At 39.3% G+C, this 1,153,433-nt stretch overlaps 1 pseudogene; it reads left to right on the top strand.

Moving 5' to 3' along the window:
* Window positions 1–594,045: 594,045 nt before the first annotated feature.
* Window positions 594,046–596,172, top strand: LOC100580756 (annotated as a pseudogene).
* The last annotated feature ends 557,261 nt before the right edge of the window (window positions 596,173–1,153,433 follow it).

Genomic DNA, 1,153,433 nt, shown 5'->3' with positions numbered 1-1,153,433 from the left:
ATCCACTATAGGTCAGACTTGGTGCTCAGGGCTTTATGTATATTAACTCCTTCAAAGGCCCCAGGAATGATGTGATGTAGGTTTACCATCTCCACTTTCATATGGAAAAGCTGCATCTCAGAGAGCTTAAGCAGCGTGCTCAAGGTGACAGTGAATGCTGGGGCTGGGAGTCAAACTCCACTCACTGTGGTGGCATCTGAAGAGAACTCATCATCTTGTAAACAAACTCCAGCATGAGGATGCGATTTGTCTTTTGTTGTACTGAACATTAACTTAAACATACTTTACTGAGCTATACTTGATATACAATAAACTACACATGTTTAAATTGCACAACCTGATGAGTTTTGATATCAGTATGCAACTGTGAAAACATCACTACAATCAAAATAGTAACCATATTCACATCATCCCCCAAATTTCCCCATCCTCCTTGATAATCCCTCCCACCCCTTCACCCTCTCCAGGCAACCCCTGACCTGCTTCCTATCACAATAGATTACTCTGCAATTTGTGACATTTAATATAAAATGAATCATACAGTATACATGCTTTTGAGTCTGACTTTTCCCACTCAGTATAATTATTTTGAGATTGATCCATGTTGTTGGGCTTATCAAGCATTTATTCCTTTTTTACTGCTGATTAACATTCCATTTTATGGATATACCACAATGTGTTTATCCATTCACCTGTTGATGGACATTTGGGTGACTTACAATTTTTGGCTATTACAAATAGAGGTGCCTCAAACATTCTTGTACAGGTCTTTGTATCTAAATACGCTTTCACTTCCCTGGGGTAAATACTTAGGAGTGAAATGGCTGGGTCACAAGGTAGGTATGTATTTATGGTTTTAAGAAGCTGCCAAGCTGTTCTCTGAAGTAGTAGTCTCCTTTTACATTTCTGTTGCTCCATATCCTCACCAACACGTGTATGGTCAGTCTTTTTAATTTTAGACATTCGAGTGGGTTTGAAGTGGTATCTCATGGTGGTTTTAATTTTCATTTCTCTAATGACTAATGATACTGAGCATTCTTTCATGTATCGCTTTTTTGACAAAAGAAACTCTTTAGCTATAACATAAAAATTTGGTAAAATTAACATTATTAGTTTCTGTTTATTAAGGTATAACCCTACTATGTGACAGATATGATGCTAAGAGTTTTACATGCATTGTATCATCTCACCCTCATAACAACCTAATGAGATGGTATTAACCGGGTTTCCAGATGCGGAAACTGAGGCTTAACAAGGTCAGGTAATTTGCCTCAAGTCACTAATTGGTGGCAGGCTCAGGGTTTCTCTCCAGGTCTCTGCTCCAAATCCTATAGGGTGTGCCTGCTACTAACACTGCTTTTGTGCAAAGCTTGCGTCTTCTATCTCAGGTACAGTTAGGATTTTGGTACATAAACAGACAATGGCAAAAAAAAAAAAAAAAGACAGACATTACTGGCAACTGTAACATCAACGCTTTCTTGCCACTCACACAGTCATTCCTTGTTTGCTAGAAACCTAGGACAGTTTAGCCAAAGATACACTGTGGCTGAGGTCCTGATCAATATTTCAATACTGTATAACATTAAGAGCAAAACAGATATCTGGAAAGTAGTTAACTGAGAGTCTCAAATCTAAGGGCTGGCATAAGAATGTCAATGTTTAGCACATTTATGTTGTGCTGAAGAAATTGCTTAAAAGAACTTTACTTTTGCTCTTTAAAGGCAGGTGTGTTTCAGCGTTGACTCTTACGTAAGCACTAAAAACATGTCTAGAGTTTCCTTTAGCCCAGAGACTAAGTTCTGGCACCAAGGGCAAGGCAGTGTAGTGCAAAGGAAAGCTCAGCAGCTTTGAGCAGTTCAGCCAGGCTCTTTGGACTTCAGCGTCTTCCTCTGGGCTGTTTGCTGATGGCTCAAAGGGGACTGGTCCCTCTTATCCTTTCTTGTGCCCAGATGCCGTTGCTTGGACTTAAAGATTTACAGGAAATACCAACCACAAGAGTGGTTAGTAAACATGACGACAGTGGTAGTAAACATTACCACATAGCAAAGAGAGCTGTACCTGAGTAGAAGAAGATTCAACTTTGCATTCTGCCTCTAAAAGCTTGGCTTTGAACCATGGTGTTTATGCCCCATGTCCAGAGAATTACATTGTCCTTTGAAGAACACTATGTATGTCTCCTGTAGTCCTGGATAATGCTCATGACATCCCTGCTCATACTTGCAATGTGACATCATCTATGTAAAGTGTCCTTGCTTCATCAGAATAGAGTCCAAGCTCCTTGTGGCCTTCTTTCTTCCTGAGGTCACCTCATCCCACCCCATATCCCCCAGGGATGTGCTTTCCTGGAGCCTCCACACCTTTTCTCATGCTCTCTCCTCTGGAGGAATCACTCCACATTTCCCTACTCAGAGATTGTCTAAACCCTCAGAGCCCAGTAACAAGAAGTTCTCTCCTCTTGAAAGTCTCTCTTACTGACCTCCAGGCAGATCTTGTCACTCTTTAATTGCACTCTTCCTGGCTGGGGTGCAGGCTTCAAGGAAGGCCCTTTTCCTACAGTATACTTTAAACGGTGTATGTGTCAGTAATGGGATTGTCTGTCTCCTTGCACTAGACTAGTACTGCCTAATAGAAAGAAAACATAAATATGACAAACAAGGATGCATAATAAGTAACATAAATTATATATGATACAAATACAATTTAAAATTCTATTCTAGCTGCATTTCAAGGGTCCAACAGTTGCATCTGACCAATGGCTATCCTATCGGAGGACATAGATACAGGACATTTCCATCATTACAGAAACCTCTACTGAAAAGCACCTACCTAGAATCTCTCCTTGAGGATTTCTTATCAACTTGCTTCTTTAGGGTATAATGGATTTCCCTAAACAAGCAAAAGACACTGAAACTACAGTATGCGGGACATGAAAACAACAAGAATACTGATACCGATGGTTGCAAGATGCCACTTATATCTGTTGAGTCATAGCCAATCATGTGGCTTACAAGTTGGCTCTAAAGGCCAATTCTGGCTCTTAGGAATCCCACCAATCTATTCTCCCTCATATGGCTCCACCACCCAACACAATATCCTCTGCTCTAGCCCAACTGAAACAATGTGATTTCTCATTTTCCTGTGGATGTGTATATGCTATTCCCTGCAACTAGAATGTCCTCCCTGGTCACCCTGATGAACTCTGATCACCCTTCAATATAGTTCATGCTTCACCTCTTCTGTGAGACCCTGCCTGACTGCCCCTATGCAGAGGTGGCTCTTGTATGTCCCCTGTACATTTACATCCCACTCCAATTACTCCATTACATGGCTGTGTCTTCCAACAGGTTGTCATCTCTTTGAAGGCAGGGGTTGGCTTTCCTCTGACTTTGCCCAGCACTTTTTCAGTGCCTGGAAACTGGACACTCTTAACAGATATTAGTTGAATGACTGAACTCCCAAATTCCCAAAGAGGCATACAGCCTTGTGTTTAGCAATGGTGGCATCACTCGAATAAATGTATGGCCTCTCCAGGTGCTACCTCTGAAGGAAGTCAAACTCATTGGATTGTTTATATTCCAGGTCACATCTAGAATAGGCTTAGCTCATACTTGTTTGAAGCATAGGATTGACAGAAGCCCACGAGGGCAGCTGAGCCATTTCCCTGCCTCCAGGACAAACTCGCATCTAAAGTGGTGAAGAAGATGAAAAGCCTACTTGGCTTTTCAAAACCACATGGAAGGATCAAAAACCACTCCCAGCAAGTCATGGCAATGTTGAATTAAGAACTGAGGGCACCTCCCTCTACCCGCTGAGTCAGTGGCCTTTGTCCGCTTTGTGACTCACCTCACTGCTTATAAACCACCAGAGCACTTGGGAATGAGGTAGTCGAGCTATTCACACCCACAGGTAAGAGGTCAGCTCCCTTCCTCCGTGTTCCAAATGGCACCCTTAGCACCCACGGCACAGGGATGGATGTGTTCCCTCCCAACTTATCAGAAGGTAACTGGGTGGATACCTCGCTCTGTCTAGTAAGTCAGGGATGGATAGTGGATGAGATGGTAAAATTAGATTGGCAAAAAGGAAACTCACATTCTGGACTTGACAGTGTGATATGTACTTTGTATGGGCTCAAATCCCACTATGAGGCCAGTTACCAGCCATGGGTCATGTCACTTGACATTTCCTAGTTTCATTTCCTCAGCTTTAATGAAGATAACACTCATAACCTGGTTGGTTGTAAGGAGGTAAAGCGATTAGGTAGGGGTGCAAAGCATGTCAGACATCATCCCCATCTCCACTCCTTGGCCTGATGTCCCATGAACTGGCTTTGTGGGTTGGCGCAAACTCCTTCCCTTCTCTGGGCCTTCAGTTTCCCCAGCTACCTAGGTGAGCCAAATTACTCCTTAGTTCCTTCAAGATACAAGGTGGGTGCAGGGAGCGGGTTTGAGTATGAGACTTCCTATGTGATATTTTATGTGTACGTGCATGTGTGTGTGAGTGAGAGAGAGACTGAATGAGAAACCATTTATTTTAAACTTCCCTTAATGGAATAAGACAGATTTAAATATTTTGAATCCAACCCACTGTGTTCTCTTTGTTCCATATATGTATTTTAAAAGCTTATCTTTGTCTTTTAGCTCTTTCAACGATGCAAATCCTTCCCAATCTATGGTAAAGGTTTTCTCCCTCCTGATCATTTGACATACATTTTTTTAAAATGTTAAATCCTTACGCTTTGTATTTAAATACTTTGATGTTTTCCATAAAATAGGTTGGGAAGGGTTAGAACAAAAATGAATTTCATTTACCTGAATGACTAAGATGTCAGAAAGTGAGGAAGCTTGCAGCCTCCCAAGAGGGAAACACGCAGCCCCTGCAGGACTCTCCAAGCTTCCTGCTTGGACCATATCACTAAGACAGGAACCATAATCATAACCCTACAGATTCACAAATCCACAAAGTTAGCACTTCCCAAAGAGTTTCTGAAGAAACCCTACTCTTGTGAGAGTGCTAAAAACGGTTTTTCTTTAGAAAAAAAAAAACTCATATTAGAAGTTTGGGAACTCTTATGTGCTATTTATGCCTCTCATGGAGATTCACATAAGCATAGTGAAGACTCTGAGACTTTCTGCAGCATGAAAATACATTAACCTCTCTAATTTGGCATTTATTAAACTTATTTGGACACAAACCAGTTTTTTTTTGGGGGGGGGGATCGTTATTTGCTTCCATGGTGGAAAGGAAAAAAAAAAAAAAAACTATTACCCCTCCACATGCTCACACATCCACACAATATGGAAAAAATATTTGAAACCTAGTCCCTGGAGCTGGGATGGGACAGAGGTAGCAGCAGGCACTCCAGAGTCAGATTAACCCAGGTTCAATGCTAATTCCACCAGCAGTGTAGCCGCAGGGATGATATTTCACCTTCCAGAAGTTTCCAAAGCTTTCCAAACCTTCCAAAGCTTTCACTTAGCTTTGCTGTAAGTGAAAACCAGGCTTCTAGAGTGCTTTGTGTGTGCACAAAGGTATCTGGTAGGGAGTATTTTTTAAATGTGTAAACTATTTTTTAAACGTGACTCTCCCTACTCTCCCTTTGCTTTCCTCTTTGCAAAATCACAAGTAGAGGCATTTGAAAGCACACTGGTCAATTCTTGTAATGCTTATAAAAGTTTAAATCAAATTATTTCACATAAGAGGCTATTTTGGAATATCATTCCATTACCTTGTCTGTATGTTTTCATAAATAAAGTCATCCAAAAAAAAAAAAAGTAGGGCCACTTTCATCCATATGTATGTGAAGGAGAACCTAGTATTTCATACAGCTATCTGAAATTTAATATCAAGGAATTTACCCGTGTCAAATATTACTTTATTTAACGGAATGTGATATTGCTTGATATAGTCATAAAGTGCATTCCTATCAAAATACAGCTGTTATTAACATTACTAACAACTGCTTTACCCCAGTGAATTTTATTGAAACTATAACGATGGGCACTTTTGAAATAAGTGTCCCTAGCTAATTTGCAGAGGACTATCTCGCAGAGAGAGTTCATATTATAATTCTAACGGGGTTTTCACACAAGGTAGAATGAGGAGTTTAAAATGCTTGAAAGAGAGTCATCTCGAGGTCACCAATAATTAAATAGGAGCTAAAGGAACAGAACAAGGAAAATGTGTAATCTTCCCTGGCTCTGAAATAAAAAAAAAAAAAAAAAAAGTTATCAGCAAGACAGTGCTTCTGCAGGGAGGCTGATCTCGATCTACAGTAGGATTCCTTTCAAACCAGGATGTCTATTTCAAAATGCCCATTAAAAGTCTATGATGGACTTTAATTACGAGAGGCAGCAGATAAGAGTCCAGTTCATTCCCTCCTGTTGTCGGGGTGGTTTAGAGCTGCCAATCATCACCCTCTTCAATGAGGCCCAAGGTGCAGACACCCCTTTCAAGAGGGTGGCCAGACTGTGAGGGAAGGGCTCTTAACCCACACCCCACACGTGGCGCCTGTGAAGTGCAATGAAGGGACCTCCTGCTAGGGCTGCGACAATCTTCCCATTCCCCCAGGATGCAATAACCAAGGGAACCACATCCCTGCTTCTCAGTGCTCAGCCTTCTGAGGCTCATCTTCTCAACTCTGTTCACCTCCACAGTATTTGTGGGCGATTTTATCTGGTACTCCTTAAGCTAACGGTGACAGGGGCCTGTTAGCTTAAGGAGTACCATATTAAATCACCCACATGGTTCTTACACACACACACACACACACACACACACACACACACACACAGGACAGAGGAGCAGCAGTCCAGCTCAGTAGAAGCAGCACCAGCTCTATAGTAAGAAAGACCAGAGTATGAATCCTGACTCCCTCACTTCCTGCTGTGTGGTCTTTGGCAAGTTACTTAGCCTCTCTGTTTGTAACATGGAGACAAGATACCTGCCATCTATTATACCTGTCACCTATGTTTAATATGAGGCCCCTAATTCATAATAGGATACCTAAGAATGTCGTTCCCCAAAAAAAGCAGATGCCCTGCAGTCAATGTTTGTCTGCCTCCATGGTTGCCTAAAAAACAACTCCCTCCACCCTGAGAGAGAAACTCGCTGGAGAGGCCAGCTGAGAAAGAAAAATGCTAAATAATTCAGAAGCACTAACATCAAGTCTGATGTAGGTATAAAAATAGTTACAAAACACCACACTCCTCTTGTTTTCCTTACAGCAACCTTGGCTCCCTGGTAGAACAGAGGGAGGGAGGGTCTGACCCGAGGCTGGGCCTGGGCCTGGGGCAGGGACTGTGGCCCAGGGGCCTCTCTGGGCTTCTGTTTTGGCTCTTCTAATCACTCATCTTTGTACAAAGGTAAGACAGACATTTGCTTGTCACCTCTACATTTTAAAACAGCCTTCTGATAGGCCGACTTATTTTTAAACTGAAAGTATGGTCAGCTGGGCCATTTGAATCAGAGGGAATTCTTTACATCCTGTCTTCTAAAGGAGACCAACTGGTGAGCTTTCCAAGGATGCTGGGCCCAATCCCAAAGCTTAAGTTAAAAGGAGAAGGCCGGGAGGCTGTCCTAAACCCAATCCCCCATGGAGTCCCATGACATTGGCCTATGTCATCCAGAAAGACTATGCTGTCCCTAAAAGCACAGATTCTGGGAAGAGAACAGGAAGATTCCAACTGGAGAGGTAACATTGACTAAGCACCTACCATGTGCCAGGCACCCTGCCAGATTCTTTACCTATATTATCTCCTGAAGCCCTCACAATAAATCCCAAATCAGTTGCAACGCCCACCCCTGCCATTATACAGATGAGGAAACCGAGGCCCAGGGAAGTGAAGACACTTCCTACCACAAAGTTCCACTAAAGAGTCAGGGCTAAAACTAAGTTGGTCTGACTCGCAGCCTGTGCTCCCTCCCCCATACCATCCACAAGAGCAGAGCATGTGGTTTGAAAGGGTCTTCATGAAATATTCAGCTGCATTTGTAGCTCCTGTCTCGTTCAAGCCAGATCTGAATGCTTACAAGTGCATTTTTTTTTTTTTTTTGCAAGGAAACTGCATGGGTACAAATTTCCAATTCATACTTAACAAGATGGGGAAACAGAGGTCATTCTTGGCCTGCTCCAGAACAAGAGGCGAGTCTATGCACTCCTGGAGCAGCAGGCACAGGGAGGGTTAAATGTGAGGCCAGAACCAAATCTCCTCTTTCCAGGAGCTAAGGATTCAGAAGAGTCTCTTTGGTTGATTTTTACAAGAGAGAAGAAGGAGTGACCAGCAAGTGAGAGGAGGCCTGCAAGGGTAGAGGAAGGAGGTGGAATAATAATAATCACAATACTTCTTGTCCTTTTGGAAAATATGTTCTCATCCTTCAAGTCTGACCTCAAATGCTTCCCACTTTTTGAAGCTTCCCTGCCTCCCCCACTCACCTGGGTGTGAAGGTTCTTTCTCAGATGTGTCTGTCTACTTTGTGCCAGGCTCCCTGGTAGAAGCTTGATTAATGCTATCTCATTTCATTCTTACAGCAGGTATTGTTGCCATACATTAAAAAAGATGGAACTAAGACCAAGAGTTTAGCTTGTCTGCCAAAAGTCATGCAAGCTAGTCCAGTGGCTTCCAACCAAGGACGGACAATCTTGGCAATTCTTTGCTCAGTGAACTTTTGGCAATGTCTGTCAACATTTTTGGTTGTCACAACTGGCAGGGAAGGCACTGGAATCTAGTGGATAGAGGCCAGGGATGCTGCTCAACATCCGTGATTCACAGAACACCGCCTACAACAAAGAATTATCTGGTCATTTGTGGCAAAGTTGGCCAGGTGCAATGGCTCACACCCATAATGCCAGCACTTTGGGAAGGCTGAGACAGGATGATCGCTTAAACTCATGAGTTCGAGACCAGCCTGGACAACATGGCAAAACCTCATCTCTACAAAACAAAGCAAAACAAAACAAAACAAAAATTAGCCAGGTATGATGGCTGGATGCCTGTAGTCCCAGCTCTTATACTTGGGGGACTGAGGTGGGAGAATCATTTAAGCTCAGGAGAATCAATTATTCCCAGGAGGTCAAGGCTGCAGTGAGCCCTAATCACATCACTGCACTCCAGCCTGGGCAACAGAACGAGACCCTGTCTCCAAAAAAAAAAAAAAAAAAAAAAAAAGAAAAGAAAAAGAAAAAGGCTGGACACAGTGTCTCACACCTGTAATCCCAACACTTTCGGAGGCCGAGGCGGGCAGATCATGAGGTCAGGATATCGAGACCATCCTGGTTAACACGGTTAAATCCCGTCTCTAGTAAAAATACAAAAAATTAGCCAGGTGTGGTGGCGGGGGCCTGTTGTCCCAGTTACTCGGGAGGCTGAGGCAGTAGAATGGCATGAACCTGGGAGGCGGAGCTTGCAGTGAGCCAAGATCACGCCACTGCACTCCAGCCTGGGAGACAGAATGAGACTCCTTTTCAAAAAAAAAGTCGGGGGTGCCAAAGTTGGGAAAGCCTAGTCTAGTCGTGACTCAGCCCAGATTTAAACTTAGGTCAGTCCGACTCTTCAACTGATAATGTCTTAATAGTACCTTTAACTGGATCCTAAGTGCCTTGAGATCAGAGTGGTGTACTCTCCTGCTTTTCTGTCTTGAATCACATCTACTCCAGAGCCCAGCTCACTCAGCAAGCCCTTACTGATTGGATTAATCAGTATACTTAATAACGGTGCTAAGGATCAAGGTGAGGAGTCCACCAAAGGGACCCAGCCATTCTGTAACTGAACCTTTCAGGAGGACATTGAGTCCAATTTCCCGTCCCCTGCAAGAAGCTTCTCAATAGACTTGACAGCGCTGCTTGCCCTCCTCCAATATCAGGGAGCTCACTCCCTCCACAAGCTGTCTAATCCCTTCTGGGATGTTCTGGCTGATGCTTAACTAAAGCCAGTTCTCCCCACATCCCTAGTGTATCTCAGTGTCTGGAGCCTTTGGGGAAAGACTGCTGGTTAGCTACTAAGAGACTAGCCCTAAACTCCTGGCCATGTTCTCCTGAGTCCTAGAAAGGTGAAGTAGAAGAACACAGACTTGGAGCCAGACTAATCCAAATTCAAATCCTGGCAACACGACTCATATAGTCAGTGATGGAGCATAACAAGACTGTTGGCAGAGTTGCTGTGCTCGGCACACAATAGGCGCCTCTTAGCACACAGTAGGGGCACAAATGGCCTATCTATCTCAGGTGGCAGGATCTGCTCACATGGACCTGGCTCCCATCCCTCTGATATAAGCTCTGTGACATCTCTTTGGTCTCTGCCTGCCTGCCTGCCTCTGGGGTCCACTTCTGAACAAGTGAATTTAATTCCTTGATTATTGAGGGGAAAGAACAGTGAGACATGTGACGACAACAGATCAAGAAATAACAACCATAAGAGTGAACAAGGCAACACTTTAACTTGAAAAGTTCTAGGAATGTGCTGTAAATTATAGGTGTGTGCCCACACACCTGTGCACAAACACATGCCGAAATGTGGGGGTCTTTCAGAAACCTACTTTGATGCCTTGAGACCATCACCCACACTCTGGTCTAGAATGAATTTCCCCACACTATTTCCCACCTTCAGGGGTAGGCTATGAAGGGAGTATCTCCTTCCAAAATTAATTCTTGATACAAGGCTTTGTTCATCAGTGCAGGCAGATGTGAGAAGAGGATACACATCTTCTATTTAAAATGTTACCTAACAAGTTCTGACATCAAAAGATGGTGTGTATCTTGTTCCTGCCACCAGGAATAAGATATTCAAGTTCCCCATCCCCTCCATGGCTCATGAACTTACAACCAGCACCTCCTGGAGAGGAACATTTGCTTTATGGCCAGGTGAATTTCTGTAGGGACCCTGGCTCCCTGACTCATTGGTAGAGTGACCTCAGGCAAGATGTCTAACCTCATTGAGTCCCTGTTGCCCCTCTGGAAAATGGGGACTAACAAGACCTTACTCAGCTCCATGTGAATAAATGAGATAATATAGGCCAAATGCCTCACACAATTCAACAAAGAGGATCCTGTGATCATCCAGATGAGAGAAGATCAGGGGTGAACCCAGGTGGTAGCAGTGGAGAGCATGAAGAGTGGTCCGCTGTGAGGTTATGTCTGGAGAGCGGAGCCAATATGATTTCCTGACGGCTCAGCTATAAGCTATGAAAACAAAAGCAGGAGTCAAAGATGACTCCAAAATTTGGGGCCTATGAACCAGAAGGACAGAGTTACCATTAGCTGAGCTAGGGAGGATTGCCAGTAAGGCAGGTCTTTCAGGGAAGATGAGTTTCGGATGTGTTAGGTGTGAGACACATATGAGATTATTCAAATAAAAATATCAAGGAGGCAGTTGGATATATGAATCTAGAGTTTGATAGACACAGTATTGGTACCTTTCTTCCCTCTTTTCCTCTCTCCTTTAAAACTGCAGATACCTTCACAGATCCAGGAGGAAGAGAGGGTCTAGATCAATCTTAATGACCTAGTGACCATCTACCCCAGTGTGATGCAGTTCAGCACACATGAACCAGGAGCTGAAGTGGCAGAGGGGACTGTCTGCTCAGGGCTTCTCCAGTGCCACCATGGTACCCTGGTGACACAAAATGGGAATGATGAAACTTCCTAAACAACACAAGAACGATGAAAACTTCCCTGGTCAAAGTGCTACCAGACTAGAGGGAACTTGGTCTTAGTTCCAAGCTTCCACAGGCCCATCATGGATCAGCATATTGTCAGAAGCTTTAAAAAGCTGCATTATCTTTGACCTAGAAATTTCAAGTAAAGAAATTGGACTGAAGAAAATAAACAGACAAGTACATGAAAATGTTGATCTCAGCATTATTTATGGTGGTGAGAAATGGAAAACAACAGTGGAAAATTAGTTAAATAAATAATGGTATATCCTTATGATGGAATACTACATAGCTATTGAACGTCGTGTTGGAGGAAAAACTTAATGGAACGGGGAAACGATCGTGATAGATTAAGGCTGCAACACAATGTGCGTAATGCGCTCCAAATTATGGTGGGAGAGGGTAGTGGTGAGAATTAGGATTTTACATAGAAACAATACTGGAAAGGAAAACAAAAGGTTAGGAGAAACTACCTCTCCATGGCAAGATTATGGGTTATTTTTTCTTGTTCTCTATGTTATCTTAGGTTTCCTAAATTTTATGTTGTTTACATGCATTATTGTCATAATCAGAAGAAAACCACATTAAACAAAAACATAATAAATGTTATAAAATTTTCAGAGTAATACTTATCCTAGTAATAAAAATCACTGCCTATTCCACAATGTGCCATGAGGCTTAATGTGCTTGAAGATATAAAAGAAGCCTGGAGAGTACAACATAATACGTGGAACTGGAATCTTTCCACGGCATGATGATAATGGCCACTATTTACTCTGTCTAATTCACACTACAATTGCCTCCACTGAGGCTACAACAATACTGACAAACAGTTGCACAAAACTGACAGATTCCATTCACTCAATGAGAGTCTGCATCTGGTGCTCCTGGACCTGAGGAGACAAAAGGGAGAAAGCAGAAGCAGGAAGGAAGACCAAGGTCTTAGAGCTCTGCTAAGCCAAGTGTGGCCTTAGACTGGCGGCATCAACATCTCCTGGAAGCTTGTCAGAAATGCAGGAGCTCAGGCCCATGCTCCCACCCACTGAATCAGAACTTGCATTTCAGTAAGTTCTCAGGTGGTACCTATGCACATTAAATGTTAAAAGCCCTCTCCAAAACATAACACATTTCCCCAGTTTGAGGTGGGTTTGAGAAGATCTCAAGAAAAAATCAGACGCTGAGTAGAAGTACTTCTCAACCAAAAATTTATTGTCTAAGAGATGTAAAATCACCAAATCATGCATAAGTGAAGAGCCTCCAGGCCTTTGGGTCATGCTAAGTCTCTGGCACTAACCCTGGAAAGCTACTATCATCTGATATGCATTTTATAGGCTGTGGACAGAAATCAAGCATTCCCTCTTCCACCTGAAGAATCCTGAGGCCTTGCCAGCTTGGTGGAGGGTTGTGCGTGAATGGTTAATGGGGCACAGCCCAGAAGTGAACAGAAAAGAAACAAAAGTAGGTCAAAGGACTATCATGACATCTCCAGGCAAGGGCCAGGCCTTTCCCAGCACTCAGAAGGCAGCTGTGTTGGAATGAGAAGAGGACAGGCTGAGTAAGAAGGCCACTTTTCTCACCCAAATGCCCCAGTTTGCCAAAAAGGAGGGCAGGGGTGGGAAGGAAGCCTTGATTACCATATCTGCAGTCCCATGGCTCAAACAAATTAGGGCACTCACCTCATACATACATTACTCAATATAAGATCCCCTTACGCTGCTTTGAAAATGGAGGAGACTAACATTTAGTAAGGCTCTATTCTATGCAGCATTTCTCAACCCTGCTGTACCTTAGAATCACCTGGGCAGCTTTACACAGTTCTGATGACTAGTTCCCATCTGGAACAGTTGTAGAGCAATCCGTGGTGGGGGCATGGTGCTAGTCTTTGGTAAAAAGCTCCTAGGTGATTCTAATGCACAGCCAGGGTCAAGTAACTCTAAATCTAGTGCCTGACAGCAGCTCAGAGAAAGAGGTGGAATATCATTCTCATTTTTAACATGATCAAGCTGGTGCAAGGTGGCAAAGAAACAGAGCTGGAATTTGAGCCAGGATCTGCTGTCTCAATCTAGAGCCCTTTGGTTTTTCTATGTCTACAGGCAACTTTATTTTCAGGGGGCAAGGAAGCTAGGGGTCCTCTCAGAGTCTGACCTGAAATAACCTGCAATAGACTCCTATAGAACCTCCCTCTATTCACATCCTTCCCCCTGCCGCCTCCTCCCCAATAAACACCTGCACCCGCCACTGGACTGTGCTGACAGGGTCCAGAAGCAGGAGCCAGCGGACCAGCAGCTGAGAGGTGGGGAGATAGTGGGGAAAAGAGCAATTCCAGGAGCTACCATTCACATGGACACTGATTATCAGGCACCACCCAAGCTACTTGATGAATCCCACAACAACCCTTGGAGGTAAACACTTCCATTTTCTATTTTCTAACTGAAAAAAATGATGGAAGCATAGAGAATCTAAGGAACTTGCTTGAATGCATACAGCTAGTAGGTGGCAAAGCAGAGAATTCAACCCAAAACGTGTTGGCATTTTTTCACTGTCTTATATGGCCTTAGCAAGCATTTTACTTAACTGCAATATATGGGAGAACCATCAGTAGCAGAGAAAAAGGAAGCGGTGACTTAGTGGTACCTCAATAAATTACTTCTAAAGCTTTGGAAATAATGGTGCTGATTCAAGGATGGCAAGGACTCACAACACTGTCACAAAGATTACTGCATGATAATCCTACAAACAACCCTGCCAAAGACTTGCCCAGTGTTATGCCCAGTGTTATGGACAAGGAAACTATGGCAAACAGACATTAAGTAATTTGCCAAAGGTACCACAGATAGAAAGTGTGAGAACTGGGAGTTGTAGCTGATGACAAATTTAGTGCCTTTTTCAAGCCGCCAAGAGGAGAAATTTGGGAGGAGACCTTGTTTCAAGGTGGCAAAAAGTGAGCTGAACCACTAGTGAGCAGTTTACATTCTTCCTAAGAATGTGGCTTGGCCGCTGTCACTTAGCAGCGTTGAGCTACTTTTTTAGTTAGGCATGTTTGTTTCAATCATTCAACCTGCAAAAAAAAAAAAAAAAAAAAAAAGGAATGTCTGCTTTATTTATTCTTTGAGAGACAAGTAGCAAGGCTGGGAAATGTTGACGGGTTAATGGCACCACAATGAAGTGCAGCCCAGGGAAACCAATAAGCAAAATACAATGACCCAGGTGGGAACAGAACTTCCAAACCTGTACCAGAGAGAGCACAAGACTCGAGTCAGCCAGACATCTGTCCAGGTACCGGCCCGCCCTGCCATTCACAAGCCCTTATGGCAGGGGTCATATTGAGTAACCACGTGATGCCTCCTCTCCCTCTTCTGGAGAGTGATGATCCTACAATGTCAAGAGAGCAGCACAAGCATTGAAGGAGTGTACATTCTAGAGGGTGCTGCACCTCAGGCATGGAAGACATTTGCATTTTTATTTACTCATATGTGCCAGATGTCCCACCGAAGTGAGCACAATCCACACAGCCATGAGATATGAGATAGATTCTATTGCTTTCCTCTTTATAGACGAGGACATTGAGGCACAGAAGGGTTGCCCAAGGTCCCATGGCAAGGAGGTGATGATGGTTCAGGGTCTGAACCTAGTTCTTTCCATCTTTGAAGTTGATGTCTTTTGCAATACCCCATGCTGCTCAGTCAGAATCACCTACTACATGTAGAAATGTACTTAAATGGCCATAAAGAGGAATTAAGGTTTAACATTAGAAAGAACATCTAGGCCTTGAGGGCAGACATACTCTAGAATAGATAAGCCAGAAGTATCAAACATGCTAGAAAAAACAGATTAGGAGCAGCTAGGAGTCTCTGAGGCATTCTATAGCAGAAAGAGCACAGGGACACACCGTTGCCAATTTTCTTAGGTTAGTTCAGTTAATAAATTAAATAAATAAATAAAACACAAAACTTAATAAAGAAAAAAGTCAAAACAATCTTCCCCAAACCATCAAAAATTCTATTAATTCATAAGTTACTACTCAGTACTTTATTTCTCTAGTCCTGCTTCAACAAATATCTGCATTTAAAAATACTTTTGGGGTTTAGCAGTATAGCATTTAGTATTTTTTTAAACATAATTTTTATCATGGCATTTTCCCTTGTCACAAAACACATTTTCAAAACAACACGTAATCTTTGACTAATATTCCACTGTTAGGCTCTGCCACACTTTACTTAATCCATCCAATTGTTTATCTTTTTCCCCTCTTTTATAAATAACACTGCAATGAACATTTTTATTCTTAAATCTTCTCTGCCCATCTCTGATTATTTTCTTTGGCGAGATTCCTAGAATCAGAATACGGGACTAAAGGGAATAAGTGTTCCGAAGTCTACTGACAGTTACTGCCAAATTGCTTTCCTAAAAGGGTATATTAATTTGCATTTCAACCAGCAGCAAAGGAGAGTACCTGTCTCCCAGCAGCAAAGGAGAGTACCTGTCTCCCAGCACCCTCTCCGGGATCCAACACTGCCTTAAAAATAATCTCAGCTAGTAAGACAAGTGAAAAATAGCAGCATGAATCAGCATAGAGCATTCGAATAGTCTGCCTGTAGTCATACATCATTTAAATAGTCATCTACCTGTAGTCATACATTCAGTACGTGGCATACCCAGGATATGAACTCAGTCCTCTAGCTCCAGAAGCTGGGTCCCTAACCATTAGCCCAAAGAACTTTACCACAGCTTGAATTACTCAGTAGTTGCCATGTGTCAGCTATTGTTTTAGGAAATTTTACATTGGAGTTCATAATGGCAAGGATCCTTGCAATTTTTTTTTAATCCCAACCTTAATCGAATGTCTTGCAATGATAGAAATGTTCTATAACTGCACTGTCCAGTATGGCAGCCACAAACCACATGTGGCTGTTGAGCACTTGAAATCTGGCTAGTGCAACCAAGGAAATAAATGATTAGTTTTGTTTCACTTTAATTAAATTTAGTTTAAAATGTGACTAGTGGCTACTATATTGCATAGAATAGCTCTAGATTATCTAGTGCATTGCTCAATAAATATTTATGAAGTAAAAAACTTATGTGGTCTTCTAATTCCACCTACTTCTACCATATTTCTTTCAAGGCAAGAGCTGCCCTCTTCCTCCCTCATCTCTGTGTGTCCATTTGTTTTCTCCAATGCAAGGTGAATGCTATTTATCTGTCATGTGGGATGATGTGAGGATCAGCTAATTAATGTTTGCAAAGAGCTGCATTGCTGACTGGTTCTCAGAATAATTGCATGTTAATAAAACGTTTAAATGATCAGTTCTCATCCTGAGGTCAAAGCAGAGCTGGGTTTATTTAGTAAAAAGCTGGTTTCTCTGACTCACCCTGAACTGGATCCTTTCACTGTGGACCTCATCAATACAAGCCCCTCGCATTTAAAAGGTTCTACCTAACAGAAGATACTGAAATTTATCTTCACAATAGTTTTGATGTCACAGTTTGATGAGTAAATTAATAATACAAACAAGATTGGGGAGGGTGGATATTTAACCAACTTGAACAAATTGCTTTTAAGCTCTTAAGCACTTTAATTGCTTGCATGATAATGATGCAAATTTTTACATGTCTTGATCCACTCTCAAAGTAGGCCCAGAAAAAGGACCTCTAAAGGGAAACACTTTGCTAAGTTATCAGTTTGAATTACGTGGCATATTCTTGAAAGTTACAAAGTTGCCATTCTAGGAGAAACAAGGATTTAGGAGCCAGAGAGGCCTACCATCAAATGCTAGTTCTAGCTGTGTGACCCCGGGCTCAGCCTTACTGAGCTTCAGTTTCTCTGAAACACAGAAAGCACTGAGTATGTTTTTGTTATAGCATTTTCTGTACACAGAAAGCACTGAGTTCGTTTTGTTCTTGCATTTTCCATCTCCTATATGACTACAGGATGAGAGGACTGACTCCGCCCCTCTGCACTTTATTTCCACTGTTTGTGGAAATAAAGATTATTCCTCAAATCTAAAATGAAAGAATGGACACATCCTTTTATAGTGCCATTCTACAAATATAAGCAACTCCTCTTGACATCCAGGGGTCATGATTATTACTTTCTGAAATAATGTCAGAGCAGTAGATAGCTTGAAATCTTGCTACTCCATGTGTGGCGATGGACCAGGAGCATGGCAGCACCTGGGAGCTGGCGAGAAATGCAGATTCTTGGGCCCCTCCCCAGACCAACTAAAGCAGAATCTGCATCTTAACAAGATCCCAGAACTAGGGGTGTGCACGTTAGAGATTGAGATTGCACTAACTTAACAAGACATGGAAACCACTCTCTTCTCCCAAACTAATTTTATAGTGAGGAAAACTGGCATCAGGAATTGGCAAGGTTTACCCAAGGCCATAAGTGTACTAACTGCAACCCTTTTGTTTGACTTTCAAGGGCTGCAAGACCAGCCTTTCAGAAATCAACACTCATCCCACAGCGAGAAAAATTGACTTTCAAAGAAAAACATTCTTAAAACCTAATGTTCTTAAGAATTTTAATGATTAACCAATTGCCTCTGATACCCTTTTGCACTATTGGGTGAGGATACAGTGATGCCATTGTGTAAAGCCAGTGCAGAACACACAGGAAAAGGGAACCGGGGTGCTGACCACTGCTCTGGAGATCCCATATGGCCTGTTTCCTTTCTGTTTTCCAAATGAAAGAAAAGCTCTGATTTGATGTTCAGAACACAACAAAGAACAGAAACATGCCTTCACCTTCCCTAGTGAAACTAGAGTGGCATAAGTATCAAAGCAGCATCTAAACCGTTGTCTGAAGTCAGAGTCAGCAACCAACAGAGCGGGCTCCCTCTATGGTGACCACACCATGAAACAATCCTGAGGTGACCTCTCTACCTGATCTAAAGGAACTCCTCATGTCTCCTGCTGAGCATGGGGGCACCTTGGAAATGGGAGGACTGGACTTCCCCCACTGCTTCCACTGAATTCTTTATCAGATGACTAGCTATCTAACTACAGGGAACACATATTTTCTGGTCACAGAAATCCCACACTTGAGAAGGGGGAACGGCAAAAGCACCCACTGACTGGATTGAACCATGCAAGGAGGGGACAAGATACCTAACAATTTCCACTTTCAAAATAGCATGTAGGCATGTTGATTGATTGATTGATTGGGCCCTGGAACTGTGAAGGGAGACTCCGTTGGGTTGATTTTTCCCAGTAAAATGCCATACAGCAGGTGGAGATAAGCTTGCTGTGGGGTAGGGTCTCAACTGTTTGCTTTGTAAGATCTCCCAGGTCAGTTTAAGGCCTCCGAACCAAAGGGAAGGAGAAAGGTGGGAGGGGGAAATCCACAGCCTCAGCAAATGCTGAAGACACACACCCTTCTTGGAGGAAGTATTTGTCATTCACCATGGAGCCAGCCCCACCTACAATGCTGAGGAACATATTTACATATTTCAACTCCATTGCTGGCTGAAGCACTCCAGAAAGTGATGATTCCAAGAGCCAGGGAAGAAAAATGTTCTTGGAAAAAGAATTTGTGTATCAGTTCAGCAGAACAGCTCAAAATTATGCAAATTCCCTGCTTGAAGTTTGACTGTCACCCCTGCCTTCTTCTACCACCTGGGCTTCCAAGCCTGTAAGGGACTGCAAAGTAAAGAGCCATATTCTGGTTAAAAAGATGAAAGAGACATCATGGTTTACCTAACTGCTTTTCATGTGTGACAGAAGCTTTAGTATGGTATCTGCCTTTAACCCTGAAATGCTACTTTCTAGGAATTTATCTTAAGGAAATACTAAAACTGCACGGTATGTACAAGGATGGTTACTACCGTCTTGTTATGATAATAAAAAAATGAAGAATAAACACAAAGTCAAAAAATTAGGTACTCATTAAATTATATCTGCCATACTATAACATTGGCAGTCTATGTAGTAGCATTACAAATGTCACGGTATGAGGAAAAGAGAGCATGAAAAGATTTGCATGCTTTATCATTAGATGAAAATAAGCATTCAAAACACTATACTAGGATCTCATCATTTTTTCTACATTCATAAAGTCACAAGGTACAACCCAAAATGTGGTGTAACATTTTGGCTTTGCTTTTCTCTGTAATGCCTGAATTTGCTACAGTGAGCACATATTACTTTGGTCATTAGAATAAAGTCTGTAAAAGAAAAAAAAGTAATAAATACATAACCCAGGAAGCAATAGGCACATATATTTACATTGCTTCATTAGACATTTCCCTTATAGAGAACATTCAGGGATCCATGTTTGCTTGGCTCCCTGAGAACTGGGGCATGTTACTTTCAAAGTGGCCCCCACAGTCCATCTGTCAGTGCAAAGCAAAGATGGAGTGATTCAGCTTTCAGTTACAATAAAAGCCAAGCTGATAGACCATGTAAGAAGGCAGGTAAAAATCGGCCCCTTAGATCTAGAATTGACATTGATTTACCCTGCTAGGCTCTTGGAATCAAATCTGCAAGGAGGTGATTTAAATCCTATTGTTCCTTTGTTTAACTTTTTAAGATTAATGGTTGTGGGAGAAGTTACTGGGACAGGAACTACAGAAGGTTTGGCCTGGGGCTGTATAGCTGTTTGTTAGACCAGGACAGGGGCTGAGAATCCCAGGCAGAGACTTGCACCACTGGCACTTATCAAATCTCATTTTCCTTCAACCTCTAGCACAATTAGAGTGTGAGTTGGCATCTTAAATTGAATCTCTTGCTTGTGTTGCCCAACAATCTTTAATTCCTAATCACCTTATTTTCCCTTATTTGTAATTTTTGATTTGGAAATATCGGGTTATGTAACATGCCAATCTGCATGAGGATGCAACTCTGTCAGAAAAAGGGACTCAATGAAGCACAAATTCTAACAAAACTGGAAATGACTTTCCTAAGAAAAGAAAAGATATTTTCATTTCACGCATTTGAAGCTGGTTTTAAATAGGCTGGATGCAAGCTTGGTGGTTGATTTCTCTGCCCAATCTCCACCCAACAAATGCAGGATGCTTCCTGGAAGGGGATAAGGAGGTAGAAAGGAACAAGCATCTGTGAAGGGACCACAGTATGCCAGAGGCCTTATCGATGTTAAAACTGACAGTGTTCAATAATATGAAAGATTTAAAAAGATGAGGAAATGTTCTAGGTTAAAAGAGTTTAAAGAGACATGAAAAGCTGAATGAACTCATAAGCCAGGATTTTGTATTGCTATAACAGACGTTATTGGGACAATTGGAAAAATCTGAATAAAGTTTATAGACTGGATCATAAAAAAAAAAACTGACAGTGTTGCAAACTAAGTAATATTGTGCCATTTTACAGGGGAGGGGACTGAAGCTCCAAAGACAATTTGCCTAAGGTCACAGAGCCATGATTCCAACCCAATAGTTAAGAGACTAAAGTCACATCCTATCACCTTACTCCCACAAAACCACAAAAGATTGAGGAGACGATACCAAATAGAATCAGATTCTATTGGAGGAGAGTCCGTGGGAACCCATTACTTAATACCTAGCCTTCTACCTCATATTCCCAGGCCACTCCACTCACTGTAGAACTACCCTTTGATGGTTCTTGTTCAGACCAAGCACTAGTTCTGCCCCTTGGGGTCCGCACTGGTCAAGGCCGGTCTATTAGGGTGGCTGATCCGCTTACCGCACCACTCTACCTGCACCCCCAAACAGAGGCCTTGATGAGAACAAGATGCGAGCAGAGAAAGAACCCAAGTACTCTTTCTAGAAAACCGAAGCTCTCCGTCCCTGATCCCTTCCCCACCACAGAAGATGGCAATTCCACAAGCCCTCCGCACCCTGCCCTCCCTCCCCTCAGTTCAAGACACATGCTGGGAATAAAAGCTTCCCCGAATTAGCCCCCTAAAAGCACACAAACATCTATGCCCTATGTCCTGACTGAATATCTTGACAACTTTCAGTTCCCCAAACATTTCCAAGGACCTATGGCACACAAGGTGCCGCTAAAGGAGACACCCGTTCACTCCAGTCAATCAGCTCCAACAGGTCCAGTTCCACTAAGTGTAAGGGCTTCCCATCAACACCCGCACCAGAGAAAACGGATTCTTCCTCAGCATTCCCTTATAACACCTGGAACGGGGAAACCTGTTTTTTGCGCTATGTGTGCCTTTGCTGCAAATCTCTGTCCCCAACGCATACACACACATATACACAAATGCACACACACATAGGCAGAAAACTAGTTCCCACTGTCACCACCCGTGAAAACACCCCTCGTAACTTTGACGAGAAGGGCTCCCGCTGAAAGCCAACTGCAGAGCGCCCCGAGCGCGCTGTGCGTCCGGAGGAACGCGGCCGGGCGGGGGAGGGGAGAAAGGCGCGGCCGGGACCCTGCACTGTGCCGCGCGGCGCTTGCGGCTGGAACCTGGCCTGGAACGCTGTCGTCTCGGCCCCAGTTTCCCGCCCAGGCCCCGCCCACCCGGCCGCCCCGCTGGTTCGCACCGCTGCTCCGGCCACCAAGGAGCCCAAAGTTGGTGGCGTCCCGCGGACTCCGGCGGAGAGCGTGAAGGAGTCGCGGCCGACTCCAGTACCCCGAAGACAACTGGAGGCCGGCGGGGGAGGCGGGCCACGAGGGGCTGGGGCGAGGGAGCTGGGATGCGCGGGCCCCGCGCGCCGGTAAACAGGTTGCCGCGGAGTCCCGTCCCCTCCCCCTCTGCCGTCCCCGCCGCGACCCGATTCCCGCCCTGCCGGGGGAGCTAACCCAGCCGCCTCCGGGGCGCCCTCCTTCTTCCTGGATTCCCGCGGCTGGACCAGAGCCCCTCTGGCAGCCGGGTTAAAGGCTCCTTCAGCAAGGTCAAGGCGCGGCCGGCTGGCACCTGGGGATTTTTTTCCAGCCGAGCACTGGCTTTTCAATCGCATTGTTAAGGATCATGGCAGCGGCAGGAAATCCGAAGGGCCCCACAGGTCTGCGAGAGGGAGGATTTATTTTACAGCACGGAACAGATTCAGACAGATCGGGGATTTCAGTGGGAGGGGACGAGAGGTTTCAGGACGCTGGAATGTGGCAAAAACAAAACACTCCCCACCCATGCACATCACCATCTCCTGACTGCGGGCTGGGGGGAAGGGAGTTCAGGGCCAGTGTGTCCCACACTTCAGCGTTCCCCACGGCTCTGTCAGGGCGGGGGTGGCTTATCCCTCTACAGACGAAAATCAAGATTTAAAAGCACACTCTTACTGTGGTTTCTCTATCAAAGCCCATCAACGTGATACACAGGCTGCGGCGCTGGAGAAAAGCGGCGAAACGTGGAGAATAAACGCAACAGAAGCAAACTGCTGTCTGCAGAGGGGAGAGGCGAGGGGACGGAAGCCACACCCGACCCCAGCCCCATCCCGTCCCCATCAGCGCCGGGCTAGCGCAGGAAACCAGGAATAGGTGTAGGTAAGGGTGGCAGCCCGGCAGAGCCAGCGTTCTACTCCCTCTAACCCCTCGCCAGCGTGGGCCTGGATGGCTGGGCTGCCTGGGCATCTCCAAGGGGGACCAGGCACCGCGGGCAGGTTTCTAAACATGTGAAGGGCACAGGGCGTGAAAGACGAGGAGGGGCGCCCAGGAAGGGCGGAAAAGAGGGGCTTTGGGGCTCCCCAGGACACCAAGTCAGTTTCTGAAAACGGCGTTCCCTGGAAGGCCTTCCAACACCTCCGAGAGAAGACTTAGAGCTCTGAAGACCCAATGAAACCTGAGTTCTGACTGACTCCTCCTCTGCGATCAATTCCGGATGCCCCCACCTAGTCCCTGCCTCGGTAACCGGTTCTTTGGGGACAGCAGCATCAGCACCCGACGCCCATCGCACAAGTGGGCGCCGTGGTGCGAGGCGTATCCTAGTTACCCAGGCCGGGGTGGGGGCGCCCCGGTACTTACACTCTCCAAGCAGGCAAACTTTCAGGCTTGTCTTTCGAGAACCGGGAGCTCGCTCGCATCACAGTTCCGGGTAATCACCGAGGCAGCTTATGTAATTGCCCGCGATGCCGCTCGGCATATCTCTCTCCTTACACGGCCTCAGAGCTCAGTACATGGGCACCCTCTTCCCCCCACCCCCACCCCGGCGATCGGAATCCCGAGCGTGCCCCACCGCCGCCTTCTACAAAGCAGCAGGGTGATCTCGTGTGCTAGTCAAACACCAAGCCAATATGCAGGTTCCGGCAAAACCCTGGCTGCCTCCCTGCGCCCCTTTCACTGCGCTGATGGTTTACGGATAACTGCATCTCTATAAACCCTCTCTCCACGGTTAGCGGGTGGGAGGGAGTTAGAGATCGGGTGGGGGGTTGGCGCGGTACTGTTGAGGGCTCCGCACCTAACTGAGAGCAGTAATACACTCATCCACATGGACGCGGGTGCATAAATCGTCTTAACGTTTTGCCCTGAAAGCGGAGCCAATTTCCAAAGTTAAGGACCACGCAGCTGAATTTCCAGTACTTTCCAACCTCGCCTAGGCGGGGGCAGGCAGAGAAGGGGCGGGCAGCGGGCAGCTAACTCGCCCGACCACCCTGCCAAGAAGGACTCACTAGGTGAACCCCCCGCCCTCCACCCAAGTTGTTGGTTGTGTATTCCTCGGTTGCGTGTGTGTGTACACACACACACACACACACACACGCCGCCCCACTACCTTCCTGTCTGCTCCTCCAACGTAACGACCGCATTTAAAAATGGCAATTAAAATGACTAAGGAGCTCGGTGATCACATTTCAACCCAGAGCACATTTCCCCAAGCTGGGGGTGAGAGTAGTCATACAGTCACACTCACACCCGGGAGCCCTCCAAGCGTCCATCCGGCGGCTTCAGCCTCAATTGGCTCCTAGACGAACATCAATACCGCGGCCCGGCGCCCGGTGAGGAGAGACGGGCGCCCCGCGGGTTGCAGAGGGCGAGGAGCTGGGGTCGCATCTCCGGGATCTGAGCTCCAACCACCGCCCGTGCGGGGCTGCAGCAGCCGGCACTTGCCCCGCAGGGCAGGCTGCAGCCGCTGAAGCCCGGCGCCGCCTCGCGGGCTCCTGCAGCTCCCGCCGGGGGCCTGGGGCGAGCTGGTCTGCAGAGGGGCCGCAGGCGGCCGGGCCGGGGCGGGGAAGGGGATCCGGGAGAGGCAGACGAACCTGGGGCGCGCCGCCTCCCTCCCACCCGCCTCCCACCTCCCTGCCCTCCCCCAGCCCTTACTCCCAGGCTCCAGTCCGCGGCGGGCTCCGGGGGCTGCGGCGGCTCCAGGCTCCAGAACAGCTTGCCTCTTCGGCCACCCGCGCCCTAGCCTCCCTCCTCCCGGGCCAGGGGAGCAGGCAAACATCTCCCAGAGCCCTCGGCAGCCGCGTGAGCTACCCGAATCCTGCCCGGGCCAGCAGTGCAGAGGGCGATGGAGCTGGCGAGGCGTCGCCGCGGTCCCCAAGGCGCTTTTCCGTAGAGCGGATCACGCCGCCTTACCGTGGCTGCAGGCTGCTACCGCCGGGGAAGCGGGGAGGAGGGCTGCAGGGAGGCAAGGCGCCGCGCCGGTGGCTCCTCTCTCTCTCGGCGGCGCGGCTTCTCTGCTTCGCGAGCCGGAGCGGGGCGCCCAGGAAGGAGCAGGTCCCGGCTCTGCGCTCAGCTCCAGCGAGACCAACAATAGCTCCCGCGGGGAGCGGAGCCCCAGCGAGCCTCCAGCCGCGCGCGCACGCCCGGCTCCCGCTCCCGGCCGCTCCCGGCCGGCGTCCCTGCCAGCACTGCTGCCCCACATGAAACAGCTGCAATCCCGAGGCTTCTGGGGGGTTGGGGCGGGTGTGTGCGCTCGCGTGTGTGAGTGTGTGTGTGTGTGTTTAATAGCTTCCCTTCTCTTCTTCCCCTCCCTGCCTGCTCGCCTGCCTGCCTCCGTCCCCCACCCTCGCTCTCTTACACACAGAAAGAGAGGGCGAGCGAGAGAGAGAGAGACACACACACGCACACACACACACACACACACACACGCACACGCAGGTTACATGAATGGGAGGCGGGAGCCAATCCTACGAGGCCGGCGAGCCGCGCGGCGCACTGGCGCTGGGAGCAGGGCCGCACTCCGGCGCGGGGGGGCGCCACGCAGGTGATGGGCGCCTCTCCCGGGGCCACGCGTGGCCGCTCCCTCACCCCAGTCTCGGTTCCTCTCTCTCCTTCCCTCTTCCTCTCCGCCGCCCTCTCCATCTTCTCTCCTTTTACATCCTTTGGTTTCTCGAGATCTCCGAGCTCTCTCAGTTCGGTATCTTTCCTGGTCTCTTTCTTCTTTTACCCTCCTTGCTTGCTTTCTCTTCCCCTTTCTGAAACTTTCTCTTTTCCTTTCTGGACTTTCTTGTACTTCCTCTCCTCTTGCCTTTTGTTCTCTTTCCTCCTCCTTTGGCTTTCTCTCCAGGCTCCCTGTAGCACGGTCTCGTCCCCTCTCCCTCCTCTTCGCCTTTCCCTGGGTCTCTCTGGCGCCCAGGGCCTCCCTTCTGCCTGCTCGCTGGATGTTACTCCACACCCCCCACCCCAACACTTTTCTAGGGACGGTCTCTTTCAAGTTGCTACTGCGGCACAATCAGAGTAATTAAGAGCTGAGATCTTGAGTTCCTTCTTCAGGCATGCAAGATGCCCAAAGAAAGGCCCTCCTTCCTCGGACAACTTCCCCAAAACCATGGTAACAGCTACTGAGTCGTGATAACAATCACTTAAAAAATAGCAGTGATTGCGGTCCAAGAGATTTCTGTCCCTCGAATGTCTGGATCGTGATGGCAAGCACATTTCCAAGAGAAGGGCATTTTTATGTGATGAGAGCGGTAGTTTGACTGAGTGGCAACTTGGAAGGGCTTTGGGGAAGAGACTGGAGGAATTCCCACTCCAGCCCTGCTGCCTGCTGGCTATAGGACTTAGTGCGAGCCATTTCCCCTTACCCGACTTCAGTTTTCTCATCTATAAAATGGATGATACCGACTTCACCAGTTACGGTGAGGATTAAAAGAGAGAACAATGGAAAGAAAGCACTGGGTGTATATGAGATGCTTAATTTATGTTAGTTTCTTTCTTTAAGACAACTTCCTTCATGATCTTCTGCTACAGTGTGTCTCTCTGATCTAAAGTAGTCAATGAAGGAGGAAATGTGACAATGCTAATTTCACATAAATGTGAAAGGAAGGGTAGGCTATTTTGAAAACTCTTCTGTGTGGTGAGGAGACTGTCTAGCCAGTTGCCATATGCTGATTATAAAGGCATCACAGATTATAAACGTGGGGTGCTGGAATGCCCCTTCAACATCTCATAACTAGGGCATCTCAGAAAGGCAGGGATGGGTTGGGGTGGGTAGGAAGTTTCCACACAATCTGTCCAATCTATTTTTAAAATCTTTATGATAAGTGTACAGTGACCAGTGACAAAGCCTCTGAGATTAACTAAAATGTCAAGTCTCTGCCTTTGAATAGCATTTATCAACTTTGCGTCCTCACTGCAGACACCAAATGCTGGGCATCAGTGGTGATTGGCAGTTAGATTTAGTCCTTCAACAAATATTTGTTGACCACCTCCTACTTTGTGGCAGGTGCTGTGATAGGTCTCGGCATTCAGTGGTGAGACAAACAGGCCCTGTTTTCCGAGCTTACAGTTCAGTAGGCATGTTTCATGAATGTATACTGAGAAAATGAGACACATGTACCTGAAGGAGTAACATTGGCTTGGTGGACAAATTCTTTCATTACAGAAGATCCAAGACAGTGAGTATAAGAAAGGGATCTTTGAGAGTGATAATTTTGCAAACCACTTTCAGTCTATGCATTTCATTTGACCAGTGAGAAAAATGAGACCCAGATGCTAAAAGTAGTGGGTGAAAGTATGTTGAGAAACAAAAAATATATATAGGTTCAAAGTATCTGCCCACATGATACTGATTAATTTCAAAGGGGAAAATAGTAACTTTTCAATAGAAAACCTGAAAGACTCCACCTTGAGTGATTAAAATCAGTATTAGCAGGAATGTGACAAATAGACATCATGTGGCCCCTGATACAGTGCACTGGGAAGGACATATCACTTCTGTGATATTACTGGTAGACATGAATAACCTGAATCTAATCATGAGGGATGCCCAGTGGAATTGTTGGGAGTAAGGGAAGACTTCCCATAGGAGGTGACAGGTTCTCACTCTGTCACCAAGGCTGCAGTGCAGTGGTGCCATCTTGGTTCACTGAAGCCTCAACCTCTGAGCTCAGGTGATCCTCCCACCTCAGCCTCTTGAGTAGCTGGGACCACAGGCATGTGCCACCACACCACGCCAAACTAATTTTGTTTGTTTGTTTGTTTTACAGATGAGGTCTCACTATGTTGCCCAGGCTGGTCTCAAATACCATCAATCCTCTGGCCTAGGCCTCCCAGAGTGCTGGGATTACGGGTGTGAGCCACCATACCTGGCCGCAAGCTGAGTTTTGAAGGCAAGGAATTAGCTAGACCGTGAAAGGAGGGGAGATGCTTTTTAGGTACAGGTAATAGTATGATGACATGGACAAAAGCATGAGACACTCATAGTAGAGTTGGACATATTGGGGGAGGGTCTTGGAGGAGTCTAGACGAGTCCTAGAGTCTAGGATTGGATTTTGACAGGGCCTGAAGGAGGCTAAGGATCCAAACATCCAGAAAGTTCAGGTACTGGGGCAGAAGGAGGGTAGACAGTTAATAAAGGCTTTTAAGAAGAGGAAGGATGTGATCTTGAGTATATTTTTCAAAGATGATTTGGCAGCAGTGTAGAGAAATGGATTAACTGGGGTGACTTAGGAAGACTAGAGGCAGGAAAAAGTAGGTCATTTAGGTAAACTAAGGCAGTTGCAGTGAAGCCAGATAAGGGAGGAGAGATTTGAGAGAGATTGAGGATGATTTTGGTTTCTGATTGGATGAGGGTAGCAAGGAGAAGCCCAAAGTGACACTCAGTTTTCAAGCTTGGGTATCTCAATGGAAGGTGGTACTACTCATTGCGATGTCAAGAATATTCAGGAGGAAGTAGAATTCAGGGAGAATTTTAGAGGGGAAAAAAAGGTCAGTTACTACCATGTTATAATTCAACTCTATAGCTAACCTGAGATTCTCCTATATGGCTGCTCTGTGCCATAGGAAACACTAGTTGTAAAATTCAGCCTAAGACCTCCAAACAGCCAGCTCTGTGTATTACCCAGAAAAACAGGAGATTGCATATAATGACAGTACATTATTTGTAATAATGGGAAAAAAATTGAAGCAGCCTAAATGGTCAAATAAAATAAGTAATTGGAGGACAGCCTCTGTTGGAATATTATGCAGCTACTCGAAAGTGTTTTTGCAGTTTTTCGTGCCATAAAAAAGTTAGTATTGTCATATATAATATTTTAAAAGAGAATTCAAAATTGTTAGCTACATAAAAACCCTCTTGCAGAAAAGTCTGAAGAAAAAAATGCCAAATATTAACCGTGTTTTCCTCTGTGTGATGGGGTTATGAGTAATATATATTTTCTTCTTTATACTTTTTCTGGTATTTTATAATCTTCCTACTATAAACATTCATTATTCCATTATAAAAACTTTTTAAAGCTGCCATTAAAAAAACACAAAGACATGGCTATGATCATTCCCCCTCTCCTGACTTTATCCCTTTTCAATCCACCCTTCCCACTCCCCCTGAAGAGTAACTGCGTTTTGAGTTTTATCTTTGATAGTGAAATAAGGAGGCATTTAACAAATCAGGGCAAATTAGTAGCTGGGCTAGAGAGGGAGAGAGGGCATTCTTATGGAGGCAGATACATTATAAGAGAGCTGTTGAAACTGTACATATTAAAGATGTTTGCATTGCCCTTATTGATTCTGTGATATGTTACAAGCAAAAGAAAACATATAGTGGGGTCAAGAAAATGTGAGTCTTTAAAGGGCAAGTTTTAATTAGCGAATGTATTTATTTGCAAAAAATCCTTCCCTTCAGAGTCCAGCAGTCACTATAAAATTGTTTCAGGGAGTAAGTACTTAAAAGCAAGAAGACACTGAGGAGCAAGAAGCCATGCCTCATGCCTGTTGTCTGACACCACATCAAACATGCAAGTTGGTTACTTAGGATTTGGACACCTACTGATAAACGCCATCAAACTTCCATAATTAGAGGGTGAGAAAAGTGCCTGCCAGAGGGTAGTCTCAAGGTTGCTGTAAATAGTTCCGTGATAAGGTTCCATCTGCATCTCTGATTTTCATCTCACACAAATATTTACTCCCTAACCTAATAACACCTTACACAGCATAGCCCTTTCACCTTTTCAAAGGGCCTCCGCATCTGTTGATTGACTCAATCCTTGTACCCATGCCTGCTGGAATCCTACTTCCAGTGTGCACCACGAGGAAGAGGGACCCAGAGAGGTTCAAACAAAGAGGCAGAGCAGGGGCTAGAACTAAAAGAAGGAATAAGAGACATTCTTGAAGAGCCTTCTGTGTGGCCCGGGAGCTTCCACGGTGTGTTATCACATAGAATTGTGATAACTAGAGAGGGAGAGTGAACACACTGAGGCTTGTGAGGTTCTGGCTCAGCCGAATCAGAATCAGAATCCAGCTCTCCAGAACTCCCAAGCCACTTGCCTTTCCCAGCATAGCCCCATTTTTAAAAGCCAAGAGGTGAGGCTGGTGGTGATTTTCTGTCTGACTGACTCCATTTAATCTGTGAGCTGTCTTTCTGTGAGGTTTGTCTAACCTATGAGTTGTCTTTCTGTCTTATAGGAATTAGAAGCTAGTGTTTGGGGATTTGGTGATAAACAATGACTTTTGAATTATCTCAAAGAAAATAAGGGGAGAGCCTCTGCTTGGGTTCACCATACATATTCCCTAAAAGGGAAATGATTGGAGCTTGTCCTCCATTTCACCCCTCATCCTGAAATGTTTAGCAAAGTACTGGCACTTACAGGTTCTTAGTAAATATTCCTTCACTGAGTGAAGAAATGAATGCTAATAACAACAATAGCTAGCATGCATTGAGCATTGTGCCAGGGGATGAGCAAACGGCATTATCTTATTTAAATTGTAATGCTATACTTTGTGGTAGATAAAATTATTATCCCTAATCCATGGGTCAGAAAACTGAGAAGTTAAGCAAATTATACAATCACATAACTAATAAATGGCAAAGCCAAAGTCCATCTTGCATTGTTCTCAGCTACCACACTGTACTGGATGGATGGATGGATGGATGGACAGATACAATTAATAATACCAGCAGTGCGCCAGGCATGGTGGCTCAGGCCTGTAATCCCAGCACTTTGGGAGGCTGAGGTGGGTGGATCACCTGAGGTCAGGAGTTCGAGACCAGCCTGACCAACATGGAGAAACACTATCTCTACTAAAAATACAAAATGAGCCAGGCGTGGTGGCCCATGCCTATAATCCCAGCTATTCGGGAGGCTGAGGCAGGAGAATCTCTTGAACCTGGGAGGCGGAGGTTGTGGTGAGCCAAGACTGTGCCATTGCACTCCAGCCTGGGTAACAAGAGCGAAACTCCATCTCAAATAATAATAGCAGTGAAGTGAGCTCTGCATGAATGGCAATACATTTTATGGTATGGCTAATCTTGTCCATTACTCTATATGGTTGCACCCTGTTTATTTCCTTCATGGTATATTTTAGAAGCTGCAGTTACTTGTTTCTGCATTCATTTTACTTTTTAAATCTGCCCAACTGCAATCAATATGAGTTTCATAAGTGGAGTGACCAGGAGTATCTTGTTCACTGTCGTGATCCCCAGCACCTAGCACAGTGCTTGCCACAAAGTAAGTGTTCAATAAATATTTCTAAAATGAATGAATGAATGTGGGCTCCCCTCCTTCCTAAGCAGTGGAACGCCTGTGAACGTATATATTTACCTATGCACTGTTGATAGGGGGTATTTTACACAAATTTACTCTATCTCCATGCCAACAGTATACTTTCTGCCTTTGAGGGCATATGGTTTGGGCAGTGGGGCTCAAATTCAGATGAGCTGTAATGGTTCTGATGTCAGATTGTACTCCTCCACTAACATTTGCTCCCAGATAGCAGGGAAAACACTGATCAGAAAATAGCAGCATCTGTTGTGGTCAAAGGTAACGAGCTGGCAAAACTCCGTGGTGGAAGCATCCCCCTGATTAGGTCAGCCTCCACTCTCACAACAGAGAGGCAGTGTATCAGCTGACATTGCTTGCATAATGTTTCTTTTCGAGGGCTGGTCTTCTCAAAAAGAGCTCTCCTAAAGCATTCTCCTGCATGCTTAATGCCATGTGATGCTCTCCAAAAGGGGTGCACCAATTTTTTTGTCCTATCTCTTCCCATCATTTCCCTAACAGACTTCCTTGCCACTCATGTGGATTTGCCTTTTTCATGCATCAGGTGACAGGTGCTAGTCTTCTGCAAAAGTAAATTACATCCATTTCTTAGTCTTACAATTCTGCAGCCTTCATTAGATCTGCATATTCGTCCAGAGGACCATGGGTGAGGTAATCAAGAATGAAACAGACAGAATAAACCAAAGAGTCTCCACTAAATGACCAAAGCCTCTGTAGGTTGATTCTAATGATGGTCATGTAAATGATGTGTCAGACACTGACCTAAAGCCTTACACATATTCATGCATTTAACCCTTACAACAACCCTAGAAAATCAATTCTTTACTACTCCCAAATCAGACTGCAATTCAGTACTTCAAGGCCTTATCAATCTGTAGGACAATTAGGACTTACACACTGTTCTGTTTTGCACATTATATTTTTCATGTATAATATATCTTGAAAATAGATCTATCTATCTAAATATAAATAGGTGTATTTATGTGTATAATACCTTGGAAATTGGTGTATTACTTTTTATATTTGCATATGTTTTGGGTTCTTTTTTTTTTTTTTTTTTTTTTTTTGAGACGGAGTTGTCTCTCGCTCTGTCGCCCAGATTGGAGTGCAGTGGCGCAATCTTGGCTCACTGCAAGCTCCGCCTCCCGGGTTCACGCCATTCTCCTGCCTCAGCCTCCGGAGTAGCTGGGACCACAGGCGCCCGCCACCGCGCCGGGCTAATTTTTTGTATTTTTAGTAGAGACGGGGTTTCACCATGGTCTCGATCTCCTGACCTCGTGATCCAACCGCCTCGGCCTCCCAAAGTGCTGGGATTACAGGCGTGAGCCACCGCGCCCGGCCTATACTTGCGTATGTTTTAAAAGACATTTGACTTTTTCATCAATTCATAATAATTGTACATATTTATGGAGAACATGTGATATTTTGATACATGCATGCAATATGTGATGATCAAATCAGGGTATTCAGGATAATTCATCACCTCACTTATCATTTATTTGTGTTGAGAACATTTCAGATCTTCTAGCTATTTTGAAATATAAACTCAATGGGCTGAGTGCAGTGGCTCAAACCTATAATCCCAGCAGTTTGGGAGGCTGAGGAGGGTGGATCACTTGAGGCCAAGAGTTCAAGACCAGCCTGGCCAACATGGCAAAATCCCATCTCTATTAAAAATAAAAAAATTGGCTGGGCGTGGTGGTGGATGCCTGTAGTCCCAGCTACTCAGGAGGCTGAGGCAGGAGAATCGCTTGAGGGAGGCAGAGAATGCGGTGAGCTGAGATCATGCCACTGCACTCCAGAACTGAGTGAGACTCTGTCTCAAAAAAACAGAAAAGAAAAGAAATCTACACGAAATTATGGTTTACTATAGCCACACTACTGTGCTATGAAGCACTGGAATTTGTTGCTTCTATCTAACTGTATGTTTGTATCCATTAACCAGCCTCTTTTCACCCCAACCTCCAATGCTTCCCAGACTCTAGTAACTATTGTTCTACTCTCTGCCTCCATGAGATCAATTTTTTAGCTCCTACATATGAATGAGAATATGAGACATTTGTCTTTCTGTGCCTGGTTTATTTTACTTAACATAATGATCTCCAGTTCCATCCACATTGCTGCTAAATGACAGGATTTCATTCTTTTTTATGACTGAATAGTATTCCATTGTGTATATATACCACATTTTCTTTACCTGTTCATCTGTGGATGGAGAGGTAAGTTGATTTCATGTTTTGGCTATTGTGAATAGTGCTGCAATACACATGGGGGTTCAGGCATTCCTTTGATATGCTGATTTCTTTTTCTTTGGATAAATACCCAGTAGTGGGATTGCTGCATCATATGGTAATTCTATTTTTAGTTTTGTTGAGAAACCTCCATACTGTTGTCAAAGCAAACTAAATATGGTCTGAAAAGGACTCCATACTTGTATATTTGAGTCCTCGTGGACGAAGGTAACCTAACTTAACAGGTAGACAAGATTGAAAGCCTAACTTAGGAGTACGCACCTATAACAATAGCTGAGTTTTGGCCAATCCCAGCAGCCACAGTTCAACCACTCATACACTGCCGAATGTTCAAACTGTGTTCAAATAAGACAAACTCCAAACTGTAACCAATCCAGCTGTTTCTGTACCTCACTTCCGATTTCTGTAGGTCACTTCCCTTTTTTTGGTCTATAAATTTGTTCTGACCACGAGGCACCTATGGAGTCTCTCTGAATCTGCTGTGATTCTGGGGCCTGCCCGATTTGCAAATCATTCATTGCTCAATTAAACTCCTTTAAATTTAAAATTTTTCTTTTAACACTGTTTTTCATAATGGCTACACTAAGTTGCATATATTTTATTATATAGACATAGCGTATGAATTTAATCACAGAGATCACAGTGATTATGATATATTTACTTAAATCTCAAGCAAGTAAACAAGGTAAGACATATAGTAGCTGCTCACAAAAGTTAAATTATATTATCACTATCAAGTCTGTTGACTACTAAAGTAACCCGGAGGAAACTGAAGTTTCAAATTAGTTTCACAAGATACGCATTTTAATTGATGTACTGAGGTAACTGACAAACCATTGGGAGAGGGCTATAGTATACCTTTAAAAATGTTCACACTGAATGTAAAAAAGGAAAATATGAAAAGAAAACATAGGTGACAATGTACATGATTTTGGATGTGAAGAAGGAAGACCTTTTAAAATGTAAGATGATAAAGAAGATATTGTAAAGAAAGATGTCAGTATATAAAAAAATAAAATGTTTGTATATTTTAAAATCCAAGATAAAAATCAAAAGAACAAAATTCTGGGGGAAGTATTTGAAACATACATGCAAATGTGCTACTGTTCTTAATATATAATAAGGTCCTATGAATTTATAAGAAAAAGACATCTCAATAAAAAGTGCACAAAGAAAACCCTGTCTCTACTGAAAATAGAAAAATTAGCCAGGCATGGTGGCGGGCGCCTGTAATCCCAGCTACTGAGGAGGCTGAGGCAAGAGAATCGCCTGTGGGAGGTGAGGTGGTGGTTGCAGTGAGCCAAGATCACACCACTGCACTCCAGCCTGGGCGATGGAGTGAGACTGTGTCTTAAAAAAAAAAAAAGAAAAGAAAAGCACAAAGGACATAAAAAGCTAATTTACCATAAACGTATACAGCTAGGCATGTAACATATATTTAAATCATTAATAACTCCAAGAAATGCAAGAAACAAAAATATTGAGTTTTTCTGTTTTGTTTTTGCTTATCAAATGAGAAAACTGTAAGAGAAGAATAACATATACAGAAAACAGTTAACTCTACCTATACCGCCAATGGGTATATATTGATACAACCTTTCCAAAAAATAATATGGCAATATATACTCAAAACCTTTTATTGTGTGGAGCTTTTGACCTAGGTATCTATGTCTATATTTAATGAAGTTAATTCAAGGAAAGTAATTATGGGTGGACCCCCAAAATTATATAAAGGGGTTTCATCAGTGTTAGTAGCAATAGAGGCCAATTGGGAACAATTTAAATGTCAAGAAACTACTAAATGATCAAATGTATTATGGTACACCATTGTATGATGAAGATACAACCATTATAGATTATGTTATAGAAGAATTTTTAATGAATCTGGAAAGGAGTCATAATATTTTTGTGACCTTTCTTTAATGTATTATGAAAAATTTCCCCCAAAATAAAAAAATCCATAAATTGATTATAGCAATCATTTAGCTTCAATTATTGTCAATTCATGTCCAATCTTGTTTTATCTACACCCTTCTCTACCCCCATTATTTTGAATGAATTTCCCTGATTGTTTCATAAATTTCTCTTTTTTTAGTTTGTTTGCATCAGGATCCAAATAAACTCCATGTGCTACAACTGGTTGATTTATCTGTTAAGTCTCTATCTATAGGTTTTCAGCCATCTGTTCTTTTCCCTGCTCCTACATTACTTTTAAAGAGATTGGGTTGTTTGTCCTGTAGAGTTTCCTGCAATCCAGGTTATTGATTGCAGCCTTCCGGTGTGGTTTAACATGTTCTTCTATGTCTTATATTTCCGGTAAACTTGTAATTTATTCTAGAGGCTCAATCTAATTCAGAGTTAATTTTTTTTGCAAGACTGCTTTATAGACTGTACTGTGTATTTTCACAAGTCTTTGTATTGTTAGCAGCCTTTGATGCTCATTTGCTAAATTCATCTTCTCACTAGAGTTTGCAAACTGATGATATTCTATCATTGCTTCCTTACTTTTAACAGGAATACTTCAATAAAAAGAAACTTCCTCTCATCAACTATTTGGTTACCCAAAAGGACAGGATAAATGTTTGATTTTTTCATTTTATTTGCCAGATTTCCAAATAATGAGTTGGTTCCTTAGAATCTTCCAGAGGCGGTCCTGCCCACCCTTTAATGAATCCTGCATACAACAGCCAGATTAATCCTCCTAAACATGACCTTCATCATCCTCGCTACTCAAAAACCTTCACTGGCTTTCTAATGGCCTGTAGAATAATCCAAAATACTTGTGGGATGTTAAAGGTGTACTATAAGGTGTGCTCCTCCTCCTCCAATCCTATTTCTCATTGTCTCTTTACAGCAGCGTTTCTCACCTGAGCTGGACATTTTAGACCTGACAATTATGGACATTTTGGACCTGACAATTTATTGTCAGCGACTCTCAGGCATGTGGTAGAACTTACGCAGCATCCCTGGCCTCTACTCACTACATGCCCGTAGCACCCCTGTACCCGAATTATGACAAACAAAAATGTCTTCCAACATTGCCAAATGTCCCCTCTGGGGGGCAAAATCACCCCAGCTGAGAGCCACCACTCTATAGGAAGGTCAACTCTGTTCTCCCACCCCCAAAATAATAATAAAAACAGACATTCATTCATAAAAAAAAAAGGAATCTTCCAGAGGCAAGCAATGTGTGTGTGTGTGTTCCTATTTTATAAATCAGTAATGAGCTCATGTATTCAAATATGTTTAATATATTTTCATTTATATATTGATGTCCAAATTGTCCCACCTTTGGTCGGTGGCGAACATCTTCATATTGATTCTCAAGTGTTTGATAGCCTTCTTTCTTTCTGGAATAAAAGATGTTCTAGGCTAATCTTATATCTTTCCTAAGCCAGACGTGAAATTGTCCAAGACCTCCTCCTTTCTTTTTAAATGGGAAATGGTTTCTAGAAACCACAGTCTTGTTACTAAGAGTTGCTCATCACCACTGGGTTGGTATTGTTTCTAGCCTTTTTCTTTTGGAATGGCTAGGATATATGTAATTTTTTGAAAAGAAAATTTGCTATGCGTTTATACCAAACTTATAACTCAGTTTTTACTTAACTTATAAGTCTTCTATCTATTGCTCCTTTCTTCCATTACAAATAATAAATGATGCTGTAGAAAAATATGTAATTTGGGGAAATAGTCATAATATATATTTCAGTGGAAAATAATCATATATATATATATACCAAATGTATAATACCAGTAGTTATTTCTTAATAAGATTAAAATGAATTTTTAGTTTCTTTTTTTTTCTGCTTTTTAGTATTTAAACATTTCCATAAGGAATTCATTTTATTTTTGCCATAAGAAAAATTTTGCTAAAAAAACAAAAATAAGCCAGATGGTATAAATTATAATATAGTAAACTGTCTGCCAATCTTATACGTGGGTAGAATAATGATAGTCCATTACATCTGTGGAGTGTTTTACAATTTACAAAGCATTTTACATCTATTATGTTTCATGATCATCACAACAGCATTGTGAGGAATATCGAATAGAAATACTGTTTTATAGATAAGAAGACTGAGGTTTGAAAGGATCACATATGATGGAATCAGGGCTAGAACTCAGGGCTCCTGATTTGGTCAGCGTTCTCTCCCTTGCCTCTCTATCTCTAGATGATTGTTACTGTGTTTTCTCTCATTTTTCAGGAAGACAAGAAGACTCAGTAATGTTCTGCCTGCTACTTCCAATGCTATCCTTAGAGCCCTCTTTCTTCAGCATAAGACTTGGAGGCCCAAAATGCCAGTACTTCTTTTTCAACTTTATTTTTGTCAAAGTTATTCATTAACATAATTTTAAAAGCTAAATATCACACAAGGATTTAATGCAAAACAGAGTCCACTGACCTACAATTCACCATCCAACTACACCCAATATTCCCTCTCCCCTGAGGCAACCATTTTAACTATTTGAGCTGTTTCTTCTAATTTTTATTTCCATATTTCTAAATATTCTGCTTCTACTATGTTCTTGATTCTTTAATTGTTAGAAACTATCAGTATACTTCCTACTATTGAAGATGATCATTTAACTTTTTCCTCTTTATAGACAGTTCCCTTTTCCCTATATCTTCAATGCACTTACATCAGAATTTTTATTAATGTTAGTATTGTCATTATGATGTGTGAAAAATTACTCTCAACTAAGCCATGTAATGTACTATTATGTACTATATTGTTTTAATTTTTGTTTTCTCTTGAGTTAATAATTGCCTCTTTTCCTTTCATATTTGCTTAGTGTTTTAGGTACTTATTGCTATTTCATCCCCAAACTACCAAATTATAGATCTTCTTTCAGTACATTCCAGTATATCAATCTATCCCCTTCCCTCCCCTACTGTCCCCTCCCCTCCCCTTCATTTTCTCATGGAAATTTTATTTTCTTTTGTCTAAACTGTTCCCAGTGTAGTCTCCTTACTTTCTAGGCCTGCTGCATAGTTCTTGTTTCAGGATCCCTTGCCGCTGTATTCCTAGGGATTTTATTGGATCTCTCTCTTGTATTTGTACCTTTTATTTCTAGGATCCTGTATCTTCCTCTTTGTTTTTTTCCTCTTTATGCTGAGAACAAGTGTATGGAAGGTAAACTTTTTGAGACCTGCTTTGGCTGGTTATAGAATTCTGCATTGAAAGTATATTCTTTATTATTTTAATGACCTTGATGGTTTTATTGTCCTCTTGCTTTCAGCGTTGCTTATTAAGACTGATGGAATTTTGTCTCTTTCTCCTCTTTGGGTGGACTTTTTATTTTTCCTGCTCTTTGCAAGTTTTTAGGATGGTCTCCTTTTCCCAGAGTTCAAAATTATATGAGGATTGGTGTGGGTCTTCTTTCATCCAATGTGCTGAACTGTGGCTGAGTTCTTCTACTCTAGAAACTCTGAGAAATTTGTTTATTTCATTGATGATTTCTTTGTTCTCTAGTTCCAAAGTCATCTTATTCAGATATTGAATGAGATATTGAACCTCTCAGACTGTTTCTAATTTTTTAATCTTCTCTTTCCTATTTTGTACATTTTTGTCTCTTTGTTTTACTTTTGGGAGATTTTCTCAGCTTTGCCTACCAATCCTTCTGTAGACATTTTTATTTCTTCTGTCATATTTTTAATTTTCAGAAGCTTGTTTTAGTTTTTTGTTTTGTTTTTGAAATGAGGTCTTGCTCTGTTGCCCAGGCTGGAGTGCAGCGGTGTGGTCATAGTTCACTGTAGCCTCCACCTTCCCAGCTCAAGTGAAGCTCAGCTTCCTGAGTAGCTGAAACTATCACCATTGGGAGATAGTCTCACCATTTCTATACAGATTTCATTTACTTCTCCTGTTCCTTTTTTTAAACACAGTATATCTACCTTTAGCTGAGCTGTTTTCCAGAAGTCCAGACTTTCTCAGGCTCACTTACTACAGTCAGTAAATCTCCAGTCCTCTCCTTGGGGGTTGACAGTGCAGGCACTCAGGAAAACAAAACGGAGAAGGGAACCTTAAGACAAACAACCAATTTTCCTTCTTTCCAACCCCACCCAGGCCCCTACTTTCAGAAATGCCTGAGGCTTCCCATTTCTGAGGTTTCCTAGTGCTCTGCAATGAAAATCAGATCCCTTCTGGATGTTTTCCACTGATAGCTTAGGTTTCACTTTCTCAGGTCTGCCTGTCAATTATTTCTTGTCCATCTGCTTTATAGTTCCAAAATCCTATTGTCTTCTCTTTGGTTCTTTTTTCCTTTGTAGTTTTCTGCTTTCTTATCATTTCTCTGTCATTTTAGTAGGTGTTAGAGAAAGAACAGAGGTAGAAGTGTGTTTCTTCCTCTGTGTGTAACTGAAGTTCAAACTCTTCTTCCAGGCCAGTATTTTAAGAGGTATTCAACCCATACAAGGGTCTTGAGCTCTTTCTCTGAGAAGCACTGTGGCTCCACTGTTTACAGGATTACAGATGAATCCAGGAGCCAGAGTGGCATCACCTTTAAAATATAGATAATAACATCTCCCTAATTGGTTATTGTAAGGATAACCGGGATGATGTTTGATCTGTAGTTTTAGATTCTAATAATTTGAAGAATATCAATAAATAGCAGCTATGTTGTTTTTAATATTATAATTACTGACAGACTGTTGGGGTGGACAGCTCATTGAGTTACTAAGGGAAGTGGTAAAGCAACAGTAGGGAACTAGAAAATCCTCTTCTACAAATGCTTTGGTAAGAAGTCCTGGATTATAGAAAGTAATCATTGATGATAGTAGCTAATATTTACTAAGTGCTTATTATACCTCAATTACTGTGCTTTAAGGATTATCTCAATTAAGCATCACAACAACACTATAAATAAACACCATTATTATCTTCATTTTAGAAATGAGCAAATTGAGGTATGGTGATGTTAAATCACTTGGTCAAATATCACACAACAAAGATGTGGCAGGTCTTAGATTAGAACCCACAGTTTGCTTTAGAGCTGTTACTCCTAATACCAAGGCCAGAGCTTCTCAAACCTTAATGTGATCACAAATCACCAGGGCATCTTGTTATACAGTGCAGCTCTGGCTCAGTAGCTCTGGCGTGGGGCTGCGATTCTGCATTTCTAACAAGCTCCCAGGTGATGCTGATGCTGCTGGTCCCAGGACCACACTTCGAGTAGTGCCCAGACTGTACTCTCTATGCTGGCCACATCGTATGGAACCTAATTTTTCCCAGGTATAAATGGGACCACAAGAACAGTGATGGTACCCATCACACTGTCGTCCTGCCCTATGTGCATAATGTGCATAAACAGAACCTCAGAAATCATTTCTCCTACTGCCCACTCTCCCCAGGAGCCCAGGCGTGTCTCACACACTTTTAGCCTTCTCTGCTGCTTTGGCTGCAAGATACTCACTACTTTCCACCACCTTTGAAGTCAAAGGTAGACCCTCATTGTTACCTGCTTCTACGGCCTTCTCTGAGCACACCATGCCTGGAGTTTTAACTCTGGGTATTCTGAAATATGCAAGAGCCTTAAGGTGTGGAAAGACATTGAGTTCCTTCCCTCCAGCCCTCAGCAGGTTTGTGCTGTGTTCACTGCAAAAAGCAAGAAGCCCCTCTTCCACTCAGGGCTGCCTGGGCCCCAAGCAGCATTACTTGTGCTCTGGATCTCATAGGTACCCTTGTGAACACAGCGCTGTCAGCTGCTGCCTGTAGCCTTACTGCCCTGGGAAAATATGCTGTCATCCTGCCTCCCTTTTTCTCTGACTAGCTGAAAAAATGCTGTCATCCTGCCTCCCTTTTTCTCTCACTAGCGTCTGCTCCAGCTCTCTTAGAATTCACCACCCTGAAAGCAAGTCAACTCAGGCCAACTTCCAACTTGGGTGGGAGGGGTGAATCTCAGCTTAGGCTCAACTAGAACCGTACTCTGGGTATGACACAAGGCATAGTAAAGGAGACATTGGAGAGGCACTTCAAAGATTCAGAGTTCATAATGAGGCAAGGGAAAGTACCGGAATAAAGCTGAGTCTGAGGTAGGAGACCCACTTCTGCCCCAACTTAGCTGTGTGACCTTGGGCATTTTAGCAACCCTCTCTGATTGTTCCAAAACTATAAGGAGAAAGAGGCTCTAGATGACCTTCAATGTGTACCTTCCCATTCTGTATGATGTTCTGTTATCTTCTAATAGCACCTAGTGGTTTAGATAAGTCTATAAGAAATTATTCCTACTTACCAAACATCTGTTCTACTAAACAGAAATTAAAGCAGTGCTCAATAGAGAGTTAAAATATAAAGCCAGGTTGGGCACAGTGACTCATACCTGTAATTCCAGCACTTTGGGAGGCTGAGGCGGCGGATCACCTGAGGTCAGGAGTTCAAGACCAGCCTGGCCAACATGGTGAAATCCCATCTGTACAAAAATACAAAAATTAGCCAGGCATGATGGCAGGTGCCTGTAATCCCAGCTACTCGGGAGGCTGAGGTGGGAGAATTGCTTGAACCCGGGAGGCAGAGGTTGTAGTGAGCCCAGAGCATACCATTGCACTCCAACCTGGGGGACAGAGCGAGACTCTGTCTCACAAAAAAAAAAAAAAAAAAAAAAAAAAAAAATTAGCCAGGCATGGTGGCACACACCTGTAATCCCAGCTACTTGGGAGGCTAAGGCACAAGAATCGCTTGCACTCAGGAAGTGGAGGCTGCAGTGAGCTGAGATCATGCCTCTGTACTCCAGCCTGGGCAACACAGCAAGACTCTGTCTCAAAATAATAATTAATTGATTAAAAATAAATAAATAAATGAAATGAAATGTAAAGCCAAATAGCTTAGGCTCCCCCATCACTAGCTCTGTATTCTTACTTAAAAGTCACCCTTCCTCTCAACTCTTTAGTTTTCTCACCGTAAAGTGGAGGGGTTATACCAGCTGAATCCATAATAATAAAGGCTTCAAACTGGAGGCTCTTGGGCTTCATTCAGTCTGCACACATGTTTTGCTTAATCAATAGAACATTTTAAAATTTTTCAATCGGTTACTAACATTAAAAAATTAGGAGATTTTACATAAAAATCTGGTTTTCTGACTTTTCTTGAAAGATCAGAAAATCTAGGCAACATGGGTCAACCATCACTGCAAAGCCACTATTGGCTGAGCTGTACTGCAGCAATCTTTTTTAAAAGGGGGATGCACCCTCTGCACCGTCACAGCTCCTACTGGTTTCACATTATTTATTTATATTACTCAAGTCCTATAAGTATTTGAGTTTGTGATCCCTGGACAGCTATCATACTGACAAGCTATGTAATATCAGGGGAGTACTTATCCTTTTTAAGACTCAGTATCCAAATTATAGAATGGGAATAATAAAATTTTCACATCATTGCATGGGCTGTATTAATGAGACAGAGCAGGGATCAGCAGGCTTTTCTGTAAAAAAAGAGAAAGTAAATATTTTAGGCTTTGCAGGCCACATAAGATCTGTGTTACGTATTCTTCTTGTATCTATTACTTCTCTTCTCTCCTTTTTTTAAACAATCTTCTAAAAATGCAAACATTCTTAGCTTTCAAGCTGTACAAAAACAGACTGCAGGTGGATTTGGCCTATGGGTCATAGTTTGCTAACCCCCTGAAATAAAGTATTTGGAGCACATACAATAATGCCTGGCATGCGATGAGTATCAATAATGTTAATTCTTATTATTTCAGTATCAGATCTCTCATTCTCTTACTCTGAGACATGAATGGACTCCACAGCGCCCATCAGAACTCCCCATTGCCATTTCAATTCTCTTCTGACAACACAGAGGGGGACAGCATTTTGTCTGTTGAGACATGTTCTTTTAAATAGAAAGCGCTGCAGGGTACATAAAGAGCTCCAAAGCAGCACGACCAATACAGTGCAACTGTGTCATCACCATGAAATCAAAACCATTGTTTAAGCCATTTGCTAAACCACATCCCCATTCCAGTTATTCTGTCTGAAACGTTACTGAACAATCACAACTGGACGGAGAGCTGGAGGTCCTGAAAAATCTGATTATAGGTTCTCTGTTCTCATAGCTTTCCTCCTTTGTTTTGGTCCTTTAACTCTCCTCCTCCCTAAACACCTTGTGCTGTATTATTTATTATTTAACTTGAATGCCAGGGATGCAGCTTGAGATGAAAGGCACTTGACAAAATAAAATTGCATTGTGTTGTAGGACTCTCATACATGCAGCTTGGCATAATTAAAATAAGAGAGGCATGATATTGTTTGTTCATTCAAAGAATGTGTTGACTGAATCTAAAGAAATGTCAGTTATTTTCTATGGTATCCAAGGAACCCAAGGAGAACATGCATTTAAATAAAAGAACCAAGGAGCACATCAAGAGATTGTCCAAAAGATACACGTACCTTTTTTCCTCTTACTGGTAATTCACCAAGAAATGGAACAAAATCATATGTGGGGCATAAGCCAAGTTCCTAGAATGGCGTTGAACCAAGTTTCCTTGATCTGGGCCCTGTGTGTCATGGTTATGAGGATTCACCATAATTGCAGTAATTTAGCAAATATTATATGAGCACCTACTGTGTGCCAAACCCTGTGTTAAGTGCTAGAAATGGAGGGATGAGTAAATTGAGGGTCTCATGTTAAGCACACAATTCCAATCTAAACATAAAGTATTAATTAGCGGTATGATAGCAAGAGCCAACACTTATTAAGCATATACTCATGCCCAGCATTGTTTTAAGTGCTTTTTAATTGATGAATTTATTTAGTCCTCTCCACAATCTTAAGGGTTACATGCTATTATAAATTTCCATTTTGCAGATAGGGAAGTGGAGGCCAGAGGCTAATTTAATTATTTAAGGCCACACAGCTAGTAAGTGGAAGAGCTTTGATTCAAATCCAAGGAGCCTGACTTCGGGGCCAAATCCCTTAAAAGGCACTAAACAGATTCTTAATAAAACGGCTTGAATCATGTTCTGGGAACACAGTGCAGCAAAGACCCTAATTCTGCTTTGGGGGTCAGGCAACACATGGGACAACATGTTTGTCTCCAAGATTCCTTTCACAGGGAAGCCAAGCCAGACATTCTAGGCAGAGAAGGAGCATATGTCCAGAAAATGGTATTTGTAACAGCCTCAGAAAAAGAGAATATTTAATTTTGACTGTTATACTTGCCTTTAAAGAAAATAACATTCAGCATTGCCAGTAGCTGCTTATTCAATATTAGTCTTCCCTGCAGTTCCACAGACTTCAAGAGGGCAGGTGCCTGTCTTATTGACTACTGTGTGTCTAATGCCTAGCACATATTTAATAAATAAATTTTGAGACACATGAACAAATCTAGTCAAGGTAGAACAGTAGGATAACAATGAATCTAATATTATCCACCATGGACAAGGGTTAATGCTCAGCTTTATTTGATACCCATATTAGCATTTTAAAATTCTAATTTCACACTGCTCTTTACTAGACATGACCATGGTATTCCTAAAAGGCTTTAAAAGCATCATACTGTAAAAACTCCCATTACTATATGTATCAATAACATTCTGTATATGTATCTGGAGTAATTATCCTATGCACAGAATTCTAAGCAGAATGCTGTGCTTAACCCATGGTAGCCATTAATTAGATAAAATGAAATGATGTTCAGTTGCTTGCAGCACATTTTAAAGTGAAAACCCACGTGTGACAATAAATGAATTTTCTTTTTATCTCCTGTAGAAGAAAACCAACGGCTAGTGTAGAAACCTCCCAAACATGCTTTCCTAGTGAAGCTGGCAGAGCTATCTAAAGAAAAGAATTATTCTGACTTTGCTACTTAGATCAACAAATATGTCTAAGGCTGAGGGTAAAAGGGGAAAAAATGGGATCTATTTGCCAGAGGGTAGAGCTGGAGGAAGTTTGGTGATTTGATTATTTCCTCTTAAGATGTCTTTGCAAGTATCAAATTGAGAACAGCATCTATTTAGAAGGCTTGTCATAGATTTTGTTAAGTGCAGGGGCAGGGCTTAGTAACTTTTTTCTACCAATAAATATTTTTATTAGAAAATTATTGTAGTAGAATGATTCAGATGTTTAAGACAGGTATTTGAATTTTCCCTAAAATAATTTCCCAAGACTGGGCCACGGAGAATTGTTTACCTACAACCATGCAAAATAACGCATGATTATAATTCCTAACTATCTAGAGTAAGCCAGAATACTGAAATCCAAGAGCAGTGTTCATTTTTGCCTTCAGTGGGCGCTACGCTCATAAATGAAGGCAGCCAGTTCTGGCACCTACTCTGTGTTGGGCTTCCTCTGGCAACAGTTGAACTTTCAGGTTGTTAAATGCATTCATGAACGAAGAAAAGAGGAGAGCTTTGTGTTAACCTGACCTGAGTTCCACTTCTGTCTGTACTACTTAGTAGCTGTATGTCTGGGCAAATCATGAGGCTGGCATGGAACAGTATTCCCTTCCCTCTCTGATTACATTTCCAAATCTGAGCGTGGAAAAGAAATGAAAGAAACAGCCATTGACAGATGAAACAAGTAATAACTTGCCTAATCCTGAATTGGAGAGATTTACAGTTGGAAACAACATATTACCTGGCCCTGCCCTGAGTTCTGAGACAATACGTAACATAAACATCATAGTGTGTGTATGTGTGTGTGTGTGTGTGTGTGTATTTGTGGTGTATTTACAACATACCAATGACTGTGCTAAGGAATGAGGATCCATGTAGAGCAAGCAAATGTAGACATGGTCCCTTTGGAGTGGTTCACAGTTAGCAGATTCTTCCATGTGCATATCTCAGCAATGTGAAATAGGAGTTGTTGATGACCCAGTATTACAGATGACAAAACAGAAGCCAAGAGCCAGAAAATCTGAATGTAACACAAGGAATTGGAATCAAGAGTGACTCTCACAAAGTCTGGCTCTAAAGCTAGTTCTCTGCACTGTACTTGTGGACTCTCCATTTTATATCAACAACAGCATAGATATCTGCTTAGTGTTGGACAGGTGGCAAAGTGCTTTTTGCTGACTCAATTTCATTTAATTCTGTGATGTAGATATTTTTACTATTATCTCCACAATTCATTGATAAAATTGAGACCCAGAGGATGTGGTGGCTGGTCCAAGATCACTCAATTAGCTAGAGTCAGAGAGCAGAGACTAGATTCCAGTGTTTGTGATGCCAAACTCTCTCCGCCATACGTGGACTCCAAGTTTAAATATTTCTAAATTCAGAATCTGTGAGCCTTATTTTCATGGTCTAGGATTATTTCCATGACCTATGTAAATTATAATTAAATCCATGCTAATAGGCCATTTTGTGGCAAAACCTCAATAAGCAGTGAGCCGAGGCCTGCAGGCTTGCAAAATTATTTATGGTGAACTCTGAGGGCTGCTATTACTCAATCTATATGTGGTGCAACAAAGTGTTTACTCCTCTATGCAAGCTGGCTACTCAACTACATTTTTCTTCAATCCCCCTCAGCAAAATTGGGGAACCCAGGCTCTAGCATATGGAAGGATTTCTATGCTGCTAGATTTTCTGATGAGGGTGGGATAGGGATGGTGGAAGTATGAATTGCAACGATGTGTTGGAAGAAACATATATTTCTGAGCGAGGCTGATTGGACTAGGTTCTATGTGGCAAAAGTTGTCTCCAGAAAAGACGTTTTTTCTTCCACTTTACCCCCAGTTCACCATTTGTTAAAATCACTGATTTCTGAATCTGCTTAACACTTGTGAGAACACAAAATCCAGAAGATCCGGGGGTTTTTTTTTTTTTTTTCCTTATAATGCTGGTGCTTTCTTGTGGGCTCAGGTTTCTGCAAACTGCTCCCAAATGGCCACAGACAAGGAGCTGAGGACTTCCTTCAGGTGTTTGTGACCACACTAAAGATTTTTTAAAGTAAATTAAATTACTAAATGTGTAAGCACTGTGTGAATAGATGGCACCTTTAAACTTAGTATGCCTAACATGTTAATTTTATGAGTAAACCTATATATACATAATACATTATTCTATTCTCAGATGAACAAAGGGCTTCTCCAGCTGCCAAGGGCGTGGAAACAATGTGACATATATCTTTAGTGTTCTAAGAAATATCCATTTTTTTCCTCCTTCAAATGATACTTTTCCCTTTATTTAGACTCAAATTTGTTTATGGCGCTGGTCTACTGCATCAGGTAAAGATCTATCAACCACATAGGAGCTTTCTCTACCTCATTTGCTATTTAGAAATGCACAGAAACATAAAAAAACTAGATGCTTTTGCATGACTTGGAAGGACTCATGGATAATTTGAAACCAGAGTATTTGATGTGTGCCAAGGACCCTATCCCCCGCTTTGCCATTATAACAATGCCTTAAGTATACCGTGCGTTTGCAGCTCTCTTCTCAAGGATCTCTCACAGACATCCTCCCATTTGTTGCTCCCAGCATCCCTGGATGTCTGTCTTCAGGGATTGTTATTATCCCTGTTTCCAAATGACAAAACTCAGGATCCCAGAGAACATGTAACTTCTTGTAGGTTACACACAGAGTGAACGGGTGGAGTTCAGGTCTCGGCTCTTCACAGTCTCCCCACCCACTTGCTGCAGGCATACGGGTATCAAGGGTGCTCTTCCCAGGATTGGAGTGAGGAGCACTGGGAGTCAGGGGACAGAGACTTCCTGGGCACGCTGGATCCTGCATTAACAGAGCAAGGGGGCTGACCTGGGTACCATCCCTATGGCTTCCTTCTTTGACACTCTGAAGGTCTTGTACTTTCAAAGATCTAAGCCTTGAGGCAGTGACTCAAAAGGTCTTGGATTTGGATTTTAAAATGTATGTACTGCCTTTCACATGTGTCATATAATTCAAATTCATAAATACTTAAGGGTAATAATACTATTTCTTAAAGTGCTCAAAAGGAGGTGGAGGGATTGAAGTTTTACTTGGATCTGACATCACCATTGAGATATTCACATTTATACGTTTTTCCCCAATAACTGAACTTCCAATGGCAAAGATGATGGATTTGGTGCCATTGTACTCCCTTCTAGCTACCATCTCCACACCCTCCTTTTTCTGTCTCAGGAACTAGCACAGTGCCTGGCGCCTAGCTAGCTACTCAATAAAGAGCTGCAGTTTAGCTTTGCCATTATTTTATTCTTATTAAATTCTACCTAATATATAAAGCCACAGAGATTTTTAAACATAAGTTTAAAGAAGTGATAATAAATGCCTCCCAAAATAAAGTAACTCTTTATAGCAACTTATTGAATCAGTATTATCACATGTGCAAGCTATACTCAGATAATATGCAGGTCAATTAAAAACAGGGCTGCCTTCTAAGAAGGTTTGAAGAGTTTCCAATGTGAAGGGCACTGAATACTGTGTATGAAGGCATGCCTGATTTTCCAGGACACTTCTTTTTTCCTGTAATTTTACTTTTTTCAATTATTTTATTAAATGTACAACAGGATATAATTCTACCTTTAAACCTTTGTTAGATTTTCATGTAAGTTTATGAATTTGAAGCAAACAAATCCTTTTTCAGGCCAAAATCAGGTCTCTTGATTTTTATCTTAGAGAGATTAAATCCCTGTAGCTTGGTGGCACATGAGAACCCTCTTGGGTGGACTGGCAAACACGATCCTCTGCTTTTTTAACCTAGGACCCACAAGACACTCTCAAATCAATTAGTTTTCAAAGCACCCATGCATTGAGAGTACTCTATATGTGAGGCATTGTACTGTTGGCAGTAACCACGAAGGCTGACTCTGATTGTCTCCATTTTATAGGAAAGGAAATGAAATCTCAAAGCCACTTGGCTAGGAGCTGGCAGAGCAAAGCATTAGACTCTGGTCTGTAGAGCTCCAAAGCCCGTATTCTTTCCACCACCTCCCTCTAATCTACTGGTCTGGGACTCTGATCTCTTCCTCTATGCAGAATTCACTGTTGACAGAGCTCCAAGCTGAAAACCATTGCCTCAAAAACGACAGAGGAAAATCGAGTTGTCAGATGTGACCCAGAGCAAAGCTCTAATTCAGAATCATTTAGTTTCATATCTGCCACCTGAGACCACAGCCACATTTCTCCTTTCTCACTGAAGGAGAACACACAGACATACTTTCTCAGACTTACTTTTTAGAACCTGCATCTGTGGAGGCCCTGCTGCCATGGGACTTCACAGTCACTAACATTTAGAATCACACTTGCTACACGATGGTTGAAACCCCATGCCTACTTACTTAAAAAAAATTCCTGTTCTGGATTTTTAGCAGATCCCAGCTTGCTACTCTGTCCTGTGCCTGTGTCTCCAGATCCACTGGGCACCGTGGAAAGCCAGTGCTCAATTTCTTCTAATGATGCAAGAGGTAGAAAGAGCCTCTTGAAGCCCTAGCTACCTGACAAAATTCACAGAATTTTGTCCCTTGCCACAGGTCACACCCTATTTTAATATTACAAACAAACAAACTTAAAAATGCTGAAAGTGAGTTTCTGATCTCTGAATGAGGAGGTACTTCTAAGGATGATAAGTGGAAGAAAACATAATGAAAGCTATCAATAGATTGACTACGTAAGACTTAAATTTCTGTACACCAAAACATTCATTAAAAAATAAAAGGCAAATAACACTGAGAAAATATTTTTTAATAGAGTGGCAAAGACCTAATGTCTTTCATACAGATGGATCTTTTATGAAATGATGAAAAAATTAGTAGGAAAATGGACAAAGGGCACAAACAGAAAATTCATAAAAGAGTAAAGACAATCAGCTAATAAACATGAAAGAGTTTTATCTCACTAATAATCAAAGAAATGAAAATTAAAACAATATTAAAGAACTAGTTTTTGTATATCAGTATGTCAAAGGTGAAAAAGAAAAATAATTCCTAATGTTTGTAATGTGAGAAATGTTTTTTTCAATTTGATATACACAAATTCACCTCTCATTACTGTTCAACTTTGCATTTCTTTGACTATAAAAAGTTTTAAAAATATTGATGTTCCTTGACTTATTGACGCCAATTCTAGTAATCTATGCTAAGGAAATAATCAAAGACAGAAACATTAATTATATATGTTTATCACAGCATTATTTACATTAACAAAAGTTGGAATGGTAGAGAACTGAAATGTCCAGGAAAAGAATTGTTTCACTAAACAATGGTACATGTATTACTATGCATGCACAAAAATTGTTGTAAAAAATAGTTGTAATGACATTAGAAAACATGACATATGTATACATACATAGGCACACACACGTATACACAATATAATCTTAGCCGCTTAAAATGTCTCCTATAAACATACCCACAAAGAGGAAGGAAGTTCATAAGTGTGCAACAGTGATTATTTCTTGGTGGAGGAAATATGGTATTGTGGGTGTTTTATTTTCTTCTTTCCATTTAACTTCAAAGTTTTCTATAATGAACATGCATTGCCTTAATAATCAGAAAAGAATTCCAAAAAATGTTATTAATAAATAAGAAACAAAATATCTGGGCAGCTTGTGTTGAAGGCCCACCAAGAAAGTCTAAACACAGACTCCTTCCCTGAACAACTCTGCACACAGCGTCCATCACATAGTTTAGCTGCTGAGTCAGAGTCTGGGGATATGAGGGTAGGGATATGAACCTCCTAGAATTAAGCCTGAACGCAGAGCTGAAGTTAAGCTAAGCCAATCAGAGCACGCCTGGTTATTGTCAGCATACCATGAAAGTAGTAAACTGTAAAATGCATTTTGAATACTTGCTTAAAAGTCAGGTATGATGCACATGAGATGTTTGCTGACACAAAAGTGAAATGTTGTTAGTTACTATTTGGATGAGTGGAAGCGTGCTGTTCTAAAAAAGCAGCTTTACTTTATATAACAATTCTTTAAAAAATGTGAAAATATTTTTCTTAAATATAATGTATGTATATCACGGAAAATTTAGAAAATATGGAAAAGCAGAGACAAGAAAATGATAGTTCTACCAGGTGAAGATGACCACAATTTAAATTTTATAGTATTTCTACCCTTAGAATGGTATTTTTATGTATTTGTTTTTGGTCCTATTTCCTCCTCATAATTGAGATCATAACATATTTTGTTTCTAAAGAAATAACTTTTTTTTTTTTTTTTTGAGACAGTCTCACTCTGTTGCTCAGACTGAAGTGCAGTGGCACGATTTCGGCTCACAGCAACCTCCGCCTCCCAGGTTCAAGTGATTCTCTTACCCCAGCCTCCTGAGTGGCTGGTATGACAGGCATACACCACCATGCCTAGCTAATTTTTGTATTTTTAGTAGAGACAGGGTCTCATCACGTTGGCCAGGCTGGTCTCAAACTCCTGGCTTCAAGTGATCCACCCACCTCAGCCTCCCAAAGTGCTGGGATTACAGGTGTGAGCCACTGCACCCGGCTAAGAAATAATCTAACCTGTTGTTCCTTAATGTTTTTGCATTGGAGGAAAAATCACCATAATATAAGGGATTTGTAATTCACTGAGTGAGTGAGTGAGTGAGTGGGGTTGGGGGAAGCACACAATACTGTCTCCTTGCACATGAAGGAAGAAGCGACTCCTACTAGAGGTTCACAGAGAAATCCACAGGACAGAACTGTTGAGCAAATACTATTGCAAGTGCATTTGAAAACAATGTACCAGGCAGAGGTATTTTTATCACCTAACTTTGAAAAGTATATTTTAAAATATTTTAGAACATCTTATACTCTCTTTTTGGAAACTTTGGCTTAATCTGTATGCACACGAACTCATAACCTTGGGCTTCAAAATGAGGCATAGAATCTAACCATTAGTTTGAGGCTACGAAGGCATCTTATTGGACCTATTTCAACACTAATAGAAATGAGAACAAGGCCAATCGTGGCCTGTATTTTTAAGGGATTTGTGGTTCTCATTTGTATTATCAAATACTTTGTAAGACTTCTTTGGGCCTAAAATTGCCATACTTCACAGTCACAGCCAGCTGTGTCCTGTCAGCCAGAGACAGTTCACCCCCGAATCTCACTGCCCTCTGACAAGGAGATTCTGTTGCTGAAATGAGCAGTAACATTTGGGGATAGTGTTTACAAAACAATTTAAAGCCTTGAGAAATGTGTAATACTTGAGTAAAATCTAGATAATATTTTCAGTTACCTCCACCCATCACTTTAGGAAACAATGAGTGAATGAATAAATGAAAGAAGACAGGCACTGGGAAACTTTCTTGTGGAGAAAACAGAGCCAAAGTCTCAAGGAAGTTATGTTAAAAACAGCGTTAGGTTTTGTTTATACTTTGATCTGTATTTTCTAAATCAGGAATTTCAAATAATGTCAGCATAATAACTGGCACCATTCATCTAGTGCCTCAAGCACTGTGTGAAAGCTCTTTTGTAGATATTACAACAAGTAACTCTTCAATAGTTCTTGGTCATTATTCCCCCGTTTCACAGATGATGAAACTGATGCGTAGTGGAAAAGATAAAAGTGGAATGCCAGTGTTTTTTTGTTTGTTTGTTTGTTTTTCTAGGTTTTTTGCTGTGACTTTTTTTTTTTTTTGAGACGGAGTCTCGCTCTGTCTCCCAGGCTGGAGTGCAGTGGCGCAATCTCGGCTCACTGCAAGCTCCGCCTCCCGGGTTCACGCCATTCTCCTGCCTCAGCCTCTCCTAGTAGCTGGGACTACAGGCGCCCGCCACCACGCCCGGCTAATTTTTTTGTATTTTTAGTAGAGACGGGGTTTCACCGTGGTCTCGATCTCCTGACCTCGTGATCCGCCTGCCTCGGCCTCCCAAAGTGCTGGGATTATAAGCGTGAGCCACCGCGCCCGGCCACTGTGACTATCTTTTTAATGTAGTCCTTGATTGGATCTATTCTGCAGTTACAGAGGGATCATTCTGATCTTTGATAATAATTAGTTGGAATTTATTATTTATTTTTGTGACCGTTGCTGTAAGTCTCAGCAGTAGGACACTGTTAAAATGTGTTGTGTTCCACAGGACCAGAAACAAAATACCACATGTTCTCACTTACAAGCTGGAGCTAAACACTGAGTCTGCATGGACACAAAGAAGGGAACAACAGACACTGGGGCCTACTTGAGGGTGGAGGGAGGGAGGATGGAGAGGATCGAAAAACTACTTATCAGGTACTATGCTTATTACCTGGGTGGCGAAAGCCCCACGACACACAATTTACCTATAGAACAAACCTGCGCATGTACCGCTAAACCTAAAATAAAAGTTAAAAAAAAATGAGTACTTAACAGAAAGTAGTTTTCTTTACCCCCTTTTGTAACATCAACAGCTAGCATGTATCTGTGGTGGAGGCCCCGTGTCCACTATTTGGCATGTACTACTGTATATTCTATTCTCACCACAACTCTACTGATGGAAGAAAGACCAGTCAACCAACACACATTAACCAAAAACTTATTTTTCAAATGAGGAATCGGAAGCATAGGAAGGCTAAGTGACCTGCCTACAACATACACCTAGTAAGCGACAAACAAAGTTTGCCTCCCTCTCAGTCCAGGCCCCATCTTTATCCACTGAGCTGTGATCTCCACTAGTCAATAAGAATCCCTCATCATAAAATTACAGAATTCAGAGGAATAAGGTCTTAAGAAGCTCCTTATAAGAAAGTACATGGATGCCAGGCACAGTGGCTCACGCCTGTAATCCCAGCACTTAGGGAGGCTGAAGTGGGTGGATCACTTGGGGTCAAGAGTTCGAGACCATCCTGGCCAACATGGTGAAACCCCATCTCTACTAAAAATACAAAAATTAGCCAGGCGTCGGGGGAGGCTTCTGTAATCTCAGCTGCTCTGGAGGCTGAGGCAGGGGAATTGCTTGAACCCAGGAAGGGGAGGTTGCAGTGAGCCGAGATCGTGCCACTGCACTCCAGCCTGGGCGACAGAGCAAGACCCAGTCAAAAGAAAGTACGTGGACAAAGGGATGCAAAGCCCAGAGAAGCCAATGATTTGCCTAGGGTTACACAGTGAAGGAATGGCGGTGAAGACTGTAGGCTCCCAATTCAGTGTCTTAAAAGTAATCACATTATCAACCGGTAAAGATTTATAGTCACAGGTGAATTTTGTTGGTAGCTTCTTGACCATCAGTTGTTCATCTTCTAAGAGCTCTGTGTAGATTGCTTGGCATCTTACTCTTACTAATTCCTTCATGTCAAAGACCCCCAGCAAGGGTGCAGTGTCAAGTGCTTTCCAAAGGGGCAGAGGCCCTGGCTGTTCTACACTCTCCCTTCATATCCTTGTCCAAGGCCCAGGGATGGACAGAACCACAGGTCCATTTAGTAGCACCAAACACCCCACTTCTACTAATGACAGGCATCTCTTGAACCACTGAGCCAAGGTGGGGCTTCCATTTTCTCCCATTTCTCCTCCCCTGCAGCATGCTTTTATGAATTCCCAGCTCCTGCAGGGATCACCCCACCTGTGACAGGGGCTCAGTGCTTAGAATCTCTGGGTTGGAGCACAAGAAAAGGAAAACTAGAAACAGGTCTAGACTTCATAGTGCTCTGTTTAGCACAGTCCTCAGCATTGCTGTTAATAATGAAGGTCTAACATCCACATTTGCAACTTTGCATGGCTCCAGAAGTCCCTTCACACCCACCCCAGGCATTTATTTCCCCAAGTGACAGAGAACAGCAATGAACCACAGCTTGGCCTTTCTGTTCAGCCCCTCGGCTGGGCTTCAGGAAGTCTCTGTCTCCCTTAGTGCTTGCTAGAATTGGCTAGAGAACAGTCCTTGACTCAAATAACTGAAAAATATACTTAACACCACATTGATTTTCCATATAATTTTATAAGCACAAACATTCTCTTTCATTTCCTGACAAACAACTATATTCCCCAAAGTGTCCAATAAAAATCAGTAATTTGCACATCACTGTTTTTGTCAGTGGCTGTTGTTTGGAGTTAGTCACCAAGACCAATGTCTTTCTCCTGATGCCTTTATCCCTCTGTACCCCCTTCCCCAAACAAATCCCAAAGTTGAACTCGGGAATAAGGGTGGATAGCTATGTAGACCTTCCTGGTGCTGTGTTCAAAGCCCTTTTTGGAAAAAAAAAATACATAATTTTTAAGCAATTCTTCATGGAAAAAGGAAATCAGGGGCAGAGATGAAACATGCTACACTAAACACTGCACTGTCTCCACAATTCTGAGATAGCACATAGGCTGCGCAGGTCCCCTCCCCTCCAGCTCATCCCCAGCTGCGAGCAGGGACAAATCCTTCTGGTGCAAGTGGAAAGCTGGGATGATTAATTCAACGGCTGACAAACGTCTCAGGCCAAAAAGGCACCCCAACGTCCAGTGGCAAGCATTACTCTAAGGTTGCATCATAAGACAAGCAATAACAAGGGTGAAAATTGAAAATGGTAAGTTGTCATTCCTAGGAATCTTCATGTTGCTCCCTCTCCCCCAGCAGCAGGAACACAGCATAGTGTGTTCATTTTTATGTGCCATTCCTAACTTCCAGGACAGCCTTTCCTCCCAACCAATCACTCCTCTCTTTGAAACAGCGACCTAGGCTGAATGTGGCAGCAAAGAAACAAAGAGGAAGGTGTGGATGCTCACCCAGAAGTCTTGTCTCCTTGCAGTCCCTTAGAAGCTCAATCCTCAGGAGACAGGGCACTGGGGGTTGCCAACGGGACCTGAAACACCGGTTTGCCACAATCCTGACCAAATCGGCTCCCAGGGCTGAGAAGGGAGAAGGTGTCAATCATTCAAAACCCATCGTGGCTGATTCTGGAGTGGAAAAAGAAAAAAAGAAGCAAAGAAAAGCATTGCTCAGCAATGGGCAGGAAGAAAAGTTAAGAGGCTGAGCTCTTCGGCAAGAAATGCTATAGCTCTTTCAACTTGGACAGAGCCAGGACCACAGGCTGGTTGTGTCAGAAAGTGTGCGTTCTTGCTTAGTGCTTAGGTTTTGTTGTTTTTCCTCCCTCTGTCCCTGAGCCCTGGCACTGGGGAGTGTGGAATGGCTCAACCTGTTGTAATCAAACATGTGGGTTGCTGCTTGTTGCAAAGATATTGCAGCAGCCTCTTCATTAAAGGAGGCTGTTCCTATATGCTAAGAATTAATTTCCTTGTCTGTGGTTGCCTGCTTGTGCTCTGGCCTTGGTGTGGAGTGGGGCTCTGGGTGGGAATATAGAGAGCAGGACAAAGGGAACACTGGGTAGAGTAGGACTCCCTGTGCCTGGAGGCTCCCTGGAGGAATGACCCATAATTCTCACTTGCTGGAGCCAGTGGGCTCCTGACAACCACCTCCATGTCTGGTTCTTAGGAGATGTGGCAGATACTACAGGGGACTCCAGCACATGCGATCTATGCACAGTTGGGCCCTAATCTTTAATCCCACCCCAGACCTCTAGCACCAACTTGAACACTGTCTCCTGGAATCTCAGTTGGCCCTCTGAATCCTGAGCTTTCTGATTACAGGGCGTGCTTAGGGGGTGGTGTCATCTGGGAAAATAGAGAGGGCTTTCATTCACCCATTTATTGACTCATTTCACTCAGCTATTTGTTCATTGCTGCATGTATGCATTCGTCCGTCCATTCATGTATTCATTCATTCATTCCTCCTTGCATGAGTGCATTTATCTATTAATTTATCCATTCACTCTCATGTGTTCATTTGCCCACTTAATATTACTCATTCATATATGTATTTATTGACTCATTAATTTACACGTTCATTTACATTATTATTCATTGACATAGTCATTCATTTGCCTATTACTACACCCATGCAATCCATGCACTTGATTAATGTGCATGCACTCATTTTTGCCTCTGTGAGAAAAACTCATTTACTTTTTCTTACAAGTGCTTGTTCCTCCATCCATTCATCCATCCATTTATCCCCACATCCACTCAACCACTTCTAAGTTCGTTTATTCATAGATATGTTGTCTGTTAGCTTATATGTTCATTTATGTATGCACCCATTTATTTAACTCTTCATTGGTTCATGTTCCACACACATCCTAAGTGCCTACGATGTGCTTGGCACTGTGGGGGAAAGAAAATAAAGAATCAGGCACCCCTCCTGTCCTGAACAAGCCAAAGACAGAAGACCTGTCTGTCCTCAAGGAATCTAATGCAAGAACGTGACGGATGCCCTAAGAGAGGGGCAGAGGAATGTGAGGTGGGAGATTGTAGGGAGAGCTGAGGTCCCAGGCTGCAGCTGGGAACATTGGAAAGAACACTGGGCTTGGCTTCAGTCTCACTGACATGGCCTCAAATCTCACTCTGCCACTTGGCACTGGTTAATTAACCTTTCTGAATCTCAGTCTCCTCCAGTGATGTAGATAGACCACACTAGGGGGTTGGGAAGACTAAGTGAGGTCACCGACATGAGATTAACAAAGGCGGCGTGGGGCTCTGTAATGTTCACTTTTTTCCTCCTCCTCCTCCTCTACATTTATTTTCTACACTTTGTCAGCAAGTCTGCCTTTACCTACTCTGGGGCTGGGGCAGGGGAGAAGGGGTGAAGCCCAGGGATGAATCTCCCTTGGCTCACAGGGAGCTAGTTGGAGGGGCTGAGGAAGCAGAAGTTAATCTCTGAGAGGTTTCCAGACCCTCCCCAGGGCCCCTTGAGAAAGGCTGAGGGAAGCTGTCAGTCTTTCAAATGTAAAACCTGCCAAGTGAATTGGTCAAAGGAATCTATTAACATAGGATTTGCACAAACCCTCTTCATTGGGTGAAAGGGGATGAAGGATTTTATCAAGAACAGAATGAGATCAGGGCCCAGGTGCCACTTCGGGGATGGGATGAAAGGAGTCTGACTGGTGGGATTGTACACCTCTCTGAAGGCCTGTGGTTCCAGGGGGAGAGGGGAGGGAGCCTCCATTTCTTGAGCCACCCACACTATTGTCCAGACCTTGTGTGGATGTTGGGTGAACATTATCTCACTTGTTTCTTACAGTGGCCACATGAGCCAGGTATTATTATAAATGAGGAAACTAAAAGGTTCAGCAGTTTGCTCAAGGTCACATAATTAATAAGAAGCAGAAGCAGAATTTAAATGCAGGCCTGTCTGATTCCAAAATCTCTGCTTTGATCCACAATAACACGCTTCCTCATGAAGGTTTTCCACCCTCTGTAGCCTTTTCTAAAAGCTTATGTAAATAGGCTATGAACGGTCATTGTCCAGAGATTTTTTTACTGTCTTCACTAACTGGATCCTAAAATGTAAACAGAAGTAGGCCAAATCTTCAAGGGAAAAAATGAGAATTTTTATTTTAGAGTCATATAGAATATATGTGTACAGTATATATTGTTTTCATTTTTATTTTAAAATATTTTTAGCAGTTGGGACATAAAAATAGGACATGAAACACAAACAGCTTCATGGTTTCCCATTATGCTTCAAGGCAGGGGGCCTGGGGCTGTGGCTGTCTTGGCAGGACTGGTTTCATAGCCCAGGCTTGCAGTGAGAAATTAAGAATGTGACAGGTTCAGAGCTGCCATTCCAGATATGTCAGTACAAGTATGGTGGGGACACAGGGCAATGACAGTCCTAGGCCCGAATCAGAGAAGGCCAGTGTTATGGGCTGAACTGTGACCCCTCCAAATTCACGTGTTGAAGCCCTAACCTCCAGTATCTCAGAATGTGACTGTATTTGGAGATAGAGCCTTGAAAGGGGCAATTAAGGTAAAATGAGGCCCTTGGAATGGGCTCTAATCCAATCTTACTGGTGGCCTTATAAGAAGAGATTAGGACACACAGTGGGACACCAGGGGTGGGTGTGTGCAGAGGCAGGACCATGCAAAGAGGCAGCACCATGCAAAGAGGCAGCAAGAGGTCAGTCATCTTCTAGCCAAGGAGAGAAGCCTCAGCCAAAACCCACCCAGCTTGCACCTTGATCTTGGACTTCTGGCCTCCAGAAGTGAGAAAATACATTTCTGTTGTTTGAGCCACTCAGTCTATGGTATTTTGTTATGGCAGCCCTAGCAAACTAATCCAGCCAGGGAGCATCTGTGGTGGCCAGAGGAACTTGGGGGGATTAGAAACAGTGGCTTTTCATATTCAACAGGGAGGCACTTCAGTATTTTAACAATGACTACAACCATTTTGGGGCATACTGCTGCATTGGCTCTGAGCAAGTGTGGCCTAAATAAGGGGGAAGGGCTGTAGTTGGGGTGACCCTGTTCAGAAGAGACATTCCCAAGTAAGTGGAGAGGTAGTGTGGCATTGTGAGAGAGACAGGTGGAGGAGGTGTGAGCATAAACTACCCCAGAAGATCCCCTGGGACCCAGAATCAGGTGGAAGGAAGTATGAACACTTCTAAGACACAATCTGATGAAGACAGGGAGAATGGGAGAGAAGATAATAGCAGCATTTGAGGAGGTGACAGTAGACTGTAGAGAGCCCAATTCTGAGTCAGTGGTGGAGAAAGCCAATAATCATTCTGATTTCTACTGCCAAGCCTGCAAATGGCTCAAGAATTAGCAGCTTCAGGTATATCTGGAACTGAGGAGAGAAGAGCGATCAGATCTCTAGAATCCTCCCTTGCTTCACATTTCTGGGAGATTGGTCCTTCCCCACCTGGGGAAAGCTGGAGATTTATTGTCTAGAGAGGGTGAGTATATTAGTCTCTTCTCACACTGATAATAAAGACATACCTGAGACTGAGTTATTTATTTATTTATTTATTTATTTTGAGACGGAGTGTCACTCAGTTGCCCAGGCTGGAATGCAGTGGCACGATCTCGGCTCACTGCAACCTCTGTCTCCCGGGTTCATGACATTCTCCTGCCTCAGCCTCCCGAGCAGCTGGGACTACTCGGCGCTCACCAGTGCGCCTGGCTAATTTTTTTGTATTTTTAGTAGAGACGGGGTTTCACTATGTTAGCCAGGATGGTCTTGATCTCCTGACCTCGTGACCCACCTGTCTCGGCCTCCCAAAGTGCTGGGATTACAGGTGTGAGCCACCGCGCCCAGCGAGACTGGGTAATTTATAAAGGAAAGAGGTTTAATTGACTCACAGTTCAGTATGGCTGGGGAGGCCTCACAATCATGGCAGAAAGCAAATGAGGAGGAAAGTCACATCTTACATGGTGGCATGCAAAAGGAAGTTGTGCAGAAGAACTCCCATTTATAAAACCATCAGATCTTGTGAAACTAATTCACAACTACAAGAACAGTATGGGGGAAACCACCCCCATGAGTCAATTATATCCATCTGACCCCACCCTTAACACGTGGGGATTATTATAATTCAAGGTCAGGTTTGGGTGGGGACACAGTCAAACCATATCAGTGAGCAATAGAATTTCTCTGGGCTGAAGGATGCCAGGTACAGTTGAGGCAAGGCACCTGATATAATTAGGATCTGTGTCCCCACTCAAATCTTATGTTGAATTGTAATCCCCAATATTAGAGGTGGAGCCTGGTGGGAGGTGATTGGATCAAGGGGGTGGAGTTCTTATGAAAAGTTCAGCACTGTCCCCTCTGTGCTGTTCTCATGATAGTGGGTGAGTAAGTTATCATGAGATATGGTTGTTTAAAGGTGTGTAGCTCCTGCTCTGGCCAAATAAGACAAGCCTGCTTTCCCTTCATACTCTGCCTTAATTGTAATTTTCCTGAGGCCTCCCAAGAAGCCTAGCAGATGCCAGCATTATGCTTCCTGTACAGTCTGAAGAACCATGAACCAATTAACCCTGGTTTCTTTATAAATTACCCAGTCTCAGGTATTTATTTATAGTAGTGCAAGAATGGACTAATACACCACCCCACTGAACAAAGGATGGGTGTATATATCTGCATGTAGAAAGCCAAGACCATCCCACTGCCATCCCCCAGCCACAGGCTGTATGAGGTTTCTACTGCTGTTGTAACGTCCACAAGCTTAGTGACTTCTCTTTATTATCTTACAGTTCTGGAGGTTACAAGTCCAAAATCAGTTTTAATGACTAAAGTCAAGGTGTTGGTAGAGCTGTCTCTTCTGGAGGCCCTGAGGGAGAACCTGTTTCCTTGTCTTTTCCTGCTTCTGGAGGATTCCCACATTCCTTGGCTCATGACCCTTCATCATTTCAACCTCTGCTACTGTAATCACATCTTTCACATGGAGCCTCTTTCTTCCTTCTTTTTTTTTTTTTGAGACGGAGTCTTGCTATGTCACCCAGGCTGGAGCGAAGTGGCACAATCTCAGCTCACTGCAAGCGCCACCTCCCAGGTTCACGCCATTCTCCTGCCTTAGCCCCCCGAGTAGCTGGGACTACAGGTGCCCACCACCACACCTGGCTAATTTTTTTTTTTTTTTTGTATTTTTAGTAGAGATGGGGTTTCACCATGCTAGCCAGGATGGTCTCAATCTCCTGACCTCATGAGCCACCTGCCTTGGCCTCCCAAAGTGCTGGGATTACAGGCATGAGCCACCCTTCCCGGCCACTCTTTCTTCTTTCTTGTAAGAGCCTTCGTGATTACAGTGGATGGTCCAGCCCACTGGATAATCCAGAATAATCTCCCCATCTCAAGAACCTTAACTTAATGACATCTGCAAAGCCCCCTTTGACATGTTAAGTAACATATTCACAGGTTCTAAGGATTAGGACATGGACCTTTTTGGGGACCATTATTCTTCCCACCACACAGGGTATTGGAAGGATCTTCTCTGAAAGTCTAGTTTATCTGAGTCATTCCAAGAAGAACCAAAGGGACTGACATTTGGTGTTCCCAACACTGGCTTGGTTGGCTCTTCTGCAGTGACATTCACTGTGATAAGCCCCACCTACAAGCTCAACCGGCTTCTCATCCCCAGTTCTTAAATATGGGCAGATATCTGAAGAGAGCCACTAGCATGGAAGACAGAGGCCAAAACAGAGAAAGGAGACTTGGGGAAGATGGAGTCCATGTAGGGAGTAGAACAGCGAAAAGAAAAACTTTCAGGGAAATTATACCCATTAGAAGGATTGGAAGATGAGGTTGAGATCTCTTATGAAATAGTACAAATCAAAAATTAAACCAAAATACAAAACAAAACCAAGGAAGTGAAAAGTATGAGAGAAAAGATAAGTAAGTGAGAAGACTGACGTAGGAGATTCTATATCCAAATAATAGGAGTTCCAAAAAGGAAAACAGAAAATGAGTAAAGAAATCATTAATAAAATAATTCAAAAATGTTTCTAGAATTGAATGGTATGAGTTCCAAGATGTAAGGGCCCACTGAGTGCCTAGAATAGTGGATAAAAATACACCCACCCAAGACATATCACTGTGAGATTTCACAGCTCTGGGGACAAAGAAAAGAGTTTAGAAGTGTCCAGAGAGGAGTAAGCTCAGACAAGAGCTGAGGAATCTGAAAGACTTCCAGCTACTCAGTGGTAACACTAGAAGCTGAGACAGGGGAGTAATACTTTAAAAATTCTGAAGAAATGACTTCCAACTCAGAATTCTATGTGTGAGGTGGGATAAAAACATTTTGAGATATTCAAGGCATCAAAAATTTTTACTTCTCATGTACCATGTTTCAGAAAGATTTTGGAGAATGTCTTCCCCTGCAAACAAGGAAGTAAACCAGGTAAAAGCAAATGATGTGAAACTGGTAATATGGAATTGACTGATTGATTGATTGATTGATTTTGAGACAGAGTCTCACTCTGTTGCCCAGGCTGGAGTGCAGTAGTACGATCTCGGTTCACTGCAACCTCTGTCTCCTGGGCTCAAGAAATCCTCCCACCTCAGTAGCTGGGACCACAGACATGTGCCACCGCACCTGGCTAATTTTTTTTTTTTTTTTTTTTGTATTTTTAGTAGAGATGGGGATTCACCATATTGCCCAGGGCTGGTCTCAAACTCCTGAGCTCAAGTAATCTGCCCACCTCAGTCTCCCAAAGTGCTGGGATTACAGGCGAGAGCCACTGTGCCCAGCCCAATATGGGATTTAATACAGGAGAGAGGAGAAGCCAAGGTCAGGTAGGCAGGTGTGCTTCAGACATGGAGGTCATCAGTCCAGATGGAGATAGTCAGAAGGTTCCAGAGGAAGTCTGGACCCTGCTGTCAGCTCTCCAGGCCAGCGGGCTAAAAGGAGACTTCTCTCCACCAGTAGATGGGTCTACAGTTGCTTTTGTTGCCAAAGATCTAGATTGCCTAGATTCTAGGCAATCTTCTTTTTATTGATCTGACTTGGTATCCCCTTCAGCATTCTAGATCTCTGATTCCCCATACCCTACACATTGCCTGGGACATCACCTCCCTGACATGTCACCGGCCATTGCCTATTTTTTCCCCAGGGAGTAGCTGGAGGCTGCTTCTTGAGCTGTCAGCCATGTGTGGAGAGCTCACTGGGGACTGCGATATTGCTGCTTGGGGCTGAGGTTTCCACAGGCTCATTCACCTACTTGCCTATCTCCTATCCTGAGGTGGCCCCTGTTTGGCCAACACACACTGGACTGGGTGCTCCCCATTCCTCAGGATTCTCCTCTACAGACAGTTTTCCCCCAGCCCTACTCTGCAGTGCTCAGGCCTCTTCCTTCACTCCACTAACCCAGGGTGAGCGGGTGAGTGGGGACATTGTAGCTCAGTATGTTTCATGCCAGAACCCCCTGGCGTAGAACATCACTGCCTTTTGATGTTGAGATCCTCTTTCTGCCAGCTCCAAAACCAGAAACCAAGACCTGAAGATAAGGCTAAGTGGGGGAAATAAAGAGACTCAGCCTGTTGTTGCCTGGCTATCCCTTTACCCTTTGCCTTCCTCCAAAACAAAACAAAACAAAACAAAACAAAACAAAACAAAACAAAACACCCTTTGAACACTCAAGAGCAAGAGTGACATTTACCATAGTAGTCATGAATCTACTCTAATTTGAAGAGTAAATCATTAGCAACATCAAGCAGATGGTGTTATAAGCTAGTATAAGTAAAAATTACACACACATCACTACTGATGGTGACACACCAGTGTAAATGGCAGACAATTACAGGTTTTGGGAGGAGGCCAAACATCCCTTTCTTTAATCCTTTCTTCCATGGTCTTTCCAGAAAGACACCCATCACTTGGAGAGAGGGTGGGGATCGTAGAGTGATATTCAAAACTGCTAGTGGAAGTCAGTTTCAAGGAACATTCATTGCCCATGTGTTATGCACCAGACGTTGAACTGCTTTAAAATACTCCACATGATTAAGTCAGGGAAATGGGGACACCCGAAATTATTATCATCAATTATAGCAATGGATAAGTGTGCATTATGGGAGAGTCCCTCAGTCATCCTCTTTTTTGCACCTGTAAAGTGGGGGTGACATTTTCCATCCCAGCCAACTGTATGAGGTAAAAGAGCCTATAACTCTGAATGAACTCTAAAGTTTAGTCTCACAAGTATTGCTGCTGAAATTACACTTTCTGGAACAGAACTTTACAGGTTTTAAAACATCTCAAATTCATTATGTGTTTTCATCCTCTCAGCATTCCAAGGAAGTAGGCTGGAATTAGAACTTTTCTAGCAGTTTTTGGCAGTGCCATCAGAAAGGGGAAAGTACAATGTCATCCAAATGTCACTAGCACTTTGAATCTACCAGGCAGGCATGTGTCGAGGCTTTCCAGTGTGAATGTTCTCATTGAAACAGTGTTCTGTATTTTGATACTAAAACATGAGCAGGCCTGGTCTGCTCTGTTTGGCAGAGTATGAACTCCCTACAAATGACTGTGCCTTTCTCAGTTCAGGTTTAGCACCTGGGAAAGAAGAAGAGCTCTGGAAGTGTTCATTGACTGACTGACCGAGTGAATGGATGGGTGGATGGATGGATGGATGGATGAATGAATGAATAAATGGGGGAAGGCACAGGAGATTTGACTATTGGGTAGAAGAAAACTGAGATCACAAAGATCTGGGACTAAGATCCTCAAAATGTGATGAATATAAGATAAGAAGTTCCCAACATAAAAACTAAAATTGTAAACTGAGAAAAGAATAGATTAAAATATATATGAAATTTAAAAATGTGAACATATGTTGTATTTAATTAAGATCAACAATAAGCAAATGAGAGGCTTGTGTCTATGTTGACATTTCAATTCTCACCATAATTTTTGATTAACTTATATTTATTTATGATTTTTGGCACATTAAAGGGCTTTTTAAAAAAAAAAGGGGGGAAGAAATCCTGAGAATCAGCCTTGAAAGTAAAACAATAAACACAAACACAATTTTCCACTTTACTGAATTTAAATGATATCCTTCTTAATCAACTAAAGAGAAATCAACTGTTATTAATTAAATGCTCAATCATGGAATGACCACTAGCATGATCAACAGAGACTCATCTCCTACACCACTGGTAGCTAACAAGCCTTTTTATGTGATTGACAGTAGCAACCATACAGCAAATAAAAGGAATGCCCACTAAGGCCTGGAGGCTAAAAGTGATTGTGCTCTGGATTGTTGGTAGAGGATTAACTAAAGATACACACACACACACACACACACACACATACACACCAGGTAAAGCCTTTTATAAACTACATATTTTTTATCTATTAAATAGCAACACATATAATTCAACTTTATGGGCAGTAAGAAGTCACTCGTTTAACATAGTCATTGGCCTGGCAATAACTATGTGCCAGGCCATAGGTGTGGTGTATGTAATGACTATGTGCCAGGCAATATTTATATGTAATAACTATATGCTAGACAATACGTGTATGTAATAATTATGCGCCAGGGAACAACTATGTGCCAGGCAATACATATATGTAATAACTATGGGCCAGGCAATATGTATATGGAATAACTATGTGCCAGGCAATATACATATGTAATAACTATGAGCCAGCAATACGTATATGTAATAACTATGTGCCAGGCAACAACTGTATGTCAGGTAGTATGCATATGAAATAACTGTGTGCCAGGCAATATGCTTGATGCTGGGGATACAAAAGTAGACAAACTCTAAACTGAAAGTGCTCACAGTCAAGAAGTGAAAACAGACCTGGAAATCAAAGGAAAACAACTTGGTTTGATGTAAAAACAAGAAGAACAAAAAGTGGGGCAGCCCAGAGCAGGAAGGGAGAAATTGACTTTCTTAGATATAAATTCCTGTTTTTTAAAAAAACTCCTTTGAACCTCGTGCTCCATGGGTCATGTCTACTTCACATTGTAGCCAGAGAGCTCTTTCCCGAATGAGAATTGGTGATCATTTTGCTCTTCTCCTTAAAAAGCTCCAGTGCTAATGTCCATCTCTTTGACTAGACTCTCAGTTGCAGGAGGGCAGAGACTGGGTTTGTTTTGCTTGCTGCTCAATACGTCACATTAATCGTGAGTTCCATGCAAAGTAAGTACTTAAGTTTATTTGTTGAATGAGTGAACTGGAGACACCAAAACATGATCATAAAGTTTCAAGAAGTTTTCTTCCTTCTCTTTCTACATCAGTGTGTTCTGGTGGTTAGGGTTTGTAGGAGCTTCCCATGCAGAACAGTGTAGGGTTAAGAGCATGAACTTTGGACCCCATGAGATACAATTCCAAATCTTGACTTCCCCGTTTCCTGTCTGTATGACCTTGAACAAATGATCGAAACTCTCTTAACTGTAGTTTCTCCTACAAAACACGAGTAATGGCAATAATGATATCTGTTTGACAGGACAGCTATGAGGATCATACATTTACAGGAGATGCCTGGCAGACTCCCCTAGGTGTATTAAGTGTTCAGCAAATGTGGACATTATTTTTGAAATTCTCCCCTAAGCAAAAAATCAAATTCCCAAGCTTTTACCATTGCTCAAAACGCTGGGGGGTTTCCTTTGGGACAAGCTTCCAGGGTGCTCATTTCTGAGTCTCAGAAGAGCCTCCAGAGCGGGCAGAATCTGGAGGAACTCAAGGAGAATTCAGTGTCTCCCACTTGGCCACTCAGTATGTTCATCAGATTCGTCCCCAAAAGACTCAGGATTATTTCCAAATTTCAGTTGAAAAAGCTAAAGACTTTTCCCCATTGAGAAGTCCGGAACCAATGTTGTTTTGTGGACAACCTGGGGGTGGAGGACAGAAGGGAGTACTTTCGAGAAGGAAGCTCTCCTGATCACTGGTTAAAAGGGGCTGCCTCTTTAACTTAACCTTGTGCCCACCTTAGAAAAGCTAATTTTGTTTGTTTTGTCTATTTGTTCTTATAATACATTTCTGCAGGGGAAAAAAATAATGGCAACAAAGGGTGTTGGAAGGTTGGATACATGGAAAAGACTCAATCTTTTTGGTATTTGACATCTGATATTTGCATATTTCATTTTAGGAGTCAGATTTAGAAAAGTGGATATATACAAATCACCAAGGGACAGCAGAAGGAATACCCACACCTACCCCAGTTTAAAACAGGGTCTCTGTCGAGGTCTCCAGTGAGATTTCAATAGTCTGATTTTATAATTTTGAAGCAGTCTTGTAATTAGACATTATGTATATGTGGGTGGCATGCTGGAAAGGAAGTGAGAAGGGAGCTGGGAGGCCCAGATTCTAGTCCCTTGTCTGCTTTCCTGTGGTGCTGTCTTTGGGTACATGAGTTCCTCTTTCTATACGTTAGTTGAATCATATTTGTAAATAATGACATCCTTGGTATCTTTTTCACTATGAAGGATCTACTTTTCACTATTTTCCCCACAGGGCCCAATTTTTTGTAAGACTTTGTCTACTAAACAAATAAGAATGGAAAGCCTATTAATAATGGGCTTGTGCAAGGGATACTAGAGGCAGGCAAAGTATCTAGGAGGCAAATTATCAAATTAGCCACTGGAGAGCAATTCTGTCCCAACAGCAGGGATATTCCCAATAATAATTTGAACTGTATTAACTACAATCATTTATTGGAAGCTTACTGTGTGCTAGACACTCTACATGCATTATCTAACTTAACCCTTACCACAAAGAAGGAGGAAGGTGCCATTATTTCTGCATTTTACAGATCAGGAAACTGAGGCCAGGGGAGGTGCAGTAGCTTGTCTAAGGTCACATAGCTAGTAAAGGTCAGACGAGCTACTCATTTCAGGTCTGTGTGATTCCACAGCTCAAACCCTTAATCACTAGAGTCAACTGCCTCTCAATTCCAATAGAATAATGTTATCTGTTTAGGGCTTACATTAAAAAATCAGGAAATATGTATAAAACTGCATAGAGCATTGTTGCCCTCAAACTTCTCTAAAGCCATAGTGTGGCAAGACGCTTACATTAAAAAATTGAAACCTGGCTGGGCGCGGTGGCTCATGCCTGTAATCCCAGCATTTTGGGAGGCTGAGGCGGGCAGATCACGAGGTCAGGAGGTTAACATCGTGAAACCCCGTCTCTACTAAAAATACAAAAAATTAGCCGGGTGTGGTGGCGGGCGCCTGTAGTCCCAGCTACTTGGGAGGCTGAGGCAGGAGAATGGCGTGAACCCGGGAGGCAGAGCTTGCAGTGAGCTGAGATGGCGCCACTGCACTCCAGCCTGGGCGACAGACCGAGACTCCGTCTCAAAAAAAAAAAAAAAAAAAAAAAAAATTGAAACCAAATAGAGAAAAAGAATCGTGTACCCCACTTCGGGCCTGCTCTGGGGCACATCTCATTGGCAGAAAGATAGGCAGAATTGCTGCCCTATTTCAAATCTTTATATTACATATCATTTTTCTTTTTCACTTTCTCCATTTTTTCCTCCTCCTTTCCTTTATTGAATGATTTTAGTTAAAATTACTTATATTAGCTTTCTATTGCTGCCATAATAAATTATCACCAATTTAATGGCTTCAAACAATAGCAATTTATTATCTTACAGTTTTGGAGATCAAAAGTCTAAAAGAGGCCTCATTGGGCTAAAACAAGGTGTTGGCAGGGCTGTGCCAGGCGAGAGTCCATTTCCTTGGGTTTACCAGCTTTCAGGAGTTGCCTATGTTCTGTGGCTCTGGGTCCCCTCCACCTTCAAGGGCAGCAAGTTGCCTGCTCAGACCTCTGTTTCCACTTCACATCTCCTCTGACTCTCCTCTTTCACTTAAGTCAGGCCCACCTGGATAATCCCGGATAAAATGTCCCATCTCCATAGCCTCGATTTAATCACACTTGCAAAGTTGCTTTTGCCATAAAAGGCAACATATTTACAGGTGTGGGTATTAGGACATAGACATCTTTGGGGGCCCTTTTCTGCCTACCACACTGCTTAAGTTAAATGCATGCATACTGAGAGGCCATGGTATTAAAAATATGTTCCATGTAAAAGCTCCCAAGTGCTTCTACCCATGTGTTCCCGGAGGGCAGAATCCCAGGACATTTGGTCATTGGATCCCCAGTACCCAACACAGTGTTTACAGTAGGTGCTCAGTAAATGTTTGTTGCATAAAGAAATAAATGAGGCCGGGTGCTGTGGCTCAAGCCTGTAATCCTAGCATTTTGGGAGGCTGAGGTGGGCAGATTGCCTGAGGTCAAGAGTTCGAGACCAACCTGGCCAATGTGGTGAAACCCTGTCTCTATGAAAAATACAAAAATTAGCCAGGTGTGGTGGTGCATGCCTGTAGTCCCAGCTACTTGGGAGGCTGAGGCAGGAGAATCTCTTGAACCTGGGAGGCAGAGGTTGCAGCGAGCTGAGATCGGCCACTGCACTCCAGCCTGGGCAACACGGCGAGACTCTGTCTCAAAAAATAAAATAATAATAATAAAAAAAGAATGAATGAACTAACACCTTTTTTCTCTTTTTTTATTTGATATGGACTTTCTTTTCTTTCAAGAAACTTCGAAACTACAGTGAATAATACAACAAGTGCCCGTTGATGCACCATCCAACACTGACTATTTTTAACACTGCGGTTTATATACACCTTCTTTCTTTAGAAAATGAAATACTTCTTGTGAGATTATGTTAAAATTTTGCTGAATGAGCCATTTTTGACTCTGCTCTGCTCAGTTTTGGGTTGTTTTGTAACAGAGGTTAACAAAGGACTCTTCATGTCTTTGTTACTGCTAAAACTCTTTGACAAAGGGTGTCCAGTACTCCCAGTTATCAAGTAAGGTATAACACCAACAGGGCTGATTGGTCAGACATATTGTTTACAGACCCCTGCCTTTAAAAGAATTGCAGTGGCCTAGGACAATTTGGAGAGGATTCTTGAGGGAGCCATCAGTGAGCTTTGGGCTCCAGCTTTGCCCCCAGAGATAGGTGATGTCCTTCCCTCATTGCGCCTAGGGACAAGTCTTCCATGAGCTCACTCAGAGAACTCCATATGTCTCCGCGGTGCTTGCGCACACTTTACTCTGATGTTCAACTCACATCTGAGAGATCTAAAGGGCAAGAGATCGTGGCTGGCTACTGAGCAGACAGGAGAAAAGAGAGGGTGCTGGACCAAGGGGCCACCTGCCTTCCCAGAATTTCTCAGCACCAGGTATATGGGCTACCTGAGAAAATATCAGGGTGGTCCCAAGTACTGACAATGAGGGGCACCACGAGGAGCTAGGGACAGGCAGAAGGAAGCAAAAGATGACACCTAGGGACTGAGAAAAGAGTCCTAAGTGATTAGCCAGGGAAGGGGTCTTTGTCCGGGTTAAGAGAATCATGGGTGACCCTTCCTAGCACTGAGGGCTCAGAAGCAGTCAAGAATGTGCCCTCTGAGAGGTTGGCCAGCCGGGATATGCCTTCAGAGCCTGCAAAGGTACCAGTAAGGCAAGAACTGTGCTGCCCTTCTCTCTCCTCCCTTCAGCTGCAACCAGAACACCACCTTTCAAATGCAGGGGGCCACACGGGAGCAGGCTCAAGCCAGGGGATGCAGAAGCTTTCACTTTAAATGGATTTGGACACTGTAACAATTACATGGGGCGCTTTAGCTTTATGCTGATTACTTCCTTTTTTGGCGGGGAAAGGGACTGGAGGACTTTTTGTTACCCGATGGAACTTGCCTTAGATTTTATCCGAGGCGACAGGGTAGATCTAGCCATACAGAGCAGATCGAATAAAGTTGTTTTTGGATCACACCCCAGACATCCTGCTCAGACAATGTAATGATGATGATTGTGCATTTTGAGTCACAGAATGGAGCCTTCCTTCATCCCCAAGTTCTTACAGGTATCCAAACTTCCTCCCCTGTGTGTTCCCTCAGCAGCCCCAGAAGTAATTTGGATCTTCTTGGTTTTCTTCCTTATAGTGTCTGTAGCTTAAGAACAGTTCCTCTCCAGTCTTTGGTCTTTGATCTTACTGCCTTTGCTTTCACTTTGTCTAAAGGGCCATCAAAGGTGTGAGCATCTGCAAGCTAACTGGGAGGGGCTTAGTCATGTAGGGAAATGACATTTCCTGGCTGGATCCTGGTGACTTTGGGAATGCACTCGTCATTCATGAGCTTTCAAAACAGCAGTGTCTGGGAACTTGCCTGAAAGCTGTCCTCGTGGCCTTTTCAAATAAGCTGAGGATGAAAGGGCCTAAATACCTGAAGGAAAATAAAAGTGGGCTCACTCTCTTCTCCAGGGGCAAAGTCTCTCTCTCTGAGGCACAGTGGATGTGCCTTTGGTTGAAGAAGTCGGGCAATCTCAGTGAGTGAGGAACAAGAGGAAACTCTTTAAGATGTTGAGTCGAATTATTGAAATTAACAAGGCCTGAAGAGATTATGACTAGATCAAGGTCACATGGCTGGTAAGAGGCACAGCCAGTACTGAAATCCAGGTCTACCTGGTGGCAAAGTCTGCAGCCTTTCCACTACACCCTGTTCCCTCCTGTCACAGGACTTGGAGGGAACTTCCAAAATAATCACCCCAATCCTTCCTTTAAGTGAGTGAGGAAACAGCACTCAGGAAGGGCAAGTGCTTTTCCTAAGGTTGTACACGAAGTCATTGGCAAGCTCTAGAAACTAGGTCTGCCTGTTCTCAGGGTGGTGCTCCCCTTACTCCTGTGTGCCAGGATGAAGCCACATCTCTCCTCAGAGGAGGTGGGAGGAGCAAGTGAATTTTAATGCTATGTGCTGCCCTACTCTATCCTCTCACATAATGTCTGTTTGGATTGTCTTATAGCTGTAGACGCCTACATGGGCACCCTGAGTATAATCTCATCCTCCACTGTGTAGTCAGATTGCTTTCTTTTTTCCCCTCCCTCCTTCTTTCTTTTCCTTCCTTTCTTTACACTCGCATTGGGTTTTATATTTAATAATCACTCCAATACAGGAGGCAGGGTAGGACAGTGAAAAGAATGCGGATTTCGCAGTCAATGATAATACATAATAATAGTAACAGCCAACACATACCATATGGCAGGCACTGTTCTAAGAGTTTTACATACTGCGATAGACTGAATTGTGTTCCTGCAAAATTTATATGTTGAAGCCCTAATCCCTAATGTGATGACACTTGGAGATGGGTCCCCTGGGAGATAATTAGGGTTAGATGAGGTCATGAAGGTAGGCATTGATGATGAAATTAGTGGCTTTATAAGAAGAAGAAGAAAGAAAGAGGGCTTCCCCTCCACCATGTGAGGCACAGTAAGAAGGTAGCCTTCTGCAAGCCAGGAAGAGGACCCTCACCAGTAATTGAATCTGCAAGCACCTTGATCTTGAACTTCCAGCTTTCAGAACTGTGAGATATAAATGTCTATTTTTTAAGCCATCTAGTCTGTGGTATTTTGTTATAGTAGTCCAGGCTGACTAATACACATATAGAAACTCATTTAGTCTTCTAACAGCAGTATGAGGTAGGCACAGGTATTGTCTCCCTTCAACAGGTGAAGCAACTGAGGCTTAGAGAAGTGCTGTGCTAGGTACTTAGATGGCCACTAGGAATGTGAAGATTAATGCTTTGGGTTCCAGGAAATAATCCAGTCCAGTGAGTTCGATTCAGCTTGGCCTTTAGGGCTATACCCTGGTGCCCCCAAACAGAACTATATCCATTTGGCAGAACGTGTTTTGCTTGCTTAACAATTGGCCTCAATGCTTTAATGTCACTTTGGGAAACTCTACTTCTAGAAGTTTCCTCAATCGTCAAGAAACATCTTTCCTGAGAAGGGACAGAGAGAGGTCTGACTTCCATTCTTTTGTGACCTTTGGCAAGTTACTTGACCTTTCTGAATTTCAGTTTTCTCATTTGTGCAATGGGTATAATAATAACTATTTCATAAAGTTAATGTGAGGATTTGATAAAATTGAGATGTAAAGAATGCCAGCTATGCCACAGATACCTTAAAGAGATTCTGGCAGCCACCAGGGTCCAGCCCTCTCCCCATGGAACCATGACTTAGCCAAGCGGGGGAGAGCAATCTAACCCTTGTTCTAAAATCTCTAGGTAAGCTACATTGCACAACTTCCCGGAGAGGGACTGTCTGCTGGCCCAGACCCAGCTCCCAGGCACTTTCCCAACCCTGCCTGCTGACTTTAACCTCATTTCCCCTCCTGAAATAATTAAAAGAATTGTAGATGTGTTATGTATGGATTGACTAAAATCCTTCCTTATTCCACACAAAGAACTGAGGGGTCTCCATTTGCATGGCGAGGACCCTCTACTGAAGAGAATTCACATCACTGTACCCTTTAATTCTCACAACATCTTTATTTCACTTATACAGAGACTGGGGGTCAGAGAGGTTGTGTGACTTGCCCAGGTCACTCAGTTAGAAAATGCCACAGCTGGAAATTTGAAACTGGCTGATTGGGATACCATCTTGTTGTTTCTTCGAGTACTCCACTCTTAAGGGAGCAACAAATCCTCAGTCTCAAAAATGAGGAGGATAATATAGTGGCCATCTCGCTACCTCTCCCACCAGCACGATCAACAGCATCGGCTGCTGCTCAGGGACAGGCCAACAACAACGCTAACAGAATGACCCTCACATCCCCTGTTCGTGGGCTTCTTATGCAGCTCTGCAAAGGCAGGGATTGCTATCAGAGGCATGCTATGGAGAATACAGTCAGACCCTGGAAAATTTTCAAGCCTCTGTCGCATGTCTCATAAACATTAGGTCCTTGGCATGCCTGGGTCACCAAGCTTAACTGTTGCATCATCTAATTTTATAGTTGCTTAATTTATGTTTTATATAATTTTTCCTCATTATTCCAAGATAAGGTGGATTTTTGATGTGATTTTAAGATATCTATGTAAAAGCTTTTTTTTTTTTTAAAAAAAACTTTTTGGTTCAGGGGTACATGTGCAGGCTTGTTATGTAGGTAAACTGTATGTCACAGTGGTTTGGTGTACAGATTATTCTGTTACCCAGGTAGTAAGCATATTATCCCACAGATAGTTTTTCAGTCCTCAACCTCCTCCCTCCCTCCACCCTCAAGTAGGCCCCAGTGTCTGTAGTTCCCTTCCTTGTGTCCATGTGGACTCAGTATTTAGCTCCTGCTTATAAGTGAGAACATTAGATATTTGGTTTTCTGATTCCTGTGTTAGTTCATAAAAGCTTTCTCTTTTTTTTTGCTACTTATATTTTATTTTTGCCTCAATTTTCCTGGGTATCTGTAGAAAAAGTTTCTTTTGTATTTTCAAATTTTAAAATGTATATAAATCCCTCTGGTATTTACATTTTCATATTTCAAAATTTCTAAAATACAAATAAAATAAAAAATAAACCAACATTACATTAGAACTATCTTCAGAAAAGGTGGAAAAAGCCAGATGTTGGAACATGGTGGCTTATAAACTAATCTTTAATAAGTTTTTTAAAAGTATGCATAAATCATAGTCATTTGGTAGAGTTCTTAATTAATACCCGGTGGCACAGAGCTTGAGATTGGGCAGGTGCCATATAAATGTAGTATTTAATTCTAGATTGTTCCTATTTTATGGCTGTGCAAACTGAGGTCTATGAAAATTAAATGACTTCTTTCACATAAAAGAACAAAGCATTATTTTCTTCGACAACAAGTCAAAGACAACAAGTTGTCTTGGAAAAAATACGGCTAGAACTGCGAAACTGAGCTAGGTGAGATTTGAGGGCCACAATCTGGCATGGAGATAAATAGCCGTCCTTTTAGACCACTGACTGCTCTCCCAAGGGGGGTTATGTATCTCTGGCAATTTCCACTCTTGGAAAGTAAGGGTCTTAGCTTATACAATCTCACTTTTGGGGGGAAGGGTGGGGTGAAGTCCAAATCTTAGCATTTTAGGAACTTGGGTAGAGGTTACATAGGTCTCCTTCAATATTTTCCCCAGGAGTTTCCATGTCCCTCATACAAATATGATTCTTGGCCTGCTCTGACTTCCCCCAGGTGAAAATATCTTACGAAGCAACCAGCCACTCACACATTACTATGATTTAATCATCTCTAAAGAGATAGCTCTCTGAAGCTAAGACTCTGCAAAGGAGTAGAGGTGGGAGGTGAAGAAAATAATGCCTCTTTCTTTTATCTCTGTACCATTAAGTCTTCTTTATCTTTCAAGATCCCATTCAAGTGCCATTTCTCCTAAGAAGGCTTCCTTAATCTCTCTAGTTAGACAGATTGCTTCCTTCTTGTTACGTCAATAATACCTTTTTCTTTATGTTCTACACCAGTACTTCTTACAATCTCTTCCATACATTTACTTATTGGTGTGTTCATCTTATATTCCCTCTGGACTGGTAGTCCCTTGAGGGCAGGGATACTTTGGATTTACTTTCTTACCCCTATGTGTTGTCTAACTCAGAGAAGGCAAGGTTACCTTCTAATATCTTAAAACTCTGAAATTACTTGGAAGTGAGATGCAGGGTGTCTGTCCAGTTTTGCACAGGCTCCTCTAGCTCCTGCACCATTCCCCTACAGCAAAGTTTGGGCCACTTGGAAAGAAACCTTGAATCTACTCTGTCCTTTCATAGTTTTGGTGCAGAACCAGTGGTTCTCACCCACCGTTCACTGCTTGCCAACCTGCTCTGGTTTCAGAAAACACAAGGTAGATTCCTAGCTGAGGAACTTTCTCACTTCGTTGTGACCTTGAGTAATGTATATCATCTTTCTCTTCAGTTTCTTCTTTTATAAAATAGGCATTAGTCTTGCCTCTTATGGCTGTTGTTCTGAGGACTGGATACAACACCTGCTGTATTTGACACAATACTTTGCACATAGCAACCTCAATAAATAGTAGCAATTTTTTTTTTCAGTAAAGAACAAAAATGTTTAAGACATTGCCTGGTATATAGTAGGGGCTGTAAGATCTGTGTGTAAGCCTGCGTAGGAAAGCGGTAAAATGTAGTAAGAAGAGCAGGAGCCTTGGAATCTACTTGGGTTCAAACTCTTGCTCTGCTAATTGCTTGTTGAGTTGTGTCGGGTAAATTGCTTAACTTTTCTAAGATCAGATTCCTCATCCCTAAAATGGGGGATAATTCTACCTTATAGAATTGTTGTGCTGAGTAGAGAGAAAAAAGTATTTTAAGAGTTTTAGTGGATTGTATTTACCAAAGATGGCCACATTAATATCTCTCATCTGACATGCTCTTCTAGAATTTTGCTGTCCTCCCTCCCCATCAAGAGCTGGACTTGAATTTCTCTGTCCTTGAATCTCCGTGGGTTTGTTGGACACTTGTGATTAAAAGAATGCACTGGTTGTGATACTGGGTACCTTCCTAAGCTAGGCCATAAGATGCCATGTGGCTTCCATCTTGTCGCCACTTGCCTGTGGAGTTCTGAGTGGAAGAAATCCATTATGGGGTAGTGCATAGTAAAGACCAGATGAGACGAAATAATAGCATTTATAATTAGAGCAATTATTAGAATTATTACCATCTCGCAGGGTATGTCTACATGGCCCCAGTATGCAGGAGAACTCAGTCCCCCAAGCTTCTGCCCCACCCCCAATCTCTCAGTCCATGAAAATTTAGCTTGTGAGCCCCTCTCCACACCCTGCCACATGGTTGTGGGGGCACAGGAGGCCGAGAGGATGTGGGAAGTGGTTCTGTTGGCCTCTTGAGTCACAAAGTGTGGGGATGTTAGGGGACCCTTCTTACTTGTTTTGGTGCAGCTTTCTTCCCTGCTGAGGACGGGCAGCGACCTTTTGTGTAAGACTGGCCAGCCTTGCCTGTGTGAGGACACCTCCTTAATCTCCTGTCCTCTGGCACTTTTACATATTGACTGGACAGAGGTCAGCTTCATGGGACACATTCTTTGTTGCAGTTAAGCCAAGCCCTTCAGGTCTTAGAATTGGATTAAACCTGATTAACTCACAAGGAAAAGGGAAATTTACATTTTGGAACTGGAGAATAAGATATTTAAGCCACTCTTAATAAATGCTTTCCATCTTGCTACTTTCAAAGCCACATGCTCTCTCTCTCTCTCTGGATCTCTCTCACTTTTACTCCTTTTGCTTTCAAACTGGGCTTTTCTCTCTTCTCTTTTTCTCTCCTTCCTCTTTTCACCTCCTGTCCATTATTTGCACTTTCTTTCCTATTCTTCTCCAAATTCTACCCTCTCTGCCTTCTCTCATCCTTTGTCTGTCTCTCCATGTTTCTCTCTGCTTTGCTCTTCCCAGCTTTGATATCTGTCACTTCCAGCAACTTTGTTCCTGAAGGGGTGAAACATGCAGCCGTCTTTGAAGATGACAGTATCGTCACCAAACGGTTACAGAGGGAGGTTGGAATTCTGGAACTTCTGCAGTTAGCTTTGCTTATATTCTGAGCAGTCTTGGTGGAGACAGTGCCCAGCAATGTGTTTCAGGTCTAATGGGCCAGATCTCTCCTTGGCAACAGAGAGGCTGGTGGGAGCCAAACTGTGAGGTTGATGGTCCATTCACTAGGCTTATTGGGATGTCTCCCATGCTGTCCTCTGGAAGGACAGCTCAGGGCAGGCAGAGATCTGAGGGTGATTAAGCCTCTCTCTGAAGACTTTGGAAAAAGCCTTGGACTTGGGGTAAAGATCTCAGGCCCCCACCAGCTGTGTGATCTCAGGCCAATCACTTTATCTCTCTGAGCCTGTTTCTAACCCATAAAATGGAATAATGATAGTCATCTTGCCTTCCTCAGGGAGCTATTATGAGGCTCACATGAGCTAATGAATGAGAAAGCATTTTGTAAAGTAGAAAGTGCTGTACGAATTTAAACCCTTTTTTATTATTGTTGTTATCATGATCATAATTTTTATGTCCCACTAATGTTCATCTTACAACTCATCAGTATGAAGAAGAATACGCTCTTAGTGGAACAAAATCGTTTCTCTACCGTGCATGAATTTATGGCATACTTGTGGGAAATAAATATTACTGTTTTGTGGGGCCTTTATCAAGTCCCCTGCTTCTGCCCCACCCCCATCCTGTTCATTTAAGCCTAGCCGACCCTCTCTGCAATAGGGTGCTGGGAAAGCCAGGGTCGACCTTACAGGCCTGGACAAGCTTGGCGGGATGTGCTCTCAAACCGGCACCTTATCCTTGCATCCTTGCATCCTATCCCATTCCTGCATCTGCCCACTGTGGTGTAAGCCCGGTCCCGGTCTTTGTACCTGAGACAGAGTAGCTTCTCTGAGGGCAACCCCAGTGTGCGCCAGGACTCAGGCAGCCACCTTCTCAGGTAGTCGTTGGTCCTCCCTCTCCTCACCTGGCTTCGGCCACCTTCTCCTTAGTCTCTTGGGCTCCCCCTTGTGGTAGGCTTTAGCCAAGCCCGCCTCCCTGACCCTCCAGCAGGTCCCACAATCCAAGAAGAAATAAGCCGCCCATCTAGGGAACTGTGGCTCCTGGAACCGCAGATTTCTCCATCCTTTCAGGCTGCTGAGACCACTGACCTCCGGTGCCTCCGGGAGGAGCAAAGGCAGCTCTGGGGAGCTGTAATCCACTTCACCACCTGCGCTTGGCTTGGAAATTTCATTGCTGTTAAAACCAGTCATGGTCATCTTATTTCAACCTGAGTCAGTATTCTCACCAATCTTCAAGCCTGCATCAGATATATGCTCCCAAGAGTTGAGGAGGGGCTTACCAAGGGTAACAGGAAAGAGGTGGCAAGTGCATTCAGTGGAGAGTTTGGTTCCACTCACCTCTTGGGCCTCAGCCCCCGGGTCTGTGCCAACCCATCCAGCCTCACCCTGGATCTGTCCTGGTGCTCCTGGCTCCTGACTCAGTGCACTGCCCATCCTTGCTCCTCCATAGGCCTTCCTCTCCCCTCTCTGAATCTTGGGGTGACCTTCCGCTTGGTCTCTCAATCCCAACCCCACTTTGGCTCCCACAGCTACTCCAAGAGAAGCTCTCATTGCATTTTACAGATGAGGAAACTGAGGTTTAGGATGTTAAATCACTTGTCTGAGGTCTGAGGGTTCTTGGGGTGGGGGAACCAGAAGCCGACCAGAGAGAAAGCTCATTCCATTACGATATACTGCCTCCTCTGCGGTTTTAGAAAAATGATTAGGGCTTAGCCTCTGCCTTCAAGGAGCTCAGGGCCTAAAGGAACAGGCAGAGTCACATAGACAAATGCTTGCTATCAGCTAAGGCAATAGCGCAATAAGGGAGACTACCCGTAGCTCTCAAAATTCAGAAGAGCTCTTTAGTTATTAATTTGGCCCAAAGAACTAGTGGTGGTGGTGGGTTGTGTGTGTATGTGTTAACACTTTCAGAACAGGGGCTGTCATTAAGTGACATCGTCAGTATTTTCCCCAGAAGCCTGGAGAGCAAATATTAGTGTTTCATGCTGCCATTTCCCCAACCTTGTCCATGGCAGGCACTGATGATCAGTCTTCTCTAGTGAATCCAGATATGGCTTCAGAATCTTTGCCACAAAATGCCTAGATGACTATAGCTTTTGATTGAGACTGGCAAGCAAAAGAGCATTTTTTTTTTTTTTTTAGATAAACACTTGTGTTTTCTACAAGAGAAAACAGGCTCAGAGAAGGAAATGACTCTTGTACGTCGCTATGGAACAACAGCATCACTGATTCCACCAGGATTTGCTTCTCTGAATGATTTTCTTATCTCTTGGACATTATTTAGTTCTTGCTAAACATTCGTTGAGTTCTGATTCTGTGGCATGGATAGGAAATATTAACCTGCATTACCTCTCATTCTCACAACTACCTGTGAGGTAGTCATGATTATTGCCACTTTACAAAAGAGTAAACTGAGGCCCAGAAATGTAAATAACGTGTTCAAGGTCACATGGCCAGGAAGCAGTGGAACCAATATTTGGTCTCAGGTCTGCCTCCAGAGTCTATTTATTTTTTAATTCTTCTAAATGTGTTACAAAATGTTCAAAAATCTAAAAAGGTTTAAGATGAATACAGTGTATACCTTTGTCCCCACTCTCCAGTTAGAAACAAAACAAAGCCTGTTTCATTTTTGCAGAATACCATACTGCCTTTCATAACACACAATAAAATGAGATTTAATAATGTAATTGAGCCATGTTGAACATTTCTCAATGAAGCCTGCTTTTAGTGGAGTTTTAAAATGACTTTTCTTTATAAATTGAAATAATGTCTTTGGATATTTGAGAGACTGCAGCAAGGAAAGTCTGCTCTTCACAGACCTGGTCATTGGAGGAGTAATTTAATGCCATAGACATCGATTTCTCATTTTACCTTTAATCAGTTCTAACAAGCCAGATGGTCATTACAAACGGGTCCTCTAGCATCTCCCTTTTCTGCCTCGGCCACTCTCAGGGGACTTACTTGAATTTGGCTGCCCGTATTTCTTTTTTTTTTTTTCCTTTCTTTTTTAGAGACGGGGTCTTGCTGTGTTGCCCAAGTTGGTCTTGAACTTCCAGAGTTAAGTGATCCTTCTACCTCAGCCTCCCAAAGTGGTGGGATTATAGGCATGAGCCACCACGTCCAGCCCCTGCAACAATCTTATACCATTCATTTCCTTCCCTGCCACCATTTGGGTCACTCCCTAATAGTCATAACTCTATCTTCTCTAGTTTCCCCAGTTGGAATGAGCCTTTTCTTCATTACAGTCTCCCTCAGCATCCAATAACCCTAGTAAAGCATACATATGCCTAGTATTAGTTATTTATGTAAGTAATTTCCCCATTAGACCCAGCCTTGCTCATCTATAATCCATGTAACAGTAATTATCATAGCTGTGAAGACTTTACATTTTCTGAGTGCTTTTCCCAGTCATAATCTTATTTAATTTGTACAATATCTGAGGTATGTATTTTTAAATCATATTCAATTATACAGATATGACCACAGCAACTCAGAAAGGTGAGGTGACTTGCCTAAAGTCACAGCTATCTAGTTGCAAAGTTCAGGGAAAATTTAGTATGCCCGTTCTCCTCTTATTAGAATACACAGTATTCTGCCAGGCACAGTGGCTCATGCCTATAATCCTAGCACTTTGGGAGGCCAAGGCGGGTGGATCACGAGGTCAGCAGTTCAAGACCAGCCTGGCCAACATGCTGAAACCCCGTCTCTACTAAAAATACAAAAATTAGCCAGGCGTGGTGGTGTGCACCTGTAATCCCAGCTACTCGGGAAGCTGAGGCAGGAGAATTGCTTGAACCCAGAAGGCAGAGGTTGCAGTGAGTCGAGATTGCACTATTGCACTCCAGCCTGGGTGACAGAACGACACTCCGTCTCAAAAAAAAAAAATATATATATATATATATTTATATATACAGTGTTCTATATGTGATTTAAAATCTGAAATTTGTTGTAGTTTTACTCAAACTACCAACTATCAATTGCTTTATTCTGTAAATACCTACCAGGCACATATTATATGCCAGGAATTATGTGGGGTTCTAGGGAAACAGCAGTGAGTAGGACAAAGAAGGTCCTTATCTCATGAAGCTTATAGTGTAGTAGTTAGATAATTAACAAGTAAGCAAAGAAATAAACAAGGCTAAATGGTGATCCACCTGCTCAAAGATGTCCATATCATTATCCCTGGAACCTGTGAAGTTTACCTTACACAGCAATAGGAACTTTGCAGATATGATTAAATTAAGGGTCTTTTGATGGAGGGATTAACCTGATTTTAGCTAGGCAGGCCCAATGTAATGAACCTTTAGGAAAGGGAGTCAGTAAGATCAGAGTTAAAGAATAAGATATGAAGAGGGAAGCAGAGGTCAGACTGATTTGATTGACAGCTTTGAATATGAGAGGGGGCCGTAAGCCAAGGAAAGGAGGCAGGCTCTGGTGCTGGGAAAGACAAGTAAATGATTCTCCCCTAGGGCCTTCAGAAAAAGTGCAGCTCCACTGACCCGTTTTAGACTTCTGACTTTCAGAACTGCAACAGAATAAATTGACGTTGCTTTCAGCCACTAAGTTTGTGGTAATTTGTTGTAGTTGCAATAAGAAACTAAGACACAAGGCACAGCCTGGGTAACATAGCAAGACCCCTGTCTCTACAAAAAATGAAAGAAAAAAAAATTAGCTTGGTGTGGGGGCACATGCCTGTGATCCCAACTACTTGGGAGGCTGGGACAAGAGGATTGCTTGAGCCCAGGTGTTTGAGGCTTCAATGAGCTATGGCTGCACCACTACACCCTAGCCTGGACGACATAGTGAGACTCTGTTTTTGGAAAAAAACAAAAAGTAAAATATACAAGGCAATTATAGATTATGATCAAACTTCCAAATAAAAGAGACATTTTGATGAGATAACAACTGGGGCAGCCTTCTCTGAAGAGAGGATGAGAGTGAACCAGTCCAAGGAAAAGCACTCCAGGCGGAGGGAACAGCAGCTGCAAAGCCCCAGAGGACGCAATGTGATGAGTGGCAAAGACAGGGCCAGTGCAGCTAGACTTTAGGGAAAGAGCAGAGGATGGGGTGAAGTGAGGTTGGAAAGCTAGGCCAGAGTCAGATCCTACTGGACCATTTAGTCCGTAGTGAAGGGTTTAGATTTTGTACTAAAAGGAAAGGGAAGCTCTTGAAGCATTTTAAACCAGGTGAGAAGTAAATTGCTACCGCATTGCCCAAAGTTCCCAGCATGATGAAGATCCTTTCTTGCGGCATGGGAAAAACTTAAACTCACTCAAGACCAACCCACCCTCCAAATGAGCTCTCCTGTGCTGTACCAGGTTCGCAGAACATGTCCAGTCTTCACTAGGAAGTGTGGGGTTCTCTGCCAACCTGGTGCTCCAGTTCTGTAGGGGGCAGGTACCTCTGATGTAAACCATCAGCAGGAGACAGTGCTGTTACCTATGATTTCCCACAGAGAGACATGGAGGGAAACTGGGTATTACTGAGCTCAGAAATGCCCCTGCCAAGGGGTCGAACTTACCATCTACTAAGCACATATCTTGCTTCATATTTGCTCTGTCTTGAGATAGTAAACTCTGTGAAATTAGGGACCATCTGTACTTTTGTCCTTGTGTTTCTAGTTTTAGCATTTAGTAGATGTTCAATAGGCACTTGTTGAAAGCATGGACAACTGGAGGGAAGGGACATAAGTAATTTAGTGCTCTGTTTTGTAGGGAGCAGAAACAGAAAGATAGCTAACAAGCGGGAAAATACAAATATCGAAACACCCTGTCAGTTTTGCTATAATGCTTGTCTTGAAACTATGAATTTGTTCTAATGCAATTTACACTAGGGAACGATGTGAATATAAGACAATTTCCCCCCTTGAAAAACACTAGGTGAATGCCAAAAGCACTAGGTGAATGCCAAAAACCCAGCTGAACAGACCTGTGTAATACACAAAATGCACACACACATACACATCAAACATTCACAGTAACTTTAGATCACTGTACATGTGAGGCTCCACACCCATCCACATCTGGTGTTCCAACTCTGTCCAATTTCAGATGATTCTCCTCCCACCACCTCACAATTACTCATGGTCTTCCTGATGCCCACTTCCACAAGCAAACTGCAGATGTTTATCAATGTCAAGTGCCATATTTATTACAGTACTTATATTTTTAACTATTAAGTATGTTTAAGACAGGGCTGCTATTTTTATTGGGCTCCTATTTTTTTTTAAATGTGTCACTGGTGAAGTTTCTGAGTGTTATGTCCCAATCCCGTTTGCCCCGTAAACATGTGTTTTTTAGTGGGTAAATTTGCACAGTACAGCGATTTTTTTAGAACACATATGTGACATTATAGCAGAACTGACTGTACTTTCTTCTGTCTGCAACACCAGGCAAACAAGAAAAAACACACGGTGATTGGCGAAAAAGTGAAATCAAACCAATAAAGTACTAAGAATGCTTCATGATGTCCTTCTGGTGTATAGGACAATCTTCCTACTATTTATTCATTTTTTCATCCATCCTTTCTTCCATTTATTTATTTATTCTATCAAATGCCTACTATGTGTCAGGTCCTGAGAAAGGCCCTAGTGAACAAAATTAGAGTCTTAGAAAGTCTTAGGATTCGGAGAAAATAATATATGAACAGAAAATGATAGTTCATCTTTATTATAGGCTTACTACGTACCAGGCACTATGATCTGCACTTTACTCATTTTACTTAATCCTTTCAATAACCTGGTGGTTACTGGTAGATATTACCAATAAGTGAGGTATTAGTATTCTTCCCATTTTCCAGATGAGGATGCCGAGGCTTAGCAATACTTACACCCAGGCAGTCTGACTCTAGAGCCTTTGTTCTTGAATGATATTGTTGAGGTCTGGCCGCCCTGCTTCTGTTTGCTTATCTCTGGTGGGGAAAACACTGCTTCTCCTTTTTTGGAGAATGGAGAGCAGCCCGTTCCATCTTTGGCAGTATATCAAAGGAGTGAAAAAATATATTTTAACAGCTGGCACCAGAGTTCACGGTAGAGGGAGAGTTGTATTTATTTAACAAAATACATTGGGAGGCCACTTCCTTTGGGAGTGCAGAAGAATCTGAGGGAAAATCTGAAAGGACCAAGCTATACCATTTTGCATAAGATTTTAGTAGGAAATTTTGGACTGGGACAGAGTAGAGGAGGATGAAGAGAGAGAAGGGACTGTGCATCCTGGCAGAGCACTGGTGCCTGCGGGGGATGGTGGTGAGGGAGGATGTCCCTGGACAGGACTGGCCACAGGCTTTCAAATGCCAGGGAGCCCTCTGACATTGTTCCCTTGGACGTTATTTGCTTTACTGTGATGTAAACATTCTCATCACTCAGACCTCCATAAAGTATACGGCACACTGTGGGGAAAACCAGAGCTCAAGGGTCATGTCTGAAACTGGGCTAAAACGGAGCACACCTGGGGAGGAAAGGCCCCCCAAGTACATACCCATTAAGTGATGGCCAATCACTGCTGATCTTCCTCTGCCTGCCAAGGGAAGCAGAGCCATTGCTGGGACTGGAGGCTACCAGGGCCTGCTGTGAAGTAGGGGCATCTGGAGAGGGCTCAGGTATAAATGAGGGGCATTCAGGTCCATTTCTGTGTAATTCCTAACTAATGGACTACAGATGGCCTTTGGGTTACAGTTGTTAGGAGTAGGCCTGTCAAGTTAGAGAAACCTGGGTTTGAATCCCAGTTTGGCCATTTACGGGTGACCTTGAACAATGTACTTAACCTGCCTGCACCTCCGCTTTCTTCATCTACAACATGGAGATGACCTTTCCTACTCTGAGTGGTTATTTTGAGAACCAAAGGGATGTAAAATGTTTAACACAATGGCTGGCATAATAATCAAATGATGATTGTTGTTACAACTAACTCCAATGGTGGAGTGCTAATGGCATAGCCTTTTTACTTGGTAGGATCAGGGATCGAAATCCATTTTCACTACTTACTAGGTCTGTCTACTTGAGCATGTGACTGAACTCTGGCTGTTAGCAAAATGGGGAAATAAGACCTACCTGGAAGGGCTGAGGTGACGATTAAATGAGAGAACATGCCTAACACTCTTCCGTGTACACAGTAGATATGCAATGATCAGGGCCAAGTCTAACCCATAGAGTACCTTTTGTGAATCAGGGAAAGTTGCCCCTTCTTTGAGCAACCCAGTTTGCAGGTTTCAGCCCCACTTACCACCCTGGCCTGGGTACCTTGGTGATGTGCACAACGTGCGCATCTATAGGACATGGCCTACCAGTGATGGGCGGCTGTTAGGACTGTGCTAATTAGCATTCTCCTGCCTCTGACTTGTCCACTTTGTTCTGGCTTAAGACTGTTCTTGGTTTGGAAGAAAGCACCTAGGCTTCTTAATCTTCTCTCTTCTGGCCCCAGCTGCCTTTCTTCTTGTGACCTGCTTTCTCCACCCATCTCCCCCAATTCCACCCCCAGTCTTCTTAGACAGGATCCTGGCCAACCTCTGGCTGTGCAGCTGGCCTGGAGACCACTCAGCTGGGAGGCTGGATCAATGGCCTCCCTTGTGACTCGCAGGCTCAGCCTGGGTTCTGGAACAGCCTCTGCCGAGATCATCTATGCTTTAATTGCCAATGGCAGTCAGAAGGAAGCAGATGATCACCGCCCATAAAGGGCGAGAGTCCTTGGTGGGGAGCTCGGCTGGCTGCAGAGCCATTGCAGGCTATTTTTAGTGCTTGGTCACAGAAGTGCAAGGAGAAAATGCCAAGCTGGAAGGCAGCCTTCCCACCGAGGACTGGGCTCCCAGGGGCCTGTCTGTGACTTTCAACTCCAGCCCTTTGTGCTTCCTTTCCCTTCATGGTAAGGATTTCAGGCACTCCTGATAGCAGCAGGCATCCGTCTACTGGAAGCTAAAAAAGCCTGGGAGGGACAGCAGTCACCGGTTCCTGGGCTGGCTGCATGAGCTGGTGTTTAACCCGCTGGCAATTCTTAGCACCAGGGAACTCAGCTCTCGTGGTGTTCCCATTTTATAAATGAGGACAATGGGCCTCAGAGGTATGAAATAACTTCCTTAAGGTCATTATTCCAGTTCTCATCGCAGTTGTCTTTGTCATTGCTTCCTTAGGAGCATCTGTTCAGCAGAGTGGTGGAAAGGTGCAAACCAGAGTCCCTGCGTTTGCCTCCCAGCCTCTCACTAGTTGTGTGATCTTGGACAAATCACTTACCCTTCCTGAGTCCCACCTTCCCATCTGTAAAGTAGGGGTAAGAAAAGTGCCACCACATAACTGTTGACAATTAAGTGAGAAAAAACCTGGAAGACACTTATAAATGTGCTTGGCCTGTAGGAAGTACTCAATCAGCGTCAGCTGTTGATGTTCTGCTGCTGGGCCATCTGCTGACTCTTGGCAGGCATCCTAGCTAATCCCACAACAACTCAGTGAGGCATTATCAGCCCCATTTTTCAGATGGGGAAACTGAGTCCCAGAGCAATGAATTGAATTCCTAAGGGCACATGGCTAGGAAGGGCAGGAGGTGGACCTCAAACCCAGGGCTCTGCCCTTCCAGGTCCAAGATCTTTCTCCTATGTAAGCTGGCATTTCCTTTGTGCTGTGTCCCTTGGAAATTTGAGCAGAGGGAACAGGTGTAGGTGTTGAGAAGGTGATAAAGACAGGGTGAAGGTGTATGTGTAACATATTAGAAAGTTTGGTGGGCGTGAAAAGAAAAACAGCTGTGATCCAGTGCTCAGGTTAGCAAAGATCTAGCTTCTCTCTCCTTCCTCATGGCTTCCAAGGTGTCCTTGAGACAAACTATGTGAGAAGGAGCCTCAGAGTCATCTTGAGTGACTTCCCCCGAGGTCCTACATGAGATTATTCTCCAGTCCTGCCATAATCAGTGGCATGGCTGTGTGAAACCCAGAGGCTGTCCCTTTAGGGTTAGGTTTGCTAGAATCAGTGTGGCCTCTATAGTCTGGTGTTGGGGTAGGTCTCCCTCAGCCTGACCTGCTTTGCTCTGTCCTTGACCATTCTGTCTTCCAAATAACTCTTCTATGTACCCTTTCCTCTCCAGCCCACTGCCATCACCCTGATTTCAACCTTCTTCCCCCAGCAGGACCACTGCCACAGCCCTATAATTGGTCTAGGCCCCATCTCCATTCTATAGGGGCTGCCTGACAGGGCGGCCTTCTCAAATGTGAATTTCATGGGGTCACTTCCCTTCTTACATCCTTATGAGCTTCCCAGGCTCAGAAAACCTTCTGAGCTTCTAGCTCCCCTACCCCAAATAGCCCAGGGGTGAAGCCCATCAGTTCTCAAAGGTGTGTCCCTAGAAAATAGGCCTTTAGATTCTCTTTTTTTTTTTATTATACTTTAAGTTTTAGGGTACATGTGCACAACGTGCAGGTTTGTTACATATGTATACATGTGCCATGTTGGTGTGCTGCACCCATTAACTTGTCATTTAACATTAGATATATCTCCTAATGCTATCCCTCCCCCTTCCCCCCCTCACAACAGACCCCGGTGTGTGATGTTCCCCTTCCTGTGTCCATGTGTTCTCATTGTTCAATTCCCACCTCTGAGTGAGAACATGTGGTGTTTGGTTTTTTGTCCTTGCGATAGTTTACTGAGAATGATGGTTTCCAGCTTCATCCATGTCCCTACAAAGGACATGAACTCATCATTTTTTATGGCTGCATAGTATTCCATGGTGTATATGTGCCACATTTTCTTAATCTAGTCTATCATTGTTGGACATTTGGGTTGGTTCCAAATCTTGGCTATTGTGAATAGTGCCGCAATAAACATACGTGTGCATGTGTCTTTATAGCAGCATGATTTATAGTCCTTTGGGTATATACCCTGTAGTGGGATGGCTGGGTCAAATGGTATTTCTAGTTCTAGATCCCTGAGGAATCGCCACACTGACTTCCACAATGGTTGAACTAGTTTACAGTCCCACCAACAGTGTAAAAGTGTTCCTATTTCTCCACACCCTCTCCAGCACCTGTTGTTCCCTGACTTTTTAGTGATGGCCATTCTAACTGGTGTGAGATGGTATCTCATTGTGGTTTTGATTTGCATTTCTCTGATGGCCAGTGATGATGAAATAATGCCGCATATCTACAACCATCTGATCTTTGACAAACCTGACAAAAACAAGAAACGGGGAAAGGATTCCCTATTTAATAAATGGTGCTGGGAAAACTGGCTAGCCATATGTAGAAAGCTGAAACTGGATCCCTTCCTTACACCTTATACAAAAATTAATTCAAGATGGATTAAAGACTTACATGTTAGACCTAAAACCATTAAATTCCTAGAAGAAAACCTAGGCAATACCATTCAGGACATAGGCGTGGGCAAGGACTTCATGTCTAAAACATCAAAAGCAATGGCAACAAAAGCCAAAATTGACAAATGGGATCTAATTAAACTAAAGAGCTTCTGCACAGCAAAAGAAACTACCATCAGAGTGAACAGGCAACCTACAGAATGGGAGAAAATTTTTGCAATCTACTCATTTGACAAAGGGCTAATATCCAGAATCTACAATGAACTCAAACAAATTTACAAGAAAAAAACAAACAACCCCATCAACAAGTGGGTGAAGGATATGAACAGACACTTCTCAAAAGAAGACATTTATGCAGCCAAAAGACACATGAAAGAAAGCCTTTAGATTCTTAATAGGTGGGGGCAGCATTCCGTGGGGAAATTAGTATGGGAAAAATACTGAATGAGGTTCAGCAGGTTTATTTGTTGTGGGACTTCTTAGAACTTCTATTATGCTAATTTCTGATACAAAAGCCTTCCAGTTAACCACAGGCAAGGCTGCCTGGAAAACAGTAGGTACCAAAGGTGCTGAATGAGAAGGAGATAAAAGGAAACAGTATGGACTCCTAGTCTGAGCAACAGCTAACACTGACATAGCACTTACTTCTGCTGTGTGCTTTGTTTCTATTGACTCATTTAGTCCCCACAGTTCTAGGAGGCAGGCGCTATCATTATCCTCATTTTGTGGATGGGGAAACCGAAGCACAGAGAAGTTAAGCGGGTTACCTAGGTCACCAAGCTAGTTAGCAGTGGAGCTAAGATTCCAACCCAGACATTCTGGCTCTGAAATCTGCACTCATAGCCACTACACTAGAGCCACACTTTGACGACTCCATATGTACCTGGCATTGTGATAAGCACCCTATATGCATTATTTCCTTGATGTTCACAACAACCCCACACTTATTATCTTCATCTTTTTTGTTAGGGAAACAGAAATACAGCGCACATTGAGCTAAGAGGTGCCTAAGCTGAGGTTTGAACCCAGGTCTTTCTGTGATTTGTGAATCTCCAGCTTGTCTTGTTCTGAACAGAATAAGGGAGTCCATTACCAAGGAGCATCTTGCAGCGTGTAAAATATACACTAGAAAAGCTTCCTTAGCTATCTGGAAATAGTCACTGCCAAATTATATCATCCTGTTTCCCGACGCCAGGACTTTGCTTGTACTGTTCCCTTGGCCTGGAGTGCCATCTTCCTGCTCAGTCCTCCTAACACCAAGGAAGAACTAAAATAAGGTCCCATCTCTTTAGTTTTCCCAGACTTTCCCCTTCCAAGCAGCTGTTCCCTATCTGTGCTTGCACGGCACTCTATGAAAAAATTATGCACCAATGGTCTGCTACAGTATAGATTCTTTCATTTATTCATTCTCTCCCTCATTCGTTCGTTCATGCATTTACTTAACAAGTATTTATTGAGCAACTCCTAAGTACCAGCATTGTTTTAGGTCCTAGGGATACAGCAGTGAAGAAAACAGACACAAATGTAGACCCTCATGGAACTTACACTGTAGTGGGAGAAAAGGGATAATTAAATAAGTGAACAATATATAACATTTTTGAAGGTGAAGGCGGATAGGGAGGGATTGATTAAGAAAGCGTTGCACTTTTAAATAGAGAGTTAGATAGCCTGGTGTGGTGGTATGCCCCTGTAATCCCAGCTACTCAGGAAGCTGAGGCAAGAGAGTATCTTGAACCTGGAGGCAGAGGCTGCAGTGAGCCAAGGTTGTGCTACTGCACTCCAGCCTGGGTGACAGAGTGAGACTCTGTCTCAAATTAAAAATAAATAAATAAATAAATAAATAAATAAATAAATAAATAGGGGGTTAGAGAAGGCCAACCTGAGGTTGTGACCTTTGAGCAAGGACCCAAAGGAACTGGCACGTTCCCAGGTCAGGGTGGAGCCACTTTGGCTGCCTTGGGGTGAGTGAGGAGACAGTAGCTGCAGATGCTCAAAAAAGGTTTCTTTCTTTCTTTTTCTTTTCTCTCTTTTTTTTTTTTTCTTGAGACGGAGTTTCACTCTTATTGCCCAGGCTGGAGTGCAATGGTGCGATTTTGGCTCACTACAACCTCCACCTCCCAGGTTCAAGCGATTCTCCTGCCTCTGCCTCCCAAGTAGCTGGGATTACAGACAGGCACAACCACGCCCAGCTAATTTTGTATTTTTAGTAGAGCGGAGTTTCTCCATGTTGGTCCGGCTGGTCTCGAACTCCCGACCGTTAAGGACAAACTGCCCCAAAAAGCTTCTTGGTACCGCCGACACTCCCTGCAAACCTCTCCTTGCTCCCCACCCTTCCCCGCAAGCCTCTTTACATTTCTAAGCCCTTGTCCAGGTTCCACAGTCAACCCAGCAGACTTGACTTATCAGACCTTGCTACAATAAACAAACCCCAATTACAAACTATCCAGATGGCACAGGGGGAGGTCGTGGGAAGCATAAACACACTTTACCTACACCCTCCTGTTATAAACATCACAAGGTGATATGTGGCAAAATTAACCAGCAAACAACCCCAGGATACAGCCCTACCAAATAACTCCCTCAAACTCGCTTCCCCAATATAAACCCCTCATTCTGTAAGCTTGCTGCTGCCTTCTCTGTCTGTGGTGGAGCAGCTGGTAGGTTAATATACTTACTTGCCTGAGTTTGGGTCTATTCTTCCTTTCTCTCGGCTGACCTTACACCGATCTTAGGTGACCCGCCTCCCTCGGCCTCCCGAAGTGCTGGGATTACAAGCTTGAGCCACCGTGCCCTGCCCAACAAAGGTGTCTTAATTTGAGTTGCTTAACAAAAGTTTCAGACTTTCTCGATGGTATTATCCTCAAACTTTTCATTAGCATTTTTAGAAGAAATAATTTAATGATGAGCTAAAATACATGTGACTGCTGAGCATATAACCAGCATCTGAAAATCTGGGGATCACTGCAAGCCTGGGACAGAGTTTAGGGACCTGCTTTAACCTTGACCTCAGCAATCCCCTTCTGTCTCAGCCACTGTTTTGTCCCCTGTATAAGGGACCAAAGGATGTCTCAGGTCCCTTCCAGTTCTGACTTCATGCTATTTCAGAAGACTCAGTCTCCTTTTCTGTGAAATGGGGGTTATAATACCTGCTCCAGTCTCTCTTCTGGTTGTTGTGTCAAATCAGGCAATGAATATGTCTTTTCTTCTACCAGATAAAATGTGGAGGCCAAAGTAGATAAAGGCTAGTGTTCATAGGAACTCTATTATTACATGTCGGTAATCAAATCTGCCATCGACGTGTGCTTGTGAGCGTTTCCTCCGGTTAATCCCAACAGGCACTCTACGACTTGAACATCACCAGTTCTGTTTTATGGCTCAGGAAACTGCCTTAGGGAGGCAAATTCACTCACTTGAGGGCACAGAACTTGTGAGAGGAGGACCCAGGATTCAAATTCCAGAATGTGTCAGGGCTGGTACTGGATTCCCAGTACACAAAGAGGCCAGGTTGAGGTCAAAGCTAAGCCAACAGGTAGGGACAAAACAGAACCAAAGGCAATGGGAAACCAAACAAATTCTCAGCCTTTACAGTTGCTGCTAGCCTGGACCAAGGTGAAAAAAAGTGGGATGCTGGAGTGAACCATCTGAGTGGCCTATGGGGGGTGAACCGTAGGGGCACCAGGAGCAACCAGAGCTATGGATTGAGGCTTCGGGCCAGCTTAGGAAGGGAGGTGACATGGAGAAGCCACCAGCCAGTCCCGGCTGCAGCCACAACCCATGGTGGACTGCGAGGCATGTGCTCATAGGTAGCAAAGGGCCCAAGGGGTCAGCCTTGGCCACTGTTACGTTAATATTAAAGATATTAACACACATATCAAGGACTCTACAAAACAAGAGAAAAGAATGGGGAAGAAAGAACAGAAAATCATTTCATATATATTTAAATAAAGACCTAAACAAAACTATCTTTATTAATATTTCCATACTAGTGATAAGACAGATGGATTGGCATTAGATATGGAAAAATGTAATATTCTACAAAAGAAACTCTAGGGAGACCCAGGGAGTTATGAAGGTCACTTCTCATTAAGGGTGAACTTTTCTGTCCTTTCTGCCACTGCCTTTATCCTAAGCCTCTGCCAGGGTTGGCAATTTCCCACTCCCTTTTTGTGTTGGAGACAGACGGTGCCACCAAATGCCCCCCTTGGCTAGTCACTGCGAGGCTATTTTTAGTTTTCCAAGCAATTAATGCAATTGTCCGTTTGTGGGCAGTTTTCTTTTTTATTGGCTGTTTCAGCTGCTCTGAAGTATAAGCAGTGTATTATTAATAATTCTGCAACTCTTAGACACCTAGAATGGGGGACATGGCTCTCCCTTGACTTGGGTTATAGGAAAAAGCAAAGATTCCTAAATTTTGGAGGTGGCAGCTACCTTGGGAGGACTGTAGGCTTTGAGGTAGACCTGAATTTCCAAGACGTAGACTCCTTGGCTGTAAAATGCACATCATAGTACCACCCTGTAGGTTGTGTTGCTGTCTGTGAAGTGCCTATAATGCAGTCTGGAACAGTCAAGGAAGAAATATTTGCTCAAGGAGAGGATGGATGCATGAGATCACATGGGTGTGGCTTCCACTAGAGCAAATGCTTATTGACTAAGTGAAACAGGGTATGTATGTGCAGCACTTAGCAGAGCAGATTATTGTTGGGGAGTGGTACGGGTTGAGTTGTGTCCCCCTAAAAAGAAATGTGGAGTCCTCATCCCCAGTACTTCAGAATGTGACCTTATTTGGAGATAGAGTCTTTAGAGAGGTAATCGATTTAAAACGAGGCCATCAGGATGGTCCTCATTCAATATGACTAACGTCCTTATAAGAGGTGGAAATTTGGACATACAGACACATGCAGGGAGAATGCCATATGAAAATAAAGGCAGAGATTAGGGTGATACATCTACAACCCAAAGAATGCCAAAGAAGGCAAGCAAGCTGCCAGAAGCTAGGAGAGGGGCATGGAATAGATTCTCCCTCCCAACCCTCACAAGGAAATAACTGTGATGACACCTTGATCTCAGGTTTCTAGCTCATAGAACAGTAAGACAATACATTTCTGCTGTTTAAGCCACTCAAGTTTGTGATATTTTGTTATGGGATCCCTAAAAAATGAATACAGGTAGTGCTATCGTCTGAATGTTTGTGTCCTCTCCAAATTCATATGTTGAAACCCAACCCCAATGTGAGAGCATGAAGAGGTGGACCCTTTTGGGAGGTGATTAAGTCATGAAGGCAGAGCTCTCACAAATGGGATTAGTGACCTTATAAAAGAGTACTGAGGAGAATCGCTTGAACCTGGGAGGCAGAGGTTGCAGTGAGCCGAGATTGCACCATTGCCCTTCAGCCTGGGTGACAGAGTGAAACTCTGTCTCAAAAAAAAAAAAAAAAAAAAAGAGTCCTGAGGGAGCATGCTGGCCCCTTTTCCATGTGAGAACAAGGCTAGAAGGTGCTATTGCTGTCTTTGAAGCACAGAGCAGCCCTCACCAGACACCGAGTCTACTGGCACCTTGATCTTGAACTTCTCAGTCTCCAGAACTGTGAGCAATAAATTCACACTGCTTATAAATTACCGAGTCTAAGGTATTTTGTTATAGCAGCCTGAATGCACTAAGATAGGGAGCATTAGTGGGATTCCATATGCTGTAAATCCCTGGCTCTGGCCTGCTGAAGAGTATAGCCTCAATCAGTGCTTGTAAAAATGAATCAGTGAGATAACACAGAGCAAATACCTCCCTCAGTGTCTAATATGTAGTAGGTGCTCTTCATACTTGTTAAATGAATGATGAGCAAGGCTATCCATGAAGCTTGTATTCCAAAGCTTGGTGTACAGGCAGATAGACGTTCAGTGAATATTTCCTAGCCAGATGGCCAGCAGAGCTAACATTTGTATAACGCTTACTATGAGCCAGGCAGTACTCTGAATGATTGACGTGTATGTAATCCTCTTAATCCTCACAACCACTGTATTATTTATCCCATTTTAAAGATGGGGACACTGAGATGTAGAGGGGTCAAATAACTTTCCCAAATTCACCTGGCTAAGGAGCAGAGTTGGCTGTTGGATCTGGTTTGTCTAGGACGAGGTGCCTACTCTGAACCACTATTTGGAATCATGTATGCGAAGAGCCTCACACGTCATAGGTTACCAATTCCAAACCAGCGAGTGGACGGGAGTGCCTGGGCAAAGTCGTGGGCACAAGGCCCCGCCCCAGTGGCCTTACAGTAGAGGCAGCCCCATTGCTCCATTCCTTTCTCTCTTAAGTTCTCCCTGATTCAGCCTCTGTCTCCACAGACCTCTGGGGCTTTGTGCTTCTCAGGGGCAAAAGGGCAGCTGCTTGGGCCCAGCCAGAACTAGCACGGCCTGTCTCTGAGTGGAGACCCTCATATGTCAGTCCCCTCTTCCTACTTCTGATCCTTCAGCTGGGCGAAGAGGAAGCCGACTTGATGCTGAAGAGGGAAGCGGAGCAGATGCGGTGTCAATACCTCCTGCTGTCCATCAGCAAAGCAGCTCCCGCTGTCAGAGGGCTGGCGGCACCGAGCATCCCGCCTCTTCTCCATAATTCATCCCAAACCAAGTGAGGAGCGCTGACTCGGCGCTTCTGGTTGCAGGGCCTGGCTGTTCACAGGCTTTCCCAGATGCCTCTGGGCTCCCCCACATACCAGCAATGGCAGTGATTTACGGTGTCACAGGCCAGTGTCCTCTACCGTGACCACTGCTCTCAGCCACAGGTTTAATTATTTAAACAGATTTTACATTTTATGAGCGTGTCCTCAGGCCTGGCAGAGGAAAGAAAGCCTTTGGAGAGAAAAAACAAAAACAAACAAAAAAAAAACCTTTGCTTGAAACATTAAATTGAAATATGGAAGGACAGAGTACAGGAAACATCCCTGATTCTTCAGTGTGTGGTATTCAAGGCCTTCTGTACTTGTCCCATTTTACCTGTTCCTTCCCTTGTTTCTATCTCACTGTAGAAGAAAGTAATACTTGACCATCCTGTGCAAATGAGTGAGAGAGCAAACAACAAAGTGAACCAGGAAATGCTGGAGTAGAGAGAACGTACAGGAGATTCCCTTGTTTGCAAGTTTACAATTTTGTTTTTGCTAACTAGCCTGTCTGTGATGCATGTGCACTCTACACACACACATGCACACACACACACACACACACACACACGTACATATTCACTCATAGGGTTTTACTGTGTACCTGGTACTAAGGTAGAACTCGGAATGCCTTAGTGAACAAAACACACAAAAATCCCTGCCCTCACGGAATTTCCATTCCATGGCAGGAGGTATCGTTACCTCATCATTGGAGCCCCTGCTCTTTCATGAGGATCCAGCTAAAATACTACTTTTCCTCCCTCTCCTGACCTCCCAGGAGAAATTAATGGCTCACGTGACACTCTGTAATTGTCTATCAGAGCTAAACTCACTCTGCCATAACTGTCGGTAAACTTGAAGCTCCTTTTCTTAGTCTGAGAACTCCTTGAAGGTGAGGACTGTCGAATTTTGCTTCTCTCTGGGCACCTAGCACAGTGCTTGCAGCATGGTAGATGCTCGTCATGTGGACGGCCATTGGAAGACTCCTCTGCCGCTCTTTTCTGGCAAAGGGAGTCTCCTCGTGTGTTCTCTTCACTCTAACATTTTCTGGTTCATTTTGTTGTTTGTTCTCTCACTTCCTCCCTCAATCACTCGTTCATTTAGTGAACATATATTTAGTGAGCACCACTCCGTAGGAAGCCCTGTTTTAGATGCTGGGGATATATTGACAAAGATAGAGAAGGCTCCTGACCTTGGTGTGCTTGCATCATAGCTGTAGAGGGAGGGAGGAAGCAGCTGTTCCATGGTTCTTTGTATGTCAGTTTCTCATACTGCCATAGGCAGTCATTGGCCCTCAGTGCCATGGCACACCCAGGCTGGGCCTGGGATGACCCATCCTAAACTGCAGGTGGTGAGGTATCTCTGTTTTCCCTGCTTGGTTCAGAGAATAAGGCTGAAGTAAATGAATCTCACCAATCTCCCTCTTCCAAGCTTTTCACCTCTGTGTAAACTGGAGATAACCGAGTCCAAGGCTATTAAAATAATTATGCAAATAATCCATATTTTTCATTTTAAAAGCACTTCTGGAGCATCCGATTAATCTTCTCAGTACCCTTGTGTGTAGATAAGTATAAGGTTTTGCTTTTAGATGAAGGAACTGAAACACGAGGTGATTAAACTATTGGCCTGAGGCTATAGTGAAAGCAAGGTTTTGAGTGGGGATTGGATTCATCAGTCCTCAGTTACTTTGAGCAACTGCAGACTTCAAGGGCCATGTCCCGTGGGCAGCTGCAGGGATTGCAGCCAATCTGTCTTGGTGGGGGCAGTGCAGAGGGGTGGGGAAGAGCTGAAGCTCTGCAGGCCCACAGGCACCACCATGTAGGGCTGTGTGACCTTTGGCAAGTGGTTTAAGCTCCCTGCACTCCAGATTCCTCATCTATTACATGGAGATAATCACCTTGTTGCAGGGTTATGAGGGTGAAAATAACCGAGATTATGTTTGTAGAGTTCTTAGCGTGGTGCAGGATACCTTTATCTTAAAGTTATCTAGAGACAGAAGCATTTGAAATGGGCAAAGGGCTTAGAGCTACGAATCACCGTCATCATCATCATCCAGCATCTTTTGGGCACTTGGTGTATTCCAGACATACAGATGCGTTAGCATAACTCCCTTAAATGCTAAGTGTCTTGTTATGATCATCAGTCAGGTGCGACGTGTATGTCATGTCATTTATCTGATTTCTTTCTCCATGAACAAATGCCAGGCATCTGTCCTGTATGCTGCAGGGGATACAGAATTGCCTTGAATATGGACCCTGCCCCCTGAGAGATCCAGCTGGGGAAGCATCAGTCTAGTTAGTCATGAAGGGCCTGGGTCTACACCCTCAGCATCACCCAGGGTCTGGTTACCTGAAAGCCTTTTTGGCTCCAGCAGGGAAAGTTGCAATTAGCTTTGCTATATAAATAGCTCACATTCTAGATATGCCATGCATGGCACCAGGCACATAACATGCATTCTTTTATCTAATCCTCATAACAATCCTGGGAGGCAAGAACAATTATCACTTGGATTTTGTAGATGAGGAAACTGAGGTGCAGAGAGAGAAATCACTTTTGCAAGGTCCCATAACCAAACACATAGTTGGCCAATCCTCAGTTTGGTATATCTGAGAGGAGATTTGTGTCTGAAGACAGAATAGAGAGGTATAAATTAAAGCCAGATTCATAATCCAGCTCATCATAACCTGCTATTTGGACTTTCAGGCTGTCACCCAGTTTTCTATGCAACTTTAGTAAATCACCAAGGATTTATATGCTCTCTGTTATTGGCCCAAATTGTGGATGTTACAAGAGCAGTAGAGAATACCTTTTATTCTTAAAGATATTTGAGATGAAAGCATTTGAATTGGACAGGGTGTTTGGACATGCTTATCACCATCATCACCATCTTTATTATCACCTTCCAATATCTTTTGGGCATTTGGCACATTCTAGATATAAAGGTGTCTGGCACAGACTACCCTACTGAATCCCCCCAAAATCTTTATGACTAGGTATTATTTAGCCTATTTTAAAGACGAGAAAACAGGCATGCTAGAAAGCTCACAGATGTTAAGTAACTAGCCCAAGGCCACAGAGCTAGCAAATATGAGAGCTAGATTTAAATCATGCAGGGTTGCAGGAGGGAGTGCTGCCAGTCCTGGTATGGTCCTGTTTGAGAAGCCTCCTGTCTTGTCTCCTCTTTCAGTGCTCCAGCCAGCTTTCTCCTCCAGTAAGAATGAGAATTAATAACTTTAAAGTTGGAAGAGTCACTCTTGGTTTGCACACTTTTACGAGGCTGCCTTGGGAGGATGTTTAACTTCTGTCTGCACCTCTGTTTCCTCATTGCTCTCATGTGCGTGCCTCCTGGGGTGTGTCTGCATTATTAACGATGGCAAAGTGATGTGAGCACACTGCACCAAGGTAGATTCATGAGAGTGCAAAGTATGATTAATCTCGAGAACCATCCAATGGGGCCACACGGAGCTGAAGGACATGGGTACCCTCCATTTTCAGGGCCCTGGACATAAGTGTGTTCACATCACTCTCCCATCGGATTTTCCCTAAGACTCTGCAGGAGGCTGCATGACAGATGGATGAAAGAGTATCAGGGCCACAGAGACCCATAGGATTACTGGAGGGAGAAAATAGCACTGGGCCAAGGAGAAATTTGTGGCACAGAACTGCTAGTGCTCACCATTATCATGGCTATGCTAGTTTTTTAGCTTCCTTGCAGTTAGGTGTGCCCATGTGACTGAATCTGGCCAATGGCATGTAAGTGGATGGGGTACATGCCACTTTCAGGCGTGGCTCCTACAATTTCCCCCTTGGGACCTTGCTAGAGGACTTAAATGAGGGTGGAGCCACAAGATGGACAGAGCCTGGGTCCCTGAATGATGGCTGCATTTCCTTGCCAACTCAAACTGAGCTGTGATGTGAATAAAAAGCTTTTGCCATGTTAAGTCACTAAAATATTGGGGTTTATCTGTTGTATTCACTAGCATTATTTACCTGATAAGCAATAATAAAGATGTGACTTTTATAGCATTTGTGGTTTTCCAATCACTTTCATATACTATAATTTGGAGGATCTTCAGGAGACCTTTGTGTTTTTAGTATCACAGATGGTTGTGTTTCTGGAGGGAAATATTTATGTTCAACCTTATGGATATCTTGTGGGTTAAACATCTTTTCTTCTGTCACCCTGCCTTTTAGAAGGCTCATAGATATTGTGGCCTTGTGATCATGGCTGCATGACATGCTGTTTGAGTACCAATTTCATTTCTGTGCCATCTTGCCTCCCAAGTGATTCACTTTCTTCAAACCTCAGTTGACCCCTCTGTAAAATGGGGATAGACAAAGACCCAACTTGGTTGGATGTGGCTAGACTTTCATCCATCTGAATAGCTCACACCCAACTCTGCTGCAGAGTTATTTCCCAAACCCTGATTCCCAGAATATGGAATGCAGGAGGAGGCTCAGCAATGCCCACTCTGACCTTTCATTCAGTGCTTCTCAAACTGCTGGGGATTGTTAGTGGCCTTCCAGGAGATGAATGAAGCCACAGAATAAATATGGCATAATTTTGCTATAAATGTGCAGAAACAATACTTTTCAATTTTGATATGGCATATGCTTAAGCAACATCAGGAGATGTTTTCTTTCCATGTTATCCAAGCTAAAGGTCCTCCCTTCTCCCCATCCCCCCAAACTCTGGACAGTAGAAAATTCTTATTTGCCTGACTGAAAGGACAGTTTCACTGGCTGGCTGCCATGGTAACCCCTGCATGCCCTCCCTGAGTTGCTCTGCAGGTCCAAGGCTTTGGGTTTTAGCAAAACTCCCAGGGAGCAGCCTCTTGCATTATCTTTTCACACTTGCAGATCACTTCCTAAATTTGAGTAATGTGCCCCACATCGGGAATTTCTTTCTGAGTTTCGTATAGGAAGAGCATCACTTTCCCAAGGAATGGTCACTTGTTCTCCTGCTGTGATAAGGAGTCCTACAGAAATCATCACATTCCTCCTTGATCCTTGGCAGTCTGAAAGCCCAGGTGCCAGGTTTTGCACATATTTGTTTTCTCCTATTTCATTTAAACAAATTGTTATTTCTCTCCTCCTCCATCCCTTTCCTTATTATTTTATTAAGTCTATTGTAAATGTCCCTTTTTGTAATTTTCCTCAAGTCCTTCCTAGGGTGAGGCAGAATGGAAATCAATTCAAGAAATTACAAATGCCTAAATACACTAGCATTTCTAACATTCTAAGGGGGCCAGATCTTTTTGTTTGTTTGTTTTCCATTCCCTCTGCCTTTTCCCACCCTTGTGGTCATTGGACAACCCTCATTCCTTGCCTAAACTCCCCTCCCCTCCCACCTTCTTGAGTCCTCATCCTTTATTACCCAGATAAATAATCCTGGCAAAGCTACACAATAAAAAGAACTAGTAGTTTTAATAAAGCAAAAGGACATTCAAAGCTCCCCTTGAATGTCAGCCTCAACTTCTGGCTACAGTGGAGATGATGTAGAGCAATTATGACGAAGAGCTGCAAATAGGACCTAGGGTGGGGGGACTCACAGGAAGCCACCAAGGTAGGAGTGATAATGTGGGGTAGGGGGTGGGGGGAGAGCTGATGGGTGGAAATAGATGGGTTAATGCAGGGAGGAGGAAGAGAATGGCTAGATGTGTTGACAGTGCCCAGGCAAGGAGCTGGTGTGATTATTTTCAAGTTGGCTTAAAAAAAAAAAAAAAAAAAGGCTTTTTCCCTCTGTGTTGGATGTTTTAAAAAGTTATAATACTAGAAAGTTGTGCTTAAAAGAAGACCACTGAAAACAGAACCCAGGAATTCAGTTGCTAACCATCAAACATTAGAAATCACTTTGGACTTAAGTAATTCATTTGCCAGCCTTAAATGCTTTTAATATATATGTTTAAAACCTCCTGCCCTCTTTTGCTTTTTTATTTTTTAATGGCTTTCTGCCTGCCTCCCAACTGTAACATCTCAAGTGTTTTCTTCTCTTTTGGGGGATAACCGAATCATAGTTCCTTTTGACCAGGTTCACTGTCAGGTCTCTTCTTCCTCAGTAGTTAGAGACCAAGAGTGGGTAGTGAGGAGCCTGACATAATTACTACAGGGCATTCCTGCTGAGTCTTGCTAGACTCTAGAAGTCTGCAGAAAACAATTCCTGCCTGTTTTGATTCTGGAAACAATGAAATGGGGCACAGATGCCCCTCCATGCAATTCAGCGCATGTGGACTGGCACCCTCTTAGGAACTGAGGGAACTATCCAAGACACGTAGCTCAACTTCTTAAACTGAGAGAGGAAAGACGGAGTCCAGAGAGGTGAGGTGACTACCCCATATTAGTCTGTTCTCTTGCGGCTAATAAAGACGTACTGGAGGAAAGAGGTTTAATGGACTCACAGTTCCACATGGCTGGGGAGGCCACATAATCATGGCAGAAGACGAAGGAAGAACAAAGGGATGTCTTACATGGCGGCCGGCAACAGCGGCTGTGGAGGGGAACTCCCCTTTATAAAACTATCAGAGCTCATGAGACTTATTCACTGTCACGAGAACGGCATAGGAAAAACCCAGCCCCATGATTCAATTATCTCCCACTGGGTCCCTCCCACAATACATGGGGATTATTACAATTCAAGGTGAGATTTGGGTGGGGACACAAAGCCAAACCATATCAACCCCTAATGTCACAGTGCCAGTATGAGGTACAGTTAGTAGTAGAATCCAGGCCTTCAGACTCTCTACTTGCAGAAATCATGGGGTCTTGATCCCAGGAGAAGACATAGGAGAAATAACGTTTTTGATGTACCTAGTATCTGCCTGGCACTACCTTAGGCATTTTACTCCATTACTATACAACCACTGAAAATGTCAGCTATTGCTTATTGAATATCTTCTACATGCTAACTATGCCATGCTAAACACGCACATATATTTTTTCTCATCTTTACAAAACCCATGAGGCAAATGGGTTTACTCTCATTTTTACACACAGGCAAGCAGCCTAAAATAGCTAAGTTACCCAAGGACACACAGCTAGGGAATATGGGAACTGGGATATGACTCTAAACCTATGTTCCTTCCTGAATCCCTATCCTTTCCCCCCAGTGACAGTTCTCACTCAACTGGCTCAGCCTTTGCAAAGTCCCATGGTAGGTGTTTGTGACTCAAGGAGAAGGTATAATGTGTCCCTTTCTGGAAGGTTTCCTTTCCCTCCCCTTCCCACTGTGTTTCCTGCCCTTCTGGGGCAGATGCACATAACTGGGGAAATACAGCATGGGAAAATGGAAAGAACACTTCAATGTCAGCTCAGTTCCTGCTGCAATTCTACATGCCATGATATTGGGCAAGTTCCCTGACTTCTGTGAGCCTCGTTCTCCTCATCCTTTAAAATGGAAATAATAATATCTATGCCTAAGGGTTGAAATCCAACATATGAAGTGTCTGACTCATAAGTGTTTAGGAAGTGATAGCTGTAAGCTGTGGCCAGTTCTGGAAGTTCCATGCCTGAAAAGTCCTAGGAGACCTGGCCTATCTTTTCCCCCCCGTATCTGATCTTGGGCCTGGAAGTTCTGGGAGAGCAGGGCTGAGTGAACATCTATGTAGGTCCATTCTGGGTCATGAACCATTGCCAGTGGTGGAAACTGTTGGGTTCATCAGACTCATTGTCCAGTGCATAATTCCTACATTCATCACAGGGTAACGCAAAATATACTTGTTCTACATACACTATGGAGAAGAAGAAAAATATCTCCATACTATTGTTTATGAGGAGGAGGAGTCCCCAGAGGTGAATACCAACAGCTTCTTGCAGACATTGAGGCAGGGCAGTAAAGAAGAGATAAGGAGATTGGTGATGGAAGCTTTTCTGGTACATACATGTGTGCATGTGTGCGCATATTTGCATGACCTTGGTTTGAGTGATTCTATATTTATGTGACAGGTCTCTAGTTCTGTCAAGATGCAATAGGGTTGTTTTGTCCAGGTCTGTTGGACATACGCACAGGTGTATGAGGTGGTTCCTCATTACTAGGAGGAGCAATGAGGGCTAGTGTTGTGGTTCCCAAGCCCAGCTGTGCTTTAGGACCTGAAGAGCTTACAAACAACCCTGCAGAGTCCCAAGCCCCAACTCTAGAGAGCTTCATACAGCCTGGGTAGGAATGAGGTACCAATTTGTATTTTTAAAAGGCTTTCCCTGTACTCCTGCTGAATAGCCAGGTTAGGAACCACGGAGACAGGAGACAGGTCATGGTGTATGATCCAGACTGAGTCTGAACTCCTTTCCAATATGGACTAACTAGAGACCCACAGCTCTGATGGATCATCTCATTTGCTTCTCAGAGTCCCTCTGTATGCCTGTGTCATCATCCCCCTCTCAAAGAGAAGGAGAAAGGCTTCAAGAAGTCACCCAGCCAGGAAGGGCCTCACTTTGGATTAGTGCATTTTTCTCATCATAGCCATATCCACGGACATAGGTATCTGTCACTAACCACACTGGGCGGGGGGAGCCCACACTGGGGAGCCAGTGTCATTGGTACACACCTCTCTGGGCAACAGTTGCTATTTACCTAAAAAAGTAAGTTACAATTGGCACATTTTCTGTTTGCAGTAATAAAAAATAATTCCTCTTCCTTGTGCACAAAGGCTCCAATTATGATTTAATTCAATTCCGATTAACTATGCTTTGATGGCATTTCCATTACATAAAAAATAAAATGTATTAGCCAAGCATAATGTGTTTTGACTATAGTTCTGATGCTAATAAGGAGGCTGCTTGGCGGCTATGATCCCACACTTAATTCCACAGTTGTAAAGAGCAAGAGGGAAAAAATGAGGCAGATAACTGAGAAATCCTACATGAGGGGCATCGTGGTTTGGGGATAGAACGGGGGCTACCAGCCTATGCCTGGTGTTCTCAGGTTTGATTCTTGCAGCCTCTGCTTAAGGTGCTTCTAGATGTGCATTGGGCAGGAAGCAATGGCTATCCTGCCTCCTGGGGTAGACTCTTAGGTAGGGGTGGGGTGGGGGAGAGGTATGAAGATAGAGCCGACTGCACACCTGCCCCCATGAGTTGGCAGACCAGTCAGGCTTGTTCCCACCACATCAAGGGGAACAACACCCCTCCTGCCTCCCAGTCTCTCTCCCGGTTTGAGTAATCTGCAGTCTCCTGGCCCCTGCTCACCTCGTCTCCCACTAGACAATGCTCGAGATGGCCAGTGTCCCCACCTCCCCATGTCCTTGATGTATACATGTAGTTAGTAACCCTTCCTTGGGCCCTAACTGGTATCCTTCCATCTCTGAACAAGGGGCTGACCTGGGTGAGCCTCTGTCCTGACCCTTGCTCTACAGCCTTGATTTTGCCAACAAAACCAGTTTCCTGTCTATGAAAGAGGAAACTGGTGGATCTGGGCCTGTGTGCTCTTGGATTCGGCTCTTGACACTTTCTCTCCTCTCTTCTATTTGGCAGGGGCTGACCTCTGACCCTGGCCTCCTGGCTTCCCCTGGATTTGGCCAGTGGAGGGCACTGGCTGGAGGAGGGAGGCAGAGGCTGCCTTACTCTGTGGGACTTCTCCCATATAGGGACCGCTCCTTAGGGACTCCTCTTGACCTTAGAGGGGAGTCTTCAGCTTCTGGCTGTTGTTAATCTTTGAGTTGCCTCATTCTTCCCTGTTGGCTTCTCAGCTTTCCAGCTCACATGTAACCAAATCTTTACCATCCAGGTTTAAAAACTGTGTATACTGATTAAATCTTTCTGTTTGCATTTTATGCATGCACACGTGCGCACACACAGACACACACACACGCTTGCTGTGCGTATATATGAATAATCAAAACATGAATGGGTCATATTGTACACATTGCTTGATCTACTGTTTATTATTGAAATTTTATTTTCTTATTTAATTTCTAAAATATAATACTTTAATGTTCTGTCATAAGCTCTATTATAATTTATTTGGCATCCTGTTATTGAGCACTTTGATACTTTACTTTTTAACTTATATAAATAATTACATGGAACTTCTAACTAAGCGAGCAAAATGAAGCCAGCTGAACAATTGCTCTCACCTAGTTTTTGACTAAATGAACAGTAGATAATTAAAAGTCTGCTCATCTCTTTCCCTGCAATCATCAGTAGCACCAAATAAAAAAAGGTTTACAACTTAATGCCATAAACCTCAAGATTTTGACTCTGCTGGTGTTGTTCTTAACTCTATCAGGTCAGAAGCCAGAGTGGGGAGAAGGAGTGACTCAGAAAAATGCTGAGGTCTCTCACTAATCACCCCACACCTGGAGGGGACCAGAATGAGAATGTGGGATGTGAGCAGGCTGTCCAGAGGAAAGCCTCACGGCCTCTACTTACTATCCCTTAAGCCAAGGAGCTAGTCTTCCCTGATTCACCATTTTTCTAGGACATTATGTTCATGTTGTGAAACGTTGGGAAGCACTGCCCGAGACCACCAAAAAGTGCTTTATATTGTAATACTACAGCTATTGATATAGAGTTCAAGAAGAGCAGATATCAGATATAATGAGAAGAGAGTCAAGAAAAATTTAACCACATTGCATAGAAACAGAAAGAAATAAAAAGTCTAGTAAAAATTGTCCATGTCCAGAAAGATGAAAAGAAATCATGTGGCAACTAAGCAAACATATAATCCCTACCCCATCGCACCCCTAAAGAAAGAAAGAAAGGAAAGAAAGGCTGGAAGAAATAAACAAAAGAGACTATTGTTTGCCAAAGACAAATGAAAAACCTAACCTGAACAAAAATATATCCCAAGGAAAAGAGAACTTACATTGTGTATTTTGCAGGACAGAAGAACTTAATAAAAATCTGAATTCCATGAAACAAGGACTCAGTGATGAGAAATGAGATGACAACTCAATGATAAGAAAATTGAGGACTCAAACTATACTATTACAGAAACAATAAATTATAAACAAAAATAACTAAACCAGACAGCTAAAAATTATATTTCTGACACAGAGAAAAGGTTTGCTAGAATACTGATGAAAGCTGAGAAAAAGGACTGAGATTAAGGCAGTTGGAAAGAAGATAATATACATGAAGGACAAAATTGATTCAAAAGTAAGAATAATTGGTCTCTCTGCTGAAGAGAACTCCAACAAGTGCAATAGAAAATACATTTCATCCTGTTTTTTAAGGATTGAAAGGGCATACCATATTCCAGAAAAAAAATATTCAGAATGATAAGCAAGAGAGAATATCCTGTTACGTCCAAGGTTGAATAATGATGGAAAAATTCTTCTGGTGCCTAAATAGAGAAAAACAAGTTATCTTCAAGAGGAGAGTCAAGCTCACTTCAGACTTCTCCACAAAGCTGTTCAGTGCCAGAAGGTGATAATGCTTAAAAAGTTGTGAGGGAAAGTCAGAGGGACTAAACTTTATCATACCTGACCAAATTACTGTGGAAGTACAAAGGCAAAAGAAGACATTCAAAAAGAAATATAAGGACTCAGCATCCATGAACCCTTCCAGAGAAAATGACTCAACAGAAATCTAGCCACGGATGGCAGGAATGGAGAAGACAGGGAAGAAAGGCTTATGCCACACTCAAAGGCAGAAAGTGGTAGAACAGCGTTTATGTGACCCGGGGGGAAAGTGTGATCCAAGATTGCTATCTTCAGCCAAATTGCCCTGTATACACAGGTGCAACAGAGGAATACTCCGTTTTCAAGCTCTTAGGAACTTGGAGATTATAATTCTGAACTCTCTGTTAAAAAAAAAAAAGCTGTTTGATGATGAAATTCAGCCACCATAAGATGAACGAATACAAAGAATTCTAGAATGGCTATGCTTTTGTAAAGGACCGTAGGTTAACATTCAATTTTTTAAACATTAAAATAAAACAAAAAAAAAGGAAAAACACTTTAAAATTATTTAAATATAATATTTCAAACAAAAGCTAAACAACTATAGAAGTTATTGTTATATTATAAAATTTAAATATTACAAATCCTGCCAAAGTAAAATTTCCCAAAATATTGGAAAATAAGGCTGGGGGTAGGGGTGGGAGAAGGATTATAAAAATGCTATTTTTTTCATCTTTAGCAGCAAAGGGTCAATCAGTAGTGTTTAAAATTGGACTATAGAGTTAAAAACATAACAACTCAAACTTCTCAAGAATTTTTTAGGATTTTTTTTCTTAAAAAATATTTTTTATTTGATATATATATATTTATCATGGGTTGAATTGTGTCCCCCTAAATAGAGACACTGGAGTCCTAACACTCAGCACCTCAGAAGGTGGTTCTGTTGGAGATTGGTTTTTACGGAGGTAATCAAGTTAAAATGAGGTCTTAAGGGTAGATGCTAATCCAGTATAACTGGTGTCTTTACAAAAATGAAAAATATTGGGCACAGAATCGGACGCAGTGGCAAGGTGGCCATCAGAAGAACAAAAACCCCAAAACGAACAAACAAAAAACTGAGGCTACGAGAAACTAGGAGAGAGGCCCGGAACAGACCTTCTTTCCTGGCACCCTCAGAGGGTCAGGCTGACACTTTAATCTCAGATCTCTGACCTCCAAGATCGTGAGACAATAGATTTCCATTGTCCTAAGCCGCCTAGTTTGAGGCACTTTATTACAGCAGCCCTAGGAAATGAACACGGTATTTTAAAGGGATTGTTAGAAATGAAATCTCTTGTAAAGAAACACTTATCTGAAGTTTAATAATCTCCCAGATTTATTTCAATTTCTATTCTTTTCTGTACATCAACTAAAGTAAGTGAAATAGTTTATTTTCCTGATTATAGCATGAGATAAGGCTATTTTATAAGATCATTTCCATCTATCCAAACACCAAACAACTTCAACCACCTATGTTTTTGTATGCAGGTTCAAAAAATAATTTGAAATGTTGTCACTTTTTTTTTTTTTTTTTTTGAGACGGAGTCTCGCTTTGTCGCCCAGGCTGGAGTGCAGTGGTGCGATCTCGGCTCGCTGCAAGCTTCGCCTCCCGGGTTCACGCCACTCTCCTGCCTCAGCCTCCAGAGTAGCTGGGACTACAGGCGCCTGCCACCACGCCCAGCTATTTTTTTTGTATTTTTAGTAGAGACGGGGTTTCAACCGTCTTAGTCAGGATGGTCTTGATCTCCTGACCTCGTGATCCATCCGCCTCGGCCGCCTCCCAAAGTGCTGGGATTACAAGCGTGAGCCACGGCGCCCGGCCTTGTCACCTTATTTTAATGATGGCTATTAATAGGTCATAAGTTTTTGGTTGGGGCTGGGCGCAGTGACTCATGCCTGTAATCTCTGCACTTTGGGAGGCTGAGGCAGTTGGATTACTTGAGCCCAGGAGTCTGAGACCAGCCTGAGCAACAGGGCGAAACCTCATCTCAACTAAAAATATAAAAATTAGCTGGGCATGGTGGTGCACACCTGTGGTCCCAGCTACTCAGGAGGCTGAGGTGGGAGGATCACTTGAGCTTGGTAAGTTGAGGCTTCAGTGAGCCATAATCATGTCCCTGCACTCTAGCCTGGGCGAGAGAGTGAGACCCTGTCTCAAAAATTAAAAAAAAAAAAAAGATTTTGGTTGGTTGGTTGTTTTGTTCACTTTTTTTGTACTTGTTATTGCTTGAAAGTTTTTCAGTAAGTATGAATACTTTATTTAAAAATAATAATATTGCAATGAAAAATCCTTGTGTTTTAGTCCATATTTACATATCTCATTTTAAAAAAGCTATTGCATCTTGGAGTTTGAATATTTTTAGGCTCCTGATAACTATGGTTAATTCCTTTTTGTATTATAACAGTTCATAGTCATACAAACAATGTATTATGATGCCTGCCTTATTACACTATTGCAGCATTATTATTACAATAGCAGTTTGATGAACTACAAATGGCATCTTGTTTTAATTTGCCTTTTTTTAATTACAAGAGAAAGGTTGAACATCTTTCACAAATCTACAGCCTTCTTGTATTTTTTGTTCTGTTCATGCTATTATACCTTTTCTACGGTTGTTTTTTGCTTATTTATGAGTACATCAGACACACACAACCACCTGTCTTGTTTGTGGCTAATATTCTTAGTCTATGCTTAGCTTTCTAATTTTGTTCCTGAATTGCTCATACATTTTTTTATATTTTAGCCCGAGGTTTTATTTTCCTCTGATTTCTCTCATGGATTTTGACTGATGACTTTTTTGGCACGACTAATCCTTTTTTATGGACATATCACATCACAGCCTCCCAACTGTTCCGGCATTTCCTTGTGGGTAGTGTCTTCTACCTCTCCTCACCCCTATCAGTGCATTTCTTTTCTCACTACTTCAACGATTTTAAAGTGGAAAATTCAGCGGCTTTTAGTATGTTTACAGTGTTGTCCAACCATCATCATTATCTAATTTGAGAGCTCTTACATTACACCAAAAACAAACCCATACCCATCAAGCAGTTATCTCCCATTTTCCCCTCCCCTTCAGCCTTTGGCAACCACAAATTTGCTTTCCATCTCTATGAATTTACCTATTCTGGACATCTCACAGAAACGGAATCACACAATATGCTGCCCTTTGTGTGTGGCTTTTCTCATTTAGCATAATGTTTTCAAGGTTTATCCATATTGTAGCATCTATCAGTAGTTTGTATGGTGGAACACTTTTCCACTGTATTGATATACCACATTTTGCTTATCCATTCACTAGTAGGTGGACATTTGGATTCCTTCCACTTTTTGGCTTTTATGAATAATGCTGCTATGAAAATTTGTGTGCATGTTTTTGCTTGAACACCTGTTTTCAATTCTCTTGGGTCTACAGCTAGGAAGGGAATTACTCGCTTACATAATAATTCAATAATATGTTTTTGAGAAAATTCCAAACTATTTTTCACAGCAGCAGAACCATTTTCCATTTCCATCGGCAAAGTATGAGATTTCAATTTCATCACATCCTTTGCAACATTTATTTTTCTTTAAAAAATTTGATAACCATCCTAGTGGGTGTGTAGTGGTATCTCAATGTGGTTTTGATTTGCATTTCCCTAATGACTAGTGATGTCGAACATCTTTTCATGTGATTTGGGGTCATCTGTATGCCTTCTTTGGAGAAATGTCTATTCACATTCTTTGCCCATTATATAAATTGGGTTGGTTGTCATTCTGTTGTTGAGTTGTAAGAGTTCTTCTTGTAATCTGGATACTAAATGCTTATCAAATACATGGTTTGCAAATATGTTCTCCCATTCTGTAGGTTGTCTTTTCACTTTGATGAATAGAAGCTTTTACTTTTGTTGAAGCCAGTTTTATCTATTTTTTTCCTCTATTGCCTGTGCTTTTGTTATCATATTGAAGAATCCCTTGGCAAACGTGAGATCATGAAGATTTACTGCTATGTTTTCTTTTAAGAGTTTTTTAGTATTAGATCTCACATTTAGGTTTTTGATTCATTTTAAGTTAATTTTTATATATGGTGTGAAGTAAGGATCCAACTTCATTTTTTTTTTCAAAATGTGGGCATCCAGTAGCCCCAGCACCAATTTTTGAAAAGATTATTATTTCTCCCATTGAGTAATCTTGCTACCCTTGCTAAAAATCAGTTGACCATGGACTTATGATTTATTCCTGGACTCTTGATTCCATTCCAATGATCTAAATGGCTATCCTTGTGATAGTACCATACTGTCATGATTACCATTGCTCTGTAGTAAGTTTTGAAATGGGAAGTTGTGAATTCTTCCACTTTTCTTTTTTAAACATTGCTTTAGCGATTCTGGGTCTCTTGCAATTCCATATCAATTTTAGGATCAGCTTGTCAATTTCTGCAAAACAGTGAGCTGGAATTCTGATAGAGAATGCGTAAATTCATACATCAATTTAAAGAGCATTGCCATCCTAACAAAATTAAGTCTTCTGTCCATGAACATGATCCCATTTATTTAGATCTTTTAAAATTTCTTTCAGCAATGTTTTGTAGTTCTCGGAATATACTTCTTTTGTTAAATTTCTCCTATGTATTTTATTCCTTTTGATTCTATTTTAATGAAATTATTTTTAACTTAATTTTTGGATTTTTCATGGTAAGTTGTATGGAAATGCAATTGATTTTTGTACATTGATCTTGTCAGGATTGTAGATGCTCTTTATCAGAGTGACAAATTTCCCTTCTGCTCATAGTCTGTTGAATTTTTTTTAATCATGAAAGGTTATTAGATTTTTGTCATATGCTTTTTCATATGTTGAATTGGTCTTGCATTCCTGGGATAAATCACATGTAGTCATGGAGTAGAATCCTCTTAATATGCTTCTGTATGCTGATGGTTGGAATTTTGTGTTTGTTTTCAGAAGGGATGTTGGTCTTTTCTTGTGATATCCTTGCCAGGCTTTGGTATTAGGATGTTTCGAGGAGACTATTGTGATTGATGTGGGGACTGTACTGGCATTCAAAGTTTCAGGCTTTTATCCACCACACTCTTAATTCTATCTTAGATTTGTCTGGTTTTATAGGTCTAATTGTTGGGCGTCAAGCTATTCCTTCTCAAAAGAAGACATTTATGCGGCCAAAAAACACATGAAGAAATGCTCATCATCACTGGCCATCAGAGAAATGCAAATCAAAACCACAGCGAGATACCATCTCACACCAGTTAGAATGGCCATCATTAAAAAATCAGGAAACAACAGGTGCTGGAGAGGATGTGGAGAAATAGGAACACTTTTACACTGTTGGTGGGACTGTAAACTAGTTCAACCATTGTGGAAGTCAGTGTGGCGATTCCTCAGGGATCTAGAACTAGAAATACCATTTGACCCAGCCATCCCATTACTGGGTATATACCCAAAGGACTATAAATCATGCTGCTATAAAGACACATGCACACGTATGTTTATTACGGCACTATTCACAATAGCAAAGAGTTGGAACCAACCCACATGTCCAACAACGATAGACTGGATTAAGAAAATGTGGCACATATACACCATGGAATACTAGGCAGCCATAAAAAATGATGAGTTCATGTCCTTTGTAGGGACATGGATGACACTGGAAAACATCATTCTCAGTAAACTATCGCAAGGACAAAAAACCAAACACCGCAGGTTCTCACTCATAGGTGGGAATTGAACAATGAGAACTCATGGACACAGGAAGGGGAACATCACACTCCGGGGACTGTTGTGGGGTTGGGGGAGGTGGGGAGGGACAGCATTGGGAGATATACCTAATGCTAAATGACGAGTTAATGGGTGCAGAAAATCAACATGGCACATGGATACATATGTAACAAACCTGCACATTGTGCACATGTACCCTAAAACCTAAAGTATAATAATAAAAAAAAAAACCTATATAAAAAAAAAAAGTCTATCAAGACCCATATCAAAGGCCACTAGTTCTGGGAGAACAGTTCTAGCTCTTTAACTGGAAGCAATCACATTAGTCTTGGGCTTCCTTACTTGCATCTATTGCCTTTTTTTTTTCATAAACAATGAACAGCTGGTGAGTCAGCAATTGCATATGACCTATTTCATCTATGTCCTAGTCCACAGAGTGGTACTGATAATCTGTTCACAATTACACATTACTGTAATGTTTGTGAGATATAATTTTCGTAGTTAATTTTTTAAAGAAATGTTCCTCACCATTTTTTGGTAGTTTTATAAACATTTTGTTACTTCAGGGATGGGTAGGGGTGAGGGATTAGGGATTTACCTATGTGAACATGATCTTTTGTGGTGGAGGAAGAATGAAAAGTCCTTCACTGGAACGTGAGCTCTGGGCCCTGGATCCTGACTTTATCATGACTATGTTTTCAGCCCTTTGGCACCCTAGGCATAAAATATAGACACTCTGGGAATGTTGGTGAGTTAAATGTATCCCATTTCCATGAATAGCTCTTTTCTGTCTGATCCTTGTCGGTCTGACTTTCAGCATCATTTCTTTGAGTCAGATCTTCATATCTCAGTACATTAGAAAATGTCTTTCCTATTCCTCTTCTTTTCCTTTGCTCTTTCTTCTATTGGCATTGAAATATCTTGTTTCCATAACAAATATAGAAATATTAATTTGAGGGGATTGCATGTCAGGTAAAAATTAAGCTAGTTCTATTTGGGATCTTAAACCACCTTCCTCCACCAGCTTCCACTCTAGCCCAGTCCTCAAGGTTAACTTATCTTGAGGGAAGCCTGGTGGGGGGAGCCAAGTGGAGCTTGTTCACTGAGATGCAGGGTTCTACATCTAGGAAAAGGCCAGATGATACAGGTGGTACATAGGACCAACTATTGTCAGAGTGCTGCTAAGGTGAAAAAACCACATGCTTTGGAGTTTTAAACAGCCTTACATTCAAATTCTGATTTTTTAAACCTATGATTTAGATTTCTTTGGGCAAGCTTTTTGCTGAGCCTCAGGATTTTCACTGTAAAGCAGGAGTCATAAAAGCTACCCCATAGGATAATGAAAAGGATAAAGTGGGATGCATGTGTTTGCTGAACATTATGTTCAACTTGATGAGTGGATAAATGATGTATGATGTCCACCATCAAACTATAGTTGGCCTAAAATCATTAACTTAGGCAATGGCTTTCTAAGGAGGGATTATGGTAGGAGTAGAGGTATCCTGAGTATTTTTATCACTGACATTGTTTAGGATTTCCAGAATAATACGGAGACTAAAAAAAGCATTCTTACTTTTGATTGTTATCACTGCTTTTAAATTCCCTGCAGACAGTGGGCCCCTTTATTGTTTATACCCCAAATGGACTGCTCTCTTCTTCCCCCCACCCCCACTTCCCTGAATGCCTCTTGAATGGAGATGGGACTGGAGGATTATGGAAGAAGTGCTTGACCCTGTCTGTTCCTCTGGGCCCTTGCTTGTAGACTCTGAGTTATTTCTGAAACTCTTTGCTTGTTCAATCTGAAAAGTAGTTTGCAATGGAAATTTTTCCCCCTTGAAATCCTTGTTAATCTAATTGCAATTGAAATGCATAAATGAAATGACAAAAGCTGCATTTTATCAGCAATTATAGTAATTTTCTTTTATTTACTGGAGTCTGACCTCTGCTGTATTGATGAATTGCACTTTTTCAAGGTCTATTTTCCCATCAGCAAAGTCAGGTTGTTTATAAAATGATTGGCATAAAATGTCGTTCTCCCCTCACCTGTTTTTTTCCTTCATGTTTTAAAAATGTGTCCTGGGTTTGAAGAAATTGACTAGGAATTTATGGAGCCTGTACATTTCTATCTGAGTGGATATTTTTACATGGAGCTTTAAAGCATCCAACAACACTCTTTTCAAGGCTGAAATCTGAAAAACAAGCAGCATTTAGCATCTCACGTCTCTGTCTTCTTTGGAGTCCTTATAGATTTGATTTGTAAAATTTCCACCTATTATATTTTCAATCTTTCATCTAATTGCTCTTTTCCAAGGTGACATTGTCAGGAAGTCACCATGGGAAGCTTGAGATGAATGAGGGGCCTTGTACCCCTCCCCACGTTCAGGCAGTTACGAAGCCCTGCAAACACCACCTCCTTGGATCCTTCTTTCTCTCCATCTTAACTGCTACCACCCTGGTTCAGACTTTCATCTGCTCTCCCCTGGACCACTGCATCAGCCTCCACACTGGCCTCTGTGCCTTCAGCCTTAATTCTTTTCTTTGCTTCTTTTACATCCACCTTACAGCTGCTAGAACGATCTAATGCACCCCATCATCTACAGGAACACATCTTATCTCTTGAGGATAACTCATGGGGCTACAAGTGATGGAAGTATGAATCCCTCCACCTGTCCATGTCATGGTCTACCTGCCCTGCCTCTTGCCCTAAACTTCAAGGACTCAGAGCTGGTTCCAATCTTTATGCCACAGGGTGACTGCAGTTTTTGCTGTTCATATGCTTGGAAAGTCTCTTCCCTTGTTTTTTTTTTTGTTTTTTTTGTTTTTTTTGTTTTTTTTTTTTGAGATAGAGTCTCATTGCATCACCCAGGATGGAGTGCAGTGGTGTGATCTCAGCTCACTGCAACCTCCACCTCCCGGGTTCAAGTGATTCTCATGCTTCAGCCTCCCAAGTAGCTGAAATTACAGGCGCATACCACCATGCTCACTAATTTTTGTATTTTTAGTAGAGATGGGATTTCGCTATGTTGTTGGCCAAGCTGCTGTTGAATGCCTGACCTCAAGTGATCCACCCACTTCGTCCTCCCAAAGTGCTGGGATTACAGGCGTGAGCCACCATGCCCAGAAACCTCTTCCTTCTTCTTGGCTCTTCACCTGGCGAAGCTTTACAAGAATGTATCTGTCACCTTCTCTGTGAAGCCTCCTTGATTACTCTGATGTATGTTATTTATCTCTTTATCAAAGTTCTCACTTCCTTGTATTGAATGACTGATCTTCCTTCTGTTCTTCCCCATCAGACTGGGTAACAGGTTCCCTGAGTGTAGGAAGTGTAGTGTGATTAGTTCCCTGCAGACAGTGGACAGTATCTCTGGTGCCTAGCTCACGTGGCCACTAACATATGATTTGTTGAATAAATTATACTATCTAATACTTGCTCAATAATTCTCAGTTTCCTTCTCTTTTTGCCTTATTCCTCAAAGTACCAATTTCTTTGTATGTAAACTGTGTATAAAGTTACTTTTCTTGCCTAGCTGCATGCATTGGTCTGAGGGTCAAATGAGCTATTGGCTATAAATGTGCAATACAGACTTGAATACTTGAAAGTATTTTCTAATGTTAATTTTTTTTTGCCTTTTTTGGCACTTTCATCTAACACCCAATCACACCCCACCATCCCTATGAACAACCCTGACTGAATACAATATTTCAGATGGAGATCAGAAGCCCCCAGACAAACCAAATATGGTAAATCAAACCAAAGCCAAGCATAAAATGAAGTGGACCCTGACTAAGGTATGCAATGAACTCATATTAGGGGTTTATTCAATTTTTGCCCCTTTTCCCTTCAAACCATATAGATGTCCAGGCTTCAGATAGCTGCCTCACATTTTACACTGTGGGTCTCAATTCCTTTTTCATGGATGGCCTTGTAGTCTAAGCAAACGGTAGTTAACATTGTTAATGAGAGTTGATATTAGCATTCACCATATGTCAAATGGTAAACTGCTAAACTGAATGGATTGTCTCATTTAATTCTCGCCAGATCCTTGGAGGTGCATACTGTTATTTTCTTCATGTACAGATGGGGAGACTTTGGACTCTTCAGAAGCTGCCCAGTTGGTCAGAGGTAGAAGGGAGTTGAGAGGCTACGGACTCAACCTTCATGTTCTAGGGCCTTTCAGGGCTGTGTGTGTGGTTCTCCCTCTGCACTGTGGTCTCCTGACGTTGGTCTTTTAGGCGGCAGGAGCTTGGTCTGTGGTACCCTTGCTCCTCCAGACTTCTAGGAAACATTCTGAAGTGGAAATACTCCCACTGGAAGCATTGCAGTGTCAGGGAAAATGTTCTGTTGAGACACAAGATCTAGATTAAAAATTGTGGCTTCCTGGCTTTAAAAGTGAGCATCTTTTCCACTTCTGGAAGATGCGAAGAAAAAAAAATCAACCTCATAGACCTGACAGGAAATGGAATGAGATATTATAAGTGGCAACACTTAGACAATGCCTTAGTCAGTGGGATACTTGGTGAATACTAGTTTGAGCCTCCTGGAGCTTTAGTTTTGCCATTCATGAAAATGTTTTTTTTTGTATGGTATCATATTAAAGCTTGGCATCAATTCTGTGTGGTGTTTGGATGTGTGTGGATGAGTGTGTATATGTGTGAGTGTGTTCATGTGTGGTTGTGTGGGACTGTGTGCCTATGGGCGTGTCTTAGTGTGTATGTATGAGTGTGTGTGTGAGTGTGATTGCCATTTCTCATCTTACGAAGGAGGAAAGAGGCACAGAGAAAGGTTGTGAGCTGGTCTCCCTTAGATAAATGGCTCCTGATTTGAGAAGCACAGTGACCAAGGCATGCCATGGGTCACCTAAGAACTTACTGCCATTGTCAGGTTTGCTCAAGTCAATTCCGATGACTTTCCCTCTATTTGCACTGTGCCCAGTCTGGTGAAGAATAAATGTTTCTGTTGCACCATGTGTCTCAAAAGTGCCTCAGTCAAGAATGCAAGATATGTGGCTTACCAGGCAGAGTTAGGCCTTTGACCTAAAAACAACCTCTTTGATCTCATTCTGTTGTCCTTTGCTGATTTTTTTTTTCCAAGCTGATCATTATACCTTAAATGTCTTTGGCTGTAAGGGTGCTGCCTGTGCCATCCAGGACTGAGTCCCTTCGGCACAGAGAGGAAGAGTAGGTTCTTACCCTCAGGGTGGTCCTGGACGCTGGGGAAACCAATGCGTAAACCTGGAATCCAGAAGAGTTACACAGAATTCCCTAGAACATACACTAGGTATGCTCTGTGGCTGGAAGTCTCACAAAGTGGATCTGGAGCTTGTCCTTGAAGGTCCTGGTATAGCTTATCAGGACGGGAAAGTGGGAAAAAGTGGTTGGGTGGAAGGACATGTGGGCAAAGGCATACCACCACAAAGGCCCATTGCACAGAATCACCCTCTTTCTAGAACGTGCTAGAGTCAAGCCCACATTAAATCTTGAATCTGCAAAGCAACAGGTAGGTAAGTATTTCAATCATGGCTCCCTAGCCAGGAGAAAACAGTACCCATCAGTCCTGGCCCTTCCCTTTCCCAGCAACTTATTTCTATACTTGTCATTTTAGCTCTACCAAATATATAAAGTGTGAATAATGGTGACCCGTGGTAAGGGAATCCAAGTCTAATATTTCTCTTCATGGAGATTAATAATTGTAATTTTCCCTGTGGTTGGGGGGAGAAGTGGGGAGAGTTGTATAAGAAGAATGGTCTACTCCACGAGGAGTATAGATCTCAAACAAGGCTTAACTGGATAATTACAGCTTTGCATGCTGTTCACAGAGGAGTTTGATGCAGCAGAAATTACCCCAGGGCATGGATGGCCTCATGGGTAGCGCAAGACAGCCAAGTGTCATTCTGGGATCTCAGCTGACCTGTGCCCAGCCCAGTATACCTTTCTAAAGCCCAGTTCTGTAGCTGCTCTTGTGTCCTGAACAGTGCCCTATACATGTGACACATGATTGATAAACTCAGCATAAAAATGAGACAGAGAATCTATAGCATAGCAGTTAAGAGCAAGGATAGTAGAGCTGGGTAGAGGCAGAACAAATCATGGCCAGTCACTCCCTAGCTGTGTGACCTTGGGAGGGGTAATTCACTTCTCTGAGCCTCTATCTTCCTCATCTGTTGGATGAAGATGTTGTGAGGATACATGATGCACTTGAAGCATACTAGAAGCTTAGTAAATGCAGGGCCATTTTCTTCTTCTTTCTTCTTTCTTCTTCTTCTTTCTTCTTCCTTTTTTTTTTTTTTTTTGAGACAGACTCTTGTTTTGTCACCCAGGCTGGAGTGCAATGGCATGATCTTGGCTCACTGCAACCTTCGCCTCCCGGGTTCAAGTGATTCTCATGCTTCAGCCTCCTGAGTAGCTGGGATTACAGGCACCCATCATCATGCCTGGCTAATTTATATATTTTTGTAGAGATGGGGTTTCATCATGTTGGCCAGGCTGGTCTTGAACTCCTGACCTCAGGTGATCCGCCCACCTCAGCCTCCCAAAGGGCTGGGATTACAAGCATGAGCCACTGTGCCCTGCCCATTTTCTTCTTTTCTCTAGATTTCTTTACCCTAGTATTGTAAATGTCCTGTTCAGAAAAAGAAAATTTGAAAATAAGGTGTTAAGGGGCATTTAGCATTTTTCTGAGTGTGTTCTTCACGTGGTGACAGTGGCTACTTCCAGAGGATGGGATGAACTAAGCTCTGACTGACCAAGACAAGGTAGTATCATAGTTAAGAATATCACTGCCAGTGCAGAGAGCTGTGTGTTCAAATCCTACCCTTGACTTTCTAGCCTAGTGTCCTTGAGCAAGGAATTTTGCATCTCTGAGCCTCAGTTTTCTCACCTGTTAGATGGAGATGATAATAAAACCTGCCTTAGTGGACTATGAGCTTGTTAACATACGTAAAGTTCTTGGGTTCTCGGAACAGTGCCTTGTGCATAGTAAATACTACATCATCATTTGCTGTCAGCCTTTCCTTTTATTGATTCTTGTCCTAAGAGTTTTTTGTTTTTTAATTGATTGTTTCAATATTTCATCATTTCCTCTTCTTGGAAGAATTGTGCATCTCTGTCTTTCTGTCCTTCTTGCTCTCATCTTGGACTACGTGTCTTGAAATGCCAGGGCAATGAAGGGAAGGTAATTTTGTATATGTGGATATTGATCATTTCAGGTTATGACTGTTGCTTTAAATGTGTCTGAATGCTTCCTGCAGTGCCTGTCCTTTTCTTTCATGTCATGGGAGCCTTGCCACATTGCTGAAAAGTTGAAATGAAAGAAGAGAGGGGAGTCTACCTTTGACAAAAGAGGAAACCAAGGCAACCTCCACCCGCTCAGAGTCTCTGCTTTCACATCTGGAAACCAAGGAGTTTCAAATAGATGGTCTCTCAGGGCTCTCGCAGCTCAAAATTTCAACACTAAGACAGTATGAATTTAATTCACCTGACAACACAAAAGAGGTTGAGGGCATAGGGCAAGATCTATTTCACATAAGAATAATGCATTCTCAAAAGCAATGGTATATTCATGTGGTTACTTCAAAACTATGAGACAATTCTGTATCACCCTGTTTTAACAAAATAAAAAAAATAAGTTGCTATGTAAGTTGGAGCATGACTTTGATAATCTTCCTGACAATTAAAATCCTAAAATGAATTGTTCAGGATTCTTGCATGAATGATATTGCTAAATAATCTTGGGATATTCCAAAGAGGAGAGATGTCTCCTATAGAAATGACAACAGTCTCATTCATTACAGGGCATGTACTATTTTAATTAATTTCTTGTTATTGTCTTTCTGCCCAGGCCACAGTTGGAAATGCACATCCTTAATTCAGAGGAAAAATCCTCCTTCATTTCTGGTAGGGGGAGTAGAGGGCCCTCTCCATCCCGTGATTGATGGCAATTTTAAATAATCTCTGGTTCCATTTTACTAATAGAAAGTAAATCATCCTTGGCCATGACTCCTGTAATGGTTTAAAAAAATCAGTCCTTGTAAAGTGACACGAGTGTCTCTCTTCTGGTCACATCGTTGTTAGAGATAGCCATTTCCTAACACCCAGCATAACAGGTCAAGTTTTGTCTAAAGCCTCCTTTCTCAATAAACCATCTCACCAAGGCATTTGGAGGCAGTATATAAAATACTGTAGATGACTTTATATTGCCCTCTGATGTGATCACACAGTTATTTCCAGCATAATGGAATTATGATGCTGGGGTAAGGATGCTTGGACTCAGATTCAGGTTTTACTAATGACTTTGCTGTGGGGCTTTTCCCCAAGCACTTTATCTCTCTGAACCTTAGTGACTTCAACTAAAAAATAGGAAAAACCCAGTCTTTCCTCCTTTTTCCTCCCACAGTTATTTTGAATATCACAAGATAATGATGTGAATGTACTTTTTAAAATTCTAAACTTTTATAGGTAAGTAATTAATTAAGGAATAGTGATATTCCTAAATTGTTATTATCGATTACCAGTCAACATAATATTGCTTAAAAAGAAGTACCCAGTAATAACTCTTTGAAATGTTATTTCTATACAGTTTTCTTAACATGAAAGGTCATTGGCAGAGTGAAAACTATGGATTATATATTGACCAATCAATCAAAAGGTAGGGAAAAAGCACCTACTATGTGTGCCTTGCCCAATTCTGCTAGGTTCTGTTGGGGAATGTACAGTAGGAACAAGACTTGCCTTCTTCCCACAGCTGTTGTGAGGGTTAAATGACCTCATATTTGGCATATTATTTACCTCATTTTCTCCCTCTCTTCCTCCTTCTGTGCCTCTCTTCCTCTAACAGGTATTTAGTGAACACTCAGTGCATGACTCACTGCTTACATGATGACGATAGAGCAGTGCATATAACAGAAAGAGTCCCTGCCCTTGGGGAGCTTAAACTTTAGTGGGGATGATGAACAGATAAATACATATGATTTGGTAGAGACAAATGCTCAGGAAAAAAATCAAACGGGGTAAAGGGATGGAGAGTGTTGGGAGGCTATGTTAGAGTATTTGGGGAAGGCCTCTGTGAGGCGGAAACCCAGATGAATGGAGGAAGTGAGCCATCTCAATATCTGAAGCTTGTTCTGTGCAGAGGGAACAGCAGTGCAGAACCTTTGGAGGATGGGAACCGGGAACGTCATTATCTGCTTTGGTTTTGGATGGCTCACTCTGGCTGCTGGATGGAGAGCAGACTGGGTGGCAGGAGGGTGAAGCCAGGCTGACCAGTTACAGGGGAGATTTGTTGGGGACAGGAGAGCGCTGATGGTGGCTCCAACTAGACTGGCAGTGCTGGAGGTGGTGAGAGGTGGTTAGATTCTAGGTATGTGTAGAAGGGAGAACCAACAGGAAGTACTGATGGAGGATGTGGGGAGTGAGAGAAAGACAGGAACAAAAGGTAGCTCCTATGTTTTTGGCCTGAGCCATTAGACCGAGACAGCTTCCCATTCAGCAAGATGGGAGGACCAGGTTTGTGGGCAGGGGGTAAAAGTCACAACCTCACTTTTGGAGATATTAATTTATGGATGCCTTTCAGATATTTGAACAGAGATGTCACATACACCATCATATTTTTAAGTTAGGGGGGAGATTGGAGCTAGAGGTGCTGTATTTATTCAAGCATTCACTAAATACTTGCGATGTGTCACAGAGGTTTAGTCTGATCACATATTTAGCCTTCAATGATTGCTTAGTACAGTACAGTGCAGCTTAGTATAGTACAGTGCTTTGCTCTGAGGCCAGTTAAGTTTCCAATCCATGTTTCCTTTGGTCCATCAACCTCAGGATTGAGAATGCGTAGGCTGAAGTAGGGAGTCCCTGTGAACTCCTTCATGGATGCGGGCCACTTGCTGCTACTCAGTGCCCTCAGGAATCTTAAGAGAGGCAGGGCTCTCTGATAGTCTTGACTTTACATGCAGGAGAAGGAAATACTGATCATCCAGCTTATTCTGGTTTCTAATCATAAACCCCAGGCTCGACTCAAGTACGGAGTCACAGATTGCACACCAGGATCCCCATCAGTCTCCCTCTGGTTTCCGGGCTTCTTGCTGGGAGTGCGATGTGTTTTGCCTGAAGCTGTGGCCACGTGTCGGGAACTCACATTTGCGGGAAATTAAGAAGTCACAGCAGACAACTACTGCTGGTTCATTAGCTGGCTGGAAGCTATCACCAGGTCATCCCTTCAGACTGAGAGAAACGGGGCTGCTTTAGGGTAGGGGAGAAGGTCAGCCCACTTCGCCCCTACCTAGATTGAAGAGAACTCCATGCTGGTCACATCAAGGCCAGGACAGCAGCCAGGGCTGTGGAAGGAGCCCTGCACTGAAGGTCAGGTGGCTTTAGCTCTAGTCCTGCCACCAGCTCTGTTGTGATGTGTTATATCAGGTGAGTCACATTTCCTGTCTGTTTCTTTATCTGTTTTTGAAGAGGCTGACTTTTAGGACATCTTAGGTATAGGTCCTTTCAGCTATAAAATATAATGAGAGGCAGACAGACTCTGTGGTAGAGTCAGAGGTGACTTGACCATTGTCCTTTCCTCTGCAGAGGCTTTTCCTCACTTCCTAAGTGTTGGGCTTCCTCAGCTGAGGTTTCTGTTGCCTTTCTTCCCTCTCTGTATGCTTAGGATGGGTGTGAGCTACCACTCATGTGCTGATGGCTTCAATGCCACTAGCTCTAGAGCCAATGTCCTACTGGGCATCTTCATCCCCAGCTCTTCCACGGACCCTCTGATGTCAAGATACTTAAAACTGACCTTGTCACCTTCCCTTCCAGAGCTGTCTTTCCCTCTTGAGTTTTGTGCCTTCATTAATGACATTTAGTCTTCCAGTTCAGAAATATGGAGGCCATCCTAGCTATGTTCCTTTCATCCACTCAGTCACCAAGTCCTGACAGTTCTACAACGTTGTTATCTAGCTTCCCGTCCTCCTTGCCAGTGTCTTAGCCTGATGACATCTGCATCTTCTCCCAGCCTTTCAGCCTGGCTGCCTTTAGGAGTAGTCTTGCAGCATAAGGCCTGACATTAATTTCTTGCTTGAAACCTCCCGTGATTTTCTATTGCCTGGTGAAAAAAATCAGCACCTTGAGTAACTGACCAGTGTCTGTTCAAGGAATTAATGTTTGTTCGAAAATGAAATTTCAATAAAAAATACCAGTGGTTACTGCTTATTGTATTGGGCTTAAAACTTTATTTTCATTTTCTTATCGAATCTGCATAGCAACCCTATGTGGAGGACATTTTAATTCCCATTTTGTAGCTGATATTGAGTCTTTAAGAAGCTGAGCAACTTTTGTGAAGAACTCCACTGGCAAGTGGCAGAAGTGGAAATGAAATGCAGGTGGGGTCAGACATGCACGGTCTTGTCATCATCTCTGTCCTGCTCCAGCAAGCAGGAGCCTCACAAACGGGCTCAGCTGAGTCTTTCCATTTCCCATTGATCTCTTCATCTCCTCCTATCATATACCACGTGTTTGTTTTTACTACAACTCAAATCCACCCCGACTTTCATATCATGATGCCTTTGCTACTTTCTCTGCCTCAGATGTTATTTGCACCCAACAAATTCCTACTTCTATTGGAGGCCCCATTCCAATAGCACCTCTGTAAAAACTCTTCTCTGTAGTAGGCAGAGTCCATCATATTATCTTTTCTGCCAAAGCATCACGCTTTGCTACCTTCCATACCACCCAGCATGCTATGATTTGAATGGCAGGTGACTGTCAATACACCAGAATATTCCAAGCTCCCTGATGGCAGGGACTGTATCTTATTCCACTTTGTAGCAGTTTGTAGCTGTCTTCAATTCTAGGCTAGTGACTGATGAAAAGGAACTGCTCAATAAGTGGCTGTTGAATTAAATGGAGCCCATCTTCAAATATTGTGATGGCATTGCTGGTAATGTCAGTGTTAGAACAGTAATGTATTTTGAGTTATCACACTCCACAGTTTATTGATCATTACTTGTGCATTCTGCTCTGTGCTATAAATTTTGGAGGAAATTGAAGATGGAAAAGCAGTTATCATATTGGCTAACATTAATTGGGCACTTACTATGTTTCTGGCTGTGTAGTTTCTCATTTAATCCTCATGCCAATCATATGAGTTACAAAGTGTTTTATTCCTATTTGTAAGTGAGAAAGAGTGTTAAATCTGACTGAATTCACACACTGGAACATAAATGATAATGCATACTCTAATACTGGGAGATGCAGCAGAGGTACAGGAAAACACATTGGACTGGAGATAAGGACCTGTGTCCTAGATAAGAACCCTATTTATAGTGTGACTCTGAGATCTCAGTTTTTTTCCCTCTATGAAACCCATACCAGGTCACACAGAGGAAATTTTTGTGGGTCATAAAATCTCAAAGAGACTCGTAGTGGTCCACCACTACCATCTTCAATGTTTGCTGTGCATTTAGAACTTCCTAAACAGGTATTGCCTTGTATTCTGGGTTGAAGAGTGTTTCCCCAAAATCCGTGTCCACCTAAACCTGTGTATGTGACCTTATTTGGAATTAGGGTCCTTGAAAAATGCAATCTCATTAAGATGAGGTCTGACTGGATTAGGGTAGGTCATAATCCAATGACTGGTGTCCTTTTGAGAAGAGGGAAGTTCAGATGCACACAAATGCAGAGGACAGCACTGTGTGAGATGCAGGCAGAGGCTGGTGGGATATGTCTACAAGCTAAGAACACTAAGGATTACTGGCAACCACTAGACGGTAGGAGAGAGGCATGGAAGAGATTCTCCTGCACAGCCTCCAAAACAGAACCAACCCTGCTAACACCTTGATTTCAGACTCTGAGCTTCCAAACCTGCGAGAGAATACATTTCTGTTGCTTCACCCAATTTGCAGTACTTCGTGGTAGCCCTAGGAAGCTCATATACCTTGGATGATAATGATGATTTTTTTATGATGATGGTAGTGATAATTTAATAATAATCGAAAAAAATTGAATTGAATTTATTTCTGTGGGAGTGTTACTGCATAACTTTAAAGTGCCTGCATGAGTTTTGACCAGTTTGTTTGGGATGGTCTGGCTTAAAATATAAGGCTTGACATGGACTTAACTTGGCTGCCTTTGAAGATTCCTCAAAGCAACTGACAGTCACCCTCCAGGAAAACCCCATTCCCATGCTGCCTGTGTGGGAAACGTATGTCAGACATCTGAAGACACCTTGTACAAAGAAAACAAACAGTAGTTTATAATATTAGGGCCAAATAGAAATGCCCAAGGACAGACTCTAATTTGTGATGGAGTAGCTTCTCACAAATGCGACCCTCTATACCCGTCTTCCAGGTGAGCAGCAGCTGGGAGTCGCTTATTTAACTGTGGCTAATGATCTTCAGCCTAACCCTGGGGAGGCCAGCTGGTGCTGCAGAAAAACCAGCCCTTAGCGATTACTTACTTTATGCAGAATACTCTGTGAACCACGTCACATCATCTCATTTAATGCTCAGAATCATAGTCACCCACATCTGACTGAGGTTTAGAAAACTCAAACAACTTGGCTCAGGGCACAGGACTTTGACTTTGACAAACTGGGACTTTGAATTTGGAGCCTGACTTCTGAACCATGAACTTCACTAGTTGAATGTTCCCCATTTCTCTGAAGGGAGAGAACTGCCAAAAACTGGCCAGTAGGCTTCTTGGTTAAAGGCCTAACTGCCCCATCCACACATCTCATGGTCTAGGATGAATGAAGAGCTTCTTCTAGCAAGTTGTATTTAGCATGTTGCATTTAGCTTGGCATGGTGGCACATGCCTGTAGTCCCAATTTTTGGGGTAGGGGGACGAGTAGATGGCTTGAGCCCAGGAGTTTGAAGTTGTAGTGAGCTATGATTGCACCACTGCACTCCAGCCTGGGTGACAAAGAAAGACCCTGTCTCTAAACACAAACAAACAAACAAACAAACAAAAAACCGAAGTATGTTGTGTGCCTTTTTCTTTAGCACACACTTCACTCTGGTCTACATTCTAGTTGATTTTATACATAATCCAAGAGCCAGTTGCCGTTCTCTGTCTTTGACATTCAAAATAAGTTGGCTCGAACCCCATTCATGGCAATGGCAGCCCCATATCCCTTCCAGCTCCCTGATGACTTTAAGTGTGTGCGTGAGAGACAGGAGAGGGAATGTGGATTTCTCAGTCTTTTCTGCTGCCAAGGTTCTGTTTCTGCTTAATAAGTTCAGTGAATAGATCATGTAAACCAAAAATAAAATTCTAAGCCCCCTGACTGAGGGACCCTCCCCTTAGCTGGGGGCATTCCAAATTATCCTGATAAACTAGTTCAAGCTATGATGGGAAGTGGGGGTCAGACATGCCTCATAAACATCAACATAGAGACCTTAAGTCTGATAGAACAGACTTTTTAAGTCTGATAAGAGACATTCACAATCTATTCTCTCTGAAGCCTGCTACCTGGAGGTTTCATCTGAATAACAAAACCTTGGTCTCCACAATTCCTTATCGTAATGCAGACATTCCTTTCTATTTGATCCTAGGTCTTTAGATAATAACTCTTTCAACCAAATGCCAATGAGAAAAATCTTTAAATCTACCTATGACTTGGAAGCCCCTGCTTCAAGTTGTCCCACCTTTCCGGACCAAACCAATGTACATCTTTCATGTATTGATTGATGTCTCATGTCTCCCTAAAGTGTATAAAACCAGCTGTACCCCTACCACTTTGGGCACATGTCATCAGGACCTCCTAAGGTTGTGTCACAGCCATGTCCTTAACCTTGGCAAAATAAACTTTCTACATTAATTGAGACCTGTCTCAGATACTTTAGGTTTACCATCATCTCATCATTAATTGGTTCTTTCTCTATTCTCCAGATGGAGAACAGAACCTCCTTTCACTTGATTTTCCCTTAAATCATTGCTCACAAGGCATTTGTGAGTATAGCAAACTTTGCAGGTTGGAAGTGATGAAACGGTTTATTCCTTCAGGTGGCTTTGCTCCCTTCAGCTCTCCTCTCTTCTCCTCTCCCCCTCTCCCACCTTGAAAGGCTCACCTTGCCCAGTCTTGCCCAAAGATTCAATAATATGCTCTGCTAAACAATGGGCCATTTACTCCAGGCTAATCATGTAGCAGAAACAAAAAGTTGGCAAGGAGTTTGGAATTTGGGTTCATGCCTCCCTTCCTATTTCAGCGATGGCGAAGAAGAAATTTAGAAATGAGATAATGCTGATATAAATAAATTAAATTGGGATCTGCCCAATTAGAAAGCAAAAGTGGCTACTGTTAATGTAAACTGTAATTTGTAGTAATTCCTTTTTTCTCCTCTTGGTCACTTGTCTGACTTCTCTGTTAGATCACATACTTCCTTAGGGGAGACACTCCGTAACACCATTCCTGGGTCCCTCTGAGAACCTGCCATGGTGCCTACCAGAGCATAAGGACCCAGAGAGAGCTGTGGAGCTGAATTGCTTCTCTTGGTGGTCATTTTCTGTGGAGGTCACCTTCAGAGACTGCAGTTTCTTGGCTTGGACTTTTAAAACATGGGAGGAAAAATGTATATACCTGGGAGAGTGTCAAATGCAGAATTATTTTAGGGAACACTCCCAGGATGATTAGGACTGGCTCTTATCTCTGCATTTGCAGGCCCCAGCATCCAACTCCTTTGTAGGAAACACTGCTTGATCAGGGTACCTTATTTGGATTGGTGGGGATTCTTGACTGTGCAGAAGAACTCATTCCCTGCAACCCCAGTCAGGCACAGTGGGGCACAGGGCAGGCAGCTCCCTTGCTGTGAGGTCTCCATGTTAAATGTCCAACTAATTAACAGTGCTCAGTGGAGGGACATCCCTTTGATTAATCACAACTTGCAGAGAATTCAGAGACTGAAAAAGCAGCACCTTTTCTTATTTACTTACTTATGGACTAGGCACCTATATTAAAACTTTCACTTTCTCTCTAAATTAAGACATCTGCATCTGTTTTTTGAGGCAATTATACAAAAGTTCTTTGTCTTTAAAAAGCCTATTTAGAAAGTTGTGAATAATATGGTCAGCGAGACAAAACCAACCAAACTTAGAAGAAGATGGAATTTGGGGCTTCAAATATAAGAGTATCTGGGTTTAGTCTCCAGCTCCCTTATATCTGTAACATACTCTTTAGACTAAACCTGGAACCAGACCAAGCACATAGTAGGTATTAATTGAATGATTAAATAGAAGAATAAATAAGACAAGATGTTGAGAGGCTTATCCCTTCAGCACTGAGCACACAGCATGTGCACACACAAGTAGAGGGAGACCCAGTAATGTTTCAGAAACACAGCACCCTTGTGTCAACAGAGCATAGCCACGCCATCTTGAATTAGGTATAATTTTTAATTGCTGATATTCTTTTACCAATCAAAATATGCCTTATTTCTTCTAAAATGCACAGATCTTAAAGAAGCATTGTGCCACAGTTTAATTGGTGTTTTTTTCTTTAATAATGTACATACATGCAGGAATCTGGTGGTAATAGTGGTGAGGCTTATATTGGTGTCATTTTAGGTTTGATGAAATAGAGTATGTGGGAATTTCTGTTAAATTTTATTCCTATTGATTGTTTGGTTATTGTCTAAGTAATGCTTTGTTCTGTTTTCGTTGTTATTTTTGCTCTCTTAATTCTTTGTTATTTCTGAGTTCTTTTTCAATGTAGGAAAGAGATAGAGATAAGATATTTAGTTGGGATATTGTGAGTTGTGACTGACATTAGTGTCCTCTGGTCAAAAGAAATTTGAGAGTTTCTGCCCCAGACCAGGGTCAGTACACAAAGAGCCTGTGCCATCCCTCCGCATCCCTGCACCCATGTCAGACATCACTAATTGATCGCCACACTCTTTCCTGTTGGGCTCAGATAAGGGCTCCTGATCCTCACTACAGTGCCTTGGGCAGTCACTACTGATGATCTGGGCTTGGTATTAAAGATAAGACCTACCTGACATCACAGGCATTCTTGGTTCTGTTTCTGGATCAAATCAAACCATTAAAAAGCTTTGCATTTGTATCTTATTTCCTTTGCATTTGGCAGCTATGCTGTAGGCTTTTATTGAGAAATGATACAAAAATTGCCTTACAAAACTGTTTTCTGCATTTTTGCAAGGAAGCTGTTAAAGTCATTATTCACTGCATTGCTTGGTGCACCTCATAAGGATTTTTTTTAAAAAAACGTGTAAGCTGCTAGGAAATATATACTTTCTGTCTCTTGAGAAACGATTCTGTTTCTTTCTCAGATGACTAGAACTATATAACTAACTGGGTCTCTCTTTTGGTTTTGGCTGCCAAGAAGCTCACAGCCAGATCTGAGAGATCTTTATAGATTCATTTAGCATTTATATTTGTGTTCTTCCTCCAGCCCCAATTTTTGACTTTTAGCCTTTATATATGTTACAGATTACTTTATATTTTATCATGCACTCATTTCCACTGTATAGTACGTATTCTTATTGTAAGGCTCTTGTAGACCAAGCTGCAGTAAAGTAAGAGTGCAACTGAATGGTTTGGCCTATAAGACCAACAGGAGTTCAGGCCAAAGTTTTTATGGAGGAAAACAGGCATGCTCACAATGTGATGTAAATGATAACCTTCAGATCTGGGTGACTGTGGGAGGCAGCTTCTCAAATAGCTCTCAATGATCCTTGCCCCCTGTTTTTCACCCTATGTGTAAATCCCCTTTGCTTTGTTACGGCCTGTGAGAGACCCTGAGACAGAGGACTTCATTAAGCTGCAGAAACTATGAGATAATAAACTTTGTTGCTTCAAGCCAATAAGTCTGGTGGTGATTTTTTGTGCAGCGATCGATAAACCAAAACAAGAAGACATCCCAGCTTATGCAAGCTTCTCATTTGACTCATATGTCAACATTAACGGCTAAGTGTTATCCTCACTCCTGGTACATAGAGGGGCAACTGAGCTCTGGAGCTCAGGGAGGAGCAGTTCCACAGGGAAGTTCACTCAGATAATGGCAGACAACTTCAAATCGCGTTGTTGGATTCCAAGCTCAGTGTTCTTTCCTTTACAACAGTGACTTCTTAACTCAGGCTGGATATGAGCATTGTTGATGGCAACCCATTAACTAATTAAACTGATGGAACTTGATAACTTTCACCTATATTCTCATGTGGAAGCTATAAGAACATATTTTATTGAATGTCTGGAGTGCTGTACATTTTATTGATTGCCTCATTTGCCGGAGTTTTAGTCTTCATGTACAAAGCAGGTTGCACAGTGAATATTTAGTAATTATAATTTTACAACAAGCATAGAAGCAACATCTGTGTGTCAGTTACTTTTTAATCTAGCTAATTCAATGTATACCATTTGAACCTCACAGCTGATCAATGAGGTAAGTTACAGATAAGGAGGACTGAGGCTCAAAGAGGTTGAAGGATTTGCCCTAGATTACGTAGAAATAAGGCCCAAAGACAGAGTTTAAACCCAGCTCTATCCAAGCTAAAACCCAAGGTTTGTTCACCACAAATTGGATTCTTTTTCTGTAACTAGATCAATTCTAGAAAACTGGCAAGTGTTGAAGTGGGGTGAAGTTTCCTTCTAAAGTTTTGTCTTTGTATTAGTGGAAAGAAGTCTTTTTGAAAACCACTAAAATGCTAAAGAACAAATCCTAACACCTACTCATACTACTTTTAAAATTTGGGATTCAGCATCCCACAAATCCCTACTCTATTAAAGGACATTTTCTTGTCCCCAAAGAAAAAAAGAATACAGACATTTTGAAATTGGTATCAGTTTCACTTTAACAGACCCTTCTCAAGGACTTTTACATGTAAACAAGATCGTTAAACACTTAATGTGACATTTATTACCTTTAAATATTCATAAGCCACTGAGTACCGGGAAACACCTACTGCACTGTTCAAGCTGGCTGAGTCTCTCAAAATATGATGTGCACGTGAAGTACTTTCAGGACCCTCAGGAAACTTCAGGGTGCAGCTTCCTTCTCTGAAACCTTAATGGCACTCACTAAGTTTACGAACCATCTTGTTTGCAAACAAGGCAGTAAACCCAATAAAGCAATCTGTGTCTATTTCCTTACACGTGTGAGTAAAATTATGCTTTCCTTTAAAGAAGCCAGCAGGAAAACACGCGCATTTTGTCTGGACTTGTTCTAGCAGCCTGTTCCCTTGCCCAGGGTTAAACAACCAAACCCTAGAAGGATGAAGGCTACCTTCTTTTTAGCCGTGATCATTGTGACCAGTATTTGGCATCAGTTCTAGGATGTGAGATAGGAAACTTAGACTAATGGCAGTGAGAAGAAAATGCATTTTTATTTTACTGCAAACATCGTCCTATGTAGATGGGAAATAAATCTACCCCCAGACACAGTGATGAAACTCTTGTCTGTGCATGATGTTTCCCTCTCTATCTCAGGAAAGTAAAAAATATTACTTAGGTATCAAGTCAGAGCAGTAAGAATCTGAAGATTGTAGGCGTGGGCAGAAGAGAGAAAGATCTCTTCTCACCTTTTATTTCCTCTATGGCAAAGTCTTTTGATACTGTCAATGCCATCGTTGTCAGTATTGAATCTCTTTCATGTTGATAGTAAACATATTAATGATTATCATACCCACTTTATAGGTAAGAAAACTGAGGTTCACAGAGTTTGAATGATTAGTTCAAAGTTGCACAGCTGGGACTCAAAGTGCTATTTTAACCCTAAATTTAGGACTCTGTACTACAAACACCTAATTTTACAAGTTCTGCCCCTGTCCCTTTTGGATTTCCCAGCAGCCCTTGAAAGAACTGGATATTAAAAGCATGAATCAGAGAAGGCCAAGGAGAGATGTGGTTTCTGTCTTCAAGTAGATGGTCGTATGAGAAAGGAATTAAACCTGTTTGGAGTGGTTTGTAGATAACAGAATGAGATCAATTGGTAGAAATTCAAGGGAATAGATCAAAGAATTTTCTAACCATCAACACTAACCAACTTTAAAACAGACAATAATATTAGGTGGTGAGTGTCTTGTCCTAAAAATGTTCCAATAGCATCTGGCTGACCCTCTGACTGGGACTCTGTGACTGGGATTCCCGTACTGGGGAGTATGGAATACTTCAGATTCCATATTATGCTTGATTGCTGAGTATTGAGGGCTCTGCTATAGCTCAGCCTGATGCTCAATTAAGTGTACTAATATACGACTAGCTTAAAAACCTCAGTATTCCACAGAGATGATGCAGGTTTCCACAAGTGCCTGATTTGAATTTGAAGTTTTGTGTTTTCTTATACAACAAGAAAAAAAAAAAAAGAACCTAAACATATGTTTTTTTTTGTTTTGTTGGCTTGTTTTTTTTTGAGACAGGGTCTAGCTTTGTCACTCAGGCTGGAGTTCAGTGGCACCATCAAGGAAGGCTCACCTCAGCAACCTGAGTAGCTGGTACTACAGGTAGGCACCACCATGCCTGGCTAACTTTCTTATTTTTTGTAGAGATGGAGTCTTGCTATGTTGCTCAGGCTTGTCTTGAAGTCCTGAGCTCAAGTGATCCTTCTGCCTTGGCCTTTTAAAGTGCTAGGATTACAAGTGTGAGCCAATGCATCCAGCCTTCATAAATGATCAAAGATGGCAGTTAAAAAGAAATAAAATTTTCAGTAAATATTGCTGGGACAAATGCCTAGCTATTAGGACAAAAGTAAAGCTGGACCTTTCCCTCATTCCTTTTGTGAAAATAAATTCCAGCTTAATCAAATATTTAAACCCTAAAAATAAATATTAGAAGATATATGTGAGGGTAGCCACATGCATACACACAGGCGCTCAGCATATGTGAAGGATGAAGGGCTGATTTCCTGGTCTGCAGAGTCTTTTAGTGCATATTCCAAAGTTCTTGCACACATGTCATTGATCAGGCAGTTATAGCCCTGAATTTTTTGTTTTTAAAAGTCAGTCTTGTGCATGTTGCCCGTGTGAGTTGGTTCACCCCTATCGCATGGGGTGTGCTGAAGAGGGTTGTGTGATCTATTCCTAGCAAAATCCGGGTGCCTCTATTCTTGACATTCTCCTGTAATAACAAAATGGACAGCAGAGTAAAAATAGCAAGCACATTTCAAATGTTTTGTTGTGTGCTATTATTGAATTAGGAATCTTTTTGTTTTCATTGGAACTTTTGGGTGATCCTTTTCTGCCCTTCATATTCATGTGAAAAATATATACAGGTGTCGTTGGAGGTCATCAGTGATTCAACTTTGAAAAGAAATTTTCCTTCAGCTCCCCTTTGAAGCTTGTGGATCAGTTGATTTGAGGGGCAGCCGGAGATCGTGAGGCAAGCTATGAAAAATGTGCCATTTGCAGCTACTTATCTGTGCAAATAAGGACATTCCCAAGACTGGCAAAGCCACACAGTGCAAGAAAATCAAAGGAATGCTGAGTTTGATTTAAGATTGTAGCTTCACAACCTCATTGTTCTCTTTGACTTTATAAGTCAATGCTACATTTTGAACTTAAAAAATACATTGGAGCTAAATAGACTTTTTTTGTTGTTGGGGCGCTTGGTATGGTGTTGTTATGGATAAAAAGTTTTCACTATTGAAAAGTTTGAAAATCAGTGACTTAAGATGTATTTTTTTCGGGAAAAAGAAGTTTTCTTTGATTATTATTGCTTTTCCTTTATCTTTTGGCCTTGACTGTCAAGATAATACAGAACTATTATATGTTTTCCACTGTAATAGTGTCCACACCTTAAGTTTTCTAGGATAATTATTTCCCTTCTTTTTCTATCATTACTTCTTTTAAAGATATTTGTTTTTCTACTATCTGTCAATTGGCCTTTTTTAAAAAAAAAAATTAAAACTGCTTCTTATTCTGGAGGCAGGTGGGATATATTTGGTCAACAAATATTTAATGTAATGGATATTTATTGCCTGTCTACTATATTTCAGGTACATTTCTAGGTGCAGAGAAATTAGATAACAAAGGAAAGTGTCCAGCCTCATGGAGTTTGCTTTCTAATAGGTTGACATAGACAATAAACAAATGTATACTATGTCAGGAAATGATGAGAGCTAAGCAAGCTAAGGAGGGAGAATGAGGGCTGGAGGATGGATGTCCCATTTTAAGTCACAGTTGGCCTCTCTGAAAAAAATATGACTTGAACAGAGACTTGAATGAAGTGGGGAAGAAAGGCATAATGACATCTGAGGGCAGAGGTGACCTGTCTGAAGAATCCAGAAAGGGCGTGAGGTGGAGCCTTGAACACCATGCATGTAAATTGAGAAAATGAGAATGAGGGAGGCGATTGCATTTCTCCCTTTGTCAGCGGAAATGAGTCGGGACAGGGGACTGCCGATAGCATTCCCTAACACGCCTGCCTCTCTGTCCACTCGCTTCTGTGGACACTTGTTCCCAGGGCTCAGCCAGTCTTTCTGGAGAGCTCAGGAGCCACTGAAATCTTATTACCATATTCCTCAGGTTCTGCCTTCTTTAGTGCCACTTTTCTATGGACACCGACATCTACAGCATTCTGGCTCAGCCCGTTTAGCTCCCAAGCTATTCCTGTTCAATAGCTGACCTACAAGTGGGGGTTGACTTTGCCAGTTAGGCCAGGCATCTTGACTGCCAAATAATGATGATGGTGATGGTGGTGGTGGTGGTGGTGATGATAGCAGCACCTAGCACTTATTGAGCACTCACTCTGAAGGAGTGTCAACCATCTTTCAGGGCAGCTAATATTTTCAATCTGCAAATGAGGAAACGGAGGCTCAGAGAGGACAAATGCATTGCTTTAGGCCTCACAAGTTGGGAGAGATAAGCTGGTGTTTGAACCCAGGTCTATCTGACTCCAGAGAATGAGTTCCTTCTACTACTAGGTGCTCCTGAGGGTCAATGCAGGTTGCTGTGTAGTCATTAAGAAGCAGCCCACACCAAATGCATGCCTTTTGGCCTTGTATCAAGGATTGAGCTTCTTTCATGGCTCTTAATTAATGCTCCAGTCACTTGCTGAGAGGACACATTGACTGGTATTTTCCAGAACCTTGCCCAGAATGGTGGTCCCTGTCCATCATTACCTGAGAATCCACTGAAACAGGTCCTCTATAAACCATACGAACAACCCTGAACATCAGTGCTGATAGGCATTTTGGCTGCCGTGCCTCAGCTGTCATGGAGCAGCCCCAGATTTGCCACCTTTTAAAGAATTCCATATAATTTAAACTTCTTGTTACCTGTTTCAGGGACCAGTCCTTTTAGTGAATGGTTTTCTTTAGCCTGAGTCCCAGACAGATACTGCCTGGCTTACTCTTCTTTCTGAGTTCGCCTGGGTTATAATCCTTTTCCTTGATGTGAGAACATATTCCACAAATGCAGAACTATAATGAGCATTTTTGCCAAGATTTTATCCTCTATGTGCTCACTTTTTTGGGATATGTTCCAAAACAATTTTTTTTAACAGGATAATTTCTGGGGAGAAAGCTTACTGTGTTTAAAACCTGATATTTCAAGGGCAAATGAAAGATTTTTTTTCAAGAATTAAGAAAACACTTCATCATTTATTTCTTTGGCAGGGCATCTGCATGTGTTTCTTTTGAAATCCTCAGAAATTAAGGCCATACTGTATTCATTTTCAAATTATAGAAAGTACGCTAAAGAAGAAATGAACAGAAGAGAAGAAAGACACGCTTTGCTAAAAGCCATGTTTTCGTAAATTGCTTGGTCGCATGAATTCATTTATTTGTCTAATGTAGAAATTGGCAAACTTTATTTGTAAAGGGCCAGATAGGGTAAGTATTTTAGGCTGTTTGGCCATGTAACCACTTTCACAAGAACTCAACTCTACCATACATGAAAACAGCCGTAGGCAATGTGCAACTAAGTGAATGTGACTGTCTTTCTATAAAACTATTTCCAAAAACAGGTGGGAAGCCAGATTTGGTCTGTAGGTCATAGTTTGTTCACTCCTTGTCTAATGGAAGAATACTTACTATATGGCCCCTTATGCCAGCAACAAGGTAGGCACAAAGCTGGTCAGAACTAGAAGGACGCTTATAGGTAATCTATTCCAATTCCTTCATTTTATCTTTGAGGATTTGTTGATACTCAAGGTTACAAACGTTGTTATCAGCAGCATCAAAAAAAGAATACTTATTGAACGTGTTCATATTCATGACAAAAATTGCTAGTTTTCTCTAATATCCATTCTCCCCAACTTTTTTAGTAATGAAACCCCAGATTTTTATTTGGTTATATGGCCACTGGAATTAAGACTATATTTCCCAGACTCTGTTGTCTTTGGGTGTCGCTATGTAACTAAGTTCCTCTCAATATTTGTGTGCTACTTGGCCATCAGAGAAATGCAAATCAAAACCACAGTGAGATACCATCTCACACCAGTTAGAATGGCCATCATTAAAAAATCAGGAAACAACAGGTGCTGGAGAGGATGTGGAGAAATAGGAACACTTTTACACTGTTGGTGGGACTGTAAACTAGTTCAACCATTGTGGAAGTCAGTGTGGCAATTCCTCAGGGATCTAGAACTAGAAATACCATTTGACCCAGCCATCCCATTACTGGGGATATACTCAAAGGACTATAAATCATGCTGCTATAAAGACACATGCACACGTATGTTTATTGCGGCAATATTCACAATAGCAAAGAGTTGGAACCAACCCAAATGTCCAACAACGATAGACTGGATTAAGAAAATGTGGCACATATACACCATGGAATACTATGCAGCCATACAAAATGATGAGTTCATGTCCTTTGTAGGGACATGGATGAAATTGGAAAACATCATTCTCAGTAAACTATCACAAGGACAAAAAACCAAACACCGCATGTTCTCACTCATAGGTGGGAATTGAACAATGAGAACTCATGGACACAGGAAGGGGAACATCACACTCTGGGGACTGTTGTGGGGTTGGGGGAGGGGGGAGGGATAGCATTAGGAGATACACCTAATGCTAAATGACGAGTTAATGGGTGCAGGAAATCAACATGGCACATGGATACATATGTAACAAACCTGCACATTGTGCACATGTACCCTAAAACATAAAGTATAATAAAAATATATATATATTTGTGTGCTACTTAAAGGAAGTACTCTTAAAGAAAGGGAATGTGCCATTTTTCCTCTCTCTTTTCTTCAGACTGGAACGTGGATGTGTTGGCTGAAGCCTGAGTAGCCACCTTGCACTGTGGTGGAAGCATTGTGCTGACAGTGGTGAATCAATAAGAGATAAAGTGCTCAGATGCCTGATGCTATGTAGCACCACACCTGGACTATGCTGCCTTCTGAGTTCTTTTATTTCAGCAGATTCAAGATGTTATTCTTTTGCTTTCTCATCTGGGTTGCCTCTGATGAGAAGTCTGCAGTAATTCTTATCTTTGTTCCTCTCTATAGAGTGTGCCATTTTCTTTCACTGCTCTTAAGATTTTCTCTTTATTGTTGATTTTTAGCAATTTGATTATGATGTGCAATGGTATGGTTTGTATTTCTCCTTCTTCAGTGCATAGACTTCTTGGACCTGGAAAATTTAAAGCCATCATGATCTCAAGTTTTCTTAGTTCCCTCCTCCCCCTTCACACCTTGTTTCTGGGATTTCAATTATATGCATGTTAAATTGGCTTATATCATCCTACAGGTCACTAAAGCTCTGTATTATTTTTCCAGTCTTCATTCTCTCTGTGATTCAGTTTAGAGAGATTCTATTGTCTTACCTTATCATTCACTGATTTTTTTTTTTTTTTCTGTTAAATCCAATCAGCTGGTAAGCCTATCCAGTAAACTCTTTTAAGATGTTATAGCTTTCAGCTCTGGAAGTTCTATTTTTTTTTTTTTTCAATAGTTTCCATTTCTCTTTCCATTATGTTCATATTTTCCCTAAAATCCTTGAAAATATTTATAATAGTGTTATTAAAAGCCCTTCTCTATTAATTCCAAAATGTCTGAAAATTCTCTATCTCTTCCTATTGATTGATTTGATTCCTGGCTATGGGTTACATTTTCCTGTTTGTTTACGTGTCTGATAAGTTTTATTGGGTGCTGGATATTATGCATGTTATGCATTCAGTTCAATATTGACAAGCAATTAATTTATGTATAAATTAGCTTGATCCTTTGAGTCTGAAAAATTTTGTTGTGGCAGATCAAGAGTAGCATTTACTCTCTAAGGATAGTCTGGCTCTCTAAGGTGTGATCTTTTTAGAGTCTCTACTGAATATTTACTAAGTGTTCAATGACCTTCAGACTCTGGGAGTTGTTCAGCTGATAGCTTTTCCCATAGTTATTTTCTTTTTGTTCATTGTTCTTTGCCTTGCCTTGTGGAATCTCATTCTACATTTGTGTCGCTTAGTATTAAGCCAAAAATTCAAGGGGATCCCTATGTTGAGTTTTTAGAGTTTTCTTTGCATAGCTTCTTTTTCTCTGGTACAGTGCTCTGAAAATTTCAGCTGCCTTAGCCTCCCTAAACTTCATTTTTACAAAGCTGTTGTACTCTGCTTGGGTTCCCCATCTCTGTTCCAGGGAGAAAGATTTCAGGCATGAATCTGGGAAAATCATTAGTCTCACTTTCTTTGTTTCCCTTATTTCAAGGATTACAGTCATGCACAGCCTTTGTCCAATGACTGAAAATAGTTGCTTCATATAGTTTGTTTGGTTTTCTAGTTGCTTATTGTAAGAATGCTAGTCTAGTACTAGCAATTACATCACAGTCGAAAGTGAGAAATACTCATGTTTAAAAGAAAGGGAATAAAAAATTTCTATTTGTAACTTGTTTAAGTCCCCGTAATTTTCATTTTTTCAGTTACTTGCAGCCAAACCCAGTCTTAAATACTCCACTTCAAAATGCCAACTACTAAGCTAGGTGTTTCATATACATTATTTCATAGACTTCATTTGAGCTACATAAAAGTACTATAAAGTTGTAGTTACTGTTATTCTCACTTTACAGATGAAGAAAACTGAACTACAGGGGAAAAGAAAATGGAATCAAGGCAGCTCCTAAAAAGTCCATTGGGTAGTTAACAAGGTCCTGCATTTGAGTGATCGCAGAGAGAATGAAAAATAAGGTACCTGAATGACACTGGGTAGATAGAATTAAGTGACATCAATAAGTGATTTATATGGAAAAAGAAAAAATCTGTGAGTGTTGGTATCTAGAATAATAGCAGTACTATGAACATATACAGGAAAGATTCAGTGATACTGCATTTACTAAGGCAGGAAAGATATTGGTGTTGCGGTATAAAGAAGTTCAAAACTTAGAACAAAATATGGTACTCTTGTTATTAAATCATTTTCAGAAACTCACAATTTTTATTTTTTTCCTCATGTATAACTGAGTTTTGCTTTTTGGGATTTCTGGCCATCCAAGAAGGCTGCACAGGAGCCACTTTTCTGGAGTGGCTTCCTCTCCACCTGTAGGTAGAGTGCAATCACCATAGGGTGGAACGGCCTTTTCCTGGACTAACTTTACAAACTGGATGCCTCTGGGGCCTTGCCCCAACATCTTCTTGGCCCAATTTCTTACACCAGTCACTGCCCTGGTGACCAATTTCCTGCAGGCTTTGGCAGCTTTTTGTAGGTATGATTGGACAGCATTTCACCTTAGGGCCCATGTCACCTACCTTTTTTTCCTTCCCTGGGACTTCTTGGATACCGTGGAACAGGATATTTTATAAAACCTGCTCTATTTACATATATGCAGCTAGGAACTTCAGAGAAGTTAACACTTGTGGGGCCATCCTTGATGAATATGGGAGAGAGCACCCAATGGATAAATGCTACTTCCCCTTAAGTCTCAGGGCAGGTAATTCTGATTTGTAATTTATAAGGCTTCTGGGAAGTTCCTGGAAGGATTGAGAACCAGTTGCTTTAGTAGGGATTAAGCAATGATCACATTTTAATTTTGGCTTTTTCTCCTTCTCCCTTCTCTTGCATTTCTGCTCCCTGGGATCACATTCCCAGATAAATTACCTGCGTGAAGATCATGGCCTTAGTCTTTGCTTTGGGAGAAACTTAGCCTATGACAGTTTGTGAAGTAGAACAACTCAGGGAGTAAGTCTGAGAGCATCATAGGTCAATGTTTTAGGGTTGACCTAAACCCTAGAGAGGAAGGCACTGTAGGGACTAGAAGGATAAAGATACAGATATAAAAAATGAGAGAAAATTTGTTGAAGAAACAAGAGGTAATGTTATCTATCACAGAAACACCTGGTCATAGAGTTAAAAGACATGTGAACTCTTCAAAATTTTTCCTGACCAGTTGTCTAACAACCAACTTGGCTTTGTGAACAGAAATTGGACAACATCAATTTAATTTCATCTTAAGATACAAGGTTAGAAATGAGAGAAATTGTTCTATAAAATCTTGTTTGCAGAGACTTGATTTCTTGGATCTGCAGGTTCAGGGACAAGAGGGGGAAGTTGAACCAAACTTTTTTTTTTTTTTTTTTTGAGACAGAGTCTCACTCTGTCGCCCAGGTTGGAGTACAGTGGCGTGATCTCAGCTCACTGCAAGCTCCACCTCCCAGGTTCAAGCCATTCTCCTGCCTCAGCCTCCCAAGTAGCTGGGACTACAGGCGCCCGCCACCACGCCCGCCTAATTTTTTTGTATTTTTAGTAGAGATGGGGTTTCACCATGTTAGTCAGGATGGTCTCGATCTCCTGACCTTGTGATCCACTCACCTCCGCCTCCCAAAGTGCTGGGATTACAGGCATGAGGCACTGCGCCTGGCCTGAACCAAACTTTTGATGTGAACTTGACTAAACAGTGCTACTACAATGGCTTTTTAACTGGATTTACCACCTCCTGCCTCTTTGTACTGCCTGCAATCAATTCTACTCAACAGCAGCCAGATAACTCTTTCTAGAGCTCAGCAGCAGGGAGACAAGACCTTCTCCTCACAGACCTTCAGTGGCTCCCCATTGCCTAGTTTAGCTTTCAAGGCCTTCTACAGTCTGTTTCCAATTTATCTAAAATTCCAGTTAAATTGGACTACTGCCATTCCTTGAATGCATGCAATACTCTCCTGTCCTCAGGCTATCTCTCTCACCTGGAATATCCTTGCTTAACTCTGCCTGTTGAAGTCATACCTATCCTTTGAGAACATCCCCCAAGTGCTACTTTCTTCAGGCAGCCCAAACACCACTTCCTGCTCTGAACCCCATGGCCTCTCGTACTTGGTCTCTAGGGCTTATTATAAGTTTTCCAGTATTAGAGACATTTGTGAAAATGCCAGTATCACCTTTAGGATATAGAATGCTCTTCTCCATTCATATGTGCTGAACTGAACTATTAAATGGATATATACCCAAAAGACGTACTTGGAGAACTGCAAAATAAGGATTTGCATTCTTCTGACTTATATAGGGTTGGTGAATATGGAAGTAGGAGAGTAAGGGAAAGAGAATTGACCTTTATGGAGCAACCACTGTGTGTGCCAAGTGCTTTCCATAGTTTGCTCATTTTTGGAATATCTATAATACCCTTGAAAACATGTAGTACTGAACCCATTTTACAGAAGGAGAATGTGAAGCTCAGAAGGGTTGAGTGAATTACTCTCGATGTACAGCTAGTAAGGGGCAGAGCCAAGATTTAAGCTCAGGTCTCTGTGACTCCAAGATACTTCCTTATTCCATAACAAATAGGGGACCATTTAATTTATTGCCCTGATTGGAACACTTTTGAAAATGAAAGGGCTTGCCAGTATTTTATTGAGGATTTTTGCATCAATGTTCATCAAGGATATTGGTCTAAAATTCTCTTTTTTGGTTGTGTCTCTGCCAGGCTTTGGTATCAGTATGATGCTGGCCTCATAAAATGAGTTAGGGAGGATTCCCTCTTTTTCTGTTGGTTGTAATAGTTTCAGAAGGAATGGTACCAGCTCTTCCTTGTACCTCGGGTAGAATTCGGCTGTGAATCCATCTGGTCCTGGACTTTTTTTGGTTGGTAAGCTGTTGATTACTGCCACAATTTCAGAGCCTGTTATTGGCCTATTCAGAGACTCAGCTTCTTCCTGGTTTTGTCTTGGGAGGGTGTATGTGTCGAGGAATTTATCCATTTCTTCTAGATTTTCTAGTTTATTTGCGTAGAGGTGTTTGTAGTATTCTCTGATGGTAGTTTGTATTTCTGTGGGATCGGTGTTGATATCCCCTTTATCATTTTTTATCGCGTCTATTTGATTCTTCTCTCTTTTCTTTATTAGTCTTGCTAGCGGTCTATCGATTTTGCTGATCTTTTCAAAAAACGAGCTCCTGGATTCATTAATTTTTTGAAGGGTTTTTTGTGTCTCTATTTCCTTCAGTTCTGCTCTGATTTTAGTTATTTCTTGCCTTCCGCTAGCTTTTGAATGTGTTTGCTTTTGCTTTTCTAGTTCTTTTAATTGTGATGTTAGGGTGTCAATTTTGGATCTTTCCTGCTTTCTCTTGTGGGCATTTAGTGCTATGCAGCAGTACATCAAAATGCTTATCTACCATGATCAAGTGGGCTTCATCCCTGGGATGCAAGGCTAGTTCAACATATGCAAATCAACAAATGTAATCCAGCATATAAACAGAACCAAAGACAAAAACCACATGATTATCTCAACAGATGCAGAAAAGGCCTTTGACAAAATTCAACAACAGTTCATGCTAAAAACTCTCAATAAATTAGGTATTTATGGGACGTATCTCAAAATAATAAGAGCTATCTATGACAAACCCACAGCCGATATCATACTGAATGGGCAAAAACTGGAAGCATTCCCTTTGAAAACTGGCACAAGACAGGGATGCCCTCTCTCACCACTCCTATTCAACATAGTGTTGGAAGTTCTGGCCAGGGCAATTAGGCAGGAGAAGGAAATAAAGGGTATTCAATTAGGAAAAGAGGAAGTCAAATTGTCCCTGTTTGCAGATGACATGATTGTATATCTAGAAAACCCCATTGTCTCAGCCCAAAATCTCCTTAAGCTGATAGGCAACGTCAGCAAAGTCTCAGGATACAAAATCAATGTACAAAAATCACAAGCATTCTTATACAGCAATAACAGACACACAGAGCCAAATCATGAGTGAACTCCCATTCACAATTGCTTCAAAGAGAATAAAATACCTAGGAATCCAACTTACAAGGGATGTGAAGGACCTCTTCGAGGAGAACCACAAACCACTGCTCAATGAAACAAAAGAGGATACAAACAAATGGAAGAACATTCCATGCTCATGGGTTGGAATAATCAATAGCGTGAAAATGGTCATACTGCCCAAGGTAATTTATAGATTCAATGCCATCCCCATCAAGCTACCAATGACTTTCTTCACAGAATTGGAAAAAACTACTTTAAAGTTCATATGGAACCAAAAAAGAGCCAGCATCACCAAGTCAATCCTAAGCCAAAAGAACAAAGCTGGAGGCATCACGCTACCTGACTTCAAACTATACTACAAGGTTACAGTAACCAAAACAGCATGGTGCTGGTCCCAAAACAGAGATATAGATCAATGGAACAGAACAGAGCCCTCAGAAATAATGCCGCATATCTACAACCATCTGATCTTTGACAAACCTGACAGAAACAAGCAACGGGGAAAGGATTCCCTATTTAATAAATGGTGCTGGGAAAACTGGCTAGCCATATGTAGAAAGCTGAAACTGGATCCCTTCCTTACACCTTATACAAAAATTAATTCAAGATAGGTTAAAGACTTACATGTTAGACCTAAAACCATAAAAACCCTAGAAGAAAACCTAGGCATTACGATTCAGGACATAGGCATGGGCAAGGACTTCATGTCTAAAACACCAAAAGCAATGGCAACAAAAGCCAAAATCGACAAATGGGATCTCATTAAACTAAAGAGCTTCTGCACAGCAAAAGAAACTACCATCAGAGTGAACAGGCAACCTACAGAATGGGAGAAAATTTTCACAACCTACTCATCTGACAAAGGGCTAATATCCAGAATCTACAATGAACGCAAACAAATTTACAAGAAAAAAACAAACAACCCCATCAAAAAGTGGGCAAAGGACATGAATAGACACTACTCAAAAGAAGACATTTATGCAGCCAAAAAATGCATGAAAAAATGCTCATCATCACTGGCCATCACAGAAATGCAAATCAAAACCACAGTGAGATACCATCTCACACCAGTTAGAATGGTGATCATTAAAAAGTCAGGAAACAACAGGTGCTGGAGAGGATGTGGAGAAATAGAAACACTTTTACACTGTTGGTGGGTCTGTAAACTAGTTCAACCATTGTGGAAATCAGTGTGGCGATTCCTCAGGGATCTAGAACTAGAAATACCATTTGACCCAGCCATCCCATTACTGGGTATATACCCAAAGTACTATAAATCATGCTGCTACAAAGACACATGCACATGTTTGTTTATTGTGGCACTATTCACAATAGCAAAAAAGACTTGGAACCAACCCAAATGTCCACCAATGATAGACTAGATTAAGAAAATGTGGCACATATACACCATGGAATACTATGCAGCCATACAAAATGATGAGTTCATGTCCTTTGTAGGGACATGGATGAAATTGGAAACCATCATTCTCAGCAAACTATCACAAGGACAAAAAACCAAACACCGCATGTTCTCACTCATAGGTGGGAATTGAATAATAAGAACACATGGACACAGGAAGGGGAACATCACACTCTGGGGACTATTGTGGGGTGGGGGGAAGGGGGAGGGATAGCATTAGGAGATATACCTAATGCTAAATGACGAGTTAGTGGGTGCAGCACACCAACATGCCACATATATACATATGTAACAAACCTGCACATTGTGCACATGTACCCTTAAACTTAAAGTATAATAATAATAATAATAAAATAAATAAAATTAAAAAAAGAAAATGAAAGGGCATGCTATTAAAAATTATACTGGGACAACCTGGGTAAACTGGGACTGTCCTGGCTAAACTGTGTTCTATGATCATCCTAATTGTAAATCACCATTGCCTCCTTGCCTCTTGAGTATTGACTAGTCTGAACCAGAAAACTAAACTAAACCTCCTCTTGAGATTGTAATTCTCTCAGACAGGGTAATTTTGGAAGAAATAATTTGGTATTTTAGGAATTTTCCTTTACTGATAATTGGAAAGAAATCCATGTCATCCAGTGGACTGAGTGAGAAATCTTCTCACGTTCTTTTCAGAACAATCCTCCCACGTTGGTGATATGGTTTGACTGTGTCCCCACCCAAACCTCATCTTGAATTGTAACTCCCATAATTGTCACATTTTGTGAGAGGGATCTGGTGGGAGATAATTGAATCATGGGGATGGGTCTTTCCCATGCTATTCTCGTGATAGTGAATAAGTTTCACGAGATTTGATAGTTTTAAAAAGGGGTGTTTCCCTGCACAAGTTCTCTTCTCTTGTCTGCTGCCGTGTGAGTCATGCCTTTCACCTTCTGCCATGATTGTGAGGCCTCCTAGCCACGTGGAACTGTAAGTCCATTACAACTCTTTCTTTTGTAAATTTTCCAGTCTTGGGTATGTCTTTATCAGCTGTGTGAAAACAGACTGATACACTTGGCCTCCAAAATTCTTCTTCCATTTTATTGCCTTTTTCTTTTCATTGGGGTCTTACTCTGTTGGCCAGGCTAGGGTGTAGTGGTACCATTATGACTCACTGCAGCTTCAACCTCCTGGGCTCAGGTGATCCTCCCCTCTCAGCCTTTCAAACTTCTGGGATTACAGGCATGTGCCACCATGCCCAGCTATTCTTTTATATTTTTGGTAGAGACAAGGTCTCACTACGTTTCCGAGTTTCTTGAACTCCTGGCCTCAAACAATCCCCCTGCCTTAGCCTCCCAAAGTGCTGGGTTTACAGGTATGAGCCACCACACTCAGCCTTTTATTACCTTTTCTAAAAGGGTTGGTGGTTGAAAAAACCACCTGCTGAGGCCACACTTAATGAGTCCGCCAGAATCAGGCATACTGGGCCCAAATCTAACTTACCTGCTTATGAAATGGATAATAACAATAGCAATAATAGCAGCTATCATCATCGTGTTCTTACTAGGTACCAGGTCTTTTATATGCATAATCTCACGTGTTTCCTATTACATATTATCTCGTTTATTCCTTATAACAACCCCATAAATTGGATCCTATTTGTATTCCCATTTTACACCTGAAGAAACTAAAGCAGAGAGGGGGACCAATTGAGTTACGTAAAACCACACACTTATTTTTGCAGTGGAACCCAGATTGTCTGATTGCAAAACCCAGCTCTTAAATAGTGAGCTATGTGGCCTTCCATAAGGAGATCATGGTATCAAACCAGTGGGGTTGCTAAGATTAAACAGTAGCACATTTGCAAAAGTGCCTATAGGTAGGCATTCAATAAACGGCATATGCTGTGATTATTTACAAGCTTCATCTTCCAAGAAAAACATGTTAAATGCCTGTTAGCACCTCATGTCACTCTCTAACACATCCTCTCTGATTCTACCATAGAACCATAGGTTACAAATGAAAATAAATGGTGGAGCCAAGATGGCCGAATAGGAACAGCTCCGGTCTCCAGCTCCCAGCCCCAGCGACACAGAAGACGGGTGATTTCTGCATTTCTGCTTGAGGTACCGGTTTCATCTCACTAGGGAGTGCCTAACAGTGGGTGCAGGACAGTCGGTGAAGCGCACTGTGCGCGAGCCGAAGCAGGGCGAGGCATTGCCTCACTCGGGAAGCCCAAGGGGTCAGGGAGTTCCCTTTCCTAGTCAAAGAAAGGGGAAACAGACGGCACCTGGAATATCGGGTCAGTCCCATCCTAATACTGTGCTTTTCCAACGGGCCTGGAAAACGGCACACTAGGAGATTGTGTCCCGCACCTGGCTCGGAGGGTCCTATGCCCACGGAGTCTCGCTGATTGCTAGCACAGCAGTCTGAGATCAAGCTGCAAGGCGGCAGCGAGGCTGGGGGAGGGGCGCCCGCCATTGCCCAGGCTTGCTTAGGTAAACAAAGCAGCCAGGAAGCTTGAACTGGGTGGAGCCCACCACAGCTCAAGGAGGCCTGCCTGCCTCTGTAGGCTCCACCTCTGGGGGCAGGGCACAGACAAACAAAAACTCAGCAAGAACCTCCACAGACTTAATTGTCCCTGTCTGACTGACAACTTTGAAGAGAGTAGTGGTTCTCCCAGCACGCAGCTGGAGATCTGAGAACGGTCAGACTGCCTCCTAAAGTGGGTCCCTCACCCCTGAGCAGCCTAACTGGGAGGCACCCCCCCAGTAGGGACAGACTGACACCTCATTCAACCGGGTACTCCTCTGAGACAAAACTTTCAGAGGAAATATCAGACATCTGAATTTGTGGTCTCATGAAAATCCACTGTTCTGCAGCCACTGCTGCTGACACCCAGCCAAATAGGGTCTGGAGTGGACCTCTAGTAAACTCCAACAGACCTGCAGCTGAGGGGCCTGTCTGGTAGAAGGAAAACTAACAAACAGAAAGGACATCCACACCAAAAACCCATCTGTACATCACCATCATCAAAGACAAAAAGTAGATAAAACCACAAAGATGGGGAAAAAACAGACCAAAAAAACTGGAAACTCTAAAAAACAGAGCACCTCTCCTCCTCCAAAGGAACGCAGTTCCTCACCAGCAACGGAACAAAGCTGGATGGAGGATGACTTTGATGAGTTGAGAGAAGAAGGCTTCAGATGATCAAACTACTCTGAGCTACGAGAGGAAATTCAAAACAACAGCAAAGAAGTTAAAAACTTTGAAAAAAAATTAGAAGAATGGATAACTAGAATAACCAATGGAGAGAAGGGCTTCAAGGAGCCGATGGAGCTGAAAGCCAAGTTTCGAGAACTACGCGAAGATTGCAGAAGCCTCAGTAGCAGATGCGATCAACTGGAAGAAAGGGTATCGCTGATGGAAGATGAAATGAATGAAATGAAGAGAGAAGGGAAGTTTAGAGAAAAAAGAATAAAAAGAAATGAACAAAGCCTCCAAGAAATTTGGGACTATGTGAAAAGACCAAACCTACGTCTGATTGGTGTACCTGAAAATAATGGGGAGAATGGAACCAAGTTGGAAAACACTCTGCAAGATATTATCCAGGAGAACTTCCCCAATCTAGCAAGGCAGGCCAGCATTCAGATTCAGGAAATACAGAGAACGCCACAAAGATACTCCTCGAGAAGGGCAACTCCAAGACATATAATTGTCAGATTCACCAAAGTTGAAATGAAGGAAAAAATGTTAAGGGCAGCCAGAGAGAAAGGTCCGGTTACCCACAAAGGGAAGCCCATCAGACTAACAGCTGATCTCTCAGCAGAAACTCTACAAGCCAGAAGAGAGTGGGGGCCGATATTCACCATTCTTAAAGAAAAGAATTTCCAACCTAGAATTTCCTATCCCGCCAAACTAAGCTTCATAAGTGAAGGAGAAATAAAATACTTTACAGATAAGCAAACGCTGAGTGATTTTGTCACCACCAGGCCTGCCCTAAAAGAGCTCCTGAAGGAAGCACTAAACATGGAAAGGAACAACCGGCACCAGCCACTGCAAAAACATGCCAAACTGTAAAGACCATCGAGGCTAGGAAGAAACTATAGCAACTAACGAGCAAAATAACCAACTAACATCATAATGACAGGATCAGATTCACACATAACAATATTAACGTTAAATGTAAATGGACTAAATGCTCCAACCAAAAGACACAGACTGGCAAACTGGATAAGGAGTCAGGACCCATCAGTGTGCTGTATTCAGGAAACCCATCTCACGTGCAGAGACACACATAGACTCAAAATAAAGGGATGGAGGAAGATCTATCAAGCAAATGGAAATCAAAAAAAGGCAGGGGTTGCAATCCTAGTCTCTGATAAAATAGACTTTAAACCAACAAAGATCAAAAGAGACAAAGAAGGCCATTACATAATGGTAAAGGGATCAATTCAACAAGAAGAGCTAACTATCCTAAATATATATGCACCCAACACAGGAGCACCCAGATTCATAAAGCAAGTCCTGAGTGACATACAAAGGGACTTAAACTCCCACACAATAATAATGGGAGATTTTAACACCCCACTGTCAACATTAGACAGATCAACGAGACAGAAAGTTAACAAGGATATTCAGGAATTGAACTCAGCTCTACATAAAGTGGACCTAATAGACATCTACAGAACTCTCCACCCCAAGTCAACAGAATATACATTTTTTTCAGCACCACACCACACCTATTCCAAAATTGACCACATAGTTGGAAGTAAAGCTCTCCTCAGCAAATGTAAAAGAACAGAAATTATAACAAACTGTCTCTCAGACCACCTCTCAGTGCAATCAAACTAGAACTCAGGATTAAGAAACTCACTCAAAACCGCTCAACTACATGGAAACTGAACAACCTGCTCCTGAATGACTATTGGGTACATAATGAAATGAAGGCAGAAATAAAGATGTTCTTTGAAACCAACGAGAACAAAGACACAACATACCAGAATCTCTGGGACACGTTCAAAGCAGTGTGTAGAGGGAAATTTATAGCACTAAATGCCCACAAGAGAAAGCAGGAAAGATCCAAAATTGACACCCTAACATCACAATTAAAAGAACTAGAAAAGCAAGAGCAAACACATTCAAAAGCTAGCAGAAGGCTAGAAATAACTAAAATCAGAGCAGAACTGAAGGAAATAGAGACACAAAAAACCCTTCAAAAAATTAATGAATCCAGGAGCTGGTTTTTTGAAAGGATCAACAAAATTGATGGACCGCTAGCAAGACTAATAAAGAAGAAAAGAGAGAAGAATCAAATAGATGCAATAAAAAATGAAAAAGGGGATATCACCACCGATCCCACAGAAATACAATCTACCATCAGAGAATACTACAAACACCTCTATGCAAATAAACTAGAAAATCTAGAAGAAATGGATAAATTCCTTGACAAATACACCCTCCCAAGACTAAACCAGGGAGAAGTTGAATCTCTGAATAGACCAATAACAGGTTCTGAAATTGTGGCAATAATCAATAGCTTACCAACCAAAAAGAGTCCAGGACCTGATGGATTCACAGCTGAATTCTACCAGAGGTACAAGGAGGAACTGGTACCATTCCTTCTGAAACTATTCCAATCGATAGAAAAAGAAGGAATCCTCCCTAACACATTTTACGAAGCCAGCATCGTCCTGATACCAAAACCTGGCAGAGACTTACCAAAAAAGAGAATTTCAGACCAATATCCTTGATGAACATTGATGCAAAAATCCTCAATAAAATACTGGCAAACTGAATCCAGCAGCACATCAAAAAGCTTATCCACCACGATCAAGTGGGCTTCATCCCTGGGATGCAAGGCTGGTTCAACATACGCAAATCAATAAATGTAATCCAGCATATAAACAGAACCAAAGACAAAAACCACATGATTATCTCAATAGATGCAGAAAAGGCCTTTGACAAAATTCAACAACCCTTCATGCTAAAAACTCTCAATAAATTAGGTATTGATGGGATGTATCTCAAAATAATAAGAGCTATCTATGACAAACCCACAGCCAATATCATATTGAATGGGCAAAAACTGGAAGCATTCCCTCTGAAAACTGGCACAAGACAGGGATGCCCTCTCTCACCGCTCCTATTCAACATAGTGCTGGAAGTTCTGGCCAGAGCAATCAGGCAGGAGAAGGAAATAAAGGGTATTCAATTAGGAAAAGAGGAAGTCAAATTGTCCCTGTTTGCAGATGACATGATTGTATATCTAGAAAACCCCATTGTCTCAGCCCAAAATCTCCTTAGGCTGATAAGCAACTTCAGCAAAGTCTCAGGATACAAAATCAATGTACAAAAATCACAAGCATTCTTGTACACCAATAACAGACAAACAGAGAGCCAAATCATGAGTCAACTCCCATTCACAATTGCTTCAAAGAGAATAAAATACCTAGGAATCCAACTTACAAGGGATGTGAAGGACCTCTTCAAGGAGAACTACAAACCACTGCTCAATGAAATAAAAGAGGATACAAACAAATGGAAGAACATTCCATGCTCATGGATTGGAAGAATCAATAGCGTGAAAATGGCCATACTGCCCAAGGTAATTTATAGATTCAATGCCATCCCCATCAAGCTACCAATGACTTTCTTCACAGAATTGGAAAAAACTACTTTAAAGTTCATATGGAACCAAAAAAGAGCCCGCATCGCCAAGTCAATCCTAAGCCAAAAGAACAAAGCTGGAGGCATCACGCTACCTGACTTTAAACTATACTACAAGGCTACAGTAACCAAAACAGCATGGTACTGGTACCACAACAGAGACATAGATCAATGGAACAGAACAGAGCCCTCAGAAATGATGCCGCATAGCTACAACTATCTGATCTTTGACAAACCTGACAAAAACAAGAAATGGGGAAAGGATTCCCTATTTAATAAATGGTGCTGGGAAAACTGGCTAGCCATATGTAGAAAGCTGAAACTGGATCCCTTCCTTACACCTTATACAAAAATTAATTCCAGATGTATTAAAGACTTATATGTTAGACCTAAAACCATTAAAATCCTACAAGAAAACCTAGGCAATACCATTCAGGACATAGGCATGGGAAAGGACTTCATGTCTAAAACACCAAAAGCAATGGCAACAAAAGCCAAAATCGACAAATGGGATCTCATTAAACTAAAGAGCTTCTGCACAGCAAAAGAAACTATCATCAGAGTGAACAGGCAACCTACAGAATGGGAGAAAATTTTTGCAACCTACTCATCTGACAAAGGGTTAATATCCAGAATCTACAATGAACTCAAACAAATTTACAAGAAAAAAACAAACAACACCATCAAAAAGTGGGCAGAGGACATGAACAGACACTTCTCAAAAGAAGACATTTATGCAGCCAAAAAACACATGAAGAAATGCTCATCATCACTGGCCATCAGAGAAATGCAAATCAAAACCACAGTGAGATACCATCTCACACCAGTTAGAATGGCCATCATTAAAAAATCAGGAAACAACAGGTGCTGGAGAGGATGTGGAGAAATAGGAACACTTTTGCACTGTTGGTGGGACTGTAAACTAGTTCAACCATTGTGGAAGTCAGTGTGGCGATTCCTCAGGGATCTAGAACTAGAAATACCATTTGACCCAGCCATCCCATTACTGGGTATATACCCAAAGGACTATAAATCATGCTGCTATAAAGACACATGCACACGTATGTTTATTGCGGCACTATTCACAATAGCAAAGAGTTGGAACCAACCCAAATGTCCAACAACGATAGACTGGATTAAGAAAATGTGGCACATATACACCATGGAATACTATGCAGCCATAAAAATGATGAGTTCGTGTCCTTTGTAGGGACATGGATGAAACTGGAAAACATCATTCTCAGTGAACTATCACAAGGACAAAAAACCAAACACTGCATGTTCTCACTCATAGGTGGGAATTGAACAATGAGAACTCATGGACACAGGAAGGGGATCATCACACTCCGGGGACTGTTATGGGATGGGGGGAGGGGGGAGGGACAGCATTAGGAGATACACCTAATGCTAAATGACGAGTTAATGGTTGCAGGAAATCAACATGGCACATGGATACATATGTAACAAACCTGCACATTGTGCACATGTACCCTAAAACCCTAAAGTATAATAAAAAAATAATAATAAATAAATAAAATAAAATTTCCTTTCCTAAGTAAAAAAAAAAAAAAAAGGAAATGAAAATAAATTTCACCATTTATCAAGCCAGTGTCAGGTCTTAGAGGCAGAAAATCCCCAGGGTTTTTCCCTGATAAAATCACACTCTAGCCAAAAGGACTGACATCTAGTACATTCAAAAACTCCAGGTTATAAAACAAAGGTATGCCCAAGATGCCAAAGGATCGTTCACTCCAGAAACACTTGGCTCATATTGTGCTAGGCCTTGGAGAAATACAGACTATGGAAGTATAGGGAATAAAGGGGTTAGTTTTACTCAGGGAAGTGGAAGAGTCAAAAAATTAAAAAAAAAAAAAAAAGAATTATTTCACAGAGAGAATATTCAAGGTGGGATTTTAAAGACAAAAAGCAGTTTGTTATGGTGGGAGGGGCATTCCAAGGTAAACAACAGTCAATGTAAAGGCATGAAGGAAGGAAAGTCTACAGAGTGTCTGGGGAGTAGAGAAGTTAGGTGTGGCTCGGGGTGTGGAGGTGCTTATGGGCTGGCTGAGCAGATGGCAGTAGGGCTGGCTGCAGGAAGGGAATTACTATCCACCAAGAGTCCTCCAGGAGCCAGCACTGTGCTGAATGCTTTATGAACAATGCACTTGATCTTCAGAGGAGCCAAGTGTAGTGGGTACTAGTAGGTTAAACAGTGTGGCCAAGGACCCTTCCTAGTAAGAAATGAAGCGAGGAGGTGAAACATGTCAAGCACCCTCTGGGCCCTGCTGCCTCTCAGGTGGCAAATCAGGGACACCATGGGGCCAAACAGCCTCCTCCGAGATGCCATTTTGGCTGGTCGTGCCACCTCTGCATGGGTGTTGTGGGGGGTTGTGGCATTTTGCCACAACCATTTACCTAGCTGGGGGGGTTGTGGCATTTTGCCCTCACCATTTACCTAGCTCTTGGCCAAGCATTAGAAATGTGTGCTTTGGGACTGCACCTCTGAACACATCACGGGAAGAAGTGACATTTGACTTTCCTTTGGGTTGGGAGTGTTTGGCATTTCACAATTAAGACTTGTAAAAATTGCATCACACTCTTTATGTTGGTGTCTGGGCATGGCTGTCTGTGGTAGCACTTTCATGATGGCTTTCTGCCTTTTCTTTTCAGCTTCCACGTGCCTGTTGTCAATATTCAAATGTAAGAAGAGCTTTTTTGATTGGGGAACATACAACAAATAAATGCCCCAACCTATGAAACAACTCAAATGAGGGTGGGAAAGACTTTTCCAGAAGCCAGTAAATGAATGTTGGAAGATGTTAAAATAAGCAGACTTTTAATTCCTAGTTCTGTGGAAATCAGCCTCAAGAGGCATTGTAAATTTAAGGAAGTTCTTTGGATTACTGTCGAGGCAAAGAAGAGAGAATATCATTGAGCATAAGCTACATGCTCATCATTGTGCTGGGTGAAAAGGCTCAGCTCATGGAACATTTACTGAGGGTCTGTGTGAGATGTCAAGGGCTGAACTGTGGCCTCTGCAAATTCGTATGCTGAAGTCCTAACTTTCTGTATCTCAGAATGTGACTGTGTATGGAGATGGGGTCTTTAATCCCTAGTTCTGTGGAAATCAGCCTCAAGAGGCTTTGTAAATTTAAGGAAGTTTGTAAATTAAGGAAGTGGTAATTAAGTTAATATGAGGTCATTAGGTTGGCCTCTAATCCAATATGATTGGTATCTTTATAAGAAGAGGAGACTAGGATAAAGACATGCACAGAGGGAAGATCACGTGAACATAGGGAGAAGAACCCCATCTACAAGCCAAGGAGGGAGGCCTCAGAAGAAGCCAACCCTGCCAACACCTGGATCTTGGATGTCTGGCCTCCAAAATGTGAGGAAATACGTTTCTGTTGTTTAAACCACCTTGTCTGTAGTACTTTATGGCAGTCCTGCCAAACTAATGCACCAGAGATTAGCAAACTCTTTTAAAATCAATTTTAATTTTTGATTTTTTGAGGCAGGGTCTCACTCTGGCATCCAGGCTGGAGTGTAGTGGTGCGGTCACGGCTCACTGCAGTGTCGACCTCCTGGGCTCAAACGATCCTTCCTCCTCAGCCTCCCTAGTAGCTGGGACCAGTGCCACCACGCCTGGATAATAGCAAACTTTTTCTTAAAGGGTTAGATAATAAGTGTTTTAGTTTTTGTGGGCAAATGGCCGCTGTTGCAAATGATCAGTTCTCCTGTTGTGCAAAACCAGCCATAAACGAAATGTAAAAAAATGATCATAGCTGTATGCCAATACAATTTTATTTACATAACCAGGCACTGGCCAAATATGGCCTGCAGGCCATAGTTTGCTGACCCCTGATCTATACTGACCAGGTTCTGTGCTGGGAGAATGAAGCCTCACTCAGCCTGAAGGAGTGCACAGTGTGGTGAGGAAGACACACAATGAAACAATTCTACACAGGATGGTTAGTGTAGCGTAGGAAACTCAGGATAGTGAGGGGAACAAGGGAGGGGTGTGTGGTCTAACTTGGGGGTCGCTGGGTAAGGATGGGGATAGTCTCCTTGGAGGAAGTGAATGCGTGAACTGTGTATGGATTGAGACACATTTTACTTGATAATTCCTTTTTATCCTCCGCAATGAACTTATGGTCCTACAGGCCTCAGGTTAAGGTCTTGAGCCCGCTGGCTAGAGTCTCTCCAAGGGTAAGGTCACTGTGTCAGTGGTCTCCAGGGTGCTTCTGGCTCAGTCAGACAAGGACCCTGGGGGATGTTGCCCTCTCAGTGTGGGTTCCAGTCCCCTTCCTGAGCTTTCTCATTCTGCGGCCCACTGAGCTCATACAGTGACCTGGATACTCCAGCCCCAGGATACCGCCTCCCTAGCTGCTGCATTCCATGGCTGTGCTTCCCAGCTAGCCTGCCTGCATCCAAGTCATTCAAGGATGACACACCAGAGAAGCCCCTGTGATCATAAAGGCTGAATGGCTGGAGGCTGAGGGTGACTCACACTTTGGGTTTGGGTCTTTCAAGCAGCACTGCTTTTCTACAGGATGCTGGAGTGAGGAAGAACCTTAGAACTCAGAAAATTCAGCTTCCTTATTTTGCAGATCTGGGGAAAGTGGCCCAGACAAGGCAGCAGCTTGCCTAGGCTTCAAATGGGCCAGGACAGAATTCAGACTTCCTGCCTCCGGAGCTGAAGGCAGGGGTTGCCTCTTTCAACCACTCATAGGGTAGCCTGTGGGAAGCTCAGCTCTCAGAAGACATTACCCTTTTCAACAGTCTTCATCTCTATTTTTTCAGCAGGGGACATTATGTTTTTTCTGGCAATAAAATTAATATATATTAATTGGAGAATATTTCGAAACTATACAGAGGTGTTAATAAACAGAAACATTCATTTATGATGTTACTTCTCTGAAATGATCACTAGGGACACATTGGCATATTTCTTTTAAGTTAATTTGCCACTTTTTTAAACCATAATTGAATTCTGATTTTTAATACAATTTTGATATTTACTTTTTGTGCTTTAATCTTGCAAGCATTTTCCTTGCCATCAAAAATCCCCAACCATCATCTTCCTTTCCCTTTGCTGAGCTTGAATCCACTTGATTCGAGCTTTCTCTGGGCAACGAGCTATTTATGAGCCAAGCAGGATGGAAGGAGCCCTTGGGATGGCATCAAGAGCTGGAGTTCTGTCCTGCCTCTGCTGTTGACTTGGTGGTGAAGAGAATCTGGTTTCACTCATTGACTGGTCCTCATTTTTTTCATTTTTATGTAAGAGGGCTGGTCCGAATGCCCAAGGTACCTTTTGGCTCCAGAATGCTGCTCTATGTATTGCTTTTTTCTGTTAATGGGCTCAGATAGATTTGCTGACAGGTAGTTAAGAAAACTTTCAAACTAGCTTTGCTTAAACACAACATGACTCTAAATTCACTGCATCAGGAATGCTTTGAACAATTAAAGAAGACAGATTGCTCCATAGGGACAAACAGCTGAATGTATAAATTGGAGATCATATTTCAATTCATGGCACTATTTAACAACAGTTTGAAGATGGGGAAGGTAGGAGGAGTGAATGGTGGGAAATCAGTCTCACTTCAAAGGGTCTACAGATAACACTCCTCTTTCTAACCTTCTTTCTGGCCCTTTCCCTCCTTTGTGGTTCTTGAGGTTCAACCCTGGTTTTTTCCTCTTTCTCTGGTAGAACTGAGAGTGAGTAAGTTTTCTTTTATACTGTACTCCTGTGTGTGTGATGACTGGGGTGGTATATTTTGGATTTTATCATAAAGCTAGAAGGAAATCAAAGCTGAAGGGTTTTGATTTATGTAAGTGTTTCATGGGCTTTGGAGGTGAACTGACCTGGATATGAAGCTTGGGTCTGGCATTTTTACTTTGGGCAACTGCTCTGAGTCTCAGTCTCCTAATCTGAAAAATGGAGATGGTAATGTCTAGCACAACAGAATTATTGAAGGGAATACACGAAACAACATTTATAACATACCTAGTAATATTTAGGAACACTATAAGGCATATTATAATTATTATAATGTACTAGGCTTGCACGGGTGTATAATTTATATATTAATTGTAAAGAGTGTGCTATCTAACATTTTCAGACATAATTCTCAAGACACACTACCTGTAGCCTCTAGCATGAATGTGTGAATTCTCTGTGTACAGAATGCATAGCAAACGAAATTCCTTTATAATCATCCGATAATTTTTCCTTGAGCAATGACAGAATTTTAAAACCTTTCTCTAGGAGAGATTTTGATAAGAGCTTTAGGTTGATTACTTTTTATATCCCACATCCTGTTTGGCTGATAAGCTCCCAATCTCTGCATTTCACATTGTTTTTATCTTCCTGGGCTGTACCCACCTTGTCACTGTCATCTTTTCAGTTGTCAGAATAAAATTGAAGGAAGGCAGAGTGGGAGTGAGGCATTGGGAAGGGATGGCCACACCCCCAGGCAAGGGTGATAGGTCAGTGCTTCCTTAGAAAAGGCTGTTCTGGTCATAGGCATTAAACATAATCTCTAGGACACAGGTCCTTTTACTAATTTGGTACACAAAATGTGGCTCTCTTATTATGTTGAAGCTGTAGGCTTCCTCTTCCTTGAGCTAATGAAATCCTGGATTTTCACAATAGCTGCTTCAGTTCAATGTACCTTTTAACCCCATTATTTCTTGGGAACCAATGAATTGTGAGAGTCAGATTTTTACAGTGGAAATGGACCTCGGAAAATACTCAGTTCAGACTTTTCCTTGTCAAGAGGGAGCCAAGGCTAAGGGAAGACAAGAGACTTTCCCAAGTCACTCATCAGGTTAGCAATAGCAGCACAGAATGTTAGTGCAGCTTCCTGTCTAAGGGTTTCATAGGGGCCTTACTGTAGATGGGTTAGCCTTTGAGTTATTCATAATTGCACTGACATATTTATGGTTAAGTGATCTATTCTGGATAGCTCCTTTCATAGTATGGTTTCAGTTATCAGTAATTACTTGAGCTTATAAAGCCTTGATTTTACAGAGCTCCTTCAGATGCTGTTGGGAGAGAGATTCAAACAATTTTGGAACCATTATGCTGGATCCCCATTTGGAAAGCCTATAAAACTAGCACTTCTTATGGGATGGAGCCCAAACAGAACCTGTTCCTGATTGAGAACTGTTATGGATGGAATATTTGTGTTCCAATTCATGTGTCAAAATCCTCACCCCTAGTGTGAAAGTATTAAAAAGTATGGCCTTTTGGGGGTGATTAGGTCATAAGGGTGGGGCTCTCATGAATGAGATTAGTGCCCTTACAAGAAGGAAGGTCTAGGAGAGCTGCTTCTTCTTTTTTCTCTCTGCTATGTGAGGATACAACATGAATACAGCTATCAGCAAGCCAGTAAGTGTCCTCATCCAGGACACTGGATCTTTCAGCACCTTGATTTTGGACTTGTCAGCTTCCCTAATTGTGAGAAATAAATGTTTGTTGTTTAAGTCACCCAGTCTATGGTGATTTGTTATAGCAGCCTGAACTGACTAAGACAATGACTGTGATGGACACTGGTTTGCTCAACATCCATTTCAATCTCCTTCTGTCATGGCCTTCTTATAATACAGATCTTGGAAAGCTACAAACTACACTCCTCAGACTGTCTGTGGCTGGATCTCTGCCATTAAGATACATCTATACAAGGATGGAATGTTATACAAATGGGCTTCTATTATTATTATTATTATTATTATTATTATTATTTGCTGGCAAGGATAGTCATAGAGGCATTTGATTTTTTATGTGGCTACAGCAGAGGTCCCTAGTGGGACATCTGTTTGAATCATAGCAAAGGTAGAGTACATTCTGGAGCCAGCACAGGCAGTGGTGGCTTCCTACTCTATTAGGCAACTTCCTGTTTCTACATCTTCCTGATTATAGTAGGGGCAGCCGCTTTCTTAGAAGCTCAATTCTGCTGTAAGATTTTAAGAATTATTCCTGGAAGCTAAGCCTAGGTTCAGTTTCTTCAGCTGTTAGTAATTCTGCAAGCCAGGGGTTGGCAAACGTTTTCTGTAAGGGACCAGACATCCCTTATCTGCTTTCCAGCTAGAGTGAATTCTTCTTCTACCATTGAACACTGACCAATGTGGAGATCTCCAAATCCAAGAATGGATGAAGTATGAGAAAGGATGAAAGGGAGTTTATGCCACAGATTTCTGCTTCAGGGGCTAATAAGGACATAAAATATGCATAAAGCTAGGTGTAAGCTTGACAATGATCTTTTTCTATTGTACTCTGCCTTTCTTTTTCAAAGTGTTTTCGTGTGCAATATTTCATTTGACCTTCACAACACCTTGTGAAGGTCAGGGATATGAGCAGCTATAGTTGGAAAATCTTGGAAACGCTCTGAAAGGTTATAACTTTCTCAAGGTCACCTGGCTTATAAAAAAGCGAGGTAGAACTTGAAACCAGGCTTACTGCCTCCCAGTCCAGGGCTTCTTCCAGGGATCTATTCTGGTCTTAGGAGCTTGCTACTGAAGCTGGAATGACTTCAAATGAAGAGCCTTACAACATTTGGGATGCCATTTGTGGAAGTTTTGACAGTATTAAGAAACTTTGTGTAGAAAGGCCTGGTAGGAACTGTCTACACTTTTGTTAGTCAATTTGTGGGCTATGGCCAGCAGCACTTGGGAGCTTGTTATAAACGCAGACTCTCAGGCTTCATGTCAGATCTACTGAACTAGAATCTGCTTTTAAACAAGATCTCCAAATGATTCACATACATGATAAAGTTTGAGAAGTATGGGTAGATTATTCTTCAAAAAGAAGTGCTTACAATTGAATTCCCAAGGCTCAGATGATATAGTGTACACAGCACAGTCAGAACCCAAAGCCATGGGGAAGTTAAGTAGTATTAAGAGGAGAGATTAAGATGTTACTGTTATGCTATTTCGCTAGGAGACCTGGGGATATCTGAATCTCCCTTGACCAGCCATTGCCCCTTTTCATGGGGAGATGTATGCTCAAGGAGGAAAAACAAAGTAGAACAAATCCTACGATAGAAATGAAGTGAGCCTGTTCCACATAAAATATTTTGTTATGTTTGCATTTTCTTATTTAATATTGCCCCAACAATCCTGTAATATAAGTGTGGTTATTTTATTTTCCATTTGAGGTGTATCATCATCATCATCATCATCACCACTGCCACAAACCCTGCATAGCTTGTAATACTGTTCTAAGTCCTTCATACATATAATAGATTTCATCCTTAGAATAATTTTATGAAGCAGCTTTACTTTCCAGATAGGAAGACTAAGGCACAGAAAATTTAAGTAACTTGCCCAAGGTCACACAACTAGTATGTGATAGGGCTCGGATTCAAGCCCAGGCAATTGGTCTTCAGAGTGCATTCTTATAATTCCTATACCACACCCTTTTGCTGAGCAGAATGGCCAACTCGCTTGAGATCGCACAGCTAACAAATGGCAAAGGCAAGGCTTATACCCAGCATAGTCTCACTCCAGACTTGTGCTCTCTAGCACAACACAGTGTTCTCAAACAGGGAGAGACTCCTGGAATCCATCTTGGACTTCCTGCATCTGATATATAATTAAAAAAAAAACCAAAAAAAAACCCAGGGATGATTCTATTGCCCAGCTCTGGTCAAGCTGCATGGTACCATCCTATCCTGCCTTTTTGCTCAGTTAGACATATTTATAATTTCTACTGGATTGTTAGTTCATTAAAGACATGTTGTGTGTTTTATTTATCTCTATATCTCCAGTGCCTAGTTCAAGACTTGTCTCACAGTAGGTCCCCTATCAATGTTTGTGATTAGAAGTGACCTGATTACTGCCCAAGGGCCCCCTTACTTTGGGGCAGTGGTTCTCAAACACGAGCAAGCGTCACCTGGAATATTTGTTAAAACAGCAATTACTGGTTCCCACCTCCAGAGTTTCTGATTCAGTAGGGCTTAAACATTTGCATTTCTGACAAGTTGCCAGGAGATGCTGATGCTGCTGGCCTGGGGACCACACTTTGAGAACCATGGGCCTAAGAAAACTTTAGAGAGGAAAAAAAATTGGGCAGGGCCTTGAAGCTTTCACATGGAACACAGACAAGTGAGGAATGTTGTTGTTATACTATTTAAAGTTCATGTTTCAAGAGATAACTCACTATAGCTTTTTATGAATACATGACCCCATAAATCAATATGAGAAAATATGACATATGATAATATTCATATTGAGACAATTGTGTATTTAATTTTATCATATTCAGTTATGTGGAAAAGTGCAGACGTAGACTTTAGTAATCATGAACTAATTGGGTTGGGAATGCATGGTCAATCTTTTAATTTTCTAAAAATCTGCCATTATTAGAAATTCATCATTACAAGGTAGAGTGCATTTACTTGGTATTGATTTGAATGTAAAACATTTCATTAAGACATACTTGAGTTAGAAATTAGAAAAGGAAATCTTATTTAAAACATAAATGGACAAAATAGACGGGCAAAAAGGCTACATGCTATTATTTGCTCTTACTGATTCCTAGCAGAGCGGAGACAGTTGGTAACTGAGGCCAATAGTGCATGTGTAGAGCAAACTAGCACATAACCTAGGAGATCTGAGATCCCTTTAGTCTTCTTTGTTTGAGCATTTTGTCCCAGAAAAAGGGACAGGAGGTGGAGCAAGAGATGTTTCTCTTTGCCAGTCTTTCTCCTTTTCTAATCAGATTCTCCCAGGAATCACATCCTGAGAAAAATGTAGATAACCTGGAACTACCCAGAGGATGATGTCCAGTCTGGAAAATTATAGGTAAGAAGGAAGCAGAAGTTCCTCCTAGAGAAGGAAGCAGCCTTTATATCTTTTCTTGAATTTCCAAACATTCTTGGTGTATTCTGTCTGACAGAGCACATTGTAATCTATGAATGTGCTTACTTATCTCTCTCCTGTCTCACCACTGAGTTCCTTGAGAGATGGGATTTGGTCTTATTTACCCCTAAATCTCTAGCATCAAACATAAATCTTTGAATAGTATGAGACCTCAATAAATGTTTGTTGACTTTAAATATTGGAATGTTGTCTTGGGAATAGGCAGTGCACTTGGTCTGTGTGACCCCAGGTGACAGAACTGGTTGAGAGTGGATATGAAGAGGGAAACGTATTTTGGTCCTATTCAATCAGTTTTTACATCTACATTTATCTGAGTAATAATGGTACTTGTGAAGAGTAAATGAGATGATTTTGTAACATGCTTGCACAGTGCCTGGAGCATAGTAAATATTCAAAGTTTTCTGTTATTATTACCATTATCAAACAGCCTCTTAAATTTCCATAGCTTAAATTCTAAGTTTTCATGGACATCATCGTTTTGGGCAAAATTTCCATTCCTCCTTTTCCCTTCTCTTCTTCCTCCCTTTCCTTCTTCTTTCAACTGTGATTCATCCTATCTTTCTACTATCTGTCTATCCAACTGCTTAATTGCCTATCCACTCATTCTCTCATCTAGGCTTTCATCCATTCACACCTGTATTTAATTACTTACTTACTTAACCTAGCCATTCATCTTTAATTGCGTGGCTGTGCTGTAGTGGAAAGTGTCTGAATACAGTCATATCCCACCCTATTAGTTGAATCCTTGAACAGTGTTGGCTGTAATAGACAGTGGGGGACACTGATATGGGTATTTAGTATGGCTGAGAGGTAGACTGTGGACCCTGTCCAAGTGACATTTCATGGCATTTCTGAGAGCCATTGAGGTCTGCGGTCCCCATCAGGGCACTCTGGGAAGCCACTCAAAACAGCAGTATCTGATCTGTGATGTGCACATTTACAATTAGATGGTATTATTCATCATAGTAATATTTTATTTAAAGAAACCAATAAAGCAGATGGAGACTGCTGAAGATGTGACTATTTTAGCTGGCATGTTTGTTCAGCAACTGGCACAATAACAGAGATGCAGAAAGGAAGATGAGATGGGAAACACCGATTATTTTTTCTTGGACAGGGGAAGTGAGATCACAGTTTTGACCTTCACAAAGCTTAAAATTATCTGGATTCTAGTAATTTCAAGATGATCATGAGACACTTGGCAGAGTGGGAAAAAAATAAGGCTATGGCTTTTACATTTGATTCCCTTGTGCAGCTGAATTAATTGAAGTGCAATATCTAGAGCAAGTCCAATGATCCTAAAAATGTAGCAGAAAGAGCATGAGTTTGGTGTTGTTCAGATCCAGGTAGGGATTCCTGCTCTTCTGCTTGCCAGGTGTGTGTCCTTGGGCAAGTCATTTAATCTTTCTGAGCTTCAATTTCTTTATAGGCAAATGAGATATAATAATACCATTATATTATTCAATGAAGATTAATGTGAAATAATGTTGATAAAGCAGATGACAGAATGCTAGATGCAGCTCAATACATACTGGTTCCAACACTACGTGTTAATCAGGTCACACCTGGAATATTGTGTGCTCTTCTGCACAAATGCTATAATAGTTTAGTGTGTGCCCTGAAGAGGGACCAGGATGATGAGGGATTTGAATTCATGTCCTGTGTCCAGTTGAAAGGGGATGAAATATCTAATGTGAAGAGGATAAACTTGAGAGAGACAATACTGAGGTCTTTAACTATTAAAGTGTGTTGGAGAAAGAGGGTATAGACTTACTGTAGATATTTCCCCCAAGAGACAGATGAGTGAAAGCTACAGGCAGATACATTTCAGCTCAAATATGAAATAAATACTCCAACAAGAAAACAACGTGTACTAGTGAGTACAACAGAAGGGAAGGGAAAAGGCTGCCTGGAAGAGGAGATGAGCACTCTAGATCTTGAGAGTGCAGTGGTGTCCCAGACAGCCTAGGGACATTGGCAGTGTTGGATTATCCTGGGCAGGGAGAATTGAGATGTGAAGGCTTGGTGAGCTGGAACAGCACAATGTACCTAGGGAGCCACACTCTGTTGGCAAACTCTTGAACTTGGATAAGGGGGCGTTGAGGCAAGTGGCAGAATGTGATAGGTATTGAGGGATCAGGAATCTCTGAGTTTAGAGATATTTCTGAGATAATGGAAGGTTTTCAGCTGGAGAATAGTATGTTCAGATTTACCTATCATTAACAGAAAGAAAAGTCACAAACAGGACAGACACAACAGCCACCTCCAGCTCTACCATTCAGTGTGTAATCTTGGGCAAGTCATTTTAGGCCTCTAAGAACACACATGTAAAATGGAGTTCATAATTCTGCATTGCTTTTGGGGGGCACAGGGGCGCTGACATAAAAACTGGGTGCATGATGGATGTTGAAACACATGAGAAAACTGCACAGTGCCCTGACCAGTTAAAGGATGATTATCTTTTTGCTATTTTCCCTGACTCCTGGTGAAGATAAGGAATGGGACAAAGGTCTGAGAATAGTCATCTCTAAAGATCTTGGTTCCTTTCTTGCAATTTTTTTTTGTTTTGTTTTTACTTTGACCAGCTCAAACCAACCATAGTAATATCCTGATTCCCTATCTCATTTCATACAGCCAAGGGGAACCAAAAATGTTCTGGCTCTTCCTTGTGGTCTCTGCCAACACTTGCTGTGCAGCCAGATGTTGGGGTCCCTGAGCTGTGTAAATTGCAAAGTGCTGTTGCATAGGAAGATGCTGTATCCACATCTCACATCTGTATTAAACCATCAGTCTCATGGTACTATAAGATGAAGCCTGAGAAAGATTATAGTGTGCTATGGTTCCTAGATCCTCCATCTAAAAACTGGGAATCAAATTCCTTACACCCAAGGCTATTATAAGGATCAAATAAGATTTAATAAAGTACCTGGTATGTAGCATATATAATTAAAAACAACAAGAAGAAAAACAAGAATACAAACTATAAGAAACAGTAATCATTTAATGGGATATACAAATTAACATAAATATATAGTTTAAATATATGTATATGTAGTATGTAGCCAGGTACTTTTGTTGTCTGAATAGAAATAAAATCAAGAAAAAAAGGACTGAATAAGCCTGTGTGAATATATTTCTTCAACACTAAGACAAGACTCGTACTTTGCATTAGAATGTTCTCCAGCCCGGAGTGTGATTGTGTCTCAGCCAAGCTACAGAACAATTCTGGAGGCACAACCTCTACAAAGGCATGGAGGTGTTCCCTGTAGCCCAAGGAACATCAATACAGACTTCAATTATGGCTCCTGGGTACTGGTGATAGCCACAGCTTTGAATGGCTCTTCACAGCTCTTCCACCTTATTGAGCTCTTGATTGCTTTATTTCCTTGGAAAGCTATTGTATCTTCTCTACTTGCTCCCATTGTGGACTGAACCTGCACCCACTCTCCAGGTGCCTGCCTTTTTAGATGGAGTCTGAAATTCTGCTTTTCCATGGAATGGCTCCTTATATCTCCGGAAGAGGCTCCTGGGCGGTCCTACCAGAGGTAGAGACTGGCCCTGGTAGCTATGACAGAGCTCTCTGAGTTCTGCTTATGAGTGGCTGTGGGACAGGAGCAGGGACATTCTTAGGATGAGCACTGACTGCTTGCTTTCTCAAGGTGGCTTCCAGAGTATCCTCAACTTCAGCTCATAGAAATGAATTTTGGGGAATCCCCAAAATCGACCTGGATACATTCTTACCATTTTTGGAAGCATTTTTCCTCATACCTTCTGGAATTTGACAGTATTTATAAGAGGCCATAGCGTTCTCTTCAGTATTATATAGTAGCAGTATTATACAGTAGAAACATTTTGGTACTCAAAGTTAGACCATCACTAGAGTTTGAATCTGGGATCTACTCCTTATTAACTTATTCTAGGAAATTCTTTCAAACTTTTATGCCTCAGTTTCCACATGTTAGAAGTGGGAATGATAACCAACTTTTTAGAGTTATGATTTCTGAAAGATAATGTAATTTGCCTGAAACCCAATCTCATTCAATATTATATTTCAAATGTCAAAGTAATTGACAAGCCATTTAGCTCTTTGTCAAATACTCTCTCAAATACATGAAGTGTAGGGTATATTTATAACAAACGACAAACTTTATTGAAACATTTCTTTCTCCATCACTCTATTTCTCAATATCTTTCACACATCACCATTTCTCCAAGACTTTCTCCTTCTGTACACCATTGTGTCCAGAGTCTCTCATAAAAAACAGCTTGTGAAACCTCCCTGGTCTCACTTTTCTCCTATTTCTGCCTTTCTTGGCTTTGCCCCAAAAAAGGAGGGCCCTGGAACTAATACTACAAACCTGAATCCTTCTACCATAGGAAAGGGAAAGGGAGGGTGAGGTAAAATCACAAACACTTAGAACCTGAATAACTGAATGAGGAGTGAAGAATTGGCTACCAGAACCCAAAGCTAGAAGCAAACGGATGATGAGTGCCAGATTCCAAGGAAAATTTGCAGTGGGCACACATCACACATTCCAACCTGACCTCCTCCCCCACTCACCCTGCCAGCTGTTTAGAAAGACTAGGGAGACAGAGGGAAGTCCTTCAACTGTGTGGTTAGCCTAGCCCATGCACAGGGTGAAAGAATCCTCTGTAAAGACTGGGGGTATGAGCAAGAAGCAGAGACAGATTTCTCCTTCTCTAGCTGTGAGTCTGTTTCACTGCAGAAACAGACTTAGAACTAGGGAAGTCTTTCACTGGTGTACTACATGCCTATCTGAGCAGGAGGTACAGAAAATTGGAGAGGGATGGAGTCAATAGAAGAACAGAGAAGGGGTAGCAGCTGGGCAGCTTACACTCTCCGTGCATGGAATGGTAAGGAGGGGTGAGTTTTCTCAGAGTCAAGGGTCTACCATGGAAAGCAGCCAATCTACAGCCATCTGGTATGTCTTATCTAAAAGACTGGCTGCTGGGAGTGAGGACTGGCTGTAATAGTCCATGGGGTAGATCACATTGGATGGAAGCTGGGGCAGAAGGGCAGGTTTCGAAGAGGTTGGCCAAGGTGTGAGCTTCCTTCCTCACCAGAGAGCTGCCCCTGCTGGCTCCTGAAGAACTCTGATCTGTGTCCACAGAAGCTCCAGTGTTTGGACATCTGCCATCTACAGGACATTGTGCCCAGCCTGAGAAGCTCACAACAGAACCCAGATAAGTAACAGAAACTTGTTTCCTTCCATTTTCCGTTCCCTGCTTTAAGTTATGGGCATGCTTACCTCCCTGTTACCTCCATGACAAGTTGCTTAGGCCAAGGCCTGGCTAGCCCTTGTGGGGAGAGGATGAGATAAGCATTAAATAGGAGATTAGATTGAAGTTTAAAATGAGGCTGGGCACTTTTAGACCTGAAAGCAACTAGGAAAGTATGAAGTCTGCCTCAGGTGTCATTAAGGGGTGAGAAAGGAAGATTTGACAACATGGTTGAAGGTGGTGATTAGAGAAAGTATAAAACGTGTTTATGTTTGTGGCCTGCTGAGTTCAGACTGTTCAATAAGCCAGTTACATTTGATGAATTTTCTTTTATCTCTGATACAACAATACAGATGAAAATGTTCTGTAAACTGGGATATACTATACAAATATTAGTTATGATTAATAATCATTATAAAAGAGTAGAGAAATAACACGAAGCTTTTCTTGACTTTCTCAATATTATTTTAGAAATCCAAAGCATAATTCCTGGTCTGGAGTGAGGTAGAATTAACCTAGCACATGGTCATGGGGGAGCAGGGCAAGTGAAGTTCTTTTGATAGAAGAGCTGTGTGGCTCGGGATTCTGTCTGGGCAGGGGCTATCTAATTCCACATTCTCCTTGAAGACATCACCGTTTCTTGCAGACATTCAAGATTCTTTGAATATCTCTCCTACTATTATCTCTTCAAGCTGTAGCTAAAATTTTAAATTCTACTTCTGAAATGCTTTCATTACCAATCCTCTCTCTCTACCTCTATTTACAAAGTACAAACCACTCAATGAGTGTCAGGTACTGTATACTCGTGCTCCTTCATGCCTCACAGCAGCTCCATGAGGTATGTACTACATCATCTCCAATACACAGATGAGAAGACTGGAACTCTGAGAGGGGAAATAGCAGACCCACACTCAGATGGCTAGTAGGTGGCAGGTGGCAGAAGGGAATCTTGACCAAGAGCCTTACCTTAGCCTAAGTGGTTCCCCATGTGTATTAGTCCATTTTCATACTGCTGTGAAGAAATACCTGAGACTGGGTAATTTATTTAAAAAAAAAAAAAAAAGACGTTTAATGAACTCATAGTTCCACATGGCTGGGGAGGCCTCACAATCATGGGAGAAGGCAAAGGAGGAGCAAAGGCATGTCTTACATGGCAGCAGGCAAGAGAGCTTGTGCAGGGGAACTGTCCTTTATAAAACTATCAGATCTCACGAGACTTATTCATGATCATGAGAACAGCATGGGAAAAACCTGCCCCATGATTCAGTTACCTCCCACTGGGTCCCTCCCATGACATGGGGGGATTGTGGGAGGTACAATTCAAGATGAGATTTGGGTAGGGACACAGCCAAACCATATCACCATGTGAATTCTCTCCATTTCCATCCATCCTCCACACTGCTGCCAGAGTGCTCTTTCCAAGTCTGCTGGTGCCATTGTCCAGATTAAAACCCCTAAAGGATGTTTTAATGTCTTTGGACATATTCCACAACCTCAGCTTTGTGTGTGCCCTCTCCATGAGCTGACTCTAGCCTCTCTCAGGCTCTCTACTCCACAGAGCTCCTGGACCACATCACAGCATCACAGTCTTGGAATACCTCTGTTTTGTTTTTTTTTTTCTTCCAACTGCTTTTTCTGCCTGGATACCTGATGGTCCTTCTCTGTCAAGTACTGGAGAAGGACTGTCCAAACACAGCCTGATGCACATACTTCACTCCACTAGAGGCAGTTATATGTGATGGCCAAAGCAGAGGCTCAGGAGAAAGAGCTGAGTTCAGCCTCTTCCTAGCTACATGAACTAGGATACCTCGTGGAAGAAAATTTTTCCATGGGGTGGGGAGCAGGGGGACAGTTTTGGGATGAAACTTCCACCTCAGATCATCAGGCATTAGTTAGATTCTTATAAGGAGCATGCAGTGGAGATCCCTCACATGCACATTTCACAATAGTGTCCATGCTCCTATGAGAATCTAATGCCACCACTGATCTAACAGGAGACAGAGCTCAGGTGGTAATTCTCACTCACCTCCTGCTGTGCAGCCTGGTTTGTAACAGGCCAGAGACCCATATTTGTCCATGGCCCAGGGGTTGGAGACCACTGCTTTATAAGACAATGAAGGGAGAGCTGCCACACTCAGCCTCCTCATATGTGATGCCCTGTGCCACCTCAGGACCCTGCAGAGAGTCCCCACCAGCAAGAAGGGCTTCACCAGATGTACCTCCCTAACCGTGGAATTCTCAGCTTCCAGAGCTGTAAGAAATATATTCCTTTTCTTTATAAATTACCCTATTTCATATATTTTGTTACAAGCAACAGAAAATGGACTAAGACACCTTTTGCATCTTCTGAGAGCATTTCCTGAGATGTGGCTAGGGGGTATGGGAGCTATACTATCTTTTATAATATGTAATCCTGAGGGGTAGGCATTCTACAATTGAGGAAACCAAGGCCTGGAGAAATTAGGAGATCAGGATTAGCCTCAACCTGTCAGGATTCACCAGGCAATAAGGAGTTGAAGACAAATATGGAACCAGATTCATTTAAATTCAAACACAAAATTTTTTCTTCTATACCAACCTGCCTTGTATGGTGGATGAGATACTTGACTAGTCTTAAAGAGACTTTCTAATCTCTTGCTCTCAAATGATGAGATGATTAAGTGAATGCATAAATGAATGAGTAATAAAGCATTAATTGGTTAAAAGTAAACAAGAAGACCTCACAAGGCAGCAAAGGAGAGTATGACTTTAAGTGCAAGTATTCAAAGCTAGCAGAGACCCTTCCCAGATCCCTTAGTGGTAGGATGCAGACTTAGGCTATTCAGAACTCAAGTATTTGAGTGTGTTAGTGTCTTCAGAATAAATGGACAAATATTTTAACTTTTGCGAGTTAGTTCCTAAGAAGTTAAAAATAAAGATGTGGCTTTGTCCCACCTCCCCACTATCTAGACCCAATCAAAGCAATACTGCTGTTATCAGATTCATACTTGGGGTCTCATTAAATATTCCTTTATAAATAAGGATTCTGTGCTTTAAAAAAAAATAGTTGGAAACCATGGCTTTAAGTGATCAGCTGCCACAAGATGGCTTGGGAAGATCTCCAGAGCAGGGGAGGGAGGGATGGCTGACAGATACTGTTTAGCTGAATGCCACTATTCCTCCCCCACTCCCAATCTCTTTTTACTCAAACACATGCCTGGCTGATGTTTGTAGCTTACAAAGAGCTTTCACACACATTATTTCAGCTGATTCCAACATTGACTCTGAAGATCACACAGGAGTGTGTCCCCTCCAAGTTAAAGATGAGAAAACTAAGGTTGGAAACAGCGAGTAGCTACAAAGTGGGAGAGCCTGGGCTGGGACATCCATGTTCATCTCTCTCTGATTTTGTTGGTCAGTCTTTGTGGTAACTTTTCACTAAGCAGATCCAATTTTGCTATAAAGTTCTTTAGAAGAAATACAAGCCAGAAGTTTTGCCTGGTCTAAATTTGGCATCCTCTACTCTCAAAAGCATGTGTCTAATTTGGGGATGGGGCCCTAGAAGGAGAAGAGTGCCACCAGACTTGGAGCTCAGGGAGAATTGCATTTCAGAAATGTAACCCCATGTGTGTAAAATTTCTTGCATCTCTGCTGGTCACAGTAACTTGGAGGGGGGAAGGGGAGGGTCTAACTCACTGAGGAATGTGGCATCTCTTGGGTACTTTTCTGTCCAGGCAACCTGGCATTTGTTACAGCTTTTTCCACAATAATCCAATGGACCAACTCCCTCCTAACAAAATATAGGCACCATGCAGAAAAAGCACTGGATGTGAGTTGCGGTATCTGGTTCCCACCTGGCCTCTACCATTAAATGCTTGGTAATCTTGGACAGTCACATTCCTTCCAAGAGTCTTCTTTGTCATTTATAACCAAGGTGTCCACTTTAACAGTCTATGACTGCAGCAGCCTCTTACTTCCTTCTAAGCTCTGCTTCTCTTGGCTGTGATTGCCAGACTCCAGTCTCTTTGATCTGAGCTAGATATCAACTGGCCTCCCTTGGTCCTTGAAAACATATGGAATATGTCTGGATCTAAACTTGGTCATGTTTCACAGAGATATTTGATGGAGGCCCTTGGAAGGCCACTTGAATAATTTTCTGTATGTCCAATGAGTTTCTTCATTCCCTGCTCCTGAGCTAATAGGAAGTCATGTGACCTCCCTGTTCAGAAGGTGATCACCACTCATCACTGCCCCAGACCATTTCCTACATGCACGATTAAATGGAGCTACTACAAATCACCTCAACAGTCTCTCTCTTTTTCTCATGAGGGCTTGGCACTGAGCTCAAAGCAATGACGAACTTTAGGGATCAGATTCCTGCTGCTAGGAGGTTAATTAAAATTCCAGGGCCTGAGGTAGCTTTACTTTCCCTGCTGGGTTGGAGGAGAAGGGTCTAATTGCAATCAATGCAGCCTCCCTTCTATTCCTTCCCCAGGGTGCTCTGACCTGGAAGATAACTTTAGATGATGAGAAAGAGGTAACAGGGTAAACAGGTGAAGTTAAGAGGAGGAGAGAGAAAATAAACACAAAGTGACCAACGCAGAGAGACAGTTCCCGCATACTCTGTTGGTGGAGTCTACACTGGGCAGCATCACTTAGAAAAGAACCTGACCTTGAATAGCGAGAGCCTTAAATGTGTTCATGCCATTTGACCCAGTAATACCATTTTTACAAATCGGTCCAAAGGTCCTGATCAGAAATACAAATAAAGCTTTATGCACAGGCATGCTTATCACAGGGCTGTTTGGTATAAATGAGTATTGGAAATAATCCAAGTATCTGATCTGGATTGGTTATGTAAATTGTGACTCATCTATATAGGATGGATATTGCTACAGAATGCTGTAGCAATTTAAAATGATGTTAAGGAAGGCATTTTTATGGCATGGTTAAATGCTTATGATGTAACGTTAAGCAAAATCAGGCAGAACAATTTTTAGAAAGAAATTATCAATAATATTATATGCAGATAAAAAAGTGCTTAAGTATGCTGGAAAGAAATACACCAACATGTTAACAGTGGTTGAATTATCAGATGGGATAAAATTTGCTTGAATTTTCCAAATTTTTATAATGATCATGTAAGTCTTTTATAATTAAAAAGGAAGATAAAATTAAAGAGAACTAAAGAGCTATTTTCTCCCTTGAAATCACGAATGTTTTGGACCAACCTCTATTGCAATGGCCCTTGAGTCTGTAAGCTTAGCCTTAAGCCAGCAGGCTTTTTGTTCTATCAACAACCAAATCAAAAAAGCCCTGTTTAAAGGCTAAAGATTACGTCTGGCAGTGGGCGATATTCTGAAAGCTGAAGAATCATCTTCTCTAAGGAGCCTTTCCTGGCTCACGTCAGGCACCTCTCCATGTTCCCAGGTCCCTCATATAGACCATCTGTGCCTTGCCATTTAAAGGATTTTGTGGTGTTTAGGGATGGGAGGGATCTTAGAGATGTTTTAGTTCATATATTAATTATTTCATTCATATATTCACTCATTCATTATAAATAACATTTCTTCAGTTCTGAGTTAGGCACTAAGGATTCATAATACACGGCCTTTACCTTACAGCCTCTGACAGTGCAGTGGGTGGGGGCCAGGATGGCCAGCACAGAGTGGGAAACAGGTAATGATAATGCAGTGTGGGGGAGTTTATTCATCCTCTCTGGCACATAGTGCCCACTAAATGTTTAATGAATGAATGAATTGTGCACTGAGAGGGGTCACAAAGGGTTCTATGTGACCTTGAAGGAAAGATACTCAACACAGTTCAGGGCTGGTAGTGTTCAAAAAATGACTCCTGCAGGGGTATCCCATCTTACTAATGAGGTCCATGTATTATATAACTTGATAAAGGTTCAAAGTGCTTTGGTGACAGGGCTGAGCTTTGAATTCAAGTTTTAGAACTCTCAGTTCTTCCAACTATACAGAAGTCTGGATTCACCTTCAGGACTCAGCTCAGGGGTTCCCTTATCTGGGGATCCTATCATGGCTTCTTCCCAGATGGTCAGGTGGACCCTATCAGGGATCCCACAGCCCCATGTCCTCACTGCAACATAGCACTGAATGTCCAAGTTGGAATTGTTGTTGACTTACCTGCCCCTCTCCCCAAAACACATTTCTTCAGTGCAGGACTCTGTCTTGTTTGCCATTGTATACTTAATGCCATGCCCAGAGCCAGAGCTCGGTAAGTATTTTATGAAACACTTCTAATTGTTCCTAATTAGCACCAATAAAATAAACATCATAACTATCCTGGGTGTTGTCTTAAAGCTTAGTTTTCAGGCAAATCACCCCGTTGGTGCTGACTCTGGTCTTGCTGGCTTCTGAGGCTCACTCATCCCTCATCGCTTCCAAGTTTTTGCCCTGAGAGCCAAATGTCACCCTGGCTTCCAGTGGTCACACTTTAATGGCAAAACTCAATTTCTTCCTCATGTTCTTGCCACGTTTGTTCCTTTCCCAACTCTGCTCCTTTTATGTGGTAGATACCAGGGTCACATGTGCCTGGGATATGAGAGATGATAGAGCTGTCCATGCTTGGAGCACCTGGAAGGGTGTGTTTCTTTCATTCTATCCTCCTTCTCTAGCTTAGCTTGGGCTGCCCTGTCTCCTCATCGGCACAGTTCTTATGATCACTCTTGCTCCAACACTTACATAAACCTCTGTCTCGCACCTAGACCCAGCTTGGTGGTCAAAAGTTTGCCTGAGACAAGTGGCTGAGGAAAGAGTAGAATATGGGTAGAGTGGGGGCTTAGAGTCAGGCAAGCTAAGTTTGAATCTCCTTTTGGCTGTGAGAAAGTGACTGCTGTGCAGCTGTGGTTTTTGCCAAGTGGCTTCCATTTACCTTCTTTTTTAGTAATGGTCCCTTGGCATTTCCCTGTGGAATTGCTGTCTCCCACACTGGTCTTCCAGGGTGCAGCACGTGACCCAAGCCTAGCAGCACAGAGCCTTCTTCTGGCCACAGTGATGGGCTCAGGGAGGTGCACATGGCATGCTCAGAACCAATAAGAGGAAATGAGAGTTCTGATGATACTTTCAGGAAAGAGAATCTCATTTTTTTTCCCTATGGGTTCTGAAACTAAGAGAATTGCATGGGGCTGCAGCTGTTGTTACCATGCTGAAACTTAAAACTGAGCAATGGGCCGGGTGTGGTGGCTCACACCTGTAATCCCAGTACTTTGGGAGGCCAAGGCGGGCAGATCACCTGAGGTCAGGAATTAGAGACCAGCCTGGCCAACATGGTGAAACCCTGTCTCTACTAAAGATACAAAAAATTAGCTGGGTTTGGTGGTTGGCACCAGTAATCCCAGCTACTTGAGGGGCTGAGACAGGAGAACCACTTGAATCCGGGAGGTGGAGGTTGCAGTGAGCCAAGATTGCACCACTGCACTGCAAAAAACAAAAAACAAAAAAACAAAAAAACAAAAAAACACTGAGCAATTTCCGTTCCAAGATGGCCAAATAGGAACAGCTCTAGTCTGCAGCTCCCAGCGTGATCAACACAGAAGGCAGATGAGGTACCTGGTTCCATTTCCAACTGAGGTACCTGGTTCATCTCACTGGAACTGGTTGGACAGTGGGTGCAGCCCATGGAAGGCAAGCCGAAGCAGGGCGGGGCATCGCTTCACCCAGGAAGTGCAAGGGGTTGGGGGATTTTCATTTCTTAGCCAAGAGAAGCCGTGACAGACTACCTGGAAAAACGGGACACTCTGCCCAAATACTGTGCTTTTCCAACAGTCTTAGCAAATGGCACACCAGGAAATTATATCCCCCACCTGGCTCAGTGGGTCCCATGCCCATGGAGCCTTGCTCACTGCTAGCGCAGCAATCTGAGATCCACCTGCAAGGCAGCAGCCTGGCAGGGGGAGGGACATCCCCTATTGCTGAGGCTTGAGTAGATAAACAAAGTGGCTGGGGAAACTCGAAGTGGGCAGAGCCCACTGCAGCTCAGCAAGGCCTGCTGCCTCTGTAGACTCCACCTCTGGGGGCAGGGCATAACTGAAAAAAAGGCAGCAGAAACTTCTGCAGATTTAAACATCCCTGTCTGACAGCTCTGAAGAGAGTGGTGGTTCTCCCAGCACGGTGTTTGAGCTCTGAGAATGGACAGACCGCCTCCTCAAGTGGGTCCCTGACCCCCGTGTAGCCTAACTGGGAGACACCTCCTAGTAGGGGCTGACTGACACCTCATACAGGCAGGTGTCCCTCTGAGATGAAGCTTCCAGAGGAAGGATCAGGCAGCAATATTTGCTGTTCTGCAATATTCATTGTTCTGTAGCCTTCGCTGGTGATACCCAGGCAAACAGGGTCTGGAGTGGACTTCCAGAAAACTCCAACAGACCTGCAGCTGAGGGACCTGACTGTTAGAAGAAAAACTAACAATCAGAAAGGAATAGCATCAACATCAACAAAAAGGACACCCACACCAAAACCCCATCTGTAGATCACCAACATCAAAGACCAAATGAAGATAAAAACCACAAAGATGGGGAGAAACTAGAGCAGAAAAGCTGAATATTCTAAAAACTAGGGCACCTCTTCTCCTCCAAAGGATCGCAGCTCCTCACCAGCAATGGAAGAAAGCTGGATGGAGAATGACTTTGATGAGCTGACAGAAGTAGGCTTCAGGAGGTCAGTAATAAACTTCTCTGAGCTAAAGGAGTATGTTTGAACCCATTGCAAGGAAGCTAAAAACCTTGAAAAAGGACTGGACGAATGGCTAACTAGAATAAACAGCATAGAGAAGACCTTAAATGACCTGATGGAGCTGAAAACCATGGCATGAGAACTACGTGACACATGCACAAGCTTCAATAGCCAATTCGATCAAGTGGAAGAAAGGGTATCAGTGACCGAAGATCAAATTAATGAAATAAAGTGAGAAGAGAAGTTTGGAGAAAAAAGAGTAAAAAGAAATGAATAAAGCCTCCATGAAATATGGGACTATGTGAAAAGACCAAAACTACATTTGATTGGTGTACCTGAAAGTGACGGGGAGAATGGAACCAAGTTGGAAAACGCCCTTCAGTATATTATCCAGGAGAACTTCCCCAACCTAGTAAGGCAGCACAACATTCAAATTCAGGAAATACAGAGAACACCACAAAGATACTCCTCAAGAAGAGCAAATCCAAGACACATAATTGTCAGATTCATCAAGGTTGAAATGAAGGAAAAAATGTTAAGGGCAGCCAGAGAGAAAGGTTGGGTTACCCACAAAGGGAAGCCCATCAGACTAACAGCAGATCTCTTGGCAGAAACTCTACAAGCCAGAAGAGAGTGGGGGCCAATATTCAGCATTCTAAAAGAAAAGAATTTTCAACCCAGAATTTCATATCCAGCCAAACTAAGCTTCCTAAGTGAAGGATAAATAAAATACTTTACAGACAAGCAAATGCTGAGAGATTTTGTCACCACTGGGCCTGCCTTACAAGAGCTCCTGAAGGAAGCACTAAACATGGAAAGGAAAAACTGGTACTAGTCACTGCAAAAAACATGCCAAATTGTAAAGACCATCAATGCCAGGAAGAAATTGCATTAAATAATGGGCAAAATAACCAGCTAACATCATAATGACAAGATCGAATTCACACATAACAATATTAACCTTAAATGTAAATGGGCTAAATGTTCCAATTAAAAGACACAGACTGGCAAATTGGATAAAGAGTCAGGACCCATCAGTGTGCTGTATTCAGGAGACCCATCTCGTGCGCAGAGACACACATAGGCTCAAAATAAAAGGATGGAGGAAGATCTACCAACAAAATGGAAAGCAAAAAAAAGCAGGGGTTGCAAACCTAGTCTCTGATAAAACAGACTTTAAACCAACAAAGATTAAAAGAGACAAAGAAGGCCATTACATAATGGTAAAGGGATCAATTCAACAAGAAGAGATAAGTATCCTAAATATATATGCACCCAATACAGGAGCACCCAGATGCATAAAGCAAGTCCCTGGAGACCTGCAAAGAGACTTTGACTCCCACACAATAATAGTGGGAGACTTTAACACCCAACTGTCAATATTAGACAGATCAACAAGACAGAAGGTCAACAAGGATATCCAGGACTTGAACTCAGCTCTGCACCAAGCAGACCTAATAGACATCTACAGAACTCTTCAACCCAAATCAACAGAATTTACATTTTTCTCAGCACCACATCACACTTATTCCAAAATTGACCACACAGTTGGAAGTAAAGCACTCCTCAGCAAATGTAAAAGAACAGAAATCACAACAAACTGTCTCTCAGACCGCAGTGCAATCAAATTAGAACTCAGGATTAAGAAACTCACTCAAAACCGCTCAACTACATGGAAACTGAACAACCTGCTCCTGAATAACTACCAGGTAAATAATGAAATGAAGGCAGAAACAAAGATGTTCTTTGAAACCAATGAGAACAAAGACACAATGTACCAGAAGGGACACATTTAAAGAAGTGTATAGAGGGAAATTTACAGCACTAAATGCCCACAAGAGAAAGCAGGAAAGATCTAAAATCGACACCCTAACATCACAATTAAAAGAACTAGAAAAGCAAGAGCAAACACATTCAAAAGCTAGCAGAAGGCAAGAAATAACTAAGATCAGAGCAGAACTAAAGGAGATAGAGACATCAGAAACTCTTCAAAAAATCAATGAATCCAGGAGCTGGTGTTGTGAAAAGATCAACAAAATTGATAGACTGTTAGCAAGATTAATAAAGAAGAAAAGAGAGAAGAATCAAATAGATGCAATAAAAAATGATAAAGGTGATATCACCACCGATCCCATGGAAATACAAACTACCATCTGAGAATACTATAAACACCTCTATGCAAACAAACTAGAAAACCTAGAAGAAATGGATAAATTCCTGGACACACACACCCTGCCAAGACTAAACCAGGAAGAAATTGAATCCCTGAATAGACCAATAACAGGCTCTGAAATTGAGGCAATAATTAATAGCCTACCAACCAGAGAAAGTCCAGGACCAGATGGATTCACAGCCAAATTCTACCAGAGGTACAAAGAGGAGTTGGTACCATTCTTTCTGAAACTATTCCAATCAATAGAAAAAGAGGGAATCCTTCCTAACTCATTTTATGAGGCCAGCATCATCCTGATACCAAAGCCTGGCAGAGACACAACAACAAAAGAGAATTTTAGACCAATATCCCTGATGAACATCAATGCAAAAATCCTCAATAAAATACTGGGAACCTGAATCCAGTGGCACATCCAAAAGCTTATCCACCACGATCAGGTTGGCTTCATCCCTAGGATGCAAGGCTGGTTCAACATATGCAAATCAATAAACATAATCCATCACATAAACAGAACCAACGACAAAAACCACATGATTATCTCAGTAGATGCAGAAAAGGCCTTTGACAAAATTCAACAGCCCTTCATGCTACAAACTCTCAATAAACTAGGTATTGATGGAACATATCTCAAAATATTAAGAGCTATTTATGACAAACCCACAGCCAATATCATACTGAATGGGCAAAACCTGGAAGCATTCTCTTTGAAAACTGGCACAAGACAGGGATGCCCTCTGCCACCACTCCTATTCAACATAGTGTTAGAAGTTCTGGCCAGGGCAATCAGGCAAGAGAGAAATAAAGGGTATCAATTAGGAAAAGAGGAAGTCAAATTGTCCCTGTTTGCAGATGATGTATTTAGAAAACCCCATCATTTCAGCCCCAAATCTCCTTAAGCTGACAAGCAACTTCAGCAAAGTCTCAGGATACAAAATTAATGTGCAAAAATCACAAGCATTCCTATACAAAAAGAACAGACAAACAGAGAGCCAAATCACGAGTGAACTCCCATTCACAATAGCTACAAAGAGAATAAAATTCCTAGGAATCCAACTTACAAGGGATGTGAAGGACCTCTTCAAGGAGAACCACAAACCACTGCTCAACGAAATTAAAGAGGACACAAACAAATGGAAGAATATTCCATGCTCGTGGATAGAAGAATCAATTTAGTGAAAATGGCCATACTGCCCAAGGTATAGAAGGAACAACCTGCTCACGGTAATTTATAGATTCAATGCCATCCCCAGCAAGCTACCAATGACTTTCTTCACAGAATTGGAAAAAACTACTTTAAAGTTCATATGGAACCAAAAAAGAGCCCACATTGCCAAGACAATCCTAAGCAAAAAGAACAAAGTGGGAGGCATCATGCTACCTGACTTCAAACTATACTACAACGCTATAGTAACCAAAGCAGCATGGTACTGGTAGCAAAACAGAGATATAGACCAATGGAACAGAACAGAGCCCTCAGAAAAAATACCACACATCTACAACCATCTGATCTTTGACAAACCTGACAAAAACAAGAAATGGGGAAAGGATCCCCTATTTAATAAATGGTGCTGGGAAAACTGGCTAGCCATATGTAGAAAGCTGAAACTAGATCCCTTCTTTACACTTTATACACAAATTAATTCAAGATGGATTAATCAAGAGGGCCACTTTCAGGGAAACAGTGACCTTGGATTCAGGGACACTGGAGGGAAGGAGCCAGGGAAATAAATATCCTGACTTCGGATTGCTCCTTCCTCCAGGCTTCTGTTGGAGATTCCCATTGGCCAAACCCAACCAGAAGCCAGAGGCTGTGAAAGCCCTGTTGATGGGGCCTGGATAATGTGGGCTCCCCAGACAGTACAGGGAGAAGAAGGGTTGCAAGTGGATCTGGACAGGCAAAAAGAAAAGATCTGGCACAATTCCCGAATCCAGTCTGCCCCTAGAATGTTCGGATTACTTGAGCCTGTAAATTTCCTTTTTTTTTGAGACAAAATCTCACTTTGTCACCCAGGCTGGAGTGCAGTGGTGCGATTTTGGCTCACTGCAGCCTCTGCCTCCCAGGTTTAAGGATTATCCCACCTTGGCTTCGGGAGTAGCTGGGACTATAGGCATGTGCCACCATGCCTGGCTAATTTTCTGTATTTTTAGTAGAGACTGGGTTTCACCATGCTGGGCAGGCTGGTCTCAAACTCCTGACCTTCAAGTGATCCACCCGTCTTGGCCTTCCAAAGTATTGGGATTATAGTGCTGGGACTTGGCCAGCATGCCCAGCTGAATTTTCCCTTTTTGTAAGCCAGTTGGGTTGCATATTCTGTCATTGGCAGTCAATTGAATCTCAATTGACAGTGGCTTAACTGAGCTTGTTTCTTCTGTTGCATTTTTCAAAAATGTTCTTTAATTGTGGTAAAATATATGTAACATAAAACATGCCATTTTAACTCTTTTTAAGTGTAAAATTCTGTGCTATGGATTACATCTACAATATTATGCAACCATTATTGCTATTTATTTCTAAAATTCATTCATTACCCCAAACAAAAACTCTGTACCCATTAAGCAAGAACTTCTCAATTTTCCCTCTTCTCAGCCCCTGGTAATCTCTAATATACCTTCTGTATTTATAAATTTACTTATTCTAGACATTTCATGTTAGTGGAATCATACAATATCTGAACTTTTGTTCCTGGTTTATTTCACTTAGCATACTATTTTCAAGGTTCATTCATGCATCAGAATTTCATTCCTTTGTGTGATTGAAAAATGTTCCATTGTGTGTGTGTCTGTCTGTCTGTCTCACACAATTTGTTTATCCATTTATCTGTTGATGGATATGAGTCGTTTCTACCTTTTGTCTATCATGAATTGTGCTGCTATGAGCTCTTGCTCTGTATTTTAAATAGCTACACTACAAGAAGACCAGAGGAGTAAAGGAGCTGATGGTAATAAGATGCATAGTGTCTTGTGGAGGGGACTCACAGATGGTGGTCAGAGCTATTGCAATTGAGTGTCAGGGCATACTGCTCACTAGGGGGCCAGTCTCTTGTCAGAAGCACAGGGGGTGAAGGGGAGAAGCCATTGATGTCTGGAGTGTGGAGGCCTACTGATTTAGGGTGTTGTTTTTGAAAATACCAGAAGCCCATAGTAACCTAGTAATTAGACTGGCACTGTCGCCGACGTTTGTTTAATGGTTGAGTGATCAGAAGTTTTCTTTCATTTTTTTCTTTCTCCTGTCAACTCTGGCTGATTAGAAAGGCATGTGAATCTTTCCTTACACATAATTTTCCAACTCTGAAGTGAGAAACTGAAGTGAACTCAATTACAGCAGCTGATCTAATGTACTTAATTGCACACAGGAGCTGGGAATTTGGAGGGTTCCTTGGGATATGGGGGTGAACAAAGTGGACTTGGAGTTATTGATGTCACCTCTACCTGCAAGTATGCACGTGGTCTCCAGGCCACCTCTCCCCCTGTCCCTAGCACACATTTGTGTGTACACATAGAGGAAATGCAGATGCTGTAACATCATGTCCTCTGAGGTGGTGGCACTTCCTCTTATAGTTTGGCTTACGAGTTTACAATTGCTTTCAAATACTAATTCAGAAGCATGCATAAGTTTTTTAAAAATATGTTTCCCCACTGAACAACTGCAGCAAAACTAATGAAAAAAAGTTATGCAAAGAAGGAAAGTTGACTGGAGGGCAGAGCTTCTCTCCAAAGGAAAAACAGGAAACAGGACAGGTTGGAATCCTGCTGCTTCTCAGCAGAGCACACAGCAGCATTGTGGGGTCTGTGAAAGCTGGCGTCCTGTAATCAATACAGCCACCTTGGCCCTAGGGAGCTCATCATCCTCATAGTGATGACCGTGCACTGAGCACTGGATCTGTGCTGGGTGCTTTGTCCTTGCTTTTCATACCTTAACTTCAGTCTTTAAGACACTCCTGTGCAGCAGATGATAGTGGTATTCCGCTTCACAGGTGGGGACGGTGAGGTTCGGAGGGCGCAAAGACTCGCTTGAGTGAGTAATAGCATGGGGTTGAATCTCTGGTCTGAGCCAAAGCCAGGGGTTGTTGCATTATGTCCCAGTGCCACACCAAATCTTCAAAATCCAAGGCACAGAGAGGGCCAGGCAAGACAGAAACCGTAATCTGCCCCTCCTTCCTCCTTGACCCTTCCCTGCCTTCTGCTTCCGTTGTCACTTTCTGTACTCCTCATCCTTCACTTTCCCTTCTCCCTCATCTCCGTCCTTACTCCTGAAATCATCCTCCATTCCTTTTCCTTCCTCTCCATTCTCACCAATCTTTCATCAATACTCGCTCATGCGGTTGTCACTCTGAAAACCAAAAAGGGGCCCTAGGCAAGAAAACTTTTCAACATAATTGTGAGGTGCAAGTTTGGCAGGAGCCGCTGAGATTGAGCCATGACACTCTGAAGGGCAGCAATAAGCAGCCTAAACATGAAGGAACCCTTGACCTACATCAGGGGCCTGTGACCAGGCACCAGTCCTCTGGCCTGGGCTGTTGCTCCAAAATAGGCCAGAGAAATGTCTTTAACTTGCATTGGTGAGTGCTGTCCAAATCCAGGAGCTATGCAGAATTGAGCATCAGATTGTGAGAGAAAGGAATTGAATTGGCTTGGTTAAGAAGGAGGGGAGCCGGCCGGGCGCAGTGGCTCACACCTGTAATCCCAGCACTTTCGGAGGCCAAGGTGGGTGGATCATTAAGGAGATTGAGACCATCCTGGCCAACATGGTGAAACCCCGTCTCTACTAAAAATACAAAAATTAGCCAGGCGTGGTGGTGCTACTCGGGAGGCTTGAGGTGGGAGAATTGCTTAAAACAGGGAGTCGGAGGCGTGCTGCCAGTGACCAGTTCTGATGTGTCTGGCTTTCCTTGGCAAGGGGTATGGCAGACCCAAGCCATTTGAAGCCTGGGAAGAGGGTTACCATTATCTGCTCTTTGGCTGGCATCACTATTTTCTACTCTTAGGTTTTGTACATTTCAGACCCACTTTGGTGAGTCTGATCATGAGGTCAACCAAGGCAAGGACCAACTCTATGATTATCCCATGTTTATAAATGACAAAACTGAGAGTTGAGTTGGAGGAACAAGGATCTTGTTCAAGGTTGCAGAACTGGGAAGTGGAAAAGCTGGGATGATAAACACAGAAATTCTTTCCACTTATTCATGCTGCTTGATACCCTGTTTGAAGGCCAGGCAGAATGGTATTTGGAGATGAGAATAGGATTTGAAGTCAGCGGAATCCTGTTCTGAATCTTGACTTCACAACTAATAAGCTATGTATTTCCACTCTACATGTTTTTCCACTACACAAAACTCTCTTGGTTTGTCTTGTGGTCTGCTTTATACAAGTAATTGCAACAGAATTCACAGAGGGAGAACTGCTCCATGGTGCTTAAATGTCTGGTCCCTGTTAGTTGCTCTGAGTACACAGAAGGCAGCCTGACAGCATGACTCTCCTGGGAGGGAAGCCTGGCGGAGCCTAATTATGCCCAGAGAACAACTTTCACCTGGTGGGATCTGGGCCTTAAATGATGCGGATGTGTGCTAAAGAGCATTTTCTAAGTGAGAACTCGGATGCTGTAAAAACAAAATGGAATGATTAGGGAGGCGCTGGACCATGGGAGTGTTTTCCTTGAGCAAGTCTTTTAACCTTGCTGTGAAGCTGACACTCGCTCAGGCACTGACAGCCTTTTTGGAAGAGAGGAAACAAGTTAAGTTCCTTTTAATGTATAGTAAATTGAGCTTGTCAACCTTGACAAGGTCCCTTTAAGGAGATGGTCACTAAGAGAGGACAGCTTGCCCAGAAGACATGTAGCTTGGGAAGTTTTTTTTTTTTTTTTTTTTTTTTTTTTTGAGACGGAGTCTCGCTCTGTCACCCAGGCTGGAGTGCAGTGGCACAATCTCGGCTCACTGCAAGCTCCGCCTCCGGGGTTCACGCCATTCTCCTGCCTCAGCCTCTCCGAGTAGCTGGGACTACAGGCGCCCGCCACCACGCCCGGCTAATTTTTTGTATTTTTAGTAGAGACGGGGTTTCACCGTGGTCTCGATCTCCTGACCTCATGATCCGCCTGCCTCGGCCTCCCAAAGTGCTGGGATTACAAGCGTGAGCCACCTCCCCCGGCCTTGTAGACGGCATTTTCTCTCATGATTTAGGTGGAACAAAATCTCACTCTTTTCTTTCTTTTCTTCCCTGTCTTCTTTTCCACTTTTTTTGGGGGGGGGGTGGGGGGGACAGGTTCTTGCTCTGTCATTCAGTTTGCAGTGCAGTGGCATGATCATTGTTCATTGCAACCTCGACCTCCTGGGCTCCAGTGATCCTCCTGCCTCAGCCTCCTGAGTAGCTAGGACTACAGGCACCCACCACTGTGCCCAGCTTAATTTAAATTTTTTTGTGTGTGGAGATGGGGTCTTGCTATGCTGTCCAGTGTGGGTTCAGGCAATACTCCTGCCAAAATGCTCAGCCTCCCAAAATGCTGAGATTACAGGTTTAAGCTACCATGCCCAGCCTGTTTCATCCTTCTTTAACAAAGTCTGTCATTTATTAGTAATTACAATGGGCCAAAACCCATGCTAAGCACTTTTTACATGTATCCTCTGATGTAATCCTCCTAACACTCCTATGAAAAAGGTTTAATTTTATCCTCATTTTACAGCAAAGTAAAGTAAGGATCAAAGACATGCTGTATCACAGTTGATGGCTTTCAATAGGTGAGTCTGACTTCTACACTTAGAGTCTTAATATCTTTGGATAATATTATTTGAAAAGTCAAACTGTTTTCTTTTGCTATGTGTCCTTCCAGACCTTGCCCACGCATGCACATGATTTTTACATAACTGTAACGTTAGTTTCTTTATAGCAATTATTTGTATTCTTTTAAGATTAAGTCGCTAAGGCTGGGCACAGTGGCTCACACCTGTAATCTCAGCACTTTGGGGGGCTGAGGTGGGTAGTTTGCTTGAGCTCAGGAGTTTGAGACCAGCCTGGGCAACATGGTGAAACCCTGTCTCTACCAAAAATTCAAAAACATAGCTGGGCATGGTGGCATATGCCTGTAGTCCCAGCTACTCCAGAGGCTGAGGTGGATCACCTGAGCCCGGGAGATCAAGGCTGCAGTGAGCTGAGATTGTACCACTGCACTCCAGCCTGGGTGACAGGACAATACCCCATCTCAAAAAAAAAAAAAAAAAAAAAGACTTAAGTCTCATCAAAGTAATACATACATATTTTTACAAGTCAAATAGTATAAAATATATGCCTTAGAAAACACAAATCCCTGTTCTTTGTCTCTTCTAACTGTTGCTCTTGGTATTGATCTCCAAATTGCTAAAGATACTGTTTTGTAATTTAAAAGTTTTATACATTGACTTCCTTGAGTGTTAGATGAGAATGAGCTCTCTTCCCCCACTTCCTTTTCACACCATCAACATGATTATATGATAGTTAATTCCTAAGTCACAAATATTTCTATTAGGACATTATGATCATCCTGCGAGCCAAGTTTGTACTTCTTTTCTTGTATTATGCATTTTTTCTTAAAGGTAATAATTGCCGTTTTATTTGCATACTTTAAACTAGCTCTAATTTCTTTCACATGTTCTGATAACTCTGTCACTTACCTATCAGTAATTTTTCTACAAACTCAAACATATTCAATTTCACTTTTTCCCCTGAAGATTATCCCTTTGAGTACATCTGTCTTGTTTCATCTTGAACTGTTTGTTTTCGAGGGTGGCTACCCAGCAGGTATTTGGGGTCTTTTTCTGACCGTCATCCTGGGGAAGGCCTTTTGTGGCTCTCATGTGTTGGTTTCCCCATCTTAGGTAGCCCAAAGCTTTCTATGATATAATTTAATGTTTGATTTACTTTCCTAAGAAAGGGTGTTTAATTTTTTTGAGTTTTTGATTGTCTGGTTATTCATTTAAACTTACATGATAATTTTAGCATAAATTTCTAGCTTGAAAATGATTTTCTTTCAGAATATTAAAAGCAATTCTCCATTGTCATCCAACTACTGGTTTTCCCATTAAGTCTGAGGTCAATTTGATTCCACATTCTTTGTATGTGGTCTTTTATTCACTCTGGAAACATTAAGATATTCTCTTTGTTCTTTGAGTTCAGGAATTATATGATGATATGATTCAATATAGGTCTTTTTGCATTCTTTGCACTCAGAACCTGATGGGTTCTGAAGAAAATTCTGGGAAATTTTCTAGTCTTACAGTAATTTACAATAGGAAGATTATCTAAAGTTTGTCCTAGTCTGTTTTATTGAACATGGAAGAAAGGAAATTAATGTTTACTGAACAACTAGTATGTGCCAGACATTGAAATAGAGACTTTTTACATGTGCTGTTTATTTCATCCTTATAGAAAACCTCCAAAAGATTTCCACTCTACATGTTTCTCCACTACATGAAACTCTCTTGGTTTGTCTTGTGGTCTGCTTCATACAAGTAAATGCAACAGAATCCACAGAGGGGGAACTGCTCCTTGGTGGTTGAATGTCTGATCCCTGTTAGCTGCTCTAAGTACATAGAAGGCAGCCTGACAGCATGACTCTCCTCCAGAAGGTTTTCTATAAGGATGAAACAGCTGTTGACATCACCACCATATAGGTGAGAACCCTGGGACTCAGAGCAATTAAAAATTTTGTCCGTATATACCCAGCTATTAAACACCACAGTGAGAATTCAATCCAGTCCCCTAAATAAGCAATTCCCTAACTATGTATTTGGGGACACTAGTGTTTTATATGTTTCTGTAGTCTATCATGTTTGGGAAATGCTGAGATAAATAAATGTCTCAGTTACAGGATTTCTCAGAGTTGTTGATATCCTAACGTGCATTGTGAATCTGTTAGTAAGAGATTGTATAATGCATCCTTTCCCAAAGTAGATGAATGGAATATTGAAGCTACTCCTTGAAGGGTGAGAATTTGAGTATGAGCCTTTGGTCTGGTTGCTGACTGGCTGGCCAAAAGGACAGCCAACTGACCATAATACTTTGTTTTCCTCCATTTTGCTCCTCCCTAATCTGCCCTGGCCCACCTTGCTCAATGAGCACCAATCACAGTGCCCTTTTCTTTCCCCTCAAGTTCTTAATTACTCAACAACCATACTGGCTGTCTTTCATATCAATGTAAACCCCTTTCTGCCTTGGGAATTTGCAATATACTGCTCTCTCTGTCTGGACTGCCTTTCACCTCCATCACCTAACTCACACTCGTCTTTCAGAGCTCAGCCTAAAGGCAGCTACCTGGGGGAAAACATTTCTAAGCACTCTAATTAGGTCAGATCTCCCTTTGTTATGTTCTCAAGGTATGTTGTATTTCTGTATCATATCAAGCATAATAGATATCATTTGCATGTGATGTGCAACACATCAATTGCAATCATATATGTATTTTTATTTGTTAATTGTCTGTCTTCTTTCTGTAGACTCCAAGTTCCTTTTGGGGTAAGGACTATGTCTGTTTTGCTTATTACCATATGCTTAGAACTGAGCATGGTGCCTAATACTTGCTAGATGCTCAGTAAACATTTGCTAAGTTATTGCATGAATGATCAAATGGATGAATGAAAAAGATGATTTAATTTGTTATCATCATTAATGATAAAGCTAATTAATAAATTTTGCTTAAAACGGTGGCTCTTGTTAGAATTCCAAAAGCTCAATTCTGCATCATAGGTCTGCAATGAGACAAAAAAATAATGCAAAAACATAGCCTCAAATGTGATAAATATTCCATGAAACAAAATCCTAATTTTTAAAAAAAAATTGTTTCCATTCTGTGCATGAATTATTTTGCCAACAGGTATCTCAGCATGAAACTGCCTTCACCTCAAAAATATCCAGCCTCAAAAGCATATTCAAGCAGTTCTCCATGACTCCCGTAAATCAAGCTCTCATCATTGAGCCATGGGAGCAAATGAATATTCTCTTTTAAAGAGTGAACAAGCAAATGCTTGGAATAAAAAGAAATAATTACGTTGAATCTTTTAAAAGACTCAGTTTTCCAACCTTGGCTGGCTAAGCAGGTAAGCCTGACCCAGAGTCCTGGGCCAATGTTTCCATCTTCTGTGAAATTTTTTGGCCACTGAGATAGGATATTTTGGTAGCTGTGCCTTTTATTTTACCATAGAGGACTTCTGGGAAGAGTAAATAGCATAACATCCCCCAAACATCTAGCACAATGCCTGCCCATACATTATATGCCAGTTCCCTTGCCCTTTCTATTCTTCGTCTAGCTTGTTCTGACCTTAATTTATTGATTTATTAATTAGTTCTTCCTGTGGGTACCTCCACTTCAGACAGCAGACACTTTAAATGTGGTGATAATGTCTTATTCATCCCTGCATCCCTAGTCTTTCTGCAATGTCTGGTACACATGGGACACTAAACAAATGTTAGTTATTGAAGGAATGAATGATCTCATCCACAGTCTGCAAAGTGAGTGTGGGACCTTTTATGATGTCCTGTTACACAGTGGAAGAAATGGAAGCTCAGATAGTTCATGTGACTTACTTGCCGGGGGATCCAACTGATGACCCACAATCTGTACAAACCCTCAGTTAAAGCTGGCATTCAAAGCCTTTGCAATGGTCTGAATGTTAGTGTCCCTCCCAACATTCATATGTTGAAATCTTACCTTCTAGGGTGAGAGTATTAAAAGGTCTGGCCTTTGGTAGGTAATTAGATGTTGAGGATGGAGCCCACACAAATGAGATTAGTGCCCTTATAAAAGAGGCCTCTGAAAGCTGCCTTGCCTTTTCTATCATATGAGGACACAGTAAGAAGGTACAATTTATGACCCGGTAAACCAGCTCTCAATAGACAACAATGTTGCTGGTGCCTTGATCTTGGACTTTTCAGCCTCCAGAGCTGTGAGAAATAAATTTCTGTTGTTTATAAGCCATCCATTATGAGGTGTTTTTTTGGTTTTTTTTTTTTTTTTTTTTTTTTTTTTACAGCAGCCTGGAGGAACTAAGACAGCCCTGCATGACCTGGCCACTGCCTACTATTCCAGGATTTTATCCTGCAGCTTCTCGCCTCATTGTTCATTCTCTAGTAATGCAGAATAGCATGTGGTTCTACCCATGTTCTGACAGACTGAAAAAACACTGAAAGAATGCTTTTTTTGTGTATGTCTGGGCCTTTGTTCATTTTGCTCCCTCAGTCTGGCAGGTCCTTATTCTATTTACCTTTCAATTCTCCGTTGAGGCATCTCCTCCTCCTAGAAGCCTTCCGTGGATAGCACTTCCCTGCTCTGAGATGAATGTCCCCCACTCCACATACTTAGAGGGTCCTGTGCTTAGCATAGCACTTGCAACATTGTGTGCTGGTTACTTTCTGGCTTACCACCCCACCTGGAGTGTGAGCTCCTCCAGGGTAGGGGCCAGGGCCACCTGAGGTTAACGCAAGTTGTGTTATAGACAAGAGCTCAAGTGTTTATAAAAAACAACCAGGAATGCACTCGCAGTCCAGTGCTCTTTCCCAGACACCACGTTGCTTCACAGATCACACAATGTGAGCATCAGGAGAAAAAAAGAAAACAGATCAAATGGCAACACAACCCCAAATTGGCAGCCATCCTCAAGATGCTGAGAGGCCGCCCATCTGCTCTCCTCACATTCTAAATCCACAGTTGTGCCCTCCATGCTGAGAGAGCCGGCAGCAGCTGGTCCCCTGCTGCGAGTGAGGAGAGGAACGATTTATGACAAAGGGCCCTCTCTAAATCAATCTTGGAATCAGCCCCCGCCTCTAGGAGCATAGGCAGCTTGCTGGCCCTGTCTTCTCCCCACTGCTGCTGCCTCTGCATTCCAGCTGCATTTGGCCAAAGCCTCACCAGGGCTTGAAGAAGATGGCTGATATTCATTTCCAGGAGCAATTTTGGAAAATCAGATATTAGAACATTTGATTCTCTTCAAAACAGATGGGTGTACTGCTGGCATGTCCCAAGGCTGCAGACCCCATGGCTGGTTGGCATCTGGGTGATATACATGATGCTGGGCAAAGGTTTCTGGCCAATGAGGTCTTTCATGAAACTAGTTTCCATGGCTGATGCATCTGCTTATCTAATGATGTCTCTGGCAGCCACATCTGGGAACATCTCTTATTTGGGAATCACTTACCATATTCTTTTTGTTTTTTAGACATGGGTTTCACTCTGTTTCCCAGGCTGGAGTATAGTGCTACAATCTCGGCTCACTGCATCTTCCACCTCCTGGGCTCAGGTGATCCTCCCACCTAAGCCTCCTGAGTAGCTAGGACTACAGGCGTGTGTCACCACAGCCAGATAATTTTTGTGGGTTTTTTTGTAGAGATGGGGTTTTGCCATGCTGCCCAGGATGGTCTTGAACTCCTGGACTCAAGTGATCCTCCCAACTTGGCTTCCCAAAGTGCTGGGATTACAGGCATGAGCCACTGCACCTGGCCTCCATATTCTTATTCTTAGAGTTGGAGCTTGCAAGTTGAACCTGGGATATAGTCCTCTGTAGTATGTTAGCCTGAAGTTGGAGGTGGAAGTCAGTCCTGATGACTCAACATGGATCTTTTCTAGAGGTCAGATCTGCTCTGCTTAGAGCCCAGGCTGAAGATGTTGGCCCTCTGCACCCCTGAGTTACACATATGATCCTGTCCTCTGGATGGTGCTGTTTGAAATAATCAAGAGTGGGGAATTCACAGGCTTGTGCATGACCCATGAGCCATTCTGATGCTAAGCTGGGCCAGTACCATTTACTCTGTTGAGAATGGGAACTAAGGAGCCCCCAGGGAATGAGGTTGTTTGTGATGACAAGAGCTGAAGCCGAGCGTTCAGATGGAAAGATGAGAGAGGTGTGGACAGCCACACACAAGCAGAAGTTAGGCAGACACAAAACAATAAGTGAGCTGAAGCCGTGGTGTAAATACACGTGGGCGGGCTCAGTGGGAAGGGATGATGGGAGCAGATGTGTGGAGAAGGGAGGCATCATCATGAGAGAGACTATAGAGCCCTGCAGGCGTTCAGGCTGCACTCCAGTTCTCATGCCCAATGCAGGTAACTTGAAGGGATGTCTGTTCCTTGAACCACAAAAGCTCCATTTAGGCATTTGCTCATTAAACAGGGTTCAACTAAACCCTGGGCTAATTGCTGCTGGGGGAAAGGACTGGGATGATTGGTGGAAGGCCCTTTGTCTTAAGGAGCTCACGGTCCTGTGGGAGAGAGAAAAGAGTAACCCAACAAGGACATAGCTCAGCAATGGGTGATAAAACGCATAAATGTAAAAAGTAAAATGGAAATGAGGAAGGAGCACCTGAGTTTGTCACAAGATGTCAAGGCAAGCTTTCCAGCCAGGTTGAGGTGGGGTGGGTACAAATCCTAGGTAGCTGAAATAGATGGATTAAAAGTCTGAGAGGGAGCACGGCATAATTGGAGCTCTAAAGGCACTGGGAACTGCTGGAACATAAAAGGAATATTCATGCAGAGGAGAAAGTGTAAAAATAGATATCATGACAAGAATATTCAATAATCAAGCATTGGTGAATTAGCTTTCAGAAGCAACAATTATAAAATGATGGAGATGAAAAGAATCTTAGAGATCATCTAGTTTAATTATTTTACCAGAGGGGAAACTGAGGCCCAGAGAGAGGGCATCGCCTTCATGCTTCCATGAGGCTTTCTGGAATTTCCCAAGGATATAGGGGGCAGGACAAGGACTAGATGCGGGACTCGTGAGTACTGGCTCCAGCCTCTGACTAAAGGACAGGTGGTTGGAGTGACTTGATAGATTTTCCATTTCAGCCTGATGCTTGATGGGGAAGGAGAATCTGACCAACTGCTCCCGAACAGAAGCACTGAGAACCCAGAGCAGTGAACAGTGAAAGAGCACATGTTTACTCTATGAATAAAGGAATAAAGGAGAATGCTTGCCTTCAATGCATACTGCTAACCTGGAATGCTTTCTTTGTCTTCTCCAAATCCTGTTTTCCTTTCAATATTTGGTTTAACTCCCTCCTCCTCCAGGAAGCCTTCTGTGAATACTCAGAACCCGCAGTTTGGGGGCTTTCTCTCTCCTATGGCCCCTCAGGGTTTACCTCCACAGGGAACTCCCATGCCTTGTCTGTTGTGAGTTTCCTGCTTGTCTATGGAGTTCTTTCTTCAACTGGAAGTTCCTGCTCTGTGGAGGGGCTACCTTTGATACTTTCTTATATCTACAGCACAGTCCCATGCCTGATACAAGGAAATACGGATGGATTCTGTTAGGTTTTGCAAAATGATTTTTTTCTGCCTTCCCTCTCATCCTTCCAAAGCTAAATGGACTTAGTATTATTGTCTAGTTTCTATTATTGCCTGCCAGAGTTTCCTCATTTTTTTCACAACACTGAATGCTGATTTTCACATCCCTTTATGTTCACAGCGGGCTTCATAGTTGACAAATACACTCATATATGTGGAGACTAAAGGTTAGGAAAGTTAAGTGACGCTCTAGGTTTTGGGGGTGATGCTGGTCAAAGTGATAAATGAGTTCAAAGTCAGAGTTACATGAACTGAGGGCTGGCAGGAGGTTAAGGAGAACTGCTGATTTAAAAATCTTCGGGTAGTGAGAGTGTTGGAAAAGCACAGGCTATTCTTCTGCGTCTCAGAGTCCCCATGTATGATGTGACTGATACAGACAAGATTAGGAATCTTTCACCTCTGGCTGTCTATGATTATGCAATAGTTGCTTTGTGGGTTTCACACTCATTGTCCTATTATTAAACCCATCTATTTGACCTACCTGGTGTTTATTGTGTTTTGACAGATAATGAGATGCTTATTCTCATTCTTTTTTACTTTTCTCTTTTTCTTACATCATTCTTCTCTTAATTTGTTGCATATTCAACCTCTGGCCCAGTCACATTAATAGTATGCCCAGTATATGTCAAGGGACATTACTTAGGCTGAACCTTTTTCATTTGACTCCCAGATCCACTTTCACTTTTCTCCACCCTGCCTGTACTCATGGAGGTTGCCCCACTGTGGGCTGCAGCAGTGGGCTCTCTCGACCTGTGGTGTCTGATTGGCCTTGGCTTGGCCAGTGGGAGGCAACGATAGGAGGGTGAAGGGTAGGGGGAAAGTGGAGGTCAGAGTGTCTTTGCCCTGGCTGTCACTCTGCTGGTCACTGGGCACTGGCTGCAGCCCTTTAGGAAGGGCTCAGCTCTTGTCAGGGGCCCTCTCCACATAGCCATATTTTCTGGGTCCCCTTAACTGTTCCTTTAGGCTTAGGGTTGGAAACAGCTCTCTGCTCTTGCTAGTCATATGATTCATATCCTCCCTCGTAGTTTTCTTAAACCTGTCCAAATCTTTGCACATATTGCCTTTCTTAAATTCACCACAATCACCCAATTTGAGTGTGCCATCTGTTTCTTCCTGGGACCTTGACTGATAGTCACCACAAAAATACAAAAAAGGAATGATTTCACTTATATCATGTACCTAGAAGAGTCAAATTCATAAAGACATAAGGTAGAATGGTGTTTACCAGGGGCTGAAGGGAAAACGGGGGGTTCTTGTTTAATGGGTACAGAGTTTCAGTTTGGGATGATGAAAAAGTTCTGGAGATGGTTGGTGGTGATGATCACAGAAAAATGTAAATGTGCTGTCACTGAACTGCACATTTAAAAATTGTTAAAGTGGGAAATCTTAGTTATATATATTTTATCACAATGAAAACAATAAATAAAGGAGAAATAGATGCCAATTGTTTATTAATGCCTTATAGGCTAGAGCCAAAACAATATCTTTTTTCATTTTCCATGTTCCAGTGGAGGGATCATTTTGGGTCAGCCTGTGCATTTACTGGAACGTTTTATTCCTGCCAAACTATTCATCATGTTCAGAATGCTACTTCATTTATTTGGGCAAATAGATGTGCATCCATCTTGGTCTGGAAAAAAAAATAGCTCTGGTATACAATACTGACAGATAGTATCCTCTAGTCTCATCCTTACTTCAAAGCCTAGCTCATCTCCTCATATTCCATGAGGATTCCCAAAATTGCTACAACGTGTTTTGTCATTCTTCTTCCTGTCTCTGAATTCCAACAGTACTGTGAACTTCCTGTCTCTGAACTCCAGCAGTACTCTGTAGAAGTTAGTCCATTATTTTACTTCCGGTTCTAATCTCAGACAGTTGTCTCCCAAATATTCAGAGTTTCTTGAGAACAAGGATCATAGCCTTCTTGCTATGTACCTTATTACAATATATATTATATGATATTATAATTATATTGTATTATTGCTATAGTTTCCCCATTTACCTAGATTGATGTTGAATGGTCTTCAATACATGCTTGGTGATTGATTACAACCTTACATAAATGATATTGTGCAATTTACATAATAACATATACTGCAAAACAGAATATGTTTCTCTCTGTTTCTGATTTCTATTTCTAGGAAGACTAATTTTCTCAAACTTACACACAGCCCAGACTCTTGACAGCAATCTGGCATCCAGGAACCATGGGGTGGTTTGGTGGTTTGGGTGTGTGTTTTTTTTTTTTTTTTTCTTCAGTTTCTCATGCCCTCTAAGCCAGAATTTAAAAGAAAACACTTAAAATCTTTAAGACAGCATGAGCTGCACTCCAGGAACTGTGGACGTGGGCAGGAGCAGACCTTCCATTTCACCAAAGAATAGACATTTGTTCTGCTGGAATTGTTCTTAGACTGCTTGTTGTTGCATCCTCCTTTGCTTCTCTCTCTTTTTGAGTAGCAAATTATGTGACTTATTTATATAATGATCCTTGTGTCATTTTAAGCATGGCTTTTTCCATGGAAGAAGGAATTTGGTTTTATTCAGAATATAAAAACTGCTAGTAATTTCCAGTTCCATATATGAGCATTGCTCAAATTAGCTGATATGTTAGAGACTCGGGGAGGTGAGCCCTAATAGCCCTAAGGCTTACTTTTGTCCTGTTCTCTGAATTGAATACTGGAATGGAATACTGGAATCCTGAAATTGGAATATGACAATAAATTAGAATATTAGTGTGTTCAAGTCCTTAGCTCTTTTATCCATTATGATCTGTGTTCATATTATTTTATTTTATTTATTTTACTTTAAGTTCTGGGATCCATGTGCTGAACATGCAGGTTTGTTACATAAGTATACGTGTGCCATGGTGGTCTGCTCTACCTATCAATCCATCATCCAGGTTTTAAGCCCTGCATGCATTAGGTATTTGTCCTAATGCTGTCCCTCCCCTTTCTCCCTATCCCCTGACAGGCCCCAGTATGTGATGTTCCCCTCCCTGTGTCCATATGTGCTCATTGTTCACCTCCCACTATGAGTGAGAATATGTGGTGTTTCGTTTCCTGTTCCTATGTTAGTTTGCTGAGGATGATGGTTTCCAGCTTTATACATGTCCCTGCAAAGGACATGAACTCATTCTTTTTTATGGCTGCATAGTATTCCGTGGTATATATGTGCCACATTTTCTTTATCTAGTCTATCATTGATGGGCATTTGGGTTAGTTCTAAGTCTTTGCTATTGTAAATAGTACTGCAATAAACAAACGTGTGCATGCTTCTTTATGGTAGAATGATTTATAATTCTTTGGGTATATACCCAGTAATGGGACTGCTGGGTCAAATGGTATTTCTGGTTCTAGATCCTTGAGGAATTACCGCACTGTCTTCCACAATGGTTGAACTACTTTACACTCCCAAGATGATCTGCGTTTCTTATTGATTTGTATAAATGATTTCTATATTAAAGACAGCCTGCCATACTTTATATTTATCACATTTTAAATTAGTTCATTGTCTGTCTCTTAATTTTATTGTGGCACTTATGTAAACTTTTCGCTTTTATGTAGGTCTTATGAATTAGTACTTGTACTGGTTGGGTGTCTGATTCCATTGAATTGTCTATTTTTATGTTAGCACTGCTTTTGATGCTAATGAGCTAAGTGGCTTTTCATACCTTTTTTTGTGAAAATATAATTGGTGAAACTCTTCAGGAAAAGCAATTTTCCAATAGATTTCAAGAGCCTGAAAAAACATGTTCATATCCTTTGATCCAATAATTCCCCAACTAGGAATCCATACTAAAGATAGAATGTAAAACAGTGTGTGCAGTATGATCTCAACAATGTGAATAATCTATAAAGAAAGGCTAGAAGAAACTTAAGAGTGGTTACCTCTGGGTAGCAAAATTATGAATGCGTCCTTAATCTGCTGCATATTTTTGAAAAAAAATTATTGTGATAAGAACATTTAACATTAAATCTACACTCTTAACATGTTTTCTTCCATGAGTTTTACAGTTTCAGGTCTTAGGTTTAAATCTTCAATTCATTCTGAGTTGATTTTTGTTTAAGGTGTAATAAATTATCCAATAAAGATAATTGTCCAACTTCGTTCTTTCTGCATGTTAATATCCAATTTTCCAAGCACCATGTATTGAAGAGACTATACTTTCCTCATTGCATATTCTTGTCACCCTTGTTGAAGATTAGTTGACCATAAATGTGATATTTCTGGGCCCTCTATTCTGTTCCATTGAGCTCTATGTCTGTTTTCGCATCAGTGCCATACTGTCTTAATTACTGTAGCTTTGTAATATTAAAATCAGGAATTGTGGTACTTGTAGTTTTCAGTGTATAAATCCTTCAGTTTCTTAGTTTGGTTTATTTCATTCCTTCTGATGCTATTGTAAATAGCATTGTTTTCATAATTCCCTTTTTGGTTAGCTTTTTGGTAGTGTATTGAAATACAACTGATTTTTGTACATTGATTTTGTATGCTGCAACTTTACTAGATTTGTTTATTGGTTCTAACAATTTTTGTGGGGTCTTTAGGGTTTTCTATATTTAAAATCCAGTTATCGGCAAACAGGGACCATTTTACTTCTTATTATCCATTTTAGACACTTTTATTTCTTTTTCTTGCCTAATTGTTCTAGCTAGGACTTCCAGCCCCATGTTCAGTAGAAGTGGAAAGAGCAGGCATCTATGTGATCACCCTTCTAGTCCATTCTACACACGGTAGCCAGGGTTATCTTTTCAAATTGCCAATGAGTTCATGTCACCCATCTGATTATAACCTCCAGTGGTTTCCCAGTTCTCTTAGAACAAGATCAAAACCCTCCACATGGGTTGTGTACCCTGAAGCACCTATCCCTAACCCCCACCCTACTCTATCCTCCCCAGAAACCCCTCTCTTTATGCCTTTCTGGGCCCTGGCCCCACTTCCAGTTCCTTGACAGTGTCATGCTCTTTCCTTCAACAGGGCTTTTTGGTACATGCCACAGTGCTTAATGCTGCCATCTGCACACTCTACAAAGCCCCTCCCAATCCCCTCTCCTGCTAGCTCAAGCATCACTTCCTCAGGGAGTCTTTGCCGACACCCGCTCTAAGGTGGCCAGGTCCATTGTCATGTTCTCTCAGTAAACCATGCCCCTTTCTTTTAGATCACTCATCCTAATTTGAAGTATTTGTATAGTTATTTGATGAAATACAACTTTTCTCCCTAAGGGCATCATGATAACAGGAGCCATATCTTTCATTCTTCATGATTATATTCCCAGTATCTGCCACAGAGGTTGGTAGTTGCTTATTAAAAGTCTTTTAAATAAATGACTGAGTGAGTAAGATATAACTTCCTCTGTGCAACCTTCCAGACTGTGCTGTGTGGAGTTAGTGACCAACTCCTGTCTTAATGCTCATCTGGCACTCATATCCAACTATCACTTTCCCCATCTGTAAAATAGGGCTAACCACATGTCACAGTGTTGAATAGAAAGTGAACTATGATGATGGACACGCTCACTGCAATGGCTGTCATTCAATGAGTGCTCAAAAAGGTGCTTGTTTTCTTTACAATCACACTTAGTTCTTTTAAGCATGAGCACTCTAAAGGAAACAGGCCTCACCTCTCTCATTTCATTAGCCCTCAAAGAGCCTTGCACATACTAAGTGAGCCCCCAAGAGTGCTCCATGTCTGAATGATGGAACTGAGACATTAGCTGACACTCTCCCTGGCTGTCTTTTCTGAGACAAAATCCTTAATTGCCTCATCTTGCTGTGAAGCATCTTTTCTGATCACATAACTCTTGGCACTCCCTGGCTAATTCATTTTTGATCAACTGGATTGCTCTACAGTTAAATTCCGGTGCACTGCAGCCTCTGGAGTTCTCCTCAGCACTGGAAGGCAGTCTGGCTCATTTGAACAAATTGCTTAAGATGTTAAATTAGATTTAATCGTATTTAGGAAGAAGAATTAAAAAAAAGGAAGGATATCAATTGTCCTCATATCTACAATGTTCTCAAATGGCCTTATTTTATTACTGACAGCTCCCAAGGTATGGTTTGCATTGTGACTGTGACTTGTCCTGAGTAGGAGGTTTTAAGTAATTTTTACTGTCATCAGCCAAATCACTGAGAATGTACTAGATGTTTGGCACTGTGCTCACAGCACAGCAGAACTATTCCTGACCTCGAGATATGTACACCGTGGTTGGGGGTAGTCCATTAATCGACTGTTAACATCATTACTTTGCCTACTCATGCTTTTCTCTTTCACCTACCCCTATCCACTGTGCACCTAATGAAATCCTATTTATTCTCTAAAACCCAGCTCAGATAGCCTCTCTTCCCAGAAATGTCTCTATTATTTCACAAAAAATTAATGACTCCTTCAATTGGATTAAATCTGTATCTTGAACATACTTCTATTTTTATACTCAACAGTCTGTGTTATTTTGTTAAATATTTCTCTCCCTTTTGGGAGTGTAAGATTCTTTAAGGTAGGGGAATAATTAAATCTTCTGCACTTAATATGGTGATTAGAATATAGTACGTACTCACTAAATGCTTGTTGAACTGAATTGACAAATTTATTTGACTAAAAAAACATTTATTGTACATCTACTGTGTGTTAGGTGCTATGGACACAGATGAATAATATCTATACCCTGCTTTTAGGAGCTTGTGTTGTGTGGGTTTTTTTTTGTGTGTGTATGGAATGACAGATACATATAGAAAACATGAACAAAGTGTCATAAATGGAATCACAGAGGCGTATGTGAAGTGCTATGGAAGCCCAGAGGGGAGTGGCTAACACATAAACAGGAAATAGACACATAACAGTGAGACTGTGAATAAATACTTAGAAATGCACCACCAATAATTTAGAGGGGGCAATTGGTGTGACTGGGATGATCAAGGCAAGGTTTGGCCTGATTCTTTGATATTCTAGGTATAATTTGACTTACATAAGCAGAAGTTCCTCTTATCACAAGCATGCCAACGTTGCAAATTAAAATATACAATATTTGTCCACGCTAAAGAGGATGAATCTAGGTGTAAGGGTGTTTGAAGCCTGGGGGAGCTGACAGCTGGATGGTTCTGGGCCAATTTAGCAACATGAGAGTACTATCAGGGCTTGCCTCTGAAAGTGTTGTTTGAGGTTTACAGCTTGAACATTAAAGAATACATAACTAAATAAAAAGGAAAGAGTTCATTCTGGAGTTAAACTCTGAATGATAGAACCTGGTTTTGCTGGTTCCCCCAACGTGATGAGGCATGCACCCACTAGGAACCAGGCAGGGCAACTTTCCTTCGTCCAGGAGTGTGTGCCATGCCAAAAGAAACAAGAATGAGCATGGCTCAGGCTCCTGGCCTCCTGCTGGAGAGCTGGTGCATTCACATTGGGCAGCAAGTGGGGGCTGGCACCCTGTCTTTGATTCAGGAAAGGATGTTCAATAGGAATTTGCCACTGCAACCACAACGAATGGGCTTTGTGGGCTTGGTCGGTGGGGGTCAGGTGGCCCTGGGAGGTTCTGAGCACTCTGTGCAGGCCAACACGCAGAGAGACACACCCCGGCCAAACATACACATGCGTGGATGCTCCTCTTCTGTAAAATGATGGCGTTGGCAAGTGGCAAGTGCTGAAGCAGCGTCATGTAGTGGAAAAATAAAAAATGGAAAATAAGGAGGTGCAGGCCTAAGTCCCACCACAACCTGATAATGTGGGCTGAACCATGCGTGAGTTTTAAATGCTCCTCAGGCACCTGTTGCTTAAGGTCTGCAATAGAGGAAGGGATAGAAGCCCATTCATTTTGAAACCACTTTCCTCTAAACTGTGCCACCTTTGGGTCACTCCTGACTTTACAAAGGCATATAGACTTTTGGTAGGGGAAAGTGTTTGGGTAAGATGGCCCAATCCTTTTCCTCCAAGACCTACTTCAGAGCCACTTAATCCTCTAAGCCCTCTGCATTTCCCTTCCCCTGTTCTCTCTTTGGCTCTTGAGAGGGGAAACCCTGTGTCCATCTTCCCCTGCCAGCTGCAGTTGGGGGCATTAGGCAATCAGGAAGAGGAGGCATGGCAGGGAAGACAGTGGTAGCTTCGGTCCAGTTCCTTCTATTACCCCTTTCCTCCTTTCCTTGAAAGGCTCACCTTGTTTCCAGACCCCTGATCGTATGTGCCTGCATGGGTCATTTCAGGGCTCTTCTCTGGAGGGTGGAAGAGGCCTTGGGCTTGCCCAGAGGCTGGGCTGTGCTGCCAATGGGATTGATGTCGAGGCTGAGTGTGGGAGGAAAACTGCAGGGCACAAAAGAGCAGCACCTGGCTTGTCTTCCATGAAGCATTTGCTGAGCATTTGGTAGAGATCAAATGACTTTTTAATCCTCATAACCTTCCCAAAAAGATAGTATTAGCATTATCTTACAGATATGAAAATGGAGCGGTCAAGAAGTGAACTTAGTTGCTGGGTTTACACCTTTACTGGGATCAGCTTGCTTGATTGCTTTAAGGAAGATACTAACAATAGGTCTTTGTGCATAAACCCATATGTTATACATGACCTGAAATGGAGCCAGAAGCTGGCAGAAATAAAGGTGGCTGCAGGGAGTAGGCATTCTGGCTTTTTGTTTCTCTTTTGTGGAGACTTCCATGCTCTCGGCTTGCCTGCTTCAGTCTTCCCTTGTGCTGACTGGCCAGCTCTCCCTATTTCCCTAGTCCATACCCAAAGGGGCAAGTGAGAATGGTTTGCTCATCTTCACTTCCCCAGGAAGGCAGAGCTCAGCTGCTAGGATACCTCACTTGCCCTTGAAAATGGTGATGTCTACATTTGAAAAAAAATTATTTTTTCATTGTAAAAAAACATGTATTATAACTAGTTGCACGTATACATACATGTCATAAGGTAAAGCTGTAAATTCACACACATAGCAGAGACAAACACACAGATATCCAATCACACATACCCACATATATATAAACACGTTTTAGAAACATATATAACTGAAAAATGTTTTATGAAACAATGTTACATTCAAAGTACTCTGATATTTTCCATTGTTTTCTATCCAATTAGAGGTACTGCTCATTATCCACCAAAGTGATTTCATAATCCACTAATGAGTTGAAACCCTTGCATGGAAGAACGCTGATCTCCCTGTTGGAAGGGCCTCGGGGCTCAGTCCTTGGCCCTCTCCCATTCTTTCTCTCACTCCCTTTTGATGATCTCATCCAGTTTTATGATTTAAACATCACATATACCGATAACTCCCAAATTTACACCTCCAGCCAGGGCCTCCTCCCGCATCTCCATCCTCACATATCCAACATATCCTGTTCTTAAATATCCTCACATATCCTGTTCTTAAAGTCCAGTGGCAGCTCAAACTAGATCCTGACCCTCACCCCCACACCTATGCTTCCTTCAACCCACCTCAGCAAATGGCACTTCCATTCCTCCAGATGCTCAGGCTAAAGCACTTGGAGAGATTTCCCTGATCCCACACCATATCCAATCCACCTTCAGATACTCTTGGCTTCGAACTACATCTAGAAATCAACAACTGTTCACCAATTCCACCACCTCCATTCTGCTTCAAGCACCATCATCTCTCTCTCAGGTCATTCTAACAGCCTCTTAGCCAACCCCCTTACGTTCACCTCTGCCAGAGACCTTTAAACGTATGCCAGATCATGTTGTTCCTCTGCTCAAAACCCTTCAGGGAATCCTCATCTTATTCAGAGTGGAACTCAGTCTTCCCTACGGCCTTCGTGGACCTCCGCCATTGGGTTCCTGTGACTCTCCAGCCTCGTCCTTTGTTGCTTTCCACATCCCCCATGCACTCACTCCACCCAGCGATTCCCCACCCACACCAGCCCACACCTGCCTCTCGCTATTTGCTCTTACTATCTCCACTGCCTGAATCGCTCCTCTAATTACCCACATGGATCACAACATTAGTCAGGTTCTCCAGAGAAACGAAACAAACAGGATGAATGAATAGAGAGAAGGAGATGTTTGGTAAGGAATTGGCTCATGCAATTATGAAGACTGACAAGTCCCAATATGTGGTCAGCAAGCGGGAGATGCAGAAGAGCTGATGTTTCAGTTCAGCTCTGAAGGCAAGAAAAACTAATGCCCCACCTCAAAGGCAGTCAGGCAGGAGGAAGTTTCTGTCACTGGGGGAGGCTCAGCCCTTGTGTTCCATTCGGGCCTTCAACTGACTGGATGTGGCTCACCTACATTAGAGAGGGCAATCTGCTTTACTCAGTCTACTGACTCAAATGCTAACTCATTCAAAAACACTCTCACAGAAATATCCAGAATAATGTTTGACCAAATATGTGGGTACCCCAAACCCCAATCAAGTTGATGCACAAAATTATCACCCTCACTTCTTCATCTCCTTTAGGTTTCTGCTCAAATGTTGCTTTATGAGAGAGGCTTTCTCTGGCCATTTAGATATAATGGTATCCTTCTTCCCTCCCATGAGCCTTTAAATCCCTTACCCTACTTTCTCTTTCTCCAAAGTACTTAGAATTAATGTATTATAAATGTATTATTATTTTCGTTTATTGCAATCTACTCAAGACTGTAAACTCCAAGAGGGAAGAGACCCCGTTCTGTTTGCAGATATATTTCCAGTGTCTAGAAAAAGACACATTACTACATGCTGGACATATAATAAGCACTCAAATAATATTTATTGAATGAATGAATGACTCTCTAGCTGGACAAGGAGCAAGTGCTTCTTGGGTTAGCTACTTGCCCTGATCCAGCCAGTGGCTACCTCTTGTAAAAAATAGCTGACTTTTTTCCCTGAACTGGGTCAGTCCCTGGCAGGACCGAGTTAGCCAGGAGGGGCCCTTGGGCATAGTAAATCCACATTCATTGAATTGCATGTCAAATAAACTACATCTTTTATTTCCTTGGCATGGACTGTCACTGTTTTTGTGTTCTTTGTAAAGTCCCATGAAAAACAAAGTTACAAGAGCCACAAGAAACTTGAAGATGGTATGCACATCAGAGAAGGGAGAGACTGAATCCAGCTAGTGGAACAGAGCCTCCTTGTGCAGAAGGGGTATCTTAACTGAGCCCTAATAGAAGGATTCGGGACTAGGGTAGGTCTGAGCAGAAAGGGCATGTCAGGCCAAGGAATAAATACAAGCATAGACAAAGGGGTGAGGACGTGCACTTGTATGTGAAGAATAGTGAGTAGTGCTGCTTAATGGAGCATTTTGTAAGTACCAATTAAAGATAAATCATGAGTGTAAGATCAACAGGAAAATTCAGGTGAGATATAATTCAAACCCCCAAGTTTTATTTTCCAATGAGGTAGTTTGATGGCCTGGATTACCCAAATCCTTGCTTCTCCTTCCTATTTTGGTAAGCTCTGCATCAAGGCAGGCAAAAGCTTAGAAATCTTTGCCTCTTCTGTTCAGGACACCTTTGATGTTCAGCAGGTCCAGGTGAGATCATGGTAACTCCGAGAAGTAATGGGAGCCTGCATTTGCAAAATGCTTGTCTTCACAGTTCTGAGTGTTTAATTAGTTGATTCTCACATCCTCAACTGCACAAGGGCACCTGAATAATGCTCACCACAGCATTGGCTTTCTCTATGAGGTATAGAGGGTAAGTGTTTGAACAATTTTCAGTGTGACAGAGCCATAATTTCCCTCTTGGTGTTCAGTGATTTCACTTCTTCAACTTTATCCAGACTTGCTAAAGAACTGCACAAGCAGTTGCTAGAGTATTATTTTTCATTCTCCTCTTCCTAAAAATTATCAAATTTTCATCATTTTAAGGACCTATTGGAAGAAAAGAGATTAAAAGGTGTTCTTAGCTTACAGACCTCTTTCTCTGTATTTTTTTCTTTCTGTCTTTATTCCTCTGCTTGTCTCTATTTCTCTGTTTGTTTCTCTGCCTGTCTCTCTATCTCTGTTCTCTTTTCTCCACTCAGGGTCTCTGAGACATGATGGAGTGGACTGCATAGGAAAGAATACTTGAGAGACAATGAGGAGGGCCAGGACCTAGGTGCCAGCGCCAGCTTTGCCACTTAATAATTGGACATCACCAGAGAAGCTGATTAGCCTTTCTGAACACTGTTTTTCCTGAATGTACAGCAGAGTTGCCCACAGATTAGGGAGGCAAGGTGATGTCACCAAGAGCAAGAAATTCTAGTTGGGATCAAAAGACCTAGGTTCTCCTGTGGTCCCTGTCAAAACAACCTTGTGGCCCTGAGCAAGTTCTTAAACCTCCTGGCATTTCAAATTTCTCACCTGATAGAATGAAGGTAACACAAAGCTCTAGAGAGAGAAAAGAGGGAGTAACCTAGGAGGGAGCATTACGGCTTTGCATTCAGGCAGGCTGGGGTTCAATTCCCACTCATTACTAGCCATGTGTTCTTGGGTAACTTACTTAACAATAATGGTTAATATTCCTCGTGCATGTTTCACATACCAGACACTATCCTAAACATTTCTTTGGATTATCTCAGTGATCCTTCCTAATTTGATGAGGAAGGTGATATAATTTTATTTATTTTATATACGAGGGAATAGGGCTCCAGGAGGCTTGGGTAACTGCATAAGCTCAAAGAACTAGGCCGTGGCAGAGCAGGGATGCAAGTCCAGCTCTTCTCACTCCAGAGCCCACACACTTTGCCACTGGGCTATCATGACTCTAAGTCTCTGTTTGGGCGTGGCAAGTTCACAAGTAAAATTACTTGTATAATAAGTACCAAATAGTTACACGGTTATTGTGAGGATTGAGATGCTACATACAAATGATTTACCACAGTGTCTCATACAATTCTGTAGTAAATGTCAGCATGTATATATATTCCACCTTAAATATTTAACTTTGGAACATAATGGGGTAAAATGTCCACATTGCAGGTATGTGAATAAGTGGTTTGCAATATTTTACGTGCTCTGCAAGGCTTTGTCGTGATGACACTCTCTAATATTCCTTCTAGCTCTTAATTCAGACCTTTGTGACTCATTTTCTCTGGGTTATCAGCTCCAGTGGAAGTTCCCAGGCCACTTTATGCAGTGATGATGAATGTTTCCAGAGCACTTTGACTTCTGTATTAATTAAATGTGAGAAAACATAGATGTCCATGGAAAGACACCTCTGTGGTTTCCTTTTAAACTGTACTTCCACCATACCTTGCAGCTATACCACTCAGAACAACCTGCATACAGTATTCTATTTATCTTCAGAATCATGAGTCACAGATTAGTTATTGAAGTTGGGTCTCATGTTCTGAAAAGGAAAGATGTACCTTGAGAAGAAAGGGAGGAGAAAAGTGAGTCAAGAGGCTTTGAATAATTTGTGTAAAGGTCACAAGTACAAGGCCAACTTTTACCCATGTCTTCCTTCACCAAATACTTATTAAGCCCTTATGCAATACTAAGCACTAGAGAAACAAAGTCAGGTAAGCCTTGCTTCCTGTCCTGGAAGGGGGGAAGAGAAAGGGTTTCCAATTTATTGCTTGCTTGATTTGGGTTGAGCACTGGGCTAGGAGTTAGTTGGGGTGACAGGCCCAAATTGTTACCAAATGGAATGACAGCTTCTGGAATTTCAGTCCTGCAGTACATGTGGGGCCAGAAGGGAAAGTGTCCTAACAGCTATTGTCAGATCTTCCATTGCCAGGCTTAGAGAAGAGGATGATCAAGTTTTCTGCTTCTTGTGTTGTCTTAATCCATGTGTGTGTATCTGTTCAATTCAATGGCTAAAAGCTCAGGAAATCTTAAAGGTCTGGAGTGTAGAGCCACCTCGAAGGCTACCACGGGTGCTAAAACCTGGCAGACCTGGCCTTCCTCATGCAGAGGCAGGAAGGACTCTCTGCAGCAGCACCGGCTTGGCTGACAAATTGTAGGACAGACTTTCAGGACAGGCTGCCCACAGTATTCTTAAACATGGGTCTCACCGCATTGCCCCTCTGCCCCAAACCCTTCCATAACTCCCCTGGCATAGAAAAGAGGCAACGTCCTGAGATGGGTCTTGAGGCTGTCCTCTGTGGGGTGGCCCTAACCTGTCTTTGTAACATCCTTTATCACTCAACCACTGGTCCCTGACAACTCCAGCCATGCCTCATCCCGCTTCCTCCTTTCAGGAATTTTTTTTTTTTTGCTTTCGCTCACACAGTTTCTCCAATCAGCTAAGGCTTAACTCAAATGCCTACTGTTCCAGGAGACCTCAGATCTTCCCAAGTGGAATTAACCAGTCTCTCCTCTCCCTTCTCACAGCACTTTGCTGACACTTCTGAAATAGCACAAAGCACAGCCTGCCTTTGATTATGCCTGGTCATGAAGGCACATTCCTCAAGTATGAGACTTGGTCCTCGTGGACTCCTCCTCAGGAATAGAGCCTTGCTCATGATATGTACTAATAACGGTTTGTGGAATTGACAAGCAAACTGTGAAGTGTGTACAGGTGCTCCAGTGCCTGTGTAGTCATTGGCTTGTGCATCTTCAGAATCATTCTCCTGCTCTGCTCTGGATTGCAGAGGTCTGATCCTTGCAAACCATGTTTTCCAGGCTCCTTTGCAAACCACATTTCCCAGGATCCTGGCTCAAGTTCTGAGATCATATCATATAGGCATCAGGAAACCTAGATGCTAATTCTGGCTCTGACCCTAAGTATCTTTAGGTAACTCACAAAATTTCTTTGGGCTTTAGGTGGCTCTTTAATAAAATGAAAATGCTGGATTGATATTCTATAAGAGCCTGAGCATCTATCTATCTATTCTTTTGTCCATATACTCATGAAACATGTATCAAGCCCTTCCCCTGTGCCAGGTGACAGAGATACAGAGGTAAGCACAGCATGGCTTCTACCCTCAGTAGGCTCACCCTGGAGCAACAGAAGTACTTTTAGAAGGAAAACGATGTAAGTGGGCATATTCTTCAGACTAAATGTGTTCTTTAGTCTGCTGGGGGAGGGGGGATGGCAAGGTGGACAACAGGAGCCAATTTCCCAAGGGCAGAACAAAAGCTACGGATAGAAGTCAGAGAAAGACTGATTTCATCTCAGGATGACAGGGTGGATTTTCTAACAATTAGAGGAACTCCACACTGCATTATAAGGTAGTGATGTTCCCATCAGCAAACACATTCAAGAATGAGCTGGAGGAAGCCCTAGCAGGTAGCAGAGAAGCACTTTCCTGCTTTGGGAAGATAGAATAGATAGTTCTTAAGATGTTTTCTTAATTCTAAGTTATTCTATGATTCTAAAAGTCAATGTTTCCATGCTTCAAATGTGTTTGACATCCTTTTAAAAAAGTAGGAAGATCTTATCTTTTATTTAAAGATAAGATCTTTATAAAACCACTAAAATTGAAGTTACTGTGGTTAACGTGCAGGGACCTATTCTCTTAACCTTCCTCTCAGTTCCTACAAAAAATACAGCTCCAGCCCCCCACGTCCTTCTGTCCCCCTGGTCTTGCAGCCTGCACATGCAGTCCCCTTCTGCCCTCTCTGCCCTTGGCTGAGAGAGGTTAAGGATCCAGCTTGATGCCATGGGACTCTGCAGCATATGGCCCTGACTCCAGGGCTGCCTCTGACTTTGTCGTGCTCTGGTGCTGGGCTGCCAGCAACTGCCTCAGCCTCCTCGTCTCCACCTTCCTGACTCTTAGTGGCCTGCAGTCTCTATCAAGGCACCAGATCACTTCTCTTCCTTCCTCACCCATCCTCTTCTTTTTCCCCAGCCCTGAAGGCCTTCATTATTGTGCAGGAACTCACATTTGCTATGTCCTCTGAACCAGGCTTAATGTTCATGTTTGATCCTCACATCAAAGCTGACAGTCCAGCATTAATATCTGTACCTATGTCACAAATTTAGCCTGAGAGAGGGCAAGTGACTTGCTCACCGTCACTCAGCTGGGAAGCAGCTGAGTTGAGCTCACATGACCTGGCTTCGCCTGACACTGGAGCCTATGTTCATTCCACACTCGGTGTCAAGCTGGTCCCTCTGGAGCCTGGGCCCTGCCTTGCTCTTCCTGGGTGTCCTTTCAGGTGGCAAGGCCTCTCATTGCTCCAAGACGAATTTCCTACCTAGTTTTCTTGAGTCTCAGCTCTGAATTCCATTTTGTCTTAATTTGTTTATATACTCTGACATTTATTAAGCCCTCACTCTATACTAGGAATGGTTTTAAGCACTTCATATGCATTAACTTATGTAATCCTTTTGAAAGACCTGTAAGGTAGGCATAATTGTTCACCTATTTTACAGATAACAAAACTGAGGCCCAGTGAGGTTGAGTAACATGGTTATACAACTGTAAAAGGGCAGAGCCAATCCACACCTGGGCATCTGGCTCTAGAGCCTGATTTCCTAATAACTAAGTCACTGTATACAGAATTTTACCTGGCTGACTTACGTCCTTTCCACCACCAGCAGCTGAGATGGTAAGACTCAATAACACTGGGACTCCATCTGACTTAGTGACTGCCAATCCCTGATGGTGTCAAAGTGGTAACTACTCTACATAGCTGCTTTGACATGGGAACATTTTTTATTCAGGCTAATAAATAAATAAACGGTGAAGCAGGTGTGTGTGTGTGTTTGTGTTTGATGGAATGGAGAACAGGGATATGTCTGCATCCATTACTTGGTAAGACACAATTTTTTCCATTTCCACCTAGCCGTATCAGAATGTCTTGCTTTGCTTCAGGGAATGGCTGAAGGTATAGGCTAACAAATAGATTTAATCTCTTGTTCCAAGTTTGGTTGATTTACGGTGGCTGCTTGGAGCCACGAGTTGGAAAGGATTCTGAGGTCACATTTGGTCCCAGCAGGAAAGAGAGCCATGATCTATTAATAATGTCTGCCATGAGCAAGAGCGGTGAAGGTGATGCACACAAGTTGTTTACTGATATTCATGAACTGATTTCTTATCCTGACTTCCTGACTCTTCCTTGTCTGTTCTATCCTTAATCAGTTAAGTGTGGCCAGCCACATCCTTATTCTAAGATATGACCTGAGTTTTGCCAGGATCTCCATCCAGTTCCTACATGGATGGCCTTGATATGCATATGGTGCAGAATGGGGAGATAAGAAGATGGGGATAAAAGCATTCTTTGGGTAGTATATTTTGTCTTGGCATTCTTTCATAATTCAAACAGAACATGGAAGTTTTCACTAATAGCTTGGAGAATCAGTAAAGATCTTTCTCCTCAGTTATTGGAGACATGGCTATGAGATTCTTCCCTATAGCACTGTTCGGTATCCTATCCTGCCAGGAGTCATAGCAACAACAACAGCAGCTTCACAGTTTGCTCTGGACTCCATTTCTTCCCAATGCTCTTGAACAGGTCCTGGTGGGTTGTGTGATCTGCAATGTTCTTCCCTCAGGTCTTCCCAAAGCTGAGTTTCCCTTATCTTTCAGGTCTGAATCCCCATGACACTACCTTAAACAGGCTTCCCTTCAGCACCCTATCAAATGATGTCTTCCTCAGTCATTCTCTATCATACTACCTTATTGTACTTTATTCTATTCATATCTTGCATCATTGGCTAGACTTATTTTTCTCATTGATTTGTTTACTTACTAGGTGTCTGCCCCTTCATGTTTGTAATGCAAGCCCTGTTTTAAATTTTCTTGTTCACCCTTATTTTCTAGTGGTTTTGACCATCTGGCATAAGCAAGACAATGTTCTCTTGCAGCAAAATGGATCTTTAGAGTTTCTTATAATTCAAATGCTTCTCTGCTTTTGAAGATCTTTTCCTGTGATGTGTACTAACCTGGCCTCCAGCCTGTTTTCCATCAGATCTGTCACATGCTGGAAATATCAGGTCTATGGTAGTATGCTTTCTGAGAGTAAATTGTAGCTCTTCACTCAGGCAAACTTCATGAACAAAGCCTAGGAGTTCCATGAAGACAGGAGCCCTTGTGCCCAATATTGTCTACACCGACTTTCTTGATACACTCCTTTGGTCATATCTCTTCCATATCCTTTCCAAAATATTCAGTGATTGCTCGTTGCCCAGAGACTAAAAGTCTAAGGTCTTCGGACTAGGCACTTAAGGCTTTTCAGATCTTCCTGGCTCTTGTTCTTTTGACTCAACACAGGAATAAACCTTGGCTTGTTCCCTGAACATGCCTGGCATGCATTCTCTCCTCCATGAGGTTCTTGCTCAAGCATCATTCCTTAGGCAGTCTGCCTTAGTTTCCCTTATCTTAGAATGGATGACTGTCCTACGGGACCCCTGCAGCCTGACATTCCTGCACACTCACACATGATTTTGAAATATACTGTTTACGTGCATTGTCCTAAATAATAAGCCTCTTGGGGACAAGTATTATTTCTAATTTATTTTTGTATCCTAGTAACTAGCAGAGTGTTTAGCCCAAATTACAGAAGTATGAATAGAATCACTCCATCATTTTTTACAAATAAAGAAACTAAAGTGCAGAGCATAAGTGTGTCTTGCCCAAATCCACATAGCTAGTTGCCAGGGGAATCAAGACTTGAACATCAGTCTTTTATACTTAGAGAGCACACACTCAAATGTCAAAAGGGGCTGATTACATAAGGGCTAAAGCATATGAATAAAATCGAATTGAAAGTGGGGGTCCTGTCTATCTAGGAGAAGCCGCCCATCAGCTCCAGAGGACAATGTTCAGCTGGGCATATTGGTCCAGCTCTTCCACATAATCAGGTTCCAAGGAAAAAGTAGAAAATATTATTTGTGTGTGACATCTCACAAAATTTTTTCATTTTTCCAACTAGCTATAATGAAAACTACTTCATGGTCTAAGCACATTCCCTCTGTGAGCCAGATGAAGCTTCACCCTGCCAATTAGTGAACTGTGCTCATTTCTATAGGACTCCCTTGAATACAGTATCATGGGTCAAGGAGCTCAGACCTGTAGAATGAGAGAGAAGTTCCAATTTCCTTTGTGGCTGACTTATTTAAAGCCACTGATATTGGGCTGATCTTAGAGCCTTCAAGGTGAGTGGGATGAACACCCTCGAGTTTCACATGAATGCTCTGAAGCTGTGTCAACTCCAAATGACAGTTTTCCTGGTCATTAAAAATGACCAAGAGTGCGAATGATGGTCTGCAAATGGGCTTTGCTGTGGATAAATGCAAATCAATAGAAATTATGAAAGGGGCCCTGTGATGGATTGGCTGGCTGTCAAGAAAGATGAAACGCTAAAGAATTATTGTGTGTGTGTGAAGGGGGGCATATTTCTCTGAAGGCCTGGCTCTTTGGAAATGGGGTGGAGGGTGATGTTCAGCCTTAGAGGAAATGATCAGCTCTGCCTTAATGTAGGTACTGAGAGCCAGGCAATGGGAGTTTTGGCCACATTGACTTCAACATTCATTTATTATGACGAAATGAGCTAGTATTGACCTGGAGAACCTAATGCATAGTATCAGCATATTATTAACAGGTCATTACATGCTATGTCTAAAGGCTAGGGTTGAAATGATTGCTGTCCTTTCAAATATCAAGGAAATGGTGTCATTTAGATTTGCAATTATTGCTCCCAGGCTATCAAGACTACTTTCAAATTGAAGTTCAGGGAGTAAAGGAGAACAGCATGGAGTCAGCATGGGTTTATATCTTAAATTCACTATTATTAGCCTCATATCCTTGGGTATGTTGCTTAAACCATCTTCAGTCTCAAGTTTATAATTTGTAAAATGGGGATAACATTTTATTCTTAGGTGTGTTGGCAGATGGCATTTGTAAATATACCTTGCGCAATGCCTGGTACAAACTCGATGTTGAATGTATGTTCATTTCCCTTCCTCTAACGATTCCCACAGCACTCTGTCTGAGCCATGTTTAGGACTTTGTTGGCTTTGTACCTGAATTTCTCTAGTCACTTCTGTCCATATAATCCTTTGTTAGGCAATGAATTATCTTACAGCTGAGTTTTTAAAAATGTTTTATCTTTTCATCTTCCACATGATCTGACCACAGTAGGTACCCAATTAGTATTTGTGGCATTAATGGATCCACGACTAAAGGCACAAGGGCTGTGGAAGTCTTGGTCAGCATTTTTCCTGCCAGTCATTTGTGCCATGAAGTTGCTCTATTATAGCAGGCCAAATGAATTAGGATAAGCAGGTGCATCTGCTGCTCCTGGTCCATGTAAGCTTTCCTAACTCATCACCTTGTTCTAAGTGTGGACTAATGGCTACTGAGATGCAAGTAGAAGCTATAATTTCTGTGACTAAGAGTGGAAGATAGAACATAGGAAGCTTCCTTGAATAAATGACTTCTGAGCTGGGCCATAGAATATCGGGGAGATTTTTCTTTTTTTTTTTTTTTTTGCATTTTTTATTATACTTTAGGTTTTAGGGTACATGTGCACAATGTGCAGGTTTGTTACAGATGTATCCATGTGCCACGTTGATTTCCTCCACCCATTAACTCGTCATTTAGCATTAGGTATATCTCCTAATGCTGTCCCTCCCCCCTCCCCCAACCCCACAACAGTCCCCGGAGTGCGAAGTTCCCCTTCCTGTGTCCATGAGTTCTCATTGTTCAATTCCCAACTATGAGTGAGAACATGCGGTGTTTGGTTTTTTGTCCTTGCGATAGTTTACTGAGAATGATGTTTTCCAGTTTCATCCATGTCCCTACAAAGGATATGAACTCATCCTTTTTTATGGCTGCATAGTATTCCATGGTGTATATGTGCCACATTTTCTTAATCCAGTCTATTGTTGTTGGACATTTGGGTTGGTTCCAAGTCTTTGCTATTGTGAATAGTGCCACAATAAACATACGTGTGCATGTGTCTTTATAGCAGCATGATTTATAGTCCTTTGGGTATATACCCAGTAATGGGATGGCTGGGTCAAATGGTATTTCTAGTTCTAGATCCCTGAGGAATCGCCACACTGACTTCCACAATGGTTGAACTAGTTTACAGTCTCGGGGAGATTTTTCTAGGTAGAAAATGAGAAATGACATCCTAGGCAAAAGAAACAGTCTGTGCAAGGATAGGCGGTATGAAAATAGAGGATGTGTAGCTAGAGGAGCAAGGAAACTGGAATTTTTTGAGCACCTACTATATGCCAAGAGCTTTTTATCTGTTACCATATTTCATCCTCTAACTCATCCTGCTTGGGAGGCATTGTCCTTCCTATTTTAAGGGGAGAAAAAAAAACTGTGCTAAATGTTTAGGAATTTGTTGAGACCACATAGCACAAAAGTGGCTGAGCTGGATTTTGAACCTAGGCCTATCTGACTATAACCTTTTCCTTCCCATGATATGTGGTGAAGGACAGGAAGCAGAGGGCTAAGGGACTAGAATTAACTGACAATTCCCCAACATACTATTGTCAACTTCAACCCTGAAGATGAGCACGGGTGTCTGCTCCTCCGAAACTGTATTCTTTTTCAGTTTTGAAAATTTCCCATTGGTTTGAAAAGTGATCCTCAAATTTTCAGAAAGGAATGAGATCGGGCATGTGAGGAAAGAGATCTATTTTCATACACAGGGCTTGTTTCACTTTGCAAGTTGTAGCCAAATTGCCTGAACTATTTTCATACTTGGATTTCAGACAACTTGCTGAGATCCATATTATCTGATTCAGGGTGTCTTTGTGCAAAGTCTTTTTATTTTATCAGGTGCATTTCACTCCATCAAAGCCCAGGCTATTTGCCCTAGTGATGCCTTGAAAAATTGGGTTCGCAGTTTGAATCGGAGCTGGAGAAAGGCATTTCCACAGGTCGTGTAAGTCCACGTGCATAAGGGCTCCTGATAGAGAATCTCTGGGGACTGATTTGGGGGCCCATCTTTTATCTGATGTAGTGATCTTTTAGATTACATAGGCCCCCAAGTTCTAACGGCAAACTGAATTGTCACACTATCTTTTTCTTAAGTTAAACGCACTCCTTGGAGTGACTTTATTAAATTAGATGTAGAGATTTCATTTAATAAGGGCAGGTAAATAAATGGATACTCAGCAAAGCATATAAAGTCAACAGAACAGCTACCCTTTTCAGGAGAGCAGACTTTAAGGACAGACAAATTGAACTTAGACTCCTTCTTCTCCCCTTTCTAATGTGTGAGAATGGGTGAACATTTCAACTACTATACAGCTTTGTCTCATCAACAAAAATATAGGATTAATAATACCTTCCTGTGAGATTTACATGTAATAGAGTTTGTGACGCTCTAAGTACATTTCCTGGTATACTGCCCCCACACCCCAATCCCTATTTGGGAAAAAAAGTTAACAGGTAATTAAAGTGTTATTTTTATATCAAAACAAAGACATGCTTTATGCAGTAGATATCAAAATTTACATGACATTTTAGGATACATAAAAGAAAAAAACAAATTTCAAGCTTGCAGCCATTGCTTTGAGCTAAGCCTCAAGACCTCTAGAGAGAGAGAGTTTTGTCTTTTGAAGGGATTTGGTGGGAGAGTTCAAGTGCAGCTACGGTCCAGTCTTCCAACCATTGATGGAAGAGTTTAATTGCTGGCCTCTGATTCTGTTCACACATTTAGGTATCCTTTTCCTAGATGGAATGTTAAAATTGTGTCTATGAATAGTTGTACAACCACTTCATTGAATCAGAGGATTACACAGAACTCAAAGGAAGCTTTTATCACGCCAGATGCATTTTACTCTACCTGCCACATGCCATAATGGGCTCAGATAAGTTCTGGAAATTGGTCTGCTGCTTGACAAGAGACCCAGAGACAAACATTTCCACAGGTAACCATAGTTCAGGCATGAGGTGGAACTTGTTTAGGGTCTAATGGCAGGAATAGATACAGTGAAATTTGTGACGATCTTGGTGAAAATGTGCTTTCCGCAAAATTTAGACGGGCTTTTGAGCCAGTCTCATATTAATGTTAAGGGGCAGGGGACCCATAGGTGATCTCTTGGTCACACAAATGTTTGATATAATAATTAAATGTGGAGACTCAGGAGTCTATGTTGGATTTCATATTTTGGTTCAGAAATATTGGCAAGTTCCTTAACCACTCTGAACCTCTGTTTTCTCCTCTGTAAGGTAGGGCTTATATTAGTAGTTACTTCATCAGGCTGTGGTGAGGATGAGATAGGAGAAGAACAGAGCTCTCAGCACGGAGAATGGTCTGTGATAAGCACTCAACAAATAATAACATACCTCCCCACACCCCCCAGCTACTAATACTTCACCTAACCAAAACAACAACATATGGCTGATTGTATTCCTCCACATCTGCAGCACTCTTTACTCATGTCTCTCTGAAGATTCTTGTTGTATTCTCCTTTGAACTAGCGGTGTCCATGTCCTGTCTTCTCCAGGCCACCTTGAGCACAGTGACCTCAGCCAATTTTTCACTGTGCGCTTCCAGCACTGGGCTATCCTGTCTGGGGACTCTGGACAAACCCCTTTTACTACCTGTGTCCTCACCCCCAGACAAAGAGCACTTAGCCATGGCACTGCCTTTCTCTGGCCACCAGTTGCTTCTTAGTTGAACCTGTAGACCTAACACTTGATGCTGATGTAACATTATATTTCAGCCTTTCCAATTTAGGCAAAACATGTTTTGAAATGTGAGAAATTGACTTTAGTTGTCTATTTTAGTATGGTTAGTGGTTTATACTTGTATCTGGGCCATTCAGTCCTGACACATGGATACTTTTACTAAGATCAAAGCCACACCCAGATCAATCATGAATTTTTCTCTGCAGCCTGAGCCACAAGTCATGCACCAGATCTGAGCTCTGGCAGTAGCATTCAAGATGGGTTTCAGAAATGCCATTTCCTTCCTGCCGATGAGACGGGTTGGTTTCTTGGGGAACTGCAGGCTGCCAGGACATCTCCACAGCCCCTTTTCTATCATAAGAGTGGGCAGTTGGTGTCATGAGGAGTGAGAAGTGGAACTTTTAGCTCTATGTTCTGGCTAAAGATCCCCCTCTTCTTCTTTTAAGGGCCTGAGGAGGGAAGGAGGCACCTGTAAAGCTGTGTTCTCTGTATAAAGCCCTTCACTTGGAGGAAAAAGAACCTGCACCTGGGCCTCTTTCTGGAACTCAAAGGTTAATCTCTAATGGACTCACTAGGTCATCTGCAGGAAAGGTCCTGGCATGCAGCAGGAACTCAGAGAATGGCAGCTTTTAATGATCAGTGCTGATTCTCATTGGTAACCCTTCAAAGTTGAAATAATATTATAATTCAATTTTACACATAAGGAAAGGAAAGTACATTTTAAACATTAATTATTATAAAAATACTTACCACTACAATGATTACTTTTCAATGTTTGGAAACCAGTCAGAACTAGTTTATACACATTTTGTATTCGTTTTCTTCAGTAACAGTCACATGGAACTTAATAAATTAAGCATGGTTATTAGCAACAGACACTTCATTGCAACCAATGAGAAATCAGCAGAGAGTTCACCTATATGGGGTGCTGTCAGAATCCACCATGCAGAATCCCTTTCAGGCATGTGTGCTGCCCTGAGGGACTTCTGGCTGCTCAGGAGCTCAATCCTTATCAGTGTGGCTTTTCCAGCTTCCTCCATAAAAAGTAGTAAGTGACAAGCCTGCTGGGGCAGGAAATAGTTTTGCGCTAATGAGTTTGTGCTTCACTGACGCTTTCCCATTAAAATCATGTTAACTGTGCCCCCCCTGTTAATCATCCCCAAATCAGTTTATTAATTAACTCATTTTGGGAAATCGCAATTTAGTCAGAGCTCTCCAGCTCATTAGCATGTTACGACGACAGAGAAAATAGATGTCATTGAAATCCCTCCTTGCATGTTTAGCTCACTGGGGCACTGAGTCTTCTTCAGTCTTGTTGGTTTGTTCTTCCATTAATTCATTTGACAAAGAATTATTGCATACGTCCTAGGTGCCTGACTCTGCACTTGGTTTGGGGATAAGAGATGGCAGGCCCAGCCTCTGCCTCAAGAATATCAGACAGTTGGGGAAGCAAGATTTGTGAACTGTAAACAAGTGATAGGAGAAGAGAGCATGGGCTGGTTTTGGTTCTACCACTTTTTAGACCCTTTATCTTTATACCAGGTGTTGTCTCAGAAGCTGGAATTGCCTTACAAAGTCACATCTGAGTCAGTGAAAACTGGCTAAATGCATTTGTCTAAGGAACTCTGAGGTTTTCCAGCCAATTCTCCAGTTGTATAATAATATTACAAACAATAAGAACTAATATTAATTGAATAATTACTGTGTTACAGGCACTGTCCTAACTACTTTACATATAACTTATTTAATTAATAATAGTGCTTTAATAACTTATTTAAACAATAATAATGTTGATGAGTTAGTTACTCATTTTGCCTTCATGATAGCCCTATAAGGTAGGAACTATTAGTATCCCCATTTACAGATGAAGAAACTGAGGCATCTTGCATAGATCTGAATACAGGTAGTTTGACTCCAGAATCAGATAAGAGAATGAGACCCAAGAAAGGAAGTGGCTTGCCCAAGTCACATAGAGAGCAGTGAGAACAGAACTCAGCCCTCGCCAATGGCCAAATCAGCACTCTTTCTACCATTCCCTCCTATCTGTTTCTAGAAATTCCCACCTCTGGTTCAGAGCACCATCTCCTGAAGGTTTCTCATAAAATGTAATACAAAGCCTGTACTCTTTGGGGGTAGGGTCCAGAAATAAAGGTTTGTGGTAGATTTTTTTTTGGGCTCTCTATTCTGTCCCAATGATCTATGTGTATGTTTTCATGCCAGTACCATGCTGATTAGATTACTATATCTTTGTAGTATATTTTGAAGCCAGGTGGTGAGATGCTTGAAGCTTTTTTTTCCCTTTGGATATTTGGGGTCCTTTGTGGTTCCATACAAATTTTAGAATTGTTATTTCTATTTTTGTGAGGAAAGTCATTGGTATTTTGGTGGAGATTGCATTGAATCTGCAGATTGTTTTAGGTAATATGAACATTTTAACAATATTATTCTTCCAATCCATGAACATGGAATATTTTTTTTTATTTGTGTCCTTTTCAATTTCTTTAATTAATGTTTTATAGTTTTCATCATAGAGGAAGGCTACCCTACTTACATCAGATACCATAAAAAAGTATGTGTAATGAGCCACTGAGGTTTGGGGGATATTTGTTATTGCAATAAAACTTGACCTATTTTAATTAATTCAGATAAGTTCTATTGTAATCACGTTTTACAGATTATAAAATCAAGGCCTACTGAGGTGAAAAAGCTAGTAAAGGGGCAGAATCAGGATCCAAACCCAGGTTGGCATGATGTCATGGCTTGTGGTTTTTATATCATATCACAATTATGAGATAAAGGGAGAGAGGTAAGACAGAGAAAAAGCAAGGAACTACAAGACATGGATTACACTGTGTAACTTTGGGTAGGGCTCTTTAGCTCCCTGAGTTCTGTGTGCTGGCCTATGAAGGGGAAATCTAAACATTTCTCACCCCCTCTTCCCATCATCTTTGGATGTTGGCCAAGAAATTGAGTGGTGGTGAGGAAAACAGCGGCGGACTAGGGGTCATGAGGTACCAAACAAGGCACCATGATACCTATCAGGCCTTTGAAGGCTGATGAAATGAGGGCTTTCTGTTAGGCTCCCACCTTAACATTTTCTTAAGAAACCTGTGATTCAGTGGCATCTCCTTCCTTGGATATAAGTGACATGTGGGATCTTGACCCCATTCCCCAGCTGCAATTATGAAAACCCACTTGAGGTCGGGCGCGGTGGCTCACGCCTGTAATCCCAGCACTTTGGGAGGCCGAGGCGGGCGGATCATGAGGTCAGGAGATCGAGACCATCCTGGTTAACACGGTGAAACCCCGTCTCTACTAAAAATACAAAAAATTAGCCGGGCGCAGTGGCGGGCGCCTGTGGTCCCAGCTACTCGGGGGGCTGAGGCAGGAGAATGGTGTGAACCCAGAAGGCGGAGCTTGCAGTGAGCCGAGATTGTGCCACTGCACTCCAGGGTGGGCGAAAGAGCGAGACCCAGTCTCAAAAAAAAAAAAAAAAAAAAAAAAAAAAAGAAAACCCATGAGTGGCAAATTAATATGCAATTATGATTTTGGCAAGCATCCCAAGGAAAACCAAAAGGGCTTAATTGACTGGCACTTTCACATGTGCCCATCCCCAAACAAATGGGACAAAACACTTTCAGATGTGCTCTGGCCCCTGAAAGCATAGGGGAGGGTTTTGTGATCACAGGAGGAGAAGGGTGCTGACATCTTAAACGTGGTGACGGGAATTCAATCCAACAAGTATTTGCTATTTGGGTTTGCTATGCTTCAGTGGGAAATCACACCATTAAGAAACTTACAATGTAGAGGAGAGCATAGAAAAAAATCCCACCACAATTAAAATAAAATGTCATAAGTCTTCCCCAATGGGATTCTTTTGGATCCAGTCAAAGGCTAGGGATTCAACCTATGTGGGAGAAGGTTGAGAAATTTGGGTCCAGCTCAGGGTTTTGAACTTGAGCTGGGCAGCATGGAAGGCAGAGGCAAAATTCAGGGATGAGACGGTAGGAAGGCAGTTTGGGGCTCAACCCCAGCAAGCAATATCACTGTGAAATCTCCTACTTCATGCCATGTACGGTGCATTACAAATGCATTAAAGATTTAAGTAGGACTGGGCGCAGTGGCTCACACCTGTAATCCCAGCACTTTGGGAGGCCGAGTCGGGTGGATCACGAGGTCAGGAGATCGAGACCATCCTGGCTAACGCGGCGAAACCCCGTCTCTACTAAAAATACAAAAAATTAGCCAAGGGTGGTGGCGGGTGCCTGTACTTCCAGCTACTTGGGAGGCTGAGGCAGGAGAATGGCGTGAACCCAGGAGGTTGAGTTTGCAGTGAGCCAAGATGGCGCCGCTGCACTCCAGCCTGGGAGACAGACTCTGTCTCAAAAAAAAAAAAAAAAAAAAAAAAAAAGATTTAAATAAAAAAGGAAAGAAAATTAGTAAAATATTTGTACAAGTTTGGGAGTTATGGGAACCTTCCTAAGCATTACAAGAAATTCAGAAGCTTAAAGGAAATTATAAATATATTTAAGTGCATAAACATTTAAAATTTGTAATGTGACCATACTATGAACAAAGGGCAAAAACTCAAAACAAATGATAGTCTGGAAGAATATTTGTAACACCTATGAAATAAGGTTATAGGGACCTAAGTTAATGTGCCTGTGTACAAAATGATCTCATGAATTGACAGGAGAAAATCAAATTAATTTTTAAAAATAGGCAAAAGTTATGCACAAGCAATTCATGGAAGAGATCATCTAAATGGCCAATAAGCATGTGAAGGATCATTTTGACTTGCCAGGAAAATAAAAATTAAAGCAACAATATATACCACTTTTCACTATCTAGATTGGCAAACATTGTAGACAGCAAAAATATCTACTTATAGGGAGAATGAGAGGCAACAGGTAGTCTCACACACTGCTGGTGGGAGGTGGAATTAGTAACAGTTTTGTAAAGTTACCTAACAATATCTTTTAAAATTAATATTACACATATCATTTGACCCCAGATGTGGGTCCATCCTACATTAAAAAATACCAGTATGCAAAGATTTATGTATAATAAAATTTATTGCAGCAAACAGCACAAAACATCAACAAAAGAAACTTGAAAATGATTTGACAATCATTATTCCGGGAATCATGAGTAAATAGTAGTATGTTTATATGTATTATGGAATAATATGTAGCTATAATGTTATATGAGTTAGTTTTATATCTTCTTATAAATTTTGACCTGGAGCATTCTTGCAAGATAGTGCTAAATGAGAAAAGCAAAAGTAATGCATATATTGTGATTTTGAAGGTAAAAACAAATAAGAGCAACAACACTTTGTACACATATGTATATTTTTATGGTGTAAGGTGTTGAAACAGGAGTGAGATGAAGGGTAAATATTAGATTTTTACTTATTCATTTTTAATTAGAATGCATATAAATTGCTTCTGTAATTAAAAACTTAAATAATGGGAATACAAAAAGAGAACCCCTGAGAATGAATAAATTATAATAGTTATTAAACAGACAAAGATAATGAAATCACCATCACAGGGAGAATTCTGGAAGAGGCTAGTGGACTATACGTCCGGATGATGTGAAGGGGATTCCTGCTCTGGGTGGGAGGGAGTTTCATTTCAAGACATTTAAATTCCCCTCTAGTTCTAAGAATCTTTGGTTGGGTTAGAGGACAATGCAGGGTCACAGCAAATCAATGAAGGGGCCACATTCTACGGGGTGGAGTGACTCAGGTAGAGGCGATTCCACAGTGAAGTCAGTGAGGGTGAGGCTACGCACTCTCATATTTCATGAGCAGTAGGTTGCTGGTGGCCTTTAAAGGAGTGGCCTCAGCAGGTCTGTAGCAACAGAAACAGGATTACGGGGAACGTAGTAATGAGGAGGGCAAAGGGGAAAGAGTAAGTTAAGGTCAGCAAGCTTTGGACTGGAAGGAAGGAAGGTGAGAGAAGGCTGCTAACTGGAGAGGGGGCAAGACAGAGGGAAGGTTAGGCTTGGCTAGACCTGAGAGTGTTTGTGGAATGGGCACCCATGTGAGCAGATAATCTATTAAATGAGGTCTATGAGGCCTGGGTTGGGTTACAGTGCAAGGGAGGGGTGCTTGGGTTTGCCATGTGGGGAGAGCACTTGCTTCCTAAAACAGGAGGGTGGGAAAATGTCAAGATCAAGGACTTTACTTTGGATGGTTTAGTCTTTGGAGATAAGCAGATCTTCAGTCTGGAACTCAAGTTATTAGCTCCGTGGTTTTACCTGTCCAAGCCTTAGTTGTACTCTTGTTAAGTGGAAATACGTAATTTCTCAGGCTTGTTGTATTAGGGAAAAATACTTAATTTCTCAGGCTTGGGGTATTACGGAAAAAACACAGACATTGTGTCTGGCCCATAGTTGTCACTGATTAAATGACAACTGTGGCTATTGCTTAAGAGGCAGCAGAGCATAGAGGAGAGGAGGTACGTTTTGGAGTTAGACAGACTGGGGTTGACTGGAATCCAGGTCTGCACATTTAATATTTGATGACCATAGATATCCTAATTAAGGCTGTATTCTTCATCTATCAATTGGAGCTATGGACATAAGGCTGTTGGGAGGTTCAGAGATAATGTTTGGCAAGTACCATGCCTGGAACAAAGAAACTGCTTACTACAAAGAAGCTGTTATTGTTTATTTTTCTCATTGTCCTTTTCATAGGTGAGATCATGGGATGACAGTCTTTGCAACACATTAGGAACAGCCTGAGAGGTAAATAAACAGTTTTCCAAGTAGCAGAGAGGCCCTGCTCAATTCATATGGCGTTCTCCTGCTGTTCCTGGCTTCCTGGAATTGGGATTGGGGAAGGGCGACAGAAAGTGGCAGTCAGAGTAAAGGAATAGGTAACCCCGACTGGACCACCTAACTAAGCTTCTATTTGAGCATTTCTGTTTTGTAATTATTTCTTTGCATATCTGTGATATTTCATGGGGAGAAGCAGGAAACAAATCCAGGTGGACCTACAATTTGATCACTTGCTTGTTGGGTGATACTGGGCAAGATGTTTTATGAGCTTCAGATTCCTATCTGTAAGATAGTAATAACTCCCACATCAGGATTCAATAAGCATTCGTTGATACAGAGCCGGGCGTAGGGTGGATGCTCAGTATGTACGAAGTTTGTTTCCCTTGTATGTTAATGAGGGCCCTTGTCTCATTCATCTCCTATTTCTCACAACCTACCATGAGAACTGACTCTAACAAAGCATATTTCATACATAAATGGATAAATGAATGAACAAATGAACTAATGAACACTGGTGGGGACAATGTCAAAATGGATGATCCTGCAAATATGAGTCCACTGCATATAACAGAGCCATGCGGCTCTAGCCTCAGGAAGTACAGGACCTAACAGACCTTTCTTCCTGCCATCAGAGATAGTGATAAAACAATAAGTTATGTTAGAGCCGGCAGTAATTAGACAAGAGGGTTGTTGCAGTCTCTCTCTCTTTCAGCTCTCCAGGAACATTTATGGGGCTCCGAGGGCAGCCATTTCCTATCGCCCCTGCATCTATGTTAGTTCCTGCATTCATGGGCCTAATGGACCCAGAGTTGGGGGAGAAGGTACATGCGGGGCTGGTGCAGGGTTGGCTGTCGCTGCCTACTCTGGAGATTTCGGGCTGACTGGAGGATGTGGGCAGGGTTCTGAGGCCCCTTTGCAACAAGTCTCATTCTCTTTTTTTTTGAGACAGAGTTTCACTCTGCCACCCAGGCTGGGATGCAGTGGCACAATCTCAGCTCACTGCAACCTCCTTCTCACGGATTCAAGCGATTCTTATGCCTCAGCCCCCTGAATAGCTGGCATTACAGGTGCGTGCCACCATGCTCAGCTAATTTTTGTATTTTTAGTAGAGAGCTGGTTTCACCATGTTGGGCAGGCTGGTCTTGAACTCCTGACCTTGAGTGATCTGCCCACCTTGGCCTCCCAAAATGCTTAGATTACAGGCATGAGCCAACGTGCCCAGCCCTCATTCTCTTTCTTGTTCTTGGTTCTCTGTTCTATAAAATGGGAAGTTTACGTTAAATGACTGACAATGCGCTTTCCAATTTTGAAATCTTATGCCTACATTGATCATTTTGAATCAAGTATTTAGCTTGACTTCAGGTTCAGGGATATCCACAAGAGTGAACGCCTGTGTAGGGTTTCTGAAGGTCCATTCTGTAGTCCCCACATGCTTACAGATGCTGCACTAACTTTAAGATGCTCATTTGGTAATTAAGATTGCTTATGTGACAGCTAATTCTAAAAGGATCCTTCTAGTCTAGAGCTTACGCTGGCTTTATTTGTTATCATTCCTAAATACTTAAAGTCCCCTATTATCTATACATTCTGATTTACCGATTCTCATTGCTGATCGCTTCCTCAAGACATTTGAGTTTGTGACTCTTGAAAGTCAAGCCTTTTCATTTTATATACAAGTCATTGACTCAGAAGGAGGGGATGTGACTTGTCCAAAGCCCCTCAGCTGAGAGTTCAACAAGAACTTCTGCCTCAACCGTGAGCTGCTTTTTCCACAGCAATCTACAGAGAGGTTCAAGTTCAAGGCCACAGGGAGGGGCAGTCCTTTGACATAAGCGACCTTAGGGGTGTCTGATAGTGGAGACTTCCCTGAAGCAGATTTTAAAGAGAAGAACAGATAAATGTTTCAGATGATATTGGCCTTAGTTTTCTCATTTATAAGAAGTATGGTGATCCTATTGTGCTCCCTACCTTGAGGAGTTTTGAGGGTTTTAAGTGAAATCGTGCCTGAGAAGGAGACTATAGGTGTCAGGATACTATATAGCTACCTTTTCTCTGAGAATTTCCTGAATATGGGTGAAGGATTGACTGGGCCTTATACTCCTGATCCCCCAAATTGTAATAATCACATGCATTTTTGCTTTTTGTTCCACAAAAGTGAAGATTTGCATAAAAATGCGTAAGAGGGCCTTGAGAGTCTTGGGAGTGCCAAGGCCCAAGCCCTGAGGGCAACCTCAACACCTACCTTCCCTCCTGTGGTGCAAGTGTCTGAGGTCAGCTCCTGCTAGGACGGACCATGGACCTCACCCAATTTCCCTGAGTTTGCATAATGCAAGAAAGCGTTTACTTTTATAGTCCCACCCTCTCCAGGCTGAGATGTGTTTTCCTTTCCTGAAAATATCCCAGTGCAGATGCATCACATTTCTGACAACATATTCTCTCACCCAACAGATTGGAATGATCATTTAAAAGCTCTGAGTGAAAGCTTGGGCTTCTGATTGATCTGATAATATTGTCTCATTCCCTTTTTAAGCTACCTGTTCCTTAAATTGCATATAAAAATACAGTCCATGCAATATTAATACACTAATGAATAATACACTAACAATTTGAAGCATGTCAACCCACCCAAGGATTTTTCATCTCCTGTATGTTTCATCAGAGACACTTGGTATATACTGAATAATCGTTAGGATGATGAAAATGATAATAACAATGAAATAAATATGGAGCAGTTTTACTGTGGTGGGGAAAAACATGAAAGGTAATTTTCAATTATAAGTGAGAAATGGACACCTGTGATCCAGGGATGGGCCTCTGCTTTTGATGTATCACAGGTAAGGGCAGCTGTAGCTGCGTGTGAGGGCATGTATAACACAGTCTCATCTGTCTAGTGCTGTCAGAGAAGGTGTGATTGTACAAAAGTGGGATTTCTAGACATCAGAAGTAAAGTGGTTTGAGAGAAAAGGCATGGACTTTGGAGACAGCTGGCTCTGGATTCAAACGCTGGTTCCCCCACTTCCCTGCCCTATGAATTCTTTCTGCTTTGTATTTTCTATCTGGAAAACAGGATAATAACGGCCCCACAGGATTATAGTGAAGATTAAATCAGATCATGTATATGAGAATGCCTGGGCCAGGGCCTGAAACCTGAGTGGTATCCACCAAATGATTTCCTTTCCCAAAGCACAGTGGACACTACCTGTAGTGGCTTCATAAATGTTAGTCCCTTCCACCTACACCTTAATAAACTTTGAGGCAGCTCATTCAAAAATTCAGAGGCTTTTTCTTCTTATCTGTGGATTTGGGAATACATCTCAGGCTACTGGAGTTTCGGGATCCCAGATCTGCAAATCAGAGAGGTGTTATGGCACATATACATCCAATTATGGATGTGTAAGCATGGATGGTATGCCAAATGCTCATCAGGAAGAAACAGTCTATAGGTGTATATAAGCTTTCTTTTAAACATGAAGCTTTGTGGGGGAAATAATATCTATTATTTTTGGAAAAGCATTTTATGCATGTATTTTTTTTTAGAGACAGTGTCTCACCCTGTCACCCAGGCTGGAGTACAATGGTACAATCATAGCTCACTGCAGCCTCAAGCTCCTGGGCTCAAGTGATCCTCCCATCTCAGCCTCCCTAGTATCTGGGACTACAGGCATTAGCCACTGTGCCTAGCTAATTTTTGCCTTTTTTTTTTTTTTGTAGAGATGGAGTCTCACTATGTTGCCCAGGCTGGTCTCAAACTCCTGGGCTCAAGCAATCCACCTGCTTTGGCCTTTCAAAGTGCTGGGATTACAGGGGTAAGCCACTGCACCCATGGGGAAAAGCACTTTAAATGGGATTTATTTTGTAAAGTTTTGGGAGTTTTTTCTTAAAATTGAAAATAGGTGCTTTTATTCGTTCATTCATTCATTCACTCAACAGTCCTTTACTGAGTGTTGACAGTGAGCTAGTCACTATGCTGTAAACACTGAAGATGTAAAGACATGATCCAAGGGGATGACAGGCCCGTGAACTGTGACTAGTTAAGTGGAGTGAAAAATGCTAAAATGGGATATAAAACACTATGGACATAGCGTAGAGCCAGAACCAAGAAAAGTGGTAAGTGTTGCAGGGTAGTGGATATACAGGTTGACTATCCCTTATCCCAAATGCTTAGGACCTAACGTGTTTTCGATTTTGGATTTTTCTGGATTTGGAATATTTATGTATACATAATTAGATATCTTGGGGATGGGACTCAAATCTAAACATAAAATTCATTTATGTTTCATATATACCTTAAATACATAGCCTGAAGATAATTGTATATAGTATTTTAAATAATTTTGTGCAGGAAACAATGTTTGACTGCACGTTGACTGTCGCTGTCACGTGAGGTCAGGTGTGGAATTTTCCACTTATGGTGTTGTGTCAGCACTCAAAAAGTCTTAGATTTTGGAGCATTTTGAATTTCAGATTTCGAATTTAAGGATGCTCAACCTGTATAGAGTATGTGACGTGTTGTGTGCATGTATGTGTACCAGGGTGCTCGAGGGGTATGATGCTAACCCTCAAGCTGGCTGCTATTAGTCATTGATTGCTGAATGTGTTCTAACCCACTTTGCAAAGCACTTACTCATGTTTTCTCATTTGGTCTTAATGACTCTGCAGGCTATGCATGGTTGTCCCCATTTCACCCTTGAAGAAACTGAAATTCAGAGAAGAATAACCAGACAGTATATACTCTGAGTTGTATTTTGTCTTTCTAGCTCAAAGGCTATGTTTGAGCTCTGCTAAACTCCAAGCCTTTGCCTTAACGGAGACGCAGAAGAGAGTAAGACAAGACCTTGCACCTAAAAAGCTAGTTGTGAGACTAAGACTTAAATGGGAAATAAAGTTTTAAGATTTTAGGCAAAATATGATCAGTCCTAACCTGGAGGGAAGTGAGCTGCCAAGTTCATGGCTGGGGTGAAGTTTAACAGAGGAGGAGCTTTCTGAGTTAAGTCTTGAAGTAGGAATAGGACTTTGAGAAGCTGAAAAGAGGAAAGGGCACTGCAGTCAAGGGGAACTAGAGAGTCTGGAAAGCAGACACCTAATGCTGGGGTTAGAACAAAATAAAGAGAAGGAGGATGTGCCAGAGGTAGAAGAAGTTAAAAAAGAGTTTTCAACTTGTCTTCAGGATACCAAGATTTTTGTGCCATTTCCTTTTCTGACTAAATGTGCAACTTAGGCAAGGCTTTTAACTTTTTAAATTTTAATATTTTTCCCCCATATGTCAAAAGTCATCCAAGGAACTATCAGAAGAAAAATGTAATACTATGAAAAAGCCATCAGAAGTCATTGATAGAAAAGTGCTCAGTAAATATGGGAAATTAGATTGTAATAGACAACAATGACCTGGCCCAGAAGAGTAGACCACCATGGTAGGAGGAGAGGAGCTGACTCTCACCTGCTATCAGAGTCACTTCCTCCCTCAAGCAGATGATGTCTTCTGCCCCACCCTAAAAGTCAGCTTAAACTCCTTAAACTGCCACTGTTTAAGCTTTTAACCATCTGGGGAGAATTGTAGACATATGATAGTAACAGACTACTTTTTGACCAAAGCAACCAGAGGATATGCCACTACTTGTGCTATACAACACAGGTAATATCATTTCACCACCCTGGACCTCAGTTCCCTATCCACAAAATGAGGAAGCAGGAGTAGATGTTTCCCAAGGTTGTCTTCAGATGTAATGGTCCATGGCAATGGAAAATGACAATTCATCCAGAGTCCTTGGGATGCTAATATGTATCAACTAAAAGTCAAAATAAAACAAAAACCAACCCCCAACAAAAGCAGACAAGAAAAACAATAAGGAGGGAGGGATTCTATGGTCAAATTTGGCTCAAAAAATTAAACACGGCTCATTACTGAAAGCCTTCAGTGAGTTGAAATGCATTGATAATCTAAAGGAGGATGAGATAGAGAACTCTTCCAAAACTTACTTGCCCACATAGTTGTTTTTTCCCAGATACATTGTCCATTGGATTATACTTAAAAACAAATTACACTAGGTTTGGCCTAATGAGTTCAAACCCAAGGCAGTTCTTTCCCAGGCTCAGGAGAGAAAGTTAGTACAGTAGAGAAAGCCCTGGGTTAGGGCTGTCTGAACCAGGTATACTTATGTTTTAAGGCCACTTCTGTCCTCTTTCTTACAGTGTGACCCTGGGCAAGTCATTGCTTTTCTTTTACCTCATAATTAAAACAGTTTGGATAAAGTGGTCTCCAAAGTATCTTCTGGTTCTAATAATATTTTATGAATACATAATTTTCTGTAGCCTGTTCATTTGTTCGGCAAATATGCACAGAGCAGAAGTTGTGTGCCAGCAACTATAAGGAGACTGAAAGAAAAATCGAATACGTGCCATGTGGAAGTCTCAGGCCAGTAAGAAAGATAGACACATGCACAGTGACAAGTAAGTGTGATCAGTGCTTGTGTCCAAGCGTGGCTCAAAGAGGGCATCTCACCAGTCTGGGGAAGGGGATGATGATTAGGAATGGCTTGTTGGAGGCAATGCTGGTGGAAGGATGAATAGGAATTAACATGGTGGTAAAAAGAGCTCTGGGTGAAGAAATGTCATGGATAGAGAGAACACTGAATGCAACGTATCTGGCAACCATAACAACATCAACAGCAAAAACAACAGTAATGATGGCATCAGCGGCTATGATAGCTCCAGCAAATATTAGGTGTTAGATCAGAGCTAAGGGCTTTACATTCATTAATCTCTAATTTCTACAACCCTATAAAGTAGTTATTATCCTGATTTTATAGTTGAGGCAGTAACAGCCAATTCATTATGTTTTGGGGAGATTTTTCCTTGAATACAATTAACTTTCAGCTAACTCTAAATAATCTATCTACTTAATCTATTACTCATATCATTTTCAGTCTGTTTTTTTTCCCCTTTAATTCAAGTTCCTTCCGGCTGCTTCTGATCAACTCCAGCAAGGGCATGAAATGGAAACTCCTTTCAATATTGGCTTAGGCAAAATATTACGATGTGCAATCATCATGATGCATTTTAAACAAAAAATGAGTGATTTGTAGAAATTTCCATGAACATTTCTCCCCTCCATTGGGGTGAATTATTGTGATTAGGACTTAATTAATTCAGTTGTCCTTCCTGACTTTGGAAAGTCTTGAACATTTTTTTCTATTAATGCATTCATTCATCAATCATTTATTGAAAACCAATCCCATGCCAGACACTGAATAAAACACTTTGGGGATTACCTTGAATACTGCATGACTCAGTGGAGGTGGTACCTCTTCCAGGAAGTCTTTCTGGCTTTACACCTTCACCTGTGCAACAAGCTGGGTCAAATGACTTTGTCTGCTCCCAAACTGCTCTGCACCTTGATTAATCATAATACTTTGTTCATTGTAGCACAGTTGTCTATTTGCTTATTTGTAATTTTTGATTTGGTATCTTGATTATGTCTATGAGGGCGGAGATTGTGTGTTCTGTTAACTGCTGTATTTCCAATGCCGAATATACCACTTGGCTGCATAATAGATCCAGCACATGGTTGTTTATTGAATGGATGGATTTTCAGTTTTTTGAATACAGAGATCTATCTAACATTTAAAAAATCCAAAGTGCTTATCAAAGTGCCTCAACATAGTAGGGGTGCCTTAGAAATTTGTTGAATGAAATGAATAAATAAAAGATGACAGGCATAGTCTCTGTCTCAAGAAGCCTACAATCTAGCAAGGGAGATAGGTTACTTGTGGACCAGCATCTACCCTTTCTACTGAGCAAGAGAACTCCATCTTTCTCTACTCACGGGCCATGTGGCTTGCATGGGGCTCTACCCGCAGCTAGAAGAGAGAAGATTGCTCCAGAAATTAATTCAGAGGTGGCCACCTGATCCAACCAATTCTTGCCAGAGAGAAAATATGAATCCCAGGTCTTGGGATTGAAGAGATCTTGGTTTCCACTGGTGTTGGAAGTAAGGATATAAAGCTTGGAGCTTTTGCAAACAATTGGCTACTATGAGGGAAGCAATCTGAGAGTGGAGCCAGCCTAGTGGAAGGAAAGCTGAGAGACTGCCTATTGGTCAATATATTTCCTTTTATCACTGTATGAGTTGGAGTTATCAGATATTTGTAATAGAGCGTTTTAACTGATATAGGCATGGGCCCATAACATTGTAAAGGAAGAGAGTTCTCAATAATTTAGAGAACTCAAGAGTTCTCTGAAGAACTCAGGAGAGAGGTGGAAATGTTTAATCCAGGCCATTAATGCAGGTGATTACTTGAATTCTCAGGTAAAAGTTAAGTGGAAGTGCTTGAATTAGGCCTTGAGAGATGAAAAGGATCTATCCATTAATGTAGGTGAAGCACTTCCAAAAGAGGAAGCAATGGGAGCAATGTGATGAGACCCAAACATAGGGAACACTTAGGAACTCCTGGCTGGAGCCTGAGTTCCATCTTAGGCAATGACAAGAGAGAAGCAAGGACAGGTGGGTAGGATGGAAGGCCTTGAACACCAGGCACTGCAGTACGGGATCTGTAGCACATGTGCATCTCCCTTCCTGGGAGGTATGGCGTGGAGTGGTACTGTCCCTCGAATGCCCACCAGATGGCATCCCCTGGGTCTACTGTAGACTTTTGGGATCAGAAGCTGAGCCCGCCTGTCCGCTTTATGAAAGATGTCTTAGGGTCTCCCCTCATTCATGATTCTTTCCTTACACCATCTGCAGATTTCTAACTGCCTATTTGTAGGGAAAGGGAGAGAAGAAGAGAATAGAGAGGCACCAGCGATAGGCCCTTTGGAAGCCTCAGGTCTCAACATGAAAACTGCATCCCAAAGACACATCTCCTCACAATGGGAGTGAAAGGAGAGGTGGAGGGAAGTATCAGAAAAATAGTAACATGAAGTTCCTCTTCATTTGCCAGCAAGTAAGAATGGGGCCTTGGTAAGAGACATTTCCAAACTGACAATCAGGGTTGTATATGGGATTTTACACTCCTCTAAGGCAGAGGGCAGGTGTTCACCTTCCATCCTCTCTGCTGCCAAGACCAAAGTGGGTGTTTCAGGCTAATTCTGCTCTGCTCAAATCAGCTGAAAACTTAGGCAAAATAAGCTTTCTATGTAGGCCTGGCTTCATGGGCATGCGATCTATTTAGCTGCATGAAGCGTCCATGCTTAGAAGGGCCCAAAGCTAGACTTAATGCTCTTCTGTCATCATTAAAATTTTTAATATTTCTTTAACAAAAGTCTCCATAATTTCATTTTGCACTGGAACTTGCAAATTATGTAGCTGGTCCTGCTTCTATGTCTCAGGGAGTGGAGGGAAAAAGTCAAAGGTCACTTAAATTACTAAGATTTGGCTGCTTTCCTTTGGCCATCTCATGGTGGGAACTTGCCTTATCTGGTAGGTTGTTGCATACGTCCCACAGCTTCTGAGCCTCTCTCCCCTGTCTCCTACTTTACCACTTTAGAAAGTGCAGCCTCTACTTCCATCGGTGTGAGTCCCATCTGCCTCTCAGGAGCAGGCAGAAATGATTCCCCTCCCTTCATTATATTTTCCCCGATTCTTCCTGTTAAAGGTGTTTCCTTTTTTTCTGTCATCTTACATTGAACTTTTGTCACTTTTGTATTGTATTATGGTTACTTGCGCCATGTAAGATGGAGCCAGCATAAGCTTTTAGAGAGAACAACCTAGATTGAATGTACAGCTTTGGAAATACAAACTCTCTGAAACTCAAGGTCATTATTGATTAAAATGGGAGGCAAAACTACTTATCATTTAGGGTCATTGAAAACATTAATCGAGCTACAGCTAGTGAGTCAAATCTTTTGGTTTGCCCAGGACAATCCTGGTCTATGCCTATTAGCCAAATATTATTATTAATATTGCCCCTTTTAACTTCAAAGTGTCCTGGTTTGAACAAAAAGTTGTATGGCTCTCATGTTTCATATTTTAAAATGCCCAGGAAGGCAGCTAACACATAGTAGGTGCTCGAGACACGTTTGCTGAATCATAAGCTCTTTTTTTTTTCTTATAAGAAATTTTCTTAGCTGTGCATGGGTGTTGTACCTATAGTTCTAGCTACTGAGGAAGCTGAGGATGGAGAATCACTTGAGTCCAGGAGGTCAAGGATGCAGTGAGCCGTAATTGTACCACTGCACTCCAGCCTGGGTTACAGAAGGAGGGAGGGAGGGAGGGAAGGTCAAACGGAAGGAAGGAAGGAAGGAAGGAAGGGCAGGAGGGAGGGAGGGAGAGAAGAAAGGAAGGGAGGGAAGAGGGAGGGAGGAAGGCAGAAAGAGAGGAAAGAAAGAAAGGGAGGGAGGGAAGGAAGGAAGGAAAGAAAGAAGGAAGGAAGAAAGGAAGGGCAGGCAAGAGGGAGGGAGGGAATAAAGCACTGAATAAAGCAGATTCATGGCATCCTCATCTCGTTTGAGGAGGAGCTCGAGTCTGGGGAAGGGGGAGCTCTGACCTATTAGTATTGAGGGAGTATCTACTATGTGATGAGTGCCAAGGCCAACCCTTTATATCAACCGCAGTGGGGTCAGTGTCTCCTCACGAGCATCCCTGGAGTAATTGGCTTCATGGAATCTTGCTTTGGCTGGCACAGTTTCCTCTCACAGTCTGGGGAACCTCTGAACTGTGGAGTTGATTGTCATGACTTGCCCAGCTCCCCAGCCAGACACCTCACACAATATCGCGATAGCACAGATGCATTGGAAAACACGGCATCTTGATCTTGTTGTTTGGGTCAGAACACTTTGCCCTCACTGTTTTGATCACACTTGGATCTTTGCTCCATCAGCAGTGGGGGCAATTAATCTGTGGTATGCAGAGTGGTTGGAATTATGGATTAGAAATACAGTGTGGCCAACCTGGACATAAGTATGATCCTGAAATGTCTGCCAGGTAGAGAGTAATGAGTAATATTGTTAATTCATTAGTTATGAATTAACAACAAAAAAGCTTAGCTTTGTTATCTAGTTCGTAATGAATATTACTGGTAAAAAGACAAACTTGAAATAAAACTGATGGCCATCAAAACTGATTTCCCCACAGACTAGGTGCTCCTTCTTCGCACTCCCTTAAAACTTGGTGCTTGTCTCTACCACGCCAGGGTTCATACTGTTCTCTAATGTGTAGGTGCTTTAGTCCATTCTCACACTGCTATAAAGAACTGCCTGAGACTGGGTAATTTATGAAGAAAATAGGTTTAATGAACTCACAGTTCCACAGGCTTACCAGGAAGCATGACTGGGAGGCCTTAGGAAACTTACAATCATGGCGGAAGGCAAATGGGAAGCAAGCATGTCTTATCATGGTGAAACAGGAGACAGAGAGAGCAAAGAAAGCCACACACTTTTAAATCATTAGATCTTGTGAGAACTCATCCACTATCACAGGAACAGCAAGGGGGAAATCCATCCCCAAGATCCAATCACCTCCTACCAGGCCCCTCCCCTGACACGTGGGGATTACAATTTGACATGAGAGTTGGGTGGGGACACAGAGTCAAACCATATTAGTGGGCTTATGTGTTTTTCTTGCTGACAAGACTGGAAACTTGGTGAGAGCAAAAATGATCTTCATGCCTGTGTCAAGCAGCAATCCAGTTCAGATCAGTATTTGTCCAGAAATCTAGCACTTGCCTCACATAAGAAAAATGGAGCAGCTTGGCCATCAGTACCTTCACCCTCATTTTAAAGTGTGCTTTGTGTGTGGAGGAGACACTGAAAGTCATTGTAAGGCCATTGGCTGGATTTTAGTTGGATTTAGTTGGGACCCCTTGGAGAGTCTTGGGCAGAGGAATGACATAATCTGACTTAGGCTTTAAAAAGATCACTCTGGCTGCTGGGTCAAGAACAGATTGTGAGGGATGGAGGTTCAGGAGACTGGCTGGGAGGCTATATCAGCCACCTAGGTGAAATATGAAGTAGGGCTTGAACCAGGGCAGAAGCAGGGGAATGGTGCCATATTTTGAACATGAGGCTGATGGGTTTGGCTCATGAAGCAGATGTGGGGAGTGAGGGAAAGAAAGAGGAGGCAAGGATGACTCCAGTGCTTTTGGTCTGAGTAATACAAGGCTGGAGTTATTACTCATTGAGTTGAGGAAGGGCAGGGCTGGGAGCAGATTTGGAATACTATCCACTGTAGGAAGGGAGACTGTCACTGGGCTTGTCCTCAGCCTCTCCCAACTCCACATTCCTGCCTTTGGGAAACCCCAGTCCTGCCCAGGCCCCGGTCCTGCTCCCATAGCACCAGCTTCTGACCTCTGCCTCCTTCAGCATCCTTTTATGTGCTGCTCTTTCCCTAGGATGTCCTCAAGTCTGTCAGATGGAGAGGGAAGGAAAATCAGGTTCTACCCAATTAGCTCATCTTAAGTGGATTTCACTGTGCATTTAATTAAACCTGTTATAATCTTGAAGGGTATTTTGATACATGGCACTTGATACAGAGTAATTAGACTACTGTGGGCATGCACATAAATAACTCTGGGCTGAGGTTTAAGCTGGACTCTGCTGCTATGGGTTTATACCAGCTACCTTGCCAATAATTTCAAAGCCAATAATGTTTACACACTCTAGTTTGCAGCCTTCTTAGTCCTTCTGGCTGGTGGATCGATTGCAAGGTCATCTGGTTATACTTTGCTCTGGCATAGAAGAAGCGTTCCTGATCTTGTCACTCCCACTCAAATGAATTTATTTTAAAAAATTGACACATAATAATTGTACATATCTATGAGTTACATAGTGATGTTTCCATACATAAAATGTATGTATCAGATCAGGGCAATTAGCATATGCATCATCTCAAATATTTATCATTTCTTTGTGTTGGGAACATTCAATATCATTCTTCTAGTTATTTGAAACTATATATTATTACCTATAGAGCTATAAACACTAGAGCTTACTCCTCCTATCTAGCTGTATTCTTTGACAAATATCTCCCCATCCTCCTTTCCCCTACTGTCAAAACTCCTTGAGTGTGCATTCTTGGCCATGCAAAATTTTGGTGGCCCATTACTTTTCCAGTATATACTCAGTCCTCAAAATTTTATTCTACCGGACAACTATATCTCAATCTGCCTCCAAACCTTTGCTTCAGCCACTTCCTCTGCATTGAGTTTCCTTTGTCTTTCTTTTATTCTGTGTTTGTCAGAAGAGGCTAGATTATGCTGCAGTAACAAATGACCCCGACATCTCAGTGGCTTACTGTACCAAAGGGTTTTATTTTTCTTTCTCTCTCTCAGTCCTTCTGTACAACCATTGCAGGTCAAGTGCAGCTCAGCTCTATGCTGATTATTAGGGTAGAGGGAAAAGAGAACATGGGGAATCAAATACTGGGTCTTCAAGCTTCTACTCAGAAATGGCATATTCATTTCCAACGACATTTCCTTGGTTAAATAAATCACATGACCGAGCCTCTCATCAATGGGGCGGGGAAGTATAATCCTCCCCAGGGCAGACTGTGAATGTTGTGAACAATAATACGGTCTGAAGTTGCACTACGAATCTTTCCAAGATAACTCCGCATTTTTATTTCCAAAGCAGGGGTCATTCCGTACTTCCCATTAGAGTTTCAAAAGTTTGTGCTTTTCTCCTTTAACAGATATGGAGCTGGCGGACAGGGCAGAGCTTTTGGTTATCTTTCTCACTGAAGGTGTCTAGCAGACACACATTAAATGTTATATGAATAAATGTGGCCTTTTCAATTGTGTACTACCCAGGAGGCAACATTAAGAAGCAGAGAAGCCTGAGAAAGCTAGAACTGCTCCCCTTAGAAGGGCATATGGCTTTGTTCAGTAACAGCTTTATCTCGTTCTATCCTTATGACAACCTTAGGGGACATAGGTAGTATTTTTACCCCCATTATACATATGAGAACACGGAGGCCCAGAGAGACACAAAGATGGTCACTTTCAGGATGAATTAAATTATTGTCAGTTTAGCACTAACTTTGAACTTAAAGTGATGTTTAAAAATGAAGATTACTGTTTCATGGCCAAAAGGATAGGCTCGAGCCTTCTGTCTAACAGGAGAACGCCTTTGCTAATACATATGCCCTCCAGAGAGTAGGGATGGGTTGCGTAGGAGAAAATCATTGGGTTACCCAACAAGATTCAGATAGACTCACTTAATTGCTGGAGTTTCTACGTTCGTGAATTATTACATTAGGCTATTGTGTTAGGGAGAGCCAGAGATTTAAAATGGATTCCTTGGAATGAGTAGAGTGGATTAGTATTTACCCAACACTTGTACTCCATCGTATTAGGAATTAATCAGCTTACTTTTGATTTTACAGGATCATAGGCAGAAGGGACTTGCCTTGTCTAGGGTAAGACTTTGGACTGTAGACTTTTGGGTTAATGCTGAAATGAGTTAAGACTATGGGGGACTGTTGGGAAGATATGGTTAGTTTCAAAATGTAAGTACATGTATTTGGAGGGGCCAGGGGCAGAATGATATGGTTTGGCTGTGTCCCCACCCAAATCTCATCTTGAATTGTACTCCCATAATTCTCACATGTTATAGGAGGGACCCAGTGGGAGATCATTTGAATCATGGGTGCGGTTTCCCCCATACTGTTCTCATGGTAGTTAGTAAGTCTCATGAGATCTGATTGTTTTATCACTGGTTGCTGTTTTTGCATCTTCCTTATTTTCCTGTTACCACGGTCATGTAAGAAGTGCCTTTTGCCTCCCGCCATGATTCTGAGTCCTCCCAGCTATGTGGAACTGTAAGTCCAATTAAACCTCTTTTTCTTCCCAGTCTCGGGTATATAATTATCAGCAGTATGAAAATGGACTAATACACCATCTCTACAAAAACATTAAAAAATTGGCTGGGTACCGTGGGACATGCCTATGGTCCCAGCTACTCAGGAGGCTGAGGTGGGTCAAAGATTGCCTGAGCCCAGGAGGTTGAGGCTGCAGTGAGCCAAGATAGTACCACTGGACTCCAGCCTGGGAAACAGAGTGAGTGAGGTCCTGTCTCCAAAACAAACAAAACCCCAAAATATATAAAAATACATACAATGGAAGGAACAGACTCATTTGTGGAGACAATAAAAATGTATGTTTAAAAAGTTGTCATTATGTCAGTTCATTATACAGAGCTATTCATTGCCAATACCTATGCTAAGTATTGGAGAAACAGAGATGGAAAAGAACTAGTTCCTGGACAGGTGTGGTGGCTCTTGTCTGTAATCCCAGGACACTGGGATGCCGAGGAGGGTGGATTGGTTGAGTCTAGGAATTAGAGACCAGACTGGGCAACAGGGCAAAACCCCATCTTTAGTAAAAATGCAAAAAATTAGCCGGGTGTGTGGCACACGCTTGTAGTTCCAGCTATTCGAGAGGCTGAGGTCAGAGAATCACCTGAGGCTGTAGTGAGCCGAGATCATGCCCCTGCACTCCAACCTGGGCAACCAGAATGAGACCCTGTCTCAAAAAACAAACAAAAACAAAAAAGAAAAACAAACAAACAAAAACCAGCTCCTGCCCTTGAAGAAACCTCATACCTAGGAGAGGAGGCATCTTCCATTGCAAGGCAGAGTAATAACCATCAGGTAGGAGGCACAAACCAAATATTTGGAAGCACAGAGAAAGAGAAGGGGAAGGCAATATCAGAGGGAAAGCTGCTGATCCCAGCAGTATTACTCTAGTCCAGGCGGCTTATTAACCAGATTGTCAATAATGTCACGGTAAATGTTTCTAGTGTTTTTTTAAAAGCCTACAAGCATTTTATTGCATTTGACCCTTCATCTAATAAAGCTATCTGCCTACACCAAGCGGTGTCAGCATGTCACTTAACATGAGTGGCCAAGTCCATTCCAAGGTCCACAAGGGAGAGGGGCTCCTTATGAAAGCAGTTCTTCCTCCCCCCATGCCTGATCCAACTCACACCCTTCACTATAAATTCCACCCAGGCCATGTCTGATCTGTGTTCTGGAGTATGTTGTGTATGTATCCTAGTTCTGTTCCAGACTCTGGCAAGTATTTCTACCATGGAGGCTAAACTGCTTCAGCTAGGAGTCAGGGCTCTCAAAGCAGCCAGTATGTCTGGATTCACATCCTGGCTCCATCACTGGGCCGTAAGCCTATAGTGAGGATCAGTTTTCTCATCTTTAAAATAGGAATTATGAATATCTGCTTTGCTGACATCCTGTGGATATTGTGAATGCTTTAACAATTTCCTGTTATTAGCCCTGCCACCACCAGCAATACCTAACATATACTAAAAATGTCATTTGTGCCAAGCCCTAGGCTCAGCATTTTGTGTGCAACATCTTATTTAACCCTTACAGTTCCCTGAGGTTAACCATGTATTTATCTCCATTGTAGAGATGAGGTGACTATGGCTCAGTTACCTCAAGCAACCTGCCCAATATTATGTAGCTATGGAGTGCCTGGGACAACACTTGAACCCGGGTTAATCATGCTACCAAGGTAAACCCTTTCCGACCACATTCTACTCACAAAGGAAGTGGAGACATGGTACCCAAGTCAGGGTATAAGAATTACTTAGAAAAGACACACCTGGCCAGGCGCGGTGGCTCGCGCCTCTAATCCCAGCACTTTGGGAGGCCGAGGCGGGTGGATCACGAGGTCAAGAGATCAAGACCATCCTGGCCAACATGGTGAAATCTCGTCTCTACTAAAAATACAAAAATTAGCTGGGCATGGTGGGGAGCACCTGTAGTCCCAGCTACTCAAAAGGCTGAGGCAGGAGAATCTCTTGAACCCGGGAGGCAGAGGTTGCAGTGAGCTGAAATCACGCCACTGCACTGCAGCCTGGTGACAGGGTGACACACTTGGCCAGGCACAGTGGCTTATACCTATAATCCCAGTGCTCTGAGAGGCTGAGGCAGGAGGATCATTTGAACCTAGGAGTTTGGGACCAGCTTGGGCAACATAGCAAAACTCCATCTCTAAAAAAATTAAAAAATTATTTGGGTGTAGTGGTAGGTGCCTGCAGTCTCAGCTACTCAGGAGGCTAACGCTGGAGGATTGCTTGGCCCCAGGAAGTCCAGGCTGCACTGAGCTATGCTCCCACCACTATACTCTAGCCTGGAAGACAGAAGAAGACCCTGTCTCTATTAAAAAAAAAAAAAAAAAAAAAAGACACACCGCAACATACCACAGCACAAACACACATCACAACACACACACACACACAACATATACACATACACATACACATACACCCAAACACACACACACAATCCATGGTTCCACTTCAGCAGATTCTGGTTCAGTGCATCTGGGGCTAGGGGAATTATGTATTTTTTTAAAAAGCAAATGGCCTAGGGAATTTTGATATAGCTGGCTCTTAGAAAGACTTTTGGGACCTCACTTTGAATTAAAGGATGCCTCATTTTGCTCTTCTCTGGTACTGGAATCTGGTCTACATCCTCAGACTTTTCAAACTAGTTAGAAAGCCATCCATCCGTCCACTGACTCCATGCACCTGTGTGCTGGCCATCAGTGACAGAGACCAATGAAAGGCACAGTTCCCAATTTGGAGGAGCTCATGGCTTCAGTTCTCATCTTCACTGGAACTCTGCCTCTTTTCTGCTTCTGTGAATTAGTTCTAGCCATACATTCTGAAGGCCTTGTGGAGAAAGCTCTCGTTCACCCCTAGCCCTTCTTTGGTCCTTTCTTCTTCTTCCTCCTCCTTCTTCCTTCTTCTCCTTCTCCTCCTCCTCCTTCTTTCTTCTTCTTCCTCCTTCTTCCTTCTTCCTTCTTCTCCTTCTCCTCCTCCTCCTTCTTTCTTCTTCTTCTTCTTCTTCCTCCTCCTCCTTCTTCTTCTTTCTCTTCCTCTTCTTCCTTCTTTTTCTTCTTTTTTTTTTTTGTGATGGAGTCTTGCTCTGTTGCTCAGGCTGAAGTGCAGTGGTGTGTGATCTCGGCTCACAGCAGCCTCTGCTTCCTGGGTTTGAGGGCTTCTCCTGCCTCAGCCTCCTGAGTAGCTGGGACTACAGGTGCATGCCACCATGCCAAGCTGATTTTTGTATTTTTAGTAGAATCAGCATTTCACCATGTTGGCCAGGATGGTCTCGATCTCCTGACCTTGTGATCCACCCACCTTGGCCTCCCAAAGTGCTGGGATTACAGGCGTGAGCCACCCGGCTTCTTTGTCTTATTGTATATATTTAAGGTATACAACATGATGTTTTGATATACATATATGTAGTGAAATGATTATTATAGTCAAGAAAATTAATGTATCCATTATCTCATATGGTTACTTTACTATAGTCCTCTTGCAGTCTGTTAGATCTCTATATCTTACATGACTGCAACTCTGTACTGTCTCACTTACATGCCCCTATTTCCTGTTCTCTCTTCTTTTGTCACAATACCTCTGAAGGAGAGGATGGAGAAAAGAGTGCTTTGTAAAGGTGTGTTAGGTCTCACAGGACTTGCTAACTCACACACACTCTCTCTCTCTCTCCCTCCCTCTCTCTCTCTTTCTCTTTCTTGGTCCCCCTCCCTAATAGCCAGTTTGGTGCATACCTGTGGTTGCTCTGTCTACCTTCCTGTTGTATCCCAGTAGATCCCCAAAATAAGCATTAGCAGCCACATTGGGACTCTACCCTCCACAATGAGGAAGAGGTTGAGAGGTTTGGAGTCAGGACAGGGAGGCAGCAGGGTCAAACCAAAGGTTCCCTTGGAGAGTTGTGAGTGGGTTTTAGAGGGGTCAATGAACCCTTGAAATTGTACATGTATCCCTTATATGTATTGTGTGTGTGTGCAGTGGTGGTGGTAGGAGAGCTCATGACTGTTCCTGAGTTTGCAAAGTGTCTGTGACTCACAAAAGGTTGAGAGTGACAGCTATCCATTACTTCGAAGGGGGTAAATAGTTATCTTCAGAGAAGAACTTCCATGAGGGCCCACACATTCCCTTAATTTCTTACCCAAGAGTCTTATTTGATCTTCAACATAATCATGCAGAGTAGCTATTAGTTTCACTTAATGATTTGAGAAACTGAGATCCTGCTAGGTAAAATAACTTGGCCCAAGTCCCATAGTTACCAAGTGGCAGAGGCACAGCCCACAACCAGATCATTCCACTAGAAGAAACAAAAAGTTCTCATTCGCTCTCAGGAAAAATTAGGGAATTAACCAGTTTTAATTGGTAATGAGAATTCAATACTCACTTTTTGAGTATCTACTATATGCTAGTCAAACACATATACACACGCGTGTGCACGCACATGCACACACACACACATATATATTTCACAAGAGCCCTGAAAATCCAGGCAAACTTTTTGCTCTACAAATGAGGAAGATGAATCCCAGGGAGGCTAGATTAAATTGTTCAAACTTCCACCACTGGCAGGTGAGGATTTAAACCATGGTCTACTGAATTCGTCATAGTTTTGTCTCTTTTGATAGCTTTCTCACCGCCCTGGGTAATTTGCAGAATCTTTGTGGGAATTGCCTGGCTGCTGGCTGAGGCAGAGGGTTGAAGGAAGGGAACAGAAATGATGTGCTGCTAAATATCTCTGAACCTCAGTTTTTTCATCTATGGAATGGGAGTAAGTCATATTTTAAAAGGAAATTGTGAAGATCAAATGAGATAATGCATTTAAGTACCTGATATGTGGCAAGGCCTTGCTACATTTAGCTGTTATTATCTGACTGAAAAGAGAAGGACACGCTGCCACAGTGGGACTGTCTCCCTCCTCAGGGCTCTGCTGTTCAGCAATGCCTTAGTGGCCTTCTGTGAGGTGGAACCAGCTTTATTAAAGAGTTTCTCTTTTTCATCCTGCCAGGAGATTTGAGGAGTTCAAAACCATTTTTCAAAATATGTTTTGACATTTAATTATATACATCCTCCTCTTTGGTTATAACTTCCCTTGTCGCGTCTGCAACAAACAGGGGTTTCTGATGTACTAGTATAGTTCCTATCCCTCCATGATCAGTTTCCTGCCTTTAACAATTAGTAATCTGAACACCGAAGTTCAAACACCCAGGTAACTTAATTATTTCTCTTTCTACTTCCCTTAACCAGGAAGAACCAGCAAATGACACATTGGTTGATCCAGCATTTTTTAAAATGTGACTTTAGACTGCACACTGGAACCAATGACCCTTCTCTCAGACCACATTCAATTAATATGCAAATGAATTAGACCTTCTGGGTCAGCACTGAAGTTTAGAATCAAAGGAAATCCAGAGGCAGAGGAGGGAGGAATTAACTACTTAGAGGAGTAGTTCAGAGAGTACAGGATTTGGAATAAGATCAAACAGGGTTTGAATCCTAGCTCTACCATTTACCTGCTTTTAACTATGGTCATGAGCAACTCATTAGCTCTCAATAGCTGCCTCTAAGCAAGCTCTGGGGACTTGAGTGTCCATCTCAGGTCTATAAGCAAGATTTCCTAAACAAAGAACAAGCACTGTGTTCCCTGAGATGAGATCCCAGATTGGAGCATGGGGGAGAGGATTGCAGACCTCCAGAGAGCAACCTTAGGACCCAGAAGCCACTTCTAGCCCTACCACGGGGTAATTGTATGGAAAGGTCACTGGAGAGGCTTGTGTCTTGGCACTTTCATTTGCACGATAGAAATAATAACAAACACCTCCCCGCTATCCTCCCTCCTTCCCTCTCAGATATAGTAGAAGATCCAACAATAACTCAACATTTTCTGAGTGCCTGCCCTAGGTTAGGCCCTGTGGAAGAAGCTGAAGATACTCAGATGAATGAGATCATCCTTGTTTTCAAGGCATTCAGAGCCTGATGGGGAAACACACACTAATGACCATTTGTCTTAGAATAAGGTGATTGAACCACAGGAGAAATGGACTAGGACAGTGGGAAGGAGGAGGAAGGGGCCTCTAAGCCCTCTTGGGATAAAGAGTTCAAGACATGTGACATAAAGAAAAATAATTTTTATTGGTGGGGTGAGAGAACTAGTAAATGTCTTTTCTCAAACATCTGTGATGTTGTAGAAAGGTACTAGAATTTCATTTGGTTTGTTTACTGCTTATTCATTTATTTATTCATTCAACACATTTCCTGAGTGCCTACTACGTATCTGTTTCTGTGCTAGGAACTTAAGTTTCACTCTCTCACTTTATATGATGATAGATCAATCTGTCTGTCATTTCCAGTCAATGAGTTGGTATTTGTATTTTTCAGCCCCTAGTTGGGGCCCTTTAATATTTGTTGAAAGTGAGCAAACAAAGGAACACATGTTTGATGCAGTCTAAAAACCTTAGAATTGACTTCTAAATGTCTTTGAAAGGATAAATCTTTTGTGATTCTACTAACTTGGGTCAGCTTCTGTCAAATGCACTGTGTTTGGGAAGAACTTGGGTGTTCAGAACTCTTCAGTTCCCGGGGCTTTGAAAAGAATACTTTGACTATGTGGTCAGTTTACCATCTACTTAATCAATTGTTGCCGGGATAAGACTTAGGATACACAGAGCAACTTAGAAAAGTGTTACCCATATCAGCAACCTTTTCTCCCCTGCTCTGTTTTTCTAATCTTGCTTCAGTGGGGGAAGGAATATCATGTTCATTTTGGCCGAGGGAATCAGTATTATGTTTTAATAGGCAATAAGGTATGTCTCCCCGCATTCTGGAGCCAGGTGGAGCTCCCAGCAAAGTGGAAGAGAAAAGGCACAGGGCCAGGGAACTATGGGGTGGGGACTGAGGACTGGCGAGGAGAGCTGGGAAAGGTGTGAACTAGCAGTGATTCAACCTGAGACTGTGGGCACCTAGAACTTTGTGCAGATGTTCAAGACATGTTAGGTATAACAGGATGGCTTTCTTCTTCTTGACCACAAAGCAAAGCCTTCATCCATCCATCTACCGACCCACTCACTCCTCCCTTTCCCCACTGACCCATCCACTTGTCCAGTCAACCAGTTTCTACAGGCAGGCTCCTTTCTAGCCATGAAGTATACAGAGATGAATGAGGAGATACAGACGCATGAACAAGCAAATTAGGATACACTATATCTACAGCAATAGAGACATGAGGGAGCTGCTGAGAAAATCCAGCAGCTAATAACTAACTAGCTCAGCAGGAATCATGGGAGGCTCCCCAGAGAAAGTGCCAACAGAGCTGAGCCTGGACGAATAAATCTGAGATTTGCAGAACAGGTAATGTGGAGAGTTGTACCAGGAGGTGTTCAGAGCAATCTCAAGGTCATGGAGGCAAGAAAGGTCTGGAATATTCTGGGGAGTGGCAGAAGTTGAATGTGTGGCTAGAACGCAAGCTTGTGGCATTTGCACCACATTTGGCAGGATGGTTGATTTCTAGTTTGCTGAGTTTTCAAGAGCTCACCTTAGATGGCATCAGCCTTGAAGACATATGAATGCATTTTAATATCAAGCAAGATTAGGTTAAATATACTGGCTCTATGCTCTCATATGCATATCTACTGTATGTCCCCAGTTGAAATGCCCATTATACATCAATCATTCTTCTGTTCATTCATTTAAAAGAACAAATGTTTATTGAGAAACTACTCTGGGCCAACAAAAGCACAGAGAGGTGAGTTTTTCCACATTTACCCAGCTAAGTTCATCATAGCAACTGATAGAGGAGAACTCAACTCCCAAAGCCCACACTACCACTGCTTACACCAGGCATTATACAACATGAATTTCTCTTTTGAGAATAAAGAAAGGAGCTAGCTGTTCATTGAAACTGAATTATTTCAACTCTGAGTTTTGCTTGGTTTTGGTAATAAACATTACTAAGGAAGTGTCTCTTCCTGGGTCACTTCTGCCTATTTATATCAGAAGGCTTGATCAATGAGCAAAACAGATGAAGACTCCTGTCCTTGGGAAGCTTACTGCACAGTGTGATTACTTGGAATTACCTGTTCAAAATGGCTTTGCCTTCCAGACAGTAAGCACAATGAAGCCTGGAGCTATGTCTGTCTTATTTGATGATGGACTTATTACAGTGCCTGGCACACAGTAGAACCATATATATGTATTTTTTTTTACCTTTCCAGTCTGCATCCATCATCCCAGAAGTAAATGATAACTGGCAAGCTATTCCTTGCAGGCTAATCTCATGTCCTTTGAGAGGGCTCTTAATGGATTCCACACTCATATAGCAGCCACAGTCATAAATGCACGTAAAAATAAACAAACAGAACTTTGTTCTGCCGGGCTTTATGAATGCCATGATTACATGGGCAGAAGTGACCCATGAGGAGAGACTTCCTTGGTAGCATTTACCACCAGGGCAAAGTGAGGCTCAGAGTTGGAGGAACTCACGTTCCATGCATAGCTAGTACTTTACAGTCTTTCCTTCATCTGTCTAAGGAGAAATTCATGCTGCATGATGCTGAGCCGTAAGTGGAAGAAACATGGGTTTGGGGGTTCGTGCTCTCTTCTTTCATTTGCTATGATGAATGTGGCCAGATACACGTGGAAAAATTAATCTCTTTGTGCCTTTGCTGTCTCATCTGTAAAATACCTGACTTGAAACTCAGGTGAGAGCATTGGATGAAATAATATATTGAAAGCATCTGGCCCAGTACACCTAGCCCAGCATCAGCTTGTAAAATGATCATTATCATTACTGTGGTTCAGACTTTTGGGGAGATGTGTTAGGGTGTTTGGGTTTTGTAGAAAGAATCTAGGACCTAGAGACAAGGGACTTAAGTTCTCATGCCGGCTCTGTCACCTGTGAGCTGTGTGATATCAGCTTAGTTACTCAGCCTCTCTGGGCCTTGACTCCTCATCTCTTAAAAAAAGAGGTTGGTCCAATAATTTCTACTTATAATTTTTTCTTAGCAAAGTGCCCTCCTCTCAGTCCCTACTTGCTAATGGTGTCATTCAGCCTCTCTTGGATAACAACTGCCAAGCCTCTATAGCTACCAAATTAGAAAATGGTGATCCATCTGGGCAAATTGGAAGGAGCTGCATTTCCTAGCCCCATGCTGGAGCTGCCTGGGGAGCTGTTTGGGGGGTGGATTTTGGTCCCATTTTCTCCCAGCCAGGGACTATAGTGCAGTGTACAACCTGACCCACCATATGCTGTGGCCCTGGCCTCCTCACTGGCCTCCAGACACACCTGTCCTATTTCAGTCCTTCTTCCACACTACTCCTAGGAATCACTTCCACACTGAACCCTAAGCAGGATTCACTCTCCTTCCTGCACAAACCGTTCACTGGCCCCTCTTGGCTTCAGCATAAAACCAAGCCACTTTGCTAGGCCTCATACAAGCTTTTCCTCTCTCAGTGGGGCACCATAAGTGCACACATGCACCATAAGTCTGCAGTTCCCTGGACATACAATGCTTTTCCTCACTGCAGAACCTATGCACACAAGGCCCTCTCAGCTCAGAGTGCCTTCTTCAAGTTCCTCGTCTGTACTCTTCACCCACGCTAATGCCCAGACACCCTTCAAGACTCAGCTTTGTGTCAACTCTTCCAGCAATCTTTCTGTAACCCCAACCCTTAAGACAAACTGGGAGCCCCTGTACTGAGCCTTCATTGTTAGCACAAAGCTACCTCTTCTAGTGAAGGGCCTCTGTTATAATTGAGGAAACTGAGGCCTAGACAAGAATCACAAGACCAGCAGCTGGCACTTATTGACAGCTGTGTGCCAGGTGCTGACAGCCACCCTAGGATGTGGGTATTGGTATTTCTAGTTTACAGCTGGGAAAGCTGAGGTTTTGAGTAGCATCTAGTCTCTGCTGCAGTGGTTCTCAAAGTACAGTCTCAGTCCTGCAACAGAAGCATCAGCATCAGTGGGGAACGTGGCAGAAATGCAGACTCTCCAGCTGACTCCAGAAGTATTCAATCAGAAATTCTTGGGGTGGGCCCAACCATATGTGTTTAAAAAGCCCTCCAGGTAATTCTGATGAATGCCAAAATTTGATTAAAGTTTGCAAACTACTGGCTTAATATTATCCAGCTGGTCATGGGTGGATCTGGGATTTAGAACCATATGACAGTTAAAAAAATTAATAAGCTTATGCTTTTAACTTTTATGCTGTGACCACCTATGGGCTTTTCTCAGTGAGGCCTCCCCTGGTCACCTGATTTAAAATCACTTCTCCCCTCCTACCATCCACTGCTAAGCATTTCCTATCTCCTGCCCTTTGTTTTATTCAATAATACTTCCCAGTTGGCATACTACACATTTTAAATATTAGTTTACAACTTATTATTTGTCTTAGTAAGATTGACTGCCATAACAAAATAGTACAGACTGGGTGGCTTAAACAACAGAGATTTAGTTTTTCACAGTCCCAGATCCTGGAAGTCTGAGGTCAAGGTTCCAGCATGGCCAGGTTCTGGCGTGAGCCCTTTATCTGGTTCGCAGACAGGTGGCTACCCTCTCCCTGAGTGTTTATATGGCTGAGTGAGAGGGCAAACAAGCTCTCTGATATCTTTACTTAGAAGGGCACAAATCCCATCATGAAGGTCTTGTCCTCATGACCTCATCTCATACTTACTACCTCCTAAAGTCTCCATCTCCATATGCTGTCACATTGGGGTTTCGGGCTTCAATGCATGCAGGGGGTACACAAACATTCAGTCCACAGTGATCTCCTTCTATCTGAATGTAAGCCCCAGCTGGGCAGGGGTTTTTCTGTGTAGTTCACTTGCTAACTGCTAAATCCTTAGCGCCTAGAACACTGCCTTACACACAGTAGGTACTCAATGTATACTTAGAAATAAATGGTTACACAGCTGGTTGGTGACACAGAAGGGAGACTCACTGGGGTCTACTTACTCACACTTCAATACATTCCCGATGCCTCCTCAAATCTTTGCCTCCTTTTTAGTGGTCTCCTGATAGCAGCTCTCTCCTTCCTAGAGAGGTCATTTTCCAGTATCATTCTTTTACCAATCATCACTTGCAGGAAGAGGGTTTTTTTCCAACAAGCCCTGCAGAGCGGTTACCCTAGGCATGATTTAGCTAATTTACTCAGCGCTTTGTCTTAATGGTTCACCAAGTGGAAATTTTTTTCAGTAATGACAGTAAATGCATTTGAAATGTAGATACCAACCCAGGCGATGCTGTATATTCGGCTCATCAAATTTTCATGTTAAAATTAAAATTCTTTTTTTTTTTCTTTGTGGGAAGGGAAAAGCTGAAGTGTTGATTCACTGTGGCATACATTTTTCCAAATGAAAAGAGAAGGCTTTAGTCTTACATCCTTCCATGGCTACTGCCACATAATGGGGAGATGATAGCAAGAAAGAGGGAAAGAAACCAGACTCCTTTTGGAGCTATAATGTTCCATTCATGGCCCTCAGCTATACACAAAAATGTGCATGGGATACTTTGCTCCACCACCCTCAGCCAAAATAAATGTCGTCATCATTCCATTATTTCTCTCAAAATCTTTCCAGAGCTCCCAGCTGCCTCAGTCATCATCAGAGATTCTCAAACTTCTGCTACAACATTAAAACAATCCCCACTGTTTTTCACTTGATTTATCACCTCCTCAGTGGTGCTTCCCTGACCACCCTATCCAAGTAGGCATCCCATGTTCTTCTCTATTATCATCCTGGTTCTTCCTCCTAGTACTTATCATAATCTGTAACTCTTCATTCATTTTTTTCTTACTAGTTATTTTTTACTGGTTTGTTGTCCATCCTTAGATAAGCCAAGACTTGTAGAGCCATAGCTAGTCTTTTCTTCCTGGAGTAGAGATGAGGAAAGAAATACCAATTTATTTCATATTAATTTACCTGCTACACACACTGACCTGATTTACTGTTCACAACAACTCCATGAGGTGGGGAATGGCACCACTACTTTGTCAATAAGGCCACTGAGGTCAGAATGGTTAAAGGATTTGGTTTGCAAAACATCAGATAAGTGAAGGGTCTTTAGTTAACAATCAGTTCTGCCCATCTCCAAAGCAGAGCTAAGCAGCAAAGCCTAAAGTACTTGGAAGCCAGCTGACCTCTGTTCAAATTCTGGCTCTGACCTCTACCAGCTCTGTGACCTTGGATGAGTTATTTAACTTGTTTTAATTTCTCTACTTGTGAAATGGGAATAACAATAGGACCTACTTAATGGGGAGGTAAAATTTGAAGAATTAAAAATATAAAGGATGGCAAGATGCCCAAATAGGAACAGCTCTGGTCTACAGCTCCCAGCATGAGTGACGCAGAAGATAGGTCATTTCTGCATTTCCATCTGAGGTACGGGGTTCATCTCACTAGGGAGTGCCAGACAGTGGGCGCAGGACAGTGGGTGCAGCGCACCATACACGACCTGAAGCAGGGCGAGGCATTGCCTCACTCGGGAAGTGCAAGGGGTCAGGGAGTTCCCTTTCCTAGTCAAAGAAAGGGGTGACAGACGGCACCTGGAAAATCAGGTCACTCCCACCATAATACTGTGCTTTTCCGACAGGCTTAAAAAATGGCACACCAGGAGATAATATCCCGCATCTGGCTCGGAGGGTCCTACACCCATGGAGTCTTGCTGATTGCTAGCACAGCAGTCTGAGATCAAACTGCAAGGCGGCAGCGAGGCTGTGGGAAGGGCACCCGCCATTGCCCAGGCTTGCTTAGGTAAACAAAGCAGCCAGGAAGCTCGAACTGGGTAGACCCCACCACAGCTCAAAGAGGCCTGCCTGCCTCTGTAGGCTCCACCTCTGGAGGCAGGGTACAGACAAACAAAAAGACAGCAGTAACCTCTGCAGACTTAAATGTCCCTGTCTGACAGCTTTGAAGAGAGTAGTGGTTCTCCCAGCATGCAGCTGGAGATCTGAGAACACGCAGACTGCCTCCTCAAGCAGGTCTCTGACCCCTGACCCCTGAGCAGCCTAACTGTGAGGCACCCCCAAGTAGGGGCAGACTGACACCTCACACGGCTGGGTACTCCTCTGAGACAAAACTTCCAGAGGAACAATCAGGCAGCAGCATTCACGGTTCACGAAAATCCACTGTTCTGCAGCCTCTGCTGCTGATACCCAGGCAAACAGGGTCTGGAGTGGACCTCTAGCAAACTCCAACAGACCTGCAGCTGAGGGTCCTGTCTGTTAGAAGGAAAACTATCAAACAGAAAGAACATTCACACCAAAAACCCAACTGAACATCACCATCATCAAAGACCAAAACTAGATAAAACCACAAAGATGGGGAAAAAACAGAGCAGAAAAACTGGAAATTCTAAAAAGCAGAGCACCTCTCCTCCTCCAAAGGAATGCAGTTCCTCACCAGCAATAGAACAAAGCTGGATGGAGAAAGACTTTGACGAATTGAGAGAAGAAGGCTTCAGACAATCAAACTACTCCGAGCTACAGGAGGAAATTCAAACCAAAGGCAAAGAAGTTAAAAACTTTGAAAAAAATTTAGACAAATGTATAACTAGAATAACCAACACAGAGAAGTGCTTAAAGGGGCTGATGGAGCTGAAAGCCAAGGCTCAAGAACTACGTGAAGAATGCAGAAGCCTCAGGAGCCGATGCGATCAACTGGAAGAAAGGGTATCCGTGATGGAAGATGAAATGAATGAAATGAAGTGAGAAGGGAAGTTTAGAGAAAAAAGAATAAAAAGAAATGAACAAAGCCTCTAAGAAATATGGGACTATGTGAAAAGACCAAATCTATGTCTGATTGGTGTACGTGAAAGTGACGGGGAGAATGGAACCAAGTTGGAAAACACTCTTCAGTATATTATCCAGGAGAACTTCCCCAATCTAGCAAGGCAGGCCAACATTCAGATTCAGGAAATACAGAGAACGCCACAAAGATAATCCTCGAGAAGAGCAACTCCAAGACACATAATTGTCAGATTCACAAAAGTTGAAATGAAGGAAAAAATGTTAAGGGTGGCCAGAGAGAAAGGTCGGGTTACCCACAAAGGGAAGCCCATCAGAATAACAGCTGACCTCTCAGCAGAAACTCTACAAGCCAGAAGAGAGTGGGGGCCAATATTCAACATTCTTAAGGAATTTTCAACCCAGAATTTCATATCCAGCCAAACTAAGCTTCATAAGCGAAGCAGAAATAAAATACTTTACAGACAAGCAAATTTTGAGAGATTTTGTCACCATCAGGCCTGCCCTAAAAGAGCTCCTGAAGGAAGCACTAAACATGGAAAGGAACAACCAGTACCAGCCACTGCAAAATCATGCGAAATTGTAAAGATCATCGAGGCTGGGAAGAAACTGCATCAACTAACGAGCAAAATAACCAGCTAACATCATAATGACAGGATCAAATTCTCACATAACAATATTAACTTTAAATGTAAATGGACTAAATGCTCCAATTAAAAGACACAGAATGGCAAACTGGATAAAGAGTCAAGACCCATCAGTGTGCTGTATTCAGGAAACCGATCTCACGTGCAGAGACACACGTAGGCTCAAAATAAAAGGATGGAGGAAGAACTACCAAGCAAATGGAAAACAAAAAAAGGCAGGGGTTGCAATCCTAGTCTCTGATAAAACAGACTTTAAACCAACAAAGATCAAAAGAGACAAAGAAGGCCATTACGCAATGGTAAAGGGATCTATTCAACAAGAAGAGGTAACTATCCTAAATATATACACACCCAATACAGGAGCATCCAGATGCATAAAGCAAGTCCTGAGTGACCCACAAAGGGACTTAAACTCCCACACAATAATAATGGGAGACTTTAACACCCCACTGTCAACACTAGACAGATCAACGAGACAGAAAGTTAACAAGGATACCCAGGAATTGAACTCAGCTCTGCACCAAGTGGACCTAATAGACATCTACAGAACTCTCCACCCCAAATCAACAGAATATACATTTTTTTCAGCACCACACCACACCACACCTATTCCAAAATTGACCACATAGTTGGAAGTAAAGCTCTCCTCAGCAAATGTAAAAGAACACAAATCATAACAAACTGTCTCTCAGACCACAGTGCAATCAAACTAGAACTCAGGATTAAGAAACTCACTCAAAACCACTCAACTACATGGAAACTGAACAACCTGCTCCTGAATGACTACTGGGTACATAATGAAATGAAGGCAGAAAAAAAGATGTTCTTTGAAACCAACGAGAACAAAGACACAACATACCAGAATCTCTGGGACACATTCAAAGCAGTGTGTAGAGGAAAATTTATAGTGCTAAATGCCCACAACAGAAAGCAGGAAAGATCCAAAAGTGACACCTTAACATCACAATTAAAAGAACTAGAGGGCCGGGCGTGGTGGCTCACGCTTGTAATCCCAGCACTTTGGGAGGACAAGGCGGGCAGATCACGAGGTCAGGAGATCGAGACCACAGTGAAACCCTGTCTCCACTAAAAATACAAAAAGTTAGCCAGGCGTGGTGGTGGGCGCCTATAGTCCCAGCTACTCGGAGAGGCTGAGGCAGGAGAATGGCGTGAACCTGGGAGGCAGAGCTTGCAGTGAGCCGAGATTGTGCCACTGCACTCCAGCCTGGGCAACAGAGCAAGACTCCATCTCAAAAAAAGAAAAAAAAAAAGAACTAGAAAAGCAAGAGCAAACACATTCAAAAGCTAGCAGAAGGCAAGAAATAACTAAAATCAGAGCAGAACTGAAGGAAATAGAGACACAAAAAACCCTTCAAAAAATTAATGAATCCAGGAGCTGGTTTTTTGTAAAGATCAACAAAATGGATAGACTGCTAGCAAGACTAATAAAGAAGAAAAGAGAGAAGAATCAAATAGACGCAATAAAAAATGATAAAGAGAATATCACCACCGATCCCACAGAAATACACACTACCATCAGAGAATACTACAAACACCTCTATGCAAATAAACTAGAAAATCTAGAAGAAATGGATAAATTCCTCGACACATACACCCTCCCAAGACTAAACCAGGAAGAAGTTGAATCTCTGAATAGACCAATAACAGGCTCTGAAATTGTGGCAATAATCAATAGCTTACCAACCAAAAAAAGTCCAGGACCAGATGGATTCACAGCCGAATTCTACCAAAGGTACAAGGAGGAACTGGTACCATTCCTTCTGAAACTATTCCAATCAATAGAAAAAAAGGGAATCCTCCCTAACACATTTTATGAGGCCAGCATCATCTTGATACCAAAGCCAGGCAGAGACACAACCAAAAAAGAGAATTTTAGACCAATATCCTTGATGGACATTGATGCAAAAATCCTCAATAAAATACTGGCAAACCAAATCCAGGGGCACATCAAAAAGCTTATCCACCATGATCAAGTGGGCTTCATCCCTGGGATGCAAGGCTGGTTCAACATATGCAAATCAATAAATGTAATCCAGCATATAAATAGAACCAAAGACAAAAACCACAATTATCTCAATAGATGCAGAAAAGGCCTTTGACAAAATTCAACAACGCTTCATGCTAAAAACTCTCAATAAATTAGGTATTGATGGGACATATCTGAAAATAATAAGAGCTATCTACGACAAACCCACAGCCAATATCATACCGAATGGGCAAAAACTGGAAGCATTCCCTCTGATAACTGGCACAAGACAGGGATGCCCTCTCTCACCCCTCCTATTCAACATAGTGCTGGAAGTTCTGGCCAGGGCAATTAGGCAGGAGAAGGAAATAAAGGGTATTCAGTTAGGAAAAGAGGAAGTCAAATTGTCCCTGTTTGCAGATGACATGATTGTATATCTAGAAAACACCATTGTCTCAGCCCAAAATCTCCTTAAGCTGATAAGCAACTTCAGCAAAGTCTCAGGATACAAAATCAATGTACAAAAATCACAAGCATTCTTATACAGCAATAACAGGCACACAGAGAGCCAAATCATGAGTGAACTCCCATTCACAATTGCTTCAAAGAGAGTAAAATACCTAGGAATCCAACTTACAAGGGATGTGAAGGACCTCTTCAAGGAGAACTACAAACCACTGCTCAATGAAACAAAGGAGGATACAAACAAATGGAAGAACATTCCATGCTCATGGGTTGGAAGAATCAATATCGTGAAAATGGCCATACTGCCCAAGGTAATTTACAGATTCAATGCCATCCCCATCAAGCTACCAATGACTTTCTTCACAGAATTGGAAAAAACTACTTTAAAGTTCATATGGAACCAAAAAAGAGCCCGCATCACCAAGTCAATCCTAAGCCAAAGGAACAAAGCTGGAGGCATCATGCTACGTGACTTCAAACTATACTACAAGGCTACAGTAACCAAAACAGCATGGTACTGGTCCCAAAACAGAGATATAGATCAATGGAACAGAACAGAGCCCTCAGAAATAATGCCGCATATCTACAACCATCTGATCTTTGACAAACCCGATAAAAACAAGCAATGGGGAAAGGATTCCCCATTTAATAAATGGTGCTGGGAAAACTGGCTAGCCATATGTAGAAAGCTGAAACTGGATCCCTTCCTTACACCTTATACAAAAATTAATTCAAGATGGATTAAAGACTTACAAGTTAGACCTAAAACCATAAAAACCCTAGAAGAAAACCTAGGCATAGGCATGGGCAAGGACGTCATGTCTAAAACACCAAAAGCAATGGCAACAAAAGCCAAAATTGACAAATGGGATCTAATTAAACTAGAGAGCTTCTGCACAGCAAAAGAAACTACCATCAGAGTGAACAGGCAACCTACAAAATGGGAAAAAATTTTCGCAACCTACTCATCTGACAAAGGGCTAATATCCAGAATCTACAATGAACTCAAACAAATTTACAAGAAAAAAACAACCCCATCAAAAAGTGGGCAAAGGACATGAACAGACACTTCTCAAAAGAAGACATTTATGCAGCCCAAAAACACATGAAAACATGCTCATCATCACTGGCCATCAGAGAAATGCAAATCAAAGCCACAACGAGATACCATCTCACACCAGTTAGAATGGCCATCATTAAAGTCAGGAAACAACAGGTGCTGGAGAGGATGTGGAGAAACAGGAACAATTTTACACTGTTGGTGGGACTGTAAACTAGTTCAACCATTGTGGAAGTCAGTGTGGTGATTCCTCGGGGATCTCGAACTAGAAATACCATTTGACCCAGCAATCCCGTTACTGGGTATATACCCAAAGGACTATAAATGATGCTGCTATAAAGACACATGCACATGTATGTTTATTGTGGCACTATTCACAATAGCAAAGACTTGGAACCAACCAAAATGTCCAACAACGATAGACTGGATTAAGAAAATGTGGCACCTATACACCATGGAATACTATGCAGCCATAAAAAATGATGAGTTCATGTCCTTTGTAGGGACACGGATGAAATTGGAAATCATCATTCTCAGTAAACTATGGCAAGGACAAAAAACCAAACACGGCATGTTCTTACTCATAGGTGGGAATTGAACAAGGAGAACACGTGGACACAGGAAGGGGAACATCACACTCTGGGGACTGTTTTGGGGTGGGGGGCGGGGGGAGGGATAGCATTGGGAAATACACCTAATGCTAAATGACGAGTTAATGGGTGCAGCACACCAACATGGCACATGGCTACATATGTAACAAACCTGCACATTGTGCACATGTACCCTAAAATTTAAAGTATAATAATAATAAAATAAAACAAAATAAGATAAAAATATAAAGGATGTCGAAGAATGTCTGGCACATGACAGTTATACAATACATTTTAGCTAGTGTTTCATCTTCACCATGCTGGCAATTCATAATTTCTCACATTTGAGTAGGTTTTACAACGCACTCTACTTTAAGACAATATTGGCAACAACCCCCACCCCCGCTCTCAGTACACACACCCACTATTTCCCCCATTTTCCAGATGAGGAAACTAAGGACCAGAGATTTTCTGCCACTTGCTCAAGGTCAGAGAGCTAAGAAACTGGCAGAGTGAGGACGATGTCCAGGGTCCCTGGGCTCCTTCTCCAGTCGTCTGCCACCTCAGGGCAGAATTTATACGGGCTCTATGCTTCGAGGTTGCATTTGTGGCCTTATGCTGCCAAGACTTTCCCAGTTCCTTGAAGGAACTGACCTAACAAACAAACAAAAAACTATTAAATGCAGTAAGTAATTTCTCTGCCAAAACAATGTGGCGAAAGAGAGATCCAATAAAAGAGGGGCTGATGAGTAGATCAGAGTATAGAGATCTGAGCACCCTATACACTCTCCCAAGTGGGCAAGTGAGGTTCTTCTGGCATCTCCCCATTGGCTTTCTGTTATCCTTCATTGCAGGACCTTTGTGTATGGGCAGCAAGACTGGTGGCTTCCTGAACAGTATGATTGGAAAAATTCTGCCTTTCTCTTTAACCCAGTATGTCCCAAATAATCTCCTCAATCAGACTGTCAATTCCACCATTCAAGACACAGTCAGGGTAAAGCACTGCCCCTCAATTATCCTCCCCATGGGGCAAGAGAAAGTTTTCAGACCCACTTTTGAAAGATGGCCCTGCCTATTGGTGGCTTTCCTTCACTCTGTGTGCCAAGTAATCCTACAAAGTGAAAGGGAAAGAGACTCATGTTTTACTTTGGGCAATTTCTATGTTCCAGGGACAGGTAGAGTGTTTTGTGTATATTCCTGTATATCATTTAACCCTATGTTGACACTGAGATATTAGTTGTATTGTTTCTTTTTGATTCATAAAGAAACAAATTCAGAAAGCTTAAAGAAATTGCCAGGGGTTACATAGCTCATATTAATGGGTCTAAAATTCAAACCCAGGCATGCCCAGCTCTGAAGTCTGTGCTGCTTCCATGACAACAAAAATGACAGATCATGAGCTTAGCAGTTTGGCTTTCTGTGTGACTATGCAGGTATACATGCAGCCTTTTCTTCCTTATTGGGCTACTCAAGATGGTACAGTTGGAAACCTCTGTTTAGACCTTGAGTCTGTTTACTTGGAGGCTGGGCATTATACTTAGTTTCTGGAAATCTGCTCTCCTGACACCTAGAATGCAGGAGGGCTCAAGCTGGAAGTCCTGACCTGTTTTGATTTCATGTGACAGTTTGTTTCTACTAAAACTCATGTCATGTGTGTATCACTGTCAATGATTTTGAACCATTCAGCCATAAGGTGGGGCCCCAGGAGCAATTTTCTGGATCCTCCCTTTTGAGTGTAAAATGATGAAGAGAAAAATGTGTCTGTGGTCCTCCTAGCATCCCAGAGTCTACTGGGGGCTCTGCTATGGCTGGACCATGTGCCAGTCCTGGGTTCTGTATCAGGGTTTCCTGTCCATGAGCAGGCGGCATGCTCAGCAGCTCATTCCTACATCACTATGACCTCTGAGTCTTTTTGTTATCCACAACCCAAATGCCTTACCTCGTACTTCTACTGACACTGTGCAGACAACCAGCTTTTTAACACCCTGAGTCCTTCCATCTCTTTCCTTAGCATTTTCTTCTTCCTCTTTTTTTAAAACACCATTTCTTTCCACTGTCATATTATAGTCATGCTTCTCAGCCCACCAAAGCCTTGAAATGGTATTTGACTCCCAGGTGTGCACTCTTGACTTTTGTGCCCTATCTCTACTCTCAACAGCAAGCCGTAGACATCTGCAGTCATACGTAAAGTTCTGAGCAGTCTTCTCTTGTCTCCCTCATGCTATCCAACATAAAGCCTCGCAGTGTAAATCCTGTAATTCTGATCTCTCTGGAAGTCAAATGAAGTGTCCTGAACATCAATCACATGTCAGGCACCTGCTTTCCCTTAGGCTATCTTAATTGTGCCTCAGTACAACCCAGAGAGGTAGGAATTTTTGTACCCATTACATAGATTAGAAAATTGAGACTCAGAGAGATTGAATAATATGGCCTCACTCATACTCCTGAGGGTCAGTTAGGGCTGTGACCTTTCTTTGTCTAATTTGAAGGTCAGGTCTTTCTATGACAAAGTACTGGCTAGCATTCAAGACCTTCATACTATCTTGACTTGTTCTGCTTTCTGGAAGAGCCAAGTATTACAATATGCTATTCTTGGTCGGGTTGTGACCAGGTTAAAAATTAAAGCAAGATATGTCAACTTTATGCCTCAGCAGTCACTCTATAAAGCAGCACGAAACCACACATAGCCACAATACACATTTAAAATGAACCATGACTTTATAAGAGACATTTTAGAACTTACAATCAAAAAGCCATTTATTAACAGTTCTATCCATATTCACCAATTAGATGGCCCTGTCATTTATCTGCTTGAACATCAAGCAGTTCTACAACTATTATTTTAATTAATTAATTCAGCCCTTTTATCCCTAGGGTGGGCCCTGGGAGACACCTGGCTTATTTTCACAGCAGTCCCTGATGCTCAGCTGTCAAGCCACATCATGACTGGCACTCCGAGCTTCATGCAAGGCCAAGCACTTAATCTCTTTAACAGAGACCTGTCATCACTTGCTTTCACTCCAGCACAGCCCCAGTCTATGTTGAGACACAATGTCTCATGCACCTGTCCCTGCCTTCCCATTGTAACAGCCACCATATGGGTTCAGACCCTTCTCAATTCCTCTCTGCATCATTGTTCCTGCAATTCATTGAGAGCCTGCTTTGTGCCAGGCACCATGCTATGTGTTTCCTATTCCTCTTCTCTCATCCACAAAACCACTAGGCAAAATAGGACTATCATCCCCATATCCCCCAAAAGGAAATGGAGTCTTAGAAATGTAAAGTGACTTGTGCAAGATGCCTCAACTAGGAAGTTGTTAAGCCAGGATTGGAAGTGAGCTCTATATTGACTTCGATGATTGCGTTTCTTCCACTCTTCTGCATTGTTAGAATCTTGCCTTTAATATCTAAGATCTAGGAATGAAAGACAGAAGCTAGCTAGGCTATATACTATATAAAGGGGTAAAATAGAAAAGAGGGTCTTCAGAAAAAGCATGGCAGATGGCCTGCTAAGGGGAAATAAGACATATCAAAAAAACAAAAAACCTGTGGAGCAGTCTTCTGTGGATGTACTGTGTGCATTCTCTTTGCTGTCTCCTTTGTGGACTTTTCAGTCAATTCCATTTTGTTCCTGATATTTATATACAGTGTATTTATTTGGTGGTGGTTGTAGAGCAGGTGTTCAGGGCTAGCAGGAGAAGGAAGAGACAGTGGACAGTTGGATTATATGTTGATTTAAAACAGCATATGATTATTGGCCGTATGTATGTCTTCTTACATGTGGGCAACATTAATGAAAAAAATATCAATATCACTGATGATTAGAGAAATGCAAATCAAAACCATGATGAGATACTATCTCACACCAGTCAGAATGGCTATTATTTGAAAGTCAAAAGGTAACAGATGTTGGTGAGGTTGTGGAGAAATAGGAACACTTACACACTATTGGTGGGAGTATAAATTAGTTTAGCCATTGTGGAAGATAGTGTGGCAATTACTCAAAGACCTAAAGACGGAAATACCATTCAACCCAGCGATCCCATTACTGCGTATACACCCAAAGAAGTATAAATCATTCTATTATAAAGACAAATGCATGCATGTTCATTGCAGCACCATTCACAATAGCAAAGACATGGAATCAACCTAAATGCTCATCAATGATAGACTGGATAAAGAAAACATGGTACCTATATACCATGGAATACTATGTAGCCATAAAAAGGAACAAGATCATGTCCTTTTCAAGGAAATGGAAGGAGCTGAAGGTCATTATCCTTAGCAAACTAATGCAGGAAGAGTAAACCAAATACTGCATTTTCCCACTTATAGGTGGGAGCTAAATGATGAGAACATATGAACACAGAGAGGGGGAGAAACATACACTGAGACCTATTGGAGGGTGGAGGATGAAGAGTGGGAGAAGGGACAGAATCAGGGAAAATAACTGATGGGTACTAAGCTTAATACCTGGGTGATGAAATATCTGTACAACAATCCCCATGATACAAGTTTACCTATGTAACAAACCTGCACTTGTACCCCTAAACTTAAAATGAAAGTTAAAAAAATAGCAGGTGAAAGAGGGTGATGGTTGCAGGGGGCAGGAGGGGGGAGTTGCCACACCTGGATGAGGAAGGAGGGCATTTCAAGTGAGGATACAGTTTGTGCAAAAGCCCAGAGCTGTGATGAGGCCTGCACTTCCCAGCCACATATGTTCCTGGGAATATGATGGTTTTGGTTTTCAGAAGGAGCCTTTCTGCACAGAAGATACTGAACTTATCTGCTTGCATTCAAAAGGCTATATAGGCCTTTCACAGTAATTTCTGACCAGATCTCAATCTCAAGTGGTAGCTTTACAAGTTCTCCCTTTTACATTTCCCCCATGCTGTTTAAGCATTAAAAAAAAAAAAATGTAGAAAAAAAAAGGAAATCCAGCCATTTCGAGTCCATTGCCTCTTAGCCTCTTAGCTGCCCTAGGGGGTGCCACCTCTAAGCTGAAACCTTCTGTAATTGTTTGGGGCTCACTGGGCCTCCCAGTGACACCTTCATTTAATGCCATTACAGTCTGGCTCCAGGTTCTTAAAACTTGGTACCTGTGCTCTTTGCTTCTGCTGCCAGAAGGAATTGCTCTTAAAAGCTATCCTTTATGCTACTAAATTAGTTCTCGCTATTGCTTTGTGCATCCAGATAAGATGGAACAGTCGAATCCTTCATTCTCTGGGTTGTGGAGGCAGTTAGAAGCATGTCTCAGAGTGTTTCCCAAAGCATGTCCTGTAGAACACTGAGCCCATGATACCAGCTTCCAAATGTAAGTTTAGTAGTCAAATATTCTTGGGAGATGTGGTGCAATGCATCCCGGTCTGAGAGATTCCTAATGCATATTGGCAGATTAAAGGCATGGAGAAAAGGCCTACAAGAAAAAAATCTTTTTAACCCAGTGTTTCCTAAACTTACCACCAAATGGGGAATCCTATTTTTGCATTATTTCTATACCCTTTGGTAAGTGCTGCTCTAGGGAATAACAACCCCTTCCAGGTGCATGGTATCTAATATTTTACATTCTGTTAGAGCAATACTATGAGGAAAGCAGTATGACTCGTATTTTGTGAGTGATGACATTGAAGGGCAAAGATGTTAGGACTTGTGCTAGGGAATACATCTGGTAGGAGGCAGTTGAAAATTAGGGTCTCTGTTTTGTAGGGTAGAGGGTCTTTGTTATCAAGCAACAGGGCCATTTTGTGGAGCCCATTTACACCCTTCCAGGTTGGTCCAGACCATGTACACACATATACACACATGCATGTGTACACACACACACACCCAAAATGTGCTTTATAAATAGTCAAGTTATTATTGCTTTAAAAAATCCCACTATGGGGTAGGTGGGGAGAACCAAATAAAGAAATTCTTATTTAATGCAGAGCAAGCTGGGTGCTTCATATACATTACCTCATAAATTTCTGAACTAATCATGAGAGGCAAATATCTGTATCCCCGTTTTACAGAGAAACACACCGAGGCTCAGAGAAATTAGGTAACTTTCTCAGTGTCACAGAATACCAAAATGCTCAGCCAAGCTTTACATTTATGTTTGATTCCAAAACCCATTCTCTGTCCTCTTATCCTACTACCTTTTGCTAGTGAATGTCACCATTCCTCTTAGCCTAGAACCTAACAGAGGAAGCTAGATTTACCCAGTTGCCTCTGCAGAGTGACACAATGTGTGTTCCAACAGGTGGTTTAGATAAGCCTGGCTCTTCCTGGTGGTTTGAGAAAAATAAGAGTATTGAGAATTAGTAACTCTGCCCTAAAAGGAGATCACAGGGAACTGATGCTTAAATGGTTTGACAGTGTTATGCCCCACCCTGGAAGGTGGATTTGGGACTTTATCCCTTAAACAAAAAGAATAGTTGGAGCCTTATTAGGGAACTGAGCAAAACTAACCAATATAAGCGCTTGGACACTGCTCAGGCCAACAAGTTGCCAAGTTGTATGGAAAAGCAGCTCATAGCTAGGAGAGGCCAAGGCCAAGTTATATGGAAAAGGCCAAGTCAAGAGGTAGAAAGGCCGAGGTTTCTAGTCTGGGCTGTGCATCCATAGAGTGCGGGACCTTGGCAAATCTCTTAACTCCTCTTGGCCTTAGTTTCTCATATTTAAAATGAAGGGGTGTGAAAAGATGCGCAGAGACAGTAATTACCATGGGGAAGGGGAATCAGGTTTCTTCCTGAAGGCCAGAGGAACCCATTGTCTGCTCTGGATTGTCTCCTCTGGCCTCATTCTGGAAAGAGGACTCATTTTAGGTTCCCCAGAGGGGAGAAGGTTTGGTGAGCTCAGCCTCCTGAGATGAACACAGAGGGGAGTCCCATATCTCACGTTTAGCACAGAGGGCACTGGGAACAACAGACCGGGGACCATAAGGAGGCTCAGCTCAAGGGAGGTTGAGGGCTTTCCCCCATTGGTTACTTGGTTACCTAAGTTTATATCCTAGGTGGAAAATCTGCAGAGTTTGCTTGCTGTTTGTCTATTTGTGGTATGGTTTGTGTGGAAGTGCAGGATACGTTGCTTTGGATCCTGCATCCTACTCTCCAGCTAAGTGGGTTGTGGTCGCGCTAAAGAGGGAGGGAAGCAGGATGAGGCCCTGGGACTGTGAGGGAGAAAGAAGGCAGGGTTGCCAGCATGGGCCTGGGAAGGGGCTCTAGGCTTGAAAAATAGAAACTTCCAGAGGCCCCCCGCAATGAGTGATTGGATTAAATGATTTCTCAGCCGCATCCCAGCTCACACATAAAGTGTTGATTTCATTTCCCTACCTTCCTCGAGCAATGCAGCAAACATCAGCACCACAGATGTGCTCAGACTTGAGCCTGACTCACAGAAGAGAGTCTGGGGCTGCCAGGTCTCAGACACCAGATTATAATCAGCTTCTTCCCAGGCACTGCACACACGAGGCCTGTGCCATGGGCAAACAGTGCCCAGGGGTGGTTCAGGCCCTGCAGAGACCATGGACAGTTCACCTGACAGGAAAGAAGATTGGGAGAAACTCACTTCACAGATCCCTCAACAGAGCTAACAGCGTTCTTCGTGCCCCTGTTACTATTTAGGTGAGAGTTGCAAAGGCAGCCTCTCCTAGATTACAAAGTGTGGGTGGAAGTCATCAATACTTCAATAGTACCAGCTGTCAGGACCTACCCTCAGGCCTCTCCTACACCCTCCCTGCCAGGCTCCCAGCCTTCCCACAAGGGAGAGTTGGCAAGGGCTTTTGCCGTGGGGCTGGAGGTTGGAAATACTGTCAGCATTGCTGTCAAGGTGAAGCTAAAATACGGCATCTCCAGGGGACACCTGGGCTGTGGGCCATGGCTGAGGCTGCAGCGTGGAGGTCAGCGTGCAGGCTCTGGGAGGGCAGGGATGGGCCCAGTGGAGTCCCCACCACCAAGTAGTTCCTTAATAGATTGTTGAATGTTTGATTAGTGTGGAGAGGTGGTGAAGGAGGGGTCACTGAGTGGGTCTTAGAGTGCGATCGGAGAGATTGGGGAAGCAGAGGTCTTTGGAATTTGGTTTTAGAGAATTAAGGATGAATTAAGGAAGGAATAATTTCTCAGTGCCTACTCTGGGGGACCCAGGTGATTGACACCTCACATGAGTTATTCTCCTTAAATCCTAAACAAGAATTATTATTATCCCTCTTTATGAGCTGAGGTTTGAGAGGCTAAGTGAATTACCCAGAGACAAATCATTTCTAAGTGAAAAAGGCAGGATTCAAATCTAGATCTTCTGATTTATCTGCCTTCATATAGTTAGGTCATTATTTTCTCCATTTTATAGAGAAGACTGAGGCCCAGAAAAGCAACTCAGAGCTAGGAGAGGGCAAAATGGAGACTAAAATCCAGGAATCTGGCTTGACAGCTTTGCTCCATTCATGGACTGCTTGATGTTCTCCTGGGACATCCAGGTCTCCCTCACCCAGGTCAGCACTGAGTGTACTCAGCAGCTTGTCCTATTCCCGTGGGGGCTGGGACTTACCCCTCCCTGCAGTCCTCATCTTCTCCCTCATCTGTTCAGGCAGCCCCTTTGGGGAGGGCAGACATCTGGCTCACAGCTGGCCTGAGTGAGGCTCATGCAACTCTATACCTAAGAATGTGGGCTTCATGTGTGTTTTTCTTTTCTCTGTTGTAACAAAATTGGATAATAAGCCTGGTGAATGAAGCCCCAGCCAGGGAGTGCACAGAAGCCCCAGCTCTGCCATGCTGTGCCACTGGGTTACCCTCTCTGGGTCCTGGTGTACCCGTTTGTAACAATGTGGGGTTATGCAAAATGACACCCAAGATCTTCTCCTGGTACTGACTTTCTAGAACTCTATGTAAAACGGTTACCGCACATAACACCAGGAGAGTCAAGAATTCTTCCTTCCCCGTGTAGTGAAATCTAAAACTAAATATGCATAAAATATTTTGATGTTTAACTCAAACTTTGGCATTTTCTATTCCCTTTATTTTTTACCCTTGTATAAATTTTTTAAAAATAGTCTTCATTTTATGAGAAAAAGATATTTTCCCTTAAAAGTGCATAGAATTTCAAACTCTTTTTGTCGTTCTTATGCATTCTTTCTTAAAACGTTAACTAAAAACAAAGAAAAAAGGAGATAAAGTGCCTAAATATAAAAAACTTTCTGGGGTTCCTGTTTATTTACATCTTAAAATAGTTAATATTTGTGTCAACTTGGCTAGGCTATGATGTCCAGGTGTTTGGCCAAACACTAGTCTAGATGCTGCTGTGAATGTACTTGTGGATGTGATTAACACTTACCATCAGTTGCCTTTAAACAAAGCAGATTACACACCATGATGGGGGGTGAAACTCATCCAATCAGTTGAAGGCTTTAAGAACAAAAGCAGGTTTCCCAGAAAAGGAGGAATTCTGCCTCAAGATTCAATGTGTAAATCCTGCGTGAGTTTGAGTTTCCAGCATGCCCTGTGAGTTTCCATACGTTCCCTATGAACTTTGGACTTGCTAGCTCCGACAATTCAGTTAGCCAGTTTCTTAAAACAAATCTCTATTTCTGGTCTGGTTGTGGTAGCTCACACCTGTAATGCCAGTGCTTTGGGAGGCTAAGGTGGGTGGACAGCTTCAGGCTAGGAGTTTCAGACCAGCCTGGGCAACATAGTGAGACCCCATCTCTACAAAAAAACTTTAAAGTTAGCTAGGTATGGTGGCACACGCCTGTAGTGCTAGCTGTTGGGGAGGCTGAAGCAGGAGGACCGCTAGTGCCCAGGAGTTTGAGGTTACAGTGAGCTATGACTGCGTCACTGCACTTCAGCCTAGGTGGCAGAGTGAGACCCTGTCTCAAAAAAAAAAAAAAGTCTTTATCTCATCTATCTATCTATCATGTATGTATGAATCTATCTTTCTTTTTTTTTTTTTTCAGACGGAGTCTCACTCTGTCACCCAGGCTGGAGTGCAGTGGTGTGATCTCGGCTCACTGTAAGCTCTACCTCCTGGGTTCACACCATTCTCGTGCTTCAGCCTCTGGAGTAGCTGGGACTACAGGTGCCCACCACCACACCCGGCTAATTCTTGTATTTTTAGTAGAAACGGGTTTTCACCTTATTAGCCAGGATGGTCTCGATCTCCTGACCTCATGATCCGCCCCCCTTGGCCTCCCAAAATGCTGGGATTACAGGTGTGAACCACTGCGCCCAGCCGTATGTATCTATCTATCTATATCCTATTGGTTCTGTTTCTCTGGGAAGCCCTGACATACACATCTGCTAGATGGGAAGACTGTTTCCACTGGAAATGTCATAGGATCCATGGTTCTTAGAAACTTTCCGGGAGTGCTGTCTTCACTTTCTGGCTGCATCATATCATGGCTGGTTAGTTTGGGACTCAAGTGACCTGGGTGTGAAGCCAACCTCACTGCTTACTAGCTATGAGGCCTGGTGTAGGCAGCACTCCCCCCTGGGCCTCAGTTCCCTCATATCTGGAGCAGGGAGTGGGGAATGGGGTGTGTGATGATAACGCCTTGCTCGGGGTTGTTGGGAGGGTCAGGTGAGACAATGCATTAAATCACCTGACACAGAACATGGCCTCCGTGAAGAGTAAACACTACCCATATTATTCCTGTGACTCCTCCTCCTCTGATTCCTTCTCCTTCTCCTTCTATCATAATTATTAACTGGACTCAGACAACACTTACGGAGCACTGCCTGGTTGCCAAGCCCTATACTGGGGAGCCAGTGATGGCAGATGAAAGTCAACATCTTTACCCTTCAGGAGCTGAGTCAATTGAGAGGAGAAAGCTCCACATGCTCTCTGAGCCACAAGACAAGATGATATAAATCAAAGCTCTCCTCAAGGCCGAACCCAAATCCTATCTCCTTCACAAAACCTTTCCAGATCCCCCTACTGAAAATTAATCTCCTGACTCCCATGTCCCCAGGGCCTTTGGCTTGTACCTTTCCTACGGTCCTTACCACTATTTACCTTGTATTAGAGTGATTTATGCACATGTCAGCCTCTCCCACTAGAATGTGAATTCCTGAGGACAGAAATATTTATGAAGGGCTTTTCTATGACTTTGACTACTTTATGAAGGACCAACATAACAACATCAATAACCCACTTCACATTTTAAGATGATTTTATGAGAAAATAATTAAAATTAAACGTAATTAAAACATTTTCACATATTCATTCTCATAGCCAATAGTGTTTTGTGTGTCCATTTTATAGATGCTGCACAGGAGGCAGAGAGCTGGCCGTGATCTGTACAAGGTCACAGAACTAGTTAACAGCAGGGCTAAGCCCAGAACTTGGCCCATGTGTGCTCAGCAGTCTAAGTCTGGCACTTAACTGATGTGGCTGCATTGCATATTCCTAGTCCCATTAAATCACCCTTAGCGAGCAATTCTGTATTCTGCCATGCATAAGCAGTTTGGCTTCCTTGTCATGAGTGTGGTTTAGTAAGTTCTCTCCCTGTTTAGACATAAAACCAAGCCAGTTGAAACAAATTGCACCTTTTAAGTGTCTTTCCAGACTGGTTGTGACTCTTGCCCTGACAATTTTTAGGTCTGCAGAGGCTCCTCTGCAGCAATTTTCCCCACAAAAACCATGTGGCTTCAGAATGATTAGAGTTGGGTGTGCTTGATCTTTCCACTCTTCCTCCCTCAGACTTCTCAAGGCTTTGTGACAACATTGAGAGATAGGCTCTGTTATCTGCCATTGACAAATGAGGCAATTGAGGCTCTGAGAGGTGGAGTGACTTATGTGCCCGAGGCTGCCACTGTCAGGATTCAAACCCACGTCTGTTTGGATGCTAAAGACTTTCCATTATGCCCACATTGAATTATTTTCCCTAATGGGGAGGGACTGGGAAAGAAGGGCCTGACTCTCTTATCTCTAGCAACCAACTTCATTTGTAAGATGTCAATTACAGGACTGATTTTTCTGGGAGACTTAGAATCATTAGATAATGACCATGAGCCAAAGATTCACTTTTGAGATTGGTACGCACTGCTCGAAGGCTGGGTATGATGATATGATTGTTTTGTTTTTTCTCTCCCAGTTTGAACACATTAATTGGCAGAAGTTTCCCCTGTGATCTTCCCATACAACATTCTTCCTGCAGCCACACCTGACCAGTGGGAGGACTGACTAAATTCTTCATCCTCTCCATCCCATGCCTTTACGGCTGCTGTGTATCCCACGTGTTGAGTCTTTTCTTTACACCTCTAACTAGGCTCCCATCTGTCAAGATCCCACTGGACTGGGCATATGGACTGGCTGAATTGGATTTGTACTTTGGCAAGACCAGTCTTCATGCAATACACATTAGGGGACAAGTCAAAAGCAGAAGATAACTAATAATGGAAGGAAAGGAAGGAGAGTTGGTGAGGGCCAGATTTGGCTCAGAAACTTGAACTTCTTTTATTGGGCAGTGGGGAGCCATGGAGGTTTTTGAGCAGAAAAGCGGGCCACATGATGTAACTTATATTTCAGGAGGGTAGATCTGGTAAGAGAAAGTAAAAGTATGAAGGCTGCTTAGTAGATTCTTAGAATAGTCTAATTACGATGTGATGAGGGCCTGAGGCAGGAAGTATCCGTGGACTGGAGAGCAGTGATAGATGGGAGGTATTTTGAATGGGGTAGACTGGAGTCATTTTCTAATGGGGTCTCACAAAAAATGTGGCACAACACAGAAGAAAGCATACAGGCTTTGGAATGAATCATTCTGGGTTATGAATCTCAGCTCAGTCACCTGCAGGTGTATGACCTTGGGCAAGTCATGTAAACTTGCCGAGTTTCAGTTCTTCATCTGTCAAATAGTAATATTTGACAACTTAGACCTGTTGTGAAAATCAATAGAAGTGACAAACATGCAAAGATAGTCACATTGCAGAGGATCAGTCAGTGATCACCATCATAAAGGGAGGTGAGAATGTATCCTAGCTAAGGGCAGGCCTAGAAGTGTTGCACTTCTGCCCCTTTGCAGCTGTTTGAACTTGGGAAAATGACTGAACCTGGGTGAATCTTGGCAACACGGGAACAATAATAGCTCTCCCACAGTTCTTTTGTAATGAATATCATATTAAATTAGATAAATGTATGGGAAATGATTAGCTTATGATGGACACATAGGAAGCCCTCAGGTAAAGAATAGTTGCTAATATTATCACTATTGGAGCCTGATGGACACTGCTGATTGGCTGAACCAGCTTCCATTTCTACCCCATTTTCTCTTTTCTGCTTATACTATAGAATTTGTAAATACTGTCTTTCCTAGCCTCCTTTGAAGCTGGGAGTGGCCACGTGACACAGTTCCGGCCAATAAGACATGAGCACATGTCTGCTGGGGGATGCGGGAAATGCTTTTGAACTCGAGATTAAAGGAAGAGCCCCAGTCAGTGTGGTCCAATTTCATTCTGCCCCTTATTCCTGCCTTAAGTTCATGGATCATGCCTGAGGCTGGGACAGACAACTCACAACCATGAAGAAAAGGCAAAGAGAATCACAAAGATGCCAGCCCAATGCTGGGAAGCTACTAGCCTACACCAATGCTAACAACCATCCATTTATGACTTCTTGTCATGTGAGAATTAACTTTCTGTGTGTAAGTCACTGTGTTTGCGTTTTCTGCATACTTGTAGCTGAATGCAGTCTTAATTGATAAAAGAGGTAAAGGAAGGAGAACAAAGAAAGGTCACTAGGTGCTTCAGAGCATCAACATTCTAGCTAAAGGAAACTGCTCCATGTTTTCCATACAGGATCACTGTTTTCCTTCTTACAGGGATCTCCCTGACTGGAACCCTCGCTCTCCTCTCAGCCCCTCTGGCCCCCATCTCTGTGCGCATAAATCCTTTAAGGCTCCTTCTAGGGTCACCTCACCTATGAACTATCTTAATCTCTCCATGTAGAATCAATGTTTCCTCTTTTAATTTCCGTTATAAATACTTACAATAATCGTATTCGCAAATGGCTATGTAGTGTGTTATTGGTATTCATAGCTTACTTCTACTAGCAGAAACTAAGTTCCTTTAGATGTATTATTTCTGAATAAGATACACACAATCTTACAAAAAATATTAGGTATTATTATTTTGTTAAGCATTTGGTCTATTCATTCAGTCAATGTGCATTATGAATCTACTATGTGTACCATTAGGGTTAATAACTTAAACTCTAATGACAGTTTGGGCTCTCTCTATGGAACAATTTACTGTTTCTTTGTCTTTCAGATAGGGATAATGGTAAAAATAGAGATTTTATGAAGAATAACTGAGTTAATATCTGTAAATATAGAGAACAGTATCTAGAACACAGAAAATACTCAGGAAATATTTATTGTTAATATTATTATTATCGTTGTTATTTACCAAGCTATTACTTTCTAGGCATCTACTTGTTTTCTACCATATAGCAAATGTTGAATGAATAACTTGTGAATAACTTGTATATGTGTACCTCTGAAATGTTTAAAAAACTCCAAATGAAACTAATTTAAATTCATATATACTTAAGTATATTAATGTTCATGAATAATTCACATGAACAAATATGTGTTTTTCAATTGATTTTCTTTGGAGATTGCATTGAGAATTTCACAACAGCTCTTGAAGTAATTGGAGAAGCAGTGGCAACTACCACAAAGCCAGAAACAGGAATGGCTTAAGTCAATTAGAAAATTCATTTGCTTTTAAATTCAACAGTTGTCTACTCTCTGCCTGCTCTGGTTTAGCACCTAGAGAGCCTTCTACCACATGAGCCTCCAGAGTGAAAGGTGACTCTTTCCTCTGACCCACAGGAACCCCTCATAGTCTGAGCCCAACATACAGCAGCAGCTTTATTTCCAATCCTTGCTAAGAGCCTGGGTACTGCAATCAAAAGGTCTTTGTTTAGATTCTTGTTCTGACGCTTGCTAGGTGTGTAATCCCTCTGGGCCTTAGTTTACCATGTACAAAATAGAATAATAAGGATATTCCTCATACTGAGTTATTGTGAAGGTTGGTTGTGTAATAATCCAGGTGAAGTGCTTAGCACAGAGCTGAACACGTGGTACATGATCAGTGAGTGTGATTCATCATGTCATCCCAGTTCACCTAACAGTCTAGACACATTGTCTTCTTAACAGAGCTCCTTCAACACTACATGATTTTGCACCTGCTCTTCATACCACACAGTCCTTTTTCATGTTTTCTATTTTATTTATTTATTTATTTTGAGACCAAGTCTCTGTCACTCAGGCTGGAGTGCAGTGGTGCAATCGTGGCTCACTCTAGTCTCAATCTCCTTGGCTCAAGCAATCCTCCCACCTCAGCCTCCAGAGTAGCTGGGACTACAGTCACATGCCACCACACCCAGCTAATTTTTTTATTTGTTGTAGAGACAGGGTCTTCCTATGTTGCTCAGGCTGATCTCAAACTCCTGGGCTCAAGCAATCCTCCTGCCTCAGCCTCCCAAAATGCTGGGATTACAGATGTAAGCCACCATGCCTGGCCTGGATAAAATTCTATTTATTCATCAAGAGTCATCACAGATAACACCCTAATGAGATATATGACATGACATGATCATGCATTCTGAGTTTATTCTCTTTTTGGGGAGACAAACAAGTAAACAATAGTACTAACACAACAGATAACATTATGAGTGAATTACTTAGAGGAATTACTTACTTACCAAGCACCCATATATTTTACTAGCCTGGAATATTTGACATGTCTTTCCGTCTACCATTCAATCTAAGTGAGCCCATTATTAACAAAGACCCTGAGAAGAGAATCCTATTCTCTTAAATTGAGGTGGAATGTCAGATCATTGCTGAGTCAAGGAGGGACTGATATTTGTTAAGTATCTACCATCTGTTGGTAGTTAAGTATGAGGGCCTTATATGTCCTCGTCTTTAGTCCTTATTACAACCCTAGGAGGTAGATAGTGGTATTGATTTTACACAGGAGGAAACTGAGGGACAGAGATGCTGTGTTACTTGCTTGCTTGCGGTTATACAGTGGACATGTAGTGGCTTTGGGATTTGAACTCAGGTCTCTCTGCTGACAGAGTCTGTGTGTTTCTCTAGGTTTTGCTGGAGAGGAGCTAGAGCAGTATGGAGTTAGGGGGTGGATAGAAGATGCAGTGAGGAGTTGGGGCAGGCAGGAAAGCCAAACTTTTTATCTTTGCCAATCTTATAAAGGGCTGATCCTGACTAAAACTCTGCCAGGTGTACATTAATAATAGAAAAACATTTCTGTGTAGACTCATTTTATTTGCAGAATGGAAATTACTACATCATGGTCACACACACAAACACGTGTTTTATTTGGAAACCAAGAACTTTGATCATCTTGTGAATTCATATTGAATTACACCTGGCATGTTGGAAAGCCTGTTTTAGACCTAGTCATTCCTAAATTAGAATCCAGATTCTGACACATGAGTTGTCAGGCTTGAGGCCAGTGACTCAATGGAGCCTCAGTTGCCTCATCTAGAAATGAGGTTATTGATGGTATTAACTCAGAGGTCTATGAAATGAAGTGCGATTAGGAATGCATACATAATTTATCATTTAAACAGGAACATGCGAGAAGTAGGTTGGGGGTATTGGTCCTATTAAGAATCTTACTGGGACAAGTATAAACTGATACTGAGCAAATTAGATTGTATTGTCACACCAGGTATGATCTGTAAGAAGTGTCTAACCCAGTACTTCCTATCTTGTAAGTGCCAGCAAATGCTCTTCCTTGATAGTATTTTAAGCATAATCCCAAAATCAAGTGACTTTGTCCTGTTTAAAATTTTCTGAATGTGTTAGACTCACAGGCAGGTTTCTGTTAGTTATTCATATTCTCAAGTGTGACAGACCAGTGAACCTGTAGAGACTAATCAGAACAATGAAAGAGGCTTCTCAGTGCAGTTAGAAGAAGACAAGAGGATTCATTCAAAGGGAAGAAAAAAGAAGTATGCACTGTAATCTTTTTAAAAACAAACAGAGAACATACCAGCTTCAGATCAGAAGATGGGAGGGGGGATGTAAAGGAACAAAAGGCGGTAAGTTAGAGCAGTCCATTTATTAACCAACATCCACAAAGGAGTGAAGGTGGAGAGGCCAGACTACCCCAGCAAGCTGAGGCACCTTCAGCAACTGCTGAACAATACTCGGGCAGATTCGGCAGGGGATAAAGGTAGACTAAATTCTAGGATTTTGTTGTTCCTGACAGTAGTTACTTAATAAATGTTAGTTTCCTTTCTTTCACTTCATTTGTGGTAAGGATTGATAAAATAATCTGAGAAGCTGGTTTATAGTTTATACCCATAGCCTAATAGCTGCTGAATAGAGTAGAAGTTGATGATCACTAATGCCTACCTAATCATTAGATCTCCATTCCTTTCTCCCTTCCCTTCCCTTCTTCTTCTCTAACCTCCTCTCCTTCCCCCTCTCCCCTCATCCCTTCCTCTCTTCCTTCCTTCCATCCTTAACCATTTATTGATCCAGGAACAGAGGATATGGTGGTGAATAGACAGGCCTGCAATTTATCAGGAAGACAGACACTGAGCAGATAATTAACTACAATGGTGTCAGGTAACTTGAGATCTGAGTCCACTCCTCACTTTGGGCCCTTCATTTTTGATATGTGTTTGACATGTCCATTTGGCTATTCTCAAAGCATCTCAAACACAACATGTCCAACACTAAACTCGTGACCTTCCCCTCACATCCAGATCTTCCTGATTTACCTGTCAGAGTTGATGGTATCAGTTGGTCAACCCAAGCCAGGGGAAGCCTCGGGGTTACTTTTGACTCTTTCCTCTCATCAATTCCTTTAATTCTATGTATTACTTTTATTTATTTATTTATTTATTATTATTCTTATTTTTGGCACAGGGTCTCACTCTGTCACCCAGGCTACAGTGTAGTACTGCAATCTTGGCTCACCGCAACCACTGCTTCCCAGGTTCAAGCGATTCTCCAGCCTCAGCCTCCTGAGTAGCTGGGACTACAGGCGCCCACCACCACGCCCAGCTAATTTTTGTATTTTTTATAGAGGCAGGGCTTTGCCATAGTGCCCAGCCTGTTCTTGAACTCTTGAGCTCAAAGCAATCTGCCTGCCTCAGCCCCACAAAATGCTAGGATTACAGGCATGAGCCACTGCACCTGGCCAGTCTATGTGTTATTAAGACTTGGGTTCTCCTACTATATTTTGTCCTTTTGTTTTTGTTGATGATGAAGATGACAAGTCAGTGGGGAGGGTGGCTACAGAGGGGGAGGGGAGCTGTCTGTTCACCCTGCTTTATTGGAATAAGAGTGACTTACTTGCTAATTTTTTTCAGTCAATGATGAGAAAATCAACAACATATCCACCAGGATACTCTTCACCCTTCATCCCTTCATCCCACCATATCTATCATCTATTTACCATTTGAGTAATGAGAGGAATAAGCAGCTTCATAATTAATCTCATTTTCCCTGAGTGTTTGGAGTTAAAAATCATTTGCATTTCCACAATGGTCCACTGATCCCTTATCCCATCCATCAGTTGGAATGGTAAATTGGCTGCCCAGTTTCCATCTGATCTTTAATTGAATAACCGCATGTCATCAACACAAATTTGTAGTTTGGCCTAGAGCTTGTTTTGGAGGGGCTTTCCTTCTTTACTAAAGTGTTTCCAATTTTAACTTTATGTTATGTCCACGTACAGGGTGTGACAGTGTGTGTGTGGACAGAGAGAGGGAGAGAAGTAGCTGGGGGTGGCAGTGGGGAAGATGCAGAAATGAAGGTGTTGGAAATGCAGACACACACACACCGCTAATTAAAATGGGGAAATAGCATTCTTTCACTTGCGGCCACAGGCAATGAACATTCCTTGAAAAAAAAAAGTGGAGCCTCTAATACTCTAATACTCAGACATTTGCAACTGGATAATAACTTTGCAAAATGTGACTGACAGTTACCAGATTATCTCCTTAATCACACCTTTGTTTCCATTAAGCAGGGCTTATGCTCCCAGCAGGTTTCAAACATGTGTTAATGTTGAACATCCCATGGAAGAATCAAAGAGCTGTAGGGCCGGGAGCTTTGTGGAGGGACTCTGCAAACAGAAAGATTCTGGGGTGAGGGTCAGAAAAACCAGTATGGAGCAAAAACAGCTTCAGCCTGCTCTGCACTGGTTTCACTAACTTCATCCCCCGCCCCCCACTCCCATGATGTCTCAGAAAGTCAGGAGCATCAGTGAAAGATGGTAGAAATGTAGGGGAAAGCATGAAAATCAGTAAACCCTGCAGAAATTTTGTTGTCTTTTTGTCTTAAAAAAATCTTGGGATTCCAAAAGTCAGTTGTTTTAATGGACTAATTCTCAGAGATTTAATATATCATTTTATTGAGTCTCCTTTGTTTCACTCCAAAAGTCTAACAACTGTGAATAGTTAACCTGGCTATAAACCCTCCAAAAGAGAGGAAAATGATCAGAGTACCAGTCTTTGTGGTTTAAAACAGAGCCCCCAGCAAGATCCAGGGTACCTTAGGAGTTACTAGAACCTCTTCGTAGAAGTTTGCAAAGTGAGGTTACTGGGAAATTAACACTAGCTAAGAGTCTATACTAGGTGCAGTGTGTATACTAACTTGGCCAATCTGTACTCTGGTATCTATTATTATCCTGTGTTGGAGATGAGGAAACCGAGCCTCAGATCCATTAACTTGCTCAAGGAACCACACTGAGGAAATCATGGTGTCAGAATTTGCACCCAGACCCTCCTGGAGTGAAGCGCACAGCAGTTGTTGTTGGAGGGTTTCTCTCTAGATCCCAATTTAAAAGATTCCCCTTTCCCCTTCCCCGCACCTCCCCCTTTCTCTTTCTTCTCCTCCTTTTTCTTCTTGCTTTTAAAATTTTCTTCCAATTTCCAAATGTGTGGGTATTTTCCACTAGCTTCTCTACATCCATTTCCCACCCTGGTCTGTGCCTCATAGAACAGCCGCCCTTGCTTTCTGGCTTTGAATTGTGTTTGGCCAATAGGAGGCGCTGTCAGTGGACTGGAGGGAGGGAATTTATTTCCCCGGCTCCCTCCCTGCCTTCCGTGCTGTGGTGGTTGCCCATGTCCTGTCGGGTGGTGTCTTCTACATCAGCTCCAAATTCCCAACATTTCCCAAATGTTTTGATGTCAGGATCCCTTCATGCTTTTAAAAATGTTGAGGAACTCCAAAGAGCTTTTGTTTAATTTTCTTGATGTTTACTGTATTAGAAATTAAGACTGAGAAATTCTCAAACACAAGAATACACAGATGTGTATTCCATTAGCCATGAGAGCAATGACATCATCACAAGTCAGGCAGCGTCTGAAAAACTTCACTATGTACTCATGAGAGGATGAGAGCGAAGAAGGCAAATGATGTCTTAGTATTATTATGAAATAGTTTTGGCCTTGTGGACACTTAGTAGAGTCTCAGGAACACCCCACAGGTTCACCCTTCCCCAACTGCTCCTTCAGGGTTGCTCTGGGATGCTTTTCCATCTTTTGTTGACTCTCCTTACTCTGCCTAAAACTCCTTATTACTGTCTTGATGCAATTCTCCTCAATTTCTCCATTTGAGCGTGGGATCTGTTTCCCTAGGAGACTTGACTCCTCACTGGCTGACATATGGCTGGGATTTTACCTTGGAGGAAAGGTCAGGTCAGAAGCAGCTCAGAAGTGCTGGGGGCAAAGAAAAACATTTCTTCCACTGGCAATTACCTTTATTCTGCAAACTTCAATTCATATTGTATTATGTATTGTAAGTAATCTAGAGGCGATTTAAAGTATACAGGAGGAAGTACATAGGTTATATGCAAATACTATGCCATTTTATATAAAGTGCTTGGACATCCATGGATTTTGGTATCTGTGGGGGAAAGGGGGTTGGTAGCATTTCCTGGATCCAATCCCCTACAAGTACAAAGGGATGACTGTATTTATAATTTCCTCATAGATCAAAGGTAGTGTCTAGAATCAGAGCGATAACCACTTCTTTGTGCCGGACCCTGGCCGGGACACAAGAGATCTCTTTCTTTTTAGACCGGTAGACAAACCAGAGCATTTTCAGAGGAGGACAGGTAGGAGTCCAGAAACCAAGTTCATCAGGAAGAGTTGAAGGAACAGTTTCCTCTGAAGGAGAGAAGCCTCAGGGGAACTTGGCCATTTTCATATACCTCTTCCTCAGCCTTTCTTTTTCTTTTTTTTTTCTTTTTTGAGACAAAGTCTTGCTCTTGTTTTCCAGGTGCCCAGGCTGGAGTGCAATGGCACGATCTCAGCTCACTGCAACCACCTCCTCCCCAGTTTAAGCAATTCTCCTGCCTCAGCTTCCCGAGTAGCTGGGATTACAGGCGCCTGCCATCATGCCCAGCTATTTTTCTGTATTTGTAGTACAGACAGGGTTTCACCATGTTGACAGGGCTGGTCTCAAACTCCTGAACTCAGGTGATCCACCCGCCTCGGCCTCCCAAAGTGCTGGGATTACAGGCATGAGCCACCGTGCCCAGACTTCAGCTAGCCTTTCTTGTCCCAGGGAATGCTCAGATCGAGTGGTTTGGACTAGAAGAGTGGATTCCAACTTGTGTGTGTGGTTCTCCATCTCAGGGTGTCATTGAAGGGGTGTGGTGATCCACACAGACACCAAGTATTGTTGGCCACCTAAAAAATCAGTATCCCTGGCTTATATCTGAGCTATGTTTTCACATATATGGAGATGCGGTTATAAGTGATAAAAATACAAGATGAATGCAGTTTTGAATTTGTTGTATTTTTCCTTTTTTTCTAACCAAGAGATAATAACATCATCTGATGTGGTATGTTATGACATTAAAAGAAACCTTTATTCTTGGGAAAATTGGGTATCACTGAACCTCAAGTCTTGGTTTTGATTCTGAAGCCTGTGGCTCTGATGAAGAGAGAAAAGACAGGGAAGTTTATCTCACCTGTAGATATGAAGGGCTTTACTAACCGTGGTAGTGAACACTGAGTTAGGTAATGCGCAGCAAAAGCCAATGAATATATTTTCTAATGTTCTATTTTTTTCCTTCTTCACAGATAGTATCCATGACATAAGTACAAGTTCCCATATTATAAGAAGAGTATGAAAGTATTTAAACAGTATAGAGGCAATGCTTTTTCCCCTAAACATTGAGAAATCATGACTTGCTCTCATCTTGGATAAAAGACCTTTATCTGTTATCATCATTCAAAAATATTTTAGAAACCTATTTCCTCTAAAAGATGAGACATATTTGGGGGAAAATTCAAGCTACTGAACAACATACCTTAGAAGCCACTAAACAGATTAAAATAAATTTGTCAATTTTCAGGGATATTTACAAAAGCCCAATTTGAGGAACTCAGTAGCAATTGAATGGGAATTTTCAATTCCTAGAACTAATGAATGAAAGAGCAATGCTTTAAAATTTTTCAGTAATATTTATTTCTATATTTTTCTATTTACTAAAATCATACTTATCCATTGTAGAATTTGGATTCCCCTTCCTTTAATTTTCATTTCCACAGAAAATATGTTACTGTTAATCTACATGCAGTATTGTATGTGCTTGTATATAGCTCTATTTCCATATTTATAAATTTAAAATTGTTTTGTATCATTCACACTATTTGATGACTTGCTGATATGGTTTGGCTCTGTGTCCCCACCCAAATCTCATCTTGAATTGTAATACCCATGTCAAGGGAGGGACCTGGTTGGGGGTGATTTGATCATGGGGGTTGGATTTCTCCAGGCTGTTCTCATGATAGTGAGTGACTTCTCATGTGATCTGATGGTTTAAAGCGGTGTAGCAGTCCTCCCAAGCCCTCCTGCTGCCATGTAAGACATTTCTTGCTTTCTCTTCACCACAATTGTAAGTTTCCTGAGGCCTCCCCAGCCAGGTGGAACTGTGAGTCAATTAAACCTCTTTTCTTTGTAAATTACCCAATCTCAGGTAGTTCTTTATAGCAGTGTGAGAATGGACTAATATATTTGCTTTCTCTCAAATTTTTTTATTAGGCAGTATGGACTCTCATAAAGAACTGTAGGTAAGGTATATGTAAATTATAAAGCATGACAATAAAATTTTGAATCACATAATCTTGTAATAATGTTTTCTTACTGTAGGTTTTTTTGGTGAGATTTTTATTCAATTTTACATTTATAAGATTCATCCAAGTTATTATACATACTGTATTTAAAAATTTTTATTGCTGTATACTATTCAATTGCGTGAGGTTACTGTACTTTATCTAGACTCCTGTTGATGGACATTTGAGTTATTTAAATTTTTTTGTTTTTTTTTTATTTCAAAAAAATTCTACCAGGAAATTTTTATGTTTCCTGATGCAAGTGCGTAGGAATTGTCTGGTAGTCTACTAGTAGTGGACTAGGTCATAGGTATATACATATAATACCAATTTGTTTTCCATATTAGATGTACTCCACAATCAGAATATAAATAAGCCTCCATTTCCTTACATCTTTGGCAATACTAGATTTTTCCAATTTGGTACTGCTTATATAGATCTCATTATGGTTTCAATTTGCATTTTCTTAATTACTTAAAAAATATTTGCCATTTGTTTTTCTTTCTCTATGACATACCTATTCAAGTCTCCTGTTCATTAGCCTATTGTTTTGACTTTCTTTTATTGGCATTTAGCTAACATTATTGATTATTAGTAAAGGGAAATTATTTTACTGTTACAGTATTTATGGCTGACATCTTAATTGACCAAGCAGAAGCTATTTCTAAGCTCTTTTCCTGTTGCTTCCTCATACTTTTGAAGTTTCAAAGCCAAACAATAATTTTCCCAGAGTCTCTTGCAAGTAGGAGTAGCATGTGAGTCATTTCTGGGGCCATGACATGCAAGCATACATCTTCTGTGGATGTATCTGAGAGAGCTTTGGCTTTCCTGATAAAATGATACAGATGCAGCTGTCATAACCTTGTGCCATCTCCTTAGTTGATTCTGACTTGAATGTAGATGCAATGCTGGGAGCTACAACAGCCATATGATGAGCTTGAGGGAAAAGCTAAGAAATTTATAAAAATTCTGCCCTTGACAATTCTTATACTCATTCATCTCCAAATTTCTGGTTATGTGACTTTTTAAAAATATGGTTTGCTTAGATAGTATAAATCCAATTTTCTTTTAATTAGAGTGGAATACATCTTGACTTATATGGCATCTTATCCACTAAGTCCTCAAACTAGATTCTCGTATCCAGCAGTGTCCAAAAAGGTAGTAAAGAAATTCCATAAGCAATTTTGTTAATTCAGAACACAAAAGTTTTAACAGGGCTGATATGATCTGGCTGCTCCCTTTATCTTTAGGGTGCACTACTTGTCCTGTCGCTCATTTGGCTTCACTCACCTTCCCCTTCGTCAGTTCCAAGAAAGTATGGAATTCTTTCCTACTTATGGCCTTCAATCATCCCATTTCATTTGCCTGGATTCCCTTTCCTTTAATTTTCATTTCCTTTCTAAATTATTCTCACCTGGTATTTTCTTTTCATAAAGAAGATCACAATTTGTTTTCTTCACTAGGTTTTGAGTTCCACCAGAGAATACTCTATGTTAGTTTCCTTCTTAATTTTACACCCAGCATAGCCTCGCCCTGCACGAGAGACAGGAAGCACTCAAAAACATTTTGTTAAGTGAACAGATGAATATCTTGTATGTTAACCAAGTGCCAAACAACACCTACTTAGTTTCACTTTAACTTCATAAGCCTCAGGTTTTTCACTTTTGGGATGAGATAATAATTCCTCCACCTCTCAGTGTGGTTTTGAAATTAAATGGGATAACTGTGTGTATGTGCTTGGAATGGGATCGGGATCATTTGTCTCTGAGAAGGGGAATCATTATTTACCAATTAGCAAATTTTTCTTTCAGCTTCTGTTCTTTGGACTTTAAAAGTAATACTTGATATGATTATTAATAATTATTTAATCTAACATTTGTTGAGTATGTGCTTGTGTACTTTATACACACCAAGCACTTTATATACATTATCTTATTCATTTTTATGAAGTAGCCTCTGTTATTATCCCCTTTTTATAGGTGAGGAAACTGAGGCTGAAGAAGGATAACTACAAGCCTTGTGAGGTGCTCTAACATTACTTGTAGACATACATGATGAAACTGTGGTTGATCAGTTACTATCTAATCAGAGTCTGCTATTTATGGGAAATGCTCTCGCACTTGCTTCATTTTGTTCTTTTCCTGAGACAAAGGAAAAGCAGAATAAAACATGCTGATATCAGGTTTTAAGAAAAGCAGCTTCCAAACACTGCCCTGAGGTCAATACGGACTTTCATTCCAATCTTCTCTCCTCCTAGATCCACAGACTCTGAAATGAAAATTGACACTCAATCTGGTGACCCTGGGAAAGATCCTCGGCCAGGAAACAATGGCTGAGTCCTGCTTGGGCAGCATACTTTTGAGGTTCCAAAAAGTAGATTAACGTACATTACAGAAATTTTGCTGCACAGATTGAAACCAGAAGCATTTATTTTAACCAGAGCTCCCAGTTTAGTAGTTCACATTTAGGGGGTTCTTAATAAATGCTGGTTGAAATGCATTCCATGAGCATGATGCTATAGTATGATTTTATTATAATGTTCAGTGCTCAATGTAGTTTATCTTAAGTGCCACTCAGTGCATAAATTGATGTTCTTCAAAATTTGCCCCAATCTACCATTACAGTTTTTTCTCTTAACTTTCTAGCCCTGCCTATAGTTCTAACCACACCAGAGTACTGTTTTCTGTACACACCCTAACGTTTCTGTACCTTTGCCTGTGCTGTGTGCTTCCTAGAATTCCTGCGCCACCGCCCCCTTTAAAAAAACAGGCCAACTCATTCTGTATTTCTTTGCTAGACTGGCTTCTTCATTCAGCCTGTCCAAGCTAAGACATATCTACACACATGCACTTCCAAATCTTTTAGATATAACTATGGCAGCCTTTTTCATTTTGTGGCATAGCAGGGCAGGTGGATAAAGCATAGACTTTATAGTTGGAAATATCTGGGCACAAATCCCAACTCTGCCACATAAAAATCATGCACCCAGTGCAAATTTACCTAAACATGAGCTTCCATTTTTTTTTTTTTTGAAGATGGAGCTATTATTATCTGTTGATTAGGGCTGTTGTGAGGAATAAGTAAGTAAACATGCAAAATATTCAGCGCAGAGTCTGACACGTGGTCAGCCTCTGCCTTGTGCTGATTCAGGTTCTCAGCTCAAATATGATTTCTTGAGAAAGGCCCCTATTTAATATCCCACACGTCTTCTTCAGTCTCTTTTTAAAGCTCTGGACCCAGGCTGTTGTGTTCAGTTCCAACTCTACCACTTATTAGCTTGGGTAAGTTTGGGCAAGTTACTTAACTTTCTTGCCTCGTTTTTCTCACATGTAAAATGGGGCTAATAATAATTGCCTCATAGACATATTATAGGGATCATTTAAACCTTAGAACAGTGCCGGACATAGAGGAAATTCTGGCTGTTGCTGTGTTGTTCATTCCTGTTTCCCCAGGGTCTACATTAGTTTGTGACTCAAGAAGGTACTCATTTCATATTTGTGGAACAACTGAATGTGTACGCTTTGGTTCTCTTCTCCTTCTCTTGCATACGTGGCTCTCCATAGAGTGTGGGGTCCTCTAGGGGCAGGAAAGGACATTGTTATTGTGTGCCCAGGATAGGGTCTGCCACCAGGTGATGCTCAGTTTTATAGGGTGGAAAGGAAATTTTTCAGTTTTGTAATCCTGCCGAGTGACCCCCTGGAAAGGAGTTCATGAATATCAGAACAGTCAGCGCTCTCCCCACCACTCAGCAACTTCTTGCCACCACATACTCAAGTTCACTTAGCAGAAGATGACTCAAGTGTAAAAAGTCACTTCCTCCCTGGCGCAGCAAAGGCCCAGACCACTGTCTTTCTTGACTGGGTACAAGATTTACCTTGTTCTGCTGGCAGATTTATTGGTCAATGTCCTATTTGGCTGGCAGTAAGATGACTCTTTTCTTTTTTGTGGGTCTAATCTCCTGAATCAATATTTGTTTCCACTTCCCTCTGTCTGCAGGCAGAGACTACTGAGCTGATAAGACATTTCTAAAGCAAAAGGATAGCATGGCCATGAGAAGGGGTTTGGGGAAAGACAAGGAAGGGCTCGTCCTGATGGCATCTCAATAGGTCAGGTACTTTGCTTTCCAGTGAAACCAGCCACTTATGGGGTGAATTTGTTTAACCTCTTTGCAAGCCTCTAAAAAGAGGTTGCATGAAAAGCATGGGTGATGCAGCTAATTAAAATTCAGTCCCAACCAACAAAGAGAAGTAGGCCATGGCTGGCTAACAGAGAGGCATTGACAGAAAGAGGCTCAGGCACTGGGAGCCCACATTACTTGAATGTTCTTTTCTTCCAAAACAAGAAACCCTCCCAAAGCATAGAGTTGTATTGTCCATATCCGGGTTTATTATAAAGTGTGTGTTTCTCTCACATAGTGCCCACAGCACAATCCCTTTGGCTTGCTTTATATTCTCCCCCTTCATCTCTATAGGACACAGATGATTCTTGTCCATTTTCATCACAGAGTTTTCTTCCTATTACCAGATGTAGTATCTGCATGTAGCCTGCAGGCAGGTTCTGAGTGTGCTACCAGACAGATGCCATCTCATAATACATTCACTCCGTGTGCCAACATGAGAGTCTTTCCCCAAGTCCTCTGCTGGCTGATCACTTTTTAGGTCAGAGGAGAGGAGAGAGAGAGGAAGAGGGAAAGGGAGAGAGACTGAGGAAGCCAAGGGTGTATGGAATTTGAAATTTGGGGCCTTCAAGCCAGATGTGATCAGAGGTCACCCGAGAAAACAGCATACCCTACATTTGTTGTAGGTCCTTGAAAACAGGTGTGAAATCTGAAGCAAGAGAATGTTAATCAAAAAACTTGTAAAATAAGAACATTCTCTTAACAGCTAAAAGTCATTAAATTCACTAATTTATCTTACTTTTTAGACATAACTTTTGATATATAGTCCTTTTATTTTGTGCATGATCTCGGATTTGCCTCTTCTCTTGCACAATTGAACACACGGTTGGCAGGCTTAAGTCTAAAATTGTCCAACTGAGGTCAGACATGACTTTTACACAGGCTTAAAATTTGTCCTTCACTCAGTTATATTAAGGTGACAAAGCCTGGTTTTACTTTCTATAGCTGTCACATGAACTATGATAACTATCATACTGTTATTCTCATCACAGATGAGGAAGGGGGCACCACTGTTGTTTGGGAGGCAGCATCTTCATATTCACAGTGTGCATTTCATTAATGGAATGAACGTGCAGCATAAAGTGGAAAAGTTCTGGTTGCTAAAAAATTACATGTTATGTAGTCATGAGCTAGCTGTGGTAGGCAAGAACATGGGCTTTTTAAATAAGAGAGGACTTGAATCCTGGTTGCTGAGTCTGAAACTCAATGATTTCTGGGGTCCGATCTTTCAAGGTCAGTGTTAAAAATATCAACATTATAATGAGCTAAAATCTGATAATGGAAGAAATAAAGAGTCAAATAAGTCATATTGTTAACTAATAGAGATATTTACTTGCTCTTGAGGGACTGGACCAGTTTTAGCACTTGGCAACTCTTTCATTGTAGCTAACCCAAAGCTGCCCAAGTTAAGCTTTCCTTCTGTTACAGCAGGGAAAGAATGAAAGTCATGGGCTTTAGAATCTGAGAAACGCATCTTCTGTATGAACTTGGGTACCTTAATTACACCCTCTATAATTTCATTTCACTTATGAAATGGGGATAGTACTACTTAATATTAACTCATAGGATTATTATGAGGCCATTTGTCAATTTTCAAGACATTATCACAGCTGTGGTAGGGGTCAGGGGAGAATAGATGCTACTGGCTTCTAATGAATGTCAGCATGATACTAAATATGCTACATTTCACAGGACAGTCTTCTACAGTAAGGAATTATCTGTCCCAAAATAGTGTCAAGGCTTAGAAACCCTGGCTAAATAAACAGTAGCCACTATGTGTCAGATATATTCCTGTCCTTATCTGATCTCTTTCAATTGTACACATTCCAAAATGTGGATGCTGAACTTTCAGGCTGATAGTAATGACAACACTTCCTCATTTACAAAAAGCTTCCTTATATTATCTCATTTAAATTTCACAGAAACTGTTTGTAAGAATGATTGATGCAATCTTCATTTTACAGTTGGAAAAACAAAGGCTCAGAGACCCTGGATCACCCAGCAAGTAAGCAGCATGCCCAGGTCTAGGATACCATTCTCCTGCTTTCAGCTCTTGTATGCTATCCACATGCTTACAGCGTGCTTGGACAATGCAGAAGCTCAGCTTTGGAACTTTGGGTAATCTGTTCATCTGTGAAATGGGATAACTCATGCTGATCTATGGACAACAATTACTATAAGGATGACATGAAATGATGCAGACAGCAGGCACTCAAAAAACAGAGCTCTATCGACATTCCTGCTTCCTCTCAATGACTGGCACTGAACAGTCCTTAACACCCCATTTCTAAGCCAAGAGATTCTTCAAGACCAAGCCAAGCCTGCTGTGCCACTGTCCCCCACAGGAGCCTCTGGCTTCATCAAGCCCACAGATCCACAGTTGCTTTGTTCGCTGAGTGACATGTTTATCAGGCACCACCTTGGGCTGGTCACCGAAACTTTGTAGGAGCCATCAGTCCTGGAGCTCAGTACCCCGGGGTTGACGCCTTGACAACTGTGTCACCGCTCTCTTATTACCTATCTGGAGGGTCACCTTTCTGACAGACAGCTTTGAAAATTCTTTATTAAACTTTTTTTTTTTTAGTAGAAAAGACAGATTACTTTATAGTTCTGACATGCTCTAGTTATTATGACATGAAACAATGTTCTTGTTTCTTTTGCTTGGGGATGTTGAACTGCTGGCTTTGGCCCATGTGGGGTGTCACCATGATGTATTAGGTCAGATTTTCCATAACCCTTGCATATTCATTTATTCACTCACTCACTCACTTACTCACTCACCCATACAATTGAAAGTCTGCTGTGAACCGGGTCTAACAGGTTAGACATTTAGTGGATTACACAAAAAAACAAAACATCTACACTCAGTCTTTGATCTGAGGATGTCCCAGTTTAATAAGCAATGCAAGGGGGCAAAAAAGATAAAATTTTACCATGGTAAGTGAAATAAAAGACCTATGTGTTGTACTTGGTAACGTAACTTTGGCAGGATGGAAACCAGAATTGGCAGTGTATCTGTAGAGTGGGGTGCCTGGTTCACTCTGGATGATGACAGGTGGATAGCAGCAGAGGCTGAAGACTATATTTTGTTGGAATACTCTATAATCTGTGTATAGGGGAAGGAAGAAGAGCTGATCATTCACAGCTGAAATAAGCTGGTGACAGGTACTCCTCTCCAAAAGAAGGCCTGGGTGCCAGATTTTGGGCTCGGAGTTACTTAATAGTCCTGATATACATTTGATAAATAATATCACAAAGGCACCACTGAACATCTGAATATATGAACAGAGAGCTATGAAAAAGGTAGTGACTAACCTTGCCAGGGGAGGTGTAGGAAGTGCCCGAGAAAATATGATATTCGAAGAGGGCATTAAGCATTCAGAGGGCATTAAGCATCCACGGGAAGGGGAAGTATGGCATCTGAGCAGAGCAAAGGTGAAGGTGACATGCTCTGAGAAGGATGAGGATTTCTTCAGAACGAAATATGATTGGGGGCTGGGGTGGGAGGTGAAGCTCAGGGCACGTTGGGACCATTTTAACACCAGGCCATGGAGTCCAGGCTCTCTCTTCAGTAGGACTTGCTGGGCTGGTGGCTGGTTTATGCAGAGGAGTGGTATGAGAGGCTCTGGAGCGCAGACAAATCTCTCCGCGGGCAGTATGGGTTTATGGGAGGGTAGACTGAAAGCTCAGAGACACAAGGCAAAGAAACAGGTCAGGCGGCTGCTGCAACCACCCAAAAAGAGAAGCTGGGAGACCTTCCCTCAGGTTTCAACCCAGCTAAGGCCAGTGAAACCCATGTGTTCATTTAGGAGACTCTTGTATATTTATTAAATAAATAAACAAATAAAAGAGAAAAGGCCAGGGATCAATGAGTTTCTTAAACTAAAATTTAAAAGCCAAAACTAAGATATGTTAAATAACACCTAGTAGAATTTAAAGTGTACATGCTTTGCGGAATAAATGCATAAAGACATCAGAAATAATCAAGCATGGGATAAGGGTATGGGTCTAGTGAAACAGGGCACTGAAAAAGCTGTAAACTTCCCAGGCAGAAACCTCTGCTCTCATCCTGAGTCTGTTTTCATTCTTGTATCATGTGATCTCATGTATCATGTGCAATACGTGTGATTAGTGATTTGACTCCCCCACTTAGTAAAAGTCACAGTTCCCGTTTACAGAGCACGTGCTATGCTTAATCATGCACAATGCTCAGGATACCACCAATATTATCTCAGCCAATCTGAACAACAATGGCAAAGCAGGCTTTATCAGGCCTGAGGTTCAGAGAGTTTAGGGGTTTACCCAAGGTTGCAGAGCAGTCAGCAGAATTGAGATTTGACCCTGATCTATCCAGCTGTGGATAGATTCTCTGTGATGGTACATCCTCTGCTATGGTACGTCCCAGTGAGTAGAAAATTTCCATCATTGTAGAATGAGAAATGCTTGAAAGCTGTTAATATCACCTTCCTTTCTGGACTCTGATTCTGATTCTGTCTTTAAAACACTGATGTGGACAGAAAAATCAGAAAATTTGGGGTGAGAAAGGAAATAATGAGGAAAAAGAGAAGAAAATCTCTGCCTCCAACTTTTGCTTTGGTCTTGTGTAAACCTATTACCATCTTTGGATCTGAGATTTCTCTTCAATAAAATAAAATAGATGAACTAAATCAAATGTAAGATGCAATTTGCCTTAATACTCCTAGGATCGTATGCCCTGAGCTGAGCTTGTTATATAGTAGAAAGCAAGGTTGTAAAATGTAAAATGTGTTCAGTTTTTTAAACCAGTCTAATGATAAAGCAAGAAATTACTGTGTTCAGTTTCAGAAGATAATGGAAACGTTATAAACCTTATAGCATTCCCAGATTTAGCAAATAAAAATGTAGGGCATTCAGTTAAATTTGGATGTCAGATAAGGAACAAATATTTTCTTAGTATAAATGTGTGCCGTGCAATATTTGGGACATAGTTATTCTAAAGATTATTCATTGTTTATGTGAACTTCAAATTTAACTGGGCATCCTGAATATCACTTGGCAACACTAAAACCTTGACAAAGTAAAAATAATAGCACAGCTGATTAAAGTCAGAAGGAAAGATTGAGGAAACCATAGAAGAACTGGTTTCCTTATTTCACAGGCTGGTGAATCAACTGATTCTAGCTAAAATGAGAGTTAAAGAAAGTTTTAAGTTTAGTATTTGTAGTTAAAAAGTTAACAACTAGCAAAACTGAACTGGAAAATATAGTAACAACAATAAAAACCTCAGAAGGTTTGGAGGATAGGTGGAAGGAAATACAGGTATACCAAATTCCTCTTTTAAAGGAAACAGCCCGAGGGCACAGTCTACAGAGGATGAATCATCAAATAAAACCATAAAGAAAAAATATTATTTAGCATTATGGTTATAATTATCAAAGAACCAAAAACAAAAAAATTAAAAAATGTTTTTTGTTGGTAGTGGGGTTATAAAAGTGGGTAGTTACTTTTAATTTTATTCTACCCTTATTAGACTTTTACATCTATGCCATGTGTAAAATTAGATTAAAAACAAAATAATTATATTAATCATTGTTGCCACCAACCATCATTCAGCAAACTGTTAAGCTTTTGCTGAGGTATATTCTCATGTTCTCAGTCTCAGTCTTATTTTATTTGCCTCTACCAACTTCATTTGGGTGTAAAAATATTAGCAATCAGATTTACAAACCCAAAAGATGCACAAATATTTGCTATTGCTTTGCCATGTATGGCAAAAATATTTCCAGGTGTTCTAGAATGAAAAAAGATAAAAACCTTCAGATAGATAAACATGGTTCATTTAATTTAAAACAATATTTGAGAGTCACTCTCCTAACATGCCTTCGATTGTGAGTAGCAACTCACATAGCAATGCATTACTCTTAGCACATACTTGCAAAAGAATTATGCTTTCACAAACAGAAATTAAAGTACTCTCCAGAGAAATGTTTGGTTGATTTTTTCAGGGTTTGATTGATGTAACTTAGAAATATATGAATTTCACTCAACACTTCTATTGTTGTGGAAGGGAGACACATGAGTTCAGCTTGGCGTATCAAAAAAATCACGAATTAAGAAGTCACTTGGCATGGAAGCCTGATTCTGTGAATGGTGTGTGTATATGTCTGTGTGTGTGTGTGCATGCACGTGAATGAGAGATAGCTTGAGTAATAGACAGATGGTTTGACTATAAAAAAGTTGCTGATTCTAAGGTGAAGTCCCATTAGGAGAATGCTTAAGTACTATAAAAACATAGAGCTGTAGCTTGTGATTAATGGCGCTTCCACCCAAAACATTACTAATGCACCCTGTATCCCACAAACCCCATCATCTTACTTCAGACCCATCTTTATAGTCATTGAACTCTGCCGTCATCACCAACTTGTTGTAGTTCTTTAATACAAGCTTTATAATGTATTGAAGTGCATCATATTTATAATGTCATTAAAGGTCATTGACAAGCTTGCTAGATCTTTCAGGATGGAGACCAAGAGCCAAATCTTATACCTAGGCCTTTGTGTTAGTCCATTTTACACTACTATAAAGGGATAACCGAGGCTGGGTAATTTATAAAGAAAAGAGGTTTAACTGGCTCACAGTTCTGCAGGGTGTACAGGAATGGCACCGGCATCTGCTTGGCTTCTGGTGAGGATCTCAGGAAGTTTCCACTCATGGAGAAGGCAAAGGGGAACAGGTGTGTCATGTGGTGAGAGGGGGAACAACAGAGAGCCTGCAGATGCCAGGCACTTTAAACAACCAGCTCTTTCATAAACTCATTACCACAGGAAGGGCACCAAGCCAATCATGAGGGATCCACCCCCATAATAAAAATACCTCCCACTAGGCCCCACCTGCAACACTAAAGATTACATTTCAACACGAGATTTGGAGGCGACACACATCCAAACCATATCAGCTCTACTGCCTGTGGACTTTGAAGGGAAATCTGCAGCAACCACCCTTTTGTCTAGCTCTTCTCACTTTGTCCTGCCATGAAATCGAATTCCTTCTTCATGAACTGGCACAAAGGCCATCTCTTCCAGGAGGAACTTCTGCCTGTCCCAACATGAAGCACTATTTCCCTTTCACAGTTTTAATGAAGAATAAATAAGATAATAATGAAGTCTTATGACTGAGCTAAGGAACTAATCATTGATCATATGTAGAAGGAGAAAGCCAAGGCTTATCTGGTACCAGTGAAAAGAAATAATTATATAACAACAAAAACAGCCACATCAACTATCACCACCATTTCCACCATCACCACCATTTCCACCATTTATTGAGTGCATTATAGGTATATTAAGAATCTTATTTAATTTTCACCACAGGTTGAGGCATTATGATTCCTCATTTTGAAGTGAGGCAAATAAGGCACAGAAAGATTAAGTAACTAGACCAGAATCACAAAGCAAAGAACCTGCAAAGCCATAGCTCAAATACAAGTTAGTTTCAGTGTGAATCATATGCTATAAATTAGTTTATGAAATTGCCTGTCTGGGCTTTAGTAAGAAGGCTAAAGGAGAAATTGGTACAAATAGCAGAAATATCTTCCAAATAAGCATGAGAAATTTTGTGTGTAATCTATGTCAGCTACTTTTTTTTTTTGAGATGGAGTCTTGCTCTGTCACCCAGGCTGGAGTGGAGTGGCATGATCTCGGCTCACTGCAACCTCCGCGTCCTGGGTTCAAGCGATTCTCCTGCCTCAGCCTCCTGAGCAGCTGGAACTACAGGCATGTGCCACCATGCCTAGCTAACTTTTCTATTTTTAGTAGAGGTGGTGTTTCACCGTATTGGCCAGACCGGTCTCAAACTCCTGACCTTGTGATCTACCCACCTTGGCCTTCCAAAGTGCTGGGATTACAGGCGTGAGCCACTGCGCCTGGCCTATGTCAGCTATTTTAAGTCACATGCCTAGTATCCCACTCAGAAGTTTTAAGGAATGCATAAGCATGCACTGAATACGGTGTGCAAGCTATGCATGATGGCATGTTGCTGGCATTGTGACTATAGGAATAAAACAGGGAAAAGGTATGGCTGTCCACAAATTAGGAGGCCATCGGGTTATATAGCTCTGTGTAGCTCCTGAGCACCAGTTCACCTTGCCAGGTAACACAGTTTGCTGGCTTGACCATACTGAACCAGGTAGCAAATGAAGCTGATCAGATACACCTTGGAAGTCTGCTGCTACAGGGACTCCTGGGAGGTTGTGACCACCTGAGAAGGGGTTCTAATTACAATAAGGGATTTAAAAGCATTAAAGAGCTTCTGAAGAAATTGGCAGACACCATTTGTTCCACAGAGATGCTGTTTGTCTCAGAATGCAGCTCAGACTTTCCAGGCCCCATAGCTGGCCCCAGCAATAGTGGATAGGTGGCATCTGGGCTAGACTAGAGGATGGCTCAAGGTTAAGCTGTGCCCATTGGTGTGGGGTAGCCCTGGGCTTCTGTCTTGCTCAAGTCTCTGTTCTTTTCATTCCTGTGGAATTCCTGGACCCTGTTGCAATGATCTTGGTTTAACTGCATTTTCTGACTCTGTCTTTGTCTTATCCGTACCTCCATTTCTTTTTTTTTCCCTTAGCACAGAATTTTCTTTACTGCACCCAGTGCAGGATACAGAGAAGATGAAGGACTGTTTCTCAAGGGCCTGACATCACCATACAGAAAAAAACCCATATATATATATATATAGCATTTTCAAACTTATCTTTAAGTAGGCACTTGGTAGGTCCTGCTTTCTAAAGTTTGATCTCCATTCTTTGAGTTAATATTTATAATGTGCCTACTATGTGCCAAGCACTAAACTGGACCTTGGGCATATAGATGTTAATCAAACAGGCAAAATTCACGCACTTATAAGGCTTACTTATACATATATATAACTATTATATAACATAGAGTGTCATTCTTAAGGTGTTTTTTCATTCAGGGAATAGTTTTTTTATTTTTATTTTTTACCTAATTACCAAGCATTGTGCTAGACAGAGTTAAATTCTATGAAAATTTAAAGAAGGGAGCAGTTACTTCTGGCTAGCCATTTGCAGCTAAGAGGGCAGTACAAGGGAGACCGGGAGGGCAATGTTGGGAAAAAGAGAATATTTGTCAAACATCAATGGGTATATTTAATAACATGGAATTTCTTTTTACATTAAGTGAAATAGTAGATACAAAACCTTATACTATGATCTCAACTGCATAAAAATATGTTGTCAGAGAAAAAGTATGAAAAGGAAGGATTAATGTTTACTGTGCTTATCTGGGTGGTGGTATTTTCCATTGATTTATCTATATTGATCTGAATTTCCCTAATTTCTTACAATGAGCAAATATTTTTAAAAATGTGGACTGCTTCAAAAAAGGGTTAATGCTACTGGCTCAGTGCAAATATTTTGTGGCTGGGACAGCTTGAGGGGATGTGAGAGTGACAGAGAAATCAGTGCCGTGGTAGGGAAAATAACCCATATTGAGCTGACGCATCACTCTAACCAACAGTTGACAATTCCTTTAATTGATAGTGATATGTTTAAAGTGAATGTTTTGATGACATAAGTGAAAATGAAGAAGTAGAATCAATAGACTCAAGATTGTTTTTTAGGGTGCCAGGGCTGAAACATGAAAGAAAGTGAGGGTTTGGTAAAGTCCATATTTTTGTGGTGCCAAGCCACAAATGATCCAAAACTGCTTCAAGATGGGGATGAGACCTCAAGCAGAGGCTGCACACAGGCCCTCATATAGCATCCATGCTTTCCAGCCCTGGGACAAGCTGAGGTAGAAGATATATCCTCTGGCTGAGCTGAGCTGATGGATGGAAGCTCTGTGGAGGAGTTGGTGTGCCCTTTCCAGCTTTTTCCATTGCTGCTACTGGTCACCTGTCCTACTCAGACTCAGCTCTCTCCTTTTCTGAGGCAGAAAAGCATTTTCAAACTTATCAGCAAGTAGGCAATTGGTGAATCCTGCTTTCTAAACTTTGATCTCCATTCTTTCAGTTAATATTTGTGATGCGCCTACTATGTGCCAACCACTGGACTGGACCTTGGGGATATAGACATTAATCAAACAGGCAAAATTCATGCACTTAGGAAACTTACTTTTAAGTAGGGGGCCTGTAGTCTAGCCTTGAGTGCCTGAAGCCCCAGTCTTCTTTTAAAGCTCTTTGAAAAATTTCTAGACTAGTCCTATCTTTACAATTAGATGGCTACATCAGTTTCCCCAGTAGCATTAGTTGCTGGAAAGAGCTAAACAGCCCTGCAAACAAACTTAGCTATGATCCTGGCTCCCTGCCTTGCTCTTGAGGGATGATCTCCTGAGGAATCTGGACTTGCCTGTCTCTGAACACTTAGAGTCACTTCGAGTTTGGCTATGAGACAAATAGTTAACCACAATAGTCACTTTGCCAACTACTCATATTCCAGTAGCAGTAGTGGTAGTAATAATACCTGCTACTTCTTGATCATTTACTGTGTGTTAGAAATGCGCCAAGCTCTTTTTTTCATGTTTTATTTACTACACATGATATACATAAGGTTTTGGTTTCCAGTATAGCTAACCAAACTCCTACCAGATCTTATCCTTCCATAGATAGCAACTGTAAACTATGGATAAATATGAAAACAAAAATGAAAATACAACAATGAACTAAGGTACTGAAAAATGACAAAGAAATTACAAGTAGATTCTGGAGGGAAATAGTTTGGAAGAAGGTAGTAGCATGTGGTATGTTTTTTTCATTTTTACAGCTTTTAACTGGAGGATAGACCAAATAAGTTATGCAGAATTAGTAAACCTATGATACAAAACCCACAGTCTTTCCAGCGTAAAGAACCAAATGACAGAGTTCAGGCTAACCACAGCCACTGAAAAATGAGGAAGGAATCCTGGAAAAGACATGGAGCTAACTTCTGTTTCTAAACTCTTTCCAAGTCTTTGGCTTACCCCTGCATGTGTGGGGCAGACTGGAAGTAGTTTGTATCTAAGGCTTAAAGAACACACACCAACTGCCAGTGTGAATGTTTGCCGTGGGTGAGTCTGACCAAGTGTAATGGTTAGTGTTATGTATCAACTTGGCTAACCCATAGTACGCAGTTGTTTGAATGAATACTAATGTACAGATAATGTGAAGGTATTTTGTAGATATGGTTAACAAGTAAAATAGGTTCACTTCAAGTAAAGGACATTACCTTTGATGATGTAGGTGGGCTTCATGCAACTCGTTGAAGATCTTAAGAGCAAAAACTGGTGTTTCCTGGAGGAGAATTAATTCTGCCTCAAGAGTGCAATATCAAATCCTGCCTGCACTTCCAGCTTCCAGCCTATCCTACAGATTTCAGATGTGACAGTTCCACAACGTGTGAATCAATTCCTTAAAGTAAACCTTTTATTATAATATGTGAGTGTGTGAATCCTATGTATATATCTCATATATATCCTATTGGTTATCTGAGTTCTCCGGAGAACCCTGACTGAAACACAAAGTTAATTGCCTGCTAAAACAAAAATGCCAATACTCTTGCAGACTATAACAGAATCTAGAGGCTCCACAATATAATATTCACGAAGTCCAGGATAAAATCCAAAATTACTTTATGTACCAAAAATTAGGAGATTGTGACCCAGTTGCAAGAGAAAAGATAATCAACTGAGAATGACTCTGAAATTACTCCAGTGTTGGAATGAGAAAATAAGGATTTTAAAGCAGTTATTTTAACTATGCTCAATGCAGTAAAGGAAAATATGCTGTGCTGAATAAAGAGACACAAAATCTCAGCAAAGAAAGAAAAACTACCAAAAATAACCAAATGGATATAGTCTTGTGCCCACCAGCACTCTGCCCCCATGCTAATACCACCACTGGTGTGAATGTGTGCACAGGTGCTGGCAGGGGCCCACTGAACCCCTAAGCTATGCTGCCACAGCCACTGCTGCAAATGCTAGCATGGAGAATGGCACTCAGGCATCTGCTAGCATCTTGCCACAGCACTCAGGCATCTGGCACTCAGGCATCTGCTAGCATCCTGTCATAGCCAACAAGCATGCATGCCACTCTGCTGCCACTGCTGCTGATGCTGTCATGTGAGGACAAGGATGGATCCCACTGCCACTGCCCTGTGAAGTGCTTTAACTAGCACCACAAATGACAGTGTTGTGACCAGTGGTTCAAGAGCACTTTGGCTGCTTCAGCACAGCAGGTTCCTAACATTGAAGAGCCACAGGACAAAGGTGGGGCCCAATATTAGTCCCTCAGAGTTAGAGCACACAGTCCAGGAGTTGGGATCCGCGGCTTGGCCCCATAAAATCCTCCAGAAATGAAGCCAGTTGACTGAACCCACCTTATACCACAATCAAACCTCCAAGGTCATCAAATAGGATAAAAGAAAAAAAGAACATCCAAAGGACAGCAACTTCAAAGACTGAAGGAATGAAGATGAGAAAGAACCAGTGCAACAACTCTGACAACTCAAAAAACCAGAGTGTCTTATTTCCTCCAAATGACCAAACACTAGTTTTCTAGCAAAGGTTCTTAACCAGCCTGAGATGCCTGAAATGACAGAATTAGAATTCAGAATATGGGTAGAAACAAAGATCATCAAGATTAAGGAGAACACAGAAACCCAATCTAAAGGAGCTAAGAATCACAATAAAAGGATACAGGAGCTTAAAGACCAAATAGCCAGTATAGAAAACAATATAACCGATCTGATATAGCTGAAAGGCACACTACAAGAATTTTGTAATGCAATCACAAATATTAACAGTAGAACAGACCAAGCTGAAAAAAAGTCTCAAGGCTTGAAGACTGGCTATCTGAAATAAGATAGACAAGAATAAAGAAAAGAAATATTAAAAGGAATGAACAAAAGCTCCCTGAAATATGGGATTATATAAAGAGACCAAATCTATGAATCCTTGGCATCTCTGAAAGAGATGGAGAGAATGGAAGCAACTTGGAAAACATATTTCAGGATATCATCAATGAGAAATTCCTCAACCTAGCTAGACGGGCTAGGTTCAAATTCAGGAAATGCAGAGAACTCCCACAAATGCTTCACAAGAAGATCATCCCATGACACATAATCATCAGATTCTCCAAGGTCAAAATGAAAGAAAGAATGCTAAAGGCCACTAGAGAGAAAGGATAGGTCACTTAAAAAAGGAAGCCCATCAGACTAACAGCAGACCTCTTGGCAGAAACCCTAAAAGCCAGAAGAGATTGGGGGCCTATATTCAACATTCTAATTTATTTTTATTTTGTTTATTTATTTATTTTGAGACAGAGTCTCACTCTGTCACCCAGGCTAGAGTGCAGTGGCACAATCTTGGCTTACCACAACCTTCACCCCTCCCAGGCTAAAGTGACTGTCGTGCCTCAGTCTCCTGAGTAGCTAGGATTACAGGCATATGTCACCATGCCTGGCTAATTTTTGTGTTTTTTTGTAGAGATGAGGTTTTGCTATGTTGCCCAGCCTGGTCTTGAACTCCTGGCCACAAGTGATGGCCTGCCTAAGCCTACCAAAATGCTGGAATTGCAGGCATGAGCCACTGCACCCAGCCTTCAACATTCTTAAAGAAAAGAAATTCCAACTCAGAATTTCATATCTGGCCAAACTAAGCTTCATAAGCAAAGGAAAAATAAGAGCCTTTTCAGAAAAGCAAATACTGTGGGAATTGGTTATCACCAGACCTGCCTTACATCAGATCCTAAACAAGCACTAAACATGGAAAGGAAAGACCATTACCAGCCACTACAAAAACACACTTAAGTACCTAGACCGGTGACACTATAAATCAACTGCCTAAGTAAGTCAGCATAATAACCAGCTAACAACACAATGGCAGGATCAAATCCACACATATTAATACTAACCTTTAAATTAAATAGGCAAAATATCCCAATTAAAAGGCACAGGGTAGCAAACTGGATAAAGGAGCACGAGCCAATGGTATGCTGTCTTCAAGAGACCAATCTTACATGCAGTGACACCTACAGGCTCAAAATAAAGGGATAGAGAAAAATCTACCACGCAAATGGAAACCAGAAAAAAACAGGGGTTGCAATCCTAATTTCAGACAAAACAGACTTTAAATCAACAAAGATTTAAAAAAAAACATAAAAAAGGGCATTATATAATGTAAAGGATTCAATTCGACATGAAGACAGAACTATCCTAAATATACATGCACCTAACACAGAAGCACCCAGGTTCATAAAACAGGTTTCTAAAGACCTGCAAAGAGACTTAGACTCCCACACAATAACAGTGGGAGACTTCAACACCCTGCTGACAGTATTAGAGAGATCATTGAGGCAGAAAATTAATGAAGATATTCAGGACCTGAACTCAATACTAGACCAAATGGACGTGATAGATATCTACAGAACTGTTTACCCCCAAACAACTGAATATACATTCTTTGCATTGCCACATGCCAATACTCTCTAAAACTGACCATACAATTAGACATAAAACAATCCTCAGCACATGCAAAAGAACTAAAATCATACCAACCACGCTCTTGCACCACAGTGCAATAAAAACAGAATTCAAGACTAAGAAAATTGCTCAAAACCATATGATTATACAAAAATTAAATCAGTTGCCCCTGAATGACTTTTGGGTAAATAATGAAACAATGGCAGCAATTAAGAAGTTCTTTGAAGTGAATGAGAAAAAAGATGCAACATGTATGAATCTCTGCAATACAGCTAAGCTAGCATAAAGAGGGAAATTTATAGCACTAAATGCCCACATCAAAAAATTAGAAAGATCTCAAATTAACAATCTAACATCACAGCTAAAAGAAGTAGAGAAGCAAGAGCAAACCAACCCCAAAGCTAATAGAAGACAAAAAAATTACCAAAATCAGAGCTGAACTGAAGGAGACTGAGACACACACAAGAAATTCAAAATATCAATGAATCCAGGAGCTGGTCTTTTGAAATATTAATAAGATATATAAAACAGATAGACTAATAAGAGAAGAGAGAAGATTCAAATGCACATGATTAAAAATGACAGAGTGAAAATAACCACTGACCCCACAGAATACAAATAACCATCAGAGACTATTATGAACATCAGTATAGTCTCAAAGTAGAAAATCTAGAAGAAATAGATAAATTCTGGGACATATACACCCTCCCAAGACTGAACCAGGAAGAAACTGAATTCCTAAACTGACCAATGATGAGTTCCAAAATTGAATCAGTAATAAAAAAAAAAAAACAAAGCCAGAAAAAGCTGAGGACCAGAATGATTCACAGCTGAATTCTACCAGATGTATAAAGAAGAGCTGGTAGCATTCCTGCTTAAACTATTCCAGAAAACCAAGGAGGTGGAACTCCTGTTCAACTCATTCTATGAGGCCAGCACCATCCCAATATCAACACCTGGCAGAGATTCAACAGTAACAAAACTTCAGGCCAATATACTTGATGAACAGTGATGCAAAAATCTTTAACAAAATACTACCAGACCGACTGCAGCAGTCCATCAAAAAGCTAATCCATCATGATCAAGTAGGCTGTATCATTGGGATGCAAGGTTGGTTAAACCTACACAAATCAATAAATGTGATTCATCTCATAAAGAGAACTAAAGACAAAAATTACATGATCGTTTCAACAGATACAGGAAAGACTTTCAAGAAAATACAACATCCCTTTATGTTAAAACTCTCGACAAACCAGGTATTGATAGAACAGACCTCACACTAATATAAGCCATCTATGACAAACCCACAACCAACATCACACTAAATGGGCAAAAGCTGGAAACATTCCCCTTGAACACCAGCATATGACAAGGATGCCCTCTTCCACCACTCCTATTCAACATAGGAGTTTTATTGGAAGTCCTGGCCAGAGCAATTAGGCAAGAGAAAAAGATAAGGGCATAAAAATAGGAAGAGAGGAAGTCAAATTATCCCTGTTTGTAGATGACGTGACCCTTTATCTAGAAAATCCCATAGTCTTGGTCCCAAAACTCCATAAGCTGATAAACAATTTCAGCCATGTTTCAGGATACAAAATCAACGTATAAAAATTACTAGCATTTCTATACAGAAACAACAGCCAAGACAAGAGCAAAATCAGGAATGCAATCCCATTCACAATTGCCACAAAAAGTAAAACATCCAGGAATATAGCTAACCAAGGAAGTGAAAGATCTCTACAATGAGAATTACAAAACACTGCTGAAAGAAATCCAAGATGACACAGCAAATGGAAAAACATTCCATGCTCATAAATAGGAAGAAACAATATCACTAAAATGGCCACACTGCCCAAAGCAATCTACAGATTCAATGCGATTCCTAACAAACTACCAATGACATTCTTTACAGAACTAGAAAAAAAAATTCTAGTTTCATATGGAGGCAAAGAAAAGGCCCAAATAGCCAAAGCAATCCTAAATAAAAAGAGTAGGGGGGAAAAAAAGCAAAGCAGAGGCATCATGCTTCCTGACTTCATACTACAGGGCTACAGTAACCAGAAGAGCATGGTACTGATACAAAAACAGACATATAGACCAATGAACAGAAGAGAGAGCCCAGACATTAGGCCACACATCTACAACCATCTGACCTTCTACGAAGCTGACAAAAGCAATGTGGAAAGGACACCCTATTTAATAAATGGTGCTGGGATAACTGGCCAGCCACATGTACAAGATTGAAACTGGACCCCTTCCTTACACCATATAGAAAAGTCAACACAAGATGGATTAAGGATGTAAAACAAAAAACTGCAAAAACTCTGGAGGACACTGTATGCAGTATCATTTTTGACATAGGACCTGGCAAATGTTTCATGATGAAGATGCGAAAAGCAGTCCCAACAAAAGCAAAAATTGACAAATGATATCCCATTAAAGTAAATGAGTTCTACACAGCAAGAGAAACTATCAACAGAGTAAATAGGCAATGTAGAATGGGAGAAAATATTTGCAAACTATGCATCTGATAAAGGTCTAATATGCAGCATCTGTAAGAAACTTAAACAAATTTATAAGAAAAAACCAACCCCTTTACAAAGTGGGCAAAGGACATGAATAGACACTTCAAAAGAAGACATACATACAGCCAACAAGCATATGAAAAAAACTCAACATCACTGATCATTAGAGAAATGCAAATAAAAACCATCATGAGATACCATCTCATATCTTTTAAATAATAGCCATTCTGACCATGAGATGGCAATTATTAAACACTTATTTTTATTAAATTTTTAAATATCAAATTAAAAATTTATTTCTATTAAAATCTTATTTTTTATTTTATTAAATATTCATTATTTTTAATATTAGCCATCTCACAGACATAATGGCTATTATTAAAAAGTCAAAAAATAACAGATGCTGGCAAGGTTGCAGAGAAAAACACGTACATGCTATTGATGGGATTGTGGATTAGTTCAGCCTTTGTGGAAAGCAGTGGTGATTCCTCAAAGAGCTGAAAACAAAACTACCATTTGACACAGCAATCCCATTGCTGGGTATATACCCAAAAGAATACAAAGCATTCTATCATTAAAACAGATGCAAGCATATGCTCATTGCAGCACTATTCACAATAGCAAAGACGTGGAATCAACCTAAATGCCTACCAATGGCAGACTGGATAAAGAAAATATGGTACATATACACCATAGAATACTATGCACCCATAAAAAAGAATGAGATAATGGATTCAGCTTGAGGCCATTATCCTTAACAAACTAACATATGTACAGAAAACCAAATACCACATGTTCTCACTCATAAGTGGGAGCAAAAGGATGAGAACAAATGGATGCAAGGGGAACAGACACTGGGGCTTACCTAAGGGTGAAGGGTGGGAGGAGGGAGAGGAGCAGAAAAAATAACTATTGAGTAGTAAATTAGTACTAAGTGAGGAAATAATCTATACAATAAACCTCTGTGACATGAGGTTACCCATGTAACAAACCTGCACATGTACCCCTGAACCTGAAAGTTTATTTAAAAAGTGATGTGAAATTTGATAGTGGTAGTGGTTGCACAACTCAGTGAATGTGCTAAAAAACTGCTGAATTGTGTGCTTATAAAGGTTGAATATTATGGTCTGTGAATTATATCTCAGTATAACTGTGATTTTTACAAAATCATCAACAGTCTCAAAAAAAAAAAAAATAAAACATAGAAAATATTCAAAAGAAGTAATGTGGACCTCTAGGATGTGTCTGCCAAAATAAAACAAAACAGAAAATTCTGTAAAAATAGAACAAAACGAAAATGATCAAATTGAAGAGTATAATATGTGCAATAACTATTCACTGGATGCACTTAATAGTAGATTGCGGATAATGGAGGAAACTATCTGTAGATATTATGCAGACTAAAGAGGAGAGAGTAAAAATATTATTGAAGAAGTGAGCGGAGACTCGAGGCACTATGGGAAAATAACAAAAGGTCTCCTGCACATTCAGAAGAAGGTGAAAGAAACAAGGAATAAAAATTATTGAAAGGGTTAGTGGCTAAAATTTCCCAAACTTTGGAGAAGACATAAATTTACAAATTCAAGAATTCAGAGAATGCCAAGCAGGATAGATATAAAGAAATTCACGTCTAGGGAAATCATAGTCAAATTACTAAAAGCCGAAAATAAAGAGAAACCTTTAGAGCACTCAGAGAGAAATGACAAATTACATAAAGGGCAATAATAACTCAAAATCTTGCTGATTTCTCATCAGTAAATATGGAGTCCAGAGAGTGGTGCAATTATCTTTAAAGTGTTAAAAAATACCCAGAATAAAAATAACCAATGATATTTTCGTTCAAGAATAAAGGTGAAAATAAAGATATCTTACAACAAAACAGGCCAGGCACAGTGGCTCATGTCTGTAATCCCAGCACTTTGGCAGACCAAGGCAGGAGGATTATTTGAGCCTAGAACTTTGAGGCTGCAGTGAGCTATGATTGCACCACTGCATTCCACCCTGGGTGACAGAGTGAGACCCCATCTCAAATAAAAGAACCCCGCACAACAATTAAACAAAAAAGATAAAACCAACATAATTTATTGTCAGAAGATCTGCATGACACGAAATAATGAAGTGTTTCAGATTCAAGGAAAATGATACCAGATAGAAACATCTGTCCTTAGGAAGGAATAAAAGGCATTGGAAATTTTAAGTATCTGGATAAACATAACGTACTAGATTTTCTTTATTTAAAATAAAGCAAAAATTGTAGCATTGTCTTAGGACTGTAATATTTTCAGTTATTATATTATGGCAGCTATAACATAAGGTAAGGGGTGATAAATGAGTATATGGGGTTACAAGGTTTCTACATTTTATGATGTGTTACGCTATTAACTCTAAGTAGAGAGAAAAGTTAAGGACATACATTGTAATCCCCAGAGCAATCACTAAAAGATTTCTTTTAGAAAAAGAAAATGATGCAAAGAGAACTAAAAAAACCAAAAGATAAAATAAATAGAATTCTAAAAATTATTTTAAAAACCAGGTAGTAAAGAACAAAGAAAGAAGCAAAAACAGAGGAGACAAACAGAAAAACTAAACTAGTAGACCTAAATTCAACCATGACAATAGTTACAATAAATGTGAATGGACTAAACACTTCAATTAAAACCCAGGAATTAACAGAATTTATTTTTTTAAAAAAGCAAGAAGCAAAGCAACTATATCCTATCTAAAAGAAATGTCTGTAATTAAGTGGATGGAAAAAGATAACCACGTAAACAGTAAACATAAGCAGCTGGACTTGCTGATTTTGTAGCAAACAGATTACTGCTTTTGCCAGTTATCAATTTTATTGTTTCCCAGCTCCAAATCCATCCTCCTTTGGCCGGCTTTATGGTACTGTAGGTGGACTTGAAATATTTCACCATTGCCACCTTTGTTACGTTTTGTCAGTAGAGGGCGCTGCAGGGACACGGTAGGAGGAAAGGGCTTTTCTTTCTGGTTTGGTGTACTTTTTCTTCTTTCTCCCAGGCACGAGTGGCCACTAGTGTGTGTGCAAGACATCCCAGTGGTGCTCGCTTCCCATTGACTTTTAGTGGCACCTTTCTGGGCAGCTTTCTAGCCAGTTTGCACCAGCTGACATTCCAGTGACTCATTCGGGTGCCTCAGTAGGTGCCTTTCCAGTGAGTTCCAGCGACAACTCAGCGAGTAGTTTCCTAGTGAATTTTGTCAGGACCCTACTGTGCTGCCAGCTTCAGTTTGTGGCACCTCCATGAACTTCTCTGCAATCCAGTGTGCCCAACTCACATTTCCAACCAGGTCTGAGTCTCATGCTTCCAGCCCTGTTCAAAATGTGTTTCTTCCTTAGATACTGTTCCTTAGCCCCAGAGGTAGTAGCTGCTCTCTGTACCTGCCATTCATCATTCATGGCAGAGCTTGCTCTGCCCCTTAGTCATTAATCCCCTGTTATTACCGAACAATTCCTTAGATTAAATTTGCCCTGTTCTGCTTCTGTGTGATTTCTGGACCTTGAGTGATATAGATCTCAAGACAAAGAGCTTTATTAAGGACAAAAAATAAAATAAAAAATAAAAAATAAAAAGCCCCTTTATGGATTGCTGGAGCTTAGGAGTTCTGGTCTTCAGTGAATCATGATAGCAAAACTGCACACCAGCCAGGGAAACAGAATGAGACCCTCTCTCAGGAAAAAAATCAAACAAAAACAAAAACAAAAAATTAACAAATGTAAAAAGCCCCTATGAAATGGTAAAAGGTCTCATCAAGAAGACATTTAGAATTGACAAAAAGGAACAAATGGATCATTACAGTAGTAACTGGAGACTTTAACATCCTTCTTTCAGAAATTAGAAAAAATAAAAGACATAAATGTTCTGAACAAAACTATCAAACACCTTAACCTAATTAATATGTATAGGACACTATGCTCTAACTAGAAGATACTCATTCTTTACAAGTACATTTGTTCATCAGAGTGATTATGTTTTCAGCTACAAATTAAAGAAATTAAAACAAAAAGGATTAAATTTATATAAAGTATGTTCTCTGATCTCAATGGAATTAATTTGAAGTCAATAATAAGATACCTTGAAATATTTGAAATATTTGAAAATAAATATACTTCTAAATAATACATGGATAAAAGAAATCATGCAGAAAATTAGAAAACATTTTGATCTAAATTCGAATAAAAATACAACATATCAAAATTTGCAAGATAGAACAACAGCAATGTTTAGAGAGAGTTACTGCTCTGAACAATGACCCCTGATACTACCGTAAGAACCACCAAAAGAACAAAATAAATGCAAAATTAGAAAAAAGAAAGTAATAAAAATAAGTTTAGAGATAAAGTGTATAGAAAACGGCAAATAATTTTTAAAATTAATAAAGCCCAAAGGTGAGTTTTTTGAAGACTCAGAAACTTAGTAAAACTCTAGCTAGACTGATTAAGGAAAAGGGTGAGAAAATACAAATTATCAATATCAAACATAAAAAAAGAGATTATTATTTTGGATACTATAGACACTTAAATGATATTAAAAGAATATTATTAATAACTTGTGTCACATATTCAACAACATATTCAACACATTATTTGAAAAATACTGTTTACCAAAACTGACATAAGAAAAAACAGAAAATCGGAATAGCCCTATTTCTAATAAGAAATTAAATCGTTATCAAATCCTCTCACAAAGAAAACTTCAGGTCTAGAAGGCTTTACTGGTTCTATCAGACAACAAAAAAAGAAACAAAATTAGCTGGGTGCAGTGGCTCACGCCTGTAATCCCAGCACTTTGGGAGGCCGAGGCAGGCGGATCATGAGGTCAGGAGGTTGAGAGCATCCTGGCCAACGTGGTGAAACCCTGTCTCTACTAAAATACAAAAAATTAGCTGGGCATGGTGACACGCGCCTGTAGTCCCAGCTACTTGGGAGGCTGAGGCAGGGGAATCGCTTGTACCAGGGAGGCAAATGTTGCAGTGAGCTGGAGGTTGCAGTGGGTCAAGATCCAGCCACTGCACTCCAGCCTGGTGACAGAGCAAGACTCCATCTCAAAAAAATAAGTAAATAAAATTAAATCTTATCAAATCCTATCAGACATTAAAGAAAGAACTGAAACCAATCTTACATAAATAATTTCAGAAAACAGAGAACAAAAACTTCCCAACTTGTTTTATGAAGCCAGCATAACCATAATGCCAAAATCTGACAAAATATTAAAAGTAAATAAGGCTAATATCCCTTATGAACATACATACAAAAATACCTAACAAGATTAGCAAATTGAATCAGTAATAGAAAAAAAGAATAATATATCATAATCATGTAAGTTTTAATGCCACCATGCTAAACTTAATTAACGCTACTGGCTGTATTAATATAGAAGAAAAATCAGATAATCACTTCAATAGATGCAGAAAAAGAAATTTACAAAATTTAAAATCCATTCATGTTAAGAAAAAGTCCCAGAAAACTAAAAATAGATGAACATTTCTATAAGCTAATAAAGGACTCTACCAGAAACCCTGTAGCAATTATTATACCTAATGGTGAAATACTGAATACTTTTCCTAGGGTGAAAATACTGAATACTTTTTCTAGCTTGTGTCTCTTAGATTGGAAATGAGGAAAGGATCCAACAAATAAAAATACTGGAAAGTTAATAAAGTGGATGAAGTAAAACTGTTTCTATCTGTAGCTAATATAATCATTTACATAGAAAATCCATAGGAAACTGCAATACATATATTAGACCTAATAAGTAAATTTAGCAAAATAGTAGGGTACAATGGTAACACGTAAAAATCACTAAAAATTTACAGCAGTAAATATGTAAATAGTTTCAATTATGTGTTATAAAACATAAAATATTTTGGAATAAATTTAACAAAGATGTAGAGAACCTTTACACTGAAAGCTACAAAATGTTATTGAGCGAAACTAAAATAAATCTGAATAAATGGAAGGATATACAGTGTTCAATTTCTTAAGATATCAACTCATCTTAAATTGATCTATAGATTCCATACAATCCAAGTAAATTCAATACAATAAATCCAAGAAAGCTTTTTTCCCCTAGTATCTCTGACCTGGCCAAACTTCCTTTGCCTGATCTACTGTCTACTAATAGCAAGTATGAAGTAGGAACTTTCAGGAACTTTGTAATCTGGGCCCTGATTATCTTTGCAGCATCATCTCCTGTGACCCCACCCCACTGTGTACTTCAGGCATGCCAAACTACAAACAACTCTCCCAAAGTGTCATTACATTTCTTTTTGTTTTTCACTTTTATTTTAGGTCCAGGGGTACATGTGCATGTTTGTTATACAGGTAAAATTTGTGTCATGAGGGTTTTGTGTACAGATTATTTCATCACTGAGGTAATCAGCATGGTAACTGATAGGCAGTTTTTGATCCTCCCCTTCTCTCCTCTGACCCTCCAACTTAAATGGGCCTTGGTGTCTGTTGTTCTTTTCTTTGTATCCATATATACTCAATGTTTAGCTCTCATTTTATATGGGAGAACATGTGGTATTTGGTTTTCTGTATGTGTTAGTTTGCTTAGGATAATGACTTCCAGCTCCATCCATGTTGCTACAAAGGACATTATCTCATTCTTTTTTATGGCTGCATAGTATTCCATGATGTATATGTACCACATTTTCTTTATCTAATCTACTATTGATGGGCATTTAGGTTAATTTCATGCCTTTGCTATTGTGAATAGTGCTGTGATGCACATATGTGTGTATGTCTTTATGGTAGAATGATTTACATTCTCTTGTGTATATACCCAATAATGGGATTGCTGAGTTGAAGGGTAATTCAGTTTTAAGTTCTTTTAGAAACCACTACACTGCTTTCCACAATGACTGAACTAATTTACATTCCCACCAGCAGTGTATAAGTGTTCTCTTTGCTCCACAACCTTGCCAGCATCTGTTATTTTTTGATATTTTAATAATAGCCATTCTAACTGGTGTGAGATGGTATCTCATGACGGTTTTGATTTTTATTTCTCTAATGATCAGTGATGTTGAGCTTTTTTTCATACACTTGTTGGCTGCATGCATGTTTTCTTTTGAAAAGTGCCTGTTCATGTCCTTTGCCCACTTTTTAACAGGGTTGTTTGTTGTTTAATTGTAAGTTTGTTTAAATTTCTTATAGTTGCTGGATATTAGATATTTGGGAGATGTATAGTTTACAAATATTTTCTTCCATTCTGTTGTCTGTTCACTTTGCTCATTGTTCCTCTTCCTGTTCAGAAACTCTTTAGTTTAATTAGGTTCCATTTATCAATTTTTGTTTTTGTTGGAATTGCTTTTGGCATCTTCATCATGAAATGTTTGTCAGGTTCTATGTCCAGAATGGTATTTCCTTGTTTATTTTCCAAGGTTTGTATAGTTTTAGGTTTTACATTTAATTCTTTAATCTATCTTGAGTTGATTTTTGTATGAGGTATAAGGAAGGAGTTCAGTTTCAGTCTTGTGCATATGGCTAGCCAGTTATCCCCTACATTTATCGAACGGGGAGTCCTTTCCCCATTGCTTGTTTTTTGTTGATTTTGTCAAACATCAGATTGTTGTAGGTGTGTTGCATTATTTCTAGCTTTCTATTCTGTTTCAGTGGTCAATGTGTTTTTGTACCAGTACCATGATGTTTTGTCCACTTCAGCCCTGTAGTATAGTTTGAGGCTGAGTGATGTGATGCCTCCAGCTTTGTTCTTTTTGCTTAATGTTACCTTGGTTATTTGGGCTTTTTGGTTCCGCTTAAATTTTAAAATAGTTTTTTCTAATTCTATGAGGAATATCACTGGTAGTTTGATAGGAATAGCCTTAAATTTGTAAATGGTTTTGGGCAGTACGGCCATTTTAATATCGATTCTTCCTATCCATGGACATGGAATATTTTTCCATTTGTTTGTGTCATCTCTGATTTCTTTGAGCAGTGTTTTGTAATTCTGTTTATAGAGGTTTATAATCTCCCTGGTTAGTGGTGTTCTTAGGTATTTTATTCTTTTTGTGGCAGTTGTGAGTGGGACTGCATTCTTAATTTGCCTCTCAGCTTGGATGTTGTTGGTATATGGGAATGCTACTCATTTTTGTAAATTAATTTTGTATCCTAAAATTGCTGAAGTTGTTTATCAGCTTAAAGAGCTTTTGGGTGAGATTATCAGATTTTCAAAATATAGATCATGTTGTATGCAAACAGGGATAGTTGGACTTCCTGTTTTTCTATTTAGATGCCCTTTTTTTTCTCTCTCTTGTCTGATTGCTCTGGCCAGGACATCCAATACTATGTTGAACAGGAATGGTGAAAGAAGGCATCCTTGTCTTGTGCCAGTTTTCAAGGGAAATTCTTGCAGCTTTTCCTCATTTAGTATGATGTTGGCTGTGGGTTTGTCATAGATGGCTCATATTATTTTGAGGCCTGTTCTTTCAATGCCTAGTTTGTTGAGTTTTTAATATCAAGGGATGCTACATTTTATCAAAAGCCATTTCTGCATTTATTGAGAAGATCATGTGGTTTGTGTCTTTAGTTCTGTTTATGGGATGAACCACATTTATTGATTTGTATATGTTGCACCAACCTTGCATACAGTGATAAAGCATACTTGATCATGGTGGATTAGCTTCTTGATGTACTGCTAGCTTTGGTTTGCCAGTATTTTGTTGAAGATTTTTGCATCAATGTTCATCAAGGATACTGGCCTAAAGTTTATTTTTGTTGTTGTTATTGTTGTGTTTCTGCCAGGTTTTGGTATCAGGATGGTGCTGGCCTCATAGAATGAGTTGGGCAGGAATTCTACCTCCTCAATTTTTTTGGAATAGTCTCAGAGGAATAGTACCAGCTCTTCTGTATATATCTGGTAGATTTCAGCTTGAATCCTTCTGGTTTTTGTATGTTTTTTGGCTGGTAGGCTATTTATTACTGATTCAATTTTGGAACTCATTATTGGTCTGTTTAGATATTTAATCTCTTCTTGGTTCAATCTTGAGATGTTTCATTTTTCTAGGAATTTATCAATTTCTTCCAGATTTTCTGTGCATAGAGGTGTTCATAATAGTCTCTGAGGGTTTTTGTATTTCTGTGGGGTCAGCGATAATGTTTCCTTTGTCATTTCTGATTGTGTTTATTTGAGTTCTCCCTCTGTCTTTATTATTAGTCTAGCTAGCAGTTTATCTATCTTATTAATTCTTTCAAGCTAGCAGTTTATCTATCTTATTAATTCTTTCAAAGAACTAACTCTTGAATTCATTGATCTTTTGTATGGTTTTCTTATCTCCATTTTCTTCAGTTCAGCTTCGATTTAGGTTATTTCTTGTGTTCTGCTAGCGTTGGGGTTAGCTCGTTTCTCTAGTTCTTCTCGTTGCGATGTTAAGTTGTTAATTTGAAATTTTTCTGACTTTTTGATTTGAAATTGACAAGCCAGTTCTAAAATTTACATGGAAATGCAAGGGTATCCAAAGAAAGCTTGAAAGAACAAAGTTATATGGTTAACACTACCTGATTTCAAAATTTGCTATACATCCATAGTATTCAAGATAGTGTGATACTACATAATGATCAAGAAATAGATCAATGGTATAGAATAAAAAACAGGGACTAGACCCTCATTTATAGTGTCATTTTATTTCTTAAGACAACAAATCAATCCAGTAGGAAAACAAACATTTTTTCCAAAATGTAGTTATTGTGGTAAAATATGTATAAAAAAATTACCATCTTAACCACCTAAAGTTGACTATTTGATGGCATTACATATATTTATATTGCTGTGCAACCATTACTGACATCTTTCTCCATCACTGTTCATCTTATAAAACTAAAACTCTGTATACATAAAATCATAACTCCCCATCCCCTCCCCTAGGCCTTGGCAACCACTGTTCTACTTTCTGTCTCTACGATTTTGATTATTCCAAGTTCCTCATATAAGTGGTATCATATAGTATTTGTCATTTTGTGACTGGTTTATGTTACTTGGCATAATGTCATCAAGGTTCATCTATGTTGTAGCATACATCAGAACTTCATTTCTTTTTCAATAAAGCTGAATAACATTTCGTTATACGTATATACCACATTTTGCTTATCCATTCTTCTGTCTTTGGACACTGTGTTGCTTCCATATTTTGATTATTGTAATAATGCTGATAATAAACATGGATGTACAAATATCTCTTTGAGACCCAGATTTTAATTATTTTGAGTATATACTCAGAAGTTGAATTTTGGATCATATAGTAATTCTGTTTTGAATTTTAAAAAAAGAACTTCCACAGTGTTTACCACAGGGGTGTTACCATTTTACATTCCCACCAACAGTGAACGGGGTTCCAATTCTTCCACATCCTCCCCAATTTGTTATTTTTAGGGCTTATTGTTAATAGCCAAAAAATTTGTTATTTTTTAACAAATATGCCACAACTCAATATCTGCACCAAAAACAAAAACAAAAAATCATAACAATCAATCTGTACCCATTATACAAAATCAATTTGAATAAACCATTTAACTCTCTCTCTCAGTAGTCTTGTTCATTCCCACTAGGGAAGCTGAGAACCCCTGCAAGATTATACTATGTAAATGGTAAAGTCAGGCTTTGAAGCCAGATTTCTCTGTCTTCTATACCTGTGCTGCTTGATGACTTTTGTTTCATCCTTGAGTTCTATCTCATCATCTTTTTCATCATTGAACCACCAGGAACCCTGTAAATACTGGTTGAACAGAGGATTGAATGGCTTCTAGAACTCCCTGCTGCCTGCACACAATCCTTTCCACAAAATGCAGCACACCCCTAGTAATCAATCTGTGGTCTCCTTCTCTATGGAACTTGGCTTTAAAGTCTCATGTTTAGAAGGCATAACCAAATTATGAGAGAGAGAGAAAAAAAAGAAGATCATTAAAAGCCTGTGCACTGCAATAAGGGCCATTTGTACCTAAAGAGCTAGTGACATATGAATTAAGAATAAAATTTAAAAAATTCGTTTAAAATCAACATAATATTTCCTCTGATTCCGTTTAGAGACCGTTTAAAATATTCAGTTTGCTTATCTTTAAAATTAAGAGGCAAAGAGTGGGGTCATCAACTTCTATCTAAAGTACAGTACAATTATTGATGAAAGAGGGCCTGAAGGAGGCTGGGCAGTACTGGAAGACAAAATGGGGGAAAAAATGTGGAAGGAATATTGGGGAAAGAGGAAGCAAATGCAGAGGGCAAGACAGTAAGGGAACATTCTCCTTGTTACACAATGCACAGAACCTGCCACGGTTTTAAAGTGTCTAGATAGAAAGACTCTGTCCTGGAAAGTCTTGCCTTCCCCTTGGGGTTGGGATTTCTAATGCTCCCAAGGTGAACCAGTTCCCAAGACTATGATGTTCTGCTTTTAAAATCTAGCCTCAGGGTAGAGAAAGGCCTTTGTTGCATAGTGGAGAGCCTCTGAGCTCTCAAAATAACATTGCCAAGCACTGAGAAAAACACCAAAGGAATAGAATGAGAAAAACAGAGGCACACAAGTCACTGTGATATTCGTTAAAAACAGATTTCTGACCCTACAAGAGTTAAACTTGAGCCCCACAGGGCTGGTGCACAACCAAGGACTCCCTGCCTGGCTTCCTGCCTTCTCAGTTTAAGGCCTGCCTCCTTACTGCTTCTATTTACTTTATTTCTTGCCAGTAGGTCTGTCTGCAAGAGTCCTTGTCACCTTCCCAGCTGAGGTCCCCTAACCCCTTCTTCGGTTTCCTTGGGTAACTTATACTCAGTTTGTTTCTTCATTTTCCAACATGAGGAAAATGATACTTCCACAATCTTCAGCTGCTTGTGTTGATGGACATAAGGACTTCATAGTCACTTGCTCAGCTGGAAGTATTTTATGATTTGGTTTGTGACTCTTACCATTCATGGATTTTATCAACCAAGTCAGGACACTTTTAGAGCTGAACAGAGTCCTGTTCATAATTACATGGAAACAAGAGTTGTACATGGACTGTCCTGGGATAAAGGTATGGTCATCCCAGTGATAGACTCACAGTAAAGAGATGCTACCATTCTAAGCAATCGTATTATACCTTGTAATGAAAATTATCTCACAGACAGTAACAATTCTATTTTCTCTCAGAAAGATAAACAGGGAGTGAGGCACACATGTACAACTATTCAGAAGAGTGAGAGGGAGAAAGGAAATCAAAGAGGATAAGGATGAGAACAAAAGAGAGGAAGAGACTTAGGTGATACCTCTGAAGGTACTAGAGTGAGTGCTGATAGCTTAGGTCCATTTTTATGTTTATACAGGAGATACTGTTCCTTTGAAATGTTAACTGCTCTATTTCCTTAATTCTAAGAGAAACACCTTTTCACATTTTAATTATTCTGAAGTCGGAATGTATATTACAAGGGATGTCAGAAAATAACTCTTTAGCTCCTAGGAAGAGGAATAATTTGTGACAGAGTTGTTATTGCCTATACATGTATCAACCTGGCAATGCACAGGAGGTAGATCTGTTCAGACTAACAGCTGAGTTGATATATTTGCATTGGTAGCACCAATGTGGTTAAATTTTATATTAAATCTAGATTTATAATAACTGCTCAAAATGGCTTCAGCAAGACTGCATTGTGATGTCACACTATAGCAAAAATTTAATTCCTGCAGAGGACAACCGGCACATTCCAAGCAATGCAATTAAAGGCATTGGAAAGCACCAAGTACCTTCAAGTGCTTCATAGAATTTTCAAGTCTAGTAAAGGTAAATGTGGATAAGCAATGTTTCAAGAACTACACCTTAGGTGCCTATGATATCTGGTAGAAAGTTAGGCTGAAACAGAAATTTTTTAATCTCTAGAGATAACTAGTTTAATTAAGGGAATAACAAAAAGGAGCCATGAGTTTAACCATATAGCTAATCTAGATCCCATTGTGGTCTTCCTCTATTTGTCTTGAAATTGCACTGTCAATTGCAAAGGTGTTAAAGAGGACAAGAGATGTAAATTAGGCTCAGCCCCTGATGCAATGCCTAACTGCAGATGGCCAAAAGGGATTCCAAAGAATTCTAAGTGTTAAGAAGGATTAGTTTCAAATTTTGATCATGACACTTAAAATAAATGGTGGGTATATGGGTAAATTAATATTGTAGAGCAGGATTTTTTTTAGCTAATTTTCACATTTATTTCACCCCCTTACCTGCCAATGACTGCCCCACCATTATTGAATTAATGGTCTGTTTCATAATTGACTTTGTTTTAAAGTTAAGGAAGTAGAATACTTGTCAGCCCACAACTTCCTTAATATTCATCTTTGGAGGCTCCACCATCAAATGAATAACCCTATTTTCCTACCCTGATGGGCAAAGGTAATAACTAGATCACTATATTTTCCAGAACTGAACCAGAAAACAAGATTTCTGATTTAAATTGGTTAAACTGTCAAAGAATCAGGTTTAGCACTAAGGAGAAAGATTTGTACTTCTGATATTATTATACATTTTAATACAGATACTAGTAGCTCAATTCCTGAATTAAGAAAAATGTAGAATGTGATACTGATACCACTAAAGGATAATATAAAATTATTTAATTGTGATAGCACTCATGTCACATCAATGCAGAAATTTAAAAAATTAACCAGATATGAATTATGAAGTAGCTATTAGAATATTTAACATTAAAGGTGAATACCAGCTGAGAAAATGTATTTTTTTAAAAATCCAGAATTAGAAACTTTAGCCTAAACGTAAAATGAAACATTCATTGACTGTGCTTCTTAGATTACTTCTTTTAGATTTTATGTGCCTCACTTTGGAAAGCTAGAATTTACTAGACAATTCAAAAAGCCAAGGAAAAAAGAGCAAAACACATCAGCTAAAAGGGTAATCACTTGTGTGCTAAGAACACTATTTTCTTTCTATTTTTAATAGTATTGGTAGAAATATTTTTGTTCAGATTACAGACAAATCATTCTATCTCACCAAAAAGTAAAAACTGATTTCAAATGAGGAAATAAAATATTATTTCCCCGTTACATACATAATTGTACTGACCATTTATTTGCTGCTCTGTTCTATATTAATGTTTGCAATTGAACCAGATTAAACAGTATGGTAAGGGTGTAAATAATTTCCTGCAGGTGTGCTGAGGAACACAACTAAAATATTCCTTGCACTTATTTCAGGTGGCATTTTGGGATTTTAAGATGTGCACAATATGTTTTTCAAAGGTAATTGAAATTCTGGTTTTGTTTTTTATGCTGTTAAAAAATGAAAAGGATTTGAGTATACCAATGTTTTCAACAATGTGCCGACAATCCAAAAGTGATTACATTGTACTTGGATGGGAGAAATAGAAATGGAATTGGCTTAGAACCAAAAATAAAAATAATAAAGAATTTGATATGTGCTGATGGGAATGTGGGAAGGGATGGAGTAATACGTGGAGAGGTTGCTGGAGGACATATACAGACATTATGTTCTCAACCAAAATCACAAGGTTTGTTACTCCAAATGTAACAGTGGAAACGATAGGATAGAAAATCATGGCTGCCTCAGAAAAATCCAAAAATTGTCCTTCCAAGAGTGTATAAAGAGGTAGTAAAACATTGACAAAGGTGTTAGTATGGGGAAAACCATAAATAAGAAACCAATTACTGTAAAGTGAATTATATTTTTTGGACTTGTTTCTGTTTTCCCCAAATTATTGCTAGTGGTACAAGGCAAAATGTGTGGGTATGAAAAAAAATGTGTTATGTTAACTGTGCCTTCTGAGTACATTTATTATTTCTAATCTGCATTTATAAATCCAGAAATATGTTGTGCTAAAAACAAGAAACAACTCAGTCTCCAGAATCAACTCCTTTTTTTATAGAAACAAAAAACAAGCTTCTTATCACACAACTCTAGGTATTGTGCCTCCCAATAAACAAAACTCCAAATCGACCTTTCCCTCACACAAAAAAGAACAATATCCCATACAAAAACAACAAAACATGCTCTGAAGAAGAGACTAGAATAGATAACATGTCTGGAAATATATTCCATTCTTCCATTAGAATGTGGCTTATGTGAAGGTCAGAAATCTTTTCAGAAAGTTTTAAAATATCTCGTTTAATGTCTGCCCTTTGATTTATTTTCCAATCTAGGGTAAGCTTTTCATCTTGTCACCAACATTTCAATAACATATCAAACCAAAAGAGTTACAGAAGCAAAATTTCATTATTGAATATCAGGTATATTTGCCATGTGAATAAATGATCAGTTTTTGAACAAGATAAAAAAGTGATTTTTTTTCAGATATATTTGTCGCCTTGTAACAGGATTCCTTCAAACACAAAAGCTTTCCAGGGGATTTAAATTTTATATATGCTTCATGAACATTTGGTTTATACACAACTCTTCCACAATGCAACTGTGGCCCAAGGGAAGCATACCTCTAAAGGTGTATGTTATAACTACATATCCAGAGTAATATACTAGGTACAGGTGGGGGCAGAACTCAGAAGACTTTGGGATAGATTTGAGAATTATGAATAAAAATGACCCAAGAATAGAGAAAATTAATCAAATCAAGCTTTCACCATAACTTGGCTCATGACAAAAGGTGACAAATGAGAAGTGAAGAACCATATAACTCACCAATATAACCAATGTTTGTCACCAGAGACCCATGACAAATCCAAGCTCCATTGAACATTGATCTATAAAGAGAAGGAAGAAAAGAGTTATCACTTTTGTGGAAATGAAAATATTTGTGTGCAAGGAGTACAGTTTGGACACATTCTGATAGAACCATATTTCAAGGCAGGCTTGGGTATAGGGTACAGAGAGAAAGAGTGTGTATTACAATTGCCTTGCTTTTACTTCTTCAGCTACAACTTCATACATATATTATACAGGTATCTTTTCTGGTGAGTTGAGACCAATACTAGCCCTCAGCAAAAGTAACTAATAAAAGTTAAATGAAAACCCTCTATTGGAATATTAAATACCTTTTTTTCTCCCTGTTCTTTCTAAAAAGCACATCTCATCAAATTACTTCTTTGCTTGAAGAGGCTTCTCACTCTGAGGGTCAGGGCAAGACATCTTAACAGGATTTATAATGCTCTTCAGGACCTGATCCCAGCTTCCTTTCCATCCCAACTTGGTGTCTCCACTCAGATATACTAATTCATTTGCATCTCTAGAAATTCACACATTTGCCATCACCCATAGGCCTGTGAGTATGAGGATCCCTCTGCGTAGAAAAACATGCCTCCCCTGTTCTCACAAAAATCTCTTGCCTTCCTGACTTTGTTCATGCTCAAGATTCACGCAATTATCGTCTCCTCTAGAAATCTCCTTTGGCAACCAAACGCTCACTCAGCTGCACACCCACCAGACTCTTGCAGCATCTAATTTCTAATTTTACCTAGCATTTAGAAGTTTGGTTGTGACAGCTTACTAAATGGTGTCAGGTTATTGTTTGATATTTTTATATATCTTATTGATTTAATTTTCAGTAACTAGTAGAGTTTCTGACTTCTAGTAAGTGCTCAATAAATATCTGACGCATAACTTTATGGAGTGAATCAGCATAACACAGGACAAATGAATAATTTAGTCATGATCAAGCATTTTTATGACAGGGACCTAGCTAAATTCATTACAAATAACTGCTCTGCATTTTTTGGCCCAGAGTCTGTATTCTTGTGATGTAAACTGCTTGTCTTAATTCTCTAAACCCATTCCATTCTCAAGATTGTTTATTCTTCAGTCTTCTAGCTTGAGTTTCTGGTGTTTAATTATCAAAAATTATTTTGCTAGATAAGACCTGTTTGAGGTGGCTTTCTTGAACTTGACTCTTAACTCATGTTAGGAGTCTGTCATAAACAACTGTAAAAGAAACCATGAAAGTAATCCCATTTATAATAGCTAGAAATAAAATAAAATACCTAGAAATAAACTTTTAAAAAGTGAAACATTTCAATAATAAATACTAAAATACTATAACTCATTGATAAAAGAAATTGAAGAGGATACAAAACATGAAAAGATATTCCATGTTCATGGATTTGGAGCATCAATATTGTAAAAATGCTCATACTACCCAAAGCAATCTACAGATTCAGTACAACCCCTATAAAAATATTAATTATGTTCTTCACAGAAATAGGAAAAAATATCCTAAGATCTATATAAAACCAAAAAAGGGCGAGAATGGCCAAAGAAATGCCAAGCAAAAAGAATGCTGGAGGCATCACACTACGTGACTTCAAAATAAATTACAAGGTATGTAATCAAAACAGCATGGTATTAGCATAAAAACGAATACATGTATACCAATGAAACAGAAGACAGAACCCAGAAAGAAATCTACTCATTTCAAGTCAACTCTTTTTGACAAAGATGTCAAGAATGTGCACTGAAGAAAGGACAGTCTCTTCAATAAATGGTGCTAGGAAAACTGGATATCCATACAGAGAAGAATAAAACAAGACCTCTATCAGAAAACGGCCTAAAAAGGCAAATCTAAGAGTTATTGGTCTTAAAGAGGAGGTAGAGAAAGAGACAGGGGTAGAAAGTTTACTCAAAGGGATAATAACACCGAACTTCCCAAGGTTATAGAACACCAAGTGGATTTAACCCAGAGAAGACTATCTCAAGGTATTTAACAATCAAACTTCCAAAGGTCAATGATCAAGAAAGAATTCAAAAAGACACAAGAGAAAAGAAACAAGTAACACACAATGGAGCTCCAATATGTTGGCAGTAGGCTTTTCAGTGGACACCTTACAGACCAGGAGAGACTGACATGACATATTTAAAGTGCTGCAGGAAAATAAAATCTTTTATTGTAGAAAAGTAAATGCAGAAAAGATATCCTTTAAACATGAAGGAGAAATAAAGACTTTCCCAGACAAACAAAAGCTGAGGAATTTCATTAATATCAGACCTGTCCTACAAGATAATACTAAAGGGATTTCTTCAATTTGAAAGAAAAGAATGTTGATGAATAACAAGAAATTATCTGAAGGTTCAAAAATCACTGGTAATAGTAAGTACACAGAAAAACAGAATAGGAGCCAAGATGGCCAAATAGGAACAGCTCCAGTCTACAGCTCCCACCCTGAGCGACACAGAAGACGGGCGATTTCTGCATTTCTGTTTGAGGTACCGGGTTCATCTCACTAGGGAGTGCCAAACAGTGGGTGCAGGACAGTCAGTGCAGTGCACTGTGTTCAAGCCAAAGCAGGGCGAGGCATTGCCTCACTCGGGAAGCGCAAGGGGTCAGGGAGTTTCCTTTCCTAGTCAAAGAAAGGGGTAACAGATGGCACCTGGAAAATTGGGTCAGTCTCACCCTAATACTGAGCTTTTACAATGGGCTTGGAAAACGGCACACCAGGAGATTGTGTCCCGCACCAGGCTTGGAGGATCCTATGCCCATGGAGTCTCACTGATTGCTAGCACAGCAGTCGGAGATCAAACTGCAAGGTGGCAGCGAGGCTGGGGGAGGGGCGCCCGCCATTGCCCAGGCTTGCTTAGGTAAACAAAGCAGCCAGAAAGCTCGAACTGGGTGGAGCCCAACACAGCTTAAGGAGGCCTGCCTGCCTCTGTAGGCTCCACCTCTGGGGGCAGGGCACAGACAAACAAAAATTCAGCAGGAACCTCTGCAGACTTAAATGTCCCTGTCTGACTGACAGCTTTGAAGAGAGTAGTGGTTCTCTCAGCACGCAGCTGGAGATCTGAGAATGGACAGACTGCCTCCTAAAGTGGGTCCCTCACCACGGAGCAGCCTAACTGAGAGGCATCCCCCAGTAGGGACAGACTGACACCTCACTCGGCCAGGTACTCCTAAGAGACAAAACTTCCAGAGGAACTATCAGACAGCTGAATTTGTGGTCTCATGAAAATCTGCTGTTCTGCAGCCACCACTGCTGACACCCAGCCAAACAGGGTCCAGAGTGGACCTCTAGCAAACTCCAACAGACCTGCAGCTGAGGGTCCTGTCTGGTAGAAGGAAAACTAACAAACAGAAAGGACATCCACACCAAAAACCCATCTGTACATCACCATCATCAAAGACCAAAAGTAGATAAAGCCACAAAGGTGGGGAAAAAACAGAGTAGAAAAACTGTAAACTCTGAAAAGCAGAACACCTCTCCTCCTCCAAAGGAACGCATTCCTCACCAGCAACGGAACAAAGCTGGATGGAGGATGACTTTGACGAGTTGAGAGAAGAAGGCTTCAGACGATCAAACTACTCTGAGCTATGGGAGGAAATTCAAAACAATAGCAAAGAAGTTAAAAACTTTGAAAAAAAAATAGACGAATGGATAACTAGAATAACCAATGGAGAGAAGGGCTTAAAGGAGCTGATGGAGCTGAAAGCCAAGTTTCGAGAACTACGCGAAGAGTGCAGAAGCCTCGGGAGCCAATGCGATCAACTGGAAGAAAGGGTATCGCTGATGGAAGGTGAAATGAATGAAATGAAGTGAGAAGGGAAGTTTAGAGAAAAAAGAATAAAAAGGAACGAACAAAGCCTCCAAGAAATTTGGGACTAAGTGAAAACACGAAACCTACACCTGATTGGTGTACCTGAAAATGATGGGGAGAATGGAACCAAGTTGGAAAACACTCTGAAAGATATTATTCAGGAGAACTTCTCCAATCTAGCAAGGCAGGCCAACATTCAGATTCAGGAAATACAGAGAATGCCACAAAGATACTCCTCGAGAAGAGCAACTCCAAGACACATAATTGTTAGATTCACCAAAGTTGAAGTGAAGGAAAAAATGTTAAGGGCAGCCAGAGAGAAAGGTTGGGTTACCCACAAAGGGAAGCCCATCAGACTAACAGCTGATCTCTCGGCAGAAACTCTACAAGCCAGAAGAGAGTGGGGGCCGATATTCAACATTCTTAAAGAAAAGAATTTTCAACCCAGATTTTCATATCCAGCCAAACTAAGCTTCATAAGTGAAGGAGAAATAAAATACTTTACAGACAGGCAAATGCTGAGTGATTTTGTCACCACCAGGCCTGCCCTAAAAGAGCTCCTGAAGGAAGCACTAAACATGGAAAGGAACAACTGATACCAGCCCCTGCAAAAACATGCCAAATTGTAAAGACCATCGAGGCTAGGAAGAAACTGCATTAACTAACGAGCAAAATAACCAGCTAACATCATAATGACAGGACAAAATTCACACATAACAATATTAACCTTAAATGTAAATGGGCTAAATGCTCCAATTAAAAGACACAGACTGGCAAATTGGATAAAGAGTCAAGACCCATCAGTGTGCTGTATTCAGGAAACCCATCTCACGTGCAGAGACACATATAGACTCAAAATAAAGGGATGGAGGAAGATCTACCAAGCAAATGGAAGACAAAAAAAGGCAGGGGTTGCAATCCTAGTCTTGCATAAAACAGACTTTAAACCAACAAAGATGAAAAGAGACAAAGAAGGCCATTACATAACGGTAAAGGGATCAATTCAACAACAAGAGCTAACTATCCTAAATATATATTCACCCAACACAGGAGCACCCAGATTCATAAAGCAAGTCCTGAGTGACCTACAAAGGGACTTAAACTCCCACACAATAATAATGGGAGACTTTAACACCCCACTGTCAACATTAGACAGATCAACGAGACAGAAAGTTAACAAGGATATCCAGGAATTGAACTCAGCTCTGCACAAAGTGGACCTAATAGACATCTACAGAACTCTCCACCCCAAATCAACAGAATACACATTTTTTTCAGCACCACACCACACCTATTCCAAAACTGACCACATAGTTGGAAGTAAAGCTCTCCTCAGCAAATGTAAAAGAAGAGAAATTATAACAAACTGTCTCTCAGAACACAGTGCAATCAAACTAGAACTCAGGATTAAGAAACTCACTCCAAACTGCTCAACTACATGGAAACTGAACAACCTGCTCCTGAATGACTATTGGGTACATAATGAAATGAAGGCAGAAATAAAGATGTTCTTTGAAACCAATGAGAACAAAGACACAACATACCAGAATCTCTGGGACACATTCAAAGCAGTGTGTAGAGGGAAATTTATAGCACTAAATGTCCACAAGAGAAAGCAGGAAAGATCCAAGATTGACACCCTAACATCACAATTAAAAGAACTAGAAAAGCAAGAGCAAACACATTCAAAAGCTAGCAGAAGGCTAGAAATAACTAAAATCAGAGCAGAACTGAAGGAAATAGAGACACAAAAAACCCTTCAAAAATTAATGAATCCAGGAGCTGGTTTTTTGAAAAGATCAACAAAATTGAGAGACCGCTAGCAAGACTAATAAAGAAGAAAAGAGAGAAGAATCAAATAGATGCAATAAAAAATGAAAAAGGGGATATCACCACCGATCCCACAGAAATACAATCTACCATCAGAGAATACTACAAACACCTCTATACAAATAAACTAGAAAATCTAGAAGAAATGGATAAATTCCTCGACAAATACACCCTCCCAAGACTAAACCAGGAAGAAGTTGAATCTCTGAATAGACCAATAACAGGTTCTGAAATTGTGGCAATAATCAATAGCTTACCAACCAAAAAGAGTGCAGGACCTGATGGATTCACAGCTAGATTCTACCAGAGGTACAAGGAGGAAGTGGTACCATTCCTTCTGAAACTATTCCAATCAATAGAAAAAGAGGGAATCCTCCCTAACTCATTTTATGAGGCCAGCATCGTCATGATACCAAAGCCTGGCAGAGACATAACCAAAAGTGAGAATTTCAGACCAATATCCCTGATGAACATTGATGCAAAAATCCTCAATAAAATACCGGCAAACCGAATCCAGCAGCACATCAAAAAGCTTATCCACCATGATCAAGTGGGCTTCATCCTTGCGATGCAAGGCTGGTTCAACATATGCAAATCAATAAATGTAATCCAGCATATAAACAGAACCAAAGACAAAAACCACATGATTATCTCAATAGATGCAGAAAAGGCCTTTGACAAAATTCAACAACCCTTCATGCTAAAAACTCTCAATAAATTAGGTATTGATGGGGCATATCTCAAAATAATAAGAGCTGTCTATGACAAACCCACAGCAAATATCATATTGAATGGGCAAAAACTGGAAGCATTCCATTTGAAAACTGGCACAAGACAGGGATGCCCTCTCTCACCACTCCTATTCAACATAGTGCTGGAAGTTCTGGCCAGGGCAATCAGGCAGGAGAAGGAAATAAAGGGTATTCAATTAGGAAAAGAGGAAGTCAAATTGTCCCTGTTTGCAGATGACATGATTGTATATCTAGAAAACCCCATCGTCTCAGCCCAAAATCTCCTTAAGCTGATTAGCAACTTCAGCAAAATCTCAGGATACAAAATCAATGTACGAAAATCACAAGCATACTTGTACACCAATCACAGACACACAGAGAGCCAAATCATGAGTGAACTCCCATTCACAATTGCTTCAAAGAGAATAAAATACCTAGGAATCTGACTTACAAGGGATGTGAAAGACCTCTTCAAGGAGAACCACAAACCACTGGTCAATGAAATAAAAGAGGATACAAACAAATGGAAGAACATTCCATGTTCATGGATTGGAAGAATCAATATCGTGAAAATGGCCATACTGCCCAAGGTAATTTATAGATTCAATGCCATCCCCATCAAGCTACCAATGACTTTCTTCACAGAATTGGAAAAACTACTTTCAATTTCATATGGAACCAAAAAAGAGTCCGCATCACCAAGTCAATCCTAAGCCAAAAGAACAAAGCCAGAGGCATCACGCTACCTGACTTCAAACTATACTACAAGCCTACAGTAACCAAAACAGCACGGTACTGGTACCACAACAGAGACATAGATCAATGGAACAGAACAGAGCCCTCAGAAATAATCCCGCATATCTACAACTATCTGATCTTTGACAAACCTGACAAAAACAAGAAATGAGGAAAGGATTCCCTATTTAATAAATGGTGCTGGGAAAACTGGCTAGCCATATGTAGAAAGCTGAAACTGGATCCCTTCCTTACACCTTATACAAAAATTAATTCAAGATGGATTAAAGACTTAAATGTTAGACCTAAAACCATTAAAACCCTACAAGAAAACCTAGGCATTGCCATTCAGGACATAGGCGTGGGCAAGTACTTCATGTCTAAAACACCAAAAGCAATGGCAACAAATGCCAAAATTGACAAATGGGATCTAATTAAACTAAAGAGCTTCTGCACAGCAAAAGAAACTACCATCAGAGTGAACAGGTAACCTACAGAATGGGAGAAAATTTTTGCAACCTACTCATCTGACAAAGGGCTAATATCCAGAATCTATAATGAACTCAAACAAATTTACAAGAAAAAAACAAACAACCCCATCAAAAACTGGGCAAAGGACATGGACAGACACTTCTCAAAAGAAGACATTTATGCAGCCAGAAAGCACATGGAAAAATGCTCATCATCACTGGCCATCAGAGAAATGCAAATCAAGACCACAATGAGATACCATCTCAGACCAGTTAGAATGGCCATCACTAAAAAGTCAGGAAACAACAGGTGCTGGAGAAGATGTGGAGAAATAGGAACATTTTTACACTGTTGGTGGGACTGTAAACTAGTTCAACCATTGTGGAAGTCAGTGTGGCGATTCCTCAGGGATCTAGAACTAGAAATACCATTTGACCCAGCCATCCCATTACTGGGTATATACCCAAAGGACTATAAATCATGCTGCTATAAAGACACATGCACATGTATGTTTACTGCGGCACTATTCACAATAGCAAAGACTTGGAACCAACCCAAATGTCCAACAACGATAGACTGGATTAAGAAAATGTGGCACATATACAGCATGGAATACTATGCAGCCATAAAAAATGATGAGTTCTTGTCCTTTGTAGGGACATGGATGAATCTGGAAAACATCATTCTCAGTAAACTATCGCAAGGACAAAAAACCAAACACCGCATGTTCTCACTCATAGGTGGAAATTGAACAATGAGAACTCATGGACACAGGAAGGGGAACATCACACTCTGGGGACTGTTGTGGGGTGGGGGGAAGGGGGAGGGACAGCATTAGGAGATATACCTAATGCTAAATACCTAATGCTAAATTAATGGGTGCAGCAAAACAACATGGCACATGGATACATATGTAACAAACCTGCACATTGTGCACATGTACCCTAAAACCTAAAGTATAATAATAAAAAAAGGAAATAACTAAAAAAAAAAAAGAAAAAGACTTCATATCTAGAACACAGCAAACTTAAAAAAAAAAAAAAAGAAAAACAGAGAATATTTGATATGGTTTGGCTCTGTGTCCCCACCCAAATCTCATCTTGAATTGTACTCTCATAATTCCCACATGTTATGAGAGGGACCCGGTGGGAGATCATTTGAATCATGGGGGAGGTTTCCCCCATACTGTTCTTGTCGTAATGAATAAGTCTCATGAGATCTGATGGGTTTATCAAGGGTTTCCACTTTTGCATCTCACTGATTTTCTCTTGCTGCCACCATGCAAGAAGTACATTTCACCTCCTGCCATGATTTTGAGGCCTCACCAGCCATGTGGAACTGTAAGTCCAATTAAACCTCTTTTTCTTCCCAGTCTTGGGTATGTCTTTATCTGCAGCTTGAAAATGGCCTAATACAATATTATGAAACTATAACTGTGGCATGTAAACTACTCACATCTTGAGGAGAAAGGCTAAAAGAGAAACCAATCAAAAACAATAACTACAACTTTTCAAGACATGCACAGTACAATAAAATATAAATAGAAACAACAAAAAGCTAAAAATCAGGGGGACAAAGAGTTTATTAGTTTTCTCTTTGCTTTGTTAGTTTGTTTATTAGTTTGTTTATGCAGTTAGTTTTAAGTTGTCACAGTTTAAAATGATGGGTTATAAGATAGTATTTACAAGCCTCATGGTAACCTCAAATCAAAAAGCATACAATAGATATACAAAGTATAAAAAGCAAGAAACTAAATCATATCACCAGAGAAAATCACCTTCACTAAATGGCAGATGGGAATAAAAGAAAGAAGAAAAACCACAAAACAATCAAAAATAAATAACAAACGGCAGGAGAAAGCCCTAACTTATCAATAGTAACACTGAATATAAATGGACTAAACTCTCCAATCAAAAGGCACAGAGTCCAAAAACAACAAAAGTCACAGAGTGGTGAATGGATAAGAAAACAAACTCAATGATCTGTTGCCTATGGGAAACATACTTCACCCATAAAGACAGAGACTGAAAATAAAGGGATGGAAAAAGAAAAAGATATTCCATGCAAATAGAAAAAAAAGAAAGAAATGCAGAAGCTATACAAAGAAATAGAGAAGGTATTTTTTCTTTTTGAGATGGAGTCTTGCTCTGCTGCCCAAGCTGGAGTGCAGTGGTGTAATCTTGGCTTGCTGCAACCTCCGCCTCCCAGGTTCCAACTATTCTCCTGCCTCAGCCTCCCAAGTAGCTGACATTACAGGCGCACATCTCCATGCCCATGTAATTTTTGTATTTTTAGTAGAGAAGGGGTTTGACCTTGTTGGCCAGGCTTGTCTCGAACTCCTGACCTTGTGATCTGCCCAGCTTGGCCTCCCAAAATGTTGTGATTACAGGCATGAGCCACCACGCCCAGCCAGAAGCTCTACTTATAGCAGACAAAATAGATTTCAAGACGAAAACTATAAAAAGAGACAAAGAAGTTCAAAAGTATCAAATCAGCAAGAAGATAAAACAACTATAAATATATATGTACCCAACACTGGTGAACCAAAATATATAAAGCAAATATTATTAGAGCCAAAGAGAGATAGACCTCAATACAATAATAGCTAGAGACATCAATGCCCCACTTTAAGAACTGAACAGATCATCCAGACAAAATCAACAAACAAACATCAGACTTAATCTGCACTATAGACTAAATGGACCTAATAGATATATTTACAGAACATTTCGTCTGATGACTGCAGAATACACATTCTTCTCCTCAGCACATGGATCATTCTCAAGGATACACCATATGTTAGGCTACAAAACTAGTGTTGAAAATTCAAAATAATTGAAAGTATTTCAAGTATCTTCTCTGACCACCATGAAATATAACTAGAAATCAGTAACAAGAGGAATTTTGGAGTTCTTGAGACCACCACACCTCAGAGCTAAAAGGCACCTTAAAGGTCTTTATCCTCTGCTGTTCAGTCCTTCGTTTCTTTTTTTACAACATTCTCATCTCTGCAGACTCACACTGTGCATCTCTACTGATGGGGTACTTAATTTCCCCAGAGGCAGCACAGCTCTTATGTTGAAACTGATCAGCTAAGAGCTTCAATTCATTGGTCATAATTCTTTCCCATGTGACTCTACAAGCCAGTGTCCTCCCTTTTCTTCATAGCAACTCTAGAGCAATTTAATTCTTAACATGTAAGTTCAGGGGTACGTGTGCAGGTTTATTATATAGGGAAATCCATGTCATTGGGGTTTGTTTATAGATTATTTCATCAGTCAGGTATTATGTCTAGTATCCATTAGTTATTTTTCCTTATCCTCTCCCTCTTCCCACTTTCCACCCTTTGATAGGCCCCAGTTTCTATTTTTCCCCTTTGTGTTGTCATGTGTTCATAATTTAGCTCCTACTTATAAGTGAGCACATGCAGCATTTGGTTTTCTGTTCCTGCGTTAGTTTGCTTAGGATAATAGCCTCCAGCTCCATCCATGTTCCCACAAAAGACATGATATCATTCTTTTTTATGGTTGCATAGTGTTTTGTGGTGTATATGTGCCACATTTTCCTTTCCCAGTCCACCATGGATATGCATTGAGGTTGGTTTCATGTCTTTGCTATTGTGAATAGTGCTGGAATGAACACACATGTGCATGTCTTTATAATAGAATGATTCATAGTCCTTTGGGTATATACCCAGTAATGGGATTGCTGGGTCCCATGGCAATTCTGTTTTTAGGTTTTTGAGGAATAGCCACATTGTTTTTCACAAAGATTGAACTAATTTACACTTCTACTAACACTGTAAAAGTGTTCCTTTTTCTCCACAAGCTTGCCATCACCTGCTTCTTTTTATTTTCTGACTTTTAAATAATAGCCATTCTGACTGATGTGAGATGGTATTTCATTGTGGTTTTGATTTGCATTTCTCTACTGATCAGTGATGTTGAGCTTCTTTTCGTATGCATGTATGTCTTCATTGGGAAAGTGCCTGTTCATGTCCTTTGCCCACTTTTTTATGGCGTTGTTTCTTTCTTGTAAATTTAAGTTTCTTATAGATAGTAGTTTGATCTTTGAAGTTGCTGACCTTTGGATAGCCTTTTTTTTTCTTCTTTTATCCTATTTGGTGACCTTAAGGGTTTGATTGTGGTACAGGGTGGATTCAGATGCCTAGCTTCATTTCTGGAAGATTTTCAGGGGCCAATGCTCAGCTCCTAGTTCCTGGACTGTGTGGTCTGAGAAACTTGTTTCGTGCCCCAACTTTGTCTTCTTGGCCAAGGTACTCCCTGACCACTGGTCACTATTCTGATGTGTGGTGTCAGCCAAAGCATTTCATAGTGTGGTGGCAGTGGGATCCATCTCCATTTGCATGTGTGAGAAGCAGCAGTGGCAGCACGGTGAGGTGCATGCTCCTCAGCCACTGCAGGGTACTAGTGGGTGCTGGCGTGCCTGCATCCGTGTAGGTTCACCACAGTGGCAGAGCCAGCTTGTGCGGTTGGGAAGCCCCTGCTGGCAACTCTGCATGCAGTCACACTGGTGGTGGTGTCAGCAAAGAGGCAGAGCACTGTTAAGCACAGGTCTGGGTGCACTGTCTTTGTGCCACAGGCCGTGGTGGTCTCTCATGGTGGGGAGGACCCGCTGTTCTCTGGGCCTTGTTTTACTCCCATGGCAGTGTTGACACAAGGGCAGAGTGCTAACGTGGCTGTGGCTGGTTGCGGCTCGCTGGCTTCTTGCCCACCAAGGCTCTGACTGCAGTGGTGATCCAGTGGGGAGTGGGGGCAAAGTCTACTCCCACAACAGCAGTGGCAGGGCAGGGCATATGCACACTGGCTGGGTGAGAAAGCTAAAACCTGTCCATGCATGTACATGCTAGAAAAGTGATGTGGATGGTTGCTGTGGGCCCCAGGGATGCTGCAGTGTGGGAGGGAGCAGGTGGGCTGGTATTTGACCATGGGGGCTGCCCTGCTAGATCTTTCTGCCTATCAGGGACAATCCTCCCATGTAGGAGCTATGATATAGCCCCTAGGAGACCCAAAGCTGCCCTGCAAGCAGGTGCAGCAGGGCTGGGCCCCCAGAAGAGGCCAGTGGACCAAAGGGTGCTCAAGTTGGACTGACCCCATCTGGTGGGGAAGATTGCCCTACAGAGTTCAGGTCCATCAGTGTCCCTAGGGCTAATGTCTCCTATGGCTAATGTCTCCAAGTTGAGCCTAGGGAGGTGGACCTTCCTGGTGGTGCTGTGCTACAGGTGCTCTTGCACCAAACCCTCTGGGCTCCACATCAACTATGTGCTTCCACTATGAGTTGTCTAGGCAGCTTTCTGCATCAATGAGTGGCCATGGTGGTCAAGGGGTCTCCTCTTGCTGGGATTCCAGAGGCAGGTGGTGAGAGCAGGTTGCTCTTGGCCAGTTCAACTCACCCATTCCCTGGGAGTTGTTCGGGGCCAGGAATGAGTTCTAGTGCATGGTAGCCTCCTTCAGGTTCCCAGCTTCCTCCCCCTTGAGCCCAGCTCCTGTGTCCTCCCTCCATCCACTCTCAGTGCCTCCCTCTGAAGATCTGTTAGGAGTGAGCCAGTCATCTTGGTCCCTCAGTGGCAGCTGTTCCACTTGGCTGCATCTAGTCAGCCATCTTGCCCTCTCCCTCTAGAGCAATTTAAATACCTGAGTTTTCTCCTTTTTCAGTTGAATATCCCCAGTTCCTCCAGTTTATTATTTCTGAATCCCATACCATCTTTTATGCCTTCTTTGAATAAACTCCAGTTGATTCATGTTTCAAGTGTAGTTTGTTTCAAGGCAGAGTGGCACCTTCATCTTCCTATTTTAGATGCTGTGCTTCTATGGAAGCACATGAGATGAATGTTAAATTAGGGTTAATTGTCCTCCCATTGATCACAGCTCTTTAACATCTCCTCCTCAGTCTGACCACATGTTACAGCTCTAACCTGTGATTGCATGTTGTTCTCTTTGCCACGCACACACTTAAATCCTTTATCTTTAAAAGCAAATAAAGTGCTTGACATTGGGCACTAGCTCTTTATTCTTCCTTCCGGTTGAACTTTTGCTGGCATTATTTATCTAATATTTTGTTTTCAGTTATGCTAAATGACATTACCAGACCAGAAATATAGAAAATAAAGAAAGAAAACAGGTCTGTTAGCCCTGAAGTAATTAGTATTAACATTTTGATACGTTTATTTCAGCCTTAGTTCATGTGTAAGTGTATGGGAGTGTGGAGTGAGTACGGTACTGTGTAAGTTCCATGTTTTTACATAGTTTTCAAAATTATAATTTTATATCATCTTATATTCTCTCTGGAAAACACATTGAATTCACGTGACCTTTGGTTTGATGTTGAATGTTTTGGTTATTTTCTTAATTCTCTTGTTTATAAACAACTGTTTTTAAACAATGACACAATAAGTTTGTTTTGTTTTGTTTTTGTTTTCCCACAAGTCATTCTCATACTTAGGACTACTTCTTAGATTTGCTTCCCAGAAATCTGTTTCTCATAAATAGTTTAGGAGAAAAAGTTCTCAACTTTTTGGTTAAAAAATTGTAATATAATCGCACATAAGCATATTTTAGAGATCACTGACTTCAGTCTCTCATTTGTAGGAATGTCACTTGACTAAGAACAAATAACAACAAAAGAACTCACCTACTTTCCTTCTAACTAAAGGATGTGTTTATTTTTTCCCCTTTCTAACACCACACTCCACAGAACTACTTATCTACATCTATTTAACAAGGCACATAACTTACAGGTGAGTACAGTGTATACCTTAGAAATAGATACAGTGATTAATAAAAATAAAAAGTAAAACAATTCAAGGACCTCTAAGAAAACAACAAATTATCCACTCAAGTATGTGTTTATAATTGAAAATATTTCCATCTCAATAATCTATATTGCTATAGGAAATAATGCGATAGGTGTAAATTTTTAGTACATGAAGGTTTCTATAGTGAAGATAGTCTTTACTTACAGCTTATGGAATTGTTCACTGTTTTCCAGTCTTCCCATATGAGACAGGCTTTTCCATTGCAAACCTACATTCTTTAATACACATAGCTTCCTGTATTATGTACAGGATTTGCCTCAACAGCCATAAAAAGACTCCTCCAATCACTGATGCCACTTTCAAAATACCAGGCACTAAAAATGCTTATCCAGTCCCCTCTTGGAGCAGGGCAGGTGCTACGTGTCACTCTCGCAGACAGTATCAATCCAATGCCATCTCCAAGATGTTAACGTGGGAAATACTTCTTTCTCACATTTTTCTTCATTCTTACTCTTCTTTCCCACCATTTAGGAGGTATGATGAACACTGCTTTTCCCTTGAAGTTTACATATCATTTAACAAACAGTTCTCTCATTTTCACTGGGTGCCAGCTACCAAGTTGGACATAAGAACACAGCTATGGAGAGAAAGATGTGGCCCTGCCCTCATTCCACAACATTCTCACCCTGCCAAGTCCCCATGGTAGCTGCTGCAAATTGTCATTTTGGTCTTCAAGTCTCTGATTCTGGATTCACCCTTCTCATTGTCAGGAGACTTCTCAGAAAACGGATAACTTAATTAGAAGAAAGTAGTGGACCTATTTCAGAGTCTATTCAGTTTACAATGATCTCTCCTGCCCCCTGCTTCCATAGTATAGACCTATGGCCGCCTCTTTCAGCAAGAGTACTTTCTTCCTGGCCACAGCTGCTTAGACTAGATGTTGTCATCATGTCCATTCAGAGTCCTTTCCCCAAAGTTTGGAAGGTAGACCAACAAAATTAGTATTTATTTATTTATTTTTAGATGGTTGGATTGTCATAGACGCATTTGGGAGCTGGAAATAATGCCTTTTTCCATGTGGATCAGAGACCAAAGAAAGCCAGCTCTCACAGGGAGAAGAATAAAGTGGCCACATAGAAAGAGGCAGAGATAAGAGTTGGAGAGTCCAGGTAGTTTTCTCATCCTCATCTGCATTTCTGACCTTATTTGTCCTAAGATATATTTTTTTCTTTCTTATAATAAGTCCCACTTTTTTTGCTTAACCTACTTCAGGCTGGTTCCTGTAACTTAAAATCAAGTGGTCTGACTAATATGCTGGGGGTGCGGAGGCGGGCAAAAAGGGAAGATGTGCCACCTCAAGAAACCCAGGCATAATGGCCCCACAGAGAGAGGGTGGCAGAGTTCTTATGGGAAATGCTGCTACTTAGCAGTCATCAGGTGAGGGGGGTGTTCTTGATACCAGTCAAAAGAAAAAATGAAAGATAATCTAAATTCAGTGCTCTCGAAATTCAGAAGTTAGCAGAAAGGGTCTTTCTAATCAGAGAGCATGAGAAAGGGCCTTGGAGATAATAATTTAAAGAAAAAATACAAGTAAATGTTAGGTATATGATAGAAGATTGAACACCGGCTTTGCATTTGAAGTAATGAGACCAATTATTTTAGCAGAAAGAACAGAATTTGAACATAAAAATCATTTTTGTCTTATTAAAATGATAACCTAAAAAGCCAGGGTTCTTATTCCCACAATGCTCTGTAAGCCAATCCCAAAATGATAGAGCACATGTTGAACAGCTAAAGAAAACATCACACAGACTTGTCTGTGTGACATTAGGAAAGTCACCAAATTTCCACAGGCCTTAATTCATCTGAAAAACGTGGCAGTGTATACACAATTCAGAAGACTGCGGTGAGAATCAGTGGCACAGGAGCTGGTATAAAATCTGACAACACATTAGCTCTCTTTATCTTTGACTTCTGGTGATACATTTACATTTTTAGTCAAGCCAAAAGGCATTTGGAAAAAAAGTTTAGTAAATATGGTCAAGATGAGAAATAGTGTTTAAACAAGGTAGCACTGTCTAACAAGTGTTTATTTAGCATCTACTGTTTTCTGAGTATAATGACAAACTGTAGGGTAATGAGGAAGATCCTCACTGTGATCCTGGAGTTGGTGCTCAAACCCCAGTCCAGAAGACTCTTAAACTTTGGCACACCGAGGATGGCAGAGTTCTACATTGGGATAGGGACTCAAGTCTGTGGGGTTAAAGAGTCACCCATATTGACTTCATACCTGCTACTGAGTATAAGTTCTTATTTCTTAATCTTAATTGACACTGTGTATGAACACATGATATTGAGTAGAGCACAACTATTCTATACCAACTGGAAATGAGAAATTCTTATTCCTATGCATATGTCCTGAAATGGCAAAATGAATGAACAAAGGAACAAGCCCTCTTTTTTTTTTTTTTGGAGACAGAGTCTGGCACTGTCACCCAGGCTGGAATGCAGTGGTGTAATCTCGGCTCACTGCAACCTCCGCCCTTTGGGTTCAAGCGATTCTCCTGCCTCAGCCTCCTGAGTAGCTGAGATTACAGGCACCCACCACCACGCCTGGCTAATTTTTGTATTTTAGTAGAGACAGGGTTTCATCATGTTTGCCAGGTGGGTTTCGAGCTCCTGACCTCAGGTAATTCATCCGCCTTGGCCTCCCAAAGTGCTGGGATTACAGGTGTGAGCCACTGCGCCCAGCCCAAATAAGCCCTCTTTCAGAACACAGTGTTGTAATTGTCTGGCTACTTGTCTGAGGGCCCAGCTAGGCTGACTATAAACTTTGTAAGCTAAAGAACTTTGTGTCTAATCTGTTCCTGCCTGATTAAACTCCCAATTCTGAGCACACTGCCTGATATACAATAGGTGCCGTAGGAAAGAAGGAAAATGAAAGAAGAAAGGAATGAAGACAGGAAAGCAGGAAGGCAGGCAGGAAGAAAAACATCTATAAAATCAAGGTATGGATTGAATAATCTTTGAGGATTTTCTATCATCGACACTCTAAGATTCTGTATATCTATTTCTAGAAGACGTATAGTGGCAAAGGACCTCCTAGACTTTTACCCTGGCACACCTGCTGGGACAGTGACACACAGAGGCCAGTGCTTTTTCTAACCCACCAGCTAAGAAACTAAACATTTTCCCCAGGGAGCTAAATTCAGAGAAGCCCTAGTTGTGAGCTGAAGCAGAAAAGACGAGGACTCAACTGCAGAGGTCCAAGTCCACTATGGCAAGTGGATAGATACAACCCCAGGGTGGGATTCAAGGCCTGTGAGGAAAAAGCTCATGGGCAACAAAATGCCCAGGGCAAAGGCACCATCTTCCACCCACATATCTACCCACAAAGGTAGGTGAGCACACTTAACTTGTTGGACTGATTTAATTTTGTGGTGGATAGAAAAGAGAGATTGGTGATCGAGGTTCTAGGATGCAACTTTGATACTGATTCTCTGCAAAATATGATTCTCTGATTCATTTATTTACATATATTCACCTCCTTATTCAACCAGTGTTTACTGATTGGGAAAGCCAAGTTATATGAGAGGACATAGAGGGAACCACCATTCTGGTCTTAGAGAATTTAGGGAGGCAACATAAAATGTTAGGAGGCAACAGAAAGGATGAAAGAACTGATGAGCGTGAGTTGGCCAGCTGAAGAGTAGGACAAAGGAAATTCCAGTTGCAAACATCTGGCCATTAGAGGGAACATGGTGTATTTGGAGAAACTACAAGGAATTCAGTATGGCTGTGGCATGAGCGAAGAAGGGAAAGACTAGAGGTGAGGCTGGTATCTGGAAATGGCCAGGCTTGAAGTGTTTTGCAAACCATGCTAATCAGTGTGTACTTTTTTTTGTAGGGCAGTAGAAACCACAGAAGAAAGCCAGAAAACCAGTCAGATAGATGGCTGCTGAAACAATTCAAGAGAGACACGATGATCTACTATAATGGCTGTGGGAAACAGATAGAAGTGAGCAAATTAAGAGATAATTAGGAGGCAGGAATTTTCAATATATCTTTGTTTTAAAGATGCAGACCGTAAGGTTCTCTGCAGTTTGGATCCCTCCTTACAGGACTGGGTGTAAACTAAGTACTTAACAAAAGAGTCAGCATACATTGGTGCTAACATACTGTCATCACTTTTGAATGTTGGTCAGGGTCTGGTCTTTATGGTGTGATATGAGCCAAATAACACAAGTAGCTTGGGCAGTATTTTTTATTTTTTAGTTTGTCAGCACCCAAGGTCAGAGATTCCATCTGCTTCACTTCCATGAAGCTATAAAACCACAATGCAGCTAATGTAACACAATAGAGCAAAGAATGACCCCAATTTCCTCATTGGTCTGAAGGCCCTGAGGTCAGCTCTTCTCAGGGCTCCCAGGGATCAAGCTTTAACAGACAGAGGGACCTCTGCACTTTGGTACCACCTCTGCCACATGCATGCCACAGTTAAATGTGCAATTTCAAGAGAAACAAAATTGAGTTCAGAAAGCGGTTGCTGAGGCTGCAGGTATTTGATCATGCTACTTGAGAATCTGTGGGTGGGCTAAAGGGTCATGGTAGACATGTGTAGTCTTAGATTCTAGTTCAGTCTGTGTAATCTTGCAGCCCCAGAGATTCAGATTCCTGTCTTTGCCCCAGCTCCTCGAAGTGTATATATTATTTGTTTTGTTTATTGTCTATCTCCTCACCACTCCCAATAGAATGTAAGCACCATGTAGGGAGAGATTTTTATTTTGTTACTGTAGCCACAATAATTGGAACACAGCAGGTGCTTAATTAATGTTTTTTGAATAATTAAATTAGCTGAATGAACTTGGGGTAAATTACTTCAGGTCAGACTTTGGGTTTATCCATATTTCAAATGGGACTGATTGTATGTTTTACTCTACCTTCAGGACTCTTTCAAAGCTATAACGAAAAGATAAAAGATCCCTAGCTGGATGTTCAGCTGTCATTGTTTATATTTTAGCTGGTTTATAGTGGCTATCTAGCTGGTCATTCATCCAGCCATCAATTCATCCATTCACTCATCATCTCTTTAGTTTAGCATCTGCTGTGTACCTTTGCAGAGCCTTTAACACCATTCCATACCGAGGATTATGCTAGATACCATATTCACCATCTCTAGTGTTTGTGTCAATTTTGCAAATTGATTGCTATATTTTCTTTTTTATAAATGAGAGAACTGAGGCTCAGCAACTTCACACAGATGTCAAGTAGTAAGGCATGAATTCACATTACAGGTGTGTCCAATTTCTTTTTTTCTTTCCTAGATGGACTCTTGCTCTGTCCCCCAAGCTGGAGTGCAGTGGCACGATCTTGGCTCACTGCAACCTCCGTCTTCTGGGTTCAAGAGGTTCTCCTGACTCAGCCTCCCAAGTAGCTGAGACTACAGGCGCCTGCCATCACACCCAGATAATTTTTGTATTTATAGTAGAGATGAGGTGTCACCATGTTGGCTGGCTCGAACTCCTGGCCTCAGGTGATCCGCCTGCCTCAGCCTCCCAAAGTGCTGGGATTATAGGCGTGCACCGCTGCACCAAGCTCAGGTGTATCCAATTTGCTTTTGACTCCCAGCTCTTCCAGTTCCTAATCGTAGTTTTCTCACCTAATCGTAGTTTTCTCACTAGGCACTAAAATGCCTACCTCACTGGCTCCTCTACTTGAGCCTGGCATAGACCCAGTAAATTTGGTGAAGCACTTAGATAACACCTCACACTTGCTGCTGTCACAGGTATTTCCATGGGGGTGCCTCACTGACGATTGTCATGGCAAATCACACTCACTACCCTTTTTTGATTACCCTCATGTCATTCATTATTCATGGTTGTTTTAGCAGGAAAACCACATATGCTATTGCCCACTCCTGCTCATTGCTAGCGTAGAGTGGCATGTAGGTGTCCTGTCTCTGTGCTTCTATTGCCTTCCCAGCTCTTTTCAGTCTCCTCTCCTGGGGAAACTCTCACTCCTGAATGCAGACACAGGCCCTCTCTGGGGAAGCTCCAGATGTCTCTTTATGGTTCCTCTCTAGTCCCCTCCTATTCAATTTCCTCAGAAAGCCTCTCCTAAAGAGTCATTTCAGTGAACAAAATAAAATTTGACAGTAGCAGTAAAAGTATTTCTCCATGTATTATTTTGTACAAATCTTAGAAAACAATATTAAATACTAAAAAGAATACAAATATTTCATTTCCCCCTACTGAATGTGGCATTTTGGGGCAGTTACTTGCAATATTGGACATCGGGGCCTTGTCCAGTTATGTAAAGTGGTGTTTTGACAGAGTGAGAAGATACACACAGGCCCCAATCCAAACCCTAGCTCCTTGTATTTTTATTTATATGTATTTGTTTGTTTGCCTGCTGTATCACTATGTCTTGACCACAGGGTAATGCAACCTTGGCCACTGACATTCTCTTTATTTGCTTCTGTTTAATCATGGCAAAGGGAACGATATTTGAGCATTATAGTGACTACTCCCTTACTCAGCTCACAGAGGAGTAGAGGGCTAAGAAGTGAGTTTCCAAATGCCTGCAGTGAGCCAGGCAATGGACTAGGTGCTGTACATATATTGCATATTATTAAATGTTCACAGTTCTTCAAGGCATGTGTTCCCATGTTGTAGATGTATAGCCTGGAGCTCAGAAATATAAGAAAATTTGTCCAAGTCATAGAGGTTTGAAACTGGAAATTGAACGTAAGTCTCTCTGACTCCAAAGCCACTACTTTTTCCACTCCACTCTCACACTTAGCACAGCCCAGTTTTACTTCGTCTCTACCATGTATTATTTGTACACATGCATGGCTCTTAGTTTTCTTTGAAAGTGGAAGTAATGTCTTCTATCTTTTTCTCCTTATTTTTTCATCCAGACTTCTAGTGCTTAGTGCAATATAAATGCTTAATATGTGCTTCTTTAAAAACAACATAGGTGAATATGTTTTGTTTGAATGATTAGCTATTAACTCCACATACCAGACATGAGCATGAGAACCAGACTTTTTCATCTCACATCTTTTCTGATGGCTTTTCTTGTGGCCATCCATGCTTAGAACTGTCTGCAGATTTTGCCCTTGAAGCTTAGAACTGTCTGCAGATTTTGCCCTTGAAAAATGAAACTTTTTATTCCTTTAGTTGAAAGAGTATAATAAAAATCCCCAAACTAATAATGCTTTGATTTTTTTTTGTTACTTGCCTTTTTAAAAACTCCTGTTGCTTATATAAAAATGGAAAACTGCCTTTTTCATTGCTTCAGATTACTTTTGTTAAAATACTTCTGGGCGGCCAAATTTCAACCTGAAGCCAATGTTCGTATCCAAATCACAAATAGGAATGAGAAATAGGTTTGGGTTCTTTCCCCCCACTCTTGTTTTTACTTCCTCAATCTAAACTTTCCTTTATGTTAACTGTTAACAGAAGTGTTACTTCTGTTAATACTTGAAGACATTGAGATAAAAGTATTTCTTTCTTATTATTGCATCTGGAAAGAGTTTGACTCTGCTTTTATTTATATGAAGTTCAATGGAAGCCAAAGGAAAAAAAAATAAAGACAAGCAACACTGCAGTGTACTCATATGGAACAAGAGGTCTGCACGGTACCAGTAAGATCAATGATACTGGTCACAAAGCAATGCTTTGGTGACTCAAAACTCCCTTCTCAAATCAGAAATTATCCTCTACAAAGAGAAATATAGATTAGAGATAAAATGGCAACCACAAGGAGAAAATCAAACTATCATATTAATGGGCGGAATTTTTTGACAGTGGAAACAAAAAGTTATCTCATCATGGTTTTCTTTTCATTCCAAGCTGGGAGGGAACATGTGTGGGGAGTACCAGTTTCTTCAAGGGTGCTACTCCATTCAGCTTTGAAAGGTAATGGGGGAACTGTGGTGGGGTTCAAAGGAGGAAAATGGAGAAATTGGTTCTGTTTCTACTTTAGGCTGTAAACTGAAGAGACATTAGTTGTCCTTAGTATTTCCTCTCCCTTGAGATCTTACTCAGATTGCCAGGACGGTATATGAGATAGGGCCTGGGTCTGAAACCTTTTTTTTTTTTTTTAAATGAGGGGTCTTTAGGCATATACAGGAACCAAGCATGGCTGCAGGAAGTGGCTGGAAAGGGTCGCATCTTGCGTATCCCTTCTTTGGAGACTATAGCTAACAACTTGATTTATTTGGCTCTTGATTTCTTTCATTATAATAAATACGTAGGTATTATTATCTTGTGATACATTAATTGAGTCAGATGATGGATGTGAGATTGCTTTACTAAGGCTGTATTGCTCTGAAGTTAGATTGTTGGAGTTTAAATCCCAGTTCCACCATTTACTAGCTGTGTGGCCTTGAGCAAAATACTTAACCTCTCTGTGCCTTGGTTTCCTCACCTACCAAATGGTTATAAAGTTGTGAGAATTAAATGAGTTAGTAAACACAAAGCGCTTAGAAGTCTGTTTGACATTCAGTAAACATGTAGTAATGTAGCTTTATCATTGTTTAAGTTTAGGCTACTTAAATAGCATATCCTCATCTAGTATTGCCAATGACCCAGGGATACGCAAGACTTATGTGGGGTAAGAGAGAAATTTCTATACTTATTAGAAGCATGAGTCCTGGATTCATTTATTCTTTCAACAGACATTTTATGAACATCAAATATGCCAAGCACTGAGTTCGATACTGAAGATTCAAAGACATATCAGATGCAGCCACTGTTGGCAAGGAATTCTGAGCCTAGAGGAGAGAGAGATAGACAAACAGGAATTATGACAGCAATTATGACAGAGTGAGCATTCCTGGCTGGCTGGCTATAGGAATGTGGTGGAGAAAGTACCTAACTCAGAGTGTTTGGAATCTGGAAGGGTTTCGGAGAAGGCATAATACTTGAGCAGCAAGTTGAAGGAGTTCCTGGGGAAACTGTGTTTCAGGCAAGGGGAAGAGTAGTTGCAATGGCCAAGAGGTGAGAGAAAGCATGGTGTATGTGGGTGGCGAGAGGGAAGAACAGAGAGAGAGGTGGAGGAAGAGAAGGAAGATGAGGAGGAGAAGAAAAAGGGAAGGAGGGAAGGAGAAGGAAAAGGGATTCCTTGTGGTCACCCCAGCTACTAGGCCTGTGGTCCTTAATCTCCAACTCCATCCCCAGATAGTCTGATCCCTTTGAGGATCCCAGAAAGTGAGGTAGGGTCATGGACACATGTGGTAGGGTGGGGGAAATGGAGGTGATCCTCTCTTCATTCTGCTCCTCCTGCCTTTCCCAAAAGCCTTCTGTATCCTCATTTTTCATCTCTTCCCTTCCCACTCTGCATTATCCACACTGAGCTTCGCCCAGGCTCTGGAGCACTCACTGAACTTCCTGTCCAAAGTCTTTCCTTGTCTACGCCTTGTACTCTCTGTCTGTAACACTCTCCCTCCTCCCTCTCATTTCATCTAGTTCATTTCAACTCGTCCTTTAGGTGTCTCTTAGACACCGCTTCCTCTCTGCTTCCATGACCCTTTCTTTCCCTATCCTAGCATTTGTCTTTGAGCTTTACTGCTCTGTCCTCAGCCCCCAGCACAGGGCCTGGCACATAGTTAGCAGCTAGAGAATACTTGTTGAATGAGACATTGAAGGACAAGGAGTTGTCTTTATATATATCCCTGACTAGTTCCCCTTCCAAGATGGCCAAATGCAGTGGTCACCAAGCTCTATTGTCCTGGATGTTCCTCCCCTTGTCTCTCCACTTGCCATCTCTTGCCTGGATAAAGACAAGAACCTTCTCATGCCTCCAAAGGCATTCTTGCAATTGGATCCTACCAGTCCTCACTTAAAATTATGCTGTGACTCCCTATTGCCCCCAATTAACATCCAGAGTCCTTGGTTAGTAGTCGAGGCCTTTCCCACTGTAATAAATAGGCCTCCATCTCTGTCCTTCTATGAGGCTCTGAGGTCTTTAAGAGCTTGTCTTGCATCTCTCCATGTCTAACATCCAGCCAAGCATGTGGAACACAGTATGTGTCCAGTAAATGTGAAAAAATACATCAGGGTCACATGAATCTCGAGTAGAAAAATATTGTTTTGTGTATTTGAAAAGTATGGACTAAAAAACTGTTTAGCAGGGCACTTAGTTTTAAGGGAAGTGTCCCAACCAGGAAACGGAATTAAATTCAACACAGCTGATTGCTTCATGATGCCATTCAAGGATATAAATGAAGTTAACTTCTCTTGTCACATTTACGAACAGGGCTGGTGAGCAGGTGCTCAGGGAGTCTGTCTTCTATGGTTATAGAGAATGCTCCTGCAATGGTCCTGGAAACCACCCACAGCTAAGCCCAGGTGTGCTGAACTTCTAAAGTTTATTCCTTGCTGACCAGCTGGCATTGTGTGACTTTCTTTGGGAGCATAACTTTCCTTTCCTCTATTTCTTTCTCCTGCACCTATGGCCCACCCCTCATTTCTTTTGTAGAAGACACAAAATCATGGCAAGGACTTAAATTTTTTGAAAATCAATTTCTTTCTTTGAAAATCATCACCTTCTTCAGACTCTTTTTGTGAAGCATAACAGTCCCATTGTCATTATCATCAGCAGTGATAATAATGAATGTCTAACATTTGTCCTACTGCATGCTATATGCCAGGCACTATGCTGAGTATATTTGCTAGGTACTTTTACATGGATAGTCTCATTTAAATTAAAGAGATAACTAACCTCATGTCCCTTAACTCTTAGCACAGTACCTTGCATAGAAGAAATTCTTAATAAATGTTAGTCATTATTACAATTCTGTTAATCCTAATAACCATATTCTGAGGTCAGTATTACTATGAATTTTTTTGTGTGTTTTAACAGATGAGGAGACTGAGGCTTTCAGAGTGTAATAATATTTAAGAGTGGAGCTGGCATTCAAGCCTGAGCTGCCTGTCTACCAAGGCTGCGTAATGTAAGAGATGTGAAAGCCCTTTGTGAGACACAGGGCTCATGTGTTAGTTACTATCCCCACACACAGGCGTTAAGTAGGTGAGGGATCAGCACCGATAAATAGGTAGGTGAGGCAGTTAAACACAACTTATGCAAAATTCTCATCAAATGAGAAATGTCTTATGTCAGAAGGAAGTGTGCATGTGTATGTCTGTGTGTCTAGAAGCAATTTGGGGGGGAAAGATAGTTTTAAGGACCCAAAAGGCTAAGTTTACAGGCTTTCCTTTGAGCTCATGAGGTTTGCTCTAGAGAAAGGTCATGAGTGGAGACAAGCAAGGATGAGTTCCTCTTTATGACTCCCAGCAGTCCTTGCAGTGTTTGGTGAAGTACATACAGCAGAGATTCTCTCCATTTTACAAATGCAGAAACTGACAAGCAGGAGACCTGCCTGATGCCTTCTGATATGGTTTGGCTCTGTTTCCCCACTTAAATCTCATGTTGAATTATTATCTTCATTGTTGGAGGAGGAACCTGGTGGGAGGTGATTGGATCATGGAGGTGGATTTCCCCGTTGCTGTTCTTATGATAGTGAGTGCGATCTCAAAAGATCTGGTTGTTGAAAAGTGTGTAGCCCTTCCCCTTTCACACTCTCTCCTGCCACAATCGGAAGATGTGGTGCCTTCACCCTTCTCCCATGATTGTAAGTTTCCTGAGGCCTCCCAGCCATGCCTCGTGTAAATCCTGTGGAATTGTGAGTCAACCAACCTCTTCTCTTTATTAATTACCCAGCCTCGGATGGTTGTTTATAGCAGTATGAGAATGAACTAATACACCTTCCTATTTACTATTCCAGCGTTTCTGTCTCAGTTTTCTGGTTTCAAGTAGCATGGACTTTCTTCTATAAAGCACTTAAAAATTCTCTCAACAAACCAAAGCTCAAATCAATTGTATCAGGCTCCTCCCCCCAAATTTTCTGAGGACATAGGACCACTGAATAGGTACTCAGGAAGTTCAGGTCTCAGTGTCAGCTCTCCCATAACCTTCTCCATGACTTTAGTCAAGCCCCTCTCTGGCTCTTAGTTTCATCATCGGTGGAACGGGCAGTTTGAGCCCAGTGACTGTGATTTCCAGCTGGAAAATAACAAGATCCTACTGCATTCAAAACATGCTTTCAGGCACATGTTGTTAGACACTAACATTCATATCTTATGCAAAATAAAGTTCAAATGGATCTTTTTTTCTTTAATGTTGCTGCTGCTACTTCTCTTCTCTTTGTCTTCCTCCTTCTTTTTAAATAAGCCACATTCCCTTGTAGTTGTCTTTCTCCCAAAAGGCATTAAGATGCTGACCCAGGCAATTTGACTCTGGAGGGTTCCTGATGGCTCAAGGCCTGGTTAACCGAGGGCCTCCTTAATAAGCAGCAGGCCACAGCTCTTGCTCTGTCCTGGAGCTGCATGTGCCTCAACTGTGGGGTGCAGGTGGGGGCTGCTGCACCACCCAGGCCCCCCAGTAATGAAGGAGTACCAACACACTCAATGACCATCTGTCTTACGCCACTAACTTAGCAGAGTACTCAACTTCATAATCACTCCGTTAGAGCCCTGTGCATGCTTTCCCTACCAAGCTGAAAAGATACAAAAAAATCTTGGCAATAGTCCAAAGCAGCATTTATCACTTGCTCTATCACCCCCAATGGTATCTGCTTCCCCTCTGTGAAGGCAGACTGGTTTCCACACAAGGGAGCTTACTCTAGCTCAGGGCACACATTTCCTGGAGTTGTTTCATGTAGGAATGAAAATGTACACTCAGAGCCCCCATCCTGTGTTCATGTTCATATCTTCCTGAAAAAGAGGCAAAACTAGTCTTAAAGATGGGCAGAAATTTCAGGTCTCTGAGTGCTGGATCTGCGTTGCTATGAATCAGCTGATGAGGTCTTGGATGTATCAATGGAGGCGTAGAGATCTGAATGAGAGGTGCAAAATGCAATATCCCTTCTGTCTGTTGCACTGACCAGACCACACCAGGAATAGTGTGCAAAGCCCTTGGTAGCATGCTTTACATACAGTGAGATCCATAATCTTCATTTTATAGAAATCATGCATTCCAGGGGATAGATTCTATATTTGTATGCATGCATATTTACAAAGACATACATGTCTGGCTGATATAAAGTTGCACACATTGGTATGATACATCAGTTGTTCCATTCAGTGCTTCAGGATGTTCTTATATCCTCTTCTCCTCACCATTGTGTCTGCTCCAATCCTTCCCTTGAGGCTTCAGACCTCCCCATGTGGTAGCAACTAAAGCATTAACACTGGACCATCGGGGTTACCCTGCTCTAGCCCCCAAACACATGCCTGTTCTGATCAGTCAGTGCTTGTGTCATCTGAGTTCCTATGATTTTAATATTGTGATTGGTCTGATGAATTAGGTGCATTATAAACAAACACAAAAAATAGTAATAAAAAAGGTTATACAAAAGGAGAAAAGAGAAGTTCTCATATTTTCTTATGGCATTGCAGTAGATCAGGTCAGTGTGTTGTGAAGACCACTGATTTAAACATTATTATTTTTTTAAGTTCAGCCTCTCTTCTTTATTCCTCTTATAGCCTTAGTTTAATCATCATCACTTTTCACATATAATAACCATCTAGTTGATTCTCCTGCATCCAGTCTTTCTATCCTTAAACCTAATCTTCACTAAAAATCAAGAGAGATATTTTCTGTGACCATAACCCTGACTTGAGACTTCTCTGCTAAAGCCTTTCATGCCACCCCAGCACAGACTGAGGGCTTTCCAAGTACAGTGTCCAGCAAAACACCATTTTTGGGGAAATGAAAAGACACGTAATGAAAGCAGTTTTACTTGCTCAAATAAGTCAGGAAAACATCAGGTCGTAGACATTTAATTTTTCTTTCTTTTTTTGAGACAGGGTCTCCTTCTGTCACCCAGGCTAGAGTGCAGGCATCGTATAATCATGGCTCACTGCAGCCCCCATCTCTTGGGCTCAGATGATTTTCCCACCTCAGCCCCTGAGTAGCTGGGACTAAAAACATGTCCCACCATGCCCAGCTATTTAAAAATGTTTTTTTGTAGAGACAGGATTTCACTATGTTGCCTGGGCTGGTCTCCAACTCCTCGGCTTAAGAGATTCTCCCACCTCGGCTTCCAAAAGTGCTGAGATTATAGGCATAAGCCCTCGTATTCATGCCAATTTTTCGTTTTTTAGTTTTTAATTTTATAATTTCTTTTGCTTATTTTATATTTTTCTTTCCCTTTTTACTCTCTTTTCTTTCTCTGCTTTGTGCATGAAGTTGTTTTTTTTTTAATTTTTAATTGTAGGACTCCTAGGAGCCTTGAATGTGGTCTGTGAACTGAGCATCTTACAAAGGGACCCAGTGTATACCATTTCCCAAACTTTTTGGTTATGAAGCATCTTTTTCAGCACATTGCTACTAATATCATTCAGAACAATGTTTTATTGAACACCAGTGTGGGAAACATTGGCCTTTAGGATCAAGTCTCAACATCTCAGTAGGCCAACAATGTCCTTCCTCATCTACCCCTAAATACCAGTCCAGCTTCATTTCTTTGGCATTCTTTCTTCTTATGGTCCTCTCACTCCTACCCCTTAGTTTAGCACAGTGGTTCTCAAAGTGTGTTCCAGGGATTTCTGCAGGTCACTGAGATTCTTTTAAGAGGTCCACAAGGTCAAACCTGTTATTTTCTTAATAATATTATGATGCTACTTGCCTTTTCACTCCCATAGTCTCATGGATTTACAGAGTTTTCCAGAGGCTATGTGATGTGTACTTTTTGCAGCAGACTCAGTGCAGCAGCTGCTATGATAATCCAGCTGTCTTTTATTAAGTGATATTAAAGGGACTTGAAAAATTACAAAATAACTTTTGTTTGGAAAAATATAATTTCTTTTTATGAAGCATGTTATTTAAGTGAACATGTAAGAGGCTTATTGTTATTTTAAATGACTGACAAATGTTTTAAAGTTTCTTTGTTTTAATTTCTTAAATGGTAAATGTTACTGGATATAGCCCACATAAACAATTCATAATAAATTTTAAGAGTACAAAAGTGTCTTGAGGCCAAAAATTTGAGGACCACTGTCCTGGTCATACTGAACTATCAACAGCTAGGAGCCTATGCAAATCAGTCTTTCTTTCCTTCCTGCCTGCCAGGCCCTGGGACACACTGTGCTCTTTGCCTAGAATTTTTTCCCTGCTAGTTGAGTAAAATGTATTGGGCATCTCTCATATGCTTGGCATTGTGCTAAGTGTATTTAAAATAATCTTGGAAAAATCAATACTATCTCATTTTCTAAGAGGGAACCAAATCTCAGGAAAGTAAGGTATCTTGACATGGCATCTAGGTTAACACTAACCTATATCCAATGCTGTGCTTCCTACAGCTGACTTTCCTCTGACTCACTCAGCCAAGTCTTCTGACTTTCTTGTTACCCATGTAATCTTTGATTCTGTCATTATTATAAAAGCCTATTCTTGTTGCTCATGAATTCTGGGATATTCACCATAACTTCTAAAAAGCATCACATCAGAGTGGCCTTCCTAATTCTCTAAGTGGTGAAGCCATTGTCTTCAGGCTCCTTGGGTTTTGTCCTTGCCATCCTAGTTCAAAGGAGAATAAGATTTCTTTCTTTCTCCCAGAATGCCAGATCAAAAGCTGGCATGCTGCACAAGGGTGTGTTTAATAGGTGAGTTCTGAATATGGATTGCTATGTCTACATGTCAGCTGCTTTGCTTTTAGACCATTTCTGTATTGCCTTATCACTGTCTACACCTGAATCAAGCTCATCACCTAGTTTCTGAATTGGGGGAAAATGCTCTAACCATTTCCCTCACTTCCAGTCATACTCTCATCTCTAGCTCTTTTACTTCTCTGAAGTGGAGGGATGGCTATTGTTTTTATCTACTCAGAATTTTCCTTTCCCTGCTAACAACTCTTCAATTCTCAGATGGGAACTGCTCTTTCCCAGTGTTCGAGCCCTGGTTGGTCTGTTGGTTCAAGAGAGTCAGCTATAGGAAGCACAGCCCTAGACTTAGATCACAGTAAGGCTAGATGCCATGTCAAGATATTTTATTTTTCTGAGGTGCCCAGTTTTCTCCTGGACAGAGTGTGCACAAGATGGGCTTTATGCAAACTAGATACTCTTTCCTGGGAATTTTAATTTAAGCAGAGTGATTCAAAGGCTGAAAAGCAGTGATTGTTCATTCAACCCAGCTGTGGCATCCTGACGAGACCATCCACTGCTTCCTGATAAGTAGCTCTCTGGAGTATCTCAGGTTCTTCTGCTTTCTGAGACCTGGTTCTTCAAAGTAAGAACCATCATTTTCCTTCTCCATGCCTACCTTCCCCACTAAAAAAATATATTGTTTAATAAAGGAAACTTTTATTTCCTATATTTAATAATGCACATCTTTGTATATATCCTTCTGATGCTCTGAAGTCATTTGTTCACCATTGCCCACATGATAAAGTCTAAAAGTTTACTCGACTTCATTGTCCTGAGCGTCTATTAATCAGTCTCCACAGACCTCCACTTTATTCCTGATTTCACCGATTTTCTTAAATACACTTGTATCCATTGTTTTAGAAGAATTAAGAGCAGGAGAACCTGATTTTGAGATCCAGTCTTGGCATTTCCTAGCTGTATCATATTGATAATGAGGATGTTGACAGTAACAGCTTTCTTGTGTTAAGCAATTACTATATGCAAGACACTTCATATATATTATTTGTAATACAGTAACCCAGTAGCTTTCTACTGGGGCCAATTTTGCCACCCTGAGGATTTTTGGCAATGTTTGGGGACATTGTTGATCTTGCCAACTTAGGATGGAGTGGTGTTACTGGCATCTACTGTATAGAGGTCAGAGATGCTGCTGAATATTCTATAATACGTAAGGCAGCTGCCACAGCAAAGAATGATCTAGCCCCAAGTGTTTACAGTGCTGATGTTGAGAAACCTTGAAATAATTACGTAATAACCTCATTTTACAGAGGAGAACCTTAAGGCTCAAAGAGATTTAATGGCCTATCCCAGGTATCCCAGGTGTATATCCTGTAGGTAAGTATCCGAACATGGTAACTAAGATCTAAACATAGGCTAGTCTTGTCTCGAAAGTCCATGCTGTTTCTACTGCTAAATCCTATAACTCCAAGTATCTGAACTCCTTTCATAGATGTGCAGAACTCAGGTTGGGATCCTGAGATTCAGAGCTCAGGGAAGGGGTGTGCCAGAAGGGTGTGTTATACAAGTCAGAAGTACAATCTAAGTGAAGGGTCAGCTCAGTCCAAATAGCTATGCTAAAGGGTCATTTCAGGTCGAAAGTAACTGGGCACAAACTGAAGTCTTAGAATAGAATACAAGAGTTTCAAATGGAGCATAGGAGGCCCTATGCTCCATAGAGTCTCTACGAGATAGAGATTCTCTCACATAGATTCTCTGTGAGAGTCCACTACTAGTAGAGCGACAAGGGTTTTTGATAGTGTGTTAGATCTCGCCACTAAGGGGAAGAGATTGTGTACAAAAGTACTAGACAGATGAGACTTTAAATCACTTATCATCTCTAAAGTTCAGTTTTTTTTTTCTGTGCAATTAGGGAAACCTTCCTACTCACCTTGTAATGCCCCAGAGAGGGAATGGATTTCAAGGAGATCTGTAAATGACAGCTGTCATTCAGATCATATATATTCTAACCGAGATATTCAAAGTCTCTTTATCTTTTCTTCCCCAAAGTACATCACATCCCTGGCTCCCTGTTCTTAAGTTGGTGCTAGCTCTGTGTGTACGTAATGAAAACAACTTGAATTTGCTCCTATTTATGCAATACACTATCCCCATTGGTCTGCAGTTCGGCTATGACTCCTCATCACCATATTTGTTCCACACTATCTTTGTGTTGTTAACATTATATGTCAATAAATCATTGCCTTTTTCTGTGTTGGAGTGCCCAGAGGCCACTGTATTTGGGTTCATCTAGAAAATCCAAATAATGTAAGTAGAAAACATAAATAATAGATGGGCTTCTTATTCCCTGGGGGGTCCGGCCAATGTAGTTCACAAATGTAGTTTCTCTTAGTGTCTGTTTGGTCTAACTTTAAGGTCTATGAGAGCAGAATTTAGACCTGAATAAGAATGTATTGATGGACCTATTTTTTTCTCCTATCAATGATCTTATGTACCATGTGTTGAGAAGGATAAGTGTGGGGATACATGTGATTACAAATGAACAGATATCGGCAGATATCGGAATCCTGCCTTTTTTTCCCCTGTGGCTTTCGAGAGAGGAAAGAGACAATAACACTTGTAAAATTATCACTTATACTTTAACAATAATAAAAAGTCTCCATTAAAAAACGAGTATCCTGCTGCGAATTTAACAAATCTTAGCCTCAGGCCTGTTTTATTAATTTCCTTTTATTTATTTATTTTTACTCCTCTTATGCTTTTTGATGCAAAGGCAAGGCAATCAATGAAGGCACTTAAAGTAATTCTCACCTCCCCACTATAAGTGAAAGCTGGTATGTTTGAGCTCTTATTCCCTGAATTTGTATATAAAGCTAGTATCTGAATATCCCACTCAACTTTTCAGGATGATCTTGTTACTTCATGTGTTCAATTTAATTTTATTTCTCCATCAACTGTCCAACAAATAATTACTTAGAATCTATCATGTGTAACAACTACGACTCTAGCTTCTTGTACTTTCAAACTATCTTCTCCATGATTATTAGGGCTAATTTCTTAAAATACACATCTTACACTTCCCAGCTGAAAAGCCTTCAACAACTTCCTATTGCCTGCCTTAGAAGATAAAGTGTAAATGTCTTATCTAGCATTAAAGACTATCAAATTCAAATCTGTGGATTCTGGCCAAAGTAAAATAATGGGGACCAGATATACCCTCCTGTCTAAAATACATTAAAACAACTATGCAAAATACATAAAACAACAGCTTTCAGACATTGGACATCAGGCAGTACAAAATAGTGATAGAGGGGAAACAAATAAGATGAGCTGAACAATTGTCCTAGCTTACTGTTTGGAGGGAATTTCTAGCCACAACATCAGCATGGGGCCTAAGGCAGAGTACTGAAGACATCAAGAGTTGATAAAATAGAGTTTACAGGGCAGGATACCAGAAAAAAAGGGAGCTGCTTAGCGAAAAAGAGAGCTGCTTAGAGAGAGTGCTCCAGAAATTTACCTGCAGTCTCTAAGTACTGATCAGATGTGCAAGTAAGGAAACTACCAATGACAGGGAAGCATTACCCAAAAGGAATATAAGAAACAGTCAGCAGAGCTCACACAGGACTAGAAATAGTTTGTGTTACCACCAACTGGAGTAAAAACTTCTCATAATTGGTATTCAAAAGAATTTTATCTTAGTGGCAAAATAATATTATTACCAGTAGGCTAAAGGCTCCTCTAATCCTGGTTAAAAGCAAACTTAGTAAGAAAATTGTTTCCATGTAATTTAACTGTACTTCACAATAAAGTTTAACTATATATATACATATGCAAAAAAATCAGCCATCAACCAAATAAAATATATAACTAGTAGCATCCAGTAAAAAATTACCAGACATTTAAAGAAGCAGAAAAATGATACTGATAATGAGATCAAACAACTGAAACCAACCCAGAAATAGTACATGATGGAATTAGTAGAAAAGCTATTAAAGCAGTTAATGTAACAATATTCTGTGTGTTCCAGAAGGTAGAAGAAAGCATGAGAATGTCAAGGAGAGATTGAAGATACAAGAAAACACAAGGCAGACTTTTAGAGACGAATAAAACAATGTCTGACAGTTAGAAAACACACATGCACTAGATGGGAATAACAGATAAATAGGCAGTGCAGAAGAAAAAAGTAAACTCGAGACACTGAAAGAAGTACTGAAAATAACATGAACAGAACATCAGAGAGATATTGAACAACTCTGAGTGGCTGAATATTTGTCTCACTGGAGTACTTACAAAGGATCTTGGCTGAAAAAACATTTGAAGAAATAACAGCTATTTTTCCCCAAATTTTATGAAAACCATATACCATAGACCCAAGAAGCACAATGAGGCTCAAACCAATTAACCAGACAAAAAAATACACTAAGGTATATAATAATCAACTTGGTAGAAACCAGATAAAGAGATCATCTTAAAACGAGCAGGTGTGGGGAAGATTACGTACAAATGAACACCAGCATGAATGATCTCAGAGTATCTTTAAAGCACTGAAAGAAAAAAAAAAACCCTGTCAATCTAGAATTATATATCCAGTGAAAATCTTGCCACAATGAAATAAAAATATTGATTTTTCAGCCTAAGAAGGGTGAAATAATTTGTTAATTGCAAAATTACTTTACAAGAAATACTAAAGAAAATCTTTCAGACAAAAGGAAAACTAAACCAGAAGAAAATCTGCATCTATAGAAAGTGACGAAAAGCACTGGAAAAGCTATTCTGCTCTTTTTTTTTTTTCCTTAGTTTCAAAATCCTCTGAAAAACAATTTAGCAAATATAAAATAAATAATAAGTAAAGAAAATAAACATTTTACTACATAAAATGGTATATTACTTGAAAAAAGGTTGTGATAACTTAAAGATATATACTCTAAACTCCAAAGCAATAAATAACAAAAAAAGAATTATAGCTAAGTCAACACAAGAAATAAAATAATAAAATATTCAATTAACATAAAAGAAGGCAGAAAAAGAAGAAAAAGATTAAGAACAGACTAGACAGAGAAAACAAATAGCAAGTTAGTAGATTTTAAATCTATTAATTTCAATAATCACATTAAATAATGAAATGCCAATTAAATGGCAGAGATTACCAAAGTGGGTAAAAAAGAGAGATCAAACTATATGTTGTCTACAATAAACCCACTTTAAATTTAAACACGCAAATGTTTTAAAAGGATAGAAAAATTGTCATGCTAATCATATTAAAAAGATGTAGTGAAAGTGTAGTATATGTTAACATCATAAAAAGTATATTTCTGAGTAAAGAACATCACCAGAAATACAAAGACTTTTTGTAATAATAAAGGGATCATTTCAGGAAAAAGACCCTAGAATCCTAACTATTTATGCACACAACAGAGATTCAAAATACATGAAAACAAAAACAGGACTGCAAGGAGAAATAAACAAATCTACAATTATAGCCATCTATTTCCATACTCTTCTCTCCATAATTGATAAGGAGGAAGGAAAACAGCAGGATCTAGAAGATCAACCAACTATCAAGCAAACTGACCTGATTAACATTTATAGACACACAATCTAACCATAACAGAATACACATTTTTTAAGGGTGCATGGAACATTTTATAGCCTCATCCATATTCTAAATTATATTACAAATCTCAAAACAATTTAAGAAGGTTCAAGTGATACCACATATATTCTCTGATCACAATGGAATTACACTATCAATCAATAACATGTATTTCTAAAAATTCCTCAAATATTTGGAAACTAAATAATTCATATCTAAATACTCCATAGGTCAAAGAATAAATTGAGAGGGACATTGAAGAGAGAACTGAATGAAAATGAATACAACATAAAAAATTTGTGGGATATTAGTTCATTATTGGTGTATATAGAAATGCTGATTTTTCTATGCTGATTTTGTACGTTGCAATTTTGCCAAACATATTAATCATGTCCAAGAGCTTTTTTGGTGGAATCTTTAGGTTTTTCTAAATAGAGACAGTTTGACTTACTCTTTTCAAATTTGGATACCTTTTACTTCTTTCTCTTGCCTGATTGCTCTAGGTAAGACTTCTAGAAATAAAGATGGCTATTCCATTTACAATAGCTACCAAATAAAATAAAATACAATACCTAAGAATAAATTTAAGTATGGAGGTGAAAGACTACAATTTTCCTTCTACAAGGAAAATTATAAAACACTAATGGAAGAATTGAAGGGGACACACACAACTGAAAAGACATCATATGCTAATGATTTGGAATAATAATTTGGAATAATATTGTTAAAATAACCATACTATCCAAAACAATCTAAAGATTCAATTCAATCTCTATTAACATAACAATTACACTCTACAGAAATACAAAATGCAATCCTAAAATTAATATGGAACAAAACGAGAGCCCAAATAGCCAAAGCAATCCTGAGCAAAAAGAACACAGCTGGGGGGCATCACACCAACTGACTTCAAAATATATTACAAGGGTATCACAACTGAAACAGCATGGTAAATTATATAGTTTGGCTCTGTGTCCCCACCCAAATCTCATCTCAAATTGTATTCCCCACGTGTCCAGGGAGGAACCTGGTGAGAGGTGATTGGATCGTGGGGCAGTTTTCTTCATGCTGTTCTTATGACAGTGAGTGAGTTCTCACAAGATTTGATGGCTTACAAGTGTTTGACAGTTTCCCCCAACCCCACCCCTCTCCTACTGCCTTGTGAAAAAGGTGCTTACTTTTCCTTTGCCTTCTGCCATGATTGTAAGTTTACTGAGCCATGAGGAACTGTGAGTCAATTACATCTCTTTTATTTATAAATTACGCAGTCTCAGGTAGGTCTTTATAGCAGTGTGAAAACAAACTAATACAGTATTGGTATAAAAACAGACAAATAGACCAATGGAACAGAATAGAGAACTGAGAAATCCACTTATTTATAACCAACCAATTTTTGACAAAGGTGTTAAGAACACACATTGAGGAAAGGATGTCCTTTTTAATAAAACGTGCTGGGAAAACTGGATCTCCATGTGCAAAAGAATGAAAGTAGACCCCTCTCCCTCACCACATATAAAAATGAACTCAAAATAGATTAAAGACTTAAACTTAAGACCTTAAACTATAAAACAACTACAAGAAACATAGGAAAACGCTCCGGGACATTGATCTGGGTAAATATTTTATGGCTAAGACCTTAAAAGCACAGGCAACAAAACAAACATAGACAAATGGGACTATATTAAAATCAAAAAGTTTCTGCACATCAAAGGAAACAATTGACAGAGTGACCAGGCAAACTGTTGAATGGGAAAAAAATCTGCAAACTATGCATTCAATAATGAACTAATATGTAGAATACACAAGGAACTCAAAAAACTCAACAGCACAAAAACAAATAATTCCATTCAAAAATGGGAAAAGGACCTGAGTAGATATTTCTCAAAATAAAACAAACACATGGCCAAAAGGTTTATGAAAAAATGTTCAACACTGCTAATCATCAGGGAATGCAAATAAAAACCATGAGCTATCATTTCACCCCAGTTAGAATGGCTATTATCAAAAAGACAAAAAGCAAAAAGCAGATGCTGGTGAGGATGCAGAGGAAAGGGAACCCTTACATACATATTGTTGGTGGGAATGTAAATTGATGTACCCATTATGGAAAAGAGTATGGAGGTTTATCAAAAAACTTAAAAATAGAACTACCGTATGATTCATATGGCTATTTATCCAAAGGAAAGGAAATCAATATATTAAAGAAATAAATGTACTCCCATATTTATTGCAGTATTACTCACAATAGCAAAAATATGGAACCAACTTAAGTATCCATCAGTGGATGAATGGATTTTTAAAAATATGTTATAGTTATATAATTGAATACTATTCAGTCATAAAAAAATGAAATCCTGTCATTTTCAGCAACATGAATGCAACTGAAGGTCATTGTTGTAAGTGAAATAAGCCAGAGATAGAAAGACAATTATCACATGTACTTACTAATATGTGGGTGCTAAAAAATGCTGATCTCGCGGAGGTAGAGAGTAGAATAATGGATACCAGGGAGTTTGAAGGATGTGGGGGGAGGATGAAGAGAGGTTGGTTAATGGCACAAACATACAGTTAGATAGAAGAAATAAGTTCGAATGTTCAATAGTAGAGTAGGATGACAATAGTTAATAACAGTGTATTATATATTTCAAAAGAGTTAGAAGTGAGGCCTTGAAATATTCTCAACACACTGAAATGATAAATGCATGAGGTGCTGGATATCCTAAATACATTAATTTGATCATTACACATTCTATGCATATAACAGAATGTCTCATGTGCCCCATAAATATTTGAAGTATTATATATCAAAGAATCTGTGGAAGCAGCTAAAGCAGCACTTATAGGAAAATTTATAAGTAGAAAAGTAAAGATCTCAAACTAATGACTTCAGCTTCCTCCAGAGCATACAAAGCCATTCATAATTTGACCTTGCCTAGTTTTATGTTGTCCAAGCTGGCCTCAACTTTGCAAAGTTTTATAATAACATCTCTCTTCACTAGCTACTGACCAGTATCAGTACTGCTAGTAGTTGTAACAGCAATAATAGTAACAGCTACTGCTAATTTATTGAGCATTTACTATATGCCAGAAATGTTCTATACATCACCTCATTTAATCTTCTGGTAGATATATATTATATGTATTGTCTAATTTATTCCTTACTACAGTTCTCTGAGGCATTATTACTATTATTATCAATATTTTCATTTTAATAAGGAGGATGCTTATTTAATAAGGTTAAGGAAATTGCTTAAGGTCACATAATTATCCTGCCAAAGATTATTGAACATTTACCATGTGCAAGACTCTGTTCCAATTACACAGCTAGTGAGTAGCAGATTCAAGACTCAACCTCTGTGGTTTCAAAGCCTATTCTCTTAGGCATCTTGCTTTCCTGCATTTGTATACTCCAAATGCAGGAAATCATGCTTTGCGAACTTTCCCTTCCAACTCCAGGGTTCCAGGGCAGTGTCTGGAACATTGATGGATGCAGAAATTGAGAAAAGAACATTCACAATTCATTGAATTACTGTTCTGTATCAGATCTTATGATTGCCTTGAACATTTACCATGTGTTATCACCTTTATTCTTCCTTAAAACTGTGCAACCTTAATATTAGTATTTTTAAAGACACAGGTTCTTGCTGTGTTGCCCAAGCTAGCCTGGAACTCCTGGGCTCAAACACTCCTACTGCCTATACCTCCTGAGTAGCAAGAACCACAGGTACACACCAGCACACCTGGCTGTATTATCTGCATTCCAGCTTCCAAATATAGTTGATTCTTTCCCCTTTTTACATCTCGTTTACCAGCACTGGGGCCTAAGACACCATCATTTCTTGTCTAAACTACTGTCTTAGCTTCTTAGTTATTTTCCCAACTTTCACTATTGCCTCCTCACAATTTGTTTTCCACACAGAAGCAGTAATAATCATTCAAATAATATTTTAAGGAATATACATAAGACTGTGCCTTCTGTGTTTAAAAATCATCTAGTATACTTAGCTTAAAAGGAAAACTAGCTTCTTATTGTGGCCTACAAAGATCAGCATGATCTGGTCCCTGTTCATCTTGTCAACCGCGTCTCTTTCCACTCTGATCCTGGCTAAAAACAACCTAGCCACGTCGGGGTTTTAGTTCTTGGAATACACCAGTCTCTTCCCCACCTATAGCATTCACACATGCTGTTCCTTCTACCTGGGGTACACTCTTTCACTCTCACCTGGATAATGCTATTCATAATTCATTTCCTTCCTTGTATGTTATACCCTGTTAGAGATCTCTTCTGACCCCATTCCAATATCACTTTGTCTAATTAATCCCTCTCACCTCTAACAACTTCCTGTTCTTTTCGTTTGGCACTTTGGCACTGAGGTTCAGTAGAGATCTAGATCTTATACAAATTAATAATTCTCTATCTTTATCTCACTCTATTTTGCAACAGCATTTACACCCATGATTCTCCATTTTTTCCATTTTTGAAAGAATTTCTTCTGTTGGCTTCTATAACATCACATTCTTCTCTTTGTCATCCTCTCTCACAGACTATTGCTTCTCATTTTCCCTTGCTAGAACCTTCTTCTCTGCCAGAATTCTGAATGTTAGCAGGCTTTGGGCTCAATCCTAGATGGTGTTATTTTCTCTATCTTACCTTGCTCTCAGAGCTCGTGTTTATGCATGGCTTTAAATCCCAATAATACACTGATTTACCCCTGCTTACTAAATATCTCTACTTTGATGTTGAACAGATCTCTCAGAGAACATGACTGAAATAGATTCTTCATGCCCTCAAAACACATAAAACAGATTCCCCTAAGCCTTGCCCATCTGAGTAAATTGCTCCACCATTCATTCAGCTGCTCCCACAAAAATATTTAGAAGTAATTCTTGATTGCTCTTTTTTCCTCAGACTTAATTTTTAACCCTAAGTTGTTGGCTCAAATTCCAAAATAAATAAATAAAACAAAAACAAACAAAACCCAAACTGAAACGTGATTTTTTTCCCCACCATCAGGAATACTAGTTTAAGAGACACCAGCATGCCTCACTGGACTCTGTCATTAGCCTGCTGACTGCTCTTCTCTACCCACCTTCCCATCACTGATCCTCCATAACAGCAGCTAGGGGGAAGGAACATTAATCATTATTAAGCAGATCACATTACTTTTGTAAAATCCTGTAATATCTCCCCATTGCAACTGGAATGAAATCTTACCTCTTTATTATGGTGGTCTTCACAGCCCTATGTCTGGACCTGCCTGCATCTCCATTCTCACCTCTACTCACTTTCTCTTTATGGGTACAGTAGGTCCAGACATAGGACCTGCCTACATCTCCAATTATTCACTATGTTCCTGCCACAGTGGCTTTTTCTGCTCCAAGAGCATGCCAATATTATTTCTATTTCAGGGCTTTTGATCCTGTACCTTCCACTTGGAGTGCTTTCCTCTAAGATGTTTATATAATTGACTTCTCTCTATAAAGGTTTCAAATGTCATCTCCTCTGAAAACCCTTTTCTTCCCTCCTTTAGCTAAACAGTTCTTCCACTACGATCCTCTAATATTGTTTCCATCATAGCGTTTCTCAAAATCTGAGATTATAGTATTTTTCATTTATCTATTTGTTTATTGTTTCTTTCCCCAAGTTGGAAGTTTCTTGAAGTTGTGGCTTGTCACAGTTGCTTTGTTGCCTTACAGCTTAGAAAAGTACCTGGTTCATAATAGTTAAATATTTGTTGACTGACTGCCTAGATTCTCTTTGCTGAAATTGTTTGTCTGGGCAGACTTCAATGACTTTTCATTGGACACCAAAGCTTTGAGAAGTATTTTTTCATGCCAATGTACTTGCTTTTTCAAAGCTGACATGAGCAACTGAATCCCAATTAAGGCAAAGAGTCTTGCCGCAGGCAAGAAATGCAATGGCTCACCCAAAATACACATTGGTATTTTCCCAAGATGGAAAGCCCCTTTGAAATCTCAGAGGTTCCCCCAGTGAGAGTGAAGAATCATCATCTGGAGAAGAGAAAAGTGTGAGCACCAATTTTGGATCAGGAAATGAGACCAGCTTAGGTTGCCATTGACTAGTTTCACCAAATCATCAATTGTTTCAGAAACCAAAGCATGATTGCAACATCTTTGTGATAAAGTTGGGGTTTTAGAAATTAACTTGAAATTTAACTAACAGTGGGCTTAGTATTTGGGTACTTTTAATGTGCTGGATCCTGGGTAAGGCTCTGGGAATACAGAGAGACAAAGATAGGGAAAGATATGTACAATTCATCAATCCCAGTGCAGCATAATAAGCACTGCAGCAAAATAGTGTACAGGGAGCTATGCAAATAGAGAAGAGCAAGTGCCTCACTGCTGAGGAGTCAGGAAAGATCTACAGAGGAAGTGATGTTAGAATGTCAAGCAAAGTGTTCACTTGGCAGATCAGATGGGAAGAACATTTCATGTAAGGCCTAGTGACAAGATAGAGCAAGTTTCTTTCAGGAAATAGCAAGCATTTTGGAGGTGCTTGATGGTTGGATCCTTGGGGGAGAGTGTAGATGAGGCACACTAGACCAACTCACAGACTTTGAATAGGCTAAGGGGTTTGATTTTGATCTTGAAGAAATAATAAGCTGTGTTAGAATACTTTTGAAGCTAGGACAGAGAGAAGGTGATGAGCTACAGGGATTTAAAGTTAGGCTTCCTAAATTTAGAGATAGAGTGATGGCTCCTTCATTCTTTTCTTTATTGTAAAAATGCTTGGGTAGAGGTAATGAAATAAAGTTAAGGAATATTACCAAGGTAGGATTGGGGAAATTACACAGTAGAAGAGGCTGTTATCTGTGCTATGTTTGAGGTGTTAGAAGAAGGGCTGTATGAGTCACTACTCTGTACACACACAAAGATACATGCACACATGCACATACACACATGCGTGTGTGCACACATGGTCCCTTTCTTTCTACACATTCATAGCAACTTTATTTGAAGTAGCCCCAAATTGGAAACAATTCAAATGTCCATAAACACATGCATGGACAAACCCTGGTACAAATCTATACAATGCAATACCACTCACCAACAAAAGGGAATGAAAGGCTGATACACAGAAGAACAAGAATAAATATCAAAACAACTTGACTGAGAGAAAGAAGCCAGACACAAATACAAGACATGCTATACAATGACATCTGTATAACTTTTTTTAAAATGCAAACTATTCTGTAGTGAATCAAAGCATATCTGTAGCTATCTAGGAATAAGGCCTTATTTTAACCTTGTAAGACCTGCAAGTAATAGACCCTTTCTTTCTAGTGAATAGATCTATAAGATCTAGATCTCTACTGAACCTCAGTGCCAAAGTGCCCACTTTACAGGTAAAGTGATGGAGTCTGCTATGGTACACTGAAACCTGTAAGTCCTTCTCTGATATCAGACATTAATGCTGTTTTAAGCCTTAATATGATATTGCTATTTTAAAGACATCATTAAAATTTTCATTGTCAACTAAGCAATAATAGCAATATTTCTGTGGGTTTCTGTTGTCTATGTCTGTAATACTTCAATCTGGTAGCATATAAAAATCTCCTAGAAAATGTATACAAATAGAGATTCTTATTTCTCATCCTAGACATGTAGTTCTCAGGTGTTAGAGTATATTAGAGTCATCTGGGAAACTTGGTAAACATACAGAGGTGAGGTCTCTGTATTTTTTATTAATGCTCCAGGTGATTCTGATAAATACTGAACTTTGAGAATCACTGTTCAAATAAATTAGAGTCTCCTGGGCTGATGCCTGATATTTTTATTTTTAAAAGGCATATCAGATGGTTCTGTAACCAATCCATGGAAGAAATTTTGGTTACAGGTTGAAATATGAATTCATCATTACTTTGTACAGAATCCTTCCAAAATCTGCCCCCAACTTTCTTTCCAGTCTGATCTGTCACTCTCTTTCAAACAGCATCCATTCCTGCCAGCCTGAACTTCTCACAGGTCTTTCTTCATGATGGCAGCCAACAGAATGTCCACCATGTACTACGTATTGTCTCACAATGGCAGTCCTTTGCATACCCTTTACCAAAAACTCATCCCCTTTCTTTTTTTAGATACTTGTGTTTACAGGTAGAACGCCGCCGGAACATATTTCCCTCATCAAAGCCTTCTCTGACATCACAGGACCCTTCTTCTACGTTCCTTTGGCATTTTAAGATCCCCATTTATCACTTGAAATTGCACTTTTTCTGTTTACATGCTTCTCTCACGCTTCACTGTCAGCATCTTAAGGCAGGATATCCAATGAAAATAGCACAGACATTTGAGTCAGATGGATGTGGGTAGGTTTCCAGCTCTGATATTTAGTGGCTGTGTAAACCTGGTCAAGATATTTACCTTCTCTAAAACTCAGCTTTCTTATTTTTGAAATTAAGTTAATAATTGGATTTCTTTCATAGAGTTCCTATGAAGATTGACGAGATAGCAAATGGAAAGCATCTTCCACAGCTCCTGATATATAGTAAGCATTTAATATAGAGTAGCCATTATTAATGTTAGCACATAGGTATACGACAATGTCTTGGTCTTATTCAACTTATATTTCTAGCACATGGCAGGTACAAACAGATCTGCTGAATGGACTCATCTTTCATATATTTTGACTATCACAAAGCTTTCTCTTTGAGGGAAGATCATTAGAGACAAAGTTTACTAAACTACACACCACATCCCTGACAAAAAAAAAAAAAAAAAAGTACGGATGCATGCAGCATCTATATCACACAGTCCAAATGTACAAACACTGGGCCTTGTTCAAGGCTTGCAACACACCAAATTGTAATGATTTGGGTTTACAAAGCTTGTAGCTCAAGCATGGCTTGCACACTCATACAGATCATGACCTTCTCCAGAAATGTCCTGGAGCAAGCCATTCTTGGCTTTGGAAGTTTGTGGTCATGGAAACAACCCTCATACTCCAACACTCCCTTCCAGGGAAACCAGGGCAGGAAGGCCTTTCATGAACAAACACACACAGAAATTGGGGTGAGGGAGACTGCATACAATCTGGCTGGCTGTGTTGCAGATGAAGCCAAGGCTAATGACCAGAAATCTCCAGCAGTCTGTACAGAGAAAAGAGCAAGTGTTCTAGGTGAGGGGGAGGAGGAAAGGGGCAAGGGTGCTACTTTTCTGGTCTCTATTTATCTTTGGGGCCTGCCAAAGTAGCAGTGAGCACAAGAAATAAAATGCAATAATTATCTTTCCAGGCATTCTGATTTCTTTTGGAGTTTTATTGCCAAATGGCTGACACCCTGAATTTATGTACAAATGACTCAGATATATTAAGTATTAGGAGCAGAAGGAGGTAAAGTAACACAGTCTTAACTGAGGTCCTCTGATGATCAGTTTTCCTTCTGTATCAATTCATCCTCCACAAAGTCACTGGCAAAGTACTTCTAAAGCACTAATCAGATGAGTTCACTCTTGACCAAAGACCTTTATTAGCAACCCACTGCTTGCAGGATAGCATCCAAATTCCCTAAAAGAGAGCATGAGTCCCTTCTTGTCTGGCCCCACAAGCTTCTACTGCCTGATGTTATCCTACATTTTAGTCTTAGGAAATTATTTGCTCTTCCCAGAACAAAGAATCTTGTTTACTGCAGCTCCATGCTTTTGCAAATGCTTTCTTTTTTAAAGAATCCCCACCTTACTTGATCTGCTTAGCCAACTCCTATTCATTTATTAAAAACCTGTTTTAGGTTTTCTTTGATCACCGACCTCCTTCTTAATGTTTCCTCCATGAGTTGACTATGTTTGTTTTTACACTATCCCCAACACATGCCTCCATGCTAATACTGTAATGTACTTAGCTATTGATATCTTGTTCCCTGTACTGGGTGGGGAACTCCTTGAGGGCAGAATCTGGTATTGAAGGCAATACTTCGACACTTCTTCTCACTTCTACCTCCACAGGGCACCATTGCCCTGGAGTATCACTGCGTCTCCTGGTCATGTATGTAGGCTGACAGAGAAAGATAGAAGGCCACTAACATTTTGAGTTAGGCAATGAGAAGAGTATTATAGAAAGCAATACTTTCTGTGTGCCAGACTTCGTGGTGGGAACATGAAGCTAAATTAAACAGAGTCTTTCTCCATAAATTTTTACTTCTGAAAGAACATCTATCATATTTAATGAATTGTGAGAATTTCTTTCAATGGATATGTTATTTCAACTGATTAAACAAACACCCTTAGAAGTTAGGTCCAATTGTTATCCAGTTTTAGAAGTGAGAATAATGGTTTTCTAGGATTTTACACCTTATGAGAGATCTGGAATTGGAACCAAGTTACAACATGAAGAATAATCTTTAATCTACTATTTATTAAGCATCTGCTATTTTCCAGGAATTGTGCTAAGTTTTATACATATATTATCACTAATTTGTAATAAGCCACCATGATAATTGGGATTACCTCTACTTTACAGATAAGAAGTCTGTGGCTCAGAGAGACAAAGTGTTTTTTCTTTCAAGAATACACAGCAAACAAGAAGCGGAATCAGGATTTGACTCTGTATCCAACTGACACCCAAACACCAAACTTTCTATCATCTATGCTTGTTGAAGTTTTTAATTTAATATTCACTCAATTCCTTTTTAATATGCAAGAACTCACAGAAACCCACACAGCCTCCATAGGAGAACTGGTATTTAAGCTGTCTCTGCAAAATCACAATAAGGAGGAGGTAAAAGACCATTCCACCGAAGAGGAGATGGAAACAAAGGAGTTTTAGAAATCTGTCTGCATGAATAGAGGATCTGTTATTAAAGGCTATTTTAGGAAGCAAGAATGGAAGAATCTGCTCCTCTCCTTTCCCATTTCCTGGTTCTTGCATATCCATCAAGGAATCCATCTAATGGGCCCTTTGACACAGCTGCGATAATGCAGGAAATATGCATTATTCTTAGCTTACTGAATGAATGATATGGTGAAGACTCAAAAGCAGTCTTCAAGGGAAATTTAAAAAAGCATGGTAGTTTTAGGTGGGAGAATGAATGACTCAGCATGCATGTTAGAATACTTTCAAGTATTTGGAGGGTTCTCATTTGGAAGGTGTAAAACCAGGACAACAATTCTGAAGATTAGATTTCCTCTTAGGGTTCATATGTAGAAATCACCAAGAAACAAGATTCTTCAGAACTGACATGAGAGAAGAACTTCCCCAATCACATGGTGGAAGGCAATGAGCTGCCTGTAATGGGAAATACTCCAGTAAAGGTGGTGTGACCACTTGGTGGAGATGTTGTAGAGAAAATTCAAGAACTGTAAAGGCCTTTAAAGTCCCTGACGTCTCAGGCTCCTCTGATTCCGGGAGCTGCATTGAATCCCAATGAATAATACTAAAACCATATTTACCATAGTCATTATCATGTCTCTAGACATCTGAGGAGATGAATGTTGTCTTTACTGTTTAGATGGGAGCATCTAGTCAGGAATAGAATCCGATCACACTAGGAACCAAATGGACTAGCCACTGAGGTATAGCAAATCAGAGTCCCTTAGGGGAGAAGATGAGTCACAGATCATAATCCTCACTGGCATTGTTATAGTCTCCCTGCGCTACATAGCATTGAAATAGGCTGAAAATGTTTTGTCCTTGGGGTGATAAAATATTCCTTGGTAAGCACACAGATTCGTTGTCCTAAAGCAAATGAATCACTTGTGCTTTTCTTCTCGTATTTTTTATCAACAGGGTAAGAACCCTGCCTGTCAAAAATCTGTCTAAAAAATAAGTGTATATTTCAAGAGGGACTATGCAAAGAGTAAACACATGGCAGGTCTCATGCCAGAGGTCAAACCAGGTTCAACATATTTGCATATTTTGATGGGAGCTGTAGAATAAGGACTACCAAAATGTACACTTGTTGTGTCAACCCTAAGGATCTAAATTTGAACACGAATGGCTTTAGGTATTGAAGGGAAAACTGTTGCCCAAAGTATGAATTCCATCTAATAACTCAATCCTCTATTGTTTCTCTCTTGGGGTTTAGTATGCCCACACTGAGATTTGAATGCTAAATCTAGGTCAAACAGAAATTTGCTCAAAGTATTCCCAGTTCTCAGGACTCGGAAGCTGCTGTGAAAACACTTGCGCTGAATGATGGCATTTTGCAGAGGTAATGTGTACTGCATCTATTCTTTGAAAAATATTTTTTGAGTTCTTTCTCTATGTTAAGTATTCTGCTGGGCCTAGGAATGGGGAGGATGAGGTATGGGCCCTTCCTTCAAGTACCTCATAATGGTGGGCGGACAGATTTACAATTATATAATTCAGTATTTTAGTGCTACAAGAGAGGTATTTATAATGAACAATGGTTATGTAAAGAAAGGAAAAATTGACTACTTGTTCTGTGTATTTGGGGGGAAGGTGAGGTTTGTAGGAAAAAGTTTATCAAAAGAGTTAACATGTAACCTGTAAGCTGAATGTTGAAGTTTATCCTTTCTTATATAGGTGAAAGATGGGACAGTATTCCAGAGAGAAGGAGGAGAATATGCAAATGTGCCATTTGCGGAAAAGTGTATATATTTAGGAAAATGTTAATATGGCTAGTCCATGGGGTTGTACAGGAGACGGGACTGGGAAGTAGCAGAGAGTAGAGTGAGTGCTTTTTTGTACAAACACAAACCTTTGGCTATGGGGAGGAAAAATATAAAAAGGTTTTAAAGAGGAAAGAGACATGATCAGGTTTTATGATTTATAAATGTATGTGTCCATACAGGGAGACTGGATTGCAAGGGAAAAAATGGAATCTGGAAGCATGATTAAAAGTTGATTACAAAATTTATAAGTTGGGTAAAATCTAGTGGTGGTAAGCCTATGGAGAAACAGATATTCTCATACACTTTTGGTAGAAATGTAAATTGGTATAATTTTTTGGAAGACAATTTGCTAACATGTAGCAACTTCACTTTTAGAATTTATCTTATAGATATATTCACACACACACAATGTGACATTTAGTTGACAACCTAAATGTCCATCAATAGGGAACTACATTTATACAATGTAATAGGCTGAAATCATAAAAGCAGAATGAGGTGGATATATACATATAGATATGGAAAAATGGTCAAGGTCTATTGTTAAGGAAAAAGTATGATTTGCAGTATAGGTTATAGACAAACAGATCGGTACATAGACATAAAATTGGTAACCAACATGTTAAAAATAACTAGAAAAGCTAAGTCAAAACAAACAAACAAAAATATACTTTGAAGGAAGTGGAGAGCTTCCAAGTCATGGAAAAATTATAGGTCTAAGATTCAGGAAAACAAAGAGATTGGGAGAAACAAGCCTGGTATTTGAAGCAGTTTTTTTTAATTTTTTTATTTTTATTTATTTATTTATTTTTTTGAGACTCGCTCTGTCGCCCAGGCTGGGGTGCAGTGGTGCAGTCTTGGCTCACTGCAAGCTCCGCCTCCCAGGTTCACACCATTCTCCTGCCTCAGCCTCCCAGGAGCTGGGACTACAGGTGCCAGCCACCACGCCCGGCTTTTTTGTATTTTTAGTAGAGACGGGGTTTCACTGTGTTAGCCAGGATGGTCTCCATCTCCTGACCTCATGGTCAGCCCGCCTCGGCCTCCCAAAGTGCTGGGATTACAGGCGTGAGCCACCGCGCCTGGCCTGAAGTAGTTTTTTCACTACAAGTGTCTGCTAGTTCTGGAACAGGGATCTAAGAAACTGAGAAATTGTAAATAGAGCTTTCAGCAGATTCATGGAACTAATAAGGCAAAAAATAAGAGTTCAGGCCTCTCAGGCTACAGGGTGTCATTGTGATACACCCCTTTAATTCCAGTTGAGGAGTTAAAAAAGTCTATACTCTGGGAGTACAGGTAAATCAGAAATACATTTGCCGTCCAAGAGAGTGAAGTCTAGCTTTAAAGACTAGACAATGTGACATACTGATTTCAAATTGGATTGATCTAGGCTAGCTACTAAAATTAATAATATTTAATAATATTTATTAATAAAATTAATGAGCCAGAAGCTAATGTATATATTTTCTGAAAAAAATGCATTATACCAGCATATATATAAAAAATATATAAAACAAGCATTAAGAGGAGATGAGAGATAGGACTGAAAATCAGTAGAAACAATACGCAGAAGAAACAGGCCTATGGGGGAATCTGGATAATGGAACTGTAATATAGAAACGTTTAAAATAGCTATGCTGAATGCATTCAAGGGCTAAAATAGTAATAATTTCAGCATAAATTGAAAATTCTGTAAAATAACCAAATGGAAATTCTAGAGCTTTAAAATGCAGAAACTGAAATTAAGAAAAACATGGAATTATTTAATAGCAGATTAGAACAACTGAAGAGAATCAGTGAACTATAAGATTAGATAGAAAAATAGATACAAAATGAAATGGAGATACGAAAGATGAAAAACACAGAAAAGAGTGGATGTAACCTTAAAGATCATGTAGACCACATTCACTGGAGTAGAGATTGGCTTGGTGTCTACCAGACTCTTTCAATTTTCTCCTGGTCATCAAGAGCTGGAATACATTTCCCAGCCTCCCTTGTAGTTGAGTGTGGCTATGTATTTGAGATTCTGGCCCCTGGAATATAGGAGGAAGTGATATGTATAATTTCCAGGCTTGTCCTGTGAAAACATCTTGTCACCCTCCTCTCTTCTCTTCTCTGGGATGTTGCTGCCCATGTGACTTTGGATGTCACATGTTGAAGATGGTTAAGTCTCCATTACCCTAGATTCTTAAATGATTGCACAGATCACAGCATCTCAGTCCCTGCCTCTGAATGGATTTTATATGAATGAGAAATAAACTGCGTATTATATATAGTTTATGTGTTACAGAATTTAGCATTATTTTAACTAATATATTCTCAGCCATTCTAGGAGTCCTCTTCACAACAACCTTTTCTAAGTCTGCTTTCAGAATGAGGATCTACAGTGAAGAGGATGCCTAACTTTCCACAACTAATTTCACCTTTTTTTTTTTTTTTGAAAGATACAACACTTGAAAATGTTTTTCCTGATTTCATCTCTTTATGAACTTACTAGACTTACTTATTTACCTGGGACATCTTTCAGAGATATACCTATAGATACTGAAACTAGCCCTCATAAAGAATTTTTATTTTGGAATGTACATTTGAAAGAGGAAATGAAAAATTCTCTGACATTGTCTAGCTGAACGACCTTGACTGTGTCTTCCTCAAACTTGGTTTCAATCAGTAAAATGACTGCATTAGATTGAATGGATCTCTACCATCCCTTTACCTTAGAGAACGTAAGATGTGCTTTTCATCAATTAGCTTATTCTCTATTGAATATGAAACAGAATATAAATAAAATAATATAAATATATAATGTAATATAATACAATATAATGTAAATCCACATCTATATCCACATTTAGTTGAAATGAGATTGAAGATTAGGTCCATATCTGTATAATGAGGAGAGATGATGTTTTATTCACTTATACTCACAAATTTCCAAGTTCTCTTTAAGGGTCATGTAATCTAGTCTTCCCCTACCCTGCACCCCCCTCAGCCTCTGAAACTTAAATTTCTTCTACCACAGCTCCACCAAATGGACATTCAGATGCTGCTTGAATTCCTCTAGTGACAGGGAAGTCATTACATCCCAGGGAAGCAACACAGTTTATCTCTGAGCAGCTGAGTTCTAAGACTGAAATATTAGGAACTGGATTCGATAATGCCAGACATAATTTCACTATGAGATTGCATGTTCTAATGCACATACATCAGCACAGTAGACATCACAGATGGGGGAAAATAAACATATACGCTGTATACTCACATGCAGTATAAAACATGTACACACAAAACATCCATAGATTTGTTTATATATCTGTATATATTACATGATATCACTTGTTAACCATTTTGACTGTCAGGATATAAAAGTCTTTGCTCAGTATTTTCAATGTAGATAAGACTAGTTTTTTATGCCTTTAAGAGCTGTAGAATAAACCTTTATCTAATGGGTCTTATAGAAAGAGATAAAGATAGTTTTCCATGGTACCTCCTGCTTCTAGTGTTGGTTGGTCCTCCCTACCCATAGATCACCCATTGAGATTTTCTCCTGGGTAGGCCACAGGATGACGGCTGGTTTCGTGGGGAGTGAAAGTGAAATTGGACATTTTGGAGCAACCTGTTTTTTTCTCCCATGGTGTAATGAATGAGTTAAATTCATTCTCATTCTTATTTCTGGAACACCATCAAATCTGTATCATTGAGCATAATTTGGGGTCAAAGGCTGTACTCTTACTACCAGGTAAAGTAACTAAATAATGTGCTTGCAGATCACTTTGGAGCTGATAAAGTGCCTTATGATGCATTGGTTATTTAATCTTCAAATCACCCTTGAGTTAGGTAAAGCAATGATCCTTATCCGAAATTATAGTTAGGAAAACTGGGCATTAATTCAGTTAGCAATATCCCCAAGATCGCACACCTTTTAGGTGGCAAAGTTGAGTAGTTATGAGATCACTGGAGAATTGCCTACATAATATCAATTCACCCTTTTTACTTACTAATAAGCCCATTGTTCTGTTTAAAATAGCATTGTGTCTAGTCTAAAATATGTGATCTTCCATACTATTTTTCAGGTAGGGGTAGACATGTGGCACAGTTCTAGCCAATTACATGCAAATTGAAGTCCCCAATAAAGGTGTTCATTTCCTGAATAAAAAGACAAAGTCTGGCAATGAAAGGACTCTTCTTCCTTCTTTCTCTTTAGCAAGCAGGTATGATGCCTGATGATACTGCAACTGCTTTGCAACAGAAACCACCACCATAAAAATACAAGTTGTCATAAAATAGCCCTTACTTTAAGACAGACATTTCTAAGCACTTTCTATAGATAAAACTATTAAGATATTATGCTAATTATTATTTAAAGATATGAAAACTGAGGCACAGAAAGGTGATGTAACTTGTCCAAGGTGTCAGAGTTAACAAGTGACAAAGGCAGGATCTGAACCCAGGTGGTTGGGCTCCAGGGACCATGCTGAGGATGGCAGAAAAGGAAATGAGAAGATTCTGGGTCCCTGATGGCATTATGGATCTCCCACACCAGCCCCAGACACCTACCTTTGATTTTAGTAGGTGTTTTACTCAAAAACTATGTAACTGTCTTAAGCCAGTGTATCAGGGGTTTTCTCACAGCTGAATATAGTCCTGGCTTCCATTTGGTTTGTTGTGATACACAGGAGAAGGCCCTGGGCTCTGTGCCAGGTGAGCTTTGTTCAAGTTCAAGCTCTGCCAGGTAACTAGCCATGTAACACTGACAACATTGCTTCAGTTGCCTCGGCTCAGTTTCCTCATCTTTGAAAGGAGAGAACTATATGAGATTACTCGCTTGGCCTTTTAAAATCTGCTCTTCTGAGACTCTTGATGTTTCTCAGGCTGCCATTTCATATTCTCTGATGTGTTAATTGCTGCATAAAAGGGTAGACAGGAAGCAGTGCTTGTTGTGTGCAGGGTCTCTGCACTGAGACAGTCAATGGCAGAGCTGCATCTGAAACTGGCTAGCCCTGCCCTTGTTTGCCACAACCCTGCTGATAATCAGTTTGTTAAAGTCACTTGAGAAACCAGCATGCATTGAACATCATACCATTACAGACTAGCTTACCTTGTATACTTAATTTCTCACCATTTTCCCCTAAAACTGTCCATGAGGCACATGCATGTCTATTTAATTCTGTTAAAAAGTCCTCTACACAATGCGCTGTTATCAGCAATAGGAGGAGTTAGTGAGAGGAGTTTAGCTAAGAGAAGACATTTTTGTCAGGCCAACTACTTAAAACCACTAGTAACTTAATTTTGCTCTCAGTTGGTCATTCCTCAGTGATATGGTTTGGCTCTGTGTCTCCACTCAAATTTCATCTCAAATTGTAATTCCTAGTATTGAAGGAGGGGGCTGGTGGGAGGTGATTGAATCAGGGGGCAGATTTCTCCCTTGCTGTTCTCATGACAGAGCTCTTATGAGATCTGGTTGTTTGAAATTGTGTAGCACCTCCCCCTACTCTCTCTCATGCTCTCTCTCTCCTGCTACCATGTGAAGACGTGCTTGATTCCCTTTCACCTTCCATCATGACTGTAAGTTTCCTGAGGCCTCCCAGGCATGTTTCCTGTTAATCCTGTGGAACTGTGAGTCAATTAAACCTTTTTTTTAAAAAATAAATTACTCAGTCTCAGGTAGTTCTTCATAGTTGTGTGAAAATGGACCAATACAGAAAATTGGTACCAGAAGAATGGGGCACTGCTACGAAGATACCTGAAACTGTGGAAACAACTTTGAAACTGGGTAATGGGCAGGGATTGGAACAGTTTGGAGGGCTCAGAAGAAGAAAGGAAGATGTGAGAGAGTTTAGAACTTCCTCGAGATTTGTTGAATGCTGATAGTGATATGGACAATGAAGTCCAGGATGAGATAGTCTCAGGTAGAGATTAGGAACTTATTGGGAAATGGAGTAAAGGTCACTCTTCCTATGCTTTAGCAAAGAGATTGGCAGCATTTTGTCCCTGCCCTAGAGATCTGTGGAACTTTGAACTTGAGAGAGATGATTTAGGGTATCTGGCAGAAGAAATTTCTAAGCAGCAAGGTATTCAAGAGTTGGCTTGGCTGTTTCTTTTTTTTCTTTTCTTTTTTTTTTTGAGACAAGGTTTGGCTCTGGCTGTGTCACCCAGGCTGGAGTGCAGTGGTGTGATCCTAGCTCACTGTAATCTCTGCCTCCCAGGTTCAAGTGATTCTTGTGTCTCAGCCACCTGAGTAGCTGGGATTACAGGCATATGCCACTATGCCCAGATAACTTTTGTATTTTTAGTAGAGATGGGGTTTCACCATGTTGGCCAAGCTGGTCTTGAACTCGTGGCCTCAAGCGATCCACCCACCTTGGCCTCCCAAAATGCTAGGATTACAGGCATAAGCCACCACTTTAGCTTGGCTGCTTCTAAAAGTGTATGCTCATATATGTGAACAAAGAGATTATCTGAAACTGGAACTTATATTTAAAAGGGAAGCAGAACATAAAAGTTTAGAAAATTTGTAGCCTTGCCATGTGGTAGAAAAGAAAAGTCAATTTTCTTGGGAAAAATTCAAGCCTTCTGCAGAAATTTGCATAAATAAAGAGGAGCCAAATGTTAATAGCCAAGAATATGGAGAAAACGTCTTCAGGGCATTTCAGAGATATTCACAGCAGCCCCTCCCATCACAGGCTGGAGGCAAAGGAGGGAAAAATGGTTTCCTGGGCCAGGCCCAGGGCCCAGCTGCTCTTTGCAGCCTTGGAACATGGCACCCTGCATCCCAGCCACTTCAACTCCAGTTATGGCTAAAAGGGGCCAACATACAGCTTGGCTTCAGAGGGTGCAAGCCCCCAGCCTTCATGACTTCCACATGGTGTTGAGCCTGTGGGTGTGCAGAAGGCAAGAGCTGAGGTTTAAGAACTTTCGCCTAGATTCCCAAGGATGTATGAAAATGCCTGGATGTCCAGGCAGGAGTCTGCTCCTGGGGCAGAGCTCTCATTAAGAATCTCTACTAGGGCAGTGCTGGGAGGAAATTTGGGTTTGAAGCCCACACACAGAGTCCCCACTAGGGTACTAGTTAGTGGAGCTGTGAGAAGAAGGTCACTGTCTTCCAGCCCCTAGAATGGTAGATCCACTGATAGCTGTACCGTGTGCCGGGAAAAACCATGGGCACTCAACACCAGCCCATGAAAGCAGCTGCAAGGGCTGTACCTGGCAGAGCCACAGGAGTGGAGATGCCCAAGGCCTTGGGAGCCCACCCTTTGTATCAGTGTGGCCTTGATAAGAGGCATGGAGTCAAAGGAGATCATTTTGGAGTGTTAATATTTAATGACTGCCCTGCTGGTTTCCAGACTTGCATGAGGGCCTGTAAACCCTTTGTTCTGGCCAATTTCTTCCTTTTGGAATGGGAGCATTTGCCCAATGCCTATACGCCCACTATATCTTGGAAGTAACTAACTTGTTTTTGATTTTACAGACTCATAGGCAGGAGAAACTTCCTTTGTCTCAGGTAAGATTTCAGACTTGGTCATTTAAGTTAATGCTGGAATGAGTTCAGACTTTGAGGGACTGTTGGGAAGGCATAATTGTTTTTTTTAAATGTGTGAAGAACATGAAATTTGGGAGGGGCCAGGGCCTGAATGATGTGGTTTAGCTCTGTGTCCTCACCAAAATTTCATGTTGAATTGTAATTCTCAGTATTGAAGGAGGGGCATGGTGGGAGGTGACTGAATCATGGGGGCAGACATCCCCCTGGCTGTTCTCATGAGATCTGGTTTGTTGAAAGTGTATAGCCCTCTGCTACACACTTTCAACCAACTGCTGCTCTCTTGCTTGCTTGCTCTCGCTCTCTGTCCCTCCCTCCTGCTGCCATGTAAATACGTGCTTGCTTCCCCTTCACCTTCTGCCATGATTTTAAGTTTCCTGAGGCCTCCCAATCATGCTTCCTGTTAATCCTGCAGAACTACGAGTCAATCAAATCTCTTTTCTTCATAAATTACCCAGTCTCAGGTAGTTCTTTATAGCAGTGTGAGAATGGACTAATACACTCAGAGATGTTAGAGTCACTACAAATCAATATGTTAGTTGAGGTCTGAAAAATTGTCTGTATTAGCCAAATGTCAATAAACCAAACTAAAATGACAAAAATTTCCAGACACATACACAAGTAAGTTCTGGTGATAATGCAATGGAAGGTATAAATATCGGATAAATCCTAAAGATCTCTTATTCATGAGTTTTCAGGTATTCTATTGCCACAGGTCATTAAGAGTAAACAACATGAATGCAGTTTTCTGATGGGCTTTAAGGATGTGTAGGATCAGAGCCTAATTGAGGGTATTGAACCAGGTTAAAGCTTAGAGATCATCTAGTGCAGAGGTTCTCAACTTTTGCTATGCATTAGAATCACCCAAGGGGCTTAAAAAATATCCGAGTGTTCAGGCTTGATCCAAGACCACTTAAATCAGACTCTGTGGGTGGCACTTAGGCATTAATATATTTGAAAGTTCCCAGGGGATTCTATATACAGCTAAGGTTCAGTACCACTAATCTCAGCTAGATTTCCTCCTTTTATTTAGGTGAAAGGCTGAGACTCATTGAGGGAAAGTGACTTGCCTAGAGTGTCAAAGTCATGATCAAGCTCAGGTCTGTTGATTCCTGGGGTCTTTGCTTTCTACCATGTCAGAGCTACCTCATGCCCTAGGAATTCTAGTCTCGGACAATCTCGAGCACACCGTGAATTTAAAAGCAGGTATGGAATTGTATTTGCAAAAGAACAAAAAAGAATTTTGACTCAGATGTTTTAGGAATCAACCTGCAACATTTATGCCTACAAAAATCTACTGCAAAAAGAGACTGGCTATTTAGCCCAGTGGCTAAGGAATAAGACCACTGCATAGCATGGAAGTCCATGGTGTACAGAGATATAGACAGGGAGAGGAAGGGAGAAGGAATAAGCAAATTACATTTTCTGGGTGCCTACTCTGCTCTGTGGGGCCAAATGCTAAACACTTTAATAGATGAGCTAATTTAATTCTTAGATCCTCAATACCAAGCTATTTAATGGTATGCACAGAAATAGAGATATTGGTTGTCCAAATATTCAAATACTTTCGTAGACATTGGTAAATAGCTGTTGCCCCAACATGTTTGATTGCTCTCCGCTTTACCATTCCTGTTTCCCGGTCACCCTGCTTCTTCTTTAGGACTCCCTTGACCTGTCTTAGTTCAACACCCAAGGGAATGACACATGGCACAGGGGAGGACTTTAAACCCTGCTCTAACACCAAGGCCCAAATCCCTTCTGATTACTCAGTACCCATGACCCACAAGTTGTTCAGTCTTTTGAGTGTCACCTTTGCACACTCCAACACAGCAAGACAGATACAGGATCTATAATTTTACAGATGAAAAAGCAGATGCTCAGAGAGGGTGCATGACTTGTTCATAGTCACATAGTAAGTAAATGGCAGTCATTCCTGCCACTCACTGTGCTTCAGTCTTCAGGCAGTGGCTATGTTTGAAGAATGATGCCCTGTAGGTGCTCTAGAATCAACTGTATACTTCAAGTCTTCATCTCCTTCTTTTTAAAGGCTTAGCATGAAAGCGGGGAAACTGTAATGGCAATGCTTTAATTCGCTCACACACAAAATGAACTAGGATGTCTGTAGTGAAGATATCAACACTGCCAGTGGATTTCTTTCTTTTTTCTTTTTTAAAACAAAAATTGATTTGAGAGGAAGAGAAAGATCATTTTAGGTTTAGCCTGGGAACTTGTCTTAGAGCTTGAGTTTGGAGTAAATCATGTAACTGTATTACCTATATTCACTAACCACCCTTCTCCCCTTCCGCTTCCAGAATCCCCAGAGACTCCAAAATAGTGATTAACATTCTCAGATGCTGCCAGGCCTGTGTGGTCATTATTCTTTAGTGTGAGAAGCACTTAAACATGAAGAGAGCTAAATAAGTAACATTTACTGCCCCTTTACCACCACTTTCCCACAGCAAAATAAAGCTGGAGATAATTTTTAATATTGCAGATTTGAGCTATTTATTCTGCATTGAACTCCACTTTCTTATCCTCCTCAGACTTACAAAGAATGTTAACAAATTCTATAAATTGTAGAATTTTATTAGTAACAGAGAGAATGTGATCAAGAGTTTCTTCTCATCTCCATAAACACTTGGGTGCAAGACCATTGAGTTCAGGGTTCACCCCATGTTGAGCATAGCGCTAGGCACAGAGAAGATGCTTGGTAAAAGTTTTTAAATTCAATGTTGAATAATAGAATTCTGTTTTGTGAAGGAAGAAGAAAGGGTGAACCAAGATTAAATATGTAATTTCTAGCATAGATACAATGGCAACTTCAGCCTGCATTAAGTCACTTTTTTTTTTTGAGATGGAATTTTGCTCTTGTTGCCCAGGCTGGAGTACAATGGCATGATCTTGGCTCACCGCAACCTCCAACTCCTGGGTTCAAACAATTCTCATGCCTCAACCTCCCAAGTAGTTGGGATTACAGGCATGCGCCACCAGACCTGGCTAATTTTGTATTTTTAGTAGATACAGAGTTTCTCCACGTTGGTCAGCCTGGTCTCAAACTCCCAACCTCAGGTGATCTGCCCTCCTTGGCCTCCCAAAGTGCTGGGATTACAGGCGTGAGCTACCATGCCCGGCTTAGTCACATTTTTGAAGAGCAAGCCACTCATATTCTAGGGGATTCTTTCCTCTTTGTTACCCTAGAACATATTAACTTTATTGCTATTTTATTATTATTACTATTTTTAGACAGGGGGTCTCACCCTGTTGCCCAAGCTGGAGTGCAATGGTGCCATCATGGTACACTGCAGCTTCAAACTCCTGGGCTCAAGCCATTCTTCCACCTCAGCACTGTCAAGTAGCTGAGACTACTGGTACATGTGCCATACCTAGCTAATTTTTTCATTTTTATTTTGTAAAGATGGGTCTCACTATGTTGCCCAGGCTGCTCTCAAACTCCTGGTCTCAAGCAATCCTCTTGCCTTTTGGCCTCTCAAAGTGCTGGGGTTAGAGGTGTGAGCCATCACACCTGGCCTCAAATGAACATTAAAATAGGATATAAGATAAAATCTAGCCTTTATGAAAGAAAAATCTGAATTTTTAATTCATAGACTCTCTATCATTGCTCTCCCTCAGTGATTTACTGATATAAAATAATCTATTTTTAAAAAGAGCTGAGTGTTTTACAAATAATCTTTATGTAGTGACACAGTAAGATATTTAAGTAAGTAAGCTAGGGGTTTCCAAGCAAACGGACTAAGATTCCACTTACGAGGCATATGACATTGGATGGATCTCTAAACTTTAGAAGCATCAGTTTCATCATCTTTCACAGGAATCATAACTCTCTGTGCTTTCTTTCCCCAAGTTGCTATGAAGATGAAAGGAGATGATGTGTGTAATACTCACAGACTGGGACCCAGGATGTATGTATCAGATTTTAGGGAAACATTGATCTTCTTTCCCACCATGGTTCAAGGTCTTGGGATGCCCCCAAGACATGCTGACAAAAAGTCCCACGATTTTATAGCTTACTGTGTTGTGCCACAAAGAAGACTTCAAAATTATTGAAATAAGCTTTCCCAAAACAAAATAAGGGACCTACAACTAAACAGAAGTATTAATGATTATTTAATACTTCAGAAAGAATGAAAGAGAGGAGAGATTTTCTATACTTGTGGTCTATGAAATTCCCTTCTATCCATTAAAAAAATAAAGAACTTTTAAAACAAGGTTGAATGTGTTCCTCTTCTTTATAACCAAGGTTCTCTAAGACAGAAATATTAACAGCAGAAAAAATATTGTGTTGAGATTAAATTAAGAAAAAAAATACATATATGTACTTTTTTCCCCAGTTCAAAGGATGATGAAAAATAAACTACATATATATACCCCACATAGATATATAAATAGTTAGATAGAGATATAGATAATCTACTTTCATGATTTATTATAAGGAAACAGAAAAAGGCTGGGATAGCAGTGGGGAATGAGCAGAGAGTCTGAATTTCTGTACTCCAGCATAGCCCTTAAGCTATGAGAAACAGTATTAGCTAGAGCTATATTAGTGCAATTGTTAAAAGCTCTGTATTTTACGTGAAAACTTGAGCCATTGAAAATAACAGAATTAGCTAGAATTGGCATCAAGCCTTAATGCCAGAATGTAACCAGTCTACAGTGGTAGGAAGATGTTCATAGGCAGGGATCCAAAAAGAGGACTGACACATAATAAAGGATCAGGATAATATGAGGCTAATAAAAAAGAGAAAAGGGACTGATGCTAAGGAATTCTTCTAGATTCTTGGTGAGAAGGAATTAAGGTAAAGCCAAAGCGATACTACGTAGTATTTGTGCTTTGTTGTATATACTATGGTTTATGCAGCTTTTAAATAAACTGTATGTAGTTTATTCTGTCTATGATCGTAGCAATAATAGCTATTATTTATTGATGTCTTATTATATACTTGATGTTCAGCGAGGTATTACATATGTCCACATTTCTTTGCTCACATGACTCCAAGCCAGCATAGGCCTCTTCCCTGCATCCATCCTTCCAAGAGCAGAAAGTGTATACCTGCTGGTGTATGCTACTTCATTTCAAGGAGTCGCTAAGGAGTCTTACATATAAAAGTGTGGATGGAGCCTGGACATGTGGATGGAGGTGTCCATTGGCATATGAACTGAGGCCCTTTGTAGTATGGATGGGAAGAGACAGAAGGTGGGCTGGGGGCTGGTTCTCCAACACTGCCACAGTCCATCATTAAACTTTGAAGAGTCTAGTAATTCTAAAGTAGAACCATACCATCTGGGTTTTAATGAAATTTGTCAAAGGTGGTGAGGGATAAAAAAGATTTTATTTAACAGTTAGCTTGATTTTTATAACCATGAAGTATTTAGCCATAGGACATATGGTCCTCTCTTTGTACCCTTTTTCGGGGACTACAAATTCAGAGGTAGGTTTAGCACCTAGCACAGTGTCTGACACACAAGAAACCCTTAATAACCATATTTCAGATGATTGGTGACTATTTTTAAGGCTTATTCTTGCTTAGGAGTGCTTCAAATTAAATACAATATGGTGTTTTGAAGTGTGCTGAGTGGGGTTTAAAATACTCAACAATTAGATTTTAGAATTAACCATTCAGGACAGACACAGTGCTCACGCCTGTAATCCCAGAACTTTGGGAGGCTGAGGTGGGCAGATCGCCTAAGGTTGGGAGTTCCAGACCAGCCTGACCAATAGGGAGAAACCCTGTCTCTAATAAAAACACAAAATTAGCCAGGCATGGTGGCACATACCTGTAATCCCAGCTACTCAGGAGGCTGAGGCAGGAGAATCGCTTGAACCCGGGAGGTGTAGGTTGCGGTGAGCCGAGATCGTGCCATTGCACTCTAGCATGGGCAACAAGAGTGAAACTCCATCTCAACAACAACAACAACAACAAAAGAATTAACCATTCAAACCATTCAAACAGAATAGATCTTACTACTTGAACAAGAAGGGCCTGAAATAATAACAGCTTGATAGAAGCTGTTGAAGGGGATAAGACCTACAATATTCATAGCCACTCTACTAGTTGGTAGCAATTAGCTGGGGAAAAGGGGGAGAGGGTAGCATCAAGAGGGGAACAGCTGTTTCTGCAGCTGTTGACAGAAACACTGAGGCTGAATGCGAATTAAAGTTCATCTTCATGTGCTGCATTGTTTCATCAGGAGAGAGGGTCAGCCATTTGGAAGCTGCATGGAAAGGATGCTCAGCTCGACGTGCCCTTGATTGCCAAGCCTCTATTGCACACCCTATTCTGACAACTTGGTGGCTGGAAGAACTTTGTCTCTGCAATAATGGAGAGCTGGAATTCAACTTGTTCAAGAAAGGACAGAATGTGGGGAGAGCAATGAGCTAGGAATTGGAAGACATGTCTACAGTTTACTGAATGTCTAGAGAAAGCCACTTTACCTCTGAGCTTTATTATCTCATTAAAAACACGAAAGCACTTAGCACCACCATGAACCTACAAACACAGGTGAACATTCAGTTAATGTCAGCAGCTGCTACGAATACTCTTGTTAACTATTTCTCTCCAGTGTAAAGTGGATATAATAATATCCTTCCTGCCTTCTTCAGGGGTAGTCCTAAGGACAAGTGAATTAAGAGGTGAAAGCAGTTTGAAAGCTGAAGATGCTGGACAAATGTGGGCAGTTGTCAATATCACATATTCCAAAGTTGGAAAGATTTAAATGGTCTCCAAAAGCCTACCTGACCCCTAATATCTGGTGTACAGAATTCCTTGTATCAACACGTTTCTTTGGTGTCTGGAATTCCTATATTAGTGTTGTTCAATGGAACTTTCTGTGATGATGGAAATGTACGATCTTTGTACTGTCTGTGCTATCTAATACATCTACTGTCTTGAATATCACAGCCTTATGTCAAGTCATTCTTACAGAAAACATATACAACTTAAACACATTTCATTCACTATTGCTTGCTATGGGTAGCATGGTTTTGAACTTGACCAATGTCAAAAATTATGTTAGTCATATGAACACCTTCATAATCATATTACACAGACATAGCAGCTGACAATATGTGGAGCATATTCTCAGCTCTCTGAGCTAGATGCTTTATTCCATTTTATGGAAGAGGCATTGGAAGTTCACAAAGACTAAAAGTAAACTGAAGAGATGATGTAACAATGTAAAGAATAACAATGACAACCATATTGAATACTTACTATGCAGGGCAGGAATTATCTAATTCTTTTACAACCTTTATCCTATTTGATTCTTACAGTAAACTTGAATATTATTTATTTCATTTTGAGGAAACTGAGTCTAAGTAACTTGCTTAAAATCACAGAGTCCAGAAGTGGTAGATTTTTACCTAGGAGGTCTAATTCCTAGTAGAAACCACATTAACTGAATAGGATCCCCTCCACATTACTCTCAAGCACTGCTCTCTGTTAATTTCTTTCATTGATTTTACCATAATTTACAATTATGATTGTATTCATTTTTCTTGTTTACTACATTTCACTCCTCTTCTAAATGTCACAAGGGCATATACCATGTTTGTTTTATTCACCAATACTATTCACCCCCATAGTAGGTGCTCAAAAATTATCGGATGTTGTGAATGAATAAGTGTCTAATGTATTTTGGCTAACAGCATAATCATTATGATCATCCTCTTCATTGCTTATGTTCATACCTTCCATACTACGTTGTAAGTTGTCGATTTACATCTCTCTCCTCTGTGAGACTATGAAAACTTTGATGTCAGTACTTCTGTCTCTTTTTTATCTTGGACCCTAACCTGACACTCAGTAGACCCTCACAGATATTAACTGCATGAATGAAATTGAATTAAACCCTTTTAGAGCAGAAATAGGAGTCTGAGAATTGAGACATGGAGCTCGTGTGTCCCCATGGAGGAAAGTGCTTAAAAGAAATAGAGAATCCATTCAAGTAGCAGATGCTGTTGGGAATGTCATGATGGGTTGGGGTGAGGCCCAGAGAAGCTGGGGAGGCAGGCCATCAGGACACCAGTCTCCAAACAGTCATGGGGGTGGCCCAGGTGTTGAGGGCAAATGTCCCAGGCAAATGTTCCAGGGGTTGGGGGCAGACAGCACAGGCAAATGCCCCAGGAGTAGAGGGCAGTTGGATGAGGCTAGCGCTACTCTAAAAACCCGCTCTGATCTAGGAGGTAGGTTGAAAGAACCATCACTTAGCCCTTTACTGGGTGGGAAAATGTTTAAGTAAAATGAAAAGGAACATTATTTTCACCAGAAAACAGCTTTTCCTTTCTTAACTGTAATAAAGCCTGTCATTTGTTTCATGTCCTTTCCTAATAGAAACTTCCCCTGACCTTCTCTGTACCAGGTCAGTACACTTGGTCTTTGTTCTCAAAGGCCTGTGTGATTTCTTTTTGTAATGTTGTTATAATTTTAACTGATTAATTGTACAACTCTTGGTCTATGTCTATCTACCCACTGGACTATTGACTCCGTGGTTATTCTATTCACTGACTTATCCCCAGCAGCTAGCATGGTGCCTATTAGTTACTAATTAGTTACTATTATTATTATTAGTCAATCCTTTATTGAATTAAACATGACCATAGTAGAGGAAGTGCTATGATCAAGTATATGGTTTTTATTCTCCAGGGAAGCCTATCACCAACCCATCACTGAGGCCCTCTGCATGCCAGACACTGTCTTGGACACATCAATGAAGCCCTGACGGTGAAAATATAGGCACACCACCAAGCACAGTCCCTGGCATATAGTAGGCATCACATGCCTATTAGTGGCTATGCCTCCCCAACTCTATCAGCTCTTTTATGCAAGTTGTCAAGTATAAATTATAAATAATGAATAATCACAAACAAGCCACAATACATAAAATCAAATATTAAATACACATTTGCATCTTCATGTGCCAGGAATGTTAGGGAAGTTCTTGGCCCTAAGTCCAAGATGTCGGCACTCTGCACTATGGTTCTTGGTAAGAGTCACCTGGGGAATTTAGGCATGGAAGTTCCTGAGCCCTACTTCTAGACATTCTGAGTCAATGTACCTCTGGTGTGTTTAGAATACTGCTCATCGAAACTTTAGGAGGCTCAGAATATTCCCTTCTCGTAATATTTCCTAAAAGGAAAGATAACCGCAGGAGTCACTGGCAGAAGTGAAAGCAAGGTTGTTGAGACTCCCAGGTGTTAGCGAACAAGCTTTGTTTTCCCCGGAGGCAGGGATCTCAGACCTGGCTGATGAGTAGCACCTCCTGATAGAAATACTTTAAAGATGAAGACTCCTGGACTCCACACGAGGAACTGCGTATGGGGGATTCTGATCAACCAGATCTGAGAATTGCCGAATGATGGGCTGAGTACTTAGTTAAGTGTAATGACCGACTTTTGTCCTAAGGCCCTTTCTTATGCCTCCACTATCCTGATACACTGACATACCAGCTCAGCCCTGGACAGTTCATGCGGAGGAACTTCAGTCCCATCAGATAATAGGCTGGGAGAAAACTGAGACTTTGGGTTATGACCCTGAGCCCATCATGGCAAGGCAGCATGAAACTTTTCTCCTCCTCCCTAGGACTCCTTCTCCCTCATAGAGCTGCTCCTGCAACTGAGACCCAACTCATTTGTTTGCTGGGTCCTTGCAGTTTCCAATCCCAGGGATGGAACCTGCTGGATCATTTATGGATTAGAAACTGGGATCTTAGTTAACATCTGTTGCTACCTACCTGGCCTCAACTACTATCCACTTCTTGAACTGATGCTCATTCTATGGCTCCCCTTAGACGTGTCTATCTCTGTCTCCCTCTTCTGATTAGTCCTTGTATATAGCCAATTTTCTCAATCACATCTTTCTGTGAGCACTGAGCATTCGTCTTCCCAACTGTCCCTATAAGGCCATGTTCTATGCTTACCCAGCATGCCTTGCATGACTGCCAAAAACCATGCTTCACATTTTGCTATGCATAACAGTATTCATTCCATGTTCATGTAAATCATTTTGCATTTTAAAGAAATCATTTCGTTTTATTGTGTGTGTATATATATTTGGCAGGGAGGGGTCAAATTAATTATGAATCTTTCATCCCCCAAATTATTCATAAAGCCAGCACCATTTGCATCTTAAATAGTCTCCAGGAATTCAAAGAAAGAATGTGCCATAGTCACAATTATAAACTCAAAAATAATTAGAATTATTCCCAGGCTGTTAAGTAATGCAGACATATTAAAACATTTTCAGTTGAGCTTATTATATTCTAATAAAATGAAAGCATAGCTAAAGGGCAATATTGGGTAGCAGCTGGTCTATTACCAATTCTACATTCTCTTAGGCTATTTATATACTTCCAAGGTGCTTATATAGGCTCAAAAATGATAAATGATCACTATCACTTCAAACCTATGGACTAAAAAAACAAAAACAGAACAAATGAAACAAAAGCAAAAACCCTTTTATCAATATAGTTGATTCTTCTATTAGAATTTGTCACCACCACTGATCTAATAAGTAACCCACTTAAAAGAGTTTTTCCAGAGAATTTTAATGTAACTTTTCCTTTTCAATATCAGTATGCCCTACTTTACAAATGTTGGCCAGCCTTGAGTTTTATTATGTTCTATTCTACCATTCCCTACCTAATCTGGTCCCATCCTGTTTTATTTATTCTCTATGGTCCTATCCAGCCCAGCCTATTTGATTTTATGCAGTATAATATATAAATTTATTTTATGCAGTATAATACATGACCAAGGTGATTGGTCACCTACAACGTTCCAGGAACTTCAGGCAATGAAGAGACAAAACAAGTTGGAGACTTTGCTCTTAACCTTTTTGGCTTCAGAGTGGAGTGAGACTATGAGAAGTACACAGATTACTATACAATAGGGCAGGCCTGTGATGTGAGGAGACCAGGGTATCATGGGAGAAACAAATGTGACAACAGGAAGAGATTGGTGCAGGGGCGGTGATCGAGGATGGCATTAAGCATGTTCACAGAGACTGCCCTGACATCCTGATGTCTCATCACAGCATTCTAGGAAAAACAGGCTGCAGAGGGAAAGATCACCAGGCTGTTAGAGATACAAGACCAGTAACAAAAACTACAAACCAAAGCCACAGCTCTATTTGTTCTGTACACATTATACAAATGGCTAAAAACAAAACAAAACAAAACTTGCAATTAGAAAATAGCCACGAAAGAAATGAAGACTTACAGCACATCAGATGAAAAGACTATCTGTCTGTATGCCTTAGCTGCCTGGAGCACCTGCTGCTGTCTTGCTGTCTTCTCCATTTTCCCACCTCTCCACCAAATATTTTTCCTCTTCACATTGTTGCTCACCTGGCTGAGCAATTCACTTTCTTTACTCTCTTTCATCCATTCTTAGAATGGATCAGCTCTAAAACCTGTCAAACACATAGGACCTATGTGTTCACCTTTGGGAACACAAAAATGCTAATGATACTGATAACCCTAATAATAGCAACCATTTTGGGAGCACCTCCCAAGTACCAGTCATTATGCTTAGGCTTTCTCATGCATTATTTCTACGTTTTGTAACCACAGGTGATGTTGGGACAATCATTATCACTAGAAAAGAATGAAGTTAAGAGAGTCAGTGACACACAGATTAAGACTGCATAAATAGTTGTTAAATAAATTAATGTGTGACTAAAATACGGATAAATGGAGGGTGGTCCAAAGTAACTCTGTAGTAAGTGGTGGAGTGTGGTCTTGAACCATGAAATATTGAAGACTTTGCTCTTAACCACAGCACCATATTAAGACTAAGCTTTGGGGAGGAGACAGCTGTGGAAGGGGTGATGGCTGGAGGAATCTCTGTTGCAAACAAGGACAGGGAGGGGGGTAATGGAGAGCTGGCCTGGATCTGGGAGAGGGCCCAGGAGCTGCCAGATAGAAAGAGTGGGGGGCTTTGCCAAGATATGCTTCAATGAAGCTATGTCAGTCTGAAGTAATCTTTTTAACCCTTCCCTCTTCTACATTACTCAACTTCAGTTTCTTCTGTCACCTTCCTGCCTCCCTGGCATGGTTTCCAGTTTCCTCACCATCTTTGTCACCTGTCCTTGGCTACACTCCATTATTTTAGATTTCTTTAAAAGTGCATATATATTGTGATTTCCAATTGCCTTTTGATACTTCTTAGCTAGAAAATTTTGAAGAAAAACTGAAGAATTTTAATCTTTTATTATTTTAATTTAAAAGAACTATGAAACTATTTCAGGACATCATACAAATTGGCAAAAATTCAACTTTGTATTTATACCCGGCTAAAGATTACTGAGGAAGAAGCTACCCACCCTGTGAAAAATTTGAAGGCTTGCTCTGGCTAGAGAATTGCAGGAAGGGAACATGGAAGAATCCAAGTAGGGTTAGGGATTGTCATCAAAGAAACCCCAGGGTCCTTCTAAGTAGGAAAATTGATGAGAGAATCTGAATTTTTATTCACCCCCTTGACATCAAGCAGAAACTCCCACACAAGCCTCTTTATTCCCCACAATAGTCTTCAGAGCATCTTGCACCATACATATATTTTTCTTCCGTCACAAACTCATTTGCACGTGTCAGCACTAATTTTCAAATGTGCCTTGAAGCAGTGAAAAATGAAACTTCAGATTGGTAGCAGCTTTCAAATAGCGTTCACCCACAGCTGGCTCTCAACTTTTACTTGTTATTAAAAAGGAGGAAAAGGCGAAATTGGTATTTTTTTATTGCTCTAATTAAGCCTTTAAAGGCTGCAACCACATAGAAAAGAGATGGGGAGGAAGAGGGGCAAACAACAACAAAACAAAGCTCTTGCTTTAGAAATAAAAGTGCCAACTAATAAAATTCACAAAGACAAACTCCTCTGCAATTACTGTCTTCTCAAACTCGAGGTCCCTCATCTGTACTACTGAAAGAGGTGGGCGTAACTGCAGCAAAGAACTGTTTACTTTCTGGGGGAAAAGAGGGTCCTGAGGTGGGGATTGGTATAGACTGAAAGGAAGGAAAGAAACAAAACATCTTTTACAGAAAGCCAACCCCGTTCCAGAACTCTTCTAGGAATTTTGACTATATTGTCTCATTTAATCCTCACACCTACTTCCTGGGACCCATTTGAGGTGAACAACAAAGGAATACACATTTTAACAACTAAAACTGTATTCCTACTATGTGCCAGCTTCCCTTTTAAGGTATTTATGTGACAAATCTCATTTAACCCTCACAACCTTCTAAGTTATGCATTATTTTTATTCTGTTTTAATAAACAGGGTTACTGACACATGGAAAGGTTTAGTAAGGGCTCAACCTCACATGATTTGGTGGAACAGAGTTTTGGATCCAAGCAGTTTGACTTCAGGACCTACAGACCTAGCTACCGTATTAAGATTCTAATGGGATAAGTCTCTCGCTGGAAGAAGTACCTACTATTAGAGGCAGAGAGTATTGGTAAAGCCACTAGCTCTTCACTGAGGCTGAAACCAGACTATGCAATTCTGTGAGAACTACAATGAAGATTCTGAGCTTTCTACTAAGCAGAAGTCATTGAAAGAATTTTAAAGATGAGAGTGACAAGTTTGTATTTTATTTTCTGAAAGATCATTGGCTTTGGGGAATGGCAGATTGGGGTGAGGCAGGTAGAAAGGAGGGAAACTAATGAAGAACCTGTTGCACAATTGAGGTGGCAGCTTGAATAAGGGGCTCGGCAGAAGAATGCAGAGAAGCAAACAAAGCGAGACAAAGTAAGTAAAATACTACATGGCAATTGCTTGGGTATGCATGTTTGTAAGGGGGTGAGGCTGTTGAGGAAAAGGCAGAGGGAAATGTCTAGAATGTGACCAGAATTTGCACAGGGAACAAAAGACTAAAAGTTTAAACTTCTTTGGAATTAAAAGTTGGCAGACTCATCATTGGAACCTGTGACTCTACGGCATAATTTAAATACCCTTCTTCCTCTCATTTCCTTTAGAAAGACAGATCTATAGCCTATTTGTTCCCATTCCATGCAATACCCTGTGTTCTTTAAGAATTTGGTGCCATTAAAAGAAAGAGAATATGCTATAGCAATTCAAATTACTACCACAATGGCAAGGTGGAATAGATAGGAGCTGTGGTGTCACGGAGCTTCCTCAAACTAATACAAGACATCTAAAAAACCTAAGTTCAGCTTATACTTAATGGTGAAGACTAAATTCTTCATCCTATAACTAGGAACAAGGCAAAGATGTCTGCTCTCACCATCTTCACTCGACATTATAATAGACTTTCTAGCCTATTGAATAAAGCAAGAAAAAGAAAAGATAAACAGGTTGGAGAGTACAAAGTAACAATGTCTTTATTTGGAGAAGACATAATCATCTATGTAGAATACCTGTTGGAATCCATAACCAATATTTTAGAACTAATAAATTTGGTAAAATTTAAAGCATACAAAATCAATATAAAATCAATTATATTTCTATATATTAACAATAAAAAAAGAAATAAAAATTAAAAACACACCATTTACAATAGCTTCAATAATATGAAAGTCTTAGGATAAATCTGAGAAAAATACATAAGACCTATATGCCACAAACTATAAAATATTGCAGAAATTGAAGAAGTTCTAAATAAATAGAGAGCTATGCCGTATTTATAGTTTGGGTGACTCAGTTGTTAAGCTGTAAATTATTTCCAAATTGATTTACACATGAAACACCATCTCTATCAAAATCTCAGCAGAATTTTTGGTAGGAAATTACAAGATTACTGTAAAATTCATATGGAATTGCATAATATTAGAGCCAAAAACAACTGTGAAAAAGAACAGGTGGAGAAGTTGCACTACTTGATTTTAAGACTTACTATAAATCTATGGAAATAAATGTGGTGAATACAGTGTAATACTGGCATTAAGATATACAAATAAATAATGGAACAGAATAGACTCACACACATATGGCCGATTTACTGTTTTACAAAGGTGCAAAGCCAGTTTAGTAGAGGAAGAATAGTCTTTTCAACAAACATTGCTGGAACTATCAGATTGCTATATACAAAAAAAAGAAAAGAATTTTGTTTCATTCCTCACAATACAGAAAAATTAACGCAAAATGAATCACAGATATGAATGTCAAATGTAAAACATCAAACTTCTAGAGAGACATATAGAAGAAAATATTTTTGACCATGGGTTAAGTAACAAGTTCTTAAATTATCAAAAGCACAATTCATAAAAGAAAAAAATTGATAAATTAGACTTCATTAATATTAAGAACTTCTGTTTTTCAATAGACCCTCTTTGGATAATAAAAAGAGGCAAAACCAGGAAAAATATATATAAACATATATTTGATACATCATATATTCAGAATTTATTTTTTAAAAACCATCAAGGCCGGGTGCAGTGGCTCACGCCTGTAATCCTGGTACTTTGGGAGGCCGAGGTGGGTGGGTCACCTGAGTTCAGGAGTTCAAGACCAGCCTGGCCAACATGGCAAAACCTGTCTCTACTAAAAATACAAAAATTAGATGCATGTGGTTGTGGGCACCTGTCATCCTAGCTACTTGAGAGGCTGAGGCAGGAGAATCGCTTGAACCTGGGTGGAGGGGCGGCAGAGGGTGGAGGGTTGCAGTGAGCTGAGATCGTGCCACTTCACTCCAGCCTTGGCAAAAGAGTGAGACTCCATCTCCAAAAAATAAATTAATAAAATAAAATAAAAATAGAAACCACCAAAACTCAGTAATAAGTAAAGAAACAAGACAAATTTTAAAAGTAAAAACAAACTGAACACATTTTTCACAAATAGGATACATAAATGGCTAAGAAGCATAGGAAAAAATGCTCAACATTAGTATTCAGTAGGAAAATGCAAATTAAAATCACAAGGAGATATCACCATACATATTGAAATGTCTAAAATCCAAAAACACGACCCTACTAAATGTTGATGACCATGTGAATCAACTCAAATTCTTCTATTCTGTTAGTGCGAATATAAAATGGTACAATATAAAATGGTATTTACTTTGGTAAATAGTTTGGCAGTTCCAAAATCAGTTAAACATACACCTACCCCATGACTCAGCGATTCTACCCTACGGTACTTACACAAGAGAAATGAGGACATATGTCCATACAAAGAGCTATCCATGTACAGTCATAACAGCTTTATTTATAATAGCCCCAAACTAAAAGCAACACAAATATCCATCAATAAGTAAATAGATAAAAAATTGTGGTATATCCCTACAACAGAATACTACCGACAATTAAAAGAAAATTAACTATGCACACACAAACCAATATGAATGAATTTCAAAATAATTACGCTGAGCGAAAGAAAACAGCCAAAACAAACAAACAAAAATAATAAAAACTGAATGATTCCATTTACTAATCTGGAGTGACCGAAGGAATATCAATGGTTGCCTGGAATGGAAAAAGAACAGGGAGTGGCAGGTTGGAGGAATTACAAGGAGGCACAAGGAAACTTTTTGAAGGAGTAGATATGTATATTATCTTGATTATGTTTCATGGGTGCACACATATGTCAAAACTTATCAAATTGAACACTTTATGTGTAGTTTATTATTTGATTGTACTTAAACATGGCTGCTTTTTTAAAAGCTTTATCTGTATACAGACAAGTTTTATTTTGAATTCCTGGAGCCTATGTCCTAAGCATGTTTTTGTGTGTGTCTGTTTTTTTTTTTTTTTTTTTTTTTTTTGAGACAAAGTCTCACTCTGTTGCCCAGGCTGGAGTGCAATGGTGCAATCTTGGCTCTCTGCAATCTCCACCTCCCAGGTTCAAGCAATTCTCCTTCCTCAGTCTTCCAAGAAGTTGAGATCACAGGCGTGCACCACCATGCCCGGCTAATTTTTGTATTTTTAGTAGAAACGGGGTTTCACCATTTTGGCCAGGCTGGTCTTGAACTCTTGACATCGTGGTCCACCCACTTCGGCCTCCCAAAGTGCTGGGATTACAGGCGTCAGCCACCACGCCTGGCCTAAGCATGTATTTACAATCTGCATATATAGACCAGGATATTTCTAAAAGTGATAGAGGCCAACTCCTTAGGTGCCTAGTGGGCTTTCCTTGAGAGGGGCATTTTCTGCTGTGGGAGAAAATGGAAAGTAGGTTTCTCCTAAGATCCTCTTCTGTCTTCAAGGGCCTAGAAAAAGAGGCAGCCATACCTGACAAATGGAGAGCCAATTAGCAGAGGAGCAATGTTTTGCCAGGCATATTCCTGGTCAACTGAGGTGTCCCCCAGTTAGGATGGTAACCGGACTAACATTTGGGGCCTCCTCAAATCGCATTTGCTTGCCATACTTGCAAAGGCCTCTCATTCAAAGGAAGAGCTGCTTTTCCTAGTCCTAATTATCTTTCAAAAGAAGAACCTTAAATCTTTGTTTCTGAACATTTTCTTGGGATACAGCACTTGGTATATGACTCTATTGTAACTTTTAATGTGATCCTTTGTTTAGAGCTTAATTTATACATTTATAATGATGATAAAAACTATATATCTAGCTCCCGTTGAGGTGCCCCAAAACTTTTACACACACTATCTTATTTAATCCTCAGGACAATCCTGTGTGTGATATTATTACATATATTACAGATAAGAAGACTGAGGATTAAAAGGTTGTTTGCTCAAGGAAATATTGTGCTATTTTAGGAATGGATATTTAAACCTAGATCCAGCTGACTACAAAGCCAGTGATACAAACTACTTTTCTATTGCTCATTTATTAATTGCTTCTTTTTCCAAAAAAATTGAGACATCTTGTTATAAACACAATATAAATTAGTAAATCTTTCCATTGAAATGGTGCCCTAGAGGAAATATCTGTTTCTTACAGTAGACTATGAGGGCTGGAAACTCTTCTTGATCAATTTTTCACTAATTCCTGATACATAGTAGCTACATAATAAAGTTTGGCCAAACGTGTATGTTAAGATAATCCAGGCCTAGAGAATTTTGCTTACTGTTAAAAAAAAAAAAAAAAAAAAGAAATAGAAAAGAGGAATAAAGGAGAAACTTTCTCGTTTATATATTTCCTAAGAAGGAGGGCAAGTTTAAATGTTCAAAGTAAGAAAGTTTTCCATTTTGGCTTTAGAATGGTGTTACACTATATATATATCTATATATATATATATATAGATATATATATATACTTTAAGCTCTAGGGTACATGTGCACAACGTGCAGGCTTGTTACATATGTATACATGTGCCATTTTGGCGTGCTGCCCCCATTAACTCGTAATTTACATTAGGTGTATCTCCTAATGCTATCCCTTCCCCTTACCCCCACCCCATGACAGGCCCCAGTGTGTGGTGTTCCCTGCCCTGTGTCCAAGTGTTCTCATTGTTCAATTCCCACCTATGAGTGAGAACTTGCAGTGTTTGGTTTTCTGTCCTTGTGATAGTTTGCTGAGAATGATGGTTTCCAGCTTCCTCCATGTCCCTACAAAGGACATGAACTCATCCTTTTTTATGACTGCATAGTATTCCATGGCATATATGTGCCACATTTTCTTAATCCAGTCTATCATTGATGGGCATTTGGGTTGGTTGCAAGTCTTTGCTATTGTGAATAGTGCCACAATGAACATATGTGTGCGTCTTTATAGCAGCATGATTTATAATCCCTTGGGTATACACCCAGTAAAGGGATGGCTGGGTCAAATAGTACTTCTAGTTCTAGATCCTTGAGGAATCACCACACTGTCTTCCACAATGGTTGAACTAGTTTACAGTCCTACCAACAGTGTAAAAGTGTTCCTATTTCTCCACATCCTCTCTAGCACCTGTTGTTTCCTGATTTCTTAATGATTGCCATTCTAAATGGTGTGAGATGGTATCTCACTGTATTTTTGATTTGTATTTCTCTGATGGCCAGTGATGATGAGCATTTTTTCATATGTCTGTTGGCTGCATAAATGTCTTCTTTTGAGAAGTGTCTGTTCATATCCTTCACCCACTTGTTGATGGGGTTTTTTTTTCTTGTAAATTTGTTTGAGTTCTTTGTAGATTCTGGATGTTAGTCCTTTGTCAGATGAGTAGATTGCAAAAATTTTCTCCCATTTTGTAGGTTGCCTGTTCACTCTGATGGTAGTTTCTTTTGCTGTGCAGAAGCTCTTTAGTTTAATTAGATCCCAGTTGTCAATTTTGGCTTTTGTTGCCATTGCTTTTGGTGTTTTAGACATGAAGTCCTTGCCCATGCCTATGTCCTGAATGGTATTGCCTAGGTTTTCTTGTAGGGTTTTTATGGTTTTAGGTCTAATATTTAAGTCTTTAATCCATCTTGAATTAATTTTTGTATAAGCTGTAAGGAAGGGATCCAGTTTCAGCTTTCTACATATGGCTAGCCAGTTTTCCCAGCACCATTTATTAAATAGGGAATCCTTTCCCCATTTCTTGTTTTTGTCAGGTTTGTCAAAGATCAGATAGTTGTAGATATGTGGCATTATTTCTGAGGGTGCTGTTCTGTTCCATTGGTCTATATCTCTGTTTTGGTACCAGTACCATGCTGTTTTGGTTACTGTAGCCTTGTAGTATAGTTCGAAGTCAGGTAGCATGATGCCTTCAGCTTTGTTCTTTTTGCTTAGGATTGTCTTGGCAATGTGGGCTCTTTTTTGGTTCCATATGAACTTTAAAGTAGTTTTTTCCAATTCCATGAAGAAAGTCATTGGTAGCTTGATGGGGATGGCCTTGAATCTATAAATTACCTTGGGCAGTATGGCCATTTTCAAGATATTGATTCTTCCAACCCATGAGCATGGAATGTTCTTCCATTTGTTTGTGTCTTCATTTATTTCGTTGAGCAGTGGTTTGTAGTTCTCCTTGAAGAGGTCCTTCACATCCCTTGTAAGTTGGATTCCTAGGTATTTTATTCTCTTTGAAGCAATTCTGAAAGGGAGTTCACTCATGATTTGGCTCTCTGTTTGTGTTCATGGTGTATAAGAATGCTTGTGATTTTTGTACATTGATTTTGTATCCTGAGACTTTGGTGAAGTTGCTTATCAGCTTAAGGAGATTTTGGGCTGAGACAATGGGGTTTTCTAGATATACAATCAAGTCATCTGCAAACAGGGACAATTTGACTTCCTCTTTTCCTAATTGAGTACGCTTTATTTCTTTCTCCTGCCTGATTGCCATGGCCAGAAATTCCAACAAGCCAGAAGAGAGTGGGGGCCAATATTCAACATTCTTAAAGAAAAGAATTTTCAACCCAGAATTTCATATCCAGCCAAACTAAACTTCATAAGTGAAGGAGAAATAAAATCCTTTACAGACAGGCAAATGCTGAGAGATTTTGTCACCACCAGGCCTGCCCTACAAGAGTTCCTGAAGGAAGCACTAAACATGGGAAGGAACAACTGGTACCAGCCACTGCAAAAACATGCCAAATTGTAAAGACCATTGAGGCTAGGAAGAAACTGCATCAACTAACGAGCAAAATAACCAGCTAACATCATAATGACAGGACCAAATTCACACATAACAATATTAACCTTAAATGTAAATGGGATAAATGCTCCAATTAAAAGACACAGACTGGCAAATTGGATAAAGAGTCAAGACCCATCAGTGTGCTGTATTCAGGAAACCCATCCTACGTGCAGAAACACACATAGGCTCAAAATAAAGGGATGGAGGAAAATCCACCAAGCAAATGGAAGACAAAAATAGGCAGGCGTTGCAATCCTAGTCTTGCATAAAACAGACTTTAAACCAACAAAGATGAAAAGAGACAAAGAAGGCCATTACATAATGGTAAAGGGATCAATTCAACAAGAAGAGCTAACTATCCTAAATATATATGCACCCAATACAGAAGCACCCAGATTCATAAAGCAAGTCCTTAGAGACCTAGAAAGGGACTTAGACTCCCACACAATAATAATGGGAGACTTTAACACCCCACTGTCAACATTAGACAGATCAATGAGACAGAAAGTTAACAAGGATATCCAGGAATTGAACTCAGCTCTGCACAAAGTGAACCTAATAGACATCTACAGAACTCTCCACCCCAAATCAACAGAATATACATTCTTTTCAGCACCACACCGCACCTATTCCAAAATTGACCACATAGTTGGAAGTAAAGCACTCCTCAGCAAATGTAAAGGAATAGAAATGATAACAAACTGTCTCTCAGACCACAGTGCAATCAAACTAGAACTCAGGATTAAGAAACTCACTCAAAACCACTCAAATACATGGAAACTGAACAACCTGCTCCTGAATGACTACTGGGTACATAAAAAAATGAAGGCAGAAATAAAGATCTTTTTTGAAACCAACGAGAACAAAGACACAACATACCAGAATCTCTGGGACACATTTAAAGCAGTGTGTAGAGGGAAATTTATATCACTAAATGCCCACAAGAGAAAGCAGGAAAGATCTAAAATTGACACCCTAACATCACAATTAAAAGAACTAGAGAATCAAGAGCAAACACATTCAAAAGCTAGCAGAAGGCAAGAAATAACTAAAATCAGAGCAGAACTGAAGGAGACAGAGACACAAAAAACCCTTCAAGAAATCAATGAATCCAGGAGCTGGTTTTTTGGAAAGATCAACAAAATTGATAGACCGCTAGCAAGACTAATAAAGAAGAGAAGAGAGAAGAAGCAAACAGATGCAATAAAAAATGATAAAGGGGATATCACCACCAATCCCACAGAAATACAATCTACCATCAGAGAATACTATAAACACCTCTATGCAAATAAACCAGAAAATCTAGAAGAAATGGATAAATTCCTGGACAGATACACCCTCCCAAGACTAAACCAGGAAGAATTTGAATCCCTGAATAGACCAATAACAGGCTCCGAAATTGAGGCAATAATTAAGAGCCTATCAACCAAAAAAAGCCCAGACGGATTCACAGCCAAATTCTACCAGAGGTACAAGGAGGAGCTGGTACCATTCCTTCTGAAACTTTTCCAATCAATAGAAAAAGAGGGAATCCTCCCTAACTCATTTTATGAGGCCAGCATCATCCTGATATCAAAGCCTGGCAGAGACACAACCAAAAAAGAGAATTTTAGACCAATATCCCTGATGAACATTGATGCAAAAAATCTACAATAAAATACTGGCAAACCGAATCCAGCAGCACATCCAAAAGCTTATCCACCATGATCACCTGGGATGCAAGGCTGGTTCATCATATGCAAATCAATAAACATAATCCAGCATATTAACAGAACCAATGACAAAAACCACAAGATTATCTCAACAGATGAAGGCAAGGCCTTTGACAAAATTCAACAGCCCTTCATGCTAAAAACTCTCAATAAATTAGGTATTGATGGGAAGTATCTCAAAATAAGAAGAGCTATTTATGACAAACCCACAGGCAATATCATACTGAATGGGCAAAAACTGGAAGCATTCCCTTTGAGAACTGGCACAAGACAGGGATGCCCTCTCTCAACACTCCTATTCAAAGTAGTGTTAGGCTATTTCTATTTGATTTGTCAGGAAATCTTGGAAGCACTAATTTGACTATGGCATCAGGAACTCTGGAATATCAGGACGGGCCTACAGGGTGAAACAAATGTAGAGTGCAATCGTTGGGCACCAGAACCACCAGAAGAAAGAAAGAAAGAGAAAAAGAAAAAGAAAGAGAAACAGAAAGAAAAGAAAGAGAAAGAAAGAAAGAAAAAAGAAAAAAGGAAAGAAAGACAAAGAAAGAAAGAAAGAAAAAGAAAGAGAAAGACAGAAAGAAAGATGAAGAAAGAAAGAAGAAAAATAGGGAGGTCATTGATGCCAGGACTATTTCCACGAAAGTTGGGAAGGGCACCCTGAGCTAGGTTAGTTTTACAGCACTGAATCAGCATTGGGGTAATGGCTAAGAAAGTACGATGCCAGATAAAAATAGCTACGATAACTACACTTACTGACATCTTACTGTGTTCTAGGCACTGGTGCTAAGAACTTTGTATGTATTGTCTCATCTCTTCTTTTCAACAGCCTGGTAGTGAATCTATAGGAACTATGACACCCGTATTTTACAGATAATAAAACTGAGATACAAAATGTTTAAGTAACTTGCCCAAGGTTAAATAAACAGAGGAGACAGATCTGGCATTCTTAACTCCTGCACTATGATAAGACACCAAAGGAAGTCCTGCACTGTCACCCTGGTGTTGATCAGCTAAGGCTGGGTGTTGAGAGAGTTGGGCTGTAGTGCTACTCCTAGCCGGTGTGAGCCCTTTTGGACCCAGAGGACAGGGGAGACTAGAGGTAGGTGATTCTTCCTCCTAATGAGTCATATTTCTGTGTGTTGGAGGGGGCAGGGAAGCAAGTCAGAATCATACTTAGGATAAGGGTTGGGAGGCAGTGGGGTGTTCAGACTTTGAATCCCCAAAGAAAAAGGAATGGGCAACTATAGCAAACCACATTTTCATCTGGGCTCCTGTAGGATCCCATGTTTTCACTGATTCTTCACATATTGGCACATTCAGCATACAGTTTTGTTGAGTGCCTACTATTTACCAGGCACCATGATACCAGTGCATAGTAATGATCTGGTTTCTTCTCCTCTAGTTCCCCAACTGCCTGGGAGTTCTTGATGAGCAGGGACTATCATTTTATCTCTGTGTAGTCAGTAAGGAACAAAATGCCTAGCATGTCTAGGTGAATGAAGAATGACTTGGATTTAAATCCTGGATCTGTCACATGATAGCTGTGAAGCCTTGGCCAAGTACTTAACTTCTCTGGATCTTAGTTACCCTGAATGTAAAGTAAAAATTTTCCATTTTGTAAGTACATAAAGACCAAGGGAAATAATGCTTGTGAAAGCACTTTATAAAATGCAAAGTGCCATATAAGTGTTACTTCTTGCTCTCTTTAGTTTCCTCTCTGGCTCTCCCTTCCCAGTTCTAACCTATTTCCTTCTTCCTCAGTGCTTTAACCACCGCCATTCCTGTTATTTAGTTACGTAGCATTTCTTTAAATTGTTCCTTTTTGAAGAGCAGACCAGAAGCAAAACATAATGAGGAGGTAAACATACACTTCAAGGACAAAATTTACTTTGAAAGCACAAGCAAATGGATCCTTCCTCATAATTTTTGCATTGCTCAATCACCATCCAACTGTTTCTCTGTGAGGGGGCTTGAGAACATGCTGTTCTTTGTGTCTGTGCATCGAGGACCAGGTTAAAACAATGAGGCAGATTCTGAAGGCTTCATCCACGGAAGCTCTTAGAGCCTCTTAAATGCCTATTCTGTTCTGTCCTTCAGAACCAAGTCAATCCCACAGGGCTGGGGCACAAACAGAGTGTATTGTCTCTGCAGGACCACACGAGGCTCTTCCACCCCAGCTCATGGGGGAGAGCCTCAAGAAAGCTGTGGCTCTGCAGTTTTGACCTCACTTCACTGTTTCTAAAGGAGTTGGCCTTGCAGAGCCATCCGTGAGGATCTGAGCTCTCTGAATTTGGCCACCTGATGCAACATCCTTTTTAGGACCTGTGGGCATCCAGCACAACAGCCCAGAACCAGAGCTGAAGTGAGGGGGGCTACTTACATAAAGGTAACTTTGGTCTGAAAGACAAAACAAGCACCTACCACCATCAAAAAATTTAAGTAGCTTGCCCAAGGTCGAACAAATAGAGGAGACAGAGTTGGTATACTTAACTCCCGCACTATGATAAAAGTCATGTTTCTGAAAGTCACCTGTGTGCTTCTTCTAAAAACACATACTAGTGTGATTTCTCTAAACTATCAGTAAGGCAGTCATATAGCTTCAACCACTCCCCAGTGCCTGTGGGCTTCTAATCCGCAACAAATCCTTTGTGATCAGGATCCTGTTCTAGCTTCAGTCACCCTGTATCCTCTTCTAGAAATTCCTCATTTTTTATTTCATTCTTTTATTATTATTATTATACTTTAAGTTTTAGGGTACATGTGCACAACATGCAGGTTTGTTACATATGTATACATGTGCCATGTTGGTGTGCTGCACCCATTAACTCGTCATTTAACATTAGGTATATCTCCTAATGCTATCCTTCCCCCCTCCCCCCACCCCACAACAGTACCCAGAGTGTGATGTTCCCCTTCCTGTGTCCATGTGTTCTCATTGTTCAATTCCCACCTATGAGTGAGAACATGTGGTGTTTGGCTTTTTGTCCTTGCGATAGCTTACTGAGAATGATGATTTCCAGTTTCATCCATGTCCCTACAAAGGACATGAACTCATCATTTTTTATGGCTGCATAGTATTCCATGGTGTACATGTGCCACATTTTCTTAATCCAGTCTATTGTTGTTGGACATTTGGGTTGGTTCCAACTCTTTGCTACTGTGAATAGTGCCGCAATAAACATACATGTGCATGTGTCTTTATAGCAGCATGATTTATAGTGCTTTGGGTATATACCCAGTAATGGGATGGCTGGGTCAAATGGTATTTCTAGTTCTAGATCCCTGAGGAATCGCCACACTGACTTCCACAATGGTTGAACTAGTTTACAGTCCCACCAACAGTGTAAAAGTGTTCCTATTTCTCCACATCCTCTCCAGCACCTGTTGTTTCCTGACTTTTTAATGATGGCCATTCTAACTGGTATGAAATGGTATCTCATTGTGATTTTGATTTGCATTTCTCTGACGGCCAGTGATGATGAGCATTTTTTCATGTGTTTTTTGGCTGCATAAATGTCTTCTTTTGAGAAGTGTCTGTTCATGTCCTTTGCCCACTTTTTGAAGAGGTTGTTTTTTTCTTGTAAATTTGTTTGAGTTCATTGTAGATTCTGGATATTAGCCCTTTGTCAGATGAGTAGGTTGTGAAAATTTTCTCCCATTTTGTAGGTTGCCTGTTTACTCTGATGGTAGTTTCTTTTGCTGTGCAGAAGCTCTTTAGTTTAATTAGATCCCATTTGTCAATTTTGGCTTTTGTTGCCATTGCTTTTGGTGTTTTAGACTTGAAGTCCTTGCCCATGCCTATGTCCTGAATGGCAATGCCTAGGTTTTCTTGTAGGGTTCTTATGGTTTTAGGTCTAACATGTAAGTCTTTAATCCATCTTGAATTAATTTTTGTATAAGGTGTAAGGAAGGGATCCACTTTCAGCTTTCTACATATGGCTAGCCAGTTTTCCCAGCACCATTTATTAAATAGGGAATCCTTTCCCCATTGCTTGTTTTTGTCAGGTTTGTCAAAGATCAGATGGTTGTAGATATGCGGCGTTATTTCTGAGGGCTCTGTTCTGTTCCATTGATCTATATCTCTGTTTTGATACCAGTACCATGCTGTTCTGGTTACTGTAGGCTTGTAGTATAGTTTGAAGTCAGGTAGCGTGATGCCTCCAGCTTTGTTCTTTTGGCTTAGAATTGTCTTGGCAATGTGGGCTCTTTTTTGGTTCCATATGAACTTTAAAGTAGTTTTTTCCAATTCTGTGAAGAAAGTCATTGGTAGCTTGATGGGGATAGCATTGAATCTATAAATTACCTTGGGCAGTATGGCCATTTTCACGCTATTGATTCTTCCAACCCATGAGCATGGAATGTTCTTCCATTTGTTTGTATCCTCTTTTATTTCATTGAGCAGTGGTTTGTAATTCTCCTTGAAGAGGTCCTTCACATCCCTTGTAAGTTGGATTCCTAGGTATTTGATTCTCTTTGAAGCAATTGTGAATGGGAGTTCACTCATGATTTGGCTCTCTTTGTCTGTTATTGCTGTGTAAGAATGCTTGTGATTTTTGTACATTGATTTTGTATCCTGAGACTTTGGTGAAGTTGCTTATCAGCTTAAGGAGATTTTGGGCTGAAACAATGAGGTTTTCTAGATATACAATCATGTCATCTGCAAACAGGGACAATTTGGCTTCCTCTTTTCCTAATTGAATACCCTTTATTTCCTTCTCCTGCCTAATTGCCCCGACCAGAACTTTATTTCATTCTTCTTTGCCTACCACATGCTATCTGCTAGGCATCTGTTCCTTGAGAAATTCCAACAGATTCATCAAGATCCAACTCAAATGTAAAAGATACACTGGTTTATCTCAGAACAATGCCTTGTTGAATGTTGAAACAACACTTTATTGGTACCTCTGTTATAAAACTCTTGTGGACCTCCTCCCATGACTTTGACGGTGTTGACAGCAAAGAACCCCATTCCACTTTGTTTTTCAGAGTTTGACAGATAAGAAATAGTGGTTTCTGGGGCACACTTTAAGGCTTCTCTGGTCTCTCTATCCCCACACCTATTTCTCTACTTCTATGGAGGGAGAATCTTCAACTAGGTTTACCAAATTCCACTGGTACCCAGAACACTGGAATTGATCATTGTTCTTGTGGGGAGTTCTTTCAAAATGCAAGTGGTAATCGTTATATTAATAGCATATCTGTAAGCTGTCCTACTTTCTCCTGATCTTTTTCTCACCTGTTCTAATCCTTTCCAGTTATATGACTAAAGGCTGAGTCTGCATCATGACTGGGGTGATAAAAGGACCCCTGGATTGTATCAAGCTTCTCTTATGCTTCCTTGCTTACTCCTTTTTCTTGAACACTAATAGATGTTGTCTTTTGGCCTATCATTCCTATTGGTACAGATAATTGGGTCTGTGTATTGCATGAAGCTGGAATAGTTTTAGGATTTGCTTGGTTTCAAGGCTATTTAACCGTAAGTAGTATAGAAACAATACATCATCCGTGTGTTCTAGCCTGCTTACTAAGTTCTGCCGTGTGGAATTTGAGGCCACAGCTCTAAGTGACATTAAAGGGTTGCTTTGTCTTGCTTTGCATCTTCACACATCTATTGATTCCAGGAACCTCAAGTTACGGAAAGGATGGTTGGGCCAACACAGGATTTATGTTCTTGATCAACACACATTCTTGCTATCATCCAAATGTTATTTCTGCAAAGCATCCCAAACATACTGCCCCAGGAGATAAGGAAATGAATCAAATTATCCCATTTCCTTCGCTCAAAGCCCTGATGTTATCTTCAGCTCCTGTCTTTCTTCTGCCTTCTGTCCAGTCAGCTCCTTAAGTCCTGTCAATTCTACCTTACTAAACTGCTTTCTTGACCTGTACCTCATCTCATCCCCACCTCAATTGTCCCTGGCATACTTTGGATGCTAGGAATCCTGCACTTGGATTACTAAAATGATCTCTTAACTGGACATTCTCAGTCTATCCTTATGGTAGCTTGTAATGAGCTTCCTAAAAGCACAATTCAAATCTTGTTTCCCTCACTACTCAAAAATTTTAGAGGCCCTTCACTATTCATATCAGAATACTTAGGCTTATGATAAAACAAAACACAACAAAACAAAAACAACCATCCTGTACGATGTATTTTTTGGGAGGGGGCAGTTAACAATTAAACAAACCTGTAATTAACATTCAAATATTGGAATATTGCTTGCAAAGATACAAATTTCCAGATTTATTTGAAAAATTAGACGATTTGACCACACTGAATCAGAATCCCCAAATAGCAATCATCATCTAGAGGTGAGTTTGGGCTTTTTAAGTGATCTCTGTGCTCCTGAAGTTGTGGCAGATCCCTCCCCACACAATGGACACACATGCACATTCTCTGGTAAACTTCATACTCACACGGCTGATTCCTATCAATAAAATGGAAACCTTTCTCTCAAAAATAAAATTCAGATGACTTCTCAATCTCATGTTTGAAGACTTGACAACTATGGTAGACGGAGTAATGCCTCCAAACGTGCTCACATCCCTATCCCCAGAACCTGTGAATGTGTTACCTTACACACTAAAAGGGACTTTGCAGATGTGATTAAGTTAAAAATCCTAACATAGGGAGATTATCCTGTTTGTCAGGTGAGTACAGTGTAATCACAAGCATCCTTATAAGAAAAAAAAAACAGGAGGAAGAGATACCAGAGAGGAGATGTGACATGGAAGCAGAGATTGAACTGACTGAGATCAGAACCTAAGAAATTTTGGCAGCCTCTAGAAGCTGAAAGGGGCAAGGAACAAGTTCTCCTCCGGAGCTTCCAAAAGGAGATGGTTCTGTCTACGCTTTAATCTTAGCCTTTTAAGACTTATATCAGACTTTTGACCTCCAGTACTGTAGGACAATTAATTTGTGTTGCATCAAATCACTAATTTTTGGGTAACCTGTTACAGCAGTGATAAAACAACTTCACCCAAACTTGCTTTTTTAAATTCACCTTCTAGGATATCTTTCTATACATTTGATGTATCACTGAGAAGAGATCACTCACTCTTCTCCCAATGCCATATAATCATACAATTTCTCAATTCATGAGTTTGCTTGAACATCTGTTTGGGTTGCCCATTTCCCCATCTCTCGAGTCCAAATTCTTCACAGCTCTCAAATGCCACTTCCTCTTGAAACTTGTTCCTTTCCACTGTTTGGCTTGACTCGATGTAAGTTGATTATTTCACCTTTATACTCTTCTCCCACATTACTGGATGCTTGTAATGTGTGTCTTTATGTTTATTATTTACTTTCATTTTCTTACATAATCCTCCCAAAGAGAGGCCCTTGCATGTGTATCTTCATGTGTGGACCCCTCAGCCTTCATGCCCAAGTACCCTCTATTTTCTCTGCAAATCCCTGCCCCTTGACCACCTTTCATTTATAAGGGGTCCACACACGTGACTTGCAGTCTTAACTCAGGAATATACACCAGAAGAGGTCTATACAGGTTCTGGAAGAAAGATTGCACTATGTGGCTTAGAAAGTTTGGGGTTCTGTATATACAGGGTATAAACCAGAAGTTGGGCTCTAAGTACTCATGTCCCCTTGGTCTCACAGAATCCTCACCCTTTGAGGAAAGGCACAGCCAGAGGAGGGCCAGAATGGGACCCTCCAAAGGACAGAGACTTGGACAGAATCCTCTCTTCTCTGGGAGTGGAAAGTATTGGTTTAAAAGTCTTATGCTGATGACTTATGTTCTCAACAGCATATACCATCCATGAGGGTAAAGATGGTAGTGTGCTTTTTCTTTTGTCTCTGCATGACCCTGCTAGGCTTTGGAATGTATGTTGAATTGGTTTCAACTGAAACAAAATTCACAGTGTGGGTAGAAGGGTCCTGAAATTACTGCCTTCCTATTGTACATCAGTCACTAAGCTAAGTGTTTTACATGTTTCCTTATTCAATTCTCAAAAACTTTTGAGAAAGATATTGAAGATTCAAAAACTACATTCCAGGTAGAGTAAGTAACTTAGTCAAGATCATATGGCCATTAAGTGGTGGAGTTTGGATTTGAACTCACATTTGCCCATTTCCACCTGTCTCTTTTATGCTCCTTCATGAATGCACTAATTCTTCTAGTAGTGTTTTATTGAGTGCTTACTATGTTATAAGTATTTCAACTGATTGCTGTTGATATGCTATTGAGTAAATCAGATATTGTCCAAGACCTTATGGAGCTTACATTCCACTGAGATAGTCTCAGAAATAATCACATTTCTATGTGATGTTTCCTAATAGAATAAGTAGATGGTACACAGTCTTTCACAATATAGCCTCAAATTGCTAAAAGTAAACCTTCAGTTGGTGTGACAAGATGTGGGAAGCAGTATGGTCAATAGCAGGCAGGTCTCAGAACCTCTCAAACCATGATACATCGGCCCATTTATTCTCATTTACAGAGCTTTCCAAGGTATAAAAATATACAATTAGCACACTTTTGTGAATAACCATAACCCTGCATTATAGAGATTATTTTTTATGTTTCTCAGACTGGAATGGTCTCTATTAGGAAACTTGCAAGCATTTGGTAATGTGATGGAATTAAATTTACTAACTTACCATGGCATTTGATTTACTCTATTATTAGTATGAATATGAAAATTACATTTGGCGTGATATATCAGCATGATAATGTTTTGGGATAGTGTTAACTACTCTGATCTCAATCTCAGCTAGGCAAATTGACACCAACTTTTGCACTTAAAAATATTACACACAAAAGTGCAAAAATATTACACACAAAATTGCAACAATATAAGAAAAGTTGTTCAAGGTCACCCAGAAAATCAGAGGCCAAGGTGGATGGGGAGGTAGAAATGAGAAGTTTTATGAGAGTAGTCCTGGTTGCTGAATGTGTGGTGTGTGTGTGTATGTCTCACACATCTTTCTCCACTCTTTCATCTAACATTTTACAAAGAAAGAAGAAAAGGCTTTCAGGATCTGCATATGGTGTGAGGAGAGAATTCAGTGTTGCTTTTAATTGAAAGCTCTGAGGGTAAAGCTTGCAGAGCAGAGTAACAGCTGTAACACATGCAACTGCCCCGTTATGCTTGTATCACCATAATATGCAAGCTTATTATTTTTTAATTAGGAGCGTCAGTGTTTTGTTAAATGGTAAATGTGTCAGAACCTGGGGATTTGGTTATACGCTAAACTGTGTTGCATTTACTCTTCATGGAAGCTTTTGGGAGAAACAAGGTCAGTTTGCAAAAGGCATGTTATTATTGTGCAATACAATAGTTAACATTTTTACTAAGCATTAGCCATTTTCCAGGCATTGGGATGAACGCTATTTGGATTCATTTATTAAGCCAACCAACCAACCAAATCATACATATTCTTTGAACTCTTACTATGGTCCAGGGACTGTGTTAGTGGCATTTTAGTGGATGGATAAGTGATGAATAAAGTCCATCAAGACTTAGTTCTTTAGGATGTATAAAAACAAAATATATGCTCATATAGCTGAAATGGAAAATATGCTCTGATTAGCATCATAATGAAACAACAATTAAGTGTCTTTTCCTACTTAGTCTCATTCCTCCCTAGATTTCCCCCAACTGGGTGAAAGTCACCTCTGTTCATCCATCTTTTAGCCTAAGGCACAACCGCTGTGGTCACTCTTGATTTCTTCCTCTCCTGTTTCCATGTATCAAGTCCATTGCCATGTGCTGCCTATTCAATCTCCAAAAGATGCCTCAGTCATCTACTTTCCCCGTATTCCTCCCACCTCAACCTAAGCTTCTTGCCTGCACTTTGCAATAACCTCTCAACTGTTACCCTCAATACCATTCTTGCTCCCTCTAATCCATTCTCCATACTCAAGCTAGTGTGATTTTTGTCAAAACACAGATCAGATTGTCTCCTCTTTGCTTAAGAATCTTCAGTAGCTCCCCATTGGTTTATTAAATGTACTCTATAAGCCCCTGGCTTAACTGTTACCCTAAATCGTCATCCTCCAATCCCACTAAACTTCTTTTGTTTCCTCCCATGCACTTCAGGGTCTTCAAAGTGCTGTTCCCTCTGCCTTAAATGCTCTTCCCACCACTTGTTACCTGGCTGGCTGCTACATGTTCTTCAGATCTCAGCTGGAAAAAATATTTTTCCAGGGAGAGCTCTCTGACTTTCAAGTCAAAAGTAGATCTCGATTACTTCTCTTTCTAGCATGTTGCTTCTCCTTCATAGCATGTACCACACACTCTATATTGCCATATAGTTTATCATATGTTATATGCTTAATGTCCATGTCATACACCAGAATGGCAACTGCACACAACCTCAGTGCCTAGAAGAGAACCTGGGTCATATTTGGCATTCCGCAAATATTTGCTACAGGAATGAAAGAGTTAATACATTAATCCAGGGAATAGAACCTCTGCACATGGAGAGAAAGGAGAGACTCCTTTTGCTAAAGAGACAAGGTGGGGCACTTGGGAGGAAGCAGAATTTGGGGTTTGATCCTAAAAGATCCAGTCAGATTAGAAATGCGATGGGTGAGGAGATGACTGGGGAAGGTATTCCAAACAGAACAAATAGATGTATGTGGGTTTGAGTCTAGGTCCTATTACCAGCTATGTGGTCTGGTTGAATTATATTAACTCTCTCCTTTTCTGTAAACAATTAATACAGAATATGTTTCCCTCTCTGAACCCTTGTAGGAGTCCAGTGAGATGTGGATTATGAAAATCTTCTTAAGATCACTGACCAGAAAGGGACCTGAGAAGTATTTTTAATATTCACATTTCAATATTTAGTTGCGCATGTTTTACTGACAACTTTGTCCAAACTTCTGATCTTTTTCAGCTAGATCCCCTTCAAATCCAATGAATCCCTTTGTTTCACTGCTTTTCCTGCCCTCCTCTGGGAACCTGTTTATTAGCCAACGCCATGGAAATACTTGGCCTGTTTCAGATGAGTTATATATATTCTTCTCTGGTGTAGTGTTGCTGGCCATGCTCTTTGTACCTAGTTCCAGGTAGATGTTCTTTAATAATTATGTTCTGCAAAACCAAAATAACCATGCACACATGTAGACGACTTGGGTCTTGACCTAGCAATAGAGAGCTGGTAGCCTTGAAGTGCTGAGTAACAAGGAAGTAAAGGACCTTAGAAAAAAACTCAAGCTTTCCATTGCTCCCTGGTCACCTGTGTTGGCAGGAGAGGTGTCTGGTGCTTTTGAGGGCTTAGGGATGTGAGCTAATATTTACTTGCATGCAGGATGTGCTGAGCTTTCCAACAGTTGTATGGCTATGCATTTAATATCTCTATTTGTCACCAGTCTATTCCAACCACTATGGAAAACTGTCATATTTTGAGCATCTCTTATGGGCTAGGCACTTGGCTGTGTGCTTTAGCTGTTTTATTTTATTTAATCCTCAAAGAAACTCTGTGAAGCGAGTATTATTACACACAGTCGATGAATAAAGTCTTTTAGGGTGGTGGTTTCACACTGTGGTATTTACCAGAAACCTTTGGAGGGCTTGTTAAACTATAGATTGCTGAGCTCTGCCTCCAGAAGACTCTCATTCAGAAGGTCTGGGGTGGAGCCTCTGAATTTGCATTTCTCACAAGATCACAGGTGATGCTGATGCTGCTGAGTCAGGCACCACACTTTTGAGAACCACTGTCTTAGAGAATCGGGGACTAGTATCCACAGGTAGTGTTCAGGAGAACTGGAAATCAAACCTGGATCCAGCAGAATCCGAAAATCATGTTCTTTTCTGCAATATTACACTTGCTCATTTAAGTAAAGGCTGGAACATGAATTCCATTAGAGGAGTGAAGGTATCGGGGGAGAAGGAAAGAAAAAAGAAATGGAAGAGGGCATGAGACAAGCAGGTGGGAGAAAAGCCCCATCATGTTCAGTTATGACGGCTTGAGAATTACCTTGGTGTACCTGACTTGGCCCACCTTGTGACTCAGAAGTTACTGAGCTCATCATGGAAAGGTATATATATTTGAGGTGGAGTCTCCACCGTCACCCAGGCTGGAGTGCAGTGGCATCAACTTGGCTCACTGCAACCTCTGCCTCCCAGGTTCAAGTGCTTCTCCTTGCCTCAGCCTCCCAAGAAGCTGGGATAAAAGGCGACCGCCACCATGCCTGGCTAATGTTTTTGTATTTTTAGTAGAGACAGGGGTTTCACCATGTTGGCCCTGCTGGTCTTGAACTCCTGGCCTCGTGATCTGCCCACCTCAGCCTCCCTAAGTGCTGGGATTAAAGACTTGAGCCACCATGCCCGGCCAGGTTTTTATATTTTTGAGGTAATGTACCATCAAAATGATCTAGTAGAAGATGGAGAGAAGATACTTCTCATGAAGATAGTTTCTGAGTGAGATTCAATATTTTTCCTGAACCTAAATATAAGCAGCTTCCCCAACTGTCATGGCCTTGCAGGTCACTTTGCTTCTCTGTCAATTATTTTTCCATAAAATGTTGGTAATAATAATGTCCACCTAATAAAAAGGTGGCAAGGATGACCTTTAAGCTATAGTGAACCATAAAGCACTTGGCTGAAGTTAATTTGATCCTCTGTTAAATTTCAACAAGCTAAGAGTGATATCATCAAAAGCATTCATGGCTTGGATTCCTGTGAAGCTTTCAATGCCCCTACAGTAGGGTTAAGAGGCATGTGTCACCTGCACCCGTATTTTTATTGCACCACTATTCACATTGGTAGAGATATGGAATCAACCTAAGTGTCCATCAAGGGATGACTGGATAAAGAAAGTATGGCCTATATACACAATGGAATACTATTTAGCCATATAAAAATAATAAAATAATATCTTTTGCAGCAACATGGATAGAGCTGAAGGCCATTATCCTAAGTGAAATAACTCAGAAACAGCAAGTCAAATACTGTGTGTTCTCACTTGTAAGTGTGAGCTAAATAATGTGAACACATAGACATATAGTGCAGAGTGATAATGAAGTCTCAGAAGGGTGAGAGAGTGAGTAGGGGTTGGATGATGAGGAATTACTTGATGGGTACAATGTACTTTATTTGGGCAATGAATACCCTAGAAGCTCGGATTTCGCCACTACACGAACTATGCATGTAACAAAATTACACCTGTCCCTCATAAATTTATACAAATTTTAAAACACAAGAGCTTCCATATAGATAAAGATGTAGATATATAGATATAGATATAGATATAGATATAGATATAGATATAGATATAGATATATGAGGCAAGTTGAGGAGAAAGGTAGTGGGGCAAAAAGATGAGTACAAACCCTGAGGGCAATGTCCTAGGTCTCCTTAGAGAAGAAAGGTGAGAAAGCCTCACACTGTACCGTATTATAGTACCTTATTTTTATTTTATTTTATTTTTTGAGATGGAATCTTGCTTTGTTGCCCAGGCTGGAGTGCAGTGGCACGATCTCGGCCCACTGCAAGCTCCGCCTCCTGGGTTCACGCCATTCTCCTGCCTCAGCCTCCTGAGTAGCTGGGACTACCGGTGCCCACCACCACAACCGGCTATTTTTTTTTTTATTTATTTTTAGTAGAGACAGGGTTTCACTGTGTTAGCCAGGATGGTCTCGATCTCGTGACCTCATGATCAGCCTGCCTCAGCCTCCCAAAGTGCTGGGATTACAGGCATGAGCCACCGCGCCCGGCCTACTTTATTATAGTACCTTATTAACAGCACCCACCACCATGGATTGGTGAAATTTATTTTATATAAATGCCTCAAGGCACAAATAGGAGCCAAACAGTAGAGTGGTTAAGACTGGGGGCTTCTATCTCAGCCTAACGTTCACATTCTTTTCTGAGCACTTGAATAGCTGTGTGACTTTGGGCAGGTCACTTCTGTAAATCCCTATTTCTTCTTTGTCAAATTGGAACAGCAAGACTACAACGTAAGATTTCTGTTAAAATTAAATATCTTAATGCACTGACATACATTTAATAAAAAATTTCAGCCTGGTGCAGTGGCTCATGCCTGTAATCCCAGCACTTTGGGAGGCCGAGGCAGGAAGATCACAAGGTCAGGAGTTCAAGAACAGCCTGGCCAACATGGTAAAACTCCATCTCTACTAAAAAATTACAAAAATTAGCCAGGCATGGTGGTGTGCACCTGTAATCCCAGCTACTTGGGAGGCTGAAGCAGGAGAACTGCTTGAACCTGGGAGGTGGAGGTTGCATTGAGCCGTGATCGTGCCACTGCATTCCAGCCTGGGCGACAGAGCAAGACTCTGTCTAAATTTTAAAAAAAAAAAAAAAAAGAGAGAGATATAATTTCAAGGAATAAATGAATGAAGAGAAGAACACACACATACTTAATAAGATTCACAATTTTGCTGGGAGATGACTCAGCCCAAAAGCTCCCTGAAATATGTCTCCTTCTTTCATCTGACTTAAACGTGGATTATTCCTTGTCTCCTTTTTGCCTCTGCATGAAGCTCCCCCCTCTTACTCCAGTGGTACAGAATGCCTGAGAACATGGGTCAATTACCCCAGTAACTTCTCTCATGGTCACAGATGAAAACCATACGGGAATGGCAGGCAAGGTGACATTAAAGTATTCATGGAGAAAGCACCTGTGTCTGTATTTAAGGAAGCCAAATTGTGCGAAAAGGCATGGTGACCTCTGCTGTACATTGGGGAAGAAGAAAATAAGCAATTTACTTGCATATGGTCATGGAAAAATAGCCTTGGGGGAAAAATTACTTATGTAGTGAATTTATGTTGGGTTGTAAGACAGATTATACTATCAGCAGATGAGGTCAGAGGAGCAGGGAGGACGGATGGCTTGCATGGGGGAGGTTGCCTGAACTATACGTGAACCTTGATATAGCTGGTGACATTTTTAAAAATGCTGGGTTAAAAATGTATTATTAAAAAAAAGCTAAACCTGACATTTATTTTGTATGTATTTTGTATTCACGTATAGCAATATTTGAAGTATAACAATAAAAATAGCATAAATAGACATCTTGTTAAGAAGCAGGAATACATGGAGAATTTTTAGTGTTGCTACGTATTGTTGGTCTCTTCTGTGGATCTCAAATTCAAATGCCTGGTGAGGCCAGACAGGGAGTGTTAGTGACTCTCATAGGACAAAGTCAGGGAGACAAGAAGGAATGGTGGGGACTGAAGTGAAATGGAACAAACACACCCTGTTAGAAGGGGGCAGCTGCTTCTCAGCTCCAAGCAATGGAGGGTTTAGTGTTGAAAGATCTTCTTTTGGCTTTTTCAAAAGACACTAGAAATCTAGAATCTCGTGTGACACACCTGATAGTTTAATAATGGTTGAATATATTTTAAAGAACGCTATGAGTCAAACAAAATATTGCTTGAACACATTTTAAAGAACACTATGAGTCAAACAAAATGTACCTTTGAGTCAGGTCTGGCTGTCAGAAAGTGATTTCTGGTTTATGCAGACATAAGCAGGTACCACGTGTGGAAAGGATTCCCAAACCTGTAGGTTTTACCCAGGACTTTGTGTATTTAAGCCCCATCAGTCTTTCCACACACTGTGCAGCCAACACTTTCTGCATTAGAGGAAGTAAAGGCCAGTCTAGCTCTGTTTAGGAGAAGACTTATGTGCACATGGCTTTGAAGTCAGACAGATCTATTTGGAGCTAAGGCCTGGCTCCATTACTTACCAGAACTATATGGGATTGGGCAGCCCTCAGAGTCCTCATCTGAACCCAGGTGATAATAGTAACTAGATCATAGGGTCATTGCAAAGAGTAGATGAAATTATGTCTGTAATGTGTTCAGCAAAATTCTAGACACATAGTAAGCATTCAATAAATATTATTCCTACTAAAAAGAATCCTGGCCCCTCTATATTCCCTCATTAGACCTTTGCCTCATTCTTCTACATTTCTGCATTTACCTGACTCTTCATTACTCAAATTTGTGCCTATGTCCTGGTCCTACACATATCCTTTGCCTCAAAGGCAGGTTGACTTTTCAGGTTCCCACCCTCGGCACCCTGTTAGGCAGTAATTACACCCTCTTTTCTGATTACACTTAATGAATAATCTTAGGTAGTGGTTAAGTGTAGAATAATAGAATTTTGTACCCTTGGTGGTGCTGGTAGGAGCTTGAATATATATCTAGCTCAAACATCTTCTGTCTAGAATCCCTTCTCTAAGGTCCCTTATAGAGTCTTCCTTGCCTTGTTTAAATTCTCCCATAGATGAGCCACTCACTACCTAGCAAATAACTTGTTGGACAGCTTGGACTATTATGACATTCTTTGAGAGGCTCAACTAAAATGGACTCTCCCGCAGAATGTAACTTTGGCCCTAATTATCTTTCTCCTCAGGAGGAAAATGGAATGTGAATAAATGGAAGAGTACAGTGGGCTATAGGCATTGGTGTCTGAAGTTTACCATTTTAATTAGATCATAATGAAAATCAACTTATGTCTGAGTTATTGAGGTGTTCTATTCCTGACTATGCAGGGTAACACGAATTATGTGTATGTGAGAAATGTATATGTGAATTTGAAACTATTATGCATAAGAAAAACTTACTTTATACAATATATAGAATGACATCTACCAAGAGTTTTTAACTAAAATTGATTGATTATGTCTTTATGCAGAAAATCACTATAAATTATTGATGTAAGGTGGTTTGTTGTTTAGAAGTACAAACCACATGTCTGTATCTCCTACTGCTTACCATCAAGTGTAATGGTAGTGGTTGAGTTCCTTTTCCAATAATATAGAAGCCAATGCTTGCTATATCTGTGGAGGATCATTTGGTTGTTGCTCATATTAAGCACCAACATGCTCTCATGCTAAGCTTGTAGGCCACTTACAAATAGAAAATTTTGAATATCTCATTATGGCTTTGCAGGTTTTGGCTTAACATTGGAGGATAGCATTTAAGCTTATAAATTAAGCTTAGTCAACATTTATTGAGTGCCTTCTATATACCAAGCACTATTTTATCCCTGAGAGTAAAATGTAAATAAAATACAGTCCATTTTTCCCAGAGTTTTTTGGTGTAAAGATACCTAAACTGATAATTTTGAGGTAATATGGAAAGTGCTATGACCGACAGGCATGCATCCAGCCCACGAGAACAGAGATAAAAATCGAGTAAAAAGTGGGACGAGATGATGCTTCATATGGATCGTGCAGGTGGAGTAGGAGTTAATAATGACAGGCAAGGTTTGTGAAGCACTAAATGTGTGTCAAGCAGTAATCTAAGTGCATTTACACGTCTTGGCTCACGAAATCTTTATGTAAACATTATGATGTTAGTGTTATTATCTCTTCATTTTTATGAATGACTAAATTGCAGCAAAGAAAGGTTAAGAGGGTAAGCTAGGGTCAAGTGAATAGTAAGCAGTAGAACCAGAGTCTGAACTCCAGAAATCTGACACCAGGACTGATAGTCACCATGGTGCACTGCTTTATTTTAGTGAAATGAAGACATATGTGAAGGTCATGCCTAGCAGAAGAAACAGCATGAAAAGTGGGAGGTATGAGCAGGTATTATGAGAACATAAAGTATGAAGCAGAAAGAGGCAGGAGGTAAGCAAGGGGAGCAATGAGTAAAAGATTTTGAGAAAAGGGTCTTCTGGCTGCAGTTTAGGAGACTCCAGCAATGAGCCTATTAGGAGGCATTTTAATGGTTCAGGGGAGGGACGGTGAAGAGAAGGTGAAAGGAGAAGAAGCTCTCAAAATGACTGGGTTGACTTGCCTGTCAGTTTGGTGGAAGAACATCAAAGTCAAATTCAATCTAGTATTACAAAAATAATGTGACAATTCTGTCAAATGGAATAAACACATCTATTCCACTTTTTGCTATTTTATATTAGTAAAAATAGAAATTATTCATATAAACTTCAATAAATTAGTTTTTCTTCTTATATGCACAGACTCTCTTACTACAAATTCTCTAGATGGAAGTTTCAAGTAGCCTAATCTCATGTATTATGGAGAGAACATGCTAGTAATTGGTTTAGGCACCTGCAGAAAGGAAGGTGGGGCATTAGGAGATGGCTTCTGAAGAACTGGGCATGTCCTTAAGATGATATAATTAAGGCCGGGCGCGGTGGCTCACTCCTGTAATCCCAGTACCTTTGGGACCAAGGCGGGTGGATCACTTCCGGTCAGGCATTCCAGACCAGCCTGGCCAACAGGTGAAACCACGTCTCTACCAAAAATATAAAAAATTAGCCAGGTGTGGTGGCATGCACCTGTAGTCCCAGCTACTGGGGAGGCTGAGGCAGGAGAATCGCTTGAATCCGGGAGGCAGAGGTTGCATTGAGCTGAGATTGTCGCACTGCACTCCAGCCTGGGTGACAGAGCCAGACTAGGTCTCAAAAAAAAAAAAAAAAAAAAAAAAAAGTAAAGAAAAAAATTTAATCGAATCTTGACTAGAGGAAGGAAATCTTAACAGATTTCAGATTTATTTAAGTTCAACATGCCTGAGGAAGGCTACAGTCAGTCATATTCCATCTGAGTACATCATAGTCCATCTGAGTACACAGATGGACTATAATTCCCAGACTTCCTTGCCTTTTGGTGAGGCTGTATGGCTGAGTTCCAGCCAAAGGAATGTGCCTAGAAGGATGACTAGCACATCTAGGCTCAGAACATAAAAATTCTCTTATTCTTGTTCCTTCTTTCTCTTCTGGTTTCAAGCAAATGAGCATGATGATTTTGGAAGCCCCATGTTGAACATGGTAGAGCCATAAAATTAAAGATAAGTGTCAGTCCCTGAGTCAGCACATAGATGAGAGGTGCTTACCACTTAAGAATAGTCTTTGCACCCTACCTGAGTGAGAAATAAATGTGATGTTCTGCACTTTGTAAGGCCGAGGTGGGTGGATCACTTGAGGCCAGGAGTTCGAGACCAGCCTGACCAACATGGCATTTCTACTCAAAATACAAACAATTAGCCAGGTACGATGGTGCATGTCTGTGGTCCTAGCTACTTGGGAGACTGAGGTGGGAGAATTGGTTAAACCCAGGAGGCAGAGGTTGCAGTGAGCTGAGATCACACCACTGCACTCCAGCCTGGGCAACAGAGTGAGACTCTGTCTCAAAAAAATAAATACATAAAATAAAGAAATGATGTTATGTTCCTTGGATTTGGGCGTTTCTGTTACAGCAGCTAAGACTTAGCTAATATAGTCATTGGAGAGATATATATCTCATACGTATATATATATTTTAACATGTTTACAGCATGTATATACACACACATATGAGTGAAAAAATTTTGAAAAGTCAGAAGCCTATTAGCATAAATCACACCCTGACCTAGGAAGATAATCAACTGTCCTGAACTCAGAAAAGGTAGATATTGAAAGCGACTCAGGCTATTGTGTTGCCTTCCACGGCTGTGCATGGGCTATGGGCCCAGAAGCCTTGAAGTCAAGCCCCCCTTTTATTAGCTCATCCTGGGCAACAGTTTAAATCCATTAACCTCAGATTCCTCTTTTATGAAATAGGGAAAGAAGACTGTTCCTGACTTATTCCCAGTTGCTGTGAGAATGAAATGGGATTTGAGTTTGGATAGTCCTTCCTTCAGAGGCTGCAAAGTGCTCAATTAAAAGTTAACTATTAGTACCTTCTTAATTACCAGAGACACATATGTGACTTATAGATCTTTTGTCATTCTTATTTCTTCCTCTTCCTAATTTCCTTCAAATGTTTCTATGTCTCAAGTGCCTAATGCCTTTCTCAGAAACTTGAAACATGTGTCAGTGCTAATTTTGTGAAAAGGAATAGGCTGGGAAAACCCAGGAAGGCATTTCCAGCCCATGGGAGAGGTCACTGGATTGGGATTCTGGTAAGCAGGGATGGTTAGATTAGTCTTCATCATCCTTAGGGTGGTTTACAGCATGGGTTTGGAATCAGAAATATTTTGGAGTAAACCCTGGTGTCCCTCATTTTCCAACTGTGTGACCATGGAAAACCTGGGCCATAGTTCTGTTATATAGAAAATAGAGATAACAATATTATTTCATGGGGTTGTTATAAGGTTGAATTAATTAACGATGGTGCCTGGCATGTACTGACCACTCAATGCACATGGGCTATTGTTAGCAGTTATTCTGTCTCTGGGAGTTCCACCTCTCTCAATCTTCTAGGAAGAACCAGGGAAGCCACCCTATAATTGCAGCTGGCATTGCTTGTCCTTGTAATGTTTAAACATTACTTCTAAAGCTATGTTGAAATGTAAACACTGAAAGTGATTTGGGTTTTGTCGTTGCCTTGCTAAAAGGATATACATCTTTCAGAAGCTTCTAAGCTCTCAAGTCACTCAGTCAAAGCCTGCCTCAACTTGAAATAATGAATTCCTTTATTCATTTACTTTGTCTTAATTGACAATAATAGCTACACTCTATTTTGTATTTGCCTTTTCCTCCCTTTTCTGTATGCCCTACTCAGTGCTGCAGACTTGGAATATTTTTAATATGTACTTTTTCCCTCCCAGCTTTCTATCCCTTGGTTCATTCTCTGCAAAATATGGAAACAAGGGTCTTGGAGCCACTAAATGGACCTGTGGGACCTTTTGATATTATCTTATCCTCTCTAGGTCTTATTTCTTTCATCTGCAAACAAAGAGGAGGAACTGAATATTTTCTAAGGTTCCCGCTCAGACGTTTAGAACTCAATTTATCTTGCACTTGCCATTCATTTATTCAGTGAACAGGTATTGATTTCATACCATGCATAGGTCCCCATTGTAGTAATTAATTTGCTGCAGTATAATTGTTTGCATCTCAGCACTGGGGAAACAGATATAAAATGTCATAATCTATGTCTTCAGGAGCTTACATTCTTTTAGGGGAGGTGCAAACAAACAATTTCACTGTAGCAATCTAACTACTGCAAGAGAGGCTTATACAAGTTTCAGAAGAGAATATCAAAGTGGCCCTTGCCAGTGATGGGTCAGGGAGGGACATAGCCATTAAAATCGTTTAAATAAGCAAGGGAGAGATGCATTTAATGATTAATTCATGGTAGCCTTGCCCTCTAGAAGCTCTCAGTCTAATGCAGGAAATAGTGGGAGGGTCATCATTCAGTATGTCAAGCTCTGTGGTAGAAGAATAAACAATGCCATTCACACACGGAGGAATAAGTGACTAGTTGGTTTAAGTTACTATCCCTTTGAGCTATAAAACTGTTTGCTTCAAAATAAACCTAGAGGAAATTATCCACAGGAATGTAATTTAAAAATAAAATATATTAACTTGTGACGTGACTGTTGTTTCCTACGTGCTAGACAGTATGCCAAGCATGACACAGTGGTACACAAGACATTTCTTCCAACATATGGTGTTAGGAGGGAAAACAAGAAATGAAACCTAAACTTGTCAAGAATTTAAAAGCAGAAATCCAGGCTCGTTGCCCTAGCTCCCCGACTTATTAACTGTGTGACCTAGAGAAAATCACTTGACCTCTCTACCCATCTCCCTGGTATGCAAACAGGGATGATAATAGGTACAAATGAGAGTTGTATAAGGGACAAGGTTCAAATAAAATAAGGGTTGTGAAGCGCTTTGTGGGCTGTTAAGGACTCTATTCATATTAGTGATTATCACAAAGGAAAAAGAGGGAATTGGTTGTCCTTAACCCGAGATGAGAAAATACAGTTATTTCCACACATAATGACCCAGGCATCCTCAGGACTTCAAGGCCATGTATATGCTGTTGGCTCCCCAATCTATTTCCTGATTAATCTCCTTTTTCAAATGCTGACCAATAATAACTGTCTATTGAACTTCTCTACTTGGGCTTCTCCCCATCACCTCATGCTTGGCATGTACAGAATTAAATTCAACTTCTTCCCTGTTCGCCCTCACTTCAGATTTTCTCTGGCTCCCACATTTCTCTTCTCAGTAAACAGTTCCCAAATCAGAACCCTATCCTCTCTCAGCCCCACGTTCCATTGGTTGTGAAGTCTTGGACAGTTCTCAAGTTATCCCCATGCTCACTTCCACTACTTGATTCAGCAATCATCCTCTCTCCTCTGAGCTATTGCAATAGCTCCTTTAGTGTTGCTCCTGCCTTGAGACTTTATGCTCTCTCCTCTCCAATTCATCCGTTCTACTATTCACAGAGTGATTCTTTACAATAATAACTAGACCATAGCACTCTTATCCTTAAAAGGCTTCATGACTCCTCATGGTGTGTTCTGACAGCTTAATAATTTAAGCTATTAGGAGAAACATGAGATTCTTTGTGACCTGGATCATGTCTCCCTTCCCAGCCTCAGTTTACCAATTACTTGTTTAACAAGCTACTAATATTGAGCTTCCTATTTCTCTTCTCTGTATCTTTGCTCATGATATGCTATTGGCCTAGGACTCTCTTTTCCGTCTCTTTTACCAACAACTATTATTTAAATCAAAGTTCACCTCAAGTATCACTTCCATGAAGGAATTCTTGGAAATACCTTCCAGGAAGGAAGGCTTATGTCCTTCTCCTTCACAAACATTGTAGCTGTATATGCTTCTAACACCATGTTTGTCCCACTGCACTTAGTACGGCATGGACTAACTCTTACTTATCTCCATGCGCCAGCATGTAGCCCAGGGCCAGATACACAACAGCTGTTCAGCAATGTTTGAACTGGCTGGTGGCTCTTCTGGATGCAAAGGAGCCCTCTTCTTGGAGTCAATAATTATATTTATGTATCTCTAGAATTACATGCTGATAAATATTTGCTCCCCAAATAGCCAATTTTCCGATACTTGCAAAATAACAGAGCCTTAGAATTTTAAGGGGAATGAAAGTAAAAGGGAAGAAAACAAGGAGGGAGAAACGGAAGGAGAAAAGGAAAGAAGGAAGAGAAGGAGGAGAGAGAGAAAGGGCAAAGGATCATGTGAACTGATGAAAATAGAAGTTATTCCTTTAACATCTAGACATATCAAGAACTCCTTGTAAAGAAGGTCTGGTAGACTCTTCAGTTGATCACAAGGGAGACCCTTTGAAAAGATGGACCCTTATCTAGATCTAGTGCTCTTGATTTTTTTCTAATGCCATAATACCAATTTTCATGTATTCCAACATTATCTTAAGTAATTTCTTAAGTAGCTCTCCTGATGTCATCTTGCCCAAATGTGCAGCTGTGGGTTGTCCTGTACATCTGAGTGGCATTACTAGATGAAGATCTGCAAAAAGAATATTTGAAAGGGAATGCGTTCTCATGTTTTGTAGTATTGAAAAAAGCCAGATGTTTGGATAACTTAGATCTCCTCCATCTAGAACTAAAGTAAGGATATGATTCCTTACGTTGATTTTGTTGTTGTTTCTTTTGTTTGATTCAAATAAATTTTATAAAATCTCATTAGTCTCATGACTTCCTCCTCAATTGTCCACAGTGACCTCTGGGAGTTCCTAAATAGTGCCTCCTGTGTGTCCACAACCAGATGCAATCACAGCACTGAGCCCTCTCCATTTTTATTCCTCCCCTGAATCCCACTCATATATGCACACTGCCAGCGGCTAAATCCTAACTAAAGAAGTAATAGTTCACAGAAATAGTCTCTGATGTCTACAGAGAGAACAATGAACAAAATTAGTCATTATGATCCTGTTTTTATGTTTATTGCAGAAGATTATCCTTTGTTAGCTTTTATCTTGGCTGCTGGTGCCAATGTAGGAATATGGCTGTTATGATAAAAACCAAGCCTTCTTGTAAGACTTCAAGCACATTATCAGCTACGGATGGTACTGATGACTCCAAAGGAGGCAGTAGACATTTGTGGAAATAAAAGATGATTGGGTCTGTCAGAGGAAGTATAAAAGTAACCCAGATTACTCACCCTAAGCTAATTGTCCTGCTCTGGTACATACATTAGTTTTAATTTTGTCACTTGTGTAGACAGATACAATTATGCTGGTCAGCTATTTGCTTGTATTTCAAGGATAATGGATCTATTTCCTCCTTCAGAATGAGTGCGATAAGTTGTTGACTAAAAATTGCTGGCATTACTCTTAATTTGGGTTTTAGGCTTAACAGCAGCATTAGGAGAGATTGAGGTTAGACATTAAGAAACATTCTCACTGGCAGTACTGGAGAAATCTCTATCTCTGCTGATGTTAAAATGATTCAGAAATTCTCACCTATCCAAGATAAAATAAGAGTTTCTTGCCAAAGGCTAGACTACGCTATTTCTGAACGTTTCCTCTGACATTGGGACTTTATGATACTGAGGTGTGGGGTATCTTTTACCCATTCATCCATCCATCCATCCATTCATCATTTATTAAACGCTCTGCAAGTTGAAGATTTCATGTTTTTCAATAGGGAATTAATAAATGAAAAATAAAATTTTTGCCCTTGGGGAACTCATGGTCTAGTTGTAGGAAACAGACATAGAAACAGAACTAGACATATAGGAGGAGTTAGCCAGGTAACTAGGTGGGTAATGAGAAGGGAGGACATTCCAGGCAGAGTAGTGGTATATGCCTAGAGGTATCAAAGCTAGAGGATAGAGCACACACCAGCTGATGCATAGCCAGACCTAGGGTCTATGCCATTGAGTTGTAAATGGTGGGTTATGGGACGTTAGCAAGGACTAGATGACGAATACCCTTTGTTTGACTTTGTAGCAGGCCCGTGAGCATGCTGCTCAGTTCTCCTTCCAAGAAATAACCTGCTGCAAAGAGTATTAACTCATTGAGAGCCTCTGACTGTAACACTTTTTGATTCTCATGGAGTTCGTACTCTCCTGGACATGCTCCCAGCCAATGTCTGGCATGGTGGGGGTATCAAAGCTGGGCCCTTCCTACTTCAAACAGGACTTCTCTAATGGGCAATCTTTGCACTGAGGTTTCCCAGTTAAACTGGCCACAACTTTCTCAGAACTGCCTGTGAGAGTGTCTTTGGCACTTCTTACTCAACACTTTCTCCTTTCCTTTCCCCCTGCATAGTGTCAGGACTGCACTATGATCTGATGCTCTTCCCACTCATGCCTGCTCTCTCTTCCCCTTCTCCCTCGCAGGCATTTCCCTCCACAAATCTTGTATACGTGTCATTCTGTCTTGGTGTCTGCTTCCTGGAGAAGCTAAACTGGCATCGATTCAGTAACGTGTTTGCATTTTGAGCTGAAGGCAATGAGAAGACACTGAAGGGTTTTGCACGGGGAGATTGAGTGTTGAAACCTTTGTTACAGAAAGATTGTCGCTATAGTGTGGAGGACTAATTTAGGAAGAGTGAGACTTGAGGCAGGGATACCCATTGAGAAGTGAGAAAAAAATATTTGAAATAGAGCAAAAGCAGACAGCAGTGTGGGAAGGAGGTTAGAAGAGATGAATAAGGAGGTAGAAACAACAGGGCTTGGTGAGGCACTGGTTGTCAACTGCAATAGAGGGAGAGTAAAGGATGACGGGGGCATATCAATGGTTAAGCATGCCATGTGCCTGGCCTTGAGGAATTCTTGGGATGTGGTTTGCTATTGGAGAATCCTCACGTGAGTGTAGAGAGGGGAAGTTGGCAATTTCCTGTGCTCCTTATGCTATATTTCCCCTCCACCAGGATGGACACTTCAGCTAAGGAGAGCACCAATGAGGTCCCCTCTTCTCAGGAACTAGGCTGAAGGTTTGGGGAAACTGAGGCCTCGGTTGAGTAACACTTAGGGGTTAACAGAAAGAGAGGTGCCTGAGAAAGTGGTGGTGTCAGCCTGTCTAACATAAGGTACTATAAGGCTGTAGGAATCTGTATTAGTTTGCTAGAGCTACTACAACAAAAGAACCCCAAATTGGGTGCCTTAAACAACAGAAATGTATTGTTTCAGAGTTCTGTAGGCTACAAGTCTGAAATCAAGGTGTCAGCAGGGCCATGGGCTCTTCACTGGAGACTCTAGGGAAGAATCTGTTTCTTACCCCTTCTTAGCTTCTGCTGTCATCACATGGCATTCTCCCTGTGTGTCTTCACATCTTCCCTCTGTGTGTGTCTTTCTTTGTGTCCCTTCTCCTCTTCTTATAGGAACACCAGTCATATTCGATTATAGGCTGACCCTCTTCTAGTATGACCTCATCTTAATTATCTGCAATGACCCTTTTTCCATATAAGGTCACATTCTAAGTTCTAGAAGAACATAAATTTGAGGGTCACTATTCAACCAAGTTCAGAAGCCCCAAGTGAAAACTTAGCAAATCCTTGAATGCTTTACTACACTAACATTACCTTATGAAATTGTGAAAATTACTTTTACCAAGCCTAATTAGATCTAAAATCTGGTTCTGGCTGCAATTTCTTCCTACACCATGAGTGTAGCACGTATATCTTTGTAACCAGTCTGAGGCCCACATAAAAATTTCTCTACAAGGTGCAAGAGGCTGGAGTCAGCCATCAGCTCAGGTGTTGGAGGATCTTCTCTCAATTTATCCAGAATTTCTGTCACGTTTTCCATCACTCTGTTTCCCTCAACCTTGGCCAAGGCCTAGGGGCTTAGGGAGTGTTAAGTTAACCTTTGAGTCTCTTACTGGTCTTTGGATATTTATTTCCTTTCCTAGTTGTTAGAAAGCATCCTGCCTTACTTGATCAAGCATTGGTATTGCTATATAAAGGAGAACTTTGATAATTTAGAGAACACCTCCTTTTTGTTTTCTCTCAGCAAACCCAAGTGTCAAGATTATTGTCTCATTGCAAACTTAAACAATCCAGAGGTGAAACTCCGAGTTGAGCTGTGATGCCTTTGTCCCTGGCAATATCAGTCCTTGGGAAAGCTACCGGTACAGCTATGTTAGCATCCAGTCTCCACCACCTTCTTTGTCACCTCTATTTTAGGGGTAAGCTAAGCTAACTGTTTAAATTCCCTATCGTTCAGCCATAGGTAGCCAAGCAAGGGATTCAGTTTAGGTTACAAACATCTAGGTGGAAGTTTGCTGGGGTATTTTAGGAAAGTTCTTGGTTTCCCTAATAAAAAAAAAAAAAAAAAAAAGAAGTGGGGGCATCTCCTTCCCACTTCCTTCCACCCTTTCTGGGTTAAATAGAGATGGGATGCTTAGTGCTAGGGAAGCTCTCCTAGCACACTGAAGGAGAGATTAATGTTGACATCACTGAACCAAGGTGAGAAAAAAATCAACCTCTCAGTCATAAGTCACAGACAATTAAGAGGTGTGGCAAATTAATACCTAATTGTCCTCTTGCTGAGGAAATGAATAAAGCTGATTCAATGGTGGTGACTTCCAAGCGAAACAACCTAGCAAAAACTACCTTGGCATCACATCTTCATATCTTATCACTTGTATCATCTTATCACTTGTAAGTAGGTATCTTAGCCAACACTAGACCCTAAGATTTTTAAAAATTTGATACGAATCTGAGTCCAGATAAATGTAGACAGAATAGAGAATGTTAAGTAAAATTTAAAGTTTTGAGTCTATAGAAGTAAGAATTGCATTTACTTCTAGGACAAAGGTTGTTTTTCTTTCCTTTTTTTCTTTTTCTGCTTTAGGATAAATTGTCACAATGAACCAGGCTTAACACTAGGCTTGCCCAAGGTAGGTATTATATAAAAACCTGTTAAATAAAAAACAGAACCTGTAGCAATGCAAATGTGAAGCAGTTGCCCACCCTTTGTCTTGGGACAGCATGAAGCTATCATTAACCCTAAGGCAGCTGTTACATTTGAGATCATAATTTAATTCTTTAAGCTGAAGCTGTGTTTAGAAGCTGCTCACTTCTTTTCTTCTCTCTTTTTTAAAGAGATCAGTTCTTCCTCTGTTACCCAGGCTAAATAAAATGCAATGGTGTGATCACAGCTTACTACAGCCTCAATCTCCTGACTCAAGTTATTTTCTTGCCTCAGCCTCCCAAGTAGCTGGGACTACAGGTATGCGCCAGTATGCCCATCTAATTTTTAAAGTATATTGTCGAGACAGGATCTCACTATGTTGCCCAGGCTGGTCTCAAACTCCTGGCCTCAAACGATTTTCCTGCCACAGCCTCCCAAAGTGTTGGGATTACAAGCATAAGCTACAGTGCCTGGCCTTACTTTATCCTTTCTCTTTTAAAATTCTTGAAGGAGATGAGGAGTAGAGAGGAGAAGTGCAAGGACTAGGGCAGACTTGGAGAGAGTTAAGGTGGTCTTGGTGTCAAAGCACAGCACAGAACTGAAGATGGGGCCTTCATATTCCCTCTGAGCAGAGTCTGACACCTAAGTGACATAACTGGAATTGGTATTTTTAGAAAGAAAAGAACTCTTTTGGTGGAATCCCAGGTAATATGATTAGGGATAGCCTCAACAGTAGCAATAGAGAGACTCTTTTAGCTGGCTTCCAGGGAAGGAAGAATGTATTGGATGCCACTTGTCTCACTGTGAAAGGAAGATTGGTTTGTGAGCATAAACTCTTGTGAAGCTCAGGAGCTCCCCCAAACAATGAGGGAATGCTTTACAGGGGTCTGGTTGTCCCATTGCTAGAGGCTTTATAATTTAAACTATGGCTGTAGAGGTGGCCTTGTTTTTGCCCCAGGGGCATAACTATTAAAATAACAATGGGGGGGTGGAGCCAAGATGGCCGAATAGGAATAGCTCCAGTCTACAGCTCCTAGCCTGAGCGACACAGAAGACGGGTGATTTCTGCATTTCTGTTTGAGGTACCAGTTTCATCTCACTAGGGAGTGCCAAACAGTGGGTGCAGGACAGTCAGTGAAGCGCACTGTGCGTGAGCCAAAGCAGGGAGAGGCATTGCCTCACTCGGGAAGTGCAAGGGGTCAGGGAGTTCCCTTTCCTAGTCAAAGAAAGGGGTAACAGACGGCACCTGGAAAATCAGGTCAGTCCCACCCTAATACTGCACTTTTCCAACAGGCCTGGAAAACGGCACACTAGGAGATTGTGTCCCGCACCTGGCTCAGAGGGTCCTATGCCCACAGAGTCTCGCTGATTGCTAGCACAGCAGTCTCAGATCAAACTGCAAGGTGGCAGCAAGGCTGGGGGAGGGGCGCCCGCCATTGCCCAGGCTTGCTTAGGTAAACAAAGCAGCCAGGAAGCTCGAACTGAGTGGAGCCCATCACAGCTTAAGGAGGCCTGCCTGCCTCTGTAGGCTCCACCTCTGGGGGCAGGGCACAGACAAACAAAAAATCAGCAGGAACCTCTGCAGACTTAAATGTCCCTGTCTGACTGACAGCTTTGAAGAGAGTAGTGGTTCTCCCAGCACGCAGCTGGAGATCTGAGAACGGACAGACTGCCTCCTAAAGTGGGTCCCTCACCCCTGAGCAGCCTAGGTGGGAGGCACCCCCCAGTAGGGACAGACTGACACCTCACTCGGCCGGGTACTCCTCTGAGACAAAACTTCCAGAGGAACTATCAGACAGCTGAATTTGTGGTCTCACAAAAATCTGCCGTTCTGCAGCCACCGTTGCTGACACCCAGCCAAACAGGGTCCGGAGTGGACCTCTAGCAAACTCCAACAGACCTGCAGCTGAGGGTCCTGTCTGGTAGAAGGAAAACTAACAAACAGAAAGGACATCCACACCAAAAACCCATCTGTACATCACCATCATCAAAGACCAAAAGTAGATAAAACCACAAAGATGGGGAAAAAACAGATCAGAAAAAATGGAAACTCTAAAAAGCAGAGCACCTCTCCTCCTCCAAAGGAACGCATTCCTCACCAGCAACGGAACAAAGCTGGATGGAGGATGACTTTGACGAGTTGAGAGAAGAAGGCTTCAGACGATCAAACTACTCCGAGCTATGGGAGGAAATTCAAAACAATAGCAAAGAAGTTAAAAACTAAAAAAAAATTAGACAAATGGATAACTAGAATAACCAATGGAGAGAAGGGCTTAAAGGAGCTGATGGAGCTGAAAGCCAAGTATCGAGAACTACGGGAAGATTGCAGAAGCCTCGGTAGCAGATGCAATCAACTGGAAGAAAGGGTATCACTGATGGAGGATGAAATGAATGAAATGAAGTGAGAAGGGAAGTTTAGAGAAAAAAGAATAAAAAGAAATGAACAAAGCCTCCACGAAATTTGGAACTATGTGAAAAGACCAAACCTACGTCTGATTGGTGTACCTAAAAATGACGGGGAGAATGGAACCAAGTTGGAAAACACTCTGCAAGAGATTATCCAGGAGAACTTCCCCAATCTAGCAAGGCAGGCCAACATTCACATTCAGGATATACAGAGAACGCCACAAAGATACTCCTCGAGAAGAGCAACTCCAAGACACATAATTGTCAGATTCAACAAAGTTGAAATGAAGGAAAAAATGTTAAGGGCAGCCAGAAGGAAAGGTCAGGTTACCAAAGAGAGAAGCCCATCAGACTAACAGCTGATCTCTGGGCAGAAACTCTACAAGCCAGAAGAGAGTGGGGGCCGATATTCAACATTCTTAAAGAAAAGAATTTTCAACCCAGAATTTCATATCCAGCCAAACTAAGCTTCATAAGTGAAGGAGAAATAAAATACTTCACAGACAAGCAAATGCTGAGTGATTTTGTCACCACCAGGCCTGCCCTAAAAGAGCTCCTGAAGGAAGCACTAAACATGGAAAGGAACAACCGGTACCAGCCCCTGCAAAAACATGCCAAATTGTAAAGACCATTGAGGCTAGGAAGAAACTGCATCAACTAACGAGCAAAATAACCAACTAACATCATAATGACAGGATCAAATTCAAACATAACAATATTAACTTTAAATGTAAATGGGCTAAATGCTCCAATTAAAAGACACAGACTGGCAAACTGGATAAGGAGTCAGGACCCATCAGTGTGCTGTATTCAGGAAACCCATCTCACGTGCAGAGACACACATAGACTCAAAATAAAGGGATGGAGGAAGATCTATCAAGCAAATGGAAAACAAAAAAGGCAGGGGTTGCAATCCTAGTCTCTGATAAAATAGACTTTAAACCAACAAAGATCAAAAGAGACAAAGAAGGCCATTACACAATGGTAAAGGGATCAATTCAACAAGAAGAGCTAACTAACCTAAATATATATGCACCCAACACAGGAGCACCCAGATTCATAAAGCAAGTCCTGAGTGACCTACAAAGGGACTTAAACACCCACACAATAATAATGGGAGATTTTAACACCCCACTGTCAACATTAGACAGATCGAGACAGAAAGTTAACAAGGATATCCAGGAATTGAACTCAGCTCTGCACAAAGTGGACCTAATAGACATCTACAGACTCTCCACCCCAAATCAACAGAATATACATTTTTTTCAGCACCACACCACACCACACCTATTCCAAAATTGACCACATAGTTGGAAGTAAAGCTCTCCTCAGCAAATGTAAAAGAACAGAAATTATAACAAACTGTGTCTCAGACCACGGTGCAATCAAACTAGAACTCAGGATTAAGAAACTCACTCAAAACCGCTCAACTACATGGAAACTGAACAACCTGCTCCTGAATGACTATTGGGTACATAATGAAATGAAGGCAGAAATGAAGATGTTCTTTGAAACCAACGAGAACAAAGACACAACATACTAGAATCTCTGGGACACATTCAAAGCAGTGTGTAGAGGGAAATTTATAGCACTAAATGCCCACAAGAGAAAGCAGGAAAGATCCAAAATTGACACCCTAACATCACAATTAAAAGAACTAGAAAAGCAAGAGCAAACACATTCAAAAGCTAGCAGAAGGCTAGAAATAACTAAAATCAGAGCAGAACTGAAGGAAATAGAGACACAAAAAGCCCTTCAAAAAATTAATGAATCCAGGAGCTGGTTTTTTGAAAAGATCAACAAAATTGATAGACCGCTAGCAAGACTAATAAAGAAGAAAAGAGAGAAGAATCAAATAGATGCAATAAAAAATGAAAAAGGGGATATCACCACCAATCCCACAGAAAATACAATCTACCATCAGAGAATACTACAAACACCTCTATACAAATAAACTAGAAAATCTAGAAGAAATGGATAAATTCCTTGACAAATACACCCTCCCAAGACTAAACCAGAAAGAAGTTGAATCTCTGAATAGACCAATAGCAGGTTCTGAAATTGTGGCAATAATCAATAGCTTACCAACCAAAAAGAGTCCAGGACCTGATGGATTCACAGCCAAATTCTACCAGAGGTACAAGGAGGAACTGGCACCATTCCTTCTGAAACTATTCCAGTCGATAGAAAAAGAGGAAATCCTCCCTAACACATTTTATGAAGCCAGCATCGTCCTGATACCAAAGCCTGGCAGAGACATAACCAAAAAAGAGAATATCAGACCAATATCCTTGATGAACATTGATGCAAAAATCCTCAATAAAATACTGGCAAACCGAATCCAGCAGCACATCAAAAAGCTTATACACCATGATCAAGTGGGCTTCATCCCTGGGATGCAAGGCTGGTTCAACATACGCAAATCAATAAATGTAATCCAGCATATAAACAGAACCAAAGACAAAAACCACATGATTATCTCAATAGATGCAGAAAAGGCCTTTGACAAAATTCAACAACCCTTCATGCTAAAAACTCTCAATAAATTTGGTATTGATGGGACATATCTCAAAATAATAAGAGCTATCTATGACAAACCCACAGCCAATATCATACTGAATGGGCAAAAACTGGAAGCATTCCCTCTGAAAACTGGCACAAGACAGGGATGCCCGCTCTCACCCCTCCTATTCAACATAGTGCTGGAAGTTCTGGCCAGAGCAATCAGGCAGGAGAAGGAAATAAAGGGTATTCAGTTAGGAAAAGAGGAAGTCAAATTGTCCCTGTTTGCAGATGACATGATTGTATATCTAGAAAACCCCATCGTCTCAGCCCAAAATCTCCTTAAGCTGATTAGCAACTTCAGCAAAGTCTCAGGATACAAAATCAATGTACAAAAATCACAAGCATTCTTGTACACCAATCACAGACAGAGAGCCAAATCATGAGTGAACTACCATTCACAAATGCTTCAAAGAGAATAAAATACCTAGAATCCAACTTACAAGGGATGTGAAGGACCTCTTCAAGGAGAACCACAAACCACTGGTCAATGTATCCTCTAAGAGAAGATACAAACAAATGGAAGAACATACAAACAAATGGAAGAACATTCCATGCTCATGGGTTGGAAGAATCAACATCGTGAAAATGGCCATACTGCCCAAGGTAATTTATAGATTCAATGCCATCCCCATCTAGCTACCAATGACTTTCTTCACAGAATTAGAAAAACTACTTTCAATTTCATATGGAACCAAAAAAGAGCCTGCATCACCAAGTCAATCCTAAGCCAAAAGAACAAAGCTGGAGGCATCACGCTACCTGACTTCAAACGATACTACAAGGCTACAGTAACCAAAACAGCATGGTACTGGTACCACAACAGAGACATAGATCAATGGAACAGAACAGAGCCCTCAGAAATAATCCTGCATATCTACAACTATCTGATCTTTGACAAACCTGACAAAAACAAGAAGTGGGGAAAGGATTCCCTATTTAATAAATGGTGCTGAGAAAACTGGCTAGCCATATGTAGATAGCTGAAACTGGATCCCTTCCTTACACCTTATACAAAAATTAATTCAAGATGGATTAAAGACTTAAATGTTAGACCTAAAACCATTAAAATCCTACAAGAAAACCTAGGCAATACCATTCGGGACATAGGCGTGGGCAAGGACTTCATGTCTAAAACACCAAAAGCCGTGGCAACAAAAGCCAAAATTGACAAATGGGTTCTAATTAAACTAAAGAGCTTCTGCACAGCAAAAGAAACTACCATCAGAGTGAAAAGGCAACCTACAGAATGGGAGAAAATTTTTGCAGCCTACTCATCTGACAAAGGGCTAATATCCAGAATCTACAATGAACTCAAACAAATTTACAAGAAAAAAACAAACAACCCCCCCATCAAACAGTGGGCGAAGGACATGAACAGATACTTCTCAAAAGAAGACATTTATGCAGCCAAAAAACACATGAATAAATGCTCATCATCACTGGCCATCAGAGAAACGCAAATCAAAACCACAGTAAGATACCATCTCACACCAGTTAGAATGGCCATCATTAAAAAGTCAGGAAACAACAGGTGCTGGAGAGGATGTGGAGAAATAGGAACACTTTTACACTGTTGGTGGGACTGTAAACTAGTTCAACCATTGTGGAAGTCAGTGTGGCCATTCCTCAGGGATCTAGAACTAGAAATACCATTTGACCCAGCCATCCCATTACCGGGTATATACCCAAAGGACTATAAATCATGCTGCTATAAAGACACATGCACACGTATGTTTATTGCGGCACTATTCACAATAGCAAAGAGTTGGAACCAACCCAAATGTCCAACAACGATAGACTGGATTAAGAAAATGTGGCATGTATACACCACAGAACACTATGCAGCCATAAAAAATGATGAGTTCATGTCCTTTGTAGGGACATGGATGAAACTGGAAAACATCATTCTCAGTAAACTATCGCAAGGACAAAAAACCAAACACCGCATGTCCTCACTCATAGGTGGGAATTGAACAATGAGAACTCATGGACACAGGAAGGGGAACATCACACTCTGGGGACTGTTGTGGGGTGGGGGGAGGGGGGTGGGGGAGGGACAGCATTAGGAGATATACCTAATGCTAAATGACGAGTTAATGGGTGCAGCAAAACAACATGGCACATGGATACATATGTAACAAACCTACACATTGTGCACATGTACCCTAAAACCTAAAGTATAATAATAAAAAAAAAATAAAATAAAAATTGGGAAACATAAGTGATATTTTAAGACTTTCTAGTAGTGGGTTATAATAATGGTCCTGATTTTTTTACACCTCTTTGTAAGCATAACTTTTGCTCATGTAACTTGGCATGGCCCTCCCTCTAGATCAGCCACCAATTGGTCAACCCTCAGACAGTGGATTCATCTAGTCAATCCCGTATAATCTTGACATGTGAAAACAGTGTTGCATGCCACTGGGTTTTAAAGGTTGTTTGTTATGCAGCATTATAAGGCAATTGATAACTAGCAAATTCTTTAAAATGAGTGATATTAGGAATATCACTGAGTCTCAGTTTTGTACTTTTTAAATCTATAAAATAATTATAAGAAGACCTATACCACTAGAATATTTTGAGTATTAAATAAGGTGACTCAGCATGTAAGATACGGTTATCTCGTGGAAACACTAAAGACTAAATATGTGGATTTTAAGATTGCATTATAGGACAGTCATCCATATCTCTGTCCCAGAGATCATGTTCCAAATAATATTTCTGTATCCCACGTGTTGTGGATGTGCTGTACATGGGCTACCTTTCAGTGCATTCCAAGCTTCAGAGGGTGACACTATTAGGGATTCTCTCAAATTAAATTCTAGAGTAAACTAAGTGTTTGCAGAATTCATGTTACCAATGGGTAAGGCAAAGAAACCAGGAGGTGAAACATCACCTTTATGATATCGATTGGAAAAGACCTCATGGAAAAGGTGACAAAGTAGAGAAACAGTGGAAATGGCATAAGCTTTAGAGATGGGAGACGTTCAGTCAAAATCTGGGCTCATTTGCTAGCTATGGAACTTTAACAGGTTATCTAATCTCAGTAAGCTGTGGTTTTTCTACCTTATAAATGGGAGTAAAAATAAGCATCTTGTAAAATGGTTAAGAACATTAAAGGTATTGCATGCATTTAAGCCATCTAAGATAAAGTAGGCACCCTTGCACCTACATGTCAAAAACCTTGCCCCTTTTACTTGGTCTTGGAGCATAAAGACGTGGGGAACAAAAAGCCAACTAACATTAATAATTCTAGGTGCTGAACTATGAGCGGGAATTTGAACAAAGAAAGCAGCAAAGAAGTTAGTCTTTTTTGTGTGTCAGTTTTAATGCACAGAATTTTTTTCTTTTGTTTTGTCTTACACTCTATTTAGGTACAAGGTGTCCCAGAACAAAAGCTAGATGTTATTTTTAAACGTGCAAACAAACGACATGATTGGTATTCTATATTATCAGCATCACATTGCCAAACACGTGAAAATTTTAGTATCAGCTATCTGCTTTTCACATATGTCTACTGCAATGTTGCAGTCTGACCCTGCTTTAAGTGTCTTTGCAGCTTTGACTCTAAATGTTAAATATGATGCTTTACATTTGTATAGCACTTAATAACTTAACGAAACTCTTTTCCAGATATTATTTTATTTTTGACCTCCTCAACAACTTATTTGAATAGCAATTCTTATCCACAATTTGAAGATGGGGAACAGGCTTTGTATAATTAAATGGTGTGTCCAAAGTCACAAAATTTGTAGATACTGACCTAAACCACAAAGTGGTAAAGAAGATGTCAGGCATTCCCTGAGACCTTTTATATGTCTATTGCTATGTTAGGTTCTTTACTTTTAACTTCTTTAATAATCACAAAACACACAATCTTCTGTGGCAGACCAACTGGGTATCTCTTTACGAATCACTGTCCCATCTTCCGGTCTGGCTCGTGGAACCTACATTTTCTTTTCATATGCACGTTGAATTGTGTTTAAGAAGGAGGGGCTCCAAACCTAGCCTTAGAAGACAATTTATGGGCAGTCCAAACTGACCATGATGACCCATTGTTCTTTCTAGTGACTGGTGCGGAGATAGGCATATGGTCCAGCTTAGCCAAAGACTTAAAAGAGGAGTTTTCTGGAAGTTTTGGAAAAGACACACTCCCCTTCTCCCCCAATACCACTCTAATAAAAAGAGAGCAAAAGATACATAAGGAGAGCCCCCAACTCCATCGTTCTTGCTGTGGGTGTTACCATATGAGGGTCTGAATTTGGAGCCATGACAGCCATTTCAATCATGAAGAGAAATTAAAGCAAAGCAAAACAAAACAGAGAAGCTGAGCCGCAGCCTTATACCTTTGAGCTGCACAATGAGCCAATCTGGAAAAGCCGACTTTCGGATTTCTTATTACGTGAGTTAATTAAAAGTTTTTATTGCCAAAGCCACTTTTAGTCACATATTCTGTCACCTGCTCTTGAAATCATCCTAGATGATTCAGCCTTACAAATAGGCATTGTGATCACTGTTGATAAAACTGAGGAACAAAGAGGTTAAGTAGTCCAAGTGCACTAATGCAGAAAGGGGCAGATTTGACATTTGAACTTTCATGTGTCTGACTTGGGCCACAAGGTAAAATTGCCTAATTTATACTTTGGCCTGATAATGACCCTTTTTATTTTGTGCCTCTCAATGCTGGGGAAAGCAGTGAGGAGAGGTGGGAAGAGTAGAGGACTCAGAAGTAAAAATTCAGACTTCAAGTTCTAGTTTTACCATTTTGGAAGAGTGTTACTTTGGGCAAGTCTCTTGATCTCTCTAAGACTCAGTTTTTTTCATCCATCATATGAGGATAATAACCTCTGGCCTATTTCCTTCCAGGGCTATGGTGAAGATGACAAGAGACAAGGTATGTGGAAATCTCTCTCTACTGTAGAGGATAAAAGATTCTTATTATCAGAGAAGATGTCCTCAGGGCAGACATGGTCTCCTTGTGATGTACAGTAGAGACTAAGGATACTAATGGCCCCTGAGTATTATAATAATGTTATTGCTTTTGATAAATTTATAATTTGTAAGTTGTAAATTCAAACATTCTCCCCTCTGAATGCCATTCTGAAGGTTAATGAATGAAATACGTGATTTTTCAAATCCCAAGAGTTGGTGTTAATTGGAAGCAAACACACACCTTCAGGTTTGATCTCTCATAACAAGACAGTCAGATAACTTAACCTCAAAGCATTTCATTACTGCACCACTCAGAGCTCTGGGAAGACGGTAGACATTTCACAGGATTTAGATGTGTGTGTGTGTTTGCCCCACCCATTCTCTTTTCAAGAATAGTAAACTAGAAGCAAGAAGAGGACCAAGGGAAATTTAAGGGAATAAGACAGAGAATTTTTAAATAACTCGAAATATTAAATCCATAGGATCTAATTAGAAACAGCCCTGGAGGTTGCCAGCATTTGCTAGTTATCCATGATAGAATATTTTGCAATATTTAAAAATCATTACCTAAAAGGTGATTTAAAGGTACAGGACACTACACTCAGGGTCATGTGAAGAGATAATGATACAATAGAATGTAGAAGCCATATGATTCCAAAGGAATAAGATGTGTCTCTCATACACATACATACCTGAAAGGAACTATGAGTTTTGGCTTCCTGAGAGAGGGACTTCAAATTCAAAGTCACATACAATTTTTTTTTTAACAAAAACTTTGTGTTTGCATCTCTTCCCTCAAAGCTACAGGAAAAGGACACAGTTTTCACAATATGTTTTCTTAAGGTTCTCCATTTATTCTGTGCTTACTGTGTGCAGGCAGTGTTCTAAGCATTTTACATATATTTGCTTCTGTTTAGTTCTTACAATAATCCTGTGAGGCAACTATTATGATCACTCCTATGTTAAAGATGGGAAAATTGAGGATCACAAAGATTAAAGATGTTGTCTCAGAGGACCCAGCTGGTAAATGAGGGAGTCTGGAGCAGAAACTTAGCGGACTCTGGAACCAGTCCCATACCACATTGAAACATCCTCTATGCTAAGTTGACAATTTATGTATATTTGTATAGAATTAAGTAAATTGCACGGGGGAGTAGGAGAACAAGAGGCTTTTCTATTTCATTTTGTTTTCTTATCCTTGAAATAAAATGGACACAAAAGGTGTTGTGTCAAGACCATTCAGTCTGAATATTTTGTCTCCTGCCTTTCTCATGGTGCCACATCCTTAGGTTTAAATTCTCCATCTCTGGGTCAGATGATCTCAGCTGTCCTTACTGGTGGGCTGTCTGCATCCAGCCTCACCCTCTTTCAATCTGTCCTTTATTGCAAGCTTTCAGTTACAAAAATCTGATCCCTTCTTGCCTCTGGTGAGACGTTGTTATCACTGTCTGCATGTCCTTCAGGCAGGCACCCACAGGTCTGGCCTACCATGTAGAAGCCTCCCTAATCCTGCCCTGGCTAAAAATGTGCGCTAATTTTATGTATTTTTATATACAAATACTGAGTTTTGCGGCAAAATATCTTCCTTAAATAAGTCGTTTTTAAAAAGCTGCCATCACATCACACCTCCTATGGCTTTCCAAACACTCTGAGCTGTGTCTCCTCTTGTGTCTTCGTCCTTTGTTCACCTATCATTTAAGCAAAACAGGTGTAGTGTCTAGGGCCCATGATACTTTTAGGGGCTAAAAAACGTTTTAATTAAAAGAAAAACTAAATATAATCCACCTTGGATTATATTTAACTTTATACCAATGCAGTAATTATATAATATATAATTATATGTTATATATATATAACATATATATAACATATATATAACATATATATAACATATATATATATATTTTACAGAGGACAAGACCCAAGAAATCAAAAGTACCCAAGAGCAATGAAATTTATAATGCCACCCTGACTCTCTCTTCTTTCTGTAAGACCCACAGCCCACATGGAGAAATCCTGCCCATTCTTAAAAATATCTTGGCCAAGTGTCATCTTCCATGAAGCCTTTCCTGACAACTCCTCTCAAGCATTTTAATTAATGCATGTATTTATTCATGTATATATCTACTTTTCTCTTTCATTGGCTCTTTCTCCAAGAAGGCAATTTCAAGCAGAGAGTAAAATAATCCTAGCTAAGAAATAACATTGATTATATGCCAAATCCAACGGTAGTGCTTTACCCAAGTTTATCTGCTTTAGCCTCATACTATGGGGTAGACATTACTATTATCATCCTTATTTTACATTTGAGAATATGGAGGCTAGGAGAGATTGAAATGTTATCAGTTACAAGTGGCAGAGTAAGGGCTTAAACCCAGGCCTGCTGGCTCTGGAGGCTGAAGTTGGCTGTCTTGGTAGCAGGATACTGGGGAAGAGCCCTCTTCACTGGCTTCATGATTCCAAGTAGAGAGATATCAATACTGTAATATCTTTGGATTTTTTTTTTCCATCCTCTACCTCTAGCTCTGGATGGAAGAATGACCATGTGATGCCAAGCCCAGCCACTTTCCTCTCCATCTTCTCCTTTTGGAATTCACCCATTTGGAGAGAGCACATTCTCTGGTTTGCTCCCTACCGTTAGAGAAGTTTGGAAGGCCTGCAGCTCTTCAGCTCCTCCTTTTATGTCTATTTTGATATTCGTGAGGCTAACATACTCAACCATGTCTTCAACTTCTCACGCAGTTGTAAAGCTGACATTTCAGTTAGTCTCTCCTTTGCTTTCATATTTGGGCACAGAAGAACAGTGAGAGTCCTTTGGGCTTTTAAAAACACCAACATGCTCCCAATCATAAGACACAAAGATAACTTACAGGAGGATCTGGTAAACTATTTTGAAATAGAGAGGACTTTTTAGAAAAAGGGGATTCTGAGCTGAATTTTTAATTGCCAATCTCTATGTAGCAGAAACACAACATTGGTTTGAAAGTAAAATATTTTAATTCAACATTATATTGAGCTCCAGGATTACACTAACTAATTAAACAGACATCATTCTTAATGGCAGCAGTAGCAGTGGAAAATCTACTAATTTAAAGTAGTTACTTACTATTACTTAGGGTAATAACACCTTACATGGTGTATTTCATGTAATTCTCACAATATCTCTTTATTAGTAAATACCTTCTGTTTCATAGATGTATAAAGTATTATTCAGAGATGTTAAGTAATCTGCCCAAACAATCAGAAATAATGTAAAACAAAATTATAACTGAGGATTCAACCTACTTCTCTGTCTCCAGTGCCAATATCTTTATATTATTCACGTAGTTATTTTTCACCATCTCGGTGCTTTGAATTCAGCTCCTGTAGAGCTCTTATCTCTAGATATTTTGATGATGTGTTCCCCTGTCTGTCTCCTGTAATAGAATGTGAACTCCATGAGGGTGGAAATAGTATCCTACTCCTTTTTTATCTTCTGCTCTTAGCATATTTCATTTCTTCAGTGGTATCTGTCTTTTGAGTTTTGCTATTTGCTAGGTACAATATGCAGTGTGGGCCACAAGCTGGTGAACAAGACAGACATTATATCATTCCTACCCTATGGTGCTGATAGTTTATCAGGGTAAACATAAAATGCACAAGTTAAAAAAATAAGTAACTTAAGATCAGTGTAAGTACTGTGAGATAAAGAAACATATTGGGTAGGCTGGATAGAGGGAGCATGGACAAGAAAAGCCTTGCTGTAAATTCTAAGTTAAGACTTGAAGGATGGACAAGAGCCAAGTTCAGGGCACAGACATTTCAAGAGGAAGCACAAAAAATGAGTAAAAGACCTGACACGGGAAAGATCCTGACATGTTCAGAGTTAGAAGATGTGAAGAGTAGCAAATGAAATTTACAGAGCCTTGGGGAGAACTTTGGATTTTAATTCAAGCGCAATAGGCAGACACTAAAAAATAATAAACAAGTAATGATCATAGGGATGAAGAAAGAAGAATGTTGCTAACACTCATCTGAAGATAAAATTGACAAAGATTGCAGGCGATTGGTTGCAGGGCGAGGGAGGAGTCAAGGTTGACCTGAGGGAAGGCTTCCAGCATGCGCAACTGGGTAAGTAGTGGTACCATTTACTAAGATGGGGAGGCTGGGGAAGCATAGATTGGAGAACATACTGGGGAAGGTAGTAAGCATTAACATGTTTGAGTTTACTATCAGATATTCAAGCATGGTTGTAAAAAATTGACAAATGACCACAGCTTATCTCCATTTGGTTACATTATTGCCATTTGTTGTTGGGCATGTTTTATACCTGGATGTAGAAATACGTATGTGCATAACTCAAAGTAACAAACATACATACTTAGAATGGTATTAAAATATAGTCAAATACCTAGTGTAAAAATATTTTGCTGTGGGTACAATATATTTTCGCACAGATTGCTCCAGGTTTTTATAACTAGTGTAAAAACAGAATCACACAAATTCTCAAATTCATACTCTGTGCAGTGGTAATTAGCAATTAAACAGCTGAAAAAATATTTCCACCTTCTAAGACATATGAATGTGTATGTATCCTAACGCAACATGTATGTATGTATGTATGAATAAGACAGGATCTCACTCTGTCACTAAGGCTGGAGTGCAGTGGTGTGGTCATAGAGCACCTTATAACCAAAGTCCTGGGATCAAGCAATCCTCTTGTCTTAGCCTCCTGAATAGCTGGAACTACAGGTGAGCGCCATTATGTCAGGCTAAGTTTTTAAGAAAAATTTTGTAGAGATGGGGTTTTTTTATGTTGCCCAGGTTGGCTTTTGTTACCTGAACGAAGTATGGAATAGCTCTGACTTTCAAAGCTAACAGCTTTTCATTGGCACATCTAAAGATATAAAGATGCATAAATAAATTTCCTAGTTTTTTAAAATTATACTTTAAGTTCTAGGGTACATGTGCACAACGTGCATGTTTGATACATAGGTATACATGTGCCATGTTGGTTTGCTGTACTCATCAACTCGTCATTTACCTTAGGTATTTCTCCTAATGCTATCCGATTTAATGAAGCAGATTTTAAGAAGCAGAGATGTTAGGAAGATGTTAAGATGTTCTTTAGGGAGAAAAGGGATGTTCCCTATTCTCCCAAGACCCAGTATACATCCCTATCAAATGTTGGCTTGAAGCCATTTTTAGAAATATTTTTATACGCTGAAAAAGTGCAATTGTGACTGAAAACAAGAGTAAATCTCCCATCTCCCACCCCTGCCTTGCATTTACTTCAACCATAGTTCTAGAAATCTGGCTTGGAATAGACCTGAGAGTGAAATATTAAGACACGAGGTTTGCACCTTCAGGATACAGCTCTTTACCCTCTAACGTATACTCATTTGGACAACAGTAACAAAGCAGATTGCAAAAGGGCAAGGCCACCTTCTAGCTTCTAGCAGGGAACAAGACATATGCAAATGAACATTTACTCTCTTGCTAAGCAAACATGGTCAGTTATTACAATGGGCCAATGAGGGTATAGTAAAAAATCACAATATGAAAAATACACAGAATTTAAATGAAAAATATTAATCATAGAGCTAAATGCTTGGTATGAAAATATCATTTGAGAACATGGAGGGGAGAATTCTCATAATACATTTCCAAATAAATGATGACAGTTTTCATTAGATGTCTGTGAAGGGCATTAAATATATTCTGTTGAGAAATTTTATAAGAAAACTACCTTGCAATTTTGTTAGTGTGGTATTAATATGTTTGACCCAGTAGGTAGATTTATAAAATATATAGTGTAGTTCAGATAAAAATATACATCTTTAGATCTGAATTTTTCCGAGATATCTCTATGTTACTCTGATAAAATATTGATAAGATTGAGATAACAACTATTGTAAGAAATAGCTTAGAAATGCCCCAAAAAAAGACTAAAAATTTGCAATTTCTTTCCCTGCTTTGCCTTAACTTCTTTACTGAAATCTTGTAGACAAGGCTTCTATGTTTCCCCAACACTCTGATAAGGACTGTATTTAAGGCTTCTTTCTGTTTCCCAGTGCTCTGATCCTTGTGAGGACTCAGGACCACTTGTGCCCTTGTATGAAGGCCATCAGTGGTAACTGAATGGTTCTAAGCACAATTATCTAACTCTGACACTCTGCTACTTACCTTGCTTTAATGGCTTCCCAGTGCCACCTGGATGGCATTCCAACTCCTTAGCCGAGTTTGCAGAGCCCTTTCTCACTAGCCCTTATCCATAGCCTCATCTTCTGCCCTCACACATATGAAGTCTTCAAAAACTTCATAAAAAATGCATATTGTGAAAAAACTATGCACAGATTTCAAACTTTTTTTTGCACCAAAATAAACTCATATTAACTTGTTATAACATGTCTGAACAGGATCTAGTTTGAGATACTAAGAAGGATAAGGCATCAGTTTGAAAACAGCCAATATCAGAGCACATGAATTCTGCTAAAAGTGAAGCAAGAACAAACATCGAATACATGGTGAAGCTTGGGTAAAAGAATGCTGAAATCATTGATGTTTTACAGAAAGTTTATAAGGACAATGCCTCAAAGAAATCATCAGACTCCAAATGAATCATTCATTTAAAGAAGGGATAAGATGGTATTGAAGATGAAGCCCACAGGGGCAGACCAACCACATAAATTTGTGAGGAAAAATTAGTCCATGCTCTAATTCAAAAGCACTGATGATTAACAGCAGAAACAATAACCAACACCATAGATGTCTCAATTGATTCAGCTTACATAATTCTGACTGAGAAATTAAAGTTGAGCAAACCGTCCACTCAATGGACAAATGCTAAGGAATGCCAAAACCATTACATTTAGATTAACTGCAGATAAAAGCAGAGATTTGAATGGAAATTTTAAAAAGTGTGATCAAGCTCCTGATGCATGTATTCAAATAGTTATGACAGAATGTGAAATGTGGCTTTACAAGTACAATTCTGAAGACACAGCACAATCAAAGCAATGGCTAGCAATGGGTGAACATTGCCCAGTCAAAAGAGCAAAGGTCATGGCAACAGTTTTTTTGGGATGCTGAAGGCATTTTGCTTATTGACTTTCTGAAGGGCCAAAGAATGAAAACATCTGCTTATTATGAGAGTGTTTTGAGAAAGTTAGCCAAAGCTTTAGCAGAAAAACACCCAAGATAACTTTATCAAAGAGTTTTTGTCCACCATAACAATGCTTCTGCTCATTCTCCTTACCATACAAGGGCAATTTTGCAAGATTTTCCACAGAAAATCATTAGGCATCCACCTTACAGTTTTGATTTGGCTCCTTCTGACTTCTTTCTTTTCTGAAAACATCTGTACGGGGCACTGATTTTTCTTCAGTTGACAGTATCAAAAAGACTGCAATGACATGGTTAAATTCCCAGAAACGTTGGTTCTTCAGTGGTGGACTAAATAGCTAGTAACATTGCTTACAAAAGTGTCGTACTTAAACTTGATGGAACTTCTATTGAGAAATAAAGTTTATATGTTTTTATTTTTACCTTTTAATTCCATTTTTTAAATGAACTTTTTGAAGTCCCCTCATACCTGACAATCCAGCTAGAGCTATTGCCCACATACATTTTTTTTCTGACTGTTATATCTCACTATTTCCTTGACCTATGACCTGATTGCCCTTCAAAACCCACACCTAGAAAAGTGTCCACCTAGTTAACTCCTGCTTGTTCTTGTTTTTAGACTCAATCAACTCATCATCTCTTTCAGAGAGCCTGTACCATTTCCATCACTCTGGCATATTGCCAAAGCACCCTACCCTTACCCTGATTATGGCACTTCCATCGTGTTATTAAAATCATTTATTTCTATACTTATCTTTATTACAAGACCTAGAGTTGCTCGAATAAAGAAGCTTCATCTTCTATTACCATCACCTAGCACACTACCGATGGGTATTCAATGTGTTTTTGCTTGTTTTGTTTTCTGATTGAACAAAATAATTCAATACTCATTTCACTCTACCTTGTCCCAAATCTCCTTGCTCATCACTTGCAGAGATATTCCTTGCCTTGAAAATAAGAGTGTATCATTTCAGGGGCAAAATCAATAGGCTTCTCTTTGAGTAATGGGCAGCTGGAAATAAGAAAAGAGGATTTGCTTTGATCAAGTTAAGGGTACCCTAAAGAGTAAAGAATGACAGTCAAGGTCTGCCACAATGTGACGAAACATGTTAATTTCACAAAGGGAGCCTCTCAAGAGTTTTGCAGAGGGAGTAGACATGGTCATCTGGGAATATACAAAATACCTCGTAATCCTCCTAAAGTTTCTTTTTCGATTTTGGCAGAGTTGTAATTGACCACCCACACAGGCTAGATAATGTAAAATCTTTTGAGTGTAAATTCCTGGGAAGCTTCATTCAAATGTGGATAGCATGGAAGGGACAGCTTTTGTGTATATATGTGTGTGCACTTTATTTTTAAAAATAGCATTCTAAAATCTGGCTGATAATGAAAATAATAAGCAATGCTAGTTTATAGGTAAACTCATTGCAGTTTTTTTAGAGGCAAACTTTACCAAAAAATGCACAGTTCTTGCATTTCAATCAAACACATCCCTGGAGACTGCATCTTTAATGCTGACCTGGGAAAGTTATTCTTCCTGAATATGAGCCATTGTCTTTGTCTTATTTGTTACAGGAGGGTGGAGAAATGAAATTACCTGGTAAAAACAAGCAAAGAGGAGTTTAAGTGTCATGAGGCAGCATCCTTTTTTGTGGTGACTTTCATTTCAGTTGGCTCCATGAAACATTTATCGTGCAGCTACCTTGTGCCAAAGCTAGGTCCTGGCGTTATGGAAGTGAGAATGCCGTTGCCTAAAAGACATTAACTAGTAAGTAAGGGCCTGTGTTCTAAGTAAATTCCTACTCTATTAAAAGTCATTCTTTAAATGCAATTTTCTCAAAAAACAAAACAAAACAAAACAAAAAACCTGTCTCTGTCCTTGGTCCCACAGCACCCTGTTCATTGCTGTATTCTGCCTACTACATCTTAGTGATTATTATTATTATGCTTTTTTCTCACATTATGCTGATATTGTTGGCTTCTGGGTTTTCCTCTAGACCAGAATCTCCTTAGAAAAAAGGGGCTGTGGTGAAGTAGGCAAGAACATGGATGCTGCTTTATAGCACATGGGTTCAGATCTGAAGTCTGCATTTATTAGATGAGTGATTTCAGGCAAGGTATTTAATATCTCTGTGCCTCGTTTCCCCACCACAAAATGGGAATAATATTACCCACTTCAAGTGGCTGTAATTATGACAAATGAGTTGATATATGTATATGTTTAGAACAGTGCTTTACAGGGAGTAAGCACTCAGTAATATTAGCTATTTGAAATTTTTACACATACACACAGAGTACCTGGCTCTGTGTAAAAGCTGCTTGTCTACACGCCAGTTCTTGCTTTTAGCTTAAAGTCTTACCTATAATAGATGTTAGTATGCATTGTTAGAAGGCGTTTCCACTCACTTTGTCTAAGAGAGAAACCTGGGACTTATCCTTAAAAACATCCTTACCCTTTCCCTCCACATCTCATCTGACATCCACCTTCTTCATTCTAACTCCATGCCAGCTCTTTAGTCATGCTCCATCATCCCTCTCGCCCCTGCTGTAGTTTAAGTTCTCACCACTACATGCCTGGACACTGCAGGAATCTTCAAATTGTTCTGTGTCCTTCTAATTTGATACCATGTGGTCAATTTTCAATGTCACAATCTGAGAGGTCTTTAAAAATATAAAACAGGTAAAATCAAACCCTAGCAGAAAACTTTTAGTGGGTTTTCCTGAGACCGAAAACAAAATTCTTAACGTGGTTGAAGAACTAGAATGTGATCTTATCCCTCACCAGCAACTCAGCTTCACCTTGGGTCGCCTGTGAGTCTGTTCCTATTTCCTTGAAGGTAGTGATCTCTGCCTTCTCTCAGGATCTTCCATTTGCCTGGAATGTTCTTTCTCTGACTGTTTCTATCTTTTAGGGCTTAGCCTAAAAGTCACTTGTGCAGGGAAGCCTTCCCTGGCTCCCCATCCTCACCATACCCAGTCACTACCTAGCCCTCCCCTTCATGTAAGCTAGCACAATTTGTGTGCACACAGACTTATCTGAGTGATTGTTTTTCACTGTTTATCTCTCCACCAGTTTGTAAGTTTCACAAGGACAGGTGCTATGTTTGTTTCATCCAGTTTATCCTCAATGCTTAGCAAAATTCTTGGTGTTCAATAAATAATTAGCAAACAAATGAATGTCCAATAACTATTTAATAAATGCATAGGTTGCAGCAATGAATGAACTATAATAAAATCTTTTAGATCTGCGGTGTAACAAACACTAGGGCTCTGATATGCTTTGCTTATTTTTTTTTCTCTGCCTGTCATAATTTTACTGCTGAAGGAGCTATATTACAAAACATCTAAATACAGAGAAAGGGCCATTTCCACTCAGAGGAAATTAAATGTATCTTTGATCTCAGTCACTGGAAGTTCCTGTGAAAAAAACAACCCCAAATTGGTTCCTGCAAAGAAGCTCTCGGCAGTGAGCAGTGTACATCCTGTCTGGTCTTGTTGTGATGTGTGTGTATGAATATATGTAGAACCATTTCCAGCCTTCCAGAAACCATATTGCAAGAAGCCTATATTAAAACACTCATAAAATACTATTTCAGCCAATAACTATACATGGCAGTGACCTGGGGTAAGAAGGACAAGAAGTGAATTAGATTTGCAGAGATGAGAACATTGAGACCCTGAACAAGACTAGGTGAAAAATGAAAGTTATACATATATATGGAATTGAAGACGGATTAGAGATCCGGAGAAGGTTAGAGATGACAGGAATTTTCATGAATATTTGATAGACAATAAGAAGGAGACAGTAACACAGGGCTGAAGATAGAGGTTTAGAATCAGACAGACCTGTATTCAAATCGTGGCTTTGCCACTTACAGCTTTGAGATCTTGGCCAAATTATTTGACCTTCCATATTTGCAATTTATTATCTAAAAACAGAGACAATAATACTTTTCTTAGAAGATTTTTGTGTGACGTATATAGCATAATGCACATAATAATATAATGTATGTAGCACAGTGCTAGGCATACTCTGAGTCCTAAATAAGGGTTGTTGTTGTCATTATATAAATATATTATTTTATGAATGGAAAATATAGGAAGGACTCAAAGGGAAAACACAATTTGCCAAAGGCTATATGGCAAGGTAGAGATCAGACAAGGACTGTCATGTATGACTAATAATTGCCGGGTTTTTATTCCTTTCTCCTCCCTACTCCTCCCTTCCCATCCTATACTTCCTCACACACATTATAGAAGATAACAGCAACAGGTGGAGGACAATGCAAAAGCCACTAAAAGGACTTTCTGGTTTTAGCAATGTCTATTAAACGATATAATTTGAGAAACTTCCTGTTATTAGCAACCCCTGTTATGGCATGTATATAAATTGAAAAAAGATAACAAAATTCTTTATATGCTTAAGCTCAGTTTGAAATAAAGAAATGTAATTCTTCAGTTTCAGGAAATGCAGTGAGAGCTGAACACAATCTGAGAGCTGATAATTTAGCTGCCTGGAGCCAAGACAGGGATGGGAATAGAGTCAGTTTCTATAATATTTCATTACAACTTGAAACATGAGATGATATCTTGGTCCTGCATGAGACAGGTAGTTTTAACCAAGACTTTTGTATAAATCTAGGGCTGTAAAGGATGGGATAGAAAAAAAAAAGTTTTCCATATAGCAGAGGAGATGCAGAGAGATTGTGTGCAAGTTCATGTTGTAGCTTGTGTCTAAACTCTAGTTGAGAAAAAAGACAAATATTTAAATCTTGAATCTATGTTTCATGTAGATTTGAGGTTCAAATGTAAGTAGGGGGTAAACTTTGCATCAGGAAACTTCAAGCTGAAAAATTAGTATGATTGGTTGTAGCTTAGTGATGCTCATTCAATGCATGGTAGATAAAAAATGCAAAAGCACTTTTGCAAAGAGAATCTTTCAATAACAATGATTAGTAGCCTGAGAACATTGTTAATAGAAGAATGTAGAAAGATTGACAAATTAAGTATACTTAAATAATTACAAATATTAAAAAATAAATTTAAACTATAAGTCAATAGTAAAACAAACAGGTGTGACAAAGAACTAAGTAGAACTTCTAGATACAAAAAAATGCAATGCATGACAACTAAAAATTAAACAAAAGTTTAGACACAGAAAAAGAGAAAGTGAATTGAAATGTATCTAAAGAAACTGTTCCAAATGCAGTACTGAGAGAAAAAAAGATTAAAAATACAAAAATGATTGAAGAAAAATAGAAAAAAAGAGTAAGAAAATCCAAAAGTACTTCTCATAGCAGTTTGAAAATAGAAAATAGAAGAAATGTGGGAGTGTGGGTGATGCAATATTTAAAGAAATCATTACCAAGAACTTCGTAAAACTGGCAGAAGCCATGATCCCTTACATTTAAAGTCCAGTGAACTTCACGCAGAATAAACAAAATAAACCTAGACCGAGAACTATCATAGAAAATTACAGAATATCAAAACAGAGAGAAATCATTAAGATAACATTTTAAAAAGACAGATTACTTAGAAAGAAATTACTGCTAATCTGAGATATGACTTCTCATTAGCAGACAAGACGCTAGGGGAAAATGGAATACTATTTTTAAGGCTTGAAAACATAAAATTATTACAACAGAATTCTATACTCAGATAAAGTTCATTCCAAAGTAAAGACAAATAAAGATTGTAGTTACATTCGAACTGAAGTAATTTTTCACTTATAAACTTTAGATGAAAATTATAATAGTATATATGTTAAGAAAAAGAAAATCTAACCTAGAATGAAGCCATGAGATAAAAAAATGGTGAGTATAAATTCTGGTTAACACATGGATAAGCCTAAGACAAAGACTGATTATACAAACGACAATAATACTTAATTTAGGGAGAGTAAAACAGAAAATTAAAATACTAGAGAACAATAGTAGGTGATACAGAAGAAAATGACTTGGCACAATGTGTTCTAAGATCCTTATGCTGCTAGAAAGGATGGTGAAGATACTGATTAACTTCAAAAATGTTAAGATAGTCAACAAAATAGTAGAAAAAAGCATGCATACATTCTTAGAAAATTGAAGAGTGTAAAAAAGGCAAAATAAAGAAAACTTTATCAATTTAACAGAAGATAAAAAGGAGGGAAACCAAGAAGAAGAAACATGTTGAACAAATAGATAATAATCATAATAAATATAAATGTATTTATTATGTAATATATAACATTATGTATTAAATGTATTATGTAATATATAACATTATATATTACATAATAAATATAGTCTAAACTTGACTTTTCACAAGAGACACTACTAAAACATAAAAATACAAAATGGCTAAAAATAAAGATATGAGAAAAAGATATGTTAGAAAAAATATAAGCTGATCAAGTAAAATTGGTATAGCTATAATATCAGATAAAGTAGTCTTTAGGCAAAATGAATTACTAGGAATAAATGGTCATCATATAATATGTAAAATGATCTCTCAAGGAGTGTGATATAATAAAGTTGACTTAAAATATGTAAAGCCAAAATTGAGAGAACTACAAAGAGAAGTTGGTAAGTCCACAGTCATAGTTGATAGATTTTAATGCAATTATCTTGGTAATTAATAGATGAAAGAAATAAAAAATTATTAAAACTATAGTAGTGATAAACATTAGCAAGCACGATCTAATTAACCACACTAGAGAACATACTCTTTTTGAGCATACACATTATATTTCAAAAGGTTGATTGTGTACTATAAAACAAAGCAAATCTCAATATATACTAATGAATCAGTATCACGGAATACAATGTCTTTCCATGATGCAAAAAGAGAAGGAATGTCAATAGCAAAGTACAATTATAAATTCATTGTGAGGCTGACAATTATAAAACACAATTCTAATTAACTAATGAATTAAAGAAAAAATAGAGTGGAAATTAGAATATACTTAAAAATGGATGATAATCAAAATAATACATTTCAAAACTTGTGGTGTATAGCTAATGCAGTTCTTGGGGGGAATTTATGGCCATTACATCCTTATATTAGAAAAGAAGCAGGCTGAAAGTTAGCTGAGCATTCAACTACAGTATTAAGATAATTAAACAACAAGAGAATAAACATATATAACAGAAAGTAACAATAAAATATATTAACAAAAATGTATGTAACAAAAAGTAAATACAAAGTGGAAAAGAATAAAATGCTCAAAGTTTGCAATTTGAAAAGACCAAGAAAATTACAAAATAAACTTATTGCAATATTGATCAAGAAAACAAGACACAAAGAAGTAGATTAGAAACAAAAGGGTAATAAAACTGTGCGTAGATCAGAAAATTTAAATGGGGATACTGTTTTAAAATACATTACCCCCAAAAAATTTAAAAAATTAGATAAAACAGAAAATACCCTAGAAAAATTATAATCTACTATTACTGACTCAAGGTGAAATTTTCTACCTGCACAGGCTATTAATCATGAAATAAATTGAAAAAGTAGTTCAAAACATGCACATATTTTTTCTTCCACCTGAATAGCTCTACTTGGCTCACATGTTCTTCATATACAGAATTTCAAAAAAGCCACCATTCTCATTGCTTTGCCTTGGCACACTATCTGTGTCTTCTTTTTAGTTTTATTTTTTACTTTGCTAAGCTCTGTTTGGTCTTCTTCTTTTCCCAATTATATAAACAGCACTTGCTTTGTTCCAGGCTCTGTTCCAGGTACTTGTGATAAAAAATGAATTAGACATGGTTCCTGCCTCAGAGGGACTCACAGTCTAGTAGAAGTTCAGATAAGTCACCAATAATGTAAGAAAGTTAAAGACACTGTGGCACGGGGCATTCGATTAGGCTGGTGCAAAAGTCATCACGGTTTTTGCCATTACCGCAATTACTTTTGCACCAACCTAATAGGTACAGGTTGAGAATGGATACAGCCATTCAGGATCTGGATCTTCCAAAACGCTATATAGTGTTAGAAGTGAAGAGGTCACACTTTATCAATTTTTTTTTCTTATTTACATGTTTAAGATTTTAAAGTTCTTGTTTGGAAATAATTTTAAACTTATAGAAAAGGTACAAGAACATTACAGAAACAAAGAACTCCTGAAAGGATCACCTTAAATCTTAAACTATCAGCCTGGAGGACTGCACCCCACTCTACATGGCATGGGGAGGGGAACACATCAAAGGGAGAAACTTCCATCAGAGTTCAGCCCTCTGAAAAATGTGTCCCCAGGTGTTCCGGGGGAGGGAGAATCCATTATCACGTAGCATCAAAAAACAACACTTTGTTGCCCATGCTCTCTCAAACTTATATTTATCTGGTTATCCAGCTCCTCCTGATTTCAAAATTTTCTTCACCCAAGATGTCTGAGAGTGTCTAAAAAGTGTCCTTTCAAATGTAAAGGATTCTTAAATTCAGTGCCACGCACAGTCAGATAAATAGGAAAATGACATTTCTCTTTTTTTACACTGGTTTTTAAATACCTTTCGCAAAAGGTCAATTCTGGAATTAGTTTGATACAGAAATAATACTTTAGGAAAAATATATTCAAAGAGAATATTTGCTAAAGAAACTATGCCATCAGTGGTCCAGGGGAAATAAATCTGTCACAGAAACACTATACAATTTTGTTCTTCTAATTATAGGGCCCCATGGGACACCCAATTAGGCAAGTGGCCTCTCTTCCATTTTACTCTCGCTTCTTTGGTGAATTTATTTTGGATAAGTATGCCTTAAACTTTCAGCGGGACTTGAGAAAATACCTGTATTTCTCACGGTTTTTTTCATTGCAGGCATTTTAGGCCCTATTATTTTAAAAGAAAATAAATGTTGTAACAATTGTTGATGATAGAGATTCTCTGTGTGGAATATTTTATGATCCATAGAAGAGAATTTTATATAATGCCAGTGTAGAGAAAATATTTGAATTACAGGAACATCTGGCTGACTGTTGGTCACAGGAACTAGGTAAGATTGAAGAGAAGCTCATTAGTAGGTTTCAACACTCAAGCTTTTTCCTGTTCTTCAATTCCTTAATCACTTTATTCTTGATTTTCTTTGACTGGAGATTTTGGAGCATCAGCATCCTATTATACGACTCATCTTCCCAGGAGATGTTGAGTCTCTCTCCTTTCACATTTCACATGTGGCATGGGCCTCTATTGCCAATGGAAAGGACCAGGCACCAAGTAAACCCCAGATAATAGCTCACAGTTTCCTCCACTAACTTCTTAACAGATCACCTCATCCTCTGTTTTAAAATAATCAATGCTTGGACTTTTCAGGAATTTGGAATGGTTTTTAACTATGGTTACTGATATGGTTTGGCTCTGTGTCCCCATCCCAATCTCATCTTGAATTGTAGTCCCCATGTGGGGCGGACCCAGTGGGAGGTAATTGAAACATGGGGGTAGTTACCTCCATGCTGTTCTAGTGAGAGTGAGTTCTCATGAGATCCGATGATTTTATAAGGAGCTTTTCCCGTTTTGCTTGGCATTTCTCCTTCCTGCCATCCTATGAAGAAGGATGTGTTTGCTTCCCCTTCTGCCATGATTATAAGTTTCCTGAGGACTCTCCCACCATGATGAACTGTGAGTCAATTAAACCTGTTTCCTTTATAAATTTCCCAGTCCCAGTTATATCTTAATTAGCAGCATAAGAACGGATTCATACAGTTACACATTAGGGTCAACCAGGGAGCTTTTAAAAGCCCCAGTGCCGGGCGGGTGCGGTGGCTCACGCCTGTAATCCCAGCACTTTGGGAGGCCGAGGCGGGCGGATCACGAGGTCAGGAGATCGAGACCATCCTGGCTAACATGGTGAAACCCTGTCTCTACTAAAAATACAAAAAATTAGCCGGGCGTGGTGGCGGGTGCCTGTAGTCCCAGCTACTCGGGAGGCTGAGGCAGGAGAATGGCGTGAACCTGGGAGGTGGAGCTTGCAGTGAGCAGAGATCACACCACTGCACTTCAGCCTGGGTGACAGAGCAAGACTCCGTCTCAAAAAAAAAAAAAAAAAACCCAATGCCCAGGTCATACCACAGGTCAATTAAGTCAGAATTTCTGAGGGTGGAAACCAGGAATCGGTAATTCTTTTTTTTTTCCCCTAAATCAACTCTGCATGGATTATGTATCAGTCATTCTTAAAGTTTCTGGGTAGTACCAACAACATGTAGCCACAGTAAACAGCCCATGTCTAGGGCAGTATTTCTTAAACCTGAGTGAGCATAGAGATAAACTGGGCATCTTGTATATAGGCACGTTCTGATTTATTTCACCTGAGGTGGGGCCTGAGAGTCTGCATTTCTATGGTGCTCAAAGGTGATGTTGATGGTGCTAGTCCACAGATATGCTTTATGTAGCAAGCTACTCAGAGAAGCTAAGTCGGCACGTGCCTTCCTCCATTCTCCTTAATGAGACAGTGTTTGTCTCATTAAGACTGGATCTGTTTTATGGTAGACATTGGTGCAGACAGGATGTAGACAATATAGCAGTGACTCAGCTTCACCATCTTGGAGCTTCATGGGACTCTAGGGCCCCAGTAAGTCTCCATAAACTTCTAGGGTGAAACTTCTAGGAAAAGTGATTTTCTTAACTCTCCATATTCAGGAGAGGAGACTGCCCCACCCCTCATTATAATTCCCCTAAGAGGTAGGATCAAGTACCTGCATCTGTAGGAGAAGTTAAGGAAAGAGTGTTTTAGACACTGTAAGACAAGAAGACTGGTTTCTAATGTGTTTACTGAAAAATAAACCCTGTTGACACAGACGGGGCTTGAGGGCTTGATGGTTTTTTAAAACTGATGTTTCATAGAAGCAGAAACAACTTTTTCCTAGGGGAGCAACCATAAAGACTATGGGGGTAGGTTGTGTTTGAGCAGAATGAGAAAAATTTGGCTGAATAGCAGTACCTTGTGTCAGCCTTTCCTCTGGAGAAGTTCAGCATTCTAGCTTCCGTTTCTGTGAACATTCTAATGAATAATAATAAAAATAAAATACTTCTTTATGCTATTTACAGAAGTAAGCCAATTCTTTGTTTAAAACAAAATGCATAACAATTCACAAGAGACAGTTTTTATATCCTCATTTAACCTGCTGCCTCTAGCGGACCTCAGAAGGAACAAATGAAGTTCATCTTTCACTGCTTTCAAAAATGCTTCCTCAAGCAGTTAATCAGATAAAATAGCCATAGAGCTCGGTAGGATATACAAGAATAAGCCTGGATTTTGAAGTCAAACTGTAAACTGTGGCTTTGATCCTTATCCCTGTGTGGCCTGGGCATGTTTCTTAACCCCTCAAAGTCTCTAATTTTCATCTGTAAAATGGATAAAACTCCAAGTTCCTATCAATGGCTTTAATCAGTCATAGCTATTAGTACTTTCAAAAATTGTATTGCTTCTTGATACTTTGTTTTCTTGAAATTAATTAATCCTAGACATAAAAGGATGTTAAAGACTATCAGGCAGCTGGGAACTATTAATATTTGAAAGGTTCTTAGGCTCTCTAAGACTCAGATTCTGGGAAATGAAAGTCTAAGTTGCAAAATATTGAGTATTTAGCACTCAGCGTAGGAAAAGCACATGGTCGTTGTTTAGTAAACATTTTTTCCTTCCCATTTCCGTCTTCCTTCCATGATGGATTTGGCATAAGGGTCTCAAGCCTAGGTGAACCCACAAGCAGTTTGACCTGGGGCAGAGACCATTGTGTAGGCTTTGCCTGAGGGTGGGTGGCAAAGGAGACTTCATCTCAGGAAGAGTCAAGAGTGGGGTCTCCAGGGAAACCAGAGCACGTCAGCCCTTCCTCTGCATTTCCCGAGAGCAGGCAGAACTCAGCTCCCTGTCTTCTGCGTGCCCGGCTTGTGTGGGCCGCTTTTTCAAGGTACTCTGGGTTTTCTATAATGGGAATCTCAACAGATGAGTTGTACAGTGTAATTATGTACATGAATTTGCCATTTCCTATTCTCAGGTTGAATATTTCATACTTGAGAACATGCATAAAATGCAGTGGCCTTAGGTTTATCTTTCTTCCAGAGAGGTTACTTCTTCAGCCTAAAAAAATCTCACAAGATGATGACGGTCTTGTTTATTCAATTTAAACTTTGAACTGTAGCTTATTTTCAGCCTTCTGTAACATTAATTTTCAGATTGGATCTAATATTTTGTATTTTAAAAAACATTGCTCTCTGAAAAGAAATTAAACACATTGTCTTTCATAAAATTTTAGCCTCAGAACAAATGTCTATTTTTACAGGACCTAAATGTAGTTTTAGTTCCTCCCTAAAGAAAGTTAGGTTTTACTCGAAGGAGGAAAGGATCACAGAAGAAGGATGAGAAAGAGAAATTTAGAAGTGAATCTTTGTCTTTTGTGATGGTTAGCCATTCACTGATGGCTGAAATTCTAGATAAAAAGATACTCATTTTGATGAGAGTAACTACTGTGTGCCAGACACAATTAATGAGAGTTAGTTAACTATTTATCATATGCCAGGAATTATTCTAGGCCATTTTTATAGCTTTTCCATTTACTTTCCACAGTAGCTTAGTGAAGGAGGCATTAGTTACTCATCTACAGAAATAGGTGAGGGAATTGATTGTTATAGTTTCAATATATTCCCTGAGATTTACAGCTAATCAGTGGTTGAGCCAGAATCAAATCCAGATCTTTACATTAATAACACTGTGGGAAAAGATGACCCTTCAAATGTTAGCAGCTTTTCTCCCTCACTTACTGCCCACTGCTGCTTGGCTGTGATTTGGCTTCAAATCCATACAATTCTATGCCTCAGGTTACAGGCACAGCCCTGGCTTATCTCATAGAAAAGAGAGAAGACAGAGAATGGAGCCACGCAATGCTCTACTTCCATAGACAGTACACTGGCTGGAGAAGATCACATGGCCAAGTCTGCAACACTGTGATGGGGAGACAATGGGGATGTATAGCCCTCTCACAGGAGCTGAACAACGTGGGCAGTAACACAACCTACTACCCAAGTATTACTCCAAGTATAGTGTTCTTCCCATTCCACCACATTGTGTAGAAGTTTTGTAAACTGTGGAGTGTTATACAAAATGGGTTATTCATAATATTGATTACACATTTCTGAAATCATAGGTTTTTGTTTTACCTTTAAATACTATGCCAAAATGTATATAAAAGCAAAATTTCATTATGGAGATGAATAAGTCTCAAGGCCTATATGAACCCTAATTTCAGAAGGCCTTTTTTATGCCTACTTAACTAAATATGCTCAAATCTATTTGTAAAATTTATATTTATTATGAAAATTGTGATCAATCATGACTACATAAGTCACTTGGGCCAAAGAAACCCACTATGTCTGGCCATATTTACCCAGTGATTTCAGCGAAAGCAAGTAAGTTCACCTCTCTCCCTCCTTACCCCATCATCCTTCAGACCCAGTCTCAGCACAGACCCTACGCTGCCATCATCCCTTCTGCCTTCTGACATACGTCTCAAGGGTTTATGAGAACATGCGTAAAACACATTAGACTTTCTGATTATGTATTTAGTATTCCAACTATCCTAATTTAAGCATGTGGAGAATGACTTGTTATTAGGGAAAAGAAGCCACTGAGGAATTTTCTGTCTCTACAATAATAAATTCAGTAAATACAATAACATATTATACTAATTCAAGAAGCTCAAAGCATTTCCAAAGACAAGAACAACATCCCAGTGAAGGCAAGAATATAGCCTTACATGCTAGCTGTGCTATTACTCTAGCACCATCCTACAAAGCACCCCCTCCATCACACACACACACACACACACGCACACACAGACACGCATGCATGCACACTCATTGCAAACATACCCTAGGCAAGTGTGTTAAACATCATTTCACTCCCTAGTGGAAGGCACAACTACTAGCAGTTGTCTTAAAATGAAAATGGCTTTGAAAAAAGAACAATTTGGTAAGGGAACTAATATTTAATAATGCAATGGGTATTTTGCTCAGGGCTTTGCATATGTATTGAAGGCTATTTTATCTTTTCATGTCTCAGTTTCCCCACATGTATTAGAAATAATAAAAAATAATCAATTGCTTTGAGTTGCAATTCTCTCACCTTTATAATAAGAATAATGATACTTAATTCAAAGACCATTAAAATATATAAAGATATACAAATGCCTGACATAGCTGCCAGTACAGAGAAAGCTCCTGTGATGGCCAGTTTTGTGTGTCAAGTAAACTAGGCCCAAGTCCCCATTTATTCAATCAAAAACTCATTTAGGTCTTGCTGTGAAGGTAGTTTGTAGTTATGATTAACATCTACAACCAGTTGATTTTAAGTAAGGGAGATTATCCTAGCTAATTCAGGAAGGTAGGAATCAATCCATTGAAAGGCCTTAAGAGCTGAGCTGAGGCTTCCCTAAAGAATAAATTCTACCAGTGGACAGCAGCTTCAGCTTGTACCTTGGCATTCTAGACTGCCCTCCCTGATAGCCTGTGCTTCCAATTTTGGACTTATCTAGCCAGCCCCCACAATGGGCGCCTCAGTAGATGGTGAGGTCCCTATCACCGATGAATGTAAGGGGAGGCTAGGCAACCACTTGAACGTGATGTAGAGGTGATTCAAAAAGCAAGTTGTGATTAGCTTTGAGGGATTTTAAGTTTCCTTCCAACTGAAGTCCTGGATTCCATTTGCCAATTGTTCCTATTAACATTCTTGGGGAACCTAGGCTCAAAAGAAGGAAGGGAGTCCAATAGCTAAGAATAAGTACAAAACAATGGTCCAGAAATGTTAGGTGTGTGAACACTACTAAACTCAGACGTCTGCTTTGGCAGTATAGTAGACCAGACACCCTGAAGGGTCCTATTTTAAAACAACTAGATGCTAGATAAAATATTCCATTTAAGGGTATTGCTTGCTTTTAAGGAATTAAAGAGAAAAATCCAAGACCTACTAATTCCCCCAAATTGAAGAAATCAAAATATGAGATGTTCTGCCGAAAAAATGTGTACTTTTACATTTGACCAAAAAGGGGTCAAAGGCCCCTCTGACAAGGGGCCTCACTCTCAAGCCTGGAAACCTGCAGCCCTAAATGAGAATAGGCATTCCTGTTTTCACGCCCCAAAGTTGCCTTTTGGCCCACCATGGACCCCTATCCTGTACCCATATAAGCCCCAAACCCCTGGATCTAGAAAGAGAGGAGCAGACCATTAAAAGAGTGGCAGAGAAGGAGAGAAGAGACGGAACACTGGGAGGAGTTTAGCTGGAAACGGTTGGAAAATTGGCCACTGGATGGCCAAACTCCAGGGGAAGATCATAGTTCCACTCCATCCCCTTTCGAGCTCCTCATCTAGCCCACTGAGAGTCACCTCCACCACCCAAGAAACCCCCCGCATTCACCATCCTTCAAGTCTGTGTGTGACCTGATTCTTCCAGGATGCTTGACAAGAGCTCAAGATACAGAAAGCTGTCACACTGGCCCTCTGCCCTTGCAAAAAGGCAGAGGGTCCACTGAGCTGGTTAACACCTAAGGCATCCTTGGATGGCAAGGCTAAAAAAGCAAAATGTAGCACACGCTGACTTGGGATCCAGGAGTTTCAGGCTACCATCCCTTGATGCTGCCATGGGGAAGGAGCCCAGGGGTGCTTGCCCTGGTTCCTGGACCCATCTGTCTGTGTGCTCCCCTCCCATAAGCGGTTTGAATAGTGCTGACGACCAAACAGACAAGTCACACCCCTGTTGCATGTTCTGCAAAGAGGGTCAGAGAACTCATTTTATTATGATGTACTTGTGGGACAAAATGACATGTTCTTTGGGATTTGCTTTAGACTCCAGGAATAAAAGCAGGGGCATGGGGACTTATGCTCTCTACTTTTATGAATATTTGAAAATCGACAAAATAAAAGTTTAACAGAGAGAGAGAAAATGCAAAGTATTTTAATTTTATCTCTACTGGAATCAAAATGCTGTATAGGGCCAATGGTAGGTAGGATCAGAGTAGTCACAAGCAGAAAGAAGTACACATCCTTGGGAAGAAAGGGTGCCAATAAAGGCCAGGATTTCCACAGATTAAATGCAATGAAATGTAGAATCTCAATCAAGCATCACCAGACACCCAGATAAAGAATCCACTGTAAATTATTTCTCTGCTGGAGAAGTTACCCTGAATGCAGCAGAGAGACAGGAATAAAATAGGGAGAGAGGTAAAGGGATATGGAAGACATAATCAGCATCATCTAATATACACTGGAATGCCAGAAGAATAGATTGGAGAAGAAACATTTGAAGAGAAAATGACTGTAAATTTTTCAGAATGAATGAAAGATATGAATTCACTGATACAGGAAGCATACAATTTATCAAGCAGGATAAATAAAAAGAAATCCACATCTAGCCATGATGACATGAAAATGCACAATACCAAAGATATCAAGATCTTAAAGTAACCAATGGGAAGAAAAAAACCAGGTCACTTAGGAGGGAGCTACAAGTAGGCTGATAGAAGAAATGATGGAAGCCAGAATATGTTGAAATAGTAACTTTAAAATGCTGAGATCAAATGAATCTCAACCTAGAAATATGTGCCCAGAAAAACTATCTTAGGTTGAGGATAAAATAAAATAGTTTTAGAGAAACAAAAGCAGAGTTTACTGAAAGCTGAGCAACAGTCCTTAATTAAAGGACTTAATTAAAGTTGTAATTTAGTAGAAAACAAAATGAACTTATAGGGAAGTTATGAGAAGAACAAAGGGAAGCACATTGATAAATATGTAGATAAATCAACAGAAATAGTCTGTATAGAATAATAATAAAGTATTATGTAAGGAGTTACATTACCAAACCAAAATAGTATAACATGTAAATTAGTTGAGTGGAAGTGACTGAAGTTAAAATACATGCAGTTGTCTTGAAGATTAAAATATTAATGTTACACTGTGTTACACTTGGTGAAAAACAGCAACTACTTAAGAATGGATAAAGAATATATATGTTCCAAAGCAGTGTTTGTTGAGGGGGATGGGGAATAAGTAAATCAACCAATCTATCAGCCAACCAACCAACTTCTTCAATCAAAAAACAAAAAGCAAGAAAGTAGAAGTTTTGAACCATAGGACAAATGGAAAGCAAAAATGAGATGTTAAAACAAGTCTAATCCCCAATGTGTATAACTTAAGGTATTCATCTTACGGAAGAAAATGTTACTGAGAACAGAAAAGGTTACCTGATAACAAAAATTCTTCACTAGAAATATATAACAATCCTAGCCTTGTATGCATTAACAAAATATATTATACACGTATCTCAATAATTTTAAATGTATAAGGCAAAAGTTGATAGAAATATATCAAAAAAACTGACAATTCCATCATAGCGACAAAATTGAATATACTTCTCTCAATTTTTGATAGATGAAATGGAAACCCTACCCAAAACAACAAAATATAGAATATCTAGCCAACAATTAAAAAGTTTTATTTAAAAGACATATACAGACCCTTCTACCTAGAAAATTAGCAAATATGCATTATTCTCAAAAACCCATGAAACATTTACAAACCTGACCATGTATCAATCTATATAAAGCAAATCTCACTGCATCAGAAAAAGTTAATATTATACTGACCATATTGTCTGATCTCAATACAATTAAAAGTCACTAAGGAGATGTATAAACATAAAATCCCCACACATTTGAAATTAAAAATAAAATGCTTCCAAATAACTTATAGGATAAGAACAGACAAAAGAAATTATACACACACACACACACACACATAATTAAAATCCTACATATAAAATTCTACATATAAAAATTTGCACATTACAGCCAAAGTGGTACCACAGGGAACATTTTACTTTTAGATGTTTACCTTAAAAAAAAAAAGGCTTAAGAGTGTAGTGGTGGGTGCCTGGAGTCCCAGCTACTAGGGAGGCTGAGGCAGGAGAATGGCATGAACCCAGGAGGCGGAGCTTTCAGTGAACTGAGCTTTCAGCGCCACTGCACTCCAGCCTGGGCAACAGAGTGAGACTCCAACTCAAAAGAAAAAAAAAATAGAAAAAAGGAAAAAAGAAGGCTTAAAATGAACTAGCTAACCATTTAATTTAAATGTTAGAAAAATTATAGTAGACTCCGTCGGAAAGTAGAAAGACAGAGATAAGAAAAATAATATATACTAATATAGAAAAAGAAAGCAAAGACACGCTAGAGAAAATAAGACTAAGTTTTTGAAAAGACCAATTAAATAGATACAACTGTCAGATTTGATCAAGGAAGCTACATAGTAAGTAGCACTTAAAACACTGTGAATGAAATCCAAGACATAATTACATATAAACAACATATCAATATGAACAACTTTATGACAATATCTTACTAATCTCAGAGACTGGACTTGGTTATTATCTTTATTTTGTAGATAAACCTAAGGCCAATCACACACCACTCCCCTTATGGACTTCGTGACTTTTTCCAGGGTAAGCAGAGAATAAGTTGAAAAGCCAAATTCCAAACCCAGTTTTAAAATCACAATCTTTTGCTTATGAATGACAGACAACTCTCCCAAACTATCTGGCCAAAAATACATATAATGTAACTAAAAGAAGTTGTAATGGGGTTCATAAAATAATTGTTTGAAATATTTAAGCTAACTTGGAGCAAGAGAAAGGGTGAAAAGATTGGAGTGATGCCACAGGACATTCTCCTGACTTCATCTCCTTTCAAATCTTCTGAATTTCATCATTAAAAGCTCTCTACAGTTTTTCATTATCAAGTCCTCAGACGTAGCCTCCTGCCAAACCACACTCTTAACTCCTCTCTTTCCAGTTTCTTTGCAGCCCGCCTGGTTTACGTGTAATGTTTGAAATTCTTCAGTTCATCAGGTATGCAAATAAGGCCTCATTTGAAGGTGTCAAAAGTCACAATGGACATAACAGGTAACTTAATGGAATGCTCCATAAAAAAATACCTTCGACATATTGCTAGTGGCCAGAGCTGCAGAAGGTAAGCTTGTCTTTAGCAGGTGTATAGATGAACTGAAGGGAATGATGGAGCTTAATAACCTAGTCTTTGCTGGACATTAAGTCACCAGGTGGTCCTGTGAGAAAAGCTGGACAGAAACTGTTGAGACAGGTATGAACAACACTATGGTCCATTCTGAAGATCTGGTTGGGAATTACGAGGAGTTCAAGAGGTGTGGCTTATGTACACCCCTACACATTTGGGCTTCTTCTCCAAGCATCCTTACTTAGCACAAGGGGAGGAAGGATATACTGAGCAGCTCCTATGTGGAAGTGCATTACACCCTTGTGTACAGTAACCCTATAGTAACCTTGTGGGGCAAGCTCTCTCAACCCCATTTCATGGGTAAGGAAATGGTAGCTTAGAGGTACAGTACCTTGCTCAAGGACTCACAAAGAGTAGAGTCAGATTCATGATTTCATTCTGGCTTGAAAGGCCATACTCAGAAAATTACATGCCTTTTATATCACAGAGCCCATCTAAAAGTTGATACATCACTTCCTCCTCCTCTTTGTCATCCATTTCTTCTCCCAAGCTCCCAGTCCTCATTCAGATCAAGGAATCTCCCAATTCTGATCAAACTCCCTGTCAACAAGACTTTAAACCTCCCCTTCTTTCCTTCACATGCATGTCCCAAATGCTTTCTATTCTACTTGGGGCATGTTTTTCATATTTGTCCTCCCTTTTCATTCTCACTCTCATAATCCAGAGGCACAGGACCTTTCTTCTGGATTGTAATGAATCTGCCCTTGTAGTCTTCCCATCAATTTCCAATGTCCCCTGTCCAGACAAGTCCTGCCATATCCATTCTTCCCATTGGACTGGTGATTCTCTGTGGTGCCCAAGGCATATACGAATCACTTTAAGTGTGTTGTACAGTGTGTGTTTAGGTTGGGGGTGATGGGTCACTTCCATAAATTAACAGAGACATTCTTCTCTCATCCCACTGTTGAGAGTCCCTGACAGAGGCTTTTCTCTGCCTCTACTCCCACAGGAAGAATTATTATCATCGGAAGCCTGTGATGCTGATAAAGTTCTTCATGTTCTTTGGGTGTGCTTGTGTGAATGAAGTGTTAAACCACTAAACCATAAACAACTTGAAGGAGTATCTTCTATCTTAGATGTCTAGTGCCTAGTACAGCACCTAAAACACAATAGGTGCACAGTAAGTATCTTTTTAATAGAGGAGTGCCAGGTGCGGTGGCTCATGCCTGCAATTCCAGCATTTTGGGAGGCCGAGGCGGATGGATCACGAGGTCAGGAGTTCGAGACCAGCCTGGCCAACGTGGTGAAACCCTGCCTCTACTAAAAGTACAAAAATTAGCTGAGCGTGGTGGTGCACACCTGTAATCCCAGCTACTGGGGAGGCTGAGGCAGGAGAGTCGCTTGAACCCAGGAGGTGGAGGTTGCAGTGAGCCGAGATCATACCACTGCATTCCAGCCTGGGTGACAGGGGGAGACTCTGTCTCAAATAAATAAATAGATAAATAAATAAGCAAACAAGCAAGCAAACCATTAACTCTTTCAAGGCAGAGACTGTATCTTTTATCATGTGTACTTAGCCCATAGTTGGTGCTCAGGATAGGCTAACTGAAAAAATAAATACATAAATAAATGGCATAAATTTTACTAGCGTCTTCAGATATGATTCACAATGCTGGCTTGATTGCCTTTTTCTTTTATTGTGTACAAGTAGAATAACTGAGCCCTTCACCTTTGACATTCAACCTAGAATTCCAGATACATAAGACTTTTAAAGATAGTAATGGGAACTGAAAGTTATTTTCTACATTCCAAAAAGGCTAACAAATAATGCATTTACTCATATGAAGGTCAATTAAAATGACAAATTGCTTTGCTTTTGGCCAGAATATATCAAATTAGTGTGTGGTAGCTTACTGTTGCACATCGTAAACCCTGATTGGCTGATATATATCTTTGATTAATAAAAATAATGAGACAAATTAGTTATTGCTAAATAAATGCAGGCTACTTAATACATAAAATATTTCAAAGTGTGGTTTGTGTGGAAAGAAACACATTACAAGGGCATCTTTTTCTTCACCCCCTTAATAAGGGAGCAGGCATGAAAAAACAAGTGAGAGGTCCAAGCCGTCTCAACCAGACTGATACATATAATCAACCTTGGATTCTGAGAATTGGCTTTTAGTACTTTCCCTTAGATTTTGCAAATGGAATTTTAATTGGTTTCCTTGTTTTAAAACTCTGAGAGGAAAGTTGTCTTTATTTTGTCCATTTTTGAGAGTTAATGAGGCCCAGGGAGGTTAGGTGACCTTCCCGCAGTCGTCAACCACACAGCCATAACAGGAACTCTCTTCTCCGTCCCAAGCCAACCACTTAGTTCACATGGATATACTTTTTTCTTGATGTAATGGGGAGAAAAAAGTTAATGATGATTATTTAACCACCTACTCAACAAATATTTATTATGCACATATTGTGTGCCATTTGGGCTTTGAGATATCCAGCTAGGAGAATGGCAGATTATCAGAGGAGACAGCGGGAGGCTTGACAATGACACCAAAAAATCCCAAAGGGGGACTTCTGCCAAAATCCATCTCCCTGGATTACACCCTTACCTTTCTCCCATTCAATGGCTCTCCATTTTGTATCAGGGTTCAAATAATTTTTTTCTGGCATTTTAGGTATCCTGTAATTGGGCCCACATACATTTCCTTTACGATTTATTTATGGCCCATCATGCTCCAGCCACAGAAGGCCTGTGACCTTTTTTCAACACATCACCCACAGACACATCATTGTCCCTACTCATGCTGTTCTCTCAGGTTAGGAAAACTCAAGCTTCTACCTCCAACTACCGAAATGTACCCATCTTCAGGTGAAATGCTTCCTCCTGCTTGTGTCTGTAAAGCTGTTCATTTTAGGTCTCTTTATACTTCAGTCACTTGCAAGACTTTCTCTCTGATTATACGAAGTTCCCTGAAGCAGGGCCAAGCCTTACTCATCTGTTTACCACTACGAAGTCTATCTTTAATCTTGCTAACCTCCACAAATGCTGTGTGTTGACCCTGACTCTGTGCCAGGCATTGGTACCAAACACAATAGATACTTTATCTTATTTAATTCTCATGGCAAACTATGATGAGAGTGCTATAGTTATTCTGGCTTCACGGATAATAGCAGAAGCTCGGTGCGGTTCTATTTTAGGACACTTCTCCTAAAACTTTAGACTTCAATATACACATTCCTCAGTGAAGGAAAATGAAGGCAAAGCCCTAGAGATGGGGCTCTTTTCTTCTATCTGACCAATTTTCTTCAAGTATTACCTACAAGAAGGTCTAGGAGGGTCTTTGGGTACTTTCTGGAGTCAGAAACTGAGATCAAAAGGATAGAACCTGGGATTTTCAAAGCAAGATAGTGAAGTTAAAAGAATGGTAAGTGAGAACATGCCCTAAACCCACCAAAGGGACTTTGGGAGTCCTCATATAGAAATGAAAGGAAAACATGATTGTTTCCTCTGATCCTCTGTCTACCTGTGATTACGATGGGCTCTGATGGTATCTTTGATCATGATGAGACTGTGACAGTATCTGTGATTGTCAGAGATTGCAAAGTGGATTTAGGATTTTTGATAGACTTGTCAGTGCATCTGCTTTATCAGGTAGTTTCATTCCCTTATCACAGTGACCTAAGTGTTATAGGAAAGCAGACTAGCATCACTGTAGACATGTCATAGTAGAGGACATGTCAGTAGAATCCCACAGTAGGTTTTCTGCAAGGCTGTTCTGTATCAGGTGTGATAATAATAGATTGCGGTCTTTTAGCTGTGAAATTGTGTTACTACCAAGACAAGAGTTATGCATGTTCAATGTCAGAATTCGAAACAGAGGTACAGATTTGTTGAGTGACTTGCCCCAGGTCACACAGCTCATCACAGAGAGACTGGAGAGCTGTATATTGGATTCCTGGTCCCATGTCAATGTTTTCTTCATACAGCATCATTCCTGTTGAATGTCTATGGATTTGGGAGTACATTTTCATTTCAAACTCTAATCATGACAGGGAAAACATGTTCCCTTTTTACCGCATAGTCCAAGCTTATAGCTAATGAACAAATACTGTTATTTTTCCTCAACTGTGTTTCATGCCGGAGATATCACACTATCTACTTTATTGGTTTAAATTATTCAGCTCTTAATTACCATATTATGAATGTTTAATTTTTGCCCTGATATTTTCAGAAAGTAAAAGTGTCCTTGCACCACTGGGCTTTGGTCCTGAAATGTGGTCCCACATTCACTACACCAGCAAGAGCAATCTCTTTTACAGAGGCCCTGGGACTGTGCAGTGCTTGTCTAAGGATTCCCCAAAGCTGCATTTTCCTTCTGAACTAAGAGCCAGCGATTAAAGCAGGGAGTTACTAACTTTTGGCATACCTGGGAAAATAAAAGTCTTAAAATAATTTCCAGGGAAACAGGAAGTAATTTCAAGAAATAGGGACCTCATTTTGTAATTTATTTGTAATATATATGAGTTGTTTCCCTTTAATTATGGAGGAAGAACAGTTGAGAAATTTTGCTGCAAAGCAAATAATCTTCTACTATATCATAATAATGATCATGTGTACTGTATCATTTTTCCACATCCACAGTCTCTGTTATAGGATTCCCCTCACCCAACTCTTTCTCCATATTTGAACAATAATAAGATCTTCTTTATTCTGACTTCTAAATTTTCCAAATCTATCTTCTCCTTATTCTCACGGCTCTTTTCCTAGTTCTTGCTCTCATGATTTACTATGCCGATAATTGCATTATCTTTCTAGTAGGCTTTCCTTTGTGGTTATTTTGAAGCCCCCCTCTGCATAACCACCAGAGTGATCTAACTCTAAATTCTCACCACATTAGTTCTCTGCTTAAAACCCTTCCACAATGCAGGATCCTTGAGCAGTAGCTTTCAAACTGTTCCACAGAAGGGTCCATAATGACCAAAGAGAAGAAAGCATGTCCCAGCGGCTGGGGCCTGAGCTGGCCTGCCATGAGGGCAATGTTTCTTTGCAGTTGATCTCAAAAATTGTCAAGAATCTTACATCCCAACAATTACATGGATTTTTATTGTAAAAATCATACCTTTTACCAGCACTCACAAAATTGGCACTCTAGGAGATGGTCCAAATCTATCCCTGGACTTCGTAGCCCCTCTGAAAGGCCACCTCCTTATCCTCAGGCATATGTATGTGTGTGTGTGTGTGTGTGTGCGTATGTATGTATGTTAGTTTTAAGAGGCCTATGAAATTATTCTTTTTTTTTCTTTTTTCTTTTTGAGATGGAGTCTTGCTCTGTCACCCAGGCTGGAGTGCAGTGATGTGACCTCAGCTTACTGCAACCTCTGCCTCCCAGGTTCAAGCAATTCTCCTGCCTCAGCCTCCCGAGTAGCTGGGACTACAGACATGATGCCACCACACGCTGATTGTTTATATTTTTAGTAGAGATAGGGTTTCACCATGTTAGCCAGGATGGTCTCGATCTCCTGACCTCGTGATCTGCCCACCTCGGCCTGTCAAGAAATTATTCTTATGTGACAGAAACAGAAGGAAACAGCAATTTATTGAGACTAAACGCCAGGCACTGTTAGACCTTTTCCTTAATGGACCTCATCTGTTGTTTCACCTCTCCTAGGTGATGGGGGTGTTATCCTTATTTTACAGATGAGGGAATTGAAGCTTAGCTACATCATGCACTTTGCACAGAAAAACGAGAGAAGGGAAATATAGCAAGTAGCTAACAGCAGTTATGGGTGATTTTAATTTTTGTTTCTTATATTTTTTATCTTTCTGACCTTTCTACAATTACCATGAATTGTTCTTCCTAAAAGAACTAATATAAACTATATGAAAAGATTAAATGAGATAATCCATATGAGAGTCCTTAGCACAGTGCTTGGTAAATCAATTTTATTCTCATTCCTTATTCATCTTTGTACCCATCACAGCATCCGGCACCCACACTCCTCATAAAGAGCCAATAAAGCCAGGTTCCACTCAATTGGATTAACAATTCAACTGAAGATTATTTTAGTGTTATTTCCTCCAATAATAAATCTGCAACCATAAATTACATACACACGGGACAGGCTGGTTAAAATACATCTCATTAAGCTAAGTTTAAGACTTTTGGTTAGCCAGTCAAAATATAGTACCTCGCATTTATTAAGGTTTTACTATGCAGAAGATTCTATGCTTTGTGCTTTAAGGGTTTCATGTTTTTAGTCATGTCAACAATTTTATGAGATGGCCATTATTATGATCCCCAGCAGTGGAAAAGTAAATAACATGCCCCAGTTTACCTGACCAGTAAATCGAAGAACCAAAATTCATACCTGGTGACAGTGGACTCCAAGTTCCTCCTTTAAAATCCTCATACTGGGCTGGAGCCTAAGGTTTGTTGCCATTTCTACACAAGTATTTCTGATTTTAGACATGCTCTATGTCACTGAGTACCTGCTATGGATCAGACACTTTGATTCACCTTGTTTCATCCATATAATAAAATGTGCCTCACTGGGTCTTTTCACATATGAGATAATAAGATTTAACAATTTGCCTAAAGTCCCACAGTAAGGGGCAGAGCTGGGATTTACAAGCAGTTTTGACCCAAGAGCCTTCTGATTTTTGTTGCTGTGTGCTGTCTCTATGTTTGTACAGGGCTATAAAGCTCCAGAATGCTCAATGCACACACCAGATCCTTAAACACACTTGTAATAGAATACCAAGCCCAGTTTAAGCACTAGATTTGCCTTTAGCAAAATTCAGCTTTCACTCTGCATGGAAAGCCTGTCAGTGCCTGTAAAAGAAATGCTGGGCCTGCTCAGAAGCAGCTCATTTGTCTCCAGTCTCTGCAGTTCCTGTCCACTGCAGAGGTTTATGGCTGCCAGTCCACTACGGGGCCTGCTGCCCGCTGAGCTTGTCTGTTTCACTACAGTAGGCAAATGGACTCTGCAGAACAGAACACACTGATTCTCCCCTCCACTATTGATATGCAACACACCCCTGACCTAGAAAATAGACCTGAATTCCAACTACAATTTATAGACCCCAGCCCTGCCGGGATGAAACAGAAAATAAATAGACCCCCAGGAAGTTATTTGTTGGGGACTTGATGGCTTGACATGGATGCTCATGGCCCTGTCCAAGTTCACGAGCCCATGCCGAGGCTATTATGCCTCCAAGGAAACAGATGGGGCTAAGTCAAGGAGGATGAGAAGATGGGGCTGGTGGCAGCTAGAGGGGAAGAACGGAGGACTCGGAAGCCACAGGCTTATAGGAGGATGAATCATGCTTTTCATCTGCTTGTGCATAAAAGCTGATAAATGGATCCTCCTGAGATACGTAGTATATGGTCTGTCCCACCCAGTCAGTTCCTGTGGTCCTCTGGACTAGGGCTGTGCACTTTGGGGGTGGAGAAGGGTGGGATCTGGAATTTCTTAAAGTGCCTTAGAACTGCTTGAGGGAAACCCTAAGCTCACAGAGTTGCGGCCCACTCTCAGTCCTGTGGCTGGCTTCTATCTCAGTTCCTTTCACCGTAGCTCCCTTACTGGGAATAGAGCCCCACTGCAGGTGCAGGAGTGCCATGATTGACTCAGCAAGCATTGTCCTTTGGGCCAGGTCCCCAGGAAAGCATTCTGCTCTAAGACTAACTACTTACTCAAGGAAGTGCCACTCACCTGTCTCCAATACCACCGACTTGCACACAAGCTTCCCACTGTCAAGCCCTACCCCAAAAACCTAACCTTATCCCAGGTCTGGATGTTTCTCAATCATGTCCTGATTTGCCACATCCCTTTGGGCACTCCTTTATATTGCTACCTACCTGTTTAATCTTTTTGTATCTATGTCCTTATCCTGTCTTCTTTCATTTCCCCGCCATACTTTTTAAATTGAAGACTACGTCTGCCTTGAAGTTGAACCTATAAAAATATCTTAGAGTCTTGAAGACATTATGAAGACCCATTGATGACCATTGAGTGTGGGTGACTAGATGTGGGGGTGAAAGAAAGAGGTAAGACAAATACAACTCCTGTAATTTTAGCCTAAGACACTGAAAAGGGAGAAAACTGGGAGTAGAGGAGATTTGGTGGTGATGTGCATGGAATTTAAGAGTGCAATTTGGGATATGTTAAATCTGAGATTATTTTATAATTTCCATAAGTGGGAGTTGCAGAATTAGTTGAATTTATGGGTCCAGAGTTCAGAGAAGAGGTCTAGGCTGCAGATTTAAATGTGGAAGACATCAGGTGTACATGGCATTTAAACCCTTGTGATGTGATGTGATGAGTCCATCTATATAGGGAGTATATAGAGTAAAGAGGTTCTGGGCCTGAGCATTGCAAGTTATAAAGATTTCTGAAGGTAAGGAGGACTCAAAAGAGAACTATAAAAGGCATACAGAAGAAGCAAGGCTGGAGCTGCACTTCCTTGAATTATAAGAGCTTCCATTTCCTGAATGACACCTCTACTGTGTCTTGCAGGTGCTAGTGCTTTGCTTGCATTTCCTTAATCCTCACAAATAACTGGCAAGGGGGATATTGCTCCCCTCATTTTCCAGGGAGGTAACTAAGACTGGGAGAAGTAAAATGACTTGACCAAGGTTACATAATGGGAAATGGAAGAAATGGGGCTTAAAATTAAGTCTGGCTGGCAGGGTAGAATTAGATGAGTGAAAAGAGGAGCAAACATTTCCCAAGTCCAAAGTGCCTGGTAATAATTAGGCAGTAATACTTCAGCCATCATGCCAGTCATGTTTACATACTCGGTCTCACTTAATCCTCACAACGTCCCTGTAAAGTCAAAAGTTAGCTTTGTTTTTCTGGTTGAGAAAATTGTGATGTGGAGAACTTTAGTAATCTGCCCAAGGTTTCACAGCTAGTGGAACCAAGACAAGAATTCATGCCTCTCTGGCTACCAAGCCTGCTCTCTCTTCATTATTCCCTCTTTAGGCTGAGAGCAGTAGAGAAAAAGGCATGAATGTGCACTTCCCTGTGGGTCCTGAGATGTGTGAGAATTGTGACATGTACCAGCCAATGTGACCGGAGTAGTTTACACTCCAGCGGCTCTTCCTATTCTTTTCTCTGCTCACCCAAGGTTCTGACTCTTCCAGAATCTGCTTCACACTGAGCTGGCATCCTGAACAGACATGGGCAAGGCAGAAGTGCCTCATCTGCCAGGACCTTTTCATAGCTGATTTGTTAATTGGGACAAGCACTCACAAAAGCACTATGATTTGATGTCAACTAAATTATCTGGCACTCACAACCCAAATTAAAGATTTGAAGTGCATGGTTGGCATTGGAATGATGCACTCCTTCCTCTTACAATAAATGACCTGGAGTTTCCCATACGATGGAAAGCAAAGGAAAGTGACTCTGTGAGTACTACTCTGTGACTCCAGCTACCATGTTCCAGGTACGATAATAACTGTGTGTGTGTGGCAAAATCACACTGAGGATAAAGGGTTACAATCCCCATTTTACAGATGAATAAACTAAAATAAACAAAACTCAGATCAAGTACAGTTCTCAAGGTTCTATGACTAACAAGCAGCAGGATAAGGAGTGAGATACAGAGCAACAATATAATTATTTTAAACCCATTTCTCTGTTTTTTTTTTTTTTTTTTTTTTTTTTTTTTCCCGAATATTGAACAAAACAAAAGGAAAATAAAGAACCTGGGAGAGAGGATGACATCATACTTTGTTATGGCAACAGAATCACTTTGAGGAGAACCAGGAAGTACTATGTGGACCTTTAGAGCAGTGCTTCTCAAAATGTAATGTACACATGGGTCACCTAGGGGTCTTGTTCAAGTGCAGATTCTGAATAGGTCTGGGAGGGCTTGCTCTTCTGCGTTTCTAAGCTCCCTGCAGCAGGTCAAATTTAAGAGAGCGAGAGAGAGAGAGTTAGTACTCACTAAGCAAAGGATAATATGAGGGCAGGGTGCAGTGGCGCACGCCTGTAATCCTAGGACTTTGGGAGACCAAGGCAAGTGGATCACCTGAGCTCAGGAGTTCAAGACCAGCCTGACCTACATGGCAAAACCCCGTCTCTACAAAAATACAAAAATTAGCCAGGCACAGTGGCAGGCACCTGTAGTCCCAGCTATTTGGGAGGCTGAGGTGGAGGAATCGTGTGAGTCCAGGAGGCGGAGGTTGCAGTGAGCTGAGATCATCGCCATTGCATTCCAACATGGGTGACAGAGCAAGACCTTGTCTCAAAAAAAAAAAAAAAAAGGATAATATGAGAATGTGATGTGTTGAGTGTGATTTAATCCTCACAAACTCCCAGTGCATTATACAAGCCCAGAGAGCACTTAGTTCCGATTTGGAGTGAGGGAAAGGATAAGAGAGGCTGTGACTTCCTTCATGTTAGGCACACACCCGGAAGAGTTGAGTTGCCAGCCAAGGACTCCTGACATTAAACTCTTCATGCATTGTTCTCCACTGCCCATTCTGCCTTCCATTTAGAAGATGTGGTTGTTGAAGCCACAGACAGGAAAATCCCGAAGGTATTTTATAGAAAAAAAATTCTCTTACTGTGTTTATAAACCTAAAAATGCAAACAAGACAGTCCTTTAGGAACAAAGTTTCAGACCAGTAGTTAGCAGAGAAAGGAACTAAGACTCCTGAGATGACAAAATAAATGAAGAAATCAGAAAGGGCTAAGTCTCGTCTTCACCTAGGAAATTAGACATTATTCTTAAATTAGAAAGTCTGTTTTTGGGGCATGGAGAGTATGGGCAGGCATTGCCTCCTCTGCCTCTTGATAAATGAATAAGGAGTGTGAAGAGCTGTGTTTGACTTGCTGAATGCCTATTTAAGCCTCCTAATGGAATGAAAACAGAGAACATGAGACAAGGATGGTAAAAGCGTGTGGCAGGTTGAAATAAGCACACGTGGTTGAAAGAGACGTATTGCTGTTTGGTCCTCCCCCAACTGGCTGTGTGCCTTTGAGCAAGGGACAGCACTTCTTGAAAGTGGTGGATGATCAGGATTTCTTTGGGAAAAAGTGAGCGTCACTGGGGAGAGCGGAGATGATTTAAAACATTAAAAATTTTCAACCCACTTTACATTATTTTTAATACCTTCTTATGATATCAAGGAGAAAGGCTCACTTTGGTGCTGGTACATTTTCAAAATCATTCTATTTTGTGTGTGATCACTCATTACCTAATTTATATATAAATATATATATATATATTAAATAGAAAATAGATAACAGACTCACAACTTCAAGCAATGCTATCTATAGCATAAGATAATGATGTTATTGTATTTATTTTTATCTTTAGAGATACTGCTTTCCCGTTTTTTTGCAGTGATATAATGCTTAAGTAAAACAAAGTCAGTCGAATTTAAATACTAGCTAAATACTACAGATGATATTTGAATGAAGGAAGTTTGGGAAACACGAAACCAAGTGTTCTCTAAGGCCTTGATATTCTAAGAGAAAAATGTACCAAGCAAACAGAAAACAGAAGAAAGCAGAGGTTGCTATGCTAATTTCAGACAAAACTGATTTTAAACCAACAAAGATTTAAAAAGACAAAGACAGACATTACATAATGGGAAAGGATTCAATTCAACATGAAGACCTAAATATCCTAAATATATATGCATCCAACACAGGAGCATCCAGATTCATAAAGCAATTTCTAGAGACCTTTAAAGAGACTTAGATAACTACACAATAATATGGGGAGACATCAACACCCCCACTGACAGTATTTAACAAATCATCAAGGAAGAAAACTAACAAAGATATTCAGGACCTGCACTTGACACCTGGCCAGACAGAACTAATAGACATCTACAGAGCTTTCTCATCCAAAACAGCAGAATATACATTCTTCTCATTAGCATGCAGCACATACTCTAAAATCAACTACACAATCAGACATAAAACAATCCTCAGCAAATTTTTTAAAAAGTGAAATCATACAACTACACTCTAAGACCACAGTGCAATAAAAACAGAAATCAATACTAAGAAAATTGCTCAAAATCATACAATTATATGGAAATTAAATAAACAGCACCTGAATGACTTTCGGGTTGATAATGAAATTAAGCCAGAAACAAAGAAATTCTTTGAAACTAATGAGAACAAAGATACAGCATAAGAGAATCTCTGGGACACAGCTAAAGTCACATTAAGAGACAAATTTATAATGCTAAATCCCCACATCAAAAAGTTAAAAAGATGTCAAATTAACAACCCAACATTACAACAAAAGGAACTATAGACAGAAGAGCAAACCAACTCCAAAGCTAACAGAAGACAAGAAATAACTCAAATCAGGCTGAACTGAAGGAAACTGAGAAATGACAAACCATACAAAAGATCAACAAATCCAGGTGTTGGTTTCTTGAAAGAATTATTACAAAATAAGATAGACTGCTGGCAGGACAAATAAAAAAAGAGAGAGAAAATCCATACAAACTCAATGAAAAAAGACAAAGAAGACATTACCATTGACTCCACAGAAATTCGAAAAACCCTGAGTGACTACTATGAACACCTCTATACACACAAGCTAGAAAACCTGGAATGAATGGATAAATTCCTGGAAATATACAATCGTCTGAGAATAAACCACGTAGGAATTAAATTCCTGAACAGACCAATAATGAGTTCCAAAACTGAATCAGTAATAAAAAGCCTACTAACCAGAAAAATCCCAGGACAAGACAGATTCACAGCCAAATTCTGCCAGATATATAAAAAAGAGCTGGCATCATTCTGATATGGTTTGAATCTGTGTCACCACCCAAACCTTATGTTCAATTGTAATCCCCAGTGTTGGAGGTAGGGCCTGGTGGGAGGTGATTGGATCATGGTGGCAGACTTCTCCTGAATGGTTTAGCATCATCCCTCTTGGTACTGTCCTTGTCATAGTGAGTGAGTTCTTACGAGATTTGGTTGTTTAAATATGTGTAACACCTCCTCTCTCAATCTCTTGCTCCTGCTCTGGTCATGTGACATGCCTGTTCCCCTTTTGCCTTCCAGCATGATTAGACGCTTCCTGAGGCCTACCCAGAAGCAGATGCCTTTATGATTCCTGTGCAGCCTGCAGAAGCATGAGCCAATTAAACCTCTTTTCTTTATGAACTACCGAGTCTCAGGTTATTTCTTTGCAGAAACGTAAAAACAGCCTAATACACATTCCTACCGAAAGCATTCAAAAAAACTCAGCAAGAGGGACTCCTATAACTCATTCCATGAGTCCAGCATCTTCCTGATACCAAAACCTGGCTGAGACATAAAAAAAGAGGAAATTTCAGGCCAGTATCCTTGATAAACTATAGATGAAAAAGTCCTCAACAAAATACTAGAAAACTAAATAGAGAAGCACATCAAAATGTTAATCCACCACAAACAAGTAGGCTTTATTCCTGGGATGGAAGTTTGGTTCCATATATGCAAATCAATAAATGTGATTCATCACATAAATAGAACTAAAAACAAAAACCACATGATCATCTCAATAGACGCAGAAAAGACTTCTGATAAAATTCAACATCAATTTATGTTAAAAACCCTCAACAAACTAACCATTGAAGGAACATACTCCAAAAAAAAAGAGCAATCTATGACAAGCCCACAGCCAACACCATACTGAATGGACAAAAGCTGAAAACATTACCCTTGAAAACTGGAGCAAGGCATTGCTGGCAAGAAGGTCAAATAGTAACAGCTTGTCTGCAGCTCCCAGCGAGACCGACGCAGGTGATTTCTGCATTTCCAACTGAGGTGCCCAGTTCATCTCACTGGGACTGGTTGGACAGTGGGTGCAGCCCACGGAGGGTGAGCCAAAGCAGGGAGGGGCATCGCCTCACTCAGGAAGCACAAGGGGTCAGAGAATTTTCTCCCCTACCCAACGGAAACTGTGAGGGACAGCCTAAGGAACTGTGCACTCTGGCCCAGATACAGCACTTGTCCCACAGTCTTTGCAACCCGCAGACTAGGAGATTTCCTCTGGTGCCTACCCCACCAGGAATCTGGGTTTCAAGCATAAAACTGGGCAGCCATTTGGGCAGACACTGAACTAGCTGCAGGAGTTGTTTGTTTGTTTGTTTGTTTTTCCATACCCCAGTGGTGCCTGGAACACCAGTAAGACAGAACCGTTCACTACCCTGGAAAGGGATGCTGAAGCCAGGGAACCAAGTGATTTGGCTTAGTGGGTCCCACCCCCACAGAGCCCAGCAAACTAAGATCCACTGGCTTGAAATTCTCGCAGCAGCACAGAAGCAGTCTGAGATCGACCTGGGATGCTCAAGTTTGGTTGAGGGAGAGGCGTCCACCATTGCTGAAGCTTGAGTAGGCAGTTTTACACTCACAGTGTAAACAAAGCCACCAGGAAGTTGGAACTGGGCGGAGCCCACTGCAGCTCAGCGAGGCTGCTGTGGCCAGACTGCCAGATTTCACCTCTCTGGGCAGGGCATCTCTGAAAAAAACAGCAGAAGCCCCAGTCAGTGACTTATAGATAAAACCCCCATCTCCCTGGGACAGAGCACCTGGGGGAAGGGGCGGCTGTGGGCACAGTTTCAGCAGACTTAAATGTCCCTGCCTGATGTCTCTGAAAAGAGCAGTGGATCTCCCAGCATAGCATTTGAGCTCTACTAAGGATCAGACTGCCTTCTCAAGTGGGTCTCTGACCCCTGTGCCTCCTGACTGGGAGACACCTCCCAGTAGGGGCCAACAGACACCTAATACAGGAGAGCTCTGGCTGGCATCTGGCAGGTACCCCTCTGGGATGAAGCTTCCAGAGGCAGAACAGGCAGCAATCATTGCTGTTCTGCAGCCCCCATTGGTGATACCCTGGGTTGGGAATGGGCCTCTAGCAAACTCTAGCAGATCTGCAGCAGAACGGCCTGACAATTAGAAGGAAAACTAACAAACAGAAAGGAAAAGCACATCCACTCAAAGACCCCATTTTCAGCAAAAAGGCTAAAAATTCCAAAAATTAGAACACCTCTTCACCTCCAAAGGATCATAACTACTCGCCAGCAAGGGAACAAAACTGCACAGAGAATGAGTTTGATGAATTGATAGAGGTAGGCTTCAGAAGGTGGGTAATAACAAACTCCACCGAGCTAAAGGAGCATGTTCTAGCCCAATGCATGGAAGCTAAGAACCTTGAAAAGGGTTAGATGAATTGCTAACTAGAATAACCAGTTTAGAGAAGAACATAAATGACCTGATGGAGCTGAAAAACACAGCACGAGAACTTCATGAGGCATACACAGGTATCAATAGCCAAATCAATCAAGTGGAAGAAAGGATATCAGTGACTGAAGATAAACTTAATGAAATAGAGCGAGAAGACAAGATTATAAAAAAAGGAATAAAAAGGAATCAACAAAGCCTCCAAGAAATATGAGACTGTGTGAAAATACCAAATCTACATTTGATGGCGTACCTGAAAGTGACAGGGAGAATGGAACCAAGTTGGAAAACACTCCTCGGGCTATTATCCAGGAGAACTTCCCCAACCTAGCAAGAAAGGTCAACATTCAAATTCAGGAAATATAGAGAACACCACAAAGATGCTCCTCGAGAAAAGCAACCCCAAGACACATAATTGTCACATTCACCAAGGTTGAAATGAAGGAAAAAATGTTAAGGACAGCCAGAGAGAAAGGTTGGGTTACCCACAAAGGGAAGCCCATCCGACTAACAGCAGGTCTCTCTGCAGAAATCCTACAAGCCAGAAGAAAGTGGGGGCCAATATTCAACATTCTTAAAGAAAAGAATTTTCAACTCAAAATTTCATATCCAGCCAAAATAAACATCCTAAGTGAAGGAGAAATAAAATACTTATAGACAAGCAAATGCTGAGATATTTTATCACCACCAGGCCTGCCTTAGAAGAGCTCCTGAAGGAAGCACTAAACATGGAAAGGAACAACCGGTACCAGCCACTGCAAAAACACATCAAATTGTAAAGAACATTGACACTATGGAGAAACTGCATCAACTAATGGATGAAACAACCAGCTAGCATAATAATGACAGGATCAAATTCACACATAACAATGTTAACCTTAAATGTAAACAGGCTAAATGTCTCAACTAAAAGACACAGACTGGAAAATTAGTTAAAGACTCAAGACCCATCAGTGTGCTGTATTCGGGAGACCCATCTCACATGCAAAGACACACATAGGCTCAAAATAAAGGGATGGAGGAATATTTACCAAGCAAACGGAAAAAAAAATAAATCAGGAGTTGCAATCCTAATCTCTGATAAAACCAACTTTAAACCAACAAAGATCAAAAGAAGCAAAGAAGGACACTATATAATGGTAAAGGGATCAATGCAGCAAGAAGAGCTAACTTTCCTAAATATATAGGCACCCAATATAGGAGCACCCAGATTCATAAAGCAAGTTCTCAGAGACCTACGAAAAACTTAGACTCCCACACAATAATAGTGGGAGACTTTAACACCCCAATGTTAATATTAGACAGATCAACAAGACAGAAAATTAACACAGATATTCAGGAACTGAACTCAGCTCTGGACCAAGCGGACCTAATAGACATCTACAGAACTCTCCATCTCAAATCAATACATTCTTCTCGGCACCTCATCACACTTATTTTAAAACTGACCACATATTTGGAAGTAAAATACTCCACAGCAAATGCAAAAGAATGGAAATTGCAACAAGAAGTCTCTCAGATCACAGTGCAATCACATTAGAACTCAGGATTAAGAGACTCACCTAAAACCGCACAACTACATGGAAACTGAACAACCTGTTCCTAAATGACTACTGGGTAAATAACGAAATGAAGGCAGAAATAAAGATGCTCTTTGAAACCAATGAGAACAAAGACACAAGGTACCAGAATCTCTAGGACACATTTAAAGCAGTGTGTAGATGGAAATTTATAGCACTTAATGCCCACAAGAGAAAGCAGAAAAAATCTAAAATTGACACCCAAATGTCAATATTAAAAGAACTAGAGAAGCAACCACAAACAAATTCAAAAGCTAGCAGAAGAAAAGAAATAACTAAGATCAGAGCAGAACCGAAGGAGATAGAGACATGAAAAACCCTTCAAAAAAATCAGTGAATCCAGGAACTGGTTTGTTGAAAAGATCAACAAGATAGATAGACTACTAGCCAGACTAATAAAGAAGAAAAGAGAGAAGAATCAAATAGACACAATAAAAAATGATATAGGGGATATCACCACTGATCCCTCAGAAATACAAACTACCATCAGAGAATACTATAAACACCTCTATGCAAATAAACTAGAAAATCTAGAAGAAATGGATAAATTCCTGGACACATACACCCTCCCAAGTCTAAACCAGGAAGAAGTTGAATCCCTGAATAGACCAATAACAAGTTCTGAAATTGAGGCAACAATTAATAGCTTACCAGCCAAAAAAAGTCCAGGACCAGATGGATTCACAACCAAATTCCACCAGAGCTACAAAGAGGAGCTGGTACCATTCCTTCTGAAACTATTCCAAACAATAGAAAAAGAGGGAATCCTCCCTAACTCATTTTATGAGGCCAACATCATCCTGGTACCAAAACCTGGCAGAGACACAAAAACAAAAGAAAATTTCAGGCCAGTATCCCTGATGAACATCGATGTGAAAATCCTCAATAAAATACTGGCAAACCGTATCCAGCAGCTCATCAAAAATCTTATCCACCACAATCAAGTCAGCTTTATACCTAGGATGCAAGCTGGCTCAACATATGCAAATCAATAAATGTAATCCATCACATAAACAGAACCAGTGAAAAAAACCACGTGATTATCTCAATAGATGCAGACAAGGCTTTTGACAAAATTCAACACCGCTTCATTCTAAAAACTCTCAATAAACTAGGTATCGATGAAATGTATCTCAAAATAATAAGAACTATTTATGACAAACCCACAGCAATATCATACTGAATGGGCAAAAACTGGAAGCATTCCCTTTGAAAACCTGAACAAGACAAGAATGCCCTCTGTCACCACTCCTATTCAACATAGTATTGTAAGTTCCAGCCAGAGCAATCAGGCAAGAGAATGAAATAAGGGGTATTCAAATAGGAAGAGAGGAAGTCAAATTGTAATTGTCTCTGCTTGCAGATGACATGATTGTATATTTAGAAAACCCCATTGTCTCAGCCCAAAATCTCCTAAGGCTAATAAGCAACTTCAGCAAAGTCTCAGGATACAAAATCAATGTGCAAAAATCACAAGCATTCCTATACGCCAATAACAGACAAACAGAGAGCCAAATCAGGAGTGAACTTCCATTCACAATTGCCACTAAAAGAATAAAATACCTAGGAATACAACTTACAAGGGATGTGAAGGCCCTCTTCAAGGAGAACTACAAACCACTGTTCAAGGAAATAAGAGAGGACACAAACAAATGGAAAAACATTCCATGCTCATGAATAGGAAGAATCAATATTGAGAAAATGGCCATACTGGCCAAGATACTTTATAGATTCAATGCTATCCCCATCAAGCTACCAACGACTTTCTTCACAGAATTGGAAAAAAAAAATACTTTAAACTTCATATGGAACCAAAAAAGAGCTTGAAGAGCTAAGACAATCCTAAGAAAAAGAACAAAGCTGGAGGTATCATGCTACCTGACTTCAAACTATATTACAAGGCTATAGTAACCAAAACAGCATGGTACTGGTACGAAAACAAAGATATAGACCAATGATACAGAACAGAAGCCTCAGAAATAACACCACACATTTACAACCATCTGATCTTTGACAAACCTGACAAAAACAAGCAATGGGGAAAAGATTTCCATTTAATAAACGGCTGTTGGGAAAACTGGCTAGCCATATGAGAATACTGAAACTGGATCCCTTCCTTACACCTTATATAAAAATCAACTCAAGATGGATTAAAGACTTAAATGTAAGACTTAAAACCACAAAAATCCTGGAAGAAAACCTGGACAATACTATGCAGGACATAGGCATGGGCAAAAACTTCATGTCTAAAACACCAAAAGCAATGGCAACAAAAGCCAAAATTGACAAATGGGATCTAATTAAATCAAAGAGCTTCTGCACAGCAAAAGAAACTGTCATCATAGTGAATAGACAACCTACGAATGGGAGAAAATTTTTTTGCAATCTGTTCATCTGGCAAAGGGCTAATATCCAGAATCTACAAAGAACTTAAACAAATTTCCAAGAGAAAAACAAATAATCCCATCAAAAAGGGGGCAAAGGATATGAACAGACACTTCTCAGAAGAAGATATTTATGCAGGCAACAGACATATGAAAAAATGTTCATCATTACGGGTCATTAGAGAAATGCAAGTCAAAACCACAATGAGATATCATCTCACGCCAGTTAGAATGGTGATAAAGTCCGGAAACAACAGATGTTGGAGAGGATGTGGAGAAATAGGAATGCTTTTACACTGTTGATGGGAGTGTAAATGAGTTCAACCATTGTGGAAGACAGTGTGGTGATTCCTCAGGGATCTATAACTAGAAATACCACTTGACCCCTCAATACTGGGTATATACCCAAATGATTATAAATCATTCTACTATAAAGACACATGCACATATATGTTTATTGCGGCACTATTCACAATAGCAAAGACTTGGAACCAACCCAAATGTCCATCAATGATAGACTGGATGAAGAAAATGTGGCACTTACACACCATGGAATACTATGCAGCCATAAAAAAGGATGAGTTCATATCCTTTGCAGGGACATAGATTGAGCTGGAAACCATCATTCTCAGCAAACTATCACAAGAACAGAAAACCAAACACCACATGTTCTTACTCATAAGTGGGAGTTGAATGATGAGAACACACGGACACAGGGAGGTGAACATCACACACTGGGACCTCTTGGGGGGTGGAGGGCTAGGGGAGGGCTAGCGTTAGGAGAAATACCTAACGTAGGTGACAGGTTGATGGGTGCAGCAAACCACCATGGCACCTGTATACCTATGTAACAAACTGCACATTCTGCACATGTACCCCAGAACTTAAAGTATAATAATAATAATAATAAAAACTGGAACAAGGCAAGGATGCCCACTGTCACCACTTCTCTTCAACACACTACTGGAAGTCCTGACAAGAGAAATCAGGCAGAGAAAGAAAGAAAAGGCATTCAAATAGGAAAAGATGAAATCAAACTATACCTGTTTGCAGATGAAATGATTCAATATGTAGAAAACCCCATAGTCTATGCCCAAAAGCTCCTTTATCTGATAAACAACTTATGTGAAGTTTCATAATACAAAATCAATGTGCAAAAATCACTAACATTCCTATACACCAACAGCCAAGCCAATAGCTAAATGAAGAATGCAATTTCACTCACAATAGCTGCAAAAAGGATAAAATACCTAGAAATACAACTAACCATAGAAGTGCAAGATCTCTACAAGAAGAACTGCAATACGCTGCTCAGACAAATCAAAGATGACACAAACAAATGAAAAAACATTCCATGCTCATGGATAGGAAGAATCAATATTGTCAAAATATTCATACTGCCAAAAGCAAATTTATAGATTATAAGATATCCCTATTAAACTAACAATAATATTCTTGACAGAAATAGAAAAACTGGAGGCATTACCTTACCCAACCTCAACCTATACTATAGGGCTACACAGTAGCCCAGGCAGCATGATACTGGTACAAAAACAAATACATAGACCGATAGAACAGAACAGAGAGCCCAGAAATTATGCAGCATACCTGCAACCATTTGATCTTCGATAAAGCCAACAGAAACAAGCAATGGGGAAAAGACTCCCTATTCAATAGTGTAGAGTTAACTTGCTAGCCATATGGAGAAGACTGAAACTAGACCCCTGACTTACGCCATATACAAAAATCAACTCAAGATGGATTCAAGGCTTAAATGGAAAATCTAAAACTAAAATATCCTGAAAGGTAACCTAGGAAATACCATTCTAGACATAGAAATAGACAAAAATTTCATGACAAAGATGCCAAAATCAATTGCAGCAAAACCAACAACTGACAAATGGGATCTAATTAAACTAGAGCTTCTGCACAGCAAAAGAAATTATTAACAGAGTAAACAGACAACCTGCAAAATGGGTGAAAATATTTGCAAACTATGCATCTGATAAGGGTCTAATATACAGAGTCTATAAGGAACTTACACAAATCAACAAGCAAAAAAACAAATAACCCTATTAAAAAGTGGGCAAAGGACATGAACTTTTCGAAAGAAGATGTACATGTGGCCAAAAAGCATATGAAAAAATGGTCAACATCAATAATCATCAGAGAATTGCAAATCAAGACCACAATGACATGTCATCTTACATCAGTCAGAATGGTTATTAATAAAAGCTGAAAAAATAACAGATGCTGGCGAGGTTGCAGAGAAAAGGAAACGCTAATTACACTGCTGGTGGGAATGTAAATAGTTCAGCCATTGCGGAAAGCTGCTTGGTGATTTTTCAAAGAACTCAAAGCAGAATTACCATTTGACCCAGCCATCCCCTTATTGAGTATATACTCAAAGGAATATAAGTCATTCTACCATAAAGACACATGTACACGTGTGCTTATTGGAGCACTATTCACAATAGCGAAGGCATAGAATCAGCCTAAATGCCCATTAACGGTAGACTGGGTAAAGAAAATGTGGTACAAATATACCATGGAATACTACACAGCCATAACAAAAATGAGATCACGTGCTTTGCAGCAACATGAATGAAACTGGAGGCCATTATCCTAAGCAAACTAACACAGGAACAGAAAACCAAATATCGCATATTCACGCATAAAAGTGGGAGCTAAACACTGAGTACAAATGGTTACAAAGAAGAGAACAACAGAGACTGAGGCCTACATTAGAATGGAGGGAGGGAGGAGGAGGATCGTAAACCTATCTATCAGGTACTATGCTTATTACCTGGGTGGAAAAATAATCTATACACCAAACCCCCGGCATGCAATTTACCTATATAAGAGACCTGCACATGTACCCTGAAACTAAAATAAAAGTTGAAAAAAAAGACCTTATATTCTAGATGCAAAATTAAAAAGGCACACTCCTGCCCTCAAGAAGTGCAGTCTTCTTGGAGAACTAGGGAGTGTCTGGGACTAAAAGAAAAACTTTTTTTCTATATTCACAACACTTCTGACACCAAATGGATGATTTTCCATACCAAGCAATTCTCTAATTCTCTGTGGACACCAACTGGGTGTCCTACAATTTAATTTAATTCAGACACTACCTGGAGTTAGTGCAGACCCCACAGGTTAAGGGCTCAGTACCACAAGACTGCCTCTCACTTCAGATGCCAATTGCAAGTAGAGGGTCCCCAGGTTACCCATACTTTTGTGTGACTTGGTTACAACTTGAGGGTTCCAGAACTCCCTCTCCAGGTACTCCACTCCCAGAACCTTTTTCCAAAAGCTCCTCATACCCCCATTGTTCAGAGTTTTCATGGAGGCTCCATTACATAAACATGATTGATGGAATCACTGGCCATTGGTAATTAGCTCAATCTTCATTCCACCCCAGGCCAGATAGTGGGGCTTAAAGTTCCAACCTTCTAACCACATGGTTGGTTCCTCTGACAACCAGCTCCCATCTTCCAAGAGTCACCAAATTAATAAAAACTCAAGTTATGGTCGAAAGGGCCTTATTATGAATCACAAAAGATGTTCCTCTCACCCCTATCACTCAGGAAATTTCAAGGGTATGTGTCAGGAATGGAGGAAGAAGACCAAATAAGTATTTCTTATATCATGATGTCACAGAAACTTTATATAATTTAATGCACAATATAATCCCATGGCATAGCAAGAGAAGTATAGGCATACATCAGAGATACTGTGGGTTCAGTTCCAGACCACTGCAATAAAGTGATTATTGCAATGAAGTAAGTCACACAATTTTTTTGGTTTCCCAGTGAGTATAAAAGTTATGTTCATTCTATGCTATAGTCTATTAAGTACACAATAACATTATATTTTAAAAAACAATGTGTGCGCCTTAATTTAAAATACTCTATTGCTTAGGTAGGAGAGAAGATTTGGAATGTTCTCAACACAAATAAATGATAAGTGTTTGAAGTGATGGAGATCCCAATTACCCTAATTTGATCATTACACATTGTATCATTAAACATTTGACCATTACACATGTGCGTGTATCAACATATCACATGTACCCCCCAAATATGTACAATTATTATGTATCAAGTTTCAAAGCCCTAGAAAGAATACTTTACAGCTAAAAAATGTCAACCATCATCTGAGCCTTCAGCAAGTTATAATCCTTTTTTTTTTTTTTTTTTTTGAGACAGAGTCTCACCTGTTGCCCAGGCTGGAGTGCAATGATCTTGGCTCACTGCAACCCCCATGTCCTGGATTCAAGTGATTCACCTGCCTCAGCCTCCTGAGTAGCTGGGATTACAGGTATGTGCCACCACGCCTGGCTAATTTTTTGTATCTTTAGTAGAGATGGGGTTTCACCATGTTGGAGAGGCTGGTCTTGAACTCCTGACCTCGTGATCCGCCTGCCTTGGCCTCCCAAAGTGCTTGGACTACAGGTGTGAGCCACTGTGCCCGGCCCAGCGAGTTATAATCTTTTTGCTGGTGAAGGGTTTTGCCTTAGTGATGGCTTCTGACTGATCAAGGTGGTGGTTGCCAGAGGTTGAGGTGTTGTGGCAATTTCTTAAAATAAGACAATAAACAGCTTACCAAATTGACTGACTCTTCAAGAAATATTTCTCTGTAGCATGAGATGTGTTTGGTAGCATTTTGCCTACCAGAGAACTTCTTTCAAAATTGGAATCAATCTTCTCAAACCCTGCCATGGCTTTATCAAACAAGTTTATGTAATATTCTAAATTGTTGTCATTTCAACAATGTTCAATGTTCACAGTACCTTCACCAAGAGTATATTCTTTCTTCAGAAACCACTGTCTTTGCTCATCCATAAGAAGCAACTCCTCATTCATCAAAGTTTTATCATGAGATTGCAGCAATTCAGTCACATCTTTAGGCTCCACTTGTAATTCTAGTTCTCTTGCTATTTTCACCATATCTGCAGTTACTTCCTTCCCCTGAAGTCTTCAACTCCTCAAAGTTACCAATGAGAGTTGGAATCAACTTCTTTCAAACTCCTGTTAATGCTGATATTTTGACCTCCTCCCATGAATCACAAATGTTCTTAATGGAATCCAGTATGGTGAATCTTTTTCCATAATATTTTCAATTTACTTTGTCCAGATCTGTCAGAGGAATCACTATCTATGGCGGTTGTAGCTTTACTAAACATACTTAAATAATAAGACTTGAAAGTCAAAATTACTCCTTGATCCATGGGCTGCAGAATGGATGCTGTGTTAGCAGGCATAAAAACAACATTAGTCTCCTTGTACATCTCCATTAGATTTCTTGAGTTACCAGGAATATTAGTGAGGAGTAATACTGTGAAAGGAATCTCTTTTTCTGAACAGTAGATCTCAATAGTGGGCTCAAACTATTCAGCAAACCATGCTGTAAAACAGATGCGCTGTCATCCAGACTTTGTTGTTGTATTTATAGAGCACAGGCAGAATAGAGTTAGCATAATTCTTACAGGTTCTTCGATTTCTGGAATGGTAAGCAAGCATTAGCTTTAACTTAGTCACTAGCTGTATTCGCCCCTAACAAGGCAATCAGCCCGTCCTTTGAAGTTTTGAAGCCAAGCATTCTTTCTAGCTATGAAAGTCCTAGAGGGTACTTTCTTGCAGTAAAAGGCTGTTTTTTCTATATTGAAAATTTGTTGATTAGTGTAGTCAACCTCAATTATGTTGGCTAGATATTCTGAATAACTTGCTGCAGCTTCTCCAACAGCACATGCTGTTTCACTTTGCACCTTTATGTTCCAGAGGTGGCTTCTTTCCTTAAACCTAATGAAACAACCTCTGCTAGCTTCCAACTTTTCTTCTGCAGCTTCCTCATCTCTCTCAGCCTTCAGAGAATTGAAGAAAGTTAGGCCCTTACTTTGAATTAGGCTATGGCTCAAGGAATGTCATGGCTGGTTCGGTCTTCTATTTAGACCACTAATACTTTCTCCATATCAGCAATAAGGCCGAAAATGTTTAAAATGTTGTGAGAATTACCAAAATGTGACACAGAGACACAGAGACACAAACTGAACACACAACTTTGGAAAAATGAGGCCAATAGACTTGCTGGGTTGCCACAAACCTTCAATTTGTAAAAAACACATTATCTATGAAGTGCAATAAAGTGAAGCACAGTAAAACAAGGCAAGCCTGTATAACCTTGGTTCTAATTTCCAACTGTTTTGATCCTACTAGTTGTGAAACTTTTTGTAGGTTTGGGTAAGATCCTTAACTTTCAGATTTGAGTTTTCCTGTCTGAGTAATGGGGATATTAAAGAATTACCCTTGGAAAGTTATTGTGGAAATTATTGTAGGTGTAGATGTAATGTGTTATAAAGAACTGGAGTTCTGGAGTCAAAAAGAACTACATTTGAATCTTGAACCCACCAGTGAGTTTGACTCTGTGACCCTGGACAATTTTCAACATCTCTTGGAGTCTCACATCATTATGAGGATAGTTATCTTACTTGCAGAGTGGTTGAAAAGAGTAAAGCTAGCACATGTTAATACCCAGCATACTGCCTGGCACATAATATGTACTATTCAAGGTTAGTTTACTTCCAGTCTACCTCTAAACCTATTTTCTCTCCTTTAATTTATGAGAATCTAGGAGAAAATGAGTTATTCCTGGTGATGTGACGGCAGGCTCATGAAAGAAGGTACAGAGGAGGAGCTCAAATCTCCTTGTGTAGGGCTTGGATGAATGGGAATAAAAAAGGAAGCACATAAGGGAATAATATGAACAAAGGCTTGGAGGTGACAAACTATGAGTGGTGTTTGGAAAAAAGGGAGTCATTCAATATTTGGCAGAATGAGGTATAGAGAGATCAAAGAGCAGTGAGACCTGTGGCTTTCTTGAGAAGACCATCATTCACAGTGAAAGTGAAAGAAAATCTTGAACCGTGGATATCTTAGGAACCTCTAAAGGACCTCCATGTCCATCAAGATAAATCCCAATTCTCAACCTGGAGTCCAAGTCTTGCTGGTACTGGTTCCCAACTGTGAGATACTACAAATACTCCTACATCCCAGGATAAAGCCTGCATCAAAAGTGTTCGCACAACAGGAGACTTACTCCAGAGAGATATCTGGGCTTCAAACATTGAGAACGTACTGCAGTGTTGAGAGCAAGGGCCTTGGTGAACGCTGAGTTCAAAGTTCCAGCTCTGCCACTTTCTGTCCTTCTGACCTTGGGTAAGTTACTCCACTTCAAGTTTTTATTTCCCCAAATGAAATATTCTCTGATATGGCAATAAAATAGACTTTAACTCTTGGGGTGGTTATGAAGACTAAACGAAATAATGTATAAAAGGTACTTAGCATAGTGAATGGCAACAAAGGAAGTGTCCAATAAATGGCAAGTATTTCTATTTTAAAAAAATCAAGTTGCTTGTTTTACCAGATCAAAGGAAGAAGAGAGTTTTTCTTCTAAGTCTCCTCACAATGGCTGCAGTAGAAGCAAAGGTGGTATTATTACCGGCCCTTGGGAATGGCTCTTGGGCTGTCACCTCCCAATGATTCTAGCTCCATGAAGGCATTGATGAAAGCAAAGGTACTTATATATTTAGGGCTTGTAGGGGATTTAGAAATTATCCAATCTAGTCCACATTCCTCATTTGACAGACTGAGAAACTGCTGGCCTACAAGAGTTAATTCAAAGTCCCGGCTGGCTAGCCAGCAAGTTAGTGGCAGAGTGAAACAAAGAACCCAGGTCTTCTGACCCTCAAACGTATCCTCTTCTAATATTATGATTACAATTGATGAAGTTCCTGGAAACATAGTATCGTATCTCAGATGTGCCCTGTCTTTTTTTTCCCCCACTTGCTTTATAATTTTTCATTTTAGAAAAAAAATAAAACAACAAAATAGAAAGTCCTGTCTTGAGGCTTCACTTGATTTCATTTATAGTAGGTGCAAGGCATACATAAATACAATAAGTTAAAAATAAACCTCTGGTATGGCTATAACTTTTTTTATTTAGCTTGTTTTTTATTCTTCTTTTTTTTCCTACCCTATGGATATAATAATGGTAACCCTGACTCTGTTGGAGCATAAAGATGTTGCAATTGAAGATATTATATATCGTGACCCCTCTTCTCCAGACTTTCTGTCATCATGTCAGTAAAGACATGATTAGCAGGGCTAGCAAAACAATCAAAAACAAGTTTTAGGATTGGTCTGACTTTACTTCTTCAAGTGCTCATTCTATTCATTCTGCAAAAAGAAAACCCCGACTGAGTACTTATCTTATGCCAACTTCTGTGCTGAGCACTGGAAGCTAGAAGTGAATGTGACCTGGCCTATGTCTTCAGGAACCTTACAGTCTACTAAAGATAGAAACAGTTCCTAAACTGTGTGATGGGTACTATGATAGGGGAAGCCTAGAGGACTGGGGGCACAGATGAGTAGCACCCATCTGGCCTGGAGGAAGAGGGATGGTGTCCAGAGAAGCAGCTTGTGAAGGGTCATGCTTTGATGGCTCACTTGAGCAGCATGCATACTAAAATTGAAATTAGACAGAACTGAGATGATTAAGATGCTAAGATAAATCTTTATAGAGAGACTGAATAGAATAATGTGTAAAGATATTAAGCTTGGATTGTAATCCTGGCTCTACCATCCATTATAGAAGTGTCTTGAGACAGTTAATTTCCTTGTCTATGGCCCAATTTTCTAATTTTGAAACTCAAGTATCTTTTTTCTAGACCGTACCTGAGGCCCTTTTAGTCACTACAATTTTGTGCCTGGGTGGAATATGTCTTTCTTGAGGTCAGGATCATGTCTTATTTATGTCTACATTCCCAGGGCTGAGTGCAGGTCCTGGTACTCAGAGTAAGCTGTATTTGTGGAATACAAGAAAATTTTCAACTGGATCCCTTTAGTTGAGCCAGTAAATTAAAAGGATTAGGTCTTTTCCAATGATTTCCTAAGACTGGAATTTAAAAGCATGTCTTTAGTGATAGAATATGTGACTTTTTGAAGCCTATATTACTTTTGTCCCAAATGAAGAGAAATGCAGCAAATTCACAGTAAATCGTACTGTTGGCAGTAGTGATGGTGCCAGTGGGAACAGCAGTAAAATAAGCCAAACATCTACCATGATTTCCTGATATTATAATTGTTTGTCATCACTTAGAGACAACAGCCCAAAATTCTTTCAAGGCAATAAAGAACTTAATGAGAAGACAGGTACTCAGTGAATATTTTATATTTGAGAACCAAAATAGGGAAGTTCCAGAAGAAGCAAAGGTTTTTATTCTAGCAGAGGGTGAGACTGAAAGGGGCAAAGTCATATGGCAATGAGTTGGGAGGAGTTTCAGAACACAGCTCCTGGCCAAATATTCATGGAACTGAAGGCTAGGGCATGACTTGGGTGCTTTATTAAGGTGCTTCCCGCTCGGAGGCTGATGAGAGTATAGCCATCATCCTCCAACCACCAAGATTAATCTCTCTTTGTGGATGACAGGTCTTTGTTTATGAAAATGTCTTGTGAGCAGTAAGATGGCCAAATTGCTGTAATTAGGGATGTAAGAAAGCATCACTGTCATCATTGTAGTCATTGTCATCATCAACATCATCCTTGTCATCATCACTTTCAACACTGTTTCCAAAAGGGCAGGGGTGCAGAATGGGCATGGAAGGTGAATTTCGAGAAGCTATTGCATGATGTATATGTTCAGTTATCTGCCAGCAGAATGGCTTAGGAAGTTATTTTTAACCTCTTCTATATCTCTGAATACTCTTCTATGAAATGGGTCAACCAATAAAATGTTGTTTTGAGGACGAAATGAAATTACTTATGTAAAGAACCTGATCCATGGGAAGTTTTCAATTCAGGGCACTGCATTACAACAAGTCAGCCTCTCAGTGGAGGGTGATGTCTGTACAAGACCAAGCAGAATGGGAAAACATGGATAATGCCAAAACAACTGGGAGCAGGCCTAAGTTACTGATGGGAGGGGAGGATGGAGAAATTGAGTGGTTGGACCCAGATGAGAACAGGCTGGCTTCTCAGGGCACTAAGCAGTCAGATATGCTAACTTTTATTGTTCTAAAGCTTTTTGGGGCTACTGTCTTCAAGGAAAGAAAAGCAGTTACTTCAGAACCTTCGTGATAGCCATATAGGTCTATGGTTCTAGGCTTATATTGCTGCTGCTCCATCCACACCACAAGAACCACAAATAATACCATTCATGGAGTATTGCTGCATGCAGTTCACTGTGATATGTCCTTTGCAGCATTATGTCACTTTATCCTCACAATAATACCTGTGAGGTAGGTACTATTATAATCGCTGTTTTACAGATGAGAAAACTGAAATTCAGAACAGTTAAGTAACTTACCAAGGTCAATGGTAAATATAGTAAATGGTAGAGTCAGGACTCAAACCAAATCTAAATGATGTTGACTATACTTCTAACCATTATGCCAGTCTTCAAGGCAGCATAACTTTGAACTTCTCAGATGAGTTGATATGAGCTGAGATAGGGAGAGGCTGTCAGTGAACCATCACTCTATATACCATAAGGTATAATTTCTTATAAAATCGATGACACTGAACTTTACAACTCCAGAGGGCATATGTACTTCATGGTTATCAGAGATTTGCATATTTTTTAAACAATTTTCTGTTCATTGGTAGAAGAGGTGCCATCTTCTAATTTGCACCAGTTTACCATATCAGCCAGTGGAGGGCTAAATATTCACTATTTTGTTTTCTTGTGTTAGGCATTTGTACTTAAGATAACCCATAATACATGCTCTATCTTGAAGTCCTATTGCAGGAAGTTGTACTATGCCATGATTCCTTTCTTATCCCAGCCACAGCTAATTGGCCACAGACTGACTGACTCGATGACAGCCATAGGCTGAAAGCCTGCAGTGAAAATCAGTGACATTCTACACTGGACAGTGACTGGTAATTCATTCATTCATTCTGTCTTCAAGGAAAGAAAAGCAGTTACTTCAGAACCTTCATGATAGTCATATAGGTCTATGGTTCTAGGCTTATATTGCTGCTGCTCCATCCACACCACAAGAACCACAAATAATACCATTCATGGAGTATTGCTGCATGCAGTTCACTGTGATATGTCCTTTGCAGCATTATGTCACTTTATCCTTACAATAATACCTATGAGGTAGGTACTATTATAATCGCTTATATCCCTCTTTGTGAGTCTGGATATAAGAGAAAGGAGGGAAATGGCGAGGGAGAAAAGGAGGGGAGAGAGAATAAGAAACATGTGAGTGTGTGTGTGTGTGTGTGTGTGTGTGTGTGCAGAGAAAGAGAGAGAGAGAAAGTGTGTGTATGTGTCTCTTCATTATTATTTACGGTGGCAGAATCAGTTAGTTCCAAGACATAAATAAGCCAAGTCACATTGGTGGTTATGGACGCTTTTGCTGTGCCAAGTGAAGAAACTTGCTGGGATCTCTCCGAGAAAGGTCTCTCCCTCTTTGCATTACATGTCTTGGGATTCATGCTCTGCCTGAAACTCATGCCCTTATACGTCTCCTCTCTGTTCTTCCATATGGCTGCTTCCTCTCATTTGTAGCCTAAGCCCTGGATTTAAAAACTCGAGGTCATCCTTATGTCCCATGTATAATCCAACCAGAATCTCCAGAGCTGGGCCAGGCCACAGTTTGACACAAACGTCTAAACTAATCGTGGTTTCTTTGATTTGTGTCCTCTTTACTTAGATCTGTACTGAAAACTCTGATAAAGGTAGACAATTTTGTTCTCCAGGATTCTCTTTCTCAGATGAATGATAAATAATCTCATCATCATTTTACTAAAGGTGAAACTGAGGCACAGTATGGCGATGCATTTGTCAAAGTCACATTTGAAATCAGATCTGACTGGCTTCTGATCCCTTTACTGTCTGTAGCACCATGTGGCCTCCTGCGCTAAATTAGCTTGTGCTTCCTCATAACATGATAGGAAAGAAACAAATCTATGCCTTTTTTATTCCTTGAGCAAGAAGCTTCATTTCCGCTAATACTCTCACTCTATGGTGACCCAAGTGGGTTATTTCTTCCTTCTTGCCATAGATTCTCCTGCCATAGTCATATCAGAGTACGTGATCAACTGTCTCCTTTAGCAAGGAAAGAAATCTTAAGAGAAACCTGAGATGTCCTGATTGGGCTCTTATCCTCTTCTTATAAAGAGATGCCAAAAGCAGGGCTACTTGTTACTAATTGTTATGAAAAAAATACAATTTATCCATGTTGTAGATTCTTTTCAGTTTATAATAACTTTCACGCATACCATTTTATAAATTGATGTATTCACACATTCAATAACCATGTATCTCATGTCGGGTCCTGTACTGGACACTGAGAACACAGGTATAATGTGTCAAAGAAAAATTTTACTCTCTTAGCAGTAGGCAAATTATTTTGCCAGAGAGAGACTCACTATAGTGGGTTATGCTTTGATTATTCTGCTTATGGCAGGAGGGTCCTAGGGAAATTGGGTATCTTTTGTTCCCAAGGTAGTGGAGAAATTGATAAAGCTGCTTTGCATGCAATCACAACAGAAATCTGCTGAGGAAAGGAAAGAAGGCAAATGGGAGGAAAATGGGATCACCAGGGAGGAGGTTAGAGCTGGACACTGTAGTCCAAGCTGAGGTCTCTCCCCATGCCCCTGCAAAACTGCAATAAAATTGTAAAGTCACACAATTGGTAGAGTGGATACATTTATTTGTAGAAACTGGTGGAGGGGGTTGTTGAATAGCAGAGTAGGGACAGCACTGACGTGCAAGAGTTGGGGTTGAAAGAAGGATGGCTTCCGCAGACTGGATTTTCAAAGAGAAATGAAAGCCGAGACCAGGCCCTCGGCAGCTCATGGCCTAGGAGATCTAGCAGAGGCATAAGCAGATGGTAATACAGCAACAGGCTTGAAAGTAGAGGTGAGCATGGTAAGCCGTGAGAGCCCCTAGGACAGGCTATGCATCTCTGCCCTATGAACAGGCAGGAAGAGGTGACAGGCCAGCTGCATTGAGGACAACTGGACAGTCTCTGGACAGACACAGGGGAGGTTAGGCCATCCCAGAGAAAAGAAATAGCTGTGCAAAATTAGATACTTTTCCTTGTGCCTGGAAAATGGGGTGCAAAGGGGTGCAGGGAGAAGGTGGCTGGAGAATTTGACAAAGTCCAGATGTGAAGGTGGGATAACTTAAGGCTGGATGATGGGCCACCAGTAGGAATTTTAAGGATGTCAATTTTGGAACCTCTAGGAAGATAAAGTATTAGCTGAAAACGTGAACAAGTGGATGGTTTGGGCTAAAGAAATTCAGTATAGGTGAAGCAATGAGGTGTTGAGGTGGGATAGGCAAACTGCCGGGGGGAAGTGGACAGAAATCTCCTGCCATCCCCATTGCTGGGCCTACTAAAGGCACCTACAGCTGGTGCGGGTAGCCTTATGGGCAGATACATAGATTGCTGTCAGAATCTGCTCCTTGGCCGAGCGCATATGTGATACTTTTTTGGTGCAAGGCTGGTTGGATATTACCTATTCCATTTGACCACGGGAATAGAGCAGATGCTTTATCCTGGGTCAGGGAGACAATCTAAACTGTTATCTGTCTATGTGGGACAACACGAATTGTGGGAGTCATCTCCACCCTGCCCCCCAGCATCTGTTCTCAGATTCAGACACTTATTTGAGAATATATCAGGTGCCATACTTAGTGACAAGGACTTTCATATCAATTAATTCCCTTATTTCTCTAAACAAGCCTGGATTGTTATTGGTAATTCCTTATAGCTATTATCTCTGCAGCTTGGGTTAGTAATTGGGTGAGAGAACCAGGGTTTTCAAATCCCAGGGTTTGAACTCAGTAAAATCCAATGTTTCACATTCCTCTATTAGCACTAAAGCTAGCATGAAGGCAAAGTAGTTCTGGGTAAGGAAAAAGAGGTGAAAACACAGGTTCTTTCCCTCAAGAAGTTCACTGACTAGCGTGGAGATGGGCATGCAAATAGCCCATTGCAATGTACTACTGTAACCCTTACAATTTCGGGAGGCAGTTACTGTTATCCACATTTCAAATATATGGAAACCGAGGCACAGAGAGGTTAAGTCACTGTCTCTCAGTCACACAGCTAGAAAGTGGAAAGCCAGGCTTCAGATGCCAACCATTTGGCTCTAAGTCTGTGTTCTTAACCACGGCATTGTATTATGCTTTAATCTAGAGTTGGCGATATCATGTTACTCCCTCCTCCACGACCTGCAGCCCCACTAGGTTGCTCTACTACAGTGATTCTCAAGTGGGGGCAATTTTGCCCCCCGGGGACAATTTCTGGAGACATTTTTGACTGTCACAACTTGGGTGGGGGGTTGCTACTAAAATTTAGTGAGTAGAAGTCGGGGTGGTGGTAACCACGTTACAATACACAGGACAGCTGACACAATAAAAAATTACCTGCCCTAAAATGTCATATAATTCTGGCTATTATGCGTTTATACAGGAACGATTTTTTAAATAATCTGTGAAAATGAACCAGAAATCCCTGTTCCCAAGCTCATAGCCCAGTGTAGCGGGGCAGCAGAGAAGCATGTATAGCTATGAGCCAAGGCATGCAAGAGAGGGGCATCAGAGAAGGTCGCCTGTGGACGGAGGAAGCTGAACTCTCAGACTTCTATGAGAAATGTCCCTTTGAAAACAAGGCAGTTGTTTGGGAGACTTCAGTTTTCACTCTGAATTTTTCAAATGTGTGAACTCAATTACCATTTGAGATCAGGTTAGAGATTTAGTGATAATAGGAAGCATTTTTCCCCCGGCTTCCCTGTTGTTCCAGTCCGAGGTTGGTTTCCCTACATCCTCTTTATAATGACTATTCAAGACTGGAACCAGAGCAAACAGACAAAACAGTACCAACTTGCAGACTAATTAATTAAAGGCCTAGATAAATTACAATGTTATTTATTGCTCAATTATAGTAATTATTTTATCCATGTTTTTGGTATAATTATCTCCTCTTTCTTTGTATGGTTTCTGATTCCTCCTTTAACTACCCACTCTACTCATGTGTTGATGTTTTTCTTTGTCACTGAGTATCCTTTGGGGGAAGTAAGCAAGATAGTAAATTACCAATAAATGCTGACCCACAGAACACCAATGCTGAAAGTGCCTCAGTGGCTCATTTTGTGTTGCTGATGAGTAACTGAGTTCTGAGAGGCAAAAGAACTTGCCGGAGGAGAACGAGACCTGGAATAGGGACTTTCAGGATACAGCTTATAATGAGATGCTACGAAAATTTAATATTGATGAACTATGCATTTTATTTTTACACATAGTAAGTGTCTCATAAACAACATCTGTGAAAGGATACCAAGAAATCAATCCCTTTAATCCATGTAAAATGACTTATCCTTAAGGTCTGAATCTCTGATGGTTATTTTTCTGTTACAGGTTTGGCTGCCTCCCTTCAAGACCTATGAACATTTGTGGAAGTGAATCACAGATAAGTAGAGCTTTCCTTCTCTTCTCCTATTCAGAATCAATTTTCACGTCTAAATTTAGAGAAATGACAGGTAGCACATGGCAGTTCCCTCTGGATTTCTTTCTCTGAAAAGGCAGAACAGAACAGGGGAAGGACACTGGGCTCTGGGGAAGGGGGCCTGAGGGTTCACCCTGGCTCTAACTGCATCTGACCTTGGATAAGTTATCCAACCCAACTTGGTGCCTCAGTTTATTCATCTGAAAACAAGGCCCATGCTAGTGGCCACCTTGTATGGCTGTTGTTAGGGCTGAATGAGAGCACTCATGGAACAGCACAGGCTGTAGCACACACAGAGTGAGAGGCTGATGCACAGCAGTCATAAAAGCCATTCAGGGGACCTTTCAGGAATGTGACATACTGTGGTTCTTTATTTCTAGAAGTCAAGGGTAAATTTGATTTGCAACCACTCCAGCTGAGAAAACAGGTTGAAGACTATGTTCATTCAAAGAATTTGAGGTGAATATTGAAAAGCTCAATGAAATTGGGACTTCCAGTGTTAATTTGAAGGAAATGATGGCCATGTTAAAATTATTTCTGCTGTTGGTGTGCTGCTCATCCTTACAATAACTCATTTAGTCCTCTCAACAATCCTATCAAGTTGCTACTGATATCCCCATTTTATAAATGGAGAAACTAAAGTTCAGAGAGTTGAGGTGCATAGTTTAGAGATAGCCAGCAAGGTCAGGGGAAGCCACAGTTAGAGCTCAGCTCTTCGGATCATTCTCTTTGCAGTGTGGTGCTGAGAAGATGCTCTGGTTCTTCAAATTCAGTGTCATGCCTCCCATCCACCCCACAAACTGGCTCTATAAAAATGGAAACTCCAGAAATAAAGGATACATTTTTTACTCCTCAACAAGAAATAGGATTCCTCTTCTGCTGCCCAGAGAGAGGGAACCCAGGAATTCACATTTGCACTGTGGAGTAATCAATCAGGAGTGGGCTTCGAAGGAGGAGGAGCACAGTCACTCCCTGTACTCTACCCCATAAGGCAGTAACACTCAGTACTGCTTCTTTGCAAATAGGTTACGGTTTGAATGGAAACGAGAAAGAGAGGGATTCAGTATCCCAAAGCTAAATATCACTTACTTTCCCACATTTCCTTTTATTATTAGTTGAGGCCACTTTGGTAGCTACACTTATATTTTGTATGAATGAATGAATAAATGAATGGATATATGTGGATGTATATGCATACATATGTACTTTTTTTAGTATTGTCTCATATAATCAGTATTAAATTTTATAAATTATAAAAATGCAAGAAGCAGCAGAAAAAAATTACCTGTCAGCTCAATACTCTTTCAAACTTAGGTCAGGTTAATATTATAATTTAAAAAGGAAAGGAACTAATATTTATTGTCTTTAGTAGCTATTAAACCATTAAGAGATATTAGGTCTGTGATACCTCAGTCAATCCCTCAAGCAGTTGTGGAAGCTAGATGACATCCCGTTTGTACAGGTAAGGCTGGGAGTTGAACTCTGACTTTAACATCCACGTCTTAACCATGAGACCCCGTTGTCTCTTTTTGGGGTGCTAAGAACATTGGCTTTAAAGTTGGAGAAATCTCTTACCTGCTATGGAAACTTGAGAAAATTATTTAATCTCTCTTAGCCTCAGCTACTATATCAGTTAATTAAGCATAAAATCTGTTGCCTTAAAATAACATCATAATAGATCCAGATTAAAAAAATAAAAACGTTGGCCAGTTATTACAAGTGACGTTCGTTTGGAGAACAGTGAGTGTTTTGTGGTGAGGAATTCTGTGGTTGGATTGAGAGAACCTGTCTGTGTGGGGCCAGTGACCAGGTAGGGAAGATGGAATGGCGTGGAAGCAATCTCCTCAACTTGTCTCCCACTGAATCAGATGCTCCTTGGTGCCAGCAAAGAAAGAAGTCACTGGAAATATAACACATGCACAGCACATTATGACAGCCTCAAACACAAGCACCGCAGCATCATATGCAGATCAAAATGAACACATCGGCAAATAAACATGGGCAAAATTGGGTCCCTAATCCTGACCATTATTATTATAGTGTTGCACATGCAGTGACTGTCTTAATTACCATGTGCTGTTCTTTTCACACTCTGGAAATGGACTGAGTGGACCACAAAATGCATTTCAAAAGACAGGTAATCTGTGGAAAGAATGGAAACTTTCTTTATCTTTGTACAAAGAGGCCTGTGTTTCACAAACATGGTAAGAATAGAAAGATGATTCTTTTAGCATGGAATTCTGATAAGAAAATGAACAGGATATATTTGTTGTATGTGTGAGTGGATGAGAGAGAAAAGAAAGAATAAGTGAAGGGGAATATCCATGAGAGAGAAAAGGAAGAATAAGTGAAGGGGAATATCCAAGTTGTCTAATTTTCTTTCTTCACCAAAGGATACCGAAGCAGGATCCCACACTTGAAGCGCCACACTTGCAGAAAGCAAAAACTCTTTGTCTAGATGTCTTTGGAAAGAAGATGAGAAGGATCAGGTAGTTGATATTCTGTAAAGTGCTGGCAGTATAATAAAGGGTCAGCACCTCCCTAAGAGTGAGTTTTGTCCAACGGGACATTCTAAGAGAAAGAGTTTTGGGTCATATAAGTTTGGCAAAAAAAATGTATTGCTTCACCAAAAGTCTTAATGCATTGGTTTCTTCAGACCTTTGGGAGTTCCTGAAACAAATCATTTGCTTCTTCATTTACGGCAGTTTTCTACTTCTTACATATATTTAGTCCAAAGATGATTTTTTTTTCTTTTTCAACTAACACACTTTAGGCAATATTGGCATATAGAATTCATATTACAGTCTCAGGAATCAGGACCCCTGGAGTTTGGACCTGGCTTTGATACTAACGTGTGCGGTCCTAAGAAAGAGACTCTTTGTCTCAGTTTACTCATCTGGTAAACAGGAATTGTCATTTTGGCTCAACTTACAACAGAGAGCTGCTCTGCACAGAAAAATGCTATTATTGAATATATCATTATTTTCAATAGTTAGGAATAAATACTAATTTCTATGATGAATATTTGTGTCCCCCCAAAAAAAATTAATATATGGAACCCTAATCCCCAAGGTATTAAGAGGTAGGGCTTTTAAGGAGATAATTAGGTCATAAGTGCTCCTCTCTCACAAATGGGATTGGTGTCCTTGTAAAAGAGGCTTGAGGGAGCCTATCTGTCCCTTCTAGCATGTGAGGGCACAGCCAGTGCTATCTATGAAGCAGAAAACCAGCTCTCACTAGACATCAAATCTGTTAGTGCCTTGATCTTGGACTTCCCAGCCTAAGAACTTGTGCAATAAACTTCCATTGTTTGTAAATTACCCAGTCTAAGGTTTTTTGTTATAGCAGTCCAAACAAACTGAGACACTAATGTAACATGTTATTGTACTTCTTGGTAGTTATATGACCATAAGAAAGCCTTTATTTAACTCCTATGTAAAAGTGTGGTTCTTTTATTATCACAACAGAGCCTAGCTGACCCTCACTAGTATAACGATACTAGTATAGTTATCCCTCAGAGCCTTATTTTCTTTACCTATAAAATGAGGATAATATATTAATTCATTGCAGGGTTATTATAAAATAACATGAAAAACGGCCAAGTATAAGCATAGTAAGCTCACAAAAATAGTTGATTGCTTTCATCTTCTAGTGATTTTGTAAGTTTTAATATAAAAACATTGTTAACAATACATTTATCTGAAATTATACCCTGAGATTTTAGTAATTTACACAGTAGTAAAAATAAGAATAGTTAATAGTATTATTATTATGTTGTATTTTCTATGTAGTAAGGACCCTTCTTAGTGCTTTCCATGGATTATTTTTATCTGCTTAGAGAAGTTAAGTAACTTGACCAAGGCATAGAGTTAAGTAAAAGGAAGGACTAGACCTGTATCCCAGCCTATTTGACTCATAAATCCACTATACAACTCCACATTGCTATACTTGAAAAGAAATTGTAATTTATTTTACAACTTGAAAATTCTCTATTCCTCTTTATTTAGTAGTATAGGGCCTTGACCAGAATGTCGGGGTTACCCAAGAGGCAGGAAGCCATACAGAGTACCTGTTCTCCTTCATGAATATTTATGGTTCAGGGAGAAGTGACTCTGCTGGCAGTTCTAAGCCCTCATCATAAATCCTCATGCAGAGGCTGTTCTGGCCATAGACAGTTGCAGATTAGATCAGACGAGGAAAAATTGAGCTTAGGAAAGGTTCTCTGAAGCTGCATAATCAGATTATGATAATTTCATCAAAACCCATTTCCAAAAGCTAACATTTATCATTAGTTTGTGTACCTCCTAATTATTTCATGAGAGTTATTTCATGCAGGAATGATAAAAAATTCTAGCTTGAGAGAGCTTTTTAATGCAGTGTGTACACAGCCAGATATATGGCATTGGCATATGGGTCACATTTGCATTTGGGGCTCATTTGAGGCAGTTTTCTGAAAATGTCAAAGGAGGTGACATATGCTAAAAGATTGATATTAGTAATGAACATTAATTTCTCTCAGATACTTTCTATAGTAAAAGTATTTTTTTGACCCCAAATTGTAAGCAAGTGCTTGCCAAGAGTGAAAAAAATTACTTAAGGCACACAACATTTAATATTTCCCTCAGGAGAATGTCACACACCAGAGTTCCTAAAGACTAAATTATTGAAAAAACAAAAAAGCCCTTGTTAGCCTCTGTGTCCTCGTATGCCTAAATCCCTTTGTTCTTCTGGATCTACTATCAGATTGGAGACATCACCTTCCCCACTAGTGCTGAAGCCACAATACTGAGAGTTATCCTTGAAAATAATCCTCTTTAACCAGATAAAAGTGGTCAGTTCCTGAGTCCTATAGCAGATGCTTTTCAAACCCGTCTACTTAGCTGCCTTCTTACACCAACTGTATGAGGTGTTCACCTGTTCTCTATGAAACAGCAGAATGTTTTCCACATTTTAAGTGGTTTAAAAAAATCAAAAGAAAAGTAATATTTCATGACGTGAAAAAATGATTTGAAATTCATATCTCACTGTGTATAAATAAAATGGTATTGGGACACAGCCACATTTACTGATGTATGTATTGTCTATGACTGATTTTGTGCTACAATGGTAGAGTTGAATAGTTGTGATATAGAACATATGTTCTGCTAAGTCTAAAATATTTACTACCTGGCTTTGACAGATGAAGTTTGATGTTCCCTTCTTAGAACCAAGGCTGCAGCCTCCTCATTGTTCTCTCTACCTCTAGTCCTATACCTTCTAACATATTCTCCACACTATATTCACAGTGATCTACCTAACATTTGCCCTGACACTGTTGTTCCTTTGTCTAAGATCCTTCATTGACTTCCCAGTTCCTACTGCAAAGATACTAAGATTCAAGGCTCTTTATATCTCAGTGACTGCCGGCTCTTTTGTACAGTGCATATCAATGCTCTATATGTTACATGTCCCTTAGTCACTTAGTAGCTGTCTTGGTTATGAGATCTAACACACTTTCTGCCTCCCATGATATTCCAGGGTCCCCAAATATGCTGGGGCTTATGTCCTTCTCTGTTCGGAAAGCTACCCATTTTCAAATTCACCTGACAAATGCCTACTTAAGTCTGAGCTCCAGTAAGACTCCTCCAGGAAACCTTCCTGGGACCCTGACTTTGTCTGGGGAGCTCCAAGCACAGTACTTCTTTTCCTCTTTCTTTTCCTTTCTTTCTTTTCTAGCCTATACCCTAATACACTGTAATTGTGGATATGTGCCTACGTTCCTGAGCACTTGTGTTTTATATTCTCCTGTTCCAAGCCCTAAGCTGAATATCTGGATAATCAGAGGTGTTCAGAGACTAATGATTCATTAAATAAGTGATGTTTTACTGCACTGATGAACTTCTACTCCAATCTCAAGACTCAGTCAACTGTTTTATGCTAATATGAGACTTCTCTGATCATCTCCATTGGTCCATTCCAGGAATACAGTCATATTTGCCTCTGGAAGTGGACTCTAAGGGATAAGGGATAGTGGTATGGTTTGGCTGTGTCTCCACCCAAAATGTCATCTTGAATTGTAATCCAAATTGTAATCCCCTATGTATTGAGGGAGGGACCTCATAGGAGGTGATTCGATTATGCAGGCAGTTCTACCATGCTGTTCTTGTGATAGTGAGGGAGTTATCATAAGATCTGATGGTTTGATAAAATGCTTTGTAAGGAGAGATTCCCTGCTTCGCTCTGCACTTCCCTCTCCTCCCACCATGTGAAGAAGGATGTGTTTGCTTCCCCTTCCACCATGACTGTAAGGTTCCTGAGGCTTTTCAAGCCATGTGCAACTGTGAGTCACTTAAACCCCTTTCTTTATAAATTAGCCAGTCTCAGGTAGTTCTTTACAGCAGCGTGAGAATGGACCAATATGGATAGTCTATCAAATAAGTAATACATTTTACGAATAAAACAGTCTACACATAGAGACAGTTTCTCAAACTTTCAGTAAACATTGTGTTTCCTCTAAATTTTAATTATATCAGCTCTTTCTTCTAAAGAAACCATTTCTATTAAGCTAATTAGATAAAATTTGAATGTCAATAAAATTGATTCCTGATTTTATAATATTAAATTAATCAACTAATAAAGTTTAGTTTTTATGTAGCTTAGAGTCCAAGAAACTATAAAATAAATAGAGCTTCTGAGCTTAAGTAATATACTAAAATTAGCCCTGGGAAAATCAGTTCCAACGTCCATGTTCTGTAACTCCAAAAGACGTATCTTGTATGCCTCCTTTCTTTCCATTCACCTCACTTCAGTTTTACTTCCTCTCTTTCTGTCTCTTAACCTGATTCATTTTTGAAATTTTAAATTGGTTCCTTTCAGGCCTTATACTCTACATAATATATTTTTGCCAAAATCCCAAGTTGCAGCAATAATGACTGTAAACCAGTTGGATGGCTATTTTACAAACTAGGAAGAACAGAGAAATTACCAATTGAGCATATAGTGGCAACTATAGCCCAGTTATACTAGAGTTTAGCCCTGAGCCATGTTTTAAGTTAAATGTCTGAGTCCCTAAGTAATTGATCTGGTCCAGGCAGAAATGGCTTATTTGTTTTCTGATTTTTAAATCAGAAAAGTTCATGAAATCAACATCTCTGCTTCTGGAGATCTATCACTCCTCTACTTTAATTACCCAGCAAAATGCAAAGCTGGAAGTGTTTGTGCTCCCTTGCACACACGAACATGCACTTACACCATCATACTTCTGGAAATCTGTCCTAAGTAAGTAATACAGATGAAGAACACAGGTATATGCAAAAAGATACTCAATTCAGCTTTATTTATGCTGATAAAACATTAGAAGCCACCTAATTGCTGTTCAAACAAAGTATGATGTATCTACTTACTGCAGTATTATGCAGCCACTAATCATTATACTCACTATATTATTACATGAGAAAAGGCTCATGATATGGCATAAACAGGGCTGCTGACTAATGTAAATAATAATATATTACGTGTTTGAAAACACTGTGCAAAATTCACATGGTAATTTGTTAGGATGGTTGGTTTATGGGTGCATTTTTTGGCTTATTGTCCACATTTTCCGTGATATTGCTGTATTACTCATGATTAAATGTCAAAAGTGTATTTTCAGTGCATCATGGGCTTTGAGATTTTTTCACAGTTACTACTAATATCAAGTTCTCTGAATAACATATTTAGAATGGATAATAAAAGGGATAGAGAAAGGGTAGAGATTAAAAGGGAACAAAATTATATTTGGGAAAGAAATGTCACAGGGCTATACCAAAATGATATAAAAGTGACTTACAGAAAAAAAATTATCATAGAATCCCAAGAATAGAGAGGACTTAAATGTCAGCTAATCCTACCACCCCATCTCTGTTTGGAATCCTTGTCAAGTTCTAGTTTTTTTGTTTAAAAACAATGCCCTTACAGTGATAGAAGTTAGAAAAATGGTTAACACTGGCAGCAGGCTAATGATGAGTAAAGGCACCAGGGTAAAGCTTCGGTGCCTACACGTTCTATATGTTGATTTAAGTGGAAGTCCCCTTGTAAATTTGCTGACCTGTATATATAGGATTTGTGTTTATGTGTTTGTGATATTTCAGTAAAATTTATTTAAAATGAAGTTTGTACCAGAATATGAAACTCTTTCAGAGAATATACTGATTCAGAAGTGAGTTTGTAAGCAAATTGGATACTTAAAGTATAGTAAGACAATCAACAGAGAAGATGATTTAAGATTTGTTTATATACATCTTAAATTATATAAATAACTTAATTTTATTATATATCGATATACATTTATATAATTATTGATATAATTTTAAAATTAGTAACATTACTAGTTCTAGCTTAAATATCTCACACAAATGACTACACAGAAAATTATAACCATTGTTGAGTTCCATATCAACTAGCCCTTTCACCATAGTATCTGGTGTTTTAGTCCATTTTGTGCTGCTGTAACAGAAAACCTGATACTGAGTAATTTATAAAAATGAACAAAATTATGTATTACCTTCTGGAGGCTGAGAAGTCAACATTGTCGGGATACATCTGGAGAGGAGCTTGGTGCTGCTTCAACCCATGATGCAAAGCAGCAGGGCAAGAGAGTGTGAGAGCAAGAGCAGACTGAACTGACTTTTATAACAAATCTACCCTCGCAATAACTGACACGTTCCAGTGATAACAATGGTAATCTATTAATGACGGCAGAGCCCTCATGACCTAATCATCCCTTAAAGGTTCCACTCTTAGCACTGATGCTCTGGGGATTAAGTTTCCAACATACGAACTTTGCAGGACACATTAAAACCACAGCATTTTGCCCCTGGCTCCCAAAATGTATGCCCAGGGAAAAATCCATTCATTTCATCCCAATACTCCCAAAAGTCTTAACTTATTCTGGCATCCACTTTAAAGTCCGAATTCTCATCAAAATAAGATATGGGTGAGACTCAAGCTGCAATTTATCCTTTGGCAAATTCCCTTCCCTCTGTGAAGTTAAAACAAGTCACATGCTTCTAAAACATGATGGTGAAACAGGTATAGGATAGACATTTCTAATCCAAATGGGAGAAATAGGCAGAAAGAAAGGAGTAACAGGCACCAAGTAATCCAAAGGAGAAAGCAAAATTAAATCTTAAAGCTTAGGAATAATCTTTCACTTCATACGCTGTCTCCTGAACACACTATGAGTCGCGGGGGTTGGGCCCCCAAAGCCTTGGGTAGCCCATCCATCCCTACAGTTCTGCTGGGCTCAGCCCACGCAGCTCTCACAGGTTGGAGTCTGCTGCCTGCAGCTCCCCCAGGCTGATACTGCATGCTGGTCGCTCTACACTTTTGGGGTCTTAGGAGTGGCTGCACTTCCATGGTTCCCTGCGTATTGCCATAGTGGGGGCTCTCTGCAGTGGCTCTGCCTCATGACAAGTTTCTGCCTGGGCCCCAAGGCTGTCTGACAGATTTTTTGAAACTTAGGTGGAGGCTGCATAGCCCCACAGTTGCATCTGTAGAGTCAGCTCCAAGTGTTTGCTACCAAGGCTGTCTGCTTGTACCTCTAGAGCTGTGGCATACATGGGTTATACCTGGCGTGAGCTGAACCTGGGTTCCCTTGAGCCATAGCTGGGGTAGCCAAGGAGTACTGTACAAATTCAAGGAGCAGAGTCCCCTGGGTAGCAAATACTGGGGTCTCACAGGCACCTCTCTGGAAACCTTGCACTCAAGATCCTAGCTTGCCTCAAAAATATCTGAAATGCTTTGAGGGTCATGCTCTTATTGTCTTGATAAATGAAACCTCTCATCTTTCTATCCATATCAATCTCTTTACCAAATGGTCCAAAATATGCTTTTTTATTCTTTGCATGGCCAGGTTAAGAGTTTTCCAAATAATTCTAATGTTTATTCCTTTTAATTATAAATTCCACCTGGGAATCGTTTCTCTTTTCTCTCGTTTTACTGTAAGCATCCAAAAGAAACCATCCAGCACCTTGAATGATTCACTGCTTAGCTTTCTCCTGCCAGATATCCCAGTTCATAACTCTTAAATTCTACCTTTCATACAGCCCTAGGGCATGGACACAATTCTGCCAAGTTCTTTGCAACTCTGTAACAAGGATTCAGTTTCCAATACCTTGTTCCTCACTTCTGTCTGAGGCCTCATCAGAATGGCCTTTACCATCCATTTACCATTTACTGTCATAATAGCTCCTCAGAAATGTGCTGCTATTGCATGGAAAAAATAAAACAATGTTTTCATGAAGTAACCAATGGTATGTATTTATTTAAGGCAAATTTAGAGATGTTATGTTCTACTCAATGTGGGCAACTGGGGATAGACAGAAGAGAGGCTTGGTCATGGGTTGTAATCACTGGCAAGCTTTTCTGCAGACCTGGGCTGAGTATAGCTTGTCAGCAGATAGCTCTCTCAGTTTTTTTTTTTTTTTTTTTTTTTTTTTTCCTTTCTAGATTACAGCTCCCTTTCTAACCTCGTGAAGACCTAAAAGATTCAGAAAAAGATATCTGGACAACTCTGTATTGGTACTACTAAAACCCTAATGTTTACGCAAGATGACCTATAAAGTATTTTAGGATATATTATCATGTTTGATTTTGAAAACAATCCCAATATTGGTGTGCTACTGATATAACTGCACCTAATACCTATATAGCTAGTAAGTGATAATGTAAAGACTAGACAGATGTTAATTTGGTTTGAGTCCAAAGGCAGAAAGGATTAATGTTGCAGCTCAAAAAACTCAGAGGAAGAGCTCCCTCTTACTCAAACTTTTTGTTCCATTCAGGCCTTCAACTGATTGGACTAGGCCCACTCACATTAGAGAGGACAATCTGCTTTACTCAGTCTACTAACTCAGATGTTAATCCCATCCAGAAACACTCTTATGGATATATTCAGAGTAATGTTTGATCAATTATCTGTGTACTCCGTGGCTTATTCAAGTTGAAACAAAATTCACCACCACAAGTGGCACTGTAATAGTTTCCTATACATTTATCTCCAAGAGAGTCTAAGCCCCTCAAAGGCATGGTCTGTACCAACATCTCTTTTTACCAGAACATAGAACTAAATATGTGCTCAATAAATGCTTACTGACCTGAACTATGTGGAATGCCACCTATATTCAGAGTGTTACTAGGTAATGCATTCCTGAATCCACAGAAAGCCGTATAGTCCTCTGACAGTATAGCAGTAGAAAATAACAACTATGATGCTTTTATTTTTGTATGGATGCATTTTTAAAAGAAGAAAAAACGCCTTGGGGGAGATTACAAAATATAGATCATTTTTCCTCTTCAATTGAAAGACTTGCTCCATATTGAGCAAATGTTTATCTAGGCAGTTGCTGGGCGGGGGGGAAGATAAACAATGTGTACAGTAGAACTCATTTAGACTAATATCTGGGAAAGGGGCTGATCTGCTAAGTGAACAGATGTTTCATGTACTGAACCAAATTGGAATGCTGACTGAATCATAATGAAGCTCTGGATGCAGGAATAAGACTGATAAAAGAACACTGTATCCTGTTACGAGAACTCTATATACTAGCAAGCAAGATAGTGAAGATGCCATCAGGATCTAGAACACGAGGTCCACCTGACTGTGTCGAAATGGATTCACCCACACCAAGGATAAAGTGTTATAAATGAAGAGGCAATATTATGTTATTAAGGGGAAGTTTTAATAGTAAATGAAGTTTATCTGTTACCATTAAGAGCTGAGCATATACCATACTTCATACAAAGTACATTACAGATATTGCCATCTCAAATTTATGTAATGCTTACACATCAGATGGCCTTATTTTACTTATAATAAAGCTGAAGTTCAGAGAGGTTAAATATTTACCCTGCATTATACAGCTAATAAGAAGCAAATCTGCTTTAGGAACCAGTACTATGTGACTACTAAGTCAAGGCTATTTGCACTCTCATTAGCTGCATCACCCTACAGTGAAAGAGATTTGCTGAGCACGTAAGCACAGTGCCAGGTAGGAAGAGGAGTGTTGAGGAAAGGGCACCATATGACTCCCCAGGATCCATCCAACATATATGCTACCCCTGCATCCCAACATCAGGCCTCAGCAACCTGGAGGAAACACCACTGAATGCTTAGAAGTTGTATAGAACTGTCATCAATTATAAAACATTAATCACAGTTCTACTGGGTTCTCAGAAATGCAAACGATGTCATGCTTCTGAAGTTGTAAATAAAATTGGCCAGGCACAGTGGCTCATGCCTGTAATCCCAGCACTTTGGGAGGCCAAGGCGGGCGGATCACGAGGTCAGGAGATCGAGACCACGGTGAAATTCCGTCTCTACTAAAAATACAAAAAAAAAATTAGCTGGGCGCGGTAGCCAGGCTACTCGGGAGGCTGAGGCAGGAGAATGTCGTGAACCCGGGAGGCGGAGCTTGCAGTGAGCCGAGATCGTGCCACTGCACTCCAGCCTGGGCGACAGAGCGAGACTCTGTCTCAAAAAAAAAAAAAAAAAAAAAAAAGGGACAACTGAGTCCAATTTCACGAGGAGATTTACTATAACCATAGCCAAGGAATCCAGGCCCCTGTACCATCTTGACCATGCTTCACCCATGCCCGAGCACTTAGAGTGGGGAATGGATGGCTTCAGGCTATTAACACTGTAAAAGTCTCATGAACATTTCTGGAATTGTTATGGGCTGGGCAGGTACCTTCTAAGCATCTGTATGGATGTCATTTAATTATCACAACAACATTTTGAGATAACTACTTTTTCATTATTTGCATTTTACAGAAAAGAGATTTTCAGAGGGTTAAATATGATTCTGTCCTTTAAGAAACTTACAGTACAGAATGGAGAGAAATTCTGTAATACAGCATAGCTCGTAAGTGAGGAACGACTAGATATCCACCCTAAGGCGGTGTCCATCCTTCTCTTTTTCTCTAAACGTTTTTACTTAAGACAGGGACTAATTCAAGATTCCAGAAAAACTCCAAAATACAGCCTCGGGGGCTTTGAAATGATAAGGTGTCGTGCTTCAGTGACTGTACCCCTCTTTGCATTTCCCATGCCATGTACCAGATTCTTAGAGCTGAGCTGTTGTCTTTCTGATTCTCTCATTTAAAACCACTTTTTAAAGATGAAGAAACTGAAGCTCAAATCAGTGAATTAACTTTCCCCAAGTTGCTCAGATACTTAAGACTCATCCTTTGAATGTAGGCCCAAGTCTGATTTCTAATCTCTTTTCATCACACACCATGGTGTGTTGGGTAAGCTTGTGAAGGTGGGTTGGGTCCAGGCTGTTGGTTGGGTCCAACATTGATGAATGTTGATTGCCAGGGAAGGTGTTTACCCCTTATCCTGGACTCTGTGGAAAACTTCCTTTAGTCCTAAAGCAAGGAACTAGTCAGGTCTTTATCACAGTAAAGCAATTTTGGCTGCAACATGGAAAGTGGGCTAGAGGCAGAGCTATCAGAAGCATGATGCACTAATTTATATTCTCGCCAGCAGTGTAGGAGAGCTCCTTTTCTCATCCTCACAGGCATTTGCTAATTTTTTTGTCTTTTTGATAACAACCATTCTATCTGGAGCACAATGATATTGTGGTTTGATTTGTATTTTCCTGATGATTAATGATGTTGAGCATTAAAAAAATACACATACCTATTGGCCATTTGTATGTCTTCTTTTAAGAAATGTCTATTCAGGTTTATTGCCTATAAATTAGTATAGCTATTATAAAAAACAGCATAGAAGTTACTCAAAAAACTAAAAATAGAACTACCATATGATGCAACAATCCCACTACTGGTTATCTATCAAAAGGAAAATAATTCAGCATGTCAAAGAGATACTTGCACCTCCATGTTTATTGCATCACAATTCCTAATAGCCAAGATATGAAGTCAATTTCAGTGTCCATCGATAACATTGATGAATGGATAAAGAAAACATGGCATATATACACAATGGAATATTACTCAGCCATAAAAAGTGAAATCATGTCATTTGCAGCAATATAGATGGAGCTGGAGGTCACTATATGAAGTAAAATAAGCTAGACACAGTAAGACAAATATGGCTTCTCCACACTCACACGTGGGAGCTATAAAGGTAGATTTCATGGAGGTAGAGAGTAGAATGATAGTTACCAGAGGCTGGGGAGGGTGGGTGGCTGAGATGAAGAGAGCTTGGTTAATGGGTACAAACATACAGTTAGAAAGAAGAAATAAGTCCTAGTGTTTGGCAGCACAATAGAGTGACTATAGTCAATAACAATATATTGTGTATTTCAAAATAGCTAGGAGATGTAAATAAAAAATAAAATTCTAAGCCTCCCCAACTGACTGGTGGACCCCTCTTGGTCAAGGGCATTCCAAAGTAAACCGGAAAAATTAATTCAAGCCATGATGGGGTCGGGGAAGGGGTTAGATATGCCTCATTTAACCCTCCTCCCTTTGGAATTCAGGCACAACTGACCAGTATTAACATTAAAACAGAGATCTGGAGACTGACACAACAGACCCTGTGTAGCAATAAGATCCCAAATTCCAACCTGTCTGTAGTATAGCATCACATGATAGCAGGCTCTGAAAGAAACTGAAGTGTTTTACCCAAAAATATATTATTCTGAAATGGCCCTGCAAAGCTGTCTCTTGTGGGAAAAATCTACATTCTGTAGAGAATTACATTCCCTTTCCAGGTCTTTTTCCTGATCCAGGAGAGAATTAACTAAGAGTCTGGCACCTTTTTAGGTCTAATAAGAACTCTAAAGTCTTTTTTTATTTTTTGAGACAGAGTCTTGCTCTGTCGCCCAGGCTGGAGTGCAGTGGCGCAATCTCTGCTCACTGCAAGCTCCGCCTTCCGGGTTCACGCCATTTCTCCTGCCTCAGCCTCCCCAGTAACTGGGACCACAGGGGCCTGCCACCATGCCTGGCTAATTTTTTTTGTATTTTTAGTAGAGATGAGGTTTCACCATGTTAGCCAGGATGGTCTCGATCTCCTGACCTTCGTGATCCTCCCGCCTCGTCCTCCCAAAGTGCTGGGATTACAGGCATGAGCCACCGTGCCTGGCCAAGAACTCTAAAGTTCTTATCTGCATAATAACTTCTGGAGGTTTCATCTGCATAATGAAAACCTTGGTCTCCACATCCTCTTACCTTAACTTAGACACTCCTTTCTATTGATTCCAGGTCTTTAGATAATAACTAACTCTTTCAACCAATTGCCTATTAGGAAATCTTTGAATGCACCTATGACCTGGAAGTCCTCACTTTTCTGGACCAAACCAACGTACACCTTACGTGTATTGATTAATGTCTGTGCATAAATTCTGTCCCCCCTTAAATGTATAAAATCAAGCTGTAAAACAATCACCTTGGGCACATATTCTTAGGACCTCCTGAGGCTGTATCATGAGTCATGGTCCTCACATTTGGCTAGGAATAAATCTCTCCAAATATTTTAAAGAGTTTGACTCTTTTTATTAACAAAGAATATGGAAATGTTCTCCACACAAAGAAGTGATGAATGTGTAAGGTGATGGGTATCCTAAATATCCTGATTTGATCATTAAAACATTGTAGGCATGTATCAAAATATCATGTTCCCTACAAATATGTACAAGTATTATGTATCAATAAAAAACAGTTACAATGCTGCAACAGCTGCCTTGGTGCATGAGGATGATCAAAGCTCAGGAAGCAGCCAGGAAAAAGCCACGTTGTAAAAGATATTGAGTGTCTATACATTAGTCACCATGAAATTAGCAAATTAAGGCATGATGTCACTGCAGTGAGAATGAGAAACAAGCAGTGAAACTGAATGCAGTGCCTGCCATTACCTTTGGCAAATGCTTTATTGTTACTGTAGCTACTGCTGTTGTTAAAATGTGTCATGCATTTCTCTAGACAAGCTTTTTGTGACTTTTTCCCTTAGGCATTTCTTCCACCTTCTTTCAATCTTATTCAATCACCTCTTGAAATCAAGATTACCTCTTGAAATCACTAAGTCACGGAGTTCTCATAGCTAGCAGGAAACCTGTAGATGACACAGACCATCCTTCCTTGCCCTCCAACTTCTATTTTGCCAAGAAGAAAGTTGAGGTTCAATTGGGTGATGGGGTAAAGATGACTCCCTGTTAAACTCTAAGGCTGCCTCTTGAGGAGCCAGGATGGTATCCTTGATTCCAGCCTACCACTTTGGATCAAATGCTCCTTTCTCTGAATTTCCACACCTTGCTGTTGCTTCCCTAATTGACTACTTTATTTGTTATTCTAATACTATTTGTGAGTCTTTCTCCCCGACCCCAGTTGGCTGTGACCTCTCCAGGGAAACATCTCTATTGCTCAGACTAAGTCCACCAATAAATATGATTCCAAAATCGTCTACAGTCATTTTGCATATCTCACTTCATATTTTCTATTTATATTTTTTAAAAATGTCTATCTTTCCTATGAAACTAACATTTTAGAGGACAGGCAAATTTCATATTTTGTTCCCTTTCCATCACACATCATAGTATGTTTGGTAGCACCATGAAGGTGGGTCTGTATCCCTAATGTACCTTTAATGGCTCCACAGTGCTTGGCCCACACTGGCACTTAATAAATATTTGATTAGTCAGTGTATTAATCTCTGTATTCTCTTTGTGAAATTAGTGCCTGATACAAAGCAGGAGGTCAATATGTATTTCCTGAATGCATATCATTATTGCTTAATTTTTGTATAATTACCTATGTAGTTTTTAAAATTTGTGTTTTAACACTAAAGGGTTGAACACAGCACAAAGTAATTGAATCCTAAATGGATGACACATTTTTTTCTAAGAGAAAAAGAAATTCAACTATTTTGAATTTGCCTCAAGTTTAACACTTAATATTTAAGCCTGATTTATTTACCATCTGAAATGTCTTTTTCTTTTTGAGAAAGATGTGATGTGACGCCAGTCACTTTCGCTCACTTAAATGTATGGCAGAAATGACCTTGTAATTTAAAATAATAAAAATTATTTTCTTAGATTTATGGTTTGCTGAGGCTCAAATATAACTAGTTTCTCATGTGTGGTCACATAATTTATACATGTCCAGATGTATAAATGTGAAAAAATAAATTACAGAGTAAGCCTGCAGAAATATTTTTATTGTTGTTGTTATTATTACATTGATTACCATCTTATTATTTCCCACCTTACCTCTGCTCTCCTGGGTAGAGTGGTTTCATAAGATGAGGGGGTAGAATATGTGTTGAGTAGAGATTCAGTGAGTCTTTTGAAACAATGCCATGAATTTGCAAATTGTTATTTTTCAGAAAAGTAATGAGGAAAGAGCATGTGATTTGGTGTCTAGCAAACATAGATTTGAGATTCAACTGAGCTGCTGCTTTATTATTATGTTTTAATCTGTTAAACACAGGCATGCACACACAAATTATAATATTTATCCAGCCAGTTGAGACCAGCTACCTAGTGTGCGGGGCCCAGTACAAAGTGAAAATGCGAGGGCCCTTGTTGAAAAATTATTAAAAATTTCAAGATACAAAAACAACACATTAAACCAAGTGTGGGGTCCTTCTAAGCCTGGGTACTATGTGACTGCACAGGTCATGAGGCCTATGGAGCTGGCCCTGCAGACAGTTACAAGAATTAACAGAGATTAAGGAATATGCCTCACACTGACTCATAATAAATAGGTATTTAACAAGTTTTAGTTTCTCCATGTCTATTTTCAAGTTGCTGTCACAAGAGCCATATCGAGTCAAATGCATTCAGTCACTTTTGTCAGAAACAGATTCTCTATACAATGGGGACAAGGATGTTTCAAATGTAATCCATTTAACTGCCTCCTTGAGGATAAAACAGGGGGAAAAAGAAGAGTAAATAAAACCCAAAGTGTCCAAGGTTTGAAGAATTGAGGTGTTCCAAATGGTAGGTTGTCCCTTGTTGTCCTGTTCCCATTTGAAAGCTCACACTTTAAAACCATGTGCTACCTGGAATTCCAGATGGCCAAATTAAGGAACCAAACCACCAAACAGAAGGTTCTGGTTCTCAACTATGATAATCTTAGGCATGTTAGGAAGGGGGTGTGGAGTGACATATTTCCTAATGAAGGTGGAAAAAAACCCAGAACTGATTTGTCCCAGATGGCCACAAAAATGGGATTTTCTGGCTTTTGTAGCGCCTCTCCCCATCTCTAAATTCAGCTGTGGCATTAAAGAAGATGCTTGGTTCATGTAAGACTATAATCACGGAGTTTTACAAAACCTTCTCCTTGTGGAATGTATATGACATCTGGAATTAAAGGGGTATTCTCTTTTAATCACTGTTCAATCTTCTGCAGGGATAAATGAGAATACGGGTAGCTTCCAGCTGCCCAAACTGATTTAGTTAAATAATGTAATCTATTTGTACACAAATGTGGAATAAATATCACTGAAGTTCCTTAGCGTGCACTTATAATGAGTTATCCCTTTCTCAAGGTAATTAGGAGTGTTTAGTTTTTTTCAAATGCATATCAAGCCTCATGATTGCCAATGAGCCAGAGACAACCTACATTAGCCTCCCGCAGCTGCTGACCTCTGCAACCACAGAAAAACCATTTCTGTGGGAATAAGTGTCTCCTTTAAACTGTAGGTTTGGAGTGATTTTTTTTTTTTTTTTTTTTACTCCCTTTAAAATGTAATGTTCTAATACAGCCTCCAAAGACCCAAGCCTCCTCAGAGCTAGTCAGGAAAAGGCAATCAGAATTTTAAGCTTAACAAGATCTTAGTAATCATTTAGTTTAAACATTATTTTACAAATGGGCGAATCTGAGGCCCAGAGAAGTTTTATGCTTTGTCCAAGCCCACACAATGATTCAACGTCTGACCTTAGACTGAAACCCTGGATTCTGACATCCAGGTATCCGCCTTTTTTCATACACAGCCTATTTTAGTCTGTTCAGGCTGCTATAACAAAACACTATAAAGTATTAGCATATAAAAGAAATTTATTCTCATACTTCAGGAGGCTACAAGTCCAAGGTCAAGGTGCTGGCAGATATGGTTCTAATGAGGGCCTGTTTCTCATAGATGATACTGTTACAGTAGGTAGCTAGTAAGACATGAGCAGAGCAGAAGAGGCCCCCTTCCCCACCCAACCACGAATGTCAGGCAACCATCAGGTGATGGTCAGGGGGTTGCTAAACTGTGTCTCTAAAATAATAATTGGTCACAGCTGGCGCCAGGGAAAGGCAGTCTCCCAATAGATAGAAACGCCTGAAACTGGTGATCAGCAGCTTCCAGATAAGATATCAGGAGATGGGCACTCAAGTGTGCGCACTAAAAGGCAAAATGGCAGTTTAACTGGTTCTTGACCTTCCTCTAGGAACACTTGACAGGTAAGAGAAGAGTGCCTCTAGAGAGCATGCATACAACTCCAGTAAACATATTGTGCATGAGGCCCCTCCCAAGCACTGGTGGGCCACTGGGCATGCGGACAGCCCAACCCAAGGGAAGAATCAGGGGAGAAGGGGCGCAATGCCCAGAAATATGCCAACGTATAAAACTCCAAGTCAAAAATTTAACCGTGCACTTGGCTCTCTCAAGTCACCTGCATGGCCCTCTTCCAAGTGTACTTTCTTTTACTTTGTTCCTTCTCTAAAATTTTTTTTTTTTTTTTTTTTTTTTTAGACAGAGTGTCACTCTGTCACCCAGGCTGGAGTGCAGTGGCACGATCTCGGCTCACTGCAAGCTCCGCCTCCCAGGTTCACGCCATTCTCCTGCCTCAGCCTCTCCCAGTAGCTGGGACTACAGGCGCCCGCCACCACGCCCGGCTAATTTTTTTTTGTATTTTTAGTAGAGACGGGGTTTCACCGTGGTCTCCATCTCCTGACCTCGTGATCCGCCCGCCTCGGCCTCCCAAAGTGCTGGGATTACAGGCGTGAGCCACTGCACCCGGCCTCCTTCTCTAAAATTTTTAATAAACTTTCACTCCTGCTCTAAAATCTGCTCAGTCTCTCACTCTGCCTTATGCTTCTTGGTTGAACTCTTTCGCCTGAGGCGGCAAGAATTGAGGTTGCTGCAGATCCATACAGACTCGCTGCCACTAGCATACTTTGGTGCTCTGTGACTTGGGTTAAGTTCCCTTGTGGTAACAGTACCTGCTAGCTGCATTCTCACATGATGGAAGAGAATCACTTCCATTCAAGACACTAGCTCCCTGTAATGTCTTGTAAGGTATACTTTAATGAGGGCAGAACCCTCATGACCTAGTTACCTCCCAAAAGGACCCACCTCTTAATATCATCACCTTGGGAGCTAGGATTCAACTTATGAATTTTGGAGGGAACACAAATATTCATACCATAGCACAATCCTTCTTAGCCTTCAACATCTTAAGATGAAAAATTACAGGATGAAAAAGGCAAAGTGCCGTGGAGAGGAGAACCTGACCTCTAAAGGAAAGGCAACCAGATGCCAGGCGATGCCAGGCAGTGCCAGGCCAAATGTGCTCTGTATAACCTTGAGCAAGTTACCTCACAAGTGAGAGCCTCAGTTTCTTTACCAGAAAAATGGGACTTTGACCTGATTTCTAGAGATTTTTCTATTTGATCATGGACATTTTTCCATCATATGCTCCTTTGAATATTTGTGACTCCTTTAGCTTCATTTCTTGTTCTTAAATACATCTTCCCAAGGATCTGGTTTGCTAAATCACCAAATTAAAGAAAAAAAGAAGCTACTAAAAAGATAAAGGCTAGATGAAGGCTAAATGAAGAATGATTTCACATAGTATCTTCTTTTGAGAAACAAAGCATGCAAGAAAGAAGACATAGCAGAAACCACCAAGTCAACAAAATGAGATTGTGCCTTTTGCTGATGAATATCCATCTTACTGTTTTGGTCAGGTAACTGTGGAAGAAGTAGTTCTATCACCTGGTGTAAAATGGATGCCTCTGCAGCTACTCATGGCTTTCATGAGAAAAAGTAACCATTGTGTGCTATTTGAATGTCTTCATAAATATAATTTATAGCTATGATACTGATCAGTCTTGCACAGTCTTAGAAGATCAATAGTGCCATGTTCATTAGTCCTGAATTGAATAGCTCTCAAACTTCGGCTAGAAGATGGTAACTGTTTTTAATGATTTTTTTTGCCAGTTGGCATCAAAAGTGGATTCTGTGTCACTGGTAATTTCCTTAGTTATCTATGGGCTTTTTTAATTTCCTCATTCAACCATGAAGGTCAAAGTGTTGCTATCTACAAAGACAACTGTGGCTGAATTGGACTCTTAGGATAAAGAATATGATTATTTGTATATAGTTGGATATAGCTGCTGAGCAATAGTTGTTTTTACTCAAGCCCTATGGCAATGGGAAGGTTGTACTCCATGCCTGGAGGCATCATGGACATTTTTGAAAGAAAAAGAATAGACCTGGGTTCTAATTCCAGTGGTAATATTTGCTTACAGGTTTTGAGTTTTGGAAGTTATTTAATGTGGTAGATTGTTCCTTGGATGACCCCCAGTAAACTACTCCTCTCAGTATGCATGCTCTAGTATAGCCCCCTTGAACCTGTGATGCTTTAATCATAAGCTGTATTTTTAAACATGGTCTGTTTTAACCAACAGAATGTGGTGGACCTGACATTCTGCCACTTGTTGAACTAAATCTTAAGGCTTGGCAGCTTCCACTTTTGCACTTTGTGGAAAGATGGCCACCAAATAAGAAGTCTGAATACACTGAGACTGCCATGCTGTGAGGAAGCCCAAGCAGCCACGTGATGAGGCACACATGGCAGAGAACTAAGGGTGTGGTGGCTACTGCATTTGAGCTCCCAGTGGGTGATATGCGCCAGTTACAGTCATGTGACCAAGAACACTTTGTACCTTCTACAGTACCTTCAGCCGGTACCCCATCTGATACAACGTGAAGCAGAAGTGCTAGCTTAACCAACAGCATTATAAAACAATAAATTGTGTTGTCACTTTTTTGGAGTGTTTTTTTAAATAAAGCAGTGCAAATCAGAAACAGCCAACCTCTCAAGCTTCCCTCTGAAGCCCTTTTTCCATATGGAAAATGAAGTATAGGGCTAGAGAATCTGCAGACTGTATCAAAATACTTATGGCATCCAACTCCCTGCTCAATCTTGCCTCAATCAATATTTCAAGCTTCCTCTTCTTTGATTGACCCTAGAAATGAGACTCCAGCCACTTTGGCCATTTAGAATTCTCCAACATTTGGACATTTGCAATTTTTTGAACATTTGAACTGCTTGACACTTCATAACAGTATAACTTCATTCTTCCCTTTCTCTTCTGTTTCTCTGACATGAAGACATTTCCCTATCAGGTAAAATGCCATCTCTTCTGTGAGCTCTTCTCACTCACCCTTGCTCACCTGCTACCTACAACTCCTGACAAAATAATTGCCTCTGGGCTTCTAGAAGTGTTATATTAAGGAAGACTTTTTACCACAATTATAGCTAGGAACATATTGCAAATTCCTTCAGGGGCCAAATTAAAAGATGTATTTACATCTCTCTAACCATCAGCAATCTTTCTTTTTTACTTAGAGATTTTTTTAAAAAAATATTATGAGCTTTAAAAAATTAGAATATTGCACACCTACACACATCTAGCAGTTATTAAATGCCCATTATGCACTAGGAATAGTGCTACATATTTTGTTTGAATTATTTCTTTGAATCTTTTCAGTAATCCGTATTAGGCAAGCACTATTACTATCTTTATTTTACAGATAAGACTAAGTCTCAGATGGTTTTTAACGACTTCCCAGAGCTGCCTAACTAGTGAGGGCTTGGTCAGGGTTTGAACCGGGGCAGCCTGATTCTGGAGACAAATCCTTTCCACTGCTACTCAGAGTCCTTGTCCCTTCAATTGTGTGTCTCAGCTGTGTTTGGAGTACTTTGCACAGAGCAAGTATTCAATATTTATTGAATAAACAAATGAGTTAATATGTGAGGAAATGCATAATTCACTTCAAATGCATAGATAGCATTTCGAATCACAATATGGGAAAGGCAAGTATACTTTACTCTTCCCAAAACCACTGCTTAAACCAACGTATAGCAGCACATGGACTCTCCTTATCACTTGCACTCAGAGAGTTATTAGCTATCAGAAGCATTGCTTCACCCTGGGGATGGCACCTTGTTTGTTTCTTAATTTCTGAGAAAGGGTTCCTGAGGCACAACACTCGGATTCCCCTCTGGCTTGACTAGATGACCAATGGTCTTTGACATGAGCAAATGGGTTTACCCAGTTCTCAAGGTGTTGTAACACTTCCTTACAGCATATTTACCAAGGGCCTCATCTGAGAACCTGTGAGTGAGGAAAGCAGCATAAGAAGAAATAAATCTGCACTGGCTGCAGAGCTATATGGTAGGCACAGGCCTACATGGTCTCAGGAATGTTATCTTACTTAACTGTCATTAAAGTTAAAGATAAGGTCCAGAGAATATAAGCTCTTGTCCCCATGCCACACAGATGGTGAACAGAGGTGTCAGAGGATGTTTCAAATGCAAATCTGTCTGATCCCAAACTGGTGCTTCTTCTACTCCATCACACAGCTTCACATGATCTCTATTTTTGTAGAGCCCATATGTCATATATACATGACAATGATCAAATACACAAGATGCCTTATAATTAAATGCCACCTGAGAGAGTTACAGAAATGTGTTATTATATGGATTTGAGGAAGAAGTCACTGTGTGCAAATGTAGTCTGAGAAAGCTTCCTAGTTGAGGTGAGACTTGATACAGAACTCGAGAGATATCCAGGGGGTGGGATATTGATGGACTGTTGGCCAAAGAACATGCACAGCTTTATTATTTTTCAGCCAAGAGCTATTACAGAAAGTCCACTATGTGTAAGTCACTTTCGTAGGTGTCATACCTGACACCTGATGAGTAAGATGAGGCTGCTTTACACTGCCTCTGTGCCTGCATGCACACACGTTCTTCCTTCCACCTACCATGCTCCCCCTGAGATTGTCCACTTGCTGAATCTCTCAATGCTCACGATCCAGCCTCAGCATCTTTTGCATTTACCTAGTAGTTAAGTCTGTGGGTCACTGAGTCAAATTATCCAGATTCGAATCCTGGTTCTACTAGTAAGTATATGTATGAGTCTTGGGTAACTAACTTCTCTAGACTCCTCATTTGTAAAATAAAGACATACACCTCATAATAGTGAGACAAAAATTAATTTAGTTAATATGCATAAAGAAATCAACACAGTACCTGACCATTTTCTGGGTCAACAAACATTACCTGGAAAAATAATGGTGATGATTATGAAGAAGGTAGAGGAGGAGAAAGGGGAGAAGAGGAAAAAGAGATGAGGACAGGGGAAGAGAGGTGGGAGAAGGAGAGAGAAGACAAAAAGCATCTTTTTCTGACAACCCCATAACCCCCAACACTGGACTATGCTCCCCTTGATTTTCTACTGTTCAAGGCACAGGCAACTTATGGTTCTGTCACCCTGGCTCCTCCTCATCATCAGATGGTGAGCTTCTTAAGGACAAGAATAATTATACGTACATCTGGATTTCCGCTGTTTGGCATCAGCTAGACTTTCAGCAAATCCTCAATAAAAGAGTATTGAATGAGTTTATGAATTACTCATGAATATGTTATTGCCTATAGTTGCCCAAAAGGGAAAAAGGGAAACAAATGGCTACCAGAAAGATAGAATGTTTTAATGTGCACTAATAGAAAAATACTTCTCCTAGAGGGAAGTAAAAATTGTTAGAGGAATTGAGGGGTGGGGGGTGAAGAAAAAAGAAGCTAGTTATTTGCTGAATACCTGGCATGTGGCAACCACTATGCTGGGACAGCTGCAAATACTAGCTATATTGATACTATGTAAAGATCCTATTAATTCCTGCTTATTATGTGGCTGATGATCACATACAATAGTGATAGTAACGTTAAAAATAGAAGTGATTTATTCAATTCGTTTAATTGAATTGTTCCTGGTAAATTTCTGGTTCTCTTCTGTACTTTATTGTATTTGATTCTCAGAAGGATTATTTGTGGTAGATATTATGTCCATTTTGTAAAAGAGGAAAGCAGTTCAGTGAAGTTAAATTACTTTATCAAAGTCATGCAGCTGGGCAAGAACAGAGCCAGTTCTGAATGAATACAAATCAATGGTCATTTCTATGAAGTGGTGGCAGTACTACCACCCAGATGTCAGCACCCTCTGGATTCCATCACCAAATATTGGGTCAAATCCATTACCACAAAGTCAGGATTGACCCATCGTGTTGCTGAACAGATGCAAATGCTTTGCCAATCTTTGGCTTATTTAAATCTCATTTGAAAAGAAAAATAAATGAGAGTGTTGAAATAGATCTATAAAAATAAATAGTGCTAAATAGACAGCAAAGCAGTTGCCTGGGTTTTCCCTGTAAACCTTAGGGGGATGCTGTGACAATTTGCCTTGGGACCTTCAACTACAGGGACTTTCAACAGGGGGCCTTGGCTGGGCTGCCCCTGCCCAGCTAAGGCCCCAGCTGCTGCTCTTTGAAAGCCATTGCTGAGTTAGCTCCAAGGCTGTGTTTCCCATGGGCTGTTCCACTTCAAGGACTGAACATGGCAGGGACATGAAGGTTATCATTCTATTCAGTTAGTATTCCACTAAGGCTAGTATTCCAGGTAACTAGTTTCTGTGATACTGAAACTCCTTTGAACTGACTTTGGCTTGAGGGCTCCCCAACAGCTTTGCTAGACCTCATTTAGATTGTGTGGCAGTCAAGGATATTTCCATTCAAACTTCTCTCCCTCTCTCCTTCACTTGAGGTCACAGACTTTCTTGTGATCTGTTGGCTGTCTTAGTCTTCCCTGGTAACCTCCCTATTATTTCTCAAACAGCCTTCTTTCCTAATAAGATCCTTTTATTTTTATTTTTTAAATTTAAGTTCTGGGATAAATGTGCAGAACATGCAGGTTTGTTACATAGGTATACGTGTGCCATGGTGGTTTGCTGCATCTATTGGCCCATCCTCTAAGTTCCCTCCCCCAACAGGCCCTGGTGTGTGCTGTTCCCCTTCCTGTATCCATGTGTTCTCATTGTTCAGCTCCCACTTATGAGTAAGAACATTCAGTGTTTGGTTTTCTGTTCCTGTATTAGTTTGCTGAGGATAATGGCTTCCAGCTTCATCCATGTCCCTGCAAAGGACATGATCTCATTCCTTTTTATGGCTGCATAGTATTCCATGGTGTATATGTACCACATTTTCTTTATCCAGTCTATCATTGATGGGTATTTGGGTTAGTTCCATGACTTTGCAATTGTAGATAGTGCTGCAATAAACATGTGTGTGCATGTGTCTTTGCAGTAGAAAAATTTATATTCCTTTTGGGTATATATACCCAGTAATGGGATTGCTGGGTCAAATGGTACTTCTGGTTCTAGGTCCTTGAGGAATCGTCATAGTGTCTTCCACAATGGTTGAGCTAATTTACATTTCCATCAACAGTGTAAAAGCATTCCTATTTCTCCACAGCCTTGCCAGCATCTATTGTTTCTTGACTTTTAAATAAAGGATCCTTATATATTTAATCTGGTTTAGGGCCCGCTTCTTGGAGGATCCAGACTAATACAATGCAGAGCAGCTGTATCTCAGCAGATTACCTCACAGACTGATTCAGTTCTGCCAATGATTTTTATGCAAAATGAGAAAATAAAACTTAAAAAGGATGACTTGTATGGAATATCAACTCTCTTAAAATATAAAAAGAGGTTTTTAAAATTTATTATATGTTTTGCTTACAGGATCTCATTTATTCCTGACTATAACACTGTGGTGTAATATTTTCATTGTCCAGATGAACAATCTAAATATCAAAAAACTTATAGCACTTTCCCAAGTTTACACAGTGATTTGGTAGTGAGCTAAGCTCCAATCTATGTCTTACAACTCTCAGTATTTTCACAGAATATGCTCACATGTGAGCACATTCAGCTTCAGCTCTTGCTCATGTCAATGTCAGGTTGACATTATAGTAAAATACAATGTGGTCCAGGCCTGGTTAAATGATTTTGGAGAAAAGACATGTGCCTAGTACAGGTTTAGTAGTAAATGTTCAATGGTGTTTAGTTGAATTAAATTAGAAATTGGTATACATGAAAAAGACTTGTGATGTTTACCAAGCATCTAATCACCTAGGAGCTATGCAAAGTTGAATACTTCAACTTTCAAATATCATGTTTGTTTTTTAAAGGAAAAAATAGCTACACAGCAAAAAAAAAAAAAAAAAAAAGAATAAACATGAGATGCTGGTAAATAGTGGAAGCTGAGAACAGAAGGATTTATAAACCCACAGACTATACAACTCACATTTGTACAGCAGGCTGCAGCTTGCTGAGCACTTTCACGCATAGTGCTGCGTAGACTCTTTACAACAGCTCTGGGAGGGATGTACGATCATCCCTCTTGTAGAGATGGGACTAAAGAGGTTCAGAGAAGAAAATAAAAACCATTTTTCCTCCACGCATGGCCCTTTGTTACAGCAGCAAGAGGTCCTGAATGACACTCAAGGGGATTGACATATTGGGGTAGAATGAGTGAAGTTAGGGAGCTAGAGGTCCACATGTGACTGCCCTCACAGATTTCATCATGGGAAGTGGCGATTAAGGAGTGGATTTCTATGCTGGGCAGAAAAACGCAAGATCCAAGGCTGCTCAGGTTTGGGAACACTGGTGTATAACACCTTTGGCATAAATATGGTATAGTGTAATGGCAATTATGAATCACTCTCATGGCCTTGTGGCCAGAGCAGATCAATGACACAGGAGTGTGAGGAAGAATGTGACAAATGTCATGTGGTGACTGCTAACCAAAGAGTTTTGGGGCGCATGTAAGCTCTCCTCCACTGAGGACATTGAGACCTAACTGGGTCAGCTTTCACTGTGGAATGGAGGTCCTGCGCATGAAAGTTTAGATAAGAGTGAAATTCGGAGTTTTACTTTTAATGTGACTCTTCTCCCACAGACCAAGACAATTCAAATTCAGGTCATCCTTCTATATGAAGTATTTGGGGACAGATTTTAGTTAAAGGATGTGAGCCTTGTACTAGAAGTAGGCAGCCTGATTCAAGTACCAACATCACAACTAACTAGTTATGTAACTTTGAACAAATGACCACTGCTCTCTGATCATCAAAAGAAGAGGGTAAGACTAGAGCTAAAATGCCCTCCACAAGCATGTGGATGATGTTTTAGGTGACAATAGGCAGTGATGGAGGCCTTTGTGAACTGAAGAATATGGGTGCTACCTACAGGTAATCAAATACAAAATTTTTAAAATTCAGTGCTGGAAAAAAATCTTCAGTCCAACTCTGGTGTATGGACTACCATTTTGTAATCTCTAGGTAAGATATTGGCTACTCTAAAATTTAATTACTTCCAAGATGAAAATTAATGAAACTGATTCCCTTTCAAGAAACATTAGCCATTGTTGAATATTTACTATTGTAAATACTTCTTCATATCAAATCACATGGGGTTTTTTTCCATAGGTTTTACTCCTACTGACCATAGAAGACACTGGAACAAGCACTCCATATGCAGTGAGCTTGGGTGATATTATTCAGAAATAATACAACAGAGTCTGGGCTTTTAGGTTTGTAAACAGAATTTTGCTAATAGCAAGAGAGCCAACAACAACAACAAAAAGAAAAGAAAATCATGGCTGGTTGGCTTAAAGCTCAGCTTTATTCTGTGAACCATAGAGAAGTGATTGACAGGGGGTAAAGGAAAATTGGAGGGCAGATAATGAGAACTCCACTGCTTGAGAGAAACTGAAAAGAGGCCCATGCCATAAAAATTCCAGATATGTTTCCAGGATGTTTCCAAAGTGGACACTATCAGCAACTGTCTCCCTAGAGTATGCCCAAGAGAGTGGATGGAAAGTCTTACATTCCACATAGTATGTGAGCAGTAGAATAGCAAAGACTGAGGGTGGGTTTATTACATAATACTGTTACACAATCCTGTGACCTTCATAATACTATTACACAATCCTGTGACCCTTTTATGTTGTGGGGAAGGCCACTCTGAGATCCCTAAATCTCAAGGAAAGAGGAGCAGGAACAGCAAAGAATGCTGAAGGGCTAAGAGGCCTGGCTGATTGGAAAAGGATACAAAGTCAGAAAACCCTGCTACGGGAAGCCAAAGCGATGCTCAGGCATGAGCCATGGCATGGCATAGGCATTTGCTCAATGGCGTACATCTTAGTGGGTCTCATTAGGGTCTTCCCTTGACCTAAGATAAGACCGTAAGTTAAGTCAATAAACACTGACTCAGCCCTGATATACCAATTGCTGGGGAAATTGTTAGAGTAAAGGTAAACAGTTACAGTCCCATGTGTAGAGCAAAGTACACCAAGAACATAACAGAGAAAGAAGAAAGGAGCTCATAAGGTGAATAAAAGGGGAAGGCATTTCAGGTAGAGGACACCAAAGAGCACCCAAAGATGAAATCGAGCTACTCGCTAGGAGCAGCAGACTGTGAGGTTGCAGCCCTGCAGGGTGAATGGGAGATGGAGCTCTTGTTTATGAAAAGTAGGCAAGTAAAGGGAAGTAAGTCTGGGAGAGTAATAAAACCACTCCAGGCTTATGACTGAAGGGATTCTTGAGGGTACACAAGTGAAAATGGCAAAGCATACAATAGTTATGCAAGACCTCAAAGGGGGACTGAGTACCGTGTTAGAGAAGAGAACTGAAATAACTCTTTTCTTTCTGAGCTAAATAATCTCACGAGAGCCTCTGTATCCCCTGAAGTCATAATTGTGACTGGAATATAGCATATGCTCAATAAATATTAAAAGTATACACTTCTGTTCTAAATAAGGATATACTTTCTAATATTAAAAAGTTGCTCAAAGATAGGCTGAGATACCAAGATACTCCAAACTCTGTGTAAGGCTGCCATTTGGGGTTGGTTCATACAACCTCTTTATTCCCTTCAGGTGCTGAAGCCTTTGCACTGGGTTTGGAGAGGGCAGGAGGAAGTAGATGAGAGACTTGGGAAGCTGCAGGAACCAAAGAATGCATTGATTTATCTACTGGGTCCGGGGCCAGCCCTGCTAATCTTTGGGAAACTCTACTGCCAATTAAATAAATATTAGTTAAATAAGCACAAACAAGTGAAAAATAAAGAAGCTAGAGAGAAAATACTCTAGATCATCATCATCTGGTCTCACTCACTTCTCTCCTACACACATCCAGATTTTGGAACCTGTATCCTGCCGTGTCCCCTCTTCCTCAGAGGCCTTTACTCAAAGAATCTTGTCATGTAAAGTCCTCATCCTTGGCCCTTCCTCATGGGCTTGTTGGTGTCAATTCACAGGTGATGCATCCTCTGCTTCACTTTACCCTGCTTCAGAGTGAAGCAGAGGCTTTCTTGTGTTTGTTTTCCTGGCATTCTGCTTTGTTTTGGCATTTATCATGTTATCTAATTATTACTAATCATTGTTTACATGCTTGTCTCCCCTTCTGACATATGTATTTTTCATGGGTAATGATAATTTCTCTTTTGTGTTCCTCTAGTGGCTACTACAATGCTTGGCAAATAGTAGGGTTTTTTTCTTTTTTTTTTTTGAGACAGAATCTTGCTCTGTTGCCCAGGCTGGAGTGCTGTGGTGTGGCATGATCTTGGCTCACTGCAACCTCCACCTCCTGGGTTCTGGCGATTCTTCTGCCTCAACCTGCTAAGTAGCTGGGAATACGGGCGCACACCACCACATCCGGCTAATTTTTGTATTTTTAGTAAAGATGAGGTTTCACCATATGGACCAGGTTAGTCTTGAACTCCTCACCTCATGATCTGCCCGCCTCAGCCTCCCAATGTGTTGGGATTATAAGATGTGAGCCACTGAGCCCAGACCATAGTAGGTTCTTAATACATATTTGAAGGAATCCCCCCCGTCTTACAGCCATTCATTCTTACTACTTCGACTATGAAGCACTTAATGCCTAATATCATTTATCAAGTGTGTAAAGATAAAGATTCCTGTTATTTCCTCTTACTCAATATAACCTGACCCTTTTCTGCAGATTTCATCCATCAATCAAGATCCAGCTGAAATGTAACCTCCACAATCTCTTCTCTGATCACACCAGTTCTCATTATTCTCTGTCAATGTACTTCCACAGTTCTTGCTTTATACTTTATGCCATCCAGTTTCTGCTTTCCACCTTTTTACTTTTATATCCTAGAGGTACACCAGAATACACTAGAAACACTAGAAAAAAAAAAGTCTGCATCTGAGGATTTCAAAATTGGATTTGTTTGGATTTTTGAAAACTGCATCTGGGCTTGTCTGCTGAGTTCTCTTTGTACTAGTTTACTAGGGCTGCCATAACAAATACCACAGACTGGGTATACCACAAACAAATATCACAGAAATTTATTTTCTTTGCAATTTGGAGGCTAGAAATCCAAGATCAAGATGTCAGCAGGTTTGGATTCTTCTGAGGACTCTTGCCTTGGCTCGCAGACAGCTGCCTTCTCACTGTGCTCTCAAACAGCCCTTCCTCAGTGTGCCTGCATCCCTGGCATCTCTTCACACTTATTAATCTCCTCTTCCTGTAAGGACTTCAGTCAGAAGAACTAGGGCTCACCCTATGAGCCTCATTTTAACTTAATTACCTCTCTCAAGACACTGTCTCCAAATACAGTTACGTTCTCAGATACAGGGACTTAGGGTTTCAACATAGGAAGTTTGAAGGGGGCACAATTTAATCCATAAAACTATTAATTTAAAGCTCAATGCTTAGGTCTGGAATAGTCAATTAGCGGACAGCCCAAGCTCCTTGACACTCGAGACCATGCAAGCACTGCAGCAGGGGCCACTGGACACAAACACAGACTGTCCATGGAAAGCCTGACACCCACCATGGCCTTGTCATGCCTTGGGGCTCAGAGGAACCTGGGGAGGCACAGGCTTTTGGGAAAAGGAAGAAAGTTCGGCTGGGGGCCAACCTCACTCTATTTCAGAACTTGGATAGGATGCAAATTCACCACCCATTGCTCAAATAATGGGGTCAATTTGGGTGGGACTTGAGTCTTTGCTTATACCCAGAAAGGTTGAAAATGGTTGGTGGGATACTGTGTTTAGTTAGACTTACAGCCAGGTGAAGAATGGCCTTGTGTCTAAAATGATCACTGCACTGGAAGGAGGCAATTATAAAATTCCCTGAACATTTATTTGCTTGCTGTTTCTTAAGCATAAGAAAACTGAAAAGACACCTATTCTAGAGTTAGGAGTCGCTATTATTTGTAATGTCTTTTGTTTAGTTAAGACTTGGGACAGTGAAGGTCAACATAGTGAGGTACAAAGTTGAATCAGACATGGTTCAAAAGAGAGAACTGTCTAGTAGAACAGATAAAGCATGCTCTTAAATTAGATCAAATGGCATAACTCCTGACAGTCTGTTGTAAAGTGTAGAGTGCCACACAAAGGTAGGTTTTTCTCATCAATCACTGTAACACAGTATTCTCGATGCTGGTGAAACAGAGACAAAGTGCAATGAGAGATCAAAAGATGACTTCATCCCTATTAGCATCTTGCAGTGTTGGGCCTGAGTAGACACAATAAATATACGTTGACAGGCACCATTAGGCCCAGGACTGTCTTTATTCTTCTGCCCTCCTGGACTCTAAGGAAAAGATCAAGCTTCTTTCTTCAGATTTTCACCTCTCTTCTTTTAGATGATACCCATAACATGATGCCAATAGTATGATGTAATACAAGAACTTGAGTCAAATCCTGACTCCACCGATTGCCAATTACATGACTGAAGCATTGTTATCAGTGGTCCTCTGTGAACTGGGTTGATATTTTCTACCTTATATTCTTTTTTGTGTAGATTAAATGCAATCGTTATACATATAGCACAGAGCACAGTTCTTGGTACAAAGTAAATTATTACTTCCAGTTTTTCTCTTTGAGCTTGCAGGGCATTTCAGGAGGTGCAATATAGAACCCTTAGTAAATTGCAGGTCTGTTTTCTCCCTCTCTTTCCACACTCACAATGAGTTTAACTCTGACCTCAGGTCAAAGCAGTAAAGGTAATAGCTGCCAGGAGTTTATGGGAGTTTGTGTGCACACAGGGATCAGGTGTTCTTGGGCATTGTCTACTGCTTGACCACCTTTTCTTCCCTCACAGTTTGTCTTTGTTGCAGAGTACAACAAATTCCTGGGACTGTGACCACCTGGTTGATCACCCAGTTTTAAGGTACTGGGGTAAGCTCTGCATCAGAAGGAAGAAGATTTTGACTCAATTTCACCTCAGTAACTTTCTATGACTTTGGACAATGAACTAAACTTCATTGAGCCTCAGTTTCATTATCTATGATGGACATGTACTAACAGAACTGATTACAAGGTCTTGGTATATGAATTGAATTGAAAAACACTTTTGTATGACTATCCTTGTTATTATTAGTCATTCAGTTGTTTAGACAGTAATAGTACGAAAAATGAAAATTGAATTCGAAGGCCACAGACTCAATAAACAAGTTTATCATAAAAACAACACAAACTTTGCCTAGAAGTATTCATTCGTGTCTACTGTATGTTTATGACTTTTGACTACTTAGAGAAAGACACTGGCTTGTAACGCCAGGTTAATATTTTTGTTACTTGAGAAAGGTTTGAAAAACAATTTGAATTGTACAGAGGAGAAACAGTTTAGATGACTGTGGTTTAGGTTATATTATAATATGTTATTTGGAAATGGCAAATAAGGGTAAGGGAAGGACATGTTATTTAATGATTCCTCTACCCAGCCATTCTTTTTCTTTTATTCATTTGTTCAACAAACATGTAGAAAAAGAGTTAGCAAAGAAGACTGAGTAGATAGATAAAAATAAAACAGATAACTTTTCACTTATTTATTCACTCTGTTAATTAACAATTTAGTTTTTGCTACGGGCCATACCTTCTCTGAGATACTAGTGAAACGCTGGTAAATAAAGCAGTTATAATCCCTGCTTTTATGTGGCTTATGGCCTATTTCATTCCAGAGGAGGCAACAAACACTAAGAAAATGAATAATTTAAGCATATTAAAAAAATGAAGGAAATGAGGAGTGCTGGTAGGTAATAATGATGTATGTGTATGTGTGGGGCCCTACTTATATAAAGTGATTGGGAGGTTAACTGCAGAAGAAACATGTATGCCAAATTCTGAGTGAGGGTTACTATTAGAATATTATGTCTTCAGCTTCTAGGTGAAGCTGGAAAGCTGAGTTCTTTTAGGTGACAGAATGTATGCCATGCAGAAATAACCAAATAAATTCTTGTTTAATTTTTAAAAACTCTTTGTGCTATGAGTACCGGTTTATATCAAAAGTGAATCAATCACCTTAGCTAGTAAAACAAACAGGTACATGCAGTAAAATAGGTGAGATTTTCTCAAATCTCTAAAAATACTCGACACTGGATTAATAACAGTAAACAGTTTTTAAATTCATGGCCAAACTAAATGGCACTTACAGTCACTCTCTCTTGCATATGCACACAAGGAAATTTTCAGAGAACACAAATACAGAGGGAGAAAACCAGAGTGATAAATAAATGCTGAGTGGTCAGCTTGCAGGTATTTCCCAAGACCAGATATCCAGAGTCTTAAGTTTTAATGGCTTCAAAGCCACAAAGGATGCATAATTAGACCCAAGGACTCCTACATACATCTGGAACCTCAGAGGCTGCACCACCAGTAAGGGCAGTCGTGAGTGGGGGTGTGGAGGCTGCCACCAAAGAAAGCCACAGGATAACTCTGTGTCGGCATTGGCTCTCAGGGTAGAGAAAAAAAAATGTCCCTGAGAATATGTAACTACAGGCCATACCTCAAGGAGGTTTGGAATTTGAAACTACGCTGTGTAGTTTGTGAAACCTCAAGTATAAAATGTCCTAAAAGTGATCTTGGGTTGGTGGTGCCTTAGGATTCCTGGTAGTAGTGGAAATGTAAATTTGCTTTAGAGAAACTAAGTGATCAAGAATGGGAAGAACACAAATGGAAGAATTAGATACCAGAGACTTCATATTTAAGGTGTTTTCAGTCTAGGAAAGGGCAACAGGCAATTAAACACAATATGATAACATTCTACAGTAAGTTTGTGAAGAGATTCCCAGAGGGAAGGACTAAACCCAAACTTAGAAAATCGAGTAAATCTTCCCAGGTGAAGTCACGTTTAAAAATGAATGGGGGTCAGGCATGGTGGCTCACACCTTCTCAGCAATTTGGGAGGCCAAGGTGGGTGGATCACCTGAGGTCAAGAGTTCAAAACCAGCCTGGCCAACATGGTGAAATCCCATCTCTACTAAAAACACAAAAGTTAACCAGGTGCAGTGTTGCCTGCCTGTAATCCCAGCTACTCAGAAGGTTGAGACAGAAGAATCGCTTGAACACAGGAGGCAGAGGTTGCAGTGAGCCGAGATCATGCCACTGCACTCCAGCCTGGGCGACAGAGCGAGATGCCATCTCAAATGATAATAATAATAATTATTATAATAATAGGCATTGTCCAGGCTAGGACAGTAGAGGAGCCAGAGCGGAGAGGGTCTCAGAAGTCATATAGCACCGCTTCTGCAATAATCTATTGTGAGATTATTACACAGAATATAAGAATATTAGAAATGTTTAAAAAATAAAATGTGAAATAAAAATATGAGACTGGAATATGATTATATAAGTGATTCAAAGTATTTGAAAAGAACCATATGCAGTGTGTTGCATAACTTTTCAGTCAACGATGGACCACACATACAATGGCAGTCCCATAAAAGTATCATGGAGGTGAAAAATTCCTAATGCCTAATATTTACTATACTATACTTTTTATTGTTATTTTAGAGTGTACTCCTTCTACTCATATATGTATTATAAATAGCTTCAGGAAGGTCCTTCAGAAGGTACCCCAGAAGAAGGCATTGTTATCATAGGAGACTACAGGTAAATACGAAGTCACTGGTATCTAATTACAGGTATTGATCCTGAACACCTTCCACTGAAACAACATGTAGTGGTGGGAGATGGTGATATCAATTATCTTGGCTCTGTGTAGGTCTAGGCTGATGTGCCCACTTATGCCTTAGTTTCTCACAAAAAAATTAAAGAAGTAAAAAAAAAATTTTTAAATAGAAAAAAGCTTATAAACATACAAAAAAATTTTTGTTTAACTGTACAAAGTGTGTTTTAAACTGTTTATTACAAAAAGTCAAACAAGTTAAAATGTTTACGAAGTAAAGAAGTTACAGTAAGCTAAGGTTAATTTATTGAAGAAAACATACAAAAGAAATTTAGCCGAGCCTAATTGTACAGTGATCATAAAGTTTACAGTAGTGTACAGTAATGCCCTAGGCCTTCACATTTACTCACGACTCATTCACTAACTCACCCAGAGCCATCCAGTCCTGTAAACTCCATTCATGGTAAGTGCCCTATCTAGATATACTAGATTTTATCTTTTATACCATATTTTTCCTATACCTTTTCTATGTTGAGATATGTTTAAATACATAAATACTTACCATTGTGTTCCAACCACTGATAGTATACAGTACAATAACATACTGTACAGGTTTATAGCCTAGGAGCAGTAGGCTGTACCATATAGCCTAAGTGTGTAGTAGGCTATGCCATCTAGGTTTGTATAAGTACACTCTATGATGTTTGTACGACAAAACTGCCTAAAGATCCATTTCTCAGAATGCATCCCTATCATTAAATGATGTAAAACTGTATGTCGAACTTCCAGAAATAAAATAATTAGTTAAAAAACCACCCCAAACCAAACAAGTATATAAACAAAGAACCAAATAATAAAAACTCTCTATATTTTTGTGAAAGAGCAGAGTAGTTTCAAGTGAAAGGATTATTAGTGAATTGGAAAATATGTCTGAAGAAGTTATACAGAGTGCAGTACAGATAAACAAAAACAAAGATGAAAAAGTTAAGGAACATGAAGAACAGAAAAAGAAAGGCTAACATATGTTTAACAGTAGTCACAGAGAAGAGAATAAAGAGAATTTGGGAGAGGCAATATGGTATTGTTTTACAGTTGAGAATGGTCCAGAACTAATTAAAAATAAATCAGAGTTAGAAAACAAAAGAACTCTAAGTTAATGAATAAAATATGTACCCAGATATATCATGAAGAATATGTATAACATTAAAAACTAACAGGAAATCTTAAAAGTAGCCAGAGGGGCAGAAAATAAAAGAGCAAAAGAATAACTAGACAGATGGTGAACTTAACAAGAATGGATGCCAGAAGAGGATATTTCAGAATTGAGAGAAAATAGTCAATCTAGAATTGTATAATCAACAAAGCTATCTTTAAATGAGAGTTAAATAATGATTTTTAAAAATAGACAAGAAAGAGAGTGACTACCAATAGCCCTTTCCTAGAGAAATGTAAAGGATGTGCTTTAAGTGAAGGAGAGCAATCCCAGAGGGAATATTTGAAATGCAGGACATAATGACAAGCAAGTCAATTACTACACCTGTGTGTGAAAGGCTAATTGGCCATACATATGGAAAACAATGAAATTGGATCCCTAGTTCATGTGCAATAGGAAAGTCAACTGTAGATAGATTAAAAATTCCAATGCAAAAAAGTAAACTTTATGCCTTTGGAGAAAATGAAGATTATTTTTTAACCCTAGTGTTTGAAAGATTAACCTAGACATATGCATAAATCAGAGGGAAAATTTGACTGCATTTAATTAAAAAAACCCTTATCGAAAGAGAACATTGAAAGCCATAAGACAATTACCTACAAAATAAAAAGGCTTAAAAACATCAAATTATTGAATGACTCCGTAATACATAGCAAATAACAGGAACAAGCAATTCTCAGGAGACATATGAAGAAAAATAAAAATATGCTAAACTTCAATAGTAAACAGAATGAAGCAAATTAAAACTACTTTGAGATAGATTTTATCCACTAGATGGCTCAAAGTTAAAAAGTCTTCCAATTCTAAGTGTTGGTGAAAATATGGAGTAACAAGAACTTGTATGCAGAAATTAAATTCTGAGGCATATACCCTAGACTGAGAAATTCTAACTGATGAGCAATGAGTCACATATAAGAGTGTCAGCAACAAACAAAACCCATCACTTAAAACACAAAAAAGCTATAAGAGCAATTGAAATGACCTTTAAAATAACGAACAAATCAATTACAGTATATTTGGTCAATGAAATAATATGTAGTAACAAAATGAAGTAAAAATGTACTATAGTTATACTCACTGGTATAAATGATTGCTACAAATGTTGATTTAAAAAAGCTGCAGTACAATATTATGTATAAAACTATGTATGCATAAACACACAAACATATGTTTTAGGGAAAATATAAGATTTACTATGGTTTCTGGATATAAGATCAACATGTAAAACCCAAATTTATCTTCCTGTATACCACCAAAAGAAAGTATAGCACAATATAGTACCATTTCCCGTTTATTATAACAAAAAATAAAGTACCTACATATACACACATGTAGCAATTACATTAATAGATAAGTGGATATTATCAATCCCAAATATAGGATAGCACTTTCCTCTGAATGAGAGAATAGGAACTGCCATCAGAGATGGAAACAGAAGGCTTCAACTGTATTGGTAATGTTTTATTTCTTAAAGGGAGGGGTATTTATTATTCATTATATATATATTTTTTATATTTTTAATATTGCAAAATAAATATTATTTAAAATCCTCAAAAATATGATCTCAAGTCTAATATTTAAGCTGGCTTCCTATTCTGAGCCCCGGTTCCCCATGAAGCCACAGAAGGAGGTGAAATTAAGAAAGAAAGGTACACTCTGGAGACAGAAGCAGAAGTCAGAGGTTCCAGGTGATATCTTTTTGGATTGTTGAGGTTTTCTCTGTGAAGTCACATTTTTATTCAAAACATCTTCCACTTCTCGAGACTTTTTTTTTTTTCTAAGAAAATCTTCCCATCCACGGAAGCAACATTTTCTTTCCTCAAGTTAGCTTCCGGGTTCCTGTTGTTTTTTATATTCCATAACTTCCTATTTGAATTGCATTATTTGTATATGTGCCTTTTCTCCTCTATTCCTCTCCCCCAGTGTGAAGTCTATACTACCTGAAGCACAGTGTAGTTTGCTCTCAGAACTCACCAGCCGAAAGAAAGGGACAGGGTGGTGTGAGAAGAACACAGGCTACAGGAGTTACGTAGAACTAGATTCAAGTTGCATTTCTAGCCTCTAGTAGCTGGGCTGCTCCAGGGGAGTGACTTTACCTCTGAAAGCTTCATTTCCTCAATTGAGAACTAGAACTATTAATAGCTAACATCTCAGGAAGTTGTGTGGTGAGGAGAAGTGTTAATTACAGTACCTGACCCAGAGCAGGCCTACCCCATAAACATCAGTTCCTTTACCCCTTTATTTTCTTCGTTTGAAAGGTCTGGAAGTGTCTGCAGTAAAGTTATATCAATGCCAATGCTATGGAAAATTCAGGTTTAATGGTAATCTGTCTACCTCGTAAGCCTAACTGCTTTTGAATAAGCAGTCATTTTACTAGGAATGTACTGAGGGTTTATAGATGATAATTTAATGCACTGAGCACTCACACTTAGAAGCCTGGTAGGACCCTGACAAAGGCTGATATTCAGGAACTGGTAAAATTCAGTCTGTGAGTGTTCCCAAGGACATCGGGACACTTCCCTTGTATCTGTTCCCATAGGACAGAAATCAAACACATCCTTGGATCATAAGACCAACTTCTTGCCTCTGCAGTGTCATTCATTCTCAAAATAAGCCTTATTTAATATGAAAGCTAAACACCTCTCTACCATTCTCAACACACACAACGATATTTTTTAAATTTGAAGGTTTTCCTATGTTTCACTAAAGATGTGAAAGTGTTCATCCTTTAGATTATACATTTATAATTCAGGTAAACATGTCTTTCTTCCTAGAGGGTACATGGAACATCATATATTCCAGTAATGTCACACCTGTCATTGGCATTACCTATTAATCAAATAGGACAAGCTTTCTCCTTCCTCATCAGGACGACTGTCCAGGGATTTGAAGATGCTCTCCAGTCCTCCTTGAACTTTTAATTGTCCAGGCAAAATCTGACTTATTTTTTCAACTATTGTTCAAGATAAAGTTTTTTATCTTAAAAAGTGATGAAAAAAGAATATTTTTAAAGATGTCATCAGAAAATAAACATTCTAGATGTATTTAGAACAAAACCTGATAGAACAGGATTATCACCTCCCTTGTTTGTACTAAAGTCCAGTTAATGCAGCTTAAATGTGCCTTAGAGTCTTTGATGACATTGCTCCATTTCTCACTAATTAACAGGCTTGCCAGGAACTAAATTCCAAAAGTCTCCACACCACCTGCTCCTGCACTGTGTCTGCTCATCCTGTACTTGCATGATTCATTATCTAGACAAGCATTTGTTAAGTGCTCACACTGTGCCAGGTACTGTGCTGGCTGCAGGAGATACAATCAAGATACAGCTCCAATGTTTACGGTGTTTTCAGTCTAGTAAAGGGCAATAGGCAATTAAACACAGTACAATAACATTCTACGGTAAGTATGTGAAGAGACTTCCAGAGGAAAGGACTAAACCCAAACTTGGAAAATTGAATAAGTCTTCCCAGGTGAAGTGATGTTTAAAAATAAATGGAGATTATCTAGGCTAGGAGAAGACAGGAGTCAAAGCAAAGAGAGTCTCAGAAGTCATATAGCACCACATCCGCCATAATCTATTAGATGAGAAAGTCACTAGGTCCACACAAGGACAAGGGGAGATGCCACAGACAACATCTCTTCATGGAATATTGGCAAGGGTCTAGAAGAGCAGGCATTTGGAAAATATAGTTTGCCATATAAGCAATGTGGTATGGTTCAAGTACAGAATATAGGAGGTTGGGAAAAGGTCAGAGACAGGACCAAAAGTAAGCTTCAACTTGTTAGATTTGTGTTTTTGCTCTAAATCCCCATTTTCCCTGGCACTGTGTTTTCTGCCAAGGCTTTAGCGGCAACCTAGAGAAATGATTCTTTAATGTATTGGGAAATGTGCCATTATGTATAAGAAATAGAATGCCTTAATCTGTTAAAGATTACCAGCTAAGAGATAGGAATATTTATTGGCAGGGGAGAATCAATAGGCCTGGTGGATCATGTTTGTGTTAGGGAATCCAAAGCACAAAGTTTAAAGACCCTACCCTGGGACCTTGGACAAGCTCTAAAACCTCTTTAAGATTCCCTTCCCTCATCTATAAAATGTGGATAGTAACTGTACTGAATTGCTATAAAGAAAAAATCAAATAACGCTGTAATGCAAGATATTATTAGTGATTTGCATATTACATCAACCACAGGAAAGTAAGCTCAATGAGGGCAGGATTTTTATCTCTTTTATCTTAGGGTCCCCAGTACCGAGAACAACCTTCAGATCATAGAAGAGGCTCAAGTACTTGTCAGAAGAAAACTTGTCAAGTGAAGGATTGAATGGATTGCTCTACAACTGCACATAAGCCAAAGGCTCCGTATGTGGGTGGACTGTGGTGTGGTCAGAAGGGGATGGTGATAGGGTGGATTACTAGAAGTGAATCAGGTGCACAGACTCATCAAATTGAGCTTTCAGAAACTTTGTGATCAAACTCTATATAATCACATTTTTAAAAATGTGAGACCCTGAAATCCAAGGACATGAGCTGATCAGCTTGGGAGTCCCACAGATGGGAAACAGCAGAACTGGGAGTAGAACTAGGTCCTCATGATTCTCATGGGGTGTGTGTAAAGTGTTTTCTCTGATAGGCACTGATGCCATAGTTATGATTCTGAATGTTGTTCTTCCCTACCTCAGTCTGGAGACCCACTGATTTAGCTGGTCCATAATCTAAAGATAGACACATTGTTTACAAGGAAATCTTTGTAAGGTAGAATCACATTTAGTATTATATAAGTCTTCTCATTTACATACACAATGTTTTGAATATTCATTGCCTTCTGCTACCTGGAGGCACTTCTCTAGTCCCCATCTGTGTCCCCTCCATCAATACAGTCGGTGTTATGATGGGGACTGCCTACAGAGAACTCTGAGTGAAACCTTGGGAGAGCCTTCATTGATGAGGTCCAATAGCGGATGTTAAAGGACAGTGTTAGAGTCTATCAATGCTTACTGGGGGCTTTAATCTTTGTTGCAATGAAAATTTACAGAACTGTGAGAAAGACATTAGAAGAGCAGAAGCTATTTGTCTGGAGTTTGTTTAAGGAATAGAAAATGACAAAGGTTGGGCACCTACTTGTGAGGTAAGTGTGCTGAATCCCATTTGATAGATAGGAAACTCACGCTCAGACAGCATTTCTACTGGACCAGATTTCCAGGCCGTAGCAACATAAGGGGCTGTCTAGAGTGGCGATGCTCAGTCTTGGTTGCACATTATAATGACTTGAGGGATTTGAAAAATACTGGGGGGTTCCACCCCCAGAAATATTGACTTAATTTAGGATAAGACCTATGTCCTGGAATTTTATAAACCTTCCACAAGATTCTAATATGCAATGTTGAGAACTATTGGTCTAGATCATGATGTGACAAATGTTTTCTGTAAAGGACCAGAGATTAAAAATTGTATGCTTCATAGGCCATACAGTCTCTGTCCCAACTATTCAGCTTTGCCATTGTAGCACAAAAGCAGTCACAGGTAATATGTAAACAAGTGAACATGGCTATGTTAAAATATAACTTTATTTCCGGGCCGGACTTCATGGCTCACGCCTGTAATCCCAGCACTTTGGGAGGGTGAGGCGGGTGGATCACAAGGTCAGGGGTTTGAGACCAGCCTGGCCAACATGGTGAAACCACGTCTCTACTAAAAATACAAAAATTAGCTGGGCGTGGTGGCGGGTGCCTGTAATCCCAGGTACTCGGGAGGCTGAGGCAGGAGAATTGCTTGAAACTAGAGGGTGGAGGTTGCAGTGAGCCGAAATCGCACCAGTGCACTCCCACCTGAGCAACAAGAGCAAAACTCCATCTCAAAAAAAGAAAAGAAAAACAAAACAAAAAAACCACTTTATTTCCAAAATCAGGTGGGGGGCCAGATATGGTCCATAGCCTGCAATTTGCTGACTTGTGGTCTAGACACTAAAGCCATTAATCATGAATTGAAAGGGAGTATAATATTTAAGGTCAGGGGATGTTATTTGTGGAAGGATAATTGGGTTGGTTGGGGAAAACAACTAAAGGTGAAATAATATTACTCCCAAAAGCCAATTTCGAAAAGCATGCATAATATAAAATTCTATTTTTTCCATTAGATAGTTAATTTTATATTTTTGAAAAAGTCCCTGGTGACTAATAAGGTTTTTAAACACTGGTGCTACCTTCTGTTCAAATGTTTTTGTATAAATATGTAAACACACACCCACTTTTATAGCTGATATCTTCAGAGTATTTTACACAAAAGATTCATGGTTCACATCATATTTCTGCTCATGTATTTGGAGTAAATAGAGGGGCATGCATGCTCATAATCTGTTACCATTATTTTTTCAGACTGTTACCTTTGACAAAAAATAATATTGTAGGAGCAGCCAGGGATTTTGCCTTCCTCAGTGGTAAGGGAAATGCTTTGCAGCTAGCAGTATACTTCTGGGTTTTCCCATTTGACTTAACAGTTGACACATCTATGGTACTGCCCGAATTGGGTCATAGCCCCTGGTTTTTCTTTGGCAAAGTTATGACATTGGTTAAGCTTTCCCAGTGCTGCTCAATTACAGAACCCAAGGTCCAGCCAGGTCTGGTCAGGGCAGGGAGTACATAGTAGGGCCAGAACAAATGGCATGAAGGCTGAGATTGGTTGGGTTGCCAAGTGGTCCTATGAAAGCAAGGTGGGAGGGAAGAGCCAGGCACTTGTGTTCATAGCCTTAGCTTTCCATCACTCCATAACTTGATGGTCTGGTCTGCATGGTGGGGCTTGTGCCTCAGTATCCTGTTAGCTGCTGCTGCTGCCTCTGCTTCCAAGGTCTTCACCAGTCGTGACACTACTCCCCCAGCCTCCCTAGTTCCTAATAGAATTGGCATTGGGATTTGGTTCTAAATTCCAACCCAGCTGCCTGGGCCAGCTAATGATGATAATAATGTTAATGATTAATCAAAATAATTCTATTAACTGATACATTGAGAGCTTTTTATGCAAGCCTTCATCAAAGTATTTACATGTATGATTTGGGGCATTAACAGAATATATTCTCTTGTGAGAGGATACTTCAGGCTATACTTAAAGTGTGTACATCCTGTTAATATATATAAGTATTCCCTGCACTCCTTATCACTGTCTGGAAACTTGCTTTGAAATGATTCCCATAGGATTTTCCTGTTGCTACTCATACAGCTTATCCTGGACAACAATGGTCGAACTAAACACCCTTGACCTTTGGTGAGGACTGGCATTAAATCCAGTTTTAAATTCCCCTTTGGATACTATAGAATACAAAATACCACTTGCTTCAGGGTATCTGTAATGCAGGATCAGACCCAGCCCAGGTCTGGCCCTTTCAACTTCTCATTGACTGGCATGAGGCCGTTAACATGTTTCATGCCTGTGCCTATTAGCATAGATGACACCAACATGAGAAAGAATCACCTACCACCCTGGATGCGTTTAAACTCTTACCTGGTTGATAGATGTATAATTATATCATCCTTACCACCACCACCACCACTATCACCCCCATCTCGGACGTTACCACTATCACCCCTATCTCGGCCACCACACCACTACCACCACCATTCCCAGTGCCAACAAAACTGGCACCATCACTACCGACACCATAGTCACCTTCAGCACTCCCAACCCATCATCACTGTCCCCACCACCCAATGCTGCTACCACCCATCCATACTGCAGCCACAGCCACGAATCACTACCTTTGCAGGTCTACTCTTTGTCACCTGCTAGGTAGTTTATGTGTACCCCACATAAAGCTTACAACAACCCTCAAGATAAGTAACAGAGGCTTTAATTTACAAATGAGGAAATTCATGTTTAAAGCAGGAAGGCGATTTACCTATGACCACACAGCTAATAAAGGGAGAGTTGGCACTTAAATCCAGCTCTGTTGGGCTCCAGTGCGCATACTCTTTCCATAATACCAATTCACATCTAAGTGCTTTCTCTGTATGAGACACTGTTCTAAGTAGGTGGATTAACTCATTTAATCCTAAAAACAACCATGAAAAGTAGGTACTAGTATTATTCTCCCAGATAGCAAGGCCAATAAAGCAAAGTAAGGAACGGTCAAGTCGCTTGGCAAAGGTCATGGGGCTGGTATTTTATGAGGTTTCCAGGTTGGACTGTCAGATCTCAGGCCAGCGTTCCTAACCTAGCTCTGAACTGCCTTTTACAGACATTGCCGGAAAGCTTACCAACACCACCAGGTGGCTTATGCTAGAGAAGAGGGGAATAATAAGGCAGAAATCAGATTAACACGTGGAGCTGGGGAAGCCAGAGTAGACCCCTTTGAGCTAAATATTCCCAGGTACATACCTATCCAGCAGAGAAGCCCCTGCCAGCAGTGTGGCTTTGTAAGCTGAAGAAAGACTAAATATTGAATAAAGGTTCCTGAATAAAGATGTTTACTTCCCTTCATGGCTATCAGTTTGCCGAGCTTTAGATTTTACTTCTTGCATTCTAAGCAAGAAAATACCCTTCAAAAAGCAATTTCTTTGTCATGTTTTTAAAACAGATAAAATCTAGTTTTCATTTTACCATCTTATGAAATTTATGTTTTCTATTACCACTAAAAGTAGCATGGGGCCAGTCAGACACATTGTTTTAGAATCATAATCTCAATTTTGAGGATTCATTCTGAAGTTGAACCTTTATAGTTCAGGGTCAAACAAGTTGCTGGTAAAGTTAAAAAAATTACATTTATTAGAGAAGTTAGTAAAGAGGATACTCTTTTCACAAAAGATATTTTCCAAGACACTCTCCAACTGAAGACATTGTTTTTGCCTTGACTATTGACTCAATGCCTCACAGAACATCAACACGAGGGGGGCAGTGAGCCTTTGAGACTTTCAGTCCATATGATCTTAGCTAAACTAGATGACTTCAACATTTTTCAAATAGGGATAATAGTGGCATTTAACTCATAGAGTTGAAAGTAAGTGAATGAACAGTACTTTGAAATTTTTTAAAGACATGGATACTGAGGCTCAGAGAGGCCAACCTCTGAAAGCCACCCAGTGAGCTGGTGTCAGGAAAGCACCATGACTCAGATGCTTTAACTTCTAGCTCATTGTTCCTGTACTGAGTAATTCCACCTGTTTCTTTAGGAATAATAGGGCACCTGAGACTGACTTCAAAGCATCAGGCCACAGCCTAGATCCCATCGAGTCCAAGGTGACTAAGGTGGAGAGGCAGGGATTAAAATGCTCATCAGTCCACTCAAGCCTTCCCAGTGCCCATTACCCTCCCAAGGGCATTTTACAATCTCTGGTCCCATGACAGTTCCACACTGTTAAAGGTGTTGCTGAAGCTACGGTTATTATAGTTATTAACATTTTATGAGCTTGTTATTCACCCCTTAAGCTTCTTAATATAAAGTGGTACATTTTAAAAGCACAGCACATTCCTAATTCATTCTGATATAAAAAGATTGCTGGATTCCTTGGATTTCTGTCTTTGTTTCTGAGTCTATGATGCATTAAGGAGGACAATATAGATTTACGGAGTTAGAAGTGGTACAAGACAGCTCAAATTTTTTTCTCGCTGGAGATTGTACAATTTTGTTAATTTCAATGGACTTTTATTTCTACTGTCATGAATGATGATTATTGTTTAACCTCTGGATTTTTTTTTCTTGTAGATGCATTATCTAATGTCTACATCTAAGGGGCCCCAAATTTCTACATTATGCAACGGTAACTCATATTTGGACTCGGGCTCTTCAGACTGTAACTTTAACCTACGGACATTTTGTCAATGATTTTTCTCACCCTTTGTAAAATAAGTATCTTTATTTTGAAAAAGGCTGTGGCCCCAAAGTTGGAAAGCCTATGCTCTATAGTCCTGTGTGACATCCTCAACCTCCTGCCTCTGATTTGTAAGACGAAAACCATAGCCTTTATCCTGCATGGCTCAAACGATTAATTTTAGTGGACACATGAAGATCGGAACTTATATTCCTTTACTTTCTCATAGTTAATGAAAATAGTATTCAGAAACAGGTTCATAAAACTGCTTTAAGAATGGCAAAGGAATATACAAGCAAAAGAGATTATTGTTACTATCATTCACTGGGCAATTTACCGAATTTCCTTATATTACAAAATGTTTGAAACTCAACTGAAGCTAAAATTATTTCTTAAAATTAAAAAATGATGATTGTCCTGTGACTATCACTTGGTTGAGTATAAATTTTATATTATTTTAGACTATAGGATGGGGTAGGGTAACCCATGTTCTTCAGAGGATGAAGATATGAATACAATTTGCACCTGGGCTGAGAGTTTGAACCCATCTCTTCTCCAAAGGAGATTCCTATTCTCTTTTTCTCAGTTTGTTACCCTGGATGGGGATAAACCTTGTATCCAAATGGGAAAAATATTAAAGATGGGAGTTCCCACTTCTCCATGACAATGTTATGATGAAAATACCTGACAGATTGTTTCTGAAGTACTTGCATCACTTTAGAAGTAAATACATGTATCCATCATTATGCTAAGAATGGATCTTCTTTCATTTTCTCCTTCCACAAATATTTACCAAATATCCCACATTATGTCAAGTCCTGTGCTGGGCACAGATTTCCCAACTCATGGTTCTCCCAGTTTAGCTGAGGACCTCCCATCACAGTACATGGAGATAAGTTTGTATTATAAGAGGCAAAACTAGAACCAAAAGAGTAAAGACAGCGTCATTGCCGTCTAGGTAGAGGAGGGGACATTTGAATTATCTTGAGGGATGAATACGAACCAACCAGATATAGGACAGATGGGTGATGGGTTTGCTACAGAGAGAAGAGGGTGTCCAGGGGCAGCATGTTGCATAAAAACGTAACACAGACTATAAAGGACAAGCTGCTTGGTGTTCATGGAACCACAGAGTTGGTCTAGCTGGGTATCCTGCAGTGATAACACTGCAGGATTAGCTAAGGACCAGGTCTCTGAAGGTATGGGAGGATAACATTACCACAGGGAGATCCACTGTCACATCTGTTTTGGGGGTGGGGGGTGGGTATCTGGATTCCATACATTTCATACATGGAAGAATCAGTGATAATTATAGGATTTTAATTTTACAAATTCTTTAATTTCCTTACTAATAAAATGGTAATGATTCTATCTCCCATATAGGGTGTTTTTGAGGATTTGGTCTTTGTAAAGGGCTGCATATAGAGCAGGCACTGTTGAAGGTCATTCCCTCCAGTGCTCTAGATATCAACCCTTCTCCTTATCTCAAAGTCTTTACTGCTGAAATTATTCCCCCCTCTCTTGAGTCATTAATCTACTCCTCCCTTCTAGATAATTTATATTAACTCACCAAAATAAATACTCACTTGATAATTTCTTTGGTTTAAAAAAAAATCTCATCTCACTACGTTCTATTCCAGCTACGGCTAACTTTTCCATAAAATTAGAAAATTTCTTGAAAGAGATCTCTATAGCTTCTCCCTACCCTTTATAACTTTTCCTTTTATATTACCATCAAGCTTTCACCTCCACCATCCCTAAAGACTGTTCATGCCAAGGTTATCAATCATCCCCAGTGGTCACTTCTCTGTTCTTTTGTCCCTTTCCCTTTCAGCAGTGATTGACACACTGACTTCTCTCTCGATGGTGAAATGTCTCCTTCTGGCTTCACTGATGTCACAGTCTGCTGATTTTCCTCTTACCTCCCTCTTCCTCCTGCTTTGCTGTCTCTGAATGGTGAACTACCAAGGTCTTTCTCCTTGGCCCTTTTCTCTACATCTGTCCTCTCATTCAGCCCCACAATGTTTTTTTTTCTTTTTAAGTTCTGGGATACTTGTGCAGAGCATACAGGTTTGTTACACAGGTAAACATGTGCCATGGTGATTTGCTGCACCTGTCAACCCATCACCTAGGTATCAGGTGCAGTATGCATTAGCTATTTTTCTTGATGATCTCCCTCCCCCAGCCAACCCCTGCCACCACTACAAGCCCCAGTGTGTGTTGTTTCCCTCTCTGTGTCCTTATGTTCTCAGTGTTGAGCTCCCACTTACAAGTGAGAACATACAGCGTATCTACAAGGAACTTGAATTTACAAAAACAAACAAACAACGCATTAAAAAGTAGGCAAAGGACATGAACAGACGCTTCTGGAAAGAAGACATTTATGCAGCCAAAAAACAAAAGAAAAAAAGTTCAGCATCACTGATCATTAGAAAAATGCAAATCAAAACTAGAATCAGAAATACTATCTGACCCAGCAATCCCATTACTGGATATATACCCAGAAGAATATAAATCATTCTATTATAAAGATACATGCACACATATGTTCATTGCAGCACTATTCACAATAGCAAAGACATGGAATCAACCCAAATGTCCATCAATGATAGACTGGATAAAGAAAATGTGGTACATATATACCACGGAATACTATGCAGCCATAAAAAGGAATGAGATCATGTCCTTTGCAGGGACATGGATGAAGTTGGATGCCATTATCTTCAGCAAACTAAGGCAGGAACAGAAAATCAGCCCCACAAATTTAACACCATGGAATGACACATCCACATCACCAGCCCTGATCCTTTCCCAGGACTCACATGGCACTTAGAGTAAGACAAATTTATTACTATGGCTTGTGAAAACGTAAAGTTCTTATCTCACAGCCCTACCTATGTTTCTGACCTCATCACGTAACACTCCCCTTTGTTCATTGCACCCAGGTCACATTGCCTTTAAAAACAAATTCTTTGAAGACACAAGCTTGCTCCCTACTGCCACAAGGACTTTATGTTAGCTATTTTCTCTGACTGGAAAGCTCTTCTTCTAATATTCACATGTCTGGTTCTTTCCAGCCTTTCATGAGTACTTTATGTAAAGTAATCCCAACATACTCATATTCACATGACTTTATTCTAATTCTTCGCATAGCTGTTATCCCTATCTGATAATTTTTCCTATTTCATCTTGATTGATATTTTCCCTTTACTATGATGTTAGCCCCATTAAAGTGGGGAATTCATTTATCTTGTTAATTGCTTTATCCCAGGTCCCAGGACACTGCCCGGCAAAGGTAAATGTTCAACAAATATTTGTAAAAGGAATGGCGCAAATAAATGTTAGTTTTCTTCCCACAAACCCTGTAAACAAATGCTATTTGAGTGAATGAATAAATAAGAAGCACAATGCTTGTCTGCTCCCTTCTTTCTGTAGCCAGCCTTTGACGAAATCCATTACATGCATTGTATTTAAATTGTTCCATATGGTCCTTCTTGGGTGACTGGGTTTTACTTTGTCCCGAGTTTGTCCCACTGGTAGATCACCTTAATTTCTTTCAAGTCTTTGACATTATTCCTTTTATCCAGAAGGAAATAAAGGCAATAATTAGCAGTGGCTGTCCTTAACTATAAGCTGCTCTTGAAGGGTTGGATACTCCTTTCTAATCTTTGAGGGTATGGAGGTTCCCTCCTAGAGTGGAATTAACATGACTTTCTGAGGTTATCCTGAAATATCCTGGCATGGAAACTTTTACACTGCATTTTTATTTGACACATAAAGGTAAAAGTAGAAAATAAACAATTAAGGGTCCATATTTAAAGCATCTTGCTTAAATTGGCCTGAATAATTTTGACTTCACTTCCCTTATAGTTGCCACTGCTTAAAAATGCCTGAAGCAATAGGCTCCTGCTTCCCCTTCTCTGCCTTTCTGTGGACATTGAAGCAGTGGCCACCCTGTGAGGATGTTTTGTGGATCAGTCTTTGTGTGCTAGAATATTTCCTTTCAGTTTAATCCAGTTAACATATTTTGAGTACATATGTTGTACCAGCATTCTGCTGAGCACTTTTACATGGATTTACAAGGTACTCTGTGAGGTAGGCATGATGGTCACAGTTTGACAGATGAGGAAACTGGTCTTCAGAGTGGTTTGTAACTGGCCAAGGTACACAGCCAGTATTCAAATAAAAATCTGTCTAACATCAAGGATGGTTGTCCATAGGTTTAGCTGTTATCCCAGAAACTAGGTCCTGCCTAGTCATAGAGATTCCAAGACCATTTTTCTAGTATCCTCTGGTAACGTGGAGGTGGGTTGATATGTAGAACTGTATTAGGTAACTGACTACTAAATCATTACCACATGTGTCACCCTCACCCGTGACCTCCTTCCCTGCACAAAGTTATTCTACCCTCCCATCCATCTTTTGCATATATAGTCATCCCTTGGTATTTGTGAAGGGATTGATGCCAGTACTCCTTTCAGATACTAAAATCCACTGATGCTCAAGCCTCTCATATAAAATTACACAGTATTTGCATATAACCTATGCACATCTTCCTGTATACTTTAAGTCACCTCTTGAGTACTTACAATACCTAATACAATGCATAAATATCACTTCATTTGTGTGGATTCAACTTAGAACTTGGAACTTGGCTTGTGGCCAACTCAAGTCTTATTTCTTGGAACTCTGAAATATTTTTTCTCCAAATATTTTTACTCCACAGTTGGCTGAATCTACAGATGCAAAATTCACAGATATGGAGCACTGACTATATATAACTAGGATCCCAAAGAAGCACCCTCCAGCCAAGGACAAAAATGAGTTGGTAAAATCACTAAGAGGTCTCAAAGACTTTTAAGTTTTATTCACTAGTTGACCTCACTTGCTCAGTTTCCTCTATTTAAAGTCCTGCAGTTGCCAGGCTATATGATTCCAAATATTGCCATTACCCACTTTAAAAAACACAAAACTTCCACCAGAGTATGGTCAAGTAAATACAAATTTGGAGGTTTCAGCTGAGGATCCTGTGGTCTGTCTCAGAGAGATGACGGGATTGCTGTGCTCACTGTTGCAGAACGTGCAGGTAGCTGGGAGGTGCTATATGTGCCCTTTTCCAAATGGCTGAAATGAAAAAAAATCTCCAAAGGTAAAGAGGTACAGACTTGCCATTTTTTGTTTTATGTCAGTTTTTCAAGGATGTGGTAAGGAAAGTATCCACATTACTTTAGAAAAATCCCATTTTCAGGTATCTTCCTCTTCTCTTTTGTCCCATTTAGTACTTAACTGACATATGGAAGGACAGGGGTATCAGGAACAAGAAGAGCTAAGACAAAGAAGGGAAGAACACCAGCCACAAGGAAAGAAGAATGAAAGAAGAACGTGGAAGACAGCAACCTGAACCAGAAGAAGGGAAGATAAGTAATATTTATTGAGCAAACTCAATGTACCAAGAACTGCTGTGGAGATTCTGCTCAACTCAGAATGATTCAATGCATAGATATTATCATTTGTCTTAGAAAAGTAAGAAAGTCAAGCATAGGCAGGAGACATCATGTGCCACTGCTAGTTAGGAGCACTGTCTGGCCGCAAATTTCCCTTTTAATTCTAACTCAACTAACCACCCTAAAACTCCAGGAGGTAAGCCATATTCTGCCCTTTAATAGAGAAGGGGAAACAGACTTTCAGTAGTCAAAGATGTTTGTAAAATACTGGCTTTAATTTAAACTGCTCTCTTTATTATAGGACTTCCAGAAATTTTACTTTACTAAGAATGACTCTGCAAGAAAGGATCATATTCAGCAACATCACCTTGTTGCGCAAACTCATTGCTCACGAATCTTTATTTACTACAAATGATTTTTAGGACTTTGAAACTATCCAGAGAAAAAGAATAGTTGTTCAGCTAGCACCAGGTTAGTTCAAATCCAAAGCTGGACCATGTTCACTATTTGACCTTAGGGAATGTATTTAAACTGTGTGAACTTCCATTTTATCATCTATATAATAGAGGAAATAATTTCTGTTGTCTTGACACTGTAGGACAAATAAATGTGCCCTACATACTTTTGTGTGATGGGTGAAATATCAAGAGCCTCCTTACTATGGCAGAGAGGTGACCTCCTTATTTTTCAGGTCCTGGGAAGCCCTTCTGTCCACTGAGTAAAGCTTTCCATGGGGGTGGCAGTTGGTGAGGCAGCAGAATCCCAAAGTTAGCAAACAACCATACCCATGATTGTTCAGCTCTCTTGGTAATTCATTGCTGAGGTCTTTTGTATGTAAACTCTGTGCCCATCTCACTTAGAGCCTAAAGTCCAGATAAGCTGTCCTGCTTGGGCTATGTTTCACATTTATCTCCAAGTAAAGAAGCCAGCCAGCATTGGAAGACTCATTCTGGTTAAGAATTTAGAACATGTAGGTCTGTTTCAGGCACAGCTGTTTACTAACTAAGTGATCTTGGGCAAATTGTTTAGCTTCTTTGTGCCATAGTTTTCTTATTGGGATAAGGTGAAAATGAAATGATTTGCTATGTGTAAAACATTCCTTCCCCCTGACATTTTTTTTTCCAAAGATAAAATGAGCTCATTATTCAAATGGAATATGGTGGCTGTAACTTCTGGCACATAGTAGGAATTCTCTGCTGTAATGTGCTCCTGAAGAAGGTTGTGATCTTGCTAGAGATGTGGCTGTAACATCACTTTCTTTGCAGTAGCTATTGAGGTGAATGAAAAAAGTAATCATTTTTTGTCAGTCTGTGAAAGCCTCTATGTCCTCGGGCTTTTACTGATCACTCTGCCTGCTCCACCTGGCTTAACCTGTCACTCCAGTTCATCTCTCAAGTTTCAGCCTTGTCTTCTTTCAGGCAGTCATCCCTATGCTCCCCGCAGACTGAGTCACATGACCCTGCTATGTGACCCAGAGCCCTTGTTCTTCTACCACTTGCAAACACATCACACTTATACGATCACACGTCTTCCCCAACAGACCTGGTCGGCTTCCCAAAAAAGCCCAGTGAAGGAAGAAACAACACATTCTTGCTCACCATTCTATCCCAGATCACAGCACATGCCCAGCAAAAAGTACAAATTTAAAAATAACCACAGATGAACAAGTGAATGAAGGTACATAACTTTCTCAAATTAATTAGTGACAACCAATATGACTTCCAAGATCATGTGCTTTCCACTAAGCCTCATTAGCTACCAACAAAATTGTTAGATTATACAAGGATGCTTGCATTTTACCAATCAGCTCACGCCTATGAACAAAGTCACACTTATTGAATTCTATAATTGTTCTTGGGAAGTGTTTAAGGTCTATTTTGTTCTTAGGAGAAAAATTAAGAAGACTCTTCAGTTCAGTTTCATTTTAACAAAATCAGTACCCTTAATATGAAGTTAGAATTATATTTATGCTTATTCCTGAGGGGACTGCAATTTAATGAAAGAATGTGACAGCTAATAAGTAGTGTTTGAACAACATTATAATGCTATAATGGAGGAAGACATGAAACCCATATTGTTCATATGAGAACACTAACGAAAAGGATTTAAAGACTACAAAACTTTAAATAGACCATTATTGACATGAAGAAACTGAAGCAAGCATGAAACAGCTAGATAATCCAGGGAAGTTCCCATTGTCTTCCCTCTGAAGGCCATTAGCCTGCATTCAGTATTTAGTCATAATGAAGTCAGGCAATCTTACGTATTTAAATTACTCATGAAATATGTGAAAAAACATTTTGGAAGGGGGAAAGACGTATTTTAAATAAATACGATTTGCAGTCTTTATGTTACTAGTTTTGTGAAACTATCCTAACTTTTAGAACAGAATATATCACACAAATATAAATGTTGGTTTGAGTAGCAGAATATATTTTGAACACAGTTCTTAAAATATGAAAGTATCAAGTATTCAATTGTGGCACCTGGTTTTAAATATAAGATTTGTGCAATTTGAATCCACCTTTTGTGGTTTGTTAAACTCAAAGTGTTTACATTTTAAGGATTCTTCAGCAGCTGAAGTCTGAGCTTAGGTTGGGGTGGGCAGGGATTGGGTTAAGCTCTTTCATCCCTGCTTTCTACAGATCCTAAAAACTCACCCTTACTTAACTTTTCTTGACCACTTTAACCTTCTTTAGGAGATAGTATAGCATATTAGAAAAAGTGTGGACTCTGGAATCAGACAGATCTGGGTTCAAATCTCAATTCTGATAGTTCCTAATTAAACTTGGCATCATATACTTCTTTGATATTTGTCTCTACCCTTTCTCCATGTGAGGCTCTATATAAATGAGATAAAATATGTAAGTTTCCTTATGATAATAACTTTAAAAATCTTAGCTACTTTCTAGCTGGAGGTTCACACAAGTCCACTTATGCTGATAACTTCAATGAATAAAAATGAGGAAAGCATGGATACATACAGAAGTGGGAGCTCTGGAGAAGTGGGAAGTATAAGAGCATTCTAGAAGAAACAGCTATTGCTCATCTCTGGCTGATTGTTATTTTTAAGTGGCAATTAATTAAAAAACAGTTTGAGTCTCTGCTGCCACTCAACATGGAGTAAAAGGGGACAAAACTCACTCACCTACTTGAAACAACTAAAAACAAACAACAAAAAAACAAACTATGAAACAACATTTTTCAGGAAATTGGATCCCAACCAACAAAGAACAAGGACCCTCCCTGAAAGATGGTTGGTAAGCAGATGAGGTGAGCACTGTGATTACCAAAGTCTACTGTTTGGGGAGTTTCCAGCAAAGGATAGCCTGACGGTCTCTCTGACTCAAGTCTGGGGGAGGCCAAGGTGGATAGAGCTCACAGAACAGAATAGCACATGTCTCTGAACACATGGATGTTATTGTCATAATTTTGTTGTCAGAATGAAAGTAATATACGTAAGATCACATAGCACCTACACATAGCATCTACACTTAGTAGATGCTCTCTTCACTTATGTTTCCTTGTTTAATTTTCTTTTAAAATACCTTTTGAGTAGAGCCTCTGCCACTCCTTATAATAAAGATTACTGAGCATACATTTTGCATCAGACATTGTTTTAAGAACCTTATATGTAATAAGTTTTTTAAAAATTTGAATACAGTATCAATTATTAAATATAAAAAATACATTTTCAAGTATAAATGGCATAGACGGTCTACGTACAATGTCTGATTGAATTAAATGAACAAATTCATGAATTATTTGGCCGGTCTTTGTATAGAAAGGTCACATATTTTCACATTGGTTTTCTCTACCACACCCAGAAGTCAGCATTCCACTTTCAGCATAAATATTTCCACATGCATATGAATGATTCCACATTCTCATTTCCTCTCATGCTTTCAGATCTTTAAACACTCTAAAAAGAATAATTTGTAACCATACATTATAATTGGAAGACTTTTCTACTCAGGTTTTCTAACACATCCAGGGTGCATTGAATTTTGACTGATACAATAGAATGGATTTGAGTTCTGGCTCCATCAGCAATTCACCAAGTGATCTCGCCAAGCTAAGAAAGCTGCCCTTGTGAAACAAGGATGGTAGAATTCACGCAACGACACAGCTTTGAATACTGTGAGATAATTCAGGTGAGGTGTTAGTACACAGTAACTATTTTAAAAATGTTAGATATTATATTTATTATTTATTTACTAACTCTCATAATACTGTCCTTCTTGTTGGTTGTTTTGTGAATTACGGTTTATTCAATTCATGCTGGCTGCTACCAAGTAAGCATTAGATGGCTACAATTGTGCCAAACTCTTGTTGGATACTTTTCCTGAGTTCAAGGTGGAAGTTTTCATGCCCTGCTTCCCTGTAGAAAGAATAGCATATTTCCAGAGCCTTTGATTAAAAAATTAATCATGTCAAAATAGCTCAGTCCAAATAAAATGTAAGCAAGCACTATTTTATATTTAATATTTAGAGCAAATGCTGTGGGTTGAGTATAAATTCAAAGGTATAATTAGTTATCCTTAACTAGTTCTTAATTGTACATTAAATTATTTTTTCAGTGAAACTATGTTCTTTTTCTTTTTCCAATTATGAGCTATGATTCAGGGAGACATTTTCACCTCTCAGTTATCTATGCTTTTAGAGTCTAATATACCTGCTGACTTATTACCTTCACCTATTAGTATCTGCACAAGAGATTATGTCAGTCTGTAATTGTTATGAGAACATGGTTAGAGTAGTTCTTATATTTCCTTCCTAAACACAAGGATTTCTAATCCTTGGAAGACTCGAAGACCCAAATAGGTTAAGAGTCCTTTTACATCATAAAGTGTTAAGTGCAGAATATATCTGCTGCAAAACACAGCATTGATTCAAGTTATTCAAATACACTTTTTCTAAAGATGCAAGTTTGACCTGATTTGGGCAAATGACTCAAGAAAACTTAGAACTTTATTGATCTAAAGATTTCTGCTTCCAGTATAGCCAAGTAAGACACAGATAGGGTATAAGTAAATGAATAGACAAATATCACACAACAATGAGCATAAGAAGCCCAGAATTAATAAATTAATATCAGACAAAATAGACTTCAAAACAAAGAGCATTACCAAACATAGACTCAGTCACTTCATAATGATAAAAGTCAATTCACTAGGAAAATACAGCAATTGTAAATGTTTATGCAATTAAAGAGCTTTAAATTAGATGAAGGAAAATTAAAGGGAGAATGAATATCTCCAGAATAATATTTGCAGATTTTAACAGCCAACCCTTAGCAATTGATACAATAATTAAAAAAAGGAAAAACATAAAAAATGAGAATAACACTATTAATTCCCTTGAAATAATAGATATTTATAGAACAGTCTATTTCACACCTAGCAAATACGCATTCTTTCCTAGTGTTCATGTTATATTCACTACGATGGGCTATATTCTGGTCTATGTAATAAATACATTTAAAAGGATTTAAGCCATAAATAATATGTTTTGTGACTACATTAGAATTGAACCAGAAATCAATAACAATGAGATAGCTAGAGTATCATATTTTCCAATTAAATAACATACTCGTAATACTTAGATATACTTAAAAATTTAAAAATAAATCCCTAGGGTCAAATAATAAAAGAAGAAATCATGGGGAAATTAGAAAAATTTGAGCCAAATAACGATAAAAACACAACATTTCAAAACGTGTGTGTTGCAGCTAAAGCAATGCTTTGAGGAAAATGTATATGTTTAAATGCTTAAGTAGAAAAGCAGATCTAAAAATCAATAACCTAAGATTCCAACTTAAGCAGCTTAAAAAAAGAGTATAGTAAACTTAAAGTAAGTGGAAGGAAGAAAATAATAAATTAAGAAGAGACATAAATTAAATAGAAACCAGAAAAATAAAGCAGAAAGCAAGTTTGTTATTTGAAAGTATCAACAAAATTGTTACATCTTTAGTTATACTGATCAAGTAAATAGGAGAGAGAATAAAAATTGCCTATAATAGAAATTAAATGTAAAGTCTAATATGTTAATTTTATGAATAACATTATGCCAGGAAATTAAACAATTTAGATGGAACGAAAATATATTTTGAAAACTAAAACTTATCAAAAGTGACTCAAAATGAAACAAAAATATAAATATTTTGATATCTGTTAAATTAATTGAACTTGTATCCAAACTCTTCCCACAATATAAACTCCAAATTCTGATAATTTAATTGTGAGTTATATCAAACATATAACGATGATATACTGTAAACCCTTTAAAAATTCTTTTAGAAAATAGAGGAGGAAAGACATCTCAACTTAATGAGGCTGACATAGTGCCAATGACATGACTGGACAAGGACATAATAAATATAATTCCCCTTATGAAAATAGGTGCAAAATGCTTGGCAAATTATTATCAAGTCAATTTTAACAATACCTAATAATAATAATACATCATAATTACTGAAGTTTATCTCAGTAATTGAGGGTTTATTTAACACTTACATTTATCATTTACAAACCAATCGATGTAAGTTACCATGTTGAAAGAATAAAAGGTAAAACAGGGAAATGATTATGATAATAGTTCTAGACAAAGCATTTGTTAAAATCCAACACTAGTTACATTAAAAACTCTCCATGAATAAAATATATCATCCTCAATCTGATATATGGCATTTAGAAATATCTTCTAGCTAAATCATACTTAGTTGTTAAATATTGAACACTTTTCTTTAGGATCAGTAACATGGCAAAGGTGTCCCTTCTTGCCACTTCTAGTAATTATTTTACTGGAGGTGCTAGGCATTGTAATCAGGTAAAAATCATAATAATAATCATCAAAAGTCCAAAAAGGAAGGAAGAAGTTATACCACACTGACTTGTAAATTACTTGTTTTTTAGAAAATTCTAATAACTGTATAAATTACTAAAACTAATGACTGAATTCAGCAAGGTTATAGGATACGAGAGTAATATACAAAAAAACTGTTTTTATATTCTAGCACTGCACTATTAGAAAATTAAGACAACACATTTATAATAGCATTAAAAACAAAATAGGAATAAATTTAACAAAAGGATTTGCAAGACGTCTACAATGAAAACTATGAAATATTGTGAAGCGAAATTAGAGAAGATACAAATAAATGGATTTGAAGGCTCAATTTTGTTAAACTCTCAATTCTACCAATATTCCAGAAAGCTTTTTGTGGGGAGAGTTACACATTGACAGATTAATTTTAAAATTTACATTGAAATGAAAAGCACCACGAATATTCAAATCAATCTTGAAAAAGGATGAAAAAACTTGGGAAATTGATCCTATCTGACTTTAAGACTTATTAAAAGACTACAATAATCTACAGAGTGTGGTACTGGCATAGGGATAGACAGATCAAAAAAACCGAAGAGTGCCCAGAAACAGAGCTACCTTTATAAGGTAATTAATTTTGGGGAAAGTTTAGCAAAGTAATCCAATGGGAAATGAAAATCTTTTAACAAATAGTGCTAAAATCACTGGATTTTGATGTAGGAGACAAAATGATATTAACATCCAATACAATATATATGAATTAATCCCAAAGGGATCATAGTCTTAAAGAGGTAAAAACATAAAACTTTTGTTGTAAAATAGAAGATACATTTATAATTTGGGGGTTGGTATGTTTTATACATGTCACTGAAAATGACAGCCATTAAAAAACCCTGATCAATTAGACTTTACTGAAATTAAAAAAAAAACTTTTGCTCATCAAAAAATACCATAAAGAAAATGAATGGCAAGCTACAAACAGGAAAAATAATTTGCAAAACATATTCAACAAAGGATAGTGAGCAAGATATATAAAAACCTCCACTCTTAGGTATTTACTCTGGACAAATATGCATAAAAACAAACATTCATAAAAGACTTGTACAAGAATTTTTATAACACCTTTATTCATTATAGCTCAATATTGGCAACAGCCCTGGTAACCTTCAATAGCAAAACAGATAAAAAACTCTGATTTGTAATTGAGTACTACTCACGAATAAAATTACTAATGCATTCAACAACATGAGTAAGTCTTAAAAATATTTTGCTGGGTGAATGAAGCCTTACACAAAAGGCAAAATACTGTATAATTCCATTTATATGAAATTCTAAAACAGGAGACATTTAGACAGGGTGAAACAATTTAGGATATTGTTCGTCTTTGGGAAAGGGTATGATGGTAATATTTCATGTCTTGATAGGTGTTTGGGTTACCCAGGTGCAAACATTTGTCAATACTAACTGAATGTACACTTAATTATATATTGCATGCAAATCTTACATTAAAAACTGTAAACAAATATTGAACTCGAGTTAATAATATGCATCCTGAATTAGGGAGAAAAGTGTTCATGTCTGCAATTAATTTTGAAATCTACTGAAACTGAGATGGATTAGTGGAAAGAGGGATAGTAGATATACAGATATCTAATAAATCAAGTAAATAAAATATTAATGGCAGAATCTAGGTGGTGGTTATATAGTACTTATACATTTTTTCAATTATGGTATGTGTTTTAATGTTTTCATTAAAAATTTTAGGAAAAAAACTCTTTTTGGTCTTTTGAATCTTATCAACTTTTAGCTCCAAACAAGATTAGTTCAAGTTCAGAAATATTTAGAAAAGAAATAAAATTGAATATTGTAAGCAATTCCAACTGGTTTACTCACCCTTTACAGACAATCTTTGGTGTTATTCTGTTTCCTGTCCATATTCATTTCATTGGCAGTTTGTAGCGTTTGCCAAAACCTCCTCTTGAAATTCTTACTGCATGCTTCTTTTCCTTCCTCCTACTTCATGTCATCCTTATTTCCTTTGCTGTCTCCTCTTCCTTCCCATCTCATTAAAAACAGTTTTTTCCTCAAGGTTCTGCCATTAGCTTTCTGTATTTACTCCATTAATATTTCTCAAAATTGGCCTTAGAATCACCCCGGCTACTTTTTAAAAGTTCAGTCTCATTGGCCCTCCAGGGAGCTTCTGAATTAGATTCTCTGAGAGTCGGATCCTAGAATCTATATGGTTAACAAACTCGACAGGTGATCTTCATACACCTTGTTAACAGTTCCTGCTGCACGAGCGTGCCCTTGGCAAGCCCATCAACGTGCATGGCTGCACCTGCCCCGTCTGGGTCTGCTGTTTCTTTTGGATGATTACTTCGCTCTCTGTTTCCACGCTGATCCTTTTGTTTGGCCCTTTGTTTTTGTTTTTGTTTAACCATGAGATTAACATCCTCAAATAGTGCTTTAATGGTGTTACCCACCTTCACAGCTCCTGCTTGACTTGACTAAGAAATGAATTTAACACTCCCCATTTGAAGCACCACCTGACTGGCCCAAATCTATTTCTATAGTTGTAAATGCTTCAGTTTCCTTTCCTTTTATACTCTATATTTCAGAAACATTCAGCCACTTGCTTTTCCCATATGTGCCTTGCACGTTTGTGATTAGTTCCCAAAGGAGGAAGTTTGGTTTTACCCATTCAGAATAGCTATAGTTTTTCAACTTGCAATAACAAAGTAGTTTATAAAACAATGTCATTATTATGTTCTGCGGGAAAACTTTATTTTTATATATCCAAAACTTTCTCATTTGTAACCCTCTTGTTCACATCAATATAATTGTTTTTAGTTAGCATAATTTTCAAATAATGAGAACGTCCTCAGAAACAAAGCTACGGCAGAACCACTTAATTATAATGGGCATGAGGGCAGGAACAGTATCTACATGGGTCACCACTGCACTCTCAGCACTAGCACAGTGCTTGAGACCACACAGGCTCTCCAATTGTGCTATTTGTAGCATACTTCCCAATATATAAAAATGCCACATCACATAATTTAAAAAAATGTATTAGATGTATAAAGTTTTTGACATAAGATATTGTCCATAGTATGTTCTCAGTAAACATTAGCTCCTGTCTTTTTATAGCCAGAGGCATAGCTAGGCTCTTCCATCAGGGCAAACACATTTGTGAGTGGGGTCAGGTGGGGGTAGCCTAGCCCAAATGTCAGAGAGGATAAGAGCAAATGCAAAAGGTTTCACTCATTGGCTCCAGTGTCTCAGAGTCACTGCTTTCTTTAACTTTACATTAGTCTTAACAACCACCAGGTCAATATCTTGCCTAAAAATTTCTGTTGAATGGTGACTGTGTTTGGAGGAAAACATACTCTCCTGGTTCCCCTCGAGCTAGATTGTGCCTATAACTAAGCAAGGAGTATGTAAGAGCAGACATATACACCTTATTTCTATTATTCTCGAAATCTGTGGAGATCAGTGATCAAGTAGTAACATGGGAAGGAAAATGATGCTGGCATAAAGATTTGCATTGATTCTCCAGACGCTAATGACTGAGAACGTGCAGCCTCTCAATCAGGGTTTTGTTTAAATGCACACAGCTGAAGAGATGCCTATTAAGGCTCTTGGATAACTCATGGCTTTAACAAGCACAGTTTCTGTAAACCAATACTAGTCAATTGTTGGCAGGTTGAAAATGCTAGGATTGGAGTTTTCAAAGGATTGCAAGAAAAACAGGGTTGACTTCACCCACCTAGTCTACCTTGCTTCATCTTCAATTTAATTCAAATCCATAAATATTTACTAAGCAGTTCTATGTGCAAAGCACTAGGCTGAATGTCAAGTATTCAAGGTAAGAGAAGTATCTGCCCTTAAGTGACTGGAGGAGCAGACTATACAGAGTCAATCACGCCACCAAATAGAATGTGATAGGTTCAGTGATGACAGGATGATAACTTTCATTTCTGGCATGCTTCCTACGTGGCAGACATTTGTCTAGGTGTTTCACAGGGATTAAATACACACCATGCAATCATCACAAATCCCTACAGAAAGTGTCATTAATTACCTCATTTTGGTGATGGGGAAACTGAGGTATCGGGTAGCTAAATAACTTGATTGAAGTCACATAGCTAACAAGCTGCAGAGCTTGAATTTCAAGTCAGCCATTTTATCTCTAAAGCCTAAATGCTGAGGGGGCACAACAGAGTGATTAATTCTAACAGAGCGTAGTGAATAAAAGTTTTGCAGTTGAAATGGCAGTTAGGTAAGAATTAGGAGCATGCCATAGTTAGGATTTGGAGCTCTAGAGGACTATAGGGTCTATAGTTTTCTAGGAAAAAGGGGCGTGAAAGGCGGCAGGGATTTCCTGAGTAAAGTCATGGATCCACACAAACGAATGCACGCATGCTGGATATTTTCATTTGCTTCTCCAGATTCCATTTCTATTCTTCCCTGCCCTGCTGTGTGCTCTGGGAAGATGATTTTTACAAACCTAGTTACCTTAGCTCCTATTTGGCCAATAGGAGGCACCAACAGGAAAGCAAAGGGTGAGAAGATGGCGCCTAGGACTTATTTTTCCTGCTACTCCCTGAGGGGCCAGGGTTTGGTGATGTCTGCACTTCTGTGCTGAGGTCCAAAATTCTGATGGGCAGCTTCTTTCCCACAGCCACAACTCCTTCCAAGTTCTCAACCCATACTTCTGTCACTTGCCCATGCACCAAACTCTTCAGTTACCCATTTGAGCATCCTCTTTCCTGCTGTAGGTTGTCTGATAGAGCATGCTCAGGGAACAGAGCATGGTTAGATATGCTCTTTGGAATGATAACTCTGGCCACCATAGTGTGAAGAATGGACAAGAAGCTTCCCAGTTCTGAGGCAGAGTGGAAGTTCATGCACCAAAAGGGTCAGATGAGAAAAATAGAGACCCAAACTAAGACAGAAGTATTGAGTAAGGTGAGAGGGGAGAGAAGGAAGCTTCATCTATGGGATGTTGTGATGGTATGGATTTGTAAGTTGAGGAAGTGAGGGAAATCGGGGATGACTTTGTGCAGCTGGCCAGACAGCCTCAGAACTGCAGAAGTTACACACTGGGCCAGCCAACAGGAAGCCCAAAGAAAGGATCTTGCTGCTGAGAGAGTTTGGGCAAGACTGACACTCTGTTTTTCTTCATTTTCTTTATCTAGGGCATGGGGGTGGTACTGTTTTTACTCTCTCTTAGGATTTCTAGAGATTTTGCAGTTTTCAGCACTCTGACTTCTTAATGCAGCCTGAAAACAACTTTGTGAAGTGAGCAGGCCAAGTGTTACCACATCGATTTCATAATTGAAAAAGTTGAGTTTTGAAGTGATAACATAACTAACTTCCCCATGACCATATAGCCAATCAATCACAGTACTAGGATGAGAACTAGTAGTTCCAATATTTTGCTTCTGCTGCCTCCTAGATTCCTGTTTCTCAGGGTTCTTAATAATCTCCCAGGAGATGTTGGGTTAAGAATGCCTTGCAGTAGTGCAAGGCTTCTGCTACCAAGGTATTAAATGCAACAGAGAGCGCCCTGCCGCCTTTCTACATCAAGATAGTACTTCTGTCTCCATAAGAAACTATCTCAAATGATCGTTAGATCTTGAAAGGGGCTAAATTCCAGACAGTACTTAAGTCTGAATCTCTATTCACAAAAGGGACATCTGAGAATATACAGCTAACAGCAACAACAAAAGCAATAATAATAATAATACAAGTCAATCCATAATAGTAATGGAGATAACTCAGCTTTTAAGAATTCGCCATGAATAGTGAATTAGATGAGTAAAAGAAAAATCATCTGCTCTGAGATTCAAGAACTCATTAAGAGAAGCGGGTATTCCCAAAAGAATATCCAGTTTTCTGAGAGTCAAAAGAGCTCTTTCAGAATCTTGTCTCTAATATTGTAACATATCCAATTTGGGGGTAAGGGGTGGCATTGTTTTTATCAAATAGTTCTATGAAATTCACTCATTCATTGTTCATTCATTAATAAAACAAGCAAATAAATAAAGCAAAAAACAGTAGGGTGATGTAACAAAGAGAACCTAATATTCGGTGATAAAAGGCTTTAGTAATCAAAAAGTACAGAAACTTCGGGGCAAACAAATTTGAAGATGTTTCTGTAATGCAGAACTGTTATATGCTGATATCCACTGTAACTCTTAAAGGAGTGAGAGCAATAGTATACGATGATTTCCAAACATATTTGTCCCCAGAACTCCTGTTTTATAGAATGTAGTTTAGGAAATGCTAAGTAGATACTCTTCCAGGTCTCTGGTGGCCAGTTTTTTAGTGCACAATAGAAATGGAGGTTATATTTAATATTTGGTGAGTTATTCCTTTGTGTCAAGCAATGTGCTGGTATATTTGCACACATGATCATTATTAATTCTCATTAAGCTCTTTAAAGTAGATGTTATTGGCCCCAGTTTGCAGATGAGAACACTTAGGCACTGGATAACTAATTGGTACAAGGTCACATAACTATTAAATTGAAAGAATAGAAACGGAATGATGTTTTCTCTGTAAAGCCCTTACTGTTTCTGGGACATCAGAGTTATCGCACCTTGTTAGTTACAGAGCAGAGCTGGAGCTTTGGTTTCACTCTTGTATAATTTTCTCAAAAATGTAGATGCCAAAACATTTCCTATGCCAGCTCTCCTTGCCCTACCCTCTATCCTCCAGGTTTCACTCAACTCAAATATAATCAGTTAGAGAGACATCCTGAAGCCCAGCACTCTTTTGGACTTCCCTCTTTACCTGTCCACCACTAGGCTGAGGATCCTTGAGAACAGTGACCACTGCATATTCTTGAGATCCTAATGTTAAGTTCAATGGTTGGTCCTGTTGGCAGAATGAATGCCCAGATTTTGTAGGTCGAACCACAGGGTCAGATGTTCTTTGCATCCACACAAACTGCCTCTGCTACCCTTTACAGATTAGTCTCACTTTGTTTTCTTAAGAGTCCAAGAATGGTTTGTTACTCACTTCTTTATGGTGACCACTTCTAGAGCAAGAAAGCTTTATTATTTCTATCCTATCAGTTCTGAATAAGAAATAAACATGACTTCAATTTGATTCAATTCAATTCCAAGTCCATCTAATCAAATCCAATATAATTTAGTATAGTCTAATATCACCTTGCATTGTTTTTGAATCCATGGTCATCTCCCCAAAAGCAAGGATTTTATCATCGTTGTTTCCTCAGCTCTGAGTACAGTGCACGGCACTTAGTAGGCCCCAGTGTTGTTGAATGAATGGGTAAATGCATTAATGAGTGAATATATAATGTGCTTAGGTAAAGAGTAAGCACCGAAGTAAAGCAAAACGAAACCCAAATTAATTCCTGGAACTGCCATTTACTAGCTGTATGACCTTGGGTGAGATACTTACATTCTCTGAGCTTTGGTTTCTTTATCTCTAAAATGCAGAAAATAGTACTCCCAGAGAGTGACTACTTGGATAAAATGAGATAATGCAGGGAAAGTGCTTACCCATGGTGCCTGACACATAGAGGTTAGATTTTGTTGTTTTTATTGATATGGTTGGTAGAGATTATATTTGAATGGAAAAATAAGTGAATGAACAAATGAGTGAATATTTGTTCAGCGCCTGGATGCAGTGCCATTGGCAGCCATGGACTTCAGGACTAATGCTGGCCGGTGCTGGTGCTATCTTCCTGTACTAGCTCCATCCATTAATGTGTCTGAGGGAGCTGTCTGAGACTCAGAAACATAAATAGGCTCACTCATGCGGCTTGAGTTCAGAGTGAAGAACAACCTAGTAAGTTACTGTTTTAAAATATATATGAGTATATCTATTCCTTTCTTTAGTATTCATAATAGTTGTGATGTTTTGCACGGTTTAAGATATTGTGGCTGATATCCATAGGAAATGAATGTTAATAAGGTATGTGGAATAAAACTGGTAAGGTTTTTTTTTATTGTTCTGTGGCTTTTATGTTGTACAGGTCAACCGGCCACCTACAGGCCATTGTTGTCTTGTCCTACAAGTGCTCAGCTTAGAGTTCCAGGAAGAAACTGACACTGGCTCTTAGGATTTATATTCCAAATATTGATTTTTATTGAACAAAATGAAGCCCAATAATGAATGCATTTGCATCATTTTCAACATTACAATTAGAGATGGCAAATATGATTACATTTTACAGTGCTTTGTATTCAACAGGTGTTGAACTAATGTGTAAAGATTTGATATTAATCAAGGCTTGATTTTTCATGTATAAATACATGCATGCTACCTTACGTTGGTTACTTCTCTTTTAATATAAATCTCCTACCTTCTCTATTAACTCTGATTTCTCTGCTGACAAATTAGATATAGTAATATTTAACTCTATGGGTTGTCATGAAAATAAAGAGTTATTTCTATTTATCTAGAGCTTATATAGTATCACAATGCTTTACAAATATGAACCCTATTTGCCCAGCAATTTTATGAGGCAGATACTATTTTTATCCCCACTTTATGGATGAGAAAATTGAGTTTGAGTGATTTACCAGCTGACCCTAGTTCACATACTTAGCTGGGGTAAAGCAACTAGCAAAGTTCTTGGTGGATACTGGAACAATTATAAGTTATTGTCTTCTTGCTATGCCCATGGCTGATGTCCTAAAGCCCATCATTTCATATGGTTGTAGCCTCACCTTAAAAGAAAAAGAATATAAGTGCCATCTGGATGCAGGACAATCAACAAAGCCCACATATTTGTTTTGATTACAACACTATTTCTTGGATTAACTCAGCAGCTCCTCAATTTGAAAGCTCATGATGAGTTTGACTGAAGCAGCTATAAGTAACCAAACTTTTTCCTGCTTGGTGTTGCCCATCTCAAAAACCCAGAAAGCAGCAGGGACTCAGGAGAATAAAGTTCAGGGAGGTTAATAATGGTGACCGAGACTTGAACTCATGCCTGTCTAGCTACAAACCTCATAGCCTTTCCATTAAAGCACAATAAATTATGAAAGGGGCAAATGGGTCATTTAGTGGCTTTCAATTCCACAACACATGGGATTTCTACGATTCTCTCTTGACTAACAGTGTGAACCTACTTGTTCCAGATTTTGCTATAGATGCTAAGGACACAAAGATGAATGAGATATAGTCCTCTAGAAATAATTTTTTTAAGTTACACTCCAGTGGGGGGGCAGAGACTGTCAGTCTTTACCTTTTTCAGCCCTCCCCACTCTTTAGCACTGAAGATATTTACACAGCTGACTCAGCCAAGAATAGCCTGGTCTGGTAGAAACAGAAGACCTTCGTGTCTCCAGCAGGCAGGTTCTGGCATTAGTCTGGCTGCTGTAAACTGATTTCCCTGTGTCTAAAGTAATCCTAAGCATTCCTATATCCAACAAGTGAAGTCATTTCCACTTATCCTTATTTCTTCACCTTTCATTCAGTTTATGCTTCCTGAATGCATCCCAAGTCTCAAAATGGAGCTAGAGCCCTATCCAGAGCTCCTAATTCCCATAACTCAGGCCACTCCCTCTTCTCACTCATAACTGCTTTCCAGACCTTCAACTGTCAGCTCAACATTATACCAATCTAGGTAAATCAATGGGGACTGACAAAACTCCTACCATGCTGGACTACAAACACCATCCTGCATTTGTTTTCTATTACTGCATAACAATTTACCACAAACTTAGGGGATTAAAGCAGCACATTTATTATCTCACGGTTTCCATGAGTTATGATTTTGGGAGATTTTAGCTGGACACTCTACTCAGGGTCTCATAGGCTAAAATCAAGGTGTTGGCCAGCTTCTTACTCGTTTAGAAGCTCTACTAGAAAAAGGTTCATTTCCAGGCTTACTCAAATGGTTAGCAGAATTTGTTAACTTGCAATTGCAGGACTGAAGTCTCCACTCTCTTACTAGCTATCACTCAGCCCCCAGGATCCACTCTCATGGCCTTGTGGGCTCCTTCAACCCAGTAATGTAGGTGCCCAACCCTGCATATCAAATTTCTTTTATTATTCCAATCTCTCTGACATCCCTTCTGTGGCCAGAGAAATCAGCCTGCTTTCAAAGGGCTCATGTGATTAGGTCAGGCCCACCCAGGTAATATCTTTATTTTATGGCTGACTATGATGTAACAAAACCCAATCATGAGAGTAAAATTCATCACACTCATCCAGATAGTTACGCTGGGCATGTACAGTGGAGGTTTGGGGGTGGATGTCATGGGAGCCCACTTAGAGTTCTGCCCCCACACACCTCCACCTACAGATCCTGGCTGCCATGTCCTACTCACCAGTTAAGCCCCTCAGAGAATGATGCCAAACCTCATTAAGGCCAAATTCGTGATCCTTACCACCCACTCTTGGAATCTGAGATTTGGGCAGGTGGCTCCCACTGGGAAGTCAGCTTCCACAATCACTCAGTCCCTTTAATATAATGCAGATTGTCCCCAGTTTCTTCCTCTTTCCTGCAGTTGCCTCACAGCTGAGCCAGCATATGCAATGACAGTCTGGTAAATTTAGAACAGTGTGACAAAGGCTACCTGACTTATATAAAGGTAAGGCCTTGGATAGATACAGTGCAGCAAACTGGATTCTGTCTGATAAAAGAGGAGTTGGGTGGGAGAAGTGTTGGCAGAAGAGTGACAGTTGTCATGAACTTGTTTTAAAGGATTAGGACTTTATTAGGGGACAGGAAGAGCATCAATGGAAGAGTCGGGGAAGCCCAAAAGTATAGAAAACAGTAGTGGAGGGCTAGTCTAGAATGAATGGAAGGGAGTGTTTGGATTGCAGACTCAGTGATCAGATGGAAGTTAAGTAGGGGGCTTATACATTGTGTTTAGACTGGAATTTACCTTTCAAGTGAAATATAGTCATTAAAAGTTCTCAAGTAGGAGAATGACATGATCAGATGTGTTTTGAGAGTAATCATCCTGTGGACAAGGTGGGTTGCTTTAAGATGGGACCAATTAGGCCAATAGAAGAGTAGTGGTTGGAGAAATTGAAAATAATGGTTAAAATACTCATTTTGGAGGTAAAATTGAGACAGATCATGAAGGCTATGAGTATGGAAGCTCAGATAATTCGGCTAACCTACTGCACAATTTCATATGCCATATCACATAAATCATTTAATCTTCTTCTCTAAGCTTTGCATCTGTCTGTCTGCTTTCCTTAATAATCTACATGAACCTCCATGCTTTTCTCCGTTAGGTGTCAGATACAATTTTTCACTCAGGCTAGACTCACTTCCACATGGATTTACAGCAAGGTGAACACTTTTGTTCTTTTCATGAACCCAGCATTATGACCTCTCCTCTCACTTCTAAGATCTCCCAGGATAATTTAAGCAACCTCGAATGTGTCACTGATTCCAGACATCTATTTACAAGCTTTCCAATCGGGTTATTGTTTAAGAAGCATCTGCTCATGGTTTAGGGACACTTACCTAGCCCTGTGTCATAAAAATGATGTTGATATTTATCAAAAACTTATGAGTTGGAAATATAATCTCTGGTAATAGAATCCAAAAGAGTGTTTACCTTTTGGAGGTTACTGACCATAAAGAGACAGAAGAAAGCCTTCTGAAGTGCAGAAATGTTCTATATTTTTAAACTGTGTGATAGTTCTATGGTTTTTATTGTGCAAAAATTTATCAAGCTATGCACTTAAGATCTGGGCACTTTCCTATATGTATGTATGAGTTATGCCTAAACAAAAAAATAAGAAAGAAAATAACCATGTGCCTTTTCCAAAACTTATGTATAATTCTTAGAAGGTGGGTTTTATAATCTCCATTATTAAAAAAATTGAGGTTCAAGTTTATGTGAGTTCTCTAAAGTCACGTGGACAGCCAGCGACGGAGACAGAATACAACTCAAGTTGTTCTTTTTCCAAAGGCTGTATTCTTTCAACTACAAGACCAAGGGTTTTCAAGATTTACATCTGCCTTGATTTTTTTTCCCCCTGGAATACAGTGACCTCTGGTCATGTATATATCCCTCCAAGGTGCATGTTAGATTTATTGTATTCTGATATGGGTGGCTTAATGAAGTCACACCCCCTTGCACAGGGGCAAAGTATCATCTTTAGATTAGCTATCCCAGGGAAAAGAAATCTCTCATATAGGAACCAGGAATCAGGAGTAAGGTCCTAGCCTGGCAAGAATGGACAGCCCTGCTTCTTGCAGTGTTCATCTTTTAAGATAAACACTCCTCAGAAGTAGAAAAGGGAAGCTTCTGACAGAAAAGGTTGGGAAGACCATGTCACAGAGGCCACGGTGTGCAAATCATTATACCGTTTCATAAATGAGATTATCTAGCTTACTTTCCCTTTATATTCCCTAGGTAATGCTTCTCTAAGTGTAGTAAAATCTTCTCTATCAAAATTCCTGGGCCTCACTTCAGACTTAAATAATCAGAATATCTGGAACAAGAATCTTTTTAACAAGTTCCCTCAGGTGTTTCTTTTGAAGCACACAAGGTATAAAAATCACCATCTAGAATTCAGGAAAGTGATTTGAGACATGCCATGTTATACAGTGACTCTATCTTAAACAAATGTTATCTCCCCCTCTGCGTTCAAATGGAGTTGACTATAGTCAGAAACCCCTGAGAGAAACAATAGAGGTTCTTTGGGGCCAGACTCCTAAATTCATCACAAAGATTCTTCAACCTGTACCAACCTTAAAGATCTGGATTTCTCTCTTCTTTGGAGATACATAATGAAAAATTCACCCTTTTGTAAGGCTTAGTTTTGGGCAAACACAATGTCATGTAGCTACATACAGTCAAGATATAGAACGGTTTTATCCCCCCTAAATTCCCTTGTGTCCTTTCGTAACCTACCTCTATCCCAACCTGCCATCCCTGGCAACCATTGATCTGATTTCTGTCTGTTTAGTTTTGCATTCTCCAGAATGATGATTCTCTGTGTAAATGTAATCATGTAGCCCTTTGAGTCTAGCCTTTCTCACTTTCTTAGCATAATACATTTGTTAATCCAGAATCCATGTTGTTGTGTGTTTCAGTTGTTCATTCCCTGTTATTGTTGAATAGTATTCCGTTATATAGATGTAACAGTTTGTGTGATAAAGGAGGAATTGTTCTGCTTCAGGTATTTGAGGCAGGGAGTAGTGGGTCAGGCAGTGACAAGTGTGTGTGATTAAGATCCCATAGTTTGAATGTGACTGTATGATATGGAACTGCCTCTTATTGCTACCCTGTGACACTGTGAATGGAGAATAATTCTTAGATATCTATAAGCTAAAGGCAAGTTTTATGAAAATGGCTATAGATTGTCAAGATAGACTATAAAGCTCCCTCTAATGATTATGACTACTTTTCTTATTTCCAGACACAACTAATTTTGAAGAGAGTGGGAAAGGAACACTACATGTCTGTTTTATTATTACAGGTTGCCTCATAATAGAAAGGAGGAAGTAAAAAGCACTAAAAGTGTAGTGTAAGAACAAGGGCCTGCCACTGTCCGTCTGTGAAGCTTGGGTCAGCTTTGCTACATGTTGGAGTTCCAGTTTGCCTCATCTGGTTTTTTGTTGTTGTTGTTCTGCTTAGCTTTCCTAGGACATAAAGATTCAGGTGAGGTAACAATGGTCAGATCCTGTGAAAACTCTGAATTGATTTGCGTGTGTTAATGGCTTTTTTTAGGCACTTGCACATATGTTGTATCTTCACTACAAATCTGTGCAACTCAAAGGTTGTACCTCTCCCACAGCACTTCCAAAAAAGATAGGAACTCAAACAACCTTCAAAGGAATGGAAGAAAAAAAATCTATGTAACATTAAATTTACATTTAGGCAGTTAAATTTGAAAGTCATATCGAAGTAAATATTTTCCTAAATAATTTCAGGAATAAAAAGTGAGCATTTTGATTCTGTTGAGTTTGGACAAGTTATACATTTTCTTCTTTCGCTTAAAACTTTCTTATTTGGTATTCATTCTAAAAACTACAAAGTTAATTTGTTAATTATAAATAAAAGATAAACTCAAAACCAACTTACAGTATCAGTATAAAATCTCTTTGTTATAATTAAAGTTTACACATTACATTTTTAATTTGGTAGAGTCAAATGCCCTAGTGTGTTAAATATCAAATCTTCTAGAATCCTGATGTGTGTGAAATACATTTAACCCCTTTTAAAGGTTACACAGACCACATTGGAGTCACTATTTTTCTTGGTGAAATAATCAATACAAGGTAGTTGCAAGTTTAGAATACATAGCATATACACAGAGGGCTTTGTACATTTATTGAGGGCATACTATGAAGGGTTTATCTGCAATTCACTCTGGGGGTAATAAGCATTGATAAAACAAGACATCTGCTGCCTGGACATGGTCACTCATTCCTGTAATCCCAATACTTTGGGAGGCTGAGGAGGGAGGATCACTTGAACCCAGGAGGTTGAAGCTGCACTAAACCAGGATTGTGCCACCGCACTCCAGCCCGGGCTGCAGAGTGAGACCCTGTCTCAAACCAACCAACCAACCAACCAACCAACAAACGACCTAAAAAAAAAAAAAGACTTCTGCCTTCAAGGGACTCACAGTCTGATGGTGTGTGTGCATGTGTGGTAGTTTTTGGGGGGAGACAAATAAATGAAAGGATAATTGTGATTATACAACATAATATTATGTATGATAGATATAGACACAATTATATGAGAATACAGAAGATTGAATATTAAACCTTCAATGGTTGTGAGAAAAATGACCTGGTAAAGCCTCCTTTAGAAGCTAATAATATGTGGGTTAACTTTTAAAAATTAAGTAGCAACTAGGTGAACTACAACAACAAGAGGAATGATTTCTTGGCAGACTGCCTGAGTTAAAGACCTTGACTCTGCTACTCACGAGATAAATCACCCTGGGCAAGGTGTTTATTCTCTCTTCTCTTTGTCCCAGTTTCCTGGAAAACTACCCCATAGTATAGTCTTGATGCTTCAATGAGGTAACATTTGTGAAATGTCTGGTGCATAGTACATACCATTTAAAAATTTAAAATAAACAAATAAATAGGATGAGGGATCTGCATGTAGGGACATCTGAGTGAGGGGGAGCAGACTGTATTTGACACCGTGCTTCGGTTCTTTTTTGTAAGAGGATAAGATGTGAAGAGAGAAGTTGCAAGCTATGGGGTGGAGAATTAAATTGTAGGGACACTTGTAAACCCTTTGAAGGGGGTTGGGTTTTACCCTGAGGCTAATAAGAAGTAACCAAAGGCTTTTCAGTCAGGTAATGACCTATAAAGGCAAGAATCAAGGAACCCAGTGAAGATTCCTTGTGATATAACCACTGATAAATGCTGGTGTCCTGAACTGGAGAGGTGAAATGTTAAGGAGAAAAAAATCAACAAATCTTTATGAAAGGAGCTAAACATGATTCCCGAGGGTCTGTTTTTGTGTCTCCGGGGTTTGAGGAGCCATTCACTGGAGAAGAGAAGGGAAGAGAAGGAGGAGGAGAAGGATCAAGATGTAGCTACAGTGGATATTGTGGATTAGACCTAGCCTGTCTGGGAAGTCTGGGACGCCCAGGGGGCAACTGCTAACTCAAGGCCTGAATGGATGGTGTTCCTCCAGTCTTTCCAAGAGCAGAGGAGAGATGATGAGCTGTTGGCTGTCTTTGATTTGGGTATGTGAACCTGAGGACTGACTATGAAAGTTGTGTCCTGTTCAGGGAGTAAGCCCAAAGCTGGATGGAGCTCAACAGAGAGCAGCAGAGTGGGATGGAGCCATGAAAAGTGGGGCTGAGGAATAAGGAAAAATGAGGATCCTGGAGAATCTGTGAAGCTATCAGTGCCTGCCACATTCACAGGTCCCTCCTGAAGATGCCAGCCCCATGAGGTTCTTTTTGAGTAGTCACTGTGGTTTGGGATGTGGATCTCAAGCAAAAATAAGCAGACTACCTGTCCTAGATTGATTAGACCAGGGTCTGATGCATGAGCCAATGATGCACAACCTGGAAATGCGGAGGTCACTGCTGTCCTGCATCCCTACCACCATCCCTACGCAGCTTGGAATAAAAAACGTCACTGAGAATATTTGGTATTAGATAGAGGCATATGTATCCACTCATGCCATCTTTTAGGGATAAATAGACAGTGCCCACAGACAGGGTATTTGGAACCATGGTGAGCTGCTGGGGGTCCAGAGTGTTTTTCCAGCAGTGAACGAGAAGACGTTGACTTGCCTCATGCACCGTTGTAGGCATCCCATCAATCTCATTATTACCCACTTTTGTCAGAGGAGGAAACTCAGGTTAAATATGTAACACGATTACAAAAGCCACAGAACAATTCACTGTGTAACTAGAACTCAAAGTCTGAGGATAAATTGCATATTTTCCTTTTATTCTAAACTACGTTGCCAATACTTTGATAAATATAATTTAATCAGCAGTCTATGATAAGTTTTATTAAAATGTCAAGAGGCTTACCAGTCAGAATGAAAATGCAGGATAAAACATATATTTGTAGGCTTTACTAAACCCCACACTGTTGGAATATAATTCCTACTATTCAACAAATCCAGGCTCACTCATCTCTATTCTATTGTGCTAAGAACACAAAGCTATAGGAGGAATAATGTTTTCCTTTTTCTCTGTTAAAGCTCTGAGCTTAAAACTGGACACAGCATGCCACTTTTGCTACCAAAGCCAGGGAATTTGATAGCTACCACACAGATGCATTTCACTTTATCTAAAAATATCCTCTGAGTTTGGAACAACTGGCTACCCTCTGCATTAAAAGTTTATTTGCCTGTTTTTACTTTTCTGAAAAACCGCAAATCATACAAATCATAATAAATAGTTTTCTTTTGTTTTGTTTCGTTTTTTTAGTGGAACCACAATAACTTCTAATCTCTGGTAAGAACACATGAAAGAGAAGCTGGACAGACTGAAATTGGTTCCTGTGTTATTCTGCTTTATCCTGCACTGCAGCTTTTAGAAGGTGAAAGTTGGCATTATTAGAGGCCTCAAAGGCACACCAGTTGCCGGGGTGTACATCAAGGAACAAAGTGAAATCTTTCCTGAATAAGTGATCATCAAATTACAGACCTGTCACCAGTGCTTCCTGGGAAGGGTCAGCACCTTTCCTTGTTCCCAATAGACAAAGAATGTGTGACAGGCAGATCGATACTCCAGTTAACTAAACACCTGGCTAATCACAGAACTGACAGCGTACAAAGGTAGGTTTGAAGACAATGAAATAAAAGTGCCTTTTTATAGAATTTTTTTTTGGCTTATTCTACAGCTTCGTGAATTCTACTTTTTTTTAAATTTTATTTTCTTTGTTTTTCTTTTTTTCCCCCACCAGATGAGGCTGATAGTGATTCTAAGCTCAAATTTAAAAGAAGTGGGGATGCACCTCCCAGCTAATGATGTTTATACGGGGTGTTGTGATTAGTTATGAATAAGGGGTAGCATAGCTGGGGAGGGAGGCTGACTGATCAGCCTCCTGTGGATAATGGAGGGTGCCCAAATCAATTGTTATTAACTAATTACTCTTCTCCTTTTGTCAGGATAAATTGGTTCATCCAATGTGTTGTCTAAGTGTGTCAGGTGAATTGCATTAAAAAGGATAAACAGCATCTTTTTGGTATACTCTGTCGAAAATCTTAACAGCTTAATTGTTGTTTTGCTGATTGGAGAGGCAGGGCTATGTAGTAATTAAGGGAAAGGTCTGGGTCGCTCTGATTGAAAGTCTTCTCTATCACTTTCTAGTGCTGGGGCCTGGAGCAAGCTACTTAACTCCTCTATGACACAGTTTCCTTATCTGCAAAATGAGCATGACAATAGGGTTGGTGTGACAACTGAAAAATTATAATATAGATTTTTAAAAGTAAAAAAAAAACAGTCATGTAAGGTGCTAGGCATGGTGACTGGCACCTCGTAAGATGGTAAACCTGCAATAATACACTTTTCAATATTTCTTCCTTCCTTTTTTTTTTCCCAGTGACACGGGAGAGCCACATAAACGTATAGGCTGCATCTATTTAATATAAAATATACAGATTCTCCAAAAATTATTTAATCAGTGATATCAATAATATCAACTTCCCTCTATAAAGTGCTTAATGATTTTGAAGCACTTTCCTATCCACCAGCATTTTTAATTGTCACAACATTCTGCAGAGGAAATAGGTTTGAGATTTCTATTACAGAAGAAGAAACTGGAGCTGAGAGAGGTTTTTTAACTTGTCAATGTATTGAGCCATAAGTTGTAAATTCAATCCAGTAAACTGGGTAAAACACTCAGACTCTGTAATCACATCTCAGTTTAAATCTTTGCTTCACCACTTCTTAGCTGTGTGACAATGGGCAACTTGCTTAACTTCTCTAAGCATCACTCTCCTCATCTACAAAACAAGGATACCAATCTATGCCTATCTTACAGGGTTGTGGTGAGAAGTAATGAAATTAAACAAGGCACGTAAAGAAAACAGTGCTTAGCATTCAGCGCATGTTAGTTGCTAAATGCTCAGTATTATTATTATGGTTGTAATCATTATTACTATCATCCTCATTATTATTAATTAGCAAAGTGCCCAGTAGGAGCACTCTTTATCTTTATTATCATAAAACTTGTCATCTTTCTACTTGATCATCCTCTCTTGCTCTTTCTTTTCCTACCCCCTCCTCCTCTTCTTTAGCCACATATCAAATGTAATCAGCATATGGGATATACAGTGTGAGCAAGTGTTCTCTTGTTAAAGAGGAACATTTTGTCATTTTTGGCCAAAGTTATTCAGCCTCTTAGGAATCTGCCCTCTTGAGCATGTCTCCTTGTGCCTTAGGCCAGCAAAGTAGAGTTTCTCCACCTACAAAGGAACTCATAGACCTGACCCGTAACCATTGTGTCCTGAGATGCCATCTCTCCTAATTGTTCTTTATTTTCTTTGGAAACCTACCTATTAGGCAGAAAGAATCTAACTCTTAACATTACTTGTGCAGCAGATATTTATTGAATCCCCATCACGTGGTAGGCACTGCTTCTTTAAATTTCATGCCCCAGAGTAAGTCTGCATGCAAAAATGGGCTCTCCTCACCAGAAGAGACACACGTAAAATCAGGTCCCCTGTATTTTATAGGACACATACCCATATGCATGCATGTACACATGAATAACAAGAATATATAGAGACCTTTAAAAAAAAAAAGAAAAAAATATATATATACAATGAAAGTGACTTAGAAGCAAATCTGTTCCCCTGCGTGGTGAGCAGGATAGGGAAAGGCAACCCTGGCACCCCTGCCAATGAACCCAGCTTGCTTCTTCAGCCTGCCCTTTGTGCTTCTTGCTAGTGTTCCTGCCTCCGTGCCTTTGTATAGGCTGAAACTTCCACATGGAAAGCCCTCCCTACCCCCATGGCACCTGCCATCAACCTACCAAACATCCCCTCTAGCTTTCATCACCATCTCAACATTCCAGTTGTCCTGGAAACATTTCCATTCTTTCTCTCTCAGCTCCTGCCACAAAACTAACCCTGCCCTCCCTTCTACCAGCACAAACTGTCAGTGGACACTTCTGCTTCAACTCTCTCTCACACTGGACTCTGAGCTCCTGGAAAGCAGGGACTTTAATATTTGGATCTTTACCCTAGTAAGTGATTGAGAACAAATGAATGAGAGGATGGAAGGAAGAGATAAAGGAGAGAAGAGAAAGGAAGATGGAGAAAGAAAAGGGACCTACAACCGTAGCGTATGAGATATTGCTTAAATGATGCCATGTCATGCCCAAATAACATTGAGTTAAGCTTAAATCCCCTTGACTACAGCAAAGAGTGAAAGAACTCCAAGTTATTGTAGTGTAAAGACCACGTTGCTATGTCTGGGGAGAAAAGAAGAAATATTCATGTGACAGAGACTGATTTGTTCTGCTCACAGAAGTAAGGAGATAGAAGATATTCTGGGTGGCAGCCTGACAAAGCCTCCTCTTTTCTGCAGAAATGACATTGTTTCCAGTGGAGCATTCATCCATGGTGAAAAGGGTTAGGGGACCTATGCTGGTCATCATGCTGTCCTTGGCTCGGAGTATCAGAGACTGGCTACAGCTAGGGCTACCAAAGGCACAAATTAGGAATTTCGTCAAAGGTCACTTAGTAATAGACACTCATTTTGCAGAAGTAATCACTGTAAACCAGAAAAGGGAAATGACTTGCTCAAGATCACACTGCTGGTTAGTAACAGAAAAGGATTTTTTTTTTTTTTTTTGAGACAGAGTCTCACTCTGTTGCCCAGGCTGGAGTGCAGTGGCACGATCTCGGCTCACTGCAAGCTCCGCCTCCCAGGTTCACGCCATTCTCCTGCCTCAGCCTCCCAAGTAGCTGGGACTACAGGCGCCTGCCACCACGCCCGGCTAATTTTTTGTATTTTTAGTAGAGACGGGGTTTCACCGTGTTAGTCAGGATGGTCTCGGTCTCGATCTCCTGACCTCATGATCCGCCCGCCTCGGCCTCCCAAAGTGCTGGGATTACAGGCGTGAGCCACAGTGCCCGGCCAGAAAAGGATTTTTTATTCTATGTCTCAATGTGCCTTCTTCAGCAATAAGAAAGGAACCTAACACACCTGCTCATCAATTATTTATGAAAGCTTACTGGTATTTTATTTTACTCAGGTATTTTACTCTAAGAAACATAAAACCATTAAAGCAACATTGACTGTATGACTTTGTGTAAGGCACTGGATTATAGAAACATCTTTGTATGTAAGCAAGAATACAAGTTTCAGAGCCAGACAGGCTTTGTTTTATATTCCTGGCTTTTCTGCCGTTCCTCAGTGATTTGAGGCAACTTATTTGAGCCTTGATTTCCTTCCTAAGCACTGTACCCTTTCCCAAATGCGTGTTTGGAGTGAATAAAGATTAAAGGGTTGGGGCTCAGGTTGATCAAACCAATGTGATATTCAAGACATAGAGCAGCTCTCATGGGCTCCAGAGGAATCTAGAATCTAGTCTAGAGTAGGTAATCTTCGTAACAGAAGAGAGGCAGGCTGATGAGATACCTGTAGAGGAGTAAACAGCAAATCTCTGGCCAGGTGCAATGGCTCAAACTGTAATACCAGCACTTAGGGAGGACAAGGTGGGAGAATCACTTGATGCCAGGAGTTTGTAACTAGCCTGGAAAACCTGAGAAACCTGTGATCAAACAAGGGCCTGAACCAGGCAGGCAAGTGCCAGTTCTGTCCAAGGAGGTAGTATCTACCCGCACTGGAAGAATGGTGGGGTGGTTCCTGTATGCTTATTTAGTGCCAAAGCATCTTGAATATCAAAACTTACAGTGCATCTAGAATATCAATAAGAAGGTGTGTGTAAATAATTTAAGAATAGATTTTAGCGTATATTAATAGGATGAAGTACAATGAACATGATTTTCTCAATAGATGCAGGAAAAAAATTGGACAACTTTCATCTTTTTATAATAAAAACTCTCAACAAATTAAGTACAGAGAAAATGTTCCTTGACACAATTAAAGCCATATATCACAAGCCCATCATACTCAACAACGAAAAGTTGAAAGCTTTTCCTTCAGGATCAGGAACAAGACCAGGATTCTTACTCACACCATTTCTATTCAATATAGTATTAGAAATCCTTGCCAGATAAATTACTTAAGAAAAAGAAAGAGAAAATATTCAAATAGTAAAGGAAGAAGTAAATTTGTCTCTCTTTGCTGATGAAATAATCATACATTATAAAAACCCTAAAGACTTTACCAAAACACTGCAAAAACTGATAAGCAAATTCAGTAAAGTTGCAGGATACAAAATCAACCTACAAAATCAGATGTGTTTCTCTATGCTAACAATGAACTCTCCAAAAAAGGAATTAAGAAAACAATCTTGGCCCAGCGTGGTGGCTTATACCTGTAATCCCAACATTTTTGGAGGCTGAGGTGGGTAGATCACCTGAGGTCAGGAGTTCGAGACCAGCCTGGCCAACATGGTGAAACCTCGTCTCTACTAAACCTACAAAAATTAGCTGGGCCTGGTGGCAACTGTCTGTAATCCCAGCTACTGGGGAGGCTAAGACAGGAGAATTGCTTGAACCTGGAGGTTGTAGTGAGCAGAGATCATGCCACTGCACTCCAGCCTGGGTGACAGAGTGACACTCTGCCCTCCAAGAAAAGATTCCCCCCCAGAAAAGAAAACAATCCCATTAATAATAGCATAAAAATACTCAGGAGTAAATTCAACCAAGGAGTTGAATAATCTGTATACTGAAAACTATAAAACATCAATGAAAAAAAATGAAGAAGACATAAATAAATGGAAAGATATCCTGTGTTCAAGAACTGGAAGAATGAATATTGGTAAAATGTCCATACTACCTAAAGTGATCTATACGTTCAAAGTGATTCTTAATCCAAATTGCAATCATAGAAAATTCTAAAATTTGTATGGAACCACAAAAGACCCCACAAAACAATAGCAATCTTGAGCAAAGTGAACAGAGCTGTAGGCATCACACTAGCTGATTTCAAAATATATCACAAAGCTATAATAATCAAAACAGCATAATACTGGCATACAAACTGACACACTGACACTTCTTCCTGCTCTAACTCTTTCCCACACTGGACTCTGAGCTCCTGGGAAGTAGGAACTTTAATATTTGGATCTTTACCCTGGCAACTATTTGAGAGCAAATGAATGAGAGGGTGGAAGGAAGAGATAAAGGAGAGAAGAGAAAAGAAGATGGAGAAAAAGGGACAAGGAAGAAAAGGGACTTACAACTGTAGCTTATGAGATGTTGCTTAAATGATGCATGACACTAGCTGATTTCAAAATACATTACAAAGCTGTAATAATCAAAATTGCATGATACTGGCATAGAGGCACTATAGGTACACACCAAGCTAAAGTTATTTTTGTAGAAACAAGGTCTCACTATATTGCCCAGGCTGGTCTCAAACTCCTGGGCCCAAGCAATCCTCCTGTGTCACCCTCTAGTGCTGGCATTACAGGCATGAGCCACTGTGCCCAGCCTCTTAACCAATTTTAAGTGTATGATTTAGTAATGTTAGGTATATTCATGTTGTTGTGCAACCAGTCTCCAGAACTCTTTAATTTTGCAAAACTGAAACTTTCTATCCATTAAACAACTCCCTATTCTCTCCACCCCTAGCCCCGGACAACCACCACTCTACTCTTGATAGGAGATATTAATTTGACTATTCTAGATACCTCATATAGGTGGAGTCATACAGTATTTGATTGTTTGTGACTAGTTTATTTCACTTAGTATAGTGCCCTCAGGATTTATTCATATCATAGCATGTGTCAGAATTTTCTGCCTTTTTAAGGCTGAAAAGCAGTCTATTATATGTAAATACTGTGTTTTGCTTATCCATTCATCCATGGATAGAGAGTAGGGTTGATTCTACCCTTTGGTTATTTTGAATACTACTGCTATGAACATGGGTGTATGGAATGATTTAACTTTCACACATAAATGAGATTTAGAATTATTTTTCTCATAACTCTCAGAAGCTCACATCAGCTATGTTTTAAGCTCAGAGGCGTAGCTCAGAAAACCTACCTTCCAGGGATACTGGGAAGATTAAGGGAAGTAGCCGAGGGAGCATACCACACACATAGTAGGTGCTCCATATACTTGCCATCCCCTTTCCTTCCCTTCTCTTCCCTTATAACTTGCCCCATTCTTGGTGCAGATTGCTGAGGAGTACGCAAGTCCCATGGCTGCCTACAGTGCATCAAGTATTCTGAAAATGATTAGACTGCAGATTCTGCCTCCTGTATAGTCAAAACATTTAAAATACCATTAAACCTCTGCTTTCCCAGCTCTGTGGGTTTCTGCAACCTACAGCTCACAAAATTTCTGTGTCTGCAGGGGTTCATAATATACTCCAGGCTTGATGCAGTGTTGCACATGTTTCCACGATGTGATTATGGGGAAGAATGCGGTGCAGCTCGCCTTTTATTTGGGGATGGAAATTTTGCATGACATTTATCTCTCCCCTTGATTATGTATTTTAGTTCCCCGTGATCATTTTTCATGGGGATGAAAGGGTCTGCAAGAGTTCTGTCATCTATTTTATTTAGATTTTTGATTTTTAGATTTTCATCCCACAGTCATCCAGTATATCAGGAAAATAAAAGTTCCCTTGTTGCAAGTTGGCAAAGAGAAGAGAAGGGAAAAAAGGGGGCATTTATTAGCAGACACCATTTGTGGAGCCCTCACCACGTCCTGAGAATGGGCTGGGAGCTCTACCTCCGTGATCTCTAACCTGCCAATGCTGCTTGAGAATTAGAGGTCAAATGACCTGATTAGTGATAAGTGGTGCTTAGGAAGCATTACAGTCAAGATTTGAAACCAGGCCTGACTAGATCCTAGGTCTGTGCTTATGTCACTGCACAGTAATTATGCAGCTATTGAAAGCCAGGTGTTACCTACGTCCAGGAAATGTAGAGACGGTGACCCTGGTGTGCGGAGTTTGCATTCCAGGCAAGACTATCTTCTACTATTACATACGAATACATCTTCAGGCAGAAGTGACTTCCATGGGGTAAAGTGTTCTGAGAGTATAAAGAAGGGCACAATCACATCCTTTACTCTTTTTAGAAAGCTTTTAATATGGACCTGATGAATATGCAGGAAGAAGGGAATTCTGGTTGTAGGTGGGGGAGTGTGATCAAAAACACAGAAGTGAGAACATGGGATAGTTGAGACTGAAGACACAAATTTTGTGTTCGTAAGCACTAGGGCAAGGACTCAACTTAGCTTTCATACTCTTCCCCTGTGCTTTGCTGTATCTAAAACATGTAATGGTTTGGGCTTCTGGATTTAATGCAGATGCTGCAGCCACCAGGGATGAAGTTAGGCATTTTGCCCTGGCTGTCTGCTCTCCAAGATAGGTACCATGTGACCGGCAGGGAGCAGCAATTGAGCATAAAAGAAAAATGAAATAGGGAAGAGGAATGCCTGTTTCCAGTAGGTTCTTCCAAAGCAATCCTCAGTAGCACTTTAGACACCTGATCATGCCTAGAATCTGATGGCCTTCTCTGTGTATGGGGTTGAGTTCAAGCTACCTTTACAACTACTTTCTCCAGGCTCATTTCCTGCCTCCATATAAGGTGGAGTAAGGCTCCGGATGGATGACCCCATCGTCTCTCCAACCTTTGTATCTGGCTGCAACACCTTTCTTTCACGTGCATCCATTCTCTCTCTCCTTCTGCACAGGAGCGTCTCTAATTCATTTGTTAAGACCAACTGGAAAATTTCTTCCTCAGTAATACATTCCTCCACTTTGCCAGGGATAACTGCTCCCTCCAAGTGCTCCCATATCCTGTTATCTTTGTGAAAATTCTTAGAATGTGACATCATAATTATCTGTGTCCAAGTTTGCCTGCTCCACTGGTGCTGTGTACCTCCAGGGTGTAGGAAGACTTGATGGAACAAATGAATGAATGGGTAAGGGAGCAATAGAATGAATGGCTGATTTCTCCATCATCATAGACTGCTGCAAGATCTGCACCAGTGGACAAATTAGCAGCAGAGGGAGTGAGGGTGGGGGTCAAGAAATGATTAAGAGCATTGCCAGTGGTCTGACCAATACCCTGTGAACACAGGCAAACATGGAAGGAACAGATATAGATAGGGCACCTTCCTGAGGCAGGTGCTGTGGAATCCAGGGGGTGACAAGTGGAACACAGGCAGCTTCTCCAGGGGATATTCAATTGGCCTAAAAAGAAACCACCTAAAAGAGGATTAAACTGTTAAAAGACAGTGTATGCCTGTACACTTCTGTTGCTGAGGTTTTTAGTAGCTAACTGGTAGAAATCTCTGGTATATATATTATTTCCCATTTTCAATTTCATAGAGTACATCATTTTCCAAAGCAGTGTCCCCTGTCTAGCAATAGCTAGTCATTCAGCCACATCCCTCCCCTGAGCTGCACAGATAAATCACAACTCTGCACATTGCAGTGAAGACAGCCTACTGGGGTAGGAAAAGGACTCTCTGGGTTTTGCAGAGATCTGAGTGCAAATCCAAATTGGGCCATTTACTAGTTAGGGAATCTTGGAAAATTTCTTTTAAAGTCGCTTCTTCTATGCACAGCTCATCATCTGTAGTAAGAAAACACCCCCAGCCATCTCTGTGGTAAGGACTGAAGGGCTTAGTAGGCAATCCCTAGTTGTCAGTCTCCTGCTAGCCCCCTGCCCTCCTTCCTTGAGAGACAGCTGGGTGGGGTGGAGCCAGCAGGGAAGGCAGACTGGGGGAGCAGGACTTGAATTGCAGTTTTATAATTTTGGAAATCTCTCATAATTCTTAAAAAGGGGTTTCGTATTTCTCATTTGTTCTTTCAAACAGACTTGTGATGCAGGCCTCTGGGGTGGGATATTAAAGCATAAGCATCAACAATCTCAGGCTTGGAACATCCATGCTGTGAATTCCTTAGACATCCTGCATGCCCCTGTCTTCCTCTTTCATTTGCTTCCTTGAATTTCATTCATTTATTCGTCTATTCTTTCATTCCTCTACTCATTAGTTAATGAATGTCACTCAGTTGTTTATTTTTTCCTTTATTTATTAAACATATAATGAATACCTCTTTTGAGGCAGGCATTGTGATAACCCATGGGATACAGATATAATCCCAGTTTTCAAGGGGCTCACTTTCCATCAGATGTGCATTGACAAACTGACGCACATATGCACACACACACACAGTGATAAAGTGTCGAGTGCTACAACAGAAGTACGAACAGGGAATTGTGGTAGCATAGAGCGGTATGTGATTAAACCACCTCTGATTAAACACTGCACGGGTCAAGGAGGAGGTACAATTTCATTTTCAGTAACCAGTATTAGCTGGTCCCTTAGAAGAGCTCTTGTCTGGTGGCATCACTTAGTTATGCAATCATAAGACTGGCAGCTCTTCAGGTCTCAGGAACTCTGACTTAGTGTCACGTTTATGTAATCAAGATGAGCATCTACATGTGGAAAATGAAAGCTATAACCTTGGAGTGAATATAGGAGGCCCCCACAGTACTAGCAGGGAATCCAGCAAATTATAACAGTAGGGGTCTAACCAGGCAAACAGAAACCGCTTCCAGTCTTTATGACAGAGAGAATTTAATGTGGAGGAATTGTTATGCGATGGGGGTGTAGCCAAAAAGTCAGGCAGAGGATTGTGGGATGATCCAGAGATCAGAAATAGCAGGGAAAATTATGAAGAAAATAAGTGTTATCTGATCCAGGAGCCTGAGGCAGAGAGGAAGGGAGAGAAACAGCCTGACTGCTCCTTTCACTTTCTTCTAATCTCCTCCCAGTGCCTTCTATTGGCTGAAGCCAGTTAGAAGCCAGATGACAGAGAGACCCAGGAATGCCTCAGTCCCCTAGTTAGCCCCTCCACTTTGCAATTCAGAGGAGGGGAAATGGTGAGAATGTGATGGAGGGCAAAGAAGCCCAAGATGGGTTCAAAAGGACATTCATCCTCATGGCACTGGGCAATCTCAGGCTATGCAAAACCAATCTTCTGTGATGACACAATTTGGCTGCCAGAAGCCATGGCAGGTGAGTTCTTTCCTTTTTTACCCCAGAGATGGGGTCTTGTTCCATTGCCCAGGCTGGAATGTAGTGGCACTGCAGCCTCAAACTCCTGTGCACAAATGAACCTTCCACCTCAGCCTCCTGAATAGATAGAACTACAGGTGGGTGCCACCATGTACAGATAATTTTTTTTTTTTTTAAAGAATTGAGGTCTTGCTATGTTTCCCAGGCTGGTCTCAAACTCCTGGGCTCTAGTGGTTCTCCCACCTTGGCCTCATAAAATGCTGGGATTTACAGACATGAGCCACTATAACCAGCCTGGTTATCTTTCTTGATCTTTTTTTTTTTTTTGAGATGGAGTCTCACTCTTGTTGCCCAGGCTGGAGTACAATGGCACAATCACAGCTCACTGCAACCTCTGCCTCCTGGGTTCAAGCAGTTCTCCTGCTCAGCCTCCCGAGCAGCTGGGATTACAGGTGTCTACCACCACGCCCAGCTAATTTCTGTATTTTTAGTAGAGATAGGGCTTCACCATGTTGGCCAAGCTGGTCTCAAAGTCCTGACCTCAGGTGATCTGCTTGCCTTGGCTTCCCAAAGTGCTGAGATTACAGGCATAAGCCACCAAGCCTGGCCCCTTCTTGATTTTTATACACTCCAAAGTTCTTGAACAATTCATAGCAGAGACATGGAATACCAGAATAGTACTTAAGAGATGATATCGACATCCTGTCAAGAACACATATATGTGATTGTTCATTTAATTGACAAAGTAAACCGGATTTAAATATAATGGAAACCCAAATTGGGAATGAGATCATATAAGTTACATGATAATATAGTAATAATTATACAGAATAAGATTGAGCTCTTTCTATGGGCCAAGCGTTGTATTAAATACTTTATATAAATTAGGTAACTTAATACTCATTACAGTCCTGTGACAGTATGTATTATTAACTCATTGTACATAAAAAGTAACTGAGGTTTAGTGACTTGTAGAAGGTCATCTAATTAATAAATAGCAAAGATAGAGTTCTATCTCAAATCCCTTAGAATCCAAAATATATATTCTTAATCACTATGGTATATGTCTGCAAATGAACAAAAGTATCCTTCACATCACAGTCAGAATGTAGCTCTCTGGTTCTACCTTAAGGGACAGTGAACATCCCGTGCCACGTGGTGGAGAAAAGGCTGCATATTACTAATGCAATGTGACATCCCAGAAATCAGTATTAGGACCCTGATCAAAATATATTTGCATCATGTGTGGCAGCAACAGTCTTAGCTTCTGTAATTAGATAATCTGGCACTAGTCTTGCTCTCCCCACTGCTGGAGACAGAAGTTTGGTCCCAGGGAATGTGGCAGGGGCAAATGGGCTGAAACCAAGCAGAAGAGAGTTTGAGCTGATTATCTTATAAAATATGTCCAAGCTCTGAGCTATTATAGGATGAGAGTACCTCTAGGGATTGTGCAGAAAAGAAGCCCCATTGCCTTCAGCTCCTCTGAGTAAGTGCTGTGTAAACACAAAGTATCCGGATGACAGCTATGACAGTGTCCCATCAGCTAAAGATTAGTGAGGGCTCCCATGATCCGGGGACCCAGGACCACTGCAGAGACAGATGGAGACGGGTCAAGGTAACAACAACTTCCAATGCAGCACCACATACATTATCTCCTTTGAGTTTCAAATGCTTCCACAAAAGAGGCAGAACAGATATTATTATCTTTGTTTTCTAAGTGAGGAAACTAAGGCTCAGAGAACAGGGGTGATTCACTGAAAATTATACATGCTATCAGTAGAAGAGCTGGAATTAGGACCTTAGTCTTGAGCTACAGGTTCAGAACCTTATTGCGTTGTGCTATATTGAGGAGATATAGTTATGCTTTAATGTTCCTTTTATGCCTATCTGGGTTTTGGTCTGTTAAAATAACAAAGCTTTAAACAATTCCTCTAACACAAATATTCTAAACACAAATCAAGGTTTCTGTAGCATCAGTGTCTGACTTAACTTCAAATAATGAGATTATCCCAGAGAAGAGCCACTCATCCATAAGGCAGATCCATGTAACATCAGGCAGAGTGGTGTGAAATGCAGCAAAGGAGCTTGCGCCTCACTCACCATGAGCCATTCATAGGATCCAGGCCATGCATAAATTCCCAGCCTCTAAAGGACATTTGCAACATAAGTGGATTCTTGGGAAACTACAGCCACCTTTGTATCTCCCGTAAACATCATTGGACCACTTTATGGTGTTGAGTCCTTTGAAAAGATCTTTAATAGGAGGCTCTGTGCTCCTGAATAGGGGCTTGCCACTCTGGAGCAGTCAGAAAAGACTTCATGCAGGAGAAGCTGCTGCTTCAAATGAGGTGTGAATGTGTAGGGGTTCCTCAGGGATACTGGGGATGGCTTAGTCCAACATTGGCATTTTTCAGATACAATTCACTTCAACTCAACAAACATTTATCAAATGTGTGTTTGTCAATGTTCTCAGGAAATTCTGACCCAGAGAAGTCAACATATTTTTACAATCACCCAATATGCTCATAGCAAAGCCAGGTTTGTAAGTCATGTCTCCTGACCCTTAGGGAGCACACACTTCCTGGCATATCCCCCCGGGCCACCTCATTTCCTTGGAGCAAAACAGCACTGAAAGACCTTAATCACTGTATTTTCCTTGGTGTTAATGCTAGTTGTGAAAATGCCTGACACTGAGATCTGTCATATTTCATGTGCAGGTGGAGTAGTGATTAATTATCTACATTATCATCATTGAGAATTTGTCCAAAAATTAGCTGATTGAATTTGTTAGATTTGACTATCGTTTTGTGAACCACAGTGAAATCACAATTTTATTTGACATAAATGAATACTGAAATAGCTATTTAACCTCAGGCAAGGCTAGTCTATCTAATCTTGATGGGGCAGTAGGCTGGTTCCTTCAACCAAGAACCCAGCAGGAGGGTTTGCCCAGTCATCCGCAGTACTTCCAAATTTGAGCACCTGTTTGTTGCATGTCTCGTTTTATATGTCACCACGTATAGTGCTCACAACAAAATGAGAATTGTTATATTTGTTTTACATAGGAGAAAGCTGGAGCATAGAAATGTTTTTAAGTAAATTGTTAAAGGTTGCATAGCTAGTTAAGTATAGGAGGTGCAATTCATACCAGCTTGTCCAATTCCAAACCTCCTGTTGTTTGGCCAGAGAAAGAAAGTTTTGAAGGAAAAGAAATTTTAAAAAGAAGAATTTCAGCTTTGGAAGGAACTTTATGTTGTAGCTATATTGGGGGTGGTTATGGGGTCTTGTGGGCCTTAAATCACAGAGGGTGTCGGAGAAACAAGAGAAGCTGGATTTGAGATGCAGGAAGATTGGGAACAGGAAATCAAGCAGGCTCTAGTGTCTTGCGGTTAAGGGTTGGGACCAAGCGCAGTTTATGTGATTGATGTCATCAACGTCACAGTGAGGTATGACTTTATACCCATCTCATTGCAGAACTTAAGAAGCCTTTCAATATTATGCTCAGTTATGGAGAACTGTGGATCAATAGGATCTTTTATACTTTGCTGGTGAGAATGTAAATTGGTATAATCACTTTGGAAAATAATTTGGCATTACTTTACAACATTTGATATTCATGATCTCACCCCCAGATATATCCAAGGAACAACATTTTTACATGTGTAAGAGAAGACATGTTCAAGAATGTTCATAGTGGTACTATAGTAGCAAAAAAATTGTTTATGACCCAAATACCATCCCCAGGTCATAGGATAAATAAAATATGGTATATTAATTCAGTGGAATATAGTGGAATATTATACAATAGTCAAGTGAAAAACTTATGATTATGTACAATATAGTAGGAGCTATTAGCATGGTGGAGGACCACATGTGTAGATATAGGATTTCTATTATGTAGGTTGCTATAGTAATGGCTTTAAGTTGTCCATGCCTCTGTGTATCCACATCCTTGATATTCTTCTCCCACACTGGCTATGGGCTTGGAAAATGACTTGCTTTGACCAAGGGGTAAGAGCAAGCATGATAGACATTAACTTGGAATGTGCTTGCACACTGAGCAAGCTCTCTCTTGCTGTTCCTAGGAACACTACAGTCACTGTCGTGTGAACACACTTGAGCTAGCCTGGTAGAAAAACCTGGACCTACCACCTCTGTAACCCCAGCTGACTATTAACCAATAGTCCACAACAACTTACAGACAACTGTGAATGAGGCTATCTCAGACTATCCAGCCAAACCTGCCCAGACCAGAGGAATGACCCAGGTGAGCCCAGGTGAATTGCCAGCCCACAAAATCATGAACCAGTAAATCGCTGTTTGAAGCCACCGAGTTTTGAATGATTTATTATGTGGCAAAACCCAACCAATTTCATTTTTATTTAGGGCAGCAATTTATTTTATAATAAACAAAAAAACAAGTGAGAAACTTGTATAAACCAATGATCAACATGTATTTTGAAACAAGGAATACAATTAATCCAATTATATGCACCCGAGGCTCATTTAAAAATAAGTAATAACAACAAAAGCACAAACTCATCTTTTAGCTTGATAATTACATCAAGCTGCAAAACAATCTCCCCTATTTAGAGTTTTTTTGCTCCTTGTGGCAGAGTGCTGATTGTCAACCCTTCCTCCAACCCTCAATTAATTCTATAACTAATTCCTCACTAATAAGACATAAGAGGAAGTGATGTGTACAGGGTCCAAGTCATTTCAACAAAAGAATCTTGTCCTGGACTCTTTTCTCCCTTTTCCTTCCCATTTTCTGGAAATGGCAAGAACTGGAAAATCTTGTACACCAATTTTGGGGAAAGGACACCCGTCCCGTTAGCTTGGGTCCCTGGTGGATTTGTGGACACAGAGCTGGATGTTACCTGAGTTGTTACACAGGAGGGAAATCAATGTATCTGTCAGAAACACTGTAATTTGTGTATCTTTGTTACAGTGCCTTCAATTTTTGCTCCAACTAACAAACTCTTCCATATCAATCCCTACAATATGCTACAGTGATGTTTCTGATATAAAATTCTTTTTCAAAATGGGTATGCCTGTATTGCTTTTGCTCACTGTAAAAACTTCAAACCAAACAGAAACATGTGAAAAGGATATAACTTCTGAGGATGTCGAATGATTTGAATGTTATCATTCCATATTTTTAATGCATCTAAAATTACATGTGGTTAGACTGCTAAAATTGTACTCTTCATATTTTTCTGTAATCTGCTTTCTCTATTTAATGACATATTACAGATATCTTTCCATGTCATCACAAGATCTATATAATAGTCCATCCAATGGATATAGCACACTGCATTTTAAAGCCTTCCTATGCAATTGTTTTCAACTTCTCACATTTTTGTAAAAAAAAAAAAATCAGAAGTCCTTGCCCATGCATGTCTAAAACACCAAAAGCAATGGCAACAAAAGCCAGAATTGACAAATGGGATCTAATTAAACTAAAGAGCTTCTGCACAGCAAAAGAAACTACCATCAGAGTGAACAGGCAACCTATAGAATGGGAGAAAATTTTCGCAACCTACTCATCTGACAAAGGGCTAATATCCAGAATCTAAAATGAACTCAAACAAATTTACAAGAAAAAAACAAACAACCCCATCAAAAAGTGGGCGAAGGACATGAACAGACACTTCTCAAAAGAAGACATTTATGCAGCCCAAAAACACATGAAAACATGCTCATCATCACTGGCCATCAGAGAAATGCAAATCAAAACCACAACGAGATACCATCTCACACCAGTTAGAATGGCCATCATTAAAGTCAGGAAACAACAGGTGCTGGAGAGGATGTGGAGAAACAGGAACACTTTTACACTGTTGGTGGGACTGTAAACTAGTTCAACCATTGTGGAAGTCAGTGTGGCGATTCCTCAGGGATCTAGAACTAGAAATACCATTTGACCCAGCAATCCCATTACTGGGTATATACCCAAAGGACTATAAATCATGCTGCTATAAAGACACATGCACATGTATGTTTATTGTGGCACTATTCACAATAGCAAAGACTTGGAACCAACCCAAATGTCCAACAATGATAGACTGGATTAAGAAAATGTGGCACCTATACACCATGGAATACTATGCAGCCATAAAAAATGATGAGCTCATGTCCTTTGTAGGGACATGGATGAAACTGGAAACCATCCTTCTCAGTAAACTATTGCAAGGACAGAAAACCAAACACCACATGTTCTCACTCATAGGTGGGAACTGAACAATGAGAACACATGGACACAGGAAGGGGAACATCACACTCCGGGGACTATTGTCGGGTGGGGGGAGGGGGGAGGGATAGCATTAGGAGATATACCTAATGCTAAATGACGAATTAATGGGTGCAGCACACCAACATGGCACATGTATACATATGTAACAAACCTGCACATTGTGCACATGTAACCTAAAACTTAAAGTATAATAATAATAAAATAAAATAAAATTCTGTAACCAGCACCCTTGAGCCTCTTACTTGATCCTACTCCCACTCTGTGGAGTGTACTTTCATTTTAATAAATCTGTGCTTTCGTTGCTTCTTTAAAAAAAAAAATCAGAAACATTCTTACATCAACCTTCTTGTGCACTTATTCAAGGTATTTCCTTCAGATAAGTTTTAGAAGAAAAATTTCTGGAAGAAGGAGAATTTAATACATACCATATACATCTTATCTGGTGAAATGTTTTAAGGATTTCCCACTCTCTGAAAATAAAGTCAGACTCAATGGCCTGGCATATTCCAGCAGGGCTGTTCTTCACTAAGCTCTCACTGACCTTTCTAACCTTCCCTTCCGCTCCCTAGATCACTCTGTATTTGAGCCATGTTGATCATAGATTTTTATTGAAGGTATCCAATTATTTCATCAGTTTGTTCATCTCATGTTACTCCTTCTGTATTTAGTTATTTTACATTTGTCTGTTCCATACGAGAAATGCACACATGCACACACTCACACACACCTACTTTATATGGTGATCTAAGTTCTTTCTTTTCTTAAAAACATAGCCCAATATTACCTATTCTAGGAGGCCTTTCATTATGGTTGTTGTCAGCCTATCACATCCCCCTCCTCTTTGCTTCTATAGTAATTTTACCTACTTTTATCATAGCATTTATCACCTACTTATCACTTCCTGCTTTGCTATTTATTGTGTTTACTTATTTATTTTCCTGTCTATACAATGTCTTCCTGAGAGAAGAATGTGCTTGTCTTTGAATTCTCCTTCTCGGAATCGTAGCTTGCCAGCGGGCATTCGTGGGAATGCACATACACTTAGCTTTTCCCCAGGCATTCTAGGTCATGTTGTCATCAAGATCTATTCTAGGTTTCTCTAAATAATATTTCATATTTTGGAGTCTCACTGATTCTCTTCCTATCACCCTAAGCTACTTTCTTGGGGTAGACAGACTGAGGTGGTCCCATGCTCCCCTCTTCTAGATATTCAGGTCTTTGTATGATCGTCTCCCCTTGAGTGGACAGAACCTGTGAATTGCTCCTAACTGATAGAACATAAAAAATATTATGAAATATTCCTCCCTTGACTAAGTTATATCATATAAAACTCTCTCATGACAGACTCACTTGCAATTCTGCCAACAACCTGAGTAGGCTTGAAGCAGATTCTTCCCTATTCAAGTCTGTGAATAACAATGAAGCCTGGCTAATAGCTTGATTTTAGTCTTGTAGGTCCCTGAGCAGAGGTCACAGTTAAGCTGTTCCTGTAGTCCTGATCCATAACTATGAGATAATAAATGTGTAATGTTTTAAGCTGCTAATTTTATAGCAAATTGTTGCATGGTATAGAAAACACTGGGCCTCTGATAGAAATATCTGAGATTTTAATAAACCCAGACATCAAAACTATAATCTTTCCCAGTAAGTGACATGATTGGAATCATATATTAAAAGCAGAAAATATAAAATTAGGTGCCATTGATATACTGAGAACCTCAAGGAAAGGTAAAAAAGTGACAACACACAACAGTCTAGAATGTGTGTGCTTTCCAAGGTCTGTCTACTGGTCTACAATCCTAATGATAATGGGCACTTTCTTCTACATGCATTGGTAACTGAAGCTCGACTCCTCCTTGCATATGTGGGAAGCATTTGTACGTAAAGGAAAAAGGCCAAATATTAGAACATTCTGCCTGTAGCTAGGCATAGGCATGAAAATAGGAGTGAAGGCTAGTAAGAACTGAATTTCAATAATTTAACAGAATTAAGGAATTATTACTAATGTACCCGAAAGTTATTAAAAGGACCATAAGGATATATATAGCTTCTTCCTGAATTAGGCCATTATATTAATAATAAAATCCATACTTCATTGGTGTCAGCCAAAATGTTGTCAAAGATTGAATGCTTATGCTCTAAGGAGATATGGGACACCCTTTCATGGCCATGTCAAGGATGCCAGTTAGGGTTCATCATGTATGCCAATGGTAATTGATCAATATTCATAGCTTGTATTGAATTAGGCTTCAAAAGCAAGTATGTTGTAGCTAACCAGCAATGTCTACCATTAGCAAGGGAGAGTGGCAGGGAGGTAATAATCCCCTCCCCTAGGCAGCTGATGAAATTGTGGACTTTGTGTTAAAACACATGGAGTTTGAGTCCTGACAATTATATTCACCAACTTGGAGATTTGGGCCATGTCACTTAACTTCTCCGAGCCTTAGCTTCTCCAAATAGTTAACCATCTTGAGGAGTCTGAGAATCATTAACAGAGTCCATGTAACAGTACCCAGCAGAGTGTCAGGCCCCTATCTGATGTTTTCTTTTTTTTTTTTTAAATTTTACTCATAACTGCCAAACTTGGAAACAACCAAGATATCCTTCAGCAGATGAATGGATACATAGACTGTGGTAGATCCAGACAGTGGAATTCATTCACAATTCACTAATAAAAATCAGCTATTAAGTCATGAAAAGACATAGAAGAGCCTTAAATGCCTGTTATTAAGTGAAAGGAGCAAATCAGAAAAGACTACATACTGTTTATTTCACCCGTATGACACTCGGGAAGAGGCGAATCTCTGGAGACAGTAAAAAGATCAGTGGCTGGCAGGGATTAAGAAGGAGGGAGGGATGCATAGGCAGAGAACAGAGGATTTTTAGGGCAATGAAACTATTCTGTACAATATTACCATGGCACACACATGTCATCATATATTTGTCAAAACCCATAGAATGTACAAGACCAGGAGTGAACCCTAATGTAAAACTATGGACCTCAGGTGGTAACGATGTGTCAGTGTAGCTTCACTGAGTGTAACAAATGTATTCCCGTGGTGCAGGGCATCCATAGAGGAAGAGGCCGTGTACAATGGAGGTTAGGTGATATGTGGGAAACCACTGTACCTTCTGCTCAGTTTTGCTGTGAACCTAAAAATTCTCTAAAAATAAAATTTACTAATTTTTAAAAAGTCAAATCATTTTGAACCTTTGAATATTTGCTAAGCAAGTGAATGAAGAAATCAGCAGAGTTAAGGGATGAAAAGTGACTGTAAATTGCACTAGAGATAAGTTATAGATATCAGTGGACTGTGAGAAAGTAAATTTCATGACTAGATAGAGATATTAGATCAGAAGAAAAAGGGAATGAAATGAAAAACACGGAGATGAATGTGTCAGGAAGAGACAGCCCAAGTGCCCAGTGTTAGGAATGGGCTGCAGTTTGAATGATTAAAGCACACGGTGGAAGTTGCCACCTCCGTTTACCTATTCGTGTAACAGCCACGAGATTCACATTACCTAGAACACTACCTAGTTTGAAAAGGTGCCTGTTATCAGAACACTTCCACCACAGTGCCACCAGCAGGATAACCAACTGTATAATTCCAAAGGCAACATGAATAATGGTAAGATGTTCATTCTTGAAGTGATGAACAGGTGCAGATTGCTATGGAGAAGAGTCAATAAGGAAGCAGACAGAGGTTCCCTTGTGATATGGTTTGGCTGGGTGCCCACCCAAATCTCATCTTGAATTGTAATAATCTTTACGTGTCAAAGATAGGGCCAGGTGGAGATAACTATACAGCTGGAGTGTTTTCCCCCAGACTGTTCTTGTGGTAGTGAATAAATCTCACGAGATCTGATGATTTTATAAATGGGAGTTCCCCTGCACAAGCTCTCTTGCCTGCCACCATGTAAGATGTGACTTTGCTCCTCATTTGCCTTCCGCCTGATTGTGAGGCCTCCCCAGCCATGCGGAACTGTGAATCCATTTAACCTCCTTCCCTTATAAATTATCCAGTCTCAGGTATGTGTTTATTAGCAACGTGAGAACAGACTAATACACCTTGCTCCTGCTGAAAGGTAGGAAAACTCAAGAAGAGGAGTCCTCAGCTTTAAAAATAGGCATCCAACTCAGAATTCTGAGTGTGAGCTGATGCTCAAGTCAGAGCAAGGACTAATGCCTGGAGGGGTTCATGTTGTAAACTGTCTACTGAAGGTAGAGGAACATTCCGCTTCTGGCTGGATGCCATCTTAAGGCTGGAAAGAGAAGCAGAAATTACTATTTAAAATCTTGTAATGGGAACACATGATGAACTGTTGGGCCCTTGCCCTGAATTGTGTGTGTAACTCAAGTTTCAAGGAGAGAGATGGATAGTTAACTAAGTGTACTGTATGCTATTCTATACTGGGGGCTGTGTGGTAAAGAAATGAACAACAAGCAATGGTAACACAGAAAAGCATTTAATTTGAAAAGTGTCAAAATCTGGCTATGCCATTTTGACTCACAAGAGAAATGACTTTTGCTGACTTCTAGGCTTTCCCTGCCAACAAGCGCAGTGGGATTTAACAATCTCACTGTCAAATGAAGTCAATACCATGCTCTGATTCAAGTTGAATGGATTGACGTTTAAGCTGTCCACTTATTAGCATAACTTATTAGCATAACTTTGGCCACATCATCTGACCTCTCAGAAACTCATTTTAAAAAATGTTGTCTGTAAAATGGAACTAATAATAGTATCTACTTCATTAGTCATATCTTAGCAGAGTAGTGTTGACTTAAATCCTGCTTAACAGTGTTGGTGTGAGGATCACTTGAAACAGTGGCTATAAATACTCTTTGGAAATGGTAAAGCATGATACAAATATAAATCATTGATGCTATTATTTTTTATTTATTATTTAAGTTTCAATGCAACTGATTAGAATTTCCGATCTTTAAAAGAAGAGCAGAGTTTTATTTTTGCCATTTCTCTTTTTTTAAAAATAAAATTATGATATATAGTACCATGCCCTGGATGTGGAGTCTTTTCAGTAAAAGTCTTGGAATGAGGGATGACTTCTCTTTTCTCCATCACCTCTCTGACATCAGTAGGGCTTAACAGATTGAGGACGGTTTACAGACAGGAGCTAGTTCCATGTCACGTTTTAATATATAGATGCAATCTAATGTTCCTGGTCAAGAGGGTAAACATTATTGAAAAACATATATTTGAAAATTGCTTCTCTTCAAATATATATGCATATATAGCTGTATATACACAATGTGTGTGTGTATGTATGTGTGTATAAAATCCTGATGTCTTCTCTACAGTGCTTTCTAGTTGCTAAAATTGATCCAAGTTACATTAAACTAGACGTAGTCTCAAACAGAGCCAAGTTGTACAGCTCTGCAACTAGATCTAGGTATATGCTTTTGGTATAAACCTCTTTTTATAATATTTATTTTTGCGAACATATTTTTTCATATTATATGCAGGGAATGTATTTCTTAATTTCCCAGTCAATTAAAATGTGCTTTGATAAAGAGTAAAAAAGACTCAGCATTATCTCTGAGGACAAATGTGCATTACTTACTGTAACAGTATATTTAAAATGTGGTTTGATTAATGCCAAATCCTCAGAAGGTACATTTAAGGGAAAAACAGCCAGGGTTATCAAACTAGGAATCTTGTCAAAAAAGATCAGCTCCCATTTCATTTCAACCATTTATCTTTGTAGTTGGTAATGTTTTCATACCTTTACAAGATTTTATAAATGAAGTTCTTTTGATATCCTTTCAAAAGATGCTTAATAAACTAATGGAACCAATATTTTTTTTTTTCACCGACTGTTCATGGTAACTGGGAATGGTTTGCAGAGAATAGGAAAATTGCTTTTCTTCAAACTTGCTCAGTAGGGATGAATGGTTAAATTCATTTTTTTCATACCTGCATGTCATTTAAACACAAATCCCTCTTTTCCCTCACACTTGCCTTTCACAAATTTAAGCCAAGTCTACAAAGAGCAGTAAACCAAAGAAAGAACAATGTGACATTATTTTAGGTTGTAGGGAATCTATTACAGTGGAAAAATGCTGAATTCTGAATCTGAAAACCTGGGATACAATTTCTACCTTCACGTTGTAATTAGGTCCTTGGGAAAGCTACTTAAGCATTAGAAGTTTAATGACAACAGTCTCAATTTTTCTATCCACTAAGTGGAGGATAATAAAATCTCTTCTTGTTTCACAGACTTGTATGTAAAATTCAAAAAAGATCATTACCCACATTATTGTTAACATTTTTGAGTGTTTCCTGTGAATCAAAAATAAATGCAACATATGTAGTGTGTATTAGAGATCCACTCACAAACACAACAGCCCTATAAGAAATGTTCTATTTGCATTTTGTGATCAAGGAAACAGAGTTTCAGGGAAGTTAATAGACTTGCCCAAGTTTTAAGTCAATACATGATACAGCCAGGATTAGAATTCAAGCAAATATTGAAGTCTGTGCAGTTAACATTATATAAACTTCCATGATCATAGATATACATGCATTTAGGAAATTATAAAACACTAGGCAAATGCATATGAATTACTATTTACAATTTAAGTAGGGGCTTAGAATGAGATAAACTAACTGGCAATGTGACTGCTATTTCACAAGAGGTTGATAGACGATATTTAGTACAAGGTCAGTGTTGATCTTGATTTTTATTACATGTTAAAACTTCAGGGCCAGGTGCGGTGGCTCACATCTGCAATCCCAGCACTTTGGGAGGCCAAAGCTGTCAGATCACCTTAGGTCAGGAGTTTAAGACCAGCCTGACCAATATGGTGAAACCCCGTCTCTACTAAAAATACAAAAATTAGCCAGGCGTGGTGATGGGCACCTGTAATCCCAGATACTCGGGAGGCTGAGGCAGAATTGCATGAACCCAGGAGGCAGAGGTTGCAGTGAGCTGAGATTGCACCACTGACTCAAACCTGGGCAACACAGCGAGACTCCGTCTCAAAAAAACTTGAAAGAAGAAAGTCTCCACCCCATGAAGTTAGAGAGAGGTATGTAGTCAATCTTCTTACCTTAGCTGTATCTTTACTATCCTTTCCCCCTCCCAGCACCCACAAATTATGCTAATTTATGCCCCAGATTGGTACATAACTTAAAAAAAAAATCTAATGTATTTCACAAATATTTGTTGAATATCTATTATGATTCATTTCTTTATCCATTGTGTACATTCAGCCATGTAAAAACTCTACACGGAAGACAGAACAAGCTGAATCTATTATAAAGCTATAAGCTGAGTGTCTTATGGGAGGTCAGAGGAAGAGCCAAGAGTCTCAAAGGAAGTGAGAGATATCCCCAGGAAAAAAAGACGGTGAGAATATTCTAAATTATAAACTAGTACATGCAAAGGTAGGAATACCAAAGAAAAAGGGTGTATATGAGCTGAGGGCATATGTATTAGATGGACTTGGTTTCTAAGCCATCAGGTGTGCACCGGTGTAACTGGGAAGTGGGCTACATGGAAGGATGTGATGGAAGAGGCAAGTATCTTTACTAAAGATTCTGGGCTAAAAGAGGTCAGGAAGACCAGGCCATGCAGCTCAAAATGCTAGTGCCCTCATATATGTACTTAAAGTTTCCTGTCAGGTACCATCAGGAAAATACCTGATATGACCCTGAAATGAGTCTAATTGCAAAAGGACAATAGAATCCACTAGTGTTCTGAAATTGCAGTACTCTCTTTAACCTGTACTCTTCCACTCTCCACTCAGGATCACAGTCAAAAGGTATTCCTTGTTCATCTGGCATCCACAGAGCCAGTAAGACCATGGCCACCTCCTCAGTGTCTAAGGGCTGCTTTGCTTTTAAGCCAGACTCCAAAAAGAGAAAGATCTCTGTGCCAATGGAGGACTATTTTAACAAAGGGAAAAATGAGCCTGAGGACAGTAAGCTTCAATTTGGAACTTAGTTGATACGGCAGCAAATGAAATCTGAAAATGAGCCACTACAAGAGGAATTAAATAAAAACTTGTTTGACAATCTAATTGAATTTCTGCAAAAATCTCATTCTGGATTCCAGAAGAATTCAAGAGACTTGGGCTGTCAAACAAAACTCAGAGAAATTCCAACTGCTGCTCTTGTTCTTGGTGTGAAAGTCACAGATCACGATTTAACATTCAGAAGTCTAACAGAGGCCCTTCAGAATAAAGTCACACCATATGTAGTCTCATCGCAAGCTAAAGACTGTCCAGATATGAAACATTTTTTTGCAAAAGTTGGTCTCACAATTAATGAACTGTTGTGTAGATCCAAAATCCAAAGAGGGGGCAAGCGTTCAGGTCACCCAGAGAAATACACATTATTTAATGGATTCACTTTCCAGTTGGTACATGACTGTTACACAGAAGACAGACCCAAAAATGCCAAGCAAAAAGAGGACTACTTCTAGCCAATGGCCGTCTCCTCCTGTTTTGGCTACCTTAAAGGATATGGAAAGCTTTGCCACAAAAGTACTGCAAGACTTCATAATTATCAGCAGTCAACATCTGCATGAATTTCCACTAATACTCATTTCTGGAATCACCACATCTATTATCAACCACCGATTGTTTCCTCATGCAGTATCATCTCTATTGTGCATAGAACTGTTCCAGTTTTTGTCTTGCAAGGAGCATCTGACTATGGTACTCAATAAGCTACTTCTTACAACTCAGTTTCCCTTTAAAATAAGTGGAAAAGTATTGCAGGTTCTGACCAACATCTTTTTGTATCATGATTTCTCAATTCAAAACTTTATAAAAGGCTTCAACTTTCTCTGTTAGAGCATTTCTGTTCCCAGCCCTTAAGTGTCATGTGCTATAATCTTCCAGAAGCCAAAAGAAGAATAAATTTTTTATCAGATAATCAATGTGAAAACATCTGACATCTTCCATCTTTCAGGCGATACGTGGAAAAGCAAGCTTCAGAAAAGCAAGTTGCGCTCTTGACCAGTGAAAGATGTTCGCAGGAGGAAACACAATTATTACTAGAAAACCTGCATGTTTATCATATGAATTACTTTCTAGTTTTAAGATGTGTTCATAAGTTCACCTCTTCTCTTCCCAAGTATCCACTAGGTCGACAGATCAGAGAGTTGTACCGCACATGTTTAGAAAAGAACATACAGAATTCAGAGGAGTATGCGTCAGTCTTGCAGCTGCTGAAGATGTTGGCAAAGGATGAACTGATGACCATACTTGAGAAATGTTTCAAGGTTTTTAAATCTTCTTGTGAAAAGCACCTTGGCAGCACAGCTAAGAGAATACAGGAGTTCCTGGCCCAGTTTCAGAGCCTCGATGAAACCAAAGAGGAAGAAGATGCTTCTGGTTCACAGCCAAAGGGGCTTCAGAAGACAGACGTCTATCATCTTCAGAGGACTTTACTGGAAATGAAGGAGTTAAGCAGAAGTAAGAAGGAAACCAAATTTGAAGTACTCAGAGAAGAGAGGTTGTGAACTTCATGACTGTCTAGGGAGAGAATACCTTCTGCCTCCTGAGACACAGCCTCCATGAGGTGGTGTGCTTCGGCACCGCCCATGCCCTTTGTGGGCATTTAAGTGCTGCTCTGTGAATTGCCCTCCATACTGCACTCAACAATCCTTACTATTATCTAAAGAATGAAGCGCTGAAAAGCAAGAAGGGTGCATTCCAAATATCGCCCCAGACATCTGCATAGCATACAAATTGCACCTAGAGTGTAGCAGGCTAATCAACCTTGTGGACTGTTCACAGGCTTTTGCAACAATTTTGACAGCTGCTGAAAAAATGGATGCAAATTCTGCAACCTCAGAAGAAATGAATGAAATTATCTATGCTTGGTTTATTAGAACTGTTTTTGAACTAGAACTTTCAGGATTTATAAAACCTACCAAACAGAAGACTGACCACGTGCAAGGCTGACATGGGGAGGCTGCTAGAAAGCAAATGAGAGAAACCAGAACTATTATATTTAGCTTAAGAGAAAAAGGTGATCAGTCATATTTACATACACTAGAGGACTAGAGGAGCCTGTTTTGGTGAGAAGATAAACGTGTAATCATTATGTGATGTTCATCCAGAAAAGTACATTGCTAACCCCAAACAGGCATATATCAAAACACCTGTGGAATACTTTAGAGTCCAACAAATAATATATATATAACTAAAACTGCTCACACATTTTACTGTACTTTCCACAAAGTCATTACTAAATTGTGGTAAATCATTCTTGAACTTATAGTATATAAATGTAATGAATTCCTTTATCCAGGAGTATAAATTTTTTAAAAAAGGTATTCCCTTTGACTTATCAGTACCCGAAGAATATTTTCAGAATGAACACGGTTAAGGTCCCTTTGCTGATTATAAAATAGCCAGTTCTTTATCAGAGATAGATTCTTCTTTTAGTCAGTGGCTTCTGTTGGATAACTGCATATTATTTCAACTTAATCTTTTATTTCAGTGATGGTCCTGCCAAGTCTCATATTGGCATGACCAAAACTTCAGGCTAGGGCTTGAGATTAATACTGTGCTTGTGAGATCGCATAGTCAGAAACTCTATAGTTTGTGAAGGAAACCTAGGATGCACTCAGCTGGCAAAGCTTTTAACAACACATTCAGAGTGAGTCCAGCCTGCTCTAGCATGGTGGCAACAGCTCAGCAGTGCTAATAGGAGTAATAACTCACATTTGTCTGTAAGAAAATAGAACTAGAAGTCACTGACAGAAAATAAATCAAGGTGGAAGGTGCTAAGTTCAGCCTCACTCTTTTTTTCATCATCTCATGAGTATTCCACATTTTAAGGAAAGCTACTCCTTCAGACGAAGGGAAGAAGAGAGTGTCCCAACCGCTTTGTGCCAAGCATTGTGCAGAAACTTTCCCATGAAAGTTCCCAGTTAATCTTCATATCTCAGTGAGTTATTTTAATCCCATTTCACAGACTTACATTATATGAGTCTCCAAAGGCTAAAACACTTGCCCCTGATCACATGGTTAATAGGTGACAGAGTAAGCTTCCAAATCCAACATACGTCATAGTACGTACTGACTCTTCACTGAACTGCAAAGTACTAAGTCACTGCCTTGAACAAAATGATTTTAAAACATCTTTCTTTCTGAGATGTGGCCTCAGATACATTTACCATGCCTTCTCAGTCCCTTACCATTTAAGTGTGGCTAATTCTATTCAGTAAGATACTGAGAAGCTTTTACGTGGCAGGTATGTTAGATAACAGAGGTATAATGTTGCATGATGTTATCGACTGATGCTATATGCCCCCAAAATTTACATGGTAAAATCCTAACCTCCAATGTGACAGTATAGGAAGCTGAGACCTTTGGGTGGTGTTTAGGTCATGAGAGTGGAGACCACATAAATGGGATTGGTGCCCTTACAAAGGAGGCCCCAGAGAGTTTCCTCATTTCTTTTGCCAGATGAGGACACAGAGAGAAGACTGCCATCAATGAACCAGGAAGTTGGCCCTCACCAGAAGCTGAATCTCTAGTGCCTTGATTTTAGACCTCTCAGCCTCTAGAACTGTGATAAATAAATGTTTGCTACATGCTTGTTGTTTAAGCTACCCAGTCTATGGTATTTTTGTTATAGCAACTTGAATGGACTAAGGACAGATGAGGACCAGTTTTTGTCCCCACTTATTTTGTTATTTCTTCAACATATATTGAGCGCGTGTATGTGCCAAGCACTGAACTAGATTCTCAGAGCATAACAGTGAGTGAAACAGCTATAACTGCTGGAATGGCTTATAGTTCAATGAGGCTCATTTTCTTTGGAGGTGGTGATCATAGCCTCTGGCTGGTGATACATACTCTTCACTTCTGGCTGAGGTGACGGATTTTTACTTACTGACATACTTTTTCATTTTTTTAATCACACACTTGTAAGACATCTGTAATGAAATTAAAGGTAAAGAAAGACAAAGAAATTGAATATTTCAGAATTTAGTTGATCCCCTGATCAAATATTTTTCACAATCTATTCTTTCATTTGAACTAATGCTCAAGAGTCATGCTTAAGAAACAATTTAACAATTTTCAGTAAGAATGCATTCACTGATTCTATTTCTTAAGGAGATTTTCCTATGAAGAAAGTCTATCTCAAAGTGGTAGTCATTTATTGACCAAGGAATACATTTATCCACCTTTTCTGCTAGAAGTTTTCTAAAAACACCATTGAGAAAGTAGGATCTGAGCAATAAAGAGTTAACCCCAAATCAAATTAATAATAACTTTAAAAAATTTAACAAAGCCATCAGTGGTATAGAAATACAACATATAATGCATTATGTATTTACAAAGTAAGAGTCAATGTTAAGGGTGGATAAGATAGTTAAATAGCATGTTTATTTAATAAGCATGTACAATGAGTGTCTCTCCTATGAAACCACACTATATATTTTCAATTAAGGCATTATACTTAGCAGAGTAGAAAAATGATTATGGGAAAGAGTTTAATATCTTTAAAATAAGTAGGTTCTGGTAACTTACCTAAGAAAAAAATATTTGGATGTGGTTTACAGATTACTTTTAGAAACTGATGATGAATTTCCCGGAGTTGTTTACCTGCTATGAACAATAATAAAAAATGTTATCTTAGCTGTTTAGAAGTACCCAGTCATTAAAAGGAAAGCCATTGGAGGTGGGAGTGTTGACTGGGAAGGGTCACAAGGAGACTTTCTGGCTTGATAGACATGTCCTGTGTCTTGATAGGGCTGGAGGTTATGTGTATAAATTAATTTGTCAAAAATCGCGGGACTATGTTTTTAAGTTCTGTGCCTTTCACTCTATGAAAATTATAACTCAATAAAATTACTAGTAAAATTTTAAAAATGTAAACTGTGGTAAAGGAAAAGCCTTCTTGCTTATTTCTCAAAATCCTGGCTTGTACCTTGTTTAGACCCTCTGTCTCACATTATGCAAAGGCATCTCAGGAAATGGAACACCAGCCTGTGGCTTGCCCTGGACAGTGACCCAGTGTCTTATGCCATGGCCATATTTTACTGTTGAGATGGCAGAATAATGGACTTACTGTGTGCAAGTGTGCTCATGTGCACACACGTATGTGTGTTCACATTATGTATATGCATCTGAATGTGTTCCATTCCTTTTTTGAGCCCCATTTTCTCCTTCTACCTAAAGGGAATCATAATATTGGCTCTGTCTTACTAAGAACACCTGTGATTTGGTTCAGTGAGATCACAGATTTGAAACATCTTCCAAAACTCTTAACATTGATGATTGTGTTCAAATTATTTTTTTCTGATTCAAAAATGGATGTGTTGCGGGAAGGGTGTAAATAAGTAGATATGTGTCCCTAAATTACCTATTAACTTTCTTCCCCTTAAAATTCCCAGGGTTTATCTTTCTCAGGAAATGCTTCCGCAGGTAACATCACTTATGGCTGCTGCTTCTTTCTCCATAAACAGTCAAAAAAGGTGTCATGGAGTTTGAGACCAGCCTGGTCAACGTGGTGAAATCCCGTTTCTACTAAAAATACAAAAATTAGCTGGGTGTGGTGGCAGGCACCTGTAATCTCAGCTACTCGGGAGGCTGAGGCAGGAGAATTGCTTGAACCTGGGAGGTGGAGTTTGCAGTGAGCCGAGACCGTGCCATCCATTGCACTCCAGCCTGGGCGACAAGAGCGAAAACTCCATCTAAAAACAACAACAACAACAAAAAGTGTCCTATCATCTCCTGAGCAGCACATACTTACTGACTGCCTACAATATGCTATTTTTACAGAGACTCTAGAGACACGTTTTTTGTTTTTCCTGGGTCAGTGGTACAGCTTGGTTCCTAAGCAAACTAGGCTAAAGATCAACCTACTGAGATTAGTTGTGTGGCCACTTTCCCCTGACCTCAAGTGTCTTTTCTGCACCAAGCATGTGTCTTCAACCTGGATGAGTTCCCCGCCTATGGAAATAATTTCCAAGGCTTTTGTCTTCTAAGCTTGATCTCAATCTGCTGAAAGGGGCAGAGTGGATGCTTTTCAATCAAATAATGCATTGGGGCTCTTATTCCAGTGCCTCAGAAATATTTGAGTTGCTAGGATATGGGGAGTTATGATTGGAATATCCATTCCAATGGCAACTTTCCTTCCACGAAGATTTTCTGTAAAGAATTTACTTTTGTACACCTTTACAACAACTATAAAAGTTTGAGTTGAGTACTTGGAAATTTAGTGAATCTACTCTCAAGGGTAGTTAGAGGAGAGTCAAATAAGGATTGGGAATATCAAAAGAGTCAACATAGAGGTAGAACTGAAGTGTTTTTGTTTGTTTGTTTGTTTTTTGTAATAAAGCCTTGGGCAAGATTAAAAAAAAAGAAAAAAAAAGTAGAAGCCTCTGTGTGCTGGGAGAGAGATCCCTAAGGCTGAGTATGAAAACTTTGGCCTGAACTTCTCAGTAGCCAAGCTCGGAATACAATCTTGGTGTCTGAAGTATGCCCAGCTACTTACCAATCACCCAGAACTTTTTCCATCTCAAAGATTCATAGTTCCTGTGTGTTTTTGAAATTTTGAAATATTGTAATCATAAAAACAGAAAGACATTACCATTTATGTGAAGGAAAGTCACAAAACCAAATGCCTCTTGCCCTTCATTATGCCCATAAAACAAATGTACAAAGCTATCCTAGAGGCTGCAAGGGAGTTGAAACCCTGAAACTTCCAAAAGTTAGTAAATGAAAATTAATTGCACAGAGGCCATTCTAATTTAGCATGCATAAAATATCATTAGTGCTATCTATATTGAGTGTTCTGTTTTTACTGTTATATTTTAGTAAACATAAAAATTAAACCTTTCCTTGGTTTGACTCCTGATCTCCTTGCTACTAAGTCTTTATTTTCCATGAAGTCTTAATTCTTGAAATACAAACCATTCTTCCACGACATTTTTCAGAAACCTAATCCTAATGGCTAGAAAGTAAGGATTATATTGTATTATAAAATAGGTTATTATTGTCGTCATGTGGGCAGAAATGAGAATTACATATTGTGATAAATATGAAAGCAATTATAGCTTATAATCTTCCTGAGCCTCAGTTTCCTTATCTGTGAAATCTGTGCATGTGAGCAAAGGTGATGGACTTAGTAGTAGTTAAAGCCTCTTCCACCCCTAACTTCTCAGTCTATTCACATTTCTCACAACTCTAAGTGCAAGAAACCAACTTCAGAGACAAGACTGCTAGTTCTTTCTCATTAAGATTGAATTTGCATTTAGAAAGTGTGAAATTTAGGAAAAAATAATTGCTAGAAAAACAGAAAAAGCAATGATATTTTTATGTCACTCCATTTACTTCCTTTTTCTGAAATCAAATAGTTCTAAACTCGTTTGCAAGACATCCACGATTTCCATGATATTTATCTAAATTCCCTTTCTAATCCCATTTGTCCACTCATCCTGCAACAGGCAACCAGATCACTAGTTCAGGTAATATGATGGGAATTGCCCCCACCAGTTACTTATGTATTTTCTCCTCCCATCCAGGAAAGCCCTTTCTTCTATCTGCTTATCAAAATTGTACCCATTCTTCATGGTCAAAGCTCACTCACTTTTTTTATTGGATCTTTCTAATTAGACCAATCTGCCTTCTCTTGCGATCTCTAAGCATCTTAGAGGCACAGCCTATTAATGTTGAAGGCCTTATTTTATTATTTTTTATATTAAAGTTAAAATATCATATATAGTAGTCCCTGCTTATTCCCCCAGGGGATGTATTCCAAGAACCCCGGGGAATGCCTGAAACCATCAATAGTACTAAATCCTATTTATACATTTTTCCCATATATACACACCTATGATAAAGTAAAATTTATAAATTAGGCACAGTAAGAAATTAACAAAAATAGCTAACAATAAGGTAGAACAAATACAACAATATACTGCAATAAAAGTTATGTGAATATGGTCTCTCCCACTCTGTCTATCAAAGTATCTTATTGTACTGTACTCAGCTATTTTTGGACCATGGTTGACCATGGGTAACTGAAACCACTGTAAGTGAAATTGCAGATAAGGGGGCTACTATACTTTTCTTCTTACATTAAGAGCCTTTTGAGGGCAAAATTTAGGTCTTCTTGTTTGTACTTTTTTATGCTTACACTTCATGCAAGTATTTAGCAAAATGCTTTTATAATGTCTTAAAAATAGTACCAGAGTAAGGTCGGGAATTTTGACTTCCAGTTTTAGGCCCTTTATCAACTAATTATGCAGCCATACACATATTATTTAAACTCTATTAACCTCAATTATCTCATGTAATATAAGGATAAAAACATCCACTCCACATGGAGGATTAAATGCCAAAGAGCTTTTAAAATTCTAAAATATTATATTACTTTAAGAATGAAAGTTATTAATGTTGTTCTTATAATTTTATTATTATGGTAGTCACTCAATGACTACTAAATGTGTCTTTAAAAATGAAAAAGCAAAAATAAGTAGATAATAAATGTCACATTTGAATTTGGTTATAACAGAATGGAATGACTATACTCATTTATTTTTTTCTCTCTCTCCAAACTCTATTAAAATAAAATTAAAGGAAATTTTTAGTAGCTAAAAAAGCAACATTACAAAGAGAAAAATGAGGAGACAAGAGCAGACGAGGGATTTCTATGAACTTTTAGAAATTTGAAAGTGGATGAAGGAGTAATAACTGGCATAGCAGGGCAGGGGTCATTATACCCTCTAAACCTGGAGAAGGGTATTTCAAGGAGAAATCAGCGGATCCTCCCTAGGAGCCCAGAAAGACTTGCAGCTTACGGCACCTGGGAAGGTGTCAGTGAAGGAGCGATGGAAATGAAACTACTGTGTGTAGAGTAGTTTTTCTTCATATCCCCTCTGTCTTCTATATTCCTGTGGTCAGACATTATTTCATCCTATTCTCTTCTCCCTCCGTTCCTCCAATCCCAGGAGACCAGAGGTTTATATGCTAAGGAACTGAACCTTAGAGGTTCTGGACTTGAGTGCACCAGGCACAGGGAAGGATGGAGGTCAGATCTGGGACCAAAAATATAGGGAGATGAAGTGAATGTCTGCATTTTGTATGGTAATGGTAGCGCTGTCAGCTTCCTTTCTCTCCCTGCTCCTAAATGCAAGGAATAAGGCAGTTATCTTCAAAGCTAGAGACTGGAAGATTCCTCTCTGGAAAAAATAAAGGAGAGAATTCAGGGATATGACACACAGATAATGACATATGGAGGTTCTCCAATTGGGTTGGGGGCAGATAATGGGTAAAAAACAGGCAAAAAGCAAAACAAAACAAAAAAACCTGTTTGTCATCTCATTTCTTTAAAGTGAAGCAGAGAAGTTAAGGCCAACTCTTCCCCACTTGCCATCCTCCCACACAGGGAATCTCTAATTTGCTTTTTACTGACTCATATTTAAATATGAAGTAGCATTTAATGAAGGAATATCTTTAATTTGAGGAGAAAGGTGAGGGTGGGAGAGAAAGTGGGAGAGAGAAAAAGAGAGGAAAGGGAAAGGAACTCTGAAAAAATAGAATTGAAAATTTCAAATAAAACTATAATATATTTAGACAGATAAAAGATAAGGCTGAAATCTTGAAATAAGTACAAGATATGATAAAAAAAGGTGTAACTGGAGAAAATTTTTAAAAATCAGTAAATTAAAATTATGATTGCTTATATGAAAAAATATTTAAAAATAAGATTCCAAATGTTTTTTTTTCCAAAATTTGAACTAAAAAGCAAATGTGGAAAGACAGCATAGGAAATAAGAAAGTGAGATCATTTGAGGAGCTCTAACATCCAACAAATAGATGTGTAACAGGGAGGAGAAGTTTGTTTCTCTGCAACTACCTAGACACAGAGATAAATATTTCTAGTTTGACTGACTGACTGAGTCTTCTGCTGATTGCAAAAACAGTGCCAGCTATAAATCAGCTCATCTATAGCTTGTCTATTCCTCACTCTATAAGTAGAAGGCAAGAACACCCTGCCAAGACTCTCTGATCTTGGGATCTAGGGTGCTCTTCCTATTGCTGTAATGTGAATACAATACATGTCTTTACTTGTTTATTTTTTTCTTTGTCAATGGAGACAAATAAATTAGAAAAGAAGTAATAGAATACATTGTCAAAAAAGTGAAAAAAGAAGTCTCCAAACTGTGGGCCCAGAGGGCCCATCTCAGTAGGTGGAGAAATATTCATGTGAAGGTCATTGGGAATAAAAAGAAGAGCCTTAAAAGCTTCCATCTACTGTCTTCATCCATTTTGTGCTGCTTTAACAAAATACTCAAAACTGGGTAATTTATAAAGTACAGACATTTATTTCTCACAGTTCTTGAGGCTGGGAAGTTCAAGACCAAGACACCAGCAGATTTCTCATCCGGTGAAGGCCTAGTCTCTGCTTTCAAAATGGTGCCTTGAACACTGCATCTTCTGGCAGGGAGGGACATTGTGTCTTCACATGGCAGAAGGCAGAAGGGCAAAAATGGCTGAACTATCTCCATCAGACTCTTTTATAAAAGCTTCTAATATCTTTCATGAGAGAGGAGCTCTTGTGGCCTAATTATTTCTTATAGGCCCCAACTCTTAATACTATCACATTGGTAACACCTGAATTTTGAAGATGATATATTCAAACCATAGCACCTACTGAAGACCAGGAATGAGAATGGAATTGGATTTTCAACAGCAATAATAAACTCTAAAAATTACTAGAGAAATGTTTTCAAACTTCTGAAGAAACATTATTTTTAACCTGGATGTCTAGTATCAGACAAACTTTCAGTCAGACATAAGAATAGAATTAAAATAAACTTCTCAGCAAGCTATTTAATAACTACAAGCATCCTCTAGTAATTAGAGGGTGTACTTCAGAAAAACACAGAACTAAATAAAGAAGCATGTGCATGATTCAGGAAATAAGGTATCTCCCCCAGAAGTGGGGTAATAAGAAGACTTAAGATGATGAGAATATGATCAGTTATACTGAATCAGGAAAACAGAGAGCTCTAAAGAAGGGTGACCATATAGGAAAAGAAAATCATAGGTTATTTATATTTAAAAAATGTGGTAATGTAAAAAAATTGTTGAAGTATTTCTGAAGAATTGGTGATAAATATATAGAAAAACCCATAAATAAAAATAATTTATACCCAAAGGATTATAAATTATTCTACTATAAAGACACATGCACATGTATGTTTATTGCAGCACTATTTATGATAGCAAAGACTTGGAACCAACCCAAATGGACATCAGTTATAGACTGGATAAAGAAAATGTGGCACATATACACCATGAAATACTATGCAGCCATAAAAAAAGAATGAGTTCTGTAATCCAAGCATTTTGGGAGGCTGAGGCGGGTGGATGACCTGAGGCCAGAAGTTCAAGACCAGCCTGGCCAACATGGTGAAACCCTGTCTCTACTAAAAATACAAAAATTAGCTGGGCGAGGTGGTGGGCACCTGTAATCCCAGCTATTCAGGAGGCTGAGGCAGGAGAATCACTTGAATCCCGGTAGCGTTTGCAGTGAGCTGAGATCGTGCCACTGCACTCCAGCCTGGGCGACAGAGTGAGACTCCATCGCAAAAAAACAAAACAAACAAAAAAATGAGTTCTTGTCCTTTGCAGGGGCATGGATGAAGCTGGAAAGCATCATCCTCAGCAAACTAACACAGGAAGAGAAAACCAAACACTGCATCTTCTCACTCATAAACAGGAGCTGAAAAATGAGAACACATGGACACAGGGGGAGAACATCACACACTGGGGCCCGTCCAGGGGTTGGGGGAAAGGGTGGGGGAGACCATTAAGACAAATACCTAATGGGTGCAGAGCTTAAAACCTAGATGACGGGTTGATAGGTTCAGCAAACCACCATGGGACATATATACCTATGTAACAAACCTGCACGTTCAGCACATGTACTCCAGAACTTAAAGTAACATAAAAATAAAAAACATACATATAACTTGAAATAGAAGTGAACAGCATCTATTTTTCTACTCATTGTATTTTTATTAAATCTTTGACTTGATTTAACCAAAAACTGTGACAATTTGGAAGATGGAAAAGGGAAAATGTATATGGATGAGAGTCAAAACCTCATATATGAAAAGAGAAGTAAAAAAGTGTCTAAAATGGAAAAAAATCAAGAAATGGTAGTATAAGTAATTTGTTTATATAGTGGTCATTAACAGTGGAAACACACAAAAATGTGCATAGTTCAAATATGTGCAAGTCTAAAAGTTGGGGGAGAGGTGAAGCAAGGTATAACTTTTTTTTTCCCCACCTTTCATCCTCCCAGTAGTATTTAACTTCTTAAATCATGTTCATGTAGCAATTTTATAATAATAAAAGTGAATTCAGAAAAATTAAAATAAAAATGTTCCATATTTGAGAAGCAAAAAATACATCATCATAAAACTTGGTCATTAAACTAGTTTCTTTCAGCCTGTTCACACTACACGAGCCATGGATTATGTGCACAGAAGCAATGATGGCATAGCCCATTGAGCATTTTTGAGTTTAAATAAATCTTCCACAATTGGAACTTCTGTGCAATGGGAAGTAAGTTGGTGAAGGTTATTGAATTGAAAAACCTGAAATTTCTAATTGTTACAGCTCATCCTGGGTATGTGCCAGAATAGTTTCTCCTTTTTGGATTATTTAATTTTTAGAATATCAGAAGACAACCGAATGCTCAAAAATAATAATACTGCTGTAAGTCAAAATAAAGTGAGAGCTTGAAAGTGGTCCAAGAAAATACCTGGCCATGTTTATATCTGGGAGAGAAGAACAGTGAAGAAAACTGCCATTTACTGAGCACTTACTATGCACCAGCTTCAATCACTCAACTCGTTCTGTTCTTGCAACAGCTTTGTGAGACAAATTACCACTTTCTTTGTGGAGACGAAGAAATGGAGCACCAGAGAGGTGCTCTGTTAATAACCTGTTTCAGTTCACACAACAGTAAGAGGTAGAGCTGATACTGTTTTCCAGGCTTGAAACTGCTCTCAATTACCTGGTTATGCCATCCCTTAGGACTGGGTTTCTTCCTCCTATCATCCTTAAACCCAATATTTTCCAACTGGGGTCCAGCAGCCACAAGGGTGTGGCCCAAATGAGCAACTGATGTGCCAAGATATTGATCTCCTGAGTCCTTTAAGTATGCAGGGGAGGTAGAGCCTGGCCCCTTACTCAAATGTCCCATGCTGGTGTCATCATCATCTATGCGCATCATGATGTGAATGAGGTTGGAAACTTTACTTTAGGCAACAATAAGTCAGCCCCCTACACTTTTTTTTTTTTTTTTTTTTTGAGACAGGGTCTCATTCTGTTGCCCAGGCTAGAGTGCAGTGGTTCAATCTTGGCTCACTGCAATCTCCACCTCTAGGGCTCAAGCAATCTTCCCACCTCAGCCTCCCCAATGGCTGGAACTACAGGCATGTGCCACCATGCCTGGGTAATTTTTTGTATTTTTGGTGGAGATGGGGTTTTGCAATATTGCCCAGGCTGGTCTCGAACCCCTGAGATCAAGTGATCCACCTGTCTTGGCCTCCAAAGTGCTGGGATTACAGGCATGAGCCACGGCACCCAGCCTATACTTCAATTTGTAAGATATCTCTGCTCAGACTTTTCAGAACTGCTTGGAAAAAAAAAGCATTGTATTGGGCAGGTAACTCTTTACTGAAATAGAAAATTTTGACTTAAGGAAGGCCACATATATCAACCACTTCAATACCCTTGTTTTTCAGACAATACAATGGGTCTAGACAAGTAGATAATAGAATACAAGTAGACAATACAATGGGTCCAGATAAGTAGATCTAGCCTAGAGAGGAAAGGGCTCCTCCTTCTGTTGTCCTCACCTACCCTGTGAAGTGAGAGAGCAGGGATGTTGTGGCTGTGCTCCTACACTTCTTTTTTTTTTTTTTTTGGAGACTGGGTCTCATTCTGTTGCCCAGGCTGGAGGGCAGTGGTTTGATCTTGGCTCACTGCAACCTCCACCTCCCGGGCTCAAGCAATCTTCCCACTTCAGCCTCCCCAGTGGCTGGGACTACAGGCTGCCAGCCACAGCTCTGACCAGATGACATTGCAGCAGCTGGTTGCTGGCCCATCTTTTCTTTTAGAGAGGGAACTCCACAGGAAGAAGCACCAAGTCCTATATATCTGTATGTGTCCAGCACTGGAACAGTGGCTGGCACATAGCAAGCACTCAATATTGGTTAAATAAAGGGATGACTAAATAAAGAAATATGTTCAAGGGATCGAAATTCAAGCTTTATTTCCCCAACTTGCTAGCTGTCAGATCTCAGACAAGTCATTTATACTGGCAAATGGGAATAAAGGAACTACGTCTTAGGTAATCACGAATTACATGAAATCATCATCATCATGATAAAATAATAGCAACTAATATTTTGTGTGCGTTTACTATGTGACAGGCAAAGTTACAGTGTTTTGCAAATATTAACTCATTTAAGTGCATGTATATGAATACATTCATATAAATAGTCTATGTATGAGACTGGTTAGAGCTCCCTTTGTAATATATTTCTCACTGCATTTGAATTCAGTTTGGGGTATATTTGGTTTCAATTTCTGGTACGCCCTTAGGAGCAGATACGATGGTGCAGATGACTTAGACTGAGACTAAGTGTTAGAGCGCTTATCCTGCTGTTCTGTGAAAATGGCACTGGGGGATAGAGAAAGTGATGGGGGATCACATTTCTTATAATGGGTGGCTCTATCTGTCTTAAGAAAGAGAGAAAATTAGTATTCTCCTAATAGACAGAATGTCACAGAAAAGTTCAACCTTCTTCATAATACTGTAATTAGTATTTCATATACTATAATTTTACTCTTGATGAGATAAGCACTTTCTGAAGAAATTTCAATATCTATATTGCTAGTGCTAGCAAAAAAAAGCAATTTAAAATGACACATTTTAATACATAATAGCTGCCCCAACCTTTTGATGTAGCAGCATGAATATCAAATTCTCTGGGAGAGAATGAGGTTTGAGGTGCCTTCAAGGGGTTGGTGCCTTTATAAAGAACACAACACGTATCTGCTGAATGGAGCCAACCTCAGCCCCCTGGGTCTTTTAGTGATCAGACTGGTGAGAAGATTCCCTTCAGCTAATCTTGTCACGAGTCAAGCTGACTTAACCACAGGACATGCCAGGAACCAAGTGGCATTGCTTGTAGATAAACAGGAAGAAGGGTTATAATAATTTTGAGTCACCTACCATGTACTAGGCATCATGCTTTACAAACAGTATGCCATTAATCCTCATAGTACAGATGAGAAAAATCAATGCTCCAAAGAGTGAACTTACTGCTGAACATGTAAGACCAATAGGTATTAACCCACATCTACCTAATTAGAAAGTCCATTCTCTGAACATTGCAATAGGCTGCCCCCCTGAAACAGGTTGTTTATAACAGAATTGCTTGGTGAGTGAATCTGATCCCTTAGCTACATTCACTGAGGATAAGTCACTGAAAAGAAAAATCATGGACACCAAAATTTTCCAATGTATTTAAATAGCACTGATAGGGATACATATGCTCTGAAAATATCCTAGCTGATAAGACAGCCAGGGGTTGGAATAAAGAAATGTTATCTTTGGTTCGTTGTATTTTCTATGGCTTTCAAGTTAAGACTGCCTGCAGTGACCATAACAGAAATGGCTGGTGATTACAAATGCTCGTAAACATCCTCGACACATACATTTTTCTGAAAAGTAGCATAATAATATTGCTTTGGCATTGTACTATCTTCCTGTGAGTTGTTATTTCAACAGATAACTTTGATCATTTTCCGAAACAGCTATCAGAAATGTACAGATTGAGGCAGCTACTGGGCACTGTAGGTTGGGGGTAATTAAACCAGGTTTCCTCCACTTGGATGGTGCTCCTGACCAGTGCTAATGATTATCATCACTGCACGGACAGCATAAATACTAGTGCCATTATCGCTGACAGTATGAGGAGGAAGAAGAGGAATGAAACCAGAAAGGAGAGCCGGAAAAATGACAAGAAAGGAAGTGGAGATTATTTATATGTTATTTACTATGTCGTGTTCATTTATGTGCTCAGCGTGTAGCACATTTGCTGGTAAATAATTGATTTCAATTAAGAATTATCGAAGGCATGGAAGTGTTTACAAATGGATGAATGGCTTAACATTAAGAACTACCCTCATGTTTTACTTTGTTGGGGTTGCCACAACAAAATACCAGTTACTGGGTATCTTAAACCAAAGAAATTGATTTTCTCAGTTCTGGAGGCTATAAGTCCAAGATCATGGCACCAACCAGGTTGGTTTCTTCTGAGGCCAGTCTCCTCGGCTTCTATACACCTGCCTTCTCGCTGTGTACTCAAATGAACTTTTTCTCGGTGTGCAACACGTCCCCGGTATCTTTTCCTCTTTTTTTTAAGGATATCAGTCCTATTGAATTAGATCCCAACACTTATGATCTCATTTAACCTTTTTTACCTACTTAAAGTCACTATATTCAAGTACAATCACGCTGGGGGTTAAGAATTCAATCTATTAATTTTGGGGAGAGTGTTTAGTCCGTAACACCACAAAATTCAATTGTAACTTGAATGCTATCTTTATCATGAATTACTTCCTGATTCTTTCAGTTAAAATTACTGTCTCTATCTTGAGCTTTCCTGTCACATTATAAATATCTATGCTAGAACTTTATCAGTTTGCCTTTTGTTTGAATATAGCAGAAACCTCCTAGCTGGCCTCTTTGTCTTTGGTCTTACTCTCCTTTTTCCTCTCTAATTCTGCATGGCTGTCAAAGCGAACTCACTAGAATGCTCATGAGACTGTGTTATTTCTCAGCTTTAAACTCATCAATGAGTTTATGAATATAAGTACAACTTAAGATGAGGTTAAAATCTCTGCACAGTCTGAAACACCATCTGTGTAACAAAACTTGTCTTCCAAACCTCTCTACATCACACTCTGGCCACCCTATATCAAAGGAACCTCTGCTGTTCCAGATGTCTTGGCCGTAACCATGTTGTCCTTGCTTCCCACAGATTCCTGGTCCAGAGTTCTACCCACTTCATTGCAGTGGCCTATGGCCATGCACATGCACATACGCCTCGACCTCGCCAAGATTAAAAACATCCCTTTCTCCTCCACTCAGACTCTTCTTGTTCTTTCCTTTGTGCTTTCAAATGTTCATTCCACTGTAAAGTGTGCCCTAGGTGGGAGTCACAATAAGATGTATGTAGGAATAAGTATACACATTAAAATCTTGGCAGGAGTAGCTCCGACTGATGATAACCATCAGACCAATGTTGTTAGATAACAACTCTGGAACTCTGGAAAACAAAATGGAAACTCTGGAAAAGAAACTCTGGAAACTCTGGAAAAGAAAAACCTGAAGGCATATGACAGAAAATAACAGGAGTCAGATATGGCGAGGGAGGTATTTATTCTTGAGCCATCTTTGATGGCTTTTGTCTAAGAACAGGCCCCATGGGTGTCATATGCGGTAGGTAAAACTCAGTTGGGAAACATATCATTTTAGTGACTTGAAGAACCAGAAGAGAAGGGTTATTGTGATAGCAATAGTGTAAAAGTGAAGGAGAAAAATCCAAGAAAGGAGAAAGTCAATGAACAGGAAGGCTAGGTTCTATACATAAAATGTGCCCAAATCTCTGTTTAACCTTTGAACTATGCAGGTACAAGGTAGATCCAAGCATCCCAAATGAGTAAAAGAAGAAAACAGAGATTTCAGTTGATGCATACCAGAGGAGGGCCAAAGTTTGGAGTTTGAGTTCCGTCAAGTTAATTGTTTGTCAAAGAAATAAATGAACTTCAAGTAAATATATTCAAAGAAACATAACAGAATCCAGAGTCTGTACAATATATGAACCACAGTGTTTGAGGCACAATGCCAGAGGTCAAGGGAGACCAAAAAGCAGTATCTAGCAAACAACGACAACTATGGCCTCTTCAAAAGCAGGCTGAGAATAAAGATGTATTATATAAATGGAAATGGACAGGATTTACCTCCAGCAGACCTATACCACAGAAAATGTTGGAGGGAGTTTATTAAGACAGAAGTAAGATTACAACAGATGGAAAACCCAAGAAGGAATAAAAAACACTGGAAATGGTAAAATGTGGGTAAATATAAAAGACTGTATTTCCTCTAAAATATATATGACTGTTTAAAGAAAAAAATGATATAAATTGGGTTGTGAAGTTTACAATATACATAGATCCAATACATATGACAACTCTAGCATAGGGAAAGTGGAGGCGTTAAGTAGAATTACAAGGTTCTTAATGTGGTACAATTTTAACTCTAAGTAGACAGTATGAGGTTAAGGATGTATACTTTAATCCCTAGAACAACCACTAAAAAAAAAAATAGGTAATAAGTCAATAAATTAAAGTTCTAAAATAATATTTAATTAATACAACAGAAGACAGAAGATAGAAAAAAAGAAAAATTAAAAATAGATGGAAAAAATAAAATAAGTAAAATGGTAGACATAAACCCAACCATATTAGTATTATATTAAAAGTTAAAAACATATTATATTAAAACTAGGTAAACAGGTGTGCATTTTGAGTATTTGTTCAACACCAGTGTGGTGTTAACGGGGCACAAGCCCAGGCCTAACCATTTAAGTAACAGTGTTCCTCTGACACATAATAGTTATTCCATAAACAAGAGGATCTATGGCTCAAAAAACTCATGTAACGGTTTCTTTATTTGAAAAGGTTTTCAGTTCATTTTCTAATGTTTCTTACATATATATTTTTCAAGACATGTTGCAAAATAAACTTAAAATACAAATATATTTGAAAAGCTATATATATTTCAAACATATTTGAAATAAATATATTTGTAGTTTTAAATGTACTAATGTACATATTGATAAACTAAGCACTTCACCACCAATCCTTTATATTTTTGTTTAACTTAATATTAATAGAACATTTGACAAGCGTAGTGTCCTCCAGATCACACTTTGGGAAATGGTGCCTGAGACTCCTCACCCTCTGTCTCTGTTCTGTGGAGGCCTGTACCAACCGCAAGTTGGCAAGCATCGTGCTGAAGAAAGAAAAGACCTCATCCAGCTATTTAGAGGAGATGTGACAAATTACAGTGACAGAATACCTTACATTATACAGATTTTACTGTCTCTGGAGCCCTTCTGGTTATTCTTTTCATGTTTCATCTTCATGGTAACCTGATGAAGACAACAAGGAAGGTCACTCTATTGCTTTTGCCACTACTAACGACCATCATCAAGTGGGATTTCAAGAGGTGGGCCTGCAGGAATTATGTGGGCACAGGAATTCGGTGACTCAACATGTTTATCCAGATAGGGGTTCCACAAAAATTATTAGCCCGAAGCTCTTACCCACCCTAGGAATGTCCCTGTCTAAACTATAAAAAGAGTTTTGATTATCCAGGCTTGGGAAAGTTACTCAGATGTCCTGAGGAAACCTGGTTTCTTCTTTCATAAATGGTGTTAAAATTATCCCGGTATTTTATTGAAAAATAAATTACATCCATAAAGAAATGAATAGAATATATATTTATTGGTTTTTTTCTAATGTTTCTTATATATTTTCTTTTCCAAGACATATTGCAAAATAAACTTAAAATATGAATATATTTTAATACAGTAAAACTAACACAAACTTTAAATAGCTGGATCGAGAATATTGGGAACAGCTGTAGCTAGCATTTGAGTTTGGGTATGGCAAATGCCAATGCCCACACAGCTTGATGCATAGCAGGTGAGGAACCATTTCAGTTTTTCCCCTTTCTCCTTTCCTTAGGAAAACTTTTTTTCCAACCACCCTTTATATGGCTCTGACTCTGTATGTGGGAACTTTCACCAGTGTGTCTGCGTACAATCAAAGCATATGTGCATTTGCCTTTCTAGAAAGAGGGGTAGGAGCCCTAAAACCAAAATTATGTCAAGGCATCTTTTCGGGCACACAGTGAAGAGCTTCAACCAGCCTGTTGAGACTTTCACAACTACCCTGTAATTCAACGTTAAATACTTTCAGGAGCCTGGGAATCGCATTGAATATGTAAATTAAAACTCCCATGAAAAATCACACTGCCCACCATTGTAATGGTTTAATTACTGATGATAATAGCAGTTGTATGTCGATGAGCTCCAGTCAAACCTTCCAGCAGCTTGTAGAAATATGTGCCTTCTAGCCTAAGATGGGATGGAGTCTAAGGTAGACGTAACATACGCTATCACTTTCTTTTCCCTTTCTCCTTCTTTATGAACCTGGAAGATACTGTAAATTTATTTCAGAGTCAACATAATTTACTTAACCACCTTTGCCTTTGTTTAACTTCCCCTTTACTTCTCTGTTTCTGCTTGACACATGAAATTAATAATTAGGGTGAAAAATTATAATCACACCCAATAAAAGGCATCAGTTGACTGGGTTATCAGAGGTATTCCCTGGCACCAGGATTCCATGTGGTGGGGGCTTTCAGGTGCTGGTTTTGATTTTTCCCAGTGTGCATTTTGCTCCCACAGAGCTCTCTTAGAAGCCTACAGAAAAATGGGGAATGTAGACAGAACTGCATGCTGAGCTAATTAGGCTTCTATACTCAATTCCTTTGCCGGAGTGGAGTAGTTTTGGAGGGGAAGAGCAAAGCGCATCTTTACTCCAACACCTCATTGCTTCCCTATGCCAAGCAATATTGGAACGACACTCTCTGCAGCATTGGCCCGTTGGTCATCATGGTGGGGTGCTAATTCTTTAAGCCTGAAGCATATGGCAATGAGCTTGCACTCTGGAGTTTAAAAGAAATTAGATTTGGCTAAAGTTAATTGGATTTAAGTTATAGAGTGTTATGGATGAAGTACAGGCCTTGCAGTCCCCTAGACCACTAGCTCTGTTACCTACTAGCTGTGTGGCATTAGGCAACTCCTTCCACTTTTCTTGATAGTAGTTTATGCATTTATTTGTCAAATGAGTATGTGTAATGTACTCTTTGAAGTAATACTCAGTATTAAATAAGGAAATGTAGGTAAAGTACTTGCACCTGGTAACTTGTAGTTTCTCAGGGCACAATAATTCCCTTTCATTGCATACAAATATTGGCAAATGCTCCTTTAGCTCTCTTTTTATTTTTCTTCCAATTTAGGAGCACTCTGATCCTATAAGTGGGATTCAGTTTGTGGGGAATAGAGGCCAGGGCTTCCTGCATGTGGAGACTGCCATGTTTGTGCAAGACTGCAACCAGCCCAGAAGCTGTATTTACAGGAAACACAGAGTTAAGTTTGATGGAAACAAGCAGTAATGTCGTCTTTTGGAGAAAAGCAATATTAACACAGGAAGATCCTGATATAACATGATGTGAAATTGCTAACATAATAAAGCTACATGACATTTCTGCCTCAGTGTGAGTTCTTTCAAGAAGTCAACCTAAGAAAAAGAATCCAGTTAAATGAATAAATGAGGTTTCTCTCTCCATCTTGGAGTGGTCCATGATGTTCAATATAAAGGATGACAATGTTTTCCCCTGCGAAAGCCGCCCTACAAATTCTTGCGTCTCCCCTTATCAGCCCAGTGACTAGCCAAGACAGAGGAAAATAATACCTACACACTCGGGATGTTGCTTAGCACATACCTGAGAAGCAGTGGGGTAAAGTGGCTAATACTGCAGTTTCTGGAGCAAAATTGCCAAGGTTCAAATCCTGGCTCTGCCACTTAGAGGCCATATGACTTTGCACAAGTCACTTAACCTCTCTCAGGTTTGGCATCGTCATTTGTAAATTTGGAAATAACAGTACCTAATCATTAGGCTTGCTGCAGAGTTAACACTATAAAGTGCTTTGAACAGAGCTTGGCACAATGCAAGTGCTCAATAAATGTAAGCAATTGTGTCTCAGACGTGTTAGACTTTGCTATTCTTACATTCAATAATACATTCTGGCTTGCCAAATTGGGAATAACTATTTTTGAGTTAACCCAAATATGAATATCTGATCAGTGTATTGAAAATGTAAAGCAATGCTATTCCAATTATAGTACTTAATTGTAGTTAGTTTTTCTCCACATGCTTCTTTATTACAAGACTGAATTCTTTGAGAACAGGGACTGTCTGGTCTTCTTCTGTATTCAGGGTGCCTAACAGTATGTTTGGCACAGAGTGGGTAGTCAATAAAACTTGGCTGAAAGGTTGAATAATAAATTGACCAGGTAATTTATGAATGAAGCAAAGAATGATTGAAAGATCTACACCATTTGTGTTCACACCCTCCCTCTTTCCTTATGTCTCCATGATTGTGTGTCTCTCGGAGATAATTCATTCTGCATTGGGGCTAATGATAAAAGAGGCCGTTGTGAGAAGGGGCCAACTCTCAAGCCCAGTCACTCCCTTCCTCATTGCATCTGCTTGTGTTTATGTAAGCAGAAAAAAAAAGGCACGCATTATGTTTTTATGAGCCTTGCGATTTATTCTGTTTTGTTGTCAGACCTTTGGGAATGCATTCTATAAACTTTATTGAGACAAGATATCTAGAGACGTTTGCATATGTCTGAGCTCAGCACGATATTACTTTTTAATGCACTTTTGACTTTGCAGGCAGAGGATACAGTAAAAAATGTAAAACAGCAGTCGCCGGGGTTTTTTTTTATTACCTGCATTTTGCCTTCCTGGTTTCAAAACAAGCGTCTCATTCAAATGAAATAAACGAATAAACATTAGTTTGGCCCAGTTATAAGTGGGGTATTTCTGTCATTGGGTTAGAAACAGAACTTTACTCCATGATAACAGGTACAGGGCATAGGGTGGATAGCATTCTTGTCAGTTGGGATCAGTGCCAGCTCTCCATTCTCTATATATTTGAAAAACAACCATATAGAGTGTCTGGCAACAAGGAAGATGATTGCAAATCCAGACTCACAGAGTCTCAGATAAAGAAGGAACTTAACTTCCACCTTGGGGAGCAAACGTCTCAGGGAGGTTTGGGGATATACCATGGTCACATATTCAGTGCCTTGTCCTTATCATACAGTGGGAAAGAGGTGAAGGTACTCAGGGCTGAAATTGAAGTATGAAATCCCAATCATGAGGTCAGGGCTAGAGCATGAAACTGGACAACAAGGAGGCTAGATGTTGCCAAGTACAAAGGAAAAGTACTGAAATGATGACAAATTCCAGCAAGAACCAAAGTTTGCTTGTTAATCCGAGGTCAAGCAAGACAGGCGTTGATAATGAGGCAAGACGTGGAGAAGAAATGCTGGGAAGAAAGTGGGTGAGGAGCAGTTCTGAGGCACAGGGTCTGCTCTGCTCAGCCCTCTCCCCTTGGTTAAAGGTGGCTGTTGCAGAGAAGAGAAGGCAGCTAACAAATTCAGGCGCGGAGCTCCAACATTCATCTGCCATCTGCAGCGCTTGGCCTTTCCTCTTAAACCAGACCACCCAACCACAATGTTAGAAGTTTATATATATATACACTCACATCTTTTTTTTTTTCTGGAATTTACCCAGAGGTGGGCAGCTACTTGCTGGTTAATTGAACAAATCTTTTCAAGAAAACTGACCCTTGGAAACAACACTTCAGGAAAGTTGCAGCAGAATTTTTCACTTTAAAATTTTTAATCACAGACAAATCCTAGGTCTCAAAGAATCACATGATCGATGTTTAGGGCTCAGGTGGTTTTGTGGTTAAATAAAAGGAATTGAGACATTAAAATTTGGACCTTTTAGGAATTTCAAGTAAAAGGGAAAAAATCCTTCAATATTAATTTTTTATCCCTACATATAATAAACTTTGAAGGTTACAGGGTGCTTTCTCATCCTTTACAATAATCTTTGATAAGAACAGGGAAGTTAATTGATTTGCCTGTGATTATAAAGCTAGGAAGTGGCACAGCTAGGATTTGAACCTGTGTCCTTTAGATAATATGGTGGCATTTCCTTCCCACTGCATGCCCCCTAAAAACATTTGTGCTCATATTAGTGGGGATATGGGAAAATTTTAGTGTTCATAAAATAACTGGATGTGGCTGTCCATTACATTAGAAGCCGATTTTATACCTCAGGTAGAAAGTCATTTGTTCCACAAAGGTAGTTGGGTATACATCTGTTTTGTGCACATTATCTATTAGCCCAGATTGCTGAGGGAGAAGGTGGGGTGGGAGGGAGGGGAAGAAATTACAGTGATGAATATAACCCTGGTTTTAGAATTATACCTCCTGGTTTAGTATTTGGGCTCTACTGATTATTGACTGTATGTTTTCATAGAGTTGACATCAGGAAGCCTTCCCTGACCTTTCCTATCCTTCCTCTGCCCTTGCCATGGCTGGGCTAGAGGCCCTCCTTCTGCTTATAAAGCATCCTCTGTTACCTCTGTCATATGATTTATCATTCTGTAAAAAAGTTTGCTGAGTACAGGGGCTGGGAAGGCTTATTGTCTCACCAAGGCCTAGCCCTGTGCTTGATATACGGTGTGTTCTTAATAAATATTGGTCTATATACTAGATACCTTCCATTTGCCTTTTCATGTCTGCCATCCATCCTTTCCCACTCTGCTTTCTGCCCTGGGAGAAGGTCCCTAAGGACTATATTAATAGGGCTCCTATGCCCTCTAGTTCCACTGAGCTCAGCCAAAGGGGAGCCTGAAGAAGGGAACAGTGGAAGAGAAAAGAGTAAGGTCAGAATATTTCCCCAGAAGAAACCACCAGGGCTGGCCATGTCCCTTGATCAAGTGTTACGGTTCCTTCCGAGATGGGCTCTACATGCCTTTCTCTCATTCCAGGCTCTAGTAACCTCCCATCCATTCCCTCAAGCTTTCAGAACTAGGGTGATAACAGCTCTCTTCTGCTACCCCTCAGGTTTGTAAGACTGTCTTTAATAGTTCCCCTATATTCTGTCTATTCTTTCATAATTAGTCCCCTTAAAAAAACTCTTTTAATTAAAATATTCACTAATTTACTGATCGATACATTTGACTGAATAAATTTTTGCTCTTAATCTATCCTTAGCTATGGTTTCCTCATCTGTAAAATGGGGATAAAATGTCTTAAAACATAGCTTTTGGGTGATTAAACCAAATAATATATATACCATGCTTGGCTCAGGGTCCCACATAAGATCAACACCTAATGTGATCAATTATAATAGTGGTAATGATAGTAATAATAAGATAACTGCTGAGGTCAGGAGTTCAAGGCAAGCCTGGCCAACATGGCAAAACCCCGTCTCTACTAAAGTACAAAAATTAGCCAGATGCAGGCGTGGTGGCAGGCGTCTGTAATCCCAGCTACTCAGGAGGCCAAGGCAGGAGAATCGCTTGAACCCAGAAGGCGGAGGTTGCAGTGAGCCGTGATCACACCACTGCACTCCAGCCTGGGCGACAAGAGCGAGACTCTTTCAAAAAAAAAAAAAAATAGCTGATTTACATGGTCAACCAGCCTAATTATAAAGATACATGGTGAGATGAGAGCCGATAGGCTTAATGAGACCTTAAAATGCATCATGAACTTATTTCTTTATGTACCAGACACTTACAGAGCATGTTCCCAATGTTAGCTGCTAAGAATACAGGTTCAAACAAGACAGACCTGCCCACAGTTTTTACCATTGCATTAGCAGAAGCTGCTATCATCTCACCTGAATCATTGCACCCTCCTAACTTGCTTCCCTGCCTCCAATTTGCCAGTCCCCAGACCCCATCTGTCTTCAATACAGTGGTCTTTCAAAAACATAGATCATGTCCATCTTTGTTTAAAATATGATAATGGCCCCTGAAAGGTATTGGGATTAAATCCACTCTCCTAGAGCCTGATGTGGCCTGGTCCTTGCCTAGCTCCTGTCTAATCTTGAGACACTCTTCAATTAACTTGCTGAACTCCAGCCAGTTCATTAAGAATTGGTCTTGCTCAGTTCCTAAAACCACCCAGTTCTCACCTCATCTATTTTCCCTATGTTTGAGCACTTACTTTCATGAATCCATCTATGTCTCTGGCCCTTCCATCTCATCAGGATCCCTGCCTTATAGTACTTATTCTTTTTGCAATTTTTTTTTATTTTAAGTTCTGGGATACATGTGCAGAACATGCAGGTTTGTTACATAGGTATACATATGCCATGGTGGTTTGTTGCACCTATCAACCCGTCACTTAGGTTTTAAGCCCCGCACGCATTACATTTATCAATTAATACATCTCTCCAACTAGAGAGTAAGACTAAGGATGGCAGGGATGTGGACTTTTTGCTTAGTGTCATGTCCTCTATCACCATATAGTAAGTGCTCAGTGACCAAGACATGGTCCTCACCTCAGCAAAGCTCATCGTTTTGTTCTTGTGGCTCCTATTAGCAATGGAAAGATATAAGACCTTTACTCTATTTATAGCCTCTAAGTAGGAAGACCTCATAAAATATAAAGAAGCTAAGAGACAATTGTGGGGATAGTGGAGAAATTTGACACTTAGAATTAGATCACATAGATTAAACTCCACTGCTCTTTTAAGACCAAATCAGCATACACAAGTAACTTAACTTCGCAGAACCTCAAGATTTTGTCATTAAAATGAGAATAATAATGACCACTTCACAAGATTTCTGGAGGATTGAGTGACATAAAATATTAAATGCACCTAGTGCAGTGCCTGGCACAGAGTAAAAGTTCAATAACTTTTATATTTTTACTTGTTTTGATCACTAGTATTATCATCTTTACTGCAATATTCACCTTATTCCATGAAATGAAACACCTGTAGAAATGTATATAACAATAAGTGGATGAGATTGTTACATATGAGGCAACCACCCACTAACTATCTTAATGAAATGTCAAAAACAGAACTTAAGAAGTTTATATATAGTATAGTTAGAAGCCAGCTTTTCAGAAATTTCTCAGCCCTTCAGCATGAATCTAAGGAATAAGTTTAGAATTAGGTGTAGAGTTATTAACTAAAAGATTGGGAATGGATATAATGGGAGTGCTGGAGTCTCAGAGCTGGAAGGAGGCTAGAAAGAGACAGGAGTTTTAGGCCTTTGAGGTGGAGGGGCTCCCCATGATCCCAAAACCCACAGGGTGGTCTAGAACAGACAGTCAAAGAAAGTCCTGAAGCTAAGAGGAAAAATGTGTGCGAGTGTGTTTGTGTGTGTATGAAGTTTTATATATGCATGTGTATACACAAGTACATAGATATGTTTATATACAATATTTTATATATTACACAAATACATTTATATACATGTTAAGTTATAAAAACCAGTATTCCCACAAATGAAGGCTGTCATTGGCAAGACTTTAGTCTGGAGGTGGTTCTTTGGACTTGACAAAGACACTCAGGTGAAAAAGCAGCAGCATTGAGACCACTGGGTAGAAGCCAGGAACCTTTCAGTGGCCTAGGACCCATTCATCCAAATACAACGGTAATTATGTAATGTTTACAGAACAGTGAATTATTTCATTACACTGGAGGATTGAAATGGGGCTCAGCGTATGGCTTCTTCCACTGGACTGATGCTCTAACATTCCTTTTTGTGATAATCTACCCACATATGAATCAAACCAAGTCCTAGATTATTGAAAATCATTTAAATATCCAAGTAGGTATCAACAATACCAGAAACCACCCCCTCCCGGCATCCTCTTTTTATGCTTTCATTCTGTCATCATGCCATCACCATTTTGGGATTGTTGTTTATATTGCTCCCCAGGACAAAGTGTGATGCTGGGTAAAGAGCAGGGCCTTCAGGTCTGCCACAGGTGGACAGGAAGCCCAGATTGGCTTCTAACTAAAAAGACACCACCCTTGTCCCATTTATATATATATATATATATACATATATATATATATATATGTATTATATATATATATTATATATTATACATATATATATAACTTTAAGTTTTGGGGGTACATGTGCAGAATGTGCAGGTTTGTTACATGGGTATACATGTGCAGTGATGGACTGGATAAAGAAAATGTGGCACATATACACCATGGAATACTATGTAGCCATTAATTAATATTTATGGTACTTTTTATTTAGTTTTATACATTGTCTAAAATCTGCAGTGGACTGACACAGAAAAAACAGTGCCTATTTCCTGACCTTAATTTCTCAGAGCCTCAGTTTTCTCATCTGCAAAGTAGAGATAATGGTACATACCCCAGTGGAATATATATTAATATTATGCCTTATCATACAAATAATTCAGGAAATAGAGATACTTTGGGGAGGATTAAATGAGGCAAAAAAAGTAAACTGCTTATCAAAGTGTTTGGAACAAGATACACAATCATTTTCTATTAATCCTTTCTCTGCTTACATATTTTCCTCTTGTAGTAGCAAACAGAAAAATTAGCTTAACTTCCTCCCTCCATCTCTTCTCACTTCCCTGCCTCTTTCTACTTTTTACTGAAACAAATTAATAAGCTTTTACTGAAACTACAATGGACAAAGCATGGTGCTAGACACCAAGGACTTAAACATAAAGAAGGAAAGATCTCTAACTCAAAGAAACTCATCCTAGTGGGGAAGAACACAAATAGGCAGTTATGTTTTGAGATGTATTATATTGGGGATATTACAAAGTGCTACACAACCACAAAGGAAGGCTTGCTCGGGAGTGGACTCGTGAGTTGGCTCTTACACGTCGAGCCTGATGTCAATTCTGTTCCTAGAAAGTGTTTGTTACCCGTGACCACTTCTTTTCAATCTCGGGGGATCTGTATTTGTGTGTTAGAAGAAGGACCTTTCTAAGGTTGGTTGGATTCTAGACACAAACCATCTTCCTAATAAATGACAAAATCCACTTAAAGAATAAATGTTTGGGGATTTGTCCTCAGTTTGGCAAAAGGAAGACTTGAGTGGCCCTCCAAGGAAATTGGACTACTTGGCCCTTTGATTCTGTCTTATGCCCCCACCAGCCTGCCTGATGCTATGAGAATCAGAGATTGCTAGGAAACAATTCTTCCTTCTCCCCATTCTTCTCTTTTGTTAAGCTCAGTGCTTTCTTTGCAAGCAGAGAGGAAGTTAGCTCTGACGGCACTGCAATCTGCGATATTTGGAAAAAAGATCACATCGCTGTTATTTATTGGAACCGCTCTTGCCTCCCACACAAGTCCTTGTGATATAATCTGGATAATGAAAGTTTTACTGCTTGCATTTACACATCTATTCAAAAGAGTTCTTGCCAGCCACTGGCCCTTTTGAAAAGAAGGCTTATAATAGATTCTTTTTTTTTTTTTTTGGTATACAGTAGGTATATATATATTTATGAGATACATGAGATATTATACTGTGATACAGGCCTGCAATAAGTAACAACCACATCATAGAAAATGGGGTATACATTTCCTCAAGCATTTATCTGTTGTGTTATAAACAACCCGTTTATACTCTTTTAGTTATAAAATGTGCAATTAAATTATTGCTGACAGTAGTCACCCTATTGTGTTATCAAAAACTAGGTCTTATTCATTCCTTCTAGCTATATATATATATGTATACATATATACACACATATATATACACATATATACACATATATATACACACATATATATACACATATATGTACACATTATATACACATATATATGTACACATTATATACACATATATGTACAGATTATATACACATATATATGTACACATTATATACACATATATGTACAGATTATATACACATATATATGTACACATTATATACACATATATATGTACACATTATGTATATATATATTTATTTTTTATTATTGTACTTTAAGTTTTAGGGTACATGTGCACAATGTGCAAGTTTGTTACATATGTATCCATGTGCCATGTTGGTGTGCTGCACCCATTAACTCGTCATTTAGCATTAGGTATATCTCCTAATGCCATCCCTCCCCCCCTTTCCCCACCCCACAACAATCCCCGGAGTGTGATGTTCCCCTTCCTGTGTCCATGAGTTCTCATTGTTCAATTCCCACCTATGAGTGAGAACATGCAGTGTTTGGTTTTTCGTCCTTGTGATAGTTTACTGAGAATGATGATTTCCAGTTTCATCCATGTCCCTACAAAGGACATGAACTCATCATTTTTTATGGCTGCATAGTATTCCATGGTGTATATGTGCCACATTTTCTTAATCCAGTCTATCGTTTTTGGACGTTTGGGTTGGTTCCAAGTCTTCGCTATTGTGAATAGTGCCGCAATAAACATACGTGTGCTTGTGTCTTTATAGCAGCATGATTTATAGTCCTTTGGGTATCTACCCAGTAATGGGATGGCTGGGTCAATAGATTCTAACATCTTTATTGACACAGGTATCGAGTGGCTTCTAGATGTATATTTAATAAGTCTATATTTTGGCTTCACTATTTTTCACTTTTTGCAAGCAAAAGTCTTAATAACAGATATAGTTGATATCATCTACATGGACGTTATCTATATAGATACCTATGTCCATATCTGCTTCAATTACATACCTCTCTTTGGATAACAGCATCCTACTTCTTGGGAAAAGGTTCCTTCTGTCTACTAAAACCATGTGGTCCTAGTGGAAATAGTGAATGTCAGAATGCTGCCTCCTTGACACATATGTGAACCATTGATCTAGGATGGGCCAATCACAAACCTTCCCCAAGAATTTTCATGTTGGAAATAAGAAAAAAGCCTGTCTTCATGGTGATTTAAAGTGGCGGGATGTTGCTGTCCCTCAGTTGGTCTGAGAGATAGAGGCAAGCTGCTGAGGAAAATAGAGATGGAGGATAAAAAGAGGACTTGGTGGAGTTCCAGAGCCAGGTCCCTGTCATATCGGAGTTATTCCTACATTCCTACTCTTCTTCCATTTGATGATGAGCCAGTAAATTCTCCCTTCTAAATATTCTAGCTTAAGTCGAATGTTGCAGCTTGTAACAAAAATCATATTGAAATATTTCCCTCTCTCATTGCTACCTTTTTTGTTTTTTTTTATTCAGGAAGCAGTTGGTGGGGTGAGGTGGCATTGTTGCAAGTTCAAAGTGAAAGGTTAAAGATAACCCTAAAGTCCTAGGGCAAATTAGAGTCCTGAAGTGAAAAGAAGTGTAAATAAAAGGAAAGGAAGATGGTTTTAAGGCTATATTAGTTTACTAGGGCTACCCTAACAAAATATCACAAATTGGGTGGCTCTAAGCAACGGAAATTTGTTCTCTCACCATACTGGAAGCCAGAAATACGAAATCGAGGTGCCAGCAGGGTCATAATCCTCCTGAAGTCTCTAGAGGAAAATCATTCCTTGTCGTTTCCAGCTTCTGGTGGCTCCTGGAGTTCCCTGGGTTATGGCAGTACAACTCCAATCTCTGCCTTCAACTTCTCGCGGCCTCTTTCCTCTGTCTCTTTCTGCGTGCTCTTTTCAGACCCTTATAAGGAAATTCTCACTGGATTTTCAACTTATCCTAAACCAGTATGATTTTATCTTAATTTTCTTCCTAGCTATATCTGCAAATAAGGTCATGTTCTAAGTTTGTGAGCAAACATGAATTTTTGGGGGCAAGTATTCAATGGCCAAGGGCCAAACTGAACTGAGTTTGAAATGTGGATCTTATAATCAATTGCTAACTTTGTAATTCTAGGTGAAATCATTTAAACTCTCTGAACCTCATTTTCTTTAACTACAAAATGGGTGTAATACTACCTATCTCTAAGAGAAGTGCATGAACTTCACTTTCCCTGGTGCATCACACATAGCAGATGCTTAAAAATTATAGTTTTACAACCCCTTTACTTTATTAGGGATTGACACTGATTATATAAAAAGGGGTAATTGAATACACGCCAAACAGAAATGTAAACAATCTATTGTAGGAGTTTGAGGAGGATCAAGGAAGGCTTTGGGGAGGAGGTGTCATGTTTAGATGGACCTTAAAGAATTAATAATTTTATTAAGTGAAGAAGCTACAAATGTGCAACTTAAGTGCAGTTCAGGAGAGGTTCTAGTCTGATATGTTCAAAATAAAATATAGGCTTCTAGTGGTTCAGTTCCCTCCACATGACTCCTTTGGGGTGGAGAATTACCATATACTTTAGACAAATCACTGGTTTGCTAATTAGAGTTTTTTATAAATGTCAGTAAAAAAGTAATTTCAAGGCTACAATCTATACAGAGAATCTGGAGAGTAAATATCCAATTTTGTGGAAAAGGGTGGATTTTTATATTTTGGAAAAGAGTGATAATCAGATTGAAATTTTACAAGGAACATTGAGAAACCAAAAATTTGATGAACACTACACCATTTACAAAGCATGCTGTAATTTGCAAGTTATTTGTCTTTTTCCCCCACAGATGGCAAGTTTCTTGAAGATAAGGGCTCTATCTGCCCGTTGGTGTCCGAAGTGCCTAGCACATAACAGGTGTTCATACAATATTTGGTGAACAAGTGAGTGAAATTGTATCATGTATTGTATCCCACATGAAATATCAGTGCTATGTAATCCTGAGCTAAGTGCTATCAGTCATATTACTCTTTTTCTCCATAAGTCTGTTAATGAGAGTCAAGATGTCTAAAACTTGGAAGTAAATTAGGATTAAGTGTGGACAATTAATCTTTCTGTTTTCACCTTTGCACCCTTCTCTCCCCAGTTGACTATATTAATGGTGTCAGAGTGATCCTTTTAAAATGTGAGACCACATCACTCCTCTGCTTATAACCTCTAAAGGTATCTCTGGTAGATTAGAGAAGACTCTAAATTCTTGCTATTCATCCTTTTAAAAGGTGGAGTCCCAATCTATTTATCCTCCCCTTGAATCTTCTCTGGCCTTAATAACTTGCTTGACCAAAAGATTTTGACATAAATCTCTGCGGGACTTCTAAACTTAGATTTTATTTCTTCTAAGAGGTATCACTCCTGAAACTTTATGTATATATTTGTTTAATGTCTGTTCCCTAAACTATATTATAAGCTACGTGAAGATAGAAACTATGCCTGACTGCTCATGGCTGCATTCCCAGGGCCTAGAACAGTTTCCCTGCATAGTTGGCACTTAATAAATACCTGTTGAATGAATGAATTGAATGGGACTTACAAAATTGGATTGTTAACACCATGCTGGTGAAAAGGTAATATCTTCAAAATGTTCCCTTTCCTTGGCAGAAGATAGGCTGATCAGCTTAATTGTTATTTCCTCTGCTTGAATTTCTGTGATTTAACTTAATCTTCCATCCTTGCCCTTCAAACCTATGTGCTCTTGATTTAATCAGCAGGATCAAAACTATTGCACTTCCCTTTGCCCCTGAGCCACTAACAGAAAAATGATTGACAGTTAATCATGTCTGAAGAGGATCTCTTTCTCCCCTTTGCCTTTCTTTAAAGTAGGGTTGAACTAGGTTATCCACTTGAATAAATCCTGTTAATATGTATTTTTAACTTATTTCTCACAGTGCTTGTGTATGGGTGTTTTAATTTTTCTCTTTTAAGTAGAGTGGCAGTCCTCACAATTTTATACGGAAAAAAAAATGCAATAGAAGATAAAAGGAGGCAAACTGACATTGAATGTCTACTATATATGTTGGCCGTGTGCTTAAATTTTCAGTTTACAAAATATCCAGCCCTTATTTCTGGTCTTTCAGGATATGAGTCATTTCTGAAATTTAAATCTCTAGCACTCCTATGTCACGCAGAATTACAGACATTGGTCAATAGATATCATTGTCAATATTAAGCAAAAATTTGTCAAATGTTTAATATTTAGTAGTGCAAATATATAATAATATGCTTTTTTTCTTCATGTGTAAGTCAGGTAGCCTGGGGGCTTCACATTTTCAACAAACCAACCATATCCCTAGAATAGAAACTCCATAAGGACAGGAGACTTTCCTTTTGTGCATAACGTTACCCCTTGTGCCAATGCTGGTGACAACTCCCTAGTGAATACTCAATAAATGTTGCTGCTGAATGAACACTATGAATTTTTTGGAGGAACCACCTATCATCACTGGTCTAATACAATTTTTAAACAACTACATAGCATAATTCTTATTATCACAAAAGAAAAATTATACCCCAATATTTTGAGGTGTCTAACCTGGTGATTAAACTCTATGTAGCCTCACTTATCTAGACTTGATATAAGTATTTCTATGTTCAATTCAAAGTACGTTTTTAATTTTCAACCCAGTGTCAGCTCCTCAAGCAGGATTTCTCTAATCCCTGGGTTTCCTTCTCCCAATCTCTTAAGGTACTGCCTTCTCATTTTTTTTTTTCCTGATGTTTTCTCTCCCAGTCTCAGCTTATTTGTCTATTAAGGCATAATAGACCAATAAAAATTCTATGCAATTTTGGTATACAGTGTGATATTTTGATACATGTATGTATTATGAAATGATTAAATTGAGCTAGTTAACATATCCATCACCTTACATATGTGTTTTTTTTTGTGGTGAGAACATTTAAGATCTACTCTCTTAGCAATTTTTAAATATACGTTAGTATTATTAACTATAGTTACTATGTTGTACAATAGATATCCAGGACTTACTCATTCTAACTGAAACTTTCTACTTTTTGATCATCATTTTCCTAGACCATCATTCCACTTTCTACTTCTGAGTTCAACTTTTTAAAGATTCCAGCTATAAGTGAGATAATGCAGTATTTGTCTTTCTGTGCCTGGCTTATTTCACTTAGCCAGGTTCTAATAATGTTCTCCAGGTTTATCTGTATTGTTGCAAATGACAGAATTCCCTTTTGTTAAGGCAGAATAGTATTTCATTGTATATAAATACACCACATTTCCTTTATCCATTCATCCATTATTGGAAACTTCTATTTGGAAATATACTACAAGGCTATAATAATTAAAACAACATATTATTGGCATAAAATCAGACATATGGACCAAAGAAACAGAATAGAGAGCTCAGAAATTACTGTACACATTCATGGTCAATTGATATTTTTCAAAGGTACCAAGAACACACAACAGGGAAAGGATAGTCTCTTCAATACAAGTGTTGGGAAAAGTGGATATCCACATACAAAAGGATGAAACTGGATCCTTATCTCACACCATATACACAGATCAACTCAAAATTAAGTAAAGATTTAAAGATAAGAGCTGAAACTGTAAAAGTACCAGAAGAAAACATAGGGGAAAAGTTCCATAATTTTGGTCTGGGCAACGATTTATTTATTTATTTATTTATTTTGAGAAGGAGTCTTGCTCTGTCGCTCAGGTGGAGTGCAGTGGTGTGATCTCGGCTTACTGCAACCTCTGCCTCCCCGATTCAAGTGATTCTCCTGTCTCAGCCTCCCAAGTAGCTGGGACTAGAGGTGCACACCACCACACCCAGCTAATTTTTGTATTTTTAGTAGAGTCAAGGTTTTGCCATGTTGGTCAGGCTGGTCTTGAACTCCTGATCTCAGGTGATCCACCCATTTTGGCCTCCCAAAGTGCTGGGATTACAGGTGTGAGCCACCATGCCCAGCCTGGGCAATGATTTCTTGCATATGACCCCCAAAACGTGGGTAACAACAGCAAAATTAGACAAACGGGATTGCATGAAACTAAAAAGCTTCTGCACAGCAAAGGAAATAATCAACCCAGTGAAGAGAACCTACAGATTGAGGGAGAATATTTGTAAACCACACATCTAATAAAGGATTAATATCCAAAATTTATAAGGAACTCAAACAACTCAACAGCAAGAAAACAACCTGAACAAAAAATGGGCAAAGCACATGAATAGAATTTTTCAAGACATACAAGTGATCAACAGGTATATGAAAAATGCTCAGTATTACTAATCATTAGGAAAATAAAATTAAACCACAATGAAATATCATGTCACACAAGTGAGAATAGCTATTATTTAAAAAGACAAAAAAAAAACAAGTATTGATGAGGATGTGGAGAAAAAGGAAACTTTGTGCACGAGCTGTGGTAATGTAAATTAGTAGAGCCACTGTAGAAAACAATATGGAAGCTCCTTAAAAAATGAAAAATAGAACTACCATAAGATCCAGAAATCCCACTTCTCGATATGTAGGTATTCAAAGGAAGTGAAATTAGTATATTGAAGAGATACTAGCACTTCCATGTTCATTGCAGCATTGTTCACAATAGCCAGAATGTGGAACCAATCTGCTTTCTTATTCTTGGCTCTGATAGTACCTTCTGTTCCCTTTGATTTGGTGCCATCCTCCTCCTGATGACACACATGCACACACTCCCACACAGATATACCCGGATTCTCAGCTCTATATTCTCTCTCACTGCTAGCAGGACCTGAAGCTCTTATTAGACTGTCTCTCCATTCATTTACTTAGAAATACTTATTAAGCAACTACTATTAGTTGAGCTCTGTAGTAGGGGCAGAGACAGGGATAGATCTTAGCCTTAATTCCTTAGACATTGAACTACCTGAGTAGCCTACTTTCTATGCCATGTACCAGCATCCTGGATTTCCTGCCAGAAGGAATGATCAATGATTCAACAATTATAACCTTCAAAGGGACTAAGATGTTTATAAAGTGCCTGTTTTAAAAAATATTTATTTAATAATCCTATATAAATAAATGGAGTGAATTATCAGTAGTAGGTCTAGACATAGTCAAAGAATGCACTATTTTGTAAGGTCAAATAGTGTTAACATAGAGATGAGTCATATATTATAATTACATTTTTTAGATAATTCAAAGAAAAAACATAGAAAACAATATGAATGTCTATAGTATTGTTAAGGGGATGAATATTTTTTAATTTATAGCTCACACTTTGTTTAGATTTCCTCAAAAATCACCTTTAGCTCTTTTTAAGTTAATGTGTGAGGTGGAGTTAGATGTGTGAGTCAAAAGCATAAATCCTTTAATGGCTCGACAAGTACTTATTTAGCACCTACCCAGTTGTTTGCTGTGTCAGGTGCTATGTAGACTAAAGAGATTAAATAGGGTTGTCCTGGAGATGCTAATACGCAAAGAGTAGTAAATTACACTACACGGGAGATAACATGGTATTGCATGATGGGGACTATTTTGCAGCTAGAACCTCAACGAAGTTGTTCTTCCCACAAAGAGGACTGTGTCATGCTCACTCCCATAGAAAAGCATGGGAACTCAATCAGGAGAACTTGGTAGAAATGACAACAGGGCACAGAACATTCATATCAGGACAGAGAGTGGGGTCAGGGAAGATTTCAATGCTAGGCAAACAAAGAGATAGAAAGCCCTTTGGTAGTTTTGAGTAATTACTATCAGGCATTTAGAGGATCTTGTAGGCACAGAGATTTATTGATATTGATTAATAAAGACTTGCAATTGAAGTAAACCTGAGTGCTTACATCAACAGAGAGAAAGAACAAACCACCAAAGTGACATCATGGCATAGATGTGCCTGCCATGCTATTCTCTGACTACCACCTGAACTTTTAGGTACCATTCTCAAGTATTATCACTCCAACAATTTGGGGGTCCACTGCGGCCTCTAATCTTTTGGTCCTATAATTTTTCTAAATTGTCCAACACCTTTCTCATGTCCTTTGCCTCCCTATCCAGCTCTTATTCCTTCATGTGTTAATGTAGATCAGTGGTTCTCTACTTTTTGTTGTGAACCTTTGGCGTTTGGATCACCCATTAAGTTGTCTTCCACATCTGTTTAAGTCACCTGCTTAGAGAAGAGGCTGAAATAGTCGCCAGGGTATTTACTCCATTTGACTTTGTGAGAATGAGTCTAGGCCTTCTTTACCTCGTTCTCTAAATAATCTCATTTGGTTCCATGATTTTAAGTACCATCTACAGGTTTAGGAATCACACATGCATATATAACTGAATCCCAGATCTCTTTCTCTTCGAGGCTTTTATGTTCAAGGCCTATAGACCATCTTCATTTAAATATCTGATAGTCCCTAAAATCCCAAACGTTAAAACAGAGCTTTTCACTTCCTCATACAAAATGATTGTTCCTTCAGTCTTGTCTGATAAACAAGATTATAATTTACTAGGTTGTTCAGGCCAAAAACTAAGGGATAATTCTTAGTTTCTCTTTTTCTTTCCTCCCCGTCTCTCAGTCAGTCTATCATGAGGTCCTGTTGTTGTCTCTGAAATTGACCCCAAGCCCCTCCAATCCTCTTTGCCTTCATTTTAGCCACTTTTCTAGTCCATGCTGTCCTCCTATCTTGCTGCATTATTTTAAGAACTTCCTAACTTGTTTTCCTATTTTCACTCTTGCTCATCTTCCATGTGCTATGTACAAAGTACCTGATTTATTTTATTTATCTTCTTACAAAGTAGCTAGTGTTTTGAAATCATAATTTATATCGAATCACTGTGCCACATAAAACCCTTCAAGATGACCTTTAGAATAAAGTCCAACTTAATAGTGTGATTTACACACCAACATAATCTATCCTCTGCCTATTGCCTACTATGATCCGCTCTTCATCTTGCTCACTGAGGACCCCAATTCATGGACCTCTTTTCTGTATATTCCTTCAGCATATGATTGAGTAACACTTCTGTGACAGACACTCTTCTCCAGCAGTGAACAAAAATGTCCCTGCCTAAAGGCACTTACACTTCATTGAGGAAAATGGATAATAAACAAATAAATACATAATGCCAGATGGGATAACTGTTGTAAATAAAGCCAAAGAAGAGAATAAATAGTCCAATCAACCCTGAGCAAAAAGAACATAGCTGGATACATCACACACCTGACTTCAAAATATGCTACAAAGCTATAGTAACCAAAGCAGTATGGTACTGGCATAAAAGCAGACACATAGACCAATGGAACAGAAGAAAACTCAGATCCACACATTTACAGAACCTCATTTTTGACAAAGGCACCAAGAACATACACTGAGAAAAGAGCAGTCTCTTCAATTAATGGTGCTGGGAAAACTGAATAACCATATGAAGAAGAATGAAACAACTTGCCTATCTCTCAGTATACACAAAAATAGAAACAAAATAAACTAAAAATTTAAGTCTAAGACCTGAAACTATGAAACTATGAAAAGAAAACATTGAGGAAATGCTACAAGAAACTGGTCTGGAAAAAGATATTTGTGTAAAACCTCAAAAACACAGACAATCAAAGCAAAAATAGACAAATGATATTTTATCAAGATAAAAAGCTTCTGTACAGCAAAAGAAACAATCAACAAAGTGAGAGAACAATACATAGAAAAGGAGAAAATACTTGCAAACTGTCTGACAAGGGATTCATATCTAGAATATATAAAAAGCCCACACTACTTAATAGCAATAAATAAATAAATAAATAAGACATATAATCAGATTAAAAATAGGCAAAAGATCTCAACAGACATTTCTCAAAAGAAGATATACAAATGGCCAACATATATTATACATTAAAAAATGGTCAGGCTGGGTGAGGTGGCTCATGCCTGTAATCCCAGCACTTTGGGAGGCCAAGGTGGGTGGATCACCCGAGGTCAGGAGTTCAAGACCAGCCTGGCCAACATGGCAAAACCCCATCTCTACTAAAAATAAAAAAGTTAGCCAGGTGTGGTGGCATATGCCTGTAGTCCCAGCTACTCAAGAGGCTGAGGCAGGAGGACAGCATGAGTCTGAGGGGTGGAGGGTGCAAAGAGCTGAGATCACACCACTGCACTCCAACCTGACAAACTTTGGGCGACAGAGCGAGGCTTCATCTCAGAAAAAGAGAAAAAAAAATTGTCAACATCACTGATCACCAGAGTAATGCAAATCAAAACTGCAATGAGGTATCTTCTCACCCCAGTTAGAATGGCTTTTATGAAAAAGACAGGAAATAATGCATGCTGCCAAGAATGTAGAGAAAGGGGAACTCTTCTGCATTGTTGTTGGAAATATAGATTAGCAAAGCCACTATGAAGAACCATATGGAGGTCCCTCAAAAAGCTAACAATGGAATCATCATATGATCCAGCCATTCCACCACTGGATATATATCCAAAAGAAAAGAAATCAATACATGGAAGAGATACTTGCACCCTCATGCAGCACTAATCACAAGAACCAAAATATGAAGTCAACCCTAAATGCTCATCGATGAATAAATGGATTAATAAAATGTAGTATATGTACACAATGGAATGTTTTTCAGCCATCATAAAGAATGAACTCCTGACATTTTCAGTAAAATGATGGAACTGGAGATCATTATATTAAGTGAAATAAGCCAAGAACGGCAAGATAATTATTGAATGTTCTCACTCACATGTGAGAACTAAAAAAGTGGGCTTCCTGAAGACAGTGGATTCATGGTTACCAGAGGCGGGGAAGGAGAAATAAAAATAAGTTGACTAATTGGTACAAACGTACAGTGTGATAAAAGAAATGAGACCTAGTGTTTGATGGATCAGTAGCCTGATTATTTCAAAATAGCTAGGAGAGAATCATTCAAATATTTCTAGCATAAAGAGAAGACAAATATTTATGAGGATAGATATCCTGATTACACTGATTTGATTTTATAAATTATATGAATGTATTAAACTATCACATATAGCCCCAAAATGTGTATATCTACTATGTATCAATAAAAAGATTAAAAAAAATTTAAAGAGCAAGGATACAAAGTGTGTACTCTGGGCACACTCACAGGCCACACTTCTTCCTTTTCTCAAGGTATTTGCACGTTTTTCACATCTGCAACTCTTTCTCCAGGCTCTCCAAAGGGACAGTTCTTATTTCTCAGGACTTTTCTTAAATAGAATCTCCCTAGAGAGGCCACCCCTGAGCATCCTTATAAAGTATTGCTTCTCACCTTCAGTTTCTGTCTGTTATGATACTCTCTCTTTTTTTTTATAGCATGTATCATATTCTTTAACTACCTTTAATAATGTGGTTGCTGATCTATTACCTGTTACATCACTAGACAGTAAGACCCATGACAGCAGAGGGCCTTGTTCATCTTATTGCATATTTAGTCACTACTGCTTAGAATCGTGACTGAAAAATTGTGGATGCTCACAAATTCTCGTTGGATGAATGAACTTATCTCTTTGTCAAAGTTCTGGGTCAAGGAACCTCTGCAAGTATTGAAATATACATTTCCACATGGTAAACACTCTCTGAAGTGCAGGTCAGTCATGTGCACTTATAAGCAGCTTACTTTACACAACTCTGTTATAAAAAGCTTACTTGTTGGGACAAATATTACACATTACCCTAAAGATGTGAAACTCATTAAGTAACTTCAGGTTTCTATTGTTATTCTGTTAGTCAAAAAAGAGAACTCAGTGCACTTAACATCAAACATTATAGTCAAAAGTACAATGGCTTGGTGTTTTGGTGTCAGAAAAACCACAATTTAAGTCCCAAAGATCCCCTTTTATAACGTTGTGACCTTTGACAAAGTCACTTAATATTTCACAGCAGACGTTTCTCCTCTGTGAGATAGAAACAGCAATACCTAACACCATAGGGGGTTACTAGGATTAAGTGAGATAGGGGGTGGAAAGTGACTGTGTATATGAGTTAATCAATATGTGTTTATTTGCATTGTTGAATTGGCTCTTACCCTGTTGCCTGTCGAGTGTTCTGCAGGATGAAGACTCTTAGGTGGATATTAGCCTGCAGGAGGTGTTTTAAGGGATACCCTGGGGACCAATATCCATGACAAGGAAAGGAAGGGAGCCCTATCAAGGAGAGGGAGAAGCCTGTCATGCTTCAAAACAGAGGGCTACCTTCTCCACCAAGAGATCTGAAACTGGGATAGCCCTTCAGAATTGCCGCTATTAAGTCAGGAGGGCCAGATTGTTGTACCCATATGTGGACCCACCACTGGATAAGGCTGCCCAGGGAAGGGGTCAGGGCCTTGGGAGAGGTGACTCTCTTGAACCCAGGCAATCCCTGTGGGAAGTTGGAATGTGGGGGCCATCTGCCAGCCACACTCTCAGTATTCTGATGGAATAAGTCCCTCAGTCCTGAAGAGGAGTCTGGATAAAGAACAACAGTGTCTTCAGTGTCCTGGGTTTTAATATAGGTCCATAAACATACCATTTTTTCAATAAATAGTTATCGAATGCCTGTTGTATGTCAGGCATAGTGTCAAACATAGGATATACAATGATGATTAAAATTCTGTTTCTGCCCCTAAAGAGTTCACAGGAAAGCATGAGAAACAGATATATACAATGAATGTGTCTTCCAGAAATCCATAGCTGAATACAAGTCAAGGAAGGCACAGCAGTAATAACTCCAACCTTAGTGAGAAACCTTGGAGTCATTTCCAAACTTAATCTTGCCAAACACTTTTGTGTTCTGTGGCAGTTTGAATTCTCATCTCTTCTTTTAATTTTCTAAAGTAGATGTAAATCAGGAATATCATTATTTAGTGACCACATCAATGAGATACCATTTTCCATTTTAAAATAAATCACCACTCCAATGTTAGTTCAATAATTTTTATCAGGAATTGGAAACTACAGGCTAAGAATACATTGATCTAAATATCTATTCAGTTGCTAAAAAGGAACACAAACAGATTCATAAGTAATGAGATAACTGACCTCGTGCCACTAATGGTTAATACATTCAAGTAGATATTTCCCTGTAATTGCTGCAATTAAAGACACCTTTCTGGACCTACACTTTCTAGGTTGTAAAAGTCGCATATATACCATAAACCCAGATCAATGGACATTCGCCAAGCTCTATCATCACAGCCTTTCAGGGCTTCTTTTCCCAAGCACAACAGATATGGCCAACTTAAAAAAAAAAAAAAAACACTCTGTGCTTTTGAAATATGAGTGGATATAAAAGACAGCAGGTGGCTGAAACTGGATGGAATGTTCAAATTTTAATTAAACCATCAGTGCAATTGCTAATGGTAACAGTTTGTTGAAGGAATAAATGACGGAGATCAGTGAAAAAGTAGAATAAGTGAAGAGATTTTTTAAGAATGTAGATTCGATGACTCACTTAGAATCATAAAAATTTAAGCTCAAGCATCTTTGCCTTGAGCAAGTCTTTTTCCTACTCTTAGTAAGGTTATGTGCCCCTTTGGGGTGCTAATATAATACTCTGTGCATGCCTCTCTTGCATGTTGCCCCCTTGTAGAGAGCATCCCTGAGTCTTTATGGGGACTTAATACATGCAGTGAGTAGGGCAATTTTATTAAAGGTCTCAGTGACCTTTTCAGTTTATATAATAATTATAAAGACATAGTAATTGTATTTGTTGGAAACCTACTATGTACCAGATACTTTTATGGCTATAAATACATTATTTCATTCAATCTGTGTAACAGAACTCCAAGGTAGGTATTATCATTAAAGAAGAAGTGTTTAAATCATTTTGCAAGTGAGAAAACTGAGGATCAGACAAGTGAAGTACCTATCCAAGGTCACATAGCTAAAATATGGTGGCACAAGCATTCAAACTTAGTCCTCTATGTATTAAAAAAAACATTAAACATCAGTCATCGGCTCCTTGTGGTTACAAAATAAATTGGTGGAGGGTTGACAATAGTTTTCTTCAGGGGTGGCCCATACATAGCCTTAGAAGCAGAGTCATTGATAAAACACTTTCTCTTTAGTCTATACCAGTTTTTCTCAACGTTAGCACTATTGACAAATGGGGCTGAATAGTACTCTGTTGTAAAGGATATTCCTATGCATTGGAGGGTTTTTAGTACCGTCACTGGCCTTTACCCATTGTATTCCAGCAGCACTCTCTGAATTGTAATGGCCAAAAATGTCCAGACATCACGAAATGTCCCTGGGGTTGAGGAAGGGAAAATTTCCCTGTTTTGAGAACCAGTAGTCTACACACAGAATACAAATTCTAACTCACACTTCTTGCAAGGAGAGTGTTAGTGTGTGTGTGTTTAGTATAGGACTCCCTTTAGTTTGATTATAATGAACTCCACCTGCAAGTGAAGTGAGAAAGAGATTTAATGAGTTGCTAAAATGTACTAAAGTTAATATTTAAGTCAAATGGGATCAGCACTTTCTTGGAGCAAAATGTGAAACTGAAAGACAAAAACGAGCCTTTGCAAAGGGGTTTCTGTGTTGAGTGAATCAGTCCCTGGAGTCTCACTACACTAAACTTTACAGTGTATGTTTTCTTAATGGCAACCAGGGAAAATAGACACTAATACTGCCCCCACTGTACACAAAATTCAAGATCTTTTAACAATGCAAAAAGGAGCCATTGTGTGCCTCACACCACTGTGAGTTATACCATAAATATTCATTAAAACAGAAGTCTGGAAGCATATGCTACTTTTACAAATAATGAGGCAGAAAGCAATCAGAGGGCTGCTTAGATGAGGTCACAGGGAGCATACTACACTGGGAAGGCAGAAGAGACAGGCCTTCCAAGGTGTCCTAAGGGAGTATTAACACTTTATTAGATGTGTGGCTTACAAAATTTTTCTCCCATTCCGTAGAGTGCCTCTTCATTTTATGATCATTTTCTTTGCTGTGCAGAAACTGTTTAGTTTGATATAATACCAGTTGTTTATTTTTTGCTTTTGTTGCCTGTGCTATTGGTGCCATACTTTAAAAAAAGCATTTCTGGGACCAATATTAAGGGTATTTTCCCCACATTTACTTCCAGAAGTTTTATGATTTCAGATTTTACATTTAAGTCTGTAATATATTTTGAGTTGATTTTTGTGTATGGTGTAAGTAAAAGGCCTAATTTCGTTCTTTTACAGGTGGATGTGCACTTTTCCTGACCCCATTTATTGAAGAGACTATCTTCTCCTATTTTGTATTCTTGACACTCTTTTTTGAAAATTAGTTGACTGTATCTACTTGGGCTTATTTCAGGGTTCTCTTTTCTATTCCATTAGTCTATGTGTCAGTTTTTATACTAGTAGCTTACAGTTTTGATTACTATACCTTTGTAGTATATTTTGAAATCAGGTAGTGTGATGTTTTCATCTTTGTTCTTCTTGCTGGAGACTGCTTTGGCTGTTCAGAGTCTTTTATGGTCAATATTAATTTTAATTTTTTTTCTACTCCTGTAAAAATGCCATTGAAATTTTGATGACAACTTCATTCAATCTGTGGATTGCTTTGGGTAGTATGGACATTTTAACAATATGGAATCTTCCAATTCATTAACATGGGATATCTTTCCATTTATTTGTGTCCGATTTATTTTTTTATCAATGCTTTAAAATCCAAAATATACAAGAAACTCATATAATTGAACAGCAAAATATGCACACACACACATCAAACACACACACACACACACACACACACAAATGTTAAATCACTCAATTAAAAAATGGACTAGGGACCTGAACAGACATTTCTCAAATGATGATGTACAAATGGCCAACAAATATAGAAAGAAATGCTCAACATTACTAATCATTAGGGAAATACAAATCAAAACCATAACGAGATATCACCTCATACATGCTAGGATGGCTATTACTAAAAAAAAAAAAGATAATAAGTGTTGATGAAGATGTGGAGAAAAGAGAAACTTTGTACACTGTTGGTAGGAATGTAAATTGGTACAGTCATTATGGAAATAGTATGGAGGCTCCTCAAAAAATTAAACATAGAGCCATCGTATGATCCAGCAGTCTCATCTCTGGGTATATGTACAAAGAAATTAAAGTTAGGATATTGAAGACGTACATGCACGTCGTGTTCATTGCAGCATTACTCACAATAGCCAAGATATGAAAATAACCTAAATATCCACTGATGGCTGAATGGATAAAGAAGTTGTGGTATAAACACACAATGAAATATTAACCGACCTTAAAATAGAAGAAAATTCTATCATTTACTACAACATGGGTGAAACTGGAGGGCATTATGTAAAATAATGTCAGACAAAAACAGATATATAAACTCATATATAGAATCTAAAATAGTCAAATTCATAGAGGCAGAGAGTAGAATACCATTGTCAGTGGCTGGGGAGTGGAGAACGTGGGGAAGTAATGGTTAAAGGATATGAAGTTTCAGTTATGCAAGATAAAAATTCTGGAGGTATAGTATACAGCAAACTGTCTATAGCTAACAATATTGTATTGCATACTTAAAATATGCTAAGAGGGTCTTATGTTAAAGTGTTCTTACCACAAGAACAAACAACAAAAACAATAATTATAATAAAGCAGGCAAGAGGAAACTTGTGGACGTAATGGATATACTTATGCCCTAATGATGGTAATGATTTCACAGGAAAATATTTATCTCCAAACTTTTCTAGATGTATACATTATATATGTACAGCTTTTTATATGTCAATCATATATAAATAAAGTGGTTTAAAAAAGGAGTGGGGAGTCGAAATGTAAAGGAGCCATATTTCTTGAGTTTTTCTATATGAGATGTGCACCTAATAGGTACTCAAGAAATGTTAATCACAGTCCTGCTACATTAAAAAAAAAAAAACTAAAGCATTCACTGATTAATTAATCATTGGCACTGACCATCAAACCACTCCACATAAAAAGAGACGGCATTTAGTTCTTGCCTACCTTATACGTGCTTAGCAATGTTTTTTGGCTTATTACACATTTTAAACTCATTTGTGATTATCGTAACCCCAAAAGTCATATCATTTTTCTTATTTTATAGATGAGAAAGGCAACGCAGAATGACTTGCCCAAGGCCATAAGACTAATAAAAAGGGCCAACATTTGAATGTCTGTGAGCTCCCAACTCAATGTTCTTTTAGTTATATTGTAGTATACAGAATGCAAAATGTAATATATTTTATAGTAGTTCACATTAACTTAATTGATGGTCAAAATAATTCTTTTTGATAGGGAGGATAAGTGTTATGATCTCTAGTTGTAGATGAGCAAATTGAACCTTATTCCTATTTCAAAATCGGTACTTTTTTAATAGATTTTTTTATAGATATATTATTTTATAGATTTTTTATAGATATTATTAAGCTTCAAACTAGAAGAAGAGAGGCTGGACAGAATTTCCAAGTCCCATTTCTTCTGGTTCCCAGCAGCTGAGGTCAACTCCTGGCCTCACCAGGTTTTAGCAGTGTAAATATGAAAGTGACTTACCTGTATCTAATTTCTTTTATCTACAAAATGGGAATAATAAAGCTGCCTACCTCACAGTGTGAATGTAAAAACTAAATGAGATTATACACATAAAGAGCTTAGAAGAGGAAACTATACCTAATAAAAGCTTGATAAGTGTTAGTTACAGCTACTATTATTCTTTGATTCTGCAACATTCATTGAAGACCTACTGTATACAAGATGACACATTAGTTAGCATTGGGGAATTCAGAAAATATTGAGCACTGATATATGCTAGGCAGTCTTTCAGGTGCTTGGGTTATATTAGTAAACAGACAAATGTGACATCATTATTATCCTTACTGAACACCTTACAGTACAACTCATATAGTAATACTGGAGTGTTGTCTAACTAATCCTCAATTGGTTGTCACTGCCGAACCCTTTCCTAACCCTTTTATCATTCTTTCACTCCTTCTAGACCTTGTGCCAGGTCTCCAAGCAAGGGCAGATCCACAGATGGTGTTAAATATATGTACATACTCTCTCTCTCTCTCTCTCTCTCTTTCAATATTTAATCTACACAGGTACTGAGTTAATAAGCTCATGCATAACCTCCCAAATAATCCTCATAACAGCCATGTGAAATGCATTCTTTTATAATGCTCACTTAACAGATGAGAAAAACGAGTCTCAGAGAGGCTAAGTAGCTTGTCTGAAGTCTATAGCCAGTGAGTAACCTGTCTGTCACTGGAAATAAGTCATCTGACTCCAGGCCTTTTCAGATGACCCTCTGGTATTTACTTTCTTGTTCTGGTCAGGCACTCCTGTCAGTATTCCATCCATACTTTTTTCTTTGGAAACAGTAATCCTTCAGGGAACGAAAACGTAACTATCTTTTCAAAGGTAAGAGAACGCTCTTTGGAAGTGAAAGCTCAATGCTCAGCTGAAGACACAAAACTAAGAAGTCAAAGAGCCAAGATTTGAATCCAGATTTGACACAAATTGTTTTCACATGTATTTTCCTCCATGATCTGTATTAGCAGCAGTGAGTTAGGGTCATGAGGAAAATTTGGTATGAGTTGTTCTTCTACAAATGATCTCAAAATGAAGGCTTTTTGATGTTCTCTCTAGATAAAGTTAGACATTCAGACACAGGGATGTACAATACACCAGATGTATTTTTTTTAAAAAGTGAAATTCAACGTGTGTGCTACTGTCAGAACACACTGCACAAATGAGGATTTTTACTAATTCTACAATCATCCTTGGAACCCATTTACATTTCCATATTAAATGGGTTCATTCATAAAATGTAAATATTCAAAATATGTCACAAATTTTATAATCCTATTTGGACATTTAAAAAATTTTGAAATTATAAACAAGCCTCAAAAATGAAAAGTCTCAGAGGACTATCTCTTTATGAAAAATCAGGCAAAGGGAGAATCATTAGTTTGTCCAAAGTTACAGACCAAAGTATGGAATAGAGACCACAGAGGTACTGTCTCAATTTTTGGAAAGACAACACTGAGGGCAAGGATGACATCTGGCTTCTTAAATTTGAGAGGAGCAAAGGAACAGAGAGAGAACCAGTGGTAGTAAAAAAAGGAGGAAAGGAAGGAAAAGAGATGGCCCCAGTTGGTTAGGGTGCCAGGGAAAGTGAAGGATGGGGAGGAAAAAAAGGCTTAGATGGTGGCAAGTATGAGACAGTGAGAGGAGAAAAACATCTGCAAGTCATGCCATTGGTTCAATTGAATTTCATTTACTGTCTTTTGTAGATGTTAGTAAAATTAGAATGAGTTTTGCTTTTGGTTGGGGGACTTCTTGCTCTCTTTTTCTTTTAATACTGTATTGCTACAATTAGACTGAACCACATAAATTCATAAATAATTATAAATTCATAAGCATTACATAAACAATCCTTGAATGGAGATTAACTATGAGTAACCAAGTCAAAGAAGAAATAGATAATCTAAATATAGTCAGTACACGCTCAATTCAACTGTATTCAATAAGCATTTATTAAGCATGTACTATAGTCACTAGACATTGTCTCTCGGGATACAAAGATAGGACTCATTTCCTGCCTTCAAGAAACTCATAGACAGGTTGGTAGAAAGAAAAGTAACACTCACATAACAAAATGTAAAGATAGTAGAAATATTAAAAGTATGGAAAGATGCAGAGGATGGAGGAGTAAATTGTCTTTTGGTGTTAGAAAACTACTCAGAAAAGTTTTTAGACTTCAGGAAAATATTAGATATTTGCCAGGCAAACATTCAATAGAAACATATTCACAAAGAGCATGAAAAAATATGCCCAGAAGTATGAAATAGCATGGAATATTAGGCGGTATTTTAGCATGGAATATGTGGGGACATTCTAGTGCATTCTTTCTTATCTGGCAGTGTCCATTAAAATTGCCTGTGTATATGTTTCAAAATAGAGACTCTAAGTGCCCACCTCAATTTACTGCATCAGGATTTAAGTGTGTGTATTTTGAAAAAAAATCTTCCAAATGAATCTGATATATACTTTCTTAAGAGCCAATTATTTGAGTTTTCTAATCGAATTTAAATTGTAGAATAGGCACAAGAATTAGAACTCATTGTGGAATAGCAAAGTAAACACAGACATTAAATACAAAGATCTATAAACTTTTCTGCTTTGAAATGATACTGTTACACTTCCATGTGTAGTACATATCCTATAGTAAATTCATCTAGAGCTGTAAAGCTTCTAATATGGAGAGATTCCACTAGTACATAGAGTTTTACATTTTTTTATTTGATTAAGTTCTGCAATCATTGTGTGTGTGCGTGTGTGTGTGTGTGTATGTGTGTGTGTGGAGTTCACAGGCTCATTTTACCTTAGAAATTGTATAGTAGTTTGGAAATGAGAGTCACATATATGAATATACCCCACATAAACTTACTAACCGAATTATTCTCCCTACCTATGAATCTTCTCCTTTCTTGTCTTCCCCTTTAGTACTATTTGGAAAATTAGCCTTCAGCCTTGTATATTCTTCTTTCAAGTATGGTTCTCTAGGAAAATGGGAGTAAGGAACAAATCAACATGAAAACTGTTTTCAAGTCATTATGTTAGACTGCCTTTAAGAAATGTGGGGAAAGAACGATAGGAATGCATTTTTCATTTCTGGTGTTTTGGATGTTTAGCATTCTCAAGTTGACAGTGTGAAGAAACTGAAAATAAGGGCCCCTGGTTGATGGAGGTGACATCATTTTAATAGATATTAAATGTCATATACAAAAAGTTGACACATCTAATTGAGTTTTCTCTGATTGAGTTTTTCTTTGATTTCTCAGTTAATCAAATTAACTGACATGGAAAGTTTCTAAGCCTAATGAACATAGGCTGCTGTCCAAACCAGTTACCACTGAAACACATGCAAAGATGGACAGATCTAATTGTGCTTTATGAGCTTGGTGTTCAGATACTTGAGAAGAAGTTTCATTTGAAACAAAGATCTGGGGGCTTTGTGTATTGTAGTTCACTACTGACATGTGTTTTGATGGAATCAAATTGAGTTCATAGACAGTAAGGATTGTGTCTTATTACACAGCCCCACTGTCCAGGGTTCTTAGGGTTCAAGTCTGCTTGTCAAAGAGGAGGCCGTCAGGAAAGGGCTGATGAGGGAACAGAAAAATGGAAATAAATTCCTACCAACATTCTCAGGGTTGGGAACCCTTTTATGGCTTACTTTTCTTCAAACTCTTCATTGAAGCTCCCTCTAGAGTGGAAACAATTTCATTTCTTTGTGTTTCCAGCATAAATGTCTGTTCTAGATACCTTTTGCTTGTCCTTGCAGACTCACTCTATCCCTTTCCACTTTGCTCTCCGCCCAGGTGACTGGCCTTTGTTGGCTACCCACCAGTCTCCATTATGCTCTGGTTTCTGGTTAGTTTTGCCCAAGGATGCCCCAGCAGGAAATAAGGGAGAGGAAGAGGAGAGAGAGAAGTTGTGTTACTTATTCTCAGGCTCTCTTCCTACAGACCATCTTGGACAGGCCTTATCTTTCTACCAACATTACTGATCCTTCTAATAGGATCTTTACACCAACGCTGCTTTCTCCTCCCTGGTCCCAGTAATGTTTCTCTTCCTCCTTACTCCAGGATTAAGGATAGTAACATCTTGGCTGTCCTTAGCCTGGGTTGCTGCACAGTCTTCTGCCCCATAATTTTAAATAGTTTCCTTATTAAACTCACCTTGAATTATCTAATTTTGACATGGCACTTGTTTCCTGTTGAAAATACTACTGATACAAAACAATGATCTGACCTTTTGGCCAAGGCAGGATATGCACTGGAAGGTATGCCCAGGGATGGGCTATTATACCAGTTTCAGAAAGAGAAGCAGATTGCTTAGGGTAGTGCAGGACTTATTTTATTTTTGGAGCCACTTATTTTATTTTATTTTCGGCAACTATGTTGTCTTCTCCAATCTGTGAGCAGCTACCTGCAAGTTAAGAACTTTATCTTACGTATCCCAGCCCTACCCTCTTTCTCCCTCCATTTCTCCCTACCTTTCCACTTCTCCAGCCCCACCTATCCAGATTAGGGCTCAGTTGACGCAGGGTGTGACCAGGAGAACAATGAAATGCTTCAATAATGCAAACTTGGAGCTAACATGATTAACCATTCCATTCACTTCTATTCTGTGGAGCCCACCCACTCTAGTCCTATAATTAACCTTGTTAATAATACAGCTCTACATTTTGTGAGGTAGATTTAGGATGGAAAGAACAAAGGAATGAGTGACTATTGGGGATTAGGTAGAGGTAGTCTGACTTTTTAAAATGTACATGAAACTAACAGCTGGAAAAAGAAGGAACTTAATGATTTTTATGAAAAACTGTGTTTCACCAATGGAGAGGTCAATTGATTTATAGAATAAGGTTCATTTTATCATTGGCCATGACTTGGGCCACTGAGAGCTGCAACATAATCGCTCCACAAATTCCCTTCACTTTTTAGTTTACAACGTACTTTTTATATCCTTTATCTTATCCATTCCAAATTTTAGATTTGAATTCTTCAGGAGAGGAACTAGGACTCAGAGCCAGGTTTTCCGACTACCTATCTTTCTAGAACTCCCAGGAGGCCCCTCATTCCAAACCACCGTGGCTCTAAACATTACGTTCAGCCTAACGACTTTGACATATTCTAGAAATAGCTGTGTTTTGGCTGATTGATAAACTTAGTCCTCAACAGGAAGCAACTTGAATTAGTGCCATCATCAAGCCATTATGAGAAATGACATATTAACATAACATCAATACCTCAGTTTATTTTATTTTATTTATTTATTTTTTTTTTGAGACAGAGTCTCGCTGTCGCCCAGGCTGGAGTGCAATGGAGTGATCTCGGCTCACTGCAGGCTCCGCCCCCCGGGGTTCACGCCATTTTCCTGCCTCAGCCTCCCGAGTAGCTGGGGCAACAGGTGCCCGTTTTTTATTTTTAGTAGAGACAGGGTTTCACTGTGTTAGCCAGGATGGTCTCGATCTCCTGACCTCTTGTATTTAATAGTCTTGCATTTAAAAAGCTTCACTTACTCAAAGTCAGTCTTTTTGTTTTCCAGTTATAGAAAGTGAGAAGTTACCTTTGGCAAACGGAAAAATGTGCTCTTTGTGGAGAGGAGTTAGAAGGGTTGGGAGAGACAGAGAGACAGAGACAACAGAGACCAGAGTGAAGTGAATTTTATCCTGACAGCCCAAACTAGGTCCCACTGCAGCTGAAACAGCTCTCTGTGGGAAGCACCTACTCCGCATCTGAAAACCTTTGGTCGTTTTTAGAGGGTTCAGCCCTCTCAAAGATAGGACTCTTAGTTTTATTGGTTTACTTATTTGTTGTTTTAGGACAATGAGGATATAGGTAGGGCACAGATGGGACTATATTCTTGCTTCATTGTGTACAAGCTGGTGACGTCTCTGAGACTCAACTTCCTTATTTGTAAAATGAAAATAATAATGCACCTCTCATAGGAATATTGTGAGGATTAAAGAAAACAGCATTTGAAACATTTTAAGTCAGTGCCCTGTTTGTTCTGTGTGTTCCAGGTTGTACCTTAAAGTACTCCCAAAAGGCCTTGTGTATTAGACTCCCTCAATACACACGCAAGGTTCCATCAAGGTGGGTGAGTTGGGGAAACTCTTCCATCATTACCTGTGAACACTGAGGGCCTTCTTTGCACTGGTACCGCCCCGGTCTTTACTTAGTTCTTGGCACTTAAACTTGTCTTTTATTGATGAACATACATCTGCGTTTAGAATATGTTCCTGGCATTTCATTTCCCTGGATGGGACCCACAGAGATCAGTAAGACCGAGGTTTTTACTCTTCCTGCCTCTAGCTGTTTCAGGTCAGCAAATACGACCCCATTGTCAGCCGTTTGAAACCCAATTCTCTGTGGCAATTTTATTTTTATGCTGGACCATTCCCTGAAGGTAAGAGAACATTCAGATTTATAATGGATACTTTGTAATGAGTGAATTTGAGAAAAGATTTATATTTTAAATTATGGTGAACCCTTTCTGAGTTTACTTGATGCCTTTATCAACAACATTCCCATTCTACTGTCTGTGTGGTCTCTGACCACATACTGCTCCTCAGGGTTTTCTGAGTGTTCAGAGCTCAGAAAACTTATGGTATAATTCAATTATGGAGGAGAGATAGGGCTGCAGCCTTCTAGAGATGTATCTAATCCACCTTAAGATACGTATTTTTTCACCTTAGCCCAAAGATAAATATAATGCTGTTGGGAGATGGTCTTAGTTCCACTGAAACATGACTATTAACTGTGTGAGTTTAGTTGAGTTTTTTAACCCACCTGGGATTCTGTTTCTTTATACATAAGTAGGCAAAATAAAACCTACCTTCTGGTGTCATCATAAAGATTAAATAAGTAATTCATTTGTATAATAAAGTTTATCATAGTCCTCATCTATGCCTGACTCTGAGTTCAGTGCCAGAAAAACAAGGATGAATGAAATCTGATTCTAGCCTGGCAGGATCTCAAAATTTGGAGCAGGAGAAAGGCAAATAAGGGGACAATCAAGAGCCCTGGAATTAGTGTTGTAAAGAAGGAAAGAATTGTGTTCTGGAGGTCCAACTCACCTAGGTCTAAGCAGGTTAGGTAATGCTTCCTGGATGAAAAGCCTCCTGAGTGACCCCTGAGTCAACATATAGACACATAGAAGTTCTTCAGGTATAGGGAGCTGGACTCAGGGTGCAATGAACGTGACTCGGGATGAAGACTGTAGTCTCGGCCAGGCGCAGTAGCTCAGGCCTGTAATCTAGCACTTTGGGAGGCCAAGGCGGGCAGATCATCTGATGTCAGGAGTTCGAGACCAGCCTGGCCAACATGGCGAAACTCCGTCTCTACTAAAAATACAAAAATTAGCCAGGTGTGGTGGCGGGTGTCTGTAATCCCAGCTACTCAGAAGGCTGAGACACGAGATTCGCTTGAACCCAGGAGGTGGAGGTTGCAAGTGAGCTGAGATCGCACCACTGCACTGTAGCCTGGGAGACAGAGGAAGACTCCATCTCAAAAGAAAAGAAACAAACAAACAAAAAACCACTGTAGTCTCTGGAGGGAGGTAGAGGCTATGAATGCAGCAAATGGCTGACATTTTATCCCATCTCCACCTTGCTCCACTGACATGCATAGATTCTGGTGTTAGTCTACTAGCTAGGATTGGGATTCATGTGCTACCAGTATGCCTCTGCAGTTATTTACCTCTCTAAGCCTTGCTTCCTCAGCTGTAAACGTGGTATAACAATAATTCCTGCCTCAAGGGCTACCAAGGGGATTCAACACAAAATGCTAGCATATTAGCTGGTACATGGTAAGTACTCTACTAATGCAACTATTATTTATAATGATCACTAATCTTTCATGAATAATAAGGTTAATAATAAGTAACACTAATACAGTGCTTACTATGTGTCAGGCACTATACTAAGCATTTTACATATATTCATTCATTTAATTTTCACTACAATACTATGAAGTCAGTACTACTATCCTTCTCACGTATAGGTGAAGAAGTAATTTCACAAGTCACATAACTAGTAAGAAGTGGAGCCAGGATATGATTCTCAGAAGTTTGACATCAACATCTGTATTCTTAATTACTACCCTAAACCATAATAAGCAAAATAATAAAAGATATATTTAGCTAAAAACTTTGGAAGTGGTTTGGGAAGAACACAGAAGAAGTCTTGTTTCAGACTCTTGCTTATAGAAGAGAACAGAAAGGGAAGAAAGAAAACGAGTTCCCTTACTCTGCCAGACGCTCCTGCACAGTTTTGCACATCGGTGTCAACCCTCAACCAAAGAGTCGCAGTGGCTACCAGATTCCAGCTACTAAACAGCACAAGGGAGTACAGCCTGGAGTTTTCCAGAAATACTTGCAAAGGCTTTGTAGAAAGTGGGAGGCTCTGTGCCAGCAGATTGAAAAATACCAATGGCACTTAAGCTACCGCAGATACGGTAACTCTGCTTGTATGCATGAGTCAATGGTCTGGGCATGCCCTGGGGTTCCTATTTCTGTGGACACCCTCTTGATTTGCTAGTGTTTCTCTCCTGGGTGAGCGCTCCAAGAGAATACATGCTGAGTGGATCCTTTCATCAGCACCCTCATGTCTTACTGTTTTCTGCCCTAATCAGAAGGGCTGTTTAATAAATACATTTTGAATTAATTAAATTAAAAAGCAAAGTTCAAGTTTATAACTATGAAGTGTTCATAACAAGATAGTATGGGGTCCATGTTTGATCTTTGAAAAAGCTGTCATGGAATAACTGTCATTTATCATTTGTTCCCAAAATAATTTTATGTAGTTTGGAAACGGCACAAGCCAATTTGCAATGGATGAGGAGTTTGAAACTAATGTTCGTCTTTCGGCCTTTTATTAAGTGGCTTAAAAACCATTCTAATTCCCCATCTCCAACCCCCAGAAAAGTCTTTTTTAAAATACTGCTTTCTTCTCTTCAAAACTGAGAGAAATGGTGAAATCACTGGATCTTCTGGAAAGTGGCAAAAGCCAAGTGCTGTGCCTTTCAAGCTTGGAGAAAATGGAAGTAACAATTCATTTTGGACAGGACTTGGTGCCAAAACATTTTTGCTCCTGCTAAGTTCTCTCCGATGTATGACTTGATTTTGGCTAGGAAAGTAGTCAACTGCAGGGAAGAGCTTTACCCTGATGATGAAATTTTGAATGCTACCTTCCTCCCATTCACCCAAAAAAACTTCCCATGTTCCCACTACGTGCAGCCACCATGACCTTTGTACTGCGAATGCAGCAGTGCACGATGCTGACCTGGTCTGGTTCCTGTCCTCGTGGAGTTTGCCATCTTACACATTGTAAGTAAGCCAGTTGATGTCTCTAAAGGTGAACTTTTATTTCCCAGGAAATTAGTATAACCCTACTTTTTGAGACTGCTTAAAGGACCTAGCACAATCCATGTCCCACTATATGTGAACTCTGTTTCAATCTTCCTTTCCCATGCATTCCTCCACGCCTTTGGCCCTATGTCTGGAAACCTGTTCTTTCCTCTCCAGTACACTAGGTCCTGGTTTGCCTCCATGCTTGGTGCATTTCAGGCACCCAGGCCCTGATTTTAAATCCATCCCTGGGCCTACATTTCTCCTGATCTCAGTTTCTCCCTGTCACCTGCCCCCTCTCAGTTGCCCACTGTGTTCACATGTTCCCCTTTTTCTGACTCACTGTGGGCTCCCAGCTTTAGTTTCTGACAAGCCCCAGTGGCTCTTGCCACCTTGGACCCACACTGTCCCTGGATCCCTCCCTCAATCAGCAGTCCGGACATGAGGGCTGCCATGTTTTTCATCCTCCTCCTTTTGTTGGAGGCTGGAATATCTTGAGCCTCAGGTGTCTAACTCTTATGCTTGATTCTCAGAGGGATCTTAATTCTTCAAGGTGCTTAACTCTAAAATTTTCAGCCCACGGAAGCAAGAAGCACCTGTAGCTGTAAGTATTCAGTCCTGAATCATGAGTGATGAGAATCCTAGGAAAAAGTTAAGTGGTTAGTGAGGAAAACCACAGAGTAGCATTGAGGCTCAATGAAACTGTTCGGATCTGTGAAATTGCCCAGAAAATTTTAGAGCATAAAGAATTCCAGACCAAATGTGTGGTGTTTAATGTCCTATAGCCAGGGCAGGCTCTGAAAGTCCAGAACACACTTTATGAGAAAGACAGAGAGATGCGGTCTCTACATTAACTTATAAGGGGGGGTGTGACTTGCTTTAACTCTTCACCGTATGTTTTTTCATTCATTCATCCATTCACTGTCAACAAATCTTTTTTTTTTTTTTTTTAAGATGGAGTCTTGCTTTGTCGCCAGGCTGGAGTACAGTGGCATGATCTCGGCTCACTGCAACCTCTGCCTCTCAGGTTCAAGCGATTCTCCTGCCTCAGCCTCCTGAATAGCTGGGACTACAGGCGCCTGCCACCATGCCTGGCTAATATTTTTATATTTTTAGTAGAGACGGGGTTTCACCATGTTAGCCAGGATGGTCTCGATCTCCTGACCTCGTGATCCCCCTGCCTTGGCCTCACAAAGTGCTGGGATTACAGGCGTGAGCCACCACGCCCAGCCAACAAATCTTTACTCACTTTCCACTCTACTTGCTGTGGCCTAAGCAGGTCTAGTCTTGATCCTCAGAGAGCTTAAATCTCAGTTATAGAAACAGATACTACCCATGTAAGCAAAAACGTACACAAGATCGTATCAGTAAGTATGGTAATGGAATAGGACCAGGAGGTGCTATTTTAACTAAGGTGGACGAGTAAGCATTGCTCACTTATTTCCTACTAGGTGCCTAGCATTCGTCTAGAGGAGGGTTTCTCAACCTCAACACCACTGACATTTTGGGCTGGACAATTCACTGTTGTCAGGGCTGTCCTGTGCATTGTGGAATGCTTAGCAATATCCAAGACGCCAAAAAATTTGGCAAAAGTCCCCTGAGTGCTGTGGATGCTAGAGGATTTAGGGCTTTGGTTTGTTTGTTTTTGAGAAAGAGTCTCACTTTGTTGCACAGGCTGGGGTGCATTGTGCGATCTTAGCTTATGCAGCCTCCACTTCTTGGGTTCAAGTGATTCTCCTGCCTCAGTCTTCCAAGTAGCTGGGATGACAGGGGTGCCCCACCACGCCTGGCTAATTTTTGTGTTTGTAGTAGAGGCGGGATTTCACCATGTTGGCCAGGCTCGTCTCTCCTGATCTCAGGTGATCTGCCCACCTTGGCCTCCCAAAGTGCTGGGATTACAGGCATAAGCCACCATACCCAACATGAGGCTTTTTTTTTCTTTATGTCATTCCAAATGTGAAACATCAAATACAGAAGGATAATGTCCTTTTGTTTCAATCATGATAATAATGAAATTCCACTGAATCTGCTCTCAGGAGAGAAAAAGCTGAGACTAAGCTATAATATAGCAGATAGAAGGGAGATTTGGATCCCCGCTCTTATTTATCAGAAAGAAGGCAGAACAGAATAATTGGATGACAATGGGCTTCAGACAAGGGGAGAGAATGACAACTTCCTTCACGAACTTTGTGACTTTTAGTAAGTTCCTAAGCTTTGCTGCTTCTCAGTTTTCTCATTTGTAAATGAGTCTTATAATGCTCACCTCACAGGTCAGAACTGCAGAAACCTTTGCTGTGAGACTTAAATAATATGACATATGTAAAGTACCTGGATCATAGTAGAAACTCAACACATAATAGTTTTTGTAATGGCTATTGTCACTTTGATCAATAACTTGGGGCTTATATTTAAATCTGTTCTGTAGTTGAGTTCAGTCTGAGAGCTATTGGATTTCTGGAATGATTAAAACGAAGTTCTTTAATTGTTTTCATTTAAAATGTAAAGCTTCTTTTTTTCTCAGCTAGCTTAAAGTCTCCCACAATTGTGAGAACCCAAAACTTGTGTGGTAAGGACTCAATTTTTTTCCCACGTCTGTTTATGGTGGGCACAAATGGATTTTTGGAACCTGTGGCTCAGGGAACAGTACTGGTTCACATCAGAGGCTGAGCTGGGTGGATTCCAGTGAAGTAGACTGACCTCGGGGAGCTGTCTGCAACGTTGGACTTTCTGTCTAAGCAGAGTGAAGTGAAATGCAAGTATAGTGTTAAGGAGTAGTCCCGGGTTTAGCCCCGAAAGCCCTGGGTTCAGATCCTGACACTGCTGCTTACTCCGCAGGTGGCCCTGTGCAAGTCACTTTACCCCCTGGTCTCAGTGTTCTTGTCAGTAGAATGGGGATGATGGTAATGAGTCTCAGGTTTTGAACTTGATAAAATGCAGTAACTAATATAACAGTGCTCCTGGAATATTTCATACCTTCATTAGCTGTAGTGCCTCTGGGACTTTATTGTATAAAAATATCTTATAAACCAAAGCATGAGTGAAAGGAAATCATACAGAACATGGAAAATCATCTGTCAAACTCTGATGACCTTAGTTCCAGTCTAAGAATTCAGTTGACTCTCAAGAAGGGGTCTGGAGGAAGACAGAAAGCCCACTTGGCAGAGGAAATGTTACGTATTTGATGAAAATCACTCCTTACAGAGCCTTCATAAAATGTAAAAAAAAAAAAATTAAGCTAGAATCCTAGCAATGCCTCAAGTGTCCTTATACATTACCCATCTTTTAAATTTTAACTGTGGAGCTTTTTACCTGCAACCCACTTTTACTTGAAACCTCCATATGTAAATGAGAGACCGAGGCAAAGGATGGGAGGCGCCAGTCAAAGAAAAGAGGATCTAGGTAATTGGTGGGTTAAGTCAAAGGCACAGGCTAATAACTGCTCTGTCCTCACAACGAGTTTCTATGCACCAGGCTGCCTCCTATGGTCTTAAAATGTGTGATTTTGCATCTCAGGGGAATTAATTCTCACTAAAATACTTTTGCGAGTAGCAAATACTACCATTATCATCTTTGCAGAAGGATAGTAGATTGGAGAGAGTCTTAAGTGAATTCTTTTTACATGCCTCGCTTCACTTCACCATATCTCACTTTGTGTAAGCAGAAAGCCTTCTCAATTTCTTGAAGTAGCCTCTTCATGTACAAATGCCCCTCCCATTCACCAAGGTGCTTGAGCTTTGAGAAAAGGAAAAAAAAAAATCAATAGAACTGCTTTCTCACACCCATCTCCTCCGTTAACCATCTTTCTCTCCACTTAAATATTTGTCTATGAGACCCAGAGATGTTTTTCTCAGTAAAGTACCCAGCAATGGTCCCTCAAACAAAGCCTAAGCATTTGCTAACTCCCATCACACTGCAAGTATTTCCTCTTCCCTGAATTCTGGATGCCGTTGGAAAATGCTTGCTAAATAAGTGTGAATAAGATAATTACCTACTTCCATTTCGAAAAAGGCTTTATGGCAGGTGGAGTTAGTCAGACAGAGCTCTCACATTTAATAATAACTGTGTAAATATTGTTTCCTTCTGTTTGGATGGAATAACAAATAATTTCCAGTTTTTAGATAAATGCTATCAAGAGGATGTTAATTGGCATGAGAATGTCTTATCGTTTACTATCCTGATAGTAAACTTTAAAAAATAGCCTATTCAAGCATGAATCATTTCAAGAAGAAAAGAGTCCCCCTGAGGGTGCCATTCTGAATTTGGGGTTTTCAGAGACTGAGATGTAGGCCAGATACTCACAGACAAGAAGAGATATCACATTTGTGAAGATAATGATACTGTCTGATCCCCGTCTAACTTTCCTCCTTCTCTGAATCAGGGTGACATCTCTCTGCTGCCTTTCTAATCCTGCCTCAGCAGAGACTGCCAGCTGAGCTGTAATTCAAAGTTGTCCCAGAGCTGAGGGTGGGCTGCAAACCTGGTTATCCAATTGAAGAATTGTGCAATTTCTTTCTTTGAACTCTTGATTCTTTGTTAAAGGAAGGGGTTTAGAATACGTTTCTGCATCATTCCCTTGAGTCTTTTCCCCTTGAACTCCTGGCTGATCTATATTTCAGAGCGTCATAATGTCACAATGAAATCTAATCCACCTCCTCCTGTTAATGACAGGAAAAGTGAGGCCAATTTCAGGTGTATGTCTTGTACCTGGTCAGATAGTCATTTAGTGGTGAGAGCAGGAACGAAAACTGGTCTTGACCTTCTCTGTCCAGTGCTCCTTTAGCTAGAGTGCATGGCTTCCCTGTGGTCTCTTCATTCTCTGGGATGCTCATAAATAACCTCTCATATTCTCTGGCTTACTACAGAGAAGTGAGTCTTGAAGTGAGGCTGAGATCCATGGCCATTACCCCGTACCCCAAAACAAAGACTAATGTGAGTAAGATGAGTATCCAGCAGACAGGTCATAGTGGCTACTCTAGACAATTATCCCACTTTTAAAAAATATGTTATGGGTTCCAGAAATAAAATACATTTATATTCTCTTATCAGTTGAATTATTTAGAAACAATAGTAAGTTTCTCATTTGATACACTAGATGACTCAAATGGCCCCTACACCAAAAAGATTTCAATTATATATAGTCATTTTGCTCCATCTCCGATTTGAAATACATCAGTTTTCCTGTTTATTTGGTTGTTCATTTGTTTGTTTGCTTGTTTTATTTTGTTTTATTCCAGACATGCCTGTCTGGAACATAGCAGGGCCTAATGAATATTTCAAGAGTCAATCAATCAATGGATGACATATATGGCAAAGAAAATAGATAAGGAGAGGACAGTTAATTGAAATTGGACATAGAAGAAGGGGAGTAATAGTTTATGTTGGAAAGATAACATAGCTGGAAGTTAAGCAATGAGGTTCTAGATTCCAATTGCATTGCCTCAAATTCTGGTCTAACTTACTCTTAGCTATGTGAACCTGGGAAAGTCATTTAATACCACTGAGCTTGTTTACTCATCTGGAAAAGGCAGATAATCATATCTTATAGGGTTGTGTGAAGATTTAAACAAAATGACATGTGGAAAACACTTATTACAGTGCCAGACACATAATGTCAATATATATATAATCATTCGTTAATCATTATTAATCAAAATCGCAGAAAATATCTCAATTTTGTTTTCCTTCTTCCCAAACAACCCAAAAACTAATGACCTTGCTTAGAGTAAGACCTAACAAAGATAATTTTGGAGGATGGGGGTAAGTCACACATAGATGAATTGCATGTGGATATGTGTGTGCATATAGAAGGATGGTTGCTGAATGACTATTTATATTAATAACTACAGTCCAGTGGACTCATATATATTATGCCATTTGAGAAAAGAAGGGTTAATCTCCCCATTTTAAAGAAGCAAATACCAAAGCTCAATTTTACATGGTCAGTGTGGGCTGGAATAGAAATTTTATGCAGTGTCTGCATGTCCCCATAATCTTGCACTCTATTCACTGTCTTCTCAGACATAAGGGAAGGAGAAGAGATGAGGCATGGGTGTGGTGTGGCTCAAAGATGGGAATAAAGGAAACTGAGGAAAAAGGACATGCAGAGGCTGTATCTTCTCAGGAAGTGAGAGAAAGCCATGGTTTTTTTCCAGAGTGCAAAGCAAAATAAAGGATCAACTGGTCAGGGATGGCTACAAAGGAAAGTTGTTGGAATTTAGAATAGCTGTGGGAGACAGGGGATGGACAGTGTTGTCTGGAACTTTCTTTGGGATCTCTTCAGAGACATCTTCTTTTCTTTTTTTTCCTGAAATAAACCCACTTCTCATGAGAAGGTCACATTTCCCAATAGTGCTCCCCCATGTCATTCTAAGTGGAGTAAGTGAAAGGCCCTGGCTTAGTAGTGGGTGAGCTAGCTCTCTAGTTCTCCGAGCCAGAGGGGCCGGATGTTTCCACAACATCCTAGGACAAGCTGTTGTTTTGTGATCTTGGCCTCTTGACTGAGGGACTTTTATCCACAAGTCAGTATCTCTTTCCCATTGGACCAAAAATACTACAAATACTACATTCTTGGGTAAAAACAACAGCAACAGACACTGAGGCCTATTGGAGTAGGGAAGGAGGGTGGGGGACAAAGTTGAAAAACTAACTATTGGGTATTACACTTGGTACCTGGGTGATGAGATCAATTGTACCCCAAGCCTCAGCATCATGCAATATACCCATTTAGCAAAACTGCACATGTACCTCCTGCATCTGAAATAAAATTTGAAATTATTTAAAAAAAATGCTACATGCTTGAGAAATCAGAATGCAAGACTGAAAATAATGGCCTACTTTAATTCATCTTTTCTAAGTCTATTAATTTTTCCTCTACTGAATTTAGAGCTACCTCAGAAACTCCTATTATTTAAGTTTTGGCTACTTAATACTTAATAATACTTATTAATACTACTACTTATTATTAATATTAATACTTATTAAGTATTAAGAATGGCATGGAAAAGTACTGCAAGGGCCTTAAAGAACCTCCCTGACCCCAGACTTTCCTACTCTACTGTGTGTGCCAGAGTGATCTTTTCTAAAATACAAAGTGACTTGCCATATTTCTCCCCTGCTTTTGTGGCTCTCCATTGGCCACTGGTAAAAGTCCAGACTCCTCCACAAGAAAGATAAGGCCATTTAAATCCTGAAACTTCTAGCTGTTGACCCGTCCTGCCATAAGTCTGGTCCTTTCTACTCCCCTATGTCCCCCATTCTATCCTCATCCACACCCAAGGGTGTGCACTCTTCTCAGGAAAGGCTTCCATGGCCATGTACTCTGGAGGACACTTCCTCTCCCCTCATCTGCTGGGCAAGCTTTGCTGCAGCCTTCAAGCCTCTTTTCAAACACACCCCCCTCAGAATATTCCCTTGACTTCTCCTCTAAAAAATCATTGCATTATGTATACCTCATCATGCTGGCAAGATCTTCATGAACATCACCTTTATCTGCTCAAATTTCCGTTTCCCCTACTGGGCTGTGAACTACAGAAAGTAGGATGTTTTTATCTACTGATACATTTATTTTGTGCCACCAGCCTTAGGTTAGTGTCTAGAATTAAAAAAAGGCATCCATTAACTCTTCAAAGATGAGTGGAAGGGAGGGAGGGAGGGAGGAAGGGAAGAAGCATAAGAGAAAGGAAGGAGAGAAGTAAGGAATAGACAGATGAGTGAGAGGCAGATTTTCAGAAGCACCCAGGGCTTCTGTGTCAGGCAGCATTCTAGGGGCACTAGAATGATATCTTCTTCAGTCCTGACAATAACCCTGCAAGGTGTTTGTTGTTATTTCTCATCTCAGGTGAAGAAAAGGATGCTCACACTGGTGGAGTACATTATCCATTGCCATGATTGGAAATTTCAGAGTTGGAATTAGCACCCAAATCTATCTGGATCTGAGGTGTTACTTAGTCCTGTTGATCAAACTGGTCTCTCAGATTCATTCTCCTTTCCCAGATTTCACCACCCAGTACCTATTTGATCAGAATTTATTCTCACAGGACTCTGAAACCAACAAAATTATTCTCCTTACCACACTGTTAACATTGCAACTTGAATATTTATAGTTGGAATTAAAAAAAAACCAGGAATAGTTGGAATAAAAAAAAACTCTCCTCTTGTTAACAATGATAACAATAAAAGCTAAGAACAATTGAGCACTGGGATGGCTGATTTATGTGTCAATGTGGCTGGGCCATGGTGCACAGATATTTGGTCAAATATTATTCTAGATGTTTTTTGAAAGTGTTCTTTGCATGAAATTAACATTTAAATCAGCGAACTTTGAGTAAAGTTTCTTTTTAATGTGGGTGGCTACATCTAATCAATTGAAGGCCTGATTAGAATAAAGACTAACCTCCTTCAAATAAAAAATTCTGCTAACAGACTGACTGCCCTTACTCTCTGACTGTACCTCTTCCCTGGGTTTCCAGGAAGCCAGCCTATCTACAGATTTTGGACTTGTGCCTTCACAATTTCCACAATTGTGTGAGAAAATACCTTACAATAAATCTCTCTCTCTCCCTCTTTCTCTTCCTCTGTCTCTGTACACACACACACACACACACACACACACACACACACACACACACACGCCATTGGTTCTGTTTCTTTGAAGCACCTACTCTATTCCAGAAGCTGTACAATGGTTTTTTTGGTTGGTTTGTTTGTTTGTTTTGAGACGGAGTTTCACTCTTTTTGCCCAGGCTGCAGTGAAATGGTACCGTCTTGGCTCACCACAACCTCCGCCTCCCGGGTGCAAGCGATTCTCCTGCCTCAGCCTCTCGAGTAGCTGGGATTACAGGCATGCTCCACCATGCCAGCTAATTTTGTATTTTTAGTAGAGACAGGGTTTCTCCATTTTGGTCAGGCTGGACTCCCGACCTCAGGTGATCTGCTCGCCTCGGCCTCCCAAAGTGATGGGATTACAGGCATGCGCCACTGCACCCAGCTTTAATGTACCCATGAATCGCTTGGACCTTGTTAAAATAAAGGTTCTGATTCAGTGTGTCTGGGGTGGGTCCTAAGGGTCTTCATTTCCTGCAAGCTCCCAGGTGACTCTGGAACTGCTTAGGGGACCCTACTTTGGGTTTAGAGCACTGTGGAGACAGATGACCTGAGTTCACCCCTGACTTCGATAAAGTTAACTTGGTTTTGCTTCAGAACCCACTTCTATAAAACCAAAATGGCAAGAGTACCCATCTTATCTAGCTCTGTCCTAGGGCTGTTGTGAAGATGAAATGATAGGGTATGTGTAAAGCCCTCAGAACAGCCTCCAGCACAATGAGAAAAATCTACTATTATTTTCTATTATTATTGTTGTCTTAAATAAAACAACCAAGTGGTTCTTCTCAATGGGATATTGAGGTAAAGGTGTGGTATAATTTTGTCCCCCAGGGGACATTTGGCAATGTCTAGACATTTTTTGTTATCTCCATTGGTTGGTAGAGGGTGCTACTGGTACCTAGTGAGGCCAAGGACACTGCTATACATCCTACGATGCAAAGAATACCCTCCTACAACAAGTAATTATCTGCCCCAAAATAGCAATTGTACCTGCAATAACCCTACAAGTTAGGGATTATCACTCCCAGTTTCCACATGAAGGTACAGATCCAGATATACGGCCTAGTGCACACATTTAGTAACATGGGACCATTTTATGTGAAAATGCAGACCCAAGGTAGATGCTATTGGAGACTCCTGAGGCAGTGCATACGAGGGCAACACACTTGTACCTTCATGAGGTTGGACTTTCTTTTTAACTTCTAGAGCTGTAATCGAGCTTTGAGCCAGTGTTGTTCTTGAATTTTAATCAGAAGCAAAGTCCCAGAGGAGGCCATTCAGTCATGAACTATCCTTCACAGAACCAGTAGCGTCACACAGCACTTGTGGCCTTCAAATCCCCTCCGACAAAGCTAGGACGATTATTGTTTTTTGAGAAAATGGAAATCCATATGGATTAGAGTATGGTCTTCAATGCGTGTTTCAACCCTTGCACAAATTAACAACGTGAGTTTATTTTTACTGTTTTTTCAATCACAGCATAGTACACATAACACCCTCTGGAATCAACTTTTCCTTTCTCTTTTTATTTTATAAATACTTCTAAAGTGTCACTATCACTCTGAAAAAGTTAGCTGGTTAGAAAATTTATACAGATAAAAACCAGAATTTCTCAGACAGTTCACTCAGTTCAAACTAGCCGGCCAACCAAACAAAAACATAAATAAAAACCAATGTGTAACAAAATAACATCCAGTGAAATTTTTTTTAGCATGATGAAAGAGGTTGGGCTTTTCGTTAAGGCAGGGTTGGCTCTACCACTAGCAGACTGTGTGACTTCCTCTTCAGAGCCAAGCATTGCTTTGTATCAATACAAAATGTCAATCATTGCTAAAACTGTCATGGTAAACTGTGGAGGAAAGGGTCAAAAGAGAAGTGAGCATGCTAGAATAAATTTACTATCTAAGATCGGAAAACTTTCCATCTAGTTATGTTCCTCGTTTACTAAAGTGAAAATGAACACTCTGGTTATAGGGAGACACCAGCATTGTTGAGAAGCTCGGTAACAGCTGTTCTCTGAAGACTTCCCTGATGGTAGTAGATGCTGTTACAGAACTGGACTGCCTACCAAGAATTGATATAATAAAATCACTCAATAGTAGAGGCCACGTGGAGCTTTTAACTTCCAGAAGCAAGTGAGTATATTCTCCCTCATAAGGGGAAGCAAAATTAGAATGGCTGCCAGGGGAGCCTCACCTGTAGAGACCTACAGAGGAGACTTATGGGAAACCACTAGGAACACTGCTTAATACATACAACCAAGATCAGGAATGAATGAGCAGAAGGCTGAGGACAACTGAACCAACCAGCAGTGATGATGTCTTGCCAAGTTTCTAGATGTGCTCCAGCTCTTGTACCCAGATTCCAACAACTGACTAAGACCCTATGTAGAAGGATACTGAAGCATCATGGCAAATATATGGTGACTCCTAGTCCTTCCCCAAAGGGACTTACAGCCATTTATTGGGTGACTTTATTATTACTACTATTATTAATTCATTTTTTTGAGATAGGATCTCACACTGTCTCAAATTCTGTTTGTAATTCTCCCAAAGTGTTAGGATTACAGGTGTGAACCACTGCACCCAGACTATTGTGTAAATTTAAACTTTAAAATACTCAGGTCTTTTTAAAAAAAAAAATTTCTGTGAACTTGTGTAGAGAAGTACCCCAGATCTTTTGAGGATACAGGGTCCAAGTTGATGCTGACATCTGGGGTCTCAAACACTATCATGGCTCCTGCTAGAGGAGGGGCACAGTGGAGTCAAAAAATAAACAGTGCCCTAATGCGGAGTGATTTCACAGTGGGTCCATCCATCTAGTGGAGTTGTTGGGAGATTGTTCAATAAATGCCAATTTGGTTAAAGCGGTTAATCTTCTGTTTTGTCTCATTTTCCTACTAATTACTGAGAGGAGGATATTTTAAAACTCCAAATATGATTGTGGATTTGTTTATATGCCCCTTTACTAAGTTTTAATGTATTATATTTTGAAGTTATGTTATTATATGTATGTGTATATATAAAATATATAAATAATAATATATTTATTATTTTATATTTCCTGTTATAGTCACCTTTTATCATTATGAAGTTTTCATTCTTGCCTCTAATGAAACTCTGACTCTTCAATTTGCGGTCTATTTTGTCTAGTATTAATAAAGAAACTGACTATCTTATGCTCATTGTTTACATGATACATTTTATTTGGTCTTTTATTTTTAGTCTATTTGCCTTTGTATTTAATGTCTGTCTTTTATAGACATGATATAGTTGGTTCTTGCTCTTTTATCCTACCTGACAATCTTTCCTTGGAAGGGAGAGTTTAGTCTATTTTCATACAATGTAATTTTCCTATGGTTTTATTTGGCCTGCCATTTTCTCCTTTTATAAAATTTGTCTAATCTATTTATTTTTTTCTTTATTCCTCATTTCTGCCTTCTTTTTGTATTAATTGAATATTTTTAGTATCCCATTTTAGTTGCTCTGTTGGCTTTCTAGCTACATCTCTTTCATATTTTTACTGCTTGCTCTAGGGATTACATATAAATCTTAAACTTATACCAATCTAATTAGTTAATATTTAACACCTTAAGTTAAAATATAAAAAGTTTGCATAAGTGCATTCCCTTTATTTCCCCCATTCCTAGTACAATTATTAGTTTTCTCCCTTTAAACAGTCATATGTACATTAAGGAATTTAAGAGAGAGAGAGGGAAGGAGAGAGAGAGAAGTGGGTGTGGAGAGAGGGGATTTGTCCACAGCAAGGGAGTTAGGATGAAGCCATGTTGGCACCAGCAGCATTTTATATAGCAAGCCTAGCCCTGGGCACACCTTGGGCCTTCTAACCTCCACAGCCTCAATTCTCCTACCTTGTAATTTATCCTTCAGAATGTTTTTCCAGTGCTTTTTATTGCCTGTGGGTTATCTGCTTACAGGGATCCTTCTCTGTGCCCAAACGCAATACACCAGAAAAGTCTAAACAAAGCTTGTGCCACAATGAACAACGGAAGAAACAAAGGAATAGAAAGGGGAAGTAACTTGCGTAATGTCACAGATAGTATGTAGTGAAACCAGGACTTAAACCTAAGTCTGTCACTAAAACCAATATATATTTAGAATGAGCCAGTAGGTACAATGGTAATAAGCACAAGACTATGAGCTCTCCAAGGGCAGGAATTTTTGTATTTTTGTAATGATATGATTCAAGGGGTCTGGAACAATGCTAGTTATATAGTAGGTACTCAATAAATATTCACTAAATTTGGATTATCTTCCATAATACTGTATTAGAGCCATACCATGATACTCACTGCTGCATTCAATGGGTATGATAGTGTGCCACGACTAAGCAATGTTACCTAATAACCTAGCATAAGATCTGGCTTTACCAGTTGTGTATTCTAGGACCCTTTAGAGTTTCACATTGATAATAATATATAAGATGTAAATAATAAACCCTACTCTCTAAAAGGATGTGAAGTTATGTTGAAGTATATGAATGTGGTAGCATGCCATTGACACTTGATAAAACTTACTTTCACTCTTCTCTAAATCCTTTTCTAGCAACAGAACTGTCATGCACAGGTATGCAGGTTGTATGCACATGACTCCAGGAGATACCATTTACATTGTAATCTCTGTAAACAGTGACTCTTGAAGTTCAAGGAATCTAAATGGCTTCATACAGCAGTTCTGAATCTAGCATAGTAACTACAGCAACTAGATCACAATGAGAACACGGTCATTTTCAAGTGAACCATTCATCATTCGGTGAATTAATGACCTACAGATCAAGGTGGATTTATTTTACCCTAAAATTTGACCCATTCCAGAAAGTTTTTAAATGTAATAAGTGCTGATTAAGAGCAATTCAACAAATCCATCATCAAATATATGCCCAGTTCTGTGCTAGGCATCAAAGGGAGAAGAAAACTGAGTTAAAAACACGTTTCACATTCACTCCCCTATAGAAACTTCCACTTTACTGTCCCCCAGAGACCTCCATGTCAACTCATGCATTAGTCACTTCTTCATTCTTATTTTATTTGGCCTTTCAGCAGCATTGAATAGTCTTTCTTAAAACCCATTTTTCCCCCTCTTGAATTCTGTGTTTTTCATCCCACCTTAGAGACGGCTTTTTTTCAGTCTTCCTTTGTTGGCTCCTCCTTCTCTGATGGATTCTAGATGTTGGGAGTAGTCCAGACTTCAGTCCTTGAATATCTTCTCTCTATGCTTTCTCCCTAAGTCAGTGGTTCACAACCTTGGCTGGATATATGAAACATGCAAGAGGCTTTTAATAACACCAATGTTCAGGCCACACCTGAGACCAATTACATAAGAATCTCTGAGGGTAGGACTGAAACATTATAGTTTCAAAGATTCCCAGGTGTTTCCCATGTGTAGCCAGGCTTGAGAACCATTTCCTGGGTGATCCCATTCATTCCATGGCTTTAAATGCCATCCATCTGTTGTTGATTTACAAATTGATGATTCCAGCCCTAGAATTCCTAATTCTGACCCCAGCCCTAACATCTATCCCTGGCTCGCTTCATACACTCCTGGCTTGTTTCAGGTTTTCCACGTGCACAAGATTTTCAACTCTGGATAAGAACTCCCTGGCCCCCACAGATTACCGCCTAGGGCTGATTCAGTTTCTCATTGCCATCCCCTTCCCAGAAGCACATCCCAACCCCCACCAGGAGAGAAGTTCAGATAGGTTATTAATATTATAATAGAGGCTCCCTTGTATTACACATCCACCATGTGACTAGTATTGTACATGTGGTTTTATATATTTTGTTTCATTTAATCCTCATGACAACATTTTGAAGGAAGTATTATACACAAACTCACAGGTGAGAAAATGAGGTCTTAAAAGGGTGAACAAATTTATCCCAAATCACATGACCAATAAAGTGGAAGGACTAGGACTCAAGCCCAGGTCAGTTTTACTCCAAAGTTCATGCATCATTATTGAGCATGCTGCTGCGTGAGTCCCTTGACTTTCAACCAAATGAACCACGCTCCCCTCTGAGAACATATTCTTGTTTCCAATATAATGGGACATGAAATCTTTGAGATTCTAGAAAGTTAGGTTCAGATGAGGCTGGTGAGTTCTTAGAATTCAATTTTCTAATTTCACAGATTAGGATATCAAGGTCTTGGGAAGAAAAGTTACTTTCCCAAGGTCAAACAATTAATTATTGGCCAGGCAAGGATTTAAATTAGGTCTCTTATGAATCCAATGCTCTTCTCAGAACATAATGTCTCCCCACATTAAAATGAAGTGTTTCTAATAATTTATTTTTCTCTTCAACTTGCACAAGAGTCCTTCATAAAACAGGCTATGTGTTGTTCAGCTGCACAAAATAATTATTTGTTACATTTGTTGCATTCCTTTTACCTTTAATTTCAGTCCATTGAAATGGCCATTGCTCACCAAGCTACTTTAACCACAGAGCCCTTATGAGGTTTATTTGTCGCTGAAGTCTTATTTTCTGCTGTAAATTAATGATGTGTTATTCCCAGAGACTTTATGGTGCTTATCACTATATTAACTCACATCCAAAAAATCACAGGGAGCTATTTTTCAAACCCTGACAAAAACAGCCTAGAGAAATCCTACTGAATTGGGGGCTTTGAAATATAAATGCACATATGGATTGCATATTTCTCATAAAGAAAATGTTTTCATTTCACATTAGGTAAAAGCTTTCTTCAAAAAGTTGTCACTTAGTACAGGGAAAGATTCATTCCCTCTCAAACTGGTTTCCAAGAGCAGAAGGAACGGTTGTTCCTTTGCAAACAAGAATTATTAATTGTAGATCATGATGTGGAGTGCAGTTGGAGAGACCTTGATTTGAATTTCTGATGTGCTGATTACTGGCTCTGATCTGTTAAATGTGTGACTTGAATTCTCAGTGCCTCCGTTCTCTATCTGTAAAATGGGGCTGAAAATATTGCATCCAAGTTGACAGGACTCTGAAATAATGTGAATGAAATACCCTCAGTGCTCCTAGACTATAATAGAGGTGAAATAAATGTCGTTTTTCTTGCCAAAGATTTAATTTGTTCCTATTCTAGCTTAATGGCCCTCAGTCACTTTTGCCAACCATTCTAGGCAAGTTCCAGCCTTCTCCTTTTATGCCACTCATTTATTCATCAAACACTCTTAATTCTGTGCCGGCTATGCCAAACACTGAAAGAAGCTCAGCATCCTATCCTATTCTAGGAGCTTGGGATCCAGTGTGGAGGACAGACTAGGAAATAGGAAATTGTGCTAGAATTCACCAAGAGCTCTAATGGTTAAGTACCAGCTATGTACAAGCCCAATTACAGTTCTAATTAGTTCTTCTTATTCACAAAGACCTCCTGGAGGAAGTCATATCTAGGCTGAGCATCCAGTAGGACTCTTCCATCTCTGAGACACCCTGACCCAAGTGGTTCCTAGAGGGCTTGCACAGGTGGACAGAGCAGTTCTTATTAAAACTAACAGTTATAATGAAGAGATATTCTTCATATAAGACATAACATTGTTTGTGTTCAAGAAAGTTCTTTTAACTACACAGCATCAGCTGAGGAAGCAGAAAAGAAGGTCTACCTTCCTTATGGAGGGATGTGGGAAGGGGTAATGGAGGCCATGAACTTTTCTTTGGCATCCACACAGTGTCAGGAACTGTGCTTGGCATTTTCCTCTCTCTCTCTTTTACATTCTTTCTCACTCTTCCTCTTACTCTCTTTCTATGTCACTCTTTTTTTTAAAAAATTCATTCATCATCATAAATGATGAAGGCTGTCTTATCCTCATTATTACACAGGAAAAACAAGGTGAACTAAGTGCCAGAACGTTCAAGCTATCTTGCCCAAGGCCACACCAGTAAAGGGCTGCAGAAGGGATGTGAACATACTCAAGTGGGCTGTCCAAACTTGATCCATCTGCCTAGGCTAAGTTGGAGTGTCAGGGTCTCAGCAAAGCAGGTTGAGTTCAAGGAAACATGTTACAGAACCCAGAATCCCAAGGGTGAAAGACTCTGTCACACTTGGCAGGGGTGCACAAACCAATAATTTGCCCAGAGCACACCACAAATTATTCAAGCAGCAAGACTAACTCAGGACTCTGCCTTCTGGTTAGTGATGAGACCTTCACAAAGGGCCAGGCAGGTCATAATTGGCTTAGGAAGAGGTGGGACTTTGGGTAGGCAGGGGCACACCATGTCCCATTTTGGGGATGCTAAGAATCACTGCAGTGGGTCTGGTCTGACATCCCAGGTTCATTAGGGCAACCTTACTCAAATTGGCAGCAAATCATTGGTGGTAAAAGAGATTAAAAGGGCTCTTCCTTATTTAAAAAGGGAGGATAAAGTTGCTGACTGAGATATGTTGTGGATAATGAGAACAGTGCCCGAAATAAAGAAAAAAATAAATGAAGCTGGGATGGAGAAGGTGACCAGCTGCTGAATCAGCTCTCTGGCAGAAAATGGAATTCAGAGGTTTTCTTTCTGTTTCTGAAAAAATGGATGTTCAGGCCTTTCCTTTCCTTTTTTTTCTTATTCATCTAAAAGATTCTCTTTAGAAGCAAAGTAAAATGCAAACCAGGAAATCCTGACACTAACTCTTTTGACAAGATGGAAGGTAAGGAGAAAGTAATTGCTGATACTGAACATGGTCCAGAGAGAAGCACTGTCCTTCTCCCACTAGGAAATGGAGACATTTTCCCAACTCTGTGCCAAGTATGATCCTAAGATGTCTTAGATTTTTCTGTAAAATGAAAAGGGAGGGGACGAAGTAAGAAACACATTAATGTGCATTGAGTACTAAGCATGGGCCAGCAAGGTACTCAGTAATATAACATATTATGTCAATTAATCCTTACAAAAGCCCTGCTGGATATATAGTATTGTACCCATTTTAAAGAGAAGAAATGTCATGGGTAAAAAGGTTATCCAAGGTCACCCAGCTAACAAGTAGCAAACTTGGAAACCAGAACCAGGGCAGTCCAGCTCCAAAGTCTAGGCTTCTGTCACTGTGCCTTATCAACAGGGTGCAATCCCTTTCCTCTCTGCCCTCACAAAGCCTTTCAGATAGATGACCATTTAGATAGCAGGTGACCTTCAGTTCTTTATCTGATCCAGAAAGTCAGTAATTTTAGTCTTGCTTGTGATTTATAAAGAAGAAATTTGGAGGAGAGGGAGAATAGTCCTGTAATGGATTTTTGATTGATGTCACCTAAGGTCCGTAAGTTTGAAGCTCTCGCTATTTCTGGAGTCACGAATCTCTATTTCTCCTCCAAACCAAGCCTGAAGATGATGGGTCCTTTTTCGTCCATTCATTTACCCATTCAGCCATCCATCTATCTGACAAATATTAGGCATCTGCTGTGTGACTGACCTCATCTTAAGTGGTGGGTAGATGTTCCTTCTCTTGTGGATCCTCCCTTTAAAGCAGAAGGATCAGAAAAAGGCACACCTCACATTATAATGAAGTATAAAGCGATGAGCTATATATATTATATAATGGAAGATTATAAAAGAGCTGTTGAATCAAAGGAAGAAGTGACTCACACAGTCTGGGGCCATGATAACATGTTGGGAGAAACCTGTATACAGTGATGTTTGATTATAGTTAAAGGGCTATCTGGAGTTGCCCAGGCAGGAAAAGAGGTCAGTGGGAGCAGCGGAGACAGATGTACAAAAGGAAAGATGTGGTGTGTTATGAGAACTACGAGTGGGTAACGTGGGGAGGGGGACACATATGAACAAAAGCAGGAGGGGAAGACAGTGGGCACACCAGGGAGGCCCCATGGGGCTTTCTAAGGAGGCTTAACTTTTCTATTTGAAATGAGGAGCCACTAAGGAATCCAATTTAGGGAATAACCTGTTTACATTTGTATTTTAGGAAGTTCTCACAAATACATGCGAAGATGAAAAGCTCAGAAATTAGTTAAGTAGCCAAGTTTTCAAATAAAAATTCTAAGTGACTTTCACATATTTATTTCTTTATTTTGACATTTATTTATTAAATATTTATGGCCAGGTACTGAACTAGACTCAGGGCATAGAAAGGTGAATAAAAACATGTAATTCCTGCCTACATATAACATTGAGTCTAGTTGAAAAAACAGAAATTATTTAAATAATTATATAAATGACATTGCAGCTGTGACAAGAAATTTAGAGGAGAGTATACAGTCTCAGGAGACCCTGTTAGAGAGTTATTTGTCCTGGTTAACTTCTATAAGCAAGTGACACACGACCTGAGATTTGCAGAAGCAGTGGCAATGAGCCAAGAGCTGTGAGCTGAGAAGAGTGTGCCAGACAGGTTGACAATGTGCAAAAGCCATGTTTGGGAGGCAGGGGAATGTGGAGAGGGAGGGTGGCGGTGACTACAACCAAGGAGATGAAGAATTCAGGATGTAGCATGAGGCAGGAGGTCAGGAGCAGATGCTGAGTTTTTGACTCAGGTCTTGAGCTTTTCACTCTGAGGTTGAGCTTCTGAGAATGGGCAATGCAAAGCAAAGCCAAGTCACCCTGGCCATCCCAACCAAAGCCATTCTATATTAGCTATCACCCTGGCCATCCCAACCAAAGCGATTCTATATTAGCTAACAACCAGATGACCTGAAGACATGTGAGTGAACGCAGACAACATCTGATGAGCCACCCAGCCAAACATAACTTTAAATGACCAGTCTTCAGACTCAGGTGTGAAATAAATGGTTATTGTGTTAAGTCACTGGATTTCAGGGTTGTTTGCTATGTGAGCATATGCAATGGGGAGTGTGAAGAAGTGTGAGTGAACAGGCAACCTACAGAATGGGAGAACATTTTTGTAATCTATCCATCTGACAAAGGGCTAATTTCCAGAATCTACAAAGAAACAAATTTGCAAGAAAAAACAAACAACCCCATCAAAAAGTGGGTTAATGATATGAACAGACACTTTTCAAAAGAAGACATTTATGCAGCCAATAAACATATGAAGAAAAGCTCATCATCACTGGTCATTAGAGAAATGCAAATCAAAACCACAATGAGATACCATCTCATGCCAGTTAGAATGGTGGTCATTAAAAAGTAAGGAAACAACAGATGCTGGAGAGGATGTGGAGAAACAGGAACTCTTTTACACTGTTGGTGGGAGTGTAAATTAGTTCAACCATTGTGGAAGACAGCGTGGGGATTCCTCAAGGATCTAGAACCATAAATACCATTTGACCCAGCAATCCCATTACTGGGTATATACCCAAAGGATTATAAATAATTCTACTATAACGACACATGCACACATATTTTTATTGCAGCAATATTCACAATAGCAAAGACTTGTAACCAACCCAAATGCCCATCAATGATAGAATGGATAAAGAAAATGTGACATATATACACCACGGAATATTATGCAGTGATAAAAAGGGATGAGTTCATGTCCTTGGCAGGGACATGGATGAAGCTGGAAACCATCATTCTCAGCAAACAAATACAAGATCAGAAACCAAACACCGCATGTTCTCACTCATAAGTGGGAGTTGAACAATGAGAACACATGGACACAGGGAAGGGAACATCACACACCAGGGCCTGTCGGGAGTGGGGGACAAGGGGAGGGATAGCATTAGGAGAATTACCTAATGTAGCTGATGGGTTGATGGGTGCAGCAAACAACCATGGCACATGTATACCTATGTAACAAACCTGAACGTTTCTGCACATGTATCCCAGAATTTAAAGTATCATTGACAACAACAACAACAACAAAAAAGAATGATTCTCAGGTTGCTGGTTTGCACATCTGGATGACTACTGAATTCATTCTCTGAAATCAGATCAATATTTAAATTACTGAGTAAGATATCCCTATAATAAAGACAGGGAAGAATCAGTTTAATAATGACTAGGAAAACCAGAAGGGTACTTTGCTATGAGGATAAAGATCCATTCTGAAGCACCAGTCCAACCAGTTTATATTGTACATAATTCTTGGGTCATTCTTTTGATCTTGAGTCTAATTGATGTGGGTTCAAATTCTATCTCTAACATTCAATTTTTGTGTGACTGTGGAAAGTTGGTTTACTTTCCTGAATTTAAACTGGAAAATAAAAATAATAATATCTATTTGCAAAGTTTTCATAAGGATTACATAAATGGCAGCTGAAACATGAACCACATTGCCTGGCCTTTATTTCATACCCAAAGCATAGTTGCTATTATAATTATACAAATCTTTGTTCAGGCTGTTCTCCATCTGCTTGAATACTTTTTTTTCTTCTACAGGTTCCTTTTATGCTTTAAACTTGGCTCTAGATTCACCAAATCATTGAAGCCTCCCCAAATTATCTTAACACAGCATTGACTCTCACTTTTCTAAAATGTTTGTATCTCTGTATTTTTGCAAACTTTCGTTCATCATATATTTATTTAGCATCAACTATGCACTCATCACAAAGGGAAATAATAATCATACACTGCTTTTCCTACTCATAGGTGGCAAACAGCACATGGTCTCATATTTTCATTTAAAATTGAGTATTCATTTTGCTTTTTACAAATTTCTTTGATAAACATAATTTCATTTGATGCTCACAAAAGCCCGGTGGAAAAGCAAAACAAGTGTTAGCATCCTTATCTCCCATCAAAGATCCCTGGGTCATGATCTTCACCCCCTTGTCACTTGGTAGGCAACTTCGGTATAGGTTTATCTGATTTTACTTATTTTGTAATGTATTTTCTTCCCTATTTGTATGGTGGCTCCTGAGCTCAGGGACCAGGGCTTCTATATCTCTACATCCCTAGTGTCTAGCTAAATGCCTGGCAAAAGACAGGTATTGAATATATATTTGCTGCATGAATTAGCCAGGAAGTTTGAGGGACTTGCTCAAATACACATGAGAAATCAATAGCAGACCTGGGGTTAGAATACAGCTTTTCTTTATTTCTCCTGATTCAATGCTCTCTACTTTACAAGTTGTCTTCTACGAATTTGATATTTCTGTGGTTGGTTTTATAAAACGGTTAAACAGAAGACAGTATGTTAAGAGCATGGACATTTGTAACCTAGAATGTGAAGTGAGTACTTACTTTTAAATGCAAATATGTGACCATGTGCCATTTGCCACTTAAGAGTAGGACAAAGCAGTGTATTATTATTATCAGTCAGGGTTCTCCAGAGAAGCAGAACTAATAGAAGATTACATATAAATCTCTGTGGATACATACACACATATTTGGAGATTTCTAACAGATATTTGGTTCATGCAATTGTGGAAGCCAAGGAGCCCCACAGTCTATTGTCTGCAAAGTCAAGAACCAAGAAAGCAGGTGGTATAATTCAATCTAAATCTGAAGTCCTGAGAGCCAGGGCTTGGGGGTAGGGAGGGGACAATGGTATAAGTCTCAGGCCAGAGTCTGGAGAACCTTGAGCACAGATGTTTGAGGGCAGAAGAAGATGGATGCTCCAGCTCAAATACAGAGAGCAAATTTGCCTTTTCTCTGCTTTTCTATTACACTGGGGCCTTCAGGTGATTAGATGATGCCCACACCCATCAGTGAGGGAGATCTCCTTTATTCAGCCTACCCAATCAAATGCTAATATCTTCCAAAAAACACTCTCACAGACACACCCAGAAATAATATTTTACCATCTTCCTGGATATACCTTACCCCAATCAAATTGGCAGATAAAATTAACCATCACAGTGAAGTGTTCATTCAAACAATCTGTTAATGAGTGATAGGAGGCAGAGGCCAAGGAAGTGATACTTATGAGCATCTACTATTCATATAAAACATGCAATATTATTTAATATTCATAGCAACTTTATGAGGTCAGCATTATACCTGTTTACAGATGAGAAAACTGAAGCTCATAGAGGTAAAGTCACTTATGTGTGTAGGTAAGTTGTGGGGTTGGCATTATAACCCAAGTTGGTCTAAATTCAGTGCCTGATCACTTTTCATTATAGCCTGGAGAGAAAAGACTGTGAACTAAAGAACTCCAGGCTGTCTGGACACACTGATGAACACAGCCATGGGTGAATGCTGTATTTTTTTTTTTTTTTTTACTGTCTTTCAGTTGAGAGAATGGGCCTGAACATGACAGCTTTTCAAATTCAGATACTTAGTCTCCTAATCCTCAGACCGTAATTTTCACTCCTGTGGCTTTGTAAATAATGTTTTTTTTGTCATTTCATAAAATGCCTCTGAATAGGAAGGGATTGATCATTTCCTAAGACTGTTTTGTAAGAAATGCCCAAAGCCGCTTGGCGTCCCCTGTTGGTGCTTATTTCTCTGTGTTTTTGATAAAATATAATTGTCTTAAGTCTCTCAGGATTGATTAAATGGAATGTTCAAACGGAAAGCTGTCTTATTACTGACCCTGCATCCTTTAGTTAATACGTTTTTTTCTAATTTTACTTCAAAGATGAAAGTTTCTTAATTAACCATCAGAGGTTCTCTGAAGCAAAGTATATTAAAATCATATTATGCCTTCCTGAGGCTCTCCTTGGATTTTTTATTAAGCAAAGCTATTGGAAGTAAAGATATGAGGGTAATTGTATCTATATATAATAAAGAAAGATATACTTATGAGTTTTCTATTCTAATCAACATCACTGCCACACTGAAAAAGTCAATTATTTTGTAATATTTAAGAATGCTAATAAAAACGAATGTTATTTAGCCAAATCTTGTTAGCTCTGGAAATGAGAAACAAGAATATCAAGGATTAAAAAAAAATCACAGCTTAATTCCAAAAGCAATTTAGCAAATGTGTGTCAGAGCAACTTGATCTATTTCAACAGTTATTTATTGACTACCTGCCATATGCCAAGCAGTCTTCCTACGTTCTGAGAGATAGGAAAATTAAGACATTGACCCTGCCCTCAGTGAGCTCACAAACTTCATAGGAGAGATTGTTTCTTTGCTTGTAAAACAGGTGAAATTGGACATGCACTATAATAAAAGTATGTGCAAGGCAATGATGTGCTGGGAAACTGTTCTGAGGTGGAATAGTCTTGTTTGCCAATTTTCATGGCATAAATATTTCCACTGCAGTTAGCTTCAAGTTGCCAATTTAACAACTCCCAATAATTTGTAAATTGGCTTGCAAAATTCCTGACTATTTAACAACCGGCTCTTAAAAGCAGGTATTATCCAGTTTCAACACGTCACTGGAAACATGGTAAAAGCACAAATGAAAGCAGTAGTGAATTTTGCCTGGAATGGGGCTACAAGAGGACTCAAAGCCAAAGGAATTGGAGCTAGGCCTTGAGGATGAACAAGATAGTAGGGCAGAGAACAGGGAAGAAGAATGTTCCAGGCAGAGGGAATATCACATGTAAAAGTAAGAAGGCTGAGAATTCATTGTGTGCTGGGATATATGTGATCAGACAGAGCTGATTTGGGGACTCTTGAAGCTGAGGGTTACACTGGGGCCAGATTGTTAAAAATCTTGAATGCCACACTAGGAGTTATGACTTCTTTCTATAGTAAATAGGAGTCTCTGGAGGGGGCTCACAAAACCCATTTGAAGAACAACTACAGAAATAACCCAAGCACAGATGGATTCTGCCAAATGGCCAGGCATTCTGCAAACACGGTTATTTTCAAAATGACTGATTTCTTGGCTGAATTTTATTGTTTTTCAAAGAATCTGGCTTATTTAAAAGCATGGTTATATGAGGGGCAAGAAAGTGAAGGAAAGAAATACGAAGATAAATTGTAATGCATCTGTATTGTAATTTAAGAGTATTTAAAAATGTATTATATGCTCATTACAAAAAATATAGGTATGAAAAAGAAGAAAATAAGAATTGCCTATCATTCTATCACCCATATATAGCAGCCTCTATCATTTTGATGTTCATCTTTCTAGTATTTTTATGTCTTTTTTATTATGCATATTTTTAAAATTGAAAATTATACTATACATTTTTTATTAAAATTTCTCAAGAACAACACGAAAGGTCAGTATGTGTTTGTCTCTATCTTCATTCCTAATGATTGTGTAGTATTCTATTGAATGGAGGTTAACTTGTTTCTGAAATCCACCATTTGTGGAAATTAAGATTGTTCACAAGTTTTTACTATCTCAACTGGTGCTCTGAATAAAGACTTATTTTTACTCTTAGCATACATTTTCTCAGGACAATTAAATAAATGTTAACTTTATTTTTTTATTTTTTATTTTTTTTTACATTTTGCTTTTTAAAAGCAAATTTCAGGGAAACAAAATAAGATGTCACTTTGGAGTAATTTCACTAATCATCTTGTTTTCCTTAGCAGTTCCTTAACCTCTAATAGAATTAATTGTTGAGACGTCTATATTGTACATGTGAGACCATGTTCTCACAGGTTTCAGGACACACATAATCTTTCTGTGATGGCAGCTGAACAGTATGTTCTGCTGCTTATATTCTGCTGCTTATCTCTTCTTTTGCACCATACCAGTAGCACAGGGTTTTATGTGACAAATACCTGGATAGCCAAATATCCTCCATTAAGAATTAAATTCATATCTGTACCAGTCATGGTGTCACATGTATGAGAAGATTGTCTTATAGCTATCTATATGATGTACTCTCTAGAGGTTACCAATGTAAGAAGCGGTGGTTTACTTAAACTGATAGCCAGTGATTCCTTTAGAAGCATTCCTTCATGGGAAATAATGGTTACACAACATGTTCTTATTAAAATTTTATTTTGTGCCAAGCACAGGGCTTGAGATGCTGAAAATTCTTTTTGAGACCAGATTATAGGTCACATTGAACTTCAGCTTGGGTATCTGAATTTTATTCTACAGCTTATATTAGTTATGAAAAGGTCTTCAACAGGAAAAACAGTATGTGAATCCAGGCACAAGAGAGAAGTCATCTCTTAGGAATGGCCACTGCTTGAATAATTTGGGAGTGAAAATGCTTTTCTTTCCTTCAACTGATATATTGTATTACTGAACTAATGCAGTAAATTTGGGAAATCTCTGTAAGCCTGCTATATACCAGACACTTCACTAGAAAAGAAGGGATGGAAAATAAAATAACTGCCTTTCATGAAAGAAACACATTTCAGAGTCAAGTACATGAGCATGTAGTCACAAAGCAACACAGTCAGTCCCATGATAAAAAAACACATAAAATAAATAGCTATGATAGAGCAGAGCCTGACTAACTCTTTGGGAGTGGTGGCAGAGAGTAGTCAAGAACTTCATTCAGTGATGATGCCCTGAATAAAAACTTCTTTTTACACTTAGCATATATTTTGTTAGGACAATTAAATAAATGTAAATATATATATATATTTTACATTTTGCTTGGAGTGGATTTTCATGTATAAATAGAAACTGTTTAGGCAAACAGAAGGGAGGGCATTTCAGAGACAGAAAACAGTATGTGCAAAGACAGGTTGACTTGAAACAGTATATACATATTTATCATAATATGCATTATATATCATCCCCAAACCAGATTTTAATGTAGATTTGAACGTGAGGAATGATATACATAAGTAAGATCTGTAACAAAAACCTGGACAGCACCGTGGGAGATAGGTTATAAGGTGACAAGGCCCCAAACAAAAAAAAAACACAAATCCAGGTGGAAAGAAAATGGTGGCCGGGATAAAGATAAGATCAGTGGGGGTAAAGCGGACAAGACAGATATGAGAGGTATTTAGGAGACATAAGTGGAAAGGGCCTGGTGACTAGCTAAATGTGGGGATGGTAGGTGGGCAGTATATGGCTCCCTAATTTCTGGCTGGGCTGGCTTACTGGATGATGGAGATATTAAAAAGGTAGAAAATAGGAGAAGCGAGTCTCATGAGTTCAGCTCTGGGCATAATGCTTTTGAGATGCTGTGAGAAAACCAGGTGAGAATGTCTGGGTAGCAGTGCCTTACATTACTAAGTCTTGCAGAAGATGATTGGGATACTGTGAATTTTGAGATAGTAAAAGGTTAACATTTTGTAACGCTCCAATTTTTTATCAAGGTCACAGCTTGTGTCTTCTATGATGTACAAACCAGAGGCTAAAGGACTTTGCAGTTTCACAGTCGGAATCTGCAGCTTTTCTTATGTGCAGCGGAGACTCACAGCGTATTTGGAGTAACTGCTGAGAACTTAATGTATGACATCTCCTAATTAAAGATCACCACCAAGTTAGGGATCACTGGAAGCAGGTAAGAGGAAAAAATGCATTTATTATCAAACAAAACCCCATACCAATTCTAGTATTGATTTTTATTGAAGTAGTAGCATTTAATATGACTGGCATTCATTTTCATTTTGAGAATTACAGTTTGCAGAAAAATATCAGTAGTTTTTTTTTAGCTCAGTTGTTCAGATGTAATAAATTTACATGATAAATTCATTCATTCATTCAACTACCATTTTGAGTGCCCGTTACCTACTTTTTTTTTTTTAAGAGAATCAAAGATGAATAAGATTTAGTGCCAAGTGAGACTCTCCAGAAACGCACAGCAGATTTCTTTCTTTATAATTACTGGTGTAGCTATCATGATTATAATCAATTAATAAAGATAATAGATATAATTTGTTTATGGTTTTGATGAATAGACTCTTGGTCTCTTTCATCTCCCAGTAGAGACATACACTGCTAGGCTAAATTATCTTCTCTTTGGTGTTCAGCCAGGAGGAAATGCAATATAATAAAAGGGTTCCTTCTGACCATGTGTACAACCATGCATGCTTGTTTTTAAGCAGATTCCCAGACTCAAGCTCTGGAAATGTGGATTCCTTAGGTCTGAGGTATAAAATTGGCAATTTTCCATTGCTATAATAACCTGTAGGAAATTCTGAAGTACATGATTTATCAGGCACACTTTGAGAAATCCTGTTGTGTTAGACACAATAAGGGCTGGGAGGTCTAGCTGATCAGAATGCCAATTCCAACTTTATCAATGGCAAGCAGAGTGACCTTGGGAAAAGTTTTATAAAAAGTGTTTAAATTGTCTCAGAAAAAATGACTCTGGGACATTTTTGTAGAACAAAATGGAATTTTATATGTAAAACAGTTGATATTTAATTAATGCTTAATTTTACTTTTTTCCCCCTCATTTTCCTTTTTAAACCCCAATTAGTACTTGTTATGATTGGCTTTCATTTTCCTTTGGAGAACTACAGTTCACAGGAAAACATCAGTAGTTGTCTTTTTAGCTCGGATGTTCAGATGTAATAAATTTACATGATAAATTCATTCATTTATTCAACTACCTTTTTTGAGTGCTCATTACATTTTGTGCCTCTAATCTATCACTCATCCTTTCTTTCTTTAGAATTCCTGTGTATCCTTTTTATTGCTCACTGGACTCTGCACTTCTTGAAAACAGAAGTTTGTCCTCACTTTATTTCTATATCTTCAAAACCTGCATGCAGCATGTGTTTGCGAATGAATGTGTTTTCCTAGAAAGTTATCCTTATACCTTGATATCTACCTTTATTTTATGCCCTTGTATCAAAATGATTATTAATTTGTTTATAAGATTCACACGTCCAAAAACTCATTAATGCTTCTTTGTCTTTTTATAGCATAACACTTTTGGCAAGGAATAGGATTATGCTTTCTTTAATTCTCTACTCAAGAAAAAGTCCCTGGCCAGGCATGGTGGCCCACATCTGTAATCCCAGCACTTTGGGAGGCCAAAGCAGGAGCATTACTTGAGCCATTGGTTTGAGATCAGCCTGGGAAGTATAGGCAGACTTCATCTCTACAAAAAATAAAAAATTATCCCTGCATGGTGATGCACCAGCTACTAGGGAGGGCTGCTTGAGCCTGGGAGGTTGAGGCTGCAGTAAGTTATGATTGTGCCACTGCACTCAGCCTGGGCAACTGAGGGGACTTGCCTCAAAATGAAAAAAAAAAAATAGAGAAAGTACCTGATTTAATTCAGTAAATGATAGCATCAAATGCTTATTTTGAAAATTCACACAGACTTATGAATGTGTTGGCCAAGGAATGACTTGGTGACTTAGGTGACAGCATGTAAGTTGGCAAAAGCATTTACTATTTTAGTTTTATTAGTTCAGTGAATACTTATTGAGCTCACACTCTGTGCCAGACATTGTGTTGGGTGGTGATGGGATGCAATCAACAAAATGGTTCTTATATTCAAGGAACATATGGGTTGATAATGAGGGTAAACCAATAAATAGATAATTTCAACACATTATGGTACATACTATACTAGAGAAAGGCATGGGATTTTTTGAGACTCCCGACTTACTGTACAGGCGAGGGGGAAAGTTTTCTGAAGGGGATTATACCCACATTGAAAGATGGAGGAGTAAAGAGTGGTTCTATCATCTGCATGTTGGTGTAACTCATCCCCAAGTTCATATGTTAAAATCCTAATCTCTAAGGTGATGATATGAGGAGCTGAGACCTTTGGAAGGTGATGAGGTCATGGAGGCAGACCCACCTGAGTGGGATTAGGGATAGAGGAGGTCCTTGCTCCTTCTGCCATGTGAAAATGCAGCAAAAAGATGCCATCTATGAACCAGAAAGAAGGGCCTCACCAGACACCAAATCTGCTTGTGCCTTGATCTTGGATTTCCCAGCCTCCAGAACTGTCAGAAATAAATGTCTGTTATTGATATTCCACCTAGTCAATGGTATTTTGTAATAGCAGCCCACATGAATTAAGACACGTGACAAGGCAAAGGAATTAAAATGTGCTCCAGAGAAAAGCAACAGCATGTGTCAAGACAGGAGATGGACAAGCACTTCATACTCATGATTCACAAGTAGGTCCATCTGGTTGTGAGAGAAGAGGCTGGAGCAAGAAGTGTGGAACCCTATCATGGAAAGACTTATTTTGCTCAGGCTAAGTAATTAGCTTTGTCATGAGTATAAAGGAAAGCCATTAAAAAATTCTAAGTATAGATGTGACATCATTATTATAACTGTAATTCTAAGTTCATGTTTGTAGTCCATCACAAACGTTGCCTTTACTGGACAGATCATTTTAAAAAATATTCATTAAGTGTATTTACATTTCCTAAGAAATTTGAGTTTAACTTTCACAATCACTTGAGTTAAATGACTAATAAGAGCTCATAATACTGAATAATTAAATAAAATGTCATCTCAGAGTAGAGGGCTCTATTTATTTTAAACATAGCACATTATCTTTAAGATCACATTAGGAACTTCTAGTGTAAGTTGCCTCTGGTGGGAATTACTTCACTCAGTCTCTCTGAATTGTTCAATTTTATCAGTCACGATGAGCTAGGTTATGTTGCAGTAACAACTTCCAACTTACAGTGGTTTTAAAATAAACAAAATATTAATAGTATTCATTCTACAAGTCCATTATGGGGGATATGTGAGAAAATGGGCTATGCTGATTTCAGTGACTCAAGCCCCCAGATTAATGAAAAAACTATCTTCTAAATTGCTAACCAGTGGACCAAAGGGAAGAGTGCAGCTTTCAACACATCATCTGTCCACAGTTGTCATCACTCAAATATAAAAAAGCCAGAAAAATCAAGATTATTATGTACCCTGAAGAGGCAGAGACTGAAAATATTTGACAAACATCATTAATTACTATCACACCAATAAAATAGCTACCAAATCCAGAAAAATAAAGAAACACAAAAGATACAACCACCACCTAAATTCAAGAATGACCAACATTGTCTTTCTAGAATCTTGGAGAAGATTTTACCACCTAGAAGGCCAATGGCAGTTCTATACATCTTGGGGGCGGGGGGGAAATGGGTGGTTTTTATAGTGTGAGGTTCATAAAAAAATCCCACCTGCCTAAAGTCACCTGAGGCCTCTTCCTCATCCCCACATTGTCTTCTCCTTGTCACATAGCCCCAGGGGCTGTAGCAAATTTAAACTCAATAACTGTCTATCTACCTCAAGGTACTTTTGTTTTGTTCATATACTTGCTTTTGTTTTATCAGAGGTGGGGTCTTGCTCTGTCACCCAGGCTAGAGTACAGTAGCACAATCATAGCACACTGTAACCTCAAACTCCTAGGCTCAAGCTATCCTCCCACCTCAGCAGCTCAAGTGGCTAGTTCAACCATAGCAGCCACCATGCCAAGCTAATTAAGATTCTATCTATTATCTATCTATCTATCTATCTATCTATCTATCTATCTATCTATCTATCAACTTTAAGGGAGAAGGGGTCTCACTATGGTTGCCCAGGCTGGTCTCCAACTCCTGGCCTCAAGCAACCCTCGTACCTTGGCCTCCCAAAGCACTGAGATTGCAGGTGTGAGCTACTGTGCCCAACCAACAAAGGGTACTTCTTTTTGCAGTGACTAAAGTGCTCTTTCCTCCCACATCCCCAGTTGTTCAATATATAATTAGAGGCTGCAGTCACCAGAAAAACAACAACAACAACAACAACAACAACAAAACAGGGCAAAGAATGTTATGCTATGTGAGATACAAGATAATCTTTTTTTCTTTTTTCGCTTTGGCCTTCCTCTGATGAAATTACATAACTGGCAGCATTCACTAGTCTCTCAATCCCTTTGTCATGGCCCCAGAATGTGGTCCTGGAATGTAGAGCATAAAGGCAAAGCCGTGGCCTTGTGATTTCTGCCTATTCTCCCAGAAACAATTTCTTCTATGTGGCGAAACTGAAGAGAGGACCTTGAAGTGGGGCACTGGGAAGGCTGTGGAAACAGAAACATAAAGACGTGAATCTAAATCCCAGCTCCACTGCTTACTAGCTGCGTGGACTTGAAAATGCTAACTTCTAGTGCCTCAGTTTCTTCATCTTGTTGAATGAAAATAATAATAGACACACACTGTGAGGTGATTGTGATAACACTCTGTATGTAAAATATATAGAAAGTACCTGTTTAGAATTTTCAGTGGTATTATTCTAATTCACAGGCAGCCAGAGATGCGTTTCCTAAGCTATAGTCTATTAGTATGTGAATTCTGGGTAAAAATTAAAATTCTTCGTGTAAAATCACATTTCTTGGATATCTGTGGAAGCCACATGTTCTGACAACCCTGTGTAAAGGAGGTCTTTGTTGCCCCATGAACTTCATTCCACTTAAGACTATTTCCAGCTACTGCTGCAATAATTAGCAGCTCAAAGACATGAAACTCAAAATAATAAAACAACAACAAAAAGGTATATAGTAATTTTGTTTGTTTTCCTGAGGTCCAAAAGTTCAGGGAGCTAATGGCCAATGAGCATGTACCATGTACCACGTTGTTTCTGGGCTTTTCCCCCACTAGACTGTACATTCCAGAAATTCAGATTTTATGCCTATCTTATGAAGTCAGAAACTACAAGTGGCACTGGCATGTAATAGGTGCAAAAAAACCCACATTTGAATAAATGCTTTATTGAGTCATCCAGACACATTTTAGGTTTATGGTTGACCTGAAATAGGTGGCAGCATTAAATTTTCTGAACTTTGGATTTCTCATCTGCCAAACAAATAAATCAGTTTCAGGATTTGCAAACTGAAATCCTTTGAGTGGCACAGTAATGTTGTAACAAGCATGTAAAGGTACCTGGCATAAAGCAGGAAAAAGTGGTGGGGACTTTGTTAACTGGAGAGTCATGCCAAGGGATTTATATACAACCTCTTGTTTTGACACAGAGCATACCAAAGACAACCTATCCCCTGAAGACTAACTCATCATGCAGGCTGCCTGTCTGTGAACCCTGGTAGTGATAATTTAAATTAAGTCCTTTCCTTCACTAACACTGTGGTTGTCTGAGCCAAGGTACCCTTGGAGTACTGTCCACAGCTTGGCTGCTGCCAGCCTTGTTAATGCCTGTTTTTTTTTTTTTTTTTTTAATGAGATGCTCAAAAAGGTCTGCATGTAATTCCAGATGACATTGCCACCTTATTTATCCAAGGATGCCTGTCTCACTAGTAACTGATTTGAATTCCAGATAATACTATTATGTCCAATCCTGGATATTAGGTCAAATGGCTAAACTATTGCTTATTCACTTATGTCCCAAACGTAAGGTATCACTAGATCCAGAAATGAATTATCCCCGGAGGACTCTCTTTGACACATGGCTCTAGGAACTCATCATTTAGACGTCAATCATTTCCTCCTCCTAGCTCTGATGTCTCACAGGTTTCCTCACAACAATTAGGGGGACTACAATTACTCATAATCACAATCACACCTGCCTTCCTTATTGGCTCACAGGCAATTTACTTCTATCAGCTCTTCTATCACATAGCAGATCTGGGTGTTACTTTTCCAAGCTTCAGTTATAGACAGTCAATCTGACAGCTTCCCTGAAGTTATTATTCTGTCCTCTATTTTCTGATATTGATCCCAGATGGTTGGGTAAAAGTACACAAACTGCAGTCAGCCATTCAGATGTTTAGGAATATCCAGATGTGTAGTGTACATATAGATATGCCTCTGGGTGATGGTTGTGATTCTGTAAGCTTTGAAGTTATATTGAATCAAAACAAAAATTTTCTACTGTCTGACTCTCTTTGTGTATCCAAAACTCATTAACATCTCTGATAACAGAAAGGACCATCTACACCTGGGCACCCTTCAGCCACTCACAAAACATGACGAGTTTGAAATTTCAGGCTTCTTTCTTCCTCCATCGTTTTCTGGAAGAGGACAGGAATAGCTTTGAGATTTATTTTACCACTGATATGACTCACCCTACCACTCCTCTTAGAAAGCAAAAACAGTTGCTGTCAGTATTGTTTGAAACAACAAATTTCTTTCCCAATTACAATAACAACTCTCACCACCAATTCCTAAATATATGCAATGTTTTAGGCACTTGGCCAGTGGCTATAGATACTTATGATACTTATTTTTTTTAATTAAGACGTTTATCTTTTGTCCCCATTTTGTAGATTTCAAAAAACCTAACCTGGATCAAAGCTCACTTTCCTAAGATCATGCATGAATGACACACGGAATTTAAATGCAGTTCTGTCTGATTACAAACAAAAATATTAAGAACAGTAACTGCATGGGTTACTTTGCTATATATAGGTCAGGCCTTTAGCACACCCTATTTCATTTAAACCTTGCAACAACCTGAGTTAGAAATTGTTCTCCCCACTTTGCAGGTGAAGTAACTGTTATTCACCTGTTTTTATTTTAGTTTCTTCCGAATCTTTGACTCTGAGATTTTCTCAATATTGAGAGTTCTTTCTTAATTTCTCCCAATTTAAGCACTGGTTTTGTTGGTATCTCTTTATATTTTTTATTTATTTATTTATTTTTAGACAGAGTCTTGCTTTGTCACCCAGGTTAGGGTGCAGTGGCACTATCTCGGCTCACTACAACCTCTGCCTCCCTGGTTTAAGCAATTCTCGTGCCTCAGCCTCCCAAGTAGCTGGGATTACAGGGTACACCACCACACCCAGCTAATTTTTGTATTTTTTTTTAGTAGAGACAGGGTTTCACCATGTTGGCCATGTTGACCTCTAACTCCTGGTTTCAAGTGATCCACCTGCCTCAGCCTCCCAAAGTGCTGGGATTACAGTGTGAGCCCCTGCCCTGGCTTTGTATTTTTTAATTTAGTGAGGTATTTAGTGCATACAACATATTTCTTGGGGTTATATGATAAGTTAAAGGGACTAAACCTCTTGCTCATCTTAATGTTTCATATCTTTCCCTATTTAGCGTTCTTATAAATGTCCAGTTTTTGTATGAGAATTTCTCCTTTTTAAGCCTTCTACTTCCCATGTTGTAACAGAAAGGTGTGATAGAAAGAACAGAACAGCCGGGCATGGTAGCTCACGCCTGTAATCCTAGCACTTTGGGAGACTGAGGCAGGCAGATCATGAGGTCAGGAGTTCGATACCAGCATGGCCAATATGGTGAAACCCGTCTCTACTAAAAATACAAAAAGTAGCTGGGCATGGTGGCACACGCCTGTAATCCCAGCTACTCAGGAGGCTGCGGCAGGAGAATTTCTTGAACTTGGGAGGTGGAGGTTTCAGTAGGCCAAGATCATGCCACTGTACTCCAGCCTGGGCAACAGAGAGAGACTCCTTCTCAAAAAAAAAAAAAAAAAAAAGAACAGACCATTGGGAATCTCAATCCCAGTTCATCTCCTTATTAGGAGATTCAAAAAATATATTGCAATATTTTAAAATTTTAAAAACATATTGCAATATTTATCTTGATTACTGACTTTTTTTGGCAGCCTCTTAAACTTGTCAACAAAGGTCTCACTTACCTCACCCTGGTCCTGATTCTTTACCACATTTGTCTTATCAATTGACAACTATCATGTTGTCACATATGGTCTCATTCAGTCATTCAGAAAACTGCATGCAAATCCATATTTCTACATAGTCTGGGCTGTTGATCTCCTTGTAACCTTGTTATAAATAAGTTCTCACTGTGATGCAGCCTGGGGAAGGTCCAGGAGCCCACATTCGAATATTAATGAGTGGCAAATGGATGATTTTATGATTCCTGACCTTTCCGCTTTAATCCATTAGGGAGTATAGATTGGTTAGTAGTTACTACAACTGGACAAAAGCTGTCTAAGTGGAAAATTGATCCTGGTAAGTGCATGCATGGTGGTTCCACTCATTAATACTTCCCATTTTAGCATTGTGAACTTTCACTCATAGACATCTCAAGTTCATGCCCCAGTGCGCCAAGCTGAAGATGCAAAAGACTTGGCACAAACTGACAGAGCTGTCTTTTTTTTACACGTTAATTAAAAGAAATGGCATAAAAATCAGCAGATCAGCACCAGGTTCTAGGAAGCAGCCCCAAAGGCCTTCTCACCCCAAACTCAATCGGCCCCCTCAGCCTCAGGAAGGTTTTGCAGATACTTGCAGACATCAGTGCAGACTCATTTTCTTTGACTCTGTCAGAAGCCCACTTCACTGTAGAGGATATTTCAGCAAGAGAGAACTGTGATGTGGTGCAAAGGGCATGGGGAACTGGAGTTCTTGACCTAATTCTCTTTTGCTACTTGTTTCTGGACTTCAGTTTCACCCATTTGAAAAGTGAGAGGGTTGGATTGGACCCCCTTTAAGGACTGACCCTGGAACTCTACGATCCCCTCGAGTACCCACCCACTCATATATGCCTCCATGTCTGCCATTTTACTAGATTATAATAGCAAACATGTTCCATTTCAAATACTGAATCCAATTAATTAGTAGCGTATAACTGGAGCTCGGTGTTGAAAGATTTCTGAAGCTGTATCTGACCTCAGAGAGACAAGTTTGCCATGCCCCCATGGGGTGGACTGGGACTGGAGATGGGGCCATGCAGGTTCCTGTATTCTATTTGTTCCATGCATTGTAATTCCCTTCCTTGTACTAGATTAGGGGCTCATCAAGATATGAATTCTGTTCTTTCATCTTTATATCCCTGGCATCCAGCTCATGGCCTTTAAATAATAGATGTTCAAAAATGTTGAAGGACCCAATGGAGGAATGAAAGAACCATGATGTAGCTCTAAAACTCTACGTATCTTCAGGATATAGGTTTTTTCTTTTAATGCCTGTATTTTCTTTGTATAATGCAACACTTGGCCTCCTACAGTTCTCAATAACAGTAATGCGAATGTTTGGGTGACTGGAATAATTCTACAGCAAAAAGGTATAAAGAAGGGGTAATTACATGGTTTCTGGAGTCAAAGTGCTTGTGTTCAAATCCCAAACCTGCTGTTTGAAGTTATCTTTGGGCAGGTTACTAACCAACAATTTCCTCATCTGTAAGATGGGGATAATAATTGTACATAAATCATTGGTTGTTAAAAGCTCTAAACAACGTGGGAGTCCACAGTGGAGTGCCTGGCACATATGAAGCACTCAGCATATATTAGTTATTATCATAATTATTAGTTAGTGCTTGACTATGAAAATGTTTTCCCATACCATACTGGAGCCAAGGATATTTCGTGGTTTCATAGTATGTCTAAATACATCAAGGCTATTTTGAGGGAGACAAGCAAAATATATATATCTATATCTCTCTATATATCTATCTATATATCTATATATCTATCTATATATCTATATATCTATCTATATATCTATATATCTATATATCTATATATATATCTATATATCTATATATCTATATATATATCTATATATATATCTATATATCTATATATATATCTATATATCTATATATCTATATATATCTATATATATCTATATATCTATATATATCTATATATATCTATATATATATCTATATATATCTATATATCTATATATATATCTATATCTATATATCTATAGATATATACATCCTTTTGAGAGGGTGTGGAGTGTTGGGGGATTGTGTGTGGGAAGAGGAAATTAAGAACCCAGAACCTTTCCATCATCTTCAGATGATTTTCCAAAGCCCCTTATCCCTAAGTCTTGTAAACATTTTCCGTCTTCACAACCAAGTTCAAGGTGAGAGGCACAAAATAATTCCTTTGCTCAGTCTTTGACCCTGGCTGGACTGTCCCCTCAATGTTACAACAGTATTTATTTCAACAATTTCAGTCATGCTCCACATAACAACATTTTGGCCAATGACAAACCAGATACACAAGGGTGGTCTCATAAGCTTATAATATCATATATTAACTACTTTTTCTATGTTTAGCTACGTTTAGATACACAAATATTTAGCATCATGTTATAATTACCTATGGGATTTAGTATGGTAACATGCTTACAGTTTTATAGCCTAGGAGGAATAGGCTATACAATATAGCTTAGGTATGTAGTATGCTATATCAACTAGGTTTGTGTAAGCACACTATATAATGTTCACACAATAATGAAATTTTCTAATGCATTTCTCAGAATGTATCCCTTTGTTAAGCAACACATGACTGTATTTTCTTAAACTCTTTGTATACATCAGATTCTTAAAAGACATTGCAAAAGAAAATGACCAGAGACACTGGATTACAGTCTGGTAGGACTATAGATCCCTTTTCCATTCTATAATTACCTGTATATACTAAATGGCATATAGACATAAATAAGGGACATATAAAGGGAACTGTACAAAAAGGTTGTAGTAGTGAGTTAGTATGGCTTACATTACAGGGAAAGAAAAATGTTATGGCCTAGGTCATAAAGTTGATTAGTTGACTGAGTAATTGTATGTCAAAATGGGTAGCAGAGAACCTAAAATACAGTAGACAATCAGTATGTTACTCATCTCCTTCTACTCTATATCTTATAATTGTTGCCAACACTCATAATATGCTTGGTTCTTACACTCAATTTAAAAAATTGTTTTCACAACCTTCTTCAAAACCTTCTCTCACTCACTTTAGTTTGTAAGTATGAATTATCTTCTTACTTTACTGATAAACAACACATATTCAACACTGTCTTAGTCCATTTTGTGCTTCTATAACAGAATACCACAGACTGAATCATTTATAATGAACAAATTTTTTTCTTGCAGTTCTGGAGGCTGGGAAGTTCAAGATCAAGGTGCAGGCTTCTTTCAAGGACCTTCTTGCTCCATCATAACATGGTAAGAGGCACCACATAATGGAAGGGTAAGGAGAGGATGAGAGAGAGACAAAAGGGGGGCAAACTCATCCTTTTATAAGGAACTCACTCCCTAGATAACAGCATTAATTCATTCATGAGGGCTCTGCTCCCGCCAAAGGTCCTATCTCCCAATGCTGTTACAATGGCAATTAAATTTCAACCTGAGTTTGGGAGGGGAAAACATTCAAACCATAGCAAACATGTACCTATAGCATATCTTCTATCTGCCAGGTACCTGGTGCGTACTGTGAAAGACACAAAATGAACCAGACATTGATCTTATTTCCAAGGATTTTAGAGTCTAATTAGTCTAGTGTGGACAGAGGGGTTAAGTATGATAGCCTGAATCAGTATAATAGAGTAAAAAGTCATCTAGAACTTAGAAATTTAGGCAAAATAAAATGGGTGAGAAGGATAGGAGGAAGAAAGAAGGAAAAAGGAAAACTTAGATATATTTTGTAGCCACTGTACACCAGGCACTGTTCTAGCCACTTAACCATGTTATGTCTATATAGCTATACTTATGTCTCTACATCTACATAAATTGCATCTATATCAGACATCTATATTTATCTCATAAAATATATATGCATCAGCAAGTAATTATTGTCCCCATTTTACACATGAGGAAGTTGAGGGCCAGAGGAGTTAAGCAGCACATCTGAAAAGTATTCTTAGAAAAGGGGGAAAAAATGACAGTTGCTAAAATTGTCCCCTTAACTCATCTTTGATTCTCTTTACAGGCTCCATATCCTTCTTCAGAATAATAAATTTTATTTATTAAATGTCAGGTCTCTGCTAACCTCTTTATACATATTACATAATGATAACAAGAACACATCAAAGTAGTTGTGTTTGTTCTCTCTCATTTTATAATTGAGAAAATGAAGACTCAGGGAGCTCATAGAAGGGAAGCACTCAAAATTGAGGCATTCTCTGTTAAGTTTTGCTTCTATTTCAACAGCTAAAAATATATACATATACAATGCATATATGTGTATATGTTTACATGTGTATATATGCATACATATATGTATATATGCATATATATTATAATATTAGTATCTAATATGTATTAAGCTCTCATAAGGTGTTAGGTATTAATCCAAGGGTTTTTCATGTGTAACAAAATTTTGATTCACTTGAATGGATAAAATTTTATCATGCCCATTACTAAGGTGTGGTCATTATTCTCATTGTACAGATGGGAATACTAGTTTAGAGGAGTTGGAAATATACTGAAGGTTACATAGCAGGTGAATGGCTGAGCAGGGATGAATTCAGAGCCTCCACTCTGAAGCAGTTGAAAGGAAAGGGCTGGAATGGGGAACTAGACACACTGATGAGGTATATATCTCTTCAGAAGTAGAGGTGGAGAATTGAAAACTTCACGAGAAAATGGCTTTGTTCTATCCTTAATTCTCTCCAAGATCCAGATATAATGTCAGTGCGTAGGTTTCAGCTCACAGTTAAATAGCTTTAGTGTCTGCTTTGAAAGAATTCAAATTTCTCTGAGATCCACATTAATAAGAAGCCAGAAGGATGTGCCAGTCTCCCACCAGTCCAGTTAGCCTAGTCTGACACATTAAACCTACATTTCTGAGAGTGACAGACAATGTCATTTTGTTTGTTCTTGGGTAAAGCCCTGTCACTTTCTCTGCTTAGAGAGGTCTGCTCAGTGTATTGATGGCCCCAATCAGGAAAATCCACTCTAGTGTGGACAAGGCCAGAATGTTTAGGGAAAATACTTTCTGCCTGGAGATAAGGCTGGTGCCTCAGTTGGTAAGACTGGGGAGTAAGGAGACAGTGAAGCCTCGATACTTGATTCACCTGCCTAGGAACAAGGAGCATGGGATGTGGAGCAAGGTAAACTGGGCTGGGACTAAATCTTTGTTCTATATTTTACCAACTGAATCAATTTAGGTTACTTAAAATTTTTGAGCCTCAGTTTTCTGAACTGTAAAATTACCATAACATTGAGCATTATTAAATTAAACAATGTATAGAAAGTGCTTAGCATATTTACTGGCACACAATAGGTATTAAAATATGGTAAATATAATGATTATGAGAGTCATTATCAGTTTCATCTTCATCATCAGCCTCCTTATCATTAATAACATAGAGTATAAGCCAAGATTCCTATATGCCCCTTCAGGATATCAGAATCTACCACCATTGGATAATTTGGTCAAAGACTTGTTGTAAGTTGCAGAAAAGATCCTCTTTCTCCAGTTCAAATATTTGCTGATCTAGAGGCAAGGGAGAGCTTGCTTTGGAGATTAACATGAGATGCAACTTTAAATTTCCCATGTTGGAACTGGGTATTCTAAATAATGACCTGGAGATTTGAATATTAACATTCTCTAAAGAGGAAGTAGCCAAATGGCATTCTCTATTGCTTTCCACAAATCCAATTAGTGAAAAGCTCAATTTACAATGAATCATAGGAGGGGTGCATGAAAAGAACACTATCTAGGAATAAAGAGAGATATGATCTGGTTGAAGTAACACTCATAATTAATTTTTCCACTACTCTCTGCAGTTTAAAACACATTTCATAAAAATGACCTTTCCAACAACCCTATGGGTGCATGTTATTATTATGTTTCCATAATCCAATCCCTCACTAAATCCTGCTGACTCTATGCCTATTTGTACCTGGATTCCAATCTTTCCTCTCCATAACAACAAATACAAATCTAGATTAGGGCTCATCACCTCTTCTGAAGTCTGTCAATAGACTCCTCACTGATTTTCCCTTCTCAGTTTCACTCCCTTTACTTCATCTTCTATTCTTATGCCAGAAGGCTTTTTCTAAATTACGTACAAGATAATTCTACTCCCTAGCATCAAACTTTTCAAATTCTATGCCTGTGAATTACCATGAGATCCTTCTTTCTCCCTCCCTCTTTTCCTCCCTCCCCTTCTCCTTCTTTCCTTCCTTCTTTCCTCCCTCCTTCCCTCCTTCTTTCCTCCCTCCTTCCCTCCCTCCCTTCTTTCCCTCCCTCCCTTCCTTCCTCCCTCCCTCCTTCTCTCCCTCCTTCTCTCCCTCCCTCCCTCCTTCTCTCCCTCCCTTCTTCTCTTCCTCCCTCCTTCTCTCCCTCCCTCCCTCCTTCCCTCTTTCCATTCCTTCCTTTCTTCCTTCCTTCCCTCCCTCCCTCCTTTCCTTCCTTTCTTCCTTCCTTCCTTCCCTCCCTCCCTCCTTTCCTTCCTTTCTTCCTTCCTTCCTTCCCTCCCTCCCTCCCTCCCTCCCTCCCTCCTTCCTTTCTTCCTTCCTTCCCTCCCTCCCTCCCTCCTTTCCTTCGTTTCTTCCTTCCTTCCTTCCCTCCCTCCCTCCTTTCCTTCCTTTCTTCCTTCCTTCCCTCCCTCCCTCCTTTCCTTCCTTTCTTCCTTCCTTCCCTCCCTCCCTCCTTTCCTTCCTTTCTTCCTTCCTTCCTTCCCTCCCTCCCTCCCTCCCTCCCTCCTTCCTTTCTTCCTTCCTTCCCTCCCTCCCTCCCTCCTTCCTCCCTTCCTTCCTTCCTTCCTTCCTTCCTTCCTTCCTTCCTTCCTTCTTTCCTTCCTTCCTTCCTTCCTTCCTTCCTTCCTTCCTTCCTTCCTTCCTTCCTTCCTTCCAGTGGTATTTGTTGGGCAAATTCTGCCTCATAAATTTCATGTTAAAGCACCAGTAAGCACAGCTACTTCAGCAGAGGCAGAGTTTAGCACTTGCTTGCACCCTGCTCCCTGATTCATTGCCCCACTCTAATCCAAATAGTTTATGGAACACAGTTTGACATGTAACCAGCCTGTAGAATCAAGTTCAGTTATCTCACCCTCACCTGGCAAAAGAGTCCAGGTTTAACTCACCAGGCTCCTCAGTGAGGAATTAGCCCAAGTTACAAAGGCAGTTCAGAGAAGTGGGCCTCCCAAGGCACAGGGTTGAACTGACCATAGTGGAGGGAGCGTGAGAGGAGTCTAAATGGGGAATGATCAGCACACCCACCTGCCACACCACTTTTTGATCCAATGGGACCTTTTGCAATTACCTGACAGAAATATTCATGCTCACACCTTAGACTTTTTACAAGCTGGATTGTTTTTTCAACCCAATACCACAGATATTATGTCCCTGTGTAAACTCTTTGACTTCCTTTCCTTGCTTTAGGCTGTTTTATCTTGTACATCCTTTTTATATGACTCATGCTTAACTATTTGATACTGCATTTCACCAGGTACTGACATCACAGTTTTTTTTTTAATTTTATTTTTATTTTTTGAGATGGAGTTTTGCTCTTATTGCCCAGGCTGGAGTGCAATGGCACAATCTTGGCTCATTGCAACCTCTGCCTCCCAGGTTCAAGCAATTCTCCTGCCTCAGCCTCTGGAGTAGCTGGGATTACAGGCATGCACCACTACACCCAGCTAATTTTGCATTTTTAGTAGAGATGGGGTTTCTCCATGTTGGTCAGGCTGGTCTCGAACTCCTGACTTCAGGAGATCCACTCACCTCGGCCTCCTGAAATGCTGAGATTACAGGTGTGAGCCACTGCGCCTGGCCACATTTTTATGTGTTTCTCCCACCAGACTTTAAAAACAGAGAACATGTCCTGTTCAAGTCTTGGTCACAACCACAGTGACTGGCACATCGTAGGTGCTCAATATACATGTGTTGAGCTGGACAAAGGCTTCATTTCACTAGCAAACAAATGTACAGATGGCATAGAAGCACTGGCTAAACGGTATGACTGAGACGATGACCTGTAGGACATGATTATTTGCTTTACAAAAAGATTTGATTAACAAGAACTGAATTAACAAATGAGTATTCTCAAGACACAGCCATCACATTGTGAGAGAGACACCATTATCTCACCAACAAAATGGATTAACTAAATTTGGGGCTGCAATCTAATTCTGAAGCCTGCATGGAATGAGATGATGAGTATGAGGAGAGGAAGAGAATAGAAGAGAAGATATATATGGGCAGGATACAGGGCTTTCTGGCAACCATAAATAGTGCCCTGAGTAATCTGAGCTTTTGACCAAGAAAATCAATGAATAACAGCTGACAGCTGATATATGGGCAATCACCATAGAAACAGCATGGCTCCCAGGATAGGTCAAGACTTGACTGTAGCCAAATCAGCATATTATCATATCTCCAGGAAGAATATAGAGCACCAAAGCAGAGGGGTTCCTTTACCATGGGAAGTATAAAGAGAAAGAAAATTGACAGAGTGGTGCAATGATCCCCAAGAAGAGAGACATTGAACCCAGAAAGCATGAACACTCCAGTTGCCAGAATTGCATTTTCTCTTTGGGGAGAGAAAAGCTTCATCAGACCTAATCTTAGTTCTCATGAAAAATTCTTCCTGATAATCTTTATTTCTTCACCTTTTTCCTTTTTCCTTCTTTTTATTCATTTAGTTAACTTACGGGTATGAAAATAGTGATTAAAAACATATACTCTGGAGTCAAATATTCTCAGGTTCCCATCCCAGTGTTTTCCCTGATTAAAAATGGAACTTGAGTGTGTAACCTTGGCAGCTGCTATCTTCCTACATGTCTTAGTTCTTCTTACAGAAGGGCGCTACTCCTGCCTTCCAGCTCCTCCAGTGCTCTCTCTGATGGCTGGAGCCTGTTGTGCCTGCATGCACACAGCAGGCTGGAGGGCTGGGGAATGATGCCCTTGAAACCTATGCTTAGCAGACCTCAACCAAAGACTGATGGAAGGGGGTACATAGATACCCCATCTCCCTTGCTTTTCTGATGGGATAACTCTCATGTAAGTGTTCTGCGCTGGCTGCTGGCGTTTCCGCATGGCATTGAGTTCCAGTTACCCACAGTGGTATCTGAGTAGATGAAGCACCCTTTGTTGGCTCTTTTCCTTTTCCTGTCTCACTCCTCTACTCCCCCATGGACGTTTCCTGAGAAATCTCTCAAACTACTTGCACTTGAATCCTATTTTCAGAATTTGTTTCTGAGGGACCCAAACTAAGAAAGTGACTTCATCTTTGCAGTTTTCATTTTCCTTTTTTGAAAATGCTGACCATGGTACATAAATGCGAGTTGTGAAGATTACATAATACATGCAAAGTTCTTAGGCTAGTGCCTGGCACATCTGAACGCTTTAAATATGTTATCTATAATTCGTATTTTTGCTGTTAAGAGCTCAATATATTCTAGATATGCCAGGTACCTTGTTAGGTGCTATGGAGAGGATGGTGAACCAGATGCTACCCATCTCTGCCCAAATGGAACTTACAATCTCATGGAAAATAAGTTAACTAAAATGCCACATAATAAATGCTACAAAAGAGAGAAATGTGTGGTGCTGTGGGAGTACATAATAGAACTTAACCTGGTATGAGGGCCTTAGATATTATTTAATAGGAAGCTGACATTCAAGGAATGATAGGTGTTGGCCAGACAAAGTGTGTGTGTGTGTGTGTGTGTATGTGCGTACATGTGTTTACAAGTGTGTGTGTGCATGCATGTGCACACACATACACATATGTAAGCAAGGGCAGTATTATAGGTGGAGAAAATTGCATATCAAAAGACCTATAGATATGAGAAACAAAAATAGAGGGAGAGTAAAAAGGAAGTAGGCAAGAGGGAGAATAACTCTCTCTAACTGCCTTCAAGGAACACAAAAAAAGTGGTCTTTGATTCCATCTTCATCAATCACTATGTTAGTTCCCAAGTTTTTTGCTTTTTGTTTTGTTTTGTTTTGTTTGTTTTTTGGTACAAGGGAACCAGAGAGATGTCTCGTGAGCAAACATTGCCCTTTAGTCACTCAAAGAAATATCTGTGCCTTTTAGATGAACACATTGATAGGTAGTCTGATTTCATTTGAATTTGTGTATTATGAGGTAGGTTATGATCAGGCAATTCCCTTTAGTTATGTCAACTCCAGGCCATTAACAAGGTGGAGTTTATGGAGCCATAAGGCTAAGAATGCCAATCCACGGCTGGATTATTACAGGGTGATGCCTCCCATGAGTCTTCTTGGTGAGCTCTCTACTTCTGGGGCACTCCTGTCTTCACAACGTGCCTGATTCTATACCAGCACAAACATCCATCCCTTCCATTATTCCAGATTCTAGATCCCTCTCTTGTAATGCCAGTAAATGTATACCCTTGGCAATTTAAGCAGCCAAGACCATTGCTGACTGCCTGAGTAATCTTCTTTACTCAAGTCCTGGGCCCTGGAGAAGTTATAAATCAGATGTCTGTGGTGGAGGTGAATTAAATATTAGCTAGTGCAGCTCTTTGAACAGTGAGAAGGGAAAGTGCTCACTAAATGCATGTTATTATTATTGCTTCTGGCTATAGACACTGGGTCATTGGAGACCCCTTACTTTATAAATGTTTCTTTTTTTTTCTTTTAGTGGTTGTAATGTAACTTATCTACTTGCAAGTACACCCTGGTAGTCTATCTTGGCTTTAATGCTGAGTAACTTCAAGAGACAGTGACCACTGGAATTGCCACCACCCAGACATCATCAAGAAGACATATGTTTTATTCTTAATTGAGTAGTATGGATTATTGTTCTTTTCAGTATTACTGGAAAGGGGTACGAGTGGATTTTCCAGAATGGTGTAATAAAAATGAAATTTGATTGATTAATTCAATAGCTACGGCTAAGAAACATCTTGTGCAGCAGTGGAGAGGAAATGCACAGTGCCCTACAGACAGAAGCTGCATAACTCACATTTGTTTGAGAGAGAGGCTCCTGAGCTAGATTGTGGCTTCTTGGAGAACAGCTCACTCTTGGAAGTATAAGTCAAGTTAAATGGGTTATTTTCCTCATGAGCTTCATCTAATCAGTTATAACTTTGAGACATTAGAGTATAGAAGGCAAATCATATGATAAAGCTGTTCAACAGTTTAACAAGTCACCATTTATTTTTGTCATGGTTCTTTTTTTTTTTTTTTTCTTTCGAGGTGGAGTCTCACTCTGTCACTCAGGCTGGAGTGCAGTGGCGCAATCTCGGCTCACTGAAAGCTCCGCCTCCCGGGTTCACACCATTCTCCTGCCTCAGCCTCCCGAGTAGCTGGGACTACAGGCGCCCGCCACCATGTCCGGCTAATTTTTTGTATTTTTAGTAGAGATGGGGTTTCACCGTGTTAGCCAGGATGGTCTCGATCTCCTGACCTCGTGATCCACCCGCCTCGGCCTCCCAAAGTGCTGGGATTATAGGCGTGAGCCACCGCGCCCAGCCTGCCATGGTTCTTACGGCATAAAACACTTAGCATCTGCCTGTAGGTGGGATTCAGAGGGGTCCTGACCCCACAAATAAGCCTATCGAAGGGGTCAGTAGCTGATTCTACATGGCAGGGAATTTCAATTAGGGGTCATAGCACTCATGACACTGTATGAGAAATTCTGTAGGTGCACATTTTTCTGGGGAAAGGGCTATACTATTTCTGCAAGATGTCTATGAATTCCCGTAAGTAAAGAAACACTGTAGTGAAAACTAAACTCATGGACAAGTGGCACTGGAAGGTATGTTATGTTTCTAATATATCTGTGAGTCTAACAACCATTTGGCCTGAGATTTTTTTTTTCCCTAGAGATACCCTCCAAAGCTTTGACCAGATTTCCAAAAAATGTGAAAGTGGCTGATTTGAAAGGAAATCTGCATGATCGAATTGAAGATAGTATGGATCCCTACTTATTCTTCAGGTCTCATTGTAAGTATAATGTCCTCTTTTCTCACTTCCCACAACACTTTGCATATATGTAACATGCATATATCTCTTTTAAATGTCTGATATCTGACTAATATTGGACTTGTTTTGAAGCAGAAATGCAGTGTTTTTCAACATTACACTCCTAGACAGTAGAGTCAGGTATACTCTTGATAAAAGGGCTTCTCACATGGTGAGAAATGCATCAGCAAGGCTCCAAGGAGGTCAATGCAGGGTTCTGTGTTAGTTATGAGGCTTTCAGTTGTGAACAGCAGCTACATGGCTAGTTTAAGTCAAAGAGGAAAATTTTCTATTTACCAGTGGTGGAGGGGGTAGAATTAGAGCTGGCTTCAGGAATGATTGGATGCAGAGGAGACTCAACCAGCATCAAGACCTTCTTATCATCTGTCTTCTCTGCTTCTCTTTCCATATTAGCTCAATGTGTTCTCACTGCAGATCGATTTTTCTCCCTGTCATGGTGAGCACAGTGAACCTCCATGTTCAGTGTTTCACATTCATTACTTCCTCTAAATTGGAAGCAACTTTTTGGAATAAGCAGACTAAATCTGCTTCTTTCATATTACAAATGATGAAACAAAATCAAGGGTGCCAACTAATTTGAATAATATCACACATCTAGAAAGCAGTGGAGCTATAAATAAAACCTTTCAAAATGTGTACATAAATGTGGAAAAGCCTTAACTTTGGTATTATTTACACCGTTATTTAAATACACAGGTAACCTCACCTTTCTGAGTTTTGGTCTTTCTAGCTGATAAATAAGGAGGGGATAATGACATCAACCCCTCAGGGTTGACCAGAGTTGATTTATATATATTATATACACACACACACACACACACACATATATATATAGACATACATACATATATATAGCCTATATATATAATTATGTGCAGACTATATTTTCTGTGTGTCTGTGCACATGCACATGTGTAAAATTATGTCTATAAAAATTCCTGGCACATAGTAGGTTGTCAATAAATATTGACAAAGTCAAGTATCTGACTCATCTACCAAGTGTATAAAACATGACTATAAAATGAACTTCATGGAAAACCCTCCCTACAGCTTAATTTTTATTTGCCAACATTTATTTTCTCTTCTCCATCACACTTTCATCTGCTTATTTTATTGTAGTTTATTGTGTTGTATTTGGCATGCTATTCCAAATATAAACATACATTCTTAGAAATATCTTTTTTTTAATTCATTCAAAACTAATTGTTGAGTTCCCTAGTTTATGCCACTATTCTGATCCCTGGAGGATACAACTGTAAATGAGATAGATCAAGTCTCTGCCCTCATGTAGTTTACATTCTCTAAGAGAGAGAGAGGCTACAAACTAGAAACTACATAAATTTATAATAAATTCCCAAGGTGAAAAGACACACACTGTGAAGAAAACAGAAAGCAGCAAAGGCATAGAGAATGCAGAGAAGGTAGAATTTTGGATAAGCTCTCAGAGTAATCTTCTCTAAGAAGCTTCTGTTTGAATAAAATCTTGAAGACTAGAACAGTCCGGACTGTGGGACAATATGATACACAAACATATTTGGAAGAGGACATAGCTAGTGCAAAAGGCCTGGAGTAGGAACTAGTTTGGCTTTCTTTAAGAGCTACAAGAAAAGTAGAGTAAATAAGAGAAGGTGGTAGGAGATGAAGTTAGAAAGGTGGCCAGGAGTGAGATCATGAGACAGCCTTCAGGTCATGGTACAAGTACGTGAAAGCTTCTCCATGTCCTGGGCAGCCGTGGGAGAACATGTGAGCCAGCATCTTGAACTGATTTTCTGGGTGACGGATGCACTGCAGCAGCCAGTGGTGGAAAAAGGGACATCGATTTTGAAAAGATGATGATAGTTTGGAGAAGGAATTCTGGAAGAAGTAAGAATCGATCAGATTTGGAAAATACTTTGAAGGTATTATCTGACAGGATTTGATGATGGAAAAGAAGAGACTGTAGGGGTTTTTAAGCTTTAAAGCAAGCTTGTCCAACCTGTGGCCCAGGACGGCTTTGAATATGCCTCTACATAAATTCATAAACTTTTTTAAAACATTATGAGATTTTTTATTATTTTCTTTTTTTTTTTAGCCTATCAGCTATTGCTAGTGTTAGTGTATTTAATGTGTGGCCCAAGACAATTCTTCTTCTTTTAATGTGGCCCAGGGAAGCCAATACATTGGACACCCAGCTTTAAAGGAAGAGATGGGCATTTAAAAATCTGTTCTAATAAGAGCCAGCATTTCCTGAGCAGTCTATCAGGTCCTGTCCTAAGTGCTTTACACTCATTATGGAATTTTACACAGATCTCTCACCTATTAAGTTTCTATATTGTTTGTTTTGTTTTTTAACTGACTCTGCTTCTGTAGCTATCATTGGCTTTGTTCCCCATTTCCTACGCTGGGCGCAGCACTTAAAACTAATGGCAAACCAAACTTAAAAACTTCAGTCCCTTCCACTTTCCAGGGGAGGACATCCGTAACTCACCTACTGGTTCTTTGCTCTTGTATCCTCCAGATAATCACTCTGCCCTTTCAAGCCTTGGCTTGCCTAATTGTGCCACCCTAGATCCCCAGGACAGGGGATCAGCACCTCTATTCCTGGCATTCCTGTTCTTCAGCATCATGTATTTAATTATTTTGTGTTTATTTGTTATGCATGAAGGACCAAGGCAAAACAATTTGTACTCCCAGAAACACCTAAAGTACAAAAGTTTTCTAATCAGGTCTCAAATGGATGCTATGAAAACAACAGAAGCTTCAGTAAGTCCAACTCTCGGAGAAAGAATCAGATGAACTCACTGAATGATTTTCTAGGCCTGGCATTCACACAGTTAAGTGCCTTCCTTGTTTATTGATAAAAGTGAGGATAAGTCTCAGAACCCGCATTTGCTTTCACCATAACATGATGTCATGGTTAGTTTACAGGATGGCAGGCACTGAACATCCAGTGTAACAAAAATAGCCATCCTCAAAATCAACTAGATCAATCTTTACCTGGGCATAATACAGTTCTTACTCCTTTAAGTCAAAGCTTTATTGTTTGGTATTTTGGTAATTTTAATTATGAATAATAAAATTAATAGGTAAAACCCTCAACTAGGTTTCAGGCAATGCTTCACAATGAGTAAGAGCAGACATAAACTGGAGGAAGAATGAAAGTCACTGATAGTCCCTGGGACTTGCTCTTGTCTTTCCTTCTATAGCCTGCTGGCATTGAAGAAATTTATTGATTTGATGACATACCCTGGAGTGGAAAGACTGGCAGCCACATCCATTAGGCTTCTGGACACCATCATGTACTATGCACCAACTCACATGTGGGATATAATACTTGGGAGTCAAGAGTAGGCAGAGTTCTGAGGCCAGCAAGGAAGAGAAATATATGTAACCTGTTTCATAGCTGTGCTTATTTTAAAATGACATTCCATTAGCCAGGCTGAGCTTGGTTTTTTTGTTCTTGACACTATAACATGAAAATTATTTCACCAGCTGAGACCTCAGTTTCACCATTTCTAGCATCAGTAGACTATACCAAATGATCTCTCAAGTTCTTTTAGACATGATTTTCTCAGAATCTAGTTGTTCTTTAAGACATCATTTCAAAGACACCAAAGTGAAAGATAAACTGAGGAACATTTGTGCCCAAATCAAATCTCTTATAATGAAGTCCCAAGTTAAAAAAAAAAAAAGTCAATTAGAAGAGCAAATAAAAACTGTTATAAATTCAGTGACACAAAGACATATGCATTCACAGCTGGGCAGGCTAAAAACACCTCCTCCTTTAACTTCTAATCTTCCCAATCTGATAACAGAGAATCTAGTTTTGAAAGTTACAGAAGAAATAGAAAATGAGAACAGACCAATAACTGAGGAAGAATTGTAGAAAGCTCTTAAAGAACTGTCTGCCTGAAAGATCATAGATCTTGAGAGATTTAACAGTGATTAAACTCAAGCATTCAAGAAATACGTACATATATTTATTATAATATGTTCTGGAGAGTAGAAGATGGGAAAACTATCCAATTTGTTTCACAAGACAGATTTGATTCAGATCCCCAAAGGTGATAAAATATTATGCAAAAAAGAAAAGAAATAACCTAAACTATAAATATAGATTCAAAACTTTCAACTAACTACTTCAGATTAGAGCTTAACAAGCTAATATTACTGATTCAATAATCCAACAGGAACATACCCAGTTTCAATATAAGGAAATTGAATAATGCAATAGAAGTTTATCAGCAGGCTAGTAATAAAAAAGTAGATGATTATTTCAATATTCCCTAAATGCATTTGATAAAATTTAATAATTTTCATTTTTCAAGTTGGAATAAAATAATTCTTTCTTAATATGATAAATATTCCTATTCTAAACCTCCAACCAAATGACTTTTTATTAGGGGACATGAGATGCAGATCTGTAAATTAGGGATAAAACAAGTTTGCCTACTCTGCCAACCCTTGTTTAACATTATTTAAGTAGGTCTAGCTGGTGCAATAAGGCAGAGGAAGAAATAAAATTGATACATATTAAAAATTTAAAAATCATAGATCCATAAGACTTATCTATAATTCTGAAATCCAAAATATTCTGAAAGCTGAATGTTTTGCATCACTCATTTGGTGCAAAAACAGATCTGAATGTGAATGTTTATCCTGCTGCAGACATTTTAATATGCTTAATTATGGGCTTTTCCCCAGACCCTGCTGAAGTTGTTATGTAACATATGCAACTATGCACTGTATTACTATTCAAATTCCGAATTACAAGAAATATCTAGTCCCAAGGGTTTTAGATATAGAATGTTGTGATTGTCTATCATGTGCATATGCCATGATTAGTCACAGAGAGCATTTTACAAATCAGATAATGTTTGTTACAATTAGTAAAAATAGTTACCATAACTGGCTGTAGTAAACAAAGCAAATCAAAACCACAATGAGATACCATCTCATATCAATTAGAATGGAGATCATTAAAAAGTCAGGAAACAACAGGTGCTGGAGAGGATGTGGAGAAATAGGAACACTTTTACACTGTTGGTGGGACTGTGAACTAGTTCAACCATTGTGGAAGACAGTGTGGCGATTCCTCAAGGATCTAGAACTAGAAATACCATTTGACCCAGCCATCCCATTACTGGGTATATACCCAAAGGATTACAAATCATGCTGCTATAAAGACACATGCACACGTATATTTATTGTGGCACTATTTACAATAGCAAAGACTTGGAACCAACCCAAATGTCCATCGATGATAGACTGGATTAAGAAAATGTGGCACATATACACCATGGAATACTATGCAGCCATAAAAAATGATGAGTTCATGTCGTTTGTAGGGACAGGGACAAAGCTGGAAACCATCATTCTCAGCAAGCTATCGCAAGGACTGAAAACCAAACACCGCATGTTCTCGCTCATAGGTGGAAACTGAACAATGAGAATACTTGGACACAAGGAAGGGGAACATCACACACCGGGGCCTGTTGTGGGGTGGAGGGAGCGGGGAGGGATAGCATTAGGAGATATACCTAATGTAAATGATGAGTTCATGGGTGCAGCACACCAACATGGCACATGTGTACATATGTAACAAACCTGCATGTTGTGCACATGTACCCTAGAACTTAAAGCATAATAAAAAAAAGCCTAATAAAAAAAAACCACAAAGCAAATGTTAAAATTATTTATTCATATATCTCTCTACCCCCTGCATTGGTAATGTGCTTAAGGGCATGGGTTACATTCTGCTCACTTTTCTCACATTCGTGCCCCATATATTGCTTGGGATAGAAAAAGTAAACACAAACATTATTTTATTTATTTTATTGTTATTTATTTATTTATTTGAGACAGGGTCTCTGGCTAGAGTGTGGTGGCGTGATGTTGGCTCACTGCAACCCCTGTCTCTTGGGTTCAAGGGATTCTCTTGCCTCAGCCTCCCAAGTAGCTGGGATTACAGGCACGTGCCACTACACCTGGCTAATTTTTGTATTTTTAGTAGAGACAGGGTTTCTCCATGTTGGCCAGGCTGGTCTTGAACTTCTTAAGTGATCTGCCCTCCTCTGCCTCTCAAAGTGCTGGGATTACAGGTGTGAGCCACCACAGCTGGCCACAAACACTATTTTAAAGAACAAGTAAGAAAATCTTTATTAAATTTTCCAATTTCCTATTTTAATGTCTACATTTTATAATTTCAATTAATATTCTGAGAATTTAAACTTTGTTTTGCTTTGTCTTACTTTGAAAATCCAAGAAGAGTTTAAGGCAAAATACATTTGGAAAAGCAAAATAAGCAGAAATAACAAATAAATTTCTAAAATTTAATTCAAATTAATTTTAAGTTTGGGATACATGTGCAGGCTGTAATCGTCCCCATCCTCTTTCCTCCAACCAATCTTCTGTTCAATTTAACTATAATTTACTGAATGACTGGGGTTGTCCAGTACTGTGCTAGGTCCTAGGAAGACAGAGACAATTAAACAAGGACCCCACTCTCAAGAACCTCACAGATTACGGCGGCAGGGTGGGGAGAAGATAGACAGCGCTGGAGTCCGTCGATCCTCAGAAATACGGCTAGAGACTTTAGTATACATGTAAGCTATGAATGTTTAACTCTCAGAGAAGTTGGTTTTAAAAAATAAATTCGAAAGGTGAATAGGAGCTTGTTAGGTAGGCAAGACAGCCGAGAGCAAAGACCATTCCAGGCAGAAGAATCAGCACATGCAAAGACATGGCCAGATGCAGAAAAAAACAGAATGCACAGGGAGAGAGTATGTGGAGAAACACGATCATGATGGGTATGGCAGTTTTGCTGAGGAATTTGAATTTTAACGCAAGGGCAGTCAGGAGCCACTGAGGTTTTACACATGAGATGATTACCCAGGGCCTCCTGCTTCGAGGTCATTTCAAGACTGGTATCATCCACAATCTTGCCTCAAAAATGGAATGGAATTTCCTTTGCCACAGGAATCTGCCCACCCCACACCTGATTCATCTGGATGTAACCTTGGACACTGTTCCTTTAACTGTCCCGATTCCTTTGCAAGGACATCTCCTCCTGCCGGCTCCATCCCAGGTAGGTTCTTACCGCTAAAGTGCAGTCCATGGATCAGCAACATCCATATCACCTGAGAGCAAGTTACAAATGCAGAATCTCAGGTCCTACTCAAGAAGTACTAAATAAGAATCTAAATTTTAACAAGATTCCCCAGGAAGCCATGTACATCCCACAGTGCAGTTTCATGCACTGAGGTAGGTTTCATTACTGAGCCTGTTAGCATTGTAACAAAACTGCTATCTCTCTCGCACTCAGTCTTTATGGAGGAGAGAACAGGGTTGTGGAAGGAAGCTGACATCCTTGAGGGTCGTGCCCTAGGTTGATACCTGCAACTGGGCTAACGACATGCCATGTTATTTCATTTTATCTTAAAACAAAGATTTTATCTTTGCAAGTTGAGTAGCCAAATGCTTATCTGACAGAGAAACTGAAGCGCAGAGAGCTGTCACACAGCCAGGAGTATTTAACCTCATTATGTGTCCTCTTCTCCAGAGCTCTTCATAAATCCCCCAAAATAATAAACCCACCATCTCTACCTATCCAAAAAACAAGGCCCCAACCCAGAAGGGAAAGATACTTGCCAATTTGCCCGTCACCTACCAGGCTTGAATGACTACCTTCCCACCTCAGCCAGTTCATCATTCAGCTCCTCAGCCAGCTCATCATTCAGCTCAAACGCAAATATTCCCATATAGAGTTAGGGTTCTCCCAGTGTCCTTCTTCACCTCCCAGCTTGCCTTTTCCTCCTGTGCACATAATGCAGTTAGATTCCACATTCCCATCTCACACCTGAGTTCCAGATTCTCTGTCAGCACAGTCCTATCTCAGGGAGAGAAATCAAACAGCTGAAAGGCAGCCTGCTCCCAGAGAGGGGAAGAGAAGGGAGGTCGATTCGACATAACTGCCTAACAAAGCATATTTATGAAGATCATTGGAACAAATGTCTCCAGTAACTGCAGCCATCACCTCCTAATGTCACGTCATGGAGACACTGGAAAACAAATAGGGCTTATAACCTGATTTCCTATCATCTGGTAACAGCATCAGTACCTCCAGCCTTCTCAGCTATGCAGCATGTGACTCACTTCCCTTCTGACTTCCAAGACACTTTGGGACAAAAAGGAAAAGAAAAGAAATAAAACAATATTTTAAAATGTCAATTTCATCAGTAGCTTGTTTCTTAATGCATCCAGGTAATTAATCATTACAAATGGTCTAAAAGGTGCTAAAACGAATTAGTAGGGACTCAAACTCCTTGAAAATTGGTCTAGCAGGGGGAGAAATGCAATCATTTTAATCTGGAAGATTCAAGCTATTTTCTTAGAGCCTTGATTTTTTGAAGATTCTTAGCTGTACCCTTACCTATACTTTCCCTGTGCTCCTAACTCAGATGTGTTCTCTCTCGGTCCCTTTCTCTGCATTTCGGTCACCACTGCCCTTGTTGAGTGTCCTGCTCCCTCCTCCTCCTCTCATTTGGAATGTTGCAGAAGCAATCTGCTAGTCTCCTGACTCTAAGCTCCTTTCTCTCCAACCTGCCTTCTGCTCTGGGTTACCATTTTGTACATTCTCTTCTCTCATCTAGGCTGTGAACTCTTTGGGGTCAGGGAACCAACCATATCTCTTTTATTTTTCTGTCTGCAGAACCTAGCATAGAACCCACAGCATAATACTATGGAAGGGAATTCCATTCCTCCTAGCATACTCCTGCTGCAACAAAGTACAACAAATATGCAAGCTGAAAGTTTCCCCTGGGCAAGGGATAAGTGGAACTGACTTGTTCAACCCTCTTGTTTTAAACTGGAGATGTATACAATGTCATTGGCATTCTCTCGACTTGGTATACCACTTTTATTGAATATGAAAATGCATTGAAAATGCTTTCTGACGGTCACTGCAACCTCAGTCCTCTAAGGACTTAAAACTTATTTTATATCATTTATACTTTTTTTCTTATACTGACTTAAGATCTTTAACCTTCATTAAATAAGAAGACAAGAATGGCCACAGACATTTCCTGGAAACTAACTATAGGTAGGGACGGTCTGCTGCCCTTACACATATTTTGATCAAGAAATATGCCCTAAAATGCTTTGAATGCTGTGCAGATCCCCAGCAGAGGAGTCTTAAACGCAGCTCCAGGGAAGCTGGACCACATCCCTGCTATGCCCTGTCAAGCTGCATCTACCGAATTAGGGTAGGAGTTAAGATGTTATACAATGTGACCAATGGGATCAGAAGCAATAACATGACCTGTCAGGCAGTGTTTTCCTGACAATTCTGGGGTAAAGAGAGTGTCTACTAGAGAGCTGTGGGGACCAGGAGGAGGGGAGGAAGAGATGGTGTGGGAGATGGAGGGAAAGGGCTATTTTATTCCTTATTTACAAAAGCGGTGCTTGGTAGGGAGAGAGTGGTAAATTGGCTTTATTTCCATAGTCTTATTTTAGAGTTTTGCTTGCAGGCTGCAAAACAAAAAGCTTTTTCTTAGAGGGGCAAGAGTTGCAAAACTTTAAATGCAGCATTTCAGGAGCTTGAAGGTCTCTTGGGAGCAGAGCCAGAAAGAAAGTTCTGTAAGGGTCCCTTGTTTTCTCAGAGTGAGGAAGGTTCACCTCAGTCAATGTTGTGGACAGACAAGGCCAAGAAATGCTACTGAAGGTTGGGGACACCTGGCACCAGCTGAGAGGTGATTGAATCCTAGCTTGTGTTTGATGGCATCGGGGCCCAGGGCTGGCCTCAGCTTGTAGCAGATGAATTCCCTAATTTTGTTGATCAGGAAGAGATGCAGCTCAGTTCCTGTCTGAACTGTGCAGAAGCTACCCTTAAGTGTGTCGGCTAGGACTGATTTACAGAACCACAACCAACAGCTATTTCAGTGGTAGAAAATTTAAAAAAGGAAGCGTTCTATGAAGAGCAACCTCACTCGCTCAAAACTCTGATAAGTTCCACATTTGCAACAGGTCATTGGCTGAAATTCCTAAGCACTAACTTCCTAGAGCTCTCTGTCCCATTGCTACAAATTTAAATCTTTGTGACAACACTGACCACATATATAGGACCAAAAGGGAAACTAAAGGTCTTTCTTTAATAGAATTTATATTTAGTCTCTATGTTGCTTGATACCTGGACCACTCTCAAGGACTTTGGCTTGGGGCTCCATGGTTTGGCTACCTGATGAAATTTCTCTCTCTCTATCTAGCCTCTTAAGACCTGATTTCTGCCCTTTCCTTCTAGGCAAACTGGATCCCTGAATTCAGATGTGAATTTTACAATCCACATCTCTGTGATGGAAAACTCTTACCCAAGTCTATTACCTTACCTTGGAGGCTTCTCACTATGATTCACATATTGAATCCCTCCTTCCATAAACTGGCTCTTCTGATTTGAAAGATCAGCTCTGAGGCTCTCTGCCTCCTCTTACCTTATTCCTAAAGCATACAATAATTGCTCAATAAATATATATATATATATATTTTAACCAATTTTCAGTTTCTTTTCTAGACCTAGTCAAGTGGTCATGAAGTGGTTTTAGCCTCCTGGTTTTATAAGAGGAGGACCAGGTCATCCATTTGCCCTTTTACTGAGGACAGTTTCCCCAGAAGGGAAAGCAACTTCTGGAGCATTCTGGCAAACTCACCAAGCTTATAATGACTTGAGTTTACCATGTGCCTAATCAGGCTTGAATTATCTATAGGTTATCATGTTGCAAGCCTCAACTCTCCATCTGGTAAACTTGGGCAAAGTGCCTTCTTACATGTGAGAACTGTTAATAATGAGCTTCTGAGAAATATAATCAACAATAATAAATACTTTATCCACATGTTGGAATCACAAATGGAAATTATGACCCTTAATTGTGGTTCTGCACGTCATCCAGGTGGCAGAACACCTGGAAACCATGGAACACCATGCTCCTTAGAACACCACGATCGTTGCAAAGTTCCACTAAAAAAGATAGTTAATCTCAATCTCTGAACTAGTTATAATTTTTATGAACAGAAAATATGACTAGATTGCTGCATACAAATGCAACAGAAAACGAGAACAAAGTATTCAAATCTATTAAAAAATATATATCATGACCTAAGCATGGTCAGCTATTTCTGAGTCTTTCCAATAACATCATTCGCTAATTTTTTATTAATTTGGTCATTGGCAGGTGCACATGGAAGGCCAAATAACAGCCAGTCTCAAAGGCTCAAGAGAAAACTGGAGAAAGAAAGTTGTAAAATGAGAAAATTTTATCCATTAACTTATTTTTTCTGTCAAAGAAACATTTTTATGTTATTTGATTTTTTACAAAGGAATGCTTCAGAAAAAGTGGAAAAATAGTCTTAGATTGAGAAAGTCCTTCACAAAGAAGAAAACCAATCCACTCAAGCCAAAGCAATCAGTGTGTTTAATGCTGGTCATCTCTACCAACTTTGACAAAGCCTACTGTCAGAGATCTGTTGAGAATGCTGCTTTCAAACCCACAGGATTTTTCTCAAGACAAAAGACAAAGGACACCAGTTTCTCAGTTATTGCTCTTCACCTCCCACCTTACACAGCAACATGTTTCTGCAAACCACAACATTTGAGCATAGAAAAAAAGTATAAGAAAATTGTATTATGTGTGTGCATGTGTGCATGCATATATATATACACATATATGTATATATATTACCTTAATTAGACATGCTCATCAATGTCCAAGAACAACATTACTCAAGCTGTCTTCAGAGCAGCAATACTGTTTATCCTGAAAATAAGAAAACACAGAAAAATACATAAATTCCAAGATTGCCTGCTTTTAAATCTGGTGATTCACAGTCTACAGAAGGGAAGAAGGGTATTGGAAAATGAATGAGGGCTCTTCACAGTAGTTTACCTAAAAACCAAGAAAACCAGTAATAGACATTTTTTTCCTGATCTTTGTTTTAAAGATTTCTAAGAATATAGGCTGGTGCTTTTAGAATTAGGCTTATATCCAAAGCACTCCTGCCGGTCAGGGACTGTATGATGGAAGAAAGAGAAAAGAGGCTCTTGGGTCAAAAATGCTTTGGCCAAATTATTTAGTTGCTCAGAGTTTAATTTTCCTCATCAGTAAAATGAGACCACTAATACTTACTCCATAGCTCTTTGACAAGAATTAAGTAGAAGAAAATATGTAAAGCTTCCCATACAATGTCCCACAAATAGTAGGCACTGCATACATGTTAGTGTTGGTTCCTTTCCAGCACCCCCTCCCCCAAGCCCTTTCCTTCTTTCGTTATTACTTCCAATACCTATCACAGTGTTAGCTCCATGGTGTTTGAGAAAACATAAAATACCACAATGACTTCAAAACAACTATTTTAAAAGCGGAAAAAAGAAATGATAATCAAATTCACATTTGATAAGAACAGCTAAATTTACTGAATATTTCCTGTGTGCTACAGCAAGTACTAATACTTGCCTACCTACTAATAATTTTATACCAGTCGTTTCTTTTCTTTTCTTTTTTTTTTTTTTGAGATGAACTCTTGATCTGTCACCCAGGCTGGAGTGCAATGGCATGATCTTGGCTCACTGCAACCTATGCCTCCTGGGTTCAAGTGATTCTCCTGTCTCAGCCTCTCGAGTAGCTGGGATTACAGGCGTGTGCCACCCCACCCAGCTAATTTTTTTGTATTTTTGTAGAGACAGGGTTTCTCCATGTTGGCCAGGCTGGTCTCGGACTCCTGACCTCAAGTGATCCACCTGCCTCAGCCTCCGAAAGTGCTGGGATTACAGGTGCGAGCCACTGCGCCTGGCCACCAGTCATTTCTTTAGTCCTCGCAACAACCATACAGGGAAGGTGATATTAGGAAACTGAAAGGTAGAAAAGTTAGGTTCCTTTGTTCAGATTGCACAGCTCTTCAGAGGTGGAGCTGGGATTTGTGTCTTTGCAGCCTCACCTCCTGTCCTGTTCTCTTCAGCACCCATCCTGCTGGCCTCACCATACTGAAAGCCACGAGACCAGCATGTGCTCCAGATGATGCCACACACTCCAGTAGATTTTCCTTCCCTTCTTTCTCTTTTCCTTCCTTCCCTCCTTCCTTTGTCCCCCCCTTCCTTTTCTTCAACCTTTATTTTAAATTTGAATTCACCATTTTACTTATTTTTTTTTTGTTTTGCTTTGCTAGACTAGGACAGAATATTGGTCATTTCAGTATAACTGGGTTCTTCTTTTGAGTGAAGATTTTTTCTAGCTGTGTCATCTTAGACGACTCACTGAATGCCTTTGAACCTTGTTTTTTTTTTCTCTCTCTCTCTGTAAAATTAATGCATTAGACAAGATGATGTTGAAAGGCCCTTCCCAGTTTATTGGTCCTATGACTGGCTACTTTGGAAGCAGTTTTAGATCATGCTGGTGTTGAGATCTTCATGGATGTGTGAGAGCTGTGGACTCTAACAGCAATTTTGATTGCTTTAGCTAAGTCTAAAATTTCAAATTTATGTGAAGAGACATTTATATTCACATACATTCTTTAAAGAGCTTACAAATGGGGAAACTGAAGTTCAAAGACATTGAGTAATTCACTCAAGGTCACTCAGAAGTAGCAGAGCCAAAATTCATGTCATACAAGTTTCTGTATCTTCGAAGTCCATATTCTTTGTGGTATCCCAAGCCTACCAGAAAGTACCATACAGAAAGTTAACTGACCAGAATTACTCTTGTTTCTGAAATCTGACTCAAAATTTAGGGTGATAATAATAACTATCATGTGTTACAAGCTCATTATGTGCCAGCCAATATCAGAGCTTTACATATATCTCATTAAGTCCTCCTACCAAACGAAATGTCAGGTACTATAATCACCCTCTTTTGATACATGAAGAAACTGAGGCACTAGGACTAACATTACTTGCCCAAGTCGTAGAACTAATAAGTAAAAGTTCTAGGATTTGAACTAGGAACAACTAAAATTTAGCAAAGTTCATGGTTTATTATCTTCACTGGCATTTGGCAGTCATGTTGCAATTTACAGTTAATAAGCTGCAGTTGTGAGTACTGGAAGAAAACGAGAAGGTTAGTGTATGTGAGAGTGAACCGCAAGACAGCCTTGTCACTTAATAATTCACAGACTCCAATAAAGAAGAAGAGAAGGATATTTTATAAAAGATTGTTCAGGGATTGTTGAGAACCTGCCTCCTGAACTGTTTCCCCATTAAAATTGCCAGCTTTTGTCATTCAGTCTGACAATGAGAAAATAAATGACAAAGTGAATTTCAAGGGACAGTGTTTGTCAGTGAGGTTTGCAACGTCCTTCACACATTAGGGAGTCCGGCTGACGTGCTGTCCCACCTTGGGCGGAGGGAAACTGAGCTCCAAGGAGAAAGCAGGTAAAGCAAACAGCAAACGAAGAAAAGAAGCTCTGTTTATTTAGTTGGGTCCAGATTCACGGAGAAAAATGACTTCCAGATGCATTCCAAACACGGCAACATGATTAGGATGGAGAAGGCAGTCAAGTCTATTTGGCTTCTGCAGGGGATTTGTTTGTATATTCTAATTGCATCATCGTTTAGCTTTATTTCATCTGGAACCTGGCTGCCAAATGAGCATATTGATTACCTGTCATGGATGCATATTTCTCAATTAAAAGCCATCAAGGCTTGTAAAATCTCAACCATGTCAAGACCAACTAGTGGATTTTAGTACTGCTGTTAGTAGTCACATTAGCCCCCTACTACTGAACAGCAGCTGCAAGCTTGGCATCTTACATATGCTGGCTTATTTAAATGTCACAACCCCCTTCAAAGTAGACGTCATTTTCCATCTTTCTAATAAGGAAGCAGAGGCTCAGAAAGATTAAAAACCTTGTCCAAGGCCACAAAACTAGTAAGCAGTGGAGGAAGGATTTGAACCTATGTATGTCATATTCCCATTCCACAGGGCTTTCTGCCACACACAGGCAGTACAGAGTGCATGTTAAGTACTGCCATTGACACACTGCTTGCCTTGAACAGTCAACTCTGTCATTTACCAGCTCTGTGATGTTGAACAAGTTTCTTAACATCTCTGTGTTTCAGTGTCCTCATCTGTAGAATCAAGGAAATAACACTTTGTGGGGTTGTTAAGATTAAATGAGCTACTATATGTATAGCATGTAGACTAGTGCCTGAAATAAGGAGTAACCATTATTTTTACAGCCTCTGGATACCATGAAAGACAAACTGTAAATTTTGACCTTAAAAACTTGCTGTAGGCACTTTGTACTTCCAAAGACCTTGCAACAATTCAATTTTCCTCCCAGCAGCTCAGTGTTTCAGGTCAGACCACTGTCACTCTCAGACTGAGACTTGAGGAGCAAGTGTGCTGAAGTATTTCCAGTATATTCAATTTCTGATTCTCCTGATTACGTCTGAATAAACACATAATGATACTATTTATTTTTGTATTCTACATACCTTGAAATCTTAGGTTTACTCCTCACAATAATCCCACAATTAGGTGTTATTGCCTCAATTTCACAAATAAAGATGATCTGGGCCATAAAATCAAGATGATCTTCCCAAGCACATATAGCTGGTAAATAGCAAGGCTTAGATTTGAACCCAAATACGAATGACTTTCAAATGTGTATGTTTGCATTCAAATTGTGATACTTAAACCATTAATTTCTCCTTGTCTCCCTGGTAAACTCTTCCTCATCTGTTCAGATTAACCCAGACATCTATGACCTTCCTTGACATTTATCTATTGCACACATATTTTATGGAGCCCTCTCTATCTTCCAGATACTTTAGGTGTTGTATGAACAGTGATGAACACAAGACATGGTCTCTGCTTTCATGAAGCTTACAGCTGAAAGACGGTAATGTACAAATGCACACTTGAAGGGCCTTGAGAAGAAAAAAATGAGGGTGACTGGGTGGAGAAAATTGAGGGCAACAGGCCAGTGGATGGCATAGGAGCTCTCTGGGGAAATGACATTTAAGCTAAGATGAAGGATGAGAAGAAGGCAATATGTGAGAATGGGGGAGGGGTTCCTGGAAGCAACAGGAGCACATGCACAGAGCTCAAGACACAACAGGAGCACGGGAACCAGAAGAAAGGGGACCTGACGAAAGCATGTATAGCTGGGGAAGAATAAGAAAGAGGAGGTGGAGTTGGGGTGGGGCTCAGTGGAAGCAATTGGAGAAATGGTCTGGGGCCAGAATATTCATGATCTAGTGGACCACAGTGAAGCATTTGGGTTCTGAGTCCTACAGAGCCTCGTGTAGCCCTTGTTGGTAGTCATTATAACATTGCATTGTCATCCTGTGATTATCTGTCTGTTTCTCCCTCCAGACCATAAGCTTCCTAGGTGCCTAGAGTTCAGGACAAAGTGGGCATTCAGCAAATTAGACAAATTAATGAAAACGTTTTATAGCACTGTGATTCTATAAGACACTTATTGAAAAATAAACATAAAAGGCTAGAGTAAAAAATGAAACTAGTATTTTTGTTCCTGGATGAGAAAAAAAAATCCTGGCTAAGAATAAATTATATACATATATATATACACACATATATTTACATTTATGTAACAGTTGATAGGTACTATACATTAATAATGATAAGCAACATTAGTAGCTTGGCAATAGGCTCACTGCTTTATACGGATTTCATTTAATTTTCATGACAATAAACATGAAGCAGTTACTGCTAATCTCCATTTAGCAGGAAAACATCCAAAAAACAAAATTGGGACGGAGTTCAAATAAATTACATAGGGTGACAAAGATAATACTTACACTGCTGCAATTCAAATCCAGGTATTTTATTCAAAGTCTACATACGTAACAACTTGGTAACTTTAAATTATCTCTCAAGATAGTTTATCCTTGAATTTTTTTTTAATTTAAAAAATGTGAACACAATATATAAAAGTAATAGTTACTGAAGTGAAATGAGCAGTAGTAAGCATTAAAAAAGAAACTAAATTTTTAACAATGGTAACTGATTAATAGAAAGATAAAGTTTGATGGAATTTTGTTAATAATGATTAAAAAATAAATAAAAAGGAAAGCACTCACAACGCATTGGGATGGTGTTTTGCAGAGGTATTTGTTTCAATTGTTTTGTTTTCATCACATTGCTGGTATATTACACAAAAATTAGCAGAAAAAGACAAGTGATAGGAGGTTTAATTTTTCTAAGAGAAACAGATGAACAAGATGGATAAATAAGCCAATATCTGTATTTGTCACACTTTTTCTATTACTATTCCCAGGTGACTGTGTCTAGGCCTTCTTCCTCCCCCTGCTGTCTGAATAACTCCTATTCATTCCTCAGCAGCCAGATAAAATTCCTCTCAATCTGGGAAGCCCTACCTGGACTCCTAGACTTCCACCACAACACATCCATTTCCTTTGTACAGTTTATAAAATGTCATAGTACAAACTAATTATTCTGCTTAATCATTCTCTCTTAATGCAGTGAGAGAAGGGAACAGAAATATGTAATTGTTCAAATATGTAAATACTGATTTAGACGCTTTGATTGAATCACTCCATTAAGTTTTCATAACAGCCTTGTTGCATATACACTTTTATCTCCATTGTACAGATGGGAAAACAGGCTCAAAAAAGGCAATTTGCTCATATTAGTGGGAACTGATTACGTATGCTTCCTTTGTTTGTTTTGAGAGGGAGTCTCACTCGGTAACTAGCGCAGTGGTGCTATCTCAACTCAGTGCAACCTCTGCCTCCTGGGCTCAAGTGATTCTCGCGCCTCAGCCTCCCGAGTAGCTGGGACTACAGGCCCACACCAGCACGCCCAGCTAATTTTTTGTATTTTAGTAGAAATGGGGTTTCACCATGTTGCCCAGGGTGGTCTCCAACTCCTGAGCTTAGGTGATCCACCCGCCTCAGCCTCTCAAAGTGCTGGGATTACAGGTGTGAGCCACCACGCCTGGCCTGATTTAGCTTTCTTGAGGAAGATAGGTCAAATCATGAAAAACACAGAGTATTGGAGATTTGGGGAAGATAAAAAATATAATAGGAGATAATGATGAGCCACATTCAGAATGAGAGTCCAAGGTGAGTCTCCTGCTCTCATAGCCCTAGGTTGCTCTGTAAGGCTTTACAACTTGTGGGTTAAGAGTATCACTGCTAGAGCCATCCTGCCTAGGTGCAAATCCCAGCTCTAATCTTACCTACCTATGTGACCTTGAGCACATTACAAAACCCTTCTGAGACTCAGTTTCCTCATCTGTAAAATGGAGATGATAATGATAGCATTCACCTCATAGAAATATTATGAGGATGAGATGAGATAATATATGTGATGAGTTTAAGCTGTCCTTAGCACTTAGAAGACTTAAAACTGTGAGCTGTTATTATTCGCTCCTTTCAAATAAAAAAGAAAGTTACATGTTAAATAATAAGCATCACCTTATAGAACACAGACCAACTGGGGCCTGATTGGAGTAGGGTGAGCAGAAAAGGGGAAGACTTGCCATGCTGTTGAAAGGGTCCCTACATACATCATTTACCTTGGAGAAGAAAACACTCAGGAGCGACACAACAGCTACTGTTACATGGAAATTATTCTCTAAAAGGCTGAGCTCTCCAGCATGCTGAGTTCTCATCAGCATCACTTGTTTATCCTTATAGCAAATGCCACTAGGAGGGAGAGCCTCCATTCGCATTTTTAATTTAGATTGTTCATTTTACACCCAAGGGGAGGAAAAAGATCAGAAACTGATAGGACTTGACCATGATTACAAAGAGTACAAGAGATAGGATTTAAACCCAGCTTTATCTTGTGCCAAAATGTGTGTCCACAGCCACACGCTGTGCTGCCTCCACAGGTCCACTTCTTCTTTATGAGAGTTTGTCAGCTGCTACATTATCCTGACTATGACTAATGCCCTCCAACAGCTAAAGGCAGGGGAAGAGAAAGTCAATTTATTCTTTGCTGTTCCAGAGGGCAGAATGAACATAGTACATAAGGAAGAAACTTTGGTTCAACATCAGAAAAGATATTTAGCTATAATGAAGCACCTATGGGCCCAGGACCCTGGGTTTCAAGCACAAAACTGGGCAACTGTTTGGGCAGACACTGAGCTGCAGGGATTTTTTTTTTTTCATACTCCAGCGGTGCCTGGAACTCCAATGAGATAGGAGAACCATCCACTCCCCAAGAAAACAGGCTGAAACCAGGGAGCCAAGCAGTCTCACTCAGCAGGTCCCACTCCCAAGGAGCCCCGCAAGCTAAGAACCACTGGCTTGAAATTCTCACTGCCAGCACAGCAGCCTGGAGTAGATGTGGGATGACTGAGCTTGGTAGGGGATGGGGTGATCGCCATTACCGTGGCTTTAGTAGGCAGTTTTCCCCTGACAGTGCTAAGGAGACTGGCAGGTTCGGACTTTTCAGTGCAGCAAAGCGGCTGTGGCTAGATGGCTTCTTTAGATTTCTCCACTGGGCAGAGTATCTCTGCAGGAAATCCAGCAGCTCCAATCAGGGGCTTACAGACAAAACTGTCGTCTCCCTGGGACAGAGCACCCGGCTCGGGGGAGGGGCACCTGGGGTCCCAGCTTCAGCAGACTTAATCTTTCCTGCCTGCTGGCTCTGAAGAGAGCGACTGATTCTGACAAGGGGAATTCTCCCAGCACACCACACCAGCTCTACTAAGGGATAGACTGCCTCCTTAAGTGGGTCTCTGACCCCCATGCCTCCTGACTGGGAGAGAACTCCCAACAGGGGTTGACAGACACCTCATACAGGAGAGCTCTGGCTGGCATCAGGCGAGTGACCCTCTGGGACGAAGCTTCCACAGGAAGGAGCAGGCAGCAGTCTTTGCTATTCTGCAGCCTCCACTGGTGATAGCCAGGCAATCAGGGTCTGGAGTGGATCTCCAGCAAACTGTAGCAGACCATCAGAAGAGGGGCCTGATTATTAGAGGAAAAACTAACAAACAGAGAGCAACAACAACAACAACAACAAAAAGGCACCCCACCCCCCAACAAAAACCCAAATGAAAGGTCATCAGCCTCAAAGATCAAAGGTAGATAAATCCATGAAGATGAACAAAAAACAGCACAAAAATGCTGACAATTCCAAAAGCCAGAATGCCTCTTCTTGTCCAAATGATAGCAACACTTCTCCAGCAAGGGCACAAACCTGGACAGAGGATAAGAGGGATGGATTGACAGAAGTATGCTTCAGAAGGTGGGTAATAACAAAATCCTCTGAGCTAAAGGAGCAGTTTCTAACCCAATGCAAAGAAGCTAAGAGTCTGTACAAAATGTTACAGGAACTGCTAACTAGAATGACCAATTTAGAGAGGAACATAAATTACCTGATGGAGCTGAAAGACACAAGCAGAAGACTTCGTGCAGCATATACAAATCTCAGTAGCCACATCGATCAAGCAGAGGTAAGGCTATCAGAGTTTGAAGACCACCTTGCTGAAATAAGGCATGCAGATAAGATTAGAGAAAAAAGAATGAAAAGGAATGAACAAAGCCTCCAGGAAATATGGGACTATGTGAAAAGACCAAACCTACGATTGATTGGAGTACCTGAAAGAGATAGGGAGAATGGAATCAAGCTGGAAAACACACTTCAGGATATTATCGAGGAGAACATCCCCAACCTAGCAAAACAGGTCAACATTCAAATTCAGGAAATACAGAGAACACCACTAAGATACTTCATGAGAAAATCAACCCCAAGACACGTAATCATCAGATTTCCCAAACTTGAAATGAAGGAAAAAAATCTTAAGGGCAGCCAGAGAGAAAGGTCAGGACACCTACAAACGGAAGCCCATCAGACTAACAGATCTCTCAGCAGGGACCCTACAAGCCAGAAGAGAGTGGGGGCCAATATTCAACATTCTTAAAGAAAATAATTGTCAACCCAGAATTTCATATCCAGCCAAACTAAGCTTCATAAGCAAAGGAGAAATAAAATCCTTTACAGACAAGCAAATGCTAAGGGATTTTGTCACCACCAGGCCTGCCTTGCAAGAGTTCTTAAAGGAAGCACTAAATATGGAAAGGAAAAACTGGTACCTGCCACTGCAAAAAACACATCAAAATATAAAGACCAATGACACTGTGAAGAAATTGCATCAACTAGTGTGCAAAATAACCAGCTAGCATCATAATGACAGAATCAAATTCACACATAACAATGTTAACCTTAAATGTAAATGGGTTAAAGGCCCCAATTAAAAGATACAGAATGGCAAATTGGATAAAGAGTCAAGACCCATCAGTGTGCTGTATTCAGGAGACCCAACTCGCATGCAAAGAAACATATAGGCTCAAAATAAAGAGATGGAGGAATATTCACCAGGCAAATAGAAAGGAAAAAAAAATAAGGGTTGCAATCCTAGTCTCTGATAAAACAGACTTTAAACCAACAAGGATCAAAAAAGACAAAGAAGGGCATTACACAATGGTAAAAGGATTGCAAAAAGAAGAGCTAACTATCCTAAATATATATGCATCCAATACAGGAACACCCAGATTCATAAAGCAAGTTCTTAGAGACCTATAAACAGATTGAGACTCCCACACAATAATAGTGGGAGGCTTTAAAACCCCACTTTCAATATTAGACAGATCAATGAGACAGAAAATTAACAAGGATATTCAAGACTTGAACTCGGCTCTGGATCAAGGGGACCTAATAGACATCTACAGAACTCTGCACCACAAATCAACAGAATATACATTCTTCTCAGCACCACATCACATTTATTCTAAAATTGACCACATAATTGGAAGTAAAACACTCTTCAGCAAATGCAAAAGAACTGAAATAATAACAAACAGTCTCTCAGACCACAGTGCAATCAAATTAGAACTCAGGAATGAGAAACTCACTCAAAATCACACAACTACATGGAAATTGATCAACCTGCTCCTGAATGACTACCAGGAAAATAACGAAATGAAGGCAGAAATAAATAAGTTCTTTGAAACCAATGAGAACAGAGAGACAATGTACCAGAATCTCTGGGACACAGCTAAAGTGGTGTTAAGAGGGAAATTTATTGCACTAAATGCCCACATCAGAAAGCTGGAAAGATCTCAAATCAACACCCTAACATCACAAAATAACTACGGAAGCAAGAGCAAACAAATTCAAAAGCTACCAGAAGACAAAAAGTAACTAAGATCAGAGCAGAACTGAAGGAGATAGAGACACAAAAATCCCTTCAAAAAATCAATGAATCCAGGAGCTGTTGTTTTGAAAAAATTAAAAAAATAGGTAGACCACTAGCTAGACAAATAAAGAATAAAAGACAGAGGAATCAAATAGACACAATAAAAAATGAGAAAGGGGATATCACCAATGACCCCACAGAAATACAAACTACTATCAGAGAATATTATAAACACCTCTATGCAAATAAACTAGAAAATCAAGAAGAAATGGATAAATTCCTGGATACATACATCCTCCCAAGACTAAACCAAGAAGAAGTTGAATCTCTGAATAGACCAATAACAAGTACTGAAATTTAGGCAGTAATCAATAGCTTACCAACCAAAAAATAAATAAATAATAGGACCAGATGGATTCACAGCCAAATTCTACCAGAGGTACAAAGAGGAGCTAGTACCATTCCTTCTGAAGCCATTCCAAATAATCAAAAAAGAGGGACTCCTCCCTAACTGACTTTATGTGGCCAGCATCATTCTGATACCAAAACCTGAGAGACACAACAAAATAGAAAACTTCAGGCCAATATCCCTGATGAACATCGATGCAAAAATCCTCTATAAAATACTGGCAAATTGAATCCAGCAGCACAACAAAAGCTTATCCACCATGATCAAGTTATCTTCATCCCTGGGATGCAAGGTTGGTTCAACACACACAAATCAATAAACTTAATCCATCACACAAACAGAACCAATGACAAAAAACACAGGATTATCTCAATAGATAAAGAAAACGTCTTCAACAAAATTCAACAGCCCTTCATGCTAAAAACTCTCAATACACTAGGCATTGATGGAACATATCTCAAAATAATAAGAGCTATTTATGACAAACTCATAGCCAATATTATACTGAATGGGCAAAAACTGGAAGCATTCCCTTTGAAAACTGGCACAAGACAAGGATGCCCTCTCTCACCACTCGTATTCAACGTAGTATTGGAATTTCTGGCCAGGGCAATCAGGCAAAAGTAAGAAATAAAGGGTATTCAGATAGGAAGAGAGAAAGTCAAATTGTCTCTGTTTGCAGATGACATCATTGTATATTTAGAAAAGCCCATCGTCTCAGCCCAAAACACCTTAAGCTGATAAGCAATGACAGCAAAATCTCAGGATACAAAATCAACATGCAAAAATAACAAGCATTCCTATACACCAATAATAGACAAGCAGACAGCCAAATCATGAATGAAGCTCCACTCACAATTGCTACAAAGAGAATACAATACCTAGGAATACAACTTACAAGGGACATGAAATACCTCTTCAAGGAGAACCACGAACCACTGCTCAAGGAAATAAGAGAGGACACAAACAAATGTAAAAATATTCAATGCTCATGGATAGGAAGAATCAATATCATCAAAGTGGCCATACTGCCCAAAGTAATTTAGAGATTCAATGCTATTTCCTTCAAGCTACCATTGACTTTCCTTGCAGAATTACAAAAATCTACTTTAAATTTCATACGGAACCAAAAAAGAGCCCTTATAGCCAAGACACCTAAGCAAAAAGAACAAAGCCGGAGACATCATGCTACCTGACTTCAAACTATACAAGGCTGCAGTAACCAAAACAGCACTGTACTGGTACCAAAACAGATACATAGACCAATGGAACAGAACAGAGACTTCAGAAATAATGCCACACATCTACAACCATCTGATCTTCCACTAAGCTGACAAAAACAAGCAATGGGGAAAATATTCTTTATTTAATAAATGGTGCTGGGAAAACTGGCTAGCTATATGCAGAATACTGAAACTGGACCCCTTCCTTACACCTTATATAAAAATTAACTCAAGATGGATTAAACACTTAAATGTAAAACCCAAAACCATAAAAAGCCTAGAAGGAAACCTAAGCAATACTATTCAGGACATAGGCATGGGCAAAGACTTCATGACTAAAACACCAAATGCCATAGTAACAAAAGCCAAAATTGACAAATGGGATCTTATTAAACTAAAGAGCTTCTGCACAGCTAAAATAACTAGCATCAGAGTGAACAGGCAACGTATAGAATGGGAGAAAAATTTTGTAATCTACCCATCTGACAAAGGTCTAATATCCAGAATCTACAAGGAACTTAAATAAACTTACAAGAAAAAAACAAACAACACCATCAAAAAGTGGGTGAAGGACATGAACAGACACTTCTCAAAAGAAGACATTTATGCAGCCAAGAAAAATATGAAAAAAGCTCATTATCACTGATCATTAGAGAAATGCAAATCAAAGCCACAATGAGATACCATGTAACGCCAGTCAGAGTGGCTATTATTAAAAACTCAGGAAACAATAGATGCTAATGAAGCTGGGGAGAAATAGAAACACTTTACATTGTTGGTGGGAGTGTAAATTAGTTCAACCATTATGGAAGACAGTGTGGTGATTCCTCAAGGATCTAGAACCAGAAATACCATTTGACCCAGCAATTCCATTTCTAGGCATATACCCAAAGGATTATAATTCATTCTGCTATAAAGACACATTCACATGTATGTTTATTGCAGCACTATTTACAATCGCAAAGACTTGGAACCAACCCAAATGCCCTGCAGTGATAGACTGGATAAAGAAAATGTGGCACATATACACCATGGAATGCTATGCAGCCCTAAAAAAGAATGAGATCATGTCCTTTGCAGGGACATGGATGAAGATGGAAACCATAATTCCCAGCAAACTAACACAGGAGCAGAAAACAAACACTGCATGTTCTCACTCATAAGTGAAAGTTGAACAATGAGAACACATGGACACAGGGAGGGGAAAAACACACACCAGGGCCTGTTGGGAGGTGGAGGGAAAGGTTGGGAGAGCATTAGGACAAATAGCTAATGCATGCGGGGATTAAAACCTAGATGATGGGTTGATAGATGCAGCAAACCATGGCACATGTATACCTATGTAACAAACCTGCACATTCTGCCTATGTATCCCAGAACTTTAAGTAAAGAAAGAAAAAAAAGAGAGAGAGCAACAGTAAATTTTAACTCTACTTCTTACCAGCTGGAGAAACATATATATCAAAATTCTTCAATCATCAGTTTTCTCATCTGTAATGTTAATATTAGAATCTTTACTACCCATAGTTGTTTGGAGAATAAGATTTTATACAGTAATTGCTGATAGTTGGTGACCCATGCATTTGCTCGTTTTATTTACCCATTTTTTAAGCAATTGGGGCTATTCAATAATGCAGTGGGAGGTACTGATAACCATTCCCATTCCACGTCACTGGAGGTACAAGGGCAGAGGGTAGATGGCTCAACAACAGGCACTGTAGTGCCAACTCAAACCTCAGTTGATAGATGAACTTCAGGACCCTCCAACCCTATAATTCTATGAAATTAGAATAATTAGGAATAATAGATTCTAATATGATGAATGATAAAACCAGGATTCAAGGTGGCCTCAACAGTTTTACTGAGGTGTTAAAACATGATAAACAAAAAGAAGTATAAAGTTTTACCTTTGAATTAGAAATAAACAATAGCAATAATAATAACAACACAATCTCCCTTATATGGAATGGAGGGAATATGGTTTGGTCATCACGCATTGTAGAAAACATGTTAGAATGTTTTGTCCATCACCTGCTTAGTATGTGACTTGATTTCCAAAACAAATAGATAAACAACAACAAAATGACCTTGACTAATTTAGGCTGCATTGCACTTTTAGAGATTTAGAATCTGGGCCAGGGAACTTATTGTCCCATTATAATAACACATACATCTTGACTGGGATTTTCTTCTAAAGTCAGCACATAGGTGAAAATTTCACATAGTCAAAAGTAACTTAAAAATCTTTCTATCAAACACAAGGAACAGTATACATGATTGGAGGTATACAACTGTGTTTCCTAACTCTTAGGTACGACAGAATTTGAGCACTACAGGGCTAAATTATACCCCAAATAAAAGTCTCACCATTTTACCTTAAAAAAATAAAAAATCCCTGATGGAAAATGAGAAATGGATACAGCAATTCAAGAGTATTTTTGTTTGCCTTCAGGGTTTACTTAATTTTTAAAAAATCATTAATCCTTTATAATTTAAACATAGGTTGTAGTACAGATTATGTGAGATAATATATATTGATCTTAACTAAGCTGTTAATTCTAAAAGGAAAATTGACAAATTAAATGGTGACCAGGATTATGATGGATTGGAGATCACGCCATAAAGCAGGATTCGGCCAACTGTATCTATGGCCTATAGGCCACATGTGATCCGCAGCCTGTTTTTGTACAACTACCAGTGAAAATGGTTTACATAGTATTACAGGCTGTAGAAACTTTTTGAAAAGAAGAAGAACGTGTGGTCTGCAAAGCCTAAACTAGGACTGTACCTGCAGAGGAGACAGCTTCTCTCTCCCATGTCTGGTTTATGCCCCCACTCTTTGACATGCCTTATAATCACACTTCTCCAGTATGTCCAGTGTCACCTCTTGCTCTTGAAAAACCAAATGGTCTGAAGTTCTTCACCCAGGTTGTGCTGTTTCACTGCTCTCAGTCTTTGCTGGTGCTATTGCCCAGTAAAATTCATCAGCCTTTGACATTTCAGCTTTCCCCAAAACTCCTCACTGAACCCTCCTCCTCCTTTGTGCTCAATAGTGCACATTCTAACATTCTTCATTTTTAACAGACTGGACCTAACTGAATGCATCTGCTTCTTTACGGAATCCAGAGTCGAGATGTAGACTCCTTTAAAACAGCCATAAGTTACTCATTTGTCTCTTTAGCACCTAACTCTGTACCTGGTACTGGTAGGCTCTTAGTAAATGTTTTCTAGAGTAAATATATTCAACTGTTAGCGAGCTGCTGGTGCAGGAGGGAGTAAGCTGCTTTGGGAAGATTCTAGATAGCAAAACAGAAAAAAGAGAGGAAGTTACAGTTAGGAAGAAAGTGACTTGTCCAAACTGTCACAGAGAGCCAGGAATAGATAAAAGAATAGATTTCAGCATTAAGAAAACCAGTGGTGGCAGACGCCTGTAATCCCAGCTATTCTGGAGGCTGAGGCAGGAGAATAGCTTGAACTCAGGAGGCAGAGGTTGCAGTGAGCTGAGATCTTGCCACTGCAATCCAGCCTGGGTGACAGAGTTAGACTCCATCACAACAACAACAACACAAGAAAATCAGAGTTTGAATGCTGTCAACATGTCTTAATTTCACTCTAATAATTTAAATGAAAGAATTCACCTTTAAAGCTAGTGTTTACATCTCTATCCTGGAGATATTAATACCTGCTTCACAGGGTCATCGGGAAGGTTAAGACCATGTGTGCTAGAAAGGTCAACACAATGTCTTGCACACGGTAGGTGATCCATACCCTTTTGCCCCTCCCTAATTTCTCATACCCCTCCAGCTCCTCTCCAATGCCACATCTCTTCTTATTGCACCTGAAAAAAGCAAGTGAATTACAACTAAACTGCTCTAAACATTACATCAAAGTTTCCCCCTCACTTAATATACCACCCCTAGAAGATAAATGCTAGGGTTCTGTCAACAAAGGCAGGCTATGCATCCAGAGAAGACAGTTCATAGTAATTTTGTCAGCAAAATTGTAACAATAAAGGCCCAAACAACACTTCATCTCTCTGTCAGTTGTCTTGAAAGGGCAGATTACTTTTTCCTCAATCTTGGCACATCCAATTAAGGTAGACTTACAAGCCAGGCAGGTGTAAAGTGCAAGCCAGCACTTGTTCACATTAGCAATTATCAATGGAAAACTACATGAATGCAAAGTGTTGGCACTGCTGTTGCCCTGGCAACCATTAGCCTGTGAAAGCAAGTCAGACACTAACATGACAGCTTGACATCATTGCCCAGAAAAAAAGATGGCTTCTCTTTCTCCATTTTCCCCGGTTATTTTTGTGTTTGTCATTGTAAGCCCCAAAAGACAACAATTCTTCTTACCTACTTTACACTTGGGAAGCTACCCAAGTCTAAAATTGATAATTACATGTCTTCGATGAATAGGTATTGAACACCTACTATGTGCCAGACACTGTGCAAGGTATGTAATTTTCAATCTAGAAGAGTAACATCATTTTCATGTCCTCTCTTCCTTCTTTTCTTACTTCTTTTCTCCTTCTTTTCTTTCTGGCTTCCTTCATCCGTTGACTCAACAAGCATTATTAAGGAAATCTTGTATGCAAGGCACTATACGTGACACAGCTGATTCAGAGATAAATAGTTCCTGTCTTTACAAAGTTTTCAGTCACATTGATAAGCCATAAGAACACAAGAACCATAGATAAAAACAAATGTGCTCATAAGAAAGGTTAAAAATAACATAAGGATGTTGTGAAGCCAAAATAAGAAAGTGTTTCAGAGATTCAAAAAGGCAGAAATAGAAAAGCAAAATAAAAATGTGAGGTATTATATTTATAGCTCAGATTGCTAGTTCATTCTTTTATTAATTCATCCATTTATTTCTACATTTGTTTTTGAATAAGGTAGAACAACAATTATTCAACAAAGAATAATTTCCACTTGCTTTTGGGTGGAAATTAATCTTTATTGAATTTATTTTACCCTACCTCTTCCAAAAATAAATGTAGAAGTAAATGGATGAATGGATAAAAGAATGAACTAGCAATGTGAAATCTGTACAACAAACACCTATGACAAAAGTTTATATAAGAAACCCCCGAACTTAAAATAAAAATTATTTTTTTAGAAAAATAATAATTTTGGAAAGAAAGAGGGGATAAAAATTAAATAAAGAGTGGCTAAGGATAGGCTGGGGAAGAAATTAACATTTACTAAACCCAACAACCAACCAGACAGTGTATCTGTTCTCATTTGACTTTCACAAGACTTAGGAAGACAATTTTGTCCTCTTTTTTCTCCTTCTCTACCTCCTCCTAATTTTTCTCCCTTTCCTCTTCCTTCACCTCCTTCTTATTATGAATAATTTTACTTTATGGGTTATCAGATTGAAAAAATTTTGTCTCAGTGAAGCTAAGTCAGTTGAAATCAACAATGCCTATATTCAACTAAATGTCTGACTTCAGAGCCTGTGTTTCTGTGCCACGAGGGAGAGAGAGAATGCAAATTTATGAAACATAGAAAGAAACGTACCAAGAGCAAGGTGCTTGAGAAAAAGACAATAATAATCAGTGGCACTCAGGCATGTTTATTTCCTTTGTAAGGTCTTGATTCTGGAATATTTTACCTTTAATTTAGCAGAGGCTCTGATAACCAAAAAACACCAATTGCCTCTTGACACTGTTGTTAGTTCAGTAACAATCCCCATAGAAAACAAAGAGACTCAGCAATGAAAGGAAAGTAAAATCGGTGAAAAGAAAAGAATTATTTTAAATAGGGTTGCATGGTAGTTAGACACACAGTATGCTGAAACTTCTCATGGTGACACTGTGAAGGAAGCAATGCAGGAACAGGCACAGTGCTTGTTTTATAAGAAACTAGGCTCAAGGAGGCTAACAGACTTGTCTATGCTCACATGTCTCTTACTGGGTTAAAACCACCATGCCCTTCTCTTGTTATGTGTATTGGCAGAGAGGAATTTGCGAATAAACTTTAATTTCAGAAAATGTGGTTATGCATCCTTGAGAATGAATACTATGGGCTCAGAATTAGTATTCTAGGGCCTTGCTGCTCAAAGCGTGATCCAAATACTAGCAGCATCAGCATCGCCTAGGATCTTATTTCAGAATCTGCATTTTAACAAAATCTCAGGTGATCTGTACATTTATTAAAGTTTGAGAAGCCCTGAGAAGAAGTGCCATATATTATTAAAAAAAAAAAAAAAAGGATGAGCTTTGGGGCTAAATCTGCCTGGGGTTTATATTCAATACAAATATCTGAGCCATGGGCATAGCTTGGACAGTTAGGAAAGAAAAGGATAGCATTCAGGAAGAAACAGCAGCATGGGTGAAAGTGCAGAGGTATGACTGGGCTGGGCATGTACCAGGGACAGCAAGTGTCTTTATGTGGCTGAAATGTAACGACAGGCTAGAGATAGGACTCAGGTGCCAGGATGAGTATTCAACTGTTATTCTGTGGTCAATGGGCAACAATTGGTGTCCAATATCACAACCAGAACAAAAACAGTAATTCTTTTGTATATTATTTTAGAGTTTCATTATATCTGGCACATAGATACTCAATAAATACTTGCTGACTTCCTGAATCAAGATAAAACCTTTTCGTGCCATCATATCATGGGGTGTTGCTAACAACTCTGAGAAATAAAACAGTCAAAAACCAACAACAAACATAAATTTTGTTCTATATTTTTATTATTGCCATCTTCCTCCATTTAATAGAAAATGGAAATTCAGATGAGGAAATGATTTACATATAGTGATACTGCTAGTAATTGCTTAATTCAGATCTCAAATTCAAATTTTTTGACTCCAAAACATATGCTCTTTTTCCTCAATAAGGCCTCAATTATTTGGCTTCCTGCTTTTATAAGTTCTAAACTGAGACCTCATACTGGGAACTAAGGAAGCATAGAGAATGAGGTAATTAAAAGATGCCTAGTGTGTCATGGTAACCAGTCTTTTCCTTAGCAGAAGTCTACCACAAAGCTCTCAGTGTCATCAATCCTCGTTGTCTCCCAAAGGCAGGCTAGTGTCCTCTGCTGTTTGGAGCCAACAAGTTTCCTTTCCACACTTTGTTCTGCTGTCATGGTGGGCATCATGCCTTCTGATAATTCAAGAACCAGTTTCCTTTACCCAGTTTTAATACTTATTGTATTGCTTTTGCACTCAGAGAGAATGGCATATATTACATTTGCAGAACTTAAAACAATTCAACCTATAGAGGGGAAAAACTATTAAAGCAAATAACTTGGCAACCAAAGATTTAATATATTAATGTAAGGCCATATGTCATCTTTCCAAGCCTATTTCAGATTACTGATGATTGGAAATTGCCTCCATCAAGTATATAAGTAGTGCATGAAAAAAAAAAAAGAGTTCTCAGGATGAGAAACAATTGTTTTAGGAGACCATCTGGGGTCATGAAAGAGTTAGACTTGGGAATCAAACTGAAATAAATCCTGGTTCTGGCATTAATGCTAACCCACTCCTATGAACTAACTAGTTAATGCTCACCAGACACTCACAATGTGCCAGAGAAAGTAAGTGCTCTCCATAGGTATTATTTTATTTAATCCTCACAATTACCCTGTTATTATTCCCACTTTGTTCCTGAAGATGTAAAGTCAAGAGGTTTCAGAACTTGCTCCAGTCACACAGTTGAAAAGAGGTAAACTACTTTTTCCAACCAGTCCTGTCGAACTCTGGAGTAACAACCAGAACCCACTCACTTGACCATTACATTATGTGGTTCCTATGTGACCTCTGATTTCCAAACAGTTTCTAGACCTCTCAAACACATGGTTACCCCAATTTTAAAAAACCAAAACGATAATAAATATATGCAAATATCAATAGCTAATGCATATAAAATTGCCAGAGGAATGCATGGCACACGGTAAATAATAAATACCAATATTCATGTCTTTCTTCTTCCCTTAGAAATCCTAGGAGGAAAAAGAAATACATGTCATCTAAATATTATCTTTGTAAGACTTGAAATGGTTTTGATCACAAATAACATCATTTTTACTGGAGCTAATCAATCACATCTTGAGTTCCCATACCAGCTTTGTAGGCAGCTCTGATGGGACTGTGGGATCTGTTTCAGAACACAGAAGCTTTCTCTTTTTTTTTTTTTCCAGAGTTGGAGTCAATAGTGGTTAGTACTTGAAAGTCTCTGTGGTGCCACATGCCTGCTAAGTGACACCAAATATACTAGCGACAGGCTTGGCAAAGGAACTTTGATTTGGAGTGCCTCTGATGTTTATTCTTGGCTTAGATTTGGGTACTCTGTGGCAAAGGTTTCTGTTTCTTCATGACTCTTCTCCCTTCAATTTACTTCACTTTGGGAGAGAGATGTAACACAAATGAACCTCTGCCAGAGGTTTTTTGATTTTCAGCAGTAAAATGGAAGGAACATCACCTATTTTTCAGCTTTTCTGTGAGAAGCTAATGAGATAAATGCCATCACAGGCTTAATTCATTGTAGGTGGTAACTAGTTCTTAGTTTCTGTTTTCAAAGGTTTTGAGTCATAAGAGGGCTGCAAGCCAGCTTTTTCTTTGCCTCTGGAAAAGTTTAGCAAATGATCATTTCAAATAAAATATTATGTAAGTTATTTTCTTGAGAATGCATTTTCTTCCATGCAAATGAAGAGGTCCGAAGACAGTTCTTCTATTTGAATATAAGTGCTTATAGATGAATTGATGGCAAACTCATTTTCAGAAAGTTCATGAAAGATTCTTATAAGGGCCAGAGTTCATAAATAGAATTCCATGGGAAGGAGAGAGTCAAGCAGTGAGAAGCATTAAGTCCAGAGAAGACATATCAGGGATTTGTTTGCTATCATTAAATAAATGGGCAGTTATTCTTAGGAGAAGCCAAATTTGGAATGCAGTTCTCTAAAGTAGGTACACGTAGAGAGAAATGGGACAACAAAACTTGACAGTGTCCTAGGGAATGAGACAAGATGAAAAGATGCTCTGAGTAATATGATCAGATCCTAACATAACAGGAAAGATCAAAGAACATGTACTCCTGAAATTCAGCTGTGACCTACTAGGAAATAGAACATTTTAAGATGTTTGGCTAAATCCCAGCTATGGTATTTCAGAACTATATGACCTCTTCATCACCATGGAACTCAGTTTATTTTTCATTTATTAAATGGGGATAATGCCTAATATGACATTTTATTTGGCACTTAATGGTGACTTTTCAAGAATTTTTCAGGTTTGATTTTAATGACTTCTCTATAACAAATTTTTGAGACAGCTGTTTCTATGTCAATATTTGATATGAGGAAACAAGCTTAGACACTTAATCAAGTGTATTAGGCCATTCTTGCATGGCTATAAAGATACCTGAAAATGTGGAAGTGACTTTGGAACTGGGTAACGGGCAGAGGTTAGAAAAGTTTGGAGGGCTCAGAAGAAGACAGGATGATGCAGGAAAGTTTGAAATTTCTTAGAGACTGGTTAAATGGTTTTGATCAAAATTCTGATAGTAATATGGACAGTGAAGTCTAGGCTGTTGATGTTTCAGATGGAAATGAGGAACTTATTAAGAACTGAAGCAAAGGTCATGCACGTTATGCCTTAGCAAAGAACTTGGTTGCTTCCTGTTCATGCCCTAGGGATCTATGGAAGTGTGAAATTAAAAGTAATAATTTAGGGTATGTGGCCAAAGAAATTTCTGAGCAGCAAAGTGTTCAAGATGTGGCCTGGCTGCTTCCTACAGTAGATGTGGGAGCGAAAAAATGACTTAAGGCTGGAACTTATATTTAAACGGGAAGCAGAGTGTAAAAGTTTGAAAAATTTGCAGGCTGACTATGTGGCAAAGAAAGAAAAATCTTTTTCAGGAGAGGAATTCAAGCAGGCTATGCAACAATTTGCTAGAGATATTTGCATAACTACAAAGAAGCTGGGTGTTAATAGTCAACACAATGGAAAAAAAAAAAACCTCAAAGACATTTCAGAGATTGAAAAAGCAGCCTTTTCCATCACAGGCCCTGAGACCTAGGAGGATGGAATGGTTTCCTGGGCTGGGCCCAGGGCCACGACCGAGGACACTGCTTCCTGCATCCCAGCTGCTCTGGCCCCAGTCTCAGCTCAAAGTATCCCAGATACAGCTCCAGCTGCTGCTTCAGAAGGTGCAAGCCATAAGCCTTGGCAATTTTTATGTGGTGTTAAGCCTGCAGGTACACAGAATGCAAGAGTTGTGGGGCTTGGCAACCTCTCCATAGATTTCAGATGATGTATGGGAAAGCCTGGGTATCCAGGCAGAAGACTGCTGGAGGAGCAGAGCCCTCACAAAGAACCTCTACTAGAGCAGTGTTAAGTGGAAATGTGGAGTTGGAAGTCTCACACAGAAGCCCCACTGGGGTACTGCCTAGTGGAGCTGTGGGATGGGGCTCTCCATTCTCTAGACCCCAGAATGGTAGATCCACTGGTAGCTTGAACTCTCAGCATGAAAAAGCCACAGGCACTCAACCCCAGCCATACGAGAGTATCCTTGGGAGCTTAATCCTGCAAAGCCACAGGGATAGAGCTACCTAAAGCCCTGTGAGAACTGGAAGTTCTCCCATACAGCCCATTCAGCATTATGCCCTGGATGTGGGACATGGAGTCAAGTGAGATTATTTTGGATCTTTAAGGTTTAATGACCACCTGCTGAGTTTCAAACCTGCATGGAATCTGTAGCCCCTTTCTTAGGCTGTTTTCTCACTTTAGAATGGAAATATTTATTGAATATCTGCATTCTCTTTGTATATTGGAAGTAAATAACTCATTTTTGATTTTACAGGCTCATAAGTGGAAGAGACTTGCTTTGTCTCAGATGAACTTCAGACTTTGGACTTTTGAATTAACCCTGGAATAAATTAAGACTTTGAGGGAATGATGGGGAAGGCGTGATTGTATTTTGCAATGTGAGAAGAACATGGGATCTGAGAAGCCAGGGGCAGAATAATATAGTTTGAATACATGTCCCCACCAAATCTCATGTTGAATTGTAATCCCCAATGTTTGAGGTGGGGCCTGGTGGGAGGTGTTTGGGTCATGGAGGTGAATCCCTCATGGCTTGGTGCTGTCCTCATGATAGTGAATGACTTCTTGGGAAATCTTATGCTTTAAAAGTGTGTGGCACCTCCTCCCCAACTCTGCCTCTTGCTCCCTCCCTTACTATGTGATGTAACTGTTCCTGCTTCACCTTCTGCCATGAATAAAAGTTCCCTGAGGCCTTCCCAGGAGCTAAGCAGGTGCTGGCACCATGCTTCCTATACATCCTGCAAAAGCATGAGTCAATTAAACCTCTTTTATTTATGGATACATATTTATAGGAATTTCATTATAGTAATGCAAGAATGACCAGATACATCAAGTAACTTGTGAATCTCTACACTTAACAGGTGGCAGAGTCTAGACTAACACCACAGATTTGTGTGATTCTAAAACTTGTCCTCTTCCTACTGTGTGACACTAAGCCACTCAAAGAGGTGCATAAGATAGGGAGCATGGGAGCGAGTGGCAGCATGTCTAGCACATAACTGACACTCAAAAATGCTTGCTAAATCTTAGACTTGAATGACAAAGAACAACCAATCTTGTATTACATATCATATATAATTGATTTTAAAGTGACATAAGAGGTGGTTTGGTAAGCATACTATGTACTACGAATGAAAAGTAGTCACTATGAGGGACTGCCCTTGTTTAAGGTATTTCTAAACTCTCCCTGGTAAATCAAAGTTGTAGTTTGAAATGCAGACCAGTACTTATTTACATTGTACACGTATTATTTATAATATATTTATATTATTTATAACATAACATAAAAATAAAAATTTGTTATTGTTATTTAACTAATTTACTCCAATTGTTACTTTTTAGAAGGGAGCTTGGAAGTTTAAAATGGCCATTTTGAGAATTAAGGTGGATAACTTGGGGGGGGTTGTAGAGTGAATGGAGAGAGTGAGGGAAGGAACAGCTCAAATAAAAACACCCATATGCCACAAAATTCTGCTCTACTGTCACCAAAGATGCTGTTTTATGTATTAGATTTCTTCTTCAAACTTTGACATCAAAAAGATTCTACTTTTAAGAAGACATTTAAAGGCCGTTTGTGTAGCAAAAACAAACAAACAAACAAACTTGGGCTTATGTATTAGGAAGGTCTGGAAATGAAACCCATCTTCATCACCACACTGAGTTGTGTGAGCTTGCTTGCCCTCTGAGTCAATTACTGTCAAGGGGGACAGCAGTTTTTTCCTTTTTGAACTTTTCTTGTGAATGTTAAATGAGGTGATGGACATGAAATCACCCCTAATGCAATGTCCGCATGGTAGTGATGCAAACGATATCTACACCCTGACTTTTTCTTAGGTTTCCTGATTCTTGCTTGTAAATACATTGGCTCAGAGGTTCTAACAGATGTTATGACCTTTGTACCACTCTGCTTCTTTCTGTGATATGAATCACTCATCATTTTGGAACATAATTTAATTTTAAAAGTATGATAGTGTGAGCACTTGAGACCCAGTTGAAGGCATTCAATCAGAAAAAGGTCATGTTAACACATAAACATTGAAAAGAATGATAATTAGGCAGGGAAAATAGCAAAACATATTAAAAAGGCAAGGAACAATTTTTAAATGTTAACATCCCTATTTAGTAATATTTACACTATATTTAATAGTTGTATTTCAAGCCAGAATTCTGGTGCAAAAAGGAAGAAAAAGATCTACTCAGCAGCAACTCCAGAAACACATACATGTGCACACACACAATCATACGTGCATACGTACACAAATGAGTGGCTGCTATTTTAAGATGTGGTTGTTACTAATTATTTTCACACTCCTCAGAACCATTTACACAATAAATGTCTAACAAGTTAAAAAAAATCAGCACAGAGAACAAAACAGGGTCCCATAATAGGCAGGATTTAATTTGGTGTTTGACAAAACTCATAGGTTCAGCAATCTGATCTAGATGTGTATATGAAGGCCTTCATTCTGAAAAAGATATCTTTGGAAAACAAGTTTAAAGCATGGGCTTTGGCGTCAACATACAGGGCTTTGAATCTATTGTTTGTTGGCTGTGCAAGTGATTTAACCCCACTGACCCTACGTTTTCTCATCTGCAAAATGGGAATGAAATTAACATGAGTCATAAAGAGTAGCTCAAGTTAATAAAGCCACAAGCATAACACGTGACACATAGTAATCAATTATAAATGTTATTTCTCTTCTCCTAGCTCCTCTTCTGAGGTTCCAGGAAGTACTCATTTCATCAGGCATATTGACTAATCCTTTTAAGTATCATGCTTAGTGAGTAATATTCATGTTTGATGTTATATAATTTTTATATAATACATGTTTAAGTTGCAAAACACTTCCATAACTATTATCTAAATCGGGCTTCACCAAGATTCTATGATCTTGCCAATACCAATGATGGTGCCAATACCAACTGATGATAATGCCAATACCAATGGGGCAAAAAAACAAAGGCATGGGATACAAATTAGAGTTAATCTATAACTAGACCCGAAGTCTTCCAGTTCTTAGAAACACAGTGTTCTGCTTTTAGACACAACAAAGTAACTAGTACTAAACTTGCCTTCTCACTGAAACTCAAAAACAAAAACTACACAACTTAACAAAATCTATGAAGAAAATGTTTTTAGACACTGAAAAATAGGCAATGAAGGACAGTATTCCTTGAGAGATGGTCATAAAATCATCATGAGCTAAATATTTGCACCAGCTTTCTGCTTACGGCCATTTTCTGGACTGCAGCACAGCAAAGTAGACCCCGAAATAGAGCATTGCTAAACAGGCAAAAACTAGATTTGGGGCTACTGATGTGGATGATATTTGAGAGACAGAGTGCTAGAGAAAATGAAAGTGTTCATAGGGTGACCATAAAAGTATGAGGGAGAGTTTTTTTATGGGGCTATTATCAAGTGTTAGGCTAGTCACAATCAAGAAAAGTGTACAGTAAGCCTGGAAGAGAGTAGCTGCCACAAGGCTGAGCACTAAGCAGAAGTACTGATGATTGCATAGGACAGTGGATGTTCAAGTTTTGTCCTATCCAGAGTGTAAGGATCTTGCTGAGGACCTCTGGCACCCAGTTAAGACCCCAAATATGCAGAAGCAAGGAAAAGTATAGAGTAAAAATGAACAAAAACAATAGTAATAGATCAACTAACGAAGCCAAAATTCAGTTCCTTGCAAGCATTAAAAAAAAAAAAAAAGATAATCCCCAAGCAAGATTGTCAAGAAAAAATACTGTAAAGTAAATCTGTGAGTCAGTTTTATCCTTCCTAATCTTTCAACTACACTATTCTCTCTCATTAACAGGCATGGGGACCTAGAGGCAGTCCCTTCCTTTATAGCTTATGACTTCCCTTTTCCAATAGACTAATAGTTTCTAAATTAGAAAAAGTACCAGTAAAGCCACATATTTCTATGGTATTGTACATCTTAAAACATACCCTTCTACTTCATCTTTTCTCATATAACTCCTATGGAAAAGGCAAAGCAGGTTTCCATGAAACAAAGCTAGTAGAAGCTCAGAGCATGGCCAAGTTCACACAGCTAGTAAGTAACTGAGGCAAAACAAGAGCCAATATTTTAACTCTAGTCCTGTTTTCATATTGAAAACAAAAAAATCAGAAAGGTGTTTAGTTCTGAGGACTTTTTCCCACCATCTATCAAGAATCATACTTGGCCAAGAATGATTCCGTTTCCTTGATGTTAATTTGTTTAATACTAAGGGAAGAAAAATTTCATTATTATTATTATTTTATTTTTTATTCTTTCTCGTTCTGTCAGTCAGGCTGGAGTGCAGTGGCGAGATCTTGGCTTAATGCAAGCTCCACCCCCCCGGGGTTCATGCCATTCTCCTGCCTCAGCCTCCCTAGTAGCTGGGACTATAGGCACTCGCCACCATGCCCAGATAATTTTTTTTTTTGTATTTTTAGTAGAGACGGGGTTTCACAATGTTAGCCAGGATGGTCTCCATCTCCTGACCTTGTGATCTGCCCATCTCGGCCTCCCAAAGTGCTGGGATTAGAGGCATGAGCCACCGCACCCGGCCTTTTTCATTATTATAAACAGTCAACATGCACCAACAAACAAGACCCTATGTCTCAGCCAGATTGCAAGTTCTTTTCTTCTCATTGTCTTTTTAGTGTCAAATTAAATAGAACATAGTGGTAAACTTTACGGGTTGGCTTAACAACTAAAATGAAATGTAAACATATATGAAATCCTAAAGAAAATTAAGATTCCATCTAAATTCATCTCTATTTCAGTGAGCTCATTAGTCAACAAGAAATGAATGAAACTGTAACAAGGTAACATGAGTCACTAACAAAATAACATATCAATCATTTTTAATTAGCATACTTTTATAATCTAAAATAGTTTTCTTTCCATTTTAAAGAAGTCCTTTCAGCTGCTTTTTAATTTTTGTTCTGAATTCAAAAGATAAGAATCATAATTACAGTTTGTTTTTTAGTTTAGCTTTTTTTTTTTTTTCCTGTTTTAAGAGTGAGGAAAATGAGGAAAGGAGAATCATATTGCTGCCTGAAGACAGACTCACAGTAGAAAGGTTAGAGTTCTGTAGTTATCATTCCTGGAAGACTTTAGCTCTTCTAGATGATATAACACTCATCATCTTCACTTCCCCCTTTCTTTAGCTTTATTTTCAAAACACATGCTGGAGCCAGATTGCTTAGGTTCAAATCCTTACCGGGTGCATGACCTTGGGCAAATGATTTAACCTATCAGAGCTTCAGTTTCCTCACTTGTAAAACAGGGTGGTTGTAGAGTGTATGGCTCTACAAGTGTTTGCTATTGGTATTATTATTATCCAGTTTCTTCCCAGTTGTCCCCTCCTCTCCATTCCTTGATACCACCTTAATTCAGAGAAGCCACTGGCAAAATTTTTAAGACCTTGGGTTTTGGCATCAGGAAATTTAGGTTTGAACTGTGGCCACACCACTCATCTGCTGTATGATTTTTGGCAATTTACTCTACTTTTCTGAACTTCAATTTCATTACCTTTAAATTGAGGATAATATTTGCTTCCATCTCTGAGGGATGTTCTTCCACTTTGCCAAGCTATTCTTTCCCTGACTATACCCTAATTCTATGCACTCACTCAGCTGCCCTGATTCAAAAGCTAACTCCAGCCTGCAATTGTCTCAACTTGCCCCTTTTGCGAATAATCATAGCCCAATTACAGTGCATTTCTTCTCTTTTTATCTTGGGTTATGGCTGTTTATAAAGATCACATATCTTTCCTCTTAGTCTACAAGCTGCCGAAAGGAACAACTCAAGTCATATTATCCTCAGTCAAGTCTTGATTGTTAACCAAATGCATTTGGCTCCAAAAGATATGGGCTCCAATGGAGAAGCTTATGAGCGCTGCCATAGAAATGAAGTGACCATAAGGTAATTCCCAAAACGAAGGGATGCAACACTGCACCTCATATCAGGGTTACATACATTACCTCCCTAACTTCTTTTCTGATCTAAACTGTATCCGATGGCAAAAACAGCTTTCTAATGTTATTTCACCTAGTCACTGAATTGCAAAATCCTTTCCCATTGTTAGTATCTCCTTCGATTTTTTTTTTCTTCATATTTCTGCCTCCACCTTCAAATCCCTTGGGAACACTTCGCTAATTCTTTCCTGGACGTTCTCATTCATCCATCCTTTCATCCATCCATCCATCCATCCATCCATTCAACCATCCATCCATCCATCCATTCAACCATCCAATAGAAAATGGACAAGCTGGCCAGGTGCGGTGGCTCACGCCTGTAATTCCAGCACTTTGGGAGGTCAAGATGGGTGGATCACTCGAGGTCAGGAGTTTGAGACCAGCCAGGCCAACATGCCAAAACCCCATCTCTAATAAAAATACAAAAATTAGCTGCATGTCATGGTGGGCGCCTGTAATCCCAGCTGCTTGGGAGGTGAAGCGGGAGAACTGCTTGAACCCTGGAGGCAGAGGTTGCAGTGAGCTGAGATTATGCCACTACACACCAGTCTGGGTAACAGAGCAAGACTCCGTCTCAAAAAAAAAAAAAAAAAAAAAAAAAAGAAAAGAAAAAGGACCAGCTTAAAAGTTTTTAAAAGCAGTAGTAAGATGAATACATATTTCTGTCCCCATTCCTAAATTAGAGAATAGTGATCTAGAACTATTCCTCCAAGCAGGGTTTATGAACCAGCATCAACTGGAGCTGCTTAGCAATATAGAATCTCAGGTCCAGATCAGAGCTACTGAACCAGGATCTGTATATAATCCCCAGTGAGCATACGACACATATGCACATTACAGTCTCAGAAGCACTTATCTAGCAATTTAAGAAACTTACTCATGGTCACAGAGCTGATCAATAATCAAACCAGAATTCCTGGGCTCCTACCCTGATGCTCTTTTCACTTCCATCCTTATTCTTCAGTTATTTCTATGGCACCCTTACCATGGTGGGATGGGGCAGGAGATTGTTGTTTCCAACCACCCATGCTTCAGTAGAGAGAACAGGCCCCTCTGGAAAGTATAGTACTGAAGATAGGATCGCTATTTTGTCCCAAAGAGTGTTGGCAAAAAATATTTAGTATAGTCAGACTCTATCATATGAATGATTATTACATTTTCAAGCCATGCATTATCTCAGAAGATATTTTGTGCTAAAAACAAAACAAAAAACTATCCTTAAACTAAATAATAAAAATAGAATTTTCATTTTGATGGAATTTAAATTATCCTAATGAGCAAACATTTCTTTCCAGAAGAACAACCCTAGGATGCTATGTGTGACAGGAGAGGACAATGCCAGTACCTGGAGGGTGGCATGTTGCAACAAGATGGGCATGACAGAGGGATTGGATGGCGTGGATGAGAGAGAGGATGTTTTTGGCAAAAGAAGGTGAGGCTCTCTCGGGAGTCTCAGGATGGAACAGAAGACTTTTTTTCTAAATTTCTATGAATTATATTTTATGGCCCCTTTAAGTGTTTGAAAGATACTTAAGAATGGAATTCTGTTCTAAATGAGCTTCTTCACTTATGTTGACACTCTAGCACTGGACCAGATCGTTTTCTCCTAAGGCATTTATTTGAATTGGAGCTAGTTCCTAAGGATGCCCATCTCCTCGATAAACCGTGTTTCCTGGTACTCATGTCCCCATATAGTTCCCTACCTTTAAATCTAAGCTGGCTCTATGACTGATCTTTGGTTAATAGACTCTCAGAGGAGTCGTGCTCTGTGAATTCTAAGGCTAGAATGTAAGAAGGCTTAGCTTCATCCATGATTGTTTTGAAATGCTTCTTCTTATAAAACTTTTTACAACCTCTATCTGTCCTTAATAAATCCTTATGAATTAGCTAATCAAATGTGAAACAGACAATGTCCTAGAAATAATGTATACAATGAGAAACAAAAAATTAAGATTGCTGCCCTCAGAGAGCTCATAACTGACTCCATCTACACCACTTTTCCTAGGCATCCTTATTTCCTTCCCTATTTTATTGTGTCTTCTAGGTTTAGGCAGGACCTTACCAACTCGTACCTCAACCTGCACACACCCAGCCAGTGTTCTCCCTAACTCTGGACTGTTTGTAAAGGAGATGGTGGAGACATGATAATTCAGAAAGAGCTCTGCAGAATTAGAAGAATTTGAACCTCTTTACCCCCAGGCCTGTGCTTAGTGGGATGTTCATTCATTAATTCCACATTTGTATGTAAGCTCACTATATGCAAATAACTGAATTGGGATGTTAGAGGAAAAATCAGCCTTCACTTAGTGTTGTCCCTGGAACTCCCTGAGGGCACACAACAGTTCCTCAGAATGAGAACCTGCAGAGCAGTGCTTATAGTACATAGATATATATTTTTTCCACACAAAACAATTTTTCACTGCCTTTTCTTTATCATACTTACAGAAATTCAATTTCACAATCACTGTTTACATGGGAAAAAAATCAAGAACCATTTAAGGAGAACAAAGTAATCATTATCATTGCCAAGCCATTGATTCTAGGTTTTTTAGTAGGTAGTTATTAAGTTGGCCACCTTGTGATTTTGCTCTTTGTCTTACCTCCTGTCAACTTTGCTGACATTTCAGTCTTCAATATTTTCTCTCTCAGAGGGCAAATAGCAGAAAAGAGAGTGAAAAAACAATACTACTATGCTTTGCCTATAGTTTGCCATAATCCCTTCAGATGTGTTGTGTCATTTGTTTCTTATCTGTGGTTTATTTCATTTGCCTGAAACTTCATGAGCATCTGTGTCACTGGGTGAGATGGGTGAAGCACAGACTGCTCTGCTTCAGCCCAAGATTTTGCTCCAGTAGGTCTAGAGTGGAGCCAAACATTTTGCATTTCTAACAAGTTACCTGGTAGCATTGATGCTGGGGGTCCAGGAACCCTACTTTGAAAGTCACTGGTATAAGGAAAATTCAGAGGATAAAGGTTTGATTTCTGCAACAAATCTAATTATGTAGACTTATATACTTATTATTATGTACTTGAACTCTTTGACTCAATTTCTTTGTCAGTAAAAGAGAAATAAAAACAATACATTCCTCTGTAGATGGTTGTAATAATTTAAGAAATTAATACACATGAAGTATCTTTATAAACCCAAAAGGCTATAATATAGTAGTTTAAATTTCCTTCATTTTAAAGTGGGAAATCTAAGACAGAAGAAAATTCAATTAATTTTTAAATGTGAATTATGTATTAATCAAGAGGAGTGGGAAGTGAGCACTGAAATTGGGTCCCATTTTTCTGACTATAAATTTAATTATTTTCCCCCAACAATCCCTCAATAAACATGGCCGAACATAAGTGACTCATGTGAAGATTTGATTCTATTACTACTCTACCATTTATTTATTTACTCCATATACTCCACCCATTGGTGAAAGACATCCATGTTTTTAATCTCTAGGCTATTTTCCTTATGGAGGCTCAAGCTTCTTATAATCAACTACCGTATTGGATTCAACTGCCTAATCTTAAGGATTTCCCACACATCTGAAAATAATTTAAAAATTTTAAATTATTGACTCCCTTCCTCACTTCTACTTCTAGACTTCCCCATCGCAGTTAATACCAACCTCTTCTTAATTGCTCAAGCCAAACAACTTTCCTTCACCTCTCACATTTATCTATTAATCAGCAAGCACATGCCACCAAGCATCATTCCTCCCCTGAAATATTGCAGTAGCCTCCAAATGGGGCCCATGCTTCTGTTTGTTGTCCACAGAGTAACCATACTTATCTTTTCAAAGTGTATGTTGGGTCATGTTCCTCTCTTTAACCTTCTTCAAAAGCTTCCCACTGAAGTTAGAATACAATCCAAACTCTTTCCCATGGTCATAAGTCCCTGCCTGCTTACAAATTCCTTGTTGTACCTCTCTTCTCCTTTATCAAAACAATCCAGTCACATTGCCTTCATCTCTCTCTTATTCTCTCTTCTCTTAAAATATTATTGGCCGGGTGCGGTGGCTCACGCCTGTATCCCAGCACTTTGGGAGGCCGAGATGGGTGGATCACCTGAGGTCAAGAGTTCAAGACCAGCCTAGCCAACATGGTGAAACCCCAACTCTACTAAAAATAAAAATAAAAAGAGAAGAAAAGAAAAGAAAAAAATTAGCCGGGCACGTTGGCACATGCCTGTAATCCCAGCTACTTGGGAGGCTGAGACAGAATCGCTGGAACCCGGGAGGCGGAGATTCCGCCACTGCACCCCAGTCTGGGTGACAGAGAAAGACACAGTCTCAAAAACAAAACAAAACAAAACAAAACAAAACAAACAAAAAACACATTATTTTTACTAACTTTTTGAAAGCTTAATAATTTATAAATACAAAAGTGAAAATATGACAAGTGTGTAAGTCATAAAGTAATAAAATAAAAACCAATGAACCCAACACACTACTTAAACCTATTTAAGAAGTCGAAACTTTGCTCTATCTATATTTTCCTCCCATCTAAATTGCTGACCCCCATATTACTACTTAGAGGTAAACATTTTTCTAATTTCTAAAAGTAATCTCATTGCTTAAAAAAGCTATTATATATACATATAATGAAAAGCTATAATGATACAATGAACATATATATATCTATTGTTTGCTCAATTTTAAGCTTTATGAAAATTATATAGTAAGTAATCTTCAATAATTTGCTTTTTATCTTCAGCATGCTTCTAAGGAATATCCATTTTGTAGCTGTAAATCTCTCTCATTTCTTCTGCTGAATATCATTCCATTGTGTGACTATAGTACAGTTTATTATATAACTCATTCTCTAGTTGATAGACACTTAGGTTGTTTCTATGTTGTTATTATCAACAGTGCTGCTATAATCTTTTTTATTTGTATATGTCTCCTGGTGCATATGGGCAAGAATATATGTCTAGAATTATAATTACTGAATTATAGAGAATGCAGATGTTCTGTACACAATGATGCCAAGTTGCTTTCCAAATGTTTGAACCAATGTACACTTCCACAGCAACATATGAGCCCCCTTTGAATCCCATCTACTCCAAACCTTGGTATATCAGATTTCCCAATTTTTGCCAATTTTGTAAGTATAAATTAATATCCCACTGAGGTATTAATTTGTATTTTCCTAATTACTAATCAGAATGAGCATCTTTTCTTGTGGTAAATAACATGTGACATAGGTTGTGCCCTCTTACAAATTTTTGAATATGTAGTACAATATTGTTAACTACATGTGTGTTGTTGTTCAGCACATTTCTAGAATTTTTTTCATTTAACAGCCTGAAACTCTATAGCCATGAACAGCAACTCCTTATTTCCCCCACCCGCAAGGCCCTGGCAACCCTCATGCTAGTATCTACTTCTATGAGTTGGACTATTGTAGATTCATCATATAAATTGAATCATGCAGTATTTGTCCTTCTGTGACTGGTTAATTTCACTTAATCTCTTCAAGGTTCATCCATGTTATCATACGGTGTGCAGAATTTTTTCTTTTCTTTTTTTTTTTTTTTTTTTTTTTTTTGAGACAGAGTCTCTGTTGCCCAGGCTGCAGTGCAGTGGCACAGTCTTGGCTCACTGCAACCTCTATCTCCCAGGTTCAAGCAATTCTCCTGCCTCAGCCTCCCAAGTAGCTGGGATTACAGGCACGGGCCACCATGCCTGGCTAATTTTTGTATTTTTAGTAGAGATGGAGTTTCGTCATGTTGGCCAGGTTGGTCTCGAACTCCTGACCTCAGGTGATCTGCCCACCTTGGCCTCCCAAAGTGCTGGGATTACAGGCATGAGCAACCACACCTGGCCAGAATTTTTCCTTTTTAAGAATAAATAATATTCCATTATATGTATTTACATATTTTTTAAACAACTCATCTGTTGATGGACTTTTAGGTTGTTTCCACATCTTTGCTATTATAAATACTTTGATTAACATTAAAGCTAATATCTTTTTCAAGACTCTGATTTTGATTCTCTGAGTAAATACCAGAAGCAGAATTGTTGGACCAAACGGTAGTTCTATTTTTAATATTTTGAGGAAACTTATATGGTTTTTCCATAGTAATTACACCATTTTGCATTCCCATCAACAGTGTAGGAGTGTTCTAATTTCACCACATCCTTGCCAATACTTGTCTTCTGTTTTTTAGATAGCAGACATCTTAAGAAGTGTGCTGTGATATCTCATTGTCTCACTGTGGCTTTGATTTGCGTTTCCCTGATAACTGGGGACACTGAGCATATTTTCATATACCTGGGAACCATTTGTATGCCTTCTTTGAAGAAATGTCTCTTCAATTCTTTAGCCTATTTTTAAAGCATGTTACTCATTTTTTAATGGAATAGTATGAGTAACATGCATTTTTAAAATTAACCTTTTATCACATATATAGTTTGCAAACATTTTCTCACATTCTATAAGTTGTCTTTTTACCCTGTTGACTGGATATCCAGTTTTCCCACCATTATTTGTTGAAGAGACTATTCTTTCCACAATATGTCATTTTGGCACCCTTGTTAAAGATCATTTTATTATATATGCAAAGGTTTATATATCTATGTGTCCGTCTTTATGCCAATATCATACTGTTTTGATTTCTGTAGCTTTTTGTAATATGTTTTAAAGTCAGGAAGTATAAGCCGTCCAGCTTTGCTCTTCTTTTTCAAGATTGTTTTAGCTATTCAGGGTGCTTTGTGGTTTCATACAAATTTTAAGAGTTTTTTTTTTCTATATCTGCAATAAATGTCATTGGAATTTTGGTAGGGATTATATTTAATTTGTAGATCATTTTGAAGACATGGACATTTTAGTAATATTAAATCTTCTAATCCATGAACATGAAGTATCTTTCCATTTATATGTATCTTCTTAAATTTCTTTCATTAATGTTTTAGAGTTTCCAGTGTATGTCTTGTACCTTCTAGTTGCTTTACTCCTGAGTATTTTGTTTTGTTTGTATTCTACTGGAAATGGAATCATTTTCCTAATTTCTTTTTTGGATTATTTTAATGTATATAAATGAAACTGATTTTGGGTTTTGATTTTTTATTCTGCAACTTCATCAGTTTTTTTAATTAGTTTTAACTAATTTTTGTGGAACCTTTAGGGTTTTCTACATATAAGGTTATGTCATTTGCAAACAAAGATGATTTTACTTGCTTTCTGATTTAGCCTTTCATTTTTTGTCCTTGCTCTGGGTAGGAATTCCAGCATTATCTTTTATAGAAATGGTGAAGGTAGGTATTTTTGCTGTGTTCCTGATCTTAGAGGAAAACTTTCTAGTTTTTTAATCATTGAGTATAATGCTACCTGTGGACTTTTCATACATGGGCTTTATTATGTTATTTTTCTGCTCTCATTTTTATTATTATAGTGTATTAGTTTATTCTTTTTTGTTACTCGAATAAAACTAGATTGTTTATTTGTAATCATTTTTCCTTTTTAATGTAGGTATTTACTGCTATAAATGTCCCTCTTAGTCTTGCTTTTGCAGCATCCCATAAATTTTGATATGTTGTATTTTCATTTCATTTGTCTAAAGATTTTTTTATTCCTTTTTCTTTCTTCATTGATTCATGGGTTGTTCAACAGTGTGTTGCTTAATTTTCGTATATTTGTGAATATTCCAATTTTCCTTCTGTTATTAGTTTACAGTTTAATTCACTGTGGTCAGAAAAGATACTTGGTAGGAGTTTAATCTTCTGAAAGTCTTTGTTAAAAACTTTTTTTGTGACCTAACATGTGATTTATTCTGGAGAATGTTCTGTCCGTGCTTAAGATGAATATGTATTCTACTGCTGTTGAGTGAAATGTTCTGTATATGTCTGTTAGGTCCATTTGGTCTTTATTATAAAGTCCTGTATTTGTTAACTGATCTTCTGTGTGAATGTTCTATCCATTATTGAAAGTGAAATCTGCTATTATTATTGTGTTGCTATCTATTTTTCTCTTATTGCTGTCAATGTTTGCTTTATGTATTTGGGTGATATTGAGTATATATATATATAGACATATTTATATATGTCTATATATACATATTTATATATATCTATATATACATATTTATATATGTCTATATATACATATTTATATATGTCTATATATACATATTTATATATGTCTATATATACATATTTATATATGTCTATATATATACATATTTATATATGTCTATATATATACATATTTATATATTTCTATTGTCATCTTCCTGGTGAATTGAGAATTTTATCATTAGGTAATGTCTTTTCTTGTCTCATGTGATCATTTTTGACCTAAAGTGTACTTTGTCTTATATCAATGTAGCCACCCCATTATCTTTTGCTTAATATTTTTAAGGATATATTTTTCTGTTTTTTTCACTTTTAGCCTGTGTGTCCTTCAAAGTGACTCTCTTGTAGACAGCATATAGTTGGATATATATTTTTTAAATTCATGCAGCCACTCTATATCTTTTGATTGGGGAGTTTAATCTATTTACATTTAAAGTAATTGCAAATACAGAATACAGAAGGGCTTATTATTGCCATTTTAAAAATTATTTTCTCTGTCTTATAGCTATTCTCTCCTTTTATTCTCTTGCTATATTCCTTTGTGTTTCTTTTTTTGTTTTAATTTTTTTGTAGTGCCACGTTTTGATTCCTTTCTCATTTTCTTTCGTGTATCTTCTTTGTCTTATTTGAGTGGTTTTTGTGGTTGCTATGGGGCTTGCATAAAACATTTTGTAGTTATAACAATCTATTTTAAGCTGATAAGAACTTTACCTCAATCTCATACAAAAACTCTACTTTTTTATCTCTTCACCCCAACACTTTATGCTATTGATACAATAAATTATGTATTTTCATATTGTACAATCATTAACATATTTTATAATTATAATATTTTTATACTTTTGCCTTTTATCTTCTATACCAATATTAAAATTGATTTATACAACACCATTATGATATTACAGTATTTTATAGCCTTCTATAAATTTACCTTTATTAGCAAGCTTTATACTTTCATATGCTTTTGTGTAGCATACTTGCTAGTGTCCTTTTGTTTTAACTTAATGGATATTCTTTAGTAATTCTTATAAGGCAGGCATAGTGGTAATAAACCCCCCAACTTTTGTTTATCTGGAATAATCTTTATTTCATTTTCATTTTTAAAAGACAATTTTGCCAGATACAATATTCTTGATTGGCATTCTTTTTTAGCACTTTGAATATATTTTCCCACTCCATTATGGTCTGAAAGTTTTCTTCTAAGAAATCTGTTATTTGTCTTTCGGTTCACCCTAGTCAGAATCCTTTTGGCCTCTTGTATCTGGATGTTTACTTCCTTTTTCGGATTTGGAAAGTTTTTGGCCATTATTTTTTCAATTAAGGTTTCTGACACTTTTTCTCTGGCTTCTTCTGATGCTCCCAAAACGTGTGTATTGGTTTGCCTGATGGTCTCCCAGGAGTTTCATAGGCTTTCTCCACTCTCTATTATTATTTTTCTCCTCTGGATAGTTTCAAATGATCTGCTTTTTAGTTAGTAGGTTCTTTATTCTGCTTGATGAAGTCTGTGGCCGAACCCCTTTAATTAATATTTCATGTCGGTTGTTGTATTCTCAAGCTCTCAAATTTCTGTTTGGTTTGTGTTTTCTGTTTCTTTGTTGATATTCTCATTTTGTTCATGCATAATTCCCCTGACTTCATTGAGCAGATTTATGATGATTATTTTGAATTCTTTGTCAACCAATTTATATACCTCAATTTCTTTAGGGCAAGTTTCTACAGATTTATTTTGTTTCTTTCATTCAGCCATGTTTTCCTGTTTCTTAATGTGCATTGTAACTTTGTGCTGGAATCCACATATTTGGAAAATGTCAACTCTTCCAGTCTATGGACTGGCTTAGGACAAAGATAGACCTTCACTAGTCAAGCAGGCTAGAAATTCTTGGGGCCTCTCAAACCTTTCCTATAGATGCAAATCCTTTCTGGACATGTGTGTATAAGTTCCCAATTATACAGAATTGCTAATTTCATTTTACAAGCATTTATAATTTTTTTTCCTTCTTCTGATGTCTGCTGTGGTACTACAGTTCTCTTGTTCTCAGAGGCTCTCAGGCTTTTAAAGTACACTGGCCCAGAGAGAAATTTGTTCCTTAGGCAATCCCTTGAAAAGCCAGAGCGTAGAACACACATACCATTCTTATCTCCCTCCCGACCACCCCCACCAAAGGGGAAGCTGTTAAACTGTGTTGGCCTCCATCTACTGTACCATGAATCATCTGTTATGGCAGTGGGCCACCCAGCTTTCTTTCATTCTCAATGACTCCTAGGCATCTAAATTATGCTGGGTCCCCTCAGTGCACTGGAACAGATAAGACATAAACCAGCTTCTCAGGCAAACCCCCCAAATCCCAAATGTTGGATGCACACTACTTCAACAGTTTCCCTCCTTGGAGTCAAGTTAGAGTTGGAGTTTTCTTCCACTTGTTCCACACTTAGATGGGGAGAGGAGCTATAGCAAGTGAGTGTGTGCTTGCCCAAACCTCTGCCTTTGTTCTTAGCAACCCTCAACCTGGTGCCCCTTTTTGTCAGTGTTTAGATTGAGACAGACAAAACCAGTCCCTTGGTCCAGATCCCCCAAAGGTCTGCACATTAAATATATGTTTCAGTATTCTCTTTTCCTCACTGAGAAGAAGCTGGGAGATGAGAGTTTTCTCTCAGTTGTGCCATGATGAACCAAGTGGAGGGACAAAGATGAATGAGTGCCACAAATTTTCCTACAAGCTTTGATGCATCTGGTTTCATGCTCACATGAGGTACAAAAATCTCTTGTTTTCTGGGTTTATCACAAAGGAAACTGGTTCATGTGTCATCATTGATTCAGTGTCTCCATGGGGGAAGGAGGGTCTGGGGCTTCCTATTCCTCATCTTACTGACACCCAGGATTGAGCATCTTTTAATATGTTTATTCAGCCTTAATATTCCTACTTCTGCAAAATGTTTATTTTTTTTCAAACTGATTTAGCATTTTGGAACCTCCATTTTCTCATTTATTATATGCAGGTAAACCTTTTATTTTCCTTATGAGAAGTTTTTATTACCAAAATGTACTTTAAAACAGCAGTTCATGAATACCAGTTCTTGGACAAGTGTTTAGTTAGCAGAGCCAAAATTGAGCGAAAGTAGCAAAAGCGAAGGTGATAAAATTCAAATCAGCCAGCCCTCTCACCCAAATGCCCATCCAACAGGTCTGGGGTAGAAGTGAAGACTAAGATGACAATAATTTATCTACATTTCAAAGCTCCTTATATGATTTTCTTACAGCCAGCAAAGTTTGAGCTTCACAGCTCTATATGGGTGCAAACTGTATTTGAGGTTACTACCAGTACTATCAAGAATAAAGAATTAACTTCAGTGCCTGTGGAAATCAGTGTGGAGGGGCAATTCAAGATTTGTTCTAAGGACCCTATGTATTTCTGCACAGGTGATATTAAAAATTCAAATAAAAAAATATTTAATGAATTTGTAGGATCAATGAATATATATTAAAATGTGAACACAACTGCCTGAGATTAGATCTCTAAGTGATATCACTGGAATTTAGCAACTTGTTCACTCTTCCAATTAAACAATACTTCCTGAATGTCCAGATGTATGAGGCATTCTTTTAGCCTCTTGTTGGGATGCAAGTCTTGAAGGCATGCACCTAGCCTTCCAATTAATGAAGGCATGAATCTAGTTAATTAAGGAAGATAATATGTGTGCCAAACAAAAAGTCATACAAAGTAGAAATAAGCATCATTACAAAGGTTGAGTAAAGAGCTGTGGGAGTCTAGAGAAAGGCAAGATTGCTTCTGGCTGGTAGATTTGGCAAAGTTTCCTATAGGAGATGGCATTGAAGACAAAGTTTCCTGTAGGATATGGAAGGGTTTTGAATAATGAGGAATTTAGACAGAGATAGAGGCTCAGAGTACATTCCAGGAGTGAACATTAGCACAGACTCATAGGCAGCAAGGAAACAAGAGGACAGATCTCTCCACAGACACGCCTGACTTGAGATAAGCAGAATAAATACCATGATTAGGTATTGCAAGATAGCATGGACTTGGCTGAGGGTGTATGTCAGTGTACTCACAGGAAATAGATGGTCTTTCAAATTTGGGACTGAGGAGAGTTTAATAAAGCCACCATTTACAAAGACTCATGAGAGGGGAAGCCAGCTGGGCTTCTGGGTGAGGTGGGGACTTGGAGAACTTTTCTGTCTAGCTAAAGGATTGTAAAAGCACCAATCAGTGCTCTGTGTCTAGCTAAAGGATTGTAAATGCACCAATCAGCACTCTGTAAAATGGACCAATCAGCAGGATGTGGGCGGGGCCAAATAATAAATGCTGGCCACCCGAGCCAGCAGTGGCAACCCGCTGGGGTCCCCTTCCAGGCTGTGGATGCTTTGTTCTTTCCCTCTTCACAATAAATCTTGCTGCTGCTCATTCTTCGGGTCCACACTACCTTTATGAGCTGTAACACTCACTGCGAGGGTCTGCAGCTTCATTCCTGAAGTCAGCAAGACCACGAACCCATTGGGAGGAACAAACAAACCGGACGCACCACCTTTAAGAGCTGTAACACTCACTGTGAAGGTCTGCGGCTTCACTCCTGAAGTCAGTGAGACCACAGACCCACCAGAAGGAGGAAACTCCGGACACATCAGAACATCTGAAGGAACAAACCCCGGACACACCATCTTTAAGAACTGTAACACTCACCGGGAGGGTCCGTGGCTTCATTCTTGAAGTCAGCGAGACCAGGAACCCACCAGAAGGAATAAATTACAGACACACTTGGACAGGAGATAGGACCAGCATTCAGGGGCTCATAACACCTGGGAGTCATCATCACCACCCCTGGGACTAAAGGGGCGTGAAGGGACAATTATTTTCCCAACCCCGAGAGAGAAAATGAAATGAGAGAGCACTTCAAAGAGATGTGCAGAAAATCTGAGGTGCCCTTGTAGGAACCCAGATGGTAAATAAATACTCAAATCTCATTCTCTTTCCTCACCCAATCTCCTGCCAGTGCTTTATTTTGGCTGAAGCCAGAGGACATGTGCAGACTGATGGAGCCCATCCTTAGGGATAGATGGTCACATGCTAAGGGAAATGACCAAACTGAATGAACAGGCCCCTAATTCTTATCTCATTATAAGACTATGCCTATTTTCTCCAAAATACCTCACAACAATCCCCTCACTATATTATGCATTTTTGTGTTTTCCTCTTAAATTACTTTTCAATTGTAAATCTTGTTATTACAAATAACAATCATGCTTTAGATTAACTTGTGCATTATTGGATACTTTGTGTATACTTGTGGCCTACTCTTCAGTTGTTTGAAATCTCATAGCGTTTCCTAATGACAAGAAAGGGGAGGTAATTATAGCTTACCACTCAGCATCATAAACATGAAGCTTTTTAAATTATGGGATCATTATATGCACATGACAATGAACAGCATGCCCTCTGTAAAGAGGAGGAAAACCACAAAACATCTTTTGGGAATCAATCAGAAAAGAGAATCATCAAATTAACTAGGATATGAAAGATTTCTGATGGCGTAGAAGGATGCAGACTCCACTTTTGACATTTACAGAACTGCTTTTTTAGGGCAAGCCAATTTACTTTGCACGAGAGTTTTGGTGGCTGTGGTTTTTGTGATCTCAGCTCCTTTTCTACCTCATTTCGATGACAGATTTTACTAACCAAATCACAGAGCTAGGACCATCATCCAGGCTGAGCCAATCATATCACGTGCCATTCTATAGCCATAATGACCTTTGTACCTGGGTATTTTCCATGCAAAAGCAGGCAGGGAAAAGCATACTAATCACCCTCCTTTGGCTATAATAAATGTTACTACAGAGCTCCTGAGATGGTTACCTTCCTGAATCTCAGCGTCAGATTCTATGAACTACCTAAGTCTTCTTCCTGTAAATTGTTTTTACTTAACCTGTTTTGAGTTGAGTTCCTGTTACTTTCTACTGAAAGACTCGCCTACTACCAAGCGAATACTGTCAGGTCCATGCCAGTCTTTGGCTTTTGTACTTGCTGTTCTTTCTGCTTAAAATGCTCCTCAGAAAATTCATGGCTACCTCTCTCATTTCTTTCAGGTTTGAACTCAGATATCGACTTCTCAGTGAAGCCTCCCCTGAAATTTCCTCTAAACCACACTCAGAGCCCTTTACCACCTTCCCTTATGAATATCTAATATCTCATATATTTCATTCAATGGTCCTATACATCGTCTCTCTCTCAACTAAAATGTAGGTAGGATATTTGTACTTCTTTGTCCATTGCATAATTGGCGTATCTAGAAAATGCATAGACATAGATAAATTGATAAATGTTTGCTAAATAAGTGGGCAAATGAATATTAAACACATTCTGTGTGCCAGACACTGCACTCAGAGCTTAACACGTGGAATTTCACATAGCTCATAGGCTTTTTTTGCATTTCTTGGTAATGATGAAATCATAGAAGCGATACATCTTATTAATGTGTTCTCTTTATGAAGACTGTCACCTCCATGAGGGGAGGGGTTACGCCTGCCTTTTTCTAAATGGATCTCCATTGCATAGTGAAGTAACTGGAACTTGGAACCTGTATCTTGGATATGGAAACATGAAATAGACTCTATATCTTAAACATAGCCATGCTCCCCTTTTAGTCATGGCTTTGTTATAACCTAATAAATACAACAACCAATGTATCTGCCAAAGTTTCCCTACTGGGGTTGGGTATTGGACAGCTTTGAGCAAAACAGGTCACTTATTCTTAGCCATTGCATTGGACTGACTCCCCTTTCTGCCCGTCTTGTTCTTATTTCTTTTCTCCTCTATTCTTAAATTATATTGTTGCGTCCTTGTAAGCCACCTTGAATCCTTTCTGGAACAAGGCGGAGAATAAATTAATTAATTCGCAGATTCATTTAATTCTCACAGCAACTCAGTGAGGTAGGTATTAGTTCCCTCATTACATGGAAGAGGAAACTGAGCCTTAGAGATATTAAGCAATTTGTCCAAGGTCATGTAACTGATAAATGTCAGAGTCGGGATTTAGATCCAAGACAATCTGTCTCCACAGCTGGTGCTCCCCCACTCTCCTCATGATCTGCAATGTCTCAGGGATGCTTTGAGCTGAGGACTAGTGGAAATAATATTGGACAAAATGACAGCAGTCGGGCAACTCCAGGCTTTTCTGTTTTTAGGCTACTAGGACCTTGAAGTAATACCTATCTTCTGAGTCTGTTTCCCCACTACTCAACAGGAGTGGTAATACATCTCCCTTCTGTACTTTTGAGTTCCACTGAGGCTCCTCCATTTAGGAATGGGCCTGGTCTGAGACACAGTGGTCAAAGGTCCAGAATAAGGATCCAATTCAGAACTGGCAAGCCATGGCCAAAGGACAGCACTTTCATATCCACTATCATCTAATATTAACAACAAATGAAGCTGGATGTGCTCAGGATCCTTGTTTGACATGACTCTAGCTTACTTTCTGTACCAACAGCATAAAAAAACCAGTATCTCATAAAGTTAGAGACTTTGGGCATAATAGAGAGAAAAGGGGCTCTGAACTTAGACACTCTTTGGATAAAACCCTAACCTGTCTGCCCTGTAATTTTGAACTACTTAACCTGTCTGAATTTTACCTCTTCTATAAATCAAGAAGTACGGGAAAACCAGTCACAATATTGACTATCATATTTTGAATGCATTTGAAAGCAATGACTGTTAAGAATGGCCCAGCTTTTTTGGCCATGGGCTTTTTCTCCCCGAATTGCTTTTGCAAATGTTGTCTTATTCTTAAGATCCCTTCAAAGTTGGCCATGTTTTTACAGACGCAAATATTCTTCAGGATGCTTAATTTCAAAATGGTGTTCCAAATATTTTCCCCTAAAACATGCATCTTTGTTAGAGAGCTTATATGGAACTAGGGCCAAGGCTCACATCTTCTATTTCATTTATTCATTCGTGCATTCATTCCACATTCTTCTGCCCTGTGCCAGTCACTATGCCTGACATGAATAAAGTTTTGCTCTAGAGCAGTCACATTCCTATGGGGAACAAAGACAGATAAGAAGGGTTAGAGAAGGTCTTGCAGGAGCACAGAGATGACCCAGCTGTAGATACATCACCTGAGGCATCCTCAACATCACAGTGCCTTCATGCATGGGCCTCGTTCTGGCTTTCAGACTCTAGAGATCATTTGGTGTCTGCGTAGGGGGAAGGTCTCTTGATCTCAAGCATGAGCTTGGATGCTGGGCTCCTGTCTTCTGGAAGGTTCGGCTTATGGACTTTCCCATTCCCTTGTAAAAACTCTCTGAACCAGGCCATGTAATACATCAGGGCTTGGTGCCTTGTCATTTTTAACGGCACTAATTGTCTTGTTATCTACTTCTTCTTTTTTTTTTTTTTTTTGAGACGGAGTCTTGCTCTGTCACCCAGGCTGGAGTGCAGTGGCACAGTCTCGGCTCACTGCAAGCTCCGCGTCCCAGGTTCACGCCATTCGCCTGCCTCAGCCTCCCAAGCAGCTGGGACTACAGGTGCCTGCCACCACACTCGGCTAATTTGTTTTTTGTATTTTTAGTAGAGACAGTGTTTCACCATGTTAGCCAGTATAGTCTCGATCTCCTGACCTTGTGATCCACCCGCCTTGGCTTCCCAAAGTACTGCGATTACAGGCTTGAACCACCAAGCCCAGCTCTTGTTATCTACTGCTTTGCAATAGTAAAGCCTCTTAATATTTCATTTTCCCTCCAGAGGGAAAGAAAACCCTTTTTTTTCACAGAATCATTACAGTCTGTCTCATTTGCATTAAAAAAGGAAATATAGAAGTTGTCGCATTCCATGGAGGTCCTCAATATACCTGCTATATATACTGTGCATCAGTTACTGGTACTCCAGTACTGGATTACTAAAGTCCCAGGGATGCACTAGTCCAACACCTCAGCTTTGACATAAGAAAACCTAAGATCTACAGAAGAGAGTCAGTCAGTTGGAATCTCCTGACTTCTGCCTCCCACCCTACTAGAGTACTTTCTTGGAAACCTCCAGGCTCAGCACAACTACTCTCTCCAGTCAATGTGTCTGCTGTGATCAATGGTTCCTATCTTGCCGAATTCACTCTTTTCTTGGTAATTCTTGCTAAGCATTATGATAACTGCTTTAAATCACTTCCCTTTAGATCACAAAGGTACCTCTGGGGCTTATTGGGACAATGCAAATTAATGGACTAATTTAAAGGAACCACATTGAAAAGCCCAGTGATATCTCCTTGGATGAATGAATAAATGTGGTCATTCAAGAGAAGGCAGCACATCATTTGCAAAATAGAGATACCATGGAGCCTACAACTCTTCCTCACTCTCTTCTGAGTCTTAGATTTACCAGACCAAATGCCACTGGGCAACCCCGTGTTTCATTTTTCTACCAAAAGGAGTATGATCTGCACATGTGACCAAATCAGAAGACAAATGTGTAGATACTTGCCTTATCCTAATATCAAACTTGTTTTGAAGTGTGGGTGATATATCTCTTTTACTCCTCTCTATTCTAACTGGTAAGTATACCTACTTAAAAAAGGTATATGGTATACCTGGGCCTACACAGATGCTAAGAAGGACAGTGAGGATTCCACGCCAGGCATTTAGCTTGTTTTCTATCACTATATCATGCAGAAAAAGAAAGAAGAGGACCTAGCAGGATGCCAGTGTCCTTCTTTTGATAATTCATTTAATCTTTCTGATATTATCCCTCTAAACTTCAGATTCCTCATCTATTAAAAAAAAGAAGAAGGATAATATCTTCTCTGCTTACTTTACACTAAAAATAAAATCAGAGACTAAATGGAAAAAATAACTTGTATATTTTTAAAAATAACTTTTCTCTCTTAATTCTAAGTTAACATTCACTTATTTTTTCATTAGAAAAGAAAGGCAGGATCTAATATTTAAAATCAAACATGGAGCCTCAAAATGCTGACAGCTGGCACTTTGGGAACAAATTAGAGCCCAGAAGCAAAGATAAATTGAAAGCATTTACAAGCTATATGATCTGGAAAATGGGAAGAGAGTCGGTTTTTGAAAAGAGAGGAAGAAACAATCGACTGAATAATTAGAAAACAGAAATGATACATTAACAGTCTTAGCACACCACAGAGAATAGGGACATGGACGGATTCATTAGAGAGCTGTTTTTTCTTTTAGCATAGTCTCAGTGGCTTTAACACAGACAGATGTGAAGGGGAAAGGTCAGACTGTTAAGAAAGGCAGCAGAGCTACTGAAGAGGAAGAATACAAACAAAAACAAAATTACATTGTTTTACATTGCAAATTCATAGTCACAGGATTCCAGATGGAGGATCCAACTGATTGTGACAGAATGGACTTGCTGGGAAGGAAATAGACTAAAAAGAGTGAAAATGAAAGCAGGAGGTTTAATGATTAAAAGCATAGATTCTGTTGCGGGACTGCCTCAGTTTGAATATGGGCTTTACTAACTATGTGACCTTCAATAGGTGACATAATTTCTCTGGCCTCGGTTTTTTCATCTCTAAATTAAGAATAATTATAGTACCTTTCTTATTGAGCTTTTACAGAAAATAACTGAGTAAATACAGTTAAATATAGACTCAATGATAATGACAAAACAGAAATAATACATTAACAGTCTCAGCATACCACAGAGACCGGTTGATTCATCAGAGAGTTACTTTTTCAACACAGCCTCAGTGGACAGATGAGAAGGGAAGAGTTAGACTGTTAAGAAAGACAGCAGGGCTACTGAATAGTAAAATCATTAATAGAAACCAAATTACATTATTTTGCATTGCAAATTCAGTCATATGATTACAAGTAAATTGCTTAGAACAATGCCTGACACTTCTTCAAAACATGTGTGTTAATTCTTATTGTCCATATATGAAAGAAATTTAAAAGTGTTAAAAGCCCTGTCAAACATGAGATGGTGAGGAAAAAAAAAAGCCTCAGATTGGCAATTTCTGATATATGGCAGCATCACTGATGAAGCCACAAGAGCTCCTAGCTATCAACAGGTGATCAAGGAAGAAATTTCAGATACAGGAAAGATGAGAAAAACAGAAAGACAGATAATACTAGAGAAAAAAGAAAAACTTACCTGAAAAATATCAAGTAAAACTTTGCACCTGGCAGATTATTTTGTTTCCTAAACCCGGCTGGATATCACTTTCTAAAGGAAATATTATGTTAAAAAAGAAAGGAAAAAAAAGAAAGGACAGAAGGAGGGAAGGAGGGAAGGAAGGAAGCTAGGAAGGGAGGGAAGGAGGGGAAGGGAGAGAGAAAGGAAAGGAAGGAAGGAAGAGAAAAGAGAAAGAAGAAGAGGTGAAAACGATAATGAAACTATAACATGAGGCTGCCTGGGTTTCTATCCTTGGGCTATGTCATTTACAGGCTGTGAGGCCTTAGATGAGTTACTTAATCTTTGTGAGTCTACTCTTCCATAAAATGGAGATGATAACAAATAGCTTATAGGATTTTGTGAAGAGTCAATGAAATTAGTTAAGGCCATTTAGAACACTGCCAAGCACTTATTAACACACAGCAACTGTCCAGTAGATATTATTCCTGACCCCTGAAATATGCCAAGTATTGTTCCTGGTATTGTAAAGGTAAAATGTTAAAAACCTCAGAACAACCAACTGAAGAGAGAAGACCTCAAGGGTATTAGTGATCTCCTCAGCACCTGTCAGCTAATGAGTAGCAAAGCTAGGATTCTAATCCAGCCCTTTCTGGATCCCATGTCTCATGCTCCACTGCCTCCCAAATGAGTCACCAAGTGTAAATCACATCCATTACACCGCATAGCACATCACTTAACACCCCAAAATAGAACTTGTGTATACATTAAAGAAATGTAGTATTTTACACAAACCCAAGTTTTTATTTTAAAGCCAAATATGAACAGCTAATAAAAGTTATAGCAACTATGATTTATTATATATGAAGGGCTTTACATACATCACATCATCATTGTCATTGTCATTATTACTTTAGTGTCTGCCTGTTATGCATCTGATGCTATGTTTCATATTTTATATCTGTACTTCTCTTTTTTTTTTTTATTATACTTTAGGGTTTTAGGGTACATGTGCACAATGTGCAGGTTTGTTACATATGTATCCATGTGCCATGTTGATTTCCTGCACCCATTAACTCGTCATTTAGCATTAGGTGTATCTCCTAATGCTGTCCCTCCCCCCTCCCCCCACCCCACAACAGTCCCCGGAGTGTGGTGTTCCCCTTCCTGTGTCCATGAGTTCTCATTGTTCAATTCCCACCTATGAGAGAGAACATGCAGTGTTTGGTTTTTTGTCCTTGCGATAGTTTACTGAGAATGATGTTTTCCAGTTTCATCCATGTCCCTACAAAGGACACGAACTCATCATTTTTTATGGCTGCATAGTATTCCATGGTGTATATGTGCCACATTTTCTTAATCCAGTCTATCGTTGTTGGACATTTGGGTTGGTTCCAACTCTTTGCTATTGTGAATAGTGCCGCAATAAACATACGTGTGCATGTGTCTTTATAGCAGCATGATTTATAGTCCTTTGGGTATATACCCGGTAATGGGATGGCTGGGTCAAATGGTATTTCTAGTTCGAGATCCCTGAGGAATCGCCACACTGACTTCCACAATGGTTGAACTAGTTTACAGTCCCACCAACAGTGTAAAAGTGTTCCTATTTCTCCACATCCTCTCCAGCACCTGTTGTTTCCTGATTTTTTAATGATGGCCATTCTAACTGGTGTGAGATGGTATCTCACTGTGGTTTTGATTTGCATTTCTCTGATGGCCAGTGATGATGAGCATTTCTTCATGTGTTTTCTGGCTGCATAAATGCAGCTTTAAAGTGAATAAGAATCACCTGGAGATCTTGTTAAAATGCTGATTCTGATTCAGTAGTTCTGGGGATAGCCTGAGAGTCTGCATTTTGAGCCAGGAGATACTAATGCTGTTGTTTTTTTCTTAAGCTTAGAGTAGCAACATTTTACAGGCTATTCTTCCTCCACATTAATGCTGTTATAAGAATTTTACAGGAACTATTATGCCCATTTTAATGAAGAAGGAACTGAGGCTCAGAGAGGTTATGAGCCCTGCCTCTGGGTCTAGTAAGTAGGAGACAGAGCCAGAATTCAAGCTGCCATACTTCTGGGTCCAATGTCCCTCAATATCTCCCTCAAATACATAAAAGACCATATTTAATCTAATTCACATTCCAGCATTTTAAAATATTCACTTTTATTTCAGAAACATTAGCTAAGTATTCATATATATTTAAAAAACCTAATTGAATATCAAAATATAATAAATATACATCCTTGTCCTTTATAAAAGCAGTCTAGTAGGAAGGCAGAGAAATAAACAAGCACTAAAACATAATATGAAGTAATCAGTACTGGCAAGAGTACAAGAAATTAAGGGCTTTGATACAATCTTATAGGAACTTCAGCTGGCACAACTTTTCTGCTGGGTAATGTGGTTTTATGTCAAAATGCAAAATATGTGTACTGATTGACATATAAATTTTGTTTCTATACATTTATCCTAGAAAAAATAAATAGGGAAGATGTGACATAGGCAGGTAGGTAGGTAGGTAGATAGATAGATATTCATTGGATGTTCATTGTAGTATTAGTTAAGAACAGTGAAAGAATTGAAACAATTGAATAATTGAATTTAATATCCACTGGTAGAAAATTGACTAAATTATCTGTGCACTCAGACTGTGAACTACCGTAGATCTGTTTAGAAGGATAAACTATAGCTATATGAATTGACATGGGTAATTATTCACAGGATATTTTATGTGTGAAAAAAACGTTACTAAATAGTATGTTTGGGCCGGGCGTGGTGGCTCACGCTTGTAATCCCAGCACTTTGGGAGGCCGAGGCGGGCGGATCACGAGGTCAGGAGATCGAGACCACAGTGAAACCCCATGTCTACTAAAAATACAAAAAAAAAAAATTAGCTGGGCGTGGTGGCGGGCGCCTGTAGTCCCAGCTACTCGGAGAGGCTGAGGCAGGAGAATGGCGTGAACCCGGGAGGCGGAGCTTGCAGTGAGCCGAGATTGCGCCACTGCACTCCAGCCTGGGCGACAAAGCGAGACTCTGTCTCAAAAAAAAAAAAAAAAAAAAAAAAAAAAAAAAGTATGTTTGGTAAGACTTTTCATGTAATGAATGTTTATTTAACTGATAAAACTAGCACATGTAAAGTATGTTGCTATCCATGGTATTTGTCTTGGGGGAGGGGATAAATAAAAGGGCTTTCACTTTCTCCTTTATCTGGTTGTATCCAATATTTTTACCAGGTGGATATACTGATTTGCAATTGGCAATAACTACAAGGATATTGGCATTGTAGAATTAAACATCCACTGTCAAAAACAAAGGGTGGGCAGAGTGTTACTGCCAGTGAGAGGCAGGAGCTCCTTTCACTGGCTGACCAGTTTTGGGAAACTCCATAGAGAGGTGACATGCCACATGAAGGTGGATGGTTGAGTAGGATTTCCTTAGGATGGGAGGAGAGGAAAAAGCACTGGAGCTTGGAGAGAAGTTAGGCAAGTCACTGTGACTTGATGACAGTGGAATGAATAGATCAGGGTGCTGTCTGCTTTCTCGGAGGTCACAAGCAATGTGAGAAGACAATGCGTGTATGTGTAAGACAATTTGAGATTCAAAGCAAGGCAATGTAGGAATTTAGAGAGAAGATGCAGATTTGGGCAAGAACTTTTCAGGACAGGAGGATTTAGTTCTTTCTACAGGGGCTCTCAATTTTATCCCAGCCTCTGCACACCTGAATGAGAGGACAAATTTCATGGTAATGGTGGCACGGAAGGCTTCCAATTCTCAGGGAAATTGGCGGATAGGGGTGTCAGTTTCCCTTTGATGACTCCTAGCACAGAAAGTCCCTCTGAGAGAGCATTGTTGAGAGACAATGAGTAAAAGGTTGGCTGGAAGGATACTTGGTTTGTAGAAGCTTAGAACATCTTTGCTACCTAAAAAGTAGTATCAGTTCCTTCTGCAAGACTAGATCCCTCTCCAAGGGCAAGGTTGCTACAACTCATCCATGTGACATCCTCTTTTGGATTCCCCATATTGTTTACCAGTTTTGGGGTCATATGCAAATAATATTATAACATGACAGTAATTTAAAAATTAGAACATTAAAAATCATGCATCTTTCACTCATTTATAAGTTAATTTTATATATTTTATATTGATTGCTGAGTCTTCATCCATAAGCATGTATCATTTTAATAGTAATAGTAATACATGCATACTCTCTTCATTGATTTTTATTACTTAACATTATAGGTAAATATTTTCTCATGTAAATACATAGTCCATAATTGAAATTTTAACGACTGCATTATACTCCATTGAGTTGGTGTGCCATATTTACATACCCAGTTGTCAGACATTTAAGCTGTAATGAGTAATATAGTTGATACCTTCTTTTTATATTAAAAACTATTTCTTCACAATAAATTCCTTGGAGATAGATTATTCAGTCAAAAATTATAACTCGTTTCTTGTTTCTAAAAAAGGCCAAATTTCTATGACCACTCACCTCATACGTATATGCAGCTTTATCACAATGCCACTAGTACTTTATATTATTATTTTTAAAGAAGACATTTTCTAATTTTAAAGGTGCAAAATTGAGACTTGCTATTGTGTAGTTTTTTTTAAAGGTTTTCAATGCCCAGTGCTAATAAGTCTTTTATTTGATGTGAATGTCGAGCTTATAAGTACTGAGTTGGTTATGAGGCTCAGTTTGCTTGTGCACTCATGCAAGTTGTTTAATCAATTTGTCCTTCTGTTTCCTAGCTATAGAATGGGAATAATCGAGTGTTTATCTGGCTGGATTGCTGTGAGGATTAAATGTGTTAGTAGACAGCAAGCACCTAAAATGTTGTCTGGTACACAAAAATCACTCAATTTATGTTAGATGTTAAATCATTTGGGACATAAATACTTTCTCTAAGTTATTTACGTATCTACTGCTTTGATTATTAGGACCACATAGCCACAACTGATGGATAATTTTGAGGAGATTCTTCATCTCCCTTGTCTCCATTTCTTCATCCACTAAACATGAGAATGGACATACCCTTCAAGATGTTTGTGAGGATTTGAAATAATATGCATAATTAAATGGAGACAATTTAATCTTCTTTTTTTTTTTTTTTTTTTTTTTTTTAAGACAGAGTCTGGCTCTTTCACCCAGGCTGGAGTGCAGTGGCGCGATCTCGGCTCACTGCAAGCTCCACCTCCTGGGTTCACGCCATTCTCCTGCCTCAGCCTCCAGAGTAGCCGGGACTCCAGGCACCCGCCTCCGCGCCTGGCTAATTTTTTGTATTTTTTTAGTAGAGATGGGGTTTCACCGTGGTCTCGATCTCCTGACCTCGTGATCAACCCACCTTGGCCTCCCAAAGTGCTGGGATTACAGGTGTGAGCCACCGCGCCCGGCCAATTTAATCTTCTTAAAGGCTAACATAAGAATTATCTGAGGAAGAGGGCTTTTTTTTTTTTTTTTTTTTCAGAAATTGCCACCTTAGCAATCTTGAGGTGGGCTTCAAGGCTTTAAAGAAGAAAGGGAAACCACGCTTCATGAGAAAGAGAAGCAATTTGTTACCGAGAAGAAGAGAGGAGAGGAGAGTGATAGAAGTGGGGAGCCAAAAGATAGCCAGGGCTTTGCAGTGACATCCTGTATTACCCTGGGACACTCCAAAATTTTCCGTGTACTTCCTATTTCCACAATATATGTAGAGTGAATTTATTTTAGGGACTGAGTTTGATGTGGGACAAAGAGAGCCCCCAGGGAAATTCAGGGACCCGGAGCTTAGTAAAGGGGTATGTAGAGACAGATGACCAAAGGTTGATAAGATTTTCCCCATTAAGGCTTTGGTTATCTCAAAGGCACAGATTAGGGAGATCTTAATGTACAGGGAGGCCCCAGTTAGCATCAGGAGTATATCAATGTAAAACCCAGAATGATACCTGGTGTATGAGAATTAGCTGCTCAATAAATTGTAGCATAATATTTAACATAAACATTCTTTCTTACATTTGACAGGTAACTATGCATTTTCACATACATTATTTAGCCTCATTTAATCTTCACAATAATTTTGGCATATTTGGGGCAAACATTTTTCTCAATCCGTTGTTTTCCTTTTTATTTTACTTACGATATCTTTTCATTTTGCCCACATTTGAAAATTGTATGTAATTGAATATGTCAGTCTATTTCTTTGTGATTTCTTTTGTTGCTTCAAACCTTAGAAGGCCATCATTCCTCCAAGAAATCAGTAAGCACTCAATTGTGTTTTTCACTAGTCATCTGACGATTTTTAAATTTTTTTTGAAAGGTTTAACTCTACACAGTGTCTTCATAAAAGCAGATATAGTGAAACAGGGATAAATTACATTTAGTGAACTAAGAAATTTTACATTAGCTAGTTGTTAGTGGATTTACATGTCGTAGATATGTGTGTCTGCATGTATGTGTGTAACCACAATGACCTTGTGAGATATGTTTTATTGTACCCATTTAACAGAAAATAACATTTGCTGAGTCCTCACTTCCTGCAAGGCTCTCTTTTAAGCACTTTGCAGTTTGTCTTTACAGCAACTCTATCACAGAGGTAGGGTTATTATTTTCATTTCACGTGTGAAGAAACCAAGGCATTGAGCAGCTAAATCACTTAGTCAAGGTCACAGTCCTGGAAGAGGACAGTGTGAAGATTTATAACCTGTCAGTCTGACTCTGGAGCTACTTGCTTAGCTACTCCCACACACAGAAACACTGTAGATCCAAGGGGCTGAGCCAGTCACATGTTAGGTGGGTCTGATGATGCAGTCCACTATTTTCTTTTCTTTTTTTCTTTTTTTTTTTTTAACAACTATACTCTCTGCATCAGTCCCCCATTCCCTCCAGATTGGATAGTTGAGATGGCAACATCATTAACACAGAGACATCCTGCTAATGGCACTCAACATTTTGAGATACGGATACGAACCAATCTATAAGGCAAGAGAGAGAAAAATACTCAGAAATGCAGAAGCTGCAGCGAGTGCAAATGTGCTTCTCAATGCTGTTTCCACTCAGGGGTTTATGTGCCTGGTAAAAATTAAATGGCTATGTGATAAATTGACCATGAGATAAAGCAATTTTCAAGGGAATAGTGAAGGGAGGAACAAAAATGATTAAGAAAATGGGACTAACTGGGTGAGAAAAGATTAAAGGAGTTAACTGTGTATAGCTGAGCTTGGTAAAGGCAGAAAGGGGGTGAAACACCAACAAATATTCAAGCCCAAGAAGATCGAAGGTTAATTCCGCAGGGTTGGAGGACAAGAATTATTTCTTATGGTCTAGTCATTACTCAAATTAAATAAAAATTAATAGGAAAAGAGAAGCAAAATCAGTAGCCAGATACTTTACAAAGTATTCACACAACAACCTGGTCATATAACCAACAGCAAGAGCGGTTAAAGATCGGGTGGGAGAAATGGGAGCTGCTGGCTCCTCGGTGGTCATTCTGTTTTGCTAGGCAGCTTCCAAAAAGCCGCTGCTCTCTTACGGGGGTGGGGGGGCGAATGATCTTTCCTTCCATTCTCACATAATGCACCCCCTTGCTCTCCATGTTCTGCCCACCTTGTTCTTCACTTACCTTCTTGACCAAGCCTAGCATATGTCTCCTTGAGGACTTTCTTGACTGTTATTCCCTCTTCCTAGAAACACAGTTGGTGTAGTCATTGTCATACCAGGTCTTATTCTAACTTCTTTTCCTCATTTATTTTCCATAACCCTATATGATAGCCTTTATTACTGATCCCTTTTTATAGACGTGGAAACTAAAGCACAGAGAGTTTAATAGTGTGCCCCCTTCTAAACAGCTAGATTTATTTTTATCCATTTTCTCTTCATCTTTTCAACTTTTATTCATTCTTTGAGTCTCGACTTAAGGCGACTAACTAAGGAAGACTTACCTGACCACCACATGTCAACTATTTCATTCTCTCAAAGTAGCCTTCACAAAATTTTTACTGCATAACACTTCCATTTGCTTAGCAACTTGCTTTCCTTCAGCTTCTAAGCTCCATGGGAGAAGAGACCATTGCCCGCTTGAAGTGCCTGCCGCATAGTAGACACTGAACAAACGTGTTGAATAATTGAATGTGTGTGAATACTAATGGTAACCGGAATTAGAAAGGAGATGGCCCTGTTCTCTTCTGTGGCCAATCTGCATCTGAAATTTTTAGACTAGATCTGTATTTTATACAGTAAAAATCAACCAATATGCCAAATATACCAATAGAAATGTGTTCAGAGGAGAGTAATAAGTATCTAAGGATGGCTCCGAGGATTTCAGCTCAAAGCTATGTCTTTTAAGAAATAGTTGATTAATGAAAACTGGGGAAAATGGGCCATGGAAATATGCATAATTATTTTAAATATCTGAAGAACTCTATGTGTTGAGTAAATAAAATGACCAACTACCCTGGTTCATTTAATCTGCTCACCAATACCTAATACCTTCCCACCATCCTCCAAAAATATTGAATAGAAAAAACAATTTCATAAACAAACAATTACTTTTTAGACCAAGTATATGGAATAATCCAAAGGAAAAAGGTTTCTGACAACTGGGAACATAAATTTTACCTTGACTTTGAGGGATACCAACCTGGGCACAACACAAATTGACATCTCATAAAAACAGTCATATTTTTGAACGGTTGAGAGTCAGCTGAATTGTACCTCATCAAAACGTAAATTCAAAACAGTTGCCCAGAGTTTTGCTGTGGATGTCTTCTACACACTGATCATATTTGATCACCTGGGCTTTCAATTATTTGCAGAGCCCAAGGAGCAGCCCAGGGTATTTAGGAATCAGCAATTAGTTCAGTAGGTAAGTGCTGTGCCTAGAGGGCCATCAATTAGGAGGAGCTATTCAATTTAACCTGAATTTTACACAAAAGTTACATTTATATAAGGAGTAGTAATTCCTTAGCCTTGTGCTCAAGCCTTCATATTTTGACTTTTAATGCTCACACTACACAATAAACCCTCTGGTTAGATTAGTAGGCTGTTCCCTAGGTATCAAGTAGGTTCTCACTCCTCTTCTTACCATTCCTTTGCCTGATTGCTTATCTAAATCCTCTTGGGCCTTAGATTCTACTTAATCCATCTTCCCCTGGAAGGCACCCTAGATCTCTCCAGCCCAAATATCTAAGTCTTTTATGATATCCTTACCTTAGCTGTAAATTGTGATAAACTCATCTTAGCACTAAATTAGATAATACCACGCAAAGCGATTGACCAATGTATGATCTATTTTACCCTTCTGAACACGTTAGTTTCTTTTTCTTTTCTTTCTTTTTTTTTTTTTTTTTTTGAGATGGAGTTTCACTCTTGTTGCCCAGGGTGGAATGCAATGGCACGATCTTGGCTCACCAAAACCTCTGCCTCCCGGGTTCAAGTGATTCTCCTACCTCAGCCTCCTGAGTAGCTGGGATTACAGGCACGTACCACCACACCCGGCTAATTTTGTATTTTTAGTAGAGACGGGGTTTCTCCATGTTGGTCAGGCTGGTCTCTAACTCCCAACCTCAGGTGATCCACCTGCCTCGGCCTCCCACAGTGCTGGGATTACAGGCATGAGCCACCGTGCCTGGCTGAAAACGTTAGTTTCTAATTGAAGGCTATGTGTATCTTTTGTTTACGAACCCCAGTAGGGTACTGTGCAAAAAAAAAAAAAAAAAAAAAAAAAAAAATTGTTGAATGAATCTATAGTGACTTTGAATCGACAAAGGTATTTTTATACATTTTAAATATTTTATCAGATTGTATTTATTAACATTCCAATTCACTTCAAAAGGATTTTCAGTAGAGCACCACAAAGGCAAACACACGTTACAGTTTCTGGAAAGAATAGACTCAAGTCGTAAAAAGAAGAAACATCAGGATATGTTAGCCATAAGAGTTAATATTGGGATGAACATTAAACTTGGTTCTGAGTCTCTTGATAGCCAAGGAGATACATGATATGTTTCATTATCTGTTTTGATCTGACAAAATGTAGTAGGCTGATTCTTTATCATTTTTCTTATATAAATTCCAATGGAAACTGATCTCTGGAGATGTTACATAAGGGATCACTAGGTAAAACAATGAATAATGTTTTCAATACTTTTTACAACAAATCCGTAAGTGATCTTCTCATGAGTTTTTCTTCTGATGTTTGGTAAAGACCAGAGGGATAATTGAGACTATGTAGAGATAAAACACATAACACAATATTTAGATAAAATCCTAGATAAAATGCATATATATATATATATATAGAGAGAGAGAGAGAGAGAGAAAGAGAAAGAGAGAGAGAGAATTTTTGTTCTCAACTGGGTTTTTGAGATAAATAATTTAGGGAGTTTTCTAATATCTTCATTCTTTTTCACTGTTTTTTCATTTTATGACTAACTTATAAAGCTTAGCTCCTGGAATCATTATCAGCTACTTCTCTATTCTTATTAACTTTATACTCATAAGATTTACATTTATTGGTAATAATTAGACAAATTAATATTTATTCTTAGAATCTACAGGATACCTCACTATCCATTACTGAACATGATCCTCACAAGAACATTAAATAAGTGCTATCACTATCTCCATTTCTTATATAAGAAAATCTACTGGATGTGAAATGAACAGATACCTGAGTTCAGTCTGCATGCATAATGTATACATTAACACGATGGAGTGTGGGGATGGTGGTGATGGTGCTTCCATTTTTTCCCAAGATAATCCATTTTGAAATAGCAGTGCCATCTAGCGGTTCTTTTAGACACCAAAGGAATGAGGATGTTTCAAGATGGCCCCTGGATAGTGCAACCAACATTTTATGCTATCCTGCCATGCGTTATCTGAGCTAAGAGCATTTACTGTTAGTTGACAGATTTTTGACCTTTCAAATGGAAAGTGCACCACATCTACCCAAAGTCATTCAAAGCTATTGATCCTAATAAATAATCTGACCTCAACCAGTGGTTCCCCTCCAGTTATTTAATGCTTAAGAAAGCCAACAATGTAACTGAAGAGGTCAAATGTGATTAGAAAGGACCCATAGACATGATATTATCAGAAAGTGGCTGACCTGTGTGGGCATGTGTCAAAGAAAAACGAGACATTTTTTTCCGTATGTTTCCTAAGAAAAAGGACACTGAAATATTGTTCCACAAACAAGATGAAGACTGTGGATAACAACAATAATAATAAATAACTAATGTGGTGCTTCACATTTTAAAGGATACAAAACTATTTCACATACATTATTTCATGGCTCTCCTATTCGCATTTACAGGTAAGTGCCTATTTTTCTTGGTTCGTCCATGTCATTAGCTTTATTTAGAATACTCTCTCCTATTCATGTTTACAGTAAAGCCAACTAAAGTGCCACTTTCTCCCTTAAGTGTTTATTTACCGCCCCCTTCAGCTTATCACCATGAAGTGCTAGTTTTATTTTTACCCAGGTCTTACTATACCTTGTTGTTACCTGTCTTAGAACACTTATCTTTTTTGGTCTTGTTGGTATAACTTTTGCATATGTTCTATATCCTCTATTTCATCAAAAAGACTGGGTATCTTAAGTCTTGGTATCTCAAGTTATGGTTACTCTCTAAAAGATATCATCTAACTGGCCTAAGGCCTATTATCGTGTGATGTCCAGAGACTCCTATGTAGCTGATCCTTGTTCTAGTTCAGCAGCTCAAAGATTAAGAATGCATTTAGACCAGTGTTGCCAGGCTGGGAAGTCTGAGGGTAATAAATGAGAATTATTTTCAATGCTGAGGGTTGTAGTTCTGTGCTTTACTCTGTAGTCATGTTGCATATTGCAAAACTCAAAATTTGATAAAATATACTTGCCTGGTAGGAGGCAAACCCAGCACTGACTAGACCCCTGCTCTATTCTTATATACATAAGACTGAACTTGGAATATGAGTGGGGCAGAATTGAATTTTCTATAGCTTTGATCTGATCTTCACTCACACAACTAGCATCATTTGCAACTATGAATCCATCAAGTGAGGATTTATAAGTCCCGAAACTCACACCTCTGCCTGTCTTGAGTGATGCTGCCGATTCTTCTACCACCTTTACTACACTAACTTTTTTCTTTATACTACAGATAACTCAAGCTTAATTGATCAACTCAAGTGATGTCTGGAGTTTTCAACACATTAATCCTTCAGTAGTGGCTGTACCCTTAGATTAATATTTGGTTCAGGGTGTGAATTTAATAGATGATTATTTAATAAATGCAAGTATAAATGAATGAATAAACATATAAATTACCAAATGAATGGGGGAAGAAATGTATGCAAGCAGGGTATGAGATGATACTGCATTTTTATTTTCCTTGACTCATTTATTCAATAGACATTTATGAGGTACTTCTGAAGCACAAAATTCTATAAAGTGTTGGGAGAATATGTTTGGACACATGGTCAAGTGTAACAAAGTGGTGTAAATCAGAAACCTGATTAAGGTGGTATGTTTTTCCTTCAACTTCATAGGACACCGCTCGGCCACCTGGTAAATATAACATCCACTGATAACTGTACCAGGTAGTTGGAAAGCAGCCTCGGACATAGACAATTGTGACATTTAAACCACAGAAAAACAGAGAGAGAAAACAGCAAATAGCCATGGTCCCACCCCCAAGTTAAACACCTGATGTTTTAGTCTTTGACATTTCAAGCATATTAATGAACCAGAAGCACACACATGCTAATGTTAATGGAGCTCTTAATATGTGCTGGGTGCTAGGCACAGTTTCTCTTTGCCAGTGTCATATTATTTAGCTACGGTCTTGGATGTTGCCCCTTCCAGGGCTCCCCTTTAGGACTGAAGTACGTATTTCCCAACTGCTAGGAAGATTAGGAATGTTATCTTGCAGAGAGTACTCAGTTGTCAGCCCTCACCAATAATTGCCTCAGCCATAAAGAACTGCCTCTCAAATTCTTGCCTCCTTCCAGGGCCAGTCTGTGTAAGATAACTCACTCACATGAGAGAATAAAGGGCTGCCCACCCACCCGCTACTTGGGACCCCAATGAAGGGCAATCCCAGTTTCAGAGCTTCTCATGGGAGTGGTTATGTTGTAACTGCTTTGCAGCCCAACTTCTCCTTCTGCTCAAGGCAGCTGCTTTCTTTCCTCCACAGGCATTGGCCCTAAAGGCCCCTTTCAATAAAGCTTCCAAACACTCACCTTTGTCTGACAGCTATTTGGGAAGTATTATTACATATTATTAGGCCATATTTTAAATTCCCATTTTATAGATGATGAAACTGAAGGAGAAAGATGGAAGCATGTGGCTCTAGGTCCTGCTGAAAGGAAAAGCCTGAACAAGATCTAAAGGTCATTTGACTATTGAGATCCAGTGTAGAATAAGCTGATTAAATTGGGTTATTAGCAAAAGAACTGATTTCAGCATCTATTTTCCCAATCCAAAAAAGAACGGCGGCAGTGGGTCCTTGCAGGTATGAACTTCTTTCTCCTATCTTTTCTACTTTATCTCATCCCACAACTCCCAACAAATAGGGATTTTGTTTTGTAGCATTGGTATTTTTGACTCAGTGAAGAAGGCTCTACTAGGCAGGCTTAAACTTGAAGGTTGCGGAGGCTGGTGCTTGGAATTGAGATGTGCAAGAGGTCCCAACCTGAGAGAACCAAGTGAGATGCCCTGAGGACAAGAAGGAGACTTTGGGCCCTTAGTGCCAGACACTTGTGTCCTGTTTCCATGGAGCTACTAGGAGCTGTGGCAAGGCCCCTGAGAGAGTGGTACAGCAGAGCAAGAGGGAGTTCACACTAAGAGTCATGGTTTTTGAAACTGCAGCAAAATATCCTCACGTTTGGTGAATGAAGCTACTGGCATTAGAATGGGAAATATTGGCTTGGATGGTGAGCATCTCTAAAATGGTACAAGAAGCCAATAACTCCCCCAGATTATGGCAACACATAAGCCTGGGGTTTCTGTAGGATCCCGTGGATACCACCCACTAATGTCTGAGAATGAAATTAGCACCAGCCATGTAGGTGGATGTTGGAGCAGAATTAATTTTATTTAGAGACATACAGAAGTATAACATGCCCTTCTGTTAAATGTGGTAGAACACAATATAATTTCTCCCAAGTTGAGTATAGATAGATAGATACAGCTAAAATAAATGATGTACTTTTAAATTGATATTTCAGTGATAACATTTTCAATATTTGTGTAGACATCCATTATGTGGGTTTCAATAATCTAACAATTAATGTAGTTAATGTAACATTTACTCCTAACCATTTAAATTGATTTAAATTTTTCTTTTTATAAACAATATTGTAATAAACATCCTTGCATGATTGTTTACATCTAATGTTATTTCTTTAGGATCAACTCTTAAAAATGGAATGGCTGAGTCTTATAGAATGTACACATTGTTGTGTCTTTGATACACATTCCCTATTTGCTCCCTTGAAAATTCAGTCTAATTTAAGCACCCACCAGCCCGTGTTCCCATACCCTCATCGACATTAGGTGTTCTTTTTCTTTACGAATTGCCAATTTTATGTGCAAGATGTGGCTTTTGATTACTTTTAGGTACCAACATTCACTGCTTTCTTGGAACACTTTGATATTTCTAAGGCGATCAGTATAAACTCTCAGGGTAGAAGTATTTAAAAGGGCCACATTTGCAAAGATCTAGAGTTCTTTATAAATGCTTTATTTCACCTGCCAACTATGAAAGTCTTATCTAGGATTTTTCAGGTGGAACAGACAAGTTGGATGGACGTGATAAATACAACTGCATTAGATAATAGAACTCAGTCTCTCTCTCTTCTCAAACCAAAGCTGCCTTTCCATGCATAATATCCTTAAAATACAAAGGCAACAAAAAATAATATCACAAACATTGATATTGGAGTGTGGACAGTTCAAAATAGCACAGAAAAGCAGATATCAAACTTTCTTAGCCACTAGGGATAGACTCGGGCCTTTGTAATAATTGGTATGTTTCTCCTTCAGGTCAACATCTCCATTTCTCCAATAATTGTGCAAACACAATGGAAACATCAAGTACGTTAAATATATAAAGAAAATTTTATGTATTATTAAATACATAAACAAATGAATGTTTATGTATTTGTATGATATGAACTTCTTTCTCCTACCTTTTCTACTTTATCTCATCCCACAACTCCCAACAAATAGGGATTTAATTCAAACTAACATGGGCTTTAATCTAACATGGGCTTGTGGGTGTTTAAATTAGATTGAAATTAGATTGTTTATGTACTTATTCAAGATGTCTATACTGAACAGTTATTTTGTGCCAGACTTTATACTAAGTGCTTTATTTTCATGGTTATCTCTTTCAACTCTTACAAAACAATAAAAAATCAGGCCAATGAACTTGATACTACTATCTATATTAGTTTCCTAGGACTGCTGTGGAAAAGCACCACAAACTGAGTGGTTTAACCAACAGAAATCTGTTGGCTCACAGTTCTGAAGGTTCAAAGTCCAGGATGAAGGTGTCTGCAGTGTCACTTCCTTCTGAGGGTTGGTAGCATCTGCTCCTTGCCTCTCCCTTAGCTTCTGGTGATTTGCTGGCAATCTTTGGTGTTCCTTGGCTTGTAGAAGCATCAACCCTCCTCTGCCTTCATCATCACAGGATATTCTCCCTTCCATGTCTTTACTTAATTTCCCCCTTTTATAAGACCACCAGACATATTGGAGTAGGGGCCCATCCTACTACATTATGACCGTATCTTAACATGAACAGTTTCATATGCAAAGAACCTATTTCCAATTAAGTTCACATTCTGTGGTAGTGGGGTTAAGATTTCAATATATGAATTTGGGAGAACACGATTCATCCCATATGAGATCCCATTTATAGCCATAAAAACTGAGACTCAGAATATATTATATCTATGAGGGACACACATGGGGTATTAATTGTATGTAGGCCACCACTTTTACTTGAGTGAACCAGGATATGAAGCCATTATATTTTCTATCAAATCAGGAGGTCCTACAACTTATTCAAAATCATGTGATAGAGCAAAGTATGAGGCTAAAAAGGCACATAAAAGCTAAAATGACAGGGGAATTTGAAGGCCAAATTGAGTGGTTTTTATTAATTCTGAAGGGAGTCATAAAACATTTATGAGCAAGTGAGTAAAATGATGAAAGTTATGTAACTCTGGTGGCGAAATGTTGAATAAGGTATTTCCCAGAAAAAAAAATATAGTGTCATAGTAAGCACATTATCTCCCTCATACTCGTCATTATCATGTTTTAGCTTATATTGAAGTATCATTCCTTCAGTGACAAGTGTCACAACTAAGGTTAGTGGCAAAGCTAGAGGAAGTACCTAAGACTTTGACTCCTAAGAAGTTCATCTGTCTCCTATGCTTCATTGCAGCTCTCTGATTCTCCAGCACTAACTGGGTGTACAACAGTTCCCTCTCATTCTCACACTAGCTACCTGGAGTCAGCATCATTTAAGTCAACAGATTTAAGGATTCAGTCTCACAAGACTGCCCTTACTTCAGATCTCAGCAGCAAGTCCCAGGTCCCCAGGCTACCTGTATTTCTCTCCAACTTGGCTGCAAATTACAAGGTTCCCTCGATCCTCTCTCAGTTTCAATAATTTGCCGGAAGGGCTCACAGAACTCTTGAAAACACTATATAAATTTACTTACATTTACTGGTTCATTATGAAAGATAGGATGCAGGAAGAGTCAAATGTGAGTGATATGAAGGGCAGTGTTGGGGGTGCAGGGCAAGCTTCCACACCACCCTCCCAGCACCTCTAGGTATTCACCAGCCCAGAAGCTCTCTGAACCTCCTTATTCAAGACTTTACATGACTCAGTCTGCAGACCCTCCTCCCTCCCTGTGGTGGGGAGGAAGAAGAGGCTGAGAGTTTCCACTTTTTAAATCATGTGTTGGTTTTCTGGTGACCAGCTCCCATCTTGAGGCTATCTAGTGGCCCAGCCTCAGTCACCATATTAGCATAGACATAGGCTTGTTCCAAAGGGGTTCATTATGAATAACCAAAGACTCTCTTAACACTCAGGAAAGTGTAGGTTTTAGGAACTGTCTGCCAGGAACCAGGGACAAAGACCAAAATATGTATTTTTTGTCATACCAAAGTAGTCCTAGCATGATAGAGTGATTGAGAGAGAATATATAAATTTTTTTAATCCTAAGAAATTTCACCTTACAGTTATTCTTTGACTCATCCTGGGCATATTCGTGTCTCCAAATTAAGAAAAAACACTAGGAGTTCTTTAAAAGGTAGAAATTGCTTCTTAAATAGCTTTTATGTACCAGGAAATATGCAGTATTGGAAACAGCAAATAGCATGCTGTGAGAATGGCCATTAGTAATTCCAGGCATTTTGGTTTCTCAGATACTTTTCCTGGGCTTCATTCTCACGATAGTAAAATCAGCTTAGATTTGTCTAGCACTTGACAGTTTACACGTCTTGACCTTTATCCCATTTGAACACCTAGCCTGACTGATATCCTTCCTGAAATTGACACCTTATTTTTTTGTCTCTCTAGGATCTGTTTGCCTCAGTTCGATTGGTGGAACCTAGACTCATGTCGTTAGTGCTCTCACCATTCAAAAACAAAAACAAATAAGAAAAAGGAAGAACAAAGTCTTTCTGTCCTTTAAAATGTGGATGACTCCCATGGCCTCTGTCTAACCCACCTGCCATACTGAATTTTTGACTGTTCATCCTTCTCACCCCACTAATATTCTAGCCACACTTCCAGCCTGGTTTTGTTCTGGCCAGCCATCATGGTATTGTGTAATAGTAACAGTTAAAGGGTGAGCAAAATCCTGCAACAGCTCTTATTATAATTAGAAACAATAAAACCATCTTCATCATATGACCAGCAGCCTGTGGCTAAAGGCAAGCCAAAGAAACAAACTAACAACTCCATGGGAAAAATAAATGCTATACGTGATTGGCACATTTAAGCCACAGCAATTCTGACAGATTATTACCTGGCTTCTAGTGAGACAAGTAATGGCAGTGAGCTGTCAGAACACTTCATGATGGTGGGAAGTCTAACCTTCAGGGCCAGCAGCAATACACTGAGAGGGGGTGAACTGGGCCTGCGAGGGAACCAAAACCATACCACAAAAGAAATGTTTAGCTTACAGAAAATAAATGGAGGAAACTGATCTCTCCCTTTGATTCCTGAGAGCCTGCATTTCTTGCATGCTCTCAACCAATCTCCAGTCCCAGATATGTACACAAAACACTCTAAAAATAAAATAAAAAGTCACCTGGAGAACAGTATGTCTCTGAATTCTATGTGACATAGATAGGCTCACTCTTTTAAACCTGCTGTCTTTCTCTGGTCTCACCAGGCTCCATATCTCCAGGGTAGTGGGCCCCAAAGAATGCTGAGTTTGGTTTACTTGGCACATGCCCTGTACTAGGAATCTCTGAGTCAAGTGATGTACAGGATTCCTGCCTCCTTGCCCCATCCATTACCAGCTTCTTCACTGTGGAAAAGTACACTAGAGAAGTGAAAAGGGAAACACAAAGTGAAAATGCAGAGGAACACAAATTTCCCATCGCTTGGAACATTTCATCCTCTCTGGAAGGCAAGATTAAAGGTGGCTACAGAAGACTCTTTCCGGAGAAGGATAGGAGTTATTTCACTAGGCTAAATTCAGGACAGGAGACGCACCTGTTTTTGAGAGGCTATAATAATCACTCACGCCACTCTTCAGTGAAAAAGGAATCAGCATTTTAAAATTCTCCAAAGTCAATGAGTCCATCTGGAGTAATTCCAGGTTGTCTGTGACATGTTGAAAACAAAGAGATGACCAACAAAAACCAGCTTTCCTGTGTGATTAATGACCTGAAATATGCCTGACTGTTCTGGTGGGTCACTCAGTGTCTCAGTCAGAGATAAAGTGCTAACCTCTGTAGTCTTGGTTGCTTCAATGCCAGTTCTGTCTAGTATTGAAAAGTACAGATAACAGCTTTCTGTTTGTCAAAGATGCCCAGAAATGATTCTGGGTACAATGTTGTACCCAGAGCTACTGAGCTCTCTGTCCTGGAAAAATTTAAGGAGATACTGAGAGAACTTTTGAAATAAACATGGTTGAGGAGATCCAGAAGGAGGGGCTTTGGTTGGACTAGGCTTTCACCTCCTCTTCACTTCTGGCCTGAGTTTTCATAGGATTCCTTGGTGAACTTAAAGTTCAATAGACTTTATAACCAAATGACCAAGTGCTAACTCTAGGTCCTGCGCTGGGGCCATGGAATTATGAAGATTAACTAGACAAAATGCTTCCCCTCAAGAAGATGAATGCAGTCAAAAAGAAAGACATGAAAAGAGACCATTCTAATGTAAAGGAGTGATGTGGGCACTGGGGAAGATTGCCACTCCAGTCATCTTCTTCCCTAACCTTAATTGTGTGTGTGTGTGTGTGTGTGTGTTTGATTAACATATTTGATTGATGAGGAAATTAATCAATGGCCTTCAGTGACTTGCTCCTTACAACACCGGGGCTAGGACTTAAGTCTAAAACATCTGATAGATACTAAAAATGCGAGTCTACATCAAAAGCATCAATGGGCTATGTACTTGTTTGTGTTTCATTGTCTTTTCAGAAATGATTGTTCTACCTTCTGCAATTTAAAGGTATTTCATCTTAACTGCAAAGAAGGAAACAGCTTCTTCTGTAAAACTATCATGGGAAATGTGTCAGAGCACTGATTTCAGGACCCCCCACACAGCTTTTAAACAAAAACCCAATAATCAGCCCATCCTATTATGTTCCCCTATTTCTACATTTGTGAAATGTAAATTACTTAACTGGATTCAGTTCTCATCACTGTCCAACTTCACTGCTCAGAGAAAGAGATCTCCAGTCCTTCACAGCTGCAGTGCCTTCTCCATTCTATGCAGCCGCTTTAGCTGTCTTTCATGTTTCTTCTTTCCTTTCCCTGGGGAAGAGTTAGCCATTGCTCCAGAGTGCAGTATCTTTCCAGTCAACCTTATTACATTTGTCTACATCCTCCACTTAGATGGGACTATATATGCCATATTCACCCTATATTTCTGGTGGATAGCCCTGTGCCTGACATGTAGAGGTTGATAGTTTATTGAGTAGTTCTGTGTTAAGAAAAAAGAGTTATGTATTTTAAGGTAAAGTTGCAGAACTGATGTGAACATTCACATTTGTAATTCATTTAATATCAGCACATTTTAACTTAGTGGGCCCTGCACACTTTCGGATTGAAAACTTGTTCTCTGACTGGGATCCACATAGCTATTTCCTTTGGCCTGTACCCTGGCTTGTCTTTTCTATCACTTCTGCTTTCATTCTCTGAGCACTCTCTTTCCTGTTTCATCTTCTGATCTTGAGATGCGCCATTTCTGTCAAATTTCTCCAACTACAAATAGTTTTTCTACGACTTTCAGAGCATAACAGGTATTTTGGAAGGAGATGTCAAATACAAGCACATAGCGAAAGCCAGTCTTCCTTTCTCTCCCAAACCAGGCCCCTGAATGATGCTCTCACATAAAAGAACCAACTCAGGAAAAACAGGCACTCTCAGGCTTTTCTTATCATTTCAACTGTTCGGTTGGACCAGCCTCACATCAAACAAGTCTTCCCTCATTGATAAAAGCTAGGGCTTCACAACCATGTGGACCTGGGGTTTAATCCTGGCTGTACCACATTCTAGCTCTATGACTTATTGAAAGGTTAAAAACAGGTGTAAATATAGCTAGATCGATATAGATATATATTTGCTTCTAAGCTTGACACATATTATATAACGAGCTCAGTGTTTACTTTTATTTCTCAATCCAACCCCCTCACTTGTTTCATGCCGAAAATTCCTGTGATAAATGGCAGTTACATACACAGAAAACTATTCACTCCCCTGGAGGTAAGAAGGTATATTGATATCCTTTTCAGAGACCCTGACTTATCCCTCTTTATAGATAATTTCACAAGAAGATGTGTAGTTTGGCACTGATATCCTTATCTTTTGGCACTTTCTTCTTTCTTCTCTATCTGCCCCACCCTAGGGTCCAACAAGCAATAAACATTTACTGAGCACTTACTGCATACCAGCGCCCATGCCCTGGGATATGTGATGGCTAGAAAGATATCATCTGGGTCCTCAAATGACTCAGAGTCTACTGGTTGAAACAGCCATGCACAGGTGAACTCCAAAGAACACTGTGATAGAAATGGAATGTTGGAGTGGGGAAAGCCTGGAGTCAGGGAGAGCAGTGAGCAGGCTTTTGTGAAAGTTGGGGTAAGAGATGAGATGGTCTGAGCAAAGACAGTTACACTGGAAAAGGAGATCTGGGTCTGAGAGTGATTCCTGGGATGACAGTCTGAGGAAAAGTAGGATGTATACCTTATTCTCTAGATGCTAGCTTAGATAGCACTATGGATGGTGATATGTCCAACAAAGGCTAGAAACATGAAAACAGAAATGGCTTTGGAACGATTGTGATGAAGCCACATTTGGATACATGGTGTTGATGACTCTTGAAACTCAATCGGAGCTGTTCGGTGGGCAGTTGGAGATTATAGTTTTGAACTCTAGGAAGCTCAGTGCCTGGGGTCAAAGTGAGCATCAGCATTCACAAAGTGTGTGATGAATAAATGATTGAATAATAAAAAACAGTATTCCCATTTTGGAATGCATAACCTTCATCTTCTGTAATGAATATAAGGTATGTTCAGTCCTAAATAATTTATCTAAATTAACTATTTCTGGGTATACTGATGATTAACATTTCATCTAGAGTATGCAGGGCTCACACAATTAATAGGAATAAGTAAGATATTTCTACTATAATCAAGGAAACAAATCAGAGAAGCATTTTAAAGTATAATGGAAATGAATAATATAGAATCATAGAGGTGAGAGGATTCTTACGTTATTATATTCAATTCAGGACTTTCTGGCAAAACGTTCAAACTTGGCTCAGTCATCACCTCCACTGTGAGGTCTTCTCTTATGTGATTTTCCTTTCTTCAGTTCCCATCCAACCCATGCCCACTCCTAAAAGAAACAAACACTCCTTCTTCTACGTGACTCCTGTTCTTGGCATGAGCATAAAACCAGATATATCTTGGACCTGCCACATTTTAGTTGTATAACGAAAGGCACTTAAAATCTCTGGGCAATGATACTTATTAGTAATGCCATGTACATGATACCTACTGGCCATTAAATACATGTAGTCAGAATAAATACATTTAATTTCATGGGGATATTATAAGAAAGAGAGACAGTACTCAGAAAGCTCTTGATGCAAAGCAGGGTCTCAATGACATCTACAGAGTACTGTAGTAGATGTGTCTGTTACTGTATTCATCCCACTCTTTTATAGTTATTTTGCATTACTTTGCTGTCTCACCCTCAATTATGAGCTCCTCATGGACGACAATACTGTTTATTCATCTCTATGTTTATAGTCCTTGGTATTTACTAGGTACTCAGCTATTACTGGCTACAGTGGGCCATTGAGGAATGCCCAGAAGTCCTTACCTTTAAGATCCACAGCACTGGGTGAGAAAGGATGAGTCAACGCTAGACAAGCTGAAGGAGTGAGAGGGAGAAAAAGAGGGAGGGAGAATCCTTAACACCTATAATGGAACTCATTAAAAAAGAGACTATTCCAAGGGCATCCTCACCCAGGAACTCTGTGACTCCTGCATCCTCAGTCTTTCCCCCTGCCCAGCTATCGAGCTAAGATTGCTTATCTATTGCTGTGTGTGTCCTAATTCCACAATTTAATGATCCATCTCAGTGGCCCTGCCTTTCTTCCTCTGGTGCTCTCTTGCCTTGCTGCCTTTGCCTTTGAGCTCATGGTCACACTTTATATAGCATAATTACAGATCAGGTTGACTCCTCAGCTCCCAGAATGCAAAAGGTTACTCTATTAATTGCAGTGAGTTCTTTTAAGTTCCTGCTTATTTTTAATTATGAATGCCTGAAGCTGGCTGGCCATGGTATTACTTTCAGCTCTGAAGAAAGAAAGAAGCCCAAGAAGCAGAGAAGAAGTAATAGAAATCCCATTTTCATGCAAATTGCCCTGGTGACAAAGAAATGTGGAGAACAGAGACTTATTCCTGCATTCCTGAGGGGTGACACTGGTCTTTGAAAATGTCCAGCTCCACATTTAGAAGGGACTTAAAAAAACTGGCTCATTACACAATAGTTACAGGCCCAAAAAACCAGTAACTCAATTCCCTTTCCTATGTTTGTTTCATTTCTGATATTTTGATTGACAGGATGGGCCTTGAGCAACACTTCTATGTTTTAAAAATTCTGCCTTCAGGAAATGAAACTCCTCAGCCTAGCACCTAAGACTTTTTTCAATAAAGAGCTCCAGTAGCTACTATCCATATGTGAGAATCCTCTTTTCTCACATTGCCCCTGTGGTTGCTACAGGCAAACATTATTTATTTTTTTTCCGGTTTGCCTGGTACAGCACTGAACACCATAATTATGACCTTATCATCATAATTATTATCATCTAATAATCTTAAAGTATTATTAATTTAAGTTTATTACATTAAAATGTTTATTATTAGAAACCAACTTTTAATTGCCACAAGCCTGCCCAGTCCCTAAGTGTATTCCTGCCAAAGCCCCCATTACTGCCAAGTTCCTCATTACTAAAATCCAGACCAGCCTGGGGCACCTTCAAGACAGGTGAAGTTATCTTCAGCAGAATCAGTCCTTGCTTATTAGATGGTCTCTCCTGCTCAGTCATTGTCTGTCTCTGCTCTGAGGCATCAGCAGAATTAGAAGGGTGAGGAAAGGGGAAGAATATTTTCCACTGACCTGGTGCCTACCTGTTCCAAGGAATATACTAGGTGCTTTATTCACAGTCTTTAACTTAAATCTGAAATGACCTTGTGGGGGAAAAAAAAGTATAACTAGCCCTAGTTTTCAGATGAGAAAACCGAGGCTCAAATAATTTATGCAAGTTACAAATCTGTTGCCTTGGTTTGGGTTCCCCAGAGGCAGGTACTGAGACAAAGAGTTGATTACAAGTAGATTATTTGGAAGAACACATCTGTAGAAGTCAGGCAGTGAGATAAGTAAGGGAGGGTATGTGATGAGGAGTGCTTTATCAAGCTAGCAGTCACCAAACTGGGACCCACTGGTAAGACCTGAGTTTCACTGGATTGTCCCAAGTGAGAGACAATGAAATTGAAGTGTCATTCACAAACTTTTGTCAGCCATTGCTTAATGACTGTCGCAAGGATGTTAGTTCCCTGCCCCATCCAGTCTTCTAGGCAGAGTGGTCCTTTCCCTGTTTCAGAGAAAGTGCTCATTCAAAGAAATGCAGATACAGGTATGTGGAATTATTGGTTACTCACTGAAGAGGTAGGGCCTAATAGATACAAGGAAAGCAGGGATCAACAATATCTGCTATAGCCACCTAATTAGTAAAGATCAGAAGAGGAATCCAAACCCAGAGTCACCTGACTCTAAAGCCTATGATGATTCTACTATAGTATACTGCATCACATGCCTATAGAAAAATTAAGATTAAATATAACTGGAAGTATGTTTGTCAGTCTGTATTCAGGATCTATACCATGTACACAGAACAGAGAATTAAAGTTACCAAATACTCAGTATGCAACTGAAGTCATAGCCTGACAAAAATGGGTATGCCTTCTCCTCCCATACTGCCACTTCCTTCAGGAAAGAACATGCTATGTCAATACTCTGTTTAGTACACTACCTTCACCCCACCCAAGGTTCTGCTATATCCCCTGTAGAACTAGCACACCCTTTTCACAGCCAGAAGAAACGAAAGCCCCCAGATTGCTAGTTCTCCCAGCTTCCTAAGGAAGTAGTATCACCGAGAGGCCTTCTGTCATGCTTTGGGCCATCACACCTCCAACAGCTGCTGGAGGGAAGATTTGCACAGTACCAACTATATTAAACAATTATCCATCTTCTTCTAGGGGACTACCAAGACCAAGGACAGCAGCTACTCACCCTACATTTGCTAGTGCCAGTTTCCCCCAGTCTTCTACCATCATCCTGGTCTTGCATTGTGCATCCTAGAACTCAGTCACCTGTCAGCACACTCCTCTAACTTTTCAACTGCTGTCTTAAAGTTCTTGTCTTCTACCTCTTGTCTTACCTGGCCAACACTTAAGCCTTATTTCCCTGTAACTATCTTTAGTGTGGCCAGTTTTGCTTTTATTTCCACGTGAGAGACTGGGTGTGAGGTGGCTGTTTCTTTCTCCCTTCTTTCAAACATTTTCATCTTCCTCCTCCTTCAAAAACATAACTTATTTGAAATAGACAACATTAGACTTTATCACACAATCATCTTTCTGATTGCTGACAACTACCTGCCTCCTCTTCAATCTCCTCATTCACTGATGATTTTAGCACCTGGTTGCTATTTCTTCTTCATCTCTATTCATTCCAAAATTCTTAGCAATTTTTAAGATTCATTGGATGATCCATTCAGCACTTTTTATCACTCTGTTCTTTACATTCAGCTCCATTGATTTTTCGTCCATCTCACCTGTTATGAACTGAATATTTGCTCCCCACCTCCAACAACAACAACAAAAAACTTATATTTGAAAGTCTAACTCCCAATGTAGTGGTATTTGGAGATGTGATCCTTGGAAGGTAATTTGGGCTAGTTAGGTCCTGAGGGTGGGGCCCTCATGATGGGATTAGTGACCTTATAAAAAACATTCTCTTTCTCTCTTTCTGTCTCTCTCTGTCTCCAGATCTCTCTCCATGTTCACAGTGAGGAAAGTCCATGTAAGAAGACAGCCACCACCATAGGTCAGGAAGAGAGCTCTCACCAGCATTCAATCATGCTGGTGCTCTGATCTTGAAGTTCCAGTCTCTGGTACTGTGACAAAATATATTTTCGTTTTTAAGCAGCCAGTTTATAGTGCTTTGTTATGGCAGCCTGAGCTATTACATCCCCACCATTCACAATTATTTTACCACTTCCTCCGTGTCCAGGTCACTTACTTTTATACCCCCACACTGGCCTCCTTAATCTCAATTAAAATCATTTATACTTCTCCTTTTGTTTTCTATGTATTCCATTTCTTCTTTTTCTTACTTCCCTCCTTATTCAGCTGAAACCATGTGGCTCAACACTATAACCAGTCCTTTGCAAACATAGTTAATTATATTCCCTTCATCCTTCTTTTCTGGGAGAGCTCTAAACCTATGTAAATCTATTTAAATATAATTATCCCACCAACTCTGTTTCTTCACATGACAACTAAACATTCTAGGAGATACACACAGCTTTGTTGACTGGTCTCACTTTAGAAGTATGACCAAAAATCCTAAGAGGTATTCCAGAATTTCTGGTGATCCTACAATCCTTCCTTAATACATTTGTCTTTCAACTCACCAGATGAATATTTTACATTTTTGCATCTCTTCAAATCCACTTCTTCTCCTTCACTTTCATTACTTAACCCTTGAATTAGAATAAAGAGGCAAAGACTCTCACACTGGAGGCCTACTTGATATCTCCCCCAGAATGTCTAAGATGCATATCAGACATCACATTATCACTAACAACTCTTGCCCATGCCCCCAGTGTTTCCCAAATTCTTAGTAAATGCCACAATCATCCCTCTAGCTGATAAAACCAAAACCCAAGTTGTTCTTGATCATACAGTTTTTCTTTACTCCACTTCCAATTAATCCATTCCATCACCTAGTAAATATTGAGCACCTACTATGTGCTAGTTATTGTCCTAGGCATTAAGGATGCAGATACTAATAAAACAAATAAAAATTCTTACTCCCATGGAAATCACATACTTGTCCTTTGACTCTATCTTGAAAATGCATTTCACATCTGTTCACTATTCTCCATCTCTACTCTAAGCCAGCACCCTCTCTCATTGGAAAAACTACAGTGGCCTCCTTACTCTTCCCCTTACTTCCACACTTGTTCCTTTACAACCTATTCTCTACACAACAGTAGAGTGAGCTTGTGAAAACCCTGCAAATATGGTCCCAGGGACTCTCCATTGTGCTTGCAACAAAATCTAAGACTTTACCCTGACCCACATGTCTGACTTCACTGCTCCAGGTCTCTCCATTGCTCCCTGGGCTGAGGCATACTTACCTTCTTTCCATTCTGCTTTGGAACTATTGCATCAGCTTTCTGCCCTGGCATTCAGGACCCAGTTTAAACGTCACCTCCTCAAGGAGGCCCTCCTTGATCATCAAACATAATATAGTCCCCAGTCACTTCTTTTTTCTTTTCTTTTTTTTTTTTTTTTTTTTGAGACAGAGTCTCGCTCTGTTTCCCAGGCTGGAGCGCAGTGGCGCGATCTCAGCTCACTGCAAGCTCCGCCTCCCGGGTTTACGCCATTCTCCTGCCTCAGCCTCCCAAGTACCTGGGACTACAGGCACCCGCCACCACACCCGGCTGTTTTGGATTTTTAGTAGAGATGGGGTTTCACAGTGTTCGCCAGGATGATCTTGATCTCCTGACCTCTTGATCCAGCCGTCTCAGCCTTTCAAAGTGATGGGATTACAGGCGTGAGCCACTGTGCCCGGCCACTTTCTTAAGAGTCATGCTGTTAAGCTTTCACTGGTTTCCCCCCAACACCACTTTGCACCTTTCTCTGGGCTCTTAGTACTTTGAAATCTTTTCTTTTTCTCATTTATGTGATTGATGTATTTATATTTTCTTCCCCCACTTTACCTTCACTAAAGCTATGGATTCTGTTAGACTTTTCACTATTATATCTTCCCCTGCACCTTAAACAGTACCTTGTACATAGTAGAGACAAAGTCATATGTATAATTTTTGTTTTTTTGAGCTGGAATGTTGCTCTGTCACCCAGGCTGGAGTGCAGTGGCACCATTATGGCTCACTGCAGCCCCCATCTCCCAAGCTCAAGCCATCCTCCTGCTTCAGCTTCCTGAATAGCTGGAATGACAGGCCCATACCACCATGCCCTGCTAATTTTCAAAATACTGTAGAGACAGAGTCTTGCTATGTTGCCCAGGCTGGCCTCAAAGTCCAGAGCTCATGCGATCCTCCCACCTCGGCCTCTCAAAGTGCTAGGATTATAGATGTGAGCCACTGCACATAGCTATACATTTTTTTTAATGAAAAGAAGGTAGCCATATATGAAAATAAATTATTTTGGACTAGGGGTCAAAAATTCAGTGTTTGAATGCTAGTTTTTTTCACTAACTACTGGGTATGGCCTTAGGTATAACATTTCCTTGGACTTAGTTTCTTCATTTACAAAATTATTACAGTGTGAATGCTGGAGCTAGAAATGCCCAATTTTTACATTCTGGCTCAAGCTACCCCTGGATATATGACTTAAGAGAAACTACTTAATCCTATACTCTCCATCCAGAGAACTGTTGTGAGAATTAAATAAACTATGAAAAAACCTTGCACAGAGCCTAGTACATGTGAGAACTCTAAAATCCACATTTTTTTCCTTTTTTATTATGAGATATAATAAGCAATGGTCTTAGCTAAAAATATATAGAATGAGTGAAGCACACATAGAGTGCAGAAATTCATTTTCACCTTGTTCTTATTTCAAGGCACAGCTAGGAACAAAAAGACATTCCCAGCTTTGCTCAGTCCGAGGCTTGAATATATTAAGCTAATTAAAATAAATAAAGAATAAAAAGAATTCCACCAAGTATGCACATAGAGTGGGCACATAATATTTACACTCAGAAGAAAGAGGTTTACACTAAACTTTGCATAACATGAGCCAGTCTTTCTTCCCAGCTTAGGTTGTGCTAGGGGAATTGAATCTAAAAGAGAGTGAGCAGCAGCAGCAAGAGTGCCAGGAACCTCTTCCACGCTTGCAGTCTTCAGGCATGACAGCACCTGGGGGAACACCTGGGTAATTTTGGAGGCACCTGGTGCCTCGGGAGTCTCATACATGGCACAGCTGCTCTGAGAGCCCCTGCCTCCCTCTTTGACATTGTCTTCCCGGGGTAGAAAGGGAACCTACATTTAGTGAGTCCCAACATCTGTCAGCCACAATCCTAGGTGATATATAAGCTTCACAACAAACCTTAGAGTAGGTAGCATTTTTGACATTTTACATTTTTTGAGTTTCTATTACATGCCAAGCCCTCTGACAGGCATATCTCATACTTCATCTCAGCTTTCAAAGTAATCCTGGAAGAAGACATAATTGTGCACTTTGTGTAGATGAGGAAATTAAGGTTTAGAGAGGTTGAATAGCTGCTAGCAGTCCTTCAAGTAGGGAGTGGAAGAGCTGAAATTAAAAAGTAGTGCCAGCTAACTCCTGGACCCAAAATGTGAATCAGGTTTATTAAATTAGAAGAATTTACAGAACCCAGAATAGAGTCTATGCATGTCTGTGTGTATGTGTATATATATATACATATATATGCCTACCTGATTTATTTTCAAGTTATTTTAATTAAAGATTATATGATTTTCTGTTATGCTACAAACCTTTTCTCTTTGGAGCCTCAATTTCCATTATTTGATTTACTGAAATGCCTTTTTCTTTCATTATCAAATATGCATATTGTACCTCATTGTGTCAAAGCCCAGAGGGATACTGGCAGGTAAGAGACTGGGTTTTTGTGTTAAATAATCAAGGAAGGCTGGAGGATTAAATGAGACAATGTATGTAACATGCCTGGTACATTACAGCCTGCAAAAGGTCAGTTGTTATTATTATCAATTACTTAAAATCTACCTTCCCCTGGAAATAGTCTTTCATCTTTTAAAGTGAGCTGTTTCACCTATGGCATTCTAAAGAAATTTAGCTGGACTTTTCCTCTGATACTTAGCATTTTCTCCCTTGTTTATAATATATTTCTTCTTCCTTCTTATTTTCTGTTAAGACTGCATTTTCCTTAAGGATGGGATCTGTCTGGCTTCTCTTTTATATCTCACATATCTAGAATACAGCTGTGTGCATCATTTATGATCATGGCATATTTGTGGAAGTAAGAAAAAGTAAAAGAAAAGAAAAGAAAAGAAAGAAAAAGTGAAGAGAGAGAGAGAGGCAGAAAGAGGAAGGAAGGAGAAAAGGAAGAAATAGAGGAAAAAGAAAAAAACAGCAAGAGAATAAAGGAGATAAAAATTTAAAGCACAAAGACTGTACACATTAGAAAATTGTGCCTAAATCCAGTGAGTGCTGGTAAATAATAATAACAAAAGTAATTATCATTTAAATCAGTATATCAGCATGCATCTGTGATACAACAACATACATTTGTGAATACCTATCATCTGCTGGATACTACTCTAATTGCTTTCCCCACATTATCTCAGGTAGGTATCACTGAGATCTAAACTCTGTATTATATCTGGACTCCCATAATTAGCCTGAGTAGTCCTCCCACCCTCTATCCTCTGAAGACCCCACTGTGTGTCGTTCCTATGTGTTCATGTGTTCTCATCACTTATCTCCTGCTTATGAGTGAGAACATGTAGTATTTGGTTTTCTGTTCCTGCATTAGTTTGCTAAGGATAATGGCCTCCAGATCCATCCATGTTTCTGCAAAGGGCATGCTCTCATTTTTATGGCTGCACAATATTCCATGGTGTATATGTTCCATATTTTCTTTATTCTACAATTGATGGGCATTTAGGTTGATTTCATGTCTTTGCTATCATAAATAGTGCTGCAGTGAACATACACGCACATGTGTTTTTATGATAGAATGATTTATATTCCTTTGGGAATATACCCAGTAATGGGATTGTTGGGTCAAATGGTAGTTATGTTTTTAGGCCTTTGAGGAATCACCATACTGTTTTCCACAATGGTTAAACTAATTTACACTCCCACCAACAGTGTATATGTGTTTCTTTTTCTTTTCAGCTTCGGCAGCATCTGTTATTTTTTGACTTTTTAATAATAGCCACTCTGACTGATGTGAGATGGTACCTCATTGTGTTTTGATTTGCATTTCTCTAATAATCAACGAGTTGAGCTATTTTTTATATGATTGTAGGCCACATGTATGTCTTGTTTTGAAAAGTGTTCATGTCCTTTGCCCGCTTCTTAACGGGGTTTTTTCTTGTAAATTTGTTTAAGTTCCTTACAGATGTTGGATATTAGACCTTTGTCAGATGCATAGTTTGCAGAATTTTTCTCCCATTCTGTAGGCTGTCTGTTCACTGTGTTGATAGTTTCTTTCACTGTGCAGAAGCTGTTTAGTTTAGTTATATTCCATTTGTTAATTTTTACTGTTGTTGTCTTCATCATGCAATCTTTGCCCATTCCTGTGTCCAGAAGGGTATTATCTAGGTTGTCTTCCAAGGTTTTTATAGTTTTGGGTTTTACATTTAAGTCTTTTGTCCATTTTGCATTTATTTTTATATACGGTGTAAGCAAGGGGCTCATTTTCAGTCGTTTGCATATGGCTAGACAGTTGTCCCAGCACCATTTATTAAATAGGGAATCCGTCCCTCATTGCTTGTTTTTGTCAGGTTTGTCGAAGATCAGAGAATTGTAGGTGTATGGTCTTATTTCTGGGCACTTTATTCTGTTCCCTTGGTCTATGTGTCTGTCTTTGTACCAGTACCATACTCTTTTGGTTACTTTAGCCCTGTGATGTGGTTTGAGGTCAGAGAGTATGATGCTTTCAGCTGTGTTCCCTTTACTTAGGACTGCCTTGGCTATTCAGGCTTTTTTGTTCCATATAAACTTTAAAATAGTTTTTTCTTGTTCTGTGAGGAATCTCAATGGTAGTTTGATAGGAATAGCATTTAACCTATAAATTACTTTGGGCAGTATGACCATTTTAGCAATATTGATTCTTCCTATCGACAAGCATAGAATGTTTTTCCATTTGTTTGTGTCATCTCTGATTTCTACGATCAGTGTTTTGTAGCTCTCCTTGTACAGATATTCAGCTTCCTGGTTGGCTGTTTTGCCAGGTATTTAATTTTTTGGTGGCAGTTGTGACTGGAATTGTGTTCCTGATTTAGCTCTCGGCTTGACTGTTATTGGTGTACAGGACTGTTACTGATTTTTGAATGTTGATTTTGTATCCTGAGACTTTGCTGAAGTTGTTTATCAGCTTAAGGAGCTTTTGGGCTGAGACTATGGGGTTTTCTAGATATAGGATCATGTCATCTGCAAACAAGGATAGTTTGACTCCTTCTTTTCCTATATGGATGCCCTATATTTCTTTCTCTTGCCTGATTCCTCTGGCCAGGACTTCCGATACTATGTCGAATAGGAGTGGTGAGAGAGGTCATCTTTGTCTTGTGCTGGTTTTCAAGGGGAATGCTTTCAGCATTTGTCCATTCAGTATGATGTTGGTGGTGGGTTTGTCAGAGATAGCTCGTATTATTTTGAGTTATGTTCCTTCAATACCTAGTTTATTGAGAGTTTTTAACCTGAATGAGTTGCTGGATTTTATCAAAAGTCTTTTCTTCATCTACTGAGATAATCATGTGGTTTTTTTGTGTTTAGTTCTGTTAACGTGATGAATCACATTTATTGATTTGTCTATGTTGAACCAACCTTACATCCCAGGGATAAAGCCTACTTCATTGTGGTGGATAAGCTTTTTGATGTGCTGCTGGATTTAGTTTGCCAGTATTTTGTTGAGAATTTTTGCATCAAAGTTTATCAAGGATATTGGTCTGAAGTTTTCTTTTTTTTGTTGTGTCTGTGCCAGGTTTTGCAGTTAGGATGATGTTGGCCTCCTAGAATGAGTTACAGAGGAGTCCCTCCTGCTCAACTTCTTTGAAATAGTTTCAGCAGAAAAGGTACCAGATCTTCTTTGTACAGCTGGTAGAATTCAGCTGTGAATCTGTCTGGTCCTGGGCTTCTTTTTTGTTGCTGGTAGGCTATTTATTACTAACTCAATTTCAGAGTCATTATTGGTCTGTTTAGGGATTCAATTTCTTCCTGGTTCAGTCTTGGGAAGGTGTATTAGTCTGTTCTCACACTGCTATAAAGAAATACCCGAGACTGGGTAATTTATCAATAAAAGAGGTTTAATTGACTCACAGTTCCGCATGGCTGGAGAGGCCTCTTGAAACTTACAATAATGGCAGAAGGGGAAGCAAACACTTCCTTCTTCACATGGCAGCAGGGAGAGAAGTGCTGTGCAAAGGGGGGGAAAGCCCCTTATAAAACCATCAGATCTTGTGAGAACTCACTATCATGTGAACAGTGTGAGGGTAACCACCCCCATGATTCAGTTACCTTCCACTGGGTCCCTCCCAGGACACGTGGGAATTATAAGAACTACAATTCAAAATGAGATTTGGGTGGGGACACAGCCAAACCATATCAGAAGGTGTATGTGTCCAAGAATTTATCAATTTCTTCTACATTTTTTTTTGTTTATATGTATGGAGGTATTCATAATATTCTCTGATGGTTGTTCGTATTTCCATAGGGTCAGTGGTAATATCATTCTCTTTGTTTCTGATTGTGTTCATTTAAATCTTCTCTCTTTTCTTTCTTATTAGTCTAGCTAGCAGTCTATCAATTTTATTAACTTTTTCAAAATACCAACTCCTGAATTTGTCTATCTTTTGAGTGGTTTTTCATGTCTCTCCTTCAGTTCAGCTCTAATTTTGGTTATTTCTTATCTTCTGCTAGCTTTCAGGTTGTTTTTTTCTGGGTTCTCTAGTTCTTTTAGTTGTGATTTTAGGTTGTTAACTTGAGATGTTTCTAACTCTTTTTTTTTTTTTTTTTTTTTGAGACAGAGTCTCAGTCTGTTGTCCAGGCTAGAGTGCAGTGGTGCAATCTTTGCTCACTGCAACCTCTGCCTCCCGGGTTCAAGCAATTCTTGTGCCTCAGCCTCCCAAGTAGCTGGGACTACAGACGTGCACCACCACACCTAGCTAACTTTTGTATTTTTAGGAGAGATAGAGTTTCACCAGGCTGGCCAGGATGGTCTCAAACTCCTGACCTCAGGTGATCCCCCGCCTTGGCCTCCCAAGTCCTGGGATTACAGACATGAGCCACCATGACCGGCATCTTTCTAACTTTCTGACATAGCCATTTAATGCTACAAATTTCCCTCTTAACACTATCTTAGCTGTGTTCCAGAGATCCTGGTATGTTGTATCTTTGTTCTCATTACTTTCAAATAATTTCTTGATTTCTGCCTTAACTTCATTATTTACCCAAAAGTCATTCACGAGCAGGTTATTCAGCTTTCATTTAATTGTGTGGTGTTGAGTGAATTTCTTAGTCTTCATTTCTAATTTGATTGTGCTGTGGTCCAAAAGATGGTTATGATTTCAATTCTTTTGTATTTGCTGAGAAGTGTTTTACTTCTCATTATGTGATTGATTTTAGGGTATGTGCCGTATGGCAATGAGAAGAACGTTGTCTCTGTTGTTTTGGGGTGGAGAGTTCTACAGATGTCTATCAGGTCCATTTGATCCAGTGCTGAGTTTAGATTCTGAATATCTTTGTTAATTATTTATCTCAATAATATGTCTCATATTGTCAGTGGAGTGTTAAAGCCTCTCACTACTATTTTGTGGGAATGTAAGTCTCTTTGCAGGTCCCAAGCAATGTGCTTTTTGAATCTGAGTGCTCCTGTCTTGGGTGCGTATGTATTTAAGAGAGTTAGATCTTGTTGAGTTGAACCCTTTACCACTATGTAATGCCCTTTTTTGTCTATTTTGATCTTTGTTGTTTAAAGTCTGTTTTGCTTCAGAAACTAGGATTTCAACCCCTCATTTTTTCTGTCTTCAATTTTCTGGGTAGATTTTTCTCCACCTCTTTATTTTGAGCCTACAGGTGTCATTACATGTGAAACAGGTCTCTGGAAGACAGCATACCAATGGGTGCTAGTTTTTTCTCCTGCTTGCCACTCTGTTTCTTTTAATTGGGGCATTTAGCCCATTTACATGCAAGGTTAGTATTGATATGCATGGATTTCATCCTGTCTTCATGATGTTAGCTGGTTGTTTTGCCAACTTGTTTATGTGGTTGCTTTATAGTGTCACTGGTCTGTGTACTTCAGTGTGTTTTTGTGGTGGCTGGTAACAGTCTTTTCCTTCCATATTTAGTGCTTCCTACAGGAGGTCTTGTTAGGCAGGTCTAGTGGTAACAAAATCTCTCAGCATTTGCTTGTCTGAAAAAGATCTAATTTCTTTTTTGCTTGGAATCTTAGTTTGCCAGAATATTAAATTCTACATTGGAACTCCTTTCCTTTAATATAATGTTGAATATTGGCCCCCAATCTCTTCTGGCTTGCAGGGCTTTTGCAGAGAGGTCTGCTCTTAGTCTGATGGGCCTCCCTTTGTAGATGACCTAACCTTTCTCTTTAGCTGCCTTTCACATTTTTTTCTTTCATTTAGATCTTGAAGAATCTATTGATTATATGTATTGGGGATAACCTTCTTGTGAAGTATCTTACTAGGATTCTCTGCATTTCCTGAATTTGAATCTTGGCCTCTCTAGCTATGTTGGGGAAGTTCTCATTGTTGCTATTCTGAAATATGTAGTCCAAGTTGGTTCCATTCTCTCTATCTCTTTCAGGGACACTAATGAGGCATAGATTTGGTTTCTTTACAAAATCCTATATTTCTTTAATTTTTTTTTTTGTTTTTTCATTTTTTCTCTATTCTTGTCTACCTCTCTTATTTCAAATAGCCAGTCTTTAGGCTCTGAGATTCTTTCTTGTGCTCAGTCTATTCTGGTATTAACACTTGTGATTGCATTATAAAATTCTTGTAGTGTGTTTTTCAGCTCTACCAGGTTGGTTATGTTCCTTTTTATGCTGCATGTTATGTCAGCTCCTGCATTGTTTTATCATGATTTTTAACTTTCTTGGATTGGGTTTCAACATACTCTTGTAGCTCAATGATCTTCATTCCTGTCCACATTCTGAATTCTATATCTGTCAGTTAAGTCATCTCAGCCTGGTTCAGAACTCTTGCTGGGGAGGTGATGCAGTCATCTGGGGGGAAAAAAGGCACTCTGGTGTTTTGAGTTGTCAGGGTTCTTGCACTGATTCTTTCTCATTTTTGCGGGCTTATCTACCTTCAATCTGTGCGGCTGCTGACCTTTGGATTTTTTTTTCTTTCATCTTACTTGATGACCTTGAGGGTTTGATTGTGGTATAAGGTGATTTCATTCAACTGGCTTCATTTCTGGAAGATTTTAAGGGGTCAGTGCTCTACTCTCAACTCCTGGACTACATGCTGTAACTCTGGGGACTTGTATTGGGCCCCAACGTTGTTCTCTGGCTCCTTGAGGTTAGGAATCTACTACACTGTAGGGTTCAAGGTGCTCCTGGACTGCTGATCACTACACTTCTATGGGTGGCGACAGACAAAAGTGTTTCACAGTGCAGTGACAGTGGAATTTGTCCTCATAGCGGCAGCTGTGGCAGAATGTTAGTGGGTGCTGTGTAGCCTGCCTCTCTTTGGACGTTCACCACAGTGGCAGAGGCAACACAGCTGGGGGGTGCAGTAGGCACCTGCTGGGAACTGTGTGCCTGGTCATGCTGGAAGTAGTGTTTGTTCTTGGGTGAAGTACTGGTGGGACCAGGTCTAGGTGCCTTCTCTGTGCCCTGCAAGCAGGAGTGATTGTTCAGGATGGAGGATAATCCGCTGTTCTCTGTGCAGTGTTAGTGTAAGGGCAGGGTGCTAGTGGAGGCAGCACTGGCTGGCTCTGTACCCACCAAGGCTCTATCTGCAATGGTTGTCAGCAGGCGAGGAATGCGGACCGCACTCTCACATGCTAGTGGGGCAAGGAAAGCAAAACCTGCCCACATAGACATGCACCAGCAAAGTGATGTAGGGAGTTGCTGTGGGACTGGGGGAAGCTACAATATGGGGAGGGAGTGGGCAGTCTGGTGCGTGGCCATGGGGGCTGCCCTGCTGGAGTTTTCCACTGGTCAGGCATGCTCTGCCAGTACAGAAGCTATGGTGCAGGCCCCCCAGGGCACCCAAGACTGCCCTGCAAGCTGGTATGACCAGACTGGGGCCACAGGAGAGGCCTGCAAACTAAGGGGTACTCAGGTGGGACTGGCCTCATCTGATGGGCAAGACTGCCCTGCAGGGTTCAGGACTGAAAGCTCCCTAGAGCTAAAGTGTCCTATGGGAACAAGTCAAGCCTAGGTGTATGGCCGTCCCTGGCTATGCCTCACTATAGATGCTCCTGAACCAAACACCATGGGCTCCACACCAGCGGGCTTGGTGCCCCCTACCACTTCTCTAAGTAGCTCTCCTTCTCAACTCCATTGTTCATGATGGTTGAGGTATCTCCTTCTGCCAGAGTTCCAGAGGTCTGTAGCTAGAGCTGACTGCTCCTTGCCAGTTCAACTCACCCATTCCCCCAAAGCCATGAGGTGCTGGGTATGAGTTCTGGTGTGCAGTAGCCCCACGCAGGGTTCCCTGATTTCTTCCTCTTCAGCCCAGCTTCTGTGCCTCCCCTTCATCCACTCTCGGTGCCTTTCCTCTCAAGATCTGTTAGGAGCATGCCAGTTATCTCACTCCCACAGTGAGAACTGTTCCACCTGGCTACATCTAGTTGGCCATCTTGCCCTCCCTCCATCCTGAGTCTTGATGAACAAGAGATGGTTACCATGTAAGTACCTACTTTGAATGTCAGTTGGTTCATGTAAGAGTTGCTGTTGGAAAAAAAAAATTTAAAGCAGTCATTTGTAGCTTTGTATGCAAATTCAGTGAAGGTTTGTTCCACCACATTTTCTCCCTCTGTATGCCTGCAACAACAAAAAAAATGTATTCTGCTGCCCTGGGGTAGTGCAAGACTGAATGAGAAGCATACTTCAGAAGTCAGTGCCAGTGAAAAAGCAACTGAATATTGGACTCTGTCAAAGATCCAAGAGGAGGGTGTGTTCAGGGCTGTTGCTGGAAGCTGCCACAAAGTAGGTGGAGAAGAGACACTATCAAGACCAATTTGAAAACAGGGATTTGTGCATTGGTGTTTGAAGAGAAGGGACAAAGTAATAAGAGTAGACATTTTGGAAACCATCCCCCAAATGATCCCACTGTCCAGATGGAGTCAGCTCAGTCTTGATGGATTCTCTCTAGTTCAGTGCCATTTTGAGCATACCAGTTATGCTTTCTGTGCTGCTGCTCCAAGACTCTGCTGCCCAGCTGTCAACATGTACTATTTAGCAGTCACCAAGTTCTTGTTTTACAAAATGAAAAATGGAACCTGTTTTGGGCCACTCTTAGGGTTCCAGAAATTGTATTTATACAGGTGGTGAGCGTGCAGTTAACATGTGAAAAATCAATCAGTCTTTGTACCTTGTCAGAGTTGGGCTATGAGTTATGAAGGGAATACTGGGGCACATTTTCTCCCTAGTTCCTCTGTAAATCAGTTCCACACTTAGACATTGCTGTGGTTTGAATGTGTCATGCAAAGTTGATGTGTTGGATACTTAATCCCCAGTGCAGCAGTGTTGAGGCAGGACTTTTAAGAGGTGATTAGGTCATGAGGGCTCTGGCCTTATAAGTGGATTAATACCCTGTTCACTGCACTGGGTTACTAAGCGCCAGAGTGTGTTCCCGGTAAAAGGATGAGTTCAGCTTCCTTCCCCTCTTGGGCTCACCCTTTCTTGCCCTTCCACCTTCCACCATGCAATGACTCAGCAAGAAGGCCTTCAGCAGATGTGAGACCCTTAACCCTGGATTTCTCAGTCTCCAGAACTGTAAAAAATAAATTCATTTTCTTTATAAGTTACCCAGTCTATGACATTTGGTTATAGCAACACAAAATGGACTAAGATACATACATAAACTTTTTCTCCTTTGAATGTGACTGTAAATACATTTGTCATAACACAGTGGAAGTAGGATGGCCTTGGAGCCAGAGCACTGCATTCAAATTCTAGAATTGCCACTTACTCAATATATATTCTTAACCAAATTATTTAACCCCTTTTACTCTTAGTTTCCTCATCTGAAAAACTGGGATGATTACATAATAAACTGATTCTTAAGAGGACTATTATTAATATTAATTATTAAATACTAATTAAAAATGCCAAATATTATTCTTGGTTCACGGTAAGGACCCAATAACTAGAGATTGATATTATTTTTACTATTAAACCTCAAATATCAGTAAAACCTAGACTGAAATAAGAAGCCTCAATCTCTTGCTTTAAATTGGAGTTGAGCATTTCTTTTTTCTCTTCTCTGTCTCTCCCTCCCTTCCTTTTTTCCTTCCTTCCTTCCTTCCTTCCTTCCTTCCTTCCTTCTCTCCCTCCCTCCCTTTCCTTCCTTCCTTCATTACTTCATTTTATCCTTTCTCCCTCTCTCTATGCCAAGTTTTAAAGAAAAGAGTAGACTTTGATTTTTTCGATGATTGTAGAATTACCAAAAATAATGTGCTAAATTAAATATTATGAAGAATGAACTGAAGCAGAAAATGACTACAGACAATGAGGCTCATTAAGAGTCTATAATTATCACCATTATCAATGGAATTTCCTAACATGGTTGATGATTCTTTTATCTAACTGGTCTTCACAGCTAGATGCCTTAGTGTCACGAGTCATCATAAACTTAATCCCTTTTTCTACTCCAACCATCTAGGTATTTATTGAGTCCTGACCATTTAACTTCTTCTTTTCTTATTTTGAGACAGACTCTCACTCATCCAAGTTGGAATACTGTGGCGTGACCATAGTTCATTGCAGCCTCAACATCCCAGGATCAAGCTATCCTCCCACCTCAACCTCCTGAGTAGTTGGGACCACAGGTGCGTGCACTGCCACACCTGGCTAATTTTATTATCTTTTGTAGAGATGGAGTCTCACCATGTTGCCCAGGCTGATCTCAAATTCCCAGACTCAAGTGATGCTACCACCTCAGCCCTCTCAAAGTGCTGAGATTACAGGAATGAGCCACTGTGCTTAGCCCCTTTAACTTCTTAAATGTCTCCAAAGTCTCTCCCCTTATCTCCATCCCATTGACTTTGTGCACCCCTTGCATGGAGTCCTGTAAGTGCTTCTTAAGTATCTCCTTCTGCTTGTCTCAACTCCTCCCATCCAGTTTGTACACTATAGTCAAAGTGATTTTTAGGAAGGAAAAACATAACCAGGGCCATTCTCTGTTAACTTGGTGACTCCTATTGTCTTCAGAATTAAGGCCAAATTGTAACCTGACATAGAAATCCCTTTGTGACAGACCTTGTATGTCTCCACAGTTTGGTCTAATACCTTGCCATGCACTGCTTATGCTCACAGTTGCTGTCCTCACATTCCTACTCTTCACCTTACATTCTGTGTTCATGCCAATGTTGGCATGTCTCCCTGATTAGAATACACCTTCTTCCCTCAGTGCTTCATTATTACTTTTTGGTGAAGGCCTATCTCCTTTGTGACTCCTCTCTTATGTAGAGATAGGGAGGACTTCCTCTGTGTTCTCTCAGAATCTTATATATCACTTCATCATGACATTAACTGTGCTGCATCTCAGTACATGCACATATTTAGTTCAAAGGGCAGAAATAGAGACTGAATAGCTGTGTAACCTTCATTTATTTGTCTCTTAAATTAGATAATACTTAAGTAAAACAATTCAGAAACAGAAAGTCAAATACTGCATGTTCTCACTTATAAGCAGAAGATAAATAGTGTGTATGCATGGACATAAAGTGTGGAATAATAGACCCTGGAAACTTGGAAGGGTGGGAGGGGAATGAGGTATGAAAAGTTACTCAATAGATACAATGTACACTATTTGGGAGACGGTTACACTAAAAGCCCAGACATCACCAGTACTCCATACATCCATGTAGCGAAATTGCACTTGTACTCCCTTAAATTTATATAAATTTTAAAAATATTGAGATAATACTATTTCCTAGGATTATTGTGAGGACTAGAGTAAATACACAGTAAATGCTTAAAATGACTGATGATGGTTAAAAATAAAAAAGTTTAGTATTATGGCCTCTAGTTCCTTTAATTCCAGTATAGGTATGACCTACAGTTGGTGTTCAAGATTTTCATCCCAACTGATAAATCATTCTTCACCAGCCCTCACTTAAGTCTAAATGAGATCAAGGATCAGCTTCAATGACTCCTCTCTTCCAAGAGGTCCCTAATCACAGCAGGAAGATCTCTGTCCCTCCTCTAGCTTCAGAAGCAGTTTGTCCCTGTTGCTCTCTCTCTCCTATATTTTGACCCCTAAATTAAAAGTTATACCATACAAGTTCCATTTCATCACAAAAACATATGTTCCCAAGGGTCCATCCTGGACTGGTCGTCTGTGCCTAACTCCTTTCCTCAACATCCAGAGCAGGGCCCAAGCATAGATTCGGGGCTCTGGCTTCCCTCTTTTCTGGTTTCCTTTGAATATTGGCAATATAGAAGGCCTGTGGCCATGAACACTGAGAAGTCACAGTGGCTCCAGTAAATAAATCTGCCTTGGCAAGAGGATCCAGGGTTTCATTCTCTGCTTTGGGATAGAGATAATGGGAGTCACTGATTCCAAAACCATTCACTGCTGTGGTCTGGGAACTGAGGATGTCATGAATACCTGAAGAAGAAAGTGTTTCTGAAAGCAGCAGAGGAAAAAAAAGTTTGAAATCAGCATGGCCTGAATTCCCGTTGGCAACAGCAGAAAAGAAACTCAGCCCAGAGGCAGAGGGTCCAGGAAAAGCTGACAACAAGACTGGTAATTGGTAGAGCCGTGCTTCTTCCCTTTATTTGGAGCTTGAAGGATGGGTTGGATTCTGGCAGGCAGAAATGTCCCCTTGCAACCCCATTTTGATGTAGCGCCTATTTACTTTTCCTGCCTCTATTTCTGTCTCATTGACTCCATTCTTATTGCATAGTTCTCCAGAGCAATGAGCTGGGGAGTGAAGGACCCTTAAAGGCATGGTTTGGATGATGTGTTGCACTTAGCAAACTATTATTCAACCTTCATCATCGTGGCATCTTTATGTTTCCTGATCTGCCCCCAAATGCTCAGCAAATGAGTAACCAATGTGTTCATGCTTTAATGATTTTTAAAACTCTTTAAAGATATAGCAAGTGATAACTTTTTAAACTAAACAACTAATATTACAATCGTAAGTATTTTCCCCCTCTGAAAATTGAGCTGAAATAGATAGGAAGGTAAATGGGAAAACTGCTACATCATTCAGGTTTTATTAAGCAGTCAGCATCCTAATCTTGAGGATTATTCATGTATTTAGTAACATCTTCTGTGCGTGGGACTGTTTATGAACATTTGGATAAATGTAGAAGGAAGTGAATACATGTGCATCAACAAGGTAGGCCTTGACTTCGTATAAGTTCTGCAGTGTCTAAATAATGCTTTATGTAAGAAGACAGGAATGTAAGAATGAAAAATTGCTTTAATTTAAACCTCTAAAATAAGCACATATTAGAAAGAATGTGCTTCTTCCTCTCCAAATTTTAAAACTTGGCCATGGCCACATTCTGAAATATTTGCTTTTGAAATGATATAAGGTAGCTGAAAGTAAATTATAATTTGCTATCTTAATAAGGTAAGGTTACACTAGATTTTCTCCCTCTACTTTTTTTTTCCTTTTTTTCTCCTTCCTTTTCATTTTCTTTCCTTCCATCTCTCCCTGGCTCTTTCCCTCTTTATCCAAAAAATTTAATTTTGAGCACTATATTAGTTTAGGGCTGCTATAACAAAATACCACTGACTGAGTGGCTTAAATAGCAGAAACTTATTTTCTTATAGTTTTGAAGGCTAGAAGTTCAAGATGAAGGTGCTGGCAGGTTTAGTTTCTTTTGAGACCTCTCTGTTTCAGAGAAAGAGTGGGCAGATGGCTACTGTCACGCTGCATCCTCACACGGTCTTTCTTTCTTTGAGCATGCATCCCTGGCATCTTCGGATGATCTAATCTCCTCTTTTTATAAGGATACTAGTCATACTAGATGAGGGCTCACCTTGAAGCCTCATTTTACCTTAATCATCTCCCCAAATACAGTCAGGTTCTAACATACTAGGGGTTACAGCTTCAACATATGAATTCTGGAAGGACACAATTGCATGCATAACAAACACCTAGACGATGTCTACAATTTAAAAGGTCATATAATTTTCTTTCTTATTGCTTCTCTGTTTTTCTTCTCTCACCAATTTTCCAGGAGTTTCTTCCTCTCAGAATCTTTTGATCATTTAAGATCTTCCCAAGTAACTTTTTAGTCTTTCTTCTCTGCCTTATACACAAACTACAAATTTATCACACTTGTTTTTGTTACCCAGTGCCTGGGGATATTTACTCTAAATAGGTTTGAATGAATGATTTCTAATAATCACAACCATAATTTGACCTATTACCATCACCAGTACTATTGCTATACTACCACTAGTATAACTATTACTACTACCCCCACTTCTGCTTCTCCTTCTCCCCTCTTTCCTCCTATAATGATAACATTTCCTACAGATGTCAGACTCATACATGCAAAACATCTACTATTGTCTGGATATGGTAGCCAAAATTGCTAGTGCCTTTCCTGTAAAATGAGTGAAATAAACAAAAATCTGGAGACAATTATCTCCCTCTCTTTTCTTATTCCTCCGTTGGTTTGGACTTCTTTGGCTTGAGAAAAAGGTTATTTATTATATAAATAATAAAAAAGGTTATTATATAAATAACCTTTTTCTTAAGCCAAAGAAGTCCAAACCAACGGAGGAATAAGAAAAGAGAGGGAGATAATTGTCTCCAGATTTTTGTTTATTTCACTCATTTTACAGGAAAGGCTTATTGCGGCACCATTCACAATAGCAAAGACTTGCAACCAACCTAAATGTCCAACAATGATAGACTGGATTAAGAAAATGTGGCACATATACACCATGGAATACTATGCAGCCATAAAAAACGATGAGTTCATGTCCTTTGTAGGGACATGAATGAAACTGGAAACCATCATTCTCAGTAAACTATCGCAAGGACAAAAAACCAAACACTGCATGTTCTCACTCATAGTTGGGAATTGAACAATGAGAACCCATGGACACAGGAAGGGGAACATCACACACCAGGGACTGTTGTGTGGTGGGGGGAGGGGGGAGGGATAGCATTAGGAGATATATCTAATGCTAAATGACTAGTTAATGGGTGCAGGACACAACATGGCACATGGATACATATGTAACAAACCTGCACGTTGTGCACATGTACCCTAAAGCTTAAAGAATAACAATAATAAAATTAAAAAAAAAAAAGAAAAAGGTTATTTACTATACTTTGGTTTCTAGGCCCGTGGGAGGCTTTGTCCAGCCCAGAGATGCTAAGCTACTTTCAAGAGCCCTGCCCCTTTTCCTTCTCCAGACCTTTCCAGGACAATTACGAGCTGCATTCAGAAGAACAGGGGCACATTCCACTGGCTGTTGAGCTCAGGCACTTGTGACCCTGCTGGCCTTGACTGACTTGGCAAGGAGTTAGCCACCCCACCAGCAGCCTCCACCACAAACCTCAGTGCTGCTGCTGCCTCCATTCTCCTTTTTCATTAACTGTCTCCTTACTGGTGGAACCTGGGCTGAGTCAGAATTTTTGTGTTTTAATGGGTCTATCTGGATTGGAAGGAGGTGCTGCTTTCCAAGGAATCAAAACTGATTCTGTTCCTTAAGGAGCTTTTTAACTAGGAAGTAGGAAAAAAAAAAAAAAAGACTCAACACTGTTCTCCCTCCCTCCTTCCCTCCCATTCTCTCCCTTTCTTCCTCCCTCCCTCCTTCCTTTCCTTCCTTCCTTCTTCCCTTTCTTCCTCTCTCTTCCTCCTTTTCTTCTCTCCTCCTTTCCTTCCTTCCACCTTCCCTTTCTTCCTCTCTCTTCCTCCTTTTCTTCCTTCCTCCTTTCCTTCCTTCCACCTGTCTTCTTTTTCCTGCCTTCTCTTTCTTTTTCTTTTCCACTTTCTCTCTCTACCTTTGTTTTCTCTCCCTCCTTCCTTTTTTCTTTTTCTTACTTGTTCCTCATCTCCACTTTCCTGCTATTTGTCTTTGTGTTCTTCTTTCATTATAATTGCTTAAAGCTTAAGTTAATGAAAATATTCTAAGATATGGATTAAATATTGCTTCACACTGAAACAAAGAGAGGCTTCTACACTTATGTTTATGTTTATGTATGCTATGCTTATTATTCATGTATATTCATATATATATATATATATATATATATATATATATGCAGCTGAATCAATAGTAAGTGGAGTTCAGAATATCTTTCATGTTTTTCCTAATCAATTAGTATATATATTTTTTCTCTTTAATTATGCTACTTTTTTTATTGATTCCTTATATGTTCACCTAAGCTACCTGAGGACAGAGCTCATATTTCCTCAATTGACCTTTTAATATTATATATTGAATTAATGGAGTTCCTACTACAGAACCACCCTTGCCTTCTAGGAGGCTGTAGCATCAGTGTATACCAAACTGAGGAACTGCCTTTGCTTTTATTTTACTTGTGTTTTTTTTCTTTTGCATAAATACACAAGAGAAAGACTGGTCTAAAGCCTTCTGCATTTGATTTGTTTTGTTAACAGGGCAGTGCTTCTGAAACTAATTTTCTCCCCTATGGAACATTTTTCAAATTACAGAAATGACTTGTCTTTAAAAAGTTGAATTAATTCATCTGTCTCTGGCATTTTTAAGAGCTACAATTAGTGATGTGCTGGTAAATGTTTAATAACTGGCTGTCGGCAGGAGTGGGGAATCCCTGATTTGTTGCATGTACTGACTTCCACAGTGTAAAGATTTCCACCTTGGCTGATACCAAGCTTACTAAGAGGATGCCATTGAACTTAGAGGTGGAAAGAGATGTGCACAATCTGCTTAACAAACCAATGCCAACCAGCTCTAGCACACAGCTGGTTATAGATCTTTGACAACCTCTCGATTTTGTCAATTGCTTAGGTTTTCTATCTACTATGGTGTCTATTTTAGTATCCATTAGAATACTATTTTCTTAGAAAAGTATTCATTCATCTAGATGTTCAAATATATTAGTCCTGTGAAGTTCTTTTAAAAAATACGTTTATTTCCCCAGTATCTTCGATACCCACTCTCCCTGCCCTTTCCATTTCAAATGGCGTATGTTTGCATTTTCTTTCTTTATATGTATCAGGTTAACTAGAGTTTCTGTAATTTTTAATTATTTCCTTGCTTCTCTTGTCAATTTTATATTCGAGATTTACTTGTCGATGCTATTGTCTCTCTGTTTTTTAATATATTTTCTCTGCCTATCTTTTTTTAATTTTCTAATGTATACAAATTTATCTTTAGAAAGTAACAGGGTAAATAATATATAATAAGTAAATGGAATGCATTATTATTATGTAAATACATTTGCCCAATAAAATATTATTTACTATATACTGGTTTTAGATATGCCAGCAATTTTATTAAAAATTTGAAATGAGCTCATTAACTATAGAAAATACTCTATGCTTTTTATAATACAATCAAAACCTGCTATGTATCTGTTTCTGCAATCCTGCAGGGGTTGTTGAAAGACATTATTTAGATATTTCCTTTGTTTCATCCATGCCAGTGGCTATTCCTTCTACTCACAGCTGCTTGTGTCCACACTGAGTCTCCTGTGATTTCAAACTCCCTTGTTCCTAACCAATAACCTCATTAAAAACAGATTCCCTCTAATCATTCTTCTGTCTCATTATGGGGTAACTCCAAGTCACCTCCTGGGTACCTCCAAGTACCGTAATTTCCTTATGGTCATGGCCTGAGCTGCCTGTGAAGGCTTGTATTAAGTCTCAGCCAGTGAGTTACCTTTCCTTTTCTTCTATGATGCAGAAACTCTATCTAAAATTTAGATCTGTGAAAGAGCCATACTTCCTGCAGATAGTTTGAATAATTGGATTGATATGGTTTGGCTGTGTCCCCACGCAAATCTCATCTTGAATTGTAGTTTCCATAATCCCTACATGCCATGGGAGGGACCCGGTGGGAGGTAATTGAATCATGGGGGCAGTTACCTCCACGCTGCTGTTCTCATGATAGTGAGTTCTCATGAGATCTGATGGTTTTATAGGGTGCCTTTCCCCCTTTTTCTTGGCACCCCTCCTTGCTGCCACCATGTGAAGAAGGACGTGCTTGCTTCACCTTCTACCACTATTATAAGTTTCCTGAGGCCTCCCCAGCCATGCTGAACTGTGAGTCAACTAAATTTCTTTCCTTTATATATTACCCAGTCTCAGATGTGTCTTTATTAGCAGTGTAAGAACAGACTAATACGTGGGTCAATGTCTTTTAGAATATGTGGATAATGCAGAGATTTGCATTAAGCATTTGATATTTACTCAACTTGCTTTTTTGAACAATATGTATTAAGGACAACTTTGGGTCAGCCTATAGAGGGCAGGTGGTTGACATGGGCCATTGTTTAGAGTGGTATGAGTATGGAGTCCATGTAAAAAGTGATTATGACAGAGGATAAAGGAGAAATAAAGGCACTTTGGTTGAACGCCTACTGACTTCAAAGTGGGTGTTCAAAAAAGCAAAATATCTTTCCCAAAGCCATATAGCTAGGCAGTAAGAGAAGCAAGATTCAAAGTATGACTCCAGAATTTGTACATTTTTACCAGACTCTACTGCCTTTTTTGAATAGTACAGTCCTAGGTAATTTGCATTCTAATTCTTCTTGTCATGAAGCACCCATGTTGTGAGTTCTATGAACATCTTGGTTTGTTTAATACACGGAATTCTTAGGAATATCTTTGAACTAAATAAGTAGCACTCAATGACTACCATTCATGACAGCGATAGTTGTTTTGTTCTGCTTTGCTTTATTATTATTATCAACATTTTAATAGATATCATTTAGAAACTGTCCTACACAACCCTATGCTTTTAAATGCTTGCAGTCTCAGTCACTATGAATGCATAGGTTAAGAATCTTATTCAAGCCCCCCATCCCAAAGCATCTGATCTTATTCTACCAAGGCTCAGCATGATAATTCTCTAACCTATCTCAAGACATGAATACATGCCCTGATTCTAACTTTTTATGTAATCAGAACTGCCTTTTCTTGGATGACACCCATCCTCAGCTGTATACTCTGCTGACCCCACAGCTCCCAGATGGAGCACCTGAAACCATCATGAAAGTTGCTGGACCGCTTTTGCAGTTTCATGACATTTTATTTTTCCTCAGTGAGGTAACAAATGAACAAATAAAAAAGCAAAAGAACAAAGAAACAAAGAATAAATGAAGAAAGGAAGGAAAATAAAAGAATGAAAGAAATGAAAAGAGAAAGAAGGAGGGAAGGAGGGAGGAACTTAACACAGATATTTTGGGAGTTACCATCCAAAATCTCCTGGGGACTCTCTTTTACTTTTTGATAACTGCTCTTTCATAATTTTACTGTTATTTCTTGTAGAGCTAGATTAAATAGATACTGTCACATTTCTCCTGAATTTCAAAACAAAGTTAAGTATACAAACCCTACCTTCAGGAAACTTTCACAGATTTTTTTTTCTGTGACAGTTACTTTGGAATGTTGCTCAGCTTTCAAAGCCTCAACCCTTAAACAAATTTTTTTTTTTTTGATAATTGGATTAAGCTACCATCCTACTTCACCCAGAAACCATATTTATACTATAATATCCAGGCCTCTGGCATACTTGAGTAGACTAAGTGGTCACTTACAAGACAGGGGAAAGAGGGCAAAATTGCTTTTTATGTGTGGCTAGAAATGAAGCATGTAAAACTGCATTGTGATACTTTCCCACAATGTAGACTGCAAACATAAGAGAAAGGTGAGTACAGAGAGAAAAAGGATAGTTCAAACATTCAGAGAAACCCAGAAGTATATCTCCTAAAGCCTTCCCATAAATGGGCTTAGACCCTTCCTGAGGTTCTCTTGCATCGTTGTCCTTGGGGTTCACTTTATCCTACTTGTATTAGGCTAGATTGAGTAGCGTCTTCTTTCTTGCAATTATTACCGTATATACCCCACTACTGAGAGGCAGCATGGCATACTAGAATTATGACCGGCTATGCACCAAAATGCCTAGAATTGAATCCCAGCTCCAGCACTTAGTAGCTGGGTCACTGAATAGTGTCCTCCAAATATATCTAGATCCTAACTACAGGAACATGTGAATGTTTTCTTACATGACAAAAATGTAAGGAAATGTAATTCAATGTTATTAAATTAAAAATTTCGAGACAGGGAGGTTATTCTGGATTATCAAGGTGGTCCGAAATATGACCATTATAAGAAGGAAATGGGGAGATTTGACACAGAAGAGAAAGTAGGAGATGTGATGATAGAAGCAAGAGGCTGGAGAGATGCAAAGAAGGAGCAAAGGCCTGCAGCAGCCTCCAGAGCTGGAAGAGGCAAGGACACTAGCTCTCTGGTTGAGTCTCCAGAAGGAACCAGCAGTGCCAGCATCTTAACTTAAGCCCATGGAAATTGACTGCAGCCGTTTTGTGTCCAGAACTAAGATAATACATTTTCATTGTTTTAAGCCACCAAGTTTCTGGTAATTCGTTACAGCAGCAATAGAAAACTAATACAGTAGCTTTGTAACCTTGGACAAGTTTTCTAACTATTCTCTGTTTTAATTTTATCATCTGTAAGGTGGAAAAATGCATGCTTCATCAGATGGCTGTGAGAGTCAATGATTTAGGGTCTGTTTTCTGCCATGTAGAAGGCACTAAATAAGCATTGTATTGTTCAATGCTCGTATACAACAAAACTTTAGTCACACCTTTAGTTAGTAGTTGAGTCAGGACTTCTACCGAAGGTTTTTTGACTCCAAATCTACTACAAGAAAGTTATAAAACAAAAATTAAAACACAAAACAAAACAAAAAACCTATCAATTAATATATCAAATATGATTTGAGCCCACATTTCTTAGGCTTTCCTTTAAAAGTGATCATTGAAAGAGGAAAATTTTATTCTTTTGGTTACTCTGTATGAGCAAAAATTCAATTTCTTTTCTGCTAAAACATATATAGATATCTCAGAACTCTCTCATTTATGTTTTAGCTGCTAAATTTGTATATTATTATTTTTAGCTCCCATATTTTACTTTTTCAAATCCACTAACAGGTAATCTTTCTAAAGAGTTTGATTTTCCTCTATTTAACTTATTTTGTAGAGATCAATTCAATTCAACAAACTTTTACAAAGCACCCATATGATTACAGACAGCAACCCAATTATTCATGTATCCATTCATCCACCCATTTATTTGCCCACCAGCTATCAATTTAGCGGGCAAGTATCTGTGAATAGTCACTGAATAGTAATATTTTTATATGCAGCAGACCCCTAGTGCACATGACAAGTTGTACTCTGCCATGGAGGGCTTGCAGTTGACTTTTGGAGCCATTTGCATGTTCAGAAACTTCAAAGATATGTGAGGAAAGTAACTGAGGTTTGACCAGAGAGTGAAATAAAGTGGGGTGGAGGGGTGGCTATATCAGACAGAAAGCAGGGATTGTAAGAAAGAATTCACAGAAGAAATGTGGGGCTGAGGTTTTGAGGTTTAGGGAGAATAAACTGGAAAGAAAAAAGCCTTAAATAAAAGCTTTAGAAACATTAAAAGGAAAATATGATATGGATAGATTAGACATGGTATTTGACAACATACAGTCAAAGAAAATGTCTTTTCTTCTCCCAGGCAAGAATACAGATTGTCATTTGATTGTCTGATGGAAATAATCTAGAAGAACATACTAGGATATGCTATTTATCATAGTGGACAGCTTTTTGAGGTCTGATGCATGCATTCTGACTTTTTTTTCCCTTTCTTTTGTCTGAAACATTACTGACAGTTACTGCTATAGTCCAGCACTCTCGAAGTTGACATATGCTGAGTGACAGATCTAAGATAAGAATAAAATACATTTGAATGTGCCGATAAAAGAAAAATGGGAAAGGGATGAAATTACAGATATATAAAGGTGTATCTTTAAAGCTCTTAGGGGAACAAATTGCTAATCAGGAATTGAACTATATAGAGGCTTGATAAGTTCTAATGCAGAAACCCTTCTAGGATGAAAACTCTTTCAGTGTATAGTGGTTTAATAATAAGTCAAATAAAATCCATTGAAAGTGCTGGTTCCATTTGGTATGAAGGAGAATTTTCAAGAGATTTTCAAATGTCTGAATGAACAGTAATAAACTCAACAGGGCCAAGGTGGGGTGTCCAGTTGGACAAGTGGCATAAAAGCTATCTTTGGAAACTCATCATCCACAATAGCACATTCTGTTCCCATTAATTTCTGACAAATGGAAGCTATCTGCAAGGAAATTACACTGACATGAATCAAGTCAATCATAGTGTGCGTTTACTTAAAACCTAAAAATCTAATAGGTACTATCACTTCACAGTCATTGAAACACACTTACACACACATGTGAGCACACACACTCACACCCCACACATGAATATTTATAAAGTATATGCAACTCCACTTATTTTATCAACTTCCCAAGTAATATTAATTTATTCTAATAAAATTATTTATTCAATTATTTAATTCTTTTAGAAGCCATAGTAACCACCACATATAGTACCTGTTGGGCCTAAATATTGTCCCATTCTCCAGAATTATTAGACTCTTAGTGTATAGGAATGATAAATTGCTAAGAATTTGCCTCTGCATTCCTGGCCATAGCTGGTTGATTTTGGGGTAGATGCCTGACCTTAGCTAGGCCAGCAAGAGGGTCTCTACTTGGAAGTGGGAGAATGGTAGGGGGAGACCCAGAGGAGAAGCTCATTCAAGCATTCACGTTGCTCAGAATGCCTGTTTCAGAATCCTGGAACCCCAACCCTTTGATGGCTCACTCTGCAGAACAGTCTGCAAATTGCAATTTGCTAAAAATGGAAACTACAGTTGCCCTTGCACTTCTGAAGGTAGCAACACATCCCCACTGAACGCATAGGCACTCAGAATACTCCATAAAGATAATTAAAAAAAAAAATTATGATAGAAAGCTGACATAATTTTCCTTGCATCAAGACTGCGTTTCCACATCTTTTACCAGCTTCAGAATTTACCTGCCACATGTTGCATTCTAGAAGCCCTATAAGAGAGTAAACACTGTGGTATCATAAGAACTATGTTTGGTCTTTCTTCTCAGGTCCTGGCTCTGAGGGGTTAAAACCCTTGGAATTTCCTGATAGGAGTGTATTTTTGTTATTCATAAAGAGCCTCTTTTTAATCACTCCTGGGATTATGCTAATGAGGTGACTTAGCGTGGGGCACCTAAATAGTCTCAGGATGGAGGTTGGGCACTTGAAAGACTAAGCATATGATTAGAAGGTGGGAAGTTTCAGCCCTACACCCTTACTTCTGGGAGCAGAATGGGTCTGGAGATAAGGTTGTATAAACCCCTCACCAAAGATGTTTGGAGAGCATTCAGGTTGGTGAACACATGGAGTACTGGGAGGGTGGTGCACCCAGGGAGGGCATGGAAACTGTGCAGCCCCTCACCCCCATAGCTCACCCCATGCATCCCTTTCATTTGGCTACTGCTGAGTTGTATCATTTATCATAAACCAGTACATGTAAGTAAAGTGTTACACTAAGTTATGTGAGCCCTCTAGCAAATATGGAAACTGAAGAGGGGTTTGTGGAAACTTCTGATTTATATCTGGCTGGTCAGCAATACAGGTGGCCTGGGACTTGTGACTAGTGTCCAAAGTGGGGACAGGCTTGTGGAATGGAGCCCTTTAATTTGTGGAATTGGTTACTTCAGGGAGATAGTCTCAGAATTGAATTGAATGTTGAACACCTAGTTGGTGTTTGAGAATTGGAGAGTTGAGTGGTATCAGCAAAAACAGCCCAGAAACACTGATACAAGGTAAAGAGTTGATCGATTTGGATTGTGGTAAAGCTAATATTTTTTCTGGTGATAAAAATGCTTGAAAATTTGCTAAATACTTTTCATTGCTTTTGTAGGTTTGGTCCTCATAACTAGCTATCTCTGAGGTATAATATCCTCATTACACCATTGAGGATACTGAGTCTCAAAAAGTAAGAAACATAGAAGTGAGGCAGCGTAGGTTGTCAAGGAAGTGATGACATCCTTGGGACAAAGCAACAGTGCTGACCATACAATCAACTCGATAAGCCTCAGCATTTGCAGTGTTGTTAAGTTCATTCAAGTAAAGCTATCTTCAGTAGGGAATTTCCCCCATAAACAGCATGCACACTTTCATTTTACCTGTCCTCAAACTGACCCTTTGCTCACTATAATAGTAAAAAACACGCTCTTGGGTGGATGTTACAGGCTGAAAGAGTGAGAGTCATGATCAACTCAGTATACCACTGGAGGCTATATGAGCAAACAGCAAACTGTTCTCATAAAAGCAGAATGTTGGCAAACAGACAAACTGCGTCTGCTGCCCAGAAGGAATGCTGAGGGCATTCATGCCCCAAGTTCAGTGTTGCTTGTGATCAGGTAAATCTGAAGCCTGTTAGTAATAATATGAACTTGTGATTAATTAAGCGGCTGACCAATCATTACCTCCTCCTCCCTGCTCCTCTTACCCAATAAATAGGAAGGGCTGTGGAAGCTCAGTGGCTGCCTTTGCTCACTAGAAGCAGGGAGCTCTCTTCTTCTTCCCCAGTTCCCCTTCCTTTAAAACAGTTTCTTTTGTCTTAAGTTTTCATTTCTGCATTCATCCCTTCTTTCAGTCTCATGATGATGGTCTCAAGTGGTAACAGTAGTAACTGTCATAGTGACGGTCTCAAGTAGTAATTGTACAAGTCTGTCACAGGTGGAGATTTAAGATGCAAATGAGACATATGATGTATGAACAAGCATGTGCAGTTACTGTGCATGTGCACCCAGAAGACCACCCAGAACATGCTTACAAGGAATGCCTCTTCCCACCGGCTTATGAATAATTATTTAAGACTCCCATAAAGGGAGTCTCCCTAGTGCCAGTCTTGGCTGTCTCATCCTTAAGAGCAGCCCACCCTGAATCCTCTTTCTAAGGGTGCACTATCTATTCTGCACTTAACTTTCAAAGTATTCTTTCTCTTTTGCAATAAATTATGTTGCATCTCCTTTCCTGTGTGTCTCTTATTCGAATTCTTTTAAACTAGGAAGACAAGAACCAAGGTGTTACAATGACCATCAATAGAAGGACAACCTACCACCATGCCAGGAACACTGCAAGTGTTCCAGTTGCTGAGGTTACTTAAAAATACGGGCATACCTCATTTTATTATGTCTCATTTTACTGTTCTTCACAGCTAATGCGTTTTTTACAAATTGGCTTGTGGCAACTTTCCTGTGCGTCCATGTGAAGAGACCACCAAACAGGCTTTGTGTGAGCAATAAAAGCTTTTAATCACCTGGGTGCAGGCGGGCTGAGTCCAAAAAGAAAGTCAGCAAAGGGTGGTGGATTATCATTAGTCTTATAGGTTTCGGGATAGGAGGTGAAGTTAAGAGCAATGTTTTGCGGGCAGGGGTGGATCTTACAAAGTACATTCTCAAGCGTGGGGAGAATTACAAAGAACCGTCTTAAGGGTAGGGGAGATTACAATGTACCTTCTTAAGGGTGGGGGAGATTACAAAGTACTTTGATCAGTTAGGGTGGGGCAGGAACAAATCACAATGGTGGAATATCATCAGTTAAGGCTATTTTTACTTTTGTGGATCTTCAGTTACTTCAGGCCATCTGGATGTATATGTGCAAGTCACAGGGGATGCAATGGCTTGGCTTGGGCTCAGAGGCCTGACAGCAGCCCTGCATCCAGCAAGTCTATAAGTGCCATTTTTTCAACAGTATGTGCCCACTTTGTGCCTCTTTGTCACATTTTGGTAACACTAGCAGCATTTCAGACTTTTTCATGATAATTATATCTGTTATAGTGATCTGTGACCAGTGATCATGATCTTGATGTTACTATTGTCATTGTTTTTCGGCACCACAAACCACACCAATATAAGATGGCTAACTTAATAAATGTGTGTGTTTGGACTGTTCCACTGACAAGCCATTCCCTCTTCTCTCCCTCTCCATAGGCCTCCCTATTCTGAGGCACAACAATTGAAATTAGGACAATTAATAACCCTACAACAATTTCTAAGTGCTCATGTGAAAGGAGGAGTCTTTTGTCTTTCATGTTAAATTAAAAGCTAGAAATGATTATGCTTACTGAGGAAGGTAGGTTGAAAGCCAAGCCTCTCATGAAAGTTAGCAAAGTTGTGACTGTAAAGAAAAAGTTCTTAAAGGAAATTAAAAATGCTACTCCATTGAACACACAGATGACAAAAAGTAAAATAATCTTATTGCTGATATGGAGAAAGTTTTAGTGGTCTGAATAAAAGATCCGGCCAGCCATAGTATTCCTTTAAGCTAAAGCCTAATCCAAGGCAAGGCCTTAACTCTCTTCAACTCTGTGAAGACTGAGAGAAGTGAGAACGCTGCAGAAGAAAAGTTTGAAGTTAGTAGAGGTTGTTTCACTAGGTTTAAGAAAAAAAGCCATTTCCATAACCTAAAAGTGCAAGGTGAAACAGCAAGTCCTGATAAAGAAGCTGTAAGTTATCCAGAAGATCTAGCTAAGATCTAGATACGACTGGTAAAGATGATGACATTAAACAACAAATTTTCATCTGGGCCATGTAGAACTTTTATAGCTAGAGAGGAAAAGTCAATGTCTGCCTTCAAAGGATAGCCTGACCCTCTTGTTAGGAGTTAATGAGGCTGGTAGATTAAATTTGAAGCCAATACTCAACCTACCATTCTGAAAATTTTAGTATATGTAAGAATTATGCTAGATATACTCTACCTGTGCTCTATGAATAAACAACAAAGCCTGGAAGACGGAACATCTGTTTACAGCATAATTTACTGAATATTTGATACCCCCTGTTTCACATACAGCTTAGAAAGACACCTTTCAAAATGTTACTTCTCATTGACAATGCACCTCATCACCCAAGAGTTCTGATGGAGATGTACAAGGAGATTAATGCTGTTTTCATGCCTACTAACACAATATTCAATCTTCAGCCCATGGATCAAAGAGTAATTTTAACTTTCAAGTCTTATTATTTAAGAAACACATTTAATAAGGCTATAGCTGCCATAAATTGTGATTCTTCTAATGGATCTGGGCAAAGTCAATTGAAAATCTTCTGGAAAGGATTTACCGTTTTAGATGCCATTAAGAACATTTGTGATTCATAGGAGAAAGTCAAAATATCAACATTGATAGAAGTTTGGAAGAAGTTGATTCCAACCTTCATGGATGTGTTTAAGGGGTTCAAGATGTCAGTGGAGGAAGTAATTGCAGATGTGGTAGAAATAGCAAGATAACTAGAATTAGAAGTGAAGCCTGAGAATGGAACTGAATTGCTGCAATCTCATAATAAAACTTTAAAGAATAAGGAGTTGCTTTATATGGATGAGCAAAGAAACGGGCTTCTTGAGATGGAATCTACTCTTCGTGAGGATGCTGTGAACACTGTTGAAATGACAACAAAGTAGAATATTACATAACTTAGTTAATAAAGCCACAGTACAGCTGGGGAGGATTGACTGATTTTGAAAGTTCTATCATAGGTAAAATGCTATCAAACAGCATTGCATTCTACAGAGAAATTTTTAGTGAAAGGAGTCAATTGATGTGGCAAATTTCATTGTCTTATTGTTAAAAATTGCCATAGCCACCTCAACCTTCAGCAACCACCATCTTGATGGGTCAGCTGCCATCAACAGTGAGGCAAGAACCTCCACCAGCAAAGCGATTATGACTCGCTGAAGGCTCAGGTTGATTGTTAGTATTTTTAGAAATATTTTAAAATTAAAGTATATCTTTTTTTTTTAACATAAAGCTGTTGGACACTTAATAGACTACAGTGTAGTGTAAACATAACTTGTATATGCACTGGGAAACAAAAAAGTTTGTACGATTCTACTTATTGCAATATTCACTTTATTACAACAGTCTGTAACAAAAACCTATTATATCTCCAAGATATATCTACATATGTGTATGTTTGTGTATGGATATGGCACATTTTTATTATACATATATCGTATGACATATTCTCTCAGCTTTTATAAATTTTATTATCTTTGCAAAATATTTTGTTATTATTTTATAGTGTACCAAAGTTGTTTCTACCCATTACTTTGCATGATTTTCTCCATACCCTCCCCCATCCTCACACACATGCATTATGCAGTAATTAAGATTATCTTTGCTATACTTAATAGATAAGAAACTAGAGCCTGGAAAATACAGTTGACTCTCAAAATAACATAATTGAAAGGGCTGGAGTCGAAACTTACATTTGGAACTTTTTTTTCTCAAGCGTGGTCCTTCCTCTGACATAATCTATCTATTTTCTCCTAGATCATCTGTTCTCTATATTCACAATCTATTATGGGAATATGACTTGAACAGAGTGACTGTTAATGACATAATGAACATGTACATTAAGGGAGGTTTGGAAGAGAGTCTTTTCTTGCTAGAAAGAGTATAGATCTGGAGCCAGGATGCTGGACTAGTTAAGGGCCGCTGGTTGTGGAGTCAGATGGACTGGGATTAAATCTTGACTCGTCCACCGACTATCAACTTGAGTAAGTTTATTATCTTCTTTAAATCTTAGTTTCCTTATCAAGAAAATCATAATAGATATAACTTGCAGGACTGCTGCAGTGATTAAATCATGTTATGAATGTGAAGCATTTATGACACTGCTGAATACAAAAGTTTCTACTATTTCTTAGTCATAATTATTATATTTTGATTATACTGGAATTAATATGGAAAGCATGACCAGGTAATAGCCTTTGAATTCATCTTGAAGGCAAATAAAATTTGTACATGTATAATAATGGTAATATCTACCATTTACTAAGTGTTAATTAAGTGTGAGCATGTTAATACACTATCATATTTAATCCCCAAAACAATTATTTGATTAACTCACAACAGTAAGTTATTGTTCGATTTTAAAGGTTAGAAATTTGAAGTTCAGAGATATTAAATAATTTTTCTAAGGAAAAGAAAATGATTCAATTTAACTGGAGGGTGAATGTATTAAAATGTTATTGATTCTTCCAATAATATATACAGCTTAACTAGGGATCTCAGGAAATATAAGATATTAATCCAAAGAAATATGTTTTTAATGATGCAATTTATGACTCCTAAAAGATTGTGAGGAAGAAATATGAAGGTGGGTATGAGGAATATGGCTGAAATGTTTATTCATTCATTCATTCCACATGTTACTAAACGATCCTATTATGTGCCAAATTTCATAGGTTTTCCACACGGGTTTAGAGTATTAAGACTTATTCTCTTTTTTCCCCTATTTATTTAAAATAAATATTTAAAATAAATAAATAAAATAAAATAAATAAATTATTTATTTTAAATAATTTCAAATGTAAGCAAATGTTACAAAAATAGCACATATTCTTTTCATCTAGATTAATCTATTAACATTTCACTGCATTTGTTTTTTCTCTCTCTCCCTCTTTGTACATACATGCATATAGATGTATATACAAACATTTCTTTTTTGGCTGAAACATTTTAGAGTTAGTTACAGGTATCGACACACTCTACCTCTAAATACTTCTGCACATATTTTCTTAGAACAAGAAGGGACTACATAACCACAATAAAATGATCACATTTAGGAAACTAATCATCAATGACATTTTGTTATCTAATATACTTTCAATATTCAAATTTATCCAGTTGTCTGAATAATATTACTTAAAGCTTTTTTCCTAGTCTTAGATCTAATCAAGAAGTACAGTGCAGTTAGTCACCATGTCTCTTTAATTCAGAAAAGTCAACCAAGCCCTTCTTTTTTAACTCTTAAGACACTGATAGTTTTGAAGAATCCACATGATTTATTTTGCAGAATATCCCACAATTTGACTTGCTTGCTTTCTCATTGTTTTTTTTTTTTTTTCATTTCTGAACATTACATAGGTGATATTTTCTCCTCATTGCATCACATTGGAAGTTCATGGCATCAACTTGTTTAATCTCTTTATCAATAAGGAAGATATTGGACTTTTTTTGGGGGGGAGGCGGGGCAGAGTCTTGCTCTGTCACCCAGGCTACAGTGCAGTGGTGTAATCATAGCTCACTGCAAGCTTGAACTCCTGCACTCAAGTGATCCCCCTGCCTCAGCCTTCCAAGTTGCTGGGACTTCTAGTTCGTGCCACCATGCCTAGCTAATGTATTTTAAATTTTTTTTTATTTTTAGTCAAAATGAAGTCTCAGTATGTTACCCAGGCTGGTCTTGAACTTCTGGGCTTAAGTGATCCTCCTGCCTTGGCCTCCCAAAGTGTGGGATTACAGGCATGAGCCACTGTGTCTGGTTGAAATTAGAATTCTGAGGAATCAAATTTTGCCCCAATTTGCTGTGCTGCCTGTGCTTGGAATAAACATTTTGCAGCCATACAGAAATCAGAAGGTAGATATGATGATGATTCTATTCTTTATTTATGTAACTGAAATTATGTTCATTCAATCATTCATTCATGAATGGATGGCTCTTTCATGAAACCATTTCTGTTCATGATGGTGAAAAATTATTTTTTATAAGTTAAGGATTTTTATATACAAGGCTGGTATTTATATGGGAAGTCTGTCTTATTACTCAAGCATAGTATTCCCAAAGTAGGGTTGGGGGACATCTTTGAAAATTAAAAATGGTAAGTTTAGGATGAAAAGAAGGAAATTTTGCTTTCTGTAGCAGCTATAAAGTTATTTATTTTACTTGAGTGACTGTCAGTCAAGTTACTTGACTTTTCCAGTCCGGGCTGACTTATTTCAAAATGAAAGGGATAGATAGGTGATTTCTAAAGTCTCCTTCCTTTTGACATTCTGTTTCTGTCTAAATTTGTTAATATTTTAAAATACAATTTCAATGAATTCATTGAAGACAAATGTATAAGAAGTTATTAGGCAAAACTAGCATGCTTGGAAACTTCCCCCAATGTCTTAAGCAGACATCACAGAAAAATCACAATAGGCTCAACGGTACCACTAATTCTTACCTGCTTCTGTTTATTTCGCAGTCAACTATGGATCTTTATGATTCAAATGCCTGACTCATTTTTCTAGGTATGGTTACAGTTTATATTTCTTTTCATTACTTTATCAACTTATTCTTTGGCTTTTGATCCCTACCATGTTTCAGATTTGCTCTTTAACTTTGCTGTTGTTGGCTGATAAAGTTAAATATTTCACTACATCATTCTGGCCCAGAGTCATACAGAACCTCAGAAGTGGTAGTTTTTCTTGGCAATAGAATGAGTTCTAGGCCACAAAAGCAGTCTGATCTAATAAGCCAATCAGTATAGTCTTAATTGTTAAACTCAGAGAGGTAAAAAGCACATTAACTTTTCAGTCCTAGCACCACATTCCACATAATTCATTTCCACTTCATGGTATATTTGTGGGGAAACTGAAAGTAGAAGCAACTCAAAAGATTGCTCAAAAAGAGAGAAAGATAAATACAGAGAGATATTGATAATTTAAAATATAACTGGATTAGAGAACAGATTATAGATCCATTTTCTGAATGTGTTTAACTAATGAGGTTTATTCATTCACTTAGTCATTCACGATTCTATAATACTACAAGGATAATGGCAAAGGAAACAGATTCTGTAGCTTGTCTGCTTAAGTTTAAATCAGAGCTCTGCTACTTGCCAACAAAGTAAGTCAGTTAAACTCCGTGTGCTTCGGTTTCCTTTTCTTTTCTTTTCTTCTTTTTTTTTTTTTTTTTTTTGAGATGGAGTCTCGCTCTGTCGCCCAGGCTGGAGTACAATGATCTCAGCTCACTGCAAGCTCCATCTGCCAGGTTCAAGTGATTCTTCTGCCTCAGCCTCCCCAGCAACTGGGACTATAGGCATGCACCACCATGTCCAGCTAATTTTTGTACTTTTAGTAGAGGTGGGGTTTCACCATGTTGGCCAGACTAGTCTGGAACTCCTGACCTTGTAATCCACCTGCCTCAGCCTCCCAAAGTGCTGGGATTACAGGTGTGAACCGTGCCCGGCACTTCAGTCTGTTTATTTAGAAAAATGAGAAAAATAATAGTAGCTATTTCAAGGTATTGATAATAATCAGTTAATGTATGTGAAATCATTTAAAACATTGCTTAGCACATAGTAAGTGCTACATAGACATTAGCTATTATTATTAATCAATAGTTTTTGATATCCTATTACATGTCTGACATAAGGAATTCTGTACACATTCTTGAAGTCAAATAATAAGTCAGAGTAATATTTGATGTTCAGTAGTTAGCAGAGAATATTCCTATCCATGGGATTTCTTCCTCAAAGAATAATAATGACTAAATTTATTAAATGTTTGCTCTTTGCCTAACACTCTTTCAGATGTCTTTTATAATGTTTTTTTTTTTTTAGTTTTTATTTAGTTTTCATTATACAGAAAGTTTAACTCTTTGCCAAAAGTCATATGACTTGAAAACAGTAAAACCAGGATCAGCCTTAGGCAGCCTGATGCCATGATTCTTTGTTCTAAGTAACACTGGATATATATAAATCTTTAGAGATGTGTCATGCAGTCCCTTCTTTCAATCCACACACATTTATTGAGAATATGGTACATGCTCCTAGTGGGTAGAGAGGAATCAGACATAGCTCCTGCCATCAAGGAGATCAGAGTTTCGTGATGAAGATACAAAAATGAAAATGACTATGTGTGGAATGTGCTAATAGTGATATGAGCAGGGCAAGCTCAAGGAATGAGGGAGGGTCAAAGGAAGCTTATGAAAGGAAGAGATTCTTTGGCAGTGTTAAGGTCAGTAGATGTGCAGTGGCATTTGAGGCAGAAAAACAACATGTGTGAAAATCCATGATGCATTTGAGAAGTTACAGGATTTGGGGGCTGGTGTTTATATGAGAGCATGTAGGAGACATGAACTAGAAAGACAAAAGGGGGACATGAATTCACATTGTATGCTAAAGTGAGGAGTTTGACATTTATCAAGAAGTCATGGAGCTTCTTTGAAAACACTTAACTATGACAACGACCACAGAAAATTTTCTTGGCAAAGATCATTATATAAAACATATTAAGAAATATTTTTATCATGTCTTTGAATTAATGATATGTTTTAGGGAAACATTTGTATTAAATCCTCATTTTTGGGATTTCCACTAATGCATTTCAGTGGGGAGTATTATTAACACTACTTAACACTACTATTTTTTTTAAGTTTACAGCATGCCATGCTTTCCACTCTTTATCTTCCATCTATTCTGACTTATCTATTATTCCAATTTTTAGATAAAGAAACTGAGGCTTAATAATGTTAACCTTTACAAACTTGCCACAGAATCATCACCCTGTGAAGAAACCTGAACACAGAAGTCTTAAATGGATCCCATATGAACACCCTTTTCTGCCTTTCAGTTGTATCATATGGGACCCTCCTTCAGGTCCCCACTGCATGTAGGCCATTGTGCCAGGGCCAGTTCCAACCCAGTCTACCCAATCAATGGCCATGCTCCTGTCTTCCTTGATAGCAAACCTTGATTTTGTTCTGGCAGTAGTTCTGACCAGGGACATATAGGCACAAGGGTTCTGGATACCTATTGGGAAAGATATTCCTCTGATAAGAGAAGCATGTGAGATGATGGTCCCCTTCAGTCTTGCTTGCTTGCTTCGGTTTTGTGTGCTCTTGGAGAATGTCATATTCAGAGCTGAGTAGCTCTCATGTCATCTGTTAATAGAGATCTTTGAAGACAAAAGCCAACATGCTGAGGATGGTGGGAGAAATGAATGTGAAGATTTCAAGTGTCTGTGTGGGATCCTGTGATATGCTGTCCAGATCTCACTGCAGGAAGGAAAGATAATTACTCCCACTGTTCGAAGTGCTGCTGCCCTCAACTGTCGATCCCTTCAGGGATTGTATCAGCAGCACAGAGCGTCCCTTCCTAAGGTCCTAAATCCCATAACTAATGGGCTCAGGATCTCTAAGATCGCAGCCTTTTCCTCCTAATGGAAGAGAGCTCTGAAAGGTCATCTAGTCTCCAGAACTCCTCATTGAAGGTCAGCTGTTTTCCCTGGGGCTTTATAACTTCTCCCTGTGCCAACGCTGCCTCTTTTCCTTTCCTTCCACAATGTTGATCCCCAAAGTACTCTGTAGTAAACCTTTCCAAGGCTAAAAAAAATTCTAGAGTCTGATTCTTGGGGAACCCTACCTGCACCAGTCCTTGATGGCTGTTTGGGGCTGCTGAACTAACTATGGATCATTTATATCTAGGTATTTTGTTAAGCTACCAATACACATATCTTATGGTTTAAACTATATTTGACACGGATCACAATATTTTGTACATATTTGTTTATCCCTCCTCCTATCTGGCTAAGCTGTGAGGTCATCAAAACTGTTCATTATTGTATTAGTCTGTTTTCACACTGCTGATAAAGACATACCCAAGACTGTGTAATTTATAAAGAAAAAGAGGTTTAATGAACTCACAGTTCCACATGGCTGGGAAGACCTCACAATCATGGTGGAAGGTAAAAGGCATGTCTTACATGGCAGAAGCCAAGAGACAATGAGAGCCAAGCAAAAGGAGTTTACCCTGATAAAACCATCAGATCTCGTGAGACTTATTCACTACCACCAGAACAGTATGAAGGAGACTGCCTCCATGATTCAATTATCTCCCACCAGGTCCCTCCCACAACACTTGGGAATTATGGGAGTTACAATTCAAGATGAGATTTGAGTTAGGACACAGCCAAACTATATCAACTATGCTATCCTCATCACTGTGTCTCCCTCCAAGTTTATAACAGTAAATTAAATCTAATAGGCACCCAATAAATGTGTGTTACATGAATGAATAAAACCTATACTTATCTAAATGACTCATATTCATGGCCACATCCTGGTGCACTGAACTATTTTTGCAGAGCTAAACTTTGTACATGGTGAATTTTCTAAATCACACATTTCAGAAAATGCACAAAGCAACCTGAAAAGGATCACATGCCATATCTAATTTTTTCAAACAAAGTGGCCAGTCTCAGATTGAAAGTTACTGTTTAGATTTTTATAAAACATTCTATTGGTGGTAGAAGACAACATATCTCAAAACATTGGGTCCTGAGAAATGGTAAACCTACACCAAGCTTTACTCTCTAGAACCTAGTTCCCTCAGAACAAAGTTCATAAATTATTATTTTTTTCTTTACACAGCTGCAGAGGTAAAACAAAATGCACTTACAACAAAATAAACACAAAGTCCCAGGTTCAAATCCTGCTGCAGGTACTAACTAGAGCTTCATCTTGAGCATGAAGTTCTTCTGTTTATTAAATGGGAAAAATCAAGTGTTCTAAGAATGCTTCTTAATTCATTTTAAAGCTGTGATTCAGGCATTTATTCCCAAGTTTTGTGTGCTTATTTTCTGTTTATGATACCGTGTGCTAAATTTGTTCTGTAATATTTTACCAAGGAATCATTTTTCTCTCTTTATTCTTACATTCTCCTGTTAGTTCCTAAGAATTGCATATTTGCCTGGCCCACTCAGAAACTAAGAGCTAGGTTAACACTTAGATCTCCTTACTAAAATATTTTCCATCTCTTTCATAGATATTGTCTTCCACTTCTCTTATATTAGCTGCACTTTATAACTGTGTTTTACTGCAAACAAGGTTTTCTAGGAAGTACGAAGGCATTTACATTTTTATGTAAAATTTAATGCATGCAGTATTAAAAAGAACTCTACCATTTATTGATTATCTTCTATGAACTCAGTGCTTCCAAATCTTTAATCTTCAAAGAAACCTGACAAGGTAAAGAATTTGTCATCTTCCAAATGAGGAAAGTTAGGTTTGGGACAATTAAGTAACATGCCCAAGGCAACTCTGTTAAGTCAGTGGTGTATTGAGGATTAGAAGTCAAAACTCCATGACCCCCGAAGTTGTCTTGTTTCCTGTACACCAGAGGGCAAAGAGACAGACAGGCAAACAGCAGCTTCCAAGGACATAGATAACTCTTTGCAATTCCTTGCCAAGAGGTAAGATAGAGATAACTATTTTTAGGAAAATCAAGACTTACATGGAGCTTGATTAACACAATGTTAGATTTTAGAAATTATTTGACAAAAACCTAATGAAAGGATATGGACCAATTTTTTGCATCTATATTTTTCTTTTTTAAGAGATTATTCTTCCCAGTGACCTTCTTAAGTAACAATTAGTAAATAAGCATTACTTGATAAGTTAAGCTTAGAGAAAACTTAGAATGATTAAACATTCAAAAACTTGGCTAGTTTTATTCTTTTTAAGGTGTCAGAACTTGGGAGGAGATGCAGAAATACATAATTTAATTTCCCCAATTTATTAATCAAATAATATATTAGCTACATGGAGGGCATTTTAAAATAAATAAAATGATCTACTTGGTCATTACTATAACACAACAGTTGATTTCATTTCTTTTTCTTGTATTTCCTCTAAGCCTCTCACAATATGAGGTTGTGAAATCTTCATATTTGAAGTATTTGTTAAGAATAGCATACTGATGGGAATGCAAGATCTTAATAAATATGATTTGATGAAAAGACACCAAAGTTCAGCTTTTGCTCCAGAGAATACAATGTAACCAGCTTTATTTGATATAGAATCATTTACACAGACTGTGGCCTCTAGTTAGAGCTCATAACGGCAGAAAGAAATATTGAATATGAAGAAAAAGATACTTTCCATGAGATATTAAAAGATGACATAGGCTGAGAGATCAGGGAGGGGGGCAGTTTGAAAGGGAAGAGGTGAAAGATAGTTTCTAGCATGTGGAGAGATAATATCAGTGTTTTTTTTTTTTCTTAGAATATCTTTTCAACCAAAAAAGGGACATTCTGTTCATTGAATAAAGGCATAAATAAATGAATAAAATCAGCTTTTTTTTTTTTTTTTCCTACACAGCTGCAGTGGTAAAACAAAATGCACTTACAAAAAAAAAAAAAGTAAAAAGATAAACAAGAAGTCCCAGGTCCAAATCCTACTAAGCAGGGTCACCAGTCAGCAGGCTGTGGCAGCCACCTAGGTGATGGCAGACAAGTGGTGTGGACGAGGATGATAGCAGTGGAGATGAAGAGAAGCTTGAGAAATGGAACTTACTTGAGATTAGGAAGTCTGTGATTGGGAAATCCACAAATTATCTCCCTGGATTGAAGCTACACGGAAAACAAAATCAAAACCAGAGACCATGTCCAAGTTTACCACAAATGATTACTTTGATAGGATCTAAAATGTTTGAGACCCGAACACCATTTCTTGAAGGCAAATCTGATGTGCCAAGAGATAATCAAGAGGGTGGCTTTGTGGGCATAGAATTTGAATAAGGGAGCTAGCTGACTTTTTTCTACAGATGATCAAAATATTCTCACAAGCCTTTCTTTCCAGAGGTAGAGGGGGTCAAAAGGGGAGATTAACAATTACACTTTTCTCTTCAAATTATTTGGGGTTATTTCTCTTATCTTTCTCTTTGGAGAGACTGTATGTTACTTTGTTTGAGCTATTATATCAAAATATCTTGGATTAGGTAATCAATAAATAACAGAAATGTATCGCTCTCAGTTCTAGATAGCTGGGAAGCCTAAAATCAAGGCGCGACAGATATGGTGTGTGGTGAAGGCCTAATCCTCATATATGGTGGCTTCTTACTGTATCCTTACATGGTGGAATAAAGAAACAGGCATCCTCGAGCCTCTTCTCTAATGGCACAAATCCATTTTGTGGCCCTCATGACCTAATCACTTCCTGAAGGCCCCACTTCTGAATATTATTGCATTGGAGATTACATTCAACATACATATTTTGGGAGGATGCAAATATTCAGACCATCACAGACTGCATGATCAAATTCAAGACTGAAATAGTCTAATGGTGTTGTTTCTCTCCTTGAAAGTGTCTCCTTTTCTCTTCCTTCTCCCAAATATGGCTTTTTTTTTTTTTTTTTTTTTTGAGTCTTGCACTGTCACTCAGGCTGGAGTGCAGTGGCATGATCTCAGCTTACTGCAACCTCCACCTCCCAGGTTCAAGTGATTCTCCTGCCTCAGTCTCCCAAGTAGCGGGGATTACAGGTGCCTGCCACCACGCCCAGTTAATTTTTTTTGTATTTTTAGTAGAGACAGGGTTTCACTATGTTGGTCAACCTGGTTTCGAACTCCTGACCTCGTGATCCACCTGCCTCAGCCTCCCAAAGTGATTATAGGCATAAGCCACCATGCCTGGCCCTTCTTGATAAAGAAGGAAGCTCATGTAATCTCATGTCAGCAAGAAAAGGAGTTTAGCTGGGGCCCTGTGCCCTTACCAGTTTCTAGCAAGTATGGTTGGCCTGGTTGCTGTGCACATATTTTTCTTTCTAATTTAAAATTTTTAAAAAAAATGTATATGTGGGTGTTTCATTTTGGTGCTCCCTGCCCCAGATCAAGTGTGAACCCCTGGGTTGTCTGCATTTTTTGCAGATTCATCTTTCAATACGTCTCTCCTTGCTGATCTTCACCTCCTAGGTCATTCCAATGAAGCAAGGACTATGAACAGCAGCCTGCATCTTCTTCTATTTTTCCAGCCTCTCTGGGGCTCCTCTGCTATCTTCTCACCGCAGTCTCTTCTCTGGGCAGGGCTCTTTGAGGGACTCAGGCAGTATTCTTAACTTAACTGAATCTCTTTTACATCTTTCTTCTTCTGGCCTCACACCTAGAACTGAAAGGTCTCTCAACTCATCTTTCTGTCTAGCTTCTGTTTCTTCTCCCTTGTGGCCTCAGTCCTTTGCCTTTTTTTTTTTTTATGGCAGAAGGTATTTGTGGAAAGCCTGCTTACTGATAAAATACATAAGGGGGTACTCTTTAGATACTGTCACCTTTAATCAGGCCAGTCAAGGAGCTAAGATAGTACTATTGTTTATCTCTTCTCTGACCTTTTATGAGTGTGTGGTTGATCTTAGGGATTTACTCCCAAGAGGCAATCTCCCTTTTGTCAAAATTCTTAGGGATACAGGTAGTCTCTAAAGATAAATATATATTTAAAAACAACAGAACACACACACACACACATACACATATATATGAAGGAGAAGAAAGATAATTAATATTTTAGAAGAGTTGATGTGTTAGACACCGCTAGAAGATTCACACACATTTTCAAAATCAATAACTCACAAGAACTAAATCTTCTATTACAAATCTAAAAATGGAGACTGCCAAAATCTCAGGTTTATATAGTTATGTATTTACTGATGTCCCACAAGTACTCCAAGCCCAAAATGTCTGCTTATCTCTGTATAGAGGCTCCTCATTCCTCATCTCCCATTACAGTGAATGTCGCTAACGTCCAAACAAACTCTAGGGTCAGAAAGTTTGTCATCTGGCTATACCACTTTCTTTAAGCCATTCTCTTATCTAGGCAAATACAAAGATTTTAAATTTCTACCACCTTAAAATATTATTCTTTTTTGTCCTATTTTCTCCATCTACTCTGTGACTGGCTAGACACAGACATTTATCACTGCTCACTTCCACAATGCAATAGAATCCTGATTGGCTTGTTCTATTTCATATTCCCTGTATTATTTCTAAAACATAGATTTGGTCATGTCATATGATATGGTTTGAATCTATGTCTTTACCCAAATCTCATGTCAAAATGTAATCCCCAGGGTTGGAGTTGGGGCCTGGCGGGAAGTAATTGGATCACAGAGTTCTCATGAATGGTTTAGTACCATCCCTCTTGGTACTGTATAGTGAGTGAGTTCTTATGAGATATGGTTGTTTAAAAGTGTGTAGCACCTCCACCCTTGCTGTCTTGGTTCCACTCCTGCTATGTAATATACTTGCTCAGTTTGCCTTCTACCATGAGTAAAAGTTCCCTGAAGGCTTCCCAGAAGCAGATGTTGCCATGCTTCCTGTACACCCTGCAGAATCATGAGCCAATTTAACCTCTTTTCTTTATAAATTGCCCAGTCTCAAGTATTTCTTTATAGCAATGTGAGAATGAATTAATACATCACGTCTTCACTTAAAATTCTTTAGTGGCTCTCCGTTTCTTCTGTTTCTTCCTTAAGAAAGTCCAGCCTCCTTAGCACGGTTTGAAAAGCTCCTTAATTTGCCTATTTGCAGTCTTATTTCTATGCTTTGTGGTATTCCACACTTCTATGCCTTTGCTCTGCTCTTTTCTTGGCTTTAAACATATTTCACTTATTTACCTGTCTCTGTCAGTTTATTTACTTGCCAAAATTAACCCAAGAGTAAAGATTTTCTGATGCCCCAAATAAGATCAACCCATTTTCCTTTGTGCTTCTACAAAGTCATATACGATAGGATGCTTTCTTCCTTATGTGTCTCTAGTTATCCAGGGATATTAGTGTTAGTATAACTTATGCCCAGGAAACTCTCCACCTCTTAGTAAGCACCTAATAAGTATTCAAAGCCATGTTGAAAGAGAAATAAAGAGGAAAATAAAAGTAAGAAAATATAGATCATAAAGAGGAAATAAAAACAACTGGCCAGGATCAGCTCAGGGCTAACAGGGGCTCCCCATTGCAGGAAAAGGTAAAAGAGAGATCCTCAGTGCTCCACATTCAAACTACAGATGTCTGCAATACTGACTACAAGAGAGCCCCTAGGCCTTTATAGTTCCTGAGCTTAGTACAGCTTAGTACAGGACATTAGCCTGGAGTCCACATGACTACATTGTCCCAGAGAGGAAATTCATGCTGGGTTTCACCCGCTCCCAGGTCAGAAGCTGCTGTAGCAAAGTGCTGTTTTGAGAGCTGAGCCAATATCATACTACCTCTTTTCCTGGGTCTCAATAACCCTTGAATTTCCAAATCCCTGGGGTCCTACCAACATCCCTCATATCTACTCACAGGCCTGCAGCATTGAGACATCAGCTTCACTCAGTGTATCAGCTATGTCCCTAGTACCTGAGCCCAGGAAGCACCTTATAACTTGAGCAACAGGTAGTCAGCACATCAGGGAGGCTACTTCTGGAATACAGGGAGCCAAAATATTTGCTCCATGAAGCCTGAGAGCCACTCACTCAAGGCCTCTGCCATTAACAGTGACTCAGTCCCCTCCAGCATTGGGATTGCGATACACCTGATTGTTCTGCCTAGGGAATCAAAACTTGGCCAATTTAGGCTGCTAATGCCACTGCAGGTGCTACCACACACTGCCCAGGGATGCAAGGAGACCAGCCAGCCCAAGACTGCTGCTGCCATTGCTAATGCCTGTGTATGTCATCTGGAGGCCTGAGGACCAGCCTGCCAAGGCTGTCACCACCGGTAATCTCACATACTTCCATGGGATTCAAAGAACATTCTCACAAGGGTCTGCTGCAGCTGGTGCCCATGCATGGCACTCAGGGCCCTAAGACCTGGCCTTCCTGGCAACCTAGTTCCCCGAAAAGTATCAACACAGCCTTCACAAGTAACTGCAGCCAGAGTCACTGAGGAACTCATACATACCATTGAGATTAATTACAGCTTAAAAAATCATATGAAGACTCTATGATACCCACCCAGAAACAAAGCCAAAGTTCTTTGATCAACTGACACTATAGATTGATCTACAAAAAAAAAAGTCTTACCTTATAAAAGCTACCCCATGAAATAGGAAGAAGCAACTGTTGCACAAGATGTGCATATGTCCATGTAAGAACACAAGAAACATGAGAAAGCAAGAAAACATAGCACCAGCAAAGGAATACAATGATTCTCCAATAAAATACTCCAAATGAAGCTTGCAGTGAGCCGAGATCATGCCACCTGACTCCAGCCTGGGCGACAGAGTGAGAATCTGTCTCAAAAAAAATAACAAGACTCCAAAGGAAAAAAAAATTATAACATGCTTGAAAAGGAATTCAAAATAATGATCTTAGGGAAACTCAGTAAGATACAAGAGAACACAGACAATACAAAAAAATCAAGAAAACAATTCATGATCTAATGAGAATCTAACAAAGAGATAGCTACTATAAATAAAGAGGCCAAGCACGGTGACTCATGCCTGTAATCCCAGCACTTTGGGAAGCTGAGGTGGGCGGATCACGACGTCAGGAGATCGAGACCATCCTGGCTAACTCGGTGAAATCCCGTCTCTGCTAAAAATACAAAAAATTAGCCGGGCGTCGTGGCGGGCGCCTGTAGTCCCAGCTACTCGGGAGGCTGAGGCAGGAGAATAGCATGAACCCGGTAGGCAAAGCTTGCAGTGAGCTGAGATCGCACCACTGCACTCCAGCCTCAGTGACAGAGCTGGGCACAGTGGCTCATGCCTGTACTTCCAGCACTTTGGGAGGCTGAGGCAGGTGGATTACTTGAGGTCAGGAATTCAAGACCAGCCTGGCCAACATGGCAAAGCCCCCTCTTTTCTAAAAATACAAAAATTAGCCCAGTTGGGTGGCACACGCCTGTAATCCCACCTACTTGGGCGGCTGGGGCAAGAGAATCACTTCAATCTGGGAGGTGGAGGTTGCAGTGAGCCAAGACTCCACTGCACTCCAGCCCGCGCAATAGAGTGAGACTCTGTAAGAAAAAACAAAACAAAACAAAAAAAAAACATAAATTTAGGAAGTGGAAAATTTAATAAATGATAAAAATATAAACCAGAGCTTTAACAATAGACTAGATAAAGTAGAAGAAAGAATTTGTGCATTTGAAGATAGATCTTTTGTAATAAGCCAGTCATACAAAAAAAAAAGAAGAAAGAAAAAGAATGAAGAAAGCCTATGTGACATATGTATGCCATCAAATGAACAATTATTTAAATTATGGCATTCCAGAAGGAAAAGAAATGGAAAAGGACCTAGAAAACATATTTAATAAAATAATAGCTGAAAACTCCCCTAGTCTTGAAAGAAATATAGTCCTCCAGATACACAAAACTTAAGATTTCCAGACAGATTCCATCCCCCCAAAAAAACCTCTCTGAGGTATATTATAGTAAACTGTCAAAAGCTAAAGAGAGAATTCTACAAACAGCAAAAAAATGTGTCAAGTCACATATAAGGTAATCACTATTAGACTTACAGCAGATTTCTCAGCAGAAACCTTCCAGGCCAGGAGAGAATGGGATGATACATTTAAAGTACTGAAAGAAAGAGAGGGAGAGAAAAAAAAACTGTCAGTGAAGAATACTAGACCCAGGAAAACTATCCCTCAGAAATGAAGGAGAAAAAGTATTTTCCAGGCAAGCAAAAATGGAGGAAATTCATCACCACTGGACTGGTCCAACATGAAATCTATAAGAGAGTTCTACGTCTGGACGCCAAAGGACAATATCTATCATCATGCAAAAACACAAAAGTATAAAATTCACTGGTAGAGTGGGTATACAAAGGAGAAAGGAAAAAAAAATCTAATGTTATCACTACAGAAAATTAACAAATCTCAAAGATTAAAGAAAAAAAGAGGAGGAAGGGAACCAAGGATGTACAAAACAATCAGAAACCAATTAACAAATGACAGCAGCGAGTCTTCATCTGTCTGTAAGAATCAGAATGTAAATGGTTTAAGTTCCCAAATTAAAAGATACAGACTGGTTGAATGGATTAAACAAACCTAGATCCAAATATATGCTACTCAAAAGAAACTCAGTTCACCTGTAATGACACACATAGACCCAAAGTGAAAGGTTGGAAAAAGACATTTTGTACAAATGAAAACAAAAAGTATATAGGAATGGCAATATTTATGCCAGGAAAAATAGATTTTCAGCCAAAGAATAATTAAAAGAGAAAAAGAACATCATTATATAATGATAGAGGTATCAGTTCACCAAGAGGATATAACAATTATATATGCACTCAACACAAGAATATCCATGTATACAAAGCAAATATTATTAGAAATAAAGAGAGCAAAGGATTCCAATATAATAATAGTCATGACTTCAACACCTATATTTCAGCATTGGATAGATCATGTAGACAAAATCAGCAAAGGAACATTGGAGTTGAACTGCACTCTAGACCAAAAGGACCTAACAGACATTTACAGAGCATTCCGTTCAAAGCTGCAGAATACACATTCTTCTTAATTGCGTATAAAACATTCTCCAGAATAGACCATAGATTAGAGTACAAAACAAGTCTTAACAAATTTTTAAAAATCTAAATCATATCAATTATCCATTCTGACTACAATAAAGTAAACCTATAAATTAACAACAAGAGTAATTTTGGAAACTACAAACACATAGAAACTGAACAATATGCTCCTGAATAACCAGCAAGTCAACATAAAATTTAAAATAAAAATTTAAAAATTTCTTGGGGCAAATAAAAATGGAAACATAACATACCAAACCCTATGGGATACAGAAAAACCAATATAGAAAGGAACATTTACAGCAATAAACGCTTACATCATAAAAGTAGAAAGATTTTAAATAAAGAACCTAACAATGGCTACCACATGGAACTAGAAAAGCAAGAACAAACCAACCTAAATTAATTGTAGAAAATAAATAATAAAATCAGAACATAACTAAACAAAATAGACACAAAAATAAAAATGATCAATGAAATAAAAATTTATTCTCTTAAAAGAATAAGCAAAATTGACAAATGGTTATCTAGGCTAAGAAAAATGACAGAAAACTCAATCAAAAATATTGGAAATTAAAGATGAGACATTACAACTGATAGCACAGAAATACAAGGGATAATTAGAAACTATTATGAACAACTATATGTCAACAAATTAGAAAACTTAGAAGAAATTGATAAATGCCTAGACACGAGTAACCTTCTAATATCGAACTTTGAAGAAATAGAAAACCTGAACAGATTAAAAACAAATAACAAGTTTGAATCAGCAATAAAATGTCTCCCAATAAAGAAAAGCTCAGAATCAGTTGACTTTACTGCTGAATTCTATGGAACTTCCAAAAAAGAACATGAATTCTTCTCAAACTATTTCAAAAAATTGAAGAGATGGAAATTCTTAACCCATTCTACAAGTCCAGCCTTACTCTGATAGAAAAACCAGACAGGGACATGACAAAAAAACAAAAAACAAAAAAAGACAAAAAAACAGGCCAATATCACTGAAGAACAAGGATGCAAAAATTCCCGAAAAATATTAGCAAACTGAATCCAACAGCACATCGAAAAGATAATAAATCATGATCAAGTGGGATTTATCCCAAGAATGTAAGAATAATCAACATATACAAATCAATAAGTGTGATACATCACATCAACACAATGAAGGTGAAAAACTACAAGTTCATTTCAATAAATGCAAAAGAAAGTAGACTGGATAAAATTAATCATCCATTCATTTACAAAAAACCTTTCAACAAATTTTGTATATAAGAAACATACCTCAATACAATAAAAGCCATATAGGAAAACACACAGCTAATATCATGCTGAATGGGAAAATGCTGAAAACCTTTCCTCTAAGAACTAGAACAAGACAAGGATGTCTACTTTTACCACTGTTATTCAACAGAATAGTGGAAGTCCTAGCCAGAGAAATTAGACAAGATAAAGATATATAGGATATTGAAATTCGAAAAGAGGAAGTCAAATTTTCCCTTTCTGCAAATGACATGCTTTTATATAGAGAAAACCCTAATGGCTTCTCTACAAACCCTTAAGCTGATAAACAAATTAAGTGAATTCGCAGGATACAAAATTGACAGTTACAACGTTACAAATGTTACAAAAATCAGTAACATTTCCATACACCAACAATGACTTAGCTGAAAAAGAGATCAAGAAAGCAATCCCATTTTACAATAGATAAAAAATGTTTAAAATATCTAAGAATAAATTTAACCAAGGAGGTAAAAATATCTACAATGAAATTATAAAACACTGGTAAAAGAAATTGAAGGAACACAAAAAGTGAAAAGACATCTCATGCTTATGTATTGGAAGAATCCATATTGTTAAAATGATCATACTATGTAAGATGACCTACAGATTTAACACAAATTCTATAAAAATACCAATGGCATTCTTCACATAAATAGAAAAAGAACAATTCTAAAATTTTCATGGAACCACAAAAGATCTCAAATAGTTAAAACAATCCTGATTACAGAGAAAAAAGCTAGAGACATCACACTACCTGATTTCAAAAATACTACAAACAGCCAGGCACTATGGCTCACACCTGTAATCCCAGCACTTTGGGAGGCCGAGGCAGGTGGATCACCTGAGGTCAAGAGTTTGAGACCAGCCTGGCCATCATGGTGAAACCCCATCTCTACTAAAAATACAAAAAGGAATTAGCCAAGCGTGGTGGCATGTGCCTGTAATCCCAGCTGAGGCAGGAGAATCGCTTGTACCCAGGAGGCAGAGGTTTCAGTGAGCCAAGCTTGCACTCCTGCACTCCAGCTTTGGCAACAGAGTGAGACTCAGAAGATAAAATAAAATAAACACTGCAAACACCTAGTAAGTAAAACAGGGTGGTACTGGAATAAAAGCAGACACATAGACCAGTGGAACAGAGAACACAGAAATACATTTACGTATTTCTGGTCAACTAATTTTTTTGTGTGTGTGTGACGGAGTCTTGCTCTGTCGCCCGGGCTGGAGTGCAGTGGCGCAATCTCGGCTCACCGCAAGCTCGGCCTCCCGGGCTCACGCCATTCTCCTGCCTCAGCCTCTCCGAGTAGCTGGGACTACAGGGGCCCGACACCTCGCCCGGCTAATTTTTTGTATTTTTAGTAGAGACGGGGTTTCACCGTGGTCTCGATCTCCCAACCTCGTGATCCACCTGCCTGGGCCTCCCAAAGTGCTGGGATTACAAGCGTGAGCCACCGCGCCCGGCCACTGATTTTTAACTAAGGCTCCAAGAACAGACACTGGGGAAAAGACATCTTTAATAAATGGTGCTGGGAAAACTGAACATCCATGCAGAAGACTGAAACTAGACTCCTATCTTTCACCATATAAAAAATAAATCAACTCAAAATAGATTAGAGACTGAAACCTACAACCCAAAACTACAAAATTACTAGAAGAAAATATGGGGGAAACACTTCAGGACTTTGATCCAGGCAAATATTTTATAGTAAGACTTCAAAACCACAGGCAATAAAAAGAGAAATAGACAAATGAGATTATAGTAAATGAAACAGATTCTGCATAGCAAAGGAAACTCAGTGAAGAGACAATCTGTAAAATGGGAGAAAAATATTTGCAACCTATCCAACAAGGGACTAATATCCACATTATAAAAGGAACTAAAACAACTCAACTTCAAAAATCAAATAATCTAATTTAAAAATAAGCAAAGGATCTGAATAAACATTTCTCAAAAAAGGAGATACAAAGGACCAATAAGTACATGCAAAACTGCTCAACATCATTAATTATCAAGGAAATTCAAATAACCACAATGAGATATCATCTTATCCCAATTAAAATGGCTATCATCAAAAAGACAAAAAATAACAAATGCTGGCAAGGAGGTGGAAAAAAATTAAACTCTTACAAACTATTGGTTGGAATGTAAGTTAGTACAGCTTTGTGGAAAATAATATGGCATTTTCTCAAAAAACTGAAAATAGGAGTACCATACAATTGAGCAATCTCACTATTGGGTATTTATCCAAAGAAAAGGAAAGAGTACTGAAGAAATACCTGCACTCCCGTGTTTGTTGCAGCACTATTCACAATAGTCAAGATACAGAATCAACCTAAATGTCCATCGACAGATAAACAGATAAAGAAAATGTAGTATATATTCATGATGGAATACTATTCAGCTGTAAAAATGCAATGGAATCCTGTAATTTGAGGCAGCATCAATGAGCTTGGAGGACATTAAGTTAAGTGAAATGAATCATGCACAGAAAGATAAAGATACCACATGTTCTCATTCATTTGTAGGATCAAAAGAAATTGAGCTCACAGAGATAGTAGAATTGTGATTTCTAGAGGCTGGGAAGGGTGAGGAGAAGGCAGGAGAAGTTGTTTAATGGGTGCAAAGTTGTAGCTAGAAGGAAAGACTAAGTTCTAATGTTCTGTAGCACTGTAAGGTGAATATCGTTAACAATATTTTCGTGTATATGTTCACAAGCTAGAGGAGAATATTTTGAATAGTCACAAAGCAAAGAAATGATAAATGTTTGAGGTGATTTATAGACTAATTACCCTTATTTGATTATTTAACATTGTATCTATGTATCAAAATTTTACTCTGTCTTCCATAAATATGTACAATTATTGTCAACTAAAAATAAAAATATAGAAAGTAATGGAAAAGAAGGGAGCGAGAAAGGAAGGGAAGGTTAGTCAGAAATGAAGGAAGAGAGAAAGGAAAGACAGGAGGATGGTAGGATTATTAACGACAAGGTCAGTGTCAAGATTGCTATGTCCACATTTTCAGATACTTAAGCATTTGTCCTCAGAGTAAGATGAAGGCAAATATGGCCTCTAAAAAGTACCTTTGGGAAATAATCCTACCTGGAACACTCCCAGCTTACTTCTCTTGGGTTCCTACTTAGCCAAGCCTTGCTCGGCATTTTCTGCACAAAACATAGTAAGAGTACATAGGAAGTAAATGTGTTTTGTTCTGTTACTGTTATTTTCAAGACAGATTAGTTAAAATACCTGCTATCCACATCCAAGACTAAGTTATCAGCCTTGGCAGCTTCCAGAAAGGTTGTCTGACCTTTTTTGTGATCTGGGTGGTTGGCACATACTCTGACAGGAAGACTCCCTGCCTGACTCTTGGATTCATGGGCCAGTACCTTATAAGGCCAGAGGCCATGGTGTCCCATTATTAGAAGTAAAAAGAAATGTGTGGACAAAGAATGATAAGGTTTATTTGACACCTGGAAATAAAATAAATATTTTGTGGTACTGGATCTGCTTTTGTGCCATATCTGCCTATCCCTTCTGCTGTTCCTTCTTCTTCCCCATAGTCATTCCTGTCTTAACTTAGATGGGATAATAATAATGACAATGACAGTGTCAACAACAACAGCAGCAACAACACAATCAGTAACGGGCAGCATATCTGTCAGGCATCAGGTACTAAATATATTACATAGAGTAGTAAATGTAATTCTCAGAATAACTTTTCAAGGTGGGTATCATGTCCACTTTATAGACGAAGAAGCAAACTTGGAGAGCTGAAGTAACTTAGTCAAATTTACATAGTCAGGTAGAGTTGGGTTCAACACCCCCACCCCAATGGCTTTCCATTGCCCTAGAGAACATTTCTAACTCCCTACCATCATTTTTCATGAATTGTCTGCACACCTTGGTGATATAATCTCCAAATTCTTTCTTCCTTGCACACTGCTCTGATTATGCCAATCGAGTGGATTTAATTTTTCATTTATGCCTTGCTCATAAGTGGCTTGGGGTCTTTGTACTGGCTGTTTCCCTTGCTTAAAATATCTATGCTCAATCCTTTACATGGCTGGCTCCTTCTCCTATTCAGAATTCTGCTCAAACATGACCTGTTGGAAAGGTCTTTCTGGGCACACAATCTAAAGTAGTTCATGATACTATGCCACACTCCTGTCCCAATTCAAGTGGCCAATAATGCCACTGGCTTCTGAGTTTTGAGACCATATTTCCAAACACACTAGATCATGAGTTTTATATAATCTCTTGGTAAGTAGAAGAAACAGATATTATGGCCGGGTGCGGTGGCTGATGTCTGTAATGCCAGCACTTTGGGAGGCCGAGGCAGGCAGATCATGAGGTCAGGAGTTCGAGACCAGCCTGATCAACATGGTGAAACCCCATCTCTACTAAAAATACAAAAATTAGCTGGGCATGGTGGGAGGCGCCTGTAATCCCAGCCACTCAGGAAGCTGAGGCAGGAGAATCGCTTGAACCTAGAAGGCGAAGGTTGCAGTGAGCTGAGATAACACCACTGAACTCCAGCCTGGGTGACAGAATGAGACTCCATCTCGAAAAAAAAAGAAATAGACATTATCTCCATTTCATTGATGATGAAGGTGAGGCTAAGAGAGAAATATTAGCAATGAATATAGAAAATTAGCAGATATAGATCCACTGCCATGGGTCCAAAATCATAATGGGCACTTTCACCTCATTACCACAAACAATGTGTTATCTCTATCACTAAGAATCAGACACAGATTGTGAATTTCAAATCCAGCAGTTAATCCACCTTATCTTCCTCTAATAATCGTAGCATACTTAATAGTTATACAAAATATTAAGCTTTTCAAAAAAAATCTTAGTTTGCCTATACACAATCAATAAAGACAACTTGGTGATTAAATAAATATACATGGTGTAGATCAATCAAAGTTTCGGTTGAGAGTAACAGAACAGCAAAAAGAGAAGAGAAAATGCCCAATTTATTTGTGTTATCCTGATAGTTCCTCAGAAAGTGCTCCACTGACTTGGTTTTAATTAAGCTTTCCTTCAGCCTAAGATTTCTGGTAATCTAAGTGAGTGTGGGTGCCAGGTGGAAATATGCCAAATACTCCTAGATCTAATTTTAAAAATTCTTCTTCTTAGCAAACATCCGTGACACAGATTCTGCTGAAAAGTGACCTGTGTCCAGCTGAGGAGCAGTGGTTGTAAATTTGTGTTTAGTGCTGACAAGAGTCTATGCTACTAAGAATATTAAGTTATCATCTGGCCTCTGGATTGAGGAGGTAGCATTATGTAAGGAAAACAGCTGGATTAAGCATTAGTAAACTAGTTTTGCTACTAACAATCCATGTGGCCTTGGGGATACTAGGGCACATTTCTGAATTTAATTTCTATCAGTTGTCTGAATTAAGTAGATCATGCTATGGACAAAAACACCTCCTGGAATTAAAATGTCATACTTTCTGCTTTTTATTTAAAATAGGTGAAAAGCTTTATGCATTTCTTTAAACAAGGCAAAATTTAAAAGTATTTGTAGTGAATGCACCATTCTTCCTCTAGTCTTGAATTATTCTACCCTTATTTGTCTGCCTAATTTCTGCTTATTTCTTAAGAGTGACCTCAGATACCCACCCCCTTTTTTTTTCTTTTTTTTTTTTTTTTTTTCCGAGACAAGGTCTGGCTCTGTTGCCCAGGCTGGAGTGCAGTGGCACAATCTCGATTCACTGCAACCTCCACCTATTGGGCTCAAGCTACCCTCTCACTCAGCCTCCTAAGAAGTTGGGATTACCGGTGTGCACCACCATGCCCAGCTAATTTTTGTATTTTTGGGAGAGATAGGGTTTCACCATGTTGCCCAGGCTGGTCTCAAATTCCTGAGCTCAAATGATCCATCTGCCTCAGCCTGCCAAAGTGCTGGGATTTTAGGCATGAGCTACTGTGCCCAGCAAGATACCCCTTTTTTTAGTAAGTATTTACTGACTACTTCAGGTTGCCCTATTATTGACTACTTCAGGTTGCCCTATTTGGCCTCTTCTTGGTGCTCATAGTCTTCTCTTTTATGTCATTGAGTTCACGGACTGTGTATTTGGTCATTTCTCTAACTCTGGCACATTATATAGCATAATCCCCATAGCAGATGGGCAATAAGCATGTTTGAATCAATAAATGAAAGATAATAATAAAGAATAGAAATAAATAATATCTTATACTTTCATAAAGCTTTAAATTTTATACATTGTTAAATAGGCTTTTTGTTTATTTATGTGTGTGTTTTTGGTTTATTTTATAGATAAGTAAATGGAAGGTCAGAGACACTGTTGGTTACCCAAGATTGTATTCCAGATCACTGGTGAAGCCTGTTAGCAACTCCAGGCATTTGAGCTAGGATCTGCTATTTCTCAACACTAGGCTACAGGCATTCTCAGCAGTTCTCATCTTACTGGGCTTAACAATAATGTACAAGGAACATAACTGCAAAGTGGGATATTGTGTCTCACAAGATGAGAACAAAGGAAGTGCTGGAAGAGTTTCAAGCCTGGCTGCAGAAAGCTGGAAAGATGACAGTCTACTTGGGAAGATGATACAAAATGTCTGAAAATTTAAGCAACTGCTCAAGACTCCTGTCTTATGAGGGAAAGGAGGTGGGCTCCCTCACAAGACATTAAGGCTGCCTGTGAGGGCTGTCACCAGTAGTGTTACTAAGCTAAGATCCTAATGTACAGTGTGGACACATGAGTGTTTCTTGTTCTTTTACAAATGCTGCTAAAGAACATGCCCATAGAGGACATTTGCAACACCTTATAAACTAAGCCTGACAATAGGAAAGACCATACAAAAAGTATTTTACCTTTTTTCCTTAAGAAAGAAGTTCTAGGCAAGGTAATCAGGTAAGAAACTATTCAAATAAAATTAGAAAAATCAAATATTTCTCTGATTATACATGTAAAATAATTGCATTTATTCATTAAAATAATGCATTGTATATATTGATCCATCTATAATTTATGAGGCACTGGGCAACCTAATCATGAGTTCACTCAGTCATTTATTGTGTCTGTTATTTCAACCCACATTATTGAACTTCTGTTATGTGCAAAGCTGTGGCCAGGGTGTGGATTTCTCCATGGATAACACATATTCTGTCCTACAGAGGAGGCTAGAAAAACTATGATTTAGTGAGCAGATATTAGATGCTCTGTACTGTGCTAAGAATTTTATGCACAGTATTTCACATGAAAATTGTAATAACCCTGTTAGGCAAGGTTTATTGTAATGTTCTTAGAGATGGTATATTAGTCTGTTTTCACAAGGATAATAAAGATAATGAGACTGGGTAATTTATAAAGAAAAAGAGGTTTAATGGACTCACAGTTCCACATGGCTGGGGAGGCCTCACAATCACAGTGGAAGGTGAAGGAGGAGCAAAGTCACGTCTTACACGGTGGCAGGCAAGAGAGTGTGTGCAGAGAAATTGCCCTTTATAAAGCCATCAGATCTCATGAGACTTATCCATTGTCACAAGAACAGAATGGGAAAAACCCACCCCCATGATTCAATTACCTCTCACTGGGTCCCTCCCATGACACATGGGGATTATGGGAGCTACAATTCAAGATGAGATTTGGATGGGGACACAGCCAAGCCATATCAGATGGGAAAATGAAAACTTAGAGAGCTGAAATAAGTTGCATAATTCACTTAGAGTTGGTTAGTGGCACACCCAGACTGGAAATCCAGATCTCTCAAACTGCAAGTCTTTAAGCCAAACCATGGGGTAAACAGCTGAAGATTCTGTTAAGTTGCAAATCATGAGTCAGCTTATCTGATATAGGGCCTAAGATTCTGCTTTTCTAGTGAGTGGCCACATGATAACCATGCTTGTGGTCTATGAACCAAACTTTGAGCAGCAAGGATATAGAAGACCTACATATTCAACTCCTCCTTCCAAAAAAGGACCTAAATTTTACTCAGAGTTATCTTCTCTCCCTCACTACAGCCCATGTGACTCAATGGAGTCAGACCCTATGCCCATCTCCAACCTGAATCTTGGTCACTTTATTACTCTGATATTTTATTTAATTTTAATTAATTTAATTTAAACAGCACAGTGGTAGTTAATATAAATAGCCACAGTGCTATTTAAGTTAAATTCATTACAATTAAGTAAAATAAAACTTTTATTTCCTCAGTTGCTCCTGCAGCCTTAAAGTGTATAATAGCCATATCTGGCCAGTGGCTACTACATTGGCCAGTGCAGAATGCAGCATTTCCTTTTTGCAGAAAGTTCTATTGTGTAGCACTCAAAGTTTAGAGTAAACATAGTAATTCAACTTCCACTATTTCAAAATCCTCTTTTTAAGAGCATGATATTCCCCTAGCAACTACTATCAGCCAACACATGTATAGTTCAGCTAAACTGGCCCAATGTGATTGAAGGACAGGACTAAAATCCTTGCTTAGGAGAGAGTTTTCCTCTCTCTTTCTGTACACACTAAATTAAATAAGGAAATGTGTATCTCCACTTGTTGTTGGCAGCCTCTGCAGCCTTTGGGGGAAAGAAGGACTTCTGGAGGGCAAAACAGAACCCCTGGTGGACTTGCAGTAGAACCTCACCTTCCTTTTTATTTATAGCTTCAGTGGTTATGAGCTCTGACAACAGTTAGTGTACTTACATTACTAGACAGTCCCATTGTAGTAGAACAGAAAAAACAAAGCTAGATTGCAAAGACTGGAATAAATAACTCATTCTTTAATGTGTAGACACTGACATACATTCACGAGCACCAAGAACAATCAGAAAATTATGACCTAATTAAAAGGACACAACAAGGTTCCTGTGACAGCCTCTGAAGAGATGGAGATGTAGGATCGGTTACACAAAGAATTCAAAATAGCTGTGTAAAGGAAGCTCAGTGAACTTCATGAAAACATCAAGAAACAATTTAAAAAATTATTAGAGAAATTTAACAGAGAGACTAAAATAATAATAAAGAAATCAAACAGAAATTCTAGAGCTGAAAAATATACTGAATGAAGTAAAAAATGCAATAGATAAAGACTTTATCAGGCAGAAGAAAGAATCAGTGAACTTGAATACAAGCTATTTGAAAATTCACAGTCAGAAGGAAAAAAAAGAAAAAAGGAATGAAAAGGACTCAGGAAGGCATATGAGACAAATGGAATAGTATCAAAAGAGCAAATTTTGGGGTTATTGGAGTTTAAGAGGGGGCAGAGACAAAAATAATTAGAATATTTATTCAAAGAAACAATGAGAGGAAAATTTTCAATCTTGGAAAAAGATATAAATATTCAATAGAGGAAAGTTAAAGGTCATCAATCAGATTCAACCCAAATAAGCCTACTCCAAAACATATTATAACCAAATTCTCAAAGGCCAGACACAAAGAGTAGCTTCTGAAAGCAGCAAAAGAAGCAAATGACATATTTTAAAAATTCCAAAACAGCTGACAACAGGCTTCTCAGAAGAAATCTTGCAAGCCAACAGGTAGTGAAATGATATATTCAGAGTTCTGAAGAAGAAAAAAAAAAGCTGCCAACCAAGAACACTGCACCCGGCAAAGGTATCCTTCTGAAATGAAGGAAAAATAAGGACTTTCTCAGACAAACAAAAGCTGAGGAAATTCATCACCACTAGACCTTTCTTACAAGAAATGCTAGAGAGAATTCTTCAAAGTGAAAGCAAAGGGTGCTAACATATGATAAGAAAATATCTGATGATATAAAACTCACTAGTAAAAGTAAACATACAGACAAATACAGAATGCTTTAATTCTGTAATACTGGTGTGTAAACCACTTGTATCTTCAGTATGAAGACTAAAAGACAAAAATAACTACAATAATTTGTTGAGATAAGCAATATAAGATATAAAATTTGATATCAATAATTCAAAATAAGGAGGGAAAATGGAGTTAAAGAGAACAGGTTTTTTGTTTATTTTCCTTTTATTGAAATTAAAGTTAAGTTGTTATCATTCTAGTATAACTTGCTAAACTATAAGATTTCTTTATATGCCTCATGGTAACCAAAAATGAAAATGTACAATAGATATACTAAAAATAAAAACCAAAGACTCAAACATACTACAAAATACAATTATTTAACCATTAAAGAATACAGTAAGGAAGTAAGAAAGAAAGGGTCTAGAAAACTAATAATGAAATAGCAGTAGTAAGCCCTTACTTATTAATAATTACTTTGATTGCAAATAGAATAAATTCTCTAACTAGAAAACACAGTGTGGCTAAATGGGTAATGCAAAAACAGCTAACTATATTCTATCTACAAGAGACTCACTTAACCTGTTAGGGTACACATAAAATGAAGGGTGAAAAAGATATTTAATACAAATGGAAACAAAACAAGAGCAGGAGTAGCAATACTTTTAACAGGTAAATTAGACTTTAAGCCAAAAGCTGTAAAAAAGACGTAAAAAAGCCCATTATATAGTGATAAAGTTCTCGATACAGCAGGAGAATTTAACAGGTGTAAATATATGTGCACCTAATGTGGGAACAATTTAACATAGAAAACAAATATTAATATACCTACAGGAAGATACAGACTTCAATATAATAATAGTGATGAACACTCCACTTTCAGCAGTGAGTAGATTACCCAGATGGAAAATCAAAGAAACACTGGACTTGAACTGCAGTATAGACCAAAATATTTACAGAAAATTCTATCCAAAGCTGCAGAATATACATTCTTCTGAATATCATATAAAATATTCTCAAGAATAAACCATCCGTTAGGGCAAAAAACAAGCCTTAACAATGTTTTAAAAATCAAAATCACATCAAGTATCCATTCCGACTGCAATAAAACTAGATATTAATAACAGGAGTAATTTTGGAAACTATATAAACACATGGAAATCAAACAATATGCTTCTGAATGACCAATAGGTCAATAAAGAAATGTAAAATACAGTTTAAAAATTTGTTTGAGATAAATAAAAATGGAAATACAACATTTTGAACCCTATGGAATACACCAAAAGCAGTGCTGAGAGGCAAGTTTACAGTAATAAAAACTGACATCAAGAAAATACAATAATTTCATATAAACGATCTAATAGTGTACCTCAAGGAAGCAGAAAAGCAAGAATGAAATGCCCACAAAATCAATGGAGGAAAAGAATGAATAAAGAAAAATATGAAATAGAATCTAAAGAAGATCAATAAAAAATTTTAAAAAATCAATGTGTTGGTTTTTTGAAAAGATATACAAAATCAACAAACCTTTAACAAGACTAAGAAAAAGAGAAGATCTAAATAAATCAGAAGTAAAAAAGGAGTCAGTATGAACTGATACTACAAAAATACAAAGGTTCATAATTATGAACAACTACATCCCAAATTGAAACATCAAAAAAAAATTGACAAATTTCTAGACATACAACCTAACAAGAGAGGATCATAGAGAAATTGAAAACCCAAAAAGACCAATAATGAGTAATGAGATTGAATCATTAATAAAAAGGCTCTCATAAAAGAAATCCAATGGTTTCATTGCTGAATTCTAACAAACATTTAAAGAAGAACTAATAACAATTACTCTCAAACTATTCCAAAAAATTGAAGGGAAGGCAATTATTCCAAACTCAATCTCTAAGGCCAGCATTACCCTGTAATATGGTTTGGCTGTATCCCTACCCAAATCTCATCTTGAATTGTAGTTCCCATAATCCCTATGTATTGTGGGAGGGACCTGGTGCGAGGTAATTGAATCATAGGGGCAGGTTTTTTCTGGTGCTATTCTAGTGATAGTAACTAAGTCTCACAAGGTCTGATGATTTTATAGAGGGCAGTTTTCCTGCACAAGCTCTCTGGCCTGCCACAATGTAAGAACTGACTTTGTTCTTCCTTCACCCTTCGCCATGATTGTGAGGTCTCCCCAGCCATGTGAAATTGTTTGAGTCCATTAAATCTCTTTTTCTTTATAAATTACCTAGTCTCCAGTATTTCTTCATAGCACTATGAGAACGCAATAATACACCCGGATACCAAAAGCAAAGAAGAACACAATGAAAAGAAAACAAACAACAACAGAAAACCACAGGCTAATATTCCTGATGAAGATAGATGCAAAAATTCTCCACAAAATATTCACAAACCGAATTTAGTAGCACATTAAAAAGATCATCCACCATGATCAAGTGGAGTTTATTCTAGCGATGAAAGAGTGGTTGAACGTATGCAAATCAATGTACATCATACATTATATTAATACAATCAAGAATAAAAAACTTATGATTGGCCGGGCGCGGTGGCTTAGGCCTGTAATCCCAGCACCTTGGGAGGCCGAGGTGGGTGGATCACGAGGTCAGGAGATCGAGACCACCCTGGCTAACACGGTGAAACCCCGTCTCTACTAAAAATACAAAAAATTAGCCGGGCGTGGTGGCAGGCGCCTGTAGTCCCAGCTACTCTGGAGGCTGAGGCAAGAGAATGGCGGGAACCCGGGAAGCGGAGCTTGCAGTGAGCCGAGATCAGGCCACTGCACTCCAGCCTGGGCAACAGAGCGAGACTCCTTCTCAAAAAAAAAAAAAACAAAAAAACAAAAACAAAAAAAACCTTATGATTATTTTATTATACACAGAAATTCAACATCCCTTTATGCTAAAAACTCTCAGCAAATTAGGTATGGCAGGAATGTACCTCAACACAATTAACACCATATACCACATCCAAAGCTAACATCATGTAAGTAAGGGCAAGTAAAAAGCATTTCCTATAAGATTTGGAAGAAGGCAAGGAAGCCCAATTTCATAATTTCTATTCCACAGAGTTCTGGAAGTACAAGTCAGGGCAATTTGTCAAGAGAAAGAAAAGAAGGTCATCCAAATTTGAAAGGAGGAAGTCAGATTATTCCTGTTTTCAGATAACATAATCCTATACCTAGAAAACACTAAAGACTCCACCAAAAACTACTGGAACTAATAAACAAATTTAGTAAAGTTGCAAAATACAAAATCAACATACAAAAGTATTTCTATATACTAACAGTGAACTACCTTAGAATAAAATAAAGAAGGCAATCCCATTTGCAATAGTTACCAAAAATTACTTAGGAATAAATTTAACAAAAAGGTGAAAAATTTGTATGATAAAATTATAAAACATTGATAAAATAAATTAAACAGGACACAAATAAAGAGAAAATATCTCGTATTCATGGATTGGCATAATTAATATTGTTAAATTGTACATATAACAAAAAGCAATCTATAGATTTAATATAATCCCTGTGAAAATACCAATGCTATTATTTATAAAAGTAGAAAAAAATCCTAAAATTTGTATGGAATCACAAAAAACCCTAAATAGTCAAAGTAATAATCTTGAGCAATAAGAACAAAGCTGGAGGCATCATACTGCCTGATTTCAAAATATACTACAAAGCTATAATAACCAAGAGAGCATGCTACTGGCATAAAAACAGAAACATGGACAAATGGAGCAGAATACAGTTCCCAGCAATAAGTTTACACATTTACAGTAAACAAATTTTCTATAAAGGTGCCAACAATACACATTGGGAAAAAAGACAGTCTCTCTAGTAAACGGTGCTGGGATAACTGGATATCAACAAGAAGAAAAATAAAACCGGACCTCTATCTATCACTATATACAAAAATCAAATCAAAATCAATTACAAATTTGAATGTATGAACTGAAGTTATAAAATTACTAGAAGAAAACGGGACAAACACTTTATAACATTTGTTGGGGAAATTTTTTTTTTCAGAATAAGACCTCAAAAGCACAGGTAACAACAACAACAATAACCAAATGGGAATGCATCAAACTAAAAATCTTATGCAAAAGAAAGGAAACAATCAACAGAGTGAAGATACAACCTATAGAGTGGAAGAAAATAGCTACAAACTTATAAGGGGCTTATATGTAGAATACACAAAGAACTCAAACAATTCAACATAGTTAAAAAATCTGATTAAAAATGGGCAAAAGATCTGAACACGCATTTTTCAAATGAAGGTATACAAATGACCAACAGGTATATGGAAAAATGTTCAACATTACTAATCATCAGAGAAGTGTAAATCAAAACCAGGATGATATTAGCTCATGTGAATTAGATTGGATATTATCAAAAGAATAAAAAACAACAAATGCTTGTGTGGATGTGGAGAACAGGGAATTTGTACACTATTGTTGAGAATGTAAATTAGTACAGCCATTATGGACAACAGTATGGAGCTTTCTCAAAAAAACAAAAATAGAACTACCATATGGTCAAACAATCAATTCAAAGGAAATAAAATCAGTATGTCAAAGATATCTACAATCCCATGTTTTTGTAGCACTGTTCACAAGAGCCAAAGTATGGAATGAACCTAAGTGTCTATCAAAGAATAAATATATTTTTAAAATGTTGTATATATACACAATTTAATACTATTCAGTGATAAAAATATGAAATTCTGTCATTCACTACAAACCAGATAAGCCTAGAGGGCATTATGTTAAGTGAATTAAGCCAAGCATGGCAGAACAAATACTTAATGATCTCACTCATTTGTGTTATCTAACAAAGCTGACTTTATAGACTTAGAGAATAGAACAGGGATGTAGCTCAGTAAGATAGCTGACCAGATGCAGCCAAGTAGAACAGCTGCTATGGAGGGACAAGGACAACTGCTGTGTTCCTAACAGATATTCCAAGAGAAGGCACTGGGAGTAAGTAGATGAAGGGAAGACACAGAAGCTGGGCTGAAAGGGAAGGAAGCTAGGAATCCTTCATGGGGCTACCTCACAGTAGGACTCATTCTTAGCCCCCAGTGACTCCAGAAAAATGGGTAAGTTATACTGGCAAGAAGCAACCTGCTCAATTCAACAAGAAGACGGAACTATCCTAAATATATGTGCGCCCAACACAGAAGCACCTAGACTAATAAAGCAAGTTCTTAGAGACCTAATAAGAGATGTTGACTCCCACACAGTATTAGTTGGAGACTTTGACACCCCACTGACAGTATTAGACAGATTATCAAGGCAAAAACTTAACAAAGATATCCAAGACTTGAACTCAGCACTGTATCAGATGGACCTGATAGACATCTACAGAACTCTCCACCTAAAAACAATAGAATATACATTCTTTTTATTGCCATATGGCACATATTTTAAAATCAACCACATAATCGAGATGAAACACTCCTCAGCAAATGCCAAAAAAAGTAAAAATCATAACAACCGCTCTCTCTGACCATAGCACAATCAAGTTAGAAATCAGGACTAAGAAATTCACTAAAAAACACATAATTACATGGGAATTGAATAACCTTCTCCTGAATGACTTCTGGGTAAATAATGGATGAAGGTCGAAATCAATAAGTTTTATGAAACTAATAAGAACAAAGATACAACATACCAAAACCTCTGGGACACAGCTAAGGCAGTGTTAAGAGGGACACTTACAGTACTAGATGCTCACACCAAAAAGTTAGAAAATTTTCAATTTAATAATCTAACATCACAACTAAAAGAACTAGAGAATCAAGAGGAAACTAACTCCAAAGCTAGCAGAGGACAAGAAATAACCAAAATTAGTGATGAACTGAAAAAAAATGAGACATAAGAAACCATTTAAAAGATCAACCAATACAGAAGCTAGTATTTTGAACAATTTCATAAAATACATGGCTAGCTAGACTAATAAAGAAGAAAATAGAGAAAATTCAAATAAACAGAATCAGAAACAACATGAGGATATTACTACTGACCTCACAGAAAAACAACCATCAGAGAATATTATGAATACCTCTATGCACATAAACTAAAAAATCTAGAAGAAATGAATAAATTCCTGGACACATTTACCTTCCCAAAACTGGACCAAGAAGAAACCAAATCTCTAAATAGACCAATAATGACTCTGAAATTGAGTCAGTAATAAATAGCCTACTGACAACAACAAAAAAAGGTCAGGATTAGACAGATTCACAGCTGAATTCTACCAGATATACAAAAAAGAGCTCATACCATTCCTATTGAAATTATTCCAAAAATTGGAAGAGGAAGGACTCCTTTGTATTTCAGTCTATTAGGCCAACATCATCCTGATACCAAAACCTGGAAGAGATACAACAACAACAACAAAAACACTGGGCCAATATCCTTGATGAACTTTGATGCAAAAATCCTAGACAGTATATTGGCAAACCAAATTCTGTGGCACATCATAAAGTTTATTCACCACTATCAAGTAAGATTTTTCCCTGGGAAGCAAGGTTAGTTTGATATATGCAAATCAATAAATGTGATTCATCACATCAACAGAACTAAATACAAAAACCACATGATTGTCTCAATAGATGCAGAAAAGGCTTTCAATAAATTTCAACACTCCTTCATGTTAAAAACTCTCAGTAAATTAGGTATTGAAGAAACATACATCAAAATAATAACAGCCAACTGTGACAAACACACAGCCAACATCATATTGAATGACAAAAATCTGGAAGCATTCTCCTTGGAAACTAGTAAAAAACAAGGATGTCATCTCTCACCACTCCTATTCAACATAGTATTGGAAGTCCTAGCCAGAGCAATCAGGCAAGGGAAAGAAATAAAGAGCATCCAAATAGGAAGAGAGGAAGTCAAACTATCCCTGTTTGCAGATGACATGATTCTGTAGCCAGAAAACCCTATAATTTTGGCCCCAAAGCTACTTAAGCTGATAAACAACTTCATCAAAATTTCAAAGTCTCAAAATTAATGTACAAAAATCATTAGCATTCCTATACACTAACAACAGTCAAGTCAAGAGCCAAATCAGGAACACAGTTCCATTAACAACTGCTACCAAAAGAGTAAAATACCTAGCAATACAGCAGCTGAAATATCTCTACAAGGAGAGTTACAAAATACTGCTCAAAGAAATCAGAAACGACACACACAAAAAATGGAAAAACATTCCCTGTTCATGGATAGGAAGAATCAATATTGCTAAAATGGCCATATTGCCCAAAGCCATTTATAGATTCAATGCTTTTCTTATCAAACTGCCTTTGAGATTCTCCACAGAAGTAGAAAAAACTATTTTAAAATTCATATGGAACCAAAAAACAGCCAAAATAGCAAAGGCAATTCTAAGTGAAAAGAACAAAGCTAGAGGCATCATGCTACCCAATTTCAAACTATACTGCAGGACTACAGTAACCAAGACAGCATGGTACTGGTACAAAAACAGACACAGACTAATGGAACAGAATAAAGGGCACGGAAATAAGGCTGCACGTCTGCAATCATCTGATGTTTGACAAACCTGACAAAAACAAGCAATGTGGAAAAGATTCCCTGTTTAATAAATGGTGCTGGAATAACTGGCTAGCTATATGAAGAAGATTGAAACTGGACTTCTTCATTACACTATATACAGAAGTCAACTTAAGATGAATTAAAGACTTACATGTAAAACCCCAAACCATAAAAACCCTGGAAGACATTCTGGACACAGGAATGAGCAAAGTTTTTATGACAAAGACGCCAAAAGCAATGATAACAAAAGCAAAAATTGACAAATGGAATCCAATTAAACTAAAGAGTGTCTGCACAGCAAAAGAAACTATCAATGCAGTACAGAGAAAACCTACAGAATGGGAGAAAATATTTGCTAACTATGTATCTGTCAAAAGTCTAATATCCAGCATCTATAAGAAACTTAAATTTATGAGAAAAAACAAGCAACCCCATTAAAAAGTGGGTAAAGGGCATAATCAGACACCTTTCAAAAGAAGATATACATGTGACCAACAGGCACATGAAATAATGCTCTACACATTGATTATTACAGAAATGCAAATCAAAACCACAGTGAAATATCTCATGCCAGTCAGAACTGCTATTAAAAAAAAAAAAAAAAACAGGTGCTGGCAAGGCTGTGGATACAAAGGAACGCTTACACACTGTTGTTGGCATTGTAAATTAGTTTAACCATTGTGGAGGCCTAAAAACAGAACTACCATTTGAACCAGCAATCTCATACTGGGTATATACCACAAATAATATAAACAGTTTTACCATAAAGATACATGCATGTGTATATTTATTGCAGCACCATTCACAATAGCAAAGACATAGAATCAACCTAAATGCCCATCAATGGTAGACTGGATAAAGGAAATGTGGTACATATACACTTTGGAATACTATGCAGCTATAAAAAAGAATGAGATCATGTCCCTTGTAAGACTTGGATGGAGCTGCAGGCCATTATCCTTAGCAAACTAATTCATGAATACAAAACCAAATACTGCATGTTCTCACTTGTAATTGGGAGTTAAGTGATGAGAACACATGGACACATAGAGGGAAACAGCAGACAACGGGGCCTATCAGAGAGAGGATCTGGGACGAGAGAGAGGATCAGGAAAAATAACTAGTGAGTACCAGGCTTAATAGCTGAGTGACAAAATTATCTGTACAACAAACCCCCATGACAGATTTACCTGTATAAGAAAACTGCACATATACCCCTGAAATTAAAATAAAAGTTAAAAACAGGAGAATAGAACAATGGGTTATCAGAGGCTAGAGAGGGTAGAAAGGATCAGGGGATTATGAGATGGTGGTCAATTAGTACAAAGTTAGAAGAGTTAGATAGAAAAAACAAGTCCAAGTGTTCCATTGCACTGTAGCATGACTGCAGTTAATAATTATTATATATTTCAAAATAGTAATAGCTAGAAAAGAGGATTCTGAGTTTTCTCTACAAAGAATAAATGTTTGAGGTGATGAATATGCTAATTACTCTGTTTTGATCATTACACAATGTATACATGTATCAAAACATCACACAGTACCACATAAATATGTACAGTTATTATATCTCAATTAAAATAAAATAAAACTTAAAAAACTAAAATTTCCTGCTGTGGGTGGCAAATTATATGGTTGTCCTACTATCATTTCTGCAGACATGACTTGTGTGACTTCCTCTAGGCCTTTAGCAATGTTGTGGGAGTTCAGGCTGACCTAGAGGCACAGACCTCAAGCTCCAGAAAGCAGTTTCCAGCCAGTCGCCATGGGGTGGGCAGTCTATTGGCCAGGAGAAAATTTTCACATTCAGTTGTGAAAATAACTTTGTTTCAGAAGCCAACAGTTTATTTCAGTACAGAATAAAGGCTTCTGAGGAGAAGATTAACCTGCTTCTGAGCCCTGAAACTTATTTCAATTTATTCAATTATTAAAATTTTCTCCTGGCCAATAGACTGCCCACCCCATGGCGAGTGGCTGGAAACTGCTTTCTGGAGCTTGAGGTCTGTGCCTCTAGGTCAGCCTGAACTCCCACAACATTGCTAAAGGCCGAGAAGAAGTCACACAAGTCATGTCTGCAGAAATGATAGTAGGGCAACCATATAATTTGCCACCCACACCAGGAAATTTTAGTTTTTTTAAGTTTTATTAAATTTTAATTGAGATATAATAACTGTACACATTTATGTGGTACAGTGTGATGTTTTGATACACGCATACATTGTGTAATGATCAAATCAGAGTAATTAGCATATCCATCACCTCAAACATTTATTTAATTCACAATTAATTTAGTTCACAAAAACAGTAACAGATGTGTGTATCTCTCTTCTCTCCTCTCTGTGTGTGTGTGTGTGTGTGTGTGTTTGTGTGCGTGTGGTGAGAAGAGAGGGAAAGAGTCAGAGACAGAGAGAGATAAAAGAAAGAAGTTCAAAGCAAATATGTCAAAATGATTAACAATTAATGAAGTATTATTTTTCAACTTTTTTGTAGATTTGAATACTTTCAAAATATAAAACAGAAAGTAAACAACTAAAAATATAATTGGGATAAAATTACTTGTGTTTGGGCAGTGAAGTCAGTGGGTGCTACCATTCGAATGCAGAAGGTTAGAAGTTAATGAAACTGCACTTTGTGATGACAGCCTAGCAAACCTGTGTGCCCATCACATCTGTAAAGCGCTGACCCAAAAAGAGCTGAACAAGGAACACTAACTTTTTAGGAGCTTGCCTGCCCTTTAACACCAACTGGCTGCTAAAGCGTCATGTACGGCCATCTCCACATCTGCAGGCTAGAACCCAATTCTCCATTTTCTCAACCTGTTCTACCTAACACATAAAACATTGGAACTCATTTTTATCTGACTCCTCAAAGCCTATTGTACATCATCAGGTTAGACTTTCTGTTAAGGACATACTAGCTATGCTTATACTTAAGTCTGATACATTTTTTTAAAGTGGAGAATACATATTCAGGCATTTCCACTAGAGTTTGAGGAATCTGGGAGGAGATTTAGCTTTCCTGTGCTTTGAGAGTTAAAAGAGTGCCCAAAACTTGCAAGGCAGCCCTTCACTCTAGGCCTGATCGCTAGGATAAGAGTCAGGGAGCCATGAGGGAAAACCATTTAAGCTTGGAACCCCAGATGAGTCTGTTCTGGCTCACAAGAAGGAGTAAGGCTGACTCCTCTTTTGGCTAGGGATACATGAGGAACAAAAGGGTTCCGGATCACCATGGGCCCCACCAGAGGAATGCAGAGGAGAGGGGTGTGACTAAGGTGGATGCTAGCTTCATGAACTACAGAAAGCATCCTAAATGAGGCATTGAACTTTATTAGCAAAGACCATTTGGTTTGAAATTCCTCACTCCTTCCTATCTTACTCCATTATGAGGCAATGGAACACAGAGTAATATAGAGCAGAAAACAGCCAACTTATCTAAATGTTAATGACAATAATTACTGGCCTGGAGAAAATCTTTTAGTTCAACTTAAATATTTCATAAACATCACTGGGAGGATTTGTTGGGGTTAGCAGTTCTCCTAGCAATAAAGGGCCTTTATCAGGACTAGCATGATTTTGCAGAAGAGAATTAACACTCAGCTGGGCTGGTGGCGGAGTTGGTAGCACCGGACTGCTTAACTGGGTGGTGAGGGAGAGAAGGAGGGATGCACTGTGAAGGTCATGATGAAAATACCTAAGAAAAAAAGCAAGGCTATGTAAACTATGAGTATTGTGATGAGTCCAGACTATGTCTTTGACTGTCACTGGCCCATTTCCCACTTGTTGTGCAAGGCCTACTCAGCTGACAAACTGTGAACTTGTTTGAGATGTTTTTATTGATTGTAAAAAGATGAGAGTAAAAAGAGGAAACAATGGGCCCTGTGATGAAAAAGAAAGATGTACAGCTAGCCATCCTGAGACCAAGAAAGTACCCTGGGATGTAATGTGAGAAGAACTTTTGTAGGAAATCCCTACAAAAAAGATTCTCAGAGTGTGCTCTCTGGACCAGCAGCACCAGTACCACCTGCAAACTTGTCAGAAATGCATAGTCTCAGTCTGGGACTAACACTTGGTGAATCAGGATCTTTGAGAGTAGGGTCCAGCCATTTATGCTTAATAAGGCTTCCAGATGATTTTGATGTACACAAATAAGACCCAACTTCTTCTAAGTTCCTATTAGGAGCCAGAGGTGATATGAGGTCCTGAGGTTCAGAGATATCAAAAGAGAACACTGGGACTAATATAAAAATAGATCTTGCTCCCAAGGATCTTGCAGGAAGGAGCCAGAGGTACAAGAAAGGATAAGGAAAACAAAGTAAATGAGTGCTGAACAGAAGGTAATGCGCCTGCTTCACAAGAAAAAAGCTGCTCTGGCAGGAGGACAATTCAGAGAAGTTCTTCTCAAGGACATGGTGATTGATTTAAAGTTAGATCAAACCTAAGCAGAGTTGCAAAAGGTGAAGGTCAATGTGGCAGAGACTGCTCTTCTGTATATATTTCCTTCTTCTTCCTTGAAAAATTAAAAACCCAAATTAAAAAAAAAAAAAAAAAACACCCTCGTTCACTTTTTTCCTTCCTAAGTAGCAACGTATTACAGGAAAAAACTACATTTTATTTCCCAGTCCCCTTACATCTAGCTATAGCCAATAATATGTAAACATGAGTGGTTAGGTAGAACATTGGAATCGCTTCTTAAGAGGAAACAGAATATGTAGGTTATTTCTGCTCTCTCATACTTCCGTTTGAAACGTGATTGTGATGGTTGGAGTTCCATGAGTCATTTTATATCTCTGAGGACAGAAGCTGCTGCTAAGAACTGTGGATCAAAAGGTAGAAAAGTTGGTGTGATGTCAAAACAAGTTCTGGACTGTGTATTATATAAACTTTTTGTTTTCATATAAGATACACTATAAATTTAAGCCATTATAGTTGGATGTCTGTTGTTGCGAACTAAAGACAATTTCCAACACATATAGTCAGGAAGGTCATTCTGGAATGACAGAACAATGGAGTCAATGCATATAGCTGTGAATATGCATGGCATATTTGGAGAATGGTCATGAACTAAGGAGAGCTGGAGAATGACGTTTGGAGAATAATTCACAGGAAGAAAAAGCAGATTGAGACTTCTGGGACTGGCAGAAGAAGAAAACAGAAGAAATGATTTACCAGAAAGATGGAGGGTTCTCTGTGTCTTAATGTGCCTTTTCTACAGGTACCTAAACTCAAAGTGAATTTTTCATCCACCAACATCTTCCTTCCCATGTGTGGCACTCATTCTGTGAGTGGCCCCACCATTCACCCAGTTCCACAATGCAGAAAATAAATGGTACACAAGATCCCTCACTTGTTCCCCAAAGCCCATAAGTCACCTGACCTCAACAAGTCAACTCCTTAAAAAAGCTTGCTCATACCTCTCCCCTTTACCCATTTCTATCATCAGCACCCAATTCCCATTTCATCTTCTCTCTTGCACATGCATCCACTTTCTCTGCCTCTCTCTCTCCAAAGAAAGTGCAGCAACAGCTTATTTCATCTCCTTGTTTCCAAATTAATGGTTTCCACTCCGTACCACACACTGTATGTAACAAGGGTGACATTTAAAAAGGTAAAATGATCACACTGGTTCTTTCTTTAAACTCTTCAATTCCAAGGTATTCCCTGCAGGGATGTTCCATAGGATTCAAATAGATGTTGAGAGGAAAAAAAATAAATATTTTCCTGTTTTAGAGACTTATGAAAAACGCTGGACTTAAAGTAAGTTAAACAGCTTCTTTACTCTTTAGCAGCTTTAATAAGTCAATGTGCAATGTGTACCTCCAAAAAATATACCAGACATATTTGTCTTTGTAACTGGTTGTAGAAGGGCACCTTGTGAGAATTGGAAATTGACAACCAACAATGTGAAGATAAAGCTCCTTAGCCTGAAAGTTAGATTGCCACCATCTCAACCCAGCTGGCATTGCCAGGCTCCTCCAACCCACTCCTGCCATGTTCCTCATACTGCAGCCACCTGTAGCCATTTTATTGCCTATAAAGCATTCTTGAAAATATCATTGTCCTCTGATTCGGCTGTCCCAGTTCCTGAAATGTCCTTCCCCAATCTGCATATATTGAAATTCTTCAACTGAAAAACAGCCCCAAAGTCAATTTCTCTTTGAAGACTTCCTAGATCCATTCCTCACAGCTCAAAGTAGAACTTTTACCTCCCTCCTTTGCCCTCAGATTTCTCTGCATATGTTTATCAGATAACTACTACATTATAAGAGAGTTAGTCATAGACCAGTATACTTAGTTCGCTTCTATAACTAGACTAGAGCGATCGTGAAGTTGAGGAATTCACATTATCTATCCACCCACGCATCCATTCATCCATAATGATGATTAATGTAGTACTCAAAACAAACATTCTGAATTTTGAAAAGTGGTATACATAATAACCTGGAAAACCCTTATTTGTATTACAAATCCAATTTAGGATAGACTAGTACAAACCTTCAGCAGATCTTTAATACTATATCTATTAAAAAAGTATAAGGCTAAATACTTAAGACAAATAATTTTAAAAAAGTTTTTATGGAATTAAAATACATCACCTCATCTTTTCTCCAATGTCTCAATCATATTACTCAATTGATTCTTTAGCAAGATGCTTCCTCCACATGTAGGACTTCTTGAGGATAGGGACCATAAGCCATTCATGTTTCCATCATTAGTGTCCCTCACTGTCTCTGTAACTAGTAGGCACTCATGTAATGTGTTCTCTGGTCCTCAAATCTTAATTTATCTTTCCTTTCTAAGCTAGGTCTATAATCCAATACCTTCAGAATCAATTTTGAGTAGCTCCTACACCCTGTACCATCTTTTACCTATGATTACATTATACCTTTGCAATCTGATAAAGAAAAAAGGAAGAGATTGGCAAAGGCTTCGCTATGGACTGAATGTTTATACCACTGCCCCCACCCCCACCAAATATATATATGTTGAAGCTAATCCTGACTATGATAGTACTTGGTGGTAGTGCTTTGGGGGATTAATTAGAATGAGATGATGTTGTGAGGGTGGAGATCTCATGATGGGATTAATGCCTTTATAAAAAGAGATATAGGAAGTTGCTTTCTGGGTATACATGCACCAGGGAAAAGGCATGTGAGGGCATAACTGAGAAGACAGCCCTCATCAAGAACCCAATTAGGCAGTCACTTTGACATCAGAATTTCTAATTTTCAGAACCATGAGAAATAAGCCACTCAGTTTGGTTATAATGGCTACACACATCAAAGTCTGTTTTAGTCAGTCTGGACTACTATAACAAATTACCATAGGGTAATGGTAAGGAACCATTGCCTCCATGACTTAAACCAACGCTCCCACCCCCTACATCCGACGTTGGGGATTACATTTCAACATCAGATTTGGAGGGGACAAATATCCGTCATCATGCCACTCACACATGCTGATATGGTTAGGCTTTGTGTCCCCACTCAAATTTCATCTTGAATTATAGTCCCTATTATCCCCACATGTTGTGGGACAAACCAAGTGGGAGGCAATATAATCATGGGGGCAGTCACCCTCATAGTGTTCTCATGACAGTGACTTCTCATGAAATCTGATGGTTTTATAAGGGGGTTTCCCCATTTTGCTCAGCACGTCTCCTTGCTGCCTCCATGTGAAGAAGGATGTGTTTGTTTTCCCTTCTGCCATGACTGTAAGTTTCCTAAGGCCTCCCCAGCCCTGTGGAACTGTGAATCAATTAGATGTCTTTCCTCTATAAATTACCCAGTCTCAGTATGTCTTTATTAGCAGCATGAGAAGAAACTAATACAGTAAATTGGTACCAGGTAGTGGGGTGTTGCTGTAAAAATACCAGAAAATATGGAAGTGACTTTGGAACTGGGTAAGAGGCAGAAGTTGGAACAATTTGGAAGGCTCAGAAGAAGACAGGAAGATGTGGGAAAGTTTGGAATTTCCTAGAGATTTGTTGAATGGCTTTGACCAAAGTGCTGATAGTGATATGGATGGATAATGAAGTCCAGGCTGAGGTGATCTTAGAGATGAGGAGCTTTTTGGGAACTGGAGTAAATGTCACTCTTGCTATGCAAAGAGACTGGTGGCATTTTGCCACTGCCCTAGAGATCTGTGGAACTCCGAGCTTGAGAGAGATGATTTAGGGTATCTGGTGGAAGAAATTTCTAAGCAGCAAAGCATTCAAGAAGAAGCACAGCATAAACGTTTAGAAAACTTACAGCCTGACTATGTGATAGAAAAGAAAACCTCATTTTCTGAGTAGAAATTCAAGCTGGCTACAGAAATTTACATAAGTAATGAGGAGCCAATGTTAATCACCAAGACATTGGGGAAAATGTCTCCAGGCCATTTTTCCCTAAGAGGGAAAAATCCTTTCATGGACCAGGCCCAGGGTCCCCCTGCAGCCTCAGGACTTGGTGCCCTGTGTACCATCTGCTTCAGCTCCAGCCATAGCCAAAAGGGGCCAACATTCAGCTCAGCCCATTGCTTCAGAGAATACAAGCCCCAAGCCTTGGCAGCTTACACATTGTGTTGAGCCTGCAGGTACACATAAGTCAAAAACTGAGGTTTGGGAACCTCCACCTAGATTTCAGAGAATGTATGGAAACATTTGGATGCCCAGACAGAAGTTTGATGCAGGGATGGAGCCCTCATGGAGAACCTCTGCTAGGGCAGTGAAGAAAGGAAATTGTGGGGTCAAAGCCCCCACACAGAGTCCCTCCTGGGGCACTGTCTAGTGAAGCTGTGAGAAGAGGGACACCATCCTCCAGACCCCAGAATAGTAGATCCACCAACAGCTTGCAACATGTGCCGGGAAAGGATGCAGACATTCAACACCAGCCTGTGAAAGCAGCCAGGAGTGGGGTTGTACCCTGCAAAGCCACAGGGGTGGAGCTGCCCAAGGCTGTGGGAGTACTCTTGCATCAGCATGACCTGGATGTGAGACATGGAGTCAAAGGAGATCATTTTGGAACTTTAAGGTTTAATGATTCCCTTATTGGATTTTGGTCTTGCATGGGGCCTGCAGCCCCTTTGCTTTGGCCAAGTTCTCTCATTTGGAATGGACATATTTACCCAATGCCTGTACCCCCATTGTATCCCAGGAGTAACTACCTTGCTTTTGCTTTTACAGGCTCATAGATGGAAGGGACTTGCCTTGTCTCAGGTGAGACTTTGGACTCAGACCTTTGGGTTAATGCTGGAATGAATTAAGACTCAGGGACTGTTGGAAGGGCATGATTGGGTTTAGAAATGTAAGGATATGAGATTTGGGATTGGCTGGGACAGAATGACAGAATGATATGGTTGGACATTCTGTTCCTACTCAAATCTCATCTTGAATGGTAGTTCCCATAATACCCACATGCCATGGGAGGGACCCAATGGGAGGTAATTTAATCATGGGGGAAGTCACCCTCATGGTGGTCTCCTGATAGAGAGTGAGTTGTCATGATATCTGATGGTTTTATTGGGGCTTTCCCCTGTTTTGTGCAGCACTTCCTCTTGCTGCTGCCATGTGAAAAACGATGTGTTTGCTTCTCCTCTGCCATAATTTTAAGTTTCCAAAGACCTCCCTGACCCTGTGGAACTGTGAGTCAGTTGAAACATTTTCCTTTATAAATTATCCAGTCTTGGGTGTGTTTTTATTAGCAGCATGGGAAAGAACTAATACACATGCACACCGTGGAAGCATGAGGGAGTTAACATGCCATGGAATAACCTTCAACCAGTGAGAGAAGGGGAACGGGTGAATGACGAACACTCTTCCTTTGCTTCCCAGTTCATCATTCCGAGATGCTTTTTACATCATTCCTCAGAGGGGCAGAGTGGACTTCAACTCCATTTCCCCACAGGGCAATCAGCTTAACACCACACAGTCCTATTAGCTTTTGTTTCCCCCTCTTTCATTTCCCAGTACTTTACCCCTGTTCACTGTGTAACATCATAAAATAAGCGCTATGTGTAAGCCATTTCTCAGTCCCTACATTTTTGGTGCTGTTAGTGGAAGAATGAGCACCTAGGCCAACACAGTCATCCATCTCATCCAGCAAGCTGTCAGCTCCCAGAGGGAAAAAGGCACATTTCCTTCATTTACACATCCCCAGCTCCAAGAACCAGACCTGGCATGGATTAAGTGCCCAAATAATGATTGAATTTATTGAACAAAACCCATGAGGTCTATAAGAGCAGGAATCGCATTCTTCATTCATTCATTCATTTAACAAATATTTGTTTATGTGCTTTCCATGTATCAGGCATTCACCTACTGACTACAGGCAGAGGTAGTGAACCAAGTCTCAGCCCTCATGAACCTAATACCCTAGAAATGAAAGAAACACATCAATGTCTATGCAATACCTGGAATGCTAAATATATACTGTGGAGAAAATATCTACAGGAGTGGCATCTAGGTTAGGAAGAATGCATTATTTTATTTAGGGTAGTTAGAGCAGGCCATACTTATGGATTTAGGAATCTACAGCCAAGGTGTCAGTAAGTCATATGAAGGGCTTGGGGGAAAATTCAAGCAGAAAGAACTCAGAGCCTTGAGGCATAGGTAGCCCAAGGAGACCAGTATGGCTGGAGCAAGATGAGCAGGGAAGGATAAGGAGGAGATGCAGAAGGGTGAGAAGTAGAAGTGCTGAAGCACAGAGTGCTTTTCTGATAAGACCTCATAAGAAGCAAATGCTGATGCTATACTTCTTTTACAGTCTGGGACAACTGAGAACAACAGAAGTCACCTTAGACATCTACTGTAAGTGAAATGAATGGGTATTAGATAAATCTGAGGAGCGGACTTCACATTTTAAGGGATTATTATGTTGTGTTGAAGATAGAAGGAGGCAAAGTGGAAATAAGGAGACAGGTTAAGAGACTCTTCAACTGATCAAGGGAAAAATTTACATTGGCTTGGTCCAGAATAGCAGAGGTAAAGTTGATGAAAAGCAGATATATTTTATAGCAAGAAATACCAGGATTAACTGATGGATGGAATAAGAGAGAAATAGAAGAATTGAGGATAATTCCAAAGAATTTGCATGAACTACTGGAAGGATAAAGCTGTCATTTTCTTTTTTTTATTTTTATTTATTTTTATTATTATCCTTTAGGTTTTAGGGTACATGTGCACAATGTGCAGGTTTGTTACATATGTATCCATGTGCCATGTTGATTTCCTGCACCCATTAACTCGTCCTTTAGCATTAGGTATATCTCCTAATGCTGTCCCTCCCCCCTCCCCCAACACCACAACAGTCCCCAGAGTGTGATGTTCCCCTTCCTGTGTCCATGAGTTCTCATTGTTCAATTCCCACCTATGAGTGAGAACATGTGGTGTTTGGTTTCTTGTCCTTGCCATAGTTTACTGAGAATGATGTTTTCCAATTTCATCCATGTCCCTACAAAAGACATGAACTCATCATTTTTTATGGCTGCATAGTATTCCATGGTGTATATGTGCCACATTTTCTTAATCCAGTCTATTGTTGTTGGACATTTCGGTTGGTTCCAACTCTTTGCTATTGTGAATAGTGCCGCAATAAACATACGTGTGCATGTGTCTTTATAGCAGCATGATTTATAGCCCTTTGGTTATATACCCAGTAATGGGATGGCTGGGTCAAATGGTATTTCTAGTTCTAGATCCCTGAGGAATTTCCACACTGACTTCCACAATGGTTGAACTAGTTTACAGTCCCACCAACAGTGTAAAAGTGTTCCTATTTCTCCACATCCTCTCCAGCATCTGTTGTTTCCTGACTTTTTAATGATGGCCATTCTAACTGGTATGAGATGGAATCTCACTGTGGTTTTGATTTGCATTTCTCTGATGGCCAGTGATGATGAGCATTTCTTCATGTGTTTTTTGGCTGCATAAATGTCTTCTTTTGAGAAGTGTCTGTTCAGGTCCTTTGCCCACTTTTTGATGGGGTTGTTTTTTTCTTGTAAATTTGTTTGAGTTCATTGTAGATTCTGGATATTAGCCCTTTGTCAGATGAGTAGGTTGCAAAAATTTTCTCCCATTCTGTAGGTTGCCTGTTCACTCTGATGGTAGTTTCTTTTGCTGTGCAGAAGCTCTTTAGTTTAATTAGATCCCATTTGTCAATTTTGGCTTTTGTTGCCATTGCTTTTGGTGTTTTAGACATGAAGTCCTTGCCCATGCCTATGTCCTGAATGGTATTGCCTAGGTTTTCTTGTAGGATTTTAATGGTTTTAGGTCTAACATTTAAGTCTTTAATCCATCTGGAATTAATTTTTGTATAAGGTGTAAGGAAGGGATCCAGTTTCAGCTTTCTACACATGGCTAGCCAGTTTCCCCAGCACCATTTATTAAATAGGGAATCCTTTCCCCATTGCTTGTTTTTGTCAGGTTTGTCAAAGATCAGATAGTTGTAGATATGCAGCATCATTTCTGAGGGCTCTGTTCTGTTCCATTGATCTATGTCTCTGTTGTGGTAACAGTACCATGCTGTTTTGGTTACTGTAGCCTTGTAGTATAGTTTGAAGTCAAGTAGCGTGATGCCTCCAGCTTTGTTCTTTTGGCTTAGGATTGACTTGGCGATGCGGGCTCTTTTTTGGTTCCATATGAACTTTAAAGTAGTTTTTTCCAATTCTGTGAAGAAAGTCATTGGTAGCTTGATGGGAATGGCATTGAATCTATAAATTACCTTGGGCAGTATGGCCATTTTCACGATATTGATTCTTCCTACCCATGAGCATGGAATGTTCTTCCATTTGTTTGTATCCTCTTTTATTTCATTGAGCATTGGTTTGTAGTTCTCCTTGAAGAGGTCCTTCACATCCCTTGTAAGTTGGATTCCTAGCTATTTTATTCTCTTTGAAGCAATTGTGAATGGGAGTTCACTCATGATTTGGCTCTGTTTGTCTGTGATTGGTGTACAAGAATGCTTGTGATTTTTGTACATTGATTTTGTATCCTGAGACTTTGCTGAAGTTGCTAACCAGCTTAAGGAGATTCTGGGCTGAGATAATGGGGTTTTCTAGATATACAATCATGTCATCTGCAAACAGGGACAATTTGACTTCCTCTTTTCTGAATTGAATATCCTTTATTTCCTTCTCCTGCCTGATTGCTCTGGCCAGAAATTCCAGCACTATGTTGAATAGGAGCGGTGAGAGAGGGCATCCCTGTCTTGTACCAGTTTTCAAAGGGAATGCTTCCAGTTTTTGCCCATTCAGTATGATATTGGCTGTGGGTTTGTCATAGATAGCTCTTATTATTTTGAGATATGTCCCATCAATACCTAATTTATTGAGAGTTTTTAGCATGAAGGGTTGTTGAATTTTGTCAAAGGCCTTTTCTGCATCTATTGAGATAATCATGTGGTTTTTGTCTTTGGTTCTGTTTATATGCTGGATTACATTTATTGATTTGCGTATGTTGAACCAGCCTTGCATCCCAGGGATGAAGCCCACTTGATCATGGTGGATAAGCTTTTTGATGTGCTGCTGGATTCGGTTTGCCAGTATTTTATTGAGGATTTTTGCATCAATGTTCATCAAGGATATTGGTCTGATATTCTCTTTTTTGGTTATGTCTCTGCCAGGCTTTGGTATCAGGACGATGCTGGCCTCATAAAATGTGTTAGGGAGGATATCCTCTTTTTCTATCGACTGGAATAGTTTCAGAAGGAATGGTGCCAGTTCCTCCTTGTACCTCTGGTAGAATTTGGCTGTGAATCCATCAGGTCCTGGACTCTTTTTGGTTGGTAAGCTATTGATTATTGCCACAATTTCAGAACCTGTTATTGGTCTATTCAGAGATTCAATTTCTTCCTGGTTTAGTCTTGGGAGGGTGTATTTGTCAAGGAATTTACCCATTTCTTCTAGATTTTCTAGTTTATTTGCATAGAGGTGTTTGTAGTATTCTCTGATGGTAGATTGTATTTCTGTGGGATCAGTGGTGATATCCCCCTTTTCATTTTTTATTGCATCTATTTGATTCTTCTCTCTTTTCTTCTTTATTAGTCTTGCTAGCGGTCTATCAATTTTGTTGATCTTTTCAAAAAAACAGCTCCTGGATTCATTAATTTTTTGAAGGTTTTTTTGTGTCTCTATTTCCTTCAGTTTTGCTCTGATTTTAGTTATTTCTAGCCTTCTGCTAGGTTTTGAATGTGTTTGTTCTTGCTTTTCTAGTTCTTTTAATTGTGATGTTAGGGTGTCAATTTTGGATCTTTCCTGCTTTCTCTTGTGGGCATTTAGTGCTATAAATTTCCCTCTACACACTGCTTTGAACGTGTCCCAGAGATTCTGGTATGTTGTGTCTTTGTTCTCATTGGTGTCAAAGAACATCTTTATTTCTGCCTTCATTTCTTTATGTACCCAATAGTCATTCAGGAGCAGGTTGTTCAGTTTCCATGTAGTTGAGCGGTTTTGAGTGAGTTTCTTAATCCTGAGTTCTAGTTTGATTGCACTGTGGTCTGAAAGACAGTTTGTTATAATTTCTGTTCTTTTACATTTGCTGAGGAGAGCTTTACTTCCAACTGTGTGGTCAATTTTGGAATAAGTGTGTTTTGGTGCTGAAAAAAATGTATATTCTGTTGATTTGGGGTGGAGAGTTCTGTAGATGTCTATTAGGTCCACTTTATGTAGAGCTGAGTTCAATTCCTGGATATCCTTGTTAACTTTCTCTCTCGTTGATCTGTCTAATGTTGACAGTGGGGTGTTAAAATCTCCCATTATTATTGTGTGGGAGTTTAAGTCCCTTTGTAGGTCTCTCAGGGCTTGCTTTATGAATCTGGGTGCTCCTGTGTTGGGTGCATATATATTTAGGATAGCTAGCTCTTCTTATTGAATTGATCCCTTTACCATTATTTAATGGCCTTCTTTGTCTCTTTTGATCTTTGTTGGTTTAAAGTCTATTTTATCAGAGACTAGGATTGCAACCCCTGCCATTTTTTGTTTTCCATTTGCTTGATAGATCTTCCTCCATCCCTTTATTTTGAGTCTACGTGTGTCTCTGCACGTGAGATGGGTTTCTTGAATACAGCACACTGATGGGTCCTGACTCCTTATCCAGTTTGCCAGTCTGTGTCTTTTAATTGGAGCATTTAGCCCATTTACATTTAACGTTAATATTGTTATGTGTGAATCTGATCCTGTCATTATGATGTTAGTTGGTTATTTTGCTCGTTAGTTGATGCAGTTTCTTCCTAGCCTCCATGGTCTTCACAATTTGGCATGTTTTTGCAGTGGCTGGTACCGGTTGTTCCTTTCCACGTTTAGTGCTTCCTTCAGGAGCTCTTTTAGGGCAGGCCTGGTGGTGACAAAATCACTCAGCGTTTGCTTGTCTGTATTTTATTTCTCCTTCACTAATGAAGCTTAGTTTGGCTGGATATGAAATTCTGGGTTGAAAATTCTTTTCTTTAAGAATGTTGAATATCGGCCCCCACTCTCTTCTGGCTTGTAGAGTTTCTGCCGAGAGATCAGCTGTTAGTCTGATGGGCTTCCCTTTGCGGGTAACCCAACCTTTCTCTCTGGCCGCCCTTAACATTTTTTCCTTCATTTCAACTTTGGTGAATCTGACAATTATGTGTCTTGGAGTTGCTCTTGTCGAGGAGTATCTTTGTGGCGTTCTCTGTATTTCCTGAACGTGAATGTTGGCCTGCCTTGCTAGATTGGGGAAGTTCTCCTGGATAATATCTTGCAGAGTGTTTTCCAACTTGGTTCCATTCTCCCCATCATTTTCAGGTACACCAATCAGACGTAGGTTTGGTCTTTTCACATAGTCCCAAATTTCTTGGAGGCTTTGTTCATTTCTTTTTATTCTTTTTTCTCTAAACTTCCCTTCTCACTTCATTTCATTCATTTCATCTTCCATCAGCAATACCCTTTCTTGCAGTTGATCACATCTGCTACTGAGGCTTCTGCAATCTTTGCATAGTTCTTGAAACTTGGCTTTCAGCTCCATCAGCTCCTTTAAGCCCTTCTCTCCATTGGTTATTCTAGTTATCCATTCATCTAATTTTTTTTCAAAGTTTTTAACTTCTTTGCTGTTGTTTTGAATTTCCTCCCGTAGCTCAGAGTAGTTTGATCATCTGAAGCCTTCTTCTCTCAACTCATCAAAGTCATCCTCCATCCAGCTTTGTTCCATTGCTGGTGAGGAACTGCGTTCCATTGGAGGAGGAGAGGTGCTCTGCTTTTTAGAGTTTCCAGTTTTTCTGCTCTGTTTTTCCCCATCTTTGTGGTTTTATCTACTTTTGGTCTTTGATGATGGTGATGTACAGATGGGTTTTTGGTGCGGATGTCCTTTCTATTTGTTAGTTTTCCTTCTACCAGACAGGACCCTCAGCAGCAGGTCTGTTGGAGTTTACTAGAGGTCCACTCCAGACCCTGTTTGGCTGGATGTCAGCAGCGGTGGCTGCAGAACAGCAGATTTTCATGAGACCACAAATTCAGCTGTCTGATAGTTTCTCTGGAAGTTTCGTCTCAGAGGAGTACCCGGCCGAGTGAGGTGTCAGTCTGTCCCTACTGGGGGGTGCCTCCCAGTTAGGCTGCTCAGGGGTGAGGGACCCACTTTAGGAGGCAGTCTGTCTGTTCTCAGATCTCCAGCTGCGTGCTGGGAGAACCACTGCTCTCTCCAAATCTGTCAGTCAGACAGGGACATTTAAGTCTGTGGAGGTTCCTGCTGACTTTTTGTCTGTCTGTGCCCTGCCCCCAGAGGTGGAGCCTACAGAGGCAGGCAGGCCTCCTTGAGCTGTGGTGGGCTCCACCCAGTTCAAGCTTCCTGGCTGCTTTGTTTACCTAAGCAAGCCTGGGCAATGGCGGGTGCCCCTCCCCCAGCCTCACTGCTGCCTTGCAGCTTGATCTGAGACTGCTGTGCTAGCAATCAGTGAGACTCCGTGGGCATAGGACCCTCCGAGCCACGTGGGGGACACAATCTCCTAGTGTGCCATTTTCCAGGCCCGTTGGAAAAGCGCAGTATTAGGGTGGGACTGACCTGATATTCCAGGTGCCATCTGTTACCCCTTTCTTTGACTAGGAAAGGGAACTCCCTGACCCCTTGCACTTCCCGAGTGAGGCAATGCCTCGCCCTGCTTTGGCTCACACACAGTGTGCTTCACCGACTGGCCTGCACCCACTGTTTGGCACTCCCTAGTGAGATGAAACCGGTACCTCAAACAGAAATGCAGAAATCACCCGTCTTCTGTGTCGCTCAGGCTGGGAGCTGTAGACCGGAGCTGTTCCTATTTGGCCATCTTGGCTCCACCCCTAAAGTTGTCATTTTCTAAGAGTGGATAGACAGTAGCATAGGCCAGGTTATGAGGTGGTATGAATAGGAAGTTCAATCCTAGGACTCCTAATTTTGAGAAGTCTATCAGACAGCAAATTGTACAAGCGGTGATGTCAAATAAGCAGCTGAATGCACAAGTCTGGACTGCAGATGAGAGACTTTACCTAGGAATATAAAGCCATTTAGTATTATAAATCCTATTTAAAAGCATGTAATGGGATGACATCAGCTAGGGGAAACCACAGATGGAAAGTGGAATAAAATGAGAAGTATGTCCTAAAACATTCCCATTTTTAGAGGTCTGGGGGATGATGATGAGCAAGTGAAGGAGAAAGCAAATGAAGAAAAGAGCAGAGAGAAGGATGAACTAGAAGACTAATGGAGGAAATGTTTCAAGGAGGACAGAGAAATGGCCGTGTCACCTGCTGCTGATAGATAAAGCAAGATTAGGACCAAGGAGTGACCTTGGGGTTTATCCATATTGCAGTTATTGGTGACACTGGCAGGAACTATTTTGATGGAAAGGTGGAGATGGATACCTGATTGAAATTAGTCAAGAGAGAAAGGGAAGAGGGGGAATTTTTGGCCACTTCTTAATTATCTTTTTCATTAGAGATATGGTATTTTTTATGTAGTGAATTGTATGGATTATGAATTCTGTGTGACTCATGAATTCATCTAAGAGACAGGAGCTCATCTCTAAGATGTCACATTTCCCTCCATCATTTCCTGAGCTGTGAAATACATCAATAGTTTAAAAATAATATTCTCCCCATGTCAACAATTATTCATTTGGTACCCATTATATTTTTAACATAACCCTATAAGGAAAGTATCATTTTTATCCCCATTCTATAGTTGAGGAAACTAAGGCACCTAGAGCTTAAGTAATTTGCTCAAGGTCACATCACCAATATATGTCACTGCCTTCCAAGGGAAGAGTAAGCATTTGGGGTATTCAGGATTTCCATTTCTTGGTCTCTTGGGGCTACAGTTTCATCTTTACCAGCTTTCCTCTAATAGTGGGTTCAGGAGTGGGATAGCTTTCATTAAAGATCAGGGGATTTTCTGAACAGACCCCTGCAGAGATGAAAACCTTGGCTATTGCTACAAAATAAAAGATACAGCACATGCTCCTGCTTCTGCCTGCTCCTGGGTTTTCTGTAGGCTGGTGAATAATTTTTTTCTCAGTGTTTCATCTGCACCTTTTTTTTAAGCTAAAGAGAAAGTTCTCTTTGAGTAGAAAAATCAGTGGTATCTCTTTTATAAAGAATCTGTGTGTATACATAATGTTTCATGGCAAAGTAAAGAAAGCAGCAAAGAAGAGAATATTGAAGCAATGCAAAATACTTTGTATTTTGAATTTGAATTCAACATTTTCTGTCCCAGGAGACAATTTTTCTTTCCTTCCAGATTCACTATTATTAAACATTGTGCTGCTATGTCATTTGCCTTTCCACTAGGTCCACATCATCCTATAAAAATAAATAATAAAATAGATATTATCTCAAACATGTCCTGACCACATAAGATGGAGTAACATTTGGATTTAGGCAAACTAGATTTAAGTTTCAGCTCAATCATTGCTCTTGTATCTGAGTGGCTTTGCCTTGGTCTATCATAATGAACTATTTTCACAAAGACAAACTGGAATAGAGAAGAGGATCTATGGTATTCTGACCCCTTATTACTCATTTCCGTCATTCTAGATCCCATTCTCTTTTTTTCTGGGCCACTGAAACAGTCTCTGAATTATTTTCTCCACATCAATTCTTGTCTTCCTTTAATTCATTTCCTACACTAAAGTCCAAGTGACATTTTTAAAACACAAAATTTGACCATGTTACTCTTCCCATTTAAAGACTTTAAAGATAGGCATTCATTGCACTTGAGACAAAGAACAAATTCTTTAAACTACTGATAATCCCATCAGATCTAGTCCCTGCCTACTTCAACTGTTAATTATATACCATTCTCTCTATCTCCATTTTAGGACTCTGTCCATACTGGCCATGTGGCTTTTCCAGCTTTTCATGCCATTTGTTCTATCTGGAGAGCTTCCTGACACATTACTCAGCCATTAATTAATTGCTACTCAACTTTTATGTAGAACTCAACTCAAATTCACTTCCCTCTAGAATAGGTACATTTCCCTTGTGATATGTTCTCATATACTCTGTCCTTCTTTATAGAACTCATTAAAAGTGAAATTAAATATTTGCTATGTAATAATTTATCTGATGACTATAATCTCTAATAGAAAGCAATCTTTGTAAGGTAAAAACTGTCATTTCTCATCACATAGCCCTCTGTCTTGTACAGCTTTGGCACTCAATAATTATGTAATGAATAAATTCAAGACTTTTCATTTTCTGTATCTGTGAAATGGAAGTGCTTCCTATATTTCTACCTTGCAGGGGTCTTCTAGGGCCTAGATATACTATATACCCTTTGCATGCATATTAGTCTGTTCTCATGCTGCTATAAAGAATGTCCTTAGACTGGGTAATTTATAAAGGAAAGAGGTTTAATTGATTCACAGTTCTGCATTGCTGGGGAGGCCTCAGGAAACTTACAACCACAGCGGAAAGCAAAGGAGAAGCAGGCATCTTCTTCGCAGGGTGACAGGACGGAGTGAGTGCAAGCAGGGAAAATGCCAGACATTTATAAAACCATCAGATCTCATGAGACTCACTCACTGTCACCAGAACAGCATGGGGGAAACTGCCCCCTTGATCCAATTACCTTCACCAGGTCCTGCCCTTGATACATGGGGATTATGGAGATTACAATTCAAGATGAAATTTGGGGTGGGGACACATCCAAACCATAACAGCAGATGTGTGTTTAGTTCATAATTGTGTATCCTTCTTTTAAAAGTGTTTTCTCTTTCTCTTTATGAAATAGCTTTTCATGGAGGTAAATTTTCCATAGCTTATGTGTACTGAGAATATAGCTGAGTGGATCTTAAACTGGGCGACTCAGGAGCCATTCATCAGCAGTTTTGAACTGAGCCTGTTGTATGTCAATTTATTCTGGACTCATCTTTGAATGGAGGGATATACAAAACAAACAAAACTAAAAGCAAAACAAAACAAAACAAAAACCCACACAGACACAACAACAATAGCATCAACAGAAACCTAAACTAAAATTAGAGAGGTAAACAGTGGATATTTTCTACTATTTGGTCAAATGTATAAGAATTTGGACCAAGTAGCAGATAAAGTCAACATGCAATAAGTAAATAAATAAATAAATAAATACAATGGCACAGATGTGCAGAGAGAAAATGAGACAGAATTGGAGGAAAAAAGACTCTGCATTCCGTACACTTTCCCCTCTCCTGATTCTGCTGCTTTTGTGAGGCTTGACTGCCTAGTGCCCTTGAGCTGGTTTCACAAGATAGCTCTGTATCCTTTATAATGAATTCTTCCCTTCCCTGCATAAGTCAACTTCTCAGTGTCTATTGCTGTAATTAAAGAATTCTAACTAAAATAATATTTGAAAATACTGACAGAACCTAGTAGGTACTCTATAAATGATAATTGGTATAAGTATACTTACCTCAAATGCTACTACTTAAATGACACTTATACTGGCTGAAATTTATTGAATATATTCTGCTTGATTGGTACAAGGACTCTTTCATATTACTCAAATCTTTACAAAATTTTTGTTAAATAGACTGCTAGGTGCTTTGCATATTGCTTTCAAATTTGTTCTATATGTACCTGGGTTCTTTACCATATGCAAACATGGCAATGGCAATGGGTGAGCCTCTGCTATTATTTATTAATCACTGGCACCTTGAACAACTCCTAGCATATTAATGTGCACGAACACATGTTTGTTGACTGAATAACTGATTGCCCTTGTGTAAGTTTCTAAATCTCTCAGAGTCATGGTTTTCTTACGTTAAACTAGGATATTTATACCTATCACACAGAATTAGAGCAAAAATTAGATGATAGATGTGTAAGTCATCAGAAAATATCAAAATAAAATATGAATTGCCATTGGTACTTTTGTAGTTGGGCAGGGTACTGCCATCAACACTATCTAACACTTGAGAATCGTGAGGCCAGAGTGGTCATATGGTATGCCCAAAGTTAATAAGTGTTAAATATTAAATAGATCATTGAAAAAAAACCCCTGTATTCTCATATATCAGGTATGGTTTACACGAAATAGACCTGAAGCAAAATCTATTTTAGAGGAGGAAAAAGATTTTATTAGTTAATGAAAGCAGAATGTATTTATCAATGACACTGAAAAAAACCACACAAAATAAAATGGCCAAGGATCTTACAGTATGAGACGAGCAAATAACAGACAAGCCATTCAACTAAAAGGAAAGAAATCTCCAAATAAGGCCGAGTTGTATCAGCAGCACTCCCAGATGCCTCAGTTATGGGACTCCACCTCATCATGACACAATCACAAGATGAGCCTCTGGGTGACATGTAGTCTCAGTATGTACACCTTGATGGACAGTCTGGAAATGAACTGGGATAAATTTTACACAAAAGTAAAATGATGTTACGACAAAGAGGAGGGGAACTGACTTGCTGAGCCTATGATATGAGGAACATTCTAGCTCTTAAGACTCGTTCAGTGGCTCATTAATGTATTCTTAGTCAATGTAAATAAAGTAAATTATTTGAGTACTTGTGGCCTCACTTCATCTACCTTGTGGCCATCCACTGGTTAATGATTATATCTTCTTGACTGTATAAAATAATATCTCAAAATTAGCCTGCCAAAAACTTATTTCTTGATCATTACCACTTTCCACCAAAACAAAACAAAATAAAATAACACATCCTACCTTCCCTGCTGGCTTCCCCATGTTGGCACTGATACCCTTATCTTTCTGGTGAGTAAAGTCAAGGTCTTCCTTGATGTTTCTATTCCTCTAATACACATAGTCAATCTATCATCACATTTTGTTGGCTTAATCTTTAAAATATGACCACTTCTCAATAATTTACCGTTACCACCCTGGCCTAAGTTGCTATCATCTTTTGGCCGGAGGCGGCAGTAGACTTTTACTGGTCTTTTGGCTTCTTCCTAACCTCAGTTCAGTCTGTTTTAAATATAACAGCCAGATTGACCTTAAAATCTTTACTGGACACTCACTTTTTACAGTATTTTTGCCTCTGTATTAGAGTTCTCCTGAGATAATTAACAGGAAAGGAGACTAGATAGATGACAGACAGATGGGAAGGGATTTATTAGGGGAATTGACTTCTGTGATTATAGAGGCTGAAAAATCCCATGATAGGTTGTCTTCAAGTGAGAAATACTGGGATGTCAGTAGTGTGAGTCAGACCAAATCCAAAAGCCTCCGAATCAGGGAAGCCAATGTGTATAATCCTCAGTCCAAGGCCAAGGGCCTAAAAACCCAGGGGAAAGGGGTTGCTGATATAAATCTTGGAGTCTCAAGACTGGAGAGCCTGGGATCCTAATATTCAAGGGTGGAGGAGAAGAGTATGTTTCAGCTTCAGAAGAGAGAAAGCAATTCACCTTTCCTCTGTTTGTTCTATCCAAGCCCCCCAGCCCATCTGATGGTCCCTAACAATATGGAGGGCAGACCTTTCCCACTTAGTCCACTCAGACTCTCATACAGATCTCCTCTGGAAATAGCCTCACTCATACACCAGAAAATAATACTTTACTGATTATCTAGGTATTCCTTAATCCAATAAAGTGGATATCTAAAATGAACCATCATATCAACTCATTTAGGAAAAAATGCCAAAATTATGACAATGACCTAAAAGATGTAACACGATCTACTCAAACACAGCCTATACATAAATATTGAAACAATACGATAGGTCTCCATCTCTATTCATTATCTTAAAAGAATATCTTCAACATACTTATTTTTATTTAAGAAATAACAGATAAAATGAATTATACATAAGTGCTATATTCTAGTTAATAAAGTTATTTCACTTGGGGATCCACAATTCTGAAATCACTCTGCCTGTATACTGGAATTGAACATTTAAGTAAATGGATTGCAAAGAGTGGGAGCTGGGTTTCTCACTGTTAGAGTGGGGAGCCACAAATAAGCAAAAGTAGGAGGCTATAATGATATATGTGGCAATGAATTAGAGTTTGAGGCATCAGTATAAACTTATGTTTGGCTATGGATAATATAAGTAGTTACATATGGAAATATTTACAGATACATAGATTAATAGACACACATATATTTATATATTTGCTCTGTTAGCTGGAAAAGTCTAGAAGCAATGACATCTCAGTAACAAGCATACCAAGTGCTCAGATCCTAGTTTATAAAACTATTTCTCCAATAAAAGGAATCGGGACCCTTTGGAGAAATAACCAACTCTATGTCTGTGGCTGGCATTATACAAAATGAGCTTAGGGTGCCTTGTAGAACCAGAAAGGAAGTGCTCAAACACAGAAACACACACACGCACACACACAACCTGCACTCTGCACTGGCGGGATATGTCAAAGGATGCAAGAGCCAACTCACAGGTCTCTCAATGGCCAAAGTGAGAACAATCTGAGCAACAAAACAAATATAAAGTAGTGTTGGATAATGATCCAGAGTATAAAATAAATATCCATAACCCTATAACACTATAAATAAGTGATTTATAAGGAAGAAGAAATATGCCTCTCATATGTAGAACTTCACATAATTTATGCAAATGTTAGACCCTAAAGGAGGTGGAGATAAACCTCTGATTCCCTAGTGTGGGCTGTGTATATAATTTCCTTCCAATGAGTATAATATGAGAAGGGGTGGGGAAGAACAACTTGATGATAGAGAAACCTAACAAATTCTATTTTACCTGGGTGATTAAGGTTAGCATCAACAGTAATAAGTCATGTCGATATTATATACTCTGGGCATAATATGGTGAAAATAGCACTTTGCCTCTGTGCTTCCTTCTCCAAACCCATAACCTCAATCTAATTATGAGAAAACATCAGACAAAAGCTGACTGAGGGACAGTCTACAAAACATCTGACCAGAATTTCTCAAAACTGTCAAGATTTCCCAAGTTTGAGAAACTGTCTTAGCTAAGAGGAAACTAAGGAAATATGATGAGTAAATGTGCTGTACCCTGGATGAAATTCTAGAACAGAGAAAGGACATTAAGTAAACAAACTCACTCTCACACTAAGTTAATCTGAATAAAGTATGGACTTTATTTAATAATAATATATCAATATTGGTTCATTAATTGTGACAAATGTACCATACTAAAAATCAGATTTTAAAAATAGAGGGAACTAGGTGTGGGGTATATAGGAACTCTCTGTACTTTTCAGTAAATACAAAGCTATTATAAAATAACAAAGTTTTATTTTTTAAAAAATAGCATGTAAAAGTGGTTCTACTTACTAAAATTCTCTATTATTGTTTATACATACATAGATATCTTAAAAGATGTTATTGAAAATATTAACAATGATGTGAATTGGTAAAGTGTTTCCTTAAATGATTTCTCTGTTCTGTTTTTATTTTTACTTTTATTTTTATTTTATACAGATGAGGTTTCACTTTGTTGCCCAGGCTGGTCTTGAACTCCTGGGCTCAAGCAACCCTCCCACCTTAGCCTCCCCCAATGCTGATATTACAGGTGTGAGCCACCACACCAGCCAATTATTATTTTTGAGTGTTATTAATTCATGTATTATTTGATTTAAAAGCTATCTATCTGTCTGTCTATCTATCTATCTATCTATCTATCTATCTGTCTATGCAAAGAAGGGCCATGTCCTTGGGGCATCCTACCACTTTACTCCTAAAATGTATTTTTCTTTCTTATTAATAAGAATAAGCCCCTACTTTCCTTGTAGAAGGCTGTAGAAACATCTCCATCAAGCAGCACTTTTTGGACTTATAACAAACCCCCAGCTTTAATTTTTTTTCTTTCCATTGGGGCAGTTTCTAACAGTTTCAGAGAGCTAATCAAAGTAATTGTTGAATCTTGATGACCAGAGCTTCACATGCCAAGCATTTTCTCCCAAACTGGGTTATTTAGAGTCCAATGAAGCTGGGAATAAATATATAAAGCTAAGTAATTTAGGGAGATTGAATAATTTTCAGAAAATTTCTTTCACTTGGAAGCATGAAATTACATGCACTATAGTGGAATGAAATCAAATCAATCAGCAGCTCAGAATCTCACGGCTCTACAATCAGCAGGAGCTCAGAAGCTGCTCACTGGGAGGGAAGCTGAGGTTTGGTGGAATACAAAGAGACTGATACCTTGTTACCTGGGAGATCTAGCTTTGGTTGCCGATGAGAGGTGTGCGTAGGAGAATGCAGGTTGATCAGAGGAAAGATGGAGGTGCAGGATGATTGCCCTAACACCTAACTAACCAGAATGACTCCCTGCCAGAGTCATTATTCATTTCCTTGGATAAAGTCTAAACTCTTTAGAGAAGAATATAATTTTCTTGGGGACCTAATCTTTACCTCCTTCTTCAGCCTATTTTCATCACATCCTCCCTCACACCCGCATTCAGCCATATCAGCCAGATCCTTCTCATGGATTTGCGAATGAGAGAGAGGCTCTCTTGGGCCTCTCTGCCTTTGCAGCAGCATGCCCAGAAGACCCAGAATACCTGTCCTCTTCCTCATCGCATGGCAAATTCTGAGATTTTACCTTCTCCAAAGCAATCTCTCTAATGCCCTCGTTTTAAGAAGGTATCCAGGTCTACCCTCATGAAACATATTGCATTAAGATCTATTACAGCACATACCATACCAGATTTCCTGGTCTTTCTTTTCACAGGACTGTGGACTTTTTGAAAATATAGACTTCACCCTCTACTAGGGTATCGTGAGTATGTAACATAGTATCCAACACTTAGCAGGTGCTTAAGAACTGCTTGTGAATGAGGAATGAACAAATGAATTTGGCAGCTTATGAAAAAATGTTAGAATTTGGAGTAATTTACTTAAAATGTGCACATGCACACACGCACACATATACACACACAGTGAGGATTTCCAACATTCAGAAAACTTTGCTGAAATGCATCCACAAAAGCAGAACACTGCAGCCTGAAATGAATACAAAACCTAACCTGAAAGGAAAAATAAGAAATATTTCTAAAATGAACCTATTACAAATGCCAGCTTTTCTAATATTTTTTTCTAGATTTGCAAAAAAAAAGTCCCCTATGTATCAGGGTAGAAACAGAGGCAGAGGACATTCACAAACACCATAAATCAGCTGAAGTCTCTCATAATCAGGTGGGTGTCTGTCTAAGAGAATGTCTCCTGGAGTGCATCAGTAATTAGGGAGCTAATGGAAAATTACCAACCAACAAAATCTATGACCGTTCCGAGGACAACGGAATCCCAGGCTTAGAGTACCACAGCTTTATTAAGAACCAATCATGCCCGAATATTTTGATAGCTTTTTTGATAGTGGCTGGCCAATTCCTGCCACACTTGCTCCATTGCCTCTACATTGCCTTCTAAATCAATTTAAAATGCCTTCTTTTGAGTTGACCTCCAAGGCTCTCCAATATTTGGTTTATTACTTTGCTTTTCTCTCCCGTCTCTCTAATTCTCCTGTTGGCATCCCTCCTGGCTTTTGTCTTTGATCGCCTGCTCTGACTTTGTGTTGACTCTCACATAACTGTGGCTTTGTACATGTTACCTGTTCTACTCCAAAAGTCTGTCCCTTCTTTAGCCTACCTAGTAAAGTTCTATACATCCTTCAAAGACACCATCAGGAACCTACGCTGTCCCGGCCAGCTTCCAACATCAGAGGTGCTAAGTCATTCCTTCATATTCCCTTGTACATGCACTGTTGCTAGGCTATAATGTAATTTATGTTTTACTTGTATATTTTCCCTATTAAGCTGTGAACAGAGGCACCAGAATGAAAATTTCTCTAGGGCAGAGATTTCCATCTGTTGTGTTCACTGATGTTGCTTAAGTACTGAGAACACACATACCTTTCTTCCCCAGGCCCCTGACAGTCACATGCACACACACTTTGATAAATAAATAAGTTCCCCCACAGTAAGACTGTATCTTATATAAAATCGTAACAGATGGCCTAACATATAATAGCTGATCAGTGAATTACTCTTTATTCATGGAATGGTGCAGAATGGAAAGAAACAAATATAAATAAACTGATTCAGTTCTATAACAGCATTTACTAACTCTTGTTATGATACAAATCCCCTATCTTACTAAAACTCCATTTGAACAATGATCATTTCTAGAAAATATTTCTGGATACTCTTAGCTTTATTCCACTTTTCCATTTATTGATATAGTAAATGAAATGAAAATTAAAATAGCTTATAGTTATTTAGACCTATGTAATCAGTACTGTGACTTTACAAGAATAATTAATTTAATCTTTATAATCATAACCTTCAGGTGGGTAATTTTGTTAAATTTAACTTTATTTTTAGATAATTACATATTCATATTCAGTTGTAAGACATAATTCTAAGAGATTCCTGTTATTGAATTTTCTTCAATGGAAGCATTTTGCAAAACTGTAATACGATGTCTTAACCAGGATATTGACATTGATACAGCCAAAATATAGGACATCTCCATCATCACAAGGATCTCTCATGTTGTCCTTTTATAACCGCACCAGATTCCTTCCTGCTAACCTCTTCCTAGCCACTGGAAAACACTAATATTAACTTTTCCTTCATTTCTGTTGTTTTTCATCTCAAGAATGTGACGTGAATAGAATCATATGGTGTGTGACCCTTTGTGATTGGCTATTTTCACTCAGTATATTCTCTAGAGGTTCATGCAGATTGTTGTGTGTCTCTCTCACAGTCTGTTCTTTTTAATAGCTGAGTATTATGTCATGGTACAGATGTTCCACGTTCTGTTTAACCATTTACCCATTGAAGGACATCCAGTTTTTGACTATTAGGAACAATGCTGCTATATGTACAGGCTTTTGTGTGAATATAAGTTTTTATTTCTCTCAGATAAGCCTCCAGGGTGTAATTGCTGGGCTAAATTACAGAAGCATGTTGAGTTTCTTTTTTTAAGAAATAGTTTTCCTGAGTGACTGTGCATTTCCCATTTCTACCAATAATGTGTCAGTAATCCAGTTTCTTCACATCTTCTTCAGAATTTGGAGTTGTCACTTTAAAAACAAAATTAGCCATTCTGATAGGTGTGTAGTAATATCTCATTATGGTTTAATTTGCATTTCCCTAATGGCTAATGATGCTGAACATCCTCTTATGTGCTTATTTTTCACCTGTATATCCTCCATGGTGAAATGTTTCTTTATGTATTTTGCCCATTTTACAATTGTATTGCTTAGTTTTTAACTGTTGGGTTTTAAGAGTTCTTCATACTAGCTTTAGGGCCAGGCACAGTGGTTCACGCCTGTAATCCCAGCACTTTGGGAGGCCAAGGTGGGCGGATCATGAGGTCAGGAGATGGATACCATCCTGGCTAACACAGTGAAACCCCGTCTCTACTAAAAATACAAAAAATCAGCCCGGCGTGGTGGCAGACGCCTGTAGTACCAACTACTCAGGTGGCTGAGGCAGGAGAATGGCGTGAACCCAGGAGGCAGTATTTGCAGTGAGCCGAGATCGTGCCACTGCACTCCAGCCTGGGCTACTGAGCAAGACACCATCTCAAAAAAAAAAAAAAAAAAAAAAGTTCTTCATACTAGTTTCAGAAAGTAGTTCTATGTTGGATTGTCCTTTACAAATATTTTCTCCTACTATGTAGCTTGTTATTATCCTCTTAACATGGTATTTTGCAGGGCAAAAATTTTTAATGTTGATAACATCTGTATCAATTTCTCCTTTTATGGATCATGTTTTGGTGGTAAGTCTAAAACCTACTTTGCCCTAGACCTCAGAGATTTTCTTCTGCTTTTTTGTTTTCTAATAGTTTTTATAGTTTTATTTTTTACATTTCGAATAAATTTTTGTATGTGAGATGAGACTTACTTAGGCTGATGTTCTCTAAATAGAAAGAAACTTTGGAACATCAAAAATGAACAAAGGACAGTGTAGAGCAAAAATATAAATAAATGCAATATGCTTTCCTTTTTCTCTTGAGTTTTCTAAATCACAGTTGAGTATTGAAACAGAAGTTGCAACACTGTCTGATGTGGTTCCACATGTATGTAGTAGAAATACTTAAGATAATTGTATTATAAATGATGGCAAAAGGTCTTACAGAGAGAGAAGGTTTCTCTACTCCAGTTGGATTGCTGAAATGATACCAGATGAGTGTGGTGTCTGCCCATTCATCTCTATCTGCTCTTTCTCTCTCTCTCTCTCTCTCCCCGTCTCATATCTATCTATGTATCTATTATGTAATACCTAAAGGAACTATTTTAAAAACTAAAAAATTCTCTTAGTTTTTCTTCATCTGAAGATGTTTTGATTTCCTTTTCATTCCTGGAACATATTTTTGAAGGGCACAGGATTCTGGCTTGATGGTTCTCTCCTTTCAGTACTTGAAAAATATTATGCTTTTTTCTTCTTGCCTCTTTGGTTTCTGATGAGAAATTCCCTATCACTTGAACCTCTGCCCCCCAGTATGTAAGGTATTCTTTTTCTCTGGCTGCTTTAAATTATTTTTTATTTGTTTTTAGTTTCCTGAAATGTGATTATGATGTCATGGCATAGATTTCTTTGGGTTTAGCCTGTGTGGTTTTTACTGTTTTTTTTTTAACTGTAGGTTAATGTCTAGTTCAAATTTGGGAATTTTTCAGCAATTATTTCATTAAGTATTTTTCATACCTGCCTTCTTTTTCCTTTCCTTCCTACACTCTGATAACACAAATGTTAGATCTCTTCTTAGTCTCATGCTCCAGAGTTCTGTTCCTGTCTTTCAGTTTGTTTGTTCTCTGTTTTGATTGTAAAATTTCTTTTGTTCTGTCTTCCTGTTCACTTATTCTTTCTTCTGTCTCCTTTATTCTGTTATTGAGCCAATATTCTGATGTTTTTATTTTAGTTATTATATTTTTAAGTTCTACAGTTCCCAATGGGTTCTTCTTAATGTCTTTGATTTATTTGTTCAGTTTCTATTTCTTTTCTATTTTCTTCATTTGTTTCAAGTGCATTCATAATTACTCTTTGAAGCATTTTAATTATGGCTGCTTTAAAATCTCTGATAATTCTAACATATTTGTTATCTTGGTATTGGCATCTATAGATTGTCATTTTTAATTCAGTTTTGAGATATTGCTGATTCTTGATATGACAAGTGATTTTTGATGAGAACTTGGATATTTTTGTAATATTTTCTGGAACCCTGGATCTTATTTAAACCTTCTGCTATACCTGGCTTTTTCTGACACTGCTTCAGCAGATGAAGGTGGAGGCAATTCTTCAATACTTCTAGGTGGAAAAAAAAAGTCTACATTCCCTACTTGGTCTCTATTGTCACCTGAGGCAGGGGTGGGTTTTTACCTTATCATGTGGTTTTCAGAGACCATGGTGGAATGGGGGTGGCCTTGTAACCACTGGGCAATAGTGAAAGATCTGCTCTTCAATAGGCCCCTCTGCTTCTCCTTCCTCCCAGCAGAGAGGGGAAAGAATGCTTTGTTTATGTCCAGTTGCACTGGAAGTCCAGTCTGCTCTCAGGGCCTCTACTGACACTATGTGGAATAGTGGAGGCTTGTTACTTGCTAGCCGGGATGAAAGGTCCAGCTCTCTATTCAATTTTCTCTGGCATCATCTCAGCAGCAGTTTTGCTGTGCCTCATCACAACCTCATCAGGATGAAAATGCTGACTCCCTGCTTGGCCTTTTCTGGCATTGGCAAGTAAAGAAGGCCACTGTTTATTCTGTGGCATTTGGTTGGAGTAGAGCAGTTATTGCCTAAAAGCATTCTGTCTTTCTAGGCTGCCCCTCTCCTTGTCCTTTGCCTAGAGAGAGCGGCTGCTTTTTTTTTTTTTTGTCTGCTCTTGTTGGCATTTCGAGGTTGCCAACTCTTTCAGTTCTAAGTCTTAGCTATATGAGGCAAAAATAAAATCCTGGGAATTCACCATTGTGTTTTTTTCAGGTACCAAGTTCCCTTGGCAGTCTGCCTTCTTCTGTCCACCTTTCAGAGCCTCCTTATATTTGCTTTACATATAATGGCCAGGACTTTTAGTTGTTCTTAGTGGGAAGAATCAGGTAAAGTACATCTATGCCATCTTCCTAGAAGCAGAAATCCCCCTGCCTTATTTTTATTATTAATGCCATCTTACAGATGAGGAAACCAAGGTATAGAATGGGTGAGTATCTTGTCGATGGTCAGACAGTTATTCAGTGGTAGAATCAAAATTTGAACTCAGGCCATCCAGTGCCAGAGTCTGGATTTAGAATTTCAATTGAAAGCATAGGTGAAGCTAACTGTCCCAATCTAATTAAGACTGTAAAACAGTACTCATCCATGTAGGGGGATAGATAGGTTTTCAGTCCTACCAGCCCATGGGGGCTGACATTGCTTGCTTCTTTGTGTTTATAAGCTATACAGGGCTGTCCATGGCTTCCACTAACTAGTACTATGCTGGCTTTTCTAGAAATTAGCCTTACATCTTTGTTTCTAATTGTTTTTTCTGTTATTCTACTAGTACTGGCACTTCATAGGAACTCCTTATAATTATTAATAGCTCACTTTGGGAAGTTTTTATTCTCCATGGATTAAACCCCATTAACTGAACCACCGCCCTATAACTGCCTGTGATCCAGCCCCCAGCCAGAGAGGTTTCCAGAGGTTACTCAGTATCTCCGATTGATTCTACCATATTGAAGATCAAGATGGGGTTTTCTTGGGGATTAAGATTGACCTAGCTCAAGTCCCTGTTTAATAAGCCCTTTGCACACAGGCATTTGTCCTGCTGCCCCTATCACAGTTCCCCTGGAGTACTTCAGCTTGCACTCCATTTGATCCTGGTTCTTACTCCAAAACTCCTGTAGATAGGGGCCAAAGGGACTACAGACCTCATCCCACTGTAGTAAATATCTTTATACCAAGTATTTCAAACCATGTATTTATATTATTGTTGGATTTTTTGATAAAATCATACACTGTCAGTTCTGGAAGTAAAACCCTTTTATTTTGCAGAAAAGAAACCAGGTTGGTGGGGTTAGGAAGGCGAGTCTTATTTCACAAAATGACATAACCAAATTATTCAGGAAGTTAGTTGTGATTAGAGCTAGAAATTAAGGTTTGTGGTGCCCAGTAGCCTTTGATTTTGCAGTGGGGTCTCATTAGCATACTAATTCTGCTTTTAAATATTTAAAATTTTTATAGATACATAATAGTTGTACATGTGTATGGGGTCCATATGAAATTTTGATATATATGGTAATGATCAAATCATGGTAATTGGGATATTCATCACCTTTAAGCATTTATCGTTTCTTTGTGTTAGGAACATCCCAATTCCATGATTCTAGTTGTTTTGAATTATGAAATTAACTATAGTTAATTATAGTCACCCTATTGTGCCACAGAACACAAGGAGAACACTGGGTAAGATTTCTTCTATCTAACTGTAGTTTTGTTCTCAATCCCCTATACACATTCAGCTTAAAGAACTCTCACCATTAAGACCCAAAAGTACCATGTCACTTTTGTGCAGTTATGTTAATATCCCTTATTCTGAAATGATTCTCTTTAATAAGTCAGCATAATCTAGTGGTCAAGAGCACAATATGGAATCAGATAGCCTTGAGTTCAAAGCCTGGTTCTCTCACTAATCTCAACTACTTACCCTCTAAACTGTAGTTTCCTCATCCAATAAATGGAAGTGGTCACAGCACCTACTGATATGTAGGTTGTAAGATGTAAAAGACACATTCTAAAGTGTTTGGGATAACATCTGCAACTTATTAGATATTAAATATAAAGAATTTAGCAGTAATATTGTCATGTATTTTTCATTCCAACCTAAACTATGAGGTAGCTTGGAAAATAAATTTATCTCCATTTCACAGATAAGAAAACACATATATTACACTTGCACAACACTTTGCAAGTATATAGGCAGCCTTTACATCTGCTTGTTCTTAGTTACTATCCAAAGGACCCATGTGGTCAATTGTGCTATTCCCATTTTAAGGATGTTGACAACAGGTGAAGTGACAAAGCTAGTTAGTAACCATTGAGATGTAAACTCCATAAGGACAAGAGCTTTGAGTGTTTGGGTATCATCATTACGTAGAACACTGCCTGGCATGTAGTAAGCAGTAAGAAATACTTATTGAGTGAAAAAACCAAAGTAATAAAATTATTCTCAAACAATATTAAACACTGCACAAGCACAAAGATCTCTCACTGTCTGTAGTCTGCCATCATTGTTCTTCATCTGACAGTTTTCTCCTTGTGATATTTCATATTATTGAGGGATTACTTTACCAAAGGGAATGTCTATAATTTCTAATTTGCTCTAATAAATTTTTGGCCTTTAACAGATGCATGACAACTGTACTATACAGTGTTTTGAATTCCAATTATTATAAGACAGATGCCTGCCCTTTTCCACAAAGCTCAAAGCTTTGTGAACTTTCACTGTTAGTTGCATTTCATATTCATAAATGGACATTTTTACTAAGTGTGTGAGCATGTGCTAAGTGCGTATTTAAATCACCCAGAGAGTTACATACCACTTAGTTGAAGTCGATAGGAAAATATATACATATTCAAATATATTTAACACAATTTTATAACTCTATAATATGGTCATCATCAATAAAACAGCACAACAGTAATAAAACTTGGATTTTAGTACCATTTATTTACCACTCAAGAACTGAGTTCTTTATGATGAAGCTCTGTTTAAAGATCATTTAACGCTATGACTAGCTAGAGGCAGGTTCACGTCCTGACTCTCTCATCATTGTGGGTTGTGTGATCTTGAGCAAGTTACTTTGCTCATCTTCTTTTGTTCATATGAAAATTTGGAATAATGACGATGATGATAAATATCAACTGGCATGCTCATGGTACTTACTCTATTAGGCAATGCTCACAAAAACTCATATATAATTAACAGTGACCCTCTGAATGGACACTGTTTCCTCTCCAATTTAGAGATGTTTGTCTCACAGGTAGAATCAAATTATTAAGTATATATGGAAAAGACTGTGCTATCAGTGAAGTGCTATATATTGTTAGTTACAGTAGCTTCTTTCCATCATATTTCCATGGACTGTCACAATTTTTATACAAAATCATACAAACAGACTTGGTTTTAAAGTAAGGTGCTTCTTTTTTTTTTTTTTTTTTTGAGATGGAGCCTTGCTCTGTCACCCAGGCTGGAGTGCAGCAGCACAATCTCCACTCACTGCAACCCCCGCCTCTCGGGTTCAAGCGATTCTCCTGCCTCAGCCTCCCGAGTAGCTGGGATTACAGGCACCCACCACCACGCCCAGCTAATTTTTTGTATTTTTAGTAGAGACGGGGTTTCACTATGTTGGCCACGCTGGTCTTGAACTCCTGACCTTGTGATCTTCCTGCCTCGGACTCCCAAAGTGCCGGGATTACAGGCATGAGCCACTGCTCCCAGCTAAGTTGCCACTTCTTATCTTCTGACCTTATACAATATATTTAAATATTCCAATATTCAAATTTCCCACCTGCAAAATGGACATGATACAGAACCTACCTCATAAGACTGTTCTGAGGATTTACTGAGATGATGCTTAGTGCCTGGCATAATTGCTCAGTAATTGCTGGTTATAATGATGATAAAGATAATGGTGAAGATATATGTATTTATTGGGAAAGTGAAGTGGAATATTTGAAATGGTGATAGCTCCTTACATTACTTGAGGATACCAAAGTTATTTCAATGCAAAACAGTTTTTGGGTACATAACCTACTACTTTTAACTATAGTGATAGTACATGACCAAAATGTATCCTACACTCATTCTAGCTCCAAGTCCAGTTAACTATGTTTTATTTTGTTTTTCATTAGATCCCTATAGCCTAACAAACTTAGATGTTCTTTTAGAGTAATATGTGTGAATCTGTTCACATTATAATGCTCTAAATTCCAAGATAGGCTAAATACTTACTAGAGATCCCAGCAAGTAAGAAAATTACCAAAAACTCAATACATTGATGATGCAAGTTTGTGCATAGAGGATGATTTATTCAAGACACAAGGCAACTACATCATCAACATAAAAAATTTGTAAAAATGTATAACTAGTAGAGGGAACTGAAGATACTTAATCTATCCCCTTTTGGAGGTCTTTCATGAGTCATAAAACAGAGCTTATTATTTTCCTACCCAAACTCACCTGTCCTCTTATGTTCTATACTTCAGTAAATGATTCCTGTGGCTCCAACCAAAAATGTTGATGGCATGCTCGATTCCCACCTCTTTCTTGCCATCTTTCTAAACAGTTTTCATGAGCTCCCCTCCCTCAGACTTATTTACTTTTCTGTATTCTTGCCACCATGCTCCTTGTCTTGGCCTTCATTTTTTCCCACCTGTACTACTGCAGCAGAATGTTTATTGAACATTACCACTTCCAGTCCATTTGACATCCTATAACTAATAGGATCTTAATTTTAAAATAAGCACATCTTATCAATTCAATTTCCTTCTTTAAAATCTTCAATGAGTTCCTCTGTCCCTGTAATAATGTCAAATATTCTAATACACTACATGGTCTACCCTTTTCCTACATCTCAAATCATCTGAAACTTCTTTCTTTGCCTTACTTACTTCTCCCTTAAAACATAACATGAGCTTCTCCCTTAAAACACAACATGAGCACACAATGAGCTTCCTTCACTTCTTCAACAGTGCTAATGTTTTCTTTCCTCATCTGAATTTTTAAACTTCCCTCTGTCTACGGAAGTTTTCTCCTCATCTTTCTTTACCTAAGTAATGACTACTCAACCTCAGATAGTCCATTTATTCATCACTCTCCAGGAAGCCTTCTGGAAACCTTCAACCAGATTATGTGGCTCCTTTATTGCCTCCATAGCACTCCTTGTCTACCCTCGTAATAGCACTCAAATCTCTAAATCGTAATTATCTTTCCTTTTGTGTTCCCTACTAGACTCAGTTCTTTGAGGGCACATCCTGTGTCTGATAAATTTGTCATTGCATCCTTAGGACCCATCTTAAAACAAGGCACAAATTAGAAGTTCAACACAGATTTTTTAAGTGTGTGCCTACATGAAAAAATCAAATCAGAACAGAAATGATTCATAAACAAAAACAAGGCAGTTTAAAGGGGTAAAACAGGAAAACAATTTTAGATAAGGTAGTAAGAGAAGAAAACTTTAAGGTATTATTTGAGCAAAAAGACTTTAAAAGGAAAAATGAGCCAAGTGGATACTGAGGAACAGAGCCTTTCAGGCAGAAAGAATTAGGCAGAGTTTCTGAGGTTCAAGGGAATGATAAGGAGGCTAGTGTAGCTGGAGAACATTGAGCAGAGGGAAGAGTGGTAGTAGTTAGGTTTAGATCACATAGTAATTTGTAGGCCAAAATAGACTTGAGTTTTATTCTGAGTGTACACAAAATGATTGAAAGGTTTTAAGAATACCTGTACAGAAACTAACATTTGTTTCTTAACTATTAATCACAACAAAGGACATTGAAAAACTATTCTGAGATTTTTAAGATAATTCACCTGGAGGAATGAAGTTTAGAGACATTAAAGCTGTAAAGTCACAGACTGTTTTACAGATACAGAATTTAATTCCAGGCAGGCTGATTACTTCGCTAAAAGTTATGCTGAAAATATATGGCCAGCAGAGATGAGAAGCCATGACTTTTGACTCCCTGCCTGGTTTACTTTTATAAGGATGAAGAAATACATGTATTACTTGGGACCATACACATACAAGCTCCTAATGGCCATCATAGGTGTGATAAGTAACTTCAGATGTTATTAAACTTTATTACGTTTTAAATATCTATTCATAAGAATTTTCAAGGCAACAATAGAGTTGCACTTATTATTTCTGTTTCTCATAGCATGTGCCATAGACCACCAACACCGAATGTCAAAGTGCAATGAATGTGTGGTTCACTTACTTTGAATTCTTTCTAAAGTGATCCAAAAATCATTAATTTTTCTATCAGGTATTTCTGAGCCTCTATTTTATGTAAGGTATCATGTTGGGTACTGGCATGGCAAAGATGAATATGCCATGGCATCTGTCCTCAAGGAACTTGCATCTTAGGGAGGATGACAGAAATGGAGGATAGTTATCATTAAACACAATGTAAAATGGGGAATAATTAAACAAGACATTTTAGAGTTTATCTAATGCTTTATAGTTTAACAAATATAAGTATTATAATAATTTTTATTTTTACTTTTCACTTTCTCTACAATTGTTGCATCTAATATGCATGCTCTTATTTAATTATCTTATGATCCTCTTATTATCCTATGGGCCATAAAATTTCCCTTTTTCTTTTTTCATGAGAAAACTGACTACAAGAAGGTTCAGTAGCTTGGTCAAGGTCAATCAGTTTGTAGTAAAGCTTAGAGTCAAACACTAGCAGTTTGACTTTAGAAGATACACTTTCAAAAACTCACATATTTTTTGAAAGACATTGGCTTATTTTTAATTTAAAATCTATGAGTGGTTATTTATTTTCTCACCATTTCATAGGCAAAAGTGTTGGCTCAAAGGGGTTCAGAAACTTTTCAAGGTCACCGTCGAGCCCACATTAAACTCCATGTCTTTTGATTCCAAGTATCATCTTATTCCACTAAAAAATGCTTCCTCTAGTGTATGTTAGAGAACTGGATGAACATATTAATTTTGATTTGACTGGAGGTGAGGGACTTAATTAAGGAGGTGATACATCCTAAGTAGGACTACCTACTCTATTTTAAAATGTCACTGAAGAGGGATATTTTTCCACTGTGAAATAGCAAGCTGCTTTTCCAGGTTAATTCTATTTCTAGAGAATGCAAATTCAGCTTTTCGTTGAAGCTATTACATTCCAGATAGTACATGCCAATTTATGTGATCATTATTTTCCCTATCATTGCCAGGCTAAACCTTCTCAAACAAAAATCTACTCCAATTCTCGTGCAAGCATAATTTTCTGACATTTACCTGAAAATCTAACTAAATATTGAATAAATGCAATTCTAGCTGAAATGGGCAAATGAAATTTCAATAAACTTACAGTAGTGTTTATCATTAAAAATAACAATAACAATATTATTAAATACATGTCCATTACTGCTGTATTTATTTTATATACATTAAAAATGCTGATCTTCATAAAACTCAGGAGATAGGTATCCCCATTTTGCATAGGGCCTTAATGATTCCAGAAGTTAGATCACAGAATTAAAAAGTGAATAGGGCAGAATAAATGGCAAGCAACAAGGCAAAATAAAAAATTTTAAACCCTCTTCTCCCCACAGAAACACCAATTTAACAGCCAGCCACAGGCAAAAATAACTTTATGAGAGCTCCAGAATCCAAGTGAAAGTCACAGCATACCAGTAAAGCACAGAAAAAGAAAAGACACATTGAAAAGAGTAAGAACACTTTACCCATGACGCCCCTTCCAAAAGCTGGCATGGCACAGTGCTAAGACAGATCCCCTTGGTTTGTGAATGATCTAATGGTGAATAAAGAGAATGAAGTGAGTATTTGGCTGCCTAACTTTTCAGGGCACTATCTGAGAGGCCTGTGTCTGTTGTACTTCATCTAGAACACTGAAGAAATCTGCATGGCTACATCACCTAGAGGTAGCTAAGGCTCTCAACAACCAGCACACAGATCTCAACGGTAATCACACAGATCTCAACAGCAATCCCACAGACCCCAGCAGCAGACCCACCCAAGTATCTTACCAGATGGCCTGCCCAGAATCCTTAACTGGGCTGACTGATGGAGGGCTTTTCCTGCCAAAAGCAATCTCCAAAGACAAGAAGAAGCCATTTCTTCTTCAAATGTGCAGACAATAATGCAATGCCACAAAGATAAAAAAAAATCAGGAAAATATGTCACCACCAAAGGAAAAAAATGAAGTTCTAATAACTGATCCTAAAGAAATGTAAGTGATCCTATGAACTGCCTTACAAATAATTCAAAATTTTTTAAAAGATCAAGGCACATAAATAGAAAAATGCATGAAATCAGGAAAACAATACAAGAAACAAACGAGAAATCAAAAAAATAAAGAGACCATAAAAAAGCAACAAAGTTCTGAAGCAGAAGAATACAATATTTGAATAGAAAAATTTAATAGTGAGCTTCATCAGTAGATTGGATCAAGTAGAAGAAAGAAGCAGCAATCTCAGTGACAGGTCAATTGAAAATATCCAGTCAAAGGAAAACAAAGGAAAGAAAATGAAAAAGACTAAACAAAGCTTATGGGACCTATGAGATACTATCAAACAAGCCAATTTGTGCATTATGAAAGTTTAAGAGGGAGAAGATAAAGTGGGAGAAAATTTATTTAAATAAATAATTGCTGAAAACTTCCCAAATCTGGAGAGAGAAGTAGATATTCCGGTTCATGAAGCCAAACATCACAAATAGATTGAATCTAAAGAGATATGTACTGAAACATTTTATAATTAAATTGTCAAAAGTCAGCAAAGAAGAGAATGATTAAAGCAGCAAGATAAAAGTGACCTGTAACATAGAAGAGAATCTCAATAAAATCATCAGCAGATTTCTCAGAAGAAACCTTGTAGAGTAGGAAAGATTGAGATGATATATTTAATTGCTGAAAACATGTCAACCAAAATGCTATAGTTGGCAAAACTGTCATTTAAAAACAGAGAAAAGATAAAAACTTTCCTAAGCAAACACAAACTGAGTGAGTTTGTAACCACTAGAACTGCCTTACAAGAAGTGCAAGGGGAAATTGTTCAAGTTGAAATGAAAATACGCTAAACAGCAACACAAAAGCATATGAAAACATAAATATCACTGGTAAAGGTAAATACAAAAAAAACCAGAATAATATAATACTGTAATGGTAGTGCATAAATCATTTTAAACCTAGTATAAAAATTAAAAGTAAAGAGTATTAAGAATATCTATAACTACACAAATTTGTTAATGGATTCACAACATAAAATGAAGTAAATTCTGAAATTAATAACATAAAGTGTGGGAAGGAGAAGTAAAAGTATAGTTTTTACATATGACTGAAGTTAAGTTACTATACTAAGTTATCATTCTATAAAATAGAATACCATAACTCTAAGGAAGTTTTATCAATCATAACCCTAAGAAAGTTTTATCATGATAACCACAAAGACAAAACATGCAATAGATGTTTAAAAAGATAAAGGAATCAAAGTACGTCGTTACAAAAGTAATTTAATCATAAAGGAAGACATGAGAGGAAAAGAGAAACAAAAGAATGACGCAACATTCAGAAAACATGTTTTAAAAATGCTACTAGTGAGACCTTACCTATCAATAGTTATTTTATTTTTTTTTATTATACATTAAGTTCTAGGGTATGTGTCCACAATGTGCAGGTTTGTTAGATATGTATACATGTGCCATGTTGGTTTGCTGCACCCATTAACTCGTCATTGACATTAGGTATTTCTCCTAACTCTATCCCTCCCCTAGCCCCCGACCCCATGACAGGTCCCAGTGGGTGATGTTCCCCTCCCTGAGTCCAAGTGTTCTCATCGTTCAATTCCCACCTATGAGTGAGAACATGCAGTGTTTGGTTTTCTGTCTCTGCGATAGTTTGCTCAGAATGATGGTTTCCAGCTTCATCCACGTCCCTACAAAGGACATGAACTCATCCTTTTTCAGGGCTGCATAGACTGCACAGCAAAAGAAACTACCATCAGAGTAAACAGGCAACCTATAGAACGGGAGAAAATTTTTGCAATCTACCCAGCTGACAAAGGACTAATATCCAGAATCTACAAAGAATTTAAAGAAATTTACAAGAAAAAATCAAACAACCCCATCAAAAAGTGGGCGAAGGAATATGAACAGACACTTCTCAAAAGAAGACATTTATGCAGCCAACAGACATATGAAAAAAATGCTCATTATCACTGGTCATCAGAGAAATGCAAATCAAAACCACAATGAGATACCATCTCATACCAGTTAGAAGGGCAATCATTAAAAAGCCAGGAAACAACAGGTGCTGGAGAGGATATGGAGAAATAGGAATGATTTTACACTGTTGGTGGGAGTGTAAACTGGTTCAACCATTGTGGAAGTCAGTGTGGCGATTTCTCAGGGATCTAGAACTAGAAATACCATTTGACCCAGCGATCCCATTACTGGGTATATATCCAAAGGATTATAAATCATGCTACTATAAAGACACATGCACATGTATGTCTATTGCGGCACTATTCACAATAGCAAAGATTTGGAACCAACTCAAATGTACATCAATGATAGACTGGATAAAGAAAATGTGGCACATATACACCAATAATTATTTTAAATGTAAATTGATTAATGTCCCTAGTCAAAAAATATAGAATAGCTGAATGGATAAAGCATATGAACCACCTATGTGCTATCCATGAAACTCACTCTGAATATAAGGACACACTTAGGCTGAAAGTGAAGTGATGAAAGAAGATATCCCACATAAGGTTAATAAAAAGAAGTTGGGGCTATGCTTATATCAGACAAAATACAATTTAAGTCAAAACTATCACACAAGATCAAATAAAGTCATTATATAATAAGTAAAGGGTCAACTCAATTGGAAGATGAAACAGTTACAAATATACTTTCTTTTTTGTAGTATTGTGTCTCTCAATTATTTCATTTTTTTAATTTCATTTTTAACTTTTAGGTTCAGGGGTACATGTGCAGGTTTGTTATAAAGTTTAACTCATATCACAGGGGTTTGTGTACAGATTACTTCATCACCTAGGGACTAATCATAGTACTCAATAGTTATTTTTTCTGTTCCTCTCCCTCCTCCTGCTCTCCACTCTGGAAATATATTTTTCCAGCAAACATCAGAGCACCTAAATGCACTAAGCAAACATTGGCAGATCAGAAGGGAGCAATAGACAGCAATACAATAATAGGAGACCTCAATATCCCACTATCAATAAACAATAGATCATCCAGAAAGAAAATCAATACAAGAACAGCACATGAACAACACTATGGACCAAATGAACTAACATACATATACAGAACATTCTACCCAATAGTAGCAGAATATATATATATATATATATATATATATATATATATATATATATACTCTCCTGAATTGTATATAGAACATTCTCTAGAATGGATTACATGCTATGTTACAAAAGACAAAGGTCTTAACAAACTGAAGTAGACTGAAATCATTCCAAGTATCTTTTCTGAACAAAATAAAATGAACTAGAATTCAATAACAAAAGAAAAATGGGCAAATTTACAAACAGGTGAAAACTAAACAATATAATCTCGAATAAAGATGACTGTATTTCAAAAGCCATGAAAATGAAAGATACCAAAACTTATTTGATGCAGTAAAAGCAGTTCTAAGTGGGAAGATTATAGCAATAAATACTTACACTTAGCAAAAAGAAAAATAATAAATATACAAATGAACTTTGCACTTCTAGAAAGTAGAGAAGAACAAACTAAGCCTGAAGTTAGCAGAAAAAAAATAATAAAAATTAGGGAAGAAATAAAATAGAAATTAAGAACAATAGAAAAAATGGCAAAGTTAAGAGGTGTTTTTTAAATATAAATAAAATTGATAAACCCTTGGATAGGCTAACTGAATAAAGAGAGTGAAGACTCAAATAAAATTAGAAATATGAGAGAGACATTATAACTGATGCCATAGAAATATAACGATAATAAAGCATTACTATGAATAATTATATGCCAATAAATTGGGTAATCTGGAAGAAATAGATAAATTCCTAGAAACATACAATCTATCAAGACTGAATCTATAAGAAATAGAATCTGCAAGAAATAGGAAAACCAATAACAAATAAGGAGATTGAATCAGTAATCCAAAAACTTCCAACAAAGTAAATATCAGGACAAGATGTCTTCACAGGTAAATTCTAAAAAACTTTAAAAAATTAAAACACATTCTTCTTAAACTCTTCTAAACAATAGAAGAAAGAACACTTCCAAACTTATTTTATGAAGGTAACATCATTCTGATACCAAAGTCAAAGACTACACACACACACACACACACACACACACACACACACTATGAGCCAATCAATGTCCCTGATGAACATAGATGTAAAAATTCTCAACAAAATTTTAACAAAATTTCACAGCACATTAAAAGTATTATACAGGGATTATACACTATGACCAAGTGGAATTTACCACTGGGATGCAAAAATGGTTGACCATATGTAAATCATATCAGTGTCATACAGAATATTAACAGAATGAAGAAAAAAAAATCACAAGATCGTCTCAAAAGATATGGGAAAAACATTCACCAAAATTCAACACTCCTTATTAATAAGAACGCTCAACAAATTATATGCAGAAGAAACTTACCTCAACACAATAAAAAATCATATAGAAAAGGCCTACAGCCTATAATTATAATCAATGATGAAAAACTGAAATATTTTCCTCTAAGTTCTGGAAGAAGGCAAGGATATCCACTTTTACCACTACTATTAAACACAATACTGGAAGTCCTAGCTAGATCATTTACGCAAGAAAAAGGAAGAAAAGGCAACTAAATTGAAAAGGGAAAAAATAACAGAGATAAATTTATGGTTGACATAATCTTTTAGGTAAAAAACCCTGAAGACATCACCAAAAAACTGTTAAGATTTAAGAAACAAGTTCAGTAAATGTGCAGAGTCAATATAGAAAAATCGAATGTGTTTCTTATAAGTTAACAATAAACTGAGAGAAAAAGAAATTTAAAAAACAATCCCATTTACAATAGTATAAAAATACTTAGGAATAAGTTTAAGCAAGGATTTAAAATAGTTATATGCTAAAAAACTGTAAAATATTGATGAAAAAATTGAAGAAGACACAAATAAATGAAAAGATAGTCCAAGTTAATAGATTAGAACTGATATTGTAAAATTTTCACACCACCCAAAGCAATCTACACTCTCAATAAAATGCCTATGAAAATGTCAAAGGCATTTTTCACAGAAATAGAGCTATTGTTAAAATATTCAAACTACACAAAGCAATCTACTTTTTCAGTATAATAGGTATCAAAATTTAAAAAGAATTTCTCACAGAAATAGAAAAAACCATTTTAAAAATCCTAAAATTTACATGGAATCATAAAAAAAATCTCTGAATAGCAAAGCAATCTTTAGCAAAAACAAAGCTGGAGGCATCATACTACCTGACTTCAAAATATACTACACAGCTATACTAACCAAAACAGCATGGTCCTGGCATAAAAACAGAACATATAGACCAATGGCACAGAGGATCCAGAAATATACCCATGCATTTAGAATCAAGCTATCATTGACAAAGGTGTCAAGAGCACACAATGGAAGAAAAATATTCTCCTCAATAAACAGAGTTAGAAAAACTGTATATTCACTTGCACAGTAACAAAATTGGACCCTTATCTCACACTATATACAAAAATTAATTAAAGTAGATGAAAGACTTAAACTTAAAAACTAAAACCATATAACTGGAAAAAAACTTCTTGACATTGGTCTAGGCAATGATTTTTTGTAAATAATCCCAAAACTACTCTTAAGAAAAGCAAAAATTGACAAGTGGGATTGTAACAAGCTCAAAAGCTTCTGCACAACAATGGAAACAATCAAAATGAAATGTTAACCTATAGAATGTGGGAAAATATTCACAAGCCATGTATCTAACAAAAGGCTAATATTTAAAATACATAAGGAACCCATACAACCCCAAAGCAAAAACAAAACAAAACCAACCAACCAAAAATGAAAACAAATAACCTGGTTTTAAAATAAGCAAAGGATTTGAATAGACATTTTTCCAAAGAACACATAGAACTGGTCTACAGGTGTATTAAAACAAAAAAAGTTCAACATCACTATTCGTCAGGGAAATGTAAATGAAATCCACAATAAGATATCACCTCACACCTGTTATAATGGCCACTATAAAAATATATTTTTTAAAAAAGCAGAATATAACGAATGTTGGCCAGGATGTGGAGAAAAGAGAACTCTGTTGCACTGTTTGTGGTAATGTTAATTGGTGCAGCCACTGTGGAAAACAGTTGGAAGTTTCCTCAAAAAATTGAAAATAGAATTGCTGTATTATTTGCCAACCCCACTTCTAGATGTGTTGTTTTTATAAAAAAGAAATCAGAATCTCAAATAAATATCTGCACTCTCATAATCATTACAGCACTTTTGCAATAGCCGAGACATGGAAGCAATCTAAATGGTCATTGACAGAAGGGTGGATAATGAAAATATGGTAATACATACAATAAAATATTATTCAGCCTTAAAAAGAAGGTAATCCTGACATTCAGGACAATGTGGATGAACCCATAAGACATTATGCAAAGTGAAATAAGCCAGACACAGCAGGACAAATGCTACATGTTTCTGTATTTATGAGGAACCTAAGATAGTCAAAGTGGTAGAAGCAGAGAGTAGAGTGGTGGTTGCCAGGGGGTTGGGGAAGAGGGAAAGTGGGTAGGTATTAGTCTAAATGCAAAAAGTTTCATTTATACAAGATGAGTAAATCCTAGAGAGCTACTATACAGCATAATGCCTATAGTTAATAATACCGTATTGTATGCTTAAAATTTTCTAAGAGGATAGGAAGTATATCCTAATATGTTATCACTAAAAATAATTATTGATAAAAACACAATATGTGTGTGTTTTCATACATATGTTGTATGTATAATAATAATTAATAAAGAATCCAGGAGGAAACTTTTTGAGGTGATGGATATGTTTATGGCATAGATTGTGGTGATGATTGCTTGGGTGCATACATACCTCCAAACTCATCAAGTTGTTGGATGTGTATTAGTGGCTGAACATATGATTAAATGAACATAGAGACTGTAAACTAGTTCAATCATTGTGGAAGTCAGTGTGGTGATTCCTCAGGGATCTAGAACTAGAAATACCATTTGACCCAGCCATCCCATTACTGGGGATATACCAAAAGGATTATAAATCGTGCTGCTATAAAGACACATGCACACGTATATTTATTGTGGCACTATTCACAATAGCAAAGACTTGGAACCAACCCAAATGTCCAACAATGATAGACTGGATTAAGAAAATGTGGCACGTATACACCATGGAATACTATGCAGCCATAAAAAATGATGAGTTCATGTCTTTTGTAGGGACATGGATGAAGCTGGAAACCATCATTCTCAGCAAACTATCACAAGGACAAAAAATCAAACACCGCATGTTCTCACTCATAGGTGGGAATTGAACAATGAGAACGCATGGACACAGGAAGGGGAACATCACACACTGGGGCCTGTTGTGGGGTGGGGGGATGGGGGAGGGATAGCATTAGAAGATATACCTAATGTTAAATGACTAGTTAATGGGTGCAGCACACCAACATGGCACATGGATACATATGTAACAAACCTGCACGTTGTGCACATGTACCCTAAAACGTAAAGTATAATAAATAAATAAATAAATATACAAACATAGAGGTTCATTCAACCTCTAAACATAATTCTTTTTTTGAGATAGTTTTGAAAGCTAAACTAAAAACTACTTTTCTAAACTTCTTTGCAACTAGGGTTCTGAATGTAAAGTAGGTTTTATCCATCAGATGCATTTGCCTGAAATCTGAAGTCAGAGTTGAGACAGCATTTTTCTATTCTCTTTTGCCTGTGTCTGTGTAGGCACATGCGAGAAGAAGGTTCTCTGCAAAGGTGCTCCTTGCCTAGCTTCCTGGATTGTTGGGAGATGCCTCTTGACCTAATTTCTCTTTTCCTGGTCTGCAGATAAAGGCTTATGTGTTCCATAGTTTGGGTGTCTGCCATGGGGGAAGCAATGGTGGCAGGTTTTTGGGTATGGAACAGCTCCAGAGATAGCCCAGGACTGGTAGCTCCCTTACGGATCAGCTGGATTGTTTGAAAGTCTTTCCTGGAGGCCCAGGTTAGACTCCATTTCTATGTAATACATTTTTAAACCCCTGATTCCCTATGTTAAATCAATTCTTGCTTAAAATATCTAGAATGTCACCTATTTTCTATATTTAATCTTGAGTGATACATTGAGTAATAATCTCTACTTGTGAAAACACATTTCTAAGAATCCATCTTGCAATTCTCTTTCAATGAGAGAGGGGAGTGTTATCAAAATCGTACCCCATTCATCCACAGCAAAGATGTGGACCTGGGAGGTATGGGGACAGATCTATGGGAAGAATTCCACTACCACTGCACATAGTAGTCAGTGAACAAATTAGCAAATAAAAGATTTATGGCCAACAATGCTTTTGATTATTTTTGGCTTCTTTGGGTTTCCTTCTCACTTTAATTACTCATGTAAAAAGCTCCTACTTTTGGAGTACTTATTATATACCAGAAATGGTGATAGAAATGTTGATGAATTTTTTCCAATCCTCATGAGATCTTCGTAAGTATTTTTATCCCTTTAGTCATTTGTTTATTCAGATGAAGAATCCCAGGTTCAGAGAGGTAAGTCTTACCTCAATTAACTCATTTTCATTCTCCTTTGCCTTTTATCGTAGAAAAACTTCGAAGGTTCCATCACCTTTACTGGCAGAAAAAAATGCACTTGAAATAAAAAGACTTGGTGCACATACCGTTCCAAGATTTCCTAGCAGTGGAATGTGGCACAATCACCCACATTTTCTTAACCTCCGTTCACTCACCAGTAAAATGGGCACACCAGCATCTTACCTGACTATTGAACAGGTTCCTGCACAACTCCATAGCTCTTTAAACATCCACTAGAATGTTGGAAAGATTTAAAAATATATACATTGTCCAAGAGTAAACACGAGGGCAAGTCATTTAACTCCTTACATCTATTTTCTTATCTAAATAATGGGTATGATGAGTGTAGCTCCCTCATTGTTGTGAATGTTAAACAGAATAACATAATTGAAGCACTTAACACAGTTGCTGAATGCTAAGTACCAAATAATTTTAGCTTTTATTTTTATTATGAATAACAAATCATAAGTTTGTCTGAGGCATTTGATCCAAGTAGCTTCCTCTACATCCCTGTTCAACAGTTCGAGAGAATTTTAAAAGAAAAAAAATGTATTAGCTTTAGCAGTGCCCTGAGTGTACTCACCTGCCAGGTATAACTTGTATCCTGAAGTGGAGATGCAAAGCCTCCTGCCAGTTGGCCCTATGCTCTGTTTGGAAAGCTGCTTTCTCCCTGTCCTCTTGGCTCCTGAGGTGGATAAGTAGATTTTCCATCCTTTGGTCAGTGCCAATGACTTGGGCCAAAGGAACAGATGTGAAGTGCAGCCCTCCAAGAGGGAAGTCTGATCAGATGAAAACTTTTCCTGGGACAGCTTTTTTCATGCCTGGCCTCACTGGCAAGCAGGAGAATGGATGAGTGACAGCAGCCATATGCCAGACCCATGGCAGACACTCGGCAATTACAAATGCTCTGCAAGGTAACTTTTTGTTTGCCTTTTCTTTTAAGCCAGTAGGGGATATGAAGGCTATATAGAATCATAGTAAAACCCATGCCTAAGTGGGCATGAAATAGATCCCTGAGTGGGTATTTGAGAAGAATGTCTGATTGACTAATCCAGCAACCTAGTCTGAGAACCAGTCACTTATTTACAATGGAACAGGCTTTGTAGGTAGCTCTTGGCATAGAACTCATATTTTTTTCATGCCAACATCTCTCCCATCAACCAAACTACTGAGAAGAGACAGATCTGTTCTAGGAAGAGGCATTAGGCATGTTTGTGGGATACAAGAAGGATCCTCCTTGAGGCCAAGGGTTGCACAACAAGTAGGAACAAGTAAGCCACAGGAACAGCTAACACTGTAGAAATATGATCACTAAGGACTTTGTATCTCAAGTCTAAAGCTCAAGCAACTGTAGATAGAGAAATTCAGATCTTTTTTTTTTCAATCAGTTTGTCAACTTTAGTAAAGAAAGTCCAATGAGAGGTAAGGTAATAGAGAATATAGTCAATGATCAGAGACTTTTAAGAAACAGTGCAAAAAAAGAAGGGCTTCTGTGCTGGAACAAGACAGTAATGTTTCCCTTAGATTATCTGGGCTATGGAACGCTCCAGTTCCCTTATGAGGGGATAGTGGAGTGAGGATACAAATCATAGTATTTGGTGATAGTAGTTTTTAAAATTGTTCTTTTTATGTATGTATATGTATGCATGCTCAATTTGCTGTAAAATGCATCTAGTTATTCAGTAACATTATTATCAGGCCTTTGGAGGTTTTTTACATAGTCCTAATGATGCCAGACAGATGAGCCCCAAAGTGGGGCTTAGCCCATGTTGGTTCTTCGCTTTGCCCAGAAAGGAATTCAAGGGCAAGACAGAGGAAGGAGAAACAGCTTTATTGAAGAGGCAGTGTTACACCTTTGTGACTGCTCCTGTAGAGCAGGGCTACCCCACAGGCAGAAGGTAGCATCTCAGGGATGTTTTGCAGTCATATTTAGATCTACTTTTAATGACCTGTAGATTAAGGGGGTGGTTTACAAAGAAATTTCTAGGAAAGGGATAGTAAATTTTGGGCCATTTGGTTGTTGTCATGGAAAGGGGCAGGTGTTGCCTGCCAACTCCCAGGTGTTGCTGTGGCAATGGTAAACTGACATGGCAAAATGGTGGGTGTGTCTTATGGAAAGCTGCTTCTGCTCCATCCCTGTTTTAGCTAGTCCTCAATTTGGTCTGGTGTCCAAGCCCCACCACCAGGTTCTAGTCCCACCTCCACCTCCCACCTCACTAACATAAAATAATTCCTCCCATATTTCACAAAAAAAGTACATGAATCAGTTATACCCAAAGGGCAGTTTAGAATCAGGATTCTTATGCCCAGAGAGCAAGACCTTGCAGAACAAGCTTTTAAATTAGGCTCATTTTCTACTTGAGTGGTATACAAGTTACAGAAATTTTCTGGTATCTAATTTTCCCTTGGGTTTCCTGGGTTCTTGAATGTCTGTGTGTACTTTTCTATGGCATTCTCCAAAGCCCCGGCTAAACAAGATTTTTATCAGTTTATTAAGTATATACACAGTTCTGGTTATTTTTAAAGAAACATTGAACTTAGTCATTCCAAAAAGCAAGTCATTCCTCGTTGAGATGAAGTTAGTTCAAACCCAGCCTCAGTTCCCTGCTGCCCTCTGTTGATAAGGCAAAGAGCAAGTGGATCACAGCTGAATGATATAGGGGTCTAGAATTTCCCACTGAAGCAAACGAGGTAGGGAAAGAAAATGATATACTGCTCCAAGGAGCACTCTGTTGGATGTGAAGGAGGAAATTGGGAATTAACATTTTTTGGGAGACTACACTATAATAGGACTATCTTAGTTAAACATGCCATCTCATTGAATTGTGAAAACAACACTGGAGCTACATATTTTTATTCTCATTTGACACAGGGAGGAGCTAGCACTCAAAGTGTGGAGTAACTTTCCCAAAGTCACATGAGCAGCAAATGGAAGAATAAGAACTTGATTCTTCCTGGATTTCAGAGTTCCCTAACTACTATGTCCTCCCAGGTCTGAAGTCAGATTTGTTTCTTCCATTTCTTGACCCTCTACCTAGTCAGCAACTCCAACAACGAAGAGTTGCCTATGTTGGATCTCTCCCGCTGACCTCTCATAATTGCTCTTATCTAGGTTTCCTTCCCCATTTCCTTTACTGTAGATCACCGACCATATCCTGAACTACTTGAGTCACCTCCTGCTCCCTCTTCCCACTGCTGGTTTTCACTAACAGCTACTATATATGGTGCTGCAAGATTAATCTTCCTGAGGTCAATTTGATACTTTCACTCCATAATGTAAAAAAGAAATCAGTGGTTCTTCATCGTATTTTTAATCAGGATTATACTCCATAACCTGGTATTTAAGGTCTTCTATAATATGGCCACAATATGTGCTCCAAGTCTAATCTTCAGCCAAGAGCTTACACCAAAGTATACATTATTCAAATAAGAGATGAATACTCGTTAAATAATCCTTGCATTTGGATTTTGCTCATGCTGTTATCTCCATAAAAGTTACTTTCCCCTATTTTCACCTATGTAAATAATAGTGCTCCTTTGAGGTCCATCTCAAATGCTACTTTCTCTGTAAGCAGTTCTTGATACTCTCAATCAAATAACACTTTGCTTTTATGGACCTATCCTCTTCTGTGCTGGACAGTGAAAGAGAAAACAAATTGAAGTTAACCGTGCACTAAATTTGTATTTGCAGCTTTACACACCTAATCTCATTTAATGATCCACATTAACTTACTAGAATCTGTAATAGTCTACATTGTACAGATGAGGAAACTGGTACCCAGAGACACTAATATTTTTCCCAGTTTCCTAAAGTTAATAAGCAATGGAGTGGAACAAAATCCAGGGCAACTAATTTCAATGTTGTAATCTTTTCTCTATTCTACATGTGTTTACTAGAGGACCAAATGCTTAATTTGTTTTCAGATGTATTTAGCTTGACCTATATGGTCTTTTGATATATCTATATTCGTATCTACATCTATCTATTGACTGAGCTATGTAATTACTTTTCAACTTGAAAAAGGTTACATAAAACCTAGATTTTAGCTTCTCTTGAAAAAAGTCGGAAACTAGAGATACTTTGGGTTTACATTCCCCTATGACTCAGTTGGTTGGTTTGCTCTGTGCATTGATAACTCTCTTTATATGTCTAATGTCCTCCAGTTTGTGATGGTTCCCACTCGCCTCACTCCAAGTTGTAGCATTCTGATGCCTGTACATTTGTTATAATTTCCCTGAGAGTTTATTTTTTTAGGATGAGAATGTCTCTCTTGTTCAATTTTGTATTCTTTATCAGTACCTGGCACAGTGTCTCTATCAGGTAACAGTGAGAATAAAAGTAACATTTTAAAGCACAATTGTTTGGTTTCAGAGAGACTTTAGTTTGAGCCTCAACTTTATTCCACTAAATGTTGGTCCAATTCCTTAAAATCCCTTTATCTTAGTTGCCTCCCAGAGTTAGTGTGTGAATTAGATAATGTGCACAAAATAGTAATGTGGCTGGCACATAAAAGGTATTCAATAAATATTAACTCTTATTATGATGGCTATTATTTGTGAAACATAAGCAAAATGAAATTCTTTTCATTAGCATTAATAGAAGTAGCAAAATGAGAAAAACAACAATTAATGGTTTGCCCTCTTATTGAATGACTCATACAGAGCAATCTTTTTCTCTCCTTTTCCTCATTTTTCACAGGAGAAAAAGTCAATCAGAAGCTGCTAGAGCAGAGAAAAGCAAATCACTTTGGCACCTGAACAACAAAGCAATGTTAGTTTATTTTCTTTGTAAAAAGTCATCTGTTTGCAAACCTCTTTTATGAAATACCTGTCACAGTCCATTTTATTGAACGTTACTCACTCCACATTTTTTTGGCCTCAAGGTCATTCCATTATCAGTTCCTACTTCACCTTCAGTATTGGAAATGGACTGGGGGAGATGGAAAGGAAAACACACACACAAAAACACAACACACTCACCAGATGGACAGCTCAGATAATAAAGGTGATTTCAATCCATGGCAGGCGGAACTCAGATCTGCCCCTACTACAGATGAAACCAGCACCTGTGACACTTACTGACAGATCTGGAAAGACAGCTTGCTAGCTTGCTATCAAAGGTGCCTGAAGCAAGGAGCAGCTTTCAATCTGATCACCAGGTCTTACATGAGATAACCAAAATATGTTTTATGTGCTGTTTCTTTTTGTTAACCCATTTGTTCACTTCCTTTAAACAAAGAGAGAGATAAATCAAACAACAGTAACCACAAAAATACTCAAATACCTCTCCACACCTCGAAGAATGACTCAAGATTCCCAGCACATTGTCCAAGGTTCCTGCCAAATTTTTGCTACTTTCTGCAATGGTCTTAATGGGGCTGGCCTGATTAACTTCTCCTGTGATAAACTGATCTTCACGTGGGACTGTCTAAAGGTAAATTTGGAGATAGATGGGTTTTATAATCTCCCTCTATTTCTGCACACTTCTTTTTCTCTCTTGCTGAACAACTAAGAAGTCTCCTTTCAAAGCATGCCCAAAGAACTAGTAGCTTGTTACAAATCGAATCTCTCATTCTGACCTTCAAAATAAAGAAAAGTGTGCCAGCCAGCCTTCTGCATTTTAGGCATCAAATTTATACCGTACACATGTTCTTTCACTGAATTTGCAAGAAATCTTGTGATGTACAAATGATGATGATGACAACGACAGAGATGATGATGAAGATGATGAGACGATCATGACGGTGATGACGATGGACTTTTTATAAATTAGGAAATTAGAGCTCACGAAGAATAAATAACTTCAGTCAAGATTATGCAGCTAGCAATTAGAGCTTCTGCACAATCACAGAGCTCCATTCACTGGTCTCCAAGCAACGTTTGTACTTTTCTATTTCTGCCTACCAAGCATCTCTGTTAGTTGAGATTTTTATCATAATCGTTTTTGGTCTTGTTTTTGTTTTTTTAGTGGTAAAGGGACTGTAATTGGTGCATACAAGTATAATTCAATTAAATTCAGAGGATAGGGAAGAGACTGACTTTCCAAGCTCTTTGACTATCTTAGATAAATGAAAGGACTATGCTTCAAGCTGCTCAAAAAGAGCCAGGTTATGGATACAGAATCCGCACCTTAAGGTTCCAGTTAGGTCTGGGATCTATAGGCATGATATTCTGAAAAAGTAGATTCACAGACTAAGACAGGTGTTATGTTTAGTTACTCCTTTCTTTTAAAGTTGTCATATTGACCTGATATAATAATTCTAAATGACTGAAATATATGTCCGCAGTCATAGAGAACCCAGAATGAAACTCTTTCATGTTGAAGATATTTATTGTTGCAAAATGAGTATCCTTCATATACAACTGATCCTGCTGTCTAATTAGTGCTGAAAAGAAGGGGTTTAGACCAACCATTCTGCAGTGAAAAGCTTCAGTTTGGGCAGGTATCTTAGTTAATAGGCTTGGCTAATAATCCTAACAACAAATCAACTGCTTTAGTTACCTGTGAGTACATTTTACGTGAAGGTGTCCAAGAATATGAATGTCTCCTATTCAATTACCAATCTTGTTACTGATTAAGAGAAAGCAAATTCCAGTTCTCTTATTATGTAAATATAAAACTACAGTCATTTTAAAAATAAAAGATGCCTGACTATGCCTGCAATGTTTGTTTTCACTTCAATAATAATACAACTTACTCATTTAATTTTTAAAATCTTTTGTCTACTTTGTCCTGATTTGGCTATAAAAACTGCTACAGTAACCCAAAGTAATATTATTTTCATAAAGTTCCCAGCAATTCTCAGTGGGACACTGAGACTTGAGCAAGCACTTAGAAGGCTTTCTCCAATCAACTGCTAATGACAATGAAACTAATGTTACTTTATTTAAGTAACACTTTAAAGTTTACATATTACTTTCACACTCATTATGTAATTGGAATCTTACCAAAACTGTTTTGGCAAGTTAAGTCATGTTATTTTTCTCATTTAAAAGACGAAGTAATTAGTGTTCAGAAGGGTTAAATGCTTTACTGAAATGCATACAACTAAAGTTCATGATATATATATATATATATTCTTTAATTTTTGGCATAATATATTTTTGAAGTAGTTTTAATAATCTAAATAAGGATAACTTCCAACTCTATAATTCTAGCCCACATGTCTCTCTTAAGATTGAGATCTGATCCAATTGCCTGTCAAACATTTCCATCTGGACATGCCATAGCTTCCCACTCAGCCTGTCCATAATGAACTTATCACCCTGCAAATCTGCTGCTCCTCTTGGGTGCCCAGTTTCAGGGATAGGTACCTCCAAACACGAAGGTATTCAAGCCACTGTCTCTTCCCATGCACTCCCTACCACTCTCATTCTAATCAATCATTAAATTAAGCCAATTTTATATTCCAAATGTCTTTTGAATCTTTTCACCTCCCCCTGCTTTTCTAGTTTACATCACGATTTTCTCTTACCTGGACTAATACAATTACCTTCCAACTGGTTCCTGACTTCCAGCCATGCTGCCATTCCCAAGTGCCTTACAAGTAAAGTGTAAATATTTTATTCTTTATTTATTTTATAAAATGAAAATAATAGGGTCTGTATCTCAGGGTTATTGTAAGGAAGTAATTAGATTATAGTTGTAAAAGTAGAAGGCATTTTAATCATTACTTGAGGAAAGGCAAGGATTGTCTGGACCACCTGAATCACTAACATCCTCCAACTTAGATGATATTGTGTCTACTTTAAGTGTTGGGAAACTGAAATTAAGAACAGTGATAAGATCTGCTGAAGGTCAATTGATAAGTGATATTCCAGAATTTTTTCCGTGTAACTATTTGACCCCACACCTGTGAACTTTCCTTTACCATAGCTTGGACTCAATTCTATGTGAACTTGGGAACCAGGGATGATTTTTGAGGATGACCCCAATACTCAGAAGAGGATTTGATACATATTTCCCAGTAATACAATACTTCTTGCCTTGTGGGAATGCTTTCTTGAAGCCTAGGGTAGGTAGAGAGACTGTGAAGCCATAAGCAGAATGAGGTGAATAGGATACTTGACCTATTGTGTGAAAAATAAAGAAAATGGCATCTCAGGGCTGATGCGGGGGAGCATATCAGCTCCATCTTTGGCTCATATGGGTCATTCTGACCTAAGCCATGCATCCATAGATTGACACAGGTGACGTATTTCTTGTGTCTCTCATCCTTCAAGCTACATGGGACATTTTCTCATCATGGCAATGGCAGAGGCATACAAGAATACAAACCTAACCACAGAAGTGTTTGTTTTGTTTTTTTTTTTAAGTCTTTGATGAAATCATGTCTGCTAACACCTCATCGGCCAAAGTATGTCACATGAAAGAGTCCAAACTGAAGGAGCAAGGAAGTGCACCATGACCATGGAGTTGGTCAGAACTGCTGAGTCACATGGTAAAGGCTTGTGTGGACACAAGAAGGGATAAAGAATTGGCACATTTAATGCAAATTACCAAATGATTGTGACAATGTTACACAGTTTGTAAAGAAGTTGTAGAAAATTACACTCCCACCAGCACTGTATAACAGTGGCTCTGTATTTTTGTCAGTGGTTGTATATCTTTGTCAACACTTGATACTATTTGCCTTATTCATTGTAGCCATTTAATCATTACAAATGGTATTGCATTGCTGTTCTTTGCATTTCTCTAATGAACTAATAACGATATATTTTGTAAAGTGACTATTCCTGTCCTTTTCTTTAAGTTTGTTGGTATTTTTCTGAACGATTTATAAGAATAGTTTGTATGTTTTAGATACAAGTTCTTTTTTCAGATCTACATATTGCAAATGTTCCTCATACTCTGTGGCATGCCTTTCTAGTCTATTAAGAGCTAAACTTCTTAATCCAAATAGAATCCAATTTGTCAATGTTTTCCTTATGGTTAGTTTTTTTTTTTAATGTTCTGTTCAAAAATGTTTTGACTATTCCAAAGTTATGAAGATTTTTTTCCCATTTTTTTTTCCTAGCTGCTTTTTTGTGAGTGGTTATTGATTATTCATATTCAGATCTATTATCCATTTAGAGTTGATTTTTATGTGGTTAGAGGTAGAGGGTTGAAATTTGTTTTTCCATAGGTATACAAAATACACAATACCACTTATAGAAAACACTGTGCTTATTCCACTGCACTGAAATGCTACTTATGTCATAAACCTAGTGATTTTAAATGTGTAGATTTGATTCCGGGCTCTCTAATGCTTCTATTGATCTGTTTGTTTATCCTTGCAATAATGTTGTACTCTCTTAATTACTCTAGCTTTATAGTAGGCCCTCATAGCTAGTAGTATGAGTCCTTCAGTCTTGTTTTATTTCAAGATTTTCTTGGCTATGTAAATTTTTGAAACACATAGTTGATTACATTAAATGTAATTAAACATTTAGATGATTTCCTATTACACTTTGGGTAGAGGCTGAAATTCTTACAGGGACCTATGAAATCCTATCTGACCTGACCCTATCAACCTCTTAAAACTTATTTTGAACCCCTGTCCATCCTTGATCTCTATTGCCTGACACTGTGCCTTTGGAGTCTTCTAACATCAGTAATCTCTCCTGCTACAGTGCCTTTGTACATGCTTTTCTGTTTCCCTGGAATGTTTTTATGTCAATCTTTCCCCTTGCCTTTTGATCCTGCAGCTATTAGTCTAGTTTTTATTTCTTCAAGAAAGTCTTCCCTGACCAGTCTGATTAATTGTTCTCTATTACATGTTTCCATAGCTGAATGGACCTCCTCTTGCTACTGGTGAGTGAACTGTGTGGGTGATTAATTGGCTAATCTCTATCTTCTCCCTTGGCTTGAAATCTATTTTGATCATTATTTTATACCTAGCATTTAGCATAGTACCTGTTGCGTAGTAAGTACTCCATAAATATTTTACTGAATTAGGGAAACTGTGTAGTGTATCAAAGGCTGTATGGAAGGGTGTGGGAAAGCAACACAGCCTTTTAGTGTTAAACAGACAGGTGTTTGAAACAAAGTAAGAATATAACCAGCAGCATTACCTTGAACAGGTGCTTTGAGTACTCTTTCTGTACCTCAATTTTCCTCTCTAAATATAGGACAGACACCCTGTAGAACCCAGCACAATATGTATAGTAAGTCAGTGACAGTTTTTAGAGGGCAGAGCGTGGGCCCTATCACTGGCCTCCTGATTCCCGGTTCACTGCTCTGACTATCCACGTTCTGATGATTACTCACTTCAAGTTCTGTTACGTGAAAACAAGGCCTGGAAATTTTCAGATGTAGAAATTCCCATTTGGAGGAAATTGATCACTAGGTTCATGTTCCCATCCATTTCTCTTCGGCTATTTTATTTTAAACCTGAAACAGGGAGAACCACCTTCCTGGAGGACAGAATCATCCTGAACTAGAGAAAGGTCAAAGTCTATCTTACTAGATTTTGGGTATTAGTGAGAACAGGGGCTAAGCCAAACAACCATGGTGGAGGAAAATTTTGTAAGAAATTGTTAGCTTTGGCACTTCCCAAGTTTATATCCTGTAAAAGTGTTTGTTTCGATGAAGTAATAAGAGATGGGTTAAAATAAGAATTTATGGGCTGTCTTTAGAAGCAGCAAGGAGATTCATAGCCCTGAAAAGGTTGGCTTGGGATGACAGACACACGAGGTTAGACTGAATGGTGACAATGTTTACCCAGATTGTCAAACTGAGATGACCCAGAGGATGGGAGCCCAGTGTGGAAGGCAACACAGCCTTGGGTGGAACCTATGTAATTCGCTGAACATGACTTTACATAATAATATCACTTTCAGATACAAAAGTCTACTCTGCCCCATTATTATATCATTTAGTCTTCAAGTGTGTAAAAAATGACATTAAGGTAGGCAATGCTTTTTATCCTCCCTTTTTAAATGTTCTGGACTCTAAAGCCAGGATGAAGTCATGAATACTTTTTAAATCAGATGAATTTTTTTATTTTATTTTTCTGCAGGTCTTGTATAGCAAAACTCCAAGTAAGTGAACCAATTGTGGAATGTTTTAGAGAGATCGTAGTGAGAGAAAATCCTATCCTATATGAAAATTCTCTCACCTCATACTATAGCCCCCCTTCCTCTGTAGAAAGCTCATGAGCTCCTCTATCAGAGAGACCCATAAACAAAATGCTGACTTCTCTAGCAAAAGATATATATGTAAAGCTTATCACTGGTCTGGGGTGCTGCTCAGTGAACATCAGGGCCAAGGCTAAATCCTGCTCTGTAGACTACTACTAAGACTAGTTCAATGTTCTTAGTAGACCATGATGCCTGTAATTAAAATCTGAAAACTCTAAGAATTGGACCAGAAAATTGACGAGAGACAGTATTGGTTAAGCTCTCTTGCTCAAATCAGATTGTCTGTGTTTGAATCCTGGCCTCATCATGTACAATCAAGTGATGCTGGACCTCTCATATAGTATATATGTGCCTCAGTTTGCTGAACTATAACTCTATCTATCTGTCTATCTATCTATCTATCTATCTATCTATCTATCTATCTATCTATCTATCTATCTGCCTATCTATCTCTTGTCAGCTAAAGGGCTTGAGAAAATGATGACCCAAGCGTAAATACTTCATATACATAAAGTTAAATATATTGTACCACATATGGCAATAACATAGATGTCCTCAAATCATATATCTTTCTAGGGTCAGCTTGTTCCATTATATTTGAATTATTTACAAAATAAATAAAATATCTTGAGAACCTTACCTTTACTGATAGAAAATAGTGAAGAGCTGTTATGGGTTACTGAATGGGAAATGGAAAAAGAAAACTTTCTAGTTGTTGAAAATATTTTATATATTCACCTGGGGGATGGTTGTATGAGTGTGTGTGTAAAAATTCATCAAACTGTATATTTTAAAAGTGTTCACTTGACTGTATGTATGTTATACATCTGGTAAAATAAAATTAAACTTCCCTGAGGCTCCATCTCTAGCTGAGTGGGAAATGCAAACTTCCCCAGTCCACTGACTCCATGATTTTCAGGAAACTCATGTTTTTTTAGTCACCTCTTATTTCATATTTATGCTTCTATTGAAATCCCTGACTTTATCAATTCTTCCTTCAAGATGGTATTCGCATCTCTCCACTCGATGTTTTTTCTGTCACTTAAACAAGAAACACAACGACTTTTCCTTAATTATCCCAAAGCAGGGCTCACAAGTGGTGAGGGGCCAAAAACAGGGAAGTATGAGGGTTATAATGCAAGACAGTACACAATTTAAAATTGCACACTAGGTGTTTATGCTTACGAAGTCCCTTGTGCACATCTGCCCCACACCTTCCTTCATTTTTTCTATCTAAATCTCACTTTTCTTTACATTTCCTGGACTTCTCACCTCTGTGTGGCCTGACTTCACAACTGAAAACTTGTCATAATTTATCCTTCAAGATACTTTAACCCTCTTTGTTTTTCTCTAACTGCAGGTCTTGTGCTTAAGGACTGTTTATCCCCAAAACATTATGTCAGGTGTTTTGTCAGGAAAGCAACAGATAAATATTTTTAGAAACCAATTTAATTACCCCCCACTCACTTAGAATGCCCTTATTATGATTGTGCTATTTTTAGGGAATGATTTCATACTCTGGATCTACAATGACATTAATGATACACAACCCCAAACACACTCATCTGATCACTGTTTATGCCCCATCTAATATCAGCTATACAAGACTATGTAGGCTACATATTTGCTGTGTGCATGTGTGGATATACATATATATAGTATACATATATGTTATGTGTGTATGTTTATGTAAATGTGTATATATAGACAGACACACAGAATACATATATGTATTCATATATATATATATATCATATAGTTCCTTGATTTAAAAATACATATTTTTTACATTTTAAGGTATTTGATATTGGAATATGTTTTATAATTTTTGTAAAAAAGAAAAATGCAGCCATTAAGCGGAAGAATGTGTGGCAACATAACTTCTCTTTGCCTGTGGACATACATGTGCTCCTATCTGTGTTCATACTATGTTCATACTACTGTTACCTGATTTGGATTACTTTGTTAACATGATATAAAATTAAAGTTTGACTTAAATTTTGATCCCCAATTGTCATTTAAAATGTCTTCAGAAAGATTATACAGTGCTAAAAAGTCCATTGAAATGAACAGTTATTGTGTATGCCAAAGACTGTCTGTCATGCAGCAGGCATTGCAGTTAGAGTCAGTAGAAACTGTCACATTTCTGGGAATAGATAATGGTATTTTCAGCCCTAGAAGAGGTTAGTATGACCAATTTATTCATCATGAAGGACTACCACTCAGGAACATAACATCTATCTGTCAAAAGCCTTTGGCTGACTTGCAAACAGAGCTATTTCACTTACCATAATATGTAATCCAGTTACAGAAAATTTCAAAATGCTAAGTTCATCCAAATGTGAAAAATTCCAGGTTTTCTTTCTTTGTCTCAAAATTATTATATCAGCCTAAAATATGGCAAAGCGGCCTTGATGACAAGCAGAGATTATCGGAAACAGAAAACTGTCACCGTGATATTTTGCACACTAATTGGTGGCTAAAAGAGATTCATGCATAAGACTTTCTAGGCTTAAAAAGAAGGTTTAGTCTAAAATGTTGATGGTCATACTAAAGAAGAGTATTGCTTCCAGTCATGCAGATAAATGTATACTACTGTTGCTCCATTTTATAAGAATCATGTTTATTATCTATTCAATGATTTTCCCTCTTCCTCTCTTCTAACCTGTGGTTAAATTGATGGTGCATTATATTATCACTGACATCTTAGAATTAAGTAAATGAAGTTTTCCATATTAATGCTGAATACATGTTACATGGATTGGCAGGTTGTTGAACGGGTAGATGGAAAGGAGGGGATGAGGGAAGAGTGCAAAGCTGCTCTTTTATCTCTCAAGTTTTGATCAAAATTGTTTTTAACCAGTCATAGCTCTACTGAAATAATTCATGTTATCAGTGACTTCAGCTAAATTCACAGATTTGATGAAGGGCCTACACTGCCATAAAAAGTACTGGAATACAAACAATGTGTGACACATGACACTTGCCCATAGGGGCTAGCACACTGCTTACTGCTTGATTAATGGGTGGAAATGCAAGATTATTACATGGAAATCATCTATAGGAGAGAAGAGATTCGCTGTTGGCTATTGAGGTAAAATGTCTAGGAGGAAGCTCTATCCAGAGACTGAATTGAATTTGGACATAAAAGGAGCAGTGAAAAGATATGGAAAATGTAGAGTAGGTACTATTAGTATGTCCAGGGCAAGAGGCAACCATCATTATGGTTTAAACGATTTGAACAGACAATAATAGTAATAAACTTCACTGTAATTAATCTGGGTCTATGTTTTGTTATTTCTGGCCTTGGTTCATAATAACAGCTGTTAACACTTATTACATGACAATAAGCCATTTAAGTGGCAAAACAGCCCTATGAATATTTAATATACCCATTTTATTGGTAAAGACACTGAGACATATTAACTCAGCCTTGGAAAGAGTCAACAGAGAGTAGAGTTGTTTTGTATATAGCCTTCAACCCTATTCTGCATTTTTTTCCAGGTTTTCTAGACAAGTGCTCAAAGTCTGTGGTCTCGGGATACTTTTACACTTTTAAAAATTATTGAGGCCTCTGGAAAGCTGTGGTTTTTGTAGGTTATATCTTTCGATATTTGCTATGTTAGAAATTAAAGCTTAGAATTGTAAAATAATGTGTTTATTAATGTATTATTTTAAAAGTCAAAATAAATAACACAATTTTATGAGAAATAACTAAGTTTTTCAAATGAAAACAAAATACTAAAGTTGCCTTTAACATTTTCATTTTTTTATTGTTAGACTTAATCGAAGACAACTGAATTCTCAAATCTGCTTCTGCATTCAATCTGTTTCGATATGCTGTTTTCATTGAAGTATACAAAGACAATACAGCCTCACAAATATATGTAGTTGGAAAACTGAGGAATATTTTAATAGTTTTTACAGATAATTGGTATTGCACCAAATCTTGACAAGTAGAGTTTCTTAAATAATATTTGCATTGTGGAATCTGCAAACATGTCAATGAATTTTTTTGTGTTACATTAAAATCCACTGGTCTCTTTTACACTTTGATAGATCTTTTACCCATGCATGGTTTTATGTTATGCATTAGACATTTAGAAAAAAATTGATTCATTGAGTTATCCAGATCTTGCAAATGTTCACCGTTCTTTTTTTAATAAAACATCACAAAATTACCTTTGCTAGTATCACCAATGATCTCAACAGAAAAGTCTTTTAGTATTGGGAAGCTGTCAAGCTTAGAGTAGTGAATACAAGTTTCCCAAATTTCTAATTTTCACTTGGTAGCTTGAATTTTATCACTGGCAGCAAATATTGTCATTGTTTCCCTTGAAATAACAGGTTCACTTCCTTTATTTTCAAAAAAATCTCTACTATATAACCAAGCCCAAATAACCATAATGTTGTTTGTAAACTATTCTTTCAAGTAAAAATGATTCCCCTTGAAAAAGTGGTTAGTTCAGCTCATAACTCAATCATACCAGTGCTTTTGTTACTGAGTCAACCATCATATTTCAATTTGCAGCAGAATTGCTTCATGTGAATATCCATTTCATCATACAGAATAATAAAAATGAGTCTTCTACTTAAAGATTTAATAAAATTGATAATTTCTACAACTGTATCAATGATACTCTTAAATAAAATTGGGTTTTAAAAAAGTGGTGCTGAAAAATGCAATGACACTCATATAAATTGGTGCCTTTGCCCTAATTCACGCAAAAGGTCAACAATTTTACCGATCATTGATTTTGCACCATCAGTACAAATGTCAACACAGCTTAAAAGGGAAATATTTTCTTAGTACTATTATGGAAATAGTCTTGATATTATGAACCCCCTGAGAAGGTCACAGGGACACCCACATGTCTGCAGACCACACTTTGAGATGTTCTGCCTTACTGTAAATGCATCCTGTATAGCTCTGTTTATAAATGTTTCTGTTTTAAAAACCTTAAAGGGAAAAAAAAAACCAACAAATTATTTTTACAGGATCATTAAATGGCAGAAGTGTGAACCAAAAGACAACTAATGTGTTATATATGTACTTTTTAAAACATTAATCAAAAGTAAATTTTATGAGAAAAAAGACTCCAAAGATTTGAAGTGAGCCATTAGTTAGAATATCCTACAAAATAGCACATTTATAATTTAAGAGGTTTTCCTTTTTACCTATGTCGCAAACTATACTTTGAATCCATCAATATGGATTTCATATCTGGTATATAATTTTACATAGTTCAGAAAACACTGAGAGAAGATGTGAAACATCTGAACTATGTTCAGAAAACATTGGGATAAGTATTTCTGGTAGCAAAAGAAATTAGTTTCTGGAATATATAAATAATAAATGATATTAAGAATGCTAACAGCTATTATTTATTGTTTTTAATATATTATACACTTTAATCCTGCAGCATGCTTGTGACTCAAGAACAGAAGTGAAAGGAAGTATCGGTCTTCTGCACTCTGCCAGAGCAAGAAAAATATGAGCCCAAATCCACCAAGTCCGCCTGACTCAAAGCCTAACCCGAAACACAAAGAAATCACGTACACTCATGCCTTCTTCAAACTTCACTTTTCAGATCTGGAAGATAAAAGTCGCAGCAACAATGACTACATGAAAACTGCTTAAGACCTTTCTTAAAATAGGCAGTGAAGTGGTTCTTCTTTGTAATAAGAGGATGAAGTAAAATATTCCATATTTAATTAGCAATCTTAAGAAAGTGAATTAACACCTTCCTTCTGAGGTGTTGCCAAACACAGTTGGATTCCCATTTTTTGGAGGCTTGGAGGCCTGTTTGGGAGAGGTCAGGGACAGTAAATTGCTAGGACACATGATACAAGGCATCACACAAGGAAATGTGGTGGAAGCTGACATTTTTCCACAAAACGCAAGAGAGAAAACAGAAGCAGATTGAACAGCAATGGTACTTAGTGTTAGCCCCAGCTTATAAATTCCTTTTGGGCAGGAGTGCTATATAATTCATTTTTGAATTTCCCTAATGGCAGAATGCTCAGGCACATTGAAGGCATTCAATATCTGTTTGTTATTTTTTAACAAAATTGAATGGGAATTGAAATTTAGTGTTATAAGAAAAGTTAACCCATGTATTTGAGTGCTTATATTTTGTAAACCTTGCTCTAATCGTGCATCAAGCTGTTAGTAATTAGTAAATGCTCAAAGAACTATTTGTTGTGAAATTAGTAAAATTATTCTCTGAAACAGCATCTGATACCATAAATACCTCTTAAGACTTTTCATCAGTGTGCTAAGCTATGCTTTTATGCTTGTAGATTGTAAAAAAAAAAAAAAATCTGCTTCTGAAGGCTTTTTGAATTCTTTCTTCACATCTGAGGTAATGTAACGTATTTTCAAGGTTACATTAGTTACTATATTTATACGTGAATTTGTGTGTACATGTATGTGTGCATATACACTCATATATTATACATCACATATTTACATATAACTGTCACATATATAAACTTTTTAAATACAAAAGCATAATCTATACTCTATGTAACACTTCCCCACTAACACACATACCAATATAAAGAGTCATTTTACTCATTACTAAACAAACAAAAAATAGTTCTTGAAACCAACATCCATAATGTATACTTTGTGTTTCTTTGGTTATGCTCATCTAGAAAAAGTCTCTCTGAGTGACTCACCCAGCCACAAGGAATCATTGCCATTAAATTGGCAGCAGTTTTCTGAAATGTGGCATCGTGATAACAAGGGAATGAATATTTTATCTAATTCCTGCCTAACAAACATAAACTTTCAAATTAATTGAAGATAGAAAAGAAAACACTCTGGGCACTATTTTATAAACTTAATACCTCCTTTAATTACCTTGGCAATTCCCTGAGTAGTGACGTGGGGACCTTAGCTGCTCCCATCCTATCACTAAGCCATCTTTATTGTGCCTTCCAAGGTTAACACAAAAAGTATAAAGATCTGAAGAATTTCATGGAGTTTTTCTAAGAATTCCTGGATTTTTTTCTGAATCTATCCCACTCATATCCCATCAGCCAGATGTCACATAGCCATATGCAAGGGAAGCTGGGAAATAGAGTCTTCCTATGTGTGTCCCAGGAATGAGGCCACATGGTAAGCCAGATTTTATCAGCATTAAAGGTAGCACTGTCCCTGCCATAGTTACTATTATCATTACCCCTTAGAGTTACACCACATCAACATTATCTTTTATGTTTTAGCCAAATGATTAACTCTACAGTGAAACCTTCCAATAATGTGCCCCTCAGAATAAAAACCCAGGCACAAGTCAGTCATTCATACCAACTGGCTAACTCTGGTCACCTCAAAAACTTCACAATAGTGCAACCCTATATTTTATGTGATTAATTGTTTTGGACACAAGCTATAATGCTATGGCTAGTTTCTACTATATTTATAATACCTTTTTGAATGTGTTAATAGTTCCCAAGAAGTACAGTCAAATCTCTCCTCTAGTGTGAGTCACTAAAAGTGATTATTGATGAACCTTAAGTTGCTGGAGAAGCTGAATTATAGTGTATCAATTTGTGATGATATATAAAGAATGAGAATGAGATGAAGTAAAAATACAGAAATAACATTCTGATTCCACCCCTTATTAACTTTATAAGTCTCAGTGTCTCAGTTTCCTTATCTATAATTTATATCTGTATAAAATTAAAAAATAGGACAAATAATGCTGACATTTTGTCTAGTATTAAGGAATATATATAGTCATGTTTAATTATTAAAATAACTCTAAAATAAACACAATTTCTATTCCTATTTTATGTAAAAGGAAGCTAAAGTTATATAACTTGTCCAAGGTCACACAGCTAGGAAGTGTTAGAAACAGGATTCAAACTCAGATCTATATGATTCCAAAGTCCAGAATCCATCATGCTACTTCTTAAAGAGCTCTGCCATTTTTGAAATCAGCAGCAATGTTGATATGGTTTGGTTCTGTGTCTTCATCCAAATCTCATGTGGAATTGTAATTCCCAGTGTTGAAAGAGGGCCCTGGTTGGGTGTGATTGAATCATAGGGGCAGATTTCTCTCTTGCTGTTCTCATGATAGAGTGCTCACAAGATCTGATTATTGGCAAGCATGTGACACTTCTCCCTTAGCTCTCTCCGCCGTGTGAAGAAGGAGCTTGCCTCCACTTTGCCCTTCAGCCATAATTGTAAGTTTCCTGAGGCTTCCTTAACCATACTTTCTGTACAGCCTCTAAAACTGTGAGTCAAGTAAACCTCTTTTCTTCATAAATTAACCAGTCTCAGGCAGTTCTTTATAGCAATGTGAGAACGGACTAATACAGATATTGTTGTTATGGTTATAATTATACCATTAATCTTAGCTTTTCTATTTTGTCCTAGGAAAACTTTCTTCTTTAATCATTTAAACAAAGTTTTGCTATAAACCACTTAGAAAATAAAAAAGCAGATAGCTGAAAACATTGATAGAGTTTAAAGAATCACCAGAGAGAGAGAGCATTTAATTTGCAATTCAAATGGCACTTCTGGTGTTACATATGTGAGATACTAATAAATACTGAGTGCAGGTAGGCCTCTGCCTTGATTCCACAAGTCTTCAGTTTCAGGTGGTCCAAAATTTAAGGCGAGATCATCTTCCTTAGGATGTTAAGTAGGTTTATACTGTTTCCTTTTCTCTGTAAATTTGTTTTTGAAAGTCTTAGTTTTTAAATCTTACTTTTTAATATTTTTTTACCAACATTTTCTCTCTTATACAATACTCATTTTATTGAGGGGTGTGAGAATGTGTTATATAAAGCCACTGTTTAAAAAATCTGGTTCTGTGACATTGTACATCAACTCATTTTTTATTATATAAACATAGTTTTAAGGGAGAGAGAATAAAGTGAGAGTGAAAGAGATGCAAGGAAGAGAGAGAAAATGAGAAAGAGAGAGAGAGAGATCAAAGTGCCCCGGTCTTTCCCCTGAATCTTACCAGTTCATCACTTTTGTCTGCCTCACTCTAGGTGACATGTGACAGGGCAGCAGATGGTCCTCAAATCCAAAAATTGACTATTTCTAGGGGTGAAAATTGGTATAGTGTATATCACAGTCTGGTAAGATATTAAACAGCTGTACTCTGACATTCCTAATAAAGATTATTATGTAAAATACTCAGGGAATCATGCAGACACAATTTTTTGACAATAATCTTGGGTACTGGTACATGATATCTAATCCTTAATGAAAGGACACATTTAGAAATTTAGAAATTTCACTAGTCTATAGAACAAAAAGGCAGAGAGAAGCAGTTTAAGAAAATCTTTTACATGCTAAAAATGTGGGGCTTTGACAGTTAATGGAAATATACCTTGCTTTACATAATAGCACAGGAAAATGGGAATCTCAATGTATCTGCTTCTCAGGTGATTAACTGAGACTCAGATAAGTTAAGTGCCCTCCGCAGAAGGCAACAGAATTTCCACTCCTGACTCCCCACCCACAGGCCCAGCACTTCTCCCACCCAACTTTCAGAGTAGCCTGATCCAGCCCTGCTGCTGCAGCAAGCTCAAAAAGTCCCCATCTTGAAAAGTTATTTCTCATTTCTCATTTATATTACTAATATTTTTAGCTTCCTTATCCTCACTTCTCATTATTCAAAATATTTTAACAAATACATTTGTAAGTGTGTGTGCACATATCTAAACATATATAAAATTTTGTCCAGCAGAAAATGTGTTTATGTAATAAGCTGCATAGGATGACTACTTGCGTGGTATTTCATTAAGAAAAAAAAAAAGTGGGGAAAGAGGAGTTAATCCTAACTGCACAGGATTTCATTTGGAAAAAAGTGGAAAAATGAGAGAATCTTATGGATTAAAAAAAGTTGAAAAAGAATATGGACAACCCATAATCCCTTATTTTATTACAACATATTAAAAACTAAAGAAAGCAGCGTTTATGGAATATAGCCCATGTGTAAGCACTGTGCACAGCACTTTGCAGACCTCTGTCATTCTGTCTTGGCAACAAGCCTATAAGCAAGTATTTATTATGCCCCTTTTTGTAAACAAGGACACTGTCAATTGTACACTTAAGCAATACTTACATGGTAGAGGTGGGATTGAAACCTAGGTGTGTCTGATGCTTTCCAACATACTGTGCTGTCTCTTCTTTCCTACATTTTTAAACTGGTAACCTTGTGGGGATTAATGAGCTCCTTGACTTTATAACCTGCTAGGTGAAGCAGCACATTCATTTAACTACCCTAACTAACCACATTCATTGGTACCAGTAGAGTGGGGTACTGCTGAAAATACTCAAAAATTTGAAAGTGACTTTGGAACTGGGTAACAGGCAGAGGTTGGAACAATTTGGAGGGCTCAGAAGAAGACAGAAAAATGTGGGAAAGTTTGGAACTCCCTCAAAACTTGTTGAATGGCTTTGGCGAAAATTCAGACGATGATATGGACAATGAAATCCAGTCTGACTTGGTCACAGATGGTGATGAGAGAGATGATTTACGGTATCTGGAGGAAGAAATTTCTAAGCAGCAAAGTATTCGAGAGGTGACTTGGGTGCTGTTAAAGGCATTCAGTTTTAAAAGGGAAACAGAGCATAAAGGTTTTAAAAATTTGCCACCTGACAATGCAATAGAAAAGAAAATCCCATTTTCCAAGGAGAAATTCAAGCTGGCTGCAGATATTTGCATAAGTAAGGAGGAGCCGAATGTTAATCCCCAAGACAATGGGGAAAATGTCTCCTGGCCATGTCAGAGGTCTTCACGGCAGCTCCTCCCACAGACTCTGAGGCCTAGAAGGAAAGAATGGTTTCACTGGCTAGGCCCAGGGTCCCCATGCTGTGTACAACCTAGGAAATTGGTGCCCTGTGTCACAGCCACTCTAGCCATGGCTGAAAGGGGCCAACATAGAGCTTGAGCCATGGCTTCAGGGGGTATAAGCACCAAGCCTTGGCAATTTCCAAGTGGTGGTGAGCCTGCAGGTGCACAGAGGTCAATAATTGAGGTTTGGGAACCTCTGCCTAGATTTCAAAAGATGTATGGGAACACCTGGATGCCCAGGCAGAAGTTTGCTGCAGGGGTGGGGCCCTCATGGAGAACCTCTTCTAGGGCAGTGCAGAAGGGAAATGTGGGGCCAGAGCCACCACACAAAGTCCCTACTGGGGCCCTGTCTAGTGAAGCGGTGATAAGACGGCCGCTGTCCTCCAGCCCCCGAGTGATAGATTCACTGACAGCTTGCACCATGCACCTGGAAAAGCTGCAGACACTGAACACCAGCCTGTGGAAACAGCCAGGAGGAATGCTGTACCTTGCAAACTCACAGGGGGTAAGCTGCCCAGTTCCATGGGAATCCACCTATTGCATCAGCATGACCCAGATGTGAGACATGGAGTCAACGGACGTCATTTTGGAGCTTTAGGATTTGACTGCTCTGCTGAATTTCAAACTTGCGTGGTGCCTGTAGCCCCTTTATTTTCACTAATTTCTCCCATTAGGAATGGGTGTGTTTACCCAATATCTGTACCCTCACTGTATCTAGGAAGTAACTAACTTGCTTTTTATTTTACAGGCTCACAGGGGGAAGGGGTTTGCCTTGTCTCAGATGAAACTTTGGACTGTGGACTTTTGAGTTAAGGCTAAAATGAGTTAAGACTTTGGGGGACTGCTGCGAAGGCATAATTTAGTTTGAAATATGAGAACATGAGGTTTGGGAGGGGCCAAGGGTGGAATGATATGGTTTGGCTGTGTGCCCCTCGACATTTCGTCTTGAATTCCTACATGTTGTGATAGGGACATGATGGGAAGTAATTGAATCATGGAGGCAGGTCTTTCCTGTGCTGTTTTTTGTGATAGTGAATAAATCTCATGAGATGTGATGGTTTTAAAAATGGGAGTTTCCCTGCACAACAAGCTCTCTCTTTGCCTGCTGCCATTCATGTTAGATGCGACTTGCTCCTCCTTGCCTTCCACCATGATTGTGAGGCCTCCCCAGCCACTTGGAACTGTAAGTCCATTAAACCTCTCTTTCTTTTGTAAATTGCCCAGTCTTGGGTATGTCTTTATCAGCAGCATGAGAACAAACTAATACACCAGGTTTATTTTAATGTGTAAAATGTTTTAAATTACTTTTTCTCAGTAGACTCCACAGGAACAGTCATCTTGTTTTTTTATGAATTTTTAAACCTCCCTTCTACAGGCAATCTCCTTATCCTGGCTCTTTTCTCTTCTCTATGAAGGGGTTGTATCTGTAGAAAATTCCCTCCAACAGCAGCTTCCTTCTGGTGGCTTCCAGTTTTGCTCTTCCCACAACTTAGGATGTTACAAAAATTCCTCAATGTCAGTCTCCATCACGTCATTATTCTTTTAGGTTCCAGCTGAAGCTGCTTCATGGCTGTCTCAGTCCTATTAAAATCATCATGTCCCTCTTTCTTTTATTAAAAGTCATTAAGTCAGGGGTAACTCCAGGGGACTTAGCATTAGGTCAAACTTATATCTTGTACAACTCTGGCCTGGAAAACTATATTCTTTTTAGTAAAAACAACTATAACTGTGGCAGCTTTTAGATTGCTAAACACAATGAAGGGATTTTAATGTGTATTCATCACAAGAACTCTAAAATTGTCATCACTATCTCCATTGTCAGATTAGAAATCAAATAAAAACCAAAAGCTGTCACTTAGTAAGATTTATCACTTCCCAAGCTTACAGGCTAGAAATAATAAAAAAAAACAAAAATTAACAAGTGGTTCTTTATAAACACATGCCCACATACCTATCTGGATTTATATCCTGATACCCTGGCCAATAGCCACTGCTCATGCTAATCTCCATAAGTATGGAAGGAATTCTTAACTTGAACCCCAAGCTAATAGCTGAGCTTTCTTCTCTCTCTTTACCCATCCCCTCTTTACTTCTCCCTCCTTAACCACAACTCAGCCATCCAAGAGGCACCCTTAGATTTATTCTGTCCCAGAGGCTGTTAGTGGTCTCGAATTCTGAGTTCTGGTTGCATAAAAAATCATTGGACATGATGATAATAACTAACAGGAACTCCTTTGAGATGTCAGTACAGAGGACTTTCACTCTTTTTTTTTTTTTGAGTAGTTTTCAATGCCTATTATTCATGTAGTCATTCACTAATTCAATACACCTTTATAAAGCACCTGCAATATATTAGACTACACTAGTGACATCATATTCTACTTTCAACCTGTGTTTTCTTCAGTAGATATTCCTAGGTATCCCCTTCTACCTTGCTTTCTTTAGACAGCCTTCAATCCCCTTCTACCTTGCTTTCTTTAGACAGCCTTCAATCCAACAGGGTGTGAAAGGTTTTGACCTCTTTCTCTGAAAACACACCTTGCTTGCCCGCTAACTGGAAGTAGAAATATCACAAACAAGAGGCTGGTGTGGTGGCTCATGCCTGTAATCCCAGCACTTTGGGAGGCTAAGGCAGGAGGATCACTTGAGCCCAGAGGCTTGAAACTAGCATGCACAATATGGCCAGACCCTGTTGCTACAAAACATAAATAAATAAAATAAAAATAAAAAAATTAGTCAGGTGGTGGTATACCTGTAGTCCTAGCTACTCAGGAGGTTAAGGTGAGAGGATCCCTTGAGCCCAGGAGATCAGGGTTGCAATGAGTTATGGTAATGCCACTGTACACCAGCCTGAGTGACAAAGCGAGACATTTTCTCAAAAAATAATAAAAAAGAATATCATCAACAGCATTCCTCTCATTGACATCATTCAAAATGTCATAAAAAATTTTTAAAAATACACTTGTGATTCCATTTTAAATTTAAGTGATTTAACACAAATTGGGTTAATTCACACATTAATCCCATTTCACAAATGAAAAGAAAGCTTAACTTTAACTCTGCAAATCTGTGCTGAAACAGAGTTCCTAGTCCAATTCTAGTATTTTTCCCTTGCACCAAGCTATTATAAATAACATATAAACCAATTTTCCTTAAAAAGCACAAGAAATATATTAAATATATATACACACACACAAACACACAATGCATGCTAAAAGGGTAATAAAAATAAATAGTAGAAGGTAATAAAAATACTCTAAAAACAAATAGAATTACTGTAATTGATAATAAATTTTGCTCTGAGTTTTCAGCAGCCAAGATAAACACAATTAGAATTTAATGAAAAAATATATATAGTTTTAATTAATTATTTTAAATTGACAAATAAAGGTTGTATATATTTATCATGTACAACATGTTGTTTTGAAATATGTATTCATTGTGGAATGGCTACATCAAGCTAATTAATACATGCATCACCTCATATATTTATCGAAAATATATATTTTAAGTCATTTAGGGAGTGCTGGTATTTCTAAAACACATTGGATAAAAATCTGTGAATTGATATTCTAGGAACCTATCAACAGTAAATCACATTTCCCAAGCTGTGGTCCCAGTCTCAGGCACTGAGAACATTTCATGAGATACCTGAGTGGGGCTCCCATTCAGATCCCCAGTGAGAGGCACTCAATTCAGGGGACAGCTCACCCATAGCTTCAGAGACAGAATATATCAGACAAAGAACTAGAATACAGCAGCTAAAATTCTACTCAGAAAGGTTTAAGACAAGAAAATTTATTGAAGACAGTTTATAAAAATACTCGAGGTTCAAAAAGAAGCAATGGGGAAAAGATTCCCTATTCAGTAAATGGTGCTAGGATACTGGCTAGCCATAAGCAGAAGATTGAAACTGGACCCCTTTTTAACATCATATACAAAAATCAAGTCAAGATGGATTAAAGACTTAAATGTAAAACCCAAAAGTATAAAAACCCTCGAAGATAACCTGGGCAATACCATCCTGGACCTAGGAATGGGCAAAGATTTCGTGACAAAGACACCAAAAGCAATCACAACAACAGCAAAAATTGATAAATGGGATCTAATTAAACTTAAGAGCTTCTGCACAGCAAAAGAAACTATCAACAGAGTAAACAGACAACCTACAGAATGGGAGAAAATATTTGCAAACTATCCATCTCAAAATGGTCTAATATCCAGCATCTATAAGGAACTTAAACAAATTTACAAGAGTAAAACAACTGCATTAAAAAGTGGGCAAAGGGCATAAACAGACACTTTCCAAAAAAAGACATACATGTGGCCAGCAAGCATACAAAAAAAAGCTCAATAGCACTGATCATGACAGAAATGCAAATCAAAACCACAATGACACACCATCTCACACCAGTCAGAATGGCTATTATCAAAAAATAGCAAATACTGGCAAAGCTGCAGAGAAAATGCAGTTGTTGGTGGGAGTGTAAATTAGTGCAACCATGTGGAAAGCAGTATGGTTATTCCTCAGAGAGCTAAAAGCAGAACTACCATTTGACCCAGCAATCCCATTATTCAGTATATACCCAGAGGAATATAAAGCATTCTATCATAAAGACACATACATTCAAATGTGCATTGCAGCACTGTTCACAATAGCAAAGAAATGGAATCAACCTAAGTGCCCATCAATGACAGACTGTATAAAGAAAATGTGGTACATATATACCATGGAATATTATGCAGCTATAAAAAAGAATGAGATCCTGTCTTTTGCGGGAACGTGGATGAAGCTGGAGGCTATCATCCTTAGCAAACTAATATGAGAACAGAAAACCAAATACTGCACATTCTCACTTTTAAGTGGAAGCTAAATAATAAGAACTTACGGACACAAAGAAGCACTGGGGTCTACTTGAGATGGGAGGGGGAGAGGAGGGAAAGGAGCAGAAAAGATAACTATTGGGTACTCAGCTTAATACCTGGGTGGTGTAATAATATGTATAATAAACCCCCGTGACACGTTTATTTATGTAACAAATCTTCACATGTACCCCCACACCTAAAATAAAAATAAAAACTGTCAAAGTTAAAGAGAACAATACAAAATATTGAGGTACTCAGAGATGGGCAAGCAACAGCAAGAAAACTTCCCCACAATTATGCCTGAAAAGTCACAGGGAGAAAAGGGGGTCCTTAGGACCTGTGAGAGCCAGGGTCATGAAGGAAGTTGCACCTACCAGCAGCTGTAGTCACAGAGAAAGAAGCTATTACCAAAAACCAGAAGGAAGGGGAGAGACATTCTCCAACTTTTCTCTCCATTTACCAGCATGTTTCTTCTTGTCACCTCCCATCAGCCAAACCCTACCAGAGAGCAGAGGGCAAGGAACCCCTGAAGACATCAGGAGGGCCAGACTTCAGGTCACAGGACCGAACACTGAAGCAGGAGAAAGGTGGTAAAAGACTTCAACCAGCACACCAGTGTTTTCGAGTCTTGGCTTCTGTACTCACTATGTGAAACTGGGCAAGTTACTTGCCCTCTTCGAGTCTTCCTCTCCTTAAGGTGGGCTAAGTGAAATAATAGATAAGGATTTAACATCGTGATTATAAACATAATGGATGTTCTGTAAACATTTGCTGAATATAAACCTAAATTAAAATAGTAGTGCCTTGTGGCACTGGGTTGAAAGAATTTGATTTACAGTTTTGTAGGCAAGGTGAGAGCCAGGAATGAAGCCCAATTTCCTAAAGAGCTAAGCTCAATACAGTTATGTTCCTTAGAAGCTAAATTATGGCTTCAGATCTAAAGATCAAGTCAAATCTCAACGTCTCTACAGCCTTAAGTGGTCATTTAGTTGGAATCTCAAACAACATTAAGGTTTTTAAAATATATTAACAGTTATATATTTAATATTTGGTGCTGAAAAGCCAAAGAAGGTATTTAAGTGACATACTGCTTACTGACTCATGTCAGGAGACTACAGGTTGGTGGTAGGCTGATCTTGGGAATGCTGCCTTTTTTAGAAATGGTCGCTAGCACAATAAGTGAGTCATACTCCACCAAGCATCCAGGCACAGTAGCCTGACCCAACCAGAATTAATCTAACTTCTTTTTTTCCTAGAGAGAGAAATTGAATTCTCTAGGCACTGAGTGAAACATGTTCATAGCAGCTTTCCAGAGAAGGAAGCCCAGGCATTTCTGTTACTGAGACTCCTAAGCAGCCATCGACTCCTGAGTCTTGAGTTGTTTACTTCTCTTTTCATAACACAAGATACTACAATACTTTCTAATAACTTTTGTTTAAAAAAGTTTAAAGTAGTTACTATCAGTTTTTATTGTTAGCAACAACAAGAACTTAAGCTAATATGATATTTTCTATCTTCATTTATTTAAGGTTTCTCCCTTGGACCTATTCACATTTTGGACAATTGTGTGTTTTAGGGGCCTACCTTGTGTGTTGTAGGGGGATTGGCAGCATCCCTGCCCTCTACCCATTAGATGCTAGTAGCAACTCCCAACTGTCACAATCAAAAATGTTCCAAGGCAGTGCCAAATATCTTCTGGAGAGACACGATTGTCCCCAGTTGAGAGCCGCTGATGTGGGCTAACAGGAAGCTACACATGGACAAGAAACATTACTTATCTTTGTATACCGTTTTCAGGTAGGAAGGTCCTAGGTTTAAAATAGTGTTTTAAAGTTGATTCAAACCAACCTTATGTCTTAAATCCTAGTTCTACAACTTGCTATATGACCTTAGATAAATTATTTAACTTAAGTCGCTGATTCCCCACTTTCAAAATAAAGATGATAATTAAACTGTGCTAATAATTGCACAGAGTTAATAGGATAGTGTATGAGCACAAAGGGTCTGACACATAGTAGGACTTCAACTAGAGCTAGTATAGGTCGCCTTTCCTCAGCATTAGTGCATTCCACTTAGAAATAATTCGGTCATTCTTTACTAAATAAAGAAATGGTTTAAAAGCCTGTAGCCGTGTATATGCATACATATACGGTCATTTCCAATACTTCTGCTTGCTTATAACAAAATTTCAATTAAGCAAGAGAGACAAAACTCTTGTTTGCTCACAAATATCAGGGTAATTAATAATGATGGGAAACAAATACCCTGGTGTTTAATAGGAAATTTAGCAAAATATTATATTTTCCCTGTTTGCTATATGTAGACATGGTCTTCTAGGCAAACACAAAGTTGCATGCAAATCACTTATGTGCCGAGTTCTTAAAGTAACAAAGTCATAATCTTCCCAATGCCTGTGCAACTCCCAGCTAGTAGACTGCATACAGTGATGACTTTCAGGCTCCTTAGATACTAGAGATTCTACTGAATTGTTCTCCTAAATCAGACTTTTTTCCCCAATTTTACCAACAAATTTATTAGCACCAAAAGGGTCCCAAATGATAACATTGGTGGGAGGCATTTGGCATGTTGATGGGATGGACTTTAGTCAAATTTTGCAATGGAAAAAGCCCAGAGGGAAGGGTTTTGCTGGATTGTTAACCTGAAAAAGCAGCCGAAAATATTCTATTTCCTTATCTTTCTACTTTGCTCCCTCTGTTTTTCTTGAATCTTTGAGAAGAAAGGGAAACCATGATTGATATTTTGAAAAGAGGAGGAAGAAAGTCATTGTTCCATCACTTCAACATCCATTGTGTACCTGCTTTATGCTGGTCATTCTTTAGGTGTTGGGAATATAACAATCCTATCAGCTCTGATATCCCAAAATCACATTACTATTAAACCAGTGCTACATGAATTTCTCTGGTAGTTGTATATTTCTCTGTCTCTTTCTCTAGGGATAGAGATTTCTCTTTTTTCTATTTTAAAGTTTTTGGGGTAAGGAAGAGGTCTAACTTATAATTGTATGCCTACATCTGAACACAGCCTAGCACAGATCTGTGCTGGGATTTAAGGCATATTAAGGCTCTTCTGTTTAAATAAATGAATACATATATTTGGTACTTTCCTGACACATGTGTATTTTAAACCCTTGTATATTAAGTAATCATTAGATAATTTAAACTTAATTTAATGCAATAAATATATGTTGTCCACTATTCTTCTCTATGTGGTATGAGGTAGGAAACAAAGATAAATTTAACAACTACCTTGACCTCAAGGTACCTTGACAACAACAAAAGACTGAAAAGAAAGAGCAGGCAGCAAAGCAGCTTTCTGAAAGCTTAGGGTTCCTGCAGGGACTCAAAGCTGTGAAATAGGCATTTAATTTACGCTAATTTGGCTAGTTCTGCAGTATAATAGTATCTCTTAATTTTGGACAAAGCTGTCTTTGATATGAATAGCCATACCAGAGGAGACTCTATACAGCCTTCATTATCAGCTCCCAATATTGGGGCTATTGATTATGTCTTTCATTTTAAAAGCCATGAGGGAGAGAGATGTCTCATCTCTGCAAGTATCGGCATAGTCAAAGGAACTTGCATCTTTTGACTTATCCCTTTGGGATAACTACTTGCTTTAAAGATAGTCTGTAACCCACTTTGAGCAGCTTGATGTTAGAGCAGAGCTTGGCAAAGTGCTTCACTCATATAGACGAAGGTGCCATCCTCTTGCTTCTGCTCATTTTCATTTCACAGGCCCGTTTCTAATCTGGTAGGAGAAGCGGACACAATTGCTCAGTCGGGTTTCTTTCTCCCTCTAGAGAAGCATTTTACTTTCTATTTAAGCAAAAATAGACACTATAAATGTCCTCTATAAGCTCTCTTTCTGCAAATATAATTGCTGGCTTTTAAAAAATGTCCATTTGTAGGGTAGATTTATTCATTAAACTCATTTATTAAGTAATTTGCTAAGTAATTTATTTATTCAGTCCAGTTTCTATGCCAGCCGTTGCACTAAGCATTAAACCTCACGGAATAGAGGTGATGGTGGAGAGGGGCTGGTGGGACAGGGTCTGTGAAGAGAGCACCACATAAGAAAGGGAAATGGCTATGCAGAGTGTAGAATGATCCCAGTGCTCTGGAGTTTATAGAAATAATGTGAGCAATAACAATAGAGATATAAACAGGGAACTGTTCATCAAGGAATGGAGGCCATGTGAAAGAGACTGGATTTTGTATGGAAGATGGCGGAAAGCCAGGGAAAGCTAGGTGTTTTTAAATGATTAGTCTGTCAGCACTATAGCGCTACACTATGTAATATGGCAGCCAGTAAGTGGAACCACGGGTGTCTACCAAGCACTTAAAATGTGGGTAGCCTGAATTACTATATGCTGTTAAGTGTAAAATACACACTGGATTTCATACACTTAAATACAAAGGAATATAAAATATATTACTATTAAGTTTTATATATGTAAGGAAGATATTTTGTATATTGTGCATTAAGTATGTTATATACAATTAATAGCACTTATTTTTTCTTGTTTCTTACTTTTTTAATGTGGCTATGAGAAAATTTAAAATTATATATGTGGCTCACATATTTCTCACAATGTATTTTAAAAATTCCTGGTCTAGATGAGAGATGACAGACACCTAGACAGAGCAAATGATATAAAAATGAAGGGAGAGGCAGGGCGCAGTGACTTATGCCTGTAATCCTAGTACCTTGGGAGGCTGAGGAGGGTGGATCACCTGAGGTCAGGAGTTTGAGACCAGCCTGGCCAACATGGCAAAACCCCGTCTCTACTAAAAATACAAAAAAAAAAAAAAAATAGCCGGGCATGGTGGCAAGCGCCTGTAATCCCAGCTACTCCGGAGGCTGAGGCAGGAGAATCGCTTGAACCCTAGGGGCGGAGGTTGCAGTGAGCTGAGATTGTAAGCCCGGGTGACAGAGCGAGACTCTGTCTCAAAAATAATAATAATAACAATAATAATAATAATAAAGGGAGAGTAGATTATTTTACATTTATTTGGAATTGTGGACCTAAAGTTAAAATATATACATATACTTAGGCAGCCAAATACATCTTCAAGAGGCACTAAGGTAATGCAGATATTTTTGCCACAACTTACATGTAGATCTTTCCTAAACCTCAGCTGCTTATAGCAGCTATTACGGTTGAGGGAAACATGAAATAAGTTTTCTTTTTCTAATTTTCCTTGAGAAAACATACTTTTCTACCAAAGAAATAAGGACATCTTACCCACCCTAGCTTCCATAAGGTGCACTGCTCCAGCAGGAAAAAAAACCTCATGGGCTCCAAACAAAGGACAACTCAAAAGATTACTGAAGAGATGTGAAATCGAAGGGCCAGAGTCTGGGTAATAAATCCTTTGGCAATGTGGTTGTCTATTTTTTGTTTTCAAAGTCATTGAAGAAGGACTTAATAAAACTGTCAACTGAAGAATCATTAACAATATTTTTTGATGAAAGATCACACTATGATCTTTGGGATATTATTCAGAAAAAGATAAAAAAATTGAAGAAATTTTCCGTGACAAACTCTATCCATTCTTATCCACTTATATATGTGAAAAAATTGTTTAGTGTTTACATTTAGAAAGCACATAGAAAAATAAGGATAGAATTGATATTGAATCTTATTTTATTCTATCCATAGGTAATAGTCATCCATGAATATATAAACTAATTTTAAAAATCATTTCTCTGATTGAGATACATTTCCAGTAAAATTTTGCTTTTTTTGTATTTACTTTTCTATTTAATTATTTGCTTTTATATTTAAATATTTACTAAAGTTAAAAATATAGGTATGTGGTTTTGATTAATGTATACATAATAAATATAGTAATAATTGCATCTAGAAGAAAAAAATGAACACTTAAGGTTTTAAGTTCCAAGAAAGGGAAAATATCTAATATTCATATATATATATATTTCTTTTAGAGACATTTGATAGGTTAATCAATAAAAGCTTTCAAGCATAACAAATAAATTACATTAGGATAAAATTCTGTAGGGGAAGTGAATTGGAAATTCACGTTCAAGGAGCAAAGGTAGCAAGTAAGACTTCTTGTTGTAAAAGAGCTTGTTCATGTATTTTTAAAACGGATGATGGTGGGTATGAAAATCACCCTAGTATATAGATTCCATTGAATACATTTAGAAGAGTGATGTAACAGTTTTACATTTAAATGCTAGTTTTTACAATGTGCTGTAAAGTGCATCCCCCGCAACCATTTACATTTATCACGAAAAATTGTAGATACTGACTAAAAAATGCGTGAGGGGTTGTGCAGTTATTTTTTATAATTCTACTGTAGGCTGTGTGAACCCAATGGTTTGAAGACCACTGATTTAGACGACAGATTCAAAATGGGTTTGGTGACCTATTTAGCATGTGGTGAAGAAAAAAGCAACTGCCATGAAGGAGATGGGACCTTGAGCATTGCTGGGCACTCCCCAGAAGATCAGTCCTGATTGAAGACACATTGGTGATTTCCTGCGGTGCACTTCCTCACTGCAAGCAACTGTGCTATATACACTCCTGGCTTCCTGGCACTAAGTACCAGTAGCAATTTCTTTTTCTCATCAAGACACCTCAAAGTGCCTCACACATTTCTAAGCAGTGCCTTCGATGGCAATCTTTGCCCCGGCTAATAACCACTACAGGAAGCATTTGCACACCTGTTTCAGCAGAAGCATTGCAGAGGCCTTCAAGGAAGATGTTGGTACTGTTTTTGGCTCCAGCTTGGTTTGTCAGGGGGTCTTTCAAGGACCAGTATGTGTGCATCACTCTGTCACACCAGAACCCTAATATGACATGAGAGAGATGGCTCCAAGTTTCCATCCAGATAATAGTGGAATTATCCTCCTAAAAGGGACTTAGAGCTCAGACCATCATTTTGTCTGCACCCCAGGAAGCACACCTGCTCCACCCATCAATATTTGATGGCTATTAAAGGGAAGACAGAACAGACATGCTGTCAGAACTTATCAAGGAAAGAGCAAGAAGCAAGCTTGAACTTGCACTGGAATTGCCCAGGGGAAGTCTGAGTAATTGGGAGATTGTTCCCTCTTCGTCTAGCAGAATCTGATGTAAGCGGCCAGTGGTGGATGAGGGAGATCTGTGGATGAGCAGGGGAGGTTGGAAGACAGGGAGAGGGTGATTCCACGTGCTATAAAATCAGGCACAGGGAAAACATGTCTAAAATAATATGCCCAGCATCTGTGATTTCTCTGTCTCAAGTTTCAGCAGCTACAGCTCATTTCGTATGTTACAGTTAATAGAGATTGCTGGCCCTTCCTCTGGGTTACTTTTCCTGACACCCCTATTCACCCAAAGCTGGTTTAGGCATCCTTATCCTACTGTACTTCAGATCACTCTCTGATTCCTTTTATAATATCCGTGTTTACACTCTTGGTGTGTGGCCAGTCTGCAGGGATAAAAGAAACAGGTAAAGAAAGAGTTGCTGTAAGATCAGAGGTAAAAGTTGGAATAGAATTCAAAGCCTCTAACTCTCTCATGTGCTTTTTCTCTGTGGCTTTCTCATCAGCTTGCTCTGAACTTATGTTCTGTTGTTTTTGGTTATTTCTTGATACATGTCCCATCTTCACATATAATTTACATGTGTCTGTAGTTGTGGTGGTAGTGAATACAGCTATCCAGCTGAGTATTTTAAAATCAAGGAGTTTGTGGCAGTGAACATCTATGCTGGGCTCAGTGCTCTCTAGAGACCTGTGTGGAAAGGAGGGAGTCACGAAACCACCCATCAACATTCCCATGACACAAACTGTGTGCCAGGCTAAGCCTGTACTAAATACAGGACATTAACAAAGAAAAGAACGTGCTATTCAGACAGAAGCTCGTGACAGGGAAAGACAACGTAATGAAGAGCTCTATAAAATAATACATCTGGAAGTACCTACAAATGAAATAAAAACTTAGCATAAACCTACGGAGAAGCTTAAAGAGGCAAAGAATCAGACACATTTAGAAAATAAAGTAGCATTAAAGGCATTTTATGAGATATTTAAGAAGCATGCATGGTCCATGTCTCCTTCTTGGGAAGGGCCTCCTTTGTTCATTTCTGACATGTTTACATCCAGTGATTTTTTCGCCACCAAGCCACAGATTCGTGGGTACCTGATTCAAGCTAAGCCAATTAGAATTTCTCCCTTCTCAGCACTGGAATTAAAAGACAAACAAGTAAACAAAAGATTCTGGGAACTGGACCCATAAGGCCAGGGCAAATCCAGAGGTGGTAGACATTTTCTGTCACTGATCACTAGGTGGTGAAACCAGTCTGCATAGAGAAGGTATGAATGGAGGAGAGACAAAGAATGGCAGAGGTGAGAGACAATGTGGCCCCAGACATACACACACACACACACACACACACACACCCCTACACACAAAGGTTTAAGATCTGAGGTTCAGCTATGTTGCCTGCTATTGGAGTCTACACATAGGATCCCTGGCTGCAACAGTCATGTCATCCCAATCCCTTGTCTTCAGTGGGGAAACGGTCCTACAGAAAAAAAGATGATACATTTACACTCTAATTAATGATTCAGACCAGGCATACAGATCTGAGTTGTCTATGCTACTAGCTGGGTTTTATAGTAACAGAACAATCAGTTTTAAAAGAGGTTGCTGGTGTTTCTCCTGATTCCTTATTCCAGGTCCAGGAAAGCACATCCCCGTCAAAGAAACTTACAGAAGACCACTGTAGTCCAAGATTCTGAATGGATGCCGAATCGCTAAGTAATTGGGGAAAAATGTGTATGTTTATGTGTGTGTGTCTATATTTTCACCTACTTGACTTTGCAATTTGGCATTTAAACTCTATATCTACAGGTCAAATATTATTGCTTTTGGTCACAAGTCACAAAGTTTAACATAAAAAGACCCACTTATTCATTGCAAATGCTCCGTTTAATTCCTGGCCCAATATCTGATCTATTAGAAACCCAGCTTCATGACAATCTGCCCAAGAGAGTCTTTTTTCCCAAGTCTCACTAGATCTCCTAGATCTCCTACTGCCTATATTTAATCCAATCTGTCTCACTGGGTCCTGAAGTGCTCTCTACAGAAATAATAGGAGCCTTTATCCTAACTTAGACCTCTGACTGCTCTGAACAACCAGCTCCTCCTGGGAGTCTGCAAACCAGGTAACTGTCCTTGCTCAACCAGAGTTTCCAGGATCTCCTGGCAAATCTCTGTTCCTCTCTGCTGGACTTTTAATCACCTCTGGGCCTTCCTTTCTCCCTTGCTAAGTCTGAGTCCTATAGTTGATCATCTAAACTCTCCTCCCTCCAGCATCTTCAACACTCTCTCATTCCTGTTATTCTGCCACTCCTCACTCATAAAACCCCAAGCCTAGCATGTGTTGTTTTTTCCATGCCTTCACCTCGGCAGCTGAGTCCAGGTGTTTGGACTGGCACTAATGCACACTTAAGGTGATAATCTCAGCTGGCTGTTTGGCAATGTCTGTTGGTCCTTTTCCTTGTGCTTATCAGCAGCTGCTATCATTAAATCCAATTGAACCTACTCTCAAAACATGACTGAACCTCATATATTATCAGGGATACCCGATGACCTCACATCCCATTTACCTCAATTCTCTACTAATTCCTTACTCCTACCACACTATCTGTATCCATACTGGGTGACATGCCTTCCAGCCCACAGAGAAAGTGATTCTTTTTTCTGCTCAAGGACAGCCCATTCAACTGGGCCCCCTCTTAAACCTTTAATCATGGGAGAACCACAATATTTCAGTTATCTCAAGATCTGGGGTAGTTTTAGCCTCTTCTTTCCTATTGATTCACTGTCTTGAGCCTAAAAACAAACTCAAGTCTCCTATAGCTGAACTCAGTCAATTTCTGAGAGAATGAAGCTCAATGCCTCAAAGCATCAATTGCATCTAATGAACTAATTTTGCACCTCTGCATCTAAATGGAAACTCTGCTTGCTAGGTTGCCCACAACCAGAAACCTATTAATAGATGACTCTCCAAGAAAAAAAGCATTTACCAATACCCATGGTATAAATACTCCCACCACGATTGATTTCAAGCCACCCAATATGATGTTACGAAACACAGAATTGGGAAGAGATGTGGACACCATTATATAATATTTCCACCATCAGATATAAGAGGCATAAATGACCTTGAGATCATACATAGTAATAAAATGTATGAAAATAATTCAGAAGTGATGAGTTTTGACTATTTATTACCTCTTTTTAAATGATTAATTGTATTGTAAGTTTATATCATTGGATTATTAATCATAGCTTCCCTTAACAATTGACTTGCAAAATTCTAAAAATTTAACAAGCAGCTCTAACAAGCCAGTAGCAATAGCTCTAACATACCATTGGGTCAGGCTGTTAATGAACTCCCTTCTTCTTGAAACCTGATTGCTTCTATGCATCCTGCAATTCTACTTTGTCTGCAGTCTCTTCATGTCTTTTTAGTGGTGTCTTTTTTGTTCTCTGTGAGCTCTTTCTCTGCTCTCTGCCTAAGAAAATCGGCGCTACTAAAAGTTCTGTATTCAATCAACTGATCTCACATTGTATACACTTTTTGATAGTCCTCCTTTATTCCTATTTTAATTTTGGCTAATAGTACCATTATTCACCCAGACGATTAAGACAGACCACTGCAAGTCATCATTGAACATTGCCAGTTCTTTCATATCCCACAATCATATCTTATTTTACATCCTAAATATACCATGTAGCCTTTCCTCTGCTTCATTCCTGTGACAGTTGTTCTAATGCAGGCCCTTATCTTACTAAAACAGTTTTCAAATGAATCTAGATTTCTCCATTCTTGTCTATTCTCAGCAGCTACCATAGTGATTTAGTAAAATTTATATATAATTATGACATTCCTTGATTAAATCCTTTCAGTGGCTCCCCATTACCTACTGGATAATTACAACATAAATCCATTCTTTATTTGGCCTCTGCCTAACCTCACCAGCCTCATCTTTCACTACTTCCTTCTTTATATTTAATGCTTTACCAATATCAAAATGATAATAATTGCCTCCATAACCAGCTCCTGCCCACCTCTATGATTTAACTCAAGCTACAAAATTTTTGTTCCTGGAATACCTTGCCCCATCAGTTTTCATCTGCCCATATCTTTATCCAATTTTAAGTCTTAGATCAGATACCACAATACCGCATCTCTTCCAGGAAAACATTCCTAATCCCCTCTTATGGACTAAGTGTCTGGGGCAGCATGAAAACGAGACAGTCACATCACCTGCTCTGGGGCGTATGATGGACTGATGGCCCCAGATCCTGTCCCTTTGGATTCACCAGTGTATTCCTATTGAGGTCATGTTCTCTGCAGGTTGCTACAGGCCAATTACAGTGTACCCTGGAGAAATTAAGACACTCCCATTCTTACGGGATGCAGTATTCCTCCAGTGAATGATTTTGATTTGCCCTGGCTGAACTTTTCTGGAATTACAGTGCAGTCTAAGATACTTTATCTTCCAAGTCTCCTTCCTTCCCTCTCCTTCCACAGGTGTAAGACCTGTCTTCTCATCTAAACACATATCTGTCTTCTCCTAATCTCCTAAATTTCCTGCATGCCTAATACTGTCTTGATGCCCCACTTATCTAAGGCCTCTAATTGAGGCAGTGTCCTACCTTCCTACGAATTTGTATCAATTTTCCTACAAACCGTATTTTAATTTTCTGTTTAAGTATGTATATATATGTATACACATATATGTATATATGTCTGTGTCAACATGTCTGTGGGTGTCAATGCCTGTCTATGTATGTGTGCGAGTGTGTGTGTTAAGACGAGACTGAAATCTTGAAGGCAGAAGCTCTGTTATTCATCTTTGCATTATAGCATCTAGATACATCCTAGTTGATCAGTAAATGTGCATAGAATGAATAAATAAATTTTATGAAAATTTCCGCTCTGCAAAGATATAGGCGCACTGTGATTCTCAGAGTAATTTATTATGCTAGAGCTTTTCAGAGCATGAAAATATGTGATATGTCAGAAATATGGCAATTTCATAAAAGGTATTAAACCACTATATCACCATTTCCTGTTAATTGCACAATATAAAATAACTTTAGCTCTGAATGTGGAAGCAGCCAATATAAAAACAGTGACTTAAGATATTTTTCACAATGCTGTGTCTTATAGTAATTTATTTCTTCTAAAATTGATCTTGAATAAATGCTAGTTAGAATTATCCCCAGGAACTTTTGGAAAGAATAAATGAAAATAGAAAATACTCTCACTCAGGAACTCCACAAATATACATGAATTTAGAAAGTAGCATACAGCCAAGGGAAATCTCCCTCCATAACTTCAAGTGTACCTGTTTTATTTCACGTATTTTCAGAGGGTATGCACTGAGTGTTTCTGTAACAAGCATTGTTTGAAACATGAAAAGAATTAGCATATATATCCGTATAGTTTGTGAAAATTCTTGAGAGTCTCTGAAATAAAATGTGGTAGAAAATATTGATCATTTTTGGTGACTACATGGTTCCATTCCCTGAATATTATTTTTAAATATCTAAATGTCATTGAGGACTTATAACATATTCTAACAAACTAAAAACCAAGTGGATAAACTGTTTCTTTGTTCATGAAAGAATGGGCCTCTACAAAAAATTAAAAGATAAGAAACCTCTAGCACATTTTTATTATTAAACACATTTTAAGTTTGACATATAAATATATTGCTGCTACTGCTATTATTTTAGCTTTTTCTTTCCTTAATAATTGAGAAGTAGAAGAGAGGAGAGAGGCTCTTGGAAGTTTATATTACTGATGTGTGGGACAGAATATTGAGCCTAAAATGAAATTCTGAACCCATATAACTTGTGAAAATATAAAAAAGGTCCAGGAAAACTAAGTCACCCAAGTACACTTAGGAAGTTAATAATAGAGCTAAGATTCCAAAGTACAAATTAATTGACTCATTCGTTCATCCATTTGTGTCTTCCTGCACTGAAGGAAACATCTGTGGACCACTTGGGATGTCCCAGGGACTCTGCCAATCCCGAGGACATAGAGGCTACAGCAAGGACCCAGATTTCAAGGGGCTTACAGTCCAGTGATAGATAAAACGTAAATGTGTAAAGGAACTGTTATACAATGGCAAGAGTGAATACGCTGGAAGCAAGAACAAAGTGCTTTGGGAACACCCAGAGGACAACAACTTACTTTTAGGAGACTTTAGAAAGTGTGTGCCTTTTCGGCCGGGCACAGTGGCTCAGGCCTGTAATCCCAGCACTTTGGGAGGCCGCGGCGGGTGGATAACCTGAGGTCGGGAGTTTAAGACCACCCTGGCCAACGTGGCGAAACACCGGCTCTACTAAAACTACAAAAATTAGCTGGGCATGGGTGGCACGTGCCTGTAATTCCAGCTACTCAGGAGGCTGAGGCGGGAGGAGGTGGAGGTTGCAGTGAGCCGAGATCGTGCCACTCACTACACTCCAGCCTGGCCAACGAGCGAAACTCCGTCAAAAAAAAAAAAAAAAAAAGGAAGGAAGGAGGAGGCAGGCAGTCAGGCAAAAGAAAGTGTGTGCCTTTTTTTCTACTGGTTTCTCTCCAGAAAGCTTTCTGGTTCTCCAATTAGTCCTGTCTTCCTGGAAGATACCCTGGGACCACAATCTTTCCTGAATCTCTTTTTTGGGTGGGTGCAGTAGGAAGGGCTTGTCTGTCCAATCTCAAGTTTAGAAGAAACTTAGCATGCCTCCCATTGGAGGGTGAAATGGGTGTATGCAGATAATGATTAATTTGAAAGTAGAGCAAATGGAAGACAATGGAGAAGCATCCAGAGTTACAGACAATATCTACTCCAGCATCTATACACATCTGGATTTTAGAAGCTGTTTGTTTTTGCCTAATAAAAAATGTATTTTTCCTTGAGTCACTTAGAGATAGTTTTAGGAAAACTAGGCTCAAGAATTGTCTTTGACAAAAGGCAGAGGATGTGTATACAGGTCAAAAATTTTAATCTTTGTAGCCACTAATAATCTTGTTTAAAGTTCTTTACGGAGTTCAGGGTTGACTGTGACTAAAGGGCCATTATTTAGCAAAAGGATAAAGTTCCTTTATGCAGATATATTTGGAATTTTTCTATTCAAGATCCTCAGTGCTGAACACCTCCCAGTCTTTCATAATGAAAATTATTTTATAATCCTAGAGGCATTTGCCACTTCAGTCTTCCCACTCTTTGCACTTTACTGAATTTCTTGATGTTCCCTGAATGTGCTTAACTAGTTCTTATTTCTGGAGTAAAATATTTTACTTTCTGCTCCTGAAATATTTTTTCTTCTTTTTATCTGTCTAATAACTACTCATCTGTAGCTCTTACTTCTCTCAGGAAACCTTTGTGATTCTTTAGGCCTTCCCTTGTGCTTATGTCTTTTGAAATTCTAATCAAACTACATCAAAATCGCCTATTTACTTGTCTTTTAGACCAGCCCTGTCAGCTCCAAAGAAAACATAAGCCATGTCTATGATTTAAAATTTTCCTGTAGCCACATTTTAAAAAAACTAAAAAGATAGAATTAATCTTAGTAATACATCTTAACAAATATATCCAAAATATCATAATTTCAATATGTAATCAACATAAAAATTATGCATTATATTGCATTTTTTGTACTGAGTCTTTGAAACTGAACATGCATTTTATACCTATTAAATATCTCAATTTGCACTGGAAATATTTTGATTACTCAATATGCTACCATATTGGAAAGCACAGTTGTAGACTATAAGTTCCTCGAGGACAAGAATTCTGTCTCTTTAGGTGGTATAGCCTCAGGACCTAACAAACTTTATCACAGGATTATTGCAATAGAAGGAGACACTATTTTACACGGTGGTTATGAGTTCTAGATCCAAATAGACCAGAGAAAGTGGCTCTGGCCACTTACTGTCTTTCTAATTTTGGGCAAGTTCCTTAATCTTTTTAACCTTTCTTCATCGGTATAACCATAATCTAAAGCATAGATCCTATCGTGGTGATTAATGTCAAAAGGTATAAAAAGTACTTAGCTTATGAAGAGAATCAGTGTATGTCATGTTTTATAGTTATTGACTGCTGAATTAATATCATTCAACTATTGTTTTTCCAAGTTCGAAAACTTTTTTTAGCACTTGAAAGTTAAATCAATTATTAAATTTGTCAAAAATTAAATGAGTCTTGTGCATTTATATAAATTGGAACAATAGCCATCACATCAAGAAAACATCACTAAATATATTTTCAACAAACTAGTGGTATGTCTCTTGTTTGGTATGGTTTACAGGACAGCTTTAAGATAAAGCTAAAGTTTATTTGGTCGCTCAAGAGGACTCCCCTTAAAAGCCCTTCATATTCCAGAATAGCTGAAATTGAGATATTCAGCTGAAAAGTAATGTTATTGATGATTTGGCCAGACATTTAATATTTATTTATGCATTTATTGATTTAAAAAAATATATCATTTCAAATATGAGATACATAGGAGAAGTTACAAAATCAAATATTGTTAATTACTCCATGTGTTGAATCTCAGTTGAATCCTTGTCACTTAGGCAACTCTATAGGGATGTTGTAGGGTCAGTAGGTGTCCCTGCCCACTACCACCACCACCAACACACACACAGTGTCCACAGGAGCAGACGTCATTCAGTGCAGTGGCTAGATGGGTACCTGACCCTTTTTGGGACAACTAGTACAATTTGCTGAGATTCTAAATAGCCGTAAGAAGGTCATTGGTGATTGAGCCTAAAAGGGGCAAAACTTAGGAATACACATATTCTAACATGTAAAGTAAATCTGCAGCATAAGAAAGTAATTGAACCAATTATCAGGGGGAAAAAAAGCTGAAATGAGAAAATCAGGGTGTTGTTTGAGCCCTAAGTTCCAGTTCTCATGATGTGATTGCTCTATAAGCATCGGCACTACTCTTCTAAAAAATCCCTTTTTCTTCAAGCTAGATTTTGTTGGATGTTTTTCACTGAATCACATAGTTTTAGTTACCGTAAACGAACGCTTCAATTATAAAATTAAAGGAACAGGAAGACTATAAAGAAGAAAAAAGAGGAAGAGGAAGGAGAAGAGAGGGGAGAAGGAGGAGGAAATAACTTTTTGTAGGCCACAGTCTCTATATTTGGTACCTGCTGTAAGCTTAAGAATGGAGATACAATAACTTATTTGGTGACCTGGGAAAAATATTTAATAAGGCTAAAGTGTAAGATTAGGGTCCTTGAAAGGTACCTCCACATACCATACACACACACCCAAGGATACAATCACAAATAATTTTGAATTATGTATTGAATTTTGACTCTTTTCAAGCATTGAGTTATTTTTGAGATAGATAATTTTTCTGAAATGGAGACTAATATTCTGATTTTGCAGATGGAGAGATGGATGCTTCAACAGATCAGGCATTCTACTGAAAGCCCAAAACTGATGACAGAGCAAGAGCTTACACTCAGGTGCTTTGAACCTTCACTCCAAGGTCTCTTGCTCATTTTTGGGTCACCAACTCCCAGATATCACTCAAGTAGAAACTGGATGACTTTCTGGCAGAAGTGTTACTGAGCAGATTTATTCTAGGGGTGAAGGTGGGACTGAATGCCAGGTGGCTCCTCTTCTCAGTCTGTATCTGCAGGAGACACTTAGCCCTTGCTTCTGTACTGAAACCTACAATGGAATTCAATCCCCTGCTGCAGACTCTGAATAGTAATTGGTATTATAGGCAGGAAACATAACAATGAAAAACATTTAAACCTCCTGTTGTTAAGAATCTTTAGGTCAATAGTAGCATTTTAAAATCAATTTGAGGGTTTGCTGGAAGATACAGAAGAGAAACTACAATCAACCTAATAAGGTTAGATAACCCTGGTCATGTTAACAGCTACCTAAAACTTGACATCAGTTCCTTACGTTGATTCTCACTTACAGTTTACAAAAAAAAAAGAAAAAATTAGGAAGGACAAGCATAAAAATAATCTCACTGAAGCATCAAATTAGTATAAATAATGATGAAGAGTAATTGCTGCTGTTACTGGAGAAAACGTTGTAAATGAGGTTTTCAAGATATCTGCTGATGATGAGAGGCTTTTGCAGTTTTGAAATTCAGAGAAGGAAAAGGGAAACTGGAATTCACGGCGCTAGATATAGGGTCAGATTTGTCCTCCCCCAGGAGTAGCTGCTTCATCAGATTTGGGGGGACTAGTGCCACCTGGTGACTGGCACTGTGCTAGGCATGGCAAGGGTTACAAAGATGGGCGGTAAGTATTAAGTTGGTGCAAAAGTAATTGTGATTGACTTTTGCAATTACTGCAATTAGTTTTCTGCAATTACTTTTGCACCAACCTAATAGAAAGCTGAGCCCAAAGTCACAATCTTGTGTTTGCAGCCTGCCTCCACCAGTTATAAAATTATCTGACATTGTATCTATCTCTATCTTCTAGCTATCTATCGATAGATATACATATGTAAAATATGAATATATGTTTATTATATATACGAAATATACAACATGTCATCACCTGACATTATGTATACATAAATGCATTACATATAAGGTATATTTTACTTAGTGATTTATATTGTATCTTCTTACACCAGAGTGTAAGTTCCAAGAGGGGCAGGAGTATTGATAAGCTAACATACTCCTAGCTTCTAAAATAATAGAAAAGTATCTAGTACATAGTAGGCACTTGATAAATATTCATGGAATCAATTTCTTACCTGTTAAAAGTTCCTTATGTAATTTTTCCACCTTTAATTACTCCTTGATACTTTACCAACATCTGTTCTTTGCATTGTTACCAGAGTCACTGTTTAAGAAATAAATCAACTGACTTTTCTTTGTAATAAAAAAAGGAAAGAGATGTGGTAGGAAGTGAATGAGAAAGAAATTTTTCTAAAAATGAAAATCTGATGGTGTTGCCCCTCTGCTGAAAACAATGTACTGTTGTCCCATTGCTCTTAGGATTAATTCCAACTTTCCTAACACAGCTTGCATGCTCCCCAGCTAATATTTCTCCTTCCATCTCATTTTTCTTTTTGGATGTTTCCTAAACATGCCATATAGTTTTTTTGCCTTTTTGGCTTCATGTGGATGGTAGTCTTTCTGCAATACCCATTTTCAATCTTCACGTTGTTGATGGAATACTGATGGAGTACTAAAAGTTCCAAGTTAAAAGCTTCCAAGTCTGTGGAAATTTGCCAAATTCCCTTCAGGGCTATTTAGTCTCTTCCTTCTCCTCCGCAATGCTTCATGGCTATATTTTTGTTGGAGAACTTAAATTACAATATAATCTGGCCCCTCAAAAGACTCTGAGGTCATCACATCATCACCTGGTCATTAATACATCATCATCCAAGAAGGAGCACCAGTTCCTAGCAAAACAGAAGGTGCTGTGTAAAGGTTTCTTGAATAAATGGCTAAATTTATAAGAAGTCAGATGTATGAGAACAAAACTATATACTAATATCCCAAATAGACCGATGGTTATAAAAGTGTAAACCTGTATATGACTGATTGCAGTGATTTTTGCAAATAACTGCCCTCAATAATGAAATCTGCTGTTATATTTAATTTTTGTTACAAAGAAAAACAACTCAAAATATCCAGAAGTCCCTGGTAAGGCAGAATGCAGCCAGATGGCGCAGGTAAAATAAAGACAAGCAGAAGAGATGAGTCTGTTCGGGCTTGGGTTTAGTGCCTCTGAAATAAATTTGTCAATGTTCTAACTGACAATAAGGGTCATAAGCTTTCCCCAACTTAATTTTACTTCCTGCTGTTTACACCAGAGTGGAGTTATGGTGTAAATTTCTGTTTTAATTATAATCTTGGTCATAAGAAATCATTCAGCCCAGAACTCCTAAGCATGAGTGGTTTTTTAAAAAGAGTCTGGATCTGGTGTCAAGAGATGTGGGTTTAAATCCCATCTCTGCCACCTAGTGTGAACTTGAATAATTCATTTCTATAAGCCTCGGTTGTCATATCTATAATAATTTCAGAGTTTCAGCTACAATTCAGATGTTTGTATGTAAGTGACAGTCTGGGTCCTGAGGTCTGGGTCTACTTGGGGTTAAGTTCATTAAGCTGATTAGCAGAGAAGCTTCTAAACCCACTCCATATCTACCGCTTTGGGCATAGAGAAAGGGCAGAAGAAGCAATATTACAAAACCTGTATCTCAAGTCAGTGATCCACCATTGGTGTCTTCTGAGGGCTTGTTAGAAATGCAAATCTTCAGGCCCCATCCAAGAGCAACCCCATTATGACTTCTAGGGGATGAAGATCTGCACCTATGTCTTTAGCAAGCCCTCCATGTGATTGTGATGTACACTAAAATAGGAGAAACACAGTCCTGGAAGAAAGGTGGGAAGCTAGTTTTTGCTCTCTGAGTTTGGCTTCCTTGCCTACTCTCTTGGCCTCATGCTGAAGCCTAGTAGAGAGAGTGCAGGCAGAAACTGGAGGAGTGTTCACTCCAGCATTTCCCAACTACTGCTCCCTCTTTTTATACCTAAAAAATGTAATCCCCACTTTCAGTGTTTTATAAATATACATTAAGTTGCGCCATAAAGCAAATCAGTGCAATAGTCCACAGCACTGCTTTGCTTTCTTCCTTCTCATGACCTCCTGGAGATTCTTACATGCTCCATCCTAGGGAACCTAAACTTTCTCCCCATCCTCAACCCCAGAAACTCATTTATGTATTCTGAATACCTGCTCTATGCCCACACATTCTTTCTCATTTCATATTTACCATTACCTCTCACAATACTACAACCCGCTGGCCCAGTTCCATCCCAAAGGCCTAAAAAAATTACCAGACACTTGTAGTCTTTCTTCTCTAGAAGCAATGCAGTTTCATTCTGGGGAAATTTTAGGAGCATCCTTTTCATTTGCAAGGGTGGTTTGGCAATAACTATCTACTTTCTAAGGGTCAGAGCACACAGAGGATAATAATACTATTTTCTGCACCTTTGTTTTGATTGGCCATGTAGTCAGTTATCACAAATAGCTTCAGATACACTCGAGTTATGAGTTTCATATGCCATATATAATAGCTCATTTGTGGTAGAGCCAGTCTCATTTGACTGCATTTCTTTTCTGGGTGGAAGTTGCCAGTGACAGTAAGGTATAAAACAAAAGGTATGGCCCAAACTTCACACTCATACAACCTAACTAAGAAGCAACTCACAGAATACAAAATCATATAATTATACCAATACCAATTCTGAATTACTGCTAGGCTTGGCACTACAGAAAGGGACTGCATGAAAAGAAAGGAAGCTGACGCTTTAAGTGATCAATTTATACTCTTTTTGGTTCTGTGTACTAAACATTAAACTGTAGCATTGTTTCTAAGTAATAAGTGCACACCACCAAATTGAGACATTTTTTCCTAAGTCATTCACTGTGGACAAATTGGTCACTGAGAGGAGCAACAAAAATACCCGGGACTGGCAGGTGGAAAATATAATCACCAATCCCAATTTACATAAGAGGACATCAGGGAACAAAGAAAATGGACTTGCCCAATACCATGAAATTCCTAAGAGAAGTATGTTAATAGCTTCAAACTTCTTCAAAAAACGGGATTTGGAATTAGTTTTCCATACTGTGATCAACATAGAAATCTGAGATAAGCTTAGGAAACCTGTCTCCCAAGCATTCTCCCAGTTCCCACCTTGTTGATCACACCATATGTCTGAGCTTTTTCCAGGTGTCTTCCTTTTGCTTCCATTCCCATCTCTAGCATCAGAGCCCTTCATTGAGGCTTGACCTACTCCACTGGGGCTCACACTTTCCGGTCCTCAACTTCAAACCAGAAGGAGCAGCAGTAAAACAGATGCTGCCACATTGAGCAATGTCACTTTAAAAGAGAAGAGGAGGAAAAGAAAAAGAAACACCTACATCCCCAAACAAGACCTGCCCTTAGATGTCAAAGCTTGTTCAGCTCAAACACAAGCTGCCAAGTCACGTAGGATTGGGACTGGTTTCCTTTAGACTCCACGCACCAAGCAGTGCACCAAATGCTTCCCCTCGACTGAGCACACCACAGGTTTCCCTCTGAAGCCCAACCACAGTTCAACACAAAGAACATAATTATCAGTGACCACTGCTGTTGTCCAAAGAAAGAGATTTCATTTCCTTCTTCTGAAATTTATTTTTTTAAAAAACACAGGAATACACCAGAATCGGAAAGTTCTTCAATGATTTGTGAGATGCCTATTACAGTATTTTCTAATAAAAGATATAGAAATAAATTTAAAAGAAGTGACCAAAAATTCAGATCCCAAAGAACTGTCACTTGCAATATTGCCCTTACCTTTTAATGAAAGAAAAGATCAAGTATTATAACCACATCTCCTCAGTCGTTTAGCAAAACAGCTTCTGCCAAGAAAATGATTAATTGGCTGTTACTTATTTGACTCTAAGGACTGTTTCAGGGCAATCATAAGCATTTTGAATCATCGGCTTATTTCTTAGTACAACCAGTTTCAAACTCAATATAGGGCTTTCTGAAATGCTGGACAGAATGGCGCAGGTTGAAGGAGACCAAAAAAATCACCCAAAAATATACTTCTTTGACATTTTGAGATGGCTGTTCAGAGGGCCTGCAGACAGAAATAGTTCTACAAAGCTGTCTTTTGTGGGGGAGATGTGAATTTGTAGAGAAAATCTGCATTGATACAGCCGGCCTCTCTCTGAGGCCCTCCCTTGTCCAGATCTAAGAAAGATTAACCGAGAGTCTCACACCTTTAGAGGTCCGAAAAAGAACAACAACAACAATAACAACAGCAACAAACATTTACCATCTATTCTCTTGAGGGCTGCTACCTATGAGATTTCATCTATCAAACAAGACCCCTTTGTTAGGCCTTCTCTTCTCTCCCTTCCATAGCCTGTCTTGACACCTGATTTACTGCCGTAACCTGTTTCTGACCGTACTTCAAGCCCTTATTCTTTCAGTAACCTCGACATGTACAAGTTTCTGTATCCCGTCATGGGGTGGGGTTATCACTCTTTGGTTCTCCCCTAGGCATGCTAATACATTTTAATGCCATTTCTCCTATTAATCTGCCTTTTGTCAGTTTATTTTTAAGCAGAACTTCAGAGGTTAGGAGGAAGTTTTTCCTTGGTCCCTACAAGGCACTGTCTCAGTAGCTGAGAGTTCTGGGTGTTTGTGCTTGCTCTGTTCCACACTCTGTATCACTTCCTCACTTTGGGACTCAAAATGAAGATGGAGTTGAAAACATAAACAGATTTAAACTTCATTGATGGTGGGCTTGGTGCTGTGGCTCATGCCTGTAATCCCAGCACTTTGGGAGGCTGATGTGGGCAGATAGCTGGAGGTCAGGAGTTCAAGACCAGCCTGGCCAAAATGGTGAAACCCTGTCTCTACTAAAAATTCAAAAATTAGCCAGGCTTGGTGGTGGGTGCCTCTAATTCCAGCTACTCGGGAGACTGAGGCAGGAGAATCATCTGAACCCCAGAGGTGGAGGCTGCAGTGAGACGAGATCACACCACTGCACTCCCTGCTGGGTGATGGAGCGAGACTCCATCTAAAAAATGAATTAAACAAAAAAATAAACAAACAAACTACATTGATGGTGGTAGGGGTGGCATTGGGCAATATATAAAAACAAATGCTCAGTAAATATTTGTGGAATGAAAGAAGGGAAGGGAAGGGAAGGAAGGAAGGAAGGAAGGAAGAAGGAAAGGAGAGAGGAAGGAAGGAAGGAAAGAAGGGAGGAAGGAAGGGAGGGGAGGGAGGGAGGGAAGGGAGGGGAAGGAGGGAGGGAAGGGAGGGAGGAAGGGAGGGAGGAAGGAAGGAAGGAAGGAGAAGGGAGGAGAAAGCAGGGAGCTAGAATGGTAGAATAGCTGAAACCCCTTGAAGTTCTCCAGGGTAGTGAAAACAGCATAGACCATATGTCATCTTTAACAGTCTCATTCCACAGTGGCAGTTCTCAACCAGCTGCACATTAGAATCACTTGAGTAACCTACAAAATCTTGATGCCATGACTGTACCTTAAACCAATTAAATCAGAACCTCCAGGGATAGACCCCAGGCCAGAGTATTTTTTAAAAGCTACGCAAGGGTTCCAATGTGCAGCCAGGGTTGAGAATCAGGGCTCTCTAGACAGCATGCCTGTGGAATCAATCTCTGACTAATAACTGGTTGCCATGGAAATTTATCCACCAGCTGGGTGAGCATTGTCCAACCTCCAGGTTACTTTCAAAACTAAAAATAACTGATACTTTCAATCACTGGCATAATAAATCCTTTTATGACCCACAGAAAAATTAAAAGTATTGCAATATGACCCGCTCTTCATATACATCCATTCGGTTCTTCTCAGTGGATCCCTCAGTTGAGTCCTAGTTCTGGCTATAAACTAAACAGCATGAGAAAAACCACTAGACATTTGTTTCTCATTTGCTGAATAGGATCACCTGTAAGGGTGCATCGAGCTGTTACGTATTTACGTCAGGCATGGTACAGTGGAGGATGTGTGCACCACAGACTTATCAGGCCTCGGTTTGTGTCTTGCCTCTGTCACTTATTAGTTTGTGACATTGGGGAAATCACTTAACCTGTAATAGGTTCACTTTCCTTATCTGTACAATGGGGATATTAATACAATGAAAATCTTCTTTTTCTTTTCTTTTTTGCAGAAAGAATGAGACATGTGTTAGTTTGTAAACTTCAACTGTCATATCATACCATATCTATAATATGTATTTCTTCCCTCCGTTGGCATCAATAAAGATGACAGAAAAATCCATGTGTTACATTTTTCTAGGGATTGAAAGCAATTTTCATCTTGTGTCTTGCTAAATGCTAAGTGCCCTGATAGTAAGTTCAAGTCCCTCAGAGATCCTTCTTCTGAACAAATGATACAGTCTACCCACTGGGGTTTGGCAACTGAAATGGTTAGAATTCCCTTGTTCTGGTAGGGAGCATAACCATATCATGAAATCACTCCCTTGCTAAACATCTCCTACATATGATCCTGCAATTGACAAGTGCACCTCAGTGTTGTTACAGATGCTCTGTTACCTAAAAAGAAAACTTAAAGAGAGGAAAGAAAAGAGCAAAACAATTCATTTTCTATCTAATTAAAGTCATTATAAACAGCCTCCTGGTGCTTAACCTTTTTCCTCCAAAATCCCAATGTTTCAGTTAGTTGCTCAGATGTGGAGCTTCATTGAGGTTTTTCTTAATTGCCTTTCCATCACTAATGGGATTCACTTCATTATTACCTCTGCCAAAAGCTGCCTCCAACTTTCAGCCCCCATGCTGGGCTATTTACATGCTTATTTATAATGCACATTTTCACTGAATGCTGAAGTCATGCCACCTCAAAGTTTACCAAGCTAAATTGGAGCATGCCCCTTCTAAGTCGGAACAACCTACTTAAATAATACTTTCTTACATATCTGTCAACTCTCTCCAAACCCCTCCTCTGTTCATGACCCTTATTTCCGCTTCTCACTTTCTTCCTGGATTTCCCCCTTCTTACTTAGTTTCCTTTCTCCCTTCCTTCCTTCCTGGATTCATTTCTCCCCACTGTGTCCCCATTCGGTATCCATTTATTTCCTACACTCATCCTTACATCATCACAGAGTCATCTTACTCTTTCAACCACATCGATAACATCCCCACCTCTGTCTTCAGTGAGCAGCTATTTTTCTATGGTATTTTATTTAACCCCAAGAAAATTCTGTGAATGAGGTCTAATGAATCCAATTTAAAGGTGAAGGAACTGAAGGTTATGAAAGGAAATAGGGTGACGAAGATCATGAAGTTTACAATGACCAAGGTAGAGCGGGACCCAGTTCATAACCTCTGGAAAAGAACAAGACCACAGAAATCATGTGTCATATCACAGAAGGAGAACCATCCAGAGAGCAGCAGTGCTCAGCTGGAGTCTCTCTGTGAAGCAGAGGAGCAAAAGCAGCAGGAATCCAGATCTACAACTCCCCATGCCTTGTTCTTTCGACCCTTCTCTAACCAAACCTCTTCAAACAGCACATTAAGTTAGAATTATTGGAGTCTCCTCAAAGAGAATGAGTGAGTAGCTTCTCAGAAGAAGAGAGACAGTCCATAATACATGAATATGCATGGTCAGACAGAAGATCTGTTATGAGATGAAGCTGCGGGATTGGGCAGTGCTAATCCCAGTGCAATGCAGGAAGATGAGGTTCCAACCAAAGGACATTGCCTATAAGCACCCCACTTGCAACAAAAGTAATAACAACAACAATAAGAACAGCAAGAATTCCATACATTAAATGTTTGTTACCATTATTCCTTTATTTTAAAAAAATCACATTGCTTTTTGTTTTGGAAAAAACAAAATGAAACAGGTATCTTATGATCAATGTGCACACTCAATTTAGCTAAGTTTCTTTGTGTCTGAAAAACTGCTATTAATTTGACAATGCTCCTTATAACCAGTGACATTGAAGAATCAAGAGATCATGACATGCCCAAAACTGTGCTAAGCCCTTCACATATGACGCTTCTTTGTATTCCCACAACTCTATGAGATAGGTCATACTAATATTTTTATTTTACCAGTGGGAAAACCAAGGCTGAGTAAGGATCAAATATTTGCTAAATAAAACATGGCTAGAAGTGGCAGAGATGAGAGTCCAACCCTGGTTTATCTAATTCTACTATCCATGCTTTAACCACTTTTCTCCCTTGACTAAAGTGGGATAGAGAGCCTCAGGCAAGAACATAACTTAATATCACAGTTTTAATTGTCCTTGTTCTTTTCTCTTTTCAACAATTATCCTTTTATTAAATATTTTATAGGGTGTCTCATAAAAAGACATGAGTTTGTGGGATGATTTATGCTGACTTGAACTTCCAGTAGTTGTGTCTGTCACTGTGGATTAATACAATGGGATTCTAATCTTATACATCAATCTCCATGAGTTTTGTTAATGTGAATCTCTTTGAGAGAAGGAGCCATCTTCCTAGACAATGAAGCCAGCTAGGTGCCTCTAGGAACCGCCTCTTGCCTCTCCTCTAGTTTTAGGCATCTGTTTTCAGTTCTGCAGTTCTAATTGCACTGTGCCTGGGACTTGGCCTGACCAAGCGGGGAGCACATCCACGTGTAAGGATGGACACAGGAATCACACTGATTTGTAAGCGTGCTGAGAAATGTCAGCACAAATAGACTCTCCTAGCTTTCAGAAAAAGACTCATTTTCTGATGAAGAAAAATCCAGAGGGCAGCTCTCATTAGTGTGGACATCTATACGAGGCAGGGATCAAGACGTCTGTTCAAACTACAGCCTCGGGTGCTAGCCCCTTATAGTAGCAGTCTGGGTTTATGCTGCAGCAGAGAGGGCAAAGTCTTTGATGACCGTATCAGGCTGCTGGGAGCCCACCCTGCCATTTGTCTTCCTGTGCATTCTCTTGTCCTCTGCCAAGACTCTGCCTATGTGATCAAATCTAGCTGGTGGACATGAGCAGCCCCTAATAGCCAATGAGCCACATACAAAAAATACAACGTGCACTGATGATGTGCCACAGGGGTCACTTCTCAATAATATGACTGTGGCAATCATACACTGCAGGAAGGAGTTACAGCTTATGGGGAAAAGTACTGGATCAAGAGTTCTGAGAAGCAGCATGACTCAGCCAGGCTTATGAGTCAGGCTTATTGGGGTTCAACTCAGCTGTACCACTCACTCTTTGTGTGACCTTGGACATATCCTACACATGTTTTTGTTCTATCATCTGCAAAAGTAGATAAAATAAAGCCTAGCTATTCAGGTTAATTTGATTGCTACATGATTAAAATGCATAAGCTTCTGGATTAGACATATGTAAGCAAAAAATCTTTGTTTCTTTCTAAAATCTCTACTCAACCCCACCTCATTTCTTACATGAGAAAACTAATGCCCAGAGAGGGGAACAGCTTTCTCAAAGTCACACAGTCCATTCCTGGTAAAGAGTGGTGCACCAGATAGTGCATTGGATTTGGAATCAGGAGAAAAATGTTTGAATCCCAACTTTACTTTTTCATGTGACACTGAGAAAGGTTACTTAACTTCTCTAAGCCTCAGTTTCCTGGTATATATAAAGGGGAGTAGTAACGCTGCTCTTCCTGACTCACTGGTATATTTTCATCTTGTGTGCCATTAAGAAAGAAAAATGTCCAAGCTAAGGAGTCTAACGGAAGCCACTCACATAGGTCTGGAATACCAAAGGGCTATGCCCTCAGTGTAAGGGAAATAATGAGAGACATCCAGGAAATGTGCTTGTCTCAGTGTTGGTAGTGATGTGGGAAGGTGGTCTCTCTCAAGAATTAGCTGCAGTTACTCTGGAGGGAGATGTCAGAATTGCTTGAGCCCATGAGCTATGATTGTGCCACTGAATACCAGTCTGGGTGACAGCGAGACCCTGTCTTACAAAAAAAAAAAAAAATTGAGCTGTAAGTTTTCAGGCCAGCTTTGCCTTCTGTATTTACACTGTCAGTACGTACCACCTCCCGACTTCTGCCACCAAAAAAAAAAAAAAAAAATTCTCAAGTAGATAATTTAAAGCGGGCTCAGGTTGATAGTGCCCCCACGTGACTGGAAGTAAACTTCTCTAGAAGAAGTTTAATAGCAGCACACAGATCTGATTTAGGAATTTGTAAGATTCATTCCAAATTTAAAGATGTTAAAAAGTATAAAAAGATGTGCAGCAGCCAGGCACAGTAGCTTACACCTGTAATCTCAGCACTTTGGGAGGCCCAGTTGGGAGGATCACTTGAGCCCAAGAGTTCAAGACCAACCTAGGAAACATAGCGAGACCCCATCTCTATAGAAAATTTAAAAAATTAGCCAGATGTGGTGGTACACACCTGTAGTCTCAGCCACTTGGGAGGTTGAGGTAGGAGGACTGCTGAGTCCAGGAAAGATGTACGTCTTACAGTTAAGGAAATATGGTAGATATGGTTGTACCTCTTTCATATTATTTTAAGGAATAATGACAGCATATATGTAACACAGTGCCAGACAAATAAATAAATAAATAATAAATAAAGAGGCCAGCTCTGCCTCTTCTCACTTATGACCTTGAGTGGGTCACTTAAACAGGAGGATGAGATCTGTGCTTCCTAAAGTCCTCTCTATTCTTGCTTTAATGATTCATCTTAAAATAGTCCACATGCCTTTATTTATTCACAATTATTTATTTCTGTCAGGTTTCATGTTTAAATTAAGGCACATTTAATTGTACTTGAAGTGTGTCACAACAGTTTAATAGCTCACTTTTCAACAAGTTGAGTGAAGTCAAAGTTTCCATGAAATTCCTCTTTATCAGCTAACATTTTGTTCTAATCATCTGATATTGTTCATTATTTCCTTTAACATTGAAATGTATGACTATGCCAACATTCTCCTGCTTTGGAATGTAGTCCTAGACAAAGAAGGCAAAGGTATCCCAGAGGAAGCCATTTTTCCATGCCCAAATTCTAATAATGAGGATGGTAATCAGTTTGCCATCTTTTGTTTCATACCTCAGTAAGAGATTTCTGGAGGGTTTCATTTATTAATGATGACAAAAGGGGAATATCCATGTTTCCTCGCTAATTATCCATAACTATTTAGGGAAAGACAAGAGGGTGTTTTTGATGAAGGAAGGAGAGCAGAGTGCTGAGGAAGAATGAGGACTGGGCCAGTCTGCAGAAGAACAAGATGCCCTCCCATTCTTTCAGCACACCAGTGCTTCCTTAGGAGGCTATCTGCTTTCCTATTCGTTTGCCTGGGTGGGTTGGCAGGACTAAAAGCAACACATGAAAGCATGATTAGAGTTTGCATGGAAGTCACATTCAGAGAAACTAATCTCAAAATCTTTCAACCAATCACACACGACCAAATACGGAAGTGTTTTTTCTGAAAGGAAGGGCCCTAGGTAGGAAGCAGATGAATGAAGTATAATGGTGTAGAAATTCACATTTAGCCATTTACTCATCCAGAGTATGAGTCCACTGTTTGAAATTCTACTATTACAGACCTTGATGATGGTTTCATCATTCAGATTCCTTCTACCAGGTTTTAAATACTCTTAGTTGGTTACACCATGTGATATACACAGAAGGGACTCGACTCACTTTCAGTTGAACCCCAGCTGTCCTACTGACCATCCCTGGGGTCATAAAAACACTGCTTAGCTTTTCTGAGTAGAGAATCATCAGCAGGGAAAACGACTACCTAAAACAATGCCTGGAATATACAAGGTACATGGAAAAATTATATTTCCAAATCTTCTATCATGTTGAGACCAGAAAAATATAAATTTTTTTTTAATTTCTTTCAGGAAGGAATACCCTTGTTAGGAAGAGTGGCCATTAAGAAAGATGTAGTAGAACAGAAAAAGGTAGATAGAGGTGCACTGTGACTGTGTTACCTGGGTTTGGCCGCTTATTCTTTCTGAAACATGTAAACACAGGTAATTAAAATACCAGCACGCTCACTGAATTTGGGACATGCTGCTATAAACATTTCTGGGTAGCTTCTTCAATATCTATTTTCTTCTTCTTTGCTAACAAACCCCTAATTAAGTTCAGGGTGGCCATATGCCCAGCTTGAACAACAAAATTCCCCAGCCACCTTTTTAGTCTGTGACACAATTCTTAATTAAATTCTAAATGAAAGTCACTCCTTGGAGCTTTGGAGAAAACTTTTCAAATGCAGACCAACTTAGCTGGCATTCACCCTTTGTTCTTAGATCTTCTCTTCCTTCTTGTCTGGAATGTGGAGGCAATGATGGAGACTGAGAGCCATATTGCAGCTCCAGTGAATCCTGGAGCCAGCATATCAGCCCTGGAATGCTCCCAGTTGCAGTAGAAAATTGAAACTGCAACTTGGTTAAATAGCAGTTTTAAATTAAAACTGCTACAGTGGTTAAACCATTGTAGTTGAACTTCCGTTGCAAAAAGCTAAATGCACATCATAAGTGACATAAGGTCTTTATGAAATAATAACATTCTTCTGCAGCATCTGACGTTCAGCATCAGACCTTAATAAATGTTACTTCCTTCTGTTTTTCTTGCCAGTACAGAGAACACACACAAGGATTCAGGACAGAAGTTCTACTCAGGACTAAGGGTGCTCTGCAACTATCTCAATTATGAACAGAGCAATAGCCAATGAGTGTGCAAAGCAGGAGATAAGAAGTGGAGGCCTCAACACCAGGGGAGTGGCAGTGGTATGCATCAGGTCCTCCATTTCACAAATGAGGAAACTGAAATTCAGCAAGGATAAGTAACTGACTAAGATGAGATGGCCTGAAAATAGCAATCATTTAAGATTTAAGATGTAATCCTAGGGCATACTGATTCTGATGACTCTGTACCCTTTTCACTGAGCCCTTCAGGAAGGGTACAGGTCCAGAAGAGACATTTATATTTTGTTTCTCATCATATGCTTTAGGTTTCTTTAGGACATTCATCTTTTAGTGAAATATGAAAAAAGAGACAGAAAATCTTTGTCTTCTTCATTTTGTCTCTTCTGAAAATTTTCAGGCACACAGGAAAAACACGCTCACAATTGTCAAAGAGAAAATTAGATGCAGACAGTTTTTGCTAGGCCATGGGTCATCATAGCTGTTTGGGTGCCCAAGAACCTGCAAGGGATGGTGCCAACAGCACACATCTAGGGAAAGTATTCTGGCCTGGGCTCTCACGGTGGACCACTGAGGCTCAAAAACATAGCTCTCCCTTTTTTTTTTTTACCAGCTGTTTGATTAACCTTGGGCACATGTTACTGAGCCTCTCAGTGCCTCATTTTGCTTGAATGTAAAATAGAAATAATACCTAATTCATAAAGATGTCCTAAATAGTAAACAGATTAATGTGATGAAAATGTTCAGTCTAGACCAGGGACTGTAGCTCCTGCCTGTAATCCTCAGACTGTGGGAGGCTGAGGCATGAAGATTGCTTGAGCCCAGGAGTTCAAGACCAGGCAATGCAGCGAGACCCTGTCTCTACAAGAAGTAAAATAAAATAAAATTAATCGGGTATGGTGTCACACGTCCATGGTCCTAGCTACTTGGGAGGCTGAGGTAAGAGGATTGCTTGATCCCTGGAGGTTGAGACTACAGTGAACCATGATTTTGCCACTGCATTCTAGCCTAGATGACCAAGTAGAACCTTGTCTCAAAAAAAAAAAAAAAAAAAGAAAGAAAAGAAAAGAGAATGCTTAGCCTAGTTCATATAGTAGGTACTCAGTGAACCTTAGCATTATTTTTAGCCTTTACTTTTCTAGTCTACCACAAGAAGTATCAACAGATTTTCAATCAGAAAAAATAAAACCATATTATAAATATTCAGGAGAAAATCAAAACTATGTGTCCACATGTTTATGGAAAAAGAATGCTGTTGAAAACTAAGCATCTCAGCTGTTTCTGAGTTTTTCTCATTAACATTTGTTTGCTCTTTTTGATTCCCTTTGTTTCAGGCTATCACACAAGTGGTAGCAGGTGCCAAAGTCTAAGGGGAAAATATGAGAGAAAAATTTAAATGGAATTACAAATTTCTATTCATTAACCCTTTCTGTCACTGAAAATTATGAAGGAGTGTAAATGAGAAGAACATAATTTAGGAAACCAGTGCTCATATGCACAAGAGTCCTGCAATGGCTCGTGGAAGGTTGGGTTGAAGCTGCCTGCCTGAGACAGACAAAGAGCTTACAAAGGGGCCTGCAGCACCAAGTTATAGGTCCTAACACTCTGGGCTAGGTGTATGGTGACCAACCCGTCGTCCTAGTTGGGCTAGAACTTTCCTATTTTTAGCGCTGAAAGTACCACATTCCAGCTGGGCGCAGTGGCTCAAGCCTGTAATCCCAGCACTTTGAAAGGCTGAGGAGGGCGGATCACGAGTTCAGGAGATCGAGACCATCCTAGACAACATGGTGAAACTCTGTCTCTACTAAAATACAAAAAATTAGCCAGGTAGGGTGGCACATACCTCTAATCCCAGCTACTCAGGAGGCTGAGGCAGGAGAATTGCTTGAACCCTGGAGGTGGAGGTTGCAGTGAGCTGAGATCGCACCACTGTACTCCAGCCTGGTGACATAGCAAGACTCTGTCTCAAAAAAAATAAATAAATAAAAAGGAAAGTGCCAAGTTCTCTCAGTGTGAGAAAACCGGGATTTTTGGTCACCCTAGTGGGAATTAGATTCAGCAGAGAATGAAATACTAAACCTAAATAGATATATAGGTTTCTAGTAGACACTCAGCCCTCACCCCTACTTTCCATCGTGTGCCTTTGTTGACTGCTTAAGGAATTAGCCCCAATCCCTCAATCAGTTTAAAATACGAGGTCAGATGGAGCAAAATGCTGGAAGAGTAGTAACTGCTTCTCTTGGGCTGACTCTCCCTTACTCTTCATTGTTTGTGTATCTGCGGAAGGCATTTATGGGTGCATTTTTCTCTCTACAAGCTGAGCAGCTGAACTGCTCTAGTGATGGTGTCAGCAGCAGGGCAACACAGCCCTGAAACAAAGATTAACCGATGCGTATATTGCGAGTACAGGCAAGAGTATTCATCCTTGTATAACCAGTATGTCACGTACAAACTATGGTACCTTGGAAGTCACTGTCTACATAGATCAAGTAAATGAGATGGACGTATTTCTCATTACTTCTTTAATACATACTATTATTTTCAAATAACCACTTTCTCAAGCATTCACAATGTACCAAGCACTTATGTGTGCTCTAATTTAATCCTTTAACAAGTCTGGAAGGTAGTATAGATCTGAGAAGACTCAGGCTCAGAGACAAATTTGTGGAAGGAGAATGTGGTTTTCAGCTGGAGTTCTATTAATAACTAGGTGATTCACTCTAGGATATGTCTTTAAGCTACTCTTATTTTCCAGGATAATATTCAGGATTAGATAAAATAATAAATGTGAATTACTTTGTAAAATGCTAGCCAGATATAATTATGTCTTTCCCTACACACACACACACACACACGCAGAGAGAGAAACACAGTTAGTAACACTTTGGGCAATTTGTTTAATCTTTCTAACAGTAGCTAACCAAGAAATAATTTACAAGAGGGGAGCATGGCTGTAGCCTTTGTCAGAGTCCTACCCTTCCTTCTTCAAGCCACACCAAAGAAACATGCCAAGAACTCTGCCTTCCAGACACACTTCCCTATGTGTCCCATCCAATTAGAAATCCCATACTCTATCCTTGCTCTAAGCCCCAGATTCTTATCTATACTCTAAATTTTTTATTGTTTACCTATCTACTGCAGATAGACACTACTAAAGTATTTTTGCCTAGACTACAGATTAAATTCCAAGTATTTGTGAGAGTGAACTAGGATGTTTTATCTAAAAAGGGAAATAAAGTGATAATTTGTTTATCGGTATTTTGTGGGATTTTCTTCTTAGTCTTTTCAACTTCATACAATCATTTCATAGTGATTTTCCTTTGTGTGAAACGGGTAAATAAATGGCTTGTTTTAATATTTGCTAATCTCTCATTTATTTCATATTTGACGAGGTTTTCTTTTGTGTCACAGTAAGGCAAACATGGTAAATTCTATGCAATTTGTTGTTTGAAGAAAAACTTCAATTCTTCATTTTAAAAGTTTTGCATATAGAGCAAACTGAAGTGCTATTTGATATAGACCCATGGCAGTAAGTACTATATCCATGTGTACTTCAAAAGAAAAAAAATGCCAAGTTTTATTTATAATAAATATAAAAGTATTAGTTTTAAAAATATACTAGTTTTCAAAAAAGGTCATCTGAAGTTCCCAGCATCCATTTAACAATCAAAGTAGTGTTTTGCCAGTGGAAAACAAACCCAAATATCAAAGGTTTGATAATGTTGAAAACTAAAATCCCAAGAGGTCTGAGGTCTGAGAGATTTTTGAGTTAAATGCACATATTCTCTTATCTTTTTAAGGCCTGTGATACACACCCAAAAATAGAAAAGCTATCTTATTCCAGAAGCTTCCTAATGTTCCTGATGCATTGATTAACAGAAATTAAGTAAGAGTCAAGCTACTCACAAGACAAGCATTGAAAAGAATAGTTGTTCCCTTACAAGTATTTACGAAATCAGGAAGGGCTTACAAAAGCACAGAATCCAATGCCGTCCATCACCCCTGCATATAGATTGTTGTCTTGGAACTAATATGCCTTCCTACACCCACCCACCCCTAGTCCTCATCATTTTGGATTCTGTATCAGGGAATATTGGACTCTCATGGTTGAAAAGGATCTTAAAAGTTATCTGCTGTAGTTTATTTTTCAGAATTTTAATTCCTTTGATAGCCTATGGGTCACAAGTTATCTCGCTAGTAATTAAAGACCTTCCGCAACGAGGAATCCATTACCTTCAGGTCACGGCAGCTTAGTTCTTTAAATGGTTATCACTCAGAGAATTCTTCATCATATTGAATTAGCATGTGTTGTTTTCTAGATTCCTTTCTTCATCCCCTCCTTAATTCTTTCTTCCCTACTCATTATATCCCTCCTCCTTCTTTCTTTCCATCTGTCTTTACAAAAATAACTACTAAGACCCACCACGTGCCAAGTACTCTGTGCTACAATCTGGAAAGACAAGAGTTAGGGTTAGCATTCGGGTTAGTTTTTCTGCAATCAAGTGTCATCTCTTCTGTGGAAACAGTCTAGGAACCACTAAGCACAACACTGTGGTCTGAATGTGTTTACACTAAGAAGAACTAAGGTACCATGGAAATAGGAAAGCAGGGCAACCAATCCATTCTTTCATGAGGCACTGTCTCCAAAACAAGATCTTGATTAATAAATAGGAGGTAAGCAAGGAATGACATGGGAAACTGCAGTGGGCATTTCTTATTTGGGAGGTTGCCAGAATTCATTCCTTCTTCTAAAAGGTGGCATTTTCTGTCGGTGCGATGGCTCACACCTGTAATCCCAGCACTTTGGGAAGCCTAGGTGGGCGGATCACAAGGTCAGGAGATGGAGACTATCCTGGCCAACATGGTGAAACCCCATCTCTACTAAAAATACAAAATTAGCTGGGTGTGTTGGCATGCACCTGTAGTCCCAGCTACTCGGGAGGCTGAGGCAGGAGAGTCGCCTGAACCCAGGAGATAGAGGGTGCAGTGAGCCAAGATCATGTCACTGCACTCCAGCCTGACGACAGAGCAAGACTCTGCCCCACCCCCCAAAAAAAAAAACAAAAAAAACAAAAAAAGAAAAAAAAAAAGGTGTATTTTCCTCTAGAAAATGACCTCTACACTCTATAATTGGTCTTGATGGGACAATAAGTCAAGGTGTCCTGACCTCATCAAGAGGTGGTGAAGAACATGATAGGCCTACAACAATCCTTCTCTACGGATTTTGAATCTTAAGTTGATGCTTTAGTCCATCTGGGCTGCCATAACAAACTATCTTAGACTGAGTAATTTCTAAGCAACAGAGATTTATTGCTCATAGTTCTGGAGGCTGTGAAGTGCAAGATCAAGGCATCAGCAAATTTGATGTCTGGTGAGGGCCCTTTTCTCACAGATGGCAAATTTTATGTGTCCTCACACAGTAGAAGGGAAAGGGCTCCCTCAAGCCCTTTTATAAGGGCACTAATCTCCCATATCTTAATTATCTCCTAAATGCCCCACTTTTTTTTTGAGACAGGGTTTTGCTCTTGTTGCCCAGACTGGAGTGCAATGGCACAATCTCAGCTCATCACAACCTCTGCCTCCTGGGTTCAAGCCATTCTCCTGCCCCAGCCTCCAGAGTAGCTGGGATTATAAGCATGCACCACCATGCCCGTAAATGCCCCACTTCTTAATACTATTGCATTGGAGATAGGTTTCAACATGTGCATTTTTGGTGACCACATTCAGACCACAGCAGCTGAAGAACAAAGTGATTCGAAGCTCACTTGGAAGTAGATTTGTTATGTAACTCCTGGACAGGATGGTCAAGGGGTTCCTGCTGCCCAGACTCATAGTGCTGCTATGGCTTTTCTCTGTCTGTTCTGTGAGTTATCTGATAATTTTTAAATAAAGTTCAATTTTCCTATACTAGCAATATTTTTAATAATTAATCAACCAACTCTCACTTAAGCAGGAAGATTGTCCTAAACAGAAGATAGAGCACATGCAAAAACCTGGAGGCAGGACAAAAACCAGACAGTGTATCTCCAAGATGAGGTTTGAGAAAAATGGCGAGGATGCAGGGATAGGACTCACTGGGAAGCGAAGACAGAGAGAAAAGAAACCCTGATTGAATATCTTGTGTAAGCCTCTCAAGAACTGACGAGGCAAGACATCACAGAATTTTATTCCTGACTCTGATCTCTATCTTTATAGAAGAGGATATTAATTTCTAAAGATCTTAAACCACTCATTCAAGTATGTGGCTGTTGAAGCTGGAGCTGAGCCCAAAGTTTGAGTGACAGAAGATTAGACCAAAGTAACCATGATAGCTGCCCTCCCCTTTCGATGGAAATAAAAATGAGGGCAATTTCAGTCTTCTGAAATAGACATTATAAACACAGAAACAAAAACAAAATGAAATAATGTCCAAACACAATTAAGGCTCAGTAATAATTCAATATGAGAAAAATTATTGATATTATTACGTGAAAATACACAAGTACCTCAATAGATTTGGAAGGGAAAAAATAAATTTGTTAAAATTTAGCATCTCTATCTGATTCAATGTGAAACATCTCTGGGAAAACTGAATGGGGAACGCCGTTTATTTGCTAATGGCTGTCTACTAATGACAAACAAAAACCATGACACTGAAATTGAAAAATGTAGGACATTTCTTTTAAGGTCACATACAACAGATCTCAGCTGTCATTAACGCTATTTGGTGTACAACGAACAGTGCACAATGCAGTAAGAAAAGCAAATGAAGCAAAAAATTTAAAAATTAGAAAGGAGGAGTCAACACTATAATTACATACAGATCGCCAGTATGATGTGCATAGCGTATCAAAGAGAATCAGCAGAAAAACTGTTGAAACTAATTAGAAAATGTAAATAAAATTTCTAGCTACACACTCAATGTATGCAATCAAGAAGGTCCCCCTACACCAACAGACAACCATAAAATGAAAAGGAAAATTAGACTATTTACAACAGTACCAAAAACTATCTAAAATATCTAATGATTATACTGTTAAAGAAGAGACACTTTAAGAAGACCAAAAAAAAGTAAAGCTCTATTAAACGACTTAAATGCTAAATAAACTTTCTTACTAAATTCATGGGTATAATTACTTAACTTTGTAAGGAGGATACCATCCCAATTTAATTAATTCAATGCAATTTTATTCAAAATTCCAGTGAAATTTTGGGGGGAACTTGGAAAAACGTCTTAAAAGTACAGCAAAAACAGAGATTATACTTAAAAAGAATAAAGTTGAGGACTTGGCCGTCAGAACTTGGCCATCAAGAATTGAAGGGCCATGATCTCTGAGAATTTGGAAACACAGTGAACCCTGTGGCTGCCTCTCCACTTTGCCTGGAGAGCTTCCAGACCATAGGTCTAAGAAGGGGAACCTAGGTGGACCCTGGTAGGCTTCCCAGTTTGAGAAGCCAGAGCTGGGAATTGGACTGCCAAAGTAGCTAGAGTTTGCAGTACACACTGCTGGAGAGGAGAGAGCTGCTTAAAGAGAGCATTAGAGATCTGTAGAGGGTCCTGCACTGTCTTCCACTGAGGTCTGATAAACATATGCCTGCAAGGAAGCTACAAAAGGCTTAGGAAAGAAACACCTGATAGGACTAGATCATTCTAGGGCTTAGTGGTGATGATGACGGATGAACCATGAATTAACCACCATCTTGGGGCTCACACAGGACAAATAACAGGCATCACATATCAATAGGTCAACAATTGATTGCTTAGAAAAATGTGTTAGAATAAATGAAGTTGGAACCTTTTGTAAAACCATATATGGTTTTAACTTTCAAATGGATTCAAAGGTAATATAAAGCTTACAAATGAAAATGCCTGATTGTCTTTATGGAATTGGGGTTTAGGAGTTCTTAAAACACAATTTAAAAAGAAAACACAACGTATAAAGAAAATCGTTATGAATTTGATTATAAGTTAAGGTTTCTATTGGACAAAGAACATCATAGACAGTTAAGAGGATGAAGAAAATATTTTAGTGACTTAAATTTAACAGAAATAATACTCAAAATACAAAATTACCTCCTATGAATCAGGACAAATAATGGCCAAAAAGTATAAGTTGAGATTTTCAATAACATTAATTTTTTTTTTGGGGGGATGGAGTCTCACGGTGTCCCCCAGTCTGGAGTGCAGTGGCACAATCTTAGCTCACTGTAGGCTTCGCCTCTCAGATTCAAACGATTCTCCTGCCTCAGCCACCCAAGTGGCTGGGACTACAGGCGTGTGCCACCATGCCTAGCTAATTTGTGCATTTTTAGTAGAGATGGGGTTTCACCATGTTGGCCAGGCTGGTCTCAACCTCCTGGCCTGAGGTGATCCATCTGCCTCGTCCTCCCAAAGTGTGGGATTATAGCCATGAGTCACCATGCCCGGCCACATAATATTGAGATTTCAGTAACAGTAAAATAAATGCAGAGCTTTTACAATGTAACCACAATAATACATATTTTTAAAGGAATATATATTTTAAAACATCATAACTTAATAAAAAGATAATTATAGTGAAAAATCTTCCTCTTCTTCCTGTCCTACAGCTACCCAGACTTCATGCCTCCACCTCCTTAGACAGCAGCATTTAATTTCTGCTACATCCTTCCAGAAATATTTTATGCATTATACAAGCAAATACAAATATTTTTTCCCCTAATAATAATTTAGCAATGCCTCTTGGAGATCTTTCTATTTCAGTACTTGTAAAGCTTCCTCATTTTATGTTTAAAAATTGGTTTTAGTTATTACTTGTTAAGATGGCCAAGGAATTATTAAATATTTCCCTAACAGGATGTATTATTCTCAGTAAAGAAGTGGCTAATTAAAGTATGGTGTAGTCACATAATAAAAAGCCACAAATCTGTTAAAAAGGGTGAGGCATCTTTCCTCATAGAACTTACCCTTGTTTAGCAAGTAGCTTCATGTTTTACACATGAGCGGTGGTTTCTTTCATGGATGCGATTTAATGCCTCCCTGTTACCTAAAATTCTGCACTGAAATATAATCTCCATGAGGGCAGAGATATTTCTATACTTTGTTTCTCATATCTGTCAAGTACATCTGGAGGATGAATTGCTACAGTTACAATGCGTGGGTCAAAGGATACACAACATTAAAATATTGAAAGGTTTTTTCCTCGATTCTTTCCCAAATTGTGCTACTGTAACTACCACGAACAATTCATGAGACAGTTCTTTGCCCATAGTTTCACCAATACAGTATCTTAAAACTTCACTATTTTTTGTGGATCTGATAGAAATATGTGTGTGTGTGTGTCTGTGTGTGTGTGTGTGTGTATAAAACATCTAACAAGTTACCACTTTTTAATCACTGGATGTGTAAGAATTTTTTAAAAATATATGTGAATGTGAGAAAAAAAGCCTCTTATATTCTGCCAGAAAAATGTGTAATCTTCTAGAAAAAGTTACAAGCATTTTGGAGAGCAAAGCTGCATAACTTTTTGAAATCAAGTATGTATATATCCTAAGACAACTATTTGCCATGCCAATAATCAGTTTCCAAATAGCATGTGATTAAATTCTGCTAAGTGAGACCTGAGATAAAATCTACTAAGTGGTATCTAGGAAAATTTTCCTTTCCTTAAGAAGAGACTCACAGCAATGATAGTTGTACTTTTGCCAACGGCTGGCCTGTCTTGAAGTGATTCTTGGAACCAAGGCAGATATTTTGAGATCACGAGGGGTGTTACAAAGGTTTGGCAGAGCAGGAATGTAGAAGGGTCTCTAAGGGCACAGTTGGGCCTTCAAACTACATCCAGACTAGTGTGAGGAGAAAATAAATATCTTTACTGGTTAAACTACTGCAGTTGCTTTAAAGAAAAAAATGCATGTGGCTAAAGACATTCAAAATGACAGAGGACTCAGTTAGTTTACATTTATTTTCTAGATGTTTAAATTGAGACCAAGAGAGGAAGGGCATGTTCCTAAGTTTACACACCTGGAACTAAGTCTATAAACAAATCAGTTTGCTCAGTATCAGGTAGAGTTTGCTTGCTGAATCGGTGGAAATAGATATTCAATCAGACATAAACTACCAAGTTCTGAACCTAGCCATAAGGGTTTTTGTTGCTTCCACACAGTTTATCCACTAGGCTGGATAAGACAGATGAGATGATAAAGGAGAGTCACCTGGGAGTTGTAGTCACATGACCAATATTTATATCCCAATTTTCCTCCCTGTTGGCTGCATAATGTAGGATAAGTCACTGCACCTCTTTGGGGTTTGGTTTACTCCTTGATTCCATGGAAGAAATAGGACTTCTCCCAATGGCCTTGTAGTTGGCAAACCCCACCATTTTACAGCTGAAAGCACACAGGACACATGATATACAAATTACAGAAGGCTACACTCCATTCAGAGGCAGCTCTACTGTTATTTTTTTGCCCTTGAGAGCAAAGGTAAATCATCTAAACTCTCTAAGCCCAGGTGTACTCATAAAGACTGGAAATACTTGAAGCAAAACAGATATTCTTTATGTTTGGAGGGTCAGTTGCTTTTTATAGTGTATATATTTTCCCCTAATTTTCTATGTAGAGGTGTATTATTTTTGCAATCATAAAGAAACTTTAGGTATTATTAAAAATAATTAACAAAGCTTTTTCCAATACAGGTGATTTGTACTCCCATTTCGGTGCCCTGGTGTGTTCAGGCTTGATAAGGAAATGTTTCCCTAAAGGGTGCTTTCATTTATATGTTGCAACGATCTATGTGAAAGGCAAGAGGTTACCATTTAACACAACTTTGTTTGTTTATCCACACTCTGGTTTTAGCAGCCTAGCAGGCCAGAGCCATGAAAAATTGAAAAAAACAAATATGAGGGATTTCTGTGCATATTTTATAACTACCTGCATATGTATAACAATTTATCTGTACAAAAGCAACCTCATTTCCATTAACTTATGTCATATTTATCGTTATTTTTAGTGTAATTAGAGCAGGTATTATTATTGTTATTTTTGTTATTTTGGTTGATGTTTTACTCAGGCAAAAAGGCTCAGAAAAATTGAATTGTCCAAAATCACAAATCTGTAAAAATATAAAAATAATTTCAAACTCAGATTGATTCTAACTAAAGTAAACTATTCACAAAATATTTAAGAGGGTCAGGCACAGTGCCTCATGCCTGTAGTCCCAGCACTTTGGGAGTCCACGGAAGGTAAATCACTTGAGCCCAGGACTTTGAGACCAGCCTGGGCAACATGGCGAGACCCCATCTCTACAAAAAAATTAAGACAATTAGCCAGACATGGTGACATGCATCTGTAGTCCCAGGTACCCAGAAGGCTGAGGCAGGAGGACTGCTTGAGCCCAGGGGATCAAGGCTACAGTTAGTCATCATTGTGTCACTGCACTCCATCCTGGGCAACAGAGCAAGACCCTGTTTCAAAAAAAAAAAAAAAAAGTAATGAGAACAGTAACTAAAAATTATTGATCCCCTACTATGAGCCATCTACTCTTTATATTACCTAATTTAAGTGCACAATAAGCCAGTCAAATAGGTACCATTATTCTCATTTTGCATTTGGTTAAATAAAGTAAACTTGAGAAAGGAGGAGATTCACTCAAGATCAGACAACAAATGCATAACACGGATTAGAACCCAGATCTACCTGACAGCTAAGCAGATACTCTGTATACTTGTGTCCTTAGTACCCAGTTAACTGGCCATACTACTATCATAATGTAAAGTGAGCAACTCATCTGCTTTTTCCCTTTTCACTTCAGCATGGATGTCTGCTTTTCTGAATCCCTTCTGTGATAACTACTGCGTTGTTATTTCCAATTTTGTTCACAAACATCTATTCAGTCCCCCAGACTATAGTGTAATGCAACAAAAAAGACATTGAACATACTTGTGTGGCTTAGGTTGAAGTTCTTGTTCTGTTGCTTATTGTCTGTGTGCAAAAATCACTTGAGAAAGTCAATTTACTCTGACTCAGTTTCCCAGAATGAAAGAGTTGGATCAGTATATTCTCCACCCACTCATAGATTTATACTGACAAAAGTAGGAGACAAATGCACATGTCTGTACAGTATAATTTTTATTAAAATAGATATTCAATTCATTTACTGTAGTAGTGCCTTATTAACAACACATCTATTTACTAAAACAATAACACTACATATTTAGATTCAGGGCATTGAATTTGGTTGGTTTACATACATTATCTTCTGTACAACAACACTGAAAAAGAAATAAAATATTTCCCACATGGCATAGGAGGAAACTGAGACTTGAATTGTTTAAATAATTTGTCCAGATCATACCTTTGTCAACAAAATATTTTCTTTCTCTATGATAAATTAATTTATATTAACTAATGACACAGACACTAACTCCATAGGGGGAGAAAAAAATACAGCAACAAATGGCATTCCATCCTGAAAAATTTCAGAAAAAACTGAAGCAGGATACTTTCCTGACTGCTTCATAGGACTTGTGACAGGGGTGCCTTGTTTACTCAGCCTGCCACTGTTAACTCCTCACAGGAGGGAGCACATGAGCGAATGAGGCAGAAACTGGAATGCACAAGCACTGGAATCAGCTGGCTGTTTTGGTGCCAGCAGGATCAAACTCCACTCACTCAGACCCACCCTCATGGGAGGGAGCTCACAGGTGAGGGGGTACAGGAGCTGGAGTAAGCATTTTTGGGCATCTGCAGGAGCGAACTTCATGCAGGCCCCAAGGCAATATCCAGGCGGGGGGTGACTGTCGCTCCTGAAGTCCCATAGTGTGTGTTACAGTGCTCTTTTAGCTCCTCTGTCCACGGACAGCTTAAGTGTTAACAGCTCTGTGGGCCCTCTGTCTTTTGGCATGAGGCAGATGCTTTCCGTCAGCGAGGGCAAAGGTCGAGTGTGACAGCCTTTTGTATCTGCATTTGTGGCTCCTGAGCTCTTGTCCGGCATCCAGGAAAAATGAGGTCACACAAATAAATTTGAAGGATGGCATATGCAGAGGATTTTATTGCCAATGAAAATGGCTCTCAATGGGAAGGGGAGCTGAAATGGGGATGAGGTGGATAGGTAATCTTCTCCTAAAGTCCATCTCCAGCTGGATTCTTATCTGAATTTACGCCATCTAGCTGTCCCTCTGAAGTCAAGCCACTTCTCTCTGACATCTAGCCATAGTCCCCAATGTCCAGCTGCTTGTCCTCTCTGCTGGTTGAGTCTGGGGTATTTACAGGCAGAGGATGCGGGGTGGGGTGGGCCACAGGTGGTTTACGAAAAGGCTACATTCGAGCAGGAAAACAGGGATATAAGTTCTCCCTTTGGGCTCTGGGTTTTAGGCTTTTCAGCTTGAAGGTGGGGTTTTGACAGGGACCTGCCCTTTTCTGCCTAGAATTTCTCTACCCCTGTCCCTATGAAAGTCATGTGATTTAATTACAGTGCTGTAACACCATGCCAACATACTGGTTTTCTCTGATATAGGAGAAAGATAAAACACCAACAGTCTCTGAAGCCAAGACTGGACAACTTGATCAAGCTGAAGAATTAGTTACTTGCTGGAGGCATCAACAAAGGATTTTCATCAGTGCTGCTCAACATTTTGTATCCAGTATTCATTATCTCAAACATAAGCCACAAATGTTTATGCTGTTTATTCATTAATTCATCTGCATATGAAATCTGTCCTTTAGGAGGTATTTTTCAAGGACATACTAATTTTAATCATAACATTAATATAACTTGGATTTTGTTTTTCTTCACCTGTCATTCATTTATTCATTTATTGAATAAATGTTTATTGAGGATCAATTAATTAATGCAAAATACTTAATTCAAAGACCATAAATAAAGATATGAAACACTAAGTGGTGATTTATAGACAAGAATTAATCCCCCTTTTTTTTTTCCATCTGGTATTTAAGAATCAAAATCACCTTATCCAAGACTCGTGAAGAAATAAATAATGTCAACAATCCCAGCCTCTGAACACAGATCTCAAATCTTATCATATTGCTATGGTTTGTTTTCCATAATCCTTGAATCCCTGGTCCATGAATCAATGACAACAGGGCAGAATCTCCTGGGCAGTTTTAAAATTATAAGTTTCTGTTCCACATTTATACCAAAATATTTTAAATCAGTAAGTCTGGAGTGGAAATAAAAATGTATAATTTTTTAATTGCAAGTAATCCTGATGTGTACTAAGTTTAGGATCCATCGACTATATTAACACATATTACTTTTTAAGAAAATGATAAAAGTTTTGAATCCACCCCCCCACTGACACATATATACTAGTATAAAATAAAAACTGTACATATCATTTCCAAGAGTTCATAGAGGTTCTGTAGCCCATTTAGTTATCCTTTGTGGCTGTGAACAAAATTAAGAGTTCCTGACCTGGAAACATTCTCTCATTATGAAGTCCTTAGAAGACAATCTGGGTGGCTGGGTATGGTGGCTCAACCCTGTAATCCCAGCACTTTGGGAAGCCGAGGCGGGAGGATCACCTGAGGTCAGGAGTTTGAGAGCAGCCTGACCAACACGGTGAAACCCCATCTCTACTAAAAATACAAAAATTAGCCAGGCTTAGTGGGGGGCGCCTGTAGTCCCAGCTACTCGGAAGACTGAGGCAGGAGAATCGTTTGAACCCGGGAGGCAGAGATTGCAGTGTGCAGAGATCATGCCACTGCACTCCAGCCTGGGCGACAGGGCGAGACTCCGTCTCAAAAAAAAGAAGACAATATGGGCACAGCATAGACATCATTACTGTCTGAGGATGCAAGGGAAGGCCTAGAGAAGCCTAGACCCTCAATGCAATTTAGCAATTGCATATCAAGAGTTGTTCTTTCTAGGGAAAAATCATTCCTTTACTATTCCTTTTGCTCACCACGTTGAGCAAACAGAGTATTGGGTATGTTTGGTTAAGGTGATAATGTTAAAGAAAATAAAAAGATTCAGGAAGATTTAAAGGAGGAAGACTCAAAACTTTCTGGGTATTGGAAGTATGGTTTATCACCACTCTTGTCTTACTATCCCATGCTGGAAGATTTGGGATTAAAGCTAGGAGACAGGAATGCAGACATTAATCAGGCATTGGTGAATGTTCTAGAGAGTGAAAGGAAGCTACAGAGAGGGATTTCTGTGACTTTGTGTTGGTTACATTGTTTCAGTTTTAGTTTCAAGTCAGAGATATACAAAGAGGACAAGACAAAGAGAATGTCCCTTGTTTAACAATTTAAGACCTGATACATGAGAATTAAATATTTTGGTAGGCCGGGTGCAGTAGCTCAGGCCTGTAATCCCAGCACTTTGGGAGGCTGAGGCGGGCGCATCACAATGTCAGGAGTTCGAGAACAGTCTGACCAACATGGTGAAACTCCATCTCTACTAAAAACACAAAAATTAGCCTGGCATGGTGGCACACACCTGTAATCCCTGCTACTCAGGAGGCTGAGGCAGAAGAATCACTTGAACCTGGGAAGTGAAGGTTGCAGTGAGCCGAGATTGCGCCACTGCACTCCAGTCTGGGTGACAGAGTGAGACTGTCTCAAAAAAAAAAAAAAAAAAAAAAGATTTTGGCGATTGAACTGGTCAGTCTCTGCTATGTTCTGACATCTTAAGCTTCAAAATAGTCAAAACGCACCTCCCCTCGATATACACACAGACATATACGCAGAGAGGGACAGAAGTATTGGGAAAGGGGTATGTTTCTTTTTATGATTGACAAGTTCAGATAAAATAAATCATTAGAGCGAGTTTATAAATAATCATACTGAGATGGTGGATATTACTGGTAGACATGGCAGAGGCATTCTTGTTTTGATTATATTTGGTTTTAGTAAGTAGCTTTCAAGTACTTGTCTATGGAAATGCAAATATTCAGAGGAAGTATATGGGCAGGAGCTAGGCTTGGGGTTGAGGGGTACTTGGAGCAGTGAGGGCCCCTTGCATGCACAGAGCAGTTTCCCCTTGTTTTGTGTGAATTTTAAGAATTTGCACGACACTCTGTTTACAAAGAAAAGTTCTTCTATTTGTTTTAAGTATGAAAATCACGGCTTACAAGAAATATTTACTTTCCTAAAACTTTCTGAGTCAAGTAATGTTCAAAATACCCTGTGCAAATCTGGTATAAAGCTGTAACTCATTTATACTGTGTTAAGGAAGTCTAAATACCTCAGCTATGAACTCTGGATGGGCCACCTCTGTCACCTGGAGCCAAAGTTCACAGAGAAAGTTTCATACAGGTGTGTCTCCAAACACAACCCCTATATCATGGTATATTTAATGTTGTACTCCTCAAAGTCCATTCTGGAGGAAATTACCCAGGGGACTTCCTTGTTATGAAGAAACTGACCAACACACTTCAAGGAATTGTTTCCCTACAAGCAGCATGTAGAAATGAAAATAGTAGTCTGGAATCAGACTCAGTTGCTAATCACAGCTCTACCACAAACTAGCTCTTGTCAAAGTCTTGGACAAGACAGTTAAACTTGAGAGCATCGTTTTTCTAATCTGCATAATAAGGATAATATTCTCCATTTCGTAAGGTGGATGTGAGAATTAAACGTACTAGCACAGTTAACTGGAGGTACAATAAATAATCTGGAGCCCCCTTGAAAACTTTGTAGAGAAGCGAGAAAGATGAGTAAAAGACTTATAATGTTACAATTTTCCTTTGAAAGAATCCTTTCTGGCCAGTTTGAATGGCAGGAAAAGGGAGGGACTCAATGGCTTTGGGAAGGTGTGTGCGCAAACACACGGTCAGATAAGGAACTTTTACGTTTCCTTTGAGGGCTGATGACCAAACATTCCTGAGACTGAGGACAACATTCAGCAAGTCTCTAGCCGTTGTAAACTCTGAAACACATTTTCTTAGTAGGTAGGTATTTTTCCTTAAAAAGGATTAAATTCAAATTTGATCCAAATAAAGAAATTAGTTTAAAAAATCATAAAGTATAAAAGGAAGGGGGATAATTGTCTCCATTCTCTATACAATGCTTTTTACCTAAATGACATCAGAGTTCATATCATGATCAATATGGATTCTATGAAGAATGTGAAACAAGTTGAGATTCAAAAGAGACCCGGATATACAGTAGAAGTCCCAGGGAAGCATGACTGCAAGCTAGTTACCAAGATGGGACTACTGTGATTATCTTGCCATTTCATTTCCTTGAGCACATTTTGCAACAGTAGCTAAGTTTTTTGTTTTTTTTTTAAGTCTGGTAGAGGGCTAAAATTAGCAGGGCTCTCTTTAACTGGAATAATACTAGACAATTGTATATGAATTTTAATGGTCTCAGAATTCCAAGGTAGCATTTGTGCAAAAACAGTTTTTTGTTTTCTGCTTTGGATCCCCTTTTGAGACAGTTGTCTAATCTGTACCATAATTGTCTACCATGCAGTTCTCTAGCCAAGAAAAATAATGTCTTTGCTTTTCATAGCTGTGGTTACTTCCCCATCATAAACCTTATTGCACAGTATTTTTAGGGCCTTTATATTTTCTTTTCTAATTTTTTTTTTTTTTTTTTGTAGAGATTGGGGGGGATCTCACTTGGTTGCCCAGGCTGGTCTCGAAGTCCTGGCCTCAAACAATCCTCCTGCTTGAGCTTCCAAAAGGCTTAGAATTAGAGGTGTGAGCCACTACACCCAGCTTGCTTTTATATTTTCTGAATCACCCTATTTACCTTAGGCACCATGTAGGCAGGAATTGCATCTTTATTATTTACTATTATACCCCTAGTGCTTGGCATTTTCTATCAATGTTAGCCATTCTAGTAGTGTTTTGCTTGAATTTCCTTAATGAATGATGATGTTGAGCACCATTTCACTTGGCTATCCAGTTTGTGAAGTGTCTGTTCAATCCTCTTGCCCATTTTTTTATTGAGCTGTATGTATTTTCTTATTGACTTGTAGGTAGGAATTCTTAATATGTTTTATATATATATATTTTATATATATATATACAAATTTTATGTCTTTGTGTATTATACATATATATGTACATATGTATATACATTATGTATATATAAAATACATATAATACAAGAAAAATATAAACAAAATGTTCATATAAATTATATATAACAGTTTTTACCTATTCATCTTTTAAATCATTAAGTGAAAAATTACTTACTACATATCTAACATGTACATGCCAAAGACAATGCTAGAGCTAGGGATAAAGAATGGTTATTTTACAAATTGCTGATATGTGTTTATAGGAAAAAATGTTGGTAAATTTGGGGATAATAAATAGCAAACTGGGAAGAAGTAGTTTTTTATTTCCAAATAACCTATAATCTCTCACCTAGACATTATAAATATCAAATTTATTTTATAATATGAATTATCAAATATGAATATTTGATAAAATATCAAATTTATTTTACAATATGTAATGGAATATTCATCATTACAGGTACCAGGAAATAAAGATTTTCACATTTCCTTGAATGTTAAGTAGTTCTAAAAGTGTAAGTTGCAAATACATCTTTTAGGTATGTATTGGGGATACATATTTTCTGGGTAATTGATAAATAATAAACTCTTTCAAAATAAAATTTATGATAGGTAGCTTTTAATACTCAAATAGTCTTTTTATTGAAGATATTTCAAAGCATTTTTCCACAAATTTTCTTTAATACCACTTTTTATGTTTAGTTAATTTTTGATTTATCTTGTAAAGTTTAAATGAAATTTAGCTTGTTTGTTTGACAGATTAACCATATGATTATATGGGTACCACATTAATGGGAATAAATGAATAATTATTAAGTGATGAACTGTTTCCTTCTAGATAAAAAAGGGGTATCTAGGATGAGTAGTACTAGGGGTTAAATTTTCTTTCACTGAATACATTAATTAATACCAAAATATTTTATTTAATCAGTCAATCAATAAAATAGTCAGTCTATTGATAGTATTTATAATCTCAAACTTTGGAGAACTCTGTACTGTGCACTGAGTAGGTACAGAAATATAGAAAATAGAGTCTCTCCCCTCTGATTCCATATAGTCTAGAACTGGAGATAAGCAATGTAATTGCAATTAAATGTAGAAAAGTGTATGTCATAAGCAGTTTAGAGATGAAGCGCTATCGCCATTGAAAAAACGATTCCAACTCATTCGAAGATGGTGTTTTTTGGTGAAGTTATGGAGGATTGGGACAAATAGAGAGGCAGGGTACGGAATAATCTATACTGAAGCTGATCAGTATGGTAGCCGACTTAAAGAAGATAATGTTAAAAATCCAGTTTCTCCCTTGAGCTAGCCTCATTTCTTATGCTCAGTCAACAGCCACACGTAACCCATGACTAGCACACTGAGTGACACAGCTGGAGTACATTTCCTTTATCACAGAATGTTCAATTAAACTAAGCTGCTGTAGACAAAAGAGCATGAACAACACTCAGGTATAAGACACTGTATGGAATATCTAGAAAAGAGCAAATATTTCCGTTTATCTGATGTTAGGTAATTTAAAAAGAAATGATTTGAGGCAGCCTAGGAAAAATGTTGAGATAAGACCATGAAGGCACTTGAAAATGAGTTTTACTTTGCTAAAAAATTAAATAAAAAGTAGCAAACTGTTCAGAAATATGCATAAACATTGTTGATGTGACAGCAATCAAGAGCAGTTTAAAAACGGAAGGCCACTTGGGGCTAGTTCAAGAGAGAATTGCTCCATATTGGAACTAGACCAATGGCAGTGGAAATACAGTGAATTCAGGGCTTCTGTGCCTGTCACCACACATTCATTGACGAAATATGTATAGAATATATATTGTAGGCCAATATTCTCTAGACGAGGGATATAAAATAAATTTTAAAAACATACAAAACATTCTTCTTCATGAAGTTTACATTTTAGAAGAACGAGCAGGCTAGATTTTAAATTCATTCACCACTTCCATGTATTTCTTATAACAAATCTGGGAGGTGGATATACTGGCTCTCACTTTATAGATGAGATTAATTACCATATGTTCCAAACCCACATAATAGCTATAATAATAAAGTGATATAGCATGGTTATATCTATATTATATATTTATATATAGTTACACACCACTTAACAACAGCGATATATCCCAAAATGCACTGTTGATGATTTTGTTGTGTATCAGAGTGTATTTGCACACACCTAGAGGATCTAGCCTATTATATATACTTCTTACTGTATGGGATAGCCTATATCTTCTAGGCTATAAACTTTGTTACTGTACTGAATATTATAGGCAATTGAAACACAATGGTAAGTATTTGTGTATCTAAACATACCTAAACATAGAAAAGGCACAATAAAAATATAGTGTAAAAGATTAAAAATTGGCATATTTGTATAGGGAACCTCACCATTAATGAAGCTTGTAGGACTGGAAGTTGCTCTGGGTGATGCAGCGAGTGAGTGGTGAGTGAATGGAAAAGCCCAGGACACTACTGTAGACTTTATGAATACTGCACACTTAGGCTTCACTAAGTGAATTTTACAACTTTTTTCCTGGCCACGCTCCAGGGCTTACAACTGTAACCCTAGCACTTTGGGAGGCCAAGACAGGAGGATCACTTGAAGCCAGAGTTCAAGACTACCAGGGCAATATAGAAAGACCCCATCTCTACAAATAATAATAATAATAATAATAATAATGATAATAAATTAGCCAGGCATGTTGGTGCATGCCTATAGTCCTAGCTACTTGCAAGGCTGAGGCATGAGGATGTACTGAGCCCAAGAGTTCCAGGTTAGAGTGAGTTATGATCCTGTCACTGCACTCCAGCCTGGGCAACAGAGCAAGACCCTGTCTCTAAAACAAAACAAAATTTTTCTTTAATAATCAATCTTAGCTTACCGTAACTTTTTTGCTTTATAAACTTTTTAATGTTTTTAACTTTTTTATTCATTTGTAATAATATTTAGCTTGAAATACAAACACATTGTATAGCTATAAAACAATATTTTCCTTCTTTATATCTTTATAAGCTTTTTTCTATTCTTAAAATTTTGCATTTTGTATTTTTACTTTTTAAACTTTATTGTTAAAAACTAAGATACACACATTAACCTAGGTGTATGCAGGGTCCGGATCATCGGTATTTTACTGTCTTCTACCTCTACAACTTTTCCCATTGGAAGATCCTTAGGGGCAGTTACATACATGGAGCTGTCATCTCCTGTAATAACAATGTCTTCTTCTGGAATACCCCCTGAATCACTTGCCTGAGGCTGTTTTAGAGTTAACATCTTTTATAATAAGTAAAAGAAGTATACTCTAAAACAATGACAAAAAGTACGTACATAAACCACTAACAGTCATTTGTAATCATCATCAAGCACTGTACATAATTACGTGTGCTACACTTTTATACAGCTGAACTACAGCGGGTTTACACCAGCATCACCACAAACACATGAACAATATGTTGTGCTGTGATGTTACGATGACTACAGTGTCATTAGGCAATAGGAATTATTTAGCTTCATTATAATCTCATGGAACCACTGTCATATATGTGGTTCATAGTTGACAGAAACACTCTTATGGGATGCAGTGACTGTAATGTGGTTGACATGGTTCTAAGTGTTTTATGAACCTCATTTAGTATTATTTAATATTCATTTAATATTCTTAAAAATCTTATGAAAAAGAGATTCATGTTTCCATCTTCTTTTAATAAACGAGAAAACTGAAGTTTTACATGCTTACATAATTTGTCTAAGTTCACTGAACAACTATGTAGTAGAACTAGGATTTGAAACCACACAGTTTAAGTCCAAAAGTCACACTCTAATTTATAATACAATACATATAGGCCTTTTTGGTTCCAAAGCTCATACTCACATTTAGACAGGAGTAATCATATTCAGTGACTTGACTGGCTGTAGAATGTGAGCAAAAGGGAGGAATTAAACTCATACATATTGGTGTCATTCATCTAGGGATGTACAATAATTATATCCTGAATTCATACTGTTCCCTGAATAAACCCTGAATTCATGTTATCATTGCCCTGACCAAATTAATATAACGAAAAAGTCTGATGTCTTCCATGGGAATTAACCCTAAAATTAGAGTGCAGAGGGGATGCAAGAGTGGAAACACTTGTTAAAGATCATACAAATGAATGGTCTTTGAGAATGAATGTCTTTCTGCCTGCATTGATTGGAATGGGGGTGTACAATAACACATGCAGATAATCTCAGCAAGCTGAGGAGCCTTGTGGCTTCCCACTGTCATGCCTAGAGTCAATACTCTTCAATTTGCAGTCAAAGGAGACTTTTACTTGAGGAAGTGGATTGGCAGTTTGCTTCTGTGGTCAATGAGAGGCCAAGTGGCTTAAAATTCGAGACCTTCCACTCTGACTCCTGAGGCTTCCCAAGACTAGCAGCTCGTGTGTGGTGCATGCACAATGGGCCCCTTGCTCAGCTAAGGCCCTGCTGCTCATAGTCCAGCCCTTTGCTATTTGATATAAGCTGATACATTTCCCAAGCCTGAAGTCTCCATGTCAGCCTCTGTCTGTCTTTTCTTCTCTTTGAAGCTATACATTATCAAACCCTAAAGGTAGTTAGTCTTCTACTTGCCAGCCTCACTACCTTACCTTTAGTCTCTTTATTGTCTCTTGCCTGGATTACTCCAAAGGCTTTCTAATCTGGTCTCCAAATTCCCTTCTCCCTGCTACGTTACAATTCATTCTCTACATAGCTCCTGATTAGTCTGTGTAAAATGAAGATCTGATCATGTAAATCCCTTGATTAAAAACCTTTATTAATCCCCATTGATCTTTGATGCTGTTCAAGCTTGTTAACATGAATCTACAAGGACCTCATGATCTGATTCTTTTTTCATCTGTTGACACTCTACCCCTCCTCTGTGTCCTCTCCTGAGCTCTAATGAAGTTGTTCTTCCCCAAAGCACACTATGCTGTTTCATACCCCATACCTTTGAAAATAATATGAATTGTGTTTTAATTTGTGCATTTAAAGCTTTATTCTTACCTACTAATTTGCTATTCCTTTTTATAATATCAAGAGGTACCTAATGTAGAGCCATAGGCACCAAATCAAACCTTGACATTGTGAAAGATGCTCTCAGCCAGGCCAAGGGCAGAAGGGGAATCTGAAGCAAAATTTTATATATACCTCTAAGCTCTTGACCTGAGATGGAGCTCCTTGCAGTCAGGACTTCTTTGTTGCTTAAGAGTTTACAGGTATTGCTCATCTACTCATTCCTTATTGCTAAACATCCTGGATGCTAATCAGCTGCCCCTTCTGAAGGTGAGCACCTGACACCATATTTAACAGATGGATTCTGTTGGCCATGCTTCCTCCCCTCTTTACTCTCCTTTGAGGAAAGCACCACCAGCCACTGTGAAAGTGTATCCCTGCCAGTGATGGCAAATGTCAAGCCCTTTAAAGACCAAAAAAGGGTCACACATTGAGTGCAGAGCCAGCAGGAAGAACAGATAGGGGGTCAGTTGTCTCTTCTAATTGGTTCACTTACTTTCTTCTTGTACCATCAGAAGAAAAAAAGATCAGAAAAGCTGAGTGTGCCCAAGTAAAATAAACGTTAAAAGGAAAAAAGAGAAACTGGCTAATCAAACTGGGACTAATGTGGCTTTTAAGAAGGGCATTGAGTTGTAAGGGGAGTCTGTAAGCAGTCATAAAACTGAACCAATATAGGGGGTGCAGTACACCCAGTCCCATTGATGTGAGGAGACTTTTATAGATGTCCTTAGTGAGATACTTCAGGCTAAAGAGAATGCCAAATAAATAAATTTTTGTCATTTAGTTTTGGATACCCTGAAGACTTCAAAGTCATTATATACGCCACATAGCATGACATCATGAGTAGTATTTACAAGGATGAAATTTTCTGGAGCCCACTGCTTCCTGATTGTCTATCCTCTTGTCCAGTGAGAGCGAAGCATGAATGGTCATTTTCTCCCTTTGGTCTCAGTATTCTTACCCTTGACTTTTAGGAGATAGAAGCAGTATTGAATAGCCTATGGTCCATTCTTTCTGTCCAGAGGCTAACCAAAGAGAAGTACTTTTTCCTGGGTTGGCTACTCCTTACCATACAAAAATTACCTGCTTAAAGGTGGAAGCATCGAGGGGAGAGCAAGGCTTTCTTTGTTGTTCATATTGATGACCCAGCTGTCACTTAATGTTGCCACTTTGTTTAGGAGGAGTCCATTATATTGACTAGATGACTTACTTTTTCCTTCAGTTGAGACCCTTGAGCCTTTTGATAGATTTGGGTTTCCAAGTAAAGAACAGAGGAGAGCAGAACTGTTCTGCATGCTAGAGGGAGAAAGGAAATTGGTGCCTGAGGGCAAAGCAGGTAGGAAAGGAAGGGAAGAACGGAAAAGAGAATGCAGGAAGCAGCAATACACAGTAAGCTTTAGGTGCAGGAATGTGACTCCACTCCGTGACTTCATAGAACTTTGGAGACGATTAAACCCACAAGGTGTTTGGCATGTGTGGAGTCCTTAGAGAAATCAGTGAATGCTCTAATCTCTGCACAGAGTGATACCAAGCAAAATGCAGGCAACTTCAATGGACAAAAGTTACTGTGATAAAAAGAAGCATCAAGATAAAAGCTCCTACAGGGGAATAAAAGTTGTGAGAGGCATTTGGGCTTTCATCAGCCTTGGGGTTGGTGGTAGCTGAACAAATTATACCCAGATCTTTAATATGCTAATATCTCCCTGCTGTCTTCTGGGTAACATCAGTTATTTCCATATGCTTAAGTTTTGCTGTAGTCCAAACCGCTTCTACGAGACAGGAAGGGATTTCAGGCCAATGTTCTAGCCTGGCCTGAAGACCAAATAGTGAGTGTGCAAGTAGCAGTGCCCATGTGCCATTGCTTGCAAAAAATCTAAAAAGAGCACTAGTAAGAAGTGGCTACTAAGCTGTATCTTAGTCTATTAGGGCTGCTATAACAAAATACCATAACTTTAGGGGCTTATAAACAACATTTATTTTTTACAGCTCTGGGACTGGAACACCCAAGTTATAGGTGATGGAAAGTTTTGTGTCTGGTGAGGACCCATTCCTCATAAACAGTGCCATCTGGGTCCTCACATGGTGGAAGGAGTGGATGAGCTCCACTGGGCCTATTTAAAAGGATACTCATCCAATCTATGAAGTCTCTGCCCTCAGGATCTAATTACCTCCCAAAAGGCCTCACATGCTAAAACTATCATGTGGCTAATTAGAGTTGACCCTCGAATGATGTGGAGGTTAGGAGTGCCAATATCCCACACAGTTGTGTAACCTTTAGTTCCCCAACATCTTAACTACTAATGGCCTCCTGCTGAATGGAAGACTTACAGATAACATAAAGGGTCAATTGACACACATTTTTTATGATATGTATATATACCATATATATCATTATATATCATATATATCATTTTGTATGATATAATAATATTTTTCTCTAGCTTACCATAAAGCAAGCTAGAGAAAAATAAAATTACGAAAATCATAAGGAAAATATATTTACTATTCATTAAATGGAAGTGGATCATATATATTATACATATATACCATTTTGTATTATATATATCAAATTTTTCTCTAGCTTGCCATAAGGCAAGCTAGAGAAAAATAATGGTTATTAAGAAGATCATAAGGAGGAGAAAATATATTTACTATTCATTAAACAGAAGTGGATCATCATAAGAGTCTTATCTGCATCTTCACGTTGAGTAAGGCTGAGGAGGAGGAAAAAGAGAAGGGGTTGTTCTTGCTGTCTCAGAAATGGCAGAGGCCTAAGAGGTGGAGGAGGTGGAAGGGGAGGCAGGAGAGGCAGAAAAGGCAGGCACATTCTAAACAATTTTTACAGAAATACATATTATTTTGTCTTTTTTTTTGCTTTTTGCTTTTGCATTTCTCGAAAAGTGTTTGCATGTGGTACCAATTCTTTATTCATGATTTACTTTAGTTTTAGTGCCAGTCTCATAGAATGATCCACGTCATAAAATAAGTAACAAAGCAGTGTTAAATAATTGGAACCCTTCTGCCAGATTGTCTATTATCAATTTGTTTTCTGGCACTGCTTCTTCTGTGTCTTCTTCCTCACAGTCTGGCACTGGTTCAGAAGCACTCATCTCCATAAAGCTGTCTTCTATTAATTCCTCTGGTGTGGTATCTATTAGCCCTTGAATTTCTCCAAGATCCATATCTTGAAACTCTTTACTTTCCAACTTTTTGCCATATCCACAGTCTCTGTCATGATTTTCTTGATTGCCTTGGTCATAAATCCTGTGAAGTCATGCACAACATCTGGACACACTTTTCTCCAGCAGAAATTTATTGTTTTGGGCTCGATGGCTCTCATGGCTTTCTCTAATAACAATGGTGGCATCTTGAATGGTGTAATTCTTCCAAACTTTCATGATGTGCTTTCTATCAGTGTTCTCTTCTCCAGTGTTGGCAATCCTCTTAATAGAGTAACTTGTATAATGAGCCTTAAAGGTTCTCGTGATCCCCAGATCTAGATGCTAAATTGAAGACCTTGTGTTTGGGGTCAAGCAGACCACTTTCATGCCTTTGCTGTTGAAGTCGTGAGGTTCTTGGTGGTCAGGGGCATGTCCAGTATTAAAAGAACTTTACCAGCAAAGTATCTTTCTGGCAAGGTACTTCTTTACTTCAGGGACAAAGTGTCCATGCAACCAATTCAGAAAAAAGGATTATTATTGTTCAAGCCTTGTTGGACAACAAAAAGTCTGCAAATTAGTGTTTATCTTTTCCCTGAAAGGCTCAGGGGTAGCAGCTTTATAAATAAGAGAAGTCCTGATCACGAACCCAGCTGCATTGGCACAAAAGAATAGTGTTAGCCAATCCATTCCTGCTTTAAACCCTGGTGCTTGCATTTTTTTTCTTTCCTAATAAATCTTATTTGTGGCATTTTTTCTTCCAGACTGGGCACTTTTGTCCACATTAAAACCCTGTTCAGGCAGATATCTTTTCTCCTCAATGATTTTCTTCATGGTGTCTGAAAACTCTTCTGCTGCCTCTTGATCATCAGAAGCTGCTTCTCCTGTTGCCTTGACATTTTTTTAAAGGCAAATCTCTTTCTGAAATTATCAAACCACCCTTTGCTGGCATTAAATTATCTAGCTTTAGATTCTCATCTTCCTTTTGCTTGAAGTTGTCATAAAATGACTTCACTTTTTCTCAAATCATATTAGAGTCTACAGGTATGCCTTTCTTAGAGCAATCTTGCACCTATATAAAAGCTGCATTTTCAACACGAAATAAAAAGTTATTTCACAAAAAGTGCAAGGTTTCTGTTACCTCCTGATGTAGCTGCAGTGACAGCTTCATGAATTTCTTTCCTTCTTTCTTTTTCTTTCTTTTGTTCTTTTTCTTTTTTTTTTTTTTCACAATTATCCTTATGCCTGATTCATTTATCTTGAAATAGTGGGTGACCACAGCTGCAGATCTCAGTCTCTAGTACACATGGAGCTATTTAACTTTTTTTTTATAATGTTATAACTTCTCTCTGCTTCTTGGGAGCACTTCCAACATTACTAACAACACTTTGTATAGGTCCCATGGTGTTCTTCAAGACTTACAGTATTGCACCAAACACAGTGAAAGTACAGAAAACCTTAAGAGATCACCTTTTACTGTAACACACAATTTACTAAAGAGAGAAACTGCTTCTGCAGAGATGAATACCCTCTCATGGCATTTTTAGCTCATACTTGGAACACTTGAACTCATCACAATACCAACAGGAGGTAGCTCCAAAATTATTACGGTGGTACAGCATGTACTACAATTTATGTAGTTATGATTTGATACTGAATCTTTGTTTACGTTCCTGATTGCCAATGACACTACCTACAGTCTGTGTTTGTGTGCATAAGTTTTGATACATTTTAACTTTTGATAAAAGATTTATATATATATTAGAGTAGTAACTGATATAATAGTATCTATGTATAATTTATGCACTCATGAGATACCTTTTCCTTATTTTTGTGATATTTCTAGACTCTGCAGTTAATCTGTGAATTTCCTTTTTTTTTTTTTTGGAGATGGAGTCTTGCTCTGTCGCCCAGGCTGGAGTGCAGTGGCGAGATCTTGGCTCACTGCAAGCTCCACCTCCCGGGTTCACACCATTCTCCTGCCTCAGCCTCCTGAGTAGCTGGGATTACAGGCACCCACCACCACGCCCGGCTAATTTTTTGTATTTCTAGTAGAGACAGGATTTCACTGTGTTAGCCAGGATGGTCTTGATCTCCTGACCTTGTGATCTGCCTGCCTGAGCCTCCCAAAGTGCTGGGATTACAGGTGTGAGCCACCGCCCTAAACGTTTTCAAATTGTCACAAATCTCCAAAAAATTTTCCCATACATTTATTGAAAAGATCTGTGTGTAAGTGGACTCACATAGTTCAAACCCGTGTTGTTCAAGGGTCAACTGTAGTTTTAACATATGAATTTAGGGGGAGAGAGGGACACAAACATTCTATGAAAGCAAGTCTTAATCTCTTAGTTCTTGAGAAATATAAAAAGTAGTGCATTTTGCCATTCTGACTTTCCAAGGATGTTGAAAAAGTTGTCATACAGGGTCAAGTGAGAGACTACATTTTGACCAAAAATAAAGCAAATGGGACCCAGAGTTTTCCCATATAGACAGGCAGTGTTGTGTAATGGATAGAACCTAAGCATCAGATCATGAGTCATCCATTCCTCACTCTGCATAGAGACTTCTGGCCACAAGGGAGATGTATGAAGATTCAGGACCACACCCTGTTCCTTTTCTCTTGCCTTCCCTCCTATGCTCCACCCCCAGTAGCACGATTCTATATTTCCATCTGTTCACTGTTGTTACCAAAATTTCCAATTATAGCTTTGTTGGAGTACCTGAATTCTCCCCTCCTACTGATATAAATCTAGCTGTGGGACTGGAGAAGTTGCTTTGCCTTCCAGGCCTCAGATGTCTCATTTATGAAATAGAGGTTTTAGAACAGATGGTTCTTTCTAGCCTTATGATGTTATGAATAAAGATTCCTATTCCTCAAAATCCATTCCCTTTAGAGGTTTGATTTTCGAGGATTTCAGTATGAGAGAAGATTTTGCACCACAATCAGCATGCCATGGGCTCAAATTGCCCATGTGTAGTTTTCAAATGGTCAGAATGAGAAATGCTGTTGTATATTTATAAACTAATGACTAATGTGACGTTAAATACTAAAAATGCAATGCCATACTAGATGTGATGGCTGAATATTCATTAGGCAGAACATTTTTATGTCAAAATTAAACCAGTAAAGATGTTCAAAATGCTTTAATTTGTGCCTGATTTTAACCACAAATTATTGTTGCAAAATGTGGTTGAACAATTTCCAAGTCCTTTCTCTGACAGGTTTTTTTTTTTTAATAGTATTAAACATACATACATACAACCTAAAGTTAATAGACCTCTTTCTTTTTGAAGAGGAGAACTTTCAAAGAACTACTCTTCCCTTCACACAAGTTCGCTCATCAGTTTCTGTTTTTCTTTGACCTTAGACTTTGGCAATTCAGCAACAAACTGAGTACTATGGTCTTTATGACATGACGAAATTCTTGTCAATCTATGGCAACTTTCTAGGATAGATGTACAAAAGGAAAGAGCAGCTATTAATCATTCAATATGTGCTTAGGACAGCAACAGGCTCACAGGCATTCACTGAAAGAAAGCTTGTGAATGGGGGATGCGTGAATGAATGAATGGATACACAATAAGGGTAACTGCAGATCTCCCATTTAATGCACAGTCCTCCAGGATAGCCACTGCCGCATCCACACTATGATTAAGTTTTTAGAAAAAGTACCTGATATGGTTTGGTTATTTGTTCCCAAATCCCATGTTGAAATGTAATTCCCAATGTTGGAGGTGGGGCCTGGTGGGAGGTGTTTGGATCATGGGGGTGGGTCTCTCATGAATGGCTTGAGCCATCACACTGGTGATGAGTGAGCTCGTGCTCTGAGTTCACACGAGATCTGGTCCTTTCAAAGTATGTGGAAACTCGCCACCATTCTCTCTCTCTTTCCTTTTCTTGCTCCTGCTCTGCCATGTAAGATGCCTGTTCCCACTTTGCCTTCTGCCACGAATAAAAACTCTCAGAGGCCTCCCCAGAAGCTGAGCAGATGCCAGTGACATGCCTGTACAGCCTGCATAACCGTGAGCCAATTAAAATTCTTTTCTTTCTAAATGACCCAGTCTCAAGTATTTACTCATAGCAGTGCAAAAGGCCTAACACAGTATCCAAGGTCCCAGAGTTTATAAGTGGTGCAGTAAGAATTTAAATGGACAGGGCCAGGGCACTGTGGCTCACACCTGTAATCCCAGCACTTTGGGAGGCCCAGGTAGGTGGATCATGAGGTCAGGAGTTTGAGACCAGCCTGGCCAATATGGCGAAACCCCATCTCTACTAAAAATACAAAAATTAGCCAGGCATGGTGGTGCATGTCTGTAGCCCCAGCTACTTGGGAGGCTGAGGCAGAAGAATCATTTGAACATGGGAGGGGGAGGTTGCAGTGAGCCAAGATCGTGCCACTGTACTCCAGCCTGGGTGACAGAATAAGACTCTGTCTCAAAATAAATAAATAAATAAATAAATAAATAAATAAATAATAAAAAATTTTTAATGGACAGAAAGCTCATTTTTGAGGGAAAATGAATGTAACTTAAAAATGTTTTCTCATGATATAAATATATTGCTGTATTTACTCAACTAGGAGAATTATATGCCTATAGATAATACGATAGCATATAAAGGATGCAGTGTTTAGAATTAGAGAGGTAAATTTAACTTCTGCTATTTAGTAGTTAGTGTAACTGTAGGTGAGTTCATTAACACCAAGGCTTAGTTTCTTTATATACAATATAATGACCATATTACCTAGAAGGGTTGTTCTAAGGATTAGAGAGAATATGTCCCGAGTGACCCCATATATCAGATGTGTCCTGATGTTCAACATAATGGCAGATATTATTACTATTATAGGTGTTGATTAAATATTTCATGAATAGTAGCATTGATTATAAAAACATTTGAACAGCTCAGTACCTTTTCAACTTCTAAAAAAGTGAAAAAACACACAAAGCATTTTGAAATCTCTAATGAGCAAATGGAAATGTAAAGTTTTGGCACTAAAAAGTCATTACTATAAGAGAGGTAATTACTTGTGTGAGCTGTCTGTAGTATTACTGGCTTGACTCCTAATTTTGTTTGAGACAAAGGTCTTAGCAATGCCTAATCAGTTAAACTCCTAAAAGAAAAGAGATTTTGCTTGAGCTGTACTCATACATCCTTTTCTTACCACTGAAGCGAAGTTCCTTGTTGTAGCTCTAAAGAATTACACACAGTTTCTGAACCTCCCAGGTGACCCTTGTTTTGTGCTTAGCAGTCACTAAGTGAATAACATAACTCACCTTTTTGGTTTCTGTATCAGCTCTTTCAATTACAACACTGATGTGCTAGGCTTGCCTGTATGACTGTATGTTGTTGCTAATGGAGTTTTCTCTGCTTACTTTGCAGAAATGGAAAGCTGTTTTGGTTTCATTTCTTATACAGTGTAGCTAGTTAGCCTTCAGTCTTTCTTTATACATATAAACACTAAAATATGACTACTTGCTGGTGTCGCCAATCCAAATGTTGTAACTGCTATGAATGTGTAGACTGATTCTATCTAAAAGTAGATAGAAGTAAAACTTAAACTCTGTTGCCTGATACTTGAGGGTGACACACGCTGGGACAGGGAGGGCAAAGCAACATGTTTATGGAGAGTAGCAGACACATTTTTACCCAGGACCAAAATCCTGGGTAAAAATTTTAGTTAAGTGTGCTACCATCATCTTCCCAGTCCTCATCATAACAATAACACTAATAAATACGATAAGAAACAAAATAACAGCTATACCCTTTGCATAGGTATTGTACTAGCCATTTTAGTGTTTGGTATCACCTGAAATTTACAATATTATGAGGAACATATTATTATCTTCTTTTGGGATCAAAAATTGAGTGTTGGATGACTGTATTATCATGTAGTTCTCTCAAGTTGCAAGTTGCAGAACTATGATTCACACATAGGAGTTTTAACCCCAAATTCTTGCTCTTTTTACCGTGTCACTATACATTCCCACTCAGACCCAACACTGTAATCATGTTCAGATCACATAAACATCATGAACCTCTGTTTCCTTATCTGTATAGTAGTCATAATCATGATAACCAGGTCACATTATTTGAAGATCAACTATAATAATATATAAAGATATGCATTATCTTTTATAGTATGCTGTGTAATGGTTGGATTATCTCTCCTTGCAATACCACTACTATCATTTTCATAGCAACAATAGCAAAAACAATGTCCCCTCCACTAAGAGACAAAAAGTAAAAGAAATTCAAACTGAGTCTATCTGCAAGATAGGCGACCTGTTTTCTACAACAGAGTACATCAAGCTTGCCCTCAATGTTCCTTTACTTTCCCCCTGTTACTTAATACAAGCCCCAGATTTGTGCTGCCCCATGGAAGACACCTAAGGAAGAAAAAGTCCTTAATGTCAAGACTGCCGTGGATGGAAACACACTAGAGAGTAAGTCTTAGAAATTGAGCATTTTTCCTGATTTTATGCTAGGCTTCTCAGCAAAGGGATCTTGGATGCATCTCTATAACATGTGTTAGAAGGAGTAGAAGATTCAGTTTAGAAAAGATGGGATTAAACTCATTGCAAGGACATCTGAAGCAGACAAAGAGTGATCCTATTGCATATGCTACATTTCCCGCACTCTTCTCTGCAAATTTTATTTTTTTTATTTCCAAGTTTATTTTATTATTTTATTTTATTGGGGAACAGGTGGTGTTCGGTTATGAGTCAGTTCTTCAGTGGTGACTTTAAGTCACTGTTTCTCAACTCTAATCCGACCATTGTGTACTCTACCTGGTGATGCTGAGACCAGCTCTCTTCAAACAATTTTATTTTTTATTTTTTGCCAGCAGCTCCCTGTTAAGCTGTGCCAGCCGGGGGTGTTGGGAGGAGACCAAAATATTAGAGGGGAAGAAAAGAGACTGGGAGAGACTTGCTTCCTCATGCCTCCTCTCTGCTGCCGCACAAACTCTAGCTACTTTTCACATTGTCAGCAGCAGTTTCCCCCTAGAAGAGCAGTTAAATCCAGTCTGCAGTTTTTTCAACACTTGCAGAAACAGCTTTGTCCTGCCCCCTTCATATATCCCAGCATTAGTCAACCAGAACGTTTTCCTCATGGCTCAGGGTTTCACCCCTCTGGGGTCTTCCATTGAGCTCAGAGACCTCGACCCCACCAGAGCAGTGCTCTTTCCTCAAAGCTCTGAGTTTCAGCTCTATACTACCCCTCTTCTGAGCTTTTAAGGATTCATAATTTCAAATTCCTCCCTTCCCTTTCTGTAGTTGCTACCTCCATAATACCTTAGCGTTTTCCTCTTACCTTTTCAGTTATCTCATTAACAATTGTATACCTAGTTAATGTTTTTGAATATTGAGTATTCTCTGCTCCAATAACTGGTATGGGTTTATCTCCTGCCGGTGCCCTGTGTATATACCCTCCCACCTGGCATTTAAGTCAGATAATAAGACTGATGGGTGTGACCTTTGGCAGGAAGGGAGTGAGAACATTAAATTCTGATGGCTGAAAAGATCGTGAGTCTTTGACCGGGAAATGGGAGAAGATTGTCATTTATTGAGAAGTCGCTATGTGCAAGCACTATGCTAATCATGTTGTCTCTAAAACACATTATCTCTAAAATCTCACAATAATATTAAATTAATAATATGAAAAGACTCATAATCTTTTTATAAATGAGGTTTGAAGAGGTTGAATTATTTCCCCAGAGCTATACCGGGGCAGAATTGAGATCCAGATTCAGGTTTTATCGATGATGCCATCTAGTCTCAAACAGGAAAGGTCCAGGTAAACCTCCAAGGTTCATTCTGTTCTGTTGCTATTCTTCAGAGGAGAGAGGGAGACAGGTAAAACATTTTTTTTTTTAAATTTAGGAGCAAAGATTGTTTATGTACTGTTTGCTTATTGTTTATGGCCTGTTTGCTCAGAAACAATAAAAACAGATAAAGTCCTAGGCTGGGATTTCCAATGAGCCTGCTGTAATTATTCCCTTAACAGGAATTGGTCATAACGTAAAAACACCAATTATCCAACTCCCTATCACCTACTACCATAACCCCCTAGGAAAAACAAAACAAAACAAAACTAATATTTTTTAAAAGAAGATACGCACCTATAATGTCTCCCTACTTCTGGACTGTCCTGTGCCCAAAATCTGTGTCCCTGGAATTTCTAAGGGTCTCGTGTTTATTTTGATTAACACTCAGGAGTGGAGGTCATGATTATTACAAATGAGATACGTTTTTGGGTTTTATTTTCACCAATGCAGTCATCCGCTTAGTCAAACTATTTTCAGGGAAAACCCTTCTAGGGATCAGGCATTTTTCTATCACTGGGGATCCAGCGATGATTGGAATATGGCCAGCGTCCACAAGGAACTCCTAGTTTATTGGCAGGGATACATCTAAAGACAGATAATTACAGCGCAGAGTAAGAAGTATAACATTAGAGGGAACTAGTGAAAACAACGGAGGCATAGTGCAGAGCTTCCTAGATAATGGGGTACAGTACACAGATAGGATGCAGCTGCATGACAGTGGGCTCAGCTGCTAATCCTCTTAGCTCTTGAGGTGTGTAGCTAGTACTTGGAATGGCCAGAGCCGCAGCTGGTCACCCCTAGCTAGAAGCTGCATTCTATTTGCACCATGTATTGTAATAACACTTTGCATGTGTGTCACAATGAAGAAAATGTTGGAAGGCACTGATATACCAAAGGAAATGGCCAACCCCAGGGCCAGTAAGAGGGAATTTACAGAAAATGTGATATGTGGGCCGGGCACAGTGGCTCACGCCTGTAATCCCAACACTTTAGGAGGCTGAGGCGGGCGGATCATGAGGTCAGGAGATCGAGACCATCCTGGCTTAACATGGTGAAACCCCGTCTCTACTGAAAACACAAAAATTGAGCCTGGTGTGGTGGTGGGAGCCTGTAGTACCAGCTACTCAGGAAGCTGAGGCAGGAGAATGGTGTGAATCTGGGAGGTGGAGCTTGCAGTGAGCCGTGATTGTGCCACTGCACTCCAGCCCGGGCGACAGAGCAAGACTCCGTCAAAAAAAAAAAAAAAAAAAAAAAAAAAAAAAAAAGAAAAAAAAAAAGAAAGAAAGAAAATGTGATATGTGGCTGGATATTAGCAACTGATCAGAGGTTATGTACTGGGGCCTTCAATACAGAGAGTAAACCTTGTATAAAACATACACATATGAAAGCAAGAGTTATGTTCTAGAAACTATGGTAAGTCTGCACAATAGGGAAAAGGTGGAGAAGAGGTATACAACAAACCCAAAGAGGTAGGAAAGAACTAGATCCTGATACAAAGTTCAGATTTATGTTCTCTGTCATAAGATTATTAGACAATGTTGAGTATATTAATCTTTTTTAAAAAAATATTTCAGACTAATTTTGGACCTACACAAAAGTTACAAAAATATTACAGCATGTTCTTGTTTTTCTCTATTTCTCCTGATGTTAATATCTTATGTAACCATAGTACAATAATCAAGAATGAGATACTATCATTGATACGATATTATTAAAATAGATCTTTTCCAAAACTCACTAGTTTTTCCAGTAATGTCTTTTTGTCTGTTATAGGATTTCATTAAAGATCTCACATTGTATTTAGTTGTTATTTTGCCTTTATTTCTTCCAATCTGTAATAGATTCTTAGTCTTTCATCATCTTTTATAATCTTGACACTTTTGAAAAATGTTGGTATTTTACGGAATGATTCTCAGTTGAATTTGTCTGATGTTTTCTGAAGTGAAGCTATAATTTTTTTATTAAAAATAATGGCGTGCCCTTTTCATATTAGGAGGTTCATTATATTGTTGTATTTTACTACTGGTGATACCTGTAGTAAACCTGATCACCTGGTTAAATTGGTATCTTCTGAATTTCTCCACTATAAAGTTACTGTTTGTTTTTGTTTTGTTTTGTTATTTTTCAAGTTGGTAACTATCATGGAGAGATACTTTGGGATGATGAAAATTCTATTTCTATTCTAACTTTCACCCAAGAATTTTATTATCCATTGGTAGAGTTTTCTATAACATTTGTTAGAGATGTTTACCTAACACTGATTATCTTCTCTTCTTTCCTTTTTTTCTGCATTTTTAATAAGAATTCTATTGTGAAGAAAAGCTGAGTAGGACAATAATGTTATCTTATAAAATAATAACATCTTATAGACAAATAACACATCAGAGGTTGAATTGGAAGTGGTGATTGTGGAGGTGTGTACTTTAGTGACCAACTTTGGAGCAAAGGAAGAGAAAAAGCAAGGCATTAGGAAGCCTTTTGCTCTATGTAGCTGAGGCTGTGGGAAACTCAAACAGAGATTCAGGAAAAGGGACAAGTCTGGGGAAGTATACCCTGATCTTTAAGAGGCAGATGCATTCAAAGCTCTAAATGTTTTTTTTTTTTTTTTTTTTTGATACAGAATTTCGCACTGTTGCCCAGGCTGAAGTGCAATGGCGCGATCTCAGCTCACTGCATCCTCCACCTCCCAGGTTCAAGCGATTCACCTTGCCTCAGCCTCCCATGTGGCTGGGATTACAGGCACCCGCCAACACACCTGGCTAATTTTTTTGTATTTTATTTTTTATTTATTTTTTTTTTTAGTAGAGACGGGGTTTCACCATATTGGCCAGGCTGGTCTTGAACTCCTAACTTCATGATCTGCCTGTCTCGGCCTCCCAAAGTGCTGGGATTACAGGTGTGAGCCACCACACCCAGCCCTGGGTTTTTTTCATAAATGTTTTTGCCAATGAAAAAAGCAGATTAAAATATCTGTTGACGTTATCTTGAGAAGCAGAACAAAGAAAGAACAGATGAGTGAATGGTCTTAAGTGTAGAATCCATATAAACACACAGTATGGTACTATTTATCAGTTTCATCCTGCAGACTGCCCACAGTGTACAGGATAAAACAGAAATACATGCAGGCAGGACCCTTCTGATCTGACTCTTGCCCACCCTTGCAGCCTCATCTCTTGTCACGCTTTGCCATTTTAGACCCCATGCTTGAAGCCATATCAAACAACTGACAGTCCCCTTGATATGTTGTGACTTTTCACACTTCAAGCCTTCACAAAATTTGTCTTCTGCGACCATTTCTTCCCATCCTCCCACCAACCTAACCACATCCTCTGGCTGACTCCTACACCTTCTTTGAGATCCAAAGCATATGTCTCCCCCAAAGCTCTCCTGAAACCCTTAGGCAACCATGAATGGAAGATGTATGTACTTCTGTTACTGTATTAAATACTCTGCATTACAATCATCAGTTCATATTTCATATAATTTAATATCAATATTAAAAATGGCTTAGGTATAATACCAATTAGTTGCTAATTATATGCCAGCATTTTACCTGTGTTATTTCTGTCTCCTATGAGGTGGCTACTATTGATTTTACTCACTTTATGAAGTAGAAAATAAGCTTAGAAATAAGAGGGAACTCGCCTAGGGTTATCCAGGTGGCAAGTGGTGTCCCAGGCATCTGGGTAGACAGGCCTAATATCAAACCACTATACTCTTTTACTCCTCTCTCTGACTCTTAAACTTCTGAAGGCACAGATAGTTTTTTGTTTTGTTTTGCTTTGTTTTGTGTCTTGATCCTCAGTTCACTGCATGAAGTGAGGAGCTGACAAGCAATAAAAGAGACTGGCATTTCTGGTTTGGCCTTTAGGGAGCTGAGTATGGGAGCAGGCACTTGGCCTTGCCATCCACCCTTACTACACAACCCCCTGCTTCTCACCAGTGTCTCAAGCCATCATAAAACCCCCTCTAAGAAAAGATGCAGAGAATATGTGTTTAGAGTCCCTCAGTTCACTTTCTCCACATACTGTCTTCAGGTCCATCCTGCCTGGCTTTATTTTGTGAACATAGCTGAGCCGGCCACATGTGTGGAAAAGGCTTATGATTGGAGTGAGCGAGGTGTCAGAACAAGATGAGCTTTGTGGTCGCTCAGCTCCAGGGAGCGATTGTTGTTTTCAAGCCTTCACCCTCCCTCACACTTTGCACTTGCTTTAATTGTGACCAATTTGGAAGTGCTATTTGCATCTGCTGGAACAAAATATGTACAGCTGTGGAAATAACAAAAAATGAAAACTCACTCTGAGTGGAAGTGGGGGGGGGGACCTTCATCAATTGCTACTGAGTACTTAAAATGAAAATGTTTCCTTTCCTATCAAACAGCACTGAGATTTTTCAGAGTGCAATTTTCTCTGCTCATGCATATGTATGCAATAGATATCTTCAGATATACTTCTCCCCACACTTTGGTTGGGGTTACAAATGCAGAAGTGGGCCTTCAAGGCAGCCTTTTATTAGATCTAAAACCAGTGGGCTAGTAGCACATCTTTAGTCATCCTAAGATATAATTATTACTGAATTGAAAAGACACAAAACACCAAAAAAATTCTTAGAGTTGAGGATCAACCTAAATATTACTTCTTACTTCTCCTAATCCCCATTGTGCCAGATCATGCTTTGTATCTGGTAGATATTCAAGCACTATTTCGTGAGTCAATTGTAGGATACCCCAAACAATAAAATGTGAGAAGTCAGAAGGGAAGGGGAGAAAAAGGCACAGGACATGTATTCAGCCTCTACTACTTGCTGGATAATGTGCTTAAACCTCACAAAAACCTAAAGTGACTTTTTATTTTCATGCCATCAATAATGAGAACTCAAAGAAACTAGTCTGTAAAGTTTTTAGAATTTTCACTCCTTGTTAAATCAAGGTAAGAAAACAGACTACATCCCACCACCCCTGTTCCCATGTGGCTCACATAGAAGCTGCCTCAAGTTGTCATTAAGGATTCTAGAGTTGGACCACCTGGGCCTGAATTCTGATTCCACCATTTGCTAGCCACATAGCTCTGGGCAAGTTAAGTAAATTCTCTGGGCCTCAGTTTCCCCATGTGAAAAACTGGATTAATAATAATATTCATTTCATAGGGCTCTTGTAAGAACAAAACGAAATAACAACAAAGTCTTTAGAACTCTGTCTGGACATAGGCATTACTTAATAACAGTACTAACAGCCATAGTTTGGCAAAAAAAAAAAAAAGACACTAAGATTGGAATTTGTGTCTGATCCACATCAAATTCCTCTTTTCCCCACTTCATCAAGTAGCTTCCCTCGAAATTGAATCTTTAGGTATTCAGGTATTCACACTATCTTAAATTGTCTGTCCTTCTTTCCTTCCTTCCCTCCTTCCTAAACACATGGAATGGATAGGTACTCTTCTATGTACATACTGAGTTACTTCATTTTCAGAAACATTTTTAGAAACCAGTGCTCCCTCCTGATTCCAGTACTTTGCAAACACTGCTGCTTCTGACTTAGTCTTCCTGCATCACAGGCCCAACATTTTTGGGTCACCTATCTTCCTCCTGCATTCATCTTAGACTCAATATCACTTTTTCCAGGAAGCCTTGCTTGTTGCTATTGTTACCAATATCAATTCATTCCACTCTCACATCTTTCGAGACTTGAATGATTTGTGCTCCCTTGACCTTGATGGTTTTGAGTATTAGTTTTTCAATGGGCTTGTTTAGCATGTCTAGTCCTGCTCGGTAGAGGCCTCAGCTTTGTTCTTTTTCATTTCTCTGAATTTTCTTGCTTGCCTCTAGGAAAGACCTGCATTCCATTTTGTTTCAATGACAGACCCTCAAAATTCAACTACAGATGTTAGATTTTATCATGACTTGAATCCATCAACACCAATAAAGATAAACTCTTCAAAAATATCAAGTAAAGGGTATAAACAGACAAATCTACAAAAGGGTCCCATTTGTCTCTCCCTTGACCTTTAGGTGGATTACTTGAACGGTTTTCTGTTCTATGTGTCTGTGTAAGGGTAGGTATTACATATATATTTTTCACCCTTGTATTCCCCAGCTTGGAGGTCAATGCCTACTATTAGGTTGTAATTAATAAGTATTTGCTAAATAAATTCAATAAGTTAAATAAGAATTAGTAATAAAAAAGTTATTTTCCTCCTTCCAGTCTTGCTTTTTTTCTAATTTATTGTTTCTAATGTCTGCTGAAATGATCTCTCAAACTTATACTACATTTTCTTTCAAAAATTTCATTTATTTTTCAAGACCTTCAAGGTGAAGTCACAGCGTCCAACCAGCTAGGATCATCATGATCTGTCCCTTGAATCAATTTTTTTATCTTTCTTCAGTTCTTCAAACATTATGCTCCAGCTATAATGAAATATTTTCATTTTTAGAAGTGTTTTCAGAAATTAATGCTTTCTTCTCACTCTGGTACTTCACAAATGCTCCTACTTCTAACTTAGTCATACTGCTACCATATGCCAAAATTTGTCTGGATATATCTTCATCCTTTAGGTCTTGGCCTAGGTGTTACCTCCTCCAAGACAGCTTGTTGACTTTCCCAAAAACTTGTTGAAGTGCTTCTCCAGTGGTTTTCACAGACTGTATTATAAAGGCATCTTTGAGTATTTGTCTCTCCGACTTAATAGATAAACAAATACAATTGATTATACTTCATTTATTCCTTTCTTTAGAAAATTGTCTATTGGATTATTGTTTTGTGACTACATTTATTCTCTTCTGCTAAACTAAACATTTAACGAGGACAGGATTTTTATCTTTTTAACCCTCTCATGACTAATTAGTCATTATTTAATTAGTCATAATTTCACAGTTGTAGTGTAATAAATATCTCAGTGTTTTTAATGTATGGAAAGGATGCCTCTTAGTAGTGTGTTAAACAAGTAGAATGACTCTTCATTCAGTCTTTATCCAGGGACTGTTGTATGCCAAGCACTGTGCTAGGTGAGAACAATATAACAGGTCAGCAAGTACTCTATCCCACAGGATACTACATTCTAGTGAAGGAGACACACTAGTCAATACATATAACACATTATAATTAAAAGTTGTGATTGGAGCTATAAAATAAAATCATCAATTTGGAGAATCAGAAGACAGAAGCAGAGGCTACAAGGAGAATAGTTAGTTGAAAAGCTAGTGCTGAAGTCCAGGTGAGAGTGGGAAACAATTGACATAGCCTCTGTTAGTAAAAATGAAGTGAAGTGGAAGGACTCGAGTGGTGGTTCACAGGGAAATTATTTGGATTTAGTTATAGATTGCATGTGCGGTGGTAAAGCTAAAGGGATCATCAGCACTGACTCCTAGGTTTCTGGATTGTCTGGTTGCAGGGATGGTTGACCCTTTCACTGGGCTAGAGAGCAATGAAGGAGAGCCAAGTTTTTTAGCAAAAATGATGAGCTCATGTTCTAACATTTTGAGCCTGAGATTTCTCTGATGAATCCAAAGAGTAAAACAAGGTGACTGGATTTATAAAACTAAATGTCAGAAGAGAAAACACTGGGTTTCACATACACATTTGAGAATTGTTGGCATACAGATGATAACTGAAGCTATTGTCTGAATAAAATCGTGAAGGAAAAGAGCAAAGAGAGGGAAGATAAAGGAGCTTAAAAATGAGAGTAAGGGAGTAATAGCTGCTTAAGACAAAACCCTTAGGGATCATCTTTGATTTCTCCATCAGGAAGTCCTGTCTGTTCTAACTCTAAAACATGCTGACTAGCATTACTTCTCACCATTTTCTCATCCGCCTTCATCATCTAATTGATCTCTCCACTTCCATGAAATCACCAGTAGTTCATTCCTTACAAAGAAGCCAGAATCATTTTTTTTTTTTAAATATAGGTCTGATCAACTCATTTTCCTTTTGAAATTTTTCAGTTGCTCCCCAATCCCTTAGCCTGAATGTAAACTTCTAACCACGGCCTTCAAGACTTCCTTGATTTGCCTCCGTGATATTTCATATTGATCTCATCCTTATCCACAATAGTCCAGTGATACTGGCCTCCTTGGTTTAAGTCAAATACAACAACTTGTATTTTCTAATTCCATTTTCCAAATTCCCATTTGCCATTCTCTCTGCTGGAAATTTTCTTCCCCCATCCTCTCATTGGATAGCTTCTTTTGGTGTCTGCTCAAATGTCACCTAAGAGAAGCTTTTTATTGACCCCTTATCTAAAATAGCAACACGTACCCTTCAGTCAATTTATCCCCTTTAGTTTCTGCATAGCATTTTATTTTACTCTCAATAATTACATTAACTTTTAAAATTCATTTGCATAGTTTGTGTCCTCCACTAGACTGTAAGCAAATGAGAATATGTGCTCATTGCAACTGCCTCATTCTTTATTGTTTCCCTAGCATCAAAAACAGTGGCTGGAGTAAATTGTCTTTCAAAAGTGAATGACTGAAGGAGTGAATAAGGGCCAAAACAGGCAATTCAGAGGACTAGGATTATTCCTAAATTCACCACTGTTCCTCTGAGTGATGCTAAGGGTGTCACTCTATCCTCTTGAGATTTCATTTTCTTATCTCCAAAATAAAGGGCTAACTTGTTTAACCTCTGAATTTGTGAGTGCCATTTTCTCAGTACTCAATATCCAAATTGCCTTCGTTCATTTGAAGAGAAGGCTAAAACGCTGAAGAGCCATTGACTAGTGTATAAAATGGCAGACACTTTTCATCACTGCTTATCCCTTTGTTATAAATAATACAGCTCTTAAGTAAGGCCAGATCCCACCCACTGTGAACCACTCACCTATCTCTTCTGCTCTTTAAAGTACGTTTACGCCACCATTACAGTCCTAGATCATTTTTTATATGGCTCTGTATTGCTTATACAATTGAGTTTGGTGCTTTTGTATATTTTATATTATTAATTAGTGGCCTCTTGTTTCAGCTTAAAGAATTCCTTTTAGCAATTCCTGTAAAGTAGGCCTAGTGGAAATGAACTCCCTCAGCTTTTGTCACTTACATGTGAAATCAAAAACAAACTCACAAATGCAGAGAGCAGAATGGTGGCAACCAGAGGCTGGAGACTGCGGGAATGTGGACATGTTGGTCAACAGGTAAAAAAAATCTCAGAAGAAATATATATATTTTTTTCTGAGATCTATTGCACAGTATGGTGAATATAGTTAATAATACTGTATTGTACATTTCAAAATTGCTAAGAGTAAATTTCAGTGTTCTCCACAAAAAGTGAGAAATATTTGAGGTGCTAGATATGTTAATTAGCTTGATTTAATTATCCCACATTGTAGTCATCAATCATAACATCACTTGTACTGCATAAATATATACAATGATAATTTATCAATTTATAATCAAATTCTTTTAAAAGTACATTTATTTTCAGGATTATAAGTATTTCCTCCTCTTTCTCCATCATCAACATCATCATCACCGTCATCATCACAGAAACTAATATTCAGTGAAGGCTTCTTACATGCCAACCACCCTACTTAATGTTTTATAAATGTAATAGAATATTATCCTTTCCTCAAATCCATGGGAAAATTCGTACACCACATTTCATGAGAGATTCCTGAAGCTTAGAAAGTTTTAGGGACTTGCCTAATGTCACACAGCAAGTGTGTAGTGAAGTATTCAAACCCAGATCTGCCTGAATCTGAAACCTTTGCTCTTAATCGGTATTCATATTGCCTTTGCTTCAAGACATTGGAAATTTCAGAGTAGAAATTAAAAAAAAGAAAGAAACCTGAAAATATGCTTCTTGTGTAGCCTTCTTTACAACAAAGAGACAAGCTCAGATCGATGCTAAAATAATTAAATATTTTACTTTTGTTACTTATGCTGTTTGCCATCATGCCGTCAGTGAGGAGCTCGTGAAGGTAAACAGTATATGCTGTTAACAATTCCTTTAGCTCCTATTAAGAATGTCTAACTAACGCATCTAAATAACCCATCATTTTAGAAAGGCCCGTAAGAGCTAAGCAACAGACTAAATCTTTCAGAATAATCAGAACATGAAATTATTTTTAATCACCAAAATGGTCCTATTAATTTTCTGAAAGATTTTTTATAATGGATAATTAAATAAAACACAATTTTTTCGTGATGCCTATATCATCATTTTTTCACATTATGACTATCAGAATGAATGTTTGCTAAGAGTGAATAGGAGTAAAACATAATAATTTCCAATAGAAATGATAACTGAGTACTTGTATAACAGAATTGTTTGTTTAAACCATAGGACTAGTGTTGTATCCCAGGGATTCTAATTCTGCCATTTCACTCTGCATTTGTTCCCAAAACAATAAGTAAGGACACATATTCAGCTACATGGAAGAACAAAGGAAATTTGAGCGCTTTCACATATCAGAAATCTAAACATAATTCACTACAAGCCTCAACATTCTCTGAAGAAACCGTGATTTCTTATAACTACAAGACTTTGAGCCTGCTGTTTCTCTGGACTGAGTAGGTTTGGTGGAGATCTTTGAAGAAAGGTTTCTCCACTTGACAAATTCCTACTCTCCAGTGAAAACTAAATAGATATTTTCCAATTATCTCTTTGTATATTCTAATATTATTATTTAGAGATAGGATCCACTATGTTACTCAGGCTGACCTCGAACTCCTGAGCTAAAATGCCTTCCGCCTCAGGCTCTTGAGTAGCTGGGACTATAGGCTTGTGCCACAATGCCAGGCTTCACAGAGTATGTTTATTAAATGAACATATGACAATCAGGAAGAGGGATGCTTTTACCTGAGTCAAATGAACTGCAGGGAAAAAGTGTTCAGTAATGGGAATCTCTGAGGAATTACAAACATGCCCATAAAGAAAAGCAACACTTGTGAATCTCTGCAAGTCTTAAGAGTATAATACCAGCTCACGCCTGTAATCCCAGCACTTTGGGAGGCCGAGATGGGCAGATCACGAGGTCAGGAGATTGCGACCATCCTGACTAACACGGTAAAACCACGTCTCTACTAAAAATACAAAAAATTAGCCGGGCGAGGTGGCGGGCGCCTGCAGTCCCAGCTACTCGGGAGGCTGAGGCAGGAGAATGGCGCGAACCCCGGGGGGCGGAGCCTGCAGCGAGCCGAGATCGCGCCACTGCACTCCAGCCTGGGCTACAGCAAGACCCTGTCTGAAAAACAAACAAACAAACAAAAAACAAACAAAAAAACAAACAAGAGTATAACACTAATGTAAGAAAACATGAGTCGAAGTAAAACTCCCCTCTATCACCTTTCCTAGTCAGAAACTGGCTGACAAGTTGGGGTGGTGAAATAGGAAAGCCAGCCATGTCTTCAACCATAACTGCAGGCTTCTTCTGCCTCAAGTAAATTCAAGATGAAATTTAATGCTTAAGTGTGAGTTTAGTTAAAAATCTTGAACTGGACTTATTGACAGTGTGTTTTTAATTTAAAGTAACTTTATGACTTTCTAACTTTATGACTTTATGACTTTCTAACTTTCTGACTGTGAGCAGAAGAATCATGGGACCTGCTGAGTTTTTAACTAGCAGTGGGAGAACAGATAATCTCTTCCAAGTAACGTTCATAGTAATGGTAGATATCTTAGCTCAGGCTGTTATCACAAAATACCATAGACTGGGTGGCTTAAACGACATTTATTTCTAACATCTCCGAAGTCTAGGAAGTCCAAGATGAAGGTGCTGACGGATGTGGCTCCTGGAGAAAGCCCACTTCCTGGTTTGTAGACAGCCGTGGTCTTGCTGGGACCTCTCATGGCTCGTCCTCAGTGCCAAGTGTGTGGGAAGAGAGAGATCTGTCTTCCTCTTCTTATATAGGCACTAATCCCATCATGAGGGCCCTCACCCTCATGACCACACCTAAACCCAAGTATCTCCCAAAGACCCTGCCTCCAAATTCTGTTCTCTTAGGCTCTGCAGTGTCCTGGATCTGGAATTATGCTACAAATCTATGGAGAAAAAAAAAAGGGCAATTGTGTGGAGTCATAGCATGTAAGAGCCAGGAGGAACCTCATGAAGATTCTGTAAAACAGTTATTGAGGCCTGGTGAATTTCATAGGTGAATGGCTTAAAAACCAACAAAAGAGGTGAACGACAAAGGCAGGCGTAGCACAAAAAAAAAAAACAGAATTACTGAGTATAAAGGCAGGCGTAGCTCAAAAAATAACATAATTACTGAGTTCTTACTGTTTGTCAGACACTGAGTATTTCATTTAATCCTTATATAAACTCTATTAAACAAGTATATTTTCTCATTCTTCAGGTAAGGATATTGACACACAGAAGGGAGATCAAGCAACTTTCTCAAGTTAACACAGCAAGTAAGTGGAAGAATTGGGCTGTGAATCTACGTCTGCTTAACTAGTCTCTGGTTCCTCCAACTTCCAGATGTGGCTGGGCCTCATTACCTAGAAGATCAGCTACTCTTTCTTCCTCAGGTGACTCATCCACAACCATTGCATTGTAATTAATTATAACAGCTCATAAGTGTTTATAGATGTAAAGAATAAAGCACATTTTTAGCTTCTTATTTTTATATTAAAAAAACTCCATAGATTATAAAAGGGATAACAGTAAATAATAATGTCATCATCATCATCATGATTTTTCTTATGCAAGACTTTTTTTGTTCTGAATAAATGAGATAACTTAAAATAACAGAGGTCACGAGTGACCCAAAGTCACACATCTATTATTGAGCACAGTATAATCTTATTTAATGTATCCATTCACTAAGCATATGTTATTAACCTACTATTTTCAAAAAATATATAAGATGACTTGGAGATAGAAAATAAGATATAAAAGTAAAATAAATCAGGAAATAAAAGCAAAATAAAATAAAGATGAACCAGGATAAAAATTAGTAACCAACATACATTCATTACATTGTAAATAATTTCTAGTGGAGATTGGAAGAAAAGGTTAACACAGAAGGCCTGACACTGCATCCTTAGAAACACCTGCAAAGTTGACCTTAAGCTGGGTTCTAGGAACTTAGACTTCTAGAGGGTTGCCAAACTAAGAGTAGTTTACTACACCTAAATTACTTGTACAGACAAGGTGGCTTATGCTGAATACTTCCTTTCCTTTTGGGCATCTGGAATTTGGGTGCATGCTAGCCAGTGAGTGCCTACATGACCAGCCCCCAATCATAACCTTGGGGCACTGAATCTCTAATGAGCTTCCCTGATCAGTATTTTATATTTGTCACAACTCATGGCTGGAGAAATTAAGTATGTCTTGTATGATTCCACTGGTAGAATAATAATATGGTTGTTATTTGTGGTATGGCTACTCTATATGACGGACTGCATTAAACACCACATAATAACACCATCTCACTTATTCTCCATAACAATGCTATGTCACAATTATTAGTATGCTCATTCTAGCAAGAGAAAATTGGGGTTAGAATGTTTACATCACTTGTCCAGGGTGAAATTTGCCTAATGCCTGTGCTTTTAGATAGCCACTTGAAATCATTAACATGTTTTTTTTTTTTCTGTTTGTACCAAGAGAAAAATTTCCTAAATGAGACACTGATGCTGCAAACTCTATTTGATCATATTCCAGCAGTAAATTCTGTAGCAAGCTTCATATGACTCTTTCTCATAATGTCCTTCTATGCAATCAAAGCAAAATAAGCCACTTGTCACACAGCTCAGATTGGATGAGAGGGAACTTGAATTCAGCTCTCCTAAGTCCAAATACTCCACTGCTACCTTCTCATGTAGGAGCATTCCTGCATATGGTGACTTCAAACCACCTGTTGGAGTCTCAATTTGCTCTGCACAATAATCTTTTAGATACGCTAATTATTTTCCTAGGAACATAACTACAGGGAGAAGAGGCAACATAAATCACACACTTTTTTTTTTTTTTTGAGACGGAGTCTCGCTCTGTCGCCCAGGCTGGAGTGCAGTGGCATTTTTAAAGGACATGTTAAAAAGCTTCAAACAGAAATTTCTCCCCAGGGCTCCTTTCACCAATTTGAGAAAGCTGGAACTGGGGAGGTACTATTATTCCATTTGTGCTTGGCTGTGCCAGTGCCCCTCTTTCCTCTCCCACATGCCAGACAAATATCATGAAGAATTTCAGATAAATGAAACACACTTTCCATAGAATGTTTCCAGAAGCTTATCCTTCTGCTACCTTAGAACCTTCATTCTTGCTCCCTGTCCCACCAATTGTTTGGATTTCACCTCTCTCTCACCTCTTCTGTTAACATTATTAAGATAATCAACATAAGATGCTCCTTTCTTTCTAGGTCTTAAAAATAGCTTACTTTGTAAACAAAACAATCAGAACAAAATAAAGCATAGTTCAAGTTTAGAAACCACGGGCAATTTTCTTGCCCCCAAAATTATTTAAGAATCACCTTCACTGGCAAGTTCTGATCTTTCATGTTTTTTAAATAACTTTTTCAATTCAAAGTACTTCCTCTCTTCTTTTGTTTACATCATTGGCTCTTCATCTCACACAGATGATTGACCTATTTTCATTTGGTATTTCAACTATAGTGTGTGTTAGTTTCTTGCAGCCTGGGGGGTTCCCAGGCCAGCATGCTTTAGAAACAGGTGGATTAGGGACTTGGCTATTACACTGCTGACCATCATTATGTACTTTAAGATTCATAATAAACAGAAACATGCTAGGATCAAAGAAAGTTTGTTTATGGCTTTATTTAAGCTTTCCTTGGCATTTGAATAGAAGTTTCTCACCCAGGGCCTGGCAATGGGCTAACAAGTCACAGTTACATATAGTAAGTTCTCACTTAATGTCATCCATAGATTCTTGGAAACTGCTACTTTTAGGAAAATGACATATAGACTAATTGATATAAGTTGCTACGGCACATTTCTTGTCACAAATGCATTACCAGGCTTCTAAATAAAGACCAAAATACTTCTAACATTAAACACTGAAATAAATGTGAGCAATATATACACATAACAAAGATTAATAAAAACAAGTAAGATATTATTTACTGAATTTTTCAAGTTCAAGGTCTCAGGGATCTATTCTAGCAGCCCAGGAATGGTGCTGGAAACCCACTGTGGCCAGGATGCCATTCTATTGTAGGGCACACGTAGACCCACACCCACACTCACTCAGACAGGAACAATGTAGACACATCAATTAGCCTGACCCGCATATCTTTGGCATGTGGTTGGAAACTAGAGTACCCTAAGAAAACCCGAGCAAATATGGGGGGATGGGCACTACACACAGACAGTGCCCTGACCACCCCCTGGCTGGGGAAGTGATTTTTCTTTTTTCTTATCAATGTTATAACAAAATTACAGTGAATGAAATGACACTATTTGAGGACCTGGCTATAGATTGTCCCCTAGTTATTGATATTTATAAAAAGTCTGTCCTTTAATATCACTTAGATCCTCAGAGAAACAAGGAATTTTGGGAGGATTAGGTAACCTTTTTTTTTTTTTTTTTTTTTTAAACGGAGCCTTGCTCTGTAGCCCAGGTGGTTCAGGGCAATGCCTCTGGCCATCCTGTGAAATGCGCCTAGGCCACAGGTAGCAGGTGACAGTATGAGGCAGGTGCTACATTGTCATGCTGTGAGTGAGTGCCCTAGAAAACAGCTGATATGGTTTGGCTGTGTCCCCACCCAAATCTCATCTTGAATTATAGCTCCCATAATTTCCACATGTCATGGGAGAAACCTAGTGAGAGGTAATTCAATCATGGGAGCGGGTCTTTCTCGTGATAGTGAATAAGTCTCATGAAATCTGATGGTTTTATAAAGGGGAGTTTCTCTACACACACTCTATCCTGTAAGATATCCCTCTGCTCTTCCTTCATCTTCTGCCATGATTGTGAAGCCTCCCTAGCCATGTGGAACTTGAGTCCATTAAACCTCTTTCCTTTATAAATTACTCTGTCTTAGGTATATCTTTATTAGCAGCATGAGAATGGACTAATATAACAGCAGAAAACCAGCCTGAGCTTTGTCAATAAACAGGCTGCAACTAAGTGTCAGTTCTTCAAGGAAGTTTTACAGTAATACTGGGAACACCAGCTGCCAGCACCTGCTGGCCTTGTGGGAGGTTGCTGTTTGATTAGCCCCTCCCAGTGTGCAAGCTCGAACTACCAGTCCAAGCTAGCACATTGCCAGACACCTCCAGCAGGGGGGACCCAGGCCAGCAGCAGACATTCCTCTTATCTTTTTATCATCAACTACAAGAGATTTTTCTCCAGAAAGAATGGCTACAGATGAGCAATCAACAGTCAGAAGCCCCGTTTGGGTGGATATCTTCCAACATATAAAGGGTTTGTATTTCATAATTCTATTCAGGAATGTCACTGATTTGATCATCTTGCTGTATGTTTCACAACCCATCTATTTGAGGACATACTAGGATATTCTATCGTTTAAGTTAATCATGCTAAGGGTACACAGAATAGCCTTGGGAGATGGGGAATGCTTAGTTACACCTGATTTAAAGATCTTAGATGCTAAAAGCACATCATCTGTGTAATGACTAAGTGAATGAATGAATTGAAAAAAACTGGAATTATTTTGACAAGTGAAGATTTGGAATTATCTGAGTTCTCAGTTGTCCATTTGCCTGAACATTGCAATCGGCCCAACACTAAATATTGAGAAAAATGTTGACCATCTTGACTTTGCCTTGGATACTGCTTGATAGCCTCCTAAAATTAGAGGTATGAAGTCTGTATATTATATTTAGGTTATGATTGTCTCAATGTTCTCCTTTTTCATGAGATGTGATTCCTGGCTCCAGTTCAGATAGCTATTGAAGAATATGGCTCTGGCCGGACACGGTGGCTCATGCCTGTAATCCCAGCACTTTGGGAGGCTGAGGCAGGCTGATCACCTGAGGTTGGGAGTTTGAGACCATCCTGATCAACATGGAGAAACCCCATCTCTACTAAAAATACAAAATTAGCTGGGCATGATGGCATATGCTTGTAATCCCAGCTACTCAGAGGCTGAGGCAGAAGAATCGCTTGAACCCGGGAGGCGGAGGTTGTGGTGAGCAAAGATGACACCACTGCACTCCAGACTGGGCAACAAGAGCAAAACTCCACCTCAAAAAAAATAAAAATAAAATAAAATAAAATAAAATAAAGAAGATCGCTCTGAACTCACCCCCAAACATAAAATAGATGTGTGCAGGTACTTATTTCATGGAATGTAACCTCAAATATACTGCCCATCAATTTTTACCCAAATCTTAAGAAAATTGTGCTTATCAAGAATCACCTGAAGACTATTCCAGTCCTTCAGTTCCACTGGACACTGAAGTCCATGACTAGATCACTTCAAAGGAGCCGAGAATATGCACAGCAGGGACTGCGCCATTATGTACTAGTCTGTTCTCATGCTGCTATCAAGAATTGCCTGAAATGGGTAATTTATAAAGGAAAAGAGTTTTAATGGACTCACAGTTCCACATGGCTAGGGAGGCCTCACAACCATCCTGTAAGATGAAGGAGGAACAAGAGCACGTCTGACATGGTGGCAGGCAAGAGAGCATGTGCAGGGGAATTACCCCTTATAAAACCACCAGATAGGCCGGGCCCAGTGGCTCACACCTGTAATCCCAGCACTTTGGGAGGTGGAGGCGGGCAGATTGCGAGGTCAGGAGTTGGAGACCAGCCTCACCAGCATGGTGAAACCCCATAGCTACTAAAAATAATTAAAAAAAAAAATTTGCTAGACGTGGTGCGTGCACCTGTAGTCTCAGCTATGCAGGAGGCTGAGGCAGGAGAATCGCTTGAACCCAGGAGGCGGAAGGTTGCAGTGAGCTGAGACTGTGCCACTGCACTCCAGCCTGGGTGAGAGAGAGGCTCTGTCTCAATCAATCAATCAATCAATCAATCCACCACATATTTTGAGACTTACTCACTGTCACGAGGACAGTATCGGCAAAACCTGCCTCCTGTCAGGTCCCTCCCAGGACATGTGGGAATTATGGAAACTACAATTCAAGATGAGGTTTGGGTGGGGACACAGCCAAACCATATCACATCATATCTTGAGAGATATATATCTACTGAACTGTGCCTTAGTTTGATGGGGTCAATCTTTGGTGACGGATAGTATAAAAATACTGCTTCGAAAACCTAATCAGAATATCTGACATATGAATATTGTTGAAAATGTTGCTCATCACATTACATATTAGCTTGAATTTTTTCTGGTCACCATACAAGGCATAAATAGTGACACTGCTTCTGAGTATCTCTTCTATTTTTATTTTATGGGCAGTAGAAACTCTGTGGTTCCCTTTTTGTACCAGCTGCTGAAAACGTACCATCAAACTTGTGGCCCAATTAAAGAAATTACACAGGACTTAAATAGTAGAATTTTTATATATTAATATTATACATGGCTTCATAGTTTCAATCCAATCCTCATTTTCCTTTGCCCCTTCTCTATTTTTCAGTATGAGTATTTTAAATTGTTGTATATTTTTAGGAAAGATGCCTTGCATGATGGCTGGAACAAGATGGGGAATAAATATTATATAAATAGTATGCTAATTGCTTATAATTGTGCTTGAATAAAGTCATATTGGCAGTCTTGATTCAGGCCCCTAGAATAAATGGCTCATACACACACACACACACACACACACACACACACACACACACACACACACACTGCTGAGTCCCAAGCAAAAGGCAGCCCCTGGATTTCCTATGACATCTCTAAGGGAACTAACTCTTAAAGAGGCTTGGCTCCCAAGACCCTTGCTGATATTTCTGCCTAAATTGCTCCTCTAAACCATCATTGCAGGAAACATTTTTTGATCACCACATTCCTTCTTCCTGCTGCAGAGAAAGTTGAATTTACTTTGAGATAGCTTTCCACCCTACATAAAGGCTCTAGATTGCATTTTTTTCTTTCTTTTTTTTTTTTTTTTTTTTGAGACGGAGTCTCACTCTGTCACCCAGGCTGGAGTGCAGTGGCACGATCTCGGCTCATTGCAAGCTCCGCCTCCTGGGTTCACGCCATTCTCCTGCCTCAGGCTCCCGAGTAGCTGGGACTACAGGCGCCCGCCACCACACCCGGCTAATTTTTTGTATTTTTAGTAGAGACGGGGTTTCACCATGTTAGCCAGGATGGTCTTGATCTCCTGACCTCGTGATCTGCCCGCCTCAGCCTCCCAAAGTGCTGGGATTACAGGCGTGAGCCACTGCGCCTAGCCTAGATTGTGTATAAACTGTTACTGGATTCTGTTTATATGTTCATCTCCACTACTTAGTGGAATCCCTTAGGCTGGTCTTATTCTTTTCATATCTACAATACCTCAAACATAACAGGTATTCCATTAAGTGAAATTTGGAATCAGAAATTATTAATTTAAATTGGGTAGGAAAACCAAAGTCATGAAAGGATCTAAAATTAGAAATGTCATTTCTAGTATTCTAATATAAGTAAATTAATTCAATGGATTAATAAAAACTTTTTTACAATCTGTTTTTTTAGATACAGAGATGCAAGCATCACTAATCAACAGTGTACCTGTTATAAGGATGTTCCCAGACATGTCCAACATTTGGTCTGATGGGACAGACATTTAGAACTTTGGATTTAGAATATAAGTTTTTCGTACTCAAACATTAACTTAGAGGCAGCCTGAAATAGAGGTTAAGCTGGGGTTTGATCTCTGCCTTTACTTTTTGTAATCTCTTTGCCTTGAGGAAAATTGCTCAAGCTCTCTGATCTTCAGTTTCTCAGACGTAAAACACAGCCATACTATCTGCCTCATGGGGTTGTAAGGATCAAAAGAAACCATGCTACATAAAACCTTCCACTCACTGCAGAGACAAAATAAGGGCTCAATAAATGGTAGCAATTATAGTACCAATGCACGTAAAGCACTGTTCTAGGCACTAGGATACAAAAATGAGTAAGACATGCTCCCTTGTCCTTGAAGAAATTACAGGTTATTGGCAAAAACTGCATAAGTAGGCTTTCACTGGATCATAATAAGTGAATTACAGAACTGTGGATGTGGTATTATGAGAACACAGAAAATTGACACCTTAGTCCCTTAACCCTGCATCGTTCTATATGCTTTAATAATGGCAGAATAATAATGGGAGACATCTAAGAATGTCTTCTTCTTCCCTGTAACAATGTATAATCCTGATGTGACAATGAGGCTACCATTGAGCTAAACAATAATTAAAAAGAGAAATTATCAGAGGGCTTCTAAAATGGAAAGATTTTATACAGAAATAAGGTGGGTGGGCAGTAAGATCTGAAAGGGAGATGCACCAGCAAAGTTATGTCTTTCCTTTCCTCTCCAGTTTCAGATGGAAAAACCCTTCCAAGTTAGCTTAAGGGAACAGTTGAAGGGACACAAGAGAGTTGCTGAGTTGATCTGTCTTTGTGCCTCAACCACTGTGAGCTCAAGGACAGATGGTGAGGGAGGGGTGAAGGTATGTGAGAGGATTTCCTTTGGAATTTCAGGGATTAGAGAGGAGAGAGGACATGGGCCTCTTTTAGTCTTCTTTGGACCTCTAAGAGGTGAATGTCAGGGAGGAGGCTTAGAATGATGAGTCACTGCTTATAGCCTGGACTTTTCTGTAGCAAGTGTATGACACAGAGAGATTAATTTTGATAATCATGGCAAGACAGGGGCAAGGAAATGTATATCAAAAAGACAAGGTGTGGTTAATTCCCACTGGGGCTTAGGGGAGGGCACCAAGACATCTCCATATGGGACCAGTGACAGGGGCCCTCATGGGTGCTCGAAGCTTGCCCAGTTGTTATTTCAGCATGCTGCTTCCACGACTATGCAGTGGATTGCACTGGGAGTGAAGACCAGTATGACATCAAGGCAGATGAAGTTCCTGCATAGAGGGGCTCCTCCTCAAAGAAACTGTGCTGGCAGGAGAGTAAGCTCTCTGGAGCTTGCAGTCAACCCCAGAGAGAAGCAAGATGAAAACTCTCCAGGAGAGGAATCTAAACAGAACGTGATCGAATTACACATGTTATAGACAAAGAACCACTGCACTGCACTGAAGCTGAATCGATCTGAAAGTGACCAGATTTAGTTTCTGCAGATTTAGTATCAAAACACTGCAATGCACTTTAGAAAAATAGTTACATTTTCACCTTACGGGAACCTATGTTTGTGAAATTTATACCTGCTACTTAGCATCTGCCTCTTTTGTGATTCTCTGGCAGGTCAAGAGGCAAAGGGAAAAAATAAAAAGCATCATAAGGTCCATGTAGACCCAAATATGCTTGTCTTGTTCAGGTATCTTGATGCCATGCATAGGGCCCAAAGCAGAGTGGCTGCTGAGTTTCTGATAGATTTGTGACACGTATTTGTGATTGAAATGACTAATGATCATGAAAATACACTACAGAGACGAGGTGTGTTTTTGTCATCCTGGACCGTTTCAGAAAACATTCACTAGGCTATGGTTCCCAGTTTTGATGTACAGAATAAATTATGTTCATAGGGTCAAGATACTTTTGTGGCCTTGCCCTGGATAGTCCATGCACAATTTCTGGCACAGAAGCTGTAGCCTTGTATTTACTTCAATGCAAAATACTTCAATGCAAAAGCATATTGGAACACTAAGTGAGAATGTGGAGAGGGTAGAGAGACACTTGGGTGCCCTTTATAATAGGAACATGTAAATCTTTCTGAAACCCTAGCACTTTATAAACTACCTTAAGTTACCAATTGTTTAAAACCAAACCTCACAGCATGTACGTGCAGAGAACCTCTGCTCCAGCCTGTGACATCCTGTGAGGTTAGAGTTCCTGCCTCATTCAGTTTTGTGTCCACGGTGCCCCCTAAAATGCTGGTGTATATAGAAGAGATTCAGTCAACATTTAATTCAAGTCCACTTGCAGTATTAGAATGCTTGGAAATTTTTTTTTAATTAAAAAAAAAATGTTCTTCTGAAATTCTATGCCCAGAATGTGTGAGTGCTAAAATAATTGAAAAGTTTGTCAGGAGGATTGGGAGAGAATGTGTTTTATAACAGACTAGTCTGTCACAATAAAGTTTAACATATTCATATGCATATACATTTACAAGCATCTATTTTCATATGACACATTTTATTTTCTCTTTTTGTGCCTACCACTAATCTTTTTTGTCCCAATATAATGTCATTAAATGTTGTATTTTGTCAAGAATGACTTCTCGTGATTCTTTCAATAATTATAATACTTACAGATTTCAATATAATAAAATCCCTTATCCACAGATAAGGACGTTGAGATTCACAGGAATTAAGAGACTTTCTCAAGGCATCATCTGTGACAGACACTTTGCTGAGGATTGTCAGCTCATCAGTTATAAATACTGTTTAAAGACTAGCCAAAGGAACTTCAATGGGAGATAGTAATAAATATTGCTCTGTCATGCATTGCATCAGGAGTCACTAATCATACTAAACTATACATATAAATAGATTACTAAAGTACAAAGGAGTCCTGCATACTCCTTTGCAGTTTCTCCAAATAATTTGGAGAAAAATTAAAAAAAATAGATTTGAAAAAGAGGATTTAGTCTTATTTAAGCCAAAAAAAGAGCTTAAATCCACCTACCACATAAGCAAGTCCCTACACATTAAAGTCACACTATCATAGCTTTCTACAACAAGAATATACGAGTGCATACTATGTCAAAGGAGAGAGATGTCATATGTTCAAATATGTTTGCCTTTTTCTCTAAGCAGAGACATTCCCTTCTATGTGCTTATCGCTTTTCTGTGCCTTTGACACTGCATAAAATATTTGGTTAATAGTTCCTTCACAATCTGTTAGGTTCCTCTCTTAATCAGCTGCATTATAGCATAGCCAAGTTTCTGACTATATATATATATAGTCAGAAACTTGGCTATGCTATAATGTATTGCATGTTGTATAGGATGCCAATCAAGTGTCAAGAATATATATTCTTGACACTTGATTGGCATCCTTTTGACACTTGATTGGCATCCAATACAATTTTTTTCTGGCTTATCTGCCATTACTTGTGTCCCTGAGATCTGCCACGTTTCAACCCTAGCATATCACTTAACATACTGTATTATAAGCGTTTAGTTATTTTTATGTTTATCTACTAAAATGTAAGTTCCCTGATGGCAAAAACGCTATCAAACTGGCTTCTTAAGGTGTCTCATATACAGGGTAGGTATATGTTGATCAAGTCAATGAGCAAGAGAAATAACATTAAGTGCTTGACATTGAGTGAGAAAACTTTATTATAGGGCCAGCGAAGCTAATCTACACAGATTTAATCAGCTGTTAATATCCATGAGAGGGAGCATGAATTATAGTTAGTATCCTGATCCACGGCAGATTTGCCCCACACGCACCATCTCCATCTGCTCCCCAGTATATCTGCTCCAAAAGACAGAGAATACAATAGGCAAAATTCCCCCACCCCTACCAAGACATTTACAACCTAATTACTAGAACTTGTGAATATTTTATGTTACATGACAAAAAGCAACTTTACAAATGTAACTATTGTTATGGCAGACCTAAAAATGAGGAGAATATACTGGATTACTCAAGTGGACCCAAAGGAAACATATGAGCCTCATAAAGAGAGAATTATCTCTGGCTGGGAGCATGAGAGATGTGGCAGAATGAGTATCAGTCTTCAAGTATGAGAAAAATCAGGCATACGGTTGCTGAGTTTGAGATGCAGAGGCCTATGGACAAGAACCAGAGGGTGGTTTCTAGAAGCTAAGAGCAGCCCCTAGCTGATAGCAAGGAAGGAGGAACCTCAGTCCTACATCAGCAAGGAACTAGATTCTGCCAAAATCCTCCACGATCCTGAAAGAAGATTCTCCCGTACGGCCATCAGATAATACACCAGGCCAGTCAAAAGCCTTGATTTTGGCTTTTAGAGACCTAGAGCAGAAAAACCAGCCTAGCCCATCTGGAATCTTGACCCATGAAAACTATGAGAAAATAAGTATTAGCTGTTTAAATCACTATGTATATAGTGATTTATTATTGCAACAATAGCAAACCCATACAGAGGATTCCCAAAAGTGATTCCTACAAAGGATTTAGGAATCTATAGCATGGTCACATCTATGCAGGGGAGGTACTCGTGCCCACAAAGATTGAAAAACATTTATTTTGATGACATTTTTCTCCAAGAAGAAAGCAAAACACTTATTTGAAGATATTTCAGTGTTGCAGGTATTAAGGGATCCTGGGTAGAAACAATATCCCTCTCCCCACATTAGGTAAAATAATAGATGAAAAAGACCTTTTAAGGTCAAGTGGGCTGTTTCTTAAGAACAGAGTTATTAGGTAGTCTTGAACAGTGATGCTTTTAAGGAGAAATACATTTCAGAAGGTTTGAGTCAGAGAAACTCCCATCTCGGACTCATCCTGGTCCTCTCTTCTGACTGTAGCTTTTTCATGTATGCATTGATCCAGAAATGCATGAAATCATGCATTAGGACTTTCATTTATTCATTTGCCCATTAATGCAAGGTACTATGCTTAGTAAGGGAGAGACAAGGTTAAATTAAATGTAGTCCTAACCCTCCATAAGCTTACAATGAGGAGGGAGAGATATACATAAAATGTTAACAAGTAGATATAAAGTGATAATCCTTACATACCATAAGCTTGCCACTTTACCAAAAATGATCCACCCCATGCCTAGCACAATTCTCTGTTTTAAACTCACCCTATCCCCTGCCATTCCATCCTGTATGTGTAGAGTCACTGAAATTGCAATCTCTCTCTCATCTTATGTTTACTATTGAAATCAGGACCCACTTAAATACACTTCTCTGTCTTGTCCTCATTCTATGAAGAGCACTTCTGTTTTTTGGTCTGCCTAACTTGGGTCTCAGAATCTTACATTGAGAGCCAAAGTGCTTGAAAAACGAAATTACATATGGTAGGCAAAATCATAAAATGACCTCCTAACCTTAATTGCTACTACAGAATATCATGACATACTATACCCTGATTATGATAAGTGCCTTTATCATAATCATAAGTGCCTTTATCATCTCCTAGACAACTTTTGTTTGAACTAGCTAAATTGATCTTCTAAGCCCCATAACCCAGAGCAGCTCTCTCATGACAATCCCATTTTCCCCAGAGGTGCCCTGTCTGGCCAACTTGACACTAGGGAATCAGAAAAAAGTCAGAAAATCAGACAAAGAACTCAGATCAGTGCTACTACGGAGGGATGAAAGTTGAGTGCTAAACATTCTAGGACTGGCTCTAATACCAGGCTACTCACAGTGTAGGGTGACCAATCATCATGATTACCTGGGACCATTCTGGGTTTTGCCATGTAAATCTCACATCTCAAGAAATTCGTTCCCAAGATGTTAGAAGCCACAGCATTCACAGATGGATGTAGAAGGGCAGCAGAAAAGCATAAAACACATATGGTAGCATAAAGGAGGGGGAGGGAGCTGAAAGCAACACACTTTTTGGGGTCAAATTGATATGGCATAGATTATCTCTCATAGTTTTTTTATTCTCCTGACCAGTGATACTGGCAACCATAATTTGCAGTTAACATTGTTGCATTGCTCTGAGTATGTGACTTTAGTGTGCAGTGAAAGTGCATCATAATCATGAGTGACAGTCCGTCTCTGATTGACTGAGAAAATGACTCATAGCTGTGCATCAAGATAGTGTTAGTTTAATGTTTAACATTGTGATCATGTTTTCTAAGTGTTCAAATAATAAAAATAAAAATGATTACAATACTAGCGCCAGAACATTCAGATATCAACAAAAAAGAAAATTAAACCACAGTGATCTTTTTATGATTGGAGGAAGGACATACACAACCGAATTAGGGAGGTAAATTATGTAAAGAGAGCAAACAGACAGGCACGGTGGCTCACTCTTGTAATTCCAACACTTTGGGAGACCGAGGCAGGCAGATCACTTGAGGTCAGGAGTTTGAGAACAGCCTGGCCAACGTGGTGAGAAATACAAAAAATATCTGGGTGTGGTGGCACACATCTGTAATCCTAGCTACTCAGGAGCCTGAGGCAGAAGAATTGCTGGAACCTGGGAGGCAGGGGTTGCAGTAAGCCAAGGTCACGCCACTATACTCCAGCCTGGGCAACAGAGTGAGACTCCATCTCAAAACAAAAACAAAAACAAAAAAACAAAACAAAACAAAAAAGAGATTCAGGGAACATTCTGTATATACACAATATACAGAAAGGAAAAAAAGTCTGGAATTGGGAATGGAAAGAAAGAGATATGAATTTGTGAGACTGAAATTCACAAGCCCAGAATGAGACAGGTAAGTACATCTAAAATAATAAAAAGTTTTTAAATCTCCCCCAAAGACACCAGTGCCAAGTAGAAAACAGCAGTTGGTGAAATAGTTTGGGAATACCAAATGAATGAACACACATTATCTTCTGGTTCTCTTGATTGCTCTAGTAAAGTTACAGTTCTTGATTTCAGAGATTGCAACTAAATTGCCTTGTGGCAAACAAAACGGGACATTTTGACAACAGTTCAGACAGCTTCTCACGTAATAGTGCTGTTTTTGTTCCATCTTACCAGTGATGTTTTCTATACTAAAAAAAAAAAGGTGATACAATGAATCACAGAAACAATTTGAAGTACTTTGATTTGAAAACTAGTTTCAAACTGTTTTCTTAATTTGTATGAACATTTTAATAAAACTGCAGAATAAATAAAACAAAATATGATTAATGCCTTGTTTAAATACAAACTAGACTTCGCTCATCCATCTCGTACATTTTGCTCGTACATTTTGGCAAACAGTACGATATAACAAACAGTACGATTATAAATTTTGGAAGATTTCTTCAGCCTGCAAATTTCTTACCAAAGAAAATGAAAAGGTCTACTGAAAGTCCAGCACACCTTATGCCCATGTAGAAGAAGTGTTATGATGTGTTTTCCTGTGAAACTGACACTTTCATAAAGAAAGTTTATAACTTCTCAGTTCTCTCAAGATGTGCAGAAGCATTTAGTGAAATTTTTTACTTTATAAAATGGAAAGACAAACTCTCTTTAGATATAGGCGTGCAAGATGGCTATCGTTGTTACCTGCCGAAGAAAAGACGCTGAATATTGACCTGCCACTATTTTCAAAGTTTGGAATAAAAGGAACATTCTTCTCTAATATGGAAATACACCGAGGATAAAAACGGAGAAAGGGGCCGGGCGCGGTGACTCACGCCTGTAATTCTAGCACTTTGGGAGGCCGAGGCGGGTGGTTCACCTGAGGTCAGGAGTTTGAGACCATCCTGGCCAACATGGTGAAACCCCATTTCTACTAAAAATACAAAAACTAGCTGGGTATGGTGGTGGGCGCCTGTAATCCCAGCTACTCGGGAGGCTGAGGCACGAGAATCGCTTGAACCCAGGAGGCAGAGGTTGCAGTGAGCCGAGATCGTGCCACTGCACTCGGTGACAGAGTGAGACTTTTGCTCAAAAAAAAAAAAAGAAGAAAGGATTACAGTAAAATAGAAATTTACCTATTGTTTCTCTAAAGCTGTTCGATGATCTTTGAAGAGGTGGTAAAGAACATGGAAAAGGATGGACTCGCTGGACCTGAGCTATTTAATGTTATATTAAATTGCAACAAAAATTCATACAGTAAAAAATAAACTCACAGTTTGGAAATAAGATTGCTTTACAAATTAAAAAAAAAAAAAAAGAAGAAAAGAAAAGAAAGAAAGTCACCAGAAAAGGGAAGCCAAGTTAAATAGGAGTTTCTTAGTTTAACTAAAACTATAATTTATTTAAAATTCAGCCCACTTTCACAAACTCAAATTACCTCAGTGCCTAAAACCATTTTCCCTGAGAAAGAGAGGTTTAACTTAGGATGACAACCAGTGTGCTTCAGAGTGCTTTAAAATGATGAACATTTTTAGGTGTGGATTGCCTGTATAGTGAATGTATAGATATTAAAGGACCTGATTAATGAACAAGTGGTCTATTAAAACATACCTGCAGATATGAAGTGGATTTATTTTTTTGGAAAGCAGGAAACAAGTTCCTATAAGTCTAAAAGTCCACCGTTGGAGGTAAGTAAAAATCCTAACTATCCCATGCTCAAATACGTTTTTAGAGAGTATATTTAGTTTGATATCATCACAATAGAAAGACACCAGGTATCACTGAAATGTGGACTTTATATAAAAGCAGATCTGTAGGATAAAGTAAATTTTACATGGCTACACTTAGTTTTCCATCACATTAAATAAATGTAAGGTGTCCTGAAGGCTGCAGGCAGTTTAGAGAAGTATTATTAGAAAAAGAAACAAAAAGAATAAAAATATCCTACTGTAATATGGGACAGGTAGAAACACGTCATTGTTATTTTTTTCTTGAATATAGGTCATATCTGTTTTAATTAGTGTTATTGGTCCTATGAGTCCTATTAATAATCTACTTCACAGGACTCTTGAATGCTCTCATATAAAGAAATATTACATTTTTGTACATTTGTGTAATTTTTGTATGTATTAATGTAGACAATAAAATATAAAACTCTGATACAGTTTAAAAGTGTTAAATTTCTGTACCAGACAACAAAAAGAAACATTATAAAAAAATTGCTATAGTTTTCTAGGCATAATATTTGGTTAATTAGTCATACTATTTATTACTGCTAATTGCTACTATTAAGTATTTTCGTTGCTGTTTTAACAATAGCATTTATGTAACAGAAAAAAGGATGTAAAGAGTAAACAGGCAATTTTAGATGAACACTTTACTTTTTCATATTTTTATGCGAAAGTAAGAACGTGCACTGTATGTAAATAATTATGTTTTTAAAATGATCAATATCATTATCATTATGATTCATTTTTTTGTCTGGTATCACTGTGTCCTTGATTGACTCTCTAAAAAGTTGGTCACAGTACAGAAAAGTCATCTGTGCAGCTTTTAAAAACAAAGATTCTCAGGCCCTGCACCTGGAGCAATGGATGGGTAATAAAGGGTAGGGATTTGTATTTTAAAAAGCACCCAAGTAATTCCAATGTATAGCCTATTTGGGGAAGCATTGTGGTATTTCCCTGGAGGTTGAAGAAGTCTTAGAGTTTTATTTCAGATTCAGTAAGTTTTTTACTCAAATGACAAAATGGCAGCACTATACATGAAATACGAAAATATTAACAATTTGCATTTGACGCCAACTTCCTCAGTGTTAGGGTTTTACCTTTATCTTTGTCTCCTTGGTGACAAGGCAGACAAAGGCTAGATATCAGCTTTGCTGAGATGTAGCTGGCAGGAGGGAGATGGTGGAGGGAGTGTTAGAACACAGGTGGCCAAATGCCTGTACATAGATCCAGACTTTACTATTCACCAGTAGCAGGGCTGTGGGCAAGTGAATTTTTGTTAACCTTATTTTTCTTAACTATATGATGAAGATAACAGATTGTACTCAAAATGTTACAGTGCCTGGAACTTTAAATATGTTCCATAAATATAAACTAAATAAAGGAAAAGGACAATTGGAATTCATTCTCTTTATTGTTCAGATTCCAGTCTCCAGATGGAAACCCAGTAGAACTAGGAATTACTTTTTTAGTGGAAAAATGTCTAGATCTGGGATATATAGGGTAGGAAAACAGAAAATATAGCCATCGTATGGCTTCACATTTCTCACTTCTTATTTGACCTTGAGCCATCTGAGCCCTGGTTTCAATCACTTTACATTGAAATTTTAATATCTTTTTTACAGGACTCCTCTGAATCAAAAAAAAATGAAAAAGATTTGAAAAAAGTGCTAATGAATATTAAAATGCTAGGTAAATAGAAGATAATATTGCCTTCTTCATATGTGAGTTCAAAACTATTGCTTGCATTTGTAACGCTGACATATATGAATAAGAAATAAAATATAAAGCTGTAAATATGGACTGAAAATAAAGTTTTGCTAGAGGTTGGATAGTTTTATAAATTTGTTTTACTTTTTATACAGTGTTTACACTTAGAAAAGAAGAATAAGAGTTGTGATTCTTATATTATTGATAATGCTTGATGAAGTCTGATGAAAAAAGAAAGAATTCTGTCAATCTCCTGAGGTCTATGATGTTTTCCTTTCATGTTGTAATTCCTGTTTTCCTTCTGTATTTGATTGATAATGTACATTGTACCTTGTACCTCGATAACTATTCCATGCTGACTGAACACTAATGAATCAAGATTGTGAACAGGAACTCACAAATTAGAGAACTATCATTTAAGCTCATTCAAATTTCTAAACTTGACAGCAAATGCTCACAACTGGGTGAGCAGGGAAACAGTCCAAATGTTACACTACTAGAAAGATAATTAAACTAAGAATCAACATTTTAGGATATTTCTCCCAAACACTCACAGGTCCTTAATTCTGGAGCCCAAGGGAGAAACAGTGGCTAGCAGTAGATGTCTTCTTAGAAGGGTTGGCAGCCTATTTTCCAAGCCTTACAAAGGTTGAACACTATTATCAAAATGCCTAATGTCATCATCAAAAAGCATTTTTTGACCATAGAGTTGATGTTTCTTTACTAAGAAATCTACTAAGGACCTCAGTAAAAGTCCAACTGTAAGTCTAGTTGTGCCACAGCAGAACAGAATCACGCTAGAGAGATCCAACACTCTCCCAGATCTTTGACACATTATATGAGTGGTCTTGGGCTAAAAGCTTTATAGGTTTAAAATCTTTTAATACTGTAGAATTATGAAAGAGAAAAATTATTATTATTTTGTAAAATAAAGTTCTTCTGGAAGCCAGCTCCACACAGATGAGATATTTTTACAACATACCTGTTAAATTTCTATAATTGGTGGGTTTTGATGAAGAAGCAGCTTAACCTCCATGACAACATTTACTGCGTTTTGCCTCAGAGAAATTGCTACCATTTTTTTCCAAAGTAAATGTGTGTGTGTGTGTGGGTGTGTGTGTGTGTGTGTATACCACATCTGTACTTTTCACAATAAACCTGCATGAGAGATACAATTACCTTTAGAATACAGATAAGAAAACTAATATTCAGGTCGTGTGACTATGTGACTTATTCCAGTGCAAATGCAAGTAATATGTGATAAAAACAGAAGTTAAATTCAAATCTATGTGAACTTCTGGCTAAAATGGTGGCATATAGGCAGTTTTACTTTATTCTCCATCAAAACTCTCCAGGAACATAAAAATAATAAAATAGAACAGATGCAGTGGCTCACACCTATAATCCCAACACTTTGGTAGGCCAAGCAGGGAGGATTGCTTGGGGCTAGGAGTTCCAGACTAGCCTAGGCAATATATTGAGACCCTGTGTGTACAAAGAATTTAAAAATTAGCTGGACATGGTAGCACTGTAGTCCCAGCTTCCAGGGAGGCAGAGCCAGGAAGATGGCTTGAACCTAGGAGTTTGAGGATGAAGTGCACTATAATTGCACTACTGCACTCCAGCCTGGGCAAAAAGAGCAAGACCTTATCCCAAAAACAAACAAACAAATAAACAAAAACACCAAAACGATGAAATACAGACGAAAATATAGCAACACTATTTTGAATCAAACAAAGAAACGATACAAATGTCAAATCACAAACATAAAAAGCATTATCTGTCAGATGTCTTGAAATTTGGGCCAATAAGAGGGCCAATAAGTTCTGAGCATACCTTCTCAGAACTTGTGCAAGATATAGTTTTTTATATAATAGGTGCTGTGGTCCTAAAATGCCCATTCAAAAATTATCTGATCAAAGTGGTGAGCTCTAGAGATACGGATGGACCACAGAAAAAGACAAACAATGCATCTATAGATGCATTCAAATTTCATCTAGAATGTCAGGCAGGTAAAGCCGAAGGAGGAGGGCAGTGCCAAGCCTTTTTCTGTGGACAATCTAGCCTCCTGGCTGAGGGAAATGTGGAGGGGAGGCACAGCCACCGTTAAGATGGCAGCTTACCAGGTTGTTCAGGGAGTTGGTTTATGTATGAGGTGAATACTTGCATATGGCCTAGAGTTTGTTGTTGCTGTTTTGAGTCACTTTTGGCCTATAGGATTCCTTCCTGTAGACAAGTGTAGGTATAAACACTACGATTCTCCAGAACTTAGGAGCATTGATGTATGTCTGAGAAACAGATGGTTTTACTCTCAGTCCCTTTGCTAGTACACTTTAGGCTTCACAGACATAAGGAATGAGTGCCCAGCACTAGAGCCATACCCAATACTTAACTGGTATTGAACAAGCATTTGTAAAACTAAACTGAAAACAAACAACAGAACTCTTCCATTTTAACTGAGAATCCTCAATGATGAAACTGTGAGTTGGCAGTGACTATCAATTATACCTTTTTGGAAAGTTAATACTTATTAGCATTAAACTGGCCTATCATGAGTACTTAATTTACATATTAATGACTGAATAAGGACACTTTGGAAATGCTTAGACATTGTTTTATTCTGATTTCATGTTAACTTTGTTGAATCCTTTCACACTGTACTAAGAATGCCTTTTTTTTCTCTTATTTAAATGATTTTTATCATGAGCAAGGTAAACAGAATCAGTGGACTCTAAGCACTAATTGCTTACTTAGCCAAGAGTTATGAAAATGACCAGAGCATATATACACTTGTCAGTGATGGGGTGAGTACTTACTCTGAACCTACTACTTGCTGATATAATCTCATTTATTCCTCAAAACAACCTTGCATTTACCTATCTTAAAAACTGAAAAGCTCAGACGCCGAGTGGCTTGTTTGAGCTCACCTAGTTAGTAAATGGCAGTGTTGAGACTGCTTGGATCACTGAATTCAAAGCCTGAGTTCCATACAGGTTAGTGCTTTCCACAATGAGTTACCTATAAAAGGATAGATACATTTGAATTAATTAAAATGTGGGATGAAGTCAGAAAATAAATACATAAAGTGTAGCAATTACGTTCATTCCTCATGGGTCATTTCCCAGAGAAGAAAATGTCATGAAATTATTTTAAAGCAGAGATCAATAAAATAAGACATGGAAAAAGAAATACTCTTCTGAGATTTCATGTTGCAATCACATTAACATTCTCCCATGAATAGGAATAAGGAAGATAACAGCTATATCTATTTAAGTTGTAAAAAATTATGTAGTATCCATAAATAATGAAATTGCTTAATAAATCTCCACATTTAATTATCTTTCTACATTGTAGTCAATTTTCATTTTTGAACTATATTTCATGAAGCATATAAACATTGGACTTCATCCGAAAGGTCTCTTAAATTAAGCACCAATATCTTGACTCTCTCTGAAGACTTAAATGCCACAATTTAAAAGAGAAATACACTAATACGAAATAGACTCTCTTTGCATAGTCATTGAATCATGCTGGAAAAGTAAACAACGCATTTTGATACTTTTTACCTCAAACATGACTTCAGTCATGGCAGTGACAGGATAGACAGGACATTTCAGTACAATTCTAGAAGAGCGGCACCACCCCTTTCCAAATATTCACCTCTAATAGTCATTTTTATTATCCAATCTGACAGCACAGGCCCACGAAGTTCAGAAATTTCTTATTTACAGCTAATTTAATCTGACCTTTGATATAACTGAATGAGCTGTATAACAATATTGAACAACAAGAAAAATCAACCAAAAGCAAAGAGACCTAAAGTTTATTTAGACCATATGTCTTTTCTGTTGATAAATGGTTTATTTCCATATGGCACTATTAATCATTTATTGATTCAAGTAGAAAATATCTATTGAATGTCTAGTGTATTCAGATACTAGAAAAACAATAAAAACACAAGTTGCCTCCCTTCATTAAGCATATAGTTGTAGTGGAAAAACAATTGTCAAATACTAATTTTTATCCTGATCATTTCTTCCCCTTTTCATCACCATCCTCAGTGTAAGTGCTTAGAATATTCTGGGTTTATTACACATGCAGAAGCGTATCACCAGGCTAAAAAATGGCTATCCATGTGTTTCAAAACTTTTTTTTTTTTTTTTGAGACAGAGTTTCACTCTTGCTGCCCAGGCTGGAGTGCAATGGCACAATCTCGGCTCTCCGCAAGCTCCACCTCCTGGGTTCAAGGGATTCTCCTGCCTCAGCCTCCCAAGTAGCTGGGATTACAGGCACCTGCCACCATGCCTGGCTAATTTTGTATTTTTAGCAGAGACGGGTTTCTCCATGTTGATCAGGCCGATCTCAAACTCCGGACCTCAGATGATCCACCCGCCTCAACCTCCGAGATTGCTGGGATTACAGGTGTGAGCCACCGTGCCTGGCCAGGTTTCAAAACTTCTAAATCCCAGAGAGGAAGGCAAAGGCCTACCTCTTGCTGTCCTCTTGCTGTAGAATCTGGCAAGACATCACTATCTTTTGCCCAGAGCCTCCCTAAATAGTATCCCTGCCTCTAGTCCTGTTACTTGAAAGTCTGTTCTCCATATGTGGGTAATCCTTATAAACTTAAGCATATCATGTCACTCCTTTGTTCAAACCCCTCCAGTTTCTTGCCATCAACACGGAGTAAAATCCAAAGAATGTGTAATGGCTGACAAGGCTCTCTACACTCTCCCTCTTCCCACTCTGAGCTCATATGCATTTCTTTACTGCCTCTGGGTTACTGAAAGAAGGTTACAATATGAGAAGCCATTTTCAGAAAGAAGTAAAGATCAGGGAGAAAACACCTTTCTCTGCGGCCATATTCTGTAAAACACGTTCTTCTTTAGTGGCTGATAAGCAATTTTAAGTATCTTAGCAAGAAAGAAGACAGGAGGATCTTTTTAGCTTTTCCTAATTCTAATCTGTGAATGTCTCTGACAGACAAGAAAACTGGACTTTTAGGATGAGAATGTATTCCTTGATTTAGACATTAGTTAAGGTTTAGGCTCTGTATAGACTGTTCCCAACCCATGTTTTTTATATGTTATTTGTGAAATGTGCTTTTCTTCTTAGTCCTAAGTAATAAAAGATAGTCCTAGTGTCATACTGGCCCTGACATGTTCTTTCCCAATTACCATTCAAGCTACTTTAACATGTATTGGCTGATACTCACCATGTGTTAGGTAGAGTGCTAGACACTGGGTATAGAAGAATGAATCAGAGAAAACCCCCACCTCTAAGGGGCACATGCATTCTACTGGCAGAGATAGAGCCTTTGGCATCACCACTGCTTTGGTTACAAAGCATTGTGAAAATATCAAGGCCTAGAAATTAAACTTAAGCATGTGTATTCTTAAACAAGTCACTTGACTTCTCTTAGCTTTAGTTTCATCATTCACCAAAGGCTATGTGAGGATTTTATGATTAGTTTTACATAGCGATCCTAGTTTACTGGTTGCACATCATAAGTACTCAAGAAGAGGTAGCTATTTTTCAAATGGATGAGAAGTGTTTCATAGTATTTCTATGACTTCAGACTCCTATGCAGAGCCAGCCTACACATGGATAATTAACTCAGAAATGATCAGTTTGGAAGCAAATTAAGGCTGAGGTAGGGCTATGGCAGTGGTGGGAGTCAGGAAGTAAACAGAAAGAGTACATGTCAATACAAATTCTAGATCAATTTTTGTGTTTTTGGAGAATGGCTTTATTTTCATCTTTTTAATGGCCTTTTAATATTTATGAAGGTGAGTAAGCAAATCAATTGATCTTAGCCATTATGACAGAGCCAAGTGATATGGTTTGGCTGTGTCCCCACACAAATCTCATCTTGAATTGTAGCTCCCATAATCCCCACATGTGGTGGGAAAGACTTGGTGGGAGGGAATGAAATCACAGGGGTGAGTTTTCCTGTGCTGTTCTCATGATAGTGAGTGGGTCTCAAGAGATCTGATGGTTTTATAAAGGGGAGTTCCCCTGCACAGACTCTCTTGCCTGCCACCATGAAAGATGTTTCTTGCTTCCCCTTTGCCTTCTGCCATGATTGTGAGGCTTCCCCAGCCATGTGGAACTGTGAGTCCATTAAACCCCCTTTCCTTTATAAATTATAGTCTCAGGTATATCTTTATTAGCAGCATGATAAAAGACTAATATAGTACATTGGTACTGGGTAGCAGGGTGCCGCTATAAAGATACCCAAAAATGTGTAAGTGGCTTTGAAAACGGGTAACAGGCAGAGGTTGGAACAGTTTGGAGGGCTCAGAAAAAGACAGGAAAATGTGGGAAAATTTGGAACTTCCTAGAGACTTGTTGAATGGCTTTGACCAAAATGCTGATAGTGATATGAACAATAAATTTCAGGTTGAGGTGGTATTAGAAGGAGATGAGGAACTTTTGGGGAACTGGAGTAAATGTCACTCTTGCTATGCAAAGAGACTGGTGGCATTTTGCCCCTACCCTAGAGATCTGTGGAACTTTGAACGTGAAAGAGATAATTTAGGGTATCTAGTGGAAGAAATTTCTAAGCAGCAAAGCATTCAAGAAGCAGCAGAGCATAAAAGTTCGGAAAATTTACAGACTGAGACGCAATAGAAAAGAAAATCTCATTTTCCGGGGAAAAATTCAAGCTGGCTGCAGTAATTTGCATAATTAAAGAGGAGCCAAATGTTAATCACCAAGACAAAGGGGAAAATGTTGCCAGGGCATGCCAGAGACCTTCATGGCAGCCCCTCCCATGGCAGAGCTGGAAGCCTAGGAGGAGAAAATGGTTTCCTGGGCCAGGGCCAGGCCCCACCCTGCTCTATGCAGCTTTGGGACATGTGCCCTACATCCCAGTTGCTTCAGCTCCAGCCATGGCTAAAAGAGTCCAACAGGCTGTTGCTTCAGTGGGTGTAAGCCTCAAGCCTTGTCAGCTTACACATGGTGTTGGGTCTGTGAGTGTACAGAAGTCAAGAATTGAGGTTTGGGAACCTCCACCTGGATTTCAGAGGATATATGGAAATGCCTGGATGTCCAGGCAGATGTTTGCTGCAGGGGTGAGGCCCTCATGGAGAACCTCTGCTAGGCCAGTGTGGAACGCGAATGTGGGGTTGGAGCCCCCACACAGAGTCCCCACTGGAGCATTGCCTAATGGAGCTGTGAGAAGAGGGTCACCATCCTCCAGACCCCAGAATTGTAGATCCACCAATAGCTTACACCATGAACTTACCACTACCAATAGCTTACACCACGAAAAGCCACAGACACTCAACACCAGAATGTGAAAGCAGCCAGGAAGGGGGCTGTACCCTGCAAAGCCACAGAGGCAGAGCTGCTCAAGAACATGGGAGCCCACCTCTTGCATCAGCATGACATGGATGTGAGACATGGAGTCAAAGGAGGTTATTTTGCAACTTTAAGATTTAATGATTGCCCTGTTGGATTTTGGACTTGCATGGGGCCTGTAGCCCTTTGTATTGGCTAATTTCTTCTATTTGGAATAGATGTATTTGCCTAATGCCTGTATTGCCATTGTATCTAGGAAGTAACTGACTTGCTTTTGATTTTGCAGGCTTATAGACAGAAGGGACTTGCCTTGTGTCAGAAGACACCCTGGACTTGGATTTCTGAGTTAATGCAGGAGTGATTTAAGACTGGGGTACTATTGGGATGGCATAATTGGTTTTGAAAGTGAGGACATGAGATTTGGGGGGGCCAGGGATGAAATGATATGGTTTGGCTCTGTGTCCCCACTCAAATCTTATCTTGAATTGTACCTCTCATAATTCCCATGTGTCATGGGAGGCACTGGGTGGGAGGTAATTGAATCATGGGGGTGGGTTTTCCCATGTTGTTTTCATGACAGTGAGTAAATCTCCCAACATCTGATGGTTATATAAAGGGGAGATTCCCTGCACAAACTCTCTTGCCTGCCACTAAGTAAGATATTTCTTGCTTCCCCTTTGCCTTCCTCTATGATTGTGAGGCCTCTGCTGTCATATGGAAGTGAGTCAATTAAACCTCTTTCCTTTATAAATTACTCAGTTGCAGGTATGTCTTTATTAGCAGTGTCAGAACAGACTAATACGCCAAGTGTCAAGTCAACCATTTTAAAATCCAACCACTCTTTGTATACCAACACAATACAGGTGGCATGTCCCTCTGCTTCTAGCTACTTTACTTGAATTTTATTGAGAAATATCCTTCAGTAAGAAAAGGAAGGAAAGTAAAATTATATGCACAGCACATCTTGGTGCAATGGTGCTCTTTTCATTTGACATCAGACATATTTTGAGGTGTGTGGGGTGCCCACTCTTCTAGATTAGGTGTTTAGATTTCTCTCCTTTCCAGTGCAGAGAACTTGGGGCAGAGGAAATTTTTTAGCTCCATGCCTAGGCACAACTCTGAGCGCTTGGTGGCCACCTACTGAACACCCTCACCCAGAGGATTGGTGCTTGTACTTGCCATCAGTGGACCTGTTAAGCCAGCCTGCCCTGACACACCCATCTTGGTTCTCTCCCTGGGACTGAGCAGGGAGCTCAGACCACTGTGCACTCTATGGATCTGCCCAATGCCTGAGGCAACAGGGAACTTCTCCCAGTAAATAATGATCAAGTGTATACCCGTCCACATTGGCCACAGCCTACTCTTACCCATAACAACCTGGAGACTGGATGGTGCAACACGACAGGAAATCCAATGATATAAGCACAGAGCTCTGGGGAATGAGATAAACTTCCTGAGACCACTGACACTTCAGCCCCAGAGGAGGCAGTGAGCCTCCTCCCATGCCCAGTATATTGCTACAACCAGCATTTGGGAAAGCCACCACGCAAAGGCTATCTATACCCACGGAACTTATATAGACTCTTTGACATTGAAAATGCCTAGAACTGGAGATCTAACCCTTGGCATGGTCCACCCCTAAGGGAAGGGGGAGCACAGCCCACAAAAGCTTCCCTTAAGTCAAAGGAAAACAAGCACAGAACGAGTTGCTGAAGGCAGCACCACCAAAGCCCAGAAACAGATGTGGAGAGGGGGTCATCTCCCACCTCCCTACTCCGTGCCTCAGTGCAATGTTGTGGACTCAGCAACGGCTCTTCCTGTCAGGGCCTGAGGAGTGTCAAATGGAAAAGGCCACTCCCTGGGCTTCTAGAGCAGCTCCATCCCCACTGAAGGCAAATGTGCTGGGAGAAGGGAGAAGGCCCTTTTCACACTCTCTTTTGCTTCTTCCCCCACCCCTAACCACTTTTATTCTTAAGTACCACCTTCTGGAATGCAGTCTGAATTACAGCATCAAACAAAATTCCTACTAGAAGCAACATCTCAGAAAGCCACTGAATAAAACTATTTGCAACCAAGGAATACTTATAAAGCCTTAAAGAGCATCCTGAAGCAAAGCCAATTGATTTTACAAAGTATGTTCAACAGTCATACTCCTAAGGAAAAAAATAATAAAATATGAAGAAGCTGCATCCAAACGATAGCAAATTCAAAAAAAAAGACAGCTTTCTCAGATGAGATGCAACGAGTGCAAAAACTCTGACAACACAAAAAGCCAGCATGTTTCATCACCTCCAAAGGATCCTACTGTCTCCCAAGCAATAAATCCTAACCAGAATAAAACGTTCAAAATTACAGATACAGAATTCAGAATATGGATAGCAAAGAAACTCAACGAAATCCAAGAGAAAGTGGAAATCCAACATGAAGAAGCCAGCAAAATGATCCAAGATTTGAAAGATGACATAGCTATATTAAGAAAGAACCAAACAATTTCTGGAATTAAAAAATTTACCACAGGAATCTCAAAATACAATTGGAATCCTTAACAACAGACTAGACCAAGAAAAAGTAAAATTTTAAAACTCAAAGACTAGTCCTTCAAATCAATGTAGTCAGATAAAAATAAAAATAAAACAATTTAAATGAACAAAGCCTTTGAGAAATACAGGATTATGTAAAGCAGTCAAGTGTATGACTTATTGGCATTCCTGAGTCAGAAGGAGAGAAAGTAAGCAACTTGAAAAACATATTTGAGGATACAATTCTGAAAAATTTCCCCAATCTTGTTAAATAGGTCAACATAAAGAGATAGGAAATCAAGAGAACTCCTGCGAGATACTGTACAAGAGGATCTTCCCCAAAGCATACTCATCAGACTCTCCAAGGTCAACACAAAAGAAAAACATCTTATACGCAGCTAGAGAAAAGGGTCATATTACCTATAAAGAAAAACCTATCAGATGAACAGTGGACCTCTTAGAAGAAACCTAAATGCCAGAAGAGACTGGGGGCTCATTTTTAGCATTGTTAAAAAAAAATGCCAGCCAAGAATTTTGTATCTGACGAAAACTGAGCTTCATATATGAAAGAAAATTATAGTCTTTCCCAGAAAAACAATTGCTTAAGGAATTTGTCACTACCAGATTGGTCCTACAAGAGATGCTTAAAGAAGCTCTAAACATGGAAGTGAAGTAATGATGCTTGCAAAAGGACATGCAATGCATAACCCATGGACCCTGTAAAGCAACTACACAGTTAGGACTATAAAATAACCCACTAACACTAGGGCAGGAATAAAACTCCACATAGTAATATTAACCTTGAACATAAATGGCCTAAATGATGCCACTTAAAAGACATAGGGCAAATTGTATAAAAAACAAGACCCATCCTACTCACTGTAGGAGATCCATCTCACATGTAACATCACCCATAAGCCCAAAGTAAGAGGATGGAGAAATATCCATTACACAAATGGAAAACAAAAAAGAGTAGGGGTCACTATTCTTGTATCAGATAAAATAGATCTTAAACAATAAAGTGTGGGGAGGGGGGAGGGATAACATTAGGAGATATACCTAATGCTAAATGATGAGTTAATGGGTGCAGCACACCAACATGGCACATGTATACACATGTAACAAACCTGCACATTGTGCACATGTACCCTAAAACTTAAAGTATAATAATAAAATTTAAAATAAATAAAATAAAATATAGGGAGGCATTACAGTGAAAAGATATTCATCATACCATTATCATGCCCAGCAACAGGAGAATAGTTAAATAAATTCTTGACTCTATTGTGAGGTCTTCAGCCTTAAAAAACAAACAAACAAACAAACAAAATACAAAAAACACATTACATAATGATAAAGGGTTCATTTCAACAAGAAGATTTAACTAATCTAATTATACATGTAGCCAACATTGGAGCACCCAGATTATAAAGCAATTACTTCTAGACCTAAGGAAAGACTTTGAAAGCCACACAATAATACTGGTGGACTTCAACACTCCTCTGACAGCATCAGACAGACCATCAAGGCAGAAACAAACAAACAAACAAAAATTACAGACTTAAATTGACACTTGACCAATTGGATCTAACAGACATCTACAGAATACTCCCTCCAACAACCAAAGAATATATATTCTTCTTATCTGCACACAAAACATACTTTAAGGTTGACCACATGCATGGTCTTAAAGCAAGTCTCAGTACATTTTTTAAAAAATCAAAATCATAGCAAGCATTTTCTCAGACCACAGTGGAATAAAAATATAAATCAATACCAAGAGACAATTTCAGAATCACGAAAATACAGGGAAGCTAAACAACTGATTCCTTAATGAGTTTTGGGCAAACAACAAAATTAAGGCAGAAATAGAAAAGCTCTTTGAAACAAGAGATAATAGCGACACAACATACCAGTACCTCTGGGATATGGCAAAAGCAGAGTTAATAAGAAAGTTTATAGCACTAAATGCCTACATCAAAAAGATACAAAGATCTCAAATTAACAATCTAGCCTTGCACCTGAAAGAACCAGAAAAACAAGAACTCCAAAGCTAGCAGAAGAAAAGAAATAACTAAAATAAGAGCATAACTAAATGAAATTAAAACTTCAAAAAATATATAAAAGTCAATGAAAAGTTTTTTTAAAGGATAAGCAATATTGATAGATTACTAGCTAGATTAACAAAAAAAGATAGAAGATCTAAATAATCAGAATTAACAAAGGCGACATCACAATTGATTCCACAGATTACAAAAGATCCTCAGAGACTGCTATGAACACCTCTATGTGCACAAACTAGAAAATCCAGAGAAAATGTATAAATTCCTGGAAACACACAAACTCCTGATATTGAATGAGACAGAAATCCGGAACAGACCAATAAAGAGTAATAAAACTGAATTAGTAATAAACATCTACCAACCAAAAACAGTCCTGGACCAGGCGGATTCATAACCACATTCCACCAGAAATACAAAGAGGAGCTGGTACAATCATTCTGAAACTATTCCAAAACATTGAGGACAAGGGACTTCTCACTAACTCCTTTTCTGAAATAAGTACCTTCCTGACACCAAAATCCAGCAAAAATACACGAGAAAAAGAAAACTACAGGTCAGTATCCCTGATAAACACAGATGCAAAAGTCCTCAGCAAAATACCAGCAAACTGAATCCAGCAGTACATCAAAAAGTTAATTCAAAAAATCAAGTGAACTTTATTGCTGGGATGCAAGAATGGTTCAATGTATGCAAATCAATAAATGTGATTTGCCACATAAATAGAATTAATAACAAAATTATATGATCAACTCAATAGATGCAGAAAAAGAATTTGATTAAATCCAACATCCTTTTATGATAAAAACCCTCAAGAAACTAAGCATCGAAGAGACATTCCTCAAAATAACAAGAGCCATCTCTGTCAAATCCACAGCCAATGTCATGCTGAACAGACAAAAGCTGGAAGCATTCCCTCTAAGAACCGAAACAAGACAAAGATGTCCACTCTCACCATGCCTATTCAAGGTAGTACTGGAAATCTCTTCATAGCCAGAGAAATCAGGCAAGAGAAAGAAACGCATCCAATTAAAAAAGAAGTCAAATTATCTCTCCTTACTGCTGATATTCAACACTTAGAAAACCCTAAAGATTCTGCCAACAGATTCCTAGACCTCATAAATGAGTTCAACAGGGTCCCAGGATGCAAAATCAATGTACAAAAATCAGTAGCATTTCTATATGTCAATTACCTTCAAGTTGAGAACTCAAGAGCACAATTTCATTTCCAATAGCCACAATAAATAAATAAATAAATAAATAAATAAATAAATAAATAAATGCATGCTTAGGAATACACTTAACCAAGAACACGAAAGATCTCTATGAGGAGAACTACCAAACACTGCTGAAAAAAATGGCAGATGACAGAAACAAATGGAAAAGTATTTACTGCTCATGGTTTGGAAGAATCAGTATTATTAAAATGTTCCTACTACCCAAAGAAATCTACAAAATCAATGCTATACTTATCAAATTATCAACATCATTTTTTATGGAATTAGGAAAAATTATTCTAAAATTAATATAGATTTATAAAAGAACCTCAATAGCCCAAACAATCCTAAGCAAAAAGTACAAAGCTGGAGGCCAATTCAAACTATACTATAAGGCTATGGTGACCAAAACATCATGGTACTGGTACAAAAACAGTCACACAGACCAATGAAATAGAATGGAGAACCCAGAAATAAAGCTGCACACCTATAGCCATCTGATCTTTGACAAAGTCAACAAAACTATGCAATGAGGAAAAAATCTTCTATTCAATAAATGGTGCTGGGAAGACTAGCTAAGCATATGCAGAGGAATGAAACTGGATCCCTACCTCTCACTGTATACAAAAACTAACTCAAGATGGACTAAAGACTTAAATGTAAAACCTCAAACTGTAAAAATTCTAGAAGAAAACCTAAGAAATACTTTTCTAGACATTGGCCTAGGCAAATAATTTATGACTAAGTCCCCAAAAGCACTTGAAACAAAACCAAAAATAGACAAATGGGACTAAATTAAAGTGTTTCTGCACAGCAGTGAAAGAAACTCTCAACAGAGCAAACCGACAATCCATAGAATAGGAGAAAATATTTGCAAACTATGCATCTGACAGAGGACTAATATAAAAAATCTATAAGAAACCTAAATCAGTCAACAAGGAAAAAAAAAACAACTTCATTAAAAAGTGGGCAAAGAGCATGAACAGACACTTCTTAATAGAAGACATGCAAGTGGACAACAAACATGAAAAAAATGCTCAACATCACTAATCATCAGAGAGATGTAAATCAAAACCTCAGTAAGATATCATCTCACACCTATCAGAATGGCAATTATTAGAAAGTCAAACAATAACAGATATTGATGAGGTTGCAGAGAAAAGGAATGCTTATCCACTGGTCAGAAGAGTGCAAATTAGTTTAGCCCATGTGGGAAACAATTTAGAGATTTCTCAAAGAACTAAAAATACAACTACCATTTGACCCACCAATTCCATTATTGAGCACATCCCCCGCTGCCCAGCAAAAAAAAAAAAAAAAAAAAAAAAAAAAAAAAAAAAAAAAAAAAAAAAAAAAAAATTCTACCAAAGAGACACACGCACTTGTACGTTCATCGCAATACTATCTACGATAGCAAAGACGCGGAGTTAACCTAGTGCCCATCAGTAGTGGACTGCATTACAAAAATTGTGGTATATATATACCATGAAATACTACACAGCCATAAAAAAGAAAAAAAGTCATGTCATTTGTAGCAAAGGTGGGAAATGGCTGAAAAACATTCTGTTGGATACTATGTCCACTATCTGAGTGACAGAAACAATAGGAGTTCAAACCTTAGCATTACATTATATAACCTTGTAACGAACCTGCACATGTACCCCTGAATCTAAAATAAAAATGGCAATTAAAAATATAAAATAAATTTCAAAATAAAATAAATCACATAAAATTATTTGCATAGCTTGTCATGTGTCTAATACGTACAAAGAACATTTTTCATAGTCTCCATTAATCCTCAAAACAACATTGTATAATGCCACAATTACAGATGAAGATTCAGGTACAAAGCAGTGAATAATGTTGCCACAGGTCGCAGAGGTAAAATGGACCAGACCCAGGTGGTCAGGCCAAGAGTTCTTTCTTTATGGAGAACTGTCACTTCTGAAGACCAGACAGAGCTCAAGTCAGATGTTCTGCAGGAGATCCAACATCATTCTTATCACCTACTCTTCAGGAAACCACCTGACTTTCAACTTAGTTTCCTGAGTGAGTACTGTAGCAAAAATAAACACTGGGAATTCTGGATTGGCCCTTAGTCTCCAAACAGCAGTACCTCACAGTGAAAAGTCACAGTAGCACCCTGGAAGAGAGGTAAGTCTGTTGATTTAGGTGGTCGAGAGTTCTGGGCACTGATAACATTCAAGTTATCAGCATCTGCTAAGCTGATGATGTCACATAGGGACTTTCACACTTAAAACCCTGGTTTGAACAATTTAAATGGCGTTTCTCCTTACAAGACTTCAGAGCTTTTAATATGTTCAAGTGCACTTCACAAAGTTTTTTGTATTCTTTATCTGAAGAGATTAGCATTACATTGAAGATATTTTAGAAGCAATTTTAATAATAATGATAATCAAAATGAAAGTAACAAAATAAGTTCTAGTCAAAGTTTTCTTATTCATTAGTCATTATATATGTATAATAAATGTGTATATTAACATGTAATTATATATTTTATAAAATATATATACATATTCAAGTGTCAATATAAAGATGAGGACAGCAACACCCATAACAGTTACTTATTGAGCCTTATCTACTTGACAAAAACTGTGTTAACTCCTCATCCTCATGAAAATTTTGTGCTGAGTAGCATCAAATACTAAGAAACAATATTACTGATAGGAGCAAGGACTCTGAAGCTGAGCTCCTGCATTTAAACCCCAACTCTGTCTCTAGCTCACCTTGCACAAGGTACTGGTCTCCCCATGTTTCAATCTTTTCATCCTTACAGTTGGTATAATAATGCTTACAGAAACTGTACCTATTCATCCCATTTTGCAAATGAGGAAACAGACAGAATAAAATTGTCATTAAATGGAGAAAAGTGAGAGGCAATTGTCCTTCAAGAAAAAATCTGGATCTTAGAACCAGAAGGCTTAGAACCCAGGTTTGTCAAGCACTAGCTGCATGGTCCTTGGCATACAAGGCTTCTGTCTAAGTTTCCCTTACAGGTAAAATCAAGTTGATACTTGCTCCCCCCAGCACATATACACTATATGTAAGTGTGGATTAAGTGAGAGAATGAATTGGAAAGAACCCAGCACCAACATTCAGTAAATGCCTGTAGAATCTAAATGTCCCTTTTGTAACATTCTTTCCTTATTAAACTCCAATTGAGAAAATAGCGTTTTGAGATAATAATGACAAAAACTGAGGCAGCAAGTGATTGTGTATGTTAAGCACATGTTTCTTTGTTTTCTTTTTCTTTACCCACCAGGAGACACAATCTTCTTTGAAATTGCAAATGCATAGCCACCCTATGAAGACTTCCTAAGAGAATTTCTTTATTTGAATGGAACTTGCATGTACATGCTTTCCACATTTTACCTTTCTCCCATCCTACTTAACACATACTTTTTTGACTACCATTACTTCTCCTGCTCAATGTATTTTTCATTTCTGTATAGACTTGATTTTAAATTATTTTCATCTCTAGAGATGAGGGGATATTTTTCAATATAAAATAAAAATTAAACGGAGCTCGCTCATGCTTAAATACCTCCCCTGGTCTCAGACTCTACCACTGATCATTTATTAAGTAAAGATTTTGCAACCTGAACATGAAAGAGAAACAACTTTCTGCTCAGTTGCTCAAGACATCATAAATGATTGATGTGATGTCTGAGTGCTGACCTCATACTGAGACTCAAATTTGATTGGTGTCTTCACCTTATCACATTTCTTATTTCTCTTATTTCACTCTTTTATACTGAGTGGGAAGTAACAAACATTTGCCATAGTTGTCCATGAATCAGTATTTGGGAAACAAAATCACTATACAACCTTGCTTTAAAAACTGCTGCAAAATATTTGCTTTTTACATTTGCATTTAATTGCCAATGTTCTGATTTTAGTGGTTATAACTCTTCCATATCTGGCTCTCATTCCTCATTAGAAGGACCCTCTTGCACAATAGTAGAAATTTAGAATTCAGCTAATACAGTCACACTCAACAAACAATGGTGATATGATCTGAGGAAATTGGCCCACATGCCAAGAATTAATGAAAAACATTAGAAGCTCAGAGGAAGGAAGAGAAGAAAGAATGGGCTCCTTTCCATTAGTTTGATGGCTTTCTCACAATCCATATTTCATCGGTAACTGGTAGTATTTATGTTTATTTGAAAAATCAGATTACATCATGATGTTATTGTGGAATCAGAACCATGTTGTAGCTGGCAACAAATGTACTTTCACAGAACTCAGATGAATCATCTTTCCTTGACCCTGCCTTATGACAGTGAACAAAGAAAAAGAAAAGGACAGTGGTGAAGCAACATGTCAGAGTGAGAACAGGGTACAAAGCCATTTTATTTGAATGCTATGAAAATGGGATACTCATTGACTTTACGGTCAAATGTACAGGTCTGATTTCCTTGGCTTAGCTCTTTGCTTGTCGTGTTGTTTTGCCTCCTAAAAAAGAAGTCATATCTAAGCTTCCCATCTAAAATATAGCCAGTATCCTAATTCTTGTGTCAAGGCTGAGTGTTGAGCTTGCACTAATTTATAAGATTTTTAAAGGATTGAAAATGAGACTCAACAGGCACTTGTTCTTTGTCAGTCAAATTGGCACGGTGTCAGGAAGAGGCCCATGCCCTCTGGACCTCTTTCTTTCTGACTTTTTCTCTCTGTGAGGAAGTCCATCAGGGTGTGTAACTGGTTTAAAATCTAGGAAGCATCTTAACCATGGTTTAACCCAGAGGGAGCCTCAGAGAGTGTTGAGAATCATAACTGCAGACTTGTTTCTAGACTACTGAGCCCTTGGACTGAGAGGCACTGTTGAGAACCAGAAAGGAAAAATTTGATAAATAATAGCTATGAAGAAGCCATCAGATGGCAGATTGAAATAAAACTTAGAAATGGCAAATGGGAGATAGCTGATAAGGGAAAGGACAGGAAATTCCTAGTGATGTAAGTGAAGATCAGAAAAATAGTGCAAGTAAAGTATTACTCCGGTCCTTAAGAGTCTGACTTAAGGGAAGTGTCTATGGTGCCTCTTCCAGCACATTGTGAACAGATGTTTTCCCGTAGATTTTTAGAATGAGATTTTCAAGAGCTGTGGACCAGAGTAAAAGGACTGATGTAGTGTGAAATTAGAGTTGTAAGTGATTAACAAAATGGAAAGTTTCTGCCCTGTAACTGTTAAATGACCTTGCTAGAGTCTATATTCCATGGTGATATGCAAATATTAACAGCTTACAAGTAGTTAAGCATATCAGATAGACTCTCCATATAAACCATGAAAATTCGATTTCATGCAGGGACATATAAGGTGGCCTAGCATTACTAATGTTGCTATTTACCATCTAACTCTTGCTTCTTTCCTCCTCTAGAATTCATTTTATGTACTCAGTCTACTTTAGAAGATTTTATCTCCAACTCCTAACATTTGAGTATCTAGAAGAGTGGCATTAATGTTAAAGGTAAAGAAGTTTCTTCAGAGGCTGACAATGTTGAATCAGAACATTCTTGGTAGAAAGGAAGCATTAGGGCCTTCTAATCCTACCATTTATCTGTTGCTTAAATTCCTTCTAGAAAAGTTTTTTTCAACTGAATTGTGCCAGAAATGGGACCACAGGTATTTACATTCAAGCAGCATTTACCGAGAATCTATCACAAGCTCGGCACTGTGCTGGGAACACAGTGGGGAAACAAGACAGATACCAAACCTGCCTTCATGGAGCTTGTAATGGAAGACAAATAACTAACATATAAGCCAATAAAGAAAGACAGGGATTTCAGGGAATCACAAGCACTATGAAAAAGTAAAGCAGATTGAAGTATAGTTAAAACTAATGCTCTAAAATGTTTGCAAAACCCCCAGGCTATCTCACCCATGCCACAGCAAGATGCAAACATCATTAATGAAATTGGAACATCGGGGTCTCCCTTGTTCTATGAGGGCAAAATATTAACTATAAATTTGGAAAGAGAAAGAAACTTGACAATTCATACTTGTTTATCACATATTACTGAATATCTTCTATGTGCCAGGCACCCAGGAATATTAGTTTGTGAGCATAGAAACTTTTCATTGTTCACAACTATATTCTCTAGAAAAGTCCCTGGAACAAGGTAGGTGCTCACTATGTTATATAATTGAGTGAATACACAAATACAAGGCACTGGAAAAATAATACATAAGCTCATTACTATAGTACTTCTAAGAAGTAGATTTTCACATTTTACAGATGAGGGAATAAGGTCTTAAAAAGCTAGGGTAGTGGATTAAGACTGCACAGTAGTGAGAGATGGAGCTAGCACTCAAGGGGAGGTCTACTTTTTAATCTATTGTGCACATTCACAAGGCCACTAGTCATGGCAGTGGGGTCTGGAGAAGCAAATTTCCAAGGCAAACTTTGAACATGCATTCTTCAGTGTAATTATTTTTTTTCGATGATTTTTTACACCTTTCAAATTTAGGTTTAAAACCTCAGATTTGAACAGAGTCCTCCAGGATCCAGTCCCTGCCAAAGCCTAGTCTCCTCTATAATTCTTTGTATCAGTCTCTCATCGAGATTTCCTCACTCTCCCTTATAATTCAATTTGCCTTCAGAGCATTACATTTCTCACCACCTCCATGTTTTCCACATACTACCCCACTGAATGAAGTGTCCTTCACCTGTTCTTTTGCTTTTAAAATTCCTGCTAATCCTCCAAAACCTAGCTCAAGAGTTACCCTCTACAAGAGCCTTCTGTGAACCCTAAACCAGCATAAGGCACCCTCCCTTATCATCCTGTAACTCTCTACATACTTCTCCACCATACGGCTTATTAAATTCTTAAGTTGCTTATTGTACTGATCTATCTGCCACCATGACTTTGTGCCTTACAAGACTGACTATTTTAGTTCGTTCTTGCACTTTTCTTACTTAGCAAAATGTGTGCTATAGTAGGCATCTAATTAATGTTTAATGAATGGATAATGAAAAAACAAATGAATCCTGGAATGAATAATCAAGGCATTAGTACCTGGGAGGATGGAATCTTAGCAGCAAAGTTTAGGAGAGTATGAAATAGTTGACAAAAAGAGGTCAGGCATCACCGATGAACAGAACAAGGGGATACACAAAGAAGGAGTGACTCACCAGAAGCATGGATGAGACACCGCTGAGTCCCCTTGCTGAAATACAACTTGGTTAATTCCCAGCTACCAAGCTTGACGTTGTTGTGGGAATAGAAGGAGAAATTGTTTGTATTTAGCAGGTTACAAATCAATTGATTCAACTCTGCAGGGAAAAAGGGATTGAGAATTCGCCTATGATAAAGCTGTGACTTATAAATTGGGTTGTTTTTTTTTTCCCTCTCTGAGGTTCTCTTGAAACCCTGCACTCTTTTGAAAAGGTTTTGCCACAAGCTGAATTGCTAAAAGCTGCACTCAGAGACTGTTTCACTGTCACTGGAATGAATTACTCCTTCACGAATTTTGTACCCAGAGAACATCTCTCTCTCTTTGGAGCTCTTCTGGGTATTGATTTTGACTCAAATGTATCTTATCAAAATAAAAACGAAGGAAAGCTCCCAATCAATTTTTGTTTTAGTTGAAGGCATATAGCTTTTCAAAATGGTTTTTTTTTCCCAATGGTGCAAAATACAGAAGGTAAAGAAGGCCTGGGATTGGGAATTTTGATTCTTCTGAAATTTATCCCTTTGCTTATATATCCATCTTCCCCAAGTCTTTAAGTAGCACTGTTATTTTTCTCTATTCTGGTGTGATTGGCTATACTTTGCTCCTAGAAGATGCCCAGTACATAATAGTCAAACTGAATTAAAATAATGACAGCTATAATGATGCAGTAGAACTAAGTTTTAGAAATAATTAAGAAAGGCATAGCCTACTTTCCTTAAAAATTGGCACATTTAGAACATAAACTCTGAAGCTTCACTGTCTAGGTTCAGGATCTAGCTCAACCACTTACCAGGTTTGTGATCTTGGACAAGGTACTTATATCTCTGTCTGTAGCCTTGTCTGTAAAATGGGAAGGGAAACAGTATCTACCTCATAATGCTCTTGTGAGAATTAAATGAACTAATACATGTAAAATGCTTAGAACAGGGTGAGTATATATTAAGACCAATGTAGATACTAGATACTTTATTATTGTGGAACTCTCCCCCTACTTTTATGTACTATTTTTTTCTAGAAATTGTAGCTAAAATGAGAACGTTGAATATCTAGTCTTATGTATTAATAAGTTTGTTAAACAAAACTTATAAACTAAGTATGTATTACCTCCTCTTTGGATTGGTGAAATAATAAATGGGTTTGTGTACAAGAAAGTCACATAAAAATGATGGCTCAAAGATTATAAGTGATCAAAGAGATAACCAAATTAAAGCAATTTGAATTTAAATTGGGATCAGTGAAATTTAAATTAGTTTAGGCTACCCATTAACCTTTTCTTGACTTCATTCTGTGTTGAATCTTTTAGTCTGCAAATATACCATCTGAGTCATTGTCATGTAGTAAAGAAAGCAAAGGCCATGAAATTTATAAGAACCTGGCCTGGAATTTTGCCTCCACAACTTTTTATGAATGTAAGCATATCATGAATTTTCTCTGTACCTCATTTTTCTCAATTATATTAATAATAAGGTCATTAGAATAATATGATTAACTACAATTTAAGGAATGACTTTTAGGCACATACACACTATATACATACAGTCATGTGCCACATAATGTTTCAGTCGATGATGAAACACAGATATGATAGTGGTCCCGTAAGATCATAATGGAGCAGAAAAATTCCTATGGCCTAGTGACATGGTAGCCATAGTAATGTCATAGCACAACACATTACTCACATGTTTGTGGTGATGCTGGTGTAAAAGTATAGGACATACAATTATGTACAGTGCATAGTGATAATAATGCGAACTACCATGCTACTTGTTTATGTATTCACTATTTATATTTTGTTACTGTTTTAGACTATACTCAATTTATTTATTTTTTAAATAGTTAACAGTAAAACAGCCTCAGGCTATTCCAGAAGAAGGCATTGTTATCACAGGAGATGACAGTTAAATATGTATTATCGACCCTGAAGGCCTTCTAGTGGGATGAGATGTAAAGGTGGAAGCCGATGACAGTGATTATCCTACCCTGTGTATGGCTAGTCTAATGTATGTGTGTCTTAATTTTTAACAAAAAAGGGTGCCTGTGGTCCGAGCTACTCGGGAGGCTGAGGCAGGAGAATGGCGTGAGCCCGGGAGGCGGAGCTTGCAGTGAGCCAAGATGGCGCCACTGTGCTCCAGCCTGGGCGACAGAGGGAGACTCCATCGCAAAAAAAAAAAAAGAAAAGGAAAAAAAAAAAATAAAAGTTTAAAATCTAAAAGAGAAACAAAAAGTTTAAAAATAGAAAAAGCTTATAAAATAAAGATATAAAGAAAGAAAATATTTTTTGTACAACTGTACAACGTATTTGTGTTTAAGCTAAGTGTTATTACAAAGGAGTCAGAGTTAAAAATATTAAAAAGTTTATAAAGTAAAAAAGTTACAGTAAGCTAACATTAACTTATTATCAAAGAAAGAAATTTAGTTTTATAAACATAGTGTAGTCTAAGCATACAGTATTGTATAGTTATGTCTTAAGCCTTCACATTCACTCACCACTCACTCACTGACCCTCCCAGAGCAATTTCCGGTTCTGCCAGCTCCATTCATATAAATGCCCTCTACAGGTTTACCATTTTTAAACCTTCTATATCGTATTTTTACTGTATCTTTTCTATGCTTAGATATATTTAGATACACAAATACTATTGTGTTACAACTGCCTGAAGTATTTGGTACAGTAACATGCTATACAGATTTTTAACCAGGAGCCAGAGGCTATGTGACACAACACAGCTTAGGTGTGTAGCAGGCTATACGATCTGTGTTTGTGTCAGTACACTTTATGATGTTTGCACAACAGTGAAATGGCCCAATGCAGCATTTCTCAGAATGTATTCCCATCATTAAGTAATGCATGACTGTATTTTCATACATGCACATATTTACAGACACTTGCATCAATCAATAAATCATCACAAGTTAATTATTATTATTTCAGTTTTACAGGTCCTTTCACCAACGTGCACTTTAAGCAATTTGTCAAAGTCACATAGTTTAGAATAAGTGGCAGATCTAGAATCCGGACCCCAATATTTTGGCCATAAAGCCATGATCCTTTGCTTTATCATGCTGCCTCTTATTACAGAACTGATTTGAGTATTAAGTGCAGTAATACGCAAAATGTCTAGTATGAGGTCCAGCATATGATAAGTTCCCGACAAATATTACTTACTAGATTTCCTTGTAAAAATGATGGTGATGACAGCAATAGTGATATTAAAAATAATTTTATGAGGCATTTATCATCTATATTTTATGTGGTTTACACTTATTAACTCACCTAATTTTCACCACAATCCTAGGAAGGCAACATTGTTATTAGCCTCATTTTAAAGGTTAAAGAGAGAGAAAGAGGTTGGCTGGAAAGAGAGAGAGATGGGGTTGGGATGTAGGAGAGGTTGAAACTTTTCCGGGACTACCCAAGACTTAATCTAAGAATATATGTTTATCCATATTCAGCAACCATCTGGTTTATAAATGTTTCAAAAAACACCTTGCCTCTTGAAGAGTGATTCTATTTTTCCTGTTTTCTAATACTTTATTCTGAAACAACTGACTACTTATACCATGTGTATATTGCTTAAAATTATCAGTCATACTGCTCTTTCTTTTTTATCCTAGCAAAGGAGTTTTATCACAGTCTCTATTTAAAAAGGAAAAATTAGATAAGAAATTTCAACAACAGGACTAAAGTTTATTCTTCTATAATATAGTTATCTTTAGAAAAGAAATAACATAAGCATTGGGTCTAGGATGGAGCAACAGATTAGCTTTTGAGTCCTTGAACTATAGGGTACCTCATGATTAGTTTAACTTGTCAGACATTCTGAAGACACATATCTCCCACTCTTAAAGTAGATAATCTTGCCCTTTCCTCTTGTTCACTTTATTTTGCCTTCTATCTGTGTGTGGTGGATTGGAAAGAGGTGTTATGCTCTATATGGCAAAATTATTTGCAAGATGCTATGCGAATGCGATACTAATGCTGACTGAGCTCATACCAATGGTCAGCTGGGGGAAAAAACAGCTTTCTTCCTTTCTCATTTATTGCAAGGAACACTCCTCTCTCCTGGTGCTAAGCTGTTCACTCATCATTGAAATGTAACAAGCAGGCCATTGAATATGCTTCTTGAATCCTCATTTGAAAAAAAAAAATTCAATGGTTGTCATTTTGCAATGGGGATTAAGACCTAATTCATGTCTAACATCTGTTGCTTGACTGGGTGACTGGATGTATGAGAGTTGAATTACTGATATATTTCAAGTAAATGGAATACCAAATTTCCTGACTTCTTGAGAATAGTCACACACCTAAATAATGTTTTCTATACAAACTTCCTTGGAAAGTTGTACACAAATCCAAATATGGAAACAAAAAAGGTGATAATAATTAAGGCTAGGTTAGGTATATATTTACTCAACATAAAGCAATTTCACTCTTGCTATTCATTGGACCCTGTGTAGTATAGAGAATTCCTGAGCTTCTAGTTTTTATCTATTTAAAATAAAAGAAAGAGGACTGTCTTAGTTTCTATGGGCTGCTATAACTAAATACCTTAGGCTGGATAATTCACAAATAGCAAAATTCATTGTTCACACTTCTGCAGGCTTGAGAGTCCATAATCAAGGCACCAGAAGATTCAGGGTCTGGTGTGGGATGGCTCTCTGCCTCAAAGGTAGCACCTTCTCAATGAATCCTCACGTGGCGAAAGGGGCAAACAAGTTCCCTTGGACTTCTTTTATAAGGGCACTATTTCCATTGGTGAGGAAAGGGGTTTCATGATCTAATTACCTTCCAAAAGCCTGATCTCTTAATATCATCACCTTGGAGCTTAGGTGTCAACACATACATTTTTTTTTGGTGGGAGCACAAACATTCAGACTATAGCAAGAATTATAACACTGAATTTCAATAATAATACATGGGGATAATATGAAAAAAGAAAAAGAAATATATAGAGATTCCTAATATATATATATATATATACACACACATGTATATGTATATGTCTTTTTCTTTGAAAATGAGTACCAGGAACTTGATTAGGATATATATATTCCTAATATATAATATATAAAAATATATATAATTATTCCTTATACATATAAATATATATAATATATTCCTAATCAAGGAATATGTATTATATATATAAGGAATATATATAATATATGTTATATATTATATATAAAAAATATATATTCCTAATCAAATTCCTGGTACTCATTTCATGCTTAGTAGAGAGGGCTAAGTAGGCAAATACTAAATTAAATGAGAAATAGATCCTATCCTTGAGTTAACAGTTTAGAAGGCCATACAGACATCTCAAGGAGAGGTGAGTAATCTATGACTGAAAATTATTAAACATATTTCCCAAATATATCCATCTCACCAGTGTCCTGAGGTCAAACCTGGAACCCCTTCTTCGCCATCAAGCTGCTTCCATCTATATATTCTCCACAAATGGATAAAAAGCTTCTCTTCATCCCATATGGATCACTTAAAACGTTTTGATGAAGCTTTTTCATCTGAAGTTTGTACATACATATTAATGTGATAGATTTTTCTCCTCCTGCTCCCTTTACAGTTTTTATTACAGAGGGAAAAATGAGTATTCTTTCTAACATTGCTGATGAAGTTATACAAAGCTAGTCACTCCTTATAGGTCATTCTGGTAGTTGTTTATTTGCTAAATGGTTTGATGTTGGCACCTTTTTCAGATCTGCAAACTTAGAAAAGTCACTCAACCTGCCCAGAAAAGACTCAGCTTCATAAAATAGAAAGTATAATATATATTTCACGAGTATTTTGAAGGCAATATGAACTAATGAAGGGAAAAGTTCCTACATGTAGTATCTGGCCCAAGTTATTTGGACAGTCAGAGTATATATTAATTAATTGAATTTACAAATTTTAATCAAGAAATAGTTATGAGGCATAAACATGTAGCAGAATGTGAAAATAAATACATCGAGAGAAATGATACTTGTAAATTAATTCGTGGGGTATTAAAATAAAGTTAAATATATTTTCAAAACTTCATTTAGAAAGAAACATCACATTGTTTCAGGAGGGTATATCAAGGTTATCAGCTGTATGAGCCAGGGTCCTGCCTTCAAACTGTATAATTTAAAGAGAGTTTAAATAAAGGGCTATTTAATGGTTTTAAGGAAACTAACCCAAGACAGTGCAGTTTATCAATGCTAGTAACCCTGAGGAGTCTTTACCACCCATGAATAGACAAGTGGAAGGAACGTTCCTAGACCCTGGAGAGGGTAGCTATGTGGGGAGGGCTGTGCAATAGAGAGTGGCTGACAGTGTGGGATGTAGGTAACTATGGTGATGTGACCTCACTCTTCACCTACTCTCCTGCCTCCTGCCAGGGCTGACCACTGGCTGAACCCAAACCAACATTGAAAGACAAGGGAAATGCATACCTGCCAGTCTCCTGGGAACCAGAGCAGGGTGGAGAAAGGTGAACATTGGGTCTGGAGGGGCAAATGAAAGATAACCAGGACAGAAGAGGAGGGTCAGCAACACAAATAAAGAAATGGCCATAATGCATTGGAATGTACATGAAAGTAGGGGATATTTTAAATGTCATAAGGACACAGATAAAGACAACTTAAATATGTGTTTCTCAAGATTATCTTCTGCTCATTGTTCATGGTTTCACGTCCTTGGGGCTTTCGAGCTGTTTACTTCTGAAACATTATAACAGCCCTTGACTGTGATAAAAAAAAAAAAAAATCTTTACTTCTGGTCCTATATCTCTTGATTTGCCTACAATTTAAAGACCCAAAGACTAAGCTATTGTCCCAACCTGAATGATCCCATGTGATGTCTGAGAAGTTACTTACTTTTTCTGGAACTCAGGTGAGACCACCTATAAAACAATGACCCGAATGCAGTGGTCTCTAAGACAGATTCGACTTCTAGGATTCTGTGCTCAAATGTATGGCTGAGACAGCTGCAGGCAGGAAAGGTTCTAAACCCTAGGGTAAATATGATAAAATTTGCTCAATTGGGCTAATATTAGATAGAGGTGGTGAAAAGGGAAGTTCTGCCTGTTAGCATCCTTCATATAGGTTTGGTGATTTTAAGTGACCAAAATTTTGTCTGCACTAAGTCATCCATGCAGATAAATTCTAAGGATAATGAATACAATAAAAAATCATTGTAGTCCTCCATTTAGACACCTTTGTACAGTTAACATATTGCTGGTGCGAGTTTTCCTATATTGCTCTCCTCAGGCCATCTTTCAATTCATGTAGGAGACAATTAGAATTAAGTCTCCAATTAAATTTTTAAAAGAGACCATATCAAATGCTTTGGTAAAATCAACACTTACATCATTAACACAACCTTAATTATGCTGTCCCCTAACAGAAGGTTAGTATATCCTATGGGCTCTTGTGTACTCTTTCACGGATATGCTTTTGGCTTTTGTTCTGAACATAGTTTCAATGAGTAATTTCAAAGGCAGGCAATGGGACATGAGCTCTTACCCACTTGACCCCACTGATTCAGAACAGCCCAGTGAGAAAAGATATAAACTTTTCCATTTATAGATGAGCACCCTGAGTCCTTCTTTCTTTTGCACATGATGTTGTTTTCGTCCAGAGATGCTCTCTTTAAGTGATCTGCTCCCTATTCATCTTTCAAAACTTAATACAAGTATCACCATCTTAGCAGGTCCCGAGGAGAGGCAGTGTGGGGTGGTGCTTTAGAGAGGGTGATTCAGAGCTAAGAATGCTTGCATGTGAACATGAACCCTGCCATTTACTAGCTGTGTGTCCTTGGTCACATTATTTAACTTTTATGCTCTCCAGGGATCCCATCTAAAATGTGGGAACATTTGAAATACACAATGCATTTATCCTCCTTTGTACATCGATGAGTTATTTATGAAAAAAGCCTTTTGAAAGGGTGAAATGTTCTTCTTTCCATTTTTTTTTTCCTGCTGACTGGAATGTTGAAGTAATGACTACATCTATAACCACTATGTTACCTAATGAGGCATCTGCCCATGAAACAAAACTCCAAAATAATATAGAAGACAAAATGGAATTATTCCAGGCCTTCTTCATTGTGGACAATCTATCTCTGGACAACCATGTAAATGACAGAAAACAAATAAAATGTCTACCTTATTTAATCCAAAAATCTATTCATATAATTAAGAAAGGAGAAAGATAATCAGGGCTAATCCCTGGCCATCAGAGAAATCCAAATCCAAACCACAATGAGATACCATCTCACACCAGTTAGAATGGCAATCATTATAAAGGCAGGAAACAACAGGTGCTGGAGAGGATGTGGAGAAACAGGAACACTTTTACACTGTTGGTGGGACTGTAAACTAGTTCAACCATTGTGGAAGTCAGTGTGGCCATTCCTCAAGGATCTGGAACTAGAAATACCATTTGACCCAGCCATCCCATTACTGGGTATATACCCAAAGGATTATAAATCATGCTGCTATAAAGACACATGCACACGTATGTTTCTTGTGGCACTATTCACAATAGCAAAGACTTGGAACCAACCCAAATGTCCATCAATGATAGACTGGATTAAGAAAATGTGGCACATATACACCATGAAATACTATGCAGCCATAAAAAGATGAGTTCATGTCCTTTGTAGTGACATGGATGAACCTGGAAACCATCATTCTCAGCAAACTATCACAAGGACAGGAAACCAAACACCACATGTTCTCACTCATAGGTGAGAATTGAACAATGAGAACACATGGACACAGGAAGGGGAACATCACACACTGGGACCTGTCCTGGGGTGGGAGGAGGGGGGAGGGATAGCATTAGGAGATACACCTAATGTAAACGACAAGTTAATGGGGGCAGCACACCAATATGGCACACGTATACATATGTAACAAACCTGCACATTGTTCACATGTACCCTAGAACTTAAAGTATAATAATAATTAAAAATAATTTAAAAAAAGAAAGATAAACCAGGCTAAACGTACCCCAGGAATGAAGAATGTTCATTTGTCTTAGGTTCACTTCTGTTGAATTATTGAGGATCAGGAACACATTCACATGCCCCGATGAAGCTTATACACACAAGCACTTGGGTCTCAGCATTGCCTAGAAGGCCCAGCATCCTGGGATCTTTATTTTCGTACTCAAACTTCTTTCTTTTCTTCAGATTAAACTTAGCTGATTCCACCGTATTCCTGAGCAGAACAGGTTATCTAGCCCCCTTGCAAACTATCAGAGGACCTATCAATTTTCTTGTAGCTCTTATCAATTTAGAATTAACATGTGTTTACATCTGTGTCTTCTACCAGAGCATGAACACTATGGACACAGGGCCCACTGTCTGTCTCCACTGACGAACACCCAGAACTCCGCAAGATGTCTGGGGAGAACATTCACTATTTGTCTCTACCCTCATATATCTTTTGGGAAACTTTTTAGAATATCATATTCAAACTAAAGAAAAAGCCATTAAAACATGTTTTAAATAAATGAATAAAAGACAGTATGCTAAATACTTTACTAGACACTGTGGAAACATTTTCTCATTTAATCCTCATGACAATGCTGTGAGGTAGACATTGTAATATAACAAATAAGAGGCCCTGAGTCATAAGGCTAACAAGTCACTGAAACTGGATTAGACCACAGATTGGTCTATCTAATGCCCTATTTTATTGTTCTGAAGTTCTCCAGAAGGGTCACAAGAATAAGAAATTTCAAGAAGCTACAAAATATCCCTCTCTACCTATCATCCCCCATCCAAGCACAGTATCGACAGCAGAGTTTCATTTGCTTCCTCTCTCCAGAAGAATCAGATCAAGGGGCCTCCTTAGAATCAGAGTCAAAAGGGATCAACCAGTCCATGGCTTTGTGTCTATTCCATACAACATACTATGAAAATTCTAATTCACTCTCTCTATATAAAACTCAAATTTGGGGAAAATATATCTATTTTCCCCAAGAGATAGCATATCCTACTCTAGTAGCTATATTTGCATCTTACATAGCAGATGGAAACAAAGGATAGTGAAAAGATTAACTGGCTACTTCTGTATACCAGAAATAAAGGCATATATTCTCTATGGCAAGAAAGGGAATTTGTCTCAGTATCCATTCACCGAAAGATGCCAGTTTGGGTTCAGTTGTCTTGGTTTCTTAGTCCAAATGACGTTTTACTTTCCTTTTGTACTGTAATTTAGGATGGTGCTATGACCTAATGGAGTTGGGTCATTGGGTTTGCAGTTGAGTTTTACTCTTTACTAGCCATAATAACCATGTGAAGATTAAGCTTTTGAAACTTTAATTTTCTCATCTATGAAAATAGAGATCATAAGCGCACCCACTTCTCAGGTAATTATAATAAATTGGATAATGCAGGAAAGTTCTTGAGTCTTTTTTAGGTTATCAAAATGTACTAGCTCTCCCCACATTTTCACATTTTTATTCCAAAGAAAATCGGAAATCAAGAACTTCCATGAAGTAGACTAGAGAGGTAAATGTATGTTATTTCCATGACTACAGTAGAGGCAATATACACGGTATCTAGCAAAGTACCTGGTGCATAGTAGGTGCTTCCTCTACTATTTCCACTAGAAAATGAATCCTAGAATGTAGCCTGGAAGCCATTAGTTAATTACGATGCAGGCTGTGAGCAGGTGCATTTAAGCCAATCCTGTTTATGACAAGGGATATGTCACTGGGGTATAGAAAGTCTTCAAATCTTGTAAGACGATTAAATGAGGCTTTAAAAAACCAGTGTCCCTTGCCTCCTACAGTGTTGGTCAAATAGACTATTGGGTTTAGATTTTTCCTGTGCATAGGGGGTATTGAGATTATGGATAAAGCTGATTTCATATCACTGACCATTTTTCTTTCAGGGCTGTTGACTAACACCCAGCCTTGCCCGAGGGTGTTCTCTGAGTTACAGGGCATCTCAATGAAACAGGAGTGTTCACACACATCTAGCTATCAACACATCCATACAGGCTGGGACTCCTGCTGGAGGAAAGAGGTGTTCTCCTCATCCTGGTCCAGATGTTTTTTTTTTTTTTCTGAAGGTATTTCCATTTAACCAGAATCTGATGTCTGGCTAGAGAATTAGCCTTACCTGTCCTAATAACTCATCTCTATCGCACCCTAGCAGTGTCATGACAGTCACTTAAGCACCTATGAGCTTCTGTGCATGCAAATTGGTGGTATTGATCTTTATTTTATGTCTATCACAAAGTTGTAATGACAAGAAAGTGAAACTGGAAACACCTGGGTTATAAATTAGAGATATTAAGCAAATATTATTCATGAATATGGTTATTCGAATTCTATTTATCTTTTTGGGGTTAGCTCAAAAATCCTGTTCTTTTTGAGCCCTTCCTTGATGACTCGAAGTCACGATGGTATTTCTCTTTTTGGAATTCCTACTGCAGAATACACACTTTGCAGCAATTAACTTTTTCTCTAAGTGTTTTACGTTTACTATTTGGTCCCCCCTAAACTGCACCTCAGCTCATTGCAGGTACAGATACATTGTTTCCTACCGGGCTGAATTCTTCCTCATTTCTCAGCAATGCTCAACCCTCTCAGAAGTTCAATAAGTAAGCAGTTGATACAGAGTTTAAGATTTAAATTGGCTTTGATGTCCAAACCCTCAGCATAGCATTCAAGGCCCAGCATAACTTTCTAGGTGTATTATTTACAATTCTTATAGCCAGTGTTCTAGTCACAATTAAAGAATCACCAACCCCTGGACACCTTATCCTTCAAACCAGCTGCCTTTGTTCAATGCTTTGTCTTTTATCCGGAAGATTCTTCCTACTCTTTCCACTTGGAAACTCATCTTTTATCTTTTTCTGAAACTCAGGCACCATCGGTAGCTACCAATGCATGTTGTCAGTATGCATGCTGATGCTTCTGTCAATTAAAAGAATTCATATATCACAATATAGTTACTTCATGTTTATCTTTTCTACTAAGCTCTGACCTTTATGAGGACAGAGACCACAGCTTTTTCATATTTTTTTAATATCTAGCACATCACATAGCAGGTACTCAATTTTATTTTTTAATTAGTTTGATTTGATTTTTCATTCCAGACTTTAAAAAAAGTCTACGATAAACATTTTGCACCAATGCATTAGCATTTGCGTACTGACATCTTATTCTTTCTGACTGCTAAGCGTCTGTTACTGTCCCAGAATTAGGGTAACATGTGGCTTATCTTTAGGCTGATTTATCAGATTGTTTTTCAACCAGATGTGTGGCAACCAGCTGGCAGACCCTATCAGTCTGACTATTCCTGGTTCCATCCAACCCTGTCGGTTCAGGTGCCTTTAGGATAACAAATACTAAACTCGATCCTGCTTGAGAATCTCAGAGTATGGTCAGAGCTATTAAACTCATAAATTTGAGAAGTGCTAAAACTCTTATTTTTGATTTGCTTATGGACGCAGTTATCTTACTCAGAAATTGTGCTTAAAAAACAGTTGAATGCGTGATCTTTAGAATCAGAAGTACCTTGGTGCTTGTGTTTGTTAGGTTTTTGAAACTGAGCAAGTCACTCAATGCACTGAACTTTGACTTTCTTCTCTGTAAATGGGGCATAAAAAATCGGGTTGTTTTGAGGATTACAGATAATGTTTATAAAGCACTTAGCTTACTACTCAGTACATAATAAACTCTCAATAGATGATAAGTCATATGGCAATGTTTGACCTATGTAGACATTATTGAAGACTGCTGTTTTCTAGGACTGTGTTAAGGAATGGCATAGACCTATCAAAACAGAGATGGGTGAAGGGAAAATTCTTACCCTTGAGGACTTCAGTCATGTTGGAGCAACTGCATGAATTTTTTTAAAAAAAATTATTATGAGGCGATTTGAGAGCAATGCTGAAGGTTGAGGAGCACAAATGACAAGGAAATAATCCAACTGAATGAGATAAGGAAGGGTCTCCAGAGGATGAAGTGATGTATGGGCCAGGAATACCCACCCAATCTGAGTAACTCTGACCTCCCCAGGTATCTCAGCTCCATCAATGGGAGTCAGAGGGCCCCCACACACTGGGACTGAGCACATTTATCCCTGACAGGGGTCAAGGGAGAACCCATTCACACACCTCAGAGCCCAAGCTCACTAACATAGCCTCTCTGTCACTGCAGGTTTGAGACCACCAGAACTCATCACAGTAAGGCTTTCCATTGCTGTTTTCATGCTCAACTGCAAGAAGCCCCAGATGCACAGGTCACCTCTCATCTCCCAAACTTTTATCTCCATATAGCAGAATCTCTTAGTCCTATCTTTAAATCCCTCCACTAAACCCTCTGGAATTCAGGATTTATCATCATCAAGATTGCCTATATCCTCTAAATGTACCCTTCACTTTTTTTTGCTCTTACCAAAAACTGTTCCCATTCCTCCAAGGACTCTGCTTCCCATTCAGCCCCTCTCAAGTGAAGATCTTTTTATTCTCCTATAAGTCTTGTACCACTAGGATGAGAGCTGGGTTTTGTCTTCTTACTCCTCATGGCCACTTGTAGACTATTCTCACACCCTACTTCAATGGTATGCCAGGGCTGGCTTGAACCTACACATGAGAGCTGATTGTGCCTATCTCTTCCCAGCTCTGTCTTTAACGATATTCTCTTACTAACTTGGAGGCACCAGGGTGTCATTTACATCATGGAAATTGGCAGACAAAAAATCAGAGCTGTTTTGTTCTCCAGAGAGAGCTGGTTGTTATTAGGTTGGTGAAAAAGTAATTGTGGTCTTTGCCATTGCTTTGAATGCAGATATGAAAATGCATATATATGCACATACATATGTAAAACACATATGTAGAATCTGTGTGTAGACAATCTTCCAAACACTCTGACCTATCATCTCTGTGACCTCGATCCTCTCTCCAAATGATTTTGTCTTCCACTCTACCTTAACCACTTTCTACCTAGATCTCCATAGATCTTATATTTTGTAACTGCAATATTTCTATGACCTCAAATTCATGCACCATCTCTCTGACCACGATATCTTAACTTTCCAGTTCACTCCCTCCAGCACTCCCAATACAAAAAATCCTTTGACCTCACCAAGTCTTCCTATTCCTTTATCTAAGAGCTTCATTTCTTTTCCTCACCCATTTGAAGTCCTGTGTTCCCTTTTTATGTAGCTTAAATTCCACAGCAAACATATTAATCATTTCTTTGCATGCCAGCTTAACTTCCTGACCCCTCTCATTATTTGCAGAATTCACATGTCAAAACTCTTGTTTAATCCAACTCTGGACTTACTCCATTCATGTCTGCAGCTGACTGGATAGAGGAAAAAAAACCAATATACAATTCGACTGACTAGTCTCCCTCTAAATCATGAGTGTAGACTCCAGGTTAGACCTTATTATTGTCAGACATATTTACACATCTGCAGTCCATTTACTTTCTGACTAACCTAGCAATTCTTCCCCCTCTTACATCATCAATTTTTCTTCTTTTATATTAAACTTCTCTCATTGGCATAACTTCTTATTTCTATTTCTTTCATAATAAAACAAAAACTCTTTGGAACTTAACTTCATCTTACAGCTAACACTCTAGTTCTTAGCTCCCTTTGCATTTAAATTCTTTTAAAGAATTATCTGGGCCTGGCCTGGTGGCTCATACCCATAATCCCAGCACTTTGGGAGGCCAAGGCAGGTGGATCACCTGAGGTCAGGAGTTCGAGACCACCCTAGCTGATGTGGTGAAACCCCATCTATACTAAAAATGCAAAAATTAGCTGGGCACAGTGGTGGGTGCCTGTAATCCCAGCTATTCGGGAGGCTGAGACAGGAGAATAGCTTGAATCCGGGAGACAGAGGTTGCAGTGAGCCGAGATCACGCCATTGCACTACAGCCTGGGCGACAAGAGTAAAACTCTGTCTTAAAAAAAAAAAAAAAATTATCTGTATTTCTCTCAAATTTTTCCTCATTTTTAAACTACTCTAAATGGACTTCTAGTCTCACTGTGTTCTCAGAGCTGCTTAAATGAAGGTCATGTATGATGACATCCTTGTTGCCAAATCCAATGGGCAGTTCTCAGTACTGTTATCTTCCATGAGCTATCAGCAACATTTAAACAGTGAATCCCTGCCTCCTCCATAATAAGTCCATGCATTCTTTGTTTTCCTCCCTACTTATTTTTGCTCTTCCTCAGTTCCCATTACTAAATAATGCATTTCTCCCTGACCTTATAATTCTGGAGACCCCTGGGGCTGAATCTTTGGTCTTCCTCCTTCTCTACCTGCCTTTACTTTCTTGGGAGTCTTCTCTAGGTTCATGGATTTAAAGCCCACGTATGTGGCAATGACTCTCCAATTTATAATTTCTGCCCAGTGCCCTCTGCTGAACTCCAAACTCATATATAAACCACTTATTAAACAGGTTGGGTATTTGATCTCAAAGCTAACATGCTGCAAACTGAACTTCTGCTCTTGATTGGGAAGTTTCTCAGGACAAAAAATTAGACTTCTCCTCGTCCTCTGGTTTCAATCTTACTCTATTTCCAATCCGCCATGAAACGCAGTAGACTCTATCTCCAAAATACATCCAGAACCTGACCATTTTTCTTGTTTCCACTAGACTCACTGCCACTTTTTGCCTGGACTACTACAATAGCCCCTCAGTGTTCTCCCTGATTTCATCCTTGACCCTTGCAGCTCATTATTAAGTTAGTAGCCAGAATAACAAATGCTGGTGACGTCGTGGAGGAAAGGGAACGCTTTTACACTGTTGGTGGGAATGTAAATTAGTTCAGCCATTGTCGAAAGCAGTTTGGTGATTTTTCAAAAAATTTAAAACAGAACTACCATTTGACCCAGCAATCCCATTATTTGCTATATACCCAAAGGAATATAAATAATTCTACCATAAAGACACATGCATATATATGTTCGTTGCATCACTATTCACAATAGCAAAGTCACAGAATCAACAAAAATACCCATTAATGGTGGACTGGATAAAGAAAATGCGGCAGATATATACCGTGAAATACTACACAGACATAAAGAAGAATGAGATCATGTCCTTTGCAGCAACATGGATGGTGTTGGAGGCCATTATCCCAAGCAAACTAATGCAGGATGAGAAAACCAAATACCACACATTCTGCCTCGTAAGTGGGAGTTAAACACTGATTACACATAACCACAAAGAAGGAAACAATAGACACCAAGGCCTACTTGTGGGTGGGGGATGGGAGAAAGGTGAGGATCTTTAAACTACCTCTTGGGTACCATGCTTATTATCTGGGTGATGAAATAGTCTGTACACCAAACTGGTGTGGCATGCAACTTACTTATATAACAAACCTGCATATGTAACCCTGAACCTGAAATAAAAGTCAAAACACAATTAGCAGCCTTTTAAAACATAATTCAGATCTTGCCACACCTCTTTAGTGGCTCCCTATTTCCAGAATATAAGAAATATTCCTTCTCTTGGCCTGTAAGTTCCTTCTCGATTTGCCCACATTCATCTCTCTGACTTCATGTTTACTATGCTTCCTTTAATTTCCTAGATTCTCCTTGCTTACGAGAAGATATTGGGCATGAGCCCAACTTGGAGCTTTTGTGTTGGATCTTCTCTCTGTCTGGAATGCTGTTCCCACAATATCCTTCATGCTACCATTTTCCCCTGAAAGTTTATGCTCAAGTGTTGAGTTCTCAATAGAGTCTACTCACTCCTCCTACTCACAATGACTACTCGGCCCTCCCCAAGCCTGTGTCAGGCAAGTTCATTGCCCATACCCTGGTCTCTCTCTTGTTTTTTCTTTTACCCCATGGTACTTATAATATTCTATTATACTAGATAATTACCATATTTATTACATTTATTGTCTGTGTCTCGCTGCTACAATGTTACCTCCAAAAGGACAGGAAGTTGTGTGTGTGTGTGTGTGTGTGTGTGTGTATGTGTGTGTATGTGTGTTTTCACTCTAACTTGTGTCTGATGTATTCCACATATCTTCTGGAAATTGTTTGGCATATGGTAGTCTCTCAAAAATATTTTCTGAATGAATAGCTCAAATGAAAAATTTTAAAAATACATAGAGGTTAGGAAAAGCTATCTCTTTAAATCTCAATTTTTTTTCTGTCCTTAAGCTATTTTATTATTTAGAAATGTCACTGCCTTTCTTTATGCCCCAATAAAATCCATGTTAGGAGCTACATCTCAGGCCATTTTTTTTTCTTTTTCTATTTGTCCAAATTGCTGTTACCAAATTTCCCGGCTCCTCAGAATGAAAATGATTTTTTAAAATCCTGTTAGCATCTATTGGATACTAGTGACTTTCAATTATATGTTAGAGAAACTAAACTTCACTGAAAATCAGTTTACTCAGTTGTAAATGGGGCATAATATCTACTCAACCTTTTTTTGAAAAATTAAAAGAAAAACAATTTGTGACATAAATTAGGCACTATATAGAAGTTAATAATTCAACAGTTACACATTAGATGAGTGAATAAATGGGTGAATACATTGCTTAGTCAGTACAACTAAAATATGCCCTTGCTTATAAACCTTTATGAAAATTTCATTGAAAAATAAATTAAATATTTAAAAAAAATTTGTTAAAATTGTTTTTTATTTTAAATAAAGTAAAAGCCAAGAGGTATTTTTCACTATGTTTACATAACATAAGCCAGACACTTACACATTAGATGACAGTATCTTGGTGAAATATGAAAAATGTGTTCATATTTCTGACAGAAAACATCCAGTTTGGTAGACACACAAGAAAAACTATGCACATATTCAATGACTGCATGTTATGTTGATTTTATCCATACAAAATAGGTATGATGATATGAGAGGTGAAGGAGAGTCACACATTTTTTCTGTGTGGTTTTTAATCTAATCAGTGTTTTGTCCTATAGCCCAGATGGTTTGCTTTTTACTCTCCTTAATGCATGCCATAAAAGACGAATTCTATAATATTCTAGAAAATTGAATTATATGATATTGACTAGTACATAAAATGGCATTAAGATGGTTAGATGGCATTGCTACGTCCTCACCCCTTACTCCCAGTTCAACGATGTAGACCTTGACATTATATAGTTGAAGTGTCTGATAATCACATGTCAGGTGAAACTGGAATCTTCTGTACTATTCAGTCCATCTAGTTTATTAGGTCCCATCTCAAACATGCACAGTGAGGTTAAGATATAAAAATAGCAGGCTTGTACCTATTGATCCTCATGACAGCTCTTGAGGAGTTAGATCCAAAGAATGTTTTAATTACTTTCATATCACATTTACTTGCTCTATTTGGGTGCATCCTGATATTCAGACCTTTCCATTATGAGGTCAAGGACACCTGGCAAACAACAATGTGTGAATGCAGGAGGTTGTCATGGAATACCAAGGAAGCAAAGAGTCTATAATAATGACAAAGCCATGATAAGCTCATCATCAAAAAGACTGTGAAAGTTCTAACAGGTGCCCAAGAAGGCTCAACTCAGAGCAACTCAAGGCAAGGAAAAGGACTAAATCTTGATTCCTTCATTTCACCCCATATAAAAAGGCAATAATAATATATATGCTGCTTGGGAAGCAAATTGGATAGGAAGTGTGAAAGAATTTAGATAAACATCTGTTATATAAACATACGGAGCACAAATTAGAGCAACAACACAAAGCAGTTTTTCTGTGTACACATGTGCCAGCTCTCATCATAGAAGATTAAACAATTAAATTAGTTTGACCTCTCTAACTTGACAGGTAGGGTAGTGTGGTAAAAAAAATAATGAATTTGCAGTTAGACTAACCTGTTTAGAGTCCTTGTCCTAACATTTCCTATGTGTGTGCTTTTGTGCAAGTGGCTTAACTTCTTCCTTTTCAAGAAAACAAAGATTATGTAGCATAGAAACAAATACATATACATCAATCACAGTGTGGTTGTGACATTAAATGATATAATGCATGTAAATACACCCAGCATAGTAAGTGCTCACTAAGTGCCACTAATCTTTCTTATTTGGAGAAATATAGGAAAGCACCTTAGGCACTGATCTAAGAACTATATTTCATAGTCAACAATTCTGTCTTCACAGATCTTCTCAGTAAGGACTGCAGTAGCTTGGCATTTTGTCATTCATAACCAACTCAGGATGCTAGAATAATAATACTCATGGAGCACTTATTACTTGCCAGGCTACTGTTCAAAGTAATTTTCATGTAGTAACTCATTTTATTCTCACCACAGCATCACAAGGTAGATTATATAATGATCCCTATTTTACAGATGGGAACAATGAGGCAGAGAGTTCACAGAACATTCTCAAGGTCATACAGCTGAGGAGTGACATGGCCATGATGTGAACCCAGGCAGCTAATCTCCAAAACCTATGTTCTGTTATTTTTGTTGCTGTTGTTGTTGTTTGTTGTTGTTGTTCTTTTTTTTGTTTTTTCTGTTTTTTTGTTATTCCTTTTTTTTTTTTTTTTTTTTGAGACGGAGTCTCGCTCTGTCGCCCAGGCTGGAGTGCAGTAGCGTGATCTCGGCTCACTGCAAGCTCTGCCTCCCGGGTTCACGCCATTCTCCTGCCTCAGCCTCCTGAGTAGCTGGGATTACAGGCACCTGCCACCATGCCCGGCTAATTTTTTGTATATTTAGTAGAGACGGGTTTTCACCATGTTAGCCAGGATGGTCTCAATCTCCTGACCTCGTGATCCACCTGCCGTTGGCCTCCCAAAGTGCTGGGATTACAGGCGTGAGTGACCACATCCAGGCACCTATGCTCTTAAAATTGATATCACCCTGCCTTTCTTTCAGCTTATCCTTTAGCAAGTATGATAGCCTAGATTGGAACAAAGGCCAGGAAACAGCAAGACGCACACCTTTATGGATGCTAGAAGGCTTTCCTGCTCTGTTGAAAATGTTGGCATCTTTTGTATAGTGCAAATCTAACAGGAGAGATCCACGGTGGAAACACAGATGGAAAAAGCCTGGATGAGGTGTGATGTGGGGAGTAGGGGCATGTTTTCCTAGCTTCCTGTAGCTTATGATCCTATGTTCCTGTGTTGGAACAGGAGTTTCTCACATATCTTACATGATATATTTTTTCAATGGTTCCCTTTGCTTTATAAACCTCCAAAGGCTCCCTATTGCCTTCAAGATGAAGTCCAAACTTTGTATTTTGTTAGTGCAGGATGTACCCTGGAACTGCCCGTGTTTTCAGTCGTATTCACTACATCCCCTCTATTTCCTCCCACACACACAATCTGCCCACCACAGGGGCAGTGATGTTTCATAAACACTGTTGACACTTCAGACAGCCATACCTTGCTGCTGTAAAACCACTTAGTATATATGCAAGGCACCTGAAAAGCTAGTAAACTCAATGCTCATTTCAGATATCATCTACTCTAATGAAGGTTTTTCCTGCTCCCCCTGGAAGAACTAATTCTTCTTTTTTCCTACACTGAAGAGTCTTTATTTCAACTATTGCATGGATCATTGTAATTAGTAGTTTCAACGACTGTCTCTTTCAATAGAATGTGAGCTATTCCAGAGGAAGGACCACGTCTCATTCATCTAAATATCTCCATTGCTCAGTGATTTACTTGCATCATAATCAGTTCTCAAAAAACGTTTACAGAATAGAAGGAGATTAGTTATATCATAAGTATATTTGGGGGGGGGGAAATGATACATCCTTCATAACTTTCTGAAGAGCAAGCAGTAAAGATGTTGAAACAATTATTTTTAAAAAGTACACTGGACAAGTATCCAAAGACAAAAGCAGGCACTGGGAATTAGGCAGGATAACTTTTCAATATGTAATTTAATTGGGGCTAGTTACAACAGTATAGTGATTAAAACACAAGGTGGGCTTTGTGAGTCTCAGACATAGGCTGGAATTATATCGCCACTGACTTAATAGCTGTGAGACTTTTGGCTAGATATATACGTTTTCTACTCACTTTGGTCAGCTCTAAAGTGGGCAAAGTGATACTAAATGGAAGATTGGGGCAGGGGTAAAGGACTATGTGATAACAAACTATTAAATTCTTAATATAGATCCTGGCCCCCACTAAGAACTTTATGTAATAATTTCACATATTATCTTCCCTCCAAAAAAAATAACAACAAAAGATGAGTGATACGATATAGAATCCCACTATGTAACATAATATAAAGGAAAAAAAGCATCTGTTTTGGATTCAGGTGAATCTGTCCTCTCTAGGGGTATGACTTTGGGCACGGAGATTTGGAGTGAAGTATTCACTCAAATCCGAATATGGAATGAGGCAGAGCTGCAGAAGCTACTGCCATTCCCAGGGTAATAAGCTAAGGGGGTATCCGATGCCTTGAAGTGCTAGTGTGGGTGAGCAAAGACTCCTGAGCTTGGCACTTGAAAGATGTTTGAGTGAACACATAATTAGACACTTTGCATAAACAGCAATAGGAGTCTATATAACACTCCAGCGAGGACTAATGTGAGGGAGGAACATGTACTATGCAGAGAGAATCTGAGGTCTTGGCCCTCACCAAGAATAAGAGGAGGAGGACAGAAGACTGTATGAGGATAATTTATTTCATTATTTCTGAAAAAAGTAAAAGAAATGCTTTCACCAGGTCCTTAAGTGAGGAATAATATAACACAAATTGAAATTCGATCTTCTTCTTATAGGATTTACCTATACAACTAAGTGTCTTCTAAGTATCCTTCCCCAAGTCTTCAAGATCGTATGCCTTATATGGGCTAGGTATGCCTCATATGGGCACCATCGTATCTTCTCCCTTTGGCTTGTTTATTCAATAACTTTGTATTTATCATTTATTCATTAAGAAGTAAATTCTTATTTGTGCATCTCTGATGTACCAGGCATGGCTGCTAGGCAGTAGGGATATACAGGTGAACAAAACAGACATTGTTTCTGTCCTCAGGCCTCTTTGTTCCAGGGGAGGAGAAATACAATGAATCAATACAACTTGTTGATTTGAATCAACAAATCAATAAATAAGAGACATATAGATTGTGATGAGTGCAATGAAGGAAATGTAGTCATGTTTGGGATGGAAGCTAACTGAGGTGGGCAACTTCAGATAGAGTAGTAACAGAAGACCTTTGTACAGAGATGCCAGGTGAGCTGAGATCTCAAGGGTGGGAACAAGTCAGCTATTTGCAGAGCTGGAAGAGCATTCCTGATGGTGGATAGCAGAGTCAAGGGCCTGAGTGCAAAATAGCTGACTGCATATAAGACACTGAGAGGTTGGTGAGGCTGGAATAGATTGACTGAAGGGCATAGTCCAAATTGGTCTTCTTTACATCTCCCTAGAACACTGCCTTAGGCTTATTCATATTTTGGTAGGTTATATGTCATATGCCAAAAGAGAACAGTAAGACTGCAAAAGAGGGAATGTCTTTTGGAGGAATTGAGAAAGACTTCAGAGGGGTGTCAAGTCTTAGGTAGATGAGGAGTCAGTCACAAAGTTTGGCAGAGCAGAAAGAAAAAGAAGGAAAATAAGTGATATGATTAGAAGAAGCAGTCTGTAAAAGATCAAAAGGTTGGTCACTATAGGAAAGGAAGAGATGCTCAGAATGGCTGAAGTGTGGGAATACAGAGCCCACAAGGAACAAGAGGAGTGGCAAGAGAAAGAACTGGTTGAGGTCAGATAATGACGTCTTATTCACCCTAGTAAGAAAAATTGTTTCATCCTTCATGTACCAGGGAGTTGATTATAGTACATCCTATTTAAAACGTGATTTCTCACTAAAATAACCATGAAAAAGAAACATATTAGATTTCAGGAAAGCTAATAGGGAGTCATCCTCCGTTTTTGTAAATCTGTGTCATTGGCCATGTACTTGCACATATCGCTATAGTGGGGTCCTCAATCCTGTTACTACTACTCAATATTTCTAGAGCTCAGCACATCAGAGAGATTACAGACTTGGTCCGGAGCTTCTGTGGCTCTCTGCTCTTTATCAGACACCAAGTCATTATAAATTGTCCATGCAGAAGGAAGAGCTGTGCTGTCTCCCTTCCTTTGATTACTTTTAGTAACACACATACACACTGCTCTGCTTTTCTGCCAACTCACTACAGGACAGAGGAATAAATACATAATGGGAATATGCGAAGTCTGCTTGCTTCTTCGGTGAACACAAAGCAAATATTGTTGACTCTTCTCCATTATTTCTTTTATTCTGTGTGTTTGTTTGACTGCCAAGGAAGGAAATAACAGACATGAGACCCACAGATGGTACTCTGATATCTAATCAGCCTTCATAACTCTGCCCACCCCAAAACTACAGATGTTCTGAAAGACATGGATAGGATACTGGAAAAATTCTTAAATTAAAAGAATAAAAGGAAAAAAATAAGGCTCTGGCAGATGTTAGGCTTGGGGGTTGGAGTTCACAGTTCTTTTAAAAGCAAATTTAACATTAACATAGCTAGAATAAAATTAACATTGCACTTAATGTAGTATTTAGTATTTTAATAAAATCATCTACTCGGCCCTGGGAGCAATATGGTGTGCTGGTTAATAACATGTCTCTCGGAATAAGCCAACCATGAATAGATTTCAGGCTTGGTTTCACCATTTACTAGTTGTAAGACCTTGAACAAATTTCTGAAGATCCCTTAACTTCAATTTTGCCATCTGTAGAATAGTATATGACAACTACACCTACCTCAAGAGTTGTCCCAAGGGTTAACCAAGATGATGTGTCTCATGCAGTCCTTGTAAGAGGACGGTGATCAATACCATCCTTTCTCTGCTCTCTCTAGTCCTCTCATTGAGGGATCTGCCTGGTAGCATAGCAGTAAAGGATCCTAGGCCCATATGTTATGGCACTCTCCTTGCATCCTACCCAGGCATTTCAACTCAGATGGGAATTTCAATGGGAGAAGTGAAAACTATTTTTTTCTTTCTATTCTGCTTTCTTATGGCATTTTGATTGGTAAGACTTGGAAGTTTCATTTGAGAGCAGAAAATGCCTTCTCTCTAGAGTGTCTTCAACCCTGGACAGGAAAAGGATATCTGAGTCATGAAATGATTCAAGATTCACGGCTTTAGGGGGAAAAATAACAAGAGATTTCTTTTGGTTTCTTTCAGTCCATGTAAGTAGGTGTTGGAAACATGTAAGGATTACAAGTAAAAGAATTAATTGCGAGTGGTAGATGAATTTTGCAGGAAGAACCCCTTGCTTTGCATCTCTGGAGTTCAAGGACTGGCAGTTCCACAAATCAAGCACAGAGTTGAGAACCCACATCACTGTATCAGATACTTTACTTTCCCATACATGTTCCTGGCCATGTGGTTATTCAGCCCATGTTTAATTACTTCATTCACTCAAGTCATAATCATGTATTGAGCTATATATTAGCCCTAGGGATAAAGGAATTTTAAAATCTCAATCTTTGCCCTCAGCATTTTCAGTCTTCATGAAGGAAAAGAACATAAACAGATTTTTTATAAGAAAAGCACATGACATTATGAAAACACAGAGAGGAACAAAAAGAAGGAACACATCCACTGATAAGAAACACACTATGGTACCGAGGGAGACCTCACCTGTCACACACAGAACCTCAGCTTCATGAATGACATAGTGAGATTGTTTCTTGTTCACACTGAGGCCAGCTTGACCCTGTGACACTGAAGCTATAGAATGAGTGACAGCAAAGGAAGCTACTGGGCCAGAAAGGCTAGAGGGAGGGATGCTAAAAATTCTAGCCTCTGTCGTCTCACCAAAGTTCCTCTGTTCAGTTGGCATTATTCTGCTGTCTCCAGTTGGCCATGTAAAGGAGGCATTTAAAGCTAATTAGCATGCAATAACTTTCCTCCTTGCTCTTTTAAAATCTAAATTGAATACTCATGAGGGGGCCTGTTCTGAAGACGCTAATAAGAGCAGCATGGTAATAATTAATACTGCATTCACTGATATATGTCATTGTTGTGTCTTTCTATTAACTGGGTATTTTTTAATTGAAAAGGCATTAATCTGGGTCTATGCAGTGTGTGTGTGTGTGTGTGTGTGTGTGTGTGTGTAGATAGGTAGAAAAAAAAAAACCACCATCAGCACCACAGTGAGTTCCTATAACTGTCACACATTGAAATGGATTTTATTATGGGACCACTAACATCAACTGCATGTTTTCCACGTGCCAGGCACTTTGGTAGACACTGAGGATACAGAAAAAAAAATATGGTTCCTGACCTCTAAATCAAACTATAAATATGTAACTTTAAGGTAAGAACAAAGTGCTGAGAGAACACAAAGGAGCAAGATTTGGGAGCAAGTCAGGGCTAATAGGGTGTATAGGAATTAATCTGTTAAAGAAGGAAGGAGGTGGGATGATTATGACCTCCAAATATGAGAAACTGCTAGAGCAAAGGCATAAAGTTATGAAGCAATGTGATGAAACCACTTGTAACCCTTTTGCTAATAATAAAGGGTCAAGTGTAAGTCAACAAGTGGCAGAAAAGGGAGTTGGAGATATAGGCTTGGCATTCATTACTTCACATTAGCCTTGGAGTATTCCTGGGAGTTAAGAACCATTCTTCTCTTACAGGTGAGGAAACTAGGGCCAGAAAAATAGTGACTTAACTTGGATTTCACCTGTTAAATGAGGGAGTCAGAATTTGGTACAAGTTCTTCCCAACCCTAAATCCTTTCCTCTTTTCATATCTCATGATGCCTGCATGTAAAATAGACAGTCTGACTCTCAAACATGAGCTGTTTATGTTACAATGCTGAAGGAAAACATCAGAGTTTTAGCCTGAATAAAAATGTGATCATTCTTTTCTTCAACACCGAGGGTTATCACTAAAAAGACACTCTGTATTTCTACGGGATGGGATCATTTTAATCCTTGAAAACCTCTGAATGGATTTAGTAGTGGATACATAGAATCATAAAATTAAGAATTATAACAGCCCCCAAAATGTATTTCCTTTTATAGTCTTGACTTTTTTTAAAGAACCTAAGGCAATTTAAAATAATAAAGACACAAGAAGTTAAAATGAGCGTGTAATCAATCAGCTGTGATAAGTAGTAAATATGCCAAACCAAATCTGACTCAGAGAGGGAAACATTTACAGTTATTTTAGGCAAACTTCTCCATCAATTCTGCTCTATATATTCTATTCACTTTTCAACTGAGTCATCAACACGTCAAAAGTGGGGAAGGAAGGGGAACATTTTCAGATGAAAGTGAGCGCATTTACTTTCTACCTTCTCCACTTACCTAGGTATCTAATACTCTGTAAAAGTTCTGAGAAGACTTTTTTTTTTTTTTTTTTTTTTTTGAGACAGAATCTTGCTCTGTTGCCCAGGATGGATTGCAGTTGTGTGATCTCGGCTCACTGCAACCTCCACCTCCCGGGTTCAAGCAATTCTGCCTCAGCCTTCTGAGTAGCTGGGACTACAGGTGTGTGCCATCACACCCAGCTAATTTTTTGTATTTTTAGTAGAGACGGGGTTTCACCTTGTTAGCCAGAATGGTCTCCTGACCTCATGATCCACCCACGTAGGCCTCCCAAAGTGCTGGGATTACAGAGAGGACTTCTTAGAGCTCCACCCCGAACTTCCAAAATCCTAAACTCAAAAGTTTATATGACTAGTAAAACTAATAAAACTTCCTATTAGTAAAACTGACTAGGAAGCCCATGATGGAGAAGGTTGGCCTTCCAGTTGCCTTGCTTGGGAGCTTAGGTAGAGAACAGAAGAGGTGAAGTTTTCTTTCTTTGTTCATTGGGTTTGGATAATTTTCATGTTTTTAATATTTCTAAAGTTAAGTTGCACCTTAAAATTGGTAATGCCTTAGCTTCATTTCTCCCCAAAAAATATTTTTGAGGTGTCTCAAAGTTGACAGAATCTTAGGATCCCAGAAATATGATCATATATGTCTCATACCTATATGTATTCTAGGAAATGTTGATCTAGACTAGCCTCCTTTGTTTTACTTTTCTGCCAGTCAATCTAAAACTTATAAAACTTGCAAAATAAAGTCCACTCAATCTTACCTTTTTCATCAACATTGCTAAAAATGACATATTTTTAAAAGTTTTATTAAGAACCAATCTCTATTTGATTCAGTAGATCTCAGTATACTTGAATTTATTTTCTTCCTTAAGTTTCTTAGACCATTGTAATTTTAGACCATTAGATTTCTCCTCTTCCTTATTCCTTCATTATAAATAGTCTTAAAAGCTCAACAATAGTGTTAAGCATTCTCAGAGAGATCATGATTTCTCTGGAATTTTACAATCAAGAATCAGGCACCCTTGTTACTTTTTAATTACTGCTATTCTATCATCTGTTGGCTTTGTTAATATTTGTATCTATCTCTTATTCCATACTACAAGTTTTTGAGGATAGGGTCTTTCGTATTTCAGCTCTACATGTCCTGTATAAATATTCACGGAATTGTTGAGTAGAATAAAAAGTGAATAAATGATTGAATCAATGGATGAGTGAATTAAATCTCTAAAATTTACTTTTAGTGTGATATCTCCCCTTAGTCCACCTGATAAACCCTCATCACCAAAATATTCTTCACCTGTCAATCCCACAGTCATTTTGTTTATTCTTGCCAAATCACAGCCCTGCTGGTGCTCTGTGCTTTCTTAGCATTTTTTAACCATATCTCTAGTGTGCTGTAATTGCTTATGAACATGTCACCCACATACATTATGAGCTACCACCTAGTAGGTCCTCTATAAATCTAAGCTGAAAGAGCCTGAAATCATACTCCTCCCTCACTTTCACATTGCCTTTGGAGGTATTGAAAATAATATCCACAGAGATCTTGTGTTCTTGTTATCACTGCCACTCCCTACATCTTTGACAGGAATGGAGAAGAACCACCCTCCTGGTCCTGAAAGATCACAGTCACTCACTCTCAGTGCCTCTGCCCCTGCTCTCCACTGCTCCACATGCTTGCTTCTAGGAAATCTCACCAAGTCTTTAGGAGGCATGTCACACTATCCTGTGATGACAGGTTCCACCATTTGTATCTCCAGCCACAGTCTCTTCTGAAAATTCCAATTATATCCAACTGTCAGCATATTTGCACTAGAATGCGAATATGCACCTGAAAGTTAACTAATAGTGAGTATCACCAGAGTGAGAATGGCTCCTCATTTTTTTAAGTGAAAGCTGTGAATGCAAAGGCCCCCTGAGTTAGGTGAGTAATACAGTTGCATGAAGCAGCATTCAGGAAAAGATAAAAGAAAGTTGAAAGACTGTGGCACATTGGAGAGCATGTAACCCATTTAAAGGGGAATCCACCACCCAACTCCAGTTGATTGTTGCCATTTGAGAATGTGGTCCCAAGATGCCACATCTTCTAATTTTCAGGAGATGCAAAAACAAAAGTCTTGGTTTTTTAAACAATAGTTGCTTATTAAAAACAAGCCAAAAACAAAACACTTAAAACAGGCCAAAGAGAAAGTAGAGGATGGGAGAGAGAATAGAAAATAAAATAAAAGGAAAATACATCTATAGAGCTATAGACTCTGAATAAAACTAGCATGCAATCTCAAGCCTATAGAACAAATCAGCACAACATACTACATTTTCATAAACCCTTCTAGCTGTGTGTATTTGAGAGTAGTCTGACAGGAGAGAAGATTTAATCATAGTAATCATACAGTTGGTTAGATTCCTGAATCAGATTCAGCTAACACTTATTGAGAGTTGATATATGCCATGTAACATGCTAAACTCTTTTATTCATGTTTTAAATTTTTCATCAAAGTAATACACGCACATAATTAAAAAGTCAAACTGCTTTATAAGACTTATTATGGCAAACGGTGGTACTCGGAATTCCCCTTCCTCACAATTCATATTCCATCCAGGCAAACACTCTGCACTTTTACCTCCACATCTCCAAATGAGATTAGTATCCTGCTATTTATTGACTGTGAGTTTCTGGCATTATATATTCAATTCCAACTATTGAAGATTGGGCTATAGTTTTTACATATATTCTTTCTACCTCTAAATATAGAAACACACAATTTCCATTGCCCCATCCTCCCAGTATAATTTTATTTTAAATATTATTAATTCAGTATTCAGAGTTTACATTATTTTGGCTGTCTGAAATCTGTTTACTGCTTTGCCATGAATTCTATTATAATTACTTTATTTCTGTTTTCACCAAATTGGTTTTGCCTGAAGTTAATACAGTTAATGTCTTTCTAGTTATTCAGTTTTCTAAGAACTTCTTTTAAAATTCAGTTTCAAATGCTTGCCTAGTTGATTACAGTTTGTCTCAACATACATCTGTTTTTGGAGAGAACATCTCTCCAAAAGACCTTGCACCTGCTCCAAACATACTTGTTCCTATATTTACTGGACAGCTGTTATTCTGTAATCTGTCATCATTTTTATACTAAAATCTCCCTCCCTTCCCATTCCCCCTCTCCCTCTCCTTTTCCTTTCCTTCCTTTGAATTGGGTCATGGAATTTTAGAATCCCATCTCCTCTTTCTTGAGTTACTCCTTGTTTTGGTGGAATAACTCCTTTAGGAGTTTCCTGAAAAACGGTGTTTAAAGGGTTTTGACTCCTAGCATGTAAGATATATTAAAATATCCTTATTTTACACACATTGCCAGATACATTTGACTGTGTATAGAATTCTAAGTTACTAATTATTTTCCTTTAGAATTTTGAAGATATCAAAACCACCTTTGCAAAAATTGTAACAAAATTATGATGGTGAAGAGATCTGACTCACTGAGTCCATCTTGCTTCTAACTTCCAAACTGTCCTTGTTCATTCCTTGGTGTCAGCCAAACTAACTTTGGGAAAAACTTAGTTTATATTTTGACTTTGAAACAAAGACAATAATAGCCTTTTCCCAAAACAAACCCCCTTCCTGCCTAGGGACTAGACTGCCTTTGCTGACCAGCAAATTAGCCACAAGATTAGAAAATTTGTTTAAGAGTCATGCAGCTGGAGGCTGCAAGATTCTGAGCCTTCTCAAATTGCTCCTGAGGATAACATCACTATTGTAAAACCTGGGATCAGTGCTTGAGAGATTCTGCAGACCGTGCATTCTGATGCACCAGCTGACGTCACCTAGATCCATAAACTGGCTCTAATGGTCTTGTGGCCTCCACCCAGGAGCTCACTCAGCATAAGAAGACAGCTTTGACTCCCTATGATTTCATATTCCGCTTAACCAATCACACCCTCCAGTTTCCAACCCCCTATGCACCAAATTATTCTTAAAAACTCCCATCCCTGAATTTTGGGGAAGAATGATTTGAGTAATAGTAAAACTCCTGGTCTCCCGTACAGACAGCTTTGTGTGAATTAAACTCTTTTTTTTGCAATTCCCCTGTCTTGATAAATTGGCTCCGTCTAGGCCACAGGCAAGGAGAACCCGACAGGTAGTTACAACACTGTCTTATTCTCTTCTAGTTCCACGGTTGCTATTGAGAAATCCATGCAAAACCCTTTGGATTTCTGAACTTTATGTTACCTACTTTTTTTTTGTTCTTTTTTGGAATATTTTAGAATTCTCTTTCTCAGTATTCTAAAATATTATAACAGTTACACTGATATAGGTCAATTTCATCCACTATGCTGCTGCAGAAACAGAATTTTAAACTGAAAAAGCATGTCCTTCAATTCTGAATATCGTCTTTGAATTATCTTAGATAATTTCTTTTCTTTCTGATTCCATTTCTGGGCATAGTTTTAATTTGGTTTTGGACCTCCTAGACAAAGCTTATCTTTTCCTTTCTCGTTTGTATTTTTCTGCTCCTATGAAATTGCCTTCCACTGAACTGTTTACATTTTTTGATTTCTGAAGGCTCTTGTTTGTTCCTAGTTGTTGCTTTTCTTCAGCACTTCCCACAGAACTTTCTTCTGCAATGCAAATGTTCTACAATATATTCTACTCAGTAGGTAGCCGTTTGCTACAAAATGTTTAATTTTATTTAATTTTACTTAATTTACATTTAAATAGCCATTTATGGCTAGTAGCTACTGTGTTAGAGTAATGTATGTTGTGTCTTCCATACATGAGAAATATTGATACTTTATGCTGAATTTCTTATTTTGTTGCATAGTCTCTGTTCCTCAATTTGCATGTTCTTGCTCATTTTGGTCTTTCATATAAAAAAAGGTTTTCATATGTTTGGTGACTCTCGGCTGTCTGTGTATACGCATAGGGCATTAAGATGATTGCCACTTCTGTGTAAATAAAATTTTTCATCAGATGCATGCAGTGTTATCTGGCTGAGTCTTTGGGAAGTATTCTGAAAGTCAGTATCTTCAGGTGTTTCTCTTGATCTAGTACATTTCACCTGAGAAAAAAATTCCAAAGTGTGCCTAGACATATAAGCTGGCTGTCTGAATTCTGAACATCAATTAGGGAAGGAAAGCTGGGTTTCAACTCTATTTCATGATGCAAAATTTCAGTTAATTATTTTTACTACACACTATCACCCTCAGTTGTGCTTGGTGTCCCCAAGTGTAGACATATTTGTTTTACCTGATTTAAAGAAATCATCTAAACTTCTGATTTGATGGGGAGGAAGAGAGAGATACAGTGAGTCTCGGGCACATGGGCTGGAGAAGAGGATAGGAGATCTAGCCTTAGATTTTCTTAAGGATACTTTCCACCAATCCCACCGTTACCTATCTCACTCCACTTTCAGAGGTCTCTCATGCTGAGAGTTCTTGAGAGATTTGAGATCTCTGGCACAAACTCACTTTTCAGTTTCCTCCCTGATGGCTTTGGATCCCATTTTTCTCAGCTAAATCAATGACTACTCAGCTTCCATTTTCAGCTTCCTTTTTTTTCTGTCTTCTGTTGTCTTTCTCCTTGTAGATTTATGCTATATTTTAGTTTTAATGGCTCTTATTGGTCATTTCAGTTGTCCTTCAGAAGTGAAAACAATATCTTTTGTTTTTAATATACTGCCTTTAACTAGGACATTCTAGACTCGTTGAATACATTATTCCAGGCAGTTCTGTCAGCAAACTTTGGATTACTATACAATCCCTATTAAATAAAGCAGAGGCTCAAAAACGTATGCAATTTCTAGAAACCCACATAGGTCACTAGATCTAGCTCTCGTTCATCTGCATCATGGTCTCTGCACACTATTCTGGCAGATAAAGTCACTCAGTAGAGTAAAAATGCCAGGTAGTCTCCAATGCCGACATGTCCATTTGGAAATATGCATTTCAAAAAATACTGTGATCAGGATGCTGCCAAAATTAGCAATGCAGTTACTAGACCCTGAAGGTGATTCCATGAGGATGGAGAGTCCTTATTGCAGTGTACTAGATGTGCCATTGAGCTCTTGCATGGGCCCTTTACCCTTCACCTAGAGCGGTGGAACATTGAGCCCAAGAGGGTTCTTTATTTGTTGTTACTATTGCTTGTTTGACTCTGATAAATAGGCCTATGATTTTGTTCTCTTACCCCACTTTGCTGAGTCTTGTGGAAGGAAGTGAAACACTGTGAGTGACATGTTTGTTTATGTACCTCATCTGGGACGACACCGTGACAAACAGCAGGGATGTATTTTTTCAAGCAGACTTTCTGTGTCGCTTATCAGCTCCTTATAATGAGGGGGTTGAGTTTACTGCATTTTTAGTTATATCTGAGTGCCTAATAATCCTATGGCACATTAACTATAATTTGTGAATTACATCCTTCTTCTGCGAGTGCATCACTTTATATCTCTTAGTAAAACGATTCATGTGAATCTACCTATATCACAATGTTTCTGAGATTTTACTACCAGCCAGATGATTATATTCATCATCATTTGGCTTTTTGAACCTCCTCTGGAAATATCTTACCATTTCTTTTACCCCTTTTTATCTCAACACTTTGGCCTTCTGGGATAGCCCTTGTGACTTCTTCTCAAAATCATGGCAGCTTGGCTGTCACCTCAAGTTCTGTGTGTCTAATGCTCAGCTCATTATCTGCACCCACCTTGACCCCAGCTTAAACCTGTTTCTCCTGGGACCTCTTCCTCAGTTAGCAGGACCTCTACCCTTCCTGTTACCTCAGATAGGAATCTTTGTGTTGTCTTTAGCTCTACCTTTCTAACATATTTCCCCAGTGACTCACTGCTAAATCCTATCAATTCTACCTTGGAAATGTATCACATCCTTGTCTCCTGCTCAGCCAAAGTAAAGGGCATTTGTGTTTTTGTCCTGGTTTATTACAAGGGTTCTCCTCACTGGTGTTTGTCCCTAGCTTCACTTTGGCCATGTTACCAACATGAAGAACATGTCATTACTGAAAAGTTAAAAAACAAATAAAGAAAGATTTTAAAAAGTGAAAGTATATTTTATCTATATATCTATTATCAGAGATAACCACGGTTCTAATTTTGGTATAAATCCTTATAGATTTAAATATAAAGTATCAATATAGCATATGTTACCTGTGATATATATGTGTGATATATATGCCTTATGTATTGCTTCAGTCAGTTTGGACTACTATATCAAATTATCATGGTTGGGCAACTTAAACATTTATGTCTCACAGTTCTGGAGACTGGGAAATCTAAGATTAACATGCTGGAAGATGTGGTGTGTGGTGTGGACACCTCATTCACATTTGCGGTTGGCTATCTATGTGTTATATTCTCATAATGGTAGAAAGAAGAGAGAGTGAGAGGTGAGGAAGTGGTCATTAGAGAGAGAGAGAGAAAAGGGGTGGGAGGAGAGAAAGAGTGCAAGTCCTCATGTCTCGTCTTATAAGGGCACTAATTCCAAGTATTCCAACTTCATGACCTAATTTCCTAGCAAAGGCCTCACATCTTAATACCAACACATTGGATATTACAATTTTAACACATAAGTTTGGAGGTGTGGTCACAAACATTCAGTCCACAAAACATATCATATGTTACTGAGACTATGATAAACTGTTTACACTTTGAATTAACTGAATTTGAATTATTGAGTTATGTTTCCAAAATTAATGTGTTTTGCTACTCTCTTAGAAACCAAAAATGATACCTGACTAACAAGAATAAAATTGAAACTCAGCAAGTAATGATGTCTTGCAAAATTGGCTTGACTTGCTTCTCTGGTTTCATTCTCTACCATATTTATTTAATTCCGTGGGTCTATTTGCTGTTCTTTTGAGCAAGCCAGCTACTCAGGGGCCTTGACATCTTTGACAGTTTTGGCTCCTGTTGGCCCTGATGGGCCTCCAGAGTCCCTGATCTAGTATCTGCCACCTGAAATTTCACACATTAAAATTTTGCTTGGGCTGTAAGTAGCCACTCTAAGTCCATTATTTATTTATTTATTTATTTATTTATTTATTTATTTTTCTTTTTTTTTTTTTTTAGTTTTTTTTTTATTATACTTTAGGTTTTAGGGTACATGTGCGCAATGTGCAGGTTTGTTACATATGTATACATGTGCCATGTTGATTTCCTGCACCCATTAACTCGTCATTTAGCATTAGGTATATCTCCTAATGCTGTCCCTCCCCCCTCCCCCAACCCCACAACAGTCCCCAGAGTGTGATGTTCCCCTTCCTGTGTCCATGAGTTCTCATTGTTCAATTCCCACCTATGAGTGAGAACATGCGGTGTTTGGTTTTTCGTCCTTGCAATAGTTTACTGAGAATGATGTTTTCCAGTTTCATCCATGTCCCTACAAAGGACATGAACTCATCATTTTTTATGGCTGCATAGTATTCCATGGTGTATATGTGCCACATTTTCTTAATCCAGTCTATCGTTGTTGGACATTTGGGTTGGTTCCAACTCTTTGCTATTGTGAATAGTGCCGCAATAAACATACGTGTGCATGTGTCTTTATAGCAGCATGATTTATAGTCCTTTGGGTATATACCCAGTAATGGGATGGCTGGGTCAAATGGTATTTCTAGTTCTAGATCCCTGAGGACTCGTCACACTGACTTCCACAATGGTTGAACTAGTTTACAGTCCCACCAACAGTGTAAAAGTGTTCCTATTTCTCCACATCCTCTCCAGCACCTGTTGTTTCCTGATTTTTTAATGATGGCTATTCTAACTGGTGTGAGATGGTATCTCACTGTGGTTTTGATTTGCATTTCTCTGATGGCCAGTGATGATGAGCATTTCTTCATGTGTTTTTTGGCCGCATAAATGTTTTCTTTTGAGAAGTGTCTGTTCATGTCCTTTGCCCACTTTTTGATGGGGTTGTTTGTTTTTTTCTCGTAAATTTGTTTGAGTTCATTGTAGATTCTGGATATTAGCCCTTTGTCAGATGAGTAGGTTGCAAAAATTTTCTCCCATTCTGTAGGTTGCCTGTTCACTCTGATGGTAGTTTCTTTTGCTGTGCAGAAGCTCTTTAGTTTAATTATTTTTTAAAGGCTCCACTGATTTTTCTCTCAGAACAAACTTTCTTTCCTTGAGTTTCCACAGATCTTTTGAGCATGTATTCATTATTTATGCATTTCCTTTAGAATGAGCTACAAGCTTTAGAGTCATAAATATGAAGGCTCAACACTTGATTCTGTATCTTACCAGTTGTGTTATCCCAAAGGACTTAATCTCTTAGATTTCTCATAGGAATCTTATAGTACTTAATCTCTTTATGTCTAAAAAGAAAAGACCCTTTTTAGTACCATTATATAGATGAAGGAAGAGAAAAATAAAAGTTTTGTTAATGTCACTCAACACATTAGAGGTAGAATTAGCAATCTTCGTCTGTTTGACATCAAAGCCTATATTCCTAATAGACAATGTTATATCAATTGTTTGGTTTTTCTCTCTTAAGAGAAACTGGTGTAGATGCCCAATTCAGATGTGCTCATGGATGTCACTTCTCTTTCTAACAGACTTTCAAGTGATCATGAACACCGTTGCGGCTGCCATAACAAATTAGCACAAACTGGATGGTTTAAAACAATAAAAAATGTATTGTTTTATAGTTCTGGAAGCTAGAAGTAAAAATAAAGGTGTCATAAAAGCCATGCTTCCTCTGAAGACTCCAGGGAGGTGTCTTTCCTTGCCTCTTCTTAGCTTCTGTTGGTAGCTGGCATTCCTTCACACACTTTTCCAATCCTGCCTCTGTCATCACATTACTATCTTCCCTGTGTGTCTCTGTGCCTTATAAGGAAAAGAATTACTGGATTTAGGGGCTACCCTAATCCACAGTACCTCATCTTAACTTGACTGAATCTGCAAAGATCTTTTTTTCACATAAGGTTATATTCATGGGTACAAAGGGATAGGACTTGAACATATCTTTTGGGAGACACAATTCAACCCAGTAAAACTTTCTCTCTGACCTCCAAAGTCACATCCTTCCTATATACAAAATAAATTTCCCCCAGCTCAACATCTTCAAAAGTCTTAACTCATTCCAACATGAACTTTAAAGCCAAATCTTATCTAAATATCACAACTTGAAAAGTTCCAAATCTCACTACTTATATCATCTCAGTCAGTTTTGGGTAAGACTCTGGGCATTATTCATTCTAGGGCAAAATTATTTTCCATTTCTGGATCTATAATACTAAAAAACAAGCTATCTGCTTCCAAATGCAATGCTAGGGCAGGTGTAAGATAGACATTTTCACTCCAAATGAGGATAAAAAAAATGGAAGGAATAAAAGAGTCACTGGACTAAAGTTAATTCAAAACCCAGTAAATCCTATTAGTTTTTAAAATGTGCAAATAATCCTCTATTGCTGAGTGCCCTATCCTCTGAGCTCTCTCTGGGTAGCCCTATCTTCTCTGTCCATCTCCTCATTATAGAATTTTGGAAGTCCAATAACCTTCTTTCATTCTATCTCCTCTGTCCCCTCCAGTCAGGCTGGCTGTGTTCCTTTATATACATCATTCATTCTCAAAAGCCCTGTTAGTTCTCTGTGGATGTCAAGGGGCATCCATGTCATGAGACATGAGGGCTCTCCACAGGTCTTTCCTGGATAACCCCTTCTCTATTCCTGGCCTCTGCCAAGATGCTTGATTTATTCCATAAGTCACACCTAATTTTGTCAGCAAAGGTTTGTCTAGTCACAGCCTTGAGCATACTGCCGAAATAAGCTAAGGATTTTCTAAGACATCAGGCACTGGCTTATTTTTCTTAGCAATTGTTTCTCCAGAAAAAAAAAAAAAAAAAAAAAAAAAAAAAAAAAAAAAAAAAAAAACAGGACACACCTTCCCTATTTTCTGTGATCCAGAAAAACCAGGCCCTACCTTCCATATTTTGCTTAGAAATTTCCTCAGGTAAATATTGAAGTCGTTACTTATAAATTTTACTTTCCATCTAACACTAACACACAATTCAGTTATATTCTGTCACTTTGTAGCAAGTGCCCCCTTTCCTCTCGTGTCCAATAATGTGCTCCACATTTCCCTCTGAGACTTCACCAGAAGCACCCTCAGTGTTCAAATTTCTAAAGACATCCTGCTGTTTATAATGATACATGTATTCTCCAAGATGAGAAAAGCTTTACCTGCCATCCTCTTCCCTTCCTTCTGAGTCCTTACCAGGATCAACTTTAACATCCCTATTATTACCAACAATCTCCTCCAGGCAATCTAAGCTTTTACTATAATTTGTCTCAAAACTCCGCTAGCTACTACCCATTACATAACTCTACCATTACTTCCACATTTACAGATTCTTGTTACGGCAGGACTCTACTCCATGGTGTCAAAATCTGTATTAATTTCTTAGGATAACTATAACTAAGTACCATATACTGGGTAGCTTAAAACAATATAAATTTATTCTTTCACAGTTCCTGAGGCTAGAAGTCCAAAATATACATGTTGGAAGAGACATAATTGCTCTGAAGACTCTCAGGAAAATCCTTCCTTGCCTCTTTCTAGTTTCCAGTGGTTGCTGCCAATCCTTGGCATTCTTTAGCTTGTTCTTTTCAATCTCTGACTCTGTTGTCACATGATCTCTCTGCGTGTCTTCACATGGCCTTCTTATAAGGACACAAGTCATTGGTTTCAGGGCTCACTCTAATCTAGCAGGACCTCATACTAACTTGATTATATCTGCACAGACACTATTCCAAATAAGGTCATATTCACAGGTACTGGAGGTTAGCACCTGTATAATTCAAATTTGGAGGAACATAATTCAGAGTAGAACACACACATCATTATTAAACCTCAGTACTTGAGAGAGACAAGTTGAATAGAATGAGATATTTCAAAATTTATTTGAATTAAGACCAATACGTTCTTTATAGTTTTTTTAAATAGAATTTTCAGCAAATTGAGTTTTTAAAAGATGATAAGTCATCTTGTTTTTGGAATAAGAGATACTTGCAGTGTGCAGGTACTTTGTATTTTTCAGCAATGGTGAGAATTTTTTTAAAACTTTAAGTATCTCCATTTTTCTCATGAGGACGAATCCACGGCCACCTGGAAAGATGTGGTCAGCCTCTCTCTCAGAGATGGAAATGAAGCTCTACAATAGAGATCTGCAGTTTCTGCTGCTGTTAATTTTCAAAAACAAAGGGCTAATGTTGACTATTTTTGAGCTTTAAGAACAATTATTTTTCATCCATAAGAATAGAACTCAGTCATTTTTTGTTCTCTAAAATCTGCATCGGTTGGAAACTGAGACTTGTACTTGACACTAAGTAAAATAAAAAATCTTAATGTGATCACCAATAGAATTTCAGAACTTGAAAATACCTTTTAGATTATCTAATAAAACAACTCGTTTTATAGATAGAGAACTTGTTGATATAAAGAGGGCAAATGACTTACTCAATGCCAAATAATGTATTCACATCAGTGTCTGTAAACATCATAAGAATTTTTATAATTAATGTGACGAACAGGAGAAGCATAAGAGCATATGTTTGTGGGTGTCAATGTGTACATGCACACTTGTATTTTGTATTGTGGATTATGTTTTTCTTGAGAGAGTAGATTAGTGAAAGGTGCTGTCATATACGCATGTATATAAATTAATGTCTATATTGTTATTGATCCAACTGGCAAGATCAAGTTCCCAGGTAACACTTCTACTAGATAATAGAACAAATATTAGCACGATGTGGTCGTTGTCAACTAATAGGCATCGGGTCACAGAGAGATTTGTTTGTTTCTATTTGTTCAGAGAAACATTCACTGACTATATCTGACATTATTTGTAATAGATGTGTGGACAAAGATCACCATGACAGAAATAGACAGTTAAGACACATAGACACACACACACACACACACACACACACACACACACGGGAGAGTAATTGTTTAAATTTTTCAAAGCACACATACTGAAATTTTAATTATAATATATTTATATTAACAAAATATACTAGTGATAAGTATATATTTTCTTTAAGGTTTATAATAGTTTTCTTCCACCACCTCCCCCCTCCCTACTTTAACAACAACAACAAAAATCTACCACTTGTTATATAGGTAGGTTTTAAAATTACCACAGATGATTTTGCCTGATGATTTCACCTTGTATCTGATAACCTGGGTTTAAAATATTCACAATAAATGATCATTTATAAACACATGCACTAAGTTAATGTGTTGTATAATGTCACTTACATAGCAATTTGAACAATTCCTTGTCATACAGACATTCAACATTTGTAGCTGACTCCTTATCCATCGAATTCCACACAGTTTGAGTGAACGTCTTAGCCTTGCTTCCCTCTGTTCCCACAGTCACCATTGAGAATGTACCATCCCTGACCCTGACCCGAGCTTGAGATGTGTTTTCCTGCTTCCCGGCCTTTATCTTTCTCACAGCATCTTTTCTGCCTATCAGAATCATAGGTATTTTTAGGGCAGAGAGAAAATCATAATTTTCTATAAAGAATTTTATGAAAATCTACCATTCTATTTTTCTTCTACTAGATGGTTCTATTTACACATGTATTGAACAATTATTTTATTCTGCATTAGTCACAAAGAACTCACCATAGGACTTGTAAATCTTTACAGTACTGAGAATAGAGCTCAGCACATATTTATTTTCTTCCCTGTCTCCTTGACTTCTACCCAAGGGAGAGTTATGATTTTGTTGGGTAATAAAAAAAGAAATTGGAGCAGGGACGGGGGGAAAGTGGAGTGGTGGGGTTGAATGTCCATCATGTTCTAGGCATAGTACAAGGAAATAGGAACATAGGAAGATGAGTAGGACAATGTTCCTGATGTCAAAGAGGTCGCAGTCATATGTCAGACTAGTAAGGTAGCTGGCAACTGCAAGAGAACGTAATAGCAGCTTCATTGCCTGCACACATAGTGTTCTACGGGAATAACATGAGAAGCACAGATGTAGGGAGCATATGTTAGCCTGAGGCAAGCACATTGCAAGAGAATTGTGAACAATAGCTAAGACATAAGCCCTGGACAGTGGAGGAAATAGGGCTAAAGGATATTCCAACCATATATAAGAAGCCAAAGCAAGACAGGGAGACAAGATAGATCACTGAGTGCTGAAAAACCACAAGCACACTGCAGAAGAGACCTGGTGACCTGAAAAGTTTTTTTTGTTTGTTTTATTTTAAACACAAAGGAGTACAGAAATGGTTACATGCTCTGATTCTCCTTCACCGTGTGTGTGTTGGGGTGGGTGGGGGGTGGCATGTAAATACGTAATGGGCTTCTTGATGACTGTGCATTTGAACTAAAATTTCACAGAAAAATAATAGGAAGGGCCAAAAGTTCATTATGGTTGATTTTTGCTTCTCTCTTGTTTTTTAAGCACAAAAACAGTCAAACAGAAAGACTTTTGTCAGACATCTGCCACCTCTAGTAACTTTTTGGAATGATTACAAAAATGCATATCCCAGTCACAAAGATTTAACAAAATATTCTCCTGCCATTTATAGTAATGCTACCAAATGACAAGTTCAAATTACTTGTTGTGATTACTCTTCATCTGGGCAAAACACATGTTGTAACGTATTCACAAGATGCAATTATATCAACTGCCGTGACATGGAATAACAACACAGGAAAAAAGCTAATCACACATAATAATGTACTGTTTAGATTTTTCCCAACCACATTTTTTTCTATATTGCAATCTGTTCAACATTTGGACTAATCACTCTTTTTTTTTTTGTTTTGTAATATGCAAGGTATCAGCGGAGTTAGACAAGTGTCAAAAAAGTCAATAAAATGATTATCAATGTATATTCCATATTTGCACATTTCAACGATATCTAAAAGAGAGAGTGGCCTTGTCATATTTGCAGGTAATATTATTAGACTACTTACAGAATTTGGTTTTGTGACAATTGTAAAGAAGAAATCATTATGTAAGACAAAATATATGTTTTAAAATATATTCTTCAAGAATAGTTTTAGCAACTCTATCCTGGATATTTTAATAAGTGGCTTGTAATTTTTCTGCATTAATAAAAGAATGTGGCATACTATGCTTAAAATATTTTACATGCATTGACACTTATGTTTACTTTATTGGCCTTCCTAAATCATCCTTTTCTTCTGACTTCACTCTGTCTCCCTGGGGATATCTCATTTACTGTGACTTTAATTCCCATCTCTATTTCTAAACTGTACCGCTCTTCTAACACCATGGCTACATGTTTGAGCATACAGACAATAGGCATTTTAACCTGTATGTCTTCAAAATCAGTATGTACAAGTTAAATTCACCACCTGAACTGATCACTGCACTTCCTTTGTATCAAAACATGCCCTTTCATTAGTGTTCTCAGTCTCAATTAATAGCATCACTATCCAAACTAGTAACATCTGACTAATATTTGAATCATCATTCTCTCTTTTGCCCACTCCTAATAGGACACCAAATATTGTTAATGATCTCTGATAAATGTGTCTCATGTTTATCATCTTTTCCCAGCCTCATTTTTGTTGTTAATTTTCAGGTCCCGATAGTTCATCAGAATATTGCAAAATGAAATGCATGTTTAAGTAGAGTCATTATTCCATTTACACACCTTCCTACTTCTTTTTTTTATTATTTTTTTATTTGAGATGGAGTCTCATTGTTGCCTGGGCTGGAGTGCAATGGCGCAATCTTGGCTCATTGCAACCTCCACCTCTTGGGTTCCGGCAATTCTCTCGCTTCAGCCTCCCAAGTAGCTGAGATTACAGGTGCCCACCACCACGCCTGGCTAATTTTTGTATTTTCAGTAGAGATGGGGTTTCTCCATGTTGCCAGGCTGGTCTCGAACTCCTGACCTCAGGTGATCCACCCGCCTTGGCTTTCCAAAGTGTTGGGATTACACTTAACACCACCATGCCCGGCCGCACCTTCCTACTTCTTCAGCAGCATTATTATCAACCCCATTCTGGAGCTATAAAACTAATGTATTAGAAACTTCCCCTTCTTTTGTCTTTTCTCACTAATCTGTGAAAAAATATGGTAACTTTAAAAATATCCCTAATATCTATTCTTATATTTTCATTTTATTTCTACTGCCCAAGTTCAGGTTCTCATCATTTATTACATAAATTATTTCAACTGAACAGTAACTAGTCTTCCTACCCTTACAAACTTTGCTTCGATTTTTTTAAAGTTAAAAATGAAACTATGTAGTTCCTCTGCTCAAAATATTTTCAACAAATCTAAACAGGTAAGTACTGTGGAGTTTTGAAACCCTTAAAAATTACAGTCTAGTAGATGTGAGCTGGGGCCCTGAATAAGTATTTTTCTTAATTTCTCCAAAATATAATGGACTACTTAGGGCAGAAATAAAAACAATTTATCATGAAGCAGAAACACATATAAAACTAAGCACAGTATCAATGGCATGAAGAACAGGAAAAGAGTAAATTAAAATGTATTGTGTTAATCTTCATATATATGAAATGGCATAATATTAATATGTGGTCAACTATAGTAAATTAAAAATGCATATTGCAAAGTCTAGAGTAACCACTAGCAATATAAATATATAAAGATGCATACTTAAGAGCCAATATTTTAAATAAAATGGAATAACAATTTACTCAAATAACTCTTTTTAAAAGACAGGAAATTGGAACAAAAACAATGGCACAAATAGAAAGATACAAACTGATTAAACATAAAAGAACGGAAAAAAATGCTACGCCAACACAAGTCCCAAGAAAGCCAGAGTGGCTGCTTTAGTATTAAGCAAAGTAGGCTTCTGAGCAAAAAATATTATTAGCAATTTAAAGAAAGCTATAATGATAAAAAGCTCAATCTATCAAGAGGATGTGTATACATGTGCATGCACCTAAAATGGAATGCCAAAATATGTAAAGCAGAAATGGACAAATCTGAAGAAAACACACACAAATCAACAAAATTATAGTTGGAGACATTAAAAATCCCTCTTTTATTAATTGAGTTAATAGCCCCCAAATTTCAGTAAATATAGAGAAGACTTGAACAATATCAACAAACTTGTCATAATTCAGAGTTATAGAAGATTCTACTTAAATAGCAGCAAATGTGTATCATCTTCAAGAGTACATGAAACATTGAAATATAAACCAAGAAAGATCATATGCTATACCAAGAAACAGTTCTAAAATTTTAAAGGATCACGTTCTTGATCATGACAAAATTAAATTTTGAAATTCTATAATTATGTGGAAGTAAAGCAACACATTTCTAAATATCCATGGGTTACAGAAGATATCACAAGTAAATTAGAAAACATTTTTAACTAAATGAAAATAAAAATACAACATATCAAAATTCGTGGAATCCATTTATAAAAATATTGATATTAAAATTTGCTTACACTATAAAAAAGACTGCAAATCAATGAAATAAGCTTCTATTAAAATATAGATGAATAAAACAAATTAAGTACAAAATAAACAGAAGAAACGGCAATAAACAAATATTTAGAAGTCAATGAATAGAAAATGAAAACAATAGAAAAATGAACAACAAAACCAAGGACTGTTTTTGGAAAATATCTATAAAATTAAAATTTTTAAAAAGACCAAGAACAGTTGAATTTGTCAATAAAAACAGAGAAAGTACAATTTACCAATACCAAAAACGAAAAGGCGGCATTACCACTTGCTTTAGAGGGATACTAAAAAAAAAAAAAAAAATAACGGATTGTTATGATAAAATTTATGACAATCGTTTTTTTTTTTATAAACTTACGAGATGGGCAGTTTTTTGAAAAATAAAATATGCTAAGACAGACATAAGAAGAAATAAAACCATGGTAGCATATTAAATTAAAATGTTAATAAAAATTTTATAATTAAACTATGTTCTAAAAAGAGAACTGCAAGCCCAATTGCTTTAATAGTAAATTTTATCATACTATTTTATCATTTAAGGAAGAAATGTAACCAAGCTTTCCAAATACTTCAGAAAACAGAGGAAGAGTGGGTGGCAGCCAAGATGGCCGACTACAAGCAGCCAGAGTGTGCTACTCTCACCCAGAGAAATGGAAGAAGCGAGTAAACACAGTACCTTCAACTGAAACATCCAGGTAAATGCATTTGGACTAATCAAGGAAACAACTCAACCCATGGAGAATGGAGAAAAGTAAGGCAGTACAACAGCCCATCCAGGGGGCAGGAGGGACAGGGAGCAAGGGGAACCTCCCTCCACCAAGGAAAGGTGAGTAGATGAGCAACCCTGGGAATCCACGCTTCTTCCAGGGATCTTTGCAACTCTTGAGTCGGGGGATCCTCTCATGAACCCACTAGGTTCTTTTAGTCTGACTCACAGGGCTTCAGTCTGACTCACAGAACTATGTGCTGCTCACGCACACATGGAGACCGGGAACCTTAGATACCTGGGCTTTCCCAGCTTCAAGGCAAAAGCAGCTGCAACTCCAGCAAAGCCAGAAGTTAGGCCTCTGTACATATCCCTAGGAAAGGCGCTGAATCCAGGGGGCTGAAAAGCAACAGTCTTCAGGCCCTGCTTCCATAGCACCTCATACAATAAATCCACTAGCCTGGAACTTCAGCCAGCCACCAACAGCAGCATTATACCTCCCTGAGATGGAGTTCCCAGGGGGAGACCGCCATCTTTGTTGTTTGGGTGACTTAGCCAATTCTGCCTTTGGGCTTTGGACATTCCAAGACAACTGGGGACTGGTGCACCCTCAGCACAGCACAGCTGCTCTACAAAAACATGGCCATACTGCTTTTTAAGCAGGTCCCCAACCCCATTTCTCCTCACTAGGTGGGACCTCCCAACTGCAGTCTCTGGCTACCCCTGCTGGTGTTTTCCAGCTGACAGAGGTTTCAAACCTCCCTGGGACAGAGCTCCCAGAGGCAAGAGTGGGTCACCATCTATGTTGTTTGAATGACTTAGTTGTTCTGGCCTAACGGCTCTGGAGAGTACAAGGCAACCAGGGCCTAGGGCAGACCCATAGCACAACACAGCTACTTTATGAAAATGTGGCCAGACTACTTTTTAAAGTGGGTCCCCCTGATCCTGGTCCTCCCCACTGGGCAGGACTTCCAAACTGGGGTCTCCAGCCACCTCCTACAGGTGCATTTGGGCCGGCAGTAACTCCATACCTCCCCGGGATGGAGCTCCCAGAGAGGGGGTCAGGCCATCGTCTTTGCTGTTTTGCAGCCTTCACTGTTGATACCTTCAGATACCTGAAAATCTGAGGTGACTAGGGACTGGAGTGGAACCACAGCATACAGCAGCAGCCCTACAGAAGAGTGGCCAGACTGTTACGTAGGTGCCCATTCCCATATCTCCTCACTGGGCAGGTCCTCCAGGCCTGGGCTTCCTGCCACCTCCTGCAGGGGCTATTGAGCCAGTAGCAGCTCTGCAACTTCCTGGACAGAGCTCCCAGTAGGAGGGGTGGGTTGCCATCTTCCCTGTCTTACAGTTCTTGCTCATGCTGTCTCCAGGCTTGCGATAGTCTGTGGGGACCAGGGGCTGATCTGGACCCCCAGCACAGAGCAACCAATTCACAGAAAAGTGGCTAGACTGTTCTCCGTGCAGATCTTGGGCCTCACTTCTCTTCACTGGGCAGGGCCACCCGCCCTGGAACTCTAGGACAACCAATCCTGCTCCTGCTTGATCACCACAAACAGGCTATTCAGTGTTTATCCAGGGAGGAAATCCCAGCATCAACCCACAACCCCTCTGTCACTACAGTTGAAGTGGTTCCTCCCCAACAGCCCTTGGACTCAGAAGGAACGACAGGCCTATTAATCACGCTGGCACCCCCAGCATACTACAGCCATCATACCGAGAGGAGTCCAGCTACTCTTCCCTGGGAACCCCCACTCCACTCTTCACCAGGCAGGGCCCCTGGTTCATGAATGTAGAATAGTTGCCACACCCATGGCTAACCATACAGACTGGTAGCAGCCTGGAGCTTCTCCAGGGAGAGGCTCCCAGGGCATACAACAGCCTGTCTTCCACTGCCACCATAACAGTTCTATCCCTCCTGCCTTTGGTCTGGGGAAAAACTAAGAGGCCGCTACACCAGTGTATAGCATACTACAGTCACCATACAGAGAGGAGACCTCTCTCTTCTCCCTGTGAGCCTTTGACCCCCTGCTGCACAACAAGTGGAGACCCAAGCTCATGCCAGTAGTGCAGCTACCCCCGCCTCTCTGGCTGAACACTCCCAGTAACAGTGGCTCTGCATTTCTTGGAGGTGGAGGCCCCAGGAGCAACTGAAAGCCTCTGTGCCATTGCCTCTGCAGTGGAAGTACCCTTGCTACCCTCAGACTAACGAAGGAGCAAGGACCCTAAGTGCCTTAACCAGACTTCCAACAAACTTCAGTTGACCCAAGGAGAAGGCGGCCAGTTTGTCTCCCGTGGGTCCCACCCTGCTCATTATGACAGGGAACCCTGAGCTTGGGCCCACAGCACAGACTGCCCATCCCAGGCTGACTGCACTGAGCGATTACTGACCTGCATCTCTCTGGGGTGGAGTCCCAGGAGACAAGCAAAAGACCCTTGGCCATAACCACTATGAAGGTCCTTCCCTCTTCTGCCTCCAAGTTGGGGAAGGAACATAAACCCTGAGATCACCCCAGAGCTGCAGCCGGCAGCCCAGGAGTCTAGCTACGATCTACAGCCAGTAGATCATCATGATTCAGAAGAATAGCAAAACTCAATCCAAGCAAACTAAGAATCACAATCAAATGGTACAGGGGATGAAGGACAAAATAGCCAGTATAAAAAAACCTGATGGATCTGACAGAGCTGAAGAACACAATGCAACAATTTCATGATGCAGTCACAGGTACTAACAGCAGAATAGACCAAGCTGAGGAAAGAATCTCAGAACTTGAAGACTGGCTCTCTAAAATAAGACACTCAGACAAAAATTGAAGAAAAAAAATAAAAAGGAATGAACATAATCTCCAGGAGATATGGGATTTTGTAAGGAGGCCAACTACAAATCACTGGCATTTCTGAAAGAGATGAGGAAAAGGTAAACTTGGAAAACATATTTCAGGATATCACCCATGAACACTTTCCCAACCTTGCTGGGGAGGCCAAGAGTCAAATTCCAGAAATAAAGAGGACCCCTGCAAGATTCTACACAAGAGGATCATCTACAAGACACAAAATCATCAGATGTTCCAAGTCTGAAGTGAAAGAAAGAATGTTAAAGTCTGTTAAAGAAAAAGGGCGGATCATCTACAAAGGGAACCCCATTGGGCTAACGGTGGCCCTCTTAGCTGAAACCCTACAAGCCAGAAGAGACTGGGGGCCTATATTCAACAATCTTAGAGAAAAAAGTCTTCAACAAAGAACTTCATATCCAGTCAAACTAAGCTTATAAGCAGAGAAATAAGAACCATTTCAGATAAGCAAACGTAGAGGGAGTTTGTTATCACCAGACCTGCCTTACAAGAAATATTGAAAGGGGCACTAAATACACAAAGGAAAGACCTCTACCAGCTAATACAAAAACACACTTACATTTACAGGCCAGTGACACTATAAAGCAACTACACAAACAAGCCAGCAACATAACCAGCTAACAACACAATGACAGGATCAAATCCACACATATCAATACTAACTTTGAACGTAAATGGGCTAAATGCTCCACTTAAAAGCACAGAGTGGCAAACAAAATAAAACAGCAAGATATGCTGTTTTCCAGAGGCCCATCCCACAACTAGTGACACCCATGGGCTCAAAATAAAGAGATGCAGGAAAATCTACCAACCAAATGGAAAGCAGGAAAAAGCAGCACAGGTTATAATCCTAATTTCAGGCAAAGCAGACTTCATACCAACAAAGATAAAGACAGACAAAGAAGGGCATTACATAATGGTAAAGAGTTCAGTTCAACAAGAAAACCTAAGTATCCTAAATATATATCCAGCAAATACAGAAATACAGGAGCACCCAGATTCATTAAGCAAGTTCTTTTTTTTTTTTTTTTTTTTTGAGACGGGGTTTCACTCTTGTTGCCCAGGTTGGAGTGCAATGGCGCCATCTCGGCTCACCGCAACCTCCGCCTCCCAGGTTCAAGCGATTCTCCTGCCTCAGTCTCCCGAGTAGCTGGGATTACAGACATGCACCACCACGCCTGGTTAATTTTGCATTTTTAGTAGAGACGGGGTTTCTCCATGTTGGTCAGGCTGGTCTTGAACTCCTGACCTCAGGTGATCTGCCTGCCTCAGCCTCCCAAAGTGCTGTGGTTACAGGCGTGAGCCACCATGCCCGGTAAAGCAAGTTCTTCGACACCTACAAACAGATGTAGACTCCCACACAATAATAGTGGGAGACTTCAACACCATACTGACAGTACTACACAGATTATCAAGGCAGAAAATTTACAAAGATATTCAGGACCTGAACTCTACAGTGGACTACATGGATCTGATAGACTTCTACAGAACTCTTCGTCCAAAAACAGCAGAATGCATATTCTTCCCATTGCCACATGGCACGTACTCTAAAATCAACCACATGATTGGACATAATCCTCAGCAAATGCAAAAGAACTGAAATTATAACAAACACACTCTTGGACCACAGCACAAATAAAACAGAAGTCAAGACTAAGAAAATAACTTAAAACCACAATTAGATGCCACCTCACACTAGTCAGAATGGATATTAATAAAGTCAAAATGTCAATCTCTACAGCATGTGGCCAGGTTGTAGAGAACAGGGAACACTTGTACACTCTTGGTGTGAGTGTAAATTAGCTTAACCGTTGTGGAAAGCAGTATGGTGATTCTTCAAAGAGCTGAAAACCAAACTACCATTTGACCCAGAAATACCATTACTGAGTATATACCCAGACAAATATAAGTTATTCTACCATAAACATACACATGAATGTTCATTGCAGCACTATTCAAATTACCAAAGACATGGAATCAACCTAAATGCTCATCAATGACAGATTAAAGACAATGTGGTACATATACACCATGGAATACTATGCAGCCATAAAAAAGAATGAGATCATGTTTTTTGCAGGAACATGGATAGAGCTGGAAGCTATTATCCTTAGCAAACTAACACAGGAAGAGAAAATCAAATACAGTATGTTCTCAGTGGCAGCTGAATGATGAGAACTCATGAACACAAAGAAGGGAACAACAGACACTGGGGTCCACTTGAGGGTAGCAGGTGGGAAAAGGGAAATAGGATAAATAACTATTGGGTACTAGGCTTAGTACCTGGTTGGCAAAAGAATATGTACAACAAAGCCCCATGATATGAGTTTACCTATGTAAAAAATCTGCACATGTACCTTCAAACCTGAAATAAATGTTTAAAACAGAGATCTGAGCAGGCTAACAGAACTAATAATAAACTTGTGTTTCACAGAAAAAAAGGAAGAAAATAGAGAAAGAACTTGTCAACTCAATTTATGAGGCCAGTGGTACCCTGATATCAAAATACCTGAAAAAGATATATAAAAATATATATAAGACATATATATTATATATCTTACATATAAATATAAATATTTTAAAATTTTATATAAATATATATAAACATAAAGAGGATCAGAGAACAATATCCATCAGGAACATAGGCAAAAAAGTCTTTGAAATAAGAGTAATGTATCAAATCTAGATCACAGAATTAGTAGATAAGAATGTTATAACAGCTAGTGTAAATACATATGTTAATGAAGGTAGAGGAGAGCATGAACATGATGAAAATAGGAAGAAAATATTTTTCTTAAAAAGGCCCAAAGAAAATTTATAGAAATAAAAAAATCTAGTATCTCAAAATAAAAATTCATTAGATTTAAAAAAACAGGCTAATCAGATAATGCAAAAGAAAGCAATGACTTATAATAGAAAATTTCAACACTGAAGCATGCACATGTGTGCATGCATGCACACACACAAAATCATTGAAATAAAGCTAACAGGGGATCAGTGAGCTGTGGGACAATATTAAGTGACCACACTGACATACAATTGAAGTTGAAGTTCCAGAAAAGAAAGAAAAAGAGGAGTTGAACAGAATAACAGTTGTCAAAATTCAACATCTATTCATAATAAAACTTGTTGGAAAACTAGGATTCGAAAGGAATTTCCTCAACCTGATAACAGGCATATATAATAATTATACAAATAATATTATATGTAATGGTAACAGAATGACTGAGTTCCCATTAAATATGCTTTCACTATTTCTATTTAAAATTATACTAATATTTTAAGATAGTATGATAAAGTAAGAAAATTAAAGGCATAAAAAAGTATACATATGGCTGAGTGTGGTGGCTCACGCCTGTAATCCCAGCACTTTGGGAGGCCAAGGCAGGTGGATTATGAGGTCAAGAGATCGAGAACATCCTGGCCAACATGGTGAAACCATGTCTCTACTAAAAATACAAAAATTAGCTGGGTCTGGTGGTGCATGCCTGTAGTCCCAGCTACTCAGGAGGCTGAGGCAGGAGAATCCCTTGAACCTAGGTGGTGGAGGTTGCAGTGAGCTGAGATCGCACCACTGCATTCTAGCCTGGTGACAGAGTGAGACTCTGTCTAAAAAAAAAAAAAGTATAAATATTCACAGAAGACATAACTATGTAAATAGAAAATGATTTTTTAAATCTAAAAAAAAACCCTTATTTAGCAAGATTATAAGAGTTACTTGGGTAAATTTACAGAAACCTATTGTGTACCTATAAGCAAATGGGAAACAACATTGAAAACTACAACGTCCTGAAAATAGATATCTTAATAGACCCAAATAAGCAATGATGTGTATTTATAAATTACATTGTTAAGATTGCATTATATTATTATCATGATACCAATTATTTCTGACTTGATCTCTCTCTCTCTTTTGATCTATACAATACCAATCAAATTCCCAGTGGGCATTCTTGTAGAAATCGACAATCAATTATAAAATTTATATATAAAGAACATAGAATGACATATATTTTTAACCTCAAAAATAAAGTTGGAAGACTCATGAGACTAACTTCTAAACTTATTACAGTAATCAACACAATGAGGTATTAGCAGAGAGACGAATCAATACACAGAACTGAATAAACAGACCATAAATTGACTAACACTTACACAATTGATTAATTTCCTACAAAGTCACCAAAACAAAGGGTAAGAAAATTTTTTTCAACAAATGGTGCTAGTGCTGGAAAAATTGGGCATCCATATCAAGTACAGGGGTAATCTTGATATCTACCTCATAGTGTATGGAGAATATATTTTTAGATCAAATATATACCTGAACATAAATGCTAAAATTCTAGAAAAACATATGGAAAAATATCTCTGTGAGGTAGGAATAGGCAAAAAAGAAAAAGAAAAAGAGTTTAGGCAAGCATAAATAACACCAATAAATTGATATAATAGAATTTATCGAAGTTAAACCTGTTGCTTATCAAAAAGCTCTGAAATAAAATCAATATATAAGTCATAGACTGGGGCCATATTCACAAAACATACTTGACAAAGGACTTTTATCCACATTATATTAAAAACATTTACAACTAAGTTACAAATAGACAAACAATCTAATTAAAACTGGTCAAAACACTTGAATAGATCAATAGGAAAGACAAAGAAATGGCCAATAAACACATTAAAAGGTGTGCAACATGATTAATACTTACAGAAATGCAAATTAAAATCAGAATAAGATATTACTACACATTTCTTGGAATGGTAAATTTTTTAAAGTAAAGCAACTTCAAATATTCATGAGAATGTGATTTGCTGGTGAAGATGTAAGCTACACCTATTTAGAACATTATATCTAGCTATATGCTCCGGCAATACCAATCTTAAGTATTTGTCCAAAAGAAATGAAGACATTTACTTAGGCAAATCTGAGCTCACTAAAACTTCTATTGAACATCAATCAGATCTGTTACAGTTCTTAAAATTCACTGTTTAATGATCCTTTTAGGAGTCGGACTTTGGCAATATAGCTGTAATGCATTTTATTCAAGTGATTTCCCTGACTAGGTTTATCCAATTATCCAATCACCACCCCTGTTTAATTAGAAGTCGGCATGTGGTAAGAAATTGGGCTACAGTCGAATCATTCCTGTTTTTATAGACATCTGACTTTTATTACATAATAGATTCTATAATGCACACAAAGAGCTAGAAGAAATGTTCTCAATTCTGTAAAAGACAGTCATTTATCCCCTATTTCTAAGTAGGAGTGGATATAAAATAAGATGCTGCGTTATTTGCAGAGAAGTAGGGATATTTTCCTCCGTACATGGAAATACTTTAATCCCTCCCTGCCCATATACACATGAGGTCCATTGGTTGTCTTCCCAGCAACTATTCTACTCCAAACATTTTGACTAAGCTTTTCATAGGAATTCAAATATCCTTGCTAGTGATTGTTTAGAGAGTGGCATATACATCAATCTTAATCAATAAGGTATTAAAAATACCTACTCGGGCTTCTGGGGAAAGAGCCATCATTTCTAAGAAAGAGATACAGGAAGAAGCATCCATATGTGATATCTGGACATGCAGAGACTATCTTACTATAGCCTGAACATAAAACTTAACACCAAGCAGTCAGAGAGGAGAAACGGAAAGAATCTTGGCCCTTGAAGATATTGTTGCACTGCTAATTATATCAAGATTAGCACTCCTCCTACCCTTAGTCTTGTAGTAGGTGAGATAATTAATTTCCCTATTTGGTAAACATTTATGAATCAGATTTTCTATTAATTGTAACCAAAGGCATCCAAAGAGATATGCAAACACAAAGAAACTGTGTTCTAATTATCAGCTACATGTGGAATTTGGTGGACTTTTGCAAGTTAGTCTGGTGTCTGAGCCATCCTCTACCTGATTGTTACTTTTGTTTTCATACTATTGAAAAGAGAAAAGGTGCAGTGAAAAAGGACAGGGACTTTGAGTTACAACATTCAGGGTTGGGTTTAATTTGTTCACAAACTACTGTGTGACCTTCGAAAATAACCTTGTTGAATCCTGGTTGCTCCTTTTGGAAACTTTTATTGAGCTTCTATACAAATTGAATGGCATAATAAGTGTAAGACATTTTACACAGGGCCTGGCAAAGAAGAGGTGCTTGAAATGAATTGGCTGTTATTAGTATGGGAAAAAATAATCAAGCAGCTGACCCATAAATGGAATTCAAATAAACAGCATATTTATAAGCTGGGATGTATGTGCTCATTTTGTGGGTAAGAATAGAATACTCGATGGAGCAGATGAGGTTAGAACTAGATAGCAGGCCAAGCAAGTAGAAGTAAAATAAATTAATAATATGTTTCGCCATGTTGGCCAGGCTGGTCTTGAACTCCTAGCCTCAAGTGATCAACCTGCCTCAGCCTCCCAGAGTGCTGGGACTACAGGCGTGAGCTACCACGTCCAGCCCCCACATTGCTTCTGGCCTCCGTGGTAGACCTCCCAGAAGGGGCGGCCGGGCAGAGGCACTCCCCACATCCCAGATGGGGCGGCCGGGCAGAGGCACTCCTCACTTCCCAGACGGGGCGACTGGGCAGAGGCGCTCCTCACTTCTTCCCAGACGGGGCGGCCGGGCAGAGATGCTCACTTCCTAGATGGGGTGGTGGCCGGGCAGAGGGGCTTCTCACATCCCAGACGATGGGCGGCCGGGCAGAGGTGCTCCTCACTTCTTCCCAGACGGGGCGGCCGGGCAGAGGCTGAGGCTAGGAGTTCGAGACCAGCCTGGCCAACATGGCGAAACATATGAAAAATACAACAGACAAACCAACCAACCAACCCAGCGACAACAAAACAGGTCTACCCTGGAGTCATACTCTAATTTTTTCTATTTTCCTCCCTTTCTGATCCTTTATCCCACTTTCTTTTTCTTCCTCTTCCTTCTCCTTCTTCTTTGTCAAATAGAGGATTGAGTTATTATCATTGATCCATACGAAGTCCCTCTCTCATTTATTTTCTTCAATTCCCACACCCCATTTCTATTCCCCGTCTTCCCATGTGCAACCTTCCTAATATGTTTGATATGCATCTTTTTGTTTGTATATATTTTTAGAAAATGTTTATTGTTCTGTGTGCAAAAAAATAAATAAATAAATAATAAAATAATAATAATAGCGTCCCATATGTTGAGTATCTGAGTTTTGCACTAAAACTACTTCTACTTTACAGGTGAGAAAATTAATGCCTAGAGCAGTCAATAGAGTTTAGTCAATATCGCATAGCAGTAAATGGCAGAATCATTGCTCATCCCAAGGTTCTCTGGCTCCAAACACCTTGTTCAAAACCTAATCTAGGTTTCTGAATTTGTTTGTTGTTGTTTTCTCTGATGCTGATACTGGTGAAAGTGCTCAGCAATGAGAAACTGTCTCAACCACTCTTTTTGTGTGTGTGTGGAGATGGGGGGGGGGGTCTCACTATATTGCCCAGGCTGGTCTTGAACTCCTGGTCTCAAGTGATCCACCTCAGCCTCCCAAAGTGCTAGGATTACACGCATGAGCCACCACAACTGGCTCCCAGCTACTCTTGATATAATTATTCAAACCTTTCTCCCATAAAGATAGCTTAAGCAAATAAATATAGCGGAAAAGGTTTACCACCTGAACTCAATTGAATATAGCTACTCAGCAGGTAGCCATTAAGGTAGCTTTTACCTTACCATTCTAGAACAACCTCTATTGATACCTTAAGATACCGAAATAAAAGCTACTCCTTTTCTCCCAAGCTACACATATATATTCACGTGAGCATAGGTTTCCTTGCACTCATGCATACATGAATGCACTTATTAGCCAAAACAAAATTGCAAAAATGGCAATCTCTTTAGATTCTATGTACAGTATGTAGTTCACACTTCTATTTCCATAAAAAATGCAGCACATCATATGATTACATTTTATAAGTCGATATTGTTAAAGAGAGAGTAGGAAGACCAACAGTCGGAGCATACACTGGAGAGGTGCAATTTAGTGTCAAAGAAGGAATTATAATTGAGAGAGTTTAGCAGTAGAAGGTCTTTCACTAGAGATATATTTTGCTCCGCTTTTGGTGAGAGTCTTCTAATCACAAAGATATCCTAATATAGGCACAAAACACTTATTTTTCTTAAAATTTTCCTTAGGGAGAAAAAAATGAACTCCCACTGACCCTTTTAATCAGTTGGGTCAAATCAGACCTATTGTTAAAGCGGTTTCGAGTCTTCATTATTTCAAAAATGTATGCCAGAGAAGAAACTTGAAGTTTCCAATAATCAGACCCTGTTACAGATTTTCCCTGGCAAATTTTCACCAGAATAGAATGATCAGAGAGCTATCACTGTAAATTATGTGATTAAGAATCATGATACAGGATTAAATGGTGGGATTTAACTGCTTTCTTAAATACACTGTGTGCTCTAACTCCCTGGTTGTGGTAAAATTGAAACAATTCTCCTTCCTCTTAGAAAACAGAATCCGTTAATTCTCTGGCCCTGCATGCTGTAGAAAAATGAGTTAAGTTAATCTTTTAGACTGGAAAATTTCATTCATTCATTCAATCATTCATTCACATGAACCAGTTAGGAATCAAACACGAAGTAGTTTAGCCCTCTTACTATAAAGAGAAAAGAGAATTTTAGAGAGCTGAAAGAGGCCTTGCTTTTGGTCAGTGACAGAATTTAAATGGCAATAATTTCACATTAAACACATTCATTCTGTTTTTAGCAAGAAAACTAATGCTCTGCTAGTAGTCATGAACATAGCTACTATTCCAGAACAATCTTTATTGATACCTAAAAATACTAACATGAAGATTGCTTCTTTCCTCTAAAGGGGTGTGTGTGTGTGTGTGTGTGTGTAAACTTGCACAGGGATTGTCTTGTACTTGCACACACATTAATGTCTGTAATAGTAACAGTGACATTTAATAAATATTGTCTTTGCATTCCTCCCTATTTTATCTCCTTTCATCGATTCCGATCCTTTACTGACATTTTTTTCTTTGCGCTTGGTTTATGTATGGTCAATTTCAAAACAAAAGAGAAACTTCGTCTCTGACCTGAAGCCCAAACTACCATTTACTCTTGGGCTTTCCAGGCAGCACTTCTGGTACATGATGGCCTTGCTCTAATTTCCCATTTTTGCAGTGTTTATATGAACATTATATTTTTTCTTACTCTTTTGTTACCTTCCATTTTCCTATAAAGGAGGAAGTGTTGTGAGCATTTAATTTCCAGGAAATGGCATGTAGATCTTTCTAATAGCTATGCTGAGAACATAGTTTTGGGGGTTTCCTTTGACATTTTAAGTCCCCTCAAAAAGTTAGATTTGTGGTATAGAAGAAAAGTCTTAGTTTCCTTCAGCTTTTAGGAACTGGAGATGTAGTGAGGTTTCAGGGCAGGGTTGAAATACAGTAAGATGGTTCCAAGGTCCCAGCCATCATGTCAGATGCAGTTCACAGAGTGATAGAAACAGCAATGTTGGGTCCTTACCGGAAAGACCTGAGGACAGGAAGTAGGAGTGGTATGCAAATTGCAAAAGGAAATATGCATGCAAATGTGCTAAGGCTGAGTTCCTCAAAATGCGAATGGCGGGCCACCTACAGCAAAGTCACCCAGGAGTGCTTGTTAAAAATGCAAATTGTTTGGGCCCACATCAAACCTAAAAGGATATAGGTTACTGGGGAGTGAGGCCTGGGAATCTATATTTTATCCATATTCCCCAAGAGATTTTTCTGTAATCACAGGAAAAATCACAAGAGCTGGAGATCACCAGGAAGAAGAAAGAGAAATAGAAGTGAAATAAATTTAGACTGATTGAAGCTAGAGTCTAGGGAAGCTTGGGGGAATAGGCAAAGGCAAAGTGAGAGAAGTTGTGCAGACATTTGGGGGCCCACCTTACTGTTTATCCAAGAATTTGGACATTATCCTAAAAGCAGGGGGAGATGAGTAGCAGCTACAAAATCTTCTTGGCAGAAACTGTCACGGACAGAAATTTTACTAAGTAGCTGGCAGTGGGCTAAGGGTTTCAGGATACCTTGTTATTGAATCAGTGCCATATCCCTATGGCATAATTATACACATCCCTACTTTTGACAGGGACACGGACTCACAGAGAAACTAAGAAATTTGATCAAAGTCACAAAGTAAGTTTTCTAGTGGTAGACGTAGGGTTTGACCCCAGGTACCCAAGCTTGTTTTTCTAACCACTTCACAAACTGCCTCTTAGATACAGATACAAGTTATACATTGTTATTGTGTAAGCACCAGGTGTTAAGCCTCCAGGATTGATGTTTTGTTTTATTTTGGAGTTGTGCGGTGGGGGCAGTAAGGATAACAACACCAGTAAATTAAAACCCTAAAGGTATAATCCAATGTAGTAACTAATATTTACAATAGGAGCTTCAATGCTATCATAAATAAGATGCTTTATAATCAAAATGAATTATCTAGTGAGTTTGATTTTATTTTTTAGCTTTCAACCACTGACACTAATAAGATGGGTTGAGGTTCCAGTTTCATAAAATAAGAAATAGAAAAGTATTACAAATTCCTTCACTACTAGTGCTTGATGCACATGGTAGTGATAAACCTACTATGCATTGGAGTTAGGTCCTTTGGGTTCAAATCTCAATATCATTAAATTGTCATGTATTGGGCCAATTCACTTAACATCCTTGTAAGACAGGCAGGCTGGCCAATTTCCTGTTTTGATGTGGTCTTGTGAAAAAGGAAAAAAAAAAAAAAAAAAACTTCTCACTCAATCTGTAGCTTATCTATCTTCCAGCCAATCAGCAATAAATAAATAAATAAATAAATAAAGACCCAAGAAGCTCTTACCCACAAGTTCCTGCTTTATGGGGACAGGGACTTCTTGGAGCACCACATGCACAGCTATAAATGTCAACTTATAGTTACCCCTTCCTCATTTTAATGCTAAAAATCGTGTATGGGTGGAGATTTAAAATGTTACTGTTATATGCAATATACAAGGAAGCATGTAAAGCCACTGCAGAAACACTAGAGAAATTCCTCCTGTACATGTGCTGATGAAACCCATCTCTGTAGAAAGGCCCTATAAAACTAATGCACATACTATCCTAAGGGAGAAGTCTGCCCTTTTGCTTTTGCAGTACTGACTTCCTTGTGCACAAGCTAAATAAAATCCTTCTCCTTCTCTTTGCTGCAGTGTCTGGTGATCTCTCTTCATTTCTAGCTTGGGAGATTACAAGGACCCAGGAAAATGGTGACAATTGAATTTCCATTTGTTTAGTTTGTAAAATGAAAAAGATTTACAATATCTACCTAGCTTAGCTCATCAGACTGTTACAAATAACATGTTCTGATGCACAAAAAAGTAACAATAATAACAACCTTTACAAACTGTAGTCCGTAATCCACAGAGTTGGTATTACCAGATGACAAACTCCCTTGGGAATGAGGACTAAGACTCATACAAGATTTTACTCAGTGCAACACTTAATGCTTGGAAGTATTCAGCAGATATTTGATAAAAAATGACTTAATCATCTAAGTTGCTTTATTTTAATAAATATATGAATAATCCAACATATAAGGAATAAAATAAATCCATAAACATTTTTGTTTAAGAAGTGTTCCTTACCCACCTCACAAAGAAAGCTACTAGAGCTATTCAGAGAGTATTTGCTTTCTTACCATGAAAATCAAAATTGCTTTGTTACCCCATTTTTCTATATACTGTACATTAATTCAAAAATAATCACACACCTTAGAGTTAGCCCATATCCCACAGTCTCATAAAATGTCTGAACTTTTGGCCCAACTTTAAATTAATCTTGTCTAAGCGTATATAATATACATGCTCCTCAAAGGTAGATATTTAGTAATAGTAACAAAGAAATTAAAAAATGGTTCCAAATAGAAAAAAAATAGCGAAAGGGATAGCTAAAAATAGCTAAAGGTGTGACTAAAATTAGCTAAAGAAAAAAACAGCAAAAGGGAATTTGTGTTAAGTTTTAATATACAGGCACACTTATACATATTTTATTCTATTATTATAATATGACTTTCTAAAAGATTTTCTTCTGCTTTACAAAGAAAAACCAAATAATCTGACAAAGTAGTGTAACTAGATGTGTCTGCCATGCAGAATGTTTAAAAGGAAGGTCTTTGAGTGCAAGTGTTTTGAACCATGAGTTACAAAATGGATACGTGGCTTATCTCCAGCTGGGATTCATCAAGGGAGCTTGTGCCAGTCACTTCTTTTGGTCCTTCAGTTGGCCCATCTGCAACATTCCAGGCATAGATGAGAAGAGGGTAAGGGCTGAGGTCCTTTGGATCCCTGGCCTACTAGAATCATCTCCAGAATATATACCAAGAAATGATTCTCTCCCAATTCAGTGTATTTTTCTAAAGGGAAGACCAAACATCTGAGTGTCATAAAAGAAAAAATACTATAGGGCTTGAATACACACATGTCTGACCATTAATTTATGTGGTCATTCAGCAAATGCTCATTGAAGTTGATGCTATGGCCTGAGACTATGACAGAAGGTAAAAGTGTATGAGGGGACACACACACAAGTAATCAATGACAGTATGATGTGATCAACAATATTATAAGCAGCAAGCACAGAATCCTTTGCAAACAAAGACGCAAATTGCAGAACCCTTTTGAAGCAGACAGAAAAGGCTTTAAGGTGAAAACAACAATTAAACTAAGTTTTAGGGAACACGTAAAAGTGAGCAAGCGAAGTTAGAGTAAGCAGGTTTCAAATCCTGATTTATCATTTACTGACCTTTGTCAAGATATTCATGTTCTCTAAGCCTAGGATCTTCTTTTGTAAAATAACGAAGATAAGTCTTCTTCATATGGTTTAGAGTAAACCATGGAAGGTGAATTTAAAGCATTCTTAGCAGTGCCTGGCATATATGAAGAGCACAATAAATGTTGACTTCCTCCTTTAAAAGAATGAGCATAAAGGAACCAGGTTCTTTCTTGATTAAGACATTTATCATTATTGCCCTTCTGAACCTGAAATGGTTAAACAGGTTGTGATGCATTTTTTCTTTTCTCTTACTCCTTCCTTTGCTCATATCTACATTTCTTGAGGCTGAAGGACTGTAAGGAGGCTTTTTTAACAGGGCCAGAAATATTCTAAGCACTTTACATATTTTGTTATCTAATCTTTAAAAAAAAAAACTTTGCCTTATGAGATAGGAAATTATCCCATTTTTTCTTCTGAAAAAAATGAGTCTCAGAAAACTTAAGAGATTGCTTAACATGACGTAGGCATCAAGTGATCAAACTGAGATTCAAATTCAGGTTGCCTGGCTCCAGAGTATGTTCCCTGAATCACTGTACATGACACATATCTATGATATAATGTGTCTACTATATATTATGAAAATCCACCGATGATCACAAGAATAAAAACAGAAGTCCAAGAACAGAACCCTGGGAACACCAACACTGAAGAACTGGTGAAAGGAGAAAAGCCCATGGGAGACTGATTAGGTACTAGCAGAGTTTGTTACCTCACATGAAGGACACTGTTGGTCGCCTGTGCAGGATGCATTACATTTTCTTGCTTCCCAACAGGACACTAATGATGTTCAGGTATCCACTCTGCCCTTCTCACATGAAGTAGAGGAACCTTAATCTACTCACAGCTTCAAAAGTGAATTTTAATTATTCTAGATCATTCCAAATCAGCAGAGACATTCCTCCAGACACTCTTATTAGTCCAGTGACCTAGGATGGTTCTGTAAAACCGAAAATAAGAACTCATGGCATGCATTGCTAATTTTCCTCTTCTTCACTCTGCATATAAACCAAGAAACATATTGCCCCAGTTATAGTTGGTAGCCATTCCGTGGCCATCTGAGCTGCTCTGAAGAAAAAGTTGATGTTGAGAAGAGCAGAACAAAGAGAATCCAGGGAAACAGAGCCAGACATCTGGTATAATTGCCAATGATTGTGTTCCTACCTCTACACTTCTCATAACCTGAGAATTATATGACAGACAGTGTTCTCATTATTTGAGTCAGTTTGACTTTTCCATTACATGAGACAAAAACAAATTGATATATTTTGAGAAACAATGAAAAAAGTCTAAAAAGAGAACGCTCAGTATTATTAGATATTTCAGAGAAGGGAATTCACAGTTTTGGAAAATCTCAATACATCTATAAATTTCTGACACACAAATAATTTGACCAATTGGTCCATGGTGAATCTAAGAAATATAGTACTTATTTTTATATGCCCACATTTTTTGGGGAAAGAATAGAAGGTAGGGATGGAAGGACCAAGTAAGTAGACTTTGCCATTCAGTCTTTTGGAAGTTTATTCATCTATATGGATTCATGCCTGCAAACAATGCTGCACATTTGTATATAGTCAGTCTTGTGTACTGCATCCAAAAAAATAGACTCTGTCTCTGAGCATTTGTATAATAAAGCTAGAAAGATTCTGTAATTAATCCCAGACTTATTACCTTCACACCAAGAAAAACACTCTGGAGTTGGCATGTGGCTTAGCTGCCAAGAACCATGTTATAATAAGGCTGGAGGGAGCACTTTCAAACATTTTGTCCATGGTGTATATACCCTCACTGGATCCAAACATCAGTCACTTACAAAGCTATACAGAGAAAATAAAGGTAGATGAAAACCTCCCAAACTGTATTTTCAGCACCAATTTTCATCTTAAGCCTTGTCTATTATATATATGTCATCCAGTTGCATCATAAATTTAAAGAAACAGAAATTGGAGACTAAGATGTCACAAAGACCAACCTGCTTCCCAGTGTAAGGCCCTTTCCAACTCATCCCTGATAACCAACTGAATAATTTCTACTTAAATATGTTTTGGGAGCTAATGCTTAGAAATCAAGAATATAAGCATGGAGCCATACAGACCTGGGTTAATGTTCATCTCTGATACTATCTGTACTCTAAAATAAAATTGAACATTAATTTCTCCTATTGAGATGGATACGACCTGATTTTTTTTTCACAGGACTGTTTTAACACAACATTTTGTTCTGAAAAAGAGAATGTTAGTTTTTTTCTCTCCTTTTCCCTTTTGTTGCCCGCTATTTAGAGGACTTTTTTTTTTTTTTTTTTTTAAGATGGAATCTTGCTCTGTTGCCCAGGCTGGAGTGCAATGTCACGATCTCGGCTCACTGCAACCTCTGCCTCCTGGGTTCAAGCAATTCTCCTGCCTCAGCCTCCCTAGTTGCAGGGATTACAGGCGCCCGCCACCATGCCCGGCTAATGTTTTGTATTTTTAGTAGAGACAGGTTTCAGCATGTTCGCCAGGCTAGTCTGCAACTCCTGATCTCAAGTGATCTACCTGACTCAGCCTCCAAAAGTCCTGGGATTACAGGTGTGGGCCACTGCCCCCGGCTAATATTTGGAGTTTTTATAAAATTCTAGCAGATATAAATCTGTAATTAGCCTCCCTGCAACAACTTCTCACTAGTCCTCATGCGTTCTTCCTGGACTCAATAGAAGATGGTTGTTTCCTCCAGAATCATCTCCTCTACCTCACGAAAATCATTAAAGAAACACTGGAAGCAAGATTTTTGACTTAAAATGTGTCTGAGATTGCAAGCTGCTATGGTTTAAACGTCTGCCAATCATCATGCATTAGAAACCGAATCCCCAAAGCAAAGCAAGTGTTGAGAGGTGAGCCTTTTAAGAAGTGAATAGGTTGTGACGGCTCTTCCCTCATGAATAAATTATTGTCATTATTGTGGGAGAGAGTTTCTAACCAAAGGATATGTTCCAGTCTCCTTTCTTCTCTCTCCCAGGTACCTGTGCTATTTTGCCTTTCTGCTTTTCAACATGGGATCACAGCAAGAAGGCCCTTTCTAGATATCATCCCCTTAATGACAGACTTCTCAGCCTCCAGAATTATAAAAAATAAATCTCTTGCTATATAAATTACCCAGTCTCTGGTATTGTTAATGGACTAAGGCAGAACCCTTCATAAGAAAATTCTTCCTAAGATTGTTTCAATACCTTGACTTGATATAGAGGTATTGAAGGCATTTGAGCATTTTTCTCTGTACACTCAGATTCTATATTTCATATATAGCTACCCAAATTAACTCCAATATTTCAGATGTGATCTTACCAAAATTAAAAATATAATACACAGTATTCTATCATCTGGATGTTGTACATCTATTAGAATAGGTAATAGTTGTGTTAATTTGCTGAGCCACTATATCATACAGCCCATTAATAATGTTTTCATTTTATAAAAATTCCTAGATGCCTTTTTTTCCCATCTGAGTCCCGAGTTAAAATTGCAGCTCCACTGGCCTTTTGATCTGGGATATGCTGTTTAACTTTCAAGGTCCCAGTTTTCTATCACATCCCAGGAGGTTAATAAGTGTCACTTCCCTTACATTTCTCAACTACCTTCTCCATTCTCAACCATTCAATTGGATGCTTAAGTGACGGATGCAGTGGTAGGTACCTGGTGGCTTACAAGAGAAACAGACCAAGATTGTGAAGAATCTGCCATTTTATGATCTATATCAATAACTGTACTGTGGTGTCTAGCATCTGCTGACAGTAATTCTCAGGTGAGCATGGGGATTCCAGGTAGCAACAGGTGAATAGAACTCATTGGATCATCATAATGTATCATCAGTATGTGAGAGTCAAAAGTAAGGTATACACATACATACACACACACACACACACACACACACAATGTGTATGGGTGCAACACACAACTTACACCACGCTCCAAATCCTGGAAGCATTTGTGTCAGTGAGTGTGTAAAATAGAAGCTGGCTCATCTTCCAATGGGAACTGAAAGTGTTTTGCTTTGTGATCATGGCTCCCTGAGTTTATGTGTTTAATCCCAAATTTTTCATAACAAGGTTGGAAAGTTGGAAAGGTTTTATTAATAATTCCATGCCTTATAGTCTGTGTGCCTAATGAGAAAGGTCAGCCATGGTCACCTTTCTTTCATTACATTTCTACTCTGCTAATAAACTCCATCTGAAACAGCCAGGCCGAAAACAGTGACTTTCCTGTGGAGAAGGTTTTTCTTTTTTTCCTACTTAATTAGCTACACTTTAGGTAGGGTTGACTAGGGGGGAGCTGGGAACATTATTTAAAGCTCCAGGGGGAACCAGACTTTGTCCTATTACTACAAACCAAACCAAATCAAGTGAATCAATTTAAGCTGAACAGACCATATTCTGCTAAATGTACCTTAATTGTAGAGAATGTATGGTGCACTTTTAAAATCACATTTTAATGATCTTGGGGAGTAAAAACATGCATTTGAGCTTAAAATTTTTTCATTCACTGATTCAAACCATTTATTGAGTAGCTACTATTCTGGGCAATTTAGCTCAGTGAATGTTATGCTTGTTGGAGATAAACTTAGATTTGATTTTCATTTTCACCAGTTCCTAGTGAGTGTTTTTTTTTTTAATTTACTTACATTCTCTGAGCCGTTCTCTGCAAAATGCTATAATAATGTCATTTTCTTTTTTTTTTTTTTTATTATACTTTAGGTTTTAGGGTACATGTGCACAATGTGCAGGTTTGTTACATATGTATCCATGTGCCATGTTGATTTCCTGCACCCATTAACTCGTCATTTAGCATTAGGTGTATCTCCTAATGCTGTCCCTCCCCCCTCCCCCCACCCCACAACAGTCCCCGGAGTGTGATGATCCCCTTCCTGTGTCCATGAGTTCTCATTGTTCAATTCCCACCTATGAGTGAGAACATGCGGTGTTTGGTTTTTTGTCCTTGCGATAGTTTACTGAGAATGATGTTTTCCAGTTTCATCCACGTCATTTTCATAGAGTTAATTATGATAAGAGACTATATGACAAGTAGTATGTATCCAGTAAGTAGGATATATTGTATTAATATTAAAATAATAAAAACACTTTGGGATTCTCCTCCCAAAAATTTGCTCTTTGATGTTTGAGAGCTTACATTAAAATAAATCAACTAAATGCTACCAGAGATTGTCAACCTATTATGGATCTTGAAAGTTCTATGTAAATTTAATCCCAGATAGACAGTTTACTGACCTTCGTTTGGGGGTTAACTAAAATACCAAGATGATATTTTAAATAATAAAATCATCTCCTTAATATTCAATCCATAGAAAACTGATTCCTTCAGTATTATTAAACCTGCTTTGTAGGATAATGCCACCCACTCTAGTTCCCCAGTGATCACTAATGCACAAATTAAGGAAGTTAGAAAATACTGCATCTCACATTTTATAAATCAATCAAAATGAAATAAAAAATTAGGGGAAATATTAGTAAATCATGATATATGGACATTAGAATATTTTGTATTGTTATTAAAATAGTAATTATTAAGATGATGTAGAAAAGCAATTCTCTAAAAGTAAAAAAAAACAAAAAAATAAAAATAAAAACATCATGAGCCCTGTACTGTACACCATCCAGCATCCATTTTTGCTTTCAGACTTATCTAATTTTGTTGGTTATCTTCCTGCCTTAGCTCGTAGGCAGCAAACTTCTGAATTTGTTTGCTTGCTTTATGGGAATGCTATTGTCACTGCCAGTGACTGGTTTAGGAAAATGTAGGTAACCAGATTCTAGACAAAATGGCATCATGACAATCTCATGGGAGATTTCATGGAAAATGACCTTGGTCTTAAGAAAGACCTGTAAGAAGAGGTAGGCTCTCTCTGCTTCCTTGAGAGATCACCTTATGTGTATATGATACCTAGACACACTGCAGCCATCTTGCAGCCAGAGAATAAAAACAACATTCAGCATGCTTATTTGCAGTGGTGAAAAACACCTGAGGCCCTGACCTCTATGATCACGTTTTTCACCTTTTTGGTAAAATATTCTTATGCTTCTATCATCTTGTTTTATTGAATAAGTTGACATTAAATAAACCCACTCTGCCTCTGGACTTCCTCATATGAGATGACTGGCCTTATAGTATAAATCAGTTTGTGTTAGGATTGATGTTTCTTTTAGCTGAAAGAATTATCACTAAGACAGTAACTTTCTAAAATACAAATACATGTGGACAAAGATTGGAGTAAATATATATACATGAAAAATGTTTTTAATTGTTCAAATATTTTGTATGTTGTTAAATCGTATTTTCAAAGAAGAGAAAAAAATCGATTCATTCTGGTTATACAGGCAAATGCTCTGTTAGTGGCTCAATATTTCTACTTGTGAATATAGTATAAAACCTCTATCTATTATTTATCTTCTCAGACTGTTTATTCAGCAGACTCTCAAAAACAAACAAACAAAAAGCAGTTACCAAAAACAAAAGAGTAACTATCTGGACTCTAATCTTTCTGTAATACATATAGTGAAATCCAAAACTGTTCCTTCAAGCTAAGCACAGTATGTCTAGAAAAATGAAGAAACAAGGCCGGGTGCGGTGGCTCACACCTGTAATCCCAGCACTTTGGGAGGCCAAGGTAGGCACACAACAAGGTCAGGAGTTCCAGACGAGACTGGCCAACATAGTGAAAACCCATCTCTACTAAAACATACAAAACATTAGCCAGGCGTGGTGTGGGCACCTGTAGTCCCAGCTACTTGAGAGGCTGAGGCAGAAGAATTGCTTGAACCCGGGAGGCAGAGGTTGCAGTGAGCCGAGATTGCACCACTGCATTCCAGCCTGGGGGACAGAGTGAGATTCCATCTCAAAAAAAAAAAAAAAAAAGAAAAGAAACAGAAAATGTGGAATTGCAAATTTTTATGTCTACTCACAGTTCAGGTGACCCTGTCTCCGGCACATTTTTCAATCTACACTACATCTTATTTCTGGCTTTACCTGAGATTCTTCTCTGGAAAATGTGCCTTTTCTCGTTATTCTGGCTCCCATGGTACTTGGGCAGTCTTGGGTCCAATATTCCCTTCTCAACAGCCACTCTTTCTTCTTTCAGTTTGACACAGCAGGGCCTGTATTAGTTTATAATTGCTACTTTCCATGGGTCAGGAGTCCAGGCAAGCCTTCACTGGGTCCTTTAGGAAGGATCTCACAAGACGGCAATCAAGGTGTTGACAGGGCTACATTCTTTTCTGGATCTCAGAACCTCCCCTAATATCATGTAGTTTTTAACAGAATTCAGTTTCTTGAGATCATAAGGCAGAGGTACCTGTTTTTTGCCAGCTGTTGGCCAGGCAGCACTCTTAGTAACTAGAGGCTGGCTACAATTCTTTGACACACAACATTGTCATGACATGGCTTCTTATTTCTTTGAATTCAGCAAGAGAATCTCTTGCTCCAGTCTGCGAAAGCAAAGTCTTTTATATATAATTCTATTGACTAGAGGCAAGGTGCAGGTACTGCCTGTGTCCAAGGAGAGGGGATATACAATGGTATGCCTTCCTGGGGGTTACAATAAGGTGTGTCTGCCAGTGACCCTGTACTCCTGGTGCCCTCTGTTTACCTTCTGCACCACTGTCACTCAAGTCCTTTACAGAGGCAACTAGTGTTCAGACACTCTACTTGCCAGATAGTGGTGGAAAGACTTAAAGTCAGATAAATCTGGATACAAATTCTATTGCACCTTTTTATTAGTGTATTAGTCCGTTCTCACACTGTTGTAAAGAAATACTTGAGACTGGAAAATTTATAAAGAAAAGAGGTTTAATTGGTTCATGGTTCCATAGGCTGAACAGGAAACATGATGCTGGCATCTGCTAGGCTTCTTGGGAAGCCTCAGGAAACTTATAAACATGGTGGAAAGCAAAGGGGGAATGAGCACTTCACATGACCAGAGCAGGTGGATGAGAGGTCACAGGGAGGTGCTACACACTTTTAAACAACCAGATCTTGCAAGCACTCCCAAACATTATCCCAAGTACAGCAACGAGGGGGAAATCTGTCCTACTCCTGGTATCAAAAACTGTATTAGTCATGGTTCTCCAGAGGGACAAAACAGGATATATATATATATATATATATATGAAAGGGGTTTTATTAGGGAGAATTGACTCACACGATTATAAAATAAAGTCCCACAATAGGCCATCTGCAAACTGGGGAAGACAGGAGTCAGTAGTGGCTCAGTTAGCCTCTGAAATGCTCAAAATCAGGGAAGCTGACAGTGCAGCCTTCAGTCTGTGACCAAAAGCCTGAAAGCCCCCAGCAAACCATTGGTGTAAGTTTCAAAGGCCAAAGGCCAAAGAACCTGGATTCTGATGTCCAGGGGCAGGAGGAGCAGCAGGAAGCATCCAGCATGGGAATAATAAGGATGCCAGATGCCTCAGCAAGCAAACTTATTCTACCTTCTTCCACCTGCTTTGTTCTAGCCATGATGACAGGCAATTGGATGGTGCCCAACCATATTGAGGTTGAATCTTCCTTTCTCAGTACACTGACTCAAATGCCAACCTCTTCTGGCAACACCTACACCCTCACAGACACACCCAGAAACAACACTTCACCAGCCATCTAGGCATGCTTCAATCCAATCAAGTTGACACCTAATATTAACCATCCCAATTACTTAACTTCCTCATTTGTAGAATGAAAAATATTTTAGGTTAAAATTTTCACAGGACTGTTATGAAAACTAAACTAGGTAATGTAAGAGAAAAAATGTTAATACAGTGCTTGATACTTGGTAGAAACTAAAAATGGGCATTTATTAAAAGTTTATAATTTTTGTGTACATGCTTTGAAACAGAGAATTTTTTAAAAAATACAAACACAACACATAATCGAAGATGGCCGAATACGAACAGCTCCGGTCTACAGCTCCCAGCATGAGCAACGCAGAAGATGGGTGATTTCTGCATTTCCATCTGAGGTACCCGGTTCATCTCACTAGGGAGTGCCAAAGAGTAGGTGCAGAACAGTGGGTGCAGTGCACCATGTGGGAGCCAAAGCAGGGCGAGGCATTGCCTCACCTGGGAAGCGCAAGGGGTCAGGGAGTTCCCTTTCCTAGTCAAAGAAAGGGGTGACAGATGGCACCTGGAAAATCAGGTCACTCACACCCTAATACTGTGCTTTTCCGACAGGCTTAAAAAACGGCACGCCGGGAGATTATATCCCACACCTGGCTCAGAGGGTCCTACTCCCAAGGAGTCTCGCCGATTGCTAGCACAGCAGTCTGAGATCAAACTGCAAGGCTGCAGCGAGGCTGGGGGAGGGGCGCCCGCCATTGCCCAGGCTTGCTTAGGTAAACAAAGCAGCCGGGAAGCCCAAACTGGGTGGAGCCCACCACAGCTCAAGGAGGCCTGCCTGCCTCTGTAGGCTCCACCTCTGGGGGCAGGGCACAGACAAACAAAAAGACAGCAGTAACCTCTGCAGACTTAAATGTCCCTGTCTGACAGCTTTGAAGAGAGCAGTGGTTCTCCTAGCACACAGCTGGAGATCTGAGAACGGGCAGACTGCCTCCTCAAGTGGGTCCCTGACCCAACCCCTGAGCAGCCTAACTGGGAGGCACCCCCAAGTAGGGGCAGAATGACAACTCACACAGCCGGGTACTCCTCTGAGACAAAACTTCCAGAGGAATGATCAGGCAGCAGCATTCGCGGTTCACGAAAATCTGCTGTTCTGCAGCCTCCGCTGCTGATACCCAGGCAAACAGGGTCTGGACTGGACGTCTAGCAAACTCCAACAGACCTGCAGCTGAGGGTCCTGTCTGTTAGAAGGAAAACTAACAACCAGAAAGGACATCCACACCAAAAACCCATCTGTACATCACCATCATCAAAGACCAAAAGTAGATAAAACCACAAAGATGGGGAAAAAACAGAGCAGAACAACTGGAAACTCTAAAAAGCAGAGCACCTCTCCTCCTCCAAAGGAATGCAGTTCCTCACCAGCAATGGAACAAAGCCGGACGGAGAACAACTTTGACAAGTTGAGAGAAGAAGGCTTCAGACGATCAAACTACTCTGAGCTACGGGAGGAAATTCAAATCAAAGGCAAAGAAGTTAAAAACTTAGAAAAAAATTTAGACGAATGTATAACTAGAATAACCAACACAGAGAAGTGCTTAAAGGAGCTCATGGGGCTGAAAGGCAAGGCTCGAGAACTACAAGAAGAATGCAGAAGCCTCAAGAACCGATGCGATCAACTGGAAGAAAGGGTATCAGTGATGGAAGATGAAATGGATGAAATGAAGTGAGAAGGGAAGTTTAGAGAAAAAAGAATAAAAAGAAATGAACAAAGCCTCCAAGAAATATGGGACTATGTGAAAAGACCAAATCTACATCTGATTGGTGTACCTGAAAGTGACAGGGAGAATGGAACCAAGTTGGAAAACACTCTGCAGGATATTATCCAGGAGAACTTCCCCAATCTAGCAAGGCAGGCCAACATTCAGATTCAGGAAATACAGAGAACGCCACAAAGATACTCCTCGAGAAGAGCAACTCCAACACACATAATTGTCAGATTCACCAAAGTTGAAATGAAGGAAAAAATGTTAAGGGCGGCCAGAGAGAAAGGTTGGGTTACCCACAAAGGGAAGCCCATCAGACTAACAGCTGATCTCTCGGCAGAAACTCTACAAGCCAGAAGACAGCAGGGGCCAATATTCAACATTCTTAAAGAAAATAATTTTCAACCCAGAATTTCATATCCAGCCAAACTAAGCTTCATAAGTGCAGGAGAAATAAAATCCTTTACAGACAAGCAAATTCTGAGAGATTTTGTCACCACCAGGCCTGCCCTAAAAGAGCTCCTGAAGGAAGCACTAAACATGGAAAGGAACAACCGGTACCAGCCACTGGAAAATCATGCCAAATTGTAAAGATCATCGAGGCTAGGAAGAAACTGCATCAACTAATGAGCAAAATAACCAGTTAACATCATAACCACAGGATCAAATTCACACGTAACAATATTAACTTTAAATGTAAATAGACTAAATGCTCCAATTAAAAGACACAGACTGCTAAATTGGATAAAGAGTCAAGGCCCATCAGTGTACTGTATTCAGGAAACCCATCTCACATGCAGAGACACACATAGGCTCTAAATAAAAGGATGGAGAAAGATCTACCAAGCAAATGGAAAACAAAAAAAGGCAGGGGTTGCAATCCTAGTCTCTGATAAAACAGACTTTAAACCAACAAAGATCAAAAGAGACAAACAAGGCCATTACATAATGGTAAAGGGATCAATTCAACAGGAAGAGCTAACTATCCTAAATATATATGCACCCAAATGCAGGAGCACCCAGATTCATAAAGCAAGTCCTGAGTGACCTACAAAGAGACTTAGACTCTCACACAATAATAACTGGAGACTTTATCACCCCACTGTCAATATTAGACAGATCAACGAGACAGAAAGTTAACAAGGATACCCAGGAATTGAACTCAGCTCTGCACCAAGCGGACCTAATAGATATCTACAGAACGCTCCACCCCAAATCAATAGAATATACATTTTTTTCAGCACCACACCACACCTATTCCAAAATTGACCACATAGTTGAAAGTAAAGCTCTCCTCAGCAAATGTAAAAGAACAGAAATGATAACAAACTGTCTCTCAGACCACAGTGCAATCAAACTAGAACTCAGGATTAAGAAACTCACTCAAAACCACTCAACTACATGGAAACTGAACGACCTGCTCCTCAATGACTACTGGGTACATAACGAAATGAAGGCAAAAATAAAGATGTTCTTTGAAACAAATGAGAACAAAGACACAACATACCAGAATCTCTGGGACACATTCAAAGCAGTGTGTAGAGGGAAATTTATAGCACTAAATGCCCACAAGAGAAAGCAGGAAAGATCCAAAATTGAAACCTAACATCACAATTAAAAGAACTAGAAAAGCAAGAGCAAACACATTCAAAAGCTAGCAGAAGGCAAGAAATAACTAAAATCCAAGCAGAACTGAAGGAAACAGAGACACAAAAAACCCTTCAAAAAATTAATGAATCCAGGAGCTGGTTTTTTGAAAAGATCAACAAAATTGAGAGACCACTAGCAAGAATAATAAAGAAGAAAAGAGAGAAGAATCAAATAGATGCAATAAAAAATGAAAAAGGGGATATCACCACCGATCCCACAGAAATACAAACTACCACCAGAGAATACTACAAACACCTCTACGCAAATAAACTAGAAAATCTAGAAGAAATGGATAAATTCCTCAACAAACACACCCTCCCAAGACTAAACCAGGAAGAAGTTGAATCTCTGAATAGACCAATAACAGGCTCTGAAATTGTGGCAATAATCAATAGCTTACCAACCAAAAAGAGTCCAGGACCAGATGGATTCACAGCCGAATTCTACCAGAGGTACAAGGAGGAACTGGTACTATTCCTTCTGAAACTATTCCAATCAATAGAAAAAGAGGGAATCCTCCCTAACTCAATTTATGAGGCCAGCATCGTCCTGATACCAAAGCCGGGCAGAGACACAACCAAAAAAGAGAATTTTAGACCAATATCCTTGATGAACATTGATGCAAAAATCCTCAATAAAATACTGGCAAACCTAATCCAGCAACACATCAAAAAGCTTATTCACTATGATCAAGTGGGCTTCATCCCTGGGATGCAAGGCTGGTTCAACATACGTGAATCAATAAATGTAATCCAGCATATAAACAGAACCAAAGACAAAAACCACAAGATCATCTCAATAGATGCAGAAAAGGCCTTTGACAAAATTCAACAACCCTTCATCCTAAAAACTCTCAATAAATTAGGTACTGATGGGACGTATCTCAAAATAATAAGAGCTATCTATGACAAACCCACAGCCAATATCATACTGAATGGGCAAAAACTGCAAGCATTCCCTTTGAAAACTGGCACAAGACAGGGATGCCCTCTCTCACCACTCCTATTCAACCTAGTGTTGGAAATTCTGGCCAGGGCAATCAGGCAGGAGAAGGAAATAAAGGGTATTCAATTAGGAAAAGAGGAATTCAAATTGTTCCTGTTTGCAGATGACATGATTGTATATCTAGAAAACCCCATTGTCTCAGCCCCAAATCTCCTCAAGCTGATAAGCAATTTCAGCAAAGTCTCAGGATACAAAATCAATGTACAAAAATCACAAGCATTCTTATATACCAATAACAGGCTAACAGAGAGCCAAATCATGAGTCAACTCCCATTTACAATTGCTTCAAAGAGAATAAAATACCTAGGAATCCAACTTACAAGGGATGTGAAGGACCTCTTCAAGGAGAACTACAAACCACTGCTCAATGAAATAAAAGAGGATACAAACAAATGGAAGAACATTCCATACTCATGGGTTAGAAGAATCAATATCATGAAAATGGCCATACTGCCCAAGGTAATTTATAATGCCATCCCTATCAAGTTACCAATGACTTTCTTCACAGAGTTGGAAAAAACTACTTCAAAGTTCATATGGAACCAAAAAAGAGCCTGTGTCACCAAGTCAATCCTAAGCCAAAAGAACAAAGCTAGAGGCATCACACTACCTGACTTCAAACTATACTACAAGGCTACAGTAACCAAAACAGCATGGTACTGGTACCAAAACAGAGATATAGATCAATGGAACAGAACAGAGCCCTCAGAAATAACGCCACATGTCTACAACTATCTGGTCTTTGACAAACCTGACAAAAACAAGCAATGGGATAAGGATTCCATATTTAATAAATGGTGCTGGGAAAACTGGCTAGCCATATGTAGAAAGCTGAAACTGGATCCCTTCCTTACACCTTATACAAAAATTAATTCAAGATGGATTAAAGACTTACATGTTAGACCTAAAACCATAAAAACCCTAGAAGAAAACCTAGGCATTACCATTCAGGACATAGGCATGGGCGAGGACTTCATGTCTAAAACACCAAAAGCAATGGCAACAAAAGCCAAAACTGACAAATGGGATCTAATTAAACTAAAGAGCTTCTGCACAGCAAAAGAAACTACCATCAGAGTGAACAGGCAACCTACAGAATGGGAGAAAATTTTTGCAACCTACTCATCTGACAAAGGGCTAATATCCTTTGTCAATGAACTCAAACAAATTTACAAGAAAAAAACAAACAACCCCATTAAAAAGTGGGCAAAGGACATGAACAGACACTTCTCAAAAGAAGACATTTATGCAGCCAAAAAACACACGAAAAAATGGTCATCATCACTGGCCATCAGGGAAATGCAAATCAAAACCACAATGAGATACCATCTCACACCAGTTAGAATGGCCATCATTAAAAAGTCAGGAAACAACAGGTGCTGGAGAGGATGTGGAGAAATAGGAACACTTTTGCACTGTTGGTGGGACCGTAAACTAGTTCAACCATTGTGGAAGTCAGTGTGGCGATTCCTCAGGGATCTAGAACTAGATCTAGAACTGGATCTAGAGCTAGACCCAGCCATCCCATTACTGGGTATATACCCAAAGGACTATAAATCATGCTGCTATAGAGACACATGCACGCATATGTTTACTGAGGCACTATTTACAATAGCAAAGACTTGGAACCAACCCAAATGTCCAACAACGATGGATTGGATTAAGAAAATGTGGCACATATACACCATGGAATACTATGCAGCCATAGAAAATGATGAGTTCATGTCCTTTGTAGGGACATGGATGAAACTGGAAATCATCATTCTCGGTAAACTATCGCAAGGACAGAAAACCAAACACTGCATGTTCTCTCTCATAGGTGGAAATTGAACAATGAGAACTCATGGACACAGGAAGGGGAATATCACACTCTGGGGACTGTTGTGGGGTGGGGGGAGGGGGGAGGGATAGCATTAGGAGATATACCTAATGCTAAATGACGAGTTAGGGGGTGCAGCACACCAACATGGCACATTTATACATATGTAACAAACCTGCACATTGTGCACATGTACCCTAATACTTAAAGTATAATAATAATAAAATTTAAAAAAATACAAACATATTTGAGCATGCCACTTCCTCCTTTAAAGCTCTCCAAAGTTCCTATTGCTCTCAAAATAAACCTTCACAATGGCCTATCAGGTTCTGCAATGACATGGTCTTTGTGACTTGGTCTCTCCCCACACACCTCCCCCTGGATATGGGCTTTCTTTAAGTCTCTTAAAGACTGCTTCTCACCACGGCTCTTTGCAGGAGCTCATCTCTCTGCCTTGCTCTCTTCTGTAACATTTCTCTTAAATGATCTCATTTGTTTTTGCTACAACTCTAGTATATACATATTATTAATTTCAGTTTATGGAAGAGACTAGAAGTTGAGTTGTTCTTCTAAGAATATACACAATTAAAAAGAGTGACCTGGGATTGGAATCCTGGGAGTGTCTGATTCTATGCCCCATTTTCTTTACTAATCAGATTGCTTCTCTAAATATGAACCTGCAAATGCACTTGTTTTCTCTATTAACTTTTGAGCGAAATATTTAGGGCAGCATTAATGAGTATCTACATTTAAAATCTATAAATGTGATTTGCCTCTTCTATCGCTAATTCCCCCACTGGTACCCACCTCAATAGAAATAAATTAAACCAGTCTGGATAAAACAAGGGCCTTTTTAGGTACCATCCAAAATCTAATTATGACTTTAAAATATTCTATAATGACACTGTATTATGGAGATAGAGTCTCCCTGGAGTATTTACATTACCATTCTCTGTGTGAGTGGGAGAGGAAGCATAATGAAGATGGTTGATATTTACCTCAAAGGATTAAACCAGATCAATGGATATGAATCACCTAGAATAGTGCCTAAAATATAGCAGTTGCTCAATAAATTTTATATACTATCTTATTTACTCAAAGAAGTCTCTTTTTCTTTTGGCCCATTCTGGTGACATACCAATGATAACACTAAATTTGGCTGATATACTTTGGAGTTATGGGCCTGAGTTAGAATCCTAGCTTCTTCATTTATTACCTGAGTGGCCTTGGGCAAGTTACTTAACCTCTCTGTGCCCCAGTTTTGCCGTCTGTAGTAAAAGAATAATAGTGATACCTTCCTCATAGGGTTGTGACGAGATAAAATGAGTTACTTTTAGAGAGAGCTTACAATTATGTTGGATACACAGTAAGTACTACGTAAGTGCTTGATAAATAAATAAAACATTTATTGGAAACCAATTATAGAGCAAAGTAATTTAATACACATGCACACATACACACACCCACACCCATACCCACATCCACACACAGAGAGAGAAAGAGAGACAATTTTCAGCCAGATTATGCACAGACTCTTAAGGAATTTAGAATCTTGTTAGGGGAAATAACACATTCAAGGAAAATAATTTTAGGAAAATATAAAGTTGTAAGTTTTAGACAAGCAAAGGGCTTTATTGTGCTCGAGTGTCCTGAAGAACACTTTATATGTTATTTAATTTTGAGAGTCACATATTATTATTGTTGTTGAAACAACTAAATTTGGAAGATGATAGATGCTAAAACATTGCAGACTATAAGTAGTCAAATGGCAATGTAGAACTTTAATTGTAAATTGCAATTCATTCATTTATTCATTCATCCATCCACTTATTTACTCACCCATTTATTCAGTAAAATTTACTGTGTTTCATGTGTATTTCACATAGTAGCCAGATTATCTTAAATACGGTAACTTCCTAGTCATTGAAATAGTGCTAAAATCAGTCCTCTTGAAAGTGATTATTTCAGTAAGGTGGAAGAGAATATTTACATGGGGTTTGTATTACTAAGCAGCTGGCTTGAGTAGGGACCAATCAGGCCCCCTTTTGCATACCTGTTTTTGTTTTGTTTTGTTTTCAACATTCCTCCCCTTTCCCCTTCTGCACCACCTTGGCTAAGATGCTGCAGAAGCAATTAGACAGAATGCATGCTCCAACTGAGGAAGGGAAGGACATCTGATTGCCAAATAACCACAGTGGACATTCCCTCCAGGTCACTTTGAGTAAGCCCTTCCAACTCCCATAAAGATAGTACAGGTGCCTAGAAAAAAGGTGGCTCAGACATATCCTAGAAACACTCTCATTTGCTCTCAGATATTTTCACTTTATTATCATCATCATCATCATCATCATGGTATATAACTAATTCAAATTTTACTTTAGATTCAGGAGGTACATATGCAAATTTGTTACATGGGTATACGGTGTGATGCTGAGGCTTGAGGTACAACTGAGCCTGTCACACAGGTAGTGAACATAGTACCCAGTAGGTAGTTTCTAACCCTTGTTCCTCTCCCTCTCTCATTCTTCCCTCTAGTAGTCCCCATAGTCTATTTAGTTCCTATCTTTATGTCCACGTTTACACGTATTTTTATAAAAACAATCAATATGGTACTAGAATGCTGTTCTTGTTTTCATTTATCACATCATGAACATCTTTTCATGCTAAAGCATAATGCATATTCAGCACTATGTTTATAGTTGCATAGCAGTCCATGGAATAGAAGATGTATCTAACAGATTCTTCCTGGAAGATATTTCCCATTGGCTCTTTGATTCTGCTCTTTGTCTCTGTTCTCCACCCCTCCTTCTCTTCCTTTCTTTCTTTTCCTTCAATGGATATCAATTGATTGCCTTCCCAGTATCAAACTTATGCGCAGATGTACTAGAAACCCTTGAAGAACGATGGGTAAAGGGACAGGCCCCAGAACCAGATGGATCATCTGCATCACAGCTCCCACACTTATGTCTTGGGAGATGAGGCCTATGCTTCTCTTTCCCACTACTGACAAATGATTTCAGACTAACTAACTTGGTTTTCTTCAGCATTTTTCTCCAAAATGTAACCTTTAGATTAACTCCTCAATCCCCTACACAACTACCTCCTAGAGGGCCCTCTTTCTTTTTTTTTTTTTTTTCCAAATCTTCTCATTTAGGCATCCTCTTCATTCATATTCTTTCTCTCAGTCTCCATAGATGTGTGATAACATTTTTTATTTTCTATGAGGAAATCCATGTATTCTATCAGAAAGATTTAAGAAAAAAGGAATTTATGACTAATTGATCTCTATATTTGCTCTTTTGAATGATGTGTTTCCAACTTTTGAATTTTGCACATTACTTTCATACAAAATATGTGGTTTATCATCATCTAGGGCGAATCATATACCTCCCTTTTAACTCCACCCCCTCCCAAGTTAATAGCCCTTTTGCTTCTTCTAACATATTTTGATGTAGTAGCGGGGCAGGCACAGGCACATACACAGCACAGCATGTTAAACTATCCAATATATGATGCATATGCCAAGGATTTTGTTGTGTTTTACAGTGGTATAAAACCTACATAATTCTGTCATGTCCAAAACTGAGAAAGAGAAAACACTGCAAGTCCACTGTCATCTCAGGTTTTACATCCTCTGTTTTACTCATTTGTACCCAATAGAGTGGCTAGTTATTCTTGAAACTGTAAATCCTGTCTTATTTCTCTAGATTTTCTGTACAATTTTCTCATTTATGCATGAAAAGAGAAAGAAAGAAAGAAAGAAAGAAAGAAAGAAAGAAAGAAAGGAAAAGGAAAGGGGAGAAAAAAGAAAAGGGTAGGAAGGAAGCAAAGAAGGAAGGAGAGAAGAGAGGAGGATGAAGAGAAAGGGGACGGGAAGGAAGAGGAGAGGAAGAAAAGGAAAGGAAGGAAAGAAAGAACATAATTGGCACAGTTAGAACGATGAACCAACTAATTAGATCAGGAAGCCAAAAGTTTGGTCTCCAGCCCCAGGTACATCCCTATCTCCTCTGTATTCTGAAAGATTATGAATAGGAAGGAAGCTCAAATAGGAAGATGCAGAAAAAGAAGTGGGAAGAAAGGACAGGATGGTCAGAGGTGCCACTGGGAGGTTCTTGTGTGAGTAGTTGAAGATTTAAACTAAAAGTCCCACCTTGGAGAAAAATGCCAAAGAAAGCCAAGTTGGTCAATCCAAAAGTGTGGGTCAGCCATGGGAAAGAGAAGTGTAACCCTCCTCTCACAAGGCCTAAGTGTGGGTGCTTGATTCAGATGATGTGTCTGGTTCGGGAGCCCTTGCCCTTTTCTATCTCTCTTCAAGGTTTCCAGTCAGTATCCCATTGCACACTGTGTAGTTAAATATTTTGCACCATATCCCTCAATACCCATCTTGGACTTTTTTTTCTCATCTATGCATTGGGACATATACTAATTTTTGACAAGGAGAGGAGAGGGATTGTAAGATTTATAAGGAGGGGTGTAGAAAATTGGTAAGCACAGCTAACACTGATTCACACTTCTGCTGAAAACCTGTTTAAATTTCTTTTTAAAATTTCATTGCTTGAGATAAATTAGAGCAATTAAAGGAAAGCAGCAAAACTGAGGCCAGCTAGTCCAATTCATCATTTTCAACTCCCTGAGATTATATACATACATATATATATATACATATATATATAATTTTTAACAGCAAGATTCATGACCTTTTAACTGTAAAATATCATAATTACAAACAAGTATTGCTCAGACAGACCCCAGAGGCCAGGAAAGTCTAAATGATTGTTATTGTTAGATATTTCTTGTGCATTCACAGCACAACAGGTGCATTGCAGGATGTAACAAAGAACTCTCTCTACCTTCAAAGAGCTTACAGATATCACCAGGGAACATTCATGGATTTATTGGTGTAAGTTTTTCTACAAATTGTATGTGTGGGTTTTTTTTAATTATTCTAATTGAGAGGATGATTCATCCTAAGTCTGCACATTATGGTAGAAAAAACTTAGTCTTTGAAATCAAGCCTCCCAAAAACCGAATTCCAGTGGCAACTCATTAACTACATAATGTTAATTCCTCTGAACCAGAATTATTATGTCAATTTTATGAGATACAACATATGGAAGTACCCAGCAGAGTGCTGGGCATGTAGGCATTCAATAAATACTAGCTTTTCTTTTCTTAACTATCATTTTTTTCCAATGGTGGGATATCAGACATCACAACAGGTTGCTAAAAATTGTCTGTTATTGGAGGCAGCATGATTCAAAGGAAAGATCATGGACATTGGAGCCATATAAATGTGGGTCTAAATGTTGGCTTCTGGCTGGTAAGTGGCAGTAAAAGATTTGAATCTTCCTATGTCTGACACTGAAGCTATGCCTTTCTCACCATTCCACACTTCCAAGTCAAAATAAAATGTAATCCCAAAGAATATTAAAAAGGTTTGGTAATTAATGTACAGAGTGGAGAAGCGCTGGTTGTCTTCCTGCTTAGTTGAAGTTTTAGCGTTCTCAGATAATGGCTATGCAATATTCCCAGGGGTCAGTTCATTTATCATCAATTCCCATCTATTTTTTCTTCATGCTATCCAAGTATTGGTTAGCAGACTGGCTTAAAGGTCTCTGGAGAATGTAAAATCAAGAATGCTCTTCTTTTAGGGATCAGTGAATCAATTATCCTTAAAAGCAATAGTTTTTTCCTTAGGACAGCCCTTTCTAGATTTAATAATTTACAACTCCAGTGATTCATCCACCTTTTTAGAATGCATAGAAATTTAACCAGTTTGAATGGAATACATCTATAGGCATTCTGCCCTCTACCCCTAATCTGTTTGATTTTCTTTTTATATCCAGTTATTTCTGTATTTCCTTATTATACATAATCCCCTTGGGCTTGTATATATTTGAAACAATATGCTATTTGTCTCATGAGAAAAGGAAGTGTTACAGGGAGGCCTGCTTTCTTTTATGGCAAAAAATATTACAGGTTCCACAGTGCATCTGGGATTGGTAAGGCCTTCTTAGCACATAAAGGGAAGGGGTATGGAAGGAAAGAGTGTCAACCTGACAAATCATGTATTTTCCCCTTAGGAGAAAGAAGGCTTCAGAGAAAAGAGTACACTATTCTTCAAGTCACATAAATCAAATTTCCTATCTAAACTCTGTTTCTCTTTATCCCTGGATCTGCTTGGGAATGGCACTTCTCCTCTATACCTGAATTTTCTCACCTGTAAAATCAGGATGATTCATGGTATTCTCATATGAGGATTAAACAAAACAGCCTATGCATGTGGTAGTTGGCACAGAACAGCCACCGGGCAACTATTAGTTTTGTATTCTAAGTCTTTATTTAAGGTTCACAGAGGACGCACATTATGAGTAACACTTGCTGTTTTAAAGGGGGAAACACAGTGGTTTCTGTGTACAATTGCTTTTTAATATTTTTTTGATGAGTTGTACTTGTTTTGACTTGATTCTGCATTACATATGAGGGATAAAGAAGACTAGTAGAGGCTGGGTGCAGTGGCCACACCTGTAATCCCAGCCCTTTGGGAGGCTGAGGCGGGTGGATAACGAGGTCAGGAAATCGAGACCATCCTGGCTAACACGGTGAAACCCCATCTCTACTAAAAATACAAAAAAATTAGCCGGGTGTGGTGGTGGGCTCCTATAGTCTCAGCTACTCAGGAGGCTGAGGCAAGAGAATGGCGCGAACCTGGGAGGCGTAGCTTGCAATGAGCCAAGTTTAAGCCACTGCGCTCCAGCCTGGGCAACAGAGCGAGACTCCGTCTCAAAAAAAAAAAAAAGACTTGTAGAATTAAAATATTGTCACTATTGACATGATTGTGTTTTTAACAAAAATGACAAAAGCCTTGTTGAACAATGTAAGCCCAGCCTCATGTATTTCCTGTTTTTTGTGTTTTGGAGCCTAGGTTTCCTCATTTGTAAAATGGGTAAAATAATAATAGCTTTGCTTATTTTTTTTTTAAACTGACAAATACAAATTGTATATATTTAGCATGGATGACATGTTTTGAAATATGTATACGCTGTTGAATTCTAAATCAAGCTAATTAACATATGCATTACCTCACATACTTATTTTTGTATTGAGAACACAAAATCAGTTGCAATGATTTTCAGAATACATGGTTATGAACTATAGTTACCCCATTGCACAAAAAATTTCTTGAAGTTATTCTTTCTGTTTAATTGAAATTTTGTATCCTTTGACATTTGTGCCTCTGTAAATTAAACTTTTTGATTCCACACATAAGTGAGATTATGTGGAATTTGTCTGTGTCTGGCTTATTTCAGTTAACATAATTTCCTCCAGGTTCATCCATGTTGTCACAAATGACAGGATTTCTTTTATTAAAGTCTGAAGAGTATCCCATTGAGTATATATACCACATTTTCTTTATCCAGTGATCTGTTGATGTACAATTAGGGTGATTCTATGTCTTGGCTATTGTGAATAATGCTGCAATAAACATGGGAGTCCAGAGATGTCTTCGGCATACTGATTTCATTTCCTTTGAATATATACCCAGTAGTGGGATTACTAGATCATGTAATAGTTCTACTTTTAATTTTTTAAGGAAACTCTATACTGTTTTATATAATGGCTAACTTATAAAAAATTTACACAAATTTATGTACATTTACAAAAAAGTTGTGTGAAAGAATATACTAATTTACATTCCCACCAACAGTGTGCAAGTGTTTCCTTTTTTCCACATGTTCACTAACACTTGTTATCTTTCTTCTTTTTGATAGTAGCCATTGCAACAGGTATGGGGTGATATCTCATTGTGGTTTTAATTTGCATTTCTCTGATGATTAGTGATATTGAGTATTTTAATATACATATTGGTCATTTGTATGTCTTCTTTGGAGAAATGTCTATTCAGATGTTTTGCCCATTTTTAATCATGTTATTTGTCTTCTTGCTATTTGATTGAATTTCTTGTATATTTTAGATATTAGCCCCTTACCAGATGTATGGTTTGCAAATACTTTCTCCTATTCTGTAGGTTGTATCTTCGCTCTGTAGACAGTTCCCTTTGCTGTACAGCTTTTCAGTTTAGTGTAATTCCATTTGTCAATTATCACTTTTGTTGCTAGTGCTTCTGGTGTTGTATCCAAAAATCAATGCTTATACTAATGTCATGAAGCTTTTATATTTTTTCCAGTAGTTTTACAGCTTTTGATCTTACATTTGTATTTTTAATTAACTTGAGTATATTTTTATATATGGTGTGAGATAAGGATCTAATTTTATCCTTCTGTGTATCAACACCCAGGTTTCTCAACACCACTTTTAAAAGAGATGCCCTTTCCTCATTGTGTATTCTTCACATATTTGTCAAAAATCAATGACAGTAAATGTATGGGTTTATTTCTGGGCTCTCGTGTATGTTCCATTGGTCCTTGTGTCTAAAGATGTAAGTAATTTACGCACCACCATTGTAATATTAGAGCATTCTGAATTTGACTGTGCATTTACTTTTACCACTAAGTTTTATACTTTAAGATGTATTTATGTTATTCATTAGTATTCTGTTCTTTTGAAGACCTCCCTTCAGCATTCCTTAAAAGGCAGGTCTAGTGATAATGAACTCTCTCAATTTTGTTGGAGAAAGACCCTACCTCTGATTTCTGAAGAACAGATTTTCTGGGTAAAGTATTACTAGTTTGCAGATTTTTTTTTTCCTCAGCACTTTGAATATATTATCCCAATTTCTTCTAGCTTCTAAGATTTCTGCTGATAAATCTACTGCCACCCTTATATAAATTCCCACATATGTGATTTGCTTTATTCTTCTTGCTGCTTTCGGAATCCTATTTTTATCTTCATTTTTTTTTACCATTTGATTATATGTCTTGGTGTAGTTTTGTTTAGATTGAATCAATAGGAGGCTTTTGACCTTCCTCTAGCTGGTTATGTATATCTTTTGCTGGATTTGAAAACTTTTCTGCTCTTTTTAAAATAAGCTTTCTACTCCTTCTGAACCTCTCTTACCTTTCTTGAACTTTTGTAACTCTAACATTTGGTCTTTTGATGCTATCTCACAAATTTCATTAGCTTTTCCATTATTTCTTTTTATACTTTTTTTCTCCTCTTACTGTATATTTTCTAATAAGCTGTCTGAATTCACAAATTTTTTTCTGCTTAATTCGCTATTGATGTTATCTATTGAATTTTTTTATTTTATTCATTGTATTTTTCAGCTCCAGAGTTTGATTTTTTAAAAATAATTTTAATCTGTTACATTTCTAATTTTGGTCATTCATTGTTTTTTTGATTTCATGGAATTATTTCCCTATATTTTCTTGAAGTTTGCTGAAATTCCTTAAAACAAGTATTTTGAATTCTTTTTTGTGTGTACCTCTACAGCAGTCTTCCCTTATTCATAGGGGATATATTCCAAGATATATTCATAGGGGATATATTCCAAGTGAATATTTGAAACCATGGATAGTATCAAACCCTATATACACTGTTTTTTCCTATACATACATAACTCTGATAAAGTTAAATTTATAAATTTGGCATAGTTAAAAAAAACAACAAAAACTAATAATAATGGAATAGAATAATTATAAAAATATACTGTTTACTATTTCACAGATAGAATATTTGTTCATACCATAGACCTTAATACCCTCAGCATATGATTTTTTTTTTCTTTACTAAGTCAAGAACTTCAACCTTTTCACTTAAAGAAAGCACTTCACAGCTTCTCTTTGGCATATCCAAATTGCTAGCATGACTACTCTTGTACTTTGAAGCCATTATTAAGGAAAATAAAGATTACCCAAACATAAGCACTGCAGTATCATGACAATCAATCTGATATTTGAGACAACTGCTAAGTGACTAATGGGCAGGTAGTGTACACAGCTCAGATACACTGGACAAAAGGATGATTCATGTACTGGGAAGGAAGGAGTAGAATGCCAAAAGATTTCATTACCTTATTCAGAATGGCACACAATTTAAAACTGAGGAATTGTTTATTTCTGAAATGTTACATTTAATACTTTCAAACCAAAGTTGCCTGTGAGTAACTGAAACTGTGAATAGTGAAACTGTAAATAAGAAGGGACTACTGCATTTCTTTAAGATCAGCTAATGGAAGATTACTGTGCTATTTGGGTGGTTTTACATTTTCTTGGTTTTTCATATTTCTTATTGCCTTACATTGATGTCTGCACATTTGAAGAAGGGGTTACTTATTCCACTTTTTTTTGTTTTGTTTTGTTTTGAGATGGAGTCTCACTCTGTCACCCAAGCTGGAGTTCAATGGCACAATCTCGGCTCACTGCAACCTCTGCCTCTCGGGGTCAAGACATTCTCCTGTCTCAACCCTCCAAGTAGGTGGGACTACAGGCAGATGCCACCAACCCTGGCTAATTTTTTGTATTTTTAGTAGAGATGGGGTTTTGCCATATTGGCCAGGCTAGTCTCAAACTCCTGACCTCAAGTGGTCCTCCAGTCTTGGCTTCCCAAAGTACTGGGATTACAGGCATAAGCCACCGCACTTGGCATTATTCCATCCTTTACAGACTGGCCTTCTCTGGGAAATCCCTCACCGGTCAGCCTGTCCAGAAATTCTGGATGGGGTACCTGGTATAGATCATCAGAGAGCTTGCTGCTAGATTCCCTGGGCAGACGGGGCTGTTGCCTGAGTTAGCAGGTAGGTGGGGCTGGCACTTGTGTCCAGAGGGTTGTGTTTGAAGGCTGGATCCATTAGGGCAAACCTATGAATTAGGTCCACAAGGGTGTGAATAGAGCCTGGATCAGTGAGGGCAAGCCTGTAGCCTTTATCTGGAGGGACTGTCCTGTCTCAACACCTAGTAGGACCTAGGTGCTGAGGTGGAACGAGGGTCTGAGTCTGCGTGGGTAGGCTTTGGTACTGGGTCTGTAGGAGTAAACTTGGAACCTTGGTCACGAGAGCTGACCTCACACCAGGGACTTACGGGGTAAGCCCAAACACTCAGTCTGCTGGAGCAGGCCTGGAACATGAAACCACAGGGGCTGGCCTGGAGAGTGGGGCCACACGGATTGGTCTGATACTGGGAAGAAGTGAAACCTGTGACCGTGGGTGCTGGCATCCTGCCTGAGCCCAGGGGTGCTGACCTAGTACTAGGGTGGGCCAAAAGTCTGGGGTTATATGGGCACCAGGGCAGGCCTGGAGGCTTAGTCCATGAGTACCAGCCTGCAGTCTCAGGCCTTGGGGACCTGCCCAGTGCTGGATTTTACTGGGACAGTCCTGGTACTGTGAACAAAGGCAAAGTCTGGTATTCACTTCCCTCTCCTTCCCCCAAGCAGAGGTTATCCGTCTCCATGCTGTGCAGCCTAGGGTTGGGGGAGGGGTGAGGTGGGTAATGTATTGCTACCACCAGCTACTAGGATTTCTCACATGGCTTTCACAACTCTTCTGAAGGTATTTGTGTGTGTGAATAGTTGTTCAAATTGATGTTTCTCTAGGAGGACAAGTGCTGGAAAGTCCAACCCTCTGACATCTTGCTGATGTCAGTCTCCACTTGTCTTTTTTTTTTTTTTTTTTTGAGACGGAGTCTCCCTCTGTCGCCCAGGCTGGAGTGCAGTGGTGTGATCTCGGCTCACTGCAAGCTCTGCCCCCCAGGTTCAAGCAACTTTCCTGCCTCAGCCTCTCGAGTAGCTGGGACTACAGGTGCCCGCCACCATGCCTGGCTAATTTTTTGTGTTTTTAGTAGAGATGGGGTTTCACCATGTTAGCCAGGATGGTCTCGATCTCCAGACCTCATGATCCACCTGCCTCAGCCTCCCAAAGTGCTGGGATTACAGGCATGAGCCACCGTGCCTGGCCTCCACTATGTCTAAAAATGCATGAAACATGAGAAGATATTTTGGATGCGGAACATGCTGTTCAAATATTCAAAAAATGGCATTATCATTGGTGTATTTATATTTGAACAGCATTAGCTATTACCTTGTAACAATCATACTATTATTTCACTAATCTGAGTATTTTACTATAAATAATTTTTAAATTTTAAATTTTTAATTATTACATAAAATGGTTCGTTCTAATGAGGAAAACTTTGTTCAATTTTGGAACTTAAACATAACTAAAGAGAAATATTTTTTTTTAATTTAAATATCAAAGACAAGGAAGAAAAGTCTAGGAAAGAAGGGTAATGTCTTGGAAATATTTAATAGTACTTTAAGTTTCTTGGAGCTTGCTGTCTTCCACTTTCTGCATTATTCAAAATCCTTGCACAGGCAGATTCTTCAAAATTAAGATAGCTAGAACCTCGAGCTTTACAAATAACATTTAAAATTTTCAAATTCACGCTAATAAGGAGGAGTGGAACAGACAGAGGAATTAAAAAGAACTTGGATCTTTAATCTGCAGAGATATCAGCACTGAATGGATTCTCATTGGTTTGGACATTTCCTGAGCACCAGCCACATGTTAACAGGTCATGCTTCCACACATCATTTCTTTTAATGCTCACGAAACTATCCAGAACAACATTATGATCCTAGTTTTCAGACACTATTGAAAATATTGATGTTCACTAGTAAGTAATGAAGTTCACAGAACTGAAATAATCAGTCTTTGCCCTCGGTCATTAGATGGCATAGAATTTAAACTGGAAACTGCAGGCAAGACTCATTTCTGACTGCAAATCCAAGTCTGTCATCATTAGCTTCACTAATGGAACAGTTTTCAACAATGAACAAGCACATGTAGAATCTAGTAACTATTGCAGCATTTCAGAGTCTAATACTTTAACAAAGTTAAAATAAGTCTCCCTGGATTCTTATTAATTTATAAAATTTGAGTTAGAAAGTACACATTATATTTTACAAATGCACTGTGAAGTGATGGTCAGTAACAGTGGTTCTCAAACATTTTTATTCACTGGTATCAGCAACCCCTAGGATCTTGTTAGAAATGCTGATTCCGGGGCTGGGCACAGTGGCTTATGCCTGTAATCCCAGCACTTTGGGAGGCCAAGGTGGGCGGATCATGTAGTCAGGAGTTCGAGACCAGCCTGACAACATGGTGAAACCCTGTCTCTACTAAAAATACAAAAAATAGCCAGGCATGGTAATGCGTGCCTCTAATCCCAGCTACTCAGGAGGCTGAGGCAGGAGAATCACTTGAACCGAGGAGGTGGAGGTTGCAGTGAGCTGAGATCGTGCCGCTGCACTCCAGCCTGAATGACAGAGTGAGACAGAAAAAAAAAAAAAAAAGAAAGAAATGCTGATTTCTGGGCTCTTTCTCAGATCTACTGAATTAGAAATTTTGGAGGTGGGATCCAGCAATCTGTGTTAAAATCTTCCACGTGATTATAACACATGCAGAAGGGCAAAGTGGCAAAGGGGACTAAATGTGCCCTTTCCTAGTCCATGAGGCTAATGCCCTCATGTCTCTTTCACCTTACCAGAGCTCTCACCTACAAAAAACCACCAAGAGGGCAAACAAGTTTCAACATACTTTTAGAGGGAAGAAACACATAACCAAAATAATTGTGTTTCTCCAGAATTCATCTGTTGAAATCTAATCCCCGATGTGTTGATAGAGGTGAGGGCTTTGGAAGGTGCCTAGGTCCTTAGGGCAGAGTCCTCATGAATGAAATCAGCAGCTGCAGAAAAGAGGATTGAAGGAGCTTGTTTTCTTCTTTTTACCCTTCCACCATAGAAGGACACAGCTATAAGGTGACATCCATGAGGCACAGAGCTAGCCCTCACCAGACATCAAACTGCTGAGACGTGGATAAAGGGCTTTCCAGACTCCAAAACTGTGAGCGAGAAATTTTTTTTTTTATTTATAAATTACCTAGTCTAAGATGTTTTATTAGAGCAATTCAAATGGACTAAAACAGAAATTGGTACTTAGAACCAGGGTGCTGGTATAATAAACTAAAAATGTAGAAGCAGCTTTGAAACTGGGTAATGGGTAAAGGCTCAAATAATTTGGAGGTATATGCTAGAAAAACCTACATTGCTGTGAATAAAACATTAAAGGCAATTTTGGTGAGAGCTTAGAAGAGGAGAGCTGTAGAGAAAGTTTCAGTCTTCTTAGGGATTTCTTAAGAGGGTATGAACAGAATGTTGGTAGAAATGCACATGGTAAAGGTCATTCTGATGCCATCTCAGATGGAAATTGGAAACGTGGAGGAAAGGTGATCCTTGTTATAAAGTGGCAAATAACTTGGCTGAATTATGTCCATGTCCTAGTGCTTTGTGAAGATAAATTCTGAATGACGAAATACTACATTTGCTGGAAGAAATATATAAGCAAAGTGTTGAGGCTATGGCGTGGCTTTTCTTGTCTGCTTACAATAAAATGCAAGAAGAGAGAAATGAACTGAAAATAGAATTTATAATTGAAAGGAAAGCAGAGCTTAAAGATTTGAAAAATTTTCATTCTGTGAAGAAGGAGAAAACAGGTTCAGGGGACAACATCGAGGGTGTGGCCAATCATTTGATAAAGAGATTAGTATGGACAGAAGAAAGCCAGAGGGTATTTATCAGGACAGTGAGAGAATGACTGTGGATTATTTCAGAGATCTTAATGACTGCCCTGTCTGTCAACGACCCGGAACACCAGGGCCTTGGGGTAGAACAATCTCAACTCTCTGCTCTCTGAAATCCATGGCTGCATTCTTTGTCTGCCCCAACTGTGGCTGAAGTGGGCTCAGGTGCAACTCAGACCAATGCTCTGGAAGACATAGGTTGTAAATCTTGGCAGTGTCTATGTGGAGCTCACTATGCAGGTGCATATGGTTCCGGGGTGGTCACTGCCTTCACCTAGATTTCAAAGGATGGAGCTGCCTGAAGCCTCATACAAATGGCCCACAAAGAGAACTGACACAAGGGTAGAGTCACACAGAGGTCCCAATAGGGCAGTTCCCAGTGGAACCATAGGGGCAGGGCTGCCCCTGAGACCCCAGGCCAGCAGAGCCACTAGACAGTGATTCCTTTATGGGAAAGCCATGGGCACACAACTCCAACCTAGGAGAACTGCCATGTGGGCTGCACTCAGCAACGGGACTACCTACAGCTCTGGGTGCCCAGGGCCCAGTCCAATGTGTCTGGAAAGTAGGATATATTAAACCAAAAAATATCATTCTTAAGCTTTCAGATTTAATGTTGTATGCACTGTTGGGTTTTGGACTTACTGTTGCTCCTTTCTTCCTTCCCATTGCTCCCTTTTGGAATGAAAATGTCTATCCTATGCCTGTTCTACGAAAGCATATAACTTGTTTGATTTCATAGGCTCACAGCCGGAAAGAAATTTGCTTCCAGATAAATCACACCTTGATTCTTACCCATATCTGACTTAGAAGACATTTAGATGAGATTATGAACTTAGACTAAAGTTGACGCTGAAATGCGTTAAGGCTGGGGATGATTAGGATGGAATGAATGTATTTTACATGTAAAAAGAGCATAAATTTGGAGGCCCACGGGTAGAAGGCTATGATCTAAATGTAAGTGTTCCTCCAAAATCCGTATGTTGAAATCTAATCTCCTATTAATAGGTGAAGCCTTTGGAAGATGACTAGGTCATGAGGGCAGAGCCTTTGTGAATGAGATTAGTGCCCTTATAAAAAGGCCTTAGGGAACCAGTGAGACCCTTTTTGTCCTTTCTCCATAGAAGAAGACAGCTAGAAGACACCATCCATGAGGCAGAGAGCTAGCCCTCATCAGACACCAAAACTGAGGGCACCTTAATTGTGCACTTCTCACTCTCTAGAATTGTGAGCAATAAATTTCTGTTGCTTGGAAATTGCCCAGTTTGAAGCATTTTGTTATAGCCATCTGAATGGACTCAGTCAGGGAGATAAGACTAATATGCCAAAGGAGTGACTATAAACTCATATGAATTTAATAAAATATGTAATACAGCCACCGCTTAATATCACATTACGAAGGTGAGAAGCGTCCAGAGACGGGAGGTACAACTCTGTGGGATGTAGTTATCAGACAATGCTTCAAGAAAGAGGAAAACAAATGGAACTGGAAATTTTAAAATGTGGAGTTATAGCCTATGGCTGCCACTTAGCTGCCAAGTAAACTTGAATAAGCTAAATTTTCTTCTTGCTCCTCAGATCCCTCATGGAATATAGAGATTACATAGTGAGGGTAGAGAGGATGATGATGGTATAAAGACCATAAATGACAATAATATCATTTCATGATATTTTCAGATGTTATAAGGTTATAAAAGGTTTTGGAGGGGGTTCTGACTTAAAGACTGTGCTTCAGTGTATTAAAATTATTTTCACTTCCTCTGTACCATAATCACTTCCACTTATTTTGCAATTATTCCTGTCATGAACTGTTGAAAGGACTACTCACATTATCTCAAGCAATTCTAAAAACTTCCATGAAGTAGATAGGTCATCCTAATTTTATACATGAATTGTTCATAAAAGAAAGAAATTTAAAAATGGGCAATGCAAAAATGGTTCCATATGTATAATGTTATCATGTAAAGTTATATATGATATATGTATATCATGTTAGACATGATACACGTAGTGTAATTGCTGCTACTGCCAATGACTAGTTTCTTTGTCTGCAGAAGTCAGCATCTTACCTAGCTTAGAATAGACTTTCAGTATGCATCTTTATATAAAAAAGACAAATGCATGGATAAATAAAAATGTATATATATTATAGCACCTGAGTTTTTAGGATTGGAAAAAATACATACTTAACAGAGTGTGGAATAGCAAGCTAAGGACCTGCAAGAAGAGTGTGCTAAAACGTCAGTTAATTCTTGCAAAGCACTGTGAACCATACCTGAAAAGTACTGAGCCTCTAGTACAGACAAACCATTATGAGCAGTCTGTGCTTTAGCAAGCCGTATTTGAAAAAAGGTTTAAGATAAAGGGAATAGAGATGCCACTAAAAACATTTGCAAAGAATTTTATTGTGTTTAAAACAATTTTGTATGTGTTAATTCATATAATCCTCATTCTATCCTTTGAGATAAAGAGATGTTCTCTGTTTAAATGAGAACCATGGAGGTTAAAAAACTCTCATTCTCATAGCAGTGAAAGAGGGCTCCAGCCACACTTGCAGTGCTGTGATCTTTCCTCTATAGTCTCCCATCCCCTGACCTTTAAGTTTCTTAGCCACAGTGTATTTGCTTCATATTCTTCTTTCTTATCTCTGAGTATCCTGAGGGGCTTGGTCAATCACATGTTAAATTCTAGCTTCCCTGGTCTTCCATTCCCTATTCCACCACACAGGGAACCCAATCAAACAGCAACAAGCACAAAACCCTGATCCTTTTGCCCTTTCCTCCTCTGCTAGAGTGAAAGGATTAGAAAGTAAAGGAATGGAGGAATTCAGAGGTGACACTTAGGTAATATGGAACAGGGAGAAGGGAGAAGACAAAGATATGATTGTACGGAAATGGAAACCTTTTACACATTTATTCATTTTGCTAAGTATTGTTTCTATTTTTTTCTGGTGCATAAATTGATCTGAATGTTCATAAAAACTTCTTAAGAGAGAATATTGTTTTTCTTTTATCAAAGGATTTTTCCCAGTATAGTTTGGTTAATGATAATGATGATGGCCAGGCGCGGTGGCTCACGCTTGTAATCCCAGCACTTTGGGAGGCCGAGGCGGGCGGATCACGAGGTCAGGAGATCGAGACCACGGTGAAACCCCGTCTCTACTAAAAATACAAAAAATTAGCCAGGCGCAGTGGCGGGTGCCTGTAGTCCCAGCTACTCGGAGAGGCTGAGGCAGGAGAATGGCGTGAACCCGGGAGGCGGAGCTCGCAGTGAGCCGAGATCGCGCCACTGCACTCCAGCCTGGGTGACAGAGCGAGACTCCGTCTCAAAAAAAAAAAAAAGATGATGATAATGATAACACAATTTCATATTTATGGTGCTTTAGATCTCATTTGATCTTTGTAACAACATAAAAAAATAAAAAGTAAACAAGGTTCAGAGTGAAGAAATAACTTCTGTAAGGTCATAGGGTTTAAAAGCAAAAGCACAACTGGATCCTGAAGCCCCATACTCCTTTCATTGTCATACTCTATATTTAGGATGCAGGAACTCTGCCATTATAATGACCTTGGAAACAATTAACCCATCTTGAGTTAGAAATAATTTATATAAATATACAAGGATGCCACAAAGCAAGCCCTTCCATTTCATATTCAGTTGAACAGGTACACAAACATGGGACTTCATACAATGGAACAACAAATTTTTTTTACCACGAATGAAGTTGACATCAATTTCAAAGAAACAAAATCTAGGGAGAAAAAAATCCAGTTAGCCTGACGGTTTACTACGTAAGAAGTGGAACCACAACCACATGAATGCAGACTGTTTTTTTGTCAGAAGACACTGTTTGGTTTGCAGCATTTCTTCAAGCTTGCTTTCAATAGTGAACTGATCATGACTACTACTTGGAAATTGCGTTTTATTTTCAAGCACATTTTGCCTTAAAGACATACTCAAGTTCCCCCAAAGTGTCTTGTTAATAAAAGACTTCCCTGCTTCATCTTCAGGGAGGCAGAGTAATGTCATGAAATGGCCTTTGGAGTTGGAGAGAACTGGTTTCAAATTCTGGCTCTGATACTTTCTATCTTTGTTACCTTGGGCAAATTGCAGAAAATGAACATAATAATGTTGGCTGTGTAGAGTTTTTTAAGTTTAAATGAAAACTTTTCTTCCAATGCTTGAAATTATACTAAAATTCAATGAATAACACTTATTTTTATGCTTTATATATTTACAAAGTAAAATGTGAGTACCCTACCTCAAAAATGGTGCTCAATAAATATCTGTAGAATTATAGAAATTGCAGCTGTTTTCTTAAATTATATAAGGCAAATACAAATCTTGACCATCTGTATCAAGAAATGATGTTGGACTGAATAACTGAGATTGGCAGGGTCCAGCCTGAGATGGAAGACTAATGGCTTACTCTTTTATCCTTGCTATTGAGTGCTGTAGCTAGCTGATATTCACACATTTGTGATCCCAGCAAAAGCTCTCAGCATTTGTTCTGCCATCTGGAAGATGGGGATAAGATAACAACATAGCCTTTCCACCATATAGGATTTTGTTGAGGATTAACTTAGATACTGTATTTGAAAATGTATGTAAACTGTAAAGTGCCATACCAATATAAAGAAGCATCATCATTACTGTCATGTCTTGTCCTGATTGTTGACGATGTTTGGTGCACCATAGATCAGCTGTTTCTTCAGGAATGCAGATTTCACAACAATATTTTTACAGCTTAAAATAAAGCATATAATCAAATTGGAATGCTTAAGATCAGCACAAAAAGACCATCTAAGGGATTTTGTTGTTGTTATCTGTGCTTTGTTTTTTCCCCATGAAAAGTGCATTTGTTAACTCCAATTGTGCATTATTTTCTTTGTTCTAATTCAGAAATGACATAGTAAGAAAAAAATCTTGCTCTCAGTATATGTCCAACTTGTTCAAACATAAACAAATTTTGGTCCAACTTGTTCTTATGAGATTTTAGCACTGTTTCTTGGTTGAAAGAGGGGAATAAATACTAGGGGTCTTGTTTTCATATTTGTCATTTTATTTATAGGTTGGAATTGGCCTTTAAACTTTTTTTTTTTTTTTTTTGAGACGGAGTCTTGCTCTGTCGCCCAGGCTGGAGTGCAGTGGCACGATCTTGGCTCACTGCAAGCTCCGCCTCCCAGGTTCACACCATTCTCCTGCTTCAGCCTCTCCGAGTAGCTGGGACTACAGGTGCCCGCCACCATGCCCGGCTAATTTTTTGTATTTTTAGTAGAGACAGGGTTTCACTGTGGTCTGGATCTCCTGACCTCATGATCCGCCCGCCTCAGCCTCCCAAAGTGCTGGGATTACAGGTGTGAGCCACCGTGCCCGGCCTAAACTTTTTATATTACTGAATTGAAGGAAAATATCCTGGATGAGAGTCCCCATCATTAATCATATTTCCACTGAGGCACAGCATAGCAGGGCAGGAGAGAACAGAAGATGGCCCTCTAGGCTGAGGAGGCGAGACAGCCAGGGAAGGCTTCCTGAAGAAAGTTGTACACTTACATGTGACTAAATTTAAAAACATGAAAAGTTTTTCAAAATCACTAGCCAGGTGTACTTTAGAAAATGCTATTCTAGAAAATAATTCTATCAGTCAGAGAGGTGAATGTGACCAGGGAGGCAGGTCAGGGATATGGCAGTGTGACCTACCATGGCCAGCTTTAAAGGAAAAAGTCATGAGCCAAGAAGTGCAGGCAGTCCCTAGAAGCTAAAAAAAGCCCAGAAAATCCTTCCATGGAGTTTCCAGAAAGGAATGCAGTCCTGCTGACACCTTGTCTTTAGTCCAGTGAAACCTATCTCGAATCTGACCTACAAAACCATAAGATGGCCGAATAGGAACAGCTCTGGTCTGCAGCATCCAGCGAGATGAACGCAGAATGCAGGTGAATTCTGCATTTCCAACTAAGGTACATAGCTCATCTCACTAAGACTGGTCAGACAGTGGGTGCAGCCCATGGAGGGTGAGCCAAAGCAGGGTGGGGCATCGCTTCACCCAGGAAATGCAAGAGATAGGGGCACTCCCTCCCCTAGACAAGGGAAGCTGTGAGGGACTGTGCCTTGAGGAACGGTGCACTCCAGCCCAGATACTACGCTTTTCCCACAATCGTCGCAACAGACAGACCAGAAGATTCCCTTGGGTGCCTATGCCACCAGGGCCCTGGGTTTCAGGCACAAAACTGGGCAGCCGTTTGGGCAGACAGCAAGCTAGCTGCAGGAGTTTTTGTTTTGTTTTGTTTTGTTTTCATACCCCAGAGGTGCCTGGAGCACCAGCAAGACAGAACCATTCATTCCCCTGGAAAGGAGGCTGAAGCCAGGGAGCCAAGTGGTCTAGCTCAGCAGATCCCACCCCCAACAGAGCCCAGCAAGCTAAGATCCACTGGCTTGAAATTCTCACTGCCAGGACAGCAGTCTGAAGTCAGCCTGACGCTCCAGATTGGTAGGGGTAGGGGCATCCACCATTACTGAGGCTTGAGTAGGCAGTTTTCCCCTCATAATGTAAACAAAGCCGCAGGAGAAGTTCCAACTGGGCGGAGCCCTCCACAGCTCAGCAAAGCCAATGTAGCCAGACTGCTTCTCTGGATTCCTCCTCTCTGGGCAGGGCATCTCTGGAAAAAAGGCTGCAGCCCCATTCAGGGGGTTAAAGATAAAACACTCATCTCCCTGGGACACAGCACCTAGGGGAAGGGGCAGCTGTGGGCGTGGCTTCAGCGGACTTAAGCATTCCTGCCTGCTGGCTCTGAAGAGAGCAGCGGTTCTCCCAGCACAGCGCTCATGCTCTGCTAAGGGACAGACTCCCTCCACAAGTGGGTCCCTGACCCCTGTGCTTCCTGAAAGGAGAGACACCTCCCAGCAGGGGTTGACAGACACCTCATACAGGAGAGCTCTGGCTGGTATCTGGTGGGTGCTCCTCTAGGACAAAGCATCCAGAGGAAGGAACAGGCAACAATCTTTGCTGTTCTGCAGCCTCTGCTGGTGACACCCAGGAAGACAGGGTCTGGAGTGGACCTCCAGCAAACTCCAATGGACCTGCAGCAGAGTGGCCTTACTCTTAGGAGGAAAACTAACTAATAGAAAGGAGGAACATCAACATTAACAAAAAAGATGTCCATGCAGAAACCTCATCCGAAGGTTACCAACATCAAAGTTCAAAGGTAGGTAAATCCACAAAGATGGGGAGAAACCAGAGCAAAAAGGCTGAAAATTCCAAAAAGCAGAATGCCTCTTCTTTTCCAAAGGATTACAACTCCTCACCAGCAAGGGAACAAAACAGGACAGAGAATGAGTTTGATGAATTGACAGAAATAGGCTTCAGAAGATGGGTAACAACGAACTTCTCTGAGCTAAAGGAGCTTGTTCTAACCCAATGCAAGGAAGCTAAGAACCTTGAAAAAAGGCTAGATGAATTGCTAACTAAAGTTACCCACAAAGGGAAGCCCATCAGACTAACAGCGGATCTCTCTGCAGAAACCCTACAAGCCAGAAGAGAGTGGGGGCCACTATTCAATATTCTTAAAGACAAGAATTTTCAACCCAGAATTGCATGTCCAGCCAAACTAAACTTCATAAATGAAGGAGAAATAAAATCCTTTACAGACAAGTAAATGCTGAGAGATTTTGTCACTACCAGGCCTGCCTTACAAGAGCTCCTGAAGAAAGCACTAAACATGGAAAGGAACAACTGGTACCAGCCAATGCAAAAATATACCAAATTATAAAAATCATTGACACTATGAAGAAACTGCATCAACAATGGTCAAAATAACCAGCTAGCAACATGATGACAGGATCAAATTCACACTTAACAATATTAGCCTTAAATGTAAATGGGCTAAATGCCCCAATTAAAAGACATAAACTGGCAAATTGGATAAACAGTCAAGATCCATCAGTGTGCTGTGTTCAAGAGACCCATCACATGTGCAAAGACACACATAGGCTCAAAACAAAGGGATAAAGGAAGATTTGCCAAGAAAATGGAAAGCAAAAAAAGCAGGGGTTGCAATCCTAGTCTCTGATAAAACAGACTTCACACCAACAAAGATCAAAAGAGACAAAGAAGGGCATTACATAATGGTAAAGGGATCACTGCAACAAGAAGAGCTAACCATCCTAAATATATATGCACCCAATACAGGAGCACCCAGATTCATAAAGCAAATTCTTAGAGACCTACAAAGACTTTGACTCCCACATAATAAAATTGGGAGACTTTAATACCCCACTGTCAATATTAGACAGATCAATGAGACAGAAAATCAACAAGGATATTCAGGACTTGAACTCAGCTCTGGACTAAGCAGACCTAACAGACATCTACAGAACTCTCCACCCCAAATCAACAGAAGACACATTCTTTTCAGCACCACATTGCACTTTTTCTAAAATCAACCACATAATTGGAAGTAAAACACTCCTCAACAAACGCAAAGGAACAGAAATCATAACAAACAGTCTCTCAGACCACAGTGCAATCAAATTAGAACTCAGGATTCAGAAACTCACTCAAAATGGCACAACTACAAGGAAACTGAACAACCTGCTCCTGAATGACTACTGAGTAAATAATGAAATGAAGGAAGAAATAAATAAGTTCTTTGAAACCAATGAGAACAAAGACACAATATAACAGAATCTCTGGGAAACAGCCAAAGCAGTGTTTAGAGGGAAATTTATAGCACTAAGTGCCCACAAGACAAAGCAGGAAAGATCTAAAATTGACACTCTAACATCACAATTAAAAGAACTAGAGAAGCAAGAGCAATCAAATTCAAAAGCTAGCAGAAGACAAGACTTAACTAAGATCAGAGCAGAATTGAAGGAGATAGAGATACGAAAATCCCTTCAAAAAAATCAATGAAGCGAGGAGCTTGTTTTTTGAAAAGACCACTCGCCAGACTAGTAAAGAAGAAAACTGAGAAAAATCAAATAGATGCAATAAAAAATGATAAAGGGGATATGACAACTGATCTCACAGAAACACAAACTACCATCAGAGAATACTATAAACAACTCTACACAAATAAACTAGAAAATCTAGAAGAAATGGATAAATTCCTGGACACATACACCCTCCCAAGTCTAAACCAGGAGGAAGTCAAATCCCTGAATAGACCAATAACAAGATCTGAAATTGAGGCAGTAATTAATAGCCTATCAACCAAAAAAAGTCCAGGACTGGATGGATTCACAGCCAAATTCTACCAGAGGTACAAACAGGAGCTGGTACCATTCCTTCTGAAACTATTCCAAACAACAGAAAAAGAGGGACTCCTCCCTAACTCATTTTATGAGGCCAGAATCATCCTGATACTAAAACCTGGCAGAGACACAATAAAAAAAAGAAAATTTCAGGCCAATATCCCTGATGAACATCGATGCAAAAATCCTCAATCAAATACTGGCAAACCGAATCCAGCAGCACATCAAAAAGCTTATCCACCATGATCAAGTCGGCTTCATCCCTGGGATGCAAGGCTGGTTCAATATATGCAAGTCAATAAATGTAATCCAGCATATAAACAGAACCAATGACAAAAACCACATGATTATCTCCATAGATGCAGAAAAGGCCTTTGATAAAATTCAACACCCCTTCATGCTAAAAACTCTCAGTAAACTAGGTATTGATGGAACATATCTCAAAATAATAAGAGCTATTTATGACAAACCCACAGCCAATATCATACTGAATGGGCAAAACTGGAAGCATTCCGTTTGAAAACTGGCACAAGATAAGGATGCCCTCTCTCACCACTCCTATTCAACATAGTATTGGAAGTTCTGGCCAGGGCAATCAGGCAAGAGAAGGAAATAAAGGGTATTCAAATAGGAAGAGAGGAAGTAAAATTGTCTCTTTTTGCAGATGACATGATTGTATATTTAGAAAATTCCATTGTCTCAGCCCAAAAGCTCCTTAAGCCAATAAGTAACATCAGTAAAGTCTCAGGATAAAAAATCAATGTGTAAAAATCACAAGCATTCCTATACATCAATAATAGACAAACAGAAAGCCAGATCATGAGTGAACACTCATTCACAAATGCTACAAAGAGAATAAAATACCTAGGCATAAAACTTACAAGGGATGTGAAGGACCTCTTCAAGGAGAACTAAAAACCATTGCTCAAGGAAATAAGACAGGACACAAATGGAAAAACATTCCATGCTCATGAATAGGAAGAATCAATATAATGAAAATGGCCATACTGCCCAAAGTAACTTATAGATTTAATGCTATCCCCATCAAGCTACCATTGACTTTCTTCACACAATTAGAAAAAACTACTTTAAATTTTATATGGAACCAAAAAAGAGTTTGCATAGCCAAGACAACTCTAAGCAAAAAGAACAAAGCTGGAGGCATCACGCTTCCTGACTTCAAACTATACTACAAGGCTACAGCAACCAAAACAGCATGGTACTGGTAGCAAAACAGATATATAAGCCAACAGAAGAGAACAAGGGCCTCAGAAATAACACCACACACATCTACAACCATCTGATCTTTGACAAACCTGACAAAAACAACCAATGGGGAAAGGATTCCCTATTTAATAAATGGTGTTGGGAAAACTGGCTAGCCATATGCAGAAAACTGAAACTGGACCCCTTCCTTACACTGTATACCAAAATTAACCCAAGATGGATTAAAGACTTAAATGTAAGACCTAAAACCATAAAAACCCTAGAAGAAAACCTAGGCGACACCATTCAGGACACAGGCATGGGCAAAGACTTCATGACTAAAACACCAAAAGCAATGGTAACAAAAACCAAAATTGACAAATGGTATCTAATTAAACAAAAGAGCTTCTGCACAGCAAAAGAAACTTTCATCAGAGTGAACAGGCAACCTACAGAACAGGAGAAAATTTTTGCAATCCATCCATCTGACAAATGGCTAATATCCAGAATCTACAAAGAACTTAAACAAATTTACAAGAAAAAAACAACCCCATCAAAAAGTGGGTGAAGGATATGAACAGACACTTATCAAAAGAAGACATTTGTGCAGCCAACAAACATATAAAGAAAAGCTCATCATCACTAGTCATTAGAGAAATGCAAATCAAAACCACAATGAGATACCATCTCACACCAGACAGAATGGCGATCATTAAAAAATCAGGAAACAACAGTTGCTGGAGAGGATGTGGAGAAATAGGAACACTTTTACACTGTTGGTGGGAATGTAAATTACTTCCATTTTGGAAGACAGTGCAGCAATTCCTCAAGAATCTAGAGCTAGAAATACTATTTGACCCAGCAATCCCATTATTGGGTATATACCCAAAGGATTATAAATTATTCTGCTAAGAAGACACATGCACATGTATGTTTATTGTGACACTGTTCACAATAGCAAAGACTTGGAACCAACTCAAATGCCCATCAATGATAGACTGGATAAAGAAAATGTGGCATATATACACCATGGAATACTATGCAGCCATAAAAAAGGATGAGTTCATGTCCTTTGCAGGGACATGGATGCAGCTGGAAACCATCATTCTCAGCAAACTAACACAAGAACAGAAAACCAAACACTGCATGTTCTCACTCATAAGTGGGAGACGAACAATGAGAACACATAGATGCAGGGAGGGGAATATCACACACTGGGGCCTGCTGGGGGGTGGGGGGCTAGGGGAGGGATAGCATTAGGAGAAATACCTAATGTAGATCATGGGTTGATGGGTGCAGCCAGCCACCATGGCATGTGTATACCTATGTAACAAACCTGCATATTCTGCACATGTACCCTGAACTTCAAGTATAATAATAAAAAAAAAAATTCCATCTTTACCTTCTCCCATGTATTACATACACCCTGATTGATCTGATACTAATTTTCTTTCCATTTTGTTTTAAAGTCTAAAACTAATTACCTGTTGATCTACTGGAAAACCTCAAGAGGCAAAACTGAGAGTTGGATTTCGTAAAGGAACTGATTATTAATTCTTACAGCTGTTGAAAGCAGTTTGGAGATGTCGTTTTGTTTCACTACACTTAAAAAAAAATCTTTTGAAAATTATCTAAAGTGTGGCATCTTCCTCAAGGTATCCCGTGCCACATGCCAAATAAAAATATTGACGTGGTCTGCTGCACTATTCCACTAACATTTATTTTGAAGTCATACATTTTCCTCTTATCTTAGAGAAAAAAAAAACCCTTCCAACTGCGTAATTTATAATTTAAGAAGTTTTGTTAGATCAAAAGGAAAGAAAGAATGAACAGAAGCAAAGAGCATAAAAAGCTTTAATATGTGAGTGATCGCACCATACTTTGTGTGGCCTCTCTCCCTGTTGCTGTAAGCAGAAGCAGAAGAAAGAAACCAGAGAGAGCGCGATTTGTTCAAGGTTGCTCAATGTGATTCAGAAAAGACTGGCTATTTGAATGCAAGGCAGAGCCCACATCTTTCTACCCTAAAAAGGTATTTTTGTATGTGATTGGTTTCAATCCCAACTAGTAAACACAATCACATTTCATACATTTCAAGCAGCAAACAAGGCATAGCTGTTTTTCTTAAGGGAAGGAGTGTTGGGAGGCTTCAGGGGAGAAATATTTACTATATAACAAAATATATAAACATGCTACTCAATGAGAAGGTGGTAGAGATGTGTATGGGCTTCTTGGAACAAATATTGAGAGTTGGAAGAGACCGGGTGGAAGTGCATATAGAGATTATGAGGGAGCAGGAACTGGGGGGACAGTTTATGCTACTGCTCCCTGCAACTTCTTAAGGGCCTTTACACTTTCCACCTCTGTGAGGCCTTCTAATGCCTCCTCACCCTCTCTAACTGTCCCAAGTAAATCCTGTCTCCATGGTTCACGGCTAGTCCATGTGTAAGACAATATAACCCTCTGATTGAAAGCTCATCTATACAGTTAAATAGCACTGCACTCAAATCCAAAAGCAATTTGCTACCAGTTTAGGGGCTTTTGGCAAGCTAATTCAGCCCTCTAAGCCTCAGGCTTTTCCATATGAAAAAAAAAATGGGAATAACAGTGCCTGCTGCATAGGTTCTTATAGAATTAAATGAGAGAATCCATGTGCTCAGTGCACTGCCTGACAATGATGAATAAATGGCAGAAAGTGTTATCACTTTCATGGCATATTTTGTATATATCATTTTCATTCGCTTGTCTTCACATGAAGAATGTTGGCTCTCTCAAATAGCCTGTAAGTAAAACATGAGGTTACTTTGAAGCCTAACCAGTAGACTTTGATCCTGAATTAGAGTTTCTTCTCATTAAAGAATTTAGCAATAATCCTGAGCCATCTGTGGCTGTGAGAATAAATCTGCTCTGTCCAGAAGTGACATTCCATTCCTTTATAACTCTCTTTTCTTTTGCCCATGTTGGGCTCAGAATGAGATACTCCAAAATTAAGAAAATAGCAGAAGCATCAAGGTCTCTCTGACTTCTCCTGGTTTCTTCCCCTGAAGATTGGCATATGATAGGTGTCCTGTCCTATATCCAGAGGGAAGTAATGCCATGCAGTGATGCCAAGAAGAAACTGAACAAATAGCCCTTGCTAAGTTCCCCTTAGGTTATTGCCATTAGATCATACGCTTTTGTCCTCCAATCATACTTCTGCATGACTGTCTGTAAAAATTTGCAGTTTTCCCTGAGAACTTTGTCTTCATTTCTGAAGACTCCCATGTCTTCCCATTTTTATTAAATACATTTGTTATGCTTTTCTCTTGTTGCTCTGTCTTTTGTTATAGGGTGGGGAAATAAATTTTTTTCTCCCATACCCATCTTGTCTACCCCAGGATGTATCCTCCTTACTGAAAGGCCTTATTCCTAAACTCACATGTTTCTCTATGTTTGTAGACTGATAATCTAATCCTTAACTATTAGGAAGTCATTGTGATTTTTTTTGTTGTTGTTGATATGGCGTCTCACTCTGTTGCCCAGGCTGGAGTGTAGTGACACCATCTTGGCTCACTGAAACTTCCACCTCCCAGGTTCAAGCAATTCTCCTGCCTCAGCCTCCCGAATAGCTGGGATTACCGGCACCTGCCACCATGTTGTTTGGTTCACCTTATGGAGTCAACATTTTTCAGTAATGGGAAGGGTTATAAAATCCCTTTGGCAGGAAAGAGCTTAGTTTGATAATGAAATTCCACTGGACAGCACCATGATACTCTCTATATAAAACCATTTAACCTCCATGGACAGATGAACATTGGAACATTATTATTATTATTTTATGTTCAACATTGTTTAAGTTATTCAGTTACTTCTGGAGAGAGGTAGAGCTGTGATATCCTGATTTTCAAGCTACTAAGTTTTCATCTTTCATCCTCAGTCTCTAGTATAAAGAGGCTGAGGTTAAATTTCAGAGGAAGAGGGATTACAGTCAGGCCTAACATTATAGTAAGGGAATCTGAAAATGCAACTGAAAATTTTTAGAGCTTAATCTAAGGAATAGCATTTGAGTAAATTATAAGGAAATACAGGGTTAAGTCAGATGGAAGTGGCAGAGAGAAAATAGGGTTAGAATAGAAGTCATTAAATGTAATCCCAGCACTTTGGGATGCCGAGGCAGGCGGATCACGAGGTCAGGAGATCGAGACCACGGTGAAACCCCGTCTCTATTAAAAAATACAAAAAATTAGCCGGGCGTGGTGGCGGGCACCTGTAGTCCCAGCTGCTTGGAGAGGCTGAGGCAGGAGAATGGCGTGAACCCGGGAGGCGGAGCTTGCAGTGAGCCGAGATTGTGCCACTGCACTCCAGCCTGGGCGACAGAGTGAGACTCCGTCTCAAAAAAAAAAAAACAAAAGAATATAAGTCATTACAGCCAGCATGAATAAGAAAGAACATGAAGCAGAGTAGAGGCTGGCAGATGAGACTGTCAGTTTTGTTGCTGAAGTTCTAAGTAACTGGAGATGTGAAAGGTTAGGCAGTAGACAAGAGGTGGGAGTTGCCATCATGAGCAACTCTCAGACCTCCAAGGCCCAGAGACTGCATTGGAGCCACTTAGGAAAAACCTACCTTTCTTTGGATCCTCTTGTCTATTACAGGATGTTTTCTTCTTAATAGAGGACCTTATTATTCATAAGCTTGAACATTTTTGTGTCTTACTCCTCACCCTTTCCACCCATCTCAACCTGGTAAGAGTTAGTACAGAGAAAATAACAACTCACCAAAGCTAAAGTCAGCTATGAATGCAGGGGAGTTAATTTGGTTATGTAAGAATAACAGAATTAAGGAAAAGGAATGCAAGGCATAAAGTGGAAATGAGAGACCCCTAAAGAAGTTTTGGCATGAAAGTGGAAGAAACGTATTGGAAAGGTTTTCTAGGTAGCAAAAAGCATGGGCAGATGGATGTGAATCCAGTATGAGATGGGCTTGCCTTTGGAGGACTGGATGGGAAGTAATGTTTTCTTGAGAAAATCACATTCAGTAAAGAAAGAAGGAGAAGAAATGAGCAGCATGAGTGTTGCTCATTTATAACATGTGCTTATTAATTTGTACACATCAACTTATAAAATGTGTACCACATTCCTATGGAATTGACATTATTGTCTGAGAAAAAGTATCTTACAGAATAGAACTCTGAGAACAAATTGTATTTTCTCCCCATCTAATGTCTAGGTATAAATCGAAGCCATGCCCCAACATAGATAATTTTGAATGCTGCATTCTTACTTAATATCTTGCCTCTATATTTTCTATTGAGATTAAACATTTTTCACAATTATAACTTTTAACAGATGCATAATATTCCACCATGTAGTTATGCCATTATTTATTTAACAAACTCCAAATTATTAGGTAGTGGGCTTTCTCCCCAAGGTTTCATTGTTTTAAATAATTCCACAGTAAAAATATTGCATATACATTTTAAAATTAGTTTTTAATTATTTCCTTAAATAAATGACTCTAAATTGAATAAGTAAATCAACAGGCATACATAATTTTAAGACTTTACTTACATATTTTCTTGCTTCAAAGAAAATTCATTTAGTTTACACTAGGAAAGCAATTTAAAAACCAGAAACAATAAGACTGAGAAGCCAGTACCTAAAGGCTCTTCTGAGAATTCAGATTGCACCAGAGAAGTCAACGCTCACTGGAGCTACACCTTTTTCTGGCCCTGACCAATCCATTCTCACTTCCCCTGATGCAGAATCAGTTTCAAAGCATGTGTTGTGTCTAGACTGTTTCTATTCAGCTTGCTGAAAAGAATGCCACAACACACCTGGTCCCCCAAAGTGAGTAGGAAGAGTCTTAATACATCACAGCCCCTTAAGTTCCCTCTCAAGCCAGCAGACAAATTCCTGAGTAATAATTCCAGTCGAGCTATCTTTTTTCACAATCTCACCTTTACTCAACAGCATCCCAACCTATGCAAAATAATTGTCCATATATTTTCTGTACATATAGGCATGCCACACTTCACTAATTTGAGGCCAAAGGATCAAAATAATAATTGTTTTACCCACCTGCATGTTTGCTGTATTTAACTCAGACCCTTTGCAAGAATCTGACCAAACAAGGTGCAACCAGACCAAACTAGAAAGCCTGCTTGGTTAAATTTCTGTTTACCACAGGATTGCTGAATATGTGCGTGTTCACAGCACATGGCTTACCTCATTCAATCTTGCCTTTTCAGTCCAGTCGGCACAGTGAAAATGTTGACTTATCTGGAAAAGGGGAAATACAAGAGCATAATAAGTAGGACATAAAATAGAAATATGTGTAATATAAAGCCTGCGGTATTTTTTCAGTACAAATAATAGAATCTCACTTCATATTTTGGGAAAATAACAAAAAGGCAATAAGAGAAAATCATGTTCTTATCAAGTGACTCAAAACCCCCTACAGAATTCAGACCCACGTTCAGTCTAGCCTTCAGAGATGACCTGGCAAAATGAAGCAAGAGTCATTTTAGAGTCGTTTAATCTCTAACTTCAATTTTCTTAATAAAAAGAGACATAGCAGTACCTTGGCTCGTTAGCTCAGGGAGGGGTCTGGCAAATGAATCCAGTCTAATTATAGAATGCCTGTGAGATAGCAAGTGCAACATGTGTATGATCTTCCACGATCTGACTTCTTCAAAGTTATAACCCCCATGTTAATAAGCAACTGAAATTCATGCTGGCATGGAAGCAATGAGTCTAATCCTAAATCTGTAATCAGATACTTGGGCATGAGCAAGTTTCATAGCATGAAAGAATACTGAAAATATTTGGATGCATTAAAATTTATATATTTCAAAAATTGTAATAAGATAGGTTTTCTTTATATAAAATTAATTATGATTTAAATGCTTTTTTATTTACAAAATAATTGACCATAAGTAAATTTCACCAAAACCCTGTGATTCCTCTAAGATTTTAGAGCTCTATACCTCCAAATTATTTTAACTATTATGATGTAGTATAATGATTGTTTCATTTTAATATCCCAAGAATGTCAGACATTAAGATACAAATTCATATTCATAAAGCTCAGACTAAAAAATCTTCTTTTATATGTGTTTTAATTATCAGGGTAAACGTTTTTATTCACACAGTCCTAACATTTATACACACAGTCCTAACATTACATTTCTGTCTTCAGTATCAATGCTTTTCCATGTTTTATTTAACAGTTCAAAGAAGACATTTTATGCTTTGCTAGTTATAAAATATATATGACAGTACTATTAGAAATCAATCTTCATTAGGATCATGTGAAAAAAACTGGCATAGAAACTTCCACTAGAAAGAGAAAGGAGATTCTTAGATTTGCAAAGGACATTATTTTAGTTATGATCCACCTAGGTTGGCTTTTTCTCAATACCCTAACATAATAATCCTAACTAAAAATGTTGATCACTAATCAGTGTATTTAATGGTGAGTCTTTAATTTATTAAATTAATCACCTAATTTCTTTTCCAGGTCCCAATTCACATTTACATGTAATCAAAAAGCAGAATTAAAGATATCATTTTAATTATTCATCTGATATGGTTCGGATCTGTGTTCCCACCTAAATCTCATGTTGAAATGTAATCCTCAATGCTGGAGGTGGGGCTTGGTGGGAGGTGTTTGGATCATGGGGCTGGTTTCTCATGGTTTAACACCACCCCTGGTGCTGTCGTCGTGATAGTAAGTGCTCCTGAGATCTGGTTGTTTAAAAGTGTGTGGCACCTCCCTGCTCTCCCTCTTCCTCCTGTTCAGACAAGGTGAAGTGATGGCTCCTCCTTTGCCTTCTGTCACTAAGTTTCCTGAGGCTTCCCTGAAGCTGATGCTGCCATGATTCCTGTACAGCCCGCAGAACTGTGAGCCAATTAAACCTCCTTTCTTAAACCTCCTATTACTTTATAGCAGTGTGAGAAAAAACAAATACAGAAAATTGGTACCAGGAGTTGTGTATTGCTATAAAGATACCTGAAAATGTGGAAGCACCTTTGGAAATGGGTAATGGGCAGAGGTTGGAAGAGTGTGGAGGGCTCAGAAGGTGACAGGAAGATAAGGGAAAATTTGGAACTTCTAGAGATTTGTTGAATGGTTATAATCAAAATGCTAATAGTCGGGGAAGGCCAGGATGAGAAGGTCTCAGATGGAGATGAGGAACTTATTGGCAATGGAGCAAAGGTCACATTTGGCAAAGAGCTTGTTTGGATTATGCTCCTGCCCTACAGATCTGTGAAACTTTGAACTTGAGAGTGATAATTCAGAGCAGGAGTCCCTGACCCCTGAGCCACAGACAATTATCAGTCCATGACATGTTAAGAGAAGCAAACAGGCAAGCAAGTGAAGCTTTATCTGTATTTACAGCCATTCCCCATTGCTCACATTACTGCCTGAGCTAGGCCTCCTGTTAGATCAGCAGTGGCATTCAATTCTCATAGGAGTGTGAACCCTATTGTGAACTACATCTGTGAGGGATCTAGGTTGTCTGCTCCTTATGAGAATCTAATGTCTGATGATCTGTCACTGTCTCCTATTGCCCATGGATGGGACTATCTAGCTGCAGGAAAACACGTTCAGCGCTCCCATTGACTCTACATTATGGTGAGCTGTATAATTCTTTCATTGTGTCTTACAATGTAATAATAATGGAAATAAAGTGCATAATAAATGTAATGTACTTGAATCACCCTGAAATCATCCCACCCACACCCAGTATGTGGAAAAATTGTCATCCACAAAACCAGTCCCTGGTGCCAAAAAGGTTGAAGACTGCTGATTTGGGGTATCTGGTAGAATAAATGTCCAGGCAGCAAAGCATTCAATTTTTGACCTGGCTGTTTCTGATAGCCTATTTCATATGCATGAGCAAAGAAATTATGTAACACTGAACTTATATTTAATAGGAGGCCAGGTGCAGTGGCTCACACCTGCGATCCTAGCACTTTGGGAGGCAGAGGCCGTCAGATCACCTGAGGTCAGGAGTTCAAGACTAACCTGGCCAACATGGTGAAACCCTGTCTCTATTAAAATACAAAAATTAGCCGGGCATGATGGCAGGTGCCTTTAATCTCAACTAGTCAGGAAGCTGAGATGGGAGAATCATTTGAACTCAAGAGACAGTAGTTGCAGTGAGCTGAGATCATGCCATTGCCCTCCAGTCTGGGTGGCTGAGCAAGACTCTGTCTCCAAAAAAAAGTGTTTCTGAATTATAAAATATTATATAAATGTTTGTTTCAAAACTACCTATTTTCAGTTAATATAAATGTGCCTGCCTGCATGTTTTCCTCCCTTCCTCACTTCTTATTGGCATTAGGATACTATTAGCATTTGTTCAGCATTTACTTCAATGAGCATTACTAGGAAATGAGAGCATCAAATTCCAGCCTCCATGAATTTGGTTCCAAATTCCTGAGGGAAGATATCAATTAATTCTAACTTCAGGAACTGAAGACAGCTTCATGGAGAAGGTGACAATAAAGTTGGAAAGATGAGTAGATTTTTAGCAGACAGACATACTGCTGTGAATGTAGTAGATTTTTAGTTAACGTCTGTACAGCGAAAATCACCTTCAACAAGTCTGCATTTTACCAGGTGAATAGAATCCCTGGAATTTCTATGTTTGTGCTTAAAGACGTTTTTAAAAAGGCTGCATTGGACATGCATATTCTTTGTTCTATGAGCTTTGTACATAAATTATGACCCAAATTAATGGAAGATATAATCCAAACTGATGCAAATGCAAATGCCCTAGTTTTAGACAGCTGCAATGGTTATTTCTGTACATCTGGGAAACAGCTGTCAGATCTCATCTACATACTCGTTTTTGTTCAACTTCAAATGGGTGTCAAGAATAAAAAAAAAATAGGTGATTAGAAGGTGGTACCCATGTCAGGAATACATAAGAGTTTCTAAGCCTTTCTTCCAGCTTCTAAATCACCATCCTCATACGGCACTGGCATGATGGAACATTCTCACAGATTGCCTTTCCCCATCCAAGCTCTGAGGACGCCCAGGCTGGTTGGAAGGTGTAGCTTGTGTAATGATTTCAAAAGCACTCCTCTCCCATGATTACACAGAACAAGTAATGGGATAGTCATTTTCAAGGCCAGGCATAAGTGATTACTCACCAGGATGCAGAGGTTATGATAGGAAAGGCCCACGCTGATGCTGACAGTTAGAAGCAAGATGCAGGGCTTGACCCTTTACTGCAAGAAGCTGCAGAGACCATGCATCTGAGCCAGACAGCTGACGAGATGCCTTCTCCTTGGGATTCACACCCCAACAATAGGCTAACAGATTCATGCCACAAAGGCAGTGACCTTTGTGGTCAGAAACATTTTCTCACAGGAGAGAAAAAGGTGCCATACGCCCGTGTGCTACAGTTTTGACAGTGACTGACAGCATGGGCTGGCCACAGTCTCCAGGAAGCCGTATGCACAGACTTTTGCATTGTTACCCTTTGATTAACTTCTGACACACTTTGCAACATAAAACTCTTACAAGGAAATTGCTCTGTAATGCTGGCTGTAACATCTAGAAACTTTGCCAAGGACAGCTAACATGTACCCCAAAGCAGTGTGGCCTGAAATAATATCCATGTGCGTGTATGTGTGTGGGGAACACACTTTTGGCTTTAAATTTTCACACTCATAATGCTATTAAGTGCAATATTTAGAAAAAGATTCTCACATGTTATAAGCATATTGCACATGAAGAGACTTAAGCACTGCCAAGATGAAAATAAATAATGTATGAAGTCAGAGGCCTGAGGCAAATGTTAACTAATTTCAAAATGGGTCAAAATCACAACAATTAAGTCCCTGACATGTGAAGTCATTTTTTTTCCTTCCTAAAATATTAACCAACTTGCTTCACTTCTTCTAGATTGATTTGTAGAGCATGAAAGGTCATTTTCGTGGCAGAGGGGGAATTTGGCTTCTACAAGCCATCCATAATGAGAGCCAATAAATTAGGTAAAGCTCCTGTTTACCTAAGCTGAAATATTGATGTCCAAGACCACATCGAATGCAAATCTCTACATTAATCATTTTTCTCCAGTTGGGAAATTCAGACCATGGTAACACATGGTTTGATAGACCTATACATCATAGTTACAGCAACATTAGACAGTGCCTCAGTGACAGAATACAAATATATTGCATTGGATTTCCTTCATTTTCCCCAGCCTGACTTTTATTTGTGTCTGCAAACTCTGCTCTGGGTATGTGAGGTTTTGACACGGGTTTGGATGATATTTTTGGTCTAGGAAATAAGTGAAAATTGATAACAAGAATTTTCTTCGGTTGGTTACCTGCCAAGCAAATCTGGAGGAGGCTCACATCTAGTTCATTAAGCATAGCACTTTGATGAGCACATACCCTGTGTTCAGTCTTATCCCACTCCAACAGTAATATGGTTTGTGTTTCCCAGAGTGGGATTCATGAACCATCTCTGTCAGATCACCTGGGTGCTTGCTGGGAAATGCAGTTTCCTAGGCTTCATCATAATCAATCAGATTTTCTTAGGGTGGGGCCAGGGAATCTTGTACAAGATCCTCGGTTCTTTATTATACACACTGTTGTTTGATAACTGATATAGGCAGCTATCATCTGTAGGCTTCTAAAAACTACCCTGTCTTGCCACTTTTCTGCAGAAAGTCTTTCCTCTCCAAACCTCTACTTAGCCCTCTTTTCCTTCTCTAGAGGCATTTCTCACACAGTCTTATCTACTTTTAAGGGTATTCTCTCTATATGCAGAAGACTCTCAAATGACTATTTCCAACAGTGATGTTCTATCTCAACTTCCAATTCATATATGAAAATGCCTGTTGAAACTGTCCACCTGGCACTAGAAAGACAGTGTGGCCAAACTGAACTCATTCCTCTTTCATTGCTATCGCACAGCCAGACAGAAACCCTGATGCTCTCATTCATTCTTCTGTCTCCCTTTTATTTTCAACAAGTACATCATTAAATAAATAGCCTGTGTCAGCTACTCATAGTCTCCACGATGGCTTATTCTCTTCTTTCTTTCCTACCCCTGTGCAAAGTCCAGGCCTTCCTCATTTCTCAGCTGTACCATTGTAACAAACCTCTAAACCAGTGTTCCTGTCTTTTGTCTTGAATTTCTCAAATCAATCTGCTACATGGTGGCTGAACAGGTTTTCTAAAAATAAAACTGACTGAGTCACTTGTTTCCTTAACACTATGAGAACATTCCTCCTGCAGGACAAAATCTAGGTTTTCCGGCCCAACTCTCCTGCCCATTTCTAGTCTATCCATACTCGATTTTCATCAATCCTCACCTTGATTCTCCTTCAGTACAACGGTTTATAGTAACCTTATACTATGCCTTTCCTCCCATTTCCCTCTGCCTGGAGTACCTTTTCTTGACTATTTTTACTCATATTATTACTCAATAATTATAATGATGCTTATAAATGTTATTTTATAACACAATTATCTAATATGGATACTTAATCTATGCCAACTATTGAGTTAAATTTTTCTTTTGATTCTCACAAGGATCAAAATGTGATAACCTCCATTAGTAGGCTTTTCAAGAAGCCTTCTTTCATCACTTTTTTAAGGCTTTCCTTAATCTCTAGTCTGACTACTTCTTAACTTATTACCACCAACACACTGTGTGCTTACTTCAGCCAAAAAATTTAGCCTAATATACTAAAATAGTATGCTTATATTCTCCACTCTCTTTCAATCACTAAATTATCTGATTCACAAAGGCAGAGCATGTCTTATTCAGATCTATTTTCAAACCATGTAGTCCTAGCTGCCCAAGTAATGTTTTTTTAACTCAAGAGATCTGATTCATGGCCATAGAGAATATCACTGTGAGTGGCTCTTCTCAGCATATTAACTAAGAGACTTTTGATCTGAGACCTTGAACTTCAAGCGGAGAGGCAGAACCATGTTCATGTTTGTATCTCCCTATAGTGCCTAGTCCTGCATATCTTATATGATCAATGCTCAAAAGTGTTTGTACAAATTTAACTGCTACTATGTGGATTTCAGGAATATTAAAATGATGATCAGCTCTGCTAAATTTTAGAAATATAGAGTACAAAAAGTCACTGTTAAAAGCAAAATCATTAGGCACTCTAGCCTCATTTCAGCAGCATGATGTCAGAAGGGATATTCATTAAACATAATGGATTTGTGAGTGTCAGACAGAATAAATGTATGAACTCACAAAAAGGGCAAAGGAGAATGGATCCCTGTTGTGAGAAAAGGGCAAATGGAACCTTGTAGAGCCAGAAACTCCAAGAATTAAGGGGCTCAATGGGATGGGATTTTTTTTAACAACTGTTTAAATTTTTTTCAGTAATGGCATACTTTTGGTACGTTTAATTATATCTGAATATGGTCATAAAATAGTATAATGATAATGAAATATTGCTCAACTTATTGAGTGAATAGTTTGGCCCAAGTGTTCTATATAGCTCAATATATCTTCTAGGTATGTATTTTCTCCCATTTCATAGATGAGGAAGCTGAAGTTCAGAAGGGTTTAGTAACTTTCTCAAGATCATATTGCAATGTATTCGCACATGATAGTCTGTGTGTTAATTCATTTAACAAGCACATGCTGAGCAATAACTGTGCCAGGCATTGAACTAGGAACTAAACATACAGGGATAAGTCAGAAGTTCAAAGAGTTCTCAGTACTGTGATAGAATCATAAAAAGTAACACTTATGATACAACGTGGCATGTACTCTGCGAGAGTGAGCCTATGAGGTCAATGCAGAGGGTCACAGGAACCCGGGAGAGAGGGAGCTAATCTAGCTTGGGATAAAAGCAAACAAACAAACAAACATGTAAAGCATCAGGGAACACTTCCCAAAAAGGCATGAAAAGTCTGACTGTATGAGGCAAGAACCACAGCTTAGATGGAGGGAATGATACATGCCATTGACTCAGAAGTCTTCTGTGTCCTATATTTCTCATCACTGCTACCACCAGAATGCATCTGAGAAGGTAATGGCAGATCATCTTGATTTTACCCTCTCAAAGTGGACACCTTGAGAGATGGTTTTCAGTGAGGATGAAAAGTATGAGTATGCCATGGAAGAGTGCTTACAATTTGTCCTACAGATGCAAATGGTACCCTTTAGTGATTGTGCAGGGCACAACCTGTACATTGTAAATGACAGTCCTGTTCCAAGCATTGTGCTTGGTCCTTAACATATCTAATCTGATTTATTCTTCATGATGACTCTAAAAGTTGGTTTGCTTGCCTTCATTGTATGGATAAGGAGACTAATACCCCAGGAGTTTAAATGACTGTCCAAACATCATACACAGAACAAATAAAAGAGCCAGAATCTTAATCTAGATGTCTATGCCTCCAAAGTCCTTGATCCAGCTGCTAGAAAATCAGGAATAAGGAAGAAATTCTATTTTACCTCTTTGGTGAGCTCTTCTCTGGCATCATAAATGGGTACTTCCCCCTGACTTCCCAGTCTAGTTCTCACAGGAGACAAGATAAACTGCTGCTTCTATACTAGCTTCTGTAAGAGTACCAGCCTGTCTGGGCCCTATTTTCATTAATCTTTATGCTTTTCCCTGATTTGATTCTTTCTTTTACCCTAATTTCCTCCCTAGTCTAGCTAAAAAAAAGACCATTCCTTTTGATGACATATGCTAGTAGGTTTGTTCTCATTATGATTGTGTCTATTAAACTGTTCCAATATTAATCTAGGTCATAGAAGACTAATAGAAATTCCCCATTAATGTAATATTTCTTATGTACTATATGTTACCATATTTATAAGAGCTCAGGCAGATCCAGCAATGGGAACTCTAAGCTTATAGTAATAAAATAGGAGGGATGATGCATATCAGAAGCACAGGTTTCCTTTGAACACCTTTCTATCTCACTTTCAGGACTGTGGGGTTGTTAAGTCTAATTTTATGACCACTATCATGTTGTAAAACTTGTCGGTCTTTGCTGTATCCTCAGATGTGAGGCCTCGCCCATCCCTCTCTTTTCATGTTATTTGAATTCTAGATGTGGGTTAAAATCCCAGAAGCGGTAAGCTTTCTGTTCTGAGCATACTGTGCATTAATCTACTACACACCAAAGTCTATTAATTTTGAATAGTGCTATCAATTATACCGCATGACAGAGAGATAACTATGTTATCACCTTTGAAGAAGTGTCTTAAGAAACCTATATAGCCTTATCAAGACTCTAATGCTGATGGATAACCCCTTCTCAAAAATCACCATTTGATTGCATTTTCTTTTACAGGATCTTCAAAATGCAAGCCAGTACAATACTTCTGAGGCTTGTATCACCTATCTGCTTAGACAATTAATGAGCTTATCATTACTCTTCTGATAAAAATAAGACCATTCCACTTACTCTGGGCTTTTAAATATACCTACTTTCCAGGTATGAAATCTATAGAAAGGCAATGTTAGCACCTACACCTGGCCTTGTGAGTTTCCCAAGATTTATTTATCTATCAGATGCCACTGAGAAATGGCTCTTTTCATTTCTTAAAAAAATCCCATTTGACTCTGTCTCATCCTCCCATTCTCTGTTTAGCCCAATTATATTGACAATCTGGTCTTTTCTTCCTAGCCTTCCTTCAGGAAAACTTCTGGTTTTTGTTCTTCCCACAAAAACTCTAGTATAAAAGAATAAATCCACTTTTATGTTAAGCTTCAAGTCTCTTAAATAATCTCTCTTAGATCAACGATAAAGAAAGACTAGGAAACAGCTCAAAACCCTCCCCTGACTTCCCAACTTACTAAAAATAAAATGAGATCTTTTTGCCAGGCATGCCTTATAAGCTACTCACTCATTCATTCAGGCAATAAGCATATGTTGGGTACACACTCTATGCCAAGCACTATTCTAGGTGACTACTGATACGACCGAAGCATTGTAATTCCCCTTTATTTAATAAACGAGAAGGAAAATACCAAGGAACAAATACTTACATCAT

This window comes from Nomascus leucogenys, chromosome 15, assembly GCF_006542625.1.
Source record: "Nomascus leucogenys isolate Asia chromosome 15, Asia_NLE_v1, whole genome shotgun sequence".
NCBI classification, from domain to species: Eukaryota; Metazoa; Chordata; class Mammalia; order Primates; family Hylobatidae; genus Nomascus; species Nomascus leucogenys.
This window is presented reverse-complemented; position numbering and strand designations above follow the sequence as displayed.